Source organism: Carcharodon carcharias, chromosome 5, assembly GCF_017639515.1.
Source record: "Carcharodon carcharias isolate sCarCar2 chromosome 5, sCarCar2.pri, whole genome shotgun sequence".
NCBI classification, from domain to species: Eukaryota; Metazoa; Chordata; class Chondrichthyes; order Lamniformes; family Lamnidae; genus Carcharodon; species Carcharodon carcharias.
Window position 1 is genome coordinate 181,607,679 of NC_054471.1, and position 1,153,433 is coordinate 182,761,111.

General features: G+C 43.8%; 2 protein-coding genes across 7 annotated transcripts; one reads left to right on the top strand and one right to left on the bottom strand.

Annotated features, from left to right (window-relative positions):
• Positions 1-6,584: 6,584 nt before the first annotated feature.
• atad2b (ATPase family AAA domain containing 2B) lies at positions 6,585-189,602 on the top strand. Of its 5 annotated transcripts, none has more exons than XR_005942985.1 (28): positions 6,585-6,795; positions 75,296-75,462; positions 76,854-76,903; positions 78,057-78,210; positions 79,256-79,364; positions 85,056-85,185; positions 87,280-87,396; positions 87,831-87,906; positions 88,197-88,298; positions 90,504-90,615; positions 97,202-97,317; positions 115,134-115,308; positions 115,413-115,501; positions 116,967-117,126; positions 119,386-119,476; positions 123,952-124,263; positions 127,586-127,727; positions 130,303-130,489; positions 130,610-130,795; positions 131,898-132,033; positions 141,016-141,212; positions 142,737-142,896; positions 149,642-149,764; positions 156,418-156,534; positions 168,292-169,062; positions 172,414-172,541; positions 183,630-183,905; positions 185,375-185,504. XR_005942985.1 is itself a non-coding variant. In XM_041187558.1 (28 exons), the coding sequence occupies exons 1-28, from the start codon at positions 6,685-6,687 to the stop codon at positions 187,671-187,673; spliced, it is 4,389 nt and encodes a 1,462-aa protein (XP_041043492.1). In that variant the 5' UTR covers positions 6,586-6,684; the 3' UTR covers positions 187,674-189,602. The 5 variants fall into 5 exon arrangements, 3 of the variants coding, with proteins under 3 accessions (XP_041043492.1, XP_041043493.1, XP_041043494.1); XR_005942984.1 differs by having other exon boundaries at positions 183,630-183,900; XM_041187558.1 differs by lacking the exon at positions 183,630-183,905 and adding an exon at positions 187,632-189,602 and having other exon boundaries at positions 6,586-6,795; positions 185,375-185,503.
• A 213,265-nt stretch (positions 189,603-402,867) lies between these two features.
• LOC121277683 (kelch-like protein 29) lies at positions 402,868-918,402 on the bottom strand. 2 transcript variants are annotated; one of them, XM_041187306.1, is made up of 14 exons: positions 918,250-918,402; positions 721,006-721,319; positions 609,718-609,865; positions 579,661-580,182; positions 575,256-575,333; positions 526,778-526,916; positions 514,152-514,348; positions 501,060-501,319; positions 489,696-489,894; positions 480,590-480,772; positions 468,550-468,730; positions 440,603-440,796; positions 436,297-436,441; positions 402,868-405,008 (listed from the first exon to the last, which is right to left on the bottom strand). In XM_041187306.1, the coding sequence occupies exons 2-14, from the start codon at positions 721,276-721,278 to the stop codon at positions 404,825-404,827; spliced, it is 2,703 nt and encodes a 900-aa protein (XP_041043240.1). In that variant the 5' UTR covers positions 721,279-721,319; positions 918,250-918,402; the 3' UTR covers positions 402,868-404,824. The 2 variants fall into 2 exon arrangements, with proteins under 2 accessions (XP_041043240.1, XP_041043241.1); XM_041187307.1 differs by lacking the exon at positions 918,250-918,402 and adding an exon at positions 917,656-917,746.
• Positions 918,403-1,153,433: the final 235,031 nt, after the last annotated feature.

Genomic DNA, 1,153,433 nt, shown 5'->3' on the forward strand with positions numbered 1-1,153,433 from the left:
TAAATGCTGGCCTAGCACCGACACCCACATCCCATGAACGAATGAAAAAGAATATGGTTGAGTTCACTACGTCTGCACTGTGGGTAGTGCAGAGATACAGAGCCAAATGTACAGTTTGATCAACCATAACAATGTTGCATGTAAATGTCAGGATTTAATCCTCAGATCTAGCCAGAAAGCAATTACATCAGTGCCTGGAATGTTGAGGTGCTCTTCATCCTGAAGTGCAATTGGGCTTTTGTATTCTACCAATGATCAGATTGAACATTATATGGTACACATCAATTCTTGTAAATCTGGGTCTCCATACTGTGGCCCTGAGCCCTGGTGATGCATTCTTGGAAGGACAAGCAACTCAGTTATATTTGTGTTTACATTCCTTATTTGTTGGTTGGCCTGTTTAATTTTGTCGATTTGTTTGTAAATTCTTAGTGCTGTTATTGGTGGATAAACCCTAAATTAGAAAAACAGATTATTTGGTCATTATCACATTGCTCTTTGTGGGATCTTGCTGTGTGCCTATTGGCTGCCGTGTTTCCAACATTACAACAGTGACAACACTTCAAAAAGTGTTTCATTGGTTGTAAAGTGCTTTGAAATGTCTGGTGGCCATGGAAAGTGCTGTAAAAATGCAAGTCTTCTCTTTTTTTAAAACACCAAGATCTATCAGTATCAGCAGCTTGAGATATATAGAAACGAATGGAAACAGGCTACAGAGAATGGAGCCAAGAGGGGTGGCACTCCATGTGTGCATGCTTTATGCCTACATTTTAGTTGTAGAACAGGCTCAGTATGGTAGACTTACCACTTTTAACTGTCAAAAGCTGAATTGACACAGAAGACCCTGTAAACAAACAGAGCACAATACAAGGAGAAAATAAGCAAAAAAAATCTTTTAGGTCATCTGGGCTGCTAATATTACTATACATGAAGGTTGCCGGACAAAAATGGGCCAACAGTGGTATAAAAGAATGAAAAGTTTGTCAGTGATCAAAGAGTTAAGATCAACCAGAAAGAAGATCAAGAAGTAGAAGGAGAGAGAAAGAGATTAACTATAGAGTTCAGCTAGGTAAAGGAGTTGGCAAGATCCAAGAACTCCAAAATTACTCAATAAATTGTGAATTGGATAAAGTTAAATATGATTTTCTTTGAGTTAAAACTTATTTATTAACATACAGTGCACTCTCTAGCTGTAACACATAGATCCAGCCCACTACGCCAAAAAAAATTGATATTTCTGCCTAATATGACATTGGATGGCAGAAGGATTGGAATGCTTGCCTTTATCTCTTGTTGTGCATAATCAGATTTGTCTGAAAACAGTGAGTGAAAAGTATGTAATAGTTCTTTAGATTGTTGTTTCCATATAGGGGATAGCTGAGCTGCTAAATTAATCTTATTTCATTTTGGAGTTCTTTCTGCTTTCTTGAAAGCAAAAAAAAATCTCCTCTGGGCTGGTAATCTTAAAAAGCTGAACACTGTGTTTTCAGTTGATCTGACTAACTGCCTCTAGTACAACGCCTGTAACTTATTATGTTTTGATTGATTACTATTATCACTATTCACATTTCCCTATGATCTGGCCAACTGTTTGAATAAGTAAGGTTCCAGTTTTCTCCCTGATTACTGCATGGTAACAAACTAAAAACTGACCTTCAACATATCTGAGCATTAAAGCTCAACAAGCAAGTCAACAGCCTGTATCATATCATGGACGTATTTTTTATGAAACCCTAAATATGGAGCTCTTGGTGTAATTTTTTAAAATTAAATAAAGCTCATCTGTACACCAGCCTTAGTTCCCATTTGAATTCCAACTATGGCAATTCTTCAAATCAGTGACAGAAATTATGGAATCAATCCAATTAATAGATTAACAGCAGAAGCAAACTCTCTACAATAGATCTTGAACAAAATAAATCTTCACTTTAGATAATAGATGAGCATTGCTTCACAAATTTCAATTGAGGATTTATTTTTAAAAAGAACTTCATCTCAGAAACTTAAATATTATATTTAATTAATTCAAAACATACAATAAAGGAAGGCAGTATTCAATTTTGCACACCAAACCTCAGGAAAAATATTGGCCATTGAAAGGCTATATGGCAGCATTTTGGGAGAAGAGAGTTCCAAATTTCCACTACACGCTGTATGAAAAAGTCTTTCCTGAGATCACCCCTGAATGGCCCAGCTCTATCTTTAAGGTCATGCCCCTTGTTCTGGACTCCCCCCACCAGAGAAAATAATTTCTTTCTATGTACTATCAAATTCTTCAGTCACATTAAAAACCTTAGTTAGATCAATCCTTAACATTTGATGGAATTGTCTAGAATAAAACCCTTATTCTCTCCACATTGGGCTTTCCTTAAGTCCAAGATGTGAACCTATATGTTCGTTTCTGCCAAAATGGCTCACAACTCTAGGATCATCCTGGCATGCAAAAATATACCCAGTTTTTTTCTCCAATACGAATAATCTCTTTAAATTCCTCTCCTCTGACCCCTTCATCCTCGCATCCAACAACATACAAGAAGTTCATGGATTATTTTGTCATTAAGATAAAGACTATCTGTCCAGCTGTCAGTGCTGTATCCTTTCATTCCTTTTGTCCAGCAGGCCAAGCTTCTTTGTTTTCTTTCCCCCATGCCTCAGCCACAAATTTGCATCTTCCTCTAGCTTATCTCCTATCAAGACTGACGTTCCATTGCAGTACGGAGAGAATACTGCACTGTCAGAGGTGCCATCTTTTGGATTAAATATTAAATCAAAGCCCCATCTGTCTGCTTGGGTGGATGTAAAAAATCCCATGGTAGTATTTTGAAGAAGAGCAGAAGAGGGCATCCTGGCCAAAATTAATCCCTTAATCAAAATCACAAAACAGATTATTTGAGCAATATCACATTGCTGTTTGTGGGAGCTTGTTGTGCACAAATTGGCTACCACACTTCCTACAATACAATAGTGATTAAACTTCAAAAGTCCTTCACTGGCTGCGAAACACTTTGAGACATCCGCTGGATGTGATAAGCACTATATAATTGCAAGCCTTTCTTTTTTTCCTCTCCTCTTGTCATGAGACCCACTTCCTGTTCTCTCAACCTTAGTCCCACTAAACTGCTGACCACCCAACTTCCCACCTTACCAATCATGCTGGCTGATATTGTTGATGGTTCCTGTCTCTTACGCTTTCAAATCTACCAGATTCACCTCAACTTCTTAAAAGAGCAACCCCCACCCCACCTAGTGTTTGCAAATTACACACCATCTCCAAACTCCGTTTACTCTCCAAAGCCCTTGAACAAGTGCCTCCCAAATCTGTGCCCATCTTTCCCACAACTCTTTGTTTGAATCCCTCCAATCAGGTTTCTGTCCTGTCACAGAACTCAAACAGCTCTAATCAAAGTCACAACTAACATTCTCTCTGACTGTAACTATGGTGCACTATCTTCCTCATCCTTCTCAAATTTTCTGTAGCCTTTTACATGGTTGACTACACTACCCTCCTTCAATCATTGTTCAGCTTCGTGGGATTTCCCTTGCCTGGTTTCATTCTTATTCCTCCAGTCTTAGCCACAAAATCTCATGTAATGTGTTACATCTGGAGTCCCCCATGATCTATTCTTGATCCCTTCCTACTTCTCATCTGCATTCTGCCCCTCGGCAATCACATCTGAATACCTAATATTGGCTTTCATATATAAGCTGACAACATCCACCTCTATCTCACCATCACCCCTCATAAATTGAAGTTTGTCAATGGCACAGAGATTGATGGTATAATAAGTAGTGTAGATGGAAACAAAATTATAAAGACACTGATAGATTAAATGAATGGGCAAAACAGTGGCAGATAGATTTCAATGAAGGCCTGTGTCAGTCATCCATTATGGAGCAATAAAGGATAGATCAGAGTATTACTTAAATGGTGAAAAGCTAAGAAGAGTGGAGATCTAAAGAGCTTTAAGGGCCTTTGTATACAGATCACCAAAGTGTAAGTCATGTATGAAAAATAATGAAAAATGGCTAATAGAATGTTAGACTTTATAACTATAAGGCTGGAATATAAGGGTGAGGAAGTTTTGCTACAGCTATACAAAGCCCTAGTTAAACCAGATTTTTCTTTGTATCCATTCATGGGATATGAGCATCACTGACAAGGCCAGCATTTATTAATGTCGAGAAGGTGGTGGTGAACTGTCACCTTGAACTGCTGTAGTCCATCTACTGAAGGTACACCTGCAATGCTGTTAAAAAAGGATTTCCAGGATTTTGACCCAGTGACAGTGAAGGAACAGTGACTTGGAGGGGAATTTGCAGGTGGTGGTGTTCCCATGTGCCTGCTGCCCTTGCCCTTCTAAATGGTAGAGACCATGGCTTTGGAAATTGCTGTTAAAGGAGCCTTGGAAGGAGTGCAGGGCAGATTCACCAGAACGTTACTTGGTCTCCATGGGTTAGCTATTGAGGAGAGATTACATAAAATAGATTTGTTTTCTCTGAGATTATTTGAAGATTTTGGATACTGAAAGTAATTTATAGAGTAGGTAGAGAGAAACTCTCTGCTGGCAAGCGAGTTGAGGACAAATAACATAATCTTAAAATTGGAAAAAGGCCTTTCAGGTGAGAAGGTAGGTCAGCTTCTTCATGCAAAGAATAGTAGAAGTGTGGAACTCTTTCACACAAAAAGATAGCTCAGTTAATAATTTGAAATCTGAAATCGCCAGATTTTTTTCTGATAGAAAAGAATATGGAGCCAAGGCAGATGGATGAAGTTAAGAAAAAGATCAGCCATGATATCATTGATTGGCAGAAAAGTCTTAAGGGACTGAATGATCAACATCTGTTCCCTCCACTTCATCTGTAATGTCAGAGTCCTGGATGAGCCCCAATGTGCTGAATTAAAAATTAGAAAGATCAAAGCCATTGTCTTCTGCCATCACCACAAACCCTATTCTCATGCCACTGTTTCCAATCACTCACCTCCAGGCCACTGTCTCAAGCTGTTACAGACTGTTTGCAGCCTTGGTATCTTATTTAACCCTGAACTGAGCTTTCAACTCCATATCTTCACCATCACATCCAATGCCCACTTCCACCATGGTAAAATTATCCATCTCTTCCCTTGCATCTGCTGCAGAAATATTTATCCATGCTTTTGTTACCTCCAGAGACAATTATTCCAATGCTCTACTGACCTCCCAACTTCCAACCTACTTAAACTTGAGCTCATCCAAATCTCTGTTACCTGTATCTTAACCTGCACCAAGCTTTTGGTCACCCCTCCTAGAATCTTGTCTTTTGGCTCAATGTCAGTTTTTGGCTGATTACACTGCCATGAAGCACCTTGGAATGGTTTCCTACATTAAATGCACCAGATGACTGCAGATTTTTATTGTTGGAGTTGCAACTGAGGATCATCATCTGAAAACATTTCTGCGCTAAACTTATGCTGAATTAAATGTGAGAGAAAATAATAGGATTGGAGATTGCTTCTAAAAAGCTTTCAATCCAAACATCCAATCAATCTGATTGATCCTGATAATTTTGAACGATGATGTTCTTGGTTTTCAAAACCAGCATGTAAATACTTATAGGGTTGAGAATGCATTTTGATCTCACCATTCATTTGGTGACATTTGCCTTCCACTGTGTATGCACCTATCTAATGTGCATATAATTGGTTTTGTCTTTAACACCCGCTGGCCGAAGTAGTGTCTTTGCCAAAACGACGGCTCGTTTGTCTGATAACGCTCCTGTGAATCCTTGGGATGTTTTCCTATGTTAAAGGCACTACACAATTGCGAAGAAGAGTCATATTCGACTTAAAACCTTAATTCTGCTTCTCTTCACAGATGCTGCCAGACCTGTTGAGTTTTTCCAGCGCTTCATGTTTTTATTACATGAATGCAAGCTGTTATTGAGCGTGGAAGTGCTTTAATAACATTTTTTAAAAGTTTTAAGCTTGGAGAGAAACTAAAGTGAAAAAGTGACGTTAACCCAAACGCTTCATCGTCTGGCAGAAAATTGTCACCGCTTTTAAATGCTAATAATAATTTCGAAGCTCCTCTACCCTGTCATTCACTGAATACTGGGCTGGGCGCTGCCTGGCCCAATCACCCTGGGATCTCTGTCAGAGCGGAACCTCCCCCAGCCTGAGCGGTGAGTTCCCGATCGGAGCCGAACCTCCCCCAGCCCGAGCCGAGGGTTCCCCATCGGAGCCGAACTTCCCCCAGCCCGAGCCGAGGGTTCCCGATCGGAGCCGAACCTCCCCCAGCCCGAGCCGAGGGTTCCCCATCGGAGCCGAACCTCCCCCAGCCCGAGCCGAGGGTTCCCGATCGGAGCCGAACCTCCCCCAGCCCGAGCCGAGGGTTCCCCATCGGAGCCGAACCTCCCCCAGCCCGAGCCGAGGGTTCCCCATCGGAGCCGAACCTCCCCCAGCCCGAGCCGAGGGTGCCTCATCGGAGCCGAACCACCCCCCAGCCCGAGCCGAGGGTTCCCGATCGGAGCCGAACCTCCCCCCAGCCCGAGCCGAGGGTTCCCGATCGGAGCCGAACCCCCCCCCCCACCCCCAGCCCGAGCCGAGGGTTCCCGATCGCTGTTCTGTTGAGTGACACAAGAGGAGAAATGGCGCCCAACGATCCGTAGAGCCGGAGCAGCCGGGAGACAAGGGGTTGACAGAGGAAAATGGTGCGGACTCGGCGGAACTCGGTGCTGGATTCGGAGCTGATCAGCGGCCGCATCTCGTCCAGGACCCGCTCGTCTCGCTCCTCCGCCAAACACGACGACAATAAGCGGGTAAGTGTAGGCCCGGCTCCGATTCCCATTCCCTTTCCAATCCCCCCCCCCCCCCCTCCTTCCTCCTCTCCCCCCCCCCCCCCCCCCCCCTCGCTTGTTTAGCCCGGTCGGTAACTCAGGAGAGTCCGGGGATGTGAAGTTGTGCCCGGGCCGGGCGCGGACGCTCTTTTGTTTCGCCTTTTAGTTTTCCCTCAAAGCGGCGGGGGGTGGGGGTGGGGGGGGGGGGGGGGGTGGTGAGGGCCGTGACAGTCCGGGGCTCCGTGGTTACGGTGCCATATGCCGGCCTGTCTGACGGCTGTTATCCTGAGTGTTTTCCGTCTCTCTGTCTTTTGTGGGGGAAAAAAAGTCTTTGTGTGTTTTCCAATAAGAATCCGTCTGCGGGGGGGGGGGGGGGGCGGGGAAGGGACAAGGAGGCGCCATCAGCGGCCAGCTGCAGAATTACAAATAATAATAAAACTTCAAATCTGCTTTAAAACCGAATCTCCTCCAACTTGTAATTAATTATAGAGCGCGTTCAGAATGTAAACATAGATGTCTTTCCTATTTCCTGCCAGCTCTGTTTGTGTGGTGGGCTGTCGAAATGATGTGGTTTCACCGGTTTTTTAGAGGCTCGTCAGACGGAAATATACCCCTTCTGTTTTGAAGTTTAAAAGAAAAACCCTGTGACCATCTATTATTTATACTTGCGCCGACATGTTTTCGTTACCTTTTAAGAGGTTTTGATGTTGGGTAGATGCCAAGAGCAAGGAAGTTAATACGATTTAAATGCCCTTACGGACTTTGAAACTTCTTCGTCAGCAAGAGAATGACATATTTTGTCAGGTTGTGTGGGTTTTTGTCCGAAGCTTTTGTCAACCAGACACTTGGAAAATGCATCTCAGAATGGTATCTCAATTTGGTATCTTAAGGTCTGTTCCTAATGTTGCAATGGCATCTTAAGATAAGGTCTGGGGTCCTAAAGGAAGTTGCTAAAGGGTTTTGAGTCCTAAATTGATCTATATTGTTAACTTTGGAAAGACAACTGGAGCTATTTCACTCGCACTGCTGGAAAGTTCAAATGTCTTAAAACATATACTTGATATTGTGTCTTCATATAAAATATTTTACACACTATAAATAAAATAAGGGTTTAGGCTGTTATCTATTAAAAACAGTTCTATGATACAGGCATTTAAAGCTATATATTTATTAAATGGTGTCTTGTCCTTGGCAAAGATGAATGCCAAACCAAAAGTTTAAATATGGTTCCTATTAGTATACAATATTGACAAATATTTCAGTGTAAAATATGTTCCAAAGTACAACCACAGCCATGTAAGCAAAAGCTGAGCAATGACTCTTTTTCCACTTTTAGTGGAACTTCTCTTTGCTCTTCCACCTTCTGTCTGTCCTCCTCTTTCTGGGTCTTTGCCATTGCCTTCCAAATGTTCTTAAAAGTAGCAACCACTGTCTCAACCACTCCCTGTGGCAAAACATTTCTTATGGCATAGAGTTACATGGAATATACAGCACAAAAACAGACCTTTCAGCCCATGCTGGTATTTATGCTCTAATTGAGTCCTCTTCCATCCTTCCTCATCTGCCTTTTATTAACATTACCCTCTTCCCATCTCCCTCATGCTTATCTAACTTCTCCTTAAATGTATTTAAATGCATATTCACCACAACTATCACCTGTGGCATATTCTATATTCTTAGCCCTCTCTGGATAAAGAAGTTTTTCTGAATTCAGTATTTGATTCCATGGACTCCCTTACATTGATGGCCTCTAGTTTTGCTCCTCATAAGTGGAAACACCCTGATTCTACTTCATCAAATCTATCATTATTTGTGAAGACTTCTAACAGATCGCTCCTCAGCCTTCTCTTTCCTGACGCATATGAATAACCTCTCATTCCTGGTATCATCCCTTGTCAATCTCTTTGCACTTACTCCAGTGCCTTTATATCATTTTTATAATATGCTGACCAGTACAGTATGCCCAAGTGTAGTCTAACCAAGCTTTGATATGTGTTCCAACAATCTTTTATGTAAAGAAATTTCTCTTCAATTCAATGACAATTTTAAATTGATGAGCACTCATCTCTTACTCCCTAAAAAAGGAGAAATCACTTTTTTTTATTTAGTCTGTTGAAATTTTTTTTTCTATTAACTCTCTGCTTCGGTGAAAATAGTCCTAATTTTGTGCATCCTTTCCTGTAAAAGTAACTTTCCATCCCCAGTATCATCTTAGTGCAGCAGTACTGTGTATTTTCTGTGGCCCCAATAGGGTTCCTACAACCTGCATATAGAACTTTGATTGTGGCTTAATCAGTATTTTACATATAATCATATTTACCTATTTATTCTTATACTCTATGCCTTGCTTTATAAAACTCAATACTCGGTTGGCTTTTTATGGCTTTATCTATCAATCAGTACTCATTTTTAAGAATTATGTATTTCAACAAGTGGCTCACTGTTCATCTATATCCTTCAGTGTCTTTTCATTAAATGTACACGCATTCCTTATTTTCTCCCAAAATATATTACTGTGCACAATTCCACTTTAATTGCATACACCACCTGCCTGCCTAACCCCTGTATGTTTTCTTGAAGTATTTTAAAGTCCTGCTCAATATTTGCACAACCTCTTAATTCTGTGTTGTCAGCAAACAGTTTTTATACCCAAATACAAGCACCTAAATATATAGAGGACAAAAGTGGACCCAACACTGACTCATGGGGTGGATCACTTCTGTAAGTTTTTTTTATTAACCAGATCTTTATTAATTTGAAATCTGGACTACAAAATAAGTACATTGGGCCTCAATTTTATAAAGATAATATCTTATATACATTGATTATTTTACTTTCCAATTTAGGTTGAAATTTGGAAAAAAAAGTAATGGCAATGACAATATGAAATGGTGTGTTTCCCTCCCCACCTTTCTCAGAATCTGGGGACTAAATATTACAAATGGTAATCAGTCATCTGTATTAGAATAGAACAATTCTTCAGTTGCCTAGCTCTAATAAAGGCTTTTATATAATTATAGAAGCATCATATTATATCTAGTAAAACACACTGGTTCATTCAAATAAACTCTTTTTCATTTCTTTTTACTAACATTCAAGGCAGGATTACATTGTGCTGTGTTGTTCAGTGAGCATTTGTGTGTGGCTTCATTGATGTGGATGGAACATAAGCACGTAATGTGTAATGCATTGCCTCCTCCATCTGCATGCTGCGTGTCCATTATGCATTCAGTGTAATTAACTCAAATTAATACCTGATGCATATAGAAATCAAAAACCTGAAATGGATTTCTGTTCATAGCTAGAAAGTACAGCATAGAAACAAGTTTTGCTATCCATGTTGGTGCCTCCTTCATCTAACCCCATCAACATACCTTTCTATCCTTTTCTCCCTCATATGTTTATCCAGCTTTCTCTCTTTCTCTTTATTAATCTATGCTAGTTGCCTCAACTACTTCCTGTGGTCACATGATTATATCAGTAAAGAAGTTTTTCATGAATTCCCTATTAGATTAATCAGTAATTACATAATAAAATATATATATATATAAATAAATAAAACAAACCCTTCCATAATCTTAAAGATCTCTATCAAGTCTCTCCCCACCACCCCCCCACCCCCAATCTTCTCTCTTCCTTTGAGAATGGTGCCCCAGCCTGTTCAGTCTTTTCTGACCTCTCATTCTAGTAAATCTTATTTGCACCTTCTCCAGTGCCTGTATATCCTTTTCATAATATAGAGATTAGAACTGTTCACAATGTTAGGTGTGGTCGGACTAAGGTTCTGGTTAAGTTTAATATAACTTCTGCTTTTCAATACTACACTCTAGAAATGAGCAATAGTTCTTAGGTTAATAAGGACATCTTAAGAACAGTGTCACAACTTTTAGTGATTTGTGTATCTGTACCCCTAGATTCCTCTGCTGTTCTATCCATTTAGATACTTATTCTTGCTACCAAAATGTACTACATCAACATCGCTTATCTTGAAGCTAATTTGTACAAGTCTACTTAATACCTTCCCATAATTTGTCACAGCCCTTGTCTCTTAATAATACACCCAAATTGAAATTGTATTTCTGAGTCCAAATTATGTAAGTTGTGAATAACCATAGTCCCAGCACTAATTCCCAACTTTTGCCAGTCTGAGTAACTATCTTTAATGCCATTCTCTGTTTTCTGTTTTGTCGCAAGTTTGCTATTCATTCTGCTAATTGTCTTCTGATTCCACATGTTCTGGCTTTAGCCATGAGCCCGCTGTATGGTACATTCTCAAAGACCCTTTGAAATTCCAAATACAATTTTGTCTACTACATACCATTGCCTATCCCTTCTGTTACTTCAAATAATTCAATATGATCAGTCTAAGACAATCTCCCTTTTGAAATCCTTGCTGACTATTCTTCATTACGTTTTCAGTTTCTAGATTTTTTTTTATTGCCTCCTTTGAGTAAAGATTCCATTATCTTTCCTATCCCCAACATCCTAGAATTATCTAATTTGGACAAGAGAACATATCTGAAAAGTAGCCCAGAAGTGCCAAGCAATGTTGTACAAAGTGAGAGAGTGGGATTAGGTGATCTGTAAAGAATAATTTGATCTTGAGAGAATTTTAAAGTAATATGCCAAGACCTTGCCACATGATGGCCTAATGTGGAGCAACAAATTGATTTGCTTACTTCCTACCTCATTACATAGAGTGGAAAATATTTTGGAATTCAAAGGTTGTGCTTTTATGGAGTTCACCACCTTCACAATATTGCCCAAGACCTGCTTCAAGTAGACACTCTTTTGGCAGCAGGTGCTTTCCCTATCTATACTACAATGCACCCACATCACTCTGGGATCAACAACCCTATTTTGTGTCATTACTCCACTATACATACCAGTCAGTGACTTTGTTCCCTTAGTGACCAGATATTGTGTTGATTTATGAAGCTGTCAGCAAGTGTAAAATCTCAACTGTTGGTCTGGTAGATAGTGACTGATAAAACAAAATGTTTTTCTATATTGCACCTTCATTAATACGCCAGAAGGTGAGCTAAATTTGCCCTGTCTTTGGGTTCCTCTAGCTGCATAGCAAAGTGCTGGCTGCTAATGACGCGGATCAGTAATTGAATTAGGACATCATTGGTCGAGTCATTAATTTGGTGTGACACGGTTGTTCGATAATAGCATTAACTGAATTAATTATTTGGCCTTCTTTCCAAGCATAGTACTTCATGTCTCCAGGCGCAGGTAGTATTTGTTCCTCTGTTATGGTGTGAGGTTTTCTTGTTTTGGAAATAAGTATGAGGCTTCAAGGGCCTTAATATTTTTATCAGCCAGTGCACAATGTCTTGCTCACCATTAGCTGTGCCCATGTTCACTTCAAAAGTTTTGGCATCAGTCTTGTGTACATGTTTTGTTTCCAAGTTTCTGCATAGAAGAAATGGTTTTAGGCTGTTATTTAACAGGATTTCACATAACCTCAGCTACAGCAGCTACAGTGTGTTATTCACCAGCTCCAGTCTAAGTAAACCCAATTTCAATGTTTTTTTTAAATCATATTTACATCCCTTTGATATCGATTGATATTGATGTTTTGTGCCTGGTCTCAACATTTTGCTTGAAAGGCTGAGTTAACGGTTGTTATCTCACTGGTGGTTTCTCCAAGTGCATTGACACTGGTGAGACAAATTTCATTATTAGCTTCTCAACACTGATACTATATGTGTTCTTATTAACATTACCTGTCCTTTGCCATCTGCCAATTTTTCACTCTTGCATCCTGGCTGATGTTAGTTATAGTGCACTGTATATAACCAAGGAAAGACCTAGTTCTGAGCTTTGTTACAATTGGCCAGTGCTGGACAACTAAAATCAACTAGTGCATGGTGATTTGAGGCGAGGGCTGTATAGGTCATTGTCTGGACCTGTTACATATTGAAGTAAGTTAAATATTTTATATAACAAATTCCAAGAATTTTAAAACTTTGTTTGAAAAACCTATTATAAAAATGCATTAAATAAATAAAATCCACCAATAGACAATTTCTGGGGATATGCGTATCACAGTTTGAGAGCTCCTGATTTAAATCAATGTGACAGATGAGTACTCAGATTATAAATTTTATGCTGAGATTATCATGCTATGTGTACTATGTTGCGTAAGCTTATAATGAGATGTGTAAACTGGCTTACGTGAAATGGAGGATTTTTTAAAAAAAGCAAATAATGAATGCTACAAATTTGAAAAAAATAAAAACAGTAAATGCCGGAGATGTGGAGCAGCACTGGAAAGACCAGTTTACATTTTTGTGTGGGATCTTTCATCAGAATTTAAGATTCTAATTAAGGATTACATAGAAAATATTGTGTTTCTGCCTGTGTCTTCTCTACCCTACTCCCATACTGTTACCCTAAGGATCTGTCCTTTCCGGTCTCTAATTCATCTATGTGCTGCACCTTGGTCACATCATCTGCAAACGTGGGAACCAACTTCTGCATCTATGCTAATGAAGTCCTGTTTTAACTTTTCACCACCTCACTCAACCCCTCAGCTCTTTTTTATCATTTGACTGCCTGAATTTCCTCCAGTTCATAGCTAGGAAGACTGAAGCCATCATCTTTTGACCCTTGTCACAAAGTCTGTACTCTCACCACCAACTATATCCCCTTTCCTGGCTATTGTCTCAGGCTGTTCACAATAGGAACACCCTTTTTAACCAGGGCAGAACTCCTGACATTGTTCATCACAAAGACTGCCTATTTCTCCCTGCATCATATTACTTGATTTCGATCCTCACCATAACTCATCATTTGCTTAATCTCTCATACCTGCTTTGTCACTTCCAGACTTGACTATCTCACTGCTGTACAGGCTGGCCTCTCAACCTTTCAGTCTGCTGACCATGTCAGATCCCGCGCCAAATCCTGCTGACCCATTACCCCTCATCTGATCCCACATGCCTTCCATTTAATATTTTCACTGTGTTTAAATCCTCGTGGCCTTTACCATCCTTACCACTGTAACCTTTTACAGTCCAACAATCAACAATTGAACTTGGTATTCCTGTGGCTTTTTATGCATCTCCTTCGTCTTACAATTGCTACCTGAGCCTTCAGCCAGCTGGACCCCCACTCCCTAAATCTCTCTATCTTTCTTTTCAGGCTCCCCTTAGACAATGCATGCTCTACTCTGGGAGTAGGAAGAAGATTAATATGCTGATGTTTATTTTGCCTGATTTAATTTATGTCAAATATTTTTAATTCTTTAAAAAAAAAGGATTAGAAGTTAACAGCTTTTATTTATATACTGCATTTAATATAATAAAATATCCCAAGGCACTTGGCACATGGGAGCATTATAAAACAAACAACGGCACTAAGTCACATAAGGACATATTAGGTCAGATGACCAAAAGCTTGGTCAGAGATAGGTTTTAAGGAGTGTCTTAAAGGAGGAAAGTTGAGAGAGCGAGGCAGGGAGGTGTAGGGAAGGTATTCCGGAGCTTATGGCCCAGGCAAATGAAAGAACAGCCACCAGTGATGGAGTGGTTAAAATCAGGGATGCTCAAGAAGCCAGGATTAGATGAGTGCAGATATCTGAGTTGTGGGGCTGGAGAAGATTACAGTGATGGGGAGGGGGAAGGCTATGAAATTTTTTGAAAGCAATGATGAGAAGCCAGTGTAGCTAAATGAGAAAGTAGATGAATGGGACTTGCTGCAAGTTAAAACATGGACAGAATTTTGGATGACCTCAAGTTTTTGGAGGATAGAATGTTGGAAATTAGCCAGGAGTGGTTTGGAATACCTGAGTTTAGAGGTAACAAAGACTTGGATGAGAGTTTCATTAGCAGTTGAGCTGAGACTGGCAAAGTCAGATGATGTTCCAAATAGGCATAGGTGGTCTTAGTGATGATCCAAATATGTGGTTGGAGGCTCATACAAGAACACAAGAAATAGGAGTAGTAGTAGACCACTTGGCCTGTTGAGCCTGCTCCGCCAATCAACATGATCATGGCTGAACTTGGGCCTCAACTCCACTTCCTTGCCCATTCCCTATATCTCTTGATTCCCTGAGACACCAAAAATCTGTCTATCCCAGTTTCCAGTGTATTCAATTATGTGTTTGCTTGGTCCTGGTTGCTTTTTCCTGGATGATGTGGAGCTTCTAAGGTGTTGTTAGAAGCACGTTCATCTTGGGGTCAAATATGACACCAAGGTTGCGAACAAACTAGTTAACATCAGCCAAGAAGAGGGATGAAGTTGGTAGCCAGGAAACCGAGTTTGGGGAGGAGAAATAACCAAAAAAAATGACTTCCGTTTTCCCAGTATTTAACTGGAGGAAATTTCTGCTCAACCAATATTGGATGTTGTTAATGAGCAGTCTTGAAAAGGGAAGACAAATATGTTTACTTTGCGAAGCATGCACTGTTTCCTGTACAAGTTGTTCTTGTTGAAAACACTAATCCTAAGGTTGTTCTTTCTCTTTTTTTATATAGTCCAAGCCCTTTCTACTCTCCTGAAGTCAGTGACACTTTCTTGGTAATCTGCCCAGTACTTTTACCCCCAAACCATAAGGATGGTGGACCCTTCTTAGACGTTGGATTATACATGGGATGTGATATCAGAAAATAGTGTAATGCTGACTTGTGTCTGTGACTTCTCAATTCCAATGGATATTAGATATTTAGTGGGTGTAAATATTTCTGCTCTAGGGATAACCAAGCCAATGGGAAAGCCAGTTGAGTCTTAGTTGTGTCTTCTAGCACCTGATTGCAAAGTTACATTGCAGCAGGAGCAAGTTTCCTAATTCCGCTTTGATTGCACAGTGAGGCACAACAAACCTGGAAAAAGTGGAGGTGGTGGTGGGGGGGGATAAAATCTGAAGGCAACAAAATTGATTAAGAAAGGGGATTATGACCATATGTATTTAACATTTTTGTTAATTTTGTATTATTGAATCTTGGTATTTTACTGTTGGTAAAACTTATTCATTTTCAGATATAAGCCAAAGCATATAATTGTGTTCAAGTCTTGAACTGCCTCTTGTGTGTTTTAGATAATATACTAACCTCTTGCACGAGCAATATGGGAATAGGTAGTTTCAGTCCTCAATTTGAGCATGGATCCATTTACCTATCTTTGATCCCTGTTCCTTTCTGAGTTAAAAATGTGTTGTTCTGTCCCGAAAATTTAAAATAATGAAGCATCAAAAGCTTTTTAGGAGAGAATTTCGCATCTCCACTACCCATGGTATGAAAAATTTCACTGGCCTTGCAGTAATTTTAAGATTGTGTCCCCTTGTTCTGGGTTCCTTCACTAGAGTAAATAAATTTTCTGGATCTACTCTATTGAATCATTCCACTTAGATTATTACTCCTCAATCTTCAAAATTCCATGTTTATGTAACCTGTCCTCATACTCAACCTAAATGTCCTTGGTTATATGGTTATTTTGACTTTAGGAGTTGCTCCAGTATTTTTTGTATTCAAAATGTATACTTTATTTGCTTAATGAGAAAGATCTTAATTTTAATCCAAGCATGCACTTGGATCGCAATATGTTAAGTGTGTTTCAATACATGTTTTTCTGCAGCACATCAGAATAAATCTATGTGGTGAGAAAATAAGCTGTTGGGCTAGACTATTTAAGTATTAATGTTCAGGCTCTATAAGGACATTCAACAATTAGTTGATGTGTGTTATTCATTCATGAAATGTGGGCATTGCTGGCAAGGCCAGCATTTATTGCTCATCCCTAATTGCCTTTGAAGGTGCTGGTAAGCTACTGTATTGGAAATGCTGCAGTCTGAATGGTGAAGGTACTTCAGTAGTGCTGTTGGGTCATGAGTTCAAGGATTTTCATCCAGCAATGAAGGAATGGTGATATATTTTCAAATCTGAAATGTTTGTTCCTAAGTGCCTGCTGACCTTGCCCTTCTTGATAGAGATCGTGGGTTTGGGAGGTGCTGTTGATACTGCCTTGGCAAATTTCTACAGTGCGTTTTGTAAATGGTACCCACTGTAGCCACCTTGCGCTGGTGTTAGAGGAAATGACTATTTAAGGTATTGGACAGGGTGCCAAACAAGTGGTCTGCTTTGTCCTGGATGATGTGAAGCATCCATTGCTGTTAGAGGCACATTCATCCAGGTAAGTGAGAGTATTCCATCACATTCCTGACTTGTGCCTTGTAAGTGGTGGGGAGGTGGTAGGTGAGTCACACTTGGCAGAATGGTTGTTTAAGAACGGTCGTGCCGTTGAATGTCAAGGAGATGTGGTTGATCTCTCTTTTGTTGCAGATGGTCAGTGCCTGGCAATTGTGTGACATGATTGTTACTTGCCACATATAAACTCAAGCCTGGATGTTGTCTTCCTGCATGTGGTGATGGACTGCTTGATTACCTGAGTTGTGAATGGAAATGAACGTTGTTAATCACCAGCGAACATCTCCACTTTTGACCTTTTGTAATTGAAGTAAGGTCATTGATGAAGCAGCTGAACATGGTTGTGCCTGAGCCCATACCATGAGGAACTCTTGCAGCAATGTCCTGGGGCTGAGATGATCAGTCTGCAACAGCCACTACCTTATTCCTTTGTGGTAGGTATGACTCTGGCAGGTGGAGAGTTTTCCCCCCAGCCTCCGTTGACTATAACATGTTGAGGTACCAACCACGGGCAAAGCTATTTAAATCTGGTACTGCGCAATGAGGTAGGGTTAATTAGTAATCTCGTACTAAAAGGTGATAATAATAGAATTGAATTCCATATCCAGTTTGGAAGCAACATGCTCTAGTCTAAAATACGGATCTTAAACTGAAAGCTGATTACATAGGTATGATGAGAGAGCTGGGTTATGTTAAACTTAAGGGACTAAAAGCTGACATCTGCAGGACTTGCTGGCCTACCTCTTAAGGATCTATAAGATTTAGCTGCCGAGATAGTGGATGTGCAGCAAGCAATTAGGAAGACAAATGGCATATTGGACTTTATTACAAGGCTAAAGCAAAAACAAAATCAGAATTACCTGGAAAAACTCAGCAGGTCTGGCAGCATCGACGGAGATGAAAAGAGTTGACGTTTCAAGTCCTCTTGACCCTTCAACAGAACTAGGTGAATCCAAGGAAGAGGTGAAATATAAGCTGGTTTAATGTGTGTGTGTGTGTGTGTGTGTGTGTGTGTGTGTGTGTGTGTGTGTGTGTGGTGGAGAAGTGGAGGGGGGGTGTGGTTGTAGGGACAAGCAAGCAGTAATAGAAGCAGATCATCAAAAGATGTCACAGACAACAGAACAAAAGAACACATAGGTGTTGAAGTTGGTGATATATATCTAAACGAATGTGCTAATTAAGAATGGATGGTTGGGGAATTAAGGTACAGCTCTAGTGGGGGTGGGGGGAGCATAAAAGATTTAAAAATAATGAAAATAGGTGGGAAAAGAAAAATCTATATAATTTATTGGAAAAAACAAAAGGAAGGGGGAAGAAACAGAAAGGGGGTGGGAATGGAGGAGGGAGTTCAGGACCTAAAGTTGTTGAATTCAGTATTCAGTCCGGAAGGTTGTAAAGTGCCTAGTCGGAAGATGAGGTGTTGTTCCTCCAGTTTGTGTTGGGCTTCACTGGAGCAATGCAGCAAGCCAAGGACAGACATGTGGGCAAGAGAGCAGGGTGGAGTGTTAAAATGGCAAGCGACAGGGAGGTTTGGGTCATTCTTGCGGATAGACCGCAGGTGTTCTCCAAAGCGGTCGCTCAGTTTACGTTTGGTCTCTCCAATGTAGAGGAGACCACATTGGGAGCAACGAATGCAGTAGACTAAGTTGGGGGAAATGAAAGTGAAATGCAGCTTCACTTGAAAAGAGTGTTTGGGCCCTTGGACGGTGAGGAGAGAGGAAGTGAAGGGGCAGGTGGTGCCATAGGTGGGGGTTGAGGAGTAGGGGGTGATGGAGGAGTAGACCAGGGTGTCCCAGAGGGAACGATCCCTACGGAATGCCGACGGGGGGTGGGGTGGTGAAGGGAAGATGTGTTTGGTGGTGGCATCATGCTGGAGTTGACGGAAATGGCGGAGGATGATCCTTTGAATGCTGAGGCTGGTGGGGGTGATAAGTGAGGACAAGGGGGACCCTATCATGTTTCTGGGAGGGAGGAGAAGGCGTGAGGACAGATGCGCGGGAGATGGGCCGGACATGGTTGAGGGCCCCGTCAACGACCGTGGGTGGAAAACCTCGGTTAAGGAAGAAGGAGGACATGTCAGAGGAACTGTTTTTGAAGGTAGCATCATCGGAGCAGATGCGACGGAGGCAAAGGAACTGAGACAATGGGATGGAGTCCTTACAGGAAGCGGGGTGTGAGGAGCTGTAGTCAAGGTAGTTGTGGGAGTCGGTAGGCTTGTAATTGATATTGGTGGACAGTCTATCACCAGAGATTGAGACAGAAAGATCAAGGAAGGGAAGGGAAGTGTCAGAAATGGACCACGTGAAAATGATGGAGGGGTGGAGATTGGAAGCAAAATTAATAAATTTTTTCAAGTCCCAACGAGAGCATGAAGCAGCACCGAAGTAATCATCGATGTACCGGAGAAAGAGTTGTGGAAGGGGGCCGGAGTCGGACTGGAACAAGGAATGTTCCACATACCCCATAAAGAGACAGGCATAGCTGGGGCTCATGCGGGTACCCATAGCCACACCTTTTATTTGGAGGAAGTGAGAGGAGTTGAAGGAGAAATTGTTCAGTGTGAGAACAAGTTCAGCCAGACGGAGGAGACTAGTGGTGGATGGGATTGTTCGGGCCTCTGTTCGAGGAAGAAGCTAAGGGCCCTCAGACTATCCTGGTGGGGGATGGAGGTGTAGAGGGATTGGACGTCCATGGTGAAGAGGAAGCGGTTGGGGTCAGGGAACTGGAAATTGTTGATGTGACGTAAGGTGTCAGAGGATTCACGGATGTAGGTGGGAAGCGACTGGACAAGGGGAGAGAGAAGGGAGTCAAGATAACGAGAAATGAGTTCTGTGGGGCAAGAGCAAGCTGACACGATCGGTCTACCGGGTCAGTTCTGTTTGTGGATTTTGGGTAGGAGGGAGAAGCAGGCCGTCCGAGGTTGGGCGACTATTAGGTTGGAAGCTGTGGGAGGAAGATCCCCAGAGGAGATGAGGTCAGTGACAGTCCTGGAAACAATGGCTTGATGTTCAGTGGTGGGGTCATGGTCCAGGGAGAGGTAGGAGGAAGTGTCTGCGAGTTGACGCTCAGCCTCCTTGAGGTAGAGGTCAGTGCGCCAGTTAACAACAGTACCATCCTTGTCAGCGGGTTTGATGACAATGTTGCGGTTGGACCTGAGAGAATGGAGTGCAGTAAGTTCAGAGAGAGAGAGAGATTAGAATGGGTGAGAGGAGCAGAGAAATTGAGACGACTAATGTTGCGCTGACAGTTCTCAATGAAAAGATCAAGAGAAGGTAAGAATCCAGAGGGAGGGGTCCAGGTGGAGGGAGAATATTGGAGCTGGGTGAAAGGATCCGTTGAACGGGGAGAGGACTCCTGCACAAGGAAGTGAGCCCAGAGACGAAGACGGCGGAAGAAGAGTTCAGCATTGTGCCGAGCCCAAAATTCATTGAGATGAGGGCATAGGGGTATGAAACTAAGTCCTTTGCTGAGCACTGAACGTTCAGCAAGGGAGAGGGGAAGGTCAGGGGGTATAGTGAATACACAACTGGGATTGGAAGATGGGGTGGGGACAGAGGGACAGGCAGGGGTGGAGGTTCCTAGATGGGTGTTGGTGTCGATGAGCTTGCATTCCTTAGCACTTGAGAGAAAGAGAAAAAGTTTCTTGTTGAGGCGTCGGATGAGATGAAGAATAAAATGAAACTGGGGACATGTGCAGCTTTGAAAAAGGGTACCGTGGTTCTGCTGGAGGGAGAGGTTGAGTGTGTTCATATGGCGGCGCATGGCACTGAGTGTGGATCTCAGAATGTGACGGGAACAGCAGTCCGAGAAACGCTTTATGTCCCGGAGATACCTGTAATCCTGGGTGGGTTCGAAACATGAGGGGTGGAATTTCGGTTGAAATCCACATGGGGTAAGTCGGAAACGGAGACAGTCACTGAGAAAGGAGATATGGCTGTGAAAACGGGTTTTAGTAAACACCTTGTCAAACACCAGGAGAGAAATGGAAAGCAATGAAGGTGAGCAAGGCAAAAGAGAGATATGGAAATCTTGTCGCAGAGACGAACAGAACTTCTTCAAGGAAGGCATTTCTTGAAGAGCAGTGGCAGTCAATTAATCTTTATCTCTGTTTTTATTACAAGGCTATTGGAATACAAGAATAAGAAAGGCTTGCTACAATTGTACAGGACTTTGGTGAGACCATACCTAGAATACTATGTGCAGTTTTGGTCTCCGTATTTAAGGAAGGTTATTCTTGCCTTTGAGGTGGTACAGCGAAGGTTTACTAGATTGTGCGATGATGAAAGACTGAATAAATTGGGCCTATATTCTTTGGCATGTAGCCAAGCGAGAGGTGTTCTCATCAAAAGATTCAAGATTCTGAAGGGGTTTGACAGCTTAGAATTTGAGAGGATGTTTCCCCTGTCTGAAAAGCTAGAACATGGGGTCACAGTTTCAGGATAAGGTGCTTATCATTTAGGACTGAGATGAGAACAAATTACTTCACTCGGTAAGTGTTGTGAATCTTTGGAATTCCCTGCCCCAGAGGACGGTAGGTGCTCCATTGTTGAATATCTATAAGATTCGTTAGTATTTCAGGGAATCAAGGGATAAGGGGAGTGGACTTGAAGCCGAAGATTGGTCATGATCATGTTGAATGGCAGAGTAGGCTCAATGGGCCGTGTGGTCTTCTAAGCCTTTTTCTTGTTATATTATGTTACTGTGCAATGAGGTAGGGTTAATTGGTAATCGCATAGTAAAAAGTGATCATAATAGGGTTGAATTCCATATCCAGTTCGGAAGCAACGTACTCTAGTCTAAATTCACTCAATTCCAGAATGGTTCCAGGAGATGTTAGCAAATATAACTTCAATATTCAAGAAAGGTAGGAGAGAAAAAACAGAACCATGAGAAATAAGTTCCGAAGTCTCGGGTTTCGAAGAAGAGTCATGTTGGACTCGAAATGTTAACTCTGTTTCTCCCTCCACAGATGCTGATAGACCTCCTGAGTTTTCCCAGCACTTTGTTTTTTATTTCAGATCTCTAGCTTCTGCAGTATTTTCTTTTTATTTTAGAGCTACAGGCCGGTTAGTCTGAGGTCAGTTGTCAGGAAAAAGCTAGATTATTTAAAAAAAGTTTTAACAATGCACTTAGAAAGCAATACCATGATGAGACAGAGTTAATGTGGTATGAAAAAAGGAAAACCATGTTTGACAAATCTATTAGTTTTTTAAGGATGTAACTAGTAGGTTAGATAAAGGGGAGCTAGCAGAAGTAGTATGCTTGGACTTGAAAATGGCTGTCAATAAGGTTGCACATGAAATGTTAATGTACAAGATAAGGGCTGTGGATTCAGAAGGACCATGGATGGAGGATTGGTTATTGGACACTAAGCAGAGGGTAGGAATAAATAGAGCATTTTCAATTTGGCAAGCTGCAACTGGTGGCCGCAAGAACCAGTGCTGGGGTGTCAGCTATTTATAATTTATTTTTATAAAAACAAAAAACTGCGGATGCTGGAAATCCAAAACAAAAACAGAATTACCTGGAAAAACTCAGCAGGTCTGGCAGCATCGGAGGAGAAGAAAAGAGTTGACGTTTCGAGTCCTCATGACCCTTCGACAGAACATAATAAAAACAGAACAAAAATAATTTATTTTTGTTGACTTAGGCAAAGAGACCGAGAGTAATATATCCAAGTTTGCTGATGATACAAAGCAAAGTGGGGACGCAAGTTGTTAGGAAGACACCACTGTGGGTGTACCTATACCACAGGCACTGCAGTGATTCAAGAAGGCAGCTCACCACCACCTTCTCAAGGGCAATTAGGGATGGGCAAAAAATGCTGGCCTAGCCAGCGATGCCCACATCCCATAAAGCTAATTTTTAAAAAAAGTAAAGTAAAATTAAATGAGTGGGAAACAAGGTGGGAGGTGGAATATAATGTGGGGAAGTGTGAGGTTATTCACTTTGATAATAAGGGTAGAAAAACAGAATATTTTTAAAAGGCGTGAAACTTTTAAATGTTGATGTTCAGGGAGACTTGGATGTTCTTGTACAAGGAACACAAAGTTATTTGAGGATGGATTTTAAAAAAATATAATAGGCTGTGTGTGTAATTAAACTGGGGGTAGGTCAGTAAAAACAGTTTGTCTGTGGGAGCAGAGAGCTGAAAGGTAAAGGAGCTAAATGATGCATTTGTAGTGAGAGGCTTATGGTGAAGTTGAATGTGCAAGTAAATAGGTTGGGTTTGAAGTTTGCATTGTAAGATAAGTAGGAACTTGACTTTTCAGCTGTTAAATTTCAGAAGGGCTTTTGCAACCTGCAAAGGTTTTACAAGTAAACAAGGAAGGTTATTACATTTTATTTTACCCATAAGTGGAGGCAATATGAAAACATGAAAGATTTTTATATTTTGGGAAAATTTGAGTTCAAAGAGGTGCTTAGAACAATGGATTCTAAGATCAAAGGGGAAAAGGATATTTAAGGAAAAATGTGTAGTTGAGTTGTGTTGGCTGTGTGGGGAGATGTTGTGAGACTAGCTCTGTGCTGAGAAAAGTTGTGAATTTGAAGCAGCCATCCAATTTCAAGCCAGAAAAGTCTTTGTTTTCAGAAAGCATCTAATCCTGAACTTCCTTTGGTTTCTTTTCCACAGCAGAGAGGAAGAGAGTCAGGAGTTGTGTGGTATACTTTATTTAAATAGCAACTTTTTTGCCATGGGTAATATTACTGGATTTTTATTGTTAAAAGTCTATAAGGGAGCTGCTGTCAAGTAGTTTACTTTTGTGTTTTGACCAAGAGGGTTTTTTTTGGGGGGGGAATGTTTTGTAAGACTGTTTAACTGTGTAATTTTAATCTTGTGTGCTTAAGTTTTTTCTTCTTGTTCATAAATCTTCTAACTTTAAAATACTAAAACGTAACTGGGACTCTATGCTTCTGGGATTAGTAGTTTTCCCCTCTTCAAAGTACAAAAAAAAAATATGATCAGGAAAACAAGTTTCCCACTGGGATTTGGCTTGCTCCGCGAATAACATCGGCTGCGGTCATAACAGCTTTGGCGGCTCTTTGCAGGATATTAGAATACCTTGATAGATTTGGAGTTTGTGAATCAAAAGGATATGAGTATGAGGAGAATACTGAGCTCAGGAGGCTTGTGTTGAAGTGGTTGGATTGCAAACATGGCTTTGGCAGCTGCTGAGTCTTGTGTGAGTGGAAGATGTGACTGTGGAGTATTTGAAACCTTTGATTAAAATTCAGTTGAGAGAGTTGGCAGGTGGAAATATTAGCAGCATTCCGTAAGGCTGGTATGGTTAAAGTATTTGTCCAGCATTTAAAATTGGAAGAGACACCTGAAACTAGTGTGCAACAGCTGGAGGTAGTAAGACTTCTGTTGTAAATGAAGCAGCTTGATATAGAAAGAGATGGGGAAAGGCAAAAAACTTGAACTGGAGGAAAGAGAGGAAAAAAGGATAAAGAGAATTGGAAGAGAAAGAAAGAAATTTAAAAACTTGAGGTAGGAAGAAAGGAGAAAGAAAAAGAAAATGATAGATTGAAAGAAATAGAAATGAAAAAGGTTCAATGGGAAAAAGAGGAGCAAGAAAAAGAAAAACAGAGTACAAAAAGCTTGAGCTTGAGTATCAGAGAGTGAGGAGGAGCTCAGGCAGCATACCCTGGCTAGGGAAAAACTTAGAATTAAGGAAGAAAGGAGAGATAGTGATTCAGATAGTGACTTTGATTCCTTTGAGGAATCTAATTTAACTAAATTAGCACCTAAATTTAGAGGATGGGGTTTAAAAATATTTCACCTCATTGGAGGTGAAAAGATAGCTATGAAATTGAATTGGCCAAGAGATGCTTGGACTATTATGTTACAAAGTGTTATGTCAGGTACAGCAATGAATGTGTATGCTAGCTCATCAGAGGACCAATCTGCAGACTACAAGGTAGTAAAATAGGTGATGCCAAATGCTTGTGAGCTTGTCTCTGAAGCTTATCAGTTAGAAGTTTAGGATTGTAAGAAAGAGACCTAATCAGACATTTGTAGAGCTTGCAAGAGAAAAAGAAAATATCTGGGATCGATGATTTAGGGCATTAAAGTTAGACAAGGCTTTTGAAAATGTAAGAGAGATTGTGATTGTGGAAGAATTTAGAAATAGTATTCCAGTAACTATCAAGACCGATTTAGATGAAAGATAAAGTAAAAAGATCAGAGAACCTGCTGTTTTAGCTGATACGTATGACATTTCACACAGACAGTTGGGTGTAGGAAAAGGATCATATGGGCTCAGCAAGGAAATTGGAGGTATAGGAAACCAAGTGATGAAATAAATGTTAGTGACAAGGTGCCAGTTGAAGGATGCTGGTCTATTAAAGAGGGAAAGGTAGAAGCTGAAGGAAGAAAAGTAGTTTGTTACCATGTAACAAGGCTGGATAAGCAAGATGAAATTGTTGGAGGTTAAATGGGAAACTGCTTGCAGTGATGGGAGCTTAGAAGAGTTCTGTAAGTAAAAGTGTTGTGGGCTCTGAGACCCAAGTGCAAGACAGACCAGTACCTTTTGTACAGGTGAAAAAGGGAAAGTCAGTATTGACCAGAGAGGTGGGAATGTGTTCGCAACTTACCCAAGGAAGTTGGGCAAGTTATGGACATGTTTGAAGATATTTTACTTCACTCATGGGATGTGGGCTTCATTGGTTGGGCCAGCATTTATTGCCCATCCCTAGTTGCCCTTGATAAAGTGGTGGTGAGCTGCCTTCTTGAACCACTGCAGTCCATGTGGTGTAGGGTACACTCACTGTGCTGTTAGGAAGGGAGTTCCAGGATTTTGACCCAGTGACAGTGAAGGAATGGCGATATATTTCCAAGTCAGGATGATGAGTGACTTGGAGGGGAACTTGCAGGTGGGTGTTCCCATGTGTCTGCTGCCCTTGTCCTTCTAGATGCTACTGGTTGTGGGTTTGGAAGGTGCTGTCGAAGGAGCCTTGGTGAATTTCTGTAGTGCATCTTGTAGATAGTATACATTGCTGCCACTGTGCGTTGGTGATGGAGGGAGTGAATGTTTGTGGATGTGGTGTCAATTAAGTGGCCTGCCTTGTCCTAGACGGTGTGGGAGCTGCACTCACCCAGGCAAGTGGGGAGTATTCCATCACATTTCTGACTTGTGCCTTGTAGATGGTGGACAGGCTTTGTGGAGTAAGGAAGTGAGTGACCCAGCGCACTAATTCCTACCATCTGACTATATGCACAGGGAAAGTATATCCATGTATTTCGGAAAGAGCAGGAAAAGCTGTTAAAATCTTGAGATAGTGGAGCTAGCCAGCCATTAATGTTATGGGATAGTGCCATCTGCTGTCCAGAAAGGTTATTGTAGGAGAAAGTGTTAGTTAGTGGAATTCATGGGGGATTCAAACCTAGCTCACTATATAAATTAAATTTAAAAAGTGATTTGAAAATAGGAGAGGTGATTGTTGGAGTGGTGGAAAAATTGCCTATTGCAGAGCTTCAATTTATTCTAGGAAATGATGCAGCTGGATTGCAAATATTGACTATGCCTACTGTAGTATAGGAACCTGTTGAGATGCAATGAACACAAGCTTTACAGAAGGAGCATCTTGGAATGTTTCCAGATCGTGTGATGATGAGGTCACAGATACACAAGTTTAAACAAGAAGAGGAAGAATCTAGAAGACAAGGGGAGGATATTGAACCTCAGTTGGCTGGGTCTATCAGGAGGAGAAGGTTGGAGAGGATGAGTTGAGGCGTTTAGTTCCTTAAAGTTACAGCAACAGGATCCATACTTAAAGCAATTATATCAGACAGTTTATATTGAAACAGAAGCGGAATACATTCCAGAATATTATTACCTGAAAAATAATGTGTTAATGAGGAAATGGAAGCCATCATATGTCCTGGTAGATGAAAAGTAGGTGGTAGTGATTCCATATGGGTACCAAAATGAAATTTTAAGAGCGGCTCATGAAACCCAAAATGGCTAGACATTTGGGAATTGGGAAAACTCCAGCTAAGATACCAAAACATTTCTATTGGCCTGGACTACATAAAGCTGTAGTTAAATTCTGTCAAACGTGCCTCAGAAACCTCAAGTAGTAATCAAATCTGTGCCTTTAATTCCTATTTCAACATTTGAGGAACCTTTTAACAGGGTCCTGATTATTTGTGTAGGACCCCTCCGCAAGACTAAAAATGGAATAGTCTTGGAATAGAAATGGAGTATTTACTGGCAATCATGGATGTGTACAGGAGATTTCCAGAAGTAACGCCTTTAAGGAAAGTCACAGCAAAGGTGATTGTAGAAGTGTTGACAAAATTCTTTAAAAGATATGGATTGCCAAAAGAAATACAGTCAGATCAGGGTTCAAATTTTAGTCACAGCTTAAAGTAATGAATAGCTTAAGAATAAGGCAACTTAGGTCGTCAGCCTATCAGCTTGAATCACAAGGTGCCTGAGAAAGGTGGCGTAAATGTTAAAGACTATGGTTAGAGCATATAGTCCAGACTACCCACATGATTGGGCTCGAGGGATTCCATTTTTGTTGCTTGCTACTAGGGACGCCCCTAATGAGTCAACAGGGAAGGGTAAAACTCCAAGAAGTAATGGGAAACAAAGCAGGTTAGCATGTGGGGGGTGGGGTAGGGATGGATTCAACTTCATGGAAAATTATGAAAAAACTGAAAAGAAAGGAGAGCCCAGGGGAGGCTATTAAAGTCTCCAGAACATAAAATAGGACAGAGTGTTTGGAAAGGGCTAAGAATCTAACTTCAAGCACATCATGTAAAGGGACGACAATGAGAAGTGGGACGGGAAATACAGGACTGAAGGTGTTGTATCTGAATGCACGCAGTATACGAAATAAGGTAAATGAGCTTGTGGCGCAGATTGAAATTGGCAGGTATGATGTGGTGGGCATCATGGAGACATGGCTGCAAGGGGATCAGGACTGGGAGCTAAATATCCAAGGATATACATCCTCTCAAAAAGATAGACAGGTTGGCAGAGGGGGTGGGGTTGCTTTGTTAGTAAGAAATGAAATTAAATCGATAGCAAGAAACGACATAGGGTCAAATGATGTAGAATCTGTGTGGGTAGAGTTGAGGAACCGCAAAGGTTAAAAAACCATAATGGGAGTTATATACAGGCCTCCGAAGAGTAGTCAAGATGTGGGGCACAAGATACACCAGGAGATAGAAAAGGTGTGTGAGAAAGGCAAGATTACAGTGATCATGGGGGATTTTGATATGCAGGTAGACTGGGAAAATCAGGTTGGTAGTGGATCCCAGGAAAAGGAATTTGTGGAATGTCTACGAGATGGCTTTTTGGAGCAGCTTGTGGTGGAGCCCACTAGGGAACAGGCAATTCTAGATTTAGTGATGTGTAATGAGGCAGATTTGATAAGGGAGCTTAAGGTGAAGGAACCTTTAGGAGGAAGTAACCATAATATGATAGAATTTACCCTGCAATTTGAGAGGAAAAAGCTGGAATCAGATGTAATGGTATTACAGTTGAATAAAGGCAACTACAGAGGCATGAGGGAGGAGCTGGCCAGAATTGACTGGGAGATGAGCCTAGCAGGAAAGACAGTGGAACAGCAGTGGCAGGAGTTTCTGGGAATAATTTGGGAGACACAGCAAAAATTTATCCCTAGGAAGAAGAAGCATACTAAAGGGAGGATGAGGCAACCATGGCTGACAAGGGACGTCAAGGACAGCATAAAAGCTAAAGAGAAAGCATACAATGCGGTGAAGAGCAGTGGGAAGCCAGGGGATTGGGAAGCCTACAAAGACCAACAAAGGACAACTGAAAAAGAAATAAGGAGGGAGAAGATTAACTATGAGGGTAAACTAGCCAGTAATATAAAGAAGACTGCAAGAGTTTTTTTTAGATATAGAAAGGGTGAGAGAGAGGCAAAAGTGGACATTGGGCCGCTGGAAAATGATGCTGGAGAAGTAGTAGTGGGGAACAAAGAAATGGCGGAGGAACTGAATAGGTACTTTGCATCAGTCTTCACGGTGGAAGACACGAGTACCATCCCCAAAGTTCAAGAGAGTCGGGGGGCAGAGGTGAGTATGATGGCCATTACCAAGGAGAAGGTGCTAGGAAAACTGAAAGGTCTGAAGGTGGACAAATCACCTGGACCAGATGGATTACACCCCAGAGTTCTAAAGGAGATAGCTGAAGAGATAGTGGAGGTGTTAGTAGTGATCTTTCAGGAATCATTGGAGTCGGAGGGTCCCAGAGGACTGGAAAATCACTAATGTAAGCCCCTGTTTAAGAAGAGAGTGAGGCAAAAGATGGGAAATTACAGGCCAATTAGCCTGACCTCGGTCATTGGTAAGATTTTAGAGACCATTATTAAGGATGAGATTTCAGAATACATGGAAGTGCATGGTAAAATAGGGCAAAGTCAGCATGGTTTCATCAAGGGGAAGTCATACCTGACAAATCTGTTAGAATTCTTTGAGGAGGTAATGAGCAGGTTAGACAAAGGAGAGCCAATGGATGTTATCTACTTGGACTTCCAGAAGGCCTTTGATGAGGTGTTGCGCAGGAGGCTGCTCAGTAAGATAAGAGCCCATGGTGTTAGAGGCAAGGTACTGGCATGGATAGAAGATTGGCTGTCTGGCAGGAGGCAGAGAGTGGGGATAAGGGGGTCCTTCTCAGGATGGCGGCCAGTGACTAGTGGAGTTCTGCAGGGGTCAGTGTTGGGACCACAACTTTTCACTTTATACATTAATGATCTAGATGAAGGAACTGAGGGCATTTTGGCTAAATTTGCAGATGATACAAAGATAGATGGCGGGACAGGTAGTATTGAGGAGGTGGGGAGGCTGCAGAAGGATTTAGACAGGTTAGGAGAATGAGCAAAGAAGTGGCAGATGGAATGCAACGTAGGGAAGTGTGAGGTCATGCACTTTAGTAGGAAGAATAGAGGCATAGACTATTTTCTAAATGGGGAGAGGATTCAGAAATCTGTAGTCTTAGTCCAGGATTCTTCTAAGGTTAACTTGAAGGTTGAGTCAGTAGTTAGGAAGGCAAATGCAATGTTGGCATTTATTTCGAGAGGACTAGAATATAAAAGCAGGGATGTGCTGCTGAGGCTTTATAAGGCTCTGGTCTGACCACATTTAGAATATTGTGAGCAATTTTGGGCCCCGTATCTCAGGAAGGAAGTGCTGGCCCTGGAGAGGGTCCAGAGGAGGTTTACGAGAATGATCCCAGGAATGAAAGGCTTAACATATGAGGAACGTTTGAAGTCTCTGGGTCTATACTCGATGGAGTTTAGAAGGATGAGGGGGCATCTGATTGAAACTTACAGAATACTGAAAGGCCTGGATAACGTGGACGTGGGGAAGATGTTTCCATTAGTAGGAGAGACTAGGACCCAAGGGCACAGCCTCAGAGTAAAGGGAAGACCTTTTAGAACAGAGATGAGGAGAAACCTTTTAGCCAGAGAGTGCCGAATCTATGGAATTCATTGAGTGTATTTAAGACCGAGATAGATAGGTTCTTGATTGGTAAGTGATCAAAGGTTATGGGGAGAAGGCAGGAGAATGGGGTTGAGGAATTTATCAGCCATGATTGAATGGCGGAGCAGACTCGATGAGCCGAATGGCCTAATTTCTGCTCCTATGTCTTATGGTCTTAACAGGGTCAGCCCTTTCGGGTTATTTTATGATCACGATGTCAGGGGACACTCAAATTGATTCAGGAGAAATTAATGAGTTAAAGATCTGATACTATTCTCCTGGATTATGTGACGAAATTCAGAAAGATTGAGTAGGGCGTATGAGCTGGCTAGGGAACATTTAAAAGATGTCCCAGCTAGTGATGAAGGCAAATGAGGATAAAAGGGCAAAGGCTTGTAGTTTTGTGGCTGGGGAAAAAGTGCTAGTATTGTTGCCAGTGTCAGGTGAACCGTTAAAGGTAAGGTTTAGTGGCCCTTACCAGATTGAAAAGAGACTAAGGTAAACTATGTGGTGAATACCCCACATAGAAGAGTCAGCGAGTGTGCTAAGTAAACATGCTGAAAAGGCACTTTGACAGAGAGGATAAATAGGATGTATTGGTAGTGGTAGGTAAGGAGGAAGAAACAGAAGTTAAAGATTCTGAAATTGACCTTCCTCTGATTGAATTGAACAATGACGAAGTACTTAAAAATTCAAATGTGATATTGAGTTACCTTCTAGAAAACTGTCGAAATGATTCATAAGAGCTGTTGCAGTCACACAGAGCAGTTTGTGGAAATAGGCCAGGGAAAACAAATTTGGCTTTGCATGATGTTGATGTGGGGGATTCAGTTTCAATAAGGCAACACCAATATAGATTAAATCCAGTAGAATTGGCTCGTGTGCAGAAAGAAATTGAATTTATGCTTGAAAATGACATCGTAGAGCCCAGTCACAGAAATTGGAGTTCACCCATTGTAATGGTGCCAAAACCAGATGGATCACAAAGGCTATGTATTGACTATTGCAAAGTAAATGTAGTAATAAAGGCGGATTCATATTCTATTCCATGATTGGAGGATTGTATCAAAAGTTTTGGACCGTCAGCAGTTGTCACAAAAATTGATTTGCTGTGAAGATACTGGCACAAATCCTTATTGGAAAGGGCAAAAGAAGCATCAGTTTTTGTGATGCCGGATGGTATATATCAATGCAAAGTAATGCTGTTTGGTATGAAAAATGCAACAGCAACATTTCAGAGACTAACAGTGATTAAAGGACTGAGCAGCTGTTAATGACTTAGTTGTATTCATTCAAACCTGGGAAAAACACCTACGATATTTAAAGGAACTGTTTGACTGACCATAGGAAGCCAGTTTGGTGATAAATTTGAAAAGTGAATTTGCAAAAGCTGAAGTTGCGTATTTAGGCCACACCGTTGGAAGTGGTCAAGTGGCCTCACAAGATGTGAAAGTAAAAGCTATTGTCGAGTTCCCAGTGCCTATAACGAAATGTAAAATTTTGAGATTTCTGGGCATGAGTGGATTTTATCGTAAATTCGTGCCAAATTTCATCAGTGTAGTTACTCCACTGACTGGATTATTAGAAAAGAACAGGAGATTCCAATGGACACAGAACTGTCAGACTGCATTTAACAGCTTGCAAGTTGTACTAACCACTGCCCCTGTTCTAGCAGCACCTGATTATACAAAGCAGTTTCAGTTGGCTATTGTTGCCAGTGATGTGGGTGTTCGTGCTGTGTTGCTGCAGGAAGATGAACTGGGACTTGAGAAACCAGTGGGGTATTTCTCATGGAAGTTGAATGTGACTGAAAAAATATACAATAGTAGAAAAAGGGACTTTTAAGTTTGGTTTTAGCTTTGCAGCATTCTGAAGTGTATGTTGCAAACAATGGTTCAAAGACAGTTGTATATATGGACCACAAACCTTTGAAGTTTCTGGAGAGTTTTGAGATAAAAATGCCAGACTGTTCCAGTAGAGTTTATTATTGCAACCATTCAATTTAAAAATCATACATGTAGCTGGACGAGAGAATTTAATTGCAGATGGGTTGTCAAGAACTTAAGTTTAAAAGGACTTGAATGTTGGGGAATTGAGAATGGACTGGAGTGAACTTTATTCTCCCAAAAGAATTGAATGTGTATTCATGGTTGATGCATGTACACCATAGTGTAATATGTTTTTTGAAACATATAATAAGTAATATGAAATGGGTTGAGAAAATGGAATCGCCACGTTTCACTTTTTGAGTTGAGGGAGGTGTGATGGATTTTTTAAAGAAGGGCAGTAAAGACATCTTGTCTGTGGGAGCAGAGAGCTGAAAGGTAAAGGAGCTAAATGCATGCATTTGTAATGAAAGGCTATGGTGAAGTTGAATGTAATGTAAATAGCTTGGGTTTGGAATTTACATTATAAGATAAGTAGGAACTTGACTTTTCAGCTGTTAAATTTCAAAGGGACTTATAAAGGTTACGTAAGTGAACATGAAAAGGTTATTGAGTTTTATTTTACCTGAAAGTGGAGGCAATAGGAAAATATGAAATATTTTTATATTTTGGGGAAAATTATGTTCAGAGGTGCTTAGACCAATGGAGTCTAAGATCAAAGGGGGAAAAGGATATTTAAGGAAAGATATTTAGTTGAGTTGTTGGCTATGTGGGGGAGATGTCCTGAGACCAGCTCTGTGCTGAGAAAAGTTGTGAATTTGAAGCAGCCATCCAGTTTCAAGCCAGAAAAATCTTTGTTTTCAGAAAGCAATCTGTTCCTGAACTTCCTTCATTTTCTTTTCTGTAGCAAAGTGAACAGAGTGAGAAGTTGTGCAATATACTTCATTTAAGTAGCAACTGCTTTTGCCTTGAGTAATATTACTAGATTTTTATGGTTAAGAGTCTATAAGGGAGCTGTTGCCAAGTAGTTTACTTGTGTGTTTTGACTGTGGTTTTTTTGAGGGGGGATGATGTTTAACTCTGTAATTTTAATCTTGTGTGTTTATTTTTTTTTAATCCTTTTTGTTAATAAATCTTCTAATTTTAAAATCCTAAAAATGTTACTGGGATTCTATGCTTTGGGGTTAGTAGTTTTCCCCTTGTTTTCAAAATACAAAACAAATGTTATGATCAGTAAAACAGGTTTCCCTCAGATTTGTGTTTGCTCAGCGAATAACATTGGTTGCGGTTATAACAGTTGCACGCAGGTACAGCAAGCAATTAGGAAGACAAATGGCATGTATTTTAATCCAATTGATTCGCTGTACAAGAATGTGGACGTATTACTACAAAATACAGGGTTTTGGTGAGACCCCACATTCACTACTGTGCGCAGTTTTGATCTCCATGTCTAAGGAAGGATATATTTGCTTGGAGGCAGTACATCTAAGTTTCACTAAATTGGTTCCTGGGATGTTTCATGGTGAGAGGTGAAGTAAATTGGACCTCTAATCTCTGAGGTTTAAAAGAATGGGAGGGGATCTCATTGAGACATAGCAAATTGCGATGGGTCTTGACAGAGTAGACACTGAAAGGTTGTTTCCCCAGGCTGCAGAATTTGGATCATGAGGGTATAGCCTCAGGACTAAGAGGTCAATCATTTAGGACTGAGATGAGAAATTTCTTCACTCAAGGGGTTGTGGATCTTTTGGAATTCTCTACCCCAGAGGGTTGTGGATGTTCCAACATTGAGTATTGAGAGAGATTTTTGATAGCTGAATGAATCAAGATATATGGGGAGTCGGCTGGAAAGTAGAGTTGAGGCAGAAGATCAGCCATGATCAAATTGGAATGGCGGGGCAGGCTCAAGATGCCATACATATGGTCTACTCCACTTTTATTTCTTATGTTATTTCATCTTATTAGGGCTGCTTGGTGCCACACAGATGTAGCCTTGATGCCAAAGGCAATCATTCTCACCTCGCCTCTGAAATTTAGTTCTTTTGTCCAAGTTTGGACCGAGGCTGTAATTGTGCCTGTAGTCAAGTGGTGAAATCCAAATTGGGCATTAGTTAGCTGGTTATTGGTATGTGCTACTTGGTAGCACTATTGATGACACCTTTCATCAATTTGTTGATGATTGAAGTAGGCTGCTGTGCCAAAATTGATTGCACTGAATCTGTCCTGCGTTTCGTGGACAGGCCATATCTGGGCGATTTTCCACTTTGTCATGGAGATGCCATTGTTGTAGTTGTATTGGAAGAACTTGACTGGAGGTATAGATGGTCTGGAGCACAAGATTCAGCACTGAATCTGGAGGCTTGTCAGGCCTTGTAGTCTTTCCCATGGCCTGTTCGCTTGTGGGGGGGTGGGGGGTTGTTGGAGAGGTTGTGGGCACGAGTGCAAGGCCTTGTGGTAGGGCTTAAAATATGCTTCTGGAAGTACAGAGAAGTAGTTGTTGAAGAGCAGACCCAAGGTCTGAAAGCAAATATTCTTCCAACCAATGTTTCCCTCCCTTAATTCTTCGCCCTGTGAGCGTACTAGTGGTTGTTAACTTTTTAATTAAGCATGGGAGAACATCACAGTAAGCCTAATCTGTCTTTACCCAGTATTCATATTTCACAGCATCCAGAGGAACTGACAGTGATGGATGGGTGGGTGGGGGGTGGGCTGGCTATTCTTCCAGGTTTACATTTTTACATTTCTCACTACCCTTCCCTTAAACAAAGTGCTAAGGTCAGTTCTAGCATTCAGTTTCTCCATCCCACCCCCACCCGCCTTGAATAGCTCCCCTCTCCCCCACCCTCTCACCACAGCAACCCCACTGCCCTGTTGAGATCAGCAAACTCGCCTATCTATAACTTTTGTGAATGCACGTGCCTTATTCTGTCAACTCTCCGTTTGGTGTGTCCTGTTGCTCCATTTTTGGTAGCTGTCTGTGGTGATTCTATTTTCTGGAAAGTTTTCTATTAACCATTGTCTTTCCAGTCTTCAACACCTTCATCAGCGTTCTCCAAACTTATCTCTTCTATTTATGCTTGTCAGTTGTTTATCTCTGATGTCTTGGGACATTTTCTATTTTAAAGTTACATGTAGGTGCAAGTTGTTGTGTATTTATTTCTCTCATCTCTGTGCCCTTCAGGTAAAAGTTTCATATACCTTAGCAAGACTGATTGCAGATATGGAAATAACTTGATATCCTTTATCTTCTTTGATTTTCTTAGTTAGCACAGGTTTTCTTGTTGTTGTTTCCAGATCTCGGGGTGGGGGGAAGAGCAGAAGAAGGATTCTTGGATATCTATCTACAAGTTCATTGGATTTCTTTCCATCTTCTAATTAAGGAGTTTCTTCATACGCTCAGACTTTTTCTAGTTTCTAACTTGTAGATGAATTCTATAATTACTAATTACTGACAATTGTGGTAATTGCAATTATAATTAATTGATACATTTGAATTCTTTCTTCTGTCTCAGGTCATTCATTATTTCTATTTTTTTTAAAAAGAAGCATTGCTCCTTGCTGTCCATAGCAGGTTTGGTGGAAAACTTTTGCCACAAGTTCCAGATTTGTCATGATTTGCTGCGTTTATTAAGATTGCCAAGAAGATCTGCCTTACCATGTTACATATTTGCTTCCAAAACTCTGGTGACAATTCATTCACATAGATATATATCTTTGGTCTTGTTTTAAAACTGTGGAATTAGTGAATGTGTGAACAGATGCACAGGATCTACATTGAAGCACATTATAGTGTTATGAATTTCCTTAGTTCTTGATTCTGAAATGTGTGTTCTTACACTGTATTCATTTTGAGCATTGTGAAGTTTCAAAGCAAATTTCTGGAATGTGGGCCAGGATTTTACGGCCCCTCCTGCCCGGCGGGATATTACGGTCCTGCTGAACTGAATGGAGATTTGAATGGCTCACTGTATCCGCCAGGGAGAGAGACGTCACGGTGGGGTGGTAAAATCTTGGCCATGGTCTTCAAATGTTGAGATTAAATTATTTTACTAGATCTACAAACTTTTAAATCTAAAATGTCTTCACTTTGTTGGTTATTTTGGCCAGCTTGTATACTTTATTTCAGGCAGTAAAATCTCTGAATATTCCTTCCATCATTAATGTTGGAAGAAAAAAGTTGGATTGAGCAGTGGAGCCCATTTTATATACACACACACCATTACCCCAATGGAGATTGGTGCACTCGGCCATCTTTTAAGTATTCTCATTTTCTTCTCTAGAGACTTCCTCAAAACAGACACTGCCATCTCACTTTTTTAAAAAAAACTCCATTCTTTGTCTTTCACAATTTGCCTTTGTAGCAAGCCACATTGTTCAGTAAATTACATTCTTGCACTGTACTTCTCATTCCTGTTAGGCCTTCAGAAGTTACAAATTTTTACATTTAATATTTTCCATTTTCTACTTTAATCCAATTTTTCTTCCCCCCGATTTATTTTTCTGTACCTGAATGGGCATTGAATGTGCAGACATTTGCTTGCACAAATGTTGCCTCAATAACTTAATTACCTTAAAGCTGTAGTGGTTAACTATATTCACAGAGAATTTCCTCTGATCTTGATTTCTTCCTCTTTAATAAAAACATGTCAAGTAGGCTGTATTTGAAGTTTAATTTGTCATATCTGGAGCTGAAAAATAGCAAATTTTTAACGTAAATTTTCAGATGCCAAGTGTTGAGTCCTGATAAAAGGATGTTAGAGGATTTGATGCTGTAAATGGTGTGTCGTCATCTTAATAGCAGACATCTTCAAATTTGTTTGGGAAAAGAATAAAATGGTGAGAACTTTGGTCAAAAATCCTCAATTAGTGTCAGTATTGACCACATAGTTAAAACAGCACACGTTATTTGTCAGACTAACAACCAGGCTAATGGCAATAGCCATTATTTATACACACATGCTACTGCAATTTCAGGTGAAGTCAGGTACACAGTTAAACATAGAAATCCAAAAGTTGCTATCTGAGATGCGATGCTGTTTCTTTGGGCTTTGCAAAAGCAGCATCTCTCTACCTCAGCATTCAGATACATTGAATGATGTGAAGTTATTGTAACCGTGTGGTGGACACAATCTAAACTTGCCACAGAAAGTTAATTTTTTTTTCAGTATAAGTTCACTTTTAACACAAATTTTAACTAGTGCCAAACAACCTCTTTGCTGAAAATAACTATTTAGAGTCTCATTCCTTCAAGTTTTAATTGTTAGAAATTTTTAAAATGTGAAATAATTTTTTAAAACCCTCTCTCTCCTTCCCCTCCCTATGATGTAATACAAATTTCTTTCCCCATCTTCATTTCTTCTTCTGTAACTAATTGGGCATTGAATTTACCTACCATGATTTATACTTACTGCTCAGCCCTTGCACTATTAATTTCACAATCCTTCATTCTGATTGGCTAAGGCGATCCATAGTTGCTTGCCCTGTTCACTTGGCCGCAAGTGCCCACTTTTCCTGCCTGTGACATTATTGAGGCACATCTTCAGAAACTTCTGCAAAATATCATTATGATTAAACGGGCAAGTCTAATTAATAGTGGATGCTGTTTGTTCCCTGCTACAGCAAGTTATGGTCCATTAATATTACTGTGATCCTTTTATTGTTTTAGATAGAACACATTTTTCCAAACAGTCCTTTTTAGCTTGTTTTATGTATAATGTGCTTTTGTTACTTTCAAATGCTTTTCAAAATTTTATTAATTTTAGGGTAATTTTAGTTTTAATGTTTGTAGTTACATTTTGTTTTGATTGAAATTAAGTCCTTTAGCTTTGAAATGACTGTTTTCTGTGGAACTGTTTTTGATGCTGATGGTTCAATGTTTTGCTGTCCACCAATATTTTATGTCCATCAGTATATGTTTGACAACCTTCTCTTGTGAAACCAGTTAGTCGTAATTTAAACGTAAATTATTCCTGCAAGTGTTCTGTGACAAAGAATTGACAGTCACTGAGGAATGGCAAATAAACAGGTGGTTTGAAAAAATATTTACCATGATGGTTAGGTGCAATAACTGAATTGTTTAATAGGATTGCATGATTGATCTATGGAATGAGGCTCTGGCAAGTTGTATAGTGACATTGATTTAGAATTATTTCCAAGTGATTAATTCTAACTGGTAAGCTCAGTTTCAAGACTAGCATAGATAGTTGAGCTTAATATTGTAGAAAGAGGATGGTTTACATTTCTTACAAGTTTAAGTAATATATAATTGGCAAAGCTTTCATCCAAACTTCAATTTTTTTAACCAAGAAGCTTCACTTATTTCTAAGGACATAGGCACATCGTTTTTGTGCCATTCGAAAGCGGTTTCAGCTGCTTATCATTAGAAATCATCCGAATCGTCCGATTCAGGTTAATGACCTGTTCCCACCACTAGGTAGTGGAATTTTGAAATTCTTACTGCACGCAGTATCACTCAGAATTAATGCAAAGGCACATTTTTAAATTGTCCAGGCAGGATTTTGTGGAGAATTTATGATTTTTTTTCTTCAACACTTTGTTGCCTGTACTTGCATAACATGAAAATATAGTTATTTGAAAAGTGGTGCTCTGCATCTGCATCCATGCATGTGTGCGTTTCTTTTCAGTATGTGGTGGTCTGCCACCATCTTCTCGAGGACATTAAGGGGTGGAAAACAAATGCTGGCCTAGCCAGTGAAGTTCATATTCCAGGAATGAATATGAAAAAGAAACTGACACTTTTTTAATAAAGCTAATTAATATTTTTTTTAAAAACTTTTTGCTAAGTATGCTGAAACTTAAGGTTTGGAATTCATATGGGCTTTGCTGTGGATATCTTAATGGAATTGGTGTGGGTGCATTGTGTTGTAATAATGTAATTGGCACTTGACATTCCAGAATAATTTCACCAAGGGCATGAAGTTCTTATATTTGTGAAAAAAAATCTGTTACTCAGTTACTAAGTCAAAAAATGTTTTTCGTGATATGAAATGTAAATATTCACTTTGGCAAGCTCCCGATTAAACTTGGCTTCTCGTTGTCTGAATGTGATATATGTAGACAGTCAGACTGTAAATTTAGAGTAAATGAAAACAGAAAATTCTGGAAGCACTGAGGTCAGGCAGCATCTGTTCGGAGAGGAAAACAAAGTTAACATTTTCAATAACTTTTCAACAGAACTGGAAGATGGTAGAGATGAATATCTTTTAAGCAAGTGCAGAGCTGCGGAAAGGTTTTAGGGATGGTGAGGGAATTGGCAGGGCAGGAAAAAAAGGGAGAGGGTGGAGGGCACCCTCACGTACCAACAACACTGCTTAGAGGCAATACCTGTGAATGCCAGTTTGTTATGGTTATTTCTTTGTTTATCCAGAATGAATTTTTTGAAGCCACTCATCTCCTTTTGGTTGCGTACATTTAATTTTCATTTTCAAATTTGAGACTTGGAGAAATGTTTTTATAGTAACTTGAAAATTGTATAAACAATGATCTTTTGCAAATGGTTTCACAATTTTTATTTGTGGAATCTTATTTATTACAGACATTATAAGTTGACAATCTTACTAATAGTGCACATAATTTTCCATTTCTCTGCTCCTGGCTTGTAGTAGGAGTCAGATTAATAGACTGTATGCCTCCAGCCCATAATTTTGGTTCTATTAATTTTAAGAAGTAGAAATTTACACTTCTTTAAGGTAGGAAGATAAAAGGCAGTAACTGACTGATGGAGCATCCCTGAGAGAATGCAGACGACACGAGGTTGGGGGCGCAGTGAGGATGGTGATAATGGGAAAGAGCCAGGACCAGCCAAGCAGTTTCAGTATCTTTTCCTGGACCCTTCTCCTATACAAGGCTGATACAACCTGCTTCCTGAATATGTCCAGAACCCAGCTGCTCAATCCTCTCCTCAGTCCTGCTGGACCTTCTGAGCCCCTTCCCAAATTTGTTCTCTCTTCCAGATATCTGGTTTTCACTAGGTACTCACAACCTAAAGGCACGTTCTTAGTGCTTACTGACACTCAAACCACCTCATTGCACTGAGATCCTGAGACTTTACTCCCCTGCCCTGAAAACCCAGAATTCATCTCCCAGAGACTTCATACCCTGTGACCTTCACCAGTGTTCCTGGAGCACTGGGCCCCTCAAAGTATTGCTAGAACCATGTCTAATACTGCCTTCCCAGTGCGCTCAATTCCCATAATTGCTTCTAATGCTATAGGCAGTTGTATTTCCAGTTAATGTTAACTCTCACTCCATTGATGCTGCCTGACTTGCAAAGTATTTCCAGCATTTTCTCTTTTGTTACATGATTTCCAGCATCTGCAGTATTTTGGGTTAGTATTTCCAGGGATGTTGACTTAGCATTTGTGTTCTTAGCAAATGTTCAACTTGCTGCAAGCAGTGGGAAATCTACTAGTATTGTTGCACTTCTTAAGATTGCATGCTCTTTATAAATAGTAAATCACCTATGATTCACTACTTTATTTCTTCCCGCTTCAGGATTGTCACACATCACAAAGCTGTTGATAACTTGGTCAAGTCTGAAATCACATCTAAAGTAATGCTTAATCGCATTAATTCGTCACACCTATGAAGCTTACATTACCTGTCAGTACTCTACATTCATCATTGACAGTTCTGTTACACTTAAGACTACATTCAGTAGAAGAAGCTGGTTGACATGTTCAATTTTGCACCAGAAAATAAGATAATTTGCTAACTTATTCTTAATTTTATGTATTCTTAGTAATTTTTTCTCTCCCTGGCTATATGGTTGGGAAATAAATAATTAAATAGCTAGTTCCACCAGGTCTAAAATAAATAAATGGCAATGCCCACATCTATTCTTCAAATAAAATTTCCCCAAATTTAAATTTTAGCAATTCCATTCTCAGTACTTGGTATTGAGGTGATTTATTTAATAAAGATGCCTGATATATCAATTTACTTGTTTGTCTTTACATAACATTTTTGGGATTCCTGTTTACTGAACCGTAAAATGCAGGAATAGCATTGTTTTTGTTACATTAGCAATGCCCTAACCTTTGCCAGTAAGTAACAATGTATCTGCTATCCAGTCCTCATACCATTGGTGGTTTCAGTCGTTCCATTTGCCTTGTTAAAACTGTCAAAAGACCTAACAGTGAGTGGGGACATTGGTGATTCACCGGTTGTATAAATATATATTGCATTTCGAGGGGATAGGATAGTCACAGTATGTTACAACGAAACATACAAAACTTGAGGGAAGGAGTGCAGGATGAAAAAGCAAAGAACAAAATGGTAAGTAGGAAAGTAAAAGTATATTGAAAGTTTGACTTGTATTTTAGAATCTAAAAAGTGATTTCAGAATGCTTTATTTTTTTAAATCATTGCAACAACTGTTTAGAAGAGGAAGTACAACCTCCTATAGAGCCAAAGTTAAAAGCAAAATACCGCGGATGCTGGAAATCTGAAACACAAACAAAATATGCTGGAAAAACTCAAGTCTGACAGCATCTGTGGAGTGGGAAACAGACTTAATGTTTTGAGTCTGTATGACCCTTCTTCAGAGCCTATAAAGCCAAGTTGATTGGAATGCTCTTTAGTTTGTAGCCCTAAATTGCAGATGATTCATGTAAGCAAACCTTTGCAAGTACTCTCTGAAAGCTCAAAATTACAAAAGATGGCACTCAATCTACTCAATAAAATTTTCCTCTATATAGTGCAAGCAGACCAACCCAACAGCCGTCATCTCGTCTGCTATACTGTGCCACTTATGATGCAGTCAGGTGCAAATACAACATTTTTGTAAAGAGATCACATTGCAACCTGAATGTCATAGGTTAAACAAAGTCTTAAATGCAGCTTGTCTGCCTTCTGTCACACATGATGTAACTAGAGTTTTTTTGATTTGGTTCTCAGTAATACAGTTGAAATTCAGATGATTTGATTTTTTAAAATATTTTTGTCAAATTAATACAATGGAAATATTACAAAAGCTAAAATGCCTCCTGGATTAACCATACTTAGAAATATGATTACAGTTATAGTTGAATTTTGTACAAATGTTTGAAAATTTTAGAAAATTTAAACAATGCCATCTTACTGAAAATCTGTTGCCTAGTAATTTTCAATGTAAGTAAAGGTGTTCAGATGTAGGAAATTGTGAGTGCCTTTTTTCTTCCACCTCTTTCCAGCATTGTTCCTCCTCTCCTAGTCTACTTTCACCTACGTCTTGCACTTTCTTACGTATTGTAGTACCTCTTGCAGATTTCTTTCCAAGCAGTTCTCTTCATTTCTTACAGTGCCAATGGGTCTTTTCCATTGCCATGTGTTTTTATATAAGTATACTTCACCCAGCTTTTCAAGGGGAATATTAATTGTGATTGGAAAAAAAGTGACTTACGAAATTCTAGCATACACGTAAATCTAATTCTGATTCAATTCCTGGGTTAGGTAACATGCTTATTTTGAATTGTGTGCATTTTTGGATTATGGATACCTATGTGCGATATTAGTTTTTATCTATATTAAAATCCAATATTTCTTTGACTTCATTCCAATTATATTTTTTGATAAATGATCCCAGATGGGAAATAGAATTGTTGCTCAAAATAATATTGAGAACTGGAAATTATAAAATGAGTGGTGTGTTACTTGGATTCTGTGATCCCATGAGGGATTCCAGCCTCAATCTCTGGCCTGTGGTGGAAATAGATCACAGTATGTAGGTGTTGGTAAAGTTTGTATTAGACTTGGCAGTAATGAATCTGTTAAAAATCTGTCAGTGTTTATTATCCAGGCTTACACATGTTGGTCACTTGGGTAAAGTTCCAGAAGGGCATTGAACCTTCCACCTCTATTGCAGAAAACATGGGTAAGAGGGAAAATGTTTTTTGTTTCGGGTGGGGGTGGTCGTGGGAGGTCTTGGTGGTGAGAACGTTCCTCACATGTTACACAGTTAAGGTTTTCCCTTTGTTATCCACTGGTTTCTCTTCCAGCATGCTCAGCACATGGATACTTCTCTGGCAGAAGGAAGTCTATCCTACTGAATTTTGTCAAATTAATTTACTTATTCTGCTTTACTTTTCTGATTCAAAAATGTTACTTTGCACTTGTCTAATTGGTTGTTCATCTCATTCCTTTTTGTGAGACATTGTTACAAGCAAAATATTTGCTGTATTTTCTGATATAACAACAGTCATACATTTCAAAGTAATGTGATGTGCTTTAAGACATTTGAGAGATAAGGTTTGGGTTCCATGTATACTTGGCTTTTGACTTCATTACAGCCTTGGTCTAATCGTGGACACAAAAGCTGAACTTGAGGTGAGAGTGACTGCCCTTGACATCAAGGTAGCACTTGACCGAATGTGGCATTAGGGAGTCTGAGCTAAATAGATGTCAGTGTAAATCGGGGTGGTGGGGTGGGGTGGAACCCTCCATTGATTGTGTGCCAGGTATGACTCCAAAGAAAGATGGGTTGTGGTTGCTGGAGGCCAATCAACTTGGTCCCGGGACATTACTGTAGGAGTTCTTCAGAGTGGTGTCCTAGGTCCAGCCATCTTCAGTTGCTTTATCAATGACCTTCCCTCCTTTATTAGGTCAGAAATGGGAATGTTTGCTGATGATTACAGTGTTCAGTATCATTGCAACTCCTCAGATACTGAATCAGCCTGTGTCCATATGTAGCAAGACCTGGACAACATTCAGGCTTGGGATGATACGTGGCAAATAACATTCGTGCCACACAAGTGCCAGGCAATGACCATCTACAACAAGAGAGAATTTAATCATCTCCCCATGATACTTAATGGCATTCCTGTCACTGAATTACCCCTTCATCAACATATGGAGATTACCAATAACCAGAAACTTAATTGTACCAGCCATATAAATACTGTGGATAAGCCCACTAGTTGGTGTAGTGGTAATTTCACTGGACTAGTAATCCAGAGGCCCAGGCTAATGGGTACATTCCTGTATGGCTGCTGGTGGCATTTAAATTTGATCAGTAAATCTCGAATATAAAGTTAGTCTTAGAAATGGTGACGATGAAGCAATCAACTGTTGTAAAAACCTATCTCGTTCATTAATGCTCTTTAGGGAAGGAAATCTGGCCTACATGCCACTCTATCACAGAATCACAGTGCAGAAGAGGCTCTTTGGCCCATCGAGTCTGCACCGACATGTGAGAAATACCTGACCTACCTTCCTAATCCCATTTACCAGCACTTGGCCCATAGCCTTGAATGTTATGATGAACAAGTGCTCATCCAGGTACTTTTTAAAGGATGTGAGGCAACCCACCTCCACCACCCTCCCAGGCAGTGCATTCCAGACCGTCACCACCCTCTGGGTAAAAAAGTTTATCCTCACATCCCCCCTAAACCTCCTGCCCCTCACCTTGAACTTATGCCCCCTTGTGACTCTAGATCCACAGCAACATGGTTGACTCTTAACTGCTTTCTGAAACGGCTTAGCCACTCAGCTCAAGGGCAGTTTGGGCTGGGTAACAAATGCTGGTCTTGCCAGCAATGTCCACTTCCCATCAAAGAATAAATACTGTGGCTACAAGAGCAGGTCAGAGACTGGGAATTCTGTGACAATTAACTCACCTCCTGACTTCCTGAAGCCTGTCTGCTGGCCACAAGGCACAAGCCAGGAACTTGCCTGGATGAGTGCAGCTCCAACAACACTCAAGAAGTTTGACGCCATCCAGGACGAAGCAGCCCGCTTGATTAGCGCACCCCTTCCATCACTTTAAACATTCACCCCCTTCACCACTGACTCACAGTGGCTGCAGTGTGTTCTATCTATAACATGCACTGCAGCAACTCACCAAGGCTCCTTCGACAATACCTTCCAAACGTGTGATCTCTACCACTAAGAAGGATAAGGGCAACAGATGCTTGGGAACACTACCACCTGCAAGTTTCCTTCCAAGTCAGACACTATCCTGACTTGGAACTATATCGCTGTTCCTTCACTGTCACTGGATCAAAACCCTGGAACTTCCTTCCTAACATCGCTGTAGGTATACCAGATGTACCTATACCAGATGGATTACAGTGTTTCAAGAATGGGGCAATTAGAGTGACAGATGCTGCCCTTGCCAATGATGCTCACATCCCATGAAAGAATAAAGGCATTTTGTTGTTCAGTTATGAACTTAGTTGTTGGCTTGTAAGTGATGTCTTGGGTAGCAGTGGGCAATGACCCCCCTAATTTATTTTGTTGTGTGCAGACTATTCATTTAAGTTGGCAGTATCCCGTTGAATTTTTTTTGTACATTTGTTGTTATGATCCCCAGCTGAGGTTACTACTGGACAAGCCTGATCCCAGGGTGGAACCCAGCTTGATAGATCCTAATTTTTGTTTGCTTAGATCTGTGGAGAGGGGTTACAGAACCGAGACACCGGAGTCAGCTAATGAACTTTTAACAAAAACATAAAACATTTATTAAACAAGAAAAGATGAACTATATTCTTCACCCACAGCTATATTTTTTACAGATATATACAGATTTTTAGGAATAACACCAGTTACAGAAGCTATCTTATACTCTAATGTTTATAGTAAGTACACAATCCATGTAAACCAATTTGCGACCTGTAGTCAGGCACTCCACTTTCTGAAACCAAGTGACAGATGCCATCTCAACCAGATGCTATGGACCTCTCCTTAATTACTCTCCCCGACCCTGCCTCTGCCCCCGCACCAAGATGCTTGTCACACCATGAGCCAATCAGTCTCACTGAACTCTGTCTTTCACATGAGGGTTTCCAATCACTACTCTCCAAGAACCCGCTTTGAAATCTTCTCCCAAACCAACACTTTCACTCAGACGTCTTATGCAAGGGTTCACCTCCAAGGCTTCAAACTCTCCTTCCGATGTTGCTCTCCCCTGCGTCACCACATGCATTCAAGCTTTCTTCCACGCACTCTCACTGACTCAACTGTCAACAGCACACCACTGCTTCACATGCCCATAACAAAAAGTTACAGACCTTCAGTTGCCTCTTTGGATCTTCTGACTTCTCACAAACCTTTATATCGCTTTGACTCTGCTTCCTGCAGCTTGAAGCTTTAAGCTTGATTCTTGGAGCCTTTCTCTCCCCCTCACTCTTAATTTAACATAACAGGACCTTTTCCAGACTCCTGTCTTCCTTTGACCAGAAGGTCGTCTTGGGACTTTTACCCTGTTTCACTCTCCAGGATGTTGGGGTCGGTCTTCTTTAGCTCAGGACTGGCTATTTGTCCCTTTTGCTCCAGTCGTCTCCTGGTAGCTACTTGCAACCAACTTCAGCTTGGAACTGGCTATCTGCCCCATCTAGGTTGCTTCTGCTTGGCTGCTGCCTACAAAGCTGCTGTTTCTAGATTTTTGTGTGTCTGTCTGTGGGAGGGACCTGCCTCTCGACTCCTGTTGCTAGGCAACAGCCTAATTTTTCTACTTGTGTTTTCTTAACTTCCATTACAGTCGTAAACTCTCATTAGAAATGCACCTTTTTAAAATGAAACTAAATCTCAACTTGACCTTTTCTTAACACACATTACAGAAATACAAATCAAACTTAAACGTTGAAGCTAAAACTCATTCCTAACACCCACAAATAGCATAATAACTTACTTAAACTTTCTCTGTTACCTAACACTTACACAACTCTTGGGGCTGACTTGTGCTTGGCCTGCACAGGATCATCTGGGTGTGCAGCTTCAAGGGAATATTGGTGATGGGGGTGAGTAGAGAAATATTATCTTCCTTTGAACACAATGTCTTTGCAAAACTTACGGAATATGCTCCCATGAACATATGCAATGACCTTCAGCCTGTAAAGCCTTTAAGGTCAATTGCAACACTGATACTTTCTCATGGTTTAAAAGTTGTGTGATTTGTTTGTTACCTAGTTTTATTTTTTGCAGCCAGTGTAATAATAACTGAATGTTAGACAAATTCAGGCTTCTCTGAATCCTAATGGTTCTTTTTAAAATGTTTTATATTTATGAGTATGGTTTGTGTATTTTTTATTTAGATGGAAGTTATAGTTCTCGTGAATTACATAATGGCTGAGAACTTCTGATCTATGGTGGGGGGGGCTGTACCCAGAAGATGCGCTGGGGGATCCCCTGGAAGTCCCCACGCAAGGACTGCATGGGAATTGCCCGGGAAGCTCAAACTTCCAACTGGCAGTTACCCCGCACTGGGAACTATCTGATACTCCAATTTAAATCAGAGACTTTGGATGGTTCCAGTCACTTAGCAGAATAGTTACCCAGGAAAAGTTAGAAGAATTAAAGCCACTTCTAATTTCTGGGTAAATATAGCACTGACACCCCTACCCCCACCCTACCCACTTACCTTACGCACATATTTTCTTTTCGGCTTCTCAAACTGGCCGGGACCTTTAAACTTACCTGTTTTATGGCAGCTAGTGCCGTAAAAAGGAGGCATGGCTTCACTTCCACCGATGCTGCTGCCCTGGACTGAAGGCCTCAGGAACTTGCTGCACTGCACTTATCCAATTCTTAGCCCCAGCCTGTTCATCTGTTCCAAATAATATAGATGTAATATCTCAGTTCTCTTACCATTCTTATAAATTGTTTTGGAACTTTCTTCAGAGCTTCTTTGTGCTTTTTGTATAGAATGGAGACTGGTACTATGCAGTGCACCCTTGAGTGTGGCCTGACCAGTGTTCCTGTACAAGTTTAACATCTCTTTTCTATTCCAAAGCTCTAGAAATAAAATTGCAGCATTTTGTTACCATGTTTAATTGCTTTTCTGACCCGCAATATTGTTTTTAATGATTTGCCCTTCTCTTTGTTTTACTACCCCATTTAATTTCATATTTATGAAGGTGTAGATGATTCTATTTCACCACCAATCTGAATACCTCCTCCCCCCTCTCCTCCTCCTCAACCTCTCCTCCTCCTCAACCTCTCCTCCTCCTCAACCTCTCCTCCTCCTCAACCTCTCCTTCTCCTCAACCTCTCCTCCTCCTCAACCTCTCCTCCTCCTCAACCTCTCCTCCTCCTCAACCTCTCCGCCTCCTCCTCCCTCTCGCCTCCTCCTCCTCCCCTCTCCTCCTCCTCCCCTCTCCTCCTCCTCCCCTCTCCTCCTCCTCCTCCTGCACCTCCCCCTCCTCCTCCTCCTCCCCCCTCCCCCTCCCACTCTCCCCCTCCTCCTCCTCCTTCTCCTCCTACCCCTCGCCCTCTCCTGCCTCGCTCCTCCTCCTCCCCTCCCCTCCTCCTCTTCCTCCCCCTCTCCTCCCCCTCCCCTCCGCCTCCGCCTCCCCCCCTTCTCGCCTTCCACCTCCTCCCTCCTTCTCCTCCTCCCCCTCCTCCTCCTCGTCACCCTCCTCCTCCTCCTCCCCTCTCCTCCTTCTCGCCTTCCACCTCCTCCTCCCCTATCCACCACCTCCTCCTCCTGTTCCTCCCCCCTCCTCCTGCTCCTCCCCCTCCTCCTGCTCCTCCCCCTCCTCCTGCTCCTCCCCCTCCTCCTGCACCTCCCCCTCCTCCTGCACCTCCCCCTCCTCCTGCACCTCCCCCTCCTCCTGCACCTCCCCCTCCTCCTGCACCTCCCCCTCCTCCTGCACCACCCATTCCTCCTCCTGCCCCTCTCCTCCTCCTCCTGCCCCTCTCCTCCTCCTCCTGCCCCTCTCCTCCTCCTCCTGCCCCTCTCCTCCTCCTCCTGCCCCTTTCCTCCTCCTCCTGCCCCTTTCCTCCTCCTCCTGCCCCTTTCCTCCTCCTCCTGCCCCTTTCCTCCTCCTCCTGCCCCTTTCCTCCTCCTCCTGCCCCTTTCCTCCTCCTCCTGCCCCTTTCCTCCTCCTCCTGCCCCTTTCCTCCTCCTCCTGCCCCTTTCCTCCTCCTCCTGCCCCTTTCCTCCTCCTCCTGCCCCTTTCCTCCTCCTCCTGCCCCTTTCCTCCTCCTCCTGCCCCTTTCCTCCTCCTCCTGCCCCTTTCCTCCTCCTCCTGCCCCTTTCCTCCTCCTCCTGCCCCTTTCCTCCTCCTCCTGCCCCTTTCCTCCTCCTCCTGCCCCTTTCCTCCTCCTCCTGCCCCTTTCCTCCTCCTCCTGCCCCTTTCCTCCTCCTCCTGCCCCTTTCCTCCTCCTCCTGCCCCTTTCCTCCTCCTCCTGCCCCTTTCCTCCTCCTCCTGCCCCTTTCCTCCTCCTCCTGCCCCTTTCCTCCTCCTCCTGCCCCTTTCCTCCTCCTCCTGCCCCTTTCCTCCTCCTCCTGCCCCTTTCCTCCTCCTCCTGCCCCTTTCCTCCTCCTCCTGCCCCTTTCCTCCTCCTCCTGCCCCTTTCCTCCTCCTCCTGCCCCTTTCCTCCTCCTCCTGCCCCTTTCCTCCTCCTCCTGCCCCTTTCCTCCTCCTCCTGCCCCTTTCCTCCTCCTCCTGCCCCTTTCCTCCTCCTCCTGCCCCTTTCCTCCTCCTCCTGCCCCTCCCCCTCCTCCTCCTGCCCCTCCCCCTCCTCCTCCCCTTCTCCTCCTCCTCCTCCCCCCTCCCCCTCCCACTCTACCCCTCTCCTCCTCCTCCTTCTCCTCCTACCCCTCGCCCTCTCCTGGCTCGCTCCTCCTCCTCCCCTCCCCTCCTCCTCTTCCTCCCCCTCTCCTCCCCCTCCCCTCCGCCTCCCTCCCTTCTCGCCTTCCACCTCCTCCCTCCTTCTCCTCCTCCCCCTCCTCCTCCTCCTCACCCTCCTCCTCCTCCTCCCCTCTCCTCTCCTTCTCGCCTTCCACCTCCTCCTCCCCTATCCACCACCTCCTCCTCCTGCTCCTCCCCCTCCTCCTGCTCCTCCCCCTCCTCCTGCTCCTCCCCCTCCTCCTGCTCCTCCCCCTCCTCCTGCTCCTCCCCCTCCTCCTGCTCCTCCCCTTCCTCCTGCACCTCCCCTTCCTCCTGCACCTCCCCTTCCTCCTGCACCTCCCCCTCCTCCTGCACCTCCCCCTCCTCCTGCACCTCCCCCTCCTCCTGCACCTCCCCCTCCTCCTGCACCTCCCCCTCCTCCTGCACCTCCCCCTCCTCCTGCACCTCCCCCTCCTCCTGCACCTCCCCCTCCTCCTGCACCTCCCCCTCCTCCTGCACCTCCCCCTCCTCCTGCACCTCCCCCTCCTCCTGCACCTCCCCCTCCTCCTGCACCTCCCCCTCCTCCTGCACCACCCATTCCTCCTGCCCCTCTCCTCCTCCTGCCCCTCTCCTCCTCCTCCTGCCCCTCTCCTCCTCCTCCTGCCCCTCTCCTCCTTCTCCTGCCCCTCTCCTCCTTCTCCTGCCCCTCTCCTCCTTCTCCTGCCCCTCTCCTCCTTCTCCTGCCCCTCTCCTCCTTCTCCTGCCCCTCTCCTCCTTCTCCTGCCCCTCTCCTCCTCCTGCCCCTCTCCTCCTCCTGCCCCTCTCCTCCTCCTGCCCCTCTCCTCCTCCTGCCCCTCTCCTCCTCCTGCCCCTCTCCTCCTCCTGCCCCTCTCCTCCTCCTGCCCCTCTCCTCCTCCTCCTGCCCCTCTCCTCCTCCTCCTGCCCCTCTCCTCCTCCTCCTGCCCCTCTCCTCCTCCTCCTGCCCCTCTCCTCCTCCTCCTGCCCCTCTCCTCCTCCTCCTGCCCCTCTCCTCCTCCTCCTGCCCCTCTCCTCCTCCTCCTGCCCCTCTCCTCCTCCTCCTGCCCCTCTCCTCCTCCTCCTGCCCCTCTCCTCCCCTACCCTCCTCCCCCTCCTACCCCTCTCCTCCCCTCCTCCTTCTTCTCCTCCGCCTCTTCTCCTCCACCTCTCCCTCTTCCTCCTCCCCCTCCTCCCCCTCCTCTCCTCCCCCTCCTCTCCTCCCCCTCCTCTCCTCCCCCTCTCCTCCTCCCCCCCTCTCCTCCTCCCCCCTCTCCACCTTCCCCCCTCTCCTCCTCCCCCCCTCTCCTCCTCCCCTCTCCTCCTTCTCCTCCTCTCCCTCTCCTCCTTCTCCTCCTCCCCCTCTCCTCCTTCTCCTCCTCCCCCTCTCCTCCTTCTCCTCCTCCCCCTCTCCTCCTTCTCCTCCTCCCCCTCTCCTCCTTCTCCTCCTCCCCTTCTCCTCCCCTCTCCTTCTCCTCCCCTCTCCTCCTTCTCCTCCACCCCCTCTCCTCCTTCTCCTCCACCCCCTCTCGTCCTTCTCCTCCTCCCCCTCTCGTCCTTCTCCTCCTCCCCCTCTCGTCCTTCTCCTCCTCCCCCTCTCCTCCTTCTCCTCCTCCCCCATCTCCTCCTCCTCCTCCCCCATCTCCTCCTCCTCCTCCCCCATCTCCTCCTCCTCCTCCCCTCTCCTCCTCCCCTCTCCTCCTCCTCCTCCTCCCACCTCCTCCTCCTCCTCCCCCTCTCCTTCCCCTCTCCTCCTCCTTCTCCCCCTCCTTCTCCTCCTCCTCACCTCCATCTTTTCCTCCCCGTCTCCTCTTCCTCCCCCCTCTCCTACTCCTCCTCCCCCTCCCCCCTTTCCTCCTCCCCTTCTCCTCCTCTTCCTCCTCCCCCTCTCCTCCTCCCCTCTCCTCCCACTCCTCCTGCTCCTCCCTCCCCTCTCCTCCCACTCCTTCTGCTCCTCCCCTCCCCTCCTCCTCCTCCTCCTCCTCCTTCCCCTCCTCCTCCTCCTTCCCCTCCTCCTCCTCCTTCCCCTCCTCCTCCTCCTTCCCCTCCTCCTCCTTCTTCCCATCCCCTCCTCCTCCTCCGCACCCTCCTCCTCCTCCACAACCTCGTTCTCCTCCTCCTCCTCCTCCTCCCCCTCTCCTCCTCTTCCTCCCCCTCTCCTCCTCCTTCTCCCCCTCCCCCTCCTCCCCTATCCTTCTCCTCCCCCCGCTCCACCTCCCCCATTCCTCCTCCTCCCCCTCTCCTCCTCTTCCTCCCCCCTCCTCCCCTTTCATCCTCCCCCCTCCTCCTCCCCATCCTCCCCCTCTCCTCTTCCTCCCCCTCTCCTCTTCCTTCCCCTCTCCTCCTCCTCCACCCGCTCTCCTCCTCGTCCACGCCCTCTCCTCCTCCTCCTCCTCCCCCTTTCCTCCTCCCCCTCTCCTCCTCTTCCTCCTCCCCCAATCCTCCTCCTCCTCCTCCCCCTTTCATCCTCCCCCTCTCCTCCTCCTCCTCCCCCTCTCCTTCTCCTCCCCTCTTCTCCTCCTCTTCCTCCACCCTTTCCTCCTCCTCCTGCCCCTTCCTCCTCGTCCACCCCCTCTCCTCCTCCTCCCCCTCCTCCCCCTTTCGTCGTCCCCTCCTCTCCTCCTCCCCCTCCTCTCCTCTTCCTCCTCCCCTCCTCCTCGCCTTTCCTCCTCCTCCCTCTTCCTCCCCCTCTCCTCTTCCTCCCCCTCTCCTCTTCCTCCCCCTCTCCTACTCCTCCCCTCTCCTACTCCTCCCCTCCTCCTCCTCCCCTCTCCTACTCCTCCTCCTCCTCCTCCTCCTTCTCCTCCTCCCCCCCTCCCCACTTCTCCTCCTCCTCCTCCCCCTCTCCTCCTCCTCCCCCTCCTCCCCTCTCCTCCTCCTCCCCCTCCTCCCCTCTCCTCCTCCTCCTCCTCCCCCTCTCCTCTTCCTCACCCTCTCCTCTTCCTCACCCTCTCCTCTTCCTCACCCTCTCCTCTTCCTCACCCTCTCCTCTTCCTCACCCTCTCCTCCTCCTCCACCCTCTCCTTCTCCTCCCATCTCCTCCTCCTCCCCCTCCCCCTCTCCTCCTCCCCTTTCCTCCTCCTCCCCCTTCTGCTCCTCTTCCTCCTCCCCTCTCCTCCTCCTCCTCCCCCTCCCCCCTCCACCCCTCCTCCTCCGCACCCTCGTCCTCCTCCTCCCCTCCTCCTCCCCTCTCCTCCCCCCACCTCCTCCCCCTTTCATCCTCCCCCTCCACCTCCTCCCCTCTTCTCCTCCTCCACCCTCTCCTCCTCCACCCTCTCCTCCTCCACCCTCTCCTCCTCCACCTTCTCCTCCTCCTCCCTTCTCCTCCTCTTCCTCCTCCTCCGCCTCCCCTCTCCTCCCCCTCCCCCTCCTGCTCCCCTCCTCCTACCCCCTCCCCTTTCCTCCTCCTCCCCCTTCTGCTCCTCTTCCTCCTCCCCTCTCCTCCTCCTCCTCCCCCTCCCCCCTCCACCCCTCCTCCTCCGCACCCTCGTCGTCCTCCTCCCCTCCTCCTCCCCTCTCCTCCTCCCCCCCACCTCCTCCCCCTTTCATCCTCCCCCTCCACCTCCTCCCCTCTTCTCCTCCTCCACCCTCTCCTCCTCCACCCTCTCCTCCTCCACCCTCTCCTCCTCCACCCTCTCCTCCTCCACCCTCTCCTCCTCCACCTTCTCCTCCTCCTCCCTTCTCCTCCTCTTCCTCCTCCTCCACCTCCCCTCTCCTCCCCCTCCCCCTCCTGCTCCCCTCCTCCTACCCCCTCCCCTCTCCTCCTCCTCCTCCTCACCCTCTCCTCTTCCTCACGCTCTCCTCCTCCTCCACCCTCTTCTCCTCCCATCTCCTCCTCCTCCCATCTCCTCCTCCTCCCATCTCCTCCTCCTCCCCTCTCCTCCTCCTCCTCCTCCCCCTCTCCTCCTCCCCTTTCCTCCTCCTCCCCCTTCTGCTCCTCTTCCTCCTCCCCTCTCCTCCTCCTCCTCCCCCTCCCCCCTCCTCCTCCGCACCCTCGTCCTCCTCCTCCCCTCCTCCTCCCCTCTCCTCCTCCTCCCCCCCACCTCCTCCCCCTTTCATCCTCCCCCTCCACCTCCTCCCCCTCCACCTCCTCCCCTCTTCTCCTCCTCCACCCTCTCCTCCTCCACCTTCTCCTCCTCCTCCCTTCTCCTCCTCTTCCTCCTCCTCCGCCTCCCCTCTCCTCCCCCTCCCCCTCCTGCTCCCCTCCTCCTACCCCCACCCCTCTCCTCCTCCTCCTCCGCACTCCTCCTCCTCCCCCTCCTCCTCCCCCTCCTCCTCCTCCTCCTCCTCCCCTCTCCTCCCCTCTCCTCCTCCCCCTCCTTCCTCCTCCTCCCCCTCTCCTCCTCCTCCTACCCCCTCTCCTCCCTCTCACCTCCCCATCCTCCTGCTGCTCCCCTCCTCCTCCCCCTCTCCACCCCCTCCTCCTCCTCCTCCCCCACCTTTCATCCTCCCCTCTCTCCTCCCCTTCTCCCCTCCTCCTCCCCTCCTCCTCCCCTCCTCCTCCCCCTCCTACTCCCCCTCCTACTCCCCCTCATCCCCTCTCCGACTCCTCCCCTCCTCCTCCCACCCCTCTCCTCCCACCCCTCTCCTCCACCCCTCTCCTCCACCCCTCTCCTCCACCCCTCTCCTCCACCCCTCTCCTCCACCCCTCTCCTCCACCCCTCTCCTCCACCCCTCTCCTCCACCCCTCTCCTCCACCCCTCTCCTCCACCCCTCTCCTCCACCCCTCTCCTCCACCCCTCTCCTCTACCCCTCTCCTCCACCCCTCTCCTCCAGCCCTCCTCCTCCTCCCACCTTTCCTACTCCTCCTCCCCCTTTCCTCCTCCTCCTCCTCCCCTTTCCTCCTCCTCCCCTTTCCTCCTCCTCCTCCCCCTTTCCTCCTCCTCCTCCCCTCCTCCTCCCGCTCCTCCCGCTCCTCCCCTCCTCCCCATCCTCCTCCCCTCCTCCTCCTCCCCTCCTCCTCCTCCCCTTTCCTCCTCCTCCTCCCACCTTTCCTCCTCCTCCTCCCCTCCTCCCCACTCCTCCTCCCCTCCGCCTCCTCCTCCCCTTTCTCCTCCCCCTCTCCTCTCCTCCCTCTCCTCCTCCTCCTCCTCCCCTTCCTCCTCCTCCTCCCCACTCCTCCTCCTCCCCACTCCTCCTCCTCCCCACTCCTCCACCTCCCCCTCTCCTCCTTCTCCTGCTCCCCCTCTCCTCCTTCTCCTCCTTCTCCTCCTCTCTCCTCCTTCTCCTCCTCCTCCCCCTCTCCTCCTCCCCTCTCCTCCCCTTTCTCCTCCTCCTCCCCCCTCCCCCTCTCCTCCCTCTTCTCCCTCTCCTCCTCCTCCCGTTCCTCCCTCTCCTCCCCTCTCCTCCTTCTCCTCCCCTCTCCTCCTCCCCCTCTCCTCCTCCCCCTCTCCTCCCCTTTCTCCTCCTTCTCCTCCTCCCCCTCTCCTCCCTCTCCTCCCTCTCCTCCCTCTCCTCCCTCTCCTCCCTCTCCTCCCTCTCCTCCCTCTCCTCCCTCTCCTCCTCCTCCCGTTCCTCCCTCTCCTCCTCCCCCTCTCCTCCTCCCCCTTCCTTCCTCCCCCTCCCCTCCTCCGCCTCCCCTTCCCCCGCCCCCTCTCCACCTCCTCCCCCTCTCCTCCCCCTCTCCTCCCCCTCTCCTCCCCCTCTCCTCCCCCTCTCCTCCCCCTCTCCTCCCCCTCTCCTCCCCCTCTCCTCCCCCTCTCCTCCTCCTCCTCCTCCTCCCCTCCGCCTGACCCTCCTCCTCCCCTGCTCCTCCTCCTCCCCGTCCTCCTCCTGCTCCCCCTCTCCTCCTTCTCTTCCTCCTCCCCTCTCCTTCTCTTCCTCCTCCCCTCTCCTTCTCTTCCTCCTCCCCCTCCTCCTTCTCTTCCTCCTCCCCTCTCCTCCCCTCTCCTCCCCTCTCCTCCCCCTCCCTCCCTCTCCCTCCCTCTCCCTCCCTCTCCTCCCTCTCCCTCTCCTCCAACCCCTCTCCTCCTCCCCCTCCCTCCCCCTCCCCTCCTCCGCCTCCCCCTCCCCCTCCCCCTCTCGCCCCCCTCTCGCCCCCCCCTCTCCCCCCCTCTCCCCCCTCTCCTCCTCCCCCTCTCCTCCTCCCCCTCTCCTCCTCCCCCTCTCCTCCTCCCCTCCTCCTCCCCTCTCCTCCTCCCCCTCCTCCTCCTCCTCCTCCTCCCCTCCGCCGGACCCTCCTCCTCCCCTGCTCCTCCTCCTCCCCGTCCTCCTCCCCCTCTCCTCCTCCCCTCTCCTCTTCCTCACCCTCTCCTCCTCCTCCCCTCCTCCCTTCCCCCTCCTCCTCCCTCTCCTCCCCCTTTCCTCCTCCCCTTTCCTCCTCCTCCCCTTTCCTCCTCCTCCCCCTTTCCTCCTCCTCCCCCTTTCCTCCTCCTCCCCCTTTCCTCCTCCTCCCCCTTTCCTCCTCCTCACCCTCCCCTCCTCCTCACCCTCCCCTCCTCCACACCCTCCCCTCCTCCTCCCCTCCTCCTCCTCCTCCTCCTCCTCCTCCTCCTCCCCACTCCTCCTCCCCACTCCTCCTCCACCCTCCTCCCCTCCACCACCTCCTCCCCACTCCTCCATCCTTTCTCCTCCCCCTCTCCTCCTCCCCCTCCTCCTCCCCTCCTCCTCCTCCTCCCCCTCTCCTCCTCCTCCTCCTCCCCCTCTCCTCTTCCTCCCCCCTCTCCTCCTTCTCCACCTCTCCTCTCCTCCCTCTCCTCCTCCCCTTCCTTCTTCCCCTCCTCCTCCCCTTCCTCCTCCTCCTCCCCACTCCTCCTCCCCCTCTCCTCCTCCTCCTCTCCTCCTTCTCCTGCTCCCCTCTCCTCCTCCTCCTCCTCCCCCTCCTCCTTCCCTTTCTCCTCCTCCTCCTCCCCCTCTCCTCCTCCTCCTCCTCCCCCTCCCCTCCCTTCTCCTCTCTCCTCCTCCCGTTCCTCCCTCTCCTCCACCTCCCCCTCCGCCTGACCCTCCTCCTCCCCTGCTCCTCCTCCTCCCCGTCCTCCTCCCCCTCTCCTCTTCCTCCACCTCTCCTCCTCCTCCACCTCTCCTCCTCCTCCTCCTCCCCTCCTCCTCCTCCCCTCCTCCTCCTCCCCTCCTCCTCCTCCCCTCCCCTCCCCTATCCTCCTCCTCCCTCTCCTCCCCTCTCCTCCTCCTCCCCTCTCCTCCTCCTCCCCTCTCCTCCTCCTCCCCTCTCCTCCTCCTCCCCCTCTCCTCTTCCTCCTCCCCCTTCTCCTCCTCTTCCTCCTCCCCCTTCTCCTCCTCTTCCTCCTCCCCCTCTCCTCCTCTTCCTCCTCCCCCTCTCCTCCTCTTCCTCCTCCTCCTCTCCTCCTCTTCCTCCTCCCCCTCTCCTCCTCTTCCTCCTCCCCCTCCCCCACCCCCACCTCCTCCTCCTCCCCATCTACTCCTCCTCATTCCCCATCTCCTCCCCTCTCCACCACTCTCCTCCTCCCCTTCCTCTTCCTCCCTCCCGCCCTCCTCCACCTCCTTCCCCTTTTCCTCCTCTTCCTCCTCTCCCCCTCCTCCCTACCCCTCCCCTTCTCCTCCTCCCCCTCTCCTCTCCGGCCCCTCCTCCTCCTCCCCACTCCTCCTCCTCCTCCCCCTCATCCCCCTTGTCCCCCTTCTCCTCCCCCTTGTCCCCCTTCTCCTCCCCCTTGTCCCCCTTCTCCTCCCCCTCCTCCCCATCTCCCCCTCCTCCTCCCCATCTCTTCCCCCTCTCCTCCTCCTCCCCCTCTCCTCCTCCTCCTCCCCCTCTCCTCCCCCTCTCCTCCCCCTCCTCCCCCTTCTCCTCCCCCTTCTCCTCCCCCTTCTCCTCCTCCTTCTCCTCCTCCTCTCCTCCATTTCCTCCCCGTCTCCTCTTCCTCCCCCCTCTCCTACTCCTCCCCCTCCTCCTCCTCCTCCTACTCCCTCCTATTCCCTCCTTCTCCTCCTCCCCATTCCTCCTCCTCCTCCTCCCCTCCTCCTCCTCCCCTCCACCTCCTCCCCCTCCACCTCCTCCTTCCCACTCCTCCTTCCCACTCCTCCTTCCCACTCCTCCTTCCCACTCCTCCTTCCCACTCCTCCTCCCCACTCCTCCTCCCCTTTCTCCTCCCCCTCTCCTCCTCCTCCTCCTCCTCTCCCTCTCCTCCTTCTCCTCCTCCTTCTCCTCTTCCTCCTTCTCCTCCACCTCTCCTCTCCTCCCCCTCCTCCGTCTCTCCTCCTCCCCTTCCTCCTCCTCCTCCCCACTCCTCCTCCTCCTCCCCCTCTCCTCCTTCTCCTCCTGCTCCCCCTCTCCTCCTTCTCCTCCTCCTCCTCCCCCTCTCCTCCTCCTCCCCCTCTCCTCCTCCTCCCCACTCCTCCTCCTCCCCCTTCTCCTCCTCCCCCTCTCCTCCTCCTCCTCCCCCTCTCCTCCCCCTCTCCTCCCCCTCTCCTCCCCCTCTCCTCCCCTCTCCTCCCCTCTCCTCCCCTCTCCTCCCCTCTCCTCCTCCCTCTCCTCCTCCCTCTCCTCCCCTCTCCTCCTCTTCCCTCTCCTTCTCGCTCTCCTCCCCTCTCCCTCCCCCTCTCCCTCCCCTCCCTCCCCTCCCTCCCCTCCCTCCCCCTCCTCCCCCTCCTCCCCCTCCTACTCCTCCCCCTCCTCCCCCTCCTACTCCTCCCCCTCCTACTCCTCCCCCTCCTCCCCCTCCTACTCCTCCCCCTCCTACTCCTCCCCCTCCTACTCCTCCCCCTCTCCTACACCTCCCCCTCTCCTACTCCTCCCCCTCTCCTACTCCTCCCCCTCTCCTACTCCTCCCCCCTCTCCTACTCCCCCCCCTCCTACTCCTCCCCCTCTTCTCCTCCTCCCCCTCCCCCTCCCCCTCCCCTCCCCTCCCCTCCCCTCCCCTCCCCCTCCCCCTCCCCTCCCCCTCGCCCTCGCCCTCGCCCTCGCCCTCGCCCTCGCCCTCGCCCTCATCCCCCGTCCTACTCCTCCCCCCTCCTACTCCTCCCCCTCCTACTCCTCCCCCCTCCTACTCCTCCCCCCCTACTCCTCCCCCCTCCTACTCCCCCCTCCTACTCCTCCCCCTCTTACTCCTCCCCCTCTTACTCCTCCCCCTCTTACTCCTCCCCCTTCTACTCCTCCCCCTCCTACTCCTCCACCCCTCTCCTCCACCCCTCTCCTCCACCCCTCTCCTCCTCCTCTCCCTTTCCTCCTCCTCCTCTCCCTTTCCTCCTCCTCCTCTCCCTTTCCTCCTCCTCCTCTCCCTTTCCTCCTCCTCCTCTCCCTTTCCTCCTCCTCCTCCCCCCTGTCCTCCTCCTCCTCCCGCTCCTCCCGATCCTCCTCCACTCCTCCTCCTCTCCTCGTCCTCCCCATTCCTCCTCCTCCTCCTCCACCCTCCTCCTCCCCTCCACCTCCTCCCCTCCACCTCCTCCCCTCCACCTCCTCCTCCCCACTCCTCCCCTTTCTCCTCCCCTCTCCTCCTCCTCTCCCTCTCCTCCTTCTCCTCCCCCTCTCCTCTTCCTCCTCCTTCTCCTCCACCTCTCCTCTCCTCCCCCTCCTCCGCCTCTCCTCCTCCTCCTCCCCTTCCTCCTCCTCCTCCCCTCCTCTCCCTCCCCACTCCTCCTCCTCCTCTCCTTCTCCTCCTGCTCCCCCTCTCCTCCTGCTCCCCCTCTCCTCCTTCCCCTCTCCTCCTCCTCCTCCCCCTCTCCTCCTCCTCCCCTTCTCCTCCTCCCCTTCTCCTCCTCCTCCTCCCCTCTCCTCGCTCTCCCTCTCCTCCCCCTCCTCCCCTCTCCTCCCCTCCTCCCCTCTCCTCCCCCTCCTCCCCCTCTCCTCCCCCTCTCCCTCTCCTACTCCCCCTCATCCCATCTCCTACTCCTCCCCCCTCTCCTACTCCTCCCCCTCTCCTACTCCTCCCCCTCTCCTACTCCTCCCCCTCTCCTACTCCTCCCCCTCTCCTACTCCTCCCCCTCTCCTACTCCTCCCCACTCTCCTACTCCTCCCCCCTCTCCTCCACCCCTCTCCTCCACCCCTCTCCTCCACCCCTCTCCTCCTCCTCCTCCCCCTCTCCTCCCCCTCTCCTCCCCCTCTCCTCCCCCTCTCCTCCCCTCTCCTCCCCCTCCCCCTCCCCCTCTCCCTCTCCCTCTCCCTCTCCTTCTCCCTCGCCCTCGCCCTCGCCCTCGCCCTCGCCCTCGCCCTCGCCCTCGCCCTCCCCCTCGCCCTCCCCCTCGCCCTCGCCCTCGCCCTCGCCCTCGCCCTCCCCCTCGCCCTCCCCCTCATCCCCCGTCCTACTCCTCCCCCCTCCTACTCCTCCCCCTCCTACTCCTCCCCCTCCTACTCCTCCCCCTCCTACTCCTCCCCCTCCTACTCCTCCCCCCTCCTACTCCTCCCCCCTCCTACTCCCCCCCTACTCCTCCCCTCCTACTCCTCCCCCTCCTACTCCTCCCCCTCCTACTCCTCCCCCTCTTACTCCTGCCCCTCCTACTCCTCCCCCTCCTACTCCTCCCCCCTCCTACTCCTCCCCCTCCTACTCCTCCCCCCTCCTACTCCCCCCCTCCTACTCCCCCCCTACTCCTCCCCTCCTACTCCTCCCCTCCTACTCCTCCCCTCCTACTCCTCCCCCTCCTACTCCTCCCCCTCCTACTCCTCCCCCTCCTACTCCTCCCCCTCCTACTCCTCCCCCTCTTACTCCTGCCCCTCCTACTCCTCCACCCCTCTCCTCCACCCCTCTCCTCCACCCCTCTACTCCACCCCTCCTCCTCCTCCTCCTCTCCCTTTCCTCCTCCTCCTCTCCCTTTCCTCCTCCTCCTCCCCCCTGTCCTCCTCCTCCTCCCGCTCCTCCCGATCCTCCTCCACTCCTCCTCCTCTCCTCGTCCTCCCCATTCCTCCTCCTCCTCCTCCACCCTCCTCCTCCCCTCCACCTCCTCCTCCCCACTCCTCCTCCCCTTTCTCCTCCCCTCTCCTCCTCCTCTCCCTCTCCTCCTTCTCCTCCCCCTCTCCTCTTCCTCCTCCTTCTCCTCCACCTCTCCTCTCCTCCCCCTCCTCCGCCTCTCCTCCTCCTCCTCCCCTTCCTCCTCCTCCTCCCCTCCACTCCCTCCCCACTCCTCCTCCTCCTCTCCTCCTTCTCCTCCTGCTCCCCCTCTCCTCCTTCTCCTCCTCCTCCCCCTCTCCTCCTCCTCCTCCCCCTCTCCTCCTCTTCCTCCCCCTCCCCTTTCTCCTCCTCCTCCCCTTTCTCCTCCTCCTCCCCTTTCTCCTCCTCCTCCCCTTCTCCTCGCTCTCCTCCCCTCCTCCCCCTCCTCCCCCCTCCTCCCCCCCTCCTCCCCCCCTCCTCCCCCCCTCCTCCCCCTCCTCCCCCTCTCCTCCCCCTCTCCTCCCCCTCTCCTCCCCCTCTCCTCCCCCTCTCCTCCCCCTCTCCCCCTATCCTCCCCCTCCTACTCCCCCTCATCCCATCTCCTACTCCTCCCCCCTCTCCTACTCCTCCCCCTCTCCTACTCCTCCCCCTCTCCTACTCCTCCCCCTCTCCTACTTCTCCCCACTCTCCTACTTCTCCCCACTCTCCTACTCCTCCCCCCTCTCCTCCACCCCTCTCCGCCACCCCTCTCCTCCACCCCTCTCCTCCACCCCTCTCCTCCTCCTCCTCCTCCTCCCCCTCTCCTCCCCCTCTCCTCCCCCTCTCCCCCTCTCCTCCCCCTCTCCTCCCCTCCCCTCGCCCTCACCCTCGCCCTCACCCTCGCCCTCGCCCTCGCCCTCGCCCTCCTCCCCGTCCTACTCCTCCCCCTCCTACTCCTCCCCCTCCTACTCCTCCCCCTCCTACTCCTCCCCCTCCTACTCCTCCCCCTCCTACTCCTCCCCTCCTACTCCTCCCCCTCCTACTCCGCCCCCTCCTACTCCTCCCCCTCCTGCTCCTCCCCCTCCTACTCCTCCCCCCTCCTACTCCTCCCCCCTCCTACTCCTCCCCCTCCTACTCCTCCCCCTCCTACTCCCCCCTCCTACTCCCCCCTCCTACTCCCCCCTCCTACTCCCCCCTCCTACTCCTCCCCCTCTTACTCCTCCCCCTCTTACTCCTCCCCCTCCTACTCCTCCACCCCTCTCCTCCACCCCTCTCCTCCACCCCTCTCCTCCACCCCTCTCCTCCACCCCTCTCCTCCTCCTCCTCCTCCTCTCCCTTTCCTCCTCCTCCTCTCCCTTTCCTCCTCCTCCTCCCCCCTGTCCTCCTCCTCCTCCCGCTCCTCCCGATCCTCCTCCACTCCTCCTCCTCCTCGTCCTCCCCATTCCTCCTCCTCCTCCTCCACCCTCCTCCTCCCCTCCACCTCCTCCTCCCCACTCCTCCTCCCCTCTCCTCCTCCTCTCCCTCTCCTCCTTCTCCTCCCCCTCTCCTCTTCCTCCTCCTTCTCCTCCACCTCTCCTCTCCTCCCCCTCCTCCGCCTCTCCTCCTCCTCCTCCCCTTCCTCCTCCTCCTCCCCTTCCTCCTCCTCCTCCCCTCCTCTCCCTCCCCACTCCTCCTCCTCCTCTCCTCCTTCTCCTCCTGCTCCCCCTCTCCTTCTCCTCCTCCTCCCCCTCTCCTCCTCCTCCTCCCCTCTCCTCGCTCTCCCTCTCCTCCCCCTCTCCTCCCCCTCTCCCCCCTATCCTCCACCTCTCCCCCCTATCCTCCCCCTCCTACTCCCCCTCATCCCATCTCCTACTCCTCCCCCCTCTCCTACTCCTCCCCCCTCTCCTACTCCTCCCCCCTCTCCTACTCCTCCCCCTCTCCTACTCCTCCCCCTCTCCTACTCCTCCCCCCTCTCCTACTCCTCCCCCCTCTCCTACTCCTCCCCCCTCTCCTACTCCTCCACCCCTCTCCTCCACCCCTCTCCTCCTCCTCCTCCTCCTCCCCCTCTCCTCCCCCTCTCCTCCCCCTCTCCTCCCCCTCTCCTCCCCCTCTCCTCCCCTCTCCTCCCCTCTCCTCCCCTCTCCTCCCCTCTCCTCCCCCTCTCCTCCCCCTCTCCTCCCCTCTCCTCCCCTCTCCTCCCCTCTCCTCCCCCACGCCCTCGCCCTCGCCCTCGCCCTCCCCCTCATCCCCTCTCCGACTCCTCCCCCTCCTACTCCTCCCCCTCCTACTCCTCCCCCTCCTACTCCTCCCCCTCCTACTCCTCCCCCTCCTACTCCTCCCCCTCCTACTCCTCCCCCCTCCTACTCCTCCCCCCTCCTACTCCTCCCCCCTCCTACTCCTCCCCCCTCCTACTCCTCCCCCTCCTACTCTCCCCCTCCTACTCTCCCCCTCCTACTCTCCCCCTCCTACTCTCCCCCTCCTACTCTCCCCCTCCTACTCTCCCCCTCCTACTCCTCCCCCTCCTACTCCTCCCCCTGCTACTCCCCCCTCCTACTCCCCCCTCCTACTCCCCCCTCCTACTCCCCCCTCCTACTCCCCCCTCCTACTCCCCCCTCCTACTCCCCCTCCTACTCCCCCCTCCTACTCCCCCCTCCTACTCCCCCCTCCTACTCCCCCCTCCTACTCTCCCCTCCTACTCCTCCCCTCCTACTCCTCCCCCTCCTACTCCTCCACCCCTCTCCTCCACCCCTCTCCTCCACCCCTCTCCTCCACCCCTCTCCTCCACCCCTCTCCTCCACCCCTCTCCTCCACCCCTCTCCTCCCCCTTTCCTCCTCCTCCTCCTCTCCCTTTCCTCCTCCTCCTCTCCCTTTCCTCCTCCTCCTCCCCCCTGTCCTCCTCCTCCTCCCGCTCCTCCTCCACCTCCTCCTCTCCTCGTCCTCCCCATTCCTCCTCCTCCACCCTCCTCCTCCCCTCCACCTCCTTCTCCCCACTCCTCCTCCCCTTCTCCTCCCCTCTCCTCCTCCTCTCCCTCTCCTCCTTCTCCTCCCCCTCTCCTCTTCCTCCTCCTTCTCCTCCACCTCTCCTCTCCTCCCCCTCCTCCGCCTCTCCTCCTCCTCCTCCCCTTCCTCCTCCTCCTCCCCTCCTCTCCCTCCCCACTCCTCCTCCTCCTCCACCCCTCTCCTCCACCCCTCTCCTCCACCCCTCTCCTCCACCCCTCTCCTCCACCCCTCTCCTCCACCCCTCTCCTCCACCCCTCTCCTCCACCCCTCTCCTCCACCCCTCTCCTCCACCCCTCTCCTCCACCCCTCTCCTCCACCCCTCTCCTCCACCCCTCTCCTCCCCCCTTTCCTCCTCCTCCTCCTCTCCCTTTCCTCCTCCTCCTCTCCCTTTCCTCCTCCTCCTCCCCCTGTCCTCCTCCTCCTCCCGCTCCTCCTCCACCTCCTCCTCTCCTCGTCCTCCCCATTCCTCCTCCTCCACCCTCCTCCTCCCCTCCACCTCCTCCTCCCCACTCCTCCTCCCCTTTCTCCTCCCCTCTCCACCTCCTCTCCCTCTCCTCCTTCTCCTCCCCCTCTCCTCTTCCTCCTCCTTCTCCTCCACCTCTCCTCTCCTCCCCCTCCTCCGCCTCTCCTCCTCCTCCTCCCCTTCCTCCTCCTCCTCCCCTCCTCTCCCTCCCCACTCCTCCTCCTCCTCTCCTCCTTCTCCTCCTGCTCCCCCTCTCCTCCTTCTCCTCCTCCTCCCCCTCTCCTCCTCCTCCCCCACTCCTCCTCTTCCTCCCCCTCTCCTCCTCCTCCCCCCTCCCCTTTCTCCTCCTCCTCCCCCTTCTCCTCCTCCTCCCCTTCTCCTCCTCCCCCTCCCCTCCCCCTCTCCTCCCCCTCTCCTCCCCCTCTCCTCCCCCTCTCCTCCCCCTCTCCTCCCCCTCTCCTCCCCCTCTCCTCCCCCTCTCCTCCCCCTCTCCTCCCTTATCCTCCCCCTCCTACTCCCCCTCATCCCATCTCCTACTCCTCCCCCCTCTCCTACTCCTCCCCCCTCTCCTACTCCTCCCCCCTCTCCTACTCCTCCCCCTCTCCTACTCCTCCCCACTCTCCTACTCCTCCCCACTCTCCTACTCCTCCCCCCTCTCCTCCACCCCTCTCCTCCACCCCTCTCCTCCACCCCTCTCCTCCACCCCTCTCCTCCACCCCTCTCCTCCACCCCTCTCCTCCACCCCTCTCCTCCACCCCTCTCCTCCACCCCTCTCCTCCTCCTCCTCCCCCTCTCCTCCCCCTCTCCTCCCCCTCTCCTCCCCCTCTCCCCTCTCCTCCCCTCTCCTCCCTCTCCTCCTCCTCCCTCTCTCCTCCCTCTCCTCTCCTCCCTCTCCTCCCCCTCCTCCACCCCTCTCCTCCACCCCTCTCCTCCACCCCTCTCCTCCCCCTCTCCTCCACCCCTCTCCTCCACCCCTCTCCTCCACCCCTCTCCTCCACCCCTCTCCTCCCCCTCTCCTCCCCTCTCCTCCCCTCTCCTCCCCTCTCCTCCCCTCTCCTCCCCTCTCCTCCCCTCTCCTCCCCTCTCCTCCCCTCTCCTCCCCTCTCCTCCCCCTCTCCTCCCCTCTCCTCCCCCTCTCCTCCCCCTCTCCTCCCCTCCTCCCCTCCCCCTCCTTCTCCTCCCCCTCCTTCTCCTCCCCCCTCCTCCTCCTCCCCCTCTCCTCCTCTTCCTTCCCCCTCTCCTCCTCTTCCTTCCCCCTCTCCTACTCTTCCTTCCCCCTCTCCTCCTCTTCCTTCCCCCTCTCCTCCTCTTCCTTCCCCCTCTCCTCCTCTTCCTTCCCCCTCTCCTCCTCTTCCTTCCCCCTCTCCTCCTCTTCCTTCCCCCTCTCCTCCTCTTCCTTCCCCCTCTCCTCCTCCTCCTCCTCCTCCTCCTCCTCCTCCCTATCCCCCCCCATTGCTTGCTCACTTCTATTTTAGTCACTTTGCTATCCATTTAGCTACCTGTCCTCTTGACCTCCTGTTTCCTAACCTTTGTATTGAGCCTAATGTGTTGTACCTTATCGAAAGCCTTTTAAAAATCCAAATGTATATAATGTCACTGCATGGGACTTGTTTACTCTTTTTACCTGTTACTTTTTGAAAGAATTCTATCAGATTAGTGAAGCATGACTTAGCCTTTTGGGATCCATGCTATGATTTATTATATCTCCTGTCTCTAGATGTTCTTTTAATGCACATTGCAGTATATTTCTCATCACTATGTTAAGCCTACTAGTCTATAGTTCTCAGATTCTGTTTTACCTCATTTCTATCTCTATTCCCTCAGTCTCCTTAAGTATGCTTGGGTGTGTGCCACACTGATGAATCAGATCAGTGTGCTTACACATGAGCAGGGGACTGACCTCATCCTGAGTGAGAGACAGCCAGAGTAAGTGTGGGTATTGGCAATTTGGTGCACAGTGGGAATTCGGTGCAGAGAGGAAGAGGTGCTCTTTGCATTTTTAATTTGCTATCCAACTTCTTAAATCTTCAGAAAGTGGTCTTGCCCTGCTGCAGCAGTAGAGGCTACAAGGGAGAGGAATGACTGGCAAATAGTGGGTAAGGTCGGGTAAGTATTTACTACTTTTATCGCTCATAGTTTAAGGTCCTCGTTACGACAGAATATACAAACTATAAACCACAAAAAGAAGGGCCCTAGAGTAATTGATTTAAAAGGTTTAATTTAAAGGGATAAGTCATGGCAGGTGAACTCAAAGCTGTGGTTTCTCGTGCTCCATGTGGGAAACAGAACATTTCCAGTGCTTGGGACCAGCATGTGTGCAGGAAGTGTGTCCAGCTGCAGCTCCTGGAAGCTCTGGTTTCAGAGCTGGAATGGCGGCTGGGGATACTGTGGAGTATCTGCGAGTCTGAGAGCATTGTGGATAGCACATTTAGAGAGTCAGTCACACCGCAGCTGAAGGGACTTGAAGGAAGGGAATGGGTGACCACCAGGCAGCCCAAGAGAAGCAGGCAGGTAGTTCAGGAGTCCCCTGGAATCCCGCTCGCAAATCAGTATTCCATTTTGGAGGCTGATGAGGATGCTTATACCTCCAGGGAGTGCAGACAGAGCCAAGCTTCTGGCATCATAAGCAGCCTGTCAGGAGGGAAGGAAGAGCAATAGTAATAGGTTATTCTATAGTCAGGGGAACAGATAGGTGCTACTGTGGCCGTCAATATGACTCCAGGATGGTGTGTTGCCTCCCTGGTTCCAGGGTCCAGGATGTCACTGAATGGCTGCAGGGCATCCTGAGGGAGGAGGGTGATAAGGCAGAGGTTATGGTACATGTTGATACTAATGGCATAGGTAGAAAGAGGGATGAGGTCTTGCATCAAGAATTCAGGGAGTTAGGCAGTAGACTAAAAAGCAGGACCTCTCAGGTTGTAATCTCTGGATTACTCCCAGTGCCACGTGCTAGCGAGCACAGAAATAGAATAGCACAGATGAATATGTAGTTTAAGAATTGGTGCAGGAGGGAGGGTTTTAGATTCCTGGATCACTGGGACCATTTCTGGGGAAGTTTGGACCTATACAAGCGGGAAGGTCTACATCTGAACCAGAGCGGGACTAACCTCCTTGCGGGCGGGTTTGCTAGTGCTGTTGGGAGGAGCTTAAACTAATTCAGCACGGGGAGGGGACACAGAATGTTAGCAGAATAGGGACACATCATAATACAGTAAAACAATCAAGTCAGAGGGAGTACAGCTGCATTAAGTTTCAAGGGAGTAAGGTAAGGCTGGATGGCCTCTACTTTAATGCCAGGAGTATTACAGGTAAAATGGATGAGTTAAGGGTGAGGATTGACACGTGGAATTGTGGTAAAGTAGCCATTACAGAGATGTGGTTGAGGTAGGGGCAGGATTGGCAGCTTAACATTCCGGGACATAGAATCTTCAAGCGAGACAAGGGAGGGGGTAAAAGAGTAGGAGGCATTGCATTATTAGTTAATGAGTCAGTTACTGTAGAAAGGAGAGATGATATCTTGGAGGGGGCATCGAATGAAGCCTTGTGGATAGAGCTTAGGAATAAAAAAAGGGCAGCCACATTATTAGGTGTTTATTATAGGCCCCCAGATAGTCAGTGGGAAGTTGAGGAGCAAATATGGGCACAATTTGTGGAGGTGTGTAAAAACGATAACAATAGGGTAATTATATTAGGTGATTTCAACTTTCCCAGCATTAATTGGGGTAGACATAATGTTAAGGGCTTGGATGGAGTGGATTTCTTGAAATGTGTAGAGGAGAACTTTTTAGGTCAATATGTAGAGTGTCCAACAAGGGATGGCGCAGTGCTGGACCTAATCCTGGGGAATGAAGCTAGACAGGTGGCTGAAGCGGTGGTGGGGGAGCATTTTAGTGATAGCAACCACAACATGGTATAGTATAAGCTTGTTATGGACAAAGAAATAGACAAGTTGCAAAAAAAGTTTTGGATTGGGGGAGAGTGGATTTTAGTAAAATAAGGCAGGACCTGGCCAAGGTAGACTGGGAGCAGCTACTTATGGGGAAATCTACAGAGGAACAGTGGGGAGTGTTCAGAAAGGAAATGGGGCTCAACATGTTCCCTCTAGGGTGATAGGAAGGAGTAACAAGCCCAGAGAACCATGGACGACCAGAGATATTCAAGATACGATGAGAAAGAAAAGAGAGGCTTTTAGCAGGTACAAGGGGAGCAAGTCAGCGGAGGCATTAGTGGAATACAGAAAGTGCAAGATGGAGCTTGAGAAAGCTCTGGCTGATAAAAGTAGGGAAAATCCCAAGATATTCTATAAGTATGTCAATGGGAAGAGGATAACCAGGGAAAGAGTAGGGCCCATAAAGGACCAAGGGGACAATCTGTGGGTGGAGCCAGAGGACATCGGTTGAGTGTTGAACGAATACTTCACATCCATCTTCACCCAAGAGACTGAGGATGAAGGTATGGAACTCGGGGAGAGAGACTGCGAGGTTCTTGAACAAATTGATATAGTGGGTGACAAGGTATTGGAGGGGTTGGCAGGCTTAAAAGTGAACAAATCTCCAGGTCCAGATGATTTGTGTCCCAGACTGCTGAGGGAGGCAAGGGAGGAGATCGCAGGGGCCCTGATCCAAATTTTTAATCCCCCTCCAGCCACAAGGGAGGTGCCAGACGACTGGAGAACAGCTAATGTGGTTCTGCTATTTAAGAATGGTTGTAGAGATAAGCCAGGGAACCACAGACCAGTGAGTCTCACGTCAGTGGTAGGGAAACTATTGGAGAAAATTCCGAAGGAGTGAATCTATCTCCACTTGGAGAGGCAAGGTTTGATCAGGGATAGTCAGCATGGCTTTGTCAGATGGACGTCGTGCCTAACAAATTTGATTGAATTTTTTGCGGAGGTGACCAGATGTGTAGATGAGGGTAGTGTAGTTGATGAAGTTTATATGGATTTCAGCAAAGCCTTTGACAAGGTCCCACATGGGAGTCTTTTAAAGAAGGCAAAAGCACATGGAATACAGGATAATTTGATAAGATGGATTCAAAATTGGCTTAGTTGTAGGAGACAGAGGGTGATGACAGAAGGATGCTTTGGTGACTGGAAGCCCATGTCCAGTGGCATACCACAGGGATCTGTGCTAGGTCCCCTATTATTCATCTTTTATATAAACAACATGGATGACTATGTGGGGGGTAGGATTAATAAGTTTGCGGATGACACAAAGATTGGCCGGGTGGTTAACAGTGAGGTTGAGTGTCTTGGGCTACAGGAAGATATAGACCGGATGGTCAAATGGGCAGATAAGTGGCAGATGGAATTTAACCCTGAAAGGTATGAGGTGATACAATTTGGAAGGAGTAATTTGATAAGGAAATATTCATTGAATGGCATGGCACTAGGAAGTTCTGAGGAACAAAGTTTGGCGTGTGTGTCCTTAGATCTCTGAAGGTGGAGGGGCATGCTAGTGGGGTGGTGAAAAAGGCATATGGATGTGAGGAAAAACTTTTTTTACCCAGAGGGTGGTGATGGTCTGGAATACACTGCCTAGGAGGGTGGCGGAGGCGGGTTGCCTCACATCCTTTAAAAAGTAACTGGATGAGCACTTGGCACATCGTAACTTTCAAGGCTATGGGCCAAGTGTTGGTAAATGGGATTATGTAGGTAGGTAGGCCAGGTGTTTCTCACGTGTCGGTGCAGACTCAATGGGCCGAAGGGCCTCTTCTGCACTGAGATTCTGTGATGTGGGGTATTTTCTCTTTCCCATCTGTTTTACATCTTTTTAAACTCATTCTCTAGTGAAGTGTCTATTTTGTTCCCTTAAAATTGAAGTGAAGTAATTATTTAATATATCTGCCATTTCTTTATCTACCTGTGTGTTTATTTTGCTCGTCCTATAGTGGCTTTGTCCCTACTTTAATGTTCCTATTGCTATTTGTGTATATAGAATACTTCAATTTCTTTTTTACATTGAACTCCTTGATTTTGCATTTTCTCTTTGCTTTCCTGAGTTTTTTTTTCAAACTTCACTCCTAAGTTCTAATTTCCTTTTATGGCCTTTCCTGTAGTATCTAAGCACTTCTTAAATGTTTTTGGATTCAGTTTTTCCTTTAGTCCTTTATTCACCCACGGTGCCTCATTTTTACTTTTTTTTTGGCTTTTAGTAGACTATATTTCTCTTATTCTATTGATTACCCTTTTTGAGATTTTCCACTGCTTTTCTTTCTCTCATTTTTCGGGACTTTGTCCTAGTTTACTTCTACTTCCACTCATATTTGCTCTTTCAATTTCTTTTATTGGATGTCTTCCACACTGAGAAAGGAGCCCTACTGTCACTGAAAAATTCTAATCCCTTTTCCCTTTCGCAGTTTCATTCTGTTGGTTTATTTATGGGTTGGTTGAAAACTCCCATGATTGTTGTTCTTTGCCTGCCAGTTACCTCACAGATTTGCCTCCATTATCAGCTCATGTTTTGCTGAAACCCTCATTCATACCTTGGTTATCTCTTGACTTGTCTATTTCAATGCACACCTGGCCAGCCTCCCACTTCTACCCCTTCTAAACATGAGATCATCCAAAATTCTGCTCCCTGTGTCCTAATTCTCTCAAAGTTCTGTTCACCAATCACCCTGCACTCACTGACATATATTATGTAACGGAGGACAGGAGGGAGTTTAATTTAAACAGCCCTGATTTCTCCGTAAACAGAAGGGTGTTTTTGATTTTTGACTTCCCCTTTATATGTGGTGATGTATTTTCCCAATCCCTCAGTTTTGGTGTGACTTAATTCTCCATTAATAACCCCACAACAAACTTGAGATAGGATGAACTAAAAGGCTTAATTTATATGCACATATTCAAACGCATGAGGGTCACAATTTGGCCTCTTTTTCATTCATATGATAAAAGTGGGATAGAGAACAGAAAGAGGTACAGGGCAAAGACCACAGAGAAGATAAGAATTATTGTTTCACATGAGTCCAGAATCAAAGATCAATGGTGTGTGTGTTCTTTCACAGAGCCTGCAGGCTAAAGATGGTTGCAGGATATCCACTTTTCCAGTAGAGATGACTTCCATGTTGGGATAGCACATTGAAATGATTTAGCCTACAGACACTGGTTCAGAAGTTCCAGTAGAAGTGGCGTAGATGGGGGCCAGGAATTCAAACCTGGAACAGAGCTCTGGTTCCGCTGCTGCCTGCTAGATGATAAAATGGCAGTCTGCAACTTTTTCAGCTTCACAAGGCACTTTTACATGTTTTAGCAGCTGGTGGGCAGGTGGGTCATCTTATGACATGTCTCCCACTCCTCCAACTTGGTTTGGACAAAGAATGTATGTTCTTGGTCTGGATTCTTGAGATGGTTAATGTTTCAACCATTAATAAGTTCAACAGAAGTTTCAGGGTCCGTTTGTCCACACAGCCTGATTGTCTCGGTTGGCCAGGGCCTTGCCTTAGAAATGTAAAGGGCCTTTGTACAATTCCTGGGGATTTGATCTCTGCAGTCACATGAGGCATTCATACCGCTTTAGAGATAACGAGACTGCTGCTGTTCTGAAGGCCAGAAGTTCCTTTTGTGAGTCATAGTCAGTCATGTCTTCAGTCACTTTAAAGCCTTTGTCCAGTTTCAATGATTTTATAAATAAGCCATGCTAATATGTATATGTTTATGAAAATATAGGGTGAGGCCTTAGCCCCCTGACAATTAGCTCCCATTTAAGTAACATCTTGATTTTAAAATTGTAATCCTTGTTTTCAGTTCAATGAAGTCTTATGATATATAAAGACACGGGGTGACATTAAAATTGCTGTGGGAGATGAGCAGTATTTACTTAAGCTGCAGATATATCCAAAATGTTATTGCTTTTACTTTAGAAAAAAATAATTTGCATAAAGGTGCCGTTTGAGGCACTGGTACTAAAGGAAGTTCTGAAGATGGCAGATTTGTTTTCATAGAGTTGAGTTCTCTCTGCCATGAAAATTTGATTTTTCACATTTCCTACTTATTTCGGAGCAAGCTATAATTTTGCTTTTTAAATTACAAGTTTTTTTTTCTGGAAGAGTTGAGATATTTTGAATGTGATGAAAACACGAGTATTTGTGTAGGCTGTTGTATTATAAATTTTCATGATAAAGTTAAAATAAATGAGTTAATGCCCCTTTGTTAAAATAACAAAACAATGTTATTTGTACACTTTGTTTTCATTTACAGAGCATTATTGTCAGTAGTAAGTTGCGCCATACATCAATTCTTTTAAAACTATTGTGATTTATTTTTTGTCGAAAATGAAAAATCATTGTCCATGGTAAACATTAAAAATATGCAAAAATGTGGTACCCAGCAATTGCCACAGGGGCTCAGTTGCACCTGACTGGAGTTTGCATTCTGTTATATTGTCAATTCCTGATGTTACTCATGTTTCCCCATGGCTGTTGAATGTTTTCATATAGGTGGTATGGCTATCTCCCCAATTACTCCATCGTGATAAACGAATTGAAAACTGCTAAGTTACAGAACATAACTAGGCATTTCCAATTAGCCACAGGCTAACAGTCAGCATTACGCAGCATAGCAGTACACTAGTAATATCCTAAATATGTGGATCTTGGGGTAATTTGTTTAAGGTAAAGCTTAAGTCCCTCTCTTCAAATTCTCACATTTCCACCAACAAAGAGCCCTCCACCACTGATGCACATTGGCAGCGGTGTGTGCCATCTACAAGATGCATTGCAGGAACTCACCAAGGCTCCTTAGACAGCATATTCCAAACCCACGACCACAAACATCTCGAAGGACAAGGGCAGCAGATCTATGGGTACACTATCACCTGGAAGTTCCCCTCCAAGTCACACACCCATGTGACTTGGAAATATATCGCCGTTCCTTCATTGTCACTGGGTCAAAATCCTCAAACTCCCTTCCTAACAGCACTGTGGATGTATCTATACTACATAGACAGCAGCAGTTCAAGTAGGCAGCTCACCACCACCACCTCAAGGATAATTAGGGATGGGCAATAAATGCTGGTTTAGCCAGCAACGGCCACATCCCAAGAATGAATTTGTACTTGCTTTGTAGATAGGGTCATATTGTATTAGGAAAGCATCTTCCGTGAGGCTGAAGGAAGGAGTTGGGGTTTTGAAGCCACAGCTGGAAAGGATGGCCCCAATTTTTGTCCACCGGTACTGTCCGAGGGCAATTTGAGGGGGGTACTGGAAATTCATTCAGCCTGCTAGTGATTTGCTGAGAGCAAGATCCAAAAACAGCATTGAGAACAGTGACCTGATGATCTGCTTTGGTGATGCTGGTTGAGGGAAAAATGTGGACCTGGATGGATGTCAGGCTTCATTCAAATAATACAGGTGAAATTGAGTGTCGCTGTGAAAGGGACAGAGTTAGCCATTCAATGACTGCTTTGTCCATAGGCAAATTCTTGGCTGAACAGTAAGCATCTTGGGTCTTCTTACTACATTAAAGGTGATTTATAAGCACAAATTGCTTTTTTTAAGTCTGGGTTGTAAATGCTGCAACCACCTTGAAAGCTAAGCCTCATAAAAGAGAAATAGATATTTATAGATTTGAGCAGTGACTTTAAAACAGTCAGCAGCTGATGAAGTTTTGAATATGTTGAAATCCATTTTGCTGGCCAGAAGCCATGATTTGCAATTGTGTGGCTTTGTTTGTTTAAATTTCTATCCCCTATCACACTGCATGATCCTATGCTATTGGTTGGGAAGGAGTTTGCAATCGGGCAGCATGATCCTGACAAACAACTGACAAAGAACAGGGGTAACGAATGCAGGTGTGGAGAATGACTGTATGCAAAAAGAAAGGGATACGAGTTTGCGGTTGCTTTCTTTATTCTAAGTGGCCAGGAGTACTTGTGTGGAGAAGGTTGAATTTATTCTTTGTGATAGCAAACCAGTTGTTTGTGGTTTAGGATGGGGGGTGGGGGGCAAGTTTAAGTGGCTTGTGATTGTTTCACATCATCTACCTTTAAATACAGTGCAAGAAGGGAGTGGTAGAATACTGAAAAACTGCCTTCATCTAAGTGTACATGATGACCAATTGCGTTTAATAAAAAGTTCTGAACAGTAACAGAACTATTTTGTATTCAGAGAGCTAAAGAAAAATCTCCTGACAATGCTAGGCTGCTACTTGAAGCCCAAAAGCACCTAAACAGCAAACCAGTTTGGTGCACGTTTCCTCTCTGCACCCATATTTTGGACATTATTTACAGGTAATGCAGGGAAAGTCCGCCCTTGTTCTTTGTTTTGAGAATTCACTGCCTTGGTTCCAAATCAGTGACTTCATTTTTCAATGCTAAATTAAGATAGTACACTAGGCAAATTTTAGAAACTGGGAAAGATTGTTTGGCTTCTCATAATTTTAACATTCCTAGTTATAATTTCTAGTTTTTGAACTCAAAAGTTTGTCTCTGCCAACTTATCATCTTCACGATTTGAAAGCTTTTATTAATTTCTCAAAATCTATTCACTGATTAAAACCATTTTCCTGATCTTGTAATTTAATTTGATAGGATCTGATTCCATCTTTATTACCCAGCTTTGTGGCCACTCAATAACAGTAGTTTTATTTCTATACAAAAGTAAAATACCACGGATGCTGGAAATCTGAAATGAAAAGAAAAAATGCTGGAAATACTCAACTAGCCAGAGATTATCTGTGGAGAGAGAAACAGAGCTACTTTTCAGGCCAATGACCTTTCCTCAGAACTGGAAAAAGTTAGAGATGTGACAGTTTTAAGTACAGAGGCAGAGAAAGGGAAGAGGGAGAAAGAACAAAAAGGAAGGTCTCAAACAGGAGAAGTGGAACAGAAGCAGTGAAGGTCCCATTCCTTTCATGTGACCAACACAGTTCTCTATCTAAGATGCAATCTTATATGGTAATGTTTTACCTGTTAAAGCATACTAATAGTGATATTGCTTCTGTACTTGATTTCAATTATTTTTCATAACTGATCATTTTGCTTCATGACTATTCCCTACAACGCAGATTTCCCATTTTGGTTTTCTTGCTGTCATATAACTTTATGCTTGTCCACAGTGAATTGCATTTGCCATCAACTGGCAAAATGCTAAAAGGGACTGAAATGGGAAGGAAATTTTAACAATTCCTAGAAACATGCTGGCTGTGGTTATTATTCGCCTCTTCCATTAAAGTTTGGCAAGCATTCCCTAAAAGTTTTTTTAAAACAAAACATTATTTTTTTACAGCAGGATGCTGGTAATGATGAAGCAAGTTTGAGTGATAGTCAGACGGAACCGCCAGTGAAACTTAGGCGAAGGAATGCTGACCCAGTTTCTAGTGATCTGTCAACTGAGCGCAGTCCGCATAACAGTGGTCCAGCAGAAGAATGGTGTGGCTCAACAAGGCAATCCAGGTAGGATGAATTTAACAGCACTTTTTGTGTCTTAAGTGGTTATGGGAATACATTGAGTGACCATTCCAATATTGCTGTATCACAGTCATTTTAAGATGTTCTTGTTATTATATAATTTTGGAAATATGTATGGGAAGATACTTTCAACTTAGAATTTGACACTCTGGCACAGAAGCTGATCTTTTGGTATATAATGCATGCATTAGTACTAATTCCCCCCATCAGAATTGAACTCCTTCATTAGCTTTCATCTCCTTATATTTAATTTCTTCTCAGCTTCAATACCTAATTGAGGTAAACAATCCTTTGCTAGGAAAATATTTCTCTAGCCTTTTTTCTAATTCTAAGTGGTATTTCCCCTGTTTGTTGACCAGTGGAAATACTATCTCACTGTTTATTTCCTTTAAAAGCTTCAATAATTTTGAGCACTTAAATCAGTTGCCCTTAAATATCTCTCCTCCACCATACAAACCCTGCCTTTCTGTCTGCCTTTCATCATAACTATCTCCTTTCATCCCTTATATTATTCTAGTGATTCTAGATTTCATGGCTTTTCCTTGGCTTCCAATTCCTTTTTGAGTTGCCTACACCTGTACACATTGCTTCAACATATTTGGAAGCGTCAAACTACAGTATACATTTTTCTTAACAAATATTTTATTCTATTTAAGCTGCCAGCAATAATGATAACTGATTGCTACCTCAAGAACATACATACTTTGAATTGATTTCATAAACCTGAAACAGCCACTCTACTAATTTGCACACAAGTGGCTTCAGTTAAAAGGAAACGCAGCTGTGCACATGCCGTCAGCATTAATGATTGCAAGTTGTAACCATAGCAACTACAGCTGACCCTTCCGTGTCGTTAGTATCACACACAAATTGTATTTGCATTACATGGTTGACATGATTTTTTTTAAAAAGTCATCTTTATTCTTGAAGCCCAAGTGTAAGTTCTATTACTATACTAACTGCACTCTCGTTATTCCCATCACTATAGAATTAAATGTACACCATTACTACCAATTGGCAAGTATAGGGGAAATGTGCATAAATGTAAACCAGTGCAGAACTGGTTCAGAAATTGAAATGTTGGTATCTTATCCTTTGTTTGTGAGTAAAATAAATGGTTGCTAAAACTATTAAAGAAGAAAAAGAGATACTAGAACGAGATGCAAGAAAGTATTTCAGAAATTCATCAGAATTGTTTTTGCCCTTGATACCTTACTGGAAACTGAATTAAAATGTATGCAGCTTTATAACTACTTCAACGTAACAGATAATGCCATGAAATCTATTTCAGTATTACAGTTGATGTACTATTGGCAAATTTACAATAAATCCTCCTTTCACACCACAATAATAGTTTTTACTTTTGACTTCTGCAGGTTAACTACTCACGCAGGTGCTTCAATGCAAAATGGTCACAGTAATTTGGGTAAGTTGCTTATTTTACAATTAATGGCATGAAGAAAATTTATACAGCTATCTCAAAAGGGAATGAGTTTCCAGTTTAAACTGGGCTGCTTGAGCTGGAAGAAAAGCTGGTCAGGAAAAGATTGCTTTCTACTAGGATCAAGTGTAACCGCATGGGTGTTATGCTGATAAATGTGATAACCAGAGTGGAAGCTCCTGTCCATAGTATGAAGATTTAAATATTTTTTTTTCTTTTGCAACTGGTGAAGCCCACAATGTTAGAAACAGTGTGTTTTGTAACACTAACATTTCTTTCCTCACCTTTGACTGGCTGCAAGTGGGATTTACTTTTGTATTTAGGTCCAGATCCATTTTGGAGCACCATCACCTTCTGAGTGCCATATTTTATATAAAATTACAATGCAGAAGAACTGAATGACTTATGCTAAATGATGAAAGGTCATCAACCTGAAACATTAGCTCTGTTTCTCTCTCCACTGATGCTGCCTGACCTGCTGAGTATTTTCAGCATTTTCTGTTTTTATTTATTATAACCGAGTGACTTTTATTTAAAAAGAGAAACAAGCCCAGTTACTTTCTGTTGAGATAATGATGAGGAAAATCCAGTAGTTTCAAATCCGTAGAAACCTCCAACAGTAATTAGCTTATGATTGTCCTGCATACTTATTTAGACCATTTCTTAACAGGGAATGCCTAAGTAGTGGTCTTAAAGAAGCACAGACCAGGTTATTATCCACTTCAAGGGGCAATAAGAATCAACCATGTGCCATGGGACTGGAGTCAATTGGTATGAGTGCCTAGTTTCCTTTGCTGAAGAACATAGATTTTTATGATGGTCACAATTTATTCTGATGCCAGCTTACAAATTATCAGATTTTTTTTGCTTTCACAACTTGCTTGCCATGCCATGATTTGAGGTCCTGAGCTCTGGATCATTTGTCCAACAACACAACCATAAAACTTGTATGCTTTTAGGAATAAATGTACTGAAAGAATACTACACAACTTGCAATTCCATGTATAGCATACATTCACAGCGGACCCCAGACTACCTGTGAGCATCATCACATACCTATGTGTATCTAAGCACAGCTACTTCTGGAATATATACATCAAAATGATAATTGATGGTAATCCTTTGCTATCCTAAAAAGTTCTCAGAAATCCTGGAAGTCGACGTGAAAGCCAAGAGGATGGGGACCATTCTCACATGAATGGTGATTCAGAAGTTAGAAGAAGTGGTCGAGCAAGGAGGAACAAATTTGAAACCCTCAACCAAAGCCTCCTGTTTGATCAACTGGTAAACAGGTATAATACTTGTGCTGAATTCTCCTATTAAGCAGCATCTAAGGTGTTTTCTTTCTTATTTGTAGCTCTGTCTATATGCAGTGGGTTTTACCTTGGTTAGCAACTAAAATGAGAGAAATCAGACTTTGTTTAATAATTCAAATATTTGCCATGTTGTCAGAAGATGGTGTCATGCATAAATCAAAAAGGCAGAAATTGGAAAGTTGTTTTTTACCTTCTTGTAACCAGCTGAAAGATAACAGTGACATGTGCAGCTAGATGGCCTATGTCTTTAAAATATTTTTGTACTGTAATACCTCAAATTTACATTTAGTTACTATATCTTAACATACTGCAGTGTGCTACAGCCAACACTGCAACAGCTTTCTATTGGGCCAATGCTGTGTCAATAGTTTCATAATAGTGTTTGAGCAGATTTCATCCACTTCAAGGGGCATTAAGAATCAGCCATGTACATGTAGGACTGGAATCAAATGTATAAGTGTCTAATTCCCTTTGATGAAGGACATGAGCAAACCAGTTAGTTTTAGTCCAGTGGCTTCCCCGATAATTTAACAGATCTCAAATTACTAGGTTTTGTTGAAATCACTTTCACAACTTGCCATGGCATGATTTCAGCTCCTCAGCTTTTGATTGCTTGTCCAGCACCATAACCACAAAACATGTATGCTTTTACAAATGAATGCGCTGAGAGATTACTACAAAACTTACAATTCCATTTTTAGCACATTTGTGTAAAGATGTTTGGGCTTCGAGGTCTGCATTACCTGCCTGACTCCTGCTTTTATAAAGTTATTTTTTTCAGAAATCAATTTGAGATTCCAACATCCAATCTTGCAACCTGCAGACCCTAAGCCTCAACCTAAAACTCACCCTCACACAAGCCTTGACACCGGGGACTACCTGGACCTGTCATCCCCACAATTGCTCTCCTGGCATACAGCCTAACTTCTTTCTTAGCCTGTTGCTTTTTTGTATGTGAATAATCAAAAATACATTTTGAAATAATTAAATATTGTTTATTTTTTGTCATATATTAATCTAGTACTGCAGAAGCTGTTCTGCAAGAAATGGATAACATTACAAGTAACATTAGACAAAGCAGAAGACCAGGAGAAGTGGAGCGTCTCAGGATGTGGACAGATACAGAGTTTGTGAGTATCTTTTCTTTTTGACAAGTGAGCAGGCAGATAATTCTGAAGATGTAGCTCTTCATTAAAAATCAAAAATGTGATTTTAAGAGTTGTTGCCAGATTAGTGTAGGTTTTGAATGCTTAAAGCAAATAATGTGCAGAATGGGGAATATATCCTTAAATACTCCACTATACAAGCATATTCTTTCATGGGTTGTGGGCGATGCTGGCAATCCCATCCTGATTGTCCATGAACTGAATGGCTTGCTAAGCCCCTTCAGAGGGCAGTTAAGAGTCAACCACATTGCTGCTGGTCTGGAGTCAAATGTAGGCCAGACCAGGTAAGGATGGCAGATTTCCTTCCCTTAAAGGACATTAGTGAACCAGATGGGTTTTTGTAACGATCAGTGATAGTTGTCATGGTTACCATTACTGAGACTAGCTTTATATTCCAGCTTGCTTTATTGAATTTAAATTCCATCAGCTGTCTTGGTAGGTTTTGAACCCATGGCCCCAGAGCATTAGTGTAGGCATCTGTATTACTTTTCCAGTCACATAACCAGTGTCTCCCTCCCAAGTTGCTTTACTAAAAAGTTCCTGTCCTACAGAAGTTAATAACCTTTCCCTGTGCAACTTTGGACTCATGGGGGCGCTATTCAATTGATGATAGAAAATGCACATTAGAGGAAGAGACTTCAAATGTAAATACTTAGTGGCTAACATCACTTCAGTAGCTCCATGCTAAGTATAAAGTTCTGATGAAATGGTAGGTCTTTCTTGTGGAGGAGAAATTACATGTAAATTTAAGGATTTTTTTTGGTCTGGAGCATTACTTTCAAAATATTCCGAATCTTTTCCTATTGTCTGCTTTTAAGCATTGATATCCATTCTGTGATTCCTGCATTGTGTTGGGCAATAACTAGGGCAACAAGTCAGTACTGTAGGTATATATATATTATATAGTATATAGAACATGTTCTTTCTGATCATCCTTTTTATTATAAAGAGCAATATTAATGCAGTTGTTTGGTGGTGTCTTTAGAAAATTAATCCTGAAGAATTGCATTTTTAAATTTTTAAGAGTGTGACTGCATTTTATGCATAGTCCAGCATCCAAAAAGTACTCTAGCAATTCTGCATTATTTCTATTGTGTAAATTTAAAAATTTTGATTTGTCTGATGTAACGTATTATAAAGTCCTTCCCAGAAGAATGTAATGTTAAAGCAGTTTTCTCCCAGTTGCTTGTATTGTCTTGTGTAGTTGAAGGGTTTAGTCGGCCACGCGGATTGGATCAAAAGCTCAGACTGAAGCCTTTATTTAATACTGGTGGCTTCCATTTTATCATCTGCTATTTCAGTAGCAGCTTGTTCATCCTTTAAACTGTTTCCTGTGGTGAAAAGCTCCTGCCTGATTTCATTTATAAAAGTCTTGAGAGTCACATAGGTTACAAGTGCTTAATCAGCTTCTAGCTCTCAGCATTTACCACTTAAGTAGCTATTTACAGCTGATTGCCTGCTTGCTGTCACTGACCTACAGTTTCTGTAAACTGTTTTGCAGTGTTTTTAAGTTAAAAGACCATGCTAATTTCCAACTTAATGACTACTTACCACCACCTACTAATGAACTACTATCACCAAATTTACAGATTCCACTCTGCTGTCCACTCTGATTATGATCCTTCCAGCCCTGTGCCCAAGGTTTTCTACCAGACTTGTTTAAACATAAGCAAATAATTTAGAAAGTATGTTGCTACACTTTTGGGTGTCCCAGAACTGGTTTAGTCATCTGATTGCTGATGGATTCTGTGAGCTGCTGAAAATAATTACAGGACTCCTTTCTTGTTTACCCTGTAAGTGAGTCAAGTTGCAACCATACTTGAGTGTTTACATCAAGGTACTTGATTAGCTGAAAAATGGCTTTTAACGATAATGTTTATCCAGGGTGATGGGAAGTTATCTGTAATGTTGACAGCTAACCATTTTTCCTCACTGCAATCCCCCCTACCACCACCACCTGTTACTAACCTACATTCAGCCAATGAACTACAATATGACTAATTTCTACGTACCTGACTAAGGGTTTCAGACTTGGAAGTAGATTCTCCATTTGGGTACCTTTACTTTTGAAGAGGGATATATTGAAAATCAGCACATTCAAAATGGGGATTTTCTTTGAAAATAATTGTGCAAATTAATTGCACACTATTTGTTAAAACAACTGACTACAATCTACAAATGTTTTGTTATGTCTACATTCTTCTTGTTTTCAATATTGCTGCTTCATGCATTTTCAACACAATTGTTTACTCTAGCTCTGATTACGAGTATCACATTACTGGTTGGATGGCAAGCTACAGCATTATCACTGAATACGTTTAAAGTATTTTTGAACCTCTCCTGATCCTTCAGTGGTTAAATGTACAGACTGATATGATATTAAGCCATGTAAAGCAGGAATGTAAGGGTTGATCCTTTGTTTCTGTGGAGTTAGCTGAATTCAACCAGGAACACAGTAGGGATTACAATTGGCTTCTACCTTTGTGGGTTAGAGAGGGAAGAAGAGAAAGAAAAATCCGAAATAAATAGCCAGATCTTTGCTGAAAACTACATGTTGCATGGCACAATTGGATTTAGCTGTGATGTCTTATGGCCCAATAGTTTGCTGACACTGAGCACAGATCAAAGGTCAAATCTGGAACTGTGCCATTTTACATGGTTCAGTGCTGTGTGTGGTGTATTTAAGTTAGAATCAATGTTTCTTTTTAGTTTACATAAATTTCTAAATGCATAATCATGTTGTGTAAATAATTGCATAACGAATATTGGTTTCTAAATTCTGTTTTGGTACCAATGAGGTAAATTTGGTGCCCTTAAGTTGCTTTTGTTCGTTCTCTCAATTAAAATGCATTAAACTAATTGCATAAAAGTAGAGTTTATGAAGAAAATTGTAGGAAATGTAATTTTAAAAACTTAACATGTTGACTTCCAAAATGTTCACAAAATTCAGTAGTGTCTCCCTGTTTTAATACTGTCTAAGTTCTGCATTGCACCATTAATAACTTCCTCACTCTGTCAGATGAATATAATCAGTATTGAATGGAAACTAAATTACACAAGTGAATGTTTATGATCAATCTTATGAATTGTCATACCTTTTGGCTTTGAGAAGCTTTTTCTATTTGCAGAGCTCAACAATGCTAAAGCCTCAGAAGCATTTCAGTGCTCGACAAAACTGCAAAATTTTATCAAAATGCAATCATAATGATTTTCAGGACCTGGACAATCATTGCACTAATCTAATAATCATCAAGTTTTACATGCTGCAATGTTAGCGGTGCCATATTATATATTTTATATATTAAAGCATGTATTTTATATATTAAAGCATGTTGATCATGCACTATAGAAACATAGAAAATAGGAGCAGGAGTAGGTCATTTGGCCATTCAGTATGATCGTGGCTGATCCTATCTCAATGCCATACTCCTGCACTCTCCCCATACCCCTTGACACTTTTAGAATCCAGAAATCTATCTATTTTCTTCTTAAATATATTCAGTGACTTGGCCTCCACAGCCTTCTGTGGTAGAAAATTCCACAGGTTCACAACCGTCGAAGTGAAGAAGTTTCTCCACATTTCAGTCCTAAATGGCCTACCCCGTATCCTGAGACTGTGACCCCTTATTCTAGATGTCCCCAGCCCGAGGAAACATCATCTCTGCATCTAGTCCGTCCATCCTGTCAGAATTTTATACATTTTAATGAGATCCCCTCTCATTCTTCTCGTGAATGCAAGCCCAGTTTCTCCTCATGTGACAATCCTGCCATCCCAGATTAGGTGAACCTGCACTGCACTCCCTCTGACAGGTATAACCTTTCTTAGGTAAGGAGACCAAAACTGCATAGAGTACTCCAGGTGTGGTCTCACTAAGGCCTTGTACAGCTGCAGTAAGACATCCTTGCTCTTGCACTCAAGTCCTCTCGCAATGAAGGCCAACATACCATTTGCCTTCTTAACTGCTTGCTGCACCTGCATGCTTGCTTCCAGTAATTGGTGTACAAAGACACCCAGGTCCCTTTGTACATCACCATTTCCCAATCTATCACCATTTAAATAATACTCTGCCATTCTGTTTTTCTTACAGAAGTGGATAACTTCACACTTATCCACTTTATACTGGATCTGCTATGTATTTACTCACTCAACCTGTCTAAATCGCCTTGAAGCTTCTTAACATTCTCCTCACCACTCACATTCCCACAAAGTTTTGTGTCATCAGCAAACTTGGAAATATTACATTTGATTCCTTCACCCAAATCATTGATATATATTGTGAATAGCTGGGACCCAAGCACTAATCCCTGCGTTACCCCACTAGTTACTGCCTGCCACTCTGACCAAGACCTGTTTATTCCTACTCTCTGTTTCCTGTCTGCTAACCAATTCTCAATCCATGCCAATATATTACCCCAATCCATGTACTTTAATTTTATCAAAAGCTTTCTGAAAATCCAAATACACCATATCCACTTGTTCTCTCTTATCTATTCTGCTAGTTATGTCCTCAAAGAGCTCCAGTAGGTTGGTCAAACATGATTTCCCTTTCATAAATCCATGTTGACTTTGTCTAATCCCACTGATCTTTTCTGAGTATCCTGTTATCACATCCTTTTTAATAGACTCTAGCATTTCTCTTACTACTGATGTTAGGCTATAGGTTAGAAAAGATGTGACTTCAGAATTACAAATAAATTCCATGGTACTTAAAAATGCCAGTATATTTGGTCAGGAATGTTTTGTTCTCTAACGTGCAACTCTCAGAATAATACCAGAGAAAAGCCCCTGTTGTCTCCCTGACTATCTCTTGCCCCTGCTCCTGCTCTATATTGGCAGTTTTCACAGCTTAGATTTGCTTTCAGTAACAAGATTTAGAAGTAGTAGTTTAGAGAAACATCTCGATGTCTCCAACTTTCTGTTTTGGATTTTCAAGTTGCTGTGGAGCAGCTGTTTTCAAGAAAGACTTCTAACAATTCCATATTAAGTAAAAGTAACATTGCTTGGTTGTTTAGCTGTTGATTTGTTTTAACTTCTTTAATTGAAGCCCAATTTTCTGCTTGGCAATACTCAGCAGTGGCTCAGATATTACAGAGTTGTGATATTTGGATGTACTGCCATGGAAAGATTAAAAGAAATACTAGTCATTAGCCTTAGACCCTTGCTTCATTCTGGAAAAAAAAGTCATATCTGATAAGTGGTTTGCCTTCAGTTCCATGTATTAACTTGACATGTACTTTTTCTTAAATTAATCATTTACTTCTGTTGTTTGACCTTAAATATGATCTAGAGCCTCAAACTTTTGCATTAGAATTCACCAATTCATAGCTTGTACTGTTGGTCAGTAAGGATCCTTCCCACAATGCTGCAGCTTCTGACTGGAGTGTGGACTTGGATCATGTTAGTTATTTTGAGGTTTGTCTGGGAGTTCTGGCAAGAACTTGTGATTAAGAATTCCCTTTTGCCTTCATTTAGGTTAAAATGATTTAATTATGATATCTGTTTATCCAGCAGTGGTGCATTTCCACTTGACCCTTATTATTGGAAGCCTAAAGTACTTTAAATAATACAGTGAAAACAGTAACATGTAAGCATTTCTGTTGTATGTTCTTTGTAATATTGTGTAATTTGCAAAGATATCTATAACTTAATTATAGGAAAATATGGATATGTATTCCCGTGTGAAGAGGAAAAGGAAACCTTTAAGAAGAAATATGTATGGAATGCCTATCCACGTTGAAGAAGCTAGTGAAGGAGAGGAAGAGGAGGAGGAAGAAGGAAGTGAAGGTACAGCATATATATCTTTTATTTGATAAAAGTTTTCTTTGTTTTTAATTCGTTGTACCTGTCATCTCAAGTCTTGATCCTCCATGACGAGCAAAAGGAATAGATTTTCACTCTTGGGAGCATTACTTCTTTCACTCCTTCCTATTTTGTGTCCTGGTGAGATTGTCATTCAGGTGTGTAAAAGTGGCTAGAGGACATGATCCACTGATTTTCCCTTGAGCCCAGTAGGAAAAATTAAGTTGCTCCTCATCTTGGGTTCTTGCTGAAGTGATGCAGCTGAGACCTGGAATTGAGTGTGGGCATCAAAGCTATATTTGATCTCATTGGAGTATCAGTATTCTGTGCTCCAAAGTATGTCATCAGCTTCTATCTACTTGTTTGTGGCACAATATTCTGAATATTTGTTCATGTTGTACCTTTTATTTGTTACCAGACCTTGGCGCTGTGAATAGTTCAGCACAATTATGACATAATTGGAATGTCTGGAATGGATTACTAATGCCTCTTAATCCAATGCAAATGTGAATGTGACTTTAGCAAGTAATAGTATACAGATAGGGTAGAAGCTGCATCTAAACTTACATTAATGCTTCCCTGGGTCTTCAACTTTATTTGGTTGTTTGCATCTTTACACAAAATTTGTACTAGTTAATTACAAACATTTCCAACAAAATACTGCATAAACATTCTTTATTTGAGGAAGGTAGCTCCTGAGCAGGTTCCCAGCCTTCACGCTACTTTTATTTGAGGAGCTTTAATAGCTACTTGTTACTTTAAATGTGGTAGAGCATCTGTTTTACGGTCTGACTTACTCAATAGACTTTTGTTTGAAATTCTGTAAATTTTATGTGCTAAATATTTTGGCCTAACCCTCCTGAATCTTGCCATCATTGTAAATATATAATCCGAAGAGCTCTGAAAAGTGAAGCTTATTTTCTGTTCCTGTATTGCTAAAAAGAAATCACTGTCCACACTCATACTGTTGCAGCAGCACTAAAATCAATAACATACTGCTGGTAATGTGATGTTGACATTATGTTAAAGAGTAGTCACGAAACATACTGAGTACCGCTTACTCACTCACCACGAAAATTAGCATGGCCAAATTTGATGGTGATAGTAGTGGCAGTGAAATTGGAGAAGGCTGCTCAGAAATTACAGAATGAGTTGTGCACAGTATGTGACTGTAGAACAATTGTAAATTAATTTAATGCAGACAACTATAAGGTAGAAGAAAAAGGACATGTATGTTCACTGTATAGTATGTTGAAATGCCCAAGCATGAAGTTCAGACTGGAGACTTAGTAGACTTGATGCTCAATATGGCCAGTCTGTTCAGAACTGCAATCAGCAAGTCAATTAAATGCTAATTTACATATCCAAAACAGTAGAATGTGTCAGAGGAAGCCTTGATCTGTATAATGCATGGTCAGATCTGTATACTGCATCAATTTATTGTATATAGAAATCATGTAACCAGAATTGTTTGATTAATTAAAGGTTGCATTTGGCAGCCCAGCACAAACTGAGCCTTCTAGAGACTCTATAGCCAAATGAGTCTATTATATGAGACTTGATTACAGTGTGAGTTAAACTTAAAGAATATTCAATACATCAGAAAGTATCACAGTTCATCTACAGTTTCTCATTTCCATTATTTGCCAGTGATATACCTATTTATTTAATTAGGAAAGGGATAGACACTAGTATATTACATATTTAATTCTAATTAAACACTTTTCGTATTTGTTGACCACAAGAAACAGTCAATGTTCAAAGCACATAAAACAGATTTGAAGATGACAAGCTATGCTCTCAATCTACCACTGAAAAGTGGAAAGTAATCTTTAGTCTGACAAATTAGTCGAAGAAGCAATATCTGAAAAGAATTAAAATATAAGTTACTAAAACTTGAAACAGTAACTTTTATTGAATCAATCATATACCCTTTCCTCTTGTATAGCTTAAGGGATAGTTAGCATGTGCCTTTTATTTTAAGAAAAAATGTTTGGTTAGGAATTAATGGTTATTACACATCAAATTTGATATTTGTAATAATAAAATAGATTTTGATCTTTATTGTTTGTGTTTTAGTAGAATCTCAGGAAGAGGAGGAGGATGGAGATGAAGTTGAAGAGGCTGAAGAAAATGACAGACCATATAATCTGAGGCAACGGAAGGCTGTACAAAGATACCAAGCCCCTCCAATAGGTAAAAGTGGCAAAATAGTATTTTTGTGAAATACTGAAAACGCTCACCAGCACAATAATGTTTCTTTTCATTCTAGTTATACTATTGAATACCTTTACGTTAATTGTTTATTTGCAACATCCTACATATCTGCTTTGACATACTCTAACTTCAGTGATGTACACTGGTCCAGATTTTAATCAAACTATTTTGAAACTATTTTTTCTGGTTGTGAAAGATGCTGTAAATCCAGTATATTTTCTAGTTAAAATGACAATCATGAAAACTACCTTTCTGAAAATAGCATATTTTTATAAAGTAACGAGTAAAATGTTCAGCAAAAAATAGAAAATAATGCATTGCTTCATGCATTTTGTGTGCCTGATGTCAGCATTATAAGGCAATGTACCCAACCTAACAGTCCTTTAACTGTAGGAAATGTTTTGCATTTTTAGAGCCTGTTCATCGGAGACAAAGACAAAGCACACTATTTGATACACTCAGATCTCCTGCGAGAAGGAGTCACATCAGGTAAAATCACTTAAAAAATATATCAAACAAATTGTACTTTTAAGAATTGAAGCTGCCAATTTAATTTGGTTGTGACGAAGCCTGGAATGGGTTATAGAATACTGTGGGGTTTTTTTTCTCCTCTTGTGTTTGGTAGCATAGATAGCATTTCAGTGGGAGCATCTACAGAGAACATAGAAACATACAAAAATGACAGGCAGGAAAAGACAATCTGGTTCATCAGGCTTGCAAGAAAACCTATTTTTGATCGGATATGTGGATTTCTGATTTTCTTTTGTTTTTAAAAAAAGGAGAAAGAAACATGCAATCCACAGCAGTGACACCACATCATCATCTGATGAAGAACGTTTTGAAAGAAGAAAATCTAAAAGCATGGCGAGAGCCAGAAACAGGTGAAGCATATCAATAGAAACCTTTGTGTCATTTTAAGATCTGATTAATTGAGTGTTTTGCGTGATTTTTAAAAATTGGTGCATAATCTTGCACATGCTGTCAAAATAGGCAACGTAATCATTTTATAAATTACATCAGATTATAATTTCTATAACTTCTTAGAAGGTCTTCGTTAAATTTCTGAACTTGCAAATGATAAACTAGTATAACAATTTCTCTCTTTATTGTTTCAACTTTTTGAGCATTAAAATACAAGTTGAGTTTATTTAAAATCTGTTGTGCTATTGTATGCAAATATTGAGTCAATGAGCATTAGTTTTCAGGCAAAGGTGATGTGGTATGCATGATTCCCTATAATTGGATTAGGTCGAATTGATGTGATTGCTCTTATCTGTTGGGTCGTCTCGATCAAATTCCTAGCATTCCTGATTTCTTGCTCCTAATTCAGCACTAATTAAGTTTTTATTTGACAGATCACAGAAGGGCTGGTATACCAAATGGAACTGGTACCACAGGAAGTCCTCCTCTTGAGTGGGACCAAAATAGAGAGCATTTAATTTGGATTTAACTGCGCCATACCTGATGAGAATTGTTGTCCATATTGTCAGCCATTCTATCAAGCAGCATTTAAAACTGATGTTCAGTTTGGGTTCCCCAAGGACCACTCGCTCAAGACCTCATTATAGCCTTGGTCCAAACACGGACAAAAGAGCTGAATTTCATGGTGAGGTGAGAGTGTGTCCTCGTCAAGGCAACATTTGACTGACTGTGGCATCAAGGAGCCCTAGTAAAATTCAAGTCAGTGGGTAGTTGTTGGCTGGAGTCATGTCTAATACAAAGGAAGATAGTTGAGGTTGTAGGAAGTTGATCATCCCAGCTCTAGCACATTGATGTAGAAGTTCCTTAGGGCACTCTCCGAGGCCCAAGCATTCACAGTTCCTCCATGAAGGTCTGAAGTAGATATGTTTGCTGATTGCACAGCGTTCAGTTTAATTTGCAACACCTCAAATAATGTCGCAGTCTTTGCCCGCATGCAGCAAAACATAGATAACTTTCAGGCTTGGGCTGATAAGTGACAAGTAATGTGCACAACATACAAGTGCCAGTCAATGACAATCTGCAATATGTGAGCACCTAACCATCTCCTCTTGAAATAAGTCAGGGTTATCATTGCTGAAACCCCTACCATCATAGCCTGGGGGTCATCATTGACCAGAAGCTTAACTGCACCAGCCACAGAAATACTTTGGTTACAAGAGTAGGTCAGTGACTAGATATTTTTTGGCAAGTAATTCACTGCTTTACTCCCCAGAGCCTTTCTGCCATCCATAAGGCATAAACCTGGAATGTGATGGAATATTCTCCAGTTGCCTGGATGAATGCAGCTCTAACAATACTCAAGAAACTTGAAAAAGGAACCCACTTTGCTCTACCTGCCCCACCCCCCTCAACCAGCTTATATTTCACCTCATTTCTATATTTCTTAGTTCTGATGAAGAGTCATATGGACTTGAAACGTTAACTGTATTCCTCTCTGCAGATGCTGTCAGACCTGCTGAGTTTTTCCAGCTATTTTTGTTTTTGTTTCAGATTTCTAGCATCCGCAGTATTTTGCTTTTATCTTAAAGGAACCCACTTGTTTGGTATCCCATCCACCACCTTAAATATTCACTTCCTTCACCATCACTTTAGCTACAATGTGTTCCACCTGCAAGATGCACTGCAGTACCTCAAAATCTTTTTGACAGTGCCTTGTAAACCTGCAAAATCTACCACCTAGAAGGACAAGGGCAGCAAGTGCATGAGAACATGACCACCTGCAAGTCTCCTTTTTCCTCACACCCCCCCCCCCCACAACCACCCCAACCTCAGTGGCTCTCACTATGCTGACATGGAAATATATCACTGTTCTACCATTGTCACTGAGTTAGCACCCTGTCTCTCTCAGCCTGCACTATATGCACTGCAGCAGTTCAAGAAGGCTGCTCACAAACACCTTCTCAAGGGAATTTGGGGATGGGTAACAAAGGCTGCCCTTGCCAGCGATGCTCTCATCCTTGAAAACAAATTTCACAGCAACAAGACATCTCATTTTGCTCAGCACACAGCGTAAAGTAAAATTTAAAAAGAAACCTTAAAAAAAACACTGGTGTTGGATGTTTTAAGAAAAATTTTAAATAATGTGGCAATGTATTTACCAACAGGTGTCTTCCGATGAACATTAGAACAGAAGATTTAACGAGTGAAATCCTTAGGGAGCGTGTCAAAGTTGGTGCCAGTCTGGCTGATGTTGATCCAATGCACTTGGATGCGTCAGTAAGTATTCTGTTTAAAAAAAAAAGTTCTTATATAAAGTTGTTGCACAATACTTTGTTTCAGAAATCGGAATTTTGGGCAGTGTTTTGCAGCATAGTCCAATGATATGTAATTGGTCTCATGGTTCCAAAATAGTTGGTGAACAACAAGTACAAGTCCAGAAAAATCCCTGGGTCAATCCCAAAATCTAACTCCTCTCAGTTGTCCACTCTTTTAAATTTTCGTCCATTTTCTCTTATATTTTAAGCCTTATTTTTCTCTACTACTTTCCTGGACCGTCCATTCTGCACATTCATCACCGTCTTCATATGGACTAGCCTTTTAAGCTTGTACCTATCTCCTGGTTCTGGAGTTTGTGACAATTTCCATCATCTTATTAAGTTCAATTTCCCTTGAGCCTACTCATCAGACAATTCCAAGTTTTTAACTTCTCAGATACGTTGAACTAGGTATCGTTTTGACTGCTGTTTTCTGCATTGCCTTTTGTAGCTGGGTGTTGTTCATTATTATTCTATGAGCTATTGTGTTTTACTATGTTAAAGCTGCAACATAAATGTAAGCTATTGCACCCTTTCTCTCTGGCTTATTCATATCAAAGTCAGTTAGCTTTCCTTGATGTTCCTATACACCTGGGGCAGGATTTTTAGTTCAGCAGATGTGCGCAGCCGGGGAACAGACTGCCAACCGCAACTGGCCCCCACTGCGATTTCACGCTGGCCTGCCAATTAATTACCAGCCAGAGTGAAAGGTGCACTGAAATGCTTAGTGCTGCCGAGGTGGGGGCAGGAGGAGTGTGGGTGCTGATGTAAGCGCCAGCGTGGGGGAGTGCAAAATGAAAGCTCCTTGAAGGCAGAGCTGTCTCTGGGAGCTGTAGAATTTGAAAGAAATGGATAGAGATTTTAAAGTCCAGAAAAAAATGTTCGCGCATCAAAATCAGTCACCTGAACATATATATGATGTAAATTTTGCCCAAACATTTTTTTTTCATTTAATGATGGAAACCTCATCCCATCTTTGGATGAGGTTTCATCGAAAATGCAAAGTCCACCTGGCAGATTCACCCGTCCGCCAACTGTAAGGTTGGATGGACCACAAAAAATCAGAGTTAGTTGGAACTTTAATGGGCTTAATTGCCCTCTTAATTGTCAGCAGGCGCACTTCTGACTTTGGCGTGTTCCTGCCGACTGAAATATTACGTGAGCGCGGAATGACATCAGGACGCTCCCCTGACATTATCACATACCATTTTATGCTCGAGTGGGTCGGGCATGCTACCATGAAGCTAATAATGTATATAATATTATTGGAAAATAATTTTCTTTTAAAATAGAGGCTCAGCCTGTGGGTGTGTCTTAATTGGATTAAAGCCAGCTAGTCTGGGTGCTTTGATGTGAACTAATTTTGAGATGTAAGAGAGGTAGAGTGCATTTGCATTTTTTGAATACAGCATTCAAGAAGTGGGTGAAATCTGGCACCTAGCTAGCAGAGACCAAGCAATATGTTTATATTACTAATAAAATTGGTACTATGAAAGGGATTTTATTGTTAGAGGAGGTGGAGTTCAAAGGGCTGGTGATACAATGAGAATTTACATTCAGTGAGATGTACTAGGTATAAGGTTGGCAGTTTTGTGTGTGCAGAGCAGAGGCAATGTAAGATCAAAGCAGCTGTAAGCCTCCAACTGTCTCCACAGGAACCAAAGTGAAAAGAACCTCATTTTGAATTTGTAAGATGAAAATACTTTGCCTGGTATCTGGTTAAGTCTATGGGTGCTGTTGTCTTAATGGAGTTTAGTTTGGGAATTTGTTAAAAGTTATGATGGTAGTAATTTGTAGTCATGTGTACATATATTTTAACCTGTGTAAATTAATAAAATGTTTCATTTAGTTCATCATAAAATCTCTCAAGAACTGGTAGTCTGATTCCTGAATTTAGAGTTGCATCTCCAACATACCAGTTAAAAATATAGATTATGATAGTTGTTTAAAAGTTCCCTCTGGGATTTTTAAATAACTCAGCTTTACTGAAAGGCTGTCTCATAACACGAACACCAAGCTAAAAATTCTGCCCCGGGGCAGAATTTTGCTCTTGTCTGGTGGGCTCAGTGGGGGCAACCAGGAAGTCGACCACTGCCCACGACCGAGACTGGAAGGCGATTTCGCGCTGGCTGGCCAATTATGGCCCGCCCAGTGTGCAACGCGAGCACCAGCGCTCAACGCTGCCTGTGTGGCGGGAGTGGGGAAGTTCGAGCGGGGTGAGCGCGAATTTCGCATATGCGCGCAAGTGTACTTTTGAGAATCTCCCTGAGACACAGAGCTGCCTCAGGGAGATGAAGAGTTTTTTTAGAAATGAAATTAAAAATGTTATGAAACATGTCCCTTCATGCGACTCTGTCACACGAGCAGGGGCATATTAATTAAATTTTAAATTTTTTATTTTATTTTTTATCTGCTTTAGGAAACCTCAACCACCCATGGATGATGTTTCCTAAAAAGTGCAAAGGGCGCTTGGCTTCTTCACCTGCTCGCCAACCGATTCCTGCGCACACCTGCCGACTGAAATATCACACGACTGCATATTGACGTCAGGGCGCTTGCCCGATATCAGTGTGCGTCATTTCACGCTCAAGTGAGATGGGCATGTGCCCGCCCACCGAAGTGAAAATTCTGTCCCTGTTGTTACGGTGACCTATTAACCGATACTCACAGATCCATCTCCTCTGTTGTGCCTTGTAACCCAGGACTGATTATAGTCTGTATTTTCACTATTTATTTCCTTCCATCGTTCCATTACCTCACGATTGTTCGCATCAAATACCAGTTGTCATCCACTATCCTATCTTCCCAACCTTTCCTGATCTTTAATTTGCCGCTTTTGTTATTTAAATACTTCCCTCGTAAGTTTGGTGTCAGTAGTTTTATTTCTGTCCATAGCAACAAATTATTTATATACATTGTAAATAGCAGTGACCCAGACTGATCCCAGTGGCACGCTGCTGATAATACATTTTTTCCTGGTGCACTCATAAGATTCTTCAAGTGGGCTGCAAATAAGATTCTTCAAGTGGGCTGCAAACTGATGTGCATTACGCTGCTGATGAGAGTTGGTTTACCTTAGAAAAAGCTGATCATTGGTGACAAGATCGATAATATTGCCCAACTATAATGAACACCATTTAACTCAGTGTTTAGTCTACAAGGTGAATGATTCTAACTGGAGTGGCAGGTCAGTGAACTGTAGTTGAGGGTTGTTTCATGAACCCTCTAATTCAAGCATTTTTAAAAATCTCATAGAAGAGTATATAAAGATTGGAAATCACTAATGTGTATGTACAGGTACTGGACATTTGGGAAAATTTTAGAAATCAGCAATGGATGACTTAAAGGGAGAAATTAGAATATTAGAGTAAACTGACAATAAATATAAAAACTGACAGAGCATCTTACAAACCTATGAAATGGAAGAGAGTAGCTAAAATAAATGTTGGTCCCTTTAAAGGATGCGATCGGGGAATTGACAGTTTAAAATCAGGAAATGGCAGAGACCTTTGAACAAGTATTTTTTATCTATTGTCATGGTAAAAGACAGTAAAAATATCATAATGATAGAAAATTAAAGGGCAGAAGTGAGGAATTTAAGCAATCATTATCACCAGAGGACAAAGTACCAAGCAAATTTATGGAAGTGAAGGCTGACAAGTTTGCAGGACCTGATGGCCTGCATCCTAGGGTCTTAAAAGAAATGTCTGCAGAGATAGGGATCCAAAAGCTTCCAAAATTCCCCAGATACTGAAAAGATCCCAGTGGATTGGAAAACTGTAAATGTAACACCGCTAATTAAGAAAGGAGAGAGACAGATTGCAGGAAACTATAGACACTTCATTGCAATATTTAAACCAGATGGATTTTGATAAACGTGTCCACATAGCAGCAAAGTTCTGACGGCAGCAACACCCTGGATTAACAGGTTGTTCACATCAGAACTGAGGGGCTACATGCCAATCTGTCCATTGGGAAAATGCTGGACTCCACTGTTAAGCAAGAGGCAGGACATTTGAGCGGTCATAATATGATCAAGGAGAGCAAGTATGGTTTTATGATAGGGAAATTGTGTTTGACAAATTTATCAGAGTTCTTTTGAGGATGTAACAAGCAAGGTGGATAAAGGTGAACTAGTAGATATGTATTTGGATTTCCAAAAGGCATTTCATAAGGTGGCATCTAAAAGCTGCAAGATACAAAGATGCAAGACACAAGAGCTCATGTTGTTGGGGTAACATATGAGCATGGATCATAAGATCACAAATAGGAGCAGGAGAAGGACATTCAGCCCATTGAGCCTGCTCCACCATTCAATAGGATTATGGCTGATCTGATTATGGCCTTAATTGCTTTCCTGCCTGGCCTCCATAACCCTCGATTCCCTTATGAATTAAAAATCTGTTGATCTCGACCTTGAATATATTCAACGATGCAGCCTCCACTGCTCTCTGTGGAAGAGATTTTTTTTCTTAATTCTTTCATGGGATGTGGGCATCGTTGGCAAGGCCAGCAATTGTTTGTCCTTCCTGATTGCCCATAAACTGAGGGCAGTTGAGAGTGAAGCACATTGTTGTGGGTCTGGAGTCACAAGTAGGCCAGACCAGGTAAGGGTGGCAGATTTCTTTCCCTAAATGACATCAGTGAACCAGATGGGTTTTTAAACAATCGATGATAGTTGTCATGGTCACAATTACTGAGACCAGCTTTATATTCCAGAATTTATTCATTGACTTTAAATTCCACCAGCTGCTCCCCGGTGGGATTACCAATACATCATCATCCCACCCCCCCCCCCCCCCCCCCCCCCCACCCCCCCACATTCCAAAGATTAATGTCCCTCAGAAGAAGTTCCTTCTCATCTCAGTTTAATGTCTCTTTTCCTTTTTATATATTTGTAGAAGCTTTAACTGTCTTTTTTTAAAACAGTGTCAGGATAAATGGGCCATTTTCAGGGTGAAGGACTAACCAGTGTGGTGTCACAGGGATCAGTGCTGGGGCTTTACCTGTTTACAATCTATATTGTTGACTTGAATGAAGAGACAGAGTATATTGTAGTCAAATTTGCTGCTGATACAAAAAAAGATGGAAAAGCAAGTTCTGCAGAGGAAACAAAGAGTCTGCAAAGGGATATAAATAGGTGAAGTGTGTAGGCAAAAATTTGGCAGGTGGAGTATAATGAGGGAAAATGCGAGGTTATCCACTTTGGCGGGAAAAATAGAAAAGCAAATTATTATATAAATGGTGAGAGATTGCAGAACACTGCAGTACAGAGGGATTTGTGTCCTTGGCACATGAATCACAATAAGTTACCACACAGGTACAACAAATAACTAGGAAGGCAAATGGAATGTTGGCCTTTATTACAAGGGGGATGGAGTATAAAAGCAGGGAAGGTTTGTTACAACTATAGGGCATTGGTGAGACCACATATAGAGCACTGCATTCAATTTGAGTCTCCTTTTTTAAGGAAGGATATACTTGCAATGGAGGTAGTTCAGAGGAGATTCACCAGTTTGATTCCTGGAATGAAAGGATTGCCTTATGAAGAAATGTTGAGCAAGTTAGGCTGATACTCATTTGAGTTTAGAAGAATGAGAGGTGATCTTATTTAAACATAGAAGACTCTGAGGTGGCTTGACATAATAGATGCTGGGAAGATGTTTCTGCTCTTGGGGAGTTTAGAACTGGGGCACAGTTTCAGAATAAGGGATCTCACGTTTGAGATGGAGATGAGGAGGAACCTCTGAGGATTGTGAATCTATGGTATTCTCTTCCTCAGAGAGCTGTAGAAGCAAAGTCATTTAAAGATATTCAAGGCAGAGTTAGACAGAATCCTGAACTACATAGGGTTTTTGAGGGCAATGGGCAACAGGTAGAAAAGTAGAGTTGAGACCAAGATAGATCAGACATGGTCTTATTGAATGGTGGAGAAGACATGAGGGTTTGAATGGCTTACTTCTCCTATTTCTTACACGCTTATTACTTAAATTTGACTTGTCTTAATAGCACAGAATTAGAGATTGTGAAAAGTATCAGTCTCACGAAATCAAGAAACATTTTTAACAGGAGAGTGAGCTGCCTTAAAGCCACCAGTCAGGATGGACAGGCATGCTAATCATAGCCTTGTGTGTATTCTGTGGTTTAACTGACCACTCTTGAGCAGGTTGAATGCACCTCCCCTCCCTTGCTGCCTTTATGTGCCCAACTGAGATAGCAGTTACATCATGTGGGCAGAATCGATGTCTTTCCACTGTTTAGTGAACTGCATCACTGCTCCAGAGTTTTATAGTGATGGGGCAATCTATTTCCACATAAATAATTTGTTCTTGATTATTTGTGTGCGTAGTTTGTTGGTTTGATTAATGATGCAATTTTATCTTAAAACTCTTAAGTTGCTAGTTTAATACACATCATGTAGCCAACAGCAGCCATGTTATAGTTTATGTCGCATTTTTATTCATATACTATGGTTTACTTTTCAGTGAAGTAGTTCAAAACAAAACCTCCGAGCTGTTTGATAATCTTTGTGGACTTGGTTTTATTAGGTGCGGTTTGATAGTGTGGGAGGACTTAGCCAGCATATTCAAGCTCTCAAAGAAATGGTCGTTTTTCCTCTGCTGTATCCTGAAGTATTTGAGCGATTCAAGATTCAGCCACCAAGGTATGTACCTCTAAAGGAGCTAGGAATTGATAAACCTGACAAGTTGGTATATTCATATACCAGTATGCATTGAAGTTTGCTAAAGTAACTTGCTAAGTAAGCTGCATCATGCTTACATCAAACCTTGTAATAACCATCTTTCCCCACTTGGAGGCCTTTCCAGTATGGATCTGCTGGGAATTATGTGGGTATCCTGATTGACTCACATGCATTTACAGCACAGAAGGAGGCCTTTTGGCCCATCATGTCTGTGCCAGTCAACAAAGATCTGGCTACACTAACACCACTTTTCAGCGCTTGGCTCATAGCCCTGGAGGCTATGGCAATGCAAGTGAATATCTAAATACTTCTTAAATGTTACGAGAGTTCCTGACTCAACCACCCTTTCAGACAGTGTGTTCCAGACTCCCACCACCTTCTGGGTGAAAAAATTTCTTCTCAACTCCCCTCTTAGCCTTCTACCTCTTACCTTGAATCTATGATCCCTGGTTATTGACCCCTCTACTAATGGAAAAAGTGCCTTCCTATCCACACTACGTATGCCCCTCATAATCTTATACACTTCTGTCAGGTCCCCTCTCAATCTCCGCTGCTCCATGGAATATTGTAAATGTTTATATTTGATCCCTGCTGGTCTTGTTTAGAGATCTGCATTGAATAGCATTGTAGCGCATATTTCTCCTTCGTTTCACTGTCCATTTTTTTTGGATTACACCTTTGTGAAACACCTTGGGAAACTTTTCTACAACGAAGAGGCAGTATTAACTCAATTGTTCTTCTGGTAACACTTTGTTTGAGCACTCTTTTTCCACTGTAATCAAATATGTTTTTGCATTCTCTGAGACATTTCTTCTTGTTGCACATGTTCTGTTTCAAAATTTTGGAAGCTGAATCATCTGTCATGCAGACTGCTGACATTGTGGCCCCATGATAGCCATGTGCTACTCATCTTTTTACTGTACACTTCTGTTGTGCAGTCTGCACTCCCCACTGTTTTTCGTTTATTGTTTCTCTGATGGAGTTAACTGTCCACTTCCACTGCTTTGTGAGACTTCTAATGCCACTGTTTGCGAGTGCTCATTGTTTATTTTGCCATCTATCTGTGGCTATTTACTGGTCATGATTAAACTGTTGTAGCTGTCTTGTTTCAATTGTATATCAGAATTGTTTCTGTATTGTTTGTTGCCTAATATTTCTACTTTCTGTTAATTTTACTGTCTTGCATTTCCCAAAACAAAATATTTCTAAACTAAAGTGATGATTTTAAATATGCCCATCTGCCAGAAATGGGATGGATGGATAATTAAAATTACGCAGGACACTTACCCCACAACATCACACTCTCTTCCTGCAATTTTCCATTTTAATCTGCCATTAGCTGATAGAAATGACACTCTGGGGAAACTGGTGGATTCCTTCCTTAAATATGCAATTGAGCTTCAATTCTTGGTGCCCCATGTAACTAGTGGACAGAGTGGGAAACAGATTGTAACATTCTTGCCAAGTGAACCTAGTTAGAAGAGGAGTTTGGGCAGGTAAGTTTTCTAACTTAACTTTCTTTGTGGGACTTGGAGGAGTCCTCAGTTGGAAGTCTTTTGTCACCCACTTTACGTTCTCACTTGCCAGCCAACTGCAGTTCCTGCTGGCTTTGCACAGGCAGCTGACCAGTGACATGTGGATGGTCAGAAGTTAAAATCCCTTGAGCTTCATAGGTCAACATAACCAGCCTCTTTACATTTAAATAGGCTGATGTTCACAAATATATTATCCCTGATCTCTTTCATTACGGCACAATGTCAGTTTCCACGTCTTTGCTGACGATACCAAGCTGTACCTTGTCAATTCTTGAATCTTCCACTCAGTTTAAATTGCCAGACAGCTTGTCCAACATCTGGCACAGGATGAGCAGAAAATTTCTCTCAATTAAATATTGGGAATTCCAGCAGCTTTGGTCCCAACCACAAACCCTAGCCACAAACTCCATCCTTGTCCCCAGCAACTCTGAGGCTGATCCAGACTGTTTGCCACCTTGGCGTCATGTTTGGCACCAAATTAAGTTTCCAACCACACCCACGTTATCATTACGTTTACCTATTTTCATCTCTAACACCGCTTGATTCTACTCCTGCCTCAGCTCACCTGTTGTTGAAACCTTCATCCATGACTTTGTTACGTCGAGACTTGACTATTTTAACACACCTCTGGCCTGCCAACCATGCTCTACCCCCTATAAATTTGAGATCATCCAAAATTCTGCCCCCCAAATTTCAACTCACACCATCGCTCCTGTGCTCACTGACCTACTGGCTCCCGGTTAAACAATGCCCTGATTTTAAAATTCTCATTCTTGTTTTCAGATCCCTCTCTGGCCTGACCTCTCATTATTTTTGTAATCACCTTCAGCCTCTCAACCCTCTGCACTCCTCTAATCCTGACCTTTTAAGTCTTCGAAAGTACCGTCTAAACCCACGACCTTCGTGGATAGCACGTTTTTAGACGTGGTCACCCCACAGCTTAAGGAATTGCAGACAGAGGGGGAATAGGTGACTATCAGTCAGAAGAAAGGTGTCAGGCAGGTAGTCAGGAAATCCCCATCGAGCATCTCGGAAAATGGTGAGAGTGATGGTCCCTCTGGGGAACGCATCCACGCTCGTGGCACTGAGAGTGGCTCAGCTGCACAGGGCAGGAGGAGAAAGAGGGGAAGAGCAATAGTGGTAGAAGACTCGATAGTAAGAGGAACAGAGGTCATAGAAGTGACTCCAGGATGGTATGTTGCCTCCCTGGTGCCAGGGTCAAGTATGTTACTGAACGGCTGCAGGGCATTCTAAGGGGGGAGGGCAAATAGACAGAGATTGTGGTACATATTGATACCAACGACATGGGTAAAAAGAGGGATGAGGTCCTGCAAGCAGAATTTAGGGAGCTAGGAAATAGATTAAAGAACAGGACCTCAAAGGTAGTAATCTCTGGGTTACTTCCAGTGCCACACGTTAGTGAGTATAGAAATAGGTGATTAGTCCAGATCAATGCGTGACTGGAGAGATGGTGCAAGAGGGAGGGCTTTAGATTTCTGGGACATTGGGACTGTTTCTGGGGGCGGTGGGACCTGTACGAGACGGACAGGTTGCACCTGAACCGGAATGGGACCAACAGCTTTACTGGTAGGTTTGCTATTATTGTTGGGGAGGGTTTAAACTAACTTGGCAGGGATCCTGAGAGGTGGTTCAGCAGGAGGAGATGCAGAGCCCAAATTAGAAGAGAGAGCAAGTGAGTCTGGAAGGCATAGAAATTATAGATATAAAAACAAAAAAACTGCGGATGCTGGAAATCCAAAACAAAAACAGAATTACCTGGAAAAACTCAGCAGATCTGGCAGCATCGGCGGAGAAGAAAAGAGCTGACATTTCGAGTCCTCATGACCCTTCAACAGAACTAGGTGGATCCAAGGAAGGGGTGAAATATAAGCTGGTTTAAGGTGGGGTTGGGGGTCGGGGGTGGGGGGGGGGGGGGGGGGGGGGGAGGTGGTTTGGGTGGGGGGAGAGAAGTGGAGGGGGGTGGTGTGGTTGTAGGGACAAGCAAGCAATGATAGAAGCAGATCATCAAAAGATGTCACAGACAACAATAAAAGAACACATAGGTGTTGAAGTTGGTGATATTATCTAAACGAATGTGCTAATTAAGAATGGATGGTAGGGCACTCAAGGTATAGCTCTAGTGGGGGTGGGGGTAGCATAAAAGATTTAAAAATATTTAAAAATAAAGGAAATAGGTGGGAAAAGAAAAATTTATATAACTTATTGGAAAAAACAAAAGGAAGGGGGGAAGAAACAGAAAGGGGGTGGGGATGGAGGAGGGAGCTCAAGACCTAAAGTTGTTGAATTCAATATTCGGAAGGCTGTAAAGTGCCTATTCGGAAGATGAGGTGTTGTTCCTCCAGTTTGCGTTGGGCTTCACTGGAACAATGCAGCAAGCCAAGGACAGACATGTGGGCAAGAGAGCAGGGTGGAGTGTTAAAATGGCAAGCGACAGGGAGGTTTGGGTCATTCTTGCGGACAGACCACAGGTGTTCTGCAAAGCGGTCGCCCAGTTTACGTTTGGTCTCTCCAATGTAGAGGAGACCACAATGGGAGCAACGAATGTAGTAGACTAAGTTGGGGCAAATGCAAGTGAAACGCTGCTTCACTTGAAAAGAGTGTTTGGGCCCTTGGACGTTGAGGAGAGAGGAAGTGAAGGGGCAGGTGTTACATCTTTTGCGTGGGCATCTTTTGCGTGGTCCACTCCTCCATCACCCCCTACTCCTCAACCCCCTCCTATGGCACCACCCCATGCCCACGCAAAAGATGTAACACCTGCCCCTTCACTTCCTCTCTCCTCACCGTCCAAGGGCCCAAACACTCTTTTCAAGTGAAGCAGCATTTCACTTGCATTTCCCCCAACCTAGTCTACTGCATTCGTTGCTCCCAATGTGGTCCCCTCTACATTGGAGAGACCAAACGTAAACTGGGCGACCGCTTTGCAGAACACCTGCGGTCTGTCCGCAAGAATGACCCAAACCTCCCTGTCGCTTGCCATTTTAACACTCCACCCTGCTCTCTTGCCCACATGTCTGTCCTTGGCTTGCTGCATTGTTCCAGTGAAGCCCAACGCAAACTGGAGGAACAACACCTCATCTTCTGACTAGGCACTTTACAGCCTTCCAGACTGAATATTGAATTCAACAACTTTAGGTCTTGACCTCTCCCCTCCATCCCCGCCCCCTTTCTGTTTCTTCCCCCTTCCTTTTGTTTTTTCCAATAAATTATATAAATTTTTCTTTTCCCACCTATTTCCTTTATTTTTAAATATTTTTAAATCTTTTATGCTACCCCCACCCGCACTAGAGCTATACCTTGAGTGTCCTACCATCCATTCTTAATTAGCACATTCGTTTAGATAATATCACCAACTTCAACATCTCTGTGTTCTTTTGTTCTGTTGTCTGTGACATCTTTTGATAATCTGCTTTTATCACTGCTTGTTTGTCCCTACAACCACACCACCCCCCTCCACTTCTCTCTCTCTCTCTCTCTCTCTCTCTCTCTTCCCCCCCCGCAACCCCCCACCTCATACCAGCTTATATTTCACCCCTTCCTTGGATCCACCTAGTTCTGTTGAAGGGTCATGAGGACTCGAAACGTCAACTCCTTTCTTCTCCGCCGATGCTGCCAGACCTGCTGAGTTTTTCCAGGTAATTCTGTTTTTGTTATAGAAATTATAGGTCAGTTAAGGCACAAGGGAGTTTGACAAGGTTGAATGGTATTTATTTTAATGCAAGGAGTCTGACTAATTAGACAGATGAGCTGAGGGCAAAAATTTACAGATGGAAGTATGATGTCATTGCTGTCACAGAGACATGGTTGAGAGAGAGAGACAGGATTAGCAGCTTAATATTCCAGGATATAAGGTCTTCAGACAAGACAGGGAAGGAGGTAAAAGAGGAGAGGGTATCGCAATATTGATCAAGGAATCAATTACAGCAGTAAGGATGGATGACATCTTAGAAGGCTCCTCAAATGAAGCCATATGGGTAGAACTTTAAAACAAAAAAGGAGCAATCACATTGCTGGGAGTGTACTATAGGCCCCCAAACAGTCAGAGATAAAGAAGAGCAGATACGTAGACAAATTTCAGAGAAATGTAGAAATAATAGGGTAGTAATAGTGGGGGATTTTAACTTCCCTAACATTAACTGGGTTAGTCATAGTGGGATAGGTTGAGAGGGAGCGGAATTCTTAAAATGCATCTAGGAGAGCTTCTTAAGCCAGTACGTAGAAGGTCCTACGAGAGAGGGGGAGGTCCTGGACTTAACTTTAGGGAATGAAGCTGGGCAAGCGGTAGAGGAATCAGTGGGGGAGCATTTTGCAGATAGTGATCATAACTCCGTTAGATTCAAGGTTGTTATGGAAAAAGACAAGACTGGGCCAGAAATCAGAGTTCTATATTAGGGGAAGGCCAATTTGATAATATAAGATATGATTTGGCCAGAATGGACTGGGAGCAGTTACTTTTAGGTAAACCTGGATCAGAGCAGTGGGACTCATTCAAGAAGGAAATAGGGAGAGTACAGGGCCAACATATTCCAGTAAAGTCAAAGGGCGGGACCAACAAATCCAGGGAACCCTGAATGTCGAGGGATATACAGGATTGGGTAAAGAGAAAAAGGGAGGCTTATGGCAGATACTGAGGGCTCAAAACAGCAGAAGCGCTAGAGGAGTATAGAAGTGTAGGGGGGAACTTAAAAAAGAACTTAGGAGAGCAAAAAGGGGGCATGAAAAAACATTGGCAGGTAAAATAAAGGAAAATCCAAAGTTATTTTATAAGTACATAAAGAGTAAGAGGATAAATAGGGAAAGAATAGGGCCCATTAAGCACCGTCGTGGTAATTTGTGTGTGGAGCCGGAAGACGTAGGTAGGGTTCTAAATGAATACTTTGTGTTGGTGTTCACAAGCAAGAGGGACGACCTGGGTATGGAAATCCAGGCAGAAGGACTGTGACATAATTAAAGAAATTGGCATAGAAAGGGAGGAGGCTCTAAATGGTTGGCAGGCTTAAAAGTGGATAAATATCCAGGCCCGAATGAAATATATCCCAGGCTGTTGAGTGAGGCAAGGGAGGAGATAGCAGGAGCGCTGGCAATAATTTTCAATACCTCTCTGGCCATAGGAGAGGTGCCAGAGGACTGGAGGACAGCCAATGTGCTACCATTATTCAAGAAGGGAGGAAGGGATAAACCAGGCAACTACAGGCCAGTCATTCTCACCTCAATGGTGGGGAAACTATTGGAAGCAATTCTGAGGGACAGAATTAATCTAAATTTGGAGAGGCAGGGATTAATCAAGGACAATCAGCATAGTTTTGTTATGGGGGGGTCACGTCTGACCAATTTGATTGAATTTTTCGAAGAGGTGACCAGGCGTGTAGATGAGGGCAATGCATTTGATGGAGTCTGTTTGGACTTTAACAAGGTTTTTGAGAAGGTCCCGCATGAGAGACTGATAATGAAGATAAGAGCCCATGGGATCCAAGGCAATTTGGCAAATTGGATCCAGAATTGGCTGAGTGGCGGGAAGCAGAGGGTGATGGTCGAGGGGTGTTTTTGTGACTGGATGCCTGTGTCCAGTGGGGTTTCACAGGGCTCTGTGTTGGGTTCTTTGCTGTTTGTGGTATATATAAATGATTTAGACTTGAATGTAGGAGGGTTGATCAGTAAGTTCGTGGATGACACGAAAATTGGTGGGGTGGTAAACTGTGAGAAGGATAGCCTTCGATTATAGGAAGATATAGATGGGCTGATCAGTGGCAAATGGAATTTAATCTGGATAACTGTGAAGTGATGCACTTAGGCAGGACAAACAAGGCACAGGAATATACGATGAAAGTTAGGACCCTGGGAAGTACCGAGAATCAGAAGGACCTTGGTGTGCATGTCCACCAGTCCCTTAAAGCAGCGGGACAGGTAGATAAGGTGGTTAAGAAGGCATATGGGATACTTGCCTTTATTAGCCAAGGCATAGAATATAAGAGCAGGGAGGTTATGCTGGAACTGTATAAAACGCTGGCTAGGCCACAGCCAAAATATTGTGTGCAGTTCTGGAATCCGCATTATAGGTAGAATGTGATTGCACTAGAGAGAGTGCAGAGGAGATTTACCAGGATATTGCCTGGGCTAGAGAGTTTTAGTTTATGAGGAGAGATTGGATAGACTGAGGTTGGTTTCCCTGGAGCAGAGGAGATTGAGGGGGGACATGATTGAGATGTATAAAATTATGAGGGGCATAGATAAGGTAGACAGAAAGGAACTTTTCCCCTTGGTGGACGGATCAGTAACCAAGGGGCATAGATTTAGGGTAAGGGGCAGGAGGTTTAGAGGGGATGTGAGGAAGAATTTTTTCACCCAGAGGGTGGTGGGAATCTGGAACTCCCTGCCTGAAAGGATGGTAGAGGCAGATACCCTCATAACATTTAAGAAGTATTTGGATATGCACTTGTGATGCCATGGCATACAAGGCTATGGGCCTAGTGCTGGAAATAGGATTAGAATAGTTAGGTACTTGTTTGACTGTCGCAGACTCGATGGGCCGAAGGGCCTTTTTCTGTACTATAGACTTCTATGACTCTATGACCTCTACCATCTAGAAGAACAAGGGCAGCAGATGCATGGGAACACCACCATCTGTAAGTTCCCCTCCATGTCGTACACCATTATGACTTGGAACCTTATAACTGTTTGTACTGGGTCAAAATCCTAGAACTCCCTTTCTAACAGCACGGTGGGTGTACCTAGACCACATGACTGCAGCAGTTCAAGGAGGTAACTCACCACCATCTTCTCAAGGACAATTTGGGACGGGCAACAAATGCTGGCCTAGCCAGCGAAGCCCACATCCTGTGAAAGACTTGTTTAAAACCCTGATTTTAATTGCCCTCCCTAATCCTCTCCATCTCTTTACTCCATTTTCCTCCTTTAAGACATTCTTTAAAACTTTCCTCATTGACCAAGCTTTTGTTCATCTGCCCTAATATTTCCTTAAGTGCCTCACTGTCATATTTTAATTTACAATGCCATTGTGAAATACCTTGGAACATTTTATGTTAGAGGCACTATATAAATATAAGTTGTTGCTATGAGGCAATAATGGAGGTGGTGTGGTCTAAAAGTGTAGTTTACACAAATTTGAGTTTTTCTTTTGACCAAATGATTGGGGAAGGTAGTATGCCACATACCAGGAAGTAAGTATCTGGCTTTAAATTTAATTCTTGCTCAATACTTTTCTGGTAAAGTGTGTTGCTTTTTTTGCTGTTCAGCTTTTCATCTTTGAGGATGTAATAAAATGTGAATTGCATTGAAGTTTTAAAAAAACATAGCTGGACAGAAGATGAATGTTTTAATTAATTGAAGAGTGTGAAGAATTTTATGGAAAGTTTAGGTATGCTTAATGTAAGATTTTAAATATATTTTTGTTGAGAAGTTCAGGTCGGTTTGATTTTTGTCTAATTCTTCCCGTATCTCGATCTTTGCATGTTTCATTACATTTCAATTTTTGTTTGGAAATTTTCGAAGCCTTTTTTGAAGCTTGTCTCAGAGGGTAAAAGTTCTATCGATATCTCTTCCCTTTCCAATCTATTGATAGATGTTTGTTTATGTAAATATTTAACTTAGACTTAATTTCTTTGATCTAGAATTCATCTGAATACTAATTGCAGTTCAATTTGTCTCTTCGTAACTTAGATTTATATAGTACGTTTAGCATAATACGTCCCAAGGCACTTTACAGGAGGGTTATAAGGCAAAATTTGGTACCTGACTGAATAAGATAAGGGGGGCAGATGTACAAAAGCTTGATCAAAGAGGTAGTTTTTCAGGAGCATCTTAAAGGAGGAATGAGTGACAGAGAGGTGGAAAGATTTAAAGAGCTTTGGGCCTTGGCAGCTGAAGGTATAGCCCCTAATGGTGGAGCAATTTAAAAGCGGGATGTTCAACAGGGCAGAATTGGAGGAGCACAGATATCTTGGAGGATTGTGAGACTGGAGAAGATTAGGGAGATGTGAGGGTTGGGGCCATGGAGGTATTTGATAATGAAGTTGAGAATTTTAAAATCAAGGTATTGCTTAACTAGATATGTTTAACATTATTAAAGTTCCAGTTAACTGGACTTCAGAAGTTTGAAATCAAAACCATATGATTCACACTATCTCTTAATAATATTTGTGATGCTTCACACAAAAAAATTAACCGCCAAAGGTAATTTCTGGTGTTTCACTTTTCTGCAGTATATACTAGACAATTTGCGCCGGGGTGCCCAATTTATTCTTGTGCTGATGGGAAATAAGGAGACGCCGTGGCCTGTTGCTGAATGATGGCACACCTGTTTTTTAAGCTAAAACAGTTATTTTACTGCAAAAGAAGTTTACACAAAGAAAAGTATGCAGCTTCATTGTGAAATATTACTGCCTTAGCCTCAATGGGCATTCATAAAAATATACAATATAAAAATTTGCGTAACTTGAAATAGGACATATCCATCACAGCCTTTTGTATTGATGAGCAACTAGAAGGTGTATTGGTCAGACCTAATTTTAATACCTTCATGTTTAAGAGGATTGCTATTGGGTTGTTTAAATGCGATTGACATGGTTGCTGCCTTTCGAGTCATTGTCATTCAGCCATCGCCTCCATGCTGGTTCTCTATAAAGCAATCCTGTCAGTCCCACTCCCCCACTATATAGCCTGCAAGTCTATTTTTGTCAAGTGCCTATCCAATTTCATTTTGAAATCATTGATCATTTTCCTTCCACCACCCTTATATGCAGCAAGTTCCAACTCAATAACCCTTGCCACTTAAAAGTTCTTCCTTTATATCCCCTTGGTATGTCTTGTCCAAAACCTTAAATCTGTTCCCCTTAATCCTTGTGCTATCAGCTAATGGGATCAGCTTTTCTTTTTTCACCTTATCTAAACCTGTCCTAATCTTGTACAGCTCTATCAGTCTCCCATTCTCCAAGAGGAATAGACCCAGTTTCTCCAACCTGACCTTGTAGCTAAGGTTTCCTTGTCCCTGGGACCATTCGGGTAAACCACCTCTGCACCCTCTTGAGGACTCTCACATCCTTCCTAAAGCGTGGTGGCCAGAACTGGATACAATACTCTCGGTGTGGCCTATCCAGCACTTTGTATAAAGGTTCAGCCTAACGTCCTGCTTTTGCAATAAATACCTCTTTGAAGGAATTTCCTCTGCTAACTCATCTTTCAATATGTCATGCAACCTTCAAAGATATATGCACATGAATCCCTAGGGCCCTCTGTTCCTGTGCGCTCTTTAGAACTCCATTAACTCTATATTGCCTCTCCCTATCCCTTCTGCCAAAATGCATCACCTCGCTCTTTCTCAGTATTAATTTCGATCTGCCACTTGTCTGTGCATTTTGCTAGGCTACCTATGTCCTGTTGCAGTCTGTTAATTTCATTCTCGCTGTTTGCCATACCTCCAAGTCTGGTATCGTCAGTGAATTTTGAAGTTTTACTCAAACCTCTCCGAGTGTCAGTTAATTTTTTCTCTGATCATTGTTTCTAAAATCTTGCCTACCATTGATGTTAAGCTGACCGGCCTGTAGTTACTAGGAATGTTCTTGTATCTTTTCTTGAACAAGGCTATCACATTTGCCATTTTCCAGTCCTCTGGCACCTTCCCTGTTTCTAGAGACAATTAGAGAACTATTGCAGGCCATTCCACTATTTCCACTCCAACTTCCCTTAGCAACCTTGAATTCAAGTCTTTTGTACCAGGTGCCTTATTCACTTTAAGCATAGGCAGCCTTTCCAGTCCACTGTGCTATCAATTTTCAACCCATCCTTTACCTCTACCATCTCTGCTTGAACCTATATTTACCACTTTATACTGATTGTAAGTGAGATTGAATTGATATTTAATATTAGTACAAAATCTCAATACTGTGGATGCTGGAAATCTGAAATAATAACAGGAAACGCTGGAACTACTTAAAGTCGGCAGTGTCTGTGAAGAGAGAACAAAGGTCATCAGAAGTTTTCCATTTTGTGATTTAATACAGAACATTGCGCATGTTAAACAGTTAATCATAAAAAGTGGAAATAATCCCAGTATCATTGTCAGTGTTGTCCCCTTGAGTGCTGTCTATTATCCCTCTAGACATGGAATCAGTTTGAGTGGAGATAAGAAATAGCAAAGGTTAGAATTCACTTTCATGGGAGTAGTTTTTAGGCCCCCCTCACAATTGCTATACTGTAGGACTGCGTATAAGAGGAAGAAATAATGGTGGCTTGTAGGAAATGGTAGGTGATTTTAGTCTTATGTATATTGGATGAATCAGATTGACAAAGGTAGCCTGGAAGATGAGATCATTTGGGATAATTTCTTAGAGCAGTATGTTCTAGTGCAGGCTTGCAGGACAGATTGTGGCCTGCGAAGCCTCTGTTCAAAATTTTGGTAAGACACGCAAGTGAAGTTGAAGATTCGGCAAAAGGCTGCTCCTCCAATCACAGGCCACTACACTAGCAGCAAAAGTGGGAGAGTATCAGCAGCATATGCCAAAAGGGATACAGCCTCTGATTGGATGAACAGTGATCACCTGCGGCAGTAAATGTGCTGGGGGGGAGAGAGAGAATTTGTGGGGGAAGAAAAGAGAAGGTGCTGCAGAGCCTGGGGAGGGAGAAGATCAGGGTGGGGTGGGATGCGGGGTGTCTGTGTGCACGTGTAAACGCATGGTGTACTCCCAGTCTCAGGAGCCTCAGTCACCCTCACCCCAAACACCAACACACAGGGCAGGATTTCCCGGCCCTGCCTGCGGCTGGGATTGTCTGATCCCACTGAAAGTCTATGTACTTTTGGCTGGGCTGCCACAACCCCTGGAAAATCCTGGCTATATTCTCACCCACTCTCAGTGGGTGAGGGTGAGTGAGTAAACATCCTGAGACTGGGAGAGAGATGGACACACACACAATCACCCTCTTAGACTCTGAAGGTCATTTTTATTAATTACTTTTTAAAAATGATCAATTTATTGCTTTGATGTTGTTTTATTTTCTTCATACTCAACTTCTTTTTGAAATTCCTGTATCTTCCCAATATCTGCTCATTGGCCCCTTGAGTGAGGGAAAAAATGGAAATGTGGGCCTCATGCAAAAAAGATTGGACAAGCCTGTTCTATGTGTCACCCAGGGAGCAGGCTGTTTAGACCTATTTTCTAGCCCCTTCCATTGGTGGGATCTTCCAGTCCCGCAGAAGTCAATGGACTTCTGAATGGCTCACTGCATTTTCTGCCCCGACCCACCTAAATGACAGGCTGGAAAATTCCGCCCGTAACGTGCATTGAGACAGGATTAATTAATGACCCTGTGATAGGGGAGCCGCTAGGCAACAGTGATCATGACATGATAGAATTTCACATTCATTTTGAGTGGAAGAAGTGTAGGCCTCGGGCTAGTGTATTAAACTTAAATAAGGGCAATTAGAAGGGTATGGGGTCAGAGTTGGTTAAAGTGAACTGGGAAAACAGGTTAGAAGGCAGGACAGTAGAGAAGTAGCAGGTGCTTGAGAAGATGTTTTACAATTCTCAGTAAAGATAAATTCCATTGAGAAGAAAGACTCTGAGAAGGATGCACCATCTGTGGCTAACTAAAGAAGTTAATGAGAATATCAAATTGAAGGAAAAAGTGTACAATACTGTGAAGGCTAGTAATAGGTCTGAAGATTTGAAAGATTTTTGAAAGCAGCAAAGAATGGCAAAAAAAATGAGGGCGAAATTAGAGTGAGAGAGAAAGCTAGCTAGAAGTATAAAAACAGATAAGAGTTTCTACAAGCATTTAAAATGGAAAACAATAACTAAAGTGAGTGTTGTACCCTTAGAAGGTGAGTCTGGGGAATTAATAATAGAAAATAAGGAAGTGGCGGAAGTGTTGAACAGGTATTTTGTATATGACTTCACTGTAGGAGACAAAAACATCCCATAAGACCATAAAATGTAGAAGCAGAAGTAGGCCATTTAACATGCTCTGCCATTCAATGAGATCATGGTTGAATTGATAATCCTCAACTCCATTTTCCTGCCTTGTTCCTGTAACCCTTGATTCCCTTAGACAGATTTCTAATCTGTCTATCTCAGCCTTAAACATACTTAACGACTCGGCCTTTACAGCCCTCTGCGGTAAAGAATTCCACAGATTGACTACCCTTTGAGAGAAGAAATTCCTACTAATCTCTGTTTTAAATGGGCGCCCCCTTACTCTGAGATTATGCCCTCTGGTTCTAGACTCTCCCACAAGGGGAAACAACCTCTCAGCATCTACCCTGTCAAGCCCCCTAAGAATCTTATATGTTTCAATAAGGTCGCCTCTCATTCTTCTTGACTCCAATGAGTATAGGCCCAACCTAGTGACCTTTCCTGGACTGCCTCCAATGCCATTATACCTTTCCTTAGATAAGGGGACCAAAACTGTTGTAGTATTCTTGGTGTGGTCTAACCAGTGCCTTGTATAGTTTTAGCAAGACTTCCCTATTTTTATACTCCCCTTTGAAATTAAAGACCAATATTCCATTTGTCTTCCCCATTACCTGTTGAACTTCTGTGTTGCCTTTTTGGGATTGATGCACAAGGACTGCCAAATCCCCTTTGACCGCAGCCTTCTGCAACCTTTCTCCATGCAACTCCTCTAGTCTTCCTGCCAAAGTGCATAACGTCACATTTTCCCACATTATATTCCATCTGCCAAGTTTTTGCCCATTCACTTAACCTTTCTATATTTCTCTCTAGACTCCTTGTGTCATCATGACTTGCCTTCCCACCTATTTGTGTTAAATGCAAAATTGGTGATGGTACATTCGCTTCTCTCATCTAAATCATTAATGTATATTGTAAATAATTGAGGCCCTGGCACTGATCCCTGTGGCACTCCACTAATTACAGGTTGCTATCCTGAAAATGCCCCCCTTATCCCAACTCTGTCTTTTATTAGTTAGCCAATCCTCTATCCATGCTAATATATACTACCCTCAACACCATGGGCTCTTATCTTATTAAGTAGCCTTGTGTACGGTACCTTATCGAATGTCTTTTGGAAATCCAAATATATTACATCTACTGGTTCCTCCCTTTATCTATCCTGCTTGTTACCTCCTCAAAGAATTCTAATAAATTTGTTAGGCATGACTTCCCCTTCATGAAGCCATGCTAACTCTGCTTGATCAATTATGTATTTCTAAATGCTATGCCAATACATCCTTTATTATAGACTCCAACATTTTCCCAATGGCAGATGTTAAGCTAACTGACCTATAGTTACCCGTTTTTTGTCTCGCTTTTTGAATAAGGGAGGGAGACAAAATTGACCCACATCCTCTGGGACTTTTCCAGAATGTAAGGATTCTTGGAAGATTACTACCAGTGCATCCACTATCTCTGTAGCTAGCTCCTTTAATATCCGAGGATGAAACCCAGCAGGTCCTGGTGACTTATTGGGCTTTAGCCCCTTTAGTTTCCCTGGTACTTTTTCTCTAGTGATAGTGATTGTACTTATTTCCTCCTCCCCCTCCCCTTTGCCTCTTGATATTTAGTATTTTTGGAATGCTATTAGTATCTTCTACAGTGAAGACTGAAGCAAAGTATTTATTCAACTCCTCTGCCATTTTCTGGATCCCCAGCCTCATTCTCTAAAGGGCATATGTTCACTTTGGCCTCTCTCTTCCTTTTTGTATATTTAATGAAGTTCTTACTGTCTGTTTTTATATTACTTGCTAGTTTACCCTCAAAGTTTATTTTCTCCCTCTGTATTTTTTTTTCGTCATTTTTTGTTGGTTTTTAAAACTTACCCAATCCTCTGGCTTACCTCTAATCTTTGCCATATTGTATTTTTTTTTCTTTCAATTTGATGTTGTCCTTATCTTGGTTAACCATATTTGGTTTATTCCCTTCCTTGAATCCTTCTTCCTCACTGGGATATATCTTTTTTGAGAGCCATTAACTATTTTCTTAAACGTCTGCCATTGTTCATCAACCGTCTTTTCTGCTAAACTGCTTTCCCAGTCCATTCTGCCCTAATTCCATTGTAATTACCCTTATTTAAGCTGTTTCCAACCCAAGTTTCTCACTCTCAAACTGAATGCTAAATTCTACCATATTATGGTCACTGTTTCCTAGGGGATCCTTTATTCTGAGATCATTTATTAAACCTGCCTCATTACACATTACCAGATCTGAAATAGCCTGATCCTGGTTGGCTTCACAAACATATATTGTTCTAAGAAACTGCCCCAAATATACTCTTTTGAAATCTTGCTCGTGTCTACCTCTGCCAATTTGATTTTCCCAATCTACATGAAGATTAAAGTCACCCATGGTTAATGCATTGCCTTTTTTACATGCCCTCATTATCTCCTGATTTATTCTCTTTCCTACAGTATAGCTACTGTCAGGGGGTCTATAGACTACTCCAACCAGTGTCGTCTTCCCCTTGTTATTTCTTACCTCCACCCATATGGATGCTACATCTTCTGAGTCAAGATCCTTTCTTGCTATCATGCTTATTCCATCTCGTACTAACAAAGCTACCCCTCCACCCTTTCCTTCCTCCCTGTCATTTCAAAAAGTCACATACCCCTGAATATTTAGTTTTCAGCTTTGTGTCTCAAGAATACATGAAAATCAAGAGGTAAAAGGGAAGGGGGAAATTTAAATTAATCTCAGTCACTAGGGAACAGGTAATGAGAAAACTATTAAAACTAAAGGCTGACAAGTCCCCTGGCCCCTATGGCTTGCACCCTAAGGTCTTGAAAAAAGTGGATGGGAGATATTAGATGCATTGGTTTGTGGTTTTCCAAAATTCCCTAGGTTTTGGCCCCAGCGAATTGGAAAATTGCAAATATAACGTCTCTATTCAAGAAAGAAGGAAGGCAGAAAGCAGGAAATTGTAGGCCAGTTAGCCTAACATGTCATAGGGAAAATGCTAGAATCGATTTTTAAGGATGTAATAGTAGGAAATGTAGAAAATCATAATACAACGTGGCTTTTTGAAGGGAAATTTTGATTGACTAATTTATTAGAGTTCTTTGAGGAGGTAACAAGGTGGATAAAGGGGAACCTGTATATGTGTGTTTGGATTTCAAAAGGCATTCGATAAGGTGTTGAAAGTTACTACACAAAATAAGAGCTTGTGGTGTAGGGGGTAACATATTAACATGGATAAAGGACTGGTTAGCTAACTTTGGCAGGAAGAATGGAAAATCAGTATATTATATCAATGACGAGAGACTGCAGAATTCTATGGCTGCTATATGAATCACAAGATGTTAGGTGCAGGTGCAGCAAGTGATTAGGAATGCAAATGGATGTTGATATTTATTGCAAGGGGAATCGAGTATCAAAATAGGGAAGTGTTGCTACAGCCATACAGGGCCTTAGTTAACCGTGTCTGGAGTACTGTGTACAGTTTTGGTCTCCTGATTTAAAGGATATAGTTGCATTATCAGCATCTCAAAAAACATTCACTGGACTGATTCCTAGGATGAAGGGATTAGTTTGAGGAAAGGTTGACCAAGTTGAGTCTTTACGAAGAAAGAGAGATTGAGACATTTTAGACCCTGACGAGACTTAACAGGATGGATGCTGAGAGGATATTTCCCCTCATGGGGGAATCTAGAACTAGGGGGCATGTTTAAAAATAAGGGATCTCTAAGACTGAAATGAGAATTTTTTTTTCTCTTGAAGGTTGTTTTCTGTTGAAGTTTCTTCCCAAGAGAGGATTGGTGGCTGAGTCATTGAATATATCCAAGGCTGGGTTAAATTTTTGATCGACATGGGAGTCAAAATTATGGGGGCAGACAGGAAAATGGATTTGAGATGTGCTATGATCTTATCGAATGGTGGGGCAGGCTCAAAGCAACGGATGACCTACCCTTGATTCTTATGTTATTGTGCTAATTTTCAGTCTTGGCTCAATGGTTGCACTCTTACCTCTGAGTCAGAGGGACCTGAATTCAAGCTCCACTTCAGAGACCTGAGTGCATTACTTAGGCCGACACTTTCATGCAGTACTGAGGATATTCTGCACTGCCTTTCAGATGGAGCTCATGGCTGACTTTTCAGGGGCATGTAATAGATCCCATGGAAGGGAGAGGAGGGAAATGGACAGTGTAGTTCAGAACTATTATGGAGTAATGAATTTCAAAATCAGAAGTAAATATTTAAAATATATTTGGAACTCTGATGTACATTTATTAATTATTTTCTTTATCATTGGATGATACAGGGGTTGTTTATTCTATGGACCGCCTGGAACCGGCAAAACCTTGGTAGCTAGGGCCCTGGCTAACGAATGCAGTGTAGGAGACAAGAAAGTTTCATTCTTCATGCGGAAAGGTGCAGATTGTCTAAGCAAATGGGTAGGAGAGTCTGAACGACAACTTAGGCTCCTGTTTGATCAGGTAAAGAAAGCAAGTAGCAACATATTTCTATTTTCTTTGAATGCACAATTGTAATTCTTATATATAATTTGTATTTATTATTCACAATATTTGATTTTTTGCAGGCTTACTTAATGCGACCCTCCATTATATTTTTTGATGAAATTGATGGTCTAGCGCCAGTTCGTTCCAGCAGACAAGATCAAATTCATAGGTATAGTTTTATGAATTCTGCAGTAACTAATTAAATTGTAATGGAGCTTTTAAACATGTAGAATTATCAACTGAGAAAGAAAAGCTATAATTATGAGGGGAAGAAATTGTAGTGCTTTTTATGTGTAGGATCACCTTGAATACTTTTTTTTCAATGCAATTTCAATGTTGCCACACGGCCTCCATGGCAATTCTTTCTCCAGTGTTGATGAAAAGGTCAAGAAAACTAATTGTTGAACGTTTCTTGATTTAATCTGTTTTTCTGTGTGTCTGCTATTCACTAATTTCTACAATATCTGATAGAATTTTTCTAACTACTTACTGCTCAGCCACCACGAAATTATCTCATTTGACTTTATCTAATAGTTCAGTGCTCACTTAACACATACCAAGTTGGAATCCCATCTGTACCAGAAAGTTGCTGATTCAGATTGAATGTTAAACTTAACATCAAATTATTTGGGAATTTTTAGCCATCTGGTCCACTTGTTGTGGGGTGGAGGTAGCATTATCAAGTCAGCCACTTGATTGCATTAAATAAGTTAATTTTCTGATTGAATAAATTATTGGCCACAGTGTGCCTAGATTGTCAAGTCAATTAAAGCAATAGATTCTTATACATTGCCTTATTTGAGAGGCTTGATATTTTGTGTTGGATAAAGTAGCAAAGGTTTAAGCGGAATACATTGTATAGGGAGTGTATTTGTGAATTCATCTCCAGCATGTTTCGTAATGAATTATTTAGCTTTGCCAGGCTGAGAAACATCTAGGTTACCCCGTTTGTTTTCTGCCCTTCCGCTGTTTTGCTCATGTAGTCATTGGCACATTTGATAATTGATCTTGATCTTTGAAACAGATCTCTTGTAGAATTTATCAAACTATTTTTGAAAGTCCAAATATACCATGTTTAGTGTATTTTTTTATAATCATTTAACAAATTGGATTAAACAAGTAAAGCATTATTTGCACTTTACAAATCTTTAACAGTACCAGAAAATATTTTTATTTCCATGCTGAGGATAAAATGAAGCTACTTCATTAAGAATCGGTATGACACTTTTCAAACAAGATACTTGAATCAAGACAGAGTCCTTTTCAATTCCTCCCAGGTTTCACTTATATCAGTCTGGAAGTACTAAGCTTAAACTGTTTGTCCTAAGTGTGTTCTTCTTGGTCAGGCAAATAAAATAAATGTAGCTAGAACTGTTCTCTTTATAGGACGAGATGTTGCCACATAAATCCTTCAATACTTCAATCAGACTTTGTTTGGATTTCCTCTTTTGGATTCACTTTGAAAGTTGAAAGATTTCGTTAGAAATCTAAAGTTTATGTTAATATTTTATCTGAACGCTGCCTTGTTGCTCAAGTAAATGGCTTATGTGTGTGCTAAAAGTTAATAATGTGTTCTGGTTATTTATACTTGCAGTGTATCAATGAAAAAAAGTTAACTAATATTTCTTTATCAGCTCTATAGTGTCTACGTTGCTGGCACTGATGGATGGACTGGACAATAGAGGGGAAGTAGTTATAATTGGTGCTACAAATAGACTTGATTCCATTGACCCTGCGCTCAGGAGACCCGGTCGTTTTGACAGGGAATTCCTTTTTAACCTGCCTGATAAAAAGGTATATTGTAAAAGTTTTAACACCCTATTTCCTTCCTGAAGCTTTATATTGTAGCTTTCCTATGGCTGATGGATAATGTCATCTGGATGGTGATTTTTGCTGCTTCATGTGGTTTCAGTAAAACATTGACTCTGTTGTTGCTGCAATACAGCGTGTTTAATGAAGCAATATCAATCACATCAATGATGTAAGGTAAAATATTAATGGACATTACTGATGATAAAATATAAATGTCTTATTTTTAATGCTGCTTGGTTTTCTATGTTGGTCCAGCATTTCCACAGGAATTTATAGTAGTAAATGTTGGCAGGAAGTGCACAAAAGAAGCAAGAGTAATAGAAGCAAAATAACTTTGTTTTTCCACTCCAAACCCTCCTTTAAATTTAATTTTTTAAAAACTTTACTGCCCCAATTTACAGTGTTTTTACATAGAACATACAGCTCATAAACAGGTCATTAGATCCAAAAGCCTATGCCTGTGTTTTATGCCCCTCTTGAACCTCCCTTCCTTACCCACACCCCCCACCCCCCCCCACACACACACACACCCACTTCATCTAACCCTGCCAACATATCTTCTTCTCCTTTCTCTCTCAGGTACCTATCTAGCTTTAGCTTAAATGCATCTATGCTATCCACTTCATCTGGCAGAGCAAGTTCCACAATATAACCACACTCTGGGTAAAGAGTATTTTTCCTGAATTCCCCATAAGCAACTCAGGACATTTCACTATGTTGAAAGCACTACATAAATACAAGTTGTTGTTGTTTGGATTTATTAGTGACTATCTAATATTTATGTATCCTGATTTTGGACTGCTCTCAAGTGAAAAGATCTTCTCTATGGATACCCTATCAAATCCTTTCATAATTTTAAAGACCCTCATTGGGTCACACCTCGGCGTTTTCTAGAGAAAAGAGTTCCAACCTGCTCAATCTGCCCTGATCCCAGTTCTGATATCATCCTTGTAAATCTTCGCATCTTTTTCAGTTCCTCTATATCGTTTTTGTCATGTGGAGATTAGAACTGTGCACAGTACTTCAAGCATGGTTAAATTAAAGTTCTGTGAATGTGTAACTTAACTCCTCTGCCTTTCAGTACCATTCTACAAATGAATCCCAGTGTTTTATGTCGCATTTTTATAGCCTTAGTAACCTCTACTCCTTATAATTTGTGTATCAATACCCCTAAGTGCCTTTACTCCTCTCCCCCCATTTGGACCCTAGCTTTGCAAAATGTCATGGAGTAATTTGGGCACTAAAGAAGGTCATTAAGCTTATTGAGTCCTTACAAGATTTTGTGACTTTCATTTTTCTCCTACCAAAATGCACCACTGTAAACTTACTTACGGTGGAGTTTTTCCGTTATCCTTTGACTAAACCATTTATTTCCCTAATTATAAAATATACTTTTTGATTCATTTTTTTTCTCCACACTAAGTTAGAAATTTTTATTGATGCTATTTTTGATGTAGCCTGCACTCAAGTCTCCAATAATGAGGACCATGAACAGATGGTCATCCATCTTGGTCCAGACCTAACTGGACGGCATCAAAAACTGAGCTCAGTATCAAAAGTGACTCATAAACATCTGATGCTGTCTCAGTGTAAATTTCTCTCCCTTTCCCCAACTCTAATGAAAATCCTGAACAATGCCAATTGGCTCTGACTTTTAAATTTCATTGCTTACGTTATATATCATGATGCAGGGGCAAGGGGGGATGAGGAATACAAGTATTTTGTTTAATTCCTCTTGTGCTTGCTTCATCATTTGGTGTTTCTAAATTTTCTCTGGTTGTCATGTTACTAAGATTATGATGTGCAACTACTAAGTGTGCACCAGAAGAGGGGTGAGCAGTGTATCTCCAATGATCTATCTCTCATAGAAACTGTAAATTCTAACAATTAATGTTCATGTGAAATTACCAACACTGGGACTAAGGCAGAACTCAATCCCCAAGAGCTGGAGAGAGGGGCACTTCTCTAGGGGAAAGTCCTTGAAGGAATTTCTATTACTAAATCATTAATTTTGTGCATATAAATTCTAAATTATTGAAGATATGTTTTGTTAAAAACTTTCTTTTTATTTGTGTATCATCCTTTTACTGAAAAAGCAAAATAATGGCTGAAAACATTTTTAACATACTGATTTTGAATGAATGTTGTTTTAAAATTATGATTCCAAATTTGTTCCATTTTGCAGTGTTATGGGAGCAAAAATACTAAGGCTGCATCTGGTTATTTTTGTTAACCATTTAGGCACGAAAGCACATATTTCAGATACATACCAGAGACTGGAATCCAAAACTGTTGCAGGGTTTCCTTGATGAGTTAGCTGAAAAATGTGTAGGTGAGTATTTAACTTAAAATAATTTTAAAATGTGTTTATATTATTATTGTATATTGAATTTTATGATTTCTTTGGACGATGATTGCTTGAGCAGCTGCGTTGCGCTATTAAGTATGTTGAAGGGAGATGAGCTGAAGTATGGCTGATTCTAGTTCAACAAATGGTGGCTGTTTAGCTTATACTGAACATGCAAGTGCTTACTTTTTAGCTAAATTAGCTTCAACCAAATTTTGAGTCTATTACATATCAGTAAGTGTGTTAAGATGTATGGTATTTTGTTCCTTATGCCTTTTCAATTTTTAGAGATGAGATTTTTGTTTTCTCAGCATTAATAAAATACCAATTTTAAAAAATTCTTTCTCTGGATATGAATGTTACTGGAAAGACAGGCATTTATTGTCCATCCCTAGTTTACCTGAAGTGGTGGTGAGTTGCTTTCTTGAACCGCTGCAGTCTGTTTGATGAAGGTGTTACCACATAGCCATCAGTTAAGTAGGGAGTTTCAGGATCTTGACTCATAATGCAGAAGAAGTGACAATTTGCTGACACCAAAGATCTATTTATACTGCAAGATTGGTCTTGTTTTAGCAGTCTAGAGGACTGCTCTCTTATATTTACACTGCACTTGCTTTGCAGCTCTCCCACTCAACCTGCAACTCAGAACTGCACATGTGCAATTATAATGACAAATTTATTGCATATTCGCAGCATAAGCGCGTTGTCTGTTGCTGATGCCACAGTACACCAGATGTCTGACTCGATAAAGAATTATCATGATCTAGCCAATGATATCGTGCTGTAATATGATGGCAACAGCAGTGTTTGTGGAGTTTTGCACTTGCTAAAACAATGTTTTTGGTGACCAGAGTTAGACTCAGGACAGGTGCTCAGACCCAGTGAAAAAAGAAATCTTCATGGCCATTGACCTCATACAATCTGGTTGGCTACAGGGGTCCCAGACTATGGAAACCTGCATCTGCGTATGGAGAACCACATAATAGAAGTATAACAATGTTAGTTAATTGACTTGACAGGGTGGATGCTGAAAGGATGTTTCCCCTTGTGGGAGACATTAGAACTAGGGGGCACAGTTTAAAAATAAGGGGTCTCCCATTTATGACCGATGAGAAGAAATCTTTTCTGAGCGTCGTGGATCTTTGGAACTCTCTTCCCCAGAGAGCACCGGAGGCAGGGTCATTGAATATTTTTAAGACAGAGGTAGATAACCTTTGACACGATTGTTAGTCAAGAATCTATCGGGGGTAGGTGGAATGTGGAGCTGGGGCTGCAATCAAATCAGCCATGATCTTATTGAATGGCAGAGCACGCTTAAGGGGCTAAATGGCCTACTCCTGTTCCTAATTTGTATGTTCATAAGTATGACTACAGATTCATTTCATCCATGGTACAAATCCTTCAAATCCTCAGCCTTGGTCAATTGCATTTGGTGTTGCCGCCGAATCCCATACATGTATGTGCTGCTCGGTGTGCTTAAATACACGTGTCCGAATTCAAATATAGGCTAATAGAGTACAACTTCCTTTCTATAGTTTATGGCATAAGTGTACATTATTTATGTTTTAGCAGCCACTTGCTACCATAGGATTGTAAGAAATAGGAGCAGGAGTAGGTCATTTGACCCCTCAAGCTTGCTCTGCCTTTCAGTAAGATCATGACTGATCTGATTGTGACCTTAACTCCACTTTCCTGACTATCCCCCATAACCCTTGACTCCCTTGTAGATCAAAAACATGTCTAACTCAACCTTGAATATATTCAATGACCTGGCCTCCACTGCTCTCTGTGGAAGAGAATTCCAAAGACTAATGACCTAAGAGAAGAAATTCCTCCTCATTTCTGTCTTAAGTGGGAGACCTCTCATTTTTAAACTGTGCCCAACAGTCCTAGATTTCCCCCACAAGGGGAAACATCCTTTCAGGATCTATCCCTTCAAGCCTCCTCAGACCTTATACTTCAATAAGATCACCTCTCATTGGAGCATAGAATGAGTAGGTCTAATCTGCTCAATCTGCAGTGAATAATTTTGAGATCAGTGTTAGAGGGCACCATGGTCTTTTTTTAATAGTAGAGGCGTATTGATAAATGAGCCCCAAAATGGTTTTGCTCAAGTAGACAATGTTGGTTAATGATTCTACATCTATGTATTTTGGATTGTAAACTGATAAACATTTGAAAGCTGCTGTTTGATGATCATGTCGACCATGCAACAGTCCTTTCAAAACCTCATATTGATTGAAGGAAGTTTACTGCAAGGTAAGGGAAAAAAATGCAAATGTGGGGCATACATCGCAAAACCTTGAACATCTAAAAAGAGAACAGCTGGGTTAGTTGTTTGGATGGTGATACTTTTCAGGATTGAAAACCAGACGATCATTCTGTGCATAAAATTTAAGTAAGTGGTTTTCTTTTTGGATATGAACAGGTCACCCGTGTATTTCATGTTCTTATTAGATTTCCTACATTGGCTTTTTTCTAACTAGAGTGTCGAAGCAATTCTCCCTACCTTATATCATGCTGATTCTTTGTTCAGACGCTGTACCTGCAGTTTCTGCCAATGTTGCCTTTGAATTAGCTGCTGAGAGCTAGGCAAAAGCGACATGATTGATGAGATCAGAAGTTCTCTTGAAATGCTGAAGTTAATCCGAAACCCTCAATTCCCTGCCCATCCCTGCCCTCCCCCACCCCGATTCAATTTATCTTGTAGTCAAAAAAGGCTGTATTCGGTGTGTACTGCAAAATATTTGAGCAACATGACTGAGTAATAAACAGGATATATTATAATGGCTGGCTGTGCTTAAAGTTAATAAGTCACCAGGACTGAATTGTATACCATCCGAGGATGCTAACAAAAGTAAGGGTGGAAATTATAGGGGTCCAGGCCATAAAATTCCGACCCCCCCCCCCCCCCCCAAACTTAGATATAGGGGTAATGCCAGAGGACCGGAGAGTTGCCCATGTTACTCCCTTTCTCAAAAAAAAGGTGTAAGGATGAACCTAGCAACTACAGGCCAGTTAGTTTAATTTCGCTGAAAGAAAAGCTTTTAGAAATGATAATCAGTGCCAAAATTAATAGTTGCTTAGAAAATTATGGCTTAATTAAGAAAAGCCAGCAAGATTTGTTAAAGGCAGATTGTTTTTTTAACTCACTTGATTTAAGGACTGATGAAGGTAACATGGTTGATTTGTGTATATTACTTCCAGAAGGTGTTTGATAAAGTGTCACTTAACAGGTTTGACAGCAAAGTTGAATCCCATGGAATAAAGGGGACTGGCAGCATGTATATTGAATTGGCTAAGTAAAAAGAAACAGAATATTGTTGAACAGTTATTTTTCGGATTGGGGGAAAGTGTTCTCCAGGGGTCGATCCTCGGATCACTGCTTTTCTTAACATCTATATTATATTAATGACCTAGACTTGGCTATACAAGACACAATTTCAAAATTTGCAGGTGATACAAAACATGGAAGTATTGTGAACTGTAATGAGGACAGTGATCGATTTCAAGAGGACATAGGCTGATGAAATAGGTGGAGCGATGAAATTTAATGCATGGAAGTGTAAAGTGATATATTTTGATCAGAAGAATGAGGAGAGGCAATATAAAATAGAGTACAATTCTAAAGGAGATGCATGAACAGAGAAACCTGGAGGTATGTGTGCTCAAATCATTGAAGATGGCAGAGCAGGTTGAGAAAGTGATTTAAAAAGCATAGGGGATCCTGGGGTCTAGAAATAGGGGCAGAGGGCACAAAAGCAAGGATGTTATGAGAAATGTAAAACACTGGCTTTATCTCAACTGGAGTATTGTGCCCAACTCTGGGCACTGCACTTTAGGATGCTTGTGAAGACTGTATAGAGAATATACAAGAATGGTCCCAGGAATGGGGGACTTCATGGACTGTTACATGGATAGATTGGCAAAGCTGAAATTGCTCTCCTCAGAGACAAGGAGGCCACTAGTAGATTTAAAATAGGATTCAAAATCATGAGGGACTTAGGCAGTGTAATAGAGAAGAACTATTTCCACTGGCAGAAGGGTCGAGAATCATAGTATACCAATTTAAGGTAGATGGCAAAAGAACCAAAGGCAATATATGGGGGGAAAACATTACGCAATGTGTAGTTAGGATTTGGAATGCACTGCCTGAATGTGGTGGAGGCAGGTTCAGTTGAGGCTTTCAAAGGTAATTGGATAAGCATCTGAAGAGAGGAAGAGGGTGGGATAATGGAGGCTAAATGAGTTGCTCTTGCAGAGAGCTGACATGGATATGATGGGTCAAATGGCCAACTTTTGTGCATAGCCAATCAATAATTGTGATACTACAGATTTAAATCACAATCCATGAATAAAGTAAATGTTTTGCATTTTAGAGCAGCAGTACTATTTTAATTTTGAATTGTTGTCACATAAATTAATTGCTTTGATATTTAAGAATTTTCTATTTTTTTAAGGCTACTGTGGGGCTGATATTAAAGCACTTTGCACTGAGGCAGCCTTGTTTGCCCTTCGCCGACGCTATCCTCAGATTTATGCAACTAGTCAGAAGCTGCAGCTAGATGTCTCGTCTATCGTAATAAGTGCACAGGACTTCTACCTTGCCATGCAGAACATCGTGCCTGCTTCACAACGAGCTGTGACCTCTTCAGGAGAAGCGCTATCACACATCATTAGGCCTCTGCTGGAAAATGTCTTTACAAGAATTTTAATTGCTTTGTACAAGGTTTTTCCTCATGCTGAACAGACACCGAATGACAGCAAAGATGGTCTGTATACATTATAAATTTTATACTTTATAACTGTCATATAATTGCTGTGTTAATCAAATGACTATATTTTGTGATGAAGGGCCATCTGATGTTCCATAAAATAATGGTACAAAATAAACACTTTAATACTACAAACTGTACACTGCTGTACAAAATATTCATGAGCAGGATTTTTCAGTTGGCCTGCGGGGGTGAGCCTGAAGCGTAAAATGATGCGCGATGACATTGGGCGTGCGTCCTGACGTCATCACGCAGTCCCGCGATATTTTGTTTGGCGGGCGTGCACCGTAGTTGTCTGCACGCCCGTCAAAATGTAAATGGCTTATTAAGGCCCTTAACAAAGTATTTGATGTAATTGTTAACGGTGCCTGTCCAATCTTAAGGTTGGCAGGCGAGCGAAAAGGCTAAGCGGCCTTTGTGTTTTTAAGGAAACCTCATCCATGAGCGGGATGAGGTTTCCTAAGTCTTTTATGATATAAATTTTAAAAATTTCCCAAATATAAAAACATCTCCCATCTTGTGACACAGTCACATGAGGGAACATGTTTAAATACATTTTTAATCCTTTTATTTAATTATTTCAATGTTGATTCAATCTCCCTGAGGCAGCTCCATGCCCCAGGGAAATTGAAGCGCTCTTCTGAGCATGTGCGAAAGAGCACGGCCCCGACTCTCCCTCTTCCCCCCACCTGCACAGGTAGCGCTGAGCACTATGGCTCACCTATTGCGCTGGGCGGGCCTTAATTGGCCTGCTCACATAAAATGACGGCACGGAGTTGATTGTGGACGGCGATTGGCTCCACGACCGCTCCCGCCAAGCCTGTCCACAGCCTGAAAAATTCAGGCCCATGATTTGGAGCACTGGAAAGGATGGCATAGGTTCCTCTATTTGTTGGAAAATAATCACATTGTACTACATGCGTAGTCATGTGGCCAGTGTACTTCAAAACATATTTCCCATGTCATAACCTCCAGGCTTAAGTCGTGCATTGTAAGATTAATAATGCAATTAATTTAACTGAATATACCTGACATGGGTTTATTCTAGAGTATTTTCATTTTTAAATACTCTGTGGAGGTTAAGTTAACTCTGACTTTCATCTTTAAATGGCATTGGAAAATCTCAGCATCAATGAACTAGTCTGCCACCACTATGCTAAGAAAAAAATTGGGCTAAACAAAACTTGCTGTTTTGAATGTGAGCTATGACCAGTACTTCTCAGGAAATTCGAGTCACGAATCCAATCTTGTAATTTTCAGATGACATTTTTTAATTGCGTTCACTCTTGTTGATTGGATGCCATTGATTGGATTATTTTGTAATTTGTTTAGCAATCAGTAATATTCTACATATCATTATGGTATTGCTGAAAAAAAGAGACATGTCGAAGTTTTTCGTCTTGTGCTCATCGGGAGACTTCACAAGAATACCAATATAAGACAACAATTTATACTGTATGTGAAGAGAGTGCTGATTGGTTGGCAAGTGGACTCTGATAGAGGCATTGCCATGGAGAATGCATCAGCGGATGGTGACTGATAGTTAACTGCCCAGCATTGTTTGAAATTTAAACCAGGTAGCTTGACCCTGATTGGTCGAGGCATTACCCTGAGGAATGTGCGCCTGATTCAGCTAAACAAAATAAGTGACAGCCATTTGCTGACTCATTCCTTAAGGCAGTGCTGTGATCAATCAGGGTCAAACTGCTTGGTTTAAATATCAAACAATGGTTGGCAGTTAACTATCATCCGCCATCAATTGCTGCATTCTCCATGGGAATGCTTCTATCAATCAGAGTCCACTTGTCAACCAATCAGCACTCTCTTCACATCCAGGTATAAACTATTGTTTTCCCCTTACCTTGCTATTCTTGCAAAGTGTCCTGAATAGTGCAAGACAAAAAGCTTCGACGTCTCTTTTTATCAGTAATACTCAAGTTCTGCACTACCAGACGACTATATCATTACAGTGCTGTTTAATATTTGTATTTTTAAATTGTACTTATTTTTAGTTTTGTTTTTGTGTGGATATATTTTTCTTTATCAAGTGGAAATAATATATTCCAGTTTGGTGCACTTGGGCTGGGCTCTAAAATTCTTCAAATTCTTGCGGTACGTAAATAAAATAATTTGGCAGTCTTAATCTGTTCATATTATCCAACAGAATATATTTTTCTTATGAATGAAGAATACCCAGCAGAATAAAATAATATCTAACAGATTATATATAATATATAAATTATATTATATAGGGCCTGGTTTATTTCCAGTGGCAACCTTTCTATCTCAATCTCCATATAACTGAAAGGAGTGCCAAAATCATATGATCTCTAATGTTACTGGAACAGTTGGTGCGTTTGTATCTTCTCCATCACTTCCTGGAGAGAATACCTGGGTCCCATTTGACAACTGCCCACAGTTATAAGTTTAAAATTAGGAGTTCACAGTGTAGAAAATCATAGGTATAGACCTTTATGGTACAGAGCATTGGAATTCAAAGAAGGGACTACTTGAGATTATAAGCCTGAATGATTGTTAGTTATGTTGCAAAAAATGCCTCAGCAGAAATACTACAAATGACTGAGTTTCTCTCTAAATGTAATTTCTTTACTTGAAGATTTATAAGAAGCTTTTTTTACATGACACATTTTGTAAAAAGTCGAAATAAAAATAGCAGCCCCAAAGTAAGTTTTGAATTTCTAAATAATTATTTTTGTGCTATTGTTTCCTATTTGTCATTTCTGGAATATTTTAACCTTTATTCTTTGATCCAAAACTTGGTTTACACATTCATTATTTAAAATATTTTTAAAGGTGTATTTTAGGAACTTGCTTATAGTACGCCATTTACCCGCCCTGTAGTTAACTGATGTAATGGTAATTCTGCTAAGTCACTAATTTAGGTTGCATTTCACAATTGAAATATCTGTAATTGGTGATGCATAGATTTTGCTAACATTACAGCGAAGCTTCTCAAAGATAATGATTAAGACTTTAAGTTAACACAATGCTTATACTTTTTGGGTGGTGAGTTTCTAAATCCTAGTAGTTGACTGAATGGAAATAATAACACCACGTTTAGTCTAACTGTGATAAAACAAAGAAGGCTTGTAAAGTTTTAATTCCTACTTAACAATGGTATTTACAAATTTAAGAAAGCCAATGTTTTGAAAACTTGTTTTGAAGGCTACAAGTTTATTGAAGGGTAAACATTTGAGATATCCATGTACTTTTAACAGTTTTTACCTGTGTTGCATTTTATTAAATAGCCTTAAAATAGAGTCACTCTCCATTACATTATACTTGATTGCTTTGTCAGATGGTGTGAACCACATTCTGGAAGATTACATCCCCAGTGATGATGAGGTTGAACCAGCAATTTTTGACAGTAATTCTTCATTGGGATCACCAAAGAAACAACCACCAGCTGCTAAACATAAGCCCTTTATGCACTTCTCCATGTAAGTAATTGCATATAATAATGTACTGAATGTCATTGTTCAGATTGTTGATTGGATATTTATTACACTTAACGCAAATTCAACATAATTAAAAAATATCCTACCTGGAAAGCTTGCTTGAAAAGCTTATTTTTGGCGCAGTGGTAAAAAAGGTAAAATTCGAAGGGGCAGAAGAGATGAACATTGGTATTTATACCATGTGTGTTGATTTTAACAAGTGTTTTAATTCTCCCAAAATGTTCTGTGAATTGTATGCCAATTTACCAAAAGACATTTTTACCTTAATTTATTTTTATATTTGTCCATGGGATGCGAGGTCAGCATTTGTTGCCCATCCCTAATTGCCTTTGAGAACGTGGTGAAGATCAGCTGCCTTGAACTGCTGCAGTCCATGTGCTGTAGGTACAGCTGTTAGAAATGGATTTCTAAGTTTTTGACAGCAACAGTGTAGGAACGCTGATATAGTTCTAAGTCAGGGCAATGTGGCTTGGAAGGAAAAATGCACATGGAGGTGTTCCCATATGTTTGCTGCTCTTGCTCCACTAGGCAGTAGAGGTTATGGGTTTGGAAGGGGTTGCGGAAAGATGCTTTGCATGTTACTGCAACGTGTCTAGTCCCCTTCTCCTCTTTGAAATGATACAATGAGATCTTTTTTTAAATCTATCCCCTCAGGTGAATAAAGAGCCATGGCTGTTTGTAAATAACAAAGGACATTGTGATTAAAGGTTTTACAGGGATAAATAAAGATGAGGGAAGTTTGTGGAGCTAAGACAACCCCAAATATATAAACTCTACTACACACTGCTGCAATTATGTGTTGGTTGTAGAGGGAGTGAATGTTTAAAATAGTGGATGGGTTGCCAACTAACTTAAAACATAAACCACGATTACACGAAAAGGGCACATAGAGATAGATGAAAGGTAAGTTCAGCTCAGATGTTACAAAGCAATATCTATAATAGTCTCTTGAGTAAAGTTTTGTAAGCAGAAGTAGAATTATTCAAGAAGTGATTAGATGCTGTGTTAGGGTACCATAATTTGCCATGGAAGGATACAGTAGATGGATTGAATGGCTTCCCTCATCTATACTTATCCCTGTAAAACCTTTAAAACACTGCAGATGCTGGAAATCTGAAATAAAAGCAGAAAATGCTGGGACAACTCAGCAGGTCTGCCAGCAACAGTAGAGCGACAAACAGTTAACATTTCAAGTCCTTATGGCTCTGCTTCAGAGCTAGGCCCTGTACCTGTGGAAATGTTCATCTGAGTTAAGCAGATGTGTGTAGTTTGTAATGGTTTGTTCAACTGTTCAGAACAAAGACATCTAATTATCTATGAATTGCTGGATTGTGCAACTGATTTTCCTAAAAATGTTGCAGTATGTTGCCATCTCCTGGAAGTTTTCAGTTTTGCACACTATATTCACACTTGAAAGTAAAACAAAGTATTTGGTCGAGCTAGTCCTTCCCGTTTTGAAATTTAAAGTTTATTTTAAAGATTCTGTTCCCTCCTAACAATCAGTTCTCGATGTCTTATTAACAGCACCAAAAACTATTAAGAAAATATGTTAAAAGCATCCATAGAAGATTTTTATACTGCATTTTTAAATGTATTCTTCAGTATTGCACTTTATATTTTATTGCATGATGCTTTTCTTTGATTTTTTTTATTGTCTTAAAGAACTAGGCTTCAAGATAGCCTCTATAACTGTTAAACCAAAGTCTCAAATAGTAATGTGCAGCGACAGATAAAGGAACTTAACAGCTGTGCTACTTGTTTGAGTAATAGTATTTTAACAAAGAGAAGTGCCAGCATACATTTTTGTTCATGAGTACTGGAATATTTTAGTTTTTATTGAAAAGAATATGACAGCCCATTAATTTTGTTTCACTTGTGGTACTTATCCCAGTGATATGGCTGCGATCATTAAGTTGTTAGTGGGGAGGTTGTAGGAGCAGTGTTTTTGAACACAAAGGTAATAGTATTCTACTTTCACCCTGGAAAATTAGCATTTTAGGTTAGTGTGCTTAAAAAACTGTATCTTGGTTATCATTTCAAGTAGTGTTGAAGGGAAGTGCATCTTGTTATTGAAGGGTTTAAATGTTTAGCTCTTTAGTTAGCATAAAAATGTGGAGTTGTCCCAAATTCTTTCAAAAGAAAGATTTATATAGTGCCTTTCACAAGCACAGGACATCCCAACAACAATGACGTACTTTTGAATTGTAATCACTACTGTAATGTAGGAAACATGGCAACCAATTTGAGCACAGCTAACTTCCACAAGCAATGTGATAATGACCAGATAATCTGTTTTTGTGGTGTTGACTAAGGAATAAATATTGGTCAGGACATGGGGATAACTTCTCTGCTCTCCTTTTGAAATAGTGTCATGGGATCTTCTATGTCCACTTGAGTGGGCAGATAGAACTGCTATTTAACATCTCATAAAAAAACAGCACCTCTGGAAGTGCAGCGCTCCCTCAGTCTCTAAAAAATTAGACTTACTGAATACACAATACAATACTATACGTCTGTTTGAATTGGGAAATACTCAATCGAAGATTTGTTTTTGCAGGTCAGCACATCACCAGCCAACATCCCATCGTCCTCGGTTACTTCTTTGTGGAAGCAAAGGATCTGGCCAGACTTCACATCTTGCACCTGCTTTGCTTCATTCACTTGAGAAGTTCTCTGTGCATAGGTTAGATCTGCCAGCAGTGTACTCAGTTAGTGCCAAAACACCAGAGGAGTCATGTGCACAGGTGAGGATAAAGAAAATGAGGAAATCTAGTATATATGATTCATATGACTTATTTTTGAACTAAGCGTTGCAATAAATCACTATTTGTTTTTCTCTCTCCCTTTCTTTCACTCCTTCCTAGGTTTTCCGCGAGGCACGTCGCACAGTACCAAGTGTGGTTTATGTGCCTCACATTAAAGAGTGGTGGGATGCAGTCAGTGATACAGTGAGAGCTACTTTCTTGACTCTGCTTCAGGACATTCCACCCTTTTCCCCTATTTTAATATTGGCTACCTCCGAAACAATATATATTGAGCTGCCAGATGAGGTAGGTTATCAATTTCACTGAGCTGCATATAGAATCATAGAATAGTTACAGCACAGAACAAGGCCATTCAGACTACTGTGCTCATTGCTGGCTCCCTGTAAGAGTACTCATTGTACTTGAAAACAACTTTCATAAATTGTGTCATATGATAAACGTGCGTCTAGCATTCTGCAAAAACTTATATTAAATAATCTAAGGTGTAATGAAGTTACCAAGAGCTAGGGCTTTTCTTAGGTGAGTTGTTCAACTTCTACAGAGAGGTGTAGGTGAGCCTCCAAGCAATAGGGTGATCAAGAATTTTTCCATGGAGAAACTGTCCTTTAGTGCTTGAATTTATTTAATTTATTACTCGACTTCAGATTTTGGGAGATGTAAAATGATGCTGTAATTCAGGTGTGCATGCTGTATGAAATTTGTATGGCTTCACAGCAACACAAACTGTCAGTGTTTGGGTGTTTCACACAACAATAACAGTTTGACTCCAGAATGTTGTCTATATTGTGATGTAACCAAAAAGTGATGCAGTGCTTTCATAAATAAATATAGCTTTAAATAGAAGCATGGCATTAGAGGCCCATGTAAAACAAAATGTACATATAAGGGTCCGATACATGCCTAAGCATTAAGATAACAGTGTGCTCTAATTTAAACTTCCTCGAAGCTGAATTTTTACAGTTGACCCTTACAGTTCAAAGTACGTAGAGCAACTTGCATTCTTGTAAACTTTCTGCTAGTACTACTGCCACAAATGTCCTTATTCACTGAGTTTCCAGTAAATAAAATTACATGCTAATGTTTTAAAATATGCACCTTTATAATGAATTCAGGTTTTCAGCAGCAGTTCTGACTGTCAGAGCAAAATTTGCATTGTAACAGTGATGGATGCACGTACTGCTAATGATATATAACAAATGTGCGTGAATATATTGCTTTTTTTTCTGAGTAGTAAAACTTTAATTTGCTAGGTCTTATCTGTTAATATTAACCAGCACATCTTTTGTAATTTCACATCCTATGTTTAGTGGCACAATTATCTATTTGAACTTTCAGTCTACCATAAGGACAGACATTACTTTTAATGATTTTCTTTTAAAATTTTAAGGTTAAATGCATTTTTGAAATCAATTACGGGGAAGTTGTAGATTTACAGAAACCTAATGAAGATGAAAGAACAAAGTTCTTTGAAGATTTGATATTAAACCAAGCAGCAAAGCCTCCACCAAGGAAGAAGAAAGCTGGTAAGAGCTAAGACAGGAAAAAAAACAATGTGCTTATTCAAATTAGATATGATTCAATTAAAGGTTTGACTGTTTCTACAGTGAGAGTACCAATAATGCGTATATTACCCTATCATTCTTCTCAATGCATTCTTCACACACCACTTGATGTTTGGTGACAGACCACTTTTTACTAGGATTTAGATCACAAGAAAGTATGACTTCCCCTCAAGACAATTTGATACAACATCCATATGACCAATCCCACTGCTGCAGAGCATGAGCAGCTAACTTCACTGTGATGCATCATTTAGTGTTATTAAATGGACCTGTCAATCTTCTCAGGAGCTGCCCAGCCTCACTGCTCCCCCCCACCACCCCACTCTGGGTAACGTTCACTTACCCCTCTCACTCCAACAATGCTCATCCCCTCCTTCCCCCCACATTGTTTACCCCCTTCCTCACACCCCATGACAGTTTCACCCCCTACCCTCCCTGGACAATGTTCACCCCTTTCCTCAGCCTACTCCTTCAAACCTCAACAATGTTCACCCCCTCCCTGTCCCTTGATAATGTTCATCCTCTCCCTCCCCGACATTGTTCACCCACTTTCTCACCCGTCCAATGTTTACACTCATCACCCTGGCAATGCTGCCCCCTTCCAACACTACTTATGTCCTGATAATGCTCACCCCTCCCCCTAAACTGCCAGCGGTGCTGACTCTTCCAGACGCTGAGTCAGGGGGGTGGTGGGGTGAGTATTGTCAGGGAGGTGGTGGTTAAGTTTATCGGCACGGTATGAGGAAGGTGGGGGAGGGGTGAGCATTGCTGAAGTGGCAGGATGACCATTGCCAGAGTGTTAGGGTTGTCATTGCTGGGATAGTGGGTGGGGGTGTGGTGGGGTGGTGGGATGAGCAATGAGCAATGCCAGGGGGGTGGTGGAGGAGAGCAATGCCGTGAGGGGGGTGAAGGTGAGAATTGCCAGGAGGAGGGGTGGTGGGGATGAGCATTGCCAGGAGTGAGGGTAGAGGTGAGCACTGTCTGGGGTACTGTGGGTGCTAGAGTGCTTTGACAGTCCAGCTGATTTACTTAGAGTTGTGCTCCTCAGCAGGCTTACAAATGCTAGGAAAAGCTCTAAGCAAATCTATGTAAAAACCAGAGTAAGTATAGGGCAGAGTCCAAATCCTCGTGGACATGTTCATCTGATCACACTGTCATAGACAATCATGCAACAATCCAGGCAGGGTAAAACCGGCAATCAGAGTTTTAAACTTCCCACACAAGTACCACGCATTTGCACATGTTGGGACTTCTTCAGTCGTTCGTCGCTCCCCATATCAGAAAATTTTGTGCATTAAATACTGCTTAGTACCAGCACCAAAAATAGTCATTTATCTTAGTGCAGTTTTTGGGATCTTTCTGGGCACAAAATGGTTTTGCATCAATTACATAAATCACTGCAGCAATTTATTGTATGCCAAGCCCCTTTTTGGAGTTTGGAAATCATGAGAAGTTATTAGGTAAATTAAAAGTTCTTTTCTTCATTTTCATTCATCATCTCATCATTGATCATTGACACTGGTTTCCAGTATTTTTTCAAATAAGATTGGTACTAATATATTATTAAAAATATTTCAAGATGATTACAGCATATATCTGTTTCAGCTAATGCAGTTAGGTTAGCAGATAGCCACAATAGGTGTTTCACATGCCTCCGTCAAATATGACAGAACTTGTGTGTGATAGAAACCTAACAGTATCTTGGGTCTTTTAGCCATGAACTTGTATAGATTCTGTATCTCTATGTCTGGAAACTTTGGCTTTTGCATTGGTGCCAGATGGGATTACCTGAGGAACCTTGAGTGTGGCTCTACCAGTAACCAAAATAGTTTTATCACCAGATTTAGGTGAATTAACCCAGATCACAGCAGGGTTATTTCCATTAAAGTCACTATGTAGTTTAAAAAAATAGAAAGGGTGCTGTTCAATTCTTGATCTTCCAGCTCTAAGCAAGTTGTTCAGGTCAAGATAACATTGCTGTAGAATATTAGACATTGTGCTTTGAAGACAAGTTGGCTGCATTAGACTTGTAAGATGCTAAGTTTCATGTTGCTGAGTAGCTATTGTAGGCTCAATTTTTAGGATTGCAGATATTAACATCAGTCTGCCCCATCTTCATTCCCCAGGCATTCACAAAATGGCCTTTAGGTATTGCAGTGTATTTTGTATAGTGGTATCTGCAAATTGGCAATTGGCTCATAAGAGCTTACTGTTGAGACTGCTCAGGTTGCATCCACGAGGTAGTTATCACAGTTTGGCAACTCAGCTTGGTCAACTTCCCTCATTCTTATGTTGAGCCAAGGTTGGACATCCCATTAATAAAGATTTTGCTTCAAGCAGCCATGTTAGTTGGCCCCCGTGCTGGTTTTCAGCCATCTAGATTGGATTCTCTTCCTCACAGGTTTTCACACATGGAATGTTTTCTCTGTGTTACAGCTGTCATCTTCATTCCACATGCTGAACTGTTTATTGGATCACGAGAACTGAATGCACACCATGCTTGGTCTTCTACAGATCAACTTTAATCCCAATATTTTAAAAGCATTAGTCTTTAGTTCTGGATCTGAGTTACCGGTCCTTGGAATAGCTTTTCAGAGCATTTTGCTATACACAAGATTACTCAGTTTCAGGATAAGTGAATCAAAGCCTGTTGCAGGTCTACTTGGCACATCACCGTGGTAAAGTTCAAAGTGGTCTGTTTAGGTTTGAGATTCTGTTGTTGGCTACCACAGTGTTAAAAGAGCGCCTAACCAGCCTTCATTGAAAGTCAATGGCATTGTTATCATCGGTTCTCCCACCACCAAGGTCTTGTGGATTACCATTGACCAGAAACTCAACTGGACCAGCCACACATGGTGGTGGCTACTAGAGCAGGTCAGAAGCTGGATACTTTGTGGCAAGTGACTCAGCACTTAAGTCCCAAAAGCTTTTCCAGATAGAGGTCAGGAGTGTGATTGAATACTGCCCATTAGCCTGGATGGATGCAGCTGCAACAGTATTCAAGATGCTTGACACCATCCAAGATGGATCAACACCTTATTCACTAGCCTAAACATCTAGCCCCTTGACTATAACTGTACTATATACTGGAAAGGTAAGTAAAATGAGTGTATGGGAACATCACATGCAAGTTCCAATCTAAGTTGCACACTATCCTGACTTGGATACATTTCAATATTCCTTCATAGCCACTGGGTTAGTTGTGGGCGTCCTCATTACAAAGACTGCAACAGTTCAAAAAGAAGGCCTACCGCCGCCACCTCAGGCCAACTAGGGATTAGCAGTGAATTTATTTTTATCATTTCATGGGACGTGAGCATTGCTCACAAGGCTACTATTTGTTGCCCATCCTTAAATGCTCCTCGAGAAAGTAATGGTGCTGCCTTCTTGAGCCGCTGCATCTGCTGTAGGTACACCCACAGTGCTAATAGGAAAGGAGCTGCAGGTTTTAACACCTTGAATATAAAGGAATGGCAATATAGTTCCAAGTTAGGATGGTGTGTGGCTAGGAGGGGGTATTTGCAGGTGGTGGTGTTCCCATGCATCTTCTGCCCTTGTTCTTGTAGGCAGTAAAGGTCGCAGATTTGGAAGGTGCTGTCAAAGGAGGCTTGGCCAGTTGCTGCAGTGCATCTTGTATATGGTACATACTGCTGTCATTGTGTACTGATGGTGGAGGGAGTGAATGTTTAAGATAGTGGATGGAGTGCTGACCAAGTGGACAGCTTTTCCCTGGATGGTGTTGAGCTTCTTGAGTGTTCTTGGAGCTGCACTCATCCAGGCAAATGGAGAGTATTTCACCAGACTCCTGACTTATGCCATGAAAATGGTGGACAGGCTTTGGAGAGTCGGGAGGTGCAGAATTCCCAGCTTCTGACTTGCTCTTGTAGCCACTGTTAAATCTAGTTAAATTCCTGTCAATGGTAACCCCCACGATATTGATGGTGGAGATCTTAGCAATAGTTATGCTGTTGAAATCTCAAGGGGAGATGGTTAGATTCTCTCTTGTTGGAGGTGGTCATTGCTTTGCGTTTCTGTGGCGCAAATGTTACTTGCCACTTAACAGCCCAGGCTTGAGCATTGCCCAGGTTTTGCTGCATGCGGGCATGGACTGCTTTAATATCTGAGGAGCGGCAAATGGTACTGAGCCCTGCAGTCGTCAACAAACATCCCTAATTCTGATATTAAGATGGAGCGGAGGTCATTGATAAAGCATTTGAAGATGGTTGGGTCAAGGACATTACCCTGAGGAAATCCTGCAGCCAAGTCCTGGGACTGAGATGTTTGGCCTCCAAAAGCACAACTATCTTCCTTTGTGTCAGATATGACTTCAACCAATGGAGATTTTTCCTCCTGATTTCTGTTGACTTCAGTTCTGCTAGGGCTCCTTGATGTCATGCTCAGTCAAATGCTGCCTTGCTGTCAAGGGCAATCATTCTCAGCTCACCTCTGGAGTTCAGCTCTTTTTGTTCATGTTTAGACCAAGGTTGTAATGAGATCTGGAGCTGAGTAGCCCTGGCAGTGAGCTGGTTATTGCTGTGTAACTGCCACTTGATAGCACTGTTAAATATCCTTCACTTTGCTCTATCATCACTTTGCTGATGACGGAGACTAGACTGATGGAGCAGCACTGTACTGGATTGTCCTGCTTTTTGTGGACAGGTCATACCTGGGCAATGTACCACATCATCGGGTAGATGCCAGTGTTGCAGTTGTAATGGAACAGTTTAGCTAAGGAAGCAGCTACTGCTGGAGCTCAGTTCTTCCATACAACATGCCAGGATGTTGTCAGGGCCCGTATCCTTTGCAGTATCCAGTGCCTCCGATGTTTCTTGATATCAGGTGGAGTGAATTGAATTAGCTGAAGATTGAGATCTGTGATGTTGGGACCTCAGGAGGAGGCTGAGGTGGATCATCCACTCAGCACTTCTGGCTGAAGATAGTTGCAAATGCTTCAGCCTTGTCTTTTCTCTATTATTGAGGATGGGGATATTTGTGGAACCACCACCTCTGGTTAGTTTTTTTAATTGTCCACTACCATTCGTGACTTGTGGCAGGACTGCAGAGCTTTGATCTGATCAGTGGTTGTGGAATTGCTTAGATCTTAGTCTATCTCATATCACTTCCTGCTATTTAGCATGTTTCTAGTCCTGTGCTGTAACCTTACCTTACCAGGTTGGCACCTCATTTTTTTGGTATACCTGATGTTGCTTCGAGCATGCTGTCCTGCACTCCTTGTTTAACCTGGTTAGCATCTGGCTTGATGCTAATGGTAGACTGAGGAATATGTCAGACCAAGCAGTTGAAGATTATGGTTGAATACAATTTTGCTGCTGATGATGGCCCACCGCACCTCATGGATACCCAGTTTTGAGCTGTTAGCTCAGTTGAAAATCTATTCCTTTTAGCACAGTGAGAGTGTTACACTACACAATGGAAGGTATCCACATGGATTTGTGGTGGTCACCCCCACCAGTACTGTCATGGGCAGTTGCATCTGTTGCAGGTAGATTGGTGAGAATGTGATCAAGTAGGTTTTCCCCCTTCATGTTGATTCTCTCACCACTCACTTCAGGTCTAGTCTAGCAGATGTGTCAGCATACGGACATACATACATGCATATGAATTAGGAGCAGGAGTAGGCCACTCAGTCCCTTGAGCCTGCCCGCCGTTCAATAAGATCATGGCTGAAAAGAATGTAACCTCGGCTCCATATTCCTGCCTACCCCTCTGCCTGATTGTCTTGACTTTTTCTAAGTGCCCAGCTATAACATCTTTAATAATAGCTTCTAACATTTTCCCTATGACAGATGTTAGGCTAACTGGCCTGTACTTTCCTGCTTTCTGACTCCCTTTTTGAATAAAGGAGTTAACATTTACTATTTTCCATTCTAACGGGATCTTCCCTGAATCTAGAGAATTTTGAAAAATTAAAGCCAACGCATTAACTTTCTCGCTAGCCACTTCTTTCGGTACTTTAGGGTGAAATCCATCCTGACCTGGGGATTTGTCAGCCTGCAGCCCCAACAATTTACTTGATACTACTTCCTTAGTGATTGTGTTTGTCCCAAGTTCCTCCCTCCTTTCCATTTCCTGATTTACAGCTATTTCCGGGATGTTGCTTGTATCCTCTATAGTGAAGACTGAAGCAAAATATCCCTTTAATTCATTTGACATTTCCCTACTTTCCATTATCAATTCCCCAGATGTACTTTTCTGTAGGACCAATGCTCACTTTGTTAACTCTTATTTAAATATCTATAGAAACTCTTACTATTCATCTTTACATTACTAGTTAATATTCTGATTTTCCCCTCCTTATTAATCTTTTTATCATTCTTTGCTGTTCTTTAAATTCTTTCCAATCTTCTGACCTGCCACCCGTCTTTGCGTAATTAAACGTTTTTTCTTTAAGTTTGATACTGTCTTTAACTTTTTTAGTTAACCACAGGTGAATGACCCCTTGGATTTTTTCTTCCTCATTAGAATGTATATATTCTGTGTATTCTGAAATATCCCTTTAAATGTCAGCCACAGAATTTCTATTGACCTATCCTTTAACCTCAATTGCCAGTTCACTTCAGCTTGCTCTGCTTTCATGCCCTCATAATTGCCCTTATTTAAGTTTAGAATAACAATCTTCAATGCACTCATTTCTCCATCAAAATCAATGTAAAATTCAATCATAATATGATCGCTGGTACCTAGGGGTGCCTATACTATGAGGTTATCAATAATCCTATCTCATTGCTCAATACCAGGTCTAGTATAGCCTGCTCTCTGGTTGGCTCCAGAACGTATTGTTCTAAGAAATTATCCCGAAAACATTCTATGGACTCTTCATCCAAGCTACCTTCTTTGCCCATCTGATTTTTACAGCCTATATGTAGATTAAAATTCCCATGATTATTGCTGCACCTTTCTGGCAAGCTCCAATTATCTCTTTTATACTCTGTCCTACCATGTAGTTCCATTTAGGGGGCCTATACACCACTCGCACAAGTGACTTCTTGCCTTTATCATTTCTCATCTCATCCCAAACCGCTTCTGCATCCTGGTTTCCTGAACTTGGGTCATCCTTCTCTAATGTGCTAATACTATCATTAATTAACAGAGTCACTCTCCACCTTTTTCTAATTTCCTGTCCTTCCTGATTGATACGTACCCTTCAATATTCAGATCCCAGTCTATGTCATCCTGTAGCCACGTCTCTGTAATGGCTATCAGATCGCACTTATTTATTTCTATTTGCGCTATCAGTTCATCTTTTGTTTCGAATGCTATGTGCATTTAGATACAGAGCCTTTAGTTTTGTCCTTTTATTATTTTTGTAGTGACAAGCCTTATCTGCTGATTTACTCTTAGAATTGCACTCTCTGTCCCTTCCTGTCACAGTCTGTTTATCATTTCCCATATTAATACCTTTCTCTCTTGTCTTTACTCTTTGGTTTACCACTCTCAACTTTGATCCCTTGACTCCACTATTCAGCGTAAAGCCCTCTCTACTTTCTTAGTTATGTAGCTCACGAGGACACCAGCCCCAGCACGGTTCAGGTGTAGATCGTTCAAACGGTGCGGTTACCACTTTTCCCAATACTGGTGCCAGTGGCCCATGAACTGGAACCCACTTCTCCCACACCAGTCTTTGGGCCACGCATTCTTTCTCTAATCTTATTTGTCCTATGCTGATTTGCCACAACTACTGGATCCTCACTCGCCCACTGCAAGCTCCTCTTCAGCCCTGAGCAGATGTACCAAACCCTTGCACTGGCAGGAAACAAACCTGTCTGGACTCTCGCTTTTTGCTACCGGGAACAGTGTCAATCCCCCTCACTGTACTGCCCACTCTACCACTACATTTCTTTTTGCTCCCTCCATTTGGATGAGCAAACTGTTTGCTCATCCACCCTGCTGCCCCTGCTCTCACCCAAACAAGTTGAGGGAACCTCTAACCTATTGGACAATTGCAGAGGCCCACACCCCTACATCCCTGCACTCTTGCGCTCTGGGTCCCCTTACCTGCCTCACTTGCAGTCACACCCATCTGTTCATGGCCACTGATGAAATCGGAAGACCCTATCCTAAATGGTGTGAATGTCTCCTGGTACAAAGCATCCAGGTAACTTTCCCCCTCCCTGATTTGTCGCAGAGTCTGTAGCTCAACCTCCAGCTCAGTGACTGAGCCGAAGTTCCTCAGGCCGCAAGCACTTACTGTAAACATGTTTGCCCAAGATCACAATGTTATCCAGGAGCTCCCACATTCTGCAGCCTTCACACATCATCTGTCCTGCCATCCTTAATTAAGTAATTATTTAAAACACACAATATTAATCACATATTTATGTTGCTTTCTTATATATTTTATTAACTATTTTAAACCTTAGGGTTAGAACTTAACCACTTATCAGATACTCACCAAATAGCTAGATCCTTTCCCTGTAGTAGAGCAAGAGCCAATTTATATTGGATGAGAAAGATAGAAAAAGGAAATGAACACTTCCTCCCACATCCCCTCCTCTCCCCCTTCACCAAACTCCCCTTTAACCAAACTCTCAAGTCTTCACTCAATTAGCTCAGCTGCACTCAGTCAACCTTTTAACCATCTCAGAACGCGTTTTTTTGTGTAGTGTGATTTGTTACTTCAATGCATCCTAACATGTAGTGTACAGACTGAAATTTTTGTCTGAAAATTTCTTTTACTATGATTTTTGTAGATTGCTACACAATGGTTCAGTAGATAGGTGCATTGCATTATACAGTACTTGGTAAAGTCTAGGGCTTTTTCTCTGTGGGTATGTGTGAATTTATTTGTGATTAGCTTCACTTTGGGTTCCTTGTGTTAAAACTGTATAAATTTTCAGAATACAAAATAAAAAATCTTTAAATTTACGTTATAAACTTTATATAAATAAATTACTTTTTACCATTATTGCATCTTTTTTTTAGCTTTGCTTGCCTTGGAAGTCCTTCCACCAGCATTGCCTCCTGCACCACGTCAACTATCAGAGGAAGAAATAAAACGGATAGAAGAACAGGAGGAAAATACCTTTCGGGAACTTCGACTATTTCTCAGGGATATTACCAAACGACTTGCCACTGACAAACGTTTTAGTATCTTTAGTAAGCCTGTGGACATTGAAGAGGTAAGTTAAGGTAGATTTTAAAATTCTGATATAAGGAGTTTTCTGCTGGGGGCCCTAGCAATAGTTTGCTAAACTATGACTCTCCAATGTATCAAAGTGTGAATGCAGTATAATGTGCTGATGGGCCATATGAGCCAAGATCATCCCAGGTTTGATTCCTGATCTTTGAGTTACTGAATCTCAGGAGTGATACTACAGCTAGTAGCAAGAGGATAGGTCGGTAATCCCTCGTGGCAGGTGGCACTTGCATGAAAGTCAAGTATGGGCAGAATGAGCTTGGCTGCATACACACATTGGATGGCTTAGAAGTACAATTGACAGATGCTTAATTAAAACACAAGTGCAAGTTGAAGGGAATCATGTGAGTTAAACTAAAGTGATAATGGTGCAACCAAGAGAAGTACAAGTTTAAAAAGGACCACCTGAAGGAAAATTTAAAACTGAACATAAGTATTGTGAAAGGCAGCACCTAATTGATGTATAATCTAATTGGGAACATTTCAGAAGTAAAATTAATAGTAAATGGCAGAAGTAAAATTAGGAGAAGTAGCTAAGATGTGAGTTATGAGTTATGCTTGATGGGCGAAAAGATGCAGCATTTATTTGTTAATCAAAAATTTTAAAGTTAAAAGTTATGGCTTTACAGAGGAAGGTAAAAGTACAACAGTTAGAGGTTTCCCAAGTGTAACTGGATGGTATTAGACCTTATATGGCATTAATTGCTCATTTTTAAAGGCCTCAATTGGTGACAAGGGAAGAAAGCTGTCCACAAGTCTTCCCACTATGGACTTAATTGGGTCAGAGGCAGAAAGATGGTGGGGTTTTTGCCCAATTAAAGCCCCCCCCCTTCCCCACCACCAAATTCGCCTCAGGGAGGGCACTAAATTCTGCCCTTGGTATTTGGTAAAGTGTTGAGTAGAAAATTGAAAATGTGAATGAATGGCTACCTGATGTGAAAATATCATGACGTTCATAGTAATTAGAAATGTTTCAGAAACAAGTACTGATACAGGAGAAATGAGCTGCACCTAAACCAATTAGCAACAATAAGGAAATTGAGGCAGCTATTAAATTATTTAAAATAGATGGTGGTTTGGGAATTGGAGCTATAGGGAAGGAACTATCCCAGTTTGGAATGTCGATAACAGATGGATGCAGGTAATGAAAAGAAAAGCACAGTTAAAACAAGGAATATCTTGAAGGCTACCTGTCAGCATAAGATGGAAGAGCTTGTTCTATGAATATTCAGGGAGAATATGTGAGAACAGAGGAGATGATTGAATAGGTGATTTCAATCAGCCAACTAAAAATTGCAAAACCCCAAGCTGTTGAGAATCAGCTGGTATGATTCAGTGTGTCAAATAATCCACAAGTGGCAGTGCTGGTTCTTAGGCAGAACTTTTCAACTGATATTCCCTTAATATTGCAGAAACACTTCTATGATTTTCTTTAATGTTTAAACTTCACATGTTTCATTTGTTCAATTTCTTTGATCACCGCTTATTCCTTGAAAAATATTTGTAGGTTTCTGACTATTTGGAAGTCATCATCCAGCCAATGGACTTATCAACAATGATGATGAAAATTGACAACCACAAATATGAAACCGTGAAGGACTTCCTGATAGATATTAACCTCATCTGTAGCAATGCTCTTGAGTATAATCCCGATAAAGTTCCTGGAGGTAAGATGGAATTTAAAACAGACACTGGAGTGAGAGTCACAAATGAACTAGCGAACTTAATTTTGACTGCAAGAAATAAATACAATTCCTACTAGGATCATGTCTGAAACCTTATCAACCCAATTATAAGGGAACAAACATTATGTGCTTATGCAATTAAGGGGTTGCTGAGAAAATTATGAAATCAGAAGCGTATGGAAAACAACAGTATCACAGTGATTTACTCTGTGAGCTAGATTCAGCTGAGGCAGGTGAGGGAACCCAAAGTGCAGGAGTGTCAGCCTCTGCAATCGTCCAACAGGTTTGAGGTTCTTTCAGCTTGTTTGGATGAGAGTGGGGACTGCAGGGTGGACTGCAGAGCTGACTGACCATGGCACCTTGGTACAGGAAGCCATTCAAGTGGGGGAGCACACAGGAATTTGGTGGTCATATGGGACAGTATAGTAAGGGGGATTGACACCGTTCTCTGTAACAAGGAGTGAGAATCCAGATGGCTAAGTTGCTAGTCCGATGCAAGGGTTTGGAACATTTGCTCAGGGCTGGAGAGGAACTTGCACTGGGAGGGGGAGGATCCAGTGGTCATGGTCCATGTAGATACCAATGACATAGGCAGGATGAGAAAGGAGGTTTTGCGTAGTCAGTATGAGGAATTAAGCACCAAATTAAGAAGGAGAACCTGAAAGGTGTAAATTGGTATGGGACAAATAAGATTAGAGAAATGAATGTGTGGCTTGAAAACTGGTTTGGGAGGAGTGGCTCTCAGTTCATGGGGCACTGGCACCAGTATTGGGGAAGGTGGGATCTGTACTATTGCGCAGTCTACACCTGAACTATGCTGGGGCTGGTGTCCTCGTGAGCCACATAACTAGGGAAGCAGAGAGGGCTTTAAACTGAATAGTGCGGGCAAGGGATAAAATTTGAGAAGATGTGGTAAACCAAAAAGAGTAGAGACGACAATAGAGAAAGGTACTATTCTGGGAAATGATAGACAGTCTGTGACAGGAAGGGACAAAGAGTATCAATCTAAGTAAATCAGCAGATAAGGCTAGATGCTATAAAAATAATAAAGGGGCTAGACTAAAGGCGCTGTATCTAAACGCATGTAGCATTTGAAACAAAACAGATGAACTGATAGCGTAAATAGAAATAAATAAGTACGACCTGATAGCCATTACAGAGACATAGCTACAGGATGACGTAGATTGGGACCTGAATATTGAAGGGTACGAGACTTTTAGGAAGGACAGGAAGTTAGGAAAAGGTGGAAGGGTGGCTCTGTTAATTGATGATGGTATAAGTGCATTAGAGAGGGATGACTTAAACTTAAGAAACCAGGATGTTGAAGTGGTTTGGGTGGAAATAAATGATAAAGGCAAGAAGTCTCTTGCGGGAGTGGTGTAATTGGAACTACACAGTCAGACAGAGCATAAAAAAAGAGATAATGGGAGCTTGTCAGAAATCATGGGGGATTTTAATCTACATATAGACTGTAAAAATCAGATGGGCAAAGCTAGCTTAGATGAGGAGTTCATAGAATGTTTTTGGAATAGCTTCTTAGAACTACATGTTCTGAAGCCAACCGGAGAGCAGGCTACACTCAACCTGGTATTGTGCAATGAGACAGAATTAATTGATAACCTCATACTTAAAACACCCCTAAGTAGCAGCGATCATAATATAGTTGAATTTTACATTCATTTTGAGAGAGAAACAAGTGTGTCCAAGACTATGGTACTGGTCTTCTAGTTAAGGAAAGATGTAATTGCGTTAGGAGCAGTTCACAGAAGGTTTAGAATAATACCAGGAATGGGCAGGTTGTCTTATGAGGAAAGGTTGGACAGGTTAGGCTTGTATCCACTGGCGTTCAGAAGAGTAAGAGGCTTCTTCATTGAAACCTTTAATATCCTGAAGGGTCCTGACAGGGTGGATGCGGAGAGGAGCGAGAATGTAAAATTAGGAATAATGGTTTAAAAATGAGTTGCTGATTTAAGACACAGATGAGGAGACATTTTTTCTGAGGGTTGAGAGTCTTTGGAAACCTCTTCCTCAAAAGGCAGTGGAAGCAGAGTCTTTAAATATTTTTAAGGCAGAGCTAATAGATTGTTGATTAACAGAGAGGTAGGCAGGAATGTGGGGTTAAGTTTACAATCAGATCAGCCATGATCTTTTTGAATGCTGGAGCATGCTTGAGGGGCTGAGTGGCCTACTTTTGCTCCTAATTTGTATGTTCTTATGTAAATCTATTTTAATGATAGGATATGTTTTCTCTGTCTGCTGATTGTAAGGATTTTGCATGAGATAGGTTATTCAAAATCAAAGTTTGTTTTGGTTGAAGATTCATAGTCACAACACTGATAATTTGGCATCAACAAAATTAACAATACCCAAAGTTCAAGCTAGCTGGTGTCTGGAAGTAGAAAAATATTACATTAGGGTTTGCATACTATTGAGGTTGGGATTTAGATGTATTGTTGTTTTCAAAAGAAAAGTAGAGGGAGTTCGAAGTTCATTAGACCATTTTATACATGACCTGGGAGTGTTTTATACTGGGTACCCAAAATGGAAAGTATTCTTTTCCCCAACATCAAGGCTCTCCATTTGATCACACAAATTTGCTTTGAAATAAAGTCAGAGTAGAATGGAAAAGAAAGTGAAAATTTTAATTTCAAGTGAATTTTGCCACGTTTAGTTCAATGTATCGCAATAAACTTTAACGTGAAACACTTTTTCGATTACGCTGAGACATTGCCGCTGGTGCCTCTTGCCTTGTGCTAAATAAGTAACAGTTTATGTTGCTAACGACCTATAGCAAGCAACATTTAGTGAGAGATTAATTCATAACATATTCACTTACTGTGAAAGGAGAGGTTATCTGCTTGAAAGGACTTGTTCCAAGTTGGGAGTAACATATGATTTGGAACCAGAATAGCTTATTTCTGGGATTCTGCCCATATATCTCTGCTTATAGAAGAGAAATGCTTCATACATCTTTTTCAAAAAAGTGTTTTCATTTTGTATGGATTAATTAAAGTCATGGTTCAAAATGTAGTTTTCTGGATATTTCATTTTGAGCAAATGAATTTAATTGTTTGCAGTAGTAAGAACTGAGGTTTGTTTTTTCATTCGTATGGGATGTGGGTGTCGCTAGCTAGGCGAGCATCTATTACCCTAGAGAAGGTGGTAATGAGCCGCCGCCTTGAATGCTGCAGTCCATGTGGTGTAGGCGCACCCACAATGCTATTAGGTAAGGAGTTCCAGAATTTTGACCCAGCGACAGTGAAAGAACGGTGATACAGTTCACATCAGGATGATGTGTGGCTTAGAGGGGATCTTGTAGGTGGTGGATGCGTCTGCTTCCTTTTTGCTTGCAGGTGGTGGATGCGTCTGCTTCCCTTTCTCTTGCAGGTGGAGGATGCGTCTGCTGCCCTTTTCCTTGCAGGTGGTGGATGTGTCTGCTGCCCTTTTCCTTCCAGGTGGTAGAGGTTGTGGGTTTGGAAGATGCTGTCAAAGGAGCCTTGACGAGTTGCTGCAGTGCACCTTGTAGATGGTACACACTTCTGCCACCCTGTGTCGGCAGTGGAGGGAGTGAATGTTCAAGGTGGTGCCAGTGAAGCGGACTGTTTTGACTTGGATGGTGTCGAGTCTCTTTGAGTGTTGTTGGAGCTGCACTCATCCAGGCAAGTGGACAATATTCCGTCACACTCCTGACTTGTGCCTTCTAGATGGTGGACAGGCTTTGGGGAGTCAGGAGGTGAGTTAGTCACTGCAGAATTCCTAGCCTCTGACCTCTTGTGGCCATAGTATTTATATGGCTGGTCCAATTCATTTTCTGGTCAATGGTAACCCCCAGGATGTTGATAGTGGGACATTCAGCGATGGTAATACCATTGAATGTCTTGGGGAGATAGCTAGATTCTCTCTTGTTCAAGATGCTTGTTATCTGGCACTTGTGTGGCATGAATATTATTTGCCACATCAGCCCAAGCCTGAATGGTGTCCAGGTCTTTTGGGGTATGGACACAGATTACTTCAGTATCTGAGAGTTGCAAATGGTGCTGAACATTGTGCAATCATCCGCAAGTATCCCCATTTCTGACCTTATGATAGAGGGAAGGTCACTGATGAAGCAGCTAAACCTGGTTGGGCTTAGAGCACTACTCTGAGTGATGTCCCAGGTCTGAGTTGATTGCAGAAATTTCCAGATATTGAGATGTCAAAAATTTCTAAGTTACCCCTGTTTTATTTCCCTTCCAGGAATCAACCTCCCACGTGCAGCCCCTCGCCTCCCCATCGCCGCTGCCGCTCCCCCCCCCCCACCCCCAACTCAATGCGCGACCCCTCCTTTTTCATTACCTTTACTCACCCTTCTGAGCTACGCTATACTTCCATCCAAGAAGATTGTTGGTTAACCTGCCGCAGGTCTTTGGCAAAAGTTCTCTTCAACTAACCACTTGAAACCGAGGGATCTCAAGCAAGTCATTTTCTTCTTGTTCCACATCTTCTCAACTCAATCCCTTCCCTAGATAGCTTGCATAACCATTCAACAGAGGGATGTGCTGGAATGGCAGTCTGCGGTTGTAATGCACTACCCTGTCATTTCTGAGGTATTCTATATGTTTGAATAGAATCAAAATCATCTGATTTTTGTTAGAAATCTACCAAGGATGGTATGGATTACCCATCAAAAATTAAACTAATGGTGAGAAATCATATGATTATGCATGTCTTGTTGCCTTGATTATAGTCTTCAAATTAAAGAACACAACAACAATACCATGTTTTGATGGCACAATTGTATTCCAAAGTACCATTTTGTTTAAATTGTTCAGAAAGTCTCGTCGTTGAGCTCAATTTGTGCAAATTGTTTGCTGGGCAAGTATAGGAGAACTTTTAATTCTAGACAGGAATTTCAAAAGGTAGTTTATGAGCAAAATATTGCGGATGCTGGAAATGTGAAATAAAAACAGAAATGCTAGAAAAACCCAACAGGTCTGGCAGCATCTGTGGAGATGGAAACAGAGTTAATGTTTTGAGTCTGTATGACTCTTCTTCAGAGATAAAGAGAGTAGAAATGTGATGGTTTTTATAGTGTTTAAGAGGGGGCAGAGCAGGTGGAGCAAGATAGAAGGTCGAAGTAGGTGACAGCTAAGGAGAGATTGACAAAGAAGCCATGGACACAAGACAAAGGGAGTGTTAATGGTAGTGGTAAGTGCTAATAGTAGCATAAAGGTAAGATAGCAAAAAGTGTTAATAGCAGAATAAGGGTTAGCACTCAAAGCAAAATATGAAAACAAGTGACAGCCCTGTGGAAGGAGGGGAACTTAGAGAAATAGGATAAAAAATGAACAAATAAATAAAAGAATAAAATACAATTAACATAACTAAAAATTGGATTAAGAGGTAAAGGTGGAAGAGAGTATTCATGATCTGAAGTTGTTGAACTCTCTGTTAAGCCCAGAAGGCTGTAAGGTGCCTAATCGGAAGATGAGGTTCTGTTCCTTTAGTTTGCATTGGGCTTCATTGGAACATTGCAGCAGGCCAAGGACAGACATTGGGTATGAGAGCAGGATGGTGTGTTGAAATGGCAAGCAACTGGAAGGTCTGGGTCATGCTTGCGGGCTGAGTGAAGGTGTATCACAAAGTGGTCACCCAGCTTGCGTTTAGTCTCCCCAGCGTAGAAGAGACCTGAAAGGAGTGTTTGGGGCCTTGGACGGTGAGGAGGGAGGAGGTCAAGGGGTAGGTGTTGCACCTTTTGCAGTTGTATGGGAAGGGGTTGAGGAGCTGGGAGTGGTGGAGGAGTGGACCATGGTATCACAGAGGGAACAGTCTATACGGATTTCTGACAAGGGGATGGGGGAGTGAAGGGATGATGTGTTCAGTGATGGCATCATGCTGGAGTTGACGGAAATGGCGGAGGATGATCCTTTGAATGCAGAGGCTGGTGGGGCAAAAAGTGAGGACAAGGGGGACCCTATCATGGTTCTGTGAGGCAGGGGAAGTGGTGAGGGCAAAGGTGCGGGAGATGGGTTAGACATGGTTGAGGGCCCTGTCAACTACAGTTTGGGGCGGGAATCCTTGGTTAAGGAAAAAGGAAGACGTGAGAGGAGCCGCTTTGGAAAGTGGCATCATCGGAACAGATGCAACGGAGGTGGAGGAACTGAGAGAATGAGATGTGTTTTTACAGGAAGTAGGGTGTAAGTAGCTGTGGGAGTCGGTGGGCTTGTAATGAATATTGGTAGACAGTCTATCACCAGAAATGGAGACGGAGAGGTCAAGGAAGGGAAGGGAAGTGTTGTAGATGATCCATGTGAAGGTGAGAGGGGGGTGAAAATTGGAAGCAAAATCAATCAATTTTTCCAGGTCCAGGTGAGAGCATGAAGTGGCACTGTTACAGTCATCAATGCCCTGAAACAGAGAGTTGTGGGAGGGGGCCTGAGTGGGTCAAATAATGTTCCACATACCCCACAAAAAGACAGGCATAACTGGGGCCCATGTGAGCACCCACAGTTACACCTTTTCTTTGGAGGAAGTGAAACAAGTTAAAGGAGAAATTGTTTAGTGAGAACAAGTTCAGCCAGGCGGAGGAGTGTGCTTGTGGATGAGGGTTGTTTGGGCCTCTGTTCAAGGAAGAAGCGGAGAGCCCTCAGACCATCCTGGTGGGGGATGTGGTGTAGAGGGATTAGATGTCCAAGGTGTTGTTTGTTGGTGCAAAAATGACTGCTTGGTATTTGTTTTTGTACTGTAGATCGCATAATTCGTCACAGAGCCTGTACACTTAAGGATACCGCACATGCAATTGTTGCTGCTGAACTAGATCCTGAGTTTAACAAACTCTGCGAAGATATCAAAGAATCCAGAAGAAAACGAAGTGAGTAGCTACTGAAGCAAATAATAGCTTTTAAAGGCCGGAAATCTTTGAAGAAGAGATTGGAACCTGCAGTTTTCCATGTTATGCTGCTTGAATATGTACCATAGCCTATTTTCTGTAATAATTAGTGCACTTATGATGGGTATAATGCGGACCATTTTTTCTCCCCTCAGCTGACCTGACTGAAGGATCCTTCATTTTCAAACTTCTCTAAATGGCTCTTGTCCTTTCTGTTGTAAATCTTTACACCGCTGGACCAACCAGGGTAGAGAGATATTATTTAATACTGAAGTCAAATAATTCAATTTTGTATTGTTCATATTGTGATTTGGATCATTTTATTTGGGAAGCTTCGAGGGATGATCCCATGAACTGTCGTTTAAGATACAGCTCTACTACTGTTAACTTCTGCTGATGGATCATCTTTTGAAGTTAAGGAAATTGTGAAAGTCAGTGCTGACTATGGTTTTAGAGAGTTTTACTTCTCCTATCCCTCAATTCTACATAGTGATAACCCATTTTCTGGAGAAGGTAGGCTTAATATATCCCAAATTCAGGTTTAGTGATGGCTATCATTCAAATCCATTAACTACCTTTGTACTGTATAGATTTTTATCACATTGTGTTGGGATGCTGGTTCCATGTTACTGAAGCTAATTCATTCCTATGTTTCTCTTTCTGCACTGTTCATAATCTTTGATTATATTTGTTACTGTTAAGTTATTAACTGGAAAAGCTCTCAATGTTGATTAACTTGTGGCTGAAGATACAAAAGTGGAGAGAAAAATATTATTTTTATTTATATAGCGCCTTTCACATCCTCAGGACATCCCAAAGTGCTTTACAGCCAGTTTTTAAGTGTAGCCACTGTTGTAATGTAGGAGCATGACAACAATTTGCACAAAGCAAGGCCCACAGACAGTTAATGAGGTAATCACCAGATAGTTATTTTTTCCTAGTGATGTTGGCTGATGGATAAACATTGGCCAGGTCTCCCTGCTCTTCTGGTCCCACAACATCTCATATTTCTCATCCTTGTATTTAAACCCCTTCATGACCTCACGATGCTTACCCCAGAAACCTCCAGCCCTACCACTGCCTCCAGAGTTCCATGTTTCTCCATCTCTGCATCCCTCTCTTTATGTCTCACCAATGGGGCAGTGTCCTCAGGCATTTGGGTCCAATGCTCTGAAGTTCGCTCCCAAATATGTCCCTCCTTAAAGATTATACTTAAAATCTGCCTCTTTGACTAACCTTTTGGTCACCCCTATTGATATCTCTGCTGCCTTTGGCTTAATGTTCATTTTTGTTTTATCGCAGTTATTGAACAGCCTTAGGATGTGTTTTAGTTAAAGATCCTATATAACTATAAACTGTTATAGGGAATCCAAATTATAAATTGCTTGGCTCGTTTGTCTTCCTGGATAATTAATTTAAATGTTAGTTTTGCCCGAGTTCTTAATTTAAAAAATGACGCCCTCAGGTTTTTGAGCCTTTTTTAAGCCTTTTTCAAGAAGAGTAACTCAAATTCTCCTGATAAATCCTAATACAATTTACAGAACCTTCTGGAAAACATTCAGCACAGCAAGCAGCATCTGTCGAGAGAGAAACCTAGTTATTCTTTTGGGTCGCTGACCTTTCCTCAGAACTGGGTGAAAACTTGAACAGCCAATTCTGATGAAAGGTTATTGACCTGATATTTTGGGTGGAATTTTACTGCCCCTCTCACTGGCAGGCTTTTCCAGTCCCTAAAAAGTCAATGGATTTTTGAACAGCTCACCACATTTTCCGTCCCCAGCCCCGTCCCCCACAACAGGGCTGTAAAACTCCGCCCGTTAACTGTTTCTCTCTTTTTTAATTCAATCACGGGATATGGGCATCGCTGGCTGGGGCCAGCATTTATTGCCCATCCTTAGTTGCCCTTGAGAAGGTGGTGGTGAGCTGTTTTCCTGAACCGATGCACTCCATGTAGTGTAGGTACACCCACAGTGCTGTTAGGAAGGGAGTTTAAGGATTTTGACACAATGAAGGAACGGTGGTATATTTCATATCAGGATGGTGAGTGACTTGGAGGGGAACTTCCAGGTGGTGGTGTTCGCATCTATCTGCTGCTCTTGTCCTTCTTAGATGGTAGTGGTCGTGGGTTTGGAAGGGGGCTGTCAAAGGAGCCTTGGTGAATTCCTGCAATGCACCTTGTAGATGGTACACACTGCTGCTACTGTGTGTCAGTGGTGGAGGGAGTGAACGTTTGTGGATGTGGTGCCAGTCAAACTGGCTGCTTTGTCCTGGACGGCGTCAAGCTTCTTGAGTGTTGTGGGAACTGCGCTCATCCAGGCAAGTGGGGAGTATTCCATCACACTCCTGACTTGTGCCTTGTAGATGGTGGACAGGCTTTGAGAAGTCAGGGTGTGAGTTACTCATCGCACGATTCCTAGCCTTTGACCTGCTCTTGTAGCCACAATATTTATATGGCTAGTCCTGTTCAGCTTCTGGTCAATAGTAGCCCCCAGGATGTTGATAGAGGGAGATTCAGTGATGGTAATGCCACTGAAGATCAAAGGGCGATGGTTGGATTCTTTCTTATTGGTGTTTGTCATTGCGTGACACTTGTGTGGCGCGAATGTTACTTGTCACTTGTCAGCCCAAACCTTGATGTTGTCCAGCTCTTGCTGTATTTGGACATGGGCTGCTTCAATGTCTGAGGAGTTGCGAATGGCGCTGAACATTGTGCAATCATCAGCGACCATCCACACTTCTGACCTTATGATGGAAGGAAGGTCATTAATGAAGCAACTGAAAATGGTTGGGCCGAGGACACTAACCTGAGGAACTCCTGCAGTGATGTCCTGGAGCTGAGATGACTGACCTCCAACAACCACAACCATCTTCCTTTGTGCTAGGTATGACTTCAACCAGCAGAGAGTTTACCCCAATTCCCATTGACCCCAGTTTTTTTTTAGGGCTCCTTGATGTCACTCTCGGTCAAACATGGCCATGATGTCAAGGGCAGTCACTCTCACCTCACCTTGGGCGTTCAGCTCTTTTGTCCATGTTTGAACCAAGGTTGTAATGAGGTTAGGAGCTGAGTGGCCCTTGCAACTGGGCGTAAGTGAGCAGGTTATTGCTAAGGAAATGCCGCTTGATAGCCCTGTTGATTACTTCATTGATGATTGAGAGTAGGCTGTTGGGGCGGTAACAGGCCAGGTTGGATTCGTCCGACTGTTTGTGTACAGGGCATATCTGGGCAGTTTTCCACATAACTGGGTAGATGCCAGTGTTGTAGCTGTACTGGAACAATTTGGCTAGGGGTGCGGCAAGCTCTGGAGCACAAGTCTTCAATGCAATTGCTGGAATGTTGTCAGGGCCCATAGCCTTAGCAGTATCTAGTGCCTTCAGCTTTTTCTTGATATCACGTGGAGTGAATCGAATTAGCTGAAGACTGGCTTCTGTGAAGCTGGGGACCTCCAGAAGAGGCCAAGATGGATCATCCACTCAGCACTTCTAGCTAAAGATTGTTGCAAATGCTTCAGCCTTATCTTTTGCAATGATATGCTGGGCCCCTCCATTATTGAGGGTGGGGATATTTGTGGAGCCTCCTCCTCCAGTGAGATGTTTAATTGTCCACCACCATTCGTGACTGGATGTGGCAGAACTGCAGAGCTTAGATCTGATCCGTTGTTGTGGGATCGCTTAGCCCTGTCTATCACTTGCTGCTTATGCTGTTTGGAATGCAAGTAGTTCTGTGTTATCCACAAGTTGACATCTCATTTTTAGGTATGCCTGGTGCTGCTCTTGGAATGCCCTCCTGCACTCTTCTTTGAGCCAGGGTTGATCCTCTGGCTTGATGGTAATGGTAGAGTGAGGGATATGCCGGGCCATGAGGTTACAGATTGTGTTTGAATACAATTCTGCTGCTTCTGATGACCCACAGCACCTCATGGATGCCCAGTCTTGGATTGCTAGATCTGTTTGAAATCTATCCCATGTAGCGCGGTGTAGTGCCACACAACACGATGGAGGGTATCCTCAATGTAAAGCCAGGATTTCATCTCCACAACGACTGTGCGGTGGTCACTCCTATTGATACTGTCATGGACAGATGCATCTGTGGCAAGCAAGTTGGTGAGAATGAGGCCAAGTATGTTTTTCCCTCTTTTCGGTTTCCTCACCACCTGCCGCCAATCCAGTCTAGCAGCTATGTCCTTTAGGACTCAGCCAGCTCAGTCAGCAGTGGTGCTACTGAGCCACTCTTGGTGGTGGACATTGAAGTCCCCCACCCAGAGTACATTCTGTGCCCTTGCCGCCCTCTGTGCTTCCTCCAAGTGGTGTTCAACATGGAGGAGCATTGAGTCATCAACTGAGGGAGGGCAGTACATGGTAATCAACAGGTTTCTTTGCCCATGTTTGTCCTGATGCCATGAGACTTCATGGGGTCCGGAGTCGATGTTGAGGACTCCCAGGGCAACTCCCTCACGACTGCATACCACTGTGCTGCCACCTCTGCTGGGTCTGCCCTGCCAGTGGGACAGGACATACCCAGAGATGGTGATGGTGGTTTCTGGGATATTATCTGTAAGGTATGATTCTGTGAGGATGACTATGTCAGGCTGTTGCTTGACTAGTCTGTGACCAGCCTGAGACAGCTCTCCAAATTTTGGCACTAACCCCTGGAAAGGAGGACTTTGCAGGGTCAACAGGTCGATGCCAGGTAGTCAGACCGCTTTCAGCCCTTTTTTGTGACTTTGTAGCGGCTTGGTAGGCCACTTCTGAGGGCATTTAAGAGTCAACCACATTGCTGTGGGTCTGGAGTCACATGTAGGCCAGTCCAGGCAAGGACGACAGATTTCCTTCCCTAAAGGACATTAGTGAACCAGATGGGTTTTTGCAACAATCGACAATGGTTCCATGGCCATCAATAAACTTCTAATTCCAGATTTTTATTGTATTCAAATTCGACCATCTGCTGTGATTCAAACCCAGGTGCTCAGAGCATCGCCCTGAGTCTCTGGATTACTAGCCCAGCAACAATACCACTATGCCGCTGCCTCCCCCTCTCAGGTGTTGCCAAATTTGGAGTATTTCCAACATTTTCTCTTTTTATTTGACATTACATGATGGTTCCATTCAAAACATCTTCATTATTCTGATTCCTTGCTCCAAGAATATTTTATGTTTGGCTGCTTTTATTGCATTTGATACTTGTTGACCCAGTTTCTTAAAGGATTGAAATCCTTCTCAGTCTGGTTGCATTGTTTCTCATTTTAGTATCATTTGCAGGTTTGGAAATTTTGATGACTTTACCGTAATCACAGCAAATTGTGGGCCATGTCAAACACTCTTGCTTTAGGAGCATTTAATCTTTTATAACCACTTCTTAGCAACTCCCTAACTGACTGTGACTAAAACTGATCTCCAGCTTCTTTTATATAGGTGAATGCAGAGTAGCTGTTCCGCAGCCCTTTTTTTCTTGTCTCTAGTTTCAGATAGCCACTGTTACTTTTACCTGGGTCAAAAGTTCTTTACCCTCTTTCTGTTACACCTATATTTGTGAAATATTTTTGTTATTAAAATATCTTTTGACCTTTTATATTCCATTTTAAATTGTTTATATAAATCTACAAATTATTCCACCTGTCAGATTTTTTTGTATGTTTTTGAATGTGACCTGTTCCTTACTTAATCACATTAGATCTCTGTTTCTCTTTCAGATTTTAACTTTATTGAGATGAATTTCAACTACAACTTCCCTTTTTTTTTTACATTTACCATTTAACTACTAGGCTTCTCATACATTTGTGTTCTCATCAGTTTTCATTTTATTTTCCTTCAGTGTCTGAATTTTATAAGTTCAATGTCTCAAGTGTCACTGTACTTTCTACACACCCTCATGTACATTTCAGATCTGATCGATATCATCACCAGATCCTTGTTGCTTCCTAGTTCCAATTTAATTTCAAATATCTGACTCATTTCTCAATATGTGGGCTAGAGTAGCCTCTGACCCATCTGACTGACCAGCACTAGATGTAACGAGGCAATCCTACACCACCCCTAGGAACATTCATGGTTAGTTTTTTTTCTGTAGCTATTATTCAATTAATTATCTGGAGATGGGCTCAGTAGCACAGTATAAGGTCATGATACTGAATTAATAATCCAGACCCTTGGGCTAATAATCTGGAGATGTGAGTTCAAATCCCACCATGGCAGTTTTGAATTGGATTTGGTTAATTAAATAAATCTGGAATAAAAAAAAGTAATAGTGACCTTGAAACTAACGGGTTTGTGCAAAAATCCAACTGGTTCATTAATATCCTTTAGGGGAAGGAAACCTACTGTCCATGCCCGATACAGCCTATATCTGACTCCAGATCCACATTAATGTGGATGATTCTTAACTGTCCTTTGAAGTAGCCTCAGCAAGCCACTATTGCAGCTCACTACCTTCTTCTCAAGAGTAAGCAGGGATGGGCAATAAATCCTGGCTTGCCAATGATGTCCACAACTTGTAAGCGAATAATAAAAAGTAAAGTAAATCAATATGATTCAAAATGCTGCTTAGTGACTTAAAAGGTTTAATTCTTGCTATATATATATGGTAAGATACTACATTGAAGGTTGTTTGTAAGATCATACTTATTTACTGTGTGCAGACTTGCAATCAGTAGCAGAGCAAACAAGTCACAATATAGAAACAAAAAAAGATGTGGCTCAAGACTCATCTCGGAATTTAGAAGCAAGCACCACAAATGGGGAATGCAAGCATACAAGTAAGTGCTAAGACTGAGCATAATGGCTGCAAAAGAATTCTGTTCAGTTTTTAATTTAAAAGAAAAATTATGCCAGAATTTTGGAGGTGTATTTTTGGCACTTCTTTGTTTCATTACCAAATTTTTGAAGTTTTGAGCATTCTACTATGATTTGTGTGCCATGAGTATAAACATTCCACCCTGCCTATAAAATTTCAGTTATCTCTCCTTATGCTAACAACTAGGTAACATTTACTCATGCTGTCTACCTTGATAACTGATCATAATGTCATCATTGTATTACTGTTGAGCTTTGCAGGTTAAGTGATGTGGAAGTTGGAATATAATGTAGGGAATTTTATTTGCAAGAAAAAATTGATTTTTTTTTTTACTGGCGCAAGACTGGGAAATGTTTGCATTCAGAAGGATGGGTGACTTTTTACGTGAATCTCCGAAATCTAACACGCAAGTACAGAAAGCAGTTAAGAAAGCAAATGGTATGTTAGCCTTTATTTCAAAGAGATTGGAATATGAGTGAAGAAGCCTTACTGCAATTATGTAGAGCCTCAGTGAGACTATACTTGGAGTACTGTACACAGTTTTGGCCTCCTTACTTAAGGAAGCATATACTTGCTGTAGATAGAGAGCAAAGGAGGCTCACCAGACTGATTCCTGGGATGAACAGATTGACCTACAAAGAGAGATTGAGCAAACTGGGCCTATATTCACTGAAATTTAGAAAATTGAGAAGTGATCTAATTGAAACATAAAATTCTTAAGGGGCTTGATATGGCTGATGCTGGTTGGAAGTGTCCAGTAACCAAGGAGTCCAGAACGAGGGGTCACAATCCCCAAATAAAGGGTTAGTCATTTAGGACTAAGGTGAGAAATTTCATCACTCAAAGGGTTTTGAATCTATGGAATTCTGTATCCAGAAAGCTGTGGATGTTTAGGGATTGAGTATATTTAAGACCAAGATTGATAGGTATTCAGATTTTAAGTGATGTGGGAATAGTGTGGGAAGGAATTGAGGTAGAAGATCAAACTTGATCATATTGAATGGCAGAACAGGCTTGAAGGTTAAAGTAACACACTCCAGCTCATATTTCTTATGCACTAATATCCATATGTCCTGAACTAACACATTGGAAAACAGATGCTAAGTGGATGCTGTGGTATTAAAACAAACCTGTTTGAAAGTTTAGTACACAAGTTTAGGCCTAATTGCTGATTACCATAATTTGATTTTTTGGTGGAGGTGTTAAAACTGATGCGTACAGTTTTAGCACTCGATTGCTAATTGGAAGAAATGTTTATGGAGGTGTGGAGTATTAACTGACTGACACACAACGGCAGGTTTCAGAATGACTCAGGGACAGAGGGAAAGGACTCACGGGTTCTTGGATGCAGCACTGGTGAGGTCCAGGAAGGCGAGAAGTCCTGTAGCCATGAGAGAGGGGTGTGGGTAAAGCAGTTCACGTAGCCCTGCTTTCACCCTCCCCTGCAACAGCTGGTGTTGCTTTGCCTTGCCTCATGTCCTCCTCAAATTTCTTCTGCAGATCAAGGGGGTCCTCCTTAGCAAGATGCCCAGGACCAAGCACTCCTTTTCTCCTGGTGAATTCTGTAAGGTGCTCGGTAAGATAGAGTGGCACAGCAGTTAACTTTAGTTGAAGTCCTCAGAAGATTTTTGGAATATATGTTGATAGAATATTGTCCCAAAAAATCATGTTTCAGAAGCCCTCCTCACAGCTCCCAGCAGCAATTGAAGAGCAAAAGATGAATATGTCTTTAAGTGGCACTCAAAGTCCGCAGCATCGACTTATTTAGAGAGGGCATTAGATCAAACACTAACCAACAAAATGCTGTGTGACCTCTTTAGCAATTGTTAGCAGTTAATTAATTGGTAATCAGCTCCTTAACAAGGCCATCCCTTGCATGTCTTCATTTCCTTTGCCAAAACTGCTAAACAAGGGCTAAATCAGTGCTGCAACTCAAGACTGCATCTGGCCACCTCAGAGCAGCTGGCAAAAATCACTCCCCCTTTGTCTCCAAAGGAACAACATATAGGTGGACATGGTTTTTTAATGTAATTTAAAATTAACAGAACTTTTGCCTTCCTAAGTAGTATTTCATCCAAAAATGAAATTGGTCTTTTAAAGTTCAGTATTGAGCTCAGTATTCCTTTCTTCCCCTTTTGGTTTCTGTTAGTACCTTTTCAACTTGGTATCATTACTGGGTTTATTCTGGTATGGATTCCTTTGTTTTACGTTTTTCTCATCTAAATGTGTGTCAATTTATTGTGTGGTCTAACTCTTGAGTTGTGTGTGCCAAATGATGCACATGTATGAAAAAGTTTGGATTTAGTTGTGATTGTCCAAAAGATTAAATAGCCAACACCTGTCCTCCAGGCTCGTTCAAGATAAGTTGAAACAGGCAACAGTGAACTTTACTTACATAACTGGACTGTTATCTCAGTACTATTCATGAACGATAATATTTATCACTTGAATGAATGAATGCACCCACGCATTCACAAGAGTTTTTCTTTACGTACTGCTTGATCACCTGTGAGGTTGTAGACATGGAGTTAAGGTGGTGGCAGAGAGGTAAAGGAGGGTAACAGACCATGGGGAAAGAGCACATAGAGTATGATAATCAGATGGAAGGAGTAAACTGGTGTGGGAGATTGTAGCAGAATATTAGAGATGAGATGAAGAGAAGGTAGAGTAGGGGGATGGGGGTGGACAGTGATAAGAGGGTAGAGGAGAAATAGAGACATGGGGTGGAGGTGGAGGAGAAGGATTGAACACATTTGAGTGTACCGGAATGGGGTTGGAGCCCAGAGAAATGGCTCCTGTTTATATCAGTATGGTACTGCTGTTCAAAGTGGATCTGATGGCGAGAGCTGGGAATCATTGCAAGTTTGAGGAGGGAAGAATAAGCGAAAGAGAGGAGAATGAATGGGGTAAGGAGAAGGAAGTGAACACTCAGCAGTGGACTCAGGAGAAATTAATCTCTCCATGATAGAACATAGGCCAGTAACATGCAAAAATAAATTAATAGCTTCCCTTCATCTGCCAGGTCATATCTGTCTCCCAGTTCCAAATTGTTCTGCTTGCCCACCTGCTATTCAGATTGAAATTCCTCAGTGAATACTCAAATTGACTTGGTTCTAGCATTGATCATTTGCTTGCCACTATTCCTGATCAGACATAACATGGGGTCTTCGGAGGTGTAATTACTTAGACCCCTTGTTCTTTAGCGCTCAAGCCTCGGGCCAAATTTTGACCAACTGCGCTCTCTCCCCTTCCTGACGACACCTTTGCAATCTTGTTTGAGTGGGTTGGGACTATAAGATTAAATATCTTTTCCCAGAGCACCCAGCACTGGTGGAGAAGCTGCCCTGATGGGGGAAAGAAGAAGAAAATAAAGTACATACACCCAAGACAAACTTAAAAGTTTTTAAAAAACCACTGTCTGGAAGCTTACCTCAAGCCAGAAAAAACATGGCAACCCAGCACAAAAGAACAGATAAGAATTTGTAATAAAAGCAGAAAATCCTTGTAACACTCAGCACATCAGACGGCATCTGTGGAGAGGGAAACTGAATGAACCTTCCAGGTTGATGACCTTGCATCAGACGTCCAGGAGCTGCAAAAAAAAACTATGTTGGCCATACTTTAGTAGAAAAAATAATTACATATTCATGCTGCAAGTTGTTATCAATATGCAAATCAGGGGATTAAATATGCTATGAGTTACAAATTTTCACAACTTGCTGGTTGGTTTACATCTCACCCTTAACCTCCCCATTGTTTTTAAGAGCTTGCTGGATTTCCACATGCATTGCCTTTTTAAACTCAGCAAATGTTAAATCTGGTAATTAACACCATAAAGCCCCTTTTATAATTGTTAATTCAATACCAGTCAACCTCTCTGGCCCGGAAATTGAACAGTTTAATTTGTGGTATTTCATCCCTTATTATTATTAATAAGAGATTTTGAAATTGTTAATTTTTTAATTTTTCCTTGGTTTTCCTTACTATTTATTTCCCCTCTCAATCCAATCTTTCTTGCCCTCTCTTTATTTTCCTCTCTGTACCTGATCTGACTTTCTCGGTCATTCCTTTTTCTGAATCCTTAATTTTCATTAGTTAAGGAAATACATTGTTGGTCCCACAGTTCACTTGGATCCTGGATTCTGTATTATCTTGTGCCACACTTATCAGCTTGCGCTTTCGATAAGTTATGATGCAAAAATTGTTTTGACTTGAAGAGTGCAAAATGTCCAGTTCAAGCAAGATCTAGCCCATAACACTCTTATTGGGCTCGAAGATCAGAATTTGTTGTACAGTGCCACCCGACGGCCAGAACCTGTAATTTCAGTGGACTAATTTTTTTTACCACATACACTCACTATGAAATATTGGGAATTATGTAACACTATGTTGGAGCGATTCTTTGATGGGCAGGAACATTGAAAATGCCTATTACAGTGCTGCCTACAGATATTGTAAGTACTTAAAATGAGTTCTCAATTAAGTGTCCACCTTGTACCAAATTTGAAATATAATGGCTATCATCTACTGTTTCTGTGACTATGTCATGTGCTGCTATTAATCAACATCAGAACCAAACCAGCTACATAAGAACTAGGAGCAGGAGTAGGCAATTCAGCCCCTCGAAACTGCCAAGCCATTCAATACGGTCATGGCTGATCTCATTTCGGCCTCAAATCCAATTTCCCGCCCTCTCCCCATAACCTTTCAACACATTACTAATTAAAAATCTGTATCTCCTCAAATTTATTCAGCGCCCTGGCATCCACTGTAGTGAATTCCACAGATGAATTCCACACTTTGAGAAAAGTAATTCCTCCTCATCTCTGATTTATATTTACCACCCCTTAGCCTAAAACTATGGCCTCTCATTCTAGAATGCCCCACAAGGGGAAACATCCACTCCACGTCTACTTTTTCTATCCCCTTTAACATCTTACTTTCCGTAATTCTCCTCCCATCCTTTTAAACTCTTATGAGTATAGGCCTAAACTGCTCAATCTCTCCTCATAAGACAAGCCCCACATCTCTGGAATCAATCTAGTGAACCTCCTCTGAACCACCTCCAATGCAACTACATCCTTCCTCAAGTAAGGGGACCAAAAGTGTGCACAGTACTCCAGGTGCAGTCTCACCAATGCCTTGTACAGTTGCAACAACACTTCCCTATTTTTATACTCTCTTCCCTTAGCAATAAATGCCAAAATTCCATTTACCTTCCTTATTACCTGCTGTACCTGCATACTAGCTTTCAGCGATTCATGCACGAGGACACCCAGATCCCTATGCACTGAAGCATTCTGAAGTTTCTCTCCATTTAAATAATAAGTCGCCTTTTTATTCTTCTGACCAAAATGGATAACCTCACACTTATCCAGGTTAAACTCCACCTGCCAAATTTTGGCCCATTCACCTAACCTGTCCATATCCATTTGTATATTTCCTATTTCTTCATAGCAACTTATTTTCCCACCTATTTTGGTGCAAATTTAGCTATAGTACCTTCTATCCCTGAATCCAAGTCATTAATATAGATTGTAAATAGTTGGGGCCCAAGGACCAAACCTTGTGGCACCCCACTAGTTACAGCTTGCCAACCAGAAAAAGACCCATTTATCCCGACTCTCTGCTTTCTGTTGATTAGCCAATCCTCTATCCAAGCCAATATATTACCTCTAACTCCATGTGATCAATCTCTTGTGCTGCACCTTTATCAAAGGCCTTCTTTGATATACTATCTGAAGTCCAGATATACTACATCGACAAGATCCCCATTATTCACTTTGCTTGTCACATCTTCAAAGATCCCTGGCAAATTAGTCAAACACGATTTACTCTTCATAAAACCATGTTGACTCTGATGGATTACATTTTGACTTTCCAAATGCCCCATTACTACTTCCTTAATATTGGATTTCAACAATTTCCCAATGGCGGCCGTTAAACTAACTGGTCTATAGTTTCCTACTTTCTGCCTCCTCCCCTCGCCCCCCCCCAGTTTTTTTTTGAATAAGAGTGTTATATTAGCACTTTCCCAATCCACTGGAACCTTTCCAGAATCCAGGGAATTTTGGAATATTATAGCCAATGCATCCACTATGCTGCCACTTCCTTTAAGACCCTGGGATGTAGGCCATCAGGTCCTGGGACTTGTCACCCTTTAATCCCAATAGTTTGCTCAGTACTTTTTCTCGATTGATGGTGATTGTTCTAAGTTCCTCCTTCTCTATACCCTTTGCACTACCTGTTACTATTGGGGTGGTACTAGTGTCCTCCACCGTGAAAACTGAGGCAATATATTGATGAAGCGTCTCTGCCATTTCTGCGTTCCCCATTATTAACCCAGTCTCATCCTCCAAGGAACCAACATTCACTTTAGCTACTCTTTCCTTTTATATACTTGTAGAAGCTTTTGCTATCAGTTTTTACATTTTGCGCTAGTTTTCTTTAATAATTTACCTTTGCTCTTTTTATTAATTTTTTAGTAACCCTTTGTTGATCTTTAAAAATTTCTCAATCTTCCAGCCTGCCATTGACCTTTGCAATTTGGCATGTCTTAGCTGTTACCTTTGCTATCTTCAGCTTCTTTGCTTAGCCATGGATGCTTTCCCCCCCTCTTACCAGCTTTCTTCCTCTTTGGAATATATTTTACTTGGGAGGAATTGAATATCTCCTTAAATATCTGCCAATGTTCATCAACTGTCCTACCTTGTCGTCTTCCTGCCCAGTCCACTAGGGCCAAATCTGCCCTTATGCCTGTGTAGTTACCTTTGTTTAACTCCAGAACACTAGCGTGGGACTCAAGTTTCTCACTCAAACTGAATTTGAAATTCTAGCATGCTATGATCACTCTTCCCTAGAGGATCCTTTACTATGAGATCATTAATTAATCCCATCTCATTACACAAAACCAAATCCAGAATAACCTGCTTCTTGGTTGGTTCCACAGCATATTGCTCCAAGAATCAATCTCTAATACACTTTATGAACTCTCCCTTGAGGCTACCCTTGCCAATTTGCTTAGTCCAGTCTATATGGATATTAAAATTACCCATGATTATTGCCGTGCCTTTCTTACATGTGCCCAGTATTTCCTGGCTTATACTGTGCCCTACTGCATAACTACTGTTTGGGGACCTATAGATTAATCCCACCAGGGACTTCTTTCCCTTGCTATTTATTATTTCTACCCAGACTGACTCTACGTCTTGCTCCCCAGTGCCTATATCATTCCTCACTATAGCACTGATCTCTTCCTTTACTAACAAAGCTACATCACCTCCTTTTACTTCCTCCCTATCTTTCCGAAACACTGAGTATCCTTGAGTATTCAACTCCCAAACCTGTTCCTCCGTAACCACGTCTCAGTAATAGCCACCAAATCATACCTATTTATCTCTATTTGTGCTGTTAACTCATTAGTTTTATTCCGAATGATATGCACATTCAGATACAAAGCCTTTAAGTTTGCCCTATTGTCAATTTTCCCTACTCTTCTATGATTCTTTGTTGCAATATGGCGTTCACACACTCTGTCCCTTCCTTTCACTTTTTCATAACAATCAGCCTTGTCACTAACCTGCACTCTTATCCTCTCCGTAAGCTTTGATTTTTTTATATTTCCATGCAACTGAACCCTCCCTCCCACTATTTAGTTTAAAGCCCTATCTACAAACCTTGTTATACAACTTGCCAGGGCACTGGTCCCAGCATGATTCAAGCTATCAATAGTACTATTAATTATTTAGATAATTAGTTTTCTAGTTTTAAATTACACCAGACTAATGATCAGTTAATTCACCATTAAATCACATGGTTCAAATGCTGAGCCAGTTTTACATTTTATAACTTTTATTGTTGCTTTATAGCCCTACAATTTATTCATTGACCCGTGTTCAGTACCTTCTTCAGTGCCAATCTACTTTAAACCCACCAAACTACTTGAACAGTGAAACTTCCTTGCTGTACAGATCATGATTTCTTGATGCCCCAGAACGTAAAGTATAGAACAAAAGGGGAAAAAATATTTTTAATTCTTGTAACCATGAGAACGCTCTATTAATGCAAGTGGAAATGTCAAGTGCAGTATATCACATTTCATTGTATAGCCCTCACCTCCACCCCTTTACGTCCAAGGAACATAGACTTGAATCAATATGGCAGAAAACTGGTTTAACCATTAATTGCCAGATCTAGCTGGACCACACAAGGCACTATTAGTTCTTACTATTATAGGATCATCCTGGAATGCACATATAACCACTTTTTTTTCTGCACTTCAAATCGTTGTCTTAAGCCTCTCTCTCCTATCTCCTTCACCTGCACTGACAGTGACAAATGTGAGGAGCTCATGGATTTCTTTGTCGGAGACATTGAATCAGCTACCTCTGTCACTTTCCTCTTTTTCCCTGGCCCACTGGCCTAAACTTCATCTAAGGTCCCTCCCCAGCCTAGCCCTGAACTTAATTTTCTTCTCTGGTTTCTTTCCTATCTTCCCAAATGCTTTCTCCAAGCTAATCTTATCCATGTGATTCACCTCTTGCTCTCCTGACACTACACCAACTAAACTATGGAAGACCCAATTTCCCTTTCTGGCTCCCATGTTTGCTGACATTGTTAACTGTCCTCTCTCCTCCGGTTCTATCCCTTTTTACTTCAAACTGCCGACATCACTCAACTCCTCAAAAACCCAACCCCTACCGCTCCACCCATGCATGCTACAGCACCATTTCCAGTCTTTTCTTCAAGTCCTTGCACATGTCGCCTGCCAAATGCATGCACATCTCTCTGGAACTCCATGTGTGAATCCTTCCAAACAGATTTCCACCCCTGAAACAGTACCAAAACTGTTCTTGCCAGAGTCGTAAATTACATCCTATGTGACTGTGATAAAGGTAAACTATCCTTCCTCATCCTTCTCGACCAGTCTCCAGTCACAGTTGATCACAACATCCTCTTCCAGAGCCTCTCCACTGTCGCTCAGCTGGGTGTGACTATCCATTCACAAACATTTAATCATTGCCCCAGAATCACCATCAGTGGTTCCTCTTTTCATTCCCACATAGTTACTTATGGTATGCCTCAAAAATCTATCCTTGGCCTTCTGCTATTTCTCATCTACGTTTTGCGCCATGGCAACATCATCCAAAAAACACAACATCTAGTTCCACATGCATGCTGGCAACACCTAGCCCTACTTCGCCACTACCTCTCTTGACCTCTTCACTGCCTCTAAATTGTCAGACTGCTTATTTGACGCTTAGTACTGGATGGGCAGAAATTTCCTCCAGTTGAATATTGAAAAGATTGAAGCCCTTGTCATCAACCCCCTGTCCAAAGTCCACTCCGTTGCCACCTATTTCATCCCTCTGCCTGGCAACTGCCTGAGGCTGAACCTGCTATTCAAAACTTGTGTGTAATGTTTGACCCTAAGATGAGCTTTTAAGTTTATATCCGTGCTGTCACTAAGATCACCTATTTCCACATCCTTAATAATGCCTGTCTCTGACCTTGACTCAAGTCTTCTGCTATTGAAAGCCTCATCCATGCCTTTGCTATCTCCAGACCTGAGTATTCTAATGCGCTCTAGCCTAGCCTCCCACATTCTACCCTGTGTAACCTTGAGGTCATCCGAAGCTCTGCTACCTGTATCCTAACTCGCATCAAATCACCCATCACCCCTGTGCTGACTTACACTGGTTCTTTTTTTTATTCTTTTATGGAATGTGGGCATAATCAACTAGGCCAGCATTTGTTGCCCATCCCTAACTGCCCTTGAACTGAATGGCTGCTAGACCATTTCAGAAGGCAGTTAAGAGTCAACTACATTGCTCTGGGTCTGGAGTCACCTGTAGACCAGACCAGCTAAAGGACATTAGTGAACCAGATGGCTTTTTAACAGCAAGTGACAATGGTTTCATAGCTACTATTACTGAGACGAGCTTTTAATTCCAGACTTTGTCAACATAATTTAAATTTCACCAGCTGCCGTGGTGGGATTTGAACTCATGTCCCTAGAGCCTTAACCTGGACCTCTGGATCAATGTGCCAGTGACATTACTACCATGCACTGATCTCTCCTCGATTTTAAAAATTCTCATCCTTGCTTTCAAATCCCTCCATAGTTTGGCCCATTCCTATCTCTCTAATTTCTTCCAGCTTTGTGCCTTCTGAGATATCTGCTCATCTAATTCCGGCCTTTGAACATCCCGTTTTAATCTTTCCACCATTGGTGGCTGTGCCTTCAGCTGCCGAGACCCTAAACTCTGGAATTCCCTCCCTAAACCTCTCTGCCTCTTTACCTTGTTTTCTTCCTTTTAAGACACTCCTTAAAACCGACCTCTTTGACCAAGCTTTTGGTTATCTGATCTAAAATCTCCTCATGTGGCTTGGTATGATTTTTTGCTTCATAATACCTCTGTAAATTACCTTGGGACATTTTATTCCATTAGAGGTGCTATATAAATAGAAGTTGTACTTGTTATTAAATTTCATGGGTTCTTTTCACAGCAATATGGAATGCAACTTTTGGATCTTAAACATTTGTAACTTAAACATTTTGGTAACTTAACAGATAAGTAATGTTTTTAGCAAAAAAACAAAATACTGCGGATGCTGGAAATCCAAAACAAAAACAGAATTACCTGGAAAAACTCAGCAGGTCTGGCAGCATCGGCGGAGAAGAAAAGAGTTGACGTTTCGAGTCCTCATGACCCTTCGACAGAGCTACTAGTTCTGTCGAAGGGTCATGAGGATTCGAAACGTCAACTCTTTTCTTCTCCACCGATGCTGCCAGACCTGTTGAGTTTTTCCAGGTAATTCTGTTAATGTTTTTAGCAACCAGCTTTCCACCTTGGGTGCAGAAACAAACTTTAAACTAAATGAAAATTAACTAGCACTATGATCATTGCTGTTTGAAAAGCTTGGGAAAAAAATGTTCTGTTATTTAGGTGACAAAGTACCAAAAAAAGCTAGAGGGTTATGAAGGTGACTTTGTGCACTAAGCACAGCTGGGGAGGTGATGGCGCAGTGGTATAATCATCTGTAATCCAGAGACCCAGAGTATTGTTCTGGAGACCTGGGTTCGAATCCCATCATGAAAATCTAGAATTTAAAAGTCTGATGGCCATGAAATAATTGCTGATTGTTGTAAAAAAACTATCTGGTTCACTAATTGAAAAGGACTTTAGGGAAGGAAATCTGTCTGTGACTCCAGACCCACATCAATGTGGCCAGTGACACCCACATCCCATGAACTTTGTTTCTATGGAACAGTGTTGTTCCTTGGGCAATTTAATATTTAATGTTAGGAGCACATTAAGTTCCCACTTTTTAAATGTGCAGTAAAACAAAATCACATTTAAACTTAATATTAATCAACCCCTTCTAGCTTTTACAACTCCTTTCCTCTACATTTTGTTCTAAAAACCTGAGTATAGAACAATGTTTGACACGTGTTCATGACATGGATCTAGGTTGGGATTTTTTTTAAAAAAAGGTAATGTTTAAAGGGAATTGTTTCATACAAAGTTATGATCCATTAATGTTGAAGGTGACCAGCTGAGAAAATTTCTAGTTGTTCTACTGCACTGTGGCATGCTACCGGTAAACACTAAAGACAGTTAATGAAGTGAAGTAATTGCTTTTTATAGGAATCTAGTAGCAATGTCAAATGAATAGTTTCACTTCATATTAATTTCTGTTTCATGTTACTCAACAGTTCATATTAAAAGGAAACCACGTCGGCGTTCCAAATGGGGTCGAGGTATTATTAAGAAGCCAAGGAAGGTGATCCACCTCAAGAAGGAAGATGATTATATTAAAAATGATGAGCATGATGGTGACCAAGGTGAAGAAAGTGAACTAGCAGAGAATGGAGAACTGGAAGTGAGTACAGATTATCACGAGAATGGTGATCTCTCCCTGACCAATGATGAATCGTCGTGTGACATAATGGATGTTGCCCAGGTGGGAAATAAACTTGAAAATGGTACATTGGAAAAAGGGAATGGTGGTCTCAAATCCACAGGAAAAGAGGACTGTGCAGGCTATCAATTAGATGGGAATAATGATTTTTCCATAAGAAAAACAAACGCTGCCCCAGGAGAACAGTGTGTACCTAATGATGCATGCACTCCTGGCAAGGTGTTGGTACCTAATGAGTGTACGTGGAGTGATGAATCTATGGCAAGTGCTGAAAGTGAATCTGTTCAAGAATGTTTGGCTGGCAGGACGTGCACATCTGGTAATCCTGCACCTGGTAATGATTTGTCTGATGCAAAACATGAACCTGGAAAGGAACGTGAACCTACCAAGGAGTCCATGACTCAGCTTGTGCCAAACTCAAAGTTACCTGTAATGGAAAAAGACAAAAAGCAGCTGGTTGAAGATAGCTCTCACACTGTCACTGGTGCAGCACAGGCAGCCATTGCAACAAAGTGTTCACAAAACGAAGATGTTGATCTAAAATCACTAGGACCTGAAAAAGATGGTAATCTTTTTTATTTATTAATAGGCACTGTGTAATGCACAGGTTTGAATATCTAAAGTTACTGTAATGTATAATTTATATGTTTTTGTCAATTGCAAATTAGTTTCATTTTACAGTCATCACTCCAGTAAAGGTAACTTAGTACTGGGTCTTATTTTTCCTGTGTGGCATAAAATAATATAAAGCTGTTAACTTTTAACATATTATGGTACAGTAGACAATTAACATGAAGCATTTAATATAAAATGAGTTAATGGATGACAAACTGACTGATTTAGAACTACTGTTTCATCTTTTGAGTTCAGAATTTAAATTCAGCCCACGCCAGTAAAATGTCTTTTCCTTATGAGAGTTGCAACAACTATATATAAAGATTTTAGATAATTGTAGGCTACCTCCTAATAAATGAGTCTGCCTGTCTAGATATTCAACCTTACTGTTGTGAAACGTGGAAGTGCCACACAGGCACTGTCAATGTTTTTGAGGTTGGAGTTCAGACAGTGTAGAGGACATCTGTGAGGCATTGGAGCTGAGTAGAGAAACTTTATCTTATCTAACTTTACCTTATTTAATACCTTATCTGTGTTACACCTGACCAGGGAGTATTATCTAGATGTGGAGAGAATATTCATTTATGCTAAGTTTTTTTACTTTTTTGGAAATACAGAATGTGTCTGCTTCAAAAGTAAGGTGATTGGAAAACAAATTGCTGATTTGCTGTTGGCTCAAATTATTAGGCTAATTGTTTATTGCAAACATATAATCAAGCCTTGTAATATAAAGCTGAACATTATTAACATCAGTGTTGTCCTACCAAAAAAAAATCAATTTTAATGTTTGGTTTTTTTTGGCTAAAGATTTGGGCTCAAGGGATATCCACATTTTCCATTATATGAATGTAGTGTCAGTACCAGTGACCTGTAGGCTAGAGTTGCTCCTAATCTGCATGGCAATTTGTTCAAACTGCAGCTGTAATAGTTTGAATTTTCCATTTTGCAAGTTTAACACCTTTGAAATCTCTGTGCATATTTGTCCATTAATGCCAAATTAATGGTGATTTTATTTTCTATGAACCCATGCTTGCTGGAAACTGGATGGATTTGAATATTGCATCATTACACCTAACCAATAAAGGCAATCCTGACATAATCTACCTGATTCATGGTCAAGTTTGGAGCCAATCTCTTCCTGCTTTAAACTAAATAGTGGAGTGTGGTGGCTTATGTGAGGGGGAATCTAGGAAGTTAGAGAAAGGACAAGGCAATTGTGCAGAGTCGTGATTGGAGTAATGATAATTAGTGTGTGAGAGGAAAGGACAGTGTATAAACTTGAGTGCACTGTCAAATAGGGTCAAAATAGGGAAAGATGGTAAAAAGACAAAATTGGAATCGTAGCATGGTTACAGTACAGCAGGAGGTCATGCTGGCTCTGTAAGAGCACCCAGCCAGTCTCTCTTCCCTGTAACACTGCAAATAATTTTCTGTTTAGATAATTATCCAGTTCTCATTTGAAAGTCATGATTTTATCTGTTGCCACACAATCAGGCAGCGCATTCCTGATCTTAACCATTTGCTGAGTTAAAAAGGTTTTACCTGATGTCTCCTTTGGCAAACCACCTTAAATCAGTTTTCTGTCATTCTCGACCTGCTGATGGGAACAGTTTCTTCCTATCTCCTCTGTCCAGCCACCTCATGATTTTGAGCACCTCTATCGAACCTCTCAACCTTCTTTTCTCCAAGAAGATCAGCCCCAGCTTCGCCAGTCTCTGTGTGCCTGATGTCAATCACCCTTTTTTTTTTTTGCACAATTTCCAGTTGAGGTCTAATCAGTGTTTTACAAAGTTTGACCATAACTTGCTTCTTTTTGTACTCTCAATGTCTATTTATAAAGCCCAGGAACCTGTATGCCTATTAACTGCTTTCTCAATCTGCCCTGCCACCTTCAATGATTTGTCCGCCTATACTCCCAGTTCCTTTGCTCTTACACCCTCTCTAGAATTGTATCCTTTATTTTATATGGCCTTTCCTTGTTCTTCCTACCAAAATATATCACTTCACACTTTGTATTAAATTTCAGTTGCCACCATTCCATCAGCTTGTCTACGTCATTAACATCATTTGAATGCAAACACCATTTGTAACCAGATGTATGAATAGAAATAAATGGATATGACCTGATAGCCATTGCAGAGACGTGGTTGCAAGTTGACCAAGGCAAGGAACTGAACGTTCAGGAGTACTTGACATTTTGGAAAGATAGATAGAAAGGAAAAGAAGGTGAAGGTGGAGTAGGAGTAGCTCTGTTAATAAAGGATGAGATCAGTAGTGGGAAATGGTCTTTCTTTGGAAGATCAAGCTTGTATGCTAACGGTGTATAGAATATGACGCTCCAAAATCCTGGAAAAGTGTTGAGAATGTTGGGCTGTAAATAGCTGTGCTTTAAACTGTCCATTTATTTCCAACATGAAGGCGAGTTGGGCTCTCAGGGATAGCTAATGAACATTTCTATCTGATTCCAATGCCCATGTGATTCATATTTGCTATGATAAAAGGCTTTGACATGATGGAAAAGGTACAGAGGAAACATTGTTCTGTCGGGTTGCAGGCTTTCTGAAAATATCACAAGCAGGTTAGTCTGCCCAGATCTGGGCGAGAGAGAGTAGCTAAAGGCCAAAGTCTCTGTGGTTCACCAGAATGGAATGTGGGTGGAAGCTCATGCTAAAGGAAGGACCTCCAGTAATACTCTCACCATGAAGGACAGTTCTGGGCTTAAATGTTACCAAGCTGAGAAACAAAAAGTGCAGAAGTAAACCCTCTGGAGCTTAGAATTATTTTGGACTAATTCTCAGATAATTGAATGTCTGTTTAAAGGATGTTGTAATGTACACCTGATAGTGTTTTTTATTTGGTTGTGTTAAAAGTTCTGTTCTGTAGGTAAACTGCCTACAAAATTACTGTTTAGTTAATAGTGCTTTTAGTCTGTTACAGTAAGCATCTTAAAACGTGAAATCTTGTCATTCATTCAGCTGTTAAATGGAAGGTTGATTTTATTATTTTTTTAAGTTATCAGTCTCTATGAGGATCATAACAAATAGGGGGCTCTTTGCAGGATTTCGAATCCACAGGCTGAGATGAGTACATTGGGTTTGGCCAGAGTTCAAAAGAACCAAGGTTTCACAGTGACTTTTGCAGTATTTATTGAAAAGTTAAAATGGCTTTGTCTATTGCTGAAGCATTCCTTGAAAGAGAGGACTTGTCTTTGAGAACATTAAACTGTAAGATAACTTAATACATAATCTCTGGTTGTTGGAATTCAAAGAGTTTCAATGTATTTACTAAAAATCTACCTTAGTTTTGGGCAGGATGAAACCAGGTCATTCAGTACATGTAGAACAGAAGACAGTTGTGCACATGGAGCAGGTGTTGGAAGACTCTTCAGAACCCATCCCCCCAATCATTTTGGATCATGTTCGACTAAAAGTAAGTAGCAGTTGATTGATAACTGAAAATCTCTGGAGTTATCGTCAGTTTGCAAAAATATTCTAGGACTCATGTTTTGTTAAATCTTCATGATCTCCTAAGAATAGAATAGGGGAGGAAATATTAATCGATGTTTTTATTCTCGATGTGTTATGGAGGCAGCCTAGCCATCAAATGGATTAATACCCTGTCTACAATATTTTTAATGTGCATATATTTATGTAGTCATCTGTCATGTTTCTGTGCCTATATTTTTCCCTTTTGCATGCTTCCTCCCCTTTATGATATAATAACCTATCTGTTTGCTATTAAAAGGATTGTGTAAGAAAATTTTAAAAATAGGAGCTGGAGTAGGTCATTTAGCCTAATGGGCCTGCTCCACTATTCAGCAAGCTCATGACTGATCTTCAACTTCAATTCTACCTACCCCCACTATTCCTGTATCCTTTAATCCCCTTAGCACTTAAAAAAAAAAACAATCTGTCTTGAAAATGCTCAACAACTGAATATTTACAGTTCTTTGGGGTAGAGTTCCAAAGATTGACAACCTTTTGAGTAAAGAAATCTTCCTCATCTCAGTTCTAAATGGCTTATTTCTTATTCCCAAGACTGTGACCCTGTGTTCTGGGGAAACATTTTTGAGGCATCTTCCCTGAAATGCCACTAAAGAATTTTCTTCATTTAAATTGGATCCTCTCTCATTCTTCTAAAACATAGGAAATATAGGCCTAGTTTGCTCAATCAAGTATGCCCTTCCTTAGTGAAGGAGATGAAAACTGCACACACTACTCCAGGTGTGGCCTCACCAATGTCCTGTATAATTGTAAGTTTTCTTTATTCTTATACTCCAATCCCTTTGTATCAAAAGCTAACAGACCATTTGCCTTCCTAATTGCTGTACCTTTGTGTTAACTTGCTGATTCATGTACAAGGAGACCCAGGTTGCTCTAAATGCAAACTTTTCCCCATTCAAAATTTTTTTATATCTTTCCTACCAAAGTGGATAACTTCATACTTCGCCACATTGTCATGTTCTTGCCTACTTACCCAACCTACCTATATCACCTCCGCAGTTTCCTTGTACCCTCCTTAATGTTTACTTTCCCACCTAACTTTGTATTGTCCACTAACTTAGACTTAGAAACTGAGTATAAATTATCCACTTCGTTAATATAGATTGTAAAGAGCTGAGGCCTAAGCACTGATTACAGGCTGCCAAGGTGAAATTGTCTTGTTTATTCCTACTCTGTTTTCTGTACGTTAACAATCCTCAATCCATCGCCAATCTCATGAGCTCTAACTTTATGCAATAACCCCTTGTCATGCACCTTATTCAAACGTTTTTTTGAAAATCCAAGTACACTACATCCACTTGTTTCCCCTAGTCTGTCGTCCTAGTTGCATCCTTAAAAAACTAGTCAAATACTATTTTCCTTTCATAAATCAGTGATGACTCAGCTTAATCATGTTATGGTTTTTGACGTGCCCTGTTGCCACATCCCTAAATAGATTCTAGCATTTTACCAACTACTGATCCTTGGTTCCCTGTTTGCTCTTTCCCCCTTTCTTAAATAACTTGATTGTGTTTGTTACCTTAATCAATGGGCAAAAGAGGGGGAGGAAAAAGTACAATAACTATCATTAGAGGAAAAAGTGCAAGGGAAACTAATGGGGCTAAAGGCTAATAAGTCCCCTGGACCTGATGGGTTGCATCCTAGGATATTAAAGGAAGTAGCTACAGAGATAATGGATGCACTGGTATTAATCTTCCAAGAATCCTTCGATTCTGGATAAATCCCAGAGGATTGGAAAACTGCCAATGCCCTTATTCAAAAAGGGAGGGAGACAAAAAACAGGCAACCATAGGCCAGTTAGCTTAACATCTGTCATTGGGAAAATGTTAGAGCCTGTTATAAAGGATGCAGTAGCAGAGCAATTAGAATTACATAATCTAGTCAAGCAGAGTCAGCATGACTTCGTGAAGGGGAAATTTGCCTGACAAATTTATTAGAATTCTTTACGATAACTGGCAGGATAGATAAAGGGGAACCAATGGATGTAATATATTTGGATTTCCAAAAGGCGTTCAATAAGGTACCGCACGTAAGGCTACTTAATAAAATAAGAGCCCATAGTTTAGGGGGTAGAATATATTAGCATGGATAGAGGATTGGCTAACTAATAGAAGACAGAGTTGTGATAAGGGGGGACATTTTCAGGTTGGCAACCTGTAACTAATGGAGTGCCACAGGGATCAGTGCCGGGGCCTCAGTCATTTACAATATATATTAATGACTTAGCTGAGGGAAGTGAATGTACTATCATTAAATTTGCAGATGATACAAAAATATTTGGGAGGCAAGTGATGAGGATGACACAAGTAGTCTGCAGCGGGATACAGACAGGTTAAGTGAGTGGGCAAAAAAGTGGCAGATGGCATATAATGTGGGAAAATGTGAGGCTATGCACTTTGGCAGGAAAAATAGAGGAGCTGAATATTATTTAAATGGAGAAAGACTGCAGAAGGCTGCAGCACAGAGGGATTCGAGAGTCCTTGTGCATGAATCCCAAAAAGGTAACATACAAGTTCAACGGATAATAGGGAAGGCAAATGGAATATTGGCCTTTATTTCAAAGGGAATGGAGTATAAAAATAAGGAAGTCTTGCTAAAACTATACAAGGCACTAGTTAGACCACACCTAGAATACTGTGAACAGTTTGGTCCCCTTATCTAAGCAAAGATGTACTGGCATTGGAGGCAGTCCAGAGAAGGTTCACTAGATTGATCCCGGGGATGGAGGGAGTTTCTTATGAGGAGAGATTGAGTAGGTTGGGCCTGTACTCATTGGAGTATAGAAGAATGAGAGGCGACCTTTTTGAAACATATGAGATTCTTAGGGGGCTAGACAGGGTAGATGCTGAGAGGCTGTTTTCCCTTGTGGGAGAGTCTAGGACCAGAGCGCATAACCTCAGAGTAAGGGGTTGCCCATTTAAAACAGAGATGAGGAGGAATTTCTTCTCTGAGGGTAGTTAATCTGTGGAATTCTGTACTGTAGAGAGCTGGGTCATTAACTATTTTCAATGTGGAGATAGACCGATTTTTCGACCGTAAGGGAATCAAGGGTTATGGGGGAAAAGGCAGGAAAGTGGAGTTGAGGATTTTGAGATCAACCATGATCTCATTGAATGGCGGAGCAGACTTGATGGGCTAAATGGCCTCCTTCTGCTCTACGTCTTATGGTCTTGGGAACTGTTTTAGAATCTAAAAAAATTCTGAAAGATTGAAGCTAATACATCCACCATCTCTAAAGTGTTGCCCCTTTTAAAACTGTAGGACACAGGTCCTGGGACCCTGGGATTTCTTGCCACTTCATCCCATTAATTTCTCCAGTGCTATTTCTTTACTTATATGGAACTCTTTGAAGTTCCTCATTCTTCTTAGACTCTTGGCTCCCCATTATTTCCAGAATCATTTTTGTGTTTTCTACAGTTTAGACAGATGCATTTAAATATCTGTGTCACTTCCTTATTCCGCATTACAATTTGACCTATCTCTGCCTCTAATAGGCCCATGTTTACTGCCGCTAATTTCTTTCTGTTTACATGCCTATAGAAATGTTTACAATCTGTTTATGTCTCTTGTTAGGCAGTAAGGGAGAATAGTTTGCAATTTTGGATCTACCTAAATCAGGTCATTCCCCTTTAGTAAGGAGACAAGGGCAATGAGGCTTTGTAATTCAGCAGATGCATTTGACTGAAGGTTTTATTTTTCAGCTGCTTCCTGACTCTACTGAGTAAAGCGAGTCTCACATAGGAGAAGCCTGTGCCCAGTAAAAACAAGTTAATAGATTTTTTGGGCCAATTTTGGGACAAGTGCCTCAAATGAAGGCAAATGGCCTTCAAACTTCATTTGGTATAAATGCTGCAGCACAGTCCTTATTTCTTTCACGGGGCGTGGGCATCAGCTGGCTAGGCCAGCAATTATTGCCCATCCCTAATTGCCCTTGAAACGGTGGCAGTGACCCACCGCCTTGAAGCCCTGCAGACCATGTGGTGTAGGTAAACCCACAATGCTGTTAGGAAGGGAGTACCAGGATTTTGACCCAGCGACAGTGAAGAGCTGGCGATATAATTCCGAGTCAGAATAGTATGTGGCTTGGAGGGGAACTTGCAGGTGGTGATGTTCCCATGTATCTGCAGCCCTTGTTCTTCTATGTGGTAGAGGTTGCGGGTTTGGAAGGTGCTATCAAAGAAGCCTTGGTGAATTTCTGCAGTGTGTCTTGTAGATTGATGGTGCACACTGTTGCCACTGTGCGTCGGTGGTGGAGGGAGTGCGTGTTTAAAGTAGTAGATAGGGTGCTGAACACGCGAGCTGCTTTGTCCTGGATGGTATTAAGCTTCGAGTGTTGTTGGGGCTGCACAATTCCAGGCATAGAAAGTATTCCATCACACTCGTGACTTGTACCTTGCAGATGGTGCAGACACAATGAGGTAAATGGCCTCTTTCTGTGCTGTAACTTTTCTATAGTTCAATGGTAGACAGGCTTTTGGGTGTCAGGAGGTGAGTTGCTCGCTGTAGAATTCCCAGCCTCTGACCTGCTCCTGTTGCCTAAGTATTTATATGGCTGACCCCATTCAGTTTCTGGTAAATGGTAATCCCCTGCATGTTGATAGTGGGGGATTCAGCAATGGCAATGCCATTGAATGTCAAACGGAGATTGTTCCATTCTTTCTTGTTGGAGATGGTCATTGGCTGACACTTATATGGTGCGAATGTTACTTGCCACCTTTCAGCACAAGCTTGAATATTGTCCAGGTTTTGCTGCATGTGGACACGGATTTCTTCAGTATCTGAAGAGTCACAGATGGTGTTGAACATTGTGCAATCATCAGTGAACATCCCCACTCCTGACCTTATGATGGAGGGAACATCATTGACGAAGCAGCTAAAGGTGGTTGGGCTGAGGGCATTACCCTGAGGAATTCCTGCAGCAATGTCCCAGGACTAAGATGATTGACCTCCAACAACCACTACCATTTTCCTTTGTTCTAGGTATGAGTCCAGTCAGCGGAGAGTTTTCCCCGATTCCCATTTACTTCAGTTTTGCCAATGCTACTTGATGCCACACTTAGTCAAATGCTCCTTGATGTCAATGGCAGTCACTCACACCTCACCTTTTGAGCTCAGCTGTTTTATAGATAAAATTATAGAGGTCTACAGCACAGAAAAAGGCCCTTTGGACCATTGAGTCTGCACCGGTCAAACAAGTACCTATTCTAAATCCATTTTCCAGCACTGGGTCCATAGCCATGTATATCATGGCATTGCAAGTGCACATCTAAATACTTTTGTGCATGTTTATAGCAAGGCAGTAAGATGGTCAGGAGCTGAGTGGCCCTGGTGAGACCCAGACTGAGTGTCAGTGAGCAGGTTATCACTTGTGAGCATGTGATTATTGATAGCACTTTCAACTACCCCTTCCATCACTTTGCTGATGATCGAGAGTAGACTGATGGGGCGGTAATTGGTCAGGTTGGATTTGTCCTGCTTTTTGTGAACAAGACATACCTCGGCAATTTTTCACATTCTCAGTGAGAGGGACTAAGACTTCACCCTTGATATTTTTATGAAATATTCATAGATATCTTCATGGCTATTTCTAAAATTTCAAAACAAACAACAAACATCCTTAAAATGGCTGAAACTGTGCCTGTCTGTGACCCCAGAACAAAAGAAACCACTTTTCAGTTTTGAAAATATGTCACCTCGTTATCTCTGAGGAGCTACTAATGATCACCTGGGGACTGCACAGCCCAACCTCAAAGGGACCTACATTGAAGGGCTTTTTGTATTTGATAACCCAGACTTGGCAGTGGAGACGGAATGTCTACTAAGACAATGGCCTCCCAAACATTCCTTTTAACCCAAAATGGCAGTCTTGAAGACCAAGCCGAATTCCAGACCCTGGATAAACTTCCTTTTTTGAAGACCCTAGTGAGGGAATGTCATGTGACCTAAGCCTCTGGCTTGTTGAAAAAGTAAACAATGCCTTGCTGAGCTGCATAGCTCAGTCTGCTGTTTAACATCTGACGAGCAGGCCACATTGAAGGAGCTCTGGTCCAGGTTGAACACCTGGCCCCATCTACCCTACTCCTGCTGGAAGTTTTGTACTATCGCCTACAAGACTGATTCATCTCTTTGCCCTTCTCATCTTGTGAAGTCCATACCACCAGAAAAGAGAATTCTACAACATCTGTTTTCAGCCCACTGACCTTGGTGAAGGAATGCCTCATTGGATTCTGGACTTTGGAACCCACATGAAACAATATTTCATTTCACTGTGGTCTCTGCACTGTAAATATTTGTTTTCTCTATTCCCTCTCTTTACTATCTGAATGTGAGGGGGATGTTGTGAACCCTCTTTCGCGTTTTGAGCGTGTGCAAATAAACAAACCCTTTGAGTTCATCCTATCTTGAGTTTGCTGTGAGGTTATTAATAGAATATTGGATCGCACCCAAACTGAGGGGTTGGGAAATACGCTAGCGCTTATACAGAAGGAAACAAATCAAAACATATTTTGTTTACGGGCGGGTGATGAGAGGAGAAATTACTGCTTTATAATTAACCCCCTTCCAGTCCATAACAGAAATTGGGGGCTCATCCAGGGTTACCCATTTGAATTTGACCAGAGTCCAAGTAAGATGTGAGCCAAATCTGATATTAAAAAGCCGATTGAAAACCAAAAAGGAAAAATTTGGCGGCTGGAACAAATTTTAAAATACAAGTAACTTACCACAGCAATTTAAAACCAGATAAAGAGAGAAAGAAAGGGAAGTTCAGGAGAGAGAAAGGGAAAGAGTGAGAGCAAGGGAACAGGAAAGGGACAGTGAATTCCAGGTCTGAAAATTGAAAATAAAGCTAGCATCTCAAAGGGAGAGAGATAGAGACCAGAAAGCTGGAAGCTGCTTGGGAAAACCTCTCTCTACCCTCTATCTGCCTAACCCAAAAACACTTACTGTGGCCTTCAAGTATGCTATATTCGTTCCCAAATTCGAAGGGAGTGATGCGGAGTCATCTTTTGCCACTCCTGAGAAAGTAGCGGGACAGTTAAAATGGCTCTCAGATATCTGGATGTTTTTAATTCAAGGGCAGCTGCCGGGGAGAGCCCAAGAGGTCTAGTCCATGCTGACTCCTGACGTGTCCATGAATTATGGGCAGATCAAGGCTGCCATCCAAAGTGCCTACGAGTTAGTCCCAGAGGCACACTGCCATCAATTCCAGAACGCTCGTAAGAAACCCGCACAAACCTAGCTTGAGTTTGAATGGCTGAAGTAAAACACATTTGATTGATGGGTAAGGCCCCTAAAGATCTCGTGCGCCTATGAGGGATTGCGTGAACTGTTATTGTTGAAGGAATTCGAAAACTGCATGCCCTCAATCCTGCGAATATACTTAGATGAGCAGAGAATCCTCACAGCCTGGGATGCAGCAGTCACAGCCAACAGCTGCGATCTCTCCCATAGGCCTGGAAACTAAGGCACTCCATTTGCAAACCATTCCCATGAGCATTGAAAAGATAAGCAGGGTGACCTAGATAGGAAAGGCCTCCCACCCAGAAAGGAGAAGATAAAGGATGGTGCGAGGACTCTTCCTGCAGCCTGAAAGGAGAACGAGGTAAGTGTGTTCCCATTATAATAAAATAAGCCATTCCAAGCCTGAGTGCTGGAAATTGCAAGGCAACCCTGTAGGTCTAGCAGGACTCCATATGACTGGTCTTCCGAAGTTCGTCCCAATGGGTGGTGTGGCAGAGCAAGCAGAGACCCTCGCTGCAGAAGCTTACCAGGGCATGATAGTGTGTCTGAGCTGGACAAACTCCCAGAGAGCTTCCAGAGTTTTGTCCTTTCAGGAACAGTGTCCCCCTACCCTTTCTAAAATGTTGTACTGCTCTGGGACACAGGCCACTCAATCCTTAATATTGGAGGGAAACATAAACTCCCCCGCCCACCCCTGGAGTCTTCCCTGAAGGCCAAAGGCCTGATCAGTGGAGTGGGAGGAGGATCTGTGTCCACAGGGACCTCCATAGGGCCCACAGAGTGTGACCTTGTTTCAGACCCTTCACGGGATGAATTGTCGCTGAACTATCAGTTGCAGGAATCAATTTCCCCCACGGAAACGATTTGGCTGGCAGTGAAGTGTTAGCCAGCAAAAGAAAAGAGGCCAACATCAGCCAGCAGAAATCTGCAGGAGTGCAGAAGGCTGGGGAATGTTTTGAGGCCCAAGAGAGTGAAATAAAACCTGTGACCATTGATCGAGAGCACAGCCACAGCCAGGCTAGTAAAGTTGAGGCCCAGGAAGGGCCAATAGAATTTGAAATAAACTCTCAGAACTTCCCAGAATTAGATAGGGACCAGAGAAGTCCCAGAGCAGGGAAAGATATAGCAAAGGAGATGTCCCCCATAATCAAAGAGCCTGAAGGAAGGCAAGTTATTAAGCTAGAAAAGGAAAAGGTTAAACAGTTGCCTGAAGTATGGCTGGCAGAAGTTTTCTTTCTGTATGTAAATAAGGACAAAGGGAGTCCCCAAACTGACAAACAGTTAGGGAGCCAGATGTTTCCCTCAGCTGAAATGTCACAAGGTATATAGCAGGAGCTGCACCACTTGAGGACAGTGGTGTTCTGGGGGCAGGGAACACGTTATGAGAGCATCCACTCCCAATCTAAAGTCACAGGCTGAGAAGCCATTGATTGGTCTAGCCGACAGCTTTATGGCAAATTTCCCAAATTAATCCAGAAAGAGTGACGGTGAGAGCTCACTTAGTTGAAAAGCGAGAGCTGACCATCCAACAGAGGGTGGCACTGTTCAAAAGACATGGAGCCGAGCACCCCACTGATCAGCAGAGAGATTCCAACCAGATTGGACCCCACACCCACCCACCTTAGTGCAGAATTGTGAGACAACCTGACAGGGCTGCCCGCTGCATTTAAAATGATCTGTAACAACCCACCAGGCTATAACATTGTAGCAGATGCATCTGCCCTTGACAATATTGGTAGGAGTGACCATTGCATAATCCTTGTGGAGACAAAGTCCCAAGTTCACATTGAAGAAATGCTCTATCATATTTGTGTGCCACAATCACCGTGCTACATGGGATAGGTTATGGATGCAGGAGAGGCCCCTTACAGAAGCCAGTCTTCCGATCATTCAGGCCTTTCAGGAGCAGATTGCCAGCGTGCCAACCCATAGCATTTAGCAACAGTAACTGGAGCACTCCAGTGGTGCTCACGCCTGGACATGAAACCGGAATCCCTGAAAGAGGTCAAAGTCCCATTAAAACACCCTAATCCCCTGACAGTCAGCCTTACCACAGTCCCTAGGTTTGAACAGCTGAACCTCCAGGTTACTAAGGTGGACAGGGAGGTTTGAAGCTGGACCAGAGCTGCTCAGCCCTATGATCATAGGACCTGGTACTCAGAATGAGATACCTGGCATTCCCCTGCAGATAGCCCTGAGCAACTGGACCATTTCTCACTCCTTGCATGCTATCCACTCCGTAAATCTTCCAGAACCTTTAGAGGACACTTAATCAGGAGTTGGACAGGCAGAGTTCCAAAACCAATAGATTACGCTTGATCCCCAACCTAAGAAAATTCAGAACCCCAACCCCGGCGAGATTTCCCATAAAGACAGATATGAATCTTCCCAAATCACCTAATCATTCCACATCCCAGGACAGGACAATGTCCTTGCTGATGCACTAACCAGATTTAAAGCTCAAAAAAAAAAGCAGCAGGGTACTGCCATTGTCCCTGCTAGCTGTGTGACTGGCATACTGGTGTGAATGAGAGAATGAATGCATACTTCTTTACTTCCTGAAATAAAATTCATTTTTTTCTTCAAGGCCATGAGGACTGAGGGTCATACAAACTTAGAAGTAGGAGCAAAAGTAGGCCATTCGGCCTCTCAAGCCTGCTCTGCAATTCAATAAGGTCATGGCTGATCTGTTTGTGATTCGAGTTCCACATGCCCATCTATTGCCGATGACCTTTGATTTTCTTGTCTAACAACCTATCTACCTCTGCCTTAAAAATATTCAGTGACCCCGCCTCCACTGCCTTCTGAGGCAGACTGTTCCAAAGTTGCACAACCCTCTGAGAGAAAAAGTTTCTCCTTGTCTCTGTCCTATAAGGGTGACCCCTAATTTTAAAACTGTTCCCCCTAGTCCTGAACTCACCCACAAGAGGAAACATCCTTTCCACGCCCACCTTGTCAAGACCATTCAGGATTTTATATATTTCAATCAAGTCACCTATCACTCTTGTAAACTCCAGTGGAAACATGCCCAGCCTGTCAAACCTTTCCTCATAAGACAATCTGCTCATCCCAGGTATCAATTGAGTAAACATCCTCTGAACCGCCTCCAATGCATTTACATCCTTCCTTAAATAAGGAGACCAAAACTGCACACAGTATTTGAGATGCGGTCTCACCAATGCCCTGTATAACTGAAGCATAACATCCTTACTTTTATGTTCAATTCCTCTAGTAATAAAGGATAGCATTCCATTAGCCAACTTGATTACATGCTGTACCTGCATTCTAACTTTTTGTGACTCATGCACGAGAACACCTAGATCCCTTTGCACCTCGGAATTCTGCAGTCGTTCTCCGTGTAAGTAAAGCTCTGCTTTTTTATTCTTTCTGCCAGTGAACAACTTCACATTTTTCCACATTATACTCCATCTGCCATATATTTGCCCACTCGCAACTTATCTATATCCGTCTGCAAACTCCTTATGTCTTCTTCACAACATACTTTCCTACCTATCTTTGTGTCGTCTGCAAATTTAACTAATATGTCTTTGCTCCCCTCACCTAAGTAATTGATGTAAATTGTAAAAAGTTGAGGTCCCAGGACAGACCCCTGCGGGACTCCACTTGCCACATCCTGCCAATCAGTCTAAGACCTCTCTCTCTGTATATTTTTATAAAATATATATAGATATCCTCATGCTTATTTCTAAAATTTTAAAAACTGAACAGAAATCCTTAAAATGGCTGAAATTTTGTCTGTCTGTGACCCCAGAACAAAAAGAAGCCACTTTGCAGTTTTGGAAATCCCACACCTCGTTATCTCTGAAGAGCTACTAGTGATCACCTGGGGACTGCACAGCCCAACTTCAAAGGGAGCTACATCAAAAGCCTTTTTGTATTTGATAAACCAGGCTTGCCATCGGAGACAGAATATCTACTAAGACAATGGCCTCTCAAGCATTCCTTTTAACCCATAATGGCAGTCCTGAAGACCAGGCCGAATTCCAGACCCTGGATCAACATCCTTTGTTGAAGACCTTACGGTGAGGTAATGTCATGTGACCTAAGCCTCTGGCTTATTGAACAAGTTAGTAATGCTTGCTGAGCTGCATAGCTCAGTCTGCTGTTTAATATCTGACAAGCAGGCCACATTGAAGGAGCTTTGGCCCAGGTGGTCCCATCTACCCTGCTGCTGGAAGTTTTGTACCACCACCTAGAAGACTGATTCATCTCTGTATGCCCTTCTCATCTTATGAAGTCCACACCACCAGAAAAGTGAATTCTACAACTTCTGTTTTCAGCCCACCAACCTCTGTGAAGGAATACCTCATTGGATTTTGATTCTGGACTCTGGAACCCACGTGAAACAATATTTCTTTTCTCTATGGTCTCTGCACCGTAAATCTTTCCTTTCTCTATCCCTCTCTTTACTATCAGAATGCAAGGGGGTGTTGCAAACCTCTTTTTTTGTGTCATGAGTGTGTTCAAATAAACAAACCCTTTGAGTTCATCATCCTATCTCGAGTTTGCTGTGGGGTTATTAATAGAAAATTGGATCACACCAAAACTGAGAGGTTGGTTAAATACTCCACTGCTTCTAAAGAGGGAAACAAAACAACTTTCTGTTGACAGACAGGTGGTGAGAGGAGAAATTAATGCTGTTTAAATTAAACCCCCCCCCTCTCCTGTCCATAACAGTCAGGTAGATATACTGGAATAGCTTAGCTATGGACACAGCTGGTTCTGGAGCACAAGTCTTCAGTACTATTGCCAGAATGCTGTCAGGGCCCATACCCTTCGCAGCATCCAGTGCCTTCAGCTGTTTCTTGTTATCACATGGAGTGAATCGAATTTTCTGAAGACTGGCATCTATGATGCTGGGGGCCTCCAGAGGAGGCTGAGATGAATCATCCAATTGGCACTCCTGACTGAAGATGGTTGCAAATGCTTCAGCCTTCCCTTTGCACTGATGTGCGGCGCTCCCCTATCATTGAAGGTGGGACCTTCTCCACCTTGTAGAGCCTCCTCCTCCTGCTAATTGTTTAAATATTCACCACTATTCACGACTGGATGTGGCAGGACTTTGTTGACTAATTTTTCAAGTCATTGACGATGATGCATGCCATTCCTCAAATTTAATTTGTGCATTATGCTAGCTGCGTTCAAATTGGTTAAAATTTTTGTTTCAAGAGCTAAATGTCTCTGCATTAGCCCTTTCCATGGGAATTGTTTAGATTTTCGACTGATGCATGAATTTCAGGTTGTAACAACTTGTTTCAGGCTAAGCATCAGTTGGGGTTTATTTACCTTTTTAAAATTTAAATTCTGTTAGAAGTTTTTGTGGAATGTCCTTTCTAAAAAGGGATTGACGAATGTCTGTTGGAAAGGTTTTGAAGTCAAAGGTGTAACCATTGATGATCTAATACTCTAGAGGATCATGACTCCTGTATTGAAGTAACCTGTGGTTTGTAGCAAGTCAAGATAGCCTAACCAGATAACTTCCTTTGTCTTTTGTAGCATATTCTCCAGTTGGCCACTAAGACGAGCAATAATTTTACAGTTGATCAACTCGAAAAGCTTTATTCTTTGCTTAGTCAATGCATCTATCGTCACCGCAAAGAATATGACAAATCCCATTTACTTGAGGTAAGCAGTAGGTTTAAGTTCAATCTGATGCTCACTCTATAGGAGCTGTTTACAATTGGGCTAACAGAAATATTATGGCCTGAATTTTCGCTCCTAAGTCCCGTGTGCAGAGTCGGGAAAATTCTTGACTCTCCAAACCAGACTTGGAGGAAACTGCCTCTCACCCACCTCCCACACACCCCATGTACCATCCATGTCAACTCATGCTACCATAGGCCTCCCTCCCACCCCCTATGGCTCCTCATACCCTCCATGTCAACTTATGCCCATCTGCTCACTCCCATGGTCCCTATAGCCCTATGCCAACTTAGTGCCAACTCATGACTACCAGTCATCCCCATGGTCCTTTATAGACTCTATGTCAACTTAGTGCCAGCTTGTGCCAACGCATGTTGCTCCCGCCCTCCACCCACCACCTTTTGTCCTTACACCATCCATGTCAACTCAGTATCCACCACAGGCAAACCTCAGGAGCCATGCTGAGATGAAATAAAGTTTGAGGTATCTATTACATTCTTCACTTGATTTAAAAAAGCACTCTCATTGATAGAAGCCCATTCAATACATTTAAATCCCTTATAAAACAAATTGTATTCATAGCCCCATATCCCTTTATAACCACTTGGAGCTGTCAATCAAGCTTTGAATTTACAGGCTGCCCACTGTGATAATGATAGGTTGTGGAAGCAGTTAAGCAATACTAATACTACAATAAAAACAGAGAATGCTGGAAAAGCTCAGCAGGTCTGGTAGCATCCGTGGAGAGAGAAAAACAGAGTTAACGTTTCGAGTCCATATGATTTCTTTAGAGCTTAGTACTAATACTATAATGACAACCCTCAGGCTTATTTGCAAGCATTGATTTTTTTTTCAACTGAGAGACATGGCAAGCTGTTTTTCTTTTCATTTAAAATGCAGGGGTTTAAATAACTTGTCAGCTCCATAGACTTTATCTACCTTTATGCACATTAGCATGTACCCTTAACAATAACAGAAGAGTACCTGAGCTCTCCAAAAAGCTACTTGACCTATCCAAAGAACTCAGTAAGGTTAGACCTTTTCCTCATATTTGTATGGCCCACGAGTTGTGTTTCAGAAACCTAGGTAAGAAAAAATCCTCCTGTGCTGCATTAGAATGTGCCATTGCCTCTGTGAACTGCAGATGTGTGAAATACATCACATCCGTTTCCTCCCAATCCCACCCCCCCCCCAACCCAAGCGAAAATGATGGGGGCTGGATGTGGGTGTGGGACTTCCACATTTGGGGTTCCGGCATTGTTTTGGCTAAGGCGCAAAGCCCTTTTGTCTCCATGAAAATTCTGATGAAAGATCGTTGACCTGAAATGTTAACTCTGTTTCTCTCCACAGATGCTGCCTGGCCTGTTGAGTGTTGCAAGCTTTTTCTTATTTTTATTTCAGATTTCCGGGATCCATATTATTTTGCTTTTGACTTCAATACTTAGTTGTGCAAGTAGTTATTTGTTAAAAAATTGAGCACCAATCATTGGTGTTGAGAGAATAGTTACTGAAAGTTAGGAAAATTGGTTACATTCTAGTCATTAATTTATGAAGCTATTAATAATAGAGTAGCTAATTGTACCTACTATGACTAATGTAAAGACCTAAAAAAAGTAAACAAAAGTCTCTGATTATAAGAATGAAATCTGCAAATTAATTTTGGTGGCACATCATCATCATCAGCATACTAATCCATGAACCCCACCATAGTTTAAGCCTTGACCTTCTGTGAACTTTAAAATATCTTTAGCGCCATTAAACTGTTTTATAGATGTACTGCATTCCAGATTGTTTTTGAAACTATTTAGTTTGCTATTTCATGAAACTGACTTGGCTATTTTTCTCTAAGCAGTTAATTGGTTTTATTTTTGGATCTGTTTGCTGCAGCTACAGTGATTGAGGATTTTATATCAATTACCATTTTTTTCAAGTTAAAACTGAAAATGGTTTTCATCAAAAAGAATGCTCTTGTCCTTCATTATTTATATTTCGTTTTGGTGTTTACTTCACTGAAAATCTGTTTGCTGCCAGATGAAACAATGTTATAGCATAGTGTGGTGCAGTTTGAAAGATGCTCATTAATGTCTTTTTATAATTTTGATTGATATAGGAAATGGAGAATCTATTAAAGACCTTTCATACATTCCTGTGAACCTTTGAAGAGGAGCAGGTTCATCACATAAACTGCTTGCAGGGAAGCAGCCTTCTGAGCCATTCAGCAACATTCAGAGCCTTGGTCTTAATCTCTCTCTCTTTGTGAATTGGTGCTATTGTCTCAGGTACCTGGAACAGACCAGCCTACAGAACCAAACTGGACATGATTGAGATTACACATTCAAAACCACTTGCCATCACTGTTGCACAGTCTGGTGCTATAAAATATAAAGGTGGTTCTCATTGGTTTTCCTCCCCAACGTTAACTTGCCATCATTGAATGCAATGGAGCAAAACTTCATAATTTAAGAAACTGGATAGAGTGATTCAGCCTATTTTATTAATTTTTGACAACATTTAGCTTAAGATTCGCTTTTATATTGATGGATTTTGGAGTTTTGAATGTTCATTTTGTAGTGGATTAAACCCTGTCGATGCTTGCGTCATGATAAATAGCTGGAGTAACTGGATGCAATTTTGAGAGTAATTTTAAAGCCACTGATCGCTGTCATAGTGTAGGCTTTATTCCTGAACTGAAGCTGGTGTTTTGTTTTCTTTCTTTCTAAGCACAGAATGTGAGAATTAACACAATTGCAGGTCCAGTGTTACAAGACCCACTATCCAAACATCCACTACAGCCTCTTCAAAATATAAGGTGCATTACAACAAGATATGCAAAACATACTCACTTACAAAAGAACAGTGATCTTGGACTACTGCAGCTATATGTTGAGCTACCTCAGCTTTTTCAGTCACACAGTTTACCAGTTACCATCAGTGTTTACTGAATACTGTAAGTAGTGTGTGCGTACTACAGTTTACTTTCTAAAGCTAAGGTACTTGATTATAAGACATTTTTGCAGTTCCTCATACAACTTGCAAATTTTTGGCTTCAAGAAACTGCAGTAATCCAAAGTGCTCTTCAGAATTCCCATCTGAACCTTGAACTCCCAACTTGAATAAATTTCAGTAAAATGACTGCTTAGGACTATCTATTTAAAATGTAGAGAAATAAAAGTTTATAGAAATTTAATAAGACTAATAGGAACTCACATGAATTTCATTGACATACGTTTTCACAGTGATGTTTTCCTTACCTATTTATTGAAGAAGTATAGCTGCAAGAGGGTATTTTACAATCTAAACTACACTAAACTAACAGCATTTTTTATGGAGCAAATTTCGGAAATTGTTATTACAAACTGTACATTTGTTGAAAAACATAGCTGAATTTTGTAGCAAGTTTCTGATTAAAAAGGGTTAAATAGGTCTCAGGAACTGCTGCATCCTTACTGTTTTTGAAATGAATTGTTTGTTCTCTATTCCATTTGCAATTTAACGTCCTGTGCCAGTAGCAGCATTGGTAGCATCAAACAAAACCTACAAATATTTTTACGTGTGTTGTACCAAATTTAATAATCTTTTAAATCTCCTCCCTTACCTGATTTCCCCCATGCCAACTCGTTTTACCTAGATTCCTTTCAACAGAGGATGTATTTTGTCTTTCGCATTTGTTTTATGTCATGTGTTTCATAATCCCACCTCCACTGAATATGGGAATGCCAGGTCATGTAGATGAACATGGGATTCATCATAATATAAGCTTGAATTCCTTTGAAAAGCAGCATTGGCTGTTGTATTTGTACATTTATTTTCCTAGTCATTGGTGTCTTGTTTTGGTTTCATATAAAGGTGTGTCTATTTTCGTTTGATTGCTTAGCTTTGCAACATTAACTATGCTAAATATTGAATTCTATAGTTATTGAGCATTGTATTAAAATGACTTTCCATTTTTTGAATTTCACTTTAGTGTGAGATAATAAGTTATTTAAATGTTTTGTTTTTAAACTTTGGAATTTGGAATACTTTTACTGTAATTTGTAAGCCAACTGCTGTGAAATACTTGAATAAAGGTGAGAAGCAAGAATATTGTTGTGACCACATTTGAATCAATTCATGTAGAAAGCTTTGCAATCTGAAGATGTGATTAAAAGGGTACTTGTGTTAATGATTAATAGACTTCACTTTCTGTGGTGAGTTTAGTGGTCAGTTAATGTGAAAATGCAGGAACTTCCTGAAAATCATGGAGTTGAAGATGAGATGCTGATTTCACAAATCAGATGGCAACTTGAGGTGGTTAGAAATTCAAGGGTTATCTTTTCCTTGCCACATCTTGGTGGCTGATTTGTACATTAATAACAACATGCATTAAATGTAGATATGGGGATGTATTCCCTTATTGCACTTAACCAACTTCTAAATTGTTATGCAAAGTCAAAGCTCCTTTTATTTACATGATTTGTGCAGATCGATCACTAAAGTGTTCCTTTTGGATTTTATCTGAAGAGTAATTCTTAGATAAGTTTCCATGATTACTAACCTGTTATATAATATCGCATGAGATATGTGCTCGAATCTGGTCTTAACGTTTCTGGTTACCAACCCTACATATTAAAGTATGTGTGACAAAATAAGGAGCACCTTTTCATGACTTTATCTAAATATGGTTTAAAACTAACAACTAGCTTTATTTCTAAGGAAAGTTCATTGTTTTGTGACAAAAATGGTCAATGCAATGTAAGTAGCTGTATAATCAGACCATGGCAATGCAAAATGTCTGTTCTTGGTTCTCTGTCAACCTTTTTGCCCAGAAATTAAGTCAAAAATTGTTTGAAGGCTTACACTGATGATTTGAATGGTTAAGTTAAGCAGGGTAACAAACAATGAAGTACTGAATTTAATTACTTTGGCTGAATTGTTAGATATTGCAGATGACAGCAATATCCTTATGCATAACATTTCCATTAATTGTAGATTATTTGTTTTTGGTTTGTCCAAAGACTTCAAAGGCTCCCCGGATTTATGAAAAGCACAACTTCTGAGCTCCAAGGCGGTGTAACTGGGGGTACCCCAGAGATGCATTGGGGACTCTTCCCTCCTCCCCCAGAAGTTCCCATGTAAGGTTTGTACGGAGTTGCCTGGGCAATTGCCCTGCACTGGGAACGATCTGAAAATGCAATTTAAATTGCAAACTTCAGATGGGTCTGACTTACGTGGATAACTACCCAGAAAAAGTTAGAATTAAAACCACTCCTAGCTTCTGGATAACTATTATACAGACCCACACCAACGTCCAACAGGAACTCCCAGCCCCCAAAGGACTTCTCTCCACTGCCTGACTACCACCCCCTTCATCCCCCCTGCAGCCCCCCCCCCCCCCCCCCCCCCCCCCCCCCCTCCCCCCGCCCCCCCAAACCAGGACACACACTAATCTCTCTTTTCTCTACTTTCCCCACCCTAAAACCAGGGGACTCTTTTGCTCCCCACTCACCAAATCCCAGGGGATTCCTCCCTACTCCCCAACTAACTCCATCCCCTGCAACTCCAGGGGACTGCCGATTACTTCCCCCCTCTCCCCACTGACAGGTCAACGCTCCCCACAGTTTGGTAACATTGTCAAATATTTAAATTTTACCCTGCATTCTAATATCCAAGGCACCTTATATGTATCAAAAAAACTAGTGGCCCCCTAGTACTGACCCTCGGAGCACACTACTGTTTCCCATCCTTCAATCTGAAAATCAACCATTTACCATGACTTGCCGTTTCCTGCCCTTAAGCCAATTTTTTATCCAGCTGGACACTGACCCTTCCATTTCATGAGCCTCAATTTTGTTACCCAGCCTTTTATGTGGTACTCTGTCAAATGTTTTCTTACAATCCATATAGACAATATCCATTGCATTCCCTTCATTAACCTTCTCTGTTACTTATTCAATAAATTAATTAAATTAATCAAGCCTTGTTATGACACAGCCGATGGTAAATGCTGAGCTGTTCAAATCCCGGGGGAAATTTGAAACAACTGTCACAACTGATTTTCAATTTGCATAAATTTCGAGATGCGTGCCTTGACTTCAGTGGTAATAAGACCACCAAGTCTTATAGGTTTTTACAAAACTAGATTAAACATTTATTAATAAGAGAAATGATTTTAAATACATAGATCTACAAATTACTACTATAATAAATTCTAAATCCCCTAATCAATCTAACTCCCAGTTACACTTCCGTTAAGGCATCAGTAAGACAGATTTTAAAAGACCCAGACAAAGAAACATGATACCCTAAACAAGTGGATTTCCAAGTGAGTTTTCTTAACTTCAGTCCTTTGAAGACAGCAGCTTGAGGCACAGATACTGAATGCTTTTTTACACACTTGTACAATCTTAGAATCTTTATAAATACCTTCCTCTTTGAATGCAAATACCCATTGTTTCATTATTGTTATGACACAGCAGTTGGTAAAGGCTGAGTTGTTTAAATCCCAGAGGGAAACTTAAACAACAACTGTCATAACCTATATTTTCAATTGATATGTTTGAGATGCAGCTCTGAATTCAGGAATAAGACTACAAAGCCTTAAGAGGGTTTTTATATTAAACTAAATTAAACGTTTATTAATTTAACAACAAATTTAATAACTACACACGTCTACAAATTACTACCATAGTAACATGTAAACAAATCCCCAAATTAACCACTCCCAGGGAAATCTCCTCCAAGGCAATAATAACCCATAGACTTTAAACAGACACCAGGCAAAGCACATTTGACTGTACAAATTCAAAATGAGGTCCTTGCAATTTGGTTCCTTTTCAGACACAGTTGTAAGCTTAGAAGCTGGTTAGATCTTAAATGCCTCTGACTTAACACACACAAACTCCTTTCTGTTTATACCTAGCTTCTCCTTTGAATGTAAATTTTCCATTGTATTACTACGTTTTTAATTTTACCTCTCCTAACAATAATATCCTTTCATTCTACCAATTTTATTAATAATATAAACGTAATGCTTGGCGCCTCCCAGTTAGGTGCAAGATTTTACCCATTCTTTTGAATGCTTTATTCGACAAATGCAAATTTACACCTCTTACATTTATCTAATTAACATATCAAACTACTATACATCAAAGCACCCAGGCTAGCTGGTTTTAATTCAATTAAGACATACACATAGATGCACATATAGACACAGACCCTACTACAAGTCCAACTTAAAAAAAATAATTTCCAATAACATCATAGACATTAATATCTCTTCATGAAACTATGTCTTTGGACTTTATCTCCCTGATAATAAAACCCTCTCTAAGTTTTACCAGCAGTCTTTGGGAAAAATAAACACAGTTGCTAAACTTCACCTGGCTAGGTGACACATTTCGCCCCTCCTTTGAAAACAGTCTGGTCTGGTTTATTTCAAAATGCAAATGTTCCCATGACAACTATGTTTCTAAACTTCCCTGTGTTTATCTAATTAACGTTTCAAACGTAACCTCTCCTCTTAGATCAAAGCACCCAGACTAATTCAATTAAGTCTTACAGACACATTGACACATCCCGTTATTATTCTATTTTACAATAAATTCCAATAACATTGAAAATTATTATATCTTCTTGACCAGCATGATCTGCCTTTTACCAATCTGTGCAGGCCCTCCTTAATTCACTCGAGAGTCTCTAAATAATGCCAGTCATTTTTTTTCCCTGATTATTTTTCTACATTACCCACCACTGATGTTGAACTAACTGGCCTGTAGTTACTTGGAATGCCCTTACTTTTGCCACCTTCCAATCCTCTGGCACCTTCCCCGTATGTAGGAAAGATTGGACGATTATGGCAATCTCCTTCTACTATCTCCACTCTCACTGCCCTTAGCAACCTTAGATGCAAAACATCTAGACCAAGTGACTTATCCACTTTAAAGCATAGCCAGACTTTCTGGTCCAACACTCAAAGTTTGATGCTACACAGGACAATGCAGCCCAATTGATTGGCACCCCATCCACCAACTTAAACATTCACTCCCTCAACAGCAGACGTGCTGTGATAGTAGTGTGCAAGATGCATTGCAGCAACTCACCAGGGCTCCTTGACAGCATCTTCCAAACTCGTGACCTCCACCACCTAGAAGAACACCACCGCCTGTAATTTCCCCTCCAAACCACACAGTCTCCTTACTTGAAACTATGTCACCGTTCCTTCAATGTCACTGGGTCAAAATCCTGGAGCTCCCTAATAGCACTGTGGGTGTACCTACACAACATGCTTGGTCTAAATAGCCAAGTGGTTATGGTACTGGGTTTGTAACCCCAAGATCAAGAGTTCAAATCTCACAATGGCAAACTATGAAACAATGTAACTTCATCTGAAACAGATGGAAACGTGTTTGTACTCGAAAGAGTTACCTACACAACATGGATTGCAGAAGTTGAAGAAGGCAGCTCACCACCACCACCTCAAGGGAAATTAGGGATGGGCAATAAATGCTGGCCTACCCAACGGTGCCCACATCCTGTGAGAGAATAAGCAAAAGCATCATGTGGCAATCTTCTTCCCTTTCATTACCTCTACCAACTCTGCTGCTAGTGATATTTTGTCAGCATCCACCACTTAAGCACTTTGTATAAGTGTTTACTAAAGTATTTTAGCCTTGCCCTGCATCTCTAAGCATATATCACTTTCTTTGTCTCAAAGAGGCCCCACCCTGCCTCCTACTACCTGCTTACTATTTATATCCCTGTAGATGTTTTTTCGGTTCTCTTTTATGTTAACTGCCATTCTATTCTCATTTTCTCTTTGCTAGTCTTTTCCTCTTCACTTTGCCTCAATCTATTGTATTTGGCTTGGTTCTCATTTGAAGAATTCACCTGACATGCATCATACATTTTTTTCATCATATTCTCTCTCCCCATCTTGCTCATCAAGCAAGGAGCCCTGGTTTTGGTTCCTCTGCTTTTCCCTTTGGAATGTACCTAACCTGTACCTGAAACATCTCTTTCTTAAAGACCTGTGTTAGGAGAAAGCTCTAATCACTGCATTGCTGCATGTTGTGATTGAATGTGGAAATGCATATTGATCTTCCTCATTTATTTAGCGCTTTCTCCTTTTTGATATGTGTAATGGTCCTGTGTCCTCTGCTGCTGTCAAAGAGATTTGAGGAAAGCCTAGAAACCAGTCTTCAGTAGAGATGGAAGGAGATTTCACATTGTCACCAGCACCAATAGAATTGCTCCAAATTTTGCTCTGGACAGCACTGTAGAAGTACCTTTACCACTTGGACTGCAGTGTTTCAAGAAAGCAGCTCACCACCACTTCAAGGATAATTAGGGGTTGGGCAATAAATGCTGACCTTGCCAGTGACACACTCATCTCATGAATTAATTTTTAAAAATGTTGAAGATAATGGCAAATTTTGGGGAAGTGGTGGCAAAGTGTCACTTCACTCTATTAGCTAAGTGCAAGTCCATTGAGAAACTTGATACAGCTTTGACTTAACATTTTCTGGACATGCCATCAACTCTTGAAGCACATTGGACATTAACATGAAGTGTGGTTTCGTTTGTGCTGAGATAATATTTGTAGTCTGATGGGTTGATTCCATTCCTGGTGTAAGATCTGGGGTTACTTTTAACTTTAATTGTAAGACTTAAGTAAATTACAATTTTTAGGCTGAGTTGGGAGAGCTGATCTAAAAGGGACTTTCAGTTCTAACTAGCTACAGATCACGCTGGGTACAAGCGTACCGTCGCAAGTTTCACAGAGTTTAAGTTAATTACAATAAGTACGAACATACAGTACTCAATAAAGGCAGTGCAAGCAGTCAGTTCATTTTAGAACACCGGCTCGCGACTTCCGGTCAACTGCAGCACCGTCTCTTGTTCTCTTTTTTGAAAAATATACTTTATTCATTAAAATATCTGAAAGAACATTACAAAACATTTCTAAATCACCATCACAAAAAGTGCAATCAGATTCAACTTTTACACATGGATCACAAGGTGCTTCAATACAATCAATGAATATCACAGTCATTGCAATATGGTCATTATAGACAGTGCAATGGTACTGGAGTTAATGACACATCATGTTGCACTCTGAGGTGCTTCAATACAATTATACAATTAGTATTCAATGCATACATTCATTGTGAGCCATACAACCTGAGGGGTCTATATCTTTCCTAGCCCCTCCGTGCACTATGGCAGAAAGGTCTTAGACAGTGACCTTTCCCCTTTGCGGCAGCTGCCCCAAGCTTTAGTGCGTCCCTCAGCACGGAGTCCTGGACCTTGGAATGTGCCAGCCTGCAATATTTGGTCGGGGGTCACTCTTTGCACTGGGAGACCAACAAGTTTCAGGCAGACCAAAGAGCTTCTTTCACCAAGTTGGTGATCCTCCAGCTGCAGTTGATGTTCATCTCAGTGTGTGTCCCTGGGGACAGCCTGTAGAGCACAGAGTCCTGTGTCACAGCACTGCTCAGGATGAACCTCGACAAAAACCACTGCATCTCTCTCCGGTCCTCCTTTATTCCACAAGGAGATGAACAACAGTCTCTTCCCCACCACAGCCACCTCGAGGGCAACGTGCAGAGGGGGTGAGACTCCTGGCATGTTGAAAGGATCTGATGAGGAAGGCCTTTCTCACCACCAGCCAAGTTACACTTTGGTGCTTGTTGGAAAGTTCTGGTGATGAGGCATTCTGCCAAATCCGACAGGGTCCACCATTTCCTCTTCCCACAGGGCCTCTAAGACATTATGTGCCGACCTCTGCCTGATGGACTTGTGGTCAAAGGTGTTTCTCTGCATAAATTTTACCATGACGTGAAGCCCACAGATAGTGCGGCCTCCCAGTCCTTCCTGTCCTATATCACCGAGGTCTTAGATGCTAGTACACAGGAGAGTCTGGACAAACCATTAACTCCTGATGAACTGACTAAGGCCCTTGAGTCCTTCGAGATGAGTAAGACTCCCAGAAGCTATGGCTTACCAACTGAGTCGTATTCGGCTCTGTGGGACTGGATCGGCCCAGACCTGCTAGAAGTGTACGAGAGTATGCTTCTGGCCGGCAGCATGTCAGAATCCGTAAGGAAAGGCATCATCACCCTCATCTACGAGTGGAAGGGAGAAAGGGATGAAATTAGAAATTAGCGACCCTGAAAAAGAGAGAAAAGCATTGATTAGGGCAAATTGCACATGGACTCTGTTGATGCATGCCAACCAGGGTGGGACATATCAGGCCTCCAGTGCCTCCTCACCCCACTGCTGCCGATCACTCAGACCAAGATACTAGGCCTGCTCCCACCCCCCCAGCATGGACACATGCTGCCTACATCACATTGGGAACCACACGGTATTTCCTCCCATAGCAAGGAGGCGCAAGCACGTGCAGCGTTGACAACAGCAGATGGTTCATTGCCATGCCACCTTGAAGCTCCCCTTCCACCATCTCATCACCCTGGCTAGGACATGTCCTGGAGTTCTGAGTCTGCGCCTGGGTGCGGCTCCTCCAAGTTGCCCCAAAACCAGTCATGTGGGACTCTGGTCAACACATGCTGCGGGGGCAAAACAAATCTCATGACCCACTGTCACGGCAATGATACCAGTGCGGGGAAGTCGGGGTTGTTCCCTGCCACGTTGTGGGACTCTTCCTCCCAACCAGGGGGGACCAACACCCCCCATCGTGCTGCCACCTCCTCGAGGAGGGCAGCAGGGCAGTCACCCGAGAAACGAGGCCTACCCTCCAGCCTGGCCTGCTCACCTGAACCCCTCTGCTGCGGCCTAGCACTGGCTGTTGTGAGCAGCCTACAGGAGGCTGCCAGGCCTCCTTTTATACAGACTGCCGGGTCACCACTGGACCCAGCAGTCTGTGCACACCCACCACCGCCCGCGTACTGCTATCCTCAGGAGTCAGGAGATACGCTGAGAGGGCCTTAATTGGCCCACCCACGTAAAATGGCGGCACAGAGCTGATCGCGGGCGGCAATCAGATCTGCGTCCGCTCCCAATGTCCCCAACAGCCCCCCCCGCACCCCTCCCCCCGTCAGAAGGAAAATTCTGCCCCCTGTTATTTTATTACGTTGATAGCATTCCACTAAGATGCCGAGGCACTGCAAGGTAATTTATGTGTCTGCTTCTTTGAGAGTAGAGGATGTGTGGTATCATGTCCTAATCATTAATACTTTGGCCTCCATATCCCAAATGTTTAAATATTACATCTAGGTGTTCTGGAGAGTTCAAGTGCCTATGTCATTTCCTCGTGACTGCTGCTGCCTGGGGCAAGTACTCAAAAATGACATTAGAGTACAAGAGACACGCAGCCTTAATTACAAAGGCACTTCAGTATGGAATCTATATCAAGTGTGTTTAAAAATCAGTGCATAGAGGCAACCAGTGTGTTAAAACTGAGGTAACAAGATACACATATACGATATAACATGATACATATTCATAAGGAATATAAGTCACAAGAACTGCACAACTACAAAACTGATTACAGAACTTAATTACAAAGCAATAGGCTTATAGACCAGTTACACACTTTAATAGAAAGAGACTGTTTCGCTTTAAGGCACTTTAAAGGCTAAGACAATTTAAGACATAGGGCAGGATTTTCCTGTCGGCGAGCGGGAGGCGGGGCCCACTCGCCAACACGTAAAATGATACAGGATGACATCAGGCGGAGCTCCCGATGTCACTGCGTCCCATTCAAATTTTTAGGTAAGCGGGGGCTCAGCAGAATCAGTTGTGCGCCCGCCGACCTGTCAATGCACAATTGAGGACAGAATCTTTAAATTAATTAATGGACCTGCCCATCCAACCTTAAGGTTGGCGGGCAGGCCGGGAGCCCTGGCAGGCATTAGAAAAAGCATGAAACCTCATCCACGGGCGGGATGAGGTTTCATGTAGGTTTTAAAAATTTAATTAAAGTTATTTAAAAAGTTATGGACATGTCCCAACTCATGTGACAGTGTCATATGAGGGATGTCAGGGAATTTTTTTTTCTATTTTTAAAATATTTTTTATTGTAGAACCGATCTCCCTGAGGCAGCTCTTAGCCTCAGGGATAGATGAGTGACTCTTTCATGCATATGTGCAAAAGAGTGCGCTCCCGGGTTTAGGGATTCCCTCCCCCGCCTGCATAGCATTTCCGTGCGGATGTCATGCTGGGCGGGCCTTAATTTGCCCGCCCACGTAAAATGGGGGGGCCCCCCCCCCCCCCCCCCCCCAATTGGGGGGCGCCGATTGGAGGCGCGTCTCCACCCACCCACACTTCAACCACCCCAACCCCGCCACCCCCCCCCCCCCCCCCCAAATGGGGGGAAAATCCTTCCCATAGAACTGTAGCTTGAGACCTAAAACTGTTTCACTTCACACAATAAGGCCTTCTAATTCAAGTATGACCGACAAGTGTTAATGGCTGAGGGAGTTTACGGTTTCACAGTTTAGGTTATTCAACCTTGACACGCTTTGCAGTATTTGCTCTGCAATTAAATTGCAAATTAACCTCACATTTGTCCTGTAATCAAGCCATAAAACGTAATGTTTTGGCCTAAGGCAATGTGACACATTTCTCATGACAGGGGGAATGTAACTAAAACCAAAACACCATATGGTGTGATACTAGTGCCTTACATTGATGACAATTAAGCAGAATATATTAATTTATATATTTTGATTACTTGATCCTGATACATAACTAAGCTGCAACCTAATTTTAGTAAACATGGCATTTCCTACACTGTGGCTTAACAAAATTGAACTTTGATTCTAGAGTAAATCAGGTCATTAAAGTATTAATGGTGTCATTTGATGTAAAATTTGTATATTCTGAAGCAATCCTTCATTGCTAATTTGAGACATTTTGCTGGTATGTGTCTGGAAATATGCGGAGGATGCAAGGAATACACATACAACATGATTCCTGCTGCATAAAGTATTCAGTAGTTGCATTCATTGTTTGCGTGAACACATTCAGGTATGTGTTGCATTATCACGTGATATTTATGAATGTAAACATGACAAATAGAATTTAAATGAATAACCAGGTATTTGCTGCTTAGATTTGGTCAGCAAAGAGAGGATTATTTTATGTAAATAATTCAATTCCTACTGACAGAATCAGAATTTGGTAATCTATAGTACCTAGAAAACCAAGTGCGTTTCTTAAAGCGTAATCACGTATTACAGACTTAACTCATTTATTTTTCTGGTATTGATGGAATTGACCAAATTCTTTGTACTTCATATTTCATTCAAATTGTTAATATATTAATTGCTTAGCCTTAACATACTGTGATCTGGTGTAGTCTCTGCTTATTCAAAAGAATGTGTGGTTCAGCACAAGAATAAATTTAATCCAGTAAACAGATTAGTGAAAGTAGGGTAACTGACAAATAACTTTGCAAAAATTATTTTAAGGACAGCTGTCAATAGTTTTCCTATCCAGATGTTGCACAGACACATTTGGTACACTAACAGAGAGGTTCACCAGCCTCCTGGCTCTTTCCTGCATACTTTTCAGTCATGTAAATGCTTTTTTATGGCATGCTGACCAGAATTAAACTGCATTCCGAAGAATATCTGATGCATAACCTGAAACTTTATATTCGACTATGATGGACACATTGCTCAGCATGCTATTTGTTGTCAAGATATTGAAAATAATGAGCCAATAATCACTCCCAGGCCCATGTCAGTGAAACACACAGTAATGCAAGGTTTTGCAATATTGTGGATGGGTATAACTAAGAATTGGGCCTCTTGGATCCCACAGCATCATGTCAAAATCAGTCACGTGACATTGAAATCAGTATGTTGATGTCAGTCATAGCTGAGTTGTAGCACTTCCTGCTGAGTCAGGAGGTCATGGGTTCAAACCACTCTCCAAAAACTTGAATATGTAATCCAGGCTGACACTTCAGTGCCGTACTGAGGGGATGCTACAAGGTGTGAGTGTGCCATCTGCTCTCTCAAGGTTGACACTAAAAGGTCTCATGGCACTATTCAAAGAATGGCAGGCGAGTTCTCTGCGTTCTGGCCAATATTTATCCATACAGCAACACCACTAAAGCAGATTCCATCATGGACATCCAGGACTCTCACAAATGCAAATCCTCTCCTTTCCTTTAGTATGAGGGAAAGTTACGGATGAGGAAACTGTACAATTAAAGGTGTTTCAAGACGTTTATGAATATGTAATACAAAAATAAACACATGAACTCTATTGGTCACAGACTGGTGATGCCCCTAGCACCTACAAGTCTGCTGGTGAGAGCGTAAAAGTGCTGTCCGATACAATACGTCAAAATGATCTGACTTCTGGCTCTTGAGCTTTTAGTCACCAAGTGTGGATCACCAACAGCATCTGGCTGTGTAAGAACTACACGTAGGGATCCGAGCAGCACCGGCATGGGTCCAGTGCAAAATGCAAGTACTTTTAGGGTTGTTCATTAGCACAGTATTCATGACTAACAGAGATTCTATTCCACATGTCCACAACCTGAGGAATTGAGGGGGCGGGGAGGAGAGAGGAGTCTCCAGACTTCAAGTCTTGTTCGAAACATGATTTTGTCCTAGCTTCTGTGTTCCAGATCAACTTAAATAATCTGTTTGTATCCACATCATCCTTTCCTCTCCGGTATCCTTTCCTGTGAAGTAGAAGAACAGCCATGATCTTATTGAATGGTGAAGCAGGCTCAAGGGGCTGAATGGCCTACTCCTGCTATTTTTTATATTCAAGATTTCAGTGACTTGAATCATACATGTTACTTAATCTTTTATCCGAACAAAACCTGTTCCATTCTTTTTTTTGGTATGTGCAAGTTTTACTTCTTGCGAATATTTTTGAGGCCTGATCATGTCTTTTTGTTGTGACTAAACTTTGGATGCAGTTCAGAAAAAGACCTTGCATGTCATGGAGGAAGATTTTCCCTCTTCTCTCTTCAGTTCTCTGCTTCAACCCTGTCCATCTCTCGTCATTAAAAATCTACTAAAAATCCATCTTTCCAAACCTGCTTTCAATCACTTGACTTTTCCTCATGATTTGCAATCCATTCTTTTATTTTAATTGTTTGTTTCTGCAAAGCACCTTGGAATGTTTTCCATGTTAAAGATACTGAATAAACTTCAAGTTACCACAATTATTCCTGTGATTTCAGTTTTTATCTGAAATATTGTCCTTCTGATTTTTAAAAATTTACTATAATCTCCTATGTTTTGAAAGTTACAGTTCTGTATGTCTGTATGGCTTTAGTGCTACAGTTAGTGGATTTCCCTGTATTGCTAAGTACACTTTAAAAGTACTTCATTGGCTGTGAAGGGAATGGGGACATCCTGAGGTGGTGGAAGACGTTCCTTTCTCCCATCTCTCCCTCCTTTATCCCTCTCTCTCTCTCTGTGGGTGGTTGATGGAACTCTGTGCACCAACTCGGGGATGATAGCAATTCGTGGGGAATGAAGAAATGGCAGAAACATCAAATAAATATTTTGTGCCTGTCTTCACAGTAGAAGACAAAAATTGCACACCAGAAATAGAGGGTAACATAGGCGCTTAAAGTAATTAATATCAGCAGGAAAAAAAGTATTGCCAAAACTAAAGGGACTAAAATCTGAAAAATCCCCAGGACCTGAGAGCCAAAATCCTAGGGTTCTAAAAGAGGTAGCTGCAGAGATAGAGGAGAAGCTGGTCATGATTTTCCAAAATTTCTTCGATTCTGGAACAGTCCCAGTGGATTGGAAATTAGTAACTATAACACCACTATTCAACAAAGGATGGAGACAGAAAATGGGTAACAACAGGCTAGTTAGGCTTACATCAGACATCAGGAAAATGCTGGAATCTATTAAGGAAGTCTTTAACAGTGCACTTGGAAAATCATAGTATGAGTAGCCAGAGTCGACATAGTTTTACAGACAGAAAATCCTGTTTGACAAATTTATTGAATATGTAGCTAGTAAGGTAGAAAAAGTGGGATCAGTATATGTAGTGTACTTTGATTTCCAAATGACATTCAATAAGGTGCCACACAAAAGGTTAATATGCAAGATAAGGCTCATGGAATTAGAGGTAATATATTAGCATGGATAGAGAATTGGTTAATGGGCAGAAAGCAAAGAATAGGGATAAATAGGGCACATTCAAGTTGTAGGCTGTGACTAGCAGATTGCCGCAAGGATCAGTGCTGGGGCATCAGGTGCTTACCATCTATATTGATGACTTAGACAAAGCGACAGAGTAATGTATCTAAGTTGGCTGGCACTAGAAAACTAGATTGGATTGTAAGCTATGAGTTGGACACTGAGGCTACAAAGAGTTATCAACAGGCTAAGTGAGTGGGCAACAAGCTGACAGAGTGTATAATTTGGGGAAGTGTGAGGTTATTTACTTTGGTAATAAGAATAGAAAAGCAGAGTATTATTAAAGGTGTGAAACTTATAAATGTTGACATTGAGAGAGACATGGGTGTATTCATACAAAGAACACATCATGCAGATACAGCAAGCAATTAGGAAGGCAAATGGGGTGTGGTCCTTTATTGCAAGGAGATTGGAGTACTAGAATAAGGAAGCCTTGCTACAATTCTACAGGGCTTATGAGACCACAAGTGGAGTGCAGTGTGCAGTTGTGGCCTCCACATTCAAGGAAGGATATACTTTCTTTGGATGCTGTACAGCTAAGATGAGAGGCTGAATAAGTTGGGCCTATACTTTCTGAAGTTTACAAGAATGAGAGGTCATTTCATTGAAATGTGTAAAATTCTTAATGGGTTTGATAGAGTAGACACTAAGACGTTGTTTCCCCTGGCTAGGGAATCTAGAACATGTGGGTACCATCTAAGGACAAGGGAATGATGATTTAGGACTGAGATGAACAGATATTTCTTCACCCAACAGGTTGTGGGCCTTTGGAATTCTCTACCCCAGAGAATTGTGGATCGTTGATTGGGATCGTAGAAAACATTTAACGCTGAGGGTCTTGGTGTCTCAAAATTATGGGGCTATTGGGAATGGGACGGAAAGTAGAGTTGAGCTGTAGATCAACCATGATTGTACTGAATGGCAGAGAAGTCTCATGGGGCTGTATGGTCTACTCCTGCTCCTATTTCTTACGTTCCCATTTGTATGTAGCTGCTGAGCTTCATTCAAAGAATAAGGATACCAATGATAAGTCATAACATCCCACTTGGCATTCTGAAAAGATATACACTGGATGGGAAATCTTCCAAGTTTATCAGTGATGAAGACCATTGCCCGTCATCACCAAGCTTCTAAATTTCATTGGTGTTTTTTCACAATTTGTGTCATCATCGTCACGATATCAGTGCTTCATCACAATGGTGCAGCAAACTGTCCTCCAGCAGACTACCAGGATTGCTAAGGAGACCCAGCAGGATTGGCAGTGACTTTGTAGTGCATGAACCTGCAGTCCTCTGTGACTTTGGAAGAGTTTGTAGTCCCATGCAACAACTCCACCAGCGCCCTTGCTATTGCCTCTCAGCCAGCCAACCCAGATTGGTACACCCAATGCTGATATTGTGCAGTCTGAAGCTGGGCCTTCTAGGCTCAGAGCTGCTACAGGTTGCCATGCAAGTTCTGTGGCTTAGCTTGCATCCCAGAAAATGGAGATTGTTGCAGGGCAAAAGCATTGTGGGCACTGTCAGGATAGTGGATATCATGGGTGCTGACAGGATGCAGGGAGCTGTGAGAGCTGACAGGATATTGGGCATTGTGAGTGCTGACAGGATATTGGGTATCGTGGACACTGTCAGAATAGTGGACAGCGTGGGTGCTGACAGGATAGTGGACAACGTGGGTGCTGACAGGACAGTGGATATCGTGGGTGCTGTCAGAATAGTGGACATCGTGGGTGCTGAAAGGAAGTAGATATCGTGGGTGCTGACAGGATAGTGGCTATCGAGGGTGCTGACAGGACAATGGGAATCGTGGGTGCTGACAGGATAGTGGATATCGTTGTTGCTGACCGGATAGTGGGTATCGTGGGATCTGACAGGATATTGGGTATCGTGGGTGCTGACAGGAAATTGGGCATTGTGGGTTCAGACAGGAGAGTTGGTATCGTGGGTGCTGACAGGATAGTTGGTATCGTGGGTGCTGACAGGATAGTTGGTATGGTGGGTACTGATAGGATAGTGGATCTTCTGGGTGCTGTCAGAATGGTGGATAATTTGGGTGCTGACAGGATAGTGGTTATCGTGGGTGCTAACAGGAAATTGGGCATGCTGGGTGCTGACAGGATTGTGGATATCGTGGGTGTTGATAGGATAGTGGATCTTGTGTATGCTGTCAGAATAGTGGGTATCGTGGGTGCTGACAGGATAGTGGATATTGTGGGTGCTGACAGGATAGTGGATATCGTGGGAGATGTCAGAATAGTGGATATCGTGGGTGCTGACAGGATAGTGGATATCGTGGGTACTGACAGGATAGTGGATATCGTGGGTGCTGACAGGATAGTGGATATCGTGGGAGATGACAGGAAATTGGGCATGGTGGGTGTTGACAGGATAGTGGATATTGTGGGTGTTGATAGGATAGTGGATATCGTGGGTGCTGATAGAATAGTGGATATCGTGGGAGCCGACAGGATAGTGGATATCGCAGGTGCTGACAGGATAGTGGATATCGTGGGTGCTGACAGGATAGTGGATATCGTGGGTGTTGATAGGAAAGTGGATATCGTGGGTGCTGACAGGATAGTGGATATCGTGGGTGTTGATAGGATAGTGGATATTGTGGGTGCTGATAGGATAGTGGATATTGTGGGTGCTGACAGGATAGTGGATATCGTGGGTGCTGACAGGATAGTGGATATTGTGGGTGCTGACAGAACAGTGGGCACTGTGGGTGCTGACTGGATAGTGGGGATTGTGGGTGCTGACAGCATGGTGGGAAATGTGCGTGTTGACAGGAGGGTGAATATCGTGGGTGCTGACAGTAAAGTTGGTACCGTGGGTGCTGACAGGTTAATGGGTGTTGTGGGAGCTGTCAGGGTAGTGGATATCGTGGGTACTGACAGGATAGTGGATATCGTGGATACTGACAGGATAGTGGATGTCGTGGGTACTGACAGCATAGTGGATATCGTGGGTACTGACAGGATAGTGGATATCGTGGGTGCTGACAGGATAGTGGATATCTTGAGTTCTGACAGGATAGTGGATTTTGTGGGAGCTGACAGGATAGTGGATGTTGTGGGAGCTGACAAGATAGTGGGCACCGTGGGTGCTGACAGGTTAATGGATATTGTGGGTTCTCACAGGATAGTGGATATCGTTGTTACTGACAGGATAGTGAATATCGTGGGTGCCAACAGGATAGTGGGTATCGTGGGTACTGACAGGATAATGGGTGTCATGGGTGGTGACAGGATAGTGGATATCGTGGGTGTTGTCAGAATAGTGAATATCGTGGGAGCTGACAGGTTAGTGGATATCGTGGGTGCTGACAGGATAGTGGATATCGTGGGTGTTGTCAGAATAGTGAATGTTGTGGGTGCTGACAGGATAGTGGATATCGTGGGCGCTGACAGGATTGTGGATATGGTGGGTGCTGATAGGATAGTTGATATCGTGGGTGCTGACAGGATTGTGGATATCGTGGGTGCTGACAGGATAGTGGATATCGTGGTTGCTGACAGGATAGTGGATATCGTGTGTGCTGACATGATGATGGATGTCGTGGGTGCTGACAGGATAGTGGATATTTTGGGTGCTGACAGGATAGTGGTTTTCATGGCTGTTGACAGGATAGTTGGTATGGTGGGTGCTGACAGGATAGTGGATATCGAGGGTATTGATAGAATAGTGGATCTTGTGGGTGTTGTCAGAATAGTGAATATCGTGGGTGCTGAAAGGATAGTGGGCACTGTGGGTGCTGACAGGTTAATGGATATCGTGGGTTCTCACAGGATAGTGGATATCATTGTTGCTGACAGGATTGTGGATACTGTGGGTGCTGACTGGATTGTGGATACTGTGGGTGCTGACAGGATAGTGGATATTGAGGGTTCTGACAGGATATTGATTTTCATGGCTGCTGACAGGATAGTTGGTATGGTGGGTGCTGACAGGATAGTGGATATCGTGGGTGCAGATAGGATAGTGGATATTGTGGGAGCTGACAGGATAGTGATTTTGTGGGAGCTAACAGGATAGTGGGCACAGTGGGTGCTGACAGGTTAATGGATATCGTGGGTTCTCACAGGATAGTGGATATCATTGTTGCTGACAGGATTGTGGATAATGTGGGTGCTGACAGGATAGTGGATATTGAGGGTTCTGACAGGATATTGGTTTTCATGGCTGCTGACAGGATAGTTGGTATGGTGGGTGCTGACATGATAGTGGATATCGAGCTTATTGATAGGATAGTGGATCTTGAGGATGTTGTCAGAATAGTGGATATCGTGGGAGCTGACAGGTTAGTGAATGTCGTGGGAGCTGACAGTATAGTGGATATCGTGGGAGCTGACAGGATAGTGGGTATCGTGGGTGCTGACAGGATAGTGGGTATCGTGGGTGCTGACAGGATAGTGGATATCGTGGGAGCTGACAGGATAGTGGGTATCGTGGGTGCTGACAGGATAGTGGATATCGTGGGAGCTGACAGGATAGTGGATATCGTGGGTGCTGACAGGATAGTGGACACTGTTGGTGCAGACAGTATAGTGAATATGATGGGTGCTGACAGGACTGTGGGCACTGTGGGGGCAGACAGGATATTGAGTATCATGTTTGCTGACGGGACAGTGGGTATCCTTGTTGCTGACAGGATATTGGATATCGTGGGTGCTGACATGATAGTGGATATTGTGGCTGCTGACAGGTTATTGGATATCATGTGTGCTGTAAGGATAGTGGATATCGTGGGTGCTGAGAGCTTAGTGGGCACTGTGGGTGCCGACATGTTGCTGGATATCTTGGTTGTTGACAGGTCAATGGGTATCGTGGGGTCTCACAGGATAGTGGATATCGTGTGAGCTGACAGGAAATTGGGCATGGTGGGTGCTGTCAGGATAGTGGATACTGTGGGTTCGGGCAGAATCGTGGATATCGTGAGTTCTGACAGACTAGTGGATATCGTGGGTGCAGATAGGATAGTGGATATTGAGGGAGCTGACAGGATAGTGGATGTTGTGGGAGCTGACAGGATAGTGGGCACTTTGGGTGCTGACAGGTTAATGGATATCGTGGGTTCTCACAGGATAGTGGATATCGTTGTTGCTGACAGGATTGTGGATACTGTGGGTGCTGACAGGATAATGGATATCGTGGGAGCTGACAGGATAGTGGATATCGTTGTTGCTGACAGGATTGTGGATACTGTGGGTGCTGACAGGACAGTGTATATCGTGGGAGCTGACAGGTTAGTGGATATCGTGGGTGCTGACAGGATAGTGGATGTCGTTGTTGCTGACAGGATAGTGGATACTGTGGGTGCGGACAGGATTGTGGGTTTCGTGGGTGCTGACAGGATAGTGAATATCATAGGTGCCGACAGGGTAGTGGGTATTGTGGGTACTGACAGGATAGTGGGTATCGTGGGAGCTGACAGTATAGTTGGTATCGTGGGAGCTGACAGGATAGTGGATACTGTGGGAGCGGACAGGATAGTGGGTATCGTGGGAGCTGACAGGATAGTGGATATCGTGGGTGTTGTCAGGATAGTGGATATCGTGGGTGCTGAAAGGATAGTGGATATCGTGGGAGCTGACAGGATAGTGGGTATCGTGGGAGCTGACAGGATAGTGGGTATCGTGGGAGCTGACAGGATAGTGGATATCGTGGGAGCTGACAGGATAGTGGATATCGTGGGAGCTGACAGGATAGTGGGTATCGTGGGAGCTGACAGGATAGTGGATATCGTGGGTGCTGACAGGATTGTGGATATCGTGGGTGTTGACAGGATAGTGAATATCATGGGAGCTGACAGGATAGTGGATATCGTGGGTGCTGACAGGATTGTGGATATCGTGGGTGCTGACAGGATAGTGGAACTTGTGGGAGCTGACAGGATAGTGGAAACTGTGGGAGCTGACAGGATAGTGGAAACTGTGGGAGCTGACAGGATAGTGGAAACTGTGGGAGATGACAGGATAGTGGATATTGAGGGTTATGACAGATTATTGGTTTTCATGGCTGCTGACAGAATAGTTGTTATGGTGGGGGCTGACAGGATAGTGGATATCGTGCTTGTTGAAAGGATAGGGGGAGTTTTAGTTGCTGATAGGAGAGATGATATTGTGGGTGCTGACCGGATAGTGGACATCGTGGATGCTGACAGGATAGTGGATATCGTGGGTGTTGTCAGGATAGTGGATATCGTGGGTGCTGACAGGATAGTGGATATCGTGGGTGCTGACAGGATAGTGGGTATCGTGGTTTCTGATAGGATATTGGATATCGTGGGTGCTGACAGGATAGTGGGTATCGTGGGTTCTGATAGGATATTGGATATCGTGGGTGCTGAACAGGATAGTGGATATCGTGGGTGCTGAAAGGATAGTGGATATCGTGGGTGCTGACAGGATAGTGGATATCGTGGGTGCTGACAGGATAGTGGGTATCGTGGGTTCTGAAAAGATATTGGATATCGTGGGTGCTGACAGGATTGTGGATATCGTGGGTGCTGACAGGATAGTGGATATCGTGGGTGCTGACAGGATTGTGGGTATCGTGGATGCTGACAGGATAGTGGAACTTGTGGGAGCTGACAGGATAGTGGAACTTGTGGGAGCTGACAGGATAGTGGGTATCGTGGGTGCTGACAGGATAGTGGATATCGTGGGTGTTGTCAGGATAGTGGATATCGTGGGTGCTGAAAGGATAGTGGATATCGTGGGTGCTGACAGGATAGTGGGTATCGTGGGTTCTGATAAGATATTGGATATCGTGGGTGCTGACAGGATAGTGGGTATCGTGGGTTCTGATAGGATATTGGATATCGTGGGTGCTGACAGGATAGTGGATATCGTGGGTGCTGACAGGATTGTGGATATTGTGGGTGTTGACAGGATAGTGGATATCGTTGGTGTTGTCAGGATAGTGGGTATCGTGGGTGCTGACAGGATATTGGATATCGTGGGTGCTGACAGCATATTGGATATCGTGGGTGCTGACAGGACAGTGGACACTGTGGGTGCAGACAGGATAGTGAGTATCATGCTTGCTGACGGGACAGTGGGTATCCTTGGTGCTGACAGGATATTGGATATCGTGGGTGCTGACAGGATAGTGGATATCGTTGTTGCTGACAGGATAGTGGATACTGTGGGTGCTGAGAGGATTGTGGGTTTCGTGGGTGCTGACAGGATAGTGAATATTGTGGGTGCCGACAGGGTAGTGGGTATTGTGGGTACTGACAGGATAGTGGGTATCGTGGGAGCTGACAGGATAGTGGGTATCGTGGGAGCTGACAGGATAGTGGATACTGTGGGAGCGGACAGGATAATGGATATCGTGGGTGCTGACAGGATAGTGGATATCGTGAGTGCTGACAGGATTGTGGATATCGTGGGTGTTGACAGGATAGTGAATATCGTGGGAGCTGACAGGATAATGGATATCGTGAGTGCTGACAGGATTGTGGATATCGTGGGTGCTGACAGGATAGTGGATATCGTGGGTGCAGACAGTATAGTGGATATCGTGGGTGCTGACAGGATAGTGGAACTTGTGGGAGCTGACAGGATAGTGGAACTTGTGGGAGCTGACAGGATAGTGGGTATCGTGGGTGCTGACAGGATAGTGGATAACGTGGGAGCTGACAGGATAGTGGATAACGTGGGTGCTGAGAGGATAGTGGAACTTGTGGGAGCTGACAGGATAGTGGATATCGTGGGTGCTGACAGGATAGTGGATATCGTGGGTGCTGACAGGATAGTGGATATCGTGGGTGCTGACAGGATAGTGGAAACTGTGGGAGATGACAGGATAGTGGATATTGTGGGAGCTGACAGGATAGTGGAAACTGTGGGAGATGACAGGATAGTGGATATTGAGGGTTCTGACAGATTATTGGTTTTCATGGCTGCTGACAGGATAGTTGTTATGGTGGGGGCTGACAGGATAGTGGATATTGTGCTTGTTGAAAGGATAGGGGGAATTTTAGTTGCTGATAGGGGAGATGATATTGTGGGTGCTGACCGGATAGTGGATATCGTGGGAGCTAACAGGATAGTGGATATCGTGGGTGTTGTCAGGATAGTGGATATCGTGGGTGCTGACAGGATAGTGGATATCGTAGGTGCAGACAGGATTGTGGATATCGTGGGTGTTGACAGGATAGTGAATATCGTGGGAGCTGACAGGATAATGGATATCGTGGGTGCTGACAGGATTGTGGATATCGTGGGTGCTGACAGGATAGTGGATATCGTGGGTGCTGACAGGATTGTGGGTATCGTGGATGCTGACAGGATAGTGGATATCGTGGGTGCTGACAGGATAGTGGAACTTGTGGGAGCTGACAGGATAGTGGAACTTATGGGAGCTGACAGGATAGTGGGTATCGTGGGTGCTGACAGGATAGTGGATATCGTGGGTGTTGTCAGGATAGTGGATATCGTGGGTGCTGAAAGGATAGTGGATATCGTGGGTGCTGACAGGATAGTGGGTATCGTGGGTTCTGATAAGATATTGGATATCGTGGGTGCTGACAGGATAGTGGGTATCGTGGGTTCTGATAGGATATTGGATATCGTGGGTGCTGACAGGATAGTGGATATCGTGGGTGCTGACAGGATAGTGGATATTGTGGGTGTTGACAGGATAGTGGATATCGTTGGTGTTGTCAGGATAGTGGGTATCGTGGGTGCTGACAGGATATTGGATATCGTGGGTGCTGACAGCATATTGGATATCGTGGGTGCTGACAGGACAGTGGACACTGTGGGTGCAGACAGGATTGTGAGTATCATGCTTGCTGACGGGACAGTGGGTATCCTTGGTGCTGACAGGATATTGGATATCGTGGGTGCTGACAGGATAGTGGATATCGTTGTTGCTGACAGGATAGTGGATACTGTGGGTGCTGAGAGGATTGTGGGTTTCATGGGTGCTGACAGGATAGTGAATATTGTGGGTGCCGACAGGGTAGTGGGTATTGTGGGTACTGACAGGATAATGGGTATCGTGGGAGCTGACAGGATAGTGGGTATCGTGGGAGCTGACAGGATAGTGGATACTGTGGGAGCGGACAGGATAATGGATATCGTGGGTGCTGACAGGATAGTGGGTATCGTGGGTGCTGACAGGATAGTGGAACTTGTGGGAGCTGACAGGATAGTGGAACTTGTGGGAGCTGACAGGATAGTGGGTATTGAGGGTTCTGACAGATTATTGGTTTTCATTGCTGCTGACAGGATAGTTGTTATGGTGGGGGCTGACAGGATAGTGGATATTGTGCTTGTTGAAAGGATAGGGGGAGTTTTAGTTGCTGATAGGGGAGATGATATTGTGGGTGCTGACCGGATAGTGGATATCGTGTGAGCTAACAGGATAGTGGATATCGTGGGTGTTGTCAGGATAGTGGATATCGTGGGTGCTGACAGGATAGTGGATATCGTGGGTGCTGACAGGATAGTGGGTATCGTGGGTTCTGATAGGATATTAGATAACGTGGGTGCTGACAGGATAGTGGGTATCGTGGGTTCTGATAGGATATTGGATATCGTGGATGCTGACAGGATAGTGGATATCGTGGGTTCTGATAGGATATTGGATATCGTGGGTGCTGACAGGATAGTGGGTATCGTGGGTTCTGATAGGATATTGGATATCGTGGGTGCTGACAGGATAGTGGATATCGTGGGTGTTGTCAGGATAGTGGATATCGTGGGTGTTGTCAGGATAGTGGATATCGTGGGTGTTGTCAGGATAGTGGATATCTTTGGTGTTGTCAGGATAGTCGGTATCGTGGGTGCTGACAGGATATTGGATATCGTGGGTGCTGACAGCATATTGGATATCGTGGGTGCTGACAGGACAGTGGACACTGTGGGTGCAGACAGGATAGTGAGTATCATGCTTGCTGACGGGACAGTGGGTATCCTTGGTGCTGACAGGATATTGGATATCGTGGGTGCTGACAGGATAGTGGATGTCGTTGTTGCTGACAGGATAGTGGATACTGTGGGTGCGGACAGGATTGTGAGTTTCGTGGGTGCTGACAGGATAGTGAATATCATGGGTGCCGACAGGGTAGTGGGTATTGTGGGTACTGACAGGATAGTGGGTATCGTGGGAGCTGACAGTATAGTTGGTATCGTGGGAGCTGACAGGATAGTGGATACTGTGGGAGCGGACAGGATAATGGATATCGTGGGTGCTGACAGGATAGTGGATATCGTGGGTGCTGACAGGATTGTGGATATCGTGGGTGTTGACAGGATAGTGAATATCATGGGAGCTGACAGGATAATGGATATCGTGGGTGCTGACAGGATTGTGGATATCGTGGGTGCTGACAGGATAGTGGATATCGTGGGTGCTGACAGGATAGTGGAACTTGTGGGAGCTGACAGGATAGTGGAAACTGTGGGAGCTGACAGGATAGTGGAAACTGTGGGAGATGACAGGATAGTGGATATTGAGGTTTCTGACAGATTATTGGTTTTCATGGCTGCTGACAGAATAGTTGTTATGGTGGGGGCTGACAGGATAGTGGATATCGTGGATGCTGACAGGATAGTGGATATCGTGGGTGTTGTCAGGATAGTGGATATCGTGGGTGCTGACAGGATAGTGGATATCGTGGGTGCTGACAGGATAATGGGTATCGTGGTTTCTGATAGGATATTGGATATCGTGGGTGCTGACAGGATAGTGGGTATCGTGGGTTCTGATAGGATATTGGATATCGTGGGTGCTGACAGGATAGTGGATATCGTGGGTGCTGAAAGGATAGTGGATATCGTGGGTGCTGACAGGATAGTGGATATCGTGGGTGCTGACAGGATAGTGGGTATCGTGGGTTCTGAAAAGATATTGGATAACGTGGGTGCTGACAGGATAGTGGAACTTGTGGGAGCTGACAGGATAGTGGAACTTATGGGAGCTGACAGGATAGTGGGTATCGTGGGTGCTGACAGGATAGTGGATATCGTGGGTGTTGTCAGGATAGTGGATATCGTGGGTGCTGAAAGGATAGTGGATATCGTGGGTGCTGACAGGATAGTGGGTATCGTGGGTTCTGATAAGATATTGGATATCGTGGGTGCTGACAGGATAGTGGGTATCGTGGGTTCTGATAGGATATTGGATATCGTGGGTGCTGACAGGATAGTGGATATCGTGGGTGCTGACAGGATAGTGGATATTGTGGGTGTTGACAGGATAGTGGATATCGTTGGTGTTGTCAGGATAGTGGGTATCGTGGGTGCTGACAGGATATTGGATATCGTGGGTGCTGACAGCATATTGGATATCGTGGGTGCTGACAGGACAGTGGACACTGTGGGTGCAGACAGGATTGTGAGTATCATGCTTGCTGACGGGACAGTGGGTATCCTTGGTGCTGACAGGATATTGGATATCGTGGGTGCTGACAGGATAGTGGATATCGTTGTTGCTGACAGGATAGTGGATACTGTGGGTGCTGAGAGGATTGTGGGTTTCGTGGGTGCTGACAGGATAGTGAATATTGTGGGTGCCGACAGGGTAGTGGGTATTGTGGGTACTGACAGGATAGTGGGTATCGTGGGAGCTGACAGGATAGTGGGTATCGTGGGAGCTGACAGGATAGTGGATACTGTGGGAGCGGACAGGATAATGGATATCGTGGGTGCTGACAGGATAGTGGATATCGTGGGTGCTGACAGGATTGTGGATATCGTGGGTGTTGACAGGATAGTGAATATCGTGGGAGCTGACAGGATAATGGATATCGTGAGTGCTGACAGGATAGTGGATATCGTGGGTGCAGACAGTATTGTGGGTATCGTGGGTGCTGACAGGATAGTGGAACTTGTGGGAGCTGACAGGATAGTGGAACTTGTGGGAGCTGACAGGATAGTGGGTATCGTGGGTGCTGACAGGATAGTGGATATCGTGGGAGCTGACAGCATAGTGGATATCGTGGGAAGCTGACAGGATTTTGGAAACTGTGGGAGCTGACAGGATAGTGGGTATCGTGGGTGCTGACAGGATAGTGGATATCATGGGAGCTGACAGGATAGTGGATATCGTGGGAGCTGACAGGATAGTGGAAACTGTGGGAGCTGACAGGATAGTGGAAACTGTGGGAGATGACAGGATAGTGGATATTGAGGGTTCTGACAGATTATTGGTTTTCATGGCTGCTGACAGGATAGTTGTTATGGTGGGGGCTGACAGGATAGTGGATATTGTGCTTGTTGAAAGGATAGGGGGAGTTTTAGTTGCTGATAGGGGAGATGATATTGTGGGTGCTGACCGGATAGTGGATATCGTTGTTGCTGACAGGATAGTGGATACTGTGGGTGCTGAGAGGATTGTGGGTTTCGTGGGTGCTGACAGGATAGTGAATATTGTGGGTGCCGACAGGGTAGTGGGTATTGTGGGTACTGACAGGATAGTGGGTATCGTGGGAGCTGACAGGATAGTGGATACTGTGGGAGCGGACAGGATAATGGATATCGTGGGTGCTGACAGGATAGTGGATATCGTGGGTGCTGACAGGATTGTGGATATCGTGGGTGTTGACAGGATAGTGAATATCGTGGGAGCTGACAGGATAATGGATAACGTGGGTGCTGACAGGATAGTGGGGATCGTGGGTGCTGACAGGATAGTGGAACTTGTGGGAGCTGACAGGATAGTGGAACTTGTGGGAGCTGACAGGATAGTGGGTATCGTGGGTGCTGACAGGATAGTGGATATCGTGGGAGCTGACAGCATAGTGGATATCGTGGGAGCTGACAGGATTTTGGAAACTGTGGGTGCTGACAGGATAGTGGGTATCGTGGGAGCTGACAGGATAGTGGGTATCGTGGGTGCTGACAGGATAGTGGATATCATGGGAGCTGACAGGATAGTGGATATCGTGGGAGCTGACAGGATAGTGGAAACTGTGGGAGCTGACAGGATAGAGGAAACTGTGGGAGATGACAGGATAGTGGATATTGAGGGTTCTGACAGATTATTGGTTTTCATTGCTGCTGACAGGATAGTTGTTATGGTGGGGGCTGACAGGATAGTGGATATTGTGCTTGTTGAAAGGATAGGGGGAGTTTTAGTTGCTGATAGGGGAGATGATATTGTGGGTGCTGACCGGATAGTGGATATCGTGGGAGCTAACAGGATAGTGGATATCGTGGGTGTTTTCAGGATAGTGGATATCATGGGTGCTGACAGGATAGTGGATATCGTGGGTGCTGACAGGATAGTGGGTATCGTGGGTTCTGATAGGATATTGGATAACGTGGGTGCTGACAAGATAGTGGGTATCGTGGGTTCTGACAGGATAGTGGATATCGTGGGTGCTGACAGGATAGTGGGTATCGTGGGTTCTGATAGGATATTGGATAACGTGGGTGCTGACAGGATAGTGGGTATCGTGGGTTCTGATAGGATATTGGATATCGTGGATGCTGACAGGATAGTGGATATCGTTGGTGCTGAAAGGATAGTGTATATCGTGGGTGCTGACAGGATAGTGGGTATCGTGGGTTCTGATAGGATATTGGATATCGTGGGTGCTGACAGGATAGTGGATATCGTTGGTGCTGAAAGGATAGTGTATATCGTGGGTGCTGACAGGATAGTGAATATCATGGGTGCCGACAGGGTAGTGGGTATTGTGGGTACTGACAGGATAGTGGGTATCGTGGGAGCTGACAGTATAGTTGGTATCGTGGGAGCTGACAGGATAGTGGATACTGTGGGAGCGGACAGGATAATGGATATCGTGGGAGCTGACAGGATAGTGAATATCGTGGGTGCTGACAGGATTGTGGATATCGTGGGTGTTGACAGGATAGTGAATATCGTGGGAGCTGACAGGATAATGGATATCGTGGGTGCTGACAGGATTGTGGATATCGTGGGTGCTGACAGGATAGTGGAACTTGTGGGAGCTGACAGGATAGTGGAAACTGTGGGAGCTGACAGGATAGTGGAAACTGTGGGAGCTGACAGGATAGTGGAAACTGTGGGAGATGACAGGATAGTGGATATTGAGGGTTCTGACAGATTATTGGTTTTCATGGCTGCTGACAGGATAGTTGTTATGGTGGGGGCTGACAGGATAGTGGATATCGTGCTTGTTGAAAGGATAGGGGGAGTTTTAGTTGCTGATAGGAGAGATGATATTGTGGGTGCTGACCGGATAGTGGATATCGTGGATGCTGACAGTATAGTGGATATCGTGGGTGTTGTCAGGATAGTGGATATCGTGGGTGCTGACAGGATAGTGGGTATCGTGGGTTCTGATAGGATATTGGATATCGTGGGTGCTGACAGGATAGTGGGTATCGTGGGTTCTGATAGGATATTGGATATCGTGGGTGCTGACAGGATAGTGGATATCGTGGGTGCTGAAAGGATAGTGGATATCGTGGGTGCTGACAGCATATTGGATATCGTGGGTGCTGACAGGACAGTGGACACTGTGGGTGCAGACAGGATAGTGAGTATCATGCTTGCTGACGGGACAGTGGGTATCCTTGGTGCTGACAGGATATTGGATATCGTGGGTGCTGACAGGATAGTGGATATCGTTGTTGCTGACAGGATAGTGGATACTGTGGGAGCTGACAGGATAGTGGATATCGTGGGAGCTGACAGGATAGTGGAAACTGTGGGAGCTGACAGGATAGTGGAAACTGTGGGAGATGACAGGATAGTGGATATTGAGGGTTCTGACAGATTATTGGTTTTCATGGCTGCTGACAGGATAGTTGTTATGGTGGGGGCTGACAGGATAGTGGATATTGTGCTTGTTGAAAGGATAGGGGGAATTTTAGTTGCTGATAGGGGAGATGATATTGTGGGTGCTGACCGGATAGTGGATATCGTGGGAGCTAACAGGATAGTGGATATCGTGGGTGTTGTCAGGATAGTGGATATCGTGGGTGCTGACAGGATAGAGGATATCGTAGGTGCAGACAGGATTGTGGATATCGTGGGTGTTGACAGGATAGTGAATATCGTGGGAGCTGACAGGATAATGGATATCGTGGGTGCTGATAGGATTGTGGATATCGTGGGTGCTGACAGGATAGTGGATATCGTGGGTGCTGACAGGATTGTGGGTATCGTGGATGCTGACAGGATAGTGGATATCGTGGGTGCTGACAGGATAGTGGAACTTGTGGGAGCTGACAGGATAGTGGAACTTATGGGAGCTGACAGGATAGTGGGTATCGTGGGTGCTGACAGGATAGTGGATATCGTGGGTGTTGTCAGGATAGTGGATATCGTGGGTGCTGAAAGGATAGTGGATATCGTGGGTGCTGACAGGATAGTGGGTATCGTGGGTTCTGATAGGATATTGGATATCGTGGGTGCTGACAGGATAGTGGATATCGTGGGTGCTGACAGGATAGTGGATATTGTGGGTGTTGACAGGATAGTGGATATCGTTGGTGTTGTCAGGATAGTGGGTATCGTGGGTGCTGACAGGATATTGGATATCGTGGGTGCTGACAGCATATTGGATATCGTGGGTGCTGACAGGACAGTGGACACTGTGGGTGCAGACAGGATTGTGAGTATCATGCTTGCTGACGGGACAGTGGGTATCCTTGGTGCTGACAGGATATTGGATATCGTGGGTGCTGACAGGATAGTGGATATCGTTGTTGCTGACAGGATAGTGGATACTGTGGGTGCTGAGAGGATTGTGGGTTTCGTGGGTGCTGACAGGATAGTGAATATTGTGGGTGCCGACAGGGTAGTGGGTATTGTGGGTACTGACAGGATAGTGGGTGTCGTGGGAGCTGACAGGATAGTGGGTATCGTGGGAGCTGACAGGATAGTGGATACTGTGGGAGCGGACTGGATAATGGATATCGTGGGTGCTGACAGGATAGTGGATATCGTGGGTGCTGACAGGATTGTGGATATCGTGGGTGTTGACAGGATAGTGAATATCGTGGGAGCTGACAGGATAATGGATATCGTGAGTGCTGACAGGATAGTGGATATCGTGGGTGCAGACAGTATTGTGGGTATCGTGGGTGCTGACAGGATAGTGGAACTTGTGGGAGCTGACAGGATAGTGGGTATCGTGGGTGCTGACAGGATAGTGGATCTTGAGGATGTTGTCAGAATAGTGGATATCGTGGGAGCTGACAGGTTAGTGAATGTTGTGGGAGCTGACAGTATAGTGGATATCGTGGGAGCTGACAGGATAGTGGGTATCGTGGGTGCTGACAGGATAGTGGATATCGTGGGAGCTGACAGGATAGTGGGTATCGTGGGTGCTGACAGGATAGTGGATATCGTGGGAGCTGACAGGATAGTGGATATCGTGGGTGCTGACAGGATAGTGGATATCGTGGGTGTTGACAGGATAGTGAATATCGTGGGAGCTGACAGGATAATGGATATCGTGAGTGCTGACAGGATAGTGGATATCGTGGGTGCAGACAGTATTGTGGGTATCGTGGGTGCTGACAGGATAGTGGAACTTGTGGGAGCTGACAGGATAGTGGAACTTGTGGGAGCTGACAGGATAGTGGGTATCGTGGGTGCTGACAGGATAGTGGATCTTGAGGATGTTGTCAGAATAGTGGATATCGTGGGAGCTGACAGGTTAGTGAATGTCGTGGGAGCTGACAGTATAGTGGATATCGTGGGAGCTGACAGGATAGTGGGTATCGTGGGTGCTGACAGGATAGTGGGTATCATGGGTGCTGACAGGATAGTGGATATCGTGGGAGCTGACAGGATAGTGGGTATCGTGGGTGCTGACAGGATAGTGGATATCGTGGGAGCTGACAGGATAGTGGATATCGTGGGTGCTGACAGGATAGTGGACACTGTTAGTGCAGACAGTATAGTGAATATGATGGGTGCTGACAGGACTGTGGGCACTGTGGGGGCAGACAGGATATTGAGTATCATGTTTGCTGACGGGACAGTGGGTATCCTTGTTGCTGACAGGATATTGGATATCGTGGGTGCTGACATGATAGTGGATATTGTGGCTGCTGACAGGTTATTGGATATCATGTGTGCTGTAAGGATAGTGGATATCGTGGGTGCTGAGAGCTTAGTGGGCACTGTGGGTGCCGACATGTTAGTGTATATCTTGGTTGTTGACAGGACAATGGGTATCGTGGGGTCTCACAGGATAGTGGATATCGTGTGAGCTGACAGGAAATTGGGCATGGTGGGTGCTGTCAGGATAGTGGATACTGTGGGTTCGGGCAGAATCGTGGATATCGTGAGTTCTGACAGGCTAGTGGATATCGTGGGTGCAGATAGGATAGTGGATATTGAGGAAGCTGACAGGATAGTGGATGTTGTGGGAGCTGACAGGATAGTGGGCACTTTGGGTGCTGACAGGTTAATGGATATCGTGGGTTCTCACAGGATAGTGGATATTGTTGTTGCTGACAGGATTGTGGATACTGTGGGTGCTGACAGGATAGTGGATATCGTGGGAGCTGACAAGATAGTGGATATCGTGGGTGCTGACAGGATAGTGGATATCGTGGGAGCTGACAGGATAGTGGATATCGTGGGAGCTGACAGGTTAGTGGATATCGTGGGTGCTGACAGGATAGTGGATATCGTGGGAGCTGACAGGATAGTGGAAATCGTGGGAGCTGACAGGATAGTGGATATCGTGGGTGCTGACAGGATTGTGGATATCGTGGGAGCTGACAGGATAGTGGATATCGTGGGAGCTGACAGGATAGTGGATATCGTGGATGCTGACAGGATAGTGGATATCGTGGGTGTTGTCAGGATAGTGGATATCGTGGGTGCTGACAGGATAGTGGATATCGTGGGTGCTGACAGGATAGTGGGTATCGTGGGTTCTGATAAGATATTGGATATCGTGGGTGCTGAGAGGATAGTGGGTATCGTGGGTTCTGATAGGATATTGGATATCATGGGTGCTGACAGGATAGTGGGTATCGTGGGTGCTGACAGGATATTGGATATCGTGGGTGCTGACAGCATATTGGATATCGTGGGTGCTGACAGGACAGTGGACACTGTGGGTGCAGACAGGATAGTGAGTATCATGCTTGCTGACGGGACAGTGGGTATCCTTGGTGCTGACAGGATATTGGATATCGTGGGTGCTGACAGGATAGTGGATATCGTTGTTGCTGACAGGATAGTGGATACTGTGGGTGCTGACAGGATTGTGGGTTTAGTGGGTGCTGACAGGATAGTGAATATCGTGGGTGCCGACAGGGTAGTGGGTATTGTGGGTACTGACAGGATAGTGGGTATCGTGGGAGCTGACAGGATAGTGGGTATCGTGGGAGCTGACAGGATAGTGGATACTGTGGGAGCGGACAGGATAATGGATATCGTGGGTGCTGACAGGATAGTGGATATCGTGGGTGCAGACAGGATTGTGGATATCGTGGGTGTTGACAGGATAGTGAATATCGTGGGAGCTGACAGGATAATGGATATCGTGGGTGCTGACAGGATAGTGGGGATCGTGGGTTCTGATAGGATATTGGATATCGTGGGTGCTGACAGGATAGTGGATATCGTGGGTGTTGTCAGGATAGTGGATATCGTGGGTGTTGTCAGGATAGTGCATATCGTGGGTGCTGACAGGATAGTGGATATCGTGGGTGTTGTCAGGATAGTGGATATCGTGGGTGCTGACAGGATACTGGATATCGTTGTTGCTGACAGGATAGTGGGCACTGTGGGTGCTGACAGGTTAATGGATATCGTGGGTTCTCACAGGATAGTGCATATCATTGTTGCTGACAGGATTGTGGATATTGAGGGTTCTGACAGGATATTGGTTTTCATGGCTACTGACAGGATAGTTGGTATGGTGGATGCTGACATGATAGTGGATATCGAGGTTATTGATAGGATAGTGGATCTTGTGGGTGTTGTCAGAATAGTGGATATCATGGGAGCTGACAGGATAGTGAATGTCGTGGGAGCTGACAGTATAGTGGATATCGTGGGAGCTGACAGGATAGTGGATATCGTGGGAGCTGACAGGATAGTGGATATCGTGGGTGCTGACAGGATAGTGGGTATCGTGGGTGCTGACAGGATAATGGGTATCGTGGGAGCTGACAGGATTGTGGATATCGTGGGAGCTGACAGGATAGTGGATATTGAGGGTTCTGACAGATTATTGGTTTTCATGGCTGCTGACAGGATAGTTGGTATGGTGGGGGCTGACAGGATAGTGGATATCGTGCTTGTTGAAAGGATAGTGGGAGTTTTGGTTGCTGATAGGAGAGATGATATTGTGGGAGCTGACAGGAGAGCGGATATTGTGGGAGCTAACAGGATAGTGGATATCGTGGGTGCTGACAGGATAGTGGATATCGTGGGTGATGACAGGATAGTGGATATCGTGGGAGCTAACAGGATAGTGGATATCGTGGGTGTTGTCAGGATAGTGGATATCGTGGGTGCTGACAGGATAGTGGATATCGTGGGTGCTGACAGGATATTGGATATCGTGGGTTCTGATAGGATATTGGATATCGTGGGTGCTGACAGGATAGTGGGTATCGTGGGTTCTGATAGGATATTGGATATCGTGGGTGATGACAGGATAGTGGATATCCTGGGTGCTGACAGGATAGTGGATATCGTGGGTGCTGACAGGATAGTGGATATCCTGGGTGCTGACATGATAGTGGATATCCTGGGTGCTGACAGGATAGTGAGCTCTGTGGTTGCTGACAGGATATTGGATATCATGGGTGCTGACAGGACAATGGGGATCGTTGGTGCTGACAGGATAGAGGCTATCGTAGGTGCTTATATGATAGTGGATCTCGTGATTGCTGTAAGGATACTGGGTATCATGATTGCTGTCAGGATAGTGGGTATTGTTGGTGTTGTCAGGATAGTGGATATCGTAGGTGCTTGCATGATAGTGGATATCGTGGGTGCTGACAGGAAATTGGGCATTGTGGGTTCAGACAGGATAGTGGATATCGAGGGTGGTGTCAGGATAGAGGATATCGTGGGAGCTGACAGGATAGTGGATATCGTGGGTGCTGACTGGATAGCGGATATCGTGGGTGCTGACAGGATAGTGGATATCGTGGGTGCTGAAAGGATTGCGGATATCGTGGGTACTGACAGGACAGATGATATAGTGGATGCTGACAGGAAATTGGGCATGGTGGGTGCTGACAGGATTGTGGATACTCTGGGTGCGGACAGGATAGTGGATATCAAGGGTGCTGACAGGATAGTTGGTATGGTGGGTGCTGATAGGATAGTGGATCTTCTGGGTGCTGTCAGAATAGTGGATATTGTGCGTGCTGACAGTATAATGGATATTGTAGGTGCTGACAGGATAGTGGATATTGTGGGTGCTGACAGGATAGTGGATCTTGTGGTTGTTGTCAGAATAGTGGATTTCATGGGAGCTGACAGTATAGTGGATATCGTGGGAGCTAACAGGATAGTGGATATCGTGGGAGCTGACAGAATAGTGGATATCGTGGGTGCTGACAGGATAGTGGGTATCGTGGGTGCTGACAGGATAATGGGTATCGTGGGAGCTGACAGGATTGTGGATATCGTGGGTGCTGACAGGATAGTGGGTATCGTGGGAGCTGACAGGATTGTGGATATCGTGGGAGCTGACAGGATAGTGGATATTGAGGGTTCTGACAGATTATTGGTTTTCATGGCTGCTGACAGGATAGTTGGTATGGTGGGGGCTGACAGGATAGTGGATATCGTGCTTGTTGAAAGGATAGTAGGAGTTTTGTTTGCTGATAGGAGAGATGATATTGTGGGAGCTGACAGGAGAGCGGATATTATGGGAGCTAACAGGATAGTGGATATCGTGGGTGTTGTCAGGATAGTGGATATCGTGGGTGCTGACAGGATAGTGGATATCGTGGGTGCTGACAGGATAGTGGATATCGTGGGAGCTAACAGGATAGTGGATATCGTGGGTGTTGTCAGGATAGTGGATATCGTGGGTGCTGACAGGATAGTTGGTATGGTGGGTGCTGATAGGATAGTGGATCTTCTGAGTGCTTTCAGAATAGTGGATATTGTGCGTGCTGACAGTATAATGGATATTGTAGGTGCTGACAGGATAGTGGATATTGTGGGTGTTGTCAGGATATTGGATATCGTTAGTGTTGTCAGGATAGTGGTTATCGTGGGTGCTGACAGGATATTGGATATCGTGGGTTCTGACAGGATATTGGATATCATGGGTGCTGACATGATAGCGGATATTGAGGCTGCTGACAGGTTATAGGATATCATGTGTGCTGTAAGGATAGTGGATAACATGGGTATCGTAATTGCTGTCAGGATAGTGGGTATTGTTGGTGTTGTCAGGTGATATCGTGGGTGCTGAGAGCATAGTGGGCACTGTGGGTGCCGACTTGTTAGTGGATATCTTGGTTGTTGACAGGTCAATGGGTATCGTGGGGTCTCACAGCATAGTGGATATCGTGTGAGCTGACAGTATAGTGGACATCGTGGGTGTTGTCACGATAGTGGATATTGTGGGTGCTGACAGGATAGTGGATATCGGGGGTGTTGTCAGGATAGTGGATATCGTGGGTGCTGACAGGAAATTGGGCATCGTGGGTTCAGACAGGATAGTGGATATCGAGGGTGGTGTCAGGATAGTGGATATGGTGGGTGCTGACAGGATAGTGGATATTGTAGGAGCTGACAGGATAGTGGATATCGTGGGTGCTGACAGGATAGTGGATATCGTAGGAGCTGACAGGATAGTGGATATCGTGGGTGCTGACAGGATCGTGGATATCGTAGGAGCTGACAGGACAGTGGATATCGTGGGTGCTGACAGGATCGTGGATATCGTAGTAGCTGACAGGATAGAGGATATCGTGGGTGCAGACAGGATTGTGGATATCGTGGGTGTTGACAGGATAGTGAATATCGTGGGAGCTGACAGGATAATGGATATCGTGGGTGCTGACAGGATAGTGGGGATCGTGGGTTCTGATAGGATATTGGATATCGTGGGTGCTGACAGGATAGTGGATATCGTGGGTGTTGTCAGGATAGTGGATATCGTGGGTGTTGTCAGGATAGTGCATATCGTGGGTGCTGACAGGATAGTGGATATCGTGGGTGTTGTCAGGATAGTGGATATCGTGGGTGTTGTCAGGATAGTGGATATCGTGGGTGCTGACAGGATACTGGATATCGTTGTTGCTGACAGGATAGTGGGCACTGTGGGTGCTGACAGGTTAATGGATATCGTGGGTTCTCACAGGATAGTGCATATCATTGTTGCTGACAGGATTGTGGATATTGAGGGTTCTGACAGGATATTGGTTTTCATGGCTACTGACAGGATAGTTGGTATGGTGGATGCTGACATGATAGTGGATATCGAGGTTATTGATAGGATAGTGGATCTTGTGGGTGTTGTCAGAATAGTGGATATCATGGGAGCTGACAGGATAGTGAATGTCGTGGGAGCTGACAGTATAGTGGATATCGTGGGAGCTGACAGGATAGTGGATATCGTGGGAGCTGACAGGATAGTAGATATCGTGGGTGCTGACAGGATAGTGGGTATCGTGGGTGCTGACAGGATAATGGGTATCGTGGGAGCTGACAGGATTGTGGATATCGTGGGAGCTGACAGGATAGTGGATATTGAGGGTTCTGACAGATTATTGGTTTTCATGGCTGCTGACAGGATAGTTGGTATGGTGGGGGCTGACAGGATAGTGGATATCGTGCTTGTTGAAAGGATAGTGGGAGTTTTGGTTGCTGATAGGAGAGATGATATTGTGGGAGCTGACAGGAGAGCGGATATTGTGGGAGCTAACAGGATAGTGGATATCGTGGGTGCTGACAGGATAGTGGATATCGTGGGTGCTGACAGGATAGTGGATATCGTGGGAGCTAACAGGATAGTGGATATCGTGGGTGTTGTCAGGATAGTGGATATCGTGGGTGCTGACAGGATAGTGGATATCGTGGGTGCTGACAGGATATTGGATATCGTGGGTTCTGATAGGATATTGGATATCGTGGGTGCTGACAGGATAGTGGGTATCGTGGGTTCTGATAGGATATTGGATATCGTGGGTGATGACAGGATAGTGGATATCCTGGGTGCTGACAGGATAGTGGATATCGTGGGTGCTGACAGGATAGTGGATATCCTGGGTGCTGACATGATAGTGGATATCATGGGTGCTGACAGGATAGTGAGCTCTGTGGTTGCTGACAGGATATTGGATATCATGGGTGCTGACAGGACAATGGGGATCGTTGGTGCTGACAGGATAGAGGCTATCGTAGGTGCTTATATGATAGTGGATCTCGTGATTGCTGTAAGGATACTGGGTATCGTGATTGCTGTCAGGATAGTGGGTATTGTTGGTGTTGTCAGGATAGTGGATATCGTAGGTGCTTGCATGATAGTGGATATCGTGGGTGCTGACAGGAAATTGGGCATTGTGGGTTCAGACAGGATAGTGGATATCGAGGGTGGTGTCAGGATAGAGGATATCGTGGGAGCTGACAGGATAGTGGATATCGTGGGTGCTGACTGGATAGCGGATATCGTGGGTGCTGACAGGATAGTGGATATCGTGGGTGCTGAAAGGATTGCGGATATCGTGGGTACTGACAGGACAGATGATATAGTGGATGCTGACAGGAAATTGGGCATGGTGGGTGCTGACAGGATTGTGGATACTCTGGGTGCGGACAGGATAGTGGATATCAAGGGTGCTGACAGGATAGTTGGTATGGTGGGTGCTGATAGGATAGTGGATCTTCTGGGTGCTGTCAGAATAGTGGATATTGTGCGTGCTGACAGTATAATGGATATTGTAGGTGCTGACAGGATAGTGGATATTGTGGGTGCTGACAGGATAGTGGATCTTGTGGTTGTTGTCAGAATAGTGGATTTCATGGGAGCTGACAGGAGAGTGAATGTCGTGGGAGCTGACAGTATAGTGGATATCGTGGGAGCTAACAGGATAGTGGATATCGTGGGTCCTGACAGGATAGTGGCCACTGTGGGTGCTGATAGGATAGTGGGTATCGTGGGTACTGACAGGACAGAGGATATAGTGGGTGCTGACAGGAAATTGGGCATGGTGGGTGCAGACAGGATTGTGGATACTCTGGGTGCGGACAGGATAGTGGATATCAAGGGAGCTGACAGGATAGTTGGTATGGTGGGTGCTGATAGGATAGTGGATCTTCTGGGTGCTGTCAGAATAGTGGATATTGTGCGTGCTGACAGTATAATGGATATTGTAGGTGCTGACAGGATAGTGGATATTGTAGGTGCTGACAGGACATTGGATATCGTGGGTGCTGACAGGATAGTGGATATTGTGGGAGCTGACAGGATAATGGATATCGTGGGAGCTGACTGGATAGGGGTTACTGTGGGAGCTGACAGGATAGTGGATATTGTGGGATCTGACAGGATAGTGGATACTGTGGGTGCTGACAGGATAGTGGATATTGAGGGTTCTGATATATTATTGGTTTTCATGGCTGCTGACAGGATAGTTGTTATGGTGGGTGCTGACAGGATAGTGGATATCGTGCTTGTTGAAAGGATAGGGGGAGTTTTAGTTGCTGATAGGAGAGATGATATTGTGGGTGCTGACCGGATAGTGGATATGGTGGGAGCTAACAGGATAGTGGATATCGTGGGTGTTGTCAGGATAGTGGATATCGTGGGTGCTGACAGGATAGTGGATATCATGGGTGCTGACAGGATAGTGGGTATCGTGGGTTCTGATAGGATATTGGATATCGTGGGTGCTGACAGGATAGTGGGTATCGTGGGTGCTGAAAGGATAGTGGATATCGTGCGTGCTGACAGGATAGTGGGGATCGTGGGTTCTGATAGGATATTGGATATCGTGGGTGCTGACAGGATAGTGGATATCGTGGGTATTGTCAGGATAGTGGATATCGTGGGTGTTGTCAGGATAGTGGATATCGTGGGTGCTGACAGGATAGTGGATATCGTGGGTGTTGTCAGGATAGTGGATATCATGGGTGTTGTCAGGATAGTGCATATCGTGGGTGCTGACAGGATAGTGGATATCGTGGGTGTTGTCAGGATAGTGGATATCGTGGGTGTTGTCAGGATAGTGGATATCGTGGGTGCTGACAGGATAGTGGATATCGTTGTTGCTGACAGGATAGTGGGCACTGTGGGTGCTGACAGGTTAATGGATATCGGGGGTTCTCACAGGATAGTGGATATCATTGTTGCTGACAGGATTGTGGATATTGAGGGTTCTGACAGGATATTGGTTTTCATGGCTACTGACAGGATAGTTGGTATGGTGGATGCTGACATGATAGTGGATATCGAGGTTATTGATAGGATAGTGGATCTTGTGGGTGTTGTCAGAATAGTGGATATCATGGGAGCTGACAGGATAGTGAATGTCGTGGGAGCTGACAGTATAGTGGATATCGTGGGAACTGACAGGATAGTGGATATCGTGGGAGCTGACAGAATAGTGGATATCGTGGGTGCTGACAGGATAGTGGGTATCGTGGGTGCTGACAGGATAATGGGTATCGTGGGAGCTGACAGGATTGTGGATATCGTGGGTGCTGACAGGATAGTGGATATCGTGGGAGCTGACAGGATAGTGGATATTGAGGGTTCTGACAGATTATTGGTTTTCATGGCTGCTGACAGGATAGTTGGTATGGTGGGGGCTGACAGGATAGTGGATATCGTGCTTGTTGAAAGGATAGTGGGAGTTTTGGTTGCTGATAGGAGAGATGATATTGTGGGAGCTGACAGGAGAGCGGATATTGTGGGAGCTAACAGGATAGTGGATATCGTGGGTGTTGTCAGGATAGTGGATATTGTGGGTGCTGACAGGATAGTGGATATCGTGGGTGCTGATAGGATAGTGGATATCGTGGGAGCTAACAGGATAGTGGATATCGTGGGTGTTGTCAGGATAGTGGATATCGTGGGTGCTGACAGGATAGTGGATATCGTGGGTGCTGACAGGATATTGGATATCGTGGGTTCTGATAGGATATTGGATATTGTGGGTGCTGACAGGATAGTGGATATCGTGGGTTCTGATAGGTTATTGGATATCGTGGGTGTTGACAGGATAGTGGGTATCGTGGGTTCTGATAGGATATTGGATATCGTGGGTGATGACAGGATAGTGGATATCCTGGGTGCTGACAGGACAGTGGATATCGTGGGTGCTGACAGGATAGTGGATATCCTGGGTGCTGACATGATAGTGGATATCCTGGGTGCTGACAGGATAGTGAGCTCTGTGGTTGCTGACAGGATATTGGATATCATGGGTGCTGACAGGACAATGGGGATCGTTGGTGCTGACAGGATAGAGGCTAACGTCGGTGCTTATATGATAGTGGATCTCGTGATTGCTGTAAGGATACTGGGTATCGTGATTGCTGTCAGGATAGTGGGTATTGTTGGTGTTGTCAGGATAGTGGATATCGTAGGTGCTTGCATGATAGTGGATATCGTGGGTGCTGACAGGAAATTGGGCATTGTGGGTTCAGACAGGATAGTGGATATCGAGGGTGGTGTCAGGATAGAGGATATCGTGGGAGCTGACAGGATAGTGGATATCGTGGGTGCTGACTGGATAGCGGATATCGTGGGTGCTGACTGGATAGCGGATATCGTGGGTGCTGACAGGATAGTGGATATCGTGGGTGCTGAAAGGATTGCGGATATCGTGGGTACTGACAGGATAGTGGGCACTGTGGGTGCTGACAGGATAGTGGGAATCGTGGGTACTGACAGGACAGATGATATAGTGGATGCTGACAGGAAATTGGGCATGGTGGGTGCAGACAGGATTGTGGATACTCTGGGTGCGGACAGGATAGTGGATATCAAGGGTGCTGACAGGATAGTTGGTATGGTGGGTGCTGATAGGATAGTGGATCTTCTGAGTGCTTTCAGAATAGTGGATATTGTGCGTGCTGACAGTATAATGGATATTGTAGGTGCTGACAGGATAGTGGATATTGTGGGTGTTGTCAGGATATTGGATATCGTTAGTGTTGTCAGGATAGTGGTTATCGTGGGTGCTGACAGGATATTGGATATCGTGGGTTCTGACAGGATATTGGATATCATGGGTGCTGACATGATAGCGGATATTGAGGCTGCTGACAGGTTATAGGATATCATGTGTGCTGTAAGGATAGTGGATAACATGGGTATCGTAATTGCTGTCAGGATAGTGGGTATTGTTGGTGTTGTCAGGTGATATCGTGTGTGCTGAGAGCATAGTGGGCACTGTGGGTGCCGACTTGTTAGTGGATATCTTGGTTGTTGACAGGTCAATGGGTATCGTGGGGTCTCACAGCATAGTGGATATCGTGTGAGCTGACAGTATAGTGGACATCGTGGATGTTGTCACGATAGTGGATATTGTGGGTGCTGACAGGATAGTGGATATCGGGGGTGTTGTCAGGATAGTGGATATCGTGGGTGCTGACAGGAAATGGGGCATCGTGGGTTCAGACAGGATAGTGGATATCGAGGGTGGTGTCAGGATAGTGGATATCGTGGGTGCTGACAGGATAGTGGATATCGTAGGAGCTGACAGGGTAGTGGATATCGTGGGTGCGGACAGGATAGTGGATATCGTAGGAGCTGACAGGATAGTGGATATCGTGGGTGCTGACAGGATCGTGGATATCGTAGGAGCTGACAGGACAGTGGATATCGTGGGTGCTGACAGGATCGTGGATATCGTAGTAGCTGACAGGATAGAGGATATCGTGGGTGCTGACAGGATAGTGGATATCGAGGGTCGTGTCAGGATAGTGGATATCGTGGGTGCTGACAGGATGGTGGATATCGTGGGAGCTGACAGGATAGTGGATATCGTGGGTGATGACAGGATAGTGGATATCGTGGGTGCTGACAGGATCGTGGATATCGTGGGTGCTGACAGGATAGTGGATATCGTGGGTGCTGACAGGATAGTGGACACTGTGTGTACTGACAGGATAGTGGATATCGTGGGTACTGACAGGATAGTGGATATCGTGGGTACTGACAGGATAGTGGCCACTGTGGGTGCTGATAGGATAGTGGGTATCGTGGGTACTGACAGGACAGAGGATATAGTGGGTGCTGACAGGAAATTGGGCATGGTGGGTGCAGACAGGATTGTGGATACTCTGGGTGCGGACAGGATAGTGGATATCAAGGGTGCTGACAGGATAGTTGGTATGGTGGGTGCTGATAGGATAGTGGATCTTCTGGGTGCTGTCAGAATAGTGGATATTGCGCGTGCTGACAGTATAATGGATATTGTAGGTGCTGACAGGATAGTGGATATTGTAGGTGCTGACAGGACATTGGATATCGTGGGTGCTGACAGGATAGTGGATATTGTGGGAGCTGACAGGATAATGGATATCGTGGGAGGTGACAGGATAGGGGATACTGTGGGAGCTGACAGGATAGTGGATATTGTGGGATCTGACAGGATAGTGGATACTGTGGGTGCTGACAGAATAGTGGATATTGAGGGTTCTGATATATTATTGGTTTTCATGGCTGCTGACAGGATAGTTGGTATGGTGGGTGCTGACAGGATAGTGGATATCGTGCTTGTTGAAAAGATAGGGGGAGTTTTGTTTGCTGATAGGAGAGATGATATTGTGCGTGCTGACAGGATTACGAGTATCGTGGGTACTGACAGGATAGTGGATATCGTGGGTGCTGACTGGATAGCGGATATCGTGGGTGCTGACAGGATAGTGGATATCGTGGTTACTGACCGGATAGTGGGCACTGTGGGTGCTGACAGGATAGTGGGAATCGTGGGTACTGACCGGATAGTGGGCACTGAGAGTGCTGACAGGATATTGGGAATCGTGGTTACTGACCGGATAGTGGGCACTGTGTGTAGTGACAGGATAGTGGGTATCGTGGGTACTGACAGGATAGTGGGCACTGTGGGTGCTGACAGGATAGTGGGAATCGTGGGTGCTAACAGGATAGTGGGTATTGTGGGTGCTGACAGGATAGTGGATATCGTGGGTACTCACAGGATAGTGGGAATCGTGGGTACTGACAGGACAGAGTATATAGTGGGTGCTGACAGGATATTGGGCATGGTGGGTGCAGACAGGATTGTGGATACTCTGGGTGCAGACAGGATAGTGGATATCAAGGGTGCTGACAGGATAGTTGGTATGGTGGGTGCTGATAGGATAGTGGATCTTCTGGGTGCTGTCAGAATAGTGGATATTGTGGGAGCAGACAGGATAGTGGGTATCGTGGGTGCTGACAGGATAGTGGATATCGAGGGTCGTGTTAGGATAGTGGGTATCGTGGGAGCTGACAGGATGGTGGATATCGTGGGAGCTGACAGGATAGTGGATATGATGGGTGATGACAGGATAGTGGATATCGTGGGTGCTGACAGGATCGTGGATATCGTGGGTGCTGACAGGATAGTGGATATCGTGGGTGCTGACAGGATAGTGGACACTGTGTGTACTGACAGGATAGTGGATATCGTGGGTACTGACAGGATAGTGGATATCGTGGGTACTGACAGGATAGTGGCCACTGTGGGTGCTAATAGGATAGTGGGTATCGTGGGTACTGACAGGACAGAGGATATAGTGGGTGCTGACAGGAAATTGGGCATGGTGGGTGCAGACAGGATTGTGGATACTCTGGTTGCGGACAGGATAGTGGATATCAAGGGAGCTGACAGGATAGTTGGTATGGTGGGTGCTGATAGGATAGTGGATATTCTGGGTGCTGTCAGAATAGTGGATATTGTGCGTGCTGACAGTATAATGGATATTGTAGGTGCTGACAGGATAGTGGATATTGTAGGTGCTGACAGGACATTGGATATCGTGGGTGCTGACAGGATAGAGGATATTGTGGGAGCTGACAGGATAATGGATATCGTGGGAGCTGACAGGATAGGGGCTACTGTGGGAGCTGACAGGATAGTGGATATTGTGGGATCTGACAGGATAGTGGATACTGTGGGTGCTGACAGGATAGTGGATATTGAGGGTTCTGATAGATTATTGGTTTTCATGGCTGCTGACAGGATAGTTGGTATGGTGGGTGCTGATAGGATAGTGGATATCGTGCTTGTTGAAAAGATAGGGGGAGTTTTGGTTGCTGATAGGAGAGATGATATTGTGCGTGCTGACAGGATTACGAGTATCGTGGGTACTGACAGGATAGTGGATATCGTGGGTGCTGACTGGATAGCGGATATCGTGGGTGCTGACAGGATAGTGGATATCGTGGTTACTGACCGGATAGTGGGCACTGTGGGTGCTGACAGGATAGTGGGAATCGTGGGTACTGACAGGATAGTGGGCACTGAGAGTGCTGACAGGATAGTGGGAATCGTGGTTACTGACCGGATAGTGGGCACTGTGTGTACTGACAGGATAGTGGGAATCGTGGGTACTGACAGGATAGTGGGCACTGTGGGTGCTGACAGGATAGTGGATATCCTGGGTGCTGACATGATAGTGGATATCCTGGGTGCTGACAGGATAGTGAGCTCTGTGGTTGCTGACAGGATATTGGATATCATGGGTGCTGACAGGACAATGGGGATCGTTGGTGCTGACAGGATAGAGGCTAACGTCGGTGCTTATATGATAGTGGATCTCGTGATTGCTGTAAGGATACTGGGTATCGTGATTGCTGTCAGGATAGTGGGTATTGTTGGTGTTGTCAGGATAGTGGATATCGTAGGTGCTTGCATGATAGTGGATATCGTGGGTGCTGACAGGAAATTGGGCATTGTGGGTTCAGACAGGATAGTGGATATCGAGGGTGGTGTCAGGATAGAGGATATCGTGGGAGCTGACAGGATAGTGGATATCGTGGGTGCTGACTGGATAGCGGATATCGTGGGTGCTGACTGGATAGCGGATATCGTGGGTGCTGACAGGATAGTGGATATCGTGGGTGCTGAAAGGATTGCGGATATCGTGGGTACTGACAGGATAGTGGGCACTGTGGGTGCTGACAGGATAGTGGGAATCGTGGGTACTGACAGGACAGATGATATAGTGGATGCTGACAGGAAATTGGGCATGGTGGGTGCAGACAGGATTGTGGATACTCTGGGTGCGGACAGGATAGTGGATATCAAGGGTGCTGACAGGATAGTTGGTATGGTGGGTGCTGATAGGATAGTGGATCTTCTGAGTGCTTTCAGAATAGTGGATATTGTGCGTGCTGACAGTATAATGGATATTGTAGGTGCTGACAGGATAGTGGATATTGTGGGTGTTGTCAGGATATTGGATATCGTTAGTGTTGTCAGGATAGTGGTTATCGTGGGTGCTGACAGGATATTGGATATCGTGGGTTCTGACAGGATATTGGATATCATGGGTGCTGACATGATAGCGGATATTGAGGCTGCTGACAGGTTATAGGATATCATGTGTGCTGTAAGGATAGTGGATAACATGGGTATCGTAATTGCTGTCAGGATAGTGGGTATTGTTGGTGTTGTCAGGTGATATCGTGTGTGCTGAGAGCATAGTGGGCACTGTGGGTGCCGACTTGTTAGTGGATATCTTGGTTGTTGACAGGTCAATGGGTATCGTGGGGTCTCACAGCATAGTGGATATCGTGTGAGCTGACAGTATAGTGGACATCGTGGATGTTGTCACGATAGTGGATATTGTGGGTGCTGACAGGATAGTGGATATCGGGGGTGTTGTCAGGATAGTGGATATCGTGGGTGCTGACAGGAAATGGGGCATCGTGGGTTCAGACAGGATAGTGGATATCGAGGGTGGTGTCAGGATAGTGGATATCGTGGGTGCTGACAGGATAGTGGATATCGTAGGAGCTGACAGGGTAGTGGATATCGTGGGTGCGGACAGGATAGTGGATATCGTAGGAGCTGACAGGATAGTGGATATCGTGGGTGCTGACAGGATCGTGGATATCGTAGGAGCTGACAGGACAGTGGATATCGTGGGTGCTGACAGGATCGTGGATATCGTAGTAGCTGACAGGATAGAGGATATCGTGGGTGCTGACAGGATAGTGGATATCGAGGGTCGTGTCAGGATAGTGGATATCGTGGGTGCTGACAGGATGGTGGATATCGTGGGAGCTGACAGGATAGTGGATATCGTGGGTGATGACAGGATAGTGGATATCGTGGGTGCTGACAGGATCGTGGATATCGTGGGTGCTGACAGGATAGTGGATATCGTGGGTGCTGACAGGATAGTGGACACTGTGTGTACTGACAGGATAGTGGATATCGTGGGTACTGACAGGATAGTGGATATCGTGGGTACTGACAGGATAGTGGCCACTGTGGGTGCTGATAGGATAGTGGGTATCGTGGGTACTGACAGGACAGAGGATATAGTGGGTGCTGACAGGAAATTGGGCATGGTGGGTGCAGACAGGATTGTGGATACTCTGGGTGCGGACAGGATAGTGGATATCAAGGGTGCTGACAGGATAGTTGGTATGGTGGGTGCTGATAGGATAGTGGATCTTCTGGGTGCTGTCAGAATAGTGGATATTGCGCGTGCTGACAGTATAATGGATATTGTAGGTGCTGACAGGATAGTGGATATTGTAGGTGCTGACAGGACATTGGATATCGTGGGTGCTGACAGGATAGTGGATATTGTGGGAGCTGACAGGATAATGGATATCGTGGGAGGTGACAGGATAGGGGATACTGTGGGAGCTGACAGGATAGTGGATATTGTGGGATCTGACAGGATAGTGGATACTGTGGGTGCTGACAGAATAGTGGATATTGAGGGTTCTGATATATTATTGGTTTTCATGGCTGCTGACAGGATAGTTGGTATGGTGGGTGCTGACAGGATAGTGGATATCGTGCTTGTTGAAAAGATAGGGGGAGTTTTGTTTGCTGATAGGAGAGATGATATTGTGCGTGCTGACAGGATTACGAGTATCGTGGGTACTGACAGGATAGTGGATATCGTGGGTGCTGACTGGATAGCGGATATCGTGGGTGCTGACAGGATAGTGGATATCGTGGTTACTGACCGGATAGTGGGCACTGTGGGTGCTGACAGGATAGTGGGAATCGTGGGTACTGACCGGATAGTGGGCACTGAGAGTGCTGACAGGATATTGGGAATCGTGGTTACTGACCGGATAGTGGGCACTGTGTGTAGTGACAGGATAGTGGGTATCGTGGGTACTGACAGGATAGTGGGCACTGTGGGTGCTGACAGGATAGTGGGAATCGTGGGTGCTAACAGGATAGTGGGTATTGTGGGTGCTGACAGGATAGTGGATATCGTGGGTACTCACAGGATAGTGGGAATCGTGGGTACTGACAGGACAGAGTATATAGTGGGTGCTGACAGGATATTGGGCATGGTGGGTGCAGACAGGATTGTGGATACTCTGGGTGCAGACAGGATAGTGGATATCAAGGGTGCTGACAGGATAGTTGGTATGGTGGGTGCTGATAGGATAGTGGATCTTCTGGGTGCTGTCAGAATAGTGGATATTGTGGGAGCAGACAGGATAGTGGGTATCGTGGGTGCTGACAGGATAGTGGATATCGAGGGTCGTGTTAGGATAGTGGGTATCGTGGGAGCTGACAGGATGGTGGATATCGTGGGAGCTGACAGGATAGTGGATATGATGGGTGATGACAGGATAGTGGATATCGTGGGTGCTGACAGGATCGTGGATATCGTGGGTGCTGACAGGATAGTGGATATCGTGGGTGCTGACAGGATAGTGGACACTGTGTGTACTGACAGGATAGTGGATATCGTGGGTACTGACAGGATAGTGGATATCGTGGGTACTGACAGGATAGTGGCCACTGTGGGTGCTAATAGGATAGTGGGTATCGTGGGTACTGACAGGACAGAGGATATAGTGGGTGCTGACAGGAAATTGGGCATGGTGGGTGCAGACAGGATTGTGGATACTCTGGTTGCGGACAGGATAGTGGATATCAAGGGAGCTGACAGGATAGTTGGTATGGTGGGTGCTGATAGGATAGTGGATATTCTGGGTGCTGTCAGAATAGTGGATATTGTGCGTGCTGACAGTATAATGGATATTGTAGGTGCTGACAGGATAGTGGATATTGTAGGTGCTGACAGGACATTGGATATCGTGGGTGCTGACAGGATAGAGGATATTGTGGGAGCTGACAGGATAATGGATATCGTGGGAGCTGACAGGATAGGGGCTACTGTGGGAGCTGACAGGATAGTGGATATTGTGGGATCTGACAGGATAGTGGATACTGTGGGTGCTGACAGGATAGTGGATATTGAGGGTTCTGATAGATTATTGGTTTTCATGGCTGCTGACAGGATAGTTGGTATGGTGGGTGCTGATAGGATAGTGGATATCGTGCTTGTTGAAAAGATAGGGGGAGTTTTGGTTGCTGATAGGAGAGATGATATTGTGCGTGCTGACAGGATTACGAGTATCGTGGGTACTGACAGGATAGTGGATATCGTGGGTGCTGACTGGATAGCGGATATCGTGGGTGCTGACAGGATAGTGGATATCGTGGTTACTGACCGGATAGTGGGCACTGTGGGTGCTGACAGGATAGTGGGAATCGTGGGTACTGACAGGATAGTGGGCACTGAGAGTGCTGACAGGATAGTGGGAATCGTGGTTACTGACCGGATAGTGGGCACTGTGTGTACTGACAGGATAGTGGGAATCGTGGGTACTGACAGGATAGTGGGCACTGTGGGTGCTGACAGGATAGTGGGAATCGTGGGTGCTAACAGGATAGTGGGTATTGTGGGTGCTGACAGGATAGTGGATATCGTGGGTAGTCACAGGATAGTGGGAATCGTGGGTACTGACAGGACAGAGTATATAGTGGGTGCTGACAGGATATTGAGCATGGTGGGTGCAGACAGGATTGTGGATACTCTGGGTGCGGACAGGATAGTGGATATCAAGGGTGCTGACAGGATAGTTGGTATGGTGGGTGCTGATAGGATAGTGGATCTTCTGGGTGCTGTCAGAATAGTGGATATTGTGGGAGCAGACAGGATAGTGGGTATCGTGGGTGCTGACAGGATAGTGGAACTTGTGGGAGCTGACAGGATAGTGGAACTTGTGGGAGCTGACAGGATAGTGGGTATCGTGGGTGCTGACAGGATAGTGGATATCGTGCTTGTTGAAAAGATAGGGGGAGTTTTGGTTGCTGATAGGAGAGATGATATTGTGCGTGCTGACAGGATTACGAGTATCGTGGGTACTGACAGGATAGTGGATATCATGGGTGCTGACTGGATAGCGGATATCGTGGGTGCTGACAGGATAGTGGATATCGTGGTTACTGACCGGATAGTGGGCACTGTGGGTGCTGACAGGATAGTGGGAATCGTGGGTACTGACAGGATAGTGGGCACTGAGAGTGCTGACAGGATAGTGGGAATCGTGGTTACTGACCGGATAGTGGGCACTGTGTGTACTGACAGGATAGTGGGAATCGTGGGTACTGACAGGGTAGTGGGCACTGTGGGTGCTGACAGGATAGTGGGAATCATGGGTGCTAACAGGATAGTGGGTATTGAAGGTGCTGACAGGATAGTGGATATCGTGGGTAGTCACAGGATAGTGGAATCGTGGGTACTGACAGGACAGAGTATATAGTGGGTGCTGACAGGAAATTGGGCATGGTGGGTGCAGACAGGATTGTGGATACTCTGGGTGCGGACAGGATAGTGGATATCAAGGGTGCTGACAGGATAGTTGGTATGGTGGGTGCTGATAGGATAGTGGATCTTCTGGGTGCTATCAGAATAGTGGATATTGTGGGAGCAGACAGGATAGTGGGTATCGTGGGTGCTGACAGGATAGTGGAACTTGTGGGAGCTGACAGGATAGTGGAACTTGTGGGAGCTGACAGGATAGTGGGTATCGTGGGTGCTGACAGGATAGTGGATATCGTGGGAGCTGACAGGATAGTGGATATCGTGGGAGCTGACAGGATAGTGGATATCGTGGGTGCTGACAGGATAGTGGATATCGTGGGTGCTGACAGGATAGTGGATATCGTGGGTGCTGACAGGATAGTGGACACTGTGGGTGCAGACAGTATAGTGAATATGATGGGTGCTGACAGGACTGTGGGCACTGTGGGGTCAGACAGGATAGTGAGTATCATGCTTGTTAACGGGACAGTGGGTATCCTTGTTGCTGACAGGATATTGGATATCGTGGGTGCTGACATGATAGTGGATATTGTGGCTGCTGACAGGTTATTGGATATCATGTGTGCTGTAAGGATAGTGGATATCGTGGGTGCTGAGAGCTTAGTGGGCACTGTGGGTGCCGACATGTTAGTGGATATCTTGGTTGTTGACAGGACAATGGGTATCGTGGTGTCTCACAGGATAGTGGATATCGTGTGAGCTGACAGGAAATTGGGCATGGTGGGTGCTGTCAGGACAGTGGATACTGTGGGTTCGGGCAGAATCGTGGATATCGTGAGTTCTGACAGACTAGTGGATATCGTGGGTGCAGATAGGATAGTGGATATTGAGGGAGCTGACAGGATAGTGGATGTTGTGGGAGCTGACAGGATAGTGGGCATTTTGGGTGCTGACAGGTTAATGGATATCGTGGGTTCTCACAGGATAGTGGATATCGTTGTTGCTGACAGGATTGTGGATACTGTGGGTGCTGACAGGAGAGTGGATATCGTGGGTTCTGACAGGATTGTGGATATCGTGGTTGCTGACAGGATAGTGGATATCGTGTGTGCTGACATGATGATGGATGTCGTGGTTGCTGACAGGATAGTGGATATTTTGGGTGCTGACAGGATAGTGCATTTCATGGCTGTTGACAGGATAGTTGGTATGGTGGGTGCTGACAGGATAGTGGATATCGAGGGTATTGATAGAATAGTGGATCTTGTGGGTGTTGTCAGAATAGTGAATATCGTGGGTGCTGACAGGATAGTGGGCACTGTGGGTGCTGACAGGTTAATGGATATCGTGGGTTCTCACAGGATAGTGGATATCATTGTTGCTGACAGGATTATGGATACTGTGGGTGCTGACTGGATTGTGGATACTGTGGGTGCTGACAGGATAGTGGATATTGAGGGTTCTGACAGGATATTGGTTTTCATGGCTGCTGACAGGATAGTTGGTATGGTGGGTGCTGAAAGGATAGTGGATATCGTGGGTGCAGATAGGATAGTGGATATTGTGGGAGCTGACAGGATAGGGATTTTGTGGGAGCTGACAGGATAGTGGGCACTGTGGGTGCTGACAGGTTAATGGATATCGTGGGTTCTCACAGGATAGTAAATATCATTGTTGCTGACAGGATTGTGGATAATGTGGGTGCTGACAGGATAGTGGATATTGAGGCTTCTGACAGGATATTGGTTTTCATGGCTGCTGACAGGATAGATGGTATGGTGGGTGCTGACATGATAGTGGATATCGAGGTTATTGATAGGATAGTGGATCTTGAGGGTGTTGTCAGAATAGTGGATATTGTGGGTGCTGACAGGATAGTGGATATTGTGGGTGTTGACAGGATAGTGGGTATCGTGAGTGTTGACAGGAAATTGGGCATCGTGGGTTCAGACAGGATAGTGGGTATCGTGGGAGCTGACAGGATTGTGGATATCGTGGGTGCTGACAGGATAGTGGGTATAGTGAGTGTTGACAGGAAATTGGGCATCGTGGGTTCAGACAGGATAGTGGATATCGAGGATGATGTCAGGATAGTGGATATCATGGGAGCTGACAGGATAGTGGATATCGTGGGAGATGTCAGGATAGTGGATATCGTGGGAGCCGACAGGATAGTGGATATCGTGGGTGCTGACAGATTTGTAGATATCGTGGGAGCTGACAGGACAGTGTACATCGTGGGAGCTGACAGGATAGTGGATATCGTGGGAGCTGACAGCATAGTGGATATCGTGGGAGCTGACAGGATAGTGTATATCGTGGGTGCTGACTGGATAGTGGATATCGTGGGTACTGACAGGATAGTGGATATCGTGGGTGCTGACTGGATAGTGGATATCGTGGGTACTGACAGGATAGTGGACATCGTGGGTGCTGACAGGATAGTGGATATCGTGGTTACTGACCGGATAGTGGGCACTGTGGGTGCTGACAGGATAGTGGGCACTGAGAGTGCTGACAGAATAGTGGGAATCGTGGTTACTGACCGGATAGTGGTCACTGTGTGTACTGACAGGATAGTGGGAATCGTGGGTACTGACAGGATAGTGGGCACTGTGGGTGCTGACAGGATAGTGGGAATCGTGGGTGCCAACAGGATAGTGGGTATTGTGGGTGCTGACAGGATAGTGGATATCGTGGGTACTCACAGGATAGTGGGAATCGTGGGTACTGACAGGACAGAGTATATAGTGGGTGCTGACAGGAAATTGGGCATGGTGGGTGCAGACAGGATTGTGGATACTCTGGGTGCGGACAGGATAGTGGATATCAAGGGTGCTGACAGGATAGTTGGTATGGTGGGTGCTGATAGGATAGTGGATATTCTGGGTGCTGTCAGAATAGTGGATATTGTGGGAGCAGACAGGATAGTGGGTATCGTGGGTGCTGACAGGATAGTGGAACTTGTGGGAGCTGACAGGATAGTGGAACTTGTGGGAGCTGACAGGATAGTGGGTATCGAGGGTGCTGACAGGATAGTGGATATCGTGGGAGCAGACAGGATAGTGGATATCGTGGGAGCTGACAGGATAGTGGATATCGTGGGTGCTGACAGGATAGTGGATATCGTGGGTGCTGACAGGATAGTGGATATCGTGGGTGCTGACAGGATAGTGGACACTGTGGGTGCAGACAGTATAGTGAATATGATAGGTGCTGACAGGACTGTGGGCACTGTGGGGTCAGACAGGATAGTGAGTATCATGCTTGTTAACGGGACAGTGGGTATCCTTGTTGCTGACAGGATATTGGATATCGTGGGTGCTGACATGATAGTGGATATTGTGGCTGCTGACAGGTTATTGGATATCATGTGTGCTGTAAGGATAGTGGATATCGTGGGTGCTGAGAGCTTAGTGGGCACTGTGGGTGCCGACATGTTAGTGGATATCTTGGTTGTTGAAAGGACAATGGGTATCGTGGGGTCTCACAGGATAGTGGATATCGTGTGAGCTGACAGGAAATTGGGCATGGTGGGTGCTGTCAGGATAGTGGATACTGTGGGTTCGGGCAGAATCGTGGATATCGTGAGTTCTGACAGACTAGTGGATATCGTGGGTGCAGATAGGATAGTGGATATTGAGGGAGCTGACAGGATAGTGGATGTTGTGGGAGCTGACAGGATAGTGGGCACTTTGGGTGCTGACAGGTTAATGGATATTGTGGGTTCTCACAGGATAGTGGATATCGTTGTTGCTGACAGGATTGTGGATACTGTGGGTGCTGACAGGAGAGTGGATATCGTGGGTTCTGACAAGATTGTGGATATCGTGGTTGCTGACAGGATAGTGGATATCGTGTGTGCTGACATGATGATGGATGTCGTGGTTGCTGACAGGATAGTGGATATCGTGGGTGCTGACAGGATAGTGAACACTGTGGGTGCAGACAGTATAGTGAATATGATGGGTGCTGACCGGACTGTGGGCACTGTGGGGGCAGACAGGATAGTGAGTATCATGCTTGCTGACGGGACAGTGGGTATCCTTGTTGCTGACAGGATATTGGATATCGAGGGTGCTGACATGATAGTGGATATTGTGGCTGCTGACAGGTTATTGGATATCATGTGTGCTGTAAGGATAGTGGATATCGTGGGTGCTGAGAGCTTAGTGGCACTGTGGGTGCCGACATGTTAGTGGATATCTTGGTTGTTGACAGGACAATGGGTATCATGGGATCTCACAGGATAATGGATATCGTGTGAGCTGACAGGACATTGGGCATGGTGGGTGCTGTCAGGATAGTGGATACTGTGGGTTCGGGCAGAATCATGGATATCGTAAGTTCTGAGAGGCTAGTGGATATCGTGGGTGCAGATAGGATAGTGGATATTGAGGGAGCTGACAGGATAGTGGATGTTGTGGGAGCTGACAGGATAGTGGGCACTTTGGGTGCTGACAGGTTAATGGATATCGTGAGTTCTCACAGGATAGTGGATATCGTTGTTGCTGACAGGATTGTGGATACTGAGGGTGCTGACAGGAGAGTGGATATCGTGGGTTCTGACAGGATAGTGGATATCGTGGGTGCTGACAGGATAGTGGATATCGTGGGAGCTGACAGGATAGTGGATATCGTGGGAGCTGACAGGATAGTGGATATCGTGGGTGCTGACAGGATAGTGGATATCGTGGGAGCTGAAAAGATAGTGGATATCGTGGGAGCTGACAGGATAGTGGATATCGTGGGTGCTGACAGGATTGTGGATATCGTGGGAGCTGACAGGATAGTTGATTTCAAGGAGCTGACAGGATAGTGGATATCGTGGGTGCTGACAGGATAGTGGATATCGTGGGTGTTGTCAGGATAGTGGATATCGTGGGTGCTGACAGGATAGTGGATATCGTGGGTGCTGACAGGTTAGTGGGTATCGTGGGTTCTGATAAGATATTGGATATCGTGGGTGCTGACAGGATAGTGGGTATCGTGGGTTCTGATAGGATATTGGATATCATGGGTGCTGACAGGATAGTGGGTATCGTGGGTTCTGATAGGATATTGGATATCGTGGGTGCTGACAGGATAGTGGATATCGTGGGTACTGACAGGATAGTGGATATTGTGGGTGTTGACAGGATAGTGGATATCGTTGGTGTTGTCAGGATAGTGGGTATCGTGGGTGCTGACAGGATATTGGATATCGTGGGTGCTGACAGCATATTGGATATCGTGGGTGCTGACAGGACAGTGGACACTGTGGGTGCAGACAGGATAGTGAGTATCATGCTTGCTGACAGGACAGTGGGTATCCTTGGTGCTGACAGGATATTGGATATCGTGGGTGCTGACAGGATAGTGGATATCGTTGTTGCTGACAGGATAGTGGATACTGTGGGTGCCGACAGGATTGTGGGTTTCGTGGGTGCTGACAGGATAGTGAATATCGTGGGTGCCGACAGGGTAGTGGGTATTGTGGGTACTGACAGGATAGTGGGTATCGTGGGAGCTGACAGGATAGTGGGTATCGTGGGAGCTGACAGGATAGTGGATACTGTGGGAGCGGACAGGATAATGGATATCGTGGGTGCTGACAGGATAGTGGATATCGTGGGTACTGACAGGATTGTGGATATCGTGGGTGTTGACAGGATAGTGAATATCGTGGGAGCTGACAGGATGATGGATATCGTGGGTGCCGACAGGATTGTGGATATCGTGGGTGCTGACAGGATAGTGGATATCGTGGGTGCTGACAGGATTGTGGGTATCGTGGGTGCTGACAGGATAGTGGAACTTATGGGAGCTGACAGGATAGTGGGTATCGTGGGTGCTGACAGGATAGTGGATATCGTGGGTGTTGTCAGGATAGTGGATATCGTGGGTGCTGACAGGATTGTGGGTATCGTGGGTGCTGACAGGATAGTGGAACTTATGGGAGCTGACAGGATACTGGGTATCGTGGGTGCTGACAGGATAGGGGATATCGTGGGTGTTGTCAGGATAGTGGATATCGTGGGTGCTGACAGGATAGTGGATATCGTGGGTGCTGACAGGATAGTGGGTATCGTGGGTTCTGATAGGATATTGGATATCATGGGTGCTGACAGGATAGTGGGTATCGTGGGTTCTGATAGGATATTGGATATCGTTGGTGCTGACAGGATAGTGGATATTGTGGGTGTTGACAGGATAGTGGATATCGTTGGTGTTGTCAGGATAGTGGGTATCGTGGGTGCTGACAGGATATTGGAAATCGTGGGTGCTGACAGCATATTGGATATCGTGGGTGCTGACAGGACAGTAGACACTGTGGGTGCAGACAGGATGGTGAGTATCATGCTTGCTGACGGGACAGTGGGTATCCTTGGCGCTGACAGGATATTGGATATCGTGGGTGCTGACAGGATAGTGGATATCGTTGTTGCTGACAGGATAGTGGATACTGTGGGTGCTGACAGGATTGTGGGTTTCGTGGGTGCTGACAGGATAGTGAATATCGTGGGTGCCGACAGGGTAGTGGGTATTGTGGGTACTGACAGGATAGTGGGTATCGTGGGAGGTGACAGGATAGTGGGTATCGTGGGAGCTGACAGGATAATGGATACCGTGGGAGCGGACAGGATAATGGATATCGTGGGTGCTGACAGGATAGTGGATATCGTGGGTGCTGACAGGATTGTGGATATCGTGGGTGTTGACAGGATAGTGAATATCGTGGGAGGTGACAGGATAATGGATATCGTGGGTGCTGACAGGATTGTGGATATCGTGGGTGCTGACAGGATAGTGGGTATCGTGGGTGCTGACAGGATAGTGGATATCGTGGGAGCTAACAGGATAGTGGGTATCGTGGGTGTTGTCAGGATAGTGGATATCGTGGGTGCTGACAGGATAGTGGATTTCGTGGGTGCTGACAGGATAGTGGATATCGTGGGTTCTGATAGGATATTGGATATCGTGGGTGCTGACAGGATAGTGGGTATCGTGGGTTCTGATAGGATATTGGATATCGTGGGTGCTGACAGGATAGTGGATATCGTGTGTGCTGAAAGGATAGTGGATATCGTGGGTGCTGACAGGATTTTGGGTATCGTTGGTTCTGATCGGATATTGGATATCGTGGGTGCTGACAGGATAGCGGATATCGTGGGTGTTGTCAGGATAGTGGATATCGTGGGTGTTGTCAGGATAGTGGATATCGTGTGTGCAGACAGGATAGTGGATATCGTGGGTGTTGTCAGGATAGTGGATATCGTGGGTGTTGTCAGGATAGTGGATATCGTGGGTGCTGACAGGTTAGTGGATATCGTTGTTGTTGACAAGATAGTGGGCACTGTGGGTGCTGACAGGTTAATGGATATCGGGGGTTCTCACAGGATAGTGGATATCATTGTTGCTGACAGGATTGTGGATATTGAGGGTTCTGACAGGATATTGGTTTTCATGGCTACTGACAGGAGCGTTGGTATGGTGGATGCTGACATGATAGTGGATATCGAGGTTATTGATAGGATAGTGGATCTTGTGGGAGTTGTCAGAATAGTGCACATCATGGGAGCAGACAGGATAGTGAATGTCGTGGGTGCTGACAGGATAGTGGGTATTGTGGGTGCTGACAGGATAGTGGGTATCGTGGGTGCTGACAGGAAAATGGGTATCGTGGGAGCTGACAGGATTGTGGATATCGTGGGAGCTGACAGGATAGTGGATATTGAGGGTTCTGACAGATTATTGGTTTTCATGGCTGCTGACAGGATAGTTGGTATGGTGGGGGCTGACAGGATAGTGGATAACGTGTTTGTTGAAAGGATAGTGGGAGTTTTGGTTGCTGATAGGAGAGATGATATTGTGGGAGCTGACAGGAGAGCGGATATTGTGGGAGCTAACAGGATAGTGGATATCGTGGGTGTTGTCAGGATAGTGGATATCGTGGGTGCTGACAGGATAGTGGATATCGTGGGTGCTGACAGGATAGTGGATATCGTGGGTGCTGACAGGATAGTGGATATCGTGGGAGCTAACAGGATAGTGGATAGCGTGGGTGTTGTCAGTAAGTGGAAATCATGGGTGCTGACAGGATAGTGGATATCGTGGGTGCTGACAGGATATTGGATATCGTGGGTTCTGATAGGATATTGGAAATCGTGGGTGCTGACAGGATAGTGGGTATCGTGGGTTCTGATAGGATATTGGATATCGTGGGTGATGACATGATAGTGGATATCCTGGGTGCTGACAGGATAGTGGATATCGTGGGTGCTGACAGGATAGTGGAACTTATGGGAGCTGACAGGATAGTGGGTATCGTGGGTGCTGACAGGATAGTGGATATCGTGGGTGTTGTCAGGATAGTGGATATCGTGGGTGCTGACAGGATTGTGGGTATCGTGGGTGCTGACAGGATAGTGGAACTTATGGGAGCTGACAGGATACTGGGTATCGTGGGTGCTGACAGGATAGGGGATATCGTGGGTGTTGTCAGGATAGTGGATATCGTGGGTGCTGACAGGATAGTGGATATCGTGGGTGCTGACAGGATAGTGGGTATCGTGGGTTCTGATAGGATATTGGATATCTTGGGTGCTGACAGGATAGTGGGTATCGTGGGTTCTGATAGGATATTGGATATCGTTGGTGCTGACAGGATAGTGGATATTGTGGGTGTTGACAGGATAGTGGATATCGTTGGTGTTGTCAGGATAGTGGGTATCGTGGGTGCTGACAGGATATTGGATATCGTGGGTGCTGACAGCATATTGGATATCGTGGGTGCTGACAGGACAGTAGACTCTGTGGGTGCAGACAGGATGGTGAGTATCATGCTTGCTGACGGGACAGTGGGTATCCTTGGCGCTGACAGGATATTGGATATCGTGGGTGCTGACAGGATAGTGGATATCGTTGTTGCTGACAGGATAGTGGATACTGTGGGTGCTGACAGGATTGTGGGTTTCGTGGGTGCTGACAGGATAGTGAATATCGTGGGTGCCGACAGGGTAGTGGGTATTGTGGGTACTGACAGGATAGTGGGTATCGTGGGAGGTGACAGGATAGTGGGTATCGTGGGAGCTGACAGGATAATGGATACCGTGGGAGCGGACAGGATAATGGATATCGTGGGTGCTGACAGGATAGTGGATATCGTGGGTGCTGACAGGATTGTGGATATCGTGGGTGTTGACAGGATAGTGAATATCGTGGGAGGTGACAGGATAATGGATATCGTGGGTGCTGACAGGATTGTGGATATCGTGGGTGCTGACAGGATAGTGGGTATCGTGGGTGCTGACAGGATAGTGGATATCGTGGGAGCTAACAGGATAGTGGGTATCGTGGGTGTTGTCAGGATAGTGGATATCGTGGGTGCTGACAGGATAGTGGATTTCGTGGGTGCTGACAGGATAGTGGATATCGTGGGTTCTGATAGGATATTGGATATCGTGGGTGCTGACAGGATAGTGGGTATCGTGGGTGCTGACAGGATTTTGGGTATCGTTGGTTCTGATCGGATATTGGATATCGTGGGTGCTGACAGGATAGCGGATATCGTGGGTGTTGTCAGGATAGTGGATATCGTGGGTGTTGTCAGGATAGTGGATATCGTGTGTGCAGACAGGATAGTGGATATCGTGGGTGTTGTCAGGATAGTGGATATCGTGGGTGTTGTCAGGATAGTGGATATCGTGGGTGCTGACAGGTTAGTGGATATCGTTGTTGTTGACAAGATAGTGGGCACTGTGGGTGCTGACAGGTTAATGGATATCGGGGGTTCTCACAGGATAGTGGATATCATTGTTGCTGACAGGATTGTGGATATTGAGGGTTCTGACAGGATATTGGTTTTCATGGCTACTGACAGGAGCGTTGGTATGGTGGATGCTGACATGATAGTGGATATCGAGGTTATTGATAGGATAGTGGATCTTGTGGGAGTTGTCAGAATAGTGGACATCATGGGAGCAGACAGGATAGTGAATGTCGTGGGTGCTGACAGGATAGTGGGTATTGTGGGTGCTGACAGGATAGTGGGTATCGTGGGTGCTGACAGGAAAATGGGTATCGTGGGAGCTGACAGGATTGTGGATATCGTGGGAGCTGACAGGATAGTGGATATTGAGGGTTCTGACAGATTATTGGTTTTCATGGCTGCTGACAGGATAGTTGGTATGGTGGGGGCTGACAGGATAGTGGATAACGTGTTTGTTGAAAGGATAGTGGGAGTTTTGGTTGCTGATAGGAGAGATGATATTGTGGGAGCTGACAGGAGAGCGGATATTGTGGGAGCTAACAGGATAGTGGATATCGTGGGTGTTGTCAGGATAGTGGATATCGTGGGTGCTGACAGGATAGTGGATATCGTGGGTGCTGACAGGATAGTGGATATCGTGGGTGCTGACAGGATAGTGGATATCGTGGGAGCTAACAGGATAGTGGATAGCGTGGGTGTTGTCAGTAAGTGGAAATCATGGGTGCTGACAGGATAGTGGATATCGTGGGTGCTGACAGGATATTGGATATCGTGGGTTCTGATAGGATATTGGAAATTGTGGGTGCTGACAGGATAGTGGGTATCGTGGGTTCTGATAGGATATTGGATATCGTGGGTGATGACATGATAGTGGATATCCTGGGTGCTGACAGGATAGTGGATATCGTGGGTGCTGACAGGATAGTGGATATCCTGGGTGCTGACATGATAGTGGTTATCCTGGGTGCTGACAGGATAGTGAGCTCTGTGGTTGCTGACAGGATATTGGATATCATGGGTGCTGACAGGACAATGGTGATCGTTGGTGCTGACAGGATAGAGGCTATCGCAGGTGCTTATATGATAGTGGATCTCGTGATTGCTGTAAGGATACTGGGTATCGTGATTGCTGTCAGGATAGTGGGTATTGTTGGTGTTGTCAGGATAGTGGATATCGTAGGTGCTTGCATGATAGTGGATATCGTGGGTGCTGACAGGAAATTGCGCATCGTGGGTTCAGACAGGATAGTGGATATCGAGGGTGGTGTCAGGATAGAGGATATCGTGGGAGCTGACAGGATAGTGGATATCGTGGGTGCTGACTGGATAGCGGATATCGTGGGTGCTGACTGGATAGCGGATATCGTGGGTGCTGACAGGATAGTGGATATCGTGGGTGCTGAAAGGATTGCGGATATCGTGGGTACTGACAGGATAGTGGGCACTGTGGGTGCTGACAGGATAGTGGGTATTGTGGGTACTGACAGGACAGATGATATAGTGGATTCTGACAGGATATTGGGCATGGTGGGTGCAGACAGGATTGTGGATATTCTGGGTGCGGACAGGATAGTGGATATCAAGGGTGCTGACAGGATAGTTGGTATGGTGGGTGCTGATAGTATAGTGGATCTTCTGGGTGGTGTCAGAATAGTGGATATTGTGCGTGCTGACAGTATAATGGATATTGTAGGTGCTGACAGGATAGTGGATATTGTAGGTGCTGACAGGATAGTGGATATTGTGGGTGTTGTCAGGATAGTGGATATCGTGGGTGTTGTCAGGATAGTGGTTATCGTGGGTGCTGACAGGATATTGGATATCGTGGGTTCTGACAGGATATTGGATATCGTGGGTGCTGACATGATAGCGGATATTGAGGCTGCTGACAGGTTATAGGATATCATGTGTGCTGTAAGGATAGTGGATAACATGGGTATCGTAATTGCTGTCAGGATAGTGGGTATTGTTGGTGTTGTCAGGTGATATCGTGGGTGCTGAGAGCATAGTGGGCACTGTGGGTGCCGATTTGTTAGTGGATATCTTGGTTGTTGACAGGTCAATGGGTATCGTGGGGTCTCACAGCATAGTGGATATCGTGTGAGCTGACAGTATAGTGGACATCGTGGGTGTTGTCACGATAGTGGATATTGTGGGTGCTGACAGGATAGTGGATATCGTGGGTGTTGTTAGGATAGTGGATATCGTGGGTGCTGACAGGAAATGGGGCATCGTGGGTTCAGACAGGATAGTGGATATCGAGGGTGGTGTCAGGATAGTGGATATCGTGGGTGCTGACAGGATAGTGGATATCGTAGGAGCTGACAGGATAGTGGATATCGTGGGTGCTGACAGGATATTGGATATCGTAGGAGCTGACAGGATAGTGGATATCGTGGGTGCTGACAGGATCGTGGATATCGTAGGAGCTGACAGGATAGTGGATATCGAGGGTCGTGTCAGGATAGTGGATATCGTGGGTGCTGACAGGATAGTGGATATCGTGGGTGATGACAGGATAGTGGATATCGTGGGTGCTGACAGGATCGTGGATATCGTGGGTGCTGACAGGATAGTGGATATCGTGGGTGCTGACAGGATAGTGGACACTGTGTGTACTGACAGGATAATGGATATCGTGGGTACTGACAGGATAGTGGATATCGTGGGTACTGACAGGATAGTGGCCACTGTGGGTGCTGATAGGATAGTGGGTATCGTGGGTACTGACAGGACAGAGGATATAGTGGGTGCTGACAGGAAATTGGGCATGGTGGGTGCAGACAGGATTGTGGATACTCTGGGTACGGACAGGATAGTGGATATCAAGGGAGCTGACAGGATAGTTGGTATGGTGGGTGCTGATAGGATAGTGGATCTTCTGGGTGCTGTCAGAATAGTGGATATTGTGCGTGCTGACAGTATAATGGATATTGTAGGTGCTGACAGGATAGTGGATATTGCAGGTGCTGACAGGACATTGGATATCGTGGGTGCTGACAGGATAGTGGATATTGTGGGAGCTGACAGGATAATGGATATCGTGGGAGCTGACAGGATAGTGGATATTGTGGGATCTGACAGGATAGTGGATACTGTGGGTGCTGACAGGATAGTGGATATTGAGGGTTCTGATAGATTATTGGTTTTCATGGCTGCTGACAGGATAGTTGGTATGGTGGGTGCTGACAGGATAGTGGATATCGTGCTGGTTGAAAAGATAGGGGGAGTTTTGGTTGCTGATAGGAGAGATGATATTGTGCGTGCTGACAGGATTACGACTATCGTGGGTACTGACAGGATAGTGGATATCGTGGGTGCTGACAGGATAGTGGATATCGTGGTTACTGACCGGATAGTGGGCACTGTGTGTACTGACAGGATAGTGGGAATCGTGGGTACTGACAGGATAGTGTGCACTGTGGGTGCTGACAGGATAGTGGGAATCGTGGGTGCTAACAGGATAGTGGGTATTGTGGGTGCTGACAGGATAGTGGATATCGTGGGTAGTCACAGGATAGTGGGAATCGTGGGTACTGACAGGACAGAGTATATAGTGGGTGCTGACAGGATATTGGGCATGGTGGGTGCAGACAGGATTTTGGATACTCTGGGTGCGGACAGGATAGTGGATATCAAGGGTGCTGACAGGATAGTTGGTATGGTGGGTGCTGATAGGATAGTGGATCTTCTGGGTGCTATCAGAATAGTGGATATTGTGGGAGCAGACAGGATAGTGGGTATCGTGGGTGCTGACAGGTTAGTGGAACTTGTGGGAGCTGACAGGATAGTGGAACTTGTGGGAGCTGACAGGATAGTGGGTATCGAGGGTGCTGACAGGATAGTGGATATCGTGGGAGCTGACAGGATGGTGGATATCGTGGGTGCTGACAGGATAGTGGATATCGTGGGTGCTGACAGGATAGTGGATATCGTGGGTGCTGACAGGATAGTGGACACTGTGGGTGCAGACAGTATAGTGAATATGATGGGTGCTGACAGGGCTATGGGCACTGTGGGGGCAGACAGGATAGTGAGTATCATGCTTGTTAATGGGACAGTGGGTATCCTTGTTGCTGACAGGATATTGGATATCGTGGGTGCTGACATGATAGTGGATATTGTGGCTGCTGACAGGTTATTGGATATCATGTGTGCTGTAAGGATAGTGGATATCGTGGGTGCTGAGAGCTTAGTGGGCACTGTGTTTGCCGACATGTTGCTGGATATCTTGGTTGTTGACAGGTCAATGGGTATCGTGGGGTCTCACAGGATAGTGGATATCGTGTGAGCTGACAGGAAATTGGGCATGGTGGGTGCTGTCAGGATAGTGGATACTGTGGGTTCGGGCAGAATCGTGGATATCGTGAGTTCTGACAGACTAGTGGATATCGTGGGTGCAGATAGGATAGTGGATATTGAGGGAGCTGACAGGATAGTGGATGTTGTGGGAGCTGACAGGATAGTGGGCACTTTGGGTGCTGACAGGTTAATGGATATCGTGGGTTCTCACAGGATAGTGGATATCGTTGTTGCTGACAGGATTGTGGATACTGTGGGTGCTGACAGGATAATGGATATCGTGGAGCTGACAGGATAGTGGATATCGTTGTTGCTGACAGGATTGTGGATACTGTGGGTGCTGACAGGACAGTGTATATCGTGGGAGCTGACAGGTTAGTGGATATCGTGGGTGCTGACAGGATAGTGGATATCATGGGAGCTGACAGGATAGTGGATATCGTGGGAGCTGAACAGGTTAGTGGATATCGTGGGTGCTGACAGCATAGTGGATATTGTGGGAGCTGACAGGATAGTGGATATTGTGGGTGCTGAAAGGATAGTGGATATCGTGGGTGCTGACAGGATAGTGGATATCGTGTGTGCTGACAGGATATTGGATATTGTGGGAGCTGACAGGATAGTGGATATCGTTGTTGCTGACAGGATAGTGGATATCGTGGGTGTTGTCAGGATAGTGGATATCGTGGGTGCTGACAGGATAGTGGATATCGTGGGAGCTGACAGGATAGTGGATATCGTGGGAGCTGACAGGATAGTGGATATCGTGGGTGCTGACAGGATTGTGGATATCGTGGGGGCTGACAGGATAGTGGAATTCGTGGGAGCTGACAGGATAGTGGATATCGTGGATGCTGACAGGATAGTGGATATCGTGGGTGTTGTCAGGATAGTGGATATTGTGGGTGCTGACAGGATAGTGGATATCGTGGGTGCTGACAGGATAGTGGGTATCGTGGGTTCTGAAAAGATATTGGATATCGTGGGTGCTGACAGGATAGTGGGTATCGTGGGAGCTGATAGGATATTGTTATCGTGGGTGCTGACAGGATAGTGGGTATCGTGGGTTCTGACAGGATAGTGGATATCGTGGGAGCTGACAGGATAGTGGATATCGTGGGTGCTGACAGGATTGTGGATATCGTGGTGGCTGACAGGATAGTGGAATTCGTGGGAGCTGACAGGATAGTGGATATCATGGATGCTGACAGGATAGTGGATATCGTGGGTGTTGTCAGGATAGTGGATATCGTGGGTGCTGACAGGATAGTGGATATCGTGGGTGCTGACAGGATAGTGGGTATCGTGGGTTCTGAAAAGATATTGGATAACGTGGGTGCTGACAGGATAGTGGGTATCGTGGGTTCTGATAGGATATTGGATATCGTGGGTGCTGACAGGATAGTGGATATCGTGGATGCTGACAGGATAGTGGATATCGTGGGTGTTGTCAGGATAGTGGATATTGTGGGTGCTGACAGGATAGTGGATATCGTGGGAGCTGACAGGATGGTGGATATCGTGGGAACTGACAGGATAGTGGATATCGTGGGTGCTGACAGGATAGTGGATATCGTGGGTGCTGACAGGATAGTGGATATCGTGGGTGCTGACAGGATAGTGGACACTGTGGGTGCAGACAGTATAGTGAATATGATGGGTGCTGACAGGGCTATGGGCACTGTGGGGGCAGACAGGATAGTGAGTATCATGCTTGTTAACGGGACAGTGGGTATCCTTGTTGCTGACAGGATATTGGATATCGTGGGTGCTGACATGATAGTGGATATGGTGGCTGCTGACAGGTTATTGGATATCATGTGTGCTGTAAGGATAGTGGATATCGTGGGTGATGAGAGCTTAGTGGGCACTGTGTTTGCCGACATGTTGCTGGATATCTTGGTTGTTGACAGGTCAATGGGTATCGTGGGGTCTCACAGGATAGTGGATATCGTGTGAGCTGACAGGAAATTGGGCATGGTGGGTGCTGTCAGGATAGTGGATACTGTGGGTTCGGGCAGAATCGTGGATATCGTGAGTTCTGACAGACTAGTGGATATCGTGGGTGCAGATAGGATAGTGGATATTGAGGGAGCTGACAGGATAGTGGATGTTGTGGGAGCTGACAGGATAGTGGGCACTTTGGGTGCTGACAGGTTAATGGATATCGTGGGTTCTCACAGGATAGTGGATATCGTTGTTGCTGACAGGATTGTGGATACTGTGGGTGCTGACAGGATAATGGATATCGTGGGAGCTGACAGGATAGTGGATATCGTTGTTGCTGACAGGATTGTGGATACTGTGGGTGCTGACAGGACAGTGTATATCGTGGGAGCTGACAGGTTAGTGGATATCGTGGGTGCTGACAGGATAGTGGATATCATGGGAGCTGACAGGATAGTGGATATCGTGGGAGCTGAACAGGTTAGTGGATATCGTGGGTGCTGACAGCATAGTGGATATCGTGGGAGCTGACAGGATAGTGGATATCGTGGGAGCTGACAGGATAGTGGATATCGTGGGTGCTGACAGGATAGTGGATATCGTGGGAGCTGACAGGATAGTGGATATCGTGGGAGCTGACAGGATAGTGGATATCGTGGATGCTGACAGGATAGTGGATATCGTGGGTGTCGTCAGGATAGTGGATATCGTGGGTGCTGACAGGATAGTGGATATCGTGGGAGCTGACAGGATAGTGGATATCGTGGGAGCTGACAGGATAGTGGATATCGTGGGTGCTGACAGGATTGTGGATATCGTGGGGGCTGACAGGATAGTGGAATTCGTGGGAGCTGACAGGATAGTGGATATCGTGGATGCTGACAGGATAGTGGATATCGTGGGTGTTGTCAGGATAGTGGATATTGTGGGTGCTGACAGGATAGTGGATATCGTGGGTGCTGACAGGATAGTGGGTATCGTGGGTTCTGAAAAGATATTGGATATCGTGGGTGCTGACAGGATAGTGGGTATCGTGGGAGCTGATAGGATATTGGATATCGTGGGTGCTGACAGGATAGTGGGTATCGTGGGTTCTGACAGGATAGTGGATATCGTGGGAGCTGACAGGATAGTGGATATCGTGGGTGCTGACAGGATTGTGGATATCGTGGTGGCTGACAGGATAGTGGAATTCGTGGGAGCTGACAGGATAGTGGATATCGTGGATGCTGACAGGATAGTGGATATCGTGGGTGTTGTCAGGATAGTGGATATCGTGGGTGCTGACAGGATAGTGGGTATCGTGGGTTCTGAAAAGATATTGGATAACGTGGGTGCTGACAGGATAGTGGGTATCGTGGGTTCTGATAGGATATTGGATATCGTGGGTGCTGACAGGATAGTGGATATCGTGGGAGCTGACAGGATAGTGGATATCGTGGATGCTGACAGGATAGTGGATATCGTGGGTGTCGTCAGGATAGTGGATATCGTGGGTGCTGACAGGATAGTGGATATCGTGGGAGCTGACAGGATAGTGGATATCGTGGGAGCTGACAGGATAGTGGATATCGTGGGTGCTGACAGGATTGTGGATATCATGGGGGCTGACAGGATAGTGGAATTCGTGGGAGCTGACAGGATAGTGGATATCGTGGATGCTGACAGGATAGTGGATATCGTGGGTGTTGTCAGGATAGTGGATATTGTGGGTGCTGACAGGATAGTGGATATCGTGGGTGCTGACAGGATAGTGGGTATCGTGGGTTCTGAAAAGATATTGGATATCGTGGGTGCTGACAGGATAGTGGGTATCGTGGGAGCTGATAGGATATTGGATATCGTGGGTGCTGACAGGATAGTGGGTATCGTGGGTTCTGACAGGATAGTGGATATCGTGGGAGCTGACAGGATAGTGGATATCGTGGGTGCTGACAGGATTGTGCATATCGTGGGGGCTGACAGGATAGTGGAATTCGTGGGAGCTGACAGGATAGTGGATATCGTGGATGCTGACAGGATAGTGGATATCGTGGGTGTTGTCAGGATAGTGGATATCGTGGGTGCAGACAGGATAGTGAGTATCATGCTTGCTGACGGGACAGTGGGTATCCTTGGTGCTGACAGGTTATTGGATATCGTGGGTGCTGACAGGATATTGGATATCGTGGGTGCTGACAGGATAGTGGATATCGTGGGTGCTGACAGGATAGTGGGTATCGTGGGTTCTGAAAAGATATTGGATAACGTGGGTGCTGACAGGATAGTGGGTATCGTGGGTTCTGATAGGATATTGGATATCGTGGGTGCTGACAGGATAGTGGGTATCGTGGGTTCTGACAGGATAGTGTATATTGTGGGTGCTGACAGGATAGTAGATATCGTGGGTGCTGACAGGATAGTGGATATTGTGGGTGTTGACAGGATAGTGGATATCGTTGGTGTTATCAGGATAGTGGGTATCGTGGGTGCTGACAGGATATTGGATATCGTGGGTGCTGACAGGACAGTGGACACTGTGGGTGCAGACAGGATAGTGAGTATCATGCTTGCTGACGGGACAGTGGGTATCCTTGGTGCTGACAGGTTATTGGATATCGTGGGTGCTGACAGGATAGTGGATATCGTTGTTGCTGACAGGGTTGTGGATATCGTGGGTGCTGACAGGATTCTGGGTTTCGTGGGTGCTGACAGGATAGTGAATATCGTGGGTGCCGACAGGATAGTGGGTATCGTGGGAGCTGACAGGATAGCGGGTATCGTGGGAGCTGACAGGATAGTGGATATCGTGGGTGCTGACAGGAATGTGCGTATCGTGGGTGCTGACAGGATAGTGGATATCGTTGGAGCTGACAGGATAGTGGATATCGTGGGTGCTGACAGGATAGTGGATATCGTGGAAGCTGACAGCATAGTGGATATCGTGGGTGCTGACAGGATAGTGGAACTTGTGGGAGCTGACAGGATAGTGGGTATCGTGGGTGCTGACAGGATAGTGGATATCGTGGAAGCTGACCGCATAGTGGATATCGTGGGAGCTGACAGGATAGTGGAAACTGTGGGACTGACAGGATAGTGGGTATCATGGGTGCTGACAGGATAGTGGATATCGTGGGTGCTGACAGGATAGTGGAAACTGTGGGAGCTGACAGGATAGTGGATATCGTGGGAGCTGACAGGATAGTGGAAACTGTGGGAGCTGACAGGATAGTGGAAACTGTGGGAGATGACAGGATAGTGGATATTGAGGGTTCTGACAGATAATTGGTTTTCATGGCTGCTGACAGGATAGTTGTTATGGTGGGTGCTGACCGGATAGTGGATATCGTGGGAGCTAACAGGATAGTGAATATCGTGGGTGTTGTCAGGATAGTGGATATCGTGGGTGCTGACAGGATAGTGGGTATCGTGGGTGCTGACAGGATAGTGGGTATCGTGGTTTCTGATAGGATATTGGATATCGTGGGTGCTGACAGGATAGTGGGTATCGTGGGTTCTGATAGGATATTGGATATCGTGGGTGCTGACAGGATAGTGGAAATCGTGGGTGCTGAAAGGATAGTGGATATCGTGGGTGCTGAGAGGATAGTGGGTATCGTGGGTTCTGATAGGATAATGGATATCGTGGGTGCTGACAGGATAGTGGATATCGTGGGTGTTGTCAGGATAGTGGATATCGTGGGTGTTGTCAGGCTAGTGGATATCGTGGGTGCTGACAGGATAGTGGATATCGTTGTTGCTGACAGGATAGTGGGCACTGTGGGTGCTGACAGGTTAATGGATATCGTGGGTTCTCACAGGATAGTGGATATCATTGTTGCTGACAGAATTGTGGGTATTGAGGGTTCTGACAGGATATTGGTTTTCATGGCTACTGACAGGATAGTTGGTATGGTGGGTGCTGACATGATAGTGGATATCGAGGTTATTGATAGGATAGTGGATCTTGTGCGTGTTATCAGAATAGTGGATATCATGGGAGCTGACAGGATAGTGAATGGCGTGGGTGCTGACAGTATAGTGGATATCGTGGGAGCTGACAGGATAGTGGATATCATGGGAGCTGACAGGATAGTGGGTATTGTGGGTGCTGACAGGATAGTGGGTATCGTGGGTGCTGACAGGATAATGGGTATCGTGGGAGCTGACAGGATAATGGGTATCGTGGGTGCTGACAGGATAGTGGGTATCGTGGGAGCTGACAGGATTGTGGATATCGTGGGAGCTGACAGGATAGTGGATATTGAGGGTTCTGACAGATTATTGGTTTTCATGGCTGCTGACAGGATAGTTGGTATGGTGGGGGCTGACAGGATAGTGGATATCGTGCTTGTTGAAAGGATAGTGGGAGTTTTGGTTGCTGATAGGAGAGATGATATTGTGGGAGCTGACAGGAGAGCGGATATTGTGGGAGCTAACAGGATAGTGGATATCGTGCGTGTTGTCAGGATATTGGATATCGTGGGTGCTGACAGGATAGTGGATATCGTGGGTGCTGAAAGGATAGTGGATATCGTGGGAGCTAACAGGATAGTGGATATCGTGGGTGTTGTCAGGATAGTGGATATCGTGGGTGCTGACAGGATAGTGGATATCGTGGGTGCTGACAGGATAGTGGATATCGTGGGTTATGATAGGATATTGGATATCGTGGGTGCTGACAGGATAGTGGGTATCGTGGGTTCTGATAGGATATTGGATATCGTGGGTGATGACAGGGTAGTGGATATCCAGGGTGCTGACAGGATAATGGATATCGTGGGTGCTGACAGGATAGTGGATATCCTGGGTGCTGACATGATAGTGGATATCCTGGGTGCTGACAGGATAGTGAGCTCTGTGGTTGCTGACAGGATATTGGATATCATGGGTGCTGACAGGACAATGGGGATCGTTGGTGCTGACCGGATAGAGGCTTTCGTAGGTGCTTATATGATAGTGGATCTCGTGATTGCTGTAAGGATACTGGGTATCGTGATTGCTGTCAGGATAGTGGGTATTGTTGGTGTTGTCAGGATAGTGGATATCGTAGGTGCTTGCATGATAGTGGATATCGTGGGTGCTGACAGGAAATTGGGCATCGTGGGTTCAGACAGGATAGTGGATATCGAGGGTGGTGTCAGGATAGAGGATATCGTGGGAGCTGACAGGATATTGGATATCGTGGGTGCTGACTGGATAGCGGATATCGTGGGTGCTGACTGGATAGCGGATGTCATGGGTGCTGACAGGATAGTGGATATCGTGGGTGCTGAAAGGATAGCGGATATCGTGGGTACTGACAGGATAGTGGGCACTGTGGGTGCTGACAGGATAGTGGGAATCGTGGGTACTGACAGGACAGATGATATACTGGAAGCTGACAGGAAATTGGGCATTGTGGGTGCAGACAGGATAGTGGATATCGTGGGTGTTGTCAGTATAGTGGATATTATGGGTGTTGTCAGGATAGTGGATATCGTGGGTGCTGACAGGATAGTGGATATCGTGTGAGCTGACAGGAAATTGGGCATGGTGGGTGCTGTCAGGATAGTGGATACTGTGGGTTCGGGCAGAATCGTGGATATCGTGAGTTCTGACAGACTAGTGGATATCGTGGGTGCAGATAGGATAGTGGATATTGAGGGAGCTGACAGGATAGTGGATGTTGTGGGAGCTGACAGGATAGTGGGCACTTTGGGTGCTGACAGGTTAATGGATATCGTGGGTTCTCACAGGATAGTGGATATCGTTGTTGCTGACAGGATTGTGGATACTGTGGGTGCTGACAGGATAATGGATATCGTGGGAGCTGACAGGATAGTGGATATCGTTGTTGCTGACAGGATTGTGGATACTGTGGGTGCTGACAGGACAGTGTATATCGTGGGAGCTGACAGGTTAGTGGATATCGTGGGTGCTGACAGGATAGTGGATATCATGGGAGCTGACAGGATAGTGGATATCGTGGGAGCTGAACAGGTTAGTGGATATCGTGGGTGCTGACAGCATAGTGGATATCGTGGGAGCTGACAGGATAGTGGATATCGTGGGAGCTGACAGGATAGTGGATATCGTGGGTGCTGACAGGATAGTGGATATCGTGGGAGCTGACAGGATAGTGGATATCGTGGGAGCTGACAGGATAGTGGATATCGTGGATGCTGACAGGATAGTGGATATCGTGGGTGTCGTCAGGATAGTGGATATCGTGGGTGCTGACAGGATAGTGGATATCGTGGGAGCTGACAGGATAGTGGATATCGTGGGAGCTGACAGGATAGTGGATATCGTGGGTGCTGACAGGATTGTGGATATCGTGGGGGCTGACAGGATAGTGGAATTCGTGGGAGCTGACAGGATAGTGGATATCGTGGATGCTGACAGGATAGTGGATATCGTGGGTGTTGTCAGGATAGTGGATATTGTGGGTGCTGACAGGATAGTGGATATCGTGGGTGCTGACAGGATAGTGGGTATCGTGGGTTCTGAAAAGATATTGGATATCGTGGGTGCTGACAGGATAGTGGGTATCGTGGGAGCTGATAGGATATTGGATATCGTGGGTGCTGACAGGATAGTGGGTATCGTGGGTTCTGACAGGATAGTGGATATCGTGGGAGCTGACAGGATAGTGGATATCGTGGGTGCTGACAGGATTGTGGATATCGTGGTGGCTGACAGGATAGTGGAATTCGTGGGAGCTGACAGGATAGTGGATATCGTGGATGCTGACAGGATAGTGGATATCGTGGGTGTTGTCAGGATAGTGGATATCGTGGGTGCTGACAGGATAGTGGGTATCGTGGGTTCTGAAAAGATATTGGATAACGTGGGTGCTGACAGGATAGTGGGTATCGTGGGTTCTGATAGGATATTGGATATCGTGGGTGCTGACAGGATAGTGGATATCGTGGGAGCTGACAGGATAGTGGATATCGTGGATGCTGACAGGATAGTGGATATCGTGGGTGTCGTCAGGATAGTGGATATCGTGGGTGCTGACAGGATAGTGGATATCGTGGGAGCTGACAGGATAGTGGATATCGTGGGAGCTGACAGGATAGTGGATATCGTGGGTGCTGACAGGATTGTGGATATCATGGGGGCTGACAGGATAGTGGAATTCGTGGGAGCTGACAGGATAGTGGATATCGTGGATGCTGACAGGATAGTGGATATCGTGGGTGTTGTCAGGATAGTGGATATTGTGGGTGCTGACAGGATAGTGGATATCGTGGGTGCTGACAGGATAGTGGGTATCGTGGGTTCTGAAAAGATATTGGATATCGTGGGTGCTGACAGGATAGTGGGTATCGTGGGAGCTGATAGGATATTGGATATCGTGGGTGCTGACAGGATAGTGGGTATCGTGGGTTCTGACAGGATAGTGGATATCGTGGGAGCTGACAGGATAGTGGATATCGTGGGTGCTGACAGGATTGTGCATATCGTGGGGGCTGACAGGATAGTGGAATTCGTGGGAGCTGACAGGATAGTGGATATCGTGGATGCTGACAGGATAGTGGATATCGTGGGTGTTGTCAGGATAGTGGATATCGTGGGTGCAGACAGGATAGTGAGTATCATGCTTGCTGACGGGACAGTGGGTATCCTTGGTGCTGACAGGTTATTGGATATCGTGGGTGCTGACAGGATATTGGATATCGTGGGTGCTGACAGGATAGTGGATATCGTGGGTGCTGACAGGATAGTGGGTATCGTGGGTTCTGAAAAGATATTGGATAACGTGGGTGCTGACAGGATAGTGGGTATCGTGGGTTCTGATAGGATATTGGATATCGTGGGTGCTGACAGGATAGTGGGTATCGTGGGTTCTGACAGGATAGTGTATATTGTGGGTGCTGACAGGATAGTAGATATCGTGGGTGCTGACAGGATAGTGGATATTGTGGGTGTTGACAGGATAGTGGATATCGTTGGTGTTATCAGGATAGTGGGTATCGTGGGTGCTGACAGGATATTGGATATCGTGGGTGCTGACAGGACAGTGGACACTGTGGGTGCAGACAGGATAGTGAGTATCATGCTTGCTGACGGGACAGTGGGTATCCTTGGTGCTGACAGGTTATTGGATATCGTGGGTGCTGACAGGATAGTGGATATCGTTGTTGCTGACAGGGTTGTGGATATCGTGGGTGCTGACAGGATTCTGGGTTTCGTGGGTGCTGACAGGATAGTGAATATCGTGGGTGCCGACAGGATAGTGGGTATCGTGGGAGCTGACAGGATAGCGGGTATCGTGGGAGCTGACAGGATAGTGGATATCGTGGGTGCTGACAGGAATGTGCGTATCGTGGGTGCTGACAGGATAGTGGATATCGTTGGAGCTGACAGGATAGTGGATATCGTGGGTGCTGACAGGATAGTGGATATCGTGGAAGCTGACAGCATAGTGGATATCGTGGGTGCTGACAGGATAGTGGAACTTGTGGGAGCTGACAGGATAGTGGGTATCGTGGGTGCTGACAGGATAGTGGATATCGTGGAAGCTGACCGCATAGTGGATATCGTGGGAGCTGACAGGATAGTGGAAACTGTGGGACTGACAGGATAGTGGGTATCATGGGTGCTGACAGGATAGTGGATATCGTGGGTGCTGACAGGATAGTGGAAACTGTGGGAGCTGACAGGATAGTGGATATCGTGGGAGCTGACAGGATAGTGGAAACTGTGGGAGCTGACAGGATAGTGGAAACTGTGGGAGATGACAGGATAGTGGATATTGAGGGTTCTGACAGATAATTGGTTTTCATGGCTGCTGACAGGATAGTTGTTATGGTGGGTGCTGACCGGATAGTGGATATCGTGGGAGCTAACAGGATAGTGAATATCGTGGGTGCTGACAGGATAGTGGGTATCGTGGGTGCTGACAGGATAGTGGGTATCGTGGTTTCTGATAGGATATTGGATATCGTGGGTGCTGACAGGATAGTGGGTATCGTGGGTTCTGATAGGATATTGGATATCGTGGGTGCTGACAGGATAGTGGAAATCGTGGGTGCTGAAAGGATAGTGGATATCGTGGGTGCTGAGAGGATAGTGGGTATCGTGGGTTCTGATAGGATAATGGATATCGTGGGTGCTGACAGGATAGTGGATATCGTGGGTGTTGTCAGGATAGTGGATATCGTGGGTGTTGTCAGGCTAGTGGATATCGTGGGTGCTGACAGGATAGTGGATATCGTTGTTGCTGACAGGATAGTGGGCACTGTGGGTGCTGACAGGTTAATGGATATCGTGGGTTCTCACAGGATAGTGGATATCATTGTTGCTGACAGAATTGTGGGTATTGAGGGTTCTGACAGGATATTGGTTTTCATGGCTACTGACAGGATAGTTGGTATGGTGGGTGCTGACATGATAGTGGATATCGAGGTTATTGATAGGATAGTGGATCTTGTGCGTGTTATCAGAATAGTGGATATCATGGGAGCTGACAGGATAGTGAATGGCGTGGGTGCTGACAGTATAGTGGATATCGTGGGAGCTGACAGGATAGTGGATATCATGGGAGCTGACAGGATAGTGGGTATTGTGGGTGCTGACAGGATAGTGGGTATCGTGGGTGCTGACAGGATAATGGGTATCGTGGGAGCTGACAGGATAATGGGTATCGTGGGTGCTGACAGGATAGTGGGTATCGTGGGAGCTGACAGGATTGTGGATATCGTGGGAGCTGACAGGATAGTGGATATTGAGGGTTCTGACAGATTATTGGTTTTCATGGCTGCTGACAGGATAGTTGGTATGGTGGGGGCTGACAGGATAGTGGATATCGTGCTTGTTGAAAGGATAGTGGGAGTTTTGGTTGCTGATAGGAGAGATGATATTGTGGGAGCTGACAGGAGAGCGGATATTGTGGGAGCTAACAGGATAGTGGATATCGTGCGTGTTGTCAGGATATTGGATATCGTGGGTGCTGACAGGATAGTGGATATCGTGGGTGCTGAAAGGATAGTGGATATCGTGGGAGCTAACAGGATAGTGGATATCGTGGGTGTTGTCAGGATAGTGGATATCGTGGGTGCTGACAGGATAGTGGATATCGTGGGTGCTGACAGGATAGTGGATATCGTGGGTTATGATAGGATATTGGATATCGTGGGTGCTGACAGGATAGTGGGTATCGTGGGTTCTGATAGGATATTGGATATCGTGGGTGATGACAGGGTAGTGGATATCCAGGGTGCTGACAGGATAATGGATATCGTGGGTGCTGACAGGATAGTGGATATCCTGGGTGCTGACATGATAGTGGATATCCTGGGTGCTGACAGGATAGTGAGCTCTGTGGTTGCTGACAGGATATTGGATATCATGGGTGCTGACAGGACAATGGGGATCGTTGGTGCTGACCGGATAGAGGCTTTCGTAGGTGCTTATATGATAGTGGATCTCGTGATTGCTGTAAGGATACTGGGTATCGTGATTGCTGTCAGGATAGTGGGTATTGTTGGTGTTGTCAGGATAGTGGATATCGTAGGTGCTTGCATGATAGTGGATATCGTGGGTGCTGACAGGAAATTGGGCATCGTGGGTTCAGACAGGATAGTGGATATCGAGGGTGGTGTCAGGATAGAGGATATCGTGGGAGCTGACAGGATATTGGATATCGTGGGTGCTGACTGGATAGCGGATATCGTGGGTGCTGACTGGATAGCGGATGTCATGGGTGCTGACAGGATAGTGGATATCGTGGGTGCTGAAAGGATAGCGGATATCGTGGGTACTGACAGGATAGTGGGCACTGTGGGTGCTGACAGGATAGTGGGAATCGTGGGTACTGACAGGACAGATGATATACTGGAAGCTGACAGGAAATTGGGCATTGTGGGTGCAGACAGGATAGTGGATATCGTGGGTGTTGTCAGTATAGTGGATATTATGGGTGTTGTCAGGATAGTGGATATCGTGGGTGCTGACAGGATAGTGGATATTGTTGTTGCTGACAGGAAAGTGGGCACTGTGGGTGCTGAAGGTTAATGGATATCGTGGGTTCTCACAGGATAGTGGATATCATTGTTGCTGACAGGATTGTGGATATTGAGGGTTCTGAAAGGATGTTGGTTTTCATGGCTACTGACAGGATACATTGTATGGTGGGTGCTGACATGATAGTGGATATCGAGGTTATTGATAGGATAGTGGATCTTGTGGGTGTTGTCAGAATAGTGGATATCATGGGAGCTGACAGGATAGTGAATGTCGTGGGTGCTGACAGTATAGTGGATATCGTGGGAGCTGACAGGATAGTGGATATCGTGGGAGCTGACAGGATAGTGGGTAATGTGCGTGCTGACAGGATAGTGGGTATCGTGGGTGCTGACAGGATAATGGGTATCGTGGGAGCTGACAGGATTGTGGATATCGTGGGTGCTGACAGAATAGTGGGTATCGTGGGAGCTGACAGGATTGTGGATATCGTGGGAGCTGACAGGATAGTGGATATTGAGGGTTCTGACAGATTATTGGTTTTCATGGCTGCTGACAGGATAGTTGGTATGGTGGGGGCAGACAGGATAGTGGATATCGTGCTTGTTGAAAGGATAGTGAATATCGTGGGAGCTGACAGGATAATGGATATCGTGGGTGCTGACAGGATAGTGGATATCGTGGGTGCTGACAGGATAGTGGATATCGTGGGTGCTGACAGGATCGTGGATATCGTGGGTGCTGACAGGATAGTGGATATCGTGGGTGCTGACAGGATAGTGGGTATCGTGGTTTCTGAAAAGATATTGGATAACGTGGGTGCTGACAGGATAGTGGGTATCGTGGGTTCTGATAGGATATTGGATATCGTGGGTGCTGACAGGATAGTGGGTATCGTGGGTTCTGACAGGATAGTGGATATTGTGGGTGCTGACAGGATAGTGGATATCGTGGGTGCTGACAGGATGGTGGATATCCCGGGTGCTGACATGCTAGTGGATATCCTGGGTGCTGACAGGATAGTGAGCTCTGTGGTTGCTGACAGGATATTGGATATCATGGGTGCTGACAGGACAATGGGGATCGTTGGTGCTGACAGGATAGAGGCTATCGTAGGTGCTTATATGATAGTTGATCTCGTGATTGCTGTAAGGATACTGGGTATCGTGATTGCTGTCAGGATAGTGGGTATTGTTGGTGTTGTCAGGATAGTGGATATCGTAGGTGCTTGCATGATAGTGGATATCGTGGGTGCTGACAGGAAATTGGGCATCGTGGGTTCAGACAGGATAGTGGATATCGAGGGTGGTGTCAGGATAGAGGATATCGTGGGAGCTGACAGGATAGTGGATATCGTGCGTGCTGACTGGTTAGTGGGAATCGTGGGTACTGACAGGACAGATGATATAGTGGATGCTGACAGGAAATTGGGCATGGTGGGTGCAGACAGGATTGTGGATACTCTGGGTGCGGACAGGATAGTGGATATCAAGGGTGCTGACAGGATAGTTGGTATGGTGGGTGCTGATAGGATAGTGGATCTTCTGGGTGCTGTCAGAATAGTGGATATTGTGTGTGCTGACAGTATAATGGATATTGTAGGTGCTGACAGGATAGTGGATATTGTAGGTGCTGACAGGATAGTGAATATTGTGGGTGTTGTCAGGATATTGATATCGTGGGTGCTGACAGGATAGTGGGTATCGTGGGTGTTGTCAGGACAGTGGTTATCGTGGGTGCTGACAGGATATTGGATATCGTGGGTTCTGACAGGATATTGGATATCGTGGGTTCTGACATGATAGCGGATATTGAGGCTGCTGACAGGTTATAGGATATCATGTGTGCTGTAAGGATAGTGGATAACATGGGTATCGTAATTGCTGTCAGGATAGTGGGTATTGTTGGTGTTGTCAGGATAGTGGATATCGTGGGTGCTAAGAGCATAGTGGGCACTGTGGGTGCCGACATGTTAGTGGATATCTTGTTTGTTGACAGGACAATGGGTATCGTGGGGTCTCACAGCATAGTGGATATCTTGTGAGCTGACAGTATAGTGGATATCGTGGGTGTTGTCAGGATAGTGGATATTGTGGATGCTGACAGGATAGTGGATATTGTGGATGCTGACAGGATAGTGGATATCGGGGGTGTTGTCAGGATAGTGGATATCGTGTGTGCTGACAGGAAATTGGGCATCGTGGGTTCAGACAGGATATTGGATATCGAGGCTGCTGTCAGGATAGAGGATATCGAGGGCGGTGTCAGGATAGTGGATATCGTGGGTGCTGACAGGATAGTGGATATCGTAGGAGCTGACAGGATAGTGGATATCGTGGGTGCTGACAGGATAGTGGATATCGTAGGAGCTGACAGGATAGTGGATATCGTAGGTGCTGACAGGATCGTGGATATCGTAGGAGCTGACAGGATAGTGGATATCGTGGTGCTGACAGGATCGTGGATATCGTAGGAGCTGACAGGATAGAGGATATCGTGGGAGCTGACAGGATAGTGGATATCGAGGGTCGTGTCAGGATAGTGGATATCGTGGGTGCTGACAGGATGGTGGATATCGTGAGAGCTGACAGGATAGTGGATATCGTGGGTGATGACAGGATAGTGGACACTGAGTGTACTGACAGGATAGTGGATATTGTGGGTACTGACAGGATAGTGGATATCGTGGGTACTGACAGGATAGTGGGCACTGTGGGTGCTGATAGGATAGTGAGAATCGTGGGTACTGAAGGAAAGAGCATATAGTGGGTGCTGACAGGAAATTGGGCATGGTGGGTGCAGATAGGATTGTGGATACTCTGGGTGCGGACAGGATAGTGGATATCAAGAGTGCTGACAGGATAGTTGGTATGATGGGTGCTGATAGGATAGTGGATATTCTGGGTGCTGTCAGAATAGTGGATATTGTGGGAGCAGACAGGATAGTGGGTATCGTGGGTGCTGACAGGATAGTGGAACTTGTGGGAGCTGACAGGATAGTGGAACTTGTGGGAGCTGACAGGATAGTGGGTATCGTGGGTGCTGACAGGATAGTGGATATCGTGGGAGATGACAGGATAGTGGATATCGTGGGAGCTGACAGGATAGTGGATATCGTGGGTGCTGACAGGATAGTGGATATCGTGGGTGCTGACAGGATAGTGGACACTGTGGGTGCAGACAGTATAGTGAATATGATGGGTGCTGACAGGACTGTTGGCACTGTGGGGGCAGACAGGATAGTGAGTATCATGCTTGCTGACGGGACAGTGGGTATCCTTGTTGCTGACAGGATATTGGATATCGTGGGTGCTGACATGATAGTGGATATTGTGGCTGCTGACAGGTTATTGGATATCATGTGTGCTGTAAGGATAGTGGATATCGTGGGTGCTGAGAGCTTAGTGGGCACTGTGGGTGCCGACGTGTTAGTGGATATCTTGGTTTTTGACAGGACAATGGGTATCGTGGGGTCTCACAGGATAGTGGATATCGTGTGAGCTGACAGGAAATTGGGCATGGTGGGTGCTGTCAGGATAGTGGATACTGTGGGTTCGGGCAGAATCCTGGATATCGTGAGTTCTGACAGGCTAGTGGATATCGTGGGTGCAGATAGTATAGTGGATATTGTGGGAGCTGACAGGATAGTGGAACTTGTGGGAGCTGACAGGATAGTGGGTATCGTGGGTGCTGACTAGATAGTGGATATCGTGGGTGCTGACAGGATAGTGGATATCGTGGGAGCTGACAGGATAGTGGATATCGTGGTTGCTGACAGGATAGTGGATATCGTGGGAGCTGACAGGATAGTGGATATCGTGGGAGCTGACAGGTTAGTGGATATCGTGGGAGCTGACAGGATAGTGGATATCTTGGGAGCTGACAGGATAGTGGATATCGTGGGTGCTGACAGGATTGTGCATATCGTGGGTACTGACAGGATAGTGGATATCGTGGGAGCTGACAGGATAGTGGATATCGTGGGTGCTGACAGGATAGTGGATATCGTGGGTGTTGTCAGGATAGTGGATATCGTGGGTGCTGACAGGATAGTGGATATCGTGGGTGCTGACACTATAGTGGGTATCGTGGGTTCTGATAAGATATTGGATATCGTGGGTGCTGACAGGATAGTGGGTATCGTGGGTTCTGATAGGATATTGGATATCGTGGGTGCTGACAGGATAGTGGATATCGTGGGTGCTGACAGGATAGTGGATATTGTGGGTGTTGACAGGATAGTGGATATCGTGGGTGCTGACAGGACAGTGGACACTATGGGTGCAGAAAGGATAATGAGTATCATGCTTGCTGATGTGACAGTGGGTATCCTTGGTGCTGACAGGTTATTGGATATCGTGGGTGCTGACAGGATAGTGGATATCGTTGTTGCTGACAGGATTGTGGATACTGTGGTTGCGACTGGATTGTGGAAATCGTGGGTGCTGACAGGATTGTGTTTATCGTGGGTGCTGACAGGATAGTGGGAATCGTGGGTGGTGACAGGATAGTGGATATCGTGAGTGCTGACAGGATTGTGGATATTGTGGGTGCTGACAGGATTGTGGATATCGTGGGTGCTGACAGGATAGTGGGAATCGTGGGTGGTGACAGGATTGTGGAGATCGTGGGTGCTGACAGGATTGTGGAGATCGTGGGTGCTGGCAGGATAGTGGAAATCGTGGGTGCTGACAGGATTATGGAGATCGTGGGTGCTGACAGGATTGTGGAGATCGTGGGTGCTGACAGGATAGTGGATATCGTGGGTGCTGACAGGATCGTGGATATCGTAGGAGTTGACAGGATAGTGGATATCGTGGAGCTGACAGGATCGTGGATATCGTAGGAGCTGACAGGATAGAGGATATCGTGGGTGCTGACAGGATAGTGGATATCGAGGGTCGTGTCAGGATAGTGGATATCGTGGGTGCTGACAGGATGGTGGATATCGTGAGAGCTGACAGGATAGTGGATATCGTGGGTGATGACAGGATAGTGGATATCGTGGGTGCTAACAGGATCGTGGATATCGTGGGCGCTGACAGGATAGTGGATATCGTGGGTACTGACAGGATAGTGGGCACTGTGGGTGCTGATAGAATAGTGGGAATCGTGGGTACTGAAGGAAAGAGGATATAGTGGGTGCTGACTGGAAATTGGGCATGGTGGGTGCAGACAGGATTGTGGATACTCTGGGTGCGGACAGGATAGTGGATATCAAGGGTGCTGACAGGATAGTTGGTATGGTGGGTGCTGATAGGATAGTGGATATTCTGGGTGCTGTCAGAATAGTGGATATTGTGGGAGTAGACAGGATAGTGGGTATCGTGGGTGCTGACAGGATAGTGGAACTTGTGGGAGCTGACAGGATAGTGGAACTTGTGGGAGCTGACAGGATAGTGGGTATCGTGGGTGCTGACAGGATAGTGGATATCGTGGGAGCTGACAGGATAGTGGGTATCGTGGGTGCTGACTAGATAGTGGATATCGTGGGTGCTGACAGGATAGTGGATATCGTGGGAGCTGACAGGATAGTGGATATCGTGGTTGCTGACAGGATAGTGGATATCGTGGGAGCTGACAGGATAGTGGATATCGTGGGAGCTGACAGGTTAGTGGATATCGTGGGTGCTGACAGGATAGTGGATATCTTGGGAGCTGACAGGATAGTGGATATCGTGGGTGCTGACAGGATTGTGCATATCGTGGGTACTGACAGGATAGTGGATATCGTGGGAGCTGACAGGATAGTGGATATCGTGGGTGCTGACAGGATAGTGGATATCGTGGGTGTTGTCAGGATAGTGGATATCGTGGGTGCTGACAGGATAGTGGATATCGTGGGTGCTGACACTATAGTGGGTATCGTGGGTTCTGATAAGATATTGGATATCGTGGGTGCTGACAGGATAGTGGGTATCGTGGGTTCTGATAGGATATTGGATATCGTGGGTGCTGACAGGATAGTGGATATCGTGGGTGCTGACAGGATAGTGGATATTGTGGGTGTTGACAGGATAGTGGATATCGTGGGTGCTGACAGGACAGTGGACACTATGGGTGCAGAAAGGATAATGAGTATCATGCTTGCTGATGTGACAGTGGGTATCCTTGGTGCTGACAGGTTATTGGATATCGTGGGTGCTGACAGGATAGTGGATATCGTTGTTGCTGACAGGATTGTGGATACTGTGGTTGCGACTGGATTGTGGAAATCGTGGGTGCTGACAGGATTGTGTTTATCGTGGGTGCTGACAGGATAGTGGGAATCGTGGGTGGTGACAGGATAGTGGATATCGTGAGTGCTGACAGGATTGTGGATATTGTGGGTGCTGACAGGATTGTGGATATCGTGGGTGCTGACAGGATAGTGGGAATCGTGGGTGGTGACAGGATTGTGGAGATCGTGGGTGCTGACAGGATTGTGGAGATCGTGGGTGCTGGCAGGATAGTGGAAATCGTGGGTGCTGACAGGATTATGGAGATCGTGGGTGCTGACAGGATTGTGGAGATCGTGGGTGCTGACAGGATAGTGGATATCGTGGGTGCTGACAGGATCGTGGATATCGTAGGAGCTGACAGGATAGTGGATATCGTGGAGCTGACAGGATCGTGGATATCGTAGGAGCTGACAGGATAGAGGATATCGTGGGTGCTGACAGGATAGTGGATATCGAGGGTCGTGTCAGGATAGTGGATATCGTGGGTGCTGACAGGATGGTGGATATCGTGAGAGCTGACAGGATAGTGGATATCGTGGGTGATGACAGGATAGTGGATATCGTGGGTGCTAACAGGATCGTGGATATCGTGGGCGCTGACAGGATAGTGGATATCGTGGGTACTGACAGGATAGTGGGCACTGTGGGTGCTGATAGAATAGTGGGAATCGTGGGTACTGAAGGAAAGAGGATATAGTGGGTGCTGACTGGAAATTGGGCATGGTGGGTGCAGACAGGATTGTGGATACTCTGGGTGCGGACAGGATAGTGGATATCAAGGGTGCTGACAGGATAGTTGGTATGGTGGGTGCTGATAGGATAGTGGATATTCTGGGTGCTGTCAGAATAGTGGATATTGTGGGAGTAGACAGGATAGTGGGTATCGTGGGTGCTGACAGGATAGTGGAACTTGTGGGAGCTGACAGGATAGTGGAACTTGTGGGAGCTGACAGGATAGTGGGTATCGTGGGTGCTGACAGGATAGTGGATATCGTGGGAGCTGACAGGATAGTGGATATCGTGGGTGCTGACAGGATAGTGGATATCGTGGGTGCTGACAGGATAGTGGACACTGTGGGTGCAGACAGTATAGTGAATATGATGGGTGCTGACAGGACTGTTGGCACTGTGGGGGCAGACAGGATAGTGAGTATCATGCTTGCTGACGGGACAGTGGGTATCCTTGTTGCTGACAGGATATTGGATATCGTGGGTGCTGACATGATAGTGGATATTATGGCTGCTGACAGGTTATTGGATATCATGTGTGCTGTAAGGATAGTGGATATCGTGGGTGCTGAGAGCTTAGTGGGCACTTGTGGGTGCCGACATGTTAGTGGATATCTTGGTTGTTGACAGGGCAATGGGTATCGTGGGGTCTCACAGGATAGTGGATATCGTGTGAGCTGACAGGAAATTGGGCATGGTGGGTGCTGTCAGGATAGTGGATACTGTGGGTTCGGGCAGAATCCTGGATATCGTGAGTTCTGACAGGCTAGTGGATATCGTGGGTGCAGATAGTATAGTGGATATTGTGGGAGCTGACAGGATTGTGGAACTTGTGGGAGCTGACAGGATAGTGGGTATCGTGGGTTCTGACAAGATAGTGGATATCGTGGGTGCTGACAGGATAATGGATATCGTGGGAGCTGACAGGATAGTGGATATCGTTGTTGCTGACAGGATTGTGGATACTGTGGGTGCTGACAGGATAGTGGATATCGTGGGAGCTGACAAGATAGTGGATATCGTGGTTGCTGACAGGATAGTGGATATCGTGGGAGCTGACAGGATAGTGGATATCGTGGGAGCTGACAGGTTAGTAGATATCGTGGGTGCTGACAGGATAGTGGATATCGTGGGAGCTGACAGGATTGTGGATATCGTGGGAGCTGACAGGATAGTGGATATCGTGGGTGCTGACAGGATTGTGGATATTGTGGGAGCTGACAGGATAGTGGATATCGTGGGAGCTGACAGGATAGTGGATATCGTGGGTGCTGACAGGATAGTGGATATCGTGGGTGTTGTCAGGATAGTGGATATCGTGGGTGCTGACAGGATAGTGGATATCGTGGGTGCTGACAGGATAGTGGACACTGTGTGTACTGACAGGATAGTGGTTATCGTGGGTGCTGACAGGATAGTGGATATCGTGGGTGCTGACAGGATAGTGGACACTGTGTGTACTGACAGGATAGTGGATATCGTGGGTACTGACAGGATAGTGGATATTGTAGGTACTGACAGGATAGTGGATATCGTGGGTGCTGACAGGATAGTGGATATCGTGGGTGCTGACAGGATAGTGGACACTGTGTGTACTGACAGGATAGTGGATATCGTGGGTGCTGACAGGATAGTGGACACTGTGCGTACTGACAGGATAGTGGATATCGTGGGTACTGACAGGATAGTGGATATTGTAGGTACTGACAGGATAGTGGATATCGTGGGTGCTGACAGGATAGTGGATATCGTGGGTTCTGACAGGATTGTGGATATCGTGGGTACTGACAGGATAGTGGATAACGTGGGTACTGACAGGATAGTGGAAACTGTGGGTGCAGACAGGATATTGGGTATCGTGGGTACTGACAGGACAGAGGATATAGTGGGTGCTGACAGGAAATTGGGCATGGTGGGTGCAGACAGAACTGTGGATACTCTGGGTGCGGACAGGATAGTGGATATCAAGGGAGCTGACAGGATAGTTGGTATGGTGGGTGCTGATAGGATAGTGGATCTTCTGGGTGCTGTCAGAATAGTGGATATTGTGCGTGCTGGCAGTATAATGGATATTGTAGGTACTGACAGGACATTGGATATCGTGGGTGCTGACAGGATAGTGGATACTGTGGGTGCTGGCAGGATAGTGGATATTGTGGATGCTGACAGGATCGTGGGCATCGTGGATGCTGACAGGATAGTGGTTATCGTGGGAGCTGACAGGATTGTGGGCATCGTGGATGCTGACAGGATAGTGGTTATCGTGGGTGCTGACAGGAAATTAGGCATGGTGGGTGTGTACAGAATTTTGGATACTGTGAGTGCTGACAGGATGGTGGATATCGTGGATGCTGACAGGATAGTGAATATCTTGGGTTCTGACAGGATAACGGGTGTCGTGGGTGCAGATAGGATAGTGGATATTGTGGGAGCTGACCGGATTGTGGATATCGCGGGTGCTGACAGGATAGTGGATATCTTGGGTGCTGACAGGATTGTTGGGATGGTGGGTGCTGACAGGATTACGGGTAACATGCGTGCTGACAGGATAGTAGATATCGTGGGTATTGACAGGATAATGGATATCGTGGGTGCCGACAGGATAGTGGGTAACATGGGTACTGACAGGATAGATGATATCGTGGGAGCTGACAGGATAGTGGACACTGTGGGTGCTGCCAGGATAGTGAGTATCTTGCTGACGGGACAGTGGGTATCCAAGGTGTTGACAGGATATTGGATATCGTGGGGGCTGACAGGATAGTGGATATCATGGGAGCTGACAGAATGGTGGATATTGTGGGTTCTGACAGGATAGTGGATATCATGGGAGCTGACAGAATGGTGGATATCGTGGGTGCTGACAGGAAAGTGGATATTGTGGGTGCTGACAGGATAGTGGATATCGTGGGTGCTGACAGGATAGTGGATATCGTGGGTGCTGACAGGTTAGTTGGGATGGTGGAGGCTGACAGGATTACGGGTATTGTGGGTGCTGACAGGATAGTAGATATCGTGGGCATTGATAGGATAGTGGATCTTGTGTATGCTGTCAGAATAGTGGATATCGTGTGTGCTGACAGGACAGTGGATATCATGGGTGCTGACAGGATTGTGGATATCGTGGGTGTTGTCAGGATAGTGGATATTGTGGGTGCAGACAGGAAATGGGGCATCGTGGGTTCAGACAGGATAGTGGATATCGAGGATGGTGTCAGGATAGTGGATATCATGGGAGCTGACAGGATAGTGGATATCGTGGGTACTGACAGGATAGTGGACACTGTGGGTGCTGACAGGATAGTGGGAATCGTGGGTACTGACAGGACAGAGGATATAGTGGGTGCTGACAGGAAATTGGGCATGGTGGGTGCAGACAGGATTGTGGATACTCTGGGTGCGGACAGGATAGTGGATATCAAGGGAGCTGACAGGATAGTTGGTATGGTGGGTGCTGATAGGATAGTGGATCTTCTGGGTGCTGTCAGAATAGTGGATATTGTGCGTGCTGACAGTATAATGGATATTGTAGGTGCTGACAGGACATTGGATATCGTGGGTGCTGACAGGATAGTGGATATTATGGGTGTTGTCAGAATAGTGAATACCGTGGAAGCAGAAAGGATTACGGGTATCGTGGGAGCTGACAGGATATTGGGTATCGTGGGTGCTGACAGGATAGTGGGTATTGTGGGTGCTGACAGGATAGTTCATATTGTGGGTGCTGACACGATAGTGGGTATTGTGGGTGCTGACAGGATAGTCGATATCGTGGGAGCTGACAGGATTGTGGGTATCGTGGGTGCTGACAGGATAGTGAATATCGTGGGTGCTGACAGGATAGTGGATATCGTGGGTGCCAATAGGATAGTTGGTATCGTGGGTACTGACAGGATAGTGGGTGTCGGGAGTGCTGACAGGATAGTGGATATCGTGGGTGTTGTCAGAATAGTGAATATCGTGGGTGCTGACAGGATAGTGGATATCGTGGGTGCTGACAGGATAGTGGATATCGTGGGTGCTGACAGGATAGTGGATATCGTGGGAGCTGACAAGATAGTGGATATCGAGGATGGTGTTAGGATAGTGGATATCGTGGGAGCAGACAGGATAGTGGATATCGTGGGTGCTGACAAGATAGTGGATATCGTGGGAGCTGACAGGATAGTGGATATCGTGGGTGTTGTCAGGATAGTGGATATCGTGGGAGCTGACAGGATAGTGGATAACGTGGGTGCTGACAGGATAGTGGACACTGTGTGTACTGACAGGATAGTGGATATCGTGGGTGCTGACAGGATAGTGGGAATCGTGGGTGGTGACAGGATTGTGGAGATCGTGGGTGCTGACAGGATTGTGGAGATCGTGGGTGCTGGCAGGATAGTGGAAATCGTGGGTGCTGACAGGATTATGGAGATCGTGGGTGCTGACAGGATTGTGGAGATCGTGGGTGCTGACAGGATAGTGGATATCGTGGGTGCTGACAGGATCGTGGATATCGTAGGAGTTGACAGGATAGTGGATATCGTGGAGCTGACAGGATCGTGGATATCGTAGGAGCTGACAGGATAGAGGATATCGTGGGTGCTGACAGGATAGTGGATATCGAGGGTCGTGTCAGGATAGTGGATATCGTGGGTGCTGACAGGATGGTGGATATCGTGAGAGCTGACAGGATAGTGGATATCGTGGGTGATGACAGGATAGTGGATATCGTGGGTGCTAACAGGATCGTGGATATCGTGGGCGCTGACAGGATAGTGGATATCGTGGGTACTGACAGGATAGTGGGCACTGTGGGTGCTGATAGAATAGTGGGAATCGTGGGTACTGAAGGAAAGAGGATATAGTGGGTGCTGACTGGAAATTGGGCATGGTGGGTGCAGACAGGATTGTGGATACTCTGGGTGCGGACAGGATAGTGGATATCAAGGGTGCTGACAGGATAGTTGGTATGGTGGGTGCTGATAGGATAGTGGATATTCTGGGTGCTGTCAGAATAGTGGATATTGTGGGAGTAGACAGGATAGTGGGTATCGTGGGTGCTGACAGGATAGTGGAACTTGTGGGAGCTGACAGGATAGTGGAACTTGTGGGAGCTGACAGGATAGTGGGTATCGTGGGTGCTGACAGGATAGTGGATATCGTGGGAGCTGACAGGATAGTGGGTATCGTGGGTGCTGACTAGATAGTGGATATCGTGGGTGCTGACAGGATAGTGGATATCGTGGGAGCTGACAGGATAGTGGATATCGTGGTTGCTGACAGGATAGTGGATATCGTGGGAGCTGACAGGATAGTGGATATCGTGGGAGCTGACAGGTTAGTGGATATCGTGGGTGCTGACAGGATAGTGGATATCGTGGGAGCTGACAGGATAGTGGATATCTTGGGAGCTGACAGGATAGTGGATATCGTGGGTGCTGACAGGATTGTGCATATCGTGGGTACTGACAGGATAGTGGATATCGTGGGAGCTGACAGGATAGTGGATATCGTGGGTGCTGACAGGATAGTGGATATCGTGGGTGTTGTCAGGATAGTGGATATCGTGGGTGCTGACAGGATAGTGGATATCGTGGGTGCTGACACTATAGTGGGTATCGTGGGTTCTGATAAGATATTGGATATCGTGGGTGCTGACAGGATAGTGGGTATCGTGGGTTCTGATAGGATATTGGATATCGTGGGTGCTGACAGGATAGTGGATATCGTGGGTGCTGACAGGATAGTGGATATTGTGGGTGTTGACAGGATAGTGGATATCGTGGGTGCTGACAGGACAGTGGACACTATGGGTGCAGAAAGGATAATGAGTATCATGCTTGCTGATGTGACAGTGGGTATCCTTGGTGCTGACAGGTTATTGGATATCGTGGGTGCTGACAGGATAGTGGATATCGTTGTTGCTGACAGGATTGTGGATACTGTGGTTGCGACTGGATTGTGGAAATCGTGGGTGCTGACAGGATTGTGTTTATCGTGGGTGCTGACAGGATAGTGGGAATCGTGGGTGGTGACAGGATAGTGGATATCGTGAGTGCTGACAGGATTGTGGATATTGTGGGTGCTGACAGGATTGTGGATATCGTGGGTGCTGACAGGATAGTGGGAATCGTGGGTGGTGACAGGATTGTGGAGATCGTGGGTGCTGACAGGATTGTGGAGATCGTGGGTGCTGGCAGGATAGTGGAAATCGTGGGTGCTGACAGGATTATGGAGATCGTGGGTGCTGACAGGATTGTGGAGATCGTGGGTGCTGACAGGATAGTGGATATCGTGGGTGCTGACAGGATCGTGGATATCGTAGGAGCTGACAGGATAGTGGATATCGTGGAGCTGACAGGATCGTGGATATCGTAGGAGCTGACAGGATAGAGGATATCGTGGGTGCTGACAGGATAGTGGATATCGAGGGTCGTGTCAGGATAGTGGATATCGTGGGTGCTGACAGGATGGTGGATATCGTGAGAGCTGACAGGATAGTGGATATCGTGGGTGATGACAGGATAGTGGATATCGTGGGTGCTAACAGGATCGTGGATATCGTGGGCGCTGACAGGATAGTGGATATCGTGGGTACTGACAGGATAGTGGGCACTGTGGGTGCTGATAGAATAGTGGGAATCGTGGGTACTGAAGGAAAGAGGATATAGTGGGTGCTGACTGGAAATTGGGCATGGTGGGTGCAGACAGGATTGTGGATACTCTGGGTGCGGACAGGATAGTGGATATCAAGGGTGCTGACAGGATAGTTGGTATGGTGGGTGCTGATAGGATAGTGGATATTCTGGGTGCTGTCAGAATAGTGGATATTGTGGGAGTAGACAGGATAGTGGGTATCGTGGGTGCTGACAGGATAGTGGAACTTGTGGGAGCTGACAGGATAGTGGAACTTGTGGGAGCTGACAGGATAGTGGGTATCGTGGGTGCTGACAGGATAGTGGATATCGTGGGAGCTGACAGGATAGTGGATATCGTGGGTGCTGACAGGATAGTGGATATCGTGGGTGCTGACAGGATAGTGGACACTGTGGGTGCAGACAGTATAGTGAATATGATGGGTGCTGACAGGACTGTTGGCACTGTGGGGGCAGACAGGATAGTGAGTATCATGCTTGCTGACGGGACAGTGGGTATCCTTGTTGCTGACAGGATATTGGATATCGTGGGTGCTGACATGATAGTGGATATTATGGCTGCTGACAGGTTATTGGATATCATGTGTGCTGTAAGGATAGTGGATATCGTGGGTGCTGAGAGCTTAGTGGGCACTTGTGGGTGCCGACATGTTAGTGGATATCTTGGTTGTTGACAGGGCAATGGGTATCGTGGGGTCTCACAGGATAGTGGATATCGTGTGAGCTGACAGGAAATTGGGCATGGTGGGTGCTGTCAGGATAGTGGATACTGTGGGTTCGGGCAGAATCCTGGATATCGTGAGTTCTGACAGGCTAGTGGATATCGTGGGTGCAGATAGTATAGTGGATATTGTGGGAGCTGACAGGATTGTGGAACTTGTGGGAGCTGACAGGATAGTGGGTATCGTGGGTTCTGACAAGATAGTGGATATCGTGGGTGCTGACAGGATAATGGATATCGTGGGAGCTGACAGGATAGTGGATATCGTTGTTGCTGACAGGATTGTGGATACTGTGGGTGCTGACAGGATAGTGGATATCGTGGGAGCTGACAAGATAGTGGATATCGTGGTTGCTGACAGGATAGTGGATATCGTGGGAGCTGACAGGATAGTGGATATCGTGGGAGCTGACAGGTTAGTAGATATCGTGGGTGCTGACAGGATAGTGGATATCGTGGGAGCTGACAGGATTGTGGATATCGTGGGAGCTGACAGGATAGTGGATATCGTGGGTGCTGACAGGATTGTGGATATTGTGGGAGCTGACAGGATAGTGGATATCGTGGGAGCTGACAGGATAGTGGATATCGTGGGTGCTGACAGGATAGTGGATATCGTGGGTGTTGTCAGGATAGTGGATATCGTGGGTGCTGACAGGATAGTGGATATCGTGGGTGCTGACAGGATAGTGGACACTGTGTGTACTGACAGGATAGTGGTTATCGTGGGTGCTGACAGGATAGTGGATATCGTGGGTGCTGACAGGATAGTGGACACTGTGTGTACTGACAGGATAGTGGATATCGTGGGTACTGACAGGATAGTGGATATTGTAGGTACTGACAGGATAGTGGATTTCGTGGGTGCTGACAGGATAGTGGATATCGTGGGTGCTGACAGGATAGTGGACACTGTGTGTACTGACAGGATAGTGGATATCGTGGGTGCTGACAGGATAGTGGACACTGTGCGTACTGACAGGATAGTGGATATCGTGGGTACTGACAGGATAGTGGATATTGTAGGTACTGACAGGATAGTGGATATCGTGGGTGCTGACAGGATAGTGGATATCGTGGGTTCTGACAGGATTGTGGATATCGTGGGTACTGACAGGATAGTGGATAACGTGGGTACTGACAGGATAGTGGAAACTGTGGGTGCAGACAGGATATTGGGTATCGTGGGTACTGACAGGACAGAGGATATAGTGGGTGCTGACAGGAAATTGGGCATGGTGGGTGCAGACAGAACTGTGGATACTCTGGGTGCGGACAGGATAGTGGATATCAAGGGAGCTGACAGGATAGTTGGTATGGTGGGTGCTGATAGGATAGTGGATCTTCTGGGTGCTGTCAGAATAGTGGATATTGTGCGTGCTGGCAGTATAATGGATATTGTAGGTACTGACAGGACATTGGATATCGTGGGTGCTGACAGGATAGTGGATACTGTGGGTGCTGGCAGGATAGTGGATATTGTGGATGCTGACAGGATCGTGGGCATCGTGGATGCTGACAGGATAGTGGTTATCGTGGGAGCTGACAGGATTGTGGGCATCGTGGATGCTGACAGGATAGTGGTTATCGTGGGTGCTGACAGGAAATTAGGCATGGTGGGTGTGTACAGAATTTTGGATACTGTGAGTGCTGACAGGATGGTGGATATCGTGGATGCTGACAGGATAGTGAATATCTTGGGTTCTGACAGGATAACGGGTGTCGTGGGTGCAGATAGGATAGTGGATATTGTGGGAGCTGACCGGATTGTGGATATCGCGGGTGCTGACAGGATAGTGGATATCTTGGGTGCTGACAGGATTGTTGGGATGGTGGGTGCTGACAGGATTACGGGTAACATGCGTGCTGACAGGATAGTAGATATCGTGGGTATTGACAGGATAATGGATATCGTGGGTGCCGACAGGATAGTGGGTAACATGGGTACTGACAGGATAGATGATATCGTGGGAGCTGACAGGATAGTGGACACTGTGGGTGCTGCCAGGATAGTGAGTATCTTGCTGACGGGACAGTGGGTATCCAAGGTGTTGACAGGATATTGGATATCGTGGGGGCTGACAGGATAGTGGATATCATGGGAGCTGACAGAATGGTGGATATTGTGGGTTCTGACAGGATAGTGGATATCATGGGAGCTGACAGAATGGTGGATATCGTGGGTGCTGACAGGAAAGTGGATATTGTGGGTGCTGACAGGATAGTGGATATCGTGGGTGCTGACAGGATAGTGGATATCGTGGGTGCTGACAGGATAGTGGACACTGTGGGTGCTGACAGGATAGTGGGAATCGTGGGTACTGACAGGACAGAGGATATAGTGGGTGCTGACAGGAAATTGGGCATGGTGGGTGCAGACAGGATTGTGGATACTCTGGGTGCGGACAGGATAGTGGATATCAAGGGAGCTGACAGGATAGTTGGTATGGTGGGTGCTGATAGGATAGTGGATCTTCTGGGTGCTGTCAGAATAGTGGATATTGTGCGTGCTGACAGTATAATGGATATTGTAGGTGCTGACAGGACATTGGATATCGTGGGTGCTGACAGGATAGTGGATATTATGGGTGTTGTCAGAATAGTGAATACCGTGGAAGCAGAAAGGATTACGGGTATCGTGGGAGCTGACAGGATATTGGGTATCGTGGGTGCTGACAGGATAGTGGGTATTGTGGGTGCTGACAGGATAGTTCATATTGTGGGTGCTGACACGATAGTGGGTATTGTGGGTGCTGACAGGATAGTCGATATCGTGGGAGCTGACAGGATTGTGGGTATCGTGGGTGCTGACAGGATAGTGAATATCGTGGGTGCTGACAGGATAGTGGATATCGTGGGTGCCAATAGGATAGTTGGTATCGTGGGTACTGACAGGATAGTGGGTGTCGGGAGTGCTGACAGGATAGTGGATATCGTGGGTGTTGTCAGAATAGTGAATATCGTGGGTGCTGACAGGATAGTGGATATCGTGGGTGCTGACAGGATAGTGGATATCGTGGGTGCTGACAGGATAGTGGATATCGTGGGAGCTGACAAGATAGTGGATATCGAGGATGGTGTTAGGATAGTGGATATCGTGGGAGCAGACAGGATAGTGGATATCGTGGGTGCTGACAAGATAGTGGATATCGTGGGAGCTGACAGGATAGTGGATATCGTGGGTGTTGTCAGGATAGTGGATATCGTGGGAGCTGACAGGATAGTGGATAACGTGGGTGCTGACAGGATAGTGGACACTGTGTGTACTGACAGGATAGTGGATATCGTGGGTGCTGACAGGATAGTGGGAATCGTGGGTGGTGACAGGATTGTGGAGATCGTGGGTGCTGACAGGATTGTGGAGATCGTGGGTGCTGGCAGGATAGTGGAAATCGTGGGTGCTGACAGGATTATGGAGATCGTGGGTGCTGACAGGATTGTGGAGATCGTGGGTGCTGACAGGATAGTGGATATCGTGGGTGCTGACAGGATCGTGGATATCGTAGGAGTTGACAGGATAGTGGATATCGTGGAGCTGACAGGATCGTGGATATCGTAGGAGCTGACAGGATAGAGGATATCGTGGGTGCTGACAGGATAGTGGATATCGAGGGTCGTGTCAGGATAGTGGATATCGTGGGTGCTGACAGGATGGTGGATATCGTGAGAGCTGACAGGATAGTGGATATCGTGGGTGATGACAGGATAGTGGATATCGTGGGTGCTAACAGGATCGTGGATATCGTGGGCGCTGACAGGATAGTGGATATCGTGGGTACTGACAGGATAGTGGGCACTGTGGGTGCTGATAGAATAGTGGGAATCGTGGGTACTGAAGGAAAGAGGATATAGTGGGTGCTGACTGGAAATTGGGCATGGTGGGTGCAGACAGGATTGTGGATACTCTGGGTGCGGACAGGATAGTGGATATCAAGGGTGCTGACAGGATAGTTGGTATGGTGGGTGCTGATAGGATAGTGGATATTCTGGGTGCTGTCAGAATAGTGGATATTGTGGGAGTAGACAGGATAGTGGGTATCGTGGGTGCTGACAGGATAGTGGAACTTGTGGGAGCTGACAGGATAGTGGAACTTGTGGGAGCTGACAGGATAGTGGGTATCGTGGGTGCTGACAGGATAGTGGATATCGTGGGAGCTGACAGGATAGTGGGTATCGTGGGTGCTGACTAGATAGTGGATATCGTGGGTGCTGACAGGATAGTGGATATCGTGGGAGCTGACAGGATAGTGGATATCGTGGTTGCTGACAGGATAGTGGATATCGTGGGAGCTGACAGGATAGTGGATATCGTGGGAGCTGACAGGTTAGTGGATATCGTGGGTGCTGACAGGATAGTGGATATCGTGGGAGCTGACAGGATAGTGGATATCTTGGGAGCTGACAGGATAGTGGATATCGTGGGTGCTGACAGGATTGTGCATATCGTGGGTACTGACAGGATAGTGGATATCGTGGGAGCTGACAGGATAGTGGATATCGTGGGTGCTGACAGGATAGTGGATATCGTGGGTGTTGTCAGGATAGTGGATATCGTGGGTGCTGACAGGATAGTGGATATCGTGGGTGCTGACACTATAGTGGGTATCGTGGGTTCTGATAAGATATTGGATATCGTGGGTGCTGACAGGATAGTGGGTATCGTGGGTTCTGATAGGATATTGGATATCGTGGGTGCTGACAGGATAGTGGATATCGTGGGTGCTGACAGGATAGTGGATATTGTGGGTGTTGACAGGATAGTGGATATCGTGGGTGCTGACAGGACAGTGGACACTATGGGTGCAGAAAGGATAATGAGTATCATGCTTGCTGATGTGACAGTGGGTATCCTTGGTGCTGACAGGTTATTGGATATCGTGGGTGCTGACAGGATAGTGGATATCGTTGTTGCTGACAGGATTGTGGATACTGTGGTTGCGACTGGATTGTGGAAATCGTGGGTGCTGACAGGATTGTGTTTATCGTGGGTGCTGACAGGATAGTGGGAATCGTGGGTGGTGACAGGATAGTGGATATCGTGAGTGCTGACAGGATTGTGGATATTGTGGGTGCTGACAGGATTGTGGATATCGTGGGTGCTGACAGGATAGTGGGAATCGTGGGTGGTGACAGGATTGTGGAGATCGTGGGTGCTGACAGGATTGTGGAGATCGTGGGTGCTGGCAGGATAGTGGAAATCGTGGGTGCTGACAGGATTATGGAGATCGTGGGTGCTGACAGGATTGTGGAGATCGTGGGTGCTGACAGGATAGTGGATATCGTGGGTGCTGACAGGATCGTGGATATCGTAGGAGCTGACAGGATAGTGGATATCGTGGAGCTGACAGGATCGTGGATATCGTAGGAGCTGACAGGATAGAGGATATCGTGGGTGCTGACAGGATAGTGGATATCGAGGGTCGTGTCAGGATAGTGGATATCGTGGGTGCTGACAGGATGGTGGATATCGTGAGAGCTGACAGGATAGTGGATATCGTGGGTGATGACAGGATAGTGGATATCGTGGGTGCTAACAGGATCGTGGATATCGTGGGCGCTGACAGGATAGTGGATATCGTGGGTACTGACAGGATAGTGGGCACTGTGGGTGCTGATAGAATAGTGGGAATCGTGGGTACTGAAGGAAAGAGGATATAGTGGGTGCTGACTGGAAATTGGGCATGGTGGGTGCAGACAGGATTGTGGATACTCTGGGTGCGGACAGGATAGTGGATATCAAGGGTGCTGACAGGATAGTTGGTATGGTGGGTGCTGATAGGATAGTGGATATTCTGGGTGCTGTCAGAATAGTGGATATTGTGGGAGTAGACAGGATAGTGGGTATCGTGGGTGCTGACAGGATAGTGGAACTTGTGGGAGCTGACAGGATAGTGGAACTTGTGGGAGCTGACAGGATAGTGGGTATCGTGGGTGCTGACAGGATAGTGGATATCGTGGGAGCTGACAGGATAGTGGATATCGTGGGTGCTGACAGGATAGTGGATATCGTGGGTGCTGACAGGATAGTGGACACTGTGGGTGCAGACAGTATAGTGAATATGATGGGTGCTGACAGGACTGTTGGCACTGTGGGGGCAGACAGGATAGTGAGTATCATGCTTGCTGACGGGACAGTGGGTATCCTTGTTGCTGACAGGATATTGGATATCGTGGGTGCTGACATGATAGTGGATATTATGGCTGCTGACAGGTTATTAGATATCATGTGTGCTGTAAGGATAGTGGATATCGTGGGTGCTGAGAGCTTAGTGGGCACTTGTGGGTGCCGACATGTTAGTGGATATCTTGGTTGTTGACAGGGCAATGGGTATCGTGGGGTCTCACAGGATAGTGGATATCGTGTGAGCTGACAGGAAATTGGGCATGGTGGGTGCTGTCAGGATAGTGGATACTGTGGGTTCGGGCAGAATCCTGGATATCGTGAGTTCTGACAGGCTAGTGGATATCGTGGGTGCAGATAGTATAGTGGATATTGTGGGAGCTGACAGGATTGTGGAACTTGTGGGAGCTGACAGGATAGTGGGTATCGTGGGTTCTGACAAGATAGTGGATATCGTGGGTGCTGACAGGATAATGGATATCGTGGGAGCTGACAGGATAGTGGATATCGTTGTTGCTGACAGGATTGTGGATACTGTGGGTGCTGACAGGATAGTGGATATCGTGGGAGCTGACAAGATAGTGGATATCGTGGTTGCTGACAGGATAGTGGATATCGTGGGAGCTGACAGGATAGTGGATATCGTGGGAGCTGACAGGTTAGTAGATATCGTGGGTGCTGACAGGATAGTGGATATCGTGGGAGCTGACAGGATTGTGGATATCGTGGGAGCTGACAGGATAGTGGATATCGTGGGTGCTGACAGGATTGTGGATATTGTGGGAGCTGACAGGATAGTGGATATCGTGGGAGCTGACAGGATAGTGGATATCGTGGGTGCTGACAGGATAGTGGATATCGTGGGTGTTGTCAGGATAGTGGATATCGTGGGTGCTGACAGGATAGTGGATATCGTGGGTGCTGACAGGATAGTGGACACTGTGTGTACTGACAGGATAGTGGTTATCGTGGGTGCTGACAGGATAGTGGATATCGTGGGTGCTGACAGGATAGTGGACACTGTGTGTACTGACAGGATAGTGGATATCGTGGGTACTGACAGGATAGTGGATATTGTAGGTACTGACAGGATAGTGGATATCGTGGGTGCTGACAGGATAGTGGATATCGTGGGTGCTGACAGGATAGTGGACACTGTGTGTACTGACAGGATAGTGGATATCGTGGGTGCTGACAGGATAGTGGACACTGTGCGTACTGACAGGATAGTGGATATCGTGGGTACTGACAGGATAGTGGATATTGTAGGTACTGACAGGATAGTGGATATCGTGGGTGCTGACAGGATAGTGGATATCGTGGGTTCTGACAGGATTGTGGATATCGTGGGTACTGACAGGATAGTGGATAACGTGGGTACTGACAGGATAGTGGAAACTGTGGGTGCAGACAGGATATTGGGTATCGTGGGTACTGACAGGACAGAGGATATAGTGGGTGCTGACAGGAAATTGGGCATGGTGGGTGCAGACAGAACTGTGGATACTCTGGGTGCGGACAGGATAGTGGATATCAAGGGAGCTGACAGGATAGTTGGTATGGTGGGTGCTGATAGGATAGTGGATCTTCTGGGTGCTGTCAGAATAGTGGATATTGTGCGTGCTGGCAGTATAATGGATATTGTAGGTACTGACAGGACATTGGATATCGTGGGTGCTGACAGGATAGTGGATACTGTGGGTGCTGGCAGGATAGTGGATATTGTGGATGCTGACAGGATCGTGGGCATCGTGGATGCTGACAGGATAGTGGTTATCGTGGGAGCTGACAGGATTGTGGGCATCGTGGATGCTGACAGGATAGTGGTTATCGTGGGTGCTGACAGGAAATTAGGCATGGTGGGTGTGTACAGAATTTTGGATACTGTGAGTGCTGACAGGATGGTGGATATCGTGGATGCTGACAGGATAGTGAATATCTTGGGTTCTGACAGGATAACGGGTGTCGTGGGTGCAGATAGGATAGTGGATATTGTGGGAGCTGACCGGATTGTGGATATCGCGGGTGCTGACAGGATAGTGGATATCTTGGGTGCTGACAGGATTGTTGGGATGGTGGGTGCTGACAGGATTACGGGTAACATGCGTGCTGACAGGATAGTAGATATCGTGGGTATTGACAGGATAATGGATATCGTGGGTGCCGACAGGATAGTGGGTAACATGGGTACTGACAGGATAGATGATATCGTGGGAGCTGACAGGATAGTGGACACTGTGGGTGCTGCCAGGATAGTGAGTATCTTGCTGACGGGACAGTGGGTATCCAAGGTGTTGACAGGATATTGGATATCGTGGGGGCTGACAGGATAGTGGATATCATGGGAGCTGACAGAATGGTGGATATTGTGGGTTCTGACAGGATAGTGGATATCATGGGAGCTGACAGAATGGTGGATATCGTGGGTGCTGACAGGAAAGTGGATATTGTGGGTGCTGACAGGATAGTGGATATCGTGGGTGCTGACAGGATAGTGGATATCGTGGGTGCTGACAGGTTAGTTGGGATGGTGGAGGCTGACAGGATTACGGGTATTGTGGGTGCTGACAGGATAGTAGATATCGTGGGCATTGATAGGATAGTGGATCTTGTGTATGCTGTCAGAATAGTGGATATCGTGTGTGCTGACAGGACAGTGGATATCATGGGTGCTGACAGGATTGTGGATATCGTGGGTGTTGTCAGGATAGTGGATATTGTGGGTGCAGACAGGAAATGGGGCATCGTGGGTTCAGACAGGATAGTGGATATCGAGGATGGTGTCAGGATAGTGGATATCATGGGAGCTGACAGGATAGTGGATATCGTGGGTACTGACAGGATAGTGGACACTGTGGGTGCTGACAGGATAGTGGGAATCGTGGGTACTGACAGGACAGAGGATATAGTGGGTGCTGACAGGAAATTGGGCATGGTGGGTGCAGACAGGATTGTGGATACTCTGGGTGCGGACAGGATAGTGGATATCAAGGGAGCTGACAGGATAGTTGGTATGGTGGGTGCTGATAGGATAGTGGATCTTCTGGGTGCTGTCAGAATAGTGGATATTGTGCGTGCTGACAGTATAATGGATATTGTAGGTGCTGACAGGACATTGGATATCGTGGGTGCTGACAGGATAGTGGATATTATGGGTGTTGTCAGAATAGTGAATACCGTGGAAGCAGAAAGGATTACGGGTATCGTGGGAGCTGACAGGATATTGGGTATCGTGGGTGCTGACAGGATAGTGGGTATTGTGGGTGCTGACAGGATAGTTCATATTGTGGGTGCTGACACGATAGTGGGTATTGTGGGTGCTGACAGGATAGTCGATATCGTGGGAGCTGACAGGATTGTGGGTATCGTGGGTGCTGACAGGATAGTGAATATCGTGGGTGCTGACAGGATAGTGGATATCGTGGGTGCCAATAGGATAGTTGGTATCGTGGGTACTGACAGGATAGTGGGTGTCGGGAGTGCTGACAGGATAGTGGATATCGTGGGTGTTGTCAGAATAGTGAATATCGTGGGTGCTGACAGGATAGTGGATATCGTGGGTGCTGACAGGATAGTGGATATCGTGGGTGCTGACAGGATAGTGGATATCGTGGGAGCTGACAAGATAGTGGATATCGAGGATGGTGTTAGGATAGTGGATATCGTGGGAGCAGACAGGATAGTGGATATCGTGGGTGCTGACAAGATAGTGGATATCGTGGGAGCTGACAGGATAGTGGATATCGTGGGTGTTGTCAGGATAGTGGATATCGTGGGAGCTGACAGGATAGTGGATAACGTGGGTGCTGACAGGATAGTGGACACTGTGTGTACTGACAGGATAGTGGATATCGTGGGTGCTGACAGGATAGTGGGAATCGTGGGTGGTGACAGGATTGTGGAGATCGTGGGTGCTGACAGGATTGTGGAGATCGTGGGTGCTGGCAGGATAGTGGAAATCGTGGGTGCTGACAGGATTATGGAGATCGTGGGTGCTGACAGGATTGTGGAGATCGTGGGTGCTGACAGGATAGTGGATATCGTGGGTGCTGACAGGATCGTGGATATCGTAGGAGTTGACAGGATAGTGGATATCGTGGAGCTGACAGGATCGTGGATATCGTAGGAGCTGACAGGATAGAGGATATCGTGGGTGCTGACAGGATAGTGGATATCGAGGGTCGTGTCAGGATAGTGGATATCGTGGGTGCTGACAGGATGGTGGATATCGTGAGAGCTGACAGGATAGTGGATATCGTGGGTGATGACAGGATAGTGGATATCGTGGGTGCTAACAGGATCGTGGATATCGTGGGCGCTGACAGGATAGTGGATATCGTGGGTACTGACAGGATAGTGGGCACTGTGGGTGCTGATAGAATAGTGGGAATCGTGGGTACTGAAGGAAAGAGGATATAGTGGGTGCTGACTGGAAATTGGGCATGGTGGGTGCAGACAGGATTGTGGATACTCTGGGTGCGGACAGGATAGTGGATATCAAGGGTGCTGACAGGATAGTTGGTATGGTGGGTGCTGATAGGATAGTGGATATTCTGGGTGCTGTCAGAATAGTGGATATTGTGGGAGTAGACAGGATAGTGGGTATCGTGGGTGCTGACAGGATAGTGGAACTTGTGGGAGCTGACAGGATAGTGGAACTTGTGGGAGCTGACAGGATAGTGGGTATCGTGGGTGCTGACAGGATAGTGGATATCGTGGGAGCTGACAGGATAGTGGGTATCGTGGGTGCTGACTAGATAGTGGATATCGTGGGTGCTGACAGGATAGTGGATATCGTGGGAGCTGACAGGATAGTGGATATCGTGGTTGCTGACAGGATAGTGGATATCGTGGGAGCTGACAGGATAGTGGATATCGTGGGAGCTGACAGGTTAGTGGATATCGTGGGTGCTGACAGGATAGTGGATATCGTGGGAGCTGACAGGATAGTGGATATCTTGGGAGCTGACAGGATAGTGGATATCGTGGGTGCTGACAGGATTGTGCATATCGTGGGTACTGACAGGATAGTGGATATCGTGGGAGCTGACAGGATAGTGGATATCGTGGGTGCTGACAGGATAGTGGATATCGTGGGTGTTGTCAGGATAGTGGATATCGTGGGTGCTGACAGGATAGTGGATATCGTGGGTGCTGACACTATAGTGGGTATCGTGGGTTCTGATAAGATATTGGATATCGTGGGTGCTGACAGGATAGTGGGTATCGTGGGTTCTGATAGGATATTGGATATCGTGGGTGCTGACAGGATAGTGGATATCGTGGGTGCTGACAGGATAGTGGATATTGTGGGTGTTGACAGGATAGTGGATATCGTGGGTGCTGACAGGACAGTGGACACTATGGGTGCAGAAAGGATAATGAGTATCATGCTTGCTGATGTGACAGTGGGTATCCTTGGTGCTGACAGGTTATTGGATATCGTGGGTGCTGACAGGATAGTGGATATCGTTGTTGCTGACAGGATTGTGGATACTGTGGTTGCGACTGGATTGTGGAAATCGTGGGTGCTGACAGGATTGTGTTTATCGTGGGTGCTGACAGGATAGTGGGAATCGTGGGTGGTGACAGGATAGTGGATATCGTGAGTGCTGACAGGATTGTGGATATTGTGGGTGCTGACAGGATTGTGGATATCGTGGGTGCTGACAGGATAGTGGGAATCGTGGGTGGTGACAGGATTGTGGAGATCGTGGGTGCTGACAGGATTGTGGAGATCGTGGGTGCTGGCAGGATAGTGGAAATCGTGGGTGCTGACAGGATTATGGAGATCGTGGGTGCTGACAGGATTGTGGAGATCGTGGGTGCTGACAGGATAGTGGATATCGTGGGTGCTGACAGGATCGTGGATATCGTAGGAGCTGACAGGATAGTGGATATCGTGGAGCTGACAGGATCGTGGATATCGTAGGAGCTGACAGGATAGAGGATATCGTGGGTGCTGACAGGATAGTGGATATCGAGGGTCGTGTCAGGATAGTGGATATCGTGGGTGCTGACAGGATGGTGGATATCGTGAGAGCTGACAGGATAGTGGATATCGTGGGTGATGACAGGATAGTGGATATCGTGGGTGCTAACAGGATCGTGGATATCGTGGGCGCTGACAGGATAGTGGATATCGTGGGTACTGACAGGATAGTGGGCACTGTGGGTGCTGATAGAATAGTGGGAATCGTGGGTACTGAAGGAAAGAGGATATAGTGGGTGCTGACTGGAAATTGGGCATGGTGGGTGCAGACAGGATTGTGGATACTCTGGGTGCGGACAGGATAGTGGATATCAAGGGTGCTGACAGGATAGTTGGTATGGTGGGTGCTGATAGGATAGTGGATATTCTGGGTGCTGTCAGAATAGTGGATATTGTGGGAGTAGACAGGATAGTGGGTATCGTGGGTGCTGACAGGATAGTGGAACTTGTGGGAGCTGACAGGATAGTGGAACTTGTGGGAGCTGACAGGATAGTGGGTATCGTGGGTGCTGACAGGATAGTGGATATCGTGGGAGCTGACAGGATAGTGGATATCGTGGGTGCTGACAGGATAGTGGATATCGTGGGTGCTGACAGGATAGTGGACACTGTGGGTGCAGACAGTATAGTGAATATGATGGGTGCTGACAGGACTGTTGGCACTGTGGGGGCAGACAGGATAGTGAGTATCATGCTTGCTGACGGGACAGTGGGTATCCTTGTTGCTGACAGGATATTGGATATCGTGGGTGCTGACATGATAGTGGATATTATGGCTGCTGACAGGTTATTGGATATCATGTGTGCTGTAAGGATAGTGGATATCGTGGGTGCTGAGAGCTTAGTGGGCACTTGTGGGTGCCGACATGTTAGTGGATATCTTGGTTGTTGACAGGGCAATGGGTATCGTGGGGTCTCACAGGATAGTGGATATCGTGTGAGCTGACAGGAAATTGGGCATGGTGGGTGCTGTCAGGATAGTGGATACTGTGGGTTCGGGCAGAATCCTGGATATCGTGAGTTCTGACAGGCTAGTGGATATCGTGGGTGCAGATAGTATAGTGGATATTGTGGGAGCTGACAGGATTGTGGAACTTGTGGGAGCTGACAGGATAGTGGGTATCGTGGGTTCTGACAAGATAGTGGATATCGTGGGTGCTGACAGGATAATGGATATCGTGGGAGCTGACAGGATAGTGGATATCGTTGTTGCTGACAGGATTGTGGATACTGTGGGTGCTGACAGGATAGTGGATATCGTGGGAGCTGACAAGATAGTGGATATCGTGGTTGCTGACAGGATAGTGGATATCGTGGGAGCTGACAGGATAGTGGATATCGTGGGAGCTGACAGGTTAGTAGATATCGTGGGTGCTGACAGGATAGTGGATATCGTGGGAGCTGACAGGATTGTGGATATCGTGGGAGCTGACAGGATAGTGGATATCGTGGGTGCTGACAGGATTGTGGATATTGTGGGAGCTGACAGGATAGTGGATATCGTGGGAGCTGACAGGATAGTGGATATCGTGGGTGCTGACAGGATAGTGGATATCGTGGGTGTTGTCAGGATAGTGGATATCGTGGGTGCTGACAGGATAGTGGATATCGTGGGTGCTGACAGGATAGTGGACACTGTGTGTACTGACAGGATAGTGGTTATCGTGGGTGCTGACAGGATAGTGGATATCGTGGGTGCTGACAGGATAGTGGACACTGTGTGTACTGACAGGATAGTGGATATCGTGGGTACTGACAGGATAGTGGATATTGTAGGTACTGACAGGATAGTGGATATCGTGGGTGCTGACAGGATAGTGGATATCGTGGGTGCTGACAGGATAGTGGACACTGTGTGTACTGACAGGATAGTGGATATCGTGGGTGCTGACAGGATAGTGGACACTGTGCGTACTGACAGGATAGTGGATATCGTGGGTACTGACAGGATAGTGGATATTGTAGGTACTGACAGGATAGTGGATATCGTGGGTGCTGACAGGATAGTGGATATCGTGGGTTCTGACAGGATTGTGGATATCGTGGGTACTGACAGGATAGTGGATAACGTGGGTACTGACAGGATAGTGGAAACTGTGGGTGCAGACAGGATATTGGGTATCGTGGGTACTGACAGGACAGAGGATATAGTGGGTGCTGACAGGAAATTGGGCATGGTGGGTGCAGACAGAACTGTGGATACTCTGGGTGCGGACAGGATAGTGGATATCAAGGGAGCTGACAGGATAGTTGGTATGGTGGGTGCTGATAGGATAGTGGATCTTCTGGGTGCTGTCAGAATAGTGGATATTGTGCGTGCTGGCAGTATAATGGATATTGTAGGTACTGACAGGACATTGGATATCGTGGGTGCTGACAGGATAGTGGATACTGTGGGTGCTGGCAGGATAGTGGATATTGTGGATGCTGACAGGATCGTGGGCATCGTGGATGCTGACAGGATAGTGGTTATCGTGGGAGCTGACAGGATTGTGGGCATCGTGGATGCTGACAGGATAGTGGTTATCGTGGGTGCTGACAGGAAATTAGGCATGGTGGGTGTGTACAGAATTTTGGATACTGTGAGTGCTGACAGGATGGTGGATATCGTGGATGCTGACAGGATAGTGAATATCTTGGGTTCTGACAGGATAACGGGTGTCGTGGGTGCAGATAGGATAGTGGATATTGTGGGAGCTGACCGGATTGTGGATATCGCGGGTGCTGACAGGATAGTGGATATCTTGGGTGCTGACAGGATTGTTGGGATGGTGGGTGCTGACAGGATTACGGGTAACATGCGTGCTGACAGGATAGTAGATATCGTGGGTATTGACAGGATAATGGATATCGTGGGTGCCGACAGGATAGTGGGTAACATGGGTACTGACAGGATAGATGATATCGTGGGAGCTGACAGGATAGTGGACACTGTGGGTGCTGCCAGGATAGTGAGTATCTTGCTGACGGGACAGTGGGTATCCAAGGTGTTGACAGGATATTGGATATCGTGGGGGCTGACAGGATAGTGGATATCATGGGAGCTGACAGAATGGTGGATATTGTGGGTTCTGACAGGATAGTGGATATCATGGGAGCTGACAGAATGGTGGATATCGTGGGTGCTGACAGGAAAGTGGATATTGTGGGTGCTGACAGGATAGTGGATATCGTGGGTGCTGACAGGATAGTGGATATCGTGGGTGCTGACAGGTTAGTTGGGATGGTGGAGGCTGACAGGATTACGGGTATTGTGGGTGCTGACAGGATAGTAGATATCGTGGGCATTGATAGGATAGTGGATCTTGTGTATGCTGTCAGAATAGTGGATATCGTGTGTGCTGACAGGACAGTGGATATCATGGGTGCTGACAGGATTGTGGATATCGTGGGTGTTGTCAGGATAGTGGATATTGTGGGTGCAGACAGGAAATGGGGCATCGTGGGTTCAGACAGGATAGTGGATATCGAGGATGGTGTCAGGATAGTGGATATCATGGGAGCTGACAGGATAGTGGATATCGTGGGTACTGACAGGATAGTGGACACTGTGGGTGCTGACAGGATAGTGGGAATCGTGGGTACTGACAGGACAGAGGATATAGTGGGTGCTGACAGGAAATTGGGCATGGTGGGTGCAGACAGGATTGTGGATACTCTGGGTGCGGACAGGATAGTGGATATCAAGGGAGCTGACAGGATAGTTGGTATGGTGGGTGCTGATAGGATAGTGGATCTTCTGGGTGCTGTCAGAATAGTGGATATTGTGCGTGCTGACAGTATAATGGATATTGTAGGTGCTGACAGGACATTGGATATCGTGGGTGCTGACAGGATAGTGGATATTATGGGTGTTGTCAGAATAGTGAATACCGTGGAAGCAGAAAGGATTACGGGTATCGTGGGAGCTGACAGGATATTGGGTATCGTGGGTGCTGACAGGATAGTGGGTATTGTGGGTGCTGACAGGATAGTTCATATTGTGGGTGCTGACACGATAGTGGGCATTGTGGGTGCTGACAGGATAGTCGATATCGTGGGAGCTGACAGGATTGTGGGTATCGTGGGTGCTGACAGGATAGTGAATATCGTGGGTGCTGACAGGATAGTGGATATCGTGGGTGCCAATAGGATAGTTGGTATCGTGGGTACTGACAGGATAGTGGGTGTCGGGAGTGCTGACAGGATAGTGGATATCGTGGGTGTTGTCAGAATAGTGAATATCGTGGGTGCTGACAGGATAGTGGATATCGTGGGTGCTGACAGGATAGTGGATATCGTGGGTGCTGACAGGATAGTGGATATCGTGGGAGCTGACAAGATAGTGGATATCGAGGATGGTGTCAGGATAGTGGATATCGTGGGAGCTGACAGGATAGTGGATATCGTGGGTGCTGACAGGATTGTGGATATCGTGGGAGCTGACAGGATAGTGGATATCGTGGGTGTTGTCAGGATAGTGGATATCGTGGGAGCTGACAGGATAGTGGATAACGTGGGTGCTGACAGGATAGTGGACACTGTGTGTACTGACAGGATAGTGGATATCGTGGGTACTGACAGGATAGTGGGCACTGTGGGTACTCACAGGATAGTGGGAATCGTGGGTACTGGCAGGACAGAGGATATAGTGGGTGCTGACAGGAAATTGGGCATGGTGGGTGCAGACAGGATTGTGGATACTCTGGGTGCGGACAGGATAGTGGATATCATGGGAGCTGACAGGATAGTTGGTATGGTGGGTGCTGATAGGATAGTGGATCTTCTGGGTGCTGTCAGAATAGTGGATATTGTGCGTGCTGACAGTATAATGGATATTGTAGGTGCTGACAGGACATTGGATATCGTGGGTGCTGACAGGATAGTGGATATTGTGGGAGCTGACAGGATAGTGGATATCGTGGGAGCTGACAGGATAGGGGATACTGTGGGAGCTGACAGGATAGGGGATATCATGTGTGCTGTAAGGATAGTCGATAACATGGGTATGATAATTGCTGTCAGGATAGTGGGTACTGTTGGTGTTGTCAGGATAGTGGATATCGTGGGTGCTGAGAGCATAGTGGGCCCTGTGGGTGCCGACATATTAGTGGATATCTTGGTTGTTGACAGGACAATGGGTATCGTGGTGTCTCACACGATAGTGGCTATCGTTTGAGCTGACAGTATAGTGGATATCGTGGGCGTTGTCAGGATAGTGGATATTGTGGGTGTTGACAGGATAGTGGATATCGTGGGTGTTGTCAGGATAGTGGATATTGTGGGTGCTGACAGGAAATTGGGCATCGTGGGTTCAGACAGGATAGTGGATATCGAGGGTGCTGTCAGGATAGTGGATATCGAGGGTGGTGACAGGATAGTGGATATCGTGGGTGCTGACAGGATAGTGGATATCGTAGGAGCTGACAGGATAGTGGATATCGTGGGTGCTGACAGGATAGTGGATATCGTGGGTGCTGACAGGATAGTGGATATCGTGGGTGCTGACAGGATAGTGGACACTGTGTGTACTGACAGGATAGTGGTTATCGTGGGTGCTGACAGGATAGTGGATATCGTGGGTGCTGACAGGATAGTGGACACTGTGTGTACTGACAGGATAGTGGATATCGTGGGTACTGACAGGATAGTGGATATTGTAGGTACTGACAGGATAGTGGATATCGTGGGTGCTGACAGGATAGTGGATATCGTGGGTGCTGACAGGATAGTGGACACTGTGTGTACTGACAGGATAGTGGATATCGTGGGTGCTGACAGGATAGTGGACACTGTGCGTACTGACAGGATAGTGGATATCGTGGGTACTGACAGGATAGTGGATATTGTAGGTACTGACAGGATAGTGGATATCGTGGGTGCTGACAGGATAGTGGATATCGTGGGTTCTGACAGGATTGTGGATATCGTGGGTACTGACAGGATAGTGGATAACGTGGGTACTGACAGGATAGTGGAAACTGTGGGTGCAGACAGGATATTGGGTATCGTGGGTACTGACAGGACAGAGGATATAGTGGGTGCTGACAGGAAATTGGGCATGGTGGGTGCAGACAGAACTGTGGATACTCTGGGTGCGGACAGGATAGTGGATATCAAGGGAGCTGACAGGATAGTTGGTATGGTGGGTGCTGATAGGATAGTGGATCTTCTGGGTGCTGTCAGAATAGTGGATATTGTGCGTGCTGGCAGTATAATGGATATTGTAGGTACTGACAGGACATTGGATATCGTGGGTGCTGACAGGATAGTGGATACTGTGGGTGCTGGCAGGATAGTGGATATTGTGGATGCTGACAGGATCGTGGGCATCGTGGATGCTGACAGGATAGTGGTTATCGTGGGAGCTGACAGGATTGTGGGCATCGTGGATGCTGACAGGATAGTGGTTATCGTGGGTGCTGACAGGAAATTAGGCATGGTGGGTGTGTACAGAATTTTGGATACTGTGAGTGCTGACAGGATGGTGGATATCGTGGATGCTGACAGGATAGTGAATATCTTGGGTTCTGACAGGATAACGGGTGTCGTGGGTGCAGATAGGATAGTGGATATTGTGGGAGCTGACCGGATTGTGGATATCGCGGGTGCTGACAGGATAGTGGATATCTTGGGTGCTGACAGGATTGTTGGGATGGTGGGTGCTGACAGGATTACGGGTAACATGCGTGCTGACAGGATAGTAGATATCGTGGGTATTGACAGGATAATGGATATCGTGGGTGCCGACAGGATAGTGGGTAACATGGGTACTGACAGGATAGATGATATCGTGGGAGCTGACAGGATAGTGGACACTGTGGGTGCTGCCAGGATAGTGAGTATCTTGCTGACGGGACAGTGGGTATCCAAGGTGTTGACAGGATATTGGATATCGTGGGGGCTGACAGGATAGTGGATATCATGGGAGCTGACAGAATGGTGGATATTGTGGGTTCTGACAGGATAGTGGATATCATGGGAGCTGACAGAATGGTGGATATCGTGGGTGCTGACAGGAAAGTGGATATTGTGGGTGCTGACAGGATAGTGGATATCGTGGGTGCTGACAGGATAGTGGATATCGTGGGTGCTGACAGGTTAGTTGGGATGGTGGAGGCTGACAGGATTACGGGTATTGTGGGTGCTGACAGGATAGTAGATATCGTGGGCATTGATAGGATAGTGGATCTTGTGTATGCTGTCAGAATAGTGGATATCGTGTGTGCTGACAGGACAGTGGATATCATGGGTGCTGACAGGATTGTGGATATCGTGGGTGTTGTCAGGATAGTGGATATTGTGGGTGCAGACAGGAAATGGGGCATCGTGGGTTCAGACAGGATAGTGGATATCGAGGATGGTGTCAGGATAGTGGATATCATGGGAGCTGACAGGATAGTGGATATCGTGGGTACTGACAGGATAGTGGACACTGTGGGTGCTGACAGGATAGTGGGAATCGTGGGTACTGACAGGACAGAGGATATAGTGGGTGCTGACAGGAAATTGGGCATGGTGGGTGCAGACAGGATTGTGGATACTCTGGGTGCGGACAGGATAGTGGATATCAAGGGAGCTGACAGGATAGTTGGTATGGTGGGTGCTGATAGGATAGTGGATCTTCTGGGTGCTGTCAGAATAGTGGATATTGTGCGTGCTGACAGTATAATGGATATTGTAGGTGCTGACAGGACATTGGATATCGTGGGTGCTGACAGGATAGTGGATATTATGGGTGTTGTCAGAATAGTGAATACCGTGGAAGCAGAAAGGATTACGGGTATCGTGGGAGCTGACAGGATATTGGGTATCGTGGGTGCTGACAGGATAGTGGGTATTGTGGGTGCTGACAGGATAGTTCATATTGTGGGTGCTGACACGATAGTGGGTATTGTGGGTGCTGACAGGATAGTCGATATCGTGGGAGCTGACAGGATTGTGGGTATCGTGGGTGCTGACAGGATAGTGAATATCGTGGGTGCTGACAGGATAGTGGATATCGTGGGTGCCAATAGGATAGTTGGTATCGTGGGTACTGACAGGATAGTGGGTGTCGGGAGTGCTGACAGGATAGTGGATATCGTGGGTGTTGTCAGAATAGTGAATATCGTGGGTGCTGACAGGATAGTGGATATCGTGGGTGCTGACAGGATAGTGGATATCGTGGGAGCTGACAAGATAGTGGATATCGAGGATGGTGTTAGGATAGTGGATATCGTGGGAGCAGACAGGATAGTGGATATCGTGGGTGCTGACAAGATAGTGGATATCGTGGGAGCTGACAGGATAGTGGATATCGTGGGTGTTGTCAGGATAGTGGATATCGTGGGAGCTGACAGGATAGTGGATATCGTGGGTGCTGACAGGATAGTGGACACTGTGTGTACTGACAGGATAGTGGATATCGTGGGTACTGACAGGATAGTGGGCACTGTGGGTACTCACAGGATAGTGGGAATCGTGGGTACTGGCAGGACAGAGGATATAGTGGGTGCTGACAGGAAATTGGGCATGGTGGGTGCAGACAGGATTGTGGATACTCTGGGTGCGGACAGGATAGTGGATAGCAAGGGAGCTGACAGGATAGTTGGTATGGTGGGTGCTGATAGGATAGTGGATCTTCTGGGTGCTGTCAGAATAGTGGATATTGTGCGTGCTGACAGTATAATGGATATTGTAGGTGCTGACAGGACAATGGATATCGTGGGTGCTGACAGGATAGTGGATATTGTGGGAGCTGACAGGATAGTGGATATCGTGGGAGCTGACAGGATAGGGGATACTGTGGGAGCTGACAGGATAGGGGATATCATGTGTGCTGTAAGGATAGTCGATAACATGGGTATGATAATTGCTGTCAGGATAGTGGGTACTGTTGGTGTTGTCAGGATAGTGGATATCGTGGGTGCTGAGAGCATAGTGGGCCCTGTGGGTGCCGACATATTAGTGGATATCTTGGTTGTTGACAGGACAATGGGTATCGTGGTGTCTCACACGATAGTGGCTATCGTTTGAGCTGACAGTATAGTGGATATCGTGGGCGTTGTCAGGATAGTGGATATTGTGGGTGATGACAGGATAGTGGATATCGTGGGTGTTGTCAGGATAGTGGATATTGTGGGTGCTGACAGGAAATTGGGCATCGTGGGTTCAGACAGGATAGTGGATATCGAGGGTGCTGTCAGGATAGTGGATATCGAGGGTGGTGACAGGATAGTGGATATCGTGGGTGCTGACAGGATAGTGGATATCGTAGGAGCTGACAGGATAGTGGATATCGTGGGTGCTGACAGGATAGTGGATATCGTGGGTGCTGACAGGATAGTGGATATCGTGGGTGCTGACAGGATAGTGGACACTGTGTGTACTGACAGGATAGTGGTTATCGTGGGTGCTGACAGGATAGTGGATATCGTGGGTGCTGACAGGATAGTGGACACTGTGTGTACTGACAGGATAGTGGATATCGTGGGTACTGACAGGATAGTGGATATTGTAGGTACTGACAGGATAGTGGATATCGTGGGTGCTGACAGGATAGTGGATATCGTGGGTGCTGACAGGATAGTGGACACTGTGTGTACTGACAGGATAGTGGATATCGTGGGTGCTGACAGGATAGTGGACACTGTGCGTACTGACAGGATAGTGGATATCGTGGGTACTGACAGGATAGTGGATATTGTAGGTACTGACAGGATAGTGGATATCGTGGGTGCTGACAGGATAGTGGATATCGTGGGTTCTGACAGGATTGTGGATATCGTGGGTACTGACAGGATAGTGGATAACGTGGGTACTGACAGGATAGTGGAAACTGTGGGTGCAGACAGGATATTGGGTATCGTGGGTACTGACAGGACAGAGGATATAGTGGGTGCTGACAGGAAATTGGGCATGGTGGGTGCAGACAGAACTGTGGATACTCTGGGTGCGGACAGGATAGTGGATATCAAGGGAGCTGACAGGATAGTTGGTATGGTGGGTGCTGATAGGATAGTGGATCTTCTGGGTGCTGTCAGAATAGTGGATATTGTGCGTGCTGGCAGTATAATGGATATTGTAGGTACTGACAGGACATTGGATATCGTGGGTGCTGACAGGATAGTGGATACTGTGGGTGCTGGCAGGATAGTGGATATTGTGGATGCTGACAGGATCGTGGGCATCGTGGATGCTGACAGGATAGTGGTTATCGTGGGAGCTGACAGGATTGTGGGCATCGTGGATGCTGACAGGATAGTGGTTATCGTGGGTGCTGACAGGAAATTAGGCATGGTGGGTGTGTACAGAATTTTGGATACTGTGAGTGCTGACAGGATGGTGGATATCGTGGATGCTGACAGGATAGTGAATATCTTGGGTTCTGACAGGATAACGGGTGTCGTGGGTGCAGATAGGATAGTGGATATTGTGGGAGCTGACCGGATTGTGGATATCGCGGGTGCTGACAGGATAGTGGATATCTTGGGTGCTGACAGGATTGTTGGGATGGTGGGTGCTGACAGGATTACGGGTAACATGCGTGCTGACAGGATAGTAGATATCGTGGGTATTGACAGGATAATGGATATCGTGGGTGCCGACAGGATAGTGGGTAACATGGGTACTGACAGGATAGATGATATCGTGGGAGCTGACAGGATAGTGGACACTGTGGGTGCTGCCAGGATAGTGAGTATCTTGCTGACGGGACAGTGGGTATCCAAGGTGTTGACAGGATATTGGATATCGTGGGGGCTGACAGGATAGTGGATATCATGGGAGCTGACAGAATGGTGGATATTGTGGGTTCTGACAGGATAGTGGATATCATGGGAGCTGACAGAATGGTGGATATCGTGGGTGCTGACAGGAAAGTGGATATTGTGGGTGCTGACAGGATAGTGGATATCGTGGGTGCTGACAGGATAGTGGATATCGTGGGTGCTGACAGGTTAGTTGGGATGGTGGAGGCTGACAGGATTACGGGTATTGTGGGTGCTGACAGGATAGTAGATATCGTGGGCATTGATAGGATAGTGGATCTTGTGTATGCTGTCAGAATAGTGGATATCGTGTGTGCTGACAGGACAGTGGATATCATGGGTGCTGACAGGATTGTGGATATCGTGGGTGTTGTCAGGATAGTGGATATTGTGGGTGCAGACAGGAAATGGGGCATCGTGGGTTCAGACAGGATAGTGGATATCGAGGATGGTGTCAGGATAGTGGATATCATGGGAGCTGACAGGATAGTGGATATCGTGGGTACTGACAGGATAGTGGACACTGTGGGTGCTGACAGGATAGTGGGAATCGTGGGTACTGACAGGACAGAGGATATAGTGGGTGCTGACAGGAAATTGGGCATGGTGGGTGCAGACAGGATTGTGGATACTCTGGGTGCGGACAGGATAGTGGATATCAAGGGAGCTGACAGGATAGTTGGTATGGTGGGTGCTGATAGGATAGTGGATCTTCTGGGTGCTGTCAGAATAGTGGATATTGTGCGTGCTGACAGTATAATGGATATTGTAGGTGCTGACAGGACATTGGATATCGTGGGTGCTGACAGGATAGTGGATATTATGGGTGTTGTCAGAATAGTGAATACCGTGGAAGCAGAAAGGATTACGGGTATCGTGGGAGCTGACAGGATATTGGGTATCGTGGGTGCTGACAGGATAGTGGGTATTGTGGGTGCTGACAGGATAGTTCATATTGTGGGTGCTGACACGATAGTGGGTATTGTGGGTGCTGACAGGATAGTCGATATCGTGGGAGCTGACAGGATTGTGGGTATCGTGGGTGCTGACAGGATAGTGAATATCGTGGGTGCTGACAGGATAGTGGATATCGTGGGTGCCAATAGGATAGTTGGTATCGTGGGTACTGACAGGATAGTGGGTGTCGGGAGTGCTGACAGGATAGTGGATATCGTGGGTGTTGTCAGAATAGTGAATATCGTGGGTGCTGACAGGATAGTGGATATCGTGGGTGCTGACAGGATAGTGGATATCGTGGGTGCTGACAGGATAGTGGATATCGTGGGAGCTGACAGGAAAGTGGATATCGTGGGTAGTGACGGGATATTGGATATCGTGGGTGCTGACAGTATAGTGGATATCGTGGGTGCTGACAGGATAGTGGATATCGTGGGAGCTGACTGGATAGTGGATATCGTGGGTGCTGACAGGATAGTGGATATCGTGGGTGCTGACTGGATAGTGGATATCGTGGGTGCTGACAGGATAGTGGATATCGTGGGTGCTGACAGGATAGTGGATATCGTGGGAGCTGACTGGATAGTGGATATCCTGGGTGCTGACAGGATTGTGGATATCGTGGGTGCTGACAAGATAGTGGATATCGTGGGTGCTGACTGGATAGTGGATTTCGTGGGTGCTGACAGGATAGTGGATATCGTGGGTGCTGACTGGATAGTGGATATCGTGGGTGCTGACAGGATAGCGGATATCGAGGGTGCTGACAGGATAGCGGATATCATGGGTACTGACAGGATAGTGGGCACAGTGGGTGGTGACAGGATAGTGGATATCGTGGGTACTGACAGGATAGTCGGAATCGTGGGTACTGACAGGACAGAGGATATAGTGGGTGCTGACAGGAAATTGGGCATGGTGGGTGCAGACAGGATTGTGGATACTCTGGGTGCGGACAGGATAGTGGATATCAAGGGAGCAGACAGGATAGTTGGTATGGTGGGTGCTGATAGGATAGTGGATCTTCTGAGTGCTGTCAGAATAGTGGATATTGTGCGTGCTGACAGTATAATGGATATTGTAGGTGCTGACAGGACATTGGATATCGTGGGAGCTGACAGGATAGTGGATATCGTGGGAGCTGACAGGACAGTGGATATTGTGGGTGCTGACAGGATAGTGGATATCGTGGGAGCTGACAGGATAGAGGATATTGAGGGTTCTGACAGATTATTGGTTTTCATGGCTGCTGACAGGATAGTGGGTATGGTGGGTTCTGATAGGATACTGGATATCGTGGGTCCTGACAGGATAGTGGTTATCGTGGGTTCTGATAGGATATTGGATATCGTGGGTGCTGACAGGATAGTGGATATCGTGGGTGTTGTCAGGATAGTGGATATCATGGGTGCTGACAGGATAGTGGGTATCGTGGGTTCTGATAGGATATTGGATATCGTGGGTTCTGACAGGATATTGGATATCGTGGTTGCTGACAGGATAGTGGATATCATGAGTACTCACAGGATAGTGGATATCGTGGGAGCTGACAGGATATTGGATATCGTGGGTGGTGACAGGATATTGGATAACATGAGTGCTCACAGGATAGTGGATATCGTGGGTGGTGACAGGATATTGGATATCATGAGTGCTCACAGGATAGTGGGTACCGTGGGTGCTGACAGCATAGTGGGCACTGTGGGTGCTGACATTTTAGTGGATATCTTGGTTGTTGACAGAACAATGGGTATCGTGGGGTCTCACAGCATAGTGGATATCGTGTGAGCTGACAGGATGTGGATATCGTGTGAGCTGACAGGAAATTGGGCATGGTGGGTGCTGTCAGGATTGTGGATACTGTGGGTTCGGGCAGGATAGTGGATAACATGGGTATTGTAATTGCTGTCAGGATAGTGGGTATTGTTGGTGTTGTCAGGATAGTGGATATCGTAGGTGCTTAAATGATAGTGGATATCGTGAGTGCTGTCAGGAAAGTGGGCCTTGTGGGTGTTGACAGGATTGTTGGCACTTTGGATGCTGTCAGGATTGTGGATATCGTGGTTGCTGACAGGATAGTTGATATTGAGGGTTCTGACAAGATATTGGTTTTCTTGGCTGCTGACAGGATAGTTGGTATGGTGGGTGCTGACAGGATAGTGGATATCGAGGGTATTGATAGGATAGTGGATCTTGTGGGTGTTGTCAGAACAGTGGATATCGTGGGAGCTGACAGGATAGTGAATGTCGTGGGAGCAAACAGGATAGTGGATATGGTGGGAGCTGACAGGATAGTGGATATCGTGGGAGCTGACAGGATAGTCGATATCGTGGGAGCTGACAGGATTGTGGGTATCGTGGGTGCTGACAGGATAGTGAATATCGTGGGTGCTGACAGGATAGTGGATATCGTGGGTGCCAACAGGATAGTTGGTATCGTGGGTACTGACAGGATAATGGGTGTCGGGGGTGCTGACAGGATAGTGGATATCGTGGGTGTTGTCAGATTAGTGAATATCGTGGGTGCTGACAGGATAGTGGATATCGTGGGTGCTGACAGGATAGTGGATATCGTGGGTGCTGACAGGATAGTGGATATCGTGGGAGCTGACAGGACAGTGGATATCGTGGGTGGTGACGGGATAGTGGATATCGTGGGTGCTGACAGGATAGTGGATATCGTGGTAGCTGACTGGATAGTGGATATCGTGGGTGCTGATAGGATAGTGGATATCGTGGGTGCTGACAGGATAGTGGATATCGTGGGTGCTGACAGGATAGTGTATATCGTGGGTGCTGACTGGATAGTGGATATCGTGGGTGCTGACAGGATTGCGGATATCGTGGGTGCTGACAAGATAGTGGATATCGTGGGTGCTGACTGGATAGTGGATATCGTGGGTGCTGACAGGATTGCGGATATCGTGGGTGCTGACAGGATAGTGGATATCGTGGGTGCTGACTGGATAGTGGATATCGTGGGTGCTGACAGGATAGCGGATATCGAGGGTGCTGACAGGATAGCGGATATCGTGGGTACTGACAGGATAGTGGGCACTGTGGGTGCTGACAGGATAGTGGATATCGTGGGTACTGACAGGATAGTCGGAATCGTGGGTACTGACAGGACAGAGGGTATAGTGGGTGCTGACAGGAAATTGGGCATGGTGGGTGCAGACAGGATTGTGGATACTCTGGGTGCGGACAGGATAGTGGATATCAAGGGAGCTGACAGGATAGTTGGTATGGTGGGTGCTGATAGGATAGTGGATCTTCTGAGTGCTGTCAGAATAGTGGATATTGTGCGTGCTGACAGTATAATGGATATTGTAGGTGCTGACAGGATATTGGTTATCGTGGGAGCTGACAGGATAGTGGATATCGTGGGAGCTGACAGGACAGTGGATATTGTGGGTGCTGACAGGATAGTGGTTATCGTGGGAGCTGACAGGATAGAGGATATTGAGGGGTCTGACAGGATAGTGGATATCGTGGGTGCTGACAGGATAGTGGATATCGTGGGTGCTGACAGGATAGTGGATATCGTGGGTGCTGACAGGATAGTGGATATCGTGGGTGCTGACAGGATAGTGGATATCCTGGGTGCTGACAGGATAGTGGATATCCTGGGTGCTGACAGGATAGTGGATATCCTGGGTGCTGACAGGATTGTGGATATCCTGGGTGCTGACATGATAGTGGATATCCTGGGTGCTGACAGGATAGTGGGCTCTGTGGTTGCTGACAGGATATTGGATATCATGGCTGCTGACAGGACAATGAGTATCGTTGGTGCAGACAGGATAGAGGCTATCGTAGGTGCTTATATGATAGTGGATCTCGTGATTGCTTTAAGGATACTGGGTATCGTGATTGCTGTCAGGATAGTGGGTATTGTAGGTGCTAACATGATAGTGGATATCGTGAGTGCTGTCAGGAAAGTGGGTCTTGTGGGAGCTGACAGGATAGTGGATATCGTGGGTGCTGACAGGATAGTGGATATTGTGGGTTCTGACAGGATTGTGGATATCGTGTGTGCTGACAGGATAGTGGATATCGTGGGTTCTGACAGGATTGTGGATATCGTGGGTGCTGACAGGATAGTGGATATCGTGGGTTCTGACAGGATTGTGGATATCGTGGGTGCTGACAGGATAGTGGATATCATGGGTTCTGACAGGATTGTGGATATCGTGTGAGCTGACAGGAAATTGGGCATGTTGGGTGCTGTCAGGATTGTGGATACTGTGGGTTCGGGCAGGATAGTGGATAACATGGGTATTGTAATTGCTGTCAGGATAGTGGGTATTGTTGGTGTTGTCAGGATAGTGGATATCGTAGGTGCTTACATGATAGTGGATATCGTGAGTGCTGTCAGGAAAGTGGGCCTTGTGGGTGTTGACAGGTTTGTTGGCACTTTGGATGCTGTCAGGATTGTGGATATCGTGGTTGCTGACAGGATAGTTAATATTGAGGGTTCTGACAAGATATTGGTTTTCTTGGCTGCTGACAGGATAGTTGGTATGGTGGGTGCTGACAGGATAGTGGATATCGAGGGTATTGATAGGATAGTGGATCTTGTGGGTGTTGTCAGAATAGTGGATATCGTGGGAGCTGACAGGATAGTGAATGTCGTGGGAGCAAACAGGATAGTGGATATCGTGGGAGCTGACAGGATAGTGGATATTGTGGGAGCTGACAGGATAGTCGATATCGTGGGAGCTGACAGGATTGTGGGTATCGTGGGTGCTGACAGGATAGTGAATATCGTGGGTGCTGACAGGATAGTGGATATCGTGGGTGCCAACAGGATAGTTGGTATCGTGGGTAGTGACAGGATAATGGGTGTCGGGGGTGCTGACAGGATAGTGGATATCGTGGGTGTTGTCAGATTAGTGAATATCGTGGGTGCTGACAGGATAGTGGATATCGTGGGTGCTGACAGGATAGTGGATATCGTGGGAGCTGACAGGATAGTGGATATCGTGGGTGCTGACAGGATAGTGGATATCGTGGGAGCTGACAGGACAGTGGATATCGTGGGTGGTGACGGGATAGTGGATATCGTGGGTGCTGACAGGATAGTGGATATCGTGGGAGCTGACTGGATAGTGGATATCGTGGGTGCTGATAGGATAGTGGATATCGTGGGTTCTGACAGGATAGTGGATATCGTGGGTGCTGACAGGATAGTGGATATCGTGGGTGCTGACAGGATAGTGGATATCGTGGGTGCTGACAGGATTGTGGATATCGTGGGTGCTGACAAGATAGTGGATATAGTGGGTGCTGACTGGATAGTGGATTTCGTGGGTGCTGACAGGATAGTGGATATCGTGGGTGCTGACTGGATAGTGGATATCGTGGGTGCTGACAGGATAGCGGATATCGAGGGTGGTGACAGGATAGCGGATATCGTGGGTACTGACAGGATAGTGGGCACTGTGGGTGCTGACAGGATAGTGGATATCGTGGGTACTGACAGGATAGTCGGAATCGTGGGTACTGACAGGACAGAGGGTATAGTGGGTGCTGACAGGAAATTGGGCATGGTAGGTGCAGACAGGATTGTGGATACTCTGGGTGCGGATAGGATAGTGGATATCAAGGGAGCTGACAGGATAGTTGGTATGGTGGGTGCTGATAGGATAGTGGATCTTCTGAGTGCTGTCAGAATAGTGGATATTGTGCGTGCTGACAGTATAATGGATATTGTAGGTGCTGACAGGATATTGGTTATCGTGGGAGCTGACAGGATAGTGGATATCGTGGGAGCTGACAGGACAGTGGATATTGTGGGTGCTGACAGGATAGTGGTTATCGTGGGAGCTGACAGGATAGAGGATATTGAGGGGTCTGACAGGATAGTGGATATCGTTGGTGCTGACAGGATAGTGGATATCGTGGGTGCTGACAGGATAGTGGATATCGTGGGTGCTGACAGGATAGTGGATATCGTGGGTGCTGACAGGATAGTGGATATCCTGGGTGCTGACAGGATAGTGGATATCCTGGGTGCTGACAAGATAGTGGATATCCTGGGTGCTGACAGGATTGTGGATATCCTGGGTGCTGACATGATAGTGGATATCCTGGGTGCTGACAGGATAGTGGGCTCTGTGGTTGCTGACAGGATATTGGATATCATGGCTGCTGACAGGACAATGAGTATCGTTGGTGCAGACAGGATAGAGGCTATCGTAGGTGCTTATATGATAGTGGATCTCGTGATTGCTTTAAGGATACTGGGTATCGTGATTGCTGTCAGGATAGTGGGTATTGTAGGTGCTAACATGATAGTGGATATCGTGAGTGCTGTCAGGAAAGTGGGTCTTGTGGGAGCTGACAGGATAGTGGATATCGTGGGTGCTGACAGGATAGTGGATATTGTGGGTTCTGACAGGATTGTGGATATCGTGTGTGCTGACAGGATAGTGGATATCGTGGGTTCTGACGGGATTGTGGATATCGTGGGTGCTGACAGGATAGTGGATATCGTGGGTTCTGAAAGGATTGTGGATATCGTGGGTGCTGACAGGATAGTGGATATCATGGGTTCTGACAGGATTGTGGATATCGTGTGTGCTGACATATAGTGGATATCGTGGATGCAGATAGGATAGTGGATATTGTAGGTGTTGTCAGAATAGTGAATATCGTGGGAGCAGACAGGATTACGGGTATCGTGGGAGCTGACAGGATAGTGGGTATCGTGGGTGCTGACAGGATAGTGGGTATTGTGGGTGCTGACAGGATAGTTCATATTGTGGGTGCTGACATGATAGTGGATATTTTGGGTGCTTACAGGATAGTGGTTTTCATGGCTGTTGACAGGATAGTTGGTATGGTGGGGGCTGACAGGATAGTGGATATCGAGGGTATTGATAGGATAGTGGGCACTGTGGGTGATGACAGGTTAATGGATATCGTGGGTTCTCACAGGATAGTGGATATCATTGTTGCTGACAGGATTGTGGATACTGTGGGTGCTGACAGGATAGTGGATACTGTGGGTGCTGACAGGATACTGGATATTGAGGGTTCTGACAGGATATTGGTTTTCTTGGCTGCTGACAGGATAGTTGGTATGGTGGGTGCTGACAGGATAGTGGATATCGAGGGTATTGATAGGATAGTGGATCTTGTGGGTGTTGTCAGAATAGTGGATATCGTGGGAGCTGACAGGATAGTGAATGTGGTGGGAACTGACAGGATAGTGGATATCATGGGAGCTGACAGGATAGTGGATATCGTGGGAGCTGACAGGATAGTGGATATCGTGGGAGCTGACAGGATAGTGGATATCGTGGGTGGTGACAGGATGTTGGATATCAAGAGTACTCACAGGATAGTGGATATCGTGGGAGCTGACAGGATATTGGATATCGTGGGTGGTGACAGGATATTAGATATCATGAGTGCTCACAGGATAGTGGATATCGTGGGTGCTGACAGGGTAGTGGGTATCGTGGGTTCTGGTAGGATATTGGATATCGTGGGTTCTGACAGGATATTGGATATCGTGGTTGCTGACAGGATAGTGGATATCATGAGTACTCACAGGATAGTGGATATCGTGGGAGCTGACAGGATATTGGATATCATGAGTGCTCACAGGATAATGGGTACCGTGGGTGCTGACAGCATAGTGGGCACTGTGGGTGCCGACATGTTAGTGGATATCTTGGTTGTTGACAGGACAATGGGTATCGTGGGGTCTCACAGCATAGTGGATATCGTGTGAGCTGACAGGATGTGGATATCGTGTGAGCTGACAGGAAATTGGGCATGGTGGGTGCTGTCAGGATTGTGGATACTGTGGGTTCGGGCAGGATAGTGGATAACATGGGTATTGTAATTGCTGTCAGGATAGTGGGTATTGTTGGTGTTGTCAGGATAGTGGATATCGTAGGTGCTTAAATGATAGTGGATATCGTGAGTGCTGTCAGGAAAGTGGGCCTTGTGGGTGTTGACAGGTTAGTTGGCACTTTGGATGCTGTCAGGATTGTGGATATCGTGGTTGCTGACAGGATAGTGGATATTGAGGGTTCTGACAAGATATTGGTTTTCTTGGCCGCTGACAGGATAGTTGGTATGGTGGGTGCTGACAGGATAGTGGATATCGAGGGTATTGATAGGATAGTGGATCTTGTGGGTGTTGTCAGAATAGTGGATATCATGGGAGCTGACAGGATCGTGAATGTCGTGGGAGCAAACAGGATAGTGGATATGGTGGGAGCTGACAGGATAGTGGATATCGTGGGAGCTGACAGGATAGTCGAAATCGTGGGAGCTGACAGGATTGTGGGTATCGTGGGTGCTGACAGGATAGTGAATATCGTGGGTGCTGACAGGATAGTGGATATCGTGGGTGCCAACAGGATAGTTGGTATCATGGGTACTGACAGGATAATGGGTGTCGGGGGTGCTGACAGGATAGTGGATATCGTGGGTGTTGTCAGAATAGTGAATATCGTGGGTGCTGACAGGATAGTGGATATCGTGGGTGCTGACAGGATAGTGGATATCGTGGGTGCTGACAGGATAGTGGATATCGTGGGTGCTGGCAGGATAGTGGATATCGTGGGTGCTGACAGGATAGTGGATATCCTGGGTGCTGACAGGATAGTGGATATCCTGGGTGCTGACAGGATAGTGGATATCGTGGGTGCTGACAGGATTGTGGATATCCTGGGTGCTGACATGATAGTGGATATCCTGGGTGCTGACAGGATAGTGGGCTCTGTGGTAGCTGACAGGATATTGGATATCATGGCTGCTGACAGGACAATGAGTATCGTTGGTGCAGACAGGATAGAGGCTATCGTAGGTGCTTATATGATAGTGGATCTCGTGATTGCAGTAAGGATACTGGGTATCGTGATTGCTGTCAGGATAGTGGGTATTGTTGGTCTTGTCAGGATAGTGGATATCGTAGGTGCTAACATGATAGTGGATATCGTGAGTGCTGTCAGGAAAGTGGGTCTTGTGGGAGCTGACAGGATAGTGGATATCGTGGGTGCTGACAGGATAGTGGATATTGTGGGTTCTGACAGGATTGTGGATATCGTGTGTGCTGACAGGATAGTGGATATCGTGCGTTCTGACAGGATTGTGGATGTCGTGGGTGCTGACAGGATAGTGGATATCGTGGTTTCTGACAGGATTGTGGAAATCGTGGGTGCTGACAGGATAGTGGATATCGTGGGTTCTGACAGGATTGTGGATATCGTGTGTGCTGACATATAGTGGATATCGTGGGTGCAGATAGGATAGTGGATCTTGTGGGTGTTGTCAGAATAGTGAATATCGTGGGAGCAGACAGGATTACGGGTATCGTGGGAGCTGACAGGATAGTGGGTATCGTGGGTGCTGACAGGATAGTGGGTATTGTGGGTGCTGACAGGATAGTTCATATTGTGGGTGCTGACATGATAGTGGATATTTTGGGTGCTGACAGGATAGTGGTTTTCATGGCTGTTGACAGGATAGTTGGTATGGTGGGTGCTGACAGGATAGTGGATATCGAGGGTATTGATAGGATAGTGGATCTTGTGGGTGTTGTCAGAATAGTGGATATCGTGGGTGCTGACAGGATAGTGGGCACTGTGGGTGCTGACAGGTTAATGGATATCGTGGGTTCTCACAGGATAGTGGATATCATTGTTGCTGACAGGATTGTGGATACTGTGGGTGCTGGCAGGATAGTGGATACTGTGGGTGCTGACAGGATAGTGGATATTGAGGGTTCTGACAGGATATTGGTTTTCTTGGCTGCTGACAGGATAGTTGGTATGGTGGGTGCTGACAGGATAGTGGATATCGAGGGTATTGATAGGATAGTGGATCTTGTGGGTGTTGTCAGAATAGTGGATACCGTGGGAGCTGACAGGATAGTGAATGTCGTGGGAGCTGACAGGATAGTGGATATCGTGGGAGCTGACAGGATAGTGGATATCGTGGGAGCTGACAGGATAGTGGATATCATGGGAGCTGACAGGATAGTGGATATCGTGGGTGGTGACAGGATATTGGATATCATGAGTACTCACAGGATAGTGGATATCGTGGGAGCTGACAGGATATTGGATATCGTGGGTGGTGACAGGATATTGGATATCATGAGTGCTCACAGGATAGTGGATATCGTGGGTGGTGACAGGATATTGGATATCATGAGTGCTCACAGGATAGTGGGTACCGTGGGTGCTGACAGCATAGTGGGCACTGTGGGTGCCGACATGTTAGTGGATATCTTGGTTGTTGAGAGGAAAATGGGTATCGTGGGGTCTCACAGCATAGTGGATATCGTGTGAGCTGACAGGATGTGGATATCGTGTGAGCTGACAGGAAATTGGGCATGGTGGGTGCTGTCAGGATTGTGGATACTGTGGGTTCGGGCAGGATAGTGGATAACATGGGTATTGTAATTGCTGTCAGGATAGTGGGTATTGTTGGTGTTGTCAGGATAGTGGATATCGTAGGTGCTTACATGATAGTGGATATCGTGAGTGCTGTCAGGAAAGTGGGCCTTGTGGGAGTTGACAGGTTAGTTGGCACTTTGGATGCTGTCAGGATTGTGGATATCGTGGTTGCTGACAGGATAGTGGATATTGAGGGTTCTGACAAGATATTGGTTTTCTTGGCTGCTGACAGGATAGTTGGTTTGGTGGGTGCTGACAGGATAGTGGATATCGAGGGTATTGATAGGATAGTGGATCTTGTGGGTGTTGTCAGAACAGTGGATATCGTGGGAGCTGACAGGATAGTGAATGTCGTGGGAGCAAACAGGATAGTGGATATCGTGGGAGCTGACAGGATAGTGGATATCGTGGGAGCTGACAGGATAGTCGATATCGTGGGAGCTGACAGGATTGTGGGTATCGTGGGTGCTGACAGGATAGTGAATATCGTGGGTGCTGACAGGATAGTGGATATCGTTGGTGCCAACAGGATAGTTGGTATCGTGGGTACTGACAGGATAATGGGTGTCGGGGGTGCTGACAGGATAGTGGATATCGTGGGTGTTGTCAGAATAGTGAATATCGTGGGTGCTGACAGGATAGTGGATATCGTGGGTGCTGACAGGATAGTGGATATCATGGGTGCTGAGAGGATAGTGGATATGGTGGGAGCTGACAGGACAGTGGATATCGTGGGTGGTGACGGGATATTGGATATCGTGGGTGCTGACAAGATAGTGGATATCGTGGGTGCTGACAGGTTTAGTGGATATCGTGGGAGCTGACTGGATAGTGGATATCGTGGGTGCTGACAGGATAGTGGATATCGTGGGTGCTGACTGGATAGTGGATATCGTGGGTGCTGACAAGATAGTGGATATCGTGGGTGCTGACAGGATAGTGGATATCGTGGGTGCTGACTGGATAGTGGATATCGTGGGTGCTGACAGGATTGTGGATATCGTGGGTGCTGACAAGATAGTGGATATCGTGGGTGCTGACTGGATAGTGGATTTCCTGGGTGCTGACAGGATAGTGGATATCGTGGGTGCTGACTGGATAGTGGATATCGTGGGTGCTGACAGGATAGCGGATATCGAGGGTGCTGACACGAAAGCGGATATCGTGGGTACTGACAGGATAGTGGGCACTGTGGGTGCTGACAGGATAGTGGATATCGTGGGTACTGACAGGATAGTCGGAATCGTGGGTACTGACAGGACAGAGGATATAGTGGGTGCTGACAGTAAATTGGGCATGGTGGGTGCAGACAGGATTGTGGATACTCTGGGTGTGGACAGGCTAGTGGATAACAAGGGAGCTGACAGGATAGTTGGTATGGTGGGTGCTGATAGGATAGTGGATCTTCTGTGTGCTGTCAGAATAGTGGATATTGTGCGTGCTGACAGTATAATGGATATTGTAGGTGCTGACAGGACATTGGATATCGTGGGAGCTGACAGGATAGAGGATATTGAGGGTTCTGACAGGATAGTGGATATCGTGGGTGCTGACAGGATAGTGGATATCGTGGGTGCTGACAGGATAGTGGATATCGTGGGTGCTGACAGGATAGTGGATATCGTGGGTGCTGGCAGGATAGTGGATATCGTGGGTGCTGACAGGATAGTGGATATCCTGGGTGCTGACAGGATAGTGGATATCGTGTGTGCTGACATATAGTGGATATCGTGGGGTGCAGATAGGATAGTGGATCTTGTGTGTGTTGTCAGAATAGTGGATATCGTGGGAGCTGACAGGATCGTGAATGTCGTGGGAGCAAACAGGATAGTGGATATGGTGGGAGCTGATAGGATAGTGGATATCGTGGGAGCTGACAGGATAGTCGATATCGTGGGAGCTGACAGGATTGTGGGTATCGTGGGTGCTGACAGGATAGTGAATATCGTGGGTGCTGACAGGATAGTGGATATCGTGGGTGCCAACAGGATAGTTGGTATCGGGTACTGACAGGATAATGGGTGTCGGGGGTGCTGACAGGATAGTGGATATCGTGGGTGTTGTCAGAATAGTGAATATCGTGGGTGCTGACAGGATAGTGGATATCGTGGGTGCTGACAGGATAGTGGATATCGTGGGTGCTGACAGGATAGTGGATATCGTGGGTGCTGGCAGGATAGTGGATATCGTGGGTGCTGACAGGATAGTGGATATCCTGGGTGCTGACAGGATAGTGGATATCCTGGGTGCTGACAGGATAGTGGATATCGTGGGTGCTGACAGGATTGTGGATATCCTGGGTGCTGACATGATAGTGGATATCCTGGGTGCTGACAGGATAGTGGGCTCTGTGGTAGCTGACAGGATATTGGATATCATGGCTGCTGACAGGACAATGAGTATCGTTGGTGCAGACAGGATAGAGGCTATCGTAGGTGCTTATATGATAGTGGATCTCGTGATTGCAGTAAGGATACTGGGTATCGTGATTGCTGTCAGGACAGTGGGTATTGTTGGTCTTGTCAGGATAGTGGATATCGTAGGTGCTAACATGATAGTGGATATCGTGAGTGCTGTCAGGAAAGTGGGTCTTGTGGGAGCTGACAGGATAGTGGATATCGTGGGTGCTGACAGGATAGTGGATATTGTGGGTTCTGACAGGATTGTGGATATCGTGTGTGCTGACAGGATAGTGGATATCGTGCGTTCTGACAGGATTGTGGATGTCGTGGGTGCTGACAGGATAGTGGATATCGTGGGTTCTGACAGGATTGTGGAAATCGTGGGTGCTGACAGGATAGTGGATATCGTGGGTTCTGACAGGATTGTGGATATCGTGTGTGCTGACATATAGTGGATATCGTGGGTGCAGATAGGATAGTGGATCTTGTGGGTGTTGTCAGAATAGTGAATATCGTGGGAGCAGACAGGATTACGGGTATCGTGGGAGCTGACAGGATAGTGGGTATCGTGGGTGCTGACAGGATAGTGGGTATTGTGGGTGCTGACAGGATAGTTCATATTGTGGGTGCTGACATGATAGTGGATATTTTGGGTGCTGACAGGATAGTGGTTTTCATGGCTGTTGACAGGATAGTTGGTATGGTGGGTGCTGACAGGATAGTGGATATCGAGGGTATTGATAGGATAGTGGATCTTGTGGGTGTTGTCAGAATAGTGGATATCGTGGGTGCTGACAGGATAGTGGGCACTGTGGGTGCTGACAGGTTAATGGATATCGTGGGTTCTCACAGGATAGTGGATATCATTGTTGCTGACAGGATTGTGGATACTGTGGGTGCTGGCAGGATAGTGGATACTGTGGGTGCTGACAGGATAGTGGATATTGAGGGTTCTGACAGGATATTGGTTTTCTTGGCTGCTGACAGGATAGTTGGTATGGTGAGTGCTGACAGGATAGTGGATATCGAGGGTATTGATAGGATAGTGGATCTTGTGGGTGTTGTCAGAATAGTGGATACCGTGGGAGCTGACAGGATAGTGAATGTCGTGGGAGCTGACAGGATAGTGGATATCGTGGGAGCTGACAGGATAGTGGATATCGTGGGAGCTGACAGGATAGTGGATATCATGGGAGCTGACAGGATAGTGGATATCGTGGGTGGTGACAGGATATTAGATATCATGAGTACTCACAGGATAGTGGATATCGTGGGAGCTGACAGGATATTGGATATCGTGGGTGGTGACAGGATATTGGATATCATGAGTGCTCACAGGATAGTGGATATCGTGGGTGGTGACAGGATATTGGATATCATGAGTGCTCACAGGATAGTGGGTACCGTGGGTGCTGACAGCATAGTGGGCACTGTGGGTGCCAACATGTTAGTGGATATCTTGGTTGTTGACAGGACAATGGGTATCGTGGGGTCTCACAGCATAGTGGATATCGTGTGAGCTGACATGATGTGGATATCGTGTGAGCTGACAGGAAATTGGGCATGGTGGGTGCTGTCAGGATTGTGGATACTGTGGGTTCGGGCAGGATAGTTGATAACATGGGTATTGTAATTGCTGTCAGGATAGTGGGTATTGTTGGTGTTGTCAGGATAGTGGATAACGTAGGTGCTTACATGATAGTGGATATCGTGAGTGCTGTCAGGAAAGTGGGCCTTGTGGATGTTGACAGGTTAATTGGCACTTTGGATGCTGTCAGGATTGTGGATATCGTGGTTGCTGACAGGATAGTGGATATTGAGGGTTCTGACAAGATATTGGTTTTCTTGGCTGCTGACAGGATAGTTGGTATGGTGGGTGCTGACAGGATAGTGGATATCGAGGGTATTGATAGGATAGTGGATCTTGTGGGTGTTGTCAGAATAGTGGATATCGTGGGAGCTGACAGGATAGTGAATGTCGTGGGAGCAAACAGGATAGTGGATATCGTGGGAGCTGACAGGATAGTGGATATCGTGGGAGCTGACAGGATAGTCGATATCGTGGGAGCTGACAGGATTGTGGGTATCGTGGGTGCTGACAGGATAGTGAATATCGTGGGTGCTGACAGGATAGTGGATATCGTGGGTGCCAATAGGATAGTTGGTATCGTGGGTACTGACAGGATAATGGGTGTCGGGAGTGCTGACAGGATAGTGGATATCGTGGGTGTTGTCAGAATAGTGAATATCGTGGGTGCTGACAGGATAGTGGATATCGTGGGTGCTGACAGGATAGTGGATATCGTGGGTGCTGACAGGATAGTGGATATCGTGGGAGCTGACAGGATATTGGATATCGTGGGTGGTGACAGGATATTGGATATCGTGGGTGCTGACAGGATAGTGGATATCGTGGGTGCTGACAGGATAGTGGATAACGTGGGAGCTGACTGGATAGTGGATATCGTGGGTGCTGACAAGATAGTGGATATCGTGGGTGCTGACTGGATAGTGGATTTCGTGGGTGCTGACAGGATAGTGGATATCGTGGGTGCTGACTGGATAGTGGATATCGTGGGTGCTGACAGGATAGCGGATATCGAGGGTGCTGACAGGATAGCGGATATCATGGGTACTGACAGGATAGTGGGCACTGTGGGTGCTGACAGGATAGTGGATATCGTGGGTACTGACAGGATAGTCGGAATCGTGGGTACTGACAGGACAGAGGATATAGTGGGTGCTGACAGGAAATTGGGCATGGTGGGTGCAGACAGGATTGTGGATACTCTGGGTGCGGACAGGATAGTGGATATCAAGGGAGCAGACAGGATAGTTGGTATGGTGGGTGCTGATAGGATAGTGGATCTTCTGAGTGCTGTCAGAATAGTGGATATTGTGCGTGCTGACAGTATAATGGATATTGTAGGTGCTGACAGGACATTGGATATCGTGGGAGCTGACAGGATAGTGGATATCGTGGGAGCTGACAGGACAGTGGATATTGTGGGTGCTGACAGGATAGTGGATATCGTGGGAGCTGACAGGATAGAGGATAATGAGGGTTCTGACAGATTATTGGTTTTCATGGCTGCTGACAGGATAGTGGGTATCGTGGGTTCTGATAGGATATTGGATATCGTGGGTTCTGACAGGATATTGGATATCGTGGTTGCTGACAGGATAGTGGATATCATGAGTACTCACAGGATAGTGGATATCGTGGGAGCTGACAGGATAGTGGATATCGTGGGAGCTGACAGGATAGTCGATATCGTGGGAGCTGACAGGATTGTGGGTATCGTGGGTGCTGACAGGATAGTGAATATCGTGGGTGCTGACAGGATAGTGGATATCGTGGGTGCCAATAGGATAGTTGGTATCGTGGGTACTGACAGGATAATGGGTGTCGGGAGTGCCGACAGGATACTGGATATCGTGGGTGTTGTCAGAATAGTGAATATCGCGGGTGCTGACAGGATAGTGGATATCGTGGGTGCTGACAGGATAGTGGATATCGTGGGTGCTGACAGGATTGTGGATATCGTGGGTGCTGACAGGATAGTGGATATCATGGGTTCTGACAGGATTGTGGATATCGTGTATGCTGACATATAGTGGATATCGTGGGGTGCAGATAGGATAGTGGATCTTGTGGGTGTTGTCAGAATAGTGAATATCGTGGGAGCAGACAGGATTACGGGTATCGTGGGAGCTGACAGGATAGTGGGTATCGTGGGTGCTGACAGGATAGTGGGTATTGTGGGTGCTGACAGGATAGTTCATATTGTGGGTGCTGACATGATAGTGGATATTTTGGGTGCTGACAGGATAGTGGTTTTAATGGCTGTTGACAGGATAGTTGGTATGGTGGGTGCTGACAGGTTAGTGGATATCGAGGGTATTGATAGGATAGTGGATCTTGTGGGTGTTGTCAGAATAGTGGATATCGTGGGTGCTGACAGGATAGTGGATATCATTGTTTCTGACAGGATTGTGGATACTGTGGGTGCTGACAGGATAGTGGATACTGTGGGTGCTGACAGGATAGTGGATATTGAGGGTTCTGACAGGATATTGGTTTTCTTGGCTGCTGACAGGATAGTTGGTATGGTGGGTGCTGACAGGATAGTGGATATCGAGGGTATTGATAGGACAGTGGATCTTGTGGGTGTTGTCAGAATAGTGGATATCGTGGGAGCTGACAGGATAGTGAATGTCGTGGGAGCTGACAGGATAGTGGATATCATGGGAGCTGACAGGATAGTGGATATCGTGGGAGCTGACAGGATAGTGGATATCGTGGGAGCTGACAGGATAGTGGATATCGTGGGTGGTGACAGGATATTGGATATCATGAGTACTCACAGGATAGTGGATATCGTGGGAGCTGACAGGACAGTGGATATCGTGGGTGGTGACGGGATAGTGGATATCGTGGGTGCTGACAGGATAGTGGATATCGTGGGAGCTGACTGGATAGTGGATATCGTGGGTGCTGATAGGATAGTGGATATCGTGGGTGCTGACTGGATAGTGGATATTGTGGGTGCTGACAGGATAGTGGATATCGTGGGTGCTGACTGGATAGTGGATATCGTGGGTGCTGACAGGATTGTGGATATCGTGGGTGCTGACAAGATAGTGGATATCGTGGGTGCTGACTGGATAGTGGATTTCGTGGGTGCTGACAGGATAGTGGATATCGTGGGTGCTGACTGGATAGTGGATATCGTGGGTGCTGATAGGATAGCGGATATTGAGGGTGCTGACAGGATAGCGGATATCGTGGGTACTGACAGGATAATGGGAACTGTGGGTGCTGACAGGATAGTGGATATCGTGGGTACTGACAGGATAGTCGGAATCGTGGGTACTGACAGGACAGAGGGTATAGTGGGTGCTGACAGGAAATTGGGCTTGGTGGGTGCAGACAGGATTGTGGATACTCTGGGTGCGGACAGGATAGTGGATATCAAGGGAGCTGACAGGATAGTTGGTATGGTGGGTGCTGATAGGATAGTGGATCTTCTGAGTGCTGTCAGAATAGTGGATATTGTGCGTGCTGACAGTATAATGGATATTGTAGGTGCTGACAGGATATTGGTTATCGTGGGAGCTGACAGGATAGTGGATATCGTGGGAGCTGACAGGACAGTGGATATTGTGGGTGCTGACAGGATAGTGGTTATCGTGGGAGCTGACAGGATAGAGGATATTGAGGGGTCTGACAGGATAGTGGATATCGTTGGTGCTGACAGGATAGTGGATATCGTGGGTGCTGACAGGATAGTGGATATCGTGGGTGCTGACAGGATAGTGGATATCGTGGGTGCTGACAGGATAGTGGATATCGTGGGTGCTGACAGGATAGTGGATATCCTGGGTGCTGACAGGATAGTGGATATCCTGGGTGCTGACAGGATTGTGGATATCCTGGGTGCTGACATGATAGTGGATATCCTGGGTGCTGACAGGATAGTGGGCTCTGTGGTTGCTGACAGGATATTGGATATCATGGCTGCTGACAGGACAATGAGTATCGTTGGTGCAGACAGGATAGAGGCTATCGTAGGTGCTTATATGATAGTGGATCTCGTGATTGCTGTAAGGATACTGGGTATCGTGATTGCTGTCAGGATAGTGGGTATTGTTGGTCTTGTCAGGATAGTGGATATCGTAGGTGCTAACATGATAGTGGATAGCGTGAGTGCTGTCAGGAAAGTGGGTCTTGTGGGATCTGACAGGATAGTGGATATCGTGGGTGCTGACAGGATATGGGATATTGTGGGTTCTGACAGGATTGTGGATATCGTGTGTGCTGACAGGATAGTGGATATCGTGGGTTCTGACAGGATTGTGGATATCGTGGGTGATGACAGGATAGTTGGTATCGTGGGTACTGACAGGATAATGGGTTTCGGGAGTGCTGACAGGATAGTGGATATCGTGGGTGTTGTCAGAATAGTGAATATCGTGGGTGCTGACAGGATAGTGGATATCGTGGGTGCTGACAGGATAGTGGATATCGTGGGTGCTGACAGGATAGTGGATATCGTGGGAGCTGACAGGATATTGGATATCGTGGGTGGTGACAGGATATTGGATATCGTGGGTGCTGACAGGATAGTGGATATCGTGGGTGCTGACAGGATAGTGGATAACGTGGGAGCTGACTGGATAGTGGATATCGTGGGTGCTGACAGGATAGTGGATATCGTGGGTGCTGACTGGATAGTGGATATCGTGGGTGCTGACAGGATAGTGGATATCGTGGGTGCTGACAGGATAGTGGATATCGTGGGAGCTGACTGGATAGTGGATATCGTGGGTGCTGACAAGATAGTGGATGTCGTGGGAGCTGACAGGATAGTGGATATCATGGGAGCTGACAGGATAGTGGATATCGTGGGAGCTGACAGGATAGTGGATATCGTGGGAGCTGACAGGATAGTGGATATCGTGGGTGGTGACAGGATATTGGATATCATGAGTACTCACAGGATAGTGGATATCGTGGGAGCAGACAGGATAGTGGATATCGTGGGTGCTGACTGGATAGTGGATATCGTGGGTGCTGACAGGATAGTGGATATCGTGGGTGCTGACTGGATAGTGGATATCGTGGGTGCTGACAGGATTGTGGATATCGTGGGTGCTGACAAGATAGTGGATATCGTGGGTGCTGACTGGATAGTGGATTTCGTGGGTGCTGACAGGATAGTGGATATCGTGTGTGCTGACTGGATAGTGGATATCGTGGGTGCTGATAGGATAGCGGATATTGAGGGTGCTGACAGGATAGCGGATATCGTGGGTACTGACAGGATAGTGGGCACTGTGGGTGCTGACAGGATAGTGGATATCGTGGGTACTGACAGGATAGTCGGAATCGTGGGTACTGACAGGACAGAGGGTATAGTGGGTGCTGACAGGAAATTGGGCATGGTGGGTGCAGACAGGATTGTGGATACTCTGGGTGCGGACAGGATAGTGGATATCAAGGGAGCTGACAGGATAGTTGGTATGGTGGGTGCTGATAGGATAGTGGATCTTCTGAGTGCTGTCAGAATTGTGGATATTGTGCGTGCTGACAGTATAATGGATATTGTAGGTGCTGACAGGATATTGGTTATCGTGGGAGCTGACAGGATAGTGGATATCGTGGGAGCTGACAGGACAGTGGATATTGTGGGTGCTGACAGGATAGTGGTTATCGTGGGAGCTGACAGGATAGTGGATATCGTGGGAGCTGACAGGACAGTGGATATCGTTGGTGCTGACAGGATAGTGGATATCGTGGGTGCTGACAGGTAGTGGATATCGTGGGTGCTGACAGGATAGTGGATATCGTGGGTGCTGACAGGAGAGTGGATATCGTGGGTGCTGACAGGATAGTGGATATCCTGGGTGCTGACAGGATAGTGGATATCCTGGGTGCTGACAGGATTGTTAATATCCTGGGTGCTGACATGATAGTGGATATCCTGAGTGCTGACAGGATAGTGGGCTCTGTGGTTGCTGACAGGATATTGGATATCATGGCTGCTGACAGGACAATGAGTATCGTTGGTGCAGACAGGATAGAGGCTATCGTAGGTGCTTATATGATAGTGGATCTCGTGATTGCTTTAAGGATACTGGGTATCGTGATTGCTGTCAGGATAGTGGGTATTGTAGGTGCTAACATGATAGTGGATATCGTGAGTACTGTCAGGAAAGTGGGTCTTGTGGGAGCTGACAGGATAGTGGATATCGTGGGTGCTGACAGGATAGTGGATATTGTGGGTTCTGACAGGATTGTGGATATCGTGTGTGCTGACAGGATAGTGGATATCGTGGGTTCTGACAGGATTGTGGATATCGTGGGTGCTGACAGGATAGTGGATATCGTGGGTTCTGACAGGATTGTGGATATCGTGGGTGCTGACAGGATAGTGGATAACATGGGTTCTGACAGGATTGTGGATATCATGTGTGCTGACATATAGTGGATATCGTGGGGTGCAGATAGGATAGTGGATCTTGTCGGTGTTGTCAGAATAGTGAATATCGTGGGAGCAGACAGGATTACGGGTATCGTGGGAGCTGACAGGATAGTGGGTATCGTGGGTGCTGACAGGATAGTGGGTATTGTGGGTGCTGACAGGATAGTTCATATTGTGGGTGCTGACATGATAGTGGATATTTTGGGTGCTGACAGGATAGTGGTTTTCATGGCTGTTGACAGGATAGTTGGTATGGTGGGTGCTGACAGGATAGTGGATATCGAGGGTATTGATAGGATAGTGGATCTTGTGGGTGTTGTCAGAATAGTGGATATCGTGGGTGCTGACAGGATAGTGGGCACTGTGGGTGATGACAGGTTAATGGATATCGTGGGTTCTCACAGGATAGTGGATATCATTGTTGCTGACAGGATTGTGGATACTGTGGGTGCTGACAGGATAGTGGATACCGTGGGTGCTGACAGGATAGTGGATATTGAGGGTTCTGACAGGATATTGGTTTTCTTGGCAGCTGACAGGATAGTTGGTATGGTGGGTGCTGACAGGATAGTGGATATCGAGGGTATTGATAGGACAGTGGATCTTGTGGGTGTTGTCAGAATAGTGGATATCGTGGGAGCTGACAGGATAGTGAATGTCGTGGGAGCTGACAGGATAGTGGATATCATGGGAGCTGACAGGATAGTGGATATCGTGGGAGCTGACAGGATAGTGGATATCGTGGGAGCTGACAGGATAGTGGATATCGTGGGTGGTGACAGGATATTGGATATCATGAGTACTCACAGGATAGTGGATATCGTGGGAGCTGACAGGATATTGGATATCGTGGGTGGTGACAGGATATTGGATATCATGAGTGCTCACAGGATAGTGGATATCGTGGGTGGTGACAGGATATTGGATATCATGAGTGCTCACAGGATAGTGGGTACAGTGGGTGCTGACAGCATAGTGGGCACTTTGGGTGCCGACATGTTAGTGGATATCTTGGTTGTTGACAGGACATTGGTATCGTGGGGTCTCACAGCATAGTGGATATCGTGTGAGCTGACAGGATGTGGATATCGTGTGAGCTGACAGGAAATTGGGCATGGTGGGTGCTGTCAGGATTGTGGATACTGTGGGTTCGGGCAGGATAGTTGATAACATGGGTATTGTAATTGCTGTCAGGATAGTGGGTATTGTTGGTGTTGTCAGGATAGTGGATATCGTAGGTGCTTACATGATAGTGGATATCGTGAGTGCTGTCAGGAAAGTGGGCCTTGTGGGTGTTGACAGGTTAGTTGGCACTTTGGATGCTGTCAGGATTGTGGATATCGTGGTTGCTGACAGGATAGTGGATATTGAGGGTTCTGACAGGATATTGGTTTTCTTGGCTGCTGACAGGATAGTTGGTATGGTGGGTGCTGACAGGATAGTGGATATTGAGGGTATTGATAAGATAGTGGATCTTGTGGGTGTTGTCAGAATAGTGGATATCGTGGGAGCTGACAGGATAGTGAATGTCGTGGGAGCAAACAGGATAGTGGATATCGTGGGAGCTGACAGGATAGTGGATATCGTGGGAGCTGACAGGATAGTCGATATCGTGGGAGCTGACAGGATTGTGGGTATCGTGGGTGCTGACAGGATAGTGAATATCGTGGGTGCTGACAGGATAGTGGATATCGTGGGTGCCAATAGGATAGTTGGTATCGTGGGTACTGACAGGATAATGGGTGTCGGGAGTGCTGACAGGATAGTGGATATCGTGGGTGTTGTCAGAATAGTGAATATCGTGGGTGCTGACAGGATAGTGGATATCGTGGGTGCTGACAGGATATTGGATATCGTGGGTGGTGACAGGATATTGGATATCGTGGGTGTTGTCAGAATAGTGAATATCGTGGGTGCTGACAGGATAGTGGATATCGTGGGTGCTGACAGGATAGTGGATATCGTGGGTGCTGACAGGATAGTGGATATCGTGGGAGCTGACAGGATATTGGATATCGTGGGTGCTGACAGGATAGTGGATAACGTGGGAGCTGACTGGATAGTGGATATCGTGGGTGCTGACAGGATAGTGGATATCGTGGGTGCTGACTGGATAGTGGATATCGTGGGTGCTGACAGGATAGAGGATATCGTGGGTGCTGACAGGATAGTGGATATCGTGGGAGCTGACTGGATAGTGGATATCGTGGGTGCTGACAAGATAGTGGATATCGTGGGTGCTGACTGGATAGTGGATTTCGTGGGTGCTGACAGGATAGTGGATATCGTGGGTGCTGACTGGATAGTGGATATCGTGGGTGCTGACAGGATAGCGGATATCGAGGGTGCTGACAGGATAGCGGATATCATGGGTACTGACAGGATAGTGGGCACTGTGGGTGCTGACAGGATAGTGCATATCGTGGGTACTGACAGGATAGTCGGAATCGTGGGTACTGACAGGACAGAGGATATAGTGGGTGCTGACAGGAAATTGGGCATGGTGGGTGCAGACAGGATTGTGGATACTCTGGGTGCGGACAGGATAGTGGATATCAAGGGAGCAGACAGGATAGTTGGTATGGTGGGTGCTGATAGGATAGTGGATCTTCTGAGTGCTGTCAGAATAGTGGATATTGTGCGTGCTGACAGTATAATGGATATTGTAGGTGCTGACAGGACATTGGATATCGTGGGAGCTGACAGGATAGTGGATATCGTGGGAGCTGACAGGACAGTGGATATTGTGGGTGCTGACAGGATAGTGGATATCGTGGGAGCTGACAGGATAGAGGATAATGAGGGTTCTGACAGATTATTGGTTTTCATGGCTGCTGACAGGATAGTGGGTATCGTGGGTTCTGATAGGATATTGGATATCGTGGGTTCTGACAGGATATTGGATATCGTGGTTGCTGACAGGATAGTGGATATCATGAGTACTCACAGGATAGTGGATATCGTGGGAGCTGACAGGATAGTCGATATCGTGGGAGCTGACAGGATTGTGGGTATCGTGGGTGCTGACAGGATAGTGAATATCGTGGGTGCTGACAGGATAGTGGATATCGTGGGTGCCAATAGGATAGTTGGTATCGTGGGTACTGACAGGATAATGGGTGTCGGGAGTGCTGACAGGATAGTGGATATCGTGGGTGTTGTCAGAATAGTGAATATCGTGGGTGCTGACAGGATAGTGGATATCGTGGGTGCTGACAGGATAGTGGATATCGTGGGTGCTGACAGGATAGTGGATATCGTGGGTTCTGACAGGATTGTGGATATCGTGGGTGCTGACAGGATAGTGGATATCATGGGTTCTGACAGGATTGTGGATATCGTGTGTGCTGACATATAGTGGATATCGTGGGGTGCAGATAGGATAGTGGATCTTGTGGGTGTTGTCAGAATAGTGAATATCGTGGGAGCAGACAGGTTTACGGGTATCGTGGGAGCTGACAGGATAGTGGGTATCGTGGGTGCTGACAGGATAGTGGGTATTGTGGGTGCTGACAGGATAGTTCATATTGTGGGTGCTGACATGATAGTGGATATTGAGGGTGCTGACAGGATAGTGGTTTTCATGGCTGTTGACAGGATAGTTGGTATGGTGGGTGCTGACAGGATAGTGGATATCGAGGGTATTGATAGGACAGTGGATCTTGTGGGTGTTGTCAGAATAGTGGATATCGTGGGAGCTGACAGGATAGTGAATGTCGTGGGAGCTGACAGGATAGTGGATATCATGGGAGCTGACAGGATAGTGGATATCGTGGGAGCTGACAGGATAGTGGATATCGTGGGAGCTGACAGGATAGTGGATATCGTGGGTGGTGACAGGATATTGGATATCATGAGTACTCACAGGATAGTGGATATCGTGGGAGCTGACAGGATATTGGATATCGTGGGTGGTGACAGGATATTGGATATCATGAGTGCTCACAGGATAGTGGATATCGTGGGTGGTGACAGGATATTGGATATCATGAGTGCTCACAGGATAGTGGGTACAGTGGGTGCTGACAGCATAGTGGGCACTTTGGGTGCCGACATGTTAGTGGATATCTTGGTTGTTGACAGGACATTGGTATCGTGGGGTCTCACAGCATAGTGGATATCGTGTGAGCTGACAGGATGTGGATATCGTGTGAGCTGACAGGAAATTGGGCATGGTGGGTGCTGTCAGGATTGTGGATACTGTGGGTTCGGGCAGGATAGTTGATAACATGGGTATTGTAATTGCTGTCAGGATAGTGGGTATTGTTGGTGTTGTCAGGATAGTGGATATCGTAGGTGCTTACATGATAGTGGATATCGTGAGTGCTGTCAGGAAAGTGGGCCTTGTGGGTGTTGACAGGTTAGTTGGCACTTTGGATGCTGTCAGGATTGTGGATATCGTGGTTGCTGACAGGATAGTGGATATTGAGGGTTCTGACAGGATATTGGTTTTCTTGGCTGCTGACAGGATAGTTGGTATGGTGGGTGCTGACAGGATAGTGGATATTGAGGGTATTGATAAGATAGTGGATCTTGTGGGTGTTGTCAGAATAGTGGATATCGTGGGAGCTGACAGGATAGTGAATGTCGTGGGAGCAAACAGGATAGTGGATATCGTGGGAGCTGACAGGATAGTGGATATCGTGGGAGCTGACAGGATAGTCGATATCGTGGGAGCTGACAGGATTGTGGGTATCGTGGGTGCTGACAGGATAGTGAATATCGTGGGTGCTGACAGGATAGTGGATATCGTGGGTGCCAATAGGATAGTTGGTATCGTGGGTACTGACAGGATAATGGGTGTCGGGAGTGCTGACAGGATAGTGGATATCGTGGGTGTTGTCAGAATAGTGAATATCGTGGGTGCTGACAGGATAGTGGATATCGTGGGTGCTGACAGGATATTGGATATCGTGGGTGGTGACAGGATATTGGATATCGTGGGTGTTGTCAGAATAGTGAATATCGTGGGTGCTGACAGGATAGTGGATATCGTGGGTGCTGACAGGATAGTGGATATCGTGGGTGCTGACAGGATAGTGGATATCGTGGGAGCTGACAGGATATTGGATATCGTGGGTGCTGACAGGATAGTGGATAACGTGGGAGCTGACTGGATAGTGGATATCGTGGGTGCTGACAGGATAGTGGATATCGTGGGTGCTGACTGGATAGTGGATATCGTGGGTGCTGACAGGATAGAGGATATCGTGGGTGCTGACAGGATAGTGGATATCGTGGGAGCTGACTGGATAGTGGATATCGTGGGTGCTGACAAGATAGTGGATATCGTGGGTGCTGACTGGATAGTGGATTTCGTGGGTGCTGACAGGATAGTGGATATCGTGGGTGCTGACTGGATAGTGGATATCGTGGGTGCTGACAGGATAGCGGATATCGAGGGTGCTGACAGGATAGCGGATATCATGGGTACTGACAGGATAGTGGGCACTGTGGGTGCTGACAGGATAGTGCATATCGTGGGTACTGACAGGATAGTCGGAATCGTGGGTACTGACAGGACAGAGGATATAGTGGGTGCTGACAGGAAATTGGGCATGGTGGGTGCAGACAGGATTGTGGATACTCTGGGTGCGGACAGGATAGTGGATATCAAGGGAGCAGACAGGATAGTTGGTATGGTGGGTGCTGATAGGATAGTGGATCTTCTGAGTGCTGTCAGAATAGTGGATATTGTGCGTGCTGACAGTATAATGGATATTGTAGGTGCTGACAGGACATTGGATATCGTGGGAGCTGACAGGATAGTGGATATCGTGGGAGCTGACAGGACAGTGGATATTGTGGGTGCTGACAGGATAGTGGATATCGTGGGAGCTGACAGGATAGAGGATAATGAGGGTTCTGACAGATTATTGGTTTTCATGGCTGCTGACAGGATAGTGGGTATCGTGGGTTCTGATAGGATATTGGATATCGTGGGTTCTGACAGGATATTGGATATCGTGGTTGCTGACAGGATAGTGGATATCATGAGTACTCACAGGATAGTGGATATCGTGGGAGCTGACAGGATAGTCGATATCGTGGGAGCTGACAGGATTGTGGGTATCGTGGGTGCTGACAGGATAGTGAATATCGTGGGTGCTGACAGGATAGTGGATATCGTGGGTGCCAATAGGATAGTTGGTATCGTGGGTACTGACAGGATAATGGGTGTCGGGAGTGCTGACAGGATAGTGGATATCGTGGGTGTTGTCAGAATAGTGAATATCGTGGGTGCTGACAGGATAGTGGATATCGTGGTTGCTGACAGGATAGTGGATATTGAGGGTTCTGACAGGATATTGGTTTTCTTGGCTGTTGACAGGATAGTTGGTATGGTGGGTGCTGACAGGATAGTGGATATCGAGGGTATTGATAGGATAGTGGATCTTGTGGGTGTTGTCAGAATAGTGGATATCGTGGGTGCTGACAGGATAGTGGGCACTGTGGGTGATGACAGGTTAATGGATATCGTGGGTTCTCACAGGATAGTGGATATCATTGTTACTGACAGGATTGTGGATACTGTGGGTGCTGACAGGATAGTGGATACTGTGGGTGCTGACAGGATAGTGGATATTGAGGGTTCTGACAGGATATTGGTTTTCTTGGCTGCTGACAGGATAGTTGGTATGGTGGGTGCTGACAGGATAGTGGATATCGAAGGTATTGATAGGACAGTGGATCTTGTGGGTGTTGTCAGAATAGTGGATATCGTGGGAGCTGACAGGATAGTGGATATCGTGGGAGCTGACAGGATAGTGGATATCGTGGGAGCTGACAGGATAGTGGATATCGTGGGAGCTGACAGGATAGTGGATATCGTGGGTGGTGACAGGATATTGGATATCATGAGTACTCACAGGATAGTGGATATCGTGGGAGCTGACAGGACAGTGGATATCGTGGGTGGTGACGGGATAGTGGATATCGTGGGTGCTGACAGGATAGTGGATATCGTGGGAGCTGACAGGATAGTGGATATCGTGGGTGGTGACAGGATATTGGATATCATGAGTACTCACAGGATAGTGGATATCGTGGGAGCTGACAGGACAGTGGATATCGTGGGTGGTGACGGGATAGTGGATATCGTGGGAGCTGACTGGATAGTGGATATCGTGGGTGCTGATAGGATAGTGGATATCGTGGGTGCTGACTGGATAGTGGATATCGTGGGTGCTGACAGGATAGTGGATATCGTGGGTGCTGACTGGATAGTGGATATCGTGGGTGCTGACAGGATTGTGGATATCGTGGGTGCTGACAAGATAGTGGATATCGTGGGTGCTGACTGGATAGTGGATTTCGTGGGTGCTGACAGGATAGTGGATATCGTGGGTGCTGACTGGATAGTGGATATCGTGGGTGCTGATAGGATAGCGGATATTGAGGGTGCTGACAGGATAGCGGATATCGTGGGTACTGACAGGTTAGTGGGCACTGTGGGTGCTGACAGGATAGTGGATATCGTGGGTACTGACAGGATAGTCGGAATCGTGGGTGCTGACAGGACAGAGGGTATAGTGGGTGCTGACAGGAAATTGGGCATGGTGGGTGCAGACAGGATTGTGGATACTCTGGGTGCGGACAGGATAGTGGATATCAAGGGAGCTGACAGGATAGTTGGTATGGTGGGTGCTGATAGGATAGTGGATCTTCTGAGTGCTGTCAGAATAGTGGATATTGTGCGTGCTGACAGTATAATGGATATTGTAGGTGCTGACAGGATATTGGTTATCGTGGGAGCTGACAGGATAGTGGATATCGTGGGAGCTGACAGGACAGTGGATATTGTGGGTGCTGACAGGATAGTGGTTATCGTGGGAGCTGACAGGATAGTGGATATCGTGGGAGCTGACAGGACAGTGGATATCGTTGGTGCTGACAGGATAGTGGATATCGTGGGTGCTGACAGGTAGTGGATATCGTGGGTGCTGACAGGATAGTGGATATCGTGGGTGCTGACAGGATAGTGGATATCCTGGGTGCTGACAGGATAGTGGATATCCTGGGTGCTGACAGGATAGTGGATATCCTGGGTGCTGACAGGATTGTGGATATCCTGGGTGCTGACATGATAGTGGATATCCTGGGTGCTGACAGGATAGTGGGCTCTGTGGTTGCTGACAGGATATTGGATATCATGGCTGCTGACAGGACAATGAGTATCGTTGGTGCAGACAGGATAGAGGCTATCGTAGGTGCTTATATGATAGTGGATCTCGTGATTGCTTTAAGGATACTGGGTATCGTGATTGCTGTCAGGATAGTGGGTATTGTAGGTGCTAACATGATAGTGGATATCGTGAGAACTGTCAGGAAAGTGGGTCTTGAGGGAGCTGACAGGATAGTGGATATCGTGGGGGCTGACAGGATAGTGGATATTGTGGGTTCTGACAGGATTGTGGATATCGTGTGTGCTGACAGGATAGTGGATATCGTGGGTTCTGACAGGATTGTGGATATCGTGGGTGCTGACAGGATAGTGGATATCGTGGGTTCTGACAGGATTGTGGATATCGTGGGTGCTGACAGGATAGTGGATATCATGGGTTCTGACAGGATTGTGGATATCGTGTGTGCTGACATATAGTGGATATCGTGGGGTGCAGATAGGATAGTGGATTTTGTGGGTGTTGTCAGAATAGTGAATATCGTGGGAGCAGACAGGATTACGGGTATCGTGGGAGCTGACAGGATAGTGGGTATCGTGGGTGCTGACAGGATAGTGGGTATTGTGGGTGCTGACATGATAGTGGATATTTTGGGTGCTGACAGGATAGTGGTTTTCATGGCTGTTGACAGGATAGTTGGTATGGTGGGTGCTGACAGGATAGTGGATATCGAGGGTATTGATAGGATAGTGGATCTTGTGGGTGTTGTCAGAATAGTGGATATCGTGGGTGCTGACAGGATAGTGGGCACTGTGGGTGAATAAAGGTTAATGGATAAAGTGGGTTCTCACAGGATAGTGGATATCATTGTTGCTGACAGGATTGTGGATACTGTGGGTGCTGACAGGATAGTGGATACTGTGGGTGCTGACAGGATAGTGGTTATTGAGGGTTCTGACAGGATATTGGTTTTCTTGGCTGCTGACAGGATAGTTGGTATGGTGGGTGCTGACAGGATAGTGGATATCGAGGGTATTGATAGGACAGTGGATCTTGTGGGTGTTGTCAGAATAGTGGATATCGTGGGAGCTGACAGGATAGTGAATGTCGTGGGAGCTGACAGGATAGTGGATATCATGGGAGCTGACAGGATAGTGGATATCGTGGGAGCTGACAGGATAGTGGATATCGTGGGAGCTGACAGGATAGTGGATATCGTGGGTGGTGACAGGATATTGGATATCATGAGTACTCACAGGATAGTGGATATCGTGGGAGCTGACAGGATATTGGATATCGTGGGTGGTGACAGGATATTGGATATCATGAGTGCTCACAGGATAGTGGATATCGTGGGTGGTGACAGGATATTGGATATCATGAGTGCTCACAGGATAGTGGGTACAGTGGGTGCTGACAGCATAGTGGGCACTTTGGGTGCCGACATGTTAGTGGATATCTTGGTTGTTGACAGGACAATGGGTATCGTGGGGTCTCACAGCATAGTGGATATCGTGTGAGCTGACAGGATGTGGATATCGTGTGAGCTGACAGGAAATTGGGCATGGTGGGTGCTGTCAGGATTGTGGATACTGTGGGTTCGGGCAGGATAGTTGATAACATGGGTATTGTAATTGCTGTCAGGATAGTGGGTATTGTTGGTGTTGTCAGGATAGTGGATATCGTAGGTGCTTACATGATAGTGGATATCGTGAGTGCTGTCAGGAAAGTGGGCCTTGTGGGTGTTGACAGGTTAGTTGGCACTTTGGATGCTGTCAGGATTGTGGATATCGTGGTTGCTGACAGGATAGTGGATATTGAGGGTTCTGACAGGATATTGGTTTTCTTGGCTGCTGACAGGATAGTTGGTATGGTGGGTGCTGACAGGATAGTGGATATTGAGGGTATTGATAGGATAGTGGATCTTGTGGGTGTTGTCAGAATAGTGGATATCGTGGGAGCTGACAGGATAGTGAATGTCGTGGGAGCAAACAGGATAGTGGATATCGTGGGAGCTGACAGGATAGTGGATATCATGGGTGCTGACTGGATAGTGGATATCGTGGGTGCTGACTGGATAGCGGATATCGTGGGTGCTGACAGGATAGTGGATATCGTGGGTTCTGACAGGATAGTGGATATCGTGGGAGCTGACTGGATAGTGGATATCGTGGGTGCTGACAGGATTGTGGATATCGTGGGTGCTGACAAGATAGTGGATATCGTGGGTGCTGACTGGATAGTGGATTTCCTGGGTGCTGACAGGATAGTGGATATCGTGGGTGCTGACTGGATAGTGGATATCGTGGGTGCTGACAGGATAGCGGATATCGAGGGTGCTGACAGGATAGCGGATATCGTGGGTACTGACAGGATAGTGGGCACTGTGGGTGCTGACAAGATAGTGGATATCGTGGGTTCTGACAGGATATTCTTTATCGTGGGTACTGACAGGACAGAGGATATAGTGGGTGCTGACAGGAAATTGGGCATGGTGGGTGCAGACAGGATTGTGGATACTCTGGGTGCGGACAGGATAGTGGATATCAAGGGAGCAGACAGGATAGTTGGTATGGTGGGTGCTGAGAGGATAGTGGATCTTCTGAGTGCTGTCAGAATAGTGGATATTGTGCGTGCTGACAGTATAATGGACATTGTAGGTGCTGACAGGACATTGGATATCGTGGGAGCTGACAGGATAGTGGATATCGTGGGAGCTGACAGGACAGTGGATATTGTGGGTGCTGACAGGATATTGGATATCGTGGGAGCTGACAGGATAGAGGATATTGAGGGTTCTGACAGATTATTGGTTTTCATGGCTGCTGACAGGATAGTGGGTATGGTGGGTTCTGATAGGATATTGGATATCGTGGGTCCTGACAGGATAGTGGTTATCGTGGGTTCTGATAGGATATTGGATATCGTGGGTGCTGACAGGATAGTGGATATCGTGGGTGTTGTCAGGATAGTGGATATCGTGGGTGCTGACAGGATAGTGGGTATCGTGGGTTCTGGTAGGATATTGGATATCGTGGGTTCTGACAGGATATTGGATATCGTGGTTGCTGACAGGATAGTGGATATCATGAGTACTCACAGGATAGTGGATATCGTGGGAGCTGACAGGATATTGGATATCATGAGTGCTAACAGGATAATGCGTACCGTGGGTGCTGACAGCATAGTGGGCACTGTGGGTGCCGACATGTTAGTGGATATCTTGGTTGTTGACAGGACAATGGGTATCGTGGGGTCTCACAGCATAGTGGATATCGTGTGAGCTGACAGGATGTCGATATCGTGTGAGCTGACAGGAAATTGGGCATGGTGGGTGCTGTCAGGATTGTGGATACTGTGGGTTCGGGCAGGATAGTGGATAACATGGGTATTGTAATTGCTGTCAGGTTAGTGGGTATTGTTGGTGTTGTCAGGATAGTGGATATCGTAGGTGCTTAAATGATAGTGGATATCGTGAGTGCTGTCAGGAAAGTGGGCCTTGTGGGTGTTGACAGGTTAGTTGGCACTTTGGATGCTGTCAGGATTGTGGATATCGTGGTTGCTGACAGGATAGTGGATATTGAGGGTTCTGACAAGATATTGCTTTTCTTGGCTGCTGACAGGATAGTTGGTATGGTGGGTGCTGACAGGATAGTGGATATCGAGGGTATTGATAGGATAGTGGATCTTGTGGGTGTTGTCAGAATAGTGGATATCGTGGGAGCTGACAGGATCGTGAATGTCGTGGGAGCAAACAGGATAGTGGATATGGTGGGAGCTGACAGGATAGTGGATATCGTGGGAGCTGACCGGATAGTCGATATCGTGTGTTCTGACAGGATAGTGGATATCGTGGGTGTTGTCAGGATAGTGGATATCGTAGGTGCTTAAATGATAGTGGATATCGTGAGTGCTGTCAGGAAAGTGGGCCTTGTGGGTTTTGACAGGTTAGTTGGCACTTTGGATGCTGTCAGGATTGTGGATATCGTGGTTGCTGACAGGATAGTGGATATTGAGGGTTCTGACAAGATATTGGTTTTCTTGGCTGCTGACAGGATAGTTGGTATGGTGGGTGCTGACAGGATAGTGGATATCGAGGGTATTGATAGGATAGTGGATCTTGTGGGTGTTGTCAGAATAGTGGATATCGTGGGAGCTGACAGGATCGTGAATGTCGTGGGAGCAAACAGGATAGTGGATATGGTGGGAGCTGACAGGATAGTGGATATCGTGGGAGCTGACCGGATAGTCGATATCGTGGGAGCTGACAGGATTGTGGGTATCGTGGGTGCTGACAGGATAGTGAATATCGTGGGTGCTGACAGGATAGTGGATATCGTGGGTGCCAACAGGATAGTTGGTATCGTGGGTACTGACAGGATAATGGGTGTCGGGGGTGCTGACAGGATAGTGGATATCGTGGGTGTTGTCAGAATAGTGAATATCGTGGGTGCTGACAGGATAGTGGATATCGTGGGTGCTGACAGGATAGTGGATATCGTGGGTTCTGACAGGATAGTGGATATCGTGGGTGCTGGCAGGATAGTGCATATCGTGGGTGCTGACAGGATAGTGGATATCCTGGGTGCTGACAGGATAGTGGATATCCTGGGTGCTGACAGGATAGTGGATATCGTGGGTGCTGACAGGATTGTGGATATCCTGGGTGCTGACATGATAGTGGATATCCTGGGTGCTGACAGGATAGTGGGCTCTATGGTTGCTCAAAGGATATTGGATATCATGGCTGCTGACAGGACAATGAGTATCGTTGGTGCAGACAGGATAGAGGCTATCGTAGGTGCTTATATGATAGTGGATCTCGTGAATGCTGTAAGGATACTGGGTATCGTGATTGCTGTCAGGATAGTGGGTATTGTTGGTCTTGTCAGGATAGTGGATATCGTAGGTGCTAACATGATAGTGGATATCGTGAGTGCTGTCAGGAAAGTGGGTCTTGTGGGAGCTGACAGGATAGTGGATATCGTGGGTGCTGACAGGATAGTGGATATTGTGGGTTCTGACAGGATTGTGGATATCGTGGGTGCTGACAGGATAGTGGATATCGTGGGTTCTGACAGGATTGTGGATATCGTGGGTGATGACAGGATAGTGGATATCGTGGGTTCTGACAGGATTGTGGATATCGTGGGTGCTGACAGGATAGTGGATATCGTGGGTTCTGACAGGATTGTGGATATCGTGTGTGCTGACATATAGTGGATATCGTGGGTGCAGATAGGATAGTGGATCTTGTGGGTGTTGTCAGAATAGTGAATATCGTGGGAGCAGACAGGATTACGGGTATCGTGGGAGCTGACAGGATAGTGGTTATCGTGGGTGCTGACAGGATAGTGGGTATTGTGGGTGCTGACAGGATAGTTCATATTGTGGGTGCTGACATGATAGTGGATATTTTGGGTGCTGACAGGATAGTGGTTTTCATGGCTGTTGACAGGATAGTTGGTATGGTGGGTGCTGACAGGATAGTGGATATCGAGGGTATTGATAGGATAGTGGATCTTGTGGGTGTTGTCAGAATAGTGGATATCGTGGGTGCTGACAGGATAGTGGGCACTGTGGGTGCTGACAGGTTAATGGATATCGTGGGTTCTCACAGGATAGTGGATATCATTGTTGCTGACAGGATTGTGGATACTGTGGGTGCTGACAGGATAGTGGATATTGAGAGTTCTGACAGGATATTGGTTTTCTTGGCTGCTGACAGGATAGTTGGTATGGTGGGTGCTGACAGGATAATGGATATCGAGGGTATTGATAGGATAGTGGATCTTGTGGGTGTTGTCAGAATAGTGGATATCGTGGGAGCTGACAGGATAGTGAATGTCGTGGGAGCAAACAGGATAGTGGATATGGTGGGAGCTGACAGGATAGTGGATATCGTGGGAGCTGACAGGATAGTCGATATCGTGGGAGCTGACAGGATTGTGGGTATCGTGGGTGCTGACAGGATAGTGAATATCGTGGGTGCTGACAGGATAGTGGATATCGTGGGTGCCAACAGGATAGTTGGTATCGTGGGTACTGACAGGATAATGGGTGTCGGGGGTGCTGACAGGATAGTGGATATCGTGGGTGTTGTCAGAATAGTGAATATCGTGGGTGCTGACAGGATAGTGGATATCGTGGGTGCTGACAGGATAGTGGATATCGTGGGTGCTGACAGGATAGTGGATATCGTGGGTGCTGGCAGGATAGTGCATATCGTGGGTGCTGACAGGATAGTGGATATCCTGGGTGCTGAAAGGATAGTGGATATCCTGGGTGGTGACAGGATATTGGATATCATGAGTACTCACAGGATAGTGGATATCGTGGGAGCTGACAGGATATTGGATATCGTGGGTGGTGACAGGATATTGGATATCATGAGTGCTCACAGGATAGTGGATATCGTGGGTGGTGACAGGATATTGGATATCATGAGTGCTCACAGGATAGTGGGTACCGTGGGTGCTGACAGCATAGTGGGCACTTTGGGTGCCGACATGTTAGTGGATATCTTGGTTGTTGACAGGACAATCTGTATCGTGGGGTCTCACAGCATAGTGGATATCGTGTGAGCTGACAGGATGTGGATATCGTGTGAGCTGACAGGAAATTGGGCATGGTGGGTGCTGTCAGGATTGTGGATACTGTGGGTTTGGGCAGGATAGTGGATAACATGGGTATTGTAATTGCTGTCAGGATAGTGGGTATTGTTGGTGTTGTCAGGATAGTGGATATCGTAGGTGCTTACATGATAGTGGATATCGTGAGTGCTGTCAGGAAAGTGGGCCTTGTGGGTGTTGACAGGTTAGTTGGCACTTTGGATGCTGTCAGGATTGTGGATATCGTGGTTGCTGACAGGATAGTGGATATTGAGGGTTCAAACAGGATATTGGTTTTCTTGGCTGCTGACAGGATAGTTGGTATGGTGGGTGCTGACAGGATAGTGGATATCGAGGGTATTGATAGGATAGTGGATCTTGTGGGTGTTGTCAGAACAGTGGATATCGTGGGAGCAAACAGGATAGTGGATATCGTGGGAGCTGACAGGATAGTGGATATCGTGGGAGCTGACAGGATAGTCGATAACGTGGGAGCTGACAGGATTGTGGGTATCGTGGGTGCTGACAGGATAGTGAATATCGTGGGTGCTGACAGGATAGTGGATATCGTGGGTGCCAACAGGATAGTTGGTATCGTGGGTACTGACAGGATAATGCGTGTCGGGAGTGCTGACAGGATAGTGGATATCGTGGGTGTTGTCAGAATAGTGAATATCGTGGGTGCTGACAGGATAGTGGATATCGTGGGTGCTGACAGGATAGTGGATATCGTGGGTGCTGACAGGATAGTGGATATCGTGGGAGCTGACAGGACAGTGGATATCGTGGGTGGTGACGGGATATTGGATATCATGGGTGCTGACAGGATAGTGGATATCGTGGGTGCTGATAGGATAGTGGATATCGTGGGAGCTGACTGGATAGTGGATATCGTGGGTGCTGACAGGATAGTGGATATCGTGGGTGCTGACTGGATAGTGGATATCGTGGGTGCTGACAGGATAGTGGATATCGTGGGTGCTGACAGGATAGTGGATATCGTGGGAGCTGACTGGATAGTGGATATCGTGGGTGCTGACAGGATTGTGGATATCGTGGGTGCTGACAAGATAGTGGATATCGTGGGTGCTGACTGGATAGTGGATTTCGTGGGTGCTGACAGGATAGTGGATATCGTGGGTGCTGACTGGATAGTGGATATCGTGGGTGCTGACAGGATAGCGGATGTCGAGGGTGCTGACAGGATAGCGGATATCGTGGGTACTGACAGGATAGTGGGCACTGTGGGTGCTGACAGGATAGTGGATTTCGTGGGTACTGTCAGTATAGTCGGAATCGTGGGTACTGACAGGACAGAGGATATAGTGGGTGCTGACAGGAAATTGGGCATGGTGGGTGCAGACAGGATTGTGGATACTCTGGGTGCGGACAGGATAGTGGATATCAAGGGAGCAGACAGGATAGTTGGTATGGTGGGTGCTGATAGGATAGTGGATCTTCTGAGTGCTGTCAGAATAGTGGATATTGTGCGTGCTGACAGTATAATGGACATTGTAGGTGCTGACAGGACATTGGATATCGTGGGAGCTGACAGGATAGTGGATATCGTGGGAGCTGACAGGACAGTGGATATTGTGGGTGCTGACAGGATAGTGGATATCGTGGGAGCTGACAGGATAGAGGATATTGAGGGTTCTGACAGATTATTGGTTTTCATGGCTGCTGACAGGATAGTGGGTATGGTGGGTTCTGATAGGATATTGGATATCGTGGGTCCTGACAGGATAGTGGTTATCGTGGGTTCTGATAGGATATTGGATATCGTGGGTGCTGACAGGATAGTGGATATCGTGGGTGTTGCCAGGATAGTGGATATCGTGGGTGCTGACAGGATAGTGGGTATCGTGGGTTCTGGTAGGATATTGGATATCGTGGGTTCTGACAGGATATTGGATATCGTGGTTGCTGACAGGATAGTGGATATCATGAGTACTCACAGGATAGTGGATATCGTGGGAGCTGACAGGATATTGGATATCATGAGTGCTCACAGGATAATGGGTACCGTGGGTGCTGACAGCATAGTGGGCACTGTGGGTGCCGACATGTTAGTGGATATCTTGGTTGTTGACAGGACAATGGGTATCGTGGGGTCTCACAGCATAGTGGATATCGTGTGAGCTGACAGGATGTCGATATCGTGTGAGCTGACAGGAAATTGGGCATGGTGGGTGCTGTCAGGATTGTGGATACTGTGGGTTCGGGCAGGATAGTGGATAACATGGGTATTGTAATTGCTGTCAGGATAGTGGGTATTGTTGGTGTTGTCAGGATAGTGGATATCGTAGGTGCTTAAATGATAGTGGATATCGTGAGTGCTGTCAGGAAAGTGGGCCTTGTGGGTGTTGACAGGTTAGTTGGCACTTTGGCTGCTGTCAGGATTGTGGATATCGTGGTTGCTGACAGGATAGTGGATATTGAGGGTTCTGACAAGATATTGGTTTTCTTGGCTGCTGACAGGATAGTTGGTATGGTGGGTGCTGACAGGATAGTGGATATCGAGGGTATTGATAGGATAGTGGATCTTGTGGGTGTTGTCAGAATAGTGGATATCGTGGGAGCTGACAGGATCGTGAATGTCGTGGGAGCAAACAGGATAGTGGATATGGTGGGAGCTGACAGGATAGTGGATATCGTGGGAGCTGACAGGATAGTCGATATCGTGGGAGCTGACAGGATTGTGGGTTTCGTGGGTGCTGACAGGATAGTGAATATCGTGGGTGCTGACAGGATAGTGGATATCGTGGGTGCCAACAGGATAGTTGGTATCGTGGGTACTGACAGGATAATGGGTGTCGGGGGTGCTGACAGGATAGTGGATATCGTGGGTGTTGTCAGAATAGTGAATATCGTGGGTGCTGACAGGATAGTGGATATCGTGGGTGCTGACAGGATAGTGGATATCGTGGGTGCTGACAGGATAGTGGATATCGTGGGTGCTGGCAGGATAGTGCATATCGTGGGTGCTGACAGGATAGTGGATATCCTGGGTGCTGACAGGATAGTGGATATCCTGGGTGCTGACAGGATAGTGGATATCGTGGGTGCTGACAGGATTGTGGATATCCTGGGTGCTGACATTATAGTGGATATCCTGGGTGCTGACAGGATAGTGGGCTCTATGGTTGCTCAAAGGATATTGGATATCATGGCTGCTGACAGGACAATGAGTATCGTTGGTGCAGACAGGATAGAGGCTATCGTAGGTGCTTATATGATAGTGGATCTCGTGAATGCTGTAAGGATACTGGGTATCGTGATTGCTGTCAGGATAGTGGGTATTGTTGGTCTTGTCAGGATAGTGGATATCGTAGGTGCTAACATGATAGTGGATATCGTGAGTGCTGTCAGGAAAGTGGGTCTTGTGGGAGCTGACAGGATAGTGGATATCGTGGGTGCTGACAGGATAGTGGATATTGTGGGTTCTGACAGGATTGTGGATATCGTGGGTGCTGACAGGATAGTGGATATCGTGGGTTCTGACAGGATTGTGGATATCGTGTGTGCTGACATATAGTGGATATCGTGGGGTGCAGATAGGATAGTGGATCTTGTGGGTGTTGTCAGAATAGTGAATATCGTGGGAGCAGACAGGATTACGGGTATCGTGGGAGCTGACAGGATAGTGGGTATCGTGGGTGCTGACAGGATAGTGGGTATTGTGGGTGCTGACAGGATAGTTCATATTGTGGGTGCTGACATGATAGTGGATATTTTGGGTGCTGACAGGATAGTGGTTTTCATGGCTGTTGACAGGATAGTTGGTATGGTGGGTGCTGACAGGATAGTGGATATCGAGGGTATTGATAGGATAGTGGATCTTGTGGGTGTTGTCAGAATAGTGGATATCGTGGGTGCTGACAGGATAGTGGGCACTGTGGGTGCTGACAGGTTAATGGATATCGTGGGTTCTCACAGGATAGTGGATATCATTGTTGCTGACAGGACTGTGGATACTGTGGGTGCTGACAGGATAGTGGATACTGTGGGTGCTGACAGGATAGTGGATATTGAGAGTTCGGACAGGATATTGGTTTTCTTGGCTGCTGACAGGATAGTTGGTATGGTGGGTGCTGACAGGATAGTGGATATAGAGGGTATTGATAGGATAGTGGATCTTGTGGGTGTTGTCAGAATAGTGGATATCGTGGGAGCTGACAGGATAGTGAATGTCGTGGGAGCTGACAGGATAGTGGATATCGTGGGAGCTGACAGGATAGTGGATATCGTGGGAGCTGACAGGATAGTGGATATCGTGGGAGCTGACAGGCTAGTGGATATCGTGGGTGGTGACAGGATATTGGATATCATGAGTACTCACAGGATAGTGGATATCGTGGGAGCTGACAGGATATTGGATATCGTGGGTGGTGACAGGATATTGGATATCATGAGTTCTCACAGGATAGTGGATATCGTGGGTGGTGACAGGATATTGGATATCATGAGTGCTCACAGGATAGTGGGTACCGTGGGTGCTGACAGCATAGTGGGCACTGTGGGTGCCGACATGTTAGTGGATATCTTGGTTGTTGACAGGACAATGTGTATCGTGGGGTCTCACAGCATAGTGGATATCGTGTGAGCTGACAGGATGTGGATATCGTGTGAGCTGACAGGAAATTGGGCATGGTGGGTGCTGTCAGGATTGTGGATACTGTGGGTTTGGGCAGGATAGTGGATAACATGGGTATTGTAATTGCTGTCAGGATAGTGGGTATTGTTGGTGTTGTCAGGATAGTGGATATCGTAGGTGCTTACATGATAGTGGATATCGTGAGTGCTGTCAGGAAAGTGGGCCTTGTGGGTGTTGACAGGTTAGTTGGCACTTTGGATGCTGTCAGGATTGTGGATATCGTGGTTGCTGACAGGATAGTGGATATTGAGGGTTCTGACAGGATATTGGTTTTCTTGGCTGCTGACAGGATAGTTGGTATGGTGGGTGCTGACAGGATAGTGGATATCGAGGGTATTGATAGGATAGTGGATCTTGTGGGTGTTGTCAGAACAGTGGATATCGTGGGAGCTGACAGGATAGTGAATGTCGTGGGAGCAAACAGGATAGTGGATATCGTGGGAGCTGACAGGATAGTGGATATCGTGGGAGCAGACAGGATAGTCGATATCGTGGGAGCTGACAGGATTGTGGGTATCGTGGGTGCTGACAGGATAGTGAATATCGTGGGTGCTGACAGGATAGTGGATATCGTGGGTGCCAACAGGATAGTTGGTATCGTGGGTACTGACAGGATAATGCGTGTCGGGAGTGCTGACAGGATAGTGGATATCGTGGGTGCTGACAGGATAGTGGATATCGTGGGTGCTGACAGGATAGTGGATATCGTGGGAGCTGACAGGACAGTGGATATCGTGGGTGGTGACGGGATATTGGATATCGTGGGTGCTGACAGGATAGTGGATATCGTGGGTGCTGATAGGATAGTGGATATCGTGGGAGCTGACTGGATAGTGGATATCGTGGGTGCTGACAGGATAGTGGATATCGTGGGTGCTGACTGGATAGTGGATATCGTGGGTGCTGACAGGATAGTGGATATCGTGGGTGCTGACAGGATAGTGGATATCGTGGGAGCTGACTGGATAGTGGATATCGTGGGTGCTGACAGGATTGTGGATATCGTGGGTGCTGACAAGATAGTGGATATCGTGGGTGCTGACTGGATAGTGGATTTCGTGGGTGCTGACAGGATAGTGGATATCGTGTGTGCTGACAGGATAGTGGATATCGTGGGTTCTGACAGGATTTTGGATATCGTGGGTGCTGACAGGATAGTGGATATCGTGGGTTCTGACAGGATTGTGGATATCGTGGGTGCTGGCAGGATAGTGGATATCATGGGTTCTGACAGGATTGTGGATATCGTGTGTGCTGACATATAGTGGATATCGTGGGGTGCAGATAGGATAGTGGATCTTGTGGGTGTTGTCAGAAGAGTGAATATCGTGGGAGCAGACAGGATTACGGGTATCGTGGGAGCTGACAGGATAGTGGGTATCGTGGGTGCTGACAGGATAGTGGGTATTGTGGGTGCTGACAGGATAGTTCATATTGTGGGTGCTGACATGATAGTGGATATTGAGGGTGCTGACAGGATAGTGGTTTTCATGGCTGTTGACAGGATAGTTGGTATGGTGGGTGCTGACAGGATAGTGGATATCGAGGGTATTGATAGGATAGTGGATCTTGTGGGTGTTGTCAGAATAGTGGATATCGTGGGTGCTGACAGGATAGTGGGCACTGTGGGTGATGACAGGTTAATGGATATCGTGGGTTCTCACAGGATAGTGGATATCATTGTTGCTGACAGGATTGTGGATACTGTGGGTGCTGACAGGATAGTGGATACTGTGGGTGCTGACAGGATAGTGGATATTGAGGGTTCTGACAGGATATTGGTTTTCTTGGCTGCTGACAGGATAGTTGGTATGGTGGGTGCTGACAGGAGAGTGGATATCGAGGGTATTGATAGGACAGTGGATCTTGTGGGTGTTGTCAGAATAGTGGATATCGTGGGAGCTGACAGGATAGTGAATGTCGTGGGAGCTGACAGGATAGTGGATATCATGGGTGCTGACAGGATAGTGGATATCGTGGGAGCTGACAGGATAGTGGATATTGTGGGAGCTGACAGGATAGTGGATATCGTGGGAGCTGACAGGATAGTGGATATCGTGGGAGCTGACAGGATAGTGGATATCGTGGGTGGTGACAGGATATTGGATATCATGAGTACTCACAGGATAGTGGATATCGTGGGAGCTGACAGGATATTGGATATCGTGGGTGGTGACAGGATATTGGATATCATGAGTGCTCACAGGATAGTGGATATCGTGGGTGGTGACAGGATATTGGATATCATGAGTGCTCACAGGATAGTGGATATCGTGGGTGGTGACAGGATATTGGATATCATGAGTGCTCACAGGATAGTGGGTACAGTGGGTGCTGACAGCATAGTGGGCACTTTGGGTGCCGACATGTTAGTGGATATCTTGGTTGTTGACAGGACACTGGGTATCGTGGGGTCTCACAGCATAGTGGATATCGTGTGAGCTGACAGGATGTGGATATCGTGTGAGCTGACAGGAAATTGGGCATGGTGGGTGCTGTCAGGATTGTGGATACTGTGGGTTCGGGCAGGATAGTTGATAACATGGGTATTGTAATTGCTGTCAGGATAGTGGGTATTGTTGGTGTTGTCAGGATAGTGGATATCGTAGGTGCTTACATGATAGTGGATATCGTGAGTGCTGTCAGGAAAGTGGGCCTTGTGGGTTTTGACAGGTTAGTTGGCACTTTGGATGCTGTCAGGATTGTGGATATCGTGGTTGCTGACAGGATAGTGGATATTGAGGGTTCTGACAGGATATTGGTTTTCTTGGCTGCTGACAGGATAGTTGGTATGGTGGGTGCTGACAGGATAGTGGATATTGAGGGTATTGATAGGATAGTGGATCTTGTGGGTGTTGTCAGAATAGTGGATATCGTGGGAGCTGACAGGATAGTGAATGTCGTGGGAGCAAACAGGATAGTGGATATCGTGGGAGCTGACAGGATAGTGGATATCGTGGGAGCTGACAGGATAGTCGATATCGTGGGAGCTGACAGGATTGTGGGTATCGTGGGTGCTGACACGATAGTGAATATCGTGGGTGCTGACAGGATAGTGGATATCGTGGGTGCCAACAGGATAGTTGGTATTGTGGGTACTGACAGGATAATGGGTGTCGGGGGTGCTGACAGGATAGTGGATATCGTGGGTGTTGTCAGAATAGTGAATATCGTGGGTGCTGACAGGATAGTGGATATCGTGGGTGCTGACAGGATAGTGGATATCGTGGGTGCTGACAGGATAGTGGATATCGTGGGAGCTGACAGGACAGTGGATATCGTGGGTGGTGACGGGATATTGGATATCGTGGGTGCTGACAGGATAGTGGATATCGTGGTTGCTGACAGGATAATGGATATCATGGGTGCTGACTGGATAGTGGATATCGTGGGTGCTGACTGGATAGCGGATATCGTGGGTGCTGACAGGATAGTGGATATCGTGGGTTCTGACAGGATAGTGGATATCGTGGGAGCTGACTGGATAGTGGATATCGTGGGTGCTGACAGGATTGTGGATATCGTGGGAGCTGACAAGATAGTGGATATCGTGGGTGCTGACTGGATAGTGGATTTTCTGGGTGCTGACAGGATAGTGGATATCGTGGGTGCTGACTGGATAGTGGATATCGTGGGTGCTGACAGGATAGCGGATATCGAGGGTGCTGACAGGATAGCGGATATCGTAGGTACTGACAGGATAGTGGGCACTGTGGGTGCTGACAAGCTAGTGGATATCGTGGGTTCTGACAGGATATTCTTTATCGTGGGTACTGACAGGACAGAGGATATAGTGGGTGCTGACAGGAAATTGGGCATGGTGGGTGCAGACAGGATTGTGGATACTCTGGGTGCGGACAGGATAGTGGATATCAAGGGAGCAGACAGGATAGTTGGTATGGTGGGTGCTGAGAGGATAGTGGATCTTCTGAGTGCTGTCAGAATAGTGGATATTGTGCGTGCTGACAGTATAATGGACATTGTAGGTGCTGACAGGACATTGGATATCGTGGGAGCTGACAGGATAGTGGATATCGTGGGAGCTGACAGGACAGTGGATATTGTGGGTGCTGACTGGATAGTGGATATCGTGGGAGCTGACAGGATAGAGGATATTGAGGGTTCTGACAGATTATTGGTTTTCATGGCTGCTGACAGGATAGTGGGTATGGTGGGTTCTGATAGGATATTGGATATCGTGGGTCCTGACAGGATAGTGGTTATCATGGGTTCTGATAGGATATTGGATATCGTGGGTGCTGACAGGATAGTGGATATCGTGGGTGTTGTCAGGATAGTGGATATCGTGGGTGCTGACAGGATAGTGAGTATCGTGGGTTCTGGTAGGATATTGGATATCGTGGGTTCTGACAGGATATTGGATATCGTGGTTGCTGACAGGATAGTGGATATCATGAGTACTCACAGGATAGTGGATATCGTGGGAGCTGACAGGATATTGGATATCATGAGTGCTCACAGGATAATGGGTACCGTGGGTGCTGACAGCATAGTGGGCACTGTGGGTGCCGACATGTTAGTGGATATCTTGGTTGTTGACAGGACAATGGGTATCGTGGGGTCTCACAGCATAGTGGATATCGTGTGAGCTGACAGGATGTCGATATCGTGTGAGCTGACAGGAAATTGGGCATGGTGGGTGCTGTCAGGATTGTGGATACTGTGGGTTCGGGCAGGATAGTTGATAACATGGGTATTGTAATTGCTGTCAGGATAGTGGGTATTGTTGGTGTTGTCAGGATAGTGGATATCGTAGGTGCTTAAATGATAGTGGATATCGTGAGTGCTGTCAGGAAAGTGGGCCTTGTGGGTGTTGACAGGTTAGTTGGCACTTTGGATGCTGTCAGGATTGTGGATATCGTGGTTGCTGACAGGATAGTGGATATTGAGGGTTCTGACAAGATATTGGTTTTCTTGGCTGCTGACAGGATAGTTGGTATGGTGGGTGCTGACAGGATAGTGGATATCGAGGGTATTGATAGGATAGTGGATCTTGTGGGTGTTGTCAGAATAGTGGATATCGTGGGAGCTGACAGGATCGTGAATGTCGTGGGAGCAAACAGGATAGTGGATATGGTGGGAGCTGACAGGATAGTGGATATCGTGGGAGCTGACAGGATAGTCGATATCGTGGGAGCTGACAGGATTGTGGGTATCGTGGGTGCTGACAGGATAGTGAATATCGTGGGTGCTGACAGGATAGTGGATATCGTGGGTGCCAACAGGATAGTTGGTATCGTGGGTACTGACAGGATAATGGGTGTCGGGGGTGCTGACAGGATAGTGGATATCGTGGGTGTTGTCAGAATAGTGAATATCGTGGGTGCTGACAGGATAGTGGATATCGTGCGTGCTGACAGGATAGTGGATATCGTGGGTGCTGACAGGATAGTGGATATCGTGGGTGCTGGCAGGATAGTGCATATCGTGGGTGCTGACAGGATAGTGGATATCCTGGGTGCTGACAGGATAGTGGATATCCTGGGTGCTGACAGGATAGTGGATATCGTGGGTGCTGACAGGATAGTGGATATCGTGGGTGCTGACTGGATAGTGGATATCGTGGGTGCTGACAGGATAGTGGATATCGTGGGTGCTGACAGGATAGTGGATATGTTGGGAGCTGACTGGATAGTGGATATCGTGGGTGCTGACAGGATTGTGGATATCGTGGGTGCTGACAATATAGTGGATATCGTGGGTGCTGACTGGATAGTGGATTTCGTGGGTGCTGACAGGATAGTGGATATCGTGTGTGCTGACAGGATAGAGGATATCGTGGGTTCTGACAGGATTGTGGATATCGTGGGTGCTGACAGGATAGTGGATATCGTGGGTTCTGACAGGATTGTGGATATCGTGGGTGCTGACAGGATAGTGGATATCATGGGTTCTGACAGGATTGTGGATATCGTGTGTGCTGACATATAGTGGATATCGTGGGGTGCAGATAGGATAGTGGATCTTGTGGGTGTTGTCAGAATAGTGAATATCGTGGGAGCAGACAGGATTACGGGTATCGTGGGAGCTGACAGGATAGTGGGTATCGTGGGTGCTGACAGGATAGTGGGTATTGTGGGTGCTGACAGGATAGTTCATATTGTGGGTGCTGACATGATAGTGGATATTGAGGGTGCTGACAGGATAGTGGTTTTCATGGCTGTTGACAGGATAGTTGGTATGGTGGGTGCTGACAGGATAGTGGATATCGAGGGTATTGATAGGATAGTGGATCTTGTGGGTGTTGTCAGAATAGTGGATATCGTGGGTGCTGACAGGATAGTGGGCACTGTGGGTGATGACAGGTTAATGGATATCGTGGGTTCTCACAGGATAGTGGATATCATTGTTGCTGACAGGATTGTGGATACTGTGGGTGCTGACAGGATAGTGGATACTGTGGGTGCTGACAGGATAGTGGATATTGAGGGTTCTGACAGGATATTGGTTTTCTTGGCTGCTGACAGGATAGTTGGTATGGTGGGTGCTGACAGGATAGTGGATATCGAGGGTATTGATAGGACAGTGGATCTTGTGGGTGTTGTCAGAATAGTGGATATCGTGGGAGCTGACAGGATAGTGAATGTCGTGGGAGCTGACAGGATAGTGGATATCATGGGAGCTGACAGGATAGTGGATATCGTGGGAGCTGACAGGATAGTGGATATCGTGGGTGGTGACAGGATATTGGATATCATGAGTACTCACAGGATAGTGGATATCGTGGGAGCTGACAGGATATTGAATATCGTGGGTGGTGACAGGATATTGGATATCATGAGTGCTCACAGGATAGTGGATATCGTGGGTGGTGACAGGATATTGGATATCATGAGTGCTCACAGGATAGTGGATATCGTGGGTGGTGACAGGATATTGGATATCATGAGTGCTCACAGGATAGTGGGTACAGTGGGTGCTGACAGCATAGTGGGCACTTTGGGTGCCGACATGTTAGTGGATATCTTGGTTGTTGACAGGACAATGGGTATCGTGGGGTCTCACAGCATAGTGGATATCGTGTGAGCTGACAGGATGTGGATATCGTGTGAGCTGACAGGAAATTGGGCATGGTGGGTGCTGTCAGGATTGTGGATACTGTGGGTTCGGGCAGGATAGTTGATAACATGGGTATTGTAATTGCTGTCAGGATAGTGGGTATTGTTGGTGTTGTCAGGATAGTGGATATCGTAGGTGCTTACATGATAGTGGATATCGTGAGTGCTGTCAGGAAAGTGGGCCTTGTGGGTGTTGACAGGTTAGTTGGCACTTTGGATGCTGTCAGGATTGTGGATATCGTGGTTGCTGACAGGATAGTGGATATTGAGGGTTCTGACAGGATATTGGTTTTCTTTGCTGCTGACAGGATGGTTGGTATGGTGGGTGCTGACAGGATAGTGGATATCGAGGGTATTGATAGGATAGTGGATCTTGTGGGTGTTGTCAGAATAGTGGATATCGTGGGAGCTGACAGGATAGTGAATGTCGTGGGAGCAAACAGGATAGTGGATATCGTGGGAGCTGACAGGATAGTGGATATCGTGGGAGCTGACAGGATAGTCGATATCGTGGGAGCTGACAGGATTGTGGGTATCGTGGGTGCTGACACGATAGTGAATATCGTGGGTGCTGACAGGATAGTGGATATCGTGGGTGCCAACAGGATAGTTGGTATTGTGGGTACTGACAGGATAATGGGTGTCGGGGGTGCTGACAGGATAGTGGATATCGTGGGTGTTGTCAGAATAGTGAATATCGTGGGTGCTGACAGGATAGTGGATATCGTGGGTGCTGACAGGATAGTGGATATCGTGGGTGCTGACAGGATAGTGGATATCGTGGGAGCTGACAGGACAGTGGATATCGTGGGTGGTGACGGGATATTGGATATCGTGGGTGCTGACAGGATAGTGGATATCGTGGTTGCTGACAGGATAATGGATATCATGGGTGCTGACTGGATAGTGGATATCGTGGGTGCTGACTGGATAGCGGATATCGTGGGTGCTGACAGGATAGTGGATATCGTGGGTTCTGACAGGTTGGTGGATAGCGTGGGAGCTGACTGGATAGTGGATATCGTGGGTGCTGACAGGATTGTGGATATCGTGGGAGCTGACAAGATAGTGGATATCGTGGGTGCTGACTGGATAGTGGATTTTCTGGGTGCTGACAGGATAGTGGATATCGTGGGTGCTGACTGGATAGTGGATATCGTGGGTGCTGACAGGATAGCGGATATCGAGGGTGCTGACAGGATAGCGGATATCGTAGGTACTGACAGGATAGTGGGCACTGTGGGTGCTGACAAGCTAGTGGATATCGTGGGTTCTGACAGGATATTCTTTATCGTGGGTACTGACAGGACAGAGGATATAGTGGGTGCTGACAGGAAATTGGGCATGGTGGGTGCAGACAGGATTGTGGATACTCTGGGTGCGGACAGGATAGTGGATATCAAGGGAGCAGACAGGATAGTTGGTATGGTGGGTGCTGAGAGGATAGTGGATCTTCTGAGTGCTGTCAGAATAGTGGATATTGTGCGTGCTGACAGTATAATGGACATTGTAGGTGCTGACAGGACATTGGATATCGTGGGAGCTGACAGGATAGTGGATATCGTGGGAGCTGACAGGATAGAGGATATTGAGGGTTCTGACAGATTATTGGTTTTCATGGCTGCTGACAGGATAGTGGGTATGGTGGGTTCTGATAGGATATTGGATATCGTGGGTCCTGACAGGATAGTGGTTATCATGGGTTCTGATAGGATATTGGATATCGTGGGTGCTGACAGGATAGTGGATATCGTGGGTGTTGTCAGGATAGTGGATATCGTGGGTGCTGACAGGATAGTGGGTATCGTGGGTTCTGGTAGGATATTGGATATCGTGGGTTCTGACAGGATATTGGATATCGTGGTTGCTGACAGGATAGTGGATATCATGAGTACTCACAGGATAGTGGATATCGTGGGAGCTGACAGGATATTGGATATCATGAGTGCTCACAGGATAATGGGTACCGTGGGTGCTGACAGCATAGTGGGCACTGTGGGTGCCGACATGTTAGTGGATATCTTGGTTGTTGACAGGACAATGGGTATCGTGGGGTCTCACAGCATAGTGGATATCGTGTGAGCTGACAGGATGTCGATATCGTGTGAGCTGACAGGAAATTGGGCATGGTGGGTGCTGTCAGGATTGTGGATACTGTGGGTTCGGGCAGGATAGTTGATAACATGGGTATTGTAATTGCTGTCAGGATAGTGGGTATTGTTGGTGTTGTCAGGATAGTGGATATCGTAGGTGCTTAAATGATAGTGGATATCGTGAGTGCTGTCAGGAAAGTGGGCCTTGTGGGTGTTGACAGGTTAGTTGGCACTTTGGATGCTGTCAGGATTGTGGATATCGTGGTTGCTGACAGGATAGTGGATATTGAGGGTTCTGACAAGATATTGGTTTTCTTGGCTGCTGACAGGATAGTTGGTATGGTGGGTGCTGACAGGATAGTGGATATCGAGGGTATTGATAGGATAGTGGATCTTGTGGGTGTTGTCAGAATAGTGGATATCGTGGGAGCTGACAGGATAGTGAATGTCGTGGGAGCAAACAGGATAGTGGATATGGTGGGAGCTGACAGGATAGTGGATATCGTGGGAGCTGACAGGATAGTCGATATCGTGGGAGCTGACAGGATTGTGGGTATCGTGGGTGCTGACAGGATAGTGAATATCGTGGGTGCTGACAGGATAGTGGATATCGTGGGTGCCAACAGGATAGTTGGTATCGTGGGTACTGACAGGATAATGGGTGTCGGGGGTGCTGACAGGATAGTGGATATCGTGGGTGTTGTCAGAATAGTGAATATCGTGGGTGCTGACAGGATAGTGGATATCGTGCGTGCTGACAGGATAGTGGATATCGTGGGTGCTGACAGGATAGTGGATATCGTGGGTGCTGACAGGATAGTGCATATCGTGGGTGCTGACAGGATAGTGGATATCCTGGGTGCTGACAGGATAGTGGATATCCTGGGTGCTGACAGGATAGTGGATATCGTGGGTGCTGACAGGATAGTGGATATCGTGGGTGCTGACAGGATAGTGGATATCGTGGGAGCTGACAGGATAGTGGATATCGTGGGTGCTGACAGGATAGTGGATATGTTGGGAGCTGACTGGATAGTGGATATCGTGGGTGCTGACAGGATTGTGGATATCGTGGGTGCTGACAATATAGTGGATATCGTGGGTGCTGACTGGATAGTGGATTTCGTGGGTGCTGACAGGATAGTGGATATCGTGTGTGCTGACAGGATAGAGGATATCGTGGGTTCTGACAGGATTGTGGATATCGTGGGTGCTGACAGGATAGTGGATATCGTGGGTTCTGACAGGATAGTGGATATCGTGGGTGCCAACAGGATAGTTGGTATCGTGGGTACTGACAGGATAATGGGTGTCGGGGGTGCTGACAGGATAGTGGATATCGTGGGTGTTGTCAGAATAGTGAATATCGTGGGTGCTGACAGGATAGTGGATATCGTGCGTGCTGACAGGATAGTGGATATCGTGGGTGCTGACAGGATAGTGGATATCGTGGGTGCTGGCAGGATAGTGCATTTCGTGGGTGCTGACAGGATAGTGGATATCCTGGGTGCTGACAGGATAGTGGATATCCTGGGTGCTGACAGGATAGTGGATATCGTGGGTGCTGACAGGATAGTGGATATCGTGGGTGCTGACTGGATAGTGGATATCGTGGGTGCTGACAGGATAGTGGATATCGTGGGTGCTGACAGGATAGTGGATATGTTGGGAGCTGACTGGATAGTGGATATCGTGGGTGCTGACAGGATTGTGGATATCGTGGGTGCTGACAATATAGTGGATATCGTGGGTGCTGACTGGATAGTGGATTTCGTGGGTGCTGACAGGATAGTGGATATCGTGTGTGCTGACAGGATAGAGGATATCGTGGGTTCTGACAGGATTGTGGATATCGTGGGTGCTGACAGGACAGTGGATATCGTGGGTTCTGACAGGATTGTGGATATCGTGGGTGCTGACAGGATAGTGGATATCATGGGTTCTGACAGGATTGTGGATATCGTGTGTGCTGACATATAGTGGATATCGTGGGGTGCAGATAGGATAGTGGATCTTGTCGGTGTTGTCAGAATAGTGAATATCGTGGGAGCAGACAGGATTACGGGTATCGTGGGAGCTGACAGGATAGTGGGTATCGTGGGTGCTGACAGGATAGTGGGTATTGTGGGTGCTGACAGGATAGTTCATATTGTGGGTGCTGACATGATAGTGGATATTGAGGGTGCTGACAGGATAGTGGTTTTCATGGCTGTTGACAGGATAGTTGGTATGGTGGGTGCTGACAGGATAGTGGATATCGAGGGTATTGATAGGATAGTGGATCTTGTGGGTGTTGTCAGAATAGTGGATATCGTGGGTGCTGACAGGATAGTGGGCACTGTGGGTGATGACAGGTTAATGGATATCGTGGGTTCTCACAGGATAGTGGATATCATTGTTGCTGACAGGATTGTGGATACTGTGGGTGCTGACAGGATAGTGGATACTGTGGGTGCTGACAGGATAGTGGATATTGAGGGTTCTGACAGGATATTGGTTTTCTTGGCTGCTGACAGGATAGTTGGTATGGTGGGTGCTGACAGGATAGTGGATATCGAGGGTATTGATAGGACAGTGGATCTTGTGGGTGTTGTCAGAATAGTGGATATCGTGGGAGCTGACAGGATAGTGAATGTCGTGGGAGCTGACAGGATAGTGGATATCATGGGAGCTGACAGGATAGTGGATATCGTGGGAGCTGACAGGATAGTGGATATCGTGGGTGGTGACAGGATATTGGATATCATGAGTACTCACAGGATAGTGGATATCGTGGGAGCTGACAGGATATTGAATATCGTGGGTGGTGACAGGATATTGGATATCATGAGTGCTCACAGGATAGTGGATATCGTGGGTGGTGACAGGATATTGGATATCATGAGTGCTCACAGGATAGTGGATATCGTGGGTGGTGACAGGATATTGGATATCATGAGTGCTCACAGGATAGTGGGTACAGTGGGTGCTGACAGCATAGTGGGCACTTTGGGTGCCGACATGTTAGTGGATATCTTGGTTGTTGACAGGACAATGGGTATCGTGGGGTCTCACAGCATAGTGGATATCGTGTGAGCTGACAGGATGTGGATATCGTGTGAGCTGACAGGAAATTGGGCATGGTGGGTGCTGTCAGGATTGTGGATACTGTGGGTTCGGGCAGGATAGTTGATAACATGGGTATTGTAATTGCTGTCAGGATAGTGGGTATTGTTGGTGTTGTCAGGATAGTGGATATCGTAGGTGCTTACATGATAGTGGATATCGTGAGTGCTGTCAGGAAAGTGGGCCTTGTGGGTGTTGACAGGTTAGTTGGCACTTTGGATGCTGTCAGGATTGTGGATATCGTGGTTGCTGACAGGATAGTGGATATTGAGGGTTCTGACAGGATATTGGTTTTCTTGGCTGCTGACAGGATGGTTGGTATGGTGGGTGCTGACAGGATAGTGGATATTGAGGGTATTGATAGGATAGTGGATCTTGTGGGTGTTGTCAGAATAGTGGATATCGTGGGAGCTGACAGGATAGTGAATGTCGTGGGAGCAAACAGGATAGTGGATATCGTGGGAGCTGACAGGATAGTGGATATCGTGGGAGCTGACAGGATAGTCGATATCGTGGGAGCTGACAGGATTGTGGGTATCGTGGGTGCTGACACGATAGTGAATATCGTGGGTGCTGACAGGATAGTGGATATCGTGGGTGCCAACAGGATAGTTGGTATTGTGGGTACTGACAGGATAATGGGTGTCGGGGGTGCTGACAGGATAGTGGATATCGTGGGTGTTGTCAGAATAGTGAATATCGTGGGTGCTGACAGGATAGTGGATATCGTGGGTGCTGACAGGATAGTGGATATCGTGGGTGCTGACAGGATAGTGGATATCGTGGGAGCTGACAGGACAGTGGATATCGTGGGTGGTGACGGGATATTGGATATCGTGGGTGCTGACAGGATAGTGGATATCGTGGTTGCTGACAGGATAATGGATATCATGGGTGCTGACTGGATAGTGGATATCGTGGGTGCTGACTGGATAGCGGATATCGTGGGAGCAGACAGGATAGTCGATATCGTGGGAGCTGACAGGATTGTGGGTATCGTGGGTGCTGACAGGATAGTGAATATCGTGGGTGCTGACAGGATAGTGGATATCGTGGGTGCCAACAGGATAGTTGGTATCGTGGGTACTGACAGGATAATGCGTGTCGGGAGTGCTGACAGGATAGTGGATATCGTGGGTGTTGTCAGAATAGTGAATATCGTGGGTGCTGACAGGATAGTGGATATCGTGGGTGCTGACAGGATAGTGGATATCGTGGGTGCTGACAGGATAGTGGATATCGTGGGAGCTGACAGGACAGTGGATATCGTGGGTGGTGACGGGATATTGGATATCGTGGGTGCTGACAGGATAGTGGATATCGTGGGTGCTGACAGGATAGTGGATATCGTGGGAGCTGACTGGATAGTGGATATCGTGGGTGCTGACAGGATAGTGGATATCGTGGGTGCTGACTGGATAGTGGATATCGTGGGTGCTGACAGGATAGTGGATATCGTGGGTGCTGACAGGATAGTGGATATCGTGGGAGCTGACTGGATAGTGGATATCGTGGGTGCTGACAGGATTGTGGATATCGTGGGTGCTGACAAGATAGTGGATATCGTGGGTGCTGACTGGATAGTGGATTTCGTGGGTGCTGACAGGATAGTGGATATCGTGTGTGCTGACAGGATAGTGGATATCGTGGGTTCTGACAGGATTTTGGATATCGTGGGTGCTGACAGGATAGTGGATATCGTGGGTTCTGACAGGATTGTGGATATCGTGGGCGCTGGCAGGATAGTGGATATCATGGGTTCTGACAGGATTGTGGATATCGTGTGTGCTGACATATAGTGGATATCGTGGGGTGCAGATAGGATAGTGGATCTTGTGGGTGTTGTCAGAAGAGTGAATATCGTGGGAGCAGACAGGATTACGGGTATCGTGGGAGCTGACAGGATAGTGGGTATCGTGGGTGCTGACAGGATAGTGGGTATTGTGGGTGCTGACAGGATAGTTCATATTGTGGGTGCTGACATGATAGTGGATATTGAGGGTGCTGACAGGATAGTGGTTTTCATGGCTGTTGACAGGATAGTTGGTATGGTGGGTGCTGACAGGATAGTGGATATCGAGGGTATTGATAGGATAGTGGATCTTGTGGGTGTTGTCAGAATAGTGGATATCGTGGGTGCTGACAGGATAGTGGGCACTGTGGGTGATGACAGGTTAATGGATATCGTGGGTTCTCACAGGATAGTGGATATCATTGTTGCTGACAGGATTGTGGATACTGTGGGTGCTGACAGGATAGTGGATACTGTGGGTGCTGACAGGATAGTGGATATTGAGGGTTCTGACAGGATATTGGTTTTCTTGGCTGCTGACAGGATAGTTGGTATGGTGGGTGCTGACAGGATAGTGGATATCGAGGGTATTGATAGGACAGTGGATCTTGTGGGTGTTGTCAGAATAGTGGATATCGTGGGAGCTGACAGGATAGTGAATGTCGTGGGAGCTGACAGGATAGTGGATATCATGGGAGCTGACAGGATAGTGGATATCGTGGGAGCTGACAGGATAGTGAATGTCGTGGGAGCTGACAGGATAGTGGATATCATGGGTGCTGACAGGATAGTGGATATCGTGGGAGCTGACAGGATAGTGGATATCGTGGGAGCTGACAGGATAGTGGATATCGTGGGTGGTGACAGGATATTGGATATCATGAGTACTCACAGGATAGTGGATATCGTGGGAGCTGACAGGATATTGGATATCGTGGGTGGTGACAGGATATTGGATATCATGAGTGCTCACAGGATAGTGGATATCGTGGGTGGTGACAGGATATTGGATATCATGAGTGCTCACAGGATAGTGGATATCGTGGGTGCTGACAGGATAGTGGATATCGTGGGTGCCAACAGGATAGTTGGTATCGTGGGTACTGACAGGATAATGCGTGTCGGGAGTGCTGACAGGATAGTGGATATCGTGGGTGTTGTCAGAATAGTGAATATCGTGGGTGCTGACAGGATAGTGGATATCGTGGGTGCTGACAGGATAGTGGATATCGTGGGTGCTGACAGGATAGTGGATATCGTGGGAGCTGACAGGACAGTGGATATCGTGGGTGGTGACGGGATATTGGATATCGTGGGTGCTGACAGGATAGTGGATATCGTGGGTGCTGATAGGATAGTGGATATCGTGGGAGCTGACTGGATAGTGGATATCGTGGGTGCTGACAGGATAGTGGATATCGTGGGTGCTGACAGGATAGTGGATATCGTGGGTGCTGACAGGATAGTGGATATCGTGGGTGCTGACAGGATAGTGGATATCGTGGGAGCTGACTGGATAGTGGATATCGTGGGTGCTGACAGGATTGTGGATATCGTGGGTGCTGACAAGATAGTGGATATCGTGGGTGCTGACTGGATAGTGGATTTCGTGGGTGCTGACAGGATAGTGGATATCGTGTGTGCTGACAGGATAGTGGATATCGTGGGTTCTGACAGGATTTTGGATATCGTGGGTGCTGACAGGATAGTGGATATCGTGGGTTCTGACAGGATTGTGGATATCGTGGGCGCTGGCAGGATAGTGGATATCATGGGTTCTGACAGGATTGTGGATATCGTGTGTGCTGACATATAGTGGATATCGTGGGGTGCAGATAGGATAGTGGATCTTGTGGGTGTTGTCAGAAGAGTGAATATCGTGGGAGCAGACAGGATTACGGGTATCGTGGGAGCTGACAGGATAGTGGGTATCGTGGGTGCTGACAGGATAGTGGGTATTGTGGGTGCTGACAGGATAGTTCATATTGTGGGTGCTGACATGATAGTGGATATTGAGGGTGCTGACAGGATAGTGGTTTTCATGGCTGTTGACAGGATAGTTGGTATGGTGGGTGCTGACAGGATAGTGGATATCGAGGGTATTGATAGGATAGTGGATCTTGTGGGTGTTGTCAGAATAGTGGATATCGTGGGTGCTGACAGGATAGTGGGCACTGTGGGTGATGACAGGTTAATGGATATCGTGGGTTCTCACAGGATAGTGGATATCATTGTTGCTGACAGGATTGTGGATACTGTGGGTGCTGACAGGATAGTGGATACTGTGGGTGCTGACAGGATAGTGGATATTGAGGGTTCTGACAGGATATTGGTTTTCTTGGCTGCTGACAGGATAGTTGGTATGGTGGGTGCTGACAGGATAGTGGATATCGAGGGTATTGATAGGATAGTGGATCTTGTGGGTGTTGTCAGAATAGTGGATATCGTGGGAGCTGACAGGATAGTGAATGTCGTGGGAGCTGACAGGATAGTGGATATCGTGGGAGCTGACAGGATAGTGGATATCGTGGGAGCTGACAGGATAGTGAATGTCGTGGGAGCTGACAGGATAGTGGATATCATGGGTGCTGACAGGATAGTGGATATCGTGGGAGCTGACAGGATAGTGGATATCGTGGGAGCTGACAGGATAGTGGATATCGTGGGTGGTGACAGGATATTGGATATCATGAGTACTCACAGGATAGTGGATATCGTGGGAGCTGACAGGATATTGGATATCGTGGGTGGTGACAGGATATTGGATATCATGAGTGCTCACAGGATAGTGGATATCGTGGGTGGTGACAGGATATTGGATATCATGAGTGCTCACAGGATAGTGGATATCGTGGGTGGTGACAGGATATTGGATATCATGAGTGCTCACAGGATAGTGGGTACAGTGGGTGCTGACAGCATAGTGGGCACTTTGGGTGCCGACATGTTAGTGGATATCTTGGTTGTTGACAGGACACTGGGTATCGTGGGGTCTCACAGCATAGTGGATATCGTGTGAGCTGACAGGATGTGGATATCGTGTGAGCTGACAGGAAATTAGGCATGGTGGGTGCTGTCAGGATTGTGGATACTGTGGGTTCGGGCAGGATAGTTGATAACATGGGTATTGTAATTGCTGTCAGGATAGTGGGTATTGTTGGTGTTGTCAGGATAGTGGATATCGTAGGTGCTTACATGATAGTGGATATCGTGAGTGCTGTCAGGAAAGTGGGCCTTGTGGGTGTTGACAGGTTAGTTGGCACTTTGGATGCTGTCAGGATTGTGGATATCGTGGTTGCTGACAGGATAGTGGATATTGAGGGTTCTGACAGGATATTGGTTTTCTTGGCTGCTGACAGGATAGTTGGTATGGTGGGTGCTGACAGGATAGTGAATGTCGTGGGAGCAAACAGGATAGTGGATATGGTGGGAGCTGACAGGATAGTGGATATCGTGGGAGCTGACAGGATAGTCGATATCGTGGGAGCTGACAGGATTGTGGGTATCGTGGGTGCTGACACGATAGTGAATATCGTGGGTGCTGACAGGATAGTGGATATCGTGGGTGCCAACAGGATAGTTGGTATTGTGGGTACTGACAGGATAATGGGTGTCGGGGGTGCTGACAGGATAGTGGATATCGTGGGTGTTGTCAGAATAGTGAATATCGTGGGTGCTGACAGGATAGTGGATATCGTGGGTGCTGACAGGATAGTGGATATCGTGGGTGCTGACAGGATAGTGGATATCGTGGGAGCTGACAGGACAGTGGATATCGTGGGTGGTGACGGGATATTGGATATCGTGGGTGCTGACAGGATAGTGGATATCGTGGTTGCTGACAGGATAATGGATATCATGGGTGCTGACTGGATAGTGGATATCGTGGGTGCTGACTGGATAGCGGATATCGTGGGTGCTGACAGGATAGTGGATATCGTGGGTTCTGACAGGATAGTGGATATCGTGGGAGCTGACTGGATAGTGGATATCGTGGGTGCTGACAGGATTGTGGATATCGTGGGAGCTGACAAGATAGTGGATATCGTGGGTGCTGACTGGATAGTGGATTTTCTGGGTGCTGACAGGATAGTGGATATCGTGGGTGCTGACTGGATAGTGGATATCGTGGGTGCTGACAGGATAGCGGATATCGAGGGTGCTGACAGGATAGCGGATATCGTAGGTACTGACAGGATAGTGGGCACTGTGGGTGCTGACAAGCTAGTGGATATCGTGGGTTCTGACAGGATATTCTTTATCGTGGGTACTGACAGGACAGAGGATATAGTGGGTGCTGACAGGAAATTGGGCATGGTGGGTGCAGACAGGATTGTGGATACTCTGGGTGCGGACAGGATAGTGGATATCAAGGGAGCAGACAGGATAGTTGGTATGGTGGGTGCTGAGAGGATAGTGGATCTTCTGAGTGCTGTCAGAATAGTGGATATTGTGCGTGCTGACAGTATAATGGACATTGTAGGTGCTGACAGGACATTGGATATCGTGGGAGCTGACAGGATAGTGGATATCGTGGGAGCTGACAGGACAGTGGATATTGTGGGTGCTGACTGGATAGTGGATATCGTGGGAGCTGACAGGATAGAGGATATTGAGGGTTCTGACAGATTATTGGTTTTCATGGCTGCTGACAGGATAGTGGGTATGGTGGGTTCTGATAGGATATTGGATATCGTGGGTCCTGACAGGATAGTGGTTATCATGGGTTCTGATAGGATATTGGATATCGTGGGTGCTGACAGGATAGTGGATATCGTGGGTGTTGTCAGGATAGTGGATATCGTGGGTGCTGACAGGATAGTGGGTATCGTGGGTTCTGGTAGGATATTGGATATCGTGGGTTCTGACAGGATATTGGATATCGTGGTTGCTGACAGGATAGTGGATATCATGAGTACTCACAGGATAGTGGATATCGTGGGAGCTGACAGGATATTGGATATCATGAGTGCTCACAGGATAATGGGTACCGTGGGTGCTGACAGCATAGTGGGCACTGTGGGTGCCGACATGTTAGTGGATATCTTGGTTGTTGACAGGACAATGGGTATCGTGGGGTCTCACAGCATAGTGGATATCGTGTGAGCTGACAGGATGTCGATATCGTGTGAGCTGACAGGAAATTGGGCATGGTGGGTGCTGTCAGGATTGTGGATACTGTGGGTTCGGGCAGGATAGTTGATAACATGGGTATTGTAATTGCTGTCAGGATAGTGGGTATTGTTGGTGTTGTCAGGATAGTGGATATCGTAGGTGCTTAAATGATAGTGGATATCGTGAGTGCTGTCAGGAAAGTGGGCCTTGTGGGTGTTGACAGGTTAGTTGGCACTTTGGATGCTGTCAGGATTGTGGATATCGTGGTTGCTGACAGGATAGTGGATATTGAGGGTTCTGACAAGATATTGGTTTTCTTGGCTGCTGACAGGATAGTTGGTATGGTGGGTGCTGACAGGATAGTGGATATCGAGGGTATTGATAGGATAGTGGATCTTGTGGGTGTTGTCAGAATAGTGGATATCGTGGGAGCTGACAGGATCGTGAATGTCGTGGGAGCAAACAGGATAGTGGATATGGTGGGAGCTGACAGGATAGTGGATATCGTGGGAGCTGACAGGATAGTCGATATCGTGGGAGCTGACAGGATTGTGGGTATCGTGGGTGCTGACAGGATAGTGAATATCGTGGGTGCTGACAGGATAGTGGATATCGTGGGTGCCAACAGGATAGTTGGTATCGTGGGTACTGACAGGATAATGGGTGTCGGGGGTGCTGACAGGATAGTGGATATCGTGGGTGTTGTCAGAATAGTGAATATCGTGGGTGCTGACAGGATAGTGGATATCGTGCGTGCTGACAGGATAGTGGATATCGTGGGTGCTGACAGGATAGTGGATATCGTGGGTGCTGGCAGGATAGTGCATATCGTGGGTGCTGACAGGATAGTGGATATCCTGGGTGCTGACAGGATAGTGGATATCCTGGGTGCTGACAGGATAGTGGATATCGTGGGTGCTGACAGGATAGTGGATATCGTGGGTGCTGACTGGATAGTGGATATCGTGGGTGCTGACAGGATAGTGGATATCGTGGGTGCTGACAGGATAGTGGATATGTTGGGAGCTGACTGGATAGTGGATATCGTGGGTGCTGACAGGATTGTGGATATCGTGGGTGCTGACAATATAGTGGATATCGTGGGTGCTGACTGGATAGTGGATTTCGTGGGTGCTGACAGGATAGTGGATATCGTGTGTGCTGACAGGATAGAGGATATCGTGGGTTCTGACAGGATTGTGGATATCGTGGGTGCTGACAGGATAGTGGATATCGTGGGTTCTGACAGGATTGTGGATATCGTGGGTGCTGACAGGATAGTGGATATCATGGGTTCTGACAGGATTGTGGATATCGTGTGTGCTGACATATAGTGGATATCGTGGGGTGCAGATAGGATAGTGGATCTTGTCGGTGTTGTCAGAATAGTGAATATCGTGGGAGCAGACAGGATTACGGGTATCGTGGGAGCTGACAGGATAGTGGGTATCGTGGGTGCTGACAGGATAGTGGGTATTGTGGGTGCTGACAGGATAGTTCATATTGTGGGTGCTGACATGATAGTGGATATTGAGGGTGCTGACAGGATAGTGGTTTTCATGGCTGTTGACAGGATAGTTGGTATGGTGGGTGCTGACAGGATAGTGGATATCGAGGGTATTGATAGGATAGTGGATCTTGTGGGTGTTGTCAGAATAGTGGATATCGTGGGTGCTGACAGGATAGTGGGCACTGTGGGTGATGACAGGTTAATGGATATCGTGGGTTCTCACAGGATAGTGGATATCATTGTTGCTGACAGGATTGTGGATACTGTGGGTGCTGACAGGATAGTGGATACTGTGGGTGCTGACAGGATAGTGGATATTGAGGGTTCTGACAGGATATTGGTTTTCTTGGCTGCTGACAGGATAGTTGGTATGGTGGGTGCTGACAGGATAGTGGATATCGAGGGTATTGATAGGACAGTGGATCTTGTGGGTGTTGTCAGAATAGTGGATATCGTGGGAGCTGACAGGATAGTGAATGTCGTGGGAGCTGACAGGATAGTGGATATCATGGGAGCTGACAGGATAGTGGATATCATGAGTACTCACAGGATAGTGGATATCGTGGGAGCTGACAGGATATTGAATATCGTGGGTGGTGACAGGATATTGGATATCATGAGTGCTCACAGGATAGTGGATATCGTGGGTGGTGACAGGATATTGGATATCATGAGTGCTCACAGGATAGTGGATATCGTGGGTGGTGACAGGATATTGGATATCATGAGTGCTCACAGGATAGTGGGTACAGTGGGTGCTGACAGCATAGTGGGCACTTTGGGTGCCGACATGTTAGTGGATATCTTGGTTGTTGACAGGACAATGGGTATCGTGGGGTCTCACAGCATAGTGGATATCGTGTGAGCTGACAGGATGTGGATATCGTGTGAGCTGACAGGAAATTGAGCATGGTGGGTGCTGTCAGGATTGTGGATACTGTGGGTTCGGGCAGGATAGTTGATAACATGGGTATTGTAATTGCTGTCAGGATAGTGGGTATTGTTGGTGTTGTCAGGATAGTGGATATCGTAGGTGCTTACATGATAGTGGATATCGTGAGTGCTGTCAGGAAAGTGGGCCTTGTGGGTGTTGACAGGTTAGTTGGCACTTTGGATGCTGTCAGGATTGTGGATATCGTGGTTGCTGACAGGATAGTGGATATTGAGGGTTCTGACAGGATATTGGTTTTCTTGGCTGCTGACAGGATGGTTGGTATGGTGGGTGCTGACAGGATAGTGGATATTGAGGGTATTGATAGGATAGTGGATCTTGTGGGTGTTGTCAGAATAGTGGATATCGTGGGAGCTGACAGGATAGTGAATGTCGTGGGAGCAAACAGGATAGTGGATATCGTGGGAGCAAACAGGATAGTCGATATCGTGGGAGCTGACAGGATTGTGGGTATCGTGGGTGCTGACACGATAGTGAATATCGTGGGTGCTGACAGGATAGTGGATATCGTGGGTGCCAACAGGATAGTTGGTATTGTGGGTACTGACAGGATAATGGGTGTCGGGGGTGCTGACAGGATAGTGGATATCGTGGGTGTTGTCAGAATAGTGAATATCGTGGGTGCTGACAGGATAGTGGATATCGTGGGTGCTGACAGGATAGTGGATATCATGGGAGCTGACAGGATAGTGGATATCGTGGGAGCTGACAGGATAGTGAATGTCGTGGGAGCTGACAGGATAGTGGATATCATGGGTGCTGACAGGATAGTGGATATCGTGGGAGCTGACAGGATAGTGGATATCGTGGGAGCTGACAGGATAGTGGATATCGTGGGTGGTGACAGGATATTGGATATCATGAGTACTCACAGGATAGTGGATATCGTGGGAGCTGACAGGATATTGGATATCGTGGGTGGTGACAGGATATTGGATATCATGAGTGCTCACAGGATAGTGGATATCGTGGGTGGTGACAGGATATTGGATATCATGAGTGCTCACAGGATAGTGGATATCGTGGGTGGTGACAGGATATTGGATATCATGAGTGCTCACAGGATAGTGGGTACAGTGGGTGCTGACAGCATAGTGGGCACTTTGGGTGCCGACATGTTAGTGGATATCTTGGTTGTTGACAGGACACTGGGTATCGTGGGGTCTCACAGCATAGTGGATATCGTGTGAGCTGACAGGATGTGGATATCGTGTGAGCTGACAGGAAATTGGGCATGGTGGGTGCTGTCAGGATTGTGGATACTGTGGGTTCGGGCAGGATAGTTGATAACATGGGTATTGTAATTGCTGTCAGGATAGTGGGTATTGTTGGTGTTGTCAGGATAGTGGATATCGTAGGTGCTTACATGATAGTGGATATCGTGAGTGCTGTCAGGAAAGTGGGCCTTGTGGGTGTTGACAGGTTAGTTGGCACTTTGGATGCTGTCAGGATTGTGGATATCGTGGTTGCTGACAGGATAGTGGATATTGAGGGTTCTGACAGGATATTGGTTTTCTTGGCTGCTGACAGGATAGTTGGTATGGTGGGTGCTGACAGGATAGTGAATGTCGTGGGAGCAAACAGGATAGTGGATATGGTGGGAGCTGACAGGATAGTGGATATCGTGGGAGCTGACAGGATAGTCGATATCGTGGGAGCTGACAGGATTGTGGGTATCGTGGGTGCTGACACGATAGTGAATATCGTGGGTGCTGACAGGATAGTGGATATCGTGGGTGCCAACAGGATAGTTGGTATTGTGGGTACTGACAGGATAATGGGTGTCGGGGGTGCTGACAGGATAGTGGATATCGTGGGTGTTGTCAGAATAGTGAATATCGTGGGTGCTGACAGGATAGTGGATATCGTGGGTGCTGACAGGATAGTGGATATCGTGGGTGCTGACAGGATAGTGGATATCGTGGGAGCTGACAGGACAGTGGATATCGTGGGTGGTGACGGGATATTGGATATCGTGGGTGCTGACAGGATAGTGGATATCGTGGTTGCTGACAGGATAATGGATATCATGGGTGCTGACTGGATAGTGGATATCGTGGGTGCTGACTGGATAGCGGATATCGTGGGTGCTGACAGGATAGTGGATATCGTGGGTTCTGACAGGATAGTGGATATCGTGGGAGCTGACTGGATAGTGGATATCGTGGGTGCTGACAGGATTGTGGATATCGTGGGAGCTGACAAGATAGTGGATATCGTGGGTGCTGACTGGATAGTGGATTTTCTGGGTGCTGACAGGATAGTGGATATCGTGGGTGCTGACTGGATAGTGGATATCGTGGGTGCTGACAGGATAGCGGATATCGAGGGTGCTGACAGGATAGCGGATATCGTAGGTACTGACAGGATAGTGGGCACTGTGGGTGCTGACAAGCTAGTGGATATCGTGGGTTCTGACAGGATATTCTTTATCGTGGGTACTGACAGGACAGAGGATATAGTGGGTGCTGACAGGAAATTGGGCATGGTGGGTGCAGACAGGATTGTGGATACTCTGGGTGCGGACAGGATAGTGGATATCAAGGGAGCAGACAGGATAGTTGGTATGGTGGGTGCTGAGAGGATAGTGGATCTTCTGAGTGCTGTCAGAATAGTGGATATTGTGCGTGCTGACAGTATAATGGACATTGTAGGTGCTGACAGGACATTGGATATCGTGGGAGCTGACAGGATAGTGGATATCGTGGGAGCTGACAGGACAGTGGATATTGTGGGTGCTGACTGGATAGTGGATATCGTGGGAGCTGACAGGATAGAGGATATTGAGGGTTCTGACAGATTATTGGTTTTCATGGCTGCTGACAGGATAGTGGGTATGGTGGGTTCTGATAGGATATTGGATATCGTGGGTCCTGACAGGATAGTGGTTATCATGGGTTCTGATAGGATATTGGATATCGTGGGTGCTGACAGGATAGTGGATATCGTGGGTGTTGTCAGGATAGTGGATATCGTGGGTGCTGACAGGATAGTGGGTATCGTGGGTTCTGGTAGGATATTGGATATCGTGGGTTCTGACAGGATATTGGATATCGTGGTTGCTGACAGGATAGTGGATATCATGAGTACTCACAGGATAGTGGATATCGTGGGAGCTGACAGGATATTGGATATCATGAGTGCTCACAGGATAATGGGTACCGTGGGTGCTGACAGCATAGTGGGCACTGTGGGTGCCGACATGTTAGTGGATATCTTGGTTGTTGACAGGACAATGGGTATCGTGGGGTCTCACAGCATAGTGGATATCGTGTGAGCTGACAGGATGTCGATATCGTGTGAGCTGACAGGAAATTGGGCATGGTGGGTGCTGTCAGGATTGTGGATACTGTGGGTTCGGGCAGGATAGTTGATAACATGGGTATTGTAATTGCTGTCAGGATAGTGGGTATTGTTGGTGTTGTCAGGATAGTGGATATCGTAGGTGCTTAAATGATAGTGGATATCGTGAGTGCTGTCAGGAAAGTGGGCCTTGTGGGTGTTGACAGGTTAGTTGGCACTTTGGATGCTGTCAGGATTGTGGATATCGTGGTTGCTGACAGGATAGTGGATATTGAGGGTTCTGACAAGATATTGGTTTTCTTGGCTGCTGACAGGATAGTTGGTATGGTGGGTGCTGACAGGATAGTGGATATCGAGGGTATTGATAGGATAGTGGATCTTGTGGGTGTTGTCAGAATAGTGGATATCGTGGGAGCTGACAGGATCGTGAATGTCGTGGGAGCAAACAGGATAGTGGATATGGTGGGAGCTGACAGGATAGTGGATATCGTGGGAGCTGACAGGATAGTCGATATCGTGGGAGCTGACAGGATTGTGGGTATCGTGGGTGCTGACAGGATAGTGAATATCGTGGGTGCTGACAGGATAGTGGATATCGTGGGTGCCAACAGGATAGTTGGTATCGTGGGTACTGACAGGATAATGGGTGTCGGGGGTGCTGACAGGATAGTGGATATCGTGGGTGTTGTCAGAATAGTGAATATCGTGGGTGCTGACAGGATAGTGGATATCGTGCGTGCTGACAGGATAGTGGATATCGTGGGTGCTGACAGGATAGTGGATATCGTGGGTGCTGGCAGGATAGTGCATATCGTGGGTGCTGACAGGATAGTGGATATCCTGGGTGCTGACAGGATAGTGGATATCCTGGGTGCTGACAGGATAGTGGATATCGTGGGTGCTGACAGGATAGTGGATATCGTGGGTGCTGACTGGATAGTGGATATCGTGGGTGCTGACAGGATAGTGGATATCGTGGGTGCTGACAGGATAGTGGATATGTTGGGAGCTGACTGGATAGTGGATATCGTGGGTGCTGACAGGATTGTGGATATCGTGGGTGCTGACAATATAGTGGATATCGTGGGTGCTGACTGGATAGTGGATTTCGTGGGTGCTGACAGGATAGTGGATATCGTGTGTGCTGACAGGATAGAGGATATCGTGGGTTCTGACAGGATTGTGGATATCGTGGGTGCTGACAGGATAGTGGATATCGTGGGTTCTGACAGGATTGTGGATATCGTGGGTGCTGACAGGATAGTGGATATCATGGGTTCTGACAGGATTGTGGATATCGTGTGTGCTGACATATAGTGGATATCGTGGGGTGCAGATAGGATAGTGGATCTTGTGGGTGTTGTCAGAATAGTGAATATCGTGGGAGCAGACAGGATTACGGGTATCGTGGGAGCTGACAGGATAGTGGGTATCGTGGGTGCTGACAGGATAGTGGGTATTGTGGGTGCTGACAGGATAGTTCATATTGTGGGTGCTGACATGATAGTGGATATTGAGGGTGCTGACAGGATAGTGGTTTTCATGGCTGTTGACAGGATAGTTGGTATGGTGGGTGCTGACAGGATAGTGGATATCGAGGGTATTGATAGGATAGTGGATCTTGTGGGTGTTGTCAGAATAGTGGATATCGTGGGTGCTGACAGGATAGTGGGCACTGTGGGTGATGACAGGTTAATGGATATCGTGGGTTCTCACAGGATAGTGGATATCATTGTTGCTGACAGGATTGTGGATACTGTGGGTGCTGACAGGATAGTGGATACTGTGGGTGCTGACAGGATAGTGGATATTGAGGGTTCTGACAGGATATTGGTTTTCTTGGCTGCTGACAGGATAGTTGGTATGGTGGGTGCTGACAGGATAGTGGATATCGAGGGTATTGATAGGACAGTGGATCTTGTGGGTGTTGTCAGAATAGTGGATATCGTGGGAGCTGACAGGATAGTGAATGTCGTGGGAGCTGACAGGATAGTGGATATCATGGGAGCTGACAGGATAGTGGATATCGTGGGAGCTGACAGGATAGTGGATATCGTGGGTGGTGACAGGATATTGGATATCATGAGTACTCACAGGATAGTGGATATCGTGGGAGCTGACAGGATATTGAATATCGTGGGTGGTGACAGGATATTGGATATCATGAGTGCTCACAGGATAGTGGATATCGTGGGTGGTGACAGGATATTGGATATCATGAGTGCTCACAGGATAGTGGATATCGTGGGTGGTGACAGGATATTGGATATCATGAGTGCTCACAGGATAGTGGGTACAGTGGGTGCTGACAGCATAGTGGGCACTTTGGGTGCCGACATGTTAGTGGATATCTTGGTTGTTGACAGGACAATGGGTATCGTGGGGTCTCACAGCATAGTGGATATCGTGTGAGCTGACAGGATGTGGATATCGTGTGAGCTGACAGGAAATTGAGCATGGTGGGTGCTGTCAGGATTGTGGATACTGTGGGTTCGGGCAGGATAGTTGATAACATGGGTATTGTAATTGCTGTCAGGATAGTGGGTATTGTTGGTGTTGTCAGGATAGTGGATATCGTAGGTGCTTACATGATAGTGGATATCGTGAGTGCTGTCAGGAAAGTGGGCCTTGTGGGTGTTGACAGGTTAGTTGGCACTTTGGATGCTGTCAGGATTGTGGATATCGTGGTTGCTGACAGGATAGTGGATATTGAGGGTTCTGACAGGATATTGGTTTTCTTGGCTGCTGACAGGATGGTTGGTATGGTGGGTGCTGACAGGATAGTGGATATTGAGGGTATTGATAGGATAGTGGATCTTGTGGGTGTTGTCAGAATAGTGGATATCGTGGGAGCTGACAGGATAGTGAATGTCGTGGGAGCAAACAGGATAGTGGATATCGTGGGAGCTGACAGGATAGTCGATATCGTGGGAGCTGACAGGATTGTGGGTATCGTGGGTGCTGACACGATAGTGAATATCGTGGGTGCTGACAGGATAGTGGATATCGTGGGTGCCAACAGGATAGTTGGTATTGTGGGTACTGACAGGATAATGGGTGTCGGGGGTGCTGACAGGATAGTGGATATCGTGGGTGTTGTCAGAATAGTGAATATCGTGGGTGCTGACAGGATAGTGGATATCGTGGGTGCTGACAGGATAGTGGATATCGTGGGTGCTGACAGGATAGTGGATATCGTGGGAGCTGACAGGACAGTGGATATCGTGGGTGGTGACGGGATATTGGATATCGTGGGTGCTGACAGGATAGTGGATATCGTGGTTGCTGACAGGATAATGGATATCATGGGTGCTGACTGGATAGTGGATATCGTGGGTGCTGACTGGATAGCGGATATCGTGGGTGCTGACAGGATAGTGGATATCGTGGGTTCTGACAGGATAGTGGATATCGTGGGAGCTCACTGGATAGTGGATATCGTGGGTGCTGACAGGATTGTGGATATCGTGGGAGCTGACAAGATAGTGGATATCGTGGGTGCTGACTGGATAGTGGATTTTCTGGGTGCTGACAGGATAGTGGGTATCGTGGGTTCTGGTAGGATATTGGATATCGTGGGTTCTGACAGGATATTGGATATCGTGGTTGCTGACAGGATAGTGGATATCATGAGTACTCACAGGATAGTGGATATCGTGGGAGCTGACAGGATATTGGATATCATGAGTGCTCACAGGATAATGGGTACCGTGGGTGCTGACAGCATAGTGGGCACTGTGGGTGCCGACATGTTAGTGGATATCTTGGTTGTTGACAGGACAATGGGTATCGTGGGGTCTCACAGCATAGTGGATATCGTGTGAGCTGACAGGATGTCGATATCGTGTGAGCTGACAGGAAATTGGGCATGGTGGGTGCTGTCAGGATTGTGGATACTGTGGGTTCGGGCAGGATAGTTGATAACATGGGTATTGTAATTGCTGTCAGGATAGTGGGTATTGTTGGTGTTGTCAGGATAGTGGATATCGTAGGTGCTTAAATGATAGTGGATATCGTGAGTGCTGTCAGGAAAGTGGGCCTTGTGGGTGTTGACAGGTTAGTTGGCACTTTGGATGCTGTCAGGATTGTGGATATCGTGGTTGCTGACAGGATAGTGGATATTGAGGGTTCTGACAAGATATTGGTTTTCTTGGCTGCTGACAGGATAGTTGGTATGGTGGGTGCTGACAGGATAGTGGATATCGAGGGTATTGATAGGATAGTGGATCTTGTGGGTGTTGTCAGAATAGTGGATATCGTGGGAGCTGACAGGATCGTGAATGTCGTGGGAGCAAACAGGATAGTGGATATGGTGGGAGCTGACAGGATAGTGGATATCGTGGGAGCTGACAGGATAGTCGATATCGTGGGAGCTGACAGGATTGTGGGTATCGTGGGTGCTGACAGGATAGTGAATATCGTGGGTGCTGACAGGATAGTGGATATCGTGGGTGCCAACAGGATAGTTGGTATCGTGGGTACTGACAGGATAATGGGTGTCGGGGGTGCTGACAGGATAGTGGATATCGTGGGTGTTGTCAGAATAGTGAATATCGTGGGTGCTGACAGGATAGTGGATATCGTGCGTGCTGACAGGATAGTGGATATCGTGGGTGCTGACAGGATAGTGGATATCGTGGGTGCTGGCAGGATAGTGCATATCGTGGGTGCTGACAGGATAGTGGATATCCTGGGTGCTGACAGGATAGTGGATATCCTGGGTGCTGACAGGATAGTGGATATCGTGGGTGCTGACAGGATAGTGGATATCGTGGGTGCTGACTGGATAGTGGATATCGTGGGTGCTGACAGGATAGTGGATATCGTGGGTGCTGACAGGATAGTGGATATGTTGGGAGCTGACTGGATAGTGGATATCGTGGGTGCTGACAGGATTGTGGATATCGTGGGTGCTGACAATATAGTGGATATCGTGGGTGCTGACTGGATAGTGGATTTCGTGGGTGCTGACAGGATAGTGGATATCGTGTGTGCTGACAGGATAGAGGATATCGTGGGTTCTGACAGGATTGTGGATAACGTGGGTGCTGACAGGATAGTGGATATCGTGGGTTCTGACAGGATAGTGGATATCGTGGGTGCCAACAGGATAGTTGGTATCGTGGGTACTGACAGGATAATGGGTGTCGGGGGTGCTGACAGGATAGTGGATATCGTGGGTGTTGTCAGAATAGTGAATATCGTGGGTGCTGACAGGATAGTGGATATCGTGCGTGCTGACAGGATAGTGGATATCGTGGGTGCTGACAGGATAGTGGATATCGTGGGTGCTGGCAGGATAGTGCATATCGTGGGTGCTGACAGGATAGTGGATATCCTGGGTGCTGACAGGATAGTGGATATCCTGGGTGCTGACAGGATAGTGGATATCGTGGGTGCTGACAGGATAGTGGATATCGTGGGTGCTGACTGGATAGTGGATATCGTGGGTGCTGACAGGATAGTGGATATCGTGGGTGCTGACAGGATAGTGGATATGTTGGGAGCTGACTGGATAGTGGATATCGTGGGTGCTGACAGGATTGTGGATATCGTGGGTGCTGACAATATAGTGGATATCGTGGGTGCTGACTGGATAGTGGATTTCGTGGGTGCTGACAGGATAGTGGTTATCGTGTGAGCTGACAGGATAGAGGATATCGTGGGTTCTGACAGGATTGTGGATATCGTGGGTGCTGACAGGACAGTGGATATCGTGGGTTCTGACAGGATTGTGGATATCGTGGGTGCTGACAGGATAGTGGATATCATGGGTTCTGACAGGATTGTGGATATCGTGTGTGCTGACATATAGTGGATATCGTGGGGTGCAGATAGGATAGTGGATCTTGTGGGTGTTGTCAGAATAGTGAATATCGTGGGAGCAGACAGGATTACGGGTATCGTGGGAGCTGACAGGATAGTGGGTATCGTGGGTGCTGACAGGATAGTGGGTATTGTGGGTGCTGACAGGATAGTTCATATTGTGGGTGCTGACATGATAGTGGATATTGAGGGTGCTGACAGGATAGTGGTTTTCATGGCTGTTGACAGGATAGTTGGTATGGTGGGTGCTGACAGGATAGTGGATATCGAGGGTATTGATAGGATAGTGGATCTTGTGGGTGTTGTCAGAATAGTGGATATCGTGGGTGCTGACAGGATAGTGGGCACTGTGTGTGATGACAGGATAATGGATATCGTGGGTTCTCACAGGATAGTGGATATCATTGTTGCTGACAGGATTGTGGATACTGTGGGTGCTGACAGGATAGTGGATACTGTGGGTGCTGACAGGATAGTGGATATTGAGGGTTCTGACAGGATATTGGTTTTCTTGGCTGCTGACAGGATAGTTGGTATGGTGGGTGCTGACAGGATAGTGGATATCGAGGGTATTGATAGGACAGTGGATCTTGTGGGTGTTGTCAGAATAGTGGATATCGTGGGAGCTGACAGGATAGTGAATGTCGTGGGAGCTGACAGGATAGTGGATATCATGGGAGCTGACAGGATAGTGGATATCGTGGGAGCTGACAGGATAGTGGATATCGTGGGTGGTGACAGGATATTGGATATCATGAGTACTCACAGGATAGTGGATATCGTGGGAGCTGACAGGATATTGAATATCGTGGGTGGTGACAGGATATTGGATATCATGAGTGCTCACAGGATAGTGGATATCGTGGGTGGTGACAGGATATTGGATATCATGAGTGCTCACAGGATAGTGGATATCGTGGGTGGTGACAGGATATTGGATATCATGAGTGCTCACAGGATAGTGGGTACAGTGGGTGCTGACAGCATAGTGGGCACTTTGGGTGCCGACATGTTAGTGGATATCTTGGTTGTTGACAGGACAATGGGTATCGTGGGGTCTCACAGCATAGTGGATATCGTGTGAGCTGACAGGATGTGGATATCGTGTGAGCTGACAGGAAATTGGGCATGGTGGGTGCTGTCAGGATTGTGGATACTGTGGGTTCGGGCAGGATAGTTGATAACATGGGTATTGTAATTGCTGTCAGGATAGTGGGTATTGTTGGTGTTGTCAGGATAGTGGATATCGTAGGTGCTTACATGATAGTGGATATCGTGAGTGCTGTCAGGAAAGTGGGCCTTGTGGGTGTTGACAGGTTAGTTGGCACTTTGGATGCTGTCAGGATTGTGGATATCGTGGTTGCTGACAGGATAGTGGATATTGAGGGTTCTGACAGGATATTGGTTTTCTTGGCTGCTGACAGGATGGTTGGTATGGTGGGTGCTGACAGGATAGTGGATATTGAGGGTATTGATAGGATAGTGGATCTTGTGGGTGTTGTCAGAATAGTGGATATCGTGGGAGCTGACAGGATAGTGAATGTCGTGGGAGCAAACAGGATAGTGGATATCGTGGGAGCTGACAGGATAGTGGATATCGTGGGAGCTGACAGGATAGTCGATATCGTGGGAGCTGACAGGATTGTGGGTATCGTGGGTGCTGACACGATAGTGAATATCGTGGGTGCTGACAGGATAGTGGATATCGTGGGTGCCAACAGGATAGTTGGTATTGTGGGTACTGACAGGATAATGGGTGTCGGGGGTGCTGACAGGATAGTGGATATCGTGGGTGTTGTCAGAATAGTGAATATCGTGGGTGCTGACAGGATAGTGGATATCGTGGGTGCTGACAGGATAGTGGATATCGTGGGTGCTGACAGGATAGTGGATATCGTGGGAGCTGACAGGACAGTGGATATCGTGGGTGGTGACGGGATATTGGATATCGTGGGTGCTGACAGGATAGTGGATATCGTGGTTGCTGACAGGATAATGGATATCATGGGTGCTGACTGGATAGTGGATATCGTGGGTGCTGACTGGATAGCGGATATCGTGGGTGCTGACAGGATAGTGGATATCGTGGGTTCTGACAGGATAGTGGATATCGTGGGAGCTGACTGGATAGTGGATATCGTGGGTGCTGACAGGATTGTGGATATCGTGGGAGCTGACAGGATAGTGGATATCGTGGGTGCTGACTGGATAGTGGATATCGTGGGTGCTGACAGGATAGCGGATATCGAGGGTGCTGACAGGATAGCGGATATCGTAGGTACTGACAGGATAGTGGGCACTGTGGGTGCTGACAAGCTAGTGGATATCGTGGGTTCTGACAGGATATTCTTTATCGTGGGTACTGACAGGACAGAGGATATAGTGGGTGCTGACAGGAAATTGGGCATGGTGGGTGCAGACAGGATTGTGGATACTCTGGGTGCGGACAGGATAGTGGATATCAAGGGAGCAGACAGGATAGTTGGTATGGTGGGTGCTGAGAGGATAGTGGATCTTCTGAGTGCTGTCAGAATAGTGGATATTGTGCGTGCTGACAGTATAATGGACATTGTAGGTGCTGACAGGACATTGGATATCGTGGGAGCTGACAGGATAGTGGATATCGTGGGAGCTGACAGGACAGTGGATATTGTGGGTGCTGACTGGATAGTGGATATCGTGGGAGCTGACAGGATAGAGGATATTGAGGGTTCTGACAGATTATTGGTTTTCATGGCTGCTGACAGGATAGTGGGTATGGTGGGTTCTGATAGGATATTGGATATCGTGGGTCCTGACAGGATAGTGGTTATCATGGGTTCTGATAGGATATTGGATATCGTGGGTGCTGACAGGATAGTGGATATCGTGGGTGTTGTCAGGATAGTGGATATCGTGGGTGCTGACAGGATAGTGGGTATCGTGGGTTCTGGTAGGATATTGGATATCGTGGGTTCTGACAGGATATTGGATATCGTGGTTGCTGACAGGATAGTGGATATCATGAGTACTCACAGGATAGTGGATATCGTGGGAGCTGACAGGATATTGGATATCATGAGTGCTCACAGGATAATGGGTACCGTGGGTGCTGACAGCATAGTGGGCACTGTGGGTGCCGACATGTTAGTGGATATCTTGGTTGTTGACAGGACAATGGGTATCGTGGGGTCTCACAGCATAGTGGATATCGTGTGAGCTGACAGGATGTCGATATCGTGTGAGCTGACAGGAAATTGGGCATGGTGGGTGCTGTCAGGATTGTGGATACTGTGGGTTCGGGCAGGATAGTTGATAACATGGGTATTGTAATTGCTGTCAGGATAGTGGGTATTGTTGGTGTTGTCAGGATAGTGGATATCTTAGGTGCTTAAATGATAGTGGATATCGTGAGTGCTGTCAGGAAAGTGGGCCTTGTGGGTGTTGACAGGTTAGTTGGCACTTTGGATGCTGTCAGGATTGTGGATATCGTGGTTGCTGACAGGATAGTGGATATTGAGGGTTCTGACAAGATATTGGTTTTCTTGGCTGCTGACAGGATAGTTGGTATGGTGGGTGCTGACAGGATAGTGGATATCGAGGGTATTGATAGGATAGTGGATCTTGTGGGTGTTGTCAGAATAGTGGATATCGTGGGAGCTGACAGGATCGTGAATGTCGTGGGAGCAAACAGGATAGTGGATATGGTGGGAGCTGACAGGATAGTGGATATCGTGGGAGCTGACAGGATAGTCGATATCGTGGGAGCTGACAGGATTGTGGGTATCGTGGGTGCTGACAGGATAGTGAATATCATGGGTGCTGACAGGATAGTGGATATCGTGGGTGCCAACAGGATAGTTGGTATCGTGGGTACTGACAGGATAATGGGTGTCGGGGGTGCTGACAGGATAGTGGATATCGTGGGTGTTGTCAGAATAGTGAATATCGTGGGTGCTGACAGGATAGTGGATATCGTGCGTGCTGACAGGATAGTGGATATCGTGGGTGCTGACAGGATAGTGGATATCGTGGGTGCTGGCAGGATAGTGCATATCGTGGGTGCTGACAGGATAGTGGATATCCTGGGTGCTGACAGGATAGTGGATATCCTGGGTGCTGACAGGATAGTGGATATCGTGGGTGCTGACAGGATAGTGGATATCGTGGGTGCTGACTGGATAGTGGATATCGTGGGTGCTGACAGGATAGTGGATATCGTGGGTGCTGACAGGATAGTGGATATGTTGGGAGCTGACTGGATAGTGGATATCGTGGGTGCTGACAGGATTGTGGATATCGTGGGTGCTGACAATATAGTGGATATCGTGGGTGCTGACTGGATAGTGGATTTCGTGGGTGCTGACAGGATAGTGGATATCGTGTGTGCTGACAGGATAGAGGATATCGTGGGTTCTGACAGGATTGTGGATATCGTGGGTGCTGACAGGATAGTGGATATCGTGGGTTCTGACAGGATTGTGGATATCGTGGGTGCTGACAGGATAGTGGATATCATGGGTTCTGACAGGATTGTGGATATCGTGTGTGCTGACATATAGTGGATATCGTGGGGTGCAGATAGGATAGTGGATCTTGTCGGTGTTGTCAGAATAGTGAATATCGTGGGAGCAGACAGGATTACGGGTATCGTGGGAGCTGACAGGATAGTGGGTATCGTGGGTGCTGACAGGATAGTGGGTATTGTGGGTGCTGACAGGATAGTTCATATTGTGGGTGCTGACATGATAGTGGATATTGAGGGTGCTGACAGGATAGTGGTTTTCATGGCTGTTGACAGGATAGTTGGTATGGTGGGTGCTGACAGGATAGTGGATATCGAGGGTATTGATAGGATAGTGGATCTTGTGGGTGTTGTCAGAATAGTGGATATCGTGGGTGCTGACAGGATAGTGGGCACTGTGGGTGATGACAGGTTAATGGATATCGTGGGTTCTCACAGGATAGTGGATATCATTGTTGCTGACAGGATTGTGGATACTGTGGGTGCTGACAGGATAGTGGATACTGTGGGTGCTGACAGGATAGTGGATATTGAGGGTTCTGACAGGATATTGGTTTTCTTGGCTGCTGACAGGATAGTTGGTATGGTGGGTGCTGACAGGATAGTGGATATCGAGGGTATTGATAGGACAGTGGATCTTGTGGGTGTTGTCAGAATAGTGGATATCGTGGGAGCTGACAGGATAGTGAATGTCGTGGGAGCTGACAGGATAGTGGATATCATGGGAGCTGACAGGATAGTGGATATCGTGGGAGCTGACAGGATAGTGGATATCGTGGGTGGTGACAGGATATTGGATATCATGAGTACTCACAGGATAGTGGATATCGTGGGAGCTGACAGGATATTGAATATCGTGGGTGGTGACAGGATATTGGATATCATGAGTGCTCACAGGATAGTGGATATCGTGGGTGGTGACAGGATATTGGATATCATGAGTGCTCACAGGATAGTGGATATCGTGGGTGGTGACAGGATATTGGATATCATGAGTGCTCACAGGATAGTGGGTACCGTGGGTGCTGACAGCATAGTGGGCACTTTGGGTGCCGACATGTTAGTGGATATCTTGGTTGTTGACAGGACAATGGGTATCGTGGGGTCTCACAGCATAGTGGATATCGTGTGAGCTGACAGGATGTGGATATCGTGTGAGCTGACAGGAAATTGGGCATGGTGGGTGCTGTCAGGATTGTGGATACTGTGGGTTCGGGCAGGATAGTTGATAACATGGGTATTGTAATTGCTGTCAGGATAGTGGGTATTGTTGGTGTTGTCAGGATAGTGGATATCGTAGGTGGTGACGGGATATTGGATATCGTGGGTGCTGACAGGATAGTGGATATCGTGGTTGCTGACAGGATAATGGATATCATGGGTGCTGACTGGATAGTGGATATCGTGGGTGCTGACTGGATAGCGGATATCGTGGGTGCTGACAGGATAGTGGATATCGTGGGAGCTGACAGGATAGTGGATATCGTGGGTTCTGACAGGATTTTGGATATCGTGGGTGCTGACAGGATAGTGGATATCGTGGGTTCTGACAGGATTGTGGATATCGTGGGTGCTGGCAGGATAGTGGATATCATGGGTTCTGACAGGATTGTGGATATCGTGTGTGCTGACATATAGTGGATATCGTGGGGTGCAGATAGGATAGTGGATCTTGTGGGTGTTGTCAGAAGAGTGAATATCGTGGGAGCAGACAGGATTACGGGTATCGTGGGAGCTGACAGGATAGTGGGTATCGTGGGTGCTGACAGGATAGTGGGTATTGTGGGTGCTGACAGGATAGTTCATATTGTGGGTGCTGACATGATAGTGGATATTGAGGGTGCTGACAGGATAGTGGTTTTCATGGCTGTTGACAGGATAGTTGGTATGGTGGGTGCTGACAGGATAGTGGATATCGAGGGTATTGATAGGATAGTGGATCTTGTGGGTGTTGTCAGAATAGTGGATATCGTGGGTGCTGACAGGATAGTGGGCACTGTGGGTGCTGACAGGTTAATGGATATCGTGGGTTCTCACAGGATAGTGGATATCATTGTTGCTGACAGGATTGTGGATACTGTGGGTGCTGACAGGATAGTGGATACTGTGGGTGCTGACAGGATAGTGGATATTGAGGGTTCTGACAGGATATTGGTTTTCTTGGCTGCTGACAGGATAGTTGGTATGGTGGGTGCTGACAGGATAGTGGATATCGAGGGTATTGATAGGACAGTGGATCTTGTGGGTGTTGTCAGAATAGTGGATATCGTGGGAGCTGACAGGATAGTGAATGTCGTGGGAGCTGACAGGATAGTGGATATCATGGGAGCTGACAGGATAGTGGATATCGTGGGAGCTGACAGGATAGTGAATGTCGTGGGAGCTGACAGGATAGTGGATATCATGGGTGCTGACAGGATAGTGGATATCGTGGGAGCTGACAGGATAGTGGATATCGTGGGAGCTGACAGGATAGTGGATATCGTGGGTGTTGTCAGGATAGTGGATATCGTGGGAGCTGACAGGATAGTGGATATCGTGGGTGGTGACAGGATATTGGATATCATGAGTACTCACAGGATAGTGGATATCGTGGGAGCTGACAGGATATTGGATATCGTGGGTGGTGACAGGATATTGGATATCATGAGTGCTCACAGGATAGTGGATATCGTGGGTGGTGACAGGATATTGGATATCATGAGTGCTCACAGGATAGTGGGTACAGTGGGTGCTGACAGCATAGTGGGCACTTTGGGTGCCGACATGTTAGTGGATATCTTGGTTGTTGACAGGACAATGGGTATCGTGGGGTCTCACAGCATAGTGGATATCGTGTGAGCTGACAGGATGTGGATATCGTGTGAGCTGACAGGAAATTGGGCATGGTGGGTGCTGTCAGGATTGTGGATACTGTGGGTTCGGGCAGGATAGTTGATAACATGGGTATTGTAATTGCTGTCAGGATAGTGGGTATTGTTGGTGTTGTCAGGATAGTGGATATCGTAGGTGCTTACATGATAGTGGATATCGTGAGTGCTGTCAGGAAAGTGGGCCTTGTGGGTGTTGACAGGTTAGTTGGCACTTTGGATGCTGTCAGGATTGTGGATATCGTGGTTGCTGACAGGATAGTGGATATTGAGGGTTCTGACAGGATATTGGTTTTCTTGGCTGCTGACAGGATAGTTGGTATGGTGGGTGCTGACAGGATAGTGGATATTGAGGGTATTGATAGGATAGTGGATCTTGTGGGTGTTGTCAGAATAGTGGATATCGTGGGAGCTGACAGGATAGTGAATGTCGTGGGAGCAAACAGGATAGTGGATATCGTGGGAGCTGACAGGATAGTGGATATCGTGGGAGCTGACAGGATAGTCGATATCGTGGGAGCTGACAGGATTGTGGGTATCGTGGGTGCTGACACGATAGTGAATATCGTGGGTGCTGACAGGATAGTGGATATCGTGGGTGCCAACAGGATAGTTGGTATTGTGGGTACTGACAGGATAATGGGTGTCGGGGGTGCTGACAGGATAGTGGATATCGTGGGTGTTGTCAGAATAGTGAATATCGTGGGTGCTGACAGGATAGTGGATATCGTGGGTGCTGACAGGATAGTGGATATCGTGGGTGCTGACAGGATAGTGGATATCGTGGGAGCTGACAGGACAGTGGATATCGTGGGTGGTGACGGGATATTGGATATCGTGGGTGCTGACAGGATAGTGGATATCGTGGTTGCTGACAGGATAATGGATATCATGGGTGCTGACTGGATAGTGGATATCGTGGGTGCTGACTGGATAGCGGATATCGTGGGTGCTGACAGGATAGTGGATATCGTGGGTTCTGACAGGATAGTGGATATCGTGGGAGCTGACTGGATAGTGGATATCGTGGGTGCTGACAGGATTGTGGATATCGTGGGAGCTGACAAGATAGTGGATATCGTGGGTGCTGACTGGATAGTGGATTTTCTGGGTGCTGACAGGATAGTGGATATCGTGGGTGCTGACTGGATAGTGGATATCGTGGGTGCTGACAGGATAGCGGATATCGAGGGTGCTGACAGGATAGCGGATATCGTAGGTACTGACAGGATAGTGGGCACTGTGGGTGCTGACAAGCTAGTGGATACCGTGGGTTCTGACAGGATATTCTTTATCGTGGGTACTGACAGGACAGAGGATATAGTGGGTGCTGACAGGAAATTGGGCATGGTGGGTGCAGACAGGATTGTGGATACTCTGGGTGCGGACAGGATAGTGGATATCAAGGGAGCAGACAGGATAGTTGGTATGGTGGGTGCTGAGAGGATAGTGGATCTTCTGAGTGCTGTCAGAATAGTGGATATTGTGCGTGCTGACAGTATAATGGACATTGTAGGTGCTGACAGGACATTGGATATCGTGGGAGCTGACAGGATAGTGGATATCGTGGGAGCTGACAGGACAGTGGATATTGTGGGTGCTGACTGGATAGTGGATATCGTGGGAGCTGACAGGATAGAGGATATTGAGGGTTCTGACAGATTATTGGTTTTCATGGCTGCTGACAGGATAGTGGGTATGGTGGGTTCTGATAGGATATTGGATATCGTGGGTCCTGACAGGATAGTGGTTATCATGGGTTCTGATAGGATATTGGATATCGTGGGTGCTGACAGGATAGTGGATATCGTGGGTGTTGTCAGGATAGTGGATATCGTGGGTGCTGACAGGATAGTGGGTATCGTGGGTTCTGGTAGGATATTGGATATCGTGGGTTCTGACAGGATATTGGATATCGTGGTTGCTGACAGGATAGTGGATATCATGAGTACTCACAGGATAGTGGATATCGTGGGAGCTGACAGGATATTGGATATCATGAGTGCTCACAGGATAATGGGTACCGTGGGTGCTGACAGCATAGTGGGCACTGTGGGTGCCGACATGTTAGTGGATATCTTGGTTGTTGACAGGACAATGGGTATCGTGGGGTCTCACAGCATAGTGGATATCGTGTGAGCTGACAGGATGTCGATATCGTGTGAGCTGACAGGAAATTGGGCATGGTGGGTGCTGTCAGGATTGTGGATACTGTGGGTTCGGGCAGGATAGTTGATAACATGGGTATTGTAATTGCTGTCAGGATAGTGGGTATTGTTGGTGTTGTCAGGATAGTGGATATCGTAGGTGCTTAAATGATAGTGGATATCGTGAGTGCTGTCAGGAAAGTGGGCCTTGTGGGTGTTGACAGGTTAGTTGGCACTTTGGATGCTGTCAGGATTGTGGATATCGTGGTTGCTGACAGGATAGTGGATATTGAGGGTTCTGACAAGATATTGGTTTTCTTGGCTGCTGACAGGATAGTTGGTATGGTGGGTGCTGACAGGATAGTGGATATCGAGGGTATTGATAGGATAGTGGATCTTGTGGGTGTTGTCAGAATAGTGGATATCGTGGGAGCTGACAGGATCGTGAATGTCGTGGGAGCAAACAGGATAGTGGATATGGTGGGAGCTGACAGGATAGTGGATATCGTGGGAGCTGACAGGATAGTCGATATCGTGGGAGCTGACAGGATTGTGGGTATCGTGGGTGCTGACAGGATAGTGAATATCGTGGGTGCTGACAGGATAGTGGATATCGTGGGTGCCAACAGGATAGTTGGTATCGTGGGTACTGACAGGATAATGGGTGTCGGGGGTGCTGACAGGATAGTGGATATCGTGGGTGATGTCAGAATAGTGAATATCGTGGGTGCTGACAGGATAGTGGATATCGTGCGTGCTGACAGGATAGTGGATATCGTGGGTGCTGACAGGATAGTGGATATCGTGGGTGCTGGCAGGATAGTGCATATCGTGGGTGCTGACAGGATAGTGGATATCCTGGGTGCTGACAGGATAGTGGATATCCTGGGTGCTGACAGGATAGTGGATATCGTGGGTGCTGACAGGATAGTGGATATCGTGGGTGCTGACTGGATAGTGGATATCGTGGGTGCTGACAGGATAGTGGATATCGTGGGTGCTGACAGGATAGTGGATATGTTGGGAGCTGACTGGATAGTGGATATCGTGGGTGCTGACAGGATTGTGGATATCGTGGGTGCTGACAATATAGTGGATATCGTGGGTGCTGACTGGATAGTGGATTTCGTGGGTGTTGACAGGATAGCGGATATCGTGGGTACTGACAGGATAGTGGGCACTGTGGGTGCTGACAGGATAGTGGATATCGTGGGTACTGACAGGATAGTCGGAATCGTGGGTACTGACAGAACAGAGGATATAGTGGGTGCTGACAGGAAATTGGGCATGGTGGGTGCAGACAGGATTGTGGATACTCTGGGTGCGGACAGGATAGTGGATATCAAGGGAGCTGACAGGAAAGTTGGTATGGTGTTTGCTGATAGGATAGTGGATCTTCTGAGTGCTGTCAGAATAGTGGATATTGTGCGTGCTGACAGTATAATGGATATTGTAGGTGCTGACAGGACATTGGATATCGTGGGAGCTGACAGGATAGTGGATATCGTGGGAGCTGACAGGACAGTGGATATTGTGGGTGCTGACAGGATAGTGGATATCGTGGGAGCTGACAGGATAGAGGATATTGAGGGTTCTGACAGATTATTGGTTTTCATGGCTGCTGACAGGATAGTGGGTATCGTGGGTTCTGATAGGATATTGGATATCGTGGGTTCTGACAGGATATTGGATATCGTGGTTGCTGACAGGATAGTGGATATCGTGGTTGCTGACAGTATAGTGAATATCGTGGGTGCTGACAGGATATTGGCTATCGTGGGTTCTGGTAGGATATTGGATATCGTGGGTTCTGACAGGATAGTGGATATTGTGGGTGCAGACAGGATATTGGATACTGTGGGTGTTGTCAGGATACTGGATATCGTGGGTTCAGACAGGATAGTGGATACTGTGGGAGCTGACAGTATAGGGAATATGATGGGTGCTGACAGGACAGTGGGCACTGTGGTTGCAGACAGGATAGTGAGTATCATGCTTGCTGACAGGACAGTGGGTGTCCTTGGTGCTGACAGGATAGTGGATATCGTGGGTGCTGACATGATAGTGGATATTGTGGCTGCTGTCAGGTTATTGGATATCATGTGTGCTGTAAGGATAGTGGATAACATGGGTATTGTAATTGCTGTCAGGATAGTGGGTATTGTTGGTGTTGTCAGGATAGTGGATATCGTGGGTGCTGAGAGCATAGTGGGCACTGTGGGTGCCGACATATTAGTGGATATCTTGGTTGTTGACAGGACAATGGGTATCGTGGGGTCTCTCAGGATAGTGGATATCGTGTGAGCTGACAGTTTAGTGGATATTGTGGGTGCTGACAGGATAGTGGATATCGTGGGTGTTGTCAGGATAGTGGATATCGTGGGTGTTGTCAGGATAGTGGATATCGTGGGTGCTGCCAGGATAGTGGATATCGTGGGTGTTGTCAGGATAGTGGACACTGTGGGTGCAGACAGGATAGTGAGTATCATGCTTGCTGATGGGATAGTGGGTGTCCTTGGTGCTGACAGGATATTGGATATCGTGGGTGCTGACATGATAGTGGATATCGTGGGTACTGACAGGATATTGGATATCGTGGGTGCTGACATGATAGTGGATATCGTGGGTGCTGACAGGATAGTGGATATCGTGGGTGCTGACAGGATAGTGAATATCGTGGGTGCCAACAGGATAGTGGATATTGTGGGTACTGACAGGATAATGGATATCGTTGGTGCTGACAGGATTGTGGATATCGTGCGTTCCGACAGGATAATGGATATCGTGGGTGCTGACAGGATAGTGGATATCGTGGGTTCTGACAGGATAGTGGATATCATGATTGCTGTAAGGATAGTGGGTATCGTGGTTGCTGACAGGATAGTGGATATCGTGGGTGCTGACAGGATAGTGGATATCGTGGGTGCTGTCAGGATAGTGGATATCGTGGGTGCTGACATGATAGTGGATATCGTGGGTGCTGACCGGTTAGTGGGCACTGTGGGTGCTGAGAAGACAGTGGGCATCATGGGTGGTGACTTGATAGTGGGCATCATGGGTGATGTCAGGATAGTGGGCATCATGGGTGATGTCAGGATGGGGCGAATTCACTAATGTGAATTTCTGGCTGATGTCGCACATTGAGTGGTAGATCTTGCAGTTGCACTCAGGGTCTTCATGAGGAAGATGGCACTTTCACCACCTCCTTCGTAAAATGAAGGCTCCTGGATCAGTACTTCTGGCTTATCCTAAAGTAGAGCTGGTGCTCCCTACAGGTCCTTTAAGGATAGGACCATCAAAGGAGAGCCTCCTTCTCCACGGTCCTTGCAGAGGTTCCCATCTCCACCTCCCCATATGCATGTCCTCCTCAACTGGTCCTGCAACTGCAACCCCACAGCCAATACAAAGCTATTAATTTCTTCCTTTATGTGATCAGCAAAAGCTTTCAAATTCCTCCAACAGCTCACCACAACGCTCCCACCAACTTTGCCGGTGCACGACTAAGTCAAAGCACCATTTTAAGTTTGTTTTTCACTGTGGGCATCGCTAGCTGGGCCAGTGTTTATCGTCCATCCCTAATTGCCCTTGACAAGGTGGTAGCGAGCCGTTTGTTTCAACTTTGCATGCCATGTGCTGTAGGTGCACCCACTGTGCTTCTAGGGGTGAAGTTTCAAGATTTTGACCCAGCGACAGTGAAGGAACGGTGATATAGTTACAAGTCAGGATGGAAGTGTTGGTTTTCCTGTGTGTCTGTTGCCCCTGTCCTTCCAGATGGTAGAGTTTGGGGGTTTGGAAGGTGCTATCAAAGAAGTATTGGTAAGTTGTTGCAGTGCATGTTATGGATCGTCGACTCTGTTACATAATGGGTTTGCAGTTATGGTAATGAGATAGAGATGTGTATTATGATGTAACAATGACATTAGCTAGAGACTATAGAGAAGATGGAATAGTCTGCACACAAGAGAGGTGTACTTACCTATCATCTTACCATATATATTGTGTAAATAAAGTAGTTCTGAAGAAACCTACCTGAGTCAAACCTCGGTCATTCATGAGTAGAGACAAATTTCCCAGTATAGATGAGGCCACGCGATAACCCACAAAACATGGCCGCAGTGGTGGTGACACCAATCCAACAACAATTTGATGCCATTGACAGAATGCCTATGGGGCAAAATTGGAAGAAGAATTCTTCAAAGGAAGAATCTGAAGACTTACTATGGTGAGAGGCACACTGAGAATCGGTAGCGATGACAGCACCAGCCAAGCCATCACTGCCCTCTGTGGCCATCCGAAAACCTCAAAGGTCCACAGAGAGGCCAGCACTGGGAACTGTGGAGGAAAAAAACACTTCCTAAGGTATCAAGCAGCATCGGGTGTGCATGCCACAGAGCAGAAGCACCAGGTTAGTTCATTCCTAAACGCAGTGGGGCTTGTGGCCGACGATGCCCTCTTGAGATGGGGGGCAGAAGTGATCTTTGCAGACTTCGAAACTATCCTAAAAGCGTTCATTGTACATTTCAGTCCCAAGTGGAACCTCGTAATTGAGTGACTGCAATTTAATCAGAGATCCCAAAAGCCAAGGGGGCCCAGCGAATTGTTTCTTGCAAACACATATAGGTTAGCCAATTGTTGTGGTTATGGTGTATGGAAAGATGAACTTACTCATAGCCACATTGTTGTCAGAGTCCACAACGAAAAGCTGTCAGATTTTTTACAGACAGAAGGTGACCTAACACCCGATTGAGCAGTTCAATACACTAGACAGGCCAAACTTAGGGAGCAAAATTGGCCTAAAATCCATTGAGAGACAGGGGCTTTGGATGAGTCTGTTACTTGAGTAAACCTAAAGGTGGCAGCCAAGCCCACTCAAAAGTCTGCCAAAATGTGCAAAAGGATGTGAAACCCTACAGAGGCAATCTAGAGGTGCTTATACTGCAGTGCTAAAAAGCAGAACAGAAGCCAAGAGTGCCCTGCTGGGGCAACAGGATGTTTCCAATGCGGAAATTCAGGACACTTCAAGCAGTTCTGTAAATCTAAAAATTTCAATTTAAAAGAAACAAAAAACAAGAGAATGTCTATGGAATGCAGACAATTCAAGAAATTGGGAATAAGCAAAGTAATGAGGTTTCAGATTTCTTAGGAGAAGTAAAGGGCCCTGAACAGGACTTCTGGTCAGTCACTTTGGAAGCTAAAGTCTAACTGACTTCAAACTTGACACCAAGAGCTGGTGTTACAATATTGGCTTATCATTTGGAATGGCTCAACACAGTACACATTCAGCCATCAAACATTAAATTTCAAGGTTCAGGTGGTATGAATCTGCAAGTTAAAGATCAGATAACCACCACTCTTCACCCCCCCCAGGGGTGACAGATTACAGAGATCCTCAATATCTTGCACAACCAAAGTATATCTTTACTGAAAAGAAAGGCATGTATACAACTGGGCATTCTGGAAAAAAAGTGGGCAAAATCCTACAGCAAGATAATAGGGCAGAATTCTGCCAAGAATTCCCACAAGTCTTTCAGGGGCTTGGTAAGCTCAAGAATGACTATCATATTACGTTGCTTCAAAATGCATGTACATCTAAACACTCCCAGAAGGGTACCACACCATTGCTGACAAAAGTCAAAGAGGAACTTGACAGAATGTTACATAGAGGAATTGTATCATCTACCATGGAGCAAATGGTGTGGTGTTTGGGGATCGTAACAGTCCCCAGGCCAAATGGTCAGCTCAGGCTTTGTGAAGACATCACACAATTAAACAAAGCAGTCCAGTGAGCAAAAAATCCTATGCCCTCAGTGGGCAATAGCTTGGCAAAATTTGTCAATGTTGTCCTCTTCACTAAACTTTACACTAATAGCAGGTTTGGGCAAATGCCCCTTGATCAGCAGTCCAGACTGTTAACAACATTTCTTACGCTGTTCTGGCAATTCTGTTTTAACCACCTTCCCTTCAGGATATCATTAGTTCTAGAGATATTCCAGCAAACCATGGAAAGTTTGCTGGAATATCTCTAGATATTCTGGAAGGAAAATAGGGAGTATTTGTCATAGGAATGATGTGCTTATTCATGGAGCCACAAGACAGTGGTATGATCACAGAGCTCGTGAAGTTCTCAAAGCATTAAGAGAGGCAGGTCTCCCTTAAATGAGAAACGTGAATTTGTGAAAACTACCATTAAGTTCTCGGGACATGTCATACAATGAAAAGGCATAATGGTAGAGGCTCAAAAAATGAAGGCCATCAGTGACTTTCCACAGCCAAAGCATGTTACTGATATTCAGAGATTCCTCAGAATGGTCAATCAGGTTGGGAAATTCATTCTGAACCTGGTTTCAATTATTGACTCTTTGAGAGACATTTTACAAAAAGGCCAACAGTGGTTTTGGGGAATTGAGCAAACTAACACATTTCAGAGAATAAAAGAAAGGCTCATCTCTTCAGATTTACTGGTGTATTACAATCCCAGATTTCCCATGGTGGTGGTCACCAATACATGTTCAACAGGCCTTGGAGCCATACTCATGCAGATCCAGAAGAATGGTAACAGAAGGTCAGTCTATTTTGCTTCCAGAGCATTGACAGGAACTGAGCAATGCTGTGCGACTATTGAGAGAGAAGCATTGACAGTGACCTGAGCATCATAGAGGTTCTCAGATTATGTGATGGGATTACCATTCCAAATTGGGACAGATCATAAACCATTGGTCATCCTTCTGAATTCCACAGAGATCATCAAAATGCCTCTATGCATTACCAGTACAAAGCTGTGTATGTGCCAGGCAAAACACAGACCACAGCTGATGCATTATCTAGAGCTATGGTTGATCATGCCATAATCCAAGATTTAGCACTTATTTCAGAGGTGGAAGCATTCTCATCAGGGATAATGAATTTCCCACCAGCCTCCCAGTAAAAAACTACAAGAAATCAGGAAAGCAGAAAAGGAAGATGTGGAGTGTACCCAGGTTAGGAAATTTTGCCAAGAAGGTTGGTCAAAATACAGTCCGAGTGACCAGCTCTTACAAAAGTACCATGATCAGAGGAAACACGGAAAGGTAGTGGATGACCTTCTAGTATTCAATCATTGCCTGGCAATACCCAAGGCTCTGAAGAAGGAGTTTCTTCACAGCTATTCAAGTGATCACTATGGGCACTAAGTGTAGAGCTTGTGCACATCAAACCGTGTAGTAGTCAGGCATTTCAAAGGCAATTCAAGACTTCATCCTTGTCATGTTATACTTGTGCCAGCCACCCATGGAGCCTTTTATTACTGTCTAGTTTTCCAGATAGACCTTGGAAAAGATTGGGACCAGATCTCTTCGACTTTCGAGGAAAAGTGTACCCTGTCACAGTGGCTTATTATTCAAGGTGGTTAGAAGCTACCAGACTCCACACTATGATGGCTGAGACTATGATAAGGGCGTGACAGAATATCTTCTCCACGCATGGGATTCCTGATGAAATTGCACAATGGGCCATGGTTCATGAACGAATCCTTCAAGAAATTTACAGAAGACTGTGGGACGACTCATGTTATTAGTTCTCCTCTCCACCCACAGGCCAATGGAAGGGCTGAAAGAGCGGTGAAAACCATTAAAGAATAGCGATTGGAAGTTAGCCTTGCTGAATTAAAGAGCTACACCCTTAAGTAACGGCTGTTCACTGGCACAGCTGCTCATGGGCCAACAGCTGAAGATACAAACTCCCTTGCTACAGTAGAATTTACAACCTAATGTTATATCAGATGACCATAAAAGTGTGATATGGAGAATAGCCAACATGAAAAACAAAAGAATCAAGCGTAGAGTGAAGACTTTGCCTCATTTGTACCAGGTCAGGAAGTCTGGATTCAAGATTGAAAATCTGAAGGCACAGTCCTTAAACGAGCAGAACAACCATGTTCCTATCTCATCCAAACTCTGTTTGGCACATTCAGAAGAAACAGAAAAGCTCTAATCTAATTAGAGAGTGCAAGAACACATGATTGTTTTGTAGTGTAAATGATAATGTAGTGTAAATGTAATACAAATAGTGTAAGAAATATTTTAACATTGTTATTTTTTTAAAAGTTACTTGGGAGAAGATGTAGCATAATGGGCTAATGAGATTGTGATGTGTGTCACACTGTAATAGTGACATCAGCAGTCATGTGCTAGAGACTCTAAAGAGAAGATTGAATAGTCTGCACACAAGAGAGATACTTACCTAGTATCTTATCCTGTATATAGTTTAAATAAAGTAGTTTTGAAGAAAACCTACCTGAGTTACTCATGAGTAGAGGAAAACCTTCCCAGTATACATTAGGCCATGTGATAACCAACAAAATACACCCTGCTGACTTGGTGGTGGACTGAGTGGATGTTTAATTGGTGGATAGGGTGCTTCCTGGGGCAGGATTTTTGGGTCATCAGGCAGGCAGGCCTGGGAGTGGCTGGAAAATGGCCAGCCACCCACGATCGGCCCTCAACCGCGAATTCACACTGGCTGGTCAATTAACGGCCAAGCAGCATGAAAGGCACGCTGAAAATCTTAGTGCTGCAGGGTGGGGGCAGGAGGAGGCTGAGCGCAAAAGTCTGCGCATGTGCAGGGGAGCTCCCTGAAGGTGCCTTAGGGAGCTGAAGAATTTTAAAATTCAAAAATTAAGGTTTTGAAAATCCGAAAAATGTCTCCACATAGGACCCTCACGTGAAAAGAAACATAGTAAAAATTATGTTCGAACATTTTTTGTTTGATTAAATGTCGGAAACCTCATCCCGCCTGTGGATGAGGTTTCCTCAAAAATGCAAAGGCCCTCCTGGCCCATTCGCCAGCCCGCCAGCTGTCAGGTTGGATGGACAGCGAAAAATCGCTGTTAATTAATACTTTAATGGCCTAAATAGGGCTCTTAATTGTTGGCGGACAAGCTGCCGACTCTCACGCATGCCAGCCGACCGAAATATTGTGCGCTATTTTACGCCCAATTGGGTCAGGCGAGTGCCTTTCTGCCCATGTGGTTTTTGAGATTTGTTGGAGCTGCACTCATCCAGACAATTGAGGAGTATTCCAACCCACACCTTACTTGTGTCTTGTAGATGGTGGACAGGCTTTGGGAAGTCAGATGGTGCACTGCCATTGACGATGGGATGTTTTTGGAGTCTGGTTATTTGTTTAATTTTCCACCACCATTCATGACTAGATGTGATAGGGCTGCAGAGCTTTGATCTGATCCATTAGTTGTGGGATCACTTTGCTCTGTCTGTCACATTATTCTTCTGCTGTTCATCTCAGCTGCAACTTGTTGAGTGGCCCTTTAAACAGCTCCACAACAAGGCCCACCTTGTTTCCGAATGCTTGTTGCTTCAGGAACGTGCTGCCTGCATATTTGGTTATCTATTCTGGTATCCTGGCATTGCATCAGTCCGCTGACATCATGGTCACACACACTCAGCAACTTTGGGCACTCACAGTGCCATTCCAGTTGATACACACAGCGAGACAGTAGTTGTCACCACCTTCTACCCTAAAAATCTGCAGGTAGGCCTGTGAGGTGCCATTACAAGCTGCGCTGTGTGAATGCATCTTGTGTGTCCAGATAGATGGACAGGGATTTGGGAGGCCACATATTCAAGAAAATTTGAGAGGAAAGGGTGATTGGGGTTGGGGTGGTAGTTTGCAAGGACAGTGGGGTTGAGGATTCTTCTTTTGTGAAGGGAATTATAACAGTAGTTCCGAAAGGGAAGGGCATAGCACCCAAGGAGAGGGAACCATTTACAATGTCAGCTGGATGGGGGCCAGGTAGGGAAGTTGAGTGTTTGGTGGACAGTGAGGAGGGGATGAAGGGAGCAGGAAGTGAGGGTCATGTACAAGATGAACTGCAAAAATGCATGAAAAGAGTTAGGAGAGAAGCTAGAGTTAGACGTAGGTTCAAAGCTAGGGCAGGGGGAGCCAGAGTGGGGTTTGGCTCAGTGGAAAAGGGAAAGAAAGAAACCTGCTGAGGCAGCTGAATGGATGATATTGATCTTAGTTACAAAGAGGTTCATGACCTTCTCACACGTAAAGTTAGCATGGAGGAGGCAGGAGAGTGGGTTTTAAGGAAATGTTTAGTATTATCCTTGCTCCCCAGGGTGATGCTGGAGTTGTGGGGTGTTTTGATGGAAGAGAGGGGGTAAGAGGCCCAGTAATGTTTAATGTAGTCCGCTCAAAACTGGTGAAGGATGGCTCAACTGTTTGTGCATCACGGAAACTCAGGTTTGTACCTGCTGGACTTGAGAGTGTTGGTGGAGCCATATTCGAGGGAATGACTGGAATGGGTGAGAGTGCTGTGTTGCTGGGAACAAGGGCATCAACTGTAGCTATGAGAGAGTGATTGAACAGATTGACAGCTGCAAATGTGTTGAGGTAAATGAAGCACCAAAAGCTAGGCAAGTGGGATTTAGAAAGTGCTGATTTGTGACTTGGTGGAGAATTTTTCCCAGAATGGACACAGAAACTACCACCTCATCCCCAATCACCCTTTCCTTTCAAATTTTCTTGAATATGAGGCCTCCCAAATCCCTGCCCATCTATCTGGACACACAAGATGCATTCACACAGCGCAGCTTGTAGTGGCACCTTACAGGCCTACCTGCAGATTTTTAGGGTGTTGGTGAGGCGAGTGATGTGGAATGCAACTGGAGAGTTAAATCTCTTGAAGATAAATGTGCAAAATATTGGACACATGATTAAGTCTGCAATCCCTAATGCAGGGTGAAACAGAGCATAGACCAGGTACTTTCTCAAAAGGAAAAAGAAATTAGTCACCCTGAGCCACATCTCCATGCATTTAATAGAATTAATGAAGAGCTACAAGCAAGATATGTGCCTTTCTATGCACAGCATACCAGTACTAACGTGAGGAAAGCTTCATAGTCAGTCACCTCTCAAACTATAGTCTTGGAAAAAAGTAAGAAATACCCAATATGGAATATATCCTCATTTGAAGAATGATGACAATGACTTATAAAGGTAAGGTGCTTTACTTCTTTTTGTCACATTCTTCATAATAGGCTACCATTTCCATAATTGTGCCTTCATGGAAGATTAGAGCACAGGGGAAATGATAAGCACATTTCTTCCAGAGTGCAGATTTTTTTTAAGTACTCACATTTAAGCAGTAGTACTTGGTCACTAGGTACAGAGTGCTTCAATTAATTTTGCAGATGTAATCTTGCACATGATATCTCCAGGATTATATTAATAAGGTAGTTTCATGTGCTATTTGGAACAATTAATGCTTCCTCTGTAAATGTAATTGCCCTAATGCACACAATTTCTATTCTGTGGTGGTTATATTGTTCATATGTAGTCTGGATAATTGGTATTTTGTTGTGTCATTGTAGTATCACTCCTTTAGTTTTTCAACATTACAGAATCGTTGCAGTGCAAAAGGAGGCCATTCAGCCCATCAAGTCTGAACAGGCTCTCTGAAAGAGCATTCTACCTAGTCCTACTCCCCTGTCTTATTCCCGTAACCCTGCACATTCTTACTTTTCAGTTAGCAATCCAATTCCCTGTTGAATACCTCGATCAAACCTGCCTCCATCACCATCTCAGGAAGTTTGTTCCAGACTCCAACTGCCCCCTGAGTGAAAAATTTTTTCCACATTCACTTTACTCCTTTTGCCAATTATTTTGAATCTGTGCCCTCTAGTTCTTGATGTTCTCGAGTGGGAACAGTTTCTCACTATTTACCCTGTCCATATATTTGTCCTCCCCTTTTGGATTCTTTTTCAACATCTTGGTTCAGCATTGGGACGATAGGCAGATGACCAGTTCCCAGGCTGCTGTGTCAATTGAGTCTAGTTCATGGAAATATTCCTCCATTTAGTTTATTTTGAAAACAGCTTGGGGTGCTTAGTTGTTGATGGTTTATTCACCTTTCTGTTCTTGATATCCTTAAAATACATTTCCTGGTGTTTAAATCTGTCCATGGCCTCACCCCCACCTTGCGCTGTAACCTTATTCAACCCTCTGTTCCTCCAGCTCTGACCTCTTCATTTTACCATTGCTGGCAATGCCTGTAGCTGCTCAGGGCCCACACACTGGAATTTCTTCCTTACACCCTTCTGCCTCCACCTCCCTCAACTCATTTAAAATCATCCTCAAAACACAGCTCTTTGAACAAGCTTTTGGTTACTCTTTTATTGGATGAACATCCATTTTTGCCTGACTATACCACTTTGATGCACCTTGAGATGTTATTCTATGTTAAAGGTGCTATATAAATGTGCATTGTTGTTTAAATAGTGCAACTGTACCAAGTGCCATCAATTCTCTGTAATAATATAGAAAACTGAAACACAATTTCTAAATGAATATTTCACTTTATTGCATACAAAAATGATGTATCATATGATATAATTTAATAGTTATCTCTACTTAAATGCAAAGAAATTGTATTCTACAGACATTATTTTCTAAAACATTCTTCTATTTATGTTAATACTGCAATTGAGGGAAAACATTTCAGATATACTTCTGTAACTGTCTCATGTTCATTCTGCATCATTGTGCTTTTTCTCAGCAAATGATAAACATTACATGTTGTAGGTCAAAAGATTGATATTTCTTAATGGCACACAATTCTGCCCATTTTTATTTGATTCCCTCAGAATGGGGAACATGATGGATTGTTTCTACTGAAACCACCAAATGACTGTGATGCTGATCATACTGAAATTCTTGGGGCCAAGGGGGTTTTGCAGAAACCTGGACTCCAATTTACCCTGTTGAGCAGAATTACTTAGATGGTATAAAGAGCATTAGTTTTAAGTCTTTGCACGTGGAAGTAACACTTGTACCAAAATTTAACTTGACATTTTATTCTGAATATATAAGCAGGGGCTATGCAATGGAATACAAAGGCTGGACATTTGAAGGTTGTCTAGGTCCTGTGAGAATATAGATATTACTTAGCCAAATCATTAGTATGTTTTTCTCCAAAAGAAACTCATCCTGAAATTCAGTTTAATACTTGATAAATGTCCTTAACCATTAGTGGTATCCTGAGAAAACAATGGCTTTGAAAGGGATTTTTAAAATATGTTTTCTCTAGCAATGTCTGAGCAGAAAACACTTTTAAAGGGTTAGTATTTACTTCAATACATTCTAATATCGTGCTATCTCAGGCACGTAGCTCAGTACCATTTCTGCACAAATGCGAATGTGCAAGAGGAAAGCAAGGCATTTTCTGTTATGAAAGCAAACCATTAAAATTGATATGGAGTAATATGGCAAAGCAGTTGGTTTCTCATGACATTTTGTTTGATCTTTGTGTTTCTTTCAAATGAAATCTGTTCTTATCAAAGTGACAGACAGTACTCTGAGAGAATGAAACCCTTTTAATTTTTGGCTTACAGTATCAACAAGCGATCTCAAGTCAGATATGGAATTTACAGATGGAGATTAAAGCTCCCTTTATATTGCCTGATTAAGTGTGCCTATCTCAGAAGAAGTTCTATGGCACCAACATGAACTCATTTCCAATTCCATAGCTGTCATCCTGCAGTCTGAGTGAGAATGCCAATGTAGTGCCAAATGAGATTTCTTAGGGATGCATTTTCTTTTCTACTCGAGGACTAGAAATCTGGTGGAACCAAGAAGAATTTTTATGGAAAGAATAACCACCCAGTAGGACAATCTTAATTCTTTTGAATGATATTTATCTTCACGCACTGAGGAGTTGTAGCCCAGGTTGTAGGGAAACTGCACAATTGAAAATATTGTGATGTTGCAAATAGTCAGTGCTGCACATGGTCTATTCTTTTGTGTGTGTCTATGCACCAGTTCATTTCCATCTGGAACTAAATTGAACCTAATCACTCCACTCCAACCACCCACAATGCCCCCCGCACCCACTGCCCCCATCCCCCTTCTACCCCCAAAGCTGTGCTTGTGACTAGCCTGGTGGAATGGATGTGTGTGTGTGTGGATTGTGAGAGGGGATGCATATAATTTTAAGGATAAAGAAGCTTATCGATTTTTCATTCTTGGCAATTAGGCATACATGAGCAATTAGGGATGGGCAATGAATGCTGCCCTAGCCAGTGACGCCCACATCCCATGAATGAAAGAAAAAAAGTCTTTGCACAACCTGGAATCATAACAAAATAGCACAGATTTTGAATGACCCTTAAAATCTCCCTTAGGGTTCTTTCAAGCAAAGTGATGTAAAGGTGATGCACATAACCACAATCAGTGGTTTGCCTTTGATCTTTGGGCCATGGAAATGAATGTCTTTCTACATGATATGATGGCCCAGAATTTTCAGTAGTAATAACAGGGAAGCTGTCAGTGTTGCCATAATTGTTGTGTAAAACTGACATCAATTTCTGGCATCTGCACATGGCCACTTTAAAATTCAATCTGAAAGCTGCTGTCAGCAATACCCTGGTCCTCCACAGGGTGTGTTGTTGTAATCTTTGCAGATGGAATCATTTAGAAATCACAGATTTGTTGTGAACTTCAGCTATTTACACATTATTCTCACTTTAAGGAGCATTGATAAAGTTGTCTTTGTTCAATCAGGAATTGCTGAGTTTTTAGTGGTGTACTAAGTCATAATTCCTGCTGATCAATCTCTCATGACCCTGCAAAATTAATTTTACAAGTGTAGAGTCTGATTCCTTCAGAAGCATATCTAAAGATAGCAGATTTTTATATAGTCAAGTTTTTGTTATTACATTTGCATTTTTCCCTTAACCCCATTTACATCCGAATTTTTATTTAGCTTATTAGACAATAAGTGTGATTTTTATTTTCTGCTTTACTGTGAGAATTATTCAATCTTATTGGCTGCTTCTTTCCCTGTTGTTGGACAGCACAGATCCCCTGTAAAAGGTGCAAGAGTAAAACTTACATCAGAAAAGTGGACGTCTGAACCCTAGAGCCTGCTAAACAGTTGTATGCAGCTTTCATTGAGGGAAGTGGTGAGCACAGTTACTTTGCCACAGATAACAAAATCCAGGTCAATAACTAGTTGCATTTGGCTCTTGATTAGGAAGAGCAGACTTATGAAAATCTATTGAAAGGTATTTTGGGGAATTCTTGTTTAAGAGGCCTGCTGCATCTTTTTACATGGATGGGAACTGGATGAGTGGAAGGCAATATATTTGCTTTGTTTTTGCGATTCTTGAGGATTTGGTCTGAAGAATATGTGTTACCGACTGGCACGGGCTCATTCAGTAATATTGTCTTGAATGATGCTGGTCTCTGAGCCGTCGAGTCTCTCTCTGAGGGGAAATGTGCTATCTGAGGTATCAGCTATAATCTGACATTGATTTGCTTGGAGCTTGCCACTGGGGTCAATGTCAACAATATTTTGGTACTAGTGACCTCTCGGCATAGAAGGATCTTTGCAGCCAACTTTGCATTATCTTATAATGGTGAGTTCCCACTGAAGTCATGGAATCCTCAACAATGTTTTGTTCCATTGGTGGACACATGACAATCATTCATTATGGATCTGTTTGTGAACCTGAGGTAAAGTTGACAAGTTGAGATTAGAACCATTTTATATGATTGTGAGCATCAGGGAATATAAATGGACAACTGCATTTTGAACAGTATTTATGTTGGTGCTAATGTGGTAGCCCAGTTATGGAAGCAAATTTTTGTCAACTGTTTGTATTTTGCATGAGCAACCAACTTTTTCAATGGCCACTGTGAGGCTCTCAAATTGTTGTACAAGTCCTTGCAGTGGGTATCTTTTTTGCATGTGGCATCATTGCGCATGTGCAGAAGAAATATTTTGCGCAATCCTGGTAGGCCAATTCTCCCAAATGTAGTTAAGCAAGGTAACTTCAATTCAATTGATTTCAGACTATGAATTCAGTTTATTGGCTATATCAAATGGAGTCTCAATCTGGTAAAACACTGAATTCCAACTCCAGGGACCAAATGCAACAAATTATTGGCCTGAATTTTGTGGTCAGTTGTGAAGGAATAGTGCATGTCACTGACATCCTAAAAAGCTGCCCACACAGCTTTAGCAGGCTCTGGAGTGGAGACCCTTCTCTTTCCTGACATCATTTTGAATTTTGTGCATTACACAGGGATTCTGTGCCGTCCAGCAACAGAGCAAGTAGCAGGCGCATTAATCAGCCAATCAGACTGAATAATTCTCACAGACAGTAACTGAATCCATACAATAATCTCTCCAAGGTCTGGTGCATGCATACAAGTGAAAATTTAAAATAAAGCAGCTACAAAGTTGATTACATGAACTTCCACTAACTCTTGTAACCCTAGAATCTAAATGTACCCTGTAATGTTATTGTTTCCACAGGACCATGAGTACTTATAAACTCCAATTCCTGTCCTAGCTTTTTCCTGGAAGTTCTCATCAATTACATGATCTTAATTCCACTGTACTACTACAGGACATGAGAATAATGATGGCAGCTGGAATTGCTGAGCTGGACCACTGTGCTGCTTTTATTGCCCCAGTCTAAAATAGTTTGGCTCAAGAATAAGAGAGTGGCAGCTGCCTGATGCATGCAGCATCCTAACAATGGTGAGGGCATTGATTTGTTCAGTATTTAAATAAAAGCTGCCTGTTTTACTGTACCTGTTACAGAGCAGCCCATTTAAGCATTTTGGAAGAAAAAACAGAAAATGCTGGTAACATACCGAAATTCAGTCAGCATCTATGGAGTAAAACAGACAAATTTGCAGATTGTGTTTGGATCCCTCCATTCTGAAAAAGGATCTACACACAAAGTATAAACTCATCTTCTCTTCTCAGATGTAGACTGACCTTCAATACATTTCCACCATTTAAAAAAATCTTTTGGTGGATTTCCAGCATCTGCATCATTTTCCTTTTCACTTATGAATATATTGGCTTTCAGTTTTCACTAAAAAAAACCCTCAAAAAACTTCAAATCTCACATAATAATAAATTTAACTTATCCAGATGCCTTGAAGTACTGAGCCTGGGCACAGGCCTTGACTCAGGTCCTTTTTACAGTTGCCAGCTTTTTTTTGAAGTTGTTTGGCAGCATTTCTGATTCTGGTAAATTTGAATATATGGAGGCACTGAGTTTGTTCTAAGTCTGTATTGAAAGGCATAAATATAGCCCAGCTGACAATGTAAAATTACTGTTTGTTTCTTCGCCTCTTGTATGCTTACTGTGTTTCTCTGCCTGTGTCATTTGCTCTTCCATAGTTAACCAGAGAACATAAGGCTGGGTTACTGCTCTTATCATAAAGAAAAAAAGCTTTCCTTGTTTTTGAATGGTAACAGCAGGCTTAGCCTGAAAAGGACAGTCTAAGCACAGCATTTTTTAGTAATTTGGTGTTCAGTGCTGATTAATGTCGATACCATAGGCACCTGGGAAACCTGACACACAAAATTAAGGTTTAAAATCAGTAGTTTAAATAATAGAATATTTGATGCTCTATCTTTCTAATCAGACTTACTTCTGTTGAGAGTTTAAGTATTTGACCAGAGGAAAGAACGTTTAGTTGATGGGAAAATGCACTGCCCCTATAATGCCAACCACGTATGGCTTGGCTGTTCAACTGGATGGCTAAGTTTCTGAAACCCAGCAGCAAAACCATTTTAGCTGAGGTGTGCTGGTCTGTGAAGGATGAAAGCACAGGCCTGAAATGGTACGTATTGAGCCAGGAACACATGTCAGAAATCTGTGCAGATTCATGTGGAAAAGTAGTGGACAGGTGCTGGGGAAGTTAAGGATGATTTCTAGTACATCAGAGAAAACTTATTTGTACTTGACTGCCTCTTGAAACAAAAATGTTGCTCTCACAAAGCATGGGATTTGGCGACTGGTGGAGATTCAACAGTAATGTGAGCACAGTTGTTACTTGAGGGGCAGAGAAGCAACATTGGAGGTGCATGTTGTAATGTGGTGCATCTTCATGTCCCAAACTGTTATTGTGCATCTTTTATTACGTTTACTCGATTATATGTTACTCCTTCTCCCAGCAAATGGAGATATTGTCCAAGAATTATTTTGTGTGATTGATTGTTAAAGTGAGGGAGCCCAGGAAGAAGAGGGACAAAAATAGAAACAAAAAAACAGGAGTAGAAGTAGGAGGAAAAGAGGAAACTAAAAGACTGAGAAAGGGGAAGAAATGAAACATAATTGCTGAAATCGGAAGTGTCTTTTTAAACAATATTTTAAAGATGAATTTCAATGGTTACATCAATTGAATTTTTAAATTCTAAGTCAAATTTTGAAAGATGTCTGCAACACTTGCTGAATAAATGTCATGAAGCTCCAATCTTCAATGTAAATTCCGCTTTCTGTCATGTTGTATTGTTCTTTTCTTTTGAATAACAGTACCAACTGAATTGGTAGCAGAAAGAGAGGGAGAGAGATGCTTCGAGGCTAGAAAAACCACCATTGACTCCCATTTAGACCTTGGATAGGTTTATAAAGGGGATACATGGACTTTGTTTGAATTTAACTGGAGATTTGTGACATATGATACCAGCTATTTATAACTTCATGCCAACATGCTGACCCTGTGGTTTACTCAAAATTAATGAAGCCCCAGGATATACTTTTGCAGTGTGTGGCAGATATGCAAGGAAGGAGATTTATAATGCAGTGATGAGGAAAACTGTCAGAAAACATTAGTTAAGCCCAAGTAGGATTAGCTGCTCCTTTTTAGTTTTTGTTTTTATCTGATTGGGTCTGTTTCATTGATTAAGCATTGTAGTTTTGAATTTCAGTTTGAGTTTGTGCTTTACTTGCATATCAAAGTGACCTGGGAAAGCCTCTTTAGATATGGGCCCATTGCAACTTGTGGTTGAAAATGCCCTAATAATTTATTAAATAAGATTACATCTTTATCAGAAAATACTGTACAGAAGTATTTTGGTCCATAAACTGCTGTAGTTCTACCTTACATATATATATTATATATATTTTTAATACTGGAAGTTTACAAAAAAAAACTCATTGCTAATGAAAAATTGTGCCTATATATTGAACTACTGTACATGGTATATTGAATACGTATTCAGAGGATTGAAACTCAGGATACTACCTAATATGTGAATATATAAATCATATTCATACAGTACATACTTAAAGCTGAAACTGGTATGAGCATCGCACTAGATTTATATAGGAAATCTTAACTATCAGTACTGGAGATGTACACACTGATGTATCTATCCACAATCATAGTATTGCATCTATCCACTACCCTGCTATAGATGAAGAGCCAATATAGACTATCTGTTACTCCTATGAGTTGTTATTGAGCCATGAATACCAGAAGTAAACATTTCAGCAGCTTCTTTCCTTCCATTCCCTCCCCTTATTTATTCACAGATGTGGACGTTGCTGGTAAAACCAACATTTATTGCCCATCTCTAATTGCCCCTGAGAAGGCAATGGTGAGCCCAACTTCTTGGCAACCAAGTGGCTTACTAGACTATTAGAGGGAAATTAGGTGTCACATTGCCCACATTGCTGTGGGTCTGGTGTCACATGTACACCAGACAGTTAAGGATGGCAGGTTTCATTCCCTAAAATACATTAGTGAATCAGATGGGGTTTTACAATAATTTGACAGTTTATTACTGATACTAGCATTTTTTTTTCCGATATTCCAAATTTATTTAATTAACTGAATTTAAATACCCCTGCTGCCTTGGTGAGATTTGAACTCATATCACCAGATTATTAATCCAGTCCTCGGGATTACAAATCGAGTAACATAACCCATTATGCTACTGTTCCCCTGGGTATACTACACATAAGGAGCAACTTTGTCACATAGTGACATTTAAGTGTAAAATTGAATGGGCAGTTAATTCACCTGGATAAAATTTTACTACTTTTATAAAAAAAAACCTTGAGATTAGAAGATTTTGCCTTGCTTAGATTTAGCATTTTAAAATAAACTAGATAGAGAATGACCAGGCGTTTTTACATAATAATCTAAAATGAAATATGCCAAATAGGTAAAAATATCCTCTAGCTAAATGGCACTTTTACATTTGATGCTGTAAAAGGGATTACAGAAACAAATACTAGATTTATATAGATTTATTGTTAGTGCAGCAAGTTTGTTCTATATCATCTAAGATATAAACATGGAAAGAATTAAACCAGATGGCAATGCAAGACATTACAGCTACAACCTCTGAAAACTCATGGCATTAATCTCACTGCTTTTGCTTCTCAATAACAATTCAGAAAACAGCATTGCACACCTCTGGGTGTTTAAATTCATCACCAATGGGGGGACTGAAAATAAAACAAAAGAGAATCTAAAGATTCTTCTTTCAAATCGTTTCCTCCCAAAATCATTTGCATTTTTTATATTTTTGATGGTTCTTGCAGCTGATATTTCATATAATCAGAGAAAGCTGTCTCTAGACATGATTTTGCTTTTTTTAAGCATTACTTTCAGTGTAGTTTTCTGCTGTTGTACATTTTAGACATGCACAACTTGTGGACAATCCAAGCTTCCTGTTGGTATTGTCCCAGTGTACAATAGAATTGCTTGAGATCTTCCACCACATTGTCTAGGATTTCTTGTGCTCTGTGGGACTACGTCTTGCTTTTACTGAATAGTGTACATGCTGTTACACTCTGGTATTGTAGATATTACGCTCTACAAACCAATTTTTCTTCTAAATGGCCTTTAACAATATAAAGGTAACTGTTTGAAAGCAAAACTGATGATTGTTATAAAGCGGGCATTCATACCCAAATTGCCCAATATCTAAAACAAGTGTCAGGTCTTGTGACACTACTAGAAGTACCATAAGTTATACTATAATACATCCATAGGGATTTTTGCCCTATTTCACCTAATGGTGAGTATGGAATCTACATTCAATGTAGACAGTAAAAGCAACATATGCATTGTTTTAAAGCACTGCTACAGCAGAATAAAACAATTTGAGAACTGCTATCCCCATGTCATAGTGTCAACCACTTTGAATGTATTTTTTGATGACTACACAGCCATGCCTGAACACTGGGCAAGGCATGTTTTGCAGGAGTGTCCAATTGTTAGTTTGGGGATCATACGTTTCCATATTTCCCAATGCAGGTCCTTCACTACTGACGATTCCTCCTGTAGCATAGATTTTCCCATCCAGTACCACGGCACTGTAACAGACAATCCGTTATGAGTGAACAATTCAAGTAATCATCACCATATCATATACAAAGTACAAGGCTAAATTTTCGATCGTCAAACATAGTCACTCCTGTGCAGCATACACAGATCACTAAATACTTGCTTTTTAAATAATTATTGTCATGATACAACAATATGGCTTATTCTATAATATTATAGACACATCATTATAAGCATGGGATATCTTTTCACTGGAAAACAGTTTTTTTTTAACTGATCACTATATTGAAATCCCATGTATAAAAAAGTCACTACATTGACAATGAACAGTACCTACAGACAGTTTGATGAAATGAAAAGACAAAGTTTAAAAAATACTCAGTTGTAATTTATAGCATTTATGACACTGATTCAACAACTTTCTAATTTAAAGAAGGTGCAGTAACATTTTCTGGTTGTGAACAAGATTAGAAACTGACTTCAGTCTCTTCAGTATTCAATTTTCAGACTGAATCCTGAAACAGAGTTCTTTTTAAAACAGAATGTTTGTAAATTGTAAAATCCTGTCATCACATGATATTTGGTGCTAGCACGTGCCAAATGTTTTGTTGTGTCAGGATTGAAAATTCAGCAAAACATCTCAGTTCCTCTGTGTGGCATCAACATGATGACTTTGGGGTGGGTTGTTTCATAACTGAAGCTGATGTGAAGCTTTTTTTTATCTGTACGTAAACAAACATTTTTAACATTATTTTCCAGCCTGTTCCTCCCAACTAATAGTGATGCATCTATGCACCCAGTTGCGTAAATAGTACAATATCAATGCCATAGGATAAAGTAATCCATTAATACATAACCAGGGATTTTGTGACAATCATTATTTTATATTGATCTCAAGAGACACTTCTACTACTATTAAAGAATTTAAATAATAGATAGTTTCCACTGTAACAGGAATATTCTAATCAGCTATATGATTAAGTGCATGGTAAGAATCTTCTCTTTGAAGTGGTGCTTTAATATGTTTAGAACCACTATATACAATTAGTACCAATTTAGATGCTTGCACTGCAATTTAAAGAATTTTATTTTGTAAATATGCCTAACATGAACATGATGGCACATTTACCTGTCAGCAATGAGAAGGTCTTATGTTTTGTAGGAAAACATCCCAAGGTGCTTCACAGAAATGTGGTCAGACAAAAATTGACACCAAGTCAAAGGAGGAGATATTTGGATGGGTGACTAAAATACTTAATTAAATAGCTAGGTATTGAAGTAAGTATTAAAGGAGGAGAGTGAAGTAAAGAGGTTTAAGGAGGGAATTCCAGAGCTTCAGCTTTATAGCTGGAGGTGTCCCTGCCAATGGTATGATGAAGGGATTAGGTTGCACAAGAAGCCAGAGTTGGAGGAACACAGAGCTGTATGGCTGGAAGATGTAACAGAGATAGGGTTAAGGTGATGGAGGGATTTGAACATATGGATGAGAATTTTAAAATCAAGGTGTTGGTCAGCCAGAAGCCAATGTAGATCGGTGAGCACAAGGTGATGCGTGAACAGAACATGGTGCTCAAGTTTACAGAAGATGGAAGATAGAAGATGAATGATGCATAGGAGAGCATTAGAATAGTGGAATCTGTTGGTTACAGAAGTATGGGTGAGGATTTCAGCAGCAGATACAGTGAGACAGGTTGGAGACCAGCAATTGGAAGTAGGCAATGAGGAACTGGGTTTGAAGTTCAGTTTGAGTCAAATAGAATGTTGAGATTGTGAACTGTTTGTTTTAGCCTGAGGCATTAGAATCAAAATTGGAGGGAATCTCTATAAAATTGACTACAGATTTGTAGAGTCAGCTCAAACTGGCACCTCAAAAACTTAACTGAATGAGTTGGGATTCACTTGGCGATATTACATCATATGCAATTTTAACAATTTTTTATTAACTTTAGAACTACTAAAAATATGAACATTATCCAAAGAGCGACAACCAAATGAAAGATAGCTTTAGGTATGATTACGATTTTTTTTGTGTGTAGCCCTGCTCATCATAGCAACCTAAACCAGAAAACAAATTTGTGCAGGTCTGAAACCAGCAGGTGTTGGGGGTTCCACGGAGGTTTGGGTTTACAGATAGATCAATCTGACATTCATCCTGTTTATATGTACAATATTCAGCACATTAATGAGGTGGTTCCTGTTTTTGCGACTTAATCTGGATGCACCCTAAGTTTCAAAGTATATAACAAGCAAAATAATTTCAATTGTGTGTGAGCCATTTTTATATTGCTATTAGTATTAGGAGTATACGTGCTTGCATGATGAATCAAAGCGCAGCCTACATATGTAGATAATTATGGTATTGTCGTTGACATGCTGTCAAAGTATCGTAAGTAATTTTGTGCCATGCTTTCATTTCTTCCTGACAAACTGTTGCTTTTGATGGCTCCTCAGCCCACTCCATTTACTCAGCTGCTCATTATATACAGAACTTTGTATCAATCGTGAACAATTATGGTAAACATTCCTCCAACTCACAATGAAATACATTTGACTCACCAGTAGCACTCTAGCCTTTGAGTCACAAGGTTTTGAGTTCAAGCCCCACTCTAGAGATTTGAGCATATCTATTTAGGCTAATATTTCAGTGAGGAAGCGCTGCACAGCCAGAGGTGTCACCTTTCAGAGGAGCTTGCCTGCTTAAACAGGTGGATGTAAAGTATCCCATGGCACTGTTCAGAAAAGAGAGTTCTCCTGGTGTTGCAGTCAACATTTGTCTCTCAACCAACATTGAAAACAGACAATTTCATTGCTGTTTGCGGGACCTTGCTATACATAAATTGGCTGCCATTTTACTCACATTACAATAGTAACCATGTTTACTTGAATGTAAAACACTTAGGATGTTTTGAGGTCAAGATTTTTCTTTATACTTAGTCACAAAATGACTTGCATTAGTTAATGTGATGGATACGAACAAGTACACTGAGAAATTTGCTTAGAGAAGCATCTCTCAAATAGAGGTTCCTTTGCTCTGAATAACACTTCATAATAAACTGTATATATTATTCATGAACATAAGTACAATTTCCCATTAGTAGAGAACAAAATATGATCATTTGTTCTTTGAAGGTCACTTTAGTTTCTTGGGTTTTATTGATTTGTAACCATCTGTACTCTATTGAATTGAACATGATTAACTTTAAGGCAGGTAAAATATCATATGACTGTTCAATTAAAGGGATAATCTTTATAGGCAGAATCTTCTGTCTGGCATGCAGGGGCGGGCCTCACACGCCGACACACAAAATGACATATGGTGACATCAGACATGCGTCCCGAAGTCACTCCTACCTTCAGTTCGGCGGGTGCGCACCAGAGTTGGCTGTGCACTTGCTGAACTGTTAAGGCCATTGATAAATTAATTAAAGTAATTGTCAGGACTGCCCGTCCGACCTTAAGGTTGGCAGGCAGGCAAAGAGCCCAGGCGGCCTTCACATTTTTCATGAAACTTCATCCAAGAGCGGGATGAGGTTTCGTGAAGGATTTATTAATGAAATAAATTTTTTAAATCAAAATTCATAAATGTCCCAGCTCATGGGACACTGTCAAATGAGGGGACATGTCTGAATAATTTTATTTATTTATTTTTTCAATGTTTCATAATGAAATTAATTTCCTTGAGGCAGATCTGTGCCTGACTCTCCCTCCTTCCCCGCCCGCACAGATAGTACTCAGCACTTCCGGGTGTGCGTCAGGCTGGGTGGGCCTTAATTGGCCTGCCCGTGTAAAATGGCGATGCGGAGCTGATGGTGGGCGGCGATTGGCTCCACACCCACCTGCACCCCCTCCCGACCAGCCCGCCTAACAGGGAGAAAATGATCCCCAAGAGAAAGTGTTTTGCATAGAGCAGGATGGTCAATTGCTGGTATTTGCTGAGTTTGAGTAACAGTGACAGCACTTCAAAGTAAAGCACGCAAAAAGCTTTGGGATGTTTATGAAAGACATGGTAAGGTGTTATATTCAGACAACTTTATTTCCTTAAGTAATCTGATTTCAATGTAGTGTCCCATATATTCAGCCTAAGTAAGGAAGAGAAATAAATGTGTTCCTGGTCTTCATTACTGTCAGTGAAGTGAGGTCATGGTCAGTCTTTGCTGTGGTGGTTGAATAGCTTGGCCACACTAATTTTTTGGACTCATACAAGAAAAAAGAATCACTTTGGTAAGGTATTCCAGTGGTTTACCTGTCCTTTGCAGCCATATCCTGATTTAATTCACTGCATTTTAAAGAGAAGCAGAGAAGATTTTTTTTTTAAATTGTGCAAATCTACATCTATAAACTCAAAACGTGAATGACTTGATTTCACCTAAGAATTATGTAATTATTGTGAAAAGGATATTTGGTTCTTCTCCCTACTTAAATTAAAGTGCATTGCAAAACATTTCTGGTAATGTCCCACTAAAGCAGGGCTCATTCACTACTTGTTTGCAGGTCCCACAGCTAGATGTCACTGCTGCATTCTGTACACACTGTTCAGCAGGACAATGAAAATGCTCCATGAATACATCTCATTAGTGAAAGATGGTATGTTATGCCATGGTCACTTCTCTTTTCTATACCCATAGGCATCAGCATATATAATTTTGAAAATGTAGAATATCTTCCAAGATGCTGGTGCAGAAAGGCAAAAAAAAACACTTGTGCATGTTAACTATTAATCCCTAAGAGCCCTTTCAGAGTGTATGCCTGTTATAGGTATATAATATTGATGCTTTAAAGCTTTGTATAAATACAGATGATTAAAATCAGAGAGCTGTATACATCTCATTACTATACTCGTGTTTCATGGATTGATATGTAAAAGACCTTATCAAAATAAATGTTAAATGTAAAAAACCTTAATCCAAGAGCACAAGTTTTGAGATTTGAAATTGCAGCATTTAATTATGAGGAATTTATAGTTTTAAATTAGATTCTAATCAGCTTCTTTCAGTTATACACCAGCACCTTGGGAGATTTTATTTATTTAGTGAATGAAAATCCCCAAAGTCTCCTCATTTGCTGAGTTTAAGGTGATCAGTTTCCCAACTAGTCTGTGGGGAACACTAAAGGGACACTCTTCGACAGCATTGTTTGGGTCTTTCCACAAGTGCATACTGAGGCCACAGCAATGGAGGTTGGCTGCACAGGGACTCTGGCCTGTCCTGAATCTATTTAGCAAGGACTACTGTCAGCGCAGCCATTCAAAACTTTCAATAAATGGAGTTTATCACAAGAAACTTGTTAGTGACTTCCTGTGTTTCCCATTCTGATTCAAAGAATATCTGCTGGTAGATCTTGCTCAGGAAGGATGCTCCATATGGGGCGCAGAGGTGGGCAGTATATGGGTTGAACAGGTCATCATGGAGTGGTAAATGAGGTGCAGTGAGGATGGTTTCAACCAGATTGTGCGTTTTTGTCAGTTGGTGGATGTGTGGCGGCTTGATGTTTTCAAGGACAGGAAGCCAGGGGAGAGGTGTTGACCAGAGAGTTTCAGTTATGATATGCATTGCTGCATTCAGTTAAGTGTGAACAAGATGTGTGTGTGAGTCGACCGTTGCCAATCAGGTGCACAGTACTCTGCTGTGGAGTATGATAGGGCAAGTGCTGAGGTCTAGGGTGTTGTGGCAGTAGCACCCCATGCAGAATCAGCAAGTTTGGTTAGTAGGGTGTTTCTGGTTTTGACCTTTGCTGCTGTTTTCTTCAAATGTTCCCGAAAGCTCAGAGTCCTATCCAGAGTCATTTCCAAGTATGTTGTGTTGGGATCATGCTTTAGTCTCTGGCCATCCATGTAGATATGCAATTCTTTTTTGAGTGCCAGAACTTGATCACACGTGCTGGGACCCTACTGACACCAGCTTGGTCGACATTAAGGGTGATCTCTACTTCTGGAGATATGCGTTTTAGGATAAGACGCTCAAAGATTTTAAAGCACACAAAGTAGTGAAATCGATTAATAGCTAGCCGCCAATGTGAGATCTTTTCCAGATTTTGGAATGGCGATGATTTTTGCCATACACTACAACTCTGGGAGTAAGTTTGAGCTGATGATTTTTGTGTAGAAATGAGTCTGCCAAGCATGAGCACAGGCGCCAAGTTGTTTCAGGGATTCTGGCATGATGTTGGCATATCCCACTGCTTTGCCACATTTTCAGACCCCTTAATGCTTTTTCCAGTACTGTGATCTTAAAGTGACCAGGGCAGCCATGTTCTGCATGTCATTGGCAGTTTGCTATAGATGATGTGTTTTATTTTCTTTTCCAACGGTGTCCTTGCTACATGGAGCAGATGACTGGCAACTTGGTTCGGGGTGACCGATGGCCGATTTAATGTAGGTGATTCTTGGACTGCTCCAAGACGGTGAATCAGGCCCCAGGACTTCTGACTGGAATGAGTGAAATTGGGGCCTGCTGTCGTGTCCTCTGATCTGGCGTGACATGCAACATTTGAGAGATTCAATGAGGTGGTCTACTATATCAGGCTCACCAGGTGGTTCATATTCCTTTTGGGGTGCTGCACTCTCGGCATCAAGGCATGGGATGTAGATGGGTCAATGTCCACTTTGTGAGATAACCTTTATGTTCAGCATTAAACAGAGGAAATATTCTAGTATGGTACACTAGAAATATGTTTTGGGGAATGAGGTGGGGTGAGATACTACCTTTTTTGAAGGCCTTTCTTTCTACATAACTTGCTATCTTTCACATAAGTTTAAAAAAAAGTGGTCTCTTCTACTAGAATGGTAAGGGTTATCTATCTCCAGTGTTTGAGGAATACTGATTGTGCCTCAACAGTATGCCTGAACCTCAACCTCAGGAGAGTACTGGCTACAACATTATGACATTTCCAATTCCTATCCTCATCATTCTTCTGACAATCTCCCAACTTCCGGGACATTTTTAGGCAGATTTATGGTGTGAACTGCATTAAACTGGGATTGTTTAAACCCATTTAATTTAAAATTGTTGCAGCTATCAGAGGTCCAAATCCTTCTTCCAGATAACATGAAAGGGTCTAGCTTCCATTCTCAACACATGCCTGATCTGCAACTATTTATGAAGGTGATGCTGTTAACTGAAACTCCTCCTGGTATAGTATATCTTCCACCATTAATGTTAGCTTACTAGCCAAAGGATGAGGGGCATCAACCTCCTGCTTGGCCTGTCACCATGGCAGAAAATATCTTGTGGGTATAACCAGAGTAAAATCAGGGAGCCATGAGACACTAAGTTGGCTGGGGAGCATAGATACCTACTTACTAAGGAATATGAGGGTTTATTGTCTGAGGTGTTTCTGATTCCAGATAAAGTGTAAGTAAATTATAGATTATACACTGTAGTGAAATAAGAGCTTTCGGGAAATATAGTTTGTTTTTAATGCTGAATTCCAATTAGCAAACTAAAACTTACCGGCGATGCTGGCAATTAAAAGGAAATTTGTTTCTGAAAAAAAAAAGTTCAGCAAATCTTTCTTTTTTTTGAGACAGAGAAAGGCTTTCATAATGTTATTATCTGCAGGTGCCCCAACAATCCCCTTCAATACAATTCATATGGTAATTCCTTAGGACTAGAGGAACAGGAGTAGGCCATTCAGCTCATTTACAACTCCATTTATATACCTTTCATCTATATCTCTGGCTGTCCTTGACTAATAAAAATCTGTCAATCTCAGTCTTGAAAGTTTCAATTGACCCAGAAGCCTTTTGTGGGAGAGAGTTTTGGATTCCCACTATCTTTTGGGCGGGATTTTCTGCACCTGCCCACCGCCAGGAACTTCAGGTCTCGCCGCAAGTCAATGGGCTTCTGGTTGGGGTGTCAATGGGCTTCTGGTTGGGGCGTCAATGGGCTTCTGGTTGGGGCGCCGCCTCATCGACGGTGGATCCTGCCCGCGACGGGACCAGAAAATCCCGGCCTGTGTGTGAAGAAGTGCTTCCTGATATTACCTCTGAATGCCACTAATTTTAAGTTAATTCCTCTGGTTCTGAACTCCTACACCAGAGGAAATTGATTTTCTGTACTTACGATTCCAAATTCCTTTATCATTTTAATGTCTCAAACTTTCTAAACACAAGGAACTACACGCCAAGTTTATGCAATCTGTCCTCCTAATATAACCCTTTAACCCGCTGTGTCATTTGGTAAATATTCATTTTACCTCTTCCCAAGGCCAAAAACCCTTCCTGAGGTGTGGTACCCAAAATTGAATGCAATACTCCAAATGAGGTCTGACCATTTGCAAAGCAGAAGCGTAACACAGTCATTTTTATATTACAGCCCCTTGAGATAAAGTCCAACCCTCTATTTGCCTTTATGATTACACTTTGAACGTGCTCATTCACGTTAAGTGATTTCAGTACTAGACCAGCTTCCCTATATGTCCCTTTTCTTCTAGCAATAAGAAAATATTCCAATTTGTCTTTCTTGGATTCAAAATGGACGACTTCATACGTTCAACGCCATCTGCCATTGTTTTGCCCATTCATTTAATCTGTCTATGTCCCATTGTAACTCTCTGCTCCTGTTTACACAATTTACTGCGTTTCCTAACTTAAAGGCAACTGCAAGCCTGGATAAACAACTTTCCATTGCTTCTTCCAAGTCACTGGTATAGATGGTGAAAAGCTGAGGTTCCAGTGCAGATGCATGGGGAACACCACTTGCCACATTCTGCTCATGATTGCGCTTTCCTTTTTCCTATTCTGCCTTCTACCTCCCAACTAATTAACAGCTAATATCTTTCATGGAGTGGTGCCTCTCTAAGCAGCTGCAAAATCTAAATGATTCAAATGCACAATGAACATAAATTATGTATGTGATAAGCCAAATGTTCTGGATGAATATCAAGATATTTTCAAGAGACTAGAATATCTGGAATAAACTCAACACATTAACTTAAATGCATCTCTATTTCGAATCATAATCCACAATCTTCCAATCTTCCTCTGAAAGCAGCAAGACCACCCAGATAGTGTGAAAGAACTGAACAAGATAAAAGGTTTTTCACACAGAAAATGGATAAATCTAATGAGACAATGACATATTATATATAAGGAACCTGGCAGGGTAAGACTAATTATAAGATGTAGAAGGTTGATGGTGCAAGATTACGTGCCACAAAATATGGCCTTTCAATCTGTTGCACATGTATTGCTCATGCCAAGACCTCCTACAACCCAGAACTCTTTCAATGCATCTCACAGCGACCTTATATCAATAACAGCTACCACAGTCAAGCTGTAATGGAATACCTTGCTACATTCATATCCTCAAGTACAAGTTTATAGGTTCAGAATGGCATTGGTGTAACTGCTGGTATACAGAGTAAAGGGAAACCCCAGGTAAGATGGAGAACAAGGATTTGCAGGAACAAAAACAGAAAATGCTGGAAACACTCAGCAGGTCTGACAGCATCTATGGGGAAAGAAACAAAAGAGTTAATGTTTCGAGTCCGTACAACACTTCTTCAGAGCTAGATTTGCAGAAGTTGATCCTATTCAGTAGATATTTGCTATCTATGAGGATGAGGATAAAGGCTATTGGAAGGACAGCCAGAATACAGACTGTGGCACTTTGGAACAGAACGATGTCCAAAGAGGGAATCAGGAGGAAGGGAACTATAATGGAGTGTGAACCCACAATGTTCTAACTTGTGATAGTGTTATCAACTGAGCCGCCGCTGACATCTTTGGGGATTTTAACTTTCATATAGATTGGGATAGATAGGCTAGTACAAGAAAGCTCTAGAAAGGAAGTGAATTTTTGGAGTGTGTCCATGATAGTGTTCAGCAGCAAAAACTAACAAGGGGGTGTGCCATATTAGCTTTAGCAATTAAAGTCAGATTTAGCAAACAGCCTAATGGTGCATGAACATTTATTTAATAGCAACCATAATATGATTGAGTTTAATGTAGTGTTTGAAAGAGAGAGATACAAAACAGCTACTAAGATTCTAGATTTATGTAAGGCTTACTTCAATGCAATGAGACACAGGCTATCCACAGTAAACTGAGCAAATCAGTTAATGGTTAAAACAGAGGATCAATGGGATTCAAAAAAATAATTGAATGTGATACAGAACTAGCCTATACTTCAAAAAAAGCTAATACTCTACTTGCCAAAAAGCAGCCATGGACAACTACACAAGAAAGAGACAACATTAAACTAAACGTAAAAGCATACAAACAGCAAAGATCCTGGGGAAGAGGAGAGATACAAAGAATGCAAAGGGTTGACAAAATCTAAGAGTGAAAGGGAGTGTGAAAAGAAACTTGCCAGTGACATCAAAACCAACAGAAAAATATTTACAATTATATTTAGAAAAATAGCATTGTAGGCCCCTAGAAAACTCATAATGGTGATACTGTCAATGAAAGTGAGAAGATGGTGGACATGTTGAATGATTACTTTGCATCAGTTTTTGCAGCAAAGGAAGAAGTCGACGTGTCAGAGATCCCAAGGGAGCTAATACTGAATCAGGGACAGCAACTCACCAAAATTAACACAAGCAAAGTAACAACCATTAAGAAACTAATAGCTGACAACAGAACAGGTGGTTTCCATCCCGGGTTTTAAAGAAAGTGAGTGAGAACATTGCAGATGCCCTAACTATATAATCTTCCCAATTCTCTCAGTCCAGGAACCCTTCCTTTAGATTAGAAAATTGCATATGTAATTTTGCTATTTAAGAAATGTGTCAGTGGGAAGCTTGGGAATCATAGATAAGTTAGCCTATCTTCTTTTGTCAAGAAATTACTGGAGTCTACAACTAAAGATCAGGTTATTGCTAATTGTGAAAATCTTCATGCTTAAAGGGTAGGCCATGCCTGACAAATCTGATTGAATTTTTTTGAAAAGGCAAGTAGTTGACAGGGAAATGTCTACAGCTGTTATTTATATGGACTTCCAGAAGGCATTTGATAAAGACCCTCAAAGTAGAATATTAGCCAAAGTTGAATCCTATGGAATTGAAGGCAAATTGTTGGCTTAATTAGGCAATTAGTTGAGCAGCAGGTGATAGAGAGTGAAGATAATGGCAAGTATTGATTGGCAGGATGTGACTGGTGGTGCTCCTCAGTATCTGCTTTGAGGTCTCAATTATTCACTGTTTTATTAATCACATAGATGATGGGAAAGAAAACAACGTATCCAAACTTGTCAATGACAAAAAGATGGGTGGCGTTGTAAGCAATATAGATGGAATCATAGATTATAAAGAGATATTGATCGAGTAAGTGGTTGGGCAAAACTGCAGCAAATGGATTTTAATGTAGGCAGATGTGAGATCATCCACTTTGGAACTAAGAAGGATAGATCAGTATACTTTCTAATGAAAATCTAGAAACATTGTGATTCAAAGAGACTTGGGGGTCCAGGTACACAGATCATTAAAATGTCATGTACAGTACAGAAAATAATCAAAATAGTCTGATGGAACACTAGCCTTTATATCTTGCAAACTGGAACACAGGAAAATAGAAATCATGCTTCAACTACACAAAGCCCTGATTAGACCATACCTGGCATACTGTGTGCATTTCTGTGTGTTACATCTTTGGAAGAATATACTGGCCTTGGAAGAAATGCAGCTTAAGATGATCAAAATGATACCTGGAACCAAGTGTTAAATTTCAAGGAGAAGTTAAATATTGAAATTCCTGGTATTTAGATGGTTAAGGGGTGATTTGATTGAACTTTTCAAAATATAAAGGGGGACTGATAAGGCAGATAGAGCACTATTTCTAAAAACAAAAAAACTGCGGATGCTGGAAATCCAAAACAAAAACAGAATTACCTGGAAAAACTCAGCAGGTCTGGCAGCATCGGCGGAGAAGAAAAGTGTTGACGTTTCGAGTCCTCATGACCCTTCGACAGAACTGGTTCTGTCCAACCAGTTCTGTCGAAGGGTCATGAGGACTTGAAACGTCAACTCTTTTCTTCTCCGCTGATGCTGCCAGACCTGCTGAGTTTTTCCAGAGAACTATTTCTGTTGACTGGCGAGTCTAGGCCTCGGGGTATACTCTAAAAATCAGAGCCAGACTTTTCAGGAGTGAAATTAGGAAACAACTCTGCACACAAAGCATGGTAGAAGTTTGGAACTCACTCCTGCAAAAGACCATTGATGCTGAATCAATTGTTAATTTTAAATCTGAGGTTGATAGATTTTTGTTGACCAAAGGTATTAAAGGATATGAAGCAAAGGTGGCTATATGAAATTAAGTTGCAGATTAGCCAAGATATTATTGAATGGTGGAACAAGCTAGAAAGGATAAATGACCTAATATTGTTCCAATGGCTTCACAAATCAAGCCACTGTAAAACAGTCAGTACTGACACTTAATGGGCTTTGGGTTGGGCATGTGGCTGCCATCACTAATCTCTTGTACTTTGGAAAATAGCAGCAATGAGGTGACACTGGGCAGCTGTGTGAAGGGGAAACACAGGCCATTCAGGTTGGGCTGTTTCCATACTCTATCTTATATGTATTTCTGCACCCTAGGTTTGTATAACGTTCTACAGAAATATTACTGACACAGCCATCAAACTATTAAATCCAGGGTTGGTCATTGATCTTAATACAAGAGAAACAAAAGGAACTTATGACAGGGAAGGGTTATATGATTTAAGGAAAGAGATTCTTTGACGGTCAAAATAGATAAAATTTGCTGGTCAATTATCCTGAAAAGATAATTAGTTCCAGGGCCGTAGGTATTCAAACTGAAAGAAAATAAATCAATGCAGCTGTAGGATGATGAACTTGACTTGATACACAAGAAAACGAGATCAGACTATCAAGAAATGACAGACAAATCAAAAAAGCAATCTACTATCTGTTAGTCAGAAAGGCCTGTGGAAATTACAGGAACTTAACGGTGTCTGTTGAGTTTTGAAAAGGAATGCATGGACAGGATATTAAGAACGTGCTCTAAATATAAAGATGGGTCACTGATGTTGAAAGAACCCCGATACAAGGTCATCGACCTGTAATGTTAACTTGGTTTTTTTCTCTTCACAGATGCTGCCTGACCTGTTGACTATTTCCAGCCTATTTTGTTTTATTTTGTAGATTTCCAGCATCGGCAGTATTTTGCTTTTGACATAAGTAACATGCCGTGATGAGGGCAGTAATAAAATTAGGAATGAAAATCAAAGCAGATGGAGATCCTTTGCCTATGAATATTATATTCAAGGCTTCACAGTTGATGAATTTACAAAGCTGATGCCAGCCTTTTTGCTTTTCCTTCACGTTTTCCTAGTTTTCTTGAAGGGCATTAAGAGTCAACCATTCTTTACCTATTTATTCATGTAAACAGCAGCCTGATGATTAACTGGACTAACAACCCAGAGATTATGGCATCGATGTTCACGCTTCCACTATGGATGGGAAGTCAGGTGGGGGCAGGATTTAAAAATTAAAATAAAGAAACCTGTCTTCAAACATCTGTGCACACATCTGCTGCCATTGTTACAGCAGTGGGGTGCATACTTTATGTGTGGTATGTATGCCCCATCTTGGAAGCGGGACACTTCATTTTTATGGGCCTGAACTTCAGTGCAGTGGCAATCAGAGTCAGATTGTCACTCTGCTCCTAGTTTCTTACCTGGAAATCCAGCCGCTCCTTTCTTGCCCGAACTTCGACTTAGGCCAGACGAGAACTGCCTAGCGCAGCGAGATCCTGAGGGCTTGTGTTAAGGTTGGAGAGTTAAAGCTCTAGCTGCTGTAAAGCAGGTGAGCTTAAAGGTCCAGCCACTTTCAGAAGCCAGGGAGAAGGTAAGTTTGTAAGGTAATTAGGTAGGATTGGGAAGGGGTTGGGGGGGTGGGGGGATGGTGTTGGTTGGTCAGTGGAGGGTTGGGTGCAGTGGGGAGATTGAGGTTGGGTGGTCAGTGTCGGGGAGGTGGCTCGGTTGGTCAGGGTGGGTTGGGGTGATCAGTTTGGGGGTCAGGTGATCAGACGGTGTCGGGTGGTCAGTTGGGGTGGGGGGTGGGGGGGGGGTGGGGGGGGAGTGCAGTCCTATAGTTACCCAGGAATTAGAAGCAGTTTTAATTCTTCTAAATCTTCCTCTATAACCTTTGGTAAGAGTCAAACAATCCGAAGTTTGTGATTTATATCGTACTGTTGGATGGTTCCGACTGCAGGGCAATTGCATAACAGGTGTTTGAACTTCCTAGGCAACTGCCGTGCAATCCTTACCATGGGGTATTTGGGGGTGGTGGGGTGTGAGGTTCCTCAGTGCATCTTTGGGATTCCCCCCCCCAGTTACAACATCCCGGAGCTTGGAAGTTACGGGCCAATATTTAAATCAGACTGCCACAATACAGTCAGGAGCCTTTTTCAAATTTAGCAGCTGCCTTTCCCAGGCTAAGGAAACCATCCGTAAAATGGAGATGGGAGCAGCTAGCTCCAGCAGGTTAGTGTTTTCAGAGGATAGCTAATGGACCAGGAGGAGCCTCAGTGCTCCCCAACCCCTTTCCCATCTCTCAAGCAAACCTTCGGCCTCACAGCCCCCAATTGCGCCCTCTCCTTGTTGCCTTGATTGATGACCTCCACACTCTACCTGCCCCCCGACAAATCCAGTTTGCCCTATGATAAGCCAACAACTCTTACCCCCAACCAAGCCATGTTCTCTATCCTCCTGCCCTGTGATCGGCCAGACCCCCAGCTTTCTCTCCCTCTCTTGTTTGCTGGGCTCCAACCACCTATCCTCCTGACTTGAGTTTTTTCTTTCAGTCTCTCCCATTTTCCAAGCTTTGACCTGCACCACCCCACACTCTCCCATCCCCAATAAACACTAAGTTTTCCTGCCAGATTGACACCAACTCCCCTAGACCTTCATGAAACACCTATCTTTGTCATTTGCCCAAGCTGCAAAGCTGCTTTTCTTTCAACTGGCATTTTCATCAAGTCAGCCTGTCATTCCGAAATGGAAGATGGAAATTATAATGAGGTCCTGACATTAAATTCAGCACAACTTCCAAGCAGTGAGGATTTCTGGGTTTCTCTCCATCCACCCCACCACCCCCACCCACTGTGCCCTGCACCCCACCCAACCCTTCCAGGAATAGTGCTCTCCAACTCCCACAGCCACCCATGAAATATTCTAGCCCTATGTTTAGATCATATCGAGTTGCCAAACTGAAATCACCAGAAAAAAGAAGTGACTATGAAAGCTGAATTGTCAGAAACATACAAATAGTCGTTAATGTCCTTCAACGAATGGAACCTGCCATCCATACTGAGTTGTGTACATGTGTCTTAATCCTACATTAAAACAGTTGATTCTTAATGCCCTTCAAGGCAGCTAGGAATAGGTAATAAAAAAATTCCTTCCTGAATTCCACAATCCCTGTGGACCACCTGTCTCATTCTCATCAATTAATTCTTATCATACAATCCCTTTTGCTGTCATTTAAATAGCTGAATAGAATCTGTCTCTCCAGCCTAACTTCCTTCCTAATTCAAAGAAGGTCAACATTTTAGCTTTGCTTTATTATTTTGATTCTGCTGAGAAAGCCACAAGGAAAAGCAAAAAGGCTGGCATCAGCTTTGTAAATTCATCACTGCACAATCAAGTGTACTAGATGGCTTATTTGTCCAGACACACTAATCATCTGCAAATGGAATCCCTTTGGTTCATGTAGCCATTGGGGTTCACACAAGGAGTCCTGGTGGGCTAGTCCGTTTTAATCTAGGATACACTTGCAGTATTAGAACCTCTGCCACTTGGAAAATATTCTGTACATAATGGTTGCTGGGTCCTCTAAAAGACTGTGGCTGGTGGGTCAGTTGAAATTTTGAAGGCTGGGTCAAGAGCTTTATGTTAGGTCAGGTATCAAGGGTTATGGAGAAAAGGTATCTGAGAACTGATCAACCGTGATCCAAATTAATAGTGCAGATGGTTCATGGGTCTGATTGGCCTACTTTTCTTATGTTGTTCTCCACAATGAAAGCTGTGAAGGTATTTTCCTTGGCAAACATGAAATGGGACATTACAGGGTCTGCAAGAGCAGGCTATAAATTGGAGGGGGCAAAAAAATCACAAGGTCGGCTGGGGTGGGGTGCCACCTGCCCTTCCTCTTCCTGCCACTGTTTGGCCAGCGGTAGGGAAGGTAGCAGATGGCCTTCTGCCCAGAGGCCAATTGAGTCACTTGTGGCCAATTAAGAGTCTCTTCTCATTGTTGCTGTCATTTACCAGTGGTGGGTGGGCTACATTGGGAGACTGGGTGGTAAACAATGGCGACCTCCCTGTGGGCTCAGTGGGGGCAGTGATGGTTACGGGGTGGGGCGGGGGGGGGGGGAGCTCCTGATCGAGCACTCTTTAGTCCACAGAAGGTCTCCCCAGCAGCAATGGTTGCCCCAGTGGCAACACCCTGCCCTATCCTCACCAACCACCAGACCCCCTTGCCAGGCATGCCCAACTGGCCGTGGTGACCCTTGACTCCACTTAGCTTGCTCCAAGGCTGGCACCCATTGCTGAATCTTTCAATGGGGTGCAGCAGTGGCACCACTCCCAATTGGCCAGCAGATCTTCGAGGTGATCTCTCAGCTCTTTAAGGGTTGGGATCCACGACAGCAGCTCATTAATTAGCTGATGGACATAAAATCTGGCAAGGGCTTCACCAAACAGTGGAGGCAGGATTGCCTTCCAGCCCAGTGTCAGGGCGATCTCTTCCCCAACAAAATCACAGCCATGGTGTCTGTCACTTGCTCCTTCTGTGGACAGAAGACTGGCTGAGTTGGTGATGTTTCTTGTGGAAGCCAGGGAGGATCCTACAGCATAAAAGGTTAATGCTGTTATCATCTTCACAAGTATGGATTGCACTGGACTAGTCCTCGAGGTAGTCTGATCAGCCTGCAGCAGGTCACAACGGGATGGTTATTGTCTCTCTGTTAAGGTGCAGATACAGAAGATGGAGGTCCTCTGACCTCCCTGGTATGATACTCAAACACTGGAGTATCACCAAAGTATAAGTAAGCGGGCCCTCAAGGGCCTTTGCATCTGAAGATGGTGTGCCTTCATTAATTAACCTTCTCTTCCTTGTCACAGTGTGATTAGAATATCCAATTGAGCTCCCAAACTTCCATCTTGCTCCATCACACCTACTGTACAGTATCAATAATTGCTTAAAATACAAGCTTGAAGAATATGAACTACAGTATAAAACTGAAAAAAAAATGAGAATAAATGAACAAAGAAATATGTACAATAAAGCAAAAAACTTGCTCCGTCCCCAAAAACTGTAAATGAAAATCCAACAACTTAGCTTGAAGAAAATGCCCAAAGCAGGCTGGGTCCATTTCCCAGAGAAGCACTCATTTTATATTAACAAAGAGCATGTTGTAGGTGATGTCACACATGGCCATAGTTCCGTCTATTTTATTTTTGGAGTGCACAGGCAATTTGTTTAAGTGTGTGGTCCTTTTAAATTTCTTGTTGATAAGATCCCAGCTAATGTTACTACTGGACAAGCCTGATCCCAGGGTTGGAACCCGGTTTGATAGATTCTAACCTTTATTTTTTGGTTTGATACGTGGAGAGTGGCTACTGAACAGAGTCACAGGTGTCAGCTGATGAACTTTAAATAAAAGAATAAAACATTTATTAAATAAGCAAAGGTGAACTATATTACATCTTCCCCGCCTCAACTATGCCTTTATAAATATGTACAGATTGGTAAGGATAACACAAGTTACAAAAGCTACCTCATAATCTAATGTTTACAGTAAGTACACAGTCCAAGTAAATCAATAGACACCACACTCTGAAACCAAGTGATAGATGCCACCCCAAACAGATGCTATGGATCTCTCCTCAACTCCCCCCAGAGGTGGTCACACCGTGATCCAACTGGTCTCACTGAACTCCGTCTTTCACACAAGGGTTTCCAATTTCCACTCTCGAAGAGCTCGCTTTGGAATCTTCTCCCAAATGATGCTTTCTCTCAGGCGCCTTCCACAAGGGTCCTCCTCCAGGGTTTTGAACTCTCCTTCCAATTGCCATGTACATTCAAGCTTTACCTTCCACGCACTCTTTCTCTGACTCAGCTGTGCCAACAGAACACCACTGCTTCACATGCCCATAATAGAGTTCTTGACCTTCAGCTGTCTCCTTGAATCTTCTGGCTTTTTGCAAGCCTATTTTGCTTTAAGTCTGCAACCTGCAGCTTTCTCCCTTTAAGCTGGAGCCTTCTTCTGCTCCTCGTTCTGAACTTCACTTAACAGGACCTTTTCCAGATTCCTATTCTTTCCCTTTGACTAGAAGGTCCTCTTGCAACTTTCTCCTGTTCCACTCCCTGGTTTTGGGGAGTTTCTTCTTTAGTTCTTGGAAACTGCTTCCTGCAGTTCCATCTTCTGTGTCCTGCTTCTCCTGGCAGCTGGCTTCTAACTTTAGTTTGGGACTTGCTATCTGTCCCTCTCTTATGCTGTTTCCAACTGAACTCAAACTGCTTTTTTCTTTGTGTCTGTATGGGGCCTCTTTCTTTGGACCCCTGTTGCTCGGCAACAGCACAATCTTCCTTCCTTGTTTGTTCTAACCTGCCTTCAAGAGTCATAAAATCTCATTAAAATGCAGGCATCTTTTAAGTTGAAACAAACTTAGGTTTCATCCTTTTAACCCATAAAACAGAAATACAAATTAAACTTAAAACTTTAAGGTATACCTTATTCCTAATACACCCAGATATATAACTTACTCAAACTATCTCTATTTCCTAACACTATGCATGTACAGTAATCCAAAGGGGCTGACAACTTGTGTGCAGCCAATGTATTGGACTTTTGGATTGCAGCATGACCACACAGCTTAGAGGGAGCAATGCACATGACCACATTTTGATCATTTGAATGTCCAGTTTTGTGCTTTGCAGACCTTCAAAGGTGTCTACTTTTGGACTGCAAAATTGCCAGTCTGAACATCAGACTTGGTAAAAATTCAGTGCAGAAAGCTTCGAAGCTCAAAATAAGCTCTGTGTTACCAAGGAGTCTCAGAGAACTTACCTTTATAACCCAGTAGTCAGGCTTCTAATCGTGTGTAACTGCACTAAAGGCAAAAGATACAAGACCTTCTCACCCATGCTTGGCTTTCATCTGAAGTGAAACCCACAGATTCAAACTTAAGTCTTTCAAAATGCCACTTCCTCAACTCTATCCGATCCCTGGACCAATCTCTTAGGCTGCACAGGAAGCTAGTTCATCTTGTTAATGGCTACCTAAGTCTTTTCCAGTCAACCTCCAGGTCGCTGCAGATGACAGAAGACACTGCAGTTGCCTGGAGTCAGCCTCCTGATTGCAGACCGGAGGCACCAGTGCTCCAAACAGACATTAGACCTGGGTTCAGCTGCAGCTGCAGTCCACCCACTGGGGAGGTTCCCTTCATAATATTAAATACCTCTATTATATTCACTCTGTGATCTCCTCTGTTTGCACTTCTGAGTCTTTTGTGCATTTGTACATCTTCATACTTGGCAGCATCTCGTAAACCTGCACCACACCTTGTCCATTGCCTCAACATCCTTTCCTCTAGTGTGGAGCCAGAAGCTGCACACAATATTCCAACTGTGGTCTTATTTATAAAAATTAATGTGTACACCTTGACCTTCATATTCTATACCTTGTCATAAATCCAGTAATTTTTATGGCATTTTCCATCTCAAAGTGGTGCTTTTAATATTTTGTCAACATAACTGTTGTAGTAGAATCTGCTCTTTTGATGGTGGGATCAAGACACTCACTGGGAGAGAGTAAAAGGCAGACAATGCTGCAATCTGGGGCAAAAAATTATTTTTTTCAAACATGACTATGTAAAGCATATCCATTAATTTAAAAATATCTAAATGATTTATTTTATGCATTAGCACAAGACAATTCAGTACAATTTTCAGATTCAACTCTCCCATTTCTTAATTTGGTCACTTTAATCAGGTTGGCCAAAATAAATTGTGGCAACATGATCTTTGACAGGCAATTCTTCTTACAAAAGAGAAAAATGTCACATTTTGCAAATTTTACATTCTCTCAGTGACTATTTTTATATTGCGTAACCTCATTTTGAAAAATATTGCACTATTTTTCAGTAACAACCTTATTAAATGCAAGTGACACATTCACACTAAACAGCTTCAGCTCAAAACACTTGAGCCTCCCTATCTTTGACAACCAGCTGGTTTGCAGGAAGGCTGCCATGTAACCCAATTTTTTTGTGATGTCTTTTCAGAGCATCCATAATTATTGACTTTGGGATTGATGAATGCGTGATACATAATTTACTGTGCTAAAAATGTTACTTCCTTTTACATTCAGGAATGTGTGGTTTCAGTGGAATAATTACCACGGCATTCATCCTTCAGAAGTGCAGCAACCCCTGACTGCAACACTATCAAAATGTGCCAGCCCTCTAGAATAACATGTAATGTTAAATGGCTCTTTGAATAATTATACAAAACACCCTCTCTGTGCCATTTACCCTTTCCATCTTAGCAGAACAAATATGTATCAAATGTGTTATTCAGCTGAGTAACTCCAAGTGTGACTTTGTATCAATAATAGGAGTCTGAAATATTTTTCTTTTGGCAAATAACTTCTAACAGATCCATATACTATTTCTAGGGCTTGGCATATTACTATTGGCTGAAATGTGGTTTGAGGCCATTATTCGCATCAGTTAACCTAACATTATGACTTTCGTTATATTGCCTGGTGGTTATTAATATTCTCTATTTTTACACAAATAATCATTCATCATTCAACATCACAAGACAACAACCCATTACACTAGCAAGAATGCTTTCCAAGTAATCTGAAAATAAACTTGAAATATTCAAATCCATAAAGACTTGCATTACATCACAATGAATGGGATTTTGCTGTAGAAATAACAGTGAGGCTAACAGCTGTTACTAAGGTGTAAATTGGGCAGCAACATCCAGTGATTGCATGTGCACAGTTGAATGTGGAAATCAGGAAGCTACTTTCTGAATCACCCTGCTTCTCCAGAAGCTGCACTACATTGGTATCTTGCTGAGAGACTTTCCATTGATATACATGGGGCAGAATTTTCTGGTTGGCATGCGGGGGCGGGCCTGACACGCAGACGCGTAAAATGACGCGCGATGACATCAGGCGTGCGTCCCAATGTCATCACACTCCCCGATGTCATTGTGCTCAGTAGCGAAGTTTCGTTTGGCAGCATGTGCCTGCCAATATGTAAACGGCCTATTAAGGATCTAATTAAAGTTATCCTAAACGCTGCGGGATGAGGTTTCCTAAAGCATTTATTAAATAGATTAAAAATTTTTCATAAATTTAAAAACATGTCCCAACTCATGTGACACAGTCACATGAGGGGACATGTTTGAATAAATTTTTACATCTTTTATTTAATAATTTTATTATCGATTCAATCTCCCTGAGGCAGCTCCATGCTGGCCCCAACTCTACCTCCTCCCCTCCTCTGCACAGTTAGCTACCAGCTGCATATTACTCTGGGCGGACCTTAATTGGCCTGCCCGTGTAAAATGGCTGCGTGGAGCCGATCACGGGTGGCAATTGGCTCCGCGCCTGCTGGCCGAGCCTGCCTGCTATATGAAAAATCCTGCCCATGAAATGGCATGCGATTGCTGTACTCAGATGATAGGTACCCACTAAGCTCATCAGAGAAAGTTGGGGCCTATCATTCAAGTGTAAGTGTACTTTTAACAGCATAATAAATCTTAATTGATGCCAAGCACCCTCTCTGGCACTGAAGATTAACTTTTATAAGTGTAGAATCTAATTATTTCAGAATCTAATTATTAATGGCGATTAAAAAAAGGATACATTTTTATTTCTTTTTTTTATCTTTTCTATTTCTCTCCTGATCTCATCTTTCTTCCTGTCTCTTTATTTTGCTTTCTAAACCTGATTTGACATTGTATATTTACATTTCTTGGTTCAGACCTCATTAACGATTCTTCAATCTAGTTTAAAGAGATACTCAGTTGTTTGCCCTGTTCATGGAGGTATCAGATCCCCTGTAGTGTTACCACTTAGGTAACTCAAGTCACCAGCTGCTCTATTCAGTTCCCACTGTGGTACTTTCCGTCTTCCTCTTTGCCCATTGCAACATCCATTAAGTGGATGTTTAATCATTGCAAGTTTCACTAAAGATATCCCTTGGAGAATCTATGGGTAAGTGCAAGTGTAATGAATGACTGGCGGCATCTGTTTGTACCTGAGAGCGATAAGTTAATCAGCCATAATCCACACGGGATCATGGGCATCTCTCTCTGGGGAGACAAGTCATTATATAACTCGAGGGACAGCAAACACAACAAGCATGGGGCAGGGCAAGGCAAGGAGGCCTCCATGAACTACCATAGCCGGTATAGGGATTGAACCCACTGGCATCATTCTGCACCACACTCTAACCATCTAGCCAACTGAGTTAACTGACCTCCACCTGCCTATAATATTTGAAATCTTTTTAAATAGAGAACAAAACACGCACACTGATTTACATAATTTATCTCACCCACAAATTAGAAGTTTTTCTATAATTGGTTTTAGGCAGTGGGTATAATCCAGCATATATTTAGATATTTTTCCTTTTTTGTGTACAACAATTTTCTTTCCTCATTCAGAAGAACTGCTAACATGATGAAACATCAAGAACACTGAATATATTATTTGTTTGTTTTTTTGTAAGTTTTAATGAATTTAATTTATTTATGCCTTGCTGTTCACTCTTCGTAGTTGTGGGTTCTTAATCGAAACTTTGTCTACCTTTTCCCTAGCTCTGATCTCATTATCTTTCTCTTGCTTCTCTCCTTTCTCCATTCAAGCTGTCTCCGAGTTCTTCTTGTCCATGAAATCCACTTCCTGCTCCCTCAGCAATATTCCACTAAACTGCTCACCACACAACTTCCCTTCCTGGCTCCTGATACAATGACAGTCTCCTCTCCTCAGGTATTGTACCCCTCCCAATAAAAGCTACTGCCACCGTACCCCACCTCAAAGAAAACCTGCTTGTCCTTCTGGTTTAAAGCATGTTCTAATAGTGTTTTCATTTCAGTCAGGGTTGCAAATGAAGGATGTTCCTCGAAGAGCGCTGCTCCATTTTTGTTTCATGGTAACTCAGTGCTGCCAACTGGAAAGGCGTTAGAAACAGCTGTGCATGTGTACTCGGCCCGCACTGCAGCCACCAGTGCATATACAACTGTTCCTCACGCCTTTCCAGTCAGCAGCATTAGTGAAGTTTTAAAAAGTTGCTTTAAAAACTTTGAACAGCACAAAAGAACTACCTTGTCCAAAAGTTTCAGGCAGTGAGTTGTGGAGCTGTCTCCCAGATTGGAAAGGCTTTGTGGAGCAAATGCCTGCAAATTATGAACTAGCTCAGTTGGTAGTCAATGGGATTCTTAATTCCACCATCATGGTGCCGAGCCCACATTAGGTGATTATTTTTTATTTAATAAGGTAATAAATTCCACTCAATAAATTGAACAAGAAACTTTTGGATAAGCTAGTTTGGGTACTGTTCTTTTGCAGATATGGTTTGTTCCAATATGAAATGTTGTGGCCGATAAATTCTTTGGAAGGCATCTGAATTTAGCACCTAGTTATTGTGGCTAGTATTGCTGTTACTTTCTCATTGGCATTTTTCCCTCTTACTCTGTCATAGCTTTCCTATACTGGTCTTCATTTTCAGGTATACTTTTAGGGTGGACTATGCAGTGGATGCAACAGTAACTCCTATCACTGTAACTACATCAGCACGTGTGTTGGCAGTGCTTCCCATAGTGTTGTGACACAAATAAGCATAACTTGTTCATTTTATCGTGGTTACTCTGCATGTTCATTTTTTTTTATATATAACAAACCGCTGCTTTGCTTGCTGCCGCTCCACACCTCACTCTCTCCAGCTTGTCATTTCCCTTGCTGACCCTACCACTTGTTTCTCTTCCACTCACCACTTCCCTTTCCCATTCCTTCCTTCCCTTTTGCCAGCCCTCTTTTGAGCCCCTGCTCACAGCAAGGGCGGACAAGTGAGCAGGAAGCAGCAAGGATTCGGGAGAGGAAAGTGGTGAGCAGGACTCAGGAGTGGGAAGGTCAGGAGAGGGAAGCAGCAAGTAGGAGAGTCAAGAGAGGAATGCAGTGAGTGAGAGGGAAGCTGTCGGTGGGTGGGCCAGGAGAAGGAGAAGAGAGTGTGAGGGAAACTGGGAGTAGGAGGGTCGGGAGAGAGAAGTGTAGAGCATGAGAGCCAGGAGAAGGAAGCAGTGAACAGAAAGTAGGTAAAAAGAGTTAGTAAGTTAATAAGAGTAGTAAGTTAGTAAAAGTAAGAGGATTTTTGGGCCAATTAGGTTCAAGACAGCCAATGGGCTTTTAATGTAAAAATTATGGGTCAGGAACGTAATCCACCCTTATTACATGTTTTCTTATGGGGAAGTGATTTTTGCTTAGCACATTTTCGTTTCTAACCTAGTTTTTCAGGAACAAGTTATGAATGCTAAATGAGGGTAAGCTATACTGCCTCATCTCCAGCCTTTTTTCCTTTCCAGCATCGTTGAATGTGTTTTTGCCTTCCAAATCCATGCCAACCTTTCTAACAACTCCATGTTTAAACCCTTCCAATCAGGTTTCTGCCTCTGCCACAGTTCTAAAGCAACTCTTGTTACATTCACAAATGTGACAGTGACCATGGTATATTTTCTCTCCTCAACCTGTCTATCACCTTTGACATGGTTGATCCTCCCTCTAATGCATTTCCTCTATTGTCCAGCTGGGTGGGACTGCCTATGGTTTCATTTGTATGTACCTAATTGTAGCCAAAGAATCATCTGCAGTGACTCCTGATCAAGTTCCTGTAAGGTTACCTCTAGAGTCTCCTTGATCTCTTATTTCTCACCTACATGCTGTCCCTCAGTGATATCCAAAAACAGAAATATCAGGTTCCAAATATACGCTGATGATATCCAGGTCAACCTCACCAGCATACTGAGTTATAACAGCACAGGAGGCCATTCAGCCCAGTGATTCCATGCTGGCTCTCTATAGAGCAATCCAGTCAGTCCCATTATTCCACTCTATGCCCATAGCAAGTTTATTTCTTTCAAGTGTCCATCCAATTTCTATTTGATATCATTCACTGTCTCCACTTCCCACCAGCAGCATAGGTAGCAAGTTCCAAGTCACTACTTGGAACTCTGGCCATTCACTGCATGAAAAAGTTATTTCTCATATCCCCTTGCATTTCTGGCCTAAAACCTTAAATCTGTGTTCCCTAGTCCTTGTATGATCGGCTATTGGGAACAACTTTTCTTTATCCACCTTATCTAAACCTGTCATAATCTTGCACATTATTATCAGATCACGCCTCAATCGCCTTTGCTCCAAGGAGAAGAACTCCAGCTTCTCCAACCTAAACTTGGAGCTAAATTCCTCATGCCTTGGAACCATTTCGGTAAATCTCCTCTGCACTCTCTCAAGGAATTCCATGTTCTTCTTAAAGTGTGTTGACCATAACCAGATATAATACTCTGGTTCCGGTCTAACCAGAGCTTTAAAAACGTTCAGCATAACTTCACTGCTTTTCTACTCAATATCTCTATTTATGAAGGCCAAGATCTCAAAACTTTGCTAATTATTCTCTCAATATGACCTGCCACCTTCCAAGATCTATGTATATGAACCCCTAGGTCCATCTGTCCCTGCAAACTCTTTATAATTGTACCATTAAATCCATATATCTTCTTCCCATCTCTCTTGCCAAAATGCATTACCTCACTCCCCTCCATTAAATTCGATATGCCACATGCCTGCCCATTCTGCTAGACTTTATTTATTTCCTGTTGCTGTCAATTTGTATCATCCTCACTGTTTTCCACACTTCCAAGTTTGGTATCATTGCCAATCTTTTACCCAAGTCATTTAGATGTCCAAAAAATAATCAATGGTCCTAGCACTGACCTTTGGGAAATACCACCTTTCTTGACCTCTCCACTACCTCCGATTTTTCATGCTGCTTGCCCGACATCTAGTACTGGATGGGCAGAAACATTCTCCAATTTAAATATTGGGATGAGGAATGCCATTGTCTTCCTTCCCTGCTATAAACTCTGTTCCCTAGCCACCAATTCCATCCCTCTTTCTAGTTATTGTCTGAAGTTGAACCAGACCATTCACAATGTTGGTGTTGTATTTGACACTGAGCTGAGCTTCTGACCTCATATCTTCACCATCACGTAGACCACCTACTTACATCCTCATGACATTGCATATTTCCACCCCTGCTTCAGTTCACCTGCTGTTGAAATCCTCATCCATGCTTCCATTGTGTTTAGACTTGACTAGACTAGACTTCAGTAGACTCTAGATTCCCACCTTGGATCCTTGCAAACTTTCGCTCATCCAAAACTCAGCTGTTGGTACCCTAACACACATCAAGCCCTGTTCACCTTCTCATTTTTGTGGTCAAATTTCTCCATGGCCTCATCTCTCTCTCTCTAAGTTTGGTCTCTTATGTTTTCCTGATTATCTTTGTTCCAGTATTTGTGGCTGTGCCTTCAGTTATCAAGCCCTAAGCTCTGGAATTCCCTCCCCACACCTTTCCTTGCCTCCACCTTTCTTTCCTCCTTTAAGGCGCTTGTTAAAACCTACCTCCTTCACCAAGCTAATATCCCCTTAAATGGCTCAGTGTCAAATGGAATTTTGTTTGATAATTACTCCTGTTAAGAATCTTAGGTTGTTTGCTATGCTAAAGGTGCTATGTAAATGCAATTTGTTGTCAATTATTGATTCTATTACAGTCTTCCTGAAAAATGCACTTAATCTTCTACTGAAAGGGGTTCGTGTTGTATAATCTCTCACAACGCCACCTGCTCACCAATCATTGGCTGAAAATGAAAAGTACAAAAAAAAGCTGTTGAAAACTTGAGCTTGCAGTTCTTGTTGAAGAAGTTTAAATAATACCCTATTATAAAGTAATCTCTTGAGATGTCAGAATGATTTATTTGAACCATATAAAATGCTTTATACATGCAAGACTATTTTGAATAATTGGGGAAAAGTCAGACGTGATTAACGTACTATGTTTGCATTAAAGTCATTGTTGCTAAGGAGTACCATACAACTAGTTGTAATGGAATTACTGTGCCGGTCATTGTCAGAAAATAATAATGTTTCTTTCAAGAATATATAGAAATATGATTGGAATGGTTTCTGTGCAAAGGAAGTGTCATATTTCCTTTGCTTATTATGAAATAGGTAATCAGATTTAATTCATTACTGATTCCTCAGACGTTAGATTTTATTTTCAATACTAACTAGTTAATTTGAAAAATAAAAGAATTGACTGTATTAAGTAGTCACTGAACAGAATTTTGATATCCAATGCTTACATGCATTGAAACATCCACTATATGTTTTTCTCTAAATTGTTTTCTAACTTCATTCTCTGTAATTTTAAATGGTACACAAAAATATTTAACCTTAGTGTTTTCTCATATATGTAAATAACATTACAGTTTTAAAAATATATACTGAATCTCAGAGGAGCTGCCAGCTGGAAAGAGTTATCCAAGGCTTCTAGTAGAAAGATTGATGTTAACAATTCAAAACATTTTAATCAGAAGGTTGCACCACAAGTCCTAGATTTTGGGATAAGATTGAGGAAAGTAGAAAAATACATTGAATAAAAGTTTATGCCTTGGAATCATGCTGAGAAAAGTATGAAATGTTGTATTTGTTAAGACCTTAGTTCATTTATATATAAATAGATTAAAAATGACTATATAACAGAAGGATTTAATCTGAATATATTAGTGCATTTGATTCCAATATTGCAGAACACAATTACAATCCCTTTGCTTTTTTGTTGACCATTGGGATACTAGCACCCTTCAAGAATGTGCAGCATTTTTTTTTCTTTCAACAGTTCTGCACCCGCTATTATTTAAGCCACTGGGGTGGATTTTCCCAAGTGAACTTGCCAATGGAACATGCCAGCTGGCTGCCTGATGGACGTGGCTTGAGGCCTGGACCATTTTGAGAGCTCAGCCTCATTAGCATTGGACCAGAGGACTGAATTTGCAGACCAAGTGTCCTGGAGCTGCCCGATCAACCTCTGGGTTGCAAGGTAGGTAGGCAAGGAGGGGTAACCCTGAGCTCTGGAGCGAGGGGGCACAGGAAGATTGGCTGCAGTCTAGGTACTTTTTGAAAACCTTGGAGGAGCAATCCTGCTCCTTCCACCCCCATGAAAATATAGAGGAAATGGGATCCTGTTTGGTTAGGGACTGCCATCTGATAATGGTCTGGTTGGAGTTGACAATATCTCTGCCCAGTTCAGTCCAAAAACACCAATTGGGGTCAAAACGTTACAAGGCCTGAGTGTTATTTAAAGTGTACCTACCAGCTGACTCAGGGGGCAGTGCCACCTGCTCAGTGATAGGCTTTCACGAACATTGCCACCCTGATATTGGCAATAGCTGCAGTGGATCTCTCCCATAATTTTCAGGGTGCTAATGTCCTCTTTCCACTTAGCATGGGACCTGGGCCATTTTGAGAGTTCAACCTCATCATGCCCGGAAACCTGAGAGCTCAGCCTGTGTTTCTTTCTCCTTTCAAATATGGTTATGCTGTATGAATCACACCCCAAACATATTTCTCACCGGCCAAACATTCTACAAAATTCGTACAACAGCAAAAAAAACCTCCAATATGATAGTTGCATGATGGTTCCTTGCAAGCCACACTGTAAGTAATAGTGGTTGGGAAATCATATGTATCACATCAGCATTTCTGATATGTACATTCAGCAGATGAGACTTTCCATGTGTATTCAAAATTGATCCCTTATACACCAGTAAAATATATCACTTTGTTAACAAATAAAAAAAAAATTCAAACAATAAATCACAAACTTATCCACCCTGCCATTAAATTGCACTGATGTCTCCTTGCTCCTCATGAAAAATTAACAGCCTTGAGCCTAGAGACATTCTCTACTCCTGGCAGACAGTGCTATACTGCAGGGCCCAGTACAACTCTGTTTTGAAGAGTGAAAGCACGACATAAAAACACAGGGGTCGCTCGGGACTAAAGGCTTACACATGCTGTTTCTAGCTTCTCTCTGCCCTGCCTGCTCACTGAACTATTCTTGTTCTCTTGTGGCTGTCTGCTCAATTCTGGTGATTCTCAATCCCCCAAATCTGGTCTCTTTCAGCCATCAGAGATTGTTGGAGGAAAAGGCAGCAGTTGCAGATCACTGAAGAGAGCATGCAGATGGCAGAAATTGCTGGAGTAACACAGAAAGTACTAAAAGCAGAAAATGTCAAAGCTAAGTAAACACAGAGAAAGGAAAGTCATACAGTGTGTACTACAGAAAAATGTGGCATGAGAAAGCATAACAGGTTGATGGAGAGAGTGACAATTAGAGGATAAAAACTCAGAGTAAGAGTAACCTAGAGCATGGGGAAAAGGCATCACAGATCAGAGGACTCTTAAATCGCTCAATTTACTGTAGCCGCAGAAACCAGGCATCTCCAAGGCGGCCACTTGAGTCATAGTGGCATAGAAATCTTCCAAGTCTCTCAAATGCTTTGTGTTAGTTTGGCTCAATTGCTAGCATCCTCATTCCAGGTCAGAAGGCTGTGGGTTTGTGGGTTCATATTTCAGTGCAGCGCTTAGGGAGTGCTGCATTGTCAGAATGCTGCTAATTTGGGCAGATACTAAAAACTGTAATGGGAAAACAGTAGGGTTTGTATTCTGGAAGGATGTGATCAAATTGACTGAAGGACCTTTTCACTGTAACTTGTGATGGAACCATGTGCTTAAAACATATTTGACCTCAGCTTCATAGATCTGAAATCTATTCCCAAATGTTACCTGCTCCCATAGTCATCCAAATAGAAAAACAAAGTGCTTAAGAAATAATGGCAAAATCTTAATGAGAAATAAAGCTGCAACATCAGATCAGTTATTCCAAAATACTTAGGAACATTGCCTCAAAGACCAATTCATTCCCAACATGAGGTTCCCAAGGGATGGCTTAGTCCCACCTCCCAGTTTCCTGTTACTGGGAGTTTACTTACAAGTAGGATTATGATGCACCCACATGACTAGCATGGAAAACATGGGCCAGAGGGATTCAGTGTGGCGATGGATCAATGGTTGGAGCTCAATCACTTTTCTATTATTATCAGGAAAAACAAATGTGTGTACACACAGATTTGAGGTTTGGAGGAAAGTGAAGTTTGACTGGGAGGATTCTTGATATGGGAAAGAGCAATTGTAATGAAAGGTGAAAGGAAGAATTCTGCCCTTTGCTAGTGATGCAGTTGATAATAGTAGAAGGTCAAATGGAATATCTTCAGCAACTGTCAAGGTAGCTTATGCTTGTTGCTTCAGCTATCTTACAAAAAGGAGGGAAAGCAACTGAACCAAACATGGTGTCTATTAGTATGTGAGATACAGTTACAGCTTTCTGCAATCTCTGAAGTTGAAAAGCTATTTTTAGCTTTTCAAAGAAAAATGAAGACCTTTCTTGTCAAATACAGTCTGTGTCTTTAAGACAGAAACCCCTTAAATGGCAGCTCTGGAAGCTATAGTGCCAGGTTGTTTTGGAGAGCAATTTGTCTCTTAACTGCATCTGATACTAGAAAAGAAAATCTGAATACACGTGTCTGATACTTATTTGCATGCAATTTACTTTGGCGCGTCCTCTTCAAATGAAATCACTTGAAAAGCCCTGCAGGAAATTCAGATTCTAAATACGGACAATGTATGAGCACCCAATTTCCCTGTACAGGTGGTATCTGGGTACTAAATCCTGGAAAATTGCCCTTATTAAATCCACATGGCTACTGTCAATCACCCTGTATGTTAATATGGCAGGAGATTGATGTTTGAAGATTGCAACTGGACATATTGGCCCTATTTCCCCCAGGTTGAAGGTTTCATGTCATCTATTCAGTCTTGCTGAGGATCAGTGAAAATCAAGTTTTTGAAAGCAAATAGTGTTCAGATGAGAGTTGAGACTGTGTGTCAGAAGTTTTCTGAATCAGGTCAAGATCATTACTACTCGTGCAACCAGGTGCCAATCATTTCACTTTGACCTGAATTTAAAGTAAATGTTTAATTGTGGTGTAGAATTTCAGTAGGACCAAAGGTAAAACTTACACTGTGGCTGACTACAAATACTTATACTGAGAATCAAAGCCGCTTAAGGCAACAGAACTAAATTTTCAATTTTCCAGCTGAATAGCTTTGCTTATGCTAAGAAGTATTAAAAGGCTGTTGCGACTGATTATTCATACCTGCAGAATTGTCTTGAGTGATTCATGTTTGGCCCTGCTTTGATATTGCCTTTATCAGGATCATAGATAGTAGTAGCTCTGGCATAGGCACCGCCAAGAATAAAGACAAAACCATTGAGAGTAACTGCAGGAGCGTACTTGTTATCTGTTGATAGAACAAAATAAATCACTTAAAATAAATTTACTTCACGTGGAATTTTCTCATGTTTCTTCTTAGTCATTCAGATACACTTTAGATAGACCTATATTATTTTGAAATGAGCTAAGAATTATGAATTTGGTATCTTATAGCGTAATATATTCTGCTTTCTAGTGTACTTGATGCATATTTCTGCTTAAACCTCAAAATCCCTTCAGTACTAAAAATTCTTTCCAACAAAAATAACTGATGATACCAATGAGCATATTGAAAGAAATCAGTGACAGCAAAATTTGGGACAAAACAAATTCTGATATAGAGCTGGTAATAAATAGTATAAATTGTAAGTTAGCAAACATTAAAATTACCATGGGATGAAATTCGTCTTTAATGGTGCAGCAAAATGGACTCAACGGGTGGAATTGTTCCAGATTTGCACAAAGTGCGGTAACAGGAGGAAAAAAAGTCATTTTACCCTCCGGCTGCCATAACGTCCCATTCCTGCCTCATTAATTATGCAGCCACAGGAAACATGCCATCTTGCTGGTGGGCGACCTCCGATTTACCCGCCACGCTGTTACCTCACCGTTTCCTCATGCAGGGCACCATATTTAAACTGCAGCCACATGCACACTTCGCAATGCTTCCAGCCCAGGACTGCCCCTGGGAAGACGTGGCCCCAAAGGCCAAGAAGAGTGCAGTCCTCCAATTCAGTGAGTCATTTCTGGGATGCCTTCTGGATGCTGTGGAGGCCAGCCGTGATGTTTTCTACCCCCGCTCTGGCTGTAGGAGGCCCATCAGTCTCATCACTCTGGCTTGGGAGGTGGTGGCAGAGGTGGTCAGTGTTCTGAAGAAGAGTCATACGGACTCGAAAAGTTAACTCTGCTTTTCTCTCCACAGATATTGTTAGACCTACTGAGTTTTTCCAGCATTTTCTGTTTTTGTCTGGTCAGTGCCAATGCTGCACACAAGAGGTCAGTCATCCAGTGCAAAAACCAGGTGAATGATCTCATTCATGCCGCCAGGATAAGGCAATCATTTTATTGCTCTAAACTCACACACTCACAAGGCCATCACACATTCAATGGCATCTCACTCACTGCCAGCTTAAGGGACATCACCATCCATTCTCACACACACTCTCACATCTCCATCTGGCCTCATCTCCGCTGGAGACTGCCTCCTCAGCTCTCACCCTCTTGAGGCCACTGGCACTGATCAAAATATACCCCCACACATACCCTGGGATACCCCCCCCCCCTCCCCAGTATGGCCCTTGCCCTGCAGCCTCTTCCCTTGCCTGAGTCCACTTCTCCCTCTTCCCCAAGCAAGCCCTGGCCCTATAGCTGTTGAAAAGCCACCCCTGCCTTACCGCTGGTCAGGTAGGCAGAGACCTGCCTGTGAGCGCCCTAAAAGTGATGCGGTGCTGCCTGCAAAGCCTGGCGCTGATGACCACGAGTGCTGCCCAAAGCAAGGTAGGCAAACAAACCTCGAAGTTCTGAGTGAAGTGCAGCTCGCCAGGCGCACGTCGCTTATGTACAGGTCAAGTGTGTAATCACGCCGATGTGCCTGGATGATCCAATGTGAGGGTATGATTCCAGCGAGCAGGGCTTATAATGAGGTGCTAAGGTATTGAAATTAGGTTCCCGATGTGTGGTGGTGGGAAACACGGCCCGCCATTGAACAGGTGGAGCGGCTGACTGCAAACTGGTTTCATGATGGCGTGAAACTGATTTTTGGCCTCCTCACCATATTGTTCCTCTCCCCACCCCCACCACTCCCCCATAAGGTAGTAACATTAGAGGAAAGAGGAAAAAATATAATAAGATCCTGCAGAAGTCTTGATGCATCAATGAGGACTTAAATTTTCAAGCCAGCTGTGAACACACCAATACCAAGTTGGTAATTACCCTGAGGCAGTCATTTGAATCACTGTTGTTTCCTTATCACAAATATATATGAGGGGAGACAAGAATGCAGGAACTTCCTCTCCAAGAAAATCAGCACCCTGAAATCTGTGAAAATTGGCGGAGAATTCGGAAAGTCTCTTTCTTTGACCGGTGATTTCACAATATGCACAGCTGGTGAGTGAGACTCATCATTAGCCCCTAATCATTAAATTGTCCTCTGGTATTTTCCATATGCATGTCCTTGCATGCTGAATAATCTTAACGTATAGTAATGATTTTGATGGAAGATGTGCAGTTTAACGGTAGTTAATCCTATCCAATAAATAATACAAAAAAACTAAAGAATCTATTATTTTTGGACATTTGCAAATAATAAACACTTCATTATTAGGCTTTTAAATGAGATATTGAAGAACAATATCAGTGCAGTCACTCATTTCACCTTGTAAATAACAAAAAAGTCACTATATCCCAAGACTGCACTGCATATTACAATATTTCTAAAATGTACTATGCTGATGTAAACGTGCATTTCATATCTCCATTTTCCAAAGGTGTTCCTGGTGGGAAACCCATTCAATCACAGACACTGCATCATGGTGAAAAGGGACACCGGTTTGAACCTTCAGGCTGTGTTATGACTCACAGTTAACTATGAGGGAAGACCAGAAAATGGGAGAAGGAGTGCAAATTGAATATAGACCCTCAAACCTTTGCAGTAGGCCCTGGTGTCTGATATTCCCCTCAAAGGTAATATGCTCTCAAACAACTGCCAAATTAATTTAATTTTCCTCTTTTATCTTTTCCTGCAATTAAATCACACATGGGTATTCAAATATATCATTTTCTAACCATTCTGATACCTCTATCCAATCAGTATAGTTACAGGAAACAGCATTTGTACTTTGAAGGTTTACTTATTGAAACAAATAATAGACAGTTGTATTCTTATTATTTTTCATCATTAAGAAGTGTACTGAAGAACTAGCATGCAGAACTATGGAAGCATGGGTTATTGGTTTGCGCCTGTAGTTTTCCAGATGCCACACTGCTATGGATAGGTGCTGAGTGTAGACCAGCCTCTTGGAAATGAACATGGGTATGTCCTGAATAATTCATCCTTCAAATTCCTCTCTGTCCCTTTGGAAAAGTGCCTTTCTCCTGCTCAGTGCTTCCCCCTTGTTATAGTGCAGCCAAGACCAGCACCTGATCAGAGGGGGAATTAGACAACTTTACAAGCCACTTTCTGATTTATACTATCAATAAATTAATACAAACCTTGATTAACATTCAGAGAAAGAAAATAACTCATTTCCATAATGCATTAATTATAATCAAGGACTATTTAAATAATAATGAAGTTCTTTTGTATAATTCTATCCCAGTATTCTGCTGACGCAGCGGGTAATCAACATCCATTTGGCTGAAATGCTACTTATGATTGAACAGGATGATAAGGGATAATAATTAGCCAGCTAAATCTCATTGGTGTTCATGTGAAACATTGATAAAAGACTGTGGCTTGCTTTCTTTTCATTTATTATAAAGCTAGTGGCTGCCCTAATCCAGCTCAGTGCTTTCTGACATGTAAGAATATGTTCCATTCTCCCCTTTCACTGATTCTAGATAATGCTGCTCATGGTATAATATGTAAATGTTTTACACAATGGAATAAGTCAAGGTTTCAGATCAAGAATTACCAGCTGCCCAAAATCTCCCTCTGATTTACAATGTAAAGGTTTTGCATTTTTAGCACATCTATTCTCTATTGTTTATTTTTGTACATATGTTAAACTGTATCAAGTTATAGAAAATGGCTCAGGATGAAGCATCTGCAGACAATGAGCCATGGAACTGCCTTTGGGCAGGGCACGAATGAATGAATGAATAAATGATTTCTTATGCAAACCGGTAGCATAATGATAAAACATCTCCTCACCTGTTAGCTGGACAGATTAAACAGAAAAATAGGATAACTGGCCCTGAAGTTCCGTGGGGGTTTTACTGATCTATCAGCAGAAATACAGTGCACTGAAGCTCCAAAACATCGAGGACCACAACATATTAGCTTTTTAAATGGTGAGAATCCACACAGAACTTCAGGGCCATTGTCTCTGTTAGTTATTCATGTGAAGAAGTTGCTAGCATCCTGATCGAGTAAAGGAAACAGTTTCTGACACATTTGCTACACTATTGCTATGTCAAGCAATATTTGGGAAACTGTGCAATGTCCCTTTAGTGGTGATTTCTACTTTACCTATCATTGGTGATTCAATGAAAGTCCATGTGTTTGTTTGAAGGACGTATGACTGTAAAACTCCAGCTGCCCGTCCTGCCTCATTCACGCCTCCAAACACGTAGATTTTGCCACCGCATACAGTTGCAGCTGCTGAGTGCACAGCTTTGGGAAGAGGAGCTACTGTTTCCCACTGATTGGTAATTGTGTCATACCTGGAAGAATAGAATTTTCAAGCATCATTAACCACTACCCGCAGTGATCTGACAGCTACTTTTCTCTAAATGCTGAATGTATTCTGTTATTACACAATAAATAACATCAATTTTGCCCCGCAAAGGAAAGCAATTCAATTGAACAACTGCTTGTAACAGCCAATTACAACCTAAAGGTCTGAATAACGCTAGTATGCAGTACTTACTAACATAGTACACAGCAGGAGTTTACAGTTGTTTTGTGTTGCTTTGCCTCATGTTTTGTCTGTGCTGGCGATTTGCCACCATGTATTCATTTTAGTCATTATGAGAGTTTAGGATGTGGGATACTCCCTAGTCATATCAGTACTGCTCTGCTGGGGAGATAGAAGAAACTCACCAACAGCTGTGACCGACATCAAACACAGCACCTGAGTATTCAGCATGTTCAAACTTGACACCTTCTGATTGACAGTAAGTTTATGTATTTGAAGGCCTGTGGATCTGGCACAAGTTGATTTATCTTCAATTTTTTTCTCTCCACTGCAACCCGGCCCTCCACACTTATCCCATTTCTAGAAACATACCTCACTTGCATGGATCCTTTACTACATCCTGGCTATAGCCAAGAAGTTGCGGCTTGATAGAATCATTAAGCCAAATCTGCATTTTGTCATGATACACCAATGAACTGTCTCAGAATTTTTTTTTTAATTCATTCTGGGGATGTGGGCTTCAACGGCTGGGCCAGCATTTATTGCCCATCCCTAGTTGCCCTTGAGAAGATGGTGGTGAGCTGTCTTCTTGAATGGAATGCCACCATTTAAAAAGTTAATATTACAGTGTTGTGGTGCTTGATGCATTGGAACTTCAATGCACTGTATTTCCAAGAACAGTTTTTGGACTTTTATCAGTTTTGCACTTTTGGGGTAAAATTTAAAGGGGCCATCGGGAATGAGTTGTGAGGTGGGGTGGGGTGGGGTGGGGTGGGGGGTTGGGGAACCTGTAGAATCGAGAGGTGAGGTGGTAGGGTGGAGTGCTCATCGCCCTCTCAATGCCATGGAATTCTCTGTGGCAGGGAAGGTAGAAGGTGACTTTCCTGCTCAGAGGCTATTGAGGTCCATAAGTTGCCAATAAAGGGCCTCTTCCTGCCAATGCTGGCATTCTACAAGGTGGATCTCCCTGCGAGCTCAGAAGACCTTCCTGAAAGGGTACCCTGTGGCCCACGGAGGGGCCCACAGGCAGCAGAAACACAAACACTCCCGACCTCATCAACCATCCATCCCCCACCCTTTGCTGGGGCCTGCCAGACTATCTCCCAGTCCCGGTGGCACTACTGGGACTGAAGAGCTGTCAGCCCTCTGACTGGCAACACTTGGAGACAGGATATTGTCCCTTAAAGGGACAAGAGCCTCACAGTAGGCCGTTATTTGCTTGATTGGCACAGAATTGGGTTGCTTCTCTTTTGAAAAAAGATGGCTGAGGGGTGACCTAATAGGCGTCTTTAAAATTCTGAAGGATTTTGATAGAGTGAATAAAGAGATAACGATTCCTCATTGGGTTGCTTCTCTTTTGAAAAAAGATGGCTGAGGGGTGACCTAATAGGCGTCTTTAAAATTCTGAAGGATTTTGATAGAGTGAATAAAGAGATAACGATTCCTCATAAGAGGAAGCACATAATTAGAGGCTATCAATATTGGAATTCAGAAGAAACTTCTTCACCCAAAGAGTGGTAAGAATATAGAACTTGTTACCACAGCGAGAGGCCGAAGTGAATAATTTAGGTGCATTTAAGGGGAAACTGGACAAGCATATGAAGGAAAAGGGAATAGATGTTTATGATGGTAAATTTAGATGAGAAAGGATGGCAGGAGGCTTGAGTGAAGCAAAACACAAGCATGGACTGGTTGAGCCAAATGGCCTGTTTCTGTGCAGTCTTGCCTATGCCGCCCTATGCAGTCAGTAGCAGGCTAGTGGCATTGCCTGACTCCAGGGAACCATAGAAAAGTTACAGTGCAGAAAGAGGTCATTCAGCTCATCATGTCTGCATCAGCCAAAAAGAGAAAAAAGAAACTAGCTGCTCATTTTAATCCCACTTTCCAGCACCTGGTCCATAGCCTTGCAGGTTACAGCACAAGGTAAATCTGCAGCAGTGCAATGTGAATTAATTTCTTCTCCTTTGTTCGTCTACCTTTCCAGTAGAACACTCTGCAGCGGATCAGTGAAAAGCAGAGGAATAGAATGAAACATGGAATAACTTAAATGACCAAAATCCATTTTTCTCTATTTTACACAGGTCTGAAAACAAACGCTTAACAAATTGTTTGATTTATAATTTATCAATTTTATCTAAATTTAGCAGTAAATCTTTAGAGTTGGGAAATTGCAGCCTTAAGATAGTCTAAGGTCACACGTGCAAGCCCCTTTTTTCTGATTAAAATGCTATGAAAGGGTCTGACAGGGTAAATACTGAAATGTTTATTGAATGGCTGAGCAGGCTTGAAGGGCCACATGGTCTACTCCAGCCTCTATTTCTTAGGTTCTTAACCACAGCTCAACTGTATAACACATTCTTGGTGTCAGCCTGGCAGTTGCAGCATAACGATCATCATTAAAATATAAATTTCCATAACTGAGATAATGCAAAACAGTGCAGCAAGATTAATTTTGTGGCATTATTGGTTCCTTGTTGACTTTTGATGTCTAATTAGTCCTTCTTTGGGGATCCTTTGACAAGTTGTCAAGCCCATCTTGTTAAAATATTGAATGAAAGAGAGCCTTACCATTATGCTTGAGAAGACAATGATTAGCCAACACATTTACCATTTTTATTCAGGTAATATGGTTATTATTTCTCACAATCTTTGGTCTCAGATGCAAATTCTGTTCCCTGGCCAGATTCCATTCCCCACCCTGGCCACTGTCTGAGGTTGAACCTGACTGTTTGCAACACAGGTTTCATATTTGACCATTAGCTGAGTTTCCAACTTCATTTCCGCCTCCATCACTATAACAGCCTACTTCAACCTCCATAATAATACCTGTCCCCACTCCTGCTTCAGCCTATCTGCTGCCGTAACCTTCATCCACATTTTTGTTATCTCAAGGTTCAACTATTCCAATGTTCTCTTAGCCCCACTCCCAACTTCCATTAAGATAAAAGCAAAATACTGCAGATGCTGGAAATCTGAAACAAAAACAGAAAATGCTGGAAAAATTCAGCAGGTCTAACAGCATCTGTGGAGAGAGAAACAGAGGTAACGTTTCGAGTCCGTATGACACTGTTTCAGAGTTGCAGAGAAGGGGAAATGTGATGAGATTTATACTGTTTAAGGGTGGTGGGGCAGGTGGAGCTGGATGGAAGACCAGCAATAGGTTGGGGACAAAGGAGGGATAACATCTTTGTCAATCCCTCCTTTGTCCCCTATTGCTGGCCTTCCATCCAGCTCCACTTGCCCCACCCCCCTTAAACAGTATAAATCTCATCACATTTCCACTTCTCTTCAGCTCTGAAGGGTCATACAGACTCGAAACATTGACTCTGTTTCTCTTTCCACAGATGCTGCTAGACCTGAAGAGTTTTTCCAGCACTTTGTTTTTCTTTCCCATTTTCCATCCTTTGGATTACCCAAAGCTCTGCTATCTATTATCTGACTCCAAATCCTGTTCACCCATCACCAATGTACCCTCTAATGCACATGTGTGCGTGGATGCGCAGCAACCCAGAAGGCACCGCAGAGGCAGTTCTCAAGCTGTCCCATTTAAGATAGTGTGTGTGTGAGACCACGCAAGAAAATTTAAAAGTACTGCACACTGAAATGTACAGGCTGCACAAAACATCAAAAAATGGAACACTGCCCATCAGCCATTTTCACTGGCCTACCTTGGGTGCTAGTTCAGCAATGCCTAAAGTTTAAAATTCTCATCTTTGTAAGCAAATCCCTCCATGGCCTCACTCCTCCCTATCTGAGCTACCTCCTCCATACTCCTGCCCTACATTCCTCTGAAATTTCTGTATCGCTCCAATTCAGGCTTCATGCTTCTCCAATTTCCTTTGTCTCTCCATCGGGGGCAGTACTTTCAGTTTTCTCAGTCCTAACCTTTGGAAAACACTCCTAAAGTCCGTCTCTCTTCCTGTAAGACACTCCTTAAAATTTATTGTTTTGAGTGAGGTTTTGATCATCTGTCCTACTATCTCCTTATGTGGCTTCATGTCAAACTTTGTTTGATAATGTCCTGTGAAGTGACTTGGGATGTTTTACTACTCATGCATATGCTCATGTCAAAGTTCAGAAATCCTTTTTTGTAGGCAAGAAGTTAGGGGGTTGACTTTTATATGGTTAATGTTTTTGAAGGGCTTATCAGTAAGGTAACGGGAGAAGTCATCACTGAGGTTTATGAAAAGACCTGACCAGCACTCTCATCATTTGGGTACGTGTCTATGAACAGTCCTTAACAGTTCTTTTTGCCAGTCCCACAAGCTTTGAACTGGACATGGAGCTCCCAGTCTTTCATATAGTTGGTTCCCAATTGATCCACTTTTACTGCATTCATTGGGTGTTAGGTGAATGTAATGACCCATCAACATGGTGCTCCCACCAAAATCGAGGCATCGAACTCTAGCCACTCCCTGCTACGGTTTCATCAGGCTGTACTCCCACTTCAGGTTGTCTCCTCCAACCCTCCATAGCACAGAAGAATTGGCTATCTGGGACTGTGGTTTCAATGCTGCTCGGGGGTCAGGGGAAGGGAAGGGCTGTGTCATTGGAAAATGTCACACTGCTGGCTCCCAGCCTTGACCCAAGTCTTAGTGCAAGGGGATCGCACCAAGTCGACATTCGCAGCTACTGTTTCAATGAATAATATATTGAGGTATATGAAAAATTGAGGATTTTTTGGCCAAAGGTCGGGGGTCAAGTTTTACATAAGATCGATTATGACTCGCATAAATATGGTATGCTAAAGCAGATATATGAATGCAAGTTGTTATTGTTGTATGGTACAATTACATCAGCACACCTTGGTCTAATTATCCCCTTTCACAAACCCCCTATCATCTGAAGATTTCACAAGGGAATTGATATTTAGACCCGCCAGGGCTGGGAACAGAGGCGGGCTGGTGTTAAAAATAGCACCCTCATCAGCTCACCAGCTCAATCCTGCAGCTAGCTGATTAGTCTATTAAGACCTGTTATCAGAGGCCCACTGGGATTTTCAAATCAACTTGCAGGTTCCTGTGAGTTGTGGGGGTCAGCTTAACTGTTTGGAGGCGGCCTTGCTGTAGCACACAGGGGCAGTGGGAGGCCTCTGTTCCAGGCAGGCCTAGGGGGCCCTCCCTGCTTGCCTGGATGCAGCAGTGGCAAAGGCTACCCAATAGAGGGGTTCTTCTCCCACACTTGTGGCTTGGCTGCAAAAAACATTTTTTATTTAAATTTTAAAATGTTGGAGACGGGAGGCCTCCATTTTGAATGGTCCTCTCACTTAGGCTGCTGCTGCCCCGCTGGGTAGCCTCTGGCCCTCCAGCTATGAGATCCCGCCAGCCATCCCTAATTGGATGGCTAGCCCACCAATTGGCCACCCCAGGGAATATCACAGTGAGTGACTGCTTAATTCCCACACAGTGCAGGCTTCTGACCCACATTTCAGCTGAGGAAGTGGAGACAAGGGCCTTCTGGTCTTCTGCAAGGAAAATCCTGCCCCTCGTCTCCACTTCCCAGGTACACCACAACAAGACACTGGTTAAGTGATCTAGAAAGATACAATTTTAGGGGGTTGGGGAGAGTTAGCCAGTTCCCAGGACATCATTTTATTATCATTGACCAAAAGAACTGCATAATAGTTAGTCATTATAATTTTAGAAAACAAAGTATTATGTTTCTGTTCAGTTGTGAGCAACAACATGGGACACATTTAGTGTATAGCTAAAAGCTTATGTTCCACACATGAGAAATATGATCAATATCAACTTGGTCCCTGTAATTCAGTGCTTTGCTATAGCTGTGTCAATGGTTCACTTTAACAGTCATGAATGTTTCTCACACAAACAGATACAACTTATATTATCAAAAAATTCTAGCTACCATCAACATGGAATTCGAGAACTGCCAGCCAGAAACAAGTATTCAGTCATATATCAAGATCAATTAAGAATTTAGTTAAATCTTATGTGCTGTTGCTAATGGCAAATATTAAAATGAAAATCATGTTGTCTCCCTGTAACCATTTCTGTTTCCCTCTCTGCCTTGGTTGTCTTTTAATTTATTTCCCCCTTTCATGGCTTTCATATATAGTTTCTCTCATTACCATTCCTATACCTCCATTTTGTTTCTCCTAATCTTGTTCTCTGGTTGCACATGTCTTTGTTTATTGATTTACTGAATTTATATACTTAAGTCCAAGGCATTCAATAAGATCATGTCCTGTGTTGGAGGTAGTTACTGGGATTTGGAGGGAGATGTTCAGAGGGCAGGATATTTAGGAGCTGCTGTTACATGCGTGGATGACAGACAGACAGAAGACTCAGGCTTATATTAGAAGACCTGGCTAGTCCTGGTGTGTTGAGGGTCTACTGCAATGCTGTAGGTAATCAAAATCTCAGAGTTGTGGACCTAGGCAGTAACAGGGTGTGACAATAGGTTAGGGAATAAACAGCACAAATCCTGAAAACCAGAGCAAGGAGGGAATAGAGTAGTAGCTGAAAATGTGTGGACAATGACAGGCATAAATAAATAGAGAGAAAGATACCATCCTCCCCTGCCACCACACACACACACACACACACACACACATATATATACAGCACAGAGGCTTCCTTTGTGTTTCTGAGTCATGGGAAATAAAAAGACAGAAGAGAAACTTGATATAATATCTAAAACAATTACAAACAATGCTCTCATGCTTCAATTTTACTTTTTGTCAGTTAAGTATGAATTAATCATTTCTCAAAAGTCACAAATTAACCAGGCACACTTGGTCCAATGGTTTCCAGAGTGCCAATCCTGCTGCTTCAAATAAACTTAGAGAAGATCAGAATTTGAAAAAAAATAATTCTTCTGCTGGACAGAACTGGCTGTGATGCTCTCTGTGGTCAAATGGCTTTCCAATGTTCATGGTCTGGGCTCAAACGTGAAGAAATCCATATGCATGAAGTCCTTGAGACCATCTGGCACAGATGGAATCATAGCTGGCTAATGGTGAGCAGTGTGGGATTTGAAACTACATTCTAAACCATAAATTCTTAAGGAATTCTCAGTTTAACTTCATGGTGACATTAAGGATTAAAAAAGGTTTAAAAATACAGCGGATACAAGATATGATCGTTTCCAAAATAAACAAATACAGGGCAAAAAATGTTGCAATAAGCATAAGAAATAGCCTTTATAACAATTATTCCAACATGCATTAGAGTTCATTTTATTTACAATTTGCCTGGGTACCTGGGGCTGTGGCTGGAGTTGAGACTGGGTTATATGCCTAGTGGAGCTGGGTGACAAGGAAGTGCATCCAGTCGGAGGTTTGAAAGGTGAGGCTGGACCATGGAGTCAGACTCGCATGTAGAGTCATGTTGCTTTTAATATATTCCAAGGTTATAGACTATTGCTAGCAATTTCTACAGGGTTCTCTTAATCTCTCACCATTACATTGGTGGAAGACTGGTGGAAACCATGGAGCATTGGACATTTTTACCTATTTTTACAGGGGTTCCACTTTTCCTCTGCTGCAGTTATACTCAGATCGAGGGAATTCCCTGCAGAATTTCAGGCAGGATATTCCTGCTTTAGGAACAGAACTACTGTATCCTGGCGTATTACATAATTTTGAAAACTGATTTTCACGAAAGCTACATTGAATGTGATTTATTTTGGAGAATTTTGTTACGATCCAGTTAGGGACCATTAAATGTTTAAAAAAAATCCGAACGTTCAATAATTAACTGACAGGGCTACTCCACAAGATTTCATGTTTTTAAACAAAAACAAGCTTTAACTAAAACAAAAACTGTATACAAAATAGTAATTATCTAAGCAAGCACCACTAACTTACACTATAGTTTATAAAAAACCTAGGCTATAAACTCAGTTCTACTTGTTACTTCCCCCAAGGATTCCCATAACTGACAAAACCTTGAAGGTTCAATCACTTTTCCTGGGACCAACCCAAAAGTATGCCACAACCCTCTGGAATTTAATTATCCTCAGTATTCCAGCTTTCTCCAAGGTAGAAGATTTATGGGGATCCTTCCATTAAGACTTGTGAATGTGGGATCTTCAGCTCCTTGTTCTGGCTTTGGACATAAGTAAACTGTTTTTTAGCAGTCTGCTCCCTCAGCTTCTGTACTACTCTTTCTAAGCTAACTGTTCAAACTGACTGCTATCTTCCACAAGGCTCTATGAGGACCACTGTAGATTTCTATCTCTAGCTACAAGCTAGAGCAAATATCTTGGCTGCTTTTTCCTCACGGAATTCAAACTGAGATAGCGCCCCAACCGCATTACACGTGGTGAATGATGAAGTATTTTCATTGCTTGAAGTACGTACAGGACTAACTTATTATCATCTCTTCATTGGCTCCGTCAATCCAATGAAATGCAGTCTACATCAAAGCAAAGCTACAACTGCCTCTGTCTGTTCCCAAACTGAACTGCTTGCTTCCTTCAGCAAACATGCAAATTAAACAAAACAACCTTCTAACCAAGGCTCCTTTCTGAATTACTATCTCTATCACAATATGGCATGCCTTGGAATAGTTTAAACGTAAATGAAAACAAATTATTTTATCTCCAACAGAACTCTTTAATTCTGTAACCCATATGTTACGACCCTCTTTTCCAGAATTGCTACCTTTTAGCTTCTTTTATGGAGTTGGCAAGTGACAGCCTTGAAATCCAGATATGGGTCAGCTATTGTTTAAGGTGTTTTTCACCATCAACTCTGACCTTGCAAGATAAACACTGGTTAATAAAACCTAGGCTTGTTTGATTTGCCTTTACATTAAGGCTATTTAACAGTTTCCAACCCAGGCTTTTTACCATTTATCTTACACTTAACACTTTAATCATCAATATAAAAGTTATATTCCTAAAACTAAAAGTTATATTTTAAAACATAAGAATTTTGAACTAGAACTTTGTGATAATATGACTGACCTTTTGTGATTTGAGATTGGTTGTATGGATTGATATATAGACACCCTTTTAAAAACTAATAATGCAAGAAATACATTAAATGGATAGGTAAAATAGATGGGAAAATGGTATACCATTAGTAGACTGGTAAGGTCATGTACAGTGTATTTCAATATCAACAAAAAATAAAAGAAACATGGCATGTTGTCAATTTTTAAAGAAGATTGATGGATATAGCCTGTGTTTATTCTTTTGATAATATTGAAAACATTACTTGCACACTATCTAGTAGCTCAGCAATGTGTTCTCAGGACCAATTTGGAAAGCTGCCAAATTTCTGATATGTGAATTGCTGAATTTGCAACATAAAATAAAATATAATTTCATCAACAATTTATGCACCGCGCACCCCCTATGGTCAATGCCTTAATTAAATCTCACAATGATGACCTTAAACTAATTTAGTTATTGTAGCCAGCTTAAAACATGCATCAATATGGTATGTGGAGGACACAGTGTAAAAATAATGGTTCAGCTGCAACTGTCATTCTGTACCATGACCACGTCTTTATAAAAAAAGTACATCACAGAGCTGTTCTGCAATTCATTGCTCACATGTAATTGGATTCCTGACACATTTGTATGCTAACAATCACTGAAACAACAGAAGAATCCACCTGGAATTGCCATCTTGAATAAACAGTTCATTCTCACAATGACACAATACATAACCTATTAATATGAAATCAACAGCAAAATACTGCAGATGCTAGAAATCTGAAATAAAAAGAAAATGCTGAAAAGTAATCAACAGGTTATCCAGCATTTGTGGAGACAGAAACAGAGTTTCAGTTCGATGATCTTTCATTGGGTTATGTGAAAGCAATGTGAATATTTCATTAAGGAAAAGCAAAGAAAAGCTCAAAAGACTGTACTATTCATGGCTTTTAAAAAAATTAAAATGTCAGACATGTCATCATGTATGGATATAAGTTTTGGTGGGAAACTTGGCTATAGGGCAGAGCACAGAGACTTATAGTAACAGTGTTGGTAAGATGCTTCTATTGATAGGGCATGGAACTCATCCATACTCTTCATTAAAGTCAATAACCTCGGGACATCGCAAACTGCTTTACAGTTAAACAAAGACCCTTGACGTGTAGTCACTCTTATATGAAACATGGCAACCAATTTGCACACATGAAGGGCCCACAAACATCAATGAGATGGTGGCCAGATAATTTGCATTTCTATAAAAAAAACTATGTTAATTGAGGGATAAATATTGGCTGGGGACAACTCCTTTGATCTTCTTCGAAATAGTGATCACGTGGAATCTTTTGTCTGTCTGAGAGGCAAGAAAGCGCCTAATGTACTTCTTTTGATGTTAGTTGTGGATAAACATTGGCTGGGGACAACTCCTTTGATATTCTTCAAAATAGTGATCACTGTGGAATCTTTTATGTCTGCCTGAAAGGGAAGGAAGGGCTTAATGTACTTCTTCTGTCAGGAAAATTATCGGTTTTGTACTTGTTTTTATTGTTCTCTCATGGGATGTGGATGTTGCTGGCAATGCCAGCATTTGTCGCTCATCCCTGATTGCCCATAAATGGAATGGCTTGATAAGCCATTTCAGAGGGCAGTTAAGAGTCAACCACATTGCTGCGGGTCTGAAGTCACATGCAGGCCAGACCAGGTAAGGATGGCAGATTTCCTTCCCTTCCCTAAAGGGCATTAGTGAATCAGTTGGGTTTTTACAACAATCAATTATGGTTTCATGGTTACTATTACTGAGACTAGCTTTGATTCCACATATTAAAATTCATTTATTACTTAAATTTAAATTCCACTAGCTGCCTTGGTGGGATTTGAACCCATGTCCCCAGAGTATTAGCCTGAACCTCTGGATTACTAGTCTAATGACATTGCCACTACCCCACCCCTCCCCACCATATCACTTGGATCTAGTATACTACAGAAGAACCAATTGCTGCGTGCTTTCAACAGAATTAAGTTGGAATAATAAATAACTTTACCATGAAGCATCTACTTGCAAAGAGATATCTGACTATTTCATGTCAGCTAAGCCCTGTGTGCCTATGCCTCTCCTGTTCAAATATTGGATGATCCATTGCTTTTTCAGTGAACATAATGCATGGTCCACCCATAGAGCTGAAAAACAATTTGGTCCAAATTTTTACGCAATGGGGTATCATGTGATATGCTCCATTAGTTAAACTCATGAATGCACATTTAAGTTAGAAAACGTTTTGCCCACAAAGCTGCTGGAAGTGCAAGCTGATAATGGCAGGGAGAGGGCAACTGCAACCTTGGTGAACAACAGTACAAACAGACTATTTCCTTAACCAGTGAGATTAAAGAATTGTGAAATGAACAGAGGAAGGCCGACAAGCAAGGTGAATGAAAGAGGGTGAATTCAAAATCAAACCTGCTACAGAAATAGAAAGGAGGAAAGATTGGATTAAATGAGAGAGAAAAAAAGAGACCGAAAAGTTAAAAAATCTCAAACAAATCACAACCTGAAGAAATGAGACTCCACACTTACAACTGTTTACTTTCTGAGTAAGAAAAGTTGATTGTCAGTCAATGACAATAAGAAATAGGAGGAAAGGCAGACGTTATGACTCTTCAAGCCTGCTTCGTTATTTAATATGGTCACAGCTGATTGTCCGCTCACTCCCCACATCCCTTGATTCTCCAAGAAACTAAAGATTTGTCAATTTCAACCTTAAATATATTCAATGATGGAGGACACACAGCTCTCTGGGGTAAAGAATTCTAAAGATTCACAACCCTTTGAGTTAGACCTAAATGTTCAGCCCCTTAACCTAAAACTATGTCGCGTGCTCTAGATTTTCCAACCAGGGGGTAACAACCTCTGTGTCTACCCTGTCAAGACTTCAGAAACTTGTCTGTTTCAATGTGATAACCTCTCATTCTTCAAACTCTATAGTGCAGAGACCCAATTTACGCAGCTTCTCATCAGCTTGTCATAGGACAACTCTCCAGTCCCAAAAACCAAACCAATGAGCCTTTGCTGCACTGCCTCCAATGCAAGTTCCTTCCTTAAATAAGGAGGACAAAACTCCACACACTATTCCAGGGATGGTCTCACCAAAGTCCTGAACGATTGTAGCAAGACTTCCTTATTTTTTATTCAAATTCCTTTGCAATAAAGGACAACATGCCATTTGCCTTCCTAATTAGCTTGCTGTACCTGCACTCTAACTTTGCGTTCTTTGTACAGTTACACCCAAGGCACTCTCAACATCAACATTTATAAATTTCACCTCTTTCAAAAAACTTCCGCTTTTCTATTCTCACATCCAAAGTGAATAACCTCACACTTCTCCACATTATATTTCATTTGCCACCCTGTTGCTCACTCACTTAACCTTGTCTATATCACTTTTCAGCCTCTTTGTGTCCTCCTCACAGCTTACATTTCCACCTAGCTTTTTAATCATCTAAGTCACTAATATAGATTGTAAATAGCTGAGGCCCTATCACTGATCCTTGTGGCACTCCACTAGTCACAACCTGCTAACTTGACAATGTCCCATTTATCTCTACTCTTTGCTTCTTGACCATTAACCAATCTTCTATCCATGCTAATATATTACCACCCACTCCATGAGCTCTTATTTTGCCCAAGTGCTACTCATTTAGTCTTTAACCTCCAACAATTTGCCTTCATATGTCCAATTTTATGCTTGTGAGAACATGTCAGTCTTTTTGACTCACCCTTATCTTCTACACAATCTTCTTGACCGCCTTGGAGAGAATTTGCTCTTTCCTTCTTGCTATCCCCTTCTCCACTAATTGAAGCCTGTTATTTGCATTCGGCTTACCTTTCCAACTCCTGTGTGGTTTTACGAATAAAGATTTATTAGCGCCTCGCTGCCTATGTGAGATGTTATACCCATCGGCTAAAATTGCAGCTTTGTTTATTTTAGATACTTTCTGATTTTCAAGGCAAGTTCAAATAACTAATAGAATCCTATTCAAAATTCTCAAAATTTTGTTCAAGTTTCAGTGTCCGAAACCACAACATTTCTTTCTCCCTGGAAAATTGTATAAATATTTCATTTTGTCTTTTCTTTATATTCCAAAATTTTAATTGGTACACTTCAGGTACAAGTTCATATGCTCTAAGTATTGCAGTTTTAACTGTCTCATAATTTGAAGATTGCTCTGCTGAAAGGCTTGAATAAACATCCGTTGCATTGCCAATTCATAGGCTTTGCAAAATAAGAGTCCATTTGTCTTTTGGCCAGCCTAGTTTTGTAGCAACTTTATCAAATGAAACAAAATATTTCTTGACTCCATTCTCAGTGAATTTAGGCACTAGGCAAAGATTTTTTAGCCAAATCAAAACTGAGTGGGACTCAACTCATTATCTGAATTATCTCTTCTTTCACCCCATAACCTAAGCTTTTCTTTAATCAGTTCATACTATATGATTTATTTCTCTCTTTGAAGGTCTCCTTCCCTTTCCTCCCTTACCAAATTCTCTCTCTGGAGTTCAAGTTCAAGCCTTTGCATTTCCATTTCTTTTGCTCTATTTTCCCTCTTTCAAGTTCAAGCTTTTTCATCTTTTTCCATTTTAAGTTGCTTCATTTGTAACTGAATTCTAGCCAACTCAACTGAATTGCTATCTGGAGTAACTTTTCTTTCTTCCAATTCCAAATGTAGTGCTAAAATATTCACTACCTCTGCTTCAACTTTTCTGCTAATGCTATTAACCCAGCTTTTATTAATTGTTGCAAAGCACTCAAGGATAAATCTTCCCTCCCCAGACTGGTTTTAGCAATTGACAACACCACAACTGTTTCTCAAGAAATACAATAAAAGTTCACTGTAAAATCTTGTTAACTTAAACCTTAGCCAATATCTGAGCACATCGTATATTAGTCTGTGGAATCACAATTCTGCAAAGAGCCCACCAATTTTGTTATGATCCAGTTAGGGACCGTTGACATTTAAATAGAAATCCAAACACCTCATGTTAACAGATAGAACTATACCACAAGATTTCACTTTAACAGAACAAACTTTATTGTATAAAGAACAAAGTAAACAAAGCGAATACGAGTAAGTTAACACTATAGCTTAAAACTATGTATGTTCTGCACTCCGGTTTACTTCTTACTTCTCTAAGAATTCTCTTACAAGATACATTAAGTTTAAAATCATTCACTTCTGTAGGGACCACCCATGAGTATGCCATAGTCCCCTGGAGAACTTTCCTTAGCTCCAGCTATTCTCAGAGGGAAAGCTTTCAATTACTATCTCGATGTGGATGCTTCAAGTCCCTTTTTCTGGTTACTTTCCAATACTTCCAAGTTAATTTGGCTGGTTACTTCCTTTTGCAGTAAGACACTGTGAACCCACTGTAGATTTTCCCACGAGCTTCAAACTAGGCAAATCTCCAGCTTCTGTTCCCTCACAATATTCAAACTAAGATTAAGCCTCATCTGCATTCCACACAATAAATGGTGGTTAGGTTTTTTCTCTGCTTCCAGTGCAGGTCTAACTGTGATTTACTCTGGCTATCTTCTCTCAGTGGGCTGCAAACTGTACACACCAGTTCCAAGCTGCAACTAACTGTCCCAGCCAACACCCAGATAAATTGAAACCAGAGAACCTCCCTAAGCTCTACCCATCTCCATAATGACGCAGCCTGCTCTGGGCTGTCCTCAAACTGATCTTTAGATTAACTGTCCTTCATTTACAATTTATTCTATGATCTGATTAAGTAAATGAGTTTTACAACCTTTCATGGTTCACTGAGTGCTTTTAAACTAATTTAGCTCTACTTCTCAAAACAAAAACATCTCTCTGGACTACCATTGTTCTTGCAAACTTAACAGGTACCAAGACCCAGTTCTTTGGCTAGGTAGGCCCACCTGCTGTTTTATAGCTCTCTCTCTCTCTCTCTCTTCTATTCTGACTTTATTAAACAAACATGAATCTCCTTTTGAACTGCCAAATTTTTAAGTGTTCTGGCAATCTCTAAAGCCAGCATTTTAATGACCTTACTTTTCTAGCTGTTAACCTCTTCAGGCAATATGGCCCTAAACAATTAAGTGTAATTGGCTTCAGCTTGCTTTAAATGCATTTATCCCATTTTCTAAGTAAAACACTAAGTCCTAAAACTAAAAATTATATTCAAAACACAGGAATGATGAACTAGATAGTCACAACAAATTGCATTTGCTAACTTCAAAAGTACTGGTATGTTCTAGAATCTAAGGAGTTTTGGAAAATCATAACCAGTGCATCCACTATCTCTATACCTACCTCTTTTAGAGCCCTAGGATATAAGCCATCAAGTTCTGGAGATTTGTTAGATTTTTGTCTAAGTTTCTCTAATATTTTTTTCTCTGCTGATATCATATGATTCAAAAGGTACTTACACTGTTAATTACTAGATTTAACTTTGTCTAGTGAGTTTAATAGGCAGTTAATATGCAAACACAGCAACTTTATGAAAAACACAGGGATGTTAAGCTGTTTTGCAAAGTTAATAGTGGAGTGGCATAAATTATTTGTCATTTACAGGGTATCTCTTTACTATGGACAGGACAGGGCTTTTTTAAACTGCACTAATTTCTCCTTTCACCACCCGTCCATAAACAGGAATATGTTTTGATTTGCTTCCATCTTTTATAGGTGGTGGCGTATTTCCAAACCCCTCAGTTTTGGTGTGATCTGATTTCTATTAAGAATCCCAAAGCAAACTTGAGATAAGATTAACTCAAAGGGTTAGTTTATTTGCACACACTCAAACTGCGGGAGAAGGGTAGCAACATTGCCTCCTTTGCATTCATACAGTGAAAGAGGGATATGGTAAAGAAAGATTTACAGTGAGAGACCACAGAGAAAAGAAAGCTAGTTTCACATGGGTCCATTGCCCACTATCAAAGTCCAATGAGGTAGTCTTTCACAGAGGTCGGCAGGTAGAAAATTGATGCTGTATGATTCCCTTTTTCAGAGGTGTTGACTTCACATGATGAGATAGGCATGCAGAGATGAATCAGAATGGTACAGAAGTTAGAGCAGAAAACTGTAGATGGGAGGAGGTATTCGACCTGGGCAGAGCTCCTTTTCTGAGAGGCTGCTTGTAGAATGGTAAAATGGCAGACAAAGTTTGCAATACAGCAACGCAGTATAACTGGTTCCACCAGCGAGAGGTCCATGTCACTTGACACCAATCTCTCCATCCCGTCTTTGACAAAGGACATATATCCCTTGTCTGTGTTGCTGAGATTGTTAAATATCCTAGCCATTAAGAATTGAAAGGAAGGTTGTGGGGCCCTTTGTCCTAGCAGGCGAGTAGACTCTGATTGGCCAGCCTGGGTCCTGAAATGCAGATGACCTTTGTATAGTTCTCTGAATTTGGTCTGTGAGATCATTAGTGTTTCTTCAGGGACTGAAGGAACGAGGTGCAAGTTTCTTCGATACTGCCAGGTAGCTCTTTTTGTTCGAGGGTCACAGACAGACATAGATTCAGCTATTTAAAAGGTCTTTGTGCAGTTTTCAAAATTTTAGAAATAGCCATGAGGATATCTATGTATACTTTATAAAAATATACAGTGTGAGGTCTTAGCCCCTTCAGTCCTCGTGGCCTTGGAGGAAAGAAATAAGGGGGAAAAGTAAAGCCTAAATCAGGAAAGATGCAATAAAAAAGATGCAATATTGACCAGTGTAGTATACAGACCAATAACTAGTGGAAGGGATGTTGCGAAACAAATTTTGCAAATAAATTACAAAGAGGTGCGAGAATTATGGAGTAATTATAATGGGGGTCTTCAATTATCCAAGTATAGACTGGGATAGGAATAGTGCAAAGAGACAAGAGGGTCGAGAGTTCCTAGAATGTGTTCAAGATGATCTTCTGCAGCAATATGTTTCTGGTCCAATGACAGGTCAGGCACTGTTGGACCTGGTTCTGGGGAATGAGTTGGTCCAAATGGATCAAATATCAGTGGGAAAGCATTTAGGGGCAGTGACAATTGTATCAGAAGGTTTAGGTTGGCCATGGAAAAGGACAAGGAACAATCCAGAGCAGGAATAATTAATTGTCTTTACAAAGGAATAAGATGCTACCCAGGCAGAGGTGAGTGAGGAAGTAACTGGTACACTAAAAAAACTTACAATTGAGAAGGAGGCAGTGTTGGAAAGGCTATCTTCACTTAAAATAAAGGTACCAGGACCAGATGAGATGCATCCAAGGGTACTGAGGGAAGGGAAAGTGGAAATTAAAGAGGCACTCTTCCAGTCTTCCTAAGACATAGGGGTGGTGCCAAAGGACTGGAGAATTATGAGTGTTATACCCTTGTTCAAAAAGGGATGCAAGGATAAAGCCAGCAATTACAGACCAGTCAGTTTGACTTCAGTGGTCTCTGGGGGTTCTCCTTTCAGGCTTCAGGAGAGCTTCTCGCACCCTCCTTTGTGTATTCTTTTCCTGGGTTGGGGGGGGGGGTGGTGGGTGGTGGTAGTATCCTTTCCTATCTAGATCGCCCTGTTTATCTCTCCAATGCTCATGGGAATGGTTTGGAAAAGGTCTGCCTGAGTTTCCAGGCCTATGGGTGAGTTCACAGCTGTCTGCTGTGATGGCTGCATCCCAGGCTGTGAGGATTCTCTACTCCTCCAAGTGTGTTTGCAGGTTGGAGGGTAAGCAATTTTTAAGTTTCTCTAACAATACCAACTCACGCAATCCCTCATAGTTGCATGGGATTCTTAGGGACCTTACCCATCGGTCGGATGTGAGTTGCTTCAGTCGTTGAGCTCGATGTGAGTTTTTGTGGGCTTCTTATGAGTGTTTTGCAATTTCTGGCAATATGCAGCTAGGGCTAACGCTTAGGTACTTAGGGTGGCAGCCTTGGCATGGTCATAATTCATGGACACATCAAGGGTCAGTATGGAGTAGTCCTCTTGGGCTCTTCCTGACAGCTGCCCTTGAATTAAAAACATCTAAATACCTGATGGCCATTTTAGCTGTCCTGCTACTTTCTCAAAAGTGGCAATAAATGACTCCACATCACTCCCTGCTACTTTCTCAAAAGTGGCAATAAATGACTCCACATCACTCTCTTCAAATTTCGGAATTAATCTAGCATACCTGAAGGCCTCAGAGTGGCTCTGGGTTAGAGAGGTAGGGTTGCTACCAGGTAGAGAGATTTCCCCTCCGACTCTTAGGCACCAGTGAAACCAGTAACTGGCTATGCATAGTTTTTTTTACAGTCAGTTTCAGTGTTTTAAGATCAGATTACTCCCAGGTTGTAGACTAGACATCCAAAACAAAAATAAAAATACCTGGAAAAACTCAGCAGGTCTGACAGCATCTGCGGAGAGGAACACAGTTAACGTTTTGAGTCCTTATGACTCTTCAACAGAACTAAAGAAAAATAGCAAAGAGGTGAAATATAAACTGGTTTAAGGGGACAGGTAGAGCTGGATAGAGGGCCAGTGACAGGTGGAGATAATCAAAAGACATCATAGACAAAAGGACAAAGAGGTGTTGACAGTGGTGATATTATCTAAGAAATGTGCTAATAGGTGACATAAGTGTTCTATTATGTTGCCTAATTGGGCTAGTTCATGAAAGATTTTGGGCAGGATTTTGACCTTGGTGTGCAGGATTGGCAGAAGCGGGTGGGGGTAGTCAGGAAGCCGAATGCTGACTGCGATTGGCACCGCACCGTAATTTCATGCTGGCAGGCCAATTAAGGCTCGCCCAGCATGATATATGAGTGGCAGCGCTGAGCGCTGCCTGTGTGGTGGTGGGGGGGGCGGGGGGGGGGAGGTGAGCGGGCTTAGCATGAACTTTGCGCATGCGCATGAGTGAATGCTGTATAATCTCCCTGAGGCACGGAGCTGTCCCGGAGAGATGAAGAGATATTTTAAAAAATAATGAAATAACATAAAAATGTAAAAAAAAATGTTTCTAATGAAAAAATAAAGTTTTTATTTTAATTTTATTTGCTTTTGGAAACCTCATCCCGCCCGTGGATGAGGTTTCCAAAAAATGAAAAGGCTGCTTGGCCTTTTCACCTGCCCAACTGTTAGGTTGGACAGGCAGCAAAAAATTTACATTAATTGCTAACTTAATGGCCTTAACAGGCCTTTTAATTGTCAGCAGGTGGGCGGCCAGCTCTGGTGTGTGGACCTAACTATTGCGCGACTGCACGTTGACGTCGGCACACTCAGCTGACATCAAAGTGCATCATTTCACGCTTGAGCTGGTCGGGCATGCGCCCGCCCACCAAAGTGAAAATTCTGCCCTTTATGGTTGTGATTATTCAAGTAAGTCTGATCACAAGTTGTTGCCATTTTCTAATGACAATGGTGACAATTTGTCCATCAAATTGCATCACACTTTGAGACGCAACATTGTCATGATGAGGCAGAGTGGTGGCAGAGAAAGAAAGTAAAAGAAGCAAATCCTATACTCCGATCCCTCTACCTCATGGGATATACTGCCCAATGTGCCCAAAGATCTGTGGGTCAAGAACTAGAGTGTTCAGTCACATGAAGACCCATGGTAGAAACTTGCGATCCTGAGTAGACGTCATCCTCAAATTGAGGGACAGTTGATGATGTTTCTTCAGAAACTTGACGCATAACTTCACTCTGGAAAACCATGCAATTTCAAACACAATGTGTACCCAGATTGCTGATTGCATCCAAAGTGGAAACTCCATCCCTGCTTTTCTAGGAATAAGTGATATGAGCAGCAGTTATGCTGATACACATATTGTAAAGCCAATTTAACCACGTGTTGTACTTTTAACACCAGTTAGTCAATTATAAGAGAGTAGATCCAATTACTCTATTCAGGCACTTATCAATTCCCAAAATATCATGTAGCATGGTGATCTGAAATAATAAATCACACTTACAGCAGGACTTAAACTTTATTGGTTACATAAAGGACCCTATCAGAATATTGCAAACTTGGCATTTTTGATGATCAGAACATTTGTTGTGTCATGAAAATATAATAATTCCCATAATATTATGATTTATTATAAAAGCAAGGTTTGGATAGTTTCTGTGTGTGTATGTGTGTGTGTGTGATTTAATTGAACTGGAAACAGCTGACCTGGAGGCTTTGATTCATCAAAAGAAGCTAGGTTTGAAATGCTAAATACGTAAACATGGCTGAAGTCTTGGAATGTAAGGTGAGGAGAATTTGCATTTTTAGATAAATCAAAGCAGTTTGAATTTCAAAGAGATGGTAGGATGTTTATATGCAGTCAGAGAAGCTAGTCCAAGCAATGTGTTTATTTTTCCCAAAGGTTACTGACAATATTGGCACCATGAAAAGATTTATATTATGAGAAAGGTAAAGTTCCAAAGAAATATGGAAACAATGCAATTTACATTAAAAGGAAGAAACATGTATAAAGGAGAATGAGGCTGTGTGTCAGGGGAGTCACTGTAAGATCTAACAAAAGTGTGAGAAGCTTCCAGTATTTGTGCATTAAACCTGCTGTCTATAGAAACCAAAGCTGGGAAAAGCCATTTTGAATTCTACTGTCCATGGTATTGAGTTAACTTGCTGGCACCTGTTTAATATCTACTTTTTTTTTTACTGTTGCCTTAACGGGGGTGTAACTGGAAGCCAGATTAATTAGGGGTTTTAGGAGTTATTATAATAGTAATTTGTGGACCTATGTAGGTGCTTGAAATCTTTTCTTTTGTTAAGAAATGTTTAATTTAGATTTCTAAAAAATCTCTGGAGTCTTGGTGGACTCATTACTTCTGAATTCAGGGCACGCATCTTGAATAAATACAAATTGCAAAACCGTTGTGATAGTGTGATTCAAGTCTCCCTCGTGGATTTGATCCGTATGGCATACTTCATGCCATGTCATAACAGTTATCAAATTAGATTTCAACTAGGGATATCTGTCAAGAAAGCAAGCATGGTGGTGCAAATAGTGACAATCATTGATGTAGGGATATTACCATTGTGCTCTGTGTGCTATTTGAATTTGTTTATTAAACAAGTTCAATTATTGGTTTGATGTATATGTTAACATAGGGCAAAAAGTAGTTTGTTGTATGAAGTAATTGCTACAAATATCAGGAAGAGTAATTTCATCCACATAGTTGCCAAAATGGGAACCTTTCCTTAAATAAATCTTCTAAGCATGTGTGCCTGGGTAGATCTTCTAGACATCAGCTAGATTCCTGAGTTGACAGCCTATGTCATAGCATCATAGAATCCTACAGTACGGAAGGAGGTCACTCAGTCTATTGTGCCTGTGTTGGCGGTCCAGGTTAGTCCCAAACCCAGCTCTTTCTCCACAAATATGTTTATTAGTCTTCTTCAACTACATGAGGAAAGCAAAGTACTGCGGATGCTGGAAGTCTGAAATAAAAACAGAAAATGCTGGAGAAGCTCAGCAGGTCTGGCAGCATCTGTGGAGAGAGAAACAGGGTTAACGTTTTGAGCTAACAGCTCTGAAAGAGAGTCTTATGGACTTGAAACGTTAACTCTGTTTCTCTCTCCACAGATGCTGCCAGATCTGCTGATCTTTTCCAATATTTTCTGTTTTATCTCTTCAACTATATGTTCAAATGTCTTTTCAAAGTTCTTACGGAATCTGCTTCCACAGACCTTTCACGTAGTACATTCCCGATTTTAACAGTTCTCTGTATGAAAAGGAATCCAATTTTCAACCTAGTTCTTTTGTTATTGATTTTAAATCTATGGCATCTGGTTACCAATCAATTTGCAAAAGGAAACAGTTTCTCCCTATTTACCCTATCAAAACCCTACATAATTTTGAATACTTCTGTTCGGTCTCTCTATTAACCTTCACTGCTCTAAGGAGAATAATTCCAGTTTCTTCAATCTTTTCGCAAAACTTGAAATCCCTCGTCCCTGGTAACATCCCACTAAAATTGCTCTGCAGCCTTTTCAAGAGATCACTCCTGGTGCTCAAAGTTATACACAATACACCAGCTGAGCCCAAACCAGTGATTTGTAAAGGTTTAACTCACCTCCTTGCTTTTACGTTTAATGCTGCTATTTAAAAAGCTAAGTATCTTAACTGCTTTATCAACATATGCTACAACTTTCTAAGATTTATGGCCTAAATTTTTCCCGCGTTGGGTGGGCTCGGCGGGAGTGCCCGTGATTGGCTCCACACTGCCATTTTACGCGGGTGGGCCAATTAAGGCCCACCCAGCGTAATACTCGAGCAGTAGAGCTCAGTGCTACCTGTACGGGCTGAGGGAGGCATGCGCGCAAACAAGTGATTCAATCTTCCTGAGGCACAGAGCTGCCTCAGAGAGATTGAAGCGCTTTTGAAAATAATAAATAAAATCAATAAAAAATTATAGAAACATGTTTTTATTTTTCAGGCAAACTTTTTATTTAATTCATTAAAGCTTTAGGAAACCTCATCCTGCTCGTGGATGAGGTTTCCTGAAAAAAGTAAAGGCTGCTTGGCCTGTTCGCCTGCCCGCCAACTGTAAGTTTGGATGGGCAGCGTTAACTTGACATTAATTAATTCGTTAATGGCCTTAATAGGCCTATCAATTATCGGCGGGTACACAGCCGACTCTGGTGCGCGCGCACCAAATGAAACATTGTGAGACAGTGTGATGATGTCAGGACGCACACCGGACATCACTGCGCGTCATTTTACGCCCCGGCGTGTCGGGCCCGCCCCCGCACACCGACTGAAAAATCCTGACTTATGAATATGTATCTCCAGTCCTCTGCTCTTACACTGCCACCCTGCACCCACCATCAAAATTAGTACAATTTAGATTATACTGCCTCTTCATTTTGTTCTGCCAAAAGTGCATCACTTCACACTTACCCATATTAAATGCATCTGTCAGATGACTGCTCATTTCACCAGTCTGTCTATGTCCTTCTGAAGTCTGTTACTATCCTCCTCACTATATCTTATATTGCATCATCCTTAAACTTCAAAAGTGTACTCTGCTTAACCAAGTTCAGGTAAAAACTCCAAGCTGTTTTCTGGCCTCACCACAATAATGATGCGGCCCTCAATGTCACAAATGACTATGACCGTGATAAATTATGACCTATCTTGACCTATCTGCAGCCTTTAACACAGCTGACTGCACCATCTTCCTCCAACATCTCTCCTCCATTGCCCAGCCCTTGTTTGGTTCTATTCTTATCTATTGAATCATTGCCAGAGAATCACCTACAATAGCTTCTCTTCCCATTCCTGCACTGTTACCTCTGGAGTCCTCAAGGACCTACCTTTGGCTCCTCCTATTTCTTATCTACATACTGCTCCTTTGTGACATCATCCAAAAACACAGCCATTAGTTTCTAAATGTATGCTGATGAAACGCAACTCTACGTCTGCACCAACTCCCTTGACCTCTCCAGTGTCTCTAAATTACCGGATTGCCTGTCTAACACCCAACACTGGATAAATAGAAATTTCCTCCAACTAAATATTGGGAAGAACAAAATTGTTTCTGGTCTCCAATATAAACTTCGTTCCCTAGCCATCAACCATATCGCTATCTCTGGCAACTACCTGAGGCTAAACCTTAATGATATTGTTACTCCCTCCTCTTCTACTACCACATTAACTTCATCCTCTTCTTTTGTAACGACAGATGCAAAGCACTCATTTAGTGCCTCAGTCATGCTCTCTACCTCCAGCAGAAAATTTCCTTCTTCATCCATAATCTACCCCACCATTCCTTTTCTATCCTATTACTTAAAAACATTTTTTGGGTTCCTTTTATGTTGCTTGGCATTTTTTACTCTCTCATATTCTCCCTTTGCCCTTCTTAAATGCATTTTCAATGCCCTCCTGACTTTTGCTCGGTTTTCTATTGTATTCTCTCCCTAACATTTGTCATAACCCAGAAGGAAAAAAACAGTAAAAAACTGTGAAATAAGAATACTGGTCCAAACTGATCTCGTATACCTTAAAATGGAACACCAGTAAAGCTGTAAAATATGAGATAAAAGCAAAAAACTGCAGATGCTGGAAATTCAAAATAAAAATAAAAATATCTGGAAAAACTCAGCAGGTCTGACAGCATCTGCGGAGAGGAACACTGTTAATGTTTTGAGTCCGTACAGAACGAAACGTTAATTGTGTTCCTCTCCGCAAATGCTGTCAGACCTGCTGAGTTTTTCCAGATATTTTTATTTTTGTTTTGGAAAATAAGAGTACTGGTCCAAACTGTTTTTTTTTCCTTGTGGGAAACCCACTTTCTCTGTATGTAGAAATATTTCTTACTTTCACTTTTGAAAAATCTGCTTGTGATTTTTAGACCATGCCTCCTAGAGCCCAGAATCCCCAACCAGTCCAAATGGTTTCTCTCTATTTAACCTATTTGTTCCTCATAGTGTCGTGAAAACTTTGATCAAATCACCTCTTAACTTTCTAAACTCTAGGGAATACAACCTAATTTTAATCTCTCCTTATAATTTAACCCTTGGAATCCAGGTAGTGAATCTGTTGCAATCCTTCCAAAATCAACATATCCTTCCCAAGGTATGGTGCCCAGAACTGAACAGCGTACTCTGAACACCATACAGCTTTGCATAGCTATAGTATGACTTCAAAACTCTTGCATTCTAGTCCACTAGATACAAAGTCCAGCATTTAATTGGTCTTTTTGAATTTTTTCTGCACCTGTCCATGATATTTTAATAATGTATGCACCTGGATCCCTAAGTTTCTTTTGGAGCCCCACTGCTTCTAGCTTTTCACCATTTAGGAAGTACACTCTCCTATTCTTTTCACGTCCACATGGATGACCTCACATTTGCCTATACTGAAATCCATTTGTCATAGTTTTCCCATTCATTTATTCTATTCATGTCTCTTTGAAATTTTATGCTTGCATCTACATTCTTTTGTGTCATTGGCAAACTTGGATATTTGGTTTTTTATCTCATCAACTAAGTTTTTTTTATTAATACAGTGACTATTTGAAGCCCCAATGCAGATCCCTGTGGGACACCACTAGTTGCATCCTGCCAATTAGAGTACCTGCCTATTATCCCTGCTCTTTGTTGCCTGCTGCTCAGCCAATTTCCTAACCAGATCAATAATTTATCCTCAATTCCCCGAGTTTCATCTTTAGCTAGCAGTATTTTATGAGGGATGTTCCTGAATGCCTTCTGGAGGTTCATATAAATAACATCCATAGGCATTCCTCTGTCCACTACTTTAGAAACGTTCCAGTGCAAACTCAAGAAATACAAAATCTGCTCATTCACTTCCTTCCACACCACTGGCCAGGGCCTGAAATACTACTGTGTGAGACACCAATACATTTCTACATCCCCCAACTAGCATACAGTATTTGCTGCTCAACATGTGTTTCCTTTACACTGGGGTAACCAAACGCTTTGCTGGTCATCACTATTCTCTGGTCATGTCAGACCCTTGGTTCCCTGTTACTTGCCAACTCAATTACTGAGTCACTCCCACTGTGATCTCTGAGCTGTTCTGATTCAGGTCAATACAAGGTCAAGAAACAACACCTATCATTTTCTTAAGGCTAGAGGACTGCAATGTGCTTCATATTCACTTTAATAACTTCAGGCCTTAGAAACAGCTATAAATTTCTCTACCAGGAAATGGATGTCCCAGTATTTATAGAGGTGGTCAGTGTTCAGAATGAATTGATGCTTGGTCCAATCTGCTTTTTGTCTTCTCCCACATTTTCGGACCTGCTGAAATTTGTTTTCTTTAGTTCCCAGTTTGTCATGCTTCCATTTCTACTCATCTCATTCCTTATTACGTGAGCTACTCTTACTTCCTCTATGTCTGATATCTGTTTTGAACGACTTTGATGTCTCTCACTATGCTTCTTTTTGCTTCAAGCTAATATTAGGTGCCATTTGACCACCTCCTGTTTTCCACACAAGCACTTTACGGGTGTCTGTGTTCTCTCCCCTTTCCCTTTATTCTGTTCCTTTCTAAAGACTGTTTATCTTTATAATCTTAAGCTTAATATCCTCCACTTCTGATGAAATGCCAACACCTGAAATGCCAACTTGTCTGTTCCTTCTTCAGATGCTGTCTGAATTGAAGACTGTTTTAAGCACTTTAATTTTGTTTACAATCAGACTAACTTTAATTCTCAAGCAGTGTCCTGTTGCATTTTGGATCTGCTGTAGGTCTCTCCTTGGGTTCCATGACACCAGTCTCTCCTGTAAGTGGCCCGAGTATCTTATGTTGGATGGGAATGGATTCACAGTGCCCTCTAGCTACTCATATCATAATGTAAGCTGGGAGATTTTTGACCTGAATCAGATATTCTGGTCTGATGAAAGGTCACTGACCTGAAACATTAATTCTGTTTCTCCCTCCACAGATCCTGTCTGACCTGCTGACTATTTTCAGCATTTTTTTGCTTTTATTTTACATATTGGCTTCTTTCACTTCAATTCCATTGAAGGCAGGCTCAACAAACATTTGGTGTTGCAAATACAAATTGTTAAACTGCTTTTTTCTACAGAAATTGTAGATACAGGGTAATAGGTATGATCAGATTCACTTGATTCAATAGGTACAACTTATCTTTGAAGAATAATACAAAATAAAGAACATGCCACACTTTACCACATTAGTGAGTCATCTTACTTGATTTACTTGAGCTGCATGTTAATGCAAAGATGTTAAAAAAACTCACAGCTTTCCCTTTTAGAAGTCTTGCCTCCCATTGCAGTCTACTGTTATTAAGAACCTTACTCCAGTGGTCAGCTTTTAGTCAAACTGAGTAATCCCCTACTCAAGAACAGAATCCATCAGTACAACTTTGCAATGACTTCTGATGAGAGCAAATAGCATTATCACAATAGTACTGAGTATGAATAATCACTAGAACGTTAAATTACCTTTCAAGATTGTCAACACATAGTTTCAGATGTGGCATCAAGGGCCTAACTTACATGCCTGTCTCTGTTGTTTAGTGAATTTAACCCATTGAAAGATAAGCTTCACTCAGCCGGAGCACTTCTAACATACTTCCAGGTCTCCCCATAGCAGTATTATTAGAAATTACAAAAATGTCAGAGTTCAGACATCAAAAGCATTCTCAGTTGGTTTCAGGATCATTTTGACTTTGTACAGAAATAATAAATCAAGCAAGATGGTCTAAAGTAGTTACACATTTTTTTTAATTCATGGAATGTGGGCATTGCTGACTAGGCCAGCATTTATTGCCCATCCCTATTGCCCTCATTCAGAAGGCATTTTCAAGTGTCATCCTCATTGCTGTGGGTCTGGAGTCACATGTAGGCCAGACCATGTAAGAACGGCAGATTTCCTTCCCTAAAGGTGAACCATATGGGTTTTTACAACAATCGACAATGGTTTCATGGTCATCATTAGACTTTTAATTGCAGATTTTTATTGAATTCGAATTTCACCATCTGCTGTGCTGGGATTCAAACCCAGGTCCCCAGGGTATTACGCTGGGTCTCTGGAATATTAGTCCAGTGACAATACCACTATGCCACTGCCTCCCCTTTGAAGAGGACAATACTGAAAATAATAAATTATTTTGTCCATCATTAGTTTTTTTGGATTACATTTCAATAAATTTAATTTATCAGTTATTTCAGGTCAGTTTTGATTTTTACCTTTCAACGTGATTAAGATTTCCAGAGACACCAATTCCACCGAGAGTGTAAATTTTCCCATCATACACCAGGCTATTGTGTCGACACCTAGGGACAGTCATTCGTGAAACTAGGTTCCAATTATCCAGAAGGGACATGTAACACCAAACATCAGCGAGTGTGACACCAGACTCCATGCCACCTGGGACAATGAGAACAGATATAAGTGTCAGAACGAAAGCAATCCACACTACTTGATTGCCAAGGAAACAAAATGCAAATTCCAATTATAGAGACTTTATTACCATAATTTCTAATTCTGGTCCATTAAAAACTAAATGTGATATAAATTAGCTTACAATTCTTTAAAAAGGATTATATATCTGTTCAAAAAGAACCCTGGACTTCAGAAGGCTGCAATACCTCATTTATTTCATTGCAATTTATTTCATGAGCTTGAGGTTAAAAAAAATCAGCACCTCGATGGTCGCTAGCATGAATGTGCTCAGAATTACAGCTGGTAGGAGACTGACAGTTGACTGATTTATTCAGCAAGTTTCTAATTTTGGCTGAATTGTCAAAGGGAAGTTTGAAAAAGATGACAGATACTTCCCCAAAGGTAGGTAAGGACTCCCTATGACTGCTGTCATTGATCTCCCAACACTTAGATGTAAATTGCATTGCCGTTTACCTAAGGGCATGTTTCAAGAATAATCTGCTTGTTGCACAAAGAAATCAACAGCAGATATAAACAAAAATTAATTAATGATTTTTCCAAAAATAATTAAACTCTCAAATCCTCATAGGTTGAAGTCATACACCTTCTACCTCAGCTCAGAGAAACCTTTTAGTGCTTGCTGGGAAATTATCCCAACACCACATATTCAGAGTCCTCAGATCCAAAGACAGTCTTTCCAGAATGGCTGAAAGGAGCTATGTGGTTGAAATCCAAGACAGTGGCCCTCAAACCAAAACAAAAACAGAATTACCTGGAAAAATTCAGCAGGTCTGGCAGCATTGGCGGAGAAGAAGAGTTGACGTTTCGAGTCCTCATGACCCTTCCACAGAACTGAGTGAATATAAGGAGGGGTGAAATATAAGCTGGTTTAAGGTGGGTGTGTGTGTGTGTGTGTGTGTGTGTATGTGGGGGGACGGGGGGAGAGGGGAGGGAAGTTGGGGGGGGGTGATGTGGTTGTAGGGACAAGCAAGCAGTGATAGGAGCAGATAATCAAAAGATGTCACAGACAAAAGAACACAGAGGTGTTGAAGGTAGTGATATTATCTAAACAAATGTGCTAATTAAGAATGGATGGTAGGGCACTCAAGGTACAGCTCTAGTAGGGGTGGGGTGGAAAGACTAGCGGGGCATAAAAGATTTAAAAATAAGGGGAAAAGAGAAATCTATATAAATTATTGGGAAAAAAAGGAAGGGGGAAGAAACAGAAAGGGGGTGGGGATCGAGGAGGAAGTTCAAGATCTAAAATTGTTGAATTCAATATTCAGTCCGGAAGGCTGTAAAGTGCCTAGTCGGAAGATGAGGTGCTGTTCCTCCAGTTTGAGTTGGGCTTCACTGGAACAAAGCAGCAAGCCAATGACAGACATGTGGGCAAGAGAACAGGGTGGAGTGTTAAAATGGCAAGCGACAGGGAGGTTTGGGTCATTCTTGCGGACAGACCGCAGGTGTTCTGCAAAGTGGTCGCCCAGTTTACGTTTGGTCTCTCCAATTAGAGGAGACCGCATCGGGAGCAACGAATGCAGTAGACTAAGTTGGGGGAAATGCAAGTGAAATGCTGCTTCACTTGAAAGGAGTGTTTGGGCCCTTGGACAGTGAGGAGAGAGGAAGTGAAGGGGCATGTGTTGCATCTTTTGCGTGGGCATGGGGAGGTGCCAGGTGGGGGTTGAGGAGTAGGGGGTGATGGAGAAGTGGACCAGGGTGTCCCGGGGGGAACGCTACCCTCAAAAACAGTTCCTCTAACATGTCCTCCTTCTTCCTTAACCAAGGTTTTCCACCCACGGTCGTTGACAGGGCCCTCAACCGTGTCCGGCCCATCTCCCGCGCATCCGCCCTCACGCCTTCTCCTCCCTCCCAGAAACATGATAGGGTCCCACTTGCCCTCACCTATCACCCCACCAGCCTCCATATTCAAAGGATCATTCTCTGCCATTTCCAGCATGATTCCACCACCAAACACATCTTCCCTTTACTCCCCCTGGCGGCATTCCGTAGGGATCGTTCCCTCCGGGACACCCTGGTCCACTCCTCCATCACCCCCTACTCCTCAACCCCCACCTATGGCACTTCTCCATGCCCACGCAAAAGATGCAACATCTGCCCCTTCACTTCCTCTCTCCTCATCGTCCAAGGGCCCAAACACTCCTTTCAAGTGAAGCAGCATTTCACTTGCATTTCCCCCAACTTAGTCTACTGCATTCGTTGCTCCCAATGCGGTCTCCTCTACATTGGAGAGACCAAACAAAAACTGGGCGACTGCTTTGCAGAACACCTGCGGTCTGTGCACAAGAATGACCCAAACCTCCCTGTCGCTTGCCATTTTAACATTCCACCCTGCTCTCTTGCCCACATGTCTGTCATTGGCTTGCTGCATTGTTCCAGTGAAGCCCAACGCAAACTGGAGGAACAGCACCTCATCTTCCGACTAGGCACTTTAAAGCCTTCTGGACTGAATATTGAATTCAACAACTTTAGATCTTGAAATCCCTCCTCCATCCCCACCCCCTTTCTGTTTCTTCCCCCTTCCTTTTGTTTTTTTCCAATAATTTATATAGATTTCTCTTTTCCCACCTATTTCCATGATTTTTAAATCTTTTATGCCCCGTTAGTCTTTCCACCCCACCCCCACTAGAGCTGTACCTTGAGTGCCCTACCATCCATTCTTAATTAGCACATTCGTTTAGATAATATCACTACCTTCAACACCTGTGTTCTTCTGTTCTTTTGTCTGTGACATCTTTTAATTATCTGCTCCTATCACTGCTTGCTTGTCCCTATAACCACACCACCCCCCCCAACTTCTCTCTCCCCCACCCCCCCCACCTTAAACCAGCTTATATTTCACCCCTCTCCTTATATTCGCTCAGTTCTGTTGAAGGGTCATGAGGATCGAAATGTCAACTCTTTTCTTCTCCGCCGATGCTGCCAGACCTGCTGAGTTTTTCCAGGTAATTCTGTTTTTGTTGTGGATTTCCAGCATCTGCAGTTTTTTGTTTTTATCTTTTTGGCCCTCAAACCATTTTGGTTGAAGAAACCCATGACAATTGGATTAGTACTCACAGACCTCCATCCACATTATAATATGATAAACTCCTTGCACGTTTACATTTCCGAATGTGAAGTTCACCGGTGTCCTGTTAAAGGGACTTGCAATTATATCAGGGCTATACAATATAGTAAAAATTGATGTGATTGGTGATCTGAGATCTTTTATCTTCCCTTCCGCTGCAAGCTAACTACAGGTTCAGCAACATGTCTGTTAAATATTTCACTGTATGACATCTCCATGCTCTTCATGGAGTGGGATTAGGCTTGGTGTTTGCTGTTAGGAACACTGGCACCATTTTTTATTTATTTCATTCATGGGATGCAGGCAATGTTGGCTATGCTGGCATTTATTGCCTATCCCTAATTACTCTTGAGGCTGTGGTGGTGAGTTATCTTCTTGAACCTCTGCAGTGCATGTGGTGTAGGTACACCCACAGTGCTGTTAGGGAGGGAGTTCCAGGATTTTGACCCAGCCACAGTGAAGGAACGGCAACATATTTCCAAGTAAGGATGGTGTGTGGCTTGGAGAGGAATTTCCACAGGATGGTGTTCCCAACTGTCTGCTGCCCTTGTCCTTCTAGATGGTAGTGGGTTTGGAAGGTGCTGTCTAAGGACCCTTGGTGAGTTCCTGCAGTGCATCTTGTAGATGGTACACACTGCTGCTACTGTTGGTCGGTGGTGGAGGGATTGAATGTTTATGGAGGGGGAGCCAATCAAGTGGACTGCTTTGTCCTAGATGGTGTCAAGCTGCTTGAGAATTGTTGGAGTGGCACTCATCCAGGCAAGTGGAGAGTATTCCTTCATGTTTCTGACTTGTGCCTTGTAGATGGTGTACAGGATTTGGGGAATCAGGGGGTGAGTTCATCACCACAGGATTCCTAGCCTCTGACCTGCTCTTGTAGCCACCGTATTTATACGGCTAGTCCAGTTCAGTTTCTGAACCCCTAGGATGTTGATAGTGGGGGATTTAATGATGGTAATTCCAATGAATGTCAAGGTATGATGATTAGATTCTCCCTTGTTGGAGATGGTCATTGCCTGGCACTTATGTGGCATGAACGTTACTTGCCACTGTCAGCTCAAGCCTGAATATTGTCCAGTCTTGATGCATTTGGACATGGACTGATTCAGTATCTGAGGAGTCGTGAATAGCACTGAACATTGTGCAATCATCAGCGAACATCTCCACTTCTGACCTTATGATGGAAGGAAGGTCATTGATGAAGCAGCTGAAGATGGTTGGGCCAAGGACACTACCCTGAGGAACCCCTGCAGTGATGTCCTGGAACTGAGATGACTGACCTCCAACAACCACAACCATCTTCCTTTGTGCTAGATATGAATCAACCAGCGGAGAGTTTTCCCCCGATTCCCATTGACTCCAGTTTTGCCAGGACTCCTTGATGCCACACTTGGTCAGATGCTGTCTTGATGTCAAGGGCAGTAATTCTCATCTCACCTCTGGAGTTGAGCTTTTTTCCATGTTTGAACCAATGCGGTTATGAGGTCAGGAGCTGAGTGGCCCTGGCAGAACCAAACTGAGCGTCAGTGAGCAAGTTATTGCTAAGCAAGTGCCGCTTGATAGCACTGTTGATGGACCCTCTTCCATCACTTTACTGGTGACGGAGAGTAGAGTGATGGGGCGGAAATTGGTCAGGTTGGACTTGTCCTGCTTTTTGTGTCCAGGATATTCCTGGACAATTTTCCACATTTCTGGGTAGATACCTGTATTGTAGCTGGACTGGACCAGTTTGGCTAGAGGCACAGCAAGTTCTGGAGCATAAGTCTTCACTACCATTGCTGGGATATTGCCAGGGCCCATAGACTTTGCAGGATCTAGTGCCTTCAGCCGTTTTTTTGCTATCACATGGAGCGAATCAAATTGGCTGAAGACTGGCATCTATGATGGGGACTTCTGGAGGAGGCCGAGATGGGTCATCCATTCGGCATTTTTGGCTGAAGATTGTTACAAATGCTTCAGCCTTATCTTTTGCACTGATGTGCTGGGCTCCCCATCATTGGTCATGGTTGCCTAGTGTTGAGTTGCTGAATATGTTCAAAATCTGTCCCATTTAGCATGGTGGTAGTGCCACACAACATGATAGAGGGTTTCCTCCATCACAAATTTCAGGTGTAACCCTCCACCTTCTTATTCTTAGGCAGTCCCCTGGGATTGAGGATGACGTGCTTCCACTCCAGTTTGCTAGGTTCTGTGATGACTGATCAGTCCAATGCACGATCTGCAGACTCTGCCACATGTGGGGCAGGTAGTGCTTGAAGGGTGAGGCACTGTGGGCCAAGAGCAGCAGCAGAATTGGACTCATCCACAATCTGTAACCTCATGGCCTGGCACATCCCCTGCTCTACCATTACCACCAAACCAAGGGTTCAATGAAGAGAGCCGGAAGGCATGCCAGGAGCAGCACAAGGCATACCTAAAAATGAGATGTCAACTTTGGGGCAGAATTTTTCCATTGTCAGAGGGGCACGTCCCAGTCCCGATGTCATTGCACATTCTCGCGATATCTCACTGCTACCTCTTGTGTGCGTCCACTGACAATTAAGAAGCCTATTAAGGCCCTTAATCAATTAATTAAATTGAATTTTTCACTGCCTGTCCAACCGTTTGGTTGGTGGGCTGGCAAATAGCTCAAGCGGCCTTTGCATTTTTTGCGAAACCTTATCCACAGGCAGGGTGATGGCTTGGAGGTTTGTGCCCTTCTTCCGATGCCTGAACTTCACCTATGCCCATTCCTGACGACGGCTCTCGGGTGAGTCTTCTCCATTTTGGTCTCTCATAAGCCAGGGACTCCCATGAGTTGTTAGGGATGTTTGACATCTTCAAGGATGCTTTGTGAACATTCCAAAAGCGTTTCCGCTACCCACCTGAGAGTCTCCATGACTGAATTCTGAGTGGAGCAATTGCACTTGAATATCACTGACATGCTGGGGTCCCTTGTCTCCTCTCTCAGGGTTCTCAGTCAGTCCACTTCCAGAGCTGCCTTGATCCCCTTTGCCCACCCAGTGATTGCTTCTCAGTCTCTCACTCTGTGAATGCACCAGGCCTCCAGGCCTGACATCATACTCGCAGCTGAGAGCTAATTAAGGAAATCAAGATAACGGCCAACAGGGGGTCGGGGTGGGTGCCCTCCATTGGCCATTAAGTGCCCAGAAAGGGGGGACCTACCCCCCACGGAACCCGCTGAAAGGCCACCAGATTTCACTGGGTGGTCTGCCCTTGCAACAGCAGTCCCTGCAATGCACAATTGGGCTCGCAGTGGGCAGCCGATCTGTCACCTTTCCCACCTCTGGCAAAGTGGCATATACCAAGGCAACAATATTTACTTGGGGCTAAGACACACTCTATTAAAGCTCCTAGGGATGAAAAGACAGGAAATAATCTCTTGATTGGGATGCCCATTGCATACAAAAATATATCTGAAGTGAAATGAGTTTTCTGATAAACGTTTTAATTACAGCCTGCTAACAATTAAGAAAACTGGTTTGAATCTTTGCAATTATCGAGGATTCCTTTTAAGATAAAGAAATATGATTCATCACATTGCCATTGATACCACAGAGTTAATCTTCAAATCCCCACACTTCTCAAGGTTTTGCAGTTCTGTATCCTTTGTTCTGAGAGTTCCAGGAGTGTCAATGATGAACAGAATCAGGAAACAGAGTCATTGCACACATTAATAGGTAAAATCAATGTGTTGATGTCACCATTATACTGGCAATGAAAGTCAGCCCAAGGGAACAGCAAATGGACCCTGACCTGAAGTGATAAAGGCAGTATAAAGCATCCTGTGCATAAATGTTAACTATTTGTATTGCATATATTCAATTTTTACATTATTACCACATTTGTTTCAGTATCTTGTAATAGTTGCTTACTGTGGACAAAAAAATTAAGGTATGAATTTAAATGTTGTCAAACTTTAATATTAGCCTTGAAGATGCAGACCAGGAAATGTTTCATTAATACCCTGCCATGTGATAAAACTGCACGCTTTTGTAATTAGCATTTAACATTTTGGTCTTGAATGCACACAATTAGGAGTTTGTGACTAATTAAGTTCTGTGGCACATTAAACATCTTTAAATAGTCACTTGGTAGTACAGCACTTGAGCGTTGCTGAAAAAAGAGACATGCCTTAGCTTTTTGTCTTGCATTCTCAGGACACCAGGCAGCTTGACCCTAATTGGTCAAGACATTGCCTTGAGGAATGTTGGTGAATGGCTGTCACTTATTTTGTTTAGCTGAAACAGACTCAATGCTTGTACATGTTCTTCCTGTCTGCAAATTATTCTGTGTATTAATATATATAGCTTCCAGTACACACAAATGCACCACATTGTGAGCCCGACTGACAATCTTAAATTGGTTGTCAGTGTAATTCTTAGCACACTGAGGATAATTTAGCAAATGTTGTCCAGTCACAAAACCACATCTAATATTGGACACTGTGTTTTGAGTTTTGCAAGCACGGGCTGGTTGGGTCCGGTTGGCACCCTGCCCATTGCAAACAGCAGCTGGGACATACTGTTTGATATAATCTGCCAGTTTTTTGTACGTACGGCCTACATACCTAGCATCACACTGGCACTGAAATTCATATACCGCATCACTCATTTGTGTGATAGGCAGAACGTCTTTTTGGCTTGACGGCAGCATCCTCTTAGTAGTGAATACCACTCGTATTGCTACTGCACAGTAGCAGTGTGAAACAGCTAACTTCACCTGCTGCTCAAATTTTTTGAATACCTTGCCCTTCCAGGGTAATCTGACAGAAACTGGGCACTTTTCAGTGCCTAAAGTATTTGCCACAAACAGGATGCTGCCATCAAGCTAAAAATACATTCTGCCTAGCACACAAATGAGCAATGTGGTATATGGATTTTAGTGCCAGCGTGATGCTAGGTATGTAGGTCGTATGTCCCAAAGATTGGCAGGTTGTATCAAACAGCATGTCCCATATGCTGTTTGAAACGGGCAGGGTACAGGAAGGACCCAACCAACCAGTGCTTGCAAAACTCAAAACACAGTGTCCAACATTAGATGTGATTCCGTGATTGGACAACGTTTGCTAAATAATTCTCAATGTGCTAAGAATTATGCTGACAACCAATTTAAGATTGGCAGTTGGGCTCACATTGGCCCATGTGTGTGTACTGGAAGCTACATATATTAATACACAGGGCCCTGTCCCTTGCAGACAGAAAGAACATGTAAATACATTTTGCCTGTTTCAGCTAAACAAAGTAAGTGACAGCTATTCGCTGACTCATTCCTGAGGGCAATGTCGTGGCCAATCAGAGTCAAGCTGCTGGTTAAATTTCAAACAATGCTTGACAGTTACAGTCACAATCAGTAGTGTATTCTCCATGGCAACACCACTTGCCAATCAATCAGCACTCTCTTCACATAAAGTATAAATTGTTGTTTTCCCCTTATATTGGTATTCTTGCAAGTGTCCTGATGGGTGCAAGATGAAATGCTTAGAAATGTCTCTTTTTACAGCAATGCTTAAACATCTTTGTTAGCTTGAATATAAAATTATTTTAAATCTGATTTTCTGCATTGTGAGAATGTTATATGCAAGAAAAAAAATTGTGTTTAGTGTCCGTAGTGTACATGAGATAAATTTCACGATAATGGCAATGTATAAAGATAAAGACAGAAGTAGCTGCCTGTGCGCATGCAATGTGTGAGAGAGAGAGACAGGTGGGGATCGTAAAATACAGCGCATGGTCTTTCCACTGCCTTCCTGCCCATCCCCGACCTGTCTCCCATTTTACAGGGAGTGTTGTAAGTATCCAGTGCCTTGCCTGCCCTTGGGCCTATTGAGGCCATTAAGTGACCTATTAATGGTATCCTCTTCCAAAATTCATACCCACTTTCACTGTCCACCACCACCACCTCTTAAACCTGACCCTGCTAATAACCCAGGCTTCCCTTCAATGCGCCCTCCACAACCACCTCTTTTTCGGGGTCTGGCTGTAGTCCTAGCAGTGGCCTCCGCTCGAACCTGGTGCCACTGGGACTACAAAGCTGTTGGCCAATCAGATTTCTGAGGCGGGACGTACTCCCCAGATTGGGGCAGAAGTCTCACCCTGAGCCAATTAACTCCTGTCCAGCAAAAAATGGCTGTGGGCAGCAGACTTTTTCATGGGCATGCTCCTGATCGACTTTTAGCCGGGCAAGGGGACAGGGAACATGACATCCTGTAAAATCCAGCTCTTTATTTGGGAACTGTGAACAACTCAACCTGGAAATTGCATAATAGTTCCTCCAATATTCCATTTCCAGGTTTGTAACATCAATATGAAAGAATATTTGCATTTATTTAGCCCCTTTCATGACCACAGCATGACCCAAGGTGCTTCACAACCGATTAAATACGTTTTAAAGTATACTTGCTGCTATATAGACAAATGCAACAGCTAATTTGTCAACACCAAGGTCCATCAATTAATAATGCGTGGTTAAAAGATAAAACCTCTTCTAGCTGTCTTTGTATGTAAACTTGTGCTGTTTTGTATGCACCCTTCTTGTTTACTTTTTCTAACTAAATCTAGTTAGTTGATTTGGAATCTGAGTCTTGTTCATGTGTGGTGTATTCATACATCTTCCAAGTAGCTTGGACAGAAAGAAAGTCAATTGGATACTAGTTAACTAGTTATCTGGGACCATATGGATAGTCAACACCTATGAAGAAAAAAAAGTCAGGTTTTGATGTTTTGGGAACAATAATTGTCTTACTCAGATATGGCAGCCTTATCTGAATCTTTTTAAGGACTGTTTTAAGCTGCTTCAAAGTGGGATGTCCAAACCAGGATTATAACTCTTGTCTATGTAGCCAATCTTGCAGAAAGAACGCATTTAACTTCAAAGTAAACTGACATGAAAGGTCAAGTGGCTGAATTGGAAAGGCAATTTATAAACTGACTAATCATAAGAAATTGGCCAATTTTTATATCCCAGGAACCAAAAGACTTCTAACTGAACTCTTAAAACAATCTGTGAGCTGAAAGGAAATTATTCATACAGAATGCAGACATTACGGATTAACTACTTGACTATCAGACAACGGCATTTTTTGCTTAAATTTAACTGCTTGTCCCATTCATTGAACCCCTGTGATCAAGCCATTAACAGAATTTATATATCAACATGACAAGTCATGACCATGGTTCCAATGAGACTAGACCTGTGCCCTTGTCCTTTGGAAATGTTAATATTAAAATTGTCATTGGAATGAAACCAATTCATCAACCTGATGATGCTGATAAACCCTGAATTTTCACTGTCAAAACACCTATACGTGATAATCATTAAACATCGAACATTATTTCCATATCATTTTTAGCAGTTAATGAATGTGCAAGTTTCAAAAGACATTCTGTATTCAAAAAGGTTTAACGCAAGCTTATGTGTAAAGAGCTGAATAAAGAGCTCTGTTTCATTTCAATATGTTTATCAGTGGCAAAACACTTGCATTGACTGTTTTTTAGGTAGAAAAGGCAGGATTAATATGTGACAATCAAAAGGCAGGGTTGTGTCAATAATTGTCATTGTGTATGATCTTTGTACTAAAAGAAGTGTGCATTTTGGGACAGCCTTTGGCAGCTTGCAAGGTAACTTGTGGGCAGACTTGTTCATCCACACAGATGGGAACATCCTCCTCAGTGTGATCATCGGAGTGATTACTGTTTGAAATTAAGGAGAGTTAAAGGGAACAGTGTATATGAGCACTGTTTGAAATCAAAGAGAACAGTGTACTGATGTTTGTTATCTGTGGTTCAATAAATAGTTAACAGAATACAGAGTTGTACTGAGTTTGGGAGTCTTGACCATTTTATACTGCCCAAAGTTCCATTTAGTAGTTTTGGTATCATCTTCAAGTCCTGGGAGGGGCTCACCTAGGGTCGCTGCATCTGGCACAACCAAATAAAAAACGGTGTGGCCTCCTTTGGAAGCAGAGAGAGGGCGCAAGGAGAGGAAATCCCGAGCCAGCAATTCGTCTTAATCATCTGTGGTGTCCTGTCCTATTTGCAACAGAAGCTTCCGGATGCAGATCGGCCTAAGCAGTCAACTACATACCCACCAGAACCCTACCAAACACCTCAGACGATGAACAGAGTTATCTTCGCCTTGAAGGACGAACGAGAAGGCTCCACCCAGATGAGTTTTGGTTGGTCTCGAGAATTAGAATATAAGATGGAAGGTATGAGTTCACCTACCTACACCTGAAACTTTCAGTATGTTCTTTTCACTTTCAACATAGAGCAGTTTCTGCTGATAAGCTTTTCATAGAATCTTATAGTACAGGAGGAGGCCATTGGCCCATCATGCCTGTGGTAGTTCTTTCAAAGAGCTATCCAATGCTTCCAACCCTTCAGCTCTTTACACATAAGTTTGCATTAAAACAAAAATCAGGAAAATATTTAAGCTGACTGATTGAGCTCAGAAAAGGGCTGCAATTTTCCTCGTCCCACCGTAGCCTATGCTTTATCCTTAGTATTTCACTGACACCTTGTCAGAGATTTGTTTCTCCAAGCAACCTTAAAATAGTTTAACTATTTAATGTTATAGTTGCATGAACCCTTGTTGTTAATAGTTCGAGAGGTTCAATTTTCTACTTTTCCTTACTTAGAAGTTACATTTGAAGGCTTATGAACGGAATTGACTCTGCAAACTTGGATGCTATTGATTTTAGGTTGACAAAGATCTTCTTATAGTGAAATTCAAAAAAAAAAATGACTGGTAAAGTTTACCTGATAAATAGATGTTGTCGCCTGCACTCACAACACTGAAAAACTCCCTGTCGTAGAATGGTAGACTGGCTAACGGATACCATTTGTTGTTTTGTGGGTTAAAGCAGCTGACAGCTGTGAGATCTCGTTGGCTCATTCCAATCATTTGACGACCACCAACCAGGACAATTACTTCAGCCACACCTTAAAAACAATTTTAATCATGTAAATTAAGATGGACTCAAAACAAAATGTTCCTGCGTTAATGCTTAGAGGTTCTTAAGTATACTGTCATATTGATAAGCAATAACCCATTACTCTAGGTGGATTAAAAGAATGGGAGCATGTTTCGTTATGAATATGTTTTGGGACTGTCTCTTTAATTTGAGGTAAAATTAAGTAGTGTCGGGGATCATGTGACCTGATCCAAATGCTGTCTGACAAGCAGCCTAGAAGGCTTGGTAGCTATGGGGACAAAGGAGGTCCAGGTTTACTTACTGTGAAGAAGGTGCTAGATATGTTCACACCTGTAGACAACGGGAAGAGCAGCTGTGCTGACTGTGGGTAAACTGTTAGTCTCCAAGTCTCACAGGAATATATTAGGAATGTCAGACTTTATACACACTTATACTTAAAACTCATTACTTAATACCAAGGGTTGGGGGTCTAGAGGATAGCTAATTTGCATTTCTACCTATGTGATTCATGTTGCCATGAAGGCTTTCAGAAGGAGGGGAAAGTCTATGGACTACCATTGTGATATCAGGTTGCAATTTTTCTATCACAGACTCACAGATCAAGTAAGTCTGCAAGAACCTGAGAGAGAGAGAGAGAGAGAAAGAGAAAGAATGAGGCACCCAGTCCTGCTCTAAAGAAGAGAAAATGCTGACTTTGTTGGTCACCAAGCAAAACATGGGTGGGAGCTGGTGCTCAGATTGAAGAGACCAAGTTCATGAGGATTTAAAGGAGGCTGGGAGATTTGTCTAGCTTGGTCTAGAGGGAGGAATATCCAGTGTAACTTTAACATTGAAAGTCAGTTCTGGGATTAGAAGTTACCTGGCTGGAAAAGGAAAAAGGAAGCAAGCCATCGGGAGCTGAGAGTAACTATGGACCAGTTCTTGGAGAATGAAGTGTACACTTAAGGGATAGCATAAGTATAACTGTAGTGGGAGATTTTTGGTCGTGTAAAAAATAAATGGGGAATTTCTTGTCTATAGTTTAGAGTATAAGTTGCTTACTGAATAGTGTCTAGACAGTGTTGGATTTTGATTTGTTATGTCTTAAGATTTTAAAATCTTGTTGTGTGATCCTCTCAGTATGCTCAGCAAGCTCATGATATGCTCCATCATGCACTATGTTTAAACAGGTGTTATGCCAGTTAAATTAAACAGGTTAACACTGGCCTAAAGTAATGTAGAACAGAATACAGAACAAGTTCAGTAGGTATTTGTACCTGAATATCACCAACTGAAAACAAATATAGCCCTCTATACCTTTAATTACATTGAAAATGTTTATAAAATTACATATTTATACCCTTTAAAAGGATTTTAGAGATGGTAGGCTTTAAATCCTTTATAAAAACAAAAAAACTGCGGATGCTGGAAATCCAAAACAAAAACAGAATTACCTGGAAAAACTCAGCAGGTCTGGCAGCATCGGCAGAGAAGAAAAGAGTTGACGTTTCGAGTCCTCATGACCCTTCGGAAGGGTCATGAGGACTCGAAACGTCAACTCTTTTCTTCTCCGCCGATGCTGCCAGACCTGCTGAGTTTTTCCAGGTAATTCCGTTTTTGTTTTAAATCCTTTATAGCCTAATGAGTAACAAAGTGTTAATGACAGCAATTTATATATAGGGACTAGGTGCTCCATGATGAATTAACACCTTTCATTATACTTCTTGGCCACTCTATATTTAATTACTGTTAATTTTCTCTATTATTTCTTATTTCTCTTATCAAGTATCCTACTTTGTACTTAATTTATTCAACCCTTTGGTTTGCTACTGTGAAGTTAAATGTAGTCACTGCAGACTCTCATTCTACTCACTACCCCCACACTCTGCTTAATTTGTCCCTTCCCTTCTCCTCAACCAAGTATTAACAGCAACTGGTATAAGGTTCCACAAGTACACTCTGGTACCTTTTCCAAGTGGCCATGCTTAAATGTAAGCTTTGACAGTGGCTCCCAGCAGACCACTGACCATGGCAGAGGGGCCTTGATGCTTAGGTTCCAACTCATCCTCACTCAGTCTGAGAACTCTGCATAATTATTCCCCTCTATCGCAAGGATGCTGGGAACAATTGGAACAATCATTGAGATCAGGTCAGAAGAGATTAGGAATCCAACCTACTACGTTCCTTTGGCTGAACTAAGAATTGTTTTTATCAACTGAGCTATCAGCAGAGCTTAAAAATATCTCACTCTTTTCTGTCATATTGTTCTTATTTAAAAAGTGAAATTGCAGTCTTCACAGGGGACATGAAAGTCCTTGCTCAGTTTATTTAACAATTGCTCTCTGTAGGAAAACAAATGTCATGGTAACTGAGGCGGGACAGAGCACAGACTATTTTATAAATAGAAATTGAGGAGCTGTTAATAGTAATGAAAAAGTGTCAGGTTAGGGAAAGGAATAATTGGATTACTAGAATTTATTTTTTAATTTAAATTGGTATCGGGATGGTTTTATTTCAGCGCTTCTGAAAAATATTAACATGACCAGAACAAAAAAAAGGAACACATCAGGTCCTCTCAATAACTCAGCAGATATATCCAGTGAGTAGCTGAGACATTCATATCACGTGCTCAGCTGGTTGATCTAAGCCGGTTTGACAACAGGGTACAATAATTAGGTTTAACCTTCCCTGTGCTAAGGAGTTGGAGGTGGGGGAAATAAATCAGTCACAGTTCCCACTCCTGGTAACAATCTAAATGACCGCTATATGTGCACATTTAAGAATATTGCTTGAATTTAGCTATGACCTTCTCTCCTACATTAGTATAGCCTGCAGACCGTCATTGTTGAAGTCCACGCATGCAAAATGGCCATATGATTGAGGTACCAGGTGGACACTGGAACCTGTGGAATCCTACCCCAGGCAAGACAATAGGGCTTTCAGGAGTGGAGAAAAAAATTGGCAATTTCCCTTGTTCAACTCTAGCGCTCCCTCACTTCTCTACAAAGAAGCACAAACACAGATGTCACAATTCCTAGCATTTTCTTCACCCTAACTGCAACAGTTTTCAGTGGAGCGATGAGGATTCACAAAATATTTGGAAATACAATCCAATAGATTTAGAGGCAAAGCAACTTAAGTTTTTTCTGCAGACCTTCTGGTGCATGGCTCCAGAGCAGTGGCCTGAGAGTAAGTTCAGTGTCCTTTTTTTAGGTAAGGATTAGGTATGCTTCATGGGGAGCTATAACAATGGACAAAAAAAACTTTGTTAAAGATAATGGGAAGACAACATGGCAATATAGTGGAAATATAATGGATTTCCAATACATGCTCTGTTGCATTAGTTACCTGGTCTATTTTGACAGTTTTTCAGTGAGAAATCACTTTGGCAAGTTAATTTCCCTCCTCACAGAGGCGCCGGAGACCATGCAGCTTTTGGCTGCTGGGCCTCATTTAAATGCCACTCACCATTTTCTGTCTGAAATGGCTGAGGAAAAGGTTTGGAGCAGCTGCTGATGGGGACGATCCTTGGATACCCCCTGGCTTCTGGGTAAGTGGCAGAGATAGGGTTTTGGGAGGATCTCATGGAGGCTTAGTTGGCAGGGAGGGGGCTGGTGGGAGCAATCTGAGGAGGGGAAGCTGCAATTCTCCTTGGGAAATTATTTGATGTGCCTGGAGATTTTCTTTGTTCTAACCACAGCTGTCAACCTTCATCATCTTGTTGCTCCAGCCCCAGTTAAAATGCCATTGGGGTTGATGTAACAAGACCCTGGTTAGCATACATTCTTGAGGTATGCGCTTGCTTTAGGCAGGCACTTTATCTGCCTGCAGGTTAGTATGGGAGACACTGGCAAAGGATCGAGTGGATCAGTATATCCTCATTTTCAGCTGCTTTCTGTTGCTGGGTGGGCACTTAAAAATAGGCATATTACTTACTCATTCAGGTAAAATCCACCTCTAAATTCCGTCAACTTTAGGTAAGCAATTTCAAACGGGGCTACTGATTTTAAGCAAGGTACATTTTATTGTAGCATAATTTTTAATCAGCCAGGTTGAGCCAGCTTTCTTTCTAATCCTGCAGAGTACTCATTTCTATGTCAAAATATGCTGATTTGTAAAAAGGAAAGTCTTTCTGTGGTAATCTGAGGTGCAATACACCTTTAAGAGAATGTGAGCAAATTGACCACGTGACTGTATTACCCAATTGCTATGTAGCGTGGGCTACAATGTTAATGAGTAGTTTAGAATAGGGTCTGGTTGGAAAAGCACACATTGTGTTAGTGCTTTGTTACTTGTATAAATAAATAGCATGTACTTCATCTTATACTGGCCTCTGTGTCCGCAGTATACTGTTTGCCAACTCACTCACTGGTAGATAGGTGTGCAACCGTGTTCGCAAGCAAAGCGACTCGCAGAAGGAACATAACAACCGGTGATGAGGCAAAATATGACCAGTCGACGACACAAAAAAAGCCATGAAAATTCAACTGAAGTGAATCAGTTGGGTCTTGCAGGGTAATTGTAAATACAACCCTCATCATAGTCGTCGAAGTTATCTCCCTCCAGCACGCCACTGCTGTATTGAACCATTTGATCAGACCACCAATAACTGGTCACATTATACTGAATGCCTCGTGTTCTTCTTCTTGGCCAATGACATATCAGGGGAGGAGAAGAGGCAGGCTTATCGATATGTGGCAGTAAAATGTATGGCCTAATTTGTAGTCTAATAGCACCCAATGCTCCAGATTCAAAGAGCTTTGATGAGTTGGTAAACCTTGTGAAAAGCCACTTTCAGCCGAAATCCTCGGTAAGAACACAGAGTTTAAATTTAATTTGAGGTGTCGCGCCTCCGGAGAGACAATTGCTTGCAATGTAGCAGCCTTGAAACAACTGCCAGAGAACTGTGAGTTTGGGACGTCAATTAACGACATGTTAAGAGACCAATTAGTATGTGGGATCAATGAAGACACCATTCAAAAAAGGTTGTCAGGAATGAATTTAGACTTCAGCAAGGCACTGGAGTTGGTGCTTGCAATGGAGAACATAGTCAAGGATTCAGAAGCAATCAAGGGGCCACAAAATGGCGCCGTCCTTCACGTCAGGAGGGAAGCACCAGTTAGAAATGGCGCAGTAGCGCAGGGCTCCATGGAAAGGCGGGAAACAGCCACCATTAACAGACCAGCAAAAAGCAATGGTTTAACAGAGAAAACCAAGATTAGTCATGGCAGAAATGGAACCAGACAGCATACAAACGAATGACAATTTAGAAGAATCGAGTGTTTCTACTGCCATTGTAACGGGCACATTACGCGATATTGTAAAGACAGGTTGAAACAAAATTTTAAGCAAAAAGGTAGAAATTGTGAAATCCACATAATAGAGGAACCAGAAGAAACAGAGTCAGATTTTTACTCACTACACAACTTAAAAATGCGTAAAACAGTCTACGTGCCAATCTACGTGACAGTGGAAATCAACGGGAAACCCATCCGAGTGGAGGTGGATACAGGGGCATCCACGAAATAGGAGAACATACGTTCAAATATCTGAATGGAGGAGACCACTCATTAAATCTGGAAAATTCAGATGCAAAATTAAAGATGTATACTGGTGAAGATATACAAGTAAAACGTATATAAGAACATAAGAACTAGGAACAGGAGTAGGCAATTCAGATCCTCGAGCCTGCCCTGCCATTCAATACGATCATGGCTGATCTCATTTCAGCATCAACTCCAATTTTCTGCCCTCTCCCCATAACATTTCAACCCGCCAATAATTAAAAATCTGTTTATCTCCTCCTTAAATTTATTCAGTGTCCCGGCATCCACTGCATTCTGAGGTAGTGAATTCCACAGATTCACGACCCTTTGAGAAAAGTAACTCCTCCTCATCTCTGATTTAAATCTACCCGCCTTAGCCTAAAACTATGGCATCTCATTCTAGAATGCCCCACAATGGGAAACATCCGCTTCACGTCTATTTTGTCTATCCCCTTTAGCATCTTATATACCTTAATAAGATCTCTCATCCTTCTAAACTCTAGCGAGTATAGGCCTAAACTGCTCAACCTCTCCTCATAAGACAAACCCCACATCTCTGGAATCAATCTAGTGAATGTCCTCTGAACTGCCTCCAATGCAACTACATCCTTCCTCAAGTAAGGGGACCAAAACTGTGCACAGTACTCCAGGTGTGGTCTCACCAATGCCTTGTAAAGTTGCAACAATACTTCCCTATTTTTATACTCTATTCCTTTAGCAATAAATGCCAAAATTCCATTTGTACCAGTATACTAGCTTTCAGCGATTCATGCATGAGGACACCCAGATCCCTCTGCACTGAAGCATTCTGAAGTTTCTCTCCATTTAAATAATAAGTCGCCTTTTTATTCTTCTGACCAAAATGGATAACCTCACACTTATCCATGTTAAACTCCATCTGCCAAATTTTGGCCCATTCACCTAACCTATCCATATCCATTTGTAAGTTTCTTATTTCTTTATTGCAACTTACTTTCCCACCTATTTTGGTGTCATCTGCAAATTTAATTATAGTACCTTCTATCCCTGAATCCAAGTCATTAATATAGATTGTAAATAGATGGGGCCCAAGGACTGAACCCTGTGGCACCCCACTAGTTACAGCTTGCCATCCAGAAAAAGACCCATTTATCCTGACTCTCTGCTTTCTGTTGGTTAGCCAATCCTCTATCCAAGCTAATATATTAACCCTAACTCCGTGTGATCTTATCTTGTGTATTAATCTTTTGTGCGGCACCTTATCAAAGGCCTTCTGGAAGTCCAGATATTCTACATCTACAGGATCCCCATTACCCACTTTGCTTGTCACATCTTCAAAGAGCTCTAGCAAATTAGTCAAACACGATTTACTCTTCATAGAACCTTGCTGACTCTGATGGATATGCAAGGTTCTAGTACAGTATGGAAATCAGTCCGTTAATCTACTCGTAATAGCGATAGCAGGCAGAGGACTGAGCCTCTTCAGAAGGAACTGATTAAGAGAGATTAATCTTGAGAGGCTACTGAGATCGCAATCAGAAGCAGGAAATGTTACTGTTGGAAAATGGAGTATGTAAAGACTCAACAAAAGGAACTCATAGAGGTGATGCTTCAGGACAGAGTTCGAGTTGAAGTCAGTAACCTCCAAAAAGAAAAAGAAAACCTGCTGAAGGACTTTCGCATATTGCAAGATTCCCTTCGATCCCAATTTGTACCACTAAACAGTTATGAGGGAGAACCGAAAGAATTCAGTAATATTCTGGCCGAGATGAAGAATAATTAGCTGAGAAAACACAACAATGCTTAATTCTCCAGGAAACAACTAACAAATATAAAAAAGTAATGGAAGAGCTGAAGAACCAACTATGTGAAAACCAAGCAGCCTTAAAAATAGAGATCCCTGTGTTTTCAAAGGAGCTGAGAGATGAGGAAATGCTGGAAGACTCAACCACCAAGTTCACTCAAGTCGAGCTTATACTTGAGCCTAGTCTGGCCAATTGGGAAACTGAAAAGAAGGCCGAGATTAAAGTCAGCACTGCCAAGAAGTAAACCCATTATAAGAAGACATGGAGGAAGAAAAAGTGGAATTAATAACAAGGTCTCAAAATTGTTTTTTTAAACAACAGGAAGCTGATCATACCCTGTTGAATTTAGCCTTGCCCAACATCCTGATTTTGAGAACTTTCCTGACAGTTGACCTTCATATTGTTGAACTTGGAGGGTGGTGGTGGTGGTGGTGGTGGTGGTGGTGGGGAAGGGGGGTGCTGGCGAGTAGCAGGAGTGCTTGCGATTGCGCCTGAAAGAAGGTGAAAGCATTTTCATTGGAGTCCTCACCACACGTAGAAGGAACTTCCCTTGGTTTGGAAGTCCCTGCAGGATCCAATGAGCCTGAGAGAGTCGAAGAAACAAACTTACAGGCTCCTACTGGAGAGCCTAGTGGACAGATGACTCCTGAGAGGGAGACCTTGGCTAAACCATCTGAAGTCGTAGAACTATGACGTTCGATATTTTTGAAGAAGCTTCCAGAGAGAGTGAATTTGTAAATGGTTTATTTATGTAAATAGTTGATATATAGTAAAGATTGTAAATTGCACTTTCAAGTAAAGGGGGAAGCATGTGGTAATCTGAGATGCAATACACCTTTAAGAGAATGAGCAGATTGACCATGAGACAGTATTACCCAATTGCTGTGTAGCGTGGGCTACATTGTTAATCAGTGTTTAGGATAGGGTTTGGTTGGAGAAGCACACGTTGTATTAGGGCTCTGTTACTTGTGTAAATAAACAGCATGTGCTTCATCTTTTACTGGTCTCTGTGTCCGCAGTATATTGCTTGCCAACTCACTCACCGGTAGGTAGGTGTATAACTGTTCGCGAGCAAAGCGACTCGACAGAAGGAACATAACATTTTCTAACATCAGTTATCCATTGTAGTTCAGCATCTAATGCTACTCATCTCATCTGTGCATTATACTGAACCTGATGAAAAAAGCCTGATGCATACAAATACGTAAAAAAATATACCCCACTTACTAAATATCATTTAGTTAGAGTTGATTTGTGTTTTTGTATCTGCAGGAGTGAAACGGGGTACCACTGCCTCAGAGTCACATGACTGTAATTCATTCACATTAATCTACACTGGATATATCAGTGGTTGGAAATTTCCTGCCATGTATTTATTTGTCAATCAGCAGTGACAACCTCAGTAAACAGCAGTCAGTATTACATGAAGAACTGGGACAGACTGAAAACATAAATATATGTGTCCATAAATGATTGAGGGAAACATTTTAATATGCTCCAACTATCTGTTATTCCAAAAGTTATCCTCTGAACTTGTATAATATTTGGCCCACATTAGAACACTTCTGAATGTCATATATAGCAAAAGTTAAGCAGAAATCTTTATTGGATGAAGTCCCACCTGCAGATAGCCTTGGCCGTGTTCGAGGCGTCTGCATTTCCTGTCGAGCATGTGGCAACATGTGATAGCGTTTTGCTTCATTTACCAGGTCTCGGCAAGCCTCTGAAGACTTTATCAATTCCTCATTGTCAACGACATTTAACAGGTAGCTTGGATGAATAAAGGGCAAGCGGACTACGGCCAACAGCTCAGACAAATGCTGAAAAGAAAATGCTTTCTATCGTCAAGTCGAAATCATTGACGGGAATAACCACCAAAGTATGCATGCAACCTCAAAGCTGATATTATATGGAAACTAAACACATGGGAAGCAGTTTAACAGTAAGGATATTTTGATATAAAACACCAGCCTACTTCAATTGTATTATTTGTGTGGCAGCAATATGTTACACTCAGTTAGATAGAGGCAAACTCAATGGCTCAGTCAAATGATAAAGTCCATGTTCAATGGATTTGTGCTACTCAACACATTAAATGATTGACCCATTATAGAAAGGACGTTAAATTTGCATGCTTAATACAGATTTTTCTAATGTAATCCTAAACTTGGGAGACTCCAGTTATAAGGGGAGTGTTGAAGGTCTCTGCACCATTGTTGACAGTTCTCCTAGCCAAATTTGAAAGCAAGAATACTGCGGATGCTGGAAATCTGAAATAAAAATAGAAATGCTGGAAATACTCAGCATATTAAAGCAGCATCTGTGGTGAGAAACAGGGTAAAGGCTTGTGACCTTTCACCAGAACTGGGAAAAGTTAGACATGTAATAGGTTTGTGCAAGGGATGGGTGAGACAAGGTAAAAAGGAAGGTTTGTGATAGGGCGAAAGACAGGAGAGATCGAATGACAGAAGAGTTGGTCTTCCAGGGCTGAAGAGAATAGTGATGGGGCAAGAAAAGAAACAAAAGCTGTGTCTGCAGCAGGTGTGCTGCTGACTGCAAGTGAAAAATAAGAAAAGAAAAACAAAAGATGCAAAGAAAAATCTGGGATTATGGTCAGAAATTATTGAACTCAATGTTGAGTCCTGAAGGCTATAAAGCGCCTAATTGAAAGATGATATGCTGTTCCTTTAATGTTACGTTGAACTTCACTAGAACAGTGCAGTAGGCCGAGGACAGAGATGTTAGCATAAGAGCAAGGTGGAAAGTTAAAATGTTTACAGACTGAATGGAGGTGTTTCACAAAGCAGTCATCCAATCTGCCTTTTGTCTCCCCAATGTAGAGGAGACTACATTGTGAGCAGCGAATACAGCAGACTAGATTGAAAGCACACACTAATTGTTCACCTGGAATGAGTATTTGGGGCCTAGGACAATGAGGAGAGAGGAGGTAAAAGGGCAGATGTAGCATCTCCTGCGCTTGCATGGAAAGGTGCCATGGGGTAATTGAGGAGTGGACCATAGTGTCACGGAGGGAACAGTCCCTTCGGAATACTGAAAAGGGAGGGGAGCTATGTTTGATGGTGGTGGAAATGGAGGAAAATGATCCATTGAATATGGAGGCTGGTGCAATGGATGGTGAGGACAGAGGGAACTTTATTGTGATTCTGGGGGAGGGAGGGGAAAGGGTGAAAGCTGAGGTGTGGGAAATGTGGCAGACACAGTCAAGGACCCTGTCAACCACTTTGGCCTGAGGGAAGGGGATAGAGGCAGTGGTGGGGAGGAAGCCGGGGGGCGGGGGGAGGTGGGGGTGGGGGTTGGTGGAGTGCGGTATACTCCACTGAGGAAAAAAGGAAGAAACCCTAGAAGCGCTGTTGTGGAAGGTTGCATCTCCAGAGCAGATGAAACAGACAGAGAAAGAGGGAAAATGCAATGGAATCCGTACATGGTGTAGGGTGTGAGGAAGTGTAGTCGAGATAAATGTTGGGAGTCAGTGGACTTATAATGAATATTAGTTGATAGCCTATCACCAGAAATGGAGGCAGTGAAGTCAAAGAAGGGAAGGGAAGAGTCAGAGATTGGACCGTGTAAAACTGAGAGAAGGATGGTAATTGGAAGCAAAGTTGATGAAGCTTTCCAATTCAGGGCATCAGCAGGACATGGCGTCGAAACACTCATTAATGCATTGGAATAAAAGTTGAGGGAGGGTCCCTAGGTAGGACTAGAGCAAGAAATGTTTGACATATCCCACAAAAAGACAGCTTTAACTATGACCCATGTGGGTACTCATAGCAACACCTTTTACTTGGAGGAAAAGAGACATGTTCAGGGAGAAATTGTTCAATGAGAGAGTAAGGGCTGAATTTTCCCCCTGTTGGGGGCTTATGCGGGGGCAGGCAGGAGCGAGTGCATAGCTGATCCGTGCCCCCAATTGGGTGTGCGCCGTCATTTTACGTGGGCGGGCCTTAGCATGACGTACACTCGGAAGCTCTGTGCGCTCCCTGTGTGGGCCGGGAGTGGGGGATTCCCTAAGCCAGGGTCTGCGCTCTTTCGTGCATGCACGTGAAAGCATGCAGAAATCTCCCTGAGGCATAGTCCCCTCATGTGAAACTGTCACATGAGCTGGGACATGTCCATTAATTTTTTCAAAAATTTTTATATAATTAATAAACCCTTCATGAAACCTCATCATGCCCATGGATGAGGTTTCATGAAAAATGTGAAGGCCGCCTGGGCTCTTCGCCTGCCCGGCAACATTAAGGTTGGAGAGGCAGCATTCTAAACAACTTTAATTAATTTCTTAATGACCTTAATAGGCATTTGACAGTTCAGCGGTCATGCAGCCGAGTTGGCTATGTGCCCACCGACCTGACAATCTAAATGACGCACGGTGACATCGGGACGCACACCCCCGCTCGCCAACCTGAAAATTCTGCCCTAAGTTCAGCCAGGCGGAGGTGAATGGCGGCGATGGAAATTGTTTGGGCATCGGTTCAAGCAAAAAGCAGAGTGTCTTCAGATCATCCTGGTGGGGGACAATATGTATGAAGATTGCATGTATAGAAGGTTAAGATATGATATTATAAAGGTGTTTAAGATGATTAAAGGGTTGAAGAAGGGTTGCTCTGAAAAAGGGTCATATGGACTCAAAATGTTAACTCTGTTTCTCTCTCCACAGATGCTACTATACCTGCTGAATTTTTCCAGTATTTTCTGTTTTTGTTAAGGATTTAATATAATTGGGAGAATCTAACTCCTCTGATTGGGGAGTCCGAAACAAGGCTACATAATCTTAAAATTAGAATGAGGCTATTTAGTGGTTGCATCAGGAAGCAACTCTTAACATAAAGGGTAGTTGAAATCTGGACCTCCTCTCCCAAAAAGCTATTGAGGCTGGTTCAAATGAAAATGTGAAAACTGAGATTGATAGATAGGCAAGAGTATTAAGGATACAAAATCAAGGTAGGTAGTTGGAGTAAAGATCCAGATCTGTCAAGATCAAATTGATCATGGCCCACACTTGTTCGTATGGGCTGAATGAAAAGTAAAAGTCGGCAGTAAACCCATCCCTGGCTAGGCCAGCTTGCCCCACAGCCATTTAATAGCCATCAGCCCATTGATTAGCCATTGAGGCAAGACTTCTGCTCCATCAGGGAGAAAGTCCAATCTCAGAGCTGCCTGCCAGTCAGGGGAGGGCCAAAATAGGAGGCATTCCTCACCAACCCCCACCTCCACCCCACCCCTCATCCCACCCAGCCCCACCATGCTTATCCAACTTCACTGGGCAGATGGGACACGTGGGTAAAATCTGGGCGGTGGAAGGAGGAGGCCAGACACTGAGAATGGTGCTTATAGCATGGAATTCAATTTTATGGCACCTCCTTACCTGGTGGCCAGAAAAAAAATCAGGTTTACATTCCTAATTCCTCACCTAACACCATTGTGGGAGTACCATTACAAGGCCTGCAGCAGTTCACGATGAAGGTTCACCACCACCTTATCAAGGGCACCAGGGATGCACACCGAATGCTGGCTTTTCTGTCCACACACCAAGGAATGAATTTTAAAAAGTGAGACTTGAGATATCAGGACTATTTCCACTATAACACAAAAGGTTTAACGAATGTTTAGAAACTATGAAAGATTCTGATGGACCGAATAGGGAAAAATTATTTTATTTGGCTAGGGATCAGTTATAAAGAATGGTCAATTTAGGAGATAAGTTAGACACTCAGAGGATTTTGGGAGCATGTAACACCTTGCTACAGGTGGAGGGTGAGGCCTAGTACATGACAACTTTTACAGAAAATCAGATAAATACTTGAAATAGAGAAAGATAAAAGGTTATGAAGTGAAAGTGGGGCAGATTAATGACTTGGATGAGGGAAATGAATGTGCTATCGCCAAGTTTGCAGATGACACAAAATAGGTGGGAAGGCAAGTGGTGAGAATGACAGAGTCTACAGAGGGATATAGACAGGTTAAGTGAGTGGGCAAAAACGTGGCAGATGGAATATAATGTGAGAAAATGTGACATTATTCACTTTGGCAGGAAGAATAGAAGAGCTGAATATTACTTAAATGGAGAAAGACTGCAGAAAGCTGCAGAGCGATTTGGGGTTCTCATGCATGAATCACAAAAAGCTAGCATACAAGTTCAACAGGTAATAGGGAAGGCAAATGGAATGTTGGTCTTTATTTCAAAGGGAATAAAGTATAAAAATAGAGAAGTCTTGCTAAAGCTATACAAGGCACTAGTTAGACCACACCCAGAATACTGTGCACAGTTCTGGTCCCCTTATCTAAAGAAAGATGTACTGGCATTGGAGGCAGTCCAGAGAAGGCTCACTAGGTTGATCCTGGGAATGGAAGGATTTTCTTATGAGGAGAGATTGAGTAGGTTGGGCCTGTACTCATTGGAGTTTAGAAGAATGAGTGGTGACCTTATTGAAATATATAAGATTGCTAGGGGGCTTGACAGGGTAGATGCTCTAGAGGTTGTTTCCCCTTGTGGGAGAGTCTAGGACCAGGGGGTATAATCTCAGAGTAAGGGGTCATTTAAGACAGAGATAAGAAGGAATTTCTTCTCTCAGAGGGTAGGTAATCTGTAGAACTCTTTACCACAGAAGGCTGTTGAGGCTGGGTCGTTAAGTGTATTCAAGGCTGAGATACACCAATTTTTAATTAGTAAGGGAATCAAAGGTTATGGGGAAAAGGCAGGAAAGTGGAGTTGAGGATGATCAGATCAGCCATGATTTCATTGAATGGCGGAGCAGGCTCGATGGGCTGAATGGCCTACTTCTGTTCCTACATCTTATGGTCGTCTTATGGTATTGGATTCCTATAATGGGCTGAATGGCATCCTTTGGTGTTGCAAACCTCTCTAGCTTTATTCCTATTTTGAAAACAATTAAACCACGGCACTTCTTGGTGTTGCTATATTTACTTTTTAATTTTCCTGTGTTACCCACTAATGATAGTCAGCAGTTGATTTGAATCTGGAACAGTTAGATATTAAAGGTTCTGTATCTGTGGGCATTATCGTTTTAGTAATGTGTGAAAGGGCATATGTAACTGTACTTGAATATTAATTGAAAACAAAAATCAATTGGAGTCTGCACAAGATGGAAAGGGTAGAATTCCATTCAGCAGTATTGTTAAAGAACCTACCAAATGCATCACTGCAATGAAGCTAAGCATTCGTATCCCTCCCACAACTACAGGCCAGAACAGTTTATTTGACAAGAAAATTAAATGGTGCCACGATCGTCTGCTCAGTTACTTATTGCTGTTGGCTTAGCCGTTTGATTCTCAGCCAAGCTTTATATGTGTACATATTTCATCACGTATGCTTGCACATGGATGACTAACCACATTTTGAAAAGCAGCATGAAATTGCATTTGCTCTGATTAACTAGCTGAATATTTAATTAGACATTTAACCTACAAAATGCCTATAAATGTATTCTGTATACACTCGGAAGAACATGATAAATAAACATTTGATAAATAAGTGGTAAGAAAATTTAAGTAATGATGTTTATGTAATTATAGTCTGACTCGTCCAAATGGGGAGTTAAGAACTCCCCAGTTAAAAAAATGAGCAGTTTTCATGTCATGCAGGCTTTATGGGCAAAAATTATTGGAGTGAAGTGCAGATGACGTAGGGTGCGGAACAGGAGAGAAAAGAGGATGGTGCAAGGTGTAGGGAAAGTGGGGAGGAGCAAGGTAGGTGAGAAGAATAGAAGCGTGAAAGGGAAGTTAAAGTGAGGGTGGGGAATGGGAATGTATAAGGAGCGCAAATATATGTGGACAGAAAGAAGGGATGGAGGGGAGGGGGTGGGTGGATGGAAGGAGAGGGATGAAGGAGGGGAGAGGAAGGAGGGGACAAGGAATGGAGGGAAAGGGGGGAGAGAGGATGGAGAGGAGGAGAGAGGAAGGAGTGGAGTAGAGAGTAAGGAGGAGATGAGGGAGGAACGAGTGGAGTGGAAGGCTGTGCACCATGGTCTGGGTGAAAACCAGAAGTGGGGGTGGAACATACTTAGCAAACAGAACCTCTGTTATCTTAGGAGATTATTTTTGGAGGGGAGAATATATATTGTTGGTAAATTAAATCACAGTAATCATCAAATGGCATTTTGAAATTGGCAATTTCGTCAAAAGGTTAAAACACACAGCTATTCACCTATGCTACTTGAAACAAAATTGATGCAAAGTCATTCAATAGAAATTCATCCATGTGATTAATTGGTAAGTTACAGACTTCTGTGACTGAAAAGTGTGACAAAGGGCTGGATGCTCCAAATGTGGAGAACCCTATTAGACTGCTACCTGTAAGTATGATAGGCAGGTGCATATGCACCATGGAGTGGACAAAATTAACATAAATCTTCATAGGTTATTGACAGACAAGAGGACATACCTGTTTTAATAATACAATATATAAAGTTTGAAATGAGTAATTGCATGCAATAAATGCCTATCTTTAATTCAATTGTGAACTGCTTTTATCTTATATATAATTTAACCCATGCAATGAATTTTTAATGAACACTTCCTAACTCATTACTTGGATCAATAAATTGGCGTTTAATATGTAAACAGGAAAAACTCGCCAAATTTACTGAAATTAGTATTTTCCAAACTCAGTATCTTCAATGAAAAAGAAAAACAGCTCATAAAAAGAATTTTCAATTCAACTAGCTATTTCTAAAGACAGTGGTATTTTAATGCCAAACCATTTTTATTCTTTCACAGGATGTGATCATTGCTGGCAAGGCCAGCATTTATTGGCCATCCCTAGTTGCCCTTGAGAAGGTGGTGGTGAGCCGCCTTCTTGAACCGCTGCAGTCCATATGGTGTAGGTACACCCACAGTGTTGTTAGGGAGGGAGTTCCAGGATTTGACAGGGAAGGAACGGTGATATAGTTTCAAGTCAGGATGGTGTTTGTCTTGGAGGGGAACTCTGAGGTGGTGCCTTTCCCATGCATTTGTTACTCTTGTCCCTCTGGGTGGTAGAGGTTGCTGGTTTGGAAGGTGCTGTTGAAGGTAGCTTAAAGAGTTACTGCAGTACATCTAGCATATGGTACACATTGCTACCACTGTGTGCCAATGGTGGAGGGAGTGAATGTTTAAAGTGGTGGATGGGATGCTGATCAAGTGGGCTGCTAGGTCCTGGGTGGTGTCGACCTTTTTGATTGTTGTTGGAGCTGTATTCATCCAGGCAAGTTGAGGATATTCCAACACACTCCTGACTTGTACATTGCAGATTGTGGACAGACTTTAGGAAGTCAGGACATGAGTCACTCGCCGCAGAATTCCCAGCCTCTAATCTGCTGTTATAGCCACAGTATTTATAGGGCTGGTCCAGTTCAGCTTATGGTCAATGGTAACCCTATTATGTTGATGGTGGGGGATTCAGCGATGGTAATGCCTTTGCATGTCAAGGGGAGATGGTTAGATTCTCTCTTGTTGGAAATGGTCATTGCCTGGTACTGATGTGTGGCATGAATGTTACTTGCCGCTTATCAGCCCAAGCCTGAATTTTATCCAGCTTCAGTACCTGAGGAGATCCGAATGGTGCTGAACATTGTGCAATCATTAATGAACTCCCCCACTTCTGACCTAATGATGGAGGGAAGGTCATTGATGAAACAGCTGAAGATGGTTGTGCCTCAGATATTAACCTGAGGAACTCTACAACACTGTTAATTAGTTAATGAAAATGACAAAATGCACATATAAGAACACAAGAGATAGGACCAGGAGTAGACCATAAAGCCCATTAAGCCTGCTCGCCATTGAAAAGACTATGGCTGAGCCTGGGTTTCATATTCACTTTCATAGCTACCCACTCCCCATATCTCTTAATTCCCTGAGAGATTAAAATCTGTCTGTCCAACCTTAAATATGGTCAATGATGGCGCATCCAAAATTTCTGGGATAGGGAAATCCAAAGATTCACAACCCTACGAGTGAAGAAATTTCTTGTCATATCAGTTCTAAACAATCATCCTTTTATCCTGAGACTGTTTCCCCATGTTTTAGATTCCCCAGCCATTGGAAACAACCTCTCATTTCTACCCTATCAAGCCCCTTCAGGATGTTTCAATGAGATCGCCTCTCATTCTTCTAAACTCCAGAGAATATAGGCCCAATTTACTCAGCCTCTCATCATAGGACAACTCTTTCATGCCAGGGACCAATCTAGTGAACCTTCACTGTACTGGCCCCAATGCAAGTATGTCCTTCCTTAAATATGGAGACCAAAACTGCACACAATACTCCAGGTGTGGTATCACCAAAGCCCTGTATAGTTGTAGCAAGATTTCTTTATTCCTATAGTCCAATCCTCTTTCAATAAAGGCCAATATGCCTCCTGCAAAATTGGGGGTGGATGGGAGGGTGGCAAGATGGCCACCTTGGTAATTTTACAGGTCCTTCCTCTGCAAACCCATCAGTGGGGGCCCTCTAAAATTCTTCCCCTGGTGTATTGTGTACAATTTACAGCACTCTATTATAGGAAGGACATAAAAGCAATGGAAATGGTACAGCACCAATTTATTAGGGTATTTCCACAGGTGAGGGTTGAAAGTCATGAAGAAAGACTCAGGAAGTTGAGCCTTTTTTGCTTTTCCTGAGGTTAATAGTGGGTGATCTCATAGAGATTTCTAAGATTCCACAATCATCTTAATCTAGTTCCCAGTGGGCATAAGCACAAAACTGGAAATACTCAGCAAAAAACTACAATTCTTGCTTACAAGAGCTATAAGGACAGCTTGTGTGAGAATTGAAAATAAATCACACAAACAAAAAAAAACATTCTCTTCTGAAATTAGAACAATTATGCTCTGTTCAGGTAAGGCAAAAGATAGCTTTCTCTGAAGCTGGCTGCAGCATATTCAATCATTTTGATAGGCACCAACATCATCGTCTCCAAATAAACATAAATACTGAGATTATGATGAGTGTATGACCAAAAGTAAACTTGGTTTTAGAACAAATAAAAACAAAAAAAACTGGAAAAAGTCAGTAGGTCTAGCAGCATCTGTGGAAGGAGGAACAGAGTTAACATTTCGAGTCTGTATGACTCTTCTTCAGAGCTAAAGAGAATCATACAGTCATAAGAATCATAAGAGTTATACAGATTCAAAACATCAACTCTTTCTCCCTCCACAGATGCTGCCAAACCTGCTGACTTTTTCCAGCATTTCTTGTTTGCATTTCAGATTTCAGCATCTGCAGTATTTTGCTTTAATCTTGGTTTTAGAACAGTTTGATTAAAAAACAAAGCATTTATAAATATAGCTCATTGGAGCACAAATGCAAAATATAAAAGAATTCTGGAATGCATCTCAATTCGTCACTCTTTTGAGCTCCCAATTCCCAGCATGGGCCTTTGGGAGACACTTTGGAGTCTGGATATGAGAAAATCAGATGGGAAATCTTTACCACTTAATGGCTGTCCAAGAGCGTCTTTATTCATCTTACCATTTTGGGCATAGAAGCAGAATAGATATGAAGGCATAGCAAAAGGAAAAGGATGGGGGAGAAAGAAACATACTCTAGAAAGTAAAACTGTCTTTATTGAAATTTTTACCAAATTTGCATATAAGAAAATGGCTTCAGTTCTGAACTATTTAATCACAGAACTTTGTTACACTAAATACAGGTCACCATTATCTCAAGAATTCATAGGTTTAGCAATACTGCAGAGTAATCAGTGACTTATGCTAGGTTAGGTGAACATTTGGGATACGACACCAAACCCAAGTCCTGCACCTGGTTGCTATCCAGCTACTCTTACGAAAAACTGAATGGTCATGCATGTTGGAAAGATGAAAGGGAAAAAGAAAGATTTGCGTTTATATAGCACTTTTCATGACAACAGGATATCACAAAGCATTGTGCAGCCAATAAAGTACTTTTGAAGTGTAGTCACTGCTGTGGTGTAGGAACAAGCGCACTGACAATGTCTTAGGTCATATGAATAATAGTCACTTGGGCTGGGCATTGCAGGACTAGTGGCACCCCACTAGAACTATATCCAGAATGAGACAATGGGCTAGATTTTACCATGGGTTTTGGGATTTCAATCTTGGGATGGAAAACGGGTCCCAAGCCCACGCTTGCCGACAGCGGGACCAGCTCAGTGATATTACAAAGGTAGCCTCTGAATTGGCTATCCAACTAAGGATTGCAGGAAGCCTGATACTGCTAGTCCAATCAGACTGTGCTCAAGATGGAGATGGCCTCATAGAGTTAAGTACAAATTAAAATTCAGGATGGCCAAGGGAAGAAGTCTCCACCAATCACATGGCAAATCCTTCAGGGGGATTGTTGGGGCCTGAGGGGCTGCCTTCCTTGCGAACAGCCCTCTCTTTGGGCCATGGAGCTTCAAGCTTCGATGTTTTCCCTAAGCTGCCACTTTGTGCTGCCTCCATGAAGATGGTGGCCTCTCCCCACAGCATGGGGAGGGGCAGCTCTGTCAGCAAAATGGAGTGGGCAGCCAATCTGCCTAGTAGCCGCCACTCAGAGAACTTGCTTGGCAGCGGGACTGCATGAGATATGTCCCGATGGGGATCCCTGCTATTTCACCATCTCCACTCCCTTAACCCCAGGCTGGGGGTGGGGTGGTAGTGGTGGGGGCGGTGGTGGGGGGGTGGGGGGGGCACAGTAAAGCCCAATCCAATAGCTTTTGATTTACTGCTTTGTTCTACTAATGGGGAATACTTGCTGAACAAAATGATTGTTTCATGTAGCAATAAAACTTCAAAACATCAACAAAATATTAATTAACTTACTTCCTGGAGCAATATACTAAAGGGAGACATTGATGGGGGAAATCTTTACAGCAGGATGTTGGAAAGTTATTTTACCATGATTGCAATCAAGGAGAAATGCCCAGTTCTAGGCTTTGTAAAGAAAATGATATCATTGGTTAACTGGTTAAGAAATGTTAACTGATTTTCTAATTCAAGAGATATACCTGTGTCCGGTTCGTTGGATCCTTCTTAATCCATTTAATTACAGCTTCATACACAAGTTCTTCAGCCTTTGTGTTCAGGTTGTCATTGGAGAGAAAGGCAATGAGATCATCCTTTGAGACATTCAGAACCTCATCTTGGGTTGTTACTTCTGGAAAGTTTTGCAGTGCATAGGCTTTTGCCATGTTGTGTAGTTCGTTACACTGCATTGCTTCTGCCATAGCTAGTATTCCTAAACAGTTAGTAGCTGTTAGTTGTTTCTCTGAAAGAAAAATGAAACACACATTAAAAGATGTTAAAACTAGCTATCAACTTAAAAGACTTTTCACCAACTGTACAATTCACATTATTGAATATATTCCTCAGATTTCTTATAACATTTTCAGTTTCAAGGGCTTCTAGACCTTGGCATAGGAGCACTTCCAGATCCATCTTATGCCATCTTATGGAATTTCCTATAAGGCACACACGTATTATTATACTTTTATATTCAACTCCTGCTGATCATGTTATAATGAGGGCACAGTATACTACTTTATTTGATTCACTGTTTTTTTTTGCTAATGGGGATTACTTCCTGAAGAAATAAAACAAAATATTAATACATTTATTTTTAACAGAAGCAATTATCTCCAAGAATAAATATCTTAAATTTTAAACATATATTCCAAAATTCGTTCCTTGTGTTAATTTTGTTTTTAAATCTCATTATATAAAGGAAAATGAGAGCCCTATCTGTGAAGATTGAACCTTAGCTATTTTCTGTGGAACAGAGTGAAGAAATGCGAACTTTGGTGATATCAGCCATGGGATCCTGAGAAGCATGTCTACTTTGTGACTTTGCCACCAGTGTGTTCAGTACAGTTTTATGGAGGTGTTTCAATATTATTAGTAAATTGCTACTTAGACATTCTCATTCTTGAATTTTATTGTGACTCATTATTATCAACAATCAACAGGTCACTAGATTTACCAAATTTAGCTCATAAAACTGAACTATGACATCACTCTCAAAACTGAATGATTACAGTCTTGTATGCTATAGATGGGATCATTTTCAACTGCAACATTACATTTTTAACTGTGCCATTTCCGGTGGGAGATAATAAAATTTGTTTTTGCGTACACTGGTAACATTCATTGCGTGTCCTGGGGCTTATTTATTGCATGTCTCCCCTTTATCCTTTTGGCCTTTTGTAGAACTGCAGCTTTAAGTATCAATGATCATTCTCTTACAGGCTGCTCAGATATAGAATATTGCTAAAGATAGGTATCATCACTGTTTCATCTCTTTTTGAATGAAACCAATTAAATATTATTAGAAATAAAAATAAAAAAATGCTGGAAATACTCAGCAGGTCAGGCAGCTGTAGACAGAGAAAAACTCAGATCTTCCGGTCTCTAGATTGTCAGAGACATATGACTCAAGATGCGCATCAGGACTTCCGTGGGAATTCCTGTGAAGTTTGAACTTCTGACAGGTAATTCCCCTCCTCCCTGGGACCCTCCACAAAAGTCTCCCACTCTGAGTTCCAGTCAGAGACTTTGGGCAGTTACGTGGACTTACCTGGATAGTTGCCCAGGAAATGTTAGACAGAAAAATCCTAGTCTAACTCCTGGGCAACTACAGGACTGAACCCCCAGTCAATCAACTGATCCCCAACTCCCTCCCCTGACCCCGACGACCCTTGACCTGACCCAACTACCCCTCCCAACCATGCTAACCCCTGCCTACCCCACTAATCAGACCTGACTAGCCCTCTACCCAAACCTGACTACACCCCCACTGCTTGACTATTCCTACTCCTGACCTGACCAGCCCCCTATCTGACTACCCTTCTTGATCTGACCTGACACACCTACCACCCTGCCCACCTAACACCCTACCTGTCCTACCAATCTGCCCCCCTACCCAAGTGCCACCTCATCTACCAGCTACCCTACCCACCTACCACCCTACCCAACTGCCACTTCATCCACCAGCTACCCTACCCACCTACCACCATACCCACCTGCCACCTCACACCCCCCTACCACACCACCCAAACATTCATTCATTCACACTGGGCATTTAAACTTACCTTATAGCAGATAGCACCATAAAAAAGGGGCATGGCTTGTCTTCCCCCCGACACTATAGTTCTGTGATGGAGATCTTTGTAGGACTTTTTTTAAAGAAGTTGGGCTCAAAAGACCCGGTGAGAAATGTCGATCACTGTTGGCTCGTTGAAATTTTGAGCGGAGCAGAAATCCGATGATGATTGCTGCTTGGCGGAAGATCTGAGCCAATGTTTCAGACCGATGACCTTTCGTCAGAACTGTTTTGATGAAAGGTTGTTGACCTGAAACATTAACTCTTTCTCTCTCTACAGATGCTGCCAGTCCTGCTGAGTATTTTCAGCATCTTCTGTTTTTTCTTTCAGATTTGCACCATCTACATTAACTTTGTTTTAATATCATTGGGAAGTACGGCTATCTGAGCATATGCAGATCAAGTGAAAGAGCTGTAGTAAAACTAAGTGATCAAAGCTTCAATAGACTTTTTTATTCTGCAGTGGGTTTGTTGTTTCTCTTCCTGTGGGAAAATGCAGGCTTTCACTCAGAAAGTATCCAGCCTGGCATGCTTGAAATCAAAAGGCTATCTCATGGGTAACATAATTACTTCATTTATGCAGCATTTTGTAGTAGTCTCATGAATTGCCCTTGAACAACACACAGCTTGGGATTATGGCACTTTGTGAAAGTTCACTGCGAATCATCAAGATATCCTTAAATTGGCTCTTAAATTCTTCAGTCTCCCACGGTTATGATAGGAGACTTGGGTCCTGTGTGGAATTTTAATGTCACTATTAATAAATTAATAGTAACAACTTATATATTTTTAAACATTTATAGATATTAATTAAATTTGTTTGAAGTAGAAGCAACTTTTGATTACAAAGCAGAAACCCAATGTAACAACTCTATCAAGTTGTTAATAAGGATGAATCAAGCATAAGAAATTCATTGCACTTTGCTGACACCTCCTCAACATTACTGACCATGCGCTGGATAGTAGTGAAGGATGAGGTGTTTTCTATTTAAGAGATAATGACAGTAATGTAGCTCAAGATGTAGTAGAACTACAGAAGGAAACATTATGGCATCATCCTTTGTAGTGTACAATACAATTGCTTTGTAGAGAAAGTAATATTGTCAGCTGAAGACAGGCTATTAGAATATGTCTGCAGCTGACATGCAGTTGATATGGACAAGATGAGCGTCAACTCAGCTGTTACAGAAAGTCTGTTACATCAGCTATGCTCAGCAAAATATAAGCTTTTGACGGTTGGAATCTCCTAAAATAACCTAAGTCTTGCTCATTGTTTTACATTAAACATGGTATTATCAAGTGGGAATGGTTTACGAGGAACTAATAATAATTTGAGTATTGCTGAAAGAAGAGACAGTTTTTGTCGAAACAAAAACAAAAATACCTGGAAAAACTCAGCAGGTCTGTATGACATCTTTGGCAATCTCTTCTTTGCCTCCACCTATCACTGGCCCCCTATCCAGCTCTACCTGTCTCACCCCCCAACTACCAGCTTATATTTCACCTCATTTCTCTATTTCCTTCGTTCTGATGAAGAATCATACGGACTCGAAACGTCAATTGTATTCCTCTCCACAGACGCTGTCATACCTGCTGAGTTTTTCAGGTATTTTTGTTTTTGTTTCAGATTTCCAGCATTCACAGTATTTTGCTTTTATCTCAGTTTTTGTTGAAGCTTCTCGTCTTGTATTCATCAAGACAATTCACAAGAAGATACCAATGCCAAGGGAAACAACATATCAATACCGTATGAGAAGGGAGTGCTGATTAGTTGGCAAGTGGACTCTGATTGGTAGAGGTGTTTGCCATGGAGAATGCGCCAGTTTAAGGTGACTGATGTCGTGTTAAATGCCAACTATTGTTTGAAATTTAAACCAGACAGTTTGACTCTGATTGGTCACCGCATTGCCGTGAGGAATGAAGCAGTGAATGGCTGTCACTTATTTTGTTTATCTGAAACAGGTACTCTATGTGTACATGTTCTTTCTGTCTGCAAAGAACAGGGTCCTGTGTATTAATATATGTAGCTTCCAGTACACGCAAGCCTGGCTGACAATCTTAAATTGGTTGTCAGCATTATTCTTAGTACATTGAGGATTATTTAGCAAATGTTGTTCAATCGAGGAATCACATGTAATCTTGGACTCTGTGCTTTGAGTTTCGCAAGCCCGGGCTGGTTGTGTTTGGTCTGTACCCTGTCCATTGCGAACAGTGGAAGGGGCATGTTGTTTTATACGATTTGCCAGTCTTTGGGATGTACGGCCTACATACCTCGTATTACACTGGCACTGAAATTCATACACATTATTCATTTGTGTGATAGGCGTCTTTTTGGCTCATTGGCAGCATCCCATTAGTGGCGAATACCAATCATGTTGCTACTGCACAGAAGCAGCCTGAAACAGCTAACTTCAGCTGCTGCTCAAATTTTTGAGATACCTTGCACTTCCAGGGTAAACTCAGGTAGACTGGGCACTTTTCAGGGTCTTTGGCCCGTTCATGAGTTTGCGCGATATATAGTGCAAATTGATCTGATCAGGGTAGCCACTATCACACAGGATGCTTTTGATGCACATTATTTCATCATCAAGCTTGCATGGTGAGCAAATGTCTCGTGCCCTATTTACAAGTTTGCTGATAAGGCCAATTTTATAGCACGTTGAACTGTAGGAGTCCCAGCACGTGTACTGATCAGTGAAGGTAGGCTTGCAGTAGACCATGATAGAGAACTCCCTGGCAGATTTATCAACTAGTACATCAAAGAAAATGAGTTTATTTGACTGCTCTATTTCAAAGATGAATTTGAGCGCAGGATGAAGCCCATTAAGACATGCAAGGAAATTATTACTTGCAGCTGCGGATTTAAACATAGCAAACGTATCATTGCATATTGGTTGGGTGTCCTTCCACAGAAGACATGTTTCTCATGGAACCCAACAGAGATGTTTGCGAGAGCTGGGCCTAAAGGGGATCCCATGGCAACACCATCTAATTGGGAACACACAGTGTCATTAAAACTGAACTCAACTGCGTGAGTTACTGAGATCATAAGCTCAATGAATGTTGATGCACGAAATGGTGGCAGTTCTAGATTGCCATGACATAGTGCTGCAGTGCAAATATCTAGGTCTTCTTTAAGGAGAACATTGGTGTATAGGCTAGCAAAGTTGAATGAGCACATGAACATAGAATTTATATCGATATGCAAGTCCTGTATGGTCTTTGCAAATATGAAGGAATCCTTCACCATGTATTTGGAAAACTTGCTCAAAACTGGTTGTAACTATTTGCCCAACTATTTAGTCAATTCGTGCTGTGCAGAACTGGTCATAGGTAAGATAGGGCGTAAAGGGACATTACTTTTGTGTGACTTGGGCAGCACATACATATGTGAACGCAGCCAACCATGAGGACAAGCCCTGTCATATATACAACATGGCAGCTCATTGCACTTATATATGTCCAGCAAGATTAGTATCTGGTATTGGTACCCAACATTAGATAGTGATTCCGTGATTGGACAACATTTGCTAAATAATCCTCAATGTGCTAAGAATTATGCTGACAACCAATTTAAGATTGTCAGTCGGGCTCGCAATGTGGCGCATTTGTGTATACTGGAAGCTACATATATTAATACACAGGGCAGACAGAAAGAACATGTACACACATTGCGCCTGTTTCAGCTAAACAAAGTGAGTGACAGCCATTTGCTGCTTCAATCCCCAGGGCAATATTTTGACCAGAGTCAAGTACCTAGTTTAAATTTCAAACAATGCTTGGCAGTTAACTGTCAGTCACCAACAGCTCTACCAATCAGTCCACTTGCCAACCAATCAGCACTCTCTTCTCATACAGTATAAATATGTTATTTCCCTGACATTGATATTTTCTTGTGAGCTGTCATGATGAGTGCAAGCCGAAAAGCTTCGACAAAAAACTTTTTTCAGCAATACTCAAGTTCTGCACTATTAAATGACTACTAATAACAATTTAATAGTCATATTATGTTTGCATTTAGACAGGTTTGCTACACTGCTGGTTTTCTGAAAACTGATCTGCACTTTAGAAGAATTATAATTAATCTTGAGAAATAGCTGGAATTAAGGTGATTATTGAAATGATCAACATATAAAGCAGAGAGCTAATAGCCCACAATCACAAAGATTTCATGTCAGAAGTGGCAAAAGGCATTCCTGAAAATGAGGTGCAATAAAGCTGCAACACAGAGCTACAGTCATGCTAAACTTTGGAAGCAAAATTCTAAAGACAGAATTAAACAATCCCATAACCAATGGATTAGAACGAACCTCTGCAGCCTTGTCACATCCAGTTGTGAATGGTGGTAGACAATTTAGCTTAAAGGGGGAGGAGGCTCCATGAACATCCCCATCCTCAAGGACACTAGTGCCCAACAAATGAATGCAAAATACAAAGCTGAAGCATTCACAATTATCTTCAACCAGAAGTGCTGAGTGGTTGATCCATTTCAGCCTCCTCAAGACCTCCAAAACACAGATACCAATCTTCAACCAATACAATTCTCTCCATGTGACATCAAGAAACGGCTGAGTGCAGTGGATATAGTGAGGTCCTGGCAACATCCCAACTGTAATGGTGAAGACTTGTAATGCTAAAGGATTACGTACCAGAACTAGCCACGCTTCTAGCCAAACTGTTGCAGTACAACTACCCGACAAAGTGGAAAAATGCCCCGGTACGCTCTGTCCACAAAAAGTAGGAAAAATTCAATTAGGCCAATTACCACCAAATCAGCCTACTCTCGACCATCAACAAACTGTCACCGACAATGCTAGCAAGCAACACTTACTAATAACTTGCTCACTGATGCTTAATTTGGGTTCTGCCACAACCACTCATCTCCAGACCTCATCACCAAACATGTACAAAAGAGGTGAGTTGAGAATTATTGCCCATGGCATCAAGACAACATTTGTGGCACCAAGGAGCTCCAGCAAAATTGAAGTCCATTGTGAAATTGTCCATTTTGGCAGGAAAAATAAAAAAGATGCATATTATCAAAATTGTGAGAGATTGCAGAGCTGCAAGATGAAGCAGGGTTTTGGAATCCTGGTGCCCTAGAATCACAGAAGGTTAGTATGCAGGTACAGAAAGTAATTAGGAAAGCTAATAGAATTATCATTTATTGCGAAGGGAATTGAATACAAAAGTAGAGAGGTTATAATTCAATTACACAGGGCATTGGTGAGACCACATCTGGAGTACTGTGTATAGCATTGGTCTCCTTATTTAAGGAAGGATGTAAATGCATTGGAAGTAGTTCAGAGAAGGTTTACTAAATTAATACCTGGATTGGGTGAGTTGTCATATGAGGAAAGACTGGACAGGCTAGCCTTGTATCTGTGGAGTTTAGAAGAGTAAGAGGCATCTTGATTGAAACATATAAGATCCTGAGAGGTTCTTGACACGGTTGATGTGGGGAGGATGTTTCCTCTTGTGGGAGAATCTATTATAGGGGCTGCTGTTTAAAAATAAGGGGTCACCAATTTAGGACAGCGATGAGGAGAATTTTTTTTCTCTCATAGGACTGAGTGTCTTTGGAATTCTTCCTCAAAAGATGGTAGAAGCAGAGTCTTTGAATATTTTTAAGAGGCACTTGGATTCTTGATAAGCAAGGGGGTGAAAGATTATCAAGAGTAGTTAGGAATGTGGAGTTGAGGTTACAATCAGATCAGCCATGATCTTATTGAATGGTGGAGCAGGCTCGAAGGGCCAAGTGGCCTATTCCTGCTCCTAATTCATATATTCGTCTGTTCTAGCTCAAAGAATGATGGTTTTGATTGTTGGAGGCCAATCAACTCAGCCTCTAGGACATTGCTGTAAGAGTTCCTCAGGGCAGTGTCCTAGCTACCTTCAACTGCTTCAACTCCTCCATCATAAGGTGGGAGGTGGGGATGTTCACTGATGATTGCACAATGTTCAGTACCATTCACCATTCCTCAGATACTGAAGCAGTCTGTTTTCACATGCAGCAAGACCTGGACAACATTCAGGCTTGTACTGATAAGTGGCAAGTAACATCCATGCCATGAAAGTGCCAGAAAATGATCATCTCCAACAAGGAAGTGTCTAACCACCTCACTTTTACATTTAACAGCAATACCATCATACCATGGGTACAAGAGTAGGTCAGAGGATGGGAATTCCCAAAGCTTTTCCACTATCTATAAGCCACAAGTCAGGAGTGTGATGAAATATTCTCCACATGTCTGGATGTGTGTAGCTCCAACTACACTCAAGAAGTCAGACACCACCCAGGACACTGTAGCCCACTTTATTGGCATCCCATCCACCATCTTAAACTTTCACTCCTTGCACTATTCAGGCCATGTGGGTGCAGAATGTACTATCTAGAAGGTGCACTGCAGCAACTCGCCAAGCCTCCTTCAACAGCACCTCTCAAACCTGCAAATTCTACCATCTACAATAAGTAGGGCAGTAGGTGCATGGGAACACCACCACCTCCAAGTTACTCTCCAAGTCACACACCACCTTGACATGGAAATATTCCTTCACTGCAGCTGGATCAATTCCTGCAACTCTCTACACCACTGTCATCACACAGACCATAGCAGTTCAGGAAGGTGGTTCACCACTACCTTCTCTCATGAACCATCAGGAATGGGTAAAAATTGCTGGCCTTGCCAGCGACAAACCACAGCTCTGAATGTTTAAATAAAATAAAGCATGGAACACAGGCATTGATCTTTCAAAAAAAAAGTTACAACTCTAACCCAAAAATTAGTAGCTTTTCTGATTCAGAATCTAAGGGCCATGAGTTGTTCACTTTGCAGGCCTTCCCTCTTCAGAAAAATCAGACAGCAATTGATTGTCAGTGAAATATAACAGATTGGTAACTGGTGTGCTTTCATTGTTTTCATAAGCAGCAGCTCAACTGTACAATTGTAACAGGCAGAATTTGTAACAAGCACACTGAGAAAACAACACCACCAACAACTTATATTTATATGAAGCCTTTAACGTAATAAAAAATCCTAAGATGCTTCACAGCATCATTTTGAAACGAAAGATGACACTGAGCCAGATAATGAGATATTAGGTCAGATGACCAAAAGCTTGGTCAAAGAGGTAGGGTTTTAAGGAGTACTGTATCTTAAAGGAGGAAAGCAAAGTGGAGAGGTGTAGGAAGGGAATTCCAGAGCTTAGGGCCCAGGCAACTGAAGGCTTTGCCACCAATGATGAAACGATTAAAATCGGTGACTTTGGCTTGAAGGGCCAAAATTAGATGAACACAGATGTCTCAGAGGGTTGGGGACTGGAACAAATTACAGAGGTAGGGAGGAGGGGGCATGGAGAGATTTGAAAACAAGGATGATAATTTTAAAACCAAAATGTTGTCTGACTGAGAGCCAATGTAGCTCAGCAAGCAAAGTGGTGATAGGAGATTGGAACTTGGAGTAAGTTAGGACAGGGGCACCAGAATTTTGGACGGTGGATGAAGATGATAGAGGGTTGAATGTGGGAGGCCAACCAGACTGAGTTAGAATAGTCAAGGCTATAGATAACAAAGGCATGAATGAGGGTTGCAGGAGCAAATGAGCCAAGGCAGGGACAAAAGTGGGCGATTACTGAGGTGGAGCATTGCTGATCCTGTGATTCAGTGACCAGAAGCTCATCTCGGAGTCAAATATGACACTAAGGTTGCAAGGGCTTTAATATTTTGTTTTCTACTGTGCTATTTACCACTGTGGTATCTGACACAGTCCAGCAAGTTGATCCAACATGTATCATTAAAATCTTTCACTGTCGCTCTGTTAGCGACTCCCTTATCTTTTTTTTTTGCCAGTTTGCACCATCTCTCCATCTCTCTTAGAAAGAAACATAGAAAGAGGGAGAACATTTGGTCCATTATGTCCATGCCGGCTGAAAAAGTGTTATTCAGCCTAATCCCACTTTCAGCTTGTGGCCTGTAGCTCCATTGGTTACAGGGCATAACGAAATGTTTTTAAATATAATGAGGTTTCTACTTTTGCCACTTTTTTCAGGGAGTGAGTTCCAGACCCCTGCCACCCTCTGACTGAAACAATTACTCCTCAACACGGCCTTAATCCTTCTACTAATGACTTTAAATCTATGCTCTCTGGTTATTGGTCTATCTGCTAACAGAAATTGGTCTTTCCTCTCTACTCTATCTGAACCCCTCAGAATTTTATACATGTCAATTGAATCTCCCCTCAGCATCCTCTGCTCTAAAGAAAACCACCCCAGCCTATCCAATCTTTCCTCAGAGCTAAAACTCCCCATTCCTGGCAACATCCTCGTAAACCTCCTCTGTATACTCTCCAGTGCGATCAAATTCTTCTTGTAATTCAAGTCTAGAACTGTACCATTATACTCTAGCTGTGGTGTAACAAGTGTTTTATCCATTTCCAGATTAACCTCCTTGCTCCTATACTTGGGGCCACAGCTAGTGAAATATCCTGCATGCCTTCTTTAGCCACTTTATCTACCTGTCTAGCCACCTTCACAAATCTGTGGATATGCACTCCAATCTTTCTTTGTCCTTCTACACTTTTCAGAATCCATGCATTCTGTATTCTCTTGCTTTGTTTGTCCTCCCCGAATGTATTATCTCACACTTCTCCAGACTGAATTCCACTTGTCATTTTTCTTCCCACCTGACCAGTCCATTGATATCTTCCTACAGTCTACAGCATTCTTCCTACCAACTACATGGGCAATTTTCATATCAATCACAAACTCCTTAACCATGCATCTTACATTTAAATCTATATCACTGATAAATAAACAGTGGGAGTACTGAATCCTGCAGTACCCCACTGGCAATAGCCTTCCAGTCACAAAAACCTTGTCAACCATAACGCTTTGCTTCCTGCCATTGAGCCAATTTTGGATCCAACTTGACACTTCCCCTTGGATCTCAAGATTTTCTTGGGTCTCTTTAATTTTCTGACCAATTTGCAGTTTGGGACCTTGCCAAAAGCCATGCTAAAATCCTTGTTGACTACATCAAACACATTACCCTCATCAACCTTCCTTGTTACTACCTCAAAAAATCCTATCAAATTAGCCATTGGGACCATCCCTTAACAAATCCATGCTAACTATTCTCAATTAATCTGTGCTAATTTATATGGTTTCTCAGAAGTATTTCCAATAATTTGACCACCACTGAGATTAGGCAGACAGGCCTGTAATTACTTGGGCAATGCCTTCCTCCAGTTTTAAAGACAGGTAACATATGAACATACAAATTAGAAGCAGGAATAGGCCATTTAGCCCCTCAGGCCTGCTCCGCCATTCAATAAGATTGTGGCTGATCTGATTGTGCCTCAACTCCACTTTCCTTCCTACCCCAATACACTTTGACTCCCTTGTCAATCACAAATCTATCTAATTCAGTCTTAAAAATATTCAGTGACCCAGCCTCCACCACTCTCTGAGGAAGGGGTTTCCACAGACATGAATCTCTGGAGAAAAGATTTCTCCTCAATTCCATCCTAAATAGGAGACCCCTTACTTTTAAACTATCTTAAACTAATTATTTAAACTATGTCCCCCAGCTATAGCCTCCCCCACAAGGGGAAACATCCTTTCAGCATCTACAATACAATATTAACAGTCCTCTGGCACCATTCAAAAAAAGAATTGGAAAATGATGGTCCGAACTTCTGCTAATTCTTTCCTAGCTTGACTTACCAAACTGGGATACATTTCATCCAGGTCTACTGATCTATCCATTTTCAAAAATGCCAAACACCTAAACATTCCCTCCCTATCTAATATTTCACACTCTTCCACTTCAGCTACAATATTCTCTTTGTCCCTCTCTTTTGTAAAAACAGGTGCAAAGTATTCATTAAGAACCTGCCTAAGGCCCCAGTCTCCTTACACAAGTAACCTTTTTCATCTCTGATTGTTCCTACCCTTTCCATAGTTATCCTCCTGCTTTTTACATACTAATAAAACATTCTTTGTGTTTTCCTTGACCTTACTTGCCAATATTTTTTCATGCCCTCTCTATTCTTTCCTAATTCCCTTTTTAATTTCACCCCTGCACTTTCCATACTCTTCTAGCTTTTCTACAGTATTGAGCTTTTGGCATTCAACATAAGCTTTCTTTCCTACTCTGTATGCTCTTTGACATCGAGGGGAAACTGAATTTGGGAGTCACACCTTCTTTCTTTGCAGGAACACATTTGTTCTGAACCCCTATTAGCTCACCTTTGAATGCCTCCCAATAGTCTGACACTGACTTACCTTCATGTTGCTGTCTCCAGTCCACTTCTGTCAAAACACGTCTCAGCATAGTAAAATTGGTCTTTCCCTAGTTTAAAGCTTCTACTCTTGGTCTACCTTTACCTCATCCATAACTCCTCTTGAGGATCTTGAAACCTTACTTTGGAGGAACTGCAGTACTTCTCCCAAACAAACTATCGATGACATCACGGACAAGTGGGAGTTTCTATTGGTCCGATATCCAAACAATATGCTTTCAGCAGAAAGCACTGGCTAGAGGTCTAAAACTGGAACCTGGGCCCATATTCCTTCATTTAAACCGAGTGTGCAGAGGCTTATTATAGCAATTGAAATCTGGAAAGCGCTCCCCATCAACAAAAAACGGTTGAGGCTAGATGTCAAAACTGCCATTGATTACTGTTAGACAAGAGTATTAGGATTACAGAACCAAGGTGTATTGATGGAATTCAGATACAGATCAGCCATGATCTAACTGAATGGCAGAACAGGATCGATAGCCTATTGCTTTTATGTTCCTACGTAGTACCCCTGTCATGGAGCAGCAGGGTATATATTATTCAACTTGAACATCCGATGTGAACCTGGAACCATCTTAGTCAGCATGGTTCAGTTATCACTCAAAATTGTTCAGCCACAGCGACCATGTAAAATTTTTGTATACTGCACAAAAATAATTACCGCATGTATTTAGTTATGCATGTATGGTTAATTTACTTACCTAGAAATGAAACACAAACTTTGCAGAAAGTTCGGAACTGGAATTTACTGGCAGCTTCTAGCAGCGTTTTTGCATTTCCAGAATTGATGATGAGTGAACCAGTATAAACAAACTCCAGCAGCATTTCCAGTACATCTGCGTTTATGTTGGAAATTGTCAGCTCCAGCTTCTCTCCATTCTTGTTGTCCTTTGAAGCCCTAACAACAGCAGGCAATAAATTAAAAGTTAGATCGAAATCTAATTATTTTCATACTTCAACGAAAAGGTGGCTCCATTTATCACTCCACATACTTTGCACTAAAATGTTCTACTATGAGCTGAAAGAGAAAGAGTAAGCAATGCCCAGTGCAAAAAAAAATCATCGTGCAAAAAAGTCATTGAAAATAGAATAAGCCAACTTAAGGATGAAAGATGCAATAATTGCTCATAAACAGAAAGCAAAGCCCTAATGACACAGATTTGTACACTGAAGAATTTGGATAGACAAAATGGTTAAAGCAGAAAGGCGGGGAAAAGGTCTAATTCTGCCACAGGAAGCCAGCAGCCATCCTTTAGGAGTTCCATGACTGTGGCCTAGGCTGCCTGTTAAACAGGTGTTCCCCTGTATAAAGCAGAACACAGATTTCAAACAGTCCTGTATCTTAAATATATATTTTGTCAAGTTAATTTAGGAAGACAAAGTTTGACACCATACATACTTCGAAAGGATCTGTAAACAAAAATGATTAACCTTGTTAAAATAATGAAAAATGGAAGCTGTTAACTTAAAGAAAAATGTGGTGTTAAGTGTCAATGTGCATCACACGAAAAGCCCTTCAACAATCTGCCAATATTTCATTTGCATAACTGGTTCTACATTTTCTCATTGCAACTATTCAATCATGTTTTGCTTCCAATTCTAATGGAAACTGTTGCCCAACTTTCACTTTCTCTATAATATTTTTGTGTACACCTAACTATTCAGAGTGTTACTGATTTTGGTATTATATTGAGATATAAGCAGCAGTGTTTAGATGAAGCTGGCAATGGCTCCATGAATATGAATGACATAAATATTTGGAACAAAAACTTCAATATGTATCATTACCATTTCCATACTACATCTGTATCTTAATTGTGAAATAAATGTAGAAATTACCCCTGCTTCTAATTTCTAAACATTATTCAACATCTTGTAAATTTAGAATAGATTTGACTATAGATAGAATTTATTGGCTGTAAATTTCAAATATTTCTATAATTGCACTCTGTGTCACCTAGTAGTTAAATCAGCTAAAAACACCCTCTCATTACTCCATGGTGACAAGGTAGGATAATGGTATTGTTTTCAATAAAAAATAAGAATTCTCTTTAACAAATCTCAGTTTAGACATAATGAACAGTATATTCGAGGATCGTCCAGTCCTGATGAAAGTCAATGGACTTTTGGCTGGGCAGCTAAATCTCCTGCAGCGAGTCCCGCCATAACGGGACCGGAAAATCCCGGCCCAGGGATTTTAGTGCGCTGCTCCAGTCCAGCTCCTGGATCATCCAGACTTCCAGCTCTGGGCAATTAAAATAGCCTTTGAGAACCCCCAGCATTGGGCTACCATGGTGGAGCCATACACTGGTGGTACGGCCAGGTAATTTACAGTTTGAAGCTGTAAGTCTGATCAATCTAGCGCTGTTGGAGATGGGCAGCACCAAGATAGCAATTGAATCAAAATATTTGTGAAGAAAGGGCAGGAGAAGGGGGAAACCATTTTCAGAGCAACACACATCTTAACTCTTCAGCCTGCACTCGAAGTCTCTGTGCATGTCAAGTGGAAGGTTCTGGGAGCAAGCTGTAACTCTATCATTTTGGGTGCCCACAGAAAGGAGGCAGGAGACTGAGAACAGCTTCTCCCAGCTCATTAGAATTACACCATCAGGTTTGTACTATTGCAGGGGCAAGGCAGACTCCACCATAAGGAATACCCTGGTGATCCAAGGCCAACATTAAGGGGGTACAGACCTACTGATCTGAATCCCTGGGTTTTATCCCTGACTATTGCACATGGGAATCTATATTCCATGCAGTGGGACGTTTTTCTTTATTCTTTCACAGGATGTGTGTGTCGCTAGCTGGGCCAGCAGTTTTTATCTATCCCTAATTGCCCTTGAGAAGGTGGTGACGAACTGCTGTAGCCTAAGTGGTGTAGGTACATCCACAGCTGTTAGGAAGGAAGTTCCAGGATTTTGACTCAGTGGCAGTGAAGGAATGGTGATATATTTCCAAGTCAGGGTGGTGTGTGTCTTGTGGGGGAACTTGCAGATGGTGGTGCTCCCATGCAAATGTTGTCTGCGTCCTTCTAGGTGACACAGGTCGTGGATTTGGAAGGTGCTGTCTAAGGAGGGTTGATGAGTTCCTGCAGTACATCTTGTAGATGATACACACTGCTGCCACTGAGCGTCAGTGGTGGAGGGAGTGAATGTTTAAGGTGGTGGATGGGGTGCCAATCAAGCAGCTGCTTTGTCTTAAATGGTGTCCAGCTTCATGAGTGTTGTTAGCAAATGGAGAGTATTCCATCACACTCCTAATTTGGATGCAAATTAGCCTATTAAATTAAAATGAGGCAAGTTTTCTTCCCACTTCTTGTACATCACAGACAATATTTAAGCAACTCCAGGGCACTGAAGTATTAAGTGCTATGGCTCTAAGTAAGCTTAAAACATTGCAAATATCAATGCCATTGGCAGTCACAACTTTAAATGGACCAGACATATTACCTATATACAAAGGGTGAATAAATTTGGATAAAATAATGTCAAAATAACCATACAAGTGTGGCATGTTGTTGCACTTAAGCTCTGCAAATGGAGCTTGATAAATGCATTTTATTTACGTTCCCCAATATTCTCCTGTCTTTTTTTAAGATAATGACTTATCTTAGATTAAAATAATACAGCTGCCAGCAGTCCTATATACCAGATATAGTCATCTGTTAAAGGGAGCTATACACCCAATGTTGGCATAGAGGGCATCAAAGCTGAACTTAACACTGTCCTTACCAGACAGCTACAAACATGTATTCACTGGTAAAATCCCTCTACTGCTTGTGTATCCCTCCTCCCTTCTCCCCACCACTGAAGTTTTCAGCTGCTTAGGCTTTATTCTCTAGAATTCTCTCACTAAACCTATCTGTCCTTCAAGACCCTCCTTAAAATCCATGGTTGGGATTTTCTGCCCCCGTCGCAAGTGGGACCCACCACAGGTGAGGTGGCGTCCCAGCCAGAAGTCCATTGACTTATGGCAGGACCAGAAGATCATGGTGCGGGCGGGTGCGGAAGATCCCGCCATATCTCTTTGACCAAGATTATAGCCCACCTCTCATTATCTCCTACCTTGTCTATTTTCTTTGTGAAGCCTATCAGAATGTCTTTCTACACTAAAGATGGTAAACAAATGCAAACTGTCCACAGATTTGCAACATTACAAAGATTGCTAATTCCACCTCCATAACATAGCCCAATTTCGCCCTCTCCCTCAACTCATCTATTGGTGAAACCCTTATCCCATGTCTTAATTACCTTTAGACTTTCTATTCCAATGCATTCTTGTCTGGCCTCCCATTTTCCATAAACTTGAGGATATTCAAACTCTGCCTGTGTCCTAGCTTATATCAAGGTCTGTTCATCCATTACTCTTGTGTATGTTGACCTACATTGGCTCCCTCTTAAGTAATGTCTTCAAAATTCTTATCCTTATTTTAAAATCCCTCCATAACCTTCCTCTTTCCCATCTTTGTAATCTCTTCCAACCCTATAATCTGCCAAGTTATCTGCGCTCTCAATTCTGACCTCTCTGGCCGCACCATTGGGAAATGTGTCTTTAGGTTCCAAGGCACTAAGTTCTGGCAATCCCTTCCTAAAGCTCTCAGCTACCTATCTTTCCACCTTAAAGAATTTTCTTAAAACCTACTGCTCCAACGAAGCTTTTGGTCATCTGCCCTATTACCGCCTTATGTGGCCTAGTGCCAAATTTTGTTTGAAAATCCCCTGTGAAATATCTTGCTACATTTACTAGTTAAAGATGCTATATAAACACAAGTTGTTGTTGTATAACAAGAAACAGGAAAACTAAATTTTCTCCTTTTAAATTTAATTCATTCCTCTCAAGCAATATAGAAGCCAACTGCACCATTCCTACTGATGCCTTGTTTAAGATCAGCTATCTCAATACAGAGAAAGGATCAAATTGGGACCATGAGTTTTGCTAAATATCATAATATCTAAGAAATTTATACACATAGACCAGGCATGATACATAACCTTTAAAATAAATCAGGCAATACATAAGCATTTTAGAGGAACACAGAAACTGCACAATTCAAATCCAAACTGCACAGAAGTTAAACAAAATGTCCTTTGGAATTTAGGGCCTTGAGCTTTTAGCATCTCTGTTAACCCAAAGATTAAGGACAATATTTTAAATTTCTTAGTCCAAGCTAATTAGAAAGAAAGAAGACTAGCATTTATTTGTGCCTCAAACTCAGGATGTCCCAAAGCACTATACAGCCAATGAAGTGCAGATTGATTATTTAGTTAGAAACGGTAAAGCCACAAAGATCTTATTTATGTGATGACTTGATTAATAAGTAGAATGAAAATAAAGCATGGAATAAAATTTTAATTGATTATACATTAAAATTATGTCCAAACATTTGAGTTTGCTCAGTAATTGAATATAGCCCAGAAATTAATATGAACAGTATGAATGTTCAAGTACAGAACATGCTTATACCAAGTTGCTCTCTCTCTGCTATTTTAGCGGAGTTGTTAACCTGTTTATTTTAAATGGATCAATAGCAGGGAAATTTGATAAAGGCATGTCAAATATTTTAATGCAAATATTTTGCACAGTAGTTATCTTACAATCAGGATATTTTAACTGCTTGAAAGGTTATAGCAATATATCTGGATTGCACAAAGTACATTACACTGATAGCAATATAATGTTGCCATTATTTCAGAAATGTGAAAGATCTAGTAACTGAGAAGCACCTGTAGTGATTAAATTATAAGTTTTTCATAACTTAAAATCAGCCTAAATGTATTTCACTAACTGTGAAATATTTATATCTGTATTTGTGTGAAGATAATAGAATCCAATTTTTCATGACTTAGAGTTTAGTAAAATTTTTCAGTCTAAGAAACAAGGATCGTAAATGCTCTTTTTTATTCCTGTGTGCAACTATTGTTGTCAATGCTACATTAATATCAGGGTTTACACACATTTATATTAATTTTGTGCAATTTATTCCACTCTCATCAACCCATTCATATTATCCTCTTGATTACAAGGACAGAATATTCCAGTGGATAGATATCATCTATATCAATCAGAGCAGATGCTTATGCTAAGTGGAAAGAAATCTTTTCCTGCAACTTTTCTACCCTTTTTCTCCAGACTCATCTGAAACTGGTGAACTCAAAATCTTGATAAAACTCAAGTATAACTATCAGTCAAGAATTTATGGCCAGAATTTTACATGGATTTCAGGGTTCCTGAACAGGAGGGATCTCCCCTCAGTCTGGAAAGGGCCATCAGGTGAAATACCGGTGGCAGTGGGAAGGTATCCTTAAGTGACCATTAATTGGCTACTTAAGGGCCTCAATTGTCTTGGAGGAGACTAAGCAGGCACAGAACTGCTGCCACAACACCTGATTTTACACTCACCTTGCCTGCCAGCAAGCTCATGAAGGGGGGTGGGGTGATATAAAATTCCACCCTATATCTTGGAGTAGAAAATGCAATAATTTTGTATTATAACCACCAGAAGTATTATACATATATATTTTCATTTTAAGATAAAATCATAACGGAGTAAATCTCGAGTAGTCGCCACTGAATTTCTAATACATCCTCAATTAATAGTGATTTTAACCCTTTGAGTACTGAATATTTTCAAAAATTCATTCATATTTTATAACATTTATAAAATGACATTTATAAAAACTGATTACCAGTTTCCAATGCCAAATATTATGGAAATGCAGAAACATGCAGAACCACAGATTTCTTCATTGTGAACACTTTCTGAATAAATATATATAAATGTATGTTAATTATCAAAGATCTATGGTTAAAGCAGATGGAAACAGAAATAGAATTAGTAATGAAGACATCAGGAAGGAAGGAAGATGGGGTCAGTTCAGTTGTGGGAACACTGTGTAATAGGCAAGACATTCATTTGGACATGGAATAGGTCAACCAAATAACTTGCAGACAAGTACAACAATGACTAATCCACAAGGAAGGCCACATTAAAGGACTCCTAAATAGCATAAAACAAGTAAAACAATGGGAAGAGATGTGAAACAACAGCTGGAACGACAAACAATGTTGACTATTGTGGTCAATACTCCAATCCTGCAAATAAAGCCCAAGCCTGAGTATTGGTCCTTCAATAGAAAGGAAAGAAATTGTAAGCTGTATTGTGACGTAAAATGCTATTTCATGCCTCAAAGAGCAGTGTGTTGTGTGCAATATATAACTTATGCTGAACTATGATCTGAATAGCTTTAACATTTGAACTTACTAAATATTTGAGAATTTTAAAAAATGATCACTCATTATCCCACTTATCATTATTGAGATACTTAAATTTTTCAAAAAATGATATACGTTCAACCTACATTCACAAATGTTAGCAATTTTAAAGCAGAAACAATAGACTATTAAATTGGATTGCTAACATTTACTTTTTAAGCCTTAAAAAAGTCTTTAGTCTTTTAAAAGCACTCTAACCACGATCACACATTTTCAAACATCAGCACCTACAAAATAAAATATTTAATGGTGTTCAATATGAAACCTATAGAACCCATCATATGTTTACATTCTGCATTTGATTTCTTTTCCATTAAACCGAGAGTGACATCCAAGAAGCTGTCCTTCAAATTTATTCTTTGTAGCTTTTGTATTTCAGCCATATGTGACAAATATGAAATCCATATACTTATGAAGCTGACAGACTTGTTGACACAGAATTCAGAGTATTAAACTTTTCCTTCATGCGGTTTCTTAAATGCTGTTGAGTTGACTTGAACTGCACAAATCTTACAAGTAGCCAAGTGCGTATTATCTTACTCCCTCAAAAGACTTCTATGTCAGGAACTTCAATAAGTCACCTTCATGATAGCTATCAAAAGCTACAAACTACATGACAAGCACAAATATTGAAAAGGAAAAGCATATGCCTTAATATAACCACTGATTGTCACTTTCAGTTTATGAAGACTGATTTACAGTCATACCTATTGTAACATTATTTTGTTCTACCTAATTCGAAACTGATATCAGAGAAAATATTAGAGCAGATTATTTTAACATTTCATGCATGGTGAAGTGTGCACTTCATATTTCATAACAGGACAAAGACAGCTCTGTCTGCTGGATGCTGCAATCATAATAGACTCTCTGAAACACATATTTATTTTCTTCAAATAGAATTCTGGAACTGTTTTTCACTCTTTCCTCTGACGATTATTTTTCTTGCAGTAATGTTTAAACAGTATTACCCTTTTGCTGTCATCCTCAAGTTAGCTGCACCAGATCAAAGAAAGAAAATGGGAGTTGCACTGAAGTAGCTTCAACCTTGTGCTGTGAAAGGCAACATGACATTTTAAAAGTCTTTTTTTTTAAATTCACACAACATCCTGTGGACAAAGTATTCTTTGTTTACAATGAGTAAATCGATCTAAATGCATAATTGAAAGCAAGGCAAAGGATTTTGATGCTCCCTTGAAAGATTTGAATCTGTTCAGGTTTATGTGAGAAAAATGCTGCAAGCAAAATCAGCTGAATGATTGACTAGTAAAAAGGGACATAAATAACTGAAAACGTAACTGCTTCTGCTATTCACTGTGCAAAAGTAAGATGTTAAATACTGTACAATAAGAACGTTAGTTTTCTATTAGGTTACGAATGGAAAATTATATATAAATCAAACTAGTGAAAAATATTTTCTCATCCATCTACCCAGGGGCACTTAAAAGTATAAATATATCAATCAGGCTATTTACAGGAGAACAGTACGAATAAATGTATCTGAAAACATGACCTACCTTTGCTAAGGACTTTCTCGTATTAATATCTATCATTGTCCAGAATTGGGAGCCACAGAAAAGGACAGCTTCCTTTTAAAAGCTTTGCTCAATGTAACTTTACTAAGCAATCTACCCTTGCTCCTATGCTGTATATGTAGTTTTGCATAGACAGGATCTCAGCTCCAATTGACAGAACAGAGCAGACTACCATTGCAAACAAACAAATTGCTAAAATACATGTCTCAAAATCAAAAATGAATCAGGGAAATACAAAGTATAAAGAAGATAAATTAAAAAGTGAGTGAGAGAAAGTCAGAAGTTAGTTTTGTTTAACATTATTCCTCATTATTTTCTTCTCCACTAACATATGGTGAAAGAATTGACTTGGGCTATTTATGATTTGATCTATGGTCCGCCATAAAAACCCATGTAATTGGAAGTATCTTCTCTGCAAAACAGATCCAAACAATAACAGTTTATTAATCGTGTGGGAGTTGTTTTACAAAACCCTGTTGCAGTAAATCTTTCAGTGTTGACCCGTAGTTTTACTGAAATGGGCTTTTATTTTCCGTAGCAGTTTTCAGCCTTTTAATTCATTACAATATAAAAGTATGCAATCATAAAAATGATCTGGTAATATACTGCTCAGGCACTGAATTATTGAAAATGTAATCTAATTATAGCAGTAATTGCAATTTACCTAAATCTTTATCCTGCTGACAGAGGATTCAAGGGTTTGAAATATAACAACAGTGTGAGATATGATGCTCAGTCTCCAAATGTGGTGATGTGGTGACAAGAAATAATTTTTGTCATCACAGTCTTTTTGGAAAGAGGTAACCCGGAAACAGTTTTAGTCGGAAAATCTTGGATTGGACCTAAGAATAGTAAATCTGAGCACAGAATAATATGGCAGTTTCACAAAGCTCAGTGTACAGCCACCAACATTTGTAACTGTTTTGATACTCCAGGAATTATCTGTCACATCACAGCTGGAAAGAAAATCCATATACTTATGGATAATTATATGGCCTCCATGATGTTGTTATGGATTGAACAAAGAGCGTCATTTTCTAGACACCTCTCAAACATTAAAAACAGGGGATATTCTTCCCAAGAGTTCCTAGGGTGAGCCAAAATGGATGGCACTTGAATAATGAAGCTCGACTTAAGCTTCTAATTGAGTAAAAAATGCAATTAAAGCAAAACTTGTTAGCCTATCACAACTTAAGTCAGAGGATTCATTATTCTGACACCACAAATTAATTTTCAACTTGGTATTTTACACCTTTGGAGTGGATGATTTTCTAAGCACCATGGGATTATCTACACTGAGAATAAGAGATAATTACTAAACAGCCTAAGGCACTAAGCTGTCAATTGGAGGCGCTAGGAAAAAGAAACCAGAATCTTCATAGAAAAGCTCTTTTACAGACAGTTTTACAGACAGTATTATGCTAGCAGATGGGCACAGGAGATCTGACTACATACTGAATCTGCACCATCTGCTGACAAATATATATTCCCTCGTATTTTATGCCACCATTTGGGGAGTATTCTGGGGGAATAGCCTTGCTGTATGTATCCAATATTAAGAGGTTTTGTGGTACAGTGTGTAACGTTTCTCCGTCATAAGCTCCAAGGTCGAGTCCCACCCAGGACTTGGTGGCCAAGGAAGATGCGTTCATAGCTCAGCCAAACAGGTTGATTAGCAACCTGCAAATCCTTCTACTATCACACAGCAATGGCAGGCGGTAAGTGGGAGAGGTTCCTGGTCAGCCGTGTGATGGAAAGAATGTTGAGTCTCTAGCATCACTATCTATAACTCCAGGCTAAAACATTCATGTTAAAGCTGTACGCTGCCACAGCAACTCGGACTCCCTGAGTGATCTGTCGCATACAACCACCATACAAACAATATTTCTGATTCCTTCTCGGGGGAAAGAAGATTCTTGGTGTAATACACATAATACATTTTTGCAACGCAACCACTGCTGCTTTTTTAAAAGAGGAAATTAAAAAATAGGTTTCTTCAGTGAAAAAGTTTACATTCAGCTTTCCTAAATCAAATTGGTGGTACACTACACTAGAGGGGACACTGGAATTCTAGAAACCCAAAAGATGTAAATAGTTCCAACAGGAACTGAGTCATGATGTATAGCATACTCATCAGCATCAGTGTAAAAACTAAATGCGATTTACACATTGAGCTTATCAAATGAGATTCATCCAGGAGGTAATGGGGAATGTAGGTGAGAAGACAATTCTTCCCTCACTCTCACCTCTGATTTAGAGAAAGGGATTAGCAGGAATGCAGAAGGGCCAATACAGAAATAAGGGACACTAAGGCATAATAGCTTTTACAGACTGTCCTGGGTTCCTTTTGGTTCTGGGGTTTTAGCGCAAAACCTGGAGGAAAGATGTTAGGTCCACAGAAGAACTTAATTTTGCTGTTTGCCTGGTAATACTTTCAGTGTTGCAGTTTTAAAGATTAGTTACATAATTGGCTGCTATGTTCCATGCTGGATGTATAGTTGGGAGATTTTGTTTTTCATCTGTGACTTTGATTTCTTTGAGTGATTAAGTGCTGACATCAAAATCGTCTTTAAATGGAGTTGAAAAGAGTTGAAGAGATATCACTAAAAGAAACATGCTGTGACTCGAGAGAATATAAAACCAATCCACAACGTGGAAAATATGAAAAAAAAGTTTCCTAATGGAAGAGCAATTGTAACCGATTCCTGCTGACAAAAGAAGAACAGAACTGTTTGGAACTGTGAATCGTTTACAGCACGGGAAGAGTGACAAGCCATATAGCTCTCACAAAGTTACAGTGAGCAAAGATCACAAGGAAGTATTGTACTGCTCTATGATTTTTTTTCCCCCTTCAGATGACACATCTATCCTGAGAAATGTGCAGGATAAGTAGAAGAGTATGATCCTGAAGCTTTGTCATCATTCATTCCCCAGTTTGGAATTGACAAAGGTAGACATTTACGAATTGTAGTCAAATGTTCAAAGATTAATGCTTTATATAAAAAATTATAAAATAACAATGAAAAAAATGCTAAGTCTAGAACCATTGAACCATGCTTTAAAAATAAGTAAATTAACAGTATGTAAACCTTATACTGAACTACCTGTAGAATCAACATCAAATATATGAAAGGATTTTAACATTAACCAGTCCCAAACTTGAAATTATTATACATCACATGTTCAGTATAGTTTGCCAATTGTCCCATAGACAAAATATTCACGAATAACTGAGTCATGTAAATAGCCTGTATGATAGTTAAGTTGAAAAAAATATTCAAGTTATGCAGAAAACACATACATTTCATAAATTAAACTTGCTGCTAAGTTATATAAATGATAATAGTTTTTTTTAAATAATAGCTAAAGGCAAATGATATACCTTCATATAACTCCTTAACAATCTACTCTGCAATACAACACTTTGAGTGAAAAGCATTACTTTAGTTGCATTAAGCATGATCAAGCCATTTAATCTCAATGATACTTAAGAGTTTAAAATAACTAATTGAAAATTCAGTTCACTACATTGAGAATATAAGCCAAAAACAGATATTAACTTTCATATATTGAACTCACATAGGAGCATTTTCCCTAATCTTACTTTCACCTGATGTCATACAGTCTTCAAGGAGTTATTTGTCCAACTTATTCATGGTACATCTAAGGATGTCCAAGGATTTAATGGAACAGTTAATAGAAGTTTAAGCAAACTGAAAAATAATTTACAAACTAAAAGTCTCTTAAAGCCAAAAGCTTTTTCAACCATAATTTCCATTTTAGCAGCACAGTTAAACAATCCTTATAATCAGCATTATGCTCATTCTATTTCATTGTAATATATCAACATAGGCCAATTAAGGAATAATTTCATAACAAATAGATTACATTAAACCCAAATTATAAAGATGCTCAAATTAAACAGGAAAGGAACATTATATAATGTAATTGTTTACTTTTCACATATTTTAGTTAACTTGCTATGTAATTTTATAAAACTGGAATATTTAACATGCCATAATCTTTTTGACATCATGAAGGGTTTTTGTTAGCGCTAGTTAGATAAGTGAATTCAAACACCATAGTAATTCTGTTATCAAGGTGGTGCAGAAGTAATATATTACTTGGTAAGCTACTGATGATAATTGAATATGATCTTTCCTCAAACAGCTGAATTTAAATATGAATGTAAGGCAACAGTACAATATTTTTCTGTTTTCTTTCAAAATAAACCAAAGAAGTCTCCAAAAAGCAAGCCTTTGTCAAATAAATAGGGATCCTCAGTCATGGAACATCTCATTTCTTCACTCTAAATTGAAGTAGCTATTAATCAAAAATATAACAGGCAAATAAACCTGGGTTTAGTTTCAATTTAGAAATACATTCATCTGAAATGATAGAAAGAATGGCTACTGGCCCTGTGACAGGAGGTTCTATCTTCATAACCCTGCAAGAGAGGAAAGCAACACGAATGAACCCTACAAAAGAACCGACCAGATCACAGCTTGAGGAAGGCAAACCTTTTGATCAGTTCCTTGAAATATAAGCTGCAGGAAGCTAGAACATTTTGATGGACTTCAAACTCTTTGCCTTCAACAGTTATTTTCAGGTCTGTAAACTCTTTCGCTCTGCGCTGCTGGTTCAACTCCTTCAACATTTCTGCAGAACAGAGAAGACAGACATTGCCAGGGTTCCGATGACGAAAATTTTCGAATGAATTAAAGAGACAGATACCTGGTGAACTCTAGCCGAGTCGCACACGTTGACATTTGTATATAACACTCATTTGACAATAAAAAAATCATTGACACAATGTAAAAAACAAAGCACGCACCATTTGGTTGAATAAATGAAAGAATAAAATGAAAGCCTCATGAGTCTTTAAAGGTAAAATACACTTCTCCTCATCAAGATAAAGACAGCTTGTGTATCACACAGAAATACAAGAGAAGAAAATGAAATAATCAAAACATTTCTAACACCTGCTAACTGATATTTAGCTCCCTCCCTCCAAAAAAAAACTTTGAATACCTTAATTTGGGAACTTACTGTAGCATTGAAAACATGGCACAGTATGCTGCAAATAAAAGCCACTAAGAGCTCAATTGGTTAAAGCAAAATGTACCTGGAGGAACAAGATTCATTTATTAAAAACGATAAAACTCACTTCCTACTTTATAAAACTGTCAAGTAACATACGCTTTGCCCATTTTTCTAACCATTTTTGTAATGATCAAACATTTTGAAAGAGAATATCAAATTTAAAATCTAAATATGATGGTTTGTTTAAACACTTTGGAACAAACTTCAATCCAACAGGTTTAAATTTAAGCAAGTTACTTGTCAGGTTTTTTTAACCATTTGAAGTTTAGCTTTTAGCTTACTATAAAATGACTTTGGTCTGATACAGCCTTGTAGATAGAAGTTCAATAATAAAGAAGTTCAATAATAAAGAATATTTTGCAAGGCATCTTTTTATTCGTTGCTTTTCATGAAAACATTGGAGGATGCTTACAATTATTAAAATTACTGTGTGCCAAAAAGTACTTAAAGCATCCAGATTAATTGATTGACTGTAGTCAAATCTTCAGTCATAACAGTGCGATTCGTGAGGAAAAGATTGTTTTTGTTACAAAGACATAAGAAATAAGGGTAGGAGTAGGCCATTCCATCCTTTGAGTCTGTTCCATCATTCAGTGACTGATCTGAGCTTGGCTTCAACTCCAAAATGGAAAATTTGTGCAAAACTTACCCAGTAAGGAACCTTTAGTTTTCTTTAGTTTATCAGGGCTTAACAGTTTTTATATTGTACATAATGCGCACTTATAGAGTTAGCATTTTGTACAAAAATAGTTATCTTTTTCAATTTGCAGGCCCTACTGTGCCCCTACTAATCACTTTTAAAGCTTTGTTAGTATGTGGGGAGGAGAGCAGAGGAGAGAAAAGGCATTTCTTACTTTGGGAGGACCTTGGCATTATCAAAGTATGAATGCTTCAGAAACAAGATAAATGATAAATATTTCTAAAGCAATTGAATTTTCTTTTTAAGGCTATTTCTGTTCATACTGGTCTGGATTTTGAGGTCAATGATAAAGCTGATCTCAAAGAAAACTGCCTGCAAAGACTAAGCAATCTCTGTGGTGTGGATTTTACCTTTCTCGATGTTAATTCATTTTTCGCACCAAGTTAAGGGGATCTTCAGGCATGCAGCAATAGTGATCAAGGAAAGCAGCCAATCATATAGAAACATTCTAACACTCAGCAAACCAGGAAGTAAAATGCTATGGTGGGCCTTCCCTGATGGAGTTGATGTGGGGTTCCCACCTGCTCTCCAGCAGAGAGATACCCGTCACCAACATTAAATTATGTCACATATGTCCATCAAAATTGTTGCTCATTGTTCACTTAATAGCCACAATGCTTGGCATGTTGCAATGCAAGGAAATATTGAAGCTGAATTTCAGGTAATGCATAAATTTCAAAATCTAGAAGTGACACTATTCATTTTAACATGTGTATGGCCTATAAGCCTCCACAGGTGGGCTCTCTTGATGTCCTTTTTCAGGGACAAGGATGAATGATCTTGGCTTCAAAGTTTGCCACAGCTTCAAATGTTGCTCCATGGATTATCCAATCAAGATTATACAATTACACAATTTAGTTGGCTAGGATTTAATTTTCAAGTTTTTTTTTATATAACGAAAGAATTAATTAATGCAAAGTGCTTTTTCAAGAACACAATGGGCAGAATCTTCGGGTCGAAAAGTGGGGGTGGGCCCCGCTCGCCAATGCGTAAAATGACGCACGGTGACGTTGTCAACGCGCATCATTCAGATATTCAGTTCGGTGGGCGCACACTGGAGTCAGTTGCGCACCTGCTGAACTGTCAAAGGACTATTAAGACCATTTAAATTCCAATTGAAATATTTAACTGAGCTGCCCGTCCAACCAAAAGGTTGGCGGGCAGACGAAGAGCCCAGGCGGCCTTCGTATTTATCATGAAACCTCATCCATGGGCAGGAGGAGGTTTCATGAAGGTTTTAAAACATTAATAGAAATTTTTAATAAAATTCATACACATGTCCCAGCTCACATGACACTGTCACATGAGGGGACATGCCTTTTAAATATTTTTTTCCTTTATTAAAATTTTTAAAAATCAAAGTCATCTCCCTGAGGCAGCTCTGTGCCTCAGGGTGATTTCTGCAGTCTTTCGTGCGCACGCGTGTGAAAGAGCGCAGGTCCCGACTCAGCCTACTCTCCCCGCCTGCACAGGGAGCGCTTAGTTCTTCTGGGTATGCATCACGCTGGGCGGGCCTTAATTGGCCCGCCCACATAAAATGGCCCGCGCCCGATCCTGCCCCTGCCCAAACCCCCTGGACAGGGAGAAAATTATCCCCAAAGCGGTTCAGTTGAAAAGCAGCAGAACTTGGCTATTGAAGAAATCTGTGTTCAAATGGCAGCTAAGGCTGAAATTCAATCTTATCCTTGAACTGTAAGGAGTTCAGCATATATCAATGGAGATAACAGGCATCAAAGTCAACATTTTCATCCCAGTGGTTTTAGTGGTCATGCCATTACAGACCTCACTACAAATTACCTTTAGATCATACGTGAAGCTTTTAAGGATTGCAACACCATTTTAATTAAGTTAACTTTGAATATTACGTTGCAAATTGAGCCATGCTTATTTCTCTTTTGGTTTAGTTAATAATCTGGCCTTCTCTGTTCTCTACTTGTTTCGAAGTATTGTACTTTGATCTTTGAAAGATTTCAATAAGAGCAGCATTCCTTTCCCTATATAACATTATTTATTAGCAGCCTTCCATCTTGTGAGATGATGGTTTGCGCTTTGGTGGTCAAAGCTGTGTTAAACATTGCCCGGTGTGGCTTAGGAGCCCCATTCCAACATGGCAGTCTCTGCCTCATTTGCTGCAACAGTTTATTCTCAAGTATACATGGCATGTGAAATTACTTCTAGCTTTAGCTCACAGTTTCTTTCATTTATAATAATGTCTCCTACCTGTTCACAGAGAATGGACAGAATTTAACTCAGCCCACAAGAGTGGACATGATGGCAGTGCGGGGCAGCAAGAGTCGGTGGGAGTACCTGCATCTGATTCCCGGCATCAAGAAAATTGTCCCTGAATGAGTTGGGGATGGGAAGAGCTTGGCGCAGGACCCTGCCAGCAGGATGTCAATTAGGTTCATTAATGAACCACTTGACACCAATTATCCAAGCCCACTGGAATTCAGTGGTAGCTCCGGGACTTAACAGCCTGCACACGGCTCTCCCACACCTTCCAAAGGCTGCTTGGCAAATGCTGTGACCCTGCAGGGGGTGGTGGTCCCTCAGTGACAGGCATTCAGTGTCTGATTGAGGGATGCAGCATCGGGTGGGGGGGGGTGGGTGTTGCTGAAAGCCACCACCCCACCATTGCCTCCAATACCCCATGCCCCCATCTCCGGCGACACCCTCCCTATGACCCCCCCCAATCCCACCACACTCATCTGTGTCCAGAGATCCAGCGGCAATCCTCCGGCCGGACAAAGCAGCATTACTGGCAACCCCGCCCCCTGCTCACCGACAGCAAATGTGGTCAATGCTTATCAATTTTTTTTTTTTACAGACTATCAGTATCACTCCCCCAGGCATCAGCAATATATTTCTACCTACATATCCTATTTCTAATTGTAATCAATGCTCTATTGCCTTCTTCCAAATATTATTCTTGCTCCATTTTAAAATATCCAAAATTATGGGCAAGATTTTTAGGTTGGCGTGTGGGTGCGATTGGTGGGCCCGGGAGTGTCTGGGGAATGGACCGCCACCTGCGATCGGCCCCTGACCATGATTTCATGCTGGCTGGTCAATTAATGGCCAGCCAGCGTGGAGGGTGCGCCGAAATGCTCAGCACTGCCAGGATGGGGGCAGGAGGAGGGTGGGCACTGACGTAAGCACTGAATGAAAGCTCCCTGAAGGCAGAGAGCTGCCTCAGGGAGCTGAAAACTTCAAAACAATTAAATAAAGATTTTAAAATCTGGAAAAAAATGCCCACTCATCACAATCAGTCACCAGAACATATACATGGGGGAGAATTTTCCCCTGTCGTGGGGGTTGTGGGGGGGCGGGCACGGACCCGATCGACACCCACAATCGGGTCTGCGCCGCCATTTTACGAGGGCAGGCCAACTAAGGCCTGCCCAGTGACGTGTGCTCAGAAGCACTGAGCGCTCCCTGTATGAGTGGGGTTCCCTGAGTCGGGGCCTGCGTCTTTCGTGCATGCATGTGAAAGAGCACAGAAATCTCCCTGAGGCACGGAGGTGCTTCAGGGAGATTAGTTTAAGTTTTAAAAATCTAACTAAAGAAAAGAACATTTTTTTTAAGACATGTCCCCTCATGTGACAGTGTCACATGAGCTGGGACATGTCAATGAATTTTTATGAAAATTTTAATCAATTTATAAACACTTCATGAAACCTCATCCCGCTCATGGATGAGGTTCCATGAAAAATGCGAAGGCCGCCTGGGCTCTTTGCCTGCCTGGCAACATTAAGGTTGGACGGGCAGCTCAGTTTATTGGTTTAATTAGTTTCTAAATGGCCTTAATAGGCCTTTGACAGTTCGATGGGCACACAGCCGACACGGCTGCGCATCTGCCGAACGAAAATCTAAATGATGCGCAGTGATGTCGGGACGCAGGCCCGTGTCATTTTACGCCTCGGCGAGCAGGCCCCGTCTCTGCTTGCCGACTCAAAAATTCTGGCCATGATGAAAATCCTATCCATACATTTTTATTTTTTCATTTAATAATGGAAACCTCATCCCACCCTTGGATGACGTTTCATCAAAAATATAAAGTCCGCCTGGCAGCCAATGTAAGGTTGGACGGACCACGAAAAATCAAGGACAATTGGAACTTTAACAACTTTATTTGTATTCATAATTGTCGTCGGGCGCGCTTCCGACACTCACGTGCACTCGCCGACCGAAATATCACGCAAGTGCGGGATGTCGTCGGGACGCGAGTCTGATCGGGTCGAACACGCACCTGCACACCAATCTAAAAATTCTGCCCCATGTATTCGTTTTCTTTATTTTTATTCTTTCATGGGATGTGGTTGTTGTTGGCAATGCCAGCATTTGTTGCCCACCCCTAATTTCCCTTAAACTGAGTGGCCTGCTGGGCCAGTTCAGAGCACAGTTAAGAGTCAACCACAATGCTATTGGCCTAAAGTCACATGTAGGCTAGAGGAGGAAAGGATGGCAGATTTTCTTCCTTAAAGGACATCAGTAAACCAGATGGGTTTTTACAACAATTAATGATAGTTGTCATGGTCACCATTACTGAGATTAGCTTTATATGCCAGATCTATTATTTGAATTTAAATTCCACCAGCTGCCATGTGGAATTTGAACGCATGTCCTTAAAGCATTAGCTGGGTCCCTGGATTAGCAGTCCAGTGACAATACCACTATGCCATCATTCCCCTCATTTTAAAACTAGCATGCACTATTCTACACTCCTCAATATTAAAGTAATTTCTTTTTAGACATTTCAAGAACCTATTCGTCTCTGTGGCTCTCATGTAGATACTGAAATTTTTCTGTGACAGCTGTTCGAGTTTAATTGGTTTTTATTTTCAATAGTACTTTGTTCCGTGGTTCTTGCTTTAAGTTCTGCACGTTTGTCCTGTTTTCTGTTTGATTGTAGACACTATTAAAAACCTAAGATAAAAATAGAATGGTGGCAGCTCGTTGTGCACTGATATGTGGTTTCAGAGAGTGGTGCCATGCACCACTCCACTGTACATCCACTCTTAGCTGTGACAATGCAGGGGAGTCACCTAGTTAAGACCAAATACTTTCCTCAGGGATTAAGAGTAACATTAAAAGGTTTCCTAGCATCTCCTTGAAGAGTGGCATAAGTAGAAGTCTGGGAGTAGCTTGCTCATTTGTCTTTTTGACCACTGATGTGCCAAAAAAAACTTGAAGAGTGAGAAAATAGGGGAGAGAAAAGCAAGCAGATGACTGAACGTTTCCAGAGGTCAAGAAAGCTAATCTCTTGGAATTATTTTATTTCAGATTTAAAAAAAAAACATGTATAGCTGTAACACAATTATTATTCATTATCACATGTTTGCCTACTTGGGCATCACAAGTTAATGGCTGTAAAGCTAACCTTACTCTTGCTAAAGTGGATCAATAGTCCTGAGGGCTGAGATTTTTAAATAATCCACAGCCTCATCTCAATACCAAGAACAGGAAAAATGAGATAACTAATTTTTCCCAAGGGTACACTGTGACTTTCCAGTCAGCTTAAGGCCATCGTGAAACAGCTTGGAAAACTGAAACCCAAAGTGCAGCCACATACTTGCAGGAAAGTGCTGGAATAGCCAAGCACCAAACCCTTGGTTTGCTATTTGCTGAAGTAAGGGTGGTGCAGCATGAGCTGGTTGTGAGGAGACAGGTCCTTTGTGCTTCTCAATGACACCATCCTCAGGTATTACCCACAGGGATGATAAGAAATTCAGCATTGTGGCATTCTTGCAAGGCAGTGGAGCTATGTTTCAGATCACACATTGCAACTGCTGACCATTGTCATGAATATGACAGCCATAGGCTGGATGGTAGACGGATGCGGCAAGTGGCACAGTTCTGCATCTGTCTCCCTGCTGACCCAGCCCACGAGGAGCCAATTCACCATCCTTCACTGTCGCTGGGTCAAAATCCTGGAACTCCCTCCCTAACAGCACTCTGGATGTACCTACACCACATGGACTGCAGCGGTTCAAGAAGAAAGCTCACCGCCACCTTCTCAAGGGCAATTAGGGATGGGCAATAAATGCTGGCTTAGCCAGTGATGCTCACATCCTGTAAATGAATAAAGAAAATAAAATCCCATAGACACTGTCAGTGGGGTGCATCAGAGCTTGCTAAATTAGTTAGTAGCATCTTAGTAAGTGCTGTTAAGGAAGCTACGTATGCATTAATTATTTAATATGGCTTTGGTTCAGCACTACTAAAAGCACACTGTGGATTGTGATGCTTCTGAGGAGATACACATAACTAGTAGTGCCAACAGGTCTGTTGTCCCCTGTCTTTTGGGAAGAAATTCTTTTACCTGCAATGTCTGCCAAGCAAAATATGTTCGTCTCTGTCTGCAGATATGTGAGTGGGTGTACAATGCTAACAAAAGAGTGGTAGCTATGGATACCACAGAATGCCTCTGGTGCAGCTGACCTGCCTCTTTAGGTTTCTGTCTTCTTCAGCTAAATTTCAGAGGGGGATCTCCATCACCAACAGTAGGAAAAAAATAGCACAAAAATTCCCACAAAGATCTGAGAACCTGAACACCAGCAGGAAAAATACACTTACCTCAAGATTACTATGTTCGCCAGTATAAGAATTACCACTCAGGAACCTTGGACATTCAATTCATATGAATGTGATTAATGTATCGACATTCTGCACACTCAAAAGGCAGAAAACAACCTGCAAGAATAATACCCCTCAATTGAATACTTAAGTGAAAAAATTGCCTGTTTGAGGTGGCTGCACTAGGTGTTGCAACGTTAATGGAGGGTTAATACTACCACTCATTTTCTGCACCTTGTCAGCTGATTACCACTAAAATTCAAATGGCCTGCATCAGGAAATCAGGGAGATTTTCTTCTTGTTTTTCGTTCCAAATGACCAAACATGCCCACATAGGGCTGAATTTTAACCTGCTAGTGCAGGTAGGTTTCTGTGCAGGTGACAAGTTAAGAAAACAGCAACTGCTGGCAGTCAGGAAGCTAACCACTTCCACATTTAACTTGAGCACACTCATTAGCATGCAGTGCACTCCTGTGGGACAGGCAAATCTGATATTTAGAAATGTTAAAAGGCAATTAAGTGGAGTTTTTACCCTAGATTCTGTCTTTTACTCTTGAGCGCGTGTCCCCCAGGGTTCCTGGAACTCACCAGCTCAAACAAACCAAGAGGACAGCCATCCAAAGGATACAACATTTGCTGGGGCTGGCATTTAGGTATGCTTTGCAACTGATGAGGCCAGTCATATTGAGAAGGCCCTCAACTGGCAGGATTCTCACAGGTCCAGGTAGCCATAGGTGGCAATCAGGGGGCCCTTAGCAATATTCATCCACCAAAAGGGATTGCACTTCATCAATGTTCAGCCAAAAGATCATCATGCATATAGAAGCAAGGTACAGGAAGCTGCTGTGATGCCTTCACCCTGCTCCAGTCAACTTTCCCCCAGGGATTGGCACCTCTAAGCAGAGTCAGCGGATGGCTCATTAGAGACGATAAGTAAGTGGGAAATGACAGCTGTGAGTAGTCCTACCACTGGCACCCAGGAAAGGGACAATAGAAGCCACATGAGCACAAGAATTTTCATTAGCTAAGCCATCAGGATGTTGAAGATCCAATTTAACCTAGGACACCCTTCAGCATGCATCAGCAGGGTGTCGAGGATGGTAGTAGTCTGCTGCACCTTCCCCAATATTGCACAGGAGAAAGGATTGGAGCTGATGACCTTTCTGTATCCTTGCAGGGTATGGAAGAGGAGGAGTCTGACGTGGCGAGGGCACCTGTAGCCACTCGTTTAGCTGCAAGGGATGCCTGGGATGGACTGATTCGGGCGCACTTCAGTTAATCTGAGGCAGTGCAGCCATCTGGCACACAACTCAGAACCCAATGTGCCATCCCTCCGCAAACTCCAGTCCCCAGCCCAAAGCAGTCCCACAAGCAACAATCCATCCTCTTCATAAATACCCTGTGCTTATCTTTTACTCTTGTTATATGATCTTTCACAAGGCAGAAGGCCACTTGGCAGGAAGGAGGCAAAAATGGAGAGTATGTGACAATGTAGCTTTGAAGTTGGTGATTTATAAACAAACATGACCATGTCACACATTAAAATCCATGAGAATATCCTTGTGTGACTACAAATCCTTTCTCTTCCCTCCCCTTTCTTTTTACTCCTACATGCTGCAATCACTGGGGCTTCAGGAGAGCCAGATGCAGGCTGCTTGTTTCCCTGCACTGGCTGCTCAGATGCTCTTGGCTGAAGTCTTCTGGGTGTTGGAGCCCATGAGGACCTGCTGAAGTTCCTATGCAGGACCAGGCTTGGTCATTGGGACAGGAGACAGCCTGTGAGGCACTGAGGTGGTGGGCAAGGGAATAGGAGTGGAAGTGTTTTGAATGAGTCCCCATTTCCATTTCCTCTTTCTCCATTTTCTCTCTCCTGGCTCACCCCCCTTCCCTGTTAGCCAAGAGCTGGAGGACACTTTGCTGCTTTTCAGTGAAGTGATGAATGACCAAGATGAGGCTTTCCTTCATCCTGTACTCAATTACCTGGCGCATCTGATGTTCCTTGGAGATGGCCACTGTTTCTATGGATGTAGGTATCAGCATGAGACATCATGTACTCATGCTGGAGATGGACTCCTCTAATCTCTCTCCAAGTGTGTGCAGTCTCTCTGGAAAGGCTGACAGAACCTCACACGTTTTCTGCTGCTGCTCCAGAACAGTTTGCTTTGTCGACAGACCCCCAAGGCTCAGCATCTACATCCAACCAAGCACACTTTGAAGGATCTTGCGTCCACCAACAAGACACTCTACTGCTGCCGCAGTCTCCAACACCTGCTCCTGCTCACCTGTAATGCGTGTTCACCATTGAGAACCAAACTACCTGCCTTGATGGTCCCATCAAGGTATGCATATCTGAACTGGTGGAAGATGTGCATGAATCATCTGAGGTGCATCCTTAAAGTGTGACCTCCTCTGAGGGATATTCACCCTCTTCCAGCACCAACTCCTGGGGACACTTATAGGACCTATGGGGTACGAATGACATAAATAAGAAGGGCAAGGTGAGAGAGTTCTAAGTCATCAAAATGCAGAAAATCATATTTCAATGGCTACTGACATCATTTCACCATGAGTGAGTTTTTAAAAATTCATTCACAGGGTGTGGGCTTTGCTGGCTGGGCCAGCATTTATTGCCTGTCCCTAATTGCCCTTGTGAAAGTAGTGAGCTGCAGTCCATGTGGTTTAGGTACACCCACAGTGCTGTTAGGAAGGGAGTTCCAGGATTTTGACCCAGCGACAGTGAAGGAACGGCAATACATTTCCAAGTCAGGATGGTGAGTGACTTGGAGGGGAACTTCCAGGTGGTGATGTTCCCATCTATCTGCTGCCCTTGTCCTTCTAGATGGTGGCGATCGTGGGTGTTGCACGCCTTGGAGCTGTGTTATAATTAATTCTATCACCAGGCCGTTAGGAGATCCCCAACTCTCCATTGCCAAAGGCCAGGTGTTTCAGACTCAGGTTATCTCCAGTGCCTCTCCCTCTGCAGAAGTCAAGGGGGAGATGACTGGAGGGCTACCTCTGGTTCTCTGCCTCACCTTGGTTTTCTGTGTTCTTTCTTCCTGCAAGGAGAGAAAGAGACCAATAAGTATGAGTAGTAGAATGTTTGAAGAGGATAGAAGGACAGCATTTGTGGAGGGTCACTCTGAGGGATGGGTGTGACATTGAAGTAAGTTGAGGGTGAGTGTCAGTGGTGGCTGACAAGATGGGAATCCAAGGAGAGAGAGCGATGGGTGCACCTGCTAGGTTTGCTGGGATGAGGAGTGACATGCAGGAGAAGGCTGGGTAAGGTAGAGTGGGGGAGGCGTGGTTGAATGTGCCACATCATTCAACTTTCCTGCCCTGATCAGGTCACCACACCTCTTGTGGCACTGTATCCAGAAGTAAGGCACCACACTCCTACTGCTGATCTCCTCAGTGACCTTTAGTCAAATCTGCTTGTCCTCTGCATGGGCTAATCTCCCTGCAGGTCCTTATAGCCGACAGCCAGATGTCCAGGGATACATCTGAAAAGTGTTATGCTGTCTTTGACACTCCATCTCTCAACTTGCTGTTCTGCTTTGACACTTTGACAATGCATTCATTTTGACCCTCGCAGGGCTCATTTAAATATTGCAGCTGAAAAATACTGCTGTGGGCCGTCATAATGTCTGCCCGGTCTAATTGGTCAGGAAACTCGGATAGAAATGACACAGCTGAGCTAAAAAAACCACAGGTAAAGACAATGCTGAAACTTATGGATTCTCGATGTGCTGCTGGTTTTCCTCACTGTAAGAGAGTTACAAAGTTAAAATTTAGTTCTCAAATTATAAGATTGTGTCTTTCCCAATAGCTAATCAGTGTACTTCTCCTTTTGGAGATCATACATTCATTAAACTTACTGCATACAACAAAAACTTGCATTTATATAGCACCTTTAATCGACTCTTACTAAGTATTAAGAAAGATGGAGAGGAAAGTATTAGAGAAGGAGCAAAAAAAAAATGGTTTCTGCAGGTACATTAATAGTAAAAAGGTTTCTAAGGTTGCAGAAGTCATGTTATGCAGAGGTCGTATGGTGAACTGAGTAAGGTCCCTGCCTCTGAGCCAGAAGATCCAGGTTCAAGTCTCACTTCAGGACTTGGTGGCTACAGAAACTCATTCAAGGAGCAGCTGAAAATGGTTGGGCCTAGGACACTACCCTGAGGAACTCCTTCAGCACTGTCCTGGGACTGAGATGACTGACCTCCAACAACCACAACCATCTTCTTTTGTGCTAGGTATGACTCCAACCAGCGGAGAGGATTCCCATTGACTTCAGTTTTGTTAGGGTTCTTTGATGTCACACTCAGTCAAATGCTGCCTTGATGTCAAGGGCAGTCATTCTCACCTCACCTCTTGAGTTCAGCTCATTTGTTCATGTTTGGGCCAAGGCTGTAATGAGGTCAGGAGCTGAGTGGCCCTGGTGAAACCCAAACATAGTGTCAGTGAGTAGGTTATTGCTGACTAAATGCTGCTTGATAGCACTGTTGACAACACTTTACATCGCTTTGTTGACGATTGAGAGTAGACTGATGGGGCAGTAATTGGCTGGGGTGGATTTCTCCTGTTTTTTGTGTACAGGACAAACCTGGGCAATTTTCCACATTGCTGTGTAGATGCCAGTGTTGTAGCTGTACTGGAACAGCTTGGCTAGGGCAGTTCTGGAGCACAAGCCTTCAGTATTATTGCTGGGATATTGTCAGGCCCCATAGCCTTTGAGCTATCAGTGCCTTCAGCCATTTCTTGACAAAATGTAAAGTAAATCTAACTGGCTAAAGACTGGCATCTGTGATGCCGGGGTCCTCTGGAGGAGGCTGAGACTCAGCACTTCTGGCTGAAGGTTATTGCAAGTGGTTCAGCCTTATCTTTTGCACTGATGTGCTGGGCTCCCTCATCTTTGAGGATAGGGATATTTATGGAGTCTCCTCTGTCTTATTTAATTGTCCACCACCATTTACGACTGGATATGGCAGACCGTAGATCTGATCCATTGGTTGTGGGATCGCATAGCTCTGTCACTTGCTGCTTACGCTGTTTAACATGCAAAAGTAGTTCTGTGTTGTAGCTTCACCAGGTTGACACCTCATTTTTAGTTATGCCTGGTGCTGCTCCTGGCATGTCCTCCTGCACTCTTCATTGAATCAGGGTTGTTAGAGTGCGTGATATTCTGGGCCATGAGGTTTCAGATTGTGGTTGACCACAATTCCACTGCTGCTGATGGCCCACAGTGCCTCATGGGTACCCAGTTTTAAATTGCTGGATCCATTTGAAATCTATCCCATCCAGCACTGTGGTAGTGCCACATTACACGATGGAGAGTATTCTCAATGGGAAGACGGGACTTCGTCTCCACAAGGACTGTGCGGTGGTCACTCCTACCAATACTGTCCTGGACAGGTGCATCCGCAACAGGTAGACTGAAGAGGAAAAGGTCAAGTATGTTTTTCCCTCTTGTTGGTTCCCTCACCACCTGCCACAGACCCAGTCTAGCAGCTATGTCCTTTAGAACGCAGCCATGTCCTTTAGGACTCAGCCAGCTTGGTTAATAGCGGTGCTACCGAACCATTCTTGATGATGGACATTGAAGTCCCCCACCCAAAGTAAATTGTGCCGTTGTCACCTTGAGTGTTCCTTCCAACTGGTGTTCAACATGGAGGAGCACTGATTCATCAACTGAGCAGGAGAGTTCCTTGCCCATATTTGCCCTGATGCAATGAGATTTTTTGGGATCCAGGCTCAATGTTGGGGAAGCCCAGAGAAATTCCCTCACGGCAGTATACCACTGTGCCACCACCTCTGGTGGGCTGTCCTGCCAGTGGGACAGGGCATATCCAGAGATGGTGATGGTGGTGTCTGGGACATTGTCTTTAAGACATGAGTCCATGATTAGGAGTATGTCAGGCTGACCAGGCTGATGCTTGACTAGCCCGTGGGACTATTTTGGCGTAAGCACCCAGATGTTAGTAAGGAGGACTTTGCAGGCCATTGGGCTGAACGTGCTACAGCGTGCCCGCCAACCAAAGTATCGCACGACTGCGCGTTGGAGTTGGGACACTCGCCCGATGTCAATGCGCTTCATTTTACGCTCAAGCGGGTCGGGCGCACACCCGCCCGCCAGGTAAAAATTCTGCCCTTAGGCTAGCTTTCTGTTGACCTAGCAAATGCAACCAATGATAAAATATTTCTTCCAGGATACATCTTTTTTACTTGTTCTTGTGATGTGGGTAATGCTGGCAAAATCACATTTGTTGCCCACCCCTATTTTCTCTGGGGAGGTAGCCACAAACTGCTAGCAGTTACGTTTACAACTCAGTAGCTTGCTAGCTACTTCAGCGAGCATTAGGAGTCAACCATGTAAAGTGGGACTAAAGTTATGTGTAGGCCGGCATGGTTGGAGTTAACAGGTTCCCTTACCTGAAGGACAGTAATGAACCAACTGAGTTTTAATAATAAATTGGCAGTTTCCCTGTTTTTATCCTCCCTGGTGTCAGTCTGCAAATTATTAGATTAATTGGATTTAATTTTACTTGCCATGGTAGTTTAGAACTCATGTGGTAGAATTTTGTGGTCGGTGAGCAGGGGGCGGGGCCTGCTCGCTGACGCGTAAAATGACACAGGATGATGTTGGGCGGAACCCCCGATGTCATCCCGCCCCATTTAAATTTTCAGGAAGGTGGGGGCATAGCAAAATCAACTGTGTGCCCGTTGACCTGTCAATGGCCATTTGAGGCCATTGAAAGGATCATTTAAGCAATTAAAGGACCTGCCTGTCTATTCTTAATGTTGACGGGCAGGCCAGAAGCCCTGGCAGTAAATAGAGAAAACAGGAAATCTCATCCAGCGGCGGGATGAGGTTTCATGCAGGGTTTTAAAAATTTTAATAAAGTTATTTTGTAAATTATGAACATGTCCCATCTCATGTGACATTGTCACATGAGGGGGACAAGTTATGGAACTTTTTTTCCTATTTTTAATATTTTTCAAAGTGGAAGCGATCTCCCTGAGGCTGCACTTAGCACTCTTGCTTTTAGGGAATCCCCCCCGCCTGCACAGGGACCGCATAGCGCTTCCCGTCAGACATCACGCTGGGCGGGCCTTAATTGGCCTGCCCATGTAAAATGGCAGTGCGGCCCGCTACGCTGGCGGGGATCGGCTCCCCACCTGCCAGAGACTGGGTCGGGCCCAGCCTCCCAACAGGCAGAAAACTCTGCCCATGATCTTTGGATTGCAAGCCCAGTACTATAACCATTACACTTAGATACTCTTAAAAAATAAATACCAATATACTTGTTTAATTTGACTTTGGAGATCTAAGCCACTTGCTCCTATAACCTCTGCTGATAAGCTATTCCAATGAGAAAGGTCTCAGCACAGAATTTATCCTCATGTTTTATTATCTAGCTCTTTAATCATTCTAACAGCCCCTGTACTTTTTCCAGTTCAGATATAAATGGACCCTAAAATTAGACCATGCAATACCAGTTTTCAAACACAATTTTCTAGTAATGTGCTGAGTATTCCAAGTGAGGCCTGAACAATTTTCTATATAGGGCAGGATAACCTTATTAAAATAACAAAGTCATAACTTATTAACTCCATAAATGGAGGCTCCAGCTAAGAGAGAGAGAGAGAGAGAGAGAGAGAGAAAAGAGAGAGATAGAGATGGATGGATAGATTTTGGAAATGCTGTCACTTCAGTCTCTGAGATGGAATGTTTGGTTTGCTGTACAGATTGCAGGAGGATGCAGATAGATATGTGACAAATGGAATTTATTGTGGAAGAAGGCAATGTACTATATTTTTAAAGTAAGAAAAAGGAAAGGAGATACATCTGTATGTCCTTCTGCAGTCTTCATAATCATGACAATTTCCTACACCACCATAATTTAACATTATCACCAAATGCCAACAATGTTTCCTTAATTCCTAAAATTAGATTATTTTGCATATTTTTAAAATTCATTTGTGGGATGTGGGCGTTGCTGGCTAGGCCAGCATTTATTGCCCTTCCCTAATTGCCCTTGTTTAGAGGGCATTTTTTTTAAAGAGTCAACTGCATTGCTGTGGGTCTGAAGTCACATATAGGCCAGGCCAGGTGAGGACAGCAGATTTCCTTCCCTAAAGGACATTAGTATGACAATCAACAATGGTTTTCATGGCTGTCAATAGACCTTTAATTCCAGATTTTTACTGAATTCAAATTCCACCATCTGCCATGGTGTGTTTCGAACCCAGGTCCCCAGAGCATTTTCCTGGGTCTCTGGATTAAGAGTCCAGTGACAATACCAATAGGCCACTGCCTCCCCTATATAAAGTAGAATATGCAACCCCAACACAAACCCTTATAGAATACCACTCAACCTTTACAGTTCAAGGAATTATATTCCACCCACTGCCTCATTAAGTTGAGCAGACAATCCTGGATGTGCAGACACTTAAGTCATTAAAGGTGCAATGCAAGTCCAGAAGGCACCTGGGTTTGGGTCAGAATAGGTGTAGTTCCTCAGGCTGTTGTCCTAGGTCCAATCAGCTTCAGCTGCTTCATCAATGACCTTCCCTCCATTATAAGTTCAGAGTAGGGATGTTCGGTGAGGATTGCACAATGTTCAGATCTATTTGTGATTCATCAGATACTGAAGCAGTCCGTGTCCATATGCAGCAAGACCTGGACAACATTCAGGCTTGGGCTGTTAAGTGGCTGATAACATTTACGGCATAAAGCACTAGGCAATGACCATGTTCACAAAGAGAGTAGCTAACCACTTCCCCTCAGCATTCAACAGTAATGCCATCACTGAATCCCATATCATCAATATCCTCGGGACCACTACCACCACATCATCACTAAGATTACTCATTCCCACCAACATCACATGATTGAACCCTACCCCTGCCTCAGCTCATCTGCAGTTGAAACTATTATCCCTGCCTTTGTTACCTGTAGACTTGATTATTGCAACATGCACCTAGTTGGCATCCTATGTGCTGCCTTCCATAAACTTGAGGCTCATCAATCTGCTGCCTTGTCTTAACTTACACCAAGTCCCATTTACCCATCATTCCTGGGCTTACTGACCTACCTAGCACCTTTTTAAGCAACTGCTCAATATTAAAATTCACATTTCAATTTCAATGTACAGGATAGACACTCAGATGTTTAATCTTGGAAATCTCTCTCAAATATTTCTATAAGTACCAGATTTCAAAATGAGTCTCTAGTACTTAATCACATTTGCTATTTTACTACAATGAACTATATATTTTAAAAAACGTAGGCCCTAAAATTATGCCATGCAATATTAGCATTTAAACACGATGCGTTCATCGGAATTGCTTACAATTATTTTAAATGAGTTAAAATAGCTGACAGAGAAATTTCAAAGTAAAACATTAAATGTTCATGTACTGGTAGTTGTAATTTCTGCAATATGGGGCAGAAAATTCCTCCCGTCGGGGGTGGCAGGGGGGGTTGAGTGGGGTCGGGTGGGGGCAGGCGAGAACCTGATTGGCACCCCCAATTGGGACCGCGCCGCCATTTTACGTGGGTGGGCCAATAAAGGGAGCGCACCCTGCGCGGGCATGGGGAGAGGGTCGATTCCCTGAGTCGGGGCCTGTGCGTGAAAGAGCGCAAAAATCTCCCTGAAGCACAGTGGTGCCTCATGCAGATTAGTTTAAGGTTTAAACATTTAAATAAAGGAAAGAAAATAGTTTAAGACATGTCCCCTCATATGACAGTGTCACATGAGCTGGGACATATCAATGAATATTTTCAAGATTTTTTTATTTAATTAATAAATCCTTCATGGAACCTCATCCCGCCGTTGATGAGGTTTTATTGGAAAATGTGAAGGCCGCCTGGGCTCTTTGTCTGCCCGCCAACCTTAAAGTTGGACAGGCAGCCCTGTTAATTGTTTAATGACTATTTAAATGGCCTTAATAGGCCTTTGATAGTTTGGCGGGTGCACAGCCAACTTGGCTGCATGCCCGCCGAGCTGAAAATCTAAATGACGGGACGCCTGCCCGATGTCATCGTGCGTCATTTTACGCCTGCTCGCCGACCCGAAAATTCTTCCCACGATCTATAAAACTGCTAAATTTGGAAGTTAAGCTATCTTTGTTAGGTCATATTTAATAACATAAGAAAATATCAAATAAGAAGAGCCCACCAAACCAAATATAGCAGCGTACTTCCTCAGCATTTTTTAAATAGATGTAAATATCATTGGCGATCATAAATAGAATGTTCTGATTCTGTCAAGAAAGCTCCCTTTTATTTTAATGAAAAATGACAGGAACAAAACAATGAGATTTAAAACAAAATATTCCACTATCGTACATTTAATATTAATGTTTTGAATGTTCAGTAATATTTTTGAACATTTCCTTGTGATCTTCTCTTACTTAGGGCAGAATTTTGCCGTCGGTGAGCAGGGGGCGGGGCCTGCTCACCGACGCGTAGAATGACGCGGGATGACATTGGATGTCATCCTGCCCCAATTAAATTTTCAGGAAGGCGGGGGCGCAGCAAAATCAGCTGCGCGCCCGCCGACTTGTCAATGGCCAATTGAGACCATTGACAGGATCAATTAAAGTACTTAGTCTGCCTGCCCGTCCAACCTTAAGTTGCCGGGCAGACCAGGAGCCCCAGCGGCAAATATATAAAACCTCAAACCTCATCCACGGGCGGGATGAGGTTTCATGTAGGGTTTTTAAATTTTTAATAAAGTTATTATGTTAATTATGAACATGTCCCATCTGATGTGACATTGTCACATGAGGGGGACATGTTAGGGAATTTATTTTTTTCTATTTTTAATATTTCTAAAACTGTTAGCGATCTCCCTGAGGCAGCACTTACCCTCAGGGAGATGTGTGCTCTATCGTGTGAAAGGGTGCACTCTCGCTTTTGGGGAATCCCCCCCACCCGCACAGGAAGCGCATGGCCGGATGTCACGCTGGGCGGGCCTTAATTGGCCCGCCCATGTAAAATGGCGGTGCGGCCCGCTTCTCCTGCGGGGATCGTCTCTCCACCTGCCAGAGATTGGGTCGGGCCCGCCCGCCTGACAGGCAGAAAATTCTGCCCCTTGTTATACTTGATCAATAGCTTGTGCTCCAATCAACAGTCCCTTGCGGAATAATGTGACAGCATGAGAAAACCTTATTGTTTTTCATGTAGCCATCAGCATTATTTTACTGAACTTGAACTTACGATGGAATCTTATGACGCACAACTTTCCTTTCTCCCCAACTTGAATATAGCAGTTCTCCTTCCTCTTCCACTTTAACATGAAGAGGAGACCAATCTAATCTCAAAGTTAGTACAGGTATTTTCTGGTAAATAAAATAACTTTATTTTCAAACGCTTTTTTCGCTAAAATAAAAGCAAAATACAGCGAATGCTGGAAATCTGAAATAAAAACACAAAATGCTGGAAAATACTCAACAGGTCTGGTAACATTTGTGGAGAGAGAAACAGAACTCTGAAGTAGAGTCATACGGATTCAAAATGCTAACTTTTTTTTCCACTTTGGCTCCAATTTCCTCCCCAACTCTCTTGAAACTGCCTCATGTTGCAATATATTTACAGTTTGGGAATGGGCCAGTATTTCACTCAAGTGGGAATTCTTAACGTGTGAGCTTAGGAAAAATTAACCACTCCATACTCTTCCAATGTCTCTCCTTTGCATTCATCTTTTGCTCTTACTGCTTCATTTCTTATCCTTGTTTGCAAATCTCCCCATGGTCTACTTCCATCCTACCCTAGTGATCTACTCTTCCCTTACATCCCTGAAAGCATCCCTCACTTTCTAGAACTGGAGTTCTCCTTGTCCCTTGTTCCATATTCCCCATCATTAGAGGCCACTCATTCAGTACAACATCATTCCGCTGAAATCATCTACCCAATTTCCTTTGGCTTGCCATCTCTCTTCCTGCTTTCAAAAATCTTCCTCAAACCCTTCTCTTTAACCATGCCTTTTGGTTCTGCAGCCAAGTTTTCCATTTCTTTTCTTTTTCTTCATTCTTAGTGTTGACTGTATTTCTTTGTTTCATGATTATGTAATCAGAGATGATTTTCTGTATTCAGAAATGCTATATAAATACAGTTAGGTACTTGAGTTAATGTGGAGAGACTAGAAACCTGGGATTGTTCTCCTGTGAGCAGTGAAAGTCTGGGAGATTAGATGGAGGCCTTCAAAATCCTGAAGGGCTTTTATAGATTAAAGAAGGGTAAAAAGTTTCCAGCAGTAGAAGGGTTGGTAACCAGAGGACACAGATTTAAAGTAATTCATCAAAGAATTAGAGACGACAGGAGGATTTTTTCAGACACAGTGATTTGATATGATCTAGAATGCATTACTTGCTCTCCTTGTGGGTGAGACTAGAATTAAGGAACAGATTAAAAATAAGGGCTCTCCCTTTTAAGACAGATATGAGAAGAAATTTTTTCTTTCAGAGAGCAGAGAGTCCAAGGAACTCCCTACCCTGGAGAGTGGTGGAGGCAGGGCCACTGAGTACTTTTAAGGCAGAGGTAGATAGATTCTTGCCAACAAGGGAATCAAAGGCTACTGGGGTAGGTGGAATGTGGAGTTGAGGCTACAATCACATCAGCTGTGATCTTACTGAATGGTGCAGCAGACTCAAGGGGCCAAAAAGCCCACTCCTGCTCCTAATTCGTTTGTTTGTATGCAGGGGAAAATTTTGCCGGGTTATGGGGAAAAGGTAGGGGAATGGGACTACCAAAGAGCTGACACAGGAATGATGGGCTGAATGGCCACCTTTCGTGCTGTATAATTCTATCATTCTAAGATTCTAATAGCGTATTTATAATTATTCAAATATTCAGTATGTCACTGCTGATTCTGTCCACATGAGTGGAATTTTTAACATAGATCATCAGAACAGGTTTATAGAATTACTTAATTTTTTCTCTGAGGTCAGCCTAAAATAAAAATAATTGCAAACGTACTGATAAATTTTTGAATAATACCAGGAATACAAACAGAATTAGAAAATTACTGAATTATAAATACAACTGGTTAAAGCATTCAATAAAGGTATATAAAATTAAACAGCTTAAACTTATTTTTGGGATATGAAGAGAAAAACAAGTAAACCTCACATTTTCATTGAATAACGGATCTAGTCACATCTGTCCAGTCCACACACAGCATCTGAACAGCTTTGTAAAATTTCCTAACACAGAAAAGTTATGACTGTAAGTGATGATGGGACCATAAATGCAAATTAGGCAAGTCAAGTATATCTTCAGCTGCGCTCTCTAGGTGTATATTACAGGCACAAAAGTTCAGAAACAGCACAGCTGTCATCATAATAACATATTTAGTGGACATAACTTAAAATGTTTTTATGTAGTATTTAATTACAAAAGGGCAAGTATAGAACTTCAGTTTTCCACTTATTTTGTCTGCCCATGAGGTGACCGTCCAATGAAATGAGATGGTTCAACATACCAGGCTCATGATAAAACTAGCAACCATTTAAAAACTGAACCAAATTTGTGCAATTTTTGATTTTTACACACTTATTAAAAAAAATCCTTTATCCTCTGCAATCGCACATAAGATAATCAAACTTATGAAGGAAAAATTGAACTATAAGATGAGGGCACTATAAATTTTCATCTGATCATTTTTAGAAACCCATATTTTGCAGGTTGCTCAAGTTTAACCAACTCAAAAGATTACAGGACCTAAAAAAGCTTTTCTGCTTACTGAGCATCAAAAGTAATAGACTTAGTTTGCTAAGTATTTAATAGCAATGTGCACTACAACAGCATTAATTTGTTGAGTTATAATCTGGCTTCATTTTCTGGTTACAGAGAGTGGAATTGTCCCAGATTTGCACTAAGAGCGGTAGCAGGTGGGAAAAATGATGTTTTACCCGCTGGCTGCAATGGTGGATTTTCGCGCCATATCGTCCCAAACCAGCCACGTTAATTATGCATTCCTGGGATATACGCCGTTTTGACGGTGGGCGGGCTCCGAGTTACCTGCCACGCTGCCACCTCGCCGCTTCACCATGCCAGGCATCACATTTAAATTACAGCTATACTCAGTGCTTCCAGCCCAGGACTACAGCAAAGAAGACATGGCCACAAAAGGCAAGAAGACTGCAGCCCTCAGGTGCCTTTTGAACACCTTGGAGGCCCTCTGTGATGTCCTCTCACATACCCCCACTCTGGCCACAGGAGGGGCAGCTACATTACCATTCCTGCTTGGTCATTGATAGTAGTGGTGATCAGTGCCAACGCAGCACAGAAGATGTTGCCCATCCAATGCAGATAGAGGATGAATGATCTCATCCATGCAGCCAAGCTATGGCAACCATCTCATCACTCTAAACTCACACACTCAAGCCCATCACACATTCACTGGCATTCACTCACTGCCAGCTCAAGGAACATCACCACCCATTCTCACAGACACACACCCCCTCACCTCTCCATATGGCTTCACCTCCTCTAGAGACTGCCTCCTCAGCTCTCACCACCTTGAGGCCACTTGTACAGATCAACATGTGCCCCCACACACACCCTGGGATACCCCCCTAGCCCAGTACAGCCCTCGTCCTGCAGCCTCTTCCCTTGCCTGATGCCACTTCTCCCCCTTCCCCAAGCAAGACCTTGCCCTGCAGCCATTGAAAAGTGACCCACATATGGCTGATCTGGTAGGTAGAAACCTACCTGTGAGCCCCCCTAAAAGTGATGTAGTGCTGCTTATGAAGCCAGGCGCTGATGACGGTAAGTGCTGACCGAAGCAAGGTAGGCAAACAAACCTTGAAGTCCCAAGCAAAGTGCAGCCCTCCAAGTGCATGCCTTATATATGCTGTTGTGAAACACATTGGCATGTTTTCCCGCTGACGTGGGCAGACGATCCAGCTGGGGGACGGGATGAGTCCGGCGGGCTGGCCTTATAATGATATGTTGATGTATTGCAATGAGGTTCCTGACGTCCGATGGCAGGGAACGTGGCCTGCCATCAATGGGCTGAGCGGACAATCGCAAACTGGTTTCACGACGTCATGAAATTGATTTTTGGCCTTCTCGCCATATTGTCCGCTCACACCACTGAACACAACCAACGCCAAAGGTCTTGATAATTCAGGTCCAGTTGGAATAGTGCACAGTTAATAAGTGACCCTTTCATTATTAAATTAGGAAGACTGAAGCTATTATCTCTGTCCCCTGCTCCAAACTCTGTACCTGTACCACTGGCTTCATTCCCTTCCCCCAGACACGGTTTCAGCATGAACAAGTTTGATCACAGTTTCAACTTTCTATTCAACTTGGAGTTGAGCTTCTAATTCCACATTGTCCCCATCACAAAGGCTGCCTCCATCAAACTTGAACAAATGTCTCTATCTAACCACAGCTTAGATGCCACTATAACCCTTATCCCTGCCTTGTCACTTTGGGCCTTGACTATTCAAATGCTTATCTGATCAGCCTCCCATTCTCAACTCTCTATAAACTTGAGCTTATTCAAATCTCTAATGCCCTTATTCTATTCTGGATTTACCCATTGTCTCTGCCCTCATTATTCTTGCTCTCCAACACCACAAATTAAGATTTATTTTGTGTTTAAATTCCTCCATGGCCTTGTCTCTCCCCACCCACTAACTCTCATTTCCTCTGAGTTTGGTCCATTATGCAACTCCACTCCCTTCACAACACCATTAGAGGTTGTGCCCCATGCACTGGAATTCCCTTCCTAAATTCTTCCATCTATCTCAATCTCCTTCTTTAAAGCCCTCATTAAAACCCAAATCTTTGAACAAGCTTATGGTCACGCCTTCTAATATCTTCTTTTGTTCAGCATCCAATGTTTCCTTCTGCCTTTTTGAAGTGCCTGGAGTTAATTATCTTTGCTGATGTATTAAATGGAGATTATTGCTGCTGAGGCTGGATTTAACACAAATAGATTGGATGAGAATCTAGCCTAAAACATTGTTTAAATTCTTAATTCAGTTTCTAAATAGAAGACAACCTGCAATTTGCACACTAATGTATAGTGTTTTGATGAACAATCTCACATATCCAGCTATTAAATTTCTTTACCTTGGGCAAAATTTTACTTATCAAAGTGAGGGATGTGAATGCTGAGAAATGAGCAACTTTCCACTTTTTGCACCTTGCATCAATATCAAGCTCTCACTGGTCAAAAATAAGTAAAGAATGACACTGAGCTGTGTACACTGCTTATGTTGCCTTCAAGCTAATCTGAAAAGAATATCCTCTACTGCACTGATGTTAATATTTCCTACACAACTCTTTGTTGGCTGAACAAGACTGCCAATATAATGCCAAATTATGAGCTGTTTTATGTTAGATGTTAATTGGTAAAAGACAGCTATACATAATGGATTAATCTATATATGCGATTACTCTTCATCACCCTAAGTTCATTTGGACATTTTTATGGCTGTACCATTACCATAAACTGAAGGTGGTAGTTAAGTTGAATGAACGACTTAAAGACATTTAAAAACAATAACATTTGCGAGTGAGAACTATGGCAAATAATAAATATGGCAAAATATTGTTAAGCATTTATTTCTCATCCCTAAGAAGCTAGTGCGGGCCTTTTCTGTGCATTGATTTTTACAATTTAGCTACTTTCTAGGTTATTCTAAGGGTATCAAAAGTTAACTAGGTAATGTGGGATAGGTTCGAGATGATAAGTAGAACACGTTACATCTGAACAATTCAATATACATATACCTTACTGTGGCATCAAACACATTCTTGATTGAGACATGACATTTTTTATTTATTCGTTCATGGGATGTGGGAGTCACTGGCTAAGCCAGCTTTTGTTGCCCATCCCGAATTTCCCTTGTTCAGAGAACATTTAAATGTCAATCACATTGCTATGGGTCTGGAGTCACATGTAGGCCAGACCAGGTAAGGACCAGGCAATTTACTTCCCTAAATGATATTAGTGAACCAGATGTGTTTTTATGACAATTGGCATTGGTTTCAAAGAGTAACAATGGACAATCTTTACCCAGTGAATCTTTCCTCTACTCTTAGCACAAATCTTAGCAGAGTTTCTGGCTCCTTCATGACATGCTGGTTTAAAAGACTTCAGAAAAAAAATTAAATATATGGGTGATTCCCCTGGATCTCATGATATTCCACAATCTTGCAAAATACCACAATGTGTCCGATACATCCCTCATGAGCCAAAATGCAGCTGATCCCTTTTATTAAAATTCATCAGTAAGTTTCAGGCTTGATGTCACCCCTACAACCACAACTTTGGTTTAAAATACCAATAGTGTGGGCGCCTCAAATAAAATTCTATTCATCAGTACCAAGGCAAGAAGGATGTTTTCATCACTGTTCTCCAACAACATTATTGCTCCTCTCCCCTCACCTACAGCAATTTCTGGAGATTTGGCCTGAATACTGTTGGCACCTGCCACCTGACGCACTGCAGAATAAATATCTTCCCATCAAACTAGTTCGTTAATGCTGTGTAAATCTGTGAGGGACCGCCCCTGAATTATCCCACCTACATACAGATGCCGCCTTATGAGATACGGCCTGTTAGATCGGACACCGAAGAAGTGCGCTGCTTGCTTCAGACTCTAAGGCCTTAATTTCACGCTTGGCCTGCGCACCAAATCAGGAGGAGTGGAAGCGAATGTGGAATCCATTCCTGGCTGCAGTCATGTCACAAACGCAGTTTCACACTGGATGGCTAATTAACGTCCGCCCGGCATGAAACGTGTCTTCTGAATGATCTGGAAGGGCCGGGCAGGGGGAGAGGGCCTGTCGGGCGCCGGGTCCAATGGTGACCCAGCGGGCGCTTTAAAACTGGCAAAGGCAGCTCTCTGAAGGCTGCCAGGGAAGAATATTTAGAGTCTGTTCTGGAGACTGGAACAATGGCCTCCCCATGGCAAGAAACATCAGGCGGGAGGGCAAGTCAGGTGGGCACTCAGTCCCTTGTTTCTCGGATGAGTGCCTGGTGTTCCTCGTGAAGGAAGTTGGTATCAGGCAGGACTATATCTCTACATTCTAAGTCTGTGCTGCTGTTTTTTCTGTTTTCCAAGCATTGCAGGCCAATCTGGGAGTAGTACTGCAGACTCCTGTGAATGGTAGTTAACTAGCTTTTGTATAATTCTGTTCAGCAACTTGTTTATCTTTCTTTGTGTAGATTTATTGTTTTGAGATTCAAGTTTGTATTGAACCTCTTTCTATAAAATGCTAACTGTCAACACTTAGTAATTTGTAAACCCCTATCCTATCTAAGGGTTTATATTAACATAATCCTGCCTTCTCATACCCAGGGATGGCAGGAGGAGGCCACCGCACCAGACCAAAAAGGCAGCTAAGGTCAGTGGCCACGATGTTGTGCGACGCACATGAGTGCAGTGCTGCAAAAGGTTCAACGACCTGCTGCACTCGGAAAGGGTGAATACTAAGTTGACATGGACCAGTGTGGAGAAAAGTGTTAAGTGCTAGCCGTCACTCCGTGGAGCTCAGAGGTGCTAGAGTCTGAGTATCAAATGTCAATGACGCCGGAACTGGAAAAGGGGGGTGAGCCCTGGCTGCTTCGCCTGAGTGCCTTTTGGGTCGAGGGCCACGGCTTGGATGTGCCCTGCAAGGTGGTCCTCAGGTGGGGTTGGCCAGGCTGCAATGGCGTTGCAGGCAGAGAGTGGGCTAATCCATGCTCCTTTGTTCTTTCAGGATAAGAGCAGCCATAACAACATTGAGAGGTCAAGGACAGGCAGAGGCCCCCAAAACCTCCTAATATTGACGAGGTATGAAATGGATACATTGGAGCTCGAGAGCTGCCACCCACCTCGGTTAGCCGGTCATGGAGAGGCAGGAGTCTCTGACAAAGGTAAGAGTGCAGTACACAGAGGTGAGAGTGTTGGCTGGTGCAAACATTCTTGTGCGGTCTCATCATTCATGGGAGGCTCAAACCTGGAGTCTCCATTGATCATTGAAAGACGATGACACTATGATGCAGATCTCCATTGTGTCGCCAGGCATGCATGGTGACAGTGTGACGATTTAAACTAATGACATGTCGTTGTTCTCCCTTAGATTCGTATGCAGGATCCTGAAGAGTCACCCCGATGCCAGAGGACCATGGGGCTTTAGATGCACCAGTGTCACACCCCCTCTTTGAACCAGGCACCAGTGCAGATACCAGCACCTCGCTGGATGTTAGATCGCTGGCTGGAATGTCAGTGCACAGCAGTGAGGGCGCTTCACACTCGCTTGTGGAGCAGGCGGAGGCAGAGAGTGCCCAGGGTGCCAGCTGTTGTAGGACTGCTGGAGACCAGGGTGGTGCTGAACCGAAGAAAGATGATGAGCCTCTGGAGTCGTCCATTAGGCACCAGATTCTGGATGTCCAGCAGGATGTGTGGAAGGATCTGGCAGAGATCCATGAGGGTATGTGTGACATGGTCTCTGTTGTGGAGGAGCATGGGCACTGCACTGACCCTCATGGACAAGCGCATTGCCTCCTCCATTGAAAGAGTGGTGATTCTCATGGAGAGACAACACGAGGGACAGAATCAGGGGTTCCTGGGGTTGCACTTGGACCTGCAAGCCCTCAGAGAGATAATGACCTCAGGTGGTCAGTGCCAGTGTGGGAGATGGATGAGACACTCAGTATCCCAGCTAGGTGCCCATCCATCAGTGGAGGTCCAGAGTAACTTTACGTTGGTGCCCGAGCTGCTTGTCGTCTCTGCGAGCTTCTCTCAGGATGCTCTTGATGATGGCAGCAGCTCCTCCGCCCCTCTGCCAGTGACCGTGGCATCTGATGAGTCTGCGATGACTGGGGAAATGCCTGCCGTGGCACTGGCTGCTCCCTTCCAGGCGGGGCCGGCCCAGGCTCCACTGGCCAGAGGACAACTGCCAACGTCATCAAGGCCAACTGGACAGCACAGTTAGTCTTCAATGCCGCTGCCAGCGAGAGGTTGGAGGGCAACAAGACACAGCCCTCGCAAATGTAAGTTTAAGGCACCATAGCACAAGAGGTACTGTTCACGGGTGATCTTCTGTTCTGCCATTAACACCATATATTATGTTTATTTGATGTGAGTGTCAACATGATATAAATTTTGCTTTTGTCTCATGGCCTGAATATGCTTCACTTGATCTGTAGGTACAGGGCATGCTAGTATCTAATGCTGGACATGAATGACTCTAAACTTCATTGCACAGGCACTGAGTGTTCTTTAGGGCAGGCCAGGATGGAGGGTAGGGCAGCAGGCCACTCGATTCTTGGATGAGTGTCTAACTGCCCTCCTGGAGGAGGTGGCAGCACAGCGAGAGGTCCTGTTCCATCCGGGCGGAGGCCTCCCTAATTGACCAAACGTGCATGGGAGGAGGTGGCCGAGAGTGTGAGCTCCCATGATGTGGTACGACACACATGGCTCCAGTACCAAAAAATAGTCAACAACCTCCTGAGCTAGAGAAGGGTGAGTACTGTGTTGGCTGAGGTGGCTTAATGCATCCATCACCCTTCTCCCCCCAACCCTGCAGCCCCCTGCCCCCCCCCAGGAACTCTGAGTACAGTAACTGCATTGATTCTTTCATGGCATGTATCCCTCGCTGGGTGGGCCAGCAGATATTGCCTATGCCTAGTTCACCCTTTGAGGATTGAGCTAAGATGGGTTTTGCACCCGCAGCATGTGTAACACTGACACCCAGAGTATAGAATGGGGGTGAAATTCAAGGATCTACAGCTAGGCATAGTGCTGGAACTGGGAAGCATATCAAAGTCAGGGTGCTAATGTGCTGGGGAGGGGAGCTTCCAGGTGGCGGGGCACCAATCCATCTGCTGTCCTCTGCGTTCCACATGCTTGTGCCTCCTTGCTTAGCAAAGTTATACCTTGTGGTGCCACAAGTGAAGAACACAGCATTTGGGCAAGGGGGGGTGGAATCAGCCTTGGCTTCTTTGTGTGAGCTTGTGGCAGCTGCAGGGTGATGAAGAACTGGAGTTGTGCAATGTCCCACTCTGGCTGGGTTGGCAGGGATGTGATGGGAATCCAGGTACAGGCTGGACTAATCAATGCTCTGCTCTCCGTTTCAGAAGAAGACTGCACACAAATCCGCCGAGCGGATGTGGACTGGCAGAGACCAGACCCAGCTGGCCATCTTGACCCCTTTTGAGCAGCAGGTCAAGGATCTGGAGAGGCGCCATGCACCCAGGTCCACCGGTGGCAGTGAGGCTGGGGTGCCACAGGGAGGTATGTTTGGCGAGCGCTCAGGTCAGCATGTGTGTCCCAAAAGCCATGCGACTGCTGAATGCTCAGTGATTGAAGTTTGCAACATGGCTTGACCATTAATTATGGAAGGATGAGTGCATAATGATCCGGGGGAACAGCATGCAAATTGACATTGTCTCCACTGTAACTAATCAAATGTCCTTATTCTTCCTTTCAGGATCACCAGAGCAGGTGGTATGAGTTTTGAAGTATTTCTGCTCACACAGGCAAGTATCAGTAATTTTCACAATTAAATATCTGACAGATAACATTCGCAACCCAACTCACCCCTCTTATCCCGCCCTTGGATGAGGTTTATACAAATGTCTCCTACCTGCCTGCCCGTTGCGCCCGTGCAACGTCCTGAAGATCTCATGGGCCCCGAAAAATTGCAGTCAATTGCTGCCTCAAGGGCCTTAACTACATGATTAATTAATGGTGGGCACACATCCGAGAACATCACGTGCCCGCCCACCTAAATATCGCGATGGTGCGCGGTGACATTGGGGCCTGCGCCTGCACGCCAACAGGAAAATTCTGCCCATGGTATTCTGATTTGGACATATATTACATATTTTAAAATGACCATACAAATATATTTGTTGATAGTACTCTTACCCAACAAATGCATAAGAATGTAAGAAATAGAAGCAGGAGTATAGGAATTTTGATCCCTCAACCTGATCCACCATGCAATAAGATTATGGCTGATCTGAATCATGCCCTCAACTCCATTTTCCTCCCTGCAACCCTCAAAATGCTTGACCCCCTTGTAGATCAAAAATCTGTCTAATACAGCTCTGAATGTATTCAATAGCTGCCCCTGCTCTCGGGTGTAGAGAATTCCAGAAAGATTAATGACCCTCTGAGAGAAGGAATTCCTCCTCACCTCCACTTTAAATGGGAAACCCCTTGTTCTGAAACTGCACCCCTAGTTCTAGATTCCACAGAATCACAGAATTTTAACGGCACAGAAGGAGGCCATTCAGCCCATTGTGTCTGCACCAGCTCTCCAAATAAGCATCATGACCTAATGCCATTTTCCTGCCTTTTCCCTGTACCCTAGCACATTGTTTGAATAGAAACAATCATCTACGAGGGGAAAACATCCTCTCAGAATCTACCCTGTCAAACACCCAGAGCATCTTAAATCTTTCTATTAGATCACCTCTCATTGTTCTAAACTCCAATGAATATAAGCCCAATCTGCTCAATTTTTCCTCATTAGACCACCCCTTTATTCCAGGAGGTAACCTAGTCAACATTCTCTGAACTGCCTCCAATGTAAGTATTACTGGCCTTAAATAAGGAGACCAAAACTGCATGCAGTACTCTAGGTGTGGTCTCACCAATATCAGGTACAGTTGTAACAAGACCTCCCTACTTTTATACTCTATCCTCCTTGCATTAAAAAGCAAGACATCAGAGATTGAACTAATCTCCCTGGAACACCTGGATGACGTGGAGGCCCACCACGATGTCTTCTACTCCCGCTCTGGGCAAAGACCAGCAAGCAAGGTCGCCAATCTAGCATGGGAGGCAGTGGCAGCAGCGGTCAGCGCCATCACCCTGCAAAAGAGGACAGCCACCCGGTGCCGCTACAGGATGAATGGTCTCCGTTCTGCCAGGGTAACTCACTCTTCTCATCACTAACTCTCAGACTCACAAACCCATCATACATCGACAGGGATCACACACCTCAAGGGACAACACCACTAACTCTCACACACGCCCTCACATCTCCATCAGGCTCATACTCTGCAGCTCATGTCCTCATCCCATCCATGGCTCCGCTCACCACACAAACATTCCATGCAGTGCCATATGTCCTGCTCACACTGTCTCCATGTTTTCATGCAGGAGTAGCTGGCTCGCAACAGCAGGGCGAGGTCCCAAACCGGGGGGTGGAGTAGCCCACATTAGGCCCCTCACTCACTTTGAGAAGTGTACCATTGCATTGGGGACTGGTGAGAATGTGGATCCTGCCTGCAGCGACAGTGAGATTGACGGTGAACACTCATGTGAGGATCCTGCACCACATCATCTCTCCCCCAATGAAACTGAGCATGTTCTCTCTCCTGCTTTTGACTGTGCTGACATGCACTAATTATCACTACTTTGGTTCACACAGAGCTCTGCCAAGAGACCACGTCCTCAGCCAGCCAGTCCCTCACCTCCATCCACATCCTCATCTTCAGCCAAGAGGACACCACCTCCATTGAAGAGCTAGAAATAAGCAGTCTACAAGGCCAGTCACAGCGCTTAACCACACCCTCCACCAGCACAAAGACACACACCTTGGTGGGACCTAGATCTAGAGCAGGTTTGGGTTCAATATCTGGTGGTCACCACACGGATACATGTCCGCAGCAGGAGGAAGTAGGTTCAGCCAAGCCCCCCGGCGCTGGGAAGAGGCATCTGTGAGGTCCGAGTCCGATGACGAGCCTCTGAAATTGGCCTTCCAACTCACTGTGGAGAGTCAGAAGGTGGGGGAACACCATGCAGAGCTGTTGGAAGCGCTCAGCAGAATAGCATGTAAGTTGGAGCAATGCATCCGTCTGTTCTCTGATTAAGTGGTGCCCACATGTGTGTGTGTGGACATCTCCATGGGAGGGATGGCAGACGCCATGGAGACCCTGGTCCAGCAGAACATGGAGATGTGTGCAGATCTGCACTCCATCCCGGTAGCCAAGGGTGAGTTCCTGCAGTGGCAATAGGAGAGGGAATAGGGGCATCTCGATGTCCCTCCAGGTGCTCCCTCCTCTCAAGGAGTCAGGATGGGGCCCTCAGGCACCCGAAAGGAGAAGAAGTGGCAGCTGGGCACCCCTGGGTCACCCACTCAGGAATCTCAGAGGCTGTTTTCTCCCTCTGAGTCCCCTTTGCCTGTGACCCCCTCAATCTCGTCCTCTGTTACTGCAGAGGGAGCAGCTGCCCACAGGAGGACAGCCAAAGTAAGCTGGGGTTCCCAAGGCTTCGGATCGCCAGAGGACCCATGTTGAAGTCATCAGAGGCAACAGGGCTAACCATTGCACAGCTGTCTCCACCCCTGCTGCGGATGTCAGGGCAGCACCTAGAAGAAGAGGTAGGCCTAGAAAAGTTAAGAATTTCTGATCACGTGTTTGCACGGGTGAACACATTTTGTCACTTTATTATTGGAAAATATATTAACTTTCACTGAATAATGTGTAATGGTGTCGTTCAGCTTCATTTACAGGCTTTGTGAGTCATCCCCTTGCACCCCACCCCACTAGCAGTTCAGTTGCACACAACCAGCCCACGAGTGATTGTATGTGTGGCAGGGCATTTTGGAGTCTCATGCAAGCACTCTCCAATGCACGTGGATCCTTCCTCCATCACACTTAGGTGAATGATCCAAGCATTTTCACTGGTGCCTGCTGAAGTTCACTTTCAGTTGTCCATCTGAACTGATCTGCATCTCCGCGCACCCGCTGATCACACTCCCATCCAGACCTGTGCCTGCTCAACACGAGGCTCCACTCACTTTTAATTTTGCAAAATAGTACTGGTGAAGTATGTCTTTAGCTCCCCCATCCTTTCCCCTCCCTCAGCCACCTTTGTCTTTCCCCTATCACTGTTAACCCCCCGGCATCATCTTCCACCTCCCCACCATCGCCTACCAGCCAGAGCCCTTTTCTTTCTGGGATATTCAGGATGTCCCTACTTTCCTGAGAATCTCACTCCCATCCATATTGACCTCCCTGACCTCCTCCTTCCCCCTCCCAGGTGCCATGTCTGCCTCTAAGTCCCCACCAACCACACTTGCTGTCCTTTCTACCACTACCATCTCACCCTTACCTTCCCACCCTGTTAGTTCACTCTGCCCCCTCTCATTCTCACCATTCCCTCCTATCATGCCAACTCTCATTTTGCTCCCTAGGAGGCAATCATCAACTCCACAAACCCCACCCCCCCCCACACACACCCCACCCCCTCCCCCTTGCATGTTCACCTGGACATCCCCCCACACCTTACTCTTTCAAACACCCTTACTCATTCCTACCCCAGGACTCCTTTCCTCCTTGTGGACTCCTTCTGCCCTCCAAATTCCTTTCTCCACCTGAAGTACTGGCCCCCTCCCAACTCCTTCCTTCCTTCAACTCCTTCCCTTACACCTTCCTCACTCATTTACACCCATCTCCCCAGGTGCTGCATTCTCCCTATCCCGTGCTCCCACACCCCCACCCCCCCACCCACCCCCCCAACCACGTACAGCCTCCTCTCCCAATCAAACCTACACATTCCTCTCCACCCCCTCAATGATCAACCGTAGCAGATCATGGCCAAGGCACTCTGATGCCCCGAAGCAGACCCTCAAAGGTGATCATCCGTGAGCTGCTTCACAGCGGAGCCATGTCCATATAAATCCACCCAGTATGCCATGGACATTCCTCCAGGATCTAGTTGCTGTCGGGTTCCAGCATCTTCTGTTCCTTGGATGTCCGCGATGTGAGCAAGGCCCTCACGGTAAATCCCAACTTCTGCATGTCACGCTTGTCAAGACGTGTTCTCCCGCTGATGTGGGCATTAAATGTGACATGGGGATGATTCAAGCAAACAGGGATTATGATGATTTACAGATGTATTAAAATGAAATTCCCAACGTCCATCGGGGGCAAAGGAGCCCGCCAGGACAATCACAAACTGGTTTCACGATGGCATGAAACCGATTTTTGGCCTTCCTGCCATATTATCCGCTCATGCCCACCTTGATGCCTGACGCCAACTGACATGGAAAATTCTGCCCAAACTCAATTCCCTCCTGTTGATGCCAATTTAAAATACATTCACCAAAATAAATTATTGGGCAGAATTTTGCCCTTTGTGGGTGTGTGGACCCCACCTTCTCGGCAGTGGACAGACAGCCGACCCCTGCAGCCGAAACCGGGCCCGCCGCCATTAAGAGTGGGCAAGCCAATTAAGGCCCAGCCAGCGGCCTGCCTGACAGGAAGCACTTCCTGTGTGGGGTGGGGGGGTGGGGGGTGGGGGGGGGGATCCCCAGCTGTCAAGGTGCACTGTTTCGCGCATGCGCACGAAGGAGCGCACTGCTCCCTGAGACTAAGTGCTGTCTCAGGGAGAGTGACAGTGTACAAAACTTAAAAAATAGAGAAACGAAAATATTATTAACATGTCCCCCTCATATGACAATGTCACACGAGATGGGACATGTTAATATATATCACATTACATTTTATTAAAGTTTTTAAAAAGGAACATGAAATCTCATCCCGCCAGTGGATGAGGTTTCATGTATTATCAGAAGCCCGCTGGGGCTCCTGGCCTGCCCGCCAGCCTTAAAGTTGGATGGGCAGGGCCTTTAATTACTCTGTCAATGGCCTCAATTGGTCATTGACAGGTCGGCGGGCAGACAGCTAATTTCGCTGTCTGCCCGCATTCCTGAAAATTTAAAGGGACTGGGATGATGTCGGGGGTTCCGCCTGCCATCATCCCGCATCACTTTCCCCTCGGCGAGCAGGCCCCGCCCCCAAATCGTCGACAGGGAAATTCTGGCCAGTGTGCTTATGCATTCCAGATTTCCAATTAACAGCTCAGATAACACCATCTCTTACTCTCTTCCTTAAACTAACTCGCCCATGCACACAATGGACATGAGTTAATGGTGAACAAATGTGGGGATAATGAAAATCTTGCTGTGCTCACCCCATGATACATTATGCAAACTAACTGATCTCTCGTTGGCTCAAAAGTGCGAGAATAAAAGTTATAACAGGAAGTGTGTACTGCAGACAGAAAGTGCATACGGACATGAGGGGATAAAATTGCTCTGTGCTAACTGAGCAAAACTGGCTTGTAGTAAATCGCTAGATGATTTTTTTTTTACCTTATTCTATCTTCTTTCCAAGGAAGTGCATAGAATGATAGTTCAAACTCTTTTAGGAGACTCACTGTTGCTTTTACTAGTTTGAATTTAAAAATCTTGACAATATTTTCCAAGTTAATAAAAAATAAATATTATCATGATGAAGAATGGGCTGCCAGTTCACTACGAGCACATTTTGTGGTGCTGGCACAGGCAATTCCACCTCCAAGATTTTTAACAAAATATAAATGTAGCATAAAGTTAATTTCTTTGTAAAACATTGGTAACATGGGTTTTACATACAGTTATTCCACTAAGTCAGTGTGAAAAAGTTGAGCTTTACATATTGGGGTGGAGAAGGTAAATTTATTAAAATTATTTTATTACACATCGATAAAAAAATGAAAGAAAATGATAATTATATAATAAAATGTTTTTATTTCCTGAAATGAACAACAATTAGACAAATGATCTCCTATCACGGTGTGTTAGAGATAGCTAAGCTGATAGCCCATGAATGGCGCTATTCGTTATTTCTGGTTGGTCCTGCTGCCAGTTTAATTTTATAATAGGCAACAAAGAAGTACAACAGACATACTTATTATTTTAGAATTAAAATATTAACGTTGATCATTTGGCTGAAAGAGGTATATGCCCTCAAGCTTTATCGGCAAAACGTTCTTGTTTTTTTTAAATACAGAGCGGGACCTGTCCTAGGCAGGTCAGAAAATTCAGAAAGGCAACCAAATATCCATTGGTCAGGGTTTTACATTGGTAAGGCAGGCTCAGCGGGAGTGGGCGGTTAATTAAGGCCTGCCCAGTATGGATCACGAGCGGTATCACTGAGCGCTACCAGTGCCGGTGGGGGGAGAAGGGAGAGTTATATACGTGCAGCACTCTTTGGCGCATGCGTGCGAAAGAGCGTTTCAATCTCCCTGAGGCAAGAAGCTGCCTCAGGGAGATTGAAGTGCTTTTTCAAGAAATTATTAAAAACATGAGAAATTTAATGAAACATGTCCCATCCCATGTGACTGTGTCACATGAGATGGGACATATTTTTATTTTCAATAATCAGTATTAGTTTTAGGAAACCTCATCCCGCTCGTGGATGAGGTTTCCTAAAAAATGTAAAGGCCACTCAGCCTTTTCACCTGCCTGCCAACCGTTAGGTTGGACGGGCAGTGTAAATTTGGAGTTAATTAGTAAGTTAATGGCCTCAATAGGCCTTTCAATTATCGGTGGGCGCACAGCCGACTCTGGTATGTGCCCACCGAATGATATTTTGCGAAACAGTGCGATGGCGTTGGGACACATGCCCGATGTCATCGCGTGTCATTTTACGTTCTGGCATGTCGGGTCCGCCCTTGCACAGCGAATGTAAAATTCTGTCCATTGACTTTGAACTGTAACATCCAGTCGGGACTGGAAAATCCTGGCCACAATACAATACTGTGAGTTGCATAATAATTGCCATTTCATCAGAAAATTTTCATGTTGTTTGTGTGTGATATTATTATAATGCCAAGTGCATCCTTCCACTGCAAACAACTCCTGTAAATAATGTCTCCTTTGCAGCAGACTTAATGGGCCAAATAGTATTTTGTCATTTTGCATTTTCTTATGCTCTAAATCTTTTGGCAATACTTAGCACTGGTGCCCTTGAAAACAATGGTTATTTATTATATAATGCATGAGGCCTACTATATATATCTTGGGGGTGAGGGGCAATAGTTATATTGGGATCCTTGTGATGAGTAATGACTGATGAGAGAATTAACACACAGAATTTTGTAGCATATTCCAAACCTAACACTTCCAGATTGAAAAGTGCAGGGTTGGATGAAGGGTAAAATTCTCTCAACACTGTCATCAACGATGCTCAACTTCAACCTCAGATGAGTAACATACACTACATTACTGACATTTTCATTTCTCATTCTAGCCTTGTGGCCTGCCAGCCCCATGTTAATTATAGTCATCACTCCCCTACTTTTCTGTACTTCACAAGGAAACACTTACATATTGAGCAGTACTTTTTCTGGTAATTACTGACAAATATTTAAACAAGCTTCATGCCAGGTCTAGCCAATTTATGCTACATTTCATTCAGATATGAGTCAAGCCCCCACATACACAGCCAAACATTGCTTGACACATGGTAGGGTAAACTTAAAGATACGTCTTGATAGCTGATGAGTTGCTGACAAAACAAGGAACAAAGAGTAGTGCTTAATGGATGTTTTTCAGACTGGAGGGAGGTTTGTAATGGAGTTGCCCAGGGGTCAGTGTTGGGACCCTTGCTCTTCCTGATATATATTAATGGCCTAGATTGTGATCTTCAGGATATGATCTCAAACTTTGCAGATGATACGAAGATTGGAAATGTTGTCAACTGTGATGAGGATAATCTTGAACTTCAAAAGGACATAGACATGTTGGTGGATCGGGCAGACAAGTGGCAGGTGAAGTTCAATGCAGAGAAGTGTGAGGTGATTCATTTTGGCAGGAAGAATATGGTGAGACAGTATAAAATAAAGGGAGAAACTCTAAAGGAGGTGCAAGAACAGAGGGACCTCAGGGTATATGTACATATGTACATTGAAGATGGCAGGACACGTTGAGAGAGCAGTTAATAAAGCATACAGTATCTTAGGTTTTATTAATAGGGTCATTGAGTACAAGAATAAGGAGGTTGTTTAACTGGTATAAGACACTAGTTAGGCCTCATATGGAGTAATGCGTCCATTTCTGGGCACCATACTTGAGGAAGAATGTGAAGGCATTGGAGAGACTACAGAGGAGATTCACAAGAATAATCTATGAGGACAGATTGGAGAGGTTGGGTCTCTTTTCCTTGGAGAAAAGAAGGTTGAGAGGAGATTTTATAGTGGTATTGAAGATCCTGAGGGGTGTGGACAGGGTAAATAGTGAGAAACTGTTCCCATTCAAGACAGCATCAAGAACTAGAAGGCACAGATTCAAAATAATTGGCAAAAGGAGTAGGAGTGATGTGAGGAAAAAAAATTTCACTCAAGAGGGTTGTTGGAGTTTGGAACAAACTTCCTGAGAGAGTGGTGGAGGCAGGTTGGATCAAAAGGGAATTGGATTGCTATCTGAAAAGAAAGAATGTGCAAGGTTACGGGAATAAGGTGGGGCGTGGGACTAGGCAGAATGCTCTTTCAGAGAGCCAGTGCAGACTTGATGAGCCAAATGCACTCCTTCTGCACTGTGATTCTGTGAAAATGATCCAATGGTATTTATAAAAAAAATATAATGCAATCTTACAATCGCATCATAGTATTATAATTAACATCAGAAAATACTGCACAGTTTAGTTTGTATGAAATGTAAAAAGTCATCTAGCATTTCTGGGTGTGCTTTCCTTCTTCCAATTCACTTTTTAAAAAGCTTTTAGTGTCATTTCATCACCGTGTCTAGATATTGGTGTGGCATTTTCATGATCTAAAACAGCAATAGCTCATACCTCCAGAATTAATTCACAGACATAATTTTCTTAAGAACATCAGACACCAAACCAATCCTTTGATGACCTCAGAGCATAAAGGGAAAGGGATGGAAATTTATTATCTGAGGTTGTGCTGCACACAGAATATACGGAAAGAGAATTATAGACATTATTTTTTGCAGTCACCAAGGCTGAATTCTACCGGGGTAGCAGAAGTCTTGCTGCCAGGGTCGAAAGCGTGAGGTGACCATGCATCGGCCAACTGTGGAACCCAAGGAGGCATAATGCCGCTGGCCAATTAAGCAGCTCCTACTAGCACTGCCATTTAATTAAGGATGCCCACCCAGCCCCCAAATCTCTCCCAAGACATGCCAGCTCAATTAGAGGGCCAGCAGCTCAGCAGACTTGGCAGCTCCACCACTAGCGGTGGAGACCAGTGTTGAGGTTACAGTTGCAGGGAGAGGGCTGGGCGCCCTTGAAGTGGGGTAAAAATGGGGTTGGGGAATGCTGCAGTTAGGCAGGCAGGCAAGGGGAGGGAATATCATTAAGTACTGTCGGTGCCATTGCTGATGGGGGCCCCTTCATGGGCCACGGAGTGACCAAAAAGGAGGACTGGGAGGCTGTAATGTTTTATTGGGTGGTCCCTCCATGCAGACAGAATGCTGACAGAGGCTGGAAGTGGCCATTTATGGACTTCAGGAACAAATGAGCGAACATTCCATTTCAAATATCCAAATATTGAACAGATTTGTGGAATTCCTATGTTTACTAAATAAATATATTAAATAACCTTTGATGAAGGTAGTACAAAACAGCTTTTTTATTTCTACTTCATTTGACAAGAGTATATTTATTTGTTATCACTTTTTAGCACAAAAAATAACATTCAGGATCAATGACACACACACTGTGATCCAATGGCTGTTGAATACTTCCAGCTTTTAGTGGTTCAACACTATATATCTTCTCCCAAAACTGTCTGGGAGAAGGTATCCATCCAGAATATTTAGGTTTTTCCAGCAGTGACCTGGACTGTCATTACCAATGTCTTTTTCTCCACCAACAAGGTCAGTGATATTACTGAATTTTCAATCCCAGCGCGCAAATATTTAGGACAGGATTTTCCCCACCTTGGGCGGGTTCCCGTTCAGCAAGCCGCCATTTTAAGTGGGTGGGCCAATTTATGCCTGCCCAGCGTGACGTGCGCCAGGAAGTGCTATGTGCTCCCTGTGCGGCCGGGGGGGGGAGGGTGGGAGATTCCCTGAGCCGGGAGTGTGCTCTTTTGCACATGCGCGTAAAAGAGCGCACAGATGTCCCTGAGGCAAAGTGCTGCTTCAGGGAGATTGGCTCAGGTTTCAAATATTGATTAAAGATGAGAAAAAAATTATTGACATATCCCCTCATGTGACACTGTCACATGAGCTGGGACATGTCCATTACTTTCATTTAGAAACTCCTGGAACATTTTAAATCCCCCATGAAACCTCATCCCGCCTGTGGATGAGGTTTCATGTTTCTTCTGAAGGCCGCCTGGGCTCTTCACCTGCCTGGCCAACCTTAAAGTTGGACGGGCAGGTCCATTAAATGTTTTAATTACTTTATTAATGGCCTTAAGTGGCCATTGGCAGGGTGACATTGGGACGCACGCCCGCCTCACCCCTCGTCATTTTACGCATCGGCAAGCAGGCCCCGCTTGCTGACCTACAAATTCTCCCCTTAGACTTCTAACACCTCCAGAAATTGTTTACGAAACAGCATTCCTCATTTTGGCAGCTTGTGATTGGGAATTTAATTGCAGACTTACAGTATCAGACAGAGGATCACATTGAGTGGACAAGAGAAGCAACTACAGAATTTAAATCAGAAACTGAGTAATTCACCAATAAAAGTATCTTAGTAAAGGCTGTTAATGAAAGAAGGCTGCTGAAATCATGAAAAAGCAGACAGAAACGCCATGAGATAAAAGCACAACAAAGCAAGCACAATTAAAAATGCAGATATAGCAAGAAGTAGCAAGAAGAAAATACATTTATTCTAAACAGTGAGCCCTGAATTTCCTTGGGGAGTCCACAAGAGTCCCACTGTGACTCCAGAAGATCTCATTAGGTCCCTGCCATTTCAGGGCAACTTTGTAAGGGGTGGACCCTCTTGCCGCTCCTTAATGCAAATGACATCAAGGGGCCCCCCCTAGGGATAAAGCTGTCTAAACTGGGAGATCTTGCTTTTCTGCCACAGTCGGGACTTGGCAACTATGGTACTGAGACAGGTGAGGTATATCAGTATATCAATCTAACGGGCAGAAGCAGGCCCACCAAGTGGTCCAGACCTCCAAACTGCAGACATTTTTCTTTTGGGGATTGAGCTCTTCGGGGGCTAAGGGCAGGCTTCATGGAGTCTCTGGAGTGATGGCTGCACAATTCTACCCCACCTTCCCTAGGGTGCTAGGCACCAGATTTTCTAGCTCAAGCAGATGCTGGAGATGCACCCACAGGGGTGCTCTCCTGCTAGGTCTATGCAAATTAAATGGCCTCTTGGTGCCAACACAAATCTCAGGATCATGGTCCATAGATTTACTGTCTCTGTACACTTATATTGGTACTATTTTGATCACTACACATTTTCATCTTTCATTTGCATTGGAGACAAGCATTAGGTATTTAGTATAATTTCAGAAAGTTAAATTAATAATCAGACATACAGGGTTCTAACCAGCTGATATTTTCACTTCAAGTTAAAAAAGGCTGCACAAGTGCATTGTTGATTGCACTCTGACAACTGTAAAAATGCATCAATTGACCTGATGCCTTTACATGAAATGGCACAATATTTAACTTGCAATTTCCAATATTGTTTTGTTCAAACAGATGACATTTAAGTCATTTTTCTAATAGGAGGTACTATGTGAGAAAGCTAATATACAGACTGATCTAATTAAAATTTGATTCTTCAGCCGTAAATACAGCCAGCACAGAGAAACAAGTCTTATCTTTCGCTGAACTCACATTTTCATTGAAAAGACAAATTCAGTCTTGTGAAAGGCTTGGTAAAACATTCTGCAACTCTCCAATGCAATGTTTGAGAAGGTCATCCATTTACTTCAGAACTAGCTTCATCTGATATTTGTTTCAGCAGCCATTCTTTACACTTTACAGGTCATGTTCCAAAGAACTTCATCATTATAAAAGAACATACTGTGTGAGTTAAACTCATTTCACTTTCAATTGAAGACTGCCAGCTGCCCGCATAATAATTTCATTTAATGAGTTGTAACTTTAGGATTGCTCATCTTTGACAAATTGCAATCTGCTCCAACGACTAAACAAGGACCTTAATTTATTACTGGAAGATATCTGGTTTGGCAGGCAACATCCAAGTTTTGACATGCAAGGAATTTATAATTTTATTACAGTTACTCAGTTTAAGACTTAGTTTGTACTGTGACATATTGTTGAGTGTGCAACAGTGCAGAGGTGATGGAACTCAGGAATCAGGTTCTGGTCTGACACAGGGTCTCAGGAGTGATATAACTTCACAGTGGAGTGGGGCCACATGTTAAAGTTTCACTGGAGTTTCTGAGAACTTTTTAAAATCGACACCAAATTGTTTTAATGTTAGAAGACATTTGTATTGCCAAATGGTCTCTGTAAATTTTTGCATAATAGGTTTTGTTTAATGTATAGCAAGGATTCTAACTTGCTTTGTAAATTCCCTTGTAAAGTTATGTAGAATAGTTAGTTAAATTAAGCAGCAGCTCTGCATTGCAGTTTTGTATAGGCTGGCTTGTGCTGGGTGATGTGTTCATAGATAATTATAATGGTACAACCTAATTGACCCTGATGGGGAGTTCAATGAGGCCTCAATGGATTGCGCTGGGGTCCAACCAAGAGGGTAAAATTAGAATATTAATATGTGCTCCAAAACCCCGTTTCATCATCTGATGGCAACCTACATATGAACTTTAAACAAAACCAAAAACACAATTTTAAGTGATGTTTCTCTTCAAGTGAGTTTCACATGTGGAACAAACAAATCTACCAATTCTACTACAGTCAGCAGGACTTTGATGAGATGTACTGGATTTTAATCTCAAATCTGTGTGTTGTGATCATTGCCAACACTTCTCTTGCTGGAAAAATATGTACAAATCCAACAACCAGGGTGCCTAGTGTCTTTGAATGGCCCCATCATTTATTTGTTTTTACTCAGCCCTCAAATATATTTATTGAAATGCCTGACATTTCTTTCCATATTCCTTGTTACCCTAACTGAATTTTCCATTATAGTTCTTCTGCTTTGTTTCTTAATTGCTTTTACTTTACTTTTGTACTCATCCCAATCCATTATCTGCTGATATTCGTTAGGGATAAATGCAGAATTGCCCATGCCACTCAGATCATGCGAATAAATTAAAAAAACATGCAGCCCTGAACCCCCTATGGGCCAGGGGAACACTCTTTGTGCAAAATGATTTGGAGAACAGGTGGGAAGTGGTAAACCGGCTGAGACCCACAAATATTGGCACGGATTGTGTGGTCCCAATAGCAGGAACGCTGAGAAGTTCACTGCTACTGAGGGACACAGTGACACTGCAATTTGCGGTAAATTCATTTACACGGATATCCAGAAGTTACAGTGTGCCTGAATAGGCTCTTCTTGCTCCTGTACAGTTCTGGTGTCCCTGAAGGATTTGTTCTTAACCCCCTCCTATCTCTCGTGTTAGTGTCAGTGTTAGTTTTCACATTCATGCTGATGGCACCCAGTTGCACCTCACCAATACCTCTCTCAACTCCTCCACTGTTGGTAAATTAGCAGATTGCTGATTGACACCCAATACTGGAAGAGCAGAAATGTCCTCCAATTAAATATTGGTAAGAATGAAGCCATTGTTTTCAGTCCCTGCTCCAAATTCCATTCCTTAGCAACTGACTCCATTCTTACCCTGGCAACAGCTTGGATTAAACTAGTCTGCTTGCAAACTTACTGTTACACTTGATCCTGAAATGAGCTTCTGACCTTAATTTCATGCATTCACTAAGGCCACTCATTTCCATATCCATAAATTCACCCAACATTGCCCCGTCTCAGCTCATTGCTGCTGAAACCTTCATCCATGCCTTCATTACTCTAGAATTCACCATTCTAATGCATTACTGGTTGGTCTTCCATATTCCATCCTTTGTAAACTCTGCTATTCATGTCTTAACCCACGCTCACTGACCTACATGGGTTCCCAGTTAAGCAACGCCTTAATTTTAAAATTCTCATCCTTGTTTTCAATTCCCTCCAAGGCCTTGTCCCTCCTATCTGTGTAATCTCCTCCAGCTCCTCAATCTTCTAAGATATCTATGCTCCTCGAATTCTGGCTTCAAGCATCCAGATTTTAATCAGGCCACCTTTGCTGGCTGCGCCTTAGTTGCCTAGGGTCTCTGCTCTCAAATACTTTCCCTACACCTCTCTGCCTCTCTACCTCACTTTCCTCCTTTAAGACACTCCTTAAAACCTACTTCTTTGAACAAGGGAAGGGAGAGGGAGATCAGAGGGAAGGGCAGCGGGGTAGCTTTCAGCACTCTTCCCCCAGCCCACACCTTCCTGATGCCGGTTCTCTGGATCAGGCACTGAATGCCTTTTAAGGAGAGATTCCACCACCTTCATCCCCCCAGCAAGGATTTGCTTTTCAGGCTTTCTGCGTGGTGACTCTTCCACCCGCCACTGATAAAGCCCTTAAGTGGGCATTAATTGCCCACTTAAGTGCCTCAGTTAGCATCTGGGCAGGTAGGTCATCCACAAGCCTTCCCACCCTGGACTTAATCGGACAGAAGTGGTAAGGCGACGGGACTCCACCCAGTACTCGATTAAATGCCCAATCACATGTTCCCCCCATCTTACTGCCTGGGGAGTGTGGGGGGGCAGTGAGGGCATTAAACTGTGCCCTGTGTGGACGCACCTTCAAATTGGTCCGATGGCCCAATTGCCACTCTGGATTCATCAATTCTGGAATACTATACTTCTGATGTAAATAAAACCACTTCAGTTTACAGTGTAGAATTGATCCATCGATCTGGATATTTACAGGGGTCGGTTATGTGAACAGGATGGGGTGAAGTTCTGGATGGGAAACTCATAAGTTTGTGTTTCCCTCCATGATGTGGCACAGCATGCGTCTTTTGTCATTGTCAGCTTCCCTGCCCATGGCCTTACTGACTGACTGCCTTGGCTTCCAGTCAGATGGGGAGGGGCACAGGAGCAGGCCACAGGAACAGGTAGATCCAAATCCTCAAAGCTGGGGAGAGGGGTGGATCCAATCCCTTTACCTAAGGGGCCTTTGATTAGGGGTGGTGTCAGATCGGGGAGAGAGCTTGGGAGGCTGGGGGGAAGGGATGGGTGTGAGGTGTGGGGGGCAAGCACTCATGCTCCTTCCAGTCCACAAGCCATGCAGTAAAGACTGCTATCTTCCTCCCAAAGTGAACCTTGCCTCCATTAAGCTTCCAGGTTTCCTGAGCCCCAGAAAACCCAGCCCTGCAGTGTAAAACCTGTAAAGCACGTTACATCAGAGGGCTTGGTCTCATTAAAATATTAAAATTGCTAATTCACCTCCTGGGAGTGGATTGGCTGCCCACCCCTTGTCCCACCTCTGTTAAAACCTGGATGTTAGGCAGGTTAAAGGTGGATTGGGGTTGGGGGTTCAGATTATTAACGTTTTGACATCTGTCCTGACCCAACCACATTCATATTTGGCTGTTGAAATCCAGCTCACTAAGTCTGTTCTTGCTCTAGGACTGTAATCAAAAGTAAATCCCTCTGCCACACCTTCCTCTGCTTCAAATATTTATCCTACATCCCCTTAAAAAAATGCAATGTTCTCAGTCTTAACCACGTCCTGTGGCAAAATTTTCCATGCACCAACATTTCTCCTGTGTAAAGGAATATCTCTTTACTCTTTTCTTCACTCTTAGTGTCAATTTTAAACTGATGATCCTCTGGCCCCTATATTTATGGGGAGATGGGGAGTGTGCAGGGAGTCCAGGGAGTGTTGAAGAAGCCAACAAGGCCAGTGATGCCCAGGTCCTGCTGAAATTAGCAGCTGAACCTCATTAAAATCTTTTGGATGGGTTTCAGAGATCCAGCATCTGACCAAGTGAAAGGCACACTGAAACGCTCTGAGCTGCCAGGGTGTGGGCTGGAGGAGGGCGAGCGCTGATGTCAGCGCAGGCACAGGGGAGTACGGAAGGAAAGCTCCCTGAAGGCAGAGAGCTGCCTCGGGGAGCTGACAAATTAAAAATCAATAAAAACATAATGTAAAATCCGGAAACAATGTTCACGTGTCAGAATGATATGAATATTGAAAATTCTGTTCACACATTTTTATCTTTTTTTAAATTAATCTTGGAAACCTCATCCCACCCTTGGATGAGGTTTCCTCAAAAATGCAAAGGCCGCCTGACCGATTTGCCAGCCTGCCAACCGTAATGTTGGATGGGCAGCAAAAAACCCCGCTAATTGCAACTTTAATGGCCTTAATAGGCCTCTTAATTGCCGGCAGGTGCATTGCCAACACTCGCATGCACCCGCCGACTGAAATATCGCACGAGTGCACGATGACATCGGGACACTCGCCCAACATCATCGCGCACTATTTTACACTCCAGCGTGTCGGGTGTGTGCGCACACACCAAGGTCAAAATCCTGTCCTGTGTAGGGGCAGTTAGAATTGGCTGGGAGACTTACCCACTGACATCCTGCTCCCTTCCTGCAGTCTTCAATTTTAACTTGCTTTTCTGAGCAGATGGTAAGGGCGTGCACCAGAAACTAGTGTGGTCCCTCCTTAAATGTGTTAAATTGGGCTCTAATAGGGCGTGACTGCTATTTTAACCAGTGGCCTGATCAAGGAAACTATTGTGTGGTTTTCCACCAAGTTAGGCTGCTGGGAAGCGGAGTCAGGACTAGAAAAGGCCTAAGGTAGTGAGTTATTAAAAACTTGTTTGTTGGGAACCCTGTTACCTTTCCACCTCCACCAGATTAAGTCTGAGGCAGGAAGTCCAGTGGATGGCCATCCCGCCCCGCTGCTGATTGAAGCCATTAAGTAGGTAATTAAAGTCCAACTAGGGGCTTCATCCACTGCAGCTGGCATTCAACCAATGGTGGTGGATGAAACCTGTCGGGGTTGCTTGTGGGCTCCAACAGTGGCTGGTGGGGGGGGGGGCGTCATTCAAAGGCACTGACTGAGGAACCCAGCAACAAGAGGGGGGGCACTGAGAGCCAGCCCCCTGCTCTTGCTGCTGACTCCCACTGTCCCCCTCTCCGGCGACCACCCTCTTTTCATCACTCACCTGTGCTTGGGTTCACCACCAATCCTAAGCTTCAGGTGATGTAGTGCCAGTAGCAGCCACCGCCTCCGTGACAGTGCTGCCGTTCAATAAAGAGCTGCTGGCCTCTGATTGGCTGGTAGCTCTTGATGGGTGGGGCATCCACCCCCACAGTCCTTGATTCTGGGCAAGGCCCTCTGCTGTCTTGTTAAGTGCCTGATTGACACTTAATTTGGCAGGCCTTCCCCAAAGGAGGTGTCTGTAGCATTTTGTTTGATTGTTAACCCCATACTCAGCTGGTTCATTAACTTATTTCAGGTTATTTTATTTTAATCTTCCATTTGAATGTCAATTCAGCTCACCTAGTTTACAAATGATCTTCAACATATTAGCATTTTGTCCCTTCTTTAAAAAACTTTATTCCTACAGTCTTGTACCATAATTCTTTCCTGATATCTGTCTCTAACACAAGCAGATGTTACTCTGAATACTCCTGGGATTCCATCATAGGCACTGATGAGATAGTAATTTAAAATTTTAAAATGGACAGACTAAATTGAAGAGGCTACTACTTCCTTAATATGGGCCTCTTATTAGATTGCCACAACTAGTGGGGACATTAGAAAAAGAGGTCAGAAATGGAGTGAGAATCTTAGGCTGCTGATCACAGAACTGGCAATGCTTAAGTAAAGAAGCTGCCCTAAAGAACTTCTGGAAGGCTACATCACCTTCTTAGCAGGGTTAAGAGCAGCCTTTCTATGAAGGAATAATGATACTTCACAAAAAGGAAACTGTGCTTAAGCCCTGTTCCCGTGTGACAATACATTGGATATATGTATATTATGCTGTGAGCCTGTAGATCCCAGTGGTAACTGAGAGCATAATTGTATTTTTGTGCCCTACTCCAGGTGAATAATTTTATAGCAGGACAGAAGATTTGGCTTTAAGCTTCTAAAAATATCTTAGCAAGTTTGAACTGCCCATTAACATAGTCATGGTTCATTTAGAAGGAAACTGAATTTTATTAACTCCAACTCATCATCACAGCAAAACTCTGAGCATGGACTTCTTAACTTCTTACCTGGAATAACCAAGGTTGGAAGGTGGTGGGGTGGGATGGAGGGGGGTGGGGGTGGGGGTGGGGGTGGGGGTGGGGGTGGGGGTGGGATGGGTGAAGTGGGGAGAAATAACTTGTAGGCAGATTTTCAATTCCAGGCCTGCTTTTCTCATGCCTGTATGGTCTAAAAGCAGCTTGGGAACCAATGGGAAGATTTTTTGCCTCATGAACCCGGCAATTAATTGTACTTGAATATTTAAGGACACCAAAATATTTTCATGCAGAACATGAGCAGCTATGAAAGCTAAATCTCTTGCCATCAAAACTCCTATACAGATGAATGTAAGAAACATAAGTTGGATTAGTGCTCAAGCACAGGAGGGCAGAATTCCACTTATAACCTATTTTTCTGAGTTCCATCCAATCTTTACTGAGGATGTTATACTGTTGTTGTTGTTGTGCCTGTGCACTGGACAAAGGGCCAACCAAGGAGAAGAATCACTGGGTCTGAGGTGGGAAGTCATGCCAATGAGGATCTGTCCACAGAACTTATCCATAGGCCATTTATGGCCACTTTACCACTCAGTTACTCATGATGCTAATGGCTGACAACCTGAACCACCCAAGGTAAGCAACTTGTGGGAGGCTCAGTCCCCATTAGGCCCTGATCAGCTAAAGACACCTCACCTGTTTGAAGTTCTTCCGTGGTGTCAAGTCTGGGCTGAGCTTGGTCCATGGTGCTGACAGGGGACTCGCGTCGATCACCTCCAGAGATTTTCCAGGGCAAAGTCAAAAGACACAAATTACTCAGAGTTATTTTGTGATGAGGTCATTAAATTGTTGTCACATGATCAACTCCACATGTCTTAGCTAGAGATGAGCGACAAACTGCACTATACTGAAAATCTGAAGTGATCCATATTGAGCCATTTCTGGTTAATTCACAAACAAGTGGGTCAATTTAGGTTTGGATGAGCAATCCCTTTAAAAAGTATATGATGTTCATCTGGGGGGTGGGGAGGGAGGAGGACCTCCTTGTGAACCTGCTCCTGGGTCTGGCCAAGTTGGCCATCAACAGGTCCAGGCAGCGGGCAATCTAGGGGGTCATGCAGTCCGATTATTTGCCCCTCTTCTGTGGCAATGTTCGTTGCCGGGTGTCCCTGAAGAAGGAGCACGCGGTGTCCGCTGGCCCCGTCGAGGCCTTCTGTACTTGGTAGGCACCGCGGGGACTGAGATTTTTTTATTCACCCCTTTAATCACACTTTGGTTTAAAGTTTGAAAGTTTCCTTTAAATTTTGTCTTTTGTTTTTGTAGTTTCCCTTTGAGGGGCTGCCTTTTATTTTGTCCCTTGGTTTGTTAATTTAGTTTATTTGTTTTATAACAAAAGAGTTACAAAGGTCAAAGCCTCACTATTATCTTTGCCACAGAAATTAACTCCCCACTGTTATGACAAGTGGCTGAAAGCACACAAATAAGACTCAGCTGATACAACAAGAAAAAATTAACTTTTTTAATGCATTCAAATATCATATCTGTTCTCAAAGAAATGGGCTGTGATTTGCAATGGACTATGGTCAGTTTACTTGATCTTAACCAGCAATCTCATGGTGAGTCATAATCCATATTTCATGTTGGAATGGATGAAATGATGTTGGGGTCGGGGAGGGGGAATAGAAAGTAAGTGAAGAAATACACTTAACCCTTCCCTGTTAGTGCAAGACAAAGGTGGATAATTTAATTGTTGACAGTTCAGCACAGGGGCAAAAACAAATCCTCTAGTGGTACAGTGACAAGCATATACTTGATTACTGGAATCTAGTAAATGGGGTGTACCTGGCAACCCAATTTCAACTTTGAACCGGATTGCTTCTCCTAATGCCAAGGATGAAGCTTATACATAAGGCTCTGTTGAGCAACATTAAATGTGGAATTACAAAAAAGGGATACTCTAAGCTGAAGCCAGGTGAAGATATTATTATGGGACTAATTTTCTTGACCCACTCCCCTCCTGCCCCAATACTGCAGAAAAGCAGCATCCAGCCTAAGGAGTGCCACTGTTTCCCATTTCAGATAATCATCTAACTAGGTGCATCCCACTACCAGGCCCACCCTCTGGATGAGTCTTGCCCGCAAAAACAGCAAGAATTTTAAGCACAGCCATAGGTTTCATAAGGTCACAGCTGCGCATTGTTATTCTGAGATTGAGGCCTTCTGTCAGCTAATGGAGAACCTAAGTAGTGTAACTCATCATGCTTAGGTATTAAACTACAATTAATATATGTACACTTCTACATGTCCCTGGCACCATTACTGACCTTCCAGCATGTGGTGACCCAAGAGAAGTCCATAGTGTCAGGTTTCATTAAGCATTCTTGTGCTGGAAGGACTTGGGTGTGGAATCTCAGGAAGGTAAGGTCTGTAACCAGCAATGTTTTCTCCTGCCCTGTTTACATACCAGTGATTGGCTAACCCCTCCAGTAAGTGCAGGACCCACCCCATCCCTTCGGGAAGCCCTGGAACAAACCCTGACCATATAGGAGGCAAGGGCCTAGCAAAACGAATTGCCATTCCTGTATCCTGACCTTCGCCCTTGAGGGTGAAAAAGTCACGAAAATTGGTCACATCAACTTCTGTACTTCTTCATGAACATGTGATAATTGTTGTCCTAGTTGGGAGGCCAACCATTTCATTGAATGTGTTCAAAAGGTTATCTTATCCCAATGCATTTGCTTTAAATTATTTATGTGATTTTGATACAAACTCTTGAGGTGCAGACCAAACTATTATTAAAGGATTATTCCTTTAATATATTTATAACTTCTAAAATCAAACAAGATGGAGTATAGTCAGCAGAGAGATCAGTCTCTGTGAACAATGATTTTCCCTCTGTCTCTCACTTCATTTCACTCGAATTCAATAGCTCTCACAAATCCTACACTTGGCGACTTCAACAGACGCACCTATGACTTTTTTGGCATCCAGTGTTCCACGTTATACAACTGCCTATTATAATTTATTTCACCAGAAATTTATATTTTAACTGCAAAACAGCCAAACCTTCTGATAATATTGTGAAACTATTTTGCCAAAACTGCATAAATAAGATTTATTTTGGCATTGCAGTGGTTAAGATTGCTCCAATAAATGATTTATGGGCTACAAATTATACTATGCATGTCATGAACACTTAATGTATTTCCTATAAAATAAGATTACTTGGTTTAAAACCAATAGGTTAATACCTTGGTAATAATAGCAGAAGAATGTCACTCAAATGCATTAGACATCTATTGTATGTTAATACTATAACAGCAATGATTAGATTTATGGCTTTGCTTCATTGACTTAAGGAAAGAGAGCGCTTTAAAAACTGAAAACTGATAACAGTATAATGATTTTTATATTTTCCCTTCTTCCTTTCCACGCTCCTATGTATCAAAAATTAGTTCTTGTTTATATTATCCAAACACCAGACCACAATTATTTGTAATACAACCCAATCACTGCCTAACCAAACTGCAACTATTGTTTATACAAAATTAGAACAAATCACCCATCACTCCTGCCCTTGGCTTCCAGTCCCCCAAACTCCTAATTTAATATCTCATCATGAGTTTTAAATGCTTTCATTACCTTTTTCCTCTGTATCTCTGTAAACTCCTTTAAGCCTACAGCCACTCAACCTCCTTCCAAACCCTTCATTTCTCTTAATCTAGTCTTTTGCACGTCCACTTCTCTCTTTGCCCCATTGCTTGTGGCTGTGTCTTCAGCTGTCAAGAAGCCGTGCACTGGACTTACCCGCCTAAAACCCTGCATCCCTCTTCTATCTTGCTTTACAGCCCTCAGTAAAAATCACCACCATGGCTAAATCTTTAACCACCCTTGCTAATGTTTCTTGCTAAAGCATTTATTATTTCTGAAGCACCTTGGGGCATTCTTTTTATATTAGCAGTACTATATGAATGCAAATTAACTCTTATTTTTAATCCCATAAATAATTGAGAATAGTAAAAATAACTAATTTCCTATTGGACAGATGAAGGAAAAGCTTCCAACTGATCCAACTCAAAAGTATTACATTGTACATATAGCGATGGATTAACATGAATGTGTAAATAGGTCTTTTTAGGCCTCAATTATTTTAAGTCAAGCTTTTGTTGCATTGTATATTAAACTTTTAATACAAGTCAGATAAAGGTGTTTCAATAGTGACAGTAAATGCTGGAAGTCCACAGCATTTTAAGATAAGCTGACATTTCGGATTTGAAAAAATCATATTTCTATTTCAGATTTTGATTGACTGGCTGTACATCTCTCCCACCTTTTGTTTTTAATTCCAGATTTCCAGCATTATTGTTTCTTCTTTTTATCTCTGCAAAGCGAATTTTATTTTGTTTTTTTATGCAGCAGATACATTCCATTGCCTTTGACTGTCTTCTTTATGAATTTATAAAGACTTACACTGAAAATTCATAATTTAGAGCGCGCAAGAGGTTTTTTCTCAATTGAAGTCTTGCTGCTTCAGATTCAATTCCTTGATGAACACTTGACCTTAATGCAAATTACAAAGGACTCAACAGTCTTCCATGCAGCCAATTAAGTTCTATATGTAAATAAGCACTGAATAGTGTAACGGATAAGCACTTGTAGGTCATTGTTGCTATTCATGAATTCCAGTTACACAACTTAGGATGATTAAGGATAATAAACTGTGCAGCCACAAAGACAATTCATTAAAAATTGCAAAGTATCACCATTGTCCTTCCTGGGTAATAAGATCTGGTATTTCACAATTGATACCTCTTGCCAATTATCTCAAATACCTACTGAATAATTTGATTGATACAGGAAGGAATGATTATATTTAGGAGACATTTATTAAAGCTGTTCTAGAAACATTGCTTAAAAGAATACTATAATTGTCTCAAAAATGGTTTAAGAGCCATAAGTACAGACAGTTGTGTAAAACCCAATGTCTAAACTATCAACTTCTTCTACAAGTCTGTAGACCATGATGTCCCAAGTCAAAAAGTGCAACAATGAAACATGGATAATGACTGAAATAGACAATAAAGCATCTAAATGGACCTACCTTTCGGGTGCCAAGGGTCCATAAACTCGTACTTTCCCATCCCAACAGTCCGTAACATCTGCACACCATTTCTGTTGTCTTCAATTTGTGGTGGATTTAAAGGAAGATGGGGAACAACCTGCTCATTGACTCCTTGAGCATTACTAGGAAGAGCAGCTGAGGGCACAGCAGATGGATGCAGAATGGGACAACTCATGTGACCATTCCCTACTGTGCTTGGGGCAGGCTGAGTCACCTGACCCACCCCAGTGAGAGGGGACATGGTAATCGGCTGACTAGTTGTGTACAAAGGCTGACTCTGCAGATTAACAACCATGTTGGTTAAAGGCTGTGAAGGATGTTGTACTTGATAATGTGCTGTCATAAGTGGAAGTTGAGGGGGAACTGGAGGTGGCATTGTGGGTGTAACTCCAATCACTGGACCTTGAACATTGAATGCTGGTGGTTGCGTCATCCCATACGTGGGAGGTATGAGGGCAGGCTGGCCCACTGCTGCAACTGGAGGGACCCACGATGTTGGACCTGACATTTAAACAAAAAAATAATTAAGATATTAATTATCCTCTCAACAAAATTCATATAATTCTATGGTCACGTCCATTAACTGGAATCTATGTGGTTGCTCAACAATATTCAAGCACATGTTACCTGATGTTTCAAAAGGACATCATGAATTTTTTAATATTCATTTCTGCCATAAAAATGCTTATAATTGTTGGGCTGTTCCTCAGAATCTATAATGAGATGGAGAGAGACATACAGAAAGAGAAAGACATACAGACAGATAGAGAGAGAGAGAGAGAGTGTGTGTAAGTGTCTCTTTGTGTGTTTGTCTGTGTCTGCATGTCTTACAGTGCGTGTCAGGGGACAGGGATGATTAAAAAGTGAGAGATGGAGTGTAGGTGACATGGTGGAGTGGGTGTGGCTGTTGAATACCCCCATCCCATGAAAGTCATAGTTTTGTAGGTATGGATCTATGTTAAAAACATAAATGCTAAATAACACACTATCAATACAATTCCACTTTCCATAAAGCAATCTTAATGGTATAGAACCTAGGAACATGCAACTCCACACACTCCAAAGATTGGGGTACCATTTTCAATGTCACATTAATGTGCGGTTTACAATGTGAACTTTTTGGCTGTTTCCCCATGGGCACACAGGTCAGAAAAAAAGGAGTAAATAGAATAATGTGCTCTCATGTATCTATTCCTGTAATGGTTTGAAGGTATTTCCCTTATTCTCCAAATCACATTTCAAAGTGCCATTTACTACAGAGGATAAAATATTTTCTACGGATTCTTCTGATCTGGAGCCAGATATTTAAGAGCAGTTGAATCACACATTCCAACACTTTGTGCCTATCCATAAAAACTGGTTGCAAAAATTCTATCAAAACATGGCACGTGGTCTGCAGAACATTCAAGTTCAATCATGCCAGAGGCCATAGTACTAATGAAACTTCCCAGTGCTAATAAAATTTAATTTTCAAGGCATTAGATAGTTTATAATAAAGCTACGCTGTGACACTGTGGGCAGAATCATCCCAGATTTACATTAAGTGCGGCAGCGGACAGGAAAAAGAACATTTTCCCCGCTGGCCGCAATGGCGGGTTTTTGCGCCGTAGTGTCCCAATCCCGCCACATTAATCATGCATTCCCGGGAACCATGTTTCGATGGTGGACTCTCATTCGCCTGCCACGCCATCACCTTGCTGCATCATCACGCCAGACACCATATTTAAAGTGCAGCTGCGTGCACACCTCCCAGTGCTGCTGCATAGGAGACATGGCCCCGAAAGTCAAGAAGACTGCAGCCTCCCATCCCTCGACGCCTTTTGGATGCAGTGGAGGCTTGTTGTGATGTCCTCTATCCCTGCTCTGGCTGCAGGAGGGGCAGCACAAATCCAGCATGGGAGGTGGTGGCAGCAGTGGTGGCAGCGGTGGTCAACACCAATGCCCTACAAAAGTGGACAGCCACCCAGTGCTACTACAGGATAAATGGTTTCATTCATTCTGCCAGGGTAAGTTACACTTCTCATCACTCTCAACTCACACACTCACAAATCCATCACACACCCACAGTGATCTCACACCTCAAGGGACAACACCACTTAACTCTCACGTGTACCTTCACATCTCCATCGGGCTCATATCCCTGGTGCTTGCGTCATCATCCCATCCATGGCTCCGCTCACCACACAAACATTCCACGCAGTGCCATGTGTCCTGCTCACACTGTCTCCATCTGTTTTCATGCAGGAGAAGCCTGCTCACAACAACAGGGAGAGGTCCCAGACTTGGGGTGGAGTGGCTCACATTAGGCCCTTCGCTCACTTTGACGGGTGTGCCATCACGCTGACTGGTGAGGATATGGACCGTGCCTGGGGCGACGGTGAGGTCGGCGGTGAACCCTCATGAGGACCCTGCACCACATCATCCCTCTCTCAATGCAACTGTGAGTGGTCACTCTCCTGCTTTTGACTGTGTTGCCATATGCTAGTCATCTCTATTTTGGTTCACAGGGAGCTCTGCCAAGCGACCGACACCCTCAGCCAGCCAGTCCCTTAGCTTCAGCCACGTCCTCACTTCCAACCAAGAGGATTCCTCCTCTATTGAAGAGCTGGAAATAAGCAGTGTGGAAGACCCATCACAGCGCTTACCCACACCCTGCACCAGCGCAGAGACACACACCTCAGTAAGACCTAGATCTAGAGCAGGCTCGAGTTCAAAGTTTGGTGGTCACCGCATGGACACGTGTCCGCAGCAGGAGGAGGCAGGTTCAGCCAAGCTCCGTGGCACTCGGAGGACTGTTGAGGAAGAGGCACCTGTGAGGTCCAAGTCAGATGGCAAGCTTCTGGATTTGGCCTTCCAGCTCATCGTGGAGAGTCAGTAGAAGGCGGGGGAACATCATGCAGAGCTGTTGGAATCCCTCAACAGAGTGGCTCGCAAGTTAGAGGAGTGTATCCGCCTGCTCTCTGATGAAGTGGTGCTCACGTGCTCGTATGGAGGTCTCCATGGGGAGGATGGTGGATGCCATGGAGACCCTGCTCTAGCAGAATGCAGAGATGTGTGCAGACCTGCACTCCACTGCGGTAGCCATGGGTGAGTTCCTGCAGTGGTGACGTGAGAGGGAGACGGAGCACCTTGACATCCGCTGAGGTGCTCCTTCCCCTCAAGAAGTCAGGCCAGGGCTCCTGGACACCTGAAGGGAGGAGAAGCGGCAGCTGGACTCCCCTCGGTTGTTCACTCAGGAATCACAGGGGCAGAGCAGCTGCTCCACAAGGGGACAGCCAAAGCAAGCCGGGGCCCCCAAAGTCTCAGCTCTCCAGAGGACCCACACAGAAAGCATCAGAGGCAACAGGCCCAATCTTTGCACTGGCTGTCTCCACCCCTGCTGCGGATGTAAGGGCAGTAACCTGAAGGCTAAGGTGTTCAAAAGTTAAGAAATTCTGATCGCAGTTGGTTGCATGGCTGAACACATTTGTCCACCTTACAATCTGGAAATATATTCATTTACACTGAATAATGTGTAATGGTGTCTTTCAACTTCATTGACAGGCCTCGCAAGTCCTCCCACTGCATCCCCATCCATTAGCAGTTCAGCTGCACACAGTCGGCCTATAAGTGATTCTAGAGGGAAAAGTGTGTGTGGCAGGGCCTTTCGGAGCCTTGTGCAAGCACTCTCCCATGCACATGGATCCTTCCCGCATCACACTCACCTCAATGTCCTGAGCATTTTCAATGCTGCCCGGTGGGGTTCGCTTTTAGCTGACTATTTGAGCTGACTTGCATCTCCACCCACCCATGGATCACAATCCCATGCAGCACCTGATCTTGCCCAACACAACTCTTGTTTCCCATTCAATTTGGCAAGCATGGTACTTCTAACACTTTTTTTCAGGTCCCCCATCCTTTCCCCTCCCCCAGTCACACATTTCCTTTCCCCCATCAGTGTCGACCCTCCTGGCATCACCGTCCACTTCTCCTCCGTAACCTACCAACCACAACCCTTTTCTTTCGGGATGCCCAGGTGAACTTGCACATTCCTTCCCTTCCCGAAAATCCCACCCCCATCCAGATTAACCTCCCGAACCTCCACCTTCCCACCCCCAGGTCGGTGTCTGCCTCAGAGTCCCCACTAATCACCCTTGCTGTCCATTCTACCGATACCCTCATACCCTCACCCTCCCATCCTACTGCCTCACTCTGCCCTCAGTCATTCTCACCATTCTCTCGTACCACGCCCGCCCTCAGTTCGCTCCCCAGGAGGTAGTCATGGATTCATCAGAGCTCTCCCTTGCACATTCACCCAGACATTCCCTGCCGGACTCCTCTCCCCCCTTGGAACTCCACCACCCCCCTCCCCTCCCCACCCAACCCCCCGGCTGGCCCCTGGACTCCCCCATCCCCCCCCAAACAAACAAAAGATTCCCCCTTCCTGACTCCTTCAGACACCTTTACTTCTTCTGCCACCTTTACCCTTTCCCCTCTCCGGATGCCTTCCTCCAGCCTTACTTCTCCAACCTTACTCCTTCCCCCTTCTTGACTCCTTCCTCCACCCTAACCCCTTATTCCCGTCGGACTCCTTGCTCTCTCAGACACCTTCCCCTCTCCACATCCAACCTCCCCCTTTGCTCCTTCCCACCTGACACTTTCGTTCCCTCCCTCCCAAACTCATCCTCTCCTAACACCTTCATTTCCCCCCCTCCCTACTTCACCCCCCTGACACCTCTCCCAGTAGATCCTTTACCTTCTCCCACCACCCCCCCATTACATCTTCCTCTCCCAAACACAGCTGGACCTTCCTCTGCACCCTCTCAATATCATCTGTTGTGAGCAGACCCTTAGCGGTGACTTTCCCCCTTTTGTGCGCTGCTTCATGGTGGAACCATTTCCATGAGAAACCACTCAGCATTCCACAGACATTCCTACAGACTCCTGATGCTGTTGGGCTCCTGCATCGTCTGCCAGCTCTGCACGTCACACTTGTCAAAATGTGTTCTTCACCAGCCTGTTTTCCTGCCGGCGTGAGCGGATAATCCAGCGTGGGGGTGTGATTCCGGCGAGCTGACCTTATATTGATATGCAGATGTATTACAATGAGGCTCCCGACATCCGATGGCTGGAATTGTGGCCCGCCATTGACGGACAGAGCGGGTGATTGCAAGCTTGTTTCATGACGTCATGAAACTGATTTTTGGTCTTCGCACCATATTATCCGCTTACCCCACCAAACACAACTGACGCCAACGGGCATGCAAAATTATGCCCTAAAACATTGCAGACCCTAAGATGCATGGCTCAATTTGAGGTCTATACTGAGTTATCAGATGTCACGTGGAAAGCTACCAGACCTCGAGAAATTGCACCCTTGAATCAGCTTCCCCTGCAGGACAAGAGAGATGAGTGGGTGACGGATTTTGATGGTTGTGGTAATGCTTGATGAGAGAAAGAGAGCTTTATCTTATTCATTTATGGGATGTGGGCATTGCTGGCTAGGCCAACATTTATTGCCCATCCCTAATTGCCTTTGAGAAGCTGGTGGTGAGCTGCCTTGAACTGCTGCAGTCCCTGTGGTACAGGTACACCCACAGTGCTTTAGGAAAGTTGTTCCAGGATTTTGACCCAGCAACAGTGAAGGAACGGTGATATATTTCCAAGTCAGGATGGTGAGTGGCTTGGAGGGGAAATTCCAGTTGGTGGTGTTCCCATGTAATTGCTGCCCTTCTCCTTCTAGATGGTAGTGGTCGTGGATTTGGAAGGTGCTGCCTAAGAAGCCTTGGTGAGTTCCTGCAATGCATCTTGTAGATGGCACATATTGCTGCCACTGTTCGCCACTAGACCCAATTTTCACTCTGGAGAAGAGGTTGCGGGATAAAGTCAGCTTGCCACGCCTGGAAGCAGATGCTAGGCAACCATGGGGGCAGGCTAGTGCCAAGGTGGGCTGGTTAGAAGGCCTGTCTTGGTTTTGTGGGACTTTGTCCCAGCTGTTTTAGAAGCTATTAGGCTCTCTAGTTCTCAAGCCTCAGATCCCCATCCACCACCCATGACCCCTCCATTCCATTTCAATCCTCTCATCTGCCCATCTATCTCCATAAACACCAACCCAGTATCCACCATGGGCAGTCCTCAGGAGCCAAATGGAGATGGAAACAAACCCATTATCCACCATGGGCACACCTCAGGAGCCAAATGGAGATGGAAACAAACCCAGTATCCACCATGGGCAGACCTCAGGAGCCAAATGGAGATGGAAACAAAAACTTCTCACTAATACGGCTGTCACTCATATTCACTTGACAGTAAGAAAACTCCCATTCATGAAACCTATTAAAAGTGAATAAATTTTAAGTGGTTAATGTCGTATGAAAACAAATCTCTATTTATACCCCATATCAAAGACAGCTAATCCTTTAATAGTTTATTTAAACCGTCGATCAAACTTCAAACTCAAAATCCCCTAAGATAATTGTAGGGTTTGAAACTCAGACAAGCATTCATAATGACATATTATTAGCTCTCGGAAATATCAATAAAGACCCCTACTGCCCTGTCAATCAAAGCCGTCCAGCAGAGTTTTTAAAAAAAACTCAGCTTTGCCTGTTTTTTCGTGTTTAAACAGTGGCTGGTTTAAAAAACTTCAGGTCATGACACTTAAAACAGAACTTATCCAACCACCAAGACATTGACATTTACTGCATAAATTTGTGGCTCCCATACTGTGAGTGACCAACCAAAATGAGATTTGTTTGAACTTAGCACTAAGTTTAAATAGCCTTGTCAAGTTTGGGTTTCCCTTCAGTGTAAATCATGTCCCGCCCCGTTCCCCCTGCAAACAAAATGGGGATATCAGAAATTGGGCGGGACTTCCATATCCAGGTCTCGCCTGCTTAATAAAAGGTCTCCGAGCCTTCCTGGGTCCACGAAAATCCAACCTGCTACCTCTATTTCTCTCCACAGATGCTGCTTGACTAATTGCGTATTTCCAGAATTTTCTATTCTTACTTCAGATTTCCCGTATCTGCAGTATTTTGCTTCTGTTTACAAAATGAGGGCTGCTGCATATACATATAAGACATGTTCTTGACATTGATAGAACAGCCATTCACCATTTAAATCCATGACTTCCTGAACTACTTAACCTGCCACAAGCATGTTTGTGAAAACACAGTTGGATACCCTGCAGCACATGCCCTATACTTTTCTTCAATTCTTCCAGCAGATGGTCAGTCCATCACAGATGGGTTCTTGTTACTTTCCATGTTCTCTGTAGCGTCTCTCAGAGACTTACCTTGGCATCCCTGAAACATTTCCAAATATTGTTTTTGTCTAATCTGGAGGTGCTGCAGGTTACTTTTAGTTAGCATTTTTCTGTTTGGCCCCTGGGCACATACTGTCAATAAATGTTCAACTAAAACTTTAGAGCTTCTTTTTGTAGCTTTCCTTTAAGATTCAAGTCTTGATTATGAGTAGCTGAGGGTCCTCAAAAGGCAAAGTTCAGAATTCTGACTAGCACTGGAACATTTCCAGACTTTCTTCAAGTGATTGAAGAACCTGGCTGACATTTCTATTCTTATTCAGGCATCCTTTGAGGTTTTATTACTTGTTAATTCTGCTTCAAGATATTTGTACTGAGTTACATTTACTTGTCCAGGCACCAGTGTAACAATCTAAGATAAAGTTAAATAAGAATTCTTTTTTGAAACAAACTGATCTATAGGCCATCTTTTTTGACTTTTATACAGTTGGGAAAATACTAACCTGATATTTTAAATGCAAAAGATATTTTCTCCAGTGCTCTGGACAATCTGTATAATATATTTACTGATAGATTTCCCATTCGTATATAGATATATATGTAGAATTAGGATTCATTTTAATCTCATATGTCTAAGGCTTATGCTCTTTTGAACATGTGGGTGGCTTGTGGATAGAAATTACAAAATGGTTAAAGTTGTTCATGCCCAGAATACTTCAGGGTTTAATGCATCAATAATGATTAATTATTAATTAAAACAATGTTTAATTACATGCTTAAGCCATAAAGAAAAATGCATTTCTTATTTGGTAGGAACTACCTCATTTTTGGGAATGTTGTTCGCAATAACACATGTCATGCCATAGTAAGTCATCTAGGGTAGTTTGTGTGTCTAGAGATGTATAAAAATCTTGAGCTTTCCTTCACAATTTATAGAGAATGATAGGAATTAAAGGTTTAATGCAGGTTACATCTCCACCCAAGGGAATACTGAGAGCAATAGCATTTATTTCTATGTATGTGATCACTGCTTCAAGACAATTGGGGCAATTTTGCCTCAGGTACTTTAGCTGAAATGTTGGTTTAGCCCATGAGTAGCACAAGACATCACCTTGGTAAAGAGATTGAAGCCTACATTAGCAATGGCCACTCAGAGGATTAAGAGGCTAATTGTCACTTAAGTTGCCTATTATCATTGATTAATGAGGCTGTTTGGTATCTTGATGGTTAGTACTTGACCTAATGCCATCTCCTAACAGTGACCAACTAATTGGCACTAAACAAGTTGGTGCAGAGGACTTTGAGCACAACTTAAAGGTATATCATCTTTTACTGTTCATTTGCTGTTAGAGGTTTGAAGAAAACTTTTGAAACACATTGGGAGACTTTCAGGGATACTTTGTCAAGATTTCACCAGAAGTCTCATCAACACTTACTATGGAAATTCTCTGAGGACTTCTGTGAGAACTCAGTGAATGCTGTGCTACTCTACCTTATAGAAGTCACCAGGAAAAAGGCAGTGCTTGAGCATCAGCAGTTTGCTTGGTTTCCAGGAGGAATGGGAGAAGTAAATGATTCCAATCATAGCAATATCAGGAAAGAGGGACAGGAGAGCAAGTAGACTCCTCCTCCTCCTCTGGACCTCCCCATCAGGATCTCCGGTGCCACCTCCAAGAACCCGTGCATCAACTTACCTGGTCCCTGAGCCATTCTCAAGTTTGTTGCTACATGTCAACCAGCCCAACTTCAGTAGAAGTGAGTACATGGATCCAACATAAATGGCTTCATAAAAATTCCATCTAATCAGTGTTTGAGTGCTAAACCTCCAGGTGTAATTTTTGCACCTCTAGGAAAGCTCAAATTATGGTAAGCAGCAATTAGAACCAAAATTGCATGCCCACTTAGCACCTCTTTACACCCTTTCACCAAATTAAGCCCCATTTGGCATTTCAAAAGTTGGTCAAACACAATAAAAAATTATGCAGCAACCATATTTGGTGCCAGATTCAAATTCTTTTACAGCAGAATGCATAATTAATCTGAAGGTAAATGTGAAAATGAATTGATTGGCCCTCTTTGAACAAAATTCCAAATGCAAAATTCAGGGAAATGCTGATTAATTTCAAAAATATGTAAAGCAAGGATCATGAACCATAACTAAATGTTAACAGTTATTTCTTTAACAATGCTGCTCAGACTGCATCCAATGGTAAACAAATAAATTAAGGTTGAACTTCCTCATAAACACAGAGTGGTGACAAGATTAGGTTTTATTTTTACATTTATGAAAGGCCTATAGCTCCTAAGTCTTTCAATAACTCACAACTAATACTATTTAGGACAAATAAATTTCTACCTGGAAAAACGTTCATTGTGTGAGAAACAAACCCTGAAGTTGTAAGCAGCCTTTAAATTAATTCTTGCATGAGTGGTCAATTGTCAGATGATAACTCAGATAGCTTTTTCTCTTGCACTAGTAAAAAATATCACTTCACTATATAGAGATTGCAATTTACCTCCAGAGAATTAAAAGAAAACTCACTAATATGATCTCTTTATATTCTATTAATTAAAACATATATGCAGAGTATATAAAATTAAAATGCATATAAAGCAGTGCTGCTCCCTATCTTTTCATGAATGATTGCAATCCCTTGCACCCTCTTGTTCATGGAACAATTTCATAAAATGGGTAGTGGAATTATGGAACTTGTGCCCCAAAAGACTGTGGATGCTGAAGTGAATTGAAATTCTCAAGACTGAGATTGCAGTTAAATAAAGGTATCAAGTGATCTGGATCAAAGGTAGGTAAAAAGAGTTAAGGTTTCATGATCATGATCTCATTCAACGGTGAAACTTGCTCGAGGGCATGAAAGGCTTACACCTGTTTCTATGTTCTGCGTTTTTCCCAGCTACAGCTCTCCTCATCGCTGAATAATTTTGACAAGGGGACCTTAAACAGGTGTCAGGCCTTTCATTTACATATGCATGGGATCTAGCAGCTTTTTTTAGGCAGCTGCCAGGAACACCTAAGGTAAGAAGAGATCTGACACACATTAAGTAAACAGCAAAGTTAGTAAATTGGTCAATAGACGATCAATGAAAAAGCTACAAATATGAGATGGATAGACCACACAAAAAATACATTTCTATAAGGTGAAAGAAGGTGCATCAAAGTTATTAGGATAAATAGATTTAAGCTAAACTAAATCTTAAAAGAGAATCATATAATAATACTTGAGCTAACAATGCTAAAGATATCAAGTAAAAGTATATTAGCAAAAAGGATGATTAGAAGAGCTAAAAAGGACCACTTTCTGCTCTCCTTATCCATTTCCTACTTCAAATCCTGTATTACAATACATGGCGCTACCTCTCCATCATCCTTGATCTTGTCTCTGTATTGCCCAACACCTAATGTTGGATGGGTCATATTGGAAAGACCAATTCCATTGTCTCTGGTCCCAGTCTCAAACTTAGTCCTAACGCCACTGACTCCAGCCCCAGCCCCGGTCACCGTCATAGCTTGGTGGCATTCACTTCAGTAACTACAGAATCCCAATCTAGACTTTCAACCCATATTCTCTCCATCACAAAAACTATCAACTTACAACTCTATAATTATTGGTGACTCTTCCCCTACCTCCAGCCCACCTATTAATGAAACACTCATGCTTTCCTTTATTCTGGCTATTCTATCATTCACTTGAATGACCTTGCATCCTTCACCCTCCAAAAGCTTATTGAAGTCTGTACTATCTGAGCTATTTATTGCAACAAGTCCAGCTCACCCATCGCCCTGTCCTTACTGACTTATATAGCTCCACCCCCTAATTCCCCCTAAAGCCCTCAACCTTACAATCCCTTTAAAATTATCTGCACAAATGATCTTCGATCGAGTTTTAGATAATCCCTTCCAATATCTGCTTCTTTAGTTCAGCATCTGTGTTTTGAGCCAGTCCCTGTGAAGTGCCTTGGGATGTTTTTCTACATTGAAGACACAATATATATGCAAGTGGTTATTAATTGGATAAAGGAAATGCTGTTTACATGGATTTTTTTGCAGGTGTTCAATTACTAGTATTGGTACAAGCTTGTTAGAAAAATTATGATAAAAGTGTGAAAGAAAATGTGGTAGCATATTTGGGAAATTCTTTGACGGACAGGAAACAAAGTGATAGGGGTAATGGGTGTTCCTTAGATTTGAGTAGAGTTGAAAGTAGTGTACATCAGTGGTCAGTGCTTTGCTCTTGGTACAAGAAAATGACTTAGACTTAGGTATCTCAAATTTGCTGATGACACAAAACTTGGAGTGTGTTAAATCATGAGAAATACTGTGAAAGACCTCTAGAAAATCTAAGACTGGGTTAAAATGGCCTCACAGTTTTAATATAAGTAATTATGAACTAATACATTTTGGGAGACAGAAAGAGTGGAGAGCAGTGTATACACCTAGGAAAGATGCTGAAGAATGCAGGTGAACCCTAGAGTTCAAATACACAGGCCCGACTTTTTCCATCGGTGAGTTGTGGGCGGAACCCCCAACGTCATCCCGCGTCACTTAAATATATGGAAGTGGGGGGCGGACAGCAAAATCAGCTGTCCACCCGCCATCCTGTCAATGGTCAACCTTAAGGCTGGCGGGCAGGCCAGGAGCCCCAGCGGGCTTCTGAAAAAACATGAAGTCTCATCCACTGGCGGGATGAAGTTTCATGTCTGTTTTTAAAAACTTTAATAAACTTTATGTAATATTTATTAACATGTCCCATCTCGTGTGACATTGTCACATGAGGGGGACATGTTAATAATTTGTTTATTTTGCTATTTTTTAGGTTTACTAAACTTTCAGCATTCTCCCTGAGACAGCACTTCTGAGACAGTCTCAGGGAGCAGTGCGCTCTTTCGTACGCATGCATGAAAGAGCGCACTTAGACACTTGGGGAATCCCTCCCCCCCCGGCACAGGAAGCACATAGCGCTTCCTGTCGGGCAGCCCGCTAGGCGGGCATTAATTGGCCCACCCACTCAAAATGGTGGTGGAGTTCGGCTGCCCACCCGCCACCGAGCCCGTGGGGCCTGCCTGCCCATCAAGGGCTAAATTCTGCCCATAATTTCCTCAAAGTGCCTATTTGTTTAATAATAACTATGTGGTTTAATTATGCAGCGGTGACACCTAAGTGCCAGGAATGCTGCTCTCTGAGCACTGTGTGTACCTGGGCAAGTTCTGGCTGACCTCAGGCTATAATGCAACGTTAACTTACAAACAAATATTATATAATTTCTAAGCAGGCCTGGAAGCTTTTGTGGAGAGACAGGCAGAGTTAATGGCCAGAATTTTGACCTTGATGGGCGGGCGGGTGGGCCCCACCGGCTTGGCAGCAGGCGGGCAGCCGAACTCCGCCGCCAAAACGGGGCCGGCTGCCATTTTACATGAGGGAGGGGGGCCAATTAAGGCTCTCCCAGCGGCCTGCCTGACAGGAAGCGCTATGCTCTTCCTGTGCGGGGGGTGGAGGGATTCCCCATCTGTCAAAGTGCACTCTTTTGCGCATGTGCGTGAAAGAGCGCACTATGCCCTGAGACCAAGTGCTGTCTGAGGGAGATCGCTGAATGTTTAAAAAACTTTAACAATAGAGAAAGAAAAACATTATTAACATGACCCCCTCATGTGACACTGTCACACATTAATAAATATGAGTGAAACTTTAATAAACTTTTTAAAAACTGAGATGAAACCTCATCCCACCAGTGGATGAGGTTTTATCTTTTTTCAGAAGCTTGCTGGGGCTCCTGGCCTGCCCGCCAGCCTTAAGATTGGACAGGCAGGTCTTTCAATGAGCTTAATGATCCTGTCAATGGCTTCAATTGGCCATTGACAGGTCGGTGGGCAAACAGCTGATTTTGCTGTCCACCCGCCTTCCTAAAAATTTAAATAGACCGGGATGACGTCGGGGGTTCCTCCAAATGTCATCCTGCGTCATTTTCGCATCGGCGAGTGGGCCCCACCCCCAAATCGCCGACAGGAAAATTCTGGCCAATGTTTCAAATCAAATATGACTCTTTTTCAGAAATGAAGGAAGGTAAAAATGTGATGGGTTTTATGCCATTAAAAAGGAGAGGTGGAGGAAGAACAAAAGGGAAGGCCTGGGAAAGGGTGGTGGGTGGGAGAGATTAAATAACAAAGATGTCATGGAACAGAAGGCAAATGGAGTGGCAATGGTTGTAATGAAGAAACAACGCATTTGTCCAGGGTATGTGTGAATGGCAGAATAATGAACAGCTCTGTCCGAAAGCAAAACCATGAAAAACAAGATTCAGACTGGCACATGGTAAAAAAAAACAGAATTAAAATGGGAGACAGAGTTCATGGCCTGAAATCGTTAAACTCAATGTTAAATCTAGAAGGTTGTGCAGTGCCTAAGCGGAAGATGAGGTGCTGATCCTGCAGCTTGTGTGGAGCTTCAAAGGAACAATGCATCAGGCCGAGGACAGAAATGTGAGCGTGAAAACAAAGTAGTGAATTAAAATGGCAAGCAGCCAGAAGCTCTGGGCTATGCTTCTGACTGATTGGAAGTGCTCTACAAAGTGGTCACCCAATGTATAGGGGACCACATTGTGAGCAGTGAATATACTAAATTGAAAGAAGTAAATCACTGCTTCACCTAGGAGGAGTGTTTGGGGCATTGGGCGGTGATGAGGGAAGAAGTAAAAGGGCAAGCGTTACACCTTATGCAATTGCACGTGAAGGTGCCGGGAAAGGGGATGATGTGTTGGGAATGATTGAGGAGTAGACGAGTATGTTGTGGAGGGAACTTGCTGAGTATTTCCAGCTCTTTGTTTTTAATTCGGATTTCCAGCACCCACAGTATTTTGCTTTTATTATATAATTTCTTGCGTACATTGCTGGGAGCACAATGTAGACAGGGACGAATTGCCTTGTGCTAAGGTGGAAAGTGGGAATATGGAGGCGGTGACCATGGATATTTTAGGTGCAGTGGCAACAGCAGCAGTAGGAGAGGGTAAGACCAGATCTCCCCTAAGCTTATAACTAGTACTTTGTAACTTTGTTTTTCATCCCTTACCTTTTTTTTTTACTCATTCATGGGATGTGGGCATCGCTGGCTGGGCCAGCATTTATTGTCCATCCCTAGTTGCCCTTGAGAAGGTGGTGGTGAGCTGCCTTCTTGAACCACTGCAGTCCATGTGGCGTAGGTACACCCAAAGTACTGTTAGGAAGGGAGTTCCAGGAATTTGACCCAATGACAGTGACAAGTAACATTCACGCCACACAAGTGCCAGGCAATGACCATCTCCAACAAGAGAGAATCCAACAAGAGAAGAAGTCAGGATGGTGAGTGACTTGAAGGGGAACTTCCAGGTGGTCGTGTTCCCATCTCTCTGCTGCCCTTGCCTTTCTGATTGATAGTGGTCGTGGGTTTGGAAGGTGCTGTCTAAGGAGCCTTGTTGAATTCCTGCAGTGCATCCTGTAGTTGGCACACATTATTGCTACTGTGCGTTGGTGGTGGAGGGAGTGAATGTTTGTGGATGTGGTGCCAATCAAGCGGGTTGCTTTGTCCTGGATGGTGTCAAGCTTCTTGAGTGTTGCTGGCGCTGCACTCATCCAGGCAAGCGGGGAGTATTCCATCACAATCTTGACTTGTGCCTTGTAGATCGTGGACATTCTTTGGGGAGTCAGGGGGTGAGTTACTTGTCACAGGATTCCTAGCCCCTGACCTGTTCTTGTAGCCACAGTATTTATATAGCTAGACCAGTTCGGTTTCTGGTCAATGCTAACCCCCAGGATGTTGATAATTGGCGGATTCAGTGATGGTAATGCCATTGAACGTCAAGGGGCGATGGTTAGATTCTCTCTTGTTGGAGATGGTCATTGCCTGGCACTTGTGTGGCGTGAATGTTACTTGTCACTTGTCAGCCCAAGCCTGGATATTGTTCAGGTCTTGCTGCATTTCGCAGTACGTTCGCGCCTTCATATATGCAAACAATAATTAGACCCAGTTTACTGGGTCTCCTGCAAACTGGATTCTCTTGTATAAAAGCAAAAAACTGCAGATGCTGGAGATCTGAAATAAAAACATAAAGTGCTGGAAAAACTCAGCAGGTCTGGCAGCATCTGTGGAGAGAGAAACAGTATCAATGTTTAGAATCCAATAAGACTCTTCTTTGGAAGTGCCAGGCTCGCTGAGATTTTCTAACACTTTGCTTTTTTTAACCTTGGATACTCTTAGAGTCTTCAGCCTTTATTTATCACCCTCTTTTACACAAAAGGGAAAATGGTACCAGTAAGATTATTTTTGTTTGTTCATGGAATGTGGGCATCAGCGGCAAGGCCAACCATTATTGCCCATCCTAATTATGTGAGAAGATACTGGTTAGTCACCTTCTTGAACTGTTGGATTCCATGTGGTGTGGGTTCACACACAGTGCTGTTAGGAAGGGAACTCCAGGTTTTTGACCCAGTAATGATGAACAATCGATGATATATTTCCATATCAGGATGGTGTGTGAATTGGAGGGGAACTTGGTTGTGGGTTCCCATGCACCTACAACCCTTGTTCTCTAGGTTGTAGAGGCCATGGGTTTGGAAGGTGCTGTCAAAGGAGCCTTGGTGAGTTGCATCTTGCACACTGCTACAACTGTGCGTCAGTGGTGGAGTGAATGTTTAAGATGTTGGATGGGATACAAATCAAGTGAGCTGTTTTGACCGGGATGGTGCTGAGTTTTCTTGAGAGTTATTGGAGCTTCACTCATCCAGGCAAATGAAGAATGTTCCATCACACTCCTGATTTCTGCCTTTTAAATTGAGGACAGGTTTTGATAAGTCAGATGTGAGTTACCCACAACAGAATACCCAGCATCTGACCTGCTCTTGTGGGCACAATATTTATGTGGGTGGTCCAGTTATGCTCCTGGTCAATGGTGAAGCCCAGGATGCTGAAGGTGGATTTAGTGATGGAAATCCCATTAAATGTCAAGGGAGGAGCTTAGATACTTGTTGGAGTTGGTCATTATCAAGCACTCACGTGGGGGAATGTTCATTACCCAGGCCAAATTTTCTCTACATTTTCTTAGAGCCTGTGTCTGTGAACAATGAAAAGCAGAGAAGTTATGAATACCATTTTTTGTTCCCTATAAACAGGAAATCCAATTTTTGTAAAGTACAAGTTTGACTAATTAGACTATTAATATCTTGCCAATCGTTTTGTGTTTTATATCATTACAACAGTGTTAAGATTTTACATCTGTGCATAGTGTCCATTCAGTGTGGTAGTCTCCTCTCTTCTGAGGTGATGGGAAAATCTTGTGGGTATCCTATGTAGTCTCCCGGAGGAGAATTTTCTCCCCGTTGGGCAGGCAGTTCGAGAGTGGGCGTGGGCGGGCATGTAGCCAATCACTGCCCGTGATTGGCTATGCGTGACGCACACCTGGAAGCACTGTGCGTTTCCTGTGTGGGCGGGGGAAGGAGGGAGTGTCAGGGACTGTGCTCTTTCATGTATGTGCGTGAAAGAGCGCTGCCTCAGGGAGATTACTTTGATTATGAAAAGTTAAATAAAAGAATAAAAAAAAAATTCAGACATGTCCCCTCATGTGACACATGTCAATAAATTTTAATAAAATTTTTATTAAACTTATAAACCCTCCATGAAACCTCATCCTGCCTGTGGATGAGGTTCCATGAAAAATGTGAAGGCCGCCCAGGTTCTTCGCCTGCCCACCAACCTTAAGGTTGGAAGGGCAGCCCAGACAAGTACCTCAATTAGTTTAATAATGCCCTTAACAGGCCTTTGACAGTTTGGAGGGTGCGCAGCCGACTCTGGTGCGCACCTGCCGAACTGAGGATCGGAATGATGTGCGGTGATGTTGGGAAGTACGCCTGACGTCACCGCGCGTCATTTTACTCATCGGCAAGTGGTGCCTGCCCCCACGTGCTGACCAGAAGATTCAGGCCCTGAAATTGCAAGTAAATTGTGAACATTAGGCAATATTAATGATACATAATCGAGAATAAAAACCCATCTTTAGACTCATATGAGATCGAGTCTGTACACAGAAGCTACAACTGTGAACATGAATAAGCCACTAGAAAAGCTAGACACATATGCACACATTTTATTAAGTATTATTGCTACCAGGGCTGCCCTTTTCAAAACAGCCAAATGACACACCAGAGCTCTATAGCCACTTTCAACACCAACAAGGGTTGCAGCCTTTTTGAAAGGTGGTTTTGGATTAAGCAGTGGATGCAATGCACTTGTGCAATTGCAAGGATAACCACTTGCATAGCAGCAAAGTACACCGAAGGGAGTTTGCTAATCATTAAAGAGGGGTCTTAAATATTCACATTTAAATTTCAAACATGGAGTTAAATAGAAGTTTTGGATACAACTGAAAACTAAACGCCATTTTGGACCATGAAGTATAATGCAATGATTAGGTCCACTGTTTTTCCTGGATTCTCAATACTTATCCTTCTGCTGCTTGTTCGTTCAGGGAGACTGATACTTTGGCTCAGGAGGCAGGGCATAGCCCTGTTGCTTTAGTATTGATGGATCTGCTCCATAAGGTTCAGTGCTATTTTGCTAATGCCTTCTTATCAACAAAGCAAGTAGGAATGTTAGAAAAAAGAGAGGGTGATTGAAAACCTGTGATGGACTGGACAATAGTGGTAGGAAGGGAGGAAGAGGGAGAAGGTGAAAGAAAGATAGAAAGGGGGAAAGAGGGAGAGAGAGCATATGGGGAGGGGGAGTGAAGGAGAACAGGGGAGAGAGAGAAAGAGAGAGAGAGAAAGAGAGGGGGGGGAGAGAGAGAGGAGAGAGACAAGGAGACGAAGGGGACAGAGAGTAGGAACAGAGACAGAGCGGGGGAAGAGAGATAGAGAAGAAAAATAGAGAGAGAGAGAAAGGGAGAAAAAGAGAATGAGAACATAGGAGCATAGAAGATACTACCAGGAAAATCAGTTCTACTTGAACGCAGCATATGTGATATATGGAATTTACCTATATAAGTTTAAAGAAACATTTCATTCTGAACTACATTCACACTTGCTACTAGCAGTTCGAAAATAAATTTAGTAACTATGTGCTCATTGTCACCATAAGAGAGTGTAAGGTATAAACGTGGTAACTGCCCCTAAGCTTTCAGGAGTGTCATCTGTTTGGGCAGGGCCTCTGGCAGCAGGTGGTGATATTAGGAGAGCACCGAGCAGGGAAACCGTGTGTGCCCCTCCCTGCAGGGAGCAATGTCTTTGACAAGCTGATGGGTGGAGTCAGATGCCGTGAGGTGAGGGAGAAAGAAGGAAGAACTAATCCAGGGCCTGTGAGTGCAGTGTGGCAGAAGTCAAGGGCAGCTTGAAGCCCCCTGAGGGTAGCAAAGGAGCCAGGAAGGGAATTGGAAACCCAGTTGACCCAACTGGAAGCACCTTTGAGTCTGAGAAGCCTCATAAGGGACAGAGAGTAAGAGAAGAGAAATGCAGCCAGGAGCCGGTCAACCAGTAGTGACTTCATTGAGGAGCTAAAGCCCCAATTAGGACAGGGATCTGGAGCATCAGCAGTGAATATTCTCTGTAAATGGTTTGTTTCTTGGAGTTATGCTTTCCGTTGAGAGTTGATACCGCTTTGATGCCAGTGGCATAAACAAACCTTGTTTTATAACCGTTGTGCAATTCATGTGCTTAAACCGCATGTTACATGTTACAAAGAAAAACATCCATTTGTGACCCACGACTAATTTGCACAAAAACAGAGCTTACACAGAATGAAACTAAACAAACCTACCATCGGGCTGATGGCCTAGCATTTGGGACAATCACAGCGATTCTATACAAGGCTGAATCAGTTGTAGTGATTTCAGGAACCATCCTAGGGACCCAAAGGCTATCTGAACCCAAAGCATCCTCAAAGAAAACACCACAGACAGCCATCATGGGAGAATAGAACTTGTTACAGGTTGAGAATTAGAAATCATACCCAATGCACAAGCAATAAGAGCAAATATGATGGGGAAAAATATACTAATATCACTGACATTTGATACCAAGAACTATGATTGAAGTTGGCCCAAACAACACTTCTTCATTTATGTAGCGGAGGTAGCAGCACAGCAAGAAATGGAAATTGACAATCGGTTGAGAATCCGCAGCGGAGAATTTTATGGAAGGTTCTTGGAGCCACCTTCTCTGTATCGTGTTCCTTAAAAAAGCAGCTTTGGCATTTAGCTGAACGTTCCTGGTATGAGTCCCTGCTATACTGGTCTTGCCTGAACAGGTATTTCTGCAGCAACATTCTCTTGGAGAACATATGCATCATGCTTTGACTGTAATTGCAGGTTGGTGTCCTTGTTTGCCATAGCTAGACCTCTTTACATTACAAAATTGTGTGGTATGCAGATGGCTATGATCTCGGGTGCACAGTATTCTGGAATATAAAATGTTCATGTACCTGCAATGCAGCTTCAAGATGCCAATGAAATGTTGACACTAATAGTTGCACAAATCTCATTCTAACTGTGCTTTGCTTTATTTAATGGCTGCTGGTTGAATGTTATTAGCCATGGTTGGTCCCCAGGGCTAACTGTCACCTTCAAATAAACCTTTCACTGATGAATATTTTAAAACGGAAACATTGCGACTGCAATTTGAGAAATGGTTGCAGACCTGGATGACACAATATTTATTGGTGATCAATGATTACCGGGGGCTCAGATCGCACATTGGTTCCATCAATAAACCACTGTAGGTTAGAATATCCTACCATATGGGCATAGCTAACAGCTCCATATGCTGCTGTTGTTATTCAATGGGAAAGGAAAGGTGAATGTTAGCCTTGCTGAACATTGCAACATTAGCATGCTGGATATAACTATAAATAGCAAGCTGATTCTGCAAACGACCCCCTGATAGCTTGGAAGCAAAGATACGGATTTGAAGGAGGGTGTTGATGGCATTGTCTGCCACTGGCAGTAATGCCTGCGGAGGCAGCTTTTCCTCAGCCAATTAGTTGTGCATAGGATTGTTGATACTGTTTATAGCAAAATGGCACCTGCCTCTGGTGGCCTCTAAAGATCTTTGGCATGCCTTGCTTGTCTTTATTTGTTGTCATCTATAAAGCCAGCACTGAAAACAATCCTCATTGCTCAAAATGGAAAGGTAGCAAAAATAAATGAGCTGTGAAGATTCAAAGGATTCCTTCTGGTTGAACAAGAACTTTTTGTAATAACAACAGAAAATGCTGAAAAACGCAGCAGGTCTGGCAGCATTTGTGGAGAGACAAAGTTAAGTTTTGAGTCCATATGACTCTTCTTCAGAGCCTTTTGTTGCTCATTTTATAGGAGTGTGCTGAACACACTGCAGAAAAAAAGTTAGAAAACAGGAATTTTATTTGATTCCCTTTTTCTGAAGACTTGTATAGAATTAGATTTGAAATGATGCTCTTGAGGAATGTATGTGAGAAATGCAGAAGTTCAACACACTTCAGTTTCTTCACTAAATAGGCAACGTGATCTGATGAACACTCAACAATGCCAACGAGATACCCAAATCATAGTCAGCATCAGCTTCATTTGCATGAAATGGGTGAGCTGCAGGTGAAAATCAGGTGTCCTGATGCAATTCACCAGACTGTCTCTGATGATGAATCGGCTATCAAGTCAGTCCTTGGGTAGGTGTCATCCAAATTAGGCATTAGGACCTGATTTTCATTTTCAAGGTGCTTCACTCCTTTTAGGGGGCACCTTAGAAACCTAAAAGGTGTCCTCTTCCAATATTGTGATTGGTTTATTTTGTGAGGCAGATTGGGAGCAGGTGGTCATCATTCAAAACATGGGTGCAATTTTGTACCTAAACTAAGTTGAATTTCACTCCCAATGCAGTGCTGCATTTAGCCATGTCAAGAATGTTTTGAAGCAGGCAAGAAATCCTCAGATCTTACCACCAAAAATATTTTTGCTGGCTGGAACTTCATATGCCATATAAAAATAAGTAAGTCTGTGACCTTGCTGTGCTCAAACTGCCTGCTGTGTTTGCCTACAATACAGCAGTGGCTCTACTTCAAAAGTAATTTATTAACCGTAAAGCACTTTGGAACATCCTGAGGATATAAAAAGTGCAGTGCAATGTTTTTCTTTTAAAATTGCTGATATTTTCATTTTTTGCACATGAAGGAGATCTGTATTGTTTCATAAGGCTTTGTTGCTCAAGAGCTTTCCTTCAAGAGCGGTAACATTCAAAGAAACATAGAAAATAGGAACAGGAGTAGATTATTCAGCCCTTCGAGCCTGCTCTGCCATTCATTATGATCATGGCTGATCCTCTATCTCAATGCCATACTCCTGTGCTCTCCCCATACCCCTTGATGCCTTTAGAATCTAGAAATCTATCTGTTTCCTTCTTAAATATATTCAGTGATTTGGCCTCCATAGCCTTCTGTGGCTGACAATTCCACAGGTTCACCACTCTCTGAGAGAAGACGTTTCTCCTCATCTCAGTCCTAAATGGCCTACTCCGTATCAGGAGACTGTGACCCCTTTTTCTAGACCCCCCCAGACAGAGGAAATGTTATCCCTGCATCCAGTCTGTCCATCTCTGTCAGAATTTTATATGTTTCAATGAGATCTCTCATTCTCCTAAACTCCAGTGGACACAGGCCTAGTTGGCCAAATCTCTTCTCATACGACAATCCCGCCATCCCAGGAATCAGCCTGGTAAACCTTTGCTGCACTCCCTCTACGGCAAGTATATCCTTTCTTAGGCAAGGAGACCAAAACTGCACACAATACGCCAATCTCACCAAGGCCCTGTACAGCTGCAGTAAGACATCCTTGCTCCCGTGCTCAAGTCCTCTCACAATGAAGGCCAATATATCATTTGCCCTCTTAACTGCTTGCTGCACCTGCATGCTTGCTTTCAGTGATTGGTGTACAGGGACACCCAGGTCCCTTTGTACATCAACATTTCCCAATCTATCACCATTTAAATAATACTGTTTTTCTGTTTTTCCTATTCTGAAGTGATATAGAAGTGGATAATTTCATACTTATCCATGTTATACTGCATCTGCCATGTATTTGCCCACTGACTCGACCTGTCTAAGTTGCCTTGAAGCTTCTTAACACCGTCCTCATCACTCACATTCCCACCAAGTTTCATGTCGTCAGCAAACTTGGAAATATTACATTTGGTTCTCATATCCAAATCATTAATATACATTGTGAATAGTTGGGGCCCAAGCACTGATCTCTGTGGTGCCCCACTAGTCACTGCCTACCACTCCAAAGAGGACCCATTTATTCCTACTCTCTGTTTCCTGTCTGCTAACCAATTCTCAATCCACACCAATATATTACCTCATTCGCATGTGCTTTAATTTTACACATTAACCTCTTAGGTGGGACTTTATCAAAAGCTTTCTGAAAATCCAAATATACCACATCCACTAGTTCTCCTTCATCTAATCTGCTAGCTACACTCAGAATGTAATCATCAGCAATATCTTCTGTATTTTCTACTGTTGGCCTTGCTGGTCTACTAAGTTTTCCTTTGTATGAACTGCAACTTCACCACAACTCTACCATACCTCACGGTATGTTATATTCCTATACTTGCCAATCCCCACTGATTCACCATTCCCCAATTTGTCTGCCAAAATTCTTGCAGATGTCCCTCCATGGCCTTGCCTGTCCATCTCCAGACTTCCATTATGACCTCTCCTTTTCTTCTTCACCTGCCTTCCTTTGCATTACTCCTTTTCTTTGCACCACCTTCAGTTGTTGAGCCATCAGCACTAAACTCTAGACTGGTTTGCCTAAACACCCTCAGCCAGGTCATCTCTCTTCCCTTCTCTCTTCGTCGATGTGTTCCAAGATATAAGAACAGTGACCTCATCCAACTCTTCCTCCATTAGTGCTCAGTGTGTACCATCTACAAGATACACTGCAGTAACTCACCAAGGCTCCTTCTAGAACACCTTCCAAACCCACGACCACTACCGTCTAGGACAAGGGCAGCAGATAGATGGGAGCACCACCACCTAGAATTCCCCCTCCAAGTCACACAAAGTCCTGACTTTGAAATATATCACTGTTCCTTCACTGTCGCTGGGTCAAAATCCTGAAACTCACTTCCTAACAGTACTCTGGGTGTACTTACACCACATGGACTGCAGCCGTTCAAGAAGGCAGCTCACCACCACCTTCTCAAGGGCAACTAGGGATGGGTAATAAATGCTGGCCCTGCCAGCAAAGCCCACATTCCATGAATGATTAAAAAAAAAGTGCCCATTTCCACATTTGTCCAGAGGGTTAGGATGTTTTATTACATTAAGAACATTAAATAAATGCAAGGGACTGGAGTTTCCTCTTGAGGTGTAATATGTGAACTAAGCACGAATTTTGTTGAAAATTGCATTAGTTTTCAGAAGAATGTTTTTTTGTTCAACTTTCTGCTCAAATTAATTTCCTTATCACAGCCATAAAATCTACCATCAACCGGTGCAATTGGGCAGTGTTATAGAATGCAATCCTTTCAAAAGGAAATTTGCATTAAAAATATTCCTTGATATATCTAAGAGTGGTAACCTGGTCCAAATTTATCAATCAAGCTCCAAACCGGTTTACACGTTTAAAAAGCTGTACACAACCATTTACTACTTATTTGGGTATACATTAGTCAGTTTCTTACTAAGGTGAAAATGTAAATTAAAGCAGAAGAAAGATGTGAATTAGTGTCCTTGCGCCTGAAAATACAACTTAATTTTAAGAGCCTCCTGGAAGGTCTGCAATGGGTGCAATTAGTGTAAACTTACTCTGGTGATTCATTTTATCTGGTAGCCTGACCGATTTTATGGGGAGGCAGTTCTAGAGTAATGTTTTTTAAACCAGCGCAAAAGATTGTGGAAACTCAACTTTTCCCTGGCTGGGGGCTTGGGATGGGGGTGGTGGTCTTGGAAGGAGGGGATACAGTCTCAGAAAGGGCTGAGAGGAGGAGGAATTTCTTCACTCAGTGGATGGTGAATTTTTGGAATTCTCTATCCCAGAGGGCTGTGGAGGCTCAGTCATTGAATATATTCAAGACAGAGATCGATGGATTTCTAGATATTAAAGATATCAAAGATATATAGGGTTAATGCAGGAATATTGCATTGAGGTAGTAGATCAGCCATGATCTAGTTAAATGGCAGAGAAGGCTCAAGGGGCTGAATGGCTGCTCATACTTCCTATGTTTCAATGACTTGCACTGATATAATTTGCTCTTAAAATTGTATTCGGAGGAATTGTCCCAGATTTGCACGCAGTGCAGTAGTGGGTGGGTAAAGTGACGTTTTACCCACCAGCCACAATAGTGGCTTTTCACACCATGTCATCCCAAACCCGCTGTATTGATTGTGCATTCCCAGGAAACACTACCTTTTCCATGGCGGGCAGGCACTCATTCGCCATATTTAAAGTGCAGCCACATGCCCACATCCCAGTGCTTCCAGCCCACAACTTCTTCAAAGACGACGTAGCCCTGAAAGGCAAAAAGACTGCAGCCCCCAGGATCAACGACATGTCCCTTGAGCATCTTTTGGACACAGTGGAGGCTCGCCGTGATGTTCTCTAACCCCACTCTGGCCGCACGATGGGCGGCAACCTCACTAATCTGGCTTGGCAGGCAATGGCAGTGGTGGTCAGTGCCAGTACCCTTCAAAAGAGGCCAGTCACCCAGTGCTGCATGAGGATGAATGATCTCCTCCGTTCCACCACCAGGGTAAGTTACTCTTCTCATTACTCTCAACTCTCACATTCACAAACCCATCACACATTCACAGGGCCCTCACTCACTGCCAGATCAAGGGACATCAGCATTCACTCTGTCTCACACACCTTCACAGCCCTCATCCTGTCCATGGGACCAGTCCCCACCCACACAGGCCAGGCATACTTATCATCTGGCCAGGAAGGCATCCTGCTTGCACTCTCTCCATCTCTATTCATGCAGGACAAGCTGGCACACAACAAGAGGGAGATGTTGCAGGCCGTTAGAGAAATGCCTGAAATCAAGGTCCTCATGGACTTTGAAAACAGGGCTATCCAGAAGGTCAGTGATGATCTGGACCATCCCTGCGCTGACGGTGAGATCAGCGGTGCTCTACCAAGTGCAACAGTGGATCCAACAGTGCAACATCCTTCAGACAACCATGCTGTGAGTGATGTGTCCTGTTTCACAGATAACTGCCATGATTAAATGATCTATCCTTGCTTCCGCAGGCATATCTGGGAAACAGCCGACAGAGTCCATGAGCCAGGTCCTCCAATCAAGCCCCAAAGAAACCTCTGAAGAGGAATCTGGAGTCACCCTCCTTGAAGTCCTGTTACAGCACTTACCCACACCCTCCACCAATGCAGAGAGACACACCTCAGTGGGACCGAGCTATAGAGTAGATCGGGATCATAACCTGGCAAGCACATCGCACTGTCTGATCCGCAGCAGGTGGTGGCAGGGACTTCTCAGGTGTCCGGCACTTGGAGGACTGCGGGAGGCCAGAAATTTGCTGACTCCGAGTCAGATGACGAGCCTCTGGACTGGTCATGTCACGGTTGCTGGAGCTGCAAAGGCAAGCTTGGGAACATCAGGAAGGGATGTCTGCTGCACTCTTTAGATTGCAAGGCACAATGGAGGAGTCCGCCTATCTTCAGGCTGAGGTGATAGCGCCGGCATGCCAACGCACCGAGGTCAACAATGGCGGCCGCCATGGAGACCTTGGTCCAGTACAACGGTCCTACACTGAGGCCATAGTTGGCCTCCAACTGTGTGTACGCAAGAGGGGTATGGGGCAGCTTGATGTCACTCCAGCTACCCCTTCTGCTCACAGAGTCAGCCATGGATGCTTGGGTGCCCATGGGGGGCGGATCAGCAGGTGTACCCTCAGGGGCCAACCACCCAGGTGACTCAGGGAGCGTCCAGTCATCTGTGTGCCCGCTTCCTGTGATGTCAGCAGCTCCAGTTCCACAGATCCAGGAGGGTGCCACTGCCACACAGCAGAATCCCAAAAGCAGGTCTTGGCCCTCCAAAGGACACCCGCCATGGTCATCACAGACAGGATGCCACAGTCAGCAGGCTGCCTCCACCTCCACTGTGAAAGGCCAGGAAGCACCAACACATAGCAGCAGGGTTAGGAAGATTAAGATGATGTAGTTCCACAGCCTGGGCACGGGTGTACATAATATTCACTATTATGAATAAACTACCAAGAATGACTCCCTGCCTTTGGCTCCTGGTCTGATGTGCATTGTTCGTGTCTCTCAGATGTGAAACTTTCTTCAGAAGATAAAGTCAGCTGTCTCAGTCCAGGGCCTCTTCCCTGTGCTTTGTGCAGCCTTCAGACCAAAGTATTGGTCCGGCCTCACACCCCCAGAAACATTACTGATGCCTGCACCTCAACAGTGCTGGTCATTGCTGCTAGAATGTAGTGGGCAGGCGCCACAGAGTTCCATCATTCTCTCTGTGTGCTCTCAGTATCTTTAAGGTGGGGCTAGCCCCAATCTCTTCAGCATCTGTGACCAATGACACTGAGCTCCTGAAAGGGTCAGGTGCTAAAGGCAGACAAAGGATCAGATGTTCTTAAAGTTTCCTGGCTGCATCTCTATGATATGACCCCGATCACAGAGCACAAGCGAGCTGCTGTCAGCCAGACAGGAGTCAGACATTCTCAGAGGCTATGTGAAGATCTATGGTGTCTCCTCATTGCATGTCGTCATCATCCTCCTGCAATTGATTGACTATTAGGGCATCCACTGCGTCTCCATAACAGAAGCATTATCACAGAGGGTATGTGCATTACCATAAGCCAGACTGGAGTTAGAGATTCATAGATGCAATGTGAGGATCTATAGCATCTCCTCAGCATGTCGTCATCATTCTCCACAAATCTAGCAGCTGTGAGGGCCTTCTGAGCGCCTCCCTCATCTGGCCAATGCGAAGGCCTCATCCCCATCGTCATCGCCGTCGAGGATCTCCTCACCCTCATCCCTGTCAGCATCCTCCTCATTGGAGGAGAGCTCCATCTCCTCCTCAGCCAGCTCCTTTCCCTGTTGCAGTGCCAGGTTGTAAAGGGCGCAGCAGACAACGACAAAGCGTGACACTATCTGCGGACTGTATTGCAGGGCATCACCAGACAGGTCCAGGCACCAGAATCTTGTTTTCAGCATCCCGATGGTCTGCTCCACCAAGTTTTGAGCTGCAGCGTGAGCCTCATTATACCTTCACTCAGCTGCAGTCTGAGGCCACCGCACGGGTGTCATCAGCCACGGCCATGTGGGTAGCCCTTGTCCCCAAGGAGCCATCCCTGCAGCTTCTGTGGACCCTGGAAGGCTTTAGGGATCTGTGACTGACTGAGAATATAGGAGTCGTGCACACTCCCTGGAAACCGTGAGCAGAACTGCAGAATACGTTTGTGACGGTCGTACACCAGCTGCACTTTCAGCGAATGGAAGCCCTTGCGGTTGACATAGTTGACTGCGCATTGCCATGGAGATCTGAGCGCCTTGTGAGTGCGGTTGATGGCACCACACCTGTGGGAATCTGAGATCCAGGCAAATCCAATTGCTCTTGCATCCTGGCTGTCTTGGTCCCAGGCGAAATGCACAAAGTTGGCATCTGTGACCTCATGGATGCATTTGTGTGTAGAGGCTTGCGATATCCCACAGAGGAAGCCTGTGGGGCCCTGAAAGGAGCCACTGGTGTAAAAATTGAGCGCCACAGTCACTTTCATGGCCACTGGCAGCGAATGCCCTCCATGTCCCTTTGGCACCAAATCCTGCAGTAGCTGGCGGATGTGACCGACCAGTTCCCTAGACATGTGCAATCTTTAGCGACACTGATGCTCAGTCATCTGCAGGAATGAAAGGTGGCGACTATGGACCCTGTGTCTAGCTAGGCGCCGATCATCGATGGCTTGCTGTGGCACTTTGGTAGTGTGTGCTTGAGCCCCAACTGTCCCTTCTTCCAGAGGGTGCTGCTCCTCTCACTGCACAGCTGGGTGCCTCAGTCGTCTTCGCTCTCTGTAAGTTACGAGGCATACAGCTAGGTCACCAGGCTCCATAACCCTGATGTACACCTCTTACAGGATGAAAGAGAGAGATGTGTGGGTTAGCATGATGTACTAAGAACATCTCTCGATTAAGTTTGAAGGCCCCTTACGCATCCCGGAGAGTGCTGGCCACCTCTTGGATGGCTAGAGCTTAGTGCGTTGCATGGCTGCCTGAAACCCCACCTTCCTCCGCCCCATTCCACCTGACCAATTGGCAGCAGCTTTGCCCATTGGACTGCATGCTGTGCTCTCAGCTCAGGTGCAGGCATTCTCCTAACCCACACTGCAAGGCTGCCGAGTTAGCTTGAACCATGGGGGAGACTGGTCCAAACCAGGATGATGACATTGCAAGGGGCTGTGAGTGCCTCCAGCAGCGACTGCTCCATGGCTAGTTTTAGCAAGGGGATTATACAACGTGCCCAGTTGTCCAACTGTTCTGCAGTCCACTCAAACACTCATTAGTTTGCAGTCTGTGCCCAAGGATGAAAAGCTCTGGAGCACTTGGTGGCTCTTTGATCCCTCTGCATTGTTTGAGTGGGCCAAGAAACTAGAGGCCAACTCCAATTATATCAATGTGACTGCGCCTGAACTGTCTCAGCTGCAGAGGAATGGTTTATACAAGGTTTCCCTAATGTGTGGCCGCTTCCCTCACCCGTCCCGCCCACCTCGAACGTACTTGTGTGCTACTTTCAACCGCAGGGTAGCCCTTGCTCCCTGCCCCCAGGTCGCCTCAACCGCAGGGCAGTCCTTGCCTCCCCCCCCCCCCCCCCAAAAAGGTCACCTCAACCGCTGGGCAGCCTTGCCCCCCCAACCAAGTCGCCTCAATTTTCAAGTCCAATAGGCGACCCACGTGAGCGCTCCGCAACTCACCTCTGAGTTCCCTTCAAAGTGCAACCTGCCAAGTGCATGCTTTATCTATGCTGTTGTGAAACACATTGGTGTGCAATCACACTGATGTGGTCGGATGATCCAGCAGGGCTGGGAGACAATTCCAGCGAGCTGGGCTTAAAATGATATGCAGATATATTACAATGAAGTTCCCGATGTCCGATGGCGGGAAATGCGGCCCAACAACACAACGGGTGAAGTGGACACTCGCAAACTGGTTTCACGATGTCGTGGAACCGATCTTTGGCCTTTTCGCCATATTGTCTGCTCACGCTGCCAAACACGCCTGATGCCAGTGGAAATGGACTCTTTCGCCCATAGTCTTTTGTGTTGATTTGGTTGATTTCTTGTGAACTGCACTGAAAAACTCTTGCCCACATTGTTTGTTTACTAGTTGCCATAAATTGTGACAGTACCTTGGAAAAAGACTCCAGTTTTAATTATAAATTGCAAACAAAAGGGTACAACTGCTAATCAGCACCTAAATAAATCATGTTTGGATTAGTGACAACTTTTCAGAATAGCCCTCACATTAATAACAATGTTTAAATAGGACTATTACCTGTTAGTTGAATTGAAACCTCCAGCTTTGAATATTTTATACAACTTTTGAGTGGAACAGCCTCAGCCATTTTCTTGCTCAGAATGTTATGGCAATAAACAGCACTGTGCTTTGATTAAAAATGGTCTCAGCCTGCAGCTTTGCTATTTAATCAACACAAGATCTGGTTATGGTTTCATACTCTTGAGAGAACCACTCAATTACTTCATTATTGAAAAAAAGAGGAATTTGTGCTTTCTCCTCGGTTTAAGCAAAAAAAACACATACCAGCATTTTCTATTTCTCTCATTTGCTTGGATGGAGGTTCATCTGTGTCCCAGGGAGTTGATTGATTGATAGGAGTTTGTCCCCACCTCACACTTTTACTGAGCATTTGTCCTTGTGTCTGACTGTCAATCTTAGAAATGCTTGAAGGCTACATTTGGGAAGACAAAAATATGCATTTAGACATTGTGTATGATAATATACACCACACAAAACCATCCTTGCCTAGACTCTCTTTGGAAATGCAATCCATTTCAAAACCTACTGTGTACTCTGTTCTATTCCACTATTGTACAGTTTGAATTAATACTTTCTATATATGCTATTTCACATAAATAAATTGAATGTCGAAATGAATTACACTAGTCTTTTGGCAAGGTGACCTTTTTAAAACTATTGAGACCACTGTGTTCTTTGGTTACCTGTTTACAGTCTCTGACTTTCTGAAGGCTGAGATACACAACTTTGATCCAACATTTGATTTTCTTTAAAACTCCAATTTTTGCCAACAAAAGCCTAAGCTGTAAGCCAGTTCTTAAGCTTTTTGTTCTATAAAGGAAAAAAAAATGACCTGGAAATTTCCAGAATATATTTTCTCCGGTAACAACCAGAGTGCAGTCCCAAGTGTGTAATAAACTCAGCAGATGGATTTTGAGGGAGTCAGCAAAGTAAAATTGGTTGAACTCTGCAGGGAATCGTAGGTGAAGATAAATATTTCCACTATGCCTTAAGTCCTCTTCATACCAAACAAAAATGTAAATGAGCAGTGGCAAACATTTTTGAATGCATTCTCACACTGTGATAATAACCATCCCACAATATATGATTTTATTGAAAAACACCGGTGGTTACCAGAGTAAGGAAGTAATAATGTTACACTTCAGTTTTAAATGATCTTGTCTTAAGTAATCTTTCTGGAATATATACTCTGGATACTGAAGATATACTAATAAATAGCAGCACTAGTGATAAAGAATAGCAGAAAGCATTCAAACATCTACAAGTCATTTACAGAAACATTAAATAATTTATTGCAGGTATTGAACTAAAACACAGGTAAAATGCAGCTGTGGGATATTTATTAGGTTAATTTCTAGAACTATTTGTACTAGATTATAGCAAGAGACGTTTTAATTATTTAATGCAGCATTTTATTATTTGAGTCAATATGGCAACAGTTGAAAGAAACTACATCAGAATCAAGGCAATTGTTGAGCAATGACAAAACAAATAGGTAAAAAATGAACAAAACAAGAGTTCAGCAGGAGTTGGCAATGTGCCTGGCATCTTATTGTATATTTATAAAGGGCAACCTCATTCACAATTCAGAACACTGGGTTACTACACTAATGTATTTTCATTGCATTTCCATTTGTATTGTAAACCAGGTGAATGCTCAATCTCCAAAATGGCACTAGAAACCATCCCAACTCAAACTCTGAGATATGAGCCAATTTGGAGGCATATACAGATCTGATGACTATGTTCCATGGATCTTAAAAAAAAAGTTACCAGTGCCTTCCTTCATTGTGGTGCATTTTCTCTTATAGAAATTTAATGAGAAACACACAGGGAGCAAGTTCCAATTGGTAGCCACTATTTCTTGCCTGAACAACGAACAGTCGACAATTGAGAATCAGAGGGTGGAACCATGGCTACCTTGTTGATGACCAATGTCCACCTGATGCAATCTTCAGGCTGGTCTGGACTGTAAATGGGCAAATAGCATATTCTCCTGTTTAGGATGAGAGGCTACTTAAATATACAATTAAGAGTTGCATGTAGAGCTGGCTTGTAATTTTCAGATAGGAACGGGCAATGTATTGAGAGGCTCAGTCAGCAATTTTTAAAAGGGATCACAAGTAAAGGCCCAAGAATTTTAGAGGTGGTTTTTTAATTAATTTACAGGATGTGGGTGTTGTTGGCTATGCCATAATTCATTGCCCATCCCTAATTGCCCTCGAGAAGGTGGTGGTGAGCTGCCTTCTTGAACCACTGCAGTCCCTGTGCTGTAGGTACACTCATAGTGCTGTTAGGGAGGAAGTTCCAGGATTTTGACCCAGTGACAGTGAAGGAACGGCGATATATTTCCATGTCAGGATGGTGAGTGGCTTGGAGGGGAACTTCCAGGTGATGGTGCTCCCATCTATCTGCTGCCTTGTCCTTCTAGATGGTGGTGGGTTTGGAAGGTGCTGCCTAAGGAGCCTTGGTGAGTTCCTGCAGTGCATCTTGTACATGGTACACACTGCTGCTACTGTGCCACGGTATTTATATGGCTACTCCAGTTCAATTTCTGGTCAATGGTAACCCCCAGGATATCGATAGCGGGGGATTCAGTGATGATGTCATTGAACATCAAGGGGCAATAATTGGATTCTGTCTTGTTGGAGATTGTCATTGCCTGGCACTTGTGTGGTGTGAATGTTACTTACCACTCGTCAGCCCAAGCCTGGATATTGTCCAGGTCTTGCGGCATTTGGACATGGACTGCTTCAGTATCTGAGGAGTCACGAATGGTGCAGAACATTGTGTAATCATCAGTGAACATCCCCACTTCTGACCTCATGATGGAAGGAAGGTCATTGATGAAGCAGCTGAAGATGGCTGGACCAAGGACACTACCTTGAGGAACTCCTGCAGTGATGTCCTGGAGCTGAGATGACTGACCTCCAACAACCACAACCATCTTCCTTTGTGCTAGGTATGACTCCAACCAGCAGAGAGTTTTCCCCCTGATTCCCATTGACTCCAGTTTTGCTAGGGCTTCTTGATGCCACACTTGGTCAAATGCTGCCTTGATGTCAAGGGCAGTCACTGTCATCTCACCTTGGGAGTTCAACTCTTTTGTCCATGTTTCAACTAAGGCTATAGTGAGGCCAGGAGCTGAGTGGCCCTGGCAGAACCAAAACTGGGTGTCAGTAAGCAGGTTATTACTCAGCAAGTGCCACTTGATAGCACTGTTGATGGTCCCTTCCATCACTTTACAGATGATTGAGAATAGACTGATGGGGCGGTAAATGGCTGGGTTGGATTTGTCCTGCTTTTTGTCTACAGGACGTACCTGGGCAAGATTTCACATTGCCGGGTAGATGCCAGTGTTGTAGCTGTACTGGAATAGCTTGGCCAGGGGCGTGGCAAGTTCTGGAGGACAAGTCTTCAGTACTATTGCTGGACGATTGTTGGAGCCCATAGCCTTTGCAGTAGACAGTGCCTTCAGACGTTTCTTGATAACACATAGAGTGAACTGAATTGGCTGAAGATTGGCACCTGTGATGCTGGGGACCTCCAGAGAAGGCGGAGATGGATCATCCACTTGGCACTTCTGGCTGAAGATTGTTGCGAATACTTCAGCCTTATCTTTTGCACTGCTGTGCTGGGCTCCTCCATCATTGAGGATGGAGATATTTGTGGAGCCACTTCCTCCAGTGAGTTGTTTAATTGTCCACCACCATTCACGACCGGATGTGGCAGGACTGCAGAGCTTAGATCTGATTCGTTGAGATGGTGGACAGGCTTTGGGGAGTGAGGAGGTAAGTTGCTCGTCGCAGGATTCCTAGCCTCTGAGCTGCTCTTGTAGCCACAGTATTTATATGGCTGGTGAATGGTAACCCCCAGGATGTTGATAGTGGGGGATTGAGCAATGGTAATGCCATTGAATGTCAAGGGGCGATGGTTAGATTCTCTCTTGTTGGAGATGGTCATTGCCTGGCACTTAAGTGGTAAGTAATATTCTCGCCACACATCAGCCCAAGCCTGGATATTGTCCAGGTCTTGCTGCATTTGGACATGGACAACTTCAGTATCTGAGGAGTCGCGAATGGTGCTGAACATTGTGCAATCATCAGCGAACATGCCCACTTCTGACCTTATGATAGAAGGAAAGTCATTGATGAAGCAGCTGAAGATGATTGAGCCTAGGACACTACCCTGAGGAGCTTCTGCAGTGATGCCCTGGGACTGAGATGATTGACCTCCAACAACCACAACCGTATTCCTTTGTGCTAGATATGACTCCAACCAGTGAAGAGTTTTCCCCCTGATTCCCATTGACTCCCAGTTTTGCTGGGGCTCCTTGATACCACACTCAGTCAAATGCGGCCTTGTTGTCAAGGGTAGTCACACTCACCTCACCTCGGGAGTTCAATTCTTTTGTGCATGTTTGAACCAAGGCTGTAATGAGGTCAGAAGCTGAGTGACCCTGGCAGAACCCAAACTGAGTGTCAGTGAGCAGGTTATTGCTTTGCAAACACCGCTTGATAGCACTGTTGAAGACCCTTTCCATCACTTTACAGGTGAGTAGACTGATGGGGCAGTAATTAGCCGGGTTGGATTTGCCATGCTTTTTGTCTACAGGACATACCTGGGCAATTTTCCACATAGCTGGGTAGATGCCAGTGTTGTAGTTGTAATGGATCAACTTGGCTAGAGGCCTGTCAAGTTCTGAAGCACAAGTCTTCAGTACTATTGCCGGACTATTGTCAGGGCCCACAGCCTTTGCAGTATCCAGTGCCTTCAGCTGTTTCTTGATATCAAGTGGAGTGAATCGAATTGGCTGAAGACTGGCATCTGCGATGCTGGGGACCTCCAGAGGAGGCCGAGGTGGATCATCCACTTGGCACTTCTGCTTGATGATTGTTGCGAATCCTTCAGCTTTATCTTTTACACTGATGTACTGGGCTCCCCCATTATTGAGGATGGGAATATTTGTGGAGTGTCCTCCTCCAATGAGTTGGTTAATTATCCATCACTGTTCATGGCTAGGCCCAAGAGCAGGAATGGGCCACACTGTCTTAAAAACGGAGATTTTTACAGATCATCATTGGACACTGTGTACACTGATTATAGAGTACTGCTGCATTAGCTTCAGTTGGCAAATGCTTAAGTTCGGAAAATTGTAAAGTGGTAATTTCAAAGATGTTATTTGAAGATATGGATTCCATACCATGTGGCCGTTTTAAGTGGTAACAAGAAATCATGTGATGCTAAGAAAAGTATTTATTAAAAATATACAAATCACACCAGAAAATACACCTGTGACCTCTGCACAATTCAACAGAACTGACAGGAACTCTTGATGGCTGCCTCCTTATGAAACTACAATATCCCTGGGGACAGTGAATTGCTGACTTTAAGTTGTAGGTGATTTCGCTTATGTAGTGGTGTACAGAGGACGGTAGCTTTTTTCCATAATCAGGTCCCTCTCCCTGCACCAAAGGTTTCATTATGACTGCAAGAACACCATGTATGGTACAATTTCTTGTTTCCCTTTGTGCTCTTTGACTGATAAAGGCAGCCCACAGGCAAAATCTATATGCCTAAGTCACTCATACTGTCACATTCAGAGCAATTCCCATTATTCTGGAAGAACAAGAGGACACTTCATCCAGAAATATGGCACAGCACAAAGTCAGGAGGTAGATCTGGTGCAGTCTGCTGTATAATCCTATAAATTTCAATGTCTCTGCGCCACAACCAGAAGTTGGGCAGAGTGTGGCTCCTAGTGACCTCTCGCTGCAGATGCATACTCTATCCCCCAAATTATAGAGGCAGGCCCATTCGCATGTATTACATGTATCAAAGTGTAAATTATTTACATAATATGCAGTAAGTGTTGCACATGCATCGAAAGTATGCCTTATCACCTAGCATTTCAATAATGAAAACAGTGTAACAGTAAGTACTCCATATCCATCTTATTCCAAAAATTGAGGAATGCTTGAAAGTGAATGAAGTCTTGTTCAGAGGTGGGAGAACTGAGTATTGCATACTCTCATTGTGAATTATTTTCATAAAATATACAAGGGCAATTGCTGTTTGCTTGCTATTAAATGATTAAGTCGTTGCTACTTAATTTTCCTGAGGAGCATTATTACAAGCTTCATTATATTCGCACTGCTTTAGAGGTGGCTGGTCACCATGTTGGGGGAGAATGACCAAAACTGCAATCTCCTATACTTAAAATATAAAGCGAACTTAAAGCATATGGTATCCATGCTCCATTTTCTATCTTATCCATGAAGAATTAAATGGCTTATGAAAATTGAGATAAACTGCTAACGTGACCATTGCAAAAATTAAGCACTCACCTGCGCTTTAAAAGAAGTAGCATGCTGCTCAATATACTTTGATTGTATTTTCTCCCATAAGCTTGGTAAATACGGAAGCAGCACTTAGCATAGTTTATTTTAATTTACTTAAAAAATGTATATTTTTAGGTTTGACTATCAGCCACAAATGCCTAGGGCCAGGAATTTACCCCAACCAATATATCAGAGAAATTTCTCTTTGCAGTAAGTGAGCTTGCTCTAACCAACTCACAAAGGGAGCACGTGAAACTACATTAGCATGCAGCCAGCATCAGTGTTTAGAAAAATATAAATAAATAAACCAATGTCAAAATTTTCAAGTCATCCATACTCTGTGGCGAGTATGAAAGCCAAATGTGGATAGATAGTCTGATTATTGGTCTTCTAAACTTCAATCGTATGGCTACACCACAAGTCCCAGACATACTGCAAGTCTTCCGGAGATGGAAGCAAGATAGAAGACACTTTCCTAGGTTTAGCATGTTGTCAGCAGTAGGCATGCAGCACTTCTGCCACTGACAGCACATTACAGAATGAAGGAAATGAATTGCTGATTCCTGATGGTGCCTGTCGTAAGGTGTTGGGCATAGTTCAGTAGTTCTTAAGGTACTTGTAGTCTTAGGATGTGAAGGACTAAGACCTCACACTATATATTTTTTATAAATGTATATGTTCATGGCTATTCCTAAAATTTTAAAAATTGAACAAAGACCTTAAACATGGCTGTAACTGTGTGTGTCTGTGGCCCCTACACAAAAGAAGCCACTTGGCGGTTTTAGGAAAACTCATACCTTGTTATCTCTGAGGAGACACTAATTACCCCTATGGACTCTACAACCTAACCTTGAAGAGAGCAATACAAACGCCATCTGTATTTAATAACCCAGGCTGGCCAGAAGGAGATGGATCATCTGCTAAGACAAAGGCCCCACAACCTTCCTATATACATAGATAAGGTAAAGGTCCAAGCTAGGAGCTGTCTCCGTGCTTGCTTCTACACACGGCTCTGTCCAATATTACACTGAGCGATAGGAGCAGGTCATGTGTTCACTTAGATAACTGTGTGGGTAGTACTGTACTCAGTCCCACGTTAACCCTTTATGTGCCAGACCCTTAGACTACAGTGCTTAGGACCCAAAATTTCTGAAGAAATTTCCCAGGGTCATTTCCTGGGAACAGTGACTCCCTAGTGCGTAGCCAAAAGGGTAAATTATTGCTCAGAAGTCATAGCTTCAGCCTTGCTCTCCCTGCATCAATCCAAAAGTGTCTAAATGACCATTTTATGAAGTAGAATTACTTTAAACTATTAGTCCTGCTGTTCTGAATTCAAGTCCCAATTTTGTTAAGATCACATCATTTACATGACAAGCATAGCTGTTCCCACGGTACAGCTATTTGTGAAGCAGATTCATTATCACCCACCTGTACAGAATTTCCTCATCATAATAGAATGATGGAGTGAAAGGAAACCTAAGTCTTCCAAAATAGATGCATGTCTGCATAACTCCATGGCTTGTAAAACAGCAGCCGTTCTAGAATCTTTTTTAAATGAGCAGTTTTGTTTGGTGCAGCAACTTTCCCTTTTTTTATTAACAGCAACAATTCCCTAGTTGCTTCAAGCATACCTCCACTTATCAACCAGAGTTAATTGAACCACCTACAGTGAGAGGAGGCTTGGCCTAAATAGCCAAGTGGTTATGGTACTGGGCTTGTAACCCCAAGATCAAGAGTTCAAATCTCACAATGGCAAGCTATAAAACAATGTAACTTCATCTGAAACGGATGGAAACGGGTTTGTACTCGAAAGAGTTACTGGGTTTGTAACCCCAAGATCAAGAGTTCAAATCTCACAATGGCAAACTATGAAACAATATAACTTCATCGGAAACAGGTTTGTACTCAAAAGAGTTACAGTGAGAGGAGGGGCTTGGCCTAAATAGCCAAGTGATTATGGTACTGGGTTTGTAACCCCAAGATCAAGAGTTCAAATCTCACAATGGCAAACAATGTAATTTCATCTGAATAGGAACAGATGGAAATGTGTTTGTGCTCAAAAGAGTTACAGTGAGAGGAGGCTTGGCCTAAATAGCCAAGTGGTTATGGTACTGGGCTTGTAACCCCAAGATCAAGAGTTCAAATCTCACAATGGCAAACTATGAAACAATGTAACTTCATCTGAATAGGAACAGATGGAAACGGGTTTGTACTCAAAAGAGTTACAGTGAGAGGAGGCTTGGCCTAAATAGCGAAGTGGTTATGGTACTGGGCTTGTAACCCCAAGATCAAGAGTTCAAATCTCACAATGGCAAACTATAAAACAATGTAACTTCATCTGAAACGGATGGAAACGGGTTTGTACTCGAAAGAGTTACTGGGTTTGTAACCCCAAGATCAAGAGTTCAAATCTCACAATGGCAAACTATGAAACAATATAACTTCATCGGAAACAGGTTTGTACTCAAAAGAGTTACAGTGAGAGGAGGGGCTTGGCCTAAATAGCCAAGTGATTATGGTACTGGGTTTGTAACCCCAAGATCAAGAGTTCAAATCTCACAATGGCAAACTATGAAACAATGTAACTTCATCTGAAACAGATGGAAACAGGTTTACTCAAAAAGAGTATCAAGATTTCAAATCTCACAATGGCAAACTATGAAACAATGTAACTTCATCCGAATAGGAACAGATGGAAACATGTTTGTACTCGAAAGAGTTACAGTGAGAGGAGCAGGAACAATGAGCTGCTCAGCATAATTACAGCAATGATTTTGCCCCCTCTCCTTTGGCATCAGCAGCCTTTTATGCTTATATTCAAAGCAAAAATGAAGCTGCCATCACAGGAACAGAATCCATCAACTTTGGAGGTGATTGCTGCTTCAGATTCCCACAGCACTGTTGCTGATAAAACTTATAGAAGATTTCCCCTGATTTCAGCAGTGGTTTTGATTACGTAATCACAATATAAAATAGGACAAAATAACACACCTGTGTCTCAGGCAACACCTAATAGACACCTGGACAGATTTCCAGAGCCACTGGGGGAAAATTGAATAAGGTCCAAAAATTGGCACAAGAATTGCAATACGCGATTACCCTATTTGTTGATACAGGCAGCGTGCAAACTTCATTTACATGATTTCAGTATGCAGCCAGAGTTAAATGCATTAAGAGGCTGCAGGCCGGCGTAGGAGGTGCAAAAATATCAACAGTCTAACACAACTAGCCTGCGATCTCTTAAAGCGGTGCATTTTGGCTGGAGTAGGTGCTGGAATTCATTGCAGAAGTGACTTGGGCATGTGAAAGGAATGTGTTATGATCCTTGGCCAGACCCCAAGGTTTTGGGAGGACATCCAGTTAGGGACCAATAACATGTTGTTCAAATTAGATAAGGTTTGAGTTTCAAGATGCTTACTAAGTGAATAAAGTCACAAAATTCCATGGGTTTTGAATAAACAAAAATAATCTTTACTAGTTCAGATGGGTAAAACAATATATAATATCTATCTCATACTCTAACATGCAGGGTAAGTATGAGGTACATGTGAATTAACAGGAGAACTGTGGTCAGACACGCCACACTACTCAATAGATGACAAATGTGGCTAAACCAGATTGCATAGGTTTCTCAATAACCAACCCAGACATTTGTCACATTATGAGCCAACAATCTCACTGAAACTTTGTCTTCTCACAAAGGTTTCCAATCTCCAGCTTTGAAGATCCTGCCTTGGAATTTTCTCCAAAAGTCACCCCCACTCAGACATCCTCAACAATGGCCCATCTCTTAGGGTTTCAATCTTGCTTTCCGAGTTTCTTTTCTCCTGGATCTCCAGATATACTCAAGCTTCACCTTCCAAGCACAATTTCAGATCTTTGGCTGTGCCAAGCAGATGCCCCTGCTCTAAAGGGGTACCTTTTGCCCCAACGGCCTGTAACACGGAGTCAACAATCTTCGGCTGCTTTCTCAGATCTTCAGGGCTTCTTGCATGCCCACTTTGTTTAAAGTCTGCTCCCTGCAGCTCTTTCTTTAATTTGGAGCCTATTTCTCTGCTCCTTTCTTTTAAGTTAAAGGACCTATTTCTGTCACTGTCTCTGACCCTTACCTGGGACTTCCTTTTGGGACCACTCCCTGTCCCCCTTTCTGGTTTTGGACCTCTCCCTGTCCCCCTCCTGTATCCTGTTCCCTGGGACATGCACTCAATAATGGCACTCCATATCAGGCCATTTGACCTGCCCTTTCACCCCGTTCTTCTTTCTTCCTTCTGTGCATGCACATAGGGCCAGTCCTTGGCCTGAAGAACACAAAAAACCCGACTGTGCATGTACAGCCAGTTCCCAGCCAGCATATGTGTGAAAGGCCTGGTATTTGTTGGGAATCAGAGTTCCCGACCTCTGAACTCAGCAAGGTTATTACAGATTTCATCACAAGTGAAACGTATGGCAGAGTACGTTCTAAGGGTCTCCGATGCATCACTGGAGACTTAGGTGCAGGAGGTGGTCAGGAAAAGAGAGGTGCTCTGTCCACAGGGGGCCAGCAGACCCTTCAGACAGACTCTGAAATGGCAATGGCAGCAAAAAGTCATGCAGGTCAATGCCAGGAGTGTTGCCCTGAGGAACTGGATACAGTTCCACAAGAAATTCAACGATATCACATGAAGGTCAAAGTTGGTGAACATATTTTCAAATGCCACATTCCACCAACTGCACTACTAGCTTCACACACTGCTCAATACAACAACCTCAATCACTCGCCAATCAACAATCTTCATCATGCTCATACACTCAATATTGCTGTAACCCTCACATCCAAATCTCACAGCTTGCACATGCTACCAGCTATTTAAAGATGACCATCACATCACCCAAACACATTGCACCACACTCAATGACACACTTTCTCTTGATGAATAAGGTGCCACATTACTGAAGGCAGCAGCATCGAGTTACTGGAGATAGGTATGGCTGTCTGTCCTCACCTTAATGGAAGAGATGGTGCTCACCATCAGTGGAGCAACCATGACTGAGGCCATGGTCAATGGAAGGACTGAAAGGATTGAAGATGACTCTGGATTCTTACCTAATCCTTCTCATATCCCACTTTCTTCTCATCCAACAACTTCTTTTGGTTCCCAAGGTGATGATGGTGTAAGTACGCATCTCCCCTTTCCCTTACCCAAACTCTGCTTTTTTTTCTTTCAGATATCCAAAAATTGCCACCTGGCCAGGCAGTAGTAGAAGAATGTGAAATGCAAGAGGAAGAAAAGACTTAGGATGACGAAACACCATTACTAGATTTCACAGTAGCAGCCACCAGCTCAGATGCTGGCACTGCATGAATTCTAGAGGGTAACATAGAGGAGGGATCTGCATGTGGTGAGTCACAAGACATGAGTAGCCTGCAACCAGGCTAGAGGGAGAGGGTCGGGTAAATGTCAACTCTCCAAAAGGTGAAGTCACACACAGGTTTCACTATAGAGAACTCAGATGAGGACTTTGATGGGTTGATGTATAGAAAAAGGTTGATACAACATGCATAATAAAATGCCTGGTGCACTGGCAGGCCTGCCAGAAATTCTGCTGTCACTTCAAGGAGCATGGAGGAGTTTGGCACCAATTGACAGAGGGCATTGTGCAGAGTTTGGAGCCCATTCTTCCCAGCTCAGAAGTGATGGCCGCTCTCAGTGACAGAATTTGCCTTCCCACCCTTGCTGCTGCCTGTCTGCGAGCTAGCCCAGACTGCTGTCACTAATGTCAAGGTGGTGCAATTCAAAGGCAGGCCTTCCGGGCCATCTGTAGTCTTCCCCGCTGACAGTCAGCAGCCATCCACAAGCCATCTTACAACTACTGATGTAGCACTGCATAGAAGCACCAGCTCAGGCAAAAGCACACGGAAAACAGGCACAAAAGGAATATACACTGGTGTTGAGTTGATTTTTGTATGGAATATTGGATAGCTTGTTTGAGAAAGCTGGCTTAGGTTGGTAGCTTTTATTTCATCATTGTGCCCAAGAGGATGATGTGACAGGTAGTAACAGAAGGAAGGTAAGGTGTGGAACTGCTGTTTTTTTTGGGGAATTGCAGCTGTGATCACTGGTACCGTAGTTGGATGAGTTAATGATGGACAGCCCTGCTGGAAACGGGATGTGTTGGTTGCCTCCATCTCCTCCTCTATCTCCTCAGCTGCTTGCCCTCTATCTGGTGGCATAGCCTGTGCCCTCATGATGGAGAGGTTATGCAAGTTGCAGCTGACCATGCCAAACTGTGATGCACGCTCTGGAGAGTACTACAGGGTTTCTCCAGAGTGGTCCAGGCAGCAGAATTGGTGTTTTAACTAATGTTGTTCTTGGTGATATTGTGTGTGGCAGGATGGTTATTGTTATATGCTTGCTACACATGTGCGCTTGGGTTGCACACCAGAATCACAAGCCAGATGGTCAGTGGTCGCCCTCTTGCTTGACAAAGTGGCTCAAATCTTGATGGCATAGCAAAATAAAGGCATCATCTCTGGTGCAAGGATACTGGCCTTTCACCTTCATGATGTGCCAATGTTACTATCCCCATAGAGACCACTAAATTTTAAAAACGTATTTGAATTTCCAGTGGCCGAGAGGTTCATTAAAAAAAAATCATTTTACGGGATGTAGGTGTCACTGGCTAGACCAGTATTTATTGCCCATTCCTAATTGCCTTCGAGAAGGTGATGGCGAACTGCCTTCTTGAACCGCAACATTCCCAACAAGATATCAGGTTTTACAACTTTTATTGTAACAAACCAAAAGCAAAATTAACTAATCATATTTAGTAGACACATTATACTTTAAATTACAGAAACAACTGACAATCCCCTGCTATGGTTACATTTTACCCAATCCCTATGTGGACATTTTATTCTTCTGGAAGCAGTCCAAAGCTATTCTCTGCTCCTGATAGCCTGCTTCCTTTTTCTTTCCCAGCCTGGTAACTTGTAATCCCAGAACTGATTTTCACTGTAAGGGTTACACTGGGGATTTTTTCTCAATGCCCAAGCTGGGCGAATCTTCCAACCTCCTTTAAATCCAAGAACTTGGTCTGTTCAATCTGAGCACAAGCTCCCACCCATGCATTGTACATGGTGAACAATAGCATTTTCTCTGTTTCATGTTCAGGACTGGCTGCCTCTATTTTCCTGCTCCGTCTCTTTCAGATTCTGGCAAAGTGACTTGGGTCTGTGAGATAGCTTCGGATACCCTGCAACCCTATACTGCAATGGCTTTCTATGGAATCTTCCCCTCTCAAAGCCCATTACCAAGGTAACATTAATCACCATGCACCTTGTATCCAGGTAGAAATGCTAATTAGCTATCCTCTAGATCCCCAATTCCATTCTATTGTGGAATTAAATAGACAGTTTAAAGTATAACCATTTATAATGCTTGCCATTCATAACACCTCCTTGTGAGACTTCGAAACTAGGGCTGGATTTTTACTCCTGAGACTTGGAGACTAACAGCCTACCCACAGTCCAGCACAGATGCTCTTGCCATTGTCCACAGGGATGAACATATTGCACCTTCTCAGCAAGTCTCTTGACCCCATAGCAACCAAGCCACCCAAAATTGTTGTCAGGCAGAACTCAATACAGTTCACATGACCTCCTTCATTCCTCCATTTTACCTTAAAGTAAAGAGACAGTGCCAAAACATAATCTTATGAACTTCCTATTTGTGACACTGAGCATGCTCTCACATAAACTACACATTCGGGAGGTGGGACTTGCAATGCCCAAAAAGTTAGGTGTGCAGTCAATAGCACTCTGCCCCATGGGGAAGTCTACTTGCTTAGCAAAATGACAACCTCAGTCTGCCTGCTTCTCTCTGGCCAAAGAGAATTCAATGTAATTCCCCTCCTGGCATGAAGAGTGTCAGTGACCTCTCTTATATGGCAGTGGACAGCAAACTGAGAAATATTAGAGATGTCACCTATTCCAGCATGGAACAATTCCACACGAAGAGTTCATGGCTATGGTCACCTTCAAGTCACCGGCAGTACCAAACGTTGCCTTACTGTGAGGTTACCTATCAGTGGAGATGTTGGAGTAGTGATAATGTCACTGGACTAGTAATCTTCTGGGGACATGGGTTCAAATCCCTGGTGGAATTTAAATTCAAGTACTAAAAAAATCTGGAATTGAAAGCTAGTCTCGGTTTCTTGTTCACCATTGCTATCATCAATTGCCAATTAGGGAAGGAAATCAGCCATCCTTATCTGATCTAGCTTACATGTGACTCTTGATCCACAGCAATGTGGTTGATTCTTAACTGAAATAGCCTAGCAAGCCACTCAGTTCAAGGATAATTAGGGACGGACAACAAATGCTAGCCTTGCCCACATCCCATCAAAGAATAAAATGCCCTGCAAGAAGTGGCAGTTTTCAATGAACAACTCCATAAAATGAAGCTGCCACAACCACACTCTTCCTTGGAAGTTGAGATAAGACAACTGCTCCCTGAAGACCCAAATTGCCAATTGACATGTGACTTCAGACCCACAGCAATGTGGTTGACTCTTAATTGCCCTCTAAAATGTTCAGTTCAAAGGCAGTTAGGGATGGGCAACAAATGCTGGCCTTGCCAGCGATGCCCACTTTCCATGAAAGAATTTAAAAAGTCAGCTTTACACAATAACTGATGTCAGAATCTGTCTACTCTACATGTTTCCAGTGCATACTCTTAACTTATGCGCTAATATCTTCATCATAATGGTGTCAGGCATAGGCTGCACAACATGCAGCGCAGATACCATTTTGCAGCTGAAATTTGGGTGCTACAAAGTTGAATTTTGCAGAAGTATGTTAAAGTCCGTAGCCACTTGTTGTTTAAAGTGCATTCTATTTTGTAGGGAAAATTAAAGTACTTTGAGAATTTTCTGCTATGGTTTTGGTAGGACCCTCCATGGAGCCACTCAAGTCAGATTTTCCTCTCTACTGGGCTATTCTAGTGTGGTTATCTATGGGAAAGATTCTTGCGCATCCATCAAAAACCCAGGGAATATAACTTTAAATTGGCCTGAGAGAAAGTGAATAATTTGAAGCCACTCTATGGGTTGTGTATGCAGAGAACCTACTTGGTATTATAGCTTAGCAGCATCTGATGCCCACTCAGGCTGGCCTGAAATGATGGCTCCCATTGTTCTCCATGAAATGGCTTTGTTCATACTAGCAATGTTCCTTGGTAGTGCCATTGCCAGAATGGCCTGGCAGGAATGGAGACCAGGCTTGACTGAAAAAATTCAGGTGAGTCCTCTGAGTGGTAATCATTATGATGCTCTCTCTCATGTATTTCTGCCTTCAAATGTAGCCACCGTCACCTTCCCAGCAAAGTCCAAATTCAGATCCTTTTGGATGGTGAAATTCTGTGGGTGCAACAGTCTATGTCAATGTGGAATACATGAGTTAGAGCATTCAGCAGTGGATACCCCCTTATCTCTGGACAAGGTGTTTAAAGGGGCCCCTTTAAGACCTTGATAGTCCTCTCACTGATCACAAGGTGGGAGACTTGTAGCGCTCATCTGCTGCTGTTTGAGCCAATATCTAGTTGGAAAAACCTTGTCACCCACAAACTGTCTGTTGAGATAATTTTCTTGCTTGAAAAGTTTTGGGAGGGGCAAATTTCAAATTACGAATTTATCGTGACAACTGCAGCAAATCTCACATTGATGTGAAGTATCCTTTGCACGGTGTCACCCACAATCTTTATGTACATACATGGATTAGGAACCCTGTCTGCTGGGGAATTTAAGGGAGTTTAATGCAGAAGCTTTAAAAATCAATTTTCACCATGGATCTTGGGAAAGCCAGCAAATAAAGCCTTTATATCACCGTTGCTTTGCAACAATGATAAAATCAAAGAATGTCCCAACTCACCTGAAAAATACATTAATTACCTGATGAACATATGCATGCACTACAAAAACAAAAATACCTGGAAAAACTCAGCAGGTCTGACAGCATCTGCGGAGAGGAACACAGTTAATGTTTTGAGTCCGTATGACTCTTCAACAGAACTAAGGAAAAATAGAAAAGAGGTGAAATATAAGCTGGTTTAAGGGGGGGGGAGGTGGGACAAGTAGAGCTGGATAGAGGGCTAGTGATAGGTGGAGATAACCAAAAGATGTCATAGACAAAAGGACAAAGAGGTGTTGAAGCTGGTGATATTATCTAAGGAATATGATAATAAAGGTACAGATAGCCCTAGTGGGGGATGGGGTGGGGGGGAAGGGATCAAAATAGGCTAAAAGGCAAAGATAAAACAATGGATGGAAATACATTTAATAATAATGGAAATAGGTGGGAAAAGAAAAATCTATATAAATTATTGGAAAAAAGGGGATAGGAAAGGGGGTGGGGATGGAGGAGAGAGCTCATGATCTAAAATTTTTGAACTCAATATTCAGTCCGGAAGGCTGTAAAGTGCCTAGTGGGAAGATGAGGTGCTGTTCCTCCAGTTTGCGTTGAGCTTCACTGCATGTACTACATCCTGGCTGTTATTATAGTTATCTCCCATGGATGCCTGAAATGGTCAGGTGCTATAAAAGTTCAATGCAGACATCACCATCACAGCCACATTCAGTACTGTGCAAGCAGGTAAGTGTGGCTGCAAGTTATCATGCAGCAGTTGACAGAGCTCCCCTAATGCCGCTATGGTTAAAGGCACTCTTTTCAAAAAGGTTTTTTTTTGTAAGACTGGTGTTGCCCATTATATTTCTTTAGAGACTTGTTGATAAAATCTAGCATTTCTTCTGAGATACTGGTGAATTTCCTTTCCTTCGTAATAAAGGTGTGTTGAATGAATGTCATTCCTGCTCCTGAGAAGCACTTACTGTGGGAGAGGGGAGGAAATCAAAATCTCTTGTGGCCTTGCTCTCCTGTAGTCAGAAGCAAGCCTACGGCTGTGTAGAGAGAATGCAAACAAAAAGCTCCAGAAAGTACTTCCCAGCTGTCATAATTATTGGTCAAAGTTTCAGGAGTATATTCAAGTTCAAAATTTCCTCACTTCCACCAACCTCAGCTGTTCCTGACGACAGTTGCACCTTATATTTTTTATTGCAACTTTCCCACTGGGAGCCTGAAACCAGGAAATATGGGGCTGCAGTTCCACTGTCCCTTAATATATCAGATTTAGGTGATTGGGGACTCAGCGGGCAGATTGTGGAAAGAGTTGAACAGGTTGAAAACTGAAGTTAATGTCTTCTGACCCAATTTTCCGCGGGGAGGGAAAAGCCCTTGAGCTATACAAAACAAAAATCCCTTTGTGGAATTTCAGGACCTATTTCTTTAATTATGCTTTCCCAGGAAAATCAGTCCCATTGGTGGAATATTGGGAAAATGTACGTTTAGGCCATTCAACATTTCAAGTGAAAATATACTGTAATAAACCATGAAAAACTATGTTCCGTACTGATAAATTAAAGCTCAAAAATTTACTTTATACGTTATTTGATCTTTTTACACCTCTGTTACATAGGCCAAGCGAATGTACCACTAGATTGAATAATATGAGATATATTCCATATTCTTAAGAATAAAATGTGCATTACCATCACATCTTTTCTATGATTTGTAGAAATAACATGGTACCCTGCTGAATTATGAGTTTTCCAACATGAAATGCCCAAGGCTTTCCTTGATGCATCACTTATATTATATTGGTTCATTCAAGGACCATCCTGCCAGATGGAAAATCAATAAAAGTAATGCAGCTGTCTTAAATGTCATACAGGCGTTTAAAATAGGCTGTTACTCGGTTTCAGATGCTTTATATCATCATAAATAATGTATGCTCTCCAAAATAAAAAGGGCAACCATTGTGTGTAACAAAATGGTCACAGCACTGATGAGCCATAATTCAGTTCTCTTCAGAAAAGACGCTGCATCTTTTTATCCCTATGTCAATCCCATGCTTTTTTTGTTTACGTATAAATGTACTTTCTCCATATTTCTTGTTTCAGGCAGAAGATTAGACAGATAAAATCCTCCTTAGTACCACTGCTCGAAGTTCATGCAACACACATGAAGGTATTTTAAAAATAATAACAGGTAAATGTATTTGAAATAATTGGGAAGTTTTTTAATTTGTGTGCACTGCTTTAATTTAATAATTTTCAAATATCTAACAAATAATAAAATAACAATATAACAATAAGATTTTGCTGTGCAGTCCATTCATTGTGTCTCATCATCTCGGTTCTCTTCCTTGACCTGTATGGGCCATATTTCATCTCTGGTCTAACATAAAGCTGTCCAGTATGTATCAGCCCCTCTCACTTAGAAATTTGTCCACATGCTGTTCAAATCCTTCAACTGATTTGGCATTACTGTGCTAGGGGTGACTTGATCGAAGTATATAAGATCCTGAATGGTCTTGACAAAGTGGACATGAAAAGGATGTTTCCACTTTTGGGTAAGTCCAGAACTGGGAGAGGAGGCGGGGGGGCACTGTTTTAAAATTAGGGGTCATCCCTACAGGATAGAGGTGAGGGGAATTTTTTTTCTCTTAGAGGGTTGTGGGACTTTGGAACTCTCTGCCTCAGAAGGTGGCAGAGGTGGAGTTGCTGAATATTTTTAAGCTAGAGGTAGATAGATTCTTGCTAGGCAAGGGCATCAAAGGTTATTGGGAGTAGATTGGAATGTGGAACTCTAAACACAAACAGATCAGCCATGATCTTATTGAATGGTGGAGCAGGCTTGAAGGGCTGAATGGCCTACTTCCACTCATATTTTGTAGATTTGTAGGTTACATCTGCTCTCTGGCCCAATGTTACCAATGAATAATTGGCTAAGACTTCGAAACAAGGACATAGGTTAGGTTATACACTTAAAACCAAAACTGTATGAATTTCTTTTGAAACTGGGATCGCTCAAATCACTATGACAATTTTGTTTGTATATATAATAGGGTTGTATGATTTGTCCCTGCAAACCATTAGAACAATACAAATCTGAATGATTTGATGGCATGTCAGAATGATATTTCACAACAAACATAGAAGGTAGCATTGACAATTCCTCACTGAAAACAGAAAATGAAATCATGATAAACTACATTTGTTGCTAAATTGTAATTATTAATTTAGCAGCTAGGACTAGTTAGTCTAAATCTTGCATTGAAGTAAATTGGATGGATTGTTTGGACATGAACATGACCTTTGATCACATAGGGCAAAAGTTGCAGCTGGGAATTTGTCTAATCTCTATCTTTAAATAGACTGAGAAGAGTTTGCAGCAGGTCTGGATCACCTTGAAGCAGGCTAGGAGGGGTTTGGCAGGTTTGGATCACTGTGAAGCAGACCAGGAGGAATATACAGCAAGTCAAGATCACTTTTAAGTAGACTGGGAGGAGTATGCAGCAGGTCAGGTTCACTGTGAAGCAGACCAGGAGCATACAGCAGGACAGTGTCACTGTAAAGCAGACTGAGAGGCGTGTACAACAGGTCAGGGTCACTGTGAAGCAGACCTGTAGGAGTGTGAAGGTCAGGATCAGGGTGAAGCAGACCGGGATGAGAGAGCAGCAGGTCAGAATAACTATGAAGCAGACCAGAAGGAGTGTACAGCAGGTCAGGGTCACTGTGAAGCAGACTGGAAGGAATGTGCAGCAGATCAGAATAACTGTGAAGGAGACAAGGAAGTGTACAGCAGTACACGTTCACTGTGAAGCAGACCGGGAGGAGTGTGAAGCTGATTAGGGTCACGGTATTGTGTGTGCAGCAGATCAGGATCACTGTGAAACAGACCAGGATAAGAGTGCAGCAGGTCAGAATAACTGTGAAGTAGACCAAAAGGAGTATACAGTAGGCCAGGACACTGTGAAGCCAACAGGGAGGAATGTACAGTAGATCAGAATAACTGTGAAGCAGACAAGAAAGAGGGTACAGCAGTATATGATCACTGTGAAGCAGACTGGGAGGAGTGTGAAGCTGTTCGAGGTCATTGTGAAGCAGACCGGGAGGAGTGTGAAGCTGGTGAAGTTCATTGTGAAGCAGACCGGCAGGAGTGTGAAGCTGGTCAAGATCATTATGAAGCAGACTGGGACCTTTTGTGCAGCAGATCAGGATCACGGTGAAGCAGACCGAGAGAGTGTGAAGCTGGTCAGGATCACTGTGAAGCAGACAGGGAGGAGTGTGAAGCTGGTCAGAATCATTGACGTAACAGAGTGAAAAAAAAACAAACTGTGACATCACAGGAGGGCCATGAGTTTATTGACTGGTAAGTTTTCTAGCTTTGTTTCCCTTTAACTAAATTTAGGAAATTAGTCTAAAGAGCTAGGAAATTGAAAATTTAACTTTTTTGATGGTTAGGGCTAAATAAAGCATTTAAATTAACCTCTTAAATGTAAATGACTAGAAAGGAAAAGAAGTGAGTAGCTGGTAAATCTGTTTTAGCAGTAAGTTTTTAAAAATCTACTAGAGAGGAATGGCAGGACTGTGGTGACACCTGAAGCGCACATTGTGTTCCATGTGGAAACTCCAGGACGTTTCCTGTGTCCTGGATAACCAGGTGTGCAGGAAGAGTTGCCAGCTGTAGCAGCTCAAGCTCTGGGTTTCGGAGTTTGAGCAGCAGCTAGTGTCACTGTGACGCATCCGAAAGGTTGAGAGCTTTATGGATCGCATATTTAAGCTGCGGGGTGACCACATCTATAACAGCATTAAGGGAGAGAGGGAATGGGTGACCATCAGGCACTCAAGAAGAAAAAGGAAAGTGCAGAAGTTGCCAGGGTGCATCTCACTCTCCAACCAAGTTCTTATGTTTCATCTGGGGATTAAGCCAGAACCAAGTCCATGGTATCACATTGGCTCAGCTGTACAGGGGGGCACATAAAAGACTGCAAGAGCAATAGTGATAGAAGATTTGAGTGTGGAACAGGTAGGCGTTTCTACCACTGTCATGTGAATCCAGGATGGTATGTTGCTTCCCTGGTGTCAGGGTCAAGGATCTCACTGAACCTTGATGGAGGAGGATGAAATGCCAGTGGTTGAGTCCACGTAAGTACCAACAACATAGCTAGAAAGGGGGATGTGGTCCTGCAGTTAGAATTTAGGGAGCTAGGTAGGAAATTAGCAAGTAGGACTTCAAAAGCAGTAATCTCTGGATTACTCTCAGTGCTACTTGCAAGTGACTTTAGAAATAGGGGGATAGAGCAGATGAACATGTGGCTGCAGGAATGGTACAGATTGGAGGGCTTTAGCTTCTTGGAACATTGGGATCAGTTCTGGGGAAGATGGGACACATACAGGCCAAACAGGTTGCACCTTAAACAAAGCCGAGAGCAATTTCCTTGCAGGGCAATTTGCTCGAGCTATAGGGAATAGTTTACACTAACCTGGCAGGGTTGTGGGAACCTAGAGGTAATACTAGAGAAGAATACCAAGGTGCAAAGAATATAGGGAGGGACAGATTGGATTACAGTAGGAAATAGGTATTAGGTGGGTTCGGCATAAAAGGGAAAGTAATAAAGTCTAAATCAGGGTTACAATGCATGTATGTTAATACGCGGAGTGTGGTAAATAAGATTGGTGAGTTGCCGATGCAGACAGCATGTGGAAACATGATGTTGTGGTTATATCAGAGACCTGGCTCAAAGAAAGGTAGGACTGGGCATTAAGTATCCCTGGACATAAAGTATTCAGGAAAGATAGGAAAGGAAGGAAAGGAGGAGAGGTGGCAGTATTGATTAAGGAGAATATTGCAGTGTTGGAGAGAGAGAGAAAATGTCTCAGAGGGATCAAGAACAGAACCTATTTGGCTAGAGCTAAGGAACAAGAGAGATGCAATTACATTGCCTGGTGTAATCTATAGGCCACCAACGAGTGGGAAAGATGTAGAGGAACAAATTTGCAAAGAAATTACAGAGATGTACAAGAACCATTGAGTAGTTATAATTGGGGACTTTAATTATCCAAATATAGACTGGGATAGTAATTTTGTGAAGGGCAGAGAGGGGCAGGAGTTCCTAAAGTGTGTCAGGAGAATTTTCTACAGCAGTGTGTTTCCAGTCCAATGAGAAAGGAGGCATTGCTGCACCTGGTTCTTGGGAATGAAATGGGCCAAGTGGATCAAATGTCCATAGAAGAACATTCGAGAGACAATGATCATTGTATAATGTTTAGGTTGGCTATGGAAAATGGCAAGGAGTAATCTAGAATAAGCATAATTAACTGGGGGAAAGCCAACTTCAAATGAGCCAAAATGGATCTGGCCCTGATAAATTAGAATCAAAGATTAGCAAGCAAAATGGTAACTGAACAATGGCCTGCCTTTAAAGGAGAGATGGTTCAAGTACAGTCAAGGTATATTCCCAAGGAGGAAAAGATAGGGCAAACAATCCAGAGCTCCCTGGATGATGAGAATGATAGAGATTAAGATGAAGCAGAAAAGGTGTGCTTATGACAGATGCCTGGTGGATAATACAATTGAGAACCAGCCCAAATATAGGAGGTTCAGAGGGGAATTGAGAAAACAAACATGAGAAGCAAAGAGAGAGTATGAGAAGTTTTCTATAGATATATGAATAGTAAAAGGGGGCTGAGAGGAGGTGGTGATTAGGGACCTACACATGGAGACAGAGGGCATGACTGATGAATAAATGAATAATTTACATGTGTCTTACCAAGAAAGAAGATGTTGCCCAGAAGGAAGAAAAGGTAGTGCAGAATGCTTGAAGGGTTTAAAATTGATAAGGAGGAGGTATTGAATGGGCAGTCTGTACTTAAAAGTTGACAAGGCAATAGGACCAAATGAGATGCATCCAAGAATACTGAGGTAAGTGAGTGTAGAAATTGTGGGGATACAAGCTATAATTTTCCAATCATCCTTAGACTCAAGGGTGGTGCCAGAGGACTGGAGAATTGCAAATATTACAATCTTGTTCTAAAAAGGGTGAAAAGATAAGCCAGCAACAACAGACCCAGTCAGTTTAATCTCAATCGTGGGGAAGGTTTTAGAAACTATAACTTGGGACAAAATTAAGAATCGCTTGGGCAAATGTGGATTAGTGAAGGAAAGCTGGCAAATTGTATTTAACAAACTTGCTTGAGTTTTTTGATGAGATTTATCGTGGAGTTCCTTAGGGATTGCTCTTCCTGATGTATGTTAATGACCTAGATCTTGGTGTACTGGAGGCACAATTTCAAAATTTGCAGATGGTAGGAAATCTGGAAGCATTGTGAACCATGAGGAGAATATTCTAAAACTTTGAAGGATATAGAAAGATTTGTGGAATGGGTAGACCAGTGGCAGATGAAATTTAATGCAGAGAAGTGTGAAGTGATTCACTTTGCTTGGAAGAACATAGAGACACATATTAAATAAAGGGTAGAATTCTAAAAGGGGTGCAGGAGCAGAGGGACCTGGGTGGAAGAATAGGTTGAAAGAGCAGCTAATAAAGCATACAGCATTCAACAGGGGCACAGAGTATAAAAGCAAGGTTGTTATGTGAAACCTGTATAAAACACTAGTTCTGTCTCAATTTGAGCATTGCATCCAGTTCTGGGCACCATACTTTAGGAAGGACGCAAAGGCATTGGAGAGAGTGCAGAAAAGATTCACGAGAAAGGTTTCAGGGAGGAGGACCTTAAGTTACATGAAAGTTTGGAGAATTGGGGATTGTTCTCATCAATGAAGAGAAGATTGAGAGGAGATTTGATCGAGGTATTCAAAATCATGAGTGGTCTGGATAGAGTAGATAGAGAGAAACTGTTCTTATTGCTAGAGGGATCAAGGACTAGCGGACACAAGTTTAAGGTAATTGGCAAAAGAAGCAATGGTGACATGAGGAAAAACTTTTTCACACAGTGATTTGGATCTGGAATGCATCAGTTGAGAGTGTGGTGGAGGTGGGGGTAGATTGAGGCTTGCAAAGGCAAATTGGAACATTATCTGAAAAGGAAAAACTTGCAGGACTATGGGGAAAATGTAAGGGAGTGGTATGAGTTGAATTGCTCCTTCAGAGGGCCAGCACAGACATGATGGGCTGAATGGCCTTCCTCTGTGCTATAAACATTCTATAATTCTATGAATTTTGTTCCATAATGCCATTCTCCAAAACTCACCAAAAGAAGTAGCAAATTTTCACTTTTCTTATGAGTAACTTATGTTAATCAGCAGAGATAATACTAAACACTACTTCTAAGTTTCAACATTAGTGGGGCAATAACTTTAGTGGAACCCAAGGCTATTCTTAACACCATTTCCAGTGTTAAACAAGTAACACCTGGTTGTCTAGCTGTGAGAGTTGTGAAAAAATATATAAATGACAATGTTGAAATAAAAAAAGACTGCACTTACAAATCAAAAAAGGGTACATTATTGTATAGAGTTTCTTCTGTGATTTGCACTTAAGAGGTGTGTGATGGAACAGAATGGAAGCATAATATCAGGACACTACGGTACATAGGACATGTGAAGGCCAAAAAAAGAGTGAAACAGTACACTACTAAAGATACAGACATTTTGAAAAACGTTTCCCCCTTGAACTACAAAGGCTTTAGATCATATGGCACTATGAGGAGGACAACTGAAGAACTTTCTGTTTACAGCCAGTTTCATCAGCCCCTGTTGTGAGGATTGGGTATAAACAGAGATATTTCTTTATGCATGCATTGTCCCTATGATAGTGTATCTCACAGTGTGGCAATGCCCTATTGATCCACAAAATGCAGACATAGTAATGTTTAAAAGCAAGAATTTTAAGCTCATGTGTACTTGGCCTGTTCTCACTGAAAAGTAATACTACTCCTTCTGAATTTGAGGGTTTAAGTGTTTTTAAAATTCTGTAATGCAGAGCTGTCAAATTCATATCGTTACAATTATGAGATTTTTAAGATCATTATATGTTTTGGAACTGTGTCTTTAAATTTAAGGTAAAATGAAGGCGGTCATCTGGCCTGTTCTAAAGTCTGCCTGTTAGTCAGCCTGGGTGGTTTGATTGTTAGAAATCAAAGGAAGGCTTACATTGTTTTCTGGGAAGAAGGTACAAACTATTTACACTTGGAGACAGAGGCAGCAGCCTCTGTGTTGACAGTGGAGACCGTGAGCCTCCAAATTCCCACAAACAAGTTGAGCATGTCAGGTTGTAAACAATTGTTCATTAAGCTGTCCATTTAGTTCTAAGGTGAAAGAGAGTTGGGCTTGCAAGGATAGCTAAGTAGTATTTCTACCTAAAGGCCCATGTGATTCACATTGCCATGGGAAGGATGCAGAGGAAGCCATTGAAAAGATCAGGTTACAGGCTTTCCTAGAACACCACTGAATATCGCAGGCAATGTTTTGAGTCCGCCTGGATCTGGGAGAGATAGAGCAACTTGAGGCCAAAAAAGTTCTTATGGTTTGTCGTGCAGGAATGTGGGTGGAAGCCTGTGTTCAGATTGAAAAGATCAAATTCCTGGGGAGTTAAAATGAGATGGGAAGCATCATCTAACTTGGACTTGAGGGAGTATCTCCAGGAAAAGTAAACCTCACTGTGAAATATAGTTTTAAGATTGCTAATTACCAGGCTGGGAAAAGAAAAGAATGAGAATAAACCCCCGGTAGCTAAGAATCACTTTGGATTAATTTGGGGAAAATTGAATGTCTACATAAAGTACAGTATAAAGTATACCTCCAAAGTTGGGCTAAAAATAAAAAGGGGGTGGTATTCCCTTCTGTGGTTTGAAGTATAAGTTGCCTACAAAGATAATGTTTAGTCAATAGTGCTTTTAGTCTGTTTTACAGTAAACGTCTCAAAGTATGAAATCTTGATGTATTTCAAGTATTAACGTTCAATTTCTTTTTAAAAGTTAATGGTCTCAATGGGGATTGTAACAATATCTCCACAGTGCATAATTGATTTTCTGACAGGCAGAGGAAATGATCACATTTTGCTCAAGGACCCAAATACCACAGCTATTTGTTCTGAGCACTGTCCTTTAACAGAATTGTCATCTTCTATCTGACCTTATGATGCCTCAAATATATTCTAATTCTGAAAAGCAAACATCACTGGAAATATTTTCATCATGCCACGTGTACAGTATTTTGAGAGGTTTTGTGTCTTGGTGTGTTCAATATTTAGATTAGACAGATAGATGGCTAGATATAGATAGATGTATAGATAGACAGAGAGTTGGAGATAGATACAGATAGAGAGAGAGGTGCATAAAGACATAAAGAGACACAGATATAGATGCTAAGAGATAGAAGATAGATGATAGCTACAAGATAGGTAGATGGATAGAAGAGAGATATTTTAAGTTCTCCCTAAAGTATGGCTGGACAGCAAGAAAGGTGCCCTAGTAGTGTAGGTTTTTCCAATTTTGTAAAGCATAGATTGTCTTGACAGCTACATCACACTTATTAAAATGGCAGTGTAATACAAGCTCCAATGTTTTGTGAGGAGTATACGGAGTCAGGGCACAAGTGACAAACTGGATTTTATTATGATCTGGTTAGGGACCATTAACATTTAAATACCTCTTTCTAACCAATAAAATTATGCCATAACATTTCACTTTTTGTAAAATAAAACCAACTTTATTGTATATAAATGAATTAAACAAAACAAGCACTATTAACTAATGGTTTATAACTTCGTATATTATGTACTCAGGTTTACTTCTTACTTCCTCCAAGAACTCTCTTATAAGTCACATCAATCTTAAACTGTTTTACTTCTGCAGAGACCATCTATGTGCCGTCAGCTCTAGCTGTACTCAGAGATAAAATTTGCTTTTACCCTCTCCTGACTGTGAAGGCCTCAGTCCCTTGTTCTGGTTACTTTTCCAATACTTCCAAGCTAATTGGCTGGTTAATTTATTTTGTAATAAGACACTGTGAGCTGTACTGTAGATTCTCCCACTAGCTTCAGATTAGGCAATCTTCAAGCTTCTGTTCTTCATAAGATTCAAACTGAGATTAAGCCTCACTCACTTTCCACATGGTCAATGATGAAGTTAATGTTTTATTCTGTTTAGAGTGCTGGTCTGTCTAACTATCATTTATTTTGGCTAACTTTTCTCAGCAAGCCGCAAGCCACATGAGGTCCAAACTGAAACTAACCTCTTGTGACAATTGCTATCTGGTTTCAAGACAAAAAGCAGAGAATGGTAATAAAGGGTAGTTATTCAGAATGGCAGGAGGTGAGAAGTGGTGTTCCAAAAGGATCAGTGCTGGGACCAAGTGCTGTTCACAATTTACATTAACAACTTAGGCTTTGGAATCAAAAACACAATTTCTAAATTTTCAGATGACACCAGATTGGAGGGGTGATTGTCAATACTGAGGAGGACTATAACAAGTTATAGGTGGACATTAATAAACTTGCAGGATGAGCAGATAATTAGCAAATGAAGTTTAACACAGATAAATGTGAGGCAGTATATTTTGGTAGGAACAATGGGGAGGTCAATTATTACTTAGAAGGCAAAAGAACAAAGCGATCTCAGAGCACAAATGCGCCAATCACTTAGAGTTGCGTCACAGGTTAGCAATGCCATAAAAAAGCAAACCAAGGACTAGTCTTTATTTCTAGAGGGATGGAATTGAAAAGCAGGGAGGTTACACTAAACTTGTATGGAAACTTGGTTAGACCACACTTAAGAGTACTATGTGCAGTTCTGGCCACCACATTACATAAAGGATATGGGGGCACTGGAGAGGCTGCAGAGAAGGTTTACAAGGATACCAGAAACGTGTGAACACACATAACAGAAAAGAAGGCTGACGGTTGACCTAATAAAAGTCTGTTATCAAAGGTTTTGATGGAGTAGATACAAAGAGAATTTTTCCACTTGTGGGAAAGAACATAACTAGAGGCCATCAATATCAGCAATTTGGCAAGAGATCCAATTGAGACTTCAGAAGGAACTTCTTTACCCAAGGAATAGTGATAAAATGGAACTCGCTATCACAGGGAGTGGGGATTAATGCTATTAAACTTCTGACAGTCAGATGGTGAAGTAGGAAACCAGATGCCAATCTTTTACTTAATACTACCATTAACAAAATGAATAATATAATTGCATTTAAGGGGAAGCTAGGCAAGCTTACTGGGGAGAAATGAATAGTTATATAGGGTTAGATGAAGGAAGATGGGGTGAGGCTTGAGGGGAGAATAAACGATGAATGATCTGTTTCTGTGCATAATATATTAAAAAAATTGCTCGCTTCAGCTGAAACCACTGAACCTAATACACCCCTCATCTGTATGCCTTTGTACCACATGACTTGTTTCATTTAGTGAGCGAACCAACGCAAAACTTCCATGAAAACATTTATTTGTTCTTATTGTGATAGTGAGAACTTGCTTGTCATCTATTTTAGGGTTAAAAACAAAAAACTGCGGATGCTGGAAATCCAAAACAAAAACAGAATTACCTGGAAAAACTCAGCACGTCTGGCAGCATTGGCGGAGAAGAGTTGACGTTTTGAGTCCTCATGACCCTTCGACAGAACTAGGTGAATCCCAGGAAGGGTTGAAATATAAGCTGGTTTAAGGTGGTGGGGAGGGGAGGGGGGTGGGGGGGGGGGGGGGGGGGGGGGGGGGGGGGGGGAGAGGGAGAGAAGTGGAGGGGGGTGGTGTGATTGTAGGCAAAAGCAGTGATAGAAGCAGATCATCAAAAGATGTCACAGACGGCAGAACAAAAGGACACATAGGTGTCGAAGTTGGTGATATTATCTAAACGAATGTGGCAATTAAGAATGGATGGTAGGGCACTCAAGGTATAGCTCTAGTGGGGGTGGGGGGGAGCACAAAAGATTTAAAAATATTTAAAAATAATGGAAATAGGAGGGAAAAAGAAAAATCTATATAATTTATTGGAAAAAAAACAAAAGGAAGGGGGAAGAAACAGAAGGGGGGTGGGGATGGAGGAGGGAGGTCAAGACCTAAAGTTGTTGAATTCAATATTCAGTCCGGAAGGCTGTAAAGTGCTTAGTCGGAAGATGAGGTGTTGTTCCTCCAGTTTGCATTGGGCTTCACTGGAACAATGCAGCAAGCCAAGGACAGACATGTGGGCAAGAGAGCAGGGTGGAGTGTTGAAATGGCAAGCGACAGGGAGGTTTGGGTCATTCTTGCGGACAGACCGCAGGTGTTCTGCAAAGCGGTCGCCCAGTTTACGTTTGGTCTCTCCAATGTAGAGGAAACCGCATTAGGAGCAACGAATGCAGTAGACTAAGTTGGGGGAAATGCAAGTGAAATGTTGCTTCACTTGAAAGGAGTGTTTGGGCCCTTGGACGGTGAGGAGAGAGGAAGTGAAGGGGCAGGTGTTACATCTTTTGCGTGGGCATGGGGTGGTGCCATAGGTGGGGGTTGGGGAGTAGGGGGTGATGGAGGAGTGGACCAGGGTGTCCCGGAGGGAACGATCCCTACGGAATGCCGACAGTGGGGGTGAAGGGAAGATGTGTTTGGTAGTGGCATTATGCTGGAGTTGGAGGAAATGGCGGAGGATGATCCTTTGAATGCGGAGGCTGGCGGGGTGATAAGTGAGGACAAGGGAGACCCTATCATGTTTCTGGGAGGGAGGAGAAGGCGTGAGGGCGGATGCGCGGGAGATGGGCCGGACACGGTTGAGGGCCCTGTCAACGACCGTGGGTGGAAAACCTCGGTTAAGGAAGAAGGAGGACATGTCAGAGGAACTGTTTTTGAAGGTAGCATCATCGGAACAGATGCGACGGAGGCGAAGGAACTGAGAGAATGGGATGGAGTCCTTACAGGAAGTGGGATGTGAGGAGCTGTAGTCGAGGTAGCTGTGGGAGTCGGTAGGCTTGTAATGGATATTGGTGGACAGTCTACCACCAGATATTGAGACAGCGAGGTCAAGGAAGGGAAGTGTCAGAGATGGACCACGTGAAAATGATGGAGGGGTGGAGATTGGAAGCAAAATTAATAAATTTTTCCAAGTCCCGACGAGAGCATGAAGCGGCACTGAAGTAATCATCGATGTACCGGAGAAAGAGTTGTGGAAGGGGGCCGGAGTAGGACTGGAACAAAGAATGTTCCACATACCCCATAAAGAGACAGGCGTAGCTGGGGCCCATGCGGGTACCCATAGCCACACCTTTTATTTGGAGGAAGTGAGAGGAGTTGAAGGAGAAATTGTTCAGCGTGAGAACAAGTTCAGCCAGACGGAGGAGAGTAGTGGTGGATGGGGATTGTTCGGGCCTCTGTTCGAGGAAGAAGCTAAGGGCCCTCAGACCATCCTGGTGGGGGATGGAGGTGTAGAGGGATTGGACGTCCATGGTGAAGAGGAAGTGGTTGGGGCCAGGGAACTGGAAATTGTTGATGTGACGTAAGGTGTCAGAGGAATCACGGATGTAGGTGGGAAGGGACTGGACAAGGGGAGAGAGAAGGGAGTCAAGATAACGAGAGATGAGTTCTGTGGGGCAGGAGCAAGCTGACACGATCGGTCTACCAGGACAGTTTTGTTTGTGGATTTTGGGTAGGAGGTAGAAGCGGATTGTCCGAGATTGGGCGACTATCAGGTTGGAAGTTGTGGGAGGAAGATCCCCAGCGGAGATGAGGTCAGTGACAATCCTGGAAACAATGGCTTGATGTTCAGTGATGGGGTCATGGTCCAGGGAGAGGTAGGAGTAAGTGTCTGTGAGTTGACGCTCAGCCTCCGCGAGGTAGAGGTCAGTGCGCCAGACAACAACAGCACCACCCTTGTCAGCGGGTTTGATGACGATGTCAGGGTTGGACCTGAGAGAATGGAGTGCAGTAAGTTCAGTGAGAGAGAGATTAGAATGGGTGAGAGGAGCAGAGAAATTGAGAAATTGAGACGACTAATGTCATGCTGACAGTTCTCAATGAAAAGATCAAGAGAAGGTAAGAATCCAGAGGGAGGGGTCCAGGTGGAGGGAGAATATTGGAGGTGGGTGAAAGGATCCGTTGAATGGGGAGAGGACTCCTGCCCAAAGAAGTGAGCCAGGAGACGAAGACGGTGGAAGAAGAGTTCAGCATCGTGCCGAGCCCGAAATTCATTAAGGTGAGGGCGTAGGGGTATGAAACTAAGTCCTTTGCTGAGCACTGAACGTTCATTATCGGAGAGGGGAAGGTCAGGGGGTATAGTGAATACACGGCTGGGGCTGGGATTGGAAGATGGGGTGGGGACGGAGGGACAGGCAGGGGTGGATGGTCCTAGATGGGTGTTGGTGTTGATGAGTTGTTGGAACTTGCGTTCCTTAGCACTTGAGAGAAAAAGTTTCTTGTTGAGGCGTCGGATAAGCCGAAGAATAAAATGAAACTGGGGGCACGCGCAGCTTTGAAAAAGGGTACAGCGGTGCTGCTGGAGGGAGAGGTCGAGTGTGTTCATATGGCGGCGCATGGCACTGAGTGTGGATCTCAGGATGCGCTTGCTTGTCCCTACAATAACACGCCCCCTCCACTTCTCTCCCCACCCCCCCTACCTTAAACCAGCTTATATTTCACCCCTGTCCTTGTAAAGAAAAATCATTTCTGTTGAAGGGTCATGAGGACTCGAAACGTCAACTCTTTTCTTCTCCGCCGATGCTGCCAGACCTGCTGAGTTTTTCCAGGTAATTCTGTTTTTGTTTCACAAGGAAAGCACTTACTGTGCTGGTGAATCAAGTGTTGCCTCACTTGAAACAAATATTCAGGCCAGTTGGTCATGGAACAACTAAGCCCTGCCAATTTTGTGCATGGGGGAAGGCAGCACAACATGTCCTTTAAGGAGGTACAGAAAGAATGCATTCACATCAAGAAATTCATCAAGCTAAATGATTACATCGCCATCTTTTCTCTGCAGACCACTCATTCTCACAGCCTACAATGCTAGTCTGCTGTCTGCAAGAGAATGGAGGACTTCCTCATCTTCAAGGCATGCGAGAAGTATCCGGTTGATAGAGTCACATCTGAGTAAAATGATACTGCGCATGCTGGAAATTTGAAATAAAATCAGAAAGTTCTTGAAATAATTAGCAGGTCTAGCAGCTTCTGTGGAGCGAGAAACTGTTAGATGAGCTGATGAAAGGTCTTCGACTTGAAATGCTAACACTGTTTCTCTCTCCAGATAAACTGCCAGACCTGGAAGTACATAATACAATTATTCAACATAGGAGCAGAGAAGTGGGTAAGCAGCACCTAGAGCACTGCTTCCCAAACTTTCTCCCACTGTGAACCCATTTTGAAGCTTAAAAATTATCGTGACTCCAGAGTCAGAGCTGGGGGAAGGGTTGAGCTGTGAGAGACAGTGGGTGGGAGGGGGGATGTTGCTGAACAGGCAGCAATGTTTTGTCTTGCAGGCTCTGTTGGAGGCAGCAATTGGGCCTTGGAACTGATTTCATTAGACAATGCCCATTGGACTAAGGCAAGGAAAAAATTGTGCATGCATGTCAAGGGGCCTTGGAGCCAATCTCAGTGTTGCCCCATTTACTGCCATGGAGGAGAAGAAGCTCATATACCCAATTCCTCATTGACCCATGGTTTGGAAACCCCTTAGCCAGAGAGTAAGGAGCCAAGAAAACTGAAGCGTTTTGTCACTTCGTAACAATTACACAGGCACACACAAACGCACGCACATATACATGCACACACACCTTTCTGCTTCTAAACCCCAACTTCCTGTGTAAAAGAGAAGGTTCCTTTATTCCTTATTCTCCACCAGAGGGCAATACATCTGGGACTTAGCACATGCTACTGTCAGGTTTTACATAACACTTCTTTATAACTAAAATGTCGTTTTACAAAAAAGCATAAACATTAAACACAAACACCACATCTCCTGCCCCTCTAGCCAGGAACAAATCAGTCAGGCAGTTTGCAGATATGCTTTGGTCCATAGAGGAGTTTGGCTTAGGTTCCTCAGTTTGTTTGTTTAGAAATGGAAGGTTCTGCTGTTCCACTTGTTTCTGTTCAGGTTCAACAGCTGCAGCTACAGGTGCTACAGGTTTGTCAGTTGAATCAAGTCGGAGCCAATTGGAGCAGATGTTTCCCAGAAATCTTCCACTGTGACTGGCGATTCCTGGAAATTTGGTTCCTTGGATTTGGCTTCTCTCATCCGGTGAGTGCACCTCTTCCAGATTCCACAGGAAGATTCAACATCATAGGTCAGTGGTCCTCGATGCTTGATGATTCTTCCGAGGAGACACTTTGGTGTCCCATAGTAATTTTAGACCCAAACAGACTGATCCAGATTAAACTTATGAGAGGTTTACTTGTGTCTTGTGACCTTTTCTGATCAAATTACCTTGACCTAATCTTTCCTTTCAAATCCGGACACAGCAAATCCATTGTGGTACGCAGTCATCTTCCAAACATCAGCTCAGCAGGAGATACGCCTGTTGTTGCATGTGAAGTGTTATGATGCATCATCAAAAAGTTCTTCAGCTTCAACTTCTGATCTGTTTGTGCCCTCCCCTTCAATATGGTCATTTTGAATGTCTGAACAAAGCACTCCGCTTCACCATTTGAGGATGGGTGGTAAGGCGAGATGAGAATCTGTTTGATCTCATTGTTTTCAGGAATGTTTGAAACTCACATGATGTGAACTGTGTGCCATTGTCAGATGCAATCTGCTCCGGTTATCCAAAAGTAGTGAACAAATCCCAGAGAGTATCAATGGTCTTTGTTGAAGTAGTTCAACTTCACGGGAATAACATGAGGCCTCTTTGTGCGGGCATCCACCACAATCAGGAACATATGTCTGAGAAGTGGTCCGGCAAGGTCCACGTTAAGCCTCTGCCATGGGTGGTCAGGCTAAGCCCACGGATATTCTGGAAAACATCTGCTCCAGTTGGTGCAGGAGAAAGCTTCACTTCTTGGCATGGAAGGCAATCACTGACTATGCCATGAATGTCTTTATCCAGTGTGGCCACCATACATGTAGACAACTAATGCTTTCATTTTGATGATTCCCATGTACTGAGGTGAATTTCTTCTAACACTCGTATTTGGAATTTTGGAGAAAAAATAACTCTGATTCCCCATAACAAACACCGTCTTGCAGAGTCAGCTCAAATCTACCCATGTAGTAAGGTTTAAGCTCAGTAGTTGCTTCTTGAGGTGCACACCAACCCTCCTGTGTGTACAGGTAAACTTTGGAGAGCACAGCATCCCTCTGCGTTTCAAGTCAAATCTGATCCACTTTAACGAGTAACATCTATCTGGTTCACCTTGAAAGCAGTGACTTCTCTTTGGGTTGTGGAGATGTGGTGTAACAGAAGTCTGGAAAGTCCACATTTCCCTGATTCTCAGTAGAACTAAATGTAATTTTGTACTGGTAAGCAGATAAGATCAATGCCCACCTTTGTAAACATGCAGCGGCAAGTGTCAGAGTTTGTAACTTAAGACTAAGCAACCAGGTCAAAGGCTTGTGGTCAGTAATTAACGTGAATTTACGCCCATACAAATATTGGAAAGGTGGAACTTCTTGACTCCATAGATTAGTCCAAGAGCTTCCTTCTCAATTTGGGTATAATTTTGTTCTGCCTTGGGCAATGTGTATGAGGCATATGTAATGGGCCTTTCACTGCCATTAGGAAATATGTGATGACAGCTCCAACACCATATCCAGGTGCATCACAAACCAGGCTGACAGGTAACTTTTCATTGAAACGTGCCAGGACCTTAGCAGAAGTGAGCTCTTGCTCGAGTTCCCTAAAATATTCCTGACAGGCAATCCCATTTTGCATTTTTCTTCAGCAGATTATTCAGTGATGCTGCCTTGGTAGCCAAACTGGAAATGAACTTGCCATAGTAATTCACAAGTCCCAAAAATGAACAAAGCTCCTTAACATTTTTGGGCTGTGGTGCATTCACCACTGCCTCCACCTTTTTGGGTGAGGTGAGAGGCCACTTCATCGATCACATGTCCCAGGTACTCCACTAAAGGCTTCAGGAACGAGCATTTGGATTTCTTACAGCGGATACCCTATTTTTCCAGTCAATGCAGGACCCTGCCTAGGTTCTCTAAATGAGTTGGTAGGTTTTTCCTGGTGATAAGCATGTTGTCTTGCAAGCAGATTACACCAGGGAGGCCCTGCAGTATTTTGTCCATGGCCTACTGGAATAAGGCTGGTATTGACGCAATTCCAAATGGTAGTTGTTTGTAGACCTCTGTGTGAGCTGATAGTTGTATACTTCCTGGAATCTTTACTCAGCTGCATTTGCAAAAATGCCTATGATAGGCCAAACTTTGTGAATAATTCATCTTCCATTCAGAACAGCTAACAAGTCCTCAATTTTCGGTAGCGAGTACAGATGCACTTCCAGGAAAGGATTAATGGTGATTTTATAGTCACCGCTTATTCTGATGGACCCTTCCTTTACTACTGGGACTATTGGAGCTGCCCAATCTGCATAATTAACTTTCTCAATTGTCTGAAAGTTTTCAAGTTGTTCTAGTTCCTGCTTGATTTTCTGTCGTATTGAGTAGGGAACTGAACATGGTTTGAAGAACCTTGGAGAAGCTTCGGCCTTCACAGCAAGTTTGGCTTCAATGCCTTTAATAACTTGAAGATCTTCTTCGAAGACATCAGTATGCTTGTCTAACAAGGACCGCAACGTGGGGTTGCAATGCACTTTATTTTATTCCAGTCCGGTTGAATTTCTTTTAGCCAGTTCCTGCCCATGAGTGATGGACAATCTCATTTCACAATGATAAGTTGTAACCTTGCTATTTGATCTCCATATTTAGTTTGAACAGACATTTTTCCCAGTATATTCACAGACTCACCAGCGTAGCTGCTAAGCTGGAGGAGGGCATTTCTTGAAAAATTTTTCCCATGTCTTCTCTGAAGCAATAGAAACAAATGTTCCAGTGTCAAACCCCATTTCAACCATTTTACCATATAAGACGATGCCAACTTTTAGTCTTTCATCTAGCTTCAGATCAGAGTGAATGCAATACAATTGCTCTTTTGCATTGTCGCTGTTAGTTTCACTTTCTGTCTCATCTGGACTAGCAGTACTTTTGTATTTTGTTTCCAAGTAATGCGTCTTTTTAAACTGCCTGTTTATTTTTAAGCATGACTTGCCTGTGTGCTCCTCATGACGTCCTTTTCTTGGCAGTACTGCTTTATTGTGATCAGGCTTTGATCTACATGCACGCTGTGTTCTTTTCTCCCCAGTGGCGACAATCAGCGGTTTTCCACTTACAGGCTTCTGCATCATGCCCTATTACATTACAACAGTAACATGTTTGAAAGTGAGTGTTCCCTAACTTTACTATTTTAACTTTGGAATTGTTAGAATGCGCTTTCAAATCTTCAGCTTGTTTCTCTGCTATATCTAGGCTTTGCGCAATCTCGAATACTTTCTTCAGTGTCAACTCTTGCTCTGCTAACAATCTACATTAAATTCTTTCATTTCTTAGTCCGCAAACCAAGTGATCATGCAGCGCTTCTTCCAGGTAACCTTTAAAGTCACAATGATTCGCTAATTTTCTCAATTCAGCCAGGGACTGAAAACTGACTCACTCTCATGCTGTTCTCTTCAGTGAAGCTTGAATCTTTCGGCAATAATTGCTGGTCTGGGAAAGAAGTGTTTTTTCAAAACGTCCACAAGCTCCTTAAAGCTTTTATCTGCTGACTTGTCAAGAGCAATACGTTTTCTCAGTAAAGTGAAATTTTTCATTCCAATGACTGTAAGAAACAGTGAGGCTGCTTTTCCTCTTCAATCTCATTTACAATGAAAAACTCTTCCATTTGCTCGATATAAACCACAAAGTCTATAGTAGCTGGATCAAAAGCCTTTAAAGCCCCTAAATAATGATGATCCTATCCTCGTCGCCATATGAAGTGTTTTGTCACTTCTTACCAATTAAGAATACGCACACAGCTATCTGCTTTTGAACCCCAACTTCCTGTGTAAAACAAGAGGTTCCTTTATTCCTTACTCTCCACCAGAGAGCAATACATCCAGGACTTAGCACATGCCACTGTCAGGTTTTATATAACATTTTTTAACTAAAATGTCGTTTTACAAAAAAGCATAAACATTAAACAACAACATCACAAAAATTTGCTGTGGGGCCAATTGAATCAAATTTTCATCACACTTCCAGTGGAGCTTTAAACAAGCTTCAATATATTACTAATGCTGCATCAGAAGTGTGTCACTGCCTATGTTCGAGTTATGTAACTAATTCCTGATGTGCATGTACTGCATGCATGCTTGTATCTGTTCTTAAGCACATCAGAGGGGAATCAGCCCTACCGCCTACAAATTCACTGAATAATATCCTCTTCTGACTTGTAAAATACAGTTGGCTTTTTGGGAGTCCGAAAGGCTATGCGCACAAACAACAATGTCCTACATGCTTGGGAAACTGCTGTTATCACTGCTGCTGTGGCTCACAGCCAATATGCATATGGGGCATACATGCCTTAGCAAAGCCTCCGTGACACTTTGAATGCATTGGTCGTCGCTGGTTTCCCTTCATCATCACCATTTCTTGTGCACATAGAGCAGTGATGGGCAGCCTAGGCTAGTGAGTGAGCCACATGAGTAGTCCTCCTTCAGCTCAGTGTGCTGCAAGATTGAAATCAAGCATGTGCACTAACCATGACCCCAAGAATAAGATTAAGTACATTTAATACACGCTGAATGTTTTGTAGCGATTTATAGAAAATGCATAACCATTCATATGTTAATAGAACTGTCATCAACTTTAAATGGTAAAAACAAAATAAATATTTACGCTTCCCTTACATCATACTCAGTGCGACTTATGGTTGGAAGTGTCCTCCACAAGCTTTTTTAGAACTCAGGGATGTGCAATTCAGCACTGAGGTTACCATCCATTAGTCTGTTGTGCTTCTTGCATTGATGTGTCCCATAGCAGAAAAAGTCTGCTCGCATTTGTATGTTGATTCAAAGATTGACATCTTGTACCCGTCTTGTCTTGTCTCCAACAAGAGAGAATCTAACCATTGCCCCTTGATGTTCAATGGCATTATCATCACTGAATCCCCCACTATCAACATCCTGGACGTTATCATTGACCAGAAACTGAATTGGACTAACCAGATAAATATGCAATATCCAAGAGCAGGTCAAAGGCTAGGAATCCTGCGACGAGTAACTCATCTCCTGACTCCCTAAAACCTGTCTACCATCTACAAGGCACAAGTCAGGGGTGTGATAGAATACTCCCTGCTTGCCTGGATGAGTGCAGCTCCCACAACGCTCAAGAAGCTTGACATTATCCAGGACAAAGCAGCCCACTTGATTGGCACCACATCCACAAACATTCACTCTCTCCACCTCCGATGCACAGTGGCAGCAGTTTGTACCATCTGCAAGATGCACTGCAGGAATTCACCAAGGCTTCTTAGATAGCACCTTCCAAACTCACGACCACTACCATCTAGAGGCTCAAGGGCAGCAGATAGATGGGAACATCACCACCTGGAAGTTCCCCTCCAACTCACTCACCATCCTGACTTGGAAATATATGACTGTCGCTGGGTCAAATTCCTGGAACTCCCTTCCTAACAGCACTGTGGGTGTACCTACACCACATGGATTGCAGCAGTTCAAGAAGGCAGCTCACCACCACCTTATCAAGGGCAACTAGGGACGGGCAATAAATGCTGGTCCAGCCAGCGAAGCCTACATCCCGTGAATTAATTTAAAAATAAATCAGCTTTGCAATGTAATGCCGGAGAACTGGACTGGGGAAATTCAAAGTTTTTGTGTACCTTTCCTCTTTAGCTGGTTAATATTATCTTCATCTGGCTCATGAACATGAACTAATTCCTCCTCAAACTTCCTTTTATCAACCCCAAGCCTCTGACATACTTTGTCACATTTACTCAGGTCAAATTCAGATGGATTTGAGAGCAACAAGAGGAAGGGCTTCAGATCACTCAGAGAAGAAAAGCGCTTCTCAAAATGCTCTACCAGTGTAGACAGCACTTATATGTGAACTGATGGATCATATTCATTTCCTTGATCAGAGTGCTTTTCCAGTTTTTTTTTCAAATTTGGGAAGTGAGTGCAGTCACATGAAGGTGACAGAGTGGACATAACTGCAGGTATAGCACGAATTTTCTGACACTTGCAATTAGTGTGGGCATGAGGTGATCTTGTGGCTGCAACGACTCTTTCAACGCGTTCAGGTGACCAGTGATGTCAGCGAGAAAATCCACATCCAAAATCCACGATCCTCTAACTCTGGGTATATTTGAGATTTCTGATCAAGAAACTGCTTGATTTCTGGTGGAAGTGCCAGGAAGCGGTCCAGTACTTTACCATGGCTTAGCCATTGCACTTCAGTGTGCATGATGAGGCCTCCATATTCTATTACAATTTGGTCCACAAGTTCCACAAACTGACATAATGTGGGGCGCGAGTGCATAAGAAGTAATAATCTGTACCACTTTGTCCATCACAACTTTCAGTCTGCCTCCCAAGTTTAGCGCAAAGCACTTCTTGGTGTATCATGTAATGCACACCAAATACGTCAGGTGCTTTCAACAAAGCTACAAATCCATGGTGTGTTCCTGTCATGGGGGGGCACCCACCTGATGTAACTGACATGAATTTTTCCAAGGGTAACTCATGTTCTTTGAAACAATCAGTTCAACCTTGAAAAATAGTGAGCCCTATGCTCGCCTGTGTATTCCCAAGAGATCTAAGAATTCTTCTGTCAAGTTCAGATCAGTCAACACAACGAACTGACATGCAGAGCTGAGCAACTTTGTTAATTTCTTTGCATTCATCCAGCGCTATACTGATAATCTCATTTGAACATAGAGTGCTGAGAAGCTGCTCTGCCAGATCAGCAGCTATATCTTGCAATCTGCAACTCACAGTACGCCTGCTGAGTTGCAGACATTTAACACGTTTGATAATTTCTTCTTGGTTTTTAAACCCATCAAATAAAACATCCAAGGATTCAATGACGCATTGTTTCACTAATTCGACAAGAATTTGTGTGGTGTGCCGATTGAACAGTAGCAGCGCTTTGATTGGATGCAGAGGGAGCGCACGGCTCTCACAGTCAATGTTGTGTGCAATCAGCACACACCTCACCTTCATGTGCCCTTGCTTTGCAAGCATCACTTTAGTAATACTGGTAGGAAAAAAACTATGTGGATGGAAATCAACAGAACATGGCAACACTGTGCATGGGCAATGGTCAACAAAATGTCTTGTGGGCCACACTCAAAACTCTGATGGGCTGCATATGGCCCGCAGACTGTCCACCACTGCCACTGTTGTGCATTCTAACATACTTGTGGAGCCTGAGTGCAGAAGTGCATAGCTTCTCACAATGCGAGCAAGGATGAATTGTTTGATTTTGGGACACCATGGTCTTTCCAGCTTGCCTTTTGTCCTTAGCTGCCTGCATTCTTTGCAGTTTGAAAGGAGCAATGCCACAACTTGAGATTGATCCCAGGTTATTCTTTCTTGTACCTTTCCATCCCAGTCTGTGGTGACCATGTCACATTTCCTGAGTTTCACCTTCAAGGACTCGTTGAACCATAAACTCAGCCTGCCAGCTGGCAGTGTCCAAGTTTAAGTTTTGGATGCATTAGTAAACTGATAAGTCCCCTGTGGGAAATTGGAAGGACCCTGAAACATGAAAATTCAAGGTCTGTGGCAACTTTGACAGGCACACAGCTATGCTCATAATGAAAAAACAAAAACAGAATTACCTGGTAAAACTCAGCAGGTCTGGCAGCATCGGCGGAGAAGAGTTGACATTTCGAGTCCTCATGACCCTTCAACAGAGTTCTGTTGAAGGGTCATGAGGACTCGAAATGTCAACTCTTTTCTTCTCCGCCGATGCTGCCAGACCTGCTGAGTTTTTCCAGGTAATTCTGTTTTTGTTTTGGATTTCCAGCATCCGCAGTTTTTTTTGTTTTTATCTCTGTGCTCATAATGAGTTGTTCCTCCAGCAGAGGTGACATAAAATTCTTAAACTTAAACCATTTCTCTGCGTTGTCTCTGTCCTGGTTATAGAACCAAACATTTCTTCTATAGGCAACCTGTTACATTCTTTAATACCAATATTTACCAGAAACATAAAGAAGGGAATAGATCCAAAATTCTTTGCCATATATTATGGATAACACAAGTTCAGTCAATCAAATTATACTTTAGTAGCAGGAGTTCCAATAGTGTTCAAAACTTAAGTTCTCATCTGCAGACATCAAAGGGTCTCGAACGCCACAGCATGGTAACAAAATTGGATTTCAGCTTCAGTCTGGCACATGCTTTAATTTAACCAATTCAGAGTAATTTATTTTTCAAGGCCACCTGCTCGGGGACAGGGTAGGGGTTGAGGGAGATTGGGGGGGTGGGGGGAGAGCAGATACAAGAGTTGCATCCTAACACAATTGCAAGCACTTCTGTCTTTCATATAAAACCATCAAACCTGGGCATAATATGTTTGTGAAATTGATTAGATAAACTTATGTGGAGTGCTGTTCAAGCACTTGAAGGGAAATTTATTTTAAGTCTAAGGGTAAATATAATTTTTGAAAAAGTTCAGACGGTGTGATCCATGTCCAATGCTATGTATTAATGAAGATAGATATTTGGAGGAAACATTATTGAACAGTAACAAGTCCTGTTAGCCTGAGATATTTTGAAAATGGAATCCAATAGACTTTAAGTAGGATGAACACATGCATTGATAAGTTGGGAGTGATCTGCAAACTTTTTCAGTGGTGATCATAGTGGAGGCCATCCCCAGAATAATACAAGTTCAGATAATACTTGACAAGATATCAGTCAATAATACCATAAATGGAAGCTGTAATTGCCTACCTTGACTTTGATAAGGTATCTCTCAAATAACCTCTCTCAAGGTGGAATCTTGTAAATTAGTGATAATCAGCTCTGGTGAATTGAGAATTAGCTGGATGACCTTGCGGTGAATTGAGAATTAGCTGGATGACCTTGGGCATTATTAAATTTGAAGTCCCTTAATTTGAGCGGAAATTTCCCCAGATCTTGGACAGTAACACTCTGCATGTTTATGAATGATGTTTAAAATGGGATCAGAAAAAATGATTAAGGATATAAGATAGAACCAGCGAAAATACGTCATCAAACTTTTCTAAAATTATTCTCTCAGTTGAAGTTCAGGGATGCAAACATGCAGTTAGGAAATTTGTGACTCAGTCCCTGAGTAACATAAATCACTTGGACATGACTCCCGAAAAGATTCTGATTTAGTATCGATGCACTTTCTATTGAATGTCAGGAAAGTGTAGATGAGAATCAATGATTGGTAGGTCACTTTTGGAGATGTTTGTGACTATCTACACTTAACAATAAGAAAAATGCATTTCGGAACATAGGAACAGAAGTAGGCCATTAGGCCCATCGAGCCTGCTCCTCCATTCAATTAGATCATGCTGATCATCTAACTTGATGCCACTTTTCCATGCTATCCCCACATAGCCTGGCCAATCTGATATCTGGCCGAAAACCAACATTCACAAAATCCAGGAAGAGATAAGCAAAGATCTTCAATCTTTAAATAAGATCTCTGAAAAGCCCATGGTAGAATTTTCGGGTCAGTGGGTGGCCGCAATTGTCTGGCTGGCCACTTAATGGGCCAGTCAGCATGAAAGACATGCTGAAAGGCTCAGCACTGCTGGGGTGGGGGCAGGAAGAGGTTGAGTGCTGACGTCAGTGGAGGTGCGGGGAGCATGGAAGAAAAGCTCCTTGAAGGCAGAGAGCTGTCTCAGGGAGCTGACGAATTTAAAATCAATAAAAACACAATTTAAAATCCGGAAAGAAGGCCACATATCAGAATCAGTCACCTCAACATATGGATGCTGAAAATTCTGTCCAAACACTTTAATCGTTCTAAAATTAATCTCAGAAACCTCATCCTGCCCTTAGACGGGCAGCGAAAAATTGCTACTTTAATGGCCTTAATAGGCCTCTTAATTGTCGGTGGGTATGTTGCTGATTCTCGCGCGTGTCCACAACCGAAATATCGTGCGAGTGTGCAATGATGTTGGGATGCTTGCCCGATGTCATCGCGTGCTATTTCACGCTCGAGCATGTTGGGTGTGTAACCGCATGCCGGGTGAAAATTTCTACCCCGTGAGTTGAGTATTGTATGATATTGGGATACCAGTGTGTATGCAAATGTGATTTGTTATGCATAAAGCAATTATGTGCAGATTTGCATGATGAAGATGCTTTGAAGAACAGGTTCGCAGACATATTCAGTTACTTAACAACAGCACAACATGAAATGGTTAATGTGGCTCAGGAGAGTACAGAAACGTATAATCAAGACACTGACATGGCTCCATAATGAATCTGACTGATTAATGAAACAAATGGTACCTATCAGAGATTGAAATTAAAGAGGGATCTAGAATTGGGATTTTTAAAATTCATGGGTGAATTCCTTTGAACTAACAATGAAATTGGAATGACAAAGGGCCAATGGGAAATAATACTTAGCAAGAATATCCACAAAAGGGAGAATGGTAAATGGAGAGCTGGAGAATCTTTTAACTCCATGACTTCTTGATAATATTGTACACTTCAGCTTTCAATACAACGTATTATGCTTTTCCTTGTCTTCATCATGGTGTAATATTAACAAAATGAGACTTACGCTAGACAAGCAAATAGATTGAGAAAATTTTGGGATAGTAGCAAGATTAAAACCTTAGGTAAACTCATGAGCGGTCTCTCGGGGTTTTGTACATTAAGATGAAGCAGTGAAGGTAACAATCACCTTGCATTACTTCTGTAGTTTAGAAACCCTACCGTTGAATGACATAGTGTATATGAAACAATGTAATGCTGACCTTCAAAAAGAGACATCCATTTTTGGAAATCATGAATTGTGGGTGACAGTTTAAAATTGGATATGTTAGGGAGGACCAGAGGTCAAGCAGGTTAAAAATTACGATGGTTCTTCTTTTGGTGTATAGGGAGTACCAGTACTGTGATGCATAAGATATAACAAATGTATTGGACAGGTTTGATTGACTAGTTGGTCTTTTCCTATCTTTCATTTTTAACTGTTCATAATGCCTGTTCCTTATTGACTAGCTGCCAAAGGAAGACTGAACTGTTTTGATACAACTATTAATGTTCTGCCTGAAAGAAGTCAAATGTCTTTATACTAATGTCGCCTCAATGATGGACTTAACAATGGAAGCTTACTAGTGTTATCCTGCAATAAAGATTACAAAAGTTAATCTTGACAAACATATATTGTAATCTTGGAAACCACTATATAAAATTAAACCCAACCACAGCTGTGCTATTGTAATTCTGAAGTTGTTAAATTGAACCTCGCTAAGGGCAAAAAACAGCTCCCATTGAAAATGCATCGAAAATGTTTTACTTAATTCGTATTTTTGAACTGGAATTATTGCTTAGCTTGAACTCAAATTCCCATTGCAAATAGGCACTTAATATGTCACTAAACTCAAATTGACTGTGTGATCAAAGCCAGATGCAGAGGTCCAGCAGCTTTCCGCTAGCCGAGGAAAAGGAATCATTGATTAGTGACAGAGAGCAGGTTGAGACCGACCAGCGACCCTTATCACTGATGAAAAATGCAAAATTTTCAGCAATACATGGGAGAACATCCTGGTGAAAGAGAGATAGCCGTTGTACAAAAACCAAACTTTCCACTCACCACACTATGCACAAGGGTCACTGCTGATCACCAGCAGAATTTTTGTAACCTCACTAGTGGAAACACCTTCGCAACATCTATCCTGTCAAGCCCCCTCAGAACCTTGTATGTTTCAATATTCTTCTAAACTCTAATGAATAAAGGCCTAACCTGTTTAGCTGTTCTTGATAAGTCAACCCCTTCATCTCAGGAATTAGCCTAGTGAATCTCTTTTGAACTGCTTCCAATGCTAGTATATCCTTTCTTAAATACGGGGACCAAAACTGTACACAGTACTTCAGGTGCGGCCTGTACAGTTGTAACAAGACTTCCCTATTTTTAAACTCCAACTCCCTAGTAATACAGGCCAAAATTCCATTTGCCTTCTTAATGACTAGCTGCACCTGCGTGTTAACCTTTTGTGTTTCATGCACAAGGACACCCAGACCCCTCTGTGCTGCACATTTTTGGAGTCTCTCTCTATTTAAATAATAGTCTGCAAAGTGCATGACCTCACACTTTTCTACATTAAACTCCATCTGCCAAGATTTTGCCCACTCACTCAACCTGTCTATATCCCCCTGCAGATTCCTTATGTCCTCATCACAACATGCCCTCCCACCTATTTTTGTATTGTCAGCAAATTTGGATACATTACACTCTGCCCCGTCCTCCATGCCATTAACATAGATAGTAATAATTGAGGCCCTAGGACTGATCCTTGTGGTACACCACCAGTTACGTCTTTCCAACCTGAAAAAGACCCATTAATCTTGACTCTTTGTCTTCTGTGTGTTAACTGATCCTCAACCCATGCTAATACATTACCCCCAATACCGTGAGCTCTTACCTTGTGCAATAACCTTTTATGTAGCACCTTATTGAATGCCTTCTGGAAATCCAAAGCCACTACAGCTACCAGTTCCCCTTTATCAACTCTGCTTGCTATATCCTCAAAGAACTATAGCAAATTTGTCAAACATGATTTCTCTTTCACAAAACAATGTTGACTCTGTTTGATTGTGTTAAGCTTCTAAATGTCCTGCTATTTCTTCCTTAGTAATGACTTCTAGCATTTTCCCAATGACAGATGTTAGGCTGACTGGCCTATAGTTTCCTGCTTTTTGTCTCCCTTCCTTCTTGAACATATTAGCGGTTTTCCAATCCATTGGGATCCTCCTGGAATCCAGTGAGTTCTGGCATATTTCGACCACGATCTCTGCAGCCACTTCTTTTAAAACCCTTGGATGCAGGCCATCAGGTCCTGGCGACTTATCTGCCTTTAGTCTCATTAGTTTGTCAAATACTTTGTCCCTCGTGATAGAGACTGTTACAAGATCTTTCCTCGCATTAGCTCCTTGCTTACCTGATATCTTTGGAATATTTATAGTTTCCTCCACCGTGAAGACCTTCCAACTTCATCTTGCAGGAAAAAGCACATTAATTTTTTATAGAATTTGGAATGGATGATTTCTGAATTGTGAGTCAAGCCCTTCAAAAATGCCATGCAATCGGGTCTACGTTCACACAAAGAAAAGCAAACTGTGTTCCTGTAGGAAAGTATTGACAACTGGGTTCATCCAATAATTCGTCAAATTTTGTCCTAAACACATAAATGCCAATGAATCTAACCTTGTATACAAGTTGCACCAGATCAGAATGCTCGTTTACTTTAATGGAAACTTACATTGTTCATCTTAATGCACTGGAGCTAATATCTTTACTAGTAAGCATGAAGTCCATACTCCAGCCAATGGATGATGTGATTTGTGCTTTGAAACAGCGCCTCAAAAATGTTTTGGTGTACAATGGGTTTACTGTATATGATGACAGTGTGCCACTTCCATTGGATGTTCTGCAGACAACACACGCTTCACAGCAGGAACTGAAAGCCAAATCCTTTTCCTATTGCTTCTGGCTCTAATTCATCCCACTAGTAGAGGCAGTAGCTGATTTGAATACAATAGAGGATCTCTTTGAACCACTTTGAGTGTTTGAGTTTTATTCCAACTGCCAAATGTTATACATTTTGAGACGATTTCTAGTATTGATGAGAATGTCCTGGACCTAAAAATTAGATTATGCCTGAATCATGGCATGGCACATGCTGCTTGCATCTAATGATGTCAGTGCCATGGGAAGTTGGCCTGTGAGGTTCATTAGTATAGTAACGAAGAGATGCGATCTGTAGTCATAGCACCAAGAAAGCCCCAGATGTTGGGAACAGGGTGGGTTCAGCAGGTTCAGCCAGCTGGGGTGACCTTGGAGCATCTAGGGTGAGTCAAGAGTGGGGAGGTAATCAGGAGAGGCCTCAAGGTTAAGGGAACTGCTGTTCCGTCTGATTCCACTTTCAGGCAAGTATGTTTTTAAAAAGAGTCCCTTTTTGTTGGTGGCTTCCAGCAGTCTCTTTAAAGACCACTGTTTAGGCTGCATCTAGACCAGCTAATCAATGCACTGCACTCTTTTCCAAAAGAAAAAAAATGCCAAACACGTTTAAGACCAAATAGAATGTTTCTTCAAATATAAGACTTGTGAACACAAAAGAAAATAAGAGCACCAATGTGCTCAATACCAGTTGTTGCCCAGGCTGTCCAATTATAAAGAATTACAAAATTACTTTTATCAAGGGAATTTAAATTGTGCAGCTAATTTCAAATCTGGGAACAAAATGACAACAAAAACACACAGCACCAATTACAAGACAAGTGTAGGGAGCATGACATCCCTCTTTACCTTATTTTCATAGATCTCATGAAAGCAATCAATACCATCAGCAAAGCAGGACCGCAAGATTTTGGAGAAAACTGACTGTCCACCAAAGCTCCTCAGTTTCATCTGTTCTTTTCATGACAACGTGCACTGCATTGTACAGTTTGACAGCTCCACTTCCAACAGTTTCAGGGTGAATAATGGAGTGAAACATGGCTGTGTCCTAAACCTCACTTTGTTTGGTATTTTCATTTCCATGCTCCTGCTGCCTGCAGACATGGCAGGGGTCTACTTGCACACTAGGTCAGATGGCAAACTCTATAACCCGTTCAGATTGAAGCTGAAGACAAAAATATAACACGTCTTGACCAGAGAACTCCTATATGCTGATGAAGCTGTGCTAGTCCATGGTGACAAACAATCTGACTCGTGATGCAGAATGCGATATAAGCGTAAGGAAAGCAACTACAAACTTTGGCCAACTCATGGATGTGTATGGAAAACAACAAGCTGACCCTTAGGACCAAAATGCTGGTTCAGGATGCCTGTGTTCTCAGCACCTTGTCATACAGCTGTGAAACACAGAGCACTTACAGCTATCAAGAAAGGAAGCTCAACAATTTTCATCTTCAATGTCTGCGGTGCATTCTCTGCATCTCATGGAAGGACAACATCATCAATACTCTCAAAGGCAAATCTTCCAAGTGTGCTAGCACTCATTATGCAGAGACCACTTCACTAGTTCAAGCACATTTGCTGGATGGGAAACGGATGCATTCCCAAGGTATTCTGCAGGGGGAAGGTAGTTGGATCTGAAACACCAGTAGGATACCCAAAGCTCTGGTTCAAGGTTGCTTGCAAGTGTGACATCAGGCCCCTAAACTTTGATTTCCAAATGTGGGAGACACTAGCCAATAACAGAGGCAAATAGTGAAATTATCAAGGTAGTGCACACTGGCCCACAGGTACAGCAGCTTGCCAGCAGGCACTAACACTAAAAACAACACCCCACAAAAACACCTGATAACAACGTCATATGCAGCGCTTGTGGCAGTATCTGCATTTTATGGATTGGTTTCTTCAGCCATCAGCAAAAGTGTACCACAGGAAACTATCCCTTTGCCAATGGATTTGTTGCAAGTCTATTTTCTTATGCAGATGGAAGGATGGTGATGACGAATTGCACTCGAGAAGATGGTGGTGAACTTGAATATAACTGAATGGCTTTTTAGGGCATTTCAGAGGGCAGTTAACATTCAACCACATTGCTGTGGATCTGGAGTCACATATAGTACAGTTTGGTGAGGACGGAAGATTTTATTCCCTAAAGGACATTGTTGAACCAGATGGGTTATTATGTCAATCTGGTAGGTTTGTGGTTACTGTTCCTAATGCTAGCTTTTTAGTCTATATCTGCTTAAATTATTGAATTTACATTCTCCAACAGCTGTGATGGTGTTTGAATCATATCTTTAGATCATTAGTCTAAGCCTCTGGATTACTAGCCCAGGGACATAATCAATGCACAATACCTCTAGTTCTGTTCCTAGCTTCTCACCATTTAGAAAATACTCTGACCTTTTTACTTAGGTTCAAAGTGGATGAAGCAGGTGGAAATTGCTTGCAACAGGTCCACAGCTGATATGAAGTGGGAGGAGATGATTGTCATTGTGAAGCCAGAAATGGGTCTTTCTTTAATTACCTTTTTGATAGCAGCCTACAGTGGCTCTTTTAAGGACTAGTGGTTCAGCTGTTTCAAGGCCTTCAAAAACTGATGCTGCTTGCATAGATCATTTCAGGCAAGCACATACATCTACCAAGAGGCACCCTTATTGTTGCAAGGTCTTGGGCATGGTTCAGTAGGTCTTAAGGTATTCATAGTCTTAGGTAGTCCAACAGTAAATATTCATTAACTACTAGAAACTATACACATAGGTCCAGTAAAGGTCTAAACTTGGAGGTGTCTCCATGCTTGCTTCCACGCACAGCTCTGTCCAACATTGTACTGACCCCCTAGGTGCAGATCATGTGTTCTCTTACATCACTGTGTGGCAGTACTGTATTCAGTCCCAATGTGCCAGACCTTTATACTACACATCTCAGTATGTAGACTAAAGTAGTTCCTTTGCACATTGTAGTCATGTGCTTTGACAATAAAAACTGGTAGGCTGTGGATTCATTTGCATCCAAAAAATGGGCAGAGCGTGGCTCAATTTCACACTCATATGCTGGCAGAAAATCATTCAGTTGGGGTAGGTTTGTACCCAGGTCCTAACAGTGGTAATGTTACTACATAGCAGCTAATTATTACTGCTGATTCTTCAAACCTAAGCATCTTTTCAACCTGTTTTCAAAGGACTTTTATTCTTTTGAGCAAACTTGAGCAACTTCTCCTGAAGATCCTCAGGAAGACTTGGGAAATGATACTTGGTGTATCTATGGAACAAGATACCTTGTGCACTAGGATATGCCTCAACATCAAGACCATTCAATAATGAATCATTGAGCTATTGGCCTGAATTTTCCCGTCGGCGATTTGGGGGCGGGGCCCGCTCGCTGATGGGAAAATGACGCGGGATGACATCGGGAGGAACCCGATGTCATCCTGGTCCATTTAAATCTTTAGGAAGGTGGGCTGACAGTGAAATCAGCTGTCTGCCCACCGACCTGTCAATGGCCAATTGAGGCTTCTGATAATACATGAAACCTTATCCACTGGCGGGATGAGGTTTCATGTCCGTTTTAAAAACTTTAATAAATTTTGTGTGATATTTATTAACATGTCCTATCTCGTGTGACATTGTCACATGAGGGGGAACATGTTAATTTATTTTTATTTTTCTATTTTTTAAACTGTGTAACACTTTCACTGATCTCCCTGAGACAGCACTTAGTCTCAGGGAGCAGTGCGCTTCTTCGCGAGCATGCGCGAAAGAGCGCACTTTGACAGATGGGGAATCCCTCCCCCACCACCCCGCCCCCCTCCCCTCCCCCACCACCCCGCCCCCTCCCCTCCCCGCACAGAAAGCGCATAGCGCTTCCCATCAGGCAGGCCGCTGGGTGGGCCTTAATTGGACCGTCCCCTTAAAATGGCGGTGGAGTTTGGCTGCTGGCCCACCCGCCAACCGAGGGCAAAATTCTGCCCATAGTTTTGCTGTAAAATATTATCCAGCAGAAAATAACATGTTATTGCTCACTAGGGCTTGAGCCTTCTTGGTAACACACCATTGTAAAGTCAATTGGTAGAATGATCCAAGCTTGTTAGGTTCCTGCTTAAAGCATTGTTGAAGACTTTCTTAAGGGAGTTGCCAGAACAACCATATTGCATTTTGTCAGCTATTCAGGCACTGGCCTCTTCAAATTGTCTATAGAACTTTTGGCATAAATTGCATTATTCTAACTGCTTCCTGCTTGTCTTACTGCACTTGCAGCAGATTATAATATCTAGCATATATCAACAATATTTTGACAAAATATTGAATTGAAATTCTGAACTTGTTTTGCTAAAAATAATTGGAGCTACAGATCAACCGTTTCGAGAAAATATTTAACTCAGTCCTAGAAGTAACAGAAATGTAATTCATTGCAGCTAGATCAACTAAACATAACAGCACCATATTTTGGAAAGAGCATGGAATGGGGAAAAAGAAATCACCTTGTGCAAGATTAAATCTATTGAAGGAAACAGATGTCTCTTGTTCAGTTATGGCAGTTTGTCTATTTTATGTGAAGAATAACAAGTGAAGAAGTAAATGCCCTCTCAATTTGGTAGTGAATTAGTTTCACAAATTACCTAGATGAGCTCATAAAACTAATCGTTAGCAGAACACAAACGGGAGTAACAATAATGACAGTTCTTTTCTTGTGCTGTTAATTGTTTAATATTTTCACTATGGAAAGTAATCAGAAGTGGCTGTTGCAAAGCAACACAAGGAACTCTCCTAATTTTGAACAGTCGTTAAATAGATTTGCTGAAAAGAAATTATAAACTCCCTATTAATTACTACAGTACATCTTTGTTAATTCAGAGATCAAATAAATGACTTGCAATTAAGATATATAAGATGACATAGGTGTACAATATTTTGCTTCATCTTGTACCAGTAATGCAAGTGCTAGCTTTGATATATGATCAATTTTTAAGTATATTATATATGTCACAACAATGTGTCATGTGCGATGTGGAATATTAATCTTTAATTTCATTGGCTGGTCAGATATATACTGAACTTCTTTAAAAGCACTTTTGCCAAGCAAAGACACTGACTTTAACATGGCTGCAAATTTGCTTTTGTGAAAGCCACATTCTCTATCATGGAGTCATCAAATCTGCAGAAACCTCAGACAGACAATGGCATTCTCATGCAGGTGTAAAAATCCCCTTCCCACATTATCAAAGGGGAAATGGACCATTCAAGAAGTTAATAGCTGAGATATTAATATTCAATCACCTTCAGCTGTCACAATGGCTAACAGGATACAAGGAATTAATTGTCTGACCTATTGGAGGTCACTACTGATCTATAAAGCTTCTAACAACAGGTGAGAGAGAATTCCTCTGACAGAGGGGACAATGACTGTGCAACTTGAAAGTCAGTCAAATCAAAGAAGCCATTTTTACTGCCAAGCTGCTAAAATTAAAAAGGAGTCTGCAGAATGGACCAGTAATATCATCTCTCTTTCCGTGTTATTTTCAAGTTCGATGCCCTATCCCTGTTACATTTTGGCATACATCACAGAGATAGAAAATTTCAATTGAAAGGAACTTCAAGTGTCATAACATCCACTTTGGAAAAAGATGGATCACAGTTTAAAAGGGACTTTCTACAGAAAAGTAATCAACTTATAATGGATGCAACACCTGAAATTTCAAGACCACCCAAAGGAACATCGAAACCTATATCTTTTTTTCTTTTTTACAGACTTTAACTCTTATAATTTCACCTCCTCCACCCTGCAACCTGTTCTGTTTTGCATGCTACTCTGTGTGTGTGTGTGTGTGTGTGTGTGTGTGTGTGTGTGTGTGTGTGTATGTGTGTTGCCTCTTTACCTTGTTTTTACCTTTTCAAGAAGTCTTATATTGTTACCTGAGTAAGTTTTTAAACAATAAAACAAACTCCTTACTTGTTAATTCAAGAGATCTGGCTGGCTTATTTCTTCATTTGCTTTACATATGGTTAAGTACATACTGAATTCAAAAATCACAATTTTCTAAAAAATTCAAACTCTGTTACAGCCTACCTCAGGGGTGGAAAAGAGAGGTGTTTATTCACCCCTTCAAACTTGATTGTAACATATATCTTTAAGGTTCCGCTTTTTGAAGTAATTTAGATATTTTAAAAAATTTTGATCTTGTCTTTGTTGTTAAGGGCAATGAGCAGTTCAAGATTTGGTCCGCTTCTGGTATTCAATATACTATGGCGTTATTGCTGGATCAACTTTCACTTCAAATAATTTCGAAACATTTTTCTAATCTTTTTCAAATGAGTTCCAAGGGTTCATCTCTACTGTCAGCAAGATCATTTAGCAAGTTGTTCATGCGTGTAAAATGAAATAGCCACCCCTTTCTGTTGTTGACAGTGTGCAGTTAGTTCCATATAAAGTACAGAACATCTGCAATAATTCTTTCAATTTCCTGCACCTTCTAAAGGTAGTTGATTTCTTTTACCATTCAGCCATCAGACACACCAGGGGAGGGCTTTTACTAAAATTTAAGTACACTTTCAAACTTCAAAGTCTTGCGAACAAACAGCAGCATAGTAGTTGCTGTACAAAATAGACAATAGCTCCATTCAATGATGACAACATGGGCAGGAAAAAAAAATCCCCAAATTTAGCTTGATCTCTGCAGTTATTCCCTTGTTCATTGTTTGGATACAAGCTGTGCTTTAAGCATAAAAAGACTTGAAATTATATAGCATCTTTCATGACCTCAAGACTTCCCAAAGCACTTTACAGCCAATAATGCACTTTTCAAGTTTATCTACAGTTGTAATGCAGGAAATGTAGCAGTCAATTTGCACACAGAATACTCCCCACAAACAGCAGAATATGGTAATGAGCAGATAAACTGTTTTTGTGATATTGGCCAGGACACTGGGGATAAACCCCCTGCTCTTCTTCAAAATAATTGTCAAGGAATCAAACGCTGAGCTATTGTTGAATGTCTCTAAAGAGACCACAGGTTGAGAATGAAATTGTAAATCAACTTTTGGCCAAATTGATGAGACTCCAAAAACTGGCAAATTTGGAAAGAGTTCTTGGACATACACCTGTATGTCGACTTAGTTCAAAAATAGGCAACTTGAAAGGTTGGCCTCCGTTCCCAAAAAGCCTTGGCTTAGCACTTCCAAGGCAATCAGAAGTTCAGCTATATACAGTTGAACCTTTTGCCCACTTTAAGCTCTCACCCTGCCCCTCTATTCATCAACGTTATGAACAAAATTCTCAAGTCCTTTTATAACAGTTGTAAGCCATTGAATAGCCCATAAAACTCCTTGCATAAACAAACAGATCTCTTCAAAGCAGTTTTATAAACAATGTCAAGCACTTGTAAAATGATAAGGCAGTTGGATTGTAGTCAAGAGCTCATAAAACTACCTGAGTAAACAAACAGACTTCAGAACTGCTTTCTCAATTAATATCTAGACTGAAAACATAAAAACAATGGGAAAAGACTGACATTTACAACTCGTTATCATACTAGGTGACCCTTTCAATAGTGAGAGATGTACTCTACCCTTTTGTCCATTAGACGACATTTTAAATCGCCTAAAGACTTTTCCACATTTACAACATTGATCTTCTCCTTGACAGCTTACCAGTTGGCTGAAGCAACACTTGGGAAAACACATTGGAAGATGTGCTATCTCTTAAACAATCTTAACACTGTCATAACTTAATTTATTGAACACTGTTAAAATTCATACTACAGCATCTAATGGTGAACTGTAAAGGAGGAAAAAACATTTGACTTACCTTTTAAACTCTTCCTGCCTCCTATCCATAGTTCAAGCCTCCATGCAGCTAGAGTAGAACCTGACAGCTGCTAAAAATTTACCTAGGGTGGACTCTCAATGAGCCCACAATGCTGTCAGTCACATTGTTCATAGCAGCAGGCAGGTTCCAGGGCCTGATCTCTCCCCTGCCCTCATGAAAATGGATGAGGGAGAGAATTGAGGCTGGAATGGAGGCTGTCCCACTTGGCAGCCATTATTTTCCAGTCCCACTTCCATTTGGTCCCAATTGGGTCCATGAAAATCTGACCTTATGTGTTATAATGTCATCAATGATTGGATGTGAAAATAAAAAGTGTACCAATTTAACCGAAAAAGACAGAAATATTGAGAAAACTTAAGGAAAAATATAAAAACAAAATTAGATTCAGTAAAATTTCTGCTACCTTAGTGGAGAGGAAAGGACGTGGCCACAATATGGAAGGTTTGCTATGTCCAGAGCATTGTACAATCTGATTATAGTTTCCTCTAACATATATTCTGGTATTTTTAGCTGTGTAGTTTGACATTCTTCTAGCTTTCTTGATTGTTGTTCTGCTCTGCATTGATCGTCCATGTTGAGCATTCAGTCTACAAAGACTCTCGGGTCTTTTTCTAATCATTCTCAACTATTCCAACACCAGTCATGAATTCTGTATATTATTCATTTTTCCTTTCTAAATACAGTAGTTTTTTATTTGTCTGCATTAAATTTCATCCACTGCAGTTCTGCTAACTTGCATATTTTATCTAACTTTTGAATTACTCAAAATACTTTTGCAAATATCCCCTCTCATTTTGTCTCAGCAACTTAAATTTCTAAAATGATCCAGAGGTCACACTTCACTTTGTGAACACCCAGGACAAGAGGCCTGATCCAGGCCCAATTCAAATAAATTGCTGCCTGAACCTCTGTGAAACTGAAAAATACTAAAGTCCAAAAAATAAGAAGCTGGCATAATTATCACATTGAAAACTCTGGAATGTTAATTGTGGTGACTTGATCACTAGATTATCAAGCAATAAACTGGAATTGGGATGTTTTACAATATTAAAACTGTTATACTAATTAAATTGTTCTTGTTGGTTATCTAAAAGTAACAAAATCAGTATTACATCATTGCTTATCAATGGCAAGATGAAGTATTTTGAAGTTATTATTTATCACCATGCTTCAAAGACATTAGAGAAGGATTTCCTGTTATTATTCTGGAATCTAATTTAAATGGATGGAAAATTGGACATGTGTAGCTCCCCACCTGAAGCTGTTCTAAGTTCTGTGCCTTGATGATCAAATTCCCCGGAAAATATGTCCTAATATGTGCTAAGTTTAAACTTTCTAAAATACCATGGTAACTCAAATTTTATATTGACATTTGTCAAAAAAGAAAATTCCCTTCTTTGAAATTGCACAGATCTTTGATGCAAACTCATCCAAGCAATCTAATCTTTGCATATTAACTTATAAGATGTTGTTGGACCCTGAAAAGTCAAAATAAAGGTCATGCATTACTTTTTGTGACAGCAGTTGTAAATTATGAACATGAGAGTGTGAGCACACGCACATTCATATATGTTTATCAACCAGGGTTATTGTTACTGCACCAAACTTATAGAAAGAGCAGCAAGAACTGTGGACGCATGTCAATCCTGATTTAGAATAATATTCTGGGTTGACTCTTCAAACTCTACACAAGTCAAATATTAAGATAAGAGAATAGCAAGCTGTGAAAACTTGAGAATTTTGTGTACATCTTGGCACTGATAGGCAATGATGTAATACTGATTTTGTTACTTTTAGATAACCAACAAGAACAATTTAATTAATATAACACTTTTAATATTGTAAAACATCCCAATTCCAGTACTAACAAATCAAGATTACTAAGAGGAAATGTCGTCCTTTTATGTACTGTGTCTCCCCACTTCATGACACAATTTGACTATTCTACTTGAGCTGAAACCTGCAACAAATGAAAAACAGCACACAGCATATATTTGAAAAGCATTAATGGTGTTAGAGAAGAATCTATAATAAATCTTTCCTCTGTGTATTAAGCAAATACAAAAGAATATATGACTAATCACAGAAGGTGTTTTCTATTATTTTGCCTGTCATGTGTAGTAAAGGTACAGATGGCAGTTACACTATATTGCTTACAGTAATCAGATTAGCAAACTCTGCTTATTGTTATTACGTTCAATTTCAAGTAATTTTAAAAAATATATTCAACCCTTGTGATAATGCCACCATAACACACAAAGTTATAAATCCTGTTTAGTTTCTTATGCTATTTTATATGTTTCTTAGCTAATTCTTTTGTAAATTCATTAGAAGTAAGTTTTTTTTTAATCACCCAAGGCAATAACATTATTTTTCAGTCCCCAGAGACTACAACTTTTAATGAAATTTCACCATTTAAAAAAAAATTTCAGCAGCAAAACTAACCAATTGATAATGCTGCGCAGGACTTCCAAGTATAACAGGGTGGTTGAGCATTTTATTTTATAAATAATGCCAGTAGAAATTATGAAAAAGGCTGGGGGCAATTTACAGCTGGTCATTGAACCACAAATCTTTACAATATTTATGACATATATGAATAAGAGTCCTCAAATGAATTACAACTACTCATCTCCAAGTATCTAGCATTTTATACTTAAGGTATTGCCTAGACTGGACTTAGTTACAGTGGCACAGGAATTTCTGCAACGTGTAAATGTGGCATTTTTTCCCTTAATCTTCAGGTCTTAGTATTTTAGTGCTGTAAATTGCTGCAAGTGGGGGTGGATAATAGAGTGATGCCCCATGTACGTCGAGTCAAATGATATTCCCCTTAACTAAATAAATTTAAGGACCATAAACCATGTCATTACTAGAGCCTTTCTGACATGAAATACCTTTAAACGTGAGTGGTGAGATTCATTTACATTTGCGGCACAAACCCAGCAATTTCTCGACACTAATGGGGCGGTTAATGGCAAGCTCTCGCTTATGTAAGGGGTTGGTGAAAACCGCGGAGGGGGTGGGGTGGGAGCAGGAAGAGAGGAGTGGGGCAGGGTTTATTGCACTTAAAATGGCAGGCATCATGAAACTTACAAAATTTTGAAGGAATTTGACAAGACAGACACCAAAAAGGTTCTTTCCTCTGGCTGGGGAATCTAAAACATGGGGGCATAGCCCCAGCAAAGGGGCTGATCATTTAGGACTGAGAAGAGAAGCAATTTCTTTACTTAAAGGGTTGTGAACTTTTGGAATTCTCTACCTCAGAGGATTGTGAATACTACACCGTTGAAAATATTTAAGGTTGAGATAGACAGATTTTTGGCCAAACTAGTGAACTGTGTGTCTTCTTTTCATGACGCTGTTTATCCCCCATCTAATTTTTTCACCTTCTCTCCACTCCTGAAGGCATCAATTCTTCCTGATTCCTTGGTCACTGACTAATCTCCGGTATCCCATCCATCCAACTTTGGAGGATAGGACAGTTGAGCTTAATTCTGTCCTCACTGCACATGCCTTGCTAATTTCCCATCCTTAATCAAGGGTGCTGTTATGGTCTCAGTAGAGACCAGTAACCTTTTTTTTAAACAAAGTAGATGAAATTTGAAATCCCAGTTATTTGCTATAAGAATAGTGCAAGATTCTATGGTTTATAACTGAAAATTTTTATTATGCCAGAGCCAACAAAACCAACATCAACTATCTATCCTATACTCTACATTCAGGTTTAACATTAAACATGAATTTACAGGCGAATTGTGGTTGAATATAAACTATAAATTGCACATTAAAGGGCAGATACAACTAAAACAGATCTTACGAATTGGCTCAGAAGTCCATTCAAATTTTTGTGCTCACAGTGAGTCACAAAGTCCTTCAAATTCTGGTCTTCCTCACAATTTCAGCTCCTCTCCTTCTAGGAGCTAGTCTGATCCCCAGCTAACTGCAGTGCACAACTAACCCAAGTTCCATGGGCACAGTCTTCACCACAAATGGCACAAGTCTGCAGAACTTTATCTTCCAGTAACAGAAACAGCTGCAGAAACTTATGCTGAACTTCTGGATCTGGACTGTCTTCTTCAGTCTTCTTGCTTGTGTTGCATCAGGAGTCTCAACAACTGATACTGCTGCTTGAACTGATGTGTCCTTTTATATCTTTCAACGGGGCTTCAGTTTCAATTTGCTAAGCTCAGTTTGTTTGTGGTTTCCTTAGAAACTGTGAAGTTCAGTTCATTTCTAGATTTACCTTTTCTGCTCCCCTTTCAGTTTAATTTTTCAGTTCATTTCTATTTTGAGGTAGGGTCTGCCTCAAAAACATAAATTAAAGTTAAAAATACAGATTCCTTCACAGAGCCAAGAACAAATGTAGCAGCTGAAATCCAATAACTTTGCAAAGACTAATGATGAAGTCGGGACTTCCTGATCCCTGTGGTTTAAAGATACAGAATACTTCTGAGCTATTGATATGGCTTTTATGACATTTAAAACTGTAAAGCTTGGTAAATTTTCTTTGCAAGTCTGATGTCAAAATAATATGAAGTCCTGTAGCTGAGAAAAAAAACTGGTGTTTTTGAAGATACCTGGAGAATGGTAAAAAGACTACATGCCCCGGAGATTCCCTGGACATTTTACTCAAAGCCCTGCTCACTTTGTCAATGTTGAAACATGCTCAAGTACGTGTATAATCTCATTATAATATGCCAGAGCTGAAAATGGATGCAAATGAGCATTAATCAGCAGAATCAATTGGGGCTAAGGAAACATCAAACCCAAACCAGCATATTGTTTCTCTGAGTCTTAAACTTTGAAATTTCAATTTATTTAACCATCATTTATGCACATCGGACACAATTTTAAAGAATTTAACACCAGATATCATTCAATTGTTAATATGATATACACCTATCATAAAACTGCACTAACTGAAACATAATATAGTGGTCTCAGTAAGAATACTTTAAAAACACTCAAAAATTGTGAATAAGAAAAGAGAAAAATGATTATTTCCTGCTATGTCTGATTATCTGAACACAATATTGAAATTGAAAAACAATGCACGTTAATTTTGTGGGCAGTGATTTATTTGGATGGAAGACTTGATGGCTGGAAATAAAAGGCGGAGGAGACTGCGGCATGTTGTAATAATGCGCATAACCCACATATGCCCCAAATTCCATGATCTACGAAACCATGTCGTTGCATTGCATGTACCTGGGCATAAATGTGGGCAAAGTACCAAGTTCATAAGATTGCACACTTTTGCAGTTTTTGGACTAACATTAACTCATCTCAATTTGGCAATCATGTTGTAGTAGTCTTCACTCTTTAACTAATTAATTGTCAAAGTAGTCATGCTTTAAAAGAAGGAAGCTATTTAGAAGCATGATGAATGATCAAAATTTACAATTCAGGTACCTGACTGGTGTATTAAAATCATCTACCATACTTATTTTCACCGAGAGTACTGTTATTGCATTTTAGTAAGAATTTTCATTTTCTTGCATAAAGCTATCTGGACGTAGAAAAGTACTTAATCTTGTAAAGCACTGCTTCAATAAATAGAACTCTGTGGAATACATGACAACTCCTCCAAATTAAGTGCCCCGCCAGCAGACAACGGTTTATTTCCCTACTGTACATAAGTGGCGTGCACCTGGCAAACTTCAGTTTATCAATGACTTGAAGGTCAGAAAATGCTGCTTTCACCTTCTTTTAAATGTGTTGCTGCAAGATGTTGGGTCCCCTGCATCGCAAGCTATGCCAAGGTGGGGCACAAAAGGCAAGGCCAGCAGGCTGGGGGTGGGTGAATGGTGGTGTGGAACACGAGAGGGGAGGGGAGGGACTGAGGCTGGACTGGGGTGGGGAAAGAAGAGCAGAGTGGGGAGACAGAGGCAAGACTAAGGAGTGGTCAAGGAACAGAGTGGAGAAGTGAAAGACTGTCCTGGGGCAAGAGCTAGAAGACTGTCCAAGGAAGTGTTAGGGAACATCCTGGGGCTGAGGCCATGCTGTCGGGGGCATATTGAAGAGACAGTCCTGGGGCTGAGGCCATGCTGTTGGGGGCATATTGAAGAGACTGTCCTGGGGCTGAGGCCATGCATCTGGGGCATATTGAAGAGACAGTCCTGGGGCTGAGGCCATGCTGTCAGGGGCATATTGAAGAAACTGTCCTGGGGCTGAGGCCACACATCTGGAGCATATTGAAGAGACTGTCCTGGAGCTGAGGTCACGTGTCTGGGGCATATTGAAGAGACTATCCTGGGGCTAAGACCATGCTGGTGGAGGTATATTGATAAGTCTGTTCTGGGACTGAATGGGCCATGATAGAGGGCTCTGCATGGCATGCATACCTTGGATCTGGTCTTCCCAGCGAGTGAAGGTCTTTCTGAGCAGTGATGGTTGTGCACAGAATGGTGCGCAGGGCGCGGTCAGTCATCTAAGGAATTTGTTCCTGGGGGTTAGAGTCATGGTATTGTGAGGCAGAGGGACAGTAATGTTCAGGGGAGACATCTGGTTCTTGCAAGTTGGTAGCTGAAAAGTTAAGGTGGGGGTGGGGGGGGGGGAATGTCATTGGGGACAATAGTCCTGAACAGAAAGGGTGCATGTGGCCTCAAGAAGGGGAGGAGTCAGGTTGGCAAAGGGCATGGGGACATCAGCACTACAATACGGGGGGAAAACAGGAACATCCACACGGACAACGATGGAGTCAAGGGTAATAAGGGAGGCTGGATAGTGACAGGAGGAAGAGGAATTAGGAGGAGTGAGTATGGAGGAGGATGGGAGGAACTTGGTTGGTGATCAGGGGAGTTTGGAAGCTGGTATAATGGATGAAAGTCGGCAGCACCATTTTGGGTTTCATCTTACACAAAGATGCAGTTTGAAAAACAAGCTAGAAAAAATAATCAATCGCAGAGGGGTCTCCGGGTGTATGGGAGGAGTTCAGGACAGCAAATCTTGGCCGTTTGAAGGGGCACCTGATAAATGTCCTGCTCAGACAATGGAGAGCATTGGCTCTATCGAGTGCTGGACTCGAGGGTCTAATGCACAATGAATGAGCTTGTCTCCTTTACTAATGGTGCATATTCAGGAGACAATACATTACCTTTGGGTGATATGGTGCATATGGTCTTAACTAACATCTGATCCTTACAGAGGCATGTCAGAATGGATGTAGGGTCAAAAAAATCAAGGGTCATGTCTGCTGTGCAGAGGCAACATGGCCCCCTACAAACCTCTGTGTTCCCAGTGTGCTGGGTGATAGCATTCAAGGCACCATGCTTGCAGTCAAGTGCAAGGATTGGGTATCGATAGTTACTGTCAAGGCCAATGGAGGGCAACCAACAGAAAGCTGACTGTGGATTCTCGGACTTGGGTTTTTTGACTCTAATTAAGACCCTCATTCTCAATGCTCAGTCACGATGAGAGGAAAGTTCAGCCACATGTCGTCATCCTCCAGGATGACATCATCCTGCAAGGGGTGAACTTGGCATGCGATTTGCAGACTGAGGCCAAGTCAAGGTCTAGAGAATGCATTCCTGCTTTGTATATGGAGGGAGACCATTCAACAGGTACCACCATTGATTGCTCAATTGTATCTGTTCACAGATACAAGGAGCAGTGGAGAATGCAGGCTGAAGGCATCTGAATCAAATCTAGCCTTGACTAGAATGAGGGGAAGAAAGGCACATCACCGATTGGCACAACACAAGTAAGATCATCACGTTTAGGAACAAGAGCCAGCAGGGCCCAAGGAAGTCTCAGATGCTGACGAGGAGGGACCAAGTCCACGGAGATATTTGGTGTGACCAAGGGTCCAGAGAAGGTGCAGCTCATAAATGAAGATGAGCAAAAGATAGTGCTGCAGATGCCTTTGCTTGTCTAGGGATGTGGTAGCTCGTATTTGCCACATTCTCTGTGAGAAACTCATGCCACAGTGACTTGGAGGGCATCCAATGACAGTTGCTTTGAAAGTAAACGCCAAACTGAACATTTTTGCCTACAGATCCTTCCAGGGCTCCACTGGAGACTTTGCGGAATCTCACAATCATTGACACACAAATGCATAAGGGAGGTGACAGATGCCCTTTTCAATAAAGTTCACCATTATGTGCAGTTCCGCATGGATAATGCAAGCCAGGCTGCCAGAGCTGTGGGATTCGCTGTGACCTCAGGCTCCCAGCAAGTGCAAAACGCCTTTGTCTGCACACATGTGGCCTTCAAAGCTCGTTGGCAGCAGCCTGTGAAATTCATTAATAGAAAAGGATTTCATTCTCCAATGGTCAGCTAATTTGTGATCACAGAAAGCAGATCCAGCATGTTTGTGCTAGGTACCCAGGGAGCTCACAAGACTCGTGACAAGATCTTGAATCACTCCCAGATGCCAGAGATATTTGAGGGTGCTCAGCGCTCAGAGGACTAGATCCTCGGTGATAAGGGGTACCATCAAAAGACATGGCTAATGAGGCTATAGAGTGAATATGAAGGGAGATATAATGCTGCACATTCTACAACAAGGTGCTTAGTAGAGCAGACTACTGGCCTCTTAAAGGTGTGTTTCTGATGTATGGACTGGTCAGACGGGGCTCTTGAATATTCACTGCAGAGAATGTCCCATATCACCGTTGTTTGCTGCACCCTGCAAAACGAAACACTGCAAAGGGGGGATATGTTGCTAAAGGCAGACATTAGGAGCTAGACGTCTCCTTGGATGAGGAGAACTTGAAAAGGGATGACTCTGAAAAGGGCAAGGATTCAGATGAGCCACATGAGGATGACACTGCACGGGCACAGTTTGGAGGAGGATGGGAGGAGCCTGGTTGATGATCGGGGGAGGTTGGAAGTTGGTCTCATGCAGACATGCCCAAAACCACCTCATAGCTACAAGGTTTCAAGAGGAATAAGGTGAAGACAAGTTTTTACAATCAAAGTTCTCTTCAGACTTTGATGCAGGGGACACAACAACACCTTCATTGTCATCTTGAACATATGATGAAAGGTAAGATCATCTCACAATGATCAGTGAAGCAGTATAAGTCACTTTCATCCTTAATGATGGGGTCATCCTTGAAGGTGCAGTAGCCTAGGAAACATGTGGCCGCTGTGTAATGTGATAAGTAACCCACTAGCACACCACCTTAAGCAACTACACATAATGCAGTCCTTCCAACCATGGCATCAACAAGTCAGTAGCCATGGCATACTTCAAGAGGTTGAACCCCCACTGCACACATTGATGCACTCCTGCCAGTATGACAGCAGCTTAACAAGGGGGCACTAACAGGAAAAACATTCATCAACGGTTAGCGTTTGACCATCTCAAGAGGGAGCTATATCCAGACAGCACCATACCTCCAAACATCAGTTCTCGTGCATAAATATTTCAGAGCCTCATCTTGATACTGAGCCCCAAGATGCATTCGGATACCAGGACGCAGTGACCTGTTACTCAACAGCATGCATCCAAAGCTGTGAGTCATGTTCGCATTGTCCTCACAGGGAGTGGTTCAGCAGGACCATCGTTTGTTTATTGACAAACATTCATGACCCTGCATTCATCAGAAGTCTGCCAAGTCTACATCCTGCATTACCTTGGTATTTGGGAGAGATGGGGCCAGTCAGTATTGACACAGCAATCAATGGCAACTTATTCCCTTCATAGATCCACTGAGCACTCAGGTGTACCAGAGCATCACTTTCATAGCATTTTAGTCCTTGACGTTGTCCATCCTACAAAGGCCAATACTTCTATCAACCCAAAGTTAATGAGTGCATAGTCATACAATGAATACCATGTCAATTTGCATACTGTGATTTTACAGAAGGATTCAGTAAGGCACCGCTAGGCAGCTATTCAGAAGCAAAGCACGATCCTCACAGGTAAGTAGACGGTTTCATCAGGGTAAGCACACATCCCTAAGTTACACACTCATTTCCCTCTAGCAGACAAATGTCACCAAATGGAACCAGCTTCCATTGTTCAGCATCATGCATGAGAAGGGTGGAAACTAAGAAAGGAATAATGTTCGGCCTTAAATGCGGAGACAAAAACGCATTGCAGAGAGGCATGAAAGGCTGTGGTGCTTAACGATGAATACTACTTTTCCCAAAAGCTCACAATCATAAGATGAATGCCATTGCAAAGTGTACTTGGGTGAAAGGACTCTAACATTAGTCGCGACATGTACTTGTAACATCCAGATACTGCAGACTTCAGTGCAACAGCATCAGTACGGTCGCTAATCTGGATGAACAATTCTCATGAGGCCAAATAATGTCTGCTTGAGATGTAAAGGTTATATAAGTATTTTCCAGCGCTCGTTTTCATGTAGGAAGTGCCTTTGACATATTGCGGATGTGGAACTGAAGGCGATTCAGTGTGATGAGGGGCCAGATGGGAGATAATTGGGGAGGGTTCATTTTGTACCTTGAATGAACGTGGAACATTGCATCACATCCATTAGCCATTCAATTATTGAGACTTGGAAAGGGTTAAATGCAAAACATATTTACAATAGTGCAGATTAAATACAGTGAATGAACACGTGCTACCATCGTGCATTCAAAACTTATTTTTTCTAACCCTCCTACTACATCTAGGTGCAGCCCCAATATCTGCAGCAGTGGTGGAGGCAGCCTGTTGACTGCTATGCCCTGTTGTCTGAGATGACTTGGGCGGGCAACTTCTGGTGACCCGAGGTCTGGAGGGCCCTGGTCTGCTAAGTGTCTCCCGCTGTGGGGCAGGTGCACCCTCCTTGGCCTGATCTGCTGTGGTTGATGGGTCACAGGCAGAGATGATTTGGAGTGGCAGGACACCCTTGGAGTGTTCTGGGAGGGTGCCCCAGAGTGTCTGGTTGGCGCTCCTCCTGCCTTAGGGTGCCTGAGGGTGCCTCCGTGTCTCCTTGAGGAGAAGGGGCACCTGGAAGAAGGTCAAGGTGCCCCTGCCCCCTCCCACCTAGCCACTGCCGGAATGGACCCACGGCTGGGGCAATGGTATGCAGGTCCGAGTGCAAATCCAACAGAAATTGCTGGACTTAGGTCTCCAAGCTGGCCACCACCCTTCCAATGGAGACTTCAATGTGCTCGCACGCCGGAGCCACGACATCAGACAGAATGTGGACAGCTTCCTCCATCCTTCGTTCCAGTCTGGTCACAGCCTCAGACAACGCTGCCTGATGTTCCCCTGCCTACCTCTGCATCTCCAACATTTCTCTCAGGGCCGATTGCAGAGGCTCATCATGGGACTCAGACTCAGCAGGGACCCGGTCTCCAGCAGTCCTTCGAGTGTCAGAGGCCTCGGCTGCCACTGACACTGCCTCAACCTGCTGTGGATCGATGAGGTGATTACCAGATTGTGACCCTGAGCCTACTCTAGAATTAGGACCACTGAGGTGCGAGTATTTGTGCTGGTGGAGGGTGCAGGTGAACGCAGTGACGGGTCTTCATTGAACAATTCCTTTGCTTCCTCATCTGAGATGCTCAGGGGCTGGGGCCTAGGTGCTTTCTGGGAAATTGGGCAGATAAATCCGACCCGTCGCCGCCCTGCAGAAATCAAGCCAACTTCCTTACCCTCCACTGCACTTAGTCTCCATAATGGAAAATTCCTCCCAATGTCTTTCCTGTGTGACACTGGAATTCTGGGAATGATATTCTGGGAAGAATATTCTGGGAAGAATATAGATGAATGTTTGAAGACTCTGAAATCGCTATTATCATGATTTTATTCAACTATAGTCTGCGGTCAATAAAGTAGTCAAATGGAAAGAGTTAATATATTGGACGGAAGCAAATATCTGGCTCTACACTATTTATTTTTTTAAAAAATGAATTAAATGCATTTAACAAGATACTTTGTTGACACCGCTGAGACATGCAGCAGAGTTAAAAGCAATAGGGTGCAATTCCAGTTCTAATAAAAATGTGGAAGTATGCCTATTTTTCCTCAATATGCACTGGGCAATCCACTAATTAAATTGCGGCAGCATGCTGCTTTTGAAACCTGTGGCATCTTAAAATGTAACTTTGTTGACTGGTCATTAATTACACAGAAAAGTCATCCTTCATCTGAAGAGGAACTTTACTCCCCTAGAATTTAAATACATGAACGGTCCTGAATTTCCAGGAGGTTTTCCTAATCACTTGCTGTAAATTCAGCAGAAATCCAAATGAAATTAATTACATTGTCGGTTTTAGCCATTTATATGGTTCCTCCAGGGGCTTGGCTGACTCCCCAATAGTGAAACCATGTGGAAGTTTCAGTTGAATATAATGCTCATATTTCAGGAATTTGCATTATTATGAGTCAATTTTTATTCAAGCAAATACAGTCAATTATTGTGCCAACTGCAATAAAAATGTCAAACCTGTTAAGGAGGAGATTTAAAGGTTTGTTATCAGGCAATGGCAGCCACTTTGAAATTCGAGAATACAAGAACACAAGAAGTAGCAGCAGGTGTAGACCACATGGCCCACTGAGCCTGCTCCGTCATTCAATATGAACATGGCTCTTCTTGGGTTTCAACTCCACTTTCTTGCTCACTCCCCATATCCCTCAATTTGCAGAGAGACCAAAAATCTATCTATCCAGTCTTAAATGTATTGAATGATGGAACATTCTCAAGCCTCTGGAGTAGAGAATTCCAAAGATTCTCAACCCTTTGAATGAAGTAATTTCTCTGCACCTCAGCATGTGCCAGGTTTTGGAATCCCCAACCAGCGAAAACAATCTCTCAAGGTCCTGTTTTTGCAGCTGGCCAGGTTCTTAGCTCTTTGAATTTTTTGCATTCAGGCAACGAAAATAAAGTAAGTGGGAAGAATTGTCTGATCCTTTTGGCATCGGGTGTCATGGCGGCCGTGAGTGGACAATATGGCGAGAAGGCCAAAAATCGGTTTCAGGTCATCGTGAAACCAGTTTGCGATCATCCACTCTGCCACATCAATGGTGGGGCGTGTTTCCTGCCGCTGCACGTTGGGAACTTAATTTTAATACTTCATCTCATTATAAGCCCTGCTTGCCGGAACCATACCCCATGTCAAATTTAACGCCCACGTCGATGTGACTTCAGAATGGTGTGCTTCACTGTTGCCTTTAAAAGGAATGCACCTGGCGAGCTAAACTTGGAAGTGAGTGCACACTTGTGCAGGGCATGCGAGCATCACCTATGAGACATCAAGGGAGATGTGCCGCATATTCGGGGGGGGAGGGAGGGGGAGAGTAAAGCACAGGCAAGTCACTTTTTCCCAGCTGGCTTTCATGCTGGGGCAAGAGCTCCAGTGTGTGTGAGGCAGGCAGGGGCGGGGACAAGGCAGCACCGACTGAAGGAAGTACACAAGCACATGCCAGGGGTGGGAAAGGTGGGGTGGAGTATGGGAAGGAAGTGGCCACATACTTGGAAAAGCTTGTCAAAAGTGAGCATTCCTCTGCAGCTGTGACTATTCAGCAGCAGCTTAATTAACAGCAAAAACAGAAAATACTGAAAAAACTCAGCAGATCTGACAGCATCTGTGGAGAGAGAGACAGAGTTGACGTTTCAAGTCCATATGACTCTTCTTCAGAACTCAGAAGAGTCATACGGACTCGAAATGTCAACTCTATTTCTCTCTTCACAGATGCTGTCAGATCTGCTGAGTTTTTCCAGCATTTTCTATTTTTGTTTCAGATTTCCAGCGTCCACAGTATTTTGCTTTTAGCTTCATTGACATGCTTAGAATTGGGCCACTGAAGATTTTCTGCCCGCTCAAGCAATGCAAAAGCATTGAAGTGCCACCAAATGCTCCAGAACATTTCACCCCTCAGGTGCAGACTGCAAATTAATGTGCATTTTAGGGGGCAGCAAAACAATTTGCATGCTGGGCAAGTTGTACAATCCCCTTGTGAAAGGTAGCCATGGTGCAGTCACTGCAAGGGGCTGTGAGCGCCTCCACCAATGTCTTTATTAAGGTTTGGACCAATATCCCTCATGATTCAAGCTAACATTGCAGCCTTGTAGTGCAGATTAGGAGAATGCCTGCGCCTGAGCTGAGAGCACAGCAAGCAGTCCAGTGGGCAAAGCTGCCATCAATCAGTAAAGTGGAGTGAGGCAGAGGTGGGTGGGGTTTTGGACAGCCATGAAGCAGACTACACAGTGGCCAGCCAAGTGGTGGCCAGCACTCTCCTGCATGCGTGAAGGAGCCTTCAGACTTAACCACCGGAGGTTCTTAGGACATATATGCTAACCCATGTGTGTCTCTCTTTGATCCTGCAGGAAGAGAATATCATGGAGAGGATCATGGAGCCTGGTGATTTAGCGGAGAAGAAGAGATCAGTGGAGGCACCTGGCTCAGCAAAGGGAGGAACACCTCCCTCAAGATGAATGGGCAGCAGGGCCTGCTGCGCATGCAACTGAAGATCCACAGAGAGCTATCACTCGTAGGTCCTTCGCTAGACCCAGGGTTTATAGACGGCGCCTGTCATTTCTACAGATGACTGAGAACCCATGTTGCAGAAAATTGCATATATCTTGGGAACTGGTTGGTCATATTTGCCACCTGCTGCATGATTTGGTGCCATGGAGCAGTCATTCACTGCCAGTAGCCATGAAAGTGACTGTGGCACTCAATTGTTAGGCCAGTGGCTCCTTCCAGGAAGTGACCTGCGCAGGATCTCAGAAACCTCCACATACAAGTGTATCCAGGAGGTCATGGATGCCATCTTCACAAAGGCATAGAACTTTGTGCAATTCACCCGGGATCAGCAAGAGCGCTGGGATTTGTGCAGACCTCAGGTTTCCCACAGGTGCAGGGTGCCATCGATTGTGTTTATGTGGTGCTTCAATCTCCATGGCAACAAGCAGTCAGCTACGTCAACTGCAAGGAATTCCACTTGCTGAATGTTCAGCTGGTGTGCGACCACCACAAATGCATCCTACAGGTCTGTGCATGATTCCCAGGGAGCGTCCATGTCTCCTACATCCTTAGCAGGTCTCAGATCCCTGACACCTGGCTTTACCTTGTGCAAGAACGAAGATTTCACATCTCAGTGACACGAGCACTGCTCATCATAACAAGGACCCATGGGCAAGGAGACATTCTTGGGAGTTTATTTACAATAGTGAACATTAAGTACAAGTAATTAACACCTGTGCCCAGTCTGTGCAGCTACACCATCTTACACCTGGTGCCGAAGGGGGTCGGGAAGGAGGAGGACCACCTCGTGAACCTGCTCCTGGGCCTGGCCAAGTTGGCCATTAACAGGTCCAGGCAGCGGGCGATCGATGGGGGAGTCCCGCCCGATTGTTTATCCCTCTTCCGTAGCTACGTTCGTGGCCGGATGTCCCTGGAGAGGGAGCACGCGGTGTCTGCTGGCACTCTCGAGGCCTTCCGTGCTCGGTGGGCACCGCGGGGACTGGGGTGCTTTATTGACCCCTTTAATCACATTTTGATTTAAAGTTTGTAAGTTTCCTTTAAACTTTGTTCTTGATTTTACAGCTGACCTGTATTAGGGGCTGTGCCTGATTTATCCCAATTTTGTTAATTTAGTTTAATTGTTTTAACTCGAAAAGAGTTACATCTTCTTACACCCGGGGCGGAAGGGGGTCGGGAAGGAGGAGGACCTCCTCGTGAACCTGCTCCTGGGCCTGGATAAGTTGGCCATTAACAGGTCCAGGCAGCGGGCGATCGACGGGGGAGTCCCGCCCGATTGGTTGTCCCTCTTCTGCAGCTACGTTTGCGGCCGGGTGTCTTTGGAGAGGGAGCACGCGGTGTCTGCCAGCACTCTCGAGGCCTTCCGTGCTCGGTGGGCACCGCAGGGACTGGGGTGTTTTAGTGACCCCTTTAATCACATTTTGGTTTAAAGTTGTAAGTTTCCTTTAAACTTTGTTCTTGGTTTTACAGCTGACCTGAATTAGGGGCCGTGCCTGATTTATCCCAATTTTGTTAATTTAGTTTAATTGTTTTAACTCGAAAGAGTTACATCTTCTTACACCCGGTACGGAAGGGGGTTGGGAAGGAGAAGGACCTCCTCGTGAACCTGCTCCTGGGCCTGGCCAAGTTGGCCATTAACAGGTCCAAGCAGCGGGCGATCGATGGGGGAGTCCCGCCTGATTGTTTGTCCCTCTTCTGTGGCTACTTTTGTGGCCAGGTGTCTTTGGAGAGGGAGCACGCGGTGTCTGCCGGCACTATTGAGGCCTTCCGTGCTCAGTGGGCACCGCGGGGACTGGGCTGTTTTATTGACCCCTTTAATCACATTTGTTTGTTTTAAAGTTTGTAAGTTTCCTTTAAACTTTGTTCTTAGTTTTACAGCTGACCTGAATTAGGGGCTGTGCTTGATTTATCCCTTATTTTGTTAATTTAGTTTAATTGTTTTTACTCTTTTAGAGTTACATCTTCTTAACTTTCCTAACCCTGCCGCTATGTCTTGGTGCTCCCCTGTCATCCACAGCAGAAGTGGAGGCAGCCTGCTGACTGCTACGTCCTGTCCGTGATGACTCTGGTAGGCGCCCTCTGAAGGGCGGGGGCCTGGAAGACCCCGGCCTCTTTGAGTGTCCTGTGGGCTAGCTGCACCCTCCTTGGCCTGTGCAGCTGGAGCTGCTGAGGTCGCAGGAAGAGGGGATTTGGGTTGGCCAGACATTCCCGGAACCACCTGGGTGAATGGCCTCGGGGTGTCGAGCTGCTGGTCCCCCTCCAAAGACACCTGACTGGCTCCTTGAGGAGAAGGGGAAGCTGGAGGGAGATCAAAATGCCCTGCACTCCTCTAGCATACGCACTGTTGGTGGCCAACTATGGCATCAGTGATGGAGTTCAGCCCGTGTGGCAGTGCAGAAAAAACATCCTGGACCAAGGTCTCCATGGTGGCTGCCATCCTGCCAGTGTTAACGTCAATGTGTCGGCATGATGCCGCTATCGCCTCGGACTGAAGGCGGACAGACTCCTCCATCGTCCTTTGCAATGTGTGGAGTGCACCAGACATCCTGTCCTGATGTTCCCGTGATTGTCTTTGCAGCTCCACCAGATGATTGAGGACTAAGTACAGAGGCTCATCATCTGACTCGGACTCAGCAGATTCCTTGCCTCCAGAAGTCCTCCAAGTTCCGATGACCAAGGATGTCCCTGCCTCTGCCTGCTGTGAAACAGATTGTGTGCTGTGCTTACCAGATTGTGATCCTAATGCTGCTCTACATCTAGATCCCATAGAGTTGTGTGTCATTGTGCTGGTGGAGGGTTTGGGTGAGCGCCGTGATGGGTCTTCAATGGGGTCGGGATCACAGTTGTCTGGGGGCCATGTGTCCCATGTGCCTAGGTGAGAATGTGGAGATTATCAGTGCTTGGCTGTCACGTTGAACACAGGACAGTGAACTCAGAGTGGTGTTGAGAGAGGAATCACATGGTGCAGGGTCCTCACATGGGTATTTGCTGCTGACCTCATCATTGCCGCAGGAACAACCGATGTCCACTCTGGCCAACTCCAATGCTCAATTCTTGAACGGAGTGAGAACCTTGATGTCTGGCACTCCAGCTCCGGTCTGGGACTTCTCCCAATAATTGTGCATGATCTTGTCCTGCATAAAGACAGATGGAGAGTGTGAGAGCAAGGTGCATGCCACACCAAACGAGAAGGATCCCAGGCATTCATGTGTGCTGAGTGGAGCCATGGATGGGATGAGGAGGCAGTCTCCAGAGATGAGGCCAGATGGAGATGCTAGGGTGTGTGTGAGTGGTGACGTCCCTTGAGCTGGCAGTGAGTAAGATGCCAGTGAACGTGTGATGGGCTTGTGAGCTTGAGATTGATGAGTTGGTTAACTTACCCAGCTGCACGAATGAGACCATTCACCCATATTCTGCTCTGGATGGCCAACCTCTTGAGTGCATTGTTGGCACTGACCACCTCTTTCACTGCCTCCCAAGCCAGAGTGGTGAGATTGATGGGCCTCCTGCTGCTGGAGTGGGAGTAGAGGATTCGCGACAGGCCTCCATGTCATCCAGAAGTGTCCCAGGGATGCGTCACTAAGTCGGGTGCTGCAATCTTCCTGGCTTATGGGGCCATGTCTTCAGCAGAGCAGTCCTGGGCTGCAAGCATTGAGAAGAGTGCGTGTGGCTGAATTTTAAATATGGTGCCTGGCGTGAGGAATAATGGCATGGTAGGCCAATCAAAGGCCCACCGCCAGTGATCCGGCGTGTTTCCCATAATTTATGAGGCGGGAATGGGATGAGATGGAGTGAAAACCCGCCATTGCAGCTAGCGGGTAAAACATCTTTTTTCACACCGCTATTGCACTTAGTGCAAATCTTGGGTAATTCTAGCCATTGTATTTTGTGCGTATCTCAAGAGAAAGAGGATAACAACTTAGATTTATATGGCACCTTGTTATTACTTTTGGGAAATTATTTAATTTAGAATCACAGGATATTTATCCATCCTCATGTTCCAAACATGAGGATGTCATGTTCAGCCTGACAGCCACACCCAACAATCCTACACTAAAGTAGGTCTGCTATTACAAACTTAGGATTTTGCTTTACAATTCTCCAACGGACAGATGTGCTCGACACTCATAAGATCAGTGTCAGTGTTATGACGTGGCAGATGATGGGTGTCAGCCAGACCAAAGCCACAAGGCCACACTATCACAATGGTTTTGCAATTTGTATTTATTATGAGAAGATGTGTACACTGAATTCAAAAGTAATGAGTCCACTAAGACCTTTCGATATTTTAAAAATTAAATTATTTGTTAACAAAAGATTTCAGGTACATACATAAGAGTACATTTAGTTACTACTATAACAAATTCTTAAATTCCTAATTAACCTGACCACCAGTTACACAACCCCTTTAATGCAACAGTACAAAAACGATCTTAGATTAAAAAAAAAAGCAAATTAACACAGTACCCTCTTGATAGTGGAATTCCAAATGGCTTTCTCCAACTTTAATTACTGGACACAACAGACCTATGCATAAATGGATGGAGACTTCTACAAGGCTATTGCGCAGACTCCTGTTAGATAACTACATAAGGGGGAAAGAAATAGAAGGATATGCAGATAGGGTGGGAGGGCATTCATGCAAAGCATAAACATCAGCAAAGGCCAACTGGGTCTTTTGCGAGGTGTAAATTCAATGTTATTGTCTCCAGTTTTTCTCTTCCCCACAAGTGAAAACACTTTCCCTGCATCTACCTTAGAAAACCTTTCCTAATTTTCAAGACCTCTAAGATAACACCCCTCATCCTTCATTTTGCAAGCAAAAAAAAAACCCCAGCCTATTCATCCTTTCCTATTAGGTACAACCTTACAGTTCTGGCATCATCTTTGCAATTTTTTTTTGCACCCACTCCAATGCATCTCTTTTTTTATTATGGTGACCTGGATGCCGTACTCCAAGTGTGATCTAACCATGGTTTGATATAAGTTTAACACAACTTCTCTGTTCTTCAATTCTATCCTTCTACAAATAAAACTGAATGCTTGGTGCCTTTTTTATATGGCCTTATTTACCTGCATCGTTTCCTTTAGTGATTTGTATATTTGTATCCCAGATCGATGTAGTGTAGGCAACTATTCTTTATGGGGAAAGAGGAACAGCAAAAGAGTGTTCTCCAGCAATAAGATATGTCATTGTTTGCATTCAAATAAATGGCTGCTGATTGCAGTCATCTATTTTGTACTGGCTTATACCATTATTCAATTTAATACCAATTAGATTTTGGTTAATATGTGTACTCTGAATTTCTGAGGAGCCTTTTCAATTCTGCTGATATGATCACAAAATTTTACGGGAGAGTTTCCTTGGAGATTCCCCCACTTGACCTACATAACTTTGACGGAAACCTCATTTAAGAGTTTCTGCCGGTTGTTTTGGTAGAGCGGAATAAACCCTGAGTAAATTCAGCCACTGAATTTTGGGTGAAAATCTAGGGATGTTAGGGTGCAGGCCACAAGTTTGCTGAATACGGTGCCAGTGGCAAATAATTCAGGCAATGATATTTAAATTCCAGCCACCAGGCTTTGGTAGAAGAAAATGTTGAAATTCTTTTGCACATTTAAATTAAGCAGATTCATTAAAATACGGATTGTATGGAAATGCATTAATCAGTATGCTAAATTATGGCTCAGAGAGATACTTCAATAATGGTGAGACTCTTTCTTGTGTTAAGATAAACAGTTTGCTGAGGTTGCCTTCACACGAGGGAAAGAGAAATGTTAAGTTGGAAGGACATGCAATATCTCAAGGGTGACCATTAACTTTTAAGAAGAAACTCAAATGCCCAGTTATTAGCCAAAAGAATTATAACACAAGATTTCACCTTTAAACAAAAACAACTTATACTGTACAAGAGTTCAACAAAGCAAGTACTACTAAATTAACACTATAATTCATAAAATCTTATTCTTTAAGGCTAAAAGTTTCAACAGGACAAACCTCGTTCTTCTTTCATTTCCACCCAAGCGTACCCTTATATGTTACTTGAGGGTTCTTTCACTTCTCCTGGGACCAAACACAGATGTGCCACAGCTTTCAGGAGTTCACTTTGATTCTCCTCTGGGTTCCCGCTGTCCATAAGACCATAAGACATAAGAGCAGAAATTAGGCCATTCGGCCCATCGAGTCTGCTCTGCCATTCAATCATGGCTGATAAGTTTCTCAACCATATTCTCCCGCCTTCTCCCTGTAACCTTTGATCCCCTTACCAATCAAGAACCTATCTATCTCAGTCTTAAATACACTTAATGACCTGGCCTCCACAACCTCCTGTGGCAATGAATTCCATAGATTCACCATTCGCTGGCTAAAGAAGTTTCTCCTCATCTCTGTTCTAAAAGGTCTTCCCTTTACTCTGAGGCTGTGCCCTCGGGTCCTAGTCTCTCCTACTAATGGTAATATCTTCCCCGCATCCACTCTATCCAGGCCTTTCAGTATTCTGTAAGTTTCAATCATATTCTGTAAGTTTCAATCAGATCCTCCCTCATTCTTCTAAACTCCATCGAGTATAGACCCAGAGTCCTCAAACGTTCCTCATATGGTAAGCCTTTCATTCCTGGGATCATTCTTGTGAACCTTCTCTGGACCCTCTTCAGGGCCAGCACATCTTTCCTGAGATACAGGGCCCAAAATTGCTCACAATATTCTAAATGTGGTCTGACCAGAGCCTTATAAAGCCTCAGCAGCACATCCCTGCTTTTATATTCTAGTCCTCTCGAAATAAATGCCAACACTGCATTTGCCTTCCTAACTACTGACTCAACCTGCAAGTTAACCTTAGAAGAATCTTGGACTAGGACTCCCAAGTCCCTTTGCACTCCAGATTTCTGAATTTTCTCCCCATTTAGAAAATCGTCTATGCCCCTATTCTTCCTACCAAAGTGCATGACCTCACACTTACCCACATTGTATTCCATCTGCCACTTCTTTGCCCATTCTCCTAACCTGTCCAAATCCTTCTGCAGCCTCCCCACCTCCTCGATACTACCTGTCCCTCCACCTATCTTTGTATCATCTGCAAAATTAGCCAGGATGCCCTCAGTTCCGTCATCTAGTTCATTAATATATAAAGTGAAAGGTTGTGGTCCCAACACTGACCCCTGCCGAACTCCACTAGTCACCGGCCACCATCCTGAGAAGGACCCTCTTATCCCCACTCTCTGCCTCCTGCCAGATAGCCAATCTTCTATCCGTGCTAGTACCTTGCCTCTAACATCATGGGCTCTTATCTTACTGAGCAGCCTCCTATGCGGCACCTTGTCAAAGGCCTTCTGGAAGTCCAAGTAGATAACATCCATTGGCTCTCCTTTGTCTAACCTACTCATTACCTCCTCAAAGAATTCTAACAGATTTGTCAGGCATGACCTCCCCTTGATGAAACTATGCTGACTTTGCCCTACTTTACCATACACTTCCAAGTATTCTGAAATCTCATCCTTAATAATGGACTCTAAAATCTTACCAACGACTGAGGTCAGGCAAATCGGCCTGTATTTCCCATCTTTTGCCTGACTCTATTCTTAAATAGGGGGGTTACGTTCGCGATTTTCCAGTCCTCTGGGACCCTCCCTGACAATAGTGATTCCTGAAAGATCACCACTAACGCCTCCACAATCTCCTGCAGAACTCTGGGGTGTAATCCATCTGGTCCAGGTGATTTATCCACCTTCAGACCTTTCAGTTTTCCTAGCACCTTCTCCTTGGTAATGGCCACCATACTCACCTCTATCCCCCGACTCTCTTGAACTTTGGGGATGTCACTCGTGTCTTCCATTGTGAAGACTGATGCAAAGTACCTATTCAGTTCCTCCACCATTTCTTTGTTTCCCACTATTTCTTCTCCAACGTCATTTTCCAGCGGCCCAATGTCCACTTTTGCCTCTCTCTTACCCTTTATATATCTAAAAATACTCTTGCAATCTTCTTTTATATTACTGGTTAGTTTACCCTCATATTTAATCTTCTCCCTCTTTATTTCTTTTTTAGTTGTCCGCTGTTGGTCTTTGTAGGCTTCACAATCCCCTGGTTTCCCACTGCTCTTCGCCCCATTGTATGCTTTCTCTTTAGCTTTTATGCTGTCCCTGACTTCCCTTGTCAGCCATGGTTGCCTCATCCTCCCTTTAATATGCTTCTTCTTCCTAGGGATGAATTTTTGCTGTGTCTCTCAAATTACTCCCAGAAACTCCTGCCATTGCTGTTCCACTGTCTTTCCTGCTAGGCTCATCTCCCAGCTAATTCTGGCCAGCTCCTCCCTCATGCCTCTGTAGTTGCCTTTATTCAACTGTAATATCATTACATCTGATTCCAGCTTTTTCCTCTCAAATTGCAGGGTAAATTCTATCATATTATGGTCACTTCCCCCTAAGGGTTCCTTCACCTTAAGCTCCCTTATCAAAGCTGCCTCATTACACATCACTAAATCTAGATTTGCCTGTTCCCTAGTGGGTTCCACCACAAGCTGCTCAGAGGTATGAGATTTCTTGGGGCCCTTCCATTAGTATCCAGTTAATCGACCCTCCAACTCTCCTTAAGCACCTCAAAATTGTGGATACTCCAGCTCAAGCATGGGTCTAACTGCACTTCTGCTTAGTGACTCCAACTAAGAAATATCCCCGATGTCTGATAGTCCTTTACTACTGGTCTACAGCTTCTGGAAGATTTCTCTCTTTGCTTGTCTCAAAGCTGCTTCAATGAGAAGACACACGGAGATAGACCCAATACAAAAGAGTACCCTTCTGTTGAAGGGTCATGAGGACTCGAAATGTCAACTCTTTTCTTCTCCACCGATGTTGCCAGACCTGCTGAGTTTTTCCAGGTAATTCTGTTTTTGTTTTACAAAAGTGTACCTTCCTGCATAACTTATTCCTATAGCGGTGTGGCATACCTGGGATGTTCCAGATAGAAATTTGAACCAATTACCTTCAACTTTAAAGCTGCTCTTTGATCTGAAAATTATATGGATACTTAAAGATCTTCCCTCGTTTACTTGTTGCTTTCAAACCTCTCTTTGATCTGGGACCCACATGAATAATTTAAACCTCTTATGAAGGCAACTGTAAACATCTTGTCTCTACTAAAGGAACCACCTATTGTTCAGTGTTTTCCCTCTTCCAACTTTGACCTTATTAAATAAACACAGGCCACCATTTGAAGTGCCTTTGCTTTAGGTTTTGTTTACCATCTTCTCACTAGGGGTTTCCATTTATCTTTACATGTAAAAATCTGAATCCCCAAAAGCTATACTTTTAAAACAATTGAATCATGAAAATAGACATTTTTGCAACAACATAATTCAGGAATAGTTTGCAGTAGTAAACATATGGGAACTAAAATGGACAGCTTCCAAAAATGGGCATGGGGATCCTCTTGCAAAATTAATCTGTGCCTGTTTAATGAAATACAGGCAACATGCCAACTTCATGCTGCCTGTTCATCACAACGATTTCTGCATGCAGCCAGCACTAACTATGCTGTTCATTGGTCGCACACGTCAGCAGGGGACCCAAAATCAATAGATAAAAACAAAAAAACTGCGGATGCTGGAAATCCAAAACAAAAACAGAATTACCTGGAAAAACTCAGCAGGTCTGGCAGCATCGGTGGAGAAGAAAAGAGTTGACGTTTCGAGTCCTCATGACCCTTCGACAGAACTTGCCAAAATCAATACTTGTCAGAAGCAGTTACCACTAGACTGCACATCTTAAAGCTAGCCTGCACTTTGTTAAAGGCAGGTACACTATGGTGCTGCAGTCAAGCAGGAAGTGAGTCTGACCTGGGAAAGAGTGAAGAATAGCACAACATGGGAAAGAGTGAAGAATAGCACAACATGGGAGAGAGTGGGTTCCAAGGTTTTCAGATGCTGCATTGGAAACCTTGGTGGAAAAGGTGGGGAGGAGGGCAGAGCTCCTGCAACTGCAGGGGTCCAAGAAGACTCTAGACACAAGCTAAAAAGGAAATGGGAACAGGTAGCCATGGCTGTCATGCCAGGAGTCTCACCCTGAGGACCTAGATGCAGTACCATAAGAAATTCAATGACCTCATGCAAGTGGTCACTGAATGCATCTTCAATTGAATTCCTAGCCTCATTTATTCTCAAATCACCACATCCCCAATCACCTATTAACAAGCTCTATCAATCAGGCTACATGCTTCAACTCACCCTCCCACACTCTGCACTGCTAAAAACCTCACACCCACATCTCACAGCTTGCACTGTCAGCTATTGAATTATAACAATAGCATCAGCCAAACAGATTGCACCACACTCACTGACACACTTTCCTTTCTCTTGCAGGACAAGGTGCACAAACGGGGAAAGCAGGAGCTAACTGGAATGGGACAATCGTGTCCACTTGTTCTAGCCCTCATGAAGGAGATAGTGCTGGCCATTACTGTGATGCCTATTGCTGAGGCTGTGATCAGCAGCATGAAACCATAGAAAATGACAGTCTTCTCATACCTAATCCTCTTTCTCACATCCCACTTCCCCCTCATCCTACAATCTCTCCTGATTTACAAGCTGCAGATAGTATAAGCAAGCCCCTCTTACTTTTCCCCATCGCCATCCCCCTCTCCACTCTTCGTACCACAACTAACCCTTGAGTCTTTTTCCTTTCAGGTATCCAAGTTGCATAACCTGGCCAAGCAGTGGAGGAACACCAAGAACAGAGTGATGATGAAGACATAGAACTGTCACTTGATTTAACACTTGCAGCCATCAGTTCAAATACTGACACCATGCATATGTAAAAGATAGGTTAGAGAGTTCTGCATGTGGTGAGACACTGGGCATGAGTGAGCTCCATCCAGGGCAGGATCAAGGGTCGTGCAGGTGTCAGTTCGCTGGAGGACGAGGCCTCATAGGGGTTCCTTGCAGAAGGCTTAGATTAGGATTTGCTAGGGCAGCCTTCAGATGAAAGCTGCTGTTGTTATGATCAGCTGAGGAGGGGTCGATTGGCTCCCCTCTTTTCATTCTCCTCGTTTGACCACAACAATTTATTTTCAAAATCAGATATCCTTGCCAATTCCGTGAGTGTTTCACTGTTTATGTGCTGTGACCATAAAAGACATGATCAGACAGGTTTTCTTGAGTTTTTAAAAAGAAAAGAGGATAGTTTTTATCATATTTAACCCGGTCCAAATCAAAATTAATAAAAGAAAATGCTCAGACTTTCACTCAAACATACACTTGAAGTTCACATACTCACAATTAGATTTCAGAGTGGGGAGAATGAAGGAATTTAAAGTCCATAAAAATTAAAGGAGTATACTGTTCTTGGAGGTTGGTGGCTTGGCTGACTTCAGGTTGAACTCAGTAGTCCCACTACTTTCAGCGTCAAGGTGGTTTAAAGGTGTAGATGGATGATTTATCTGTTCTTCTGGAGATACAGGTCGAATATCCTTCATCCAAATCCATCGGGGTTGATTGCATTTTGGATTTCAGATAATTTTGGTTTTCAGATACTACATAAGGTCTCGGCCTGGTTATATTATAATGGCCTAAGCCTAGGCTAGCTATACTCTAAAGTAAATAAAATGGCTAGAAAAGTAAGTTGCATCACTGAATAAATACAGGGTACCAGTAATAAGTTCCCACCCATGGTGCAATCTGTGAATCTGCTTGTAGGAGAGGGTTCAGAGTGTCGATGTGCTCTGCTGGGGGGCATTCTTGAATCGTTCTTCCAGCTTCATCTGCCGCACCAACATTGGTTTTTGTTTCATAAGTTTGTCTTTTATTTTATAGGCTGACATTACTTTTGCTCACTTATTAATGCACATTGTTCAAGTACATCTATCAACCCGTCACACATCTTAATAATATCTATTCTCACCATATTCACGACATCATCCAGTCATCACTGTTTTTATTAAATTGATCTTGATGTAATACATTTTCTGCAATCTTCCCATCAGTCAAAGAATGCACAATGGAAGCATTGTTGTCAATATTACGTACCTCCTCGGTATCCTTGGCTTCCAGCATATCCACACCTTCCATTGACTTACCTTTTGCATACCCAAGGAGCTGGTTTACCAGATTTTCTTCCTTGTTCACGCAAAAACCTTCCAAGTTTTCATCAGTATTATCGTCTTCAATGAACATTGCTGCTGGCCAAAGGTTGTGCTAACCGTTGGTCAAAGTGTCTTTATCAACAAGGCACCAGGTGTTAGCAGATGCGTAGTTGGCGTACTTAACTGGCAACTTGTTTTGAAAGTCTTCCACCCCCAGGCCTCTTTTTACAGTAGCAAGCATACTATTCAAGAAGGAGGCTTTATATTTACATTTCATGGACCAAAGAATGTCTGGATCCATCTGCTGAATTAATGATGCTACGTTGGGGGGGCAAGTAAACAATGAAAAAATTGTTCTTCACCAACAGTTCAACAGGGGAATGTACTGAACAATTGTCCAGAAGCAACATGATTTTTACAGTTTCCTTCAAGTCTAGCTACCCGGAAATGTGCACATGCCTCTGGTACAAAGTGGTTGTGAAACCAGTCAGAAAATATGTCCCTGGTTACCCAAGCTCTCCTGCTGGCATAGTAGTGAACAGGTAATGTCTGAGTACCCTTGAAGCGCCTGGGGCATTTGCTCTTCCTGATTACAGCCAACTTACATTTGTCTGTGCCAGCCGCATTGACACAACTAAGGGTAGCCAACCTATCCTTAGCACTCATTGATCACTCTCCTCAACCATTGCTAGTGTTTTCCTAGGGATGTACCGCCAGTTCAGACTTGTTTTGTCAGCATTGTAAAGTTGTTCAGATGCAAGGTTTTCATCTGAAATTAATTTAGCAAACTCATCAATATATTTTTCAGCAGTAACATGGTCTGCAGATGCATTATCACCACAAACTTTCAAAAACTTGATACCGCGACACTTCTTGAGTTTCTGCAATGAACCTGTCGTGTATTCACATACGCCTTCAAGCTTCAGTTCTTTGTGGTAGATCTTGGCTTGCTGCATAATCAATGGGCCAGTCAGTGGAAACCTTTTACTCTTGCGCTGATGAATCCACTCCATCATAACACGGTCGTGTTAATTATTTTTCAACCTATGCAAAGCTTTCCCATCGTTCATTAACTTTTGTGAATCACTTTTAATATAAAATTTCAACAATTTGCCTTTCTACTTCTTTAAATCATATTTAATGGTGATACCCGCCCATATTCCTTACTAACTGGCCTCACAGATACACCATGGTCAAGTTTCTGCAATTGATATGAATTATGCTTCCCTTTCCTTTTCTCATTGTTAGCCATGAGGGTATCTGATGGTCTTTTTGACATGTTCACCACAAAAATCTCAAGGTAAACAGTGGAGACAAACAATATCAGTGCAGGAGCAGCCAGCTAGGGCTGTCATAATCAATAAGATAAAAGCAAAATACTGAGGATGCTGGAAATCTGAAACAAAAACAAAAATAGCTGGAAAAACTCAGCAGGTCTGACAGCATCTGCGGGGAGGAATACAGTTAACATTAGTTGGTCATACGGACTCAAAACATTAACTGTATTCCTCTCCGCAGATACTGTCAGACCTGCTGAGTTTTTCCAGCTATTTTTGTTTCTGTTATAATTAATGTTTTATATAAGTGCACACCACACAATAGACTTCCTGCACTAAATGTCGGGTGTGGTTGGCAAGGTTTGTGTCGACTCAGGTCAGAGGCTTGCGCACTAACGGTCAGGTGTGGTCGGTGAGGTTCACGTCCGCTCTGGTCATGTTGGCTCAGGTCAGAGACTTCCCGCACTAAAGGTGCGGTCGGCGAGATTCGTTTTGGCCTGGGTCAGAGACTTCCTGTGCTAAAGGGTGGGTGCGGTCGGCGAGCTTCATGTTGGCTTAGGTCAGGGACTTCCCATGCTAAAGGTCGATGAGGTTCAAAAAGTTTGCGGTTTTCGATGTGTTCAGTTTTCAGATTTATAGATAAAGGATAATTGACCTGTAGCAGTGCTGGGTTGAGTTCTTTTCAAAATCTCTGTCTGCAGCACCAGTCAAAATCAACAGACTGGGTTCAAGACTTGCCAGTTGGATAGAGAGGGAGATGGAGTGGGATGGAGAGAGAGATAGAGAGAGTGAGTTGGGTGGGGGGCACAGAACCCATTTGGTCTTGTTCCTTTAGCATTTCAGTTGTTTGTCCTGTTCTGCAGAGAAAGCAGGTGCTTAAACATAAAAAGTCTTGTCAAATGACCTTCTCTAAGTCAGCAACTAAGCTGTAAGTAGTTGATGATGCCTTTAAAAAATTCTGTTGCTGAATGTGTACTCAGCACTGTGAGGTTAATAGAGAGCATTTTCTGGAGTATTGAGCTCTAAAATGGCTGCAATGGTGTCAAATCAGCATTGCATACTGCTGATTATTGGCCTGTTCTGCAAATATTTGACAGATATTCACTGCGTGCCAATGTGGCTTCCCAGCATGCTTTGTGCCCACAAGTCTGCGCACTGCAGATGCCATTTCGGAGCTCTAAGGGCACTCAGTGCCCAAAAAACAGACACCAATCAGCCTCATTTCCTGCAAACTATAAGCTTATGGCTGCATCAAATCTACAATTACATTTTGTCACATTTGCAGTTTTGTGGGCAGAATGTTTTTCAAATATGAAGGACTCACATGGAAACTATATTACCATCTGTCATGATTGCAAAAAACATGCCATCAGTTTGACAAAGCAACATGTTTGTACAACCTTCCAGAAAAAATAGGGAAAGAAAATATTCAAGTAAAACGACTAATATTTATTGAGGACTTCAATCTATATAATGAATAGATCCTCTTCTTCATTCAGGTACTATGCCTTAACAGGGTGTTGGAGACCATGGACTTCCACTGCATTGGTCCACGACTATGCTTGGCAAAGTCCTGCAGTGATTTGCCGTTGCCTTCCTCAATAACGCTGACCAGAAAACTCTCCCACTCTTATCACCTGTCATTAGGCGTACTGGAAGGATTTACTGTCCAATGATCACCCGGTTTGGCCACGTTATGAACGTACCTCCAATGGCCATCAGGTCCTGAAATGGGACTTGAACCCGAAACTTCTGGCCCAGAGATAGGGACGCTACCCACTAAGCCACAAGATCTCCCAATAAATTGCAAGGGTACAAAATATGTAAGTTAGTAATAATTCTATATTTGTGAATCACAAAATTAGAAAAGTGAGGACTGAAATTTTGACAATTTTCATTGTCTGTCACTTATGCCAAATAAACTAATTATAGGATCATTTCATCATGGATTGGAAATTTCAGATGCAATGAGAAGCACAACACACAAGGTCAGAATATTGTTAAACTGTGGGATAAAGTCAAAAGTAATGCCAATCTATAGTAGTAATAATAGTTTTTATCTAGACTGTTTTGATTGGTCAGATGTTGATGCAGTGTAATTTTACACCTGTGGAATGAATAGTTGGCTAAATAGATATTGTAACATTTTACTGCAACAATCAGGTACCATGTGTACAGAGCTGTTACATTAGGAGACATTTCAACTTCTGATGAACATAGGCTGAGAGATCAGAAAGTGAGAGAGACAAGGCTTGAAGATGTGTCAATCCAGATGCATTTTGACAGTATCCCTCCCAAAAAAATGTCTTACCACTCCACCCTGCTCTCATGCTCACATGTCCGTCCTTGGCCTGCTGCATTGTTCCAGTGAAGCTTAACGCCAACTGGAGGAACAGCACCTCATCTTCCGACTAGGCACTTCACAGACTTCCGGACTGAATACTGAGTTCAACAATTTTAGATCATGAACTCTCTCCCCCATCCCCACCCCCTTTCTGATCCTCCCCTTTTTTTCCAATAATTTATATAGATTTTTCTTTTCCCACCTATTTCCATTATTTTTAAATGTATTTCCATCCATTGTTTTATCTCTACCTTTTAGCCTATTTCAATCCCTTCCCTTCACCCCACCCCCACTAGGGCTATCTGTACCTTGCTTGTCCTGCTTTCTACCCTTAATTAGCACATTCCTTAGATAATATCACCACCTTCAACACCCCTTTGTCCTTTTGTCTATGACATCTTTTGACTATCTCTACTGGCCCTCTATCTAGCTCTTTTTGTCCCACCCCCCCCACCCTTAAACCAGCTTATATTTCACCTCCTTTCTATTTTTACTTAGTTCTGTTGAAGAGTCATACGGACTCGAAACATTAACTGTGTTCCTCTCCACAGATGCTGCCAGACCTGCTGAGTTTTCCCAGGTATTTTTATTTTTGTTTTTTTACTTTTCTGAGATTTAGTTAGCGTTTACTGCTTCAATGCATAGCTGTTCTAATGTGGTGTGGACTAGAGCACGTGAGGAACTGGTAATGGTTGCTGTTGGGGGGTGGGGAGGGGGTGTTGGTGGAGAAAAAGGACAGTGGTAGATAAGAGGAGCCCAGCAACCAAGGGCCAAATCTTCCATGGAATGGCAACCATCGTCGGACTGCCACTCCACGCATATTTTTCTATCTTAGGCTGCAGCTACTCATCTCTCGCCTGGAGTTCTGACCCGGGCCTGCTGAGAAAAGTGGAGTGTAACTGCTCCTGGAGTCCTTCCTTCGTAGTGTAGGAGCGTTGGGGGAAGTGAAGCTACGCCCCATTTTGGTACTGGTAAGCTTAAATGTCCTTTTTTTTATTCATTTACGGGATGAGGGCATCGTTGGCTAGGCCAGCATTTATTGCCCAGTGCTAATTGCCTTTGAGAAGGCAGTGGTGAGTCGCCTTCTTCAACCGCTGCATTCTTGCTAGAATGTCACTTTGACAAGCTATGCAGAGAAAGTATGTGTATAAGGTAAGTGGGTGTGGAGTTAGGGTGAGTCAGGGGAGGGTTTAAGTGGTTGGATGATTGGGTGGGTAGTCGGGGGAGGGGTTGGATGGGTCAGGGCGTGTAGTGGGGAGGGTAGTAAGGGGAGTGGAGGAGGGTAATCAGCTGATTGGTGGTGGGAGAGCAGTCAGGGGGGATGTATTCGGGTGGGGGTGGGGGGTCAGTATTATAGTTACCCAGGAGTTTGAACTGGTTTTAATGCTTCAAACTTTTCCGGGGTAACTATTCTGCTAACCATCCAAAGTCTCTGACTAATTCAGACTTTCGGAGAGTTCCAAATGCAAGGTAACTGCCCAACAGAAGTTGAAATTTCCTGGGCAATTCCTGTGCAGTCCTATCGTGGGAACCTCCAAGGGGTTCCCCAGTGCAGCTTCCACGGTATGACCCTCCGGAGACTGGAAGATCTGGGCCAAAGTTACCCTGGCTGAAGAAGTTGGCAGCATGGTGGGGCTCCGCATGGGAGGGGAGAGACAGTATGGGTGGGGAGGGAGGTGCATGGGAGGTAGGGAATGGGGCTGGAATGGGTATGACATAACAGGAATGGCAAAGAAAGGATGGGACAACAAGGAATGGGGATGTTAAAAAAGTAATGTTGCAATAAAGATACAATTTTCACGGCAAATGTTCAGCAGTTCTCAACCAATATTGTGATATTAGATTAAAAATGGTCCAGTTATAAAATACTACATTCTCATTCAATGCTAATTCTCCCAACTTGATCAAGAATTTTCAAATGACCTCAAAAATATACTGAACTGAAAACTCCACGTTGAAATGTATTTCAAAATTTAAATGTTCACTGAAAACCACTACCACCAGCTATGACAGATTTCCCAGAATCAAGGGAAGTTCCCTGATGTGTCCGTCAGTTGTGGATGCCAGAAGCTCCAGTGGGAGTGGCTCAGCCTGTTGGTCTCACCTTCTTCTCACTTGCTCCCCTGCAGAGGAAGGTTTAGCGGCTTCCCCAGCCCCAAGGCTACTGATAAATTTTGTTTGGGGTCCAGCTCATCATCCTGACCTGGACCCATCAATGGATCCTATTTTTACTCTTGATCAGTGAGATACGTCTGGCCTGACAAGATGCACTTTGCAACCATACATTGGATCCTACTGATGGCCAATGGCACAGGAACTCTCTGTGTTGGAAACCTCTGCCCTATTTTGTGTCAGTGGAAAGGCTTTGGGCAGACAGAAGCTTTGCCTCCAAGGCCAGAATTTTACCTCGGCGTGTGTGTGTAACATAACGCATGATGACACTGGGCGTGGGTCCCGACATCACTGCGCACTAATGCGATATTTTGTTCGGCGCATACGCGCCGGAGTTGGCTGTGCGTCCACTGATAATTGAAAGGCCTATTAAAGCCATTAGGAACCTAATTAGCTTGAAATTTACGCTGCCCGTCCAACCTTTACATTTTTTAGGAAACTTCATTCACAAGCGGGATGAGGTTTCCTACAGCTAATACACATTAAATAAAAACTTTATTTTGGCACTAAAAACATGTCCGATACCATGCAACACAGTCACATGAGAGGACGTTTCATTCAATTTTTACTGTAATTATTAATTTTTTTAAAAAGCTCTTCAACCTCCCTGAGGCAGCTCCGTGCTGAAGCGCTCAATCCATGATTGAAGTGCTCTTTCGCGCGCATGTGTAAACTGCGCGCAAGATCCGACTCTCCCTTCGCCCCCCCCACCCACACAGGTAACGCTCAGCACTGCTGCTCGCAATCCACGCAGTGCAGGCCTTAATTGGACCGGCCACGTAAAATGCAGTGCGGAGCCAATCGTGGGTGGCGGTAAGGTTCCAAACCGCCCCCAACCGCTCCCGCCAAGCCCACATGCAGCCCATAAAATTCTGACCCAAGCAATCATTGTAGAATCCACAGCATAAGGCTGTGATCTGACTTTTCCAGATTCTGATGGACTCCTGTTAAGTTTTGTCTGGAGCATTTCACAATGGTCATGGATTTTTGGCATCAGTTTTCCCTCCTTCTCCTTGGGTTTTGGGTTATGGTTGAGCAAATCACATTACGTAGAATCTACAATCCATAAGTACACCATTTGGCCCAACTGGTCTATGCTGGTGGTTATACTCAGCACAAGCATCCTCTTGCTCTAATTTCCTCTTCCCACCCTGCCAACCCGTAACACCTTTGCAGTAATCAGTGCCAGTGTTCCTCCTAAGCTGCACGGCTGTGCAGCAATCCAAACGTTCCCAAGCAGGCCAAACAAATTACCGTGCATCAGCTGTGCCAAAAAACTTAAAGGGCTTGCATACAACAAAAAATTAGTGGGTAAGTTTATGTTGGGGTCAAACTTGGATTGCTCCTGTTTACGGTTATGGTGGGGGGCCACAATTCATGTCAGCCCACGCCTGGCACTGTTGAGGCAAACAGCACACAAACTTTGTGCTGTCTCCTCATTTGAATGATTTTAGCATTCACCTGAGAGTAACCCACACTGTTGGCTAGCTAAACACTCAACAGGACACCCAGCAGCATGTGTGGTTAATCCATGTTCCACCTAGCTGTCATCTCTTAAAAGCAGCTTGCCCCTCTTAAAAGAGAGCTGCACTCATAAGGAAGCTGCTGCTGATTGCCTGAAGTGTAAACGACTGCCTGTAGTGTAGCACAAGGACACCAAATTGAGCAACAGTGAAGAGAGAGCTCCTCTGTTCTCAGTTGTGCACTGGAGGCCCTAGCCCAGGATATTGACAGGAGGAGAGAGGCCATGTTTCAGCAGGAAGTGCGAGGGCGAGGTGGGGGGGAGGGGGGGCTGCGGAGCAGTGTGGTGTGCCATGAAGCCCTCAACCACCTCAAAAGAAGCTGTGAACAGATGGCCAGGGATTCCCAAAATTCCCAAAGTTTCACCCCAAGGACCTGACTACAGTACCAGAAGTAGTTCAAGGAGCTCATGTGTGTGGTGAAGATCAATGACTGCATCTTCACACAAGACCTCCTACCCACCATACCGCTCCCACTCACCCTAACAGTCAAGACTCAGGCCTAATATTCAGATATTTCACCTCACCCTCACATAGCCACCGATGATGTCAGCCTCACAGACAACTCTTATAGCACCCATCTACCTCCAGCTCTTCAGCTGTGGCAGGCACATTACCCAAACAGCGTGCAACACAATCACTGACACTCTACTCTCCCTCCCAAAGGGCAAGGAGGCCAATAACTGCAGCGAATAGAACTGAACTGGAGGGGAACAAAGGGGCCCACATCACCTAAGCCCACTGGAAGAGACTGTGCTCAGCATTATGGGGCTTGCTGTGACTGCGACCATTGCATCTAGTGTGACCAAGAGCATTCAAGATGATGGTATGTTCTTGCTTTATGCTCCTTCAAAACTCCCACCTCACTCTCATCCAGTAATCTGGCATGAAGTGCAAGTTGCACATGTAGTGACCACAGCCCTCCAGGTCTACATCCCACCCCTCTTCCCTTACCCCACCATCCACTTTGAGAGGCGGTGGCATAGTGGTATTGTCACTGGACTAGTATTCCAGAGACCCAGGGTAATGCTCTGGGACCCAGGTTCAAATTCCACCCTGGCAGATGGTGACATTTGAATTCCATAAAAAAATCTGGAATGAAAAATCTGATGATGACCACAAAAGCATTGCCGATTGTTGTAAAAACCCATCTGGTTCACTAATGTCCTTTAGGGAAGGAAATCTGTCGTCCTCACTTATCTGGCCTACATGTGACTCCAATGTGGTTGACTCTTAAAAATGCCCTCTGAACTAGGGTAATTAGGGATCGAATGGACAATAAATGCTGACCTAGCCAGCATTACCCACATCCCATGAAGGAATATGAAAAAAAAGGAACTGCAGCCAAGCCAGCTGGTACAGCTCCAATTCTGGTTTTACTCTATGGGATTCTCTGTTTTAATCTGTGATTTAGTCCATTTAAAATTATGATCATTAATTTATTGTGACTAAATAAATCAAATTTCATTTTTAATACAGTGCATTGGGATTACCAATATTTTGGGGATTGAATTCCAGGATTCTCCACGATTGTAAAGCAATCACTTTGCTTTTCTGTAATGAAGTAAAAATGAGTTTTCTTCTGATTTTCCCTCCCTTAAGGAGAGTACTGAGTAAAGAGTTTGATCTAAATATTAACATTACAATATGCAGAGTTATGAACCCTTCAACAAATGTTCCAAGAGCTTGTTCACCATAATATAGGAAGTAACTATAAACCAAAAGTTGTTGGTCCAGAATTTCCTGAAGACCTGTATCACTTCAATGGCACATCTACATCATAAGCTCCATGTGAAGGGGTAGAATTTGGGATAGGATTAATAGTCACATGGAAAAATGTGGATTGATTCGGAAGAGTCTGCACGGAATTGTTAAAGGAAAATTATGTCTAACTAACTTGCTGGAGTTTTTTGAAGAGGTAACAGTGACGGTTGATGAGGGCAAGGCTGTTGATGTGGTGTATATGGACTTCTAAAAGGCGTTCGATACAATGTCACACAACAGACTTGCGGAAAGTTATAGGTCATGGAATAAAAGGGACAGTAGCAACGTGAATACAACATTGGCTGAGGGATAGGAAAGAGAGAGTAATGGTTAATGGGTATTTTTCAGACTGGAAGAAGGTGTGTAGTGGAGTTCCCCAGGGGTCGGTATTGGGACCCTTGCTTTTCCTCATATGTATAAATGATCTAGATCTTGGCGTGCAGGGAACATTTTCAAAGTTTGCAGACAACACAAAACTTGGGAGAATTGTAAACTGTGAGGAGGACAGTGTAGAATTTCAAAAGGACATTGACACATTGGTTGAGTGGGCAGATAGGTGGCAGATAAAGTTCAATGTGGAGAAGTGTGAGGTGATACACTTTGGTACAAAGAACATGAAGAGACAGTGTAAAGTAAAGGATACAATTCTAAAGGGTGTGCAGGAGCAGAGAGACATAGGTGTATATGTCCATAAGTCATTAAATGTGGCAGGACAGGTAGAGAGAGCTGTTTCTAAGTATATAGTATTCTAGGCTTGATTAATAGGGCATAGTGTACAAGAGCAGGGAAGTTACGATGAACTTATATAAGACACTGGTTGGACCTCAGCTGCAGTACAGTTCTGGGTGCCACATTATAGGAAGGATGTGAACGCATTGGAGAGAGAGTGCAGAAGAGGTTTACGAGAATGGTTCTAGGGATGAGACACTTCAGTTACGAGGATTATTGGAGAAGTTGGGGCCGTTTTGCTTGGAGAGGAAAAGGCTAAGAGGAGAGTTGATAGGTATTTTCAAAATAATGAGGGATCTGGACGGATCAAGAACCAGAGGTTTTGCAAAAGAAGAAAATGCGAGGTGAGAAAAAACTTTTTCACACGGCGAGTAGTTAGGGTTTGGAATGCACTGCCTGGAAGTGTGGTGGAGGCAGGTTCAACTGAGGCATTCAAGAAGGCATTAGATGATTATTTGAATAGAAACAATGTGCAAGGTTACGGGGAAAAGGCAGGAGATTGGCACTGAGTTAAAATGTTCTGACAGCCTGCGCAGACACGATGGGCCGAATGGCCTCCTTCTACACTGTAACAATTCTGTGATTCAGGAAGAAAATTCTATCATGAGTGGCATGTGCCATTATGAATGCCACCCCATAATTTCCTGTGACTTCTGCGTTGCTCCACCAGTAAAGAGAGAAGTTTATATCATAGCTCCTCCCCATTAAAATCAAACTCAAATTTCCTGAAATACCTCTACTTTTATCACTGCATTCATTTAGACTGAAAAATATCAGCACTGCTGGGCTCTTGGGAGCCTGGGAAACAATGTGATTTCTGGATTTCAAGGATCCATCAGCAGTTCAGTTCAATTCTCTCCCCAATCACTCCCCCCACCCCCATGTGAAACTGTAGGAAATCACCAACTACTTGCTGGGATAGCTACAGGGATATCATCAGTTTATAAAATCACTAAATTGTGCACATTATTTAGAATTCCCAAGTTATCATATATTCGAAAAACAAATTGAAACTGTTGCTTTATATGTACTCAATATGTCCGAACTGTGCTGTAAAATAAAACCGTCAAAACACACTAAATTTTCCTTTGTACCACTTCCAGTGGCATTTAGTGATATCAGCTGTGTGCTACTTTTCCTTTTAGAGCACGGACTTCGGGTTGGTTCCAGTAGCTTCAGACTTTTGTATTTTCCCCAAGTTCTCCTGGACTGTTAATTCAACATTTGCGTATTTTTCCAAGCAATCCAAACAGAAACTCGATAATGTGCTCTTTAACATAATATAAACAGGAAACATATTTGTTTGCCTATTGCTCTATAGGAGGTAATGTGTTCAGTTTTTGGAAAACACTCCAGCATGTTTTATATTCATGGCTTCAAACCACTTCTTCAGTTACTGCACAGGAAAGAGGCGTCAAAAACATGCTGTATGATAATGCAGATTTTCTTTGGGCTAGAAATTGGACAGCCATGGGTTTGGGCACAGGGGTTGTGATTCGCAACCTGCCTGCACCAGTTCCAAACATTGGAAGCACCTTAAAATGAGTGCACTCACCCATGATTGTAGCATGACCCTGAATGGCTCCCCTGCTGCACGGCTCTTATAGCATTGCTGGCAGCCTCTGCGCGCCACAGGGGACCAACTAGCATTCTGAACTAACCACATGCTCTGGGCAGCCTTTCCTTCTTAAAAACTGGGTGCCCATAAAAGGAAAAGTTCAGTAATACACTGCAGACTGCTGGATATTCACTTTGGGACACTCAGGGTCAAGGGGGATGTCTCACCATGTCAGGGAATGGGCTCCCCGCTTCAGTGACGCTACCTGCAAAGCACTACTCAGACAGGTGTTGGCCAAGTGAGAGGCCATGGACCAAGAGACCTTCCAGACAGAGCTTCCAAAAGAAATGGGAGAAAGTGGCAAGGGAAGTTAATGCCCTGAGTGTGACACCCAGAAGATGGCATCCATGATGGATATGCATATGACATCAAATCTCAGGCCTACCCCACCATTCACCTGGATGATAGTAAATTGTTGCCTTATGCGCCTTCTCCACTCATTCCATACGCTCATACTGAAAGTTGCCATAAAATGGAAAGCACTGTTGGAGTGACCTTGGAACTCCTGTTTCCCTCTTCACTCCATTTCCCTCACTCCTAACCTCCCTTTACATTTTTGAGTATTGTTGAAAAAAGAGACATTTTTTGTCAAAGCTTTTCATCTTGCGCTCATCAGGATAATTGGCAAGAGTACCAAATGTAAAGGGAACAACAATTTATACTGTATGAGAAGAGAGTGCTGATTGGTTGGCAAGTGGACTTTGATTGGTAGAGCTGTTGCCAAGGAGAATACACCAGTTCATAGTGACTGACAGTTAACTACCAAGCATGTTTGAAATTTAAACCAGGCAGCTTGACTCTGGTCAAGGCATTGCCCTGAGGAATGAACCAACAAATGGCTGTCACTTATTTTATTTAGCTAAAACAGGCGCAATGTGTTGATGTTCTTTCTGTCTGCAAAGAACAGGGCCCTGTTTGTTAATACAAGTAGCTTCTAGTACATGCAAATGCACCATACTACCAACCTGACTACAACCTCAAATTGGTTGTCAGCATAATTCTTAGCAGAGTGAGGATTATTTAGAAAATGTTGTCCAATCACAGGATCATGTCTAATGTTGGAAACTGTTTTGAGTTTTGCAAGCAAGGGTTGGTTGGGTACAGTCTGTACCATGCCCATTGTGAATAGCGGAAGGGACATGCTGTTTGATACAATTTGCCAGTCTTTGGGACGTATGGCCTAGATGCCTAGCATCACCCTGGCACTAAAACTCAAATACCCACATTACTCATTTATGTGACAGGAAGAACATCTTTTTGGCTTGATGGCAGCATCCTGTTAGTGGAGAATACCACTTGTGTTGCTACTGCATAATAACAGTGTAAATTAGCTAGCTTCACCTGTTGCTCATATTTTTGAGATGCCTTGCCCTTCCAGGATAATCTGAAGCACACTGGGCACTTTTCACAGATGAAAGTGATAGTCTTAGGCTCATTTATGGCAACGCCTCTACCAGAGTCCACTTGCCAACCAATCTGCACTCCCTTCTCATACAGTATAAATTGTTGTTCCTTTTACATTTGGCATTCTTGTGAATTGTCCTGATGAGCGCAAGATGAAAAATTTGGACAAAAAAGTATCTTTTTTCAGCATTGCTCAAGTTCTACACTACCTTACATTTTGTGCTTTCAGGTAGTCAGGAACTGCCACCTGGCTAGCCACTGCAACCTCATAGGGAAGGGTGAGAGCAGCGTCAGACTTCTGAGGAAGAGGCCCCATCACTTAAACTTACGCTCTCAGCTACCAAATAAGTTACTGGCACAGCATGCACCTTGGAAGTATGGAGCCATGATCTGCGCTTGGTGAGTTACTGGGTATGAGGGAATTGCAGCCAGGCTGAGGGATAAGTCAGCTTGTGTGTGAACTCCCTGGAAAGTGAGGTCGCAAACTAATTCTGCTGTAGGAGACACAGATGAGGACCTTGTTGGGTTGTGTACTGGAGAACGCTGGTGACAATGCACACTGAAATGCTCAATGCATTGGCAGTCCTGTCAGACAGCCTTCAGTCACCCGTTCAGGGTATCATGGTGTTTTCTCCTCAGGAGAAGAGGACAAAGTCCCTTCTTCTCGAGTGCACTGCCTCTGTGACCTCCCTGAGGCAACAATGCATGGCAAGCTGCAATATGTTGCTGATGTTCTCCATTCCATCTGGAAAGATCAGAACATAAGGCTGACAGTGAACTTCGAGGCCTCTAGGAGGGCCAGCCTCATCCCGCTTTAACATTGGTGTGAAGGAGGCAGCACAACCCTGTGATGACCTTCTTTGTGAAGTCTTGCGTCCTGAGGCATTGCTCCTGGCTCATTGTGAAATAGGAGTGATGCTCCCAGAAGACCCAATCAATGCAAACGGCACTGCAACTACTGTCCCCTCATCAATGCATCCATCCCTTTCTGTGAGCAGCAGAAATTTCCAATTTGCTCCTGCAACTCAGCATAATCATTTCACAAACGTGGCATCAGCAAAAGTAAGTCAAAAGCACCACAGCTGCAACTTGCTGAGTGGCCCCTTAAATAGTCTCAAGATAGGGTCCATCATGCTTCATAACGCTTGTTGTTTCAGGAGTAACTAACAACAATGCCTGCACACATGCCGACCAAATTTGGAATCCTGGTGTTACATCAGCCCCAGTCAGGTCACTGCCATCATTCAAGGCCTTTGGATGCATGCAGCGAATGCGTCTCCATGCATCACTCCAATTCATTAACACCTCACGGGAATTGACTAGTGGCATACCATGTACATGGAAACCACCGGCAGGTCTCCATAGTGCCATTAGAAGCAACTGAATTTTGATTCCATAGATTTTTTAAAAATCTGATAATGTATTTGACATTTAAAAATGTGACTGGTGCAAATAGACATACACTTCTTTTTCAGGATTATGTCACCCTATTGGTCAATGTGAAGACCAGTGCTATTAGGAGTGCACTGCATTACTTTGTTTTATCATCTAAACACATTTTCTAAAAGGTTTATTTTAATTGCAATTCAATTCTAATTCCAGAGTTTGCATATAGAAGGCTGTGCAAGCTGATTCCATGGGAGACCAAGTTAAGTGCATGGGCACAGAAAATAGCAACTAAAGCCAAAGCTTCTGTTATTTGTGTCAGTGCAGGAGATGGGGCTGTTTGTCTGACAAATAGACAGAATTAATTCTCGCTGTATTGAAAATCTGTCTTCAGTTTGATAGCCAAATCCAAGAGGAAAGACACTCCTGCTTTAGCCTGTTTCAGAGATGGGTAACTGTTCAGAGAAAGAGGAATTGCAGCTAAAACCATGATGAAGACAAATGAAAATGCTTCCAAATTTAGATCTCTAACAAATTGCAATGATTATTTTTCCTTAACTAACAAAGCAATTTTTTTTGGCGCTGAACTCCGCATTCACTTTTATGATGATCTCTAGCTGTTGTCAGCATTATGCTTTTCTTAGCGAATTGGCATTAGCTGCTCTACTTCTGATTCATCACCATGACCACTGTGGCACAGTTACATTATGTTTGCAAGAATTACTGGAGTAAATAGGCAACACTGAGATCAGCGCATAAAATGGTGAAATTTACAATGTAAGTTGCTGATTTTGTCATTGTTGGAAATTCCACTATATTACATCAAATTTTTCCATGTCCATTTAATTCTACTGAAATTTAAGAATAGAAAGAAGGCCGATAAAATTACATGGAAACACTTTTAATAACAGGTTAGAAAAATATGACCAGTAAACCCTTGTTCCTTTCTCAGAAGTGCCCCAAGTGGGAAAAATTTTCTGAAGCCCAACATAAAATCAATTCCGTTAAAGGTTTCTATTTGGAAAGAATGTTAACTCACCATTACTGGCACTTCCTGCCAACATTCTTTCTATGTAGGGATAAAAATGGGTGCCAGTACACTACAACTGTGTTCCTTTAAACAGATGGATTCCACCGCCACCTCCACTGTACCCCCAGCTCCTTCCTGTCATGCACCACTTGTTGCTTTTCTTGACAAATGATGGAGTTAGCTTACATTTATTGAGGGCAGATTTCTAAATGCACTAGTAGATCAATGGGGAATTCTAGCCAGGTTGTTTAAAAAAAGAAGTCTCCTTAAGGAAAGTTGTGTCTGGAGTTTTGTTGGAAGCCAATAAATAGGGATCTTTTAGCAATGTACATGAGTGGCTGGTGTTCTTACGCAAGTTGGGAAAATCGTGACTCTCAAAAACAAAAATATTGAGGTAAGTTAATTTTGCTGATGAAATGAAGTATCAAATCCATAAGCCACTTTCACCAGATACTCTACACAAGTGGAATAAGCAATATATTCAACAACTCCTTACACTATTTAGTTACTCTCACCTAGAAATTACTGTTAGTGATGAGTGTTAAGTTCTTTACATATTCGTATAACATCTTTTGATGATTATGTAACCAGGGAATTAAAGCATTTAAATAACAGATTAATAGTTGTATTAAAATGGAAAATAGAAGAACTTAGTATGAATGCGTTAAGCAATTAACAGCCTATTATTGCCAACTGTAATTTATGGATTCCAATGCACATATTAGAGTTTCATTAGAAATGATGAAAGGTTCCAGACTGAAACATTAACTCTGTTTATTTCCAGCATTTTCTGTTTTTATTTCACATCTTTTATTCACAATAAACAAAATGACCCGCAGGACTAATCTGCTTATTTGCAAGGCCTGTATCCTCACCACATTGCTCTATGGCAGTGAAACCTGGACAACTTAAACTTATCAAGACAAAAGCCTCAACAAGAATTTCCAGTATCTACGACACATCCTCAGCATCAAATGGAAAGACAGTCAGCAATGAAGCAGTCCTTTCTTGGCAAGTGTGCCAGTGCTAATCAAGCAAAGACGGCTTTTCTGGCTTGGGCATGTACACAGTATAGAAGATGGCCACATCTCCAAGGGTGTATTATACAGAGGGGTTGCCTGTGCTAAGAGACCAGCCAGGTGCCTAACGCTCCAATTCAAGGATGCAATCAAAAATGAAATGAAAGCCCTCAACATCATTCATAACAAGTGGGAAACTCTAGCTGATGACCAATGCAAATGGTGACAGCAGCTGTGAGCAGGAGTTTACCACCACAACGACATGTGGTTTCAAAAGCTCCAAACCAGACATGAGCCCTGCAAACAAGGTGTCAGCGAGACCATTACGCACCACTGGCAAGGGACAACTTCATAGAACCAAAGAAAAGTTATGGTGCAGAAAGAGGCCGTTCAGCCAATCGCGTCCACACTGGCCAAGAAAAGAAAAAAGAAACTAGCCGCTCATTTTAATCCCGCTTTCCAGCACCTGATCCGTAACCTTGCAGGTTACAGCACTTCAGATGCAGATCCAGGTATCTTTTAAATGAGTTGAGCGTTTCAGCCTCAACCACCAACTTAGGCAGTCAATTCCAGAACTTCATGTGTGGTACTTGAGGCAGCCTTTGCCTTTCCAGAATAGGCTTGTTCAACCATCAAAAGAAGTACAGCCTATGATCTTACCTGATCTCACCAAAGTACCCATCATCCCTCATAGACAGAAGGATGCCAAACATTTCACATTTCCCAAATCCACAGTATTTGCTCTTGTATTAGTTTCCTGTTCTGCCAAAAACTGAAAATCAATTGATCTTTAAATCATGGACCTTTGGTTTGAGGTGGCAGTATTTTCTTCTTGCATGGAATAGATTGTTCCAAATGAATTGCTTGGTGATAGGGCAATTGCAAATGGTGAATGCTCCTGTTTTATAGCTGTGACATGCTTTCATGTAATCATTCATCACAGAAAGAGGCCATTCAGCCCATTGTGCATGTACAGGCTCCTTGGTAGAGCTATTAGTCCCACCACCCTGCTCTTTCTCATATCCCTGGAAATCTTTCCTTTTGTTATGGCACAACGGATGGTAAATGCTGAGCTGCTCAAATTCCAGGGGGAAACTTGAAACAGTTGCCACAACTGTCTTGCAATTTGTATTATTATTTTGAGATATATGCCTTGAATTCAGTAGCAATGAGCCCACCTAGTCTTAGAGGTTTTTTACAATGCTAAATTAAGCATTTATTAATAGAAGAAAAGATTTTAAGCACATACATAGATCTCCAAAACACTACTATAATAATTCCTAAATCTTCTAATTAATCCAGCTCTCAGTTACACCTCCGTTAAGGCAACAATGAAACAAAATAGATTTCAACAGACCCAGGCAAAGCACACAATACTCTGGACAGTGATATTCACAGTGAGTTTTCTTAGCTTCGATTCCTGTAGACAGCAACTTGATACCTAGAGGCTGGAAGCTTTTCACACTTGTTAGATCTTAGACTGCCTTCTCCTTTACACATAACCTCAGCTCCTTTATACATGTTTCTCCCTTTTAAATGTAAATTCCATTGTTCCAATATTTCTTTGCAACTTTGCTTTTTTCATAATATAAATATTCCATAGTATTCTTATTATCAGTAACCTTTGGGAAAAATAAACACTGTTTGACCTAACTTCATACTACTCTGGTTTATCTAAAAGTGCAAATGCTCCTCACACCTCATATTCTAAAACTTCAGCCATGTTTATGTATTTAGGATTTCAAACCTAGCTTCTTTTTTGATCACATAAAAGCTCCAGACTAGCTGTCTCTAATTCAATTAAATCCACCACATACACACATTCACACAGAGAAACTAATCCAAACCTCGCTGTTAACCTACCTTTACAATTTTCATAATATTATTGTGATTATTATATTTTCATGACACTTTTCAAGTGTTGATACAATTCATTTGAATGTTACTATTGAATCTGCTTCCATCATCCTTTCAGACAGTACATTCTAGATCACAATAATTTGTTGCATCTTTTTCCCCCTCCGATTACCTGTAGTTCTTTTGTCAAATCTGTGTTACTGACACTTCCGACACTGGAAACAGTTTCTCATTACTTACTCTTTCAAAACACTTCATGATTTGAACACCTCTGTTAAATTTCCCCTTGACCTTCTCTACTCTTAAGGAAAACAGCCCCAGCTTCCCCACGTTAATGATTAGCGAGTCTGGGTGGAATGATATTTTTCCAACTGCCAGTGGATTCCAGGAAAATAGTTCTAGTCAGGTTGTTATCTAACACACATGAAATGAATTCCATATTCCAGATAGGTGAGATGGTAATAATTTATCATATGGTTTACTGGCCATATATAACCTGTTTATTGAAGAGATAGAACATTTCTTCAGCAACACAATGTGAGCCATTAAATTATTCACAATGTGTATTTTTGTTACTAGATTGAAAAAAACAGTTCATTAGGCAGTGAAATTATTGTTTCTGCTCACAAAATAAACATTAAGGTATTGAGATGGCAAATTACTAGGATAAACTGTTTACAGAGACACAGTTGGATTCACTAATGATTCCCAGCATGCCCATTTTCATAAGAAATCCAGAAGCAAAAGAAATGCAAATTTGCTGAAAAGTCACTTAAGATTTTCTTCCTTTAAGTAACTGAGAGGACAATTCAGTGTAAACGGAGTCCAGGGACAGGTCCTAGATGACTTTATTTTAAAAGGAACAAGTGCCTTTTAAATTGCAGACAGACAGCACAATGCAACATCAAATTAGATCAAACAAGAGTTGTGTTTCTTTCCTTTTTTACTGAAGAAAGTTGTTCCCCTGCAAATTTTCTTCCTCTCTCTGAAGCAACAGCTTGGGAGGGAGCTTAGCAGGGGAGGAGGGTATGGAGAAGGGGAGGGATGAGAGCATGATGGAATTTAAATGCAAGAATTAGAATTTTAAAAATGGAGGCATTGGAGGACATAGACCAAGGTCAACAAGGACAGGCTGATGGATAACTGGATCTGTGGTGGGGAAGGGGGGGGGGGTTGTTTGGATACGAATAGCAGAGTTCTGGATGAACTAAAGTTAACGGAGGGTGGAGGTTTCAAGGCTAGTCAGGATGGCATTGGAATAGTCAAGTCTAGAGGTGATAAAAAGGGATGTCAAAGGCTTCCAAGAGTCTTAAACTTCATTCAGTCATCAACTTCCAAGCGTCCTGAAATATGAACACATTTCTCTTCACTTAATTTCAACAATTTATGTACAGCAATGTAGACTGAGCAAAAATTGCAACTTTTAATCATTTCATTCAATTGTTACTAATGAAGTTCATCATAATAACATACTTATGTTTTAGACACCTCTCCTCTACTACATTCATTATAAAGAATTCAAGGCTGCTTTGGATACATATACAATAATATTTATTAAGGCTTTTACTTCCTAACAGAAGTTTAACTGACATTAGTGATATTTAGGATAATCTATTATAAGTGAAAAATTTCATAACAAAGCTACTTGTTCAGCAGTTTGTATTTTTCTTTTGTTGCCAGTAAGTACACGATCCTACTGATCGTTTTATTGATGCATATTCATCATCTTCATTCTTTTCTCAAGATGGGTCCGAGGCATTGGATGTATGGTTGCCTATGCGCAGTTAACCCCTTTCTTCCCTGAGCCCAATAGAGAAGTGACAGTGTAACACATGCCAGTTAACAGCCCAGAGTAGCAAATACCATTGGAACAGCAATTACTATATATCAGAGATAACCTATATTTAGGCTATAGCCTGTTGAAAGTTCTAAGTTAGTTTTCCATTGATTCCCATTCTCAGAATCCTAATGAATATATCACCCAATGTTAAAGTGGCTATTTACATAATTTAAATGGTTCCAAATGACAATAATATTCAGCATTGTTGTCATTTGGAACCATTTAAATGATTATGTAAATATCCACATTATCGTTAGATGATAAGTCAAAAGAAAGTCTTACAGAACCAAGCTTGTATTTATTGGCAAAGAGGTAAAGATGCTGGTTTAAAGTGCTGGGCGGAGTTGATAACGTGGACGCTAGTGAACCTCCTATTGAGCACCAAGTTCATCTATTCAAATTGACTGGTTTGAAAGTTACTTAATAAAACACTCTCTCACAACATACAAGTTACAAATACAAAAGATGGAAATAAAACTTGACTCTACAATGTTAACTATAAACATGTGTTTCAAATGTTTTCCTTTGCCTTCCCACAGTATACTGTCCATTTAGTATTGGAAAATGTTTTGCAACTTATCCATCTTGGTGAATAGGATTTTGGTTCTGTATTTAAGTACCAACATACTTGATCTCTCTCTCCCCCCACCTCACAAATATACTGAGAAATGTAAATCTTTAGAAAAAAATACAAACTTGTTTGCTCACTGAAAACCATTAGTGGAGATAATTCTGTTCACTGATCAATTATTTTATTCATTAGGTGAGAAAATTAGGTGACGAGCCTAAACCCATGCTACAGGGCACCACTACAGGAAAATCAGAAACAGTAGACAAAAGATGGCAAGGTTGTGGTTAAATAAGAACAACTATGGGTTTTAAAAGTCTATTATTGGTAGATAGGAGGGAAGGATTGTGGGAGTATAATGCTCTACAGTTCTGAGACCCTCAAAGAATAAGACAGGTTGGAAGATGACTGGGTCTTGATTCCAGTGAAGCTGCAGTGTATTTCTATAGTGTAGGAGGATAGAGAAGAAGGAGGAATGGGTGAATTTATAGCTTAGAGAAACAAGGTGGCAATTTTCAGAGAAGCAATAGACTGAACAGCATTGATAAAATAGAGATCCAAGGTAAAAAAGAGATTACAAAAGAAAAAGGACATACAGCCGAATGGATAGCTAGCTTCTTCCTCTGAAGCACCTACTCCTCCCAAATGGCTGAATATGTGATTCCACAGAAGATACTCAGCAACTAAATTATTATTTTTTTTGAAAAGTTATCTGCCAACTTTTCTAGAAGTTCCAAGTTACAATTCACATTTAAAGGGAAAATATTAAAAGTGATTTCAGTAGCAAATTACTCTTCTAGCGTAAGCAAGACATCCCAAAGTTTAAATAAAAGCCTATAAATACATGTTTAATAAATAATCTAGCCTCAAAATTTTCTGCTGGTGAAAAGTACTCAGTTCTTTTTAATCTTGGTGAATGGCGTTTCTTTGTCAGAGGAGAATTCTCTCTTCCTCTAGGTTTCTTCTAGATTGTTTAAAAACACTGTTCACTTTTAAAACCAATCACTTCCCTAGGAGCCTCTTTTCAGCTCACTGTGAATGTGCATATTTAATGCATACTTTCTTCCTTGGTATTTGAGGGCAAACAGACAGAATTCCTTCATTACAATGTTGGGTCCTAGATCATGTGTGTTTGACCCACGGAAGAGAATCTTTACAAGGCAGATATGCTGCTGAAAGAAACGGTGCAACATCTTATCAACAAATGCTGAAATTACACAAGAATATCTTAGATACATAAACTGAATTATTCTTGTGCAACTCTTATAAATGTAAATAATGCCAGATTATGGGAATATGCAATGACTGACCTAAACAAGGATGAGTTATGATCATTTCCATGCATGCCCCCATTCTGAGACTGTCCTTATCCTACTTGGCTTCTGAAATATTTTGTAAAAAATGGAGATAGATCAGTTTTGTTTGAAAAAGTCGCTGTTTCTACTTTCATGCAAAAACCTTTAATAGCGCATCAATTTAAATTTTACCTGATGTGCAGACTCCCATAAAAATTCTATCGTTATTGATCCAGTGAAGGAGAGGTCACAGTAGTGATATCTCATGACTCCACACCCAGCAATGTAACATCGTAAAACGTTTAATTACCTTATCAGGTCAGGCAACGTAGATCTAGCCACATCTTTGAAGAATGCACTTACAACTGGTACAAGTTTCAAGGGGAGTAAAACATCTTTCGCTAAGAGATAGCATCCATACCTTCAAGTCTAAAGGTGAAGTGTTTGCTGTGTTAAAACATTTCAAGACCTACCAAGATGTAGTATGTAGGGCTTCCTCAGCCTTCACCTGAATGCACCCAATTAAAAGCAAACAACATATGGTGTGAAACTGTTTGGTTGATTTGTCATTAACCCCACTATGGTCTGTTTGCTGACTCCTAGGTTTGGTTGTATGTCAGGTGGCTGAAACATCTGCTCAGTTTTTTTCAGCTGAGAGAGATTGTTTACAGGTGGGAAGCCCATACCCAACCTCCCCACACTCACTGTTTACAGTATAAGAAAGCAATTTTTGAGCTTCAATGGAATAAAATCTAGATGCATTCTACAGTGGGCAGCGTATAAAGTCTGTCAGATTACAACCCAGGCAGCAAAGGCAAAAATGTACCTTTGTCTCTTTCCAAGGGTTTTCCAGAAGGACTGCACAGACATTGGACCATTAAATGGTTACATTTGTGTGAAGTACAAAATTCTAATTGTGCTTTATATTACCTTGGATATGGCTTCACTATGAAACATTTATTTGTAGGACATCTGGAAAGTCGTTCAACCTCTACAAAACTGTACAGCATTATGAATATTTTGTTTGCTCCATTACCAAGGGATAGAGTGGACATTCTATGCGTTACACAATGAACAACTTAACATGATTATGGCTAATTTTTAGACCTGGGCTATGCTAAGTCAGTGCAGCACACAGTAAAGGGCATCGAGGGTAATTTTAAACTAACCCACCTGGATTGAAGTCAATGGAGAATTAGGCAGAGTATAAACCTTCAACCAATCTGATTGTCAGGCAATTGGGTTAAATTGGCCTCCATGTGTTATCATTAGGTCTGCAATCAAACCATTCAAGTCAAAAGAGGTGTTGGAAATTGAGTTATAATATTTCATTAAGTCCAGCCTAACTCTTCCAGTCATAAAGAACTTACACTTCCCCATTATAACATTCAGCTGTTCCTTAAATAAATCCCTGGTTGTTTATCCCTATTGGGAAGCCAATCCTGCATAGTGATCACTCTGCATTAAGAACTTCCCAACATCAAGGTGGTAAATGGAAATATTGGTAATCATTAAAATTTAACTGAATTTAGAATGATAAGGATATTCGACTCATTAGTTAATGAAAATATTTTTTATGAAGTGTCAATTAAGAATATGCTTGCCAAATTATGTATATATTATAATACTTAGTAATACACCATATTTCACAATGTTAGGTTAGAAACAACAAAACAATGTTAAATGTTATTCGATTATTTTACTATAAATTATAACTAAACTGGAACTAAATCCTTAAAATTTTAAAACAATGAACTAAATAACTATCGCACTTTAAATTGTAATTTTTTCAATTTCTTTTACAGTAAATTTGTTTTCCTTTTCCATTGACTTTAATCCAGCTGGGTTTGGCTAAAATCACTCTCTGCAAAATTGTGCTGAGTTAGCAAAGCCTAGGTCCCTGTTAGCTACACAAAGAAAGACTGCAAAGCATAATGTTAGGCCAAGGTCAGCTTAGACTTGGAAGGGGAAGAACAGGCTGACACTTGAAGAGAATTAAAAATCAATTCACACCTATGAAAAAGCTTACTTCCAGTATGAATGAAAACTAAATTACATTGACTATGTCCACCTGAGAGAGTAGACAGGTTCCCCACCAAATATCTTATTTTCTCATCCAAAACACAGCACCTTCGACAGTGCAGTACTCCCTCAGCATGCACTGGAATCTCAGCCTAGATGATGTGTTCAGGTCCCTGGAATGAGATTTAAATTCTGACTCTACTACCAAGTGAACCATCACTGACAAATGTTGTCCAGAGATCAAATCAAAATATTCCATCAGTAAATTCAGTTAGCAAAAATCTTTCAACAAGTGGAGTTAAAATGCACATGGTTGTTTCAAACAGAAAACTGAAATTCAAGCTAATTTAACTGATTTTGGTTACCTTTGAAAGCATTCAGAAATACGCTTCGTTCTAGGTGCCACAATTGCCTAACGTTAACATAACTGACCAGTAAAAGGATTAATTCCTACAATATACTTTGCTTACATGGGAATCTCAAATCCATTTAATATTTCTGAGCAGCCATTACACGTCGGGAAATAATTTTTAGTCCAAAGTGCCACATGCTGGAATGCACGTTCATTTGAAAGCAAAACCAAGCAGTCTATTCCTCATTTCCTTCTTTACTCTTCAGAATAAGCTTTTTAACTCAATGGTCCCAAAATTCTGAGTCTCACTATCTGTTACTATATGGACAGAATTTTGCCCTTGGCGTGCGGGATCAGTGGGGGCGGACAGGAAGCCGACCGCCACCTGCAATCGGCAGCGTTCTGCAATTTTACGCAGGCAAGCCAATTAAGGCCCAACCAGCGTGATACGTGAGCAGCAGCGCTGAGCTCTGCCTGTGTGAGCAGGCCTCGGGTGAACTTCGTGCACGCGCGCAACAAAGCATAAAATAATTTCCCTGAGGCATGTAGTGAAACATGTCCCCTCGTGTGACTCGGTCACATGAGCAAAGATATGTTTTGAATTAGAAAACTAAAGCTTTTATTTTATTTGCATTTGGAAACCTCATCCCGCCCGTAGATGAGGTTTGCAAAAAAATGCAAAGGCCGTTTGGCCTTTTTGCCTGCCTGCCAACCTTTAGGTTAAGCGGGCAGTGAAAAATTAAAGTCAATTGTTAACTTAATGGCCTTAATAGGCCTTTCAACTGTCGGCGGGTGCGCTGCCGACTCCAGCCCGTGCCCGTCGAACAGACTATTGCATGACTGCGCGTTTTTGACATCAGCACACTCAGCTGATGTCATCACGTGTCATTTCACGCTCGGTTGGGTCAGGTGCACGCCCACCCACTGAGCTAAAAATTCTGCCCAATGTGTGGTGGAGTGGGATTTCCACCTGGCTGGAGGTCCCACCACTGACCCAATCAGAAATCTTGGGATCAGCTTACTAAAATATTGCTGGGCGGGACAAAGGTGCATGTCTCACTTTTAATCGGTTACCTATACCTGGTGGCCCAGAAAATGTGAAGGCGGCAAAAGTTTGAAGAAAGTCCTTAAAAATGTCGCATGCAGGACATAAAGTTGAACAGCTCTTAAATCAGAACCAACTATTTGAAGGCATGGATCAAAAAAGGAGCCAATAAAAAAAGGGCCTCAAACTTCTCAGAGAATGTCTTAAATGTTATTATAGCCAAAATTCAGGAGTGGTGGAAAAGTGGGAATAGACAAACCATACATCTGCAATAGAGCAACCAGGACCACGTGAAAGAAAGTGACACCCAGATAATGACTGGCAACTCCTAACTATTTCCCCCCAGGCAACGCTGAGTGCTGAATGAGCTTTAGTGACTCCACATGGCCAACAACATTTAAGTGCCACAATTGCTAGCTATCATTCATGTACAATTTGTGCTTTTCAGACAACAGACTGATATTTACCCTATAAATGCATTCACAAATCTAAAAGGCATTTTGCACGAAGTGATTTGCAGTGAAATGTGCACATGGTGAACTTCAATTAGGTGGATACAGAATTTAGGACGGAATTTTCCCAGAATTGCACTAAGTGCGGCAGTGGGAGGGTAACATGGAGTCCTACCTGCCAACGAAAATGGCAGGTTTTCATGCCATATCATCCCGAGCCCACCTCACGATACATTCACTCCCGCGAAACACACCATTTCCATGGCAGGTGGGCTCTCATTCGCCCACCTGCGATCACCTCGCTGTTGCATCACGCCAGCTGCCATCTTTAAAAGGCAGCCGCCAGCTAAGCGCTCAACACCACCAGCTCACCACCACTGCCCAGGAGGCATGGCCAGCAAAGGAAACAAGAAGGCAGCCCCTGGCTTCAGTGACAGGTCCCTCAAGTGACTGCTGGATGCTGTGTAGGCTCACTGGGATGTGCTCTACCCCTGTTCTTGCCGCTGGATGGGTAGCAAAGTCACCAACCCGGCTTGGTAAGCAGTGGTCAGCGCAAACGCCCTGCAAAGGAGGACTGCCACCCAATGTCACAAAAGGATGAATGATCTCCTCCATTCTGCCAGGGTAAGTCACTCTTTTCATCACTCCCAACTCTCACACTCACAAACCCATCACACATCCACAGGGCCTTCACTCACTGTCAGTGCAAGGGACATCACCATTCACTCTTTCACACACATCATTGTCCTCATCTCATCTATGGGACCACTCACCACCCCCACAGGCCAGGCATATTATCATCTGGCCCGACAGATCATCTGGTACACTCTCCCCATCTCTATCCATGTAGGACAAACTGCCACACAACAGGAGGGAAAGGTCACAGACTGTTGGGAGGGATGCCGAAGATTAAAATTCTGACAGAATTTGAAAAGAGCCATCCAGCTGGCCGGCGATGACTGGGACTGGTCCTGTGCTGACGGTGAGGTCAGCACAGCTGTACCAAGTGAGGATCCATGACAGGAGCACTCTCACAGAGGGTATCGGCGCTGCCATACGCCAGACTGGAGTCAAAAGTTCACAACTATGATGGGAGGATCTATGGGGTCACCTCACTGCATGCTGGCATCATCCTCAACAAATCTAGCAGCTATGTGTGCCTCCCAAGTGTGCCTGCCTCATCTAGCAAGTGCAAGACCCTCATCCCCTTCATTGTTACCAGTGAGGACCCCCTCACCCTCATCCCCTTTGGCGTTCTCCTCATCGGAGGAGTCGTGCAGCTCCTCCATCTCCTCCTCAGCCAACTCCTCTCCCCGTTACAGCGCCAGGTTGTAACGGGCGCAGCAGACAACATGCTGCATGACACCCTCTGCACACTGCAGTGCAGAGCTCCACCAGGCCGGTCCAGGCACCACAGCCACATTTCAGCATCCCGATGGTCAGCTCCTCCAAGTTGCGAGCTGCTGCATGAGCCTCATTATAGCGTTGCTCTGCTGCAGTCTGAGGCCGCCGCACAGGTGTCATCAGCCACAGCCTCTGCGGGTAGCCCTTGTCCCAAAGGAGCCAACCCTGCAGGCACCTCCGTGGACCCTGGAAGACTACAGGGATCTGTGAGTGACTCAGGATGTAGGCGTCGTACACACTCCCTGGAAGCTGCGCGCAGACCTGCAGGATGCGTTTCTGGTGGTCGCATATCAGGTGCACGTTCAGTGAGTGGAAGCCCTTGCAGTTGATGAAATTCACTGAGTGTAGCAACGGAGACCTGAGCACCACATGAGTGCAGTCAATCGCACCCTGGACCTGTGGGAATCCCGAGATCTGAGTGAATCCAATGGCCCTTGCATCCTGGCTGTCCTGATCCTGGGCGAAATGCACAAGGTTGTGTGCCATGAAGAAGATGACATCCGTGACCTTATGGATGCATTTGTGGGTGGTGGATTGTGAAATTCCACAGAGGTCACCTGTGGAGCCCTGAAAGGAGCCACTGGCATAGAAATTGAGCACCGCAGTCACTTTCACAGCCACTGGCAGTGGATGCCCTCCATGTCCCCTTGGCATCAAGTCCTGCAGTAAGTGGCGGATGTGAGCCAACAGATCCCTAGACATATGGGGCTGAATTTTCCGTTCGTCAGGCCGGCGGAGCTGACCCAATTGCGGGCATGAATGGACCCGATCGCCAGCCATTTTACATGGGGGGGTGCCAATTAAGGCCCACCCAGCGTGACGTCTGCAGGGAAGCTTTAAGCTTTAAGCACATGTGCACGAAAGAGTGCACTCATCTCCCTGAGGCTAAGTGCAGCCTCAGGGAGATTGCCTCTACTTTTAAAAATATTAAAAATAGAAAAAAAAAATTTCCTTACATGTCCTCTCATGTGACATGAGTTGGGACATGTTCAAATTTTCATAACAACTTTATTAAAATTTTTAAAACCCTACATGAAACCTCATCCCGCCACTGGATGAGGTTTCATGTTTTTTCTAGTTGCTGCCGGGGCTCCTGACCTGCCCACCAACCTTAAGATTGGACGGGCAGGTTCTTTATTTGCTTCAAGTGACCATTGACAGGTTGGCGGGCCTACGGCTGATTTTGCTGTGCCCCGCCTTCCTGAAAATTCAAATGGGGCGGGGTGACGTCGGGATTTCCGCCCGACATCATCCCGTGTAATTTTACACGTCAGTGACCAGGCCCCGCCCCCACTTGCTCACAGTAAAATCCTGCCCATGGAGTTGTCAGCGACACTGATTCTCAGTTACCTGCAGGAATGGCAAGTGGCATCTATCGACCCTGGGTGCCCCTAGGTGCCAACCAGCCATGGCTCACTATTGCTCCTAGGCAGCGTGTGCGGGAGCCCCTTCTGCCCCTTCTTCATGAGGTTGCAGCTCCTGCCTTTATGCTAGCAGGAGCCTCAGTCACTCCCTCCTCCTTCTACAGTCTCTGTAGGCCATCTGGCATACAGCTAGGTCACCAGGATCCATGATCCTGACATGGGCCTCCTGCAGCATGAGAGAGAGAGAGAGATATGGTAATCATAGTTGTACATAGTACCTTTCCTATGTATGACCGCCCCTTAACACTTCCTGGAGAGTGCTGGTCAGAGATGAGTGCGCTGCATGGCTACCCTGTCAACCTGTGACGTGGGAGACACTGGTCCAAACCAGGATGTTGAGATTGCAAGGGGCTGTGAGCACCTCCAGCAGTAACTGCTACAAGGCCCGTGTTGGCAAGGAGATTGTACAATGTGAGCATTCCAACTTCTCTGCGGTCCAATAAAGCGGTGGCGGGGTTGAGGTGGGGTGGGGGGGCAGTGGTTAAGTCATGGAGCGCTTGGTGGCCCTTTGGTGCCTCTGCTTTGCATGCATGGGCAGGCAGGCTAAGAGTCCGACCCCAATCATATCACTGTGGCTGCGCCTGATCTGTCTCAGTTGCAGAGGCATGGTCAGTTTATACAGCTGTCCCTAATGCGTGGCCACTTACCCCTTAATGCGTGGCTACTTCTCTCACTTCCCCTGCCCCCCAGTGCGATTGCCTGTGCACGGGATGCAGTGCCAGGGCAGCACTTGACCACTTGCCCCCCCACCACCGACAATGGATGCCTCCGAGGCTGGCCAGTGCTTGACCCCAGACATCCCGCACGGAGCAGTCACCTCCGAGGCTGACCAGCACTTGTCCCCAGACACCCCTCCCCATCAGCAGTCACCTCCAGGGCCAGGCATCAGTCGCCCCAGCCCCCCAGCACCCCTGAGGCCTGTGAACAACAGACAGGCTGTGGAGAACACTGCTACTCACTCACCTCAGGTCCCCCAAAGTGAAGGCCGCCAAGTGCACGTCGACTGTGTGCTGTTGTGAAACACGTCGGCGTGCTTTCCCGCCGGCATGGATGGACAATACGGCGGGGTTCCAAGAGCCTGGCGGGATGTTCTTTTAATTATATGCTGATGTATTACAATTAGCTCCCCGCCAACCGATGGCAGGAAACGCAGCCAACCATCAGCGGGCTGAGTGGACCATCGCGGCCTGCCTTCAAGCTGTCGCAAAACATGTTGTGCCATATTTTCCATGCACATCACCTATCACGCCTGCCGTCAGTGGGCTCGGAAAATTCTGCCCTTAGTTTGGAAATAAATGGGTGTAAAATTTGCACATCCTCTTTTACGTCTGAAATTCTGAATGCCTCCTCCCTCCCCAGCAGATAGATTTGTGTCACACCACATTATTGGAATTTTAGGATCATTGTATTTTAACTTTAAGTGACATTGTCATCAAAATCTAGTTTAAAAAAAAGACTTTGCATATGCATTCCTTACTTTAGTACAAAGGCCATTAATAAACCAACTTTAGTTATTTAGAGAGAGTGAAATTACACTGCAAGCAAGGACTTAATGCATCCCTAATAGGCATTCCTTTTTAATAGAGGCCTCTACTAACAGAAGCTTCAACCTATTTAAAATAAATAAATTAATGCCTCCATTAAAAATTGCAGATAAAAGGAACTTCACATGAATACATAGATCAACATACAGTAACATTTATATAAGCATGCTTTGCAATTTTCTGAAATAGCACAAAGGACAAGTTAAACAGAAACACACTGGTCTTACACTGATCTTCCAGTCAAGTTATGCAGAAATTAGAATGTAAAAGCCAGCTTAATGCAAGCAGAAATCAGTGTAAACATTTGGGGCCCAAGCTTTCACAAATGGTAATGTGAAATTAAGAACCAGCATATAATACAGGATAATCTTTTCTAATGTAGCCCACCTTGGAAGCTGTTGTTGTGGAAGGAACAGAGCTGGCCATTAAACTTGTCATCATCTCATTGCTTGCTGTGGTGCAGACAGGTGTGACTGGAGTTAAGAGACGGGAGGGAACAATTGGCAGTGGCAGAAGACCAGGTCTGTTAGTGATGTTGTTGCTGTTGGCAATGCCACTGCTGCAGTTGGTATTATTTACATTGCTACAGCTGGTGCTTCGTTCCCGCCAGTCCCACCCAATGCGATAATCTCTCTCATACCGGCTGTGATGCCGTGACATCTCCAAAGTACGCTCTTCTTTTCAGAGGAAGTTAACAGGATCTGTAATTTAAACATTTTAATATTAATAGGTGGTAGCATATTTAACACTAAAAGTCTTTTGTTTGCAAATTAGCCTGTAGTTTCTACAGCTTGCCAACGTACAAGTGATAAAGCCAGGACAATTGAATTACATTTGCTGCTAATACTCATGCATTGAAAACCATCTTAATTCAATAAATCCACAAACAGAACTGCCCCGGTAGACCGATCGTCTCAGCTTGCTCCTGCCCCACAGAACTCATCTCTCGTTATCTTGACTCCCTTCTCTCTCCCCTTGTCCAGTCCCTTCCCACCTACATCCGTGATTCCTCTGACACCTTACGTCACATCAACAATTTCCAGTTCCCTGGCCCCAACCGCTTCCTCTTCACCATGGACGTCCAATCCCTCTACACCTCCATCCCCCACCAGGATGGTCTGAGAGCCCTTAGCTTCTTCCTCGAACAGAGGCCCGAACAATCCCCATCCACCACTACTCTCCTCCGTCTGGCTGAACTTGTTCTCACGCTGAACAATTTCTCCTTCAACTCCTCTCACTTCCTCCAAATAAAAGGTGTGGCTATGGGTACCCGCATGGGCCCCAGCTATGCCTGTCTCTTTATGGGGTATGTGGAACATTCTTTGTTCCAGTCCTACTCCGGACCCCTTCCACAAATCTTTCTCCGGTACATCGATGATTACTTCGGTGCCGCTTCATGCTCTCGTCGGGACTTGGAAAAATTTATTAATTTTGCTTCCAATCTCCACCCCTCCATCATTTTCACATGGTCCATGTCTGACACTTCCCTTCCCTTCCTTGACCTCTCTGTCTCAATCTCTGGTGATAGACTGTCCACCAATATCCATTACAAACCCACCGACTCCCACAGCTATCTCGACTACAGCTCCTCACACCCCGCTTCCTGTAAGGACTCCATCCCATTCTCTCAGTTCCTTCGCCTCCGTCGCATCTGTTCCAATGATGCTACCTTCAAAAACAGTTCCTCTGACATGTCCTCCTTCTTCCTTAACCGAGGTTTTCCACCCACGGTCGTTGACAGGGCCCTCAACCGTGTCCGGCCCATCTCCCGCGCATCCGCCCTCACGCCTTCTCCTCCCTCCCAGAAACATGATAGGGTCCCCCTTGTCCTCACTTATCACCCCACCAGCCTCCGCATTCAAAGGATCATCCTCCGCCATTTCCGCCAACTCCAGCATGATGCCACCACCAAACACATCTTCCCTTCACCCTCCCATCGGCATTCCGTAGGGATCGCTCCCTCCGGGACACCCTGGTCCACTCCTCCATCACCCCCTACTCCTCAACCCCCTCCTATGGCACCACCCCATTCCCACGCAAAAGATGCAACACCTGCCCCTTCACTTCCTCTCTCCTCACCGTCCAAGGGCCCAAACACTCCTTTCAAGTGAAGCAGCATTTCACTTGCATTTCCCCCAACTTAGTCCACTGCATTCGTTGCTCCCAATGTGGTCTCCTCTACATTGGAGAGACCAAACGTAAACTGGGCGACCGCTTTGCAGAACACCTGCGGTCTGTCCGCAAGAATGACCCAAACCTCCCTGTCGCTTGCCATTTTAACACTCCACCCTGCTCTCTTGCCCACATGTCTGTCCTTGGCTTGCTGCATTGTTCCAGTGAAGCCCAACGCAAACTGGAGGAACAACACCTCATCTTCCAACTAGGCACTTTACAGCCTTCTGGACTGAATATTGAATTCAACAACTTTAGGTCGTGAGCTCCCTCCCCCATCCCCGCCCCCTTTCTGTTTCCCCCTTCCTTTTTTTTTCCAATAAATTATAAAGATTTTCCTTTTCCCACCTATTTCCATTATTTTTTTTAAAAAAACACCCCCACTAGAGCTATACCTTGAGTGCCCTACCATCCATTCTTAATTAGCACATTCGTTTAGATAATATCACCAACTTTAACTTTAACACCTATGTGTTCTTTTGTACCATTGTTACTGACATCTTTTGATGATCTGCTTCTATCACTGCTTGTTTGTCCCTACAACCACACCCCCCCCTCCACCTCTCTCTCTCTCCGCCCCCCACACACACACCTTAAACCAGCTTATATTTCAACTCTTTCTTGGACTCGAACTCAAGTTCTGTCGAAGGGTCATGAGGACTCGAAACGTCAACTCTTTTCTTCTCCGCCGATGCTGCCAGACCTGCTGAGTTTTTCCAGGTAATTCTGTTTTTGTTTTTGTTTTTAATTCAATAACGGTTCATTTCAATGTTATGCCTTCTAAAGTTTAAGGATAGTTTCAATGTAATGTTAGTGTAAATGATGAAAATGATTAGGTTATAAATATAAAAGAAGCAGAGGATGTTTGAGCAGTTTTCTTGAATAATTCTGCTAAAGTTGCATACTGTGAACAATATGCTTAGCAAATAAGCTATTTATTTCAGCAACCATTTAATTTGATAAATGAACTGTAGCAAAAAACCACTACTGTTGAGCTACAGTAAACGTATTAATTAAATTTATCTGAATTCATGGTCTAAAGAGTATACTGTAATACGCATTGCCTTTTTAAAAAATATTCGTAAGGCAATTATTTACACATTATTCATCAACAGCATCACACCAAATTAAAAATAATTGTTATAAGCCAATAATAATACAGATTAGAACAAAATAGTAATGATAAAACAGGCTACTGTTTGGTAAATGAATTGTTTGGGGAAATAGAAAAGTTTAAATAACTCAAGTTAAAAAGTGCATTTGCTCAATACAAAAATAATCACGCCAATATTGATTGTTGTTCTTGGATCACATAATCGTTTCGCAGCTGAGAAATTAAGACAGCTCTCAGGCTTTAGCCAACATCACCACTGCATAACAGCTAAAGGCTAATGAGGGGTAGCCTGTGCTGACTTGGCTGGTAATTTGCAGCTTTGCTATGATGAATTTATTTTCTTTCACTATACCATATCCATCATTCCACATAAACCTAAATAAATGTGTAAAAGGCTTGTGAAAGGTGAAATTCAGTGCACCACACCACTGTTTTTAGTCAGTGGCTAGTGTTTTAGCCAAACAGATTGTTGAAAACATACTGTACGTTTAAAAACCATATTGTGCATTTCTGAAAAGCATGCTTAAAGTTAATCAAAAGCAGTAGAAAAATAAACTTCAACAAAAAAAAACACAAATCAGAATTTTAATGGCACAGGAGGCCATTCGGCCCATTGTGTCTGCACCAGCTCTTCAAATGAGCATTATAACGTAGTGCCATTGCCCTGCCATTTCCCTGTGCTCTTGCACATTGTTTCTATTCAAATAAGCATCTAATGGCCTCTTGACTGCCTCAGTTGAACCTGCCTCCACCACACCTCCCAGCAGTGCACTCTAGGCCTGAACCCTTCCATGTGTGAAAATGTTTTTCTCACGTAACAGTTTTTGGATACAAATGAAAGCTTTTGATGGACTTCTTCTCACCTAAGTTCCCTATATCTATACAACCTTCCTCAGTTGGCAGGGTAGAAGATGTAGACTATAGATTATGGCCTCTATTTCTCCTAAGGAAAGCCATCCAGAGAGGAACATGAAAATAGTAGCAATTGTCTCTTGAACACAACGCAGTGTTCAGATGTTCTGCATGAGGATTCATTCCAAGGATGGGATCACAACTTTAAAAAAAAAAATCCCTCCCCCTCTCTTGTATTATACAACAAAGCCTGAGAGGGTGGGTGGATGTGTGCAGCTGCAACTTTTCCTAATTCTGAGGAAGAACTTGGGGCTGGATTTTCAAAACATAGTCGGGAATTGGAAACCCGAATGAATTCCAGGTGCCAACCCCATACCCGGAGCTGTGTTGCGCTTGCGGCATGATCTCCAAACTCCAATAACCCAATTGGCCAGGTGGCGAGTTTGGTGCCCGGTTCGAGCTGCTGGGCACCTCGAGGGAGCAAGATCTGCCTACCTGATGCCAGCAGCAAAGGCAGGTGTCAGTCATGTTAGGGGCTGCCGCTGCTTTGAGCAGGAGGTTGGACAAGGTGGACAGTTTGCCCGATAAGTTCTTCTCGAAACCATTTCCAAGAGAGTTTATTCGGGCCCTGTACAATGTGTACAAGGCTGTTCGGGTTCACCAGGAAAAGTTTTGAAAATGTCCTCCAGGGATTGTTAATTGGAGGCAAGTGCCTTCCTTGGTCCCCCCAGCGCTGGTCCATTGAAAGTTGGGAATTGTCTCAGAGGTATCAGGATGCTGATACGACTCCAGGGACTGTGATTCTCAAAACCCTCCTGCACTGGGTAATGACCACTCAGCTTTTTCATAATCCCAGCCTTGGTCTCCACTGTGACGTCCCCACAAGGCACCCATCTGTGATTAGGAATTCAATTATAGGGAAAGTGAGACAAAACTCTTGTTCAATTGCAGTGAGTAAGAAGCTTCAACACAGTTTGCTATTGGGTTGTTCATAAGGATTCAAGAGCAACTTTTCTCCAAGGTAAACTTAAATTTTCACCTTTACCTTAGTCACATCCAAACGACGTTTCTTATTGATTAACGAAGCTCAAAGGCATGCAGTGTTTAGAACTAAATTTTACGCAAGTACAGTTCTGTGCAGATATCTTACTCAACCATTGGCATGTTGGTGCACAATATAACCATTGTGTATCATCTCCACCTCTGTTTTATATATGCATTACATCCTCAAAAACCAGCAGCAATGGTGCAATAACTTTGGAGCTACCAGCAAGTAGCTGGACAAAAATGAAGGATCCCTTACCCTGAATACTCATCTTCAGGGAGTGTCAGAACTGGCCACCCATGAGTCATCTTGCTCAAGCTTAACAACATCCCTTCCTTCTTTATTCTGGGTTCTCTATCAGAGGACTTCTTCCAGAGTTTTATCAGACAAGTTACGTATTGAGCAATTAATCACATTTTATTCTTAATTTTTCAATGCTACTAGGAGCTGTCACAACATTACTGCTATGCTTTGTAGCTTCACAAAATACATTTTGTAAACACCACCGTCAAATTTAGTATTAATGAAACAGTTGGATCCTGCCTTCACAATGGATAACATTGTCAGGAGCAGAAAGCAATTAGGCTCTGCTATAATATGCTCTTCACCATAATTAATTATCTCTCTACCCTCTCCAAAAGGATAACAATTCTCAGTATTTTATTCATTGGCATCTGGTAGCAGAAAATTAAGTTATTATCGGGTATAGGCATATTGTGCCGCATAAAACAGGACTACAGAAGGGCCACGTTTGCAAATGGTAACTTACCTGTCACACAGTTGATGACTGGTGGTGGTTTCTTTATCTGCTGCTGAGAATTCCACTGAAGATAAATAGAATTTTAAGAGCCAATAACATTTGGCCCCCTATCATTTAGCATATTTGACCACTGCAAAGCATTCACTTGATACCAATAATAAAGAAATATCTCGAAGAAAATAAAAGTCCATTTGGAGCCTGACCCAGTCAGTAAGATTCAACTGAAACTAAAATTTCAATGTGTAAAATAAAAAGGGTAAATATTGGGCAAGGCTGGAAAATGAGCATTGTCATTTGTGATGCACAATTAGTCCTTGCCCATTCATAGTGATGTAGGCAGCATATAAGGCAGCCTGCAAATTTGGCTAGCAGCCCAGCACCGAATGTGTTGCCGAGTGGCTGCATGTCTTAGAATGGAGCCTAAATTCATGCAAAGCTAGCACCCTTACAGCTAACCTGCATTACCTACAGTCGGTGACACCATGCAGCATGGGGAAAATCCTGACAAAGCCACGTACAAGTTCCAGCTGCTTCTTGCTGGTCAGAGAGAACAGAATGAACTCCACTCTCCTGGCATAAAGAGTACCTGCCACTTCTCTCATACAGCAGTGGAATGTTAAGTGGGAGACATTACAGCTACCCCAGCTGAAATCATCCCAATACAGAGGGTGGGATATTTCAGCCCTACTTGTCTCCTGGATCACCTGGTCCCACCAAAAGTCAATGGACTTGTGGCTGGGTCGCCGCATCACCTGCGGTGGGTCCCGCCACGACGGGGTTGGAAAATCCTGGACAAAGAATTTCAGGGTCAGCACTGTTGCCCTAATTTGAAGTTGCAGTTCTGGTTGCCAGACATGGTTGAGTTCTATGAGTACCTCCTTTGTAAAATGTGGACAATGCACATAATGCTCCTACCTTTGATGGGGGTAAGGGAAATACTCCCAGAAGATCTTAGGCTCTCAGCAGAAGGCCTTATCTACCTTTCTCCTCCCCTTCCTCTTCCACTTTCTGCAAACATCTTGTCCGCCTCTGCTCCATCTCCCCTTCATGCTGCAGACCAAGGGAAATGGTAACTGCAGTACCTAAGACTGGGAGCAAGTGGTCTGATCAGAAACCTTGAACTCAGAATCAAGGCCTTCTCCACAGGAAGCACCACTCCCTGTCGACTTTGCTAACTTTAACCAACTCTACAAATTACCAAGGATTTCTACAAACTCAAACAAAGCCAGTAGAAAGTAATCAGCAAATAACTTGCAATTGTTGATGATCACTTTAAATTGTATTAGTTGGTCTTTCCTGTTCCTGAATGCATGTTCATCTGTGCGCATTTAAGACAGGGCAATAGCTGAAGCAGCGAGGTCAAAAATGGCAGCACTACGGTCATATCAGCGTTACACACTGACTGAACCTCATGATCTACCTAAACTGTACACATGCATGTTCCTAACACCCACCCAATGCCCTAACATGGTGCCAGATGTGCATGACACAGTATTTTGAAAGCAAAATGATATCCATGGCACTGAAACTGCAGTACCACAGAGCTCAATTTTTAAGCCACATTGTCATAAAAAACTTGAAATATTTGAAAGCTTTTGTGACTGTTAACTGTAAAATGCCAATGTTAAATGTAAAGTTTCACCTGATATGATACAAAAATGCCTTTAAAGGGTAACCAACTGTCTGGTTGTTATTTAGGTGACATCCAATGACTCCAAATATATGAAGGCACTTGCAATACAATAATTTCAGATTCACACCAAAACTACCACAAGCATAAAACTGCACTATTCTTCCAAAGTTGTATAATTGCCCTAGAGGTAGATATTCCATGATTGTCTAATTTTAGCAGAAACAATGATTTGATTATAAAACAGACAGTGTTGTCCACTTCATACGATCACACTTTTTAACTTTAGCTGTTTAAAAAAAGTGGAGAGGGGAAAATATGCCCCTGAGTGACAGCTGGTTAAGTATACAAATTTACAGCCATATCATTCAATCATTTCTGTCAATTATTCCATCTGCACTCTGGGATGAGATTTTTTTTTCTTTTTAATACTTCTCTGCACCATCAAGAAAAGAACAGAAAATCAGATTGTCCTGTGTTGTTTAATGGCTGCAAGCAATTATTGCACAATGATAAAGCAATGAAAAACCTGTCACTCATACACCTCAGCTTACTATTTCAGGTCAGGATGACAGTCATAGGATTTTCTGCATTTGTAGTCCATTTGGAAACTGTTACCTGTACAATATTTATGACCAATATGTCAGAGATAGAAACATCAGTGCAAGGCAAAAAAAAGAAAGGTTGGTAGGAATGAATCATTCCCCTTTAATCTTGCTAGATATTTTATAGCACATTGAGTTCAGTTCAGAATTATACCAAAACTTTCAGACATGAACCCTAATCAATTGAGTTTAAAATCAAGATGAAATTGGGTGCCAGAGTTGGAAAACAGTTATTGTTTCTCACAGCATTCCAACATCTGTACCAATTCTGAAATTCAAGGGAGATTTCAATTACCATCATACAACTGCTTTATGACAATCGTGATAAAGTAATCTTTCTAAAGGTTATAGTACCTGCTTTATTGGCAAGTTGTGGTGATTCAACTGATATTTTATATTCCACTACCACACCATGTCCCATTTCCTGTAGCCAACTGGTAGAAATGCTGAATAGCTACATTTCATGTTATGCTGCAACAGTCCATCAAAAAAAATCTACATCTTCAAGACGACCGATTCCACTTGTTCACATCTTCCCCATCCTCATCACTAATCTCTTTTTATCATTCCCATGGAGCATATTTTGCACTGAGAATAATGATTCAGGTTACCAACATTCACCGTCATTATGCATTAAATCAGACAGCAACATCCAGAGTTTCCACATTTTCTGTTAAACGTAAAAATCTTTAAGATACTGTCCTGGTTACTCTGCACCTCCTCAGGCTGTGCTGTAACAGTACCTCATTGCTGCATTTGACACTGAAGCATTGGCAGGGTGTGAAGTTGTGATCTTTACCCATAAGTTAAGCATGAAACATGAAGGGAAAAGAAAAGCTAGTGCCATTTTAAATGTATTTTTAACAGTGTGAAAAGTCATTAATGACTGTCAAACGATCTTTCTGGCCCTGAAAATTTAACTTAACAAGTATGGCATCTCATTTCTTCAGAATTTTAATAGCATTGGAAATATAAAGAAATACATTTTTAAAAAACTTTTTCTGTTTGCCTCTTTATCTCTGTCTTAATCTCATATTTCTTAACCCATCTTTATTTTGTACATGGTTTAAATCTGTTTTATATCTTGTGGTTTAGACTCTCATATCTCAGTGAGAATTCTTCAATATAACTGAATGGGGAGCCACACCATTGCTTATTCTGTTCACAGATCCTCCATTCTGAATAAGACGCTTAATGACAGCAAGACTTTGCTCGAAAGCTGGTGAAAACTCCTTAGGCAGCTGTCAGTGATGTGAATAACGACCGCTGTACCTTCCTTACTGCCTGTAAAATTCGGGCCTATGTCATGTTCACTATTTTCACATTTTGTAGAAATGACAAAATTATAATCTATTCACGAACTGTTTCAGCTGAAAGTTGTTTGGCACAGAATGTTAAGAATATACCTTCTTCTGCCATCACAAGATAGCAACCCAATTAGCACTTGCACTGCCAACAGTTGACAATAGCTAAATTTAAACTTCTTCATGCACACAGATGGCTGCTTTATTAATTATATCACATGAGTGGTGCCTTGTTTTTGCCCAGTAAAACAGAATTAAATTAGTAATGGGGAACAAAGGAAAACACACAAAAAACTAGCATTGAGGAATGATTCAACATGGGCTCTGTGTTAGATTTGAGTAATTTAATGACATTAAAAATAGTTTAAAACATACCTACAAAAATCTAAATTTAAGGATCGACAGCCTCTTCTATTTCAGGAACCTCTCACTGTTGCTTTGGTAAGCTGATCCAGACAGCTGCTAAGCCTCGCTGAAGTGTGTCTAATTTATGTCGAGTGCAGCAGTAGTTCAACTCCAGAAAAGTCAGACATGCTCAAACAACGGTTCTCACTTTGACGTCGAAACATAGAATCATTGACATCTTCAAATGAAGTCACTGATGATTTGGTAGATAGGTTGCGGGAGAAATGCAGAAGCACTAGGAAACTTGGCGAAAGGCAGTTAAATGTGAAAGTTGTGTGGTAACTGCCTGCACCCAGCTTTCCTTGCAAAAAGTTGTCAACATTATTCTAGTTTGATATGTGTGCTGGAAATCGCAAAGAAGTTCACCCCACACTGGCTTTACTCTTCTGAATTCCAATACATATATGTTCTGCATCTGCTTATCAGAAAAGGCTGTAAATAAATGGTCTGGAAAAAATACAAATCATAAAGAAGGACCTCCAAATTCTGATGCTATAGGCGAAAGGCAAGTGGGAAGGATGAAATTGAAGACCTGCTTAGGGTTACAATCATCCTTTTCCTCCCTCTGTTTCTTCATTCACTGACCTACAAATGCACACTACAGCCGAGAGGTGATCCAATGGAGGGGAACTGATAAGTATTATATCCCCAGAAGCTCATGATAATATGCACCACTCAAATTAACAAGCAGAAATATAACCTGTCCAGGGGGGGTTCCATTAGTGAGTAGCGGGATGAAGTACTAGATGAATCACTAAACTGAGTGAAGATAAATAAGCGGAGTTTGTACTATGGGAACAGAGACCTGTTAGCTGGATGGCCTGCTTGAGTCATTGAGCTGCTGAGCCCAAGGATTAGGGCCTCTTGACTGTCACTAGGGTTCAGAAAGTTAGTTTTTTGGTTATGCCTGGTTCATGGAAATATCTCTTGGTATAGGTTTGCCATTTAATGAAGGAATTACCACTCCAACTAGGGCAGTGCCAATTCATTTTCATTAATTTGTACATGTGCTCATAGACCAGCTACACGTTAATGGAGTGGAATCCCATCAACCATGAAAGCTATGGCTTTGTGGATTAATGGCTTCAATGGCTGCATGCAGAGCATCTATTTTGAGGAGCCATATGATATGGAATAAGCCAAAATGCTCCATTCTGATGCTGCTTGCCAATCAGAAAAATGTAGACGAGATTTTATATGTAGAAAGTGCTTAATATGTAGTGCTTTAATATACAGAAAACTGTGCGTGGTCACCAGTGGCTAGAGCCTGCAGCTACATACAAACACAAACCATGGGCTGAATTTTTGTCAGAGTTCAGAGCTGCGTTTCAGTATGTGAATGCCCATACTGAGTTTTTTTTGGAAGAAATCCGATTTTCCTCTGCGTTCCCGGTTCCATTCTATTTCCCTCTGGCCATTTTGTGGGTTGGGAATGTCTAATGTGTAAAATGCACACCATCCCCAGCTGAGGTCAGGTTCCCCATTTTAAATGGGTGTACGAAAATCAGATTTCCTCCCACACACCATTTTCGTCTGGGGTTGTGGGCTCTTGGAAGCCCATTAAAAGTTGCCAGGCCAGACAGTTTGTGAAGAAAATGGAAAGCCTGCTGAGAAGTCTGGAACATTCTGAAAGGTAAGTGTAAAGTGTTTCGACACCTTCAAATGTAGCTGTGATTTTAATACAGTCATTCATCGTAGGGATCAGTATTTTAAAGGTAAGTTAGCCCTTAGATTGACCAACCTTGTGGATTTGTTCATATGCATAACAGTGCTTTTCCAATGGGAAAAAAGCACCATATTACAGTGAAAAATATATGAAAATGTCCCGTCAGCCTTTGCTGTCATCTTTTCTGCTGTGATTTAAATGGCTCTGGCTGGAAAAAAAGAACTTGGCTTTGACAATTGAAAAAATCTAATCATCTGCTACCCTGCCTTGGTTGACAGGCACTTTGCTTTGAAAATGAAGTGAGCATCTTCTGTTCTTTCCTTTCCAGAGAGCAGTCCATTGCTTTGCTACACCTGTGGCTATTATCAATGCTTCACTGAGCTTCAAGTGCTAATGGGTTTCAACATAGTAGGCATTCCATTCGTATTAAAATTAATGATAGTTTCAAGAAGGTGTAACAGCAAATTGCACCTTTGATGTTGCTTCTGGTTTGTTGATGCAAGCTAATAGGATTACAGTATTATAAGGGTTTATTTCCCACTTGGCAGAATGCATTTTTTTTCTCTTGGTATCAATGATAAGGAGGCTTTTATTTTTAATTTCTTTCCCCAAGGAATAAAAAGAATTGAGGTTCATTGATATTGCATGGAATCTGAGGACTGTAGAGAGTGCATACTGAGTGAGTGGCTACGGAGAATGTATAGGGGCCATAAGGATGGCTTGGGCAATCTGAGGGTGTAGGGGCTGACAATGCAGTTGGGGTGAGGCGTGTTGTTTAGGGGCCTTTCAACACTGTTGGGAGCTGGGATACGGTGTTGGAGAACTAAGGTGGGTCTTCTAACTGTCCGCTTCCGCATCCACACTCCTCGTGCACTCCAGCAAAGCTCGCAAGCTGCTCTGTGAACCTGACCACAGTGTGAAAAGGTAAAAAAAAGTCACACATGGGACAGGTGTGCAATTTGTGAGTTGCGAAAGTGTATAGGTTAGATTTTCCTGACCCCAGAGGAAGATTCACTCCCATGTTCCCAATACAAATTTCAGAATGTAACTGGAGTTTTATGATGCCCAAGATGTTCACTAAGCTAGGAAAGACCAATCACACCACCGTCTACAAACCTCAAAGGCAATTCTAAATGTACCAGGGGTAGAAACATAACTAACATTGAGAGGGGAAGGCAGGGAGTTAAAGCATAATGAGTCCAATATAGAGTTCAAGGCTGCGCGGGGACGGAAGGGTGGTGGGCGGAATGGGTATGGTGAGGAGGAAGAGTTACAGAATTGGATATTGCTTATAAGGAATTGTTATGGCACAGCCAATGGTAAATGCTGAGTTGTTCAAATACTGAAGGGAAACTTGAAACAACTGCCACAACTTGTTTTGCAATTTGTATAAATTACAAGATGCATGCCTTGAGTTCAATAGTAATAAGACCACCAAGTCTTAGGTTTTTACAAAACTAGATTACACATTTATTAACAAGAAAAATAATTTTTAAGCACACACATATGTCTACAAGTTACTACTATAAAAACTTCTAAATCCCCTAATTCATTTAACTCCTAGTTACACTTTCATACACTTTCATTAAGGCAACAGTAAGACACATAGGGCAGAATATTGCGCTCGGCATGCGCCCAAGCGTAAACTGACACGTGATGACATCGGGCATGCATCCCAACATCATTGTGCAGTCTCGCAATATTAGAAGGCCTATTAAAGCCATTAACAATCTAATTAAATTCAAATTTACGTTGCCCATCCAACCTAATGGTTGGCAGGCAGGCGAAAAGGCCAAGTGACCTTTACATTTTTTAGGAAACCTCATCCACAAGCGGGATGAAGTTTCCTAAAGCAAATAAACATTAACTAAAAACTTTATTTTTGAATTAAAAACATGTCCCAGCTCATGTGACAGAGTCATATAAGGGGACATGTTTTATTAAATTTTTATTCTCTTCATTATTTTTTTTTTTTACACAGCGCTTTAATCTCCCTGAGGCACGCAGCGCTTAGCGCTGCTGCTCACGATCAATGCAGGGCAGGCCTTAATTGGCTTCCCGACTGCCCCCGCCGAGCCCACACACCAAGAGTAAAATCCTACCCATTGATCTTAAAAGACCCAGGCAAGGTTACACACAATACCCTGAACCAGTTGTAGTCAAAGTGAGTTTTCTCACCTCCAGTTCTTTGAAGTCAAAAGCTTGAGGCACAGATGCTGAGGGCTTTGCATACTTGTTAGATCTTAAAATGCCTACCCTTACACACAGCCTTTGCTCCTTTATACATATTTTCCCCTTTGAATATAAATTCCCATTGTATCACTATGTAAAAATTATAAAAATTTAGCATAGTACCCATTTTACCAGTAATCTTGGGAAAAATAAACACACTGTTTCTGAACTTCACCTGGCTAGATGACACATTTCACCCCTCCTTTGAAAACAATCTTGTCTGGTTTATTTAAAAATGCAAATATCTTTTTGCACCTTACATTCTAAACTTGTTTACTATGTTTACATCAAAGCCTTCAGACCAGCTGCCTTTAATCCAATTAAGTCTCTCACAGAGACACATAGAGGCACATATCATTATTTTACAATAGATTCCAAAAACATTATGAGAATTATTATATCTTCCTGACAGGAATGTTTACAGATTATAAAATATATTGATATTAATTATATACTAGTTAATCTCATCTAATGTACTTTAGTGGGCATGTGCTAAGTTGAATAGCCCACGAAAACAGGCACATTACTCAACTCACACCCACCGGATGGAATGTAGGCAGTATGCCAACTTCGTGCTGCCTGCTCATTTGCATGGGTCCTATGTGCAGTGAAAGCTAAACACACTGATAATTGGCTGCGTTCAGCAGAGGGCCACAAAATCGATACTTGCGAGCACTGCATATAACTAGCCTGCGCTGCTTAAAGCCCTTGGACCTCTTAAACGGGAGGGCCATTGTGGCTGGAGCAGGTTCTGTGACTACTGAATCTAACCGGGAAAGACAGAAAAATAGCGGATCATGGGAAAACCTAGGTTTTCCTGTACTGCACTGGAGTTCTTGGTGGAAGAGATGAAAAAATGGAGAGACATCTCACATCCAAAGGGGATCGGGGACCAACCAGAAACCTGATGAACAGGCATTGGGAGAAGATAGCCATGGAGGTCAATAGTAGGAATCAAGTCCTGTGAACTTGGATGCAATGCCACAAGAAATTCAGTACATATCCGAACGCCACATTCTACCAACTGTAACACTGCTTAAATCACTACACCCCCATTACCTACCAGCAATTTCTATCAATCAGGATCCATACCTAACATGCATAGGCTTCACCTCATCCTCTCATGCTAAGCACAACACTCACTGACACAATTTCCCATTTCAATCAGGAGATGGTGGTACACAACCAGCAGGAGCTAAATTGAGAAGGACAATGGCATGCCTGGATGTTCTAACTACAATGGTGGAGGTGGTATTGTCAATTATTAGTCTGGCATTGGCTCAGCGTGTGAGCAGTGGCAGAGCTAAATCAGTTGAAAGTGACAGTATCCTCATACCTAATCTTCTCTCTCACATCCCACTTTTCCGCCATCCTACTATCTCATTTGATTTACAAGTTGCAGAGGTGTAAATTTGCATCTCTTACTTTCTCTACACTCCCCTCAACATAACCTTACCCTTGTACCTTTTTCCTTTCAAGTAGTGCAGCCTGAATGGGCAGTGGAGGCCACCAAGAGAGTGATAATGAAGACACAATATTCCTTGATTTCAAACTCTCATATCACAGATACTAACACTGCACATATATTTCTGAGGATGGATTAGAGGTGGGATCTACATGTAATACTACACAGGGCCTGAGTGGGCTGCAGCGAGTGCAGGAGAGACAGATAGTGCAGGAGGCAATATAACCACACAAGTCCTGCTACAGAGAACTCAAACGAGGACTTTGATGGACCAGGCTACATGAAAAGGTTGATGGGTATGGGTGTTTGGTACATTGAACTCAGGCTTTCTGGCAGGCCTTCCTAAAGTCAAGGAGCAAGGAGAAGTCTGGCACAAACTTGGCAAAGGAATTTCCGCAGAATTTACAGCCCACCTTTCCAGTGTGAAAATGGCCAACTTCCACAAGTATGTTTGTAGAGCTAAACATTATGCAGTGCCTGATGGCCAATTCCTCAGCTTCCACTGCAGAACAAGCAGCTTCCACCAAATGTCTGAGTGCTGCAGAAGCTCAGACTGAAGTCATAAAAGGTCAACTTGCCATCAGATCAGTGTGCTCCCATGCAAGCTCAGCTTGGTGCCCTCTTGACTGTGGATACCAGCATTCAGAGGGGATTACAGGGTGCCACAGCAGTCATCCAAGATGGATTACTAGAATTGCTGAGATGCTGCCCTACTGAGGAGTACAAACCTGCTGTGCTCTCAGGATGATAACATTTGTTCTGCCATCTCTGCCAACCCACCTATGCCCTTGTTAACTCCTTTAAGCCAGGCAGCCCAGGCTCTTGGTGTCTGTGCAGCGATGATGCAGTCTAAAATCAGGCATTGCAGAACAGCCTGCAAGGCCACCTGCACTCTCCTTCTCTGAGAGCCAACAGTCTTCCAGCAGCCTCTGGGGTAGTACTGTATAGGAGCGCCAGGATAGGCAAAGGCACACAGAAGACTTAGGCACTAAGGCAATACACGAGGGTGATTAGTTTATGGTTGTATGCAACGTGTCATGATTACATTTATAATTTTGTTTTATTTTAAAATGGCATTTAATTTTGCTTTGTGACCAAGAGGATGGCCAACAACGGGGCAAGGATTTTTCCTGTGGGCTTGTGCACTTCACCTTCAAGTTCAAATGTGGGTCAGAAGAGCATACTGTGCGGGAAATAGTCGCTTAATGAGATTTTCCCTGGAGCAGCCAATTAATCAACAGAGGACAGGCTCATTGTCCCATTAAGGGTGGTAGATGGGCTCTCAAAGCTGAAAGGCCAAAGGCCTTTGAGCTTGAAAACAGCAGCTGGGTGCCGTGACAGGAAAGTGAGGGAGAGGGCACTTCAAAATGGAGGTAGCCTCTCTGCAACTTTAAAATTTTAAATAAAAAACGGCCTTTGCAGTTGGGCCATCGCAAGTTGTCTGGGTTGGGGAAGGAGGTGGGTGAGCCCCTGTACAAACTCTTGGGCTGTTGCTGTACAAAGGCAGGCAGGGTAAGCCTGTAAGCCTGCCTTGAGCACTGGCCTCCTGGTCTGCTGTTGAGAGGTTATCTCGAGACAACTAAACAAGCCCTCTGCAGCCTTCAGGAAGAAGGAAAATCCCATTTGGCCTCTTTGGTTGCCGTTAAGTGGCCCTTTATTAGTTTATTCAGCTCCCTGTCATTTGTGGGCAGATATCTCCGCTGCTCCCCCACCCCTCCCCCTACCTGCCTCCAGGAAAATGGCCCTAGACAGTCAGAATGGAGACAGTGAAGCAGCACATTAGCCAGTGGCATTATTTGTAGTGTCCACCTGCCTTCATTTAGCCTCTGTCCCTAGGAGGGGACTAAACATTCAACCCAGAGGCAAAGTACAGAGTGGGACTGTGGTGAAACAGGAATTGAGGTTTAATTTATTGGCATCACATTTGAATGAGTTGTCCACGTACAGTCCAGGCAGAAAGGGGCTGTTTAGGTTACCACCTTCCTTCTTCCACTTCCTCCTCCTCCTCTTCAGCTTCTTGCTTGATAGCTGGTGGCAAGGGCTGTTACCTCACGAAGGTAAGGTTTGTAACTTGTAGCACGCACCTTAAAGGTCCGCTTAGTTGAGTACAGCAGAGGTCCTGCAGAACGATTTGGGCAGTGGAATCATTACTTCAAGCTGCCGCTTGTCTGCTCCATCACATTTATTGTGTCAATATATCTCTTATTTTATGCTGCACATGTGTATGCAGGCTGTAAACTGGAATCATTCACCATGTCACATGGGATGATGTTTTCACCCAATTGCCACCCTTTCGTTGGCCTTGCTGGCTGAAATGCAGCTGGCACAGTAAACTGCTGCAGAATGAAGGCACCTTGACTGTTGCCAGAATACCAAATATTATAGCCACTCAACATTGAGAAGTGGGGTCCCTTTCTGTTCCAGTACATGGAGCACCAAAAGGCAATGTGCGTGCAGCCAATGGCACATTGCACCACAGGGAAGCCGCCAACTCTAGTGAACACTTTTGCCACTTCGTTTACTTACCTATAGCGTGAAAGAAGTAATTTGTAGCTCTCTTTGAATGGAGATCTCCCTTATGCAACAGTGAACGACAAACTGAAACTCTGCAAATATTTCAAGCTCCAGCCTGAAAGAAGCCACATGCACAAAATTCCAATACCACAGTCACCTTCACAGCCATTAGCAATGTGATCCTCATCCTGCTCTGAGGTTGCAAATGTAGCAGCAGCAGTTGGTATGTTTCAGTGACGATGTCCTTAGCTGAAGTAAAACATCTCACGCACTGTTCCTCACTTAGACTCAGGCAAGTGAATTTCTCCCTGCGGATATGACCTCCAACTGAGAGTCCTTCCTGTTATGATCTCAACGGAGATCATTAACTTGTAAAAAGAAATTTGAATTCCCAGTTATTGACTCAAAGAATTCCAGCACAAGGTTTCACATTTAAAACAAGAACTTGTACAATATAAGAATTAAACAAAGCAAATACTACCAACTTAACGCTATATTTCATAAGCCCTTATTTTTCAAGCCCAAAAATCCCAACAGGTCACTCGTGTTTATTTTTATTTCCAATTTTTTATTTCCACTCGAGTTCCTCTAAACCTCCCAGGATCTTGAGGGTTTCTTCACTTCGCCTGGAACCAAACCAAGGTTGTCACAGCTCTTGGGAATTCACTTTGATTCTCCTCAGTGTTCCTGCTATTCTCCAAGGTATGAGATTTCATGGGGTCCTTCCGCTAGCATTCAGCCAGATGACCCTTCATCTCACTAAGTGTTTCATGATTGTGGACACCCCAGCTCATGCATGGGCTTCACTGTACTCTTGCTTGGTGTTCTATAACTCATGGCAGATTTCTCTTTGCCTGTTTCCAAGCTGTTCCAGCTCCAGTATTAAAATTGCTGGTGCCTGTGAGTAAGCACACAGATGAGCCCAAAATAAAAGGAACCAGCAACCTATCCCATTGGCAATGTGGCACACCTAGGATGTACCAGATAGAGATTTCAACTAATTAACTTCAATTTAAAAACTTGTCCTTTGATCTGAAAAGTATATGGATACTCTGAGACCTTCCCTTGGTCCACAGTTGTTTTTCAAATGGGAAAATTACATGAATAGTTTATACCTTTAATTGGCTCACCTGGCATCTTACCAGACTTGCTGGCTCCATTCCTAAGCTAAGAAAGGACCAACTATTGTTTATTCATTTCATACCTCTAACTAACCCCTTTAAATAAATATGGACCATCCTTGAAATGTTAATTATTTTGGGAGTGTTTAGCAGTTCTCAAACCCAAGTTTTTCCCCATTTATCTTACATTTAGAAATTCAACTCCCAAGACATGTGAATCATGAAATTAGACATTTTCTCAACATTTCCTCCACCCCTGCTCCCTTGTCTAGCAGTTTCCCCTGTTCTGTGGGGCCTCTCCCAGTCATGCTCTATTCCAATGCCAAGGACTCCTAGAGCACCCATGTTTGGGAGAAATTGGTTTGTGCAGAAGCCTTAAAGTCAGAAAGAAGTATTTCAGCACCTGCCACGCCATCAAAAATGTGTAAAGTAGTAGCAATCAACCAGCAACTGACCCGTTAGTAGTTGATGATTCATTTAAATAGAAAATATTGGAAATATTCAGCAGGTCCACCAGCATCTGTGGAGTTTAAAAAAAAGAGCTAATGTTCCAGATAGGTCATCAACCTCAAACATTAACTCTGTTTCCCTCTCCAGAAATGCTGCCAAACCTGTTGAGCATTTCCAGCATTTTCTGATTTTTATTTCAGATTTGCAGTATCAGCAGTATTTTGCTTTTGTCTTGCTTTAAATTGTGCTGATGGGGTGGTGGGGGGGAGGGTGAGGGGGGGATCTTCCTGCTCTGCTGCATACTGCATGTTCAGCTGTGTGGGCTTAAGGGAAAGCTTTCGCTGGATTGTCACACTCCAAAATGGCAGTGCTGGTGTCAAATCAGCGTTGCCCACTGACTGCTTGCTCTGCGTACTTCTAGCAGATGATAACTGCGTACCTATCAAGAGAGCAGCTGGCACATTAGGTATCAGAATGTTTGGATCTCCCTGTGGCACTTGAAGCAAACAAAAAATTGGGCTCAATTTCTTGTGAAGGGGTTAAGCATAAAAATGAACTTGCATTTTTATAGCACCTTTCACAGCCTCAGGATGTCCCAAGGTACTTTACAACCAATTAAGTACTTTTGAAGTCTAGTCACTGTTGCTGTGTACAAAATGAAGCTGCCATTTTTGCACATAGCAAGGCCCCATGAACAGCAACGTGGTGAAGGTTTATTTTAGTGATGTTGGTTGAGAAATAAATATTGGGCAGGACACCAGGGAGAACTTCCCTAATCTTTGAAGTAGAGCCTGAGATGTTTTTTATCCAGCTTTGAGGGCAGATGGGGCCACAGTTCAATAACTCAACCAGCACTATAGTGTACTACACTGAAGTGTCAGTCTGGAGTTTTTGCTCAAGGTGTTGTAGAGATAGAGCTGGACCCTGAGAAAGCACATTGTGGTAACAGTTATAACAGTTCATTAAGTCTGGCAATAACGGGGACAGGGAGGAAGAGCAAAAGGAACAATGAAGAGGGAGGACAGTTTAAAAAAACAAATGGGGCACAATTTTTTGCCTGTCAGGCGGCTGCAGCAGGGGCAGCCACAGGTAGGCATGGACCCGATCAGCGCCAGCGATTGAGGCCACACCGTCATTTTGGGCAGGTGGGCCAATTAAGGCCCACCCAGCGCATTTCTGAATAGCGGGAGTGTGCGGGCTGTGGCAGGTGTGTTCAGACCGCTGGGTCCAACGGCGATCCGGCAGCCTCCTGTAGGCTGCTCACAATGGCCACGTCGAGGTCACGCTGCAGGGGGTCTGCTGAGCAGGGAATGCTGGAGGGAAGGGCAGGCTCTGTCACAGGAGCAGGGCAGGCTGCAGGGTAGGCCAGCGGGGGGCCAATGTGCCCCTCGCTTTTTTGATGAATGTCTTGCTGCCCTCCTCAAGGAGGTGGCAGCACAGCAGGAGGTGTTGGTCCCCCAGGATGGGAGGAGGAGGCCCCCCTACGTGACCAAACGTGCATGGGAGGAGGTGGTGAGTTCCCGCGATGTGGTGCGGCTCACCTGAATTCAGTACTGTAAGTGCTTCAACGATTTGTTGCACTCTGGAAGGGTGTGTTCCATGTTGGCATTGGGCATTTAACCCAGCAGGTAGGCTTAGCCTTTGAGGACTCAACGTCCGCTCATCAATTACATGCTCAATCACAGACCGATAGAGTCAGAGGTATGGTTCATTGACAAAGGTCCTTGGTCCTTCGAAGATGTGTGTGTCAAGCACCTTCCAAAGTCGCCTTTTCCCATTTGCGACCACTATCCCTATTGGCTTGTATGCCATGGCATCGCACATGCACATCCAAATACTTATTACATGTTAGGAGAGTTTCTGCGTCCACCACCCTTTCAGGCAGTGTGTCCCACGTTACTGTGTGCAAAAGCTACTCCTTACCTCACTGTTAATCTCATACCCTCTCCCTTAAATCAAGCCACCAGGTTACTCATCCTTCCACCAAGGGGAAAAGTTTCTTTCTGTCGACCCTATCTATGTCCCTCATAATGTTATAAACCTCAATAATGTCACCCCTCATTCTCCCCTTCTCCAGGGGAAATAACCCCAGTCAATGCTATGCCTCTTCATAAGTCAAATTCTCCAGTCCAACCAGCATCCTGGTCAACGACCTCTGCACTCTCTCCACTCCAAACACATCCCTCCCGTGAAGCGCATATCACAGCTGCATGCAGAACTATAGCTGTGGCCTAGGCCGCTGCACTTGCAACATGACCTCCCTATTTTCTATTCCCCAGCTAATAAAGGCAAGTATGGCATTTACCTTCTTAAATGCCTTATGTACCTGTCCCATTACCTTAACGGGCCTGTCGACATGCCCAGCAAGGTCCCTCTGATCCTCCTTACTTTCCACGGTCCTACCATTCCTTATGTATTCCCGTGCCTTGTTTCTCCTGCCCAAATGCATCACCTTACACTTATCCACATAATACTCCATTTGGCATTCCTTAGGCCATCTGACCAGCCCGTCTGTATCCACCTGTAATGGTAGGGTATCCTCCTGACTATTTGCTACCCCACCAATATTCATCTCCAAAGGTTCTGGAATGTTGAGCGCATAATGAGCCAGGGGGAAAGGGTTGAAGTGTGTTACTGTGTGCACATTAATTGATCCACTGCCCTTGTTGTTTACTTCAGCATCATCAGAGCCTGTCCACCAGGAGCAATTGCAGATGCCCCCTCTCACATCTGAGGGCCCTCAAGTGTCACCTGTGTCACACCATTTCTGCGAAACAGGCACCAGCGCAGACACTAGCACCTTGGTGGGCATTGCATCATCGGCTAGTGTCCCAGGACACAATGGAGAGGGCACTTCACAATCGCCGGAGGAGCTGGCAGAGACAGAGAGTGCCGATGGCGCCAGCAGTCGGAGGAATGCAGGGGACCAGGCACATGCTCAGTCGATGCTTGATGATGTGCCTCTGGAGCAGTAGCTGAAGGAAATGTGGCCGGGTATGCGGGAGCATCTGGGAGTTTTGCATGAGACTATGCTCCGCTTGGTGTCTGTCGTGGAAGAGTCCACGTGCAGCATCAGTGATGCAATGAGCCTCATGGCAGAGATTTATGCTTGCTGCATGGAAAGTGGCAACTCTCATGGAGAGGGGCTTCCAGGAGAACAAGCAGGTTCTCCTGGGAGTAGGCTCAGACCTGCAAGCCCTCACAGCGCCAGTGTCCACAGCTGGTCATTACCAATGAGGCAGATGGTGTGGGCTTCAAGCTTCCCAGCTTGTTGCCCATCCATCGACGATGAGCATGGAGGTCCGGATGACCTCACGTCAGCGGAGCAGCTGCCTGTCGTATGTGTGGGCTCCTCTCACAGCGCTCCGGATGAAGGCAACAGCTGCTCCACCCCTCCCTCAGTGACTGCTTCATCAGCTGAGGCTGCGACGACTTGGGGGATGCCAGCTGTGAACCTGGCAGATCCCTTCCAGGCGGGGCTAGCGCAGGCTCCACGGGCCAGAGGACGGCCGCCAAGGTCATCAAGGCCAACAGGACAGCAGAGTCAGCAGGCTGTCTCAGATGCCACTCCGCGTGATGGGGCGACATCAAGACGTAACACCTGTAAACATAAGCATAAGGCACCTTAGGCACACCACGGGTTTCTCACTGGTGATTTTGTGTTGGCCCTAGGTTAGGGAATTATTATTTGTTCATGCTTGAAAAACCTTTTGGTTTGACTTTTTGTGACCTTATGATGGTGAAAATTAAAACCAGATGTGTTACCATGGATGAGGGTGGCTCCTTTGTGCTACATTTGTATGTTTTACATACACGTCATGAGTGTTTGAGTGGACATTGAAGTTTATGTCCAAAGCCCTTAGTTGCAGCTCGTGAAGTGGCAGATTTAGCACTTAGGTGCCGAGTATGGAAGCGCCAGGCAAGGCTGGTCCTCATGATCCATTTGTGTGGAACTAGATGAAAGATTGTTGGATTAAATTCTCCCGGGTGTCCCTGCATCTTTGGTGTAGTCCTCGGTCAGCGTTTAGCCCCTCATCATTCCCCTGTGCTGGATTCATCATGTGCAGCCACATCCACTGCATCAATGTCTTCATCGTCCACTGCGTCCCCCCTTTCCAGCACAACATTGTGGAGAGCGCAGCATGCAACCACTATCACTGAAACGCAATCTGGGGGGTACTGGAATGTGCCTCTTGAGTGGTCCAGGCATTGGAAGCGCATCTTGAGAAGGCCGATGGCTCTCTCCACCACAGCCCTTGTGGAGGCGTGGTTCCTAGTGTAGCGCTGCTCAGTTTCTGATATTGGATGGCAGAGAGGCATCATGAGCCACTTTCTGAGAGGATAGCCCTTGTCACCCACAGCCATCCATCCATCAGGAGCACTGAAGAGCCCCAGCACCTGGGAGTGTCTGAGGATGTAGGCGTCATAGGAGCTGCACGGGTACCTTGAACAGACTTGTAGAATCAACATCCTGTGATCACACACTATCTGCACGTTCATGGAGTGGAAGCTCTTCCTGTTGATGAAGGCACCGGGCTCACCTGCTGGCACCTTGATGGCCACATGGGTACAGTCTATTGCACCCTGGGCACAAAGGAAGCCAGCAATGGCCACAAAGCCTCTGGCTCACTGTGTCTGGCTTGCCTGGCCCCAGCAGAAGTGGATGAAGGTCAATGTACATCTGAACAGAGCACCTGTAACCTGCTTGACACAAGTGCGCTGATTGGGAGATGCTGCAAAGATCACCCACCGAGCCCTGGAAGGAGCCAGAGGCATAGAAATTGAAGACAACTGTGACCTTCAGAGCCACTGGCATGGGGTGTCCGCCCACACAGTTAGGAGAGATCTCAGGGCCAATCATCTGACAGATATAGTTGACTGTCTCCCTTAACAGTCAAAGCCTCCTTTGGCACTTCACCTCAGTCATATTGAGGTAGCTGCTTCACCGCCTGCATACCCTGGCAACAGGATAGTGGCATCTTCTGCGGCCCCTTCCACTTTGGACTACCTCTCGGCCCTGCACCCCTAGCGCCTGAGCCTGTACTCCTAACGGTGGCTCCCCTGGAGGCTGATTGTCCACTCCTGGCCTCCTCCTTATTCTAGCCTTCCCTTCCTCCTCAGAGGAGCTGCCTCCAGTTGACATGTCAGAACCCATACCCAGGATAAAGGGAGGCCTTCGGAAAGCTGCAGGCCTGATAAAGATTACTGATTGCAGAGTGCTGATCTGAAGGTTCAAAGTAAACAGAAAGCTGCTGGAATTTATTCTGAACTGCTGCAGATCACACAGGCAAGTTTAAAACACTTTCTGCAATAAATACTCACAGACCAGATTGACAACCCCACTGAGCCCTCTTATCCTGCCCATGGATGAGTTTGATTAAAGAGTCTCTTACCCACCTGCTCATTGCGCCCGTGCACTGAGCCAAAGATTGCACGGGCGCCTGAAAATCAGCGTCGATTGATGATTTAAGGGTCTTAACCAGACTGTTAATTAATGGTGGGCGCGCATCGAATTTCATCGCGCACCTACCCAGCGAAATATCACAATGGCGCGCAGTGACGTTGGGGCACTCCCTCGATGTCACCGCACGTCATTTTACATGCTGCTCTGTGGAGCTTGCTCCCTGCACGCCAAGCAGAAAATACTGCCCCTAGTTTCAAAGTTTCCTTTCCATACCTATGAATGAAGAGAGTGCAAGGTTTCTTTTATACCACCAACTGGTTAGGTAGACAATGGGGGTGCAGGGGCAGACTGACACTGACAATTGGATCGGCCTGTAAGCACTTTGATTGGCAAATGGAGCAAGAAAGCCAGCTGGCAATGTGGAGGTTCCATTTTTGAGCACAGCACAGGCAGGAATGATCAGAACTGTTGTTTTGGAAGACAGGGGGAAGAGAAGTAAACAAAAGAGCACATGGCAATATACTAACAGAGCATAACGGGGAAGAAAGGGAGAATGGGCCCAGCTAGGGAACCCCTCGTCAGATGAAACAAGGGGCTTGGCGAGGTCCCCTCAATATCAAGAGCTATGGATTTAAAAACAGTCAGCCCATCTCCAGAAACTTACTTTCACAGAGTCTCCAGCTTGTTTCACAATGCTGGAAAACATGGCCAGAGAAAATACTTGAGCAGCAATCTTAATGAGTAATGCTAATTTAGACATCACTCCATCCTTCCAACTAAATGTTAGCACCTTGCTGCAGTCTACCTCTGAACATTATTGGAGATCTTTTATTCCATAATAAAAAGGAGGGAACACAAGGAGCAAAAAGGTGATTTAAATTTCACTTATGGCAGTCTACATAACTCAAGTTTGTTGCATGAGTATTTTCAAGGAAGCTTACAGTGGAATAAGCCTTATCCCTCAAATCCTCACCATGAAATCTCTACATCTACTGTAGCAGTCTAGCTGACAATGCCAACACTGTGCTGATGAGATACATTTGAATTGCAATCAAGTTGGGATATGAACTTCCAAAGCTCCAGTTTGAATCGAAAACATGTTTACTGCAATGGATTACCTCGTGATGCATTTTAAGTATTCTACAGGGTTACAATGTACAGGGTACAGAATGGACTACCATCATTTTGAGACTGTATTCTGCATCCAGAAACTGTGAATTAGCATTTATACAGCAAGAGTGTCAGAAAGCAACAGTTAGCAGCCAGTTAATAAATACCATGCTGTTTACAAAGGCAAGGCACGATTTTCCTCCACTATGAAGAACCCCATATCATTTCTTTAAAGAAACCGGACATGGCTATTCCTCAGAGCTCTATAATGACTTTTTTTTTCAATAATTCATAACAACTGCTTTATCTACAGAGAAAGCTCATTCCCTGAACAATTTTATTAATTTTGTACTGAAACAAATTTGTCATTTTTGATTACAGTATAAATTAAGCTTTGGATTTTTTCCCCCCAACTATTAGTTGATTCAAAGCACCAAAAGGTTGTTTTCAATATTTCTTATAATTTTTTTTATCCTAGTGGGCAAATAGGCTCAAATTTGGCATGCCCATTTTTAGGCAAATTACAGTGGTTGGGGTGGGGGAGCTGGGGAGTAATCACTATCTGAGTCTGGTGAGGGCCAAGGCATCTCTGATATTGGGCCTCGCATCTTATTTCTATCAAGGTGGCTTGCAGGTGAAGTGAAATTGAAAATTGGGCTGATGTCACCATTGCTGAAGCCCTCGGGGAAGTGATGAATGGGTGACCAGGGCTAAGGGATATTGGTAATGATTCAGAGGACAGGGTTGGTGGAGGTTCATAGCACTGACTGGAAGTGGTCCACACTTTCTTTGATTACCAAGTCAAGATGAGCACTCTGACCTCTGGAGAAGCAAAGGACATAGCTAAGAGTTGGTGAACAGTACCGCTTTGAGATTGAGAAATCAGGAATGCCAAGGCAACACAGTGTATGTGTTCAGTCCCTAATCTACCATCAGCAAGAGGAGGTTTCCTCACCATGAGCAGTATGGATCAGAGTTTCCAGTTGCAGATACCCCTCCAATGGGCAGCAGCTTATGGACATTATGGGCTACTTTCTAATGCAACAAGATTAAGTAACTTAAGCGAAGGCTAGCAGTTGAGTATGTGTAAGTGACAAAAGGCTGAAGTATAAAATGCAGTGGTTTCACTTTTTTAAAATTAAGGAATGTGCATGCATGCAAATGCATGTAGTCATATTGTAAGATCTTGATTGTGCAGTATTAGTTGTCCAGCTGTTACTTTTAGAGGGTGAAGAATGTGCAGAAACCCAGAATACCCAAGGACGAAAAATAAGAATGGCCAGTAAGTTATGTTGCCTTAAGAACAAAATTGAATGTAGTCTCAATAATAGAAATGTGACTTAAAAATGAGGAGGACTGGGCGTTTAAGATGCAAGGATACAAAATGTTCAGAAAAGATGGGGAAGTGAAAAAAGGACATGCGGTAGCAGAACTCATTAGGGAAGACATTCCAGGATTAGAAACAGCGTTGCCCTTGAGGGGGCAAGGATAGAATCCATTCAGTTAGAATTGAGAAGCAAATACAGAATGATCACACTATTAGGGTCATTCTTCTATAGGTCTTCAAATAGTGAGAGTAATAGAGGAGCAAATCTGCAAGGAAATTAGAAAGACATGATATTGACTACATGATATTCCCACAATTTTAATTGGTTTAATTGTCTGATTTGTATGCTTTTAAAAACAGAAGTGCCCTAAATAAAGACAATTTAATGCTTAACATAAGGTAAATAAAACTAAGGGAAACAGTATGAGACCTCAGTTGTGATCATCTTGACTTACAGGGGTTTACAATTAGGGCAATCTCTGTGTATGGGGATTACTGAAGACTTCAGGGAGCTTCTCCTGAATAGCAGGTGAGAAAACACAACAGGAAAAGGCTATACTAATTTGCTCCTAAATGAAAAGGATGAAATAATAAGTTAAATTGTAATTAAGTAGCATTTGGAGTTTCAAAACGCTAGTGCTTTTAAGACTAAAATGAGGATAAAAGAAATAACAAAGCATTGTGAAAAACGTATTTCAAAAGAACAGACTGAGGGGATAGCATTTCAGAGGCAGTTTCTCTCACACAAGCTGAGGGCATAACAGGAAAATAAAACTGGCATGGATTATAAGAAGACATTTAAGATATTGGGGGGAAAAGAAGCGTGTGTAAAACTGTGAAATGTACAACATAAATGAGATTGTGGTAAAGCACAGCATCAAGAAGAGAAGCAGCAAGAAACTGATAACAGGCTGAAAGAGGGAGCAGAACTGTATAATAGAAAATATAAAGGACACTAACAAAATAATCTTGCGTCATAAAAATTTAATAATTTTCACAATATTATTGTAATTTATTGTAAAGATAGGTTAATAGTGGGGTTTAGATTAGTTTCACTGTGTTGATGTGTGTGGGTGTGGTAAAGTGAGGTACCTTGTTCCTTTAAGAGAATGCAAGTGTACTGATCATGTGACAGCACTAATGAATCACTGTACAGCAGAGGCAACTGGGAGCTGTAAGTCTAGTTCTGGAAGTTTCTGAGTGAGCATGTGGATCTGGTGCTCATCCCTATGTCTCAATAAACCTTCACTGTTTATTCTTACAACGGTCTCTCCCTATTATTGATTGCAAGCATCCACTGATGAGAACATAGGAAGGTGTGCAGTTAGGGTTTGATTGGCCAACGAACTTATTAGCCAAAGACATACAAGTGGAGACGAGGATGGGATAAAGAACAAAAATAAATAAATTTCAAGATGGGTGAGCAGAGCACCTGTACTTTTCTTGTAAAATAGGCGACAGCCGGCATTTGTGCAGAAAGCAGTGAAGTTTAAAATAAAAAAAACCTGCAGAATCGTGATCATGGGGATCCCACCAAAGCTCAAAAAGAGCACAAAACCCGGCAAAGAAAAGCCAATAGCTGCAGAGACAGAGTTTTAAAAAAAAGTGACTGCTCTTAAAGTGGCAATACATTTAAAAGGATAAATACATGAAAAATAGCTATGGGCAGAAAATTGTAAGAGACCCCAGAGAGAGGGCAACTCCACGGTAAATTCGTCATTACCTGGAAAGTCTATCGGAACTGCAGCCTCTTGCAGTCATTCACAATGCCGCAGTTCAGACGTGTTGATCCATTCAACCCCGTTACAGATGACTGGTCTCAGTATGTCGATCGCCTAGTGTTCTTTTTTTACTGCTAACAACATCGTGGGGGAGGAGAAGAAAAGGGTGATTCTTTTGTCCTCATGCGGGAACAAAACTTACGGGCTGATCCACAGCCTTATGTCACCTGGCACTCCAGACTCGAAGGCTTTCGACGAGTTAATAAAAACCGTATAGAGCCACTTTGAGACCAAAGCCCTCAGTTACTATGCAGCGCTTCAAGTTCAATTCAAGGAACAGGCTTCCGGAGGAGACAATAGCTGACTATGTGGCCGCTTTACAGGCATGAACTGAGCATTGTGAATTTGGAACGTCCAATAGTGATATGTTGAAAGACTGGCTGATATGCGGGATTGGAGATGATGCTACCCAAAGGTATTTGCTCACTGAACTTAGAATAGACTTTAATAAGGCATTAGAATTAGCTCCCATGATGGAAGATGCTGTTAGAAATTCCGAAGTTATAAAAGATACACAAATTGGTGCCCACCTCTGGTCGAGCAGGACAATCCGGCAACAAAAGGCAGGAAAGCTTCGGACTCCACGGAAAGGTGAGAAATGTTCTCTAGCTCCAGACCATTGAGAAACTGCAGTGAAAACCCACAAAATGAATGAGAGAAATACATCCAGGCCTCCTGAGCGAACGACAACTCAAACAAGTCGAGTGCTTTTTCTGCCACCGCTTTAGCCACATAAGGCGGCACTGCGGAGAAAGGCTAAGACAACACTATAAAGGCTGAAGGAAAAATCGTGAAACATGTTTCATGGAAAAGCCAGAGAAATAGAATCAGACATCCATCCATTATATAACCTCAAAGTGGGTAGAACCAAGCCAATCCAAGTAGTCATTACAGTTAACGGACAACCCATTAAGATGGAAGTTAATACGGGAGCGTCGTTGTCCGTCACTGGAGAGCATACATTTAGATATCTGGGCAAAGGAACGCATCCCTTTAAGTTAGAAGTTTCAGACACAAAGCTAAGGACATACACATGCGAAGAAATAAATGTGAAAGGGGTATGTCAAGTCAAGGTGCAGTCTGAGGAACAGTCTGCAAAATTATCCCTATTTGTAATGTCAGGCAGGGGACCGAGTCTTCTCAGAAGGAACTGGCTGGGAAAGATAAATCGTGAGGGCCCGCTAACTTCCCAATTCGAAACCAGAAGTGTTGCCGAAAGAAAAAATGGGTATTCAAAGACCCAATGCGAGAAGCCCGTAGAAGTGTTACACCAGGAGAGAGTTCAAGCTCAAGTCAGCATCCTTCGAAAGGAAATGGAAAATCTATTAAAGGACTTTTGTGCGCTACAAAATTCAATCAGTTCCCAATTTGTGCCATGAAAAAGATGTGAAGAAGAAAAGGAAGAGTTGAACCTATCTCCAGCCGAGTTAAGGAACAAATTAGCTGAGAGGTGGCAACAATATGCGATTCTCCAGGAAACTATTGATGAGAACAGGAAAGAATTGGAAGAACTGAAGCAGCAGCTGTGTAAAAGCCATGAAGTTTTAAAGCTAGAAGGCCCTGAATTCTCAGAAGAGCTGTTGGAAAAACCAACTACCGAGCTCATTCACGTTTAGTTCGCACTTGTTCAGCCAGCAGCAAAGTTAAAGAGAAAACAGAGAGATGGGTCAGTGCTACCAAGAAAAGGACACACAGGAAGAAAAAGAGAAATTATTGACAGTCGTCAGAAAGATAAACAAAAAGAATTTTATTTTTAGTTTTCCTCTTTCTCCTCACACATCATGTAGCTTATCACTGCATTGCTTTGTGCTTGTTGCCCTTTATCTGTTTCAGCTTGGAGGGGAGGGGCAGCAGGAGTGAATGTGACTGCACCCCAAAGATGGTGAAATCATCCACTGATGGACATAGTGGGAAACTGCCCCTGAAAAGGTCTCGGAAAACCTCGGAGGTGGTCTCGGGCAACGACACTCAACCCATCAAAGAAGGCCTCCTGAGAGACTTGACCTGTAAATAGTTATTGTGTAAGTAGTTAATGTGTTGAAGCTTGTTAGCTGTATTTTTAAGTAAAGGTGGAGGGCTGTGGTAAAGTGAGGCACCCTGTCCCTTTAAGAGAATACAAGTGTGCTGATCATGTGACAGCACTGACGAATCACTGTACAGCGTGGGCAACTGGGAACCGTAAGTCTAGTTCTGGAGATTTCTGAGTGAGCATGTATGATCTGGTGCTCTGCCCTATGTTTCAATAAACCATCATTGTTTAGTCTTACATCAGTCTCTGTTACTGATTGCAAGCAGCAATTGATGAGAACATAGGAAGATGTGCAGTTAGAGTTCTGTTGACCAACAAACTCATTTACCCAAGACATTTAATTGAATTGCACACAGCTAGTCTGGAGCTTTTGGAGTTATCAAAAGTGAAGCTGGGTTTGAAATGCTAAATACATAAACATGGCTGAAATTTCATGATATGAGGAACATTTGTATTTTTAGATAAACCAGAGTAGTTTGAATTTCAAAGAAGTTATGGGTTGTTACACCTAGCCATAAGAATATAAGTCAAACAGTATGTTTATTCTTCCCAACGATTACTGATAATATGAGTACTATGAAAGATTTATTTTATGGAAAAAGTAAAGTTGCAAAGACATATTGGAACGAAGAAATTTACATTACAAAGGGAGAAACATGTATAAAGGAGATGAGGTTATGTGTAAGGAAAGGCATTCTAAGATCTAACAAGTATGAAAAGCCTCCAGCCTGTATGTTTAAAGTTGCTGTCTGCAGGAACCGAAGCTAAGAAAACTCACTATTAATATCACTGTCCAGGGTATTGCGTGCTTTGCCTAGGTCTGTTGAAATCTATTTTGTTTTATCGTTGTCTTAAAGAAGGTGTAACTGGGAGTAAGATTAATTAGAGGAGTCAGGAGTTATAGTAATAATTTGTAGACCTATGTATATGCTTAAAATCTTTTCTTCTATTAATAAATGTTTAACTTAGTTCAGTAAAAAACCTCTAAGACTCGATGGACCTATTACTAATGAATTCAAGGCACGTGTCTCAAAATAAAAATATAAATTGCAAAACAGTTGTGGCAGCTTTTTCAACTTTCTGTCTGGGATTTGAGCAGCTCACATTTAACATTCGCTGTGCCATCGCACTTGGAACAAGAAAAGCGTACAGGGAGGCCATTGGACATTTTATCAGTGACAAGAGGAAAGCAGTAACTTAGCAATTCTGCTTTGTCTTTATCCTAAGACATTTGTTTGGTGAGGGTGACTGAGGCAATTGCATGCCCACTGCTCTCCTTTATAATATGTTGAAATTAGTTAGCATTGGAAAGCCATCAATGTGACATAATCTTTATTTTAAAGAAAGACAAAAGGCCAGTGAGATCATAATTGCCATTGCAAGAAACATCTCTGGGACTGTAATAAGGGATGGCATAAGGGGCATCTGGAAGGATTAGTGGTTGAATAGAGTAAACTATCCTTAGTGTGTCATGTTGGACCAAGTTACCAGATTTATTTTGTTATAGATATGGTGGATATAGATGAGGCAGTGAAAGTTACCTACATGAATTTCAAGAAGGCATTTGCTATTGTTCCACACAATGGACTGATTCACAGAACGCATGCCAGACTGAATTGGTACATGGTCGGATAATAGACAGGAAAGTGATGCTGTACACAGAAGTATGAATGGAAATTCAGTGCTCAGTTTCGGGGCCACTATTTTGTTCCTAATTTTTTATTTGCGGTTTGGGGGCGTCCAATTTGCAAATTAATAAATGTGCGATAATCTAAAGAGATCAGGACAGACTTGGTCAATGAGCATAGAAATGGAGTTCAACATAAATGCAAAGCCGTAAGACTAAGTGAATTACATAATAAATGGTAACATGCTAACTACAGGGTACCTGAGCAAGAAATAGATTGGGACATTGGGAGAGGGGTGGGTAGTGGCAGGGGTGGGTGTTGGTGAATAGGTAATTTAAAGTAGTAGTCAGTGCTCACAGGCAGTCAGAAAGGCAAGTAATATATTTGAATTCATAGCAAGGGGCAAGATTTACAACTCAGGATGACTCTTAGAATTAAAAGGGTGTGTTTGGTCTTAGGCTAGATTTGCAGTACCGTGTTGAGAATTGGATCTCTTACAGCATTTTCGAATGGAGGTAGTTATTAGAGGAAATTTCCCAAGTGTGCTATGGGGTTCATTCCTGAATTTATTGGGGCTGAGGAATGGTCGTCTATCCTGGGTCTTTTTCTCCAGAAGATTTGTTTGAGAGTAGCTAAGAGAATTACAAATGCAAGTGCAAATTGTGATTTATTGACAGTGTTGGTTTCTTGGTTGACAGGTCAATATCCTTGTAAAAGTTATAGTTCAGGCAATTTAATAATAAGCAAACAAAAGTTCAAAAATAGTTGATAATCCAACAGAACCATCAGGGTTACAAAAGGAGATGTTAAAGTAAGGAGGGCATTTTCAGTTTTACAGAATGCTGGTGTTCTGGAATTGCTAACAGAAAATGTTAGAGAGAGAAGCTGAAGTTAAAAATGGATTGACTTGTCAATGTTGATTCTGATTAGCAGTAATTTTCCAAATTTGGAACTTGGGCCAGGAAAAGGTTGCAGCTAAAATAGTATGTGCATTAACTGTGAGCATTTGAAGATTTGATTTAGCCAGATTGAAATGTTGGGTGGCAAAATGAACAATATGGTTTCTGTAACATTTATCACTTGTCCTCTTTACTGCACAGAGAGTTTAGAAACTGTGCAGTATAAATAGCTTGCTAAATAACTACCTTTCACTGCGAATGCTGAAAATTAACTGCCAGCCACTACATTCGATAAGAACAGGCTATAATTGCAGGAACTGCTAATGTGGTCAGTTAGTCTCTGCCAATTTAGCCCATTAGACATAAAAACAGAAATTCACCAAAGAAGATTGCGTACCATAAACAATAAATAAATATCACAAAAGGTGTATAATGGGATTTCTAAGAATTTGGGCAAAGCAGGAAACTGTTGACACATTTGTTCATATTCAAAATACTTGGGGCAACATTTTCCCCCCATGGTGGGGGGGAAAGAGTGCGGGAGCAGGCGGGCTTCCGATCAGTGCCCCTGGTTGGGGGCACACCTTATCGGTGCCCTTGATTGGGGGCCAATTAAGGCCCAACCAGCGTGACGTCTGCCAGGAAGCGCTATGTGCTCCCTGTGCGGGCGGGGGGCGGGGGGGGGGGGGGGGGGGGGGGGGTGGGGGGGAGAGAGATTCCCTCAGCTGGGGTGCGCTCTTTTGCGCATGGATCTCTTTGAGGCAAAGTGCTGCCTCAGGGAGATCGGCTCCAATTTAAAACTTTCAATAATGGTGATTAAAAAATTTCCCTGCCATGTCCCCTCATGTGACACTGTCACATAAGTTGGGACATGTCCATAACTTTTACTTAAACATTTAATAAAAATTTAAATACCCTCATAAAACCTCGTCCCGCCCGTGGATGAGGTATCATGTTTTTTCCGAAGACTGCCTGGGCTCCCGGCCTGCCCACCAACCTTAAGGTTGGATGAGCAGGTCCATCACTTATGTTAATTAGTTTTCTAATGGTCTTAATAGGCCGAACTGAAAATCTAAATGACGTGGAGTGACGTTGGGATGCACACCCGAAGTATCCTCACATCATTTTACGCGTCAGCCAGCTGGTCCCGCCCCTGCTCGCCAACCGGAAAAATCTGTCCTTGAAGATTTAAACATGAATAAATTGTGTGAAGGAATTTCACTAAAAGTATAGTCTCCATGCAATAGTCAATAACCAAATGAAAATCGTACTTCTGGTAACTATGAGGTTAAGCAGGTTAACTTATTGGCCCTTTGTACCTGTGATTCCTTAAAATGATTTTCCAGTCTGTACCGTGTAATGCTGAACAACTTTGTGTAGCACCTATAATGCAGTAAAAATGCCTTAAGGCACTTTAGAAGAGCATTACTAGGCATGATTTGACATTGAGCCACCTAAAGTGATATTGGGACAGCTTGGTCAAGGAGAAATATTTTAAAGAGGGGAGTGAGGTAAAGGCGTTCAGGGAGGAAATTTCAGAGCTTTGAGCCTAGGAAGCAGAAAACGTGACTGCCCTTGTTGGAGTGATGCAAATCAATGATGTGCAAGAGACCAAAATAGGAGGACACGACAGAGATCTCAGAGGGTTGTAGGAGATGAAATAAGTAGGGAGGGATTGACACCATGGAGAGATTTGAACACAAGAATGAGAATCTTAAAATTGCAGCGTTGCAAGATATAAAGTCAATATAATGAACGGGACTTAGTGCAAGATGAATGAATGGAACTTGATGCTACCGTGATGCCAAGGGCAGTCTCTCTTACCTGATATCTGGAATTCAACTCTTCTGTCCATGGTTGGACCAGCACTATTAAAAGGTATGAGCCGAATGGTCCTGGTGGAACTCAAACTGGGCAAGTGAGCCTGTTATCGGTGAATAACTGCCACTTGATAACCCTGCTGCTAACTCCTTCCATCATTTTGCTGATAATTGGAAGGAGGTGGTGTTTGACCTGGTTGGATTTGTCCTTTTTTTTTTAAATGGACAGGGCATACCTGGGCAATGTTCCACATTGTCAAGTAGACACCACTGTTGCAATGATACTGGAACAGCTTGGTTAGATGCATAAAAGCAAAAAAGTGCGGATGCTGGAAATCCAAAACAAAAACAGAATTACCTGGAAAAACTCAGCAGGTCTGGCAGCATCAGCAGAGAAGAAAAGAGTTGATGTTTCGAGTCCTCATGACCCTTCAACAGAACAGTTCTGTTGAATGGTCATGAAGACTCTAAACGTCAACTCTTTTCTTCTCTGCTGATGCTACCAGACCTGCTGAGTTTTTCCAGGTAATTCTGTTTTTGTTTTGGTTAGATGCATGACTGGTTCTGGAGCTCAGTCTTCAGTCCTACAGCTGGAACGTTGTCAGAGTCTATAGCCTTTGCTGTGCAGAGTGCACTCGGTCTTTTCTCGAAATCACAAATCGGCTAAATACTATAACTTGTGATGGTGGAAACCTCGGGAGAAGGCAGAGAAGGATCATTCACTCTGAAGATGGTGACAAATGCTTCAACATTTTCTTTTTGAACTCATGCTGACTGCCACAGCAGTGGCCAAAATGGATAGTTTTATCTGTTATAAACTTAGTTGAATTCTCAATATGAATTATCTCAGACAATGAATGTAAGGCAACAGAATCAACCATCTGTGTTGGAAATTCAGCGCTCGAGGAGATTCAAGCTCACATGGGGGATTGTGACTCAATTGTGCAATCTGGCCACAAGGCCAGCTTGTCCTCAACTTTAATATTAGAAGACCCTCCCAGGCCCTCACCTTGGACAGGTTAGATTTGGGCTACTCTTTTTGTTAACAATGCTTTCCTTTTCTCACAATGAAAGAACCACAGGCAGCAGGAAATATTAAAGGCTAATTAAATCTATTAAGTCTTCCAATGCTCTGAGGAGCTGTGGCTGCTTGAGAATGTTATTCTTGGCTGATGGGATTTTCTCACTCTTTTAAAATAGGAGAGGAGTTGTCTTTTCTATAGGTCACATTACATGCGTACATATACAGTAGTCACTATGAAGAAACCCTTCTACCTAACTGACCTGAACGCTCCTGAAATGTTTAACTAAATTAAAGGGCTGGTGCAAGCATTCTTAATATTTAAATGCAAGCTGTGCAATTCCTGTAGACATTACTGCTCAAATTACCTAGAGTTGCACAGAGCCAATAGATACATTTTCAATATGTATTGCTCAAAAAATTTCAGGAACAAAGAATCAGTAGCTTTCTGTGCATCAGTTATGCGGGGTTACTAGCAATTTCATGCAATGCATCACTCCACAAGAGACAGTTAAAAAGAAAAATGAGGGATGCATCAAAAGGTCAATCTGTATTGTTTCTTACAGAAAACTAAATAGCTATTTGCAATACGTTATACATTCTATTCTCATTTCACTGGAATCTTATTTCATGGAGTATACCAATAAAGGATAACAGTATAATGGATTCTGGAGCTTACATCTTAGTGCATTATACCATAGCAAATTTGGACAATAACAACTCTTGGGTCACAGAGCTGTTGCATTTTAATTTGCTGCAGGTACATACCGACAGTAAATCATTTCTGGTTTCTTTCTCCAGGATGCTTACAGCAGGAATGTTTCCATCTAAAGAGGTTCCTTACAAGATACAATCTAGAACAATTAAAAACTATTTGCAAAGCTTTACAGAACACAAATAAATAAAACTAAGAATACTGCGGGTGTCAGAAATTAAAAAAATATATAGGAAATGTACAGGAGTCTCAATAGCTTCCAGTAAAAATAGCAGATCAGATTTGCATATTTAAAGCTGGCCCTTATGATCCTGGTCAGAGCCCAATCAGTCCACTGTGTAAATTTTGATCATTTGGTGGCAACAGGGAGAGAAAAGAAATAGAATGCACTGTTACTGGAGACTATTCTTCACCAACTCCCTGGTAAAGACATAAAACTCCAGAGAGGGAAGGATAATACAACAAAATTCACAGGCATTGTTTGAAAACATATATGATATACCTCATATACATGTTTCATAGCTATAACACACAACTTTCCTCATCAATTTAATATAGTGATATATCCTTGCCACTGACATACATGGCTGAGGTCTGTGTTCTTAGAATGCCCAACTTTCATTTGCACATCCTTTCAAACAAACAATGACTGTGAGTTTTGTTTTATTTTCTTTACTATTTTTGGATTACAAAATTGCAAAGCTACCCATAAATCAATTGCCAATCCTCTTATAGTGTTGCACACAGGGAGTGAACACCAAGTACACTATTTAGGCAGTGTTACAGGTTAGGGCATAATTGGATACGACCAAGGTTAGAGAGAGGACAAGGGAGGGGAAGAGTTAGCAATGCTTGAGGGAGAAAAGTGGGAGGAAAGAGATGACGGCTGGGAACAAAGAGAAAACAGGAGACAATCAGAAAAGTGAAGGACAAGAGAAGAAAGGGAGGAAAATTACATCAGTGGGTGGACAAACTACTCACCTCCACAAAGGAAGTAATTTCTTCTCAGCGGGCAAGGGGTGCAGTATTCTTGTTAACTTGTCTTTCTTCAGTTTCTCTCTGATCTCCCTTCATGCCCATTCTGAGCTCTTCCCGTACATGAGACATACCACTTAATCCCTAGACTCCATTCACACTAAGTGGCTGACCAACAAACCCCTTTTCCTGACCCTCATGCTAGATGGCATTTTGCATAATGCCCTCTCCTCAGGTACATCCCCATCCCTTTCAAAATACTGGCATCAGATGCCTCTTCAAATATTCACTCTTGATCCCTGTGTCCTTACGAACTTGCATTCCAAACTATCTTTCATTTCGAAAGTCTTTGAACATGTTGTTGCCTCTCAAATCTGTCCCCATCTTTTCCTGCAACTCTTTTAAACTCTTGAATTAGAATTCTTCTGCTCTGAGCAGCTTATCAAAATGGCCCTAGCTAAGGTCACAAATGGCTTTGTAATTGTGCTGCATAATTTTCATTGTTCTCTTTGACCTTTGCTGCCTTTGACATAGTTGACCACACATCACTCTTCCAATGTCTTTTCCTCTATTGTCACTCTTACCTATCTGACCAAAGCATCTCCACTGGTATTTTTTACTTACCATCATTATGGCGTCCTAGCAGCCCATGTTTCTATTGTGAATTACCAAGCATCCTCACAATTTGAACAGTAGATACTACAAAGCAAACCTTCCAGCTTTTTCTGTTTGATTCCAGCTTTCTACTATTTGCATTATTTTGATTAAATTTACAAGCCAGCTGCTCATAGAACCCTGTCTCTTCGAAAAACAGGCTTATCTATATCAGCAAAAAGAACAGAAAATAACTGGCTCTCTTTTTTTTGTTTTTAGAAAACTACTACTTTTTAAAATATATGTTACTTGCTCATTGACAAGCTCTCTATCTGTTCAGAAATGATTTGCTAGTTTCTTAACCATTTCACACTTCACAGGAGACACTTAGCCTCTTGTCAAGGTCACATTGTTCGGGACCAGTCCTGAACAGCATATTAGGATTGACTAAACTGTGCAATTTTTTTTTTGCCATGCAAGTAGATGGCTGTTTGGCACTTTTTCAGATAAAACAACCAAAGACCACATAGGAAATTGTAGCAGTGAACTCATATCTTGCTACTCCCGCATGCGGCAACATTAATTAATCAACATGCATAATCACATAGAAGCAATATTTATAATAGTGTATAGTTTGCAACTTGATAAATTCTGGAATTAAGCACTGCACAATATAATACAAATATTTAAGCTTTTTAAAACTTCTTTTTGTGCACAATGGCCTGCATTTCAACTGTTCAAAGCACTGAGTGTAGGAACACAATGGCGCCTGGGGAACTTGAAAGTTTCAACAGCAAGTTTGTCAGTATATAGCAAAAATTATGCTGTCATATGCAAGATTGAATGCACTGGAGCTTGTTTCATGGCTGCAATCAATTTGTTCATTTTTTTTAAAACCACTGTGTCCAATTTACAGTGTAAGCAATTTATATTAGATTCATTCTGATACTCAGACAATCCAAAGTAGATACTTTTGAACAGAGCCTGGGATTCCTTGAAGCTCTCAGCAATCTAACCTATTGATATTCTTTAAGTCAGACCAAATATGTGCTGTGAATACACCAACAATTTCTGAAAACTGGCGTAACTGACAAGGGAAAAGAGTTCAGAACATTACCAAATCTGTTATGTAAATGAGTAATGAAAATCCATTATACAGTGAATCAACTACATAATTGGAGCAAGGGCGGGCAGGTTGGTGGCAGGAAGGACACTAGCAGAATTTTATTGCCTCCTGCCTGCAAACGTGCCAACCTGAGGTCCATAAAATTCTGCCGATGGTATTACTCAGTTCAGCCTCCCCCTCCACTGACAAACTCCAGCAAAGGTCCGAGCATGGATGGAATGTCATTGCTACCTATTATGCCAAGTTTTTCAAAATTACCAAAGAATTGCTTTAATAAAGAGAATGCAAGTTTAAATCCCACTACGGCAGCTGGAATTTGAATTTAGTTCAAATAAATTTGTTTTCTTTCCCCTAAATGTGAGTTCTACACTTAACTGTCTTCTGAAGTGGTCTAGCACGCTACTTATTTTAGGTCTATAAATTCTGGCCTTGCCAGAAATGCCCACATCCTGAGAATGAATAAGAAAAATGTTGGAACGAATCAAGTTGCCAATGTTCAGATGAAGTTCCAGCTTTTGACCAGTCAAAAGCATTGAGAGCCCAAAAAAGATGCAAGACCAGGATATTTCCTTTCAAGATCTTTTGTTTTGGATACAATGCTGGTCCTACATCTATTCCACTCCTGCTATTTTTTTCCCCCAATTTGCATCCACGCCAGTACCTCATACCATCCCAATAGGGTATGAACACTTTTCATGTTAGCTTTATTTGATAAACTAGGTAATAATCCTTTAAATACCAACACCAACCTCCAGTCTTTGTGAAAATCCTACAAGCATTGCTTATATCAAAAAAATTGTTCAATCTCCACAGAAAAAGATTTAATAACTTTCACTACCCTGTCATAACTTGGGCATGCAGCACAAGATCATGAGATGTTGAGCCAAGCTAACTCAATTGAAATTATTATTGGTGGCTAGACTCAAAAATTAGTTAGTAGTTTCTCGACCAAGTCACCTGCCTTTCTGCTGATTAGGAAACCTACAATTTACATAATTATTTTATTCAAATTTACACACCTCAATCTGTGCATCCGAAAGAAAATTGTAATCAAGTCCTAGAAAATGGTTCTTCTGAAAACCTCAGATTTGCCTCAGTTGATAACATAGAAAACAGCTTTAAAGTTTGTAACTGAACTGTGTAGGTTGGGCAAAAGTAACAAAATGTTGCTATCAGACAGAGAACTATGTTCTATCTTTATAATCTATATGGCTACTCGCGGGTCTACAGAGAGGGGCAAGCTTGATTGGTGCTCTTTAAGGGAATCAGGAGATCATCAGATTAAAGGGTTTTGTACCATCATATCAGATGCCAACAATCTGAGGTTGAAGTGGATAGTCAGACTTCTAGGTCACTGCTGTGTGTTTCTGGATGAAAAGAAAATCAGGCTTTCCTTCTCCCAGTGAGGTTCTAACTTCCTGTTGTTGCTACTGCTCCAACTTTGAAAATTAGTTACATTTGTCTTGGGAACTCTATAGATCAGAAGATTCTGCCACAAAATTAGACCACCCATTAGGTAACGGGAAAATAATCCAAGTGGATGAAAAGAGAAAGTGTTGCTCTTGGGCATGGTTCTGAGTCAGGAGGAGACAGGATAGTTCAAAGTATCACTGGGATAGAAGGGAAGAGGGTGAGGCAGGGAGCCTAAACAGTACTAGGAAGCTGGAAGATGAGCATCATTCCATTGTGAAATGGTTGACCGTGGTTGAACATTGGCAGCATAAATTTAGGGGAACGAGGGGAAAAAGTGCAAGCGTGAACAGTGACACGTAAGAGGAATGGTGTCTCCGAACTGCAGGGTGATCAACAGGACAAAAGGGTTATGTAAGAGACTGTGGCCAGGATTTTCCAGTCATCAGGTGGGCTCGGTGGGAGCGGATGGTTGGGGAGCCGACTGTCACCTACGATCAGCTCCGCACCGCGATTTCATGCAGGTGGGCCAATTAAGGCCCATCCTGCGTGGATTGCGAACGGTGGTGCTACCTGTGCAGGTGGGGGGAGGAGAGAGAGTCGGGTCCAGCACTCTTGCGCGCAAAAGAGTGCTTCAATCTGTGCCTCAGGGAGATTGAAGTGCTTTTTAAAAAAATATATAAGGACATTAAAAATTTAATGAAATATGTCCCCTCATGTGACTGTGTCACATGAGAAGGGACATGTTTTTATTTTCAAAATAAAGTTTTTATTTCATCAGTATTAGCTTTAGGAAATCTCATCCCGCTCATGGATGCAGTTTCCTAAAAAAACGTAAAGGCCGCTTGGCCTTTTCACCTGCCCACCAACCCTAAGGTTGGACGGGCAGTGTAAAATATCAAGTTCATGATGATGTTGGGACGCATGCCCAATGTCATCACGCGTCATTTTACATTCCAGCGTGTCCGGCGCGCACCCGCACGCCAAATGTGAAATTCTGCCCTGTGTCTATGGGCAGAATCTTCTGGCTGGCGTGCAGGCAGCAGAGCCTGCACACCAGCGCTTAAAATGTCACGCGAGCCCACCGACTTCAGCGCGTGGCATCGCGATATTTCGGCCGGCGGGCATGCTATGCAGCGGAATGCTCGCCTGCCATTAATCAAAGACCTCGTTAAGGCCCTTAACTTGCCAATCATCGATGCTTTTGAGGGGCCCGTGTGAACTTCGGCTGGGCGCACAGGCCCAATGGGCAGGTGGGTAGGTGATTTTTTTTTTTTTTACAAACCTCATCCAGTGGTGGGATGAGGTTTGATAGCGGTTTTAATAATGTTTAATAAAGTTTTTGTTTATTTCATTAACATTAGCATATTTCATTAAAATGTGACATTTTCACATAAGAAGGGACATGTTTTTATTTTCAAAATAAAGTTTTTATTTCATCAGTATTAGCTTTAGGAAATCTCATCCCGCTCATGGATGCAGTTTCCTAAAAAAATGTAAAGGCCGCTTGGCCTTTTCACCTGCCCACCAACCCTAAGGTTGGACGGGCAGTGTAAAATATCAAGTTCACGATGATGTTGGGACATGTTAATGAATTTTTTATTGTTCTAATTTTTTTATATTTGCCAGCCTTTCAGCGATTTCCCTGAGGCAGCACTTTGAGCACACTCTGACAGTTGAGGAACCCCCCCCACCGCCCCCACACAGGAAGTGCATAGCGCTTCCCATCAGGCGGCCCTTAATTGGCCTGCCCACTTAAAATGACGGCAGGGCCTGTTTCGGCAGCAGCGATCAGCTGCCCGCCCGCCTCCGAGCCAGTGGGGCCCGCCTGCCCATCAAGGGCAAAATTCTGCCTATGAATTGGGGGAAAATTAGTGTTTCAGAATTGTGGAATAGGAGATTAAAATATGAGGAGCTTGCCTTTGTAAAGAGAAAAAATACAAATGAGGAAGATATTGGGGAAGTGATGGTTTGGTTTACTGAAAACCCAAGTGTAATTTGCTTCACCAGATTAAGAAACTATTTTTTTTAAATTTGGGTTTAAAATGAACAAGAATCCTTTTTGTAGAAGTTCAAAATTACCAAGGAAAATATTTTCAACTTGGCAAGGAATGCACAAACTGAGACAGCAGGGAAACATTTGCAAGGAATGTGTACAAAAGCCAGGAAGTTACACTAAACCTACATTAAAAAAAACACTAGCTTGGTCTGAGATGGAATACAGTGTCCAATTCTGGGCACCACACTTTCGAGAGAAAGTGAAAGCTTTGGGGAAGGGTACTGAAGAGATTTACTAGAAAGGTTATGGGTGAGGAATTACAGCTATGTGGATAGAGTGGAGAAGCTGTAGTTGTTTCCCTTAGAGAATTGAAGGTTAAGACGAGATTTGATAGAGCTGTTTAAAATCATGAAACATTTGGACAGAGTAAGTAAACAGAAACTATTTCCAAATGCTTAAGGATCAATAAAAAAAGCTCAGATATAAAGTGATTGGCAAAAGAACCAGAGGTGCCATAAGGTAAAAGAAGTGTTCATACAAGAGTGCTTAGGATTTGGAATGCACTGCTTGATAGAGTGGTGGATAAAGATTCATTAGCAGCCTTCAAAAGGGAATTGGATAAACATAAATGAGAAAAAATTGCAAGGATATGGGAAAAGAGCCCCGGTGTAGGACAAACTAGATTGCTCTTCAATGATTTGGCACAGGCTCGATGGACTGAATGGTCTCTTTCTGTGATGCCCTATGATTCAATAATTTCTATAAATTCTAAGTTGCTTTTTATGAGCCTTGATTATGGCCAATAAGAACAGGTTTAAATTCATTATTTTTTATTTGGGCACGTTTCTTACATAGAAAATTTAAGAAACGTTTTTCTCCTAATGATGTGTTATTTGGTGTCAAGAAATTTTCAAGATAGGTAAAATAATTAATTCCCAAATGATAATTACAGGATAATTTTCAAAATTAACGAAAGAGTAGACCGGGGTGGGGGGCTGGTTTATCCATCTGGCAACATGGCTAGCATGTGGTTCAGAATAGCACCAACAGCGCAGGGTGCAATTCCTCTTCTGGCTGAAGTAGACTTGGGGCCTGGCTTCCCGGCCTGCCCCATAATAAAATCATAGCAAAACTGTGGTTCAACTCCCCTCAAATAATCAAGGGTGTGACCTGGAGAAGAAGGAGGGTAGATAGAGATAAACTATTTACTTTGGCAGAGCAATCTAGCACAAGTGGGCATAACCTTAAAATAATTGTTAGGTCATTTAGGAATGAAATAGTGAAAATCTGGGACTCACTTCTCCAAAGGGCTGTAAATACTAGGCGAATTGAAATTTTCAGGACTGCAGTGAATAGATTTTTGTTAAGTGAGGGTACCAAGGGTTATGAAACAAAGCTGAGTAAATGGGGTTGAGGTTCAAATCAGCCATAATCTAATTCAATGGCAGAACAGAGACAAGAAGCTGATTGGCTTATTCCTGGTCTTATAAAATTATACAATATGTCAACAATAACAGTCAATTCTTGGAGTTTTTGCTTCAGAAGTAGGCAGAATTTTCCAAAAACTGGAGTTCATCTGAAACTTGAATTTAGGCCTTATTTTAATAATTGGATGAGCTGCCTTTGTTTGTTGTGCCTCTAGAGGGAGCTCATTGTTACTTGGGTGGCAATCTGTCCTGGTGCCTCACAGGTATTGGTTGTCAGGTAAGTTCGGGGCAGCAATGAGGGATGGTATAGAACAGAACGAGAGGTGGGCTAGCATGGTCCAGTAGCAGCCTTCAGAAGCATTGGGGAACTATAGTAGGAATACCAGAATTCTCTCTTTTCTCCTGGCTCCTATAGATAGAATACTTAAAAGAACTTACCTAGTTTTACCCATTGACTGACTGCCGGTAGGCCATAGCAAATCCTGGAAAATCCAATCAAAGATGACGCACAGTTGCAGATCCAATGCTGTCCAATTTCTGCAAGGGAGCCATAATCAGGCAGTAGGTCCCTTATTAACACATGCAAGTGGCCCAGCACCTGTTTTAGGCAATCTGAATATTGTTTGAGGCCATGATGTTGGATGTATTTCAGGAATCCTTGGTACGTGGGACACGTGAAATTTAGCTCTGTGAAACCGATCCTTTTGTTGTCATATGTGAAATAAACACAATGCGGCCCAGTTGTTATTCAGGCTTACAAACCTCTTGTTTCCCCACCACCCATTATGTGTAGAAATGTTGGGTACATGCACAGCTTATGTTACAAATCTATGTCCTGCTGCACTCTGGAGTACAGCTACTTCTTATCATACGTTTTAAGATTAAATTCAGTATATTTTGCAGTTGTCAGTGTATTATTGGGATACAGCAGGCTTTTTTTTTAAAAAAGCTTTTCACCATTTGTTTTCTAGGTTGCCATATATATGGTATGAATTTACTCCAAGTTGCTTTTAAAACTGGATGCCTGAATGTGTTAATATGAAAACATTACAGAAGGCCTTTTGGTGTCAAGCAGAATAATTGCATCTGACACTGGATGATACCTGGATGTCGTTAGTATATAGCAATCTTACTGAAGTCTTATAATGAAGCTATTGTATCACATGCTGTTGAACACTCTTTGCCTCCCACATAACTGGACAGCATTATTTCCTGGAAATTTATCCTTTGGAAGCAGAAGTTTAAATATAGAACTAAATATCCCTTGCTGTATGAGGATTCTGAATCATACATTAATCAAGCTTTGGAAAATCTGTTAAGTCTATGACCTAATGTCCTAGTACAATTTCTTCAAGTCTTTCTATACTTGTAAACAATATCAGGACCATCTTTCTAGGATATCTTCCTGTATACCAGTGGTACTCTGTTGCTGCATATATGACATATTAACAATGGAAAAAATATATTTTCAATATTCTTGCATTCAAAAGCAATTAGAGAATCATGCCTTTAAGATTTGCATATAAATACATTTTTGCATCTTTGTAAGCACCATGATTAAGGCTAATTTTAATGTTACAGGGAGGTCACTTAAATGCACGTGTAAAGACTCAGCTACAACACGCACGACAAGGGTGCATATTAACCCACAAAGCTCTCCTGTTGTCTAAGTTGGTAAATTCACCAGTGTGTTGTGAAAACGATCCATTTGATCTCTACCCTATGCCAACTTGCTTGATCTAAGTTAGGGCAGCAGTACATGTGTAATAACTGCACCAGGATGATCTCCTTGAGAGAGGAGGCCAGGCGATGAACTGAAAAACGAAATAGATCAATAAGTGTACAACAGCTTGTAAGTCGCTGGATCCTGTGCCTTTTGTAGGTAAGTAAAGATTTTTTACATTGGTTTTTACTGCTGACACTTTCTGCCAACTGTTCAGTCCACAGATTTAACAAAATATTTATTACTGTTTTTAGGTTGCCTTTGGATTACATAAATGACGTTATGCAGAAATAGGGTTGCCAATTGTGATTACATGGAGGTTTCATCACATGACTTGTCCCTATGCTCCAGCCATTAGTCAGCCAACGCATCCATCCTTGTGTCGTATTGCCTTCCTACGCCAATTGGAAAGCAAAAAGACTCATTACCCAATTGGACGATGCTTTACTGTCAGCCAAACAGCCTTTTTTAATCCAAATTTTCAATATTTCTATGTCTGGTAAAGAGAAACATTCAAAGAAAATGTAAAAAAAAATCTTTTTTAATGTCTCAATGATTTTTCTCCAGGATTGCATACAGCAGTGTTCTGGAGATTGATCTCCAATTCCTGAAGACTCCAGGCCAATCCTGGAGGGTTGGCAACCTTATACAGAAAGCAAAAACCTTGAATTACTTTAGTATCACCTAGAAGCACAAGTAAAATAATAATTTGTCCAATGACTGCAGTTGAGGGATTTGGTTATTCAGGTAAACAATTTATTATGTTACTATGCTAAAGCATCATATGAAGAGAAAGTTTCTCCTCCAGATTTGTATTTTGTCATAAATCAAGTATGATTTTTTTTCTTAAAAAAATCCTTTTATCCAGACCACATTGCAATTGCCAATTTAAACTGAAGTCACTGAAATACTATATTTAGAATGTTTAGCAGTATTCGTTTGCTGGTCATAATTCTGTCCAGCAATGTTTGGGAACTCCTGCTTAAGTCATTTGTCTAATCATTCGCAGCTTTAGCTCAAGTTAAACAATGGATTGCCAAGTGGAAAATCCTGTATGAGGACCATTGAGACAAAAGTTCATTTTCTTTTAATTGGTTCAAATATTTTCCATTTCCTTTTATTTTCGTAAAGCACAAGACAGGAACTTGGGACTCTTTGAGCAGCTAAAACAGACTTGGTCTTTGTGCTAGTTATCTACAGTGCACCCATTCAACCTGGTCACAAATCATTGGGCTGATCAATTGCACGAATGTACATTGTTCTTGGAATAATAGAATTAACTTTGACAACATCTGAAATAGAATTGTTAGAACACATTTGATGCATTGTAGCATATAAGTTTTCTTATTACAATGAGCCACAATGCCATTTTATTGCTGATTATTTCAGTATGATAAAATGTCAGTCAGTAGCTTGATCATATTTCAATCTGTCATTATGAGCATTCTGGCCAAATGTCACATTGCACATCAATATTGTACTCTTCCCTTAATCAGCTTTTGTAGCTAGGTGCCAAGTAGCACTCTTCTCAGTTTTTTTTTCTGTACTCAGCTGGGACCCATTTCATCGCCTTGCTAGAATAGTGTTTTTAGCCATACATGATAAGCCTTGTCAATTATCGTCCCTGCACATAACAACTAATATTGATACTGTACATTTAAAATAGAAACTAACATATCGTATTTCATGGAGGATAAACAGATATTGAGCATCAGTAGAAAGATTAGAAGTAATTGAAAATATGACCAAGCAGATGCATTTTCTGAAGGCATTGAAAGTTAGGGAGATAAGTAGCAGGCGGAGGGGTTATTCAGACAGGGTGATCCAAAGAGCAGGGCCAAGCTGGCTGAGCATCAATGGTGCAGCAAAAAGAGAAGGGGCTCTAAAAGAGATTTCAACTGAAGAACCAAAAAGGCTGGAGTGAGGTGGAGCAAGACACAATGAGGCTAGAAGGAGCTGGCACTGGATGATGCAGAGATTTATAAATGAAGACAAGCATTTTGAATTTGCTGTATCGGGAACAAGAAGCTAATGGAAGCCTATGAGTACTTGAGGAGATAGGCAATGGTGATGGTTAAACAGGACATTGTAAAGGACAGCATATAGGCAATGGAGTATTACACAGGTTGGGTTCGTGCACAACGAAGTTCAGGAAGTCATTGAGGGTGGTATTAAGAAGTAGAGTAGAAGCAGAGTAGGGTTTCAGCTGGAGGAGGAGGGATAGTTAACCTTATTGAATGAAAGCGAGGAAGATAAGGAGAAATAGACATCAATGTTGCAATCACAAAAGGATGTCATTGATGATGATCATTGTAACAATTGGGGTAAAATGGTTCCCTTCTTTTCCCACTCCTTGTTTGACTGCAACAGATTTATCAAAAGAACATTAGCCAATTCAGTGAGTGTTTAACTTTATCTTACAGTGCTGTGACTGCAAAAGACACACGCAGACAGAGGTTCTCTTGAGTTTTTAAAAAAAAAAATTTACTGTACTTAAATCAGTCTAAGAAAAAAAATTTAAAAACACACACACCCGCCCCAGTAGATTACAAAGTGGAAGGATAAATTAAATGATATCCTAAAGTCCATTAAAGATTAAAATTATATGGATCCTGTAGGCTGATGACTTGGGTGGCTCCAGCCTGAGCTCAGCAGTCCCCCAGGACTCAGCATTGATGCGGTTTAAAGGTATTGGCAGTCGATTTATTTTATTTTCTGGATACAACAGTTGCTGGGTTGATGTTTTAAAAAATCTCTGCCTGCGGCACGTGGATAGTAAAACAAAAGACAGGGCTCAAACTTGCAAGTTGGATGGGACGGTGGACATTGGGGAGGGGGTTGAGGACGAGAGAGACGGGGAGGACCACACAGGAGTCTTGCTACTTTTGTTCCTTTTCTGCTTCTGTCTACGCCCTGCATATACCAGTTTCTTAAAACACAAGAGAAGATTAGCTGGCTTGTCACATGATTCTCTCTTGCCAACTGACCAGTGACCCAAATATGGTTATGGCTAGTGGGTTCAGGGTGTAACTTGATTGAATTATGGTTGGGTGAATTCCTTCTCAGCCACAGTCCTTTGTGTGAAGTGATTATGTCTAATGCTGGTCTGCTACCCAGTTGAATCTGGATATCCTGAAAATGGCTCAGGAGATGTGCTTTCATTCTTCTCAGATTATTATTTTTGATGGGTTCCTACAGACAGGTTGGTTCCACTTAATGGCTTTGGAATTTGTCAAATACAGTGATGTAAATGTTCAGCCATCTTAGAAGCTGCAGTTTCACGTCACTGGAACATTGGCTCAGTCTTTTTAAAATTCAATCACTGGATTTCAGCCAGTAAATACATAATGTCAATTTCGATATAGAGCATGGCTTCGCACCAGTCATGTTTTGGGATTTTTGAGCATTTTTCAACAAAACTGATTTAAGTTGGGAAGCAAATTCATTTTAAAGGTGCCTTAAAGCATAGTGAAATCAAATAAGCTTAAAAAACGAACTGAGATGGTAAGGGGTTAGCATGCAAATAATTTAAGCTTGTATATTGCTTTCCACTGTGAAATATCAATTTAACAAATCAACAACTGACTGAACTCCTCAAACCTATTTTTTTTACTGTTCATTCAACAGATTAAGCATGCTAGCAAGGATTCTGGCAAGGTCAAAATTTATTGCCCACCCCTAACTGCCCCTGAGAAGGTGGTTATGAGCTGCCTTCTTGAGCTGAAGTCTGTGTGGTGTGGGTAAGCCCATAGTGTTGGTTGGGTGTGAGTTCCAGGATTTTGAATCAACAACAGTGAAGGCAATATCCTTCCAAGCCAGAATGGTGGGGAACTTGTAGGTGCTAGTGTTCCCATGTGTCTATTGCCCTTGTTCCTCCAGGTGGTAGACGAAGTGAATGTTTAAGGTGGTGGTTGGGGTTCTAATCAAATGGGCTGCTTTATCCTGGATGGTGTCGAGCTTCCTGAGTGTTGTTGTAGCTGCACTCATCCAGGCAAGTGGAAAGAGTTCCAACGTACTCCTGACTTCTGCCCTGTAGATAGTGGACAGGCTTTGGGAGTTAGGAGGCAAGGTTACTCATCATACAATCTCCAGACACTGACCAGTTCTTGCAGCCATGGTATTTATACGGTTGGTCCAGTTAAGTTTCTGGTCAATGCCGGGACTCTAACATGGAGAATATTGATGGTGGTGGATTCAGTAATGGTAATGTCATTGAACTTCAAGTGGAGATGGTTAGATTCACTCTTGCGCGAGATGGTCATTGCCTAGCACTTGTGAAAGGTACTTGCCACTTATCAGCCCAAGCTTGATTGTTGTCCATGTCTTGTCACATGTGCACACAGAGTGCTTCAGTATATATGGAATAGCAAATGATATGAAACACTGTGCAATCATCAACAAACATCCCCACTTCTAACCTTATGATAGAAGGAATGTCGTTGATGAAACAACTGAAGATGGTTGGGCCGAGGGCACTACCCTCAGGAACTGCTGCAGCATTCTCCTCAAGCTAAGATGATTGGCCTCCAACAACCACAACCATCTTCCTCTGTGCTGGGTATGACTTCAACCAGTGAAGAGTTCTCCTGCTGATTTGCATTGACTTCAAATTTACTAGGGTTCCTTGATGCATTGATGTCAAGGACAGTCACTTGCACAAATTCAGCTCTTTTGTTCATATTTGAATTAAGGCTGTGTTGAGGTAAGGAGCTGAGTGCCCCTGGAGGAACTCAAACTGAACATCAGTGAGCAGGTTATTGCTTAGTAAGTACCACTTAATGCAATGTCAATGCCACCTTCCATTACTTTGCTGATGATTGTGAAAGACTGATGGGAGGGTAACTGTCCAGATTGGATTTGTCCTGCTTTTTGTGGACAGGACATACCTGGGCAATTTTCCACATTTTTGGGTAGATGCCGGTATTGCAGCTATTCTGGAACAGCTTGTCCAGGGGTACAGCTAGTTCTGAAGCACAAGTCTTCAATACGACTGCCAGAATGTTGCTAGGGTCCATGACCTTTTCTTTATCCAATGCCTTCAGCTGTTTCTTGAATCACAGAGTGAATCAAATTGGCCGAAGTCTGGCACCTGTGGTGTTGGGGACCACAGGAGGAGGCTAAGATGAATCATCCATTCAGCACTTCTTGTTGAAAATGGTTGCAAATGCTTCAGCCTTGTCTTCTGCACTGATGTGTTGGGCTCCCTCAGAATGGGGATCTTTGTGGATCCTCCTCTTCCGATTAGTTGTTTAACCATTACTACTATTCATGATGGGGTATGCCTGGACTACAGAGTTTAGTCCGATCCATAACAAAAATAAAAATACCTGGAAAAACTGCAGGTCTGGCAGCATCTGTGGAGAGGAACACAGTTAACGTTTTGTTTTGGATTTCCAGCATCCACAGTTTTTTGCTTTTATCTTAGTCTGATCCATGCTTAGCTCTGTCTATTACATGCTAGTTCTGCTGTTTAGCATGCAAATAGTCCTGTGCTGTGGCTTCACCAGATTGGCCCCTCATTTTTAGGTGTGCCAGGTGCTGCTCCTGGCATGCTTTTCCACCCTCCTCATTGAGCCAAGGTTAATCCCTTAGCTTGATGGTAATGGTAGGATTCGGGAAGTGCCAGGCTATGAGGTTACAGATTGTGGTTGAATACAATTCTGCAATGCTGATGGCCCACTGTGCCTCAAGGATAGACAGTTTTGAGTTGGTAGATTGTTCTAAATCTATCCCATTTAGCACGGTAGTAATGTCTCACATTATTGAGTTAGGAGATTTCTGAACCCTTTAGGTTGTGAAAAGAACAAATATGGGTGCAGACCTAAATTTATTGATGCTTTGACAGCTTACAAGAACAATTAGTCTTTAGGATACAGTGGTACTATCTAAGCCAAACCCTTAGACTTGAAACAATTGGTGGAGGCAACCTGGGATACCAGCTTATACAGGTGATAATTTAAAATAGCTAAAAATCACATGGGAATGGAATAAAAACAGTAAGATCAAAAAGTATCAAAATTAAAAGAAGTCACGAGTTATGTTGAAACCACACAGAAAGTAAAGCAAGCAGAGTTTCATCTAAAAAAAAAGTATGAATTTCAGTTTCACCGATATAAACAAGAAGAAAATTGCATGCGAGGAGAGGCCAACAAGAAAGAAAAGCAGGACCTGTACAGAGTGCGAAGATAGATATTACTTCTATAAAGTGTTTTTGGGGGTGTGATGGTATTCTGTGTGTGGTGTACAAGGATACCCAGGTCCCTTTGTACATCAACATTTCCCAATCTATAGATAAAAACAAAAAAACTTTAACGGGTCATGAGGACTCGAAACGTCAACTCTTTTCTTCTCCGCCGATGCTGCCAGACCTGCTGAGTTTTTCCAGGTAATTCTGTTTTTGTTTTGGATTTCCAGCATCTGCAGTTTTTTGTTTTTATGACTTCACACTTATCCATGTTATACTGGATCTGCCATGTATTCACCCACTGACTCAGCCTAAATCAGCTTGAAGCTCTTCACCCTCCTCACCGCTCACATTCCCACTATGTTTTATGTTGTCAGCAAATTTGGAAATATTACATTTGGTTCCTTCATCCAAATCACTGATGCATACTGTGAATAACTGGGGCCTGAGCAATGGGCCCTGCAGTACTCCACATGTCACAACCTGCCACTCTGGAATAGACCCATTTATTCCTACTCTCTGTTTCCTGTCTGCTAACTAATTCACAATCCATGCCAATATATTACCCACAGTCCCATGTGCTTTTATTTTACACATTAACCTCTTATATGGCATTTTATCAAAAGCTTTCTGACAATCCAAATACGTCACATCCACTGGTTCTCCCTTATCTATTCTGCTAGTTACATCTTCAAAAAAATCCAGGAGGTTTGTCAAACATGATTTCCCTTTCATACATTCATGTTGACTTTGTTTAATCCCGTTGATATTTTCTAAGTGTCCTGTTATCACATCCTTTATAATAGACTCTAGCATTTTCCCTACTACTGATGTTAGGCAGACCAGTCTGTAATTCGCTGTTTTCTCCCTCCCTTCTTTTTTAAAATGGGGTTACATTTCCCACCCTCCAATCTGTCGGGACTGTTCCAGAATCTACAAAATTTTGGAAGATGACAACCAACAACTAGTATTTCCATGGCCACTTCCTTTAGTGCTCCGGGATGTATATCATCAGGCCCTGGGGATTCATCGCTTTCAGTCCCATTAATTTCTCCAGCACTATTGTTTTAGCAATACTATTTTCTTTCAATTCCTCCTTCTCATTAGACCCTTGGTTCCCTAGTATTTCTGGGAAGTTATTTGTGTCTTCCTGCATGAAGACAGAACTAAAGTAATTGTTTAATTGTTCTGCCATTTCCTTGTTCTCTATTTTAAATTCTCCTGTTTCGAACTATAAGGGACCAACATTTGTCTTCACTAATCTATTTCTTTTTATATACTTATAGAAGCTTTTACAGTCAGGTTTTATGTTCCTTGCAAGTTTGCTCTCATATACTATTTCCCCCTCTTAATCAATCACTTGGTCTTCTTTTGCTGAATTCTGAACTGTTCCCAATCCTCAGGCTTGCTACTTATTCCAGCAACTTTATGTGACTCCTCTTTGGATCCAATAGTATCCTTAATTTATTTTGTTAGCCAAGGTCGGGCCGCTATTTCTGGTGTATTATTGCACCAGAAAGGAATGTATAACTGTTGCAATGCATACATTCGTTCCCTAAATATTAGTCATTGCCTATCCACCATCATGCCTTTTAATGAAGTTCCCCAATCTGTCTTAGCCAACTCATGCCTCATACCTTGGTAGTTTCCTTTGCTAAGATTTAGGACCCTAGTTTCACATCAACTACTTCACTTTCCATCCTAATGAAGAATTCTATCATGTTATGGTCACTGTTCCCTAAAGGACCCCACACAAGATTATTAATTAACCCCTTCTCATTGCACAATACCAAATCTAGAATAGCCTGTTCCCTAGTCGCTTCCTCAACATACTGGTCTAAAAAACCATCTCGTACACACTCCAGGAATTCATCTGCCACAGTATTATTGCTAATTTGGTTTGCCCGGTCTATATGTAGATTCAAGTCACCCATGATTACTGTAGCACCCTTGTTACATGCATCTCCAATTTCCTGCTTAATGCCATCCCCTACCTTATCACCCATTATTTGAAGGCCGAAAGACGACTCCCACTAATGTTGTCTGCCCCTTGTTGCTTCTTAGCTCCACCCAGACTGATTCTACATCTAGATTTTCTAATTTTTCAATATGCCCTCTCACTATTGCATGGATTTCATCTTAACTAACAACGCCATACCACCTCCTTTTCCTTTTTTCCTGTCTCTCCGTAATATCTAGCATCCTTGCATAGTCCGTTCCCAGCCTTGGTCACCCTGCAGCTATGGGCAGATTTTCTCTTCGGCATGTAAAATGACACGCGGTGATATCGGGCATGTGTCCCAACATCACCGCGTGTCATTCCGATCTTCCATTCGACGGGCGCACGTCGGAGGTGGCTGCGTGCCCACCAAACTGTCAAAGGCCTGTTAAGGCCATTAATAAACCAGTTGAACTAATTGACAGGCTTCCTGTCGAACCCTTTACATTGGCGGGCAGGTAAAGAGCCCAAGCGACCTTTGCGTTTTTCATGAAACCTCATCCACGAGCGGAATGAGGTTTCATGAAGGTTTTATTAAATTAATAATTTTTTTTTTTACATGTTTCATAAACATGTCCCAGCGCATGTGACCCAGTCACATGCGGGGATAGTCTAAACAATTTCAATCTTTCTTTATTTTAAAGTTTCACATTGAACTTAATCTCCGAGGCAGCTCCGTGAGGGTGCCTCACGGATATCTCTGCGCTCTTTCGTACACATGTGTGAAAGAGCGCAGGCCCTGACTCTTTCTCCTCCCCCCACCTGCACATGTAGCACTGAGCACTACCGGGCGCGCGTCACATTGGGCGAGCCTTAATTGGCCTGCCCATGTAAAATGGCGGCGTGCATCCGATCGCGGGCAGCGATTGGCTCCACACCCACCTGCACCTGCTCCCGACCGGCCCAGCTAACAAGCAAAAGATTCTGCCCTATGTCTCCGTAATCACAATCATATCATATCTATTTCCGCTGTTAATTCATCTACCTTTTTGCGAATGCTCCTTGCATTCAGATACAGTGCCTTTAGACTTGTCTTTTTAACATTTTTACACATCTTTTTTGTACTATGGCCTTATTGCTGCTAGCCCTTGTTCCACCTGCCTTCCACTTTTGCTTTCTACTTCTCTGCCTTTCATTCTTATCTTTGTTTCCCTCTCTTATGTCTCCCCTCGCAGGTTCCCATCCCCCGCCACTCTAGTTTAAATCCTCCCCCACAGTCCTAGCAATTACCCCTGCAAGGTTATTGGTCCCGGTTCTGCTGGGGTGCAACTCATTCTGCTTGTACAGTTCCCATCTTCCCCAGAATTGAGGCCCCATTGCCTCAGGAATCTAAATCCCTCCCTCCTACATCATCTCTCCAGCCACACATTCATCTGGTCTATTCTCCTATTCCTGATGTTGCTAGCACGTGGCCCTGGGGATAGTCCTGAGATTACTACCTTTGAGGTCCTGCTTTTTAATTTATTTCCTAGCTCCCTATTTTCTGCTTTCATGACCTCATCCCTCTTTTTACCTATGTTGTTGGTACCAAAATAGACCATGACCTCTCGCTGTTCACCCTCCCCCTTCAGAATGCCCTACAGCCGTTCAGTGCATCCTTGACCCTGGCACCAGGGAGGCAACATAAAAAGAAAAAGATTAGTGAAGACAAATGTAGGTCCCTCACAGACTGAAACAGCAGAATTCCTGGTGTCAGGTCTGCAGCCGCAGAAACGTCCATCTGTTCCCCTTACAATAGAATCCCCTATCATTGTTGCTCTCCCACTCTTTCCTCCCCAACCTCAACCCACCCACCCCGCTCTGTGCATCTGAACCACTCATGGTGCCACATAGTTGGCTTTTGTTGCATTCCCTTAAGAAACCATCTCCTCCAGGAGTATCCAAAACAGAAAATCTGTTACACAGGGAGATGGACCCAGGGGACTCCTGCACTACCTACCTAGTGCTTTTACATTATCTGGAGGTCACATATTCCCTTTCTGCTGTGCACTCTATGATGTGACCACCTCACTGTGCGTGCTATCCATGAAGACCTCATCCTTGCAGATGCTCCACAGTGACTTCAGCTGCAGCTCCAGCTCCAAAACATGAATTTCCCATTGCTGTTGCTGGAGACACTTGCTGCACACATGGTCGCCCTGATCACTGGCAGTGTCCCTGAATTCCCACATCACACAGGAGGAGCATTCCACTTGACCGAGCTGCCCTGCCATGACCTGCCCTTAAATTACTCCCTTTGCTTTTACTTCCTCTAGTTTAGAGAATATTAAGGATGGACGAAATATTCACTAGATCCTACTTACCAATGCCGCTGCTCTTCTTACTGAGGAATGGTAGAAAATGAAAGGATCCCTCCTTCCCTCTCCACCAAACTCCAACTTAAGCACTCTAATACAGCCCAAAGCAGCACTCCAGGTGTTATATAAATGCAAATTTTAATCTAAGTGCTGCTAACTATAATTATAAAATTCATAAATAAGTGGTAGTTCCTGACTTTGCTGTCTGACAACATCTTTGATATTTAGCAAGAAGGACTTTATTCATTCATGCAGTACCTAGCAGGGATTGTGATGGGAGGTGGTAGTGAAAATGCTAATATAATCCAAACTAGTTGATGTAAAATAGTTCTGCAAGCCAAATTTAAGCACCATTAACTGCTGGGCATACTAACTGGTAAATGCAAGATTGTTTCTTGATGAGGAATTAAGGTGAAATGGGTTAAGGATTTGTCCCCTGCTCTTGATGAATGTTTTTTTTGGGGCATTATTGTTTTTGCAGTAATGAATGACAGATGTCATTTAATGTGAATAAATGAAGCATCGTGAGATTAAGAAAGGATTGTGCACCATATGCTAAACAGCATTAGACACAATACAGGAGGGGGATAAACAGGTGATGGAGGAGCTATTTGAAATCATCAGCGCAGAGTGTGGTAGCAAACACAGGACCTTAGACTGTAGGTTGTAAGGAATGATGGCTTGCCTCCACTTTGAATTCAGTATAAACTACTGCTCAGCACATTTTGTTAAAGGACATTAAGGCATTGGGGAGGGTGCAGCAAAGGGCAACTAAATTGTCAGCTTGGATTAGTCACATGATATATGAATAGATAGATTACAGGAGCTGGAACTGTTTTCAGTGACAAAACGAAGGATTGGCTTGGTGTTATTCAAGTATTCAACATCCTAAGTGGTACAGACAAGACAAACATCAGTATGTTTAACATTGTCACAGATTTTTTTAACTAAGGGCATTGCCTCATACACAGAACAGGGAAGGTTCAAAGACATTAAAGATTTAACTGTGATACATGGAGGGTGGCGAATGTATAGATTAGACTTCCGGGGGGACAGTGGAGATTGCTTGTATCAGGAAGTTTGAGAGATCATGGGGTAAGCACCTGGAGAAAAAAAAATGATAAAAGGATACGAGAGATAGTGAGAGAAATTGTATTTCCAATGCACAGGGAACAATTAGATTGGCTGCAATTGCAATTTCTGGCATTCTGACTTACATGTCAAAGGAGGCTCCTACCTGCAAAACTATTTCCTTCAACACTAAATAGCATTGCAAAATTTTTGACAGTGGCTATTTTTTAAATCGTTTTTAGATAAATAAAAAGTAAGATTACTTCTGAATGAAACTTAGTGGAAAAATACTTAATTTGAAAGTTTATATTTTGAAACCTGAAGACAATATTTTTTTGGCAATTTTACAAGTGCAGATTAGTTGGAACAGCCTAGCCAGCAGGCAAAAAGGAACAAACCGAAAAGAGAAATTTTTTTCCAAGATTTCTAACAAACACTGCTTGTACACATGGGTTTTAAGAACACAGAACATAAGAAATAAGAGCAGGAGTAGGCCACTCAGCTCCTCAAGCCTGCCCTGCCATTCAATAAGTTCATGGCTGATCTGCCCCAGGCCTCAACTCCTCTTTCATGCCAGCTCCTCATAGCCCTCAAATCGCCAATATTTCAAAAATCGATCTACATCCTCTTTAAATACTTTCAGTAATCTAGCCTCCACAACTCTGAGGTAGAGAATTCCAGACATTCACTACCCTGTGAGAGAAGAAATTCCTTCACATCTCAGTTTTAAATGAGTTCTCCCTTAATTGTAACTGTGTTCCCTAGTTCACAATTCCACCACTAGTGGAAACAACTTCTCAACATCTACCCTGTCAAGCCCCCTTTTGCATTAGGTTTAGTTCCTGGTTTTCCCTTTCCATCTGTAATTCCAGGAAAAAGATTTAAGCAAAACCATAAGGTTGATATATGAACAAAAAACAAATAGGGCTTTGAGTTATTTATTGGATATCACTATGTAGGTTGGAAACTGCAGTCTCTTAGAGCGTGCATTTGTGAAATATTTGGCCAGCAACGTTTTGCAGTTCAGTTTCAATTTTTCTTCTCTCTCAAGCTACTGCATGCTTTCAACCAGCCTATTTTTCATAGCATTGGAAAAAGATGAAAAAAATAGAATGACAGAAAAATATGCAAACAGCAGCTGTTATCATTTTCTGACATTAGTGCTAATGAAGGAAATCCAATCTCAAGCATTGTCAAAGGTACCTCTTCTAGACTGTCTTTTTTAAATTCCAGCTTTATTAAAGGAAGGGCACAATTGTGAGGGGAAGAGGGCAGGAGGAAGAGAAGACTTTTAAAGCTGACTATACTGGTGCAAGCTGTTACTCATAGCTGAAGATTGAAGCATTGACTGTTTGAAAGTTTTAACTGTTTTTCTTAAAATATTTTGGGTGAACTCAACATAACCATACAAGATCAATTAATGCTTTAACTTTTGTTTTCCATTTCAAGTTACCAATACTGGAGAAAAGAAAGTAGTTTTTAGCTAATGGAATTTAGTCGACACAGCACCAGATGTTTGCCTGGAGGAACTGTTTATGCATTACAGTTACAGCCAAGGTGCTTCCATTCCTAGTCCATGTGGATTTAATAGACAGTGCTGTTAAATCAGCCTTAAAACTATTTTCTGAGGTCATTAAGTACAGTAATTATTTGATCATAAATAAATGTTTAGCCTGTAAAATATACAGCATGTTAAGCTGTCATAAAACTGAGCCCATGGGTATTACAACCTATAGCTACTATCATCAATATTTCACTATATCATAGATGGTGCAGATATAGAGGTATTGAATAAAGAGCAAATTTAATTAAGAGCTTGAAAAATTAGTTCCATTTTCCTCCTGGAATTTGGCATTATTAGATATATTAAAAGACAAACTCCAAATAACGTGGTGCAAGTCTGGCTTTATATTTAGTTGTTCCTTTGTGTTATTTCCTGGCTCCACTTAAAATCAAAAATACTGACTGGCGTGTTGAACATAATACTGTTTCTTTACTGGTTGATTGTAAACATGGAAAATCAGCTTGAAGTTAGTTGTTAAAACAGTAATTACAATTTTTTGACAATGCCATTTCACCTGACACCACATCATCTGTGTGTTTTACGACATATGCCCATTCACTCATCATCGCAGCTATGGCAATTGCAATGGCATCATCTATGTACCATCTATAATATAATAGTAAAAATAACATAGAAAGGCTAGCAGAATGGGCAGACAAGTGACAAATGGAATTTAATAGAGAGAAGTGCAAAACGACGCATTCTGGCAGAAGGGTTAGGGAGAGGCAATATAGACTTAATGGCACAGTTATAAAGTGTGTGCACAACAGAGGGACCTGTTCTTTAAAGGTGGCATAACATATTGAGAGAATGGTTCATGCTGCAGGGTGTTGGATATCATTCAGTAGGTCTTAATGAAGTCTTTTAGTCTTAAGCAGGTTAACTGTGTGTATTTATTACCCACAAGAACTAGATACATATGTACACCAAAGGGTTCAAGCTAGGAGCTTGGTTGTGCACAAGGGCTCTGTCCAACACAAGACTGACCCCTAGGTATGGGTCATGTGTTCTCTTACATCACTGTGTGGGCGGTACAGTATTCAATCCCATGTTAACCCTATATCTGCCAGACCCACATAGTTAGCAATGCGTATGGGATCTTGGGCTTCATAAGTAGAGGCATTGAGTACAAAAGTAGGGAAGTTATGTTGAACCTTTATAAATCTCTGGTTAGGCCCCAACTAGGATACCACATCCTGTTCTGGTCACCACACTTTAGGAAGGATGTGAGAGCTTTGACAAGATACAGAGGCGATTTACCAGAATGGTTGCAAAGCTGTGGCAAATTTAGTTAGAAGGTTAGGCTGGAACGTTGTTTGACTTGGAGCAAAGGAGAGTGAAGGGACACTTGATAGAAATGTATAAGACTATTACAGGTTTTGATAAGGCAGACAAGGAAAAACTCTTTCCATTAGCTGTTCGTACAAGGTCAAAGGGGTCAGAGATTGAACATTGTGGGCAAGAGGCACAGGGGGCTGGGAGGAGGAACTATTTTACGTAGTGAGCATAACAACCTGAATTCACTGTCCATGAGGGTGGCAAAAGTGGAAACAATCAATGATTTCAAAACAAAATTAGATGGAAAGTTGAAGGAAATAAACTTGCAGGTAATGAGCTGGAGAGTGAGATTGACTGGATTGCTCCGTGGAAAGCCAGCATGGACTCGATGTGACAAATGGCCTCCTTCTGTGCCATAAGTGACTCTAATAGAAACATTTTGGATATTTCTCTCTGATGCACTGATTATTTAAACATTTAGCAGACACCATTATCCAACGTGACTTACAATACACACACTTCATCGTACCTTATTTATGCATCAAATCTATTCCAACATGTGAAAGTAAAAGTTAGGGCATTTAGGACAGTGTTGAGTAAACCAGGGACTCATTCAGGAGCATCTGTTTGCGTGGGGATAGAGTAGCTCATCTGGGGATGGTGCATGAAAAACAAGGTTGCCCCTAACAAGTACAAATGTAAAAGTGGAAAGTTGCAAAACAAAATATCCAGCTACAAGAATAAGGCAAAAAGGGCTGAACAATATAGATAAGACGACTGTTGCAAACCTTCCCTCTACTACTGTCACAGTGATCTGCAAACCACCCAGACTATATATGAAGTAACAAAGTATTCCATGAGAGGTGATGGAGTAGTGGTATTGTCGCTTGACTAGTGATCCAGAGACCCAGGGTAATGCTCTGGGGACCTGGATTCGAATTTGAATTCAATACAATAATCTGGAATTAAAAGTCAAACAATGCAATCATTGTTGATTGTTGGAAAAACCCATCTGGTTCACTAATGTCCTTTAGGAAAGGAAATCTGTCATCCTTACCTGGCCTGGTGGATCTGGAAACTGGAGTTTGCAGTCACGTGTAGTGACTTTTCCACATTTGCCACAGCCCTGGAACCATTCTGGTAAATCACCTCTAGTATCTTGTCACATCCTTTCACATTCAGAACTGGATCAACAGTGATCTGCAAACCACCCAGACTGCATGTGGAAGTAACAAAGCAATGTGGTTGACTCTTAACTACCCTCTGAAATAGCAGTTGTAACAAACCGCGACAAAGTCACAAAAAGGGAATGAAACCAGACGGACCTAGGCAATCGCAACCTTATCGACCCTGCAAAATCCTCCTTACTAACATTTGGGGGCTAGTGCCAAAATTGGGACAGTGTCTCACAGACTAGCCAAGCAACAGCCTCACGGAATCATACCTTACAGATAACGTCCCAGACTCCACCACTGCCATACCTGGGTATGTCATGTCCCACCAGCAGGACCAGCCCAGCAGAGGTGGCGGCACAGTGGTTTACAGTCGGGAGGAAGTTGCCCTGGTGTCCTCTACATTGACTCCGGACCCCATGAAATGTCATGGGTCAAACATGGGGAAGGAAACCTGCTGCTGATTACCACCTACTGCCCTCCCTCAGCTGATGAATCAGTGCTCCACCTTGTTGAACACCACTTGGAGGAAGCACCAAGGGCGGCAAGGGCGCAGAATGTATTCTGTGTGGGGGACTTCAATGTCCACCAAGAGTGGCTCAGTAGCACCACTACTGATCGAGCTGGCTGAGTCCTAAAGGACATAGCTGCTAGACTGAATCTGCAGCAGGTGGTAAGGGAACCAATAAGAGGGAAAACATATTTGAACTTATCCTCACCAACCTGCCTGCCACAGATGTATCTGCCCATGACAGTATCGACACAAGTGACCACTGCACAGTCCTTGTGGAGACGAAATCCTGGCTTTACATTGAGGATACTCCCCATCGTGTTGTGTGACACCACCAAAGTGCTAAATGGGATAGATTTTGAACAGATCTAGCAAATCAAGACTGGGCATCCATGAGGTGCTGTGGGCCATCAGCAGCAGCAGCATTATACTCGAAAACAATCTGTGACATTATGGTCTGGCATATCCTCCACTCTATCATTACCATCAAACCAGGGGATCTATCCTGGTTCAATGACGACTGCAGGAGGGCATGCCAGGAGCAGCACCAGGCAATGATCATCTCCAACAAGAGAGAATCCAACCATCGCCCCTTGATATTCAATAGCATTACCATCGCTGAATCCCTCACTATCCATATCCTGGGGGTTACCATTGACCAGAAACTAAACTAGACTAGCCATATAAATACTATGGCTACAAGAGCAAGTCAGAGGCTAGGAATATAGTGTGATGAGCAACCGATCTCTTGACTCCCCAAAGCCTGTCCACCATCTACAAGGCACAAGTCAGGAGTGCGATGGAATACTCCCCACTTGCCTGGATGAGTGCAGCTCCCACAACACTCAAGAAGCTTGACAACATCCAGGACAAAGCAGCCCACCGACGACTGGCACCACATCCACAAACATTCACTCCCTCCACCACCAACACACAGTAACAGCAGTGTGTACCATCTGTAAGATGCACTTCAGGAATTCACCAAGGCTCCTTAGACAGCACCTTCCAAATCCATGACCACTACCATCTAAAAGGACAAGGGCAGCAGATAAATGGGAACACCACCACCTAGAAGGTCCTCTCCAAGTCACTCACCATCCTGACTTGAAAATATTTCGTCATTCCTTCACTGTCGCTGGGTCAAAATCCTGGAATTCCCTTCCTAACAGCACTGTGGGTATACCTACACCACATAAACTGCAGCTGTTCAAGAAGGCAGCTCACCACCACCTTCTCAAGGGCAACTAGGGATGGGCAATAAACGCTGGCCCAGCCAGCGAAGCCTACATCCCATGAATGAATAAAAAAATATATATATATGTATTGCGACAATGTAAGGTATATATCAAATGTAATCTACCCAGAAAAGTCGCAACTGTAAGATAAGTACAAAAAAGTTTAAGGTGCAAATATTTAACATTGGACTATTGAATCAAAATATATTTGCACTTCGATGATTTTGTGAAGCAGTTTTCTCTTCGAGAGATTTTCAACATCACGTGTTTACGTTTGGACAAATAATAACACAAAAACCTAAAGGGATCGGGGGAGAAGAGGGAGAGAGAATTAAAAAATGATACAACGTAGAAGAAGGCCATTCAGCCCATCATGCCAGTGCTGATACATTGGTGGAGCTATCCAATAAGTCCTACTGCCCTGCTCTTTCTCCATTGTTCTGTAATTTTCTTCCCTTAAGTATTTATCTAATTCCCTTTATTAGTGAATCTGCTTCAACTACTCTCTCAGGGATGGTATTCTAGATCAAATAGCTGGCTGTGTAAAGAAATGTTTTCTCCTGTCACTTCTGGTTCTTTTGCCAATCAGTTTAAAATTGTGCCATTTTGCTACTGACCCTTCTGTTACTGGAAACTGTTTCTCCCTATTTACTCAATCAAAACCCTTCAGGATTTCAAACACCTCTATCAAATCTCCTCTGTTCTAAGGAGGACAAACCCAGCTTCTCCAGTCTCTCCACTGAAGCAGCTCCTCCCTTGCACCATTCTATTAAACCACTCCTATACTCAAGGCCTTGAACACTTCCTAAAGTGTTGTACCCAAAATTTAATGCTATACATCCAGTTGGTGCCTAACCAGTGTTTTATGAACAGTTTAGTGTAACTTCCTTGCTTTTTTCTTACATAACTATTAATAAAGCCAAGGATTGAACATGCCTCAACTTTTCGCTACTACTCTTCTTTCAGTCCCTTAGCCAATTTTGTCTATGCTGTCACTGTCCCTTCAATCCCATGGGCTTTAATTTTGCTAATCAGTTTACTGTGCTGTACTTTGTAAAATGACTTTGGAAAGGTCACATACATAATAATATCAACCCCTACCCTTGTCAACCCTTTCAATTACTTCAAAGAACTCAATCAAGTAATGAACTACAACAGGGCTTTGACAAATTCATGCTGATTTCCATTCACAGAAGATAACATAGGATATACAGTGCAGAAGCAGGCCATTTGGGCCAAAAAGTCCATGCCAGTGGTTATGCTCCACTTGTGCCTCCTCCCATCTTTCCTCATTTAAATCTATCATCATAATTCTCTATTCCCTTCTCCTTCATATGCTTGTCTAGCTTCCCCTTAAAAACATCTATACTATTTGCATCGCCCGCTCCTCCTGGTAGCACGTTCCACATGTTTATCAGCCCATATTTTTTCCAGATGGCAATTAATTTTGACTAGATTATTGTGTCTATAAGTTTCCTGACAAGCAATGTTAGATAGTTCCTCTCCTCTGGGTTTGTCCTCCTTACTATCACGCAAGTTCTGTCGAAGGGTCATGAGGACTCGAAACGTCAACTCTTTTCTTCTCCGCCGATGCTGCCAGACCTGCTGAGTTTTTCCAGGTAATTCTGTTTTTGTTTTGGATTTCCAGCATCCGCAGTTTTTTTGTTTTTATGTTAGATAGTTGCCAGGTTTATCCCTGTCCCCTTTTATAAAACAGTGGTGTAACATTTGCAATCTGCCAGGTCTTTTGACACCCCCCCACCACCAATATCTAAGGAATATTGGAAGATTATGGCCAAAATCTCTGCAATTTCCACACTTCACTCAGTAACCTAACATGCATCTTATCTAGACTGTGATTTTTCTACTTTTGAGAGCTAATAAACTTATTAGTAACATCTCTTTTATCTATTTTATCCTTTTCAATATTGCTACTGCCACCTCCTTTAGTGTAACATTGGAAACATCCTCTTCTCTAATGAAGACAGAAGCAGAGTATTCATGACTGCCGAAGCCACGCTCTCTGCTTCCACAAGGTAATTTCCTTTAGGGACCTAGGTCAGTTCCACTCCTTCTTTGACTACCTTTTTACTGTTTAGATGTTTAAACAAGACTTTTGAGTTCCATTCTATGTGAACTGCGAGGGGTTGAAGGATATACATGGTAGAGGGGCAGTGCTGATTATGAAAATGGACAGAAGCTTGGTCCTTTAGAACTCCTAAAACTTCTTAAACTGCTAGGGTTCTCTGGGTTAATACTATTTATATTTAAAAAAAGCCTGTTCTACATGCAAGGTACCAGGGAGAAATTGATAAAACATGTAACCATAGACCAGTCAGTTTATAATTATTAGGTAGTACCTTTAAAGAGACCAAAATACCTGATAAATGTGCACTCGCTCAGGAAAACATGGACTAATTAAGATCAGTCAGCAGGTATTTGTAAAAGCCAAATCAAATCTGAACAAATTATTTTTGGAGAAATAGTGGCCTGTGCAGACAAATAAAATGCAGTGGATGTTGTGCACGTGGATTTCCAAAAAGCATTTGCTAAGCTACTGTACATACTGATAAAAACACAAGTGTTAAAGAGAGTATGGCAGCAAGGATAGCTGGTTAAGTAAAAGAGTGGAAAGTGGTTAAAGAATGTTCTTCTGGCTAATAATATTCCAAGGGCTCAGTTCTGGTACCTTTTCGCAATAACATTAAATGAGTATGGGCCACAATAGCAAAATTATCAAAGAGGACATAAAAAATAAGGAGCATGACTAACCATGAAGAGGAATATAGGGACAGCAAGTGGTAACATATACACTAGACAGAGTCCAAAAAAATTGAATGCCAAGAAATGAGAGTTCATACAGTCATTTCAGAAGTAAGAAGAGGAGAGGAATATACACAATGACCTGGAGTTTCCAGAAATCAGAAAAATGCACCAGAATGTGCTACACACTCCACTAGTAGGCAAAATTATACTGAAGCTTTCATGCAAGTTTCTTTATAAGTCTGAATATAAATTCTCCCTTTAATTATCACAATTAGTGATGTAATCAGGGACAATAGAGCCTCAAGTTGCTGGGTGGGTTAGTGTGAAAAGGGCAAGAAAAAAAAATCTGCTTAAGAGCAAGGCTGAAGTTCACAAAGTATGACAATTTACCTCTGTTCTGTGCTTATAATTGACTGCTGGCCAATGCTACTCTCAATTAACCAATTATTGCAGCATAGGACACACTTGTATGGTTTCAATTAACAACTGGTCAAAAGTTTTATACACCAATTAAGGACTGGTTAATTGACTGAATTTTAACTGCTTTAAACTGAATTTCAACTAACTTCTGTAGTATGAAAAACAGCCCTGGAACCTTGCTTCAATTAAGGTCAAGGGAAGAATATGAGATTGATGTAACCATGGGTGCCTGTACATCCAAAAAATCTGGGTGATAAATCCCCTGCGCCCTTGGAACAAACAAAATTGGCCAAAAAAATCCAACTTTGGGCATGGCCAGTCTTTTTGGGCAAGGGCTACCTTGGGTAATGGGACTTTTGAACCAGCATAAAAGATTACAGATACTCCAGTGTAACATGGTTATGACCTGAACTCATTTACATCTATAATCTGTCATGGTTACCGCTGCTTGATTTGATTCCTCCTAGGTTATCTGGGGAAATATCATTAAGAAACTCCAGCCCAATATGATATTGTGTTAAAAGGAATAGAACAACAGAGAGCATTGGCAGCAGGGATGATCCAAAGACACCAGTCTTAAATCAGTTATGTGGATAGATTGGAAAAGCTGGGGTTGTTCTCATTAGAGAGAGAGAGATGATTGAGCAGAGATATGATAGCAGTGTTCAAAATCATTAGGTGTCTAGACAGAGTACATAAGAGAAACTGTTCCTGTTGTTGGAAGGGTTACGAAACAGAAGACACTGATTTAAGGTGATTGGCAAACGAATGGTGATATAAGGAAAAATCTTTTTACACAGTAAGTAATTAGGAACTGGACTGCACTGCCCGAGAGTGTGGTGGAGACAGATTCAATTGCGTCTTTCAAAAGAGAATCGGATAAGACCTTGAAGAGAGAAAATTTGCAGGGGTATGGGGAAAGGGCAGGTGAGTGGGACTAGCAGAGTTGCTCATGCAGAGAACTGGCATGGACACTGACTGACTGACCTCCTTCTATGTTGTAACCATTCTATGATTCTACCTACACAAATTACTGGTTAGCTCAGGATTAAAACATGGTGTCTAGTTTTGGACACCTTATTTTAGGGAAGGCACTGAGGCACTGAAGGCATGGTGAGGAAGCACAAGAAATTGACTAAAGTTGTACAAAAGTTGATAGGCAGAGTGATGAGAAAAGTATGGGCAGGATTTTCCACTTGGCGTGTGGATGCATGCCCAACACACCCGAGAATGAAATAGCGTGCGATAACATTGGGTGAGTGTCCCGACGCGCGATGTTTTGGTTGGTGCACATAAGAGTTGACAGCGTGCCTGCTGACAATTAAGAGGCCTATTTTGGCCTTTAATCAATTAATTAACCACTATTTTTCGCTGTCCGCCCAGTTGGCAGGCGGGCGAATCGGCCATGCGGCCTTTGGATTTTTGAGGAAACCTCATCCAAGGTTGGGATAAGGTTTCCAATATTAATTTTATTAAAAATGTTTGGGCAGAATTTTTATCATCAATGATTATGTGAATGATTCTTATGGGTGGAAATTTTTTTCCAGGATTTTAAACTATTTATTTATTTAAGAGTTTAAAATTCTACAGCTCCCTAAGGCAGCTCTCTGCCTTCAGGGAGCTTTCATTGCGCGCTCCCCCATGCCTGCACAGACTTCAGCGCTCGCCCTCCTCCTGCCCCCACCCCAGCAGCGCTAAACCTTTCAGCATGCGTTTCATGCTGGCCGGCCATTAATCAGCCTGCCAGTGTAAGATCGTGGACGGGGGCTAATCGCGGGCGGCAGGCCGTTTCCCAGCCAATCCCAGGCCCGCCCGCCACACCTGCTCAATGACCTCAAAATCCTGCCTTGTGTGTTCTTTTCACTAAAACAGAAGGTACTAAGAAAACTAACAACATTATTCTCAATTATGAAGGATTTTGACAAGGTAATTGGAGCAAAACTATTTTCACTAGTCACTAGTACTTAAGTTTCAGGTCATTACTGAAAGACCAAAGTGAGAGGTTCATAGTGATGCTAGAATATATAATGTGGTAATAGGAATAATGATGGAAACAAATCTATAACGACTTTCAAAAGGAAATAAGCAAATATGTGAAAAAGAAAAAAAAGAGTAAAGAAATGTTCCTTCTACTGCAGTTAAAATTGAATTGGATTCCATGTTGTAAAATTCTACTCAGTGTGGAGCACCAGTGTATCTTGTTTATTCTACTCATGAAAAAGAATCTCATAACTCACTTGTGGCTTCACCACTCGAGTTGTCAGACTTCTGTCACTTGTGGAATGAATTAGATTCCCAGGACTGTTCCATGCTGAGCATCTTGTTTACTGAACTTTCTCTAACATAATATTCATCATATTTTGTTTCAATTTAGTCCATTCTTGTGGAGGGAATTAGTGAAGACAACATGTAAACCTTTTTCATGATTGCTAAATACTTTGGAAGTTGGAAATCGGAAACAGAAAATACTGAAAATACTCAGCTGGTCAGGCAGCATCTGCAGATAGAAAAGCAGAGTTAATGTTTCAGTTCTGATGAAACATTACCTCTGTTCCCCTCTCCCAGGTATTTTAAGCCTTTATACTGCCTTGTATCTCTGCAACATAGGGCAGAATCTTCTGCCTCTCGGGCGGGCGCAGACCCCATCGGTGCCCACGATCGGGTCCATGCCGCCATTTTGCGCGGGTGGGCCAATTAAGGCTCACCCAGCATATTTGCCGACTCCCATGACTAGTGGGAGTGTGCAAGCTGCGACAGGCGTGCACAGACCGCCGGGTCCAATGGCGACCCAGCAGTCTGTTTAACGGAAGGCCTGGCAGCCTCCTTTAGGCTGCTCACAATGGCCACTTCCAGGTCACACTGCAGGGTCGGCTGAGCAGGGCACAGTGGAGGGAAGGGCAGAGAAGCAGGGTAGGCTGCAGGGTCTGCCACAGGAGCAGGGCAGGCTGCAGGATAGGCCAGTGGGGGGGGGCAATGTGCCCCTCGCTTTTCTGATGACTGCCTTGCTGCCCTCCTCGAGAAGGTGGCAGCACGGCAGGAGGTGTTGGTCCCCCAGGATGGGAGGAGGAGGCCCCCTCCACATGACTAAACATGCCTGGGAGTAAACATGCGGAGGTGGTGAGCTCCCGCGACGTGGTGCGGCGCACCTGGATCCAGTGCTGTAAGCACTTCAACGATTTGTTGCACTCTGGAAGGGTGAGTACCATGTTGGCATTGGGCATTTAACCCAGCACAGGTAGCCTTAGCCTTTGAGGCCCCCCCCAACAACCCCTCAACCCTACGCCCCCACCCCTTCTCAAAGTCTTACTGTCGTGACTGCATTGAATCATGTTAGGCATATCTCATACGCTGGATGGGCAAGCAGATAGTGCCCATGCTTAGATCAGCCCTGAGTGGTTCATAAGGAGATGAGTTCTCCCCCACAGCATGTGTTGCTCTTAATCGCACATGACTAGTCTGGGAGCAACCTGCAGGAGATGCAGCTAGGTGCATACTCAGAACTCCAACACATGTCCTATTCACGGTGGTGAGATTGTGGAAGGAGAGCCTCAAGGTCTCGTGGCCAAGAATCATCTGCTGCCCTTGATGCTGCACGTAGTTGCACCTCCTTGCTATGGGAGCAAAGACCATGTGTTTCCTAAAGTGATGGATGCAGAATGTGTCCAAGGTTTGGGGTGGTGGGGGGGGGGGGGGGGGGGGGGGGGGGGGGGGGGAGAGGAGGGAGGAGTTGGGAGCATGCGTACTGTCTTTGTGTGAGTGATCAGCAGTAGCGGGGAGACGAGGCACTGGAGGCCTGATATGGGGCACTGTGGTTGGGGTGCGGCGTGCGCGTGCAGAGTCCTTGTGCAAATTGCTGCAATGAATGGTCTTCTCTGTTTTTCAGAAGAATGCCCATAATGCGTCGGAGCGTTCGAGGACTGGAAGCGGCCAGGCTCACCTGATGACGTTAAGCCACTTCAAACAGGAGGTCCTGGAGGTTGAGAGACGTCACACGCCCAGGTCAAGTGGTGTCAGTGAGGCTGGGGTGGAAGGGTCAGGTATTTGAGGCCAACAGTGAGATCCACTATGTCCTCCTAACATCCAGAGCACTGATGATTGCTTAATTTATTATTGTTGCAACATTGCTCGGTCACAGAGTGATAGAGTCAGAGGTGTGGATCATAGAAAAAGGTCCTTCAGCCATTCGAGGATCCGCAGGTCAAACACCTTCCTAAGTCTCCTAATCCCATTTCCCAGCACTATGCCCATGGCCTTGTAGGCCATGGCATCGCAACTGCACATCTAAATACTTATTACATGTTAGGAAGGTTTCTGCGTCCACTACCCTTTCAGGCAGTGCATTCCACATTCCCAACACACTGTGTACAAAAGTTGCTCATCACATCACCTGTCAACCTCATGCCTCTTACCTTAAATCTATGCCACCTGGTTACTGATCCCTCCGTCAAGGGGAAAAGTTCCTTTCTGTTAACCCTATCTATGCCCCTCGTAAGTTTAAAAACCTCAATCATGTCACTCCTCAATCTCTGCACCAGGGGAGATAACCCCAGTCTATGCTATCTCTCCTCATAACTCCAACTCTCCAGCTCAGCCAGTGTCTTGGTCAACGATCTCTGCACTCTCTCCACTCCAGTCACATTCCTCCCGTGAAGCGCATTTCAGAACTGCACACAGAACTATAGCTGTGGCCTAGGCAGCATTTTCTGCACTTGGAACATTACCTCCTTGCTCCTATATTCTATGCCTTGGCTAATAAAGGCAAGTTTGCCATTTACCTTCTTAAACACCTTATGTACCTGTCCCACTACCTTAAGGGGCCTGTCGACATGCACATCAAGGTCCCTCTGATCCTCCTTAATTTCCACAGACCTACCATTCGTCGTGTATTCCCGTGCCTTGTTTGTCCTACCCAAGTGCATCACCTCACACTTATCCATGTAACATTCCATTTGACATTCCTTAGGCCATCTGACCAGCCCGTCTATATCTGCCTGTAATGTAAGGGTATCCTATTTGCCACCCCACCATTGTTCGTGTCCATTAGTTCTGGAAGGATGAGCACATAATGAGCCAGGCGGAAAGGGATGAAGTATGTCACTGTGTGCACGCTAACTGACCCACTGTCCTTGTTCATTTCAGCATCATCAGAGCATGGCCGCCAGGATTAACTTCAGATGCCCCCTTTCACACCTGAGGGCCAAGCGTCACCTGTGTCACACCATTTCTGCGAGGCAGGCACCAGCGCAAATACCAACACCTTGGTGGGCAGTGCAACATCGGCTAGTGTCCCAGGGCACAGTGGAGAGGGCACTTCACAATTGCTGGAGGATCTGGCAGAGACAGAGAGTGCCGATGTCACCAGCAGTCGGAGGACTGCAGGGAACCAGGCACATGCTCAGTCAGTGCCTGATGTGTCTCTGGAGTCATCCGTGACACAACAGCTGCAGGAAATGTGGCCGGGTGTGCGGGAGCATCTGGGAGTGATACATTAGGCTGTGCTTCGCTTGGTGCTCGTGGTGGAGGAGTCCACGGGGAACATCAGTGATGCAATGAGCCTCATGGCAGAGCGTCATGCTTCCTCCATGGAAAGAATGGCAACTCTCGTGGAGAGGCACCTCCAGGAAAAGTCACGTCGTCCTGCGGTTACGCTCAAACCTGCAAGCCCTCACATCGCCAATGGCCACAACTGGTAGTGCCAATGTGGGAGATGTTGTGGGTTTCAAATTTCCCAGCTCGTTGCCCATTCATCCACGGTGAGCAGGGAGATCCGAGGTGACCTCACGTCAACGCAGCAGCTGCCTGTCGTATCTGCGGGCTTCTCTCACGGCGCTCCAGATGAGGGCACCAGCTGCTCCACCCCTCTCCCAGTGACCGCTTCATCGGGTGAGGCTGTGACAACTGGGTGGATGCCAGCTGTGGACCTAGCAGATCCCTCCCAGGCGGGCCCAGCATTGGCTCCACGGGCCAGAGGACGACCACCAAGGTCGTCAAGGCCAACAGGACAGTTGAGTCAGCAGGCTGTCTCAGATGCCATTCCGAGCGATGGAGCGGCACCAAGACGTAGCACCCGTAAACATAAGCATAAAGCACCTTAGGCACACAACGGGTTTCTCAGTGGTGCTTGTGCGTTGGCCCGAGATTAGGTACTTATAATTTTTTTCTGCTTGCTTAACATTTGTTTTGGATTTGTGAGAACTTCTGATGGTTAAAATAAAAACCAGGTGTGTTATCATGGCTGAAGGTGGCTCCTTTGTTCTGCATTTGTATGTTTAAGATAAATGTCATGACACTCAAGTTTATGTCCAAAGCCCTTAGCTGAAGACCTGGCAGATTTAGCACTTAAGTGCCGAGTATGGAAGCACCAGGCAAGGCTGGTCCTGCTCATTCATTTGTGTTGAACGAGCTGAAGGTTCTTTGGTTAAAGCCTCCCGGGTGTCCCTGCCTCCTTGGTGTAGTCCTGGGTCAGCGTTTAGCCCCTCAGCATTCCCCTGTGCTTCCTCATCCTCAGAATCAGTGCTGGACTCATCGTATGCTGCCGCATCCACTGCATCAACGTCTTTATCGTCCACTGCAACCCCCTTTCCAGTGCAAGATTGTGGAGAGCGCAGCTTGCAACCACTATCACCGACACATGATCTGGGGGGTACTGGAGAGCACCTTCTGAGCGGTACAGGCATCGGAAGCGCATCTTGAGAAGACCGATGGATCTCTCCACCACGGCCCTTGTGGAGGTGTGACTCCTATTGTAGCGCTGCTCAGCTTCTGATATTGGATGCAGAGAGGAGTTATGAGCCATCTTCTGAGGGGATAGCCCTCGACACCCAGCAGCCAGCCATCAAGCTGAGCCGGAGCACTGAAGAGCCCCAGCACCTGGGAGTGTCTGAGTATGTAGGCGTTGTGGGAGTTGCCTGGGTACCTTGAACAGACTTGTAGAATCAGCATCCTGTGATCACACACTATCTGCACGTTCATGGAGTGGAAGCCTTTCCTGTTGACGAAGGCACCGGGCTCACCTGCTGGCGCCTTGATGGCCACATGTGTACAGTCTATTGCACCCTGGGCACAAGGGAAGCCAGCAATGGCCACAAAGCCTCTGGCTCACTGTGCCTGACTTGCCTGGTCCCAGCGGAAGTGGATGAAGGTCAATGCATGCCTGAACAGAGCTGCTTGACACAAGTGTGGTCAGCTGATTGGAAGACAACGTAAAGATCACCCACCGAGCCCGGAAGGAGCCAGAGGTATAGAAGTTGAGGGCAGCTATGATTTTAGAGCCACTGGCATGGGGTGTCTGCCCACATAGTTAGCGGAGATCTCAGGGCCAATCATCTGACAGATGTAGTGTACTGTCTCCCTTGACAGTCGAAGCCTCCTTCAGCGCTGCACATCAGTCATATTGAGGTAGCTGCTTCGCTGCCTGAATACCCTGGCAGCAAGATAGTGGTGTCTTCTGTGGCCCCTTCCACATTGCCCTACCTCTTGGCCTTGCGCCCCTTGTGCCTGTGCTCACAAAGGTGGCTCCCCTCGAGGCTGAAAGTGCACTCCTGGCCTCCTCCTAATTCTAGCCCTCCCTTCCTCTCAGAGGAACTGCCACCAGTGGACATGTCAAAACCCATACCCAGGCTAGGGCGAGGCCTCCAGAAAGCTGCAGGCCCGATAAAGATTACTGACTGCAGAGTGCTGACCTGAAGGTTCAAAGTGCACAGAAAGCTGCTGGAATTCACAGGCAAGTTTAAAACACTTTCTTCAATAAATACTTCACAGGCCAGATTGACAACCCCACTGGGCCCTCTTATTCCGCCCATGGCTGAGGTTCATTAAAAAGTTTCTTACCCGCCTGCCTGTTGCACCCATGCACCAACCTGAAGATCGCACGGGTGCCTGAAAATCACCAATTGACGAATTAAGGACCTTAATTAGCCTGTTAATGGCGGGCGGGCATCGAACTTCATCGCTTGCCCGCCCAGTGAAATATCGCAATGGCGTGCAGTGACATCGGGACGCTAGCCCGACGTCACTACGCGTCATTTTAAGCGCTGAAGTGCGGGGCCCACCCCCCCGCACTTCAAAGAAAAAATTCTGCCCGTAGAGTTGTACCAATTAGCTATAATCTAATACGTAATATATTATATGGGTCAAAATGTTAGAACTATAGAAACGTCGCGGCACAGAAAGAGGCCATTCAGCCCATGTTAATTAAAATATTTACATACAGCATAGTATTAATATCTTGGTTATAACTCATTCCTGCATTAGAACAGTGACTACATTTTAAAAGCACTTGTGAAAGGTGGTTGTGAAAGATGCTTTATTTTCTTTCAAATCAGGAACCATTAAGACTTAGAACTGTTTAAAGACACTACAACAATAGGATATGATCATGTTTCAATCAATGAGTCAGATATTACAACTTTATTAAAGGCATTCAAAATATTTCCAAATATATTTGTATTTTAGGCAGACTTATCAGTTAGTCACAGTGGCTCAGCAACAAGTAGCCTCAATCAGTGATGAAACCAAAAGATCACTAAGAAGGTATTTCACTGTTTAAAAATGAAGAGTAGTGAACTTGAAAACTGAAACAACCTTAGTAAATAAAGATGGGTTAATATATTAACACAATAAGAGTATTAAAAAGTGGCAATTGTTAAAGTCAATAGGTGCAATACTCACACAGCATTAACTCCATTGTTATTAACTTAATAACTCTGTTTAACTAGCTCAGCATGGTGGAGCATACCAAAGACATCACTTACTGAAGAGAACAAAAGAAAATTACTCAAAGTTCCTTTTTTCAGTACCGCAGACAATATGATTCATATACATTAATTACTGTACCTCATAACATTACAAGACCAAAACAGTAAGGGTGTTTTGAGACCATCCATACATTGCAAGCACGAAAGAGCACAGCAATCTCCATGAGGCATGGAGCTGCCTCAGGGAGAATAAGTTGAAAATGAAAATTTTCAATAAATGATCAAAAAATTGTTTAAATATGTCCCCTCATGTGACAGTGTCATATGAGCTGGGACATGTTTGTGCATTTCGCAAAATGTATTTAATTATTTTATTAAGCCTTCAAGAAATCTCATCCTGCCTGCAGATGAGGATTCCTGAAAACCACGAAGGCCGCTTGGGCTCTTCGCCCGCCCGGCAACCTTAAGGTTGGACGGGCAGTACTGTTAGAGATAAATTACTTTCCTATTGGCCTTAATAGGCCTTTAACAGTTTGGCCGGCGTGCAGCCGACTCCGGCACGTGCCCACCAAACACAATATCGAAATGACGTCGGGACACACGCCCGATGTCATCTCACGTCATTTTACATGTCGGCGTGTTGGGCCCACCCCCGCATGCCAATGGCAATATTCTGGCCCTAGTGCTACCTCCCTGCCTTTTTTCTTGCAAATTTTCCCTTTTCAAATAATGATCCAACTCCCTTTTGAAAGCCTCAATTGATCCTGCCTCCACTACACTCAGGAAGTGCATTCAAGATCCTAACCACTTACTGCATAAGAAAGGTTTTTCCTCATGTCGCCATTGCTTCTTTTGCCAATTACCTTAAATCTGTGCCCTCTGGTTCTTGATCCATCCACCAATGGAAACAGTTTCTTCCTGCCTACTCTGTCCTGACCCCTCAGGAATTTGAATACTTCAATCAAATCTCCTCTCAACCTTTCCTTCTCTAAGGACATTGGTCCCAACTTCTCCAATTTATCTTTTGTAAATGAAGTTCCTCAACCCTATAAAGCATTCTTCTGAATCTTTTCTGCAACCTCTTGAATGCCTTCACGTCCTTCCTAAAGTGTGGTGCCCAGAACTGAACACAATAATCCAGTTGAGGCTGAACCAAGTGTTTTATACAGATTTAACATAACATCCTTGCTTTTGTAATATGTACCCCTAATAATAAAGACCAGAATGCCGTAAGCTTTATTAACCATTCTCTCAACATGTCTTGCAACCTTTAATAATTTATGCACATATACACCCAGGTCCCTCTGCTCCTGCACCGTCTTTAGAATTGTATCCTTAATTTTACATTGTGTCTCCATATTCTTCCTACCAAAATGATTCACTTCACACCTCTCTGAATTAAATTTTATTTGCCATTTGTCCATGCATTCCACTGATCTGTCTATGTCCTTTTTGAAGTTCTACATTATGCTCCTCATGGTTCACAATACTTTCAAGTTTCTTACTATTTGAAAAGTTTGATATTGTGCCCTCTACACCAAGATCTAGGTCATTAACATATATCTGAAACAGTAGGGGTCCTAACATCAAACCCTGGGGAGCTCCACTATAAACCTTCCTTCAGTCGGAAAAACAACCAATCACCACTTCTCTTTGTTTCCTGTCACTCAGCCAACTTCATAGCCATGTTGCAACTGTCACTCTTACTCCATGAGCTCTAACTTTGCTTGCAGGTCTCTTGTGCTGTATCTTATCAAATGCCTTTTGGAGATTTATGTACAGCACATTCAGCAGCATTACCCTCATCAACCAGCTCTGTTACCTCAACAAAAAACTCAAGCAAGTTAGTTAAACATGATTTTCCTTTAACAAATCTATGCCAGCTTTCCTTAATTAACCCACAATTGTCCCAAATTATTGTTTCTAAAAGCTTCCCAAACACTGAGGTTGAACTCACTGGCCTATAGTTGCTGGGTTTATCTTTACACTTTTTTTGAACCAAGATACCAAGATGTAACATTTGCAATTCTCCAGTCCTCTGGCACCAACTGAGTCTAAGGAAAGTTGCAAAATTATGACTGGAGTCTTCTCAAATTACACTTTCACTTCCTTCATTATTGTTGGATGCATCTCATCAGTCCTTTATCAACTTTAAGTACACACAGCCCATCCAATATCTTCTCCTCATCAATTTTAAACCCTTGAAGTGTCTGAACTATTTCCTCTCCCACCATGAACTGGGCAGCATCTTCTTCTTTGGTACAGATGCAAAGTATTCATTTAATACTTCAGCCATGCCCTCTGCCTCCATGCTCAAATCCCCATTTTGGTCCCTAATTGGCCTCACTCCTCTTTTTACCACTCTTTTACTATTTATATGCTATAGAAGACTTTTAGATTCCCTTATAAGTTAGCTGCCAGTCTCTTTTCTTACTCTCTCTTTGATTCTCTTTTTGCTTTTTCAGTTTCCTTCTGAACCTTCTACATTCGGCCTGGTTCTCAATTGTATTATCTACTTGACATCTGTCAAAGCATACTTTTTCTGCTACATTTTAACCTCCATCTTTTTTGTCATCCAGTGAGCTTTGGGTTTATTTGCCCTACCTTTCCCTTTCACGGCAATATACCTCAACTGTACTTGAACTATCTTTTCTTTAAAAGCAGCCCATTGTCCAGTTACAGTTTTGCCTGCTAATATCCAATTATCTTGGCTAGATCCATTTCTACCCCACTGAATTTGGCTTTGTCCCAGTTAATTACTCTCACTCCAAATTGTTCCTTGTCCTTTTCAATAGCCAACCTAAACCTTACGAAACAATGATCACCATCCCCTAAATGTTCCCTACTGACACTCGATCCACTTGCCTATCTCATTCCCAAGAAGAAGGTCCAGCAATTTCTCCTTATTCATTGGACTGGAAACATACTGCTGTAGAAAATTCTCCTGACCACACTCTAGGAACTCTTGCCCCACTCTGCCCTTGATATTATCACTATCCCAGTCTATATTCAGATAATTAAAGTACCCCATTATAACCAGCCTACAGTACTTGCACTTCTCTGTAATTTCCTTGCAAATCTGTTCCTCAACATCTTTCCCAAAAATTTACAGAAATATTGAAGCAACTGTTGTTTTAGTACAACCAATAGCAAATATATTTAATAAAGGACAAATGAAGAAAGGAACACAAACTCAATAATTATTACTGATTACTTCACACAGACCTTTAGAAAGCTGTTTAATTGCTTTATATGTAATGCCTAAATAACAATAGTGATTATAGTTCAAAAATAATTAACTAACTGTGAAATGCTTTAGGATAAACTTTCCTCAATAGCAATTTACAAGATGTCAGACTATTCATTGCATAAGCACATCACAATATCATTAGTTGTACTCAACGTCATGGGCTGATTTCTTTTGTTATTTTTCTGAAACTGAAGCACTTTACACCAGCGGGCTTTCACTGCCTCTAATTGATCACAGATTTTACTAGCTGGTTGTCCCAAAAACTATCTAGTTCTTTTCCCCCCAGCTGTCACTGATGGTTATGTCCTTTCAAAAGAAGAGGTACCCATATAGCCATTAATGAGAGTATCCAGCAGTTCACTACATTGTCCTTTGTTCTTTACTGAGAACAAAAATAACTTACAACTATGCTATCCCTGTGGCTGCTTTATGGTTTGTAACGATTTCCAATCATTTGCAGGTTGTGAATTACCTCATGAATTACTGTACGTAACATTCTAAAATGTTATCAATTTTAGCAGGTTCTGCAATTATTAACATGGTTGAAATAAGAAGTAAACTTTATACTGAAAGCAATTGCAGCTGCTTGTGACTTTACGGTATTGCAGCAACAGGCTTGTGTCTAACCACAGGCCTACAGCTTGCAGAGAAGCCCACTGGGAGTTACAAGACCGAACATGGTGATCATTATGGCCTATTATGAAACTGATCAATTTTTTTGTGTGGTTGAATTTTCTTTAAATAGTGTTTCTTTAAATTAAAAAATAACTTTATCTTGTTTTTAAATTGGTATCCGGTCAGATATATAATGAAAAAATAATGGTTTAAAATTTGAAATCTACTTGATGTGGATTAGAAGGCAGGTCCATCTGGTCCCCTGCCACAACATATGTCATAAATAGGTCACGTTCAAGAGATTATTCCCACAGGTGATACATTTTCCCAACCCCACTGTACCACACTGAAATAAAATTCTCCCTTCAAAAGTAATTCGGCAGTCTGACAAAACTTTTATAAGGACTGCATATGCAAAGGTAATAACACAAAACTGTGGAAAATTGAATGCAAGATCATACAAAACACTAGTTTGCAGTGACAAGTGTAGTGTAAAGGGTTAACATCAGGAGCACCTGATACTGATGTAACTATGATGCAAGGTCACATGATTAAGTAACTTGCTATCTGGTGGGAAGCAGAAGTGTAACCTTGTGTAGAGTTATTGAGATGTGTATGGATCTGTAAACAAACAAGAATGGTTTTTATGAATTAGAGAGTAAAATAGCTTTCTTAGGGAAACAGGCAAACCCTAAAGAAATCCCATTTAAATACCAAACTCATGACAAAACAGCAATTTTCAAATGTTTCTACTTGTTAACGTGGACAATTTGAACTTTAAAATTTTTTTGATCTTCGACTTTCTTAGTTTAGTCACATAAATCCATAAAATTTGCAATAATTACCAACAGGTGCAGAGATCATAACAAGGTTTATTTTGTTTGAAGATCACAGGGTTCAAAATGTTTGACTAAATGGCCAGCATAATACAATGTTGAGTCTACTAGATGAGGGCAGCCCAGGTTTAATTTCTCAGCAGAGAACTAAGTTCGGTGAGCCGAACTTTGGTGAGTACGATATTTGACTTGAATATCCCCAGACTAGGGAAGAGGGTTAAAAGGCAGGGTTCCTGCCTCTGATTTACATGTATTAAATCCTGAAAGCAGTATGTTTGTGTATACGTTGGGTGCTGACAGTTTGCCTGGAATAATGGCCTCACATTTCAGGAACTTCTGAATATTTTTCACAGAAAAGTTGGCAAATGGGCAGGTGGGAAATAATCCTTTAGGTTTTGTACTTTAAATCAAGTGTATTTATTCATGCCAGGGATGACAGGTATTTAAGACGCTAATGATCTAGCTTTGATATTTGTCCCCAAACTGTAGCAAAATAAGCAATTTGTTATCTAGTCGCAACAATTCCCACCCATTGTGTTGGAAAGACTTTTTGATTCTTTTCTAGAATAGTGAACACAGAGGCGGAAGCACAGGCAGAAGTCAGGTTTTATAAAGAGAAAGCTACAATGGATTTTCACAAGAATAAGCTAGAAATACCAGAAGTCAATGAAATTCATCTTGCTTAAAAAAAGAGCAAATGCAGCATGTTCTTTATGTTTTTTATTAAGCAAGCATAATTTGTACTGATTGAAATAAGTGGGTTCAAACTTATCCTGTATGTTCATCTTCCTGTGAAATAAAGCAGCTTAATAAATTATATCTGTCCTCGTATCACTAAGAGATTGTTTTCCATCTTCAGAGAAACTGAAGCACACATGTCAAAACACAAAATATCCAGTTTAGTTTACAAGGAGATGCTATTGTTAACATTCCTGGATTATGTTATTGTAACTGTTAGATATTGGACAACATGGGCACAACCTCAAACATAAGATGCTCCAACTAGTTAAATGAGTGACAAAAAATTAACATGAGGCCCTCAATCTGTAACAAGCTGCCCTGGTCACAGGAAACAGCCACTGTTGAATTTATTTGGGTAAGGTACTAGAGGATCATCACCTGTGGAACAATTACCCACAGCAGTTTTTCTTAAACTACCAAAGTTTGTTAAGCCAACATTTCAAGAACATATACATCATTCACCTGTTTATGAGTCTTCTTTGAACTGCTCCCTTGAGATGATGGTGTTCCCATATTGAATCCTGTGGCAAGGATTGATGCAATCTTCTCTTCCTGATGGTGAGTTTTGTGATTATTGTTGTGTCTGCACCCATCCAGGTGAGTGATAAGTATCCCATTACATTCCTGATTTGAGCCTTGTAACTATGGAGAGGCTCTGAGGGATCTGGAGTGTGCCACTCACTGCTGAGTAGCCAATCTGACCAACTCTTGTAGCCACAGTATTGATACAGCTGGTTCAATTCAGTTTCTGGTCTTTGGTGACCCAAGGATGTTGATTATGGAAGACTCATGATGCCCTTGGAGGTGACGGAAAGATGACTGGGCTTTCTTTTGATTGAGATTGTCATTCCCTTGAATTTATGCGCTACTTATCTGTCATTTATCAAACCATTGTTAGATGCTGTCTAGGTGCTGCTATAGGCAGGCATAGGCTGCTTCATTATCGGAGGAGTTGTAAATGCAGATAAACACTGTGGAATCCTCAGTGAATATCCTACCCCTGACCTATGGTTGATAGAAGGTTATTGCTGAAACAGTGAAAAATATTGAGTCAAGCACACTCCACAAAGACCCCCTGCAGTGATGTCCGTGGACTGTGATGATTAAGTTCCGACAATCTCAATCATCTTCCTTTGTGTCGGTTATCACATAAGCCGTGGGAATAGTTTTCTTTGACACCCCCCTCCCACCACCACCATCCCCTACCTCCCAATCGTCAATATCTTCAGTTCTTGGTGCTATACTCAGTCAAATGTGCTTGGCAAGCACTAGTGGAATTACAGAGTTCTGTATCCCAAAAAGGCTGTGAATGCTGAATCAATCAACATTAACACTGAGATTGATAGATTTTAGTGAGGTTAGGGTATCAAGGGTTAAGGATCAAAGGTGGATAACTGGATTTGAGGTACAGATCATATTAAACGGTGAGCAGAACAGGCTTGAGAGGCTATGTCATATGTTACCAGAGAAGATTAGGGGATGTGTGGAAGGGGTGTGTGTTGGGAGGGTTGTGGGGGAAGAGATAGGGTGTGAGAATAAAAGAGAGGCTTGCACCATTTTAATAAAAGTATTTTTTTCCTGCATCCTTCAAGTGTTTGGTATTGAATAAAATCACTCACTGGTATAGCATACCATACAGAAAAATACCTAGTTATATTCTGTGCTATAATTTATACTTTCGCTCTCAATTCTAGCTCAGGAATTCCAGGGCAAATAATTGTGCCGATGGAAGTATCTTGGGGCAAAGCTTCCACCCACCACTTTGAATTGGTGTTGACCCTGCCAGAAATACGGTCAATTAATTTAAATAGTGTTAGTTCAGGCTGCAATGCCAATGGTACACTTGCAGTTGGTGGAAAATATGAGTCGGCAAGAGGCTGATGCATTGAATGACTGAAGCACAGACAGGGTGGGAAATGGACTGAAAATTTGTGGAAACACAGGGAACTGGTGCAGCAGCAAGATCTACAGCCTGCTTCTGTTTAAAAGGAACAATGTACCACTGGAGGAAAGAACACAATTGGGAACAGCAGCCATAACAGGCAAAGAAAGAGCTTTTAACTTAGATTTATAAGGTTGATATTTAGCTGATTGAGTTAAGAACAATGAGAGATCTTTAAAACAGCAATCAAAGACAATGTGGAGGGAGAGGGAGAAAAAAATGCGGTAGGGTCCAAATAGTCCTGATAAGTCTGTGCCACTAGTTGAAGCACAGTGCAGTGCTGGAAGAATTACAGGTGCTAATGAAATCTGAATGGACAGCAAAGGTGCCACAGAAGTCAGTCTGGCTTCAGAATCTCAAGATTCTGAGCCCTACTCATGAGAAGAATGCTGAATAAGCATCATAGATACTCTGAAGTACTCTGGAGACTCTGAAGTTTACCTTGGAGAGACTGAGACAGAATGTAGGGGTCACGGTAGAGCCCAATGCCATCCTCCTTGCCAATAACCAAGATTGAAACAATCTAGCACTACCCAGAATAAACATGTATTAATGTTTACAATTATTTCTTCCTTTTCAATTGTGTTTTCCCTGGTGTTTGTCTATGCAGTTCTTAAATTTATCCTTGTACTTCATTTAGTTCAACTGACAGCTAGATATGTTAGAGATGCCAACAGTCATCCTTAACAAAAAGCCCACCAATCTAATTTGTGACTCTATTGTGGAGGTATTGACCACTAGCATTCAGGCATTGTTAGACCATAATTGAGAGAATGATGGCAACTGGTTTTAGAGGGCTTCGATTTGCCAACTTTAAGGTTTCATTAAGATAAATGCAACAATCAGATGTATTCTCAGGTTGATCAGTGCGCAGGCAGATCCAGGAAAAGTGCCATGACAAGAATTTGCCTTTATAATGTTGTCCTAGTTCCTCACTATTGTGGAGTTACGAATGAGGACTGAGGATGTGCAGTTGTTGGTAAGAAAGTCTAAGGCCAGAATTCTTACCTTGATGGGCGAGTGGGCCCCACTGGCTCGTCAGTGGATGGGCAGCCAAACTCCGCCACTGAAACAGGGCCTGCTGCCATTTTGACTGGGTGGGCCAATTAAGGCCCGCCCAGTGGCCTGCCCAATGGGAAGCACTGTGCGCTTCCTGTGGTGGGGGAAGAGATAGAGAGAGAGAGAGAGAGAGAGAGAGAGAGACAGAGAGAGAAGAAAAGAGGGATTCCCCAACTGTCAAAGTGCACGAAAGAGCACACTGCTCCCTGAGACTAAGTGGTGTCTCAGGGAGATCAGTGACAGTGTCTAAAACATTAAAAATAGAAAAATAGAAAAATTATTAACATGTCCCCCTCATGTGACAATGTCACACGAGATGGGACATGTTAATAAAAAGGACATGAACTTTATTAAACTTTTTAAAAACAGGCATGAAAGCTCATCCTGCCAGTGGATGAGGTTTCGTGTATTATCAGAAGCCCGCTGGGGCTCCTGGCCTGCCCGCCAGCCTTAAAGTTGGACGGGCAGCGTCTTTAAAGATCTTAATTATCCTGTCAATGGCCTTAATTGGCCGTTGACAGGTCAGCGAGCGGACAGCTGATTTCGCTGTCCGATCTCCTCCCTCAATGTTTAAATGGACTGGGATGAACTTGGGGGTTCCTCCTGACGTCATCCCACGTCATTTTCCGTTGGCAAGTGGGCCCTGCCCCCAAATCGCCGACAGGAAAATTCTGGCCTAAATTTTTATTTTGTACAAACCTGATTTAGTTTGTAGTTCGCATTAAACTGAAATCTACAGTTTAAATTCTGTAGTTGCCAGCCTTAAGAAGGGTTTTTTCATTGAGTTCCAGTGAAAGAGCAGCTTAATTAAGAAGCAGCTGAAATTGGATCCTCATTAAGTGACTCAGATAGGCCTTTTGTGTTAGGAGCAAATATAAGTAGCCAACTTAGCGCAACTTACAATAGAGTGCCGGAGTTGAGCGCCTCAGGGAGTTGAGCAAAGGAAGGGAAAGAGGTGTTTCGTTGCTTTTGTCTAAACTTTTTGAGCCTACAGGAATTGATTCTTGCTCTACTATAGAAGAAGCTGGTTAATTGGTGAGTATCTGGTAAGTGATTAAGGTTTATTTTATTCCTAAGGCTCACAATAGTATATTTTGAGCAAAAGGCGACCAGGAGAGGATCAAAGGTGCAGACCAAGAGGCCTACTTTCAGTGAGACCAGCAGCGTGAACCACAACGTGGTGCAAGTGCAGGGAAGGCAGATGATTGGTGAGTAGGATTGGAAAGTATTTCTGATCTTTAAATTAAAGTAAGGTCTTTAGTTTGTGTTTAGGTCTGTAGTCCTTTTTTTATCTTTTTTCTTAAAAATAGCTTGATAAGTATAAGATTGATGGTGGTGTAAAAATTAATTACAATAAAGTGTAAACAGCAGGGATACTAGAGTAATTAATTAACAAATTCAATAATACATGACAGTGATGGCAGGATGGGCGTTGTGTTGCTGCTGCAGCATGTGGGGAAGGGAAAGGTACCTGGATGCATTGCTCCAGGATGCAGGCACACCCCTGATTAGGTAAATTAAATTTGGTTTGTGATCAGCGACAGGAGGGTGTGACTGCAGGTGAGGCAGGTATGGGGACCCAGGGGTTAGCGTTCAAGGAGCCTCGGCCCCTGCAATTGTCCAACAGTTACAAGGTTCTTGCAAGCTGTGTGGATGAGAGCAGGGACTGCAGGGAGCATGAGCAAACAGACCACAGCGCCATGGTACAGGGAGCCATTCAAGTGGGGGGAGGAAATAGGAACGTAGTGGTGGTAGGGGACTGTATAATTAGAGGGATAGATGTTCTCTGCAGCCATGGGCATGAGTCCCAAAGGCTGTGTTGCCAGGATTAAGGACATTTCCTTAAGGCCAGAGAGGAACTTGGAGTGGGAGGGGAGGGATCCAGTTGTCATTGTCCACGTCATCCAATGACATTGATAGGACTAGAAAGGAGATTCTGCTGAAAGAATTGGAACTGTTAGGAGCTAAATTAAAAAGCAGAACCTCCAAGGTAATAATCTCAGGATTACTACCTGAGGCAAACAGGCATAGGGTAAATAAAGTCAAGGAGTTAAATGCATGGCTCAAAGATTGGTGTGGGAGGAATGGGTTTCAGTTCATGGGGCACTGGCATCAATACTAGGGTAGAAGGGAGCTGTTCCGGTGGGACGGGCTTTACTTGAACTGTGCTGGGACCAGTGTCCTGGCAAATTGAATAACGAGGGCTGTAGACAGGGCTTTAACTAATAGGAAGTACAAACATTAAAAAAAAGCAGCAAGTAGGGTCATGGAGGAAAAAATGATAAAAAGGCAAAATTAATGGCTCTTCACTTAAATGCACATAGTATTCAAAACAAAACAAGTGAATTAATGGCACGAATAAAGGTGAATGGCTATGATCTTATAGCCATTACGGAGACATGGTTATAAAGAGGTCAAAGCTAGGAACTAAACATTCAGGTGTATGTGACTTTTCAAAAGGACAGGCAGGAAGGAAAGGGTGGTGGGGTAGCTTTGTTAGTATGAGATGGAATAAGTACGATAGCAAGAAATGATCTTCGACTGGAAGATGTAGAATCCATATGGATGGGGGTAAGAAATAACAAGGGGAGGAAAACGCTGGTTGGAATAATCTATAGGCTCCCTAACAGTAGCTATGCTGTAGGACAGAGAATAAATCAGGAGATAATGAGGACATGCAAAAAAAAGGCAGTACATTAATCATGGGTGACTTTAATTTTCATGTAGATTGGGAAAGTGAAATTGACTGAGGTAGCCACCAGCAAGAATTCAGAATGTATTCGGTACAGTTTCCTAGAACAATATGTAATGGATCCAACAAGGGATCAGGCTATTTTGGATCTGGTAATGTGTAATGCGGCAGGTTTAATGAATGATCTTTGAGTAAAAGATCCCCTAGGAAACAGTGACCATAACATAGTAGTATTTAGCATTCAGTTTGAGAGTGAGAAACCTGGGTCGTGAACAACTGTGCTAAGTATAAATAAGGGTAATTACAAAGAATAAGGGCAGAGTTGGCTGGAATGGACTGGGTAAAGAGTTTACCAGAAAAGATGCTTGATGAACAATGGCAGACGTTTAAGAAAATAGATATATCCCAGTGAGGAAGAAGATTCTAGGAAGGGGATAAACCAAGCAATATTAATCAAGGAAATTAAGGTTTGTATCAAATTTTAAAAAATATGTAAAATGTGGCAAAGATTAGTGGTAAGCCAGAGGATTGGGCAAGTTTTAAAAACCAATAAAAGATGATTAAAAAAGAATAAAGAGGGAGAAAATAAACCTTGAGAGTAAACTAGTAAGTAATATAAAAACAGACAGTAAGAGCTTCTTTAAATGTATAAAAAGGAAGAGAGGGGCCAAAGTGAATATAAGCCCCTTAGAGAATGAGGCTGGGAAAATCATAATGGGGAACAAGGAAATGGCAGAGGAGTTGAATAAATACTTTGCATCGTTCTTCACGGTACAAGACACTAATAGCATTCTAAAAATAATAATAATCAAGGGGCTAAAGTGGGAGAGGAAATAAATACAATAACTAGCATTAGAAAACAAGTACTAGGGAAATTAATGGGACTAAAGGCTAATAAGTCCCCTGGACCTGATGAGTTGCATCCTAGGATATTAAAGGAGGTAGCTATTGAGATAGTGGATGCACTGGTAATAATCTTCCAAGGATTCTGAGATTCTGGAAAAGCCCCAGAGGATTGCAAAACTGTCAATGTTCTGAATTATTCAATTATTCACAAAGGGAGGGAGACCAAAAACAGGTAACAATGGGCCAGTTAACTTAACATCTGTCATTGGGAAAATGTTAGGGTCTATTATAAAGGATGTAATAGTACAACATTTAGAAATACATAATGTAATCATGCAAAGTCAGCATGGCTTTATCAAGGGGAAATCATCCCTGACAAATTTATTAGAATTCTTTGAGGCGGTAACAAGCAGGATAGATAAAGGGGAACCAGTAGATGTAATATATTTGAATTTCCAAAAGAAGTTCTATAAGGTACCGCACATAAGGCCGCTTAATAAGATAAAAGCCCATGATGTTGGGGGGTGGTATATTAGCGTTGAAAGAGGGTTGGCTAACTAATAGAAGACAGAGAGTTGGGATAAGGGGGACATTTTCAGGATTGCAATTTGTAACTAGTGGAGTGCCACAGGGATCAGTGCTGGGGCCACAATTACTTAAAATATATATTAATGACTTGGATGAGGGAAGTGAGTGTACTAACACCGAGTTTGCGGATGACACAAAAATAGGTGGGAAGGCAAGTGGTGAGGATGACACAGAGTCTACAGAGGGATATAGACAGGTTAAGTGAGTGGGCAAAAACGTGGCAGATGGAAAATGTGAGGTTGTGCACTTTGGCAGGAAGAATAGAGGAATTAAATATTATTTAAATGGAGAAAGACTGCAGAAAGCTGCAGCAAAGAGGGATTTGGGGGTCCTCGTGCATGAATCACAAAAAGCTAACATACAAATTCAGCAGGTAAATGGAATGTTGGCCTTAATTTCAAAGGGAAGGGAGTATAAAAATAGGCAAGCCTTGCTAAAAGTACACAAGGCACTAGTTAGACCACACCTAGAATACTGTAAACAATTTTGGTCTCCTTATCTAAGGAAAGATATACTAGCATTGGAGGCAGTCCAGAGAAAATTCACTAGGTTGATCCCATGTATGGAGGGATTTTCTTATGAGGAGAGATTGAGTCGGTTAAGCCTGTACTCATTGGAGTTTAGAAGAATGAGAGGTGATCTTATTGAAACATATAAGATTCTTAGGGGACTTGACAGGGTAGATGCTGAAAGGTTGTCTCCCCTTGTGGGAGAGTCTAGGACAAGAGGACATAATCTCAGGGTAAGGGTCACCCATTTAAGACAGAGACAGGGAGGAATTTCTTCTAGAGGGTAGTGAATCTCTGGAATTCTTTCCCGCAGAGGGCTGTAGAGGCTGGGTTGTTAAGCATATTCAAGGCTGAGATAGACAGATTTTTAATCAGTAAGGGGAAAAGGCAGGAAAGTGACATTGAGGATTATCAGATCGGCCATGACTTCACTGAATGGTGGAGCAGACTCGATGAACCGAATGGCCTACTTCTGCTCCTCCGTCTTGCGTCTAATGGTCTAACAACAGCTTGCGGACTTTCCAGTCAGATCCCTTAGATGCCTGTTCACATAAGTAGCATGACACAGAAATACAATGTCAATGCAATGCAGATGGCGAACAGTGAAAAGTCCTTTTGGGACTCGGAAGGCCCAAGACATGGCCATCTTAGTCATGATATCAAGATGTAACCAAGAATCTCTAACATATCTAGCTGTCCGTTGAACCAAATGAAGTACAAGGGTACGCTTAAGAACTGCATAGAAAAACACCAGGGGAAAACACATTCGGAAACAAAGAAATAATTGTAAACACATATACAGGGTATGCACATTTAAGAATCATTTGTTGTAAATATAAATGTGCTTAATTAAAAACTGCAATATGAAAACTCTTTCTCTCAAGTACAAAATCCAAAGAAGATTTGGATGTCTATTGCAATAAGAGAGCTCAAGCAATGCCTCCCTACTGAGATCTAGCCTTAAGTTGGTATCTTCTGATATATTCTCTGAGGTCTGGTGCGAAGGAAATCTAGTTGATCTTTTCCTGCATGCCTGTCATATTTGCTCTACTGCCTTCATTAGAAGGACTTAGGATGGGAATGCCTACAGGAACCCAATTGTAAGGGCTGAACACATTTCCCTACTCAATGCTGCTGAAAAGCTGCTGATAAAAATTCCTTTTAGCAACACAGCAAAAACAAAACCACTCCAATCAAAGTTGATAACCATGGTGGACAGTCAGACCCTTTGAAGTCAACTATTTCCCAGTTTGGAAAGTCATGCAATTAATTTAACTCAAGCCTGTATTAAAGAGATAAGTAAGTAAAATGCTAGCTTAAATTATGGAATTTCTGACAGATCAAGTTGTGCTCTTGTTACCCTGTCATTTGCATACTTCCGCCACTTCAGCACTACTTCCATCTACCTTAAATTCCATCAAAATATTTGATATGTTTTAGAAGAAATGCAAGTCTGGTGCATAGGTCCTGTGACAAATCCCGATCCGCATCTGAACATCTGCCATTATTCCCCTAAAAAAGATTGCAGAATTTCTAACTTTAAAGAAAATGTCATTGTGAATAAAATCTACTGAAAAAAATCCACTTTTGCTTTCCTGTTTAATTCTATGAATCCTTTTTATAAAGTGCATCATTTCTATTTTGAGGAGTTTCCAAACAAGCACCTTTCCGGAAATAAGCTTTCGCCACTCAGTTTATATAGTATCTTACCACTGTAACAGTGAGCAACTGGATGCCTAAGCTGCAAGATCTTATTGTGTTTGTGGGAGACAATGGCATAATGGTATTGTTGCTGGTCTAGTAATCTAAAGATCCAAGGTAATGCTATGGGGACCCTGGTTCAAATCCTGCCACAGGGTGAAATTTAAATTCAATAAAAATCTGGAACTAAATGTCTATTTAAGCCATTGTCGATTTTTGTAAAAACCCATCTGGTTCACTAATGCCCATTAGGGAAGGAATCTGCCATCCTTACCTGGTCGAGCCTACATGTGACTCCAGACCCACAGCAATTTAAGGTTGACTCTTAAATGCCCTCTGAAATGGCCTAGCAAGCCTCTCAAGTTGTACCAAACTGCGACAAAGTCTCGAAAAAGGAATGAAACTGGAATCGACCCAGGCACCAAAAATGACAATGGCAAACTCAGCCCTGTTGACCCTGCAAAGTCCTCCTTACAAACATCTGGGGGCTAGTGCTAAAATTGGGAGAGCTGCCTCACAGGTTAGTCAAGCAACAAGCCATGGCATCAGGTCAAACATGGGCAAGGAAACCTCCTGCTGATTACCATGTACCACCCTCCCTCAGTTGATCAATCAGTGCTCCTCCATGTTGAACACCACTTGGAGGAGGCACTGAGGGTGGTAAGGGCACAGAATATACTCTGGCGGGGGGGCTTCAATATCCATCACCAAATGTGGCTCAGTAGCACCCCTACTGACCAAACTGGCTGAGTCCTAAAGGACTTAGCTGCTAGACTGGGTCTGTGGCAGGTGGTGAGGGAACCAACAAGAAGAAATAACATACTTGCCCTCATCCTCACCAACCTGCCTGCCGCAGATCTGTCCATGACTGTACGGTGGTCACTCCTACTGATACTGTCATTGTGGAGATGAAGTTCCGCCTTCACATTGAGGATACCTTCCATCGTGGCACTACCACTGTGCTAAATGGGATAGATTTTGAACAGATCTAGCAACTCAAGACTGGGCATCCATGAGGCGCTGTGGGCCATCAGCAGTAGCAGAACTGTACCCAAACAAATCTGTAACGTCATAGTCCAGCATATCCCCCACTCTACCATTAACATCAAGCCAGTGGATGAACCCTGGTTCAATGAAGAGTCCAGGAGGACATGCCAGAGCAGCACCAGGCATACCTAGAAATAAGGTGTCAACCTGGTGAAGCTATAACACAGGACAATTTGCATGCGCAGCAGGTGTTAGACAGAGCTAAACGATCCCACAACCAAAGGATCAGATCTAAGCCCTGCACTCCTGCCACATCCAGTCGTGAATGGTGGTGGACAATTAAACAATTCACTGGAAGAGAAGGCTCCACAAATATCCCGGTCCTCAATGATGGAGGAGCCAAGCACATCAGTACAAATGATAAGGCTGAAGCATTTGCAACAATCTTCAGCCAGAAGTGCTGAGTGATGATCCATCTTGGCCTCCTCTGGAGGGGCCCAGCATCAAAGTTGCCAGTCTTCAGCCAATTCAGTGCGCTCCACATGATAAAGAAACGACTAAAGGCACTGGATACTGCAAAGGCTATGGACCCTGACAATATTCTGGCAATAGTACTTAAGACTTGTGCTCCAGAAATTGCCACGCCCCTAGCCAAGCTGTTGCAATACAGATACAACACTGGCATCTACCCAGCTATGTGGAAAATTGCCCAGGTAAGTACTGTAGACAAAAAGCAGGACAAATCCAACCCGGCCAATTACCGCCCCATCAGTCTACACTCAATCATCAGTAAAGTAATGGAAGGGGTCATCAACAGTGCTTGCAAGCGGCACTTGCTTAGCAACAACTTGCTCACTGATGCCCAGTTTAGGTACCGCTAAGGCAACCCATCTCCTGACCTCATTACAGCCTTGGTTGCAACGTGGACAAAAGAGCTGAACTCCAGAGGTGAGTCGCGAGTGACTGCCCTTGGCATCAAAGCCGCATATGATCCAGTGTGGCATCAAGGAACCCTAGCAAATCTGGAGTCAATCGGAATCAGGGGGAAAACTCTCCACTGGTTGGAGTCATACCTATCACAAAGGAAGATTGTTGTGGTTGTTGGAGATCGATCATCTCAGCTCCAGGACATCACTACAGGAGTTCCTCAGGGTAGTGTCCTCAGCCCAACCATCTTCAGCTGCTTCATCAATGACCTTCCTTCCATCATAAGGTCAGAAGTGGAGATGTTCACTGATGAATGCACAATGTTCAGCACCATTCATGACTCCTCAGATACTGAAGCAGTCCATATCTAAATACAGCAAGTCCTGGACAATATCCAGGCTTGGGCTAACAAGTGGCATTTGTACCACACAAGTGCCAGGCAATGACCATCTCCAACAAGAGAGAATCTAACCATTGCCCCTTAACGTTCAATGGTGTTATCACCACTGAATCCCCACTATCAATCCTGGGGTTACCATTGAGCAGAAACTGAACTGGACTAGTATAATAATCTGATGTGTGATATACCTTAAAGACAAATGTGTAATGAAAGATCACATGATCTTGGTATCCAATAACTGAGTAGCACAGGCTACCTCTGTTAAGAAGTCTCGAGTTAGAGTCTGAAGAGTAAAGACAGCGTTTTGAGTTGTAAGCACACAAATGTAGCTGCTGAGTTCCTTTCGTAAATAAACAGAATGTGTTTATTCTAAGAACGAATTCTTTGGTACCAACTCAGTCACCCCGAAACAAGCATGCAACCCGGATCCTTAAGTCTCAACAAATCCCGGTACGGGATCCAACAACTAGCAATATAAATACTGTGGCTACAAGAGCAGATCAGAGGCTGCAACGAGTAACTCACCTCCTCATTCCCCAAAGCCTGTCCACCATCTACAAGGCACAAGTTAGGAGTGTGATGGAATACTCCCCACTTGCCTGGATGTTTGCAGCTCCCACAACACCCAAGAAGCTTGACACCGTCCAGAACAAAGCTGCCCACTTGATTGGCACTGCGTCCACAAACATTCAACCCCTCCACCACTAACGCACAGTAGCAGCAGTGTATACCATCAACAAGGTACACTGCAGGAATTCACCAACACTCCTTAGACAGCATCTTCCAAATCCACAACCACTACTACCCAGAAAGACAAGGGCAGCAGATAGATGGGAACACCACCACCTGGAAGTTCCCCTCCAAGTCGTTCACCATCCTGACTTGGAAATATATCGCCGCTCCTTTGCTGTCGCTGGGTCAAAATCCTGGAACTCCTTTCCTAACGGCACTGTGGGTGTACCTACACCACAGAGACTGCAGTGGTTCAAGAAGGCAACTCACCACCACCTTCTCAAGGGCAACTAAGGATGGGCAATAAATGCTGGCCCAGCCAAAGAAGCCCAGCTCCCGTGAATGAATAAAATAAAATTCATGGGACTGTTTTAAAAGGATCTTGTAGGAAAGCTACAAAAAAAAGTGTCAACTAAAAATAATACATGAGCCCTATCATGAATACAAATTGACAATACCTCTAAAAAGCATAAAGATATTATTGATAATGTGAGCATTTAGTTAACTGCCTGACAGAGGAACTATTACATTTTGTGCTGCAGCAGAAATATTGCTAAACATGTAAGTGCACAAAAAGTATTATGTATTCAGAAATAGTTTGGTGTAGTTACTGTACGTAAAATCAAACAGTTTTATTTTAGAGCCTTCATAAGATGGTAAACTTTTCACGATGCCAGTGTAATGGAAGTCATGAAGTAATACAAAATATATATTTATGCAATGATTGTGCTATAATTGTATAATTTTATGATATATCCACAGCATGCAGAAAATGTTTTTTTTTAAAATTACATAAAGCACTCTTGGACCCGCACTAGAGTAAATAGCGTGGGCGGAAAAATCAGGAGCCCAACCCTTGAATTGAAAGTGTGAATTCATCTCCTTTAATGACCTAACCATCTCTTGCTGTTGCGTTATTTAATAATCTGCTAATGGTATTGATCATGGTGTTCATTAAATGCTTAAAAATATCCCATTAGTTTTGCTCAAGTAAACCAAAACTCAGTGCTAATGCTTTTAGGAATCCTTCTGAAGTAATTGTTGGTCTAAGGGCAATTGCCACAAACTATTAACAGTCAAAGCATCTTTATGCAGACTTTGCAACATAGTCTGTTAATGACAGATGGAGAGTTCAACTGAGCAGCGTAATACAGCTGGAAGATTGCATTGGTCCTGAATGCTTTACAAATTCAAATTAAAACACACAATTCAAACAGTAAGACGGCTTATGATAACAAAGTCAATGCCCTGAACTTAGATGGTCCAATCAAGTTGGGTGGAACTAGGATTTTACTGCCTACCTATTGACGACCAGAAAAAGACACATTAGTCAGGGAAATCTGAAGCCACATAATGAAGAGTTTGGGATTGAGCCAGAATTTCAAGCTGCACTATTGACTTGGGCTCAGTAATTGCAATGATTCAGAACTTTCTTGGGGTTCAGTAAGCTTGATGATTGAATTTAGATGAAATTAAAGTAAAGGAAAATTCACTCAAACCTAGTTAACAACAAAAGGTTAATTAGACTTGAAATTCAGTAAACAAACATCATAATCTTTGTCTAAAACAAAGTATTGTAGATACTAGAAATATGAAATGAAAAGAGAAAATGCTGAAAACACTTCTGGTGTTTTCATTTGTGCATCTGTGGAGAGAACGGTCAAGTTTATGCTCCCGATATGAATCTTTCTTTAGAACCAAAAATAAGAGACAAAAGGCATGCCTGCTTGTGTCATCTTTCACCTACCAATTTACCTTTAACTGTGTAAACAGTATTAAAACCCAACAAAACCACAACCAGCTATCCACTATGAAGATTAAAAACTAGTTCAGTAGTACATTCATCTGAGCCAAATAGATGTAAACAGTCCAATTTGAATTTCAGCCCTTCCCCAACACCATGATACACACATCATACTGTAATCTGATATCATGGCATGTCCTAGTTCACAGTGGAGATACAGCACAAATAAGGAAATAGAATTCAGTTCAAATTATAAAGCTCCATAATTGGCTTTTCCCTAATGTAAAGGAGTAATAATTTAGCGCTTCTTTTGGGAAAACATTCTACTGTTCTACTGTACGGCTCTTAAGTCAGCTGTTCTTTCAAGCCCCATTTACTTTTCAGCTACTATTCAAACATATTTCTGTTAGTAAACCTGTTTAAAGTTTTATGGCATTTTACCCTCATTATACATGCTCTATTGTCAAACTTTGATGTCACTTAAATAATGTTCTTCCGATGTGAAATTACGTAAAGGCCATTTATAAGAGCTACATACACCAGCTTGTACAGGTTTGCTAGACACCTCTATGAAATACTTGGCCTGTTTTAAAATAGCAAGTTTAACAGTGACATTTTAATGCTGGGCTTAAACTTGCCAGTTTTACAGGAGGGCCAGGGATACATGTGAAGATCACAACCATTCTTTTCCACAAGCTATGAAGGAATGCAGCTATAAATACAGAGTTATAAGAAAACCCAGATATAAATATGGAGTTAAAAGATTAAAAAGAGTGATTCTCCTATGAAGTAGGGATTAAAAATTAAAAGCTGAATTCATCTGCTGGACAAAGGTTCAAAAAGTTTATAAACATGCCTGGGCATAATTGTGTTCTCAAGGACACCAATATCCTATAGCATAGGATATGGTATATCCTCTATCTCAAGGCAGTCCTGAAAAAAAAAAGGAACTGGCCTCTACATCCCCTCAGCAAGGCACTGATAAATTGTAAGATACTACAATCTAACAGTGGATAACTTTAAGAATGACCCTAAATAAGTTGTCAACTGAATCCTGGAATCTGAGTGTAGTGATCACTATCTGCAACTCTCAGTATCATGTCTGCTTTAAGAATGTTGATTAAAATGAAGGGTGTTATTGAAAACAAAGGATGTTGTCCAGCATGAGTGCTCAAAATGCTTCCTGTTGGTTTAGTTCTTTTATAGTACAAATATTGGAACCACACAGTAAGATTTTTAGATTCATTGGATTCACTGTCAAGGTAAAGGCATAGCTGAAGTATTGTAGCAATGACAGTTCTCCCCTTAATTGGGGTAGAGGCATCTTGCTAGAGACTTGGTAGCTTTCTACTCAGGGATTTAAGGTAAATACTACTTTAAACATTGACGGATATCTTAAATATCACTCTGTAACATTAATAATATTTGGATTCTCTAATAGAAACAAGATTATGTTTACTTTTCCTAGAACTATCACTGTTGTGATTACCATCAAAAGTGAATTGCATGTTCAGTTCTTTAATAAACTTCATTTAATTTAGAAAATATATTGTCTCATATAGTCTTCTGTGTCCAAACTCAAAGACCCACCTCTGTGCAGTCTTCAGTGGAGAGGTAATTGTTGAGGAGAGATGCCTGGACCCTTATATCCAGGTTGTTATAATCTAGCTAAAATATGTTAAAAATATCTAGAGGATGGTAATATTCTCCGGTGGTTCCTTTCCTTTAGGGTGAGTTTGACCAGTTTTTTGGACCCATTTAAGTGTCTGTGAGGCCAGTCTTTCTCAACCTTAAATGAGAGTGATCATCCGAAGAATACGCCTGATCTGGAATAGTCCCAAAATAGGCCCAAGATTCTAATCCACTTCATGTGGCACTCAGTGTTTCATTTTTAAATAAAACCTTGAATACCACAAGTACACACTTTACACATTTTAAATCTGTCTAAAGCAGCTATAGTGGATACCATAACTTCCTTCTAATCAGATGGACTGTCCACTCTAAAATTACCCCCAGCTCTATTTAGTAAGAGAGTAATTAACTGTAGAGGTTTTATTTCCATTTGTTCATGGGATGTGGGTGTCACTGACAAGACTGGCATTTATTGCTCATCCCAAATTGCTCATGAGAAGTTAATGGTGAGCCGCTGCAGTCTATGTAGTGTAGGTATCCCCACAGTGCTGTTAGGGAGGGAGTTCCAGGATTATGACCAAGCAACAGTGAAGGAATGGCAATATGTTTTGCAAAGCAGGATGATGTGTGATTTAAGAGGGGAACTTGCAGCAGGCCCCCATTAAACATGAGTAGTTATTGAATGAAAAGTAATGAAAAACATTTAAATAATGTTTGTTGAATCAGCTCAGGATAGGATAAGAGAGAAATCTGGGGATCATTGTATACCCAACACTACCCTCTGTAGTAATCAAGAAAACAAACAGAATGCTGAGCTATTATACCAAATCAGTGCACTGAGAGGTTACTATGTTGAAGCTGTATTATGCTTTGGTCAGATCTTATCTTGTATTGGCTGCCAAATTACAAAAAAAACACAAAGCAATGTAGCCAAGGGTCACAACATTGATCTCTAGTGTCAGTGGCCTATGTTATGAGGGAAAGTTATATAACACTTTTTCAGCCTTGGAATGTGATGAATGAGAAAGGACCTGATGCCAAGGTAACATCAATATGGACTGGATAAAAACAAGTTTAAAATTGATGTCAAGAAACACTCCTTCACACAAAGAGTGATCATAACCTGGAATGATCTTTCTGGTAGGGTGTTGAAGGCAAAAATTTTGAATTTTTTCAAGATGAAATTACAGGCTGTGATTAAGGACAGGAAGGTGGTTATATGTTTCTACGGAGCAATGAAATAGATGGGACAGACTGTTTCCCCCATTTCTGTATGATCATGGCAAGCACTGCTTTCACTCCACACCACAATGGATGAAACACATAAAGCTGAGAAGAGTTAAAGACCATAGGAATCCTACCATAATTCAAACCAGGGCCTTCTGCCTGAACTTTGTTTAAAATTGGCAGTTTTCACTGATTGAATAGGGATTGTAGTCTTAAGGGGAAACCTCAAAACCTCATCTGGAGAAACATAGAATCACTGACTGTAACCTCTCGATTGCCATGCTATTCTGCACATGTGGACTCCAAGCTGCTGTCAGTTTCAATGGAGTGTAGGAAGTTTATTCTAGAGAAAGCTTCAGTTAGATATCAAAGCTGCAAGTGTACAGTAGGTAAAGGTGTTTAACAGAAAAACAATAAGAATCACTCCTTCAAGGTTTCCAAAATTTAAAGGAGGTCATCTTCACTGTAAGTTCCAGTCAAGTTCTGATACCAAAGCACCTAGTTAACCAGGTGCTTTCTAAAATAGTTGAACAAATATTCTGATGTGTTGCACAAGTATTTTCTGGGAATGGATGGCTTTCTAGTTCACCATTCATCTATGGATGATGAGCAATTCCAACATCATCATCTTCCTGAATCATCAATGTTCTTTCCTGCTGGCCAGTCCCTGCACTGAACCAACTGCTGTGGAGATTCTCCTTCACTGCAACTTTCATGCAAGGACTGCAGAAACCTCAGAAAAATGTGCACCCCTCCACCCCCACCTATATGCTTCCAAGGCTCTTCTGTTGAAGTAATAGCAGGCAAGTTGAAGAATCCCCACAGAAATTCCAGCCACTAATTTTAGCTCATGCACTCTGGTATTTAAGACCTTCCCAATGCCAGCAAGTTGGCAAGATTGACTTTATAACATTTAAATTTACAGCTTTAACATAATGAGCAATGATATACTGTAGAATTTATTTAATTAATAAAACCAAAATGACAACTTACAGAACCAGAGGAAAATCAAGTTTAGAATGGCATTCAAAGGTGTTAAAATACAGTTTAACTCAACACTTTTAAACCTTGGAAGGTACAGAAATTAAGTTGCAAATTCCAAGTATATATCATTAAAATTTCTCAGGGACTACAGCAGCAGATTTACAAAAAAAAACGGTGGATTTACACTAGATCTCATGAAAGGAAAGGCAATTTCCAAGTACAGAGGATCAGTTTTTAATTATGACATGAGACAAGTAGTTCTGGCTGGATTAGTTTTTCTATTTGCCACCACTTGCAATTGATTAACTTTACTGTACTGAAGTGTTCATGAATAAATATATTACAAACCAAAGCACTTAATTAACCAGGTGCTTTCTAAAATAGCTGAATAAATATACTTATGTGTTGCACAAATATTTTCTGTGAATGGATGGCTTTCTAGTCCACCATTCATCTAATGCAATGGCAATTTGCAGTGTAACTGAATGATGGAAATTCCAGGAGATCGTGAAAACCTTAGTAGTTAATTTAAAATGTCAATTCAGCAGACAATGTTTTGGATCTCAGGGCTATAACAGCACCTGGGAGATAATGTAAACCATCTGCTGAAACCCTACATTAAAAACACTGAACCAAAAAAGGTGGGATGATTTGTCAAACAAAGAGCAGCAGCAGCAGGAATAGTGCACTCTTAATTTTTAAAAAATTCTTTCATGGAATGATGGAATGTGAGCATTGCTGGCAAGGCCAGCATTTGTTGCACAAACTCAAATGCCCTTGAGAAGGTGGTGGTGAGCTGCTGTCTTGAACTATTGCAGTCCATGTGGTAAAAATCCTATAACGTTTTTCTTGACAAATTTCCTGATATTTCTGATTTTTTTTTGGATCTGTGATTCTGTGTGTTCACAGTACCCTAGTATATCAAAGAATAATATGTTCCCTCAATTCCTTAGGGTTTCTCTTGCCATATACCACCACCAACTAAGGAAGCAGATGAACTGCATCAACACAATTTGCTGTGGTGCATTGAATTTGGCTATTATAAAATGAGACACCTACATTATTAGGTGAAATATTTAACTATTATGTAAAAGTGGACAAGAACAGCCATGGGAAACAAACACAACCTTATATGATCGCAAAGGTTTTTCTCTCGACAAGTGCCCTTAAAGATAGAAATGGGTATCTGGCATTCTTTACATCCTGCAAGACTGCAGATTTATTAATAAGAGACAGCAACCACAAACTCACTTTATATTCCCCCTACATTACGACTTAGCTCAGTAAAGGAAAAATGGGCTTGTGTGAAAAAGCAGTATTCTGAAAGGGAGGAACTGGATGCCGAACAATCAAATTGTAAAGCCAGCTAGAACAGAGGCAAACTAGTATGATCATCAGCAGATTGAAGGAAATAGCAAAGGTAGAGACAGAGGAAATTAAGTGCCTAGTCACAAAGTATACAAGTCCAGTGAGAAGCTTTTTTTAAATAATGGCAAAAATATACAGGGTAAAAATCAAACCTCTATAAAGCCAACTGCAGAAACTTTCACGGAATCCCCCATTATATCATCTATTACATTTAAAATAAAGTATTTCCTGAAATCATTTGTACTATTTATCTATGATAAGAAGTTTCTGGAACACAATAAGGAGTCTAAATAAAGCAAAAACAGGTTGGGAAAGTTCTTTTGCAGACTGTGCATTTAAACACGTTGGTACCAACGACATAGGTAGAAGAGGGACGAGGGCCTGCAAGCAGAATTTAGGGAACTAGGAAGCAGATTAAAAAACATGATCTCAAAGGTAGTAATCTCTGGATTACTCCTGGTGTCATGCGCTAATGTGTATAGAAATAGGAGGTTAGTCCAGATGAATGCATGGCTGGAGAGATGGCGCAGTGGGGAGGGCTTCAGATTTCTGGGACATTGAGACTGCTTCTGGGAGCAGTGGGACCTGTACAAGGCGGACGGATTGCACCTGAACTGGAATGTGACCAATATCCTTGCAGGGAGGTTTGCTAGTGCTGTTGGGGAGTGTTTAAACTAACTGGGCAGAGGGAAGGGATCCTGAGAGGAAGTTCAGCAGGGGGAGATGCACAGCCACAATTAGAAGAGAGAGCAAGTGAGTCTGGAAGGCATAGAAATTATAGGCCAGTTAAGGCACAAGGGAGTTTGGCAAGTTTGGGTGGTATTTATTTTAATGCAAGGAGTCTGACAAATAAGGCAGATGAGCTGAAGGCACAAATTAATGCATGGAAGTATGGTGTCATTGCTGTCACAGAGACATGGTTGAGAGAGGGGCAGGATTGGCAGCTCAATATTCCAGGATATAGGGTCTTCAGGCAAGACAGGGAAGGAGGTAAAAGAGGAGGGGATATTGCAATATTGATCATGGAATCAATTACAGCAGTAAGAAGAGATGACATCTTAGAAGGCACCTCAAATGGTGCCATATGGGTAGAACTGAAAAACAAAAAAAGGAGCATTCATAGCTGGGAGTGTACTATAGGACCCCAAATAGTCAGAGAGAAATAGAAGAGCAGATATGTAGGCAAATTTCAGAGAAGTGTAAAAATAATAGGGTAGTAATAGTGGGGGATTTCAACTTCTCCAACATTAATTGGGTTAGTCATAGTGTGTTAGGTTTAGAGGGAGCGGAATTCTTAACATGCATCCAGGAGAGCTTTTTAAGCCAGTACGTAGGAGGTCCTACAAGAGAGGGGAATGAAGCCGAGCAATTGGTAGAGGTATCAGTGGGGGAGTATTTTTTGCAAATAGTGATCATAACTTCTTTAGATTCAAGGTTGTTATGGAAAAGGACAAGGATGCGCTAGAAATCAAGTTCTAAATTGGGGAAAGTCCGATTTTAATAAGATCAGACATGATTTGGCCAGAGTGGATTGGGAGCAGCTACTTTTGGGTAAATCAGCATCACAGTAGTGGGACTCATTCAAGATGGGAATAGGGAGAGTACAGGGCCAACATATTCCAGTAAAGACAAAGGGTGGGACCAACAAATCCAGGGAACCCTGGATGTCGAGGGATATACAGGATTGGATAAAGAGAAATAATAGAGAGCTTATGGCAGATTCTAAGGGCTCAAAACAGCGGAAGCCCTGGAGGAGTATAGAATGTGTAGGGGGGACCTTAAAAAGGAAATTAGGAGAGCAAAAAGGGGGCATGAAAAAACATTGGCAGGTAAAATAAAGGAAAATCCAAAGTTATTTTACAAGTACATTAAGAGTATGAGGATAACTAGGGAAAGAGTAGGGCCCATTAAGGACCATAGTGGTACTTTGTGTGTGGAGCCGGAAGACATAGGTAGGGTTCTAAATGAATACTTTGTGTCGGTGTTCACAAGTGAGAGGGACGGCGTGGGTATGGAAATCATGAAGGGATGTGACATAATTAAAGAAATTAGCATAGAAAGGGAGGAGGTTCTAAGCGGTCTGGCAGGCTTAAAAGTAGATAAATCTCCCGGCCTGGATGAAATGTATCCCAGGCTGTTGAGTGAGGCAAGGGAGGAGATAGCAGGGGCACTGGCAATAATTTTCAATACCTCTCTGGCCACAGGAGATGTGCCAGAGGACAGCCAATGTAGTACCATTATTCAAGAAGGGAAGAAGGGATAAACCAGGGAACTACAGGCTAGTCAGTCTATCAGTGGTGGGGAAACTATTAGAAGCAATTCTGAGGGACAGAATTAATCTACTTGGAGAGGCAGGGATTAATCAAGGACAGTCAGCATGGTTTTATTGAGGGGAGGTCATGTCTAACCAATCTGATTGAATTTTTCGAAGATGTGATCAGGTGTGCAGATGAGGACAATGCATTTGACATAGTCTACTTGGACTTCAGCAAGGCTTTTGATAAGGTCCCACATGGGAGACTGTAATGAAGTTAAGAGCCCATGGGATCGAAGGCAATTTGGCAAATTGGATTCAGAATTGGCTGAGTGGCAGAAAGCAGAGGGTGATGGTTGAGGGGTGTTTTTGTGACTTGATGCCTGTGTCCAGTGGGGTTCCACAGGAATCGGTGTTGGGTCCCTTGCTGTTTGTGGTATATATAAGTGATTTAGACTTGAATGTAGGATGGTTGATCAGTAAGTTCGTGGATGACACAAAAATTGGCGGGGTGGTAAACAGTGAGGAGAATAGCCTTAGATTACAGGAGGATATAGACGAGCTAGTCAGATGGGCTGATCAGTAGCAAATGGAATTATAATCCAGATAAGTGTGAAGTGATGCACTTGGGCAGGACAAACAAGGCACGGGAATACACGATGAATGGTAGAACCCTGGGAAGTACCAAGGATCAGAGGGACCTTGGTGTACATGTCCACGTAGCAGGACATGTAAGGTGGTTAATAAAGCACATGGGATACTTGCCTTTATTAGCTGAGGCATAGAATATAAGAGCAGAGGGGTTATACTGGAACTGTATAAAACGCTGGTTAGGCCACAGCTACAGTATTACATGCAGTTCTGGAATCCACATTATAGGAAGGATGTGATTGCACTAGAGAGAGTGCAGAGGAGATTTACCAGGATGTTGCCTGGGCTGGAGAGTTTTAGTTATGAGGAGAGATTGGATAGACTGGGGTTATTTTCCCTGGAACAGAGGAGATTGAGGGGGGGACATAATTGTGGTGTATAAAATTATGAGGGGCATAGATAGGGTAGACTGGAAGGAACTTTTCCCCTTGGTGGAATGATCAATAACCAGGGGGCATAGATTTAAGGTAAGGGGCAGGAGTTTTAGAGGGGACGTGAGGATGAATTTTTTCACCCAGAGGGTGGTAGGAATCTGGAACACAATGCCTGAAAGGTAGAGGCAGAAACCCTCATAACATTTAAGAAGTATTTGGATGTACACTTGCGATACCATGACATACAAGGCTATGGGCCTTGTGCTGGAAAATGGGATTAGAATAGTTAGGTACTTGTTTGATCGGTGCAGACTCGATGGGCCAAAGGGCCTTTTTCTGTGCTGTAGACCTCTCTGACTCTATGATTCTAAATAAGTTATAATTTCGCAACTGGAGATTCACAATTATCCTTGTATTTTGAAAGCATTTACACATCTCTTAAAGGTTGAATTAATGTTTTTTGCAGGATATGTATAAAAAGCATTCACAACACTTTTCCTGGATGGGTTTTGTTGGAAAATATTTCAATTGTGTGCCACAATAAGAGAAAACAGCGCATTTAAAAAAAATCTTGGGATGTGGCCATTTACTGGAAATATCAGCATCCTAGTTTCCCTTTGAACGCAGTGCTGTGGTGCAGTGGTGAAGACACAATGCTGTTAGGGAATGTCAGGATTTTGACTCAGTCACAAATGGAGGAATGGTGATATGGATCTTAGAATAGTGTACAACTTGGAGGGAAACGTGGGCCAGGATTTTTCCTATGGCAGGTGGGTTGAGCAGGAGCAGGTGAGGGTCAATTAAGGCCCACCCAGTGTAATACATGGCCGGTAGCACTCTTTCACACATGCATGCGAAAGAGCGCAGCAATCTCCCTGAGGCATGGAGCTGCCTTAGGGAGATTGAATGGATATTAAAATAATTAAAGAATTGAGTTAAAAATGTATTTAAACATGGCCCCTCATGTGGCTGTGTCACATGAGGGGCAATATGTTTTATATTTCTGAAAATTAATTAATTTATTTAGTAAAAACTTCAGGAAACCTCATCCCGCTTGTGGATGGGGTTTCCTGAAAAACGTGAAGACTGCTTAGGCTATCCGCCTGCTTGCCAACCTTAAGGTTGGACAGGCAGCGTTCACATGTGGTTTAATTACTTTCTTAATGGCCTTTATAGGCCATTTACATTTTGGCGGGTGCGCAGCCGACTATGGCGCACGCTTGCTGAACGAAATATTGCGCGTCATTTTACATGTCAGTGAGTTGGGCCCACCCCTGCACACCGACCGGAAAATTCTGCCCTTGGAGATAGTGTTCCCATGTATCTGCTGCCATTGTATTTCTAGGTGACGAAAATGGTAAGTTTGGGAGGTGCTGCCAAAGAAATCCTGGCAAGTTGTAGCTGTTCGTCCTGCAGCTATGATGAGTTGATGAGGGAGGTCATGGATGCTCAAGCTGATGGACAGGATGCCGATCAAACGGACTGTTTTGTATTGATAATGTCAATCTTTGAGTGTTGTTGAATCCAACCAGGCAAGTGAAGAGTATTACATCACACTTTTGACTTATAGGTTGTAGTTGGTGGAAAGTCAGGAGGTGAACCACACACTGCAGATTTCCCTGTGCCCCATTTATTCTAGTAACCAGGCCATTTTAGCCTAATATGATCTTTTTTCCCATACTATCCCCTCCCCATGCCCACCCCCACCAGGGCCATTTGTCACTTGCTCATCCTGCTTTCTACTCTTAATGTTACCATTAGCACCTCCTTTAGCCAGTATCACTGCCATCAACACCCCTTCGACCTTTTGTTTATGACATCTTTTACAATCTCTCCTTTGGCCTCCACCTATTACTAGCCTTCTATCCAGCTTTACCTGTCCCACACCCCTCTTAAGCAGTATATATTTCACCATATTTTTACTTCTCTTTAGTTCTGAAGAAGTCATACAGACTCAAACCTCAATTCTGTCTTTCTCCCCACAGATGCTGTATGACCTGCTGAGTTTTTCCAGCACTTTTGGTTTTTGTTTCAGATTTCCAGCATCCTCAGTATTTTGCCTTTATCAGGGCATTTATTTGGCTTGTTTAGTTAACTTTCTGATCAATAATGGATATTCGGGCACTGGGAAACTTTGTAATGGTAATGCCATTCAATTCCAGGTCAAGTGGAGTGGTTAGGTTCTCATTTGTTTCAAATGGTCATTACCTTGCACCTATGTCCACTGCTGCTGAGCAACGTGGCAAGATACTGACCTGCTGCTAGTGGGAAAAGGACATCCCTCCTCCTGTTGATCTTTTCTACCAGGGATCCAGTGCTCCAGCAAGTGAGGGGCCCTTTAAGCTTCTTGTGCACTGCTTTTCAGATGGCTGCAGTCAAAATGCACCTCCCCTTTAAGAGGTGCAGACTGCCTTTAAATAACATCACACATGCCAGAGACTAATGCCCCTGATTAGGTAAACTGCCAATCAACAGACGACCTGTGCTGGCTGCCCACCTGTTTCTGGATAAGAGGTCACCGACCAATTTTGCCAAATAATTGTATCCATGAACTGACATGCTCTACTTGTGTGGCGCCAATTTGAAAATGGGCTGAAGTGGATTTTGATCTCCATATCGATAATATTAAGCCAAGGTCCATAAGACCTTTGCAATAATACCCCATTATTTTTCTGTAGTCAACTGCCTTGGATTCAAGCCATTGTACAGTATACCTACTTTACCACAAAATGTTGCCATGGGGGAACACAATGGTATGCACTTAATGTGCATTATCTCATTATTGGTTATTCCATTTAATAATCCTATTAGCTGCAATACATTTCCAACCAAAACTATATCAAATTCTCATTCAAATTCCATCAATATTCTGGGAAGCAGCCAGGTTTTGGGATAAGTTTACATAAGCCATCCAGGAAGTAGTTAAGAAGCCAACATACCCTGTTGGAACAAAATCCTCCACTTACTGTAGAGTGTGCAGCTGCACTATGTTGTAAGTTCATGCATTACTTTGGTCTGGATTTTGGAAATTTCCTAACTTGCCAGACACAGCTCAGTAAAAAGTATCCCAATACACACAATTTTCACTCCACGGGGCAGATGCAAGATCAGGTCAGGGCTGCCGACCTTGGAAGAACAGTGTAGGCAGCATGGCAGCAGGCGACAGCATAGGCAACCACTGGGGTGGGTGTGTGCCAAGGTAGACTGCTTAGAAGGCCCAACTCGGTTCTCTGGGAATCCATCCCAGTTGTTTTTGAAGTTGTTATGGCCTCTATCCCTCACCTCTTATATCCCCTCATCCACCCACCCATACCCTCCATGCCAACTCAATGCCAAGTCATGCCCCCCACATACTCCCATGGCCCCTCATAATCTACAATGACAACTGCATAGCCACTCAACCAGTATCCACCATGGGGAGACCTCAGAAGTCATGTGGAGATGAAAAGAAATGCAAACAATCTAATGTAGCTCTCACTCCTACACTCGTTAGTGAAAAAAACTCCCATTCATTTGGCTTATTTCAAAGTTTCCAAGTGGTTTAGCTGTTATAAAATAAAACTTCTATTCAGACCCCCAGATCAAAGACAGCTAATCCTTAAATAGTGCCTTTAAGTTGTCAAACTGTGAACTCAGAAACCCCCCTGAGATAATTGTAGCTTTTAAAACTCAGCCAAGCATTCATAATGACATAATAATAGCCTTTGGGGAAATGTCAGCAAAAAGCTCTACTGAAACTTCATGCTCAGAAGCTACTTTATTTTCTGATCAACACCTGTCAATCAAAGCATTCCACCAGAGTTTTTTTTTTAATTCTCAGTGACAGACCCAGCTTGTATTTTTTTTAAGAGTTTAAAATGCAGGGGATTTAAAAAAAACTTCAGATCATGACAGCTATACAGATCTTATCCACCCTTCAAGAGCATTTATATTTACTCTATCAATTTGTGATTCTCACACGGCAGGTTAAGGCCCTTAGAAAAGCCAAAATGGGGTCTGTTTGAACTCAGCACTGAGTTTGGATTTCCCTCCTGTGTGAGACACACCCCGCTTCATTCCTCACAACAAGAATTGGATCTGCTGAACATTGGGGCAGGACTTCTGTATCTGGGTCCCACCCACCATTTTTAAAAGTCCACAGTAAGGAAGACTCCACAAAATCCTGCCCTACATCTTTTGCTTTCCAGCTTCACATGTTATAATTAGGATACTGCAATATTACAGGCATCTCTGTGGAAGTCATAAACTAGATATTAATAATGTTAAATGGCAATGAATCACTTGCAATAAACCTGTGACATAGTATACAAAGATTTAGGTGTACAAAAATACTTCCAGTGTTCATCCTAGCCAGATAAATGGAAACATAACTGAAACTTTTGTATAGTCATATGTTACTATCATTTTTATTGGACTTAATTGTAATTTCAGACACATGCAAAAAAAACTATTCCCACAGATCTTAATTAAATATTTGTCTATGACTTCATTTTCAGCTTATGTAACATGTGCCATTCTGATGGAATATAGAACATTGCTAAAAAGAGAGACATGTTGCCAATGCTTTCATCTTGCACTCGTCAGTACAATTGCAAGAATACCACATTTCAAATGATCATAATAATTAATATTACAGCAGAAAAGGGTGCTGATAAGTTGGTAAGTTCACTTGTTTGGCCGAAGCGTTGCCATGGAGAATGCAACAGGATGCAATAGGCTTCCCATGCTTCTGGGTAATTCAAAAAAGGCACAAGGCTTGAAGATATTTCCTTTGTTTGGAAAGAATGGGTCCCTGCCTACGAATGTATATGTCACTTCTAGCAATCGTAAGTGAGCCACGTTCCTTGCTTGACTGATTATCTTAAACTGATTGTTAGTGCAGCTATTAGCACCTCAGGATTGTTCAGCAAGTGCTGCCCAATTACAGAATCACATCTAACAGCAATTCCTTCAATTGTTCGTAAAAGGCAGAGTACAGACTGCACTCAACTAGCCCATGCTTGTTTAACCCGAAATAAAACGTCTACTGTCAGATGTGATTGTGTAATTGGGGAGCCTATAGTTACTCATTGCTTTCTCCATGACAACACCTCAGCCAACCAGAGCTGACTTGCCAACAAACTGACTTCCTCTCTCCTGTTGTATAATTTATCATTTGACATTCTTGTGTTTGTCCTGATGAATGCAATTCAAAAAGCTTCAGCAACATGGCTCTCTTTTCAGCAATATTCAAATTAAATGGAATTATTGTACAAACATATGAATTAGGAGCAGAGTAGGCCACTTGGCCCCCAAGCCTGCTCCACCATGCAATAAGATCATGTCTGATCTGATTGTGGCCTCTACCTTCCTATCTGTCCCTAAACCCTTTGACTCCTTTGTCAGTCAAGAATCCATCCAACTCAGCATGTCTTGGCCTGAATCAACAGCCATGTCAGTGCGTGGTCGTAAAAAATAATCTTCATTTTCAAAGTGGCCATGGTGAATGGAAAACTGAGACCCAGGATAAGGTAGGGAATGGTTAATTGTCGCTCAGTTGTTTTTTGTTCAAATTTTCACTTTTTCCATTAAATTGTTTCAGCACTGCCACCACTGTCCTCATCAGGCTGCAGCTGGTCAGCTTCAAAGAGCTACTAATGGCCAACAGCCCCATAAAAATCTTGGGAAGTCAGAAGGCAAGCTCTTAACAAGCACCCTGATGACCTCAACAAGTTAATAAGATGGATGACTTCACTTTCCTGCCCACCAACCATTGAATGAGCATGTCCTTTAAAGGGTTCCCTCCTTCTCACAGCCAGCAGGCCAGTGCTAAAACTTTGGCCTGGCTTCCATCTAGACATGGCTTCTGCATCCCATCCTTCCAGGGAAAGGAAATCCTGGAGGACCAGAGATAGGTTTTCCTCTCATTTATACACAACTGCATGGAGACATTGCTCTTTGATCAGGGTGATGAGAATCATGTGTGCGAAGGCTCCCTCTGACACTATTTCGCTCGCCCCAACCATCCTCAAGACTCTAGAGACATCACTGCCTTGGCAGCCTAGGAAGACTAACTGCATAAGCCCTCGTCAGCTATGACCATGCACCCGGGAGAATGGAGGTTTGGAGTCACAAGTTGGCTGCCGTCCACTAGCTGTGCCCCTTGGAGGCATCCACCACCCTCCCTCCCATCATCCCTGCCTCTGGCTGCAGCAGATGGCAAATGGCAAATGGCACAGAATGAATGGCAGCTCCACACCTTGCTGAGGTCTTGATGTAATGAGACCCACGAGTCGGGAATATACCTGCTGCTCTGTGGGCTTCGCCATAGAGAGGAGAATACAACTGAGCATGGGTGACATCAAGTTGCTCATAATTATTAGGGTGTCCCTTTAGTCAGCTACTTGTGCTGACCTTGAGCTCCACCCACCTGAAGACTCTCCTCTCACCTTGAGGGATCTCACTTACTGATCAACTGTCTGGTCAAAAGGTCAGATTTGAGAAATGGTGCTTGTAACTTTCCGGTCCATCACTTTCAACCCTCCCCATCACCCACCAATTTCCCCCCATCACTCTTGACCTATCCAATGTAACCATCCCTCTCCCTCCTGTCACACTTGAACCTCCCGTAACCCTGGACCCTGTTAAAATCCATCTCCATTTGCTTTTCCTCCCCTCAGACCTGAACCCCATCACCATCCCCATGCCCACCCTGACCCTGCCCTCCCATAATGAACCACCTGTATAGTCTACCCCTGTGATGCACCTCCCACCACCCCACAGGGGAGAATTTTCTTATCAACGTGGAGTGGGCCCCACACACCGATGCATAAAATTAGGCATGGTGACGTTGGGCATGCGTCCCAACGTCACCAAACTTTATTCCAATCTTCTGGAGGTGGCTGCACACCTGCCAAACTGTCAAAAGCCTATTAAGGCCATTAATAAACCAATTTAGGTAATCGACAGGGCTGCCTGTCCAAACTTAAGGTTGGCGGGCAGGCGAAGAGCCCAAGCGGCCTTCGCGTTTTTCATGAAACCTCATTCACGGGCGGGAACAGGTTTCATGAAGGTTTTATTAAATGAATAAGTAAATTTTGCTCAATTCATAAACATGTCCCAGCTCATGTGACACTGTCACATGAGGGGACATGTCTGAATAATTTTAATCTTTAATTTTTTTCAAAATTTCTATGTAAACTCAGTCTCCCTGAGGCAGCTCCGTGCCTCAGGGAGATTCCTGCGCTCTTTCACATACCTGCACAAAAGAGCACAGGCCCTGACTATCCCTCAGATGTCAGGAGCAGGGGCAAGATTAGGAGTGTAACTCACAATGTTGCAGAGATTGTGAGTTCAGGTAGAGCCTGGCGGTCGTACATGGTCACTCATTCCCATCCTTAGCAGTTTTGCTTCCCGCTGGTCCCAATTGGTCTCAGCAGCTGTGCATCCCCTTGGCCTTGCCTGACCCAACAGCCTCACCCACCACCCCTCCCGCCCTGAACCAAGGTAAAGCCCCAATTCCCCCAGCCTCAGAAAAGCCCCGATTTCCCCCAGCAGAAAGTGCTGTGGTGCCTGCATACCACTGTAATGTAAAGGTGCGCAGCAGAGCAAGGGTTAATGTGGGACTGGAGAAAAGCATTACCCACAGTAGGATGTATAGAGTCACATGGTAATAGATTGAAAGAACAGTCTAGAAAGAACACTCTGGAACACGCCTGCATGGAGGTAACAGCACCATGTATGAGAGTAAACTGGGATCTGTAAATAATTAAACGTTAACAGTAAAGGGTTCATGTTTAAAATTACAATTCATTGAGATATCTAAAGAACCCATATTACAACAGGAAGCAGGTCAACGTCAGTAGGAATGATGAAGAACTAGGCCAAATATTAAAGTTTATAATTATGGTGGGTGGTTGTGGACAGGGGGGAGGGTTGTAAATTGGATGTAGATCTTAAATGAATATATTTCAAACATCTAAGCCCAGAAATTACTGTTAATGATATTAATGATTGATGAAATAGACCAACTATTGATTCTATTCAAATAGCGAAAAGACAAACATGTTGTCCACTAATATTAACAGTAGTTTCTAGCCTTTGGTGCCTTTAAAAATAGAAATATAATGATAAGTTTAAAATAAAATTGGTAAATAGTAATAGCTCTTTTGAATTAGAAACTTAAAAGTAATTACTGTATTCCACATAATCGATCAATCTCAGTATTTTAAAGAAGTTATTCAACTCTGTAAAACTGTTATACATTTCTAATTTAAACACTGCAGCAAATAAAAAAACTTAAAAGTGAGAGAGATGTGACATCAAAAGTAATATTGAGAAACTATATTTTTCAGAAAAATTGAAGTGTGACAAACTCTATTTGTAGCACAGTTTTGGGAACCAGCGTATAACACAGCAGCAGTATGTCAATTGTAAGGAAATGATAAACAATGTGATATATTATTGTCCAATAGCCTCCAATATATAAACTGCAAGTTTATCAAATCTATTGTAATTCCAGAAACCACAGCACCAAACTTCTGCTCAATATCAGCACTGTTGTAGTTTCACATTTAAAAAAAAAATTCACAGGATGTGGGTGCAAAGGCTAGGCCAGCATTTGTTGCCCATCCCAAACTGCCCTTGAGAAGGTGGCAGTGAATCACCTTCTTGAACCACTGCAGTCTATATGGTGTAAGTGCGCCCACAATGCTGTTAGGAAGAGAGTTCCTCACTGACATTTAGATAAAGCAGAACAAAAACAGAATTACCTGAAAAAACTCAGCAGGTCTGGCAGCATCGGCGGAGAAAAGAGTTGACGTTTCGAGTCCTCATGACCCTTCAACAGATTAGATATTGCTGCAGAAGGGCATCTAAAAACTTCTAGTGTAACTTAAACTTGCCCCTGCACCTGGGACCTGACAGAATACAGCAACCAAGTATGTAGCCCTTTACCAATCAGATTCAAGAATTGGGAAATAAACAGTGAAAGAACTGAGAAGGGGCTCCAAATTAGAGTGGGTGAATTTAATGTCATATAAGGTACAGAAAAAGAAATAAAGAGGGAAAGAACTATTGGAGTAGGAAAGGGTGTGAAAATGAGACAGTAAAGTAAAACAATAAGATAAAATGACATGTTAAGAATCTCCAACAATTAAACCATGAAGAGGTGAGATTCCACATATGTAATAGTTAACTTTTAGAGCCAGGGGGTTGGCTGGCAGTGATTGACAATTATCACATTGTTAAAAGTTTACTTACAATTGAAATTTATAGTTTAGTTCATATCTGCCACACAAATACAGCAACTTCATGCTACTCAGTACATTACAATAGTGAAGTAGACAGTGAAGCAGCACGAAGCAGTGAAACAAGAAGATGCTAACAATGGAGCACTGTAACTCAACTTCTGGATTTCTGTATTCAACCATATATTGCGTTCTTCACCAAAAGTTGCTGTACCTTTTATGTATAAATAACGGCAAGCCATTAACCTCATGGTTACTTTGACAGAAAGAGTCTTGGTCCAGGTTTTGCCAAATTGATATTTCTTCAAAGTTGCAATCCAGCATTACGGAGTTTCCTTCACGACACTGATGTTTCCAGGACGGTTTTAAAACTATCAACATGAGTAAGTAACTTTCTTCCAATGACTACTTCAGAAGATGTCATGCCAATAATGGTTTGAGGCAATGGGCTATACCTCAAGGGAAATACAGTTAATTTTTGATTCATGGCAGTAGGATTTTTAAAAAATTATTCACTCATGGGGTATAGGCTAGTGTTTATTGCCCATCTATAATTGCCCTTGAGAAGATGGTGGTGAACTGCCTTCTTGAATAACTGCAGTCCATGTGCCATTGTAACACCTTCAACAAAATAATTTAAATGTACAGACATTTGACTGCAGGTGGCTGGATGGAAAAGCAATGAGACACAAAGCTGTTATTCAAAGAAAGGCAAAAATCATATGACTGAAAAAATGGTTCATTGTCAGAGATCTGCTGTACAGGAAGTCCATATCAGGCAAAAAAAGTACCATAACACATCAATCACTGCACCGTTCAATGACCTCATAACCATTTCAACCAATTTAGGCTGAGAATACAAAATAATTAAAAATTTCTGCATCTTCAGCTCTGCAACACCAATATGAATATACCACCATGACTTTGTTGGCCATTGCCAAGATTAGCAGGGTTTACAGGCAAGTTGATTGAACAGGCTTGACACTCATGAACAGCATTCTTCTATGCTGCTATTTAGGGAAAGGCACTGTCTGTGCATTCTAGTAATCCTGCAATTCTTATTATACCAGGATGGTCAATTTATAATTCCTGGTCCTTTTCAAATGAGTTTTTCAAATTTGTCCTGCAAATTCACTACACTATAGGACATTTTCAAAAATATATTTCAGCTCATTTGAAGCTCGTCAATTCGTACTGATGTCTCCAAATTTTAGACTAAAAGGATTAACTTAATATGCCAATATCTATGCTATCACTTGTAACTCCTGAAACATGGTCTTCTGTCCCTTTTCAACAGCAAAATCACGTTCAGCCATTAGAACCTCTCTTCATAATGTGAAGTCCCAAGTCCTGAAATCACCCTTTGAATCCTCTCTAATGTGTAGATATGTTTAAGAAGAAGCATTAAGTAGTGATTGATAGTGAAACCAGTATCACAGAATTGTTAAGGTGCAGAAGGCTGCCATTCAGCCCATCGTGTCTGCGCCGGCTCTCTGAATGAGCATTATGACTCAATGCCATTCTTCTGCCTTTTCTTGTACCCTTGCACATTTTTTCTATTCAAATACTCATCTAATGCTGTCCTGAATGCCTCGATTGAACCTGCCTCTACCACGCTTTCAGGCAGTGCATTCCAGACTTGAACAACTCACTGAGTGAAAAAGTCCTTTCTCACATCACATTTGCTTCTCTTGCAAATCACTGTAAATCTGTGCCCTCTTGTTTTCGATCCTTTTACAAGCGGGAACAGTTTCTCCCTATCCATTCTATCCAGCCTCCTCATGATTTTGAAAATCCACTCTTAGCCTTCTTCCCTCCAAGGAGAACAGTCCCAACCTCTCCAAACTATCTTCATAACTGAAGTTTCTCATTCTTGGAACCATTTTTGTAAACCTCTTCTGCAATGTGTTCACATCCTCCCTGTAGGGTGGCATCCAGACTAGTTGAGGTCTAACTAGTGTCTTATATAGGCTCAGCATAATCTCCCTGGTCTTGTACTCTATGCCCCTTTTAATAAAGCCCAGGATACTATATGCTTTATTAACTGCTCTCTCCACCTGTCCTGTCACCTTCAATGATCCATGCAAATATGCACCCAGGTCTCTCCGTTCCTGCACCTCCTTAAGAATTGTACCCCTTATTTTATGTTGTGTCTCCATGTTTTTCCTACCAAAATGCATCACCTCACACTTCTCCATATTGAACTTCATCTGCTGCCTATCTGCCCACTCCACCAACTTGTCTATGTCCTTTTGAAGTTCTATATTGTCCTCCTCACAGTTTACAGTGCTTCCAAGTTTTGTATCATCCGCAAACTTTGGATTTGTCCCCTGCACACCAAGATCTATAAGACTAATATTTTAATGGAAAAGCAAGGGTCCCAATAACAACCCCTGGGGAACTCCACTACAAACCTTCCTCCAGCCTGAAAAATATCCATAGACCATTACCCTCTGTTTCCTATTACTCAGCCAATTTTGTACCCACGTCATTACTGTCCCTTCTATTTCATGGGCTATAACTTTTCTCACAAGTCTGTTGTGTGGCACTGTATCAAATGCCTTTTGAAAGTCCATGAACACCATATCAACAGCATTTCCCTTATCAACCCTCTCTGTTACCTCTTCAAAAAGCTCCAATTTAGTTAAACATGATTTCCCTTTTAGAAATCCATGCTGAATCTTCCTAATTAACCCACATTTTTCCACGTGACTACTAATTCTATTACAAATAATTGTTTCTATAAGCTTCCCCACCACTAAAGTTAAAATGACTGGTCTGTAATTGCTGGGCTGATCCTTACAACCTTTTTTGAACAAGGGCGTAATGTTTGCAATTCTCCAGTCCTCTGGCACCTCCCCCGACTCTAGAAAAGGCTGAAAGATTATGGCCAGTGCCTCTGCAATTTCCATTCTTACTTCCTGCAATATCCTTGGATGCATCTCATCTGGTCCCGGTACCTTGTCAACTTTAAGTACAAATTGTTTATCCAACATTTCCTGCTTATCAATTTTGAACCCTTCCAGTGACAGAGTTTCCTTCTCTGTCGCCGTGGCCTCAGTAACATCTGCTTCCTTGGTAAAGACAGACGCAATGTATTCATTTAACACCTCAGCAATGCCCCCTTCCTCCATGTGTAAATCGCCTTTTTGGTTCCAAATTGGCCCTACTCCTCCTTTTACCATGCTCTCACTATTTGTGTGCCGATAGAGGATTATGGGGTTCCCCTTTGGGCAGAATTTTCTGCCTGTCGGGCCCGACCTGATCTGCGGCGGGCGGGGAGCCAATTCCCGCCAGAGAAGCGGGCCCCGCCACCATTTTGTGTGGGCGGGCCAATTAAGGCCCACCCAACATGATGTCCGCCAGGAAATGCTATGCGCTCCCTACGCGGGCGGGGGGGTGGGGGGGGGGATTCCCCAAAAGCAAGAGTGCGCTCTTTCGTGCATGCGCATGAAAGAGCGCACATCTCCCTAAGGCTAAGCGCTGCCTCAGGGAGATCGCTGACACTTTTAAAAATATTGGAAATAGAAAAAAAAATCCTTAACATGTCCCCCTCACAATGTCACATGAGATGGGACATGTTCATAAATTACACTAACAATTTATTAAACTGTTTAAAACCCTACATGAAACCTCATTCTGCTGGTGGATGTTTTTTCTACTGCCCGCCGGGATTCCTGGCCTGCCCGCCAACCTTAAGGTTTGGCGGGCAGGTCCTTTAATTGTTTTAATGGTCAATTGACCATTGACAGGTCGGTGGGCACACAGCTGATTTTGCTGCAGGCCCGCCTTCCTGAAAATTTAAATGGGGCAGGGGTTCCCCCGACATCATCCCGCATCATTTTACACGTCGGTGAGTGGGTGGCGCCCCCTGCTCATCGAGGGCAAAATTCAGCCCTTTATCTTGGCTGCCAGTCTTTTCTCATAATCCCTCTTTGCTTTTTCGCCTCTCCTCTGAACCTTGTATTCTGCTTGGCTCTCAATTGTATTTTCTACCTGACACAAGCACACTTTTTCTTCTTTAGCTTAATTTCTATCTCCTTTTTCATCCAGGGACCACTGGATTTGTTTGCCCTACCATCCCCTTTTGAGGTAATATATCTTGACTGTGCCCAAACCATTTCTTCTTTGAAGGTAGCCCATTGTTCAGCTACAGTTTTTCCCACCAACCTTTGGTTCCAGTCTATCCGGCCCAGCTCTGTTCTTGCCCCATTGAAATCGGCTCCTCCCCAGTTAATTATTCTTATTCTGGATTGCACATTGTCCTTTTCTACCATCATCCTAAACCTTACAATACAATTATCATTGTCTCCTAAATGTTCCCCCACTGACACTTGATTTTCTTGGCCCACCTCATTTCCAAGAACTAGGCCCAACAGTGCATCCTTTCTTGTTGGACTGGACACATATAACTGTACAAAATTCTCCTGAACACAATCTAGGAACTCTTGGCCCTCTCTGCCCTTTACACTACCACTGTCTCAGTCTACATTTGGGTAATTAAAGTTCCCCCCATTATAACTACTCTATGGGCTGAATTTTCCCCCCATTGGGGGCGGGGGGGGGGGGGGGGGGGGAGGTGTAAAGTTGATGGGCGGGTGTGTGCAGGCACGCTTCCGATCTGCGCCCCCGATCGGAGGCATGGCACCATTTTACGAGGGCGGGCCAGTTAAGGCCCACCCAGTGTGACATCCGCAGGGAAGCGCTATGCTGTGTGGGGGGGATTCCTAAAATTGAGAGTGCGCTTTTTCGTGCATGCGTATGAAAGATATCGGCTCCAAATGTGAAAAAACTCAAAATAGAAAAATAAAATTTCCTTAACATGTCCCCTCATGTGACAAAAACTTTATTAAAATTTTTAAAACCCTACATGAAACCTCATCCCGCCTGTGGATAAGGTTTCATATTTTTTCTAATCCGGCCGGGGCTCCTGGCTTGCCCGCCAACCTTGAGGTTTGACGGGCAGGTCCACTAATTACTTTAATTGCTTTGTCAATGGTCTCAATCGCCTTCCTGAAAATTTAAATAGTGTGCGATGACGTCAGGAGTTCCGCCCAATGTCACCGTGTGTCATGTTACAAGTTGGCGAGCGGGCCCCACCCATGCTCGCTGACGGTAAAATCCAGTCCTATAAGTCTGCATCTCTGTAATTTCCCTGAAAATTTGTTCTTCTACGTCCTTCTCACTAGTTGGCAGTCTATAGACTATACCGAGCAATGTAATTGCACCCTTATTATTCCTTAGCTCTAGCCAAATTGATTCCGTCCTTGAACCCTCTGGGACATCCTCATTCTCCAGCACTGCAATGCTCTCCTTAACCAATACTGCGACCCCTTTTCCTTTTCTTCCTGTCTTTTCTGGACACCTTGTACCCAGGAATATTTCACACCCAGTCCTGCCTTTCCTTGAGCCAGATCTCTGTTATCGCCACATCATACTTAAACATGGCAATCTGCGCCTGCAACTCCCCAATCTTATTTACTATACTCCGTGCATTCACATTTATGCATAGTAACCCTGTCTTAGATTTCATTACTTTTTCCCTTACTTCAAACTCCATCTATTAACTTAATATTCTCTATACTAGTCTTATCTGTGTCTCCCAGTATTTTGTGTGCCCTGGTATTCCTCTCTAATATTCTCTCCTGGTTCCCTCATCCCTGCTGAGTTAGTTTAAAGCCCTCCCAACAGCACTAGCAAATCACCTTGCAAGAAACTCAGTCCCAGCTCTGTTCAGTTACAACGTGTAACGCTTGTACAGGTGCCATCTTCCCCAGTGTCCCAAGAATCTAAAACCCTCCCTCCTGCACCATCTTTCCAGTCACACATTCATCTGTCTTATCCCCCTATTTCTGTACTCACCTGCACGTGGTACTGGGAGTAATCCATATGTTACTACATACGAGGTCCTTTTTGCTAATTTTCGACCTAGCTCCCTAAATTCTGATCGCAGGACCACATCCCCTTTCCTACTGATCACCCTCCCCCAAAAGAATGTCCTGCACACTCAATGACATCCTTAACCCTGGCACTAGGAAGGCAACAAATCATCCTGGAGTCATGTCTGCAGCTGTCTATTCCCCTAACTAATAAACCCACTATCACTATTGCTCTTCCTTTCTTCTACCACCCCTCCTGTACAGCCGAGCCGCTTGTGGTGCCACAAACTTAACTCTGACTGCACCCCTCTGAGGAACCAGTGCCCCCACCAGCTTCCAAAAGGGAAAACCAATTTGTGTGCGGGACCCCAGAGGACACCTGCACCAGCTGCCTGGTTTTCTTGAACTGCTTGACGGTCACCCATTCCCTTTCTGCCTCCAGGCTCCTAAGCCACGATGTGGGTACCTCTTTGAATGTGCTATCCACATGACTCTCAGCCTAGTGAATGTGCCACAGTGACCCCAGCTGCTTGAGCTCAAGGTTCTGCAGCTGGCAGCACTTCCTGCAGATGTGATCATCTGGGACACCGGTAGCATCCATGAAGTATTCTTGTAGTGAATCAGTATAGAAGAGAAAAATCAGGAAACGTGTATAATGGGCTACTGATTTGCTAAGAGCTCATATCGCCCTACTGCTTTAAACCAACTTCACTTCCATTATGACAAACATCTTCTTTCATATCACTAGTGTAGAGTGTGAACGGCAAGACTTCCAGATCAGATCTCTCTGGAATTCTAACAGTTTATCATCTTTATTGGCCAGTGCTTTGTTATATCAGTGGTGAAGAAATGGTACTCGCCATTCATCTCTGACAGCTGCAGCTTTGATTTCCTCTAATCCAGCATCTTGATCCTGTGCAGTCCTCTCCAGAAGATCTATGGTGTCTGTGAGCAAGGCAAAAAGCATCGAGGCTCTTCAATCCGTTTGAAGAACCCTCATTAAGTATGCAAAGTCTAAACCAGGAATTACAAAGCTGGAAATACAAAATCAGGTTTTAATTATGTACAGAAGGCAAAATAAAAATTAGGAAATTAAAGGAGCTAACAGAGACATACAGAAAATTAAAGAAAATATATATTTCAAAAAAATTCAATACTAATATCCTTCTGAGGGAATGAGACTCCACACTTAAAAAATTACTTTTTCAAAGTTATAGAAGTTGTTCTGCAGTTATTAGCACTTATCACAACATCAAAATCTCATGTACTCTTAAATATACAAGCTCTAATTTTTTGTGTGACATCAATGCTCTTTTATATTTTAGAGACAGAATGAGAGTCAATGTAATATGGAATATGTTATTTTTAGTAGTGTTTAGCAAAGGAGGTATGTAAGAAATCTCTTGGAATGTGCTGTATTATGCAGAAACTTCTAGCTAATATATAGGAAAGAAATAAATGTCAATAATAAATGAAGAATTGGGAGATGATGGGAAATAAATGTTACTACTTTTTTGTACTATTTCTACCAAGAGGTAAATATTTTCATGTGAAAAATTTAACTAAAGAGGGGTTTCAGACACTGTTAAAAGAATGTGGGAAATAATATGTTCTTCTTGTTGTCATTAGCACCAATAAAGAGGAGAGTACCATAGTGGTTTTGGTTCCAAACTAGCAACCCAGCAGTTGTGATCTCAAATTTCATCATAGCAAACCAAAAAAATAATTTCAATAAATTTGGTCACATGTGAACTGCCACTGGAAAAACTCATCTAATTCACCAATGTTGCTTATGGCAATCATGCATCCCTACCCAGTAAAACTACATGGTTATATCTTACTGCTCTCTTAGGTAGCTTGGGAAGCCATCTTCTTATGGCATGTAGAAATGGGCAATGTGGCATCCACAAATCCAGAGCAAACTGAAAATAAAAATCCCTCTACATTATAAGGCAAAAATACAATAAGCCAGTATAAATTCTATTGAACCAAAATAGTATTTGCATTGAATTAAGACTCATTTATGAAATATTGAAAAGCATGAACACACTCATTAGCATCCTCCTGTGTACTCCCCTGCACTTCTAGTTCCAGACTAACCCCACTCTGTGACCTCTGATTTAACTTTGAGTGCCAAGGCACCCGCCTCCACTTGGAGCTGCTGAGGCTGCACTCCTGGCTGCTGTCAGAACGTTTCCACATTCTAAAACACAGTTTTTAGAATTACTCGAAAATGGTTTAGAACTTGGAAGCTTAGAGGTCCGCACATTCACCATATTCACAGAGTGGTATACAAACTAATAGCATTAATTCACAATATTTTCTCAAAGTTTTTATTGAATTATTGGCTCGGTTCTACAGTGCCCTGTGCAACGTTACTGCAAATTCAATCACTCAGACCACTCTAACAGTAGCTGTAATTTAACAAAGTGGTTGCAAACAAAGATAATTACAATGGCAGAACAACAAAGCAGGTTTCAGCAAATAATTAATCATCCTCAGCACAAGACAGCTGCTTTGAAATTCTTACATGCCATCATCTTTCAATGTGGTGTTGAACTTTATTTGATTTTATCACAACATTAACGTAGAAGTTAATTAAATCTGGATTTGTTACTGTAATATTTCAAAGGAGCTCTACCTTTCACTTGCATTGTTCCACCTCATGAAATCATCTGAACCTCATTATAGCATATCAAGGTATTGTGCGGCAGTAGCATCTGCCCCTACTAAACAAAATAAAAAACCCTTGGTATATTACATTAGAAAAACATAATTTCTAAAGGAAGGAAAGTGCATGCAAAAAGCTGACCATACAATGGTTATTTTAAGCTGCTTCTTTTCCACAAAACTGGTTAGAGCATGCCAATATAGAAATTTACAAATAGGTGTGTGAGAGAGTACAAATTGCAGTTAGAAACATTCCAATATAATTTGCAGCCAACAAGTTTTTTTTTCATACATAGACATGAGAGTGCATGATTGTGAACCTATATTCAGTGCATGGGAGAACTTGGCTTTTTAAGCTGAATTTTAATTAACTTAAATTTATAAACTATGGAATAGCAGCAGTGTGATGTTAAGAAACTTATTACAGTTACCAGTTTCCTGTCCTGTTCTTTTGGTTTTGATTCCATGCTGGGCTACAGTTCTACAGCTGCTGTCCACTTTTCCAGAATCTCGGCCAAATAGCCATCATTGTTGTGTGAATTTTGATAGCAAGCATCGAGAGCAAGTTTTGGCAGACTATTTCGTCGTGGGCACGCACAGCCAAATATAATCCCATTTGACATCCACATTCACAAACACACACTTGCAGCAAGACTGATGGATAGTGATCATCAGCAAGAATGCTGGTTAATTTTCCCCTCTCCATCATCTGACATGCCAAGTTCAACTGTAGCACCCACAGCACCAGTGTCTGAGATCAGTTCAATGGACTTCGGTTTGAACTTGGCAGCTTTCTGGTCCGTTTGGTTGTACTTTAACATGATGTACTATTGTGGACATGTAACCTGCACTATAGTGCAGTTTACAAGGTGCAGAACTAATTTATATAATCTTGTATACCGTATTGCATGCTTCTGATTTGAATTAAGTCACTTATTTTAGCATTCCTCAAAATGTTTTGTGGTCAGCACTTGTCTAAAGAGGTTTGTTTTAATTTTAACCTTGAATTAATTAATAAAAGTTCATAGTTATTTTAGTTAAATGGTATTGGGCTGAGAGTAATCTAGCAGATAATAGTGATTCACATGAAGCTGTTGGTTTAATTACTTTATGACTTTGCATATACCTCTGAAACTATAAGCATCTTTAAATTGTGCACAGTAGTTTCACATTGCTGGTGTTTCCAGAGCCCCAAGCAGACAGAGGTAGATTCCATTCTCCGAATGTAGTGGGCTACTTGTGTCCAATGGGAAAATATGGCCTTCAGCCCAAATTGACTAGACTGCCCTCTCCACCCAGCTCCTGGTTAGACTAACAATATTCCACGTAAAAGAGGTCTTCAAAATGGAAACGATCCAGAGGATATGCTGCACGCAAAGGAAACAGAAATAGGTTGTCTTTTCTGCTGCTAGGCATGGAAAAGGAAAAAAGAAAATGTGTTTTTAGGGATTAGTCTGAATGGAAAGCCCAGAGTTATAAGTTATTTTATGGCATGCTGCTGTCAACAGGGATCCTTGCCTACAGGCAGTAGATGTGTGCACTGCACAATGTTTTCTGGTCTCTACATTTAAATGTTTAGAAAATCAGATGCATTGGGATTTCCCGATGTGTAACCGGTAAGCAAGGGCCGCATCAGCACCACAAAATCAGAGCATTATCCCACATGATCTGCTTATATTGTGGTCTAATCACAGAGAGCCGAGCTCATTGCAGGCATATACTTAAACATATGTGCAGAGCTCTGCACATGTGCAACTGATTATACCAGAGCAGTTGAACGAAGTCGAATCTAACAGTGTTCAGAGAATTCCCTGAAATCTTGCAAAATTAAGCTCTTCCAACTGGTCCAATGTAGCCATAGTAATGCTACACAATTTCCAGTTCTGCCTTGAGTGCAAGATGAAAAACTTCGACAGCATGTCACTTTTTTCAGCAATACTCAAATTCTGTACTACCAAGTGACTATTTACACTGTACTTATCACATCACAGCAAAATGTAAATCACTGGTCATGAAGTATAAGTGCCCCTTCTACTCCTGTCATTGAAGCTTTTGACACTACTGCTTTTGTGTGAATATTTTTAAACAAATCTGTTGAGCTCGCGACAGGAGTTATAGCAAAACTAGATTAACATATTAAGTTACATCATTATGCCTCATTATGAACAAGACACAAATTGGATAAGAAGAATTTAATTAACATGTGTAAAATATTGATGGTTGTCATTAAATTGAAGAAAAACCCATAATACCCTGAACCTAAATTAGATTGAATAGTTTTGCATAACTGACAAGAAAAATACCAATATAGTATGATTACTTTATCAACAAACTATTACTAATCTCACTCACTATATAGGTCTTATGATTATTTAGCACAATATTATTGTACCCTTTTGTGAATATTGCCCCTTAGCAGAGACATAAACGTTCTTGATTGTACTCAGTCCATACATTAGACTTTGAACAACATGATTTACTATTTTAACAGTTTCCATTTCAAACAGATGTTTGGTGGGCAGGAGGAAATTCGGAGACTGTGAAATAATTGAGAGCTTCTAGTATGCTCTTGGCTTACAGCATTGTAATTGATTGGATTAGAGCCATGAAGCACCCTTCACATTACATTCGCTATCCTAAAATTTAACAGTTTCCATTTCAAACAGATGTTTGGGGGGTGAGATGGGGGAGATGTGGACGTTATGATAAAGTTGAGTGTTTTGGGTGTGCATCTAATTTACAATGTTGCCACTGACTGTACAGTTTTTTAACTCCCTCTACATTACCCTGCATTTTAAATTTCATTTGTAAACAGCAGCAATCAAATGTTAATAACTGTCAACAGTTATTTTAAGTGTGGGCATTAAAACTGGGATTTAATACAACTGTTAGTTGTTGGCTATAATTAACATTCAGTACCAGCCAAGACTTTTCATTTGGTAGTTATTTTCCGTCATATTTTCTGGGTCCATCTAATTATCAGACACCAACCCAAAAAGTCACCAGGTAGGATGCAACCTCTATTTAAGCATCTGCCTATGCAATTCCAGAACTATCCACCAAACATTGCACAACAGTAGTCCAGTGACCATCCTTAAGGCGCACTCTTCAAACCCCTGCAACAAGGCTAACTGAAAGCATAAAAGGTCGTGGTATCTATACATATTACTTGAGATGCTGCAGTACGTGTTTGAAGGAGACCACTAAAATAAACTTAGGATATGATGAGAGCCACTTCTAAAGGTTATTCCAAAGCCCCCACCTCATTACATTAGTTACAAATTCCAAAAAATGTGAAGGATTTTATTTTGTGGAGGGGAATGCCAGTGCATATTTATTGCACTATGTATCTCCAACCCAGCCATTTATTCTTTTCATGTTGGCTAGAGTAACTTTACTAATTTTTCTTCTAGCATTGCTTTAGGGCCAAAAGTGATTTCTATTTGTGTTACTACTTACAATTCAATGTAAAATAAATGCTCGTGTTTAAAATAAATAGTCAATAAGAAAGACTGATTATTTCTTATTAATGATTTTAATAGAAATCTCAGGAGATCAAGTTTTAAAAAAAATTGTAGCATAGAGTGTTACATGGTATTAATGGTCAGGAGTGTTTAGACACGGAATAACAATTTTTAGATGCCAGCTGAAGAGTTATCTAAATAGAGTCCTGAGGTAAAAATTTCTTTATTTCTGATATTGACCATAATAAAAATTAAATTGAAGAGCTGTACAGAAACAAAGGCCAGAACTTTTAGCTCGGAGTGCGGGTGCGTCCCTGACATGCCCAAGCATGAAATAGCGCACATGGCATTGGGCAAGCATTTCAATGTTCTCGCATGATATTTTGGTTGACGTGCGCGTCCAAAGAGTCAGCAGAGCACCCAACAATTTAGAGGTCTATTAAGGCCCTTAAGCAGGTAATTAAGTAGAATTTTTCACTGCCCATCAAACCTTACAGTTGGCAGGCGAGTGAATAGGCCAGGCAGCCTTTGCATCTTTTGCAAAACATCATCCACAGGTGGGATTAGATTTACGAATGAATAAAAAAATTTTAACATGTCCCTCTTCATGTGGCTAAGTCATATGTGAGGGCATGTTTATATTATTTGTAGATTCTTCATTTTTCTTTTTAAAAATCTTCAGCTCCCTGAGGCAGCTCTGTGCCTTCAGGGAGCTTTAAGTGTGTGTGCCCCTGTGCATGTGCAAACTTCAGCGTTCGGGCTCCTCCCACCCCCCCACCCTGGAAGCGCTGAGGCTCGCAGCGCGCATTTCACGCTGGCTAGCCATTAATTGGCCAGCCAGTGTGAAATAGTGGTCGGGGCCCAATTGCAGGCAGTAGACTGTTCCGCTGCCGCTCCTAGGCCCACCCAATAAAGGGGAAATCCTGCCCAAAATATTCTTCTCATGAAATGAAAAAAAAAATTTGCACCTTTATACCCAATTAGCAGTGGCAGAGTGCCAGGCTATTCCTGTAGCGATGCTGCATTATACTCTACAATAGGGTACCCCGAGAGGCATATTGCTTACATATTAACAAAGTCAAAGGGCTAAAAATTCCTTAAGTTGTATCCCTTTTAAAGAAAAATGCACCTGCCAATTTCCTAAGTTTGCATTCTCCTTGGTTGGAGAACTGTTTTGCCTACCCTGCTGAGGATGTAGAATTCTTTTGCAGCATCATTCCATAGTCCTGGAGATGAGAGAGCCGGCTATCAGAGCCAGGGGCAGCTCCCGTCAGGTAGCACAAAGGGTATTTCTGGGTAACACCCATCCTAATGTGTGTTCTTCCTGCCTAAAGTGCCCTCAAGTAGAACTTGGGAGGTCTGTTGGAAAGTGGCTTTCTGTGCTCTTCATCTCTGGCCTGGTGTCATGCTCTGTAGTCTTCTGAATTGCTGCTTGGGTGTTGATAATTATGTGCAAGCGTAATAAAAAAAATTGCTAAGGCATGCAGTGAAGTTATTTCAGAGTGAAATGAGAGATTCAAACATTGTTTATTCCCCAGCCTGTAACCGAAGTGTGCAGGTTGAATAGTCTTTTCGAAGAGTGCACAGTGGTATCCAAGCTTCCGCTGCAATTTAGTTTTACACTAATGACTGCACCAGTAGGAATGCAAATAAGCAGAATCAGGAAACCTGTATGCAACTTCCTCTGCAGGACACCAACACTTGCAAGGGACTACAGCACTAAGACTCATTTCAAGGAAATTCTAGGCCATGATTTCTTAAAAATGCAAGGTAAGTGGCAAATAAAGTTATGTAATAACTTATGAAGTCTGATTTAAACAAATAATGGGTAAAAGGTTTTGTTGCTTAATGTCATATACCTTTTTTTAATTTTAGCTCAGTCTTCTTAGCTATTAAAATTTACTGGCAATAGGTCTCCTATTGAAAGATTCAACATCATAGTGGTCAAATTGGGCATTATAACTGGTTAGCTGTACTGCTTCGGAACAATATTACTAGTTTTCCAAAGGACTCATACCAAAGGCTAATGCTTCATTCCAAAATACCTTAAAAATACTGCAATCTAATGATAATAGAAGTGTTTATATAAAATATTTGTTTCAAACCACTTAACCTATATCACAATCCTCAGCACTAATTTAACAGCTTCAGTTTTAGAATCTGATGAAAAGTCATACCGACTTGAAACGTTAACTGTATTCCTCTCCGCAGATGCTGTCAGACCTGCTGAGTTTTTCCTGCTATTTTTGTTTTTGTTTCAGATTTCCAGCATCCGCAGTGTTTTGCTTTTATCTCAGTTTTAGAATTGATTGCAAGTGACAATCAAACATGATTCTGCATTGAAGAATTCTGGAAAAAATGGCAAGATTAAAATAAATCATTTTGCTCAAAAAGAGATACTTTTTTTGTTGAAGCTTTTCCTCTTGCACTCATCAGGACAATTCGCAAGAATACCAAACGTAAAGGAAACAACAATTTATATTGTATGAAAAGAGAGAGTGCTGAATGGTAGACATGTTGCTATGGTGAATGCACCGGTTAATGATGACTGACTGTTAACTGCCAAGCATTATTTGAAATTTAAACCAGGCAGCTTGACTCTGATTGGTCAAGGCATTGCCCTGAGAAAGGAACCAGTGAATGGCTGTCACTTATTTTGCCCAGTCTACCTCAGATTACCCTGGAAGGACAAGGTATATCAAAAATTTGAGCAACAGGTACAGCTAGCTGCTTCACGCTGCTACTATGCAGGAGCAACACAAGCTGATATTCGCCATTAACAGGGTGCTGCAATCAAGCCAAGAATACATTCTGCCTATCACATAAATGAGTAATGCAGTATATGAATTTCAGTGCCAGTATGATGCTAGGTATGTAGGCCAAAGACTTGTGGATCGTATCAAACAGCATGTCCCTTCTGCTGTTTGCAACGGGCAAGGTAAGACCATACCCAACTAGCCCATGCTTACAAAGGCTCAAAACAGAGTGTCCAACATTAAATGTGATTCTGCGATTGGACAACATTTGCTAAATAATCCTCAATGTGCTAAGAATTACACTGACAACCAATTTAAGATTGTCAGTTGTACTCTCAGTGTGGTGCATTTGTTTGTACAGGAAGCCACATATTAATACACAGGGCCGTTCTTTGCAGACAGAAAGAACATGTACACACTTAGTTTGTTTTGCTGAAATAGGCACAAAGTGACAGCCATTTGCTGACCCATTCCTAGGGCAATGCCTTGACCAGAGTCAAGCTCCCTGGTTTTAATTTCAATCAATGCTGGCAGTTAACTCTTAGTCACCATCAACTGTTGTATTCTCCATGGAAACACCTCTACCAATCAAAGTCCACTTGCCAACCAATAAGCACTCTCCTCTCATACAATATAAATTATTATTCCCTTTACATTTCGTATTCTTGTGAATTGTCCTGATGAATACAAGACGAAAAGCTTCAACAAAAATAAGCCTTCTTTTTCAGCAATACTCAAGTTCTGTACTACCGAATGACTATAAAACATTTTGCAGACTTCAGCTATCAAGAACAGAGAGGAGTCTGCAAGACGGATTAAAGAACAACTCTGGTGCTGTGATAGGGTTTTGAATGCCAAGATATCAGATTTTGCTGGGTAGCATGAATTACACTCTTGACTTTTTGAACTATTACAAGGATAAGCAGAAATTTGAGTATGTGATGCAGGAGCCACAATGGAGGAAGTTATGAGATGAGGGATAGTGGGTTTTTTTTTGGGGGGGGGGGGGGGGGACGGCGTTGGTGGTGTCTGACAAATTTACTGTAGAGCTGCAACGGGTCAGTTATCCTGCAGTATTGTGTTTTGTAACATGATTTTTATGTTGCACAGATGAAAAATCTGCAGTATAACTGGGGAGTGAAATCCCTGGACTGACTACTCAAATTGACAAGTAGTGTAAGACCAAAGCAAAGTCACAGTCTCACGTTACAACTGAAAACTTATGTCAAGTGAAAAGCCAATTCCATCCATAAAACTTGCACGTGCACACACACACACACAACACTGTTTGTACTGACCAGAGACCCTATTGCATTAAAACTAGGCCAAACTGATAACTATAAACTTCTACCTAATGCAGATGTTTTCTTATTAGATGTCTTTCAGTAAAACTAAAATGGCTAACCTTGCTGGAATTAGTGATAAATATGAATGTTACTCCTTGAAGCACTAACAAGCTTGCAAACTCTGACCCTTAATTTGCATCCATAATTTCAGTATTTGATCAAAAGAAAAAGCACTGTGATTCAAAAAAAGAGGTATCAGAACTTTAACAGTGCTTGCCATTCCTATATTCTGAATATGAGAAATATGATTTTGTCAGTAGTAATTAAAAGGCAGCATTAACCTTCTATGTTCTTCAAGTCATTGATCGACATTGCCCTCTAAAATTAAGAATCCCACTTTGTTGTGCGTAACGATGGATGTGATGTTTGGACAACTGTAATAAAGCCCTTTTCACAAAACCAAACCTGGAGGTGCTAGTTACTGGTATTATCGACAGCTGAAAATGCATTTTGGTAAGTGGTACCATCTCAAATACAAAAAGGTGCTGAATGTGGTAAAATATTACTACCAAACAAATGTTGTTTGCCAACATTACAACAGTGGCTACACTTCAAAATACTTCATTGGCTTGTAAAGCACATCCCAAGATCTGTCAAAGCACTATAAATGCAATATTTTTCTTCTTTTTGCAGGATTTTAACAAAAAAGGCGAAGGTAATGTTTGAACATTACTGTAAAGTACAGAATGCACAAGGGGAAATTATATTTATAAGAGATATGCTTAAGGTACTGTACCGAGACATTGAAATGTTACCAAGTAATCAAAATGAAATGAGCAAAGTTACGCACAGTAAACTACAAACGTAGCTTAAGCCCATTATTTTAGTAGTCATAATATCCATTACAATGACAGTAGTTTTATGAAGCCTACAGGCACAACTCTAAATTCAGATTGCTGTGATGCTGATGGAACAGGATCTTTCACATCTTCATGCATTAGTGATAAGTTGTTAATGCTGGGATTACATCCAGTTAGTTGGAAAATGTGGTGAGAAGCACGAAGGCTCTCTGCTTGTAATGAAAGAAAGTTCAGCAGAATGAATCAAGTTTATCCTTTGCTGCTATAATGTAACCTGCATTTGAAGGATGCTGAGTCATGTGCAGCCTTCAAGCTCTAAGCTCACGGCTGCATATTCTCTCATATGCCAACAGTAAAAATACATTAGAAATCCATCCTTCAAAAAAAGACAGCAAGTTCTCTGAAATTCCGTGCTAACTTTCAAAATCTCCATCAATAGGATTAAGAAAAAGCATTATAAATGCTTATGTTAAATAAGAGCCTTGCACATTGAAATTTGTGCTTTTTGTGGACATGTACATAAAGACAGCATTTTGGAATTGATATACTGACCCCTAAACTCAGAAATTGAGTTCAAAGATTTGTACACTAAACACCTTATTAAGTGCTTAAACCTGTTCATTGTGTAAGCACATTAAAAAATATGTATATAGCAATTTCTATGCATTTTGACTTAATAGCATAGATGCACATTCAAAGGGCCTTTGAGGAAGCAGGATACTCGCAAACCTTTGAAAATGCTCTTTGCTGGTTGGATGCCAAGAGCCACAAAAGAGTACCTAAGCAAAGCGTTCTCACTTAATATACCCTCTTCCCTTCATTGAATCAGCACAGTGGTGATCGATGGAATTTTGTTAGGAAAGGGTATCAAGTGATATGGAGCAAAGATGGATAAATAGAGTTGAAGTATGATCTAACTGTACGGTGGAACAGGTTTGAGAAATAGTCTGTTCTTGTTCCTTTGTTTCCCTTGCCTGGCTTGGATTAGAAAGTGAGCAGTGTAGAGGATCAGATTTGAATCCTTTTGAAGTCCCGATTGTTAGAGCATAAACTGACTGCTCTATTGTTGGTTGCATTATAATGTACCTGATGTAATTTCTGACATGTGGGAATGGATTATCTGTAGCTGTGGCTTAGACAAATTGACAATTTTAAAAGTATAACTTTTTATTAATAATATTCAATTGTAAGAAGGTAAATTGACAAAGAGCCAAATTTTAGACGAGGGAATGATGAGAAAATTTTAAACATTGTAAAGGCTATGCTTATTGTACACAAAAGTGAGATTACCAGGACTAACATTTGGGTTTACTTTCAGCAAACCCAAAATTGGCAACATTAAACTCAAACAAATATTACCCATTTTACAATATATTTGCTCTTCATTATAAGAACCAAATAGCCCACTTACATCGCATTTATTCCAGATTTCCAGGATCGACAGCATTTTGCTTTTGTATCTCATTGTTCTTGAATCACAGTAAACAAAAGGGTGAATTATCCTTTTAACACAAAAATGGGAGATTACCCATGTTTCTTTATAATTATTGCAAAAATAATTGGCTTTGAATCATGCAATTTCTGAGAACATAATTTCATTAGAGGTTGACTAATTTCATCAAAAGAGACCTTCTCTTACTTTTGGCAAAAATGCATTTTTTCATAAATGGTGGATTATCATACTTCATTGAATTAGAACCAACCAACATCATTTAATACCTAGTCTCAGAACTGGTTTACAGTTTTAGCTCAGTGCCTTTTTGAATTTTGTAATATTATGGTTAAACAATTGCTTGTGCAGTGTTTTAGCTTGAATATTAATTACCAAGAACAAATGCAATCCCTACTTCAATTGCTTTACAAATTGCATGCTAATTATATATTTACAATGTCAGTCAGCAGCAGCCTTAGTTCTATGGTAGCACTCTCACATGCATCAGACTTTCATAGGTTTAAGTGCCAGTCCAGAGACTTGAGCACCTAATCTAGCTGACACTTCATTATAGCCTGATGACACATTAAACTGAGGCCCCATGGGCCAACTTACACATATGTAAAAAATATTTCTTAGTGCTATTCGAAGAAGGATAACAAGGTAAGAATGTTCTGCCCAACATTTAATCCTCAACCAACATCTATTTTAACAAAATAGTCATCTGGTTGGCTATCAATTTACTGTTTGTGAGGCTTTTTTGTGTGAAAATTGACTTATCAAGTGGTTTGAGAAATCCTGAGGCTGAGGCTATGAAAGAAGTTATATAGATGTAAGTATTTCCAGTACAGACAAACAGCACTGACTGAAGCAGTGAGGATGGAGTACAGAGAAGATCTGCAGCACTTATATCTAAATCAATTATGTAAGAAAACTGTTTATGTAACTAATTATGTAACTGATAACTAAAAATATATGCCACAGTTGCCTAAAAACATATGTTACCTTTCATCTAAGAGAGATTCAAAGCCATTTCTTTTTTATGGAAGTAGACATCTTGCTCCTGTGAAAAAAAGGATACTAAATCCAAGGGTGTAGTTTCTATCCCTACCCAGTCTCTACATTATTTCTAATATGATATGTAGCATATACAGAACTAAATCACTGGACAAATAGTACATTTATAGTCAGTTCACATTATCATGGCCAGCATTTATTGCCCATCCCTAACTGCCCTTGTTCTGAGAGCATTTAAGAGTCAACCACATTGTCATGGGTCTGGAGTCACATGTAGACCAGACCAGACAAGGATGACACATTTCCTTCATTAGTGAACCAGATGGGAGTTTTTTTTTAAATGACACTTGACAATGGTTTCATGGTCCTCATTAGACTTATAATTCCAGATCTTTATCCCAACTGCCGTGGTGAGATTTGAACCCAGGTCTCCAAAGCATTACCCTGGGTCTCTGGAATACCAGCCCAGTGACAATACCACTACACCACCGCTTCCCCTCATGCTACTAGTCTAATAATGTAGTATGTTTCATCAGTGATGATGCAATGCAAAGGACATGATTTGATCATGTCAAGTAGCTGTAGCAGTCAATCATGATTTGTGATTTGGTTTCCACTTCAAATACTATTTGGGTCTCTTTTTGCATAACTTGTGGCCTGTCCTGTTCTAACTCCAGTATGTTTCTTCAAAAATGCCTTTACTTACGCGATAGTACATTCTAAGCTTCTAAATAAGTACATCTCTCTCTTATACAGACTATTCCAACTCATCTTCTCAGTCTCTTTCACATGACTGCTGATGTCACCATTACATCATGGCACACATCATTCATTACCATAACTATGAACCCATTATTCTTCATCTCTCCTCCACTGTCCCCCCAGTAAAATCTCAACTTTTTCAAATTAAAATCTTAAAACTATTTTCTTCAGCTATTTGCATTACAACCATCTCCCCTTCAAAGTTCTAATTTCCCAGGTGCAGTGCCTTTACGGCTCTCCCTGATCTTGTTCTTGTCACCGTTGAGGATGATGGTCCCTAATCGGTTCATTGACTGGATCGCCATTCCGAGAGATGATTGATATGGCTGGGAGTTTTCGGCCCTGAAATGGCGGGAAGCATCGCGGGAGATTCGGTAGCCTAGCCAAAAGTCCTTGACATTCAGCAATACTGGACAATCTGGGTGGCGACGGAAAATCCCACCCATAGTCTTTGTTTCATCAACCCAGAGCTTGCGATATTCAAATTCATTTGTTCTTGCAGCCTCTAATAATATTAGAGCTTTTCTGTTTCTCCTAAACATACCAAAGTTTGAATGAGATAGGAACATGGTTGTTCTGTTTGTTTAAGGACTGTACCTTCAGACCTTCGATCCCTAATCCATACTTTCTGATCTAGTACTAATTTTGCTAAATGCCTGGAATTAAACCAGTTCTTCTGTTTTTCTCTTTGGTTGTTTCTCTATTTCTTACTCTTATGGTCATTTGGTCTAACATTTGGTTTTAAGTTCTGCTTCAAAGATGTAATTTGTTTTTTCAAACTTTGGCCCATAAGCAGCTCTGTCGGTGAAAAGCTGTTATTTAAAGGTGTCGCTCTATAATTCAGCGAGGCTTAATGCCAATAACTACTCTCCATCTTTAACATTTTAATGGTTTTCACCACTCTCACAGCCTCTCCATTGGCCTGTGGGTGTAGAGAACTAGTAACATGATCGATTCCATAATCTTCTGTACATTTTCATTCATGAACTGTAGGCCATTGTCCAAAAAAATTTAGTCTTGAAACCCATGCATTGAGAATATATTCTATAATACTCTTATCAGAGTCTTGGCAGTTGTAGTTTGGAGACTGCTAGCTTCTAATCACCTTAAATAATAATCCACTGTGATAAGGTACGCATTTCCTCGAAAGTCGAAGAGACCTAATCCCAATCATTTCCATGGTTTGTCTTGAAAACTAGATGATAAATGGTTCTGTCAGTGCTTGGTCATTAATTGCACAAGTTTGGCATGATAAGTATGAAGCCTTGAATTGCTTTTGAAATTCCTGGCGACCACACAGATTGATGTGCATGAGCTCTACACTTAGTTATCCCCAATGACCACCAGGGATTCTATGAAGAATCTCCTTCCTTTTAGTCTTGGGTATTACCAGTCTATGGTTAAATACTAGAAAGTCACCCACTATCATTAGAGGTTTCCTCTGCCCATGGTACTTTTGTAAAAGCTAATTGTTTGGGCTATATCTTGACCAACCTTCTTGGCACAATTTCCTAACATGGGTACACTCCACATCTTCCTTTTGTATGTTCCTGATTCTGTGTAGTTTTTTTTCTCAGAGGCTCGCATAGCATTGTTCTTTTTCAGTTAATGTTCTGAAAGCAAAGTAGACTGGCTTTCTTTTACCATCTTCCAGGACTTGAATAAGTACGGCTCCAAGACCTGTTGAAATTGTGTCTGCGATCACCACTGTGGGCATGCTGGGATTATAATACACCAGCACATCTGAAGAGATGAGCTATGACCAATGTTAAATGCTTCCATCTCTGAAATACAGACTAAGTTTTGAGATATTGCTTGATCAACCAGGGCACTACATAATGTGTCTGCTGTGATCTAAGTTTTGCCTGGCACATACACAGCTGCATAATAATAACGCATCAGCCCGACTCTGAAACGTTGTACGCATAGAGGCATTTTGACAATTTCTGCAGAATTCAGAAGGGTGACCAATGGTTTATGGTCTGCCTCAACTGGAAATTGCAATCCCATCAAATAATCTGAGAATTTCTCTGATGCCCAGGTTACTGTCAACGCTTCTTTCTCTATAGTTGCTAAGCATTGTTCTTTTTTTAGTTAATGTCCTGAAAGCAAAGTAGACTGTCAGTGACCGTTAAAGTGACCACAGAGTTCAATTTTTACACCAGTGGCTCCTTCTAGAGCTCAACAGGTGATCTCGCAAGCCTCTATGCACAAGTGTATCCAGGAGGTAATGGAAGCCATCTTCATGAATGCACAGGAGTTTATGCATTTTGCCTAGGATCAGGAAAGTCAGGAAGCAAGAGCACTGGGATTTGCGCAGATTATGTTTTGCACAGGTGCAGGGTGCCATCGACTGCAGTCATGTGGCACTTAGATCTCCATGGCAACAAGCAGTCAACTACATCACCCACAAGGGCTTCCGCTCGCTGAATGTTCTGATGGTACGTGACCACCACAAAAACATCCTACAGGTCTGTGCACAGTTCCTAGGGACCATCCACAACTCTTACATCCTTAGCAGGTCTCAGATCCCTGACATCTTCCAGGGTCCAGAGAGGCTACAGGGTTCACTCATCGGCAACAGAGGCTACCCATAGAGGACGTGGCTGATGACACCCGTGTGGCAGCCTCAGAGCAGTATGACGAGATTCATGCCGCAGCCCGGACTTCGGTGGAGCAAACGATTGGCATTTTGAAAATGAGGTTCCAATGCCTCAACAGGTCCGGTAGAGCACTACAATACAGAGAGTGTCGCGCATCATTGTTGCTTCTTGCATGCTCCACAACCTGGTGCTACAAAAGGGAAAGGACATGGCTGAGGAAGAGATGGAGGAGCTGCATGCATCCTCCGATGAGGACATTGAAGGGGATGACGGTGACAAGGTCCTCAAAGACAAGGATGCTGGTAATGAGGCCATCGCGCTGGCCAGGCACGGCAGGCGTGCTCAGGAGGCCCTTATAGCCGCTAGATTCATGGAGGATGATGACAACGAGATGCAGTGGGGACAGTCCTGACATCCTCACCTTGCATCTGTGAACATTTGACTCCTATGGGGCTGATGGCAGTGCACGTACCCTTAGTGCTAAGGCTCATGACATGGAGACCCAGCGGAGGCCCTAACAGTCACTAGATTCCAGGAGGATGATGACGACATGAGGCGAGGACACTCCATAGATCTTCACATAGCCTCTGTGAATGTCTGACTCTTGTTTGGCTGAGGGCAGCTCGCTTGTGTCCTGTGAGCAGGGTCATATCATGGAGACGCAGCCGTGAAACTTTAAATGCACCCAGGCCCCAGGCTGACTCCTTGAGGTGAAGGTGAAGCTGGAGTGAGATCCAGCTGCCCTGCACCCCTCTCGCGTTGACACTGTTGGAGGTCAACTATGGCATCAGTGATGGAGTTCAGCCCACGCAGCACTGCAGGACCAACATCTCCATTGTGGCTGCCACCCTACTAATGTTGACCTTGGTGCATAGGCCTACTGGTGCTATCATCTCAGACTGAAGGCAGACAGACAGCATCGTTCCTTGCAATCTGAGGAGTGCATCCCTTCCTGATGTCCCCGAGCTTGCCTTTGCAGCTCCCAGCAACTGTAACATGACCGAGTCCAGAGGCTCGTCAGCTGACTCAGACTCAACAGATTTCTGGCCTCCAGCAGTACTCCAAGTGCCAGACACCTGGGAAGTCCCTGCCGCCGCCTGCTGTGGAGCAGACAGTGATGTGCTCACCAGACTGTGATCCTGAGACTACTCTGGAACTAGATCCCACTGAGGTGTGTGTCTCTGCGCTGGTGGAGGGTGTGGCTGAGTATTGTGACAGGTCTTCAATGACAGTGTCATCAGATTCTTCTTCCGAAGTGCCTTGAGTCAAGAAACTGGGTTGTGGACCCCCTCTGCTGCTTCCCAGATGTTCCTGCAAAAGCAAGGAGCGATAATTAGTGCATGGCAGTGGACTGTGGAATAGGGGAACTGACTCACCACCTGGTTGCCTGATGGATGTTGTGCTTCTGGATCCTCACTTGATTGAGCACCGCTGACTTCACCGTCAAGGCTGGTCCAGATCATCGCCGGCCAACTGGACAACTCTATTTTTAACATCTGTTAGGAACTTGTTGTCAGGCATTCCTCCAACAATTGTGGCCTCTCCCTTTTGTTGTGTGCCAGCTTGTGCTGCATGAATACAGATGGAGAATGTGTAAGCAGGACGCCTGACAGGCCATATGATAAGGATGTCTGGCATGTGTTGAGTTTTTTAAAAATTCATTCACAGGATGTGGGCTTCGCTGGCTGGGCCAGCATTTATTGCCCATCCCTAGTTGCCCTTGAGAAGGTGGTGGAGACCTGCCTTCTTGAACCGCTGCAGTCCATGTGGTGTAGGTACACCCACAGTGCTGTTAGAGAGGGAGTTCCAGGATTTTGACCCAGCGACAGTGAAGGAGTGGCGATATATTTCCAAGTCAGGATGTTGAGCGACTTGGAGGGAAACTTCCAGGTGGTGGTGTTCCCATCTATTTGCTGGTGCCATGGATGGGATGAGGACATGATCGCAGGGAAGATGAAGGTCTGTGTGAGAGAGTGAACGGTAATGTCCCTTGTACTGGCAGTGAGTGAGATCCCTGTGGATGTGTGAAGGATTTGAGAGTATGAGAGTTGAGACTGATGAGAAGAGTGGCTTACCCTGGCGGAATAGAGGAGATCATTCATCCTCTTTTCGGCATTGGGTGGTTGTCCTCTTTTTCAGGGCACTGGCGCTGACCACCACCTCCCATGCTGAATTGGTGACCTTGCTTGCTGGTTTTCGCCCAGAGCAGGGGAAGACGACATCACGGTGGGCCTCCACACTGTCTAGTGTCCAAGGGAGGCGTTGCTAAATTTGGGGCCAGCATGTTTCCTTCCTTTGGCAGTCATGACTTTGCAGCTTCTGATGCTTTAGAGAGAGTGCTAGCTCTGTGCAAGGGCGCCCTTTAAATATGGTGTCTGGATTACTAAAGGCCTGAGGTGACAGAGGGGCAAGCGAATCAGTGACCTGGCATGTTTCCTGGGAATGCATTATTAATGAGACAGGACATGCGAGAATGTGGCGATATTATGCGAAAAGCTGCCATTGCAGCTGGCAGGTAAAATGTCCTTTTTCCTGCCCGCTACTGCACTTAACGTAAATCTGGGATGATTCCGCCCATAGAATTGAAAAGCAGAGACGCTATGTTAAACTTGTGTCAAACCTTACTTAATTCACATGTAGAGTTTGTGCTCCCTCTCTGACATTCCTATTATAAAAAAGGATAGAGGGGCATGGGAGAAAGTACAAAAAAATTCACAAGAATGATACCAGAACTGAGACGATATATGTGGCAGGAAAGATTGAACATGCTAAGGCTCTTTTCTTTAGAAAAAAGGCTGAGGAGTGACCTGGTAAAAGTGTTTTAGATTATTAAAGGTTTTGATAGGGTAATCTGTGGACATTTCCAATTGTGTGGAGGACTCCAAAACTAGAGGTCATAAATATAAGATAGTCACCAATAAATACAAATTAAGATTTTGGAAGAAACTTCTTTACTCAAAGTGTGGTTAGAATGTGGAATACGCTACCACAAGGAACAGTTGAGGCAAATAGTAGAGATGCATTTAATGGGAGGCACGATAGGTACACAAAGAAAAGAATATGTGCTATTGGTGTTAAATGAAGAGAGATGGGAGGAGATTCATGCAGAGCATAAATGCCAGCACTGACCAGCTGGGCCGAATGGCCCGTTTCTGTGCTGTATGTAACTAGATATAATTTAGCTCATCTCAATCCCAAACTCACCTTTGAAATCCCTCATCCCACCAATGTCCAAAGTCCTCATTTACCCTTTATCACCTTGTTACGTGATTTTTCCAACAACCTTCTGATCAGTATTCTAGGTTTCACCCTACATGAACTCTTCTTTATTCATAATTGCATCACTCTCCCAGTGTATCAACATCAAACTTCCCATTTTCATCAATAATTCACTGAGCAGTCTTGTTCATTCCAACCTCTGCAATCTCCTTCAGCCTTATTCTTCTACGTATGCCGTTCCACTCTTCTGAACCTGATCTATTGTGTTCTCCTCCTCCCTCTGTTCTATCACAAGTGGCTGAGTATTCATCCATCTTCACCCCAGTCTCTAGTACTTTCTGCTTTGCTACATTTCTCCTCATCCTTATTTTCTATGCCCTTGATCACCTTCCCTGCCTTAACTCGGATTGGTACTGAGATCAATGATTTTAGAAATGACTTAGATTTGAAAGTACAGGGTGCAATTTCAAAATTTTCAGATGGCATAGAACTTGGAATTATAGCGAACTGCATCGAGGATATTGATAGATGTTAAGAGCAGAGACAGGCTAGGGGAAAGGACAGACACCTTGCAGATGAAATTGAGTGCTGAGGAGTGAAGGGATACATTTTGGTGGAAAGAATGAGAACAGGCAATATAATTTAAAGGGTATAATTCTCAAGAGAGTTCAGGAATAGACAAACCTGTGGATACATGTGCATAAATTACTGAAGGTGGTAGGGCATGTTAAGAAAATAAATTAAAGAGAGATATGGGATTCCGGGCTTTATAAATAGAGCCTTAAGAATACAAAAGCAAAGTTATGATGTGTCTTTATAAAACACCTGGTTCAGCCACATCTGAAATATTGTGGAGTCATAGATTTAACGTAATTGGCAGAAGAACCAAAGGTAATATGAAGAAAAGCTTTTTAAAAAACACAAGGAGTGGTAAGGATGTGGACTGCACTGCCTGAAAGGGTGGCGGAGACAAATTTAATTGCGGTTTTCAAAAGGGAATTGGATAAGCACCGGAACGGGAAAAATGCAGAGTAATGGGGAAAGGGCAGGGAACGGAACTAGCTATATTACTTGTGCAGAGAACAGGTACAAGCTTGATGGGCGAAATGGCCTCCTCTCTGCTTTAATTTTTCAATAAGTTCTACAGTGGTCTGACTCCCAGTTTTAAAGCACCTTGGGATATTTTGTGGTGTTAAAGAGTTATATTGATGCATAGATGCTAGCTGTTGTTGACAGTCTAGGGATCTGAACAATGGGTCTTCTGGGACACAGCTGTTAAACAAATTTTAGATAGAACAGTGGATAATTTGGTGCAACACAACTTCATATTGTATTATTACTAACGGAAAAGCATAACCACATGACAGCACAATGAACCATTAAGTAACAGAGACATCTCTTTACAAACCATTAAGTATGATCATCTGAAATAAACTTATTCAGCTCAGGAAACTACTGATAACATGAACACTTTTTATCTTAAAAACAGGGCTACTTAGAAGTTATTGGAGAATTATCAAAAATGGGTAAACTAACAACATTTTAATAAATATTACAAGGATCAATGACTCTCAAATAATTTTCCAATGTAGTAAATACTTCAGTGTCCAGTGTTGGAAATATGGGAAGCGAATACCTCCAAACATACCATTTATCAGAATCTACAATATTGAAATCAGACAGGTTTCCATGTTGTGCCTATTTTCCTTATTTGGGACAAGCTACAGAAGTGATATCATACCTGCGTTCTGCAGCTTGCTGACTGGGGTGCCAAGGAGTGTTGGTGGGTAGGTGGGATTTTATGCTGCCTCAAGCCTTAGACACTTTCAGCAGTTGGATTTTAGTTCATTGATATTTTTGTCAGCAGGGGAAATCAAAGTTTATACTGACATTGTAAACATATCGAGAAGCAATCTTAAATAGGAAAACATGGTTCAATTTTCAAACCGTGGAATTTTAAAGTAGGACTAAGCGCACCAAAAGTGGGTTTGATCTCTTCCTTATAAATGGTCACCATATCTCAGCTGTCTGATAAAGGTAAAAAATCAGTTCAATGCGAAAGCCGTGTTTGAAGGACCTTGCTTCAGTACATGAAAAAGTTCAATGATCTCACCAGGCGTGTCAAGGTAGGAAATGCCACTCAAGTTTCCCCCAATACAATTTTTGACTGTAAAGAGTATAACCTACATGTACCCTTGTGCCCATATAGCCTCAAAAACTTCCCAATTTTATAAATCATGGATCATGGTACATCTTGCTGCATCTCCATTTTACATCAACAGACCCTTTCCTGACATGCAGAAAGAAAATGCTATATTCGCAACTCTTTCCATCCACAGAACAGAATGATGCTCTTTTTTAAATCCTATTCACTAAGGGAATAGGCTCGTTCATGGGCATGTCTGAAAGACCACTTCTTGCAAAAGACTGCACATAACACAAGGAAGAGGAACTACAGAGGAGGAAACCATCCTGAGTTCCACTCCCCTTTCCACCACCACCTCCTTTCTTTTAATTTACCTGAAACAAATCAGAAAGTGAAGATGAGTTGTTTATTAGTCATAATTCAAAGGGAAAATTGTGAACATGATCCCATTAAGGATCCACGCTATCTTTTGTTCCTCTTCAATTTCTCTAGATAAGTCACTTGAGAAATATTTAATTGGAGGAGGGCCAATTTCAGTGGGTTGAGAGTGGTTCTGTTCCAGGTACGCTGGAATCAAAAAGTGACAGGCTTCCTTTAAAGGGAAGATGATATAAGTGCAGTGCAGGTACATTCCCTTGAGGGGAAAGGTAGGGCGATCAAAGCTAGAGCTCAGTTGTAAAGAAATAGAGAGAGTGAGCTGAAGCAGAAAAAGGGGGATATGATAGGTCATAACACATGTGAGAACCAAGCTGAATATAGAAAGTTCAGAGGGGAAGTGATAAAGGAAGGTCAAGAGGAAGTATGAGAAGAGAAGCTAACATAAAACAGAATCCAAAAGTCTACTACGTGCATATAAATAGTAAATAGGGACCAAAAAGGAGATCTGTGGAGGCAGAAGGTGTGTCTGAGGTACTAAATGAGTACCTTGTATCTCCCTTTACCCAAGAAAGAAGACAATTCTAAAGTTAGAGTGAGGAGGTAATTGAGATACTGGATGAGCTAAAATTGACAAAGAGCAGGTACTAGAAAGGCTGGCTGTACTTAAAGTTGATAAGACAGCAGGACTCAACAGGATTCATATGGGATGCATTTGAGGATACTAAGATTAGTAAGGGTGGAAATTGTGAAGGTACTGGCAATAATCTTTCACCCCATCCCTTATTATCAATACCTTAACCTTGCCCATATTTTTAATAGCTCACTGATTTTTATTATGGCTCCTCAGAGGTTAATACCATCTACATCTTTAGAAAAAGGTGACCAGATGGACCCAGGTAACTATGGATTCAATAGTTCCACATCAATAATAGCAAATTTGCAGAATCATTAGGAATGCAATATACAATTGTTTGGTTAGAGAATATTAGAGACACCAAACATGGCTTCATAAAAATTAGTTCTTACAAACCTGATTCTAATTTTTCAAGACATCACCAAGATGGTGGATGAAGGAATCCTAGTGTCATGAAACTATTAAAGTATGTAATATTTTGGAAAATATTTTTCTTTTAAAAGAGGTTTAGTGGGTGTGTCTCAATTGGCATGTGTCTCAATTGGATTAAAGCCACCTAGTCTGGGTGCTTTGATATGTACTAGTTTGAGATGTAAACAGAGAGGTAGAGTGCATTTGCATTTTTGAATAGAGCATTCAAGAAGTGGGGTGAAAACTTGACACCTTTCTAGCAGCTACCAAGCAATATGTTTATATTACTAATAAAATTGGTACAATGAATGGTGTTTCATTGTCTCACCAGTCTCTTTGAACTTTACTTTTTAACAATGAGAATTTGAATTCAATCAGTGGTGGTAGGAATAACTTCAATAGTTTTAGGGTGTGCAGAGCAGAGGCAATGTAAGATCAAAAGACAGCTGCAAGCCTCCAACTGGCTCCACAGTGAAAAGAACCTCATTTTGAATTTGTAAGGTGAAAATGCTTTGCCTGGCATTTGGTTAAGTCTATGGGTTGCTGTTACTTTAATGGAGATTAGTTTGGAAATTTGTTCAAAGTTATGATTATAGTAATTTGAAGCCGTGTGTATATATCTGTTTAACCTGTGTAAATTAATAAAATGTTTCAATTAGTTTAATGTAAAACCTCAAGACCTGATGTTCTGATTCCTTAATTTAGAATCACATCTCAAACATAACATTTAAAATTATTGGTTCTGACAGTTATTTAAAGTTTCCCTCTGGGATTTTTAAAATGACTCCACTTTACCAACTGCATCAGTCATAACACCCAGTAGACATTAGCTACTCTGTCTTCCAATAATCTTTTGATAAAGGTATCAAACATGAAGCTTCTATATATAAGTAAGATACTGTGAATGCTGAAAATCCAAAATATAAAACAGAAAATGCTGGAACTACTCAGCAGGTCATGCAGTATTTGTGGAGAAAAACAGAGTTAACATTTCTGATCAATGTTTCATTAGAACTGGAAAAAGTTAAAGATCTGATAGGTTTCAAGCAAGTACAAACAGGAGGGGGAAGAACAAAAGGGAAGGTCTGTGATACACAGACTTTTGGTCACTCAGGAATTCAAGGAAAAAGGGGTGCAGGCAGAAAAATGCAGTTAAAATAATGCTCAGTAATGATTGTATTGAACACAGAACAGGCAAGAGGTCTACTCCCGATTCTATTTCCCATATGGTTATAAGGTGGAAGGCAGGAGAGAATGACAGGATGTGGATAGTTCAAGGCAAAAGGAGACAGTAATGGGGCAAGAAACAAAAAAGATGTGTCTAGAGGAGGTGTAATAAGAATAACAGAATCACTACAATAGCTGCTGTCCAAAAGAAATGAGGACTAAAGTTACTGTCTGAAATTGCAGAATGCAAAGTGGAGTCCAGAAGGCTATAACGTGTCTTACTGAAAGATGAGTTGTTGTTTCTCTGGTTTGCATTCACTGTCATTGAAACAGTGTAGGAGGTAGAGGATAAAAAGGTCAGAGTGACAGTGTAGAGGAGAATTTAAAAGATGGGTGACTGCAAACTCAAGGTCACACTTGTGCTCAGTCGTTTAGCCATCACCCAATGTCTTACGAAAGGTAGGTACAGCAGAGAACTCAGCAGCCAGAATGCCTCAACTAGTTTTGATAGCCTAGGTGGAGGTACTTCCCGTATTTTTCCAGGGTTTTAAAATCTAGTATATTGCCTCCCCTGGGAGATCATGTGGTTTTGTATGTCATGGAAAGGGTATATAGTTTGATATACAGTAATGTTAGAATGGATGGACGGACCAGTCTGTCTCTCATTGTTTCTAATGTCTCTGTCTTGGAGCTTTCAGCACATGACAGCAGGATAGAGGATTCCACAAATAAGTCAAGATAGCTGAGTGGTCTAAGGTACAGTATTCAGATCGCAGTCTCCTTGGGTTTGAATCCCACTTCTGACAAATCTACTTGGGGAGGCAGTGGTAATGTCACTGGGCCCAGGCTAATGCTCTGGGAACATGGGTTCAAATTCCACCACAGCAGCGAGTGGAATTTAAATTCAATTATTAAAGCTGGAATTAAAAGCTAGTCTAATGGTGACCACAAAATCATTGTCAATTGTCGTAAAAACCCATCTGGTTCACTAATATCCTTTAGGGAAGGAAATTTGCCCTCCTTACCTCATCTAACCTACATGTGACTCCAGACCCACAGCAAGGTGGTTAACTCTTGTCTGCCCACTGAAACAGCCTAGCAAGCCACTCAGTTGTGGAAAACTGCTACAAAGCCTACAAAAAGGAATAAAACAGGCTGAACAACCCCCCCATCACCCTAGGCAACAGATATGACAGTGGCAAGCCCCAGCCCTGTCAGCCCTGAAAAATCCTCTTTATTAGCATCTGTGGCTTGTGCCAAAATTAGAAGAGCTATCTCACAGACTAATCAAGCAACAGCCTAACATAATCATTCCCTCAGAATCATACCTCATGTCCCAGACACCATCACCATCCCTGGGTATGTTCTGTCCCACTGACAGGACAGATCCACCAGAGACGGTGTCACAGTGATATACTGTTGGGAATGAGTTGCTCTGGGAGTCCTCAACATTGACTTCGGACCCCAAGAAGTCTCATGGCATCAGGTCAAACATGGGCAAAGAAACCTCTTGCTAATTACCACCTGCAACACCTCCCAGCACCCCCTCAGCTGATGATTCAGTACTCCTCTATGTTGAATACCAATTGGAAGAAGCAGTGATGGTGACAAGGGCACAGAATATACTCTGGGTGGGGGACTTCAATGGTCCATCATCAAGAGTGGCTCGATAGCACCACTACAGACCAAACAGCCAGTTTCCTAAAGGACACACTGCTATACTGGGTTTGCAGCAGGTGGTGAGGGAACCACCAAGTGGGAAACACCTACTTGATCTCATCCTCACCAATCTAATTGTCACAGATGCATCTATCCATGACAGTATTGGTAGGAATGACCACCACAGTCCTTGTGGATACAAAGTCTTGCCTTCATATTGAGGATACCCTCCTTTGTGTTATTTGGCACTCCTGCCATGCTAGATGGGATAGATTTCGAACAGATCCACAACCCAAAACTGGGCATCCATGAGGCGCTGTAGGCCATCATCAGCAGCAGAGTTGTACACAACTACAATCTTTTAACCTCGTGGCCCTCATATCCCCCACTCTACTGTTACAATCAAGCCAGGGAATCAACACTGGTTCAAAGAAGCGTGTAGGATGGCATGCCAGGAGCAGCACCAAGCACAGCTAAAATGAGGCTTCAACCTGATGAAGCTATAACACAGGACTATTTGCATACCAAACAGCAGAAGCAGAATGCAATAGACAGAGCTATGCGATCTCATAAGCAACGAATTAGATCTACAGTCCTGGACAATTAAATAACTAACTGGAAGAGGAGGCGGCTCTACAAATATCCCCATCCTTAATGTCGGGGAGCCCAGCACACATCAGTGCAAAAGACTGAAGCACTTTCAGCCATCTTCAGCCAGAAGTGCTAAGTGGGTGATCCATTTGGCCTGCTCCAAAGGTCCCCAGTATCATAATTGCCAGTCTTCAGCCAATTCAATTCACTCCACGTGATGTCAAGAAACGGCTGAAGGCACTGGATGCTTCCTGACCAGAAGGCTCTATATATTCCAGCAATAGTACACAAGACTTATGCACTGTATTATGATTCCAGCTGATATTACTACTGCACAAGCCAAATTCCAGGGTGGAACCCGACTCAAAAGATCCTAACTTTTATTTTTTGTTTAGATACGTGGAGATTGGCTACTGAACAGAGTCACAGGAGTCAGCTGGTGAACTTTTAACTAAAGAATAACACATTTGTTAAATCAGAAAAGATTAACTATATTACAACACACTTTCACCCATAATTGTACCTTCACAGATATAGACAGATTTGTAAGGATAACACAAGTTATAAAAGCTATCTTATACTCTAATGTTCACAGTAAGTACACAGTCCATTTAAACCAGTAGGTGACCTGTGGTCAGACACAACACACTCTGAAACCAAGTTACAGACGACACCCCAAACAGATGCTATGGATCACTCATCAACCCCCCCAGGCACTCATCATACCATGAGCCAACCAGTCTCACTGAACTCTGTCTTTTGCATGAGGGTTTCCAATCTTCACTCTCCAAGAAATTGCTTTGGAATCATCTCCCAAGCCAATGTTTTCTCTAACGCCTTCCACAAGGACCCACCTCCAGGGTTTCAAACTCTCCTTCCGATATTCCTCTCCCCTGAATCGCCGCATGCATTCAAGCTTCCTACTGTGCACTCTCTCTCACACTGACTCAGCTATGTTAACAGCTTCACATGCCCATAGTAAAGAGTTACAGACCTTCAGCTGTCTCTTTGGAACTTGCGGCTTCTCCCAAGCCGTTACCGCTTTACATCTGCTTCCTGCAGCTTTTCTTCTCTTTAAGCCTGAAGCTTGGAGCCTTCCTCTCTGCTCCATACTGTCACTTCCACAGAACAGGACCTTTTCCAGGCTCCTTTCTTCCTGTGACTAGAGGGTCTGCTTGGGACCCCTTCCTTCTGTCTCACTCAGCCTTGGGACCTTTTGGTTCCTTTGGGAAATCTGTTCTCTCTGCAATTTTCTCTTCCAGTATCCAGTCTCTCTGGAATCCTGGCTTCAACTTCAGGTTGGGACTTGCTACGTCCCTCTGCTGTCCAGTCACTCTGGCAGCTGCTTCCAACTGAACTCAAACTGCTTTTGGTTTTAGTTTTTTCTGTGTGTGTAAATGGGGCCTCCTTCTCTGGACCCTTGTTACTAGGCAGCAGCACAGTTTTTTCCTACTCTTTGCTTCAAGAGTTGTAAAAATCTCATTAGAAATGCAGGTATACAAGCAGGGCTTTAGACCTGTCTCCACTCAAAAATGAAACCAGATCCCAGGTTTCACCTTTTAACCTAAGAATAGTAAAAAATATAAATTGAACTTAAAAGACATATTCCTTATTCCTAACACACCCAAATACACACACTCTATTTCCTCATATCTTCCCCTTGAAAAAAATGCTTTCACAACAGCAAAGGTTTCTGTACAATGGCCTTACATCCGCCTCTCACAAACTGGACATAAGCCTCTAACAATAGCTTATTACATTCTACATAAATAAATTTTCCATCTCATTTGACAATTACACATTATTGTACAATTACAAAAATGTACTTAAACAAAGTTAATAAATGTAATACGATTAGCAGAATTTATACATCATAGCATTAAAATAACTCAACCTTATTGTTTCTTTTTCCTCTTATTCCCAGTCTTTAACTCAGCAAAGAATGTTTCATTTAAGTTGACAGTCCAATCATCCTTTTCATTAGCTGTAGGCGTAATTCCAACTTAAAGCTCATCCTCCAAACTTAACTGTGGTAAATTCCCATTTAAATTTAAGAAAGTCAAAATGGCATTTTTGAGTTAAAATCTCATGTTTCTCTGGTCAAAATCTCTTCTCACCATTTCAAGGATGTTATTGAGATGCTTTTATGTGTTCACACAAAAGGGTTTCGTACTCCTGCTTGGCTTGATCTTTAAACTTTGTGATCTTGTTGCTTCTCCAAATCTCATTTTGAACAGGTCTTTTCCACTTCTCTTTGTGCAGCATCAATTATGTTCTCCCTGTGGAGTTTCATAGTTCATTCCAACCCTTCAACTCTTTTGCATAATCTATGAACTATGTCATGCTTCTCCTCTAAAGGTTTTGAATGTTTCCCCCTGCAACCCCCCACTCCTCCCACCACCCCCACCCCCCACCACAAACTGTCCACTTGCCTGGATTCCAACTGTTGTATCTTGTGCACCAGCAAGCACTTTGTAAATCAGGGTCTCTGGTCATTGATCTGGAAGAGTCATTTTGCACTTTCAGTCCTTTTTGTTGACACTTATGTTCCAATTCTGCAGGTTGCTTCTGTACAGCCCATTACTGAGGTTGATATATCAGTAATGTTATTTGGATCAGTTCTTTGCTCAACTGGACCACAATTCAGCAGAGTTTTATTCACAGAAACAACTTTGTAACTGACACTCCACACCACACAACTTCCCCTTCACTTTCTCCAGTTTGCATTGAAGTTCGAGAATCATTACTCTTTTCCCAAATAAGTTCTAATATTTCATTGGTTTTGGTTTTTAATTTTCCATTCAACCAATTATTCTGATTTACCAACAATCCCCTTTCTTGTTCAATTCATTTTCCACAATATTTCATAGCAACTACTAATGCTTGAAGTTCATCAAGTTTAACTAAAGACTGATCTTTGTTGAGTTTGCTTCTACTAGTTTATCATTTAGACATTTTAAGTTCTACCTTCTGTGGCTGATTCTCAATTGTTCTTACCAATTCTTTTTTTCCCACTAGCAAGCTCCTCCTTCATACGTGAAAGTTGGTTTTCTCGGTTGATCAGGATTTACTTCAATTGCTTGTTATCAGCAATAAGCATCTAGTTGTTGGCCATGGTAATTCTTTTAAAAGTTGGTTAAAATCAGCATGTTCAACCGCCTGCTACAACAGTTATTGCCACATTACTGTCTCTGCTAGCCAAATCATTACCCAGAATAAAATCTACCCCGTCAATAGGGGATTTAGGAATAATTTCCACCGTAACAATTCCGCTTACAAAGTGACTTTGTAAGTTGACTTTTCACAAAGAAACAGGTTCATAAATTCCATTAGTACCATTTCTTTCATAAAACTATTAATAAGAGGTATCTGGAACACAAATTGTATCAGCAGCCACCATCAGTGATTGATCTGCCCCAGTATCTCAAAATTTTAATCTGTTTACTTATTTTGTTGGAGGAGTAAGGGAACACTTCTACCTTCGAAACAAAACATCCAGAACCTCTGATAACATGACTTCCTTGACTAGTAATCAAAGAAGAATTCTCTGGGCTATCCTGAACCATATCCCCCTTTCTTGTAGATTCTAAGGGAATACGTTTCACCTGTACTACTGCTATTGTTTTAACAACCATTTCCTTTTCTGATGCAACCTTTTCTGAGGATTCCTTAGGCGTTCCTACTACTACAATAGGACTTCCATTTAATCTCCAGCAATCTGCTCTAACATGTCCCACTTTGTTACAATGGAAACACTTAGACTTTCAAATCTCACTTCTGCCCTCAGCATCTTCCTTTCTAATAGGATGAGAAATTTCCTGAGAATTCCCAACTGTTCCTTCTCTTCCCTGGCTACTTGTCTTCCTTTTATCTTCCCACCTTCTATCCTTCTCGGGTTTGTGGGGATGACGGAAAAAGGGTTTAGATTTAAGGACCAGCTCATAGTCATCAGCCATCTCTGCTGTCCAGCTGTTTTAACTCTCTGGTCTTCAACATGGGTTCTAACTACATGAGGAAGTGAATCTTTAAATTCTTCCAAGGGAACTATTTCCCTAAGAGTTTCATATGTTGCCTCTACTTTTAATGCCTGTATCCAATAGTCAAAATTACTTTGCTTAACCCCCTCAAACTCAATATGTCTGTCCAGATTGTTTCCTTACATTCTGAAATTTCTGCCTGACTGCCTCAGGGACTAACTCAGACACACTCAGAATAGTTTTTTTTTTAAAACTGCATCATAATTCACAGATATGTCTTCTGTTATTGATGTCCATTGATGAGCAATGTCCAGACTTCTTTCGGCCACTTCGTTTGCTTAGCCACCTTCTCAAATGAAATAAAAAAATGCCTCTACATATCCTTTTCCTCAAACTGTGCAAGAGCTTGTACAAATTTAAACATCTCCCCACTAGGCCTTTGGTTGGAGGTTTTTCATCCTCAGGACCTTCCTCCGCTTCGGAGGCCTCTTTTTAAATGTCCAGCCCCTTTAAACCAGTATTCCTTTTGTTCCTTCTCTCTCTCCTTTGCCTCTCTTTTTTTATCCTTCTCCCTTACCTGAAATTCCAGGTCCAGCTTCCTAAATGCTCTTTTTCCTTTTCTGCCCTTTCTCTTTCCTTTTCTTTTGCCTCCAGCCTTTTCAATTCCAATTCTCTTCCTTTTTCTTTTGCCTCTAATTCAAGTTTTTTCAATTCCTTTTCAAGTTCAAGGTCAAGTTGCTTCATTCGCAACTGGATCTTAGCTAATTTAATTGATTCACCCCCTGGAGAACATGGTCTCTGTTATCCCTTCTAGCTTCAAATGCTGTGCTATTATCTCAGCTATATCTGCTTTCCATGCCCCTTTGGTAATTCCAACTCCAGCTATTCCAACAGAGACCAATTGATTCGCTTACTCTTCTTTAATTCCAGTAAACCAGTCATCATTACATTTTCCATTTGTGGAAAAGACTTAGCAACCTTGAAAGTCATTTTGAATTCCAACATGTATCATATACCTCACAGCAACTCCAATTCTTTTGTCCAGTACCTCTGTACTTCCACGTACTCATTAAAAGGATTCAGAGATTCCACCAATTCAAGAGATCACACCTTGTAAATGATAATCCCGGATCAATTATTATTCCACATTCAGTCACCCGCTGCCTGCATTTCAAATCCCAGACAAGCCCCCACTTTGTTACAATCCCAGCTGATGTTACTACTGCACAAGCCAAATCCCACAGTGAAACCTGACTTGAAAGATCCTAACTTTTATTTTTGTTTAGATACATGGAGTGTAGGTATTGAACAGAGTTACTGGAGTCAGCTGATGAACTTTTAACTAAAGAATAAAACATTTATTAAACCAGAAAAAAAGATTAACTATGTTACAATACTCCTTCAGCCATAACTGTACCTTCACAGATATAGACAGATTTGTAAGGATAACACAAATTACAAAAGCTATCTTATACTCTAATGTTCACAGTAAGTACACAGTCCATGTAAACCAGTAGGTGACCTGTGGTCAGACACAACACAATCTGAAACCAAGTTACAGACGACACCCCAAACAGATGCTATGGATCTCTCATCAACTCCCCCTAGACGCACGTCACACCGTGAGCAGTTAGTCTCACTGAACTCTGTCTTTTGCACGAGGGTTTCCAATCTTCACTCTCCAAGAAATTGCTTTGGAATCATCTCCCAAGCCAATGTTTTCTCTAACGCCTTCCACAAGGATCCACCTCCAGGGTTTCAAACTCTCCTTCCGATATTCCTCTCCCCTGAATCGCCACATGCATTCAAGTTTCCTACCGTGCACTCTCTCTCACACTGACTCAGCTATGTTAACAGCTTCACATGCCCACAGTAAAGAGTTACAGACCTTCAGCTGTCTCTTTGGAACTTGCGGCTTCTCCCAAGCCTATACCGCTTTAAATCTGCTTCCTGCAGCTTTTCCTCTCTTTAAGCCTGAAGCTTGGAGCCTTCCTCTCTGCTCCATACTGTCACTTCCACAGAACAGGACCTTTCCCAGACTCTTGTTCTTCCTTTGACTAGTAGGTCTTCTTGGGACCCTTCCTTTCGGTCTCACTCCTTGGCCTTAGGACTTTTTGGTTCCTTTGGAAAATTTGTTCTCGCTGTAATTCTCTCTTCCAGTATCCAGTCTCTCTGGAATCCTGGCTTCATCTTCAGTTTGCAACTTGCCATCTGTCCACTCTGCTGTCCAGTCTCTATGGTAACTGCATCCAACTGAGCACAAACTGCTTTCGGTTTTAATCGTGTGTGTGTGTGTGTGTGTGTGTGTGTGTGTGTGTGTGTGTGTGTGTGTGTGTGTGTGTTTGTGTCTGTATGTGTGTGTGCCCATTACTTGGCAACAGCACAGTTATTTTCCTACCCTTGTTTGCTTTAACTCCCCTTCAAGAGCCATAGAAATCCCATTAGAAATGCAGGTATAGAAAGGGAAGAATTTTCTCCCCGGCGGGGGGTTTGTGCAGGGGCAGGCGCAGGTAGGCACACAGTCAATCTGCGCCTCCGATCGGCTAGACATGCCATTTTACGTGGGTGGGCCAATTAAGGCCCGCCCAGCGTGACGTGTGCCCGGAAGCGCTGAGCGCTCCCTCTGTGTGTGTGTATGTGTGTGGGGGTGGGGTGGGGGTGTTGCCTAAGTTGGGGAGTGTACTCTTTCACGCATGTGCGCAAAAGAGCACAGAAATCTCCCAGAGGCATAGAGCCGCCTTAGGGAGATTAGCTGAAGTCCTGAAAATTTTAATAAAGAGAAAACACTTACTGCCCCATCAGTCTACTCTCGATCACCAAAGTGACGGAAGTTGTCATTAACAGTTCTATCAAGCAGCACTTAGTCAGCAATAACCTGCTCACTGACGCTTAGTTTAGGTTCCGCCAGGACCACTCTGCTTCTGACCTCATTTGCACCTTGGCCCAAACATGGAAAAAAAAGAACACTGTGGGTGTTCCTGCAGCGCATGGACTGCAGCGCTTCAAGAAAACAGCTCACCATCACCTTCCCAAGGGCAATTAGGGAGGGCAATAAATACTGGCCTAGCCAGTAATGCCCACAACCTGCAAATAAAAACATGTGGGAATCTGGTGCAAACTTATTTAATTCAAACTTAGGTTTAATACATGCCAATGGACACGCACAACTGATAATGCTTAAATTAGTGAAAATTAACTTGGCAAGAGTCCTGGGCCTGAATGTTATCCTTGGCGGGCTCAAGCGATCGGCGGGACCGGTTGGGAAACAGGCCGCGCCCCCCCCCCACCCCGCAATCAGGCCTCGACCGCAATTTCACACTGGCTGACCAATTAAGGCCCACCTAGCATGAAACATGTCTTCCCAATAGTCGGGAAGTGCTGGGCGGGGCCTGTCGGCCTCCAGGTCCAATGGCAACCCAGCGGGCGGTTTAAAAACGGCACAGGCAGCTCCTTGAAGACTACCAGGAAAGAACATATCTTCTGCATTCTGGAGAAAGAAGCTATGGCCTCAACCGAGCTGGAGATGCCAGGCAGGAAGCAGGTCGGGAGGGCACTGGACCGCCCCCCCTCCCCCCCCCCCCCCCCCCCCCCCCGATTTTGGAGAAGTGCCTCGCCGTCCTCCTGGACACCCTCATCCCCAGAGATGGAAGGAGGAGGCCACAGCACCTGACAAAAAGAGCTTGGGAGGAGGTGGCAGCCGAGGTCAGCAGCCATGATGTTGTGCGGCATACATGGATGCAGTACCACAAAAGGTTCAACGACCTGCTGCACTCGGGAAGGCTGAGTACTAAGTTGGCATGGATCAGTGTAGTTAAGTGTTAAGGGCTGGCCGTCCCCCTGTGGAGCTCAGAGATGTTAGAGTCTGAGTGCCAATTGTCACTGACACCAGAGCTGGCCAAGGGGGTGAACCCTGGCTGCCCGGACTGAGTGCTCAAGGGCCACCAGTCAGTTGTACCCTGAAAGGTGTTCCTCAGGTGAGGTTGGCCAGGCTGCAATGGTGCTTCAGGTAGAGAGCGGACTAATCAATGCTCCTCTGTCCTTTCAGGAAAAGACAAGCCATAACCAAACTGAGGGGTCACGGACAGGCAGAGGCCCCCTGCAAACCTCCTAATCCTGACAAGACTTGGGCAGGGCACCTTGGAGCGGGAGAGGCGCCATGCACCTCGTTCAGCTGGTCACGGAGAGGCTGAGGGCGTTAATCAAAGGTAGGAGTGCAGTACACAGAGGAGAGAGTTTCAAATGGTGCAAGCATTCTTGTGTCGTCTCTTCATTGATTGGAGCCTCAAAACTGGAGTCCCCATTGGTGATTGAAAGACAATGGCACCGTGATGCAGATCTCCATTGTCTCGCCAGGGTGCCCGGCATGCACAGTGATGGTGGGGTGACTTAAACTAATGACAAATTGTTGTTCTCCCTTAGATTCGCCAGCAGGTACTCGTTCGCTGGACCCGAAGAGCCATCCCTGATGCCAGAGGACCACCAGGCTTCAGCTGCACCTGTGTCACACCGGCTCTCTGAACCAGCACCAGCCCAGATACCAGCACCTCAGTGGGCATTAGATCTTTGGTTATAATGTCGAAGCACAGTGGTGAGGGCACTTCACACTCACCTGAGGGGCGGGTGGAGGCAGAGTGCTCAGGGTGCTGGTGGTTGGAGGACTGCTGGAGACCAGGACCATGCTGAACCGAAGGCAGTTCATGAGCCTCTGAAGTTGTCCATTAGGTGGCAGATGCTGGGTGCCCAGCGAGATGTGCGGGATGATCTGGTGGAGATCCATGAGAGCATGCATGCCATGGTCTCCATTGTGGAGGAGTCCAGGTGGAACATAAGCACTGTGTTGACCCTCTTGGCTGAGTGTACTGCCTCCTCAATTGAGAGAGTGGCGACTCTAATGGAGAGGCAGTTCCGGGGTCAGAATCAGGGGTTCCTGGGGTTGTGCTCAGACCTGCAAGCCCTCACACAGGCAATAATCTCAGGTGGTCAGTGCCAGTGTGGGAGGTGGATGAGGCACCCAGTATCCCAGCTAGGTGCTTGTCCATCAATGGCAAGCAGGGAGGACCAGAGTGACCTCATGTTGGCGCACGAGCTGCTTGTCATCTCTGCAGGCTCCTCTCAGGGTGCTCAGGTTGATGGCAGCAGCTCCTCCGCCTCTCTGCCAGTGATTGTGGCATCTGATGAGGCTGCGATGACTGGGGAATGCCAGATGTGGCAGGCAGGGCCAGCACAAGATCCACTGGCCAAAGGATGACTGCCAAGATCATTAAGACCAATGAGACAGCAGAGTCAGCAGGCTGTCTCCATTGCCGCTGCCAATGAGGGGGGCGGGGGCACCAAGACGTAGCATTCGCATACATAAGTTTAAGGCACCATGAGCACAAGAGGGGCTGGTCTCGGGTGACCTTCTGTTCTGTAATGTTTTATTTTTGTTTACTGGTGTGGAAATGAACGCCAGATATGGTAATGTTACTTTGTTTTGATTGAGAAAATTACATAAATTTTGGTTTTGTCGTAATGGCCTGAGTATGCTTCACCTTTTTTTTGGTGCAGGGTACAACAGTATGTAACTGGACATGAATGGCTTTAAACTTTATTGCACAGGCACTGAGTGGATTTTGGGTTCAAATGAAAGGGTTATTTCAGACATACTGGATGGAGGTGGCACCCTAGGCATGAGGCCTGGTGTCCCTGCCTCCTTGAAGGATGCAGAGGTCTATCTCAATGCCCTCAGCATTCTTACTGTGTTCCTCTTCTGGCTCACTACTGGATTCATCCTCCGTGGCCTATGGAGCTGCATCAAGATCCTCTTCCTCCAGTGGGTTCCCCCCTTGCCAGTGCCAGATGGTGGACAGCGCAGCATGGAACCACTATCAGTGATACCCACTCTCAGGGGTATTGTAGTGCTTCCCCTGAACAGTCCAGGCATCGGAAGCACAATTTCAAAAGACCTATGGTCCTCTCTATCACCACCCTTGTGGAGATGTGGCTTTTATTATAATGCTGCTATAATGCCTCTGTTCTTGGGTGGCGGAGAGATGTCATAAGCTGCTTTTTCAACAGATAGCTCTTGTCCCCCAGAAGCCATCCATCCAGTCGGGCTGGAGCACTGAAGAGCCTCTGCACCTGGGAGGGTCTCAGGATATAAGCTTCATGAGATCTGCTATGGTACTTTGCACAATCTGCATCCTGAGGTCACACATTTCTGGATGTCCATCAAGTGGAATCATTTCCTGTCGATGGAGGCACCCTGCTGGCCCACTGTCACCTTGATGGCCACATGTGTGCAATCAATTGTACCCTGGATGCGGAAGAACTCAGCAATCACTGCAAACCCTGTGGCTTGCTCAGCCTGGCTGGCCTCATCCATATGGAAATGAATAAATGTCATTACCCACCTGAACAGAACATTTGTCACTGGCTTAACGCAACTGTGGCAGCTGATTGGGACACTCCACACAGATCCCTACTGACCCCTGGAAAGAGGCAGAGGCATAGAAGTTGAGGGCCACCGTGACTTAGAGCCACTGGCATGGGATTTCCACCCACACAGTTGGAGTTGATCTCAGGCCCAATCATAATGACAAATGGAGGTCACAGTCTCCCTGGAGTGGCGGAGCCTTCTTCGGCATTGCGCCTCAGACATACTGAGGTAGTTGCATCGCTGCCTGTAAACACTGGCAGCAGGATAGTGGCTTCTTCTGCAACCCCTTCTGCCTTGGACTCCCTGCTGGCCCAGCGCCCATTGTGCCTGCGCCTCTCCTCTACAGGTTCTCCCCCCCCACCACCCCACCCGGAAGCTGCATTGGGACACCTTGCCTCTTCTGCCTTCTGCCCCTCTCTTCCTCCTCAGAGGAGGTGCCCCCAGTGGAGAGCACAATCCCCATTACAGAAGGCGGTCTGATACCTGGACGGGTCCACGTGGTAAAAATCCTCCAGGTGCCTTGGAGACATCAAGGAGCCCTGAAATGAAGCCTAGAAATGCTAAGACCAAAGCTCAAAAGTGAGATGAAGCTGTCAAGTTCAAATAAGCAAACTAACTCCTCACTACTCACATTGACAATGCTGCTGACCATTTTTATCCTACCCTTGGATGAGGTTTTGCAAAATGTGAGCTGCCCGCTTGCCCGTGCGATGAGCACGGAATCACACAGGCAATGTAAAATTGGGTTTTTAAAATGGCCTTAAGTGGTTTTTTTAATTGATGGTGGGTGCAACTCCGACACCAGCGTGCGCCGGCCAACTGAACGATTGCGCACGTACGGGGTGATGTCGGGACACTCGCCCGACGCCTTCTCGTGCTATTTTACGCCCGATCAGGTCAGGCGCGTGCCCGCCTGCAAGGCATAAAATTCTGCCCCTTATCTATTTCAGTTACTGTATGGCAAAAATCTTATCTAGAATTACCTTCCAGCAACTTCAGGAGAACTTGAAAGTTTAGATCATGTTTTTGGCAGAGAGCTTTTCAGCTGATGGCAGGATGAATTTAATCTCCAACCAACTCCAGTGATACTTAGACATTGCATGCCTATATATGGCATTAACAGTTGTCACCTCCCACCATGCTTCTGTCACTATCATTTCTTCCCACAATCAATAACATCCAGTCATATGCTGGTTCACCTATTCTGATGAGAGGAGCAGGAATCCTGGTAAACTGAATTGGAAAAAGAACTGTTCTCTAAAAATATGCTTGAGAAACTCAATCTCAGTAAAGTGGCTTGTTACAAATATTATTTAAGTATTATTTGCAAGTATTCTGGTGATCACACTAGCAAGGATTATATAGCAGGCAGTTCTTTCCAAATGAAATCGTTCCAAATTAGATAATGCATTTAGAAATCAGTACAAAGCTTTTATGCACTGAAGAGAAAATAGTTGGGTATTTAGGCTAATTCAGGATTCCAAATGTTATAGTTTGACTTGCTTTCCTAATGGCTTTTGTCCTGTCACAAAGTGATTTAAAGATGAACTAGACTGGATTGAACTAGAACTGAAGCAGGAGGGTGAAGTTAGTTGCTAAAGACAGGAACCCCCATCTTGAAACTACAGAATAAAGCAACTCACCAGTGAGCAATCTGAAAGGAAATGCAATTAAATAAAATGACTATTAGCAAACAATGTAAGCATTTTTTTGACAGCAGGCTAGATATAAAAATCAGGAACTGGACAGAGTATAGCAGATGGTTTGTATTTACTGTTGTTTTCAGCCAAGACTTTCTAGCTCTCATACCCAATGTGAATACAAATATTGCCTGCTTCATGCTGCTTTGAAAGCTTAAGAATCCTGTAATATATTAAGGAAAGACCTTAGATAATTCAAAGCAAACTGCTATTTTCATCCCTGTTTCTTGTTGTAGTTCATTCCTCATCTACTACAAGGTGAAAAATGAGTCTGTATGATTTAGACTGGCATATAAATGAAAAGGAAAAGTTGTGCATAAAGCAAATTAGTATTGTAGCACTAATAGTTTGTTATCTGCATATCATGTCTGTTTCATCTGTACTTCAGCTATCCTGGTTCTGGATTGCACTGCCAGGTAACTGCCGATTTACCAAGGGAAGTTCAACAGGAGCTGAATATTAGGGCCAGTTTTACAGTCAGGAAGATCTTTAAAAATGGTGGGCAGGCCTGGATGTGGGAGTCCAGCCCCCATTGCTGTCAGATTCAATTTTTGCCATCAAGTGAAGGGGCTGGGGCGTGATTCACACAGCAGGGAAACCCAAGCTGAAGAAGATCATCTGAACTTAATTCTGAGTTCAAACTGACCCCATTTTGGCTGTTCCCAAGGCCTTAACCCGCATTGTAGGAGTCACAAATTGATGGAGTAGACAAAAACATTCTTTGGATAGGGTCTATATAACTGTCATGATCTGAAGTTTTTAAATTCCTGCTCTTTTCGTTTTTTTCTAAAAAAGGATGCAAAAACAAAGCGCTAAACAAAATCCTCTGCTGAACTGCTATGATTGACAGGCCATCTGGTTTGGTGAGAAAGAAACATTACTGAAACTACATGGCCAGATGGTAGTGTTATTCGTTGACATGTTCCGAAGGGCTGTTTTTATTTCAGGATGACTGCTTGACTGAGTTTCAAAGGCTCCAATTATCTCAGCAATGGGTTTTGAGTTTATGGTTTGTTTGACAGTTTAAAGAGGCTATTAAAAAGGACTAGTTGTCTTTGGTATGGGAACTGAATAGAAATTTGTTTTCAAAAAGAGATTAACCACTTGAGGAGAATTAGAAGCTTTGAGCGGGTTTTATGAATGGAAGTTTTTTTCTCCAGTATCATGTATGTATGACTGAGCTGCATTAGATTGTTAGAAGTTTATTTTTTTCATCTCCAGGTGGCTCCTGAGGTTTGCTCATGTTGTATACTGGCTATGGAGGTGACATGAAAGTTATGAGGGGCCATAGGGTGAGTTACCATTGAATTGGCATGGAGGGTATGAGGAGACATATGGCGGGGGGGGGGGGGGGGGGGGTCGGTGGTGAGGGCTAGAGGGCCTAACAGCTTCAGAAACAATGGGTAAAGTTGCAGAGAACCAAAGCAGGACATCTAAACTTATGGAGGGTTAATTACCCTGAAGTTTGGTCACACACATTGTTGGGTGCATGAAAGATGTTACTTTCATTCCCTGTGTTTTAATGATGATGTCTGATACTGTTTCAGGCATGGCAGAGGTTGCATATTTTTTGTCCTTGCCGATTAGAAATAGGTGCACACTTCCTTCCTGCCATAAGGGCACTTGTAGCATGTGCTACACAAACAACTGCTAGGCCAGGTGTGTTGAGGGGAAAATAAATGTTTTTCCATACCAAAGAATGAAATTAAGCTTATTGTTGGTAGTTTTAGCAATGGTGATGATATAGATACTCTATTCGAGATCAGTGAAGTTTTGCTACTATTAAAATCTATTCACTTCTGCAGGATAGCATTTAAATGCATAGGTCAAATATGCACTGAGCATCAATGACAAGGATAGGCTGGACAGGCTGGGCATGTTTCCAGTGGAGTCTAGAAGAGTGAGGGGTGATTTGGTTTAAGTATATAAGATCTTGAATGGTCTTGACAAGATGGACGTGGAAAAGATATTTCAGCTTGTGAGTGAGTCCAAAACTAGGGGGCATTGTTTTAAAACTAGGGGTCGCTCTTCTAGGACAGAGATGAGGAGAATTCTTTTCTCTCAGAGGGTTGTGCAACTTTGGAACTCTTTGCCTCAGAAGGCAGTAGAGGTGGGGTCATTGAATATTTTTTACGGCAGAGGTAGATAGATTCTTGTTAGGCAAGGGAATCAAAGGTTATCGGGAGTTGATGTGGAATTCAAAACAAACAGATCAGCTATGATCTTATTGAATGGTCGAAAAGGCTTAAGGGGCTGAATGGCCTACTTCTGTTCCTATTTCGTACGTTCGTAATTAATATGTTTTCTATTGAATATGTGAGAATTAATTAATTACAAATGACAAAACGTCACATTATTAGCTACTGAATAGATTTTCACTCTTCCAAGTCAAGAAAGGCACTCGTGTAGAATGTGCTATTGTTCGACTTTGTAGTAACTTGAAGGACTCTTCTAGGATGTGTGATGCTCCAGAAAAGAAGACAATCAAAAATCAAATGATAATAAAGTATAAGATTGATTAAAGCATTTTAATTTTATGGAATTAAACTTTTGTCTTTCCCATGTTTTCTCCTTCTGCACTCTTGCAACTGAGCAGCTCCACTCTTTTTAAATTCATTGGGATGTGGGCGTCTCCATCCCCAATTGCCCCATTTCTGTGGGTCTGGATCAGGTAAGGGCTGGCGGCAGGATTGAACTGAAGGACATTAGTGAACCACGTGGGTTTTTAAAAAAATAAATAATTGACAACAGTTATGGTCATCAGACTTCTAATTCCAGATTTTTATTGAATTCAAATTTCACCATCTGCCATGGTGGGATTCAAACCCAGGTGCCCAGAGCATTAGCCTGGGTCTCTGGAATACTAGTCAAGTGACAATACCACTATGCCACCGCCTCCCCTCTTCTTCCTAGTCCTCATATTTCAGCTACAATGGCAACTGAGCTGCATATCCATATTGGCATGGTAACTTTGCGCACAAGATCCTCGGTAGAGGCTGTCTTGCTATTCCAAAAAACCCTCCACAATTTTGAACTCAGCTGGAAGCTAACACAACCAGAAATTGGCCTACATGTCTGCAAGCAATCTAACTGACTAAGCAGACATCTGCCTGAGGCAGTTAAGGTTCCCTTTAAAGCCCGTGCAGCTTGCCTCCCAATGTTGGCATCAAGGAGTTGTGCTCCAAATGTTGAATTTGGCACAAGTGCAGCATTCTAATTTTAACAATTATTAGGGTGCCCTGAGCAACTAACAGTCTCCTGTACATCTCTGGCAAAATTTAGGTGCAGCAGATTGCAAAGTAAATTCAAAGTTCTTATTGCGTTTTTACATCAGAAAAATACTCAGCCCTGAGTTGAATTTCTGTCTCTTACTCTTTACAGCTACATTTAGAAGAACACCCTAGGTGTACACCTTAGGACTCCGTGGCATTAAACTTTGGGTCATGGACTGAAAGGGAGTTCAGCACAGATTTACTAGAATGATACCTGGAATCTAAGGACTAAGCTATGAAGAGAGATTAATTTGGATTTTATTTTCTGTGATTTGATCAAAGCTTAAAATATTAAAGGGGAACAGATAGGTAGAAAGAGAAAAGCTATTTCCATGAATTGAGGAGTTTAGGACTAGAGGGCATAGTCAAGAAATGAAAGTCTGATCTTCCAGGATTGAAATTAGCAAATAGTTCTTCATGTTAAGACTGGTAGGAATTTTGAACTCTTTGGCAAATGCAAGTTGATGCTAGAGCAACCTTTAATTTTAAAGCTCAGATTAATGAATTTTTGTTAACCAAAGATAAAAGGGACATAGGACAAAGGCAGGTACATGGAGTTAGATCACAGATGAGCCATGATCTTATTGAACGTTTCAACAGACTGGAGGGGCTAAATGGCCAAATCCTGTTCCTATGCCGACTTTGTGTGGTACAGTAAAATGGGTAGTAGCAAATTGGCACCCTGTTTTAAATCTGTCAGTTTTAATTTTCATTGAAGTCAATGCTTGGGATTCAGACTTCCTATTATAATGAGTAAATAAAGTCATGGTATTGAAACTATTAATGTCACAATATATAAATGAATAAAAACAATTACTAAACTGAAGTTAACAATGATTTTAAAATTTATGGGCCTGAATTTTTCAGATGGTGGGGTTGCCCTTCCCGCCATCCAATTCCGACTGTCCTGTAGCCATTTCACTTCCGCCCATCACTCAGGAAGAAAACTCACCTTAGAGAGCTGCCAGCCAATCTGATTGGCTAGTAGCTCTCTAGTCCCTGGAGTGACAAGAACTGCAGTGGACAGAAGAGGAACTTCAGGAAGATGCCTGAGCCTACGTCTCAGGGCCAGAGAGCAAGGTAAGTTTAAGGGGTCCCAGAATTGGGAGGTAGGGAAGGCCTGTAGGGTGCAAAGTGGGCGACTGGGGGAAGAGGCTGGTGTTTTGGGGGCAGGGGTTAGCAGCCATGGACCTTAAGGTGGGGGTGGCGGGTGCATGAAGGCGGCTTCTAATGGAGGCGATATCCCCCTTTCTACCGAGGCCCAAGCCCATTCATTTTCAGCCTTCCCCCACACCATTTCAATCCTGCCGCCAGCCTAAAAAATTATGCTGTACAGGAAATGACCCTTAAGTGGCCAACTTGAGGGCCAGCAACCTGTCTGAGGCCTTGCCCGCCCCAGTGGAAAATTGCTACGAGGTCAGGGCAGGCAGGAGCCCAGAAGGAATTGCTTCCTTCAAATTCAAGCTACCGCCCACTTAAAAACTCACCAGTGGGGGAGCATGAAATTTTGTCCATGAGTACAATAACATCCTTCATTTCAAAAACACCTAGAAGTACAAATGTTAAACTATAGCCTGCTCTCATCTCTCACTTCTCCTAGTTCAGAAATCAGAAAACCATCTGTGAAAATCATAAGCAGAGACTTTTACTAGAAAAGCACTCTAATTTCGTACCCATCTATGACAGTTAATTGAAATCTTTATAGACTCGGTAAAACCTGTGGGGTAATTTTATAGGCTGCAGCAAAATACAAAGCAATTAAACCAAGTGGCTGTTTGAGTAGTTGATCATATCCTCCAACATATTTCAAATTGGAACCTAATTTCAAACCAAAGGCTTAGTATTGCTCAAATCATTAGTATTAGTAACATGTTAGCAGGCAAATGCCTGACAAGCCTATGTAAAAGAATTGGTTAACAATTCCACGAAAGCAACAGAGGCGTTTCAAATCAATGCATCATTTCTAGCCTCGTATTAATCCATCATGTATATTGAGGGAGGTGAAAGAAACAAGAGAGGGGTTGCAGGTGGTGACAGAGAAAAGCTACAAGCTCTTGACACTTAATCATATGATCTCAACCTAAGTGTTATCTAGCTATGTGATTTCAACTGCATTGATCTTACTGCACATTATGAAAAAAATAACATTCATATACTGGCAAACACACAAATATATGATGAATTGAGGTACCATTCGAAAACATATCAGAATAGAAATGAATTTTAAACTTCAATTTACCACTTAAGTTCCATGAACTCCATACACTCTGAATATTCTTACTTTGGCAGGGCTTTGTTGGGAATAACTCAGAGCAATGAAGTATATGTGAGCAGCCAGGTGTGGAGCTGCATCTATTCAACTCCTTCCTAAAAACTACCCTTAATATCCACAGCCTGTACTTCCATGACTGGCACTTATCATACTTTCACATCAAAATGCTCTACAACAGACATTTTCACTTTTTTGTTATTGCGTGGATAGCCATGACCTTAAGAAGATTAGTGCCAAAACAATGGTCATAGCTGGTAATACATCATTTTCTGCAAATCCGTACTTGCAAGCATTACAGAACTTGCTCATAATTTACTTTTGATGAGGTTCGCTTCAGAACATTCCACAAGCAACTGGGGAAACAGCAATACATCAATGAAGTTGTGGTATGCATCATTGACATTTCTTCCTTATTTGGAGACTCAAAATAATTTAATTTGATAACAAAGTAAATGTTGATTCTGAAGAAATGTGGATAAAACTTCAATTTATTCATCAATATATCTTTTGCATTCACCTTCAAAGAAATTTTTAGGAAAATTGGCTTTTATTTGCATTCAACCAGGCGCTTTCGTAACTGTAGGTTTGCCTATCAGCCACCTATTTGAAATCTGAGCAACATACTGTTTCTATAAAGCTATGTTCAATGCATTTGTCACTTCAGAGTAATTAATAAATAACTTACTTTATTTTAGCTTTACTCAAATTTCATGCTTCATATAGTTACTTTAAATTTATTCCTTTAACCTTTTTTAGTTTAAAAAAGTAATTTTGATCCAAATCAAACAACAGTACTTTTGTAAGAATGACCAACTTGCTCACCAAATAGGCTGTAGAAAACCAAACATATTCTAGTACAATATGAATAGTCCAGCGACAATAAATTCATTAACATTGTTATCAGTGCAGTGCATTATCAAAATTAGCATGAAATCAGAATCCCTTGTGCTTACACTTCAGATCTACCAGTGGCTAATATACTGCATGAATGAAGTGATTTTTTTAAACTTTAACAAATAACTTAACCACATCTTAGTCTGCAAATTGCAATAAAAAAAAATATAAATTACCACTCTTCATACATTACTTCAAAATCTGCCCAGAATTTGTGGTAGTAACAATGACACTGTCAGCATTCACTATTATTACTGGATAAAATGGATAGTGACTTCGCACATCCAGAGTTAAACTTGGAAATTCAGAAATTGATAGAGATAGTGTGTTTCTCCATAGGGTATGCTGTTGCAGTCTTTGAAGATTGAATCAACTGAAAAATCACTGACTTGATGTGGACTTAAACTAATTACCCACTATTCTCACTGTAAACATTGAAGAAAAAGTTAAGCCACGTTCAGTCAGAAGTAACTGAGATTTTACCAGAGTATTAAGTCATAATTACCACTGAACAACCTTTCTGGCCTGGAAAATTTTAAAGTATAGAGTCTCATTCCGAGAAAAAAATTAAATGCGGCTGATATTAAAGTTTCTCTCTTAATCCCATGTGCATGCCTCAATTTTGTTGCATTTCTGTACAATGATTTAAATGTGATTTATGCTCCCTGCTTAGCCATCTGCGAGAATTCTTCAATCTGATTGGCTGAGCAGCTTCCCTGCTACCTACCCCATTCTTGGATGCCACATATCCCTTTTTGAAGGTAACAAATTCAAACTGACATTAGAGAGCAAAGACTTCCCCTTTTCCATAGCTCACTAAAGCTTTGTGGCAGCAGTTTGAGTTCAAAGGCAAGCCCCGTTCCTTCACCACATAACTGCAAAATACAGGTTGTTTTTTAGGAAACCAAAATACATGTTATAATTATTTGGAATCACATTTATCCTTTGGGATCTACTCTCCATTTCAAATTAACTTTAAGTTGCTAATAATTTCAGATGAGCAGGTGCCAAATGCAATATAACCCCAATAAATAAAAGTGTTAGAGGAAATGGAGAGACAGAAATTTGTTTCAATTGCACGTTGAACATCAGCTAGTAGTAGCATTTTGCCCTTTTAGGCACAGAACATACAATTTTCAGCTACATCTATTTTACCAATTAAAGTTGAAAATATAAGCAACTTCTTCATTGCCTTACTGCCACACAACTTCCTTTCTTAAATCTTTACTTAATGTTTTGTTGTGCATTGTTATATTTTAAATGTTGAGATTTAATCCCCCAAAGAGCTTAAAATTAAATAGGCCATATTTACTGGATTAGATCTGGATTAAAATGTAGTAAATTTGATTAAAGCTTGCCTATGTATAGTATCGCCCCTGCCCCTTAATTTTTTCTCCTTCTCTGAAGTACTAACTATTGATGGAAGCCAAATGTCCCCTAGAATAGCCCAGATGGCCATTCATGGCTTTTTGACAGGTGTTGAAGAAGTATTTAACCCGAGATGCTGAGCTAAATTCAATTCTGTCCTTACACAATGTACTTCCAGCAGAAGAGCGGCCCCTTCCCAGAAAGAAAACAAGTAAGGAAGGAAGCAAGCTAAGAATGATTGGTGGCTACTACATCTTACTGTATTACCAATTATTGAAGGATTTTACAATACAGAAACCTGGAAAAGATTAACTTCAATTGAGTTTTTTTTAAAACAGCAAATTTACATTGTAATCTACTACATTCCCTTTGTATACGCAAAGAATTAATTAATGCAAAGAAAATTTGGAGACCCCTTGGAGATGCAGAGAAGGAATGATAGAAAGAACTGCATTATTTTTGCACGTGAATAATATTTTGTGGGGTGGGGTGATGGTGAAGAGGGAAAGCAATAATCTGGAATTACGGTTAGTACCTACTGGGCTGACCAATGATTTTAAATGTACGAGAAACATCAGAGCACTCAGCTAAACTGATACTTACGTAAAGCACCTCCTATTTGAGGGAGATGTGCAAATTCGATAGAACACATGGCAAGAATATATTGCATTATATTTTCAAACATGAGCATTTTTTCACTGAAGGTAATTCTACCTAATTCTGCAATACATTTTGAGTGATGGCAATGAATATGCAGATAGCAAATTTTTCTCCCAATTTAGCTGTGCCAAAAAATAAAATATTTGGGGCAGAGGCTCTAAAATATAGAATTTTAGGATTGTGCACAGGCACCAACTTTAACAGCAAAATCATCACCACATGGGGCTGAATTTTATGTCCACAAATCAGGTGGCCCACACCCCCCTTGCACAAACATAAAACACATGATGTAAGGTCGGCAATACATCATCACACCAGTCTCCAAAATTATGGAAGGTGAGCTGGTGCAGAAATCAGCAGCCCACCTGCCATTTTGAAGTTATAATTAACAAGCTATTGAACTTGTTAATGACCCAATCGTCTGAACTTTTTCCATGCCCTCTGCATTTTTCAGGCATTGGACATGAAAACATTTGGGAGTGTTTTATGGCAGCTATGCTGAAGTGGCACAAGGGAGGAAAAAAATATCTTCTACCAGGACCATGACTGAATGTAGAAGCAGATTCTGCTGGTGGTAGCATCTGCATGTTTTTTTAAACTTTTTTTTGTCTTCAATAAAAAATAAAGTGGTATTCAGAGAACAGTGGGCCTTTAAACTTGTAGCCATGACTGACTTGCTTTGTGCAGCATTACCCCTTGGCCATATGATGTCCCATCTTACAGTGCTGATTGGGTATACAGCCCTCCTTAACACCTCTAATTGGCCTCCATCCAACCAGACGGCCACTAATTGGCCATTTGACACTTGATTGGACAAGCTGAGATGGCAGGGGCAGGAGCAAGCGGACCACTCAAGATCCTGTTCCGCTTCCCTCACTCAGCTCAAAAATATAAAATCCAGCCCATGAAGTGGGAAATGTAGCTTTGTTCAGTTACTGATCTGATACATGCTAATCAAAGCTTTAGTAACTCATGGCAGACATAACCAGAAAGGATATAATTCCGGGACAGTAAGTTATGCTCCCTAGTATACCAAAAGGGGAAGACAGCAATCTGGAAAAAGGTCCGTTAGCAGAGGCGTGAGACTGAAAAAATGCACTGGATAAGCTTAGTGAAGGATGATTTACTGTTCTTTTGCAAACGGAAATGTCAATAGACAACTGCACAGAAAGGAACTGTTTGATTCAGATTGTCAGAAGGCCAATCCCTCTAGGCTCAGGTTTTATAGAAAGACTAGTAATATACATGGGACATGGGGAAGAGAAATTCTTGACTTCACTACCAATTCATGCTGTGCTGATAAGGCTAAAGTCTTCACAAGTGCTGTACTTTTCCTGTCAATTGCCTTCAGATGTACATCTCACCAGCCAATGTTATAACAAATTTTACATTTAGAAAGCATTAAGAATTTTTTTTTTTAAATGGGGAAAAAAATTCTATGGGTTGAATTTTGCAGTCAGCGAGCAGGGGGCGGGGCCCACTCACCGATGCGCAAAATGACACAGGATGATGTGGAGGGGGGGAGGGGGAACATCATCCCGCCCCATTTAAATCTTCAGGAAGGCCGGACTACAGCAAAATCAGCTGTGGGCCCGCCGACCTGTCAATGGCCAATTGAGGCCAGTGACAGGATCGTTAAAACAAATAAAAGGACCTGGCCCATCCAGGTTAAGGTTGGACGGGCAGGCCAGGAGCCCCAGCCGGGAATAGAAGAAACATGAATCCTCATCCACCTGTAGGATGAGGTTTCATGTAGGGTTTACAAAAGTTTTAGTGAAATTTATTAACATGTCCCATCTCGTGTGACATTGTCACATGAGGGGGACATGTTACTGTCAGCGATCTCCCTGAGGCAGAACTTAGCCTCAGGGAGATGTGCACTCTTTCGTGTGCATGCGCAAAAAAGAGTGCACTCTCGCATTTGGGGAATCCCTCCCCGCCCACACAGGAAGCGCATAGCGCTTCCCACTGGGCATCAAGCTGGGCGGGCCTTAATTGGCCCACCCACTAAAATGGCGGGCCACTTCTCCAGCGGGAATCAGCTCCCCACCCGCCGGAGATTGGGTAGGGCCCGCCAGCCCGGTAGGCAGAAAATTCTGCCCTGTGAATTTTATGGTTTCATAGATAACTGACATTTTGGTCTCTTGAATATTTCAATTCGCCTCTCTCACCTTGCCTAGAGAATCCACATCTGTACAATATACAGTTTAATATGGTTTTCTCAATACAAATTGTGCACTTTAATATTGCTGCTTTCATCTTCTAGTATATTGTTTTTTTCTACTGTCTTCATGATACTGTCAACAAAGCTCCATGTCAATGAACGAGAAAAAAGAAAATCAAAATAATTTCCGAGGATATGCTGACTGGTTATTAAACGTAAACTCCGGTTTATTGCTTTTCAAAAAATTGAACTATATAGCAAGATAAATGCAAAGATAGAATAAATCACATACATATATTTTTGTTTTTCATATGAATTTTCCAGGTACACAGGTGCAGTAGAAAACAGAATTTACACATGGATTTACAGAATATATGGAATGAACAAAATCAGCAGAATGGCAGTATTGTGTACAAGGTGTGTTAATACAAATTCAGTGCATTGTATCATCTGGAAAACAAGAGTAAATGATTCACCACTATCTGGTAAAACCCCTACCAATACTTGGTTTCACAGAGGAAGGATAAATCAAGTTAATACTAGGCTTAATTCTATTTGAATGCAAATAGTTTGATTGCTCTAAATCAACTCTGTTAACTGATTTGAATGCCACTTCAGTGTGTTTAGTGGTACATATACTTCTTTTGTATTGACTGTAGAACATTATGTTTATAATCCCTAATGAGTAAACTCAGATTTCTAGCTCTTTAATATTTCCCGTGATTTAAGAAAAATCAGGCTGAGTGTATAACAGGCAGCTGATCTGCAATGCCTAGCAATGAAAATTAAAATCTAAAGTTTAATGGAACTAACGTAAAAAAAGTTATACAGGTAATAGTTCAGAAGTAACAATAATATAATGTAGAATGTTAACATATATGCAAGATTGGTTCAGTTAGGACAAGAAAATGACCATGCATGCCAACTTCTACAGGGTCTCCCAGAGAAGTCAAGCATCACAGAAGAACTGAAAAACATTACAGCAGCCAACCAAAAAGAACACAGTTTTAACTTAGGTTAAATAGGAATAGAAAATCTTTGAAAACTACAGTGATACAAAGAAACAAAGAAAAGTACAGCACAGGAACAAGCCTTACGGCCCTCCAAGCCTGCGCTGATCATATTGACTGTCAAACTAAAATATTTTGCACTTCCAGGGTCCGTATTCCTCTATTCCCATCCTATTCATGTATTTGTCAAGCTGCCTCTTAAACACCAATATCGTACCTGCTTCCACACCTCCTCTGGCAGCGAATTCCAGGCAGCGTAAAAAACTTACCCTCTGCGTAAAAAACTTGCCCAGCACATCTCCTCTAAAATTTTCTCCTCTCACCTTAAATCTATGTCCCCTAGTAATTGACTCTTCCACCTTGGGAAAAAGCTTCTGACTATCTACTCTATCCTTAACTCTCATAATTTTGTAAACTTCTATCAAGTCACCCCTCAATCTCCGTCGCTCTAGTGAGAACAATCCGAGTTTCTCCAACCTCTCCTCATAGCTAATAACCTCCAGACCAGACAGCATCCTGGTAAACCTCCTCTGCACCCTCTCTAACACCTCCATATCCTTCTGGAAATGTGGCGATCAAAATTGCACGCAATATTCCAAGTCTGGCCTAACCAAAGTTCTATGCAGCTGCAGCATGACTTCCCAGCTGTTATACTCAATACCCCTGCCAATGAAGGCAAGCATGCCATATGCCTTCCTGACTACCTTATCCACCTGCATTGCTACTTTCAGTGACCTGCGGACCTGTACAGCCAGATCCCTCTGCCCGTCAATGCACTTAAGGGTTCTGCCATTTACTGTATAATTCCTACCTGTGTTAGATCTTCCAAAATGCATTACCTCAAATTTGTCTGGATTAAACTCCATCTGCCATTTCTCCACCCAAGTCTCCAACCGATCTATATCTCGTTGTATCCTTTGACAACCCTCTTCATTATCTGCAACTCCTCCAACCTTAGTGTCATCTGCAAACTTACTAATTAGCCCAGTTACATTTTCCTCCAAATCATTTGCAAATACTACAAACAGCAAAGGTCCCAGCACTGATCCTCGTGGAACACCACTAGTCACAGTTCTCCATTCAGAAAAACACCCTTCCACTGCTACCCTCTGTCTTCTATGACCAAGCCAATTCTGTAACAATCTTGCCAGCTCAGCCCTGATCCCTTGCGACTTTACCTTCTAACCAGTCTGCCATGAGGGACCTTGTCAAAGGCCTTACTGAAATCCATGTAGATAACATCCACTGCCCTTCCATCGTCAATCATCTTTGTCAATTCCTCGAAAAATTCGATCAAGTTAGTGAGACACAACCTCCCCTTCACAAAACCATGCTGCCTCTCACTAATACACCCATTTGCTTCCAAATGGTAGTAAATCCTGTCACGACGAATCTTCTCCAATAATTTCCCTACCACCGACATAAGGCTCACCGGCCTGTAATTTCCTGGATTATCCCTGCTACCCTTCTTAAACAATGGAACAACATTGGCCATTCTCCAATCCTCTGGGACCTCACTTGTGGCCAGTGAGGATACAAAGATTTCTGTCAAGGCCCCTGCAATCTCCTCCCTTGCCTCCCTCAGTACTCTGAGGTAAATCCCATCTGGCCCTGGGGATTTATCCACCTTAATATTCTTCAAGATGCCTAACACCTCCTCTTTTCTGATCTCAACATGATCTAGGCTATCTACACACTCTTCCCTAGACAAATCGACCGCTAATTGCTTCTCTTTGGTGACTACTGATGCGAAGTACTCATATAGTATCGCTCCCATTTCTTCTGGCTCCACACACAGATTCCCACCTTGGTCCCTGAGTGGGCCTACCATTTCCCTGGCTACCTTCTTGCTTTTTACATATGTATAAAAGGCCTTGGGATTTTCCTTAATCTTGGCTGCCAATGACTTTTCATGACCCCTTTTAGCCCTCCTGACTCCTTGCATAAGTTTCTTCCTACTTCCTTTATATTCTCCACAGGCTTCATCTGTTCCCAGCCTTCTAGCCCTTACGAATGCTTCCCTTTACTTTTTGACTAATCTCACAATATTCTTCGTTATCCAAGGTTCCTGAAACTTGCCATACTTAACCTTCATCCTAGCAGGAACATGTTGGCCCTGAATTCTTATCAACTGACGTTTGAAAGCCCCCCCACTTGTCAGTTGTTGATTTGCCCTCAAACATCCGCCTCCAGTCTAGATTCCGCAGTTCCTGCCTAATATTGTTATAATTAGCCTTCCCCCAATTAAGCACCTTAACCCAAGGACTCCTGTTATCCTTATCCACCAGTACCTTGGAACTTACTGAATCATGGTCACTTTTCCCGAAATGCTCCACTATTGAAACTTCGACCACCTGGGCAGATTCATTCCCTAATACCAGGTCCAGTATTGCCCTTTCCCTAGTTGGACTATCTACATATTGTCTCAGGAAGCCCCCCTGGATGCATCTTACAATTCTGCACCATCCAAACCCCTAGCACTAAGTGTTAGATAGATTCTTGATTGGTAAGGGGATCAAAGGTTACAGGGAGAAGGCGGGAGAATGGGGTTGAGAAACTTATCAGCCATGATTGAATGGTGAAGCAGACTCGATGCACCGAATGGCCTAATTTCTGCTCCTGTGTCTTATGGTCTTATTCCCAGTCAATATAGGGAAAGTTAAAATCACCCACTATAACATTGAATCTCATTCCTTATGGTTGACTTTTTCTGTAGATTTAAAATTCTTTATAGTCCCGTGATTTGTGTTTCATTGCATCAGATAGTTTGAGATGAATCTGATGTTGGTTTATTATTATAAATTAGGAAATGTATTTAGAATCCAAATTTGTGAGAAAATACCAAGGAACTAAGGAAGAATTACATCCTGAACTCAGGTGAAAATGAGAAAAAAGAAGCGTCCAAAACTCAAAAAGTAGTCCTCGAGAAAATCTCATAAAAAGAGAGACCTCAACATAAAATTATTTTGACCCCTGAACAACACCTCTCTAAGGTTTTGAAAATCTTGATCAAGCTTCATCACTTTCCATCATCAATCAAAAACCATTTATTTTTCTATACTCAATTCAACAAAAGTATGATTTTGTCCCTTCCTCAGATTTCTAAACTTTTTCCTGTAAACTTCTAGGACTTAATTCGCACACATTAAGCACCGTAATCTTAACCATATCATAATCTGCAGACTGTTCATCTGAAAAGGTCGAATAAACTTCCAAAGCTTTTCCGATTAAAACGCTTTGTCCAAATTGTTCAAATTTCTCGAGGCCATTGTAACTTGGGAGCAATTTTTTTCAAATAAGACAAAATACATTTCAACTTCCTCACTGAATTTGGGCTCTGGACAAATATTCCTTGCTAAATCAAAACCACAAGTTAAACTTAACCCATCAACAATTCTGCCTGTTACTCCCTGTCCCCATAACCGAAGCCTTTCTCTGTCCAGTTCAAATTTTCAGGTTTTCTCTTTGAAACTAAAGGTTCTTGCTCATTTGCTCTTTGAAATACACGTACAAGTTCTCGCTTTTCACTTTCTGTTTCTCTTTCCAATTCAAGTTGCTTGATTTGTAATGGAACCCTAGCCAATTCAATCTACATTTTATCTGCATTAGCCTCTTTTCCCCTCAAGATTCAGATGCTGAGCCAATACTTCTGCTTTCTTAGCACCTACTTTTAAATCTATTTCCAACTTCCCTGCTATCGCCTTCAATTGAATCTTTGTTAACAATTGCAGGGCACTCAACGACAGGTCCTCTCTTTCGAGAAATGCTTCAACAGCAGACCGAGTCGTTTTAACTTTTCAATGAATACAGATGATCACTGTGAAATCTTGTTGACTTAGGTGTTAGCAAATCCCACTGTATGCAACTCCTCAGATACTGAATAGTCCAAGTCCAAATGCAGCAAGACCTGGACAATATCCAGGCTTGGGCTGACAAGTGGCAAGTAACATTCATGCCACACAAGTGTCAGGCAATGACCATCTCCCACAAGAGAGAATTCAACCATCGCCCCTTGATGTTCAATGGCATTACCATCACTGAATCCCCCACAATCAACATCCTGGGGGTTACCATTGACCAGAAACTGAACTGGATTAGCCATATAAATACTGTGGCGACAACAGCAGTTCAAAGGCTAGGAATCCTGTGATAAGTAATCCATCTCCTGACTCCCCCAAAGCCTGTCCACCATATACAAGGCACAAGTCAGGATTGTGATGGAATACTCCCCACTTGCCTGGGTGAGTGCAGCTTCAAGAACACTAAAGAAGCTCGACACTACCCAGGACAAAGCAGCTCGCTGATTGGCACTCCATCCATAAACATTTGCTCACTCCACCACCGACCCACAGTGACAGCAGTATGTACCATCTACAAGATGTACTACAAGAATTCACCAAGGTTCCTTAGACAGCACCTTGCAAACCCTTGTCCACTATCATCTGGAAGGACAAGAGCAGCAGATAGATGGGAACACCACCACCACCTGGAAGTTCCCCTCCAAGTCACTCACCACCCTGACTTAGAAATATATCACCGTTCCTTCACTGTCTTTTGGTCAAAGTCCTGGAACTCCCTTCCTAACAGCACTGTGGGTATACCTACACCACATGGACTGTAGCGGTGCAAGAAGGCAGCTCACCGCCACCTTCTCAAAGTCAATTAGGAATGGGCAATAAATGCTGGCCCAGACAGCAATGCCCATATCCCATGAATGAAAAAAAAACTCCATTCCTATTGTGGAATCAAATAACCAGTTTAAAGTATAACTGTTTACAACCTGAGATTCTCAACATCTTACTGGACTTGGAGACAAACAGTCTATCCACTTTTAGGAAGGATGTTTCCAGCACTGTCCACAAGTACAAATACCTTGCACATTCTTCCCAGTAAAACAATCTGAACTCCTCTTCAACAATCAAACCATCCAGGTTTACTGTCAGCAGAATTCAGAAAATGCCACAAGATCCCTCCTGGCTCCTTCATTTTACCCTAAATTAAAGGAGTCTCAAAACATAACAATCTTATAGAAGTTCATATTTGTAACAGCAGATAGGCTAGGATAGAGAATTGCTACCTAACAAAGGGCAATAGGCTGAATGGGAAGTATTAAGGATGCATTCAATATAAAACTATAAACTTAATAAACTTCACCGTAGTGTAACATTTGATATTGTTTGTAATACTGTTAAAGCAGGCTGAAGGAATTGTGATAGTTAAATTATAATTGTGTTTATGATCTAAGCTCAATGATTAATAATTTAACACCAAGTACATACTGTAGTTTTCATTGCTTAACCTTGTGATAGTATTAGCTGTGGTTTCTAGGTTATGGTAGATGTTGTTAGAGAGCTAGTTTTAAATGCAGCTTTTGTGTCTGCATTCACTCATCATAATTTTGACAAGTGCAAGCTAATTCCGGTTGTGATACAGTAGGCTTGCATAAAGATTTACATAATTTGGCACAGGTTATGCAGGATAGCTCCAAGACAAGCTAATGCTGGCTTCTTACATAAAGTTTATACACACATGTTGGTTATCAATCTAATGTTCTTGAATTTTCAGGTTAGAAAAAGGAGGGAAAGTACTCACCTGATACTTCTGTGCAATATCAATGCCACCTATTTGTATTTAAAGTCCAATATTTCATAAATATTTTATGACTTTTAGCATTTGGCCACTTTACAGTCAATAGTTCATGACCTAAACAAGATCAACTCAGTATAGCTGCTCAGCTCAAATGGTTATTCACACTGAGCCTGAAAAGAACCTGTATAATTTGCTTCCTAGAAAGTGCTGAAAAATGGGTAATTGAAATAAAAACAATACTTTGAACAGAAAATAATTCCAAAGTCCTTCCTTCTACCTCAATTAAGATATTAGAAAAATATTAGGATCTAATGCCACATTAATGTGCAGTGCGAAGTGGAGAGAGAAGAAATTCTTCTACATTTAATGGATTTTTGTTACCAATTATGCACTAAGTGGAATTTTACTGACATACAGGAAGTTATGATGTCCAAGTTCCTGTAATTAGTTAAGAAAAATCGAAAGATGGGTGCAATAATCCTGCTAAGCCTCACAAATTGGAAATAGTGCCCTTGGCTCACATACATTATTGCATTTTAATACTGATAGACTGGGATAGATTGTCATCTGGGCAGGAATATGGAGTGTCTTGTTGGAGTCTCAGATTTGCAAAGCGGTGGGACAATGAAGGCCTGAACTTTCATTGTGCAAACCGAAGGAGCAATCATCCTCCTGAAACACACGAAAAGGAAAAATACATGCCTATTTTAGTCTCTTCTTGGACTGACACTGTCCTTCAGTGGCTTCCCTACTCAAGGCGGAATTAGAACCCCACTTGGGTCTTGATATCGTCATGGAGGCCTTACATACATATAGAAAGAAGACCATGTTGGCTTTGTGCAATGGTACTTTCCAAGTGCTTAGAAGAACCGTAACACAAGGTAACAATCACAGATGGTGGGATCTTGGCAGCTTCAGTTCATGCAAGTAACTCAAGGCATTTTAAATGCCTACCTGGGGAACACTTGCACTGTTCACATTCTGCACAGTATCAGTTGGTGGTCCAAAGAGGAATCCACCAGGTCAGTTTTAATTTATTTTTGTGGGGCCATGATCTCCACAAAGAACAGAGACCTGTGCCCCAGACCTACCTACATTCTGAACTATATAACTCTAGCTTGGGCCACTGTTACTCTGCACTTAAGCATGGAGCCAATAATTGGAGACTGTTGCCTTCTTGTGAGAGATTGGAGGGCTGGAAATCAAATAGGCCAGTACTATATAGCTTCAGTGGCATCTCATGCCTTAGATCAGACATCCAAATGCAGATCAGCCAGTTTTTTTTATTTGTTCAAGGGATGTGCATCGCTGGCTAGGACAGCATTTACTGCCCATCTCTAATTGCTCTCGAGAAGGTGATGGTAAGTCACCTTCTTGAACCAAACCACTGTAGTCCAAGTGGTGTAGGTATACTCACAGCACTGTTAGAAAGGGAGCTCCAGGATTTTGACCCAGTGACAGTGAAGGAATGATAACATAGTTTCAAGTCAGGATTGTGTGTGGCTTGGATGGAAACTTGCAGGTAGTGTTTGCATGCATGTGCTGCCCTTGTCCTTCTAGATAGTAGAGGTTGTGGGTTTGGAAGGTACCGCTGAAGGAGCCTTGGTGAGTTGCTGCATTGAATCTTGTAAATAGTACACACTGCCACCACTGTGCATTGATGGTGAAGTGAATTTTAAGGTGGTGGATGGTGTGTCCATCAAGCAGGCTGCTTTGTCCTGGATGGATCTTTGAGTATTGTTGGAGCTGCATTCATCCAGGCAAGTGCAGAGTATTCCACACACTCCTAACTTGTGCATTGTAGATGGTGGATAGGCTTTGGGAAGTGAGGCGGTGATTTACTTGCTGCAGAATATCAAGCCTCTGACCTGCTCTTATAGCCACAGGGTTTTTATGGACCAGTCCAGCTCAGTTTCTGAACAACGGTAACCCCCAGGATGTTGATATTGCAGGATTCAGCAATGGTAATGCCATTGAATGTCAAGGGGAGATGGTTCCATTCTCTCTTGTTGGAAATGGTCATTGGCTGACACTTGTATAGTGTGAAGGTTACTTGCCACTAATGAGCCCAAGCCTGAATGTTGTCCAGGTCTTGCTGCAGATGGACGTGAACATTTTACAGTATTATGTTTGTCTACACATTTGGAAACAGTTGTACAAGTCCAAATGTATGGTGAGGAGAGGGATAACTTGCATGGAAAAACTTAGCAATTAAAAAATAATTCAGAAACAGAATGTGACAGAGCACTGGTTAATTATGTGACAGAAGCTTATGCTGAGAGAAAACCACTATTACTCACTAAGGGTCAAGCAGTTAAGTTCTGGTTTGCAATAATCTATAGGATTTTCTCTCCCTCCACCCTCCATATTTGTGATGCAAGGTGAATACGTTACTCACACGATGCAGCTCAATGCACAAACATGACAAGAGGATTAAGCCTCAGGCAGTTATTTTAAAATCCTATAAACAAAAATGATTAAATACTACAAATGGATTCAGCAGGAATTTTAATGGGCAATTTTAATTATATTCAGTTCCTTAAAATTGCCTTAATTGATGTCTTAGTCATATGCAGCATTCCTAAAACCTAGAACAATCCAAGCAGTGGTGTTTAATTAGATACCAGGCTTTCAGGGCTATTGTAAATGGCACTGAACATTAGCATGCTAAAATCTTCAACCAATGTCTGACCCCATTCAATGTATCAAGGCCAATTCTATTCAGTTCCTGATTTAAACTGTGCTAAATGAGTAAATGCCAAGCTCAGGTTGCAAAACTCCATCAAAGGGCCGAGTCATGTTTTCACCGTCCTCCGAGCATTACAGCAAAGTGCAGCATTGGCAATGCCTTGCAAACACCTTCTTGGCTGCAGAGGACCAGGTGCAAAAAGGAAGAAAATAAAAACAGGAAAAGGGACCCAAAAATACCATGACTAAAACAGTAGTTCTGGCACACAAACAATATTTTAAACTGGAATTATCAAGCAAAGAGGGATCAATGCTGCTCCCTTCAAACGAGAAAAAAAGTTGTGGGAAGGAACAACAGGGTTGAGGAATGCAATTTTTTCTTCCCCTTTTGGCCCCAGTGTCTGCATCCAATACTCCCTGGGCAGGGAAAGTTCACACCAGTTAACAGAGGAAACCTCCCTCTATTCAACAAACGCTTCTCAAACTCAAGAGTATCTCTTGCTGCATCAGTGTGAATCTTTCACATGTACACAAGATATCCTTGTCGGAGAAGCTGCAAAGCCAATGGAGGTACCAAAACAGAGAGCTACTCATGGAGGCAGAAGGCACGCCTGAGGTAATAAATGAGTATTTTTCATTAACGCTTACAAAGAGGGCTTGCCAAAGCTATGGTACATGAAGAGTGGCAGAATACTGAATGAGCTAAAAATAGTTAAAGCAGGTACTAGAAAGACCGTCTGTACTTAAGGCAGATAAGTCTTCTGGTCCAGATTGGATGCATCCTAGATTGCTAAGGGAGGTAAGGGTAGAAATTGTAGAGTTGCTGGCCACAATCTTCCAATTCTCCTTAGATACAAGGTGGTACCAAAAGACTGGAGGACTCCTAATCTTACACTTATTCAAAAAAAAAGGGAGTTGGATAAAAGTGGCATTTACAGGCCAGTCGGTTTAATGTCAGTGGAAAGGAAGTACTTATAAGTAATAATCTTGGAGAAAATTAACAGCCAGTTGGATAAGCATGGACTCATAAGGACAACCAGCAGAAATTTGTTAAAGGTAAAAGGTAAAAAGCTAGTCAAAAACTTGATTTTTTTGATGAGGGAACAGAGGGTGGACAATGGCAGTGCAGTTGATGTGTATATGGGCTTTCAAAAGGATTTTGATAAAGTACCATTTAATAGGCTTGTTAAGAAAATTGAAGGTGATGGGATAAAAGGCGCAGTAGCATCATGGATACAAAATTGGCACAGAGAGAAAACAGAGAATGCTGTGGTGAATGGCTGTTTTTAGACTGGAAGGTGATATATAGTGCAGCTCCCCAAGATTCAGTGTTAGGGCTACTGCTGTTGTTTAAATGGCATTGACTTGGAGCTACAGGGCACAATTTCAAAATATGCAGATGACACAAAAGTTGGAAGGGCAGTAAACTATGAGGAAGATAGTAATAGACTTCAAGAGGACATGGACAGACTGGTTGAATAAACAGACACATGGCAAATGAATTTCGATGCAGTAAAGCATGAGGTAATACATTTTGGTAAGAGGAAGAATTACAAATTAAATAGTACTATTTTAGAAGGAGTGAGATGCCTGGGAATGCCTGTGCACAATTTTTAAAAGGTAGACGGACAGGTTAATTAAACATTTGGAATTCCAAACTTTAAAACTGGAGGCATAAAACACGAAAGGCAGAAAGTTAAGATATTTTTTGGTCCCCATTAGATATTGTGTCCAATTCTAGGCATCATTTTTAGGAAGGATGTGAAGACTTTGGAGAAGTTACAGAAGAGATTTACGAGAATGTTCCCAAGAATGAGGGATTGGATAGATTGGAGTAGCTGGGTTGTCAGCTTAAAACAGAAAAGGTTAAGAGGAGATTTGTTAGAGATGTTTAAACTCATGAAGGGCTTGGATAGAGTAAGCAAAGAGAAAATGTTTCCAATGACTGAAGGGTCAATAAGGAGGTAGTGCAAATTTAAAGCGACTGGCAAAAGAACAAGGGGTGATGTGAGGAAAAACCTTTTTATGTAAGGATTGGTTAGGATTTGGAATGCAATGCATTCAAGGGTAGCCTGCAAAAATGTAATTGGACAAGTAGCTGAAGGAGAAAACTTTGCAGGGATATGGGGAAAGAGCGATGAAGTGGGATTAACTGGATTGTAGTTTGAAAGAACTGGTGCAAACTTGAAGGGTCATAGGGTCTCTTTCTGTGTTATACTATTCTATAACCCATTCCATCTGAGTGGAATTTTAACTTGGCCTCAGTTCGTTCCAATTATGTGCCATTATGCACTGTGGATCTGCACATATCTTGGTTGAAAACACATCAAACTAGCTTTATAATCTGAGACACCAAGGTCAGCCTGACGGTTGAAAAAAAAGGAAATTTAAGCAAAAAGAAATGATTAGCTGGTACTGGGCTTGAGTTTCAGAGGACAGGCTGAGAGAAACAAGTTCAATTGTTTTAAGTAGCTGAGATGAAATGGGCTAGACTAAGAGGCTACAAGGTGGGTTTTAACTATTGGTCAATTTTAAGGACTGAACCTTATTGGTGCGTATACAGTGAGCTACATGCCATGAAGAAGCATCCAGAGGCAGCTCTTTGACTGGAATCCTATGCAATAAAGGAGGCCCCAAGGCCAACTGCGCAGGAAAAAAATTTAGGTAATTTTAGCACTTAACTTGACAGACCTCTTCTGCTGTACTGCCGGTATGTGTCCATGGCAGACAATCTGTAAACCAGAATGCAATGACACAAAAACAACCCAATATAATTTTAACTGCTGATTGGCAAAGATTAATGAGCTTGCCACCTGATTCAGCAAGGCACCTAGACTGCCAACAGAAGGCCCCATAAAAATTGCAGTGAAATGGGAATGAAGTGACAAGTCCACTACTACGCAACATCTACCAGATGGAAGGATTAAGGATTTCAGCAGAGTGAAAACGCATAGATGATGTAAAACATGTAGGATATCTTATGGGCAATAACAAGCCAGGAAAGCTCAGCACTGGCCACAGCATTAATAAAAAACGAAAAATGTCAGAAGAGAGAGAGAGCACAGAGAGCACAAAGAGAGAGGAGGATGTGGTTAGAAGTAAAGATCGAAGACAGATCATTTATCAAACAACAAGTGTTCATGTTGGGAGAATAAGGATCATTTGTCTAGCAAGAGGAAACATTTCCTTGTTATGGCAGAGATGCAAGGGTTCCACGTGAGAACTGAGGGAAACAAGAATATTAATGAATAAAAAAAGTATTGAGCTAAAGAGACATTGCTGGTGGCTAAAATTGGAGGAAATACAAAACACTGTCTAAAGAAGTGAAAGAAACAGTTTGTTCAGTGTCTCATCAAAGGGCACATGGTCAAATTCAACCACTGCACTTGGGAGAGAAATGCATGATGTGAGCAGAGGGCACATGCTTTCAAATTGATAGATATAGAATAGAAGCAACAACTAAACAATGCCAATGACTAGGTATAAATAAATGTGATCATTGGTACGAAGAATTAAAATTAGAGAGATTATTCAGCTAATAAGGATCCTGAGTTAATAGAAGAACAGTCATCAAGCAACTTACTGCAGGACACAATGAATTAACAGGAAACCACAATGGTAACATGTTTAAAAATTCATTGCATCAGGCACATTTTAATGAGTTAAGCTTTGCAGTATACAAACATATTTCACTAGTAAATTGATATGTAATAAGATTATTTTGGAAAGGATACTCACGTTAGCCTTGATCATGATGCAACACTTCTACATCAGTTATGCCATCAATGATCCAAATTACAATAATTAGTACTATTCTCCAGAGTGTGCTAACTGGATCTCAATAATTCATTCCCATGAATCTAATCCATCCAGCAAGTTATTTCATTTACATCATCTCTCAATCTATTCAGTAACAATTTTACTGCATTTGCTTAGATTTATGGATGTAAGAATAATCCAGATATTTTGTCAACTCTTCAATAAGCGAAAGGCAGGGAGTGATTCCCCAATGGTTAAATATCTTGTTCCTATTCATTGTGAGGAACTGCCACTTGGACAACACATTGCTGAAGCCCACACAATCACATACCAGCACAAGTAAATATCTGCGACAGTGGGGGCTAGAAATGTGTAAGAATTAGAGAGAAAGGTACACGCAATCTTACCTTTGTAATCAGTTATTTAAATTTGACAAAAAGATAGCATTTACTGTTGAAAGTTTTAATGTAAATAGGATTTTAAAAATCTAACAATACACAGACAGGGATGCATCAATAAAATGTGACTGCTGTAAACATGTTTAACATCGACCACTAGAAGTCAGTATTGGAACAATGAACAATGAGGCCTTTCCAAGAAAGAATGCTCGTTTTAACATGGACATACTTTTCACATATTCAAATACTTTTCATAATTGGTTTTCTAGATAACTGGAAGTATAAGCTTACTTTCATTCATATTGGATGAACAATACATTTGTTCTTATTGCTGTAATGATTAAATACATAAATATATATATTGAATGATGGGCTTTTTTTGCAAAAAGTACTGCTGGCAGTTATAACAACATCATTCTTCAGTTTTGGGCAATTTTAACATACTTATACAATCTTCAAGATAAAATTTTGGTCTGAATGAATGCTTGCATAAATTATTTCAATAAATTCAATTCAAAAAATTTATTGTAAATATCAAAATTCCCTATAGCTAGATTTTAAAAAGTCCACTGAATCTGTTGTAGGGAAAGGAATGCTGTCATATTCATCACAGTAATCTAATCATTGCTATAGTTGTGTTAAGAGAAAGATTACAAATGTAACCATAGTGAACTATAGAAACAATGTGTTAAATTATTGTGTATATATCCTCAGCTACTGCAGTCAACCAATATCATTTTTTGTTAAATTATACATTTCAATTCTTTGAAATATTACCATATTACTAAAGTCACAAGCTCCCTGGAGTATTCGTTTACACTGTTTTAATGGACAAATGGCAAACATATATTGATTAGTTTTAGATTTGGGTGCATGTGTCTTTTTTCTGGAGACCATATGCCAACAGACTTCACTTTTAAAAAAAAAATCACAAATGATGAGTACAGTCATAAAATTTTACGTCTCTCACATCAACATCCATTATGTGGGACTTAATTCATTTGTTTTTCGATATCACTAGCTCCCTACAGAATCAATTCTCCTGCATTCAACAGTAATCATTTTACACAAATGGCAACCAGGAGGCAGTGAAGTATGAAATAAAAAAGCTCTCTGTCTGTTACTGTGCATATTAAATAGTTAAGATGTGTTTAGGTAGTTGGTTTGTTTGGGATTAGCATATACACAAATGCTAAACTTGCTTAAACCAGCTCAAGGTCACGAGAACATCTAGCCTGCTACAGGTATGCAGGTGTTTTTCCATAAATTCCACCAACATAAACAAGTATCTTAGGTTGGGGAGAAAAGGAAGCCACCCAGATAAGTTTGGTTGGTGGGATGGTGGGGGGTAAGATGAATAGGTCACTATCTTCTACATGTTGAAAAGGAAACAAATGGATGTTTTAAGTAAGCTGGGGAAAATCTAAAAAGAAAAAATAATAATAATTTTCTGTCTTTTGAAATAAGATGACCTTCCAGAAGTGAAAGAGGCATGTCCTGAAGCCAAATGCACAAAGAAGTTCAGTGACTTGCTAAGACATAGGATGTTCCAAAGGTCACCAGAACAACAAACTCTACCATCAGCAACCCTTCAGCACAGCAGATGGGTAAAACGGGAGTCTCTTGCTTGCTGTCAGTATAGCACCCAGCAAGGTAAGATTGATTGGCAAGAACTCAGATAGGAACACTGGGGAAGTGAACATAGATAAGATTGATGAGGAGGCAGCTCAGGCATTATTAGGCTGAAGGACATCCAGTTAAGATTAACCACTTAGGAGAAAGAGGTTTTCAGTGAGGAAGCCTGAATATTTGTTTGTTTTATATCAATAGCACCCTTGATATCATGACAAATACTGCAAGTAATTCAATTTAATAGTTGGGTAACAATGGCATTACTTGCACACTGCGGTGAGAGTGCCCGAAGTATAAAGTATTCTGTAGAGGAATTCATTCACTATTTATAAATAAACTAATAGAGGTTCATGCATAGAGTGCCACTTCCAATAAGTCTATTATTCATGTCTCATCTAACTTGGTCCAGCTTTGTAAACTATGCTATTTAAAAGAAAATTGTACAAGAATTGATTGATTTACATGCAATATAAATATGTGATTACTTGTGATCCTTTTTATTTCAATTTTCACTTTTAGATATTTTATTGGTAGATTTTTAAAGATGTCAAAATTTGGATTTATAATTGCAGTTTTAAAGTAAAGTAAATGTTATTGTCAAGTAATCATGCATAGGAAGCAGATTTGCACTGCGATCATATAAACAATTTGAATATGTGATGGACAAACCGTACTTAGGGTGCAAAAAATTATTCCCAAAACAATTTCAGACATTGTATAAAATAAAAATAAATCAGTTAACTTCTCCCCAAGTATATATCATTGTGCATAGATACAATAGGGAATTAGAGAATTGCCTGTTGATTTCACCATCCTCTTGACAGCTACCCTAAAGGGATGAAAACATCTGCCACAGATTTTAAGAGAAACTCAAATGAAAAATAAGAATCCATTAATAACCACTTCCTGCTACTATCGGTTCTTAAATGACACTTGGTGAAACTAATGAAACCTTCTTACAAAACTTATGATGGTGTGTAACAGTTCGCTCAGGGAGTGAGTTGCTGTGACGACATACACTTTTACATGCATGTTGTAGCCTTTTATTTTTGCTCACGTGATGTGGGCATCGATGGCTAGGCCAGTACTTATTGCTCATCCCTAATTGCCCTTGAGAAGGTGGTGGTGAGCCACCTTCTTGAGGCACTGCAGTCCAAGTGGTGTAGGTACACTATTAGGGAGGGAGTGCCAGGAATTTGATCCAGCGAAAGGGAAGGAACAGCGATATAGTTCCAACTCGGGATGGTGAGTGGCTTGGAAGGAAAGTTGCAGATGGTGATGTTCCCATGCATCTCCGGTCCTTGTACTCCTAGATGGTGGAGGTCGCAGGTTTCAAAAGGTGCTGTTGAAGGAACCTTGGTGAATTCCTACAGTGTATTATGTAGATGGTACACACTTCTACCACTGTGTGCCATGGTGGAGAGAGTGAATGTTTAAGGTGATGGATGGGGTGTCAATCAAGCGGGCTGCTTTGTCCTAGATGGTGTCAAGCTTCTTGAATGTTGTTGGATCTGAAATCATCCAGACAAGTGGAGATCTCATCAAACTCCTGATTTGTGCCTGTAGATGATAGTCAGGCAGTAGGGAGTCAGGAGGTGAGTTACTCGCTGCAGAACACCCAGCCACTGATCTACTTTTGTTGCCACAGGCTTTATATGTCTAGTCCAGTTCAGTTTCTGGCCAATGGTAACCCCCAGGATATTGAGTGGGGTGATTTAGCCTCATAATGCCATTGAATGTCAAGGGGTGATGGTTAGATTCTCTCTTGTGGAGATGGTCATGCTTGGTACTTAGATGGCATGAATGTTACTTGCTACTTATCAGCCCAAGCCTGAATATTGTACAAGTTTTACTTCATATGGACAAGGGCTGCTTCAGTATATGATGAATCGCAAATATGCTGAACATTGTGCAATGTGCTCACTTCTGACCTTATGATGGAAAGAAGGTCATTGATGAAGCAGCTGAAGATGGTTGGGCCTGAGACACTACCCTGACAACTCCTGCAGTGACGTCTTGGGACTGAGATGACTGATGTCCAACAACCACAGTCATCTTCCTTTGTGCTAGGTATGATGCCAACCAGCAGCAGATTTTCCCCCTGATTCCCATTGACCCCAGTTTTGCTAGGGCTCCTTGATACCACATTCGGTCAAATGCTGCCTTTATGTCAAGGGCTCTTTTGTCCGTGTTTGGACCCAGGCTGTATTGAGATCAGGAGCTGAGTGACCCTTGCAGAACCCAAACTGAGCATTTGTCAGCAAGCTATTGCTGAGTACGTTCACTTGATAGCACTATTGATGACCCCTTTTATCTCTCTCCTGATGATTGAGAGTTAACTGGTGGGGTGGTAATTGGCCATGTTAGGTTTGTCCTACCTTTTGAGGACAGGACATATCTGGACAATTTTCCACATTGCTGGCTAGATGTCAGTGTTGTAACTCTTTTTTTCACAAACCAAATAAACTAAATTAACAAAATCAGAGACAAAGTAAAAGGCAGCCCCTTAAAGAAAAACTTCAAAAACAAAAGACAAAATTTAAAGGAAACTTACAAACATCAAACCAAAATGTGATTAACAGGTTAATAAAGCATCCCTGTCCCCATGGTGCCCATCAAGCATGGAAGGCCTCAACGGTGCCAAGGGACACCACATGCTCCCTCTCCAGGGACACCCAGCCGCAAAAGAGAGGCAGACAGGTCGGACGACCCACTCGATCACCCGCTGCCTGGGCTGTTGATGACCAACTTGGCCAGGCACAGGAGCAGGTTCATGAGGAGGTCTTCATCCTTCCCCCTCCACACCGGGTGCCCGTAGATCAGGAGCGTGGGGCTGAAGTGCAAACAAAACAGTAAAAGGTTTTTCAAATAAATAAAAAGGGAGTGCAACCTATAATATCCTTTGTATGCATGTTCCACAGACTCCACAAGGCCACAAAAAAAATGCAGGCGTCTTGGGAGTCCATGAACTGACACATCCCACAGTTTTATGGGAATGCTGTGTGTAACACCCTCCACACCAGGTCTCCGATGGAATTGGGGAGGGCTTCCCCGTAGAGGGCCCCCTACTGGGGACCTCTGCTGCCAGGCAGCAACAAGGTATGCCAGGGCGTGTCTGGGTGGTGGGCGAGGGCAAGGAGGTGAAGCAGCAGCAGCCCATTCAGGAACCCCCTCCGCATTGTACTAAAGGGCACAGAGGGCATTTCTGCTCGGCGCCTCAGGTTGCAAGGCTCCAGCTCCCAAGGGAGGGTTCAGGGCTTGGGGACAATGTGGAATTCCATCCGAACAGGGGTACACTCGGACGGAGGACCGCCGCGCACCTGCACCTCGGAGACCCAGAACAATGCTGGGGCCGAACACGACCGTCCTAAGGTCATGGATGGCAATGACCGTGAGCCAGACATCCACCGACATGCCAACTCCTGTGGAAGCATCCAGCCCACTCCTTTGCCACTCAGGATGTCCCCAATCCTGGTCACCTTGGCAGCCACCTAAAGTGGTAGAGGTGCACATTCCTGAGCAGCAGCTCTCTGACAATAGCCACTACTCTTGATGGCAGAGAGCTGCAGCACGAAGCGACCATGTTCCAGGCTTTGATCAGGTCCTGCTAGCTGTACTAAAACAGCTTGGCTAAGGGCACGGCTAGTTCTGGAACACAGGTCTTCAGTACTATGCTAGAATGTTGTGGCAGCCCATAGCCTTTTCAGTATCCAAGGCCTTCAGCTGTTTCTTGATATCACATGGAATGAATCGAATTGGCTGAAAACAAGCATCTGTAATGCTGGTAATGTCAGGAGGAGGCCAAGATGGATCATCCACTCAGCATTTCGGTCTGAAGATGGATGCAAGTGCTTCAGCCTCGTATGCACTGATGTGCTGGGCTTCCCCATTATTAAGGATGGGGATATTTGCAGAATATCCTCCAGTAAGTTGTTTACTTGTCCACCATCATTCACAACTGGATGCGGCAGGATTGCAGAGCTTAGATCTGATCAATTGGTTGTGCGAGCACTTAGCTCTGTCTATCGCATGCTGCTTCTTCTGCTGTTTTGCACACGAGTTATCCTGTGTTACAGTTTCATCAGGTTGACACCTAATTTTTAGGTATGCCTGATGCTGCTCCTGACATACTCTCCTGCATTCTTCATAGTCTAGAGCTATGAAATAGTGATGGTGAAGACTTCAACTTACTTTCTGTCTAATGGCTGACCTGGAAGCTCTCCCGCTCTTACTGTCTGCCATTGCCATGTGTTGATACTCAACCTTTTTGGCCGTGTTATGAACACACCTCCCTTGGCCTTCAAGTCCTGGGGTGGGACTCAAACCCGGAGCTTCTGGTTCAGAGAGAGGGATGCTATTCACTGAGCCACAAGACATCCTAACAAATTTAGAAATATCACAATGTTACATTTTATACTATGCACTCCATTTTTACAATCATCAAAATATTTGGTGACATATTTAAATTACTATGTCTTTACCCAGTGAATGTTTCACATCTAGACTAGACTAACATGATACGGCCTTCAGCCTCATCGTACGCCAATATATCATTGTTCAATCAATTCATATTTTTTAGAGTACCTCTTTTCATCTAACAAAATGTAACCTATACAAATCTGTTACTTGCAGAGATTTTTGGCACATCAGCACAGAGCCATTATTTTTGCTGCATCAAGATTAACAGGGAAATATAAAGTTCTTACGGGCCTGAATCATCATAAGGGACAATATATCAAGCATGATATTCACTTTTTAAAATCATTGTTTTAATGATCTTTTCCTTCAAACTGAAGTCAGCAGCTTTGATTTGTTGATTGACAGAGCAATTTGTTACTCTCTGCTCAGTATAACCTTGCTGGCAGTCAGAGCCCTTCAAATGGCACTTTATTAAAATAAAAGCAAAATACTGCAGATGCTGGAAGTCTGAAATAAAAGCAGAAAATACTAGAAAAATTCAGCAGGTCTGGCAGCATCTGTGGAGAGAGAAACAGTTAACATTGAGTTGAATATGGCTCTTCTTCAGAACTAAAGGAACATAGGAACCTGATGAGTTTTATGCCATTGAAAGGGGAGGCGGAAGGAAGAATAACCGGGAAGGTGTGGGACAGGGTAGAAGGCAGGAAAGATTAAATGACAAAGATGTCATGGAACAAAAGGGGGTGGCAATGGTTGTGGTAAAGAAGCAAAGCACTTGTCCAGAGTGAGTGCATGTGTCAGAATAATGGGTAGCTATCTCAACTGCACTTCCTCACAACTGCCTCCTCTAAGGACTCCATTCCATTCTTCCCATTTCTAATGGTGCGATCTTCCAGAGCTTCTAATAGGTCCTCCTTTTTCCTCAACTGAGGATTTCCACACACACCATACCCCATCCCCCACATCATGTCTGAATGAGCCCTCAACCCTGCCCATTCCCTTTCCTGCACTTCTGCTCTCAATGCTTCCCTCCCTCCGAGGGTGCAATAGGGTTCCCTTTTGCTTTACTTTCCACATCACCAGCCTCCATATTCAAAGAATCATCATCCACCATTTCAATCTTCCCCAGCATGATGCAACTACCAAACACATCTTCACCTGCTTTCCCATTTCAGTGGTCCGAAGAGACCTTTCCATCCATTCCTCAATCATCCCAACACCTCATCCCCTTCCCACGCAATCGCAGGAGGTATAACACCTGCCCTTTTACCTCCTCTCAACATTCAAGACCCTATACACTCTTTCCAGCTGAAGCTGCAATTTAGTTGCATTTCTTTCAATTTAGTACACTGGATTCGCTGCTCACAATGTGGTCTCCTCAATACTGGGGAGAGTAAATGCAGATCGAGTGACTGCTTTGTGGAAAACCTCCACTCAATCCACAAGCATGACCACGAGCTTCCATTTGCTTGCCATTTTAATTAGTCACCTTGCTCTCATTTGTCCGCAGACTGCTGCAGTGTTCTGGTGAAGCTAATACAAGTTTGAGGAACAGCACCTCAGCTTCCAATTAGGCACTTCAGAGCTTTTTGGACTCATTGCGTTCAACAGTTTTAAAACAAGAACTCTGTCCCCCATTTTAATTTTTTTTTGCCATGTGCCGGCCTGAATCTTGTTTTTCATGTTTTTGCTTTCGGACAGAGCTGTTCATTATTTTGCCATTCACACTTAGTCTGGAGAAATGCTTTGCTTCTTTACTACAACCATTACCACTCCCTTTGAAAAAGGTGTTACAGAACAAAAGGCAATTAAACTTTTCCGCCCACTATCCTATCCCAGACCTTCCCCTCTCCTGGCATAAAACCCATCACATTTCTACCTTTCTTCAGTTCTGAAGAAGAGTCATATTCTACTTGAAATGTTAACTGTGTGTGTCTGTTTACAGATGCTACCAAATCTGAGAATTTTCAGCACTTCTGTTTATTTTAGTGCACAAACATGGAATGTTGCTACTTCCCCGAATGGTAATCACTCTTCCCATTCATATTTTTGCTAATATCATGTCAGTGCTGTGATTTTTAAAGTTAATTTTAATCACTTTTCACTCTTCTGTCCCGTAAGTGCCTGTTTTTCCTCTGGGGTCAACAGCTCTTTGCTGCCTCGCCTTCATATATTCAGACTATTTCACCATGGATGTCCAAAAGACCTTTCCACCACACATACACACGTTTTCTAGGATGGGGGTACAAGACAACAATTAGGAATGGGAGCCTAAGAGTGCTGAGAACAATCACAAATCTGGCTAACATAAGCTAAAGTAGCAGAACTCAAGTGATTAAGAACAATGCTTTTACTTTTTTTATTCTTTCATGAGATGTGGGCGTCACTGACTAGGCCAGCTTTTGTTGCTCATCCCTAATTGCCCTTAAGAAGTGACGGCGTGCTGTCTTCTTGAACCGCTGCAGTCTATGTGGTGTAGGTACACCCACAATGCTGTTAGGAAGGGGGTTCCAGATTTTGATCCAGCAAAAGTGAAGGGGCGGCGCTATAGCTCCAAGTCAGGATGGTATATGGCTTGAAGGGGAAGTTGAAGGTGGTGGTGTTCCCATGCATCTACTGCCCTTGTTCTTTTAGGTGATAGAGGTTTCAAAGGTGCTGTCGAAGGCACCTGATATCAGGCAAGATCTTCTTTAAAGTTCTCATTTTATTTTGCATTCTATCCAGGACTATTTGACTGAAAAGTGGTTTGTATTAATAAAAGCTTTCTATTGTCAAAACATTTTATAGTAAAATGGTTGTTTTAATCCTTCATTTTTTATAGGATTCAGAAAACTCAATGCTCAGCTCTATTCATTAATTAGGATCTAAATGCTATTGCTTATGATAATCAGCACTCAAAAAGTGCATTAATATTGATTTGTCTAATCATACTGCCTATTAAAGCAATCCAGTCATGTACTGATCCATTATTTCACATTAGTAGATTAAACAGTAATTAATGAACTGATTGGCAGAGACAGGGGGCATTGATATACAAAAAAGTACCTATTTTCAAAGTGACACCTACTAACGGTAATCATATATGCTATAGTACATTTTATGCTGGAATCTCATGCCAGCACAAAATATGCTAAGCATCATTATGACCGGACTTGTATTTACTGAAGGATTTGAGCCTTTCACAATATTTGTTCTCCTTTCCTCTGGTTCATTGGGCCACAGATTTTCACAGCTCACATGCTCTAGTAACTTCTTTGAAATATAAACTAAGACACAAAGAAGGAATGTGAGATGCAGGATCATCACACATACATGCATTGCCGTTTAATCTGTCGCAGCAGCCAATCAGTAGAATCTTACTTTCTAATGGATATTTTGTGCAAATCAAATACCCAAGGTAAGAAATAGGAGTGAAAAGATAAACATCCTGGGAGCTACCATAAACCAGAAACAGAACTGGACTAACCATATAAATATTGTGGATACAAGAGCAGGTCAGAGGCTAGGAATTCTGCGGCAAGTAACTCATCTCCTGACTCCCCAAAGTCTGACTGCTATCCACAAAGCACAGTCAGGATGGTGATGGAATACTCTCTATTTGCTTGGATGGGTGCAGCTCCAATAATACTCAAGAAGCTTGACGTTATCCACAACAAAGTAGCCTGCTTGATTGGTACCTTCAACATTCACTCCCTCCACCACTGATGCACAGTGGCAGCAGTGTACAAGATGTACTGAAGCAATTCACCTAAGCTCTTTGACAGCACTCTCTGAACTTGCAACCTCTACAACCCAGAAGGACAAGGGCAACAGATGCATGGGGGCACCACCAGCTGCAAGTTCTCCTCCAAGCCACAGATCATCCTGACTTGGAACCATATTACTATTCCTTCACTGTCACTGGGTCAAAATCCTGGAACTCCATTCCAAACTGCACTGTGGGCATCCCTACACCACATGGACTGCAGTGATTCAAGAAGACAGCACACCACCACCAATTAGAGATGGGCAATCAATGCTGGCCTAGCTAGCAATGTCCACATCCCATGAAAAAAGAATAAAACACCTGAATTGTAGTACACTTTAATTTAAAGTTGCTACATAGTACTTAGATAATTCTAATTATAAATTGCATGTTTTGAAAGACAATATGGTTGATTATTTAGCATGTTAACTCTTTCCAGAAATGGGTATATACATGTATGGGTACATACTGACAGAAAGATAAAATACATCATTCTGGCTGTACTCTTGTTAATGAATCTTGTTGGAAAGGATTATGGTGCAACTGACTGTTTGTGAATCTTGTAAGGTGGCTTAATTATGGTTTCCAAACATAAATAATTAAACAGCTAACATATTTCAAGTACTGCTCCCCGAGCTTATTATTTACTGATTTATTTTTAGACATAGGATTTTTACCTAACAAATAGTAAATTTTGTCAATAAAGAATGTGATAAATGTTTATAACAATTGAGCAATGGAATACATCTCAGGTTAAAAAAGCTATTTTTCAAGAAATTTGCAGATCCATTCACATTTATAGATTTCAAAGATTATTCAGTGTCAGACATCCCAGGAGACCCATTCAAAAGTTAATCTTCCCCAAATGTTCTCACTTCTGTACAAAATATTGACTGTATAAGTTAGTTAACAAAGTTATCAATCTTTAAATTTTATAATTCTACCAATAATCACTTTAATAGCAAGTGAAATACTGCTACGTTGATGATGAAAAAATTATAAATGCTATCTCCAACATCTGGCAAATTTAAGATATTACGCAGGCAAATCTGGTCATAAGATGGCGATATTACTGTAGATATGATGCAACATGTGGTATAACTCCAGAAAAGCAGTTTATTGTAGCAGTGTTTCTGAATACCTTAAGTGAGGGAACAGTACATAAAAGATTTAAAAGTTTGTCTTCTAAATCTATTTTCTTTTTCATACATGCCATAGGAAGTAAAAACTAACAAATACTTTGATGCAGACAGCAGACTAACACAAATGGAACAATGTGCTTATTTGCACATTCAAGTTGATCTCTTGTCCTTCTCAATTGCTGACCCAAGAATTAAAAGAGAGAGTTGGTATGCTTACTGATGTGTAAATGCTTGCAGCAGAACTTAAAAGAAAACTTTAATCAGTCAATGCATGGCTTAAATACTTGTGAGAATGACTTTCACTGCTCACTACTACCTGACTTTGGGATAAGCAGCAGCCAAGGGATAGTCAAGAGAAGAGGTCAAAGCCTCAAGTATGCAGATCATGAGCTTGCCATGATTTAATCTCTGCTGTAAAAGGTGAAACATTCAAAAACGCTGACTGCCTAGAACAAATCTTTTTTAGCTGCATATCTCTTTCAATGCTATCTATCTAGAACTTGTAATTATTGAAAAACATAGTAATCAAGTTTTGTTCATTAAAGATTTTAGTGAATTATTTGAATACTACAAAAAAATGGTACAAGTCTTTGGCTCAGCAGTAGTATTTCCACCTCAAATTGTCAAAGATCCAAGCCCAAGAGAGCCCCGGTGACTACAGGCTAGAATATGATCTTTTAACAAAAACAGAATTACCTGGAAAAACTCAGCAGGTCTGGCAGCATCGGCGGAGAAGAAAAGAGTTGACGTTTCGAGTCCTCATGACCCTTCGACAGAACTGGATCTTTTAATACTGGATTTACATCCAACAGGGTACTTGAGATGGAGTGGATTTTGGCTCAGTGGAATTATCCCCACCTTTGAGTTGGAGCATTGGATTTTGAACTAACTCCAAACTGGAAATTGGAGCACCAACTCCAAATATTGGTAGGTGTACTCGTATCTACCTAGCAGAAGGTAGTCCAAGGGCAAACAATGGGGAAAGCAACAAGAAAGCACCTTAGTTTCTCTTTCCCACTAAGTAACTGAGGGATCTCATGTACAAGACTTGAGATAAGATCTGTCCATGACAGAACACAATGAGCGATAGACAGACCATAAAAAATGATTCAGTAACTTAATAACTATGGCAGATTGTCGCACAAAAATGTAACACTATTCTGAAAAAAAGCAAGCTCATTTGTGTTGCCAAAATAGGAAGGCTCAAAAATATGATTTCTCCCCCGCCAAAGTGCAACAAGAAATAATCTCCAATTTTGTCTGGGAGGTGAAATATCTCAAGTGCAAAAATCTGTTTCCTGGATTTAGCTTTGTGGAAACCACATATCATTTAACAAAGTGATTATTTTGAAACATAAATGTGAAAAATCAGGTAATAATTGTTGTTTATTTATTACATTAAAACATCTCAAAATGTTTCACACAACAAATTGCTTTTGAGGTGCAGTGACTATAGCTTTTTCCTGCAAACAGCAATGAAAATAATGTCTTTGTAAGACCATTGTACGAAAATATTCAAAGTGTGCACAATATCCATTCTGACCGGTTCAGTGACAAATCAATTGCATTGTTGTCTTGATACTTAGCAATTGAGAAAATCTATGGTCAATTTGGTAAAACAAAGGACTGTCTTTAGCAGATATTTTAGTAAAGGTTTTTGCATCGTTATTATATTACAACCAACATGACAACAATTGAAAGCTTATTTCAGATAGATTACTATTCATGCTTCATAAAACTTGAAAATACGCTCAAATACTTGCACAACTCAAGCTCATTGGGACATTACTGGTATTGTCCCACTCCAATCTGAATAAGTGATTCAAAAGATAAGGCAAAATATTTCTCATGTCTTGAATGTAGCAATTAGAGCTTTTTCAATGATTCACCTATCAGGAAGTGGCAATTTAACTGAACATTTCACTCTGAAGAAGAGTCATATGGACTAGAAACGTCAGAGCTGCTGAGCTTTTCCAGCATTTTCTGGCTTTGTTTCAAATTTCCAGCATCCACAGTATTTTGCTTTTATTTAAGCTATTTTATGGATCTAACGTCTGATACCAATTGGTGCTACACTTACTTTTTCTTCAATGATTCATTGCAAGCTACTTTGTGGATTTGTCAGCTGGAGGACTGCTCAATTAAAACTTGAGCAAGACATCAATTGAAATTAACAAGTATGTTGAAGTTCTGAATATGTAAAGCAATTAAGTAGTCTTTTCTGTGACCATTTTGATAGAAACTTATATAAAAAAACAAATAAAGCACTACGTTCAAATAGCATCTTTCAGAGTCTCACTCCATCCCCAAGCACTGTGTTAGCCCCTGCTCGAATGCAGAAAACACAGCACTCCAATTTAGGCACAGCAAGGTTCCAGAAACATCAATGTGATAATGACGATCAGCTAATCTGTTGTCTTGTTTAGGTGTTGAGGGATAAATGTTGGACACTACACAAGGGAAAACTTTACTACTCTTCCTGGAAATAATGCCACGGGATGTTTGACACCCATCTGAATGATAGCCGTGAGCTCGAATTACAGCCGCCCCTGCTTGACTGGCTGTGCAGCTCTCCTCTCAATCAGACATAACACAAGTCACGATAACGGCAAAAGTTTTGATGTTAAGTACTCCCAGAGCAGGGTCTAAATATGTATTATAACAGTCAATTACACCTATGAGTTCTGAAATGCTGTATTTATCGTATTAAATTCCATTCTACCAGAAGCTAACCATTCATAGGTTTATGTTATTTTAAACTGAATACTATTTGGTGAAAAGGACTACGCTATCTACCCTGCTTATTGAAGAGTCTGACGTGCTATCCATGCTTTTGAAATCGATGTGTTGTTTTTCTTCCCCTCGTTCGATAAAAGCAGTTGGACTCGGTTTTCTGACCGATGCGAAGCTTGGGGGGGTTTCGAGCCCTTCACAGCGCCCGCTGTACCTGAGCAAAAATGTGTGCCCAATGTCATCGCGGGCTTAAAACAAGGGGGACGGGGGGGGGGGGGGGGGGGGGGGGGGGGTGGTGGTGGGGAAGAGAGAGAGAGAGAGAGAGAAAGAGACGACTGTTCCGAAACAATAAGTATTGACTCCGGTAGCCCTAAAGCCCGTGGGAGAGTGAACTCTGCGAGAGGTTTGGGGCGCCCACCGCTGCTACACGTTAGGACGGCGAGCGGTCTTGGTTTTGACAGAGAAGAAGAAATCTTACCCTGGTGCCCGAGCATAGGGGAGGGGAGGGATCCCGCTGGCGCCCAGCGCTATAAACAGGGCAAACTAGCTGCACAGGCTCCTCAGACCTCAGACCCCAGACCCCAGACCCCAGACCCCGGGCGGGGGGCAGCTGTTAACACATCCCCGAACCCCCACGCCGACCACCGAGAGATTTAAAAAGGCTGGGGGGGGGGGAACTCTTCTCATTTGGACACCCCATGCGGTCAGCAACGTACAAATCCAGTTCTGAAATCTGCATTCTCTTGTCAGCTGTGCAAGGAACGGGTATAAAAAGACCGTTGTTCGGATAGATTATGGGAGGCTTTTTACATCTAAAAAAAGAGAAAGAGAGAGCCGGGGCACAGCTACCTTTGGACTACCCCGGGAAACCGGGGGGGGGGGGGGGGGGGGGGGGGAAATAAGATTCTCATCATATGTCACAGAGTAAAAACAAGACTTTCAAAATCAGAACCGGTTTAAAACTGTCTCTCTCTCCGTTACCCCCGCATCCTCCTTCCTTCTCTCCCCACCCCCGCCCCCACCTCACCTCCACCTCCACCCCCTCCCCACCACACACAACATATACAACAATCCGACCTTCTGAAAATCTACACAACTTTCCTGAAGTCTTACAAAGTTGTGAAAACAAATGCAAATTCCCGGCACTGATTCACGATCAGCTGGAATCCCAGCTCATTTTTTTTTTATTATTGAACCCCCACCACCACCACCACCACCACCACCACCAAAAAAACCCCAAATCGATCAACGCAGGCACGTTGTTAAAATAAACCTGTCACTGGGTTCATCAACAGCAAAGACTGTTTCATCAGTTTCAAGCGATTCAGGAGAATTAAAAACAAAGGTGGGGGGGGGAGGTAAATAGAAAATAAAAACAATAGGTTAGGGGCAAAATGCAGCTGGGGAAAAAAAGGGGGGGGGGGAAGAGAAACACAGACTATTTAAAAAAAATAGACTTACTCGAGATGTTTGTGAGCCAGCTTTAAATTGAGGGACGCTTTCAGTAACTTTAAGCTGCCTTTTGCTGTGCTGGGATACAGTGCAAGCGGCCACTATAAATCCAAATGTTTAATGTGTCACTTCCCCCGGCGAGCGGCAAGTTTTATAAAAAAAAAAGGAGGGGGCGGGGGGGGGGGGGGTGAGGTGCGCGCAGGCGCAGTGAGCAGCTGGAGCTGGCTGCAGGCGGAGTGCTGCTGATCACAGTGAGCGGACTGGAGAGAGAGAAGGCTCCTCGAGCCAGCCAGCTAGCTAGCCCACAGCAGCTGACCAACCAACCCTCCCCGCACCCCCCCCCCTCCCCCCACCACCACCACCAACCACACGAGCGCGGGGGGAAGGAGAGAGAGAGACGGTTAGGAGCCGCTCGAGATCGAACCTGCTAACTTTGAAACGCTAACGGCCACTTTTTGTGGCAGCGGCCGAATCGGACTGAGCCTTCCCACCCGCCACCACCATCATCACCCCCAATCCCCATCCCCATCCCCATCCCAAAAGCACAGCCCAAAAGACGCTATTCTTTAAATGACGATTCGATGTACAATGTACAGCTCTTACCTCCACTGTCGAGAGTTGGAGGTTGCGTCCTTGCAAATTCTTGGACGTTCGGGGAAATGAAATAATTTTTTTTAAAAATGTTTTCTTTGGTTTGGTTAAACGGACGAGTAGCCTCTCAGAAGAATGCCCAGTTTAATTCAGATTCCAGATATTTGAGGATAAGCCATTTGAGCGGATCAGCTGCTTGATTTTTTTTGTCTTCCCTCTCCGGTTTTTTTTTTAGCAGTGAGGGATCAGGTCGGTCATTTTATTATTTCTAAACTGTTTTATTTTCTCTCTCCCCCCCCCACCCCCCCCTCTCCTCTCCCCATCTCCTCCTCTCCCTCTCTAAAGAAGGTCAGTTGATTGACTGCCTTCTACTAGCCCTCCTCCTCCTCCTCCTCCTCCTGCTGCTGCTGTGTTGAGCTCGGTTTGCCAGCAGTGGGAGGAAGACTCGGAGCGACTGCTGAGAAGCACCTTCGCTGCGCTTGCTGCTGAGAACCCGGAGCGCGCACGGGGCGGGGGCGACTCGCCCCCGACAGCCAGGAACGTGAGCGATGTGAGCGAGCGAGCGAGCGCGCGCGCGTCAACCCAGACCAGGTGTGACCCGGCTCTGCAACCACGCTAACGTTGGTTGAGTTGAGTTTCCCTGCTTTGGTCCTGAACCATTATTGAAAATGTCCGATATTTTAACCAACAAACTTAAAAGGGAATTTATTTCTTAATAGTTATTTCACTTTCTGAAATTTAAAGCGGCAAAGCGTGATAACTAGTGTCTCAGCTTATTACACCTTATATGTAATTGAACTGTAAGTGAAAGTAAATCAAGAAAAAACCCATATGAAATACTTAGTGAGAGGTAATAAAGAGGAGAATACCTTTGCCCATACGTACCCATTCCTGCACGGGCCCCCACTTACCGCTGTTTCTCCATATGTAGTGGAGCACTTCAATGTTGGCAAATTGAAATTGACTATCCCACCTACAGGTAAAGATGTGCATGATACAATTGTCGCTGAATGCTGCACTGTATTGTCTCCTTTTGTACCCCATAAATACACTTCCTTCCTATTTGCAATCTAGTATGAAAAACAGGGAGGGGAGTTGGTGGAATTTGTTCAGAAAGATTTTCCTAACGTGAATCAATATAGTATGATATATCATGACTCTAGTCCCAATGATGTGATTCATATTATAAAGATATAATTCAGATTGCAACTGTCTTTGCCTTGATCAAATTTGTTATTCATGATGCTACTGCACCGTGGCTGTTCCCACCACTAAAATAGAAAAGCTTTTAGGAACTGTGGCCTTGAATTCACGCTATGATTGTGTAGGATTGCTTAATGCACCCATAATGAAATTCCCTCTTTCAACTGTTGTAAGAGGTCTTCACCCATTCATTTAACAGGTTAACGCCTCAATTAAAATAGTGGGTCAATGAATCCACTACAAAAACATTAATGGGCTTATACACTATAATTACATAGTGCAATTTCAAGACCTCTGTGATTAATAGAAGGAAAGAACTGAAAAGCAGAGGTCTATGCTCTGAGAACATAAATCATTTAATCCTAAAGTTCACCAAGACCATAAAAATCTGAATAATTTCATAATGGATGATGCCACGAAGCAAATTCTTTGGTTCCTGCTTGTACATCAGAAAAAAATGTGATGGCTTGGAATTCTACAGCTTAATACTTAAGGAATAAACTCTTAATTAAGAGGTACTTTGGCAAGATTCACTTTCTGAATAGAGCAATAATAAGCACTCTGTACAAATAGATAACTAAGTAGACAATGGATTAGCTTTGCAATTTGCAGGAATTATTTATAGGAACTCATGACACATGCATTAATAGTGAAAATATATTAAGGGCAACGGGTTCATTAACTCAGCTTGGATTAAGGATCAGTATTTTACAGACTTCTATCATCCGTAATATATACAGTGTCTTCCCCACCGTTCAAACTACCTCCTGGGTTGCAGTTGCCATCTAGAAATTCCTGGTTGAGTTGCTAGTCATATCCGCCCAGGAAATTGTATTTTCAGCTGTTATCTTCCAATATTAACCATGTCAGTTATTTCACAGGCCTAAATTCAAATTTCCACATGATACAGCACTGCACTAAGATATACAGATTTATTTGTTGTGTAGCTCTGTATATATACTTGCATTTTATTTATTGTTCATATTATTGACAATTAACAATCATTACTTCTTAAATTTGCAACTTTTTCTTGCGCCTTCTGCAAATTTGCTAATAAATACACATAAAGTATGATTTATCAAAAGTTAATTTTAATAGGGAAAATAAAGAGAATGCATGTATCTGCTCATGCTAGAATCTAACTAACTGGAATGCAGAGCACTAGACAAACTGTTTCATGTTTCACTTCAGTTCCAGACAGCTGACTCTGCTGTAGATGTGAACTTCCACAACTCCCTCAATCTGTGTAATTGTGAAGTTTATGAGATGTCCATGCAATACTTTCAGACTTCTTATTGATTCCCAGGTACTGTCCCTGAGGTCAACAGTCACCTAAGACTCAATTACTTGGCCACTAACTTATGACAGCTATTGATTTATCATGGGAAAGACTTTTTTTTGCTTCCAGACCAATTACAGTCATAATTCAATCATTTCCAGACCAAAAGACTGTACTGATTTTCTAGCTTTACAGTGTCAGCTCATGAATTTTCTATGTTATTGTTTTCAAACCCAGGAGATTTTGAAAAAAATTGCAATAATATCTATAGTAAATTCAGAGAAAATATACTCAATTTGAAGTTGTAGTCTCAACAATCATTGTCTTACTGAATATACATTGCATGACCAACAGTAGCTCCCAATATAATAGTACATCATTCAGTAGGTTTTATTTTTAAATTTGTGGGGTGCAGGTATTGATGGCAAGGCTGGCACTACAGTATTAGTAGTGGTGGACATCCTTGTTGAACTGCTGCATGGCATCATCCATTATGAAATTATTCAGATAATCTGTGTGCTGTAGTTATTCCCACGGTGCTGTTGGGCAGAGAGTTCTCAGATTTTGATCAAGATGATGAAGGAAGGGCGTTGTAGTTTAAAGTCAAGATTCTGTATGAGCTAAGGAGCCTTGGCAAATTGCTGCAATGCATCTTGTAGATGGTGCACATTGCAGCCACAGTACACCAATGATGGTGGAAATGGATGTTTAAGGCAGTGGTTGACATGCTAATCAAGTGGATAGTTTTGTCCTGGATGGTGTTGAGCTTCTTGATTGTTGTTGCAGATGTATCACCCAGGTAAGTGGGGAGTATTCCATTATATTCCTGACCTGTGCCATGTAGGTGGTGGAGAAACTTTAGGGAATCAGGAGGTGAGCCACTCTATAGAATATACACCCTCTGACTGTGAAAGCAAGTATTAATGCAACTGGTCCAGCTAAGGTTCTGGTTAATGATATACTCCAGAATGTTGACATTGGAGGACTCAGTGATGGTAGTGCCATTGAATGTCAAGAGCTGGTTAGGTCTCCCTTTTTGGAAGGGATCATTACCTGGCACTTTTATTGCATGAATGTTAGTTGTCATTTATCAGCTGTACTTATTGTCCAGGTCTGGCTGCAGGTAGGCATGGAATAATCCATTATCTGATGAATTGAGTTGAACTCTGCAATCATCAGCAAATAGCTCCATTTTAATTAATGATCCAGGGAAGGTCATTGATGAAGTAGTTGAAGATCACTGGGCACATGACATCCCCTTGAGGATTGCTATTAATACTTAGTTGCACAGTCAGAGGCTGTGTATCCTAGTGTAGCCTAGTGGCCCTGTTTATCCTAGTGGGTCAGACCCTGACTCCCCAATCCCTTTCCATCACCATCTACAAACAGGACTGTCCCGGTAGACCGATCGTGCCAAGCTGTTCCTACCCCACGGAACTCATTTCTTCCTATCTTGACTCCATTCTCTCTCCCCTTGTCTAGTCTCTTCCCACCTATATCCGCGATTCCTCTGATGCCCTATGTCATATCAACAATTTCCAGTTCCCTGGCTCTAACCACCTCCTCTTCACCATGGATGTCCAATCCTTCTACACATTCATCCCCCACCAGGATGGTCTGAGGGCCCTCTGCTTCCTCCTTGAACAGAGACCCAAATGATTCCTATCCAGCACCACTCTCCTCCATTTGGCTGAACTTGTTCTCTCACTGAACAATTTCTCCTTAAACTTGTCTCATTCCCTCCAAATAAAAGGTGTGGCCATGGGTTCCTGCATGGGCCCACTGTTATGCCTGTCTCTTTCTGGGGCATGCGGAACATTTCTTGTTCCAGTCCTACTCAGCCCCCCTCCCACAACTCTTTTCTCAGTGCATCAATGACTGTTTCGGTGCCGCTTCATGCTCTCATCTGGACCTGGAAAAATTTATCAATTTTGCTTCCAATTTTCACCCCTCCATCACCTTCACATGGTCCATCTCCGACACTTCCCTTCCCTTCCTTGACCTCTCTGCCTCAATTTCTGGTGGTAGACTGTCTACCAATATTCATTACAAGCCCACCGACTCCCACAGCTACTCGACTACAGCTCCTCACACCCTGCTTCCTGTAAGGAGTCCATCCCATTCTCTCAGCTCCTTCGGCTCCATCACATCTGTTCCGATGATGCCAAAATGGTGATTTCCAAAACAGTACTTCTGACATGTCTTCCTTCTTCCTTAACCGAAGTTTCCCACTCACTGTGGTTGACAAGGCCCTTAACCGTGTCCGACCCATGCCTCGTACCTCTGCCCTCACACCTTCCTCTCCCTCCCAAAACCATGGTAGGTCCCCCTTGTTTTCACTTTTCTCCCCATCAGCCTCTACATTCAAAGGATCATCCTCTGCCAATTCCAGCATGATGCAATCACCAAACACATCTTCCCTTCACCCCACCCCCCCCAAACCCCGTCGGCATTCCGTAGGGACCGTTCCCTCCAGGACACCTTGGTCCACTCCTCCATCATTCCAAACACCTCATCTTCCTCCCACGACACAGTCCAAGGGCCCAAACTCTATTCTCAGGTGAAGTAGCACTTCACTTGCACCTCCTTCAATTTGGTCTATGGCATTCGTTGCTCCCAATGTGGTCTCCTCTACATTGGAGAGACCAAACGCAGACTGGGTGACCGCTTTGCAGAACATCTTTGGTCTGTCCGCAAGCATGACCCGGACCTTCCTGTCACTTGTCATTTCAACACACCATCCTGCTCTCATGTCCAAATGTCTGTCCTTGGCCTGCTGCAATGTTCCAGTGAAGCCCAACGCAAACTGGAGGAACAGCACTTCATCTTCTGATGAGGCACTTTACAGCCTTCCAGACTTAACACTGAGTTCAACAACTTCAGACCATGAACTCTCCCCTCCATCCTCAGTCCCTTGCTCGTCCCCTTTTTTCCAATATTAATTTTCATTTTTAAAATTTTTTAATTTTTATTTTTATTCACTTATTTTTATTTATTTTCATTGTTATTCATTGTTTTATCCCCATCTTTGATCCTATTTTCTATATTTTTTCCCACCACCGTCCCCTCCCCCTACTCCACCCCCACAAGGGCCATCTGTCACTTGTTGATGTTGTTCTTTCCAGAGTGCTTACCCTTGTCCTGCTATTATCACATTTTACTTTCTGACCTTAATGCCACCATCAGCACCTCCTTTAGCCAGTATCACTATCATTAACACCCCTTTCCCTTTGTCCTTTTGTCCATGACATCTAGTGAAATCTCTCCTTTGCCTCCACCTATCACTGGTCTTCTATCCAGCTTCACCTGCTCCACCCCCCCCTTAAACTGTATCACATTTTCCCTTCTCTTTAGCTCTGAAGAAGAGTTATACGGACTTGAAACATTAACTCTGTTTTTCTTTCTCTCCACAGATGCAGTTAGACCTGCTGAATTTTTCCAGCATTTTCTGTTTTTGTTTCCTCTCCATCACCTGCATGGCACAAGTCAGCAGCGTGATGGAATACTCTTCATACACCTGGAACAATGAAGTGAACTATAGCAGTGATGTCATTCGTAGTGACACATACAAAATGCAGTCACTTCCTGCATTCACCCCAATTTTTTCACCATTAATAGATTTTTGTATTTTGAATTTTTTTCTGAACACATTTATTTCTGATGGTCTTCATGAATAAGGATTCACATTTCTTCATAGAAGGAGTATCTTCCTGCAGACTTAATCACAGAGAGAATAAAAAGTCATGCCATAGCCTTCCTATTCCTAGGCTATAATGTCATGCAGCTGATATGCAGCATTCAGCCAACACATAGTTATGGTTTGATAAGATCTAATAATTCCTCAGGCCCGATTGCAAATTAAAAATTCCAACCATATCTTGAATGGTTCAGAAACATTTAATGCCACAGAATCCAGAAAATACCTGAACCAAAATCCTATTCTGTCCATAAAGATTTCTTGGCCTCACAACGTTATGAAGCTCTTGGCTTCAGAATATTGTCTCTTGCAGCTTTCTAAAGTGTTTAAAATTTAAGCATATTTACATACACATAGACAATAATGCATGCCTAACAGCACGTCTAAGGTCAATTAACTCAACAACTTCTTGTTCTCTGAATGCACTGATTACTCTCAAAACCTAGGTCTACAGAAGTTATTTTTATGTATTTTAATATATAACTTCCTCCAACTATTTTTTGCAACATATGTCGTACATGTTGCACTTGTAACTTTTAGAAAACATCTAATAAAATGCTTCACAAGATTGAAAGTAGATTTTAACAATTAAATGCAAACTAAGTTTATACATAATGCCAAATTGTTGGAAAGTCGGAACTAGGTATCACAAGTAGAATTTAATAGTTAAAGCTGTAAGACAATATACACGTTGGAATGAAAAATAGAAAGTCTTATTATAAAATGAAAGGTGAAGCAGTTAAGGTGGATTTATAGTTGAAAACATTTAAAGTGTTGTCAATATTGGGCAGCAGTTCCAATAGAAAATGTAGTATAAATATTATGGTGTATAAGTACGTTTGTAGAAGGCAGTTTGTGCTAATGCTTCATAAGGTATTAGTAATAACATGGCATATGTGTCTATGCATTTCACCTACAGTGGTGCGTCCCAACTGTGGAAAGGGAAAACAGGACGATGGAGGGAGGATGGGGTCACATCTGATTGGTCTCTGCAATTTCCTAGTATTGAGGTACAGGCCATGCGAGGAGTGTTCTGGAAGCAGGTCATTCATCTTCCACTTGTCTGCCTGGCTTAAGACACTAGAAAGGAGCCAGTAAATGCTGACATAGGTGACTGCAGACTTTTAAGTTATTAAGATATGAAGAAAGGCTTGGGAATCCAATCTCTTATGATTAAAAAACAAAAGAGCAACTGACCCAAATTTTTAAACACTAAATTTAACAACTGGGTGTAGACTCATAGAGTCATTGAATTTCATAGACTCATAGGCGTCTACAGCACAGAAGGAGGCCATTCAGCCCATTGTGTCCGTGCTGGTCAACAAAGATTTGACTACACTAATCCCATTTTCCAGCGCTTGACCCACAGCCATGGAGGGTATGGCAATGCAAGTGAATATCCAAATACTTCTTAAATGTTACAAGAGTTTCTGACTCAACCACTCTTTCAGGCAGTGAGTTCCAGACTCCGAGCACCCTCTGGGTGAAAAAATTTCTCCTCAACTCCCCGCTTAGCCTTCTATTTCTGACCTTAAATCTATGCCCCCTGGTTATTGACTCCTCTACAAATGGAAAAAATGCCTTCCTATTCACCCTATCTACGCCTCTCATAATCTTATACACCTCCATCAGGTCCCCTCTCAACCTTTGCTGCTCCAAGGAAAACAACCGCAGCCTATTCACTCTTTCCTCATAGCTCAGACCCGCCAGCCCAGGCAGCATCCTGGTAAATCTCCTCTGCACCCTCTCCAATGCAATCACACCCTTCCTGTAATGTGGCGATCAGAACTGCACGCAGTACTCCAGTTGTGGCCTAACTAATGTTTTATAAGTTCTAGCATAACCTCCCTGCTTTTGTATTCTACGTCTCAGCTAATAAAGGCAAGTATCCCATATGCCTTCTTAACCACCTTATCCACCTGCCCTGCTACCTTCAGGGATCTATGGATATGCACACCAAGGTCCCTCTGATCTTCAGTACTTTACAGCGTCCTACCATTCATGGTGTAATCCCTGCCTTGTTAGCCCACCCCAAGTGCATTACCTCACACTTTTCTAGGTTGAATTCCATTTGCCACTGCTCTGTCCACCTGATCAGTCCACTGATATCCTCCTGCAGTTTACGTCTAACCTCCTCATTATTTACCACCCTAGCAATTTTCATGTCACCTGCGAATTTCTTGATCATACCCATGCATTTAAGTCCAAATCATCTATGTACACCACAAGCAGCAAGGGCTCTAGCACTGAGCTTTTCAGAACCCCACTGCAAACAGACTTCACAGAAACATCCCTCTACCATCACCCTCTACTTCTTGCCTTTCAGCCAATTTTGGATCCAACATGCCACTTTGCCTTGGATCCCATGGGTTCTTACTTTCTTGACCAGTCTGCCATGAGGCTTTATTAAAAGCCTTGCTAAAATCCATGTAGACCACAACAAATGTATTACCCTCACTAACACTCCTGGTTACCTCCTTAAAAAATTTGATCAAATTTGTCAAACACGACCTTTCCTTAACAAATCAATGCTGACTATCCCTGAATAACCTGTGTCTCCAAGTGCAGATATATTCTGTCCCTCAGAATTCTTTCTAGTAACTTCCCCACCACCAAGGTTAGACTGACTAGTTTCCTGACTAGTTAGACATCCAGTGCAATAATTTCCTGGTCTATCCCTTCCTCCTTTTTTAATAATTGGGCAATGTTAGCTGTCCTCCAGTCCTCTGGTACGTCACCTGTGGCCAGAGGGGATTTGAAAATTACTGCCAGGGCCCCTGATATCTCTTCCCTTGCCTCCTTTAACAGCCTGGGATATATCTCATCCAGTCCTGCGGATTTATCCACTTTTAAGGCTGCTAAACCCACTGGTGCCTCCTCTCTCTCTATGTTAATTTCCTCTAATATTTCACAGCCCTCCAACCTGATGTCTATACCTGCATCGTCCTTTTCCATTGTGAAGCCTGACGCAAAGCATTCGTTGAGGACTGAAACCACGTCTTCCGGGTCCACACACAGATTACCTCTATGGTCCCTAATTGGCCCTACTCTTTCCCTACTTATTCTATTGCTCTTTATGTATTTAAAAAATCCCTTCGGGTTTTCCTTTATTCTACCCACCAATGCTTTCTCATGCACTCTCTTAGCTTTCCTAATGTCCTTTTTAAATTACTCTTTGTACTTTCTATTCTCCTCTAAGGACTCTGCTGTAATGAACACTTGGTATCTGCCATAGGCTTGTCTTTTTTCTTTAATCCTAAACTTTATGTCCCTCGACATCTAGGGTGCTCTGGACTTGGTCCCCCCCTTTGTCTTTACGGGAACATATTTGCCCTGTATTGTCACTACTTCCTCCTTGAATGCCTCCCTCTGCTCTGACACAGTTTTATCTGCAAGCAGCTGCTCCCAGTCCACTTGGGCCAAATTGAACCTCATCTTCATAAAATTAGCCTTTCCCCAGGTTAGAGTTTTTATTTCCAGCCCAACCTTATCTTTTTCCATAGCTATGCTAAATCTGAGTATGGTCATTATCTCCAAAATGTTCCCCTACTGATACGCCTTCCACCTGCCTGGCCTCATTTCCGAATATTAGGTCCAGAACTGCTCCCTCCCTTGTTGGGCTTTATATGTAAAGGCGAAAAAAGTTCTCCTGGATGCAACTTAAAAATTTTGCTCCCTCCTTACCTTGCTCACTAAAACTATCCCACTTAATAGTTGGGTAGTTAAAATCCCCTACTGCCCTATTATTTTTACAAGTCTCTGAAACTTGATTACATATTTGATCCTCTATCTCTCTCTGACTGTTTGGGGGCCTATAGTACACACCCAACAGCGTGTTTGCCCGTTTCATGTTTTTTACTTCTACCCATATGGCACCATTTAACGATCCTTCCAAGATATAATCCCTCCTCACTGCTATAATTGATTCCTTGATCAGTATTGCGACCTCCCCCGCTCCTCTTCTATACCCCTCTGTATCTCATCTGAATACCCTATAACTAAGAATGTTGAGCTGCCAATCTTGCCCTTTTAGCCAAGCCTCGGTCATAACCATGATATCATACTCCCACATGCCTATCTGTGCTCTCAGCTCGTCTATCTTATTCCTCAGGCTCCTTACATTAAAATATATTCCATTTAGCCTTGCTAAACTCACTTCTTTCTTATCTAGCCTATGTTTTCTCTGACTTCCAAACTTACTAGTGTTTTAACATCTAATTCCATCTCAGCTTCTCTCCCCGCTGAATTACTTTTAAGGATCCCATCCCCCTGCCAATTTAGTTTAAATCCACTCCAACAGCATTAACAAACCTCCCCGCGAGGATGTTGGTTTCGTTCCTGTACAGTTGTAATCTGTCCAACTTGTACAGAAACCGTCCCAATGCCCCAGGAATTAAAAGCCCTCCCTCCTGCACCATCTCTCCAGCCAAGCATTCATCTGGACCTTCTATTTACTAGAGTATAGATTAGATGCTAGATCCTCTAGATAGACTAGATCCTATTGGTGCTGCTGACTGCCTGTCTCAGGGTCCTCCTCTTGCACTCTCCTCTCGGGAGGACCTTGTGCAAAACTAGGATGCAAATCATAAAGGGAGTGGTTATACCTGATGTAATGGATCATAGCTCATCTGAGGCAGCCTATAAACTGGATCCATTTATGACTAAGTAGAGAACAAAGGGTTGTGGGTCTGAAGTATTAAAAAAACATAAAATAGTCAGATCAGACTCTGTAGCAATACTTTGATGTTCATGGGCTGTACAATTCTTTTCTTATTGTTCTACTTTTATGATCACAAACTATATGAGCTGCATAATTCTATTCTCATGCTTTTATGTTCTTTCTCTTCACTGTCTTTCTTGTTTTTCTTCTCTGTTCTCCTTCTCTTTGTATTTAACCTGCTTTTTTCTTTTCCGCTCTATCAATTTAAGGCAAGCCATGTCTCAATAGAAGATCATGGAACATGATAAGGTCCATGTATAACCCACTTGTATTGGTTTTATTAATACCGTGCCATGCAAAGAAAGTAACATGACCCAATGTTAATTCTGTACTCCGTTCCAAGTTTTGTATGAAGATAGGCGGAAGATCCACTGAATACACTCCTCTCAGAAGAGAAGTGAGGCAAACTTGGAAACTTTCATCCATGTCATTCAATGACTTCATGAATGGTGTGCTGAATGGTACCATAGGGGATAGCTCATTGGGGTTTTCACCTGGGTGGTAATTGGTCGGAGCAGATCACCGGGCCTTTATACAGTCCATTGGATTTTTGTTCCACTGACATGAATGGAATGGAAATGGACTGATTATCTGATCCATTCTGTCAAGTTATATCCCAACTAGGGCTGTTGAAAATTTCTTCCAGAGTGTCTGTTTTAGACACTACTAAAAGAATTGCAGCACTCTTTGATGCAGTTGATGATGTATTATTGGTTGACTCATCTGGAGATCTTGTGTGTTTCACTATCACTAGCTTGAATATTTACGCCCCCCGCCATCCTGCTAAGTAGCTTATAGTTTGGCTTTATACAAAGGTCAAGAGGTTATCACCAAGGTATTAGTTAGCAGATACAAAGGATCCCTGTCCGTTGTTGATCTATTTCAATACCTGGGTTAAATGGAATTTTGGAGAGAGTACATACGCTTTGCATCAGGAAAACAAACCAGTTTTCTGAACTTCTCAGTGGCTTGATTTAGATTTGTCTGGCACCTGGCTGTCCTGTAAAAAAAATAATAATCTGTAATAAGTAACTGTGAGCACGTATACACAATACTGAATAAACTAACTTACTTTTCAAGATTGGTGGCTGTGCCACCAAAGGATCATACTGGCATAAATATATTTGTTAAAAACGCTACCATTCAACTAAATTTAGGATTAGAGTCCTTTTTTAGGAATTGGAGATTTAGATTATGATTCAGACAGGGTGTTTGAACTAATATTTCAAAGACAATGAAAGATAGCTAAAGGTTCTAGTGATCATTGACACTTATTGCAGCCGCAGCAACTCTGTTCATTTGAATTTGGTAGAGATTATAGCCAAATTAAGCTGGCAGATTCTAGTCAACAAGTGTTCACACAGCCCATCTGTAGAGAGATTGAAGAAGCATATGTGTTTGACACATAAATGTCCAGTTCAGGTCACAAGGGACTATGATTGTTAGAGCCTTTGGTTAAACTATCATGCAGATAGATATAGGGCAGTATGAGTCAGCAGGTTAAGTTGCTCAGACCACTTGTGGGAGGATCTGAGCTAATTAACTCAACAAATATCCTTGGTGGACCTGAATTGGTGACGCTAATATTTTATTAATAGCTCAGAAACAAATTGTACAATGCCCTCTGACACTAATGTGGCCAAATAGTTTCTACTTGGCTTCATTACAGTATTTACACTCCTTAATGACGACCATCCTTTAAGAATAATAACAACTCAGGAAAATTAACATCCTATTAAGTCATAAGGAATTTAGAAATTGAACAAGATCAGAACAACATTATTTGTTGTTCGATATAAAAATGAACAGAAAATGCTGAAAAAGTTAAAATGCAGTGACACTAATCTGGGATTAAATACACCAGTTAAGTAACTGTAGATACTCTAATTTTTTGGGGGGAGAAGAAAGCAAACACTAGATGGAGACATCAAAAGCATTTGGACTGGTTTGGCATGTTTTCCACATAATGTTAAACGTTATTAAAATATATCTTAGACTTTTTTTATGCCATTCATAGTTATAGTAGAGACAAATAGAATTCTTTTTCTGAATTGCAAACATTTGCGCTGTAAGTAATAACAAGGGCATACTTAGAAAGCCACATACAGGCTTTAGGACAACCTATTAACTTAAAGATTGATATCAAGTAGTGTATGAAATTGGAAATAGCAGCAGTAAATATTAATTGCCAAATATTTTGTTGTTTAATGTGGTCCATTAAATGTAAAAAAACAAAAAAAAAACACAAACGCACATTGCTCACAAAATGCATCATCCTGATCATATTATACTCATGCTCAGAATTACAATTGGTGCACTTTAGTGGCTACGATTAATCAAAATGCTTGTTAAAATGAGCAACTTTATCATTGCTAGTATATCTGAAACCAATGCATTGGTTGAATTAAAAAGGCATTCAGTTTGGATTTTCATGTATTCATGGACTTAATTGTGTTTTACCTTAATTTTGTACACACCAAAAGCTCAGGTGAAGATCTTGTGGCCCAATACGTAGTGTCCCTGCCTCTGAGCCAGAAACTTGAGCCCCAGTCAGGATTGATGTCAACCTCCAAATCCTTCCAACATGCCTATGGCAGCTGGTAAGAGTGGGAGAGATTTCTGGTCAGCCACGCTAGGTGTATAGTGGTGCCCCCCTCAAGCTATAGCTTCTGGCTTCAGGCTAGCAAACTGTTCCAGGGAAAACAGACTTAAGCATGTGTCTTGTCTGTCTCATGCGTCTCTAGACACGGGAAGTCTTCTAAGTCTAAGAAATCTCAGGGTTGGGCTTGAGGAATGAACGGAAGTGTTCTGCAAAACGGTCACCCAATTTGCATTTGCTCTTCCCAATGTAACAGAGGCTCCATTGTGACCAGTGAATATAGTGTATTAAATTGAAAGAAGTCAAATAAATCTCTTTTTCGCCTTAAAGGGAGAAGGTCAATTAATTCAATTCCATTCTCCCAGTTTCTCTGTTCCCATGACTACCATTCTGATGATGCCACCTTCCATATTATTGTTCCCAGTATGTCTTCCTTTTTTCCCACCTGAGTCTCCCCCTCCACTATAGTCACACCCCTTTCTTCCCTCCCAGAGCCATGATAGGATGCTTGTGGTCCCTCATTCGTATAATGATGCAATGGAGCGGGTGCCAGTGTTAGAGCGAGAATGTTGCCATGAGGCCTTGTACTTGTCTCCCTGATGAAACAAGATGTTGGTGTTGACAAGGCCTCGTTCAAGGCATTTTGTGAGGAGCAGGGTACCATTGGTGTTGGAGTTCCATATCCCCTCTCTGCCAATTATACCACCCCAGAGGTTGTGTACTTCCCAACTCTGGCATTGAAGTCGCCAAGGAGGATCAGCTTATCGCCCATTGGGACTCGGGCCAGGGACTGTTCGAGGCGGGAGTAAAATTCCTCTTTGGACTCTTCTGTAGCATCCAATGTTGAGGCGTACATACTGAGGATTGTAGCATATTGGTTCTGGGTTAGAGTGAACCGAAGGGCGATGAGTTGCTTGTTTATCCCACAAGGGATGTCTTTGAGGTGGCCAACTAGTATTTTTTTTATTGGTGAAGCCAACCCCATGGAGGCGGTGATCTTCTGCTGATATACCTTTCCAAAGGATGGTGTAACCGCCACCATGCCCACTGGGTCTCACTTTTTAAAAATTAATTCAAGGGATGTGGGATTCACTGGCTGGGCCAGAATTTATTGCCCGTACCTAATTGCCCTTGAGAAGGTGGTGATGAGCTGCCTTCTTGAACTGCTGCAGTCCATGTGGTTTGGTTGCACCCACAGTGCTGTTCGGAAGGGAGTTCCAGGATTATGACCCAGCGACAGTGCAGGAACAGTGATATATTTCCAAGTCAGGATGATAAGTGACTTGGAGGGGAACTTAGAGCAGCGATATGAATGTTGAAATGTCTGATCTCCCAGGCAACGATAGCAGTACGTCGTTCCAGCCTATCGCTGTTGGGATTGTCCATGAGGGTCCTTACATCCGGGTTCCAAACTTCATTCTGAGAGGTTGGAAGATGCCTGTGCATGGGTTCTTTTTATGTGGGTTGGCCATTGCACACCAGTGACCACACGGACTTCACAGAGCAAAGCCTTGGCCCCAGTGGCAACGGGGTTCGAGACAACTGGAGACCAGGCTCCACTTTGTAGGCCTAGGATATACAGAATACCTACTACTACAGCCCTCTTTTCTCCTTCCCACAGGAGCTCTCTCCCTGGGATACATAAAGAGCAGTGGTGGCCTTGTAATCTCACTGTTGGCCCGTGCTTCACCACTCCAGGCAGGAACCGCCAGGTGGTGGTTCCTACCTCTGGGTCTTCACTTGCTCTTGCGCAGGGTCTGGCACATAAAAGATTAACATTTGACTGAGTACAGCTGCCCACACAGTGATGTAAGAGAACACATGACCTGTACCTAGGGGTCAGTGTAGTGTTGGACAGAGCCATGTGTAGAAGCAAGCATGGAGTCAGCTCCTAGCTTAGACCTTTACTGCTGTATGTTACATATACAGTTTCTAGTAGTTAATAAATACTTACAGTTCAACTACTTAAGACTATGAATACCTTAATAAGACATACCAAACTATGCCAACACCTTACAACATGGTGATAGAGAATGGAACAACCCAAAACCTCACAGAGACTGCAAAAGAAAATTAAAATCCTGGAAAACTGAAGAAAAAAATCAAATAAGCATTCTGACCTGAACAGGAGAAGGAAATTGCCAGATAAAAGCTCCAAAGAAAGGCTTGGAAGCTGAAAGCAGAAGACTTCATTGAATACAGCTTCAATACTCAGAGCTTGCTGAGTCAGCAGACCTAATAGGGGTGAGCAAACATTTTAAAATTTATGGACGACATAAGTCCTGGAAAAAGTTAAATACTGCAGTGGTCAGAAATTGCAGTTTAAATCGTAGTTTGAGAAACCAAATTGGCACCATGTTGGCACCTGAACAAGTGATGGCCTAGCTCACTCTGAAGAGAGAAACAAAAGTTAATCAAAAATTAATTCCGATTGAGTAGGCAGCTAAAAAGCCCAGCAAGAGCTGAGAGTTAATGCTTCCAAGACCCGAGAATATTGCGTTAAAGCGGGGAAGGCTCTAAGCAGTCGATCCAGGCAGCCTTTCTTGAAAATATTTAACTGCTGAGATCACAAACAACATTATTGAGGGAGACCCCACAAAACTGGCAGGTGCAGGAAAACCTTTTATGTAGAAGCGTACAGCAGCATCATCTTGGATTTTCAGAAAGCTTTTAAAACTCAACCTGCAATTTTAAAAGTTTAACCATGGGTCAGAAATCCAGTCTTTCAGATCAATTTGGACTTATCCAAGCACCAGATCAGTCACAAAATTGGGTACTTTTGAGAAAGAGATTCCTTAGGTACATGATGGCTTCAGCTCTGGATAAAAAGGCAGAAGCTGAACAAGTTAACACATTGCTTTATTCAGTAGGGCTGATAGCCAACAATGTAATAGTAAGACAAGGAATCAACAAATCATCTGCAAAATTTGATGAAGTTTAAAATCATTCCATGCTTATTTTAACCTCAGAAGTAACAAAATCCTTCAAAGGGCTAAATTTTATAAACTTGTCCAGCAGCCAGGAGAACCTGTCAACTCCTTTATTAATGAACTGTACAGAATGGCTGAAGGCTGTGATTACAGTCACTTGAAATGTGAGCTAATCAGTGGTAGAATAATTGTAGGGCTGGTGGACAACACATTCTGAGACATGCTTCAAGCAAAGGAGGATCTAACCCTCGAGAAAGACATTCAGGTTGTCAGGCAATCTGAAATCTGTTTGCTGTGCAGATCCATATTAAGGGGAGAAAGTAAACCATGGTACACAGTAAACCCCACTGTCCAGTTAGTGAAACAGCAAGGAAACAAGGACACTCCAGGCTAAGGTAAGCAATACCCTAACCGACCAGTACAGCCACCATGCCAATGCTGTGGAACCCCCACATGGGTGATCAAGGTTAGGCAATTTCAGCCCAAGCTTTCATTGTAACTGAATAGGACACGTCAGAAAGCTGTGCAGAGCCAAAACATCAAATGCACAGAAGATCACATGAGAATTCACAAAGTCAGGATGGCATATCAAAAGAACACACACCATGCTTCTTGGGTGAGGTCAAAGATCCTGGATTTTCATTCTGGAGGTGGACATCTTGGTTACTGGTCAACTCACAAGCTTTAAATTTGACACGGGAGTCAGTGTTACAGTCCTATTGGACGAAGAACCATGACTGAGAGACCTCTGGCTACAAACAACTGACGCAACACTTTATAGGCCTGGAGGAACCTAACTTCTGGTCATAGGAAAGATTCGGAAACTATTAAGGTATGGCGGCAAACAAATCTTCGAGTTGATGCATGTCATCCGTAACCAGTCTTTATCTTTCTTGAACAGAGATGCCTGTGTAGCCCTGAATTTCCTTAAAATGGCAGAAGATGTCAGGACAACCACTGTCATAAGTTATGAAGAACTGCAAGTTCCTGAGAACTCCAACAAAGAGTTCCTAAAGTTCCTAGACTGGGACTTTAACTCTGAGTTGTCTTCTCCCTTTGCAGAGCAGGTTTGTCCACTTTTGTTACAAGTGCCAGAAGCTACTCATTGGTCAGGCTAACAAACCACTCAGATGGTTACCATGACACCTCGAGTATATGACAGTCAAGAGAGGAACCAACAAGAAGAGCCTCAACCTTTGGCTCTGACACTAGTTGGAGAGATAAGCCCTGAGACCTCAGAGCAGACACTGAAATCCCCAGCCAGTATGTCAATGCTACAAACGATGCTGGAACTGAGTAGCAGACATCCATCGACAACAGCACACCACACAGCCAAACGCAAAGGTGAGCTTGCTCCCAATCACACCCTCACAACAGAAAGAGCAAACTTCCATCCCAGCATGTGTCACAGTGAGCCACACAAAAGAAGAAGAGAGAAAACCATGATAGCGAAGAGCCCAGAGTTCATCTGCCTTGAAAAGAGCAGGATAAACCAACTGCCATCTATCACTACAATTGGGAAATCGACAAAGAGCGATTCAATGCCAAAGAATGGGAAAAAAAGGGTGAAAAGACACCCAGATGCCAGAACAACCGCCAATTCAACAACAATTACATGCAGTATCAGAGCCTACCACTCCTCTGACTGTAATGAGACCTAGATATGGAAGGGTTATGAGGTCTCCAGGCCACCTGAACCTATGAGCTCAGAGGCATGAAGTGTGGAGATGGGGTAGTAGTAATGATGTAAATACATGGAGTAAACTGAGATAACTTAATATGTTTGATAAAGAATTGGGGGAAGGTGTAGTATAATGGTCTGGCACATAAAGGATTAATGTGGGACTACGTAAAGTACCACCCACACAGTGATGTAAGGGAACACATGATCCATGCCTATGGGTCCAAAGTAGGGACCAGGGGACTTATACTAGTAGGGTTAATATTAAAATGCTTGACCAAACTTAAAATAAGCACTGTAGTTATGAGGGTTCCTTTCCTCGGAATGATAGGTTACTTGACCAAAGGTGGCTTTGGGGATGCTGGCTCAGCAGCTAGTGTTAACAGCCATAACAGCCTATTTAAACATACTATTCGTTGTTATGCAGAGGAAGGAGATCAGGGGAACTGAAGGCCAGACAAGACGATTTAGTCACTATGGAAACTAGCAGACCTAAAGCTGAAGGTTGAAATAGCTGGAATGTCTGCTGGATCTGCATGATCCAGTTCACTGATGGAATATATGGTTAAGGATTAATGGCTGTCATGAAACATTGTAGCAAAAGCAGGAAGAGAAGAACTATAAAAAGGTCTGTAAACTCGGTATCATTGAGAGCTTCTTTTGGCCACTAAAATTCTCTCCCTTACATATGCTCGGATAAAATCTTTGCTTGCTTGAATCCCTCAAATTCGAAAGTTGCTTACTTTTCCCGCAACAGGTCCATGTAGTGTTGGACAGAGCCATTTGTAGAAGCAAGCATGGAGCTCATAGCTTAGGCCTTTAATGTACCTATGTGTACAGTTGCTAGTAGTTAATAAATACTTACTATTGAGTACCTTAATAAGACCTATCCTACGATGCCCAATACCTTGGAACAACCATTATCGGATCCAGAAACCCCAACTTTAAACTCAAAGTAGCACTACAATAGTTACTGTTAACATTTTCCATTTTTTCAGCAATATTATTGACCATGGCATCAATTTTATGGCCCCCCCCTGCTGGCGTATTTGAAGGCGGGAGCATGTGAAAATTAAATGGGAAGCCAACCCACCACCCACGGGCAACCTGTCATCCATATTATGGTGGGCCGGTGAGGTGTCAGGCAACCCACCTGCCCATTGGCTTATTGGGGGCCTTAAGCGCACAATTAACTGCCACTTCGGGACCTCATTCAGCCTTTGCCACAATTTTTCAGTCTACAGTGGAAGGTGGAAGAAAGGCAAGTACCTGCGCAGTTTGACATTGTGGGCTGCTGTTGGACAAGTCTCCTACTCCTAATGGGGACAACCCCCCAAAGTGGTGTACCCCTTTTTCCTCCCCCAAATTCCTCTCCACCCCCTCACTGGAGTCTTCCAGCTCCCAAAATTCTCAGACCTACCTGAAATTCAGAGACAATATTCACTTTTTCGTGTGAACTGGTTGTATTGCCAGCAGTGGCCACTACTGTCTTCTGGAATTGCTGGGACTACAATCAGATTGGCCAGCACCTCTCTAGGGTGGGACTCCTTGACCCCGAGGGCCAGAAATCCCACTCTGCATGAAAAAAGACCACCCCTAGTGGAATATCGCTGTGGGGCAGCCGAACTTTACGTTGGTGATGTGCTGACCGACTTTTGGGTCAAGGGGTCGGTAATCCATCCTCACTCATCCCCATAGAATCCACCCCGTGACTTTCTTTTTTAAACTTGGTTATCATAATTCTTAACTTCGCAAAGTGTTAGCTGAGCTAAATGAAGTTGTGACTCTAGCAATGTTAGGAAGACCTCCAACAACTGCAGTTACTGTGTCCTGTACCATTTACTATTGTGCTTATTTCCATTATACTTTTTTGCTAAGCGACTTCTATCACATTTGCCTGTCATCAGTAAATTTCGTATTCCTTGACACACTTCTGATCCTTAGTGCCATCAGCTTGGAGCAGCTATAATTGGGCTTGTGGCCTCTTTTGCTGTCACCTCTTTCGGCTGACATTCTCCCCTCGTACCCATGTGCCCTATCCTCCATTACCACTGGACTCCCAACACAACACTGCTTGCTGTATCCCTGCCAAACTGAAGCCAGAACCCAGATTGTCAAAATTACTCCCATGGGCTCCCATTTCCATTCCAGTATTCTTGGTTGTTGTCAAGGAAATTCAATTGATTTTAAAAGCATTGAAAAAACTTGAAGAACTTTAAACCTGTTTTATGTAATGGGAAAGAGTGCAGCTTTTCAGATTGCAAGTTGGGAAGACATGAGGTCTGGCTGCAGCCAGTCTGGTCACAACATTTGGGAGTGAAATTGTCTTTCGGAAAGGCTTCTCTAGCAGTGTCTCGGGGCAACTAATTTTATTTAAAATAGAATAATAAATATCCCCAGGTACTTACTAGGGAAACTCTTTTAAGTAATCCCCTCCTGCAATTTTACGCTTCTCCCTTCACTCCATCCCCATTCCTGGCTGCGACATGGTCCTGAACCGGTTTTGTCTGGCAATTTGGGAGCTGGGAAAAAGTAGGAACAGGAGGGAAGGGGAGACTTCAAAGCAGTGGCAAGGGAAATATGGCTATTTGAAAGAAAGTCACTTACTTTATACTGCAACAGTTCTGTTTGCCTCCTGCAAGATCCTGGGACACCTTTTTCAATGCTCCCAAACAACACAACCACGCTTTTACTGCTCCAAAATCCTGCAATCTGGTCCCAGTTCTTCAAAATATTCATACTGTTCCCAATGCTTCTAAATCCCAGGACAAACATCCCAATGCTAGCAGTCCAAACAGTCCTTAGTTGTCCAATACTGTTACATCAAGTCCCTATGACTTTCCTTTCATCTACCTGCAACCTGCCAAGTTCCTCTTTATCCTGGGCTCTTTTAAAAAAAAGTTAAGCTATAAAATTAACTCAGTAACTAAGCTTTAAATATTATTCAAGACAGCTGATTCTCCTTTCCGCAGAAGAATCATATTGAACTTGAAACGTTAATTCTGTTTCTCTCTCCACAGATGCTGCCATACATGCTAAGTTTTTCCAGCACTTCCTGTTTTTATTTCAGATCTCTAGCATCAGCAGTAGTTTGCTTTTATTATAGCTGATTTATAGGGGCTGATTTTAACTCAGAGCACAATTCGGGCAGGACAGGTTGCAGGGAGTGATGGAAGCACTCGCAGGGAGCTCAGCATGGGGCCTGGAGAATTTTACCCCATAGGCCTCATTTAAATACTCCAGCCTTGCCTTCTAGCTACAGCCACTGGGAATGAGCCAGAGCCAACGAATGAGAGCAGAAATTGAGTTAGGAGCCCAGTATTTTATCTGTATCTCAGGATAGCTAAAACAAATTAAGTGTTAGCCAGGCTGACCAGAGTAAAGCTACTGATAGCAATATCAAACTTGACTTGAGTAATTATGATACGAGATGCAGAGATTATAAAAAAAGAATTGCTGCTTAGAGGTCATTTAAAATGTAGCTTACATATTCAATGATAGAGCATGTACAGCCCTCGGGGTAGAGAATTCCAAAGATTCACAATCTTCTGACTGAAGAAATTTCTTCTCTTCTCAATCCCAACTGATCAACCCTGAGTCTGTGCCACTTCAGAATCTTGTACATTTTAATGAGATCACATCACATTCTGCTAAACTCCAGAGAATATAGGCCCAATTCACTCAGGTCTCATCATTGGACAACCGCTCACCACAGGGACCAATCTTGTGAACATTTGTTGCATCAGCTCCAAAGCAAGTATATCCTTCCTCAGATATGGAGACCAAAAGTGCAACAGTACTCCAGATGTGGTCTCACCAAAGTCCTATATAATTGTAGCAAGAATTAATTTTTCTTATACTCCAGCTTCCTTTCAATAAAGACCAAAATGGCATTTGCCTTCCTGATTGCTTGCTGAAGTTAAAGCTAACTTTCTGTGTTCCTTGTACCAGCAGACGCAATTCTCTCTGGTTGTAAACATACAAAAATTTCATGCCTTTAAAAAAATATTCTGCTTTTCCATTGTCATTACCAAAGCAAATAACCTCACACTTCCCCATATTATACTAGATCTACCATTTGTAATCTACACACATAACCTGCCTATATCTCCTTGCAGCCTTCTTGTATCGTCCTCACAGCTTATATTCCCACCTAGCTTTATGTCATCATCCAACCTGGATATTCATTATTAAGATTGCCAAAATGACATAAGATTGTAAGGTTGTTAAATATGCATATTTCTGTGTTATATAAACATTTGAAAGACTAGGACAGGACATTTTGAAATGGGCATGATAAAGCATTATTGTCTTGGGCAGCTTGTGTGCTAGCTTTCCTCAGTTGAGCATGTTCTTAACTCTAATCTTGTCAGTTTGGGTTCCACATCATGAACCTAATTTAAGGAGGGGGGGTAGGAGGGCGTAATAGTGAGGGAAAAACTCAGCAAAACAGCTGGTGTGGAGTTCCCGCTGATCTTAATGACGGGCACTAATTTAAATAATTGGCTGCAGACTCCCACCCGACAGGATGGTGGGTGAGAGGGAGCACAAATAAATAAAAGAGGCTACAGCCCATGTGGACAGTCTCTGGTAGACAGTGCAGGATGGAGGCTCCGGGCTGCCATCAGGGACGTGAGGAGGGAAGAAGAGTGCATTGGACGTGATCAAAGCAATTGGGATGGGGCTAAAAGAGCATTGGGGTGTGATCATGGCCATCATGTGGGGTGGAAGAGAACAGTGAGGCCATTGGAAGGGGGAGAAGAGAGCAACAGGACATGATCAAGACCATTGGGAGGGGAGAAAGAGACCATTAGGGTGTGATCAGAGCAATTGGAAGGGACATAAAGGATCATTTTGGTGCATTCATGACCATTGGGAGGGAAGGAAGAGAACGTTGGGGTGTAACCAGCAGTATTGGGAGGAGGAGAAAAGAACATGGGATCATTGGGAAGGAAGGGAGAGAATGGTGGGGCCACCAGGAAAGATGGGAGAGAACATCAGGGCTGCGATCTTGGCCTTTGGGAGGACCCTGATTTTTAACACAGAATTCCCAATTCTGGTTAACGTCACTTTATTTCAGATTGATGTGCTGCTTGTTTCTGCAGTTTTGATATGTATGCCAGATTCTGACAATGTGCACTTCACAAAGTAGAGCAAGCGCTGCTAATCCTATCTGTGACAATAGAGCTAGAGTTGGGTAGGTTTAAGTTTTTGGCTACATTAGTTCCTTAGCAACTTCCAAGGGCACGAAAGACCCTGAGGGAATTGATAGGGAAATCAGGGATAAAGTGAAGTAAAGCCAACAGTTAAAAGTATGGCAAACTCTCATTCAGAATTTCTGAAACAGCCATTCATGGTGCTGCCTTATCACTCAAAAACTTGACTTAACAATGCCAAATTTGAAAAGACAAGAATCATAAACCTCACAGAGTCTCAATTTTTATTACTATTCTTTCATTTTACTGTATTACATTTTTTAATTAAATTTGAAAAGTAATTTCACAGCTTGAAAGTATAATAACTTCAACATTTGTGCATTTCAAAATGATTATGTAATTTTGATGTGTACATGACAAAGGTAAAGATAACACAAATAAATTAAAATATCTTTTCAGTTTTTTCTGATATATTGCTGAACGAATTACAAAGTGTGGTTGAGTCCAGATAAAACATATACCTGAACCAAGCAAAATAAAAGCCTGTATACCAGCCTAATCTATTCCCATTACATAGAAGTTATGATCATGGGACGTGGCATAATTTGTTTTTTCCCCTTAAGGGGTTTCATTTTAATCCAAACCAGACTGAAAAAAATGTAAGCTTTTTGACTGTAAGGCATTCAAGTGGAATCAGTTTAGTCAGCTTCAACCAAATTTGTAGTGGATACAACCCCCACAGCAAAAAACAAAATGGTCCTGGTCTTGTTTCTACACAGCATGAATTAAGTTGTCTCAGTCAGAGATTGTAAGGATGGCTGGAGTAGGAGCTGGTACTATCATTTGGGTATTCTGTCTACATTGTGTGTGATGGAGGCTGTCACTCTCCTTAGATGTAAGTAAATAGGACAAAGATCAAAAATTAACTGTGAAAATGTAGAATACAATTATATCACAACTGCTGCTTACCACTATATAAATCTGACCATTATTACTTATTCAGTTCAGATTTGAGGTGCATGTTTCATTGAAAACTCATTATAAGTACCTGCATTACCTGCTTCTCCTGTAAGTGGCACTATAATAGCTTTTTGTCAATGTTAAAGGTGTCACACTGCCTAGTCACAACCTGTGGCAAACACACATAATAGCTGCTATTTTACACTGACAGTATATTACCCTGTTATTGTAATCTGACCACTGCATGCCCACAAATTGCTCAGGATACTTTCTGAAAATGTTTTACAGATTTCTAACTTGCAAAGAAAAATGATAAAGCCCAAGAGAGAGGCAAAATGAGTAAAAAGGGAGAGAAGCAGAAGAGCATAGAGAGATGAAAGCAAACTAGGAGATATAGAGAAAAAGTGTGACACAAAGACGAGAACATATGAAATAGGAGGAGTAGACCATGTAGCCCCTCAAGCTGGCTCCACCATTCAATACAATCAAGGTAAGACATTACTCTATTCTTTGACTTATGCAATGCCAGAGGAGATTGACAAGTATTACATAGAAATGCATAGGTATTTAATGTAGACAACGGGATCTTGCCCACTAGCTGAAGAACTGGCTAAAGCCCTGTGTTGCGTCCTTTGGGAAAGACCCAATTGTGTTAAATGCCTCTCAGTCCTCTCAAGGACCCCAGGGGCAGAAATCCCGCCCTGAGCGCTGCTGGCCAATTCTTGACTTCTGTGACACCCTTAAAACCCCTTTAAACGTTGTTACCTGTAACTATAATGGCACCAGTTGAGCTTGCGTGATTCAGTCTGAGCTTCCACTGCAGCACTCAAAGATTGGGCGGCTTCTACTTGTGTTCAAGTAGAAGCTGAGACATCATCAAATGTTGCATTGGGGCTGGGTCTGCAAATGTTCTCATGGAGTTGGCTGTCACAACTAAACTAGAAAGGATAAGCACCAAGATCCACTCAAAGCCTCGTGACAAGTTAAAGCTGAACTCCTCTGTGCTTTTTGACAGTGGCATCAGGATTTTTGGCAGACCAACCAATGCAGCAAATAACCCAGTGTACAAGCACATCAGCCTTCGGCTATGGGCTGCCTCATCAAAGTCCTCATCTGAGTCCTCTGCAGCAGAATTTGTGTATGACCTTACCCTCTGGTGATCTGTCACCTTTGCTGCCCTTGTCCATACAGGCCATACATCCCTGGTGACGTGCCACGTGCAGATCCCTGCTCAATTACGTGCACGGTCCGTACCTGAGCTGGTGGCTGCAAATGTCAGATTAAATGACAGTGTTTCATCTTCATCATTGTCTTTGTGATCTTCTATCTCTTGCTCTTCCATCGTTACTTGACCAGTTTGCAGTTCTTAGGTATCTGAAAGGAGAGAAGCACAAGGGTAGCGTTGTGGCAAGTGGATAGTGGAGGAATTTATGCTTACACCACCTGCAGCTTGTAGTTCATAAGGGATTCTGACATTAGGGGTAAATGGGATGTGAGAACATTGGTTCTAAGCATACCAACATCTTCGATGGTTTCATCTCCCCTTGCTGAGCATGTCCTCAGTTGTAGCCACTGCAATGATGAAGAGCATTGTCTCCTCCATGGTGGTATCTGTGCCTATCCGGTTAGGTGTCGCTACCCTGGTAATGTGCAATCATTTACCAAAAGAGAGGGAAGTGTGTTAGTGAGTGTAGTGCAACTATTTGGTTGTCATAGTTGAACAGCTGGCAGGCAAACTGCGAGGTATGGGTGTTAGGCATGCAGCAGTACTAAATATGTGAGGTGAAGCTATGAATATGAGATATAATTCATGATTGTTAGAACGTGTTGTGTTGGTAGATATGTGAAGAGTGCCTGTGGAATGGAGCAAGGGCTGATGCTAGTGGTTCAGTTGTAAGGATATGGCATTTGGTGATGAATTTAGTGACCTTTATGACTTATGTGAGGTCATTAAACTTCTTATGGCACTGAATCCAGGTCCTTAGGGTTATATAGCCTGTATTGATTGCTCCCATTACCTTAGAATTTGTCTGGACGGTCACCAGGCACCTGTGGACAAAGGACATCTCTCCTCCTGTCCACCTCCAGCACTGTGCCTGAGAACCTTGGAGATGCTCTTTCCCCTGTTAGACTTTTTCTAGGTAAGACTCCCTTCCCCATCCACTTCCACACCTGCTGCAGGCAACCTCCTCTTTGTTGCAGGCTAGCTTTAAGTGGCTCTAGCCTCGCACGAACTTCAATCGCAGCAGCCCCTCCACCATGCTTCCCCCCCCCCCCGCCCCCCCCCCGCCCCCGCAATGCCACCCCCGATGAAGCGTGAAACAATTCTACAGTACTGAGTGCTGGGCTTCATGCCACTAAATAAACAGGCATCCTGAAGTTTGTGTGCTGCCTACATTGGAAGGGACAGGCACAGATTACTCACACATCATGATCCTCACACCCATTTTCGGGGGCAATCAAACTTTGCACCTTAATTTCTTAATTTTTTTAAAACTGAAAATGATCCAAAAGCTCAGAACACGGACTTCAGAATTTTTTTCAGTTAGGCCTAACTTATGACCACACCAGGCCAAGTTACTGCTGAGTGATTCTCCTTAGAGAAAGGAAAACCAAGGCCCTGAAGTTGTCTTATGAACACTTTCTTTTTCCATGATTTCAATAGAGCTTTAACCATGTTTAGGATAGATGTTTTCATTATGAGGAATTTCAGACAAATACAATAATTAATCAGGGGTTAGTCTCCCATGTGGTTCTTGTGGTGCAGTGGGTGCCTCTGGGAGAGAGACAGAGAGAGAGAGTCTCCATGTTCAACATCATGAGGTGTAATGAGTATAGTAGAAACTGGATGAAGTGTAACTTGTTTGTGCATGTAAAGCTTACAGTCTCTCCCAATCCTTAGGATCTTTCCTGACTCTTCCGATCTCCCCTGACCCTTCCAAAGACCCCCTGATTCTTCCCATCTCCTTCCTTATAAGCTCCCTTCTCCGATACTTTTGAACGCTCCCTTCAACCTTCCCCAATGCCCCCAGTGAGTCTTTCAACCCTTCCAATCTCCCCAACTCTCTAACTCTCCAGATTTCCCTCCCAAACCTCTCATCTCTCCGCTGACCTCCAATCATGTCTCCTCTCCTGATCCTGATGTTCTCCTGATCCCGGCCTCTGATCTTGTCTTCAAACTCTGTCCCCTCCCAACCACAACCATCTCTGGCTTTTCCAATTTCTCCCTCCTTTCTCTGTGGTCCATGGCTGTGGCCTGATGCCAAACCCTTATCAACCTACCGGTCAGCCAGTCTGGCTGGCTGGGTCTAGCAAATGGAGACAGAAAGTGGTAACTAGGTGCTCTGATTATATGCTGCAGAATCTGAGGGAAACTCATTCTCCCATATTTCTCAACCACAAAATTCCCCTTCGCTCCCTCCTCCGCTCAAAGATAAGATCCAGGCTGGTGTTTTGGGGCCCAGAGGAAGCAGACAAAAATCAACAAAATCTCCTGTTGCTGGACCTCTCTACTGGTCCACAATAGATCTCGGCTGGTTTGGCCAGGTGGTGGAACTCCCATTCGTTTGTTCAGGTCTCAGGTTAAAATGACAGAATGGGCTCTGTGGCCTAAATTTTTAAATAGAACTAGCTTAGAGTGAGTGCTTGCATTTTAAAATTGTAGTCTGACAGGTCAGGGCAGGGATCAGAGTGAGTTGGTGCCTTGCTGCATTTTAACTACTCCCCCTTAAAATTGAGGCCTTTGCCTGGGATTTTACAGAGCTCCTGGGAACATGCAGGGAGGCTGGGGTTGGGGTGGGGTGGTGGTAGGTAGAGAGGTGGGGGGTTGCAAAAAATCGGGTGAGAGGTTGCATGCCCATTGCCTTTCCTTCGCTCCTGGCATTTTACCAGCAGTGTGAAGGTGGTGAACAGCCCTCCTGCTCAGAGGCCAGTTGAGGCATTTAAGTGACTGATTAAGCACTAGTTAAGGACCCCTTCCCGGATGGGCAATTTACGATTTGGGGAGATCACCTGCTATACCCTGGTGGCCTCCTTGTGGGTTCAGGGGTGAGGGTGGTGGACCCTCCTATTGCGTATCTTGTGGCTGACAGTGGGCTCCCCCGATGGTAAGGGCCACCTCCTTGGAAACAATCCCCAACCCCCTGCTCTCACCAATAGCCAAAACTGCACCTTTCCTGAACCAGACCCCAACCCCACTCACCTTCATTCCGAGGCCTGCTGCATATTGCTGTTCCTATGTGGTTGCAGTTGAGCCAATGGCCACCACTCCCAGTGATAATGCTGGGCTGACTGGCCAGCAGCTCTGGGGGCCAGTGCATCCTCTCTTAAAATGATGGGAGCCCCAAATATAATTAATTGGCTGTGAATGTAAAATTGGGCCAGAGTTCCCAGACCGGCAGAGGCAGGGTTCCCTCCAACTTTTCAGCCAGTGGACGAGGCCATACCTCATCATAAAAACCCAGCCTTTGTCTCTGCAACATTTCAGTTCCCTTTCTGTCATTGTGTTTTGATTTTCTTTCATTATGTTTAGTGAGGCATTCACATCCTATTATTGAATTTATTGGACGGGTTTTTCACAAGAAGAAACAATCCCCTGCTGATTAGGCACCAGCCCAGTCTGCTTTCTCAGTAGGTGGAGGACACCAGCTGTCAATCTCTGCAGCTGTCAATTTCATTTCTATTCCCCATTATGCCAAAAAATGCAATTCTTATATCTATTAGGATACAATTTTCATTCATTGGGATTTAGAAGTTCACTTTATAAAGCTTTTCTGCAGCAGTATAGAAGGGAATGTGGTCATCTTGTGTCTACAACAGCAGGCCAGAGGTTAGGAATTCCGCAGTGAGTAACTCACTCCCTGACTCCCCAGCAACTGTTCACCATTTACAAGGCGCAAATCAGGAGTGTGATGGAAAACTCTCTACTTCCCTGGATGGGTCCAAAACAGCTAAGAAGCTTGTTACCATCAAGGTCAAAGCAGTCCACTTGATTGGTGCCCATCTTAAACATTCACACCCTCCACCATCAGTGCACAGTGGCAACAATGGATACACCTACAAGATGCACTGCAGCAACTCATCAAGCCGTCTTTACCACTACCTTCCAAACCTGTGATCTCTACCACCAGGAAGGACAATGGCAGCAGGCACAAGCGAACACCACCACCTGCAAGTTTCCCTCCAAGCCACACACCATCCTGACTTAGAAATATATCGCTGTTCCCTCACTGTCGCTGGGTCAAAATCCTGGAACGCCTTTCCTAACAGCACTATGGGTATACCTACACCGCATAGACTGTAGCAGCTCAAGAAGGGAGCTCACCGCCACCTTCTCAAGCATAATTAGGTATGGGCAACAAATCCTGACCTTGCCAGCAATGCTCGCACCCCTTGAAAGTATAAAAACAATATAAATATGAGAAATAAATGCCAGATTAGTCCACTAAAATTCACCTCCTCCCAAATTATTATGTTGTTAAGATTTGAAAAAATAAGCATGAATGTTGAATATGTGTCCTTTAAATGCTTATTGGAAGATATCCAGGAAACCTCGATAGGTCTTGTATCAAAACATGTAAAGGCATCTCTTGTGCATGATGTTGCTGTGATAAAATGCTCTGTTGTTGTGCTGTTCCTCCCCCACCTTCTGCAATGATAAGAATAAGCCTCTTTAAAGTGACTGACATCTATTTATGGAGCCTTACAGCTAAGCCCGCTTCCAGGAATCAAGCCTAGCTTTACTTCTTTTGCGACTGGATTAAATGTACATTTTTTAATCATTTGCATAGGCTGTACCTTTTGAAATAATGGAAATGAGGAGCCCTAAATTGATTTGAAACTTGAGGTAGATGTCTACCACAAGCCTTCTCCTAAAGTTAGACCTTTCTTGATACCAAAAGCAGCCTGTCTTTCAAAACCTCCAAATAGACGAGGGATTTCTTACTCATTGGTAACTCAGCCTTTTCCGTGTTGCCAGTTTTTAATTTTCAGGATTCTGCAAGTGGATGGGGCATCCTATTGCATCAATGGGAAACAAACTGTGTTTTAATTGGGCCTGACCATGGAAGTTGTCCTGCTAGTCAAAAGGTGCCGTGCAAACAGGAGAGGCCATCCAAAGTAAGTATGAAAGTTTCATCTGTGAGACAAGGAAGAGCATTCCAGCTACTCTTGGCCCCATGAGGAAAGTTGTGGCCTCCCCTGCTCTGAAATCCACACTATTCTCTCTTGTACTACCTCCCTAAAAGCCCCTTCCTGTTTTTTATTAGCTTGTTGGTGAGTTGGATGGTAACCTCTGGCTTTTGTACTCCCCAGTGGCCAGCTGCCACTTTCTGCCTGACTGGCAGTATGTGGAGTTAAAACACCCCAGGCCTTAAGCTTAAGTCATCAAGTGCAAGTGCAGTTGAACAGCAAGCTCCCCAAAACCAACTAGGGGTTAAAATCAACATTGCGATATCTGTCGATATATCAGATTGTTCTATTGCTTGGTATAAATCACTTAAATTCTGGAAAAAATCCTCCTGTCTGCACGCAATGAATTTCAGTCAGCAATCACCTTTAAGTACTTCTAGAAATAATAATTCGGGACAAAATTAATAGCCATTTAAGCAAATGTGGGTTAATTAGGGAAGGCCAGCATGGGGATTTGTTGAGGGCAAGTCGTATTTAAATAACATGGTGCAGGATTTTCCCCCTGTTGGGGGGGACGTTGAAGTGTGGGCGCGAGCCTCCGATTGGGGGGCGCAATGCCATTTACGTGAGTGGGCCAACCTTAATTGACGTCCGCACAGGAGCACTATGCGTTTCCTGTGTGAGCGGAGGGAATCCCTAAACCCGACAATGCGCTCTTTTGCGCATGCGCACGAAAGAGCACACTCATATCCCTGAGGCTAAGTGCTGCCTCAGGGAGATCGGCTCTATGTCAAAGATATTAACAATAGAAAAAAAAAATCCCTGACATGTCCCTTCATGTGAATCTGTCACATGAATTGGAACATGTCCATAACTTTCTAAAAAACTTTAATTAAATTTTTTAATACCTACATGAAAACTCATCCCACCCGTGGATGACGTTTCATGCTTTTTCTAATGCTGTCAGGGCTCCTGGCCTACCCTCCAGCCTTAAGGTTGGATGGGCAGGTCCATTAATTAGTTTAATGACTCTGTCAATGGCCTCAATTGGCCATTGACAGGTCGGCAGGTGTACAGCTGATTTTGCTGAGTCCCCACCTTCCTGAAAATTTAAATGGGGCCCAGTGACATTGGGAGTTCTGCCCGATGTCACAGTGTGTCATTTTACATGTCGGTGAACGGTCCCCCCCCGGCTCGCCGATGGGAAAATCCTGTCCATGCTGAAGTTTTTTGATGAGATTACAGAGAGGGTTGCTGAGGGTAATGCTGTTGATGCGGTGTACATGGACTTCCAGAAGACATTTGGTAAAGTACCGCACAACAGACTTGTGGTCAAGGTTATAGCTCATGGAATAAAAGGGATAGTGGCAACATAGATATAAAATTGTCTGAGTGACAGGAAACAAAGAGTAGTGATTAATGGATGTTTTCTGGACTGGAGGATGGTTTGTAGTGGAATTCCCCAGATGACAGAGTTGGGACCCTTGCTCTTCCTGATATATAACAAATCAGCTGGACCTTGATGTGCAAAGCACAATTACAACATTTGCAAATGATACGAAACTTGGAAGCATTGTAAACTGTGAGGAGGATAGTGTAGAACTTCAGAAAGGTCATAGACAAGTTTGTGGAATGGATGGATAAGTGGCAGATGAAATTTAGTGCACAGAAGAATGAATTAATTCATTTTGGTAGGAAGAGTGCTGAGGGACAATATAACACAAAGGAGGTGCAGGAACAGAGCGACCCAAGGGTGTACATGTGCATAAATTATTGAAGATTGCAGGAAAGGTTGACAGAGTGATTAATAAAGCATACTTTATTAATACTAGGCTTGATTAATAGGGACATAGACCAGAATTTTCTGGTCCCACCAGAGGGACCAGAAGATCAACAGATGTTTGAATGGCTGCATCCGCCATGGGGGAAACCGCCATGGCGGGGCTGGGAAATGCTAGCCATTGAGTATAAAAGCAAAGAAGTTATGTAAAACCTGTATAGAACACTGGTGCAGTCTCAACTGGAGTACTGCATCCAGTTCCGCGTGCCATACTTTAGGAAAAATGTGAAGCCAATAAGGAGAGTGCAGAAAAGATTCAAAAGTCCCAGTGAAAAGGAACTTCAGTTATGTAGATGGATTGGAGAAGTGTGGACTGTTTTCACTGGAAAAGGCAAGATTGAGAAGAGATTTGACAGAGATATTCAAAATCATGAGGAGCCTGGACAGGGTAGATAGGGAAAATATGTTCCCATTGGTGGGAAGGATTGAGAGCAAGAGGACACAGATATAAGGTAATTGGCAAAAGCAGCAATGGTGACATGAGGAAAAACTTTTTCACACAGTGGATGGTTAGGATCGGGAATGTACTACCTGAGAGTGTGCTGGAGGCAGGTTCAATTGAGGCGTTCAAGAGGGAATTGGATTGTTATCTGCACATAGGGCAATGTGGGAGAAGGCAGGCGAGTGGCACTAGGTCAATTCCTCCTATGGAGAGCCTGTGCAAACACGACAGGTCAAATGGCCTCCTTCTGTGCTGGAACAATTCTGTGATTCTGTGAAGTAATTCAAAGTTATTTAATGACTCACAGTTTGGGATTAGTGTTGGAGGACTGATACCATACCATTGTCATACCCATTGGTCAATGACGGTACCTACTAATGGAATCCATTGTCCACATTAGTTAAGCTTGTTTTTGACAAGAAATTCTGGATTTATTTGGGTGTTCAGCACAATGTTACTAATGTATTTTTATTTAACAATTAGAAGATTTCCATTACTCAAACAGATGAAACTTAAAAAATTGGATTTTTTTTCATTTGTAAAGTACTTCCCTTCAGAATTATTTTCCAAGGTAGTACGTTGTGCATTTCAGTGGAACATCTGCTGTTATATAAGATTGCTGAGGTTGCCAATAAAGTGGTGGAGTTTCAGAAACAAGCTACTGCTGTCCGTTTCAGGAACTGACTGGGGGCAGGGCTCCCCCCCCCCATCGGGGAGGAAGTTGAAGAGCGGACATGCACAGGCACACTTCCGATCGGCACCCCCAACTGGGGGCACGGCAACAATCCCAAAATTGAGAGTGCGCTCTTTCACGCATGCGCAGAAAGAGCACACTCATCTCCCTGAGGCTAAGAGCAGCCTCAGGGAGATCGGCTCTTAATGTAAAAAAGCTAAAAATAGAAAAATAAAATTTTCCTAACATGTCCCCTCATGTGACACTGTCACGTGTGTTGGGACATGTCCATAATTTTTACAAAAACTTTATTAAAATTTAAAAAAAACCTACATGAAACCTCATCCCGCCCATGGATGAGGTTTCATGCTTTTTCGAATTCGCACCAGGTCTCCTGGCTTGCCTGCCAACCTTAAGGTTGGACGGGCAGGTCCTTTAATTACTTAACAAAAACAGAATTACCTGGAAAAACTCAGCAGGTCTGGCAGCATCGGCGGAGAAGAAAAGAGTTGACGTTTCGAGTCCTCATGACCCTTCGACAGAACTTGAGTTCGAGTCCAAGAAAGAGTTGAAATATAAGCTGGTTTAAGGTGTGTGTGTGGGGGGCGGAGAGATAGAGAGACAGAGTGGTGGAGGGGGGGGGTGTGGTTGCAGGGACAAACAAGCAGTGATAGAAGCAGATCATCAAAAGATGTCAACGACAATAGTACAATAGAACACATAGGTGTTAAAGTTAAAGTTGGTGATATTATCTAAACGAATGTGCTAATTAAGAATGGATGGTAGGGCACTCAAGGTATAGCTCTAGTGGGGTTTTTTTTATATAATGGAAATAGGTGGGAAAAGGAAAATCTTTATAATTTATTGGAAAAAAAAAGGGAAGGGGGAAACAGAAAGGGGGTGGGGATGGGGGAGGGAGCTCACGACCTAAAGTTGTTGAATTCAATATTCAGTCCGGATGGCTGTAAAGTGCCTAGTTGGAAGATGAGGTGTTGTTCCTCCAGTTTGCGTTGGGCTTCACTGGAACAATGCAGCAAGCCAAGGACAGACATGTGGGCAAGAGAGCAGGGTGGAGTGTTAAAATGGCAAGCGACAGGGAGGTTTGGGTCATTCTTGCGGACAGACCGCAGGTGTTCTGCAAAGCGGTTGCCCAGTTTACGTTTGGTCTCTCCAATGTAGAGGAGACCACATTGGGAGCAACGAATGCAGTAGACTAAGTTGGGGGAAATGCAAGTGAAATGCTGCTTCACTTGAAAGGAGTGTTTGGGTCCTTGGACGGTGAGGAGAGAGGAAGTGAACGGGCAGGTGTTGCATCTTTTGCGTGGGCATGGGGTGGTGCCATAGGAGGGGGTTGAGGAGTAGGGGGTGATGGAGGAGTGGACCAGGGTGTCCCGGAGGGAGCGATCCCTACGGAATGCCGATAAGGGGGGTGAAGGGAAGATGTGTTTGGTGGTGGCATCATGCTGGAGTTGGCGGAAATGGCGGAGGATGATCCTTTGAATGCGGAGGCTGGTGGGGTGATAAGTGAGGACAAGGGGGACCCTATCATGTTTCTGGGAGGGAGGAGAAGGCGTGAGGGCGGATGCGCGGGAGATAGGCCGGACACGGTTGAGGGCCCTGTCAACGACCGTGGGTGGAAAACCTCGGTTAAGGAAGAAGGAGGACACGTCAGAGGAACTGTTTTTGAATGTAGCATCATCGGAACAGATGCGACGGAGGCGAAGGAACTGAGAGAATGGGATGGAGAACACCTATGTGTTCTATTGTACTATTGTCGTTGACATCTTTTGATGATCTGCTTCTATCACTGCTTGTTTGTCCCTACAACCATACCACCCCCCCCTCCACCTCTCTGTCTCTCTATCTCTCCGCTCCCCACACACACACCTTAAACCAGCTTATATTTCAACTCTTTCTTGGACTCGAACTCAAGTTCTGTCGAAGGGTCATGAGGACTCGAAACGTCAACTCTTTTCTTCTCCGCCGATGCTGCCAGACCTGCTGAGTTTTTCCAGGTAATTCTGTTTTTGCTTTGGATTTCCAGCATCCGCAGTTTTTTTGTTTTTATCTCTGTGTTTAGTTGACTGCCACTGCTCTTCAAGAAATGCCTACCTCCTTGAAGAAGTTCTGTTCCTCTCTGCGACAAGATTTCCGTATATCTCCTACTCCGGCCCTCTTCCACAACTCTTTCTCCGGTACATCGATGATTACTTCGGTGCCGCTTCATGCTCTCGTCAGGACATGGAAAAATTTATTAATTTTGCTTCCAATCTCTACCCCTCCATCATTTTCACGTGGTCCATCTCTGACACTTCCCTTCCCTTCCTTGACCTCTCTGTCTCAATCTCTGGTGATAGACTGTCCACCAATATCCATTACAAACCCACCGACTCCCACGGCTATCTCGACTACAGTTCCTCACACCCCGCTTCCTGTAAGGACTCCATCCCATTCTCTCAGTTCCTTCGCCTCCGTCGCATCTGTTCCGATGATGCTACCTTCAAAAACAGTTCCTCTGACATGTCCTCCTTCTTCCTTAACCGAGGTTTTCCACCGACGGTCGTTGACAGGGCCCTCAACCGTGTCCGGCCCATCTCCCGCGCATCCACCCTCACGCCTTCTCCTCCCTCCCAGAAACATGATAGGGTCCCCCTTGTCCTCACTTATCACCCCACCAGCCTCCGCATTCAAAGGATCATCCTCCGCCATTTCCGCCAACTCCAGCATGATGCCACCACCAAACACATCTTCCCTTCACCCCCCTTATCGGCATTCCGTAGGGATCGCTCCCTCCGGGACACCCTGGTCCACTCCTCCATCACCCCCTACTCCTCAACCTCCTCCTATGGCACCACCCCATGCCCACGCAAAAGATGCAACACCTGCCCCTTCACTTCCTCTCTCCTCACCGTCCAAGGACCCAAACACTCCTTTCAAGTGAAGCAGCATTTCACTTGCATTTCCCCCAACTTAGTCTACTGCATTCATTGCTCCCAATGTGGTCTCCTCTACATTGGAGAGACCAAACGTAAACTGGGCGACCGCTTTGCAGAATACCTGCGGTCTGTCCGCAAGAATGACCCAAACCTCCCTGTCGCTTGCCATTTTAACACTCCACCCTGCTCTCTTGCCCACATGTCTGTCCTTGGCTTGCTGCATTGTTCCAGTGAAGCCCAACGCAAACTGGAGGAACAACACCTCATCTTCCGACTAGGCACTTTACAGCCATCCGGACTGAATATTGAATTCAACAACTTTAGGTCGTGAGCTCCCTCCCCCATCCCCACCCCCTTTCTGTTTCCCCCTTCCCTTTTTTTTTCCAATAAATTATAAAGATTTTCCTTTTCCCACCTATTTCCATTATATAAAAAAAAACCCCACTAGAGCTATACCTTGAGTGCCCTACCATCCATTCTTAATTAGCACATTCGTTTAGATAATATCACCAACTTTAACACCTATGTGTTCTTTTGTTCTTTTGTTGGTGACATCTTTTGATGATCTGCTTCTATCACTGCTTGTTTGTCCCTACAACCACACCCCCCCCCTCCACCTCTCTGTCTCTCTATCTCTCCGCCCCCCACACACACACCTTAAACCAGCTTATATTTCAACTCTTTCTTGGACTCGAACTCAAGTTCTGTCGAAGGGTCATGAGGACTCGAAACGTCAACTCTTTTCTTCTCCGCCGATGCTGCCAGACCTGCTGAGTTTTTCCAGGTAATTCTGTTTTTGTTTTGGATTTCCAGCATCCGCAGTTTTTTTGTTTTTATCCCTTTAATTACTTAATTGACTCTGTCAATGGCCTCAGTTGGCCATTGACAGGTCGGCAGGTGCACAGCTGATTTTGCTGCGCCCCCGCCTTCCTGAAAATTTAAATGGCGCGTCATTTTACATGTCGGCAAGTGGGCTCCGCCCCTGCTCGCCGACGCGTAAAACCCTGCCCTGGGTAAAGTTGACTCTAGCAGGGAAATTAACAAGTTCAGATCAGCTGCCCGTCTTTCACCTCTCCTGATTTTACTCTTCATTGACTTAATTGCCTCCTGAGGCTCCACAAAAAGTCTGTAACAATGTGATAATAGTCTCTTTGATAGCTGTTATGAACCAGCAGTTTACTTTTGCAAGATAGTCAAATTAGATTGAATTTCTTTCGGTTGATTCATGCCCATCTAAACGTGATTGTGAACATTTGCTCCTCTGCATCCTTCAACTTCTAACCTGTTTCAAGTTATATAGAGGGGTACGGCAAATCCAAATAGTCATACAGTGAGAGAGACAAGATTGTGCAATCAGCACAATTTTCAAGTGTAGAAATATGGGATACAGGAACAGGCCATCTGACCCAGCCAGTCCATGCTGGTGTTTGTGCTCCACTTGAACCTTCTCCTATATTTCCTCATCCAAATAAGCCATTGATATCATCCATTCCCTTCTCCCTTAAATGCTTGCCTGGCTCCCCTTAAATGTATCTATGTTATTTGTTTCAACTGCTCCCTGTAATAGTGAGTTTTACATTCTTACCAATTTTTGGTATGTTTCTTTTTAATTCCCTATTGGATTTCTTGGTGACAAGCTTCATCTTCATCTTCCCTCTGCACTGATCAGAGTTGTTCAATGCAGAATGAATGTAAAGTGGATACATTATGTAGCTCGGGACCACAAGTCGGTAGGAAAACATTTTTCTCCTTTGTGAAATGCCTTCATATTTCACTGTTAACTCTGACATCTTTTGTTCTTTTTGCTGTTATTCTTGATCAAGTGAAAAACTCTAAGCTATACTGAGCCTACAAAAGTTGAACCACAGGTGGATAACATGGACGTAATGGGAACCACAGATAAAATATTAGTGAAATAAGGGAAATATATGTTACAGATTTGAGGAGTCCAAGTTTAAAGCTAATGATATTAGACAGCAGAATACCGTAGATGGGATGAACGTTCAGCAACTGAAACCATAGCCTTTCCATATCCATTGAATCAATGACGGTACCTACTAATGGAATCCATTGTCTACCTTAGGTAAGCTTGTTTTTGACAAGAAATTCTGGATTTATTTGGGTTTTCAGCACAATGTTACTAATATAGTTTTACTTAACATTTAGGAGATTTCCATTACTCAAAGAGATGAGACTTAAAAATTAGGGGGCGGAATTTTCTCTTCCGCGTGCAGAGCCGGGCACTGCATGCCGACACATTAAATGACACGCGGTGACGTCAGGCGTGTGTCCTGACATCACTGTGCGCCATCGCGATATTTCGGTGGGTGGGCGCACAATGATCTACGATGCACGCCTGCCATTAATTAATGGGCCCTTGAGCCATTCATAAATGGCAATTTTTCGGAGCCCGTGCAACCTTTAGATTGTCGCATGGGTGCAACGGAGAGGCGGGTAGGCCACATTTTTAAAAATCTCGTCCATGGGTGGGATAAGATGGGTGAGTGGGGTTGCAAGTGATCTTTGGTAAACATTTAAAGTTTAAACTTACTCCTACTTGCCTGTGTGAACAGGACAACTTCAGATCTCTTCACAGCTGCTTGGACAGGACTAACAAGCTTCAGGTCAGGACTCTGGAGTAAACATTATTCTTGGGGCCTTGCTGGTTTCAGGAAGCCTTCACTTACCCCGGGAATGGGAGTTGTGCTCTCCACTGGAGGCACCTCCTCTGAGGATGAAGGGAGGGCCAGAAGGGGAAGGAGGCCAGGAATGCAGATTCAGCCTCTAGGGGAGCTACCTTTGGGAGGAGAAGCGCAAGCAAAAGGGGAGCAGGGCCAAAAGGAAGTGCAAGGTGCAAGGGGTTGCAGAAGACGCCACTATCCTGCTACCAGGGTTTACAGGCAGTGAAGCAGCTACCTCAATATATCTGAGGTGCAGAGCCATAGGAGGCTCTGTCTCTCAAGGGAGACAGTGACCTCCATCTGTCAGATGATCGGCCCTGAGATCTGTGCCAACTGTATGGGTGGGTACCCCATGCCATTGGCATTGAAGGTCATGGCTGCCCTCAACTCATTTGCCTCCGGATCTTTCCAGGGCTTGGTGGGTGATCTTTGCAGAGTCTTCCAATCATCTGTCCACAGTTGTGTCAAGCAGGTGACAGACGCTCTGTTCAGGCATGCGTTGACTTTCATCCACTACTGCTGGGACGAGGCCAGCCAGACACAATGAGCCAGAGGCTTTGCAGTGATTGCTGACTTCCCCTGCATCCAGGGTGCAATAGACTGCACACATGTGGCTTTCAAGGTACCAGAAGTTGAGTCCAATGCCTTTGTCAACGGGAAGGGCTTCCACTCCATGAACGTGCAGATAGTGTGTGATCACAGGATGCTGATTCTACAAGTCTGTGCAAAGTGCCCGTCCAGCTCCCATGATGCCTACATCCTCAGACACTCCCAGGTGCCGAGGCTCTTCAGTGCTCCAGCCCGGCTGGATGGATGGCTGCTGGGTGAGAAGGGCTATCCCCTCAGAAGATGGCTCATGAAGCCTCTCTGCCATCCAAGAACAGAGGCCGAGCAAAGGTACAATAGGAACCATGCCTCCTCAAGGGCTGTGATAGAGAGAGCCATAGGTCTTCTCAAGATGCGCTTCTGATGCCTGGACTGTTCATGGGGCGCACTCCAATACCCTCCAGATCGTGTGTCGCTGATAATGGTTGCATGCTGCACTCACCACAATCTGGCACTGGAAAGGGGGGACGCAGTGGAGGAAGAAGATGTAGACGCAGATGCTCCGGCTGCACATGATGAGTCCAATAGTGAGTCCAAGAATGAGCATGCTCAGGAGAACGCTGAGGGGGTAGACGGTGACCCAGGTAACCTTCAGTGAGGCAGGGACATCCGGGAGGCTTTAATCCAACAAACCTTCAGCTAGCCCACCACAGATGGACTTCCAACACATGCCAGGCCTGCAGGCTCCATACTCGATACCTGAGAGCAACATCTGCCTGGTAGGAACATTAACTAAGGGCCTTGTCAATAAAGCTCAATGTCAAACAAATCACTCATAACATCATGGGTTCCCATCCACCTGCAGAAGGAATCACCCTGAGCCATGTTCACAAATGAAGCATTTGTTAAATATAACTATTAAAACAGAAAAGAGACTTACTTCAAAGCTGTTGAACTGCACACCAAATTATAATCAACTAATACCGGAACAACATAAAACCACCTGTGAAAAGCCTGTGGTGTGCCTAAGGTGCCTTAAGATTATGTTTTCTGGTGTTATGTCCAAGCGCTCCCGCCCCGCTGGCACTGGCATTGGAGATAGCCTGCTCATTCTGTTGTCCTGTTGGCCTTGATGACCTTGGCAGGTGTCCTGTGGCCCATGGAGCCTCTGATGACCCCACCTGGGAGGGAGCGGCCAGTGGCACGGCTGCCCAGTGGTCGCAGCTTCATCGGATCTCATGGTCAATGGCAGGGGGCAGAGGAGCTGCTGCCCTCATCTGGAGTGCCTGAGAGGAGCCAGCAGAGATGACAGGCAGCTCTGGCATGGACATGAGGTCGCTTTGGACTTCCCTGCTCACCAGTGAGGGATGGGCACCTTACTGCGATACTTGGTGCCCAATCCATCTTCCACACTGACACTGATCAGCTGAGGTCAATTCTGCTGTGAGGGCTTACAGGTCCGAATGCATCCCCAGGAATCCCTGATTGGTCTCCTCGAGCCTCTCCATGAGAGTCGCCACTCTCTCCATGGAGGAAGAATTGCGCTTGGCCATGAGGGTCAATGCATTGCTAATGCTCCGCATGGACTCCTCCACAACAGAGACCATGGCACGCATTCTCTCATGTATCTCCACCAGATCCTCCCGCAGACCCTGCTGAACATCCAGCATCTGCTGCCTCAGGAACTACTCCAGAGGCACATCATCAGCCACCGACTGAGCATGTTCCTGGTCTCCAGCAGTCCTCTGACTGCCGGCACCCTGGGTACTCTCTGCCTCTGCCTGCATCTCAAGCAAGTGTGAAGTACCCTCACCGCTGTGCCCCCCCCGGACACTAGCCGACGGTCTAATCCCCACTGAGGTGCTAGTATCTGCACTCGTGCCTTGTTGGCTGAGATGTTGCTTATAATGCATCCGGGCCCTCAGATGTTAGTGACAGCCCCTCTGCCTCCTCCTCGACCTGGCCCTGCTCCACTGAGGCTGAAAGGAAGAACGAGGATATTTGATTAGTTAAAGTCGAGACAATGTCAATGTACATGCCTGGCCTCCAGATCAGTATGTGCTCCTCCTTCCATAATCAATGGGAAACCCATGCTGGAAGCTTAAATCAACAGTGGAATGGCTGCAAGGACAGACATGGTGACCTTAGTGCACTCTTACCTCCCACTGGCACACCAGCCTCACCGCCGCCGGTGGACCTGTGCCCATGGCGCCTCTCCAGCTCCATTGCCTCCTGCTCGTTATAATCGTCAACTGGGCCTGGCCTCCGCCAGTCTGCATCCGCTCAGAGTTATTGTGTATGGTCTTCTCCTGAAAAGGGGAGAGAAGCATTGATTAGTTCACCCTGTACCTGGATTGCCATTGCATCCCTGCCACCCCCACCTGAGTGAAACATTGCAGGGCTCCGGTGAATCGTGACCCTGGAGCAGCCGTACACTCACACCAAGCAGCCAAGGCTGACCCCTCTTGCCCACATGCTGCCTCCATCACATTTGCCACCCGCACTGTATAACCTTCCAAAGCAAGGATGCACAAGCACGTGGAACGCCAAGGGCAGCAGATGGATGGGTGCCCCGCCACCTGGAAGTTCCCCACCCAGCATGTCAGCAGCCTGACTTTGACATGCTTCACAGTTCCAGTACTGCATCTAGTTGCAGATTCTTGAGCTCGCCCCCAAAACAGTACTGTGGGTGTCAGTCTACCACACGCAGTGGGTACAGGACCCAGCTCAACCCTCTCAGGGTGAACAGGGCATGGGCAATAAATGCTGGCCCACCCAGCGAAGGCCACATGCCGTGAATGATTCAATACACTAACTACTGCAGCTGGGGGCAGGAGGGGAAACCTAACTGCTGTGTTAAATGACCACGCCAATAGGGTACTCACCCTTCCCGAGCGCAAGAGGTCGTTGAAGCGCTTGGGGCACTGAACCCAGGTGCGTCGCACCACATCGTGCGAACTGACAATCTCTGCTACCTCCTCCCAGGCACATTTGGTCATGTGGGGCGGGGGGGGCCTCCTCCTCCATTCCCTCGGCACGAGGATTTCACGCCGTGCTGCCACCTCCTCAAAGAGGGCAGCAAGGCATCCGTCTGAAAAATAAGGGGCACAGTGCCCCGCCGACCTGCCCTCCTGTCTGGTCTGCTCACCAGCAGCGCTCTCGGGAGCCCTTCTGTTGGCCGTGGTTGCCAGCCTTTGGAAGGCTGCCTGTGCGCTCTTTAAACAGGCCTCCGGTTCGCCATTGGACCCTACAGTCATTGCAGTCCCGCCACTGCCCATCTCCTCCCGCTGTCCTCGGGAGTCGCGTTTCACGCTGGGTGGGCCTTAATTGGTCTTGCTGCGTAAAATGGCGGTGTGGAGCCGGTCGCGAGTGGCAATCAACCCCGCGCCCGCTCCCAACCGGCCCACCCGACAGGCAGGAGATTCTGCCCAGGATTTTTTTACATCTATAAAGTGCTTCCTTTCAGAATTTGTTTTCAAGGTTATATGAATTTGGGGTTGGGGAAGATTCACATTTACTCTATGCATGTAAAGTGATTCCTGAAGATTTTGCACATTCTTTATTTTGACAGTTTCCACTTGAGACTCCCTTCAGAATATTAGAACTGTAAGAGGTCAGTTGAAATAGCTTGATAGCATGGAATTTCAGATACTTGCTTAGTATTGGGCTGAATATAAGTTCAATTTTCAGAAGTGATGAAACTAAAATTAGGAAACTGTATAACACATTCACTGGGGACAAGTAAATGCAATACATTAGAATACATCATCCACATCTTATAATAGATCTACTGCAGCACTTCTCACAGAGAGGTCTGGTGGGGTGGGTGATGGAGATGTTAGGGGTAGAAGAGATGAGAAGGTTGAGACTGTGAGGAAGGTTAGGTGGACAGGGTGAGAGAGTGCTGTTCAGTCAACTGCATCCCGGCTGCAGAAAAATCCTCGGTATGAGGAATAGAGCAGAAATAAGGCAGGGTAAAGATAGCACTGAAGAGAAGTTGAAGCCATTAGGGACAGGAAATGTTATGGTAAGTAGATTAAAATGGGAAATATAACCATGGAAAGAGCATTGAGTTGGCTGGCGAGGTACTGCCAGTGGTGAATGGATGGCAATTTGAGCCAGTGGGCATCGGGGCAGAGTTCAATTCATGACTTACTGCTCATTGGAGGGAGGTCAACAATCCACTCTTATTATGAAGGGGTTCATGCATTTTGCTCAGTTGGGCAGAAGTCAGAGGCAGAGGGGTGGGCATCAAGGAGATGGCTTTCTTCTTGTTTTAATCAGGTGCCAGAAGATCCACTACTGTCCACTTTGACTCACTATTTTTCCATTATCATCCAGAAGTAACAGCCAGCTTGCTTTGCTGAGTCCAGAGAAAGTAAGTTCCAGCTTTTCATTCTTAAGAATTTATCACCATGTCCTTTGTTGGTGTTCTATATATATATATATATATATATATATATATACACAGAGTTGTTTTGTCAGCAGTTTAGAGATTTAGTTTTAAATTTTCCAAGAGGGACTGTAATAAATTACTGCTTATCATAGGAGCTTAGGAACTGGAGTAGGTCATTCAGCTTCTCAAGCTTGCTCCATCATTTAACCAGATCATGATTGACCTGTACCCCAACCCATTTATCTACTTTCATTCCACATCCCTTGATATCTTTGCATAACAAAAAAACTATCTATCTTAGTCATGAAAGTTTCAATTGTCCCAGCATCCACTGCCTTTTAGGGGTTAGCGTTCCAGATTTCTACCACCCTTTGTGTGAAAATTGCTTCCTGATTTCACTCCTATATGGCCTATTTCTATTATAATGGATTATGTCCCCTTGTACTTGATTCCACCACCAAAGTTTCTCTGTATTCATCCTATCAAATCCTTTAAATATTTTAAACACCCCAATGAGATCACCATCTATACTTTAAGAAATATAAACTAAACTTATGCAACCTGTTCTCATAATTTAACCCTCTAAACCCCAATATCATTCTGGTGTATCTGCACTGAGCACCATGTCTAAAACCAATTTATCCTCCCTGGGATGTGATGCTCAAACATAATGCAATACTCCAGTTGGGTTCTGACCGAGGCTCTGTACAACTGAAGCTTAACTTCCTTCCTTTGTATTCCAGCTGCTTTAAGATAAAGGGCAGCATTCCATAAGCCTTTTTGATTGTCTTTTGCACTTGTCCACCAACCTTTAATGATTTGTGTACTTGGACTGTCAAATCTCTTTGTCTCTCCACAGCTTCTGGTCTCTTGTCATTAAGAAAATACTGATTATCTTTCTTAGGTTCAATGTGGATGACCTCACCATTCCCTACTAATCGCCTACAATTTTGCTGACTTACTTTGTAAGCCATGATGGTTGGCAAAATTACATTGTAGAACACTGCTGTAATATACAACTAATAAAGAGTAAGCTTGGGTCATTTTTCAAAACTAAACTTATTAAGATTCATTGCATGAATTTAAATTTCTAAATGTTAAGCATAAAAAGGAAAGAACTGTTTTCTGGGATCAGCTGATAATTGCTCACTGCTTTACATATTTGTGCTACATCAATCCACCATCATATGAATTGAACTAAACAGAAGTTACTAGAAAAGAACCTTGTTAAAAATTTGGCTGACTACGCTTTTTTAACACTGCTTTTGTATTGTGAATTTCTTATTGTTTTATAATGTAAAATTGTTCTGGGATGAAAGTCGTTGCCACTATTGCTGGAAATATTTTACTTTCTTGATTATTAAACTGCTGCAAGATATTTTATTCCAAAAGCTTTTCATGCCAGGTACCTGCTCCGAGAGGATAAGGATGACAGCGCTGGAGAATGGATCCCAGTTCGTTTATATCCATAGATGTTCCACTTTATTGTACTTCTTATGTTTTGTTTAATGTGAATTAGCAGTAATAATACAATCTTAGTTTATTGCGAATCAGCAGTAAAGATGGGTTCTAGTACGACCTTAGTTTAGACTGATTTAGTCTAAAGTTGGGCTCTAGTACATTCTTGGTTTTGTGTGAATCAGCAGTAAAGATGAGGTCTAGAACATTCTTGGTTTAGTGTAAATCAGCTGCAAATGAGCTGTGGTACATTATGGTCATTATTTCTCTGAGGCATCTGAATTAGAGAAGCACCTCTTTTTCCCAGCTCTAGTGTTCCTGCTTGTTTAACAGCTGTGACAGTGTTTCACAGAGTACTTAGAACAGTTTGTCTTGTGAATTCTTGCCCACTGGGGATAGATTGACACTGCAGAGAATCAATTCATATGCAGTCAGTGACTACTGTACCAGTCAGACGTTTCCATCTGCTACCATTGGCTCCCTTGCCCTCCACTTCCCAATGGTGAGCATTGGCTGACATTAGTGCCTTCTATCCTTTGTCCAGTTTCATGACTACTTCCCTCACTAATGAAAAAGTTTGATTTGAGACAAAGGGCGGAATTTTCTGTGACTGTAGGCGTCGGGCGTGTTTGGCAGTGTGAGCAGACAATATGGCGAGAAGGCCAAAAATCAGTTTCATGTCGTCGTGAAAACCAGTTTGCAATCATCCGCTCTGCCCGTCAATGGTATGTAATACATCTGCATATCATTATAAGCCCTGCTCGCTGAATCATCCCCCATACTGGATCTTCCAAGCACGTCAATGGGATTGTACAGCAACGTGTTTCACAACTGTACATAAGCGACGTGGACCTGGCGAGCTGTACTTTGATCATGACTCTGAGGTTTGTTTGCCTATCTAGCTTTGGGCAGCACTTGTGGTCGTCAATGCCAGGCTTCACAGGCAGCACAACATTACTTTTAGGGGGGCTCACGGGCTAGCCTCCACCTGCCAGACCAGCCGTAAGGCAGGGGTGGATTTCAATGGCTGCAGGGCATGGACTTGCTTGGGGAAGGGGGAGAAGTGGCCTCAAGCAAGGGAAGAGGCTGCAGGCGAGGGCTGTACTGGGGTTTATGAGGGGGCACAAGTTGATCTGTGCAAGTGGCCTCAAGATGGTGAGGGCTGAATAGGCAGTCTCCAGAGGAGATGAGGCCAGGTGGAGGTGTGAGGGCATGTGTGTGAGAGAATGAGTGGTGACGTCCCTTGAGCTGGCAGTGAGCGAGATGCCAGTGAATGTGTGATGGGCTTGAGTGTGTGAGTTTAGAGTGATGAGATGGTTGCCTTACCCTATGGCATGGATGAGATCATTCATCCTCTTTCTACATTGGATGGCCAATCTCTCCTGTACAGCAGTGACCCTGAACACCAATGCCATTGTCTACCAGGTCTGAGTGGTGAGATTGCTGGACCTCCTGCGCCCAGAGCCAGGGAGACGACATCATGGTGGGCCTCCATGGCAACCAACAAGTATTCCAGGGATCTGTCACTGAATCAGGGGGTTGCAGTCTTACTGGCTTTCGGGGCCATGTCTTCTGTACAGCTGTCCTGGGCAGGAAGCAATGGGAAGTGTGCTTGCGGCTGTGCTTTAAATATGGCGCCCGGCGTGAGGAAGCGGCGAGGTGACGGCATGCCTGGAAAATGAGAGCCCTTCCGCCATCAAAATGTTGTGTTTCCCGGGAATGCAAGTTTAATGAGGTGGGATTGGGACAATACGGTGTGAAAAGCCGTCATTGCAGCCAACGGGTAAACATTCATTATTCTGCCCGCTACCGCACTCAGTGCAAATCTGGGACGATTCTGCCCAAATAGTCCTTACCCATAATATTTCATCCATCTAATTATTACATATTCTGAGCTCGCAAGTATGATATATAAATTTATATAAAATATTTGGCACAATGTTTCCATTCCGTATTTCTTTCATCAATATACACACATATCTTTAAATTAACAGTTCTTTTTATACATTTTATTTTGCTTCATTTTAAGTAGCTGAAAAGATTTTTATTATATTCTACTGAATGATATTGTTGAGTCAAGAATTGATATTTTATTCAAAATTTACCAAAAATTAATTATCTTAAGACAGATTTTATTTTTATTATGTTTAATTGCATAAATAAATCTCTAATTAGGCATTGCATTTGCATAATTGGTTTGGGGTTTTTTTGCAAGAGGATAGAATTGTGGGCATACTAATGCTTGCAATGGAAGTTATACATTGCAGATAATTAAAGCGGTCTTGATAAATTATATTAATTGTCTCTGCACTATTTTTTGCACATTGGTTAATGTGTTTACTCTATTTTTAATGGACTCATTGGCATTTTTATCTCCCTCAGATATGGACTGATATTTATATATAATATTTATATAATCTAAAAATTGTATCAATTTACTTAGCTTTTTGAGAAATTACTGCTTGGCATATGTTTCTATGGGAGCTGACTGACAACATACTGAAGCGAACATAAATTGGGTTAACTTAAGAATTTAAATTATTCAAAACTATCCAATCTGTTTGCAATATGTGGTGCATTTTCTTAACTTTTCAGCATTCTCCCTGCCATGTTCACATCCCTGGGTACAAAGATGGAATTGCCAGGTTTCTACCATTTTACATTGGCCACAGATTTCTGGAGAGGTGCAGAGCTTGACCTGCACCCGTGAGCATCAGACACCATATGGATATGACTTAACCTTGGGTTCCTGCCAATCAGGGTCTCTAACACTTCCATTGGAAGACTGCAAACGGAGGTATTGCTATTTTTGTCTTTCCCTCTCCTCACCCTTCCCCACCCAGATGTCCATTTGTAGCCAAAATGCTGGAGGTCTGTGGTTGTGTCTTGTTTTCCTGCCTTTTTCAGCAGTGCAAGACTCTGCCCGATATTAGCTTGTGTTGGTGGAGCTCCATGCAAATGGCCTGCCGAAATAAATTAGGATGATTCTCTGGTCAGAATGGAGGCAGGGCAAGCATCTTGGCTGGACATATCTAGGAGAATTCATCATGTGACATTGCCAAGCTGTCATGAACAGTCATCTGATACAACCATTGTTGCCACACATTGGCTTCCCATGTTAACTTCAAAGCAAACCACTCTATGTTACCTGTTTGGATGATTGTCAACCATTAATCAAGCAATCCTTTCCCTAATTCTAACATTTTTACAACAAAAGCATTCAAAGAAAATTAAAACAAGCACATTTTTAATGGTCCTATGATTTCTCTACCAAATTGATCACAGAAGTTTCTGGGAAATTATTCTCTGATTCCTAGAAATTCCAGGGTTGGTGACCCTAGCAGGGAATATTTTGGCAAATTGAGTTCTCAGTTCTAACTTAAATTTACACACATGCTGTGTAAAGACAAGGAACATAATGACCCCAATATTTGTTGGGAGGGAGCAGGAGAACATTTTTTGAGAGAGAATCCAGCAGTTCCTGGGATCACAGATGTTCTGCAGAACTTAACAGCAGGACCATCTTTTTCTATTCCTTTTCCTGCCTGGCAGCCAACAAGATTCACTAGTTGGCTGGCTCCTGGGCTGGAAAACCTTGAGTAAAAGGCCTTAGCACAGTACCACTGGGGATGGTCCCCAGCAATCAGCAAAGACAGAGGGGCATAAGTCAGCAAAAATTTCAGGGCATTACAGGAGGTCAACAAAGATTGTAGGGCATAAAGAGGAAGGCCAACAAAGATAGCGGGCATAAAGGAGAGTCAGCAAAAATCGCAGGGTACAAAGGGGAGCCTGACAATCACAGGGCATGACGCGGGACTATTAGCAAAGACTGTGCAGCATAAAGGGATGTTGGTAAAGATCACAGGTCATAAAGAAGGGTCCAGTAAAGATTGTGGGGTATAAGGAGGCAGGATATGAAAAATTGTGAGGCCTAGGGATGTTGGCAAAGGTTGTGCGACATAAAAGAGGATTGATAAAGGATTGCAGAGTGTAAGGCTTGGGATTGTGAGTTTGTTGAAAGGTCATGGACGATTTGTTTGCGTCTCCCGGGAAGCACCCCTGTTCCTCTTGGTTCACAAGCCATTCTACGAAAAGCACTAACATGTATCATCCAGCAGCTTCTGGCTCAATAATGATGCCACCCTTTCCTGACCCTTGTGAAACCTGACTGGCCAATGTTAAACTTATATCAGCCTCTCATATGAATTGTGGCCTGATATAAATGTTATGATGTACAGCCCAATGCCACTAATACCAGCCCAATTAGAAGAAAAATCATCTCCAAGACATGAGCTTGCAAAACTGTGATGGTAAGAAGTGCAATTGCTTTCAGTGTTCCAATCATTATTTGTGCTACAGATGTTGATACTATTATGCTTTCCTCACAAATATTTTTGTCAAATCATCTTTTATTGCACTTTTTTGCTTTCTTCTATTCCTTTCATGTGAGGGTTAGTCCTTCGTTTTATTAAATTAATGAGTGCAATAATTCTTTCAATTTTTGTGCAAATTTTGCAAACACGCATTTCCTCAAAAATTACATTATTCCAGAAGCAAGAATTGATTCAAATAACATTGTGGTTGCAGATGAGTATTTTTCATTTAATAGTTACTGGCATATGTGTAGAAATAATGATTTTTCATGCAGTGTGGTCTTTTGCTTTGTGCTTGATCAGTCTTTTAACTATTACTCTTGCTTTTCAAAAGGCTAAGCCACAATGATGTATGATAATGGACTTGTGTAGGGTGATTCAAGTGGCTTATGTTGGCATTTTGGAAGAAGGAATATATTCAGCAGCTTATTACCAGACATAAGAATCACTTATATTTATAGCAAGATATCAGCCAAATTTGCCAGTGTGTGTTACGCTGATATGGAGGCTGTACATAATCATTGGAAGCAACAACAGAGAGCTGCTGTACTGAAATGAATGCTGTGCTTGGCATTCATTCTCCCACACAACCATCTGTGTTAACGATTTCAATTTCCAATGTCATCACAACGGCATGTTGCAGCTGAAAGTGAGTTTGAAGATGCTGAAATGTTAAATTCAGAAGCAACTGTTAACAATGGCAGATTGAAAGCAAAGAAATGTCACAATGGAAATAGCTTCCAAAACCACAGGGTTGGCCTATAAAGATTATTAACTAGATACAGATGTGACTATGGCAACACCATTTTAGCCACATGCACAAGTTTTGGAAAACACCTTACATGCAATACAAGTAATGCACTTCCTTTGTATATAATGATTACAATCATCCCAATGCCAAACTTTGCTCCTTCGCCAAATTTTAAATTTTGGTATGAATTTATCAGACACAGTGCATCTTAGTGCAATTTCTAGGCTTTGTCTAGTAGTTGTGGGCGGTGCTATGATCACAGCAGAATGATTTCTGAGAGTGTTGACTCGCGCAATAAGACGCGCCAGATTTGCCCTTGCTCTCCGTCCAGAAAGTGGCTGAATGCTGCTTGTCCTTTTGCCCATGATGTGACATGTTAGATATCTTTGCTCTTGGCTGCACATGTTTCTTTCTGCTTGCCAGGCACGGTTATTCTGCTTGGTCAAGCCGATTACAATGACTTTACTTTACAAAGGCGAGAATTTTGAAAAATGAATGGGTTTGATAGTGGCAGCTTGTTAAAAGCGTTGATTTAACAGCACATCGGGCAGCCAGCAGCAACCCACCACCCCCCAGTGTGCTTGGCTCTGTGGGAGAAACCCCCTTAGGCGAGACAGGTTGAAATGACAATATGTAAATAAACAATGAGCAGCAAGTTTAACTTGGCTATCCAAATTCAATTCTGTGTGCCAGGCTTCCTGGAATTGACCAGTGAAAGCAAGGTGAGGGGATAATGGGAACTAGGAGACTAAATAAATGATAGGCAAAAAAACTCTTTAAGTAGTCAAACCTCAGACCTGCTTCCTTGCCTGGGTAAAAAAACCTTTGCTCACAGGACTTGTTCTGAGTGTGTACTTTCACTACTTGGGAGGTGATTTCCAATACCTTGGATATCATTTCTATTACTCTGGAGTTTTGCAAGTGTGATCTATACTTCCCACCTGTCAAACATCAGTACAGCATGAGTGCTAGTTATGCAACTTTACCTTGCATCTCAGATGAGGACCAAGATGAGCAACAACAGTAGAAAGGCAAAGTAGCACAGCATTCTCCTCACACACCTGCCACTCCATAGAATGAACACAGAGGTGCCAGTTGCAAGAGGCATTATCCCTAATACAGGGTTTACGGGCAGACGATCAGCTTCCTCAATATGTCTGACCTTCAGTGCCTCAGTAGGCTCAGGGTTTGGGGTCAGATGGTTGCTGACATTTGCAGCCAAATGGACCCATTGGGTGTGCATTGCCAGTGACTGTAAAAGTCACCGTTGTCCTTAATTTCTTTTCCTCTGGCTTCTTCCAGAAATTGGCAGAGATACTTGCAGAATCTTGCAATCTACCCACAAATGCGTCCGACAGGTAACTCATGCTGTGTTTGCCAGGTGCAAGAATTATGTGCAATTTACAACCAATAAAGCCAGTCAGAATGAACAGCACTCAGCTTTGTGGCTCTGGCTGGCATAGTATTGATGCAGGAAGGCATCACTTGCACACATACGACAAGCAAGGTGACCCCTGATTACTGTGGAGTCTTCGCCAATCACAAGGGCTTGCACTCCTTCATTGTGCAGCTCGTATACAGCCACGAAAGGATCATTATGCATGTTTGTGCAAGATTCCTAGGGAGCTGCCAAGATATTTTTGTTCTGCATTGGTCAAGCCTCCCTGAGCTATTCACACCTCACAGCCGATTTAGCAGCTAGTTCCTCAAAGACAAGGCCTACCCAGTAAAAACATGACTGATGACGCCCGTTAGGAGCCCAGATAAAGACACCTAGAAGAGATACAGTCAAAGCTACCTGACCACCATAGCTGGCACCAAACAAGTAATTGGGATGCTGAATAGGCCTTAGGTGTCTGGATAGATCATGGGCACGGCCTTCAGCACGCACCAGCCTGGGAGTACCAGGAATGATAGTGGTGTGCTGCACCTTGCATGACCTTGCGCAGCAGTGAGGACTGGAAGTACAGTAGGAAGAAGTTGTTGTGGGCACTGCCTCTTTGGGGGAGGAGGAGGATCAACAACATGAGGAGTATGTGGGAGGAGAGAATTAATATGGTGAGGGCCCCCAGCAGTATTGTGCATAGCTGCCAGGAATGCCCAGAATGTCCTAATACTGACTGGTTCAATTAGACAAGAGGACCGTACCTCATCAGGCAGCCAAATTCTGAACCCTGCTTGGTCTCCCATCACAAAGCAATCCTCCAACCAACAAAACATCTTTGTCACAGAAACCCATTACTCATCTTTAATTCTGTCTCATCATTCCTACAAAAGTGAGAAGGCTACCTGCCGGGCAGCAGGCAAAACTGGTTACTAAAGGAAAATGGCACAAACAAATAATTTTAACCTCAGAAAAACCAAGCCGAAACTCAACAACCTAACATTGTGTTAAACACCCATGTATATATGCTTGTATAACTACTCTTCCTTTTCCTACTTCTCCTACATGATGCCACCCCTGTGGATTCAACAGAGGTCGAGGCAGACTGCACAGATCCCTGTTCTGACTGCTCAAATGCTCTTGGTTGATATCCTCTGGGTTTCGGAGTCCATGAGGGCCTCATCAACGAACGTCCATCTGCACCAGTATTTATATAACATCTTTAACATAGTAAAATGTCCAAGGTGCCTCACAGGGGCATGATAAAACAAATTGGAAACTGAGCCTCATAAGGAGAGGATGGCCAAATTCTTGGTCAATGAGGTAAATTTCAGGATTGTCTTAAAGGAGGAAAGTGAGAAAGAGAGAGATAGAGAGGCGTAGGGAGGCAATTCCAGAGCTTAGGGCCAAGGTAGCTGAAGGCGCGGTCCCCAGTGATGGAGCCATCAAATACAGAAATGATCAAGAGGCTAGAATTGGAAGAACGCAAATATCTTGAAGGGCTGTGGGGCTGGAGGAGATTACTGTGATAGGGAGAGGCAGGGCCATGGAAGGATTTGAAAATAAAGAAAAGCATCTGCTTAGCCAGGAGCCAGTGTAGGTCAACAAGCCTAGAGATGATAGCTGAACAGGACTAAGTTTAAGTTAGAACACGGGCAGTGGAGTTTTGGATAATGTCAAGTTTATGGACGTTAACAAAGGCATGGATGTGGGTTTCAGCAGCAGTTGAGCTGAGGCAGGGCAGAGTTCAGCGATGTTATAGAGGAGGAAATAGGTGGTCTTAGTGATGCATGGATATGTGGTTAGAGCCCATCTCAGAGTCAAATATGGAGAGGCAGACTCAACTATCAGGAAATGAGGCAGCTTGTGGAGCACCAGAAGTGCTGTGGCAGGCAGTGAGGAAATCACAAGAGGGAAAAAAACAACATATCCTGGTCCTCACCAACCTACCAGTCACAAATGCATTGTCCATGACAGTACTGGGAGGAGTGACCAGCGCACAATTCTTGTGGAGATGAAGACCTGCCTGCACATTGAGGATACCCTCCATCGTGTTGTGTGGCACTCCCACTGTGCTAAATGGCATGGATTTTGAACAGATCTAGCGATTCAAAACTGAGCATCCATGAGGTGCTGTGGGCCATCAGCAGCAGCAGAATTGTGCTACTCAACCACAATCTGAAGCCTCATGACCTGGCATATCCCCCACTCTACCATTACCATCAAGCCGACAGTGGGTGGCTCAACCTTCGTTCAATGAAGGGTGCAGGAGGGCATGCAAGAGCAGCACTAAGCATGCCTAAAAATAAGGTGTCAATCTGGTGAAGCTATAACACAGTCTACTTGCATGTCAAACAGCATAAGCAGCAAGTGATAGACAGAGCTGAGCGATCCCACAACTAACAATCAGATCTAAGCTCTGCAGTCCTGCCATATCCAGTCGTGAATGGTGGTGGACAATTAAACAACTCACTGGAGGAGGAGGCTCCACAAATACCCCCATCCTCAATGATGGAGGAGCCCAGCACATCAGTGCAAAAGATAAGGCTGAAGCATTTGCTACAATCTTCAGCCAGAAGTGCTGAGTGGATGATCCATCTCAGGTTCCTCCAGAGGTCCCCAGCATCACAGATACTGCCTTCAGTCAATTCATTTCACTCCAGGTGATATCAAGAAACTGCAGAAGGCTATGGCCCTTGACAATATTCTGGCAATATTACTGAAGACTTGTGCTCCAGAACTTACCGCACCCCTGTTGTAGCTGTCCCAGTACAGCTACAACATTGGCATCAATATGGCTATGTGGAAAATTGCCCAGATATGTCCTGTACACAAAATACAGAATAAATCCAACCCAGTCAATTACAGCCCCATCAGACTACTCTCAATCATCAGAAAAGTAATGGAATGGGTCATCAACAGTGCTGTCAAGCGGCACTTACTTAGCAATAACCTGCTCACTGACGCTCAGTTTGAGTTCGGTCAGGGCCACTCATCTCCTGACCTCATTATATCCTTGGTTCAAACATGGACAAAAGAGCTGAATTCAAGGGATGCGGTAAGAATGACTGCCCTTGACATCAAGGCAGCATTTGGCAGACTGTGGCATCAAGGAGCCCTAGCAAAACTGGAGTCAATAGGAATGAGTGGGAAAACTCTCGATAGGTTGGAATCATACCTAACATGACTGCTCAGATATGATGCAGTCCATGTCCAAATGCAGCAAGATCTGGACAATACCCAGGCTTGTGCTAACAAGTGGCATGTAACAACTGCATCACACAAGTGGCAGGCAATGACCATCTCCAACAAGAGAGAATCTAACCATCGTCCCTTTACATTCAATGCCATGACCATCGCTGAATCCCCCACTATCAATATCCTGGGGGTTACCATTGGCTAGAAACTGAACTAGACTTAACAAGACTAGCAATATAAATACTGTGACTACAAGAGAAGGGTAGAGGCTAGGAATCCTGCGGCAAGTAACTCACCTCCTGACTCCCCAAAGCCTGTCCACCATCTACATAGTACTACAAAGTGTGATGGAATACTCTCCACATGGCGGGATTAGTGCAGCTCTAACAACACTCAAGAAGCTGGACATCATCCAGGACAAAGCAATCTGCATGATTGGCACCCCATCTGCAGCCTTAAAAATTCACTCCCTCCAGCACCGATGCAGAGTAGCAGCAGTGTGTACCATCTGCAAGATGCACTGCAGGAACTTACCAAGGCTCCTTCAATAGCACCTTCCAAACCAGTGACCACTACCATCTAGAAAGACAAGGGCAGCAGATGTATGGGAACACGACCACCTTCAAGTTGCCCCCCAAGCAACTCACCAAATGACGTGGAACTATATCTCCATTTCTTCACAGACACTGGGTCAAAATCCTGGACCTCCCTTCCTAACAGTACTGTGGATGTACCTATACCACATGGACTTCAGCAGTTCAAGGAGGCAGCTCACCACCACCTTCTCAAAGGCAATTAGGTCCGGGAACTAAATGCTGGCCTTGCCAGTGATGTCCACATCCCTTGACTAAATAAAGAAAAAAACCTGTGGGGGAAGGGGGAAACACATTTAAAGTAGAAGTGCTTTTGGCAGAGTCCCCACTTCCATGTCTCCTTTCTCTATCTCCCCTCTCATGGCCCACCCACACTTCCCTGTTAGCAATGACCTGGAAAGCATTTTGCTGCACATCACTGAGGTACTTACGGCCCAAGGCAATATTTGCATCAAGCCTGTTAAAGGTGGTATTCAGAGTGTGCAAGTTATTGAAATGGGCCACCACATAATCATTAGACTTCTGTGTCTGACTTCATGCATGTAGACATCATGACACTCATGACTGAGATGGACTCCTCCAAGCACGTATAGTGCCACTGAAAAGGTTGGCAGCATCTTGCATTTTTTTTATTGCCACTTCAGAATTACCCTCTCCATTGATGGGCACTGAGGCTCAGCACATGCATCAAATTGAACAGAGCTTGGGGCATTCTGAGTACTCAGCTGGGACTCTTCATTGCTGTCCTTGTTTCCAGCACCTGCTGTTTATCACTTGTGATGTGTGAGACATAATTGAGAACGAAACTATCTGCCTTCTTGTTCCCACCGATGTCTGTAAGTATTTGAGCTGGTGGATTGTCTGCATGAATCTTACGATGGTGCATCTTCAGAAAGAGTGACCTCCTTTGAGGAGCTTTTGTCCTTCTCCTGCACCATCTCCTGCAGGATGTTTGTTGGGCCTGTGGGAGGTGAAAGACAGAAATTAGAACTTTAAGCTAGCATGGTTTTAGGTCATCATTGGGCAAATTTCACTGGCTGCTGACATTAAGTCACTGTGAGTGATTGTTGGATGCCATCTGGCTGTGTGATATTTAATTCTGTCACCAGGTAGCTGGGAATACCCCCATCTTTCCATCTGCCATGACCAGACATGCCAAGACTCATCTTAACTCCAACATTTATCCCCTGAAGATGTCATTATGCTGATGACTGAAGGAATACCTCTGGTTCTCTGCCACTTCCTGGGGTTCTGTTCTCTCCTTCAAAGTGGGAAAGAAAAGACCTATGAATGAGAGGAATGGAATGTTGAATGGATGGGTGGATAACATTTGTTGAAAGTCACTGTGAGATATAGGCATAACATTGCATTAAGATGAGGGTGAGTACCAGTGGTGAATTGTCAGATAGTGATTTGCGAAGGTGTCTAGGCAGGGGTGGATGGGCACACCTGGAAGGTAAGTTGGTATGAGGTGTGATAGGCAACAGTTGGGCTTGGGGTGGTAGAGTGAGGGGCATTGAGGTTTGGCGCATGTCAGGACATAGCTAAATGTGCCATGCCAATTACCAATTTTGATCAGGTCATTAAATTCTTCCAGCGCTGCACCTAGCTGCATGGGACCGCACTCCTGCTGCTAACCTCTCAAGCAGTTTCCAGGCACGCATTTGTTTTCTCTATGGCAGACTTGTTCCTCCCATCAGCAGAGACGATAATTACCCCGAGTGCCTTCACAACCTGAAACATCAGTTCTTGGGCAGCATCAGTGAAGGCAGATGATATGAGTCCATTTCTACAACTTACTGCTTTTTGGAAATATCTGGAAAATCCTTCAACTTTCTTCCTAGCAGGATTCCTATGAATACTTCATGCGGATTTTCAACATGCCCACTCATGCTAACTGGAAGTCAGATGCAAATGCAATGGCATGGTTAAAAAGCTACTGACAAACAAATCTGATGAATCTTTTCTGTTCCCTACATGATACAGGGCACCCCTGCTGCCAGCATATTGAAAACTTAAAATCCAGCCCGTTGCAGTTGATGTTTCCTTGGTGGTATTTTAACCTGTGTTATGCACTGTTTTGCTAGATAACCACTAAGCATTACCTAAAGAAGTGAAGCACATGCAAAAATCAAGAAACACTCATCGGCTCTGCCTTATTTTACTGTTTTACTAACAAAATCTCAAAAAGATTGAAGTACATGAGCAAACGCCATATATGAATATAGGTATTAAGATTGCCTGCTCAAGGGTGGCTTCTACTAGTCACATTTTATTTACCAATTAATAGTCCCACTGGCCACATCTCGATTCCCAGTTAGCTACACAGGGTAACTGTGTTGAACAACTCTGCCCTACCACATCAATGTAACACCAAAAATAAAAACAGAACATGCTAGAAACACCTTGTAGGTCATTCAGCATCCATGGAAAGACCAGGCAAGTTAACATTTCAGGAGTGGACTCTTTCTTTGTATTCTTTTTGTTTCACCTTTATATCATTTGCATTTTTTTTTGCTTTATTTTTAAAAGAAAAATCAGTCTTAATGCTATCCTGCTTTGTGCCATTTATCTCATCATCATTCTGCTCTACACCAAATGAACTGACAATCGTCTCAACACTGACACTTACAATGGAATCCAGTAGCGGTGTTCAATTTGGACAAGCCACAAATAGTCACCCTCATGACCAAGGGCAGGATTTTTATCTCATCAGGTGGGCGGGCCTGGGAACGGCCATGAAACTGACCATTGCCCGCAATTTCATGGTGGCTGGCCGTCAATTAGCGCGTTCAGAGCCTCAGCACTGCCGGGGTAGGGGCGGGAGGAGCGCGAGTGTTGAAATATGCACGTGTACGGGGGGGGTGAGCTCAGTGAAAGCTCTTTGAAGGCACAGAGCTGCCTCATGGAGCTGAAGGTTTTTAACATTAAAAATAAAGAACTGAAAAATAAAGAAAACATGTCCCTTCATGTGACTCTGTCACATGAGCAGGGACATGTTGAAAATGAGTTTTAAAAGTTTTTTTTAAATCACTGGTCAAAACCTTATCCTGCCCGTGGATGAGGTTTCACAAAAAATGCAAAGGCCACTTGGCGTATTCGCCTGCCCGCCAACCTTAAGGTTGGATGGGCAGGAAAAATTTCATTTTAATTAGTGAATTAATGGGCTTAGCAGCCCTCTTAATTGTCGGCGGGCGCGCTGCCGATTCCTGCACCCACCTGCCAGCTGAAATGTTGCGTGAGTGCGCGGTGCTATCAGGACATTCGCCCAATGTCATCGCGTGCTCTTTCACGCTCTTGCATGTTGGGCACGTGTCCCACGCCGAGCTGAAAATCCTGGCCCAAGTGATCTGTAAATTCAAGAGCGGCAGCTTGAGCACTACAACAGGAGATTTTGAATGTCACCACTGGGTGAAAAATTAGTTGTAGCAGATCCACTATCTTTCCATTTTCTTTTCCAAGGGTGCATAATGTGTGCCACATCTGCTACTGCCAGTTTTCTGATGGCGGTGAAAATTAAAATCTGTCCTCAGCAGGTTATACATATCATCGTCTGTTTAAATTGGGATGCTCAATCTGCCAGTACTGTTGCAGAGATTGCAAAGAATTGTAGTACTTAACTAAAGAGCAGTGAATGAATGAAGGGTAATGTAGGTGGATTCAAATAGCTGAAGTCGCATGTTAAGAGCTGTTGCAGGATTTCCTCAAAGGAGTGAATGTTCAGCAGGTCACACTGTTAGTCACTTAAGTTTTTCTTACCAGGAGGTTAAGTTTCTGTACTGGTGGACTTTGAAAAGGAACAGCTGGGAGACTTTCTAAGATATTACAGTCTCCAGGGTTTTAAAGGCACACCTCTTACTGCCTTTTTCTGCCGCAGTTGCTTATTGCTGTGTTTTCTACAGACTGACCAGTTTCTCTTTGGTTCTTGGGATAGTAGATTTGTTATGTTAAGAGATCAGGTGACCATATGATCAAGTGTTTCTATTGTCCACCCAGAATGATTTAAAGGTACAAGCCATTTCTATAAAGTGGAGAATGGAATGGAGGTGGGGGGGTGGTGGGGGAAGGGAGTGGGGGTGGGGGGTTGCTGGTGAAGGGGCCTTTCTGTTCGCACTTACTTTTCATGAGCTGGCTTCTGTAGCTTTCTTTTGTTGAATATCAAGCTCAGAGCCAGGGAGTCTTGGGATCTATAGGTTTTGAGCTTCGGGTGCACAAACTATAGTGGGTGTAAATCCCACAGGTGGGTTTCGTCTCGATGTGTCCATTCAAAGGCAGAAGCTCCCACCCATGGTTGTTCAATCAGGAACTTTTCTGAGGCTTGATACAGAAATTGCAAAAGTCACCTGACTTTCGGGAAGCCACTTCACAGTCTTGTTAGTATACATTTTTAAAAAAAGTTTTAAATAAAATTGCATACTGAATGCAATCCATGTTTAAAATTATCATTAGGACATACCTTTGCTGAGTATGGCAGTGAGGGAACAAAAACTCAAGTTGTGAATTTATTTAAAATCCACACTCTTTAAGAACAACAGGCTTCCTGTGTCGGTGAGAATAAAACAAACCTCAAACTGTGAGTTTATTTAAACCCCAAGTCCTTTAGAAGTGAGGGTTGGAAAAAATCTGTTCTAGCAGTTACAGTAGCTGTTTGGTGATATTACCCGAGGAGCTATAATCATGTCATTGCTAATGCTTGGCTGCTTTCCAAAACCTGTCATTATCTCAGTATGGGTCCTAGGTTCACGGTTTGATTGATAGCTCAAAGATGTTATTTAAGGATTAATTGTTTTTGATGTGGGATTATGAATACAAATCTGTTTTTATAAGGGATTAAGTGTTTGAGGGGATTTAAACTTTTGAATGGGTTATCATGATTGGGAGTGAATTTTGTTAATATAGGTAAAGGCTGTAATAGATATTTAGAACTTTATTTTATCTCAAAATAATTCCTGAGGACTGCCCTAGTTGGATACTGGGTGATTTGGCTTGGAGGGTGTAAGAGCAAAGGTTGGGGGATGGGTTGGCATGAATTGGCATAAGTTCGCATGTGGTGGAGGGTATGGCAGTGAGGGAACAAAAACAAGAACAACAGGCTTCCTGTGTCGGTGAGAATAAAACAAACCTCAAACTGTGAGTTTATTTAAACCCCAAGTCCTTTAGAAGTGAGGGTTGGAAAAAATCTGTTCTAGCAGTTACAGTAGCTGTTTGGTGATATTACCCGAGGAGCTATAATCATTTGCCATAAGAGACCATGTGGGTGGAAGGGGGGAATGAGTTGGCATGGTTAATATGATGGAGCCATTGGAGGTAGGTGGAGACATGGGTTAGCGGAAGAGTATGAGGGACCATTGGGATGGCTGGTGGGAATGGGCTGGCATCAGTTGACATGAACGGGGCCATGGGGAGTGGGTGAAGGATGAGGTTGTTAGGGTTGAGGGCTTGAGGGCAGAATATTTCACAAAACAACTGGGATTAAGGCCCGGAGAACCAAAGTGGGCCTTATAAACAGCCTGCTTCAGCACTTGGCAGCCTATGTGGCTGCCTCCAATCTGCATCTGGGGGCAACAGGCCTGACTCTATTCCTTACTCACCTCCCCAGAATGAAGATCCCGCTGTTTGGGGCAGTTTCTCCAGAGGTGGGCATGGCAAGTTGGGAGATTTCCCAACTCACGCATCCCACCTTAAGAGTGAAAATCCTGGTCAATATATCTAAAAGATATTGCAGTTGAATGGCAGTTTCTGCTCTCAACGTTGTTGTGCTGTTCAATGCTGCTCACTGATGCTTTAAATAGCTGAGGCACGCTTGGGGCTGCTGTCAAACCAGTGGTTTGACAGCAGCCCCTAGGGGCATCATTATATCACCTTTTTCTCAGTTTCCTTCCAGGGAGTCAAACACAAACTGATATGAACAACCAAGGAAAAATGTACTGAGGAAAAATGTCTAGGAATAATCTAAATAGGTTCTGGCAAAGTGAGTAGCTGGCCATTACCAGCAAATTGCACTGTAGTAAACACATCTTTTGTTACCAAACCTTTATCTTGATTTTGATTATTCAAACATATCATAGGCTAAAAAATTTGCTCATGCACCAAAAATGGACCCTCAAGAAACAATCCCTCATCTGAATGGATAGGTCCAAGGTCCACTTCATCTTGGATCTCCTGCCTCATTGCCATCAAGCTGTGGACACCTAATGTGTGTCGTCAGGCAGCTCGCCAGAGAACAGGCCTCAAATATCAGGTTGCCATGCAAAGGCAGTGGCCCTCAGGTAAGTCCGTAAGGGGACTTGGTGAGTGGCAGACTGCGGGTGTGGAGTTGTGGGGGAGGTGGATGACTGGGGATGGTGGCCGAGATCGGGGAGGGCAGTGGCAACGATCATTGAGGATGGTGAGTTTGAGGTTGTGACCAGAGTCTGGGTGGGGGGAGGATGTGGGTGTGAGTTGTAGCTAGCAGCAAGCCGGGGTTTTAATATGGCAATGAGTTGAACACTCCTGTTCAGGCCTCACATTATCCATTTGGTGGTCTGCAGTGGTCTGTTTAACCACTACCTGTTTGGCTGCACGTAGGTCTGGTTTTCCTGAATGTAGCTGGCACTGGGTGCCTCAGGGCAAACCAATATTTCAGAGTGTGGGACTTAAACACGTGGTCTTCATAGGCAAGTGAATGACCTGATTCCTATTTTAGGCATATGTCCTGGATGCCTTTTTTTTTGCTTAAACCAATACGATAGGCACTTCTGGCGTAACATGCGGACATCAAAGTCCTGCCATTCTCGTCTTCACCATTTTCAAATTTTCTTATATGTGCAAAACATTAGAAGAAAAGTTGGAGGAAGTGTCATAAAATTGAAAAAAGCACCAAAATGAATATTAAAAAACTCATATGGAAAGTATCCATGACATATTTCACGGACTACAAGGTGCAAACTGCACATGTGTCATCTACCATGTTGCTTACTGGAGTGTTTACATATTGGTGTTCATAGTTGTTACAATTTAATTTGTGTCTACAGTACAGTACAATATCTGGGCAATCCTTAAGTCACTATTATTGAAAAATGAGTGGATTTGAACCAAATAGTAAATGTCTTAGAAAAGTGATGACTCTTGCTGAAAAATTGACAGTATTAGATAGGCTAAAATACGTTGCTAATGCTACCATGTTGGCCAGTGAATGCAGTGTAATTGAATCTACAGTTAGGTACGTTAGACACCTTCAAGTAAACCTCTACTAACTTCACCTGCAAGTCCATCATGTCTGCAGACGAGCCTTTTAATAAGGGTAAGTGTGACAAATATATATTTCATATTTTGTTAAACAGCAGGACATCTTTATATTTATCAAAAACATTGTTTTTATTTCTTTTATTCTCTATATGTATCAAATTTTTGCTCGGTTGGAACCTATCTAATTGACTCCCATGATAAATTCTCTGTTTGAGAATTCGCTGTTTGCGCGGTTTTTACAAGAATGTAACCCCCACGAATGGTGGGACTTTTCTGTACTCTTCCTGCCTGCTATATTGGAAGCTTAGCATGGTTCCGCCAAATTCCAAGGCCGACGCCTCTTGTTTATTTTCCATTAGTTCTCACTATTGCTTTGATCCGGGGCAGATAGCAGCATGCCAGCGCTCGATTTTAATGACAGATGACAATGTAAGGCAGAAACGATTATTGGCTATTGTTACAAGAACATTTCAGTTAGCTAATGATGTAAATTATGGCAATTGTAATGCTGAGCTTGGGCAGCATCAGTAAGCTAGTGCGGAAGATTGTGCACACCGTGAGATACAACTGGAGCATGAATGAGCACTAATCATGACAGTTCTTAATAGTGCTTCAGTGAGCAAAGAAAGGAGGGAGCCAAAATGTCCCATGGCGTATTTCAATACTGCCAACAGTCTAACTATCCAACTTCATAACCTGAAATGCAAGGCTCTGTTGAGTTGAATTCCTTTGGAAACACTGAGAAGGGTGCCATGAGTCCAGTAGGCCAACCAGTATGGTTAGGTTACCTTTTCAAAATCATGCTTCTGCAGGTCATATGCACAATGATGTGATTAAAAAGTAGAAATAATTGTCATGGCCACTGAATGTTTTTAATTTTAACGACACCATTTTTTTTATTGAAGATACTTTAGTTTTCCATTTTTTGATGGGAATTGTACGATGGCTTTTACCTTGTATATTTCAGAGGAAAATTAAATGGTGCTGCTGTAACAACTTTCTCTGTGTTGGTGCAATCAGTGTTGCACACATGGGAAATAATTGCAAATGTAGCAAGTAACATAGCGTGTAAAATAAATGTGTGCATGTGGGGAATAGGAACAAGGCATATTTATACGTTAATACATTGAAGAATAGCTATAAGCACATAGCAACTCATCAGCAGCACAGAAATATATTTATAAACCACTATTATTACTTCTTTATTTATTCTTTCATGGGATGTTACATATATTGCCCATCCCCAATGGCCCTTGAACTGAGTGTCAAAAAATGGAAAATTAAAGTATCTTCAATAAAAAAAAATGGTGTCGATAAAATTAAAAATATTCAGTGGCCATGACAAGTATTTCTACTTTTTAATCACATCATTGTCAGAGGGCAGTTAAAAATCAACCACATTACTGTGGATCTGGAGTCACTAGGCCTGACCAGGTAAGGATAGCAGATTTCCTTCCCTAAAGTACAGTAGTGAACTAGATGGATTTTTACAACAATCAATAATAAATTTATATTCCAGAGTTTCTTAATTGATTTTTCAAAAATTCCACCAGCTGCCTAGGTGGGTTTTGAAACCATGCCCCAGAACATTAGCCTGGCCCTGTGGATTACTAGCCTAGTGGCATTAGCATTATGCCTTGGTTCAAACATAGACAAAAGAGCTGAACTCCTGAGGCGAGGTGAGAGTGACTGCCCTTGACATCTAGGCAGCATTTGACAGAGTGTGGCATCAAGGAGCCCTAGCAAAACTGGAGTCAATGGGAATCAGGGGAAAAACTCTCCGCTGGTTGGAGTCATACCTAGCACAAAGGAAGATGGTTGTGGTTGTAGGAGGTCAGTCATCTCAGTTCCAAGACATCACTGCAGGAGTTCCTCAGGGTAATGTCCTAGGCCCAACCATCTTCAGCTGCTTCATCAATGACCTTCCTTCCATCATAAGGTCAGGAGTGGGGATGATCGCTGCTGATTGGTCAATGCTCAGCACCATTCACGACTCTTCAGGTACTGAAGCAGTCCAAGGGTGGAATTTGCCATGCCTGTTGGCGGTGGACGTGTTTGGCGGTGTGAATGGACAATATGGTGAGAAGGCCAAAACTTGCTTTCACGACGTCACGAAACCATTTTGCGATTGTCCGAACCAGCCGTCAGTGGTGGACCCCGTTTCCCTGTCGCCGCATGTCAGGAACTTCATTGTAGTACTTCTGCATATCAGCTCACGGGAATCATCCCCCAACGCTGTAGCATTGTATGCTGACATGTATCAGGATTAAACATAAGTGATGTGCACTTGGCGAGCTGCACTTTGCTTAGGACTTCAGGGTTTGTTTGTCTACCTTGCTTCAGGTAGCACACGTGGTCATCAACTCCAGGCCTCACAGGCAGCACCATATCACTTTTAGGGGTGGGTTCATGGGCAGGTCTCTACTTAAGAAGCCAGCTGTAAGGTGGGGGTGGCTTTTCAATGGTTGCAGGGCTGTGGCTTGCTTGGGGAAGGGGGAGAAGTGGCCTCAAGCAAGGGAAGTGGCTGCAGGGCTAGGGCATTAGTGGGGATGTGTGTGGGGGCATATGTTGATCTGTGCGAGTGGGCTCAAGAGGATGAGGACTGAGGAGGTAGTCTCCAGAGGAGGTGAGGCTGGATAGGGATGTGAGGGTTTGTGTGAGTGAGTGAGTGGTGATGTCCCTTAAGCTGGCAGTGAGTGAGATGCCAATGAATGTGTGATGGGCTTGTGAGTGTATGAGTTTAATGATAAGATGGTTACCTAACCTGGTAGCAGGGATGAGATCATTCATCCATTTTCTGCACTAGATGGCCACCCTCTTCTGTGCAGCATTGGCACTGACCACGACTGCCATGGCCTCCCAAGCCAGAGTGGTGACAGTGATGGGTCTCCTGCAGCCAGAGCGGGGGTAGAGGACATCATGGTGGGCTTCAATGGCATCCAGAAGACATCCCAGGGACATGTCACTGAATCGGGGGGCTGCAGTCTTCTTGCCTTTTGGGGCCATGTCTTCTGTGCAGCAGCCCTGGGCTGGAAGCACTGAGAGGTGTGTGCATGGCTACACTTGACATATGGCTCCCCGCGTGAGGAAGCAGCCAGGTGATGGCGTGTCAGGCAAATTGGAGGCCTCCTGACAGCGAAATGGGGTGGTTCCCAGGAATGCATGATTAATGAGGCCGGATTGGGATGATACGGTGTGAAAAGCTGCCATTGCAGCTGGCGGGTGAAACGTTCTTTTCCCACCTGTTACTTCACTTAGTGCAAATCTGAGATGATTCTGCCCCTTTTCCAAGTGCAGCAAGACCTGGACAATACCTAGGCTTGAGCTGACAAGTGGCAAATGACGTTTGTGCCACATAACTGCCAGGCAATGACCATCTCCAACAAGAGAAAATCTAACCATCGCCCTTTGTCATTCAATAGTATTACCCCCACTGAATCCACCATCATCAACGTCCTGGGGGTTACCATTGACCAGAAACTGAACTAGTCATATAAATTCTGTGGTGACAAGAGCAGGTTAGAGGCTAGGAATCCTGTGGCGAGTAACTCACCTCCAGACCACCCAAAGACTGTCTACCATCTACAAGGCACAAGTCAGGAGTGTCATGGAATACTCCCATTTACCTGGATGAGTGCAGCTCCAACAACACTCAAGAAGGTCGACACCATCCAGGACAAAGCAGCCCACTTGATTGGTATCCAATCCACAAACATTCACTCTCCCCAACACTGATGCACAGTAGCAGCAGTGTGTAGCATCTACAAGATGCACTGCAGGAACTCACCAAGTTCCCTTAGATAGCACCTTCCAAACCCACGGCCACTACCATCTAGAAGGACAAGGGCAGTAGACACATGGGAACATCACCACCTGGAAGTTCCCCTTCAAGTCACTCAAAGACCTGACTTGGAAATATATCACCGTTCCTTCACTGTCGCTGGGTCAAAATCCTGGAACTCCCTCCCTAATAGCATTGTGGGTGTACCTACACCACATGGACTGCAGCAGTTCAAGAAGGCAGCTCACCACCACCTTCTCAAGGGCAATTAGAGATGGGCAATAAATGATGGCCTAGCCAGTGACACCCACATCCTGTAAATGAATAAAAAATGCCACCATCTCCTAACTATAGATGAGACATACAAATATTTACCAGCCATGAAAACATTTTCATCAATAGATGCAAGGCATTATGCACAATACAATTCCAATGAATGAACTAGGGAGTAAGTTCTTTACCTCCTTTCATGAATGGATAGCCATACTTTTGGCAATCTATCCTCAATATGCAGCCTGTAATTAGAGAGCAACCATGTGCCTCTTTTCTGAACCATCACCGGGGTTTAAATATCTCCTTTCTGTTTTGTAGATCAGAGCTGGACACAGTATTCAAACTGTAGTCTAAACAAAAAACTTACAGGCCAGAATTTTACACTATCCCCCTAACTTCCATCCACCCCCCCCCAACACCCCCACCACCCTCTCCCCCAGGAGACAGGTGCCTGAAATTGCATAGATGGGATTCCCTCCCAGTTCCCACCCATCCTGACCTTGGAGCAATGTTATGCTGCGGTGAGCAGGGCCTCGGACGGGAAGCCCACCCTTGCCCCAACTAAGGCTCTTGAGTGGGCATTTAAGGGTCGTTTCCCACCCAGCTTCAATTTCTAGGCTGGCGGGTGAATGACAGCTTAGTGAGAGAAGGCCGGAGATTAAGGCAGTTAGATCAAGGGTGGGATGGGGGGCAGTGCCTCCATCAGAAGCCCCTTTCTGATTGGGGGGCGTCCTTCCCTTAAGACCCGATATTCTGTAGACCTCCCTCCACACCCTGCCCCCTTCCCTCTGCTTATCCCCTGAGACCCTGATCGCCCCTCTCACAAACCACCAGGCCTTCTGTACACTCCCAACCTGGAACCCCTGTCACTTACCCTTTTCTCCAGTTCCTGGACTTAGGCTCAGGATGCTTCTTGCATTGCCTCTTCCGGCCACTGCAGCACTGTTCCTGGAGGGACTGGAGAGCTGCCGGCCAATTAGGTTGACTGGCAGCATTCCAAGGTGGAACTTCACCCCGAATGAGGGGACAGAAGTCCCGCCTATTGCCAATCAATGCTTATTCGAGTGTAAAACAGCAACGAGGCTCTCAGAATTGGAGGGGTTGCGATCGGCTGAGCCGCCGCGATCCTAAAAATTCTGGCCACAGTGTCAGCATTATTTCACAAGAACATAAGAAGCAGGAGTAGGAGTCAGCCATTTGGTTCTTTGACCCTGCTCTGCCCTTCAATAAAATAATGGGTGATGCGAATGTGGCCTTAACTCTACTTTCCTGCCTGCCTCCCATCACCCTTGACTCAAAAATCTGTCTACATCAGTCTTGAATATATGCAATAACCCAGCCTGCGCTGCTGTCTGGGATAATGAATTTCCAAAGATTAATGAACTTCTGAGAGAAGAAATTCCTCCCCATCTCCATCTTAAATGGGAGTCCCGATATTTTGAAACTGTGCCCCTTGGTTCTACTGATACAGTTCCCATAGGGACCAATAACATTTAAACAAGATTTCACATTTTAAGACTTTTACTGTCACCCACAAGGTAAAATCAACATTGACTAAATACCTTTCACCCCTCTCCTTGGATTCACCTAGTTCTGTTGAAGGGTCATGAGGACTCGAAACGTCAACTCTTTTCTTCTCCGCCGATGCTGCCAGACCTGCTGAGTTTTTCTAGGTAATTCTGTTTTTGTTTTGACTAAATATTGCTTAGCAGGCAACTAATACAGTAAACTACAGAAAAGATATTCCCCCCAAATTTCTAACATGCCGAAAAATCCAATGCCATTGCATTGCACCACTCTCTCTGCAGACTTGTAATCTTGGGAACATAGGATCATAGGAAATAGAGCAGGGATAGGCCATTCGGTCCCTCAAGCTGCTCTGCCATTCAACTAGATCATGGCTGATCTTCGACCTCAATAACATTTTCCCACATTATCCCAATATCCCTTGGTATCTTTAATATTTGGAAACCTATCGATCTCTGTCTTGAACATACTCAATGACTGTGCCTCCACAACCCCTTGGGGTAGAGAATTCCAAAGATTCGCCACCATCTGAGTGAAAAAATTCCTCCTCATCTCAGTCCTAAATGGCCTACCTCTTATTTTGAGACTGTATCCCCTGGTTCTAGACTCTCCCAGCCAAGGGAAACATTCTTCCTGCATCTCCCTGTTGAACCCTGTAAGAATTTTGTATGCTTCAATGAGATCACCACTCATTCTTCTAAACTCTAGAGAATATAGGCCCAGTCTCCTCAATCTCTCCTCATAGGACAAACCTGTCATCCCAGGGATCAGTCTGGTGTACCTTCAATGCACTCCTCCTATGTCAAGTATATCCTTCCTTAGGTAAGGAGACCAAAACTGTACATGCTACTCCAGCTGTGACTGCACCAAGGCTCTATACAATTGCATCAAGACATCTTCACTCTTGCACTCAAATCCTATGTAAATAATGTTTATAGGAACCAGCCCAAAATCAATCCCTGTTTCCAACAATATGATAAAAACAAAAAAACTGCGGATGCTGGAAATCCAAAACAAAAACAGAATTACCTGGAAAAACTCAGCAGGTCTGGCAGCATCGGCAGAGAAGAAAAGAGTTGACGTTTCGAGTCCTCATGACCCTTCGACAGAACTTGAGTTCGAGTCCAGGAAAGAGCTGAAATATAAGCTGGTTTAAGGTGTGTGTGTGGGGGGCGGAGAGATAGTTTTTATCTCTTTGTTTAATTGACTGCCACTGCTCTTCAAGAAATGCCTACCTCCTTGAAGAAGTTCTGTTCCTCTCTGCGACAAGATTTCCGGATCTCTCTGTTGCCTTGTTCACCTTCATTGCTTTCTCTATCTCTCCGCCCCCCACACACACACCTTAAACCAGCTTATATTTCAGCTCTTTCCTGGACTCGAACTCAAGTTCTGTCGAAGGGTCATGAGGACTCGAAACGTCAACTCTTTTCTTCTCTGCCGATGCTGCCAGACCTGCTGAGTTTTTCCAGGTAATTCTGTTTTTGTTTTGGATTTCCAGCATCCGCAGTTTTTTTGTTTTTATCTCTTTGTTTAATTGACTGCCACTGCTCTTCAAGAAATGCCTACCTCCTTGAAGAAGTTCTGTTCCTCTCTGCGACAAGATTTCCGGATCTCTCTGTTGCCTTGTTCACCTTCATTGCTTTCTCTATCTCTCCACCCCCCACACACACACCTTAAACCAGCTTATATTTCAGCTCTTTCCTGGACTCGAACTCAAGTTCTGTCGAAGGGTCATGAGGACTCGAAACGTCAACTCTTTTCTTCTGTTTCCAACAAGTTTGTTTCTCTCATTTCTCTGAGTCCAGTGTCTGTTGAAAATCAGTTTCCACCAGTTTTTTAAGAATCACAGAACTAACTTCCAGCAACAAGGCCTACTCTGGCGACTCCTTCTGCCGGCCATGCCAGGGTGAATCTTCCAGTGTCCTTGAATCTCCACAGGTCCCATCTCTTCAATCAGAGAACAGGATCACACCAGCATCCTGCCTGATTGCTAATAGAAAGCAGCCTTTTCCTCTGCTGTGCTCAAGCTATCACATCATTCATCTTCTGCTCTGGTCCTGTTACCATCCTTTATGCTACTTACTTCTTCCCCAAACTTTACTCGTACTGGTATGGTACTGAAATAATTTTTACTGTTCTGCTTAGTACCTTTAATTGTGCTCATTTTCAGAGTCCTTTTTGCTGCTTTGACTATCCTCTTAATGTGTTTCTGAATATTCTTATTAATACCTGTCTGGTAAAGGCCTTTAAGTTATTTCCAGGAGAGCTCTCAGAATGTGAGCAAAAAATGCTTTGTTACTATTAATGCCCCAAATCAATATACATTGACCCACATATAATGCATTAATTATATCCAACAAACAGGGGAATTTTACCATAAGATGAGTTATATCTCTATTGTTGAATATTTGAGTTTAAAGCACACTTTGGAAATAGTAGAAGAAAGCAGGCACAACGCTGTTGTGCAATGTGGAGTACAGCTGGCAGTAGCATATTTCATCTCCCCGAGTGGACAAAATTAGGAAATGGATAAATATGGAATAATGGAAACACAATACTGCTAGATAAAAGAGTGCATCCAAATCATAACCCATATATTCACTTTTTAGTACTGCTGTGTATCTCCAGTAGTTTTTTTTTATATGTAGCAACCTGTCTAAATATTGTGACTATTTAAAACATTTATAATTCTTACTTACATCTTCATGAATGTTGGTATTTTTTTGAAATATTATTATACTTACAAATCTAAACTGTTATCATTGATTCAGTCTTGAACACAAAAACAAAAAGATGAAGTAATTGACTAACTCTTCCTCCCAACCAGAGATTTACTAATTAAATACTTAACTACCTGATGTGCATCCCACTCCTCACCCATCGCCAGCCACCTTCCACCCCCCACCCCCCCCAACCCCCCCACACCACCCCCCCACCCCCACCACCCACACACACACACACACGCACACATATCCACTCAGGCAGTAAAATAGAACCAGGGCAAAATAAAATGCTGTAGACCAAACAATTCAGAAGGTCCGCTTTGAATATTTGCCTGTAAACCTAGAAAAATCTAAGGAATGTTGTGGTCTACTTTTACTGAGAATTTTTCAGTTACAAAGAAAAACAAATGCCTAACCTTTTAAAGTTTTACTGACCTAAAAATATTATACTCTGTATATATCCTAACATTTTTCAGTTGCTGTAATCACTTGCAACCTGACAGTGCAAGCTATCATTTAAATTTATTTCTTCAGGTTTTGCTGCTTTATATAACAGGAAGCCTGAATTATAACTGTGAAATTCCTATATTACATATTTGTTGAAGAGAAAAGACTTGTTTCTGTAGCTTCTGTTTATTTTTGTTTCTAGGTAAGTTCAAAATTTGAAAAACAGGTGTGGTATTGAGTGTTAACTGTTTGAAAAAAAATGTGCAAAAAGCTACGCTACTTAACATTAGTTTTCTAAATAAAATTAACAAGTCTGTTGAGATAAGGTGACAAGCCATGTTGAATCAATTGTATGCTTTGAAATTTCATTTTTAAATACATGGAATTCAAGGCTAAATTCCTCGGCTTGTGGCTGACTTTAGTGTGCTGTTGATTATTCATAAATGTTGAAATAGCAGGCATAAAAATTGGCAAGCAGTGATTATCAGAAATTTTACATTCAAAGGCTATTTTCGGTCATTGTGGTACTAAGTTTGTATTGTGCAAAACCTTATGCTATTTTCCAAACATTTTTGAGGTCTACAAGGAGCGACTTACCAGATTATGAAAAAAAATGCTCCAAGATATTACTTATTTGTATGACTTGGAAACCTCCAGAAGCATTCTAAAGGAAATAGCATATTAAAACGTCCCTGCTGTTTCTAAATGTTAAAAGGACCCGACTGGTCAGAACATATTGTACTTCTCTGATCGAGAGAGTGAAAGCAAGCAGCTATTTGCAGAATTCCTGGAATTTTTTGTTTGGCTGTGGAGGAGGGCCTGGAGGCCACAATTTCATGCCGCCAAGCAGCATGCCAGCTTTCAGATGAGGTCCTGCCTCCCAGTGATTTTGGGAGAGACAGCGAATCCTTATATAGGTCATCTGCATGAACGTGGTGGGCACTCTCCCGACCGACCAGGTTTTCAGTCCGGCCCTCGGGGTACCCGTTGTGCCAGGAGACCAGCCGTGAAAACCGTGGCAGCCTTCCAGCGGTAGGGATGGGAGATGGAGGCTCCAATCTATTTCGAAGGTGCTGCTCTGAAAGTCAGCTGCAAAATGGCAATGCCCTTTACTGTGAGGGATTTTTCCCTTGATGCTTGATGCTCTAACCCTCCTGGCCCCTAATTTGCTGCAAGCAGCTGGAAATGGAGGTGCCGTTGTGCCACGATACCTACTTCAGCCTCTCCCACCTCTGATTGTGGGGCTGCTGATGTGTTCATGCTGGATGGCCTCCTATTGGCCCTCCAGACTGAGGAGCCCACCCACAGCCTTTCATGAGACGGGGCTCCCGGAGGTGGGTGCCTCCTTTAAAATCACTGTATGGCTCCTGACGCCAACATTTGTGGGCTCCCAAGCAGTATTTCATTTCGATGGTGGGATTTGGTCTCAATGACAAAAAAAATCAGGCCAGCACGTGTAATGTAAGTTCTTCAGGACTCAAACTTTTCTTTAACCAAAAATGGGAGCAATGCTTACTCTTGAATGATGAACAATTTTGATGCATCAGCAATCTCAGTCTTTTAGAAATCTCAAGCAGCTAACGAGTGATGTAACTAGCATACTGTATATATTGACAATATGGTTAATTCAAAGATGCAATATACAATTTGTTTTTCGAAAATGGCTGAAAAGCAAATGAGAAGAATCCAAGGCCTTGAAACTGCAAGTAACTTCTGTGATGGAATAATCAAAATTATTTTTTGGAGGAAGAGGACAGCTCCAAAAATATGCAGAAATAGTGCCAAGCATGGACAAAGTGAACATTGACTGAAAACCTGGAGGGCTTGGCTAGAAATCTGGAAGGAGCAGAATGACTTAAAGAAAAAACATTAAATCATGAGTGTAAATGTGCAATAGTAGCACAAGGCTAGACTTGAAGGAAAGCAGTTTGGCAATTATTAAGCACAAATGCAAAAACTGCTCTACTGACACAGAAACAGTCCCCAGCACTTTTAGCAAGTGTGTTGGTGCTATATGAAGTAGTCAATAAAACTCCAGATGCTTTAAAGGGAACTTTTGCTCGGGAGGCTGATTAACAGACTCAAATGTAAGTTGCCATGTTAATCGCCCCTTAATGATTTGCGAAAGGCTGATTGAACAGCTGTTGGAAAACCTGAGTTTGCCTGAAATAAGCAGGGCAGTTAAATCAGTAAGTACAGGGGATTAAGTAATTAAAGTAATCACACATAACGAACTGCGATGAACTTGACTTTGTCCAAAATAACTGGAGCTTTTAATGTTTGCTCACTGTAATCATTGATGATATAAATGATGGGGACTAATTATTAGCAATGATGTAGCAAGTATGGCATCCGAAATGATAATGGGAGATTATTTCAAATTTCATTATACATGCCATGATGGAGAATATGCTGCCGGAAGATATTTCCATGGACTGAATCCTTGGACGGAATTTTCGATGCCCGCTGGTAGTGGGCATGATAGGTGGCATGCATGAACAATATGGCACGATCAGTTGCACGACGATGGAAAGGTAGGTGGTGATCTTCTGCTCAGCCCGCTGACGGCGGGCCACATTTCCTGCCATTGGTTGGCAGGGAGCTAATTGTAATACATTGGCATATAGTTAAAAGGCAATCCCACCAGGCTCTTGGAACCTTGCTGTATTGTCCTTCCACTTCGGCAGGAAAGCACGTCAATGTGTTTCACAACAGCGCGCAGGAGACGTGCACTTGGCGGCCTTCAGTTTGGGGCCTTCACTGAGGTGACTGAACAGCATTCTCCACAGCTTTCCAGGGTCGTCAGGGGGCCTAGGTGAAGTGCCACCCTGCCTGGAGGCGACTGTTGTCGGGCGGGGGGGGGGATGTCAAGGAGCAACTGCTGCCAGGCCTCGGAGGTGACGTTGCTATTGTCGGAGAACTTGGTGGGGGGGGGGGGGGGGGGGGGGGGTGGGAGGGTGGGGGGGTCTGCTGCCCTGGTGTTGGATCCTGCGCATAAGAAATTGAGGTGGGGGGGGCAGGGCAGACGAGGGAAGTGCCACGCATTAGGGACACCCTGTATAAACTGACCATTTCTCCGCAACTGAGACAGAAGAGGTGCAGCCACAGTGATATGATTGGGGTCGGGCTCCTAACCTGCCCACCCATGCAAGCAACACAGAGGCACCAATGTGCCACCAAGCACTCCAGGCCTTACCCCCCCTACTACCCCAGCACAGACTACGAGTCCGCGATCACTTTACTGGGCGGCGGAGAAGTTGGACTGTACAATCTCCTCCCCAGCACTGACCATGTAGCAGTCACTGCTGGAGGCGTTCACAGCCCCTTCCAATCTCAGCATCCTGGTTAGGAGCTGTCTCCTCCCATGTCACAGGCTGACAGGGCAGCCATGCAGTGCACTCATCTGTGCCATCCAAGGGTTGGCCAGCCGTCTCTGGGAAGCATTAAGGGGCCAGGAAAGGTGCAAAGTGAACCCTTGCTAAACACTTCTCCCTCTCTTTCATGCTGCAGGAGGACCACATCAGGGGCATGGAGCCTGGTGACCTAGCTATATGCCTGATGGCCCACAGAGAGTGGAGAAGATGGAGGAGAGAGTGACTGAGGCTCCTGGCCGTGCAAAGGCAGGAGCAGCAACCTCAGGAAGAAAAGGCTGCTGGAGCTCCTGTACACACTGCCCAGGAGCGACAGCGAGCTGTGGCTGGTCGGCACTTAGCGACACCCAGGGTCTATAGATGCCGCCTACCATTCCTGCAGATGACTGAGAATCAGTGTCGCTGACAGCTGCGCATGTCTAGGGGCCTGGTCGCTCACATCTGCCACTTACTGCAAGGCTTGGCGCCAAGGGTACATGGATGTCAGCATCTGTGAAACTGATTGCGGTGCTCAATTTCTATGCCAGTGGCTCCTTTCAGGGCTCCACAGGTGACCTCTGTGGGATATCACAAGCCACCACCCACAAATGCATCCATGAGGTCACGGATGCCATCTTCTCCATGGCACATAACTTTGTGCATTTTGTTTGAGACCGGGACAGCCAGGATGCAAAGGCTATTGGATTCGCCCTGATCTCAGGATAACCACAGGTGCAGGGTGCGACTGACTGCACTCATGTGGCGCTCTGGTCTCCTTTGCTACACATGGTGAACTGCATGGTGGACTACAGGTGATGGCGTGACGTATTATCATTGGACTAGTGATCCACAGATCCAGGGTAATGGTCTGGGGACCCGGGTTCTAACCCCACCACAGTAGATGGTGGAATTTGAATTGAATAAAAATCTGGAATTAAGAGTTTAATGATGACCATGAAACCATTGTCGATTGTTGTGAAAACCCATCTGGTTCATTAATTCCCTTTAGGGAAGGAAATCTGTCATCCTTACCTGGTCTGATCTACATGTGACTCCAGAGCCACAATAACGTGGTTGACTCTGAAATGGCCTAGCAAGCCGCTACAAAGTCACAAAAAAGAAATGAAACCAGACAGATCACCCGGCATCGACCTATGCACCGGAAACGACAATGACAATCACAGCCCTGTTGACCCTGTAAAGTCCTTCTTACTCATGTCTGGGGGCTAGTGTCAAAATTGGGAGAGCTGTCTCACAGACTAGTCAAGCAACAGCCTGACATAGTCATCCTCATGGAATCATATCTTACAGATGATGTCCCAGACTCCACCATCACCATCCCTGGGTATGTCCTGTCCCACCGGCAGGACAGACTCAGCAGAGGTGGCGGCACAGTGGTATAGAGTCGGGAGGGAGTTGCCCTGGGAGTCCTCAACATTGACTCTGCACCCCATGAAGTCTCATGGGATCAGGACAAACATGGGCAAGGAAACCTCCTGCTGATTATCACTTACCGCCTGCCCTCACCTGTTGAATCGGTGCCCCTCCATGTTGAACACCATTTGGAGGAAGCACTGAGGCAAGGGCGCAGAATGTACTCTGGATGGGGGGACTTCTATGTCCACCACCAAGAGTGGCTTGGTAGCACCACTGCTGGCTGAGTCCTAAAGGATATAGCTGCTAGACTGGGTCTGTGGCAGATGGTGAGGGAACCAACAAGAGGGAAAAACATACTTGACCTCATCCTCACAAACCTACCTGCCACAGATGCATCTATCCATGACAGTATCAGTAGGAGTGACCACTGCACAGTCATTGTGGAGAGAAAGTTCCACCCTCACATTGAGGATACCCTCCATTGTGTTGTGTGGACATTACCAACATGTTAAATGGGATAGATTTCGAACAGATCTAGCAACTCTAGACTAGGTATCCATGAGGTGTTGAGGCCATCAGCAGCAGCAGAATTGTACTCGAACACAATCTGTAACCTCATGAACTGGCATATTCCCTCACTCTACCATTGCCATCAAGCCAGGGGATCAACCCTGGTTCAATGAAGAGTGCAAGAGGGCATGCTAGGAGCAGCACCAGGCATACCTAAAAATGAGGTGTCAACCTGGTGAAGCTATAACACAGGATTACTTGCAAACAGCATAGGCAGCAAGTGATAGACAGGGCTAAGCGATCCCACAACCAATGGATCAGACCTAAGCCCTGCAGTCCTGCCCCATCCAGTCGTTAATAGTGTTGGACAGTTAAACAACTCACTGGAAGAGGAGGCTCCATGAATATCCCCATTGTCAATGATGGAGGAGCCCAGCACATCAGTGCAAAAGATAAGGCTGAAGCATTTGCTACAATCTTCAGCCAGAAGTGCTGACTGGATGATCCATCTTGGACTCCTCCGGATGTTCTCAGCATCACAGGTGCCAGTCTTTACCCAATTCGATTCACTCCATGTGATATCAAGAAATGGCTGAAGGCACTGGATATTACAAAGGCTATGGGCCCTGACAATATTCCGGAAACAGTCCTGAAGACTTGTGCTCCATGTGTTTTGTGGGGCGGGGAGTGAAGACCATTGCAGAGACTTGGGGAGAATGAGTATGTGTGTTGTCTAAGGTCTTGCCACCCGCTCCTCACTCCACCCGTGCCTGTGTCCAGATAGTTTGTGCTGCCTGGTGAGGAGGGTTGACTCCTGTGTGCCAGGCAGTGCCAGCTGCCTGGTGAAGACATCGCCCACTCCCTACGGGAAGAACAGTGAGGCCCCCACCCAAGCTCCATTCCACCAAGTGACACCCACCTACCCTGCATCCTTTACCCTTCCCCAACTGTGTCTGTCTGTCCTTTTCCCTCTCTCTTTCTTTCCCTCTCTACCTCTACTTGCGGTCAGGAGGGAGAAGTTACACCATCTTCCAACCATCCCCCCACCCCACCCCACTCTCCCCCTGGGGCCATGCTATCTGGAGGTGGGCGGGGAGAGAATCCTCGCCATGAGAAGGCGTTAAAGAAAGACCCGCCACCCAGAGGTGGCCCCCAAAACCCCCCGAACACCCCAAAAACACCCTAATCGCAAGCACCCCGAAGACATTGGCTCGGTGTTGTTCCATTGGCTTCTGTGCCGTGGGTGTCATGCACGGACCACTGTCTGGTGTGGGCGGAGCTCCGTCCTTTCTGCACTCAGGCGGGGTCTGCGTACTGGCCCTTTAACAACCTGCTGCTGGAGGATGAGCGGTTCCTGGACTTGTTCTGTCGTTTCTGGGCCGGCTGGAGAAGGAAGCAGGGAGGCTTCCCCTCCTCAAGGCTATGGTGGGATGTGGGCAAGGCTCACGTCTGCATCTTCTGTAAGGAGTACGCGAAAGGGTCGACAAAGAGGCGGGAATCCAGGGTTGAGGAGTTGGAGAAGGAGGTGCTCGACCTGGAGACACGTCTCCGTCAGCCCAACGTGGACACGGCCCTGCGGCTGGTGTACGATGAGAAGAGGGGCACGCTGTGGGACCTGCAACTCGTCGGGTCCAGGGGTGCATACGTGAGGTCACAGATCCGGTTCCTGGACCATGGCCTCCCCTTCTACTCGCTGGAAAAAAGGCACGGTGTCCGTCAGCAGCTCCTTACGCTGCTGGCTGATGATGGATCCCTTGTCTTGGATCTGGGGGGCATCAGGGCCATTGCCTGAGACTATTACACTGCCCTGTTCTCCCCGGATCCTTCCAGCAAGGATGCTCGCAGAGTTTTGTGGGAGGACCTGCCGCAGGTCGGCCCGGAGGGTGCCAGAAAGCTTGACTCCCCTATAAGTCTGGGGGAGCTGACTGGGGCCCTTGACGGTCTCTCAAGGGGCAAATCTTCAGGGCTGGATGGGCTGACCATAGAGTTCTTCACGGCATTCTGGGACGTCCTGGGGAGCGACTATGCGGGAGTCCTTGGGGAGAGTATTGCAACCAGGGAGATGCCCCTTTCGTGGCGCAGGGCAGTTATTGTCCTGCTGCCTAAGAAGGGGGATCTCCAACTACTTAAAAGCTGGCGCCTGGTCTTCCTCCTTAGCACGGATTACAAAATCTTTGCCAGGGCCATGTCTTCTCGGCTTGGCACCGTGCTACACCACATCATCCAACCTGACCAGTCCTACACGGTCCCAGGATGTATCATCTCTGACAATCTGGCCCGGGAGATTGTCCACTTTCCCCAGAGGACTGATCTGTCCCTTGACCAGGGAAAGGTGTTCGACAGGGTGAATCACGAATATTTATTCAGGGCTCTGTCAGCATTCAGGTTCGGGATGTATTTCGTCGCCCGGATCCGACTTCTGTATGCTCGCGGAGTGTCTAGTTAAGGTTAACGGGTCCCTGACGGTGCCCCTTCACTGTGGGAGAAGGTGCATCAGGGCTGCCCTCTGTCTGGCCAATTGTATTCTATCTGCAAGGAGCCTTTCCTGTGCCTCTTGCAGAGGAGGTTGTCGGGATTGGTTCTGTGTGGGCCGGGCATTGGGGTGGTCTTTTCGGCTTACGCCGATGACATGCTCCTCATGTTCACCAACCAGCTGACCTGTGGAGGATGTGCGAGTGCTAGGAGGTCCACTCTGCCACGTCCTCTGCCGGGATCAACTGGGGAAAATGTTCTGGACTCCTGGTCAGTCAGTGGCAGATGGATCCCCTACCCGAGGAGCTCAGGCCTTTCATTTAGAGCAGGACCAGCCTCCTCTACCTGGTGGTCCACCTCTGCCCTGCTGAGGAATCCTGGCCGGCGAACTGGCAGAAGCTGGAGACCAAAGTCACCACTCGCCTGCGGCGCTGGACATGACTGCGCCGAGTTCTGGTTATAAACCAGCTGATTGCCGCCATGTTGGAGTATATGGTCATCTCGCGACGCAGCTCTCCCCCGTCAGGAGTAGCGGCTATGGTCAGAGAGCCGCTGCTCAGGAATCTGCCCCTCCTCCCTTTTCAGTGGCTGGCGGAGAGGAGGGCTGTGGCTGCTGGGGTGACCAAGATTGGGGACGCGCTGGGTGGCGGAGGACTGGGCTGGATACTCCCGCAGGAGTTGGTGCGTCGCATGTCCGGCTCATGACCGATACCATTCAAGACCTCAGGACGGTCGTGGTCAGCCCCGACGTTATACTGGGCCTCGAGGTGATGCAGGTGTACAGTGGTCTTCCGTCTGATCGGATGGAATTCCACATTGGCCCCAAGCCCCAAACCCTGCCTCGGGAGCCGATGCCCTGCAACCTGAGTTGCCTCACGGAAATGCCCTCTGTGCCCTTTAGCACAGCATGGAAGGGTTTCGTATACGGGCTGCTGCTGCAAAACCTTCACTTCCTTGCCCTCGCACACTGCCCGGACATGCCTTGGCATTCCTTGTTGTCACCCGGCAGTGGATTTCCCCAGTGGGGGGCCCTCTACGGAGGTGTGCTCCCCGTTTCCATCAGAGACATTGTGAACCTGCTCCTTGGCCTGGCCAAGTTGGCCATTTACAGGTCCAGGCAGCAGGCGATCGAGGGGGTCGTCCAACCCGAATGTCTGACCCTCTTCTGCAGCTACGTTCATGGCCGGGCGTCCCTGGAAAGGGAGCACGCGGTGTCTGCCGGCACTGTTGAGGCCTTCCATGCTCGGTGGGCACCACGGGCACTAGGGGTATTTTATTGACCCCCTTAATCACATTTTGATTTAATGTTGGTAAGTTTCCTTTGCATTTTGTCTTTTGTCTTTGCAGTTTCCCTTTAAGGGGCTGCTTTTTACTTCGGCCCTTGATTTGTTAATTTAGTTTATTTACAAATTTGTTACATTCCTCACCCTGTCACTGCGTCTTGATGCTCCCTGGAAATCCACAGTAGAGGTGGAGGCAGCCTGCTGACTGTGACGCGCTGTCTGTGATGACCTTGGCGGGCGTCCTTTGGAGGGCTGAGACTTGGAGGACCTGGCCTGCTTTCGGAGTCCTGCTGTGTGCCAGTGGCATTGTCCCGTCCTTGGCCTGTGAAACTGCAGCTGCTGAGGTACCAGGAAGAGGGGATTTGGCTGGGCCGGACATTCCCAGAGTCACCTGAGTAGAGGTTCCCGGAGCGTGCACCTGCTGATCCTCCTCCCTATGAGTGGCCTTGGGCCCCTGGCTGACTCCTTGAGGTCAAGGGGTAGCTGGAGTGAGACCAAGCTACCCGGCACCCCTCTCATGTACACATTGTCGTAGGCCAACTATGGCATCAGCGATGGAGTTAAGCCCGCGCAGCAATGCAGGAGTGACGTTCTGGACTAATGTTTCCTTGGCAGCTGCCATCCTAACAGTGTTGACCTCAGCGCGTTGCAATGCCAGCGCTTTCACCTCAGCCTGAATGTGGACGGACTGCTCCATTATACCTTGCAACCCGAGGAGTGCAGCAGACACCCCTTCCTGATGTTCCCGAGCTTGCCTTTGCAGCTCCAGCAACTGTGACATGACCGAGACCAGAGGGTCATCATCTGATTCGGACTCAGCAAATTTCTGGCCTCCAGCAGTGCTCCGAGGGCTGGGGACCTGGGAAGTCCCTGCTGCTGCCTGCTTGTGATCAGAAATTGTGATGTGCTCACCAGATTTTGATCCCATGCCTATTCTAGAGCGAGCTCCCACTGAGGGGTGTGTCTCTGCGCTGGTGGAGGGTGTGGGTGAGCGCTGTGACGGGACTTTAGGGAGGGTGCCTCCAGATTCCTCTTCCGAGGTTTCTTCAGGGCTTGATTGGAGGCCCTGGGTCATGGAATCCGTTGGCTGTTTGGCAGATGTGCCTGTGAAAGCAAGGGGAGATAATTAGTGCTTGGCGGTGGCCTGTGAAACAGGACACATCACTCACAGTATGATTGTCTGATGGATGTTGCACTGCTGGATCCTCACTTAGTAGAGCAGTGTCCACCTCACTGTCAGTACAGGACTGGTCCAGATTCTCACCAGCCAGAGCCAGATGGCTCTGTTTTCAAAGTCCTTGAGGACCTTGGTTTTGGGCATTCCACCACCAGTCAGCGACCTCTCCCTTTTGTTGCGTGCCAGCTTGTCCTGCACGAATAGAAATGGAGAAAGTGTAAGCAGGACACCTGCCAAGCTAGATGATAAGGATGCCTGGCCTGTGTGGGTGCTGAGTGGTCCCATGGACAGGATGAGGACAATGAAGAGTGTGTGAGAGAGTGAATGGTGATGTCCCTTGAACTGGCAGTGAGTGAAAGCCCTGTGGATGTGTGATGGGTTTGTGAGTGTGTGAGTTGACAGTGATGAGAAGAGTGACTTACTCTGATGGAACAGAGGAGATCATTTATCTTCTTGCTGCATTGGGTTGCTATCCTCTTCTGAAGGGCGTTGGCGCTGACCACCGCTGCCACCGCCTCTCAAGCCGGATTGGTCACGTTGCTGCCCATCCTGCGGCCAGAGCGAGGGGTAAAGCACACCCCGGCGGGCCTCCATGGCAACCAGCAATCGCTTGAAGGACCCATCATTAAACCAGGGGGGGCCGTGGTCTTTTTTACTTTGCTGGCCATGCCCCTCAGGCAGCGGTGTGAGCTGCTAGTGATGAACAGTTTGCTGGAGGCTGCCTTTTAAACATGGCGGCCAGTGCGTTGCAATGGTGTGGTGATGGCAGGAGGGCGAATGAGATCCTGCCCGCCATGGAAACCATGTTTTACCCGCCCGCTACCACACTTAGTGCAAATCTGAGAGAATTCTGCCCCTTGTGTTTTAGCTCTAAAGTTTAGTTTAAACATAAAACTGACACATACCAAGAGACCCCGGGTTACAACATGTAGACCGTGTTAACATATGTCTCAAATCCTAACCCCGTTAAACTGGAAAATCCTGATAATATGTTGCCTACAATTAATGTAGGAAGTCTATCTCCTACAACAATCCAACACAAATAATATTCAGATAGTATGTTGCTGATAGTCTGAGCAAATAATTAACTTCATAGCTCACCCGAGGTCCGAAATGAATGGTAACACAAACGTGTACCTCCAGCAATACCATGGAGCAGCTTTTTCTGGTTGGCGAGTGGGGGCGGGGCCTGTGTCTTTTAGATTTTCAGTTTGGCTGGTGCTCAGCCGACTTGGCTGCGCGCCCGCCGAACTGTCCATGGCTTATTAAGGCCATTAAAGAAGTAATTGAAATCATTAGTGGACCTGCCCGTCCAACCTTCAGGTTCGGGGTCAGGCGGCCTTCCGAAAAAGCATGAAACCTCATCCACGGGTGGGATGAGTTTTCATGAGGGATTTAAAAATTTCAGAATATTTTACAATAAAAGTCATGGACATGTCCCAGCTCATGTGACAGTGTCACGTGAGGGTACATGTCAGGGAAATTTTTTGTACCCTTTGAAAATTTTTAACAATTTGCACCAATCTCCCTGACATGGCATTTTGCCTCAGGGAGATCTGTGTGCTCTTTTGTGCGCATGCGCGAAAGATCGCACTCCTGGCTCTGGGAATCTCCCCGCCCGCACAGGGAGCGCTCAGCACTTCTGAGCGGATGTCACACTGGGCCGACCTTAATTGGCCCACCCATGTAAAATGGTGGTGCGCCCCCAACTGGGGGCGCCTATCAGGAACCCGCCTGCCTGTGTCTGCTCCCACACAGCGCCCCCCTCGACAGGGTGAAAATGTTGCCCATGGTATTACTGAAATGGGTTAAAATTCTTGTTTTTGGAAGTACAATTGCTTTAAAGTTTAATCTTCTTTTGCGCTTTTTTGTCTCACCTGTGATGTGACTGGTATCTAGAAGCACTTCAAAAACATTTTGCAATTATCTTCCTTTGTTCAGGCACCTTCTCTTTTTTTCCTATTCCAAGCGCGGAATTGTAAAGCTGCACTAATGAGTCTGATGACCCAGAGCTGCAACAATACGAACAAGCTGGAAAGCATGTACACGCAGCATACAGAGGCTATGGATCCTGATAACATTCTGGCTGTAGCACCAAAGAACTGTGCACCAAAGCTAATTGAGCCTATGGCCAAACTAACACAGAGCAGCTATTACACTGACCATTTACCTAACAATGTTGAACATCACCCAGCTAGGTCTTATTCACACAATGGATCAATCTAACCAGCAACAACAAGACTTGCATTTATATAGCACCTTTAACATAGTAAGACATCCCAAAACACTTCTCAGGGGTATTATTAAACAAAATTCGATACTGAATCTTATGTGGGAGAGTTCAGGGAAGATGACCAAAAACTCAGTCAAAGATGTAGGTTTTAAGGAATCTTCAGGGGTGAGGAAGAGATGAAGAGGAGGAGAGGTTTAGGGAGGGGATTCCAGAGCTTATATCTGAAGACACGGCCACCTTTAAATCTGGGGTCCTCAACAGGTCAGAAGTGGATAACCACAGAAATCTTGGAAGGTTGTGAGGCTGGAGCAGATTACAGACATAGGGAAGGGCAAAATCAAGGAATTTGAAAACCAGGATTAGAATTTTAAAATCAAGGCGTTGCTTAACCAGGAGTCAATGTAATCAATGAGCCAAGGGGTGATGGGTGAACCAGGACATGGGCAGCAGAGTTTTGGATGATATCAAGTTTAAGGAGGGTAGAAAATGGGTGGCTGGCATGATTGCAATGTCATAGCCAAGTCTAGAGGCAACAAAGACATGAAGGTGAGTTTCAGCTGCAGGGAAGCTGAGTCAGGAGATGTTATGGAAGTGGAAATGGGCAATTTTCGTGATGCCATGGATATGTGGTCAGAACCTCATTCTTGAGGTCAAGTATGACATCACAGTTATCAACAGTCTGGTTCAACTTCAGTCATTTGCCAAGAAAAGGGATGGAGTCAGTATCCAGGAAACAAAATATGTGATGGTGATGAAGGACAATGGCTTTAGTCCTCCCAATATTTAGTTGGAAGAAATTTCTGCTCATCCAACACTTGATATTGGACAAGCTGTCTGACAATTTTAAGATAGTGGAGAGGCTGAGAAAGATGGTGGTGAGGTCGAGCTGCATATCACCAGCATACAAGTGCAACGTGATGTGTTTTTGGATGATGTTGTCTGGGCAGCATGTAGATGAGAAATAGGAGGAGGCCGAGGATAAATCCTTGGAGGTACAAGAGGTAACAGTGTGGGAGTGGGAAGGGAGAAGAGAAGCCACTCTGGCTACAACTGGATAGATAGGAATGGAACAAGGTAAATGTGGTCCCGCCCAGTTGGACAATGGTGGACAGGCAGAGGAGGACAGTGTGATCAACCATGTCAAAGACTACGGACAGGTCAAGATAGGATGAGGAGGGATAGTTTACCTTTGTTATAGTCACATAAAAGATGTTATTTATGACTACGATAAGATTTGTTTCAGTTCTTGCAGGAATGGATGCAAAACCGATTTGAGGAATCCAAACATGGAATTTCAGGAAAGATGTGCATAAATGTTGGAGTTAACAACATGTTCAAGGACTTTGAAGAGGAAAAGGAGGTTGGAGCTGGGCTAGGAGCTTGCAAGGATGGTGGGATCAAGCATTGGATTTTTAAAGAAAAGGTTGGTGACAGCAGATTTGAGGGAAAGGACAGTATCTGTGGAGAGAGAACTGTTAACAATAGCAGTTAATATGAGGATCAGGAAGGAAAATTGTGTGGCCAGCAGTATAATGGGAATAGAGCTGAGGAAGCAGGAGGTGGGTCTCATGGTTAAAATGAACTTTGAGCATGCAGGGAGATAGGAGAGAAACTAGACAAAGATGCAAGTTAAGGGATAGTGCAGGGTAAAACCTTACAGGAAGTTTGGCCCAGTGCATTAGGGGATATGGGGGAAGTGGCAGAGTGAGCTTCTTAAATGGTGTCATTCTTAGTTACAAAGAAATCCATGAGCTCCTCGCTTTTGTTGTTGGAGGTAACTGTGAGGGAGGCAGGGGAGAGGGGTTTAAGAAGCCAGTTGCAGTATAGAAAAGAAGACATGGACTATCTTTACATTCCGGGAAGAACAGCAACACTATCATCAACTCCTCCAGCACCTACACTGTGTGGCTCACCATTGACCTGAAGCTCAACGACACCAAACATATAAACACTGTGGATACTAAAGTAGGACAGTGTCTCAGTAATGTGCTATGAATGACTCATTTGCTCAATTGTTTCACCACAAGAGATTTGGAGAGACAAAGGGGGCACCTTCCCCCTGCATGGCAAAATTTTGACTGTGTTTCTGCAGTAATCACCCAGGCAGCACATCAGCACTGTTTTCACTAATGTAAAGGAAGTATTACTTTTTCCTAATATTACTGTGGGAAATTTTAAAGCAGGCTTGTGGGGGCTGTGTTGTGTGTGTATGTTTGTTTTTGTGTTACTAATTTAGTTAAACTAAAGATGATCAGACTGCAAGGTTTGAATCATCAAAGGGGTTAAATGTAAAACAAGCATTTTGAAACAGAGATGGATGAACTATGATGAGGTCTCAGCAGATATAACGTGAATGGAATTTGTATTTGTAGATAAGTTGAGAGGTTGTATGATTTTGACATGATAAAATGTTTTACAACTGGCAGGGTAAATAAGGCAAAGTTATTAAGTTTATTTTTCCAGAAAGTGCTGGCCATAAAAACAACATGAAAGCTGTTTATATTCTGGGAAAAGTAACCTCCAAAGCAAGGGTGAAACAATGGGATATAGAGATTAAAAGATGGAAAATATATTTAAAGAAATTGGCCCTGTGAGATCTTAGGAGGAGGACAGTGTGAAGAAGAACTGTGAAAAGGCAGCCTCTCGCCACCCCAGAGAAATGCTGCTTTGCTTCAGGGTGCATGGTTTTGTTAAAAGCCTTGGGGCAGAATTTTACGCCTCGTGGGCAGGTGCCCAACCTGATCGGTCATAAAATATCATGAGAAGACATTGAGCAAACGCCATCATCCCACACATGCGTGATCTTCAGGTCGGCAGGCGCACACGGGTGTCAGAGCCTGCCATCAGTTAAAAGGCCACTTAAGGCCATTAAAAACCCAACTGAACCTGATTTTACGTTGCCTGTGTGATTTCACACTTGCCGCACTGCAGAATTGGCAGGTGGGCAGCCCACATTTCGAAAAACCTCACCCAAAGGCGCAAGTAGCGAAGAGTTTAGGAGATAGTTTGCCGCTAGTTGCTTAATTGAACTTGACAGCTTCATCTCTGTTCTGAGCTTCATTCTTAGCATTTCTCGGCTTCATTTCAGGACTCACTGGTGTCTCCATGGCCCCCAGAGGATTTTGACTGTGTGGACCCTTCCAGGTATCAGACAGCCTTCCCTTACCCTGGTAATGGGGGCTGTCCTCTCTGCTGGTGGCAACTCCTCCGAGGAGGAAGCGAGGGGCAGAAGGGAGAGGAGGCCAGGTGATCCTATGCAGCTTCCAGGGGAGCGACCTATAGGACGACAGGCGCAGGCACAAGGAGCACAGGGCCAGCAGGTAGTCCAGGCAGAAGTGGCTGCAGAAGACACCACTATCATGCTGCCAGGGTTTACAGGCGGTGATGCAGCTACCTTAGTATGTCTGAGGTGCAATACCAAAGGAGGCTCCACCTCTCCAGGGAGACTGTGGCCTACATTTTTCATATGATTGGGCCTGAGATCATCTCCAACTGTACGGGTGGAAACCACATGCCAGTGGCTCTGAAGGTCACAGTGGCCCTCAACTTCTATGCCTCCGGCTCTTTCCAGGGGTCAGTGGGGGATCTTTTTGGAGTATCCCAATCAGCTGCCCATAGCGGTGACAGAAGCTCTGTTCAGGCCGGTAATGTCATTTATTCATTTCCAAATGGACGAGGCCAGCCAGGCTGAGAGAGCAAGAGGGTTTGCAGCGATTGTTGAATTCCCCTGCATTGAGGATACAATCGACTACACACATGTGGCCATCAAGGTGCTAGCGGGTCAGCCGGGTGCCTTCGTCAACAGGAAGGGATTCCACTCCATGAACATCCAGACAGTGTGTGACCACAAGATGCAGATTCTGCAAGCCTGTGAAAGGTCCCCTGGCAGCTCCCATGATGTTTATATCCTGAGATACTCCCAGCTGCCAAGGCTATTCAGCGTTCCAACCCAATTTTATGGATGGCTGCTGGGTAACAAGGGCTATCCCTTGAAAAGGTGACTTATGACATCTCTCTGCCACCCAAGAACAGAGGCAGAGCAGTGCTATAAGGAGTCATGCCTCCAAAAGGGCGGTGATAGAGAGGAGCATAGGTCTTCTGAAGATGCACTTCCGATTTCTGGACAGTTCAGAGGGAGCACTACAATACCCACCAGAGTAGCTGTCAACCAGTGGTTCTCTTTGAGGAGAATGTTTTTCCTGCAGACAACAGGAGGTTCAATGTGTGCTAGCACAGGAAGCCGCACGAGTGTTGGTCTCAACATCTCAGAAATAATCCTCATGACTTTGTGGAGATGGATAGCTACAACATTTGTGTGGTGCCTCCTGAGCCAGGTTGAGCGGCGGTACTATGCTGTTGGGTAGACCAGGGAGTGTGAAGTAGAGTGTTGGCTCTGCTGCCCCAAGTGGTGCCCCAGTTTCCAAATGAGATTCACTCTTGTCTTGACCTTGGCTTCAGGGTTCTGGAGGTGTTGCTGGTAGGTCAACCTACAGTCAAGACTGATGCCAAGGTGTTTTGGCATTGGGTCATGGTTGAGTGGTCCCATGGACTTGAGATTCTTCCCTGGCCTTTGAGTTGTTCAGGTGGAAGGTTGAAACAACTGTCTTGACAGCATTTGGCTGAAATCTCTGTTTTCTGAAGTACTCTTCCAAAGAATGTAGATCTTTAATGAGTATTTTCTCCATGTCAATGGATCGTTAACCTTGACGTCAAACTATAATAGCTCCCTCAGCCATACAAATCTATCCTCCTACTCTGCTGACTGTCTAACTGCCCCTTTTCTTTCCATATCCTTGCATTTGCTGAATCCATTAAGGACAAATGCAACTAGTGCAGATTCAGTGTAGAAAAATCATCAAAATAAGGCAAACACTCTGCTCCAGTATCCTCCTTAAACATACAGGCATATGCTGCTGTACCAAAGGGAAAGCTCTCCTCTGTGGTGTGCTGTAGTACCCAGTAGCCTGTAGGCTAAGTAAGAGCACACCAGTTAGGTTGGGATTATTCTGCTATTCAATCAATGATTTAAAAGAAAGCCAATTATCAGTTATATAAACAACACATACACTGACTCACATTTAGAAAAGGCACTGATCGTCAAAAATATACATAACATACTAATCATGTGTTTATTACATTCATGCCTTTGCTTTTACTTGCTGGTACAGATGTAAGTCTTTGGCTGCTTGATTTTTTTTTCACAAGTCTATGCTGTTTTCTGGTTGTAACTACTGGCCACCTGTGGGATTTATGATAGGAGGCAGGTAGAACCCCACAAATATCTGGGGCTGTCTCTGTTTATTTGTTATTTTGGTTGTTTGTCTTCTGACTTTCTACTCTTTAATGATAAACTAGTAGGGTAAAAGGTGACAGTTTCATTATTTTACAATGAAATAAAAGCATCTCAAGCAAGGAAAGCTTTGCACAATGAAACTTGTTGACTAAGCCGTTCATTATGAAGGACTGGATAAGCTGGTTGTCTGCATATGTTTCATAAGTCAACCCGTACATTTCTGTTGGAAAGTCAATGTATATTTGATCATAGATAAACCCATGGATGGCACACATTACTGAAATAAAAGAGCTTCCTTCAAAGTCAATAAATAAATAAATAAACAAACATTTTGCTTAATGAACACATTATAAAGTGTGCCTTTCTTTCTGTTCAGTTATTTTTTTACTTGCTTCCTAAGCATGCATTTTTATGATTTTAAAATGGTATTTTAAGAAATAATCATCAGTCTTCCTTTGGTAACTTTAGCTATTGTTTAAAAAAAAACAATTTCATCTATTAACATAAGAGTTGATTTTTATTATTGGCAAGTGACCAGCAAACTGCAAGTTAATAATTAATAGTGTCTACCTGGTAGGGCAGGTTAGCTCGGTTAGAATGCGGTGCTTAATGTTGTCCACATTGCGGGTTCAACCCCCATACTGGCTGAGTTCTTGGGGCCTGCCCCTTTTGCCCCATTGCGATATCATGGCATCACGAAAAGATGGATAAAAATAGAGGGCCATGATTAGTAGCCCCTGGACAATTGAGGATGTTATAGAGAGAAAGAGTCACCACCAGACAAAGATGGTACTCTCTGCGACTTTTGTACTTTCAATCATACTAAAATACCTGCAAGTTATAGTTTAACACATATATTAAAAATGCCAGAAGTATTGCATCTTTACACACTTCCTCTAGTGCAATACTACTTACTTACTTATAGTATCAACACTTTAACTGCCATGCTGCCCAGTCACACTTATTGATTAATTCAATGCAAAACAGCAGCAAAACAGAACTCAGGAGGTGTGTGATGTATGAATCAAAAGTGAGGAAAGTGATTTGACAATTACCAACAATAACTACTAATAACTTAAGAGAACAATCAATCCCACTAATAAAAGAAAGGGAAATTGGGTGAACCTGTCAAATCACTTCAAATACATTTTGAGAAAAAAATGTCATTTTTTCCTCAATAACTGATATTTCTAATGTTCAATATAAGTGTTTAAACAAAATTAAAGCAAAAAAATTATAATCAAATTTGATTCACTCATTGAATTATCTTTTATGCCTTTTAGTATATTAATTAGTGTTTTTAGTTCAAAGCCTCAACCTTTCTCAGAAGCTTGTTCTTCAATTGAATATTTTCCCACATGAACAATTGAAAGGGGTGAAACAAATGTATAGGGGAAAAGGACTTATAGTTTAACTTTGGAGAAGCTTTCAGAAACCTAGAAAATTAAGACACTTGGAAAAGCATGGATTAATAAAATCAAACCAGCAAGAACTTAATTAAATTGAATGAGATTTTTGATGAGGTTTTGAGAGGATGGTTGAGGGTGTCCAGTTGATTGTTGTCTATATGCACTTTCAAAAGGCATTTGATAAAGTACTACATATTAGACTTGTTAGAAAAATTGAAACTCATGAGATATAAGGAGCAATGTCAACATGGATGCTGAATTGGTAAAGGGAAACATATAGAGATTGATTGCTTTTCAGACTGGAGAAAACTATATAATGGAGCTCACCAGAGTTCAGTATGCAGACCACTGCTACATAACTTTGAAATTGTCAGATGACATGAAACTTGGAAGATTAGTAAACTGTAAGGGAGATAGTTATAAACTTCAAGAGGACATATACTGGTGGAATGGATAGACAAATTTTGGTAACTGGGGGTATGTTTCCTCCCTTCTATCAATCGAGTGTCATGTGATGTGCTGTGGAGCTCCGACCAGTGAGCTTTTTGCACAGGCACGAGAGTCCTAGTCGAACGTGAAAGCACCTGTAAATCTCTCTGTAATAAAGTTCAACTATTTCTTGACAAAACCTGTTTGCATCGTCGAGTCATCACACACACGAAAGATGAAAGTCAGCACAGAAAATTGCATGATACACATTAGTAGAAAGAATGAGGAGAGACAATAAATGTTATATAGTACAATTTTAAAGCAAGTGCAAGAAGAGTGAGATCTGGGGGTATTGATGCACAAACCTTTGATAATGGCAAAGATTTTGATTAATAAAGCAGTTAATAAAGCATATGGGATTCTTGGATTTATAAGTAGAGGCATAGAATATAGAAGTCAGGGCATTTTTCTAAACCTATATAAAACATTTGTAAAGATGTTTACCACCATGAAGGGTTTAGTTAGAGTAAATGTTGAGAAAATGTTTTCAATGGTTGAATGGTCAAAAACCAAAGGGCACAGATTTAAGCTGATTGGCAAAAGAACCAGAGCAGACATGAGGGGAACTTTTTGATGCTCAGAGTGATTAGGATTTAGGGTGCACTGCCTGATAGGGTGGTGGATATAAATTCAGTAGTTGGACTTAAGGGAACTGGACAAATATTTGGATAATGGGGAAGAGAGGGGGAGCGTGCCTAACTGGATCACAGTTTGAAAGAACTACGGCAGACCGGATGGGCCGAATAACTTTCTTCTGTCCAGTACTATTCTAAAATTCCATGTATTCTGAATATGTTCAGTTTCCTTAATTTTCATGAATGCATCAATATATTTCTCTGGAGTTGAAGTAAAAAGTAATTTCTATATGTCCAATCAGATTATGTGAGTGTCTTTGCTATTTCCAAAAGGCTTCTAAATAAACTTGACATTGAATCTCAAAGGTTTATTTGAAACAGTTACATGTGTAAGATATTAACAATTGCTTTTTTTTTAATGATGAACTGTTGAATTTTACTTCACGGGAAATTTGACAGCATCTGTGATTAAAAGCACTTGTGACTTCATTTGTTCACATTTGGAACATAAATCTACAATTGGTTATGGAGAATGCACATCTTTTACTCAGCTGAATAGTAGAATAGTATTTCCAAGTGATTTGAATTAATGACTTCCTCCTGAATTGCTGCTGTCAGGCTCCAGATACAGTTCAATTCTTATTTTTTTGACAAAGGCAGCACAGCAGTTTTGGGGCTTAAAGATACATTGCTTGGATAAATAATTGGAAACTGCACAACACATTATTGAGTGCCTTGAAATAATATTTCGTTGTTTATCAAAATTTTTCTTTTGTAAAGGCTAGAGAGGGCTAATTCACCTCACCTAGTTCTGGACAGGAACAGCATACTTTGGGCTAAGAGTGATAAATGTTCTTGTCCTGGGTCATTGACATGGCAAGTCTGTCCTCCTAGCAGTGCCTGACACTAGTCGAAAGGATAGAAGAATTAAGAATAGCTACAGGCCTCACACATCTACACTTTTCTGGGCTCGGTGATTTCTGGCTGCAATGGAGGGGTCCCGATTATTTGTATTTGCATATGGGGTGGATGGGAAAAATTTAACATAAAAAAAATTGGCTTTATGTCTGTTCTTTGCATTCCCTGGTTAATGGAGATTGAGGGTAGGCTTGAGTGCCATTTTTACTGGGTATTCATGGCCAGTTAGTAAATACTGGAATTGCAAAATGATGGGAAGTCAGGAATGATCCCTCGCATCTCATTTGAATCCCAGAGGAGAATATTAAGGCCAATTAAGGCCCGCCCAGCGTGACGCGCGTCCGGTATAGCTTAGCACTACCTTTGCGGATGGGGGAGGAGGGAGAGTTGGGGCCTGTGCTCTTTTGCGCATGCACACGAAAGAGTGCAGAAATCTCCCTAAGGCAGCTCTGTGCCTCAGGGAGATTAAGTGCAGCTGTAAAGTTGGGAAAAAAAAATAAAAAAATAAAATTATTCAGATATGTCCCCTCATGTGACAGTGCCACATGAGCTGGGACATGTTTATGAATTTTGATAAATTTTTAAATTTAATTAATAAAACCTTCATGAAACCTCAGCCCACCCGTGGATGAGGTTTCATGAAAAATGCATAGGCCGCCTGAGCTCTTCACCTGCCCGTCGCCAACCTTAAGGTTGGACGGGCAGCCCTGACAACAATGTTAATTAGTTTATTAATGGTCTCAACAGGTCTTTGACAGTTCGGCAGGTGCGCAGCTGACTCCAGTGTGCACCCACCAATGAAAGATCGGAATGATGCGCGATGACATTGGGACGCATGTCTGACATCACCACGCATCATTTTATGCGTTGGCGGACAGGGCCCCCCAAGCATTGCCGAACAGAAAATTCTGGCCCCAGGGATTGGCCTTCATTTATTGCAGAATTCCTTAGTGTAGCTTCAGAAGTGTCACAATTCTAGTAAAGGAGTGAGGGCATGAGAAAATGGATCTCCACTTACCTTTTCCTCATCTTTATACCCAGGGAAATGAACTTTCCCTGGATGGAAGGACAATCTAAGCCAGAAGAAAACAATGACATCATTAGATATATTATGGATGGAACATAAAAGCAAAGACTGGCTGACAGCGGGGAAAGTGGCCTTGGTGGGGATAGGTTTATCTATAGATCCTCTTGGGAAGTATACATTGGTCAGGAGAGAAAGCTGACATGGGATCACAGTTGAGGCAGTGGCTGATTTTCTGAAAAGGGCCAAAGGCAGTTCAAACCCTATCCTCCTGGAACACTTAACCACCCTCTCACACTCTCTCACTCTCTGTCTGTCTGCCTGTCTGTCTCACTCTCTCACACTCTCACTCTCTTTCTTGCTCACTCTCTCTCTCTCTCTCACATGTTATCAGGATACCCAATGCTCCCAGATGCTTCTCCAAGTCTTTCTGAACATCAGGAAGTCCCTTGACTTTCCTTTACTCCCAAATCCTGTAGATGCTCTAAGGACCTTGCACCCCAACGCTTATCATTATGTAACCCTTTCTCCCAGTGATCCCAGGTGATAGAGCCTACCCAGTGTTCACAGAAACCCTTGTATTGCATTCACATGTTCTCGGCAATGAGGTTGCATACCTGGGGCCCCTTTCCAGTGCTCCCAGGGCCACCACCAATGCTGGCATATCAATATTTTTATTACAATAACCTGAAAGAACATACTGCTTTGAAAAAAAAACATCAGTTTCATTGTGAGCAATCCTACATGTATATATTTAAAAAAAAAACTTATCATAGTCACACATATTTGCATGTCATCTGGCTAATTACTTTGCATCAACTTTTTGTGTTTAACTTGATGTAAAAAGTACTCTGCACCAGAATCAATCAGTACTGACACTTCTGTATTGGTAAACAGATAAATGGAGTTTTACTTGGAGAAATGGACAGAACCCAACCTTAAACCAGCTGAGCATAATTGACATCTTTGGATTAATGAGTTTCCAAATCAATTCATTTGCTCAATGTTCCTGATTTTACTTATCTAGGCAAACAGTAGGAAGCACATCTTGAGAAGACCCGTGGTTCTCTCTACCACTGCCCTTATGGAGGCATGGCTCCTATTGTACCGCTGCTCGGCCTCTGTTCTTGGATGGTGGAGAGGCGTCATGAACCACCCAGTAGCCATCCATCCAGCCGGGCTGGAACACTGAAGAGCCTCGGCATCTGGGAGTGTCTGAGGATGTATGTGTCATGGGAGCTGCTTGGGTACCTTGCACAGACTTGTAGAATCAGCATCCTGTGATCACACACTATCTGCACATTCATGGAGTGGAAGCCCTTCCTGTTGATGAAGGCACCGGGCTCACCTGCTGGCGCCTTGATGGCCACATGTGTGCAGTCTATTGCACCCTGGACATGGGGGAAGCCTCTGGCTCGCTCTGCCTGGCTGACCTTGTCCCAGCGGTTGTGGATGAAAGTCAATGCAAGCCTGAACAGAGCGTCTGACACCAGCTTGACATAACTGTGGACAGCTGATTGGGAGACTCCACAAAGATCACCCAACCCTGGAAAGAGCTGGAGGTATAGAGGTTGAGGGCCACTGTGATCTTCAGCACCACTGGCATGGGGTGCCCACCCACACAGTCGGAGCTGATCTCAAGGCCGATCATCTGACAGACGCAGAGCCTCCTTTGGCATTGAACCTCAGACATGTTGAAGTAGCTGCATTGCCGCCTGTAAACCCTGGCAGCAGGATAGTGGCATCTTCTGCGGCCCCTTCCACCTTGGACTTCCTGTTGGCCCTGTTCCCCTTGTGCCTGCGTCTGTCCTCCCACAAGTCGCTCCCCTGGGGGCTGAATAGGGACACCTGGCCTCCTCTCCCTTCTGGCCCGCTTCTTCCTCCTCAGAGGAGGTGCCTCCAGCGGAGAGCACAATTCCCATTCCCAGGGTAAGGGGAGGCTGTCTGATACCTGGAAGGCCCCATTGGTGGGACTCCTGCAGAGTCCTGAACTGAAGCCTCTTATTTCTGTCAAAGCAGCCCTGAAGCGAAATGAAGTTGTCCTGTTCACACAAGCAAGCAGCAGCAAGTTATAATCTGAAGTACTAACAACTCACACTAGCAAGCCCACTCACCCCTCTTATCCCGCCCGTGGGATGAGGTTGTTGAAAATATAGCCTACCCGCCTGTCTGGTGCCCAGAAAATCGCACGGGCTGTGTAAAATCACAGACAATCGGTGCCTCAAGGGCCTTAACTGGCCCGTTAATTAACGGCAGGCGCGCCTCCGTTTTCATCGCACGCCCGCCTAGCGAAATATCGCGATGGTGCGCGGCGATGTCGGGACACATAAAATTCAAGAGCTTGTAGCTGTTGGTGGACCTTGTGAGCAAAGTCCAGAAACCTATTGGCGAAAACTTGAAGGAAACATGGGGCGGAATTTTTTGGTTCTGTCACAGCGGGGGCGGGGCCGCAAAATGTGGCAACCTGTTCAAAGCTCCATTGACTTGGGTGGAACTGCAAAGCCCCACTGGCACAAAATGCAATCCATGATGTCTCTTGTTCCATCATGGAGCAAGGGGGGGATATTAAGATGGCTTGATTCAGCCATTGCACTTTGAGAATGATGGAGGTTGCTCACATTGGGCATGTGTGATCTGAAGTACTTCGATGACTATTGAATGTAATCATCAGGCAAAAAAATGAATAGGGTTAGATAGTAGGAGGATGACACTGATTTTAAGAAGAAACAGAGTGGGAGAAAGGATAAAGGTTTAAGCCCCTGAGTGGAGAAACAGAATCAAATAGGGACCAGTGGGATAATGTAACAGAAACTTGCACAGTCATAAATACAACTTTGGGGATCGTTGGCATTAAAAAAATAAACAGCCTAATGAAACTTAGTATGTGGGGACATATGAATGTAAAATAATGGCCTGTCAGTGTATAGTCTGATGTATAATCAAATAATCCTATCAATGTTTATATTTGTAGAGTAAATTTAAATTTGTACCCTTTTTAATCCAAGTCATGTTAGAAACAAAAACATTAAGCTCAATTACAACACAGGCCTCCTTGTACAAAAGAATAGTTTCTCATTTTGTCTTTTTAGCAAGAAAAAGAACAGCAAAACAAATGACAAAGTCACTTGGTGGTACAGAACTTGAGCATTGCTGTAAAAAGAGACATGGGCCGGAATTCTCTGGCCTCATTGGCGTGGGCCATCGTGGCGGGAGGGGGTGTGTACAATTCGGCATGAGGGGCAGAAATCGGTTTCACGCTGGTGTGAAATCATCATCCGATGGTGTCCACCATGACGGACGGAAAATTCGGCTGGAGGCCGGCCTGAACCCGGTTTTCTTCCTGGTGATGGGATGCAAAGTAAGGCCTGACTGGAATCATGCCGGCGGGAAAACATGCCAGCCTCGAACAAGTCCGGACAAGTGTGACGTACAGGAGTTGGGGCTTACCGTTAGGGCCTTGCTCAGATCGCATACCTCTGAGGAAGGGAAGCTGCTGGAGCCCTACAGATACCAGATCCTGGAGGAGCACATGCATCGCATGTTGGGCGCATTCTCATGGACATGGCTCAGCTGTGAAGCAGCTCACGGAAGGTGGGAGGTCTCTGCTGATGTTTCAGGTCTGTTTCGGAACATCACAGTCTTGGCCATGGGCTGCTACAGATGATCAGCAAGGAGAGGAGGATGGACTAGGGTGGGGAGTGTGGGAAGGTGGGGGAGGAAGGTCTAGATTTGATTGGAAGAGGAAGGTGTACCGGTGTGGGGTGTGGTTGGGAGGGGTGTGCTTGAAGGTGTCCGCACAGGTGGGTGAGGTTGGGAGGGAGGGGACGAAGATGTCGGGGGAGGTGGGTGAGGTTGGGGGGGGTGGTGGGGGATGAACGTTTCAAGGGAGGTGAGTGAGATGGGGCGGTGGGGAACAAAGGTGCCAGTGGAGATGGGTGAAGTTGGGGGTGGATGTAGGTGTCGGGGAGGTGGGTGAGTTTGGGGAGGGTGAGATGACTTTGGGAGGGGGAAACGGAGGTGGTGGGGGAGGTGGATGAGGTTGGGAAGGTGTAAAGAGTTCAGAGGGAGACTGGAGTAATTGCGGAGGAGGGAGTAAGTGTGGAAGAGGGAGTAAGGGGGGGTATGTCCATGTGAATGTGCAAGGGAAGGGGTTGGTGAAACCAAAGACTACCTCCTGGAGAATGAACTGAGGGAATGGTGTGAGAGGGCGCAGAGAGAGCTAGTAGGGTTGAAGAGTGAGAGTGCGTAGGGCGTGTAGAAGGGGCGGCAAGGGTGGTTGGTGGGAACTCAGGTAGAAACAAATCCTGGGGATGGCAAGGAGGAGGTTGGTGAGGTCAGTGTGGATGGGGGTGGGATTCTCAGGAAGGTAGGGAATGTGCATGTTTACCTGGAAATTCTGGAATGACAAGGGAGCTGATTTGCCAACCAATCAAGGCCCCTTTACAATTGTTGTTCCCTTTGAAATTTGGTATTCTTGCATCTAACCGGATGAGTGCAAGGCAAAAAGCTTCAACAGTATGTCTCTTTTTTAAGAAATAACAAAGTCCAAAATGTTGCATTTTCTTTTGCTGTTAGAATGGTGTTTGACATGTATTGTACACAAATATTATTAACTGAACAGTCAATGGCAACTTGGGAGTAAGCAATGGTAGTAATTAAACTCTAAGATCTCTTTTGTATTTTTTAGGGGTTTTTTTGATTTGAATGTTATACAGGGTCAAAAATAAAAACTGCCAGTTATTACCATACTAATTTGAGTATTTATTTGAACATAACAGTATAAGATAAACGAAACCACTACATTCTAAAAGCTGACTGAAAAATAAAACAGTGAATTAGAAGTACTTGTAAATGTATCTGATAAAAGTTGATTTGTTTAAACAACCTACTTCCACTATACGATGCTGCACCCTTTTCAAAAATTCACTACAAATGTGTAGTCAGTCAGAAAGTGAAACCAATTTAAATCTGTCTGGGTGGCAGAATGTCTTCGAATGCAGTCATAGTCTCTTCACTAATGGAAACTGAGTTCAATTTCAATCACAACAAGCAGAGTGAAAATCTTTCTTTTGATTGGAGACATGCTGCTCCAGAGCGCTGATGTATCAAAGCACTTTGTCAAGGAGTGATAGGATGTAGCTTTGTAACCACAAATCCCCACACGCTAAGTTTCCAGTTGCAGGCAGAGCATCAAGGGTAGCTGTTGAGTGGAGGAGAAGCAGTTCCCCACTGGGGAAGAAAGAAAATCAGGCCATTTGTGCACTTCCTAATTGTCAGTTACAGAGCAGCATTTGCAGAACTTTGGCAATGGTTTCTTTTCTCTGATCCTCCGTCTAGATGAAGCTACTGTCAATTAAGTACTACTGGTTGGCAAATAGTGGCTGGTATGAGTAGGGGAAAAACATCAGGGGAGAAAAATTAATTTAAGTTTTAAAAAATTAAAATGTCTTCTCTTTGATGATGTGCTTCTGTATAAAATTAGAATGGTAAAACTCCAAATATATGAGGGAATTCAATCCTTAGAAGAATAGATATTAAATTATTACTGAGGAGGATGAGACTGAAGAGAATTTTTAAGAACCTTAAGGGCCAATGTTCCTGAGTCCCCTGAGTCCAGATGCTAAACAAAAGCAAACAGAAGTGTACTGCACCTTTCCAGAATGAAGCAACCCCTCAGGTCAGTTCAATGACCTTAAGCTGCCTTTCTGGCCAGGTGATTGGGATCTTCTATTTGCTGATGGAGAAAGCCCAATTGAAATGCAGGTTTCTGGAAGGAAGATAAATATAAACATGGTGACCTAACTGAAAATCTTCTGCCTGTTGCCAGGAAGATTGTCTGGTCAGAATATCTTGGCACCTATTTGATGTTGGCTTGAGATTTTCGTGATAGGTGCAGACCCATCAGAGCTGTAGTAACGAGGCCTCATGCTTTATATTCGTGGGAAAGCACTCGTGTTAATGGCCCAGGATATGAAATTTGATAGTTATGCTGTTCCTATCTGCTGCCTTAGCAACAAGGGCCAATGGTAATCCACCCTTTTGTCCTAGATTTCCCATGAGCAATATCAGAGGAGATTTAAAAAATGTATATATCCATTCTCAAGATGTGGGCATTGCTGGTATTTATTGCCCATCTCCATTTGACCTGAAAAAATGGGTGACTAGGCCACTTCAGAAAGCAGTTAAAAGTCAAGTATGTTGGTGTGGAACTGGTATCATATATAGTCCAGACTGGGTGAAGACAGCAGTTTTGCTTCCCAGTAGATTAGTGAACTTGTTGAATTTTTACAACTAATCATGATCACCTTTTTCTGGTGACAGCTTTTCAGTTCCAACTTTCAAAAAATGGAATTCAAATTCTCAAACTGCTGTGGTGGAAAATGAACTTGCATTCTCTAGATTAGCAGTTCAGGCCTTTAGATTTCCAGTCTAATAACATTACCACTGTGATACTGTATGACACTAGGGCTATACTAAAGACATGAGTAATCTGTCGATAATGCTTTTGTTCAGGTGGACATGTATAACCTTTGACTAAATAGGATTGCCATGGCTAAATGTCAGAAAACCCCAAGAGAATTTGATGAACAAGTTCAGGCTAGATACAAGCACAAATTTTGATCTGTAACACTGTGGATAGAATTTCCCCAGGAAGTAACTAATCACGCCATCGGGAAGGAAAGTGGGACTCAAGCCCACATAGGCGGGCAGCAGAACCCTGGATGGCATTTTACTGGCAGCCAACTAAGAGGCCCAGCTGGGAGTGCCATCCAACAGACGCCCGTTCTGAGGGCTAGCAGCTTGGCAGCCTTGGCAGCAGCACCGACAGAGGTGCCTCCATGCTGAGGCTGGAGGAAGAAGAAGAGGGCGCCTCCATGCTGAGGTTACCTCAAAGCCCATGTAAGTTTCTTCTTCAGCCATGCTGGGACCAGGCAGTCAGGCCTTGGCAATCGGTGAGGAGAGGGTCCACCTTTCTATGGTGGTACCCTATCCACAGGAGGCATAAAGGAGACCACCTCCCTCACCCCCAAGGACCCACTGAAAGCCACTAGGATTAAGCTGACAGTCTGTCCACATGGAGATGTTGCCTCCTGACACTGGCTGGATGAAAAGTGGCCAATAATAGACCACTAAATTGATTACCCAGGGGGAGGTCACGCTGCTGAGGTTCTCACTACTGGTAATGTGCTGTGACAGTGGGAAGACATCAGGTTCCTCTTCTGCTGCTTTCCGCTGTCATTTTACCAGCCCTCTCATTTCCTGGAGCATTTCTAAAGGGCTGGAGCCCTGTGTTTTTTTCCTCAAAGTAGTGGTCCTATTTGAAAACGTGGAACATTTATCGAATCCATTGCAAACACTGAAGATTCCCTTGGGCTTAAAGATTGTGTATGATTTTTGGATAGTAACAATTTTTCAGTAAGCATCTGTTGGTACCTTCAGAGAGTACCTGTTGATGCCTTTAGTGAGCATCTATCATGTTCTTCAGGTAAGCATCCATCTGTTCTTCCTTTGAGCAGCTGTCAGTGCCTGGAGTGAACTGGTGGTTGATGACAACAAGGGACATGCTACAGATGCAGACAGGAAATTTGAGTTACTGGGTTTCTTGAGGGAAGTTACTGTGGGAGCATGCAGTGAAGATTGAATGCCATACAGTTTAATGAATAAGAGGCAGCTATAGAGATATAAATAATGAAGGCATTTCATTTCCATTGTTGTGTGGCTCAGTCTTTGGTTATTTTGAATTAATTGACGGATAAGTGCGTTTTGAGGACAATTTGCTGTTCAAAGTAACTGTGATAGTTAGACACCCGTCAGTTTTATTCTGCTTTGCTCCGTTTTTGAAAGCCTGGTCAGTGAAACTTATTAATCTCCCTTTTTTGTAGCTTTCCTATTCTGTTTGTATTTTTTTCTGACTTTCTTCACCTCCTGACACCTCAAAGTCTCTCTAGCATCTGCAATGTTCATGCCAGGAATGTTCCTGCAATGCCCTCAGCGGTGTTGAACATCTGAAAAGTTAGCGTAGCTGCATCCTTCAAAGCAACTGTAAATATTTCTTCACACATAGGACTTGAGCCTTGCAGATGGGGGAGAGGATTGAGGTGAGCCACAGGTTACCCAGCCAATACCTATCTCTTGTAGTTATGATATTGATATGATTAATCTTAGGGTCTAATGGTTGTAAGATAAGCGAAATCTGAAAAACAGGGACAAGCGGTTGGATTTCATATAATTGGAGATGGTCGATGCGACTTGTCAGCCAAGACCTGCATGTTGTCCAGGTGCTGGTGCAGGCTGCCATGAACTGCTTTACTGCCTCAATTTTATCCACAATCAATAAATGGAGGAAAACAAACTGATTCAAGAGCTTTCAGTTTTGTACCTCAATTGATCTCTCTGTTTCTGACAGCCTCCTCTTTTGTATTCCAACTACTTGGATTGGCTTATTTGTGACAATCTCCAAACTCAATGGAAAAAACTAATGCCTCTTGAAAATGCTGATAAGCTGATACATTGGCCAAAAAGCTGAATATCAGTTTGAAAAATTGATGGTTCGCATGTATTACATCAAACAGATGACGGCCTAGATTTTGCAGTCAGCAGTGAACGAACAATGCTTGCCCTTCAGTACGCTGCAAAGTGCTCACAAGCTTTCATGAGCTTTTCAGTGGCAAGTTATGGTCATCAGGCATCTGATTCAGCTCAGGACCCTCTGCAGGGTAGCTGGGACCTATATGAATAGGACAAGCAACAGCATGTCTCCTCAACCAATCAGATTAAAGAATCCTCACTGAGAAATGGAGGACTGTATGTTCATTTTGTGGTTTGGAGCCAGACTTTGGGAGCATTTGACATGCATCTGGCGTGCAATGAGATTTTGAAGGTGGTGGCCAATCAGTTGCCTGAGGGTGTCCAACTCAGGACAGTAGGCAGGCTTCTGCTGTTGAAAGGCCAATAGGAGTTGAGTGCTGCTGATGTAGGTAGGAGAGACAGGGTAACTCAAGTTGGAGGCACCCTCTGAGCACACTTCATCATTTTTCAAAGCATTGCATTGGATGGCAAACTGAGGGGCTCAGCTGTCTAGTATTGGTGTAGACCCCCTTCTCCAACTTCCCCACAACTAGCATACTGAGGTGGCTACAGCTGTGTGACTGCCATTGTGGAGGGGCATCTGTGGCCATCTCAGTATGCCAGCTGTGGGGAAATTGGAGAGGGAGGTTTACATTGATACTGGAGTGCTGAGCGCACCAGTCTGTAGTCAGATGCAATGCTGGGTTTTGGCCACCACTGGAGGCCTACCAGTTGACTGGAAAATTCCTATCAGCCTCAGAACACTGGCCCAATTAGGTCCTTTAATTACCTTTATAGGCTACCTGCTGCGTCCGGCGGGTAGCTGTCATTGCCTCAACCACACCCCCCCCACCCCACTCCAAACCTACGTTTATGAAAGCGGACTGGGGAAGGCAAACTAGCACATTGTGCCCTGATATCAACTTTACAGCCCTCCTGCCTCTGACACAATATGAGAATTTTGCCTGCAAAATCTAAACCAGGAAATGTAAGCTAGAATATTAAATTCATTGTAAAATGATGTGCAGGAAATAAAATTAAGGGAAGGAAAGAAAGGGGGTTTAAGAGAGAGAGAGACCACAGAGACAGAAATAAAAAGTAATAAAAAACTAAAAATCTTCAACAACATTGAAAATTTAAAGGGATGAGACTCCACACTGCGCAGGTTATATTTTCAGTGCCAGAGAGGTTTTCTGCACGTAAGTAAGAGTTATCGTCCCATTAAAAATTCACTTACACTTGTGTAGACAAGCTCTATTTTTTCTGGTATGTTTAGTGGGTAACTCGTGGTGATGAATCAAAAGTTCCTGCCCTTAAATTTATTTTAAAGCCACATCTATTGGTGAGATACTGGTGTAGTGCAGTTTATGATGGAACAGGGCAAACAGGACCTTAATGTTCTGATTAATGCATTTTCAAATTTATGCATTTGGTAGAATTATACACGTTGGGTGTTGCTGTTTGATTTATCCCATATTAACTGTAAGCGCTAATAGCCTCACTTTACTCATACCCAAAATCTGGGCCAATGTTTTATAGTTCTTTACTATATATTTGATCCTTAAAGAAACCATAGAGAGGTGCCTCTCTAAGAAGTAGGCCATGTAGGGGCATGTTTCAGGAAATCACCATTGCCATGGCCACGATTTTACAGAATGTGTCCTCTGTGAGAATTATTGCTTGCTGGGGTTGCCATATCATGAAATCGCATGTTATGAATTCCCTTAGTAGATACATGATTTCTAACTAATTTCTTAAAAAGGCCATACAACGCATTACAAGATTATTTGCCCTAATGTGTTAGTTTGTCTTACAAAACATTGTCTTTGTGAGATTGGCTAAAATATAACAGCAAATAATATGAATTTTGCATGATTTTTTTGAGTTGTGCAACAAATATACGATTTGTATAATACTAACATAAGTATAATTTTTCCATAAGGGTCATCTGTGTTTCAGATTTACCCAAAAGCTAAATAGCAAGTAGAATATTATATGCTAAAAATTGGTTTACACGGTTTTTCAGGTGCAGGAGTTGTAATTCATGATCTGCTCATACCAGTTCTAATGGAGGTGGGCAACATGCAAATTTGATGCTGGCACCTCATTTACCTGATTTTAATTTGGGGCCGAGAGCCTGCCACACTGTTGGCTGCCTCTGCAAACAGCAAGGAGGTGAATAGCATGCACTAATAGCACATGGTGCAGTCAGTCTTCTGTTCTTAAAGGCAATCTGTTCCTCTTAAAAGGAAGCTGTTCCGGATGATAGGAGTCTTCTGTTGACTATTGCCACAATACTAAACAATGGAAATGGAACAACATGGTGGAATGAGGGCTCCAATTTCATGGATGCAGTGTTGGAGACCTCAGTAGTGGAGGCGGACAGGAGAAAAAATGCTATGTTTTTGCAGCTGGCTAGGAAGCCCCAAAGGACTATTCTCAGAAGGAATTCAGAGCAGTTGGTCACGGAGAATTTAGGGGGTCAAGGACACCTGCATTTTCCCAGCCCTACAGTGGAGATGGTTCCTCACATCATTGGGCTGGCTGTGAAAAAGTGCCTGGCATCCAGCATCACTGAGAACATTCAGGAAGGTGGAATGTTCCTGACTTATGCCCCTCAACTCCCAGCTCACTCTAGTCCTGCTATCGGGCATGATGACTAAGCTGCAGTTGCTGTGACCATGAAGTTCTTGCTTTCCATCCAACCACCTGTCCCTCCCTCACTCCAATTTTCCCACTTCTGATTTCCTGCTGTCAGAGACTGAAGAACTGCTGCCTGCTCTGACACAGTGCAGGAGGAGGAGAGGCAGCAGCAGCACAGCCCTGATGAAGAAGCTCCATCACTTAATCTGACATTTGTAGCTCCCAGCTCAGGTACTGGCAGTGCACTTACCTTAAAGGCTACAATAGAGTTAGAATCAGCACATGGTGAGTCATTGGGCACGAGTGCACTGCAGCCAGTTAGGGGGTCATACATGATTCAGGTGCCAGCTTACCAGAGTGTGAGCTTGCAAATGACCTCTGTTACAGAGGGCTCAGAGAAGGACTGTGATGTCCTGGTATACAGGGGAATGCTGTTGGACATGCACACCAAGATGCTGGGTGCAATGGCTAATCTGACGGACAGCCTCCTGTTACTGTCAAGGGGCATAGACGAGTCTGGCCTAAATTGGGAGAGGGCATGATGCAGACTCTTCCCCTCTCCACATTCCCTACTCCAGACCCAGAGGTACCGCAACTTCAGCCCCCAGACCTGCTCCCACCTTTGTATGAACAGGCCACCAAATCCTCTGCCCTCCCTGTGAGGATGCAGCAACATTACCTGAAAATATAGAAACTCACCACAAGACCACAAGGGGGATGAGGTCCACTGCTCCCAGAAACAGCTCAGAAGCAGTACGGGGGCTGCCAGGTGTGGAGACAGTCTGGGTGAAAAGGCCCACCTCAGTGCTCCAGCACTGTGAAAAAATAATTAAACCACAAACTGTTCTCTAGCCCTCACTCCTCACCTCCCCGACACACTCTCTATGCCCATTAATGCCAAATCCTGCTACCTCATGCCACCCAACCACCCTTCTGCTACCCTTCATATCCTCCATGCCAAAGTATGTCCCTTCATCCACCCTCCATGGTGCCTTATTGCCCCTATGCCAACCTTTGCACCTCCACCCATCCCCCAGAACCCTTTATAGCCCCTATACCAACTTTGTGCCAACCTATGCCGTTCAACCCACCACCCTTTGCCCTTATATCCTCCATGACTACTCACCAAGTATGCATCCTTGGCAGACCTCAGGACACCTGCTAAGATTAAATAAAGTTCCTAAGTGTCATTGATGAATTCACTATTAAAGAAAAGCACTCATTGATAAAAATCCATTCACTGCATTTAAATTCCTCCAATCCCTTGTAAGAACAAGCATTTGTTGTCATAATCCCATTTCAAAGGCTTTATAAACACTTGGAGCTGTCAATCAAACTGTGAACTGACACATACCCCATTGTGATAATGATAGTTTGTGAAATCAGTTATCCAGCACGAATCCTGTAATAGTAACTCTCTGGCTTATGTCAAGAGACAGAGTGAAATAGCAAGCACTGATTCTCTTTTAACACTGCAGTTTTTTCAAATATTTAAAGGGCAGGAGATTTCAATGCCTTGATAACTCCCTTTGTCAGCTCCCTTCAACAACTCCCTTGACAGTTCCAATGAGCTTGACAGTTCCAATGATTTTATCCACTTTTACACACATTCATGTCTAATTCTAATAATCCCGAAGGGCATCTGACCTCTCCCAAAGGGAACCTAACCTCTCCCAAATGGCACCTGACCTCTCCAAAAGGTGTCCCGGAACCATATGCAAAAGGATACCTTATCTTCCCAAAAGGGTACCCCACCTCTCCAAAGAACTCCGATAATTTTAAACCTTCTCCTACCAGGTCTAATGTGCACATATTGTATTTCCCACTTGCTGCTTGCGAAAATCAGATCAGTCTGAAGGCAGCTGAACTTTAACATGTGTGGCTGCCTCCGTGAAGCATGGATGTGCATAGTTTGACCTGCCCCTGCTTTTGCTCCCCCTGCCCCCAGCACCACCCCAATGGGAGCTGGGTTCGCAGGTGGAATTTCTGGATTCGGGCCTCATAAGCTGTTTTGCAAAGACGGCATGCCTCTCTGTCTGCACAAAAATTCAGGCCTTTGATCTGTGTTGATTGAGATGAAAATTCATTGAATGAAATGCATGTTCCAAATTTCGAAAACGGGTGTCACATCAGCCAGCAGGGCAGTGCGATGTCATGATAAGATCAGTTCAGTTGCTTCCGATGCTCACTGGGAACACCTATGTGAGGGGCCCTTTTTAAGATGGGTAGCTGCATAGACCATATTAAAAGTGGCTGGTTAGAATGCACCATCAGGAGGCCAATCAGCTTCTGTGGCAGTCTCCGGTGTTGCTACTGATCAGAAATACACACCCCTTAACTTTCCTTAAAAACAAAGCTTCTTAGGCAGCATTTTGAAATTCAGAAGATTGAATTCTATAATAGTTAAATTTCTTTAATCAAGCAACGTTTTTTTTTGCTGAAGTAAGAGCTTATCTTAAGCTAAATACAATGAGCCAGCCTATATAGCAGAGCTGAGATTTCCAGGACAAGAAATGAGAGGAATTTTACTGTGAAGGAATATCTTCAAACTTTGGTTCACAATTCAGGAATTATCTGACTCCAGGGACTTCTCACAACAAAAGCCACAAACCTCCTTCCATATCCTACAACTTCCAAACCAAGAAACACCTGCTCCTATTCACTTTGGCTTCTAAGGGGGAAGATGGGGTTCTGATCAAAATTTTGAAGTGCCTGATATAGTTCCAATAAGTTGATTCATGTTGATTTATATAATTGTCTTGTTTTTGAAGCTCATGAAATGTCATTGGGTTAATTCATCTTGAAATGCCAGTGAAGAGATACAACTTCTATAAAATGTATTAAAATTTAGAAATGCTTACAACCCAGAAGACAAAATATTTTAAGGTATTTTTTAAATGCTCATCTCATACTGTGGCCAGAAGTTTCTGGCCTTGTTGGTGTTGGGCGTCATGGAGGGCAGGGGCGAGGGGCGGGGGGGGGTGGGGGCGGTGGTTGGTGGTTTGGGTGGGGTGGGTGGGGGGGGGGGGTGGGTTGTGACAATATGGCGAGAAGGCCAAAAATCAGTTTCACACTGTCGTGAAACCAGTTTGTGATTGTCCGCTCCACCTGTCAATGGTGGGCTGCGTTTCCCACCGCCGCATGTCGGGAACCAAATTTCAATACTTTAGCGTCTCACTATAAACTTATCAGAATCATTCCCCCACGCTGGGTCATCTAGGCGTGATGTCGATATTGCTTGCCGATGTGTTTTCACCACTGTACATAAGCGACGTGCACCTGGTGAGCTGCACTTCATTCAGGACTTCAAGGTTTGTTTGCCTACCTTGCTTCAAGCAGCACTCGTGGTCATCAGCGCCAGGCTTCGCAGGCAGCACCACATCACTTTTAGGTGGGGAGCGGGGGGAGGTGGGGAGGGGGTTGCTCACAGGCAGGTCTCTACCTACCACACCAGCCGTAAGGTGGGGATGGATGGCTATTCAATGGTTGCAGGGCTAGGGCTTGCTTGGGGAAGAGGGAGAAGTGGCCTCAAGGAAGGGAAGAGGCTGCAAGCTGGAGGCTATACTGGGGAAGGGGGATATCCCAGGGTGTGTGTGGGGGCACATGTTGATCTGGGCAAGTGGCCCCAAGATGGTGAGGGCTGAGAAGGCAGTCTCCAGAGCTGAGACCAGGTGGAGCCATGAAGGTGAAAGAGTGAGATTTTGTTTAATTTGAGATGCCAGTGAATGTGTGATGGCCTTGTGAGTGTGTGAGTTTGGAGTGATGAGATGGTTGCTTACCCTGGCGGCACGGATGAGATCATTCATCTGTTTTCTGCACTGGATGGCCAACCTATTGTGTGCAGCATTGGCACTGACCACCACTCCATCACCTCACAAGCAGGAGTGGTGACTCTGATGGCCCTCTTGTGGTCAAAATGGGGGTAGAGGGCATCGCGGTGGGCCACCAAAGCATCCAGAAGGCGTCAGTGAATCAGGGCACTGCACTCTTCTTGGCTTTTGGGGCTATGTCTTCACTGGAGCAGTCCTGGGCTGCAAGCATTGAGGAGTTTGCGCGTGACTGAAGTTTAAATATGGTGCCCTGCGGGAGGAAGTGGCAATGTAACTATATGGTGGGCAAATTGTAGGTCACCCACCAGCGAGGTGGCATGTTTCCCGTGGCTGAATAATTAATGAGGCAGGAATGGGACGATAGGCTGCAAAAATCCACCATTGCAGCCGGCAGGTAAAATGACATTGTTCGCACCCACTACCGCACTTTGTTCAAATCTGGGATAATTCCGCCCTGTATTTCAGGAATTTCGGGTGGAATCACGCTGAGGCATCCAGGGTCTCAGCTGCTAGCTGGAGAGCTACTGAAAGACCTGCAGTGCCTTTTTTCAGGACGGTCAATCAGGCAGTGGCGAGGCTGCTGGTGGGCCTTCTCCTGGAATCCATACTTTGGGGTGAGAGACCTGCCTAGTAAGAGATGCTGATCAATCAGAGGCCAGGAACTCTTGTGTTCAGGAGTGCCAATGAAGAGGCCGGGCTGCTGCTTGAAGAACACACCCGCGTCCTAGGATCGCGGATGACCCAGGTAATGTGGGGGTGGGGGTTTCACAGGCTGGAGGTCATGGGGTGAGGAGGCAGGGGGATCAGGGGGCAAGGATAAGAAGATGGGTATCAGCAGGCCCCCACTTCTCGAAGTCTAGTCCCTTAGTCAGGCACTGAGTGCCTTTGGTTGAAGCACTCCGCTCCCTGCTGAGATAGCAAGTGGCCCACACAGTTTCACCTGGTGACAGGCCTGCTTAAAGGTGGCTTAGTATCAGTAGAGATGGGGTGAGGTCCTTAAGTAGTCATTAATTGGCCACTTAAGGGCCTCAATTAGCAATGGGGTGGGAATGTCGACCTTGGACCTCCCCGCCCAGGATTTAATTCTGGTGGAGGTGGAACTGTAATGGGGTTCAGGTATGCTACCACCTTGCCTAATTACATATCCTTCTTACCTCCAAGCTCACTGCCAGCAAGAGCAGAATATTCCACCCTCTGTCATAGATTCCTGGCACCAAGGGCATAAGTCCTTGTTTAAAGGGTACCTGCCTTTAACCAAACGTCCCATTTCAAAAAGTAGTTGTAACAAAAAAGTGCTTTTTATTGTTTGTGGTTCGATTTAAAAGTAGAATGTTCCTCATAAAAAATGAGACTTAATTCCAAGTTGTCAATTCTGAATGAGGAGTATTAATGGCTTCAAACCACTTGGAAATGGAACCTTGACATTTCTACAGCAGGTTTCTGTTGTAAATATAATACGAATTGTTGCAACCCAACCAGTTCTTTTTGAATCTCTATTTGGCAATCCTGGGCCAGGAAGAGTAAAACTTTCAGCACCTCCTAAAGTTCAGCTGGATTGATTTTGCCATTCCACTGAGGCATGAGATAATTGATACTGTAAATAATAATAATGGCCTGAATGGTAATGATCACTGTAGTTGCTCATTATGTGCACCAACATCAACTTACACCCTGAGGAAAGTTGAGTATATAACCTGATGAGTTTCTATTGATAAGAATATTGGGCTTAACATTAATTTTTCTCACTGGGTGTAAAAGGGGTGATAGCGAATCAGCCAATTGTTTTACATCCTCTTTGATTTTCTTTTCCATTGAAATGATCCTCAGTGTGCGTTACCTTGAAGTAAATCTCGCATATTCTGATTTCAGTATTATAGAAATACAAGTGTTAAAAAATTAGCACAGGCAAAAAAATCAATTGTTTTTCCACCAGTACTTTCTTGAAACAATGCAGTTTCAACCTTCTTCTCTGTCTGCAGAGCTCTGTAAACAGCTCCTGCACCACTTCACAATTCTTGTTAGCTGTACAAGTGCACCCTCAGGCAGCCACTCTGTGGGTGAGAACTCACTCTGATTAGTACATTCAAGCATGTGTTTAATTGCTGGTGGGAGCAGCTGTATGGAAACTGTCAGTGATACCCCCTGCATGCACCATTCCTGACCAAATAGCACCCCAACAGCAATTTCTATCCTTATGTAACAACTAGAACCAAAGTATGTGATTATCATTCTGCTTTCCGTGTTGCACATGTTCCAAAATGTTCAAATTGAAAGCAATACAATACAGTACAAGTCTGGAGAGAAAATTATTCTGAGTTATCTACCGAAGGGCATTGGAAAGACAGTCACAATAGTTTTCGAACAGCATTTTTGTGATAATTAGCTTTGCAACAGACATTTTTTCTTCATAACATGATATTTCCCCACTACCTTTATTAGAGATTTGACAAATCTTCCTAATTTGACAGAAGTGAAGGAGTATTATCATTGGATAGCAAGATTAGAAACTCACATCTACCAGCCTATTCATTCTCAATCTTGGAAAGGACCTAATTTCTGTTAGTATATAATAATTGACAGCCCTGCCAGGTATCCTTCATTAGAATGGATAAAGAAAGAATGACTTACATTTATGTATCACCTTTCCCAGCCTCAGGATGTGCCAAAGAGATTTTAAGCCAAAGAAATATTTTGTGAAAAATGGTGACAGTTATAACGCAGCTAACTGCTTAAAAACAGCAATATGATAAATAACCAGGTGATTTTTTTTTTAGTGATATTATTTGAAGGGAAAAAATTGGCAGGAACACAAAAGAGAACTCCCCTACTCTTCTTCGAAATAGTGCCATGACAGCGTTTACATCCACTTCAAAGCAGACAGGGCCTCAGTTTAACGTCTCATCTGAAAGATAACGGCCCAGATTTTTGCCGAGTTGGGATGATTCGGCAGCCCTTTTAAAATGACAGGTGGGACCTAATTCAGATCTTGTCGCCCCTATTCCTATTCCTGGCAATTTTCGGTAGCATGGGATAAAGGTGCGAATAGCCTGCCTGCGCAGAAGACTGTGTTGCAGAGTTGGGCAGTTTAAACTCCACCGCAATTTTAGTGGAATCAGGCCCCTTCAGGAAGTAGACACAGCTCATGGCCTCTCAGAGTTGTGGTGAAACCACGGGGGAAACCATCCCAAGTGGGGAACTGAAAAAAAGTTACTTGCTCCTGGAATTCTTTCATTGACAGGCTTGGAAATACAAAAAAAAATGTTCTTTCAGTTTCAAAGTTAGGCTTTTTATTATAAGTTAGATGTATTTTTATTGTAGCGATTGGATCTTTAGTGTAATAATCTAAAGTGATTTAAATGCCCAGAGTCCTTTTCAAATGAAAAAAAGACCTTTGTCAGCTATCAGTTAGAGAAAAAAAAGGCCCATCTGCTCCTGGACTACTTTGATTGACAGGCAATCTGGTGTGGCTTAAAAAAGAACTTAGCCAGCTGTTTTTGTAATTTTGGGAGGTTCCACTGCCTGTGAGAAGGAATGGTGTGTTATGACAGCTGTAGCTATTATGATTGCTTGACCTGAGTTTCAAAAGCTCCAGAACCACTTATCTCAGCAAGGGTATTGATATTTTGATTGACAGTTTTAAGAGGTATTTTTTATTTATTCATTCACGTCATGTGGTCACTGTTGGCTAGGCCAGTATTTATTGTCCATCCTAACTGCCCTTTAGAAGATGATGATGAGGCGCCTTCTTGAACCTCTGCATTCCATGTGTTGTAGATACATTCACAGTGCTGTTAGAATGGAAGCTCCAGAGACAGTGAAGGAATATGGTTCCAAGCCAGGACAATATGTGGCTTGGAGGAGAACTTGCAGGTGGTGTTCCCATGCATCTGCTGCCCTCATGCTTCTAAGTTGTAGAAGTTGTAGGTTTGGAAGGACCCCTGATGAGTTGCTGCAGTGCATCTTGTAGATGGTACACTTTTCTACCGCTGTGCATCAATGGTGGAAGCAGGGAATGGTTAAGATGGTGAATGGGGTGCTAATCAAGTGGGCTGTTTTGTCCTGAATGGTGTCAAGCTTATTGAGTGTTGTTGGAGCTGTGCTGAAACAGGCATGTGGAGGGTATTCCATCAGACTCTTGACTTGTGCCTTGTGGATGATGGACAGGCTTTGGGGCGTCAGGAGGTAAGTTACTCTTTGAAGACCTCCAGCCTCTGACCTGCTCTTGTAGCCACAGTATTTATATGGCTGGTCTAGTTCAGTTCCTGTTCAATGGTAACTCCCAGGGTGTTGATAGTGAGGGATTTAGTGATGGTAATGCCATTGAATGTCACGGGGAGATGGTTAGATTCTCTCTTGTTGGAGATGGTCATTGCCTGCTGCTTGTGTGGCGTGAATATTACATGCTACTTATCAGCTCAAACCTGAATATTGTTCATGTCTTGTTGCAAATCAACATGGACTGCTTCAGTATCTACGGTGTCGCAGATGGTGCTGAACATTGTGTAAGCATCACTGAATATCTCCACTTCTAACTTTATGATGAAGAGAAGGTCATTGATGAAGCAGCTGAAGATGGTTGGGCCGAGGACACTACACTGAGGAACTCCTTCAGTGATATCCTGGGTCTGAGATGATTGAACTCCAACAACCACAACCATCTTCCTTTGTGCTAAGAATGACTCCAATGGTTATTAAATGATTAGCTGTCTTTGATGTAGTACTGAAAGAGGTGTTTGCTTGTTTTTTTTTACAACAGTTTGACCACTTGAGGGGATTTAATTTTTTTGGAATTGCTTTTTTGAAGGAGAGCTTTTTTCAATGTGGTGTGTTTGAATGAGAATGGATTGTTAGAAGTTTATTTGATTTTGATGTCCATTTCAAAGACATCCTGAGGTCTGCTCATAGGGGATGCTGGGTTAGTGGCTATGGAGGATACATGGAGAGCATGGACGGGGTATGAGGAGGCATGAGGGAGCATGGAGAGGATATGGGGGTATAAGGGGGCATGAGGGAGCATGGAGGGGGTTTTGGGGTATGAGGGGGCATGAGGGAGCATGGAGAGGGCATGGGGGTATGAGGGAGTATGGAAAGGGCATGGGGGTTGAGGGATGAGGGGTTGAAGACCCAATATACATCATTAAAACTGGGACGATGTCCCAGTAAACAGGGTCAGGCCTCTGTTCTAGCCTGTTGGCCTGGCCATCTGCCCACCTCTCTTGCCATCTCAGGCCTACCTCCATCTCAACCCGCTTCCCTGGAACAAAAATAAGGTGCGCAGGGCCCTTTGTTACAAATATGAGATTTAAGGGTCTTTAATAAAGGGTAAAATGAAAGGGGAGGTGTTACATGTGGCCTGTTCTGAATTCTGCTGACAGTAAACCTGAGTGGTTTTATTGTTAAAAATGGAAGAGGAGTTCAGGATGTTTCACTGGGAAGAAGATGCAAGGTGTTCATGTTTGTGGATAATGACAGAAGTATCTGTGCTAATAGACTGTTAGGCTCCAAGTCAAGGGAGGTGTTGAGAATGTCAGCAGCTTTCTTTCCCCATTCCTCATCCCTTTTTACCCTCTTCTCCCCCCTTCTCCTCCCTCACTCTTCCCCCTTACCAACTGTCTTTCCCTGTTTCTTTCCTCCCTCTCTCTTTCCTCCCCCTCTCTTCCCTCCCCTCACTCTTTCCTCCCCCAACTATTTTCTCCCCCCTCTCTTTCCTCCCCCCTCCCTTTCCCTCCTCCTCTCCCTCTACCTTCTCTCCAACTTCCCATTTCTCTCTCACTGTCTCTCGATTTCCTGTCTTCACCCACCGTAGAGGTCAGGCTGCAGGGCCAGCCGGAACCAGAGGTGACAATGAGGCTGGCTCTGCTGCAGTTTTCTAGCCAGCATGGGACCCGTGAAGGCAGCACAAACAAGGTGAATGTTGAGTTGGGGAAGTTTGGTTGGGTGGGGTGGCGGGGTGGATGGAGAGAGTTGTCGAGGCAGGGGGTAGTGTATAGGCCCCCATACTATGAGAGGTGTGGGTGTGTGTGTGTGTGTGGGGGGGGGGGGGGGGGGGGGGGGGTGTGTGGGGGGGTGGTTGCAGGGAGTGGTGTAGGCCTCCAAGACTGGGGGCTGGAGAGGAGAGAGTCATCTGGGGGTTGGGGGTATTGTGCTACTGGGAAGAAATCGGGGGCCGGGGGCTAGGGAGGGAAGGAAATACAGGGCCTGCTGAGGGGGTGGGAGAAGGGAGGAATGCACCAGGGATGCTGAGCCTCAGGCCTGTTGTCCCATGCCCTGCATGCTTTGATCCCAGGATAGCAATTAATAAATGAATAAAATGAATTGAGGATCTGGTGGTGCTCTCAAGCATGTATAGAAGAAAGAGTTTTTGGACTAAATGAAAAAAAACTGAATAAATTCAGACATTTATTTGCGTAATTAATTTCTTTATATTTTTTAATGTAGTTTGCTAAGCGCATTTGCTGCCTTTAAGCAGATTTGATAGCTTTGAGCACACTCATTGCCTGAGCGCCTTTTGCTTTTGATCGCATTTGATGTCAAAAATGGCAAAACAGTGCCGCATGAAAAACTCATTCCAAATTAGAACATTTGATGTCAAATGATTGCTGATTATTTTTGCATGCATTTAACTGCAAAAATGATGTCAAAGTTTTCAGGTAGGGCAGGAAGCTGCACCTCTTGAAGAAGATGCGGTTAATGGAAATGTAGGGATGCAAGCTACAACATTTTGAATGGAGCATCTGGGATCTGGTGAGGGAAGTGTTAGAAACTGAGCCTGGATGGTGAAAGTTTGGCTAATGGTTTCGGCAGCACTTAAGGGATGTATGAACAGAGGCAGCAACATTATGGAGTTGAAAGAAAGGAGATTTGCTGAAGAGGAATTTGAACTTGGGTGCCATATTATAAGTCAATGTTCTGCACCTCCTTCTGCAGCCTGAGCTGGCTGCCAGTGAGGTTAATGGAGTTATTGCCATAGGAATGTAGATGCTGTCAGGAGCCTAAGAGGGCGGCATTGATGTTGTCACAATTTATCTGGTAAAGATTTTGGCTTATTGAGGTCATGCTGTTGGACAGGTAGTTGGAGAGTTTAGCAATTTGATTTGGCTTCACAAAGGAATAAGAAGATAGAGCTCAAATAGTACAATAGCTTATAGGTCACAGTTCAGAAATGTGCAGTGGATAATGTGGCAAAAAAAGACGGTCCTTGGTATCAGGAATTAAAATTTTGAGGAAAGATTAAAGGAGTTAAGCCCCTTTTCTTTGGAAGATTGAGAATTTAAGGGGGTCAAATGGAAACATTTGAAGATTATGAAGATCTGAACTGATCTTAGCACATTATTACCATGGTGCCAGAATCAGATGAAAGCAAACATATATTAAAAATTGGGAAGATGTGAGTAAGAAGAAAGGTTAAGTAAAGTTTTTCACATAAAGCGTAATGGAGCTGTAGAATAAATTACCAGGAAAAGCATTGACATTAACACATTATTGGCTTCAAAGAAAGAAATATGTGAATTTCTGGACAGCAGAGGGGTTAATATGATGAGAAAGTCATTGGTCAAAAAAAAACATTGGGCTTGTTAAGTTATATGTCACAGGCTTTTCCAAGTTTAAAAGTTTTTTTGTGTATGAAATAGCAAACTTATGTTACAGCCGATTAGATCCACATACATTTTATGAGTCATACTTACCAAGGACTGCAAAAAATGTTTTGCAGTTCCACTGGTAAAGGTCACACATTGTTTACTGTCTGCAAAGTCGATTGTTGTTCAGATTTGTCATGCAGGTTTGTCCATATGTGCAGTGCCTGAGGGTGCTTACTATCTCATGTTATTGTCTAGGTCTAACAAGTTTGTGAACCTATAAAGGTCAAGATGTAATTTTTCACTGTCTCAGTCCTCTTATTGTCAGTTTAATTCATAGTGTAGTCCATCCTCTGTGTTCCTAAAAGCGTGCAATCCATAATGACACGAGGCGGGAAGGAAACAATTAACAGCACTTAACATGAGAACATAGGAACAGGATTAGACCTTTCAGGCCATTAAGCCTATAGCCAAGGAGCCATACTGCTCTGCTTCACCAGAGTGACTGTGACAGAATTATGGCACCTGGTGCAATGTCAACTACAGGGACAGGACTATGTCACACACATCAGTAACTTCAATAGAAAGGAAAGCCAACTGGAGTGTATAACGGGTTGTTGACCAATATTTGCTGTCTGCACTCCCAGCAAAGTTGGATTTAACCCCCTATGCGTTTAAAAAAGATAAATTTCCTTTGAGGTAGTGATAAACTAATCAAAATGTGTGTAAAACCCATGCCATTAGAAAAATAAAATAGGTTCCTCTCAGACTAACATTCCTGAAGAGATATTTTAAAAGCCAGTCATTGTTTTGACCAGTTAATCTGTACATTTTTCTTGCAAATTTTCTCCCCTCCTCTTCTGAAACATTGATTTCTTGTTAGGGTCCAGTGGCAGAGTGCCAGGCTCTCTTTGATATATCATTCAAGATGCCATTATTCCAGTATAAGCCTTGGCAGTGAAAGCTTTTAGGTTGTTTGACTGCTGGTATTACAACTGATACTGTCCTCACTGCCCACAAGTGCACTTCCAGGAATCAGCAGCACCAGAAACAGAATTGATTTTCTTTCCTCCCTAACTCAAGAGCTCTCAGCTGTTTGGATCATTTTTACCATTACCTCAGCTGAGATCAGACAACATAACACAGAAGGAGATCAAACTAGATATCTTCCTGCGCTGCATGGCTCAACTGTTCAGTGGCTAATTTTGCTGATCCATCAGGAAGCCTTTGCTGTTCCCATGTTCAGCTTTTATTTTTTATTTTTCTTTCTTTGCTTTCTCTCCTTCCTTGCTTTCTGTTTCTTGTTTATGCTTCTTCATTCTTTACCTCACTTTCTTTCTCTCACTCATGACTGGGGTCCTGGCCAATGAGGGCTACAACGAAACAGCCTCTGAAAATCTTTGTGAGAATATAAAACCCTATGTATGTCAATGACTTAGATGAAGGAAGCATATATCCACGTTTGATGACAACACTGAATTGTGTGGCACAGTAAGTGGTGTAGATGGGAACAGTCATTAGCAATGAGACATTGATAGATAAGTGAGTGAACAACCCTGTGGCAAATGGAGTTCATTGAATTGTAAGGTTATCCACTTTAGACCTAAAGATAGATCAGAGTATTTTCTGAATCATGAGAAGCTAGGAATTGTGAAGGAGAAGAGAAATTTATGGGTACAAGCACAAAAATCCATAAAAACAAGTGGACAGGTACAAAATATAATCAAAGAAAGAGAAGAATGTTCAAAATAAAAACAGAAAATGCTTGAACGTTAGCCTTATCCTAAAGTGGCTGGAATAAAAAGAGATGCATATTAGGCTACAGTTGTATAAGCTCTGGTTAGTTTGCATCTGGAGTATTATGTTTAGTTTCGGGCACTGCACCACAGGCAGGGTAGGGTAGTGTTAGATGGGATGCAACGCAGATTCACCAGATTGATACTGAAGCTAAAATAGTTAAATCAAAAGGACAGGTTAGATAGACTAAGCCCTAGAGTATTGAAAATTAAATGGTGATCCAATTGAGGTGTTTATGATCAAAGGATTTAATAGAGTAGATAAAGAGAAACTATTTCCTCTGTTGGAGTGAGTCCAGAACAAAAGGACAAAATTAGAATTGCCCATGAAGCAGGAATGATTTCAGCAGGTATTTTTTCACATGAAGGGTAGAAAAAATTTAGAACATGTCACCCCTAAAAAGCTTTTGAGCCACACCAATTGAAAATTTTAAAACTAAGATTGATAGATTTGTTAGGTAAAGGTGTTAAGGGATATGGACCAAGTCAGGAAAATAGAGTTAAGATATAGGTCAGTGTCAAGAAGATATAATAATGTTATTGCAAATTATTTTAAAATAAAGTTCTAGCAGGTTCGGTGTCTATGTATGCATCTGTGTGTGTCTTAATTGGATTAAAGTCAGCTAGGTTGGGTGCTTTGACGTATAGTAGTTTTGAGATGTTAATTAGATAAACGTAAGGAGTGCAGAAGGTAAAATATAAATTTGCATATGTTAAAAGAAACCATTCAAGACTGCGGGTGAAATCTATCTAGAATCTAACTAGAGGCTAGAAGATGCCAAACAATGTGTTTATTTTTGGTGGGATAAAAGGGTGTTATTGTTAGAAGAGGTAAAGTTAAAAGCTGAGAGATACAATGGAAAATTTACATCCAAAGAGAAAGATATGCATAAAGGAGAAAGAAGTTTGTGTGTAAGGTGGAGGCATTTTAGGATCCAACAAGTGTGGGAAGCTTCCAGGCTGTAAGCCTCAAGCTGCTGTCTGCAAGGACCCAGAGCTGAAAGAAACTCATTTTGAATGTGACTGTCCAGGGTGTTCTTTGCTAGGTGTCTGTTTAAATCTATGAGATTTACTGTTGTCTTAACGGTGGTGTAACTGAGGGTCAGATTAATTAGGGGATTTTTGTAATTTATATGGTAGTAATTTTGTAGACTTATATAAGTGCTTACAATCTTTCTTGTATTAATAAATGTTTAATTTAGTTTTATAAAAAAACCTCCTGTGACTCGGTAGTCTTATTATTACTGAATTCAAAGCCTGTACCTTGAAACATACAAATTGCAAAAATGGGTTATGACAGTTGTTTCAAGTTTCCCTCTGGGATTTGAACAACTCAGCCTTTACCATCAGCTATATCATAATATCAGCCATGGTCTAATTGAATGGCAGAACAAACTCCAGAGGCTAAATGGCCTACTTCTGTTCCTACATTCCCAGAAACTGAGAATTTCTAAGAATGTTGGCAACATTTCTGTGGTTTCCTTCTGTGCTGGAAATTATATAGAAATTAGTGTACATTAAGAAATTCACCAATATCCATTTTAAAGTCTGGGTTGCTGTAGAATATGAGAATCCTGGTCACAACAAAAGTAATTGCTACACAGGCAATGGCAGGGGTATTTCCTGATCTTGGTCTCATTGTAGATTACAGCTGTGAATTTTTTTTCCATCGAATACATGCAGTACTGAATTTACCACAAAAAACTGTGATTTATGTTGTATCAGACTGTGCTAATTAACTTCTCACCTTACACTCTCTTACAGGCAATTGGTTCTGCTTTCTCCAATTAGCTAATTTGTCAGTTAAAGAACCTGAGCTTTTCTATCCCAATCAGATTCCATAATCTCTCTCACTATTAGATTAGTTTCAGGAACTGGAAGTGCAATAATTGACAGGGAACTATGCCAATTTTCATACATGGAGTAGTTTTGCACTGCATCTTTCTGCGACTCTTGGTTCAGACCTTATCAGGTCCATTTTGAACCTGATATTTTACAGACATCGGAATGGTAACTGCTCTCCTAAGAATTCCAATATTTTAAAGAAATTGTAATTCCTTTTCCTTTTTATAGCCTTTACAGCATTTTTGATTGCAATAGCAATTTTTTAGATTTGTATCTAGCTCCTAAATCCAATAGAATGAACCTCATATATAAATCGTTTATAAGGAATAATATCTAATGAACTTGCCTGAAGCTTTGAATTGAAGATATTGTCTGCTGTGGTTGGGTAAACATATCTTGGAGAATCAAGCCCTGTTCTAAGATTGGTCCTTCTGCCTTGGATTCCAGGAGTCGGACATGATTCTTGTATAGACTGTAGACACACTTTGGTATTTGCTTAACATGTGTTTCGTAGTACTACTTCTAAACAGGTTACAGAGTAGCCATGTAGCTCTTAGGTATGATTCTAACCTCTCTCGTGAGTCAACACATGATGGGCTAGTGCCAGTGGTATACCATCATCGACGTCAAACATTAGCATATCCCACCTGTTAACCCCTTATACTACACCTTCCCCCAAGTATGCTATCCCACTTTTCAGCAGCAACATGAAACTATGGCCCATAACTTCTGAGCTCCAGAGTAGTGTATTTGGGGTGTACCCCAAAGGTGCGTGGGAGAACCTGTTCCCTACACCCACCACTCCACACTGCTCCCTGGTAAGCTACTTAAGAACATAAGAATATAAGAAATAGGAGCAAGAGTAGGCCTTTCAGCCCCTCAAGCCTGCCCTGCAATTCAATAAGATCATGACTGATCGGCCCCAGGCCTCAAATCCTCTTTCATGCCAGCTACTCCTAATCCTCAATTCCCTGATATTTCAAAAATCTATCTAACCTCCTCTTTAAATACTTTCAGTGATCCAGCCTCCACAACTCTCTGGGTATAGAATTCCAGACATTCACTACCCTCTGAGAGAAGAAAATCCTTTGCATCTCAGTTTTAAATGAGTGGCCCTTTATTCTGTAACTATGTCCCCTAGTTCGAGATTCCCCTAGTGGAAACATCTTCTCAACACCTACCCTGTCAAGCCCTCTCAGAATCTTGTACGTTTCAATAAGATCACCCCTCACTCTTCTAAGCTATAATGAATAAAGGCCTAACCTGTTTAGCTGTTCTTGATAAGTCAACCCCTTCATCCCAGGAATCAGTCTGGTGAATCTCTTTTGAACTGCCTCCAATACCAATATATCCTTTCTTAAATACGGGGATCAAAACTGTACATAGTACTCCTGGTGCGGCCTCACCAACACCCTGTACAGTTGTAACAAGACTTCTTAAACTCCAACCCCCTAGAAATACAGACCAAAATTCCATTTGCCTTCTTAATTACTTGCTGCACCTACATGCTAACTTTTTGTGTTTCATGCACAAGAATACCCAGATCCCTCTGTACTGCAGTATTTTTGAGTCTCTCTCCATTTAAATAATAGTCTGCCTTTTGATTCTTCCTACAAAGTGCATGACCTCACACTTTCCTATATTAAACTCCATCTGCCAAGTTTTTGCCCATTCATTCAACCTATCTATATCCCCATGCAAATTCCTTACATCCTTATCATAACATGCCCTCCCACCTATTTTTTAATTGTCAGCAGACTTGGATATATTATACTCTGTCCCCTCCTCAAGAACCCTAGGACTGATCCTTATAGCACTCAACTAGTTACATCTTTCCAGCCTGAAAAGGATTAATTAATTCTGATTCTCTATCTTCTGTGTGTTAATCAATACTCAATCCATGTTAATCAATACTCAATCCACGTTACCCCCATTAAGGTGAGATCCTATCTTGCGCAATAACCTTTTATGTGGCGCCTTATCGAATGCCTTCTGGAAATCCAAATACACCCCATCTACCAGTTCCCCTTTATCCACCCTGCTTGTTATATCCTCAAAGAACTGCAGCAAATTTGTGAAACATGCTTTCCCTTTCACAAAATCATGTTAGCTCTGATTGTGTTAAGCTTTTCTAAATGTCCTGCTATTTCTTCCTTAATAATGGATTCTAGCATTTTCCCAATGACAGATGTTAGGCTGACTGGCCTATAGTTTTCTGCTTTTTGTCTCCCTCCCTTCTTGAACAGGGGCATCACATTAGCGGTTTTCCAATTCGCTGGAACCCTCCTGGAATCCAGTGAGTTCTGGAATATTTTGACCAATGTCTCCACTATCTCTGCAGCCACTTCCTTTAAAACCCTTGGATGCAGGCCATCAGGTCCTGGTGACTTGTCTGCCTTCAGCCCCATTAGTTTGCCAAATACTTTGTTGCTCATGATGGAGACTGTTACAAGATCTTTCCTCCCATTAGCCCCTTGCTTATCTTATTTTTAATTCATTCACAGGATGTGAGCTTCGCTGGCTGGGTCAGCACTTATTGGCCATCCCTAGTTGCCCTTGAGAAGATGGTGGTGAGCTGCTTCTTGAACTGCTGCCGTCCATGTGGTGCAGGTACACCCACAGTGCTGTTAGGAAGGAAGGGAGTTCCAGGATTTTGACCCAGTGACAGTGAAGGAACAGCAATATATTTCCAAGTTAGGATGGTGAGTGACTTGGAAGGGAACTTCCAGGTGGTGGTGTTCCCACCTATCTGGTGCCCTTGTCCTTCCAGATGGTAGTGGTCGTGGGTTTGGAAGATGCTGTCTAAGGAGCCTTGGTGAATTCCTGCAGTGCATCCTGTCGATGGTACACACTGCGGTTACTGTGCGTCGGTGGTGGAGGGAGTGAATGTTTGTGGATATGGTGCCAATCAAGTGGACTGCTTTGTCCTGGACAGTGTCCAGCTTCTTCAGTGTTGTGGGAACTGCACTCATCCAGGCAAGTGGGGAGTATTCCATCACACTCCTGACTTGTGCCTTGTAGATGGTGAACAGGCTTTGGGGAGTCAGGAGGTGAATTACTCGTAGCATGATTCCTAGCCTCTGAGCTGCCCTTGTAGCCACAGAATTTATATGGCTAGTCCAGTCCAGTTTCTGGTCAATGGTACCCCCTGCCCCCAGGATGTTGATAGTACGGGATTCAGTGATGGTAATGCCATTGAACATCAAGGGGCGATGGTTGGATTCTCTCTTGTTGGAGATGGTCATTGCCTGACACTTGTGTGGTGCGAATGTTACTTGCCAGTTGTCAGCCCAAGCCTGGATATTGTCCAGAACTTGTTGCATTTGGACATGGACTGCTTCAGTATCTGAGGAGTCATGAATGGTGCTGAACATTGTGCAATCATCAGCGAATATCCCCACTTCTGACCTTATGATGGAAGAAAGGTCATTGGTGAAGCAGCTGAAGATAGTTGGGCCGAGGATGCTACCCTGAGGAACTCCTGTAGTGATGTCCTGGAGCTAAGATGCCTGACCTCCAACAATCACAATCATCTTCCTTTGTGCTAGGTATGACTCCCACCAATGGAGAGTTTTCCCCCGATTCTCATTGACTCCAGTTTTGCTAGGTCTCCTTGATGCCATACTCTGTCAAATCCTGCCTTGATGTCAAGGGCAGTCACTCTTAACTCACCTCGGGAGTTCAGCTCTCTTGTCCATGTTTGAACCAAAGCTGTAATGAGGTCAGGAGCTGAGTGGCCCTGGCAGAACCCAAACTGGGCATCAGTGAGCAGGTTATTACTAAGCAAGTGCCACTTGATAGCACTGTTGATTACTTTACTGATCATGGAGAGTGGACTGATGGGGCAGTAATTGGCCGGGTTGGATTTGTCCTGCTTTTTGTGTACAGGACATACCTGGGTAATTTTCCACATTGCTGGGTAGATGCCAACGTTGTATCTGTACTGAAACAGCTTGGCTAGGGGTGCAGCGAGTTCTGGAGCACAAGTCTTCAGTCTTATTGCCGGAATATTGTCAGGGCCCATAGCCTTTTCAGTATCCAGTGCCTTTAGCTGTTTCTTGATATCATGTGAAATGAATCGAAATGGCTGAAGACCGGCATCTCTGGTGCTAAGGAACTCCGGAGGAGGCCGAGATGGATCATCCACTTGGCACTTCTGGCTGAAGATTGTTGCGAATGCTTCAGCCTTATCTTTTGCACTGCTGCACTGGGCTCCTCCATCATTGAGGATGGGAATATTTTTGGAGCCTCCTCCTCTGGTGAGTTGTTTAATTATCCACCACCATTCACGACTTTATGTGGCAGGGCTGCAGAGTTTATATCTGATCCGTTGGTCATGGGATCGCTTAGCTCTGTCTAAGATTGTTGCTTGTGCTGTTTGGCGCGCAAGTAGTCCTATTGTATAGCTTCACCAGGTTGACACCTCATTTTTAGGTATGTCTGTTGCTGCTCCTGGTATGCCCTCCTACACTCTTCATTGGACCAGGTTGATCCCCTGGTTTGATGGTTATGGTAGAGTTGGGGATATGCTGGGCCATGAGGTTACAGATTGTGGTCGAGTACAATTCTGCTGCTGCTGATGACCCATAGCGCCTCATGGATGTCCAGTATTGAGTTGCTAGATCTGTTCGAAATCTGGTATCTTTGGGATGTTTATAGTGAGCTCCACCCTGAAGACCGCTGCAAATTATTGGTTTAAATTATCTGCCGTTTTCCTGTTCCTCATTATCAGTTCTTCAGTCGCATCCTCCAAGGGTCCCACGCTCACTTTAGCCACTCTCTTTTTATATACCCGTAGAAGCTCTTGCTGTTTGTTTTTATATTTCTTGCCAATTTACTTTCATAATCAATTTTCTCCCTCGTTATTAGCTTTTTAGTCACCCGTTGCTGGTTCTTAAATACTTCCCAATCCTTTGGCCTACCACTAATTTTTGCTGCTTTGTGTGCCTTTGTTTTTGACTGGATACTCTCCTTGACCACCTTTGTTCACTATGGGTGGTTCATCCTTCTCATCGAGTCCTTCTTTTTGACCAGGATAAATTTTTGCTGAGCATTATGAAATGTCCGCTTAAGTGTCTGCCACTGCTTATCCACTGACTTTCCCCTTAATCTATTTTTCCAGCCCGCTTTAGGCAGCTCTTTCTTCATACCTCTGTAATTGTCCTTATTTAAGCTGAGGACATTGGTTTGAGACCTGAGTTAGTCGCCCTGAAACTGAATTTGAAATTCTACCATTTTGTGATCGCTACTCCCTAGAGGGTCCTTAACCACGATATCTCTTATCAATCCCATCTCATTACACATTACTAGATCTAAAATAGCCTGTTCCTGGGTAAGTTCTGCAATGTATTGCTCTAAGAAACAATCCCTGATGCACTCTACTGATTTGTTTTCCATGTTACTCCTGCCAATCTGATTAAATAAACAGATTAAAATCACCCATGGTAATTGTAGCACCCTTCTTACATACCTCCATTATTTCCCAATTTATACTTTGTCCAACAGTGAGGCAACTTTTCGGGGGCCTTCGGGGAACTCCCACCCATGACTTCCTCCCCTGACTATTCCTTATTTCCACTCAAACTGATTCCACATCACGATCTATTGCACCGCTGTCACTACTCACCACTGCACCGATACTTTCCTTTATTAACAAAGCTACACCACCTCCTTTTCCTTTTTGCTTATTTTTCCAGGATGTCGAATACCCTTGAACATTGTGTTCCCAGTCTTGGTCACCCTGCAACCATGTCTCTGTTATAGCTATCAAGTCATATCCATTTATTTCTATTTGTGCCATCAACTCATCTATCTCCTTACAAATGCTGCGTGCATTTGGATAAAGAGCCTTAAGCTTTGACTTCTCACCATTATTGCTCGTTCTGGTTCTAATTTCTACTGCACTCTTCTGCTTATATTTTCTGCCCCTTCCTGTCACACTTTGATTATCATTTGCCTCTTCACTACCCTGCGCCTCTGCTCTCTTGTTTCTTTTTGATTTTTTAAACTACCCTTTAATTGAACCCCCATCACCACCACCCCCCCCAACTAATTAGTTTAAAGTCCTATCTACAACCCCAGTTAAATGATTCGCCAGGACACTGGTCCCAGCATGGTTCAAATGAAGACCATCCCAATGGAACAGCTCTCTCCTTTCCCAGTACTGGTGCTTGTGCCCCATGAATCAGAGCCCATTTCTCCCACACCAATCTTTGAGCTACGTATTTACCTCTCTAATTTTATTTACCCTATGCCAATTTACACGTGGCTTAGATAGTTATCCGGAGATTATTCCCTTTGTGGTTCTGTTTTTTTAATTTAGCCCCAAGATGCTCATAGTCCCTCAGCAGAACCTCTTTCTCTGTCATACCTATGCCATTGGTACCCTCTTGGACCATGACAATTGGATCCTTTCCCTCCCACTCCAAGTTCCTCTCCAGCCCAGAGGAGATGTCCTTAAACTTGGCACCAGGTAGGCAACACAGCCTTTGGAACTCTCTATCTTTGCTGCAGGTAAGTTCCCAGTTAAGGATTGCATGGCAATTGTCTAGGAAGTTCAACATCAAATTTCTGATGAGCGATTGCTCAGCGCTGGGAACCATCTGAAAATGCAATTTAAATCGCAAACTTCGGATGGTTCCAACTGTCTTACAGCAATAGTTACCCAGAAAAAGTTAGATGAATTAAAACCACTTGTAGCTTTTGGGTAACTACTGTAGTGGCCTCTCTCGATCCCCCACGGGACCCCCGACTATCTCCAGCTCCTCATGGGACCCACCCCACAACCCCTCAACACCCCCATGTGAGCCCTGACTAACTCCCACTCCTCATTTCACCCTCTGGATCCCCCACAGGACCTCCCACACCTCCTCGACCCCCCCCTCCCCCCCACAGGACCCCCGAATACCCCCCACTAGCAGCCCACCCTCCTGACTGCACCCCTCCGATCATCCAACCCCCTTGAGCCACCCTGGCCACCTGATTCCCTCCCGTCCACCGAACACACCCCCGGCTTGATACCTACAACTACCTGACCCTGCACCCCTGATCACCGAGCCCCCTCGATCACCTCACCACCCTCTGATCCCCAATCACCCAATGACCCAATCACCCGACCCAACCCCAACCACCTGACCTGCCAATCACCCGATTTCCCCCCCCGGACCACCTAATCCCCCGCACACCCACCCCTCCCCCGTGTCCTCAGTCCATCCTACTTACCTTACAAACCTGTCTTCCCCCTGGCTTGAAAGTGGCTGGACCTTTAAACTTACCTGAATTACGGCAGCTGGCACGTAAAAAATGTGCGTGGCCTCCTTGCGTCCGACTGCAGACCTCTCCAGAAGGCCTCGGGACTGCACTGCACTACACAGTTCTCATCTGGCCTAAGTCAGAAGGTTGGGCGGGAAGGAATCAACAGCATTTTGAGATAAGAAATTAGGAACAGAGTGGCAATCTGACTCTGACTGCCATTCTGCAGAAGTTCAGGTCCTATGTCTTTACATATTTACATTACATTTTTGTAACTCCATTTTTTAGAACTACAGACTCTATTCAACTCCAAATCCTACTCTTCCTCTCCTCAAGTCACAGTTCTGGGGATTCACTCTCCCTCAGTATTCTCAGCCCTCAGAGAAGACAGCTTGTAGACATGAGGGTTTTCTTCTGCATCTGGTAGGACATCATCATCTACAGAATAGGACAACACTATCAACATTGCTGTCAGCTTTGCTGGGAAGCTGAGTATAGGCTGCAGATTGACTGAACTGCAAGAACAACAAAGACTTTGCAAGAAGAGACAGATTCAAAAGAGAAGGGTGTAAAGAATGGACCTTTGGACCCTCTTAGCCTTGAAGAGAAGAGCTCTGAAAAACTTGTTGCTCCCCCGAAGGACTCTGGAAGAAGCTTCAGAAGAGGAATGATCTTCAACTCCAGGAAAGATTGTCATAGCTGTATCATTTACTGTTGTATCAAGGATTGAAAAGGCATTGAAGATTTGAGATTTCAATGAGCTTAGACACCAAAGGAAGAAACAAGCAACTTCCTGTGAGACTGTCAGGAAAAGAAGACGAGATGATTTCCCAATGATATTTCAGAAGGACCACCTACTTTCTGTAGGCTGTGGTAAGAGAGTTACACTTCACTCCGTACAAGGTTTCTCCACTATTGGTAATGGGAAGAATTGCTGAGAACATGGAGACAAGACAGCCTCATCCTCTGTAATGAGAGTAGACCATCGAGTCTGGGACAAAATTGCTGAACAGGATTCTGCAGCTTCAGAAGTGCTAAAGATTCTGCTGCAGATTCAGCGCTGACCTCCAGCTCTGGAGAGAAGAAAACTTTCAACTGGGACTGAAGTATGGGTGGCAATTGAAATTCACCATTGGAAGATATCAGCTTTTGAGCAGTGTGATCCTCTATGGACTCCGAACTGGACTCAGGCAAAGCATCCTCTGTGGAAGACTCTTCATAGACAACAGGAGATAAAGTGGGCAATATATCGGTAGCTTCAGTGGGACTAAGATCTGAATGCTACTCAGCCACTAAAAGCACAGCTGATTCTTATAAAAAGACAACAGAAATTTCATAAGGTACATCATCAATGGGAAAGATGAATCATTCTCTAGGACCTCACTCTCTTGGAGATCACTCAGTGCTACAAGAGATTCTTCCTCATTACTGTCTAGGAAGACCCAATTCCAGTCCAGCACGTCATCATGGGGATGGCCACCATCTGCTGCAGTGCCTTCTGTATCTGGCCTTACTTTGTGAGGAACTGAGAGATTCATAACTTCAATCTCTATCTCGGGGCTAGTGGACGGTGTCACTGTGAAGGGAAGGAACTTACTGCTTATTGTATAAACTTTCTCATTTCTGAAGGCTGAATTTGTACTGCTTCTAAATAACAGGTTGAACATTATTGCATGAAAGATGGTGAGTCATTCAAATGGTGAGCGTCATCTAGTTTTTCTAGGATCCCTGGAAGTATGCCAACAGCACCACTCAACAAGGATGTGCATTGATTGTGATGAACAGAGAGAGAATCAATGATCTGTCTCCCCTTGAAGCAAAGAGGAGCAATAATCCTGCCTTTGATGGAAAGGTCAATGTTGCTTAGACATTGTAACTTGATGTCTGATGGATTGGCTGAAGCCAGTCGAGATCATCTGCTAATTTGTTGACAGCAGCTCCAGTATCAATTTTAAAAAAAGTATCAAAGCCTTGAATGTGGACTGTAACTGACCAATAGCCTGGATTAAGATTATCTACTTCTCCTAGAAACTCTGTAGGGTCGTCTTTTTCTGGATTTTCCATTTCTTAGAAGGAATGTTTTTTAATAAATACTTGTTGGTCTGTGACTTGGAGTGAAATTGCTGGATTTGCAGGAGTGCTTGAAATATCCAGTTTTTCCAGTGTGGAAGCATTCTGTGTGCCCGGCTGGGCAGGCTTGGCATCTACGCTAGGTTTTTGCGCCACAGCGCAAGCATCTCAAAATTTTTTTAAAAACTAATTCATGGGATGTGGGCATCGCTTGCTAAGCCAGCATTTATTGCCCATCCCTAATTGCTCTGCCGAGGGCATTTAAGAGTCAACCACATTGCTGCGGGTCTGGAGTCACATGCAGGCCACACCAGGGGCAGAATTTTCTGGGTGACGTGCAGGTGACGGGCCCCACACGTCAGCACTTAAAATGGCGTGCGCTCACATCAGGCGAGTGTCCCAATGTCACCGCATGCCATCGCGATATTTATCTGGGCGGGTGCGCGATGAAGTGTGATGTGCTCCCACCATTAATTAAAGGGCTTGTTAAGGCCCTTAACTCAGCAATCGATGCCGATTTTGAGGCGCCCGTGCGATCATCGGCTCGGCGCACGGGCACAACGGGCAGGCGGGTAAATGACTTTTTAACAAAACTCATCCACGGGCAGGATATGTGGGCTCAGTGGGTTTGTCAATGTTTTACGTGAAGTATTTATTGCAGCAAGTGTTTTAAACATGCCTGTGTGATCTGTGACAGTTCAGAACGAATTCCAGCAGCTTTCTCTGTACTTTGAACCTTCAGCTCAGCACTCTGCAGTCAGGAATCTTTATCGGGCCTGCAGCTTTCCAGAGGCCTCCCCTTAGCCTGGGTATGGGTTCTGACATCTCCACTGGAGGCAGCTCCCCTGAGAAGGAAGGGAGGGATAGAATAAGGAGGAGGCCAGGAGTGGACAATCAGCCTCCAGGGGAGCCACCTTTGGTAGTTCAGGCGCAGGCACAAGGGGCGCAGGGCTAAGAGGTAGTCCAAGGTGGAAGGGGCCACAGATGATGCCACTATCCTGCTGCCAGGGTATACAGGCAGTGAAGCAGCTACCTCAATATGACTGAGGAGCAGTGCTGAAGGAGGCTCCGACTGCCAAGGGAAACAGTCAACCACATCTGTCAGATGATTGGCCCTGAGATATCTCCTAACTGTGTGGGCGGACACCCCATGCCAGCAGCTCTGAAGGTCACAGTTGCCCTCCACTTCTATGCCTCTGGCTCCTTCCAGGGCTCGGTGGGTGATCTTTGTGGTGTCTCCCAATCAGCTGTCCACACTTGTGTCAAGCAGGTTAAAGATGCTCTGTTCAGGTGGGCATTAATCTTCATCCACTTCAGCTGCGACCAGGCAAATCAGGCACAGCGAACCAGAGGCTTCGCGGCCATTGCTGGCTTCTCCCACGTCCAGGGTGCTATAGACTGTACACATGTGAGCAGGTGAGCCTGGTGCCTTCATCAACAGGAAGGGCTTCCACTCCATGAATATGCAGATAGTGTGTGATCACAGGATGCAGATTCTACAAGTTTGTGCAAGGTACCCAGGCAGCTCCCACAACGCCTACATCCTCAGACACTCCCAGGTGCTGAGGCTCTTTAGTGCTCTGGCTCGGCTGGATGGATGGCTGCTGGGTGACAAGGGCTATCCCCTCAGAAGGTGGCTCATGACGCCTCTCCGCCTTCCAAGAACAGAAACTGAGCAGCGGTACAATAGGAGCCACGGCTCCACAAGGGCTGTGGTGAAGAGAGCCATCGGTCTTCTCAAGATGTGCTTCCGATGTCTGGACCGCTCAGGGAGCGCACTCCAGTACCCCCCAGATTGTGTGTCGCTGATAGTGGTAGCATGGTGTGCTCTCCACAATCTGGCACTGGAAAGGGGGATGCAGTTGATGATGAAGACCTTGATACAGTGGATGCGGCTGCACACGATGAATCCAGCAGTGATTCAGAGGATGAAGAAATACAGGGCAATGATGAGGGGCACCACACCGACCCGCTACTACACCAAGGAGGCAGGGACACCCAGGACACTTTAATCTGATGAACCTTCAGCTAGTTCCACACAGGTGGATCTGCAGGACCAGCATTGCCTGGCGCATCCATACGCGGCACTTAAGTGCTACATCTTCCACTTCATCGGCTGCAACTAAGGGCTTAGTGCATAAACATCAACATCCACTCAAACACTCATGATATGTTTGTGAAACAGACAAATGCAGCACAAAGGAAACACCCTCAGCAATGGTCACAAATATGGACTTTATTCCCATCCATCAGATGGTGCCACAAAAAACATTACAAAATGTTGCTCCGATGTTGACAAAAATATATTCCCTAATCTAGGGGCAACAGAAAATCACCAGTGAGAAACCCGTGGAGTGCCTAACGTGCCTCATGCTTACGTTTGCGGGTGCCTCGTCTTGGTGCTGCCCCATCGCTCGGAGTGGCTTGTGGGACAGCCTGCTGACTCTGCTGTCCTGGTGGCCTCGATGACCTTGGCGGACGTCCTCAGGCCCATGGAGCCTGTGCTGGCCCCGCCTGGGAGGGAGTGGCCAGTTCCACAGCTGGCATCTCCCCAGTCATCACAGCCTTACCGGATGCAACGGTCACTGGCAGAGGGGCGGAGGAGCTGCTGCCCTCATCTGGAGCGCCCTGAGAGGAGCTCACAGCAACGACAGGCAGCTGCTGCGCTGACGTGAGGTCACATTGGACCTCCCTGCTCACCGCAGATGGATGGGCACCGAGCTGGGATACTTGGTGCCCAGAACATCTCCCACATTGCCAATGACCACCTGTGGCCATTAGTGCTGTGAGGGCTTGCAGGTCAGAGCGTAACCCAATCAGATGCTGATCAATCCATTGGAAGCCCCTCTCCATGAGAATCGGCAACCTCTCAATGAAGGAAGCCTGATGCTCTGACGTGAGGTTCATGCCATCACTGAGTCTGCCTGGATTCCTCCACCACAGAGACCAAGTGAAGCACACTCTCATGCAACACTCCCAGATGCTCCTGCACACCCGGCCGCTTGTCCTGCAGCTGCTGCATGGCTGACATCTCCAGAAGCATATCATCAGGGCCCGACTCAGCATGTGCCTGGTCCCCTGCAGTCCTCTGGCTGCTGGTTTCACTGGCACTCTCTGTCCGTGCCATCTCCTCCAGCGATTATGAAGTGCCCTCTCCACTGTGCCCCCGGGACACTAGCCGACGTCATAATCCCCACCGATGTGGTAGTCGCTGCACTGGTGCCTGGCTTGCTGAAAGGATGTAATGCTCATGCCAATTGATGCCCCTCAGGTGTGGAAGGGGGACTTTGGACATCCTCCTGGCGGCCATGCGGTGGTGATGCTGAAATTAACAACATGTCAGTGGATCAGTTAGTGTTCAGTCAGTAACACAATTCATCCCTTTCCCCTCAGGCTCATAATGCACTTAACCTTCAAGAACCGAAGGAGACGAACATTGGTGGGGTGGTAAATAGTTAAGAGGAGGCCCAAACATTACATGGGCATACAGACAGGCTGTCAGATGGCCTAAGGAATGCCACATGGAATGTTATGTGGATAAGTGTGCGGTTATGCACTTGAGCAAGACAAACAAGGTACAGGAATACAGGAGAAATGGTAGGACCGTGGGAAGTCACGATGATTATAGGGACCTTGCCGGGCAGACCCGTTAAGGTAGCAGAATAGGAACATAAGGCGTTTAACAAGGTAAAAGCCAGACTTGCCTTTATTAGGCAAGGAATAGAATGTAGGAAAAGGGAGGTCATGTTGCAAGTGCAGAAAACGCTGTCGAGGCCACATTTACACTTCTGCATTCAGTTGTGACCTGCACTTCATGGGAGGGATGGGATTGGAGTGGGGAGAGTGCAGGGGTTCCTGACCTGGATGCATGCTGGCCTGGAGAGTTGGAGTTATGAGGAAACATTGCAAACACTTGTGACATCTGCCATGGAACACAGGAGATTGACAGGTCACATTATTGACCTTCATACCATTATGAGGGGCATAGACCGGGTGGACAGAAGGCAACATTTCCCCTTGGTGCAGGGATGACTAACCTGGTGGCATTTATTTAAGTTGAGTGCCATGAAGTTGACAGGTGAGGCACTGAGGACCTTTTGGACAGAGTAATATGGGACGCACTGGCTAAAAGGGTGGTGGAGGTACAAACCCTCCTAATTGCAATAAGTATTTGGATGTGCAGCAGCAATACCATGGCATGTTAGGCCATGGGGATAGTGATCAGAAACGGGATAAGGTGACTTTGGAAGGTGCTAGAGACATGCATCCTCAAAGGGCCGAGGGACCTTTGTGTATGACCCACACATCTGACTGTATCACCCTGTGAATGAGCAGTGTTGCTGCATTAACAATTGCAGCAATCATCAGCGCTTTGGATGGTGGGGAGACAGAGTGGATGGGACTGTGGGCCTGAAATACCTGGCCGCTGCTCCCCAGCCTCTTCGACACCTGCTGACCTGGCTGCTTGGCTTCTTCCTAGCTCCATGGCCTGTTCTTCGAAGTGGGTCAGTGTGTGCAGCATGGCCTGGCCACCACCAGTGTGCAAACGCTCTTGGTTGTTGTGTTCAGTTTTCATCTGCAGAACAGAGAAGAGGATTTATTGGGGCTGATCACTCATGTACTCTGCACGTGCCCGCCGCACCCCAACCACAGTGGCCCATCTGAGGCCTCCAGCTGCTCCTGTCCACACTACTGCTGATCAGCCACCAGAAGATAGTACGGCTGCTCCCAACCCCCTCCCCCAAGGGCCACCTTGGACACATTTGGCGTCCATCATTTTGAATAACACACGGGTCTTAGCGCCCATGGCAAGGAGGTGCAACTAGGTGCGGCGCCGAGGCCAGCAGATGGCTCTTGGCCACAACACCTTGAGGCGCCCCTTCCACCATCTCATCACCATCAATTAGACATGTGTTGGAATTCTGAGTATGTGTCTAGTGACCTCCCCTGCAGGTTGCCCCCAGACTACCCATCTTCTCATCAACCGCTAAGGCTGATGTAAGCACGGTCAAAATCTGTTTGTCCACCCAGCATGTGCCAAATGCCCAATGCAGTAACGACACTAAGACATGGGGCGGGGGTGGGGCCTCAAAGGTTAAGGCTACCTGCTGGGTAAAATGGCCAAGGCTGACCTGGTACTCACCCTTCCAGAGTGCAACAAATCATTGAAGCACTTGCGGCACTGAGTCCCTGTTTGACAGACAGCATCTAGGGAGCTGACCACCTCCCCCACCTCCTTTGCCAGGCCCACTTCGTAACATGGGGGCCCTCCTCCTCCCATCCTGGGGAAACAGGACCTCTCGCTGTGCTTCCACTTCCTCAAGAAGGGCAGCAAGGCAGGCATCAGAGAAGTGAGGGGCATATTGGCCCCCCCACTAGCCTACCCTGCAGCCTGCCCTCCTCCTTTGGCCTGCCCATCTCCGGAGCCTGCTGTGCAGACCCCCTGCACCCGTAGCTGGCCATGGTGATCAGCCTAAAGGAGGCTGCCTGGCCTTTCTTTATACAGACTGCCAGTTCCCCATTGGAACCGACGGTCTGTACACACCTGCCGCAAATTTAAAAATCCTGCTCTCCACGGGAGTGTGGAATGTGCTGGGCGGGCCTTAATTGGCTCGCCCGTGCAAAATGGCGGCACGGCCTGCATCGTTGGTGGCGATTGGCTCCGCCCCCACCCACGATTGGGTGAGCCCCGCCCACCTGACGAACGGAAAATTCGGCCCCAGGCAGATTTCCTTCCCTAAAGGGCATTAGAAAAGGGCATCCCCAAATGACTGCCAGCATGGAGTTTTCCTGTCCTTTTGGTTTGTTTGGCAGCTTTCCTATGGGTGGGGTGGCTGCCTGTGGACTTACTCAATCTGCAGAGTCATGTGAAGCCTCAGGGTCGCCATGAATTAAGCCCTATTCGACGCTCTGAGTTGGGGCCACATTGCGCTTTGAACTGCCTGCTCGATAACAGGATTCCTTGGTGGATTAATAAAACATATCAAAGGCTTTAACAATGAAATCAAAATCCGTGGTGGACTCCCTGGCACATCCTGCCTTAACAGAATGCCATCTGTTACTGGACCTACTGCATAAAGAAAGAAACTGACTTGAAGCTTCGGTTCCTTTTAGTGATGACCCTGACGCTGTTCAGTACTGTTGAAAATGGCGTTTCCATAACTCCCATTGCTGACTCCTCTGCGGGCCCTCAAGGCAGCCAAATGGGTGGGGCAAGAGCAGGAATTTCTCACCAGCTCTGGTGTTATCTCTCTCCAGTGTGCCTCCCTCTTTTGCTAAAATCTTTTCGGCCTGCTTTCAAAGATTCCCTCACTCTGGTTCCTTCGATAATACCAATGTCTCCATCACTGCCAACATGTTCTGAGATCGGATCCTTCCATTTTGGACTCTAGACATGGGACTTGGTTCTTGGACAGACTGTAGCCATACTCTGGTATCTGCTTAAACTTGTTCATTAGCACTACTTCTAAACAGATTACAGAGCAGGCATATAGCTCTTAGGCATGATTCCAACCTCTCTCTTTCTCTCAAGGGAGAAAGAGAGAGTGTCTAACATATGACTGACTGATGTCAGTAGGACATCATCATCTACATCATTCATTAGCATGTTCCATGTATTAACATTAACTCTTTATACTACAAGCCCTAACATAAGTCGTGAGTAAATGTTGACAAATAAGTCCTTTTTGACAATTGATGTACGAGCAGTTGATTCAACATACAAGAAGTTAACAAGAGTTATACCAAGTGAAAAACTGTCCTTAGAGCCCAGCAAATTATTTTATTATTATTCATTCAAGGGATGTGGGCTTCGCTGGCTGGGCCAGCATTTATTGCCCATCCCTGGTTGTAGGTACATTCACAGTGCTGTTAGGAAGGGAGTTCCAGGAATTTGACCCAGCGAAAGTGAAGGAACAGCGATATATTTCCAAGTCAGGATGGTGAGTGACTGAGGGGAACTTCAAAGTGATGGTGTTCCCATATATCTGCTGCCCTTGTCCTTCTAGATTGTGATGGTTGTGGGTTTGGAAGGTGCAGTCTAAGGAGCCTTGGTGAGTTCCTGCAGTGCATCTTGTAGATGGTAGACACTGCTACTACTGTGCGTCGGTGGTGGAGAGAGTGAATGTTTGTGGAAATGGTACCAATCAAGTAGGCTGCTTTGTCCTGGATGGTGGGAAGCTTCTTGAATGTTGTGGGAGCGACATTCATCCAGGCAAGTGGATGGTACTCCATCACACTCCTGACTTGTGCCTTGTAGATGGTGGACAGGCTTTGGGGAGTCAGGAGGTGAGTTACTCGTCGCAGGATTCCTAGTCTCTGACCTGACTCTTGTAGCCACAGTATTTAAATGGCTAGTCCAGTGCAGTTTCTGGTCAATTTTAACCCCCAGGATGTTGATAGTGGTGTCTGGGACATTATCTGTAAGGTGTGATTCCGTGAGAATACCTATGTCAGGCTGTTGCTTGACTAGTCTGTGAGACATCTCTCCCAATTTTGGCACTAGCCCCCAGATGTTAGTAAGGAGGACTTTGCAGGGTCGACAGGGCTGAGATTGCTGTTGTCGTTTCCAATGCCTAGGTCGATGCTAGGTGGTCTATCAGATTTTGTTCCTTTTTTATGACTTTGTAGTGGCTTGTTACACCTGAGCAGCTTGCTAGGCTGTTTCAGAGAGCATTTGAGAGTGAACCACATTGCTGTGGGTCTGGAGTCACATATAGGCCAGACCATGTATGCATGACAGATTTCCTTCCCTAAAGGACATTAATGAATTAGGTGGGTGGGTTCTCCTGCTTGTCTGATGTATCCTTGGTGGAAGGTACATGGGCACCTTAGAAAACTGACACGGGTTAGGAATAGGGCTAGCACCTTGAGAGCTATTGTCATCACAAAACTTTAGTACTGATAAAACCTAAAAAAAAACTTCTCCCATTTCCTGTCCAGCAAGTCTTTCCAAATAGTATTTGAAAGAAGAGGACAAATTTCAAAAGCTTTACTGAAGTAATATTAATATTGAATGTTTTCTTTCATTAAAGAGGCTGTGCACATGTGGGTGTATATGTGTGTGAGTGTGTGTGTGTGTGAGGAAACATGCCAGTGTTCTGATTACATACGTGTTGCAACTTTTATTTTGTGTTTTATAAATTCTACCAAGTTTATTAGACTGGGGGAGAGAGAGAAATCTGAAAGAGACAGAGTGCAGGGTTAGAGAGAGTAAAAGTGTGAGAAAGTGACTGAAGAGTGAGAGGTGGAAATAACCTCAGCAGCAATTGAGTTTGAAAAAAACAAGCAGTTTTTTTGTTTATTTAGAATGGATTTTTTTAAAGCAACTTGAATTTTGGAAATAAATAATGTCTCTTTGAGAGAAAGATGCCAGGATGGTAAAAGTGAAAGTTAAGGGGGGAAACTGGCTGAGTGTGAGTTGTCTGGTCTCTTAACATCCGTTGTTGAGATAACAGGTGGAAAGGGTGACGATGAACTGAATGATAATGGAGCAAAGGGAAGGAGAGAATATTGGGCTTGAGTGAATCATTCAAAGGAGAAGGAGATGGGGTGGTTATATAGATGAGGAGATGGTATAAAGGGGAATAATGAGAACATGGAGATGTAATAAGCATGAAAGAGTGTTGAAGTGGCAGAAAAGCAAGCAGACAGGATGAGAAAGGAGCTGAGGAATGGCAATCCTCACCAAAATTCAGTCTTCAGTGCTTTGTAGCTCCACTCCCTGCAATGCCTGACCATACCATCCACCCAAAATGAAGGAAAAAGACAGAGAAAGAAAAAGCAGAGAGTGTGAAACAGGGGGATTTAAAGGGAGAGAAACAGCAACGAGAGCTTCAGAGGAGCATTATCAAACACAATTTGACACCAAGCCACATGGGAAGATATTAGGGCAGATGACCCAAACCTTGGTCAAAGAAGTAAGTTTTTTAAGGAGCCTTTTAAAGGAGGAAAGGGAGGTAGAGAGGCAGAGCGGTTTAGGAATAAAATTTCAGAGCTCAAGGATTGGCAGCTGAAGGCTTAGCCACCCAATATGGAGCGCTTAAAATCATGGATGCTCATGGTGCCAGAGTTGGAGCACCGAAAGCCTTAAGAAACAGATAAGAGTGTTCATTTGCACTGCCACTGTGCAAAGCCACAGGTGTAACTATATAGGTGTAACTTAAGCTATTTTTAAATCATATGATGATAGATAGATGCTACCAATTTCAGTTCTAGTGATCCAAAATGTGTTCTTGTTTTCTTTCTCTTTAATGTTCTTCTCCCCTAGTCTCTCTTGAGAGTGTTAACTTCTGGCTTGTGTTCTATTTCACTGATACCAAGTGATCTCTTGTGATTTGCCCAAATGGCCTCATTCATATGCGAACCTTGACAGTAAGCTTGGCATGTTATTCAATGGGGAGAATGAGTGGTTAGGATTTGAAATACACTGTCTTGGAGTGTGCTGGAGGCAGATTCAATCATGGCTTTCAAAAGGGTATTGGATAACTCTCTGAAGATAAAAGATTTGCAGGGATATGGGAAAAAGGCCCAGGACTGGGACTATTTGAGTTGCTATGGCAGAGAACTGCGAGGGACTTGATGGGCCAAAACATAAGATTCTGAGGTGTCTTGACAGGGTAGATGCTGAGAGAATCTTTCCCATTGTGGAGGAATCTAGAAAATCTAGAACTTGCAGTGAGGGCGGTGGGGTGCTGTGGTGTTGGGGTGGTGCAGTTCCTGGGTGGCACAGTTTCAAAACATTTGGTCTCCCATTTAATATGGAGATGAGGAGGAACTTCTTCTCTCAGCTGGTTAGAGGTTTGTTAATCTTTTGAATTCTGTACACCCGAGAGCAGCGGAGGCTGGCTTATCTTATACACTCAAGACTGAGGCAGACAACATTTTGATCTACCAAGGGAGTCAAGTCAAATGGTTAGAGGGAGGGAGGGGTGGTGGGTAGGCAGCAAAGTGGAATTAAGCTCACAGTCAGATCGCTGTGATCTTAGTGAATGATGGAGCAGACTCGAGAGGCCAAATGGTCTACTCCTGCTCATAATTCTAGTGTTATATCCTCCTTCTGAGTTGTAACCATTCAATTACTCTGATAATCTCCTAACAATTTGCCATAATCTCAGATTGAAGTCCTGGAGAAATAGAATAAATATTGTTTATGCATTTCTCCAGAGTTTCAATGGATTCTCTGCTGAATTTATACTGGATAGAAAGGAGAGGTCCTGCAAAATTGAAGTCCCACTTGAAAGAAACTTAGCTGGACTAGCCAGATAAACACCATGGCTACAAGAATAACTCATCTCCTGATTTCTCAAAGACTGTTCACCATCTACAAGGCACAGATGGAATACTCTCCACTCGCTTGGATGAGTTCAGTTCCAACAACACTTAAGAAACTTAACACCATCCAGGGTCAAAGCAACCCTATTTGACTGACACCCCATTTACCACCCTCCCCCCTCAAACATTCACTGCCTCCATCACTGGTGCACCGTATTTGCAAAGTGTACCATCAACAGGATGTACTGCAGCAACTTGCCAGGGCTTCTTCAACAGCACCTTTTGAAATCAATTGACCTCTACAACCTAGGACATGGGAACGCCACCACCTGCAAGTTCTCCAAGCCGCATACCATTCTGACTTGGAAATATATTACTGTTCCTTCATTGTTGCAGGGCTATAATCCTGGACCTGTCTCCATAACAGCACTGTGGATCTACCTAGACCATGGGCAAGATTTTCAGGTCATTGGCCGTGCGTGGTGGGCGGGCCCAGGAGCATCTGGATTGGACCCTGACCGTGATTTCCAGCTGGCTGGCCAATTAATGGCCAGCCAGTGTAAAAGGCGCGCTGAGAAGCTCAGTGCGTCGGGGTGGGGAGTGGGAGAAGGGTGCGCGCTGAAGTCAGCGCAGGCACGGGAGGGCGCACAATGAAAGCTCCCTGAATGCAGAGACCTGTCTCAGGGAGCTGAAGTATTTTAAACCAATGAACAAAGCTTTGAAAATTCCGGAATAAATGTCCATGCAGCAGACTCACTCGCCTTAGCATGTAGATTTGAAAAATTCTGCCCAAAAATTTTAAGTTTTTAAAATGTAATTATGGAAACCTCACTCATCCCGCCTGTGGATGAGCTTTCCTCAAAAATCCAAAGACCTCTTGGCTGATCCGTCCGCCCGTTATCCATAATGTTGGACGGAATGCGAAAAATACAGATTAATTCATTGATTAATGGCCTTAATGGGCCTCATAATAGTTGGCGTCATCGCACACTATTTCACACTCGGGGGTGTTGGGCACCTGCCTGCACACTGAGTGGAAAATCCTACCCTATATGTTCAAGAAGGTGGCTCACCATCGCCTTCTCAAGGACAATTTGGATGGGCAATAAATGCTGGCCATGCCAGCTGTAGTTCTGGGGTCTGGTGCATACAGGACTTGTGTCGGATTGAGTACACTACTGCCCATACGATAATGTAAGAAGGCACACGACCTAGAGCCGGGGTCATTCTAGAGATAGACAGAGATGTGTAAAGACCCAGGATGGGCCAGCTCTATACCTGCAACCTCTACTATGTACATAGTTCTGAGTTGTTAATAAAGACTTGCTGCTAATATACTCAAGACTACGAAAGCTATCCGAAGCAGAGTTTTGCACAAGCGATGCCCACATCCGATAAACAAATAAATAAAAAGGCTGATTTTGATATGAGCTAAAAATACCATCAATTTTAGCTAGAAGTAATAAGTATTTGTGTATCAAATTCTCTTCCCAGCTAGCTGAAAGGTAATTTTTAAATCTCTCAAGATTTCTCAATTTTACACAAATTACCTTCTGAATTACTTTTACTCAATTTACTTTCCTTTCTCCAAATTCTCTTGTTACATTGTAACCAGGCAAAAGTAAAGCTTTAAATAATTGATCTGACTTCCCCAACAACATAGGTTCCATCCCTGGTTGTTGAGTCAGAATCACATTTCAATTTCTACAGAAATACTAATAGACTTTGACTAATTATATTTACAGCTAACTGAACAACATACCCTATGACGACTGATGTGAAGAAATGGATTGTAGCTCCAGAGCAGAATATAAGAATTAAAACTGTTAGATATGCTCATTGACCATAACTGTGATTGATGTCAGTGAAACAGATCCTATCTCCTGCAAGGATGGTTTCCTGGTCAGCTCAGAAGTAGGATTATTTTTCACAACTAAATGTTTATTGAAAACAGTCATCCATAATTTTCATACCAGAGCATTAAGTACAGGGAACACTTAAACTATGGGTTGAATCTTACCTATGTTGGGCGGGCTGGGTGGGAGTAGGCAGGGACGGGCGCAGAGCTGATCGCTGCCTGCGATCGGCTGTGCGCCGCCATTTTATGTGGGCGGGCCAATTAAGGCCCACCCAGCGTAACGCGCGGCCAGTAGCACTCAGCGCTACGTTTGCAGTTGGGGGCGGAGGGAAAGTTGGGCGCATGCTTGCGAAAGGGCGCAGCAATCTTCCTGAGACACGGAGCTGCCTCAGGGAGATTAAGTACTTGTTAAAAATTTTTAAATAATGACGTAAAAAATTATTTAAACATGTCCCCTCATGTGACAGTGTCACATGAGCTGGGACATGTTTGTGAAGTCAATAAAATTTATTTATTTATTTCATTCAAACTTCAGGAAATCTCATCCCACCCGTGGATGAGGTTTCCTGAAAAAGGCTGCTTGGGCTCTTCACCTGCCCGCCAACCGTAAGGTTGGATGGGCAGCGTTGTTAAACACTTTAATTGCTTTTTTAATGGGTTTAATAGGCTGTTGATAGTTTGGCGGGTGCGCAGCCGCCTCCGGTATGTGTCCGCCAAACAAAATATCGAAATTACGCGCAATGACATCGGGACGCACGCCCGACATCATCGCGTGTCATTTTACGCATTGGCGTGTCAGGCCCACTCCCACACACCGACAGCAATAATCTGCCCTATGTCTTCATGGTCATCACATTTCCAAAGTACACTTTGGGGAGAATTTTCTCCAAAAAGCGCAGAAATCTCCCTGAGGCAAAGAGCTGGAAGATTAGTTGGAAATTCTGAAATTTTAATGGAGAAAATAAAAAATTAAGACATGTCGCCTGATATGAAAGTGTCACCTGAGCTGGGACATGTTTATGAATGTTATTAAAAATTTTCATAAAACTTTAAATACCTTCATGAAACCTCATCCCGTCCGTGGATGAGGTTCCATGATAAATGCGAGGCTGCCTGGGCTCTTCGTCTGTGCGCCAACCTTAAGGTTGGATGGGCTCTTCGTTAAGTACTTTAATTGATATTTAAATGGCCTTAATAGGCCTTTGACAGATCGGCGGGTGGGTAGCCTACTCAGGTGCACACCCGCCGAACTGAAAATCTGAATGACGTGCAGTGATGTCAGGACACATGCCCAACATCACCGCACGTCATTTTACATGCCAGCTCGCCGACTCGAAAATTCTGGCCTTTATGTTTTTGTGAGTAAAAGATATAGTAACCTTTGTAGTCTAATGAAGAGTATAAATAATCATTAAATTGAAGGAGACATAAGGGGATAAGAACTAATTTTCACCAGTACTCTTTTCATTAGCCAGGTTGCTAATTTAATTTCTTAAATGTAGCCAACAACTTAAGATTTGCTTCTTTCAAATCATTCTAATCTAATTTTCTCAAAGGCTACAAAATTAGGACAGCAAATGTTATCATTTCCCTTGCAATTCCTCATAAGATCATAAGAAATAGGAGTAGATCATTCAGCCCACCGAGCCTGCTTTGCTATTCACTAAGATATTGGCTGATCTGACTGTGGCCTTAACTCCACTTTCCTTCCCCCAACTCCCTCCCACCCCTGCTAATAATCCTTGACTCCCTTGTCGATCACAAGTCTGTTTAACTCAGCCTTGAATTTAATCAATGACCCCTCCTCCACAAGTCTTTGTGAAAGAGAATTCCAAAGACTAGTGGAAGAGAATTCCAAAGACTAATAACTCTCTGAGAGAGGAAATCCCCCCACATCTCTATCTTAAATGCAAGACCCCTTATTTCCAAACCATTGCCCCTTGTTCTAGGCACCCCCATGGGAGGCAACATCCTCTCAGCATCCACCCTGTCAAGCCCGCTCGGAGTCTTATATAAGATCACCTCTCATCCTTCTATACTCCAGTATAGGTCCAACCTGCTCAACCTTTCATTGCAAGGCAAACCCTTCATCCCAGCAATCAGCCTAGTGAACCTTCTCTTATTTGCTTCCAAAGCAAGTATATCCTTCTTAAGTAAGGAGACTAAAACTGTACACAATCCTCCAGGTCCAATCTCACTAATGCCCTGTACAGTTGTAGCAAGACTTTCCTATTTTTATACTCCAATCCCTTGCAGTGAATGTTTGTGAAGTAATAATTTCCCTTGATTTTGACAAGCACTTAGACTTGCATTTGTTACTTTCTTAGAAGATACATATCCAGCAAGACATCTGTAACTATCATCATACTGTTAGAACTGTACTTTCAGAATAAATTCAGAATGAATTGGCTGCTACAGTGGATTCTGCTCAATGTGAAGAACTGGATCAGGGCAGAGCTTCTCGTTGCTGGTTTGAACTTTTCATGACCCCATCTCGTTTTCTTTGGATGTAGGTCAATTAATAATTGATGGGGAGCTCCCAGCACTAATAGCACTCATTATTGTCAGTCCACCCCTTTGGGGGAAGGGCATGCAGTGCTTCTGCAATGAGGCACTTGCTACAGATTCTATAAAAGGCATGAAGCACTACAATTTAATAGCAGAGGAAAATGAATGTGCAGGGATCCTGCAGATAATTTCTGCTCTGGAAAGGGGCAGGAAGTAGAAATGTTAGAATCATCAAAGTACACTAAGGCAAGGAACTGATGGCTCGTCTTGGCAATGCAACAGGAAACCTATCACTTGTCTATGCAGGAATTGTTCACCAGGGATAGAACAGTGGTGCACTGGGAGGGAGATGTGATAGAGCACTAAGTCTCACTGATTCACAATCGTTTATGTGCAACAGGGAAGATAGACAACAGGGGATTAAATCCTCCTTAAAGGTAGAGAGATAGAAATTATTTGTGACTATTTTAATGGGCAGTGATTCAGTTGATCTATGTCCCTACACTTCCTTCCCAGAACCACCCAATAATAAGTACTTTTCAAAAGAAATAATTATCATACATTATTGGGGGAGGCAGTGATGTAGTAGTATTGTCATTGGGCTAATAATCCAGAGACCCAACTTGGTGCTCTGGAACTCTCGTTTGAATCCCACCACAGCAGATGGTGGAATTTGAATTCAATTAATAAAATCTGGAAAGTCTAATGATAACCATGAAACGAATGTTGATTGTCATAAAAACCCATCTGGTTCACTAATGTCCTTTAGGGAAGGAAATCTGCTGCCTTTACCTGGTTCCCAGATTCACAGCAATGCAGTTGACTCTTAAGTGCCCCCTGAAATGACCTAGCAAGCCATTCAGTTGTATCAAACTGCTAGAAAGTCAATAAGGAATGAAACTGGATGGACCACCTGGCATTGACCCAGGCACCAGGAGCGACAATGGCAAACTCAGCCCAGTCAACCTTGCAAAGCCCTCCTTAGTAACATCTGGGGGCTTGTGCCAAAATTGGGAGAACTGTCTCACAGGTTAGTTCTCCTTGGACAGCACCTTCCAAACCCATGACTGCTACCATCTAGAAGGACAAGGACAGCAGACACAGCTGGAAGTTCCCCTCCAAGTCACTCACCACCCTGACTTGGAAATATATTGCCATTCCTTCACTGTCACTGAGTCTAAATCCCAGAATTCCCTCCCTAACAGCACGGTGGATGTACCTATACCACATGGACTGCAGTGGTTCAAGAAGGCAGCTCACCACCACCTTCTCAAGGGCAACTAGGGATGGACAATAAACGCTGGCCCAGCCAGCGACATCCACATCCCATGAATGAATAAAAAGAAATGTTGTCTGATACGGATCATCATGACAAGTGTGTGATTTTCTTAAAATTCATCGTCCTTATTTTATCTTTCAATATTCTTGGGCTAAGCCAGCACAGATTGGAACAAATCTTGTTAATTTACAACTACAAGTCTTTTTGTTTCTAGTATTCCAATGAAACTTTGCTCAAAATTGCTATACTCAGCTGGCCTGTCAGACTTCTGTTATTATTTCATAGTCTTCTATCTCTTTAGATATCTTTTCTTTCAAAAACTAACCAGGTTTATACATCTATTCTCATGCTAATTTGTTGATGTTTATTTCTTTACTTCCTGTTCAGGAGGGTATTACAGACCCTATGAAAGTACAGAAGGCTTCTTGGTCAAAATGTAAAAAATAACGCCCTGGTTCTGTCATTGCTGGGAAGGTCAGCATTCGATGCTCATCTCTAGCCATTCTTGAGAAGGGGCTGGTGAGCCGCCTTCTTGAACTGCTGCAGTGCATATGGTGTGTGACTTGGAGATAATGGTTTTCTCATACATGCATTGCCTTGTCCTTCTGGCTAGTGGAGGTCACGTGTTTGATGAGTTGCTTTAGTGCATTACTCATCTCAGTCACTGCCCTATGATGCCCTCAACTGAAAACTTATTCACTGATTTTTCATTTTATTGCAGTTTGTATCATACTGTTGCATAATTTGCCTATGACTGCGGTTCAAAGCAATTCAGTGCATATCAATTGTTTTGGGACACCCTGAAAGATGTCACAAGTTTCTTTCCCTTTGTTTTCCGTGAGGTCCTTTTTTAATGTTTGAATGAGATTTTTCTTTTCCCCTTGGATGTCCTATTTATTCTAGTTCCTCATTTTATACTTCACAGTGCCTTGGCTGCTGGCTGTTTGGTAGCAGAGGCAGATAAACCTCAAGGCACCTAGCTGCAGTCACAATTGATCTAAGGAGGTGATAGTGTTCTCCTTTGATAGCTTGACAGCAGAAATCACTTGGAACCATAATTCAGAAAAATACAGTATCTTCGTCCTTGAGTTCTCTGCCCGAAGGCAGGTCTGATGCATTGTGCCACAATCTCCACCACAGATAGGGCAAGGAGGCAAGGCCCGAATCAACTCTGGCTGGAATAGGGATCAAACTGTGTTGTTGCCACCTATCTGATCTATATTTACTGTCCAGCCAACTGAGCCAAGTGGTCCCCCAAGGAATCCAAGTTGCTATGGCAACATACATTTTTACATGCACCTTGTAGCTCTAAGCTACGAATAGTGATGATAGAGGCTCCAATTTATTTCTATCGCATTGGTCATGTTATGACGTAGCAGCTGATGTGTGCCAGGCGGGTCAAATCCACGAGGAAACTTTATCATATGGTCACAACTGTTTTGCAATTTGTGTTTTATTTCGAGATGCATCTCCTGAATTCAGAAGTAATAAGTCTACCGTGACATCAGAAGTTTTTTAGAAAACTAAATTAAACATTTATTAACAAAAGAAAAGATTTCAAACACACACATAGGTTTACAAGTTACTATTATTATAACTCCTAAAGCTCCTAATTAACCTGGCTTCCAGTTACAAGGCCTTTAAGGCAACAGTAAAAACAAATAGATTTAAGCAAACACAGGCAAAGCAACACAATGCCCTGGGTTGGCGAATTCAAAGTGAGTTTTCTCAGCTTCAGTCCCTGTATACAACCATTTGATGCACAGAGGCTGGAGGCCTTTCGCACCTGTTAGCTCTTAGGGCTGAATTTTGCCTTTGGCGAGCAGGGGGCGGGGCCCGCTTGCTGACACGTAAGATGATGTAGAATGACGTTGGGGGGAACCCCTGACATCATCCCGCCCCATTTAAATCTTCAGGAAGGTGGGGGCGCAGCAAAATGAGCTGTCCACCTGCCGACCTGTCAATGGCCAATTGAGGCCATTGACAGGATCATTGAAATGATTAAAGGACCTGCCCATCCAACATTAATGTTGGCAGGCAGGCCAGGAGCCCCGGCGGGAATTGGAAAAAATATGAAACCTTATCCACCGGCAGAATGAGGTTTCATGTCGGGATTTAGAAAGTTTAATAAAGTTTTAGTGTAATTTATGAACATGTCCCATCTCATGTGACATTGTCACATGAGGGGGATATGTTAAGGATTTTTTTTCTATTTTTAACATTCTTAAAACTGTCAGCAATCTCCCTCATTCACCCTCAGGGAGATGTGCGCTCTATCATGCGCATGTGTGAAAGAGCGCACTCTCGCTTTTGGGGAATACCCCCCTGCCCTATGGCTTGATTTTATTGTCATAGAATTGGACACATAATGAGATAGTGCAAGGAAAGAGTCAAGCAGACTTTTAAACAATAGAAAAACTCCAGTGAGATCTGCAATGTGGAAGAGCCTGAAGCAACAAATTCAGATATTTACTTGTTTAATTTGAAGGTTGGAAAGACAGGACTGATATATGTAACAGTGAAAGTGAACGGTAGACCTGTTAGAATGGAAGTGGACACAGGAGCTTCCTCTACAGTAATTGGGGAACATACCCTCAGATATCTGAATTTTGGTGAACATCAATTAAATTTAGAGGAAACAACTGTCCAATTAAAAAGATACACAAGTGAAGACATCCAAGTCAAAGGCATAAGTAGCGTTACTGTCCATTATGGAAGCCAATCGGTAAAGCTACCCTTGATGGTGGTAGTAGGTGAAGGGCCAAGCCTCCCTGAGCTGAAAATGACTAAAGGAGATTATGTTAGAATGGGCTGAAATTTTCCAGTTGAGAGCAAGCGGGTTACCAGAGCTACTTCGAAAGTACGTCACAGTCTTCAAGGACAAACTCGGGAAGATCCAGGGGCTGCAGACAAAAATTCATGTGGATCCAGAGGCAACCCCCCCAATTCATGAAAGCGAGACCAGTACCTTACGCAATGCGAGAAAAGATCAACACCGAATTGGACAGACCAGAAAAACTGGGCGTTATAAATCTGTGCGGTTCTCAGAATGGGCAGCGCCCATAGTCCCTGTCCTTAAACCCAACCAAAGCGTCTGAATTTGTGGGGATTACAAATTGACGGTTAATAAAGTAACTAAGCTAGGCAGACACCCCATACCAAAAATCGAAGACCTGTTCCAGGTTGGCAGGTGGAACTGCCCACACGAAGCTCGAGATGAGTCGTGCTAATCAACAATTAGAGTTAGGTGATGTCTCCTGGGAGTTCATCACAATTAATACCCACAAAGGGTTGTACCAAGATACTTGATTGCCTTTCAGCATCTCCTCAGCTTGCACCATCTTCCAGAGAACAATGGAAAGTTTACTGCAGGGACTGGCCCAGGTTGTAGTCTGTTTAGACATTTACATGTTTTGGTGACACAATTCACTGAGAAAGAGCATTTGAAAAACTTAGAAGATGTCTTAAAATGTTTTTTGTGGGCTGGAGTATGTTTAAAAAAAAAGAAACATGCACGTTCCAAGTGAGGGAGATAATCTGTTTGGGTCACCGGGCAGATTCACATGCCTCTACCCGATTGATGAAAAAGTGAGAGCCATAAGAGAGGCACCTGCTCCAAAGAACACCCCAGAGCTCAAATCATTCCTGGGATTAATCATTTATTATGGGCGCTTATTATCTAATTTGGTCTAGAGTGCTGACCCCCCCTGCATTCTGTACTCAAAAAGAACCAATGTTGGTCTTGGGGTGGGGGGGGAGGGGGGGGGCAGCCCAGAAAAAAACTTTCATAAAGGTCAAACAATTGTTGCACTTGTCCAACCTATTAGTATATTATAACCAGAGAAAAGAATTGATGTTGACATGTGATGCATCCCCCTACAGAGTGGGAGCAGTGTTCTCCCATCGGATGGATAATGGCACTGAATGGCCTGTAGGATACTGTGAAGAACTGTGGCTTTAAAATTAGACTGTGGCTTTAAAAACTATCATGGCTGCAGTCGAAAGACATGTTCACTGGAGCAGCATGAGGACTATCTACAATGTTGCTATCCTGGAATAGAGTATGCCATAAAAGAACAGGATGGTGCTGGAAAGGAATTCTGGACTAAGAGAAACTGCCTGACGACAGCATTTTAATTGGTTCCTGACCAGGTGACCAGGGTTTTGTGTGGTAACAGTGCAGGCAGAACAGCTCCAAGCCTGCAAAGAGGGAAGTTCTAAAACCTCTCTCTCCCGCATTTATAAGATTCCAGTAAATCTGCCATAATAGCTAGCTCACATCTCTGTAACCTGCTTTCTCTGAAAACCCCTGTCAAGAGGAAAAGGTGAAAAATCACCAGTAGAGACATTGAAGAGCAAATTTTTCAACCAGTGAACCACAGACTGAAAGTGCTGGGAGACCTCCACATGTCATCAGCAATAAACTACGAGGAATTTGGAAGACATCAATCAAAATCAATCCATTTAATCCTGGACTCCAGATTGGTGCGATTGAACTGTTTTATCTTGCCCTTAAAATCCATGTTTTGTGTGTCTTATGCGTGTGTGTGTATGTATGTGTGTTTGTGTACAGGGGTTTAAGAAGGGGTAGGACTTAAGTTATAGAGTTAGAAGTTGGCAGTTCATATTTCTTTCTTTTGCCACTAATTAAAGACAATTTGTTCAATAAATATTTATTTAATTATTAAGTTTACAAACCTGGTACTCGTATCCTGTTAACCCAAATTAAACAGTTAGGTACAATTGTGGAAATCTGGTGGTTTGGTCAAACTCTTCACATTTGTCATGGCTCGGGGAACAGTGGGGCTTAATATTACAGCGCACTATCCCCAGTGAGTCGTGATAATATGTATCAAGAATGCTCACTTCAATGGAATAGGGATACTCGTAGGTAGAAAAAGAAAGGCTTTCAGTCATCTTTGATGTCAAGAAATTTCAACAGAATGTACACAGCTGCCATTTTACTATCATTTCAGACCACAAGCCATTGCTAGGATTGTTCAGGGAGGGCAAGACGATACCACCCATAGCCTCAACAAGAATACAACAATGGGCTTTAATCCTGGCAGCATATAGGTATATTTTCATACATAGGCCTGGCAGTCAAACTGCAAACACTGGTGCACTTAGATGTTTGCTTTTTACGAGAAAATGCTGAGTAAGTCTCACTTTCACAAGAACTTGTTTTATTGTTAAATTTCTTAGATTCCTTGCCGGTATGCGCTCGACAGATCAGAGACTGGACAAATAGGAATCCAGTCCTATCTCAAGTATGAAAACAAGTGCTACATGGTTGGTCACAGGAGCCTGTATCTGATGAAATGGAGCTGTACTTCAACAGAAGCCATGAAATAACCAGCCAGGATGGCATCTTATTGATACTACCAAGTGATACTACCTCCAAAGGGAAGAGAGCCAATGTTAATTGAACGACACAGTGCACATCCAGGAATATCCCATATGAAGACCATAGCTCACAACTACCTTTGGTGGCCTGGGATGGATGGCGGAATAGAAAGTTTAGTGAAGAATTGTGTGCAATGTCAACAACTGCAAAAGTTACCTTCAACAGCTCCGTTACACCCATGGGAGCGGCCTGGAAGACCATGGGTGTGGTTACACATTGACTATGTGGGACTTTTTGTGGGAACAATGTTTCTGCTCATTGTTGATGCCCACTCAAAATGGATGGACATATATGATGTGAAGTCACCAATGTCTTCTGCTATAATTGAGAAGTTACGTCAAAGTTTAGCCATTAACGGACTACCAGAAGTAGTCGTTTCTGATAACAGCACGGCATTTCCGAGTGCTGAGTTTCAGCGGTTTATCAGCCTCAACGGTATCACTCATGTAAAAACTTCACCATACCTCTCTTCCTCAAATGGACTGGCCGAAAAGGCAGTTCAAGTGTTCAAGGCAGACATGAAGAAGTTAACTGGAAATTCCTTAACAACAAGCTAGCACTCTTTCTTTTTCATTATAGGACCACCCCTCAAATAACAGCAGGTCCTACACCTATGGAGTTATTGATGAAACGTTGCCTCAGGACAAGGTTCAGCTTAATAATGCCAAATTTAGAGGGAAGGTAGAAAGTAGTCAGTGACTTCAGAAAACTAGACACAACTGGCATAGTCGTGAGAGGAAATCTACTGTGGGAGAGATGGCATACGTGAAGAACTTTGGGGAAGGACCAAAGTGGTTACTGGTGAAATAAGTGAAGTGACTGGACCTCTATCTTACCATGTAGAGGTGGAAGGCCGAGTCATATGGAGACATGTGAATAATCTAAGAAAGAGATGCAATTCACCAAGAAATTATTCCACCTGTTTTCATGACTGGGTCAGCATTTCCTGTTGAGAGAACTCAACCCTGTACAAATGTATCTGATGTTTCTGCAAAAGTAGAAGATACAGAACTTCAGGCAACCCTGGAAAAGAAGATTCCTGACAAGGCATCTAAAGTTGTAGAGCTGAGACACTCTACATGCATAAAGAAACCCCCAGAAAGACTGAACTTGTAAATTACTTATCAGTGTAAATATTTTGCTATCTTGAGAAAATTGTACTTGTAAATATAAAATGTATTTCCAGGTAAAGGGGGAGGGATGTGGTAATTATGGTTTTATCTAATGTGTAATATGCCTTTAAGAAGAATACTATTAAGGAAGATCTCATGGAGAGTGGCGTGGGGCTACCTCAGTAGTTAGTAGTTAATAGAGTTTGAAGTGAAAGCACATGTTTAGTTGCTACTGAGTACGTTTGTAAATAAACTAAGAGTTTCCACCTAAGGAGTGTCTGCTGATCAACTCTATCAATAGTACCAACTCGACCACCTGTCACATCAAACTGGTGATGAGGATCCACAGGATCTAACACTAAGGGACAACACTTACTGCAGTTCTAGTCATAACCAATCTTGTTGATCAACCACTTGTGTTCAAAGTAATAGAAGTGCTCTGTCTTTCACTGCTCCCCTTTATTTTAAGAAGTTTGCCAACTATATATGGTGATTACTACTTGAACATTGCTGGGTTGCTGAAGTATTTAATTCATTTATATTTTCTTTGTATGCCTGTGCCTGATTGAACCATGATTAAAACATAATTAATTGTTTATTGTAAGCATATTGCTAATTGTTTTAAATTGTATTTTTTTCATTCATGTGATATGGATGTCATTAGCAAGGCCAGCATTTATTGCCAGTTTCTGATTGCTCTTGAGAAGGTGGCGGTGCTGTGCTGCCTTCTTGAACCATTGCAATATGTAGCTATTCCTACAGTTAAGTATGGAGTCCAGGATTTTGGTCCAACATTGATGAAGGGACAGCAATATCTTTCCAAGTCAGGATGGTGTATGACTTTGAGGAGATCTTGGAGGTAGTGGTGTTCCCAAATACCTGTTGAATTTGTCATTCTATGTGGTAGAACTTAAGGTTTTGGGAGCTGCTGTTGAAGGATGATGGTGAGATGCTGCAGTGCACCTTGTTGATAGTACGCGCTGCAGACACAGTGCACCTGTGGTGGAGGGAGTGATGTTTAAGGTAGTGGATGGGGTGCCAGTCAAATAGGCTACATTTTTTTTGGATGGTGTTTAGCTTCCTAAGTATTTTTTTTGGAGCTGGACTCATCCAGGGAAGTGAAGATTATTCCATCACACTCCTGAATTGTGCCTTCTACATGATGGAAAGGCTTTGGGGAGTCAGGGGATGACTCAGTCACCCAATCTCTGACCTGCTCTTGTAGCCACAGTATTTATGTAGCTGGGTCAGTATTTAAGTATTTCTGGTGAATGGTAACCCTCAGGGTATTGATGGTGGAGGATTCAGTGATGCTAATGCTGCTGAATACCAGGGAAATGGTTACATTCTCTCTTGTTGGAAATAATCATTGTCTGGCAACTGTGTGCCTCAAATGTTCTTAACAATTTATGAGCCAAAGCCTGACCATTATCCAGGCGAGCATGGACAACTTCATTATCCGAGGAGTCGCAAATGGAGCTGAAGAGTGGAGAATCTTCCCCCTGATTCCCATTGGCTTCAATTTTGATAAGGCTCCTTGATGCCTCAGTTGGTCAAATTTATTGTCAAGGGCAGTCACTGTCATCTCACCTCTGGAATTCAGCTCTTTTGTCCATATATGGACTAAGGCTGTAATAATGTCTGGAGTCGGGTGGTTCTGAGCAAGCTGAGCATCAGTGAGCTGGTGATTGATTAATAAGTACTACTTGATAGCACTGTTGATGACCCCTCCATCACTTTGCTGATGATTGAGAGTAGGCTGATGGGGCAGTAACTGGCTGGATTGGATTTTCTTGCTTTTTGTGGACAGGACATACCTGGACAATTTTTCACTTTGTTGGGCAGATGTCAGTGATATATCTGTACTGGAACAGCTTGGTTACAGATGCGGCTAATTCTGGAGCACAAATCCTTTGCATAATAGCCGGAATATTGTCAGGGTTCATAACCTTTGCTGTGTCCAGTGTACCCAAAATTTGTTATATCACATGGAGTGAATCGAATTGACTGTGACTCTGGGGACCTCGGGAGGAGGCCAAGATGGGTCATTCAAATGACATTTCTGGCCAAAGATGGTTAAAATTGCTTCATTGTCTTTTACACTCATGTGCTCGGCACCACCTTCATTGAGGATGGGCAGGTTCATGCAGCCTCCTCCTCCAAGTAATTAATTATATTTCACGACTGGATGTGAGAGTACTGCAGAACTTTGAGATAAAAACAAAAAAACTGCGGATGCTGGAAATCCAAAACAAAAACAGAATTACCTGGAAAAACTCAGCAGGTCTGGCAGCATCGGCGGAGAAGAAAAGAGTTGACGTTTCGAGTCCTCATGACCCTTCGACAGAACTACAGAACTTCTGTCGAAGGGTCATGAGGACTCGAAACGTCAACTCTTTTCTTCTCCGCCGATGCTGCCAGACCTGCTGAGTTTTTCCAGGTAATTCTGTTTTTGTACTGCAGAACTTTGTCTGATCTGTTTGTTTAGGGGTTACTTAGCTCTGAATACTAGCATGCATGTAGTCTTGTGTTGTAGCTTCACTTGGTTGGCACCACATTTTTAGGAATGCCTAGTGCTGCTCTTGACATGCTTTGCTGCACTCTTCTTTGCACTAAGGTTGGTTTCCTGGCTTGATAGTAATGGTGGGGTCAAGGATATGCTAGGCCATGAGGTTATAGATTGTGTGGAATAGAACTTTGCTGCTGAACTTTAATGGACTGCAATTGATTGTGTGAGCTTAATTGTAAAATTGTGGCTTATTTAACAAAATTGGTAAGTAATATTTTATTGATTTGTTTCTAGTTACACTATAATAGCATTGATTTAACTTTGACAGAAACTTTCATTTCCATCACTTCTTACCTCCACACCATCAATTCTTCATATCTCTTAACTGATTACAAATTTCTCCGTGGTCATGGGCATTCTTGTAACAGACAAGAGATGTAGCCAACAAACAGAACCATAATGCACAGGAGCAGAAAACACACGGCCCTCCTGATGTAATTCAAATGCAGTTCTGTGATGCCTTTCGATATTAAAGACGCCGTGTGGGTGAAATTCCTCGGGCTGAGAGGTGGGGTGATGTCAAATCAGGAGAGAAGGCTAAGCCATCACCTTCCGAACTCCCTCCGATTCAATCAAGGATGTGGATGGCCTTGAGGCCTGTAACTGGCCAATTTGAGCCGGAGGTGGGGGAAGAGGGCCTTCCTGATCAGGCACCAGGTAGCTCACGGATGGAACCCCCACCTATCAAGTGTTGCCCCCTTGGAAAACACCTTCCTTAAAAAACAACTATTGGGGATGGACAAAGCCCTGAAGCCAGGCAGTTAACTGACTGATGGGCATGCACTTGCACTGAGTCTTCTGGAAATGGCCATGGCATGATTAATCATCCCCTAGCTCTCTAACTGGTGAATGTGGCTTCTACTGCAGCCATTTAAATTTAGCCCCATAATGCAAGTTGTTGCTCAGTGTGCGAGAAGGACTAGAAACTATATTGAGACCTGGATTCGCCAGATCTTTGTCTGGCACAGGCATGCCTGCTTGGCCTATGGGGTCTAAACTTGGCCCTAATAATAGTGTTGTAGGAGAGGAAATGGCTGATGACAGGAACTCCCAGCACTGTGAGTTACCATGTCCCAGTTCGGTATGAGAACTGGACCATCACTGACTTTGGGGATACCAGGGAACTGATTGGCAGTTGTGGGTCCCATATGGTGATCTAGGCTGTGATTGCAGCCAGAAGCCTCAAAAGACTGTGTACAATTTATTTTTATACTTCAGGTCCCTTTACACTTCTTTCTGGCAAGCAGCTGACAGCATCATGTACTCCATGGATTTGGAAACTTGCATTGCAGTCTAAAGACTCCAGGGAAAGACAATTACCCTAGACTCTTATGGTGGGGGTGCCCTAATTACACCGGTATACATTTTCCATGGATTTTGAGCCTCACAAACCATTAAATTTTTTTCATGTGAAATAGATAAAACTCAACTTTCCCAGGAGCCAGCAGCAGTTTCCTGGTTCTCAGTACAGGGAATGACAGCTGTAACCGTAGGAACTCACACAACATAACTGTGTTATTTTGAGGAGAAATCCTTTTAATGAGAAACCATGTCTGGCTGAATGAATAAATTGCACAAAAAGCCCATCATTTAAAAAAAATGTTTATTTGGAGCTTTTAACAAATTAGTATGAAATCAGAACACATACCTGACATAAATAGAACACTACACAAGTAGCTGTTGAATATTGTGGGGGTTATTGTGTCCACTGGGCGAAAAAAGCTGCAAAATGGATGTTGTGTCAATAAGACATACCTATTTGAAAGGCTAGTTTTAGTGTATATATTTGGTCCTTATTGATGATTAACATAATTTGAACTTGCTTAAAGTTGCTGAAATAAAAAGCTGCATGTTTAGCCCTTAAGTGTTCATGCGTCACCATTTTCCAGAAGCAGTATATGTGGGCTCCTTACACCCATTTCTTCTGAAGTGGAGTGTGCTGGCTGACACACAATGGCATGTTGCCGAGTGGCTCATGGACCAAAGGAGAGGATGCACAGGTTGTAGGATGTATCACTAGAGGTCTTGGTGGGGGCCTTTTAGAGGTAGGAGGCACTCTATACCTGCAGATGGCTTGGAGATCCCATCAGGTACCTTGCACCCCTGTTCCTTTCTCCTCCAACAATTGATGCAGTTCTGCCTAGCAGGATGCCCTCCACCCTCCTTCCATTCCTTATCAGACCAAGGTGGAGCCCCTGTGCAAGATGCCCATGACCATACTCTCTTTGCCCTGGTGACTCCTATAAGGCATCCAATATGGTACCAACACATTTAGAGCTCACAAGGTTGTGGATATATGGTGTGAACTCCCAGGCCCAAAATTCTCTTGGGGCCCTGTGGAAGTCCCGACGAAGTGAGCTTTGTGGGAATTTCCTGGGAAGTTTCAACTTCTGATGGGCAATTCCCCTGCTCCCCAGGACCTTATGTGAATGTCTCTGAATTTGAGCTCGATTTGGAGACTTTGGATAGTTACCCAGTAAATGTTAAACAAAAAAATCCTAGTCTAACTCCTGGGTAACTACAAACTGACCCCCAGTCACTCACACTGACCTCCTCTACCACCACTCTGACTCACCCCTCCCCACCAAACCCCAAGACTAGCCCCCAGCCATCCAATTACCCCCCAACCACCCGACTATCTCCATGATCAGGTCTGACTGCCCTCCACCCAACTAGCCTCCTGAAACAACTTGACCCAGCCTCTGACCTGACTATCCTTTATGACCTGACCTGACTATCCCCTGACATCTTTTGTCATCTCATAAGAAGTTGTACTCATTGTTCTTGGCTCATTGGGTGGCAGACTTGGAGTTGACAAAAAGGATGAGCAAAACATCACATGGATTTTTCTTTTTACTTGCTTTATGTACATTTCTAAAGATCATATAACTGTATATTTCAACAAATTCACTTGCATCCAAAGTACAACATATTAAATACTTTTAGAACTTTGATGAATCTACCATTTAAATAATGCTAAGTCATGGATGACATATCCAGAAGACTTATGTCCATAACATAACTTGAAAAAAAATGTATTTAATATACAATTGTTCAGAGAAATGCAACACACCTGGCATGAGTCAGTGTGCAAATGTACTACATTGCAAAGTAGTAAAATGTGGCTATGATTCTCAATACTTCCAATACACTGAGGTTTCAACCAAGCCAAGCCATTGGAGTGAGATACAAAGTGGAAATGAACTACTACTTTAGAACAGAAGGAGAGGCAGAAAGATAAATTAGAGGAAATCACTAGGTAGCACTTACCTTATTTATTGCCTGTTATCTTCATTCAAGAGGAATGAACCTTTACCTATTTATACTGAGCTTCAAATGCATAAAGCAAGTGTGGCTCCAATGTTCTACTGAAAATCAGCAAACACAAATTCATAAAATATTAACACCTATACATTCTCAAGATGAGCCTCTGACAATACACTGTCCTTCCTGCTCCTCAAATCTTGTCTACATACTACAGTGATGACAAGAAGAAGATTATATATATTTAGGTGTCCTCTATTGAGTAGTCAGAAGGCTACAAGATCAATTGTACAAAAAGGGAATCCATCTAATGCCTAAGGGCTACAAATACAGAAGGAAGACAACAAACACAAACAAGAAATTGAAGGTCAGCTGCGCTGTGAAGACATCATTCAACTTGAAGAGTGCCTTTGAACTGTACAGCATGATAGAAGATAACTAAAATTTTGTATGAGTTTTAGTGTGACTGCTTAGTCCTAGTTAGAAATAACAGCTCACATTTATATTTCCTTATTAACAAGGAAGTGTTGCCTTGACACCTGTTCTTCAGTGCAAATGACTGTTTTGCATCTACCAGAACAGGCAGGCAGGGCCTCAGTTTAATGCCTCATCTGAAACATGGACTCTCCAACAACAAAGCTCGCGGGTGTCAGCCTAGATTATATACTCCCAAACCTGAAATAGGCTTGAATCCAGAGCCTTTTAGGCTCTAGTCAAGAGTGCTTCCTATTGAGTCAAGCTGATGCTTGAAAACTTTTAGATTTATGCATATTGTCAGTGTGGGTGGAAACCTTGGCATTGCATTCAATTTACCATTGACATTGAAAAAAATCATTGACATTATATTACTTTCTTAGCCATGTGGCATTAGGTCTCATGCTATGTTTTAAAACGTAAATATACAACAAATCAAGATTGTACGAACTGCACTTCAGTGACTGAAAAAAATTTAGTTCTATTTCCAGACATGTATTGGAATTATGCCTAGATTGACTGAGTTGCGAGAAACACAAAGAAAAGTGAATTGTTCATTTTGGTTTCAATGTGGGTAATACTTTTGTTAATATATCAACAAAATGGGTTCAAATCATGATTTGTATAGCAGTTAGTTACTAAATATTGATTTCAGGCAAAATAAAATCTAGAAAAATTCAACATTACTCATTACATTTGGTAGCACATCGAAACAGATTGACCTTAAAGGACATCAACACATACAGCCTGACAGGAAAAATCACGTCGTGTTACTCAATTCTGACTCCATCACACGTTCTGGAGACATGGTCATTTAAATAATAGGAATAGGCTCACACAACTGTAGTCCGCATTGGGGCTCTTACCCTGCAGAGGAAAGGTGATTCTGGGTGGCACTCTGCCACACAGAAAGATGAAATGGGGGGTTTGCATCAAGCTGAAGAAAATGAAGCAAGAATTATTTTCTAGCACTGTGTGAGCTCTGTAGAAAGTAAATCAACCTTTCTTCCTACACTTTCGGCCCACCACCAGCACCTATATGTGATGTCGGCCTGTTGGGCTTATCAGGGGTGCTTTGGGTAGAAATCTCAGGGTACCCAAGATCACCCCTGAAAATACCCCCAAAATTCGGCCACAACATAGCCAGTGGAGAGAAATGTCTGCCCCTCGTTCTAAGACCTGTTCTTCTACCTTGCACTCTAGGCATGGGCTTTGGTTATTAGGCAGACTGAAGACATGCTCTGGTATCTGCTTAATATTTATTTATTAGTACTACTTCTAAACAGGTTACAGAGTGGGCATGTTGCTCCTAGACTTGGTTCCAACCACTCTCTCTCTCTTGAGTCTAAAGCATGACTGACTGATCCAAGTCATACTTTAGCATGCCCCACGTGTTAACCCTTTATTGTGTACCTTCCCTCAAGCATACTATCCTATTTTTTTAAAAACAGCATGAAGCAATGGGTGGAATTTTCCGGCCTCACCACCGCCAGGATCTTCCAATCCTGCCAAAAGTCAATGGAGTGTTACATCCCCCATAGTGAGTCACACCACAATGGGGCTGGAAGATCCTGGCCCATGTCTTTAACTATTTACATTGCATTTCTGCAACACCCTTTTTCAACTACAGATTCCACTCCACTTCAACTCTTCCCTTCCCCAAGTCACAGTCCTGAGGGATTCAACCTCCACGTGTTCTTGGCCCTTAGGGAAGATGTCTTGGAGACATGAGGGTTTTCTTCTGCACCTGGTAGGACATCAGCATTTGCAGAATAGGACAACACTTTAGCATCATTGCTGTCTACATTGCTGGGAAGCAGAGGGTAGGTTGCAGAATGACTTACCTGCAAAGACAACAAAGACTATTCAACAAAAGACAAATCCAAAAGAGAAGACTGAAGGGAATTGACCTTTAGACTCTCTGGGACTAGAAGAGAGGTATTCAGGACACTTTGAGGAACTTGTAATTCCCTTGAAGCACCCAGGGAAAGAGCTTCAGAAGAGAAATGACCTTCAACTTCAGGGAAGACTGTCACAACTGTATCACCCACAGCTGCATCAATGACTGAAAAGGCATTGAAGATCTGAATTTTCAATTAACTTAGATGACAAAGGAAAAAAAAAATGACCAAATTTCTGTAAGACTGTCAGGAGAAGAAGAGGAGCTGATTTCCCAATGATATTTTGGGAGGACCATCTATTTACTGTACACAGTGATAAGAGACCCACACTTGTCTCTGTACAAGATTGCTCCACTATGAGCAATGAGGAGAATTGCTCAGAATGTGGAGACAAGACAGCCTTATCTTCTGTAATGAGGCAAATTTCTTGTAGATAATTATCTTGGGCACAAGATTGCTCTACAGGATTCGGCAGCTTCAGAAATGATAAGGATTCTGCTGCAGTTTCTGCACTGACATCCAATTCTGAAAGTATGGTTTTTGATAAACTTTCGCTCCTGGAAGGTACAACTAGACTGACTCCTCTAAAAAGACAACAGAGACTTCATATGGTGCATCCATCAATTTGGAAGATGAATCTTCATCCAGGACCTCAAACTCCAAGGAAAGTACACAGTTCTGCAAGGAATTCTTCCTCATCACTCTTTAGGAAGAACCAGTTCAGGTCCAGCAGGTCTTCATGGGGATGGTCACTGTCTGCTGCAGTTCCTTCTGTATCCACAGTATTTGGTCTTCTTTTGCGAAGGAACTGAAAGATTCAAAACTTCAGTCTCTGCTCAGGTCTAGTGGATGGTGTCTCTGTGAAAGAAAGGAACTTACTGCTGGGTGTATAAACTTCCTTAGTTTTTGAAGGCTGAATTTCCACTGCTTCTCGATTAAAAAGTTGAAGATTGTTGCATGGAAGATAATGAGTCACTCAATTGGTGAGCATCATCCAGCTTTTCCAAGATTCCTAGAAGTATGCCAACATCACCACTCAATAAGGATGAACTTTTGTTGTAAAGAACATAGAGAGAATCAACAACCTGTTTCCCCTGGTAGTGAAGAGGAGCAATAATCCTACTTTTGATTAGAAGGTCTATGCCACCTGGACCTTGTAACTTGATGTCTGATGGCTGAAGGGTCATTGGCTGAAGCCAATTGACGTCATCTGCTAATATATTAACAGCAGCGCCAGTATGAATTTTAAAAGTGGTGTCGAAGCCTTGAACTTGGACTGCCACTGGCCAATAGTCTAGATTAAGACTAGCAACTTCCCCAAGGAACTCTTTAAGTGTGTCTTTTTTCTGACTTTCCATTTCTTGTATGGAATGTGTTTCATAAATACTTGCTTACCTTCAGCTTCAAATAAAATTGGTGAATGAGCTGAAATGCTTGAAATGTCCAGTTAGACTGCACACAAAACATTTTGCCACCCTTGCTGGGCAGTCTCGGCATCTATGCTGGTTTTTTGTGTGACAACACAAGCAGCTCAAGATGTGTGGCATTTCCTGCCCTTTCACTTGGCCTGACGAGCTCTCTTATGGGTGGTGCCACTGCCCATGGGCCTACCCAATCTACAGAGTCATGTGAAGCCTTGGAGTCGCTTCGAATTGTAGCCTGATTAAATGCTCTAATCTCAGCCTGCATCGCTTACTTGATCCTAAGTGAGGTCATCTTTGTCTGCAGAAAAATCAGAGAGTTTTCAGCCCGGACACCCACGACCATATGATTACAGATCAGCTCACCCTTCAGCACCCCGTATCTGCAAGAACTAGGTAGGCAATAATCAGTTAGAAATAACTCAATCAATTCTCCATGTCATTGCAACTGCTGGTTATAACATGTTCATTCAATTACTGTGATGTTTGTATTTAACCTTTATGTTTTTTTTGTAAAAGTTCATTTTAGTTAGAAAGAAGTGCTATGTAAAAAACCTGCCAGGAGGCTGTGCTAAGTACCGGAGGTATTGCCCTCTGGTGTAGAATAAGGAATAAAGGTACCTTCAGGTTTTAAAAGGAAGCTGGGGTTCAGAAGCAGATAACAGATATTCAGAAGCAGATATTTTTAATTGTTTAGAAGTGACAAAACACTTCAAATGGTGAAGTGGGTGGGATCATCATTATTTAGGGACTTTAGAGGCTTTTGATCCAGCTACAATGGACTTTGTGGTTTATGTCGAGCAAATGGAATAGTTTTTCATTGTGAATGAGATTGAAAAGGAAAACCAGGTTTTAGTGTTTCTTATAGTCATCGGAATGAAAAATTTCACTTTACTGAGAAATCTCATTGCTCCTGACAAGCCAGTAGATAAAAGTTTTAAAGAGCTTGTGGACATTTTGAAAAAGCACTTCTTTCCCAGACCAGTAACTATTGCTGTAAGATTCAAGTTTCACTGAAGAGAACAGCATGAGAGTGAGTCATTTTCCCAGTTTCCGGCTGAGTTGAGAAAATTAGCGTAACATTGTGACTTCAAAGTTTAGCTGGAAGAAGTGTTGCATGATCGCTTGGTTTGTGGACTAAGAAATGAAAGAATTCAACATAGATTGTTAATGGAGCAAGAGTTGACACTGAAGAAAGTGTTTGAAATTGTGCAAAGCCTAGAAATGGCAGAGCAACAAGCTGGAGATTTGAAAGTGCTTTCCAAATTCCAAAGTTAAAACAGTAAAGTCAGGGTACACTCGCTTTCAAACATGTTACCACTGTGGAGGAATAGGGCATGATGCAGAAGCCTGCAAATGGAAAACCGCTGATTGTCACTACTGTGGAAAATAAAAGGACACATACAGCGTGCATGTAGATCAAAGGCTGATCACAGTAAAGCATTACTGCCAAGAAAAGGGCATCACGAGTACACAGACAAGTCATGCTTAAAAATAAATAAGCAGTTTAAAAAGACACATTACTTGGAAACAAAATACAAAAGTAATGTGAGCCCAGGTGAGACAGGAAATGAAACTAACGGCGACAATGAGGAAGAGCAATTGTATTGCATTCAGTCTGATCTGAAACTAGGTGAAGGACTAAAAGTTGACATTGCCTTAAATAGTAAAGTGGTTTAAATTGAGGTTGACACTGGAGCATCTGTTTCTATTGCTTCAGGGAAGACATGGGAAGAAATTTTCAAGAAATGCCCATTGGAGAAAACCCTCCTCCAGCTTAGCACCGACACTGGTGTGTCTGTGAATATACTTGGAAAAATGTCTGTTCAAGCTAAATATGGAGATCAAATAGCAAGGTTGCCACTTATCATTGTGAAAGGAGCTTGTCCATCGCTTATGGGCAGGAACTGGCTGGATTGGAATAAAATAAATAAAGTGTATTGCAACCCCATGTTGCACTCCTTGTTAGACAAGCATAATAATGTCTTCAAAGAAGGTCTTGGAGCTATTAAAGATTTTAAAGCTAAATTTACTGTGAAGTCCAAAGCAGCTCCAAGGTTCTTCAAATCACATTCAATTCCCTACTCAATGCAACAGAAAATCGAGCAGGAACTAGAACGACTTGAAAACTTTCAGATATTTAAGAAAGTTGATTATGCAGAGTGGGCAGCTCCAATGGTCCCAGTAGTGAAGGTTGACAGGTCTATCAAAATATGTGGTGACTATATATAATCACCTTCAATCCTCTTCTGGAAGTGCATCAGTACCTGCTGCCAAAAATTGAGGACCTGTTCGCTGCTCTGAATGGAGGTGAATTATTCACAGAGCTTGACCTATCACAGGGGTGTTTGCAAATGCAGCTGAGTGACGATGCCAGGAAGTATACAACCATCAGCAGACACACAGGTCTATATCAATACAAACAACTACCATTTGGAATCACATCATCACCAGCCTTACTCCAGCAGGCCATGGACAAAATTCTACAGGGCATCCCTGGTCTAATCTGCTTCCAAGATGACATGTTTATCATCAGGAAAAACCTCCCAACACATTTAGAGAACCTAGACAGGATCCAGCATAGACTGGAAAAATACGGCATCCGCTGTAAGAAATTCAAATGCTCATTCCTGAGACCCTCAGTGGAGTACCTTGGACATGTGATCGATGAAACTGGCCTCTCAACCTCACCCAGAAATGTGGAGGAAGTGATGAATGCACCATAGCCCAAAAACGCTAAGGAGCTTCAACTTCCAATCTGTTTGCAAAAATTGAGTAGGAAGCTCTTGGACTAATCTATGGAGTCAAGAAGTTCCACCAATATTTGTATGGGTATAAATTCACATTAATTACAGACCACAAGCCTTTGACCTGGTTGCTTAGCCCGAAGTCACAAACCCCGACACTTGCCACTGCACGTTTACAAAGGTGGCACTGATCTTATCTGCTTACCAGTACGAAATTACATTTCACTCTAGTGAGAATCATGGAAACGTGGACGCGCTTTCCAGATTTCCGTTACTCCACAACCCGTTGTAAGGTCACTGCTTTCAATGTGGACCAGTAGACATGTTATCTGTTAAAGCGGATCAAATTCAACTTCAAACACAGAGGGATGCTGTGATCTCCAAAGTTCACCTGTAGATACAGGAGTGTTGGTGCATACCTCAATAAGTGACTACTGAGCTTAAACCTTACTACATTGGTAGTTTTGAGCTGACTCTGCAAGTTGTTTTTTGTTATGGGGAATCAGAGTTGTTATTCCTCCAAAATGAGTGTTAGAAGAACTTCACCTCAGTAAATGGGAATCGTCAGAATGAAAGCATTAACTTGTCTACATTATGGTGGCCACACTGGATAAAGACATTGATGCACAGTCAGTGATTTCCTTCCATGCCAAGAAATGAAGTCTTCTCCTGCAACTGCCCCATTACATCCATGGGCTTGGCCTGACCACCCATGGCAGAGGCTTCATGTGGACTTTGCCGGACCACTTCTCGGACATACGTTCCTGATTGTGGTGGATACCCGCACAAAGTGGCCTCATGTTAATCCCATGAAGTCAACTACTTCAGCAAAGACCGTTGATGCTCTCCGGAATGTGTTCACTACTTTTGGATAACTGGAGCAGATTGTGTCTGACAATGGCATGCAGGTCACATCATGTGAATTTCAAACATACCTGAAAAACATTGGAATCAAGCAGATTCTCATCTCGCCTTAGCATCAGCCCTCAAATGGTAATTTGAAGCGCTTTGTCCAGACATTCAAAACGGCCATATTGAAGGGGAGGACACAAACAGATTGGAAGTTGAAGGTAAAGAACTTTTTGAAGATGCATCATAACACTTTACATTCAACACCAGGCGTATCTCCTGCTGAGCTAATGTTTGGAAAACGACTGCGTATCAGAGTGGATTTGCTGTGTCCGCATTTGAAAGCAAAGATTGGGTCAAGGTAACTTGATCAGAAAAGGTCACATGACACAAGTAAACCAGCTTGTGAGTTTAACCTGGATCAGTCTGTTTGGGCCCGACATTACTGTGGGACACAAAGTTGCTCCTAGGAAGAATCATCAAGCATCCAGGATCACTGACCTATGATGTTGAATCTTCCTGTGGAATCTGGAAGAGACACACTGACCAGATGAGAGAAACCAAATCCAAGGAACCAAATTTCCAGGAATCTCCAGTCACAGCGGAGGATTTCTGGATAACATCTGCTCCAGTTGGTGAAACCCAACTTGTTTCAACTGACAAACCTGTAACATCTGTAGCTGCAGCTGTTGAACCTGAACAGAAACAATTGGAACAGCAGAACCTTCCTAACATTTTTAAACAAACTGAGGAACCTAAGCCAACACTTCTCTGTGGACCAAAACTAATCTGCAAACTGCCTGACCGATTTGTTCCTGGCTAGAGGGGAAGGAGATGTGATGTTAGTGTTTAATGTTTATACTATTTTGTAAAAAGACATTTTAGTTAAAAAGAAGTGTTGTATAAAAAACCTACCAGTAGGGTGTGCTGAGTCCCGGAGATATTGCCCTCTACTGTAGAATAAGGAATAAAGGTACCTTCTGGTTTTAAACAGGAGGCTGGGGTTCAGAAGCAAATAACTGTGTGTGTGTGTGTGTGTGTACTTTTAATTGTTAAGAAGTGACAAAATACTTCAATTTCTAAATTTTGCTTCAGGCTAAATTGATGTCAAAGGCTCTAAGAATGAACTGTAATGCCAAGGTGGACTCCTGCACCCCTGTCTTAGGAGAGCATCATCTGCTATTGGACCTACTGCATAAAGAAAAGAACTAACTTGAAGCATTGGCTCCTTTTCAGGAAGACCTATTGCTGCTCAGTACTGGAGAAAATTGCATTTGTATAATGCTTCCCTGCTGGCCCTTGAGGCAGTCAAACAGGCGAGGCAAGGGCTTCTTCCTCGAACAGAGGCCCGAACAATCCCCATCCACCACTACTCTCCTCCGTCTGGCTGAACTTGTTCTCACGCTGAACAATTTCTCCTTCAACTCCTCTCACTTCCTCCAAATAAAAGGTGTGGCTATGGGTACCCGCATGGGCCCCAGCTATGCCTGTCTCTTTATGGGGTATGTGGAACATTCCTTGTTCCAGTCCTACTCCAGCCCCCTTCCACAACTCTTTATCCGGTACATCGATGATTACTTCGGTGCTGCTTCATGCTCTTGTTGGGACTTGGAAAAATTTATTAATTTTGCTTCCAATCTCCACCCCTCCACCATTTTCACGTGGTCCATCTCTGACACTTCCCTTCCCTTCCTTGACCTCGCTGTCTCAATCTCTGGTGATAGATTGTCCACCAATATCCATTACAAGCCTACCGACTCCCACAGCTACCTTGAATACAGCTCCTCACACCCCGCTTCCTGTAAGGATTCCATCCCATTCTCTCAGTTCCTTCGCCTCCGTCGCATCTGTTCCGATGATGCTACCTTCAAAAACAGTTCCTCTGACATGTCCTCCTTCTTCCTTAACCGAGGTTTTCCACCCATGGTCATTGACAGGGCCCTCAACTGTGTCCGGCCCATCTCCCGCGCATCCGCCCTCACGCCTTCTCCTCCCTCCCAGAAACATGATAGGGTCCCCCTTGTCCTCACTTATCACGCCACCAGCCTCCGCATTCAAAGGATCATCCTCCGCCATTTCCGCCAACTCCAGCATGATGCCACTACCAAACACATCTTCCCTTCACCCCCACTGTCGGCATTCCGTAGGGATCGTTCCCTCCGGGACACCCTGGTCCACTCCTCCATCACCCCGTAATCCTCAACCCCCAGCTATGGCAGCACCCCATGCCCACGCAAAAGATGTAACACCTGCCCCTTCACTTCCTCTCTCCTCACCATCCAAGGGCCCAACCACTCCTTTCAAGTGAAGCAACATTTCACTTGCATTTCCCCCAACTTAGTCTACTGCATTGGTTGCTCCCAATGCGGTCTCCTCTACATTGGAGAGACCAAACGTAAACTGGGCGACCGCTTTGCAGAACACCTGCGGTCTGTCTGCAAGAATGACCCAAACCTCCCTGTCGCTTGCCATTTCAACACTCCACCCTGCTCTCTTGCCTGTCCTTGGCTTGCTACATTGTTCCAGTGAAGCCCAACACAAACTGGATGAACAACACCTCATCTTCCGACTAGGCACTTTACAGTCTTCCGGACTGAATATTGAATTCAACAACTTTAGGTCTTGACCTCCCTCCTCCATCCCCACCCCCTTTCTGTTTCTTCCCCCTTCCTTTTGTTTTTTTCCAATAAATTACATAGATTTTTCTTTTTTCCACCTATTTCCATTATTTTTAAATATTTTTAAATCTTTTATGCTCCCACCTCCCCCACTAGAGCTATACCTTGAGTGCCCTACCATCCATTCTTAATTAGCACATTCGTTTAGATAATATCACCAACTTCGACACCTATGTGTTCTTTTGTTCTGCTGTCTGTGACATCTTTTGATGATCTGCTTCTATCACTGCTTTTGCCTACAACTACACCACCCCCCTCCATTTCTCCCCCCCACCCCCACCCCCCCACCCCACCCAGACCTTAAACCAGCTTATATTTCACCCCTTCCTGGGATTCACCTAGTTCTGTCGAAGGGTCATGAGGACTCGAAACGTCAACTCTTTTCTTCTCCGCCGATGCTGCCAGACCTGCTGAGTTTTTCCAGGTAATTCTGTTTTTGTTTTGGATTTCCAGCATCCGCAGTTTTCTGTATTTTTGTTTTTATCTCTGTGGTAGATGGTAACTTAGCCTACCTGCACTTAAATGATATGGCACATAAGAACATAAGAAATAGGAGCAGGAGAAGCTAAGATGATCATGGATGATCTTGGGTTTTAATTCCACTTTCCTGCCTGTTCCCCATATCCCTTGATTCTCTAAGAGGCCAAAAATCTGTCTATCTCAGCCTTAAATATGTTCAATGATAGTTCATCAACAACCCTCAGGGGGAGAGAATTCTTAAGATTCTTAACCCTTTGAGTGAAGAAGTTTATTCTCATCTTAGTCATAAATGATCGATTCTTTATCCTGAAACTGTTGCCCCCACCTTGTTCTAGGTTCCCCAGGAAGGGGAAACAACATCTCAGTATGTACTCTATCAAGCCCCTTCATAATCTTGAATGTCTCATTCAGCTCACCTTTCATTCTTCTAAACTCCAGATAATGTAGACCCAATTTACTCAGCCTCTCATCATAAGACAACCTTTTCACCCCAGTGACCAATCAAGTGAAGTAGATCATGGTAGGACCCCAAAGAAAGCTTCCTGCATGTTCAGTGCTGTCATTCAAATGAGCATTCTGCCGGGCAGCTAGCTGGCCCCACCTGTCTTACATCTAGACCCTTTTAATATGCTGACCAGATTCTATGTTAAATGTAGGACCCTGATTGTAATTTTGCTGGATTGTGTGGCATGTGGACAGTTCATGATTTGACTAGTTTTACCAGCTGGTGCAGGAGAAGTGCAAAAAAGGTGAGTTTAGAATTATTTTTGTGGGGAAGAGCTGGATTGCTCCTCTGCACGCCATGAGAAAGATGCGAACTGCTGTTACCCTGGGCTCCTCCCACCTCATTATTGTCTCCTTAATACCCTCCCCCCCCCCACCTCCCCCCCTGCCTCCCCCGCCCCACCACCTCTGGAACTACTTTCCTAAAAGTTAGGTCAGAGTTCAGACCACCTGAAGTTACACTGGCAAGATGCTTTTTCATCAATCACCTGTTTGATGCCCACAGTTAGCTGCCACATGTTAAGAAGAGTTGACATTCAAACTGGACCATGTCTCCTGTTAGGACTGAGTGGCTGCCTTGCATGTTCCACTGGTCATCTGCCTGACTGTTAAAACCTACTGCACTGATTTTATAATAGCACCGGATCTATGGTCATTTGGAGGGTGATTCAGATTTTATTTTACCAAACTGCGTTCAAATAAATGTTCAAGTCAAAATTATTTACTTCTGATTAGCTTTATTTACCTGAGTATAATCTGAAGACAGATTTTGTTATATTAGTGATATTTATCTTACATGACATAGGAAATGCTGCAGTAATAACACTTACCCTGCAACAATATCCCTTACCACAGACAAGTTTGGTCATGCAAGCATAATTGGCTCTAGGGGCTGCCAAAGAGTTTACTCATCCATCAGCATGTCTTCCTGGTTTGACATTTAATCTGCTAGTTTTGTTTTCAAAGACCCAAACCCAACAATGTCACATTTTATGACATTTTAAAAGCAGTACTTATCATAACATATACAAGAAGGGAATTAGAATTTTTCACATTTGATGAAGCGGCTACATTAAAACCATAAAATATTTGGCCTAGAAAATCATTGGCGTTATTCCCACCTGAGCTTCAATGTGAGATCCAAGGCCCAATATTAGCTGAGCCTCAGGCCTAGCTGTTCAAGTACAGTGATTGTTCCTTGTGCAGCTTGTGCCAGCCAGCTATTTTTAGACAACTGTGTCTTCCTTTATGATTCAAATTGTTTTAGTGTTAGAAAACTGTTTTGAAATATAACCAGGCAATGGGTATATGATACTTAACTTAATCGTTGAGATGTTGATCCTTTGTTGCAATATTATTTTTGCCTGTTGGATTTTAAGCTGATTATCGTGCATGAAAGGAGAATGTTCACTCGTTACTCACAAAAGCCATTGAATTCCCCACTACAAACTCAAAGATATTTTTTTCTATTACAAAAATCACCATTTTCTTTTGTTCTTCATTTTCCATTTAGGTTTTTTTTTAGTTGTTGCCAGGCTTCTTGTATTCTGTTACTCCAAAGACAAATGGGTGCTTTGCTGATATCTCCCTTTGAAGATAGCCAGAGGATGTATGACAGTGGCCTGCTGAGAATCCTCCATGCTGAGAATCCTCCATGCTGATTCTCACTTCCTCTCTCTGGGGAAATGCTTTAGATAGCAAAGTGTCTATGATCAGCAACTGAGCACAGTGGGAGGATTGAACCAGGCATCTTTCTGAAATGACAATCAAACATTGAAAAATGGTGTTAATCTGGATCGGTACTTCATATTTTTTTAAAAGTATGACCTTTTGAAATTTCTGCAATTTCATTTTGATGAAATCAGTTTTCCCATAATGACCTTGTCTTGTCCACAGGAAAAAAAAACATTAGAGCCAGTTTATGTAGGTTGTATTTTGTTATAGAAACATAGAAAATAGGAGCAGGAGTAGATCATTCGGCCCTTCGAGCCTGCTCCGCCATTCAATATGATCATGGCTGATCCTCTCGACGCCCAAAAAAACCTAAATGGAAAATGAAGAACATTCTCACTCATACTCCCGCTCTCTCCCATACTCCTTGACACTTTTAGAGTCCAGAAATTTATCTATTTCCTTCTTAAATATATTCAGTGACTTGGTCTCCACAGCATTCTGTGGCAGAGAATTCCACAGGTTCACCACCCTCTGAGTGAAGAAGTTTCTCCACACCTTAGTCCTAAATAGTCTACTCCATATCCTGAAACTGTGACCCCTTGGTCTAGACCCCCAGCCAGAGGAACCATCATTCCTGCATCCAGTCTGTCCATCGCTGTCAGAAGTTTGTATTTTTCAATGAGATCTCCTCTCATTCTTCTAAACTCTAGTGAACACAGACCTAGTCGGCCCAATCTCTCCTCATAGGACAATCCTGCCATCCCAGTCTGGTGAACCTTCACTGCACTCCCTCTATGGCAATGTATATCTTTTCTTAGGTAAGGAGACCAAAACTGCACACATTACTCCAGGTGTGGTCTCCTCAAGGCCCTGTACAGCTGCAGTAAGACATCATTGCTCCTGTACTCGATTCCTCTCACAATGAAGGCCAACATACCATTTGCCTAAATGGTCCAGCATTAACTGCTTGTTGTAATATGATCCCCATGGAGACCAAGAAACCAAAAGAACCAAATTTACTAAACATGAGAAAACCAATGGGCAAGATTTCACTTTTTACAACTTGGACTTTAACAATCAAACCAAAATGAATACAAATTAAACGTTACTTAACAGGCAAAATTGCTGTTGATATAAACTATATATTATACATTAAATAGTAGATACAAGATTGATCTCATTGATTTATTAGTCAATCCAGTTAGCATACATGGCATCAGTTTCAACTACAAAGTCCTTCAAAACTCTGAACCTCCTCGTGAAGCATTCCAGCTCCTTTTCTTCAAGGATTTAGCCACCGGTCCTCATCTGACAGCAGCTTCGAACCAACCTGAGTTCCATGGACACGGTTGTCATCAGAAAGACACATTTTCCCCAAAACCTCATAGGACCTGCTGATGACAGCCTTGATGACACGGATCCATTGGAAATACCTTTATCTGAACCTTCAGTACCATTCCTTTGCACTGTGTGGCTGGTTTTAGTTAATCATTTCCTTTAAAATAACTGGAGTAGCGACAGTAATTTTATTTTTCTTTATTTCTGCTCTCAGGTCCAGCATCCCTGTTCATCTTTTTTAACTGTGCCACAACCTCGTCTCTCCCCAATGAAACCTCGTCACATCAGCCAGTTTTCACCTGGCTGGGGTCATGTGAGCCTGTTCTGCAAACCACAGCCTAGATTGCGCGATACCCCCAAAACAGTCCCACTTGGGAATTACTTCCAACTGGTGTCCAGCAAGTGTCATCCGAGCCCGGGACAGGGACCAAGTTCCAGCCACTCATCCCCCTGGCGCATGTCACCTGCTGCCTTCAGCCAATCGGCTTGTGCTGGCTCCATCACAACTTTATTTTTCCATGTTGGATTATCTTACTAACATGGCCATAATTGGGCAGCGTCTTGTGGTTGGTGGTACCATCGTTAAATTTGCAGAAGCCCATAAGCTTTCTATGAATAGGAATTAGGCTCCTTATTTGCATTTACAGAAGAACTAATGCCTGGTCCATGCACAAGTCCTGGACATCCATTGTGCAGCTTCTGAACCATGAAGTTTCATTTAGAAGATTTAATTCAACGCCAATTCAGGTACAGAAATTAAAATAGAAAGAGGGGAAGAAAGATTGGATTAAGAAAGAGACCAGTTAATGGCTGCTTAAGGGTCTCATCTTGCCCCCACTGGTATTTACCAGTGGTGCGGGAGGCCCATGCAGATTTAGCTATGTGGACTGGTATTGGGCAGGTGTAGAGGAACCTCTTTTGCGTGTTCCCTTGGCCCTTGAAGGCACCCCCTCTTAGGGTTAACCCTCCCCCCACTACAGCCTGTTGACCCTGGTCCACCACTTTCCTCACCCCTCTCATGGAGACCTCTGACGATGGACTTAGCTGGGCTTCCCAGCTTTAGTCCCAGGCAGTGGCCACTACTTCTGTCTATCCCTGATGGAGTAGCCATCAGGATCATGGGCAGGCTCCCCCTGCAATAAGGGTTTAGCTGGTGGGGGGGTGGGGAGGGTGGGGTAGGTAGCGTGGCACCCTGTAAAACCCAGCCCCATTTGTTTCAATGCCGAGTACTGCTTAGGTTTTGGAGGAGGACATCAAGGACAGAATTCCTCATTACCACCTATAACTCCATGTACACTTGCAATCTGACTTACACTTTAATAACAGAGATTGCTGATAGCCTCATCCTTATTTCAACTGCAAAATTCAGCCCAAGGTTTTGATAGCTAGGATGTGTTGTGAACAAGCAAATGAAAAGTGATCTGTTTAATATCCAGTCACCATGTTAATGCCTGAAATAGTAAACTAATAGAAACTTTGTCATTTTTTTTAGACGCTTATATTGATGAACACTATTGATTTAAACCAGGAAGATATTGGGCCCATGCAACTTCAACTGAGGGCACACCACAGTGCAGGGAACAGTGTGTAAATAATTCTTCATTTCAGCCACCTGGAAGAATTCCTCTGGCAGACCATCAGGTGAATCCCTGTGGGCAATTGATTCCGTTTTTTGTTTGTAATTCTTAATCCTAATGGAAACTGAAAATCTGATAACTGACTCAAAAATCCACTGCCATATGCACCTCTTGCATTGAGTGGTCTACCTTATTAATGAGTGAATCCATAGAATGGTGGTTCTGAAAATTAACTAAACCTTACAGACAGATCAGACTATCTGCCTTGAGAAACCTTATTTATTTCTCTTCTTTAGAAGGTAAGATTCTTTAGGAGATAAGCACGACGAAGCAGGCTTTATCTATTCACAAGGGGCAGATTTCAAGAGTTAATCTTCCCAGTAAAGAGGTTTCTATACAGAAAGTGCAAATTCAGAAAAAAGCAGAGGTCCACATGTCCTGCACTACATTCTGTTTGCTTAATTTAACGCCAATAAAATTGGATTGAATCCGCAGATCTCAACGGCTGGATGCTTGACATGTGGTCCTGCAAATGAACTGTGGATATTTTTAAAATAGGATTCAGTAAAGTGCAAACTCATGTTAGGATGGAAGACACTATTGTTCTTCTTGTTTTCTTTCTCCCTTCAGTGATGCCACCATTTATGCATTGATGCGCTGTGGTGAAATCAAACACCTCGGACGCACACACAGGTACTGTTTTTTCAGGGTTTCAAGCGAACACAGGGGGAGCCTGTCTTAGTCAATCCAACCCAAGTCAGTACTCTGACCTCTTGAGTTGTTACATTGGCCAGAATTTTCCGATTGGTGTGCGGGCATGCCCCCGACACGCTCGAGCGTAAGATGACGTCTGGTGATATTTCAGTTGGCGGGTGCGTGCGGGAGTTGGCAGCGCGCCCGCCGACAATTAAGCGGCCTATTAAGACCGTTAATCAACTAATTGATTGAAATTTTTTGCTGCCTGTCCAACCGTTTGGTTGGCAGCCGAGCGAAAAGGCCAAGCGGCCTTTGCATTTTTGGCAAAACCTCATCCACGGGCGGGACGAGGTTTTGACCAGTGATTTAAAAAAAAAACTTTTACACCCCTATTTAACAAGTCCCTGCTCATGTGACAGAGTCATATGAGCAGGGTCATGTTTTCATTATTTTAAAAATCTTTATTTTGATTGATAAAAATCCTCAGCTCCCTGAGGCAGCTCTGTGCCTCAGGGAGCTTTTACTGCTCACATGTGCGAGCTTCAGCACTCGTGCTCTTCCTGCCCCTACCCCGGCAGCGCTGAGCACTGCATTGCACATTTCACACTGTCTGGACGTTAATTGGTCAGCCAGCGTGAAATCACGGTCAGGGCTGATTATGGGCAGCAGTCGGTTTCCTGGGTGCTCCCGGACCTGCCCGCCACCTCTGCCCGACGAGAGCAAAATTCTGCCCATTGTCTTTTATACATTTAGGGCCAAGTTTTACGCTGATTGGGTGTACCTGCCTTGATTGGGCGTGAAATCGTGCGAGCGCCCTGATGTCATCCCGCGCTCGAGCGATATTTCGACCGTCGGGCACGTGCAAAAGTTGGAAGCGCGCCCGCAGATAATTAAGGAGTTAATTAAGCCCATTAACGGTGCAATTTTCTGCCATTTTTCACAGCCCGTCCAACCTTACAGTTGGCGGACATGTGAGTCGGCCAGGCAGCCTTGCATTTTTCAACAAACCTCATCCAAGGGCCGGATGAGATTTCCATGATGAAATAAAATATAAATACATTTCTGTGAACAGCATTTTCATAAGTTAAATTTTCAGGTGACTGATTATGATGCATGAACGAACACCTTTTTTCAGGTTTTAAAACCTTTATTTTTGCTGTTTCAGGTCTTCAGCTCCCTGAGGCAGCTCTCTGCCTTCAGGGAGCTTTCTGTCAGCGCCAGCCCGCGCCCGGGGTGATGTCATTGCCCACCTGCTTCCCGCCCCCACCCCGGCAGCGCTGAGCCTTTCAGTGTGCGTTTCCCGCTGGCTGGCCGTTAATTGGACAGCCAGCATGAGATCACGGTTGGGGGCTGATCGCGGTTGGCGGTCCGTTTCCCAGCTGATCCTGGGCCTGCCGACTGTGCCTGCCGGCCGAGCTGAAAATTCAGGCCTTAGTCCTTGTCCTTTCATGACTGCGGGTGTGTTCTTGGTACCTTCCCCTCGTGTATCTGCCTTAGGCTTTCTCATGTCTGCTCAAGTACCCAGATCAATAAGTACTGCAGACATTATTTCGGGCTGCTTTCTGTGAGACATTATGCTCTTCATTAATTAACTCATCAATAGTCCAGGCATGACTCTCCAATACTGTTGCCAAGGCCCATAACTCCAAGCTCAGATCTTGGCCCATACAACGTTGTCCATCTTGGACTCCCTGTTCTTTCTCTAGTATTTCTTAAGTTGGGTGCTTCATTTGTGCACCTTATGATCCACTGAGGCCAAATCACTTGAGTTTATTACTGAGGCTCCTGTACTAAATATTGTGGCGGTGTCATTCACCGGGCCAAGCTTCCTCCATCCTTTCCTTGGAGGGGGACCGTCTGTACCCCTGTCATTATTCTGGGCTGCTTGCCTTAAGACTCACTTTAACAGCGCCGTGTATAATGCCCGAGTTTTAGCCAAACACCACAGGGATAAATCCATCTCTGATATACTTAGGACCACAGGTACCATGGTGTACATTATCTTATAATACCTTAGTTTTCTCTCATTAACACTAATCCATTCGCCGGACCTGGCTCCAGTTCATCTGTAGGGTCCCGTAGAAGGCTGTCTACTCTTCCTTCCCGAACCATCTGGTGTACACGGATACAATTCTGGCCAGTAGTCCAATGCACATCATGATCCATGAGTCAGGGCCCATGTTACAACCTGTACTGATATGGTTAGTTTCTGGATCCATCTTGATCTCCCTGTGGAAGAAAACAAATCAGCCATTAATTAGCTTTACTTGTGACCAATGTTTCTAGCACCCCTTCCCCTTCATATCAACGCAGGTGCAGGTATCACAAGTCATTATTACCTCACATGACCCTACCCATCTTGATGCTAACCCCAACTTCTCAGGCACTACTTTTACCATTACCCTCTCTAGTACATTGGCCATTCTCATCCTCTCCAAGCCTGCTTCCATTTCTATATCTCGTATGATCTGCTGATTTTTGGCCTCCTGCCTTGACCCATGCAATTGCTTGTACAGTACCTTCACAAATCGCTCAACCCTTTCCCTTGCAGATCTGACTTCCCCACTCCTAGTTACAACGTAACCTGGCAATCTCATAGTCCTTCCTATCATTAGCTCACATGGGGTTAACCTGGTTGTCCTTTTGGGTGTTGCCCTAAGTCCCAGGTAACAAGTTGGCCCATCCTTTCCCTGTCTCTTGGATGGCTCTGGCTAAAGCTTCCTTCAGCATTCTATTCATTCGCCTAACTAATCCTGAGCTTTGCGGGTGATATATTATGTGGGATTTCTGTTTTATTCTCTTTAACCTGCATACTTCCTTTACTATCCTCCCTGTAAAATGCATCCTTTGGTCAGAATCTTTCTGTAATGGTATGCCCCTTCTGGGAATTACCTCCTCTGCCATTTTCTGGGCGCCGGTCATCGCTAAACAGCCCCGAGTGGGGTAGGCTTCTATCCACCTGGTAAACTGATCGATGATGACCAAATGATAGGTCTTCCCTCGACTAGGTGGTAGGGGTCCCGTAAAATCTAACTGCACTTGCCCCCATGTTCCCTTTGGTCAGGGTTGGTGTGACATGTGGATTTTAATAGGCTTCCCTGGGTTGTGCTGGGCACATGCTATACATTGCCAGCAATGTTTGGCCGCTTCCCTTCCCAGACCTTGCCACCACCAACACCTGCTCATTCTTCCCATCTTGGTTTCCCACCCATGGTGTGTGTTCCCATGGTATATTTCCATTAGGTTATGTTGGATGCAGTTCCATGTACTGCTCTTCCGTCTTTCCACCAGACACCATCGGTGCCCCTAACTGCTCCATGCTCCCACAACTGTGCTTTCTCTTTCTCCCTGATATCCCTATGCAGCTCTATCATGTGCTTTTGAACATAATAAGCCATTCAGCCCTCTCGAGCATGTTCTTCTGTTTGGCAAAGTATGTTTGAGCGGCCTTGCATCTCAAGATAACCAGTTGTTGGCAACGACATGCCCAGTTCCCACTTGAACCCTGTCATAGTCTCTGAATTTCCTTGATGTCAGTTGTGCCGGTGTTGCACTGCTCGAATACTACCACAGCTATCTGATATCCTGGGCCGTTTACATCTGCCTCCTTGGTGGCCTTATCTGCCTGCTGTTTACCTCACTGAATGGGGCCTGTACCTTTCTGAAGTACTTCACCTTTCACCACTGGAGCCTCTATCAAGTCTCTAACCATCGCTTCATGTTGTATCTGTCTTCCCCCTCTATGATTCCATGCGAGTGCACTACTCCAAACGCATACCTACTTTCCATGTATCTGCTATAACTTTGGTAAGAAAGTTTGGAACTTAAAAATGATTAGAGCTTCATCCACAGTTGTGCTAATGTGTTTTAGCTTTAGAGTCACACAGAAAATCACTCTTACCCAGTAACTTGAATCTTTAAATCTAGTTAATTTCCCTCAGCCCCGTATCTTGCAGGATTTTAGGTTAATTGTCAGGTGTCTCCAAACTTCTCAGTTTCTCCTTTTTTTTTCAGTTCAGAACACCCGATGTTTCAGACCTAAAATGTTTGTTTCCAAGTTCCATTAGCAACATCAGAAATTAAAAATAAATTCCCTCTGTTCTCTTGAAAACTGTGGCAGGAGCCAAAATTCTTCAATCCTTAAACTTTGCAGGAAGTTTTTAACCCAAGATCAATCCAACTCAACTGAATTAAGTATAATGGCTCCAGACTTTTCAAAACAAAGCACGCTTCCCTTTTAATCCAAATCATAAAGTCACACTTCAAACACGCAAACATCATGCACACAAAAAATAAACCCCCCCACACCCACACACACACACACACACACACACACAGAAAAGAGTAGCACATGTTTTTAGTGGAAGGAAAACAGAAATAAATTATGCCAGTGGTCTTGTGGTTCTTTCTTCAATTGGATTTCCAATGACTGTAATTAAAAAACTAAAGAAAAGAAAATTCTCACAAGGAAACTTTCAACATTCTTACTCCAAAATGCAAAGAACCTGTAAGCTTTCACACAAAAGTTAGGCAAGCAGTTTCTCACAGCTCATAAATTTCAAGCAGTCATGACTTAAATCTTTCAGAGCCACAGGCAGACTTTTAAAGAGGCAGAATACAACAACCTCACAATGCTTTAGTTAAAACAAGGAAAAAACAGAACTTTTCATTCTCTTTCATTCCCTTACAGCTTAACCTATCTTCCCTGCATCCTCCCCTACTCCAGTTAAACCAACATCTAGGGCAGAATTTTACGTCATGCGGGTGGGTGTGTGCCCGATTCAATCGGGCGTACAATAGCACGAGATGACATCGGGCCAGGGTCCCAACGTCATCTTGCACTCGCGTGATATTTTGCTCGGCAGGCGCGTATGGATGTTGGAAACTCGCCCGCTGGCAATTAAGCCCATTAACAGCACAATTGCCTCCGATTTTTCGTGGCCCGTCCAACTTTACATTTGCCGGACAGGCGAATCGGCCAGGCGGCCTTTACATTTTTCACCAAACCTTATCCCTGGGTGGGATGAAATCCCCTTTATCAAATAAAATAAAAATAAATATCTGTGGACAGCATTTTTATGAATTATATTTTCAGGTGCTTGATTGTGTTGGACATATTTTTTTTGCAGCTTTTTAAACCTTTATTTTACCATTTGAAAGTCTGCAGCTCCCAGAGGCAGCTGTCTGCCTTCAGGGAGCTCTCTCGCAGTGCTCACCCACGCCCATGGTGATGTCATTGCCCACCCTCCTCCCACCCCCACCCCGGCAGCGCTGAGATTTTTAGCACATGTTTCACGCTGGCTGGCTGTTAATTGGCCAGCCGGCGTGAAATTGCAGTTGGGGGCCAATTACGGTCGGTGGTCTGTTTCCTGGCAGCTCCTGGGCCCACCAATCACGCGTTCCCACCACAGATAAAATTCCGGCCCTAATTCCTGATGTTATCTGTGTTACCCATTCTGCACTGATTCAAAATCTTACTCAACCGCATCACCTCTTCTAAAAATCTCTTTCTTCCCTGGGAGAGATGTGATAACACAACATTCCAACATTAATTCCCTATCCCGCTGGACCATGGTTATAATTTTCACATCTAATTGGTCATCGAGTTACCACAAATCCACAATTAAACCTTATATGAAATTGACATAGGCACACTCAATAATCGCGTTCACGCTTTCACATTTCCATGCACCCCTGGAAATATGAACCCCTATAATGAGGTGAACTCAAAGTGCCAAAAATGTCCCCAGATCACGAGCTCTGGTGGGGAGAGAAAAAAACAAATTGGAGTTTAAACCAGTTTAAAGTCTGAACCTTAATGCACATTAAACAGCCATGAAAAAAACTTAAAGCAAGACCAGATCACAAAGAGTTAATAACCCTTTTGCTCACTGTCACAAAACCAGCACTTGCAGACACACAAGAATATCACATTCAAACAGGAGAACAAAGCACTTACGTACACGTGCTTGTTTTTCTACAACAGCATTCTAGACTGCCGTGGTGCTTCCAATGTAATTTTTACCGAACATTCCCTGATTTCTGCTTGAGTCCCACCCATCATTTTACATGTTAATTATCAAGTTCTTACGTTTATCTGCTATAAACCTAGTTATGGATCCTTCTGGCCCCTTGTTCCCTTTAGGTGGCTCCACGACAACCATCCCTGTTCCGGGTTCTGACTTCTACATGGTTAGCAATCCCCAATGGCATGGTTCTGACCCTTGGGATCTGACCTTCCTGCGCAATTTTGGGCTCTACCAGTGTGGTTCCGACCCTTTCCCCAGCACCTTTACCGTCCTGAGTTCTCCAATTTGGTTCCTTTGATACTTGCCCATGCCAGTCCAGTCAGGCTAACTGCCCTATCTATGGGTGATAAATTCAAACATACTCACCCATCTTGCAGTGTCGTCCTGGTGGCCTGATGCGAGTATCCTGCCGACTACGCCAGTTGTTGCGGTGAAATCAAACAGCCCCCAGAGACTCAGGTATGGTTTTTGATCGTTTATTCAAGTGAATGCAGGGAAAGCCTGTCTTAGTCAATCCAATCCAAGTCAGTATTCTGCCTTCTGAGTTGTTACATTGTCTTCTATACAGTTAGTCCCTGTCCTTTTGTCACTGCAGATGTGTTCTTAGTACATAAGCTCAGAAACTATCACAAGAGGTGTAAAGTGTTTTAGATTAACTGCCCCATCACACTGTGTACCTTGACATTCCAGAGACTGACACCTAGTTACCTGAAATTGCTGCCACAATAAGTGATATGTCTTATTTAGCATTCTAATGACTGATATCAATCTACCTACAATCACTGGGTTCACACCCGATGTGGGCTATTCTAGATTAGTTTTTGTTGTGTCCTTTGTCTAGGCTAACATATTTCAAGTATCCCAGTAGCCTTTGCTTCACAGGCTTCTACTTAATACCTTTTCATGGCTAAAACTACTACTGCTGTCATGCTACTCTCCCGCTCACCTAGATTACCTTTGCTAACAAATGAAAAACTCCTTGTACACTGTAACACATGCAAAGCAGCTTTGGACATTCATTGATGCAAAGTTGGCAATGTGAGGCACATTTCAGAGGCTCTGTTTAAGGAATCTTAGAATTTGGTTGGAAGATCAGGCCTGTGGCTATGCACACCACATTGGAGCAGACTCCAATTGTTTTGCATGACCTCATTTTAGTTATGTATTTATTCAAATTGGGTCTCTCACCCAAACTTCTCACTGGTGCCAAAAATGAACCATGGGGCAGAATTTTCTCATTGGCGTGTGGGGGCGGGACCCACATGCCGACACGTAAAATGATGTGTGGTGATGTTGGGCGAGCGTCCCGACGTCACTGTGCGCCATTGTGATATTTCGTTGGGCAGGCGCGCGATGCTCTCTGATGCGCGCCTGCCATTAATTAACTGGCCACTAAAGGCTCTTGAGGTGCCAATCGGCCATGATTTTTTGGTGCCTGTGCAATCTTAGGGTCAGTGCATGGGCACAACGGGCAGGACTCATTTGTATAAACCTCATCTACGGGCAGGCTAAGAGGGCTCAGTGGAGTCGTGAATGTGCTCTGTCAATTAGTGACATTTCAAATTTACCTATACTTACCTGTGCGGTCTGCAATACTTCTAAACGCATACCAGCTGCTTGGCCTGGACCCACAATCTTCAGGTCAGCACTCTGCAGTGATGAATCGTTTTTAGGGCTTCATGTTTCAGGAAGCTTTTCCTTAGCCTGGGAATGGGAGCTAAACTCTCCACTGGAGGCACCTCCTCTGAGGAGGAAGGGAGGGCCAGAAGGGGGAGGAGGTCAGGGGTGCATGTTCAGCCTCCAGGGGAGCCACCTTTGGGAGGTCAGGCGCAGGCACAAGGGTGCAGGGCCAAGAGGTAGTCTGAGGCGGAAGGGGCTGCAGAAGATGTCACCATCCTGCTGCCACGGTTTACAGGCAGCGAAGCAGCTACCTCAATATGTCTGAGGTGCAGTGCCAAAGGAGGCTCTGTCTCTCAAGGGAGACAGTCAACTATATCTGTCAGATGATTGGCCCTGAGATCTCCACAAACAGTGTGGGTAGACACCCCATGCCAGTGGCTCTGAAGGTCACAGCTGCCCTCAACTTCTATGCCTCTGGCTCCTTCCAGGGCTCGGTGGGTGATCTTTGCGGTGTCTCCCAATCAGCTGTCCACACTTGTGTCACGCAAGTTACAGACGCTCTGTTCTGGCGTACATTGACCTTCATCCTCTACCTTTGGGACCAGGCAAGCCAGACACAGAGAGTCAGAGGCTTCGCGGCCATTGCTGGCTTCCCCCGTGTCCAGGGTGCTATAGACTGTACACATGTGGCCATCAATGCGCCAGCAGGTGAGCCCGGTGCCTTTGTCAACGGGAAGGGCTTCCACTCCATGAACATGCAGATAGTGTGTGATCACAGGATGCTGATTCTACAAGTCTGTGCAAGGTACCCAGGCAGCTCCCACAACGCCTACATCCTCAGACACTCCCAGGTGCCGGGGCTCTTCAGTGCTCCAGCCCAGCTGGATGATTGGCTGCTGGGTGACAAGGGCTATCCCCTCAGAAGGTGGCTCATGACGCCTCTCCGCCATCCAAGAACAGAAGCTGTGCAGCAGTACAATAGGAGCCACGGCACCACAAGGGCTGTGGCGGAGAGAGCCATCGGTCTTCTCAAGATGCGCTTCCGATGTCTGGACCGCTCAGAGGGTGCACTCCAGTACCCCCCAGATCATGTGTCGGTGATAGTGGTTACATGCTGTGCTCTCCGCAATCTTGCGCTGGAAAGGGGGGACACTGTGGACGATGAAGACATAGATGCAGTGGCTGGGGCTGCACACGATGAGTCCAGCAGTAAGTCCGAGGATGAGCATGCACAGGGAAATGCTGAGGGGGTAGACTCTGACCCGGGCATACTCCAGGGAGGCAGGGACACCCGGGAGGCTTTAATCCAATGAACCTTCAACTAGCACCCCACATATGAACCTCTAGGACAAGCCTGGGCTGTTTATTCCATATTCAAGACCTGAGTGCAAAATCTGCCTGATTAGGAACATTAACTAAGGTCCTTGTTAATAAATCTGAATGTCCCACAAAGCACTCATTACATTATTGGAAACCATCCACCTGCAGAACAAAAGCCATGGTGACATGTCTGAATTTAATATTGCAACCAAAGAAACTTAATGAAAAAAGTGTTAAAAATCACACCAACTCATAAAGACCTCATCTCGGGCCAACACAAAAGCACCAGTGATAAACCTGTGGTGTGCCTAAGGTGCCTTATGTTTACGTTATCAGGTGCTATGCCTTAGTGCTGACCCCTCACAGGGAGTGGCATCTGAGACATCCTGCTGACTCTGCTGTCCTGTTGGCCTCGATGACCTTGGTAGTCGTCCTCTGGCCCGTGGAGCCTGTGCTGGCCCCGTCTGGGAGGGAGCTGCCAGTTCCACAGCTGGCATCTCCCCAGTCATCGCAGCCTCTCCGGATACTACAGTCACTGGCAGAGGGGTCAAGGAGCTGCCGCCCTCATCCAGAGCGCCCTGAGAGGTGCCCGCAGAGACTACAGGCATCAGCTGCGCCGACATGAGGTCGCTTCGGACCTCCCTGCTCACCGTGGATGGATGGGCACTGAGCTGGGAAACTTGGTGCCCAGACAATCTCCCACAGTGGCACTGACCAGCTGAGGTCATTGCCAATGTGAGGACTTGCTGCTCCGAGCGCATCCCCAGGAAACCCAGATTGGTCTCCTGTGGGAGCCTCTCCATGGGATTCGCCACTCTCTCCATGGAGGACACATGGCGCTCGGACATGTGGCTCATTGCTTCGGTGATAGTCCGCATAGACTCCTCCACCAAGGACACCAAGCCAAGCATAGTCTCATGTATCTCGACCAGATGCTCCTGCACACCCGGCCGCATTTCCTGCAGCTGCTGCGTCGCAGACAACTCCAGAGACACATCATCTGGCACCGACTGAGCATGTGCCTGATCCCCTGCTGTCCTCCGACTGCTGGCACCATGGGTACTCTCTGTCTCTGCCAGCTCCTCCAGCGACTGAAGTGCCCTCACTGCTGTGCCTCGGGACACTAGCTGATGTTCTAACTCCCACCGAGGTGCTAGTATCTGTGCTGGTGCCTGCCTGGCAGAGATGGTGTGATGCTGGTGAGACTTCAGGCCCCTCGGATGTGAGAGGGGGCATCTCTGCTGCTCCTCCCGGCCCTGCTCTGCTGATGCTGAAAGAAAGAACAAGAATATTGGATCAGTTAATGTGGAGACAATGTTAATGTGCATCCCTGTCCCCTGGATCATTATGCGCTCATCCTTCCACAAGCAATGGTCAAGCCATGTTGCAAACTTCAATCACTGAACATTCAGCACTGTCATGGCTGTTGGGAGAACAATGGTGACCTCACTGCTGAGCTAACATACCTGCCTGTGGCACCCCAGCCTCACCGACACCGGTGGATCTGGGTGCATGGCACCTCTCCAAATTTAGGTGCTCCTGCTCGAAGTGGCTGAGAATCGCTAGCTGTGCCAGCCCTCCGCCAGTCCTCACTCGCCCGGCTGTATTTTGTGCATTCTTCTCCTGAAGTGGAGAGAAGAGCAATGATTAGTGCTAATTGTACCTGGACTCTCTCTGCGGCCGGCTCACCCCAAGCAGAGTGGGACATTGCAGGGCTCCAGTGCCTCCTCAACCTGCTGCTGCCGAACACTCGCACAAAGATGCTAGGCCTGTCCCCGCACCACCACCCCCTTGGCCAAATGTTGCCTACATCACATTAGGCACCACATGGTCTAACCTTCCATAGCAAGGAGGTGCAAGCATGTGGAGCGCAGAGGAGAGCAGATCGATCAGTGCCAGGTCACCTTGAAGCTCCCCTCCCAGCATGTCATCACCCTGACTTTGACATGTCCTGGAGTTCCAGCACTGCACCTGGGTGCAGCTCCTCCAGGTTGCCTCCAGAACAGTAATGTGGGTCTCAGTGTACCACATGCTGCAGGGGCAGAACTCATCTCTTCACCACCCTCTCAGGTTGATCTCAGCATGGGCAATATCTTCTGGCCCACCCAGCAAAGGACACATGTTGTCAATGATTCAATACAGTCACTTCACTTAGATTTGGGAGGGGTGGGGTCACAGGGGGGAAAGCCTACCTGCTGGGTTAAGTGACCAATGCCAACGTGGTACTCACCCTTCCTGAGCGCAACAGGTCTTTGAAGCACTTGTGGCATTGGAGCCAGGTGCGTCGCACCACATCGCGGGAGCTCACCACCTCCGCCACCTCTTCCCAGACAGGTTTGGTCATGTGGGGGGGGTGGGGTGGGGGGCCTCCTCCTCCCATCCTGGGGGACCAACACCTCCCGCCGTGCTGCCACCTCCTCGAGGAGGGCAACAAGGCAATCATTGGAAAAACGAGGGGCACAGTGCCCCTGCCTTATTCACCCTCCTGCCTGGCCTGCTCACCAGCAGTGCTCTGGGGAGCCCTTCCACTGATCATGATTCACAGCCTTGGAAAGGTTACAGCAACTTTCTAAAACAGGCCAGCGGGTTGCCATTGGATCCGATGGTCATTGCAGTCCTGCTGCCGCCTGCCCACTCCCGCTGTCCTCGGGAGCCGCGATTCATGCTGGGTGGGACTTATTGACCCGCCCGCGTAAAATTGTGGTGCGGACCCGATCGTGGGCAGCCATCGGGTCTGTGCCCACTCCCGCTCTGCTTCCCCAACACCCCCCACCACCTGCCCCCCCCCCCCACCTGCCCCCCCCCCCCCCCCCCCCCCAACCCCCACCCCTCTCCCACCAGCCAGAAAATTCAGCCCATGGAGTGCTACTTGCCCTGTTGAAATTGGGTGAACCGTGCACCAAGCAATGGTGGTGAGACAAGTGAAATCTATGGCTAGCTCTGTGAGATATTGGGTGGTTTTTAACTATTGCAGGGTGGTTTGGAATAAAGGTAAAATTGGAGAATACTTCTTAGAATTAATCCAGAATTGCTTCCAAGATCTGTATGTTTCTCATTCAGCAACAAAAGAAGCATTTCTTGATTTACTTTGGGAAATGAAGTTTGTCAAAAAACTGATGTGAAAATAGAAGACCAGTAGATTAGCACGACATAGTTAGGGCCAATGTAAGGATAAAAAAAGATAATGATCTCTCATGGGGTAAAAATTTATTCAAACCCCATCAATCCAGCAGTGCGCTGATGTCATCTCCTGCAGCTGCAAAGGAACCTGTGACATACAAGTTAAGAGTCACAGTGACCTTGACAATCATATCTGTGCTATTCACACCCTGGTGCAAGGCTCAAGTTGTGGCTGTAGCAGGTGAAGCAAAGGGTGGCTCCATACTTGCTGTGGGTATAGTGCCCCACTTCTTCTCTCTCTTGTGGTAGTTGCTGCTGCTCTCTGTTATCTTTCTTGCTGCTCCCCTCATCCTCTAGCTGAAAGGTAGACCTATCTTATCATCTATAACTGCAGTCAAACTGTTTATGAGTGTCATGAAGAGATATTACTGTATATAATGTTATTGGAAATTATTTTAAATTGGGCTTGTAGTCGGGACTGTGTCTGTGGGTGTGAGTGTGTGTGTTTTAATTGGATTAAAGCCAGCTAGTCTAGGTGCTTTGATGTTTAGCAGTTTTGAGATGTAATCAATAAGGTAAAGGGGACATTTGTATTTTGTTGAATAAACCATTCAAAGACTGGGGGTGAAATATTGCGCCTAGCTGGGAGACACCAAGCATTATGTTTATATTACTAATAAAATTGCTACTATGAAAGGGTTTTAAATTGTTAGAAGAGGTGGAGCTCAAAGGGCCTGGTGATACAATGAGAGTTTACATTCAACGGGAAGGAAGGCTAGGTATATACAGAAGAGTTTTGTGTATGGAAGTGAGAGGCATGTGAGATCTAAGCCACCTGTAAGCCTACAACTGTGTGAAGGAATAAATTGGAAGGACCCTCATTTTGAATTTGTAAGATAAAGTGTGCTTTGCCTGGTGTCTGTTTTAAGCCTATGGGTTATTGTTGCCTTGGGGAAGATTTACCTGGGAGTGATTAATTTGGGGATTTGTTTAATAGTTATTATGGTAGTAATCTGTAGACATGTGTATGTGTTTAATACCTTCTAAAATTAATAAATATTTAATTTACTTTATATAATAACCTCTGGAGGCTTGGTGGTTTCATTTCTGAATTCAGAATTGCATCTCAAACATACCAATTGAAATTATAGGTGATGACAGTTGTTTAACGTTTCCCTCTGGGATTTTAAATAACTCAGTCTTTACCAACTGTTGTGCCATAACAATAAGGCAATCAAAAACAATAGAATACAATGAACCATCTTCTCAACAGTTCCACAGATCAGAAAACAGGCCAAGAAGCAGCCAAATGTTAAGCTGCAGACAAAGTTATAAAGCAGAAATGAATCTGTAAATACCACATTACTTATTTAATAGCATTAGTCAATTAGTGCCTGTTAGCGAACTGAGTCGGACGAATTTATCAAGCTGCAAGTCAGGTGCTGGGTGAGCCCACTATAACATAGCGGGTCTCTGACAAATATATTACTGAATGTTTTCCTTGTTCTGGCATGCGCACCGGACACCTATAGAGAAGCTCGGTGCCACACTTATAGTTTGGAATGAGTACCCGCTTACAGACTGCCACATTGGTTGCTTATCTGTCCATTTAGTGGCTCCAAGAAGGAAAAAAACCATGAAAACATCCGAACTGGTCTTGTATACCTTAAAATGGGACTCCAGATTGGACCAGTAACAGAAATTTCCCAATTTTTACAGTTTTTTCCATATACGTTCAGATTTCTAGGCCTAATTGTGTAAATTGTCTAAATCTTTAGCCACCTCAGATGAGTATCAAAGGATTAAAGAGAAAGCATTGAAGAACATTGTAATCACAGCAAAGTCTGTTCCCTGGGCAGCTGTGAATGGAGTGATTGTTGACATGTCAATTGCATTCAAATTGAATGTGTGTCTGAAGTTAGATGATAAAACGGCCTGCAGGAACAGTGGGATGAATTTTACAAGATCTTCGGAAATGGCCTGGAGAGGCTGGAAAAATGGCATGGGAAGGTGGTGGGAGCATGATCATCGTCTACCCGTTGCCATGCCATTTTGCCAGCTGCAAGAAAGGTGGCAGGTGGCCAGCCTGCTCAGATCCTATTTGGGCCACTTCAGTGACCAGTTAAGGACCTCTTCCCACCTCTGGCATTTTACCAGAAGTTGTGGTGGGGGGGGGGGTGGGTGCGGGGGTGGGGGCCTCCACCATGTGGAGACTGTCATGTAAACACTGCAACCTCCCAGGTTGAGGCCTTCTTTTTGGGCACTTTGGCCAATGGAGGGGTCCCCCAGTGGCATTGGCCGCACCCAGGGTAACAGTGCCATCTGCACTCATGACCACCCCCCATACCCTCATTCGGGTCTGCCTGACTGACTCTGGCACCCCCTGACCCCACTTGTCTGACTTTGAGGGTGCAGGGCAATCAATGTGCCCTCACCCTGCACGTGCAGTCCCAGCACTTGTCACTGCTAATGGTGGTGCTTCTGCGCTTCTGGCCCTTTGATTGGACTGACAGGTCTCGGGGGCAGGCCATCATCCTTAATGTGACCCACTGAAAATGGCTCCCACCCTGCTTTTGAACCCGATGGTGGGACCCCTGTCACCTATATAAAATTCAGCCTTATAACTATGAGTTTATAGCATAAGTACAACAAGAATTGTCAATCACAATCTCCTGAATCTCAATGCAACCACTTAGTTAGAATATATCTGCGATTTTGCTTTTTGTGGTTAAAATAATTTTGAGCAGAGGACAAAAACAAATCACACACTTGCAGATCAAGGTACATTCCACATACAACAGAGTTACATCTAATTTCTCTTGCTTAGATATTATTCTGCTTATAATAAATCTTGTGCTGTCCTTCCTCCCTCCCTCCCATGGAGGCAGTCATGTAGGTTTGTTTACCAGCGTTCATCTCCTTCTTTCATCATTTGATATCTATTTGTTTTCATGATTGAAAACTCTCCCTGATACAAACTTTTCTCAACATGAGCTGATTGTGCCATTTCTCCTGATTTCCTTCAACCGTATAAATAATTTCTTTGCCTCATGTGTTATCTGTGTTACCCAATCATAAAGCAATTATGTTAATGTCTTTTCAAGAGCTGAGATTGTACTAGCAGGCTGCTGAAAGGTCTAACAGTAGCAGCATTGTTTTGTTATCTGGTCTGTTGTAATCATTGATTCATAGAACCACACAGCACAGGGGATGACCATTCGGTCCATTGGGACAGTGCCGTCTCTTTCAAAGAGCTATCCAATCATTCCCACTCCCCTGGCCTTTCTCCATGGATCTGCAATTTTCTTTTGCTTTTTCAAGTATATATCCAATTCCATTTTGAGACTTATCATTGAACCTGTTTGCAACACATTTTCAGGCCATGCACTTCAGACCATAACAACCCAGAGGGAGGCCATTTGGCCCATTGGCCCCTTGTCAGTTCTCTGTTACAGCAATTCAGCTAGTTCTTCAGGGTAGTGTCTTCGGCCCAACCATCTTCAGCTGCTTCACCAATGACCTTCCTTCCATCATAAGGTCAGAAATGGGGATATTGGCTGATGATTCCACAATTTCAGCACCATTTGCAACTCCTCAGATACTTGCTTTCCCAAAAATTCCTACTTATCCACAGTTCTTTGCTTCTTGCTATTTAGAAAATACTCTGAGCAATTTTTCTTTGGATGATCTCACACTTTCCATCTACCACAGTTTGGCCCATTCACCTCATCTGTTAATGCCCTTTTGCAACTTCTGTTTCCATATTTTAACTCTGCTACCTAATTTAGTGTCATCAAAAACTTACATGTATAGCTCTCTATTCTTTTTCAAGTCATTTATAAATATATTGAAAGGCTGAGGCCCCCTGGATCCCAGGGGACTCCACGAGTCACATCCTGCCTGGCTGAGTACATACCTTTTATCTCTAATCTCTGTCTCCTATCTCCTAACTAATTCGATATGCAAGCTAATAGGTTGCCTTCAATTCCGTGCATTCTTGTTTTTGTTGATGGTTTGTTATGTGAAACCTTGTCAAATGCCTTCTGGAAGTCCATATAAGTAACATTCATAGTCACTCCCTTTCTCTGCCATGTTAGTTATCTCCTCAAAAAAGTCAACTAGTTTTGTTAGACATGACTTACCCTTTACAAATCTATGCTGGATCTCTCTGATCAGCTCATATTTCAAATGCTCCATCATTCAATCCTTCAACAGTACTTTCCAAACCTATGATGTCCATGACCTAGAAGAACAAGGGCAGCAGATACATGGGAACATTGCCACCTGCAAGTTCCCCTCCGAGTCACAATCTATTCTCACTTGGAAATATATCGCCGTTCCTTCACTGTCGATGGGTCAGAATCCCGGAACTCCCTAACAGCACTGTGGGTGTGCCTTCACCACATGGACTACAGCGGTTCAAGAAGGCAGCTCAGCACCACCTTCTCAAGGGCAATCAGGGATGGGCAATAAATGCTAGTCTGGCCAGTGACGTCCAAAGAATAAAAAAACCCAAATTCTGGTAATTTCAATCTGTGGGAACTATTGAAGACCCCTACTACAGATACACTGTGGTTAATATTTAAGTAAGAGCTATACACAAAAAGTGACTGTGAATAGCAATTTATAATAGATTAGAAGACAGGACCTCTGAGTGTGCAAATAAATCTTTCTGTTTTCTGATCAGAATGGCGGTTGTTACTGTTTGAAGAAATCATTGAAACGTTTGTGCATATTTACACTACTGGAATGCTAACAAAGCCAGTGATGCAAAATTATCAGTACAAGTAAGAAAAGAACCCAAACGTGTGGAAGCCTGAAATAAAAGTTAGTTGCTGAACATCTACCATTGGTTACTTAGCATCCGAAAAGAGAAAAGACAAGGTAATGTTCTGGTGTAATACCCTTATACCCAAAATGTTAACTTGTCTTTTGCTCACATATACTCTATTTTTCTGAAAAAATCAGGTTGTGTTTCCACTCCTTGTCGCTATCCAGCTGGAAACTACTCCCACATTGATGTTGGGTAAGGGTGGAGTAGGTACAAACATGATGTACCCCATCATTCAACAACCAGATGACGTTCAAAAGTCAATTTTAACCCGCCCCAGCATAACCCAGGCAGGCATGCAATTAAAATCTGTTGGGTCACTGGCCTGCTAGAATCTTGCTTGCATCTCACAGTATGTAATTTTAACCTGCTCTTCTGAAAAGGTGGCAAACGACACCTGCATGAAACAGGTGGTGGCCTTTTTTAAAAAAAAAATCCAGATTAGGATCTGACAATATCAGCAGCCCTGACTACAATTTTAAGCATAGACTGTTGTGTGGGAGCTGCTACAAACACCATGCTGTTGGGGTGGTGGAGGCTGGAAGATCATGTCAATGGCTACCGACCTGATTCCTCCTCCCAGTTAAAATCAGGGCTTCACTCTTTTGTCCCATAATTGAAGAATAAATAGGGAATAATTAAGATAGATTGGGAACTGAAAGATAGCATGGGCCCATGATATTGTACAGTTAAATCAGCACCTTCAGGAGAGTAGGTAAGAAAACAGAGAAGATGGAAAAAGTAAGGGAAATTACATTATCCCTTTGAATGATTCCTAGTGAAACAATGTATTGGTGAGTAATATGAATATTACTTTATGTGTTAACATCATTAACATTTCCAGTAAATCTGAAATGACCTCAAATACACAAATTTGCTATTGAATATCTGGTATTGGCCTGAAATAAGTAAATTGGGATTGTGGTAATCTTATGACAGTTTTACTATACTTTCTACCATTTTTCAAGCATTAAGTGCAATAGATGGTATTACTCAAAAATAAACTGCCTTATTATTCACTGTAATATAGCTGTGTGTGTGTGGGCATGCTATATATTTAGAGAATAGATTTAACAGCATCAGGGGAGATTTCATCTAATAAGTGTGTGGGTGAAACAGAAATCATTTCCAGGTATAAATAAAACAGCACTTTTAGCAGTGCGCTGAGGGCACTATGCCACAAATTAATTCTTCAAAAAAAACCTGATGGCACTAAGGGTCAGTACATTGACCTCTTTAACCAAGGTTCCTTTCTAGCCTAGACTGATAGTATGAAGATTTATTTCATTGTGCAGCAGCCTCAGTCCACTTCCACAGCACAAACTATTCCTCATGCACAAGCCCCTGGGCACTTGAATACCCTGTGAACCAGCAATGTGCATTGAAGGTCATGTGATTAGCCCCATATGAACCATTCTTCCAATGACCTAAGCACTACAGTATAGCTATGGTTCTTTCAATTTATCATTTTATTTAGGTCTTGCAGCATTGTTAGCAGTGAAACAAGCTGAGGGCATGCTTAGACCCAAAGGATCTAAATAAAGGGCTGAAGAGATCTCACTACCCCATGCCAGCCAGCCACAACTTGCCAAGGCAAAGATCTTTACGACCCTAGATGCGAAGGATCGTTACTGGTAAGTCAATCTGGATGGAAGCAGCAGCTTTCTAACTATATTCTGGATGCTGTTTAGAGATACAGATGGTTGCTCATGCTGTTTGGCATGTCCACGCCTCCAGAAGAGCATCAACACAGGCAGCATGAGATAGTCATTGATCTTCCTGGAGTGGAAGCCACAGTGGATGATATACTAGTCTATGGATGTGGAGGCACAATGGAAGAAGCTATAGCTGACCATGATCAGAATTTAATATGACTGCCAGAGAGAGCTCGCTAGATGAATTTGAAGCTGAGCAAGAAAGCAATGCAATTGAGAGCTGTAGCAGTGATGAAGTGACCAACAGATTTGAAAGAAGTGCAATGATTTGTTGGATTACCAAAATTTTTGCCTCATCTGTCGTTGGAGTGTGAACCATTACTCAAGCTCACTGCCAACGAGGTGCAGTGGTATTGGGGCACAGGCCAAGAATCAGTGTTCACTAAAATCAAATGACAGCGCCAGTGCTGAAGTACTATGATGTCACTGATGAAGTCATCTTGCAGTGTGGTGCTAGCAAGACAGGTGTTTGAGCAACCCTAATGCAGCAAGGCAACCCGTCGTATTTGCATCCAGGGCATTAATGCAAACTGAACGATGCTGCGCTTAGATTGAGAAAGAGTGCTTGGCTATTGTTTTTGCTGTGGGCATTTTCATCAATACCTGCTTGGGAGAGACAAAGTAACAGTGGAGTCCGACCTCAAGCCACTTCAAAGCATTTTTTCCCAAACTGCTACTATCTGCAAAGAATGTTAAATAGCTGCCTGCAGGGAGCTCTTCATGACAGAGGTCACATTATTATGGCAAACCAGACAGGACATGTAGTAATGATCGCATTTCAGAAGGTAATAAATAAATCAAACTAAAATGAAATGAAGTAGAAAATGTTGATGGGGGTTCATTAATCTCACACATTTTCTTTGAATCAAGATGTTTTACATGTATAAGTTCAGTGCTCAATTGTGCATATGTGTATAGTGTAAATGATCCATGCAAGTCATGACAATGCACAAAGGTCAGTAATATGATGGGAGCTGCCTAATTCATCAAAAGAGAGGCCTCCTTTATATTAAAACAAAAAAAGGGCAGTTCTGCTATTCTCTCCCCTAACACACCTGGCTCCCTACCCTCCTCTCCACACTAAGAAAGTTTACGTTGCACTAGGAGTGTCCGCCCACCCGCAGTTGGCTGTTAGCAATCTCATGAGAGATATGTCTAGACAATCAGCCTATTATATAAATGAGCTGATCCTCTATGATATTTCCTTCATGCACAAGTCCCTGGGTACTTGAATACCATGTAAACCTGCAATGTGCGTTGAAAGTCTTGTGATTAGCCCTATGTAACCCATGCTTCTAATGACCTAAGTACTACAGTATAGTTATGGTTCTTTCAATTTATCATTTTATTTAGGTCTTGCAGCATTGGCCAATGAAAGAAAGACATACTTACATCCAAAAATTCATTTCAACTTTCCTTGGAAAAGATCAAAGAGTTTAGATTAAAAATGTTGCTCATTTGAAGATGAAGGAAGTCTTTCTGTAAACTTTTCTTAAAAAAAAACATATACCTGATTGCTGTGATATGGCACAAGAATTGTGTTCTGATCCAGCTTTTAACTGTTTGCATTTTTATAGATGGCCTGGCAATATGACTCAACAGCCAATAGTATTGGTGTGTTTACAGTTGTGGAAATCTTACCACTAGATATATAAACTGCATCCATGAAATTAAGTAAGCTTGCCCTACTTGTGTTTTCAAAGTTGACATAGCCTTCAGCAGAAACACATCTGCTAGATGCAAAACAAAAACAAAAACAGAATTACCTGGAAAAACTCAGCAGGTCTGGCAGCATCGGCGGAGAAGAAAAGAGTTGACGTTTCGAGTCCTCATGACCCTTCGACAGAACTTGAGTTCGAGTCCAAGAAAGAGTTGAAATATAAGCTGGTTTAAGGTGTGTGTGTGGGGGGCGGAGAGAGAGAGGTGGAGTGGGGGTGTGGTTGTAGGGACAAACAAGCAGTGATAGAAGCAGATCATCAAAAGATGTCAACAACAATAGTACAAAAGAACACATTTGTGTTAAAGTTAAAGTTGGTGATATTATCTAAACAAATGTGCTAATTAAGAATGGATGGTAGGGCACTCAAGGTATAGCTCTAGTGGGGGTGGGGAGAGCATAAAAGATGTAAAAAAAAAAAAATTTTTTTTTTATAATGGAAATAGGTGGGAAAAGGAAAATCTATATAATTTATTGGAAAAAAAAGAAAAGGAAGGGGGAAACAGAAAGGGGGTGGGGATGGGGGAGGGAGCTCATGACCTAAAGTTGATGAATTCAATATTCAGTCCGGATGGCTGTAAAGTGCCTAGTCGGAAGATGAGGTGTTGTTCCTCCAGTTTGCGTTGGGCTTCACTGGAACAATGCAGCAAGCCAAGGACAGACATGTGGGCAAGAGAGCAGGGTTGAGTGTTAAAATGGCAAGCGACAGGGAGGTTTGGGTCATTCTTGCGGACAGACCGCAGGTGTTCTGCAAAGCGGTCGCCCAGTTTACGTTTGGTCTCTCCAATGTAGAGGAGACCACATTGGGAGCAACGAATGCAGTAGACTAAGTTGGGGGAAATGCAAGTGAAATGCTGCTTCACTTGAAAGGAGTGTTTGGGTCCTTGGACGGTGAGGAGAGAGGAAGTGAAGGGGCAGGTGTTGCATCTTTTGCGTGGGCATGGGGTGGTGCCATAGGAGGGGGTTGAGGAGTAGGGGGTGATGGAGGAGTGGACCAGGGTGTCCCGGAGGGTGCGATCCCTACGGAATGCCGATAGTGGGGGTGAGGGGAAGATGTGTTTGGTGGTGGCATCATGCTGGAGTTGGCGGAAATGGCGGAGGATGATCCTTTGAATACGGAGGCTGGTGGCGTGATAAGTGAGGACAAGGGGGACCCTATCATGTTTCTGGGAGGGAGGAGAAGGCGTGAGGGCAGATGCGCGGGAGATAGGCCGGACACGGTTGAGGGCCCTGTCAACGACCGTGGGTGGAAAACCTCGGTTAAGGAAGAAGGAGGACATGTCAGAGGAACTGTTTTTGAAGGTAGCATCATCGGAACAGATGCGACGGAGGCGAAGGAACTGAGAGAATGGGATGGAGTCCTTATAGGAAACGGGGTGTGAGGAGCTGTAGTCGAGATAGCTGTGGGAGTCGGTGGGTTTGTAATGGATATTGGTGGACAGTCTATCACCAGAGATTGAGACAGAGAGGTCAAGGAAGGGAAGGGAAGTGTCAGATATAGACCACGTGAAAATGATGGAGGGGTGGAGATTGGAAGCAAAATTAATAAATTTTTCCAAGTCCCGACGAGAGCATGAAGCGGCACCGAAGTAATCATCGATGTACCGGAGAAAGAGTTGTGGGAGGGGGCTGGAGTAGGACTGGAACAAGGAATGTTCCACATACCCCATAAAGAGACAGGCATAGCTGGGGCCCATGCGGGTACCCATAGCCACACCTTTTATTTGGAGGAAGTGAGAGGAGTTGAAGGAGAAATTGTTCAGCGTGAGAATGTTCAGCCAGACGGAGGAGAGTAGTAGTGGATGGGGATTGTTCGGGCCTCTGTTCGAGGAAGCAGCTAAGGGCCCTCAGACCATCCTGGTGGGGGATGGAGGTGTAGAGGGATTGGACGTCCATGGTGAAGAGGAAGTGGTTGGGGCCAGGGAACTGGAAATTGTTGATGTGACGTAAGGTGTCAGAGGAATCATGGATGTAGGTGGGAAGGGACTGGACAAGGGGAGAGAGAAGGGAGTCAAGATAACGAGAAATTAGTTCTGTGGGGAAGGAGCAAGCTGAGACGATCGGTCTACCGGGGCAGTTCTGTTTGTGGATTTTGGGTAGGAGATAGAAGCGGGCCATCCGAGGTTGGGCGACTATCAGGTTGGAAGCTGTGGGAGGGAAATCCCCAGAGGAGATGAGGGCGGATGCGCGGGAGATGGGCCGGACACGGTTGAGGGCCCTGTCAACGACCGTGGGTGGAAAACCTGGGTTAAGGAAGAAGGAGGACATGTCAGAGGAACTGTCCACCCCTCCATCATTTTCACGTGGTCCATCTCTGACACTTCCCTTCCCTTCCTTGACCTCTCTGTCTCAATCTCTGGTGATAGACTGTCCACCAATATCCATTACAAACCCACTGACTCCCACAGCTATCTCGACTACAGCTCCTCACACCCCGCTTCCTGTAAGGATTCCATCCCATTCTCTCAGTTCCTTCGCCTCCGTCGCATCTGTTCCGATGATGCTAGATGCAAGCTTGAATGTTTACCTTGAAACAATGGAGCAATGCTGATTATGAGCCAAGTGGACAGGGTAGTGGAAGGGGTTTGAAATTTCAAGTGGAGATTTTAAATAGCCAGAACTGGCTACAAATTTCAACAGTAAGCTGGGAAAATTATAGCTAAATAATGAACCTTTGTCAGGATTCAATTGATTGGTAGGTAGCTGGTTTTGATGGCTCATCCAAGATCCTGTGGCATTTTTAAGGAATGTTTCAAGTGAGGGAGAAGGCAAATACACCCAAGGAAAGAGGCAGAGAAGAGAACCCCAAGATTTTAATGAGGTCAAACTTTAGACATTGCCCAATGCAGCATAGGAGAGAGAGACTGCTCGGTGCTTATGGAAGAGACGGATGCCAAACGGAGTGAAGTGGCAGTAGCAATGGGTGCCACCTGCCTCACCCCAGGACTACAGATAAATGCTGGGAATAATTCAATGACCTCATGGCGGGCAAGATACTGAATCAGCCATTGTTCATTGTAACCCTATTCATTCAATCTTGTTACAAGAGAAATATGCACAATGTCTGAAAAAGGGAACAGTTCAGAAGGGGCATTCTGGATTTCACAGAGCTGACCATCAATAAGGAACAAGTCATAGGCCTGTTGGAAAGATATTCCCATGGGAGGTAACAAGATTAGTGGGACAGTGCAGGCAGCAGGCTGGTGGCTGGGCAGATATGGGATTTCAGCTGAACTTCTGCTGCAGTTACAGTGGTAGAACGAGAGGAGGCCTGAGGCAATCCACCTTCCTTACATTAATTTTCCATGAGCTTACTAGTCAATGTCCCTTTCTCCCACAGGACCCAATTGCCTTACTGTGCATTTTCAGAATTTTCTTCTGTTATTTTTGGAATCATTTGTCTCAGGAGGGCTCCTTCATGCGGAGTCCTGACTTTATTTACATATGGAAGTAGCGTGTGTTTTAGATTGCACCATTTAACAAACGCATATTCATTTGTGTCATTGTCATAAATTTTCACAAGCACTTTTTGCATAAACAGGGCTTCTTCAATTTAAAACAGTGATAAGATTATATTGAGAAGATTCGTATGCTGTAAAATATTAGGACTCAGCAGGTATGACTGATTTAGCAAGAATGACTAAAATGAATTATCATAAGCATGACGGGTTTGGGAGATGGCAAAACAAAGCAACTGTATAATACAGCATCATAACTTTGTTATAATTTGGAAAGCAATTCTGTCCTGTCTGACAGAAAATGAGGTTTTAAAACTAAAATCTGATTATATCTAAAATGCTTTTTTTTTTCTTTCTAAAATTTGCCTAATAATGACTAAAATATACCTCTTTGTTAATAGGATCTGTTTCCTAACAATTTGATAGTTGATGAATTTCAACTCTGGGACATGAAATAGGTTCTCACTTCACTTTCCCAGGACCACTTTATCCAATTCAGAGTTTGTAGAAAGTCAGGCAAGCAATGGGCACAATACAATGCCAATCCATCATAGGGCACAACACACAGTGCAATTTAACTTAGCCAATCCACCTAACCAGCACATCTTTAGACAGTGGGAGGAAACCAGAGCATCCAGCAGAATCCCACAAGAGCACAGGGAGAACATGCAAACTCCACACAGATACCCAAGGTCAGACTCGAACCTGGAGCTGTGAGGCAGCAGCACTAACCACTGCGCCACTGTGTTGCCCATGAAATTAATTCCCAAAATACTAAGCAGTATGATTTGAATTTCCAGAAACTTGACTCAGGTGGAGATTTCTGCACAACACCTGCATTTGTTGCTTTCTAGAAATTGGGTAAAATTTTATTAAAGCATAGAAATGTCCTAATTACCCCTACAAGCACAGAGCTGTTGTGTTATTTTGCTATTTTGTGTCCAGCCAGCATGACCTTTGGACTAAGTTTTATCACTCACCACACTGTGCAGGTACAACAACAACATGAAGACAATACCTTCCAATCAGAGTAACCCCTCCCCACATCATAATTCTCACATTTTGTATGTTGAATTTTGGCCAGGATTTTTCCCTGGTCGGTTGGGTTTGGCAGGGATGGGCGGGAGTGGTCAGGAAGCCGTCCGCCACCCACGATCGGGGTTGGAACGCGATTTCATGCTGGTAGGCCAATTAAGGCCCGTCCAGTGCGCAAAGCATGCTTCAGCGCCCAGCGCTGCCTGTGTGCGGGGCAGAGAGGAGGGCGAGAATGCGTGTGTGCGCGCAGGTGCGCACCGGAAAAGCTCCTTGGGGCGCAGAGCTGCCTCAGGGAGATGAGGAGTTTTGAAAATTAAAAATAAAAGATTTTTAAAATGTTAAAAAAACATGTCCCCTCACATGGCTCTGCCACATGAGCAGGAACATGTTAGAAATTGAGATGAAATTTTTAAATTTTTTTAAATGACAGACCGAAACCTCATCCCGCCCCTGGATGAGGTTTCACAAAAAATGCAAAGGCAGCAAAAAAATTTAATTCAATTACATTTTTAATGGCCTTAATAGGCCTTTTAATTGTCAGTGGGTCAGTGCCGACTCACGCGTGCACCCTACCGGGTTGGGCATGAACCCACCCGCTCAATGAAAAATCCTGCCCTCCAAGTTTAATGCTAGCCTCTTTGACATTTGTTCTGCAAAGTTATACCAGTAAATAACAATAGTGCTAAAATTATCTTGACTGTAGTATAAAGGGTTAACAGAATAGATATGCTAATCCATCTGGTACATGGCGATGTAGCACTGACATCAGGCAGTCATGTGCTAGGTACTCTAGGCAGCAGACAGATAGCCCTGAGGGGGGATGTGCCTTCCCTGTAACCCACTATGTATATACTGTAATTAGTGTAAATAAACTAGTTTTTAAATAAATAACCTGCTATGCCTGCAGCTCTTCCTTATTAGAATCCTGGCTCAGCTCGCTCTACAACATTGACAGAAACAAATGGTGGTGGCAGAAAGGAGTCTGATAGCTGTTTTCTGGAAGAATGGGCGGTCACTTGGGTGGTTTGAGATCAAGGAGGGCAGTTTAAGCCTACATAAGGCAGCGGTAAAGGCCTAACGAAGGAAACTGGGATGTGGGGATCTATAAACATAAAGTTATTTTTTTCATAGCTTTTAAAAACCCACTCCTTCCTTATAACATATACTTGAACGTAGAGAAGAACAGTTTTTTTTAAAGCACTAACATTTGTTTTCATTGCACATGTTCCAACCTTTTCTTCATGCAGTTAAGGTGTGTCTTTAAGCTGCAACTGTATCCACTTCAGTAGATTACGGTATGAATTTAGAGCCTAATTGGATACAGAAATCTTCCACATAACTGCATTGTGTGCCTACTGCTAGCACCCAGCTTGATTACACAGAGTGGATAATGGGCACTTGATTCATGAAAGCACTTTCATTTATATAAATATGTTCAAGTGTCAGAACTGAAAGGCAATTCCTTAAAATAAATACTTAATGCAGCTACCATTGAATGCTACTGTTTACACTTACAGCTCTCGACAAATTTTTAAAGCATGTGCAAACCAAGGACAATGATCACTTTCAAGCTGAATGTTTCATAGTAAAGCAGTGTGTGTTTTTTATATACATGTGGGAAAAGTCCAATGGATGCACATCTCATCGTTTTGAAATCTGTTTGCAGGTTAATAAACTCTTCACTGCTGTGTTGTAGAAATAATATTTTTGTATCATCCATTTTTCCCTCTTGTCCTCCAAACCAATTTTTAAATTTTTGTCAGTCCTGCAAAATGGTGCTAACTATCTGAAAAGTACGTCTTCCCCCCTCCACAAATGCTAACAGGTCGTCTTGTATAGCTGCTGACAGGTCTGTTGTATATTTTCAATGTGCTTCTTGTTTTTATTTCACATTTACAATATTCACAATTTTCCTTTTTATCTATGGAAAATATTACTTAAGCAACACCCAATTAAAGCATGTGGACAGTGCCCATTCTCAGAATTCACAAGGCTGCCATTACCCCAAGTGGTTGTAGTTTATATCCAGAGAAAACTACTAACCTAGTATTTAGGATTTTAAAAGCAAATATTCAGGCCCTGAAGGTTTATCACCAGTGATTCAGCATCAGAAGTGGCACCAGGGCAGACCTTCTCCCCACCAATGGCCCTGATACTGACCCCATCAGGAATTGGTAAAGTCACCATAATGCTACTGAGTGGGACAAAGGCAAAAGACCTGATTAACAACTAACACCGCTTGCGAGGTGGGGGAAGGAGGATAGCTCTGAGGGCACAACATTTGAAGCACGACTCCTCTTAAGACTGAACTATAGGAAGCAGCAGACTTCTCAGAGAATGACATAAATATTCTTACTGAAATTAAGCAGACAGGGAATGAAATAATGGGAGTAAATGGCAAGAGGCCTACCAACACAGCAGCAATACCATGTGGAAGGGGTGAAGGTGGTGAAAGGCAGCTCCCATAACTCCCCAATGTAGGCTGAGATTTAATGATTCCCATAAGGTCAGCAGATGTAAATGTTACAGATGTAAGTTGCCATGAATGTACGTTCTCTACTTTGAGACAGTAGACCTTTATTTACCTTAAAAGTGCATTCACAAATCTAAGGACATCAGTCTGTGCATTAAACAAACTGTAGTGACACCTGCATATTGAAGACTTCAATTAAATGGATATAGCGTCCTGCAGTGCATGGATGTCTGTTGAAGCCTCACTATCTCTGTGGGAATTCTGCAAGAGGAGCGATGAGAATTTTCAAATAGTTCTAAAATTAAACAGCCTGTGACTGACAATAATAAGCATTCTTTTGTCAGGCAGGAAAATAATGTGCACAAAAAAGACAGGATAGACACAAACAAAGGCAATGCAAACCTTTGTGACTCGCTCAAGTCATGTATGGAGGCTCAAATCTGCAGATGGTTTGTACTGGGCTCAAACCAAAGGTCAAAGAACAGAAATGGTTTCTTTTTTGAAAAGGCATCCTCTGAAGAAATTATTACATGAGTAGAACAAGGAGAAAAAAACAGACAGCAGGAAACTCATTATATTTCTGATTCTTCTTGTCACTACAGAAACCAGAAGCCAAAAAGTTGTTGCCAAGGTTGAAAGAGGGTGAGATAGAAAGAGCTTTCAATACCTAATACTGCCTGTCACAAACCCTATTATTTGCATTTTACAAAACAGGTAGGTTAACTTAGTGTGATACATGAGGAATTGATATAGGGTGATTCACAGCTCACAAGGAAGTCAGAGGATGAAATATTGGAATTTGAATATATGTAGCTGTGCAGTTGTCACAACCTGGCTGTTCAGCATTTGGAAGATGATCTCAAGGTTTCTGCCTTGATAAGATGCAAACTGGTAGGGTATGAAAACAATGCAAAAACTCTGAAGCTGTGCAGCAGATGCGATGAATGTCCAATGTGATCCGTTGTAACCTTGTAGAAGCCTTCTCTACAATGCAGTATCCCGAAGTGAGTGACAGCTCCAGGAACATCTGCAAGGAGTCCATTGCACACTGAAACCTTGTGACACATCGCTTCATGAATATGTTGAGGGTTGATATTCTGGTGCTGTGCAGCCTGGTGCTGGGAATCTGTAGGATGTCTAGCTGTGGGCATGGAAATGTCAATAAGCCTGGCAACAGCAACCTATACATTGTTGTTAAACAACAGATAGTGTGGTTTAGTTGTCAGTAAATGAAGAGAATAACATCTGTAACTTAACTGTTACAGATTAACTTTTGCAGCATGGAGCTAGAACAAGATTGTGTTGAATGGAACTTGCCCAGCATTTGCTATAACAGATGTTGATTTTTTTTTTTAGAGATATTGATATTTTGGTATTGATATTTTTGTAGTTTGTTTCTTTGAAACATTTTGGAAACCATTTATGTACTGGTTTTCTCTGTAGAAGTCATACCAAACGTGGTATTAGAGATTGAAAAATGTATTTTTAGTATAATGCAAAATGGTTGCTTGATGGACCGAGAGCTGACGGGAAGAGGGTTAGGTTATGGACAGACATGACTCAAGAAAGCAAGCAGCTGGATTGTGAGTATACATTAGCAGATATTTGGATCAGTATTTTTACATTGATATCAATTTATATGCTAAGGCACTTAGGTTAATAAAAGTGTTGCTTGTGACGCAAGTAAAGTTAGATTGAGTCATTGATATCCAGAGTAGACCTCTGAACCACAAGGGTTAAGTAGCTGATCTGGGGAAGCGGATAGCATATACTGTGGTGCTGTCTTATCAGTCTGGCATCCCTGTTTGCCTGCTTTTCTTCATCCTCCTCCTCATGTAGCTAAATGAATCATAATAGGGGGATGTCCATAGGGAGAAACATTTTGCAGCCTTCCACTTCACTTGAGGGAAATTCTCCCAAAAAGAAACAGTCTTGATACAAGCTCCTGAATGGAGCTAAGAGCCTCAGCGATAAAGAGCAAAAATGAATTTTGATAAAAGATTGGTCCAAGATAAAGATAAGTACATCTATCTAACAGCACAATGAAGTGCAGCAATTCACCTTTAGGGTCCCAGCATCAGTTTCCCTTGTTGCTATCCTAAATTTAGGATTGATGATGTAATCTGGCTTTAATCCTTCATTAGCATGGCTCCAATTTAGCAAGGGGGCACATTGCATTTCTCTCCATGCTTCCAACAAAATTTAAATTAGAACTAATTGGATGTAAAATAATTAGATCTCTTCTTGTTCCCAAATTCTGACCTCCCCTCGACAGATCCACCGGGTTTAGCTGCTTTCAAACTATTGGAAGTTTGGGGCCTCAGAGTGGGTAGATCTTAAACCGTAATGGGGATTAAAGTGATTAAAACCAAAATAATGCAGTTTAAGTTTCATCAAGCTTGGTAAGACTTTCTAATGGTGGATTGAAATCTTGTAAGAGGAATGTCTCAAAGTTGTTGACTCTGGCTTGCAAAGGTTTTAAACATTTTTGGCCTTCACTTAGCTACAGTTGCAGAACTGACTGCAGGTCTTTATATTCTCTGAGCCCCAAAGGCTAAAAGCAGCTTAAGACTTCAAAAATTGCAAGGGATTTTTTCAAATATATCATGCTGAATTTCTAGAGCGGCTGTCTTTTTTAACCTGGACATCGGTCATATAAACTCAAAGCTGAATTCATGTTGGCCTGAAGTCGATTTCATTCTTTTGCAAAACCTCAGACATTAACCTTAAACTCTTTTATATTGTCACCTTCCTGTCCTATGTTTATGATCAGGACATATCTCCACTAACCTCAGAAATGGCCACGTAAGTTATGTTTCCTCTGTGTCCAAGTGTTTGTGAAATTTAACTGCTGCTCGGACCATCCAATTCCTGTAATCTCCCTTTTTCTTTTTTTAATATTCTTTCATTGGATGTGGGCATTGTCGATCCCTAATTTCCTTCGAGAAGATGGTGTGAAGGAATTGCTATAATCCATCTGGTGTAGGTGCATCCACAGTACTATTAGGAAGGAAGTGCCAGGATTTTGATCCAGCAACAGTGAAGGAATGGCAATATAGTTCCAAATCAGGATAGTGTGTGGCTTGGAGGATACTTGCAGGTGGTGATGTTCCCATGTGTCTGCTTCCTTGTCCTTCTAGGTGGCAGAGGTTGCGGGTTTGGAAGGTACTGTTGAAGGAGGCTTGGCGAGTTGCTGCAGTGCAATCTATATACACTACACACTGCTATCACTGTGCATCGGTGGTGGAGGAAGTGGGTGTTTAAGGTGGTGGATGGGGTGCCAATCAAGCAAGCTGCTTTGTCCTGGATAGTGTTGAGCTTCTTGAGTGTTGTTGGCACCACACTCATCTAGGCAAGTGGAAGGTGTTCCATTACACCCTTGACTGTGCCTTGTGGATGGTGGACAGTCTTTGGGGAGACTGGATATGAGTTACTTGCTGCAGAATTCCTAGCCCCTGGCCTGCTTTTGTAGCCACAGTATTTACATGGCTGATCCAGTTCAGTCTGTGGTCAATGGTAACCCTCAAGATGTCGATAGTGGTGGATTCAGCAATGGTAACGCCAAAGGGAGATGGTTAGATTCTCTTTTGTTGGAGATAGTGTTGTGAATATCTGATTTCATAATAAAGTGTTTTAGAGGTATAACTTCTGGTTTTAGGAATGTAACTCGTAGGCTGGAGATTAAAATGTTTTGTTTAGATAAATGGAAAACCTGATTAAGAATCTAGTAAACAACCTTAAATTGAAGATAAATCAAACAAGCTTTTTTAGATAAAATGTAACCTCTGCTAATCTTATAAGGTCTCAGTTGGAAGTGAATAAGCATAAACAATTGATGATCCATCTTTGGCCCTCTGAGTGGAACCAGAAAGTCTGGAGACAGAGTAATTATCTCCATTAGAAATATAAATTAGTCATATGGGTCACAAAATCAAAGGTGTTGTTTTGAAGGCAAAATATTGTTTCTCATAGAAGACAGTTGTAAATTTGGACTTATGCATGTTGCAGCTCACTTAGAGTTTGTGAGGGAAAAAGAGACTGGAGATTTTAACTAGCTTGGAGCTAGAGGAAGAAATCCACAGTGACTCTCACAGTGAAAACAAGCAATTAGCTCGAAGAATGCAGTGATGCCTAAGTTTAAGCTGAGAAACCTACAGTCGTGAGGTTTTAGTTTGAAGAAAGTTGGAAGCTTGCTTATGCCAAATGCTAATGGAAGGATCCCCATGAAATTTCATACATCAGTGAATAGCTGGAACGCTGAGGAGAAATCAAAGTGAATTCTGGAGAGCTTTGGCGTGCCTCTGGGTTGGTCCCAGGGGAAGCGAATGACCCTTCAAGATTTCATTAGATAGTGGGGGGGTGAAGTAAAAGTAAAACTGGATTAAGGTGGCATAATGGTAATTTCACTAGACCAATACTCCAGTGGCCCAAGCTAATGTCCTGGGTGCACGGCTTCAAATACCACCATGCCAGCTGGTGGAATTTAAGCTCAATTAATAAATCTGGAATTAAAACCTAGTTTCAGTAATGGTGACCATGCAACCATTTTTGATTGTTGTCAAAACCCATCTGGTTCTCTAATGTCATTTAGTGAAGGAAATCTGCCATCCTTACCAAGTTTGGCTTACATATGACTCCAGGTCCACAGCAATATGGTTGACTCTTAACTGCCATCTGAAGCGGTGTGGCAAGACACTCACTTCAAGGGCAATTAGGGATGGGCAACAAATGCTGCCTTGCAAGCGGCACCCAAGTCCCATGAAAGAATAATTAAAATAGCATACATAGTTATAAGCTATATTGTTAAGTTAGTTGTGCTTGTCTTTACAAATAAAGTTTGTTTTTGTTTAAAAATATGGAATCTTGTGGGGTGGTTCTTTCAGTTAATTACTGGGTGTTTGGATTCCTCTTTAAACATTAACCATCCTGAATAGGATTGTAACACTGATCATTGCTTGGCATTTGTGTGGCACGGATGTCACTTGCCACCGATCAGCCCAAGCCTGAATGTTGTGCACGTCTTGTTGCATATGAATGCGGACTGCTTCAGTATCTGAGGAGTTGCAAATGCTACTGAACATCATGCAATCATCACCGAATATCCCCACTTATGATGAAGGGAATTGGTGAAGCAGCTGAAGATAGTTTGGCCTAGGGCACTACCCTAAGGAACTGCTGCAGCAGTGTCCTGGGATGTATCTTCTTTCAGGTCTTTCTCTCCTCCTTCTTTCCCTTCCTGTCATCTAGTAATATCAAATTTAATTCCTTCCCTCTTTACCTCTTCAAATCCCTATCCCAACTCATCAGTATGCCTTCTTATGTGGCTGGATCAGTTGAGTTTCAATGGTGACTCCCAGGATGTTGATGATGCACATATGGTGATGGCAATACCACTGAAGGGGAGATGGCTAGAGAGATGGAGATGGGCATAGCCTCACACTTGTATTGCACAAATGTTACTCATTATCCCAAGCCTGGATGTATTACTTTGTTATTTGAGCAGTTGCCAGTAGAACAAAACTTTGAAATCATCAATAAATAGTCCAGCTTCTTATTTTATTATGGTGGGAAGCTCATTGATGAAGTAGCTAGAGATAGTTAAGACTATTGAGGAGCTCCTGCAGTGATGATTTACCTCCAATAATAATAACTATCTGGGTATTGGGGAGCAGGTTAAAAGTGAATGAGTGCTGCTTGACAGTATTATTGACATTCCTTCCATCCCTTTGCTGATGATTGAGAGTAGATTGATAGGATTGTAATTGGCTGTATTAGATAAATCTTGTTTTTTGTGGACAGGATGCACCTGGGCAATTTTCCACATTGTTAGATAGATACCAATGTACTGGAACAAGTCAGGATGGTGTGTGACTTTATGGGGTGCTTGAAGGGAATGGGGTTCCAATGATATTGTTCTTTTCAGTAGTAGTGGTTGTGGGACTGGAAGGTTCTGTCAAGGTGTTACAATCTTGGTAGAGACCAGTAACTTTTTTTTAAAGTAGAAGAAATCCAAAATGCCAGTTATTTACTAAAAGAATGAAGACACAAAATTATACAAATTAAAACAGAAGAATTTTTATTATGCAAGAATCAAACAAAGCAAACACTAAATACTATCTTAGTTAATCACCTATACTCTAAAACTTAAAGCCAGCATTAGTTAAACATGAATTAACAGGCAGATTATAAACTATAAATTGCACATTAAATGGCAGATACAACTAAGATAGATCTTATGAATTGGCTCAGCATTCTACAGAGCATATAGGTCATTAAATTCAGTGACAAAGTCCTTTAAAACACTGTCTTCCTTATGAAGAATTTTAGCTCTTCTACTTTCAGGATGTAGCCTGATCCCCAGTCGCCCTCAGTGCAAAACCAATTGGATTCCACAAGTATGGTCTTCATCAAAAATGGCACATGTCTGTGGAACCTCCTTAACTAGGTCTGGAGGGCACTGATCCACTAATGTTAACTCCAAGCGTTATGACCAGGTGAGAAGGGATGAACTGGCTCCCCTCTATTCAATGTCCTCAGTTGGTCACAACAAAGGTTTAAGTTTCTTTTGCATAAGGATATGTCTTTTCCAAATCAAAATCTATTTAACGAATTAAGCTCCGAGCAACAAGAAGCCAATTAAACAAGGCTTTCGTGAGTCAAAGAAAGAGCAAATTTATTAACTACTACCTGAGAAAAATAATAAAAACCCGATGTCAAGCATATGGCCCTCATGCAGTCATTTGACACCCCAACCCCCACCCAACACGCATGCACACACAGGCGTATGAGAAATAAGGGGAGTTAGAGTCCAATAAACAAAAGGTAAAAGAATGTACAGCTGCACCCAGGCATAGCGGTAGAGTTAGGAAAGTTAAGAAAAATTGATATCACCTTTGGGTCACGGGTGTGCTGTGCATGTAAAGAAATTGCACTTTTGTGAATACATTTGATGGTTTTGTGAATGTTCTTGGCAACTGAAGGCATTGTGATTTTGTTCTTTGAAATCCTCTTATTCTAAGGTTTAGCCATCCTCCCACTCAGAAATAGTGTGCCACTGTGAGATTCACATTCCTGTGATGTCAACCTCAGTTGAACTCATCTCCACACCCTTGTGTGATTACAGGGAGATGTGTTTAAATCTTTATTGGAAGTGCGTGACTCACTAGTGCCAAGATTCGCTTCCAACTGTAGATGCTGTGCTAGACTTTTAACTATATCTTATTTCCGAGTCCCCTCAGGTAACCTCAATTTTAACTTATCTGCCAACTTACTTCTGGTTATTTTCTCCAACCCAATCAGAGTTATCCCTTCTAATCCCAGACAAGTCTTAGCAATTGCCAAAGCCATCTTGCAGTCTCACCACTTCTAAAATATCTCAACTCCTGAAGTCAGAGTGCCTCTCATGCTCGTAAGCTTAAGATTCACCAATTCCTAACCAACCAAGCAATTAGAAATATAATTTATCCTGGCAAGAGCCCCCAATTGTTATGACTGATGCATTTGGTAAAGCTGAGTTATTTAAAATTCCCAGAGGGAAACTTTAAACTGTCATAACCTATAATTTTAAGTGTTATGTTTGAGATGCGACTCTGAATTCAGGAATCAGACCACTAATTCTCGAGGCTTTACATTAAACTAAATGAAACATTTTATTAATTTACACAGGTTAAAATACATATATATGCACATGGCTTCAAATTACTACTATCTTAAGTCTTAACAAGTTCCCAAACTAATCTCCATTAAGGCAACAGCAACCCATAGACTTAATCAAATACCAGGCAAAGCATTTTCACCTTACAAATTCAAAATGAGATTCTTTGCACTTTGGTTCCTGTAGAGACAGTTGGAGGCTTACAGCTGCCTTGATCTTACATTGTCTCTGCTCTGCACACCCTAAAACTGCTAAAGTTATAACTACGACCACCACTGAATGTAAATTCTCATTGTATCACCAGCATCCTTGAAATCCACCTTTTAACAATGAAACCCCTTTCATAGTATCAATTTTATTACTAATATAAACACATTGCTTGGTATCTGCTAGAAAGGCATCAGTTTTCACCCCATTTCTTGAATGCTCTATTCAAGAAGTGCAAATGCACACTATCTCTCTTACATATCAAAACTAGTACCCATCAAAGCACCCAGACTAGCTGGCTTTAATCCAATTAAGACATGGCCACAGAATAAACCTCTATTTTAAAAGAACAATATTTTCCAAGAATATTATATACATTTATAGCTTCATGACAAAGGGCGCAACACACTGCGATGATGCGGGAAACCCGTTGGGGGTGTATTGGAGTGACCCATCTGAGCGGTCCAAGCATCTGAAGCACATCTTCAGAAGCCTTATGGTCTACTCTACAAGGGAATGTGTGGAGCTGTGGGCAGCATTGTGTCTCTCCTCGGAATGATGCACTATTGTCATCAGCCAGCATTCTAGTGAGTACTTCTTATCCCCAAGCAGCCATCCCAGCAAATTTAATAACCCTCGAAAATCTCAGATACCTGGGAGTGACTCAGGATGTAAGAGTCATGGCAACTCCCAGGGTAACATGCACAAATGTACAGTATGTGCTTTTGGTGATCACACACCAGTTGTACATTGATGGAATGACAGCCCTTGTGGTTTATAAACATTAGCATCCATAGCATCTTGCTGCCATGGAGCCCATATAGCTCTTGGGAACCCTGAGATGGTGGAAAAGGCGGTGAACCTTGCAGTCTGGCTATTTTAGTCCAAAGCAAACTGATGTAATGATGGGCCTTCCTGTAAAGGGCATCTGTGACCTCCCTTATGCATCGATGTGTTGCAGACTGAGAGATGCTGCACAGGTCCCAGGTTGATCCTTGGAAGGAACCAGAGGTCAAGAAATTGAGTGCAGCGGTCACCTTCAAAGCCACTGGCAGGGGGTACACTCAAACTCCATGTGGAATCAGGTCTTCATGAAGAATCATACATATGTGATGCACCAGAGCTCAGGACAAGTGCAGACGTGCAGGGCATTGCCTCTCACTCATTTGTAAGTAGGAGACTCTTCTATGATAAACCATAGGTCTGGTTAGTCACCCCCATTTTCTGGGTCTCTCCTCCTGTCCCTCCTGTTCATGCTGTGGCTCCGCTTGACCATGTCTCTCCTGCTGGAGCTGTACGTGGAATTGCCTCTCTCTCCTTCACCTCCCCCATTGCATTAGGACCCTGACAAAGGTAGCATTGAGCCCTGGATCCATATCTGCTTTTGCCTTCTCTCTGAAACTGCTCCAATCTCTGATGTGGCATATTAATGACCAATCAGTTGCTCACAGTCAATGGGTGGATGTCATTTGGCTCATTAGGAGTGTCAAATCTGGTGAAACGTGACCGGCCTTCATTTATGGAATGCCATATGTGATGCAGCTGTGCCTCCTTCACTATTGCCTGCATTCCTAAATTCTACATTCCTGTATGTTACTCTTGAGATGCAGTGACTTTGATGTGAAGCCACTGAGTTCTGAGTAGCCCTTTAACAGTGCTAATGAAAATGTTGGCTTTCAGTGGCTTTCATCGCAAGGAGGTCTTCCTCCTTTCTTTCTAAGCAGACACTGCTGCAGCACAAGAGGTTGGAGGGTGACCCTCAAAAGGCCCTCCTTGTGTTTGTCCTTCTCCCTCACTGCCATACCACAGCATTCCTTCCCGTTGCCCTCATTGTGTTCACCCTTCTCCCTCACAGCCATTCAACAGCCTTCCCTCCCCATTACCCCCTTCTATTCGCCCTTCCCCCTCACTGTCATCCCACAGCCTTCCTTCCCTGTTGACTCCCTCATATTCGTCAACCCCACCCTCACCTCAGAGCCAACCCCTGGTTGAAGCGCTAGTTTCTGAAAGTCGAGGCCTGCATGAGTACCACAGCACAGTGGTGTTCCTCGGGACAATGTAGGCAAGGAGCAGGAGGAGTGGCGTTGATCGCAAAAAGACCAGCACAGCGCTATGGCAGGTAGGCTATGTATGTTCCACTCACCTCGAAGTTACCAGCGAACTGAGGTCCGACTTGTGCACGCCACCCCCTTTTCAAATGGGTTTGAGGCCGACGAAATTTCCCACTGGCCTGATGCAAGATTGGAAGGCCTGACAAGATTCTGGCGAACAGCTGTTTTAATGAGCCTTCATGAGATTTTAATGAATGCAAATAGCATTCACACCGATAGTCGGCGGGAAAACCGACCCATCATAAACTCACCACCGGGAGAATTGGAAGCTGTTTTTATGATGGTGGATTTGCAACTTCTTGCCTGCCGCTGGATTGTCTGCTCCTGCTCGCCACGAAACCTGATGTGGCAGGATGGGGAAATCCAGCCCAAGGTCTCGGTTCACCGGTAGAGTTGGCTTCTCGAACCAGGTGACACACTTACTCCAAAAGAGAGAGTGGCAGAGAGAGCAGTCTTCAGCCTATAGTCTCTGCTGAAGACTTTCTTGACACCACTTGTGTTACTTGCAATCTCTCTCTAGTCGCTGGCAGCCTTGCTTTGAATGATTTCACCCATTGTGTATTTCCAAGAGATTTTGGTTGTGTCTGTCTGTGGCAGCCATTATTTCAATATGCAGCACTTTGCATTTTTAATGTCTCTTGCTTAGACAGTTATGAGTTTCTACGGGTGTCTGGATTATAGGAAGTGTCTCTCTTTTCACGCTCCATTGAGAGTGATTTCTTTGTTTCTCACCTTCATCTTGGAATATGATCTTGCATTTTTAAGCATATTGCTCTGTCTAGTTCAAATTGCAAGGTTTCCAGTCAATTGAAAATTGAAAATCATATTTTCAAAAAAATAAAGAGCATAGCCTTGTGACACAAGGAACAGAAACAGCTGCAGCAACTTATTCTCAGCTTCTGGATCTAGCCTCTGTATTTTTCAGCTTGCCTGCTAGGCATCACTGGGTTCATCACCTACTGCTTCCAAGCTCTGATGGCTCTGTTTCCTTTTTTATAGTTTCAACCAGAAGCTTTGGTTTTCAATCTCAGTGTCTTTCTCAGTTTCCTTTGCAATGGGAAGGGTCAGTTTCCTTTCTCAAATTCCTTTTTCAGTTAGGCTCTGGCTCAAAAAATACAAGCATTGACCACAGATTCCATCACAAGAGTAGGCAAGTTGAGTTGTCACAATGTATCCTGTAGATGCTACATCCTGCCACAGTGCCTTGATGTTACTACACTGGACACTGAGGGACTCCTTCAAGGAAAGCTTCCATTTAAATAGATTGTGTATAAGGTTTGTGTAGTTATCTGACCTGATTTTAACTCTCTGTAAGTAAATGGATTTTAAGTTAAAACTGGGTCCTAAAAGCAAGATGGTAGTGATTCTCAGTTTCATCTTCCACTACTCTACCATTGATCTAACATGATGAATGTCCACAATGACCTCCGACAAGCAAATGAGTGAACTGTTATTTCTGAATCTTGAGGTGGAGTATGGGACTTTACACAAGAATTGCTTTGCAGGTAGAAATAATTTGAGATTCTCTAAGTTGAAGGAGCAGATATGCTTAAAAAGATTTTTCAAGCTACCTCAAAGATAAAATACGAGAAATCTAGATAAACAAAACCATTTCAAGTATGAAAGAAAAACAAAATGCAATCTCTCTGCCTGTCAAAAATACAACAACATTAATATTAGCTCAAAATTGGTGCTACAAATCTTTAAGAATCAAATTATTAAAGAACAGTGAGTGACTTCTCCAGTGCAGCCATTTTATTGGAATCTAAAATAATGAGTATTACTCGGACAATCCTTGGAGGATTATGGGTAAGGATGATATTAGTGCAAGGCAGGTCAATTGCAGAGTATGTAGGTAAGGGAAGTTAGTAGATTGAATTACATTATACTTGGCAATGTGTAAGCATCTCCTACCAAACGCTAGTACATTCAAACAGACCTCGCTCTTTGGCTGGGATTTTCCTGTCCCACCAGCTGTGGCCATCATCACAGGTGGGATGGGAAAATTTGGAGAGTTAGTTGGCTTTTGGTGGGTCTCCAAATTTTCCCATCCTGCCCGCGACGGGAAAACCCTGCCCAAATGTTTACAGCAATTAGTCCTTCGAAATTGGACTCCGTAGTGCGAGTATTTTTGATGCTACCAGTTTCTTTTGAGTACCAAAATGGATCTGCAACACTTGTGTTCACGTCTGGGCGACTCAAACCAAACACCAAGATAAAAGCAAAAAAACTGCGGATGCTGGAAATCCAAAACAAAAATAAAAAAAGAAATACCTAGAAAAACTCAGCAGGTCTGACAGCATCTGCGGAGAGGAACACAGTTAACGTTTTGAGTCCGTATGACGCTTCAATAGAACTGTTCTGTTGAAGAGACATACAGACTCGAAATGTTAACTGTGTTCCTCTCTGCAGATGTTGTCAGACCTGCTGAGTTTTTCCAGGTATTTTTATTTTTATTTTGTTTTTGTCAAACCAAACACTATTTGGCGAGGGCGTTACAAGAATGCATCATATGTATGCAGAGTAGGCATATTGTGATGTCAGTCAAAGTTGAACGAAGATTTGATGCTAGCTAGAGGATCTCACCCCTCTGGTTAATGCCCTCTCTTAAACACACAGCTGATTATGTGTTCAGCGGCAGGAAAGTCCCATCCACGAGTACTGTTTAAAGGGATTACCAACAACTTGCAGCTTAGTTGCTGATCACTTTCTATTGGTTCTGTTTATGGTTGTGGAAGCACTGGTTGTTTTGAGGGATTGCTTACAGTTGGTGAAGTGTAGGGTCTAGCGTTGCATGTGGGCAAGGCATTGGATGTGACCACAAGGGACCTGGACAAACCAGGTGCTCCTAGTCATGGGGATTATAGTAGCAGCCTCATTTGGCTGCAGCATGAGAGGGAGATAGTACAGCAAGCCTTATCTACATAGTAGGGAGCATTTCTCGTATCTCCATCTAAACCAGGAAGAGGATGAGGAAGAAGGGAAAAGACAGTTGACACATCTACGTTCCTGACAGGCTGTCTCTGAGCACGTCATTCGATTCTGGTTCCTGTGAATACAATCCCAGATCCCCATTGGGCAACAGTCACACACTTAACCCTCCCTCTGTTACTGGCCAATACAGCATCATCTTGGCTACAATCTTGAAATAAAACCACAAAACAACCATTTCATGCAAACTTTATCCACCAAAATAGCCATTATTCCATACAGAAATTAACTAATCACCCATGTGCATTCCCTTTTGGCCTTTCTTGCAGGTGCCTTTTCCTAGCCTAGTGTTCCCAGTGGCTGCAGGATGGCTGGCGGAAGGCTGCTGGCAAATAGCCTTGCAGGATGACCTGGAACAACATTTGGTCCAGAAGGCCTGGCTTCAGACTGTACCACCTTGGCATGGGTGGCAGTGGTCTGGGCTTGTTGACCGAGAGGCAACAACAAGGGGGTTGGCAGACTGGCAATGATGAGAGCATGAATGACATCATTGCCATTCATGAATCCTGAGAGGGGACAACAGGTTAGTTATCCAGGGAGGCAATACCACTCCCCTGGGGTATGGCCTCGGAAATCTGCAGCAATCTGCTGGGCTGCTGTGAGCCCCTAGAGCCCCTTTGATCACTGTGATCCACAGCTATGGTGGTAGCAACCTGAGGCTGCATGCCAACAAGGTGAGACACCATGGCTCCAGGTTAACTTTCCACTGCAGCACTCAGGCATTAGATGGTTTTTGCTTATACTACAATGAAAGCTGAGATATTGACAATGCTTCATGGTCCAGACTATTGATGTCTTCATGGGGCTGACCACCACTTCCAAGTTCTGCTCGAAGCCCTGTGGCAGTGACAAGAGGCTTCCTGGAAAATCTGCCAATACGCTAAGCAATTCTATGTGTATGCCCACCCATCAGCCTTTTTCTACTTGCCTCCCTATCGAGTTCCACAAAGAGTCTTCTGCAGCAGAACCCTTGTGCAGCCTTGTCCAGCAAGGAGTGCTCACCGATGCCGTCCTTTCCTCTTGGCCTGGCTGCAGCTCATTTGTGGATTGGTAGGAACATACCATCATCCTTGGTGGTTTCAGTACCACCTCCGTCCATGCTTCAATCATGGCTGCCAGTTGGATCTTGTGGATCCTAGTTGCATGCTTGTTATTAATGGTAGCCAAGCTGGTATTATAGATAGAGTTGGTCGGCAGATATTTTTTAGGTGGAACACATTCTGCTTATTTACAAAGGTACTCAGCAGCTACACTTGTGTGCTTTCACATCAAGCCCTATCTCCAAACTTCTGACTACTAACTACAGAATACTGACTGCAGAGGTAGCCCGTGCTACTCTTCTATTGGTTACTAAAGATCATGTGATCTTCCTTAATGACATCCTTCTTATAGGTAAACTACATATTGCATAAAACCATAATTAACATATCCCTCCCCCTTTACCAGAAAACACATTTTACATTTAAAATTACAATTTTCTCAATATAGAAAATTATTTACACAGATAAGTAGCTTACAAATTCAGTCTTTCTGGGGGTCTCCTTTGGCGTGTAGAAAGTCTCAGCTCTAGGATGTGAATGCATTGGAAAGAGTATAGAAGAGATTTACGAGAATGGTTCCAGGGATGACACGCTTCAGTTATGAGGAAAGATTGGAGAAGTTGAAGCTGTTTTCCTTGGAGAGGAAAAGGCTAAGAGGAGACTTGATAGGAATTTTCAAAATCATGAGGGACAGACTAGATAGGGAGAAACTGTTCCCACTCGTAAATGGATTGAGAACCAGAAGGCACAGTTTTGAAGTGTTTTGCAAAATAAGCAATTGCAAGGTGAGAAAAACTTTTTCACACAGTGAGTAGTTAGGGTTTGGAATGCACTGCCTGGAAGCGTGGTGGAGGCAGGTTCAACTGAGGCATTCAAGAGGGCGTTGGATGATTATTTAAATAGAAACAACGTGTAGGGTTACGGGGAAAAGGCAGGAGATTGGCACTAAGTTAAAATGCTCAGAAAGCCAATGCAGACATGATGGGCCGAATAGCCTCCTTCTGTACCATAACAATTCTGTGATCCTGTGATCCTTTTCTGGTGTTGCCTAAACATCAGGTTCTTTGGTGGGCATCTGCAAATCTATTTTCTCAGCTCTTGCAGGCATAACAGACACATCTGTACTAGGTTGAATTCTCACAACTGGAAACATTGACCCAGTCATGAACACTGGTGGAATCATTTCTTGGTGATTTGTTTCTCTTCCTTAGATAATTCACATGTCTCCATATGACTTGACCTTCCACCTTCACGTGGTAAGATAGAGGTCCCGTCACTGCACTTATTTCACCCGGTGACCACTTAGGTCCTTTGCCAAGTTTCTTCACATTTATCATCTCTCCCACGGTAAACTTCCCATCATTACTATGCCAGTCGTGTCTAGTTTTCTGGCTTTCCTGACTCCTTTCCACCTTCCCCCCTAAATTCAGTATTATTATGGTCAATCTCATCCTGAGACGACGTTTCATCAATAACTCTGCAGGTGTGACACCTGTTGTTGTGTGAGGGGTGGTCCGATAATGAAAATTAAAGCGTGCTAGCTTGGTTGCTAAGGAATCTCCAGTTAACTTCTTCATGTCTGCTTTGAACATTTGACCTGCCCTTTCGGCCAGTCCAATTGAGGAAGAGAGGTATGGTGAAGTTTTGACATGAATGATACCATTGAGGCTGATAAACAGTTGAAACTCAGCGCTCGTAAATGCCGTGCTGTTATTAGAAATGATTACTTCTGGTAGTCCGTGAATGTCAAACCTTTGATGTAGCTCTCAATTATAGCAGAAGACATTGGTGACTTCACCTCAAATATGTCCATCCATTTTGAGTGCGCATCTACAATGAACAGAAATATTGTTCCCATGAAAGGTCCCACAAAGTCAATGTGTAACCACACCCATGGTCTTTCTGGCCACTCCCAAGGGTGTAAAGGAGCTGTTGAAGGTAACTTTTGCAATCGCTGACACTGCACACAATTCTTCACTAATCTTCCTATTTCTCCATCCATCCCAGGCCAACATAGATAGCTGCGTGCTATGGTCTTCATTTGGGAAATTCCTGGGTGTGCCTTATGTAGTTCAATTAACAATGGCTTTCTTCCCTTTGGAGGTACTATCACTTGTGCTCCCCGCAATAAGATGCCATCGTGGCTGGTTATTTCATGTCTTCTATTGAAATATGGTTTCATTTCATCAGATACAGGCTCTTGTGATCAACCATGAAGCACTTGTTCTCATACTGGAGATAGGGTCCCTACCTGTCCAGTCTTTGATCCGTCTAGCACATACCAGTGATGAATCTAAGAAATTTAACAATAAAACAAGTTCTTGTGAAACTGGAACATCTTCATCATTTTCTTGGAAATCAAACGACTCAGGCCTGGAAATCGAATTGAAAATGCTAATGTACTATGAACAAAAGTATACTTGTATGCTGCGAGGGTCAGGGCCCTATTTATGTTTCTGTGTCTTCTTTTGGTGGGCCTTCTTCTTACTAGCTCTGACTTTAATCTCAGCCTTCTTTTCAATTTCAATATTGGTCAGGCTACTCTCAGGTGTGAGGTCAACTTGAGTGATCTCAGTCGTTGGGTCTCCCAGAATTTCATCATCTGTCTGCTTCTTAGAAAATTCTGTGACTTTTGCCTCCAAAGCTCTTTGGCTTCATTTAGCCTGTTTTCCAGCTTTTCCATCTCTTTTTTGTATTTGTTTGCTGCCTCCTGGAAAATTGAACATTGTTGTGTCTTCTCTGCCAACTCATTATTCAGTTTATTCAGAGAAGTGCTGATTTCTTTCTGTTTCTTTTCATAGTTTTCCAGAGGTACAAAGTTAGACCTGAAGGTATCTTGTAGTGTGTGAAGGTCTTTTAGTAGGTTTTCTTTTTCCTTTCGAAGATTGCTCACCTCGTCTTGAACTCTGTCATTAAGCATAGTCACTTTGAGTTTCTTTTGCTGTTTTACCATGTTTTGAGTTAAGACAGCCTGCTTTTCTTCAGGGTGTTGAGTACTTACACGCTCCTTTTCCAAAACAGGAATGCTTCCAGCTTTCTTTTGGAATCTCAGTGGCCAATCAAGGTTGATTTCACTTAGCCAATTTTGCCCTAGGAGGCTTGGTCCTCTGCCTCTCAATACCAATACTGGTAGATTTACCGATTGGCTTCCGTAATGGACAGTTACTTTGCTTATGCCTTTGACTTAGATGTCTTCACCTGTGTAAGTTTTTAATTTGGCATCAATTTCTTCCAAATTTAATTTATGTTCACCATGATTCAGATATTTGAAGGTGTGTTCACCAATTACTGTGGTGGAATCTCCTGTGTCCACTTCCATTCTAACAGGTCTGCCATTTACTTTCACTGGCCAGGATTTTCCCTTCAGTGATTTGGGGGCGGGGCCCACTCGCTGAGGGGAAAATGATACTGGATGACGTCGGGAGGAATCCCCGGTGTCATCCCGGGCCATTTAAATTCTGAGGAAGGTGGGCGGACAGCGAAATCAGCTGTCTGCCCGCCGACCTGTCAATGGCCAATTAAGGCCATTGACAGGCTAGTTAAGATAATGAAAGACCTGTGCGTCCAACCTTAAGGCTGGCGGGCAGGCCAGGAGCCCCGGCGGGCTCCAGGTTATTGATGAAACTTCATCCACTGGCGGGATGAAGTTTCATGTCTGTTTTTAAAAAATGTAATAAAGTTTAAGTGTTCATTATTAACATGTCCCATCTCATGTGACATTGTCACATGAGGGGGACACGTTAATAAGTTCAATATTTATCTATTTTTAGACTTTACTTACCTGTCACGAATCTCCCTGAGACAGGATTTTGCCTCAGGGAGCAGTGCGCTCTTTCATCCGCATGCGTGAATGAGCGCACATTGACAGATGGGGAAATCCTTCCCCTCCCCCCACCCCCCCCCCCCCGGAACAGGAATGCATAGCGCTTCCTGGCAGGCAGGCCGCTGGGTGGGCCTTAATTGGCCCGCCCACTCAAAATGGCGGCGGGCCCTGTTTCGGTGGCGGGGATCGGCTGTCTGCTCGCCTCCGAGCCGGTGGGGCCCGCATGCCAACCGAGGGCAAAATTCTGCCCAATGTGACCAATATTGGTTTTGTCTTTCCAGCCTTCAAATTAAATAACGAGTAAATATCTGAATTTGTTGCTTTAGGCTCTTCTATACTGTCAATCACACGAGGTTTTCTCTTTTGTTTGAAAGTCTGCCTGATTCTTTCCTTGCACTATCACATTATGTGTCTATTTCGATGACAATAAAAACATTTGATTTTTTTAAACTGCCAATCCTTATAAGATTACTTCTTTTCACATCTGTTGCAATTATTCCTTGTTTTTTTCTGCTAAGTCATTTCTTTTTATTTTTCTGCTAGCTGTGGCTGTTTCCCGCTTCTCAGCAGAGTCTTGCATTTTTGTGCCTTTCTCGGCTGGGGCTTCCCACCCAATGTGGAGGGCAGCTCCATTTTGTGCTCCCTGTCTGGCTTTTGAATCAATTACTGCGCTTTCCATGGCCAGTGCTATCTCCAGCACTTTCTTAAAATCCAAACTTGTTTCAGACAGTAATCTCTTCTGAATCGTGTCCTCATTCACACTGCACACTAAACGATCTCTGAGCATGTCGTTTAAAGATGTACCAAACTCGCAATGTTCTGTTAACTGTTTCAAACTTGCCACATAACAAGCAACTGTCTCCCCCGGGGCTCTAGTTCTTGAGTTAAATTTGAACCTTTGCATCATTACTGAGGGCTTTGGCTTGTAATGACCCTTCACGAGGTCCACCAATTCATCAAAACCTTTTGAATCCGGGGCACTGGGTGCCATCAAACTTCAAATCAAGTTGTAGGCTTTATTCTCACATGTAGATAAGAGGATCGCTCACCTCTTCTCTTTCCCCTGTAATGTCATTCACTTGGAAAAAGAACATGAGGTGTTTAATGTAATAAGACCAATCGTCTGTGACTGGAGCAGTGGAGAGGATCAGTTCTCCTGAATTCTGGCATTCTGTGAGGGGATTGCTTCGATGATTTGGATGGAGATTCTACTTTCAATTAGTGTGCGAGGTACAGATCAATTTTGTTTCCCTTGATTTCTTCCGTTAACGTATTTTACTCTCATCGCCAGTTTGTTGTATCTTCACTTTATCCTTGCTTTATCCTTGTCGCCAGATTGTTGGATCTTGTGGATCCTAGCTGCACGCTTGTTTTGGGATGACCGAGTTGGTACTATAGATAGAGTTGATCAGCAGACACTTCTTAGGTGCAACACATTCTGTTTATTTACAAGGTACTCAGCAGCTACACTTGTGTGCTTCTACATCAAACTCTATCTCCATATTTCTGACTACTAACTAAAGGCTACTGACTACAGGGGTAGCCCGGGCTACTCTTCTATTGGTTACTAAAGATCATGTGATCTTCCTTAATAACATCCTCCTTGAAGGTATACTATACATTACATAAAGCAATAATTACCATATTGCCTGAATGATTTCTAGCACCATATCCCGCGTTGTACTGAAGACCGGCAGCCATTCCTATCCCCTGCTAATTAGGTGCTCCTGCCTTCTATGGTGTGCCACCTTCTCTTTGCAAAAGAGAGAGGGTAGTGTGTCAGTAAGCATGATGTCAGTAAGCGATGATCTGCTTCTATCACTGCTTGTTTGTCCCTACAACCACACCCCCCCCCTCCACCTCTCTGTCTCTCTATCTCTCCGCCCCCCACACACACACCTTAAACCAGCTTATATTTCAGCTCTTTCCTGGACTCGAACTCTAGTTCTGTCGAAGGGTCATGAGGACTCGAAACGTCAACCCTTTTCTTCTCCGCCGATGCTGCCAGACCTGCTGAGTTTTTCCAGGTAATTCTGTTTTTGTTTTTTATTATTTTATAGCATGATGTAATGTGTTTGGCTGATGTGTCTACAACAGACAAATAGCTGGTAGTGTGTGCAAGCTGTGAAATCTGAGTTGAAAACAGTAAATGCTGGAAAAACTCAGCAGGTCTGGCAGCATGTGTGGAGAGAGAAACATTTTGAGTCCAATATGACTCTTCTGAGTTCCAAATAAGAGTCATAAGTTGGACTCAAAACAATAATTCAGTTTCTCTCTCCACAGATGCTGCCAGACTTGCTGGTCTTTCCAGCACTTTCTGTTTTTACTTCAGATCTCTAGCATCCATAGTATTTTGCTTTTATTTTGTGAGATCTGAGTGTTAGGCTTACAGCTGTGCTAACTGTGTGAGGGTGAGATAAAACTATGAATGTACAGTATGAGTATCAGTTGATTGAGATTGTTGGTAGGTGAATGATAGGGATGTGGTGCATTGAGCAGTGTGTGAGGCTAGTGGTGCATGTGGTAGCTTATTACATTTGAAGATGCATTCACTGACTTTGTCTGGGAGCTCAGTAATTTTTTTGCCGCACTGCTAAGGGAAGATGGCCTCTTTCCTTTGGTGCACCTCCTGCCTCAAGGCCTCCATCCACTGCATCAGAGAGCCATAACATGTTCCCTTTGATCTGTTGCACCATTTTTCAAGCTTCTCCCTTGTCTCCAACTCCCCTTTCGCTACTTCAACCCTCTGCCACAGCCGGAATGAGCCTTGCCCTCAAAAAGCACTATCGAGTTTTAAGTAGTGCAGGTTGGATTTAAGTGGTGCCAATCTTGCATGAACTTGGGCCCCCTGCTGAGGTGTGAGCTACTTAGCAGCAGCTTTAGCATTAGGCTGCATGTCACAATCATTATAACTAGCAGGCAGCACAAAGTTTGAGTGCTGCCTGCATTAATTTTAATGGGTGCATTTCATGATCAACATGCCCAATTTTGGGGACTATCCAATTGTTCCCACTTGTGACTTTTAAAGAGACAAGCCAACTAGCAGGATGGCATATTATGCATGATGTGATATTGCATTCTGTTTAACCACTTTAAAGCACTTTAACACCAGGCTTACAGTGAGCAATGCCATACTGTTAGTATAAACAAATAAAGCTGAGGATTGCACGCTGTTTTAAACACAGTTTTGGCTAAAGGGTCCTGCTCATCTTTTTTTTTCAGATGCTGATAGTTGTCTGCTCTATATTTCTAGCATTTTCTAAGTTTGCACTTGCTTCTTAGCTGCTTGCATATTGCTGCTTCCAGGAATTTTTCCAGTTATCAGATTTCCTTGTTGCATCATAAATTGTCAGAAATAATTTGTTATTAATTCTGATTATTGTGAGGCATGGCATAGAGGAAAAGAAATGGCTTTGCACATCTTTGACCCGATTAAAATGTTCTACATCAAGACTAAAAGTTCCGGTAGGATGACCTGCTGCCCATGTTAATTATGGTTCCCTTGATTGGAACAATTATTGCCAAAGTCATCTGTTTAATAATATTGTGCTTGTTTACAGTTTTGAAGCATTAATAGCTTTTTCTTGACAGTTGGAAAATGAGGTTTATTATTGCTATGAATAAGATATGTATTTAAAAATAAATCCTTGCAGTACTGCAAAGTAATCTAAACAGGTCAATCTCTTCTGTAAACTGCTATTGTTGTTTACATATTAAATTATTTAAGAAGCTTTTGAAGTCACCTTAATTAAGACCCTTGTGTCATTGGTTCATTGGGTCATGTGGCAAAAAACAATTGCTAACTATGTTCAAATTGTTTGCTTGCAAAAGGCCACATTTTCATCTGGAGTAGTTGAGGTGGATAGCATAGGTACATATAAGAGCTGGTTAGATAACTAAGGGCAGAATTTTACGAGTCAGCAAGTAGGGGCAGGGCCCACTCGCCGATGCGTAAAATGACGCGCAGTGACTTTGGGCGGAACTCCCGACGTCATAGCGCCCGATTTAAATTTTCCGGTAGGCAGGGACTCAGCAAAATCAGCTGCGCGCCCGCCGACCAGTCAATGACCAATTGAGGCCATTGACAGGGTCAATTAAGCAATTAAAGGACCTGCCCGTCCAACCTTGATTGACCAGGAGCCCTGGCGGGCACCAGAAAAAACATGAAACCTCAGCCACGGGCGGGATGAGGTTTCATGTAGGCTTTAAAAATTTTTAATAAAGATTTTGTAAAAATTATGGACATGTCCTAACTCATGTGACATTGTCAATGGAAATTTTATTTTTCTATTTTTGCCTTCGTTACATATACAGACGATTTCCCTGAGGCTGCACTTAGCCTCAAGGAGATGAGTGCCCTCTTTTGTGCGCATGTGTGAAACAGCGCACTCTCAATTTGCCCGCACAGGGACTGCACAGCGCTTCTGTGCAGACATCACACTGGGCGGGCCTTAATTAGCCCGCCCACTTAAAATGGCGCCGCACCTCCGATCGGGGGCACCAATTGGAAGCGCGCCCGTATGCACCAGCCATCAACTCCCACCCCCCCTCACCCCCAACGGGGGGAAAATTCAGCCCTAAGTTTGGGAGGATAACAGACTCATAGAATTGCTACGGCGCAGAAGGAGGCTATTCAGCCCATTGTGTCTGCACCGGCTCTCTGCACATTTTAACTTAGTGCCAGTAATCTCCTGCCTTTTCCCCATAACTCTACACATCATTTCTATTTAAATAATCATCCAATGTCCTCTTGAATTCCTCAGTTGAACCTGCCTCCACCACACTTCGAAACCCTAACTACTCGCTGTGTGAAAAAGCTTTGTCTCACCTCACATTTGCAAAACACTTTAAAACTGTGCCCTCTGGTTCTCGATTCATTTACCAGTGGGAACAGTTTCTCCCTATCTACTCTGTCCAGACCCCTCATGATTTTGAAAACTTCTAGTCTCCTCTTAGCCTTCTCCTCTCCAAGGAAAACAGTCTCAACTTCTCCAATCTTTCCTCATAACGGAAGTGTCTCATCCTTGGACCCATTCCCGTAAACCTCTTCTGCACTCTCTCCAATGCTTTCACATCCTTCCGAGAATGTGGCGCCCAGAACTGTATACAAGGGGTAGGATCCGGACAGCGAGAGGGGGTGGGGCCCGCTTGCTGACGCGTAAAATGGGGTGGGATGAGGTCGGGCGGAACTCCCGACGTCACCCCGCATCATTTCCATTTTCAGGTCGGCGGGGGCGCAGGCGCATCAGCTATGCACCCACCGACACGTCAACGGCCTATTGAGGCCATTAATAAACCAATTTAGGTAATTGACAGGGCTGCCCGTCCAACCTTAGGGTTGGTGGGCAGGCCGGGAGCCCTGGCGGGCTTGAGAAAAAGCATGAAACCTCATCCATGGGCCGAATGAGGTTTCATGAGGGTTTATAAACATTTAGTAAAGGTTTGAGTAAAAGTGATGGACATGTCCCAACTCATGTGACAGTTCCACAAGAGGGGATATGTCAGGGAAATTTTTTTCTCACTTGTGCGACAAATTTAAATCCCAAGCTGATCTCCCTGAGGCAGCACTTAGCATGCGAGAAAGACCCCACTCCCTGCTGAGGGAATCCCCCCACCCCCCCTCCAACCTGCACAGCGAGCACATAGTGCTTTCAGGTGGATGTCACACTGGGTGGGCCTTACTTGGCTGGGGTGCTGATCGAAGGCACGCCTGCCCACGCTCGCTCTTGCACTTCCCTCCCAACGGGGGGAAAAATATTTCCCAATGTTCCAACTGAGGTCCAACCAGTGTCTTATATAAGTTCATCATAACCTCCCTGCTCTTGTACTCCATGCCCTTATTAATGAGGCCTGGAACACTGTAAGCTTTAGTAACAACTCTCTCTCCCTGTCCTGCCACCTTTAATTACTTATGTACATATACCCCCAGGTCTCTCTGGTCCTGCACACCCTTTAGAATAGTACCCTTTATCTTATACTGTCTTTCCATGTTCTTTGTACCAAAGTGAATCACCTCACACTTCTCCACATTGAACTTCATCTGCCACCTCTCTGCCCACTCCACCAATGCATCAAAGTTGTTTTGATGTTCTACACTGTCCTCCTCACAGTTTACAATTCTCCCAAGTTTTGTGTCATCTGCAAACTTTGAAATTGTCCCCTGCACACCAAGATCTAGATCATTTATATATATCTGGAAAAGCAAGGGTCCCAGTACCGACCCCTGGGGAACTCCACTATAAACCTTCTTCCAGCCAGAAAAATATCCATTAACCATTACTCTTTGTTTCCTATCCCTCAGCTAATTTTGTATCCACATTGCTACTATCACTTTTATTCCATTACCTACAACTTTCCTCACAAGTCTGTTGTGTGGCACTGTATCAAACGCCTTTTGGAAGTCCGTATACACCAGATCAATGGCCTTGCCCTCATCAACCATCTCTGTTACCTCTTCAAAAGACTCCAGCAAGTTAGTTAGACATGATTTTCCATTAACAGATCCATGCTGACTCTTCGAATTAATCTAAATTTTTCCATGTTACTATTAACTCTATCCCTAATAATTGTTTCTAGAAGTTTCCCCACCGCTGAAGTTAACCTGACTGGTCTGTAATTGCAGGGCAGATCTTTACAACCTTTTTTGAACAAGGGCATAATGTTTGCAATTCTCCAGTCCTCCGGCACCTCCCCTGAATCCAGGGAACATTGAAAGATTATTGTTAGTGCCTCTGCAATTTCCACCCTCACTTCCTTCAATATTTTTGGATTCATCTCATCTGGTCATGGTGCCTTATCAACTTTTAAGTACCAACAGCTTATCCAATACCACCTTATCAATTGTAAACCCTTCTAGTGACTGAGTTTCCTCCTCTGTCACATGGCCTGGGCAGCATCTGTCTTGTAGGTAAAGATAGATGCATAGTTTTCAGTTAACACCTCAGCCATGCCACTTGCCTCTTGCTTAAATCCTCTTTTTGGTCCCTAATCGGCTCTATTCCTCCTTTTACCACCCTTTTACTATTAATGTGCTTATCGAATACTTTGGGATTTCCTTTCATGTCAGCTGCCAGTCTTTTCTCATAATCCCTCTTTGCTTCACGTATTTGCTTTTTCACATTCCTTCTGAACCTTCTGTATTCAGCTTGGTTCTCAATTGTATTCACTACCTGACACCTGTCGTAAGCACACTTTTCCTTCTTTAACTTAATTTCTGTCTCCTTTGTCACCCAGGGAGCTCTGAATTTGTTTGTCCTGCCCTTCCCTTTTGAGGGAACATACATTGACTGTGCCCAAACCATCTCCACTTTGAAGATAGCCCATTGTTCAGCTACTGTTTTTCCCGCCAACCTTTGGTTCCAGTCTATCCAGCCCAGCTCTGTTCTTACCCCGTTGAAGTCCACTCTGTGCCAGTTGATTATTCTTACTTTGGATTGAGCAATGTCATTTTCCACCGTCATCCTAAACCATATGATACAATGATCACTATCCCCTAAATGTTCCCCCACTGTCACTTGAACTAATTGGCCCATCTCATTCCCAAGAACCAGATCTACCAGTGCCTCCATTCTTATTGGACTGGAAACATACTGCTGTAGGAAATTCTCCTGAACACAATCTAGGAACGCTTGTCCCTCACTGCCTCTTACACTACCCCTATCCCAGTCTATATACAGGTGATTAAAATCCCCCATTATAACTGCTCTATGATGTTTACACCTCTCTGTAATTTCCTTACAGATTTGTTCCTCTGTATCCTTCCCACTAGTTGGTGGTCTCTATGTCACACCGAGCAATGTAATTGCACCCTTCTTATTCCTTAACTCTAGCCAAATCGATTCTGTCCTTGAATCGACACATCCTCTTTCTCCAGTACTGCAATATTCTCCTTAACCAAAAATGCCACCCCTCCTCCTTCTTTCCTTTTTCCATCTTTTCTGAACATCTTGTAACTAGGAATATTTAACACCCAGACCTGCCCTTCCTTAAGCCAGGTCTCTGCTATCGCCACACCATCATAATCCCACAAGGCATTCTGTGCCTGTAATTCCTCAATTTTATTAATAATACTCCGTGCATTCACATAGATGCAGTGTAACCCTGATTTAGACTTCATTACTTGCTCCCTTACTCCGACCCCATCTATTAACTTACTATTCTCTATTTCAGTGCTGTCTGCCTCTCCCAGTGTTCCATGCACCCTGATATTACTTTCATATATTCTCTCCTGGTTCCCTTGCCCTTGCAGAGTTGGTTTAATTCCTCCCCAACAGCATTAGCAAAACGACCCGCAAGGAACTCAGTCCCGGCTCTGTTCAGGTGCAACCCGTCTGGCTTGTACAGTTACCATCTCCCCCAGAGCCAGTCCCAGTGTCCCAGGAACCTAAAGCCCTCCCTCCTGCACCATCTTTCCAGCCACGCATTCATTTGTTTTATCTTCCTATTTCTGTACTCACTTGCACATGGCACTGGGAGTAATCCGGAGATTTTCCCTTTAGAGGTCCTGCTTGCTAATTTTCTACCTAGCACCCTAAATTCTGATTGCAGGACCACACCCCTCTCCCTACCTATGTCGTTCGTACCAATGTGGACCACGACCTCTGGCTGGTCGCCCTCCCCCATAAGAATGTCCTGCAGCCGTTCTGTGACATCCTTAACCCAGCACCAGGGAGGCAACAAACCATCCTGGAGTCACGTTGACGGCCACAGAAACACCTGTCAGTTCCCCGAACTAAAGAATCCCCTCTCAATACTGCTCTTCCACTCTTATACCTCCCCTCCTGTACAGCTGGGCCACTGGTGGTGCCACGGGCTTGGTTCTTGCTGCACTCCTCCAGGGATCCATCATCCTCACCCATATCCAGAATGGGAATCCAATTAGTGAGCAGGACCTCTGGGGACTCCTGCATTATCTGCTTGTTTCTCTTGGACTGCCTGGCGGTCACCCATTCCCTATCTGCCTGCTTGCCCCCAACTTGAGGTTTGACCACCTCCCTGAACGTGCTATCCATGTAGTTCTCTGCCTCACGGATGCACCTCAGTGACTCCAGCCGCTGCTCAAACTCTGAAACTTGGAGGTCAAACTCTGAAACTTGGAGGTCAAACTCTGAAACGTGGAGCTCAAACTTGTGCAGCTAGTGACACTTCCCTGCACATGGGATCATCTGGGTTATGAGAAGTGTCCACAACTCCCCGCATGCCACAGGACGGGCATTCCGCTTGGCTGAGCTGTTCTGCCATGCTTTAACTTTAAACTTTTAAATCACTTTTTTACTTAAACTTTAGTCACCTTTACTTACTTTAGTTTAACCTTACTCTTGTACAATTAATTATAAACTGGCAATTATTGAAAGTCGAAATTCTTCATCCTTACTCACAAATCCAGTCCCTCTCCTGTGCCTATAAATTTTTACTTCCCGTGTGCTTGTTTAGAAATTTACATTCCTGTACTCATGCTGTTTTCAATCTCCCAACTGCCTCTCTATTCATGCTGTTTTATCACTGAACTCTCGCTGTTTTATCACTGAACCTTCGCTGTTTTATCACTGAACTTGCACTGTTTTATCGCTGAACTCTCGCTGTTTTATCTGCTGAACTCTCGCTGTTTTACCTCCTGAACACTCACTGCTTTATCTCTTGAACTCTCACTGTTTTATCTCTCGAACTTTCGCTGTTTTATCTCTCGAACTCTCACTGTTTTATCCCTGAGCTCTCACTGTTTTATTTCCTGAACTCCTGCTTTTTATCTTCTGAAATCTCGCTGTGTTATGTCCCGAACTCTTGCTGTTTCATCTCCTGAGCTCTTGCTGTTTTATCTCCCAAACTCTTGCTGTTTTATCCCCTGAACATTCGCTTTTTTATATGCTGAACTCTTGCTGTTTTATCCGTTGAACTCTCGCTGTTTTATCTCTCGAACTCTTGCTGTTTTATATGCTGAACTCTCATTCTTTTATCTCCCAAACACTCGCTGTTTTATCTCCTGAACTCTCACTGTTTTATCTCTTGAACTCTCACTGTTTCATCTCCCGAACTCTTGCTCTTTTATCTCCCAAACCCTCGCTGTTTTATCTGCCGAACTCTTGCTCTTTTTTCTCCCAAACTCTTGCTGTTTTATCTCCCAAACCCTCGCTGTTTCATCTCCCGAACTCTTGCTCTTTTATCTCCCAATCTCTCGCTGTTTTATCTCTTGAATGCTCGCTGTTTTATCTCCTGAACTCTCGCTGTTTTATCTCCCGAACTCTCGCTGTTTTATCTCCCAAACTCTCGCTGTATTATCTCCCGAACTCTTGCTGTTTTATCTCCCAAACTCTGGCTCTTTTATCTCCCGAATTCTCGCTGTTTTATCTCCTAAATACTCGCTGTTTTATCCCCAGTTTTAGGGTTCGAGGAAACAATGTGGAAGAAAACTTGTATGTAGTATAAACACAGACATTTGCATATTTACATTTTAAGTTAGTTTACACCTTTTAAATATCAACAAAAAACTTTAGTTTATAGCACCATTCAGGACCACGGGACCTCTCAAAGCATATTTGTTGTAACGTAAATGCTGCGACAGTCAATTTGAGCAAAGCAAATTCTCACAAACAACATTGTAATAATGCCTAGATAACTTGTTTTTGTGATGTTCTTGAGGACTGAGTATTAGTCACGATATCGTGGATAATTCCCCGGCTGTTCTACAAAATTGCATCATGGGATAATTTACATCCACTTGTGAAGGCAAATGGGTCCTCAATTTAATGTCTCTTCTGAAAGATGGCACCTCCAACAGTGCAGCACTTCATTAGTATTGCAATAGTGTTAGCCTTGATTTTTCTGCTCAAGTACTGGGACTTGAACCCAGAAATAATAACTTTCATTATAATTATTTTTGACCCACCAGTAAAGTCATGGGAGCACTTGGTTTAGAAATGTGTGCCTGATGAGAATGAAATTTTGATAGCAATGATGAAGAAACAGGCTATTGCAACGCACCATGAACAATATTCTTTGACCCTTCTTAAGCTGCTATTGAGCCACTGAACCAGAATAAATGTCAGAATATTTCCAAAAAAGGGCATAGCAACTATTTTACTGCCTATGATTTGAATGAACTTGAATTTGGTGCTGTTTTTGTAATGTCTGCACTGCCTGTGGAACATTGCCAAGGGCAAATGCAGGTTGTAAAATAGGACTGCCTATCAAATTTATCAGCATACCATGTTTTCTAACAAAGGAAAATGGCATGGAATGAGACGCTTGTGTGATTGTCCATTATCAGCCTCATTGTAACATGATCATGTTATTGATAATGTCCCATTTTCACATTCCTTTCTTGAATGAGCTCTTCCTCTGGCACTCATCTCATCCCCAAAAAATGAATTTGTGACTAATCCACTTCCTTTGTCTGCTGAAGCTGAATTGTTAAAGCTAAGTTCCTGCAGGAAAAATTCATAATAAAGTTGCATTTTTTTCAACAAGCTTCAATGCTTATTTATAGTCTGCTCCCTGTAAGAGTTTCTGCTGCTGTGGAAAGTGCCATTTCTGTATAACACTATTTTAATGGAAGGTTTTGTTGGTATAACAATAGAAAAATGTTAAGGATGGGAATTCTTTTGGAATTCCTTGCACTTCATGGTTAAGATGAGGATTCGGACCTCATAGGCTAAAAGCAGATGTAGCTATGTTAACATCTAAGGCATCATGCCCAGACCCATCAATGCCCTAAGGGCATTGTGGACCCTGGCACCCCTTCCAGGACATGTCAGAAGAAATTTCATCACTGCTTACCAGAGAAGCTGTCACCTGCTCTAGGAAGACCTGTATACCCCTTTGACAAAGGGATTCCTGCAACTCTCAGTGTCTCTGAGACTCACCCGCTCATGAGTCCTCAAACAAGATGAGAATGATGTGGCAGGTATAAAGATGTTCCTCCCACTTCATTCACAGAACTGTTGAATGTTATTACACATGCCACAATGAGGCATGTATGGACGCAGGAGTGCCATGCAAAAACAGCCATAAACTGCTGGAGCTTTATAACACAGGTTCTCTAATGGTTACCATTCCACTCTTCCCTGATGACCCCATAAAGTGGACTTCTTCTACTACTTAACCTAGCGCAATGTCAAAGTGCTGCCTGAGTGGGAGGGGCATGTGTGGTAGCAGGAGGCTGACGTTTGATGCCAGCCTCATGGGCTGAAGTGTTGGTTCATGAGAACACTCTGATGCAGGTGGAGTCAGATCCAAGAAGTTGGTGGCTACCAGCACTTGTCCATTAATCTGCTTGGATGAGTAAAATGGGTTGGATAGCTGTTATCTTGAGATGAAGGTTGGATGGGCAGCGAAAAATTCAAATCAATTGGATTGTTAGTGGCCTTAATAGGCCTTTTAATTGTCCGTGGGTGCACTGCCAACTCTCATGTGCGCCGCCGACCGAAATATCACATGAGTGTGTGATGATGTCGGGACGCTCGCCTTGATGTCATCGCACGTCATTTTATGCTCAAGAGGGTTGGGCGCGCACCCACCAGCTCAGCGAAAGATCCTGGCCAAGATTCAGGAAAGGCTCCAGTGGGTTTAAAAAAACAGAAATATAATGGGAAGAGTTTTGCCCTTGGCATGGGGGGGTCGGCGGGGGCTGGCGGGGGAAGCTGACCGTCATCAGCAATCGGGCCCGGAAGGCAATTTCACGCTGGTGGGCCAAATAAGACCCGCCCAGTGTGAAAGGCGAGCAGCAGTGCTGCCTGTGTGGGCGGGGGGAGGAGTGAGAGCCGAGCAAGAGTTTAGGAGATAAAACAGTGAGTGCGCACTACATAATCTCCCTGAGGCAGCTCTCTGCCACAGGAAGATGAAGATATATGGAAAAAATATTTTTAAAAATAAAATAAAATAAAAATGTAGTGAAACATGTCCCCTCATGTGACTCTGTCACATGAGCAGGAACACATTAACGTGGGATATACATGCATTGGAGGCAATTACTGGAGGATTCACATGGTTGATTTCTGAGGTGAAAGGGTTTTCTTTTGAGGTCTATATTCATTGGAGTTTAGAAGAATGAGGGGTGATGATATTGAAGCATATAAGACTCTGAGTGGACTGGACACGGTGCATGCTGAGAGGTTGTTTCCCCTCTTGGAATCTAGAACTAGGGGCACAGTTTCAGAATAAGGGATTTTCCCATTTATGATGGAGATGAGGAGGAATTTCTTCTCTCAGACGGTCATTAATCTTTGGAATTCTCTACCCCAGAGAGCGGCTGACGCTCAGTTATTGAGTTAGACAGATTTTTGATTGACAAGGCAGTCAAGTATTATGGAGAGCAAGGAGGAAAGTGGAATTAAGGCCACAATCAGATCAGCCATTGTCTTGTTGAATGGCAGAGCTCAGGCTGTATGGCCTACACCTGCTCCTATTTCTTATGTTCTTCCCTCTTTGGGTTTTATGGCCCTGGCTCCTCTTTCAGACAGATTGGTTTGCTGGGGAGAATACAACAGCTCCCCCATGCAGACCTTTGGTTAAAATGACAGTTGCTGCTGATGATATAATCGTTGACCAATCTGCTTATTTAAAGTAGATCCTTACTGACTTTTGGCATGTCTTCCTCTTGCCTCCACAGATGGGCAGTTTAATATTGGAAATTGGGGGAAGGCAACAGAATTGGTGTGGGTGCTTCCAGCAAGCAACCTTAACTGTCTGTTTTTATCAGTTTTCACTAAATAAGCAGGGGTAAATCAATCTTTTGGTCTTGATTCTCCGACCCTTAGAATCTGCAGGATTTTACCCAGTTTCCTGCTATATTTTTGATAGGAGACTGGTGGAACCACTTGAGTTAAGACAGGATCTTGGGAGACCCCCCCACCCCCCCACCAATCCTCCCCCCACGGTCCTGTGTCAAATTCCATGAGGCGTTGGCCAATTTATATGAAAAATGTGCTATATTATTCCTGGTGCACTGAGCAAGTTAAAGCTTGTCCAGTTGTGAGCCTGAAAGACTCAAAGATGATTTGATGCAGGTGTAGTCCAGTTAAATATAAAGCAAGTTCTTTGAATGAAGCAATAAATCCCTATTCAGATGCCAATCACCAAGTACAGTCAAGCTATCAACAACGTCTGTCTCTCTTTGCCTCATGCTGGGAATCCAATCAACACAGCTGCTGACTGCATCCCGCTGTGAGAAATTAAAAGCACTGAATGTTTTAAAAGTTTACCTGTAGGGTACATTGCTTGTCTAGCTGTGCACCTTTTGAGTCTCAAGCTGTCAAGTTTGTGAAGTGGCACTTTAAATTTATAAGTCTTCATCATTTCTGCATTTTGTTACCTTTGACCTGTTCCATTATCTCCAGTATGCTTGGAAGGAATGATAAAAATGTTGAGGAACTCTGTCATTTTCTCTATTTGATGGGTGACCGTGTGCACTATTTAATTTAATGCAGAATAGACAGGAGAATATGTCCTCATCTGTACAACCAGTTTTCCTTACCTTCCTGCGAAAGTCTTCTTCGTTGCTAATCATATGAACCCAGTACATCATACATCACACATATTATTTTTATTTATTCCCATTCTAATGCTGCTTTGTGACATATTTGATTTATTAGATAATTTGTTTTTCATCTAAGACTAACATTCTGAAAAATATATTTTAAAAGTATGAATGAATCTTATAAAGAGGGTAATTTTCATCTCATATCCTCCGAGCTTATTGATACAGTGGAAGGCCCATAGTAAAATGGCCATGAGAAAAGGTGATTCAGCTCCACCTAATGTTCACACTGTACAACTGCATGATAACAAGTTTACATAGGTGATTTCCCTTATAAATGTAAATCTAAGAATTTAAAAAGAAAATAAATTGACAGAGAAATGTAGTGCAAAAAGTGACAAAAGCAAATAAGGTTTTGTAGATTGGAAATGCATGCAGATATTAAAAAAATAATAAACTTTATATAGATACTCATTTACTTATGAATATCAATTTTATTTCATACATAGCATAAGTGTGCAAGATGCATCAGTTGGAATGAAATATCTTGGGGAAAATTCCATTAGAACCAGATAAGTGCTCTCATTTTCCTCTTTCATCTGCCTTGACCTTATCCCAAATTCCAGAGACTGGAGTCAGTTACATGATAAATGCATGGCGCAAACACTGTTGTTCTAAACAGAGGAGCCTGAGGCCTGGTTCAGGCTGAGGATAAGAAGGTCAGAAGTGTCCAATGAACCCTGCACTTGCAATGGCAAGTGATCCAACTGAGATTGATCGCCATTTGTCTTTGTAGGTTAAGGTCCCAGTGTGCACTCACAATGAGACCCATGCCTGCTCTCAGCAGACATAGTCCTATTCAGTCATGAAAAATACTTCAGGCATAATTCTTGGGGAAGTTAAGGAAAGCCACTGACATGTTTCAAAACTATCAGTAGATAAAGGGGTGGTTGGGGGTAGGGGAGCCACAGTTCTTGCATCCTCAGAACACTAAGCTTTCCTCGATGAGGCAGCAATAAGGGTGATGCCACATATTAAGGCTGCCCAGCTTGAATTCCCCATAAACTGTGCAGCCCCATTTAATTCAGTTCACACTGCCTTTTTCTCATTCTTCTGACTAAAATGTGTCACTTCAGGATTCTCATCTTTAAGTTTCATCTGCCATGATCTTTTTTTCCATTTCACCAATCTGTTTATGACCTCCTGAAGTCTGTTACTATCTTCCTCAGTGTTTACTACACAGTGTAGCTTGATATTTGATGAGTACTGAGTAAGTATTGCACTGTGGAGCTGCTGTCTTGCAGATGAGATATTAATCCGAGCACAGTCTGCCTTCTCAGGTGAACGCCAAGGATGAATCCATGAATGGCTCCATTTGAGGATGAGCAGGGAAGCTGTCCTGGTGTTTTTGCCAAATTGTTAAAAGCAGATTTATCAGTTCATTATTTCATTGGTATTTGTGGCATTTTGCTACAGACAAATTAGTTGCCTTGTTTCGTTACATCGGGCGCTGCCTACCTTGTAAGCACTTCATTGGTGTAAAGTGCTTTGGGATATCTTGAGGACGTGAAAGATGTTATATAAATTCACGTTCTTTCTTTCTTTGTACTATTTCCAATTTTAACTTGTAACTTAATGCAGGCAGGTGAAGAACTCACCTAAAATAGATGGGCTCTCATTT

Bases quoted from the DNA above. Each gene is read 5' to 3' on its own strand.
- LOC121277683 (XM_041187306.1), bottom strand. From the start codon at position 721,278: ATGTCACGGCATCACAGCCGGTATGAGAGAGATTATCGCATTGGGTGG. The intron at 526,917-575,255 runs GTGAGGTGTCTT...TCTGTTCTGCAG, and splicing joins CACGGAAGAACTTCAAACAG to AAATGTTGAAGGAGTTGAAC. The intron at 468,731-480,589 runs GTAAACTTTACC...TCATTGTCCCAG, and splicing joins CGACAACATCTATTTATCAG to GTGGCATGGAGTCTGGTGTC.
- atad2b (XM_041187558.1), top strand. From the start codon at position 6,685: ATGGTGCGGACTCGGCGGAACTCGGTGCTGGATTCGGAGCTGATCAGC. The intron at 115,309-115,412 runs GTAAAGAAAGCA...GATTTTTTGCAG, and splicing joins TTAGGCTCCTGTTTGATCAG to GCTTACTTAATGCGACCCTC. The intron at 130,490-130,609 runs GTGAGGATAAAG...ACTCCTTCCTAG, and splicing joins CAGAGGAGTCATGTGCACAG to GTTTTCCGCGAGGCACGTCG.